Below are 1,082,011 nucleotides of genomic sequence, written 5' to 3' on the forward strand. Positions count from 1 at the left end.
CCTGCCAGGTGCTTCGAGTGTGTTCGAAAAACAGTGACGTCACCTGGAGGGCTTGTTAAAACACAAGGTGCTGGGTCTCATCCCGGTGTTTCTGATTCAGTAGGTCTGGTTGCGGGGGTCTGATAATCCGCATTTCATACCCATCAAGTTCCCAGGTAATGCTGATTCTGCTGTCTGGGAGCTGTGCAAAAGCCTTCGTCCTCTAAAGTGGTCCACGTACTTGAAGCGTCAGCATCACCTGTGAGCTCATTAGAAATGCAGAATCTCAGGCCCCACCTCAACCCTATTGAATCCAAACCCCTGGCGTAACAGGAACCTCCCGTGATATCTGTGCTCATTAAAGTTTTCAGAAGAACTAGTTTAGAGAAAAAACAGGTGAAAATGCATAGAAAAGTGATAGTTGCTCTTGTCATTATCAGCCAAAATCATTATCAGCTGTGATTGAAACTCACTTTCAATCAAGGACTGTCCGACCCTCAAAACTCTTGAATTTAGTACATCCAGTTCAATGACAAAGCCTTGGAGCAGAGTTAACTGTTTTTCCAGTAGGTATGACTCAGTAAGTCAAAATATTCAGTTTTATTTAACTGGGCAGAGGTGGAGCCTCAAGATTCTGGCTCCTAGTCAGGAATGATACTTTTTCTATTCAGAAGAGAGTAAATTTATTGTATATGTTACAATATATGGTAAATAGAAGCAGCAGCTGGGATAACTAGTTTAGGGGTTGCTCGTGGGCCATTCCTTTTTTCCCCCTTACTCTTTTGCACTATAGGGAATCTGGGTCTCTCCAAGTTACTGAAACATGATCATTCCACTTTTTCTTTTCCCCTCATCCTTGTAAGCATTCTGGTTCCTTGGAAGACCTTGCTCTGGAAATTCTATTCAGGTCTCACTTCCTGAGGTTAGGCTTCATTTCCTGATTTCTCCCACTTGGTATGATCTATCCCTCCTCTAAATTCCCACAAGTTCTTTACTTTAACTGCCATATACCACTTATAATTCTCACTTTAGAATTTGAATACAGTGCTTATTTATTCTCCTCCTAGAGATGATATATTCCCTGAGGGCTCATGCCTTATTCATTTTTAGCATCTCTTGCAGTACCTAGCATAGTACATGTTATTGAGGCTAAATAAATATTGAAGAGTTCCTGTTTTATGGGTCAGTAGGCAGAAATCTAAGGCAGATGAGTAAGGAACTTTATTTCTGTCCATAGAGCATAAGAAAAATATATATATATTATGAACCCTTCACAAACATTTACTTTAATTAACTCCTCATTTACACTTATTTTTGGACTGAATTTTTGACTGAGATTGTGGGATAAAGGAAATAAACTATTGGCAGTGAATGTCAAATATCAGCATATCTGATGGGTTGCAAATCTTTAAGAAATGATTCCCCATATAAAAAGGCACATGAAATACACTATTAAAGGATACTACTGCTGCTGCTGCAGCTGCTAAGTCACTCAGTCGTGTCCGACTCTGTGCGACCCCAGAGACGGCAGCCCACCAGGCTCCCCCGTCACTGGGATTCTCCAGGCAAGAACACTGGAGTGGGTTGTCATTTCCTTGTCCAATGCATGAAAGTGAAAAGTGAAAGTGAAGTCGCTCAGTAGTGTCCGACTCTTCCTGACCCCATGGACTGCAGCCCACCGGACTTCTCCATCCATGGGATTTTCCAGGCAAGAGTACTGGAGTGGGGTGCCATTGCCTTCTCCAAAGGATACTACTAAAACATATTAAACATTCCAATACATTTGAGTTCAGGATAGTAAGGAATACTACATTTCTCTTTTAAAGAGAATGAAATTAATCAAATGCAGGGCTATTTGTTTACATAAATATTATACATTTTAGTTTTTATAGTATTTTCCTAGACACATAAATGGATTTGAAATATTCCTCAGACAGGTCATTCCTGGGCATTCCTCTACTGCAGAACAAAAGAAAGAGTAGGACTAAATGATATTTAAATGTTGGAGAAGGTCACCAAGAGGACATGACCACCAGCTGATCGTTAAGCGGGACCTGGTCAATCAGAGACACCTAACCCCCGCCCTGTCCTTGGATGTACATTTCACCCACTGTTCCCACGCTAGGAACCACTTTAAGGAAGCAGCCTTGAGAAAGTAATGTTATTGAGGCCATCTGGATTGTATCCATGCCTGAACCCCATTAAGGTCTCTATGAATTTTTAAGATACTAGCAGGTGGGTGCAGAGTTTGACTCATCTTACAGCTGCCCAAGACAAGCCTGGTATGTAAGTTCTCTTGCTGATAAAAACTGCCACCTACTGATCTGGAGTGGTCTTTCTAATTCTCTGGTCTCTCTTTGCCATCTGTATCTGGGGGCCAGATTCTAATTTCACCTGGGGAACTCCTGAGGTTCTGAACCAACTTTGAGGTCTCTTTCATATGTCATTTCTAAGGACAGATAGAAAAACTTAAAATGCAAAAATTAAGTGACTCAAAAAGGTCACTCAAGTTAGTGGAGCAACAAAGTATTCCAACCTTTATTATCCATAATCCTTTGGCACAGATTGGCTGTAAACTGAATGCAGTTCAGGGACACAATTGTACTTTAATGTTGCTTAGCAAAATGTTATTCAAAGTTATTCACATCAGGGTACTATAAATGAAAATTGATGACATTAGCAGTTTTCATTGTACATGGAAGAAGTGATTAATGAATGCTATATAATAAGAATATTGTGTTTCATAGAATAAATCATATTGACTTTTTTTAGACAGCATAGGCTATACTTATTTAATGAAAATAGTGGTGCTCTGTAAGGATAAAGTCACTGCCAAATTATCACATAGTAAGTAGAATAAAACTTCAATTTTTTCACCTAAATAAAGTCTCAGAGCTACAGCAGCTTTTTAAAATTATCACTCCTACGTCTTCCAGATTTCTTTTATTAAAAAGGACCCTATTCTCATTTGTTAATTTGAGTATCTTAAATACAACAATTTTCCCTTATCCTTGGTGGTTATTTTCCAAGACTTCTAGTGAATGCCTGAAACCATAGATAGTACTCCCACTATACTATATTTTTCCTATACACACACACTTAGAATAAATTAGACACAGAGATTGACAACAATAACCCATAATACAATAGAATAATTATAACAGTATACTATGATAAAAGTTATATTAAGGTGGTATCTCCTTCTCAAAATACCTTATTATACAAATATAAAGCCTTTTCCACCTTAACTATTTATCAGGCACCGTGGCCATCACTTTTGCAGCTTGAGATGTGACAGCAAAACTAGCATAAATTTCTCTTTCCTTCTTTACCATTTCACGGACAGTAGAGTCATTCTTACCATAGATGTTAGCAGCCTCATGCTGTCAGCGGTATATGTGATTTTTTTTTTTCCCTTATTAGGGCAAGAACTAAAAAAAGTCAATATGATTTTTTCTATGAAACACAATATTCTTATTATATAGCATTCATTAATCACTTCTTCCACATACAATGAAAACTGCTAATGTCATCAATTTTCATTTATAGTTTGCACTGAAACGAAGCACTTTATGGTTTCTCTTTGGCATATGTGATTTGCCAGCATCACTACTCTTATGCTTTGGGGCCATTATTAAGTAATATAGAGAGTGTGTGTGTGTGTGTGAGTGTAAAGCACTACGATATCCCAACAGTTGATCTAATAAGCCAGACAGACACTTACTAAGTGACTAACTGGCTGGATTCACTGGACAAAAGGCTGATTCACCTCTTTCTTGGGTGGGATGGTTCAAGATTTCATCCCACTGTCGGGAATGGAGTGAGACTTAAAACTTATGAATTAGTTAGTTCTGGAATTTTCCCTTTAATGTTTTGGACACAGTTAATCACAGATAACTGAAATCTGAGGAAGGCTTTCTTATCTCTTCTTGCTATTCTTTGGAACTCTGCATTCAGATGCTTATATCTTTCCTTTTCTCCTTTGCTTTTTGCTTCTCTTCTTTTCACAGCTATTTGTAAGGCCTCCCCAGACAGCCATTTTGCTTTTTTGCATTTCTTTCCCATGGGGATGGTCTTGATCCCTGTCTTCTGTACAATGTCATGAACCTCCGTCCATAGTTCATCAGGCATTCTATCTATCAGATCTAGGCCCTTAAATCTATTTCTCACTTCCACTGTATAATGATAAGGGATTTGATTTAGGTCATACCTGAATGGTCTAGCAGTTTTCCCTACTTTCTTCAATTTAAGTCTGAATTTGGCAATAAGGAGTTCATGATCTGAGCCACAGTCAGCTCTTGTTTTTGTTGACTGTATAGAGCTTCTTCATCTTTGGCTGCAAAGAATATAATCAATCTGATTTCGGTGTTGACCATCTGGTGATGTCCATGTGTAGAGTCTTCTCTTGTGTTGTTGGAAGAGGGTGTTTGCTATGACCAGTGCATTTTCTTGGCAAAACTCTATTAGTCTTTGCCCTGCTTCATTCCGTATTCCAAGGCCAAATTTGCCTGTTACTCCAGGTGTTTCTTGACTTCCTACTTTTGCATTCCAGTCCCCTATAATGAAAAGGACATCTTTTTTGGGTGTTAGTTCTAAAAGGTCTTGGAGGTCTTCATAGAACCGTTCAACTTCAGCTTCTTCAGCATTACTGGTTGGGGCATAGACTTGGATTACTGTGATATTGAATGGTTTGCCTTGGAAACGAACAGAGATCATTCTGTCATTTTTGAGATTGCATCCAAGTACTGCATTTCAAACTCTTTTGTTGACCATGATGGCTACTCCATTTCTTCTGAGGGATTCCTGCCCACAGTAGTAGATATAATGGTCATCTGAGTTAAATTCACCCATTCCAGTCCATTTTAGTTCGCTGATTCCTAGAATGTCAATGTTCACTCTTGCCATCTCTTGTTTGCCCACTTCCAATTTGCCTTGATTCAAGGACCTGACATTCCAGGTTCCTATGCAATATTGCTCTTTACAGCATTGGACCTTGCTTCTATCACCAATCACATCCACAACTGGGTATTGTTTTTGCTTTGGCTCCATCCCTCCATTCTTTCTGGAGTTATTTCTCTACTGATCTCTACTAGCATATTGGGCACCTACTGACCTGGGGAGTTCCTCTTTCAGTATCCATTCATTTTGCCTTTTCATGCAAAGAAATAGAGGAAAACAACACAATGGGAAAGACTAGAGATCTCTTCAAGAAAATTAGAGATACCAAGGAAACATTTCATGCAAAGATGGGCTCGATAAAGGACAGAAATGCTATGGACCTAACAGAAGCAGAAGATATTAGGAAGAGGTGGCATCAATACACAGAAGAACTATACTAAAAAGATCTTCATGACCCAGATAATAACGATGGTGTGATCACTCACCTAGAGCCAGATATCCTGGAATGTGAAGTCAAGTGGGCCTTAGAAAGCATCACTATGAACAAAGCTAGTGGAGGTGATGGAATTCCAGTTGAGCTATTCCAAATCCTGAAAGATGATGCTGTAAAAGTACTGCACTCAATATGCCAGCAAATTTGGAAAACTCGGCAGTGGCCACAGGACCGGAAAAGGTCAGTTTTCATTCCAATCCCAAAGAAAGGCAACCGCAAAGAATGTTCAAACTACTGCACAAATGCACTCATCTCACATGCTAGTAAAGTAATGCTCAAAATTCTCCAAGCCAGGCTTCAGCAATATGTGAACCGTGAACTTCCTGATGTTCAAGCTGGTTTTAGAAAAGGCAGAGGAACCAGAGATCAAATTGCCAACATCCGCTGGATCATGGAAAAATCAAGAGAGTTCCAGAAAAACATCTATTTCTGCTTTATTAACTATGCCAAAGCCTTTGACTGTGTGGATCACAATAAACTGTGGAAAATTCTGAAAGAGATGGGAATACCAGACCACCTGACCTGCCTCTTAAGAAACCTATATGCAGGTCAGGAAGCAACAGTTAGAACTGGACATGGAACAACAGACCGGTTCCAAATAGGAAAAGGAGTTCGTCAAGGCTGTATATTGTCACCCTGTTTATTTAACTTATATGCAGAGTACATCATGAGAAACGCTGGACTGGAAGAAACACAAGCTGGAATCAAGATTGCCGGGAGAAATATCAATAACCTCAGATATGCAGATGACACCACCCTTATGGCAGAAAGTGAAGAGGAACTAAAAAGCCTCTGATGAAAGTGAAAGTGGAGAGTGAAAAAGTTGGCTTAAAGCTCAACGTTCAGAAAACAAAGGTTATGGCATCTGGTCCCATCACTTCATGGGAAATAGATGGGGAAACAGTGTCAGACTTTATTTTTGGGGGCTCCAAAATCACTGCAAATGGTGACTGCAGCCATGAAATTAAAAGATGCTTACTCCTTGGAAGAAAAGTTATGACCAACCTGGATAGCATATTGAAAAGCAGAGACATTATTTTGCCAACAAAGGTCCGTCTAGTCAAAGCTATGGTTTTTCTAGTGGTCGTGTATGGATGTGAGAGTTGGACTGTGAAGAAAGCTGAGCGCCAAAGAATTGATGCTTTTGAACTGTGGTGTTGGAGAAGACTCCTGAGAGTCCCTTGGACTGCAAGGAGATGCAACCAGTCCATTCTGAAGAAGAGCAGCCCTGGGATTTCTTTGGAAGGAATGATGCTAAAGCTGAAACTCCATTACTTTGGCCACCTCATGTGAAGAATTGACTCATTGGAAAAGACTCTGATGCTGGGAGGGATTGGGGGCAGGAGGAGAAGGGGACGACAGAGGATGAGATGGCTGGATGGCATCACTGACTCGATGGACGTGAGTCTGGGTGAACTCCGGGAGATGGTGATGGACGGGGAAGCCTGGCATGCTGCAATTCATGGGGTCATAAAGAGTCAGACACAACTGAGCGACTGAACTGAACTGAACTGAAATCTTGCCCTTCATTCCAGATGGGAAGAATTTATAGACTTAGTTACTGATTTGTTATGCTTTTCTTCCCTGAGCAAGATCACCCCAAATCATAATCAAACTGGGCTTCCCTGGTAGCTCAACTGGTAAAGAATCCCCCTGCAATGTAGGAGAACCCAGTTCGATTCCTAGGTCAGGAAGATCCCCTGGAGAAGGCATAGACATACACACTCCAGTATTTTTAGGCATCCCTGGTGACTCAGATGGTAAAGAATCCATCTGCAAATTGGGAGACCTGCGTTTGATCCCTGGATTGAAAAGATCCCTTGGAGGAGGGCATGGCAACCCACTCCAGTATTCTTGCCTGGAGAATTCCCATGGACGGAGGACCATGGCAGATTACAATCTATAGGGTCGCAAAGAATTGGACAGGACTGAGTGACTAAGCACCCATACATAATCAAATTAGTAATGGTTTAGTTTCCTTTAAGTATCAGCAGTAAGTTTGATCTTTATAGGTTTGTATATTTTATTTAAAATAGATTACAAATGCTTCATAAATGTGCGATTTAAGGAATGTTTGATGAAATTTTCCAACAGCAAATTAAGTATGTGAAATATGTAATTTTTAAATTAATTATTTGGGGCATGATATTAGAACTTTAAACCTGCTTTTTAGCAGCTTTCTATTCTTACATATATGGTCAGTATTTTATGATTATGTGTTCAAGGTTTGCTAAGTTTGTTTCTTCAACAAAACACTCAGGATTGAATGGTATTGGTGGAAGACAGAGAAATGTATATTCTACTTTTACATCTTCTAGTAGAAGTTTGTATAGTTATGTGCACAAAGTCATTATTTTCTTCAAGATAAATTGTATATCATCTATGGGAAGGTGATTGCATCAAAAATTGGAAAAAACTACTGAGATAAAATGTTTAATGTCTTCCAAGGCCATAGTAAGGATACAAGAACATATATTGATATATTATTACAAGAGAAAAGTTAATAAAATTTTACAAAACTCCATAAGATACATTTTAGAGAAATCTTGTTGAACCAATAAACAAATGAACAGCTTTAGCAAATTTTCCCTTTAAAGTTATTTACTGTTTAAATCTAGCCCTTTAAGAAGCTGCACAAATTCTTTCAGTCACCAATGAAGCATCTGAAATACATTGCCATGATTTTCAACCACAAAAATTGGCATGTGTACAGTAGCTACTTTACATTTGTCATGAATATTGTCATTTGGTTAGAAAGGTATATAATAGTGCAGTACATAAAAAGTAACTAATAAGTTTTATGTGATAAGATCTGAAGTTCTGGCACATTATAATAACTGATGGGAATTAAAGGAAGAGACTGTCTTGAGAAAAGCCTCACAGAATTGGAGAACACAGAACACTTTGAGGAAAGTATGGATGACTTAGATATCAGCCCTGTCACTGCAGCGAGAGTGCAACCACAGACTGTATGTAAAAAATGGATGGGGATGTGTTCCAAAGAACTTTACTATGGACTCTGAACTTCCTATTTTCACATATCACAAAATAATCTTCTTTTGCTTTTTTAAAGATTAAAAAATATATAACTCTTGGGTTATATATATTTGGCCCATGAGCTACAGTATGTCCATCTTTGCTTTAAAGAAAGTTTTACAGGAAATTTATGCAAGGGAATTCATAGAATTATTCTTGGTAACAACAACAAAACTGGATGCAGCTCAAATATCCCTTGAAGTAGAATGATAAATTGTGGTTCATTCATTCAATGGAATACTAACAGTGACAATAGAGTCACAGCTATATAGGTAAACATAGGTGAATCTTGAAAACATGTCCGTGAAAAAGCAAGTCATCAAAGAATACATTTACAAAGAATCTATTACATGGGGTTCAAATTGAGATAGTACCAGATGATATAAACTTTAGGGATACATCCAAACTAATGAAAGGAAGGGAATGATTAACACAAAATTCAGTATATTTATTGTCTCTGGGTAAGAAAAAAGGTAAGATCAAAGACGAGCCCACAGAGAGCTTTTTAAAGATAATGGTAGTAGTCTAAGTCCTAGGAAAGGTGGTGGGTACATGGGTCTTACTTGTTGGTGACATGGTTCATATTTTTTACAAAGTGAAAGAAAAAGCCGCAAGATGAATTTTGTCAATGTCTTCCTTAAAAAACCTTGATGCTTCTTCATTGTCTGCAAAATTAAGATGAAATTCCTCACGTATACACTGCTTGAAAGACTTTAGGTTTTAAATAGCTTTGTGACCACAAGGGCTCCCCAGGTGGTGCTAGTGCTGAAGAACCTTCCTGCCAGTGCAGGAGACATGAGATGGGGGTTCGATCCCTGGGTCAGGAGGATCCACTGGAGTCAGAAATGGCAACCCACTCTAGTATTCTTGCCAGGAGAATCCCCATGGACAGAGGAGTCTAGTGGGCTACAGTCCATAGGGTTGCAGAGTCGGACGCAACTGAACTGACTTAGTAAGCATGGACTGTAGCCTGCCAGGCCCGTCTGTCTGTGGAATTCTCCTGGCAAGAATACTGGAGTGGGTAGCTATTCTCTTCTCCAGGGGATCTTCCCAACCCAGGGATTGAACTCAGGTCTCCAGCATTGCAGGTAGATTCTTTTCCATTTGAGCCACCAGGGAATCCCATAATTGAATATTATCTATGTTTTCTCATTTCCTGGAAGATCCTCTGCTGATGTTCTAAATCCTGCCATGCTGTTTAGAAATACCCTCTCCTGGAATGGCTAAGTTTTTAGAGAATCTTTCTATAGCTATTTTATTTTCCTTGTGCTTGAAAAAAAATGGAAAAAAATTAACACTCTGATACCATTATACCCATATACACCTTTGTTCTCAATCACAGTATCATTTTCCTTATTCTTAACATTGTTTCCCTTTTCTTAGCTTAGCAACCCATTTTATGTATTCTGTTTAATGTGAATTTTATAACTTTTAGTTGGAATTCACTTTCATTCTTTTGCCTCTAGTCTGACAGGAAAGTCCATGCTTCTTTAAATTTTACTAGGATATAATGTCTTAGTCACCATTTATCTCCAGTTTAGCTTATAATAAGTGCTCAACTAATATATATTGAATGTTAAGTGAGGAATGGAATAGAATTGTAACTTCTCTATATTCTTTCAGTTTGTTGATAATTTTCAGTGATTTCAATGAAATGCATATCCCAAATGACTATGAAGCAATGAAATGAATTTTAAACAAACATTTCAGAATTTATCTATTGAAACAAACACCCTAGAAAGTCCCACTTCAGTGGATATGTACTTCATCGGATGCTACAACTGGCAGAAGTATTTTTTTAACTGTGGTAAAATGCACACATATAAAATTTGTCATCTCAACCATTTTTAAGTGTACTGTTCAGTAATAAGTATATTCACATTGTTGTACAGCCCATCTCCAGAACTTTTTCATCTTGCAAAACTGGAAGTCTTATACCCATTAAACCACAGCTCACCCTGCTCCCCCATTCCTGGTCTTCTCAACTACCATTCTACTTTCTGTCTATATGAATCTGCCTACTCTAGAAACCTCATATAAGTGGAATTATGCAGTATTTGTCATTTTATGGCTGGCTTACTTCATTCAGCATAATGTCCTCAAGGTTCATCTGTGATGTAGAACATGTCAAAGTTTCCTATCTTTCTAAGGTGAATAATATTTCACTGTTTTTATACACATTTATTTATCCTTTCATCTGTTGGATATCAGGGAGGCTTTCATCTTTTGGCTATTGTGACTAGTGCTGCTATGAACATGGGTGTCCCTTAGATACACTGCTTTCAATTTTTCAAATTTTTGGATACATAAATATATACCCAGATATATAAATATAAATATATACCTAGAAGTGAAATTACTGGATCATATAGAAATTCATACTGGGCTTCTTCAATGGCTCAGCAGGTAATGTGGGTTTAATTGGTTGAAAAATCACTTGCAAGTCAGATGGCTGTAAAATTAAGACATGAGTTTATTTCAAAAATACTATGATTCAAATGTAACAAAATATCAAAATGTAGTATTAACTGTTATCTTCAATCTGTTATATTTGAAGCTGAAAATGCTAAAAAGTCACTTTGTCTAAAATTAATTGTATCGAGTATCATAAGCCAAGAAAACTTAGGTCATTTGTGTTATTCTGGTTTAAAATTCTCCTGACCCAGCAACTGATCTTGATATAATCAAAAAACTGTTTTATTTCAAAAGCCAAAATAATTATTCTTGCCTAGCTAGAGGAAGACCAGGGAAATTCATTGCTCCCACTTACTTTCTCTTCTGATTCTGAAGGTGTAATTCAGCTCTAGCATTAGGGAGGAAGGATTCTGGAAAATAAAGAAGCGTGAAGGCATTTCCAGTAGCACATCAAATAGGGAATTTACGAGTATGTCACAGGGAGACGGTGAGTGAGAAGCAAAGGTGGAGAGAAAGCGAGAGGGGGTTTTACAATATTAGTAAACTTTTTAGTTTCTTTTTTCGCCTACATTCCACTTTGGGGCCCCATCTCTTCTTTTTTCCCCTTCTGCTGTTAATCTGATATCACTCATTTTTAATAAGTGTGAATGCATTTCCAAACCTAAGCTAGAATTGCTGGGGGTGGGCGGTTGGGGGAGGGGTGGGGGGTGGCGGTTATTTGGAAGAGCTGTCTGGCATGTTTGAAGGTCATTCACTGTTCCTGCTCACAGCTACCCTGTAAGAAAAAGGGATCTGGACATGACCTGAGAGAGCACAGGTTATTCTCCTTTATAGGATCCCTGCTTTATCCATTTTTGGCTTCTATACTCTTTCCCCTGTAATTCAAGCTTCTCTCTTCACAACAGCCCCTTTTAGTTCAGTGGTCCTGCTTCCTCCTTCCAAACTATATAAAACACCCAGTAGACTAGCACTTTCATCTTTTGCCCCAGAAATTTTTTTGTTCTGAATCATTTTGCATCCAGAATGTGTGGGGCTAGAACTTCTAAAGGTAGGTGAGATGCAGATGAATGTACTTCTCTGAAACATCTCAGAGGGTGCTAAGGGTATGTGTTAGTCGCTCAGTCGTGTCTGACTCTTTGTGACACATGGACTGTAGCCCACTGGGCTCCTCTGCCCGTGGAATTCTCCAGGCAAGAATACTATAGTGGGTTGCTATTTCCTTCTCTAGGGGATCTTTCCGACCCAGGGATTGAACCTGGGTCTCCTGCATTGTGGGCAGGTTCTTTACCATCTGAGCCACCAGGAAAGCCCTCCAGAGGGTGCTAGGCCTTAGGTAAATATGAATCAGAGGGTGCATGGTGGCTGGGTGGCAGTGATGTGAGGCAAAAATTTCCAAACAGTTGGCTACTGGGGATTTAGGTATTTTAGTGCGTTATGTTACTATATTAACATATGTGATTATAGTAAAGATTGAACTGCCAATGTGAGCACTTTATGGATACTCAAAAAACAATAAACAGAGTATAAGAACTCTAAGAACAATGGCACTGCGCGTTGACTTGGGAGAACTTCTCACTGTTACTTATATCATTGCAATGCACCCCAGGTCGTAGGTGTAAAATTTCATTAAATAAAGTAAAATAATCTCTAAAATGCCTCGTGCATGCCTACTACATGGCAGGCACAAAAAAATGCAAATACATAATTGATCATATCATCCTATTATAGGTTTATCATATTATATAACAATTATATCCTGTTATAATGCAATATATCACTTCATCATTAATAGATGTTTTATGAGATTATCTTTCAGTTCCTTATTGTTATAATGTTCATATTCCTACCACAGAGTTTTCTGTTCATGCATTTCCCTAACTGGTGGGTACATTAGTGTGGAGTTTTATTAATCCTACTGAGAATTATAAGTCATATCTTCATCTAAAATTTATGTTCCAAGTTTCTTTAATTCAAAATGTCAGAATAATTTCTGTCATTGACTCAGGAGGTATCTCATTGCCGATCAGTTTCTCTGCTGTTTTGTCTGGATTTATATTAAGCATTTGGCTTTCATTTTTATCTCGAGTTCAGCCAGGCTGGAAGAGTAGAATAGTAATACCAGCCGGCACAGAGTTGAGCCTATATCAGCATATTGATGTTCCTGCATCAGCATATTGATGTTAGTGACACCAAAATGTCTCTCTGTCTCACAAAACTGCTGCACATCGGTATTAAGCATTGTAGTGACAAAAGGCAGCAGATAGGAATCATCTCGTAGAGTGGATACACAGTTACTGTTGGAAGAGAGAATATTTCGCAGTGAGGGGCTGCATTATCACAATGACATGAAACAAATCAATAAATTCCAACTATCTGTAATAAATGAGTATGGGACTTTCTTCAGGTCATCGGTGATTAAATATTAAGAGCAGAACGCTAGATTTTGAGTGTAATTGAAACAGAAACTCACCATGATGAAGGTATTCATAAAAAATGGAAATTATCACTCATCCTAATAGGAAGGTAACTGGCTAATTAATTATGTTTTAATTGACTTTTAATCAAAAGAAAATAAATACAGAAAAGTGACCCCATATACTTGTATAGCTCAATGAATTTTCGTCCATCTATCATATTCGTGGAACCTCTACCAGGATCACAAAATAGTACATATTGGCAGTATGCACCCCTCCCACCTCCTAACAGTCACTACCCAAGGCTTTCTCTGCAAAGGTAGCCACCAACCTGAATTTTAAAGCAGTGCATTAGTTTTGTTTTTCAACATAATTCTATGCCACATTTGAGAGTGGTTTCAGGTGGAGAGTATATTATCAGACATATGTGAAAGGTTATTCTGCAGCAACACAAAGAGCAAATTCAAGCCCCAAAGTCCAGAAAAGCGATGACTGAGAGACTTCCCTGTCAGTCCAGTGGTTAGGATTCTGTACTTCCACTGCAAGGGGCACGGGTTTGATTCCTGGTCAGGAAACTAAGATCTTAGACACCCTGTAGAGCAGCCAAAATAAAAAAGAATGATTGAAATAGTTCAGTAGAGTAGGACTGGAAAAGAAAAACACAAGGATGTCTGATTTGTACGGAACATAAGGGATCCAGAAGGACATGCGGTTTCTAGGCCTGACAATTTGATGGAGGGATTTCTATTCACCTAGAAGATGGGGCAGGTTTTAGAGGAAAAGACATGAGTTCAGTATTGGACATGCTGAGTTTGAGGTGCAATGTGGTGAGGAGATGGGTAGGATTCAAGATATTAGGATGTTCGGTTCAGTTCAGCTCAGTCACTCAGTCATGTCCGACTCTTTGCGACCCCATGAACTGCAGCACGCCAGGCCTCCCTATCCATCATCAGCTCCCTGAGTCCACCCAAACTCACGTCCATTGAGTCGGTGATGCCATCAACCATCTCATCCTCTATCGTCCCTTTCTCCTCCTGCCCTCAATCTTTCCCAGCATCAGGGTCTTTTCAAATGAGTCAGCTCTTCACATCAGGTGGCCAAAGTATTGGAGTTGCAGCTTCAAAATTAGTCCCACCAATGAACACCCAGGACTGATTTTCTTTAGGATGGACTGGTTGGATCTCCTTGCAGTCCAAGGGACTTTCAAGAGTCTTCTCCAACACCACAGTTAAAAAGCATCAATTCTTTGGTGCTCAGCTTTCTTTATAGTCCAACTCTCATATTCATACATGACCACTGGAAAAACCATAGCCTTGACTAGATGGACCTTTGTTGATAAAGTAATGTCTCTGCTTTTCAATATGCTGTCTAAGTTGGTCATAACTTTCCTTCCAAAGAATAAGCGTCTTTTAATTTCATGGCTGCAATCACCATCTGCAGTGATTTTGGAGCCCCCCAAAATAAAGTCAGCAAATATTTCCCCATCTATTTGCCATGAAGTAATGGGATCGGATGCCATGATCTTAGTTTTCTGAATGTTGGAATGCAAAATCTTCATTGGTTGAATGTGTAGGGAAGAATACATTAAAGAAATAACTGTGTGAGTGCTGATCCTCAGTACTCCAGCTTGGGCAAGTTGATAATCCCTGAACAGGGAGAACTGATGAGTTTTGGATATACTGAGTTTGAGGGATTTGTGAGGAATCCAAACAGAGATAGGTTATGGGTAGTTGGGTTATGGATCTGGACTCAAAACATGGATTTTTTTTGAAGATTAAAATAAAATATTTTAAATCACTCTGAAAAATATAGAGGGCTCCAGAGACTAGCTATTATTTTTGGTTGACTCCGTTTAAAAAGGCCCTGAATGTGATATCCAACATGATAGTCCATGATTAATTGCTGGAAGTAAAACATCATTTGTGGTTTTGTGGAGGTAAAAGAAGACATCAGCATTTGTCACTGATGACAATGGCATCGTGCCAGTCTTAGAAGCCATTTTAGCCAGTGTTCATCAGAAATTATTCACCTGAATTTTAACTGTGAGGCAATTCAACTCTGCAATTTAGTCTTTAAAATTGGTTACTGTCAACTGTGGATGGGGACACTGCCTTAACCAAGTGACCACATTCATCATCTCAAAGAGTGGGACAAGGGGCTTCCCAAGTAGCTCAGTGGTAAAGTATCCACCTGCCAAGCAGGAGTCGCAGGTTCGATCCCTGGGTTGGAATGAACCCCTAGAGAGGAAATGGCTACTCACTCCAGGATTTTCACTTGCAGATTTCCATGGATAGAAGAGCCTGTCAGGCTACAGTCCATGTGGTTGCAAGAGTCAGATATGGCTTAGTGACTAAACAGAGTGGGGCAATGTGGTGTCATGTACCTTCTCATGAGGTGAAATCAGACATTTCCAAAATCAATGATGGAGTATTTCTGGCTAAAATATTAAGCCTGAATCTGTTAAAAACTCTCAGACTAATTTCCACTTTAGAGGAACTATATGGAAGAGAGGAACAAGTTAAACAATGTTGTGAGAAAAAACCAAACAAATTCAGGAGCTGGCTGCTGCTGCTGCTAAGTCGCTTCAGTTGTGTCCGACTCTGTGCCACCCCATATATGGCAGCCCACCAGGCTCCCCTGTCCCTGGGATTCTCCAGGCAAGAACACTGGAGTGGGTTGCCATTTCCTTCTCCAATGCAGGAAAGTGAAAAGTGACAGTGAAATTGCTCTTAGCGACCCCATGGACTGCAGCCTACCAGACTCCTCTGTCCATGGGATTTTCCAGGCAAGAGTACTGGAGTGGGTTGCCATTCAGGACCTGGGGGTATCTCCAATAGAGCCACCCTGAACTTCTGTAGGTTAATGCCTTATGGGGAAAAATGATGGGACTGTCCTAGATTAAAAGAGATTCAAGAGAGGTAGCAACAAAATACAATGTCAGAGCCGTGACTGGATCCCTGTTTTTAAAAAACAAAAACTACTAATAGTTATTAAGGACATTTTGGGAAAAACTGGGAGGAAATTTGAGCATAAGTGGGATATTTAGATACATTGTAAAACAGTTTAAATTAATTTAATTAAATAATTTTCTTAGTTGTGATAAGGAAACTGGTTATATAGGAGAACAGATTTATTCTTTACAGATGTACAAAGTTTAAAATATCTGTGACACACTTTCATATGATTAAAATATGGTGCATAGATTTGGCAAAATTATTGAAAAGAAATTGAGGGTTTATAAGAGTTCATGAAATTAAAAGATGCTTACTCCTTGGAAGGAAAATTATGACCAACCTAGATAGCATATTAAAAAGCAGAGACATTACTTTGCCAACAAAGATCTGTCTAGTCAAGGCTATGGTTTTTCCAGTAGTCATGTATGGATGTGAGAGTTGGACTATAAAGAAAGCTGAGTGCCGAAGAATTGATGCTTTTGAACTGTGGTGTTGGAGAAGACTCTTGAGAGTCCCTTGGACTGCAGGGAGATCCAACCAGTCTATTCTGAAGGAGATCAGCCCTGGTATTTCTTTGGAAGGAATGATGCTAAAGCTGAAACTCCAATCCTTTGGCCACCTCATGTGAAGAGGTGACTCATTGGAAAAGACTCTGATGCTGGGAGAGATTGGGGGCAGGAGAAGAAGGGGACGACAGAGGATGAGATGGCTGGATGGCATCACTGACTCGATGGACCTGAGTTTGAGTGAACTCCGGGAGTTGGTGATGGACAGAGAGGCCTGGCATGTTGCAATTCACGGGGTCGCAAAGAGTCGGACATGACTGAGCAACTGAACTGAACTGAACTCAAGAGTTCATTACACTATTCTTTCAAGTTTCATATATGATTAAAATTTTTCAAAATAAAAAATTTTAAATATTGTAAATTAGGAGAGAGCTTAAAATGATATTTGATCTTAGCACAATCATTTTCATGCCATTACGGTCTCATTATATTTATAAATGAACCATAACATCTATCTATACAAGTTATTTCTTGAATTCTATTTGCACAATTTAGTTTCCCTGCACAAGCGTACTTAATTTTTCCTTTACGGTATTGTGAATATACTATAGCTTAATGGCTATGTGTGTGGGCTCTGGAGTAACTTCTCTGTTTCAGTTTCCAAATTCATGAACAAGGACTTTGTTCTTTTTACTCCTGTGTCCCCAAGGCTTAGAACACACATAGGCAATAGAGAGTGCTCAAATAATACTGCAAAAGCTTTTAATTTTGAAAAATTTCCAGACTTACAAAAAAGTTATGAAAGTGGTGGAGTTCCACTTAGCCTTCACCAAGCATCCTTAAAGGTTAGCCTCTTGTATAACCATAGCACAATGATCAAAACAAGGTAAATAACATTGAGAAGTGCATAATCTACATCAAATGATACTTTTCAAATGAATCTGTAGAATAAACAAGTTTTAATAATAGTTGCTGCCTTAAGCACATAAACCTCAGTGAGTGTTCACTATCACTTATAATAAAAGCATCATTCTGATTACTTCAGCCCTCTAGAGTTTCTACATAAAAGGGGTAGAGGGGCGTAATCTGGTGGCAAGCTGACCTAGGGGACTTGGAGATGCATTTACAGAGCAAACATTATTTGTGTTTAGCTTTTAGTTTTTCTGGCACTGCTATCACACCTGCTCTGTCAAATCGTCTAGGTCCTGGATCACTCTGGATTAAACATAATAGGGTGTTTAACACAGCACTCCATCCTGTGCTGCAAGGATTTATTCAAAATTTATTGAACCCCCATTATAAGCCCTGAGCAAACCCATGTCTGAATGACCAACTAACCAACCAAACAGGCTAACAACCAAACCAAACAAAAAAACAAATACAAAAGCCCTTCCCTTCAAGGAGTTTTCAGTCTAGCTGGTGTAAAAGATAAACAGCCAGTGATAAAAATAACTAGTAAAGCAAATGTAATCACAGAAGTCACTTTTCCAAGACCCCACTGAATGTCTCGGGGAACCAGGAGAAAGCTGCTGACTGCAGGTAACAAAAATCACAGAGAAGCTAGCAGAATTCTGAGGAAGTTGTGCTCATGTTTCCGCCAAAACAGAGAGGCAGCGCCTCAGAATGTTGGGTTTCCTCATCTTGGAAGGATCCTACCTCAAAGATCAGACGGAGTCTTAAACAGTCCTTTACATGCTGGCTCAGGGCTTCCTGTGTCAGGCTGATGATTTGCTTCCTGATTTTAGCACCCCAGACTCTTGGTGACGCCTGCTGTCCCTTGCTTGTCATCAGATCTTTCTGGACTTTAGACCAGCAGGGGTGTTGGCCTGTATTACCATGACAAGGTGGTTTTAAATCCTTCCAACATCAATATAATATCACCTGAGCCCATTCCGGGCTCCAATTCTGTGTCTGCTGGGTGACAGCGCAATGTTTCACATGTCACCATAAATTAATATCTCTAACAGACATCCTCGGACTTTCTGGTCTTATTGTACGAGACGGTTCTTTTCTTAACTTTCTGTAGATGGCTCTCTCATGCCATGTATAAACGGAGACTACACCATACTCAAGCAAAAACAAGCAATAACATTATTCTCCATTTGCTGCTCTTCAATGCACCACTGCGATTTCTGGGTGCTGAATTTCCAGTGAGGATAAGAAAGACATATTGCACAAGTTCTAGTATTATATTCAGCTTTAGCCAAATGAGGATTGAGGCTCATGTCCGTATTAAAATCAAATCCTCATATATTTCAAACACAGTAAAACAAAACTGGAAAATATATTGATAAGTAAGTCCAAGACATTCTCAGGCAATCAGGATATCTGATTCATGCTTTGGGAAATACAATAAATCACATTCTGATTATAGCATTTCAAATTGGTAGACTAAAGAGTCCATTATGAATTAAATATTTTCTTCTCAAAAACATTGAGTCTATATAACAACTTATCATTTTCATGATTTTAAACATAGCCCATTTAACTTACAGTCATTTAATCACAGAGTCCATGCAATTGCTTATTTTGAACACATCTATGGTGAACATGTAACAATTACTTTTCAGTAACATAAATGAACATCTCATATCTTTTCCCTTTAATTTGAATATGTAAAATTTTCAACTGAGCTGATTTACATAGGGTCATGGTTATAAAACATCCAAGAAATAGCTTTAAAATCACTGCAAAATAAAAAAGGTATATAAGAATGAGTGAGAATAAAAAAAACTGCAGCCATGAGCTATTAAACGTGTAATTAAAATGGATTTATCGCTTTTGGCTTTGATTTTTTTCCCTCTCTGTTATTGAATCATTATGGGGATCCCTTGAGTTCAATTATAATTATACACATACACATTATAATGTTTCACATATACATACAGTACATATATAGTCTTTAAAGCTGAAATAATAGAACAATATATATGCAAATTTAAATGTGTAAAATCCAGGTAATTAAAAATTATGATTCCCTAAGCAGCATTAACATACAGATAGTTATGAATCACTGCACTGTATATTAAATTTATATCACAATACATCTCAGTGGCGAGGTGGATTTATGGTGTATGTGGTGAATTCTTTAAACTTCATAACTTACATTCTTAAAGTATTAGGCATAGATAGATGTCTACCTTTAATGATTCTATTCTATATTTATAGGCTTTCTTTGTGTCCTGGACAGTCAATCACTTCCTGCACTGGATCCCCTGCCATGCAAAGTAGCCCTAGATGATTGCATAAGTTTAAAGGGCCATAGTGACATCTCACGACCCTGTTCCCTTGGCCACAGATGAGATAAAGGGTGGACAGGCTTCCTCCCCAGCTTTCTGCAATGAATGGACTTGTCAAAGGCCTGAGTTTGATTAGAATTGAGAGTTTTGCACAAGAGAAGAGCAGGTAACTCATTAGAATAATCATATTCTCTGATTTTGAATGTGAGCTTCAGGGAAAGCTGAGCAGTTGGAAGGTGGAACAAAATTATTAAAAAGGTGAGAAAAAGCTGCAAGATGTCAATCGGGGGAAATTGTTAGAAGGATCCTTAAAGTTGGTGTCCCCTGAGATGGTAGCAAGGTAAGCTAGTCACTAGAGCTAGTTCTCCACAGTCTTCCAGGTCAGACTCTGTTCTGAGTTGAATTGTGTTCTCCTCAAAACAAATGGGCGTCCATGATAGCTCAGTTGGTAAAGAATCCTCCTGCAATGCAGGAGACTCTGATTCAATTCCTGGGTTGGGAAGATCTGCTGGAGAAGGGATAGGATACCCACTCCAGTATTGTAGGGCCAAAACAAATGTTGAAGTCCAATCACCTGGTCCCTGTGATTGAGACCTTATTGGAAAAAGGGTCTTTGCAGATGTCATCAAGTTAAGATCAGGCTGTTAGGGTGGGCCCTAATTTCTTGTGACTGGTGTCCTCATAGGAAGGGAAGAACGCCATATGAAGGCAGGGAAGGAAGGGAAGAACGCCTTGAAGAATATGAAGATGGAGGCAGAAACTAAAATGCTGCAGCCGCAAGCCAAGGTATGCTAGGAATGGCTAGCAAACACCCAGGAGCTGGGAAAAGGCAAGGAAGGGTTCTCCCCTACAGGTTTAAGGCACCTTGATTTCTGACTTCAAGTCTCCAGAACCATGAGATGATACATTTCTGTTGCTTTAAGCCTCTCAGTTTGTGATACTTTGCTCTGGTGGCCCTAGGAAAATCTGCCCCTTTGAGTCAACTTGCCCAAGTTTCCTGTCCTCTCATGAAGGAAGATTGGTTGTCTGACTCCTAACAGTACCAGTGAAGTTGCTCAGTCATGTCTGACTCTTTGCGATCCCATGGAGTACCAGGCTCCTCCATCCACAGAATTTTCCAGGCAAGAGTACTGGAGTGGGTTGCCATTTCCTTCTCCAGGGGATCTTCTTGACCCAGGGATCGAACCCAGGACTCCCACATTGCAGGCAGACGCTTTACTGTCTGAGCCACCAGGGAAGCCCTGTCTGACTCCTGCTGCTGCTGCTAAATCGCTTCAGTCGTGTCCAACTCTGTGCAGCCCCATAGATGGCAGCCCACCAGGCTCCCCTGTCCCTGGGGAGCTTTCCAGGAAGAACACTGGAGTGGGTTGCCATTTCCTTCTCCAATGCATGAAAGGGAAAAGTGAACGTGAAGTCACTCAGTTGTGTCCAACTCTTCCCGACCCCATAGACGGCAGCCCACCAGGCTCCCCCGTCCCTGGGATTCTCCAGGCAAGAACACTGGAGTGGGTTGCCATTTCCTTCTCCAATGCATGAAAGTGAAAAGTGAAAGTGAAGTCGTTCAGTCATGTCCAACTCTTTGCGACCCCATGGACTGCAGCCTACCAGACTCCTCCATCCATGGGATTTTCCAGGCAAGAGTACTGGAGTGGGGTGCCATTGCCTTCTCCTCTCCAGTCTGACTCCTGGATCCCATCAAATATGAAGTGAATGGACTCTACGATCCTTGCAACCAAAATATGTGTATCAGCTGGATCCAGGAGTAGGACTGTATGCAACAGAGGCTGACAGAAACTGAAAGACATGTGGAACTGGTTATAGTGATGAAGCAGGATAATGGCAATGAGAGTTCCCTCCATATCATGGCTGATGTGCTGGTCATCTGCACTGTCTGGTGACGGAAGAATTCGTTAAGCCATAACATGCTGTTTCTGGATACTTACATAACATGTCCACCAAAGCTAAGTCTTAGAGGGTTTTTGTAACTCTAAAGACGAGATTCCCTGGAGAAGGAAATGGCAATCCACTCCAGTGTCTTGCCTGGAAAGTTCCACGGACAGAGGAGGCTGGTGGGCTACAGTCCATGGGGTCGTAAAGAGTCGGACATGACTGAGCACACACGCAGGTCCAAAAGGCCTATAGAATTGTAGGGTCAGCTGAATTCCTGATTAGTCCATATCTCCATGCAAGAATTTAGGGCATAGGTGGCAGAGTTTGGAATCCAAATAATGAGAAAATCTGGGAAATAGGAGAGGATAAATGTGTTGCTCAAGCTCATAACAATTTTATAGTATGTGCATTTTACCACAATTAAAAAAAATGAATAAAAGCACTTAGCTTATTATGAGTCAGGCAAAGAGGAGTAAAGTTAGTTATTTGAAATGTGAAAGAATGTATCTAGGATTATATGTGTCAGCATTTAAGGCTGAAGTTGGAACAAGATCAGTGCCAAAGGCCTTGTATTCTCCACCAAATGTGATCTATTGAACCAATGAAGGATTTGTCCCTGTGGAAGTTTTATTATTACAATGTGCGTGTTTTGCCGAAATGTCCTAGTGGAGAATGGAACAAAAATTTAGGATAGTCTAATCTTTATGATCTCAAAAAATGGGGAGTGTCTTATTGCATCTAATACTTTGGAAGTACTAGGGGAAATAAAATGATAAAAGACATAAAGAGGTAGTGATCAAGTACTTATTTACTTTTTAATACATTGCCTAAAAGAACTCACAGAATTCAGTTCCATAGTGTTTACCTGAAATAGGCAGTTTGTTTATCTGAAATATGGGCTTCCCTGGTGGCTCACATGGTAAAGAATCTGCCTGCAGTGTGGGAGACCTGGGTTCGATCCCTGGGTTGGGAAGATCCCCTGGAGAAGGGAATGGCTACTCACTCCAGTATTCTTGCCTGTAGAATTCTATGAACTGAGTAGCCTGGCAGGCTACAGTCCATGGGGGTCTGAAAGAGTCAGACACGACTGAGTGACTAGCACTTTACCTGAAATATGAAAGGATAATTTGACTTTTCTAGTCCATATATATCCTGTGTATCCCTGTTGCCAGTCTGTTGCTTAAACAGAGGATTCAAAACAAAGAAAAACACCTTAGTGTTGTCATGTACTGTCTTTGTCCCATTCTCTGGGACAAAAATGCTGTCCCATTCTTTTAAATATAATTGAATTTTAGACCTAAGCTTGATTCCTGAAAAAGTAGGGAAGATAAAGGATTCTTTGTTTTTCTCTTGGTAGAATAAAAATCATACTAGCCTGTAAGCTCTCTCTTTTGCCCCCACATCAAACCAACCAACCAATGAGCCAACAAATCCAAATTCTTGTACTAAAAGCTCCTTTGCTTGTCTGAGCATCTTCTCACATTATTCAGAGATTAGTCCCATTCTAGAGACAAATTTTTCACACTTCATCAAGAAAATGCACATGTTTAGAAGATGCTAATTGTCAAGGATAGGCAAGAGACGGGAAAGGGGGAACAGACATTTTTCAATGGGCAACTCTTCTTTTAAAGCTTTCAGTCTCAGCATGATGTAGGAAGGACTATCTCCATGTTCCAGAAAGAAGATGTTTACTCAGTCTAGATCGCTCAGCTAGTGAGTGACAGAGCTTGTTCTGTCTGACTCCAAGTCAGGTCAGAATATCACCCAGGCTCTCATATTAAGAGAATGTGTATTCAGGGATAAAGTGGATTTTTATTTAACAGTTTCCATAAATATCCTGCTTCCCTCAGATTTTGCAACAGCTAAAACCTCTTTTCTTAGGATAGTTCACTAGTATCCATGCACACACAAACACACACATACACATACCCCATAAGTCATAAAAATGAAAACAATCTGCTAATTGGTGATTCCAGAGTTTCCCAAGTGTCTCTGATATTTGTAATACATCAACTTATGCCAATGAATGCCTTTTTAGGCTTAGCAGCTGGATGGTGCATACTTTGAAACAGTGATGATAACCAACAATGATAAGGCTCCCACTGAAGCTGTCTAATATTTGATTTTATACGAAGCACTGCCTTTGAATTTAGAAAATCTTTAGTAAGCTGATCTTGGAAAAAACAGACCATTCTCTAATCAACACATATGATGCAAGCTTTGCTATTTTAATTTTACCGTATCTGCTTTCTCTTTTGCTTATTAATCAAAAGCAATTCTGTTTCTTGGCTTGGAGGAGATGATGCTAACAAAATATACTGTAATTGTTTAGAAGTGATTTTCTCCCGAGATCCAGGAAGCTTAAGTAGTTGAGTTTCCTATTACTTTCTGCCCCCTGGGTTTTACGTTAGTTCTGCACTGACTTTCTTGTCTAGTGTGTTTGTAGGAGTAAACGATTAGGCAGGGGAGGCTCCAGGGGACTGTTCTTGGCAGGAGCAGGTTGTGCTTAACTACCTTCTACTTGCATGCACCTGATGCAGTCGGTTATTAACAGGGTTTGTGGAATCAATGAGTACAATATCTCTTTGCTTAATAGGTGTACGCAAAGGAAAAAAAAGATGTAATAACATTTATCTGCAGGTGCGTCCTATGGTCTTAATCCAAGAAACAGAATTTTGTAGACTTCTTGACAGCTGTTTTCCTTGTTCTCTGTTTTCATTGCACAGGTTGAGCCATGAATATTCAAAACATGGTCTGCCTGACTGTGCCACCCATGGGAAAAATCAAAAAGAAGCGATGAATACGGTAGAAAAGAATGGGCGACAAAGGCTATTGCAAATAGAGAGGTAGGAATTAAGGATAGACAAGCTGGAATAATGGGAGAGACCATTAGGGCAGGATTTTACAAGATGATAGCTTGATACCAAGCTTTAATACCAAGTTTTAATATCAACCAGTGCCCTTGAAGGGCTTCCCTGGTGGCTTAGACGGTAAAGAATCCCCCTCAATGCTGGAGACCTGGGTTCGATCCCTGGGTGGGAAGATCCCCTGGAGGAGGGCATGGCAACCCACTCCAGTGTTCTGGCCTGGAGAATCCCATGGACAGAGGAGCCTGGTGGGCTACAGTCCATGGGGTTGCAAAGAGCTGGACACAACCTAGCAACTAACCACACAACCAGTGCTCTTGAATACATGGAGGACCCTGACGGCCTACAATTCATCCACACTGTCTGAATGCTGGAGATGAACCCAAGTTTTGTGACTGTTCACAGAAATTTTGAAGTCTAAGTATTTGTAACCTTGTTTTATCATCTTTCTAGCAAAGAAATTATTTACCTTTCCTCCCTCTCTTTTTCTTTCCTTGTTTTCCATCCTTATCTTTCTCTTCCATCTCCATCTCCTCCTCCTCTTTTTTGACTCATCTTCCTTTTCTTTTTCTGAAGCTCTGAGGCCTTCTTTGCTGCTAGTTGGGAAGAAAAATTGGAGACAATGAAAGCCACATGGGCCTTTTTTTAATTGGAGTATAACTGTTTTACAATGTTGTGTTAGTTTGTGATGTACAACAATGCGAATCAGCTATATGTATACATATATCCCCTCCCTCTTGAGGCTCCCTCCCACCCACCCCGCAACCCATCCCATCCCTCCGGGTCATCACAGAGCACCAAGCTGAGCTCTCTGTGCTATACAACTAGTGAGTCTTCATGATAAAAGGGGAGGGAGAACTTCGGAAGGAAAAATCTAGTTAAGGGGTTGAATGCTAGAGGAGTGATTGCCCACAAGAGGCTGGGAGAGGGAAAAAGAAGTATGTTCTGGTGCAGAGGACTACAGAAGTGGGCAGCTAAATGGCAGCGGGAATTTCTGGGGGCGGGGAAGGAAATGCATGGTAAAGGTTGCTATGGAATGCACGACGTAATCTCCATATCTATAGATTGTGTTAGTCACTCAGTCGTGTCTGACTCTTGTGACCACATGGACTTGTGACCACCAGGCTCCTCTGTCCATGGAATTCTCCAGGCAAGAATACTGGAGTGGGTTGCCATTTCCTCCTCTAGGGGATTTTCCTGACCCAGGGATTGAACCCGGGACTCCTACATTGCAGGCAGATTCTTTACTGTCTAAGTCACCAGGATATTTCTCCGTATCTATACTTCTAGTGGAACTACTGAATGCTGCACGCACACACGCGTGTGTGTGTATGTATCTGTCATGTCAATACAGACTACTGAGCATTAGGTAAAAGCAGAACTGACCCAGTAAGACCCAAGGAAATTTCTTTCTTTAATTCCTATCCTCTGATCGCAGAAATATTATAAAAATTATTTAAAAATACGAATTACTTGGAATTTCCCTGGAGGTCCAGTGGTGAAAGCTGTGCTGTCAATGCAGGAGGTGTAGTTCGATCCCTGGTCCGGGAACTAAGATCCCGCATACCATGCAACATGCCCAGAAGATTTTTTTTTTAATTATTTTTTTTTAATTAAAAAAAGAGAGAAAAATAGGAACACTTTTTTGAGTGTCCTCTAAATGACCTACTACAGTCAAATGAGGCTACTCACAGATTCCTGAGCTTTTTGCCCCTTCTTATCTCTGCACTTTTGTGCTTATGTTTTAAACCTTAATATCCTCTGTCACTTCCGTTCCTCCAGGCCATTAAAATCCTTCTAAATTTATAGAGTTTAAATACCAACTTTTCTTTAAAACCTTCTCTGACTCCCTGGCTGGAAATTATTTTCCTCTTTAATTCCTATCCTCTGTTTGCAGCTCTTTCAACTCACTGTCCTGTATTACAGCCAGACGAGTGGGTGTCTCTATTCTGAGCATGTGAACCCCTCCTATGAAGATATCCTTTTCTATGCATCCCAGAGTCCAGCCTAAATCCTCAATCAGTACACTTAGCAGATACTCAGTAAACATCTAAAGAACAATACGCACTTGGTTCACCAACTATAGTTTTTTTTTTTTTTGTTTGCATTTTCATTTAGAACTTACGGGTTATTTTTTAAAAGCTATTTTGTGGGTAAAATTTCCTTCCCAAAGTACAATCCTGAGAGGTAACTTTGGCGATAACAAATTGCAACCATCATTAGAGTTCTAAAACAGGCAAGTTAAAAAAATAATCAAGAAATCCTTTAGAGGACACTATTTGTATTTCAATAACTAAATTATAATAGATGCTCATCATTTGGGAAATATATTTACAAAGTAAAATTGTGTGGAAGTGAAAGACAGCAAATGTGTCATTCTAAAGAATTTTATGAGCCTGGAAGGGGGTCCTTGCTGTTATCTATCTGTGTCTTAAATTAAAAGAAGAATTGTAAAATACAAATTACCCCTGAGTCAGAAAATGTAAGTAACCTGAGGTGATAACTAGAGGCGGTTTTCCCCTGTGGAAAGAATGGATACTCGTGGCTGTGCACATTTCTCAGTTTTCAGATTGTCCCTGTGCCCTCTGGCAAAAAGTTAGAAGAGAAATTCTGACTTGAGACACTGCTTGGAAGAAATAATAGGCTCTCAGAGAAATGCACGACAGCTATATATATCAACACAGATGAATTTCAAGAACACATTGATTAGTGAAAAAGCAAATCACAGAAGAAAATGGACAGGATGAGTCCCTCACATAAAGTTAAAAAACAGAGCAAACAAAACAATATGTTGTTGAGAGATATACATATAGTATTAAACCTTAGAAAATAAAAAATAATACAAAATTGAAGAAGTGAACTTTATACCTCTTTGAAGAGGTGGAAGGGAAGGTAAATTTAGGAGGAAATAATATGGGGCTTCAAAGATACAGATAATATATTCTTTCTTAAGCTGGCTGGGTGGCTTTGTAAAACTATATCGGTATGTTATGTACATCTTTGTGTATATTATATTATTAATGTTTAAATATAAATATAAATCATAACTCCACAGTCCCATTGCAAAATTGATGTGTGTGTATATATATATCAGCTTGGTAAAGAGTTGTGTTAAGGGTTATGCAAGAGTATAGGGTAGATATAGCATTAGAGATATAGCATTTTAGTCAAAATGTTGTGGGCAAACATTTTAAAATGAAGTGAAAGTGAAAGTGAAGTAGCTCAGTTGTGTCCAACTCTTCGCGACCCCATGGATTGCAGCCCACCAGGCTCCTCCGTCCATGGGATTTTCCAGGCAAGAATACTGGAGTGGGGTGCCATTGCCTTCTCCGTATACTGCAATATCTAATGGAATAAAACAAAGCACTTGCATGAGCTTTCTAAAATAAAATATACGTCTTGGAAGAAAGTTGTTGTTTGCAGTGAGCCATTTTAAGCTTGACCCCACATCAGGCAAGATGTTCATCCATTGTCCTCTATGGTAATGGATGGTGCAGGGAAAGAATTTGGGAAGCAATCAGAGAAAGGTGTGTTGCCAGAGCCAACAGGGAGAGTAGATTCATGCCTTGTCTCAGAATACAGCAAAGGGGTATTTATACATACCACCCTGTAGCATATGGTGTTACATAAACTTGCTTCCTTTTTGCTATTTTAGAGAACACTGAGCAAATTCCTTTGCAGTCCCTTTGCTGAAATAGCTGTTGTTTCTTGTGCCCCCTAGAGGTTATTGGTGATACAATAATAAATTAGTCTCCAGTTCTCAAGAGACATTTGTACCAAGCCACTTCTAGCAGAGGGAGTGAGAGTTTCAGGAGATTTTATAGGGACATATAATACACCTCAGACTGAAGAGCTGTTAACAAGGAAAAGGAAACTTTGGGATGCAAGAAACAGGCATCCTTAAAATGCAGAAAGACTTTCCTACTATCCTTTGTCCAAATATGAATTGAGCTGTCTCTTGCCAAAATAAGGGATGTCAGTCTTCCTAATGTATGCACATAATGAGTGCATACAGACCAGAGTAAAAGTTGTCTTTCTAGATGAGCAGGGTAAGGATATTCAGGAAGTCTAGATTCAATCATTCTGCAAATATTTATTGAATGTTCAATATGTGCCAGGCACTATGCTGGCCAATAGTTACACTGATGAGTAAAAGCATCATTACTGCCCTTTGGACAGTGATGCCCTTTACTAGACGTATGTCTAGTACAGAAGAGGGAAATAATTAACCAAATAACATGCAAATAAATATACAGTTAAAAGCAGTGAAAATGCTGTGGAATGAAGGTGCGTGGTGCTAGAAGAAGAGGTGTTGTATAAGAGAAGGATTAGACGTGGTGGTGGAACGGCTCTAGAACTTCTCTGAAGAAATGACATTTAAACTGAGACCTGAAGAAGTAGAAATTAACTTTCTGCATTGGGGAAAGGTGGTATTGTGTTCTAGGAGACACATCATACGTGCAAAGGTCCTGAGGCAAGATGCAATATCCATGGTAGGTCTAGAAAATGAAAGAAGACCCTTGTGCCCATAGTACAGATAGTGAGGGGGCTGAGGCAGGCATAAAGAGGGCCTTGAGGGCCATCTTAGGGATTTAGGTCATTATCTTCAAAGCAGTGAGAAGCCATTGAAGCATTGTACAAAGGAGAATAATATGGATCAGATATATGAGGAGAGTATTATAACTTAAGGGTAAGGAATAGATGGAAAGACACAGAATCAGGAAAAACAGGATAGATTGTGAACCAAAGCAGTGGATAATAGTAGTTCAGCTTATTATGTTCTAAGGAGTATTTAGAAGGTTAAATCTACAGGGCGAGTGCTGTCATTGGAAAAGAAGCAGTTGTCATTTGTTCTTTCTGGGAGAAGGAGGTGTTTGGTAATTGTGTGGTTGCACGGTGTTCAGGCTTGTTTATGGAGTGGTCGTGTTTTCTATCTTGTTCATAACCATGGAGTCCTCACATGATGACGATATTAGGGGAAGCTGTTTATATAAAACAGGAAAACACCCTGGCTTAGCTGGTAGCAATAAAGCCAGGTACCGGCAGACAGCTGTCAATGCTGTTTTTCTTTCTTACCAGACACGTTGGGATCAGGTCAGGGTAGGGATAACAAAATGGTCAAGGGTAGATTAGGAATGAGGAATGGAATGGGAGTTAGAAACTTGAACAGAAAAACAAAAAAAGAGAAAACTAATATAAACAGACATAGTATGTCTGCCACACTTGTTCAGCTCAGAAAGGCCCATCAATCATTTTATAGAATGATTTTTCTTTATTTATTCTTTCCTTTATTCATTCTCTGAAAATTCTTTTGTCCTTGAATGGACAACCTTTTTTCCACTTATTATATTTCTTTCTCTTTCCTTCCTCCCTTCCTTCCATAACCTCATTCATTAATTCAAACCATTTCACCCAATAACTAACCAGTCAATATTTTATTATGTATCAGGCACTGGGCTAGTGCATACTTTTCTATTGCAATATAACAAATAACCGCAAACATAGTGGCCTAAAACAAATCATAATTCCGTAGGTAATAAGTCCAGGCTGGATTCTCCGATTAATCACTCACAATCACTCACTAAAATCAAGCTGTCATCTGCGCCAACTTCCTGTCTGGGGGTGTCAAGGAAGAATCTGCTTTCTAGCTCATTCAGGCTTTGACAGAATCTGGCTTCTTCAGGCTGTGTGACTGAGGTCCCTGGCTGGCTAATGGTCAAGGACTGCTCTTGGCTCTTGGAGGCTGCTTGCTGTTCCATGCCACGTGGTCCCTCATGGACAATTCACAACATGATTATTGTTGCTTTCTCCACATTAGCAGAAATGAATCTCTCTGATTTCTTCCTCTACAACCAGCTGGAGAAAACTTTCTGCTTTCAGAGGACTCAGGTCTCACTCGAATTATCTCCTTTTTTGCCATTTAACATAACAGAATCACCACTTCTGCTCACACTCAACAGGATGGGATGAAACCAGGGCGAGGGGCATCGGGAGTTACCTTGAAACTCTGCCTGCGTGCATGCATGTGTGCCGAGCCACTTCAGTTCTGTCTGACTCTTTGTGACCCTATGGACTGTAGCTCGCTAGTCTTCACTGTCCATGGTATTCTCCAGGCAAGAATACTGGAGTGGATTACCATTTCCTTCTCCAGGGGATCTTCCTGATCCAGGGATCGAATTTGCATCACTTGTACCTCCTGCATTGGCAGGCGGATTCTTCACTAGCACTAACTGGGAAGTCCAAAATTCTGCCTGTTGCTGCTGCTTAGTCACTTCAGGTGTATCCAACTCTCTGCGACCCCGTGGACTGTAGCCCTCCAGGCTTCTCTGTCCATGGGGTTTCCCAGGCAAGAATACTGGAATGGGTAGCCATTCCCTCCTTCAGGGGGTCTTCCTGACTTAGAGATTGAACTCAGGTCTCCTGCATTGCAGGCAGATTCTTTACCACTGAGCCACCCGGGAAACCCAAAATTCTGCCTACCTCAGCTACATAGATGCAGAGATCAGTAATCAATACAGCCTGCCTACAAGCAGTTCACAATCTCAGTAGTCAGTCATATGAATGTAATTTAAATACAGAATGGTACTAGGGCTACATCTCATCCTCTGCCACTGTGAGGATGGGAGGGTTGGATGGCATCACCAACTCAGTGGATATGAACTTGAGCAAACTCCGGGAGATAGTGGAGGACAGGGAAGCCTGGCATGCTGCAGTCCATGGGATCTCAAAGAATCAGACACGACTTAGCGACTGAACAACAACTAGAGCTACATCACAGTAGTGAGTTGGAAGAGAGGAAGGGATAATTAACTTCATCGGCAACAGAAGGCTTCTGGAGTGTCCAGGTGGCTTTACGGAAGAGGAGATGTTTCAGCTGAGTGTGGAAGGGTAAGATGGATCCTGAGTGGAAGACTCCTTATCGACCTATGCCAGGAATTGTGTGTGTTGGGGGTAGAGAGAGGCACGGGTCTTTGTCACCAGAATGTGGCAGAGGGAGACGAGGGGACTTGACGACCCCGTCTAGAGAGATAAGTATACAGGTTGGTTTGAATAAGTAGCCATTGTCTGAAGCTTGCTCTACCATTTTGTGTTTTTGGCAAACAGAACTTCTTACAACAAAGACCCATTAAGACAGATGTTTCAATTTCTTTTTTTTCCCCCCTCAGGGGAATGAGATGTCTCTGCATTTGCTATATTAGGACATAGGACAGCACTTTAGTGTTAGATACGTAAATGATGTATCATTGCCTTATAAAATCACAAGAACAACACTTAACTAACAGTAGTTGGGAAGAATTAGCATAAATTGCTTAAGAGCGATTCACTGGGAAGAAGCATCCACAGACAGCTCCATTCCGTGAAGAGAGGAAAAGGAAAGAGCAACTGTTTTGAAACAGCTTTTTCTGCAAAAAAAGTATATTGAATTTGGGTGTCTGAAGCACAGTTAAGAATTAATTGGATGAAGCCCTATGCACTTCATAGCCTGATTTTAAAAACACTTATGTTTTTACTTGAATAAAAATAGATACACACTTCTGAGGTTGTGTGTAGGACCTTGACTTGAGTTTGGGTAGGCAAGTTTGTAGCTACATTAAACAGTTGTGGGGTTTTTGTTGTTGTTGTTTGTCTTTACTTAGAATATGCGTTCTTGATAAAATACAAAACTAGAACAATAATGAGAAGAGTTGAAAGTTTTAAGAAAATTCTTTGAAGATAGTAAGTGTTTACTGACTGCTCAGGAGTAGCCATCATGGTCAACAAAAGAATCCGAAATGCAGTACTTGGATGCAATCTCAAAAACGACAGAATGATCTCTGTTCAAGGCAAACCATTCAATATCACGGTTATCCAAGTCTATGCCCTGATCAGTAATGCTGAAGAAGCTGAACAGTTATATGAAGACCTACAAGACCTTCTAGAACTAACAACCAAAAAAGATGTCCTTTTCATTATAGGGGACTGGAATGCAAAAGTAGGAAGTTAAGAAACACATGGAGTAACAGGCAAATTTGGCCTTGGAGTACAGAATGAAGCAGGGCAAAGGCTAATAGAGTTCTACCAAGAGAATGCACTGGTCATAGCAAACACCCTCTTCCAACAACACAAGAGAAGACTCTACACATGGACATCACCAGATTGTCAACACTGAAATCAGACTGATTATATTCTTTGCAGCCAAAGATGGAGAAGCTCGATACGGTCAGCAAAAACAAGACCGGGAGCAGACTGTGGCTCAGATCATAAACTCCTTATTGCCAAATTCAGACTGAAATTGAAGAAAGTGGAGAAAACCACTACACCATTCAGGTATGACCTAAATCAAATCCCTTATGACTATACAGTGGAAGTGTAGATTTATAAATAGATTTAAGGGACTAGATCTGATAGACAGAGTGCCTGATGAACTATGGACTGAGGTTCATGACATTGTAGAAGAGACAGAAATGAAGACCACCCCAAAGAAAAAGAAATGCAAAAAAAGCAAAATGGCTGTCTGAGGAGGCCTTACAAATAGCTGTGAAAAGAAGGAAAGTGAAAAGCAAAGGAGAAAAGGAAAGCTATACCTATTTGAATGCGGAGTTCCAAGAATAGCAAGAAGAGATAAGAAAGCCTTCCTCAGTGATCAATGCAAAGAAATAGAGGAAAACAATAGAATGGGAAAGACTAGAGATCTCTTCAAGAAAATTAGAGATACCAAGAGGACATTTCAAGCAAAGATAGGCTCAAAAGGACAGAAATGGTAGGGACCTAACAGAAGCAGAAGATATTAAGAAGAGGTGGCAAGAATACACAGAAGAACTGTACAAAAGAGATCTTCACAACCCAGAGAATCACAATGGTGTGATCACTCTGCTAGAGCCAGACATCCTGGAATGTGAAGTCAAGTGGGCCTTAGGAAGCATCACTATGAACAAAGCTAGTGGTAGTGATGGAATTCCAGTTGAGCTATTTCAAATCCTAAAAGATGATGCGGTGAAAGTGCTGCACTCAATATGCCAGCAAGTTTGGACAACTCAGCAGTGGCCACAGGACTGGAAAAGGTCAGTTTTCATTCCAATCCCAAAGAAAGGCAATGCCAAAGAATGCTCAAACTACTGCACAATTGCACTCATCTCACACGCTAGTAAAGTAATGCTCAAAATTCTCCAAGCCAGGCTTCAGCAATATGTGAACTGTGAACTTCCAGATGTTCAAGCTGGTTTTAGAAAAGGCAGAGGAACCAGGGATCAAATTGCCAACATCCGCTGGATCATTGAAAAAGCAAGAAAGTTCCAGAAGAACATCTATTTCTGCTTTATTGACTATGCCAAAGCCTTTGACTGTGTGGATCACAATAAACTGTGGAAAATTCTGAAAGAGATGGGAATACCAGACCACCTGACCTGCCTCTTGAGAAATCTGTATGCAGGTCAGGAAGCAACAGTTAGAACTGGACATGGAACAACAGACTGGTTCCAAATAGGAAAAGGAGTACGTCAAGGCTGTATATTGTCACCCTGCTTATTTAACTTCTATGCAGAGTACATCATGAGAAACACTGGACTGGATGAAGCACAAGCTGGAATCAAGATTGCCAGGAGAAATATCAATAACCTCAGATATGCAGATGATACCACCCTTATGGCAGAAAGTGAAGAAGAACTAAAGAGCCTCTTAGTGAAAGTGAAAGAGAAGAGTGAAAAAGTTGGCTTAAAGCTCAACATTCAGAAAACTAAGATCATGTCATTCGGTCCCATCACTTCATGGGAAATAGATGGGGAAACAGTGGAAACAGTAGCTGACTTTATTTTTCTGGGCTCCAAAATCACTGCAGACAGTGATTGCAACCATGAAATTAAAAGACACTTACTTCTTGGAAGGAAAATTATGACCAACCTAGACAGCATATTCAAAAGCAGAGACATTACTTTGCCAACAAAGGTCCATCTAGTCAAGGCTGTGGTTTTTCCTGTGGTCATGTATGGATGTGAGAGCTGGACTATAAAGAAAGCTGAGTGCCAAAGAATTGATGCTTTTGAACTGTGGTGTTGGAGAAGACTCTTGAGAGTCCCTTGGACTGCAAGGAGATCCAACCGGTCCATCCTAAAGGAGATCAGTCCTGGGTGTTCATTGACAGGACTGATTTTGAAGCTGCAACTTCAAAACTTTGGCCACCTGATGCGAAGTGCTGACTCATTTGAAAAGACCCTGATGCTGGGAAAACTTAAGGGCAGGAGGATAAGGGGACGACAGAGGATGAGATGGTTGGATGGCATCACTGACTCGATGGGCATGGGTTTGGGTGGACTCCGGGAGTTGGTGATGGACAGGGAGGCCTGGCGTGCTGCAGTTCATGGGGTCGCAAAGAGTTGGACACGACTGAGCGACTGAACTAATTGAATTGCTCAGGGGAAAAAAGAAATAATTTTTAAAGTTTTGAAGATAATCACATTCTGTATGATACCTGTTAGAAGGTGGTAAAAATTTTGTCTAATAGCTAATTTTGTCTGATATGCTTCCATGGCAAAGTGACAAGTCATTTTGATGAATGAATATATATTAAAATCTCATATATATAACATATTAGAATGTATATCTATATTATAATTTTGCTTTTATATGGTATGTCATTAGACTTTAGGAACATTGGTTGAAATAGTAGCAAAAGGTCATACTTAAAAGACTTTTATCAGTACATTTGGCTTTTGTATCTGCTCATTTCATATTTGGGGATTCAACGAATGAAAATTTGGTTGTATCTGTAGATGGGAAGCCCACAGACACCAAGGGCCAACTGTGTTCAATGTACTCAGCTGTTTTATAAAAGGGACTCTGATCATCTGGACATTTTGGTGTCACTAGATACCATGGAATGACAGTAGTAGTAGGAACACAATTGAATAACTTGCCAAAGGAATGGATGTTTTTTTTTTCACCTAACATGGAGTCTGAGGCTAAGCACACATTAGGAAGGGAGTTTGTGAAAACTTATTTGGCAGTTTAAAAGGAGAGCATGTTTATTTGTAACTTATTCAAAGAACATTTATTCAGATGATTATTAAGTGTAAAGCACTGTGCTAAGTGATTTTGAACGAGTCTTACTTAAAGGCTGCCTTCAGGGAGCTTCCCTCCACCTGTGTTTCTGTCTTGTTGGAAAATGCCATCCTAATGGAGCAAAACACAGCTGCTTCCAATATCTCTTAGAGTTTACTTTAGATATTTGATTTCTCATCAGTTATACAGATAGAGGTGTATCTTAGGTCTCTCTCTCTGAGACTGAGAGACAGACAGAGAGAGAGAAAGGGTGAAATTCATTGCCAGTGTGGAAAAGTGGAGCAATGCATCCTGATTTATCATATGGAATGTTAGAAAAGAGAAAATAGTCTTTACAAAACATACTTCTATATAGACTTTAGTTTCCAAAGCTAATAATGAAACTAAGTTTATCTGGCTTACCGCAGAAAAATGAAAGTCTATTTTTAAAGCTGTCTTCCTTAAAATGAAATGTAAAGGTTTTGAAGCTCAAACCCTTTTGAAAAATGCAAACATTTAAATTTGCTGAATGAATTAATAATTATCTACACTGATTTCACTCTCAGTCCTTTATTTGTTTCTCCTCCCGTGGTAATGGTATTACTACTCATCTAGCTTTCCCAGCTAGAACATCCTCACTTCTATTAAGATGGCTACTATTGAAAAAAAAAAAAAGATAGGAAAGAACAGTGTTGGAAAGGACATAGAGAAATTGGAACCCTTCTGCACTAATGGTGGGAAAGTAAAATGGCACAACCATTCTGGGAAACAGTATGTCAGTCAGTTCCTCAAAAAATTAAAAAAATACAATTATGTATAATCCAGCAATGCTACTTGTGGATATAACTGAGGTCAGGATCTTTAAGAGCTTCTTATACACTCATGATTATAGTAGCATTGTTCACATTAGCTGAAATGTAGAGGAAACCCAAGTGTCCATAAGCCAAATGTGGAATATACCTATAATGGAATGTTATTCACCCTTTAAAAGAAGGAAATTCAGTAATATGCTAAACAACGATGAAACTTCAGGACAGTTTAATAAACGAAATAAACTGCCAAAAAGGTAAAAAAAAAAAAAAGAAAAGTCACCCTCAATTTCCTCCTCTCTCATCTATTCAGACTTAGTCACTAGATCCTATTGATTCTGCCCTTGGAATATTTCTCAAATATCTGCTCTTTTCTTCCACTACCACTCCTTTTGTTTATATTTCACTTGGACTATAGTAACTGCTTACTTAGTCCTTCAGAGATTCCTTTAACACATATTTACAGAGTACTCAGTTCAATTCAGTCGCTCAGTTGTATCTGACTCTTTGTATGGACTCTTTGTATGGACTCTTCGCGACCCCATGAATCGCAGCACGCAAGGCCTCCCTGTCCATCACCAACTCCCAGAGTTCACTGAGACTCACGTCCATTGAGTCAGTGATGCCATCCAGACATCTCATCCTCTGTTGTCCGCTTCTCCTCCTGCCCCCAATCCCTCCCAGCATCAGTCTTTTCCAATGAGTCAACTCTTCGCATGAGGTGGCCAAAGTACTGGAGTTTCAGCTTCAGCATCATTCCCTCCAAAGAAATCCCAGGGCTGATATCCTTCAGAATGGACTGGTTGGATCTCCTTGCAGTCCAAGGGACTCTCAAGAGTCTTCTCCAACACCACAGTTCAAAAGCATCAATTCTTCGGCGCTCAGCCTTCTTCACAGTCCAACTCTCACATCCATACATGACCACAGGAAAAACCATAGCCTTGACTAGACGGACCTTTGTTGGCAAAGTAATGTCTCTGCTTTTTAATATGCTGTCTAGGTTGGTCATAACTTTCCTTCCAAGGAGTAAGCATCTTTTAATTTCATGACTGCAGTCACCATCTGCAGTGATTTTGGAGCCCAAAAAAATAAAGTCTGACACTGTTTCCACTGTTTCCCCATCTATTTCCCATGAAGTGATGGGACTGGAAGCCATGATCTTTGTTTTCTGAATGTTGAGCTTTAAGCCAACTTTTTCACTCTCCACTTTCACTTTCATCAAGAGGCTATTTAGTTCTTCTTCACTTTCTGCCATAAGGGTTGTGTCATCTGTGTATCTGAGGTTATTGATATTTCTCCTGGCAATCTTGATTCCAGCTTGTGCTTCATCCAGTCCAGTGTTTCTCATGATGTACTCTGCATAGAAGTTAAATAAGCAGGGTGACAATATACAGCCTTGATGTATTCCTTTTCCTATTTGGAACCAGTCTGTTGTTCCATGTCCAGTTCTAACTGTTGCTTCCTGATCTACATACAGGTTTCTCAAGAGGCAGGTCAGGTGGTCTGGTATTCCCATCTCTTTCAGAATTGCCCACAGTTTATTATGATCCACACAGTCAAAGGCTTTGGCATAGTCAATAAAGCAGAAATAGATGTTCTTCTGGACCTCTCTTGCTTTTTCCATGATCTAGCGGATGTTGGCAAGTTGATCTCTGGTTCCTCTGCCTTTTCTAAAACCAGCTTGAACATCTGGAAGTTCATGGTTCACGTATTGCTGAAGCCTGGCTTGGAGAATTTTGAGCATTACTTTACTAGCATGTGAGATGAGTGCAATTGTGCAGTAGTTTGAGCATTCTTTGGCATTGCCTTTCTTTGGGATTGGAATGAAAACTGACCTTTTCCAGTTCTGTGGCCACTGCTGAGTTTTCCAAACTTGCTGGCATATTGAGTGCAGCACTTTCACCGCATCATCTTCCAGGATTTGAAACAGCTCAACTGGAATTCCATCACCTCCACTAGCTTTGTTCGTAGTGATGCTTTCTAAGGCCCACTTGACTTCACATTCCAGGATGTCTGGCTCTAGGTGAGTGATCACATCATCGTGATTCTCTGGGTTGTGAAGATCTCTTTTGTACAGTTCTTCTGTGTATTCTTGCCACCTCTTCTTAATATCTTCTGCTTCTGTTAGGTCCATACCATTTCTGTCCTTTATCGAGCCCATCTTTGCATGAAATGTTCCCTTGGTATCTCTAATTTTCTTGAAGAGATCTTTAGTCTTTCCCATTCTATTGTTTTCCTCTATTTCTTTGCACTGATCACTGAGGGAGGCTTTCTTATCTCTTCTTGTTATTCTTTGGAACTCTGCATTCAGATGCTTATATCTTTCCTTTTCTCCTTTGCTTTTCTCTTTTTTTTTTCACAGCTATTTGTAAGGCCTCCCCAGACAGCCATTTTGCTTTTTTGCATTTCACAGAACTGTACAAAAAAGATCTTCACAACCCAGATAATCACAATGGTGTGATCACTCACGTAGAGCCAGATATCCTGGAATGTGAAGTCAAGTGGGCCTTAGGAAGCATCACTATGAACAAAGCTAATGGAGGTGATAGAATTCCAGTTGAGCTATTTCAAATCCTGGAAGATGATATGGTGAAAGTGCTGCACTCAATATGCCAGCAAATTTGGACAACTCAGCAGTGGCCACAGGACTAGAAAAGATCAGTTTTCATTCCAATCCCAAAGAAAGGCAATGCCAAAGAATGCTCAGACTACTGCACAATTGCACTCATCTCACATGCTAGTGAAGTAATGCTCAAAATTCTCCAAGCCAGGCTTCAGTAGTACACGAACCATGAACTTCCAGATGTTCAAGCTGGTTTTAGAAAAGGCAGAGGAACCAGAGACCAAATTGCCAACATCTGCTGGATCATAAAAAAGAGATTTCCAGAAAAACATCTATTTCTGCTTTATTGACTATGCCAAAGCCTTTGACTGTGTGGATCACAATAAACTGTGGGAAATTCTGAAAAAGATGGGAATATCAGACCACCTGACCTGCCTCTTAAGAAACCTGTATGCAGGTCAGGAAGCAACAGTTAGAACTGGACATGGAACAACAGACTGGTTCCAAATAGGAAAAGGAGTACGTCAAGGCTGTATATTGTCACCCTGCTTATTTAACTTCTATGCAGAGTACATCATGAGAAACACTGGACTGGATGAAGCACACGCTGGAATCAAGATTGCCAGGAGAAATATCAATAACCTCAGATATGCAGATGACCCCATCCTTATGGAAGAAAGTGAAGAGGAACTAAAAAGCCTCTTGATGAAAGTGAAAGGGGAGAGTGAAAAAGTTGGCTTAAAGCTCAACATTCAGAAAACTAAGATCATGTCATTTAGTCCCATCACTTCATGGCAAATAGATGGGGCAACAGTGGAAACAGTGACTGACTATTTTTTTGGGCTCCAAAATCACTGCAGATGGTAACTGCAGCCATGAAATTAAAATACGCTTACTCCTTTGAAGGAAAGTTATGACCAACCTAGACAGCATATTAAAAAGCAGAGACATTACTTTGCCAACAAAGGTCTGTCTAGTCAAGGCTATGGTTTTTCCAGTAATCATGTATGGATGTGAGAGTTGGACTATAAAGAAAGCTGAGCGCCGAAGAATTGATGCTTTTGAACTGTGGTGTTGGAGAAGACTCTTGAGAGTCCCTTGGACTGCAAGGAGATCCAACCAGTCCATCCTAAAGGAAATCAGTCCTGAATATTCATTGGAAGGATTGATGCTGAAGCCGAAATTCCAATTACTTTGGCCACCTGATGCAAAGAGCTGACTCATTTGAAAAGACCCTGATGCTGGGAAATATTGAAGAAGAAGGGGATGACAGAGAATGAGATGGTTGGATGGCAACACAGACTCAATGGGCACGAGTCTGAGTAAACTCCAGGAGTTGGTGATGGATAGGGAACCCTGGCGTGTCTCCGTCCATGGGGTTGCAAAGAGTCGGATGCGACTGAGCGACTGAACTGAACTCAACCAGAATCAATAGAAGTGGTATTAATGCCCTGGGGGTGTCTGGGCTTCTCACAAGAATGTGGAGACTCTACTGCATTTATTTGATGGTTGCAATGAGAGAATTGTCTTGCTTCTACATGACTTTTAAATATTCCACTACATTTTGAAATCGGAGTAGCCTTGATGTATAGTATGCTTTTGAGATAGAAAGTAGATTATTTTGAGCTATTTTATATTATGGAGAAGTATTTTGATCCAACATTGAAAAAGAAAATCTAGCTCATTGATGAGAATCACACTTCGTTATTTTCCTCACTCCAAAAATCTGCGATTTGTCTTGGTGTATTATTTTTGCTTCTTCTTATCATATGTATATTTATAAATCAGGGCTATTCTTACTTATTCTAGCACTATTTTAAATTCTAGTATCCACCAACACCTCTGATCTTTCAAGTTCTTCTTGAAAGGGATGGCTTCTGATCTTACTTCTCTTGTATTCAAACAAGGTATTTAAGAGACACAAGCATCTGACTACTTCTTTATGTTATCTACTGAAGTCAGGTCTGAGCCTTTACGCTTTAAAATATACAGTGTTCTACTATTAATTTATTTTTGTATCTCAACGTTACAATTTGAGCACTTTAGGTTAGTTTGGTAAACTGTGTTTGTAGATGTGTGTATGTGTATGTTTGTTAGTGGCTCAGTTGTGTCTGACTCTTTGTAACCCCATGACTGTAGCCCACCAGGCTCCCCTATCTGTGAGATTCTCCAGGCAAGAATCCTGGAGTGGGTGGCCAGTCCCTCCTTCAGGGGATCTTCCTGACCCAGGGATTGAATGCACATCTCCCACACTGCAGGCAGATTCTTACCATCTGAACCACCAGGGAAGGCACAAGTATGTAGGTAGATTCTATTATCTATGATATTTAAAATTAGATTATTAAAGGAATTATTTTAAAACATTGGTTCAATAAAAATGAGTGCTTTGTCTGGTGGGGTTAAAAACACTGATTTAGATGGAAGTGTTCCCTTGAGAAGAGGCCAAAGGAAAAGCCAAAGAGACTAGCAGACAGAAAGGGCCCCACAGTATGGTTGAGTAAGATGTAGATCATGTGGACATGACAGCTGAGGTCATAAAAAGGCAGCAGAGGACCCAGCAGAAATCAAGACCTCCACTTGAGTCCAGGTGAGACTGACTGTACACTGTTGGGGCAAAGGCTCTGGGAATAGGATACTCCCCACAGACTGTATCTCTTTCAGGCTATGCAAAGATGCTCCATAAACTCCCTTAGCTCAGATCACCCTAGAGGAAGGCAAAGAGAAAGAGAAGGGGAGAAGTACCAGCATCACAGTTTACTTTAAAGAGACAGGGTAACTGAGAAGAGAGTGAGTTAAGTTGAATGCTTTCATTTTCCTCTTTCTCAGGAAATGGAATCCTGAAGGCAAAATTTCTTTCTGTTATTTGAAAATGAAAAAAATGACTTCTTTTCACACAGATTGTGGACTCATGACTGTAAATTATTTCCTCCACTGTTCATTCTCTTCCAAGTTCCCATCTTCTCTTGATCAGAAAACTGTACTCACCTCTTAGCTGGTTTCCTGGCTTTCTCCTTCCTAATCATAATCTATTCTTCATAGAACTGAATGAGCCTTTAATATCTATCAGTCACATCATTCTCTTACTTTGAAGTTTCCCCGACGGCTCCTTTGCACCATTATCCTGGCTTTGAATGATATTTCCCAACCACTGTCTCTTGTGTTGTTATTCAGCTGCCAAGTCGAGTCCAACTCTTTGTGACCCCATGGACTGCACATGCCAAGCTCCTTTGTCCTTCACTATCTCTCGGAGTTTGCTCAGATTCACGTCCATTGAGTCAGTGATGCTATCTAATCATCTTATTCTCTGCTGCCCACTTCCGCTTTGCCTTCAATCTTTCCCAACATCAGGGTCTTTTCTCATAACTGTACATGACTACTGGAAAAACCATGGACTTGACTATACAGACCTTTTTTGGCAAAGTGGTGTCTCTGCTTTTTAATATGCTGTCTAGGTTTGTCATAGCTTTCCTTCCCTGATGTTGCATTTCTCCCTTGAGCCTGCCAATTGCTTTCCTGCTCCAGACCTCTGCACTTGTTGTTCTGTGTAGAAAGCTCTTCTCTAGAATGCTTGGCATGGCGGATTCCTTGTTATCATCCAGGGCTCATCCTCTTGGACTCTGAATAACAACAGTCTTTTTTGACTGCCCAGTGGAAATGACTGTCTCCTCCTCTCCATCCCTGCCATCCATGCAGTATCACAGCACCCCCCTTATTTACCCTGATAGCACTTTCAATGGTCTGTCTCAGCTGACACCCCAGTTGATGGCGACTCCATCTTTCCAATTTCGAGGGCTCCAGACCTTGGCATCATTCTTGGCTCCTCTTTCCTCCAATACCCCACATTCAATCCAACAGGAAACACTGATGGTTCTTTCCCCCTGAAAATGGGGGCTATTGACCATTTCCCAATGTCTCCTTTGCCTCCTGACTTGGTCTAAGCCATATCATCTCTCTTGGTTATGGAATACAGTAAGTCCCCTACATGCAAAGCTTCAAGTTGCAGACTTACAAAGATGTGAACAAGGATTCCATCAATGTCAGGCATGAGTAAAATTGCAGCTTGCCCTTCATCTTCTACTGCTGATGATCTTTTAGTTCTACCATCTCCATCTCCTTTTCCTCTTCTAGTCCGAAACTCTTCTTGCCTGTTCTTGATGCCAGGCCCTGTATGCCAGCTGTTGTACTACACTACTGTACTTTTCAAGGTAATGTACTGTAAGGTTGAAATTGTTCTTAAAAATTTTTATGTTTGTTTTTTATGTATTATTAATGTGACAAATATTATAAAGCTATTACAATACAGTACAATATAACCAATTGTGTTAGTTGGGTACCTAGGCTAACTTTGTTGGACTCATTAACAAATTGAACTTATGAAAGCACTCTCAGAATGGGAGTCATTTGTATGTAGGGGACTTACTGCACCACTTCACTGCTTTTCCTGCTTCTATGTTGGTCCTCCTACAGTCTATTCTGAACAAAACAGTTAAAATGACACTTCAAAAACTGTTCAACCTCCCCCCATTGGCTCCCTATTTCTTTTGCACTAAATGTCTTCCAATAGCCCACAAAGGCCAGCTATTTTACCCTGCTTGCATTTGAACTCTTGAGGACAAAAATTGTAGTTTCTGGTGTTCACTAAAGTTTCCCAAGTACCTGGAAGTACCTGGTAACACAGTAGGGGCTCAATAAATAACCTTGGGGTAAATGGATGATTCCTGTTTCCTTTTTCATCATTTATTTTTTCCCTGTTGGAATGAAAGCTGCATGAAGGCAGGGTCCTTACTGGTCTTTTTAATGGGATATACAAAGCACTCAAGAAGAGCACCTGGTGTATACTAAGTGCTTAACAACTTTTTCTTAAAGGAATGTGAATATGGTCTATGAAAATGGTATTGCATCTGCTTATGTAATACTGAGTTAATGAATACATTGTGCACACAGGTAAATAATCTCCGTTCATCACTTTCAGGCACCTGTCAGTGGTGGATGAAGGGTGTCATACAATAAAGCAGGAGATGAACTGTTCACATACATAGAACTTTATGGGAAACAGTATGTAAGGTTGTGGTTGCCTCAAAGTTACAATCATGTAGTGAACTGGAATACATTCAGTAAACGTCACCATTCTTCCTGCAATTTCCCCTATCTATACAAACTCTTCTGCTTAGCTTCCTTTGGAAAAAGAAAGCTACTGCTTTGCTGGTTATTTGCAAAACTGCTTACCCCAGGGGGCTTTCTTTCTTTTTTTGGCAGGCGGGTTTGTTTACAAAAATGAAAAAAAAAGTGTTATTTCAGTGTATAAGAGTACTTCGTATTCTTGAAGGAGAGATTTATGATGCCAATGACTTGTATAGTCTAGTTTGTTTTTCCTCTGTATTGAAGGGCATTCATATCCATATACTCGTGTGTGCAAATGTAGAGGATCTGAAACCATTCTCTGTGATTGTTTCGATTGTTAATCTCTCCAGGGTTTCTTCAACATTCTCAAAGGCAGTTTCTCGCACCAAAGGGAAAGGGAGAAGTTGAGATGCAATTTTATCTCCCAACTGAACTTGATTAAATGGGGACTGTTCTAATCAAAAGTTTGAATCCTACAGGACTGCAGTGTTGTTAACAGGTTTGAGAATATTTGAGAAGAACCGGGAGGAAGAGTACCAAAGTTAAGGTAGAGAAGACATCAGGCAAGAAAATAACTGTAAAGCTTATTAATAGGCTTAAAATTAGGTGAACAAATTGCTTCACAGATAGTGTCAAGCTCATCGCTGGACTGGCAGAGAAAGTGGAAGAAAGCTCTTTGAAAACATTATTTTTATTATTTTAATAATTTGTGTAGGAATCATAGTAGCTGCAATCTGTTAGCCAGAAACAATTGCCAGCTGGTGTCATCGTGGAGTAACTATAGCAGGCTGAATGCAAACATGTTTTCCCTTTTACCTGGAGAGCATTCAATTTTAGAAAGTTTCTATTCATTTTTGCCTGAATGTGAGGCCTGCCCACGTAGATAAGAAAGCCTGTTTACTGCTCGTGATTTAAGAGCTTTGATTAGGTTCACACCAAGTTCCACAATTATAATAGAAAGAGCACACCTGAGACAGACTGTTTACACAACTAAAGTTACCTATCATTAAAAACGAATGCTTGGGTCTATGCCTGAATTATCGATGTAATTGCGTGATGCTACGGATTGTTTTTCTTGTGTCTGCCTGAAGGAAATGGTGGCACTGCATTAGTTATTCTACTGAAAGCAGAAACAGATCTTCTGGGATAATGTTCTTTGAAAAAGGTTAAAAGTGCACTTATTTATAGAAACATACATTTTGTTAGCAACATAGCTGTTATATCTGTTTGCTGTAATATCTTCTGAAATTCTCCTAGGTAACCTAACAATGACCTAATCATGTTAAGATTGTTATTGTCATTCCCTTGTTTATCTGGAAAGTCACAGACTAGGTTCCACAACAACGCAAGACGTAGAGATTGCTCAGCTTTCCCTACAAAGCCAGAGGGAGAGAGAAAAATAATTTAATTGTTCTATTGCAGTTCTGTTGTTTCTTCCTGCCTCTTGACTCAAAGGATCTCAAGAGAGGAGAACGGAAATTATGGGCTCTGTTGTTGATGTTCATTGGATTTCTTAAATGGTGATTTGAATGCATTTCAGGGATGATAGTGGTTTCTAATTCTGGTTCTGTTTTCACCTAGTTTTCCTTGGTTAAGTTTCCTCATCTCTGAAATGGCATATTATTCAGTTGGCCTTCTGTATTCCAGGTTCCTCATCCACAGATTCAACCAACTAAGGACTGAAAATATTTGAAAAAAAGTCCAAATAGTTCCAAAAAGCAAAACTTGAATTTTCTGTGTGTCAACAACTATTTACATAGCATTGACATTGTATTAGGTATTATAAGTAATCTAGAGTGATTTAATGGAGAAGGCAATGGCAACCCACTCCAGTACTCTTGCCTGGAAAATCCCATGGGCAGAAAAGCCTGATAGGCTGCAGTCCATGGGGTCGCTAAGAGTCAGATAGGACTGAGCAACTTCACTTTCACTTTTCACTTTCATGCATTGGAGAAGGAAATGGCAACCCACTCCAGTGTTCTTGCCTGGACAATTCCAGGGACAGGGGAGACTGGTGGGCTGCCGTCTATGGGGTCGCAGAGAGTCGGACACGACTGAAGCGACTTAGCAGCAGCAGCAGAGTGATTTAAAGGTATATGGGAAGATGTGTGTAGGTTATATATAACTACTTTGCGGCAAAAAGAAACAGCGGAAACGAGGACAGATTTTGTTTTCTTGGGCTCCAAAACCACTGCAGATGGTGACTGCAGCCATGAAATTAAAAGATGCTTGCTCCTTGGAAGAAAAGCTATGACAAACCTAAACAGCACTTTAACAAGCAGAGACATCACTTTGCTGACAAAGGTTTGTATAGTCAAAGCTATGGTTTTTCCAGTAGTCATGTATGGATGGGATAGTTGGACTATAAAGAAGACTGAGTGCCAAAGAATTGATGCTTTTGAATTGTGGTGCTGGAGAAGATTCTTGAGAGTCCCTTGGACTGCAAGGAGATCAAACCAGTCAATCCTAAAGGAAATCAACCCTGAATACTCACTGGAAGGACTGATACTGAAGCTGAAGCTCCAATACTTTGGCCACCTGATGGGAAGAGTCGACTCACTGGAAAAGACTCTGATGCTGGGAAAGATTTGAGGGCAGGAGGAGAAGGGGGTAACAGAGGATGAAATGGTTAGATAGCATCACTGACTCAATAGACATGAATTTGAGCAAATTCCAGGAGACAGTGAAGGACAGGGAAACCTGGCTTGCTGTAGTTCATGAGGTTGCAAAGAATTGGACACGGCTGGACATGCTGAACAACAACAGCACCATTTTATATAAGGGACTTGAGCATTCCAGGATTTGAGGGATCTTAATACCAACTCCTTTCCCCCCAACTATAAAGAGGGAGGGTTGTACTTCTCTTATTTCCTTGTCCCAAGGAGCAAACAAGATATGGCTAGGAAAGTGCTTTCCACTATAGAAATTGCCACCAGTACTCAGGTTTTCCATTTGGGTAGCTAATGAAGTTATATTTATCCATGTGATATCAAGTGATTTTATAGAAAACAAGAAAAACTTCTCAAATAAAGTAATACAACAAGGTATAACAGGTTTTTACTTTGCCAACGCAAAGGCATATTTTAAAACATAAGTAACACCATTAACTAATGCATTCAGGAAATAATTGTTGGGTTTCATTGGGATTTGTTCTATCACAGTTCCTGGCTTTGGAGAGTAGTGTGATGCCATTAATAGGATTTTAAACTTTAAGTGTGAGAAAAAGAAATGGGATCAAGTAAGCTTTAAAGAAACTGATTCATCTTACCCAACACCTTTCTTACTCATGTAGTCTCATACAGTGTCAGGAAGGACACTGTGGTTGGTTTAATAGAGTTGAAAATAGGAAAGGAAGTAACAGAGGGAAGTTCATTAGAAGAGTCCAACCTGCCTAGAACAATATAAATGGCCTCTTTTGGGCAAGTGTTAGCAACCCTGAAAGAGATCTGGATCTTAACTAATAGCTGTGATGGGGACAGTCTGACAAATGAAAGAAATCAGCACAGTGTCTCAGGAAGAGACAAACAAGGGATAGATCCATGAAGAGGCCAGGAGGGAACGCTGGTTGCTATGAAGACTGGGGTGTTGGGGCTGGGAGACTAGGACTGGCAGGGCACCCAGGAGGGACACGTTGGCCTGAGCCACGGACTCAGGCTGCACTGTGTCCACCTTCAGTACACTGCCACTCTCAACTTGGCATCGAGCAAGTCCAGGCATTGGGGAGGGGCAGTTATTTCAATTTCTTTTTTACTCCATTCATTATCTGAAAAAGATAAACTGTTATTAAACAAAGAATTGCTTCTCAGATAAATGCAAAATAAAGATGTTTGACAAAGAAAGTTAAAATCTGCATCTAATCAAGAGCTTTTGAGCTTGTGAAATACAGGTGGAGATCTTATCGTCCATATTGGGGTGGGGGAGGGGCGAAACTTGCATATTGGGGAGCTCGGTGTGTGGTAGTCGGAATTTTAGGAGGAAATTTAGTGGGAATTTTAGGAGGTGACCCCTAAACTCCTCTCTGGTTGTGGACTGGACTGTCTGGTACTGGAAGCATTGAAGTGTGCCGTGAACACAAAGCCAGATCCACAGTAGGCGCCTAATGGATAATCGATGAATAGATGCTGGTTGAATAAAGTTGTAGAATTGAACACACCGAGTCTGTACTTGTGGAAGGACCAGAATAAAACTTGAGCACCAGTTAGAACGTCTTGTGTAGAGATGAAAAGCAATCCTGAGCCAATATGCCCTGCCAGCAAGGGACCAGCCAACTTGTGCGAAGTCCTGCCTAGGTGGGTCTGCCCAGCAGTGGGCACGTGTTATTCGTGCAAATCGCCTGGCCAGATTTCTGTCCACTCTCAGATGGAGAAAGCTGCGGATTTGGAGGTCTCGGATCAGCGCCAGCGACGACCTGCTCGCATCCTCTCCTTGCTCTGCTTTTGCCTTTCTTCCGAATCTCTCCACGCTCAAGGCTGAAGGGATTCCCACCCCCAGTTGCCTGCTCGGAGCCCCGCGGAGCCACGGACTCCTCCCCTGGAAACTCCTCGGGGGCTGGGGAAGGCTTTGGCGCATGCTCCGTACCTAGGGCAGGTTTTTTTTTTTTTTTTTTTTTGCTGCGGGTAGCAGGGCTCCTGTCACACCGGCTGGCGGGTTGTGGCGGTGCCAGCCAGTGTGTGCGAGTGTGTCTGCGTGCCCGCGCCTGGGCGGACCGACCCGGAGCAGCAGTGCGCCTCGCCCGGGGGAGGCGGCTCCGTACCGGCGCCTCGCCCGCAGCCGCTGCGGGGAGCTCCTCTGCAAACTTGCGGCGGGCGCCGTGCGTCCTCGTGGCTCCCGCACCTGGTGATCCGAAGGCAAAGGCGCCTGGAGCGCGTGCGGCTCGCGGGGCCCGCGGGCGGCCGGGTCGGCGGGGCCGCGCCGCGCCTTCGCCCTTGGCCGGCGCCCTCGAGAGCCCCATGCAGCCCCCGCGCTCGCGGCCGCAGCTGCCCGGCCGCCCGGGGCAGGTCCGGGACCCGAGCCGCGCTCCCCAGCGCCTGAGCGCCGGCGGCGGGATGCCCTGCGCCGCCTGAGCCGCGCCCGGGGCGGGGAGCCGGGAGCCGGGCGCCCCCGGGAGAGCAGGGCGCCCCACGCCGCCGCCGCAGCCGCGCGCCGGCGCCCGTCTCCCCGCTCGATCCACAGGCCCGGCTCTGCCAGCCCCGGAGCGCCGGAGTGCCGCGGGGCTGCCAGCCAGCAGCTCGCCCCGGCGTCAGGGGCATGGAGGAGCGGCGGGCTCGGAGCCGCGCCCCGGAGTCCCCGAAACTTCCGAGCTGCCGCGCGTCCGCGTCTCTGCCGCTGTCGCCGCGTAGCCTGCCGGCCTGAGAGCGGGACCATGGATGAAAGGTTCAACAAGTGGCTGCTGACGCCGGTGCTCACTCTCCTCTTCGTGGTCATCATGTACCAGTACGTGTCCCCCTCCTGCTCCAGCTCCTGCGCCAACTTCGGGGAGCAGCCCCGCGCCGGAGAAGCCGGCCAGCCGGCCGCCCCGGGTCCAGCCCGCCGGGCACAGGCGCCGCCCGAGGACTGGGAGCGGCGGCCCCAGCTGCCCCCGCCACCCCGGGGGCCGCCCGAGGGACCTCGGGGGCCCGCGGCGCCGGAGGACGAGGACGAGGAGCCGGGGGAACCCGAGGACGAGGAGGAGGAGGCGGAGGAGGAGGAAGAGGAACCGGACCCCGAGGCCCCCGAGAACGGCTCCTTGCCCCGGTTCGTGCCGCGCTTCAACTTCACCCCGAAGGACCTGACCCGCTTCGTGGATTTCAACATCAAGGGGCGCGACGTGATCGTCTTCCTGCACATCCAGAAGACCGGGGGCACCACGTTCGGCCGACACCTGGTGAAGAACATCCGGCTGGAGCAGCCGTGCAGCTGCAAAGCCGGCCAGAAGAAGTGCACCTGCCACCGGCCCGGCAAGAAGGAGACGTGGCTCTTCTCCCGCTTCTCCACCGGCTGGAGCTGCGGGCTGCACGCCGACTGGACGGAGCTCACCAACTGTGTGCCGGCCATCATGGAGAAGAAAGACTGTCCCCGCAACCACAGCCACACCAGGTACTGTCCCCCCGCCGCGTCGTCTCGCTTCCGGCCACCTTCCTTACCCCTTCAGCCCACCCCGCCGCCCCACCCCAGTTCCGACCACCCCCCCGCCCCGGGCGACCCCGCGCTCCCTCGGCGGCGCCGGGCGTGTGGTTCCCCAGCATCGTCCCGCGATGCGGGCAGAGGTTTTGGGAGAGGGAGAAGAAACCTTTGCAAAGTGTCCTGGTCTTGAACTCGCTCCTCCCCTAGCCCCCATCACTCTCTCCCCCGCCCCAAAGGTGTCGAGAGCTGTCGTCGTTGTGTGTGTGTGTGAGAGAGAGAGTGAGTGAGTGAGTGAGAGTGTGAGAGAGAGACATTTCTTATGCCTAGCACGGTGTGACCTCTCTCTGTGCGTGGAACCCCTGGAATGGCCAGGAGGCCTGGGTTAGACCAGCGAGGTCGATTATCTTGAACCTAAGTTCTGCTAGAGGAAACTCAAACCCGGTGAAAGGCAGAGGGAGCTGGACGTAGAGAGACAGGGTAGGAGTTTTCCAGGCATGGCGAAGCCAGAGACGAGTCTCATCCCTCTGTAAGTGGCTCCTTGGTGGCTGTTCTCAAGGCTCTTGTTGCTGCTTTGAAGACATACGTTAGAATTTCTGCTCCACTTCCATAACCCTAATTCTAGAGATGGGCTTTGTTGCTGAGCAGCGCCAGTATCTGGACTCCTGTTCTCAGCAATATTTCCACTCTTCCCCCTCAGACCAATCCATCAACTCATTCTGAAAGCATTTGTTAAAGGCTTCCTGTGTGCCTGGCAGTGTGCTCAATGCTAGATGCATACAAGGATGTCAGAAACAAATCCCTAGCTTCCTCTCCCACCTCTGTCCCCACCCACTTTAAAGTGGTAAGGCAGCTGAGAATTAGGAAAGTTTGAAATCTTAATAGCCAATGAAACTGCTTACCTTATTAACATCCTTGCAGAGAGGCACTGGGCTTGAGAATTTCAGTTTAATGTTCTTTCTGCCCATTGCAATTTGAAGATTAATCTGACATGCTTGCTCAAGGGACTAAAATATTAAAAGCTTGGAACACTGGTTTATTGAGGTTTTTATCTCAAAGGTTTCAAACAGTTTGGTGTAAGGAAATAGGAGTTTAAAAACTTAAGCTCAATATGTTGATATCAGATAGCTTTTGCCTCTGACATTATGGAAAAGCTTCATTTACTAGAAGCTACCCAGATTCTGGAATTCACCACCACTGAAGCATCTAATTCTACTTCATTTCTCCAAGAATGAGCAAAATTTCATTATGGGATTTTTTACTCTGGCAGTTTTTCAGATACTTTCTCTCCTCCCTGCTCTTTTGCCTGTTTAATGGAAATTGCTTAGAATAAGAAACTGGTTGGATTTGAAATGAAAGCACAAGTCTCCTTCCTTTGCATATTTTAAGGTCCTTTAACTTTTCAAGATTTCTAATTGTGTAGTGTTTTAGATCCTGCCCCTGTATTTTAGCTTGCAGCAGTTTTTCAGTTGATAATGACTGCCAAACTTCCTACCAAAGGAGGCTATTGTTTCAGTGAGAGACAGTCTCTGCTACATTTCATCACAAATTATACTTTTTGTATTTATACCTTTATGTAGTAACTCCTGAATGACCCCAGAGAGTTTACTAGTGTGAATCTCAGCTTCCATTTCACTTAAACTAGAGACTAATTATCACATAGACCTAGCTAGTGATTCTTCAGTAGAGATGGGCATTATTTTCTATCAATGTCCATAAAACCTTTAGTGAATAGATGAAGCTTTTGGAGCAATTAGAGACTATGAAATTTAAGAATACTTGGATTTTTGCTTAGTGATGACATGCTGCTGCTACTGCAGATCCTGCATAGGTTACAGCAGCGAGGTCTTACTTCTACAGGAAGTACTCACTATTTCAAGGGCTTCCCTGGCGGCTCAGATGGTAGAGGAAATACCATCTTTCTGCTGGGTAATGGAGGAGAATGCCACCTTGGCTATTTGAACATAGAGTTTCTATTGCACAGTCAAATGCTTGTCTTTGTTTAATGATAGATTCTTTTCTCAGAATCAGAACTTTTCAGATAAACCTGCACTGGTTTGCTTGTTTAAAAAAAATCTCTAATAATGTTTTTTGGGGGGGCACCATTTTTATAATCTTTCTTCCTCTTCATCCTCACCCCCTCTCCCTTTTCCTGTTATTCTCAATTACTTTTCTCCTCTGGATGCTGTAGGGAGGAATAGCTGTGGTGTATGTAAAGGACCCTGCATCAAAAGTGATAGGGAAAAAGTTGAAGAGATGTTCAGCTGCATCTTCCTCACACAGAAGATCGAATTAGTTGTCTGTCATTAGAGTATCTGTGTACAGCGTTCTACAGTCAACTAGATTAGCCTGCATAATGGAGGGTACATTTCCACAATGCAAAATGGCAGATAATCTATTGCTACATAATGGGAACAAGGTTCTACTTCAAATAGGGCTGACTCTGAGCAAAATCAAGAAGTAGATCACGTTGACTTTGGTGCCCTAGTCTCTTTGCTTTGGGTTCCTCCTCTGTACCCCCTCTCCATTGCTCACAGGGATCAATGTCCTTGTGGGTCGTGGAATACCTGTAAGAGTGAGGATTCTGGAGTCAGGTCATGTGGCTCTTGTGCTTATTAGCTGTGTAAATTAGTAAGTTGCTCTTTCTGAACCTCAGATTCTTCATCTTATATGTGGATAATAATTGGTACTTAACCTCTTGAGGTCTTATGAGAACTAAAAGAGCAAATGCGTGTAAAATGCTTCACATAGTGTTGTCATAATATCTGTGCATAGTATAATATATTGATACATAGCACCCAATACTTGCTGCTGCTGCTGCTGCTAAGTCGCTTCAGTCGTGTCTGACTCTGTGCGACCCCATAGACGGCAGCCCACCAGGCTCCCCTGTCCCTGGGATTCTCCAGGCAAGAACACTGGAGTGGGTTGCCATTTCCTTCTCCAATGCGTGAAAGTGAAAAGTGAAAGTGAAGTTGCTCAGTCATGTCGGACTCTCAGCGACCCCATGGACTGCAGCCCGCCAGGCTCCTCCATCCATGGGATTTTCCAGGCAAGAGTACTGGAGTCAATACTTGGTATGAAGATATATAGTAATATTTAAATATTAGTTGCTAATTGTAATAGCAGTATTTGCCCTAATCAAGGTCTTCTTCCACAAAAGGGTGTGAGGTCATTTCCTCAAGCAGCTTGATGCAAATGGGCCACCTTAATTTATAGAGATGCCATCTTATGATTATTTGTGTGGAGACAACATCCTAAGTTCAGAACACTGATCAATAAATTGAAAATTATGAACGTTTGGGCAGCAGTCGTTGCAGAGTGCAGGCTGGGAAACAGGGACAGGAAAGCACACCGTGTAACTGAGTGGCTTCTGTGGGTGACAAAGACAAACTGGAATGCTGAGCGAGGAGTTGGGAAGAGCTGGGACCAAAGGCCAAAGCGGGAAGCCAACTCCGGAAGGGGATTCTTGGCAGAGTGGAAGGAGCCATCCTGTGTGTTTTAAGGGGCCAGAAAGGAGCAAGGCTCTGGGGCTGGCAGTTTAGGTCCAGTACAGAGGGCATTTCTGAGCATAGGAATCGGTTAGAATAAGACAGGAAGGTAATAGGAAGATGGCTTGTCTAAATGACCTCTTTTATCGTATTAGTGATGATTTCTTCCCTTTTTCTTTCTTTTCTCTATTATTTCTTTAGTAGGTTATTGTTTCTCATCTTTATGCTTCCTTCATTATCTCAGTATGTTTCCCATTTTTGTCTGCCTGCCTAAGTCTTTAGAAGTCTCTTCATTACCTTTGGTGGAGTATGGATAAACTCCTAATATTTTATGGCTAAAAAAGACTGAAGAGATCATCTGGTTCCATAATTTGTGTGGTCAATGGGTTATCTAATACTAAGAAGATGTGAAATACATCTAAGGTTTCCACAGGGAACTCATGTCTTCATTTTGATCATTTATATTCAATGTTTTGCCCACCGTTTGTTCTGTTCACTTTAACAGGTATAGTGGAGGGTGTCTTAGGACCTACTATGTACCAGGCCCTGTGATAGGCCTCAGAATATAGTTTGAGCAAATAGTGTCAGCCCTATGAACTTAGGTGTTTAGGCAAGATAGACCTTGATCTTCTTCAGTAAGTGAGTATTGCTCTCATTCTTAAAATTATGATGGAAGGAGATTCCATCCATCCCTTTTGTAGGGTGGGATGGCAAATTTTTTCTGACCACATTTTGTTAGTCCTGTTAGACTGCTTGCAAGGTTATGAATGTTGTCTTCAATAGGACCCTCTGTGTTGCAGATGATACAAACTTGACTCAAACTCAGTTCAGACAAAGGGGAAATTCTGGCTTAATAACCAGAACACAGGAAAGACAGAGGTACACCCTGTCTTTCATATTGGACCCTTTTCCACATCCCTTTTCATATTGGACTCAATATAGCAAAATGGCTTATTCCATGAAATGAGTAAATGGCTATTGAATCTAATAGATCTGGGGCTAAGAGGAAAGCAAGCCTTCTCTGAGTTCCAATTGGAAACCTTGGGGAATGACTCTGATTGGTCCAGCTTGGAACTTATGACTATTCTTTCAGCCAATCAGTGTGGCCAGGGAGATGAGGTTCTCTGACCCAATTTGTGTCACATGAATGGTGGTGGTGGAGGTGGCGGTGTGTGTGTGTGTGGGGGGGTGTGTGTGTGTGTATTACAAGAAGGGAAGCTAGCATAAATACAGCTTCTGGGAAGATCATTGGGTTCTGGATAGTCATCGTGATTGTGTCAGTTATGCTTGTAAATAAATGAGAAATAACCTTCAGATCTCTTTTAAAAATTCTTTAAGAAAAATTTTGAGTCATGCTACAATTCCAGTTTATTTGCAGCAACTGGAAACCATGTCATAGGAGGAATAATTGAAGGAGCTGGTAATATTTAATATGGAGGTGGGAAAAATAGGAGAGACATAAGGATTGCTTTCAAATACTCTAAGAAGGAAGATATGGAAAGTGTAGGAGATTTGGTCTGTGTTTCGCCAAAGGATGAGATTAGGATAAGGAAGAGAGAACTGAGAGGACAAGGATTTCAACTCAGAGTAAGAAAGAACTTCATAAAGCGTGTAACCGTCTACAAGAGAAGGAACTCTTTTGTGAAGTGGTGTGCTCCCCAGCAGTGAACATTTTAGCTAATTAACCACTGATGTTGGAAAGGAATTTCTTCCTGGGGAAGGGCTTAACCTGTGTGGCCTTTTATTTGAAGGTTCTGTGTTCTAAGCTGAGTTCAGAGCATCTTTTGCCTCTCCTTTCTTGCCTTGTACAGAGAAAACAAAACAGCCCCCATCACACACTCACAGGCACAAAAGGATTCTCAATGGACTAGTCAGTTCTTGAAGATTTGTAAACATTTCTACCAAGGAAACTTTTAGTACAGCATGATTTGATGGTATAGACTATTTTACATATTCAGTGCCAAAAGCAATAAATAGGTCCTGTATATGAGGATGTCTGCTTCTTAATAATAAGTATAAAAAGGTAAGATGAGAAAATATAACACAACTTGGCACGTAAAGCCATAACCGCTTTGAAAGATCATCTGGTTATTGCTTTTCCTTTAGACAGCAGTCTAAAATACACAGGAAGCAGCAGAGCTCTGTTTCAAAGGCTATCTAGAATATTATGGCCCATACTGCTTTCTAAGGGATAATCTTTTTGATGTCTCTTCTAATTAGAAATGTTGAACTGCAAAGAAGGTTAATTTTCACCATCAGGTTTGTGTGCAGTATAAAACCAAGGAGATAAGAGATTGTTCTGTCTATATGCCATATCCACTTATATGCTCATTACAGGGTCTCTTAAAGTATGGCTTCTGGTTCAAACCTCTGATATTTGCTATAAATCAGAAGGAAGTTGAATTAAACTCATTCAGTTATTTTTTTTTTTTTTTTGAGTTGTGAAGATAAAACTGGAAATGGTAAATGCTAAGATATGGCTTATTCTACATTTTCCTTGCTGGTTACCTTGGGAGTTTTGAAAGGGTTGAATTCAGAGAAATATAAATGTTTGTGTAATAATTGGAAGCTAAGTAAATTTAGCCACTAGCGACGTGGATTTGCCTAATCTTAGACTGTTATAGTATTATTCCCCAAAGCTAATTATTACCGTCTCATTTTGACTAAGGACAATCAGAAGCTTATGCCATTTGAAAGTTATTTATGCTTGATGATGAATTAAACAGGTTTAATTGAGACTGGCAAATCCTAATGTGATTTTAAGAGTCATGAAATAAATTATTGGGCCAAGGAATAGGTTTAGTATGAAAACAAGTAAATGGGGAACCCAAATTAATATTTTGTATTAATCAATTATCTTATTTTCAAGTTTGTTAAATTATGGATATTATGGATAAATTCCTGTTGATTTTAATTGGCTAATAGAACTTTGTTTTAATTATAGCTAAGCATTTAAATATGTGTTGGGAAGTGTACCAAATACTTGTTAACCTAGAGAGTGTTATTTGTTTGTATCTTCCTCTAGCAAATGCAGTAAAACATATGTAAAGTTCCCAGCACAGAGACTGACCTATAGAAGTTCAACGTTAGCTAAACATATACTCTATGTTCTAGATTACTTTTAAAAAATATCAGCATAACTTGACAAGACTTTGGTTCTTTGAAAGTTGGGATTATCAAACATTTGGCGTCCTGCCTCTCTTATTTTGTGTCATGCAAATTTGAACTGTTAATAGTTGCCTTTCATAATTAGCAAGATGTCAATTCCTCTTATTTGCCAGAAGAGTTGTCAAAGTAAGTATTCAGCCCAGGGCTTATTAGAACATTCTAGGGGGTCTCTCCCCTTAATATGCCACAGATCAGAAATTCATTTGGGTACAGACAGATGGTCTTGCCTCTTGGGAAGGTTAGCCTCATCGTTCCTTCTCACTGTAGGAAAAGAATGTGCCGAAACCAAGAGCATGAGAACTCTGATGTAGGATGGGTGGAGGAGAAAAGTACCAATAATGTAGACTCTGAATTATTCCTGGTTAAAGCCAGATGGTCGAGGTGGTTGTGGTTAGCGATAGTCATCTTGGAGAGCAGTGGAAGGAGACCTTGAATTAGGAAAAAAGTCCTCAGCAGAAATTGGAGAAAATCCGTGAAAAATACACTGCTGCTGCTGCTGCTAAGTCACTTCAGTCGTGTCTGACTCTGTGTGACCCCATAGAATGGCAGCCCACCAGGCTCCCCCGTCCCTGGGATTCTCCAGGCAAGAACACTGGAGTGGGTTGCCATTTCCTTCTCCAATGCATGAAAGGAAAAGTGAAAGTGAAGTTGCTCAGTCATGTTTGACTCTTAGCGACCCCATTGGACTGCAGCCTACCAGGCTCCTCCGTCCATGGGATTTTCCAGGGGAGAGTACTGGAGTGGGTTGCCATTGCCTTCTCCAGAAAAATACACTAGCCTCTGAATATTCCTGAAAATCATGCTGATGCCCAGCTTGTGAATGCAATTAAGGTCATGTGTAGAGTAGGGGCTGTGAAGTCAAATTAGCTCAATTTTAACCGGGTTCAACCACTTGCTGTCACGTAATCCTGAAGAAGTCAGTCACCTGCTCTGGAAAATGGGAGGAATAATAATGATATTATCTCACGGTGAGTGCTAAGAATGCGTGTGGCATTCTTCAGACAGCCTGGCACAGAAAAAGTCTCTTTTTAAAAAATTTTCTCAAACATCTGTGCTGTTCTGTGTAAAAATAAAATGATAGGTAAACCTGTATGTTGTGTTTTGAATCTGCAACTTTTCATCCTCAACGATGCAAAAATGAACTTGCAAGGTATGATGCAAGAGAAAAGCCATAAATGCTAAAAGTAAGTGTAAATTCTCTGGATACCATGGGCATGCAGTGGGTACTTAATGCTGTGCTTAGAGACTTTCATCCTTTCTTTTCTTCAGCATATCATTTTATTTTTTATGGGATATTAATGAAATAGCAACAAAAATGTTTAAACACATACGATTAAATTCATAAATGAAGCAATCCTGCGGTGAAATTGAATTAGTTGCCCGTGGGCACATAAATATTTGTAGTTCATTGCTATTGTTAATATAGCACCATGCTTTTATTGGTAAGTACGGGGTCATTTATTGTCAGAAGCTTGCCTTTAATACCACATGTTCATGGTTGCCTCTGCATTCTAGTTTCTTTACAAACAAAGGAGGGTAGAAAAGCTAACCACCTTGATGGCCTCCATATCCATCTATTATGTTTTACAGAGTATTTCTTCCAAAGAATTCAAGATTGTGGATGTAAGACTGTAAACCTGGATGGCAGCTTGCGTATTTTGTGGGCTCTAGTTAGAAACTTGCAGAATTGTATAGATTTACTTAAATTGAAAACATAGACCCAGAAGAAAGAGTAACCATAACTTTAAACATCAGTATGTAGTAGCTTGGCCTGTGTGTGGAAATCTGCAGGTAGGACCCATATAACACAGTAAAGAACAAGGTGACATGTCAAGGAAGAGAGAACAGACGGTGATAATGCAGAGTGTAAATTAGAAGGATGCTGCAGAGGAGGGTGAGGAGAGAAGGACAAAAGTAGTCAAGGCAAAGTTTGAAATCCTTAAAGAACTGAATCAGAAAGATGGTGATATTGAGAGTAGAGGTCAGAGATGCATCTTGTATGCAATGATTTGTCTCATCAGTACATTTACGGGGAGCATTAATAAGCACCTATCTAAGAGGCCATCTGACTTGCAGCCTGGTGTATTTGAATGCTGCTGCTGTACTTGTATTTACTTACACATTCTTTTTCTGTATCAGGTTGCTGTCTCAAACATGGGTAGCTGTATTGTAGGTCCTGGCAGCAAACAGGCACCCTTTCTGATTGCCAAGGGACTATTAACAGAGGTAGGGATTGAGGAATGGTACAAACATTGGACATAAGGTTCATTGTAAGTAATAACAAGGAAAGCAGTTAACCGCCCTGGGCGTGAAGTAGCAGAGTTGGGCAGGCAGTGTCAACACTCCATGTCTACAGGTGTCTTACAAGAAGAGCTACAGTCTCAGCCCTTCAGGAAGGGCTGCCTGCCGGCATATTGAGCTGAGGCAGAGAGGAGGGGGTGGGGAGGAAATACCTTGTCTCCTTCCCCTCCCACCTGTCCTCCCATTGTCTTCCAGTGGCTGGATTTACCTGGCAGCTAAAGTACACGTGTGATTCTCATTCCACATGCTTCACCAGGCAGAGAAGGGTGGAGAATGGATTTGGGGTTGCCGAGGTAGCAGGTATGAACATGGACAGTAACTTGCACAGTGACTTAAAATAGCTGGAAATTTCTTCTGATTCATTTTATGAATGCCCCGTTCAATCCTACGCACGAGACTGAGAACAAGTACCCTTTCCTTTAGAGCCTGTAGCACATGTTTTCTATACGGACCGTTAGTCTCCAACCCAAAGAATGGTGGAAGAAGCGAAGAAAGCTCAGAGCTGTCTGTGGAGCTGTCACCATAACAAGTGACTTTTCACTGAGTAATAAAACCAATTCTGAATTCGGGTGTTTTGTCCCCCTGGTGCCCCAGAATTGACTGGCAATCATGAAATATTTGAGCAGTTAGATCTGTATTTTGATGCAGATCCAGATAATATACATTTTAAATTATATCTCCGTGTGGTACTTTATACATTTTAAGTTACATAACAATACTGGTTAAGACACTACAAAATAATTTGCAGAACTGGCTCCGGTTTATGAGATGAGATGCTTTCTGCTGCTTAGATTTTCTTCTAAGAACATTAAGCACATTAAAAATAGTATTAATGTGGCTTTAAGTCTCTGAAGGTAACAGGTGAGGGAGGAAAAAAATTATATCACACTTGAAACTATTCTAATGTTTTCAGTTTTAATTTTAAAAGGCTTTTGAAACACTATTTCCATCTTTATTTGAGGGGGATAGGATGTGCTTGGGGCTTCCCTGGTGGCTCAGTGGTAAAGAATCCACCTGCTAAGCAGGAGGCATGGGTTCAATTCTTAGGTTGGGAAGATCCTTTGGAGAAGGAAATTGCAACCCAATCCAGTGTTCTTGCCTGAGACAACCCATGGACAGAAGAACCTGGTAAGTACAGTCCATGGGGTCACAAAGAGTCAGACATGATTTGGCGACTAAACAATAGCAACAAGGATATACTTGAAAGTAAATATTCATGAAACTCTGTTTAAAAACATTATGAACCTGGAATCTCCTAATATTATATGTGGGCTTCCCTGGTAGCTCAGTTGGTAAAGAACCCACCTGCAATGCAGGAGACCCCGGTTCAATACCTGGGTTGGAAAGATCTGCTGGAGAAGGGGTAGGCTACCCACTCCAGTATTCTTGGGCTTCCCTGGTAGCTCAGCTGGTAAAGAATCTGCCTGCAATGTGGGAGACTTGGGTTCGATCCCTGGGTTGGGAAAATCCCCTGGAGAAGGGAACGGCTACTGAAAAATAGTGAAATGAAGTTGGTATCTGAGAAAACTCAGTAAAGAAAAAGAAAAAGAAAAAGAAATCATCAGTTCCCTGCTTGAGTTTACAGAGTCATAAAGCCATGAGCAAAATGCTGTTCAACATTTGAATTTGTAGATGACAAAAGCCATTTTTAGTACAATGTCTGTACCTAGAGCATGGATTGAGATTGGTGTTAAATTCATTTCTCTGATTTGTAGGGTGGATTTTGTGTTGCTGGGAGCACCATCCGCTGTGAGGAACACACCAACCTCCATCCTCTTTCACGGCCCTTCTTATGCACAATACATTTTTGTCATTCTCTGGGACAGCATTTTATGACAAGGTTAGAGTCAGCAATGCTCTGTAAATGCAAGGATCATCTTCAGGCCCGTACATCTGTATGAAAGTGACTTGCCCTGAAAAAATGGGCTTAGGGCATTATTTTCTCCTGGCTTTGAAAGGCATTAGCAGTAAGGAACCTGCATGCTGTTCAACTGGATTTAAGTCCAGTCAACTGAAGGATTCTGGGAGAAGTTTCAGAGAAATTTTTCTTTGGCACATAGCTTCACTAAATTTATCATTGTGCCTTCTATATAAGATGAAAGAGGTAGATGAATGGATTGTTCTATTTCTAATATTTCTATTTATAAACATGCTATTAATACTTTTCTTGATAAATGAATATCAAAAGCATTATGTATAAAAACGTCTGGCAACACAAAGGAACTTAGCAACATTGGAAGTGTCAAATTTATTACCTGATGCATTTTTAGTCTGAAAATATTTGTCAACTATCCTGATCCATTCTTTGTCTTTTAAATTCATACTTCAGGCTACAATCCACTACGGTAGATAAATTTCTTTGCTTTGAAAGTTTTATTCTCCTAGTTCCTTATGTGTGCTATAAGGAATAATTAATGTAATGAAAAAATCAATATCGTGTATAAATTATTTAGGCTTTACTATCATTGTAATTTTCTCTTCAACACCTATTGATCAGCAACAATTCATTTGTTAATTTCTTCCTAATAGGATATTCATTGTATTAGGTCTGTAGTAGTGCTGTTCCTGCACTTTCGCAAATAAGTCATGAATTACTAATGATACACGGGACAGGTTAACTTGCTAGTGAGTGCTGTGAGGTAGAAAACAGTTGAGGGCAGTCATCTGAGACGCTGTCCTATAGAACTCTGTGTAGCCAGACAATTGCTGATAGCTAAATGAGCAGACTCTTGCAAGACATTCATTTGTACTTCCAAACTTAATGTGAACCTATTTTTTTTCCAGGTAAAGAAAGGCCTTTACCTGGCTGATTCTGTCTCAACAGCATTTCCTAGATCCAGTAAAGCCAAGAGGCAAAGAACATCAGTTCTGAAGCCCAGATTTGGGTTTAGGCCCTGATTCTACCCACCAGGGCTTCCCTGGTGGCTCAGCCTTAACGAATATGCCTGCCAATGCAGGAGAAACAAGATACATGGGTTCCATCCTTGGGTCAGTAAGGTCCCCTGGAGTAGAAAATGACAAACCTCTCCAGTGCTCTTGCCTGGAAAATTCCATGGACAGAGGAACCTGGCAAGCTACAGTCCCATGGGGTTGCAAAGAGTCAGACATGACTGAGCAACTGAGTACACAGCACACTCAGAACTGATCCTACCACAAATTACTATGTAAATTAGCTCACATTCACACACTCAATCTGTAAAACAGTGATGAAAACCTTCCTACCTGGTGTTAGTGTGGGTTTGCAACCTACTGGAATCTTTATATAGAGGTTTGTTTTTTTTTTTAATCGTATTTTGCTTTATTTAATTATTTATTTTTTTAAATTTTATTTTATTTTTAAACTTTGCCAAATATCAAAATTTTATATAGAGTTTATATAGAGGTTTTAGTGAGGTTCATGCACAGAGGCTGTCCAGAGTAGGCTGGCCATCCTACTCTCTTGAGACTGTGTCTTTGAAACAGCTTGGAGGGTGGGAACAGTGGATGGCACTTCCATTTCAAGGACCACGGAATGGGAGAGGAGCCTCTGATTGCTTGGGTCCAGCTCTTGGGTCATCCTCTAGATGACACCCTCCAATGATTAATGATGATGAGCAAATGAGTGAAGGCACACAAACACTCACGTGTGCATATGTTACTTTTGTAATTCAGTTTTTATCTCCATGGTTCTCTTCTTTGGGGGAATATAGTAGTGTCCTAAATGTGTTGGTTATTAAATGCCATTTTGACTGTTGTCCATTGGATTATTTCAAGAGAGTGGACAAAATTCTGAGACCTTTTGGAAACCCAGTGAGATTCAAGTCCAAGAAGTCAAACTGTCCACAAACTGTCTTCATGGCAAAGAGAACATTTGCATCAGTGAATCTGGACCAGGAAAGCAAAGTGGTATCCTGTAAAAAGCTCTACAGTTGGGATCAGGCAACCAGAGTTTGAATCTAGACTTCCTCATTGATCTGCTGTTTATTGTTTGGCCTTCCTGACAAAATTTAAGTTTCCTGAAGATGGTGACTGTTTTGTTTCCTTCTGCATCCTCAGTGCCTAGACTAGTGCTGGTACATTATGGCTGTCAAGTAAATGACTGAATAAAATGAAAACAAGCATAAATAAATTTGCAGGTTTATTGGACAATTTGGATAAGGCTGTATATCCTGTCTTCTTTTTTAAGAGTTGTTGTGGATTAAGGAAATGACTCTGAAGGCACTTCATAAAGTATAAAGTACTATACAAATTTAAATTTATATTGACAGTGAGAATCCATTTGATATAGAATGGAGAAGGAAGGAAAGTTGGATTTTGGAAGTGTGCTGCATATATAATTCAGCTTTTATAGAGAGCTTCAAAAATTGGGAATGACAAAGATGCAGTTGAAAAATATGCAAAATACACATTCAGCTCAATAACTTGTTGAAGTAATGAGCACTTTCTTTTAAAACAGGACATAATATATCTTAAAAGCCTTGTTAGAACACATAAGTCTTTTCCTTAGACTATCAGGAAACCCTTTTTTCCCTCAGGGATTTGGCACAGATCAAGGTACAAAAGTTTCTCGAGGCACGATACTGGATGCTTGGGGCTGGTGCACTGGGACGACCCAGAGGGATGGTATGGGGAGGGAGGAGGGAGGAGGGCTCAGGATGGGGAACACATGTATACCTGTGGTGGATTCATTTTGATATATGGCAAAACCAATACAATATTGTAAAGTTAAAAAATAAAATAAAATATAAAGTTTCTTTTCTCTCCCATTGCTTTACCCTTTTGAGAAAGTCTTCCAGGAGTTAATATTTTAAATTTTGTATCCATTATTTTCACATGACAGCTATAAATTAAGGCTATTGGTTAATAATATGTCTTGCAAGTGAGCTCAGAATGTAACTTCTTCATTTGAGCTGATTTAGGATATGATGATCCACTGAGCTCTTCACTATATAACTTGGTTTTGCAACTAATTATGAAGAACATAAAATAAAATCTTCCAGAGGCTAGAGTTTGCATGATAATACACATCTATTAGGAGAATAATTTTCCTTAGTAATGAGTTGATTTTTATACATGAGGCAATGCCTGATTGCTTCCAGAGGATATACACACTTGCATGGGCAGAGACCCAGAAGCACACACAGCTCCTGACCTAGGGTGGAGTCTTGGAAGACTCCAGCAAACTGATGGAAAACCACGAGAGGCGTGATGCCTGTGGTAGGAGGTGATCTGGCAGAACTGATGGCGGCATGATCATTTATTGAACTCTTCATCTTAACAGCAGCCCTCGGAAGCACGGAGAAGTGTCCCATTTTGAAGATGAAGAATCTGTATATGTTTATTAGGATGCCATCAGCAGCATTTAGCAAAAACTCAAATTCAAATTGCCTTATTAAGGCATTTTAAAATCTCATAACAAGCCCAGAGGGAAGTGATTGATTCTGTCTCAGTAGCATTTTCCAGATCCAGTTAAGTGAAGAATATAAATTCTGGAACTCAACCCTGGGTTTAAAGATTGACTCTAGCATGTATTCACTATGAGATTTTGCTCAAATTGCTGAATTCTTCAGGCTTCTTTCTCTTTGTGTAAAACAGTGATAAAAAACATTCCTACCAGTTATTAGTGATGAGCATCATACGATCTTTTTTAAAAATTATCTGTTTATTTTTTGCTGTCCTGGGTCTTCGTTGCTGCAGGTGGGCTTTCTCTAGTTAAGCTGAGTGGGGGTTCCTCTTCGTTGTGGTGCATGGTTCTCATTGCGGAGCTTCTCTTGTTGCAGAGCACAGGCCTTAGGCGCGTGAGTTTCAGTAGTTGCAGCTTGTGGGCTCTAGAGCACGGGTTCAATAGTGGTGGCACGTGGGCTTAGTTGCTGCACAGCAGGTGGAACCCTCCTGGACCAGGGATCAAGCCCATGTCCCTGGCACTGGCAGGTGGACTCTCAATCACTGGACTACCGGAAGTCTGTATATATGAGTTAATGCACACAAATATTTAGGAGAATACCTGAAGCATAGTAACCACTTGTTAAATGTTCAGTCAGTTCAGTTCAGTTGCTCAGTCATGTCCAACTCTTTGTGACCCCATGAATCGCAGCACGCCGGGCCTCCCTGTCCATCACCAACTCCCGGAGTTCACTCAGACTCACATCCATTGAGTCAGTGATGCCATCCAGCCATCTCATCCTCTGTCGTCCCCTTCTCCTCCTGCCCCCAACCCCTCCCAGCATCAGAGTCTTTTCCAATGAGTGAACTCTTTGCATGGGGTGGCCGAAGTACTGGAGTGTCAGCTTTAGCATCATTCCTTCCAAAGAAATCCCAGGGCTGATCTCCTTCAGAATGGACTGGTTGGATCTCCTTGCAGTCCAAGGGACTCTCAAGAGTTTTCTCCAACACCACAGTTCCAAAGCATCAATTCTTCGGCACTCACCCTTCTTCACAGTCCAACTCTCACATCCATACATGATACTGGAAAAACCATAGCCTTGACTAGACAGACCTTTGTTGGCAAAGTAATGTCTCTGCTTTTGAATATGCTATCTAGGTTGGTCATAACTTTCCTCCAAGGAGTAAGCATCTTTTAATTTCATGGCTGCAGTCACCATCTGCAGTGATTTTGGAGCCCCCCAAAACAAAGCCTGACACTGTTTCCACAGTTTCCCCATGTATTTGCCATGAAGTGATGGGACCAGATGCCATGATCTTCATTTTCTGAATGTTGAGTTTTAAGCCAACTTTTTCACTCTCCTCTTTCACCTTCATCAAGAGCATTTTAGTTCCTCTTCACTTTCTGCCATAAGGGTGGTGTCATCTGCATATCTGAGGTTATTGATATTTCTCCTGGCAATCTTGATTCCAACTTGTGCTTCATCCAACCCAGCATTTCTCATGATGTACTCTGCATATGAGTTAAATAAGCAGCGTGACAATATACCTCTCAAACAGACTGTTAAATGTTAGCTGGTGTTATTTTACTGAGGACCCAGGTGGTTTTCCACATCTTTACTCTGCCACCCTGAGCTTGCTGACTTGGGCCATAGGCTGCCTTCCTCGTGGTTGCTAGAACGCTGTGGGTGCACGGAGAATTTCCTGGCCACATGAACAATGACTAGAGTGGAAATGGTGACATCCCCATTGGGAAACCAATTGCTGGCAATGGCGTCAGACCCTCCAGGATTTGTCCCTGAAGATGGGGCTAGGATTTCCCTCCCCTGAATCACATGTGGACAGCAGAACAAACTGGGGGCTCTCCCAGCAAAGGAAAGGAGGGATGGATGTTGAAAAGTCTATCAATACCATCTCCATCTTGTTTTAGAGAGTCACATGGGATTAAATTGTAAAGCTAGACTTCCAGTCCAGGGCTCACTTCCAAGTTCTAGCCTGTTAAATATTCTAACCTATGTCTGCTAAAAGTGTTGCATTTATGTGATTGGTCAAAGAACTGGGGTTGTTATTATTTTAAAAAGTATTTATTTATTTATCTGACTGCACTGGATATATGGGTTCCCTCATGGCTCAGATGGTAAAGAATCTGCCTTCGATGCAGGAGACTTGGGTTCGATTTCTGGGTTGGAAAGATGCCCTGGAGAAGGGAATGGCAACCCACTCCAGTATTCTTGCCTGGAGAATTCCGAGAACAGAGGAGTCTGGCGGCCTACAATCCATGACTGCAAAGAGTCAGACATGACTGAGCGACTAACACTATTAGAAGGGTTCTAATCAGTATCACCACTTGCTTACTATTTTCTTAGAGAAGGAAATGGCGACACATTCCAGTATTCTTGCCTGGGGAATTCCTTGGATGGAGGAGCCCGACAGGTGACAGTCCATGGAATTGCAAGAGATGGACATGACTTAGCAACTAAACCACCACTGGATGTTAATTGTGGCATATGAGATCTAGTTCCCTGATGAGGGATTGAACCTAGGCCCCCTGCATTGAAACTGTGGAGTCTTAGCTGCTGGACCACCAGGGAAGTTCCAGGACAGGGGTTTATTGATTTTTTTGTTTATTTGTTTATTGATTTTTTTTTCTTTTATTGGTTCAGTTAACTTCAACATATATTTATTGAGTATCTACTGTGTACCAATTACATACAGTTCAAGTTAAGGGAAGTCAGAGGGAAAAGAAAAAGTGATTACTGCTGCCATTTTGACTGGTTACTCTGTTCTAGGCAAAGTGATTTATGGATATAAATACTTGCATTGCTGCTGCTGCTGCTAAGTTGCTTCGGTCGTGTCTGACTCTGTGCGACCCGAGACGGCAGCCCACCAGGCTCTCCAGGTGGGCTGGAGGATTCTCCAGGCAAGAACACTGGAGTGGGTTGCCATTTCCTTCTCCAATGCATGAAAGTGGAAAAGTGAAAGTGGACTCTCTCAGTCGTGTCCGACTCCTAGTGACCCCATGGACTGCAGCCTACCAGGCTCCTCCGTCCATAGGATTTTCCAGGCAAGAGTACTGGAGTGGGTTGCCATTGCCTTCTCTGAAGTACTTGCATTAGGTAGGTGGTATTGTCATCTCCATTGAACAGATGGGAAAATGAAGTTCAGTGGTATTAAGTGACTTCTCCATGGTTGCAGAACTAATCACTGGGGAAGCAGTTAGGTGTTTCAACCCAGGTATGTCTGATTTCAGGACCCCCTCCCTTATCCGAGGTTGTGCTGATACTGTGTGTATTTGACTGCTATCTAGGCAAGAAGTAAGAGTACCAGCAGGAGGAAGGCAGGACCAAGGTAGACCTAGGTGGGCTACTATAATGGCCTCATTTTCTAGTTTTTGTATTTCGTGCTTTGACATCTGGGGCCTTGCTGATGCTTGAGGGATTGCTTCTCCCTCAATTTGCTTCATTTTCTCAGCTAATAAATGAGCATGATTTCATATGCAAACCAACCAATCCAGAGCCCATACCCACAACTGTTTTCTTTTTCAAGCCTTTATACTCCAGGCCACTATCCCCTCTGCCCTAATCACCCAGGGCTAGGTATCAGGCAACTTGGGATGACCCTTCTTCCCCAAAGCCCACTAAAATTTTTCAGACTAGCCAGTCCTGCCTGAACCCACTCACTCTGCTTCACTTGCTCTTCCCTGGTAAACCACAGCAAAGGCTCTTGCCCACATTCCCCCCTTGCTTCCTCGTCTCCTGAATGACCCTGGTGCTTCCCTCTGTGGCCCTGTGTGGCATACTGTGCCTCTTATTTCTAGATATGAAGTCATTTTCATGTCAACTTGTCTTCAGTTCAGTTCAGTCACTCAGTCGTGTCCAACTCTTTGCGACCCCATGGACTGCTGCACGCCAGACTTCCCTGTTCATCACCAGCTCCCGGAACTTGCTCAGACTCATGTCCATTGAGTCAGTGATGCTATCCAACCATCGCATCCTCTGTTGTCCCCTTCTCCTCCTGACTTCAATCTCTCCCAGTATCAGGGTCTTTTCCAATGTGTCAGTTTTTCGGATCAGGTGGCCAAAGTCTTGGAGTTTCAGCTTCAGCATCAGTCCTTCTGATGAATATTCAACACTGATTTCCTTTAGGATGGACTGGTTGGATCTCCTTACAGTCCAAGGGACTCTCAAGAGTCTTCTCCAACACCACAGTTCAAAAGCATCAATTCTTCAGTGCTCAGCTTTCTTTATAGTCCAACTCTCACATCCATACATGACTACTGGAAAAACCATAGCTTTGACTAGATGGACCTTTGTTGGCAAAGTAATGTCTCTGCTTTTTAATATGCTGTCTGGGTTGGTCATATCTTTTCTTCCAAGGAACAAGTGTCTTTTAATTTCATGGCTGCAGTCACCATCTGCAGTGATTTTGGAGCCCCCCAAAATAAAGTCTCTCACTGTTTGCATTGTTTTCCCATTTATTTGCCATGAAGTGATGGGACCAGATGCCATGATCTTTGTTTTCTGAAGGTTGAGTTTTAAGTCAGCTTTTTCACTCCTCTTTCACTTTCATTAAGAGGCTTTTTAATTCCTCTTTGCTTTCTGCCAAAAGGGTGATGTCATCTGCATATCTGAGGTTATTGATATTTCTCCCAACAATCTTGATTTCAGCTTGTGCTTCATCCAGCCCAGTATTTCGTATCATGTACTCTGCATAGAAGTTAAATAAACAGGGTGACACTATACAACCTTGATGTACTCCTTTCTGAATTTGGAACCAGTCAGTTGTTCCATGTCTTGTTCTAACTGTTGCTTTTGACCTGCATGCCGATTTCTCAGGAGGCAAGTTAGGTGGTCTGCTATTCCTATCTCTTGAAGAATTTTCCATAGTTTGTTGTGATCCACACAGTCAAATGGTTTGGCATAGTCAATAAAGCAGAAGTAGATGTTTTTCTGGAACTCTCTTGCTTTTTCAGTGATCCAGTGGATGTTGGCAGTTTGTTTCTGGTTCCTCTTCCTTTTCTAAATCCAGCTTGAACATCTGGAAGTTCTTGGGTCACATACTTTTGAAGCCTAGTTTGGATAATTTTGAGCATTACTTTGCTAGCAGGTGCTGATGCTGCTGTTGCTAAGTTGCTTCAGTTGTGTCTGACTCTGTGTGACTCCATAGATGGCAGCCCACTTGGCTCCTCTGTCCCTGGGATTCTCCAGGCAAGAATACTGGAGTGGGTTGCCATTTCCTTCTCCAATGCATGAAAGTGAAAAGTGAAAATGAAGTCACTCAGTCGTGCCCGACTCTTAGCGGCCCCATGAACTGCAGTCTACCAGGCTCCTCCATCCATGGGATTTTCCAGGCAAGAGTACTGGAGTGGGTTGCCATCGCCTTCTCCATTGCTAGTGGGTGAGACGAGTGCAATTGTGCCATAGTTTGAGCATTCTTTGGCATTGCCTTTCTTTTGAATTGGAGTGAAAATTGACCTCTTCCAGTCTGGTGGCCACTACTGAGTTTTCCAAATTTGCTGGCATATTGAGTGCAGCGCTTGCACAGCATCATGTTTTATGATTTGAACACACTATCATGGTTATGTGGGTCATGATCTTTTTTATATAGTTCTTCTGTATTTTCTTGCCACCTCTTAATATTTTCTGCTTCTGTTAGGTCCATACCATTTCTGTCCTTTTATTGTGCCCATCTTTGCATGAAATGCTCCCTTGGTATATCCAATTTTCTCGAAGAGATCTCTATTCTTTCCCATTCTATTGTTTTCCTCTATTTCTTTGCACTGATCACTGAGGAAGGCTGTCTTATCTCTCCTTGCTTTTCTTTGAAATTCTTCATTATGATGGGTATGTATTTCCTTTTCTCCTTTGCCTTTCACTTCTCTTCTTTTCTTGACTATTCTTAAGGCCTCCTCAGACATCTTGCCAGCTTGCCTTTTTGCATTTCTTTTTCTTGAGCATGGTCTTGATCACCACCTCCTGTACAGTATCACAAACCTCTGTCCATAGTTCTGCTTGCCTTACCCTACCAGATTAAAACAAATTCCAGGTATCCTTAAAGCCATCCCCAAGATTGGAACTCAAACATAGGACAAAGAATCTACTTAATCAGAAGCACAAAAGTGATGAAAAGTGGATTCTGAATCAGTGTAGAAACCAGGTGTCAGAGTACAGATGCAAGGTCAAGTTGAGTCTGGATTCAGGATTAGGGTAATCAGTGCCCTCATATCCATGATCAGGATTGTGGATTGGTTGTAGAGATGGGAGTGGGACCAGGTCTTTAAGCCAGATGGTTCTAAGCTACAGGAGGACATAGATAGCAGAGGCAGGGAGAGAAGGGAAGGGGTATAAAGTTCAAAAGCAAGCAAAACTTGAGACAGGCCATTACTTGTAATTTTAAGCAATGTTGTAAAAAACACCGACTGGTTAACAAGAGAGATATAACATATCTAATTTTATTTTGAGGTCATTTTCTTTCTAGCTAGCTTGATTGATTGGTTGATTCATAATTGTACATAGCTAACACCAGGCACTGGAGAAGACAGATTGAGAAGAGGACTCAGTCCTGGCTCTCAAGGAGTGAAATCATAGTATATGTAAGTCATAGATAAAATGAGTTGGAAATATTTACATCACAACATTTAAATCAGTTCATGGTGTTATAATCAGAGCTAGATATAGAAATTCTGAAGAAGATGTGCTCAAAGAAAGAGGGTGAATGTGTTCAGGAGTGAAGAAGGCACATAATAAAGGCTTTGAACTGGCTGAAGAGTCAGGTGATACTGGGGTGGATGAGGGGTGGTTTATGGAGACCCCTGAATATATACTAGATTGAGGAAGTGATTCTGATTCAGTATCAAATTTAGAATAATGTTAAATTCTTAAACAGTGATGGTTTAACAAATATGTCCGTAAATTCTCTGATGCTCCTCTCTTCCAGAGGCAAAGCTCTGTTCCTGTCTCCACCCTCAGTGTTGACTTCGCTAACTTGATTCTAATGAGTCAAATACAACCAGAGGGATGAGACGCCATTTCTGAGGTTGGATTATAGAAGGATCGTGGCTTCTGTTTAGGTGTTCTCTCTTTCTCTCTCTCCTTTGGATCCTTTGTCCTGGGTGAATCTGCGCTCTGTGCAGCCTTATGGAGTGGCCCACATGGCAAGGAAATGAAACCTCCTATAAATGAGCTTGGCAGGGGGGTCCTTCAGGCCTCATCTAGTCTGCAGAGATTGCAACCTTGTCAGGGCACCTGAGCCATGTTTAAAGGGGCTCACAGAAATGATAAAGCAAGGACAGGTGATGGTAGGAGTGATGTTTCTAAAATGAGAGGTGATCTGATCACAGGACACAGGATCTCATCTGTTTTCTTCCCTTTTGAGCAGAAATGAAGGCAGAGCATTTGTGTACTGATACGGGAAGGCTGGTGAATTGACAGTTGAAGGATGAGGTCGTTCTAATCTGATTGCATCTCTTTTCTCTGTGAGGTATGAAGCAAGGTCATTAGCTGAGAGTGGGGAGGAGAGGAAGGAATGCTAGAAATTTGAGAACAGAGAAGATATGAATAATGATCTCGGAAGTTGGGAAAACACGTTCCCTAGGGAAGTAAGCTGTCTGACAGAATTGAATTCTGTTTTCAAGTCCTGTGATTATACATTTGAAACCAGTCCATTTGGCATGTGGTTCTGGGATTTTCTTCAGCAACATTAAGCTGCTCTGGTGGAGGCATGGGCTAAGTACACAGTTGGGTTTAACCAGGATTGAGTTTTACCAAGGAAGGAGCAGGAGGGTTATGGCTGTTTACCTAGAGGCATTTATAGTGCGGGGTCATGTCATTTGGGTTGGTTAGGAGAGAAATGGCAGAAAGTGAAGAAGAACTAAAGAGCCTCTTGATGAAAATGAAAGAGGACAGTGAAAAAGTTGGCTTAAAGCTCAACATTCAGAAAACTAAGATCTTGGCATCTGGTCCCATCACTTCATGGCAAATAGATGGGGAAACAGTGGAAACAATGGTAGACTTTATTTTTTGGGGTTCCAAAATCACTGCAGATGGTGATTGCAGCCATGAAATAAAAAGACACTTGCTCCTGGGAAGAAAAGTTATGACCAACCCAGACAGCATATTAAAAAGCAGAGACATTACTTTGCCAACAAAGGTCCATCTAGTCAAGGCTATGGTTTTTCCAGTGGTCATGTATGGATGTGAGAGTTGGACTATAAAGAAAGCTGAGCACCGAAGAATTGATGCTTTTGAACTGTGGTGTTGGAGAAGACTCTTGAGAGTCCCTTGGATTGCATGGAGATCCAACCAGTCCATCCTAAAGGAAATCAGTCCTAAATGTTCATCAGAACGACTGATGCTGAAGCTGAAATTCCAGTACTTTGGCCACCTGATGCAAAGAGCTGACTCATTTGAAAAGACCCTGATGCTGGGAAAGATTGGAGGTGGGAGGAGAAGGGGATGACAGAGGATGAGATAGCTGGATGGCATCACTGACTCAATGGACTTGAGTGTGAGTAAACTCTGGGAGTTGGTGATGGACAGGGAGGCCTGGCATGCTGCAGTTCATGGGGTTGCAAAGAGTCGGACACAACTGAGTGACTGAACTGAACTGAACTGAGGAAAGAAATGAGGGTGGATGACGGATAGGAAGAAAAGTGGTAGGGTTCACAGTGTGTTGATAGTAGAGGTCTGTTTGGGGAGTTGTAATAGGAGAGCTGGGGTGGTGGTCTAGAAGAGATGCTGGCCAGAGAACAGGGTGTTTGGAGTTGAGATGCTGGAGGGAGGGCTGTAACTTTTGTGATCCACGTGAAGGGGGCCCTGAAGTATGGGAGGAAGTGATCTTTGGAGCTGAGAAGGTAGAAGAATGGCAGGGACAAGATGTTGCATAGATTATTCACGGGAAGGTTGAAGTCAAGAATGAGGACAAAAGTTGAGTAGGAGAGGAGAATTGAGAGCCTGGTGAGGAAGGTGAGGAGGTCCATGATGAGTTAAAGGTGATAAGGAATGACACATGGGTAGGGGACCCTCAGGTCAGACTGTTAGGCTGTTGAGTTGATTCTGTGATGAATCAAGAAGGAAAGGGACAAAGGAGAGAGGAGAGAGCAGAGAATAAAAATAAGATAGGAATGAAGTAGAGATAGGAAGGTAAAAAAGAGGTGGTAGGACCCAAGTATGTCTGCAGAGAAGGGGAAAGCTCCTCCTCCTTCAGTTAGGGGCACAGAAGCTCCAGGACAGTAAGGTCAGAGGGCAGCATTCCAGGAAAGGCGAAGTCTAATGACTTGCATGATCTTTCTCGATGTCACTTAATTGCAGTGATCGAAAGACAGTTTTGGGGACTTCTCTGATGGTCCATTGGCTAAGACTCTACACACCCAAAGCAGAGGGCCTGGGTTTGATCCTTGCTCGGTGAACTAGACCCCACACAACACAACTGTGTCCAAATGCTACAACTAAGATCTGGCACAGCCAATGAGTAATAAATAAGTCAATAAATATCTTAAAAAGAGTTTTATTAGGCATTCTCTATAGCAGAAATGTGAATAATACTAATAAAGTTTTCTATCTAAAAACACTTTTTATTTTAAGCCTCGGTGCCAAAGGGACTGAGATTCTATTATGCCCCCTGTGGGCCTAACACAGCACAGCTCTGTCCCTATATTGCCGGAATCCTGAGATTTTCTAATGGACAGATGACCTCAGAGGAAATAAAGTGTGACCATGGATACGAGCTGGGCCCTAGAATCCAGAAACATGCTGTGACTCAGCAGATCCTATGGCAGTATCTGAGTAGATGGGTTTCTGAGAAATAAAGGTTTCTCGAGGAGACAACTCACATTCATAAAGGAGGGTCAGACTATTTCAAAGCACTTGTGGTTTTGATGAGATGCACCAGGAGAAGGATGCATTAAGGGGTAATTACTATGGTTTCCAACAGGTCTTGCATTGCCTATATATGGAGGCAGCCTTGTTCATAGATGGATTGGCCTGTGTTTTGTCTGAAGCTGGATTCTTTTCACATTTGGAGAGCTACTTACATTTATCCAGAATCTGATATCCTCTTGTTCTGTTGTGGAGAAGGCATGCAGGTGGAACAAGAAGTTACACTGGTGTTAGTGACTTTTCTATTTGGGTGTGCCAGGTCTTAGTTGCAGCATGCAGGGTCTTTATTGCAGCTTGTGGGATCTAGTTCCCTGATCAGAGATTGAACCCAGGCCTCCTGAATTGGGAGCATGGAGTCTCAGCCACTGGACCAGCAAGGATGTCCTGGTGTTGGTGACTTTGAGGCATCAAAAAGGCTTAGAGGGATCAAGAACGGGCCTAGGAATAAGATCCAAAAATGGCCCAAGAAAGCTTGAATAAGAAGGTAGTAATGGCTGAGGGTGGGACTTCCCTGAGGCCCCAGTGGTCAAGACTCTGTGCTTCCAACGCAGGAGCACGGGTTCGATCTCTGGTCTGGGAACTAAGATCCCACATGCTAGTTGGCACAGTCAAAACTAAATAAATAATTTTAAAAAATGGTGGAAAGGCACAGGACCCAGTATTTGTTAAGCCCTTTCCCTTGATGTTTGGTCGTATGTGACAGATTTGGACTTGCAGAGGTGGCTAAGGCCCTGCTGATAAAAAAACAAAAAACCTCTCTCTCTCAATGGGGGACAACAGTATGAATAATTAGGATACAATGTGAGGAGATGGAAAGTGCTAAGTACTGTGCTGGGTGCAGGAGATCAAGGGTGACTGAGACATTGTCCTCATTCTCAAGGACCTTACTGTGGACAGACTGAAAAGCGGACAATTGTAATAAAGCGAAGGATGGGCTGAAATGTAGGTGAAGTGCAAACAGAGTAAAGGGGTGAGGCACAGCCTATATGGGCAGGAAAGGCTTGCCTGGAGGGAATGGAGTAATAATAAAGAGTCATCAGAACTCAGGATAAAGAGAGGAGGATTTTGTCCAAAGATTATGGTAAAGACTTCACAAGTTATGATCAGGATCTGCACATGACTTCACCTTGTCAAGGAACTTCTCCAAAATCATTTTCTGCCCATTCTTTACCCATTTGTGTCCAGATGTGTCTTGATGCCATGCTGTTTGCTACACTTTGACCAGTTACTATGTGGGGCCATAAGTGACTTATCACCAAAAATATTGGAAGCACCAGTTTATGAAAAATGATTTTTTTTAAAGACGAAAAAGGACCCAAGGTGACCTGTGGGATTATACTTAGGTTCTGTAATGCTTTCTTGAGTATGTTATAGAAGGGTAGATTTAGAGTGTGTCCTGAGGAAAAAGGTTGATTACTCTGCTTTTAGCATATATAATTAGGAACAGATGAACAATATTATTCAATTATCATACAGCTTAATTACTTGTGAATGTGCATATTAAGGTACACAACCTTCCTAAGCAAACTGCCTACCTCCAAAGACAATTTAAGGTGGATTACAGAATTAAAATGGGACAATTAAAAATATGGGTAAAACCAAAACCAGTTAAAAGGAACAGAAAAATGTGTGTGCCAGGCATGTAAATTTAGTTCACTTGTGTAGTTAAACATGAACTCAAGCTTTTAATATCTTGGCTTCTAGGACAAAAAGCAAAATACTTAGCTTTTGTCATTGGGTTAAGTTTGACTCGGGGGAAAAATAAACCTTTCTGACCTCTGGAAGAAATTTATTGCTTAAAAGGATATGGAATGACACTAAGAACAACGTTTCCATGATAGTTTTGCAGAGGATACAGAACATTCTTCAAAAGGCTATTACTTACGTCAACTCTGTAAAACAAAGATTTTGGCATATTAGCAATAAATGACTGTAGAATATAATGAAAAGATCATACTCACTGTAATGACAAAGATATAAAATACTTGAAAGTGAAAGTGAAGTCGCTCAGTTGTGTCCGATTCTTTGCAACCCCATGGACTATAGCCTACCAGGCTCCTCTGTCCATGGGATTTTCCAGGCAATAGTACTGCTATTCTCCAGGGGGGAATCTTCCCGACCCAGGGATTGAACCCGGGTCTCCTGCATTGCAGGTAGACGCTTTACCCTCTGAGCCATCAGGGAAGTCATAAAATACTTAGGAATTAGCTTTATTAGGCATCCCTAATAAAGCAAACTACAGCACTTCATTGGAGATATACTTGAAGCATAAATGAACAGAGAACTGTTTCCTGAATGGAAGAATGACTATAATAAATATTGTAAAATTTTTTATCAAGTTAATTAATAGGTTTCAGAATAAAGAAAATCTGCTAGGTCTTTTCTTGATAAAATCGTTCTAAAACATTTTGAAAAAAACAAACCTCAGCCTACCAGAAATATCATTCAAAGAGAAAAGTGAAGAGGTGTAGTTACTCCATGTTATAGTGGAGTAACCACATTAGAAAGTAAATAAGTAAAATTGCGTCTACAGGCTTACACAAGCATCTGAATGTAGAGCTGCTAGCCTGGGTCCATGTGTCAAATTTTGCTGAAGCCCGGAAAACACCTGTTGTGAAAAGTTGGCAAAAGGACGTGGCTACCAAAACTCATGTAATTTTTGTCACCTTTTGAGCAAATATTCTTTGCAGATCAGTAGTCTACTTATGTATTTTTTTAAAGTACTATTTTTCTATATTTTTTATTGGTTGTACTGGGTCTTTGTTGCTCCACGTGGGCTTTCTCTAGTTGCAGCAAGCAGAGGCTGCTCTCTAGTTGAATTACATGGGCTTCTCGCTGCAGGGGCTTCTCGTTGCGGGGGCTTCTCGTTGCGGGGGCTTCTCCTTGCGGGGGCTTCTCCTTGCGGGGCCTTCTCCTTGCGGGGCCTTCTCCTTGCGGGGGCTTCTCGCTGTGGAGCACGGTCTCTAGGGCACGCGGGCTTCAGTAGTTGTAGTCCACGGGCTCAGCTGCCCTGCAGCTTGTGGGGTCTTCCTGGACCAGGGATCGAACCAGGATTCTCTGTGTTGGCAGGCAGATTCTTAACCACTGGATCATCAGGAAAGTCCTGCTCATTTATTTCTGAGAATGCTTTCTTTTGAATTTCCTTTCCTCTCAATGTGGTTTCAGAAACCAGTCCATTAAAAATTAATCCTTTTCATGGGGTAGAAGAATATAATATTCAGAGTGGTCAAATTCTCAGGTTCAAAGATACAATTTTTTTTTTTTTTGCAAATCTTATTTTCAGCTAATTGCCTTTCCACTAATGACAATCCATTACCTTCTCTATTGTATGTTTAGATACTGCGTTGTCCACACAATATGAAACAGCATTAACATTCTGTGTTGAAAAAATTCTAAAATGTACGTTTTTCAAGTTTAAAAGTTTAAATTTATTTTACAGTAAAAATAGTAGGAAATTTGCTTCTTATAAGTTCTGAGGGATTGTTATTAAATAAAATTTATAGCAATTGTGAAAAAACTATATCTATTGATGCATAACTGGAAATATACATAAATAGGATGGAAAGATCCAAAAACTGATAAGATTATATTTGTGAGTTGAATGTATGATGTTGTAGTTATCACAGAACAATAGGAAAAGAAGTAGTCGCTTCATAACCAGTCTCCCAACAACATTTAGGACAGACTCTTTCAAGACCATATTACATATCACAGAACCAATTATTTTCCAAATGAATTTTATATTTAAGCATACAAAAGTACTATAATATAAGCTTTGGGATAATACAAAATTGGGCATATTTGAGTGCTTTGGAAAGAGTGATCCTTTCCAAAAATGAAGCAATAAAGGAAAGCACAAGAAAAAGCCTGCAAGATTTATCTCTGTTAAAAATGTGAAGCATGCACAGTGAAAACAATAGAACTGGAATAAAACGGAAAAGAAGAGGGCTGGGTTCCTGTAGGAATACCACAGATACACACCCACACCAGAAGATTAGATTTTTAGTTAGCCAAAGAGTAAGTACATAACTCAGTTCTATTTACTAGCTGTGGGGAAAGCTACTTACCATTTTTGTGTCTTAGTTTTCTCATTTATTAATTGGGGGTAATAATAGCACCTGTGTTAGAGAGTTGTGAGAATTACATGAGTTTATATTTGGAATGTGTTTAGAAAAGTGCCAGGCATATATAAAGCATTGTGTCAGTATTAGCTGTTAGTGTACTGTTGATTCTAATAAGATATAAAAGACTAGAAAAATCCCCCAATAAAATGCTGTTGTCACAAAACACCATCCCAAGGCCTAATAAATAGGCGTTGACTTCTCATAAATCTTTGTGTGGGGCTTCCCTGGAGGCTGAGTGGTGAAGAATCTGCTGGGCAATGCAGGAGACATGGGTTTGATCCCTGATCTGAGAAGATCCCACATAGGAGGAGGTCCTAAGCCAGAGTGTCACGACTGTTGAACCTGTGCTCTAGGGCTGGGGAGCTGCAACTGTTGAGTCCACGTGCCTCAACTACTGGAGCCTGTGAGACCTAGGGCCCGTGCTGCACGAGAGAAGCCACCGTAATGAGATGCCTGAGCACCGCAATTAGAGAGTGGCCCCCACTGTCCACAACTAGAGAAAAGCTGGTGCAGCAATGAAGACCCAGCACAGCCAAAAGTGACTAAATAAATGTGCTCTGTGCTCAGATCCTCAGTCATGTCTGACTCTTTGCAACTCCATGGACCATAGTCTGCTAGGCTTCTCTATCTGGGTGATTCTCCTGGCAAGAATCCTGTAGTGCAGTGCCGTTTCCTCCTCCAGGGGATCTTCACGACCCAGGGATCCAACCTGTGTCTCTTACATCTCCTGCATTGGCAGGTAGATTCTTTGCCACTGTGCCACCTGGAAAAAATAAGCAACAAATCTTTGTGTTGAGAGCAAAGACTTTGGGGCCAGACTGTGACTTTCACTAGCACATGGACTTTAATTTTATCCATTTCTATAACATGCTGGGTCATGGCAATCAATAAGTGTTTTTTGACTGAATTGCCCAGATATGTGACTTTTTGATGATCTGGCTTAATAGTTGGGCAACCATAGGAGTTTTTCCTCTTTGAACTTGTGCCTCTTTTTCCTCCCTCCACCTCTGTGCCTTTGCTCATCCTTCTAGTTTTTCAGGACTCAGTTGAGGAGTCCTCTGTTGAGGCTCGATCAAGAACTCTTTCTTGACAGACATACAGCTCTACTGATAGGTTTGTTATAACATTTATCACATTCGACTTACATTTTTGCATTAGTTGGGGCTCACTTACTTCCAAGTGACAGAAATTAATCTAACTAGCTCATACAAAAAGTGATGTTTGTTTAAGATTCTGGCAGGCCACAACAATGTTTCTGGAAAGCAGACAGTAAAACAACAGTTTTTTTGTTGTGTGACAAGTGTCAGGAAGAGTCATCAGAATCTACATTTGGGCACCAGACAGCAGGAATCATGAAACCTAATTTTCCTTCATTGACATGGCTACGTATTTTTTCCCTTGTTTTGGCTTCTTTTCTACTGCTACTACCTGACATGCTTCTCATATGCCTGTTATAAATTTTCGGCTGAGAACTCTAACTGGCCCACCTTACCTGACCCAACTAGAGTGTGTGGGTGATGTGACGGAATGACATAGCGATGAGGTACACGTGGGTGTATCCTAATCATCAGAGATGTAGCTTGGGGCAGGTTCCTTGAGAAGGGAACAATGATACAACAATCATCTCCATTCATGTTTCATGTGTCACAATCTCCCCTCCCCACTCAATACCCAAATCACAAGTTTTTCAATAATGGATGGGTGTCTTACTCATCCATGTATCTTAAACCACTGGTGTGGTCTCTGGCATGCAGAAAGTACTCAGTGTGCATTTATTGAACTGAACTTTCAAATGTCTTATAGTTCATTCTCATAGCAAGTGCTAAATTGCAGTAAATTTTCCAATGAATGCCTGCACACTACTATTTTAAACTTGATTAAAAATGAAAGCTAGAGAGGTACAGGTGCAGAACCACAATCCTGTTGTGATTTTGGTGTGCCTGACTTGTGTTCTAATCATTCCCCTCCTGCAGATAGGCTTAGGGGAACTTGGAGGTAGGTCTTAATACATTTAGGGATCAAAGGGAGTTTGTAGGAAGTCATGGGAAAAGCATAGGTTTTGGAGTATACAAATTAATTTTGAGCCTGAGCTTTATCATTTACTACATATAGGAACTTGAGAAAGTCACTAAGTTATCTGAGCCTCAGTTTACTCATCTGTAAAATGAGGTAGATAATTTAATACAGTTTATAGGATTGAGTATTAAATGAGATTGTAAATAAATTTTCTAGGATGTAGTAGGTATTAGTAATTTAATTCCTTTCCCTTTCTCTCCTCTTGCTTCCTACCTCCTTAAGTGCTTTGAGAGTTCTCAGTGGAGTCCTAAGAGTCTTGATTTCTGTAGCATGAAAGAGACTGAATATTTCATAAGACAAAGACTTCCAGGAAAATGCTAAAAGGATTAACATGGTAAAATGCCCTCTGTGGTCTAAACATATCAAAATAATAGCAAGAGAATTACAGAAATCATAATAAGTGTCACGGAGGGAAAATAACCTTTAAAAGCAATAGATGAAAATTTAAAATAAATTTAAAAAACAACCAGATCTCACTGTGAAAATATTTTAACACCAAAGAGGAAGAGCACATTTGTACGACCAAGTATTTGCACTGGTAGAAGTGGAAAAAATATTAAAAATGACAAAGATACAAGGTTGAATGATTATATCCACTTGAGAAGACAGAAAAGAAGGTATATTATCTATAAAAACATGTAGTGAAGATGAATGACTGCAGCACATGGAAATGCTGCAGAAATACCCAGAAAATAAGACAGGGTGCAAAGGATAGGCGTAGAGTGCTGGAGTGAAGATTACATTAGTTATAAAAGGTAGCACTATGTGATTGAATTAAAAATATATAATAGGTTGCTTGAATATAGAAAATAGATTGAGATAAATGTCTAAAGAATAGGGACACTGTAATGAGCTGCACTGTGTCTCCCCAAAATTCATATGTTGAAGTCCTAATCTTGACATCTCAAAGTGTGATTATATTTTGAGATAGGGCCTTTAAAGATGTAATTAAGATTAAATGAGCTCATTGGGGGAGCTCTAACACAATATGATTCCTTATGAAAGAGGAAATTAGGACATAGATACACACAGAGAGCAGACAATGTGAAGACAAAGAAAGAAGATGGCCATCTACAAGCTAAAGAGAAATCCCATAGAGTGAAATCAACCCTACCAGGACCTTTGTCTTGGACTTCTAACCTCCAGATCTGTGAAGAAATAAATTTCTGTTGTTTAATTCACCTAGTCTATGATAGTTTATTACAGGAGCTCTAGCAAACCAAAACATGAAAAGAAAGAGTGATGATGAAAACTATAGGAAGGAAGTAGAGACTTCTTCTAGCCTGGAGAAGGAGAACTTATGAAAGGAGAACTAGGAAAAGTGTTGAACTTACCTCTATCAAAACTCCTAATCAGCAGTATTAGAGATGCTTGTCACAGGACTATGAGTGGAAAAACATGAAGGACCAGATAAATAACATATGTTACTAAGTACAGACATCATTGTATGTGTAAAAATCAGCTGAGAAAACTACTAAAAAACTGTTACAGTAATAAGAGTTCAGTACAATTATAGCATAAGATAAATCCATAGTTTTTAGTACTTCATCCACCTATGGCATCCATACACCTGTGGCAGAAAGTGAAGAGGAACTAGAGAGTCTTTTGATGAGGGTGAAAGAACAGAGTGAAAAAGCTGGCTTAAAATTCAACATTAAAAAACTGAGATCATGGCATCCAGTCCTATCACTTCATGGCAAATAGAAGGGGAAAAAGTAGAAACAATGACAGGTTTTATATTCTTGGGTTCCAAAATCCCTGAAGATGGTGACTGCAGCGATGAAATTAAAAGACACTTCCTCCTTGGAAGTAAAGCTATGACAAATTGGGGCAGTATATTAAAAAGCAGAGGCATCACTTTGCCAACAAAGGTCCATCTAGTCAAAGCTATAGTTTTCCCATAGTCTTATATGGATGTGAGAGTCAGACCATAAATAAGGCTGAGTGTCGGAGAGTTTATACTTTTGAACTGTGGTACTCTTGAGAGTCCCCTGCACTGCAAGGAGATCTAACCAGTCAATCCTAAAGGAAATCAACCCTGAATATTTATTGGAAGGTCTGATGCTAAAGCTCCAATACTTTGGCTACTTGATGTGAAGAGCTGACTCATTGGAAAAGACCCCAATTCTGAGAAAGATTGAAGGCAATAGGAGAAGGGGTAGCAGAGGCTGAGGTGGTTAGAGAGCATTACCAATTCAATGGACATGAATTTGAGCAAACTCTGGGAGACAGTGGACGACAGAGGAGGCTGGCATGCTGCAGTCCACAGGGTCAGAGAGTTGGACATGACTTAGCAACTGAACAACACCTCTGAAATTCAGTAAAGATTAATCACTTTATAAATGTAAAATTGTATAGAATAACTATCAATTTACAAGGTGTAAAAGCTATTTAAAGGAATTTAAAATAATGGGAAATATTAAAAAACTGGGAACAAGAGAATAGTATTTTACTCCAGAATGATTTTACTAAGTATGCTAATGACTATAATATATCTTTATTAAATAGAATTAAATATAATAGATATTGATGTACTTTATAAATTATAAAGATTTGGATGCTAGATATTCTTTTATCATTAGAATTTAGGATATCAAAATTGGGACTTAAGATAACTTTTAGGGGGAAGTAGATTTTAAAATGCCAACAAACGTCCATCTAGTCAAGGCTATGGTTTTTCCAGTGGTCATGTATGGATGTGAGAGTTGGACTGTGAAGAAGGCTGAGTGCTGAAGAATTGATGCTTTTGAACTGTGGTGTTGGAGAAGACTCTTGAGAGTCCCTTGGACTGCAAGGAGATCCAACCAGTCCATTCTGAAGGAGATCAGCCCTGGGATTTCTTTGGAAGGAATGATGCTAAAGCTGAAACTCCAGTACTTTGGCCACCTCATGCGAAGAGTAGACTCATTGGAAGAGACTCTGATGCTGGGAGGGATTGGGGGCAGGAGGAGAAGGGGACGACAGAGGATGAGATGGCTGGATGGCATCACTGACTCAATGGACGTGAGTCTGAGTGAACTCCGGGAGTTGGTGATGGACAGGGAGGCCTGGCATGCTGCGATTCATGAGGTTGCCAAGAGTCGGACATGACTGAGCGACTGAACTGAACTGAACTGAACTGAGATTTTAAAATAGTCAAAAATACTTACCTGGGCTTCCCTGGTGGCTCAGTGGTAAAGAACATGTCTGCCAGTGCAGGAGGCGCAGGAGACATGAGTTCAATCCCTGGGTCAGGAAGATCCCTTGGAAGAAGAAATGGCAACCCACTCCAGTATTCTTGCCTGGAGAATCCCATGGACAGAGTAGCCTGGCAGGCTACAGTCCATAGGTTCACAAAGAATTGGACATGACTGATCATGCATAAACTCAAAATACTTAAGGATTGAGATAAATAAGGAATGCCTAATTGCTCAGTGATCAACTATTTTGAATCTTTGATTAAATGAAATCTGCATTGCCGCTATTCCAGTCCCTACTGTACAGGATGGTTAATCTCAAAGTCTATGGTACCAGAGAGCTTGGCAGCTCTTCTCGTATTTTCTGGATGCTCGTTGGCAGTTATTTGCTAGTTCTGCTCAATTTTCACTCTATAAAGTGGGGATGAGGTTGTTGTGAGGACTAAAGGGCCCTGAAATAGTACATCAGGATTAACATTACTTTCACAGACTATTGTTGTTCAGTCACTAAGTTGTGTCACTTTTTGTGACCCCAAGGACTGCAGCATGCCAGGCTTCCCTGTCCATCGCTATCTCTTGGAGTTTGCTCAAGCTCATGGCCATTGAGTCAGTGATGTTATCTCATCCTCTGTCACTCACTTCTCCTGCCCTCAATCTTTCCCAGCATCAGGGTCTTTTCCAGTGAGAAGGCTCTTCACAGCAGTTGGCCAACATATTGGAGCTTCAGCATCAGTATCAGTCCCTCCAGGGATTATTCAGATTGACTTCCTTATCTGCATTAAATATAACAGTGAAAAAAAGGAAATTGTGTTCTACCATAGATGCTTCCCAGGTGGTACAGTGGTAAAGAATCTGCCTGCAAGGGCAGGAGACACAAGAGACACAGGTTTGATCCCTGGGTTGGGAAGATCTCTGGGAGGAGGAAATGGCAACCCACTCCAGTAGTCTTTCTTTTTTTCCAAAAGAACTTATTACTTTTATTTTTTTAGTTTTATTTTTTAAATAAATTTATTAATTTGAGGCTAATGACTTTACAATATTGTAGTGGTTTTGCCATACATTGCCATGAATCAGCCACGGGTATACATGTGTTCCCCATCCTGAACCTCCTCCCACATCCCTCCCCATCCCATCCCTCTGGGTCATCCCAGTGCACCAGCCCCAAGCACCCTGTCCCATGCATTGAACCTGGACTGGCGATCCATTTCACATCTGATAATACACATGTTTCAGTGCCATTCTTTCAAATCATCCTACCCTTGCCCTCTCCCCACAGAGTCCAAAAGACTGTTCTATACATCTGTGTCTCTTTTGCTGTCTCGCATAAAGGGTTATTGTTACCTTTTTTCTAAATTCCATATATATGCATTGCTGCTGCTGTTGCTAACTGGATTCAGTCGTGTCCGACTCTGTGCGACCCCATAGACGGCAGCCCACCAGGCTCCCCTGTCCCTGGGATTCTCCAGGCAAGAACACTGGAGTGGGTTGCCATTTCCTTCTCCAATGCGTGAAAGTGAAAAGTGAAAGTGAAGTCACTCAGTATTGTCCAACTCTTAGCGACCTCATGGACTGCAGCCTACCAGGCTCCTCTGTCCATGGGATTTTCCAGGCAAGAGTACTAGTATACTGTATTGATGTTTTTCTTTCTGGCTTACTTCACTCTGTATAATAGGCTCCAGTTTCATCCACCTCATTAGAGCTGATTCAAATGTATTCTTTTTAATGTCTGAGTAATATTCCATTGTGTATATGTACCACAGAATTCTTATCCATTCGTCTGCCAATAGACATCTAGGTTGTTCCATGTCCTGGCTATTATAAACATTTCTGCGATGAACATTGGGGTACATGTGTCTCTTTCAATTTTGGTTTCCTCGGTGTGTATGCCCAGCAGTGGGATTGCTGGGTCATGTGGCAGTTATATTTTCAGTTTTTTAAGGAATCTCCATACTGTTCTCCATAGTGGCTGTATTAGTTTGCATTCCCACCAGCAGTGTAAGAGGGTTCCCTTTTCTCCACACCCTCTCCAGCATTTATTGTTTGTAGACTTTTGAATAGCAGCCATTCTGACTGGCGTGAAATGGTACCTCATTGTGGTTTTGATTCACATTTCTCTGATAATGAGTGATGTTGAACATCTTTTCATGTGTTTGTTAGCCTTTGTATGTCTTCTTTGGAGAAATGTCTGTTTCGTTCTTTGGCCAGTTTTTTGATTGGGTCGTTTATTTTTCTGGAATTGAGCTGCAGGAGTTGCTTGTATATCTTTGAGATTAATTCTTTGTCAGTTGCTTCGTTTGCTATTATTTTCTCCCATGCTGAAGGCTGTCTTTTCACCTTCCTTATAGTTTTCTTCGTTGTGCAAAAGCTTTTAAGTTTAATTAGGTCCCATTTGTTTATTTTTGCTTTTATTTCCATTACTCTGGGAGGTGGGTCATAGAGGATCCTGCTGTGATTTATGTCAGAGAGTGTTTTGCCTATGTTCTCTTCTAGGAGTTTTATAGTTTCTGGTCTTACATTTAGATCTTTAATCCATTTTGAGTTTATTTTTGTGTATGGTGTAAGAATGTGTTCTAGTTTCCTTCTTTTACAAGTGGTTGACCAGTTTTCCCAGCACCACTTGTTAAAGAGCTTGTCTTTTCTCCATTGTATATTCTTGCCTCCTTTGTCAAAGATAAGGTGTCCATAGGTGTGTGGATTTATCTCTAGGCTTTCTATTTTGTTCCATTGACAATATATTTCTGTCTTTGTGCCAGTACCATACTGTCTTGATGACTGTGGCTTTGTAGTAGAGCCTGAAGTCAGGCAGGTTGATTCCTCCAGTTCCATTCTTCTTTCTCAAGATTGCTTTGGCTATTCGAGGTTTTTTGTATTTCCATACAAATTGTGAAATTATTTGTTCTAGTTCTGTGAAAAATACTGTTGGTAGCTTGATAGGTATTGCACTGAATCTATAGATTGCTTTGGGTAGTATACTCATTTTCACTATATTGATTCTTCCAATCCATGAACATGGTATATTTCTCCGTCTATTTGTGTCCTCTTTGATTTCTTTCATCAGTGTTTTATAGTTTTCTGTATATAGGTATTTTGTTTCTTTAGGTAGATATATTCCTAAGTGTTTTATTCTTTTAATTGCAATGGTGAATGTAATTGTTTCCTTAATTTCTCTTTCTGTTTTCTCATTGTTAGTGTATAGGAATGCAAGGGATTTCTGTGTATTAATTTTATATCCTGCAACTTTACTATATTCATTGATTAGCTCTAGTAATTTTCTGGTGGAGTCTTTAGGGTTTTCTATGTAGAGGATCATGTCATCTGCAAACAGTGAGAGTTTTACTTCTTCTTTTCCAATCTGGATTCCTTTTATTTCTTTATCTGTTCTGATTGCTGTGGCCAAAACTTCCAAAACTATGTTGAATAGTCCACTCCAGTATTCTTCCCTGGAAAATCCCATGGACAGAGGAGCCTGGCGGGCTGCAGGCCAGAGATTGAAAGGAGTCAGACACGACTGAGCACTCACACATATACACACACACATGCACGCATGCACCATAGAAGTCTTTAAAAAGTTTGTGTCCTGTCTTCTCTCCTTGAAAATATGTTGAAATACTAACCCCCAGTATCTCAAAATGTGACTTTAAGCAGGTGCAGTTGGTTAACATGAGGTCAATCTGGAGTACAGTGGGAGCCTAAGCCAGTGTAACTGGTGTCCTTACGAGAGGATGACTGTGTGAAGACAGACATACTTGTGATGGTAAAGGGAAAGATTGGAGTTATGCTGCTACAGGCCAAAGAACGCAAAGATTCTCAGCAACACCAGAAACTAAGAAGAGAGCTAAGAAGGATTTCCCTGGAGGTTTCTGAGGAATCATGGTCTTGCTGACACCTTGATTGCAGATTTCCAGCCTCCAAAACTGAGAGAGAATATATTTCTATTGTTTTAAGCCACCTTAGTTTGTGGCATTTTGTTACAGCAGCCCTAGGAAACAAATTCAAGGACTATGCTGTTTTTGAAGACATTTAAAGCAGGTTATTTTTAAAAATATGTATTTTAATAGATTTATTTAATTAATTTTGGAGAAGGCAATGGCACCCCACTCTAGTACTCTTGTTTGGCAAATCCCATGGATGGAGGAGCCTGGTAGGCTGCAGTCCATGGGGTCGCTAGGAGTTGGACACGACTAAGCGACTTCACTTTCACTTTTCACTTTTATGCATTGGAGAAGGAAATGGCAACCCACTCCAGTGTTCTTGCCTGGAGAATCCCAGGGACAGGGGAGCCTGGTGGACTGCCATCTATGGGGTCACACAGAGTCGGACATGACTGAAGCGCAGTGCTGGGTCTTCATTGCTACATATGAGCTTTCTCTAGTTGTGATAAGAGGGGGCTATTCTCTAGTTGTGGTGTGTGTCCTTCTCTTTGTGGTGGCTCCTCTGATTGTGGAGCATGGGCTCTAGGGCCTGTGGGCTTCAGTAGCTATGGTGTGTGAGCTTAGTTCGTCCATGGGACCTTCCTGGACCAGGGATCGATCCTGTGTGCCCTGCATTGGCAGGCAGATTCTTAACCACTAGATGATCAGGGAAGCCCTAAAGCATATTCTTGAGTATGTTAAGGATATGAAAAAAATGACCACAATATATTAATCACTGAAAAGGTGGTATGTAAAATATTCTGTATGCTCTAACTCCTATCATCTAAAAATACACAAATGGACCTAGGTATAGTCCTCCAATTTGTATTCTATACATCATATTGTTAAAACTTGTTTTCTATGACAAGAAGCATTTAGGACAATTTTTTTCATTACATTTTTCGGAATTTTTCAAAGTTTATAAGGAGGCAAAAATCTGTACCTGTGAATTTCTTGAAGAAAATGTATTTTACTTGGCATTATCTTTCTGTGACTTAGGCAACTATGCTCTCTCATGAAAAATACACAACTCTAAGCAATTTTTGAAATTTAAATTTCTATGCAAGGAGCTTGGCAGAGCCATTACCAGGTCTGGCATGCAAGAGGCCTAACACTAAAAAATCATTTAGAATGTATAAAATATAGGAAGCTGACATATCTGAAGAACCTGTATTACAAAGAAAAAATTGAGGAAGTTATACATTAAGACATAGCAAATCAGTCTCATCTGGAAACTGGATAAATTTGGGATGAATATGGGAGGTTCTGAAACTAATGGAGATTCATTGGCCTAAAATGAAATGGTATGGCATGGGCTGGATAGGAAAAGCGCCAAATAAAATTTGGACACCAAGAATTTCATTTCCCAAATCCCAGACCTTTTAAAATAGAAACTGTTCAAACTGGTCACAGAGGATTTAAATTTGTTTGCACACCTATCTGAAGAATATTTTTAGTTATTTGTTAAGTGTGTTCCCAACCACCTTTTGGGGTTTTGAAGTATGCCATTTCAGAGTTACTGATTTACTAATGTTTTGAATTAGGACTAATTTAATTTAGCTGGACTGAGATATATCCAAGTGGATAGGTTTTTATGGACTTCCTGGTACGGTTTATCAGAGGTTTATTAAGAAGTCAAGCAAATGCACAGAGGAGCTAGGATATGTGAAGAGAGGGTCACCCCAAGTGGTGCAGAGTGCAGATGTCTGGAGAAAAGGCATACTCTGATTGCTGTTATTAAGTTACAATGTAGGTTGACATCTGTGGCCACTCTCCTTCCCTCTGGGCAGCTGGAACCTCTTGATGCCACAAGGAATGGGGAATAATGAGGCAGCAGATGGATACAATTGCTAAAGGCCTGGGCCAGGTCATAACAGCCACCTGAAGAGGGAGCTTAGTTCTCCAACTATCCAGGGTCTCTTCCTGGTGGCAATGGTTGTAGTTATGTAATCAGATCAGTCGCTCAGTTGTGTCCGACTCTTTGTGACCCCATGAATCGCAGCACGCCAGGCCTCCCTGTCCATCACCAACTCCCGGAGTTCACTCAGACTCACGTCCATTGAGTCAGTGATGCCATCCAGCCATCTCATCCTCTGTTGTCCCCTTCTCTTCCTGCCCCCAATCCCTCTCAAAAGCATCAGAGTCTTTTCCAGTGAGTCAACTCTTCGCATGAGGTGGCCAAAGTACTGGAGTGTCAGCTTTAGCATCATTCCTTCCAAAGAAATCCCAGGGCTGATCTCCTTCAGAATGGACTGGTAGTTATGTATAGGACATTACATATTCATGAACACTTGGCTTATTTTTATTGGCTTCAGTCACTCTGTTTGGAGGAGCAGCTTGTCTTGGGGCTGCCCCCCAATTTTCCAGATGCTGGACTCCCTGAATCACCTTTCACTTACCACCCAACCTCTTGCTCAGATGAACTCATTCTTTTGTCCAGTACTCAAGCTCTCCCCAAACTCATCCCAACCCTGAAGAAGAACTCACAAGACCCCTTGTTACTCTATACTGATTACTGACTCTTGCTTTGTATGGGCTGCCCCAGTGGCTCAGTGGTAAAGAATCCACCTGCAATGCAGGACATGTGTGTTTTATCCCTGGGTTGGGAAGATCCCCTGGAGGATAGTATGGCAACCCACTCCAGTATTCTTGCCTGGAGAATCCCATAGACAGAGGAACCTGGTAGGTCATAGTCCATAGGGTCACAAATGTTGGACATGACTGATGTGACTTAGCATGAATGCACGCTTTATATGTTGTGATTTGTACTCATTACAATGGCACTGGCATGAGCAGAGGATCCTGTCAATGGGAAGTAATGTTTGTGCAACTTGTCATCCAAGATTTTTTTCCTTTTGGTCATACTCTAACTTTCACTCTTTCATTTTTAATAGTTAAAAAATATAAAGCATTCCTATGATTTGGCTATCATAAGAGATATATATGCTGGTAAACTCTTAATCATCAATATAATCCTTTCAGCTAGGGTTACTATTATTTTATTTCTATCATTGTCTCTATTTTGCAGATGTGGAATTTGAGGCACAAAGAGGAAACTTTCCTAAGATGACAAAGACAGGAAGTGGTGAAGCCAGGATTTGATCTCGGGAGCTTGTACATTTACCTCTTAATGCATTTTGCATTTGATCGTAATAGCCCAGAAACTTAGTTATATGTATTTGTTTCTTTCCAATTACATCTTTGGTGATCATCTTCCAATGTTACAAGATAAAGACATATTCTTATAAATCTATGATTATAGTATGTTATATTTCTATTAACATAATCTCATGATTATACTTTTGCAAACCCTGTAACCAAATACATCATACATATTTTCTGTTTAACCTAATTCTTTCCGCACTCACATTGCTGTATGAGAAGTTACACTGTAGCCTCTCAGTATAATACCCAGAGACCACTGAAAAGAAAGGCTCACAGATTAAAAAAAAAGATGACCCAATCACATGGTTTGTTAAATCAGTTTAAGATAAATAATGAGAATCAAGAGGAAAAAGGTGGGGTAAGTTCATGCATTCATGATAGTGTTCAGTTGGGGTGAAAGGAAAATCGCAACCTGAATTCTAGGTTATACAGTGTTCATATATCTTACCTCTTCTTTGCTGAATCAGCCTCCAAACTGGTGCTGTGTTCATGAAGCTGAGACTGTGGTTTGAGAAAGGGGTTCTGACAGACAGATGGCAGGTGTCTGGCTCTGTCAAAGAGATGCTCTGTCAAAGAGATGCTACTTGCTCTGTCAAAGAGATGCAAGGGCAAGCATGCCTGCCAATAGCTTTGCTTGCCAATTAGCCTGCTGAACAGCTTTGGGTTTTGTCTGTGTTCTTTTGGGGAGAACACTTGTGGCGCCAAAATGGAAGCATGTTAGACAGATTAAGGATAACATAGTTGTCAGCCCAGAATGATGTGATGTTACCTTAAAACTTGGTCCTTCCGAACCTTCCAATCCAAAAGTAATAATCCTTGTTCTGCCATACATTCCATTTATTCTATTAATATCTCTAACATGTCTTACGGGTTACTAACTTACTATTTATATCATTATATACCTTGTCTCATAAGCTATTCATTATTTGTATTTAATGCATCCTCTAAGTTTTGCCTCTTCACTTATGCTATTAGCTTACTTATTTTCTGTGCATCACATTTCTCGAGTTCCATACATTCTGTTCATTTGGCTTGTCTTTTTTTTAAAAACTGAGTCTTCTTAAATAATAGGGTGAACACATATTCTTCAAGTGCAATAGATTCCCTCTCTTCCCATCAGCTGGTAAGTAAAAAGTACTTAGACTGAACAGACTGAGCCTTAGACAAATGGTCTTGTAAATGAATGACATATTTGGTAGAAATAGAAAAATTTTTAGAAAAAGGGAATTGGAGCTGATGCTTAGGCTCTTCAGATTGGTTATTTTTTTTTGAACTGCTTTATGTCCACTCATGAAAACCTTCTGTCTCCCTTATTGAAAGCTATATGACTGTTAAAGAAAATTTTCAACTACTTTTTAATTATTTTTAAAGTTTTAATTGGAGGATAATTGTTTTACAATGCTGTGTTAGTTTCTGCTGTACACAGTGTGAATCAGCTATAAGTATACATATATCTCCTCCTTTTGAGCCTCCATCCTGCCCCTCCATCCCTCCCTTTTAGGTCATCATAAAGCATTGAGCTGAGCTCCCTAGTTTCCCACTAGCTATCTATTTTACACTAGTTTTTGTTGTTGAGGAAAAATATTCCTGGAAATCCAGCATTTAGTATAGCTAGTGAAAGTGGAAGTTGAATCTGACTCTTTGCGACCCCATGGACTATATGGTCCATGGAATGCTTCAGGCCAGAATACTGGAGTGGCTAGCCTTTCCCTTCTCCAGGGGCTCTTCCTAACCCAGGGATTGAACCCAGGTCTCCTGCATTGCAGGCAGATTCTTTACCAGCTGAACCACAAGGGACACTCAAGTATAACTAGAATATACATAAATTCTCTTTGCTTGAAGGAGTCTGGGATTATCAAATAGAGTTTATTACCAAAGGAGTTTTGGCATGATAGCTTTTGTGAAAAGGGCAAAGCCAAGGCTTTGATTACCTTTATATCTAGCTATCTGTTAATTTTCATGAGCAAGGATGCAGATAAAAGATTTATATGATGGAAAATTCCTTTTGAAGCTTATTCCAGAGAAGCTGGTTTGAGAATTCAAAATAGTGTGGATAACAATCCTCTATTGTGCCTCCCTCATGGAAACATTATAGAAAAGGACCACCTGGTTGTTTTTTGAAAATTAAAAATGCAGAGCTTATTGAAACGTTAGTTGTTGCATACCTGGGCTGATAAGGAGGTTTGGCCAATATCATAAGGTTAAGCCTGTTGAAGATTATGGACTTAAGCTCTCGTATTTGTCATATAGGGACTGACTGATCCCAGATATTAAAAAGAAAAGAAAGTAAAACGTTCAGGAGCTTTCCTTAATAGTTTTTAGAAGTGGAGCTTATTGCTCTCTTGATGGCAATTTCTAGCCCATTGTTCCACTGAATTGCCAGGAACAGCGATTTTAGGTGTAAAGTTATTAACCATCTCAAGAGGGCTATCCTTTAGGACAAGGAGACCACTGGAGACTTGAATTGGAGAACTGGTTTCAGATATTAAAGGTCCCTGTGGGAAATATCATTCAGCCAAGCATCTTTGGCAGATGGACCCCACCAGTCTGCTGCCTGACTTTGGTACTTCCCATTTCTTATTTAGTTGAATACACGTGAAAACCATTCAAATCCCCCATAGCAATGTATACAAAATAAAGATAAGCAGTGTGATGGTAGAATTTTCAATTGCAGTCTTCATAAGAAATGCAGAATCACTTAATGTGGTCATTTGTTATTGACTCATTAAAATTACTAAAATGAAATAAATGAAGTTAAAGGGAGAAAATAAAGTAGAAATTGTTTTATTCCCATTTCAATAACGAAATGTGTAAGCAACCTTTACTTAAAAGGCCTATAAGCATCTAATGGCAGGGGTGACGGGTAATCCTTTGGTATGGTATTAGGGGTTACTCTGAATTTCTACTGTTGAGCCAGAGGCCCACAGGTGACTTGCTAGAAGCTTGTTGTTTTTCGCTAAGTCAGGTCCGACTCTTTGCAACCGCTTGGACTGCAGCACATCAGGCTCCTATATCCTCCACTATCTCCCAGAGTTTGCTCAAGTTCATATTCATTGAGTCAGTGATGTTATCTAACCATCTTATCCTCTGCAACCCCTTCTCCTTTTGCCTTCAGTCTTTCCCATCATCAGGGTCTTTTCCAATGAGTTGACTCTTTGTATCAGGTGGCCAAAGTATTGGAATTTCAATTTCAGCATCAGACCTTCTGATGAATATTCAGGGTTGATTTCCTTTAGGACGGACTGGTTTGATCTCCTTGCAGTCCAAGGGACTGTCAAGAGACCCATGGCTTACTGGATGGGGGCATAACCAGGTAAAGACACATTTTGCTGATCTAGTGAGTCACCTGTATTAAGAGCTAGTATAAATAAGCAGTTTCTTTCCTAACTTTCCTTACTTCCATCTATTAAAGATTCTTCTTTTTGATGATAGGGTACAAATAAACAGTGGCAGGTAGGGTGCTGACAACAAGAAAAGTGTGCTGACAAGCAATACAACTCGTAGATCTAACATACAGAATGTTTTCAATGGTACTCCACTTGTGAAAATAAACCGATAAATGTAGTGATATGCCAAACTCACAGAGGATAGTTCACCTTGTCACAGTCTGCCATGTGTAGAAAGGTAAGAGAAAAGATTTTAGAATAGGATAAATTGAAAAATAATTTTTAAGGCATGAAATTAACTATGGAGATGGCAGTTTTAAGTGAAAGGTCTAGTGGCTATCAGGTCCATGTCTTTTACTTATCTTAAATTTATTCTATTATGCTTTTTATAACTTTGTAAGTTATTTGAATCCCTCATAGCATAAGGTACAGTGTAGACAAAGATAAGCGATGTGATGGAATGATCTTCAATTGTAGTTTTTGTTATGTATACAGAATCATTTAATATGGCCATTTATAATTGACTATAAAGTTATACAAGTAACAGCATGTGATCAAGCTTCTGCTAGGCCATTTTGACCAATGGCCACGACTAATTCTAGTTCTGTAAATGTGTATCCTTCCTTCCTGCCTCAACTCTCATAATTCCATCCCCACTGTACTTGCTTCTTGACTTCAAGTAGATCATTAATCTCTTAGCTTCTCTCCTTTTCCTCCATCTACCAATCATTCCCCTCTTGATTTCTATTTACTTTAGAAATCTATGTTACTTTCTAACGTAGTAGGGATCATGTGTTCTATCATCCAAACTATTATTTCTTCACCAGCAACTTCAGCTGTGCTATCCTTATTCTTGGGCAAAAGGTATAAGTAGGCTTAGACTTAGTCAGCTCAGCAAAATCTGGAATCAAGATTGATGCTACAATTTGTTTCTCTCCCCGTGACCGTATTTGCTGAACCCTGATGGAGAAGACCACACAACTGTGTAGGCTGTTTCCATGACCTTAGGATTCTGGCTCAGCTGAACCTCAGTGTCACTAGTTCATCCATACTTGTCTCATTAATAACGAGCCCCAAGTCTTACCTCTCTCTTGAGGCTCCCCCTTTAACCTCTGTCTCTTACTGTCAACCCTTAGTATATGACATTGTGTCACTACTGCATCAAGAAAACTGGCCCATCAAGGTTATCCCCACTTCTTCCCGTGCCCAGTTATGTGTTTATAGCTAGTAGAGTTAAGGCAGTCTTAGATTCTATCTTATGAGGCACTAACAGTATGGTGACCCAGAATGTTTCAAAGACAGGGATTTTCTGAGTGTCCCGTAGCTGTCCTCTCACAGACAGTCTCTGACTTTGAGCAATGCTGGATCCTGTTGTACCCAGGGTTGTTGTTGTTCAGTCGCTCAGTCCTGTCTGACTCTTTAGACCCCATGGACTGCAGTACATCAGGCTCCTCTGTCCTCTGCTGTCTCCCAGAGTTTGCTCAAAGTCATGTCTATTGAGTCGGTAATGTCATCCAACCATCTCATCCTCTGCCACCTCCTTCTCCTTTTGCTTTCAGTCTTTCCCAGAATCTTTTCCAATGAATCAGCTATTCACAGCAGGTGGCCAAAGTATTAGAGCTTCAGCATCAGGCCTTCCAATGAATATTCAGGGTTGATTTCCTTTGGGATTAACTGGTTAGATCTCCTTGCTGTCCAAGGGACTCTCAAGTGTCTTATCCCGCACCCCAGTTTGAAAGCATCAATTTTTCCGTGCTCAGCTTTCTTTGTGGTCTAACTCTTTTATCCATACATGACTGCTTGGAAAAACCATAATTTTGACTATATGGACCTTTGTTGGCAAAGTGATGTCTTTGCTTTTTAATACACTATCTAGGTTTTTCATAGTTAAAGTGCACCAGGAGATAACTAGATGGTTATTTCCTATAACCCAGAAGTCAGCTGAGGAGCTCCATTCTCCCTGGCTCCTTCTGGAAAGCTGAATGGTTTTCCTCCACATGGTTGCAAAGCTCAGCTCCTTTCAAGCTCTCAGAGCTCCCACTTCCTTTTGTGAGTTTACTGGTGATTTGAGGGTTCAAGTGGGAATTACATCTTGTGCCCTGCAGCCTTTCTTGTCTTCCAGTTCTCCACTTTCTCTGCTTCTCTCCCTTCTCTATATTCCCCTCATCCTGGTCCTTCTCTCTGCTAAGAGCTTTATACATTCCCTTCCTTGCTTGATGCAGGGAGCTTAATAATGATCATTTAAAAATCTGAGTGAGCTTGTGACTTTCCCTTCATCGTAAAAGATTTTTCAGATTTTTTTTTCTTGTCCTTTTCCTAAGAGGAATTCTGGAAATAACATTTTCTCTGTCTTGCTTTCTAAGATGTCTCCTTCAAAGCTGTTTCTTAAACATGACAACTGTGATGGGCTGTAGCCAATATTTTGAGTGGTTTCTTCTGGCCATGATTGTTTTGTTTCTGCAAGAAGTTCATTTTTCACTTCTCAAGAAGAATGCTCTGGCAGGCAAGCATGTGTCCAGATAATCTAATGACTAAATTACAGACTGTAGAAGCTGCAGCATAAAGTTTTGCTTTACATAACTGGAAGTTTTATTTGTTGAAACACATTCTATTTTGATTCTTGTGATTATATTACAGTAAAGTCATTGAAAGTCTCTGGGATCTATATCTTTGCTGCTGCTGCTAAGTCGCTTCCATCGTGTCCGACTCTGTGCGACCCCACAGACGGCAGCCCACCAGGCTCCCCTGTCCCTGGGATTCTCCAGGCAAGAACACTGGAGTGGGTTGCCATTTCCTTCTCCAATGCATGAAAGTGAAAAGCGAAAGTGCAGTCGCTCAGCCGTGTTCGACTCCTAGCGACCCCATGGACTGCAGCTCACCAGACTCCTCCATCCATGGGACTTTCCAGGCCAGAGTACTGGAGTGGGGTGCCATTGCCTTCTCCGATATCTTTGCTAGTTTTTATGAAACCAAGAATGACTTGGGACCAAGCGTCAAAGTTAATTTTGGAGCATTTAGTTTTATCTTCAAAAAATTCATCTGGATTAATATTATAAGTGGTAGTAATAGTCATGTATACAGATATATCTGTTGTAGTATGTGTTACAGGTTAAACTGTATCTCCCCCAAATTCAGATATTGCAAATCTTAGCCCTCGGTTAGAACTCAGAATGTGACCTTATTTAGAGATATAATTTTTTTCCAAAGTGATAAGGGGTTTCTTTTATAAGTGAAAGTGTTAGTCACTCAGTGACTAACCCAGGGACGGAAGCCGGGTCTCCTGTATTGCAGGCAGAGTCTGTACCACCTGAGCCACCAGGGAAGCCCGAGGCTTAATTAGTTGTTGACACTCAACAACCAGGTTGCTGTGCTGTGCTGTCCTTAGTCGCTCAGACTGTTTGTGACCTCATGGACTGTAGCCCAGCAGGCTCCTCTGTCCATGGGGATTGTCCAGGCAAGAATACTGGAATGGGTTGCCGTGCCCTTCTCCAGGGGAACTTCTAGCTCAGGGATGGAACTCAGGTGTCCCTCATTGCAGGTAGATTCTTTACCATCTGAGCCACCAGGGAAGGGGTTACCACATTCTAGTTGGGCAAGGTTTTAGGGTCTATGAAACACGGGATGAATATCATGGGGAGAAATAACTAACCAGTGTTTGTGAACTTGTCTTTCTTTGATTCGTTTTTCTTGAAGTCATGCCAGAAGCAAGCATATCCCCAAATCTGCATTCATTATTGGCCCTATTGGTTAAGCCTTGGGCTTTTCAGTGAGCTCTGTAGTATTGCATTAAAAACTGCTTATAAAAGGATTTACATTTAATGAATTTCTCTGCAGCTTTCTCTGAGCTCTTTATCCTATCCAATCTAGTCTGGAACTTCCTCCTCCAATTATCACTGCTCTCAGATTTTCAACCTTCTCCTCTCTAATGCCTTATTCCCTGTATTACTCAAAATGTTCAAGCTTTACCCAAACGCCTCCATAGAGCCCTGCAGTCCATCTCAACTGCCTGAATTTTTAATCATTTCTTCACTTTCCTCTTTTTACCCCCAAGCAGGGTATTTGAGAAGCAGATGATGTCAGAGCTTGGGTGAGAATATGCCATGTGTGTTGTTTCTGATTTTTCTACGCTTCATCAGCTCAGTGACCTTGGCTTTCCAATTTAAACCATCTTGAAATCCTTTGCCAGAGACTGTTATGTCTTGGAGGGTGAAATCTATACATCTGTTGCCTTTGTGCTGAAGTCAAAACACGTTCTTAAATGCGTCCAAGAGAAGCATGTATCTTTACTTTAGCAAAGAACTTCTATTTGCTTAAACTTACTGTTTATTTTCCTTAGCATTGTTTGTCTTAGTTTATTAGTCCACTTAATGCTTATCATATTTTCTATTTAAAAATTTAAAAACTCCCTAAGTTTAACTTAAAAAGACTTCTATTTTGTTATTCTTTCATTTCTTTATCATATTAATTTTTTTGTTAATTTATTGTAGAAATAACACTTATGAGATCTATGCTCTTAACAAATTTTAGGTGTACAAAATATTATTGTGATAGCTTCCCTGGTGGTTCTGATGGTAAAGAGTCAGCCTGCAAAGTTACTGTAGGTACAATGTTTCACAGCAGATCTGAAGAGTTTATGCCTATTATTTGATTGAAACTACTGTTGTTTGGACTTCCCCAGTAGCTCAGTTGTTAAAGAATCCACCTGCAATACAGGAGAAGCTGGTTCGATCCGTGGGTCAGGAAGATCCCCTGGAGAAAGAAATGGCAACCCACTCCAGTATTCTTGCCTGGGAAATCCCATGTACTGAGGAGCCTGGTGGGCTGCAGTTCATGGGGTCACAAAAGAGTTGGACAGGACTTAGCAACTAAATAACAACAACAACCACATACCTGTTGATTAGTGACTCCACATTTCCCCTCCCCCTAGGCTCTGGAAACCACCATTCTGCTCTTTGATTCGATGAATGTGATGATTTTGGCTACCTCATGTAAATGGAGTCATGCAGGGTTTGTCTTCCTCTGACGAGCTTATTTTCACTTAGCATAATGTCCTTAAGGTTCATCCATATTGTCGCATATGGATGTGAAGTGAGAGTCGCTCAGTTGTGTCCGACTCTTTGCAACCCCATGGACTATAAAGTCCATGGAATTCTCCAGGCCAGAATACTGGAGTGCATAGGCTTTCCCTTCTCCAGGGGATCTTCCCAATCCAGGGATCGAACCCAGATCTCCTACATTGCAGGCAGATTCTTTACCAGCTGAGCCACCAGGCTGAACATTATTCCATTGTCCATATCAATTTACCATATGTCATATGTATATCTGGAGAAGGCAATGGCACCCCACTCCAGTACTCTTACCTGGAAAATCCCATGGATGGAGGAGCCTAGTAAGCTTCAGTCCATGGGGTCACTAAGAGTCGGACACGACTGAGTGACTTCATTTTCACTTTTCACTTTCATGCATTGGAGAAGGAAATGGCAACCCACTCCAGTATTCTTGCCTGGAGAATCCCAGGGATGGGGGAGCCTGGTGGGCTGCCGTCTATGAGGTCGCACAGAGTCGGACCGAAGCGACTTAGCAGCAGCAGCAGCATATGTATATCATATGATATGTACATATATTTTGCTTTTAAAAAAATTTACTTTATTTTAATTTAAATACCTTTTAATCTTTTTCTTAATTATTTCAGCTAGGACTTCCAGTACTATAAGGAGGTAACAAGGGTAAGAGTTGCATTTTTCCTGATTAAGAGAAAAACTTTTCAATGTTTCACCATTGAATATAATGTTAGCTGTGGACTTGTTGTATACACCTTTATTATGTTGAAGTACATTCCTTCTATACTTAGTTTGTTGAGAGCTTATCATATTAATTTTTAAAAAGTCAAAATCTCTTATCTTAGCATATTTACACTCTTAAATGTCTCAGCTTATGGCCTTATGTATCTTTAATATTTGAATTTCTTTTTCAAATTCTTTTAATATTCTCTATATAATTATTATTTTTCACTTGTCTCATATTCCCCCCACTTTTTTTAGTGTTGTAGTTTTTCATCTTCCTTTAATCTCTTTGATATTTTTACTTTTGCTCTTTTCCCTTGATTATTATTTTTTACTCATTTATATTTTATCAATATAATAGGTTTTCTCTTTATTTTGAGGTTTTGAGTTTATCTATTTTATAGATTTTAATTTTAGTAATTCCTTGCATTGCAATCCTCCAAATCCTTTCACATTATTGGTCTGTTTGTTGGCTTCCTATTATAGTATTTTAATTTGTTTTATTATTATTTTTTAGAAATTACAGACACCTAAGCATTTGGTTGGGGGCAAAAATTCTAAGAAATTTTTTCTTATTAATCAGTGTTTGGATGTTTTTCTCCTGACTGTCCCTAATAGTTGCTCCTTTGGCTTTCTTGAAGGGAAGTGTTTCCCTTCAGTGTTGATACTCCAGGAAAAAGTAATATTATCATTGATAGCTGCAGAGTTGCATATGATAAATTTATTATCCAAAGGCAGTCATGATCCTCCTGATGAAGAGGCACATTTTATATTAAAATTAGTGAGCTTTTCTTTCCTTGAATCTCATATTGGCCTATTGTTTATTGAGGGGCTGGGTATTCTCACAACCATTTTATCTGACACAAGCATTGTTCAGCAGGGTGTCGTGTTGCTCAAAAAAGAGGTCAGTAGGGGAAAAGCACCTCCATAGCCTGGCTTTGCTGAGAAAACTTTCAAAAGCCCATTCTGGAAGGAGGCTTTCTGGTGAAACCACATTCATGCCCTCATGCTCCTGAAATCTGTTCTATGTCAGTCTGCTTTGTATGTTGAGTTTGACCTGCCAGCCCTCTTTGCAGGTTTATGGGAGTATCTTGGGTGTGTCTGCTTCTCACATTATGGAGGACATGTGAGCTGTGATAATCACGAAGAAGTTTCCTTTTCGTTTTTGAAAACATCAAATAGAAGTGTGGATGAGGGAACATAGAACTCCGCTGCCCTGTGTTCTGATTAGACCACATATGGAATCATTAAGTCTGATCTGGGACATACACTTTAAATAGAATAGTGAGGTGACTTAAAAATCATGCTGCATGAGGAATAGTTGAGGGAACTGTTTAGTTTAATTATAACAGGAACTTAAACGAGATTTGCCTACTCTTGGCAGATAGCCCTGGACTGACATGGAAGAGGGGGTTGCTAAATAGGGTGGAACTCCATGCAGTGGGTGAAATTTACAGGAAGCCAAGCTCGGCTGTGTTTGTGGAAGAAAAGCAATTCGGATATGGACACTGTTCAGCCATATACCATATTGTGGATCAAAATGATCCACAACAGGCTTATTTGAGAGGGGAGTTGGAAGGTTCTGTGACTCTTTGGCCTTATGTTCATTTTTACCTGTGGCCTTAAATCAGATTGTAAATGATCGGATTAGCTTATTTCAAATAGGGTGTTTGACTTTTAAATAGGTTTGCTCATTTAATTTTAATTATTTTTTGTTAGTGAGGAGGCAGTCCTTTCTCATCAGCGTCATTGGGGAAGCCCTCCCAGATGACTGAGTGGTAAAGAATCTGCCTGCCAATGCAGGAGACGCAGAAAGAAACACAGGCTCCATCTCTGGGTCGGGAAGATCCCCTGGAGGAGGAAATGGAAACCCACTTCAGTATTTTTGCCTGGGAAATCCAAAGAGTTGAGAAGAATAGTGACTGAACATGCATGCGATGAGTTTTGACCATTGTATACAACCCTGTAGCCACTTCTTGAAAGTTCCTTCACATCCCTTTCTAATTGATTTCGTCTCCATCCTCACTCCCATAGATCCTACACTTTCTGACTTCTGTAGCTACAGTTTTGCCTCTTCTAGGGCTGCATATAAATAGAATCCTATAACCTTATCCATTTGTGTCTGGCTTTCTTCACTCACTGTAGTGTTTTGGAGGTTCATCATTCATGTTAATACAGGATCAGTAGTTTGTTCCTTTTTATTGTATTTCATTGTCAATTTGCTCCTCTGGAGATTTTATTTTTTTTGAAAACTAAAGGGACAATGTTGAACATTCCCAAAAGACTTTGCATTCTGTAGTTAAGCTTCTTCCTGACCTCATTACCTAGCATTGTCATATTTTTACTTCATTTTGCCTATTTTTATTGAAAAAAACAAATAAGATAGTTGTGTAATATAAATTGCGAATACAGTCTCCAGCTCAGAAAAAGTCTTCAATGAAAGTGAGCTCTAGTAATAGCAATTAGCAGTTTACCTAATTTTGTCCAAATAGTTTTTAGTCCTGAACTTTAATGGTATAGTAAATATGTTAGTAAAATGAGTTTCAGAAGAATTTAACAACATCTGTTGCAAATTGCACAGGAATTGAAATCTCTTTATCAAATCCATGAATCTGCTTTAAATATACAAACTATTCTCTTTGAAAGAAAGCGGTGAATTATATTTGCCACTTTATTTATAATTACTAAACATTGGAACCAACCTACTGTCCAATAGGAGAATATTACAGAAATAGTTTTATTAGCTTTATGAGCATGATTGACATACAATAACTGTGACTAGTTTGGTGAGTAATTGTGAAATCTGATACATTTTTACATGTTTGCACCATGAAGCTATCACCACAACTAAGATAACGAACTTATCCATCATTTCCAAAAGTTTACCTGTGTCCCTTTAAAATTTTTCTCTCCTGCCTTTTCTCCTACTCTCAGTAACCACTGATTAGCTTTCTGTCATTATATATTAATTTGCCTTAGAGTTTCAGTAGCAGATTGTTAAAATAAGTTATGGTACATTTATATTCTGTTCGAATAATAATCTTGAAGAACAATTATAGGGGAGGTATTCATAAACTAGGTGCAAAAAATTGATGTAAAATTATAAATATGGAACGATTTTAAATATACATACCCTAAGTACCTTTAACATAAATAGAAAAAAGATAAAAGAAACATTCAAATCATATGTTTATTTTGGGGTTTGTGGGATTGCAGGTGATTTTATTTAATTTATACTATTTTTCTAATTTCTAAATTCAGTGTAATCAGAATACATTATTTTACAATGAGAAAAGAAAACCAAAATAAAGAAATCAATGAACGAAGTGGTCTGTGTCTCCAGTGAGCTCTTTATAATACATTTCTGCTTGACTGAGAAGCTTTCACTTAGGGATTTTAACTGTAAATAGTGAAGAATGTGTCTCTGTGTTAAAGGAAAAATTCTGATAAAGAGCATTTTCTTTTTCCTGGAAGTATTGGAGTGCCTTGCATATTAATATAATTTCTCTGAGTAATCATGTTAATAAGTATGGTATGTAAAATAATTCCTACAGTATCTGACTGCTTATCCTCCTGGAACTGAACTGAAAGCATTAAGGGAGCTCTCTTGGTAATGAAGGTCACAAATCAAAAGAAAGAATATATGAAAAAAGGATTAGAACAAAAAGAGCTAAAGCCATAACGCTACATCCCTGTTATAATGAATCCTATAATTTGACAATGTAAGAGGGTAAAAAATGGCACTTAATGAATTAAGGATGAACTGCTGTTCCTGATTGTCAGTTGGGAATAAAGACTTTTTTTCCTGAAATCCTGAAAGATTCAGCAAAAAAAGCACATATAAATTAAAATAAGTTAGATATAAGCAAATTACATTTTTATAAATAATATTCATTGTAAAAAATAAAATTTTCTTCTTTAGTTTTGTGTAGAACTTGTAGCATGTGTAATATAAATAAAAATAAAGTTTGTATATTTATTTTTACTTCTGAATTTAGCAAACTAGTAATTACCTATTAAGTGTTAGTAGGCTTCTCGTCAGTGCTATGAAGATTATAAAAATGAGCAACTAATATGTCTGGTCACAAGACATGTGGAGTTTAGTGCATTCTTTTAGGTGTAGTACTTAGGCTTTAAGCCAAGTATCTATTTTGAGCCAGAAGAAATGAGTATTTGCAAGTCTTATTTTCACCCATTAGTATAGCAGTCCATGGGGTCTCGAAGCGTCGGACACGACTGAGAGACTTCACTTTCACTTTTCACTTTCATGCATTGGAGAAGGAAATGGCAACCCACTCCAGTGTTCTTGCCTGGAGAATCCCAGGGATGGGGGAGCCTGGTGGGCGGCTGTCTATGGGGTCGCACAGAGCCGGACACGACTGAAGCGACTCAGCAGCAGCAGCAGCAGTATAGTAGGAGGAAATGAAAGTGAGGGCATAGATCAATACCATTCTCAACTTCCATTAAAAGTTAGATCATTAAAAAAGAGACTGTATTCTATGAAAAAATGAAAATCACAGCATTTTTTTTCTTACTTATTTTTAGTAGTAGTGTTGTTTCTTACTTTTGGATAAATCAGTCTCCTGGAGAACACTTTTTGCAAAGAAGTAATAATTTATTATTTTGCATTCAAATTCCAGATTAGTGTAAGTAAAATGAGACTGAATCTGGGATCAGGTCAATAGCTGAAAGAACTGAGACAGTTATTACAGTCTCAACGAAAGTGTAAACCAATATTGCATGAAAGATAATATTCACCAGGAAGAGGATAATATTCAAAGGAAGAGGATGGTCCTTTGCACAATAGGGTATATATTTTACTTTCTTTTACCTGTTGTAATAAGGTATGTGAATCATGAATACAGGCAATTTGGATGCACATGACGATGTCTTATAATAGAATTGTTCTAGAAATTTGTAAACATGGTAAAGATATATGCCAGAAACAAAGGCATATCATGAAAGTACAGTTAATGCAATTAAACACTTTTTCCTTTCTTTGTGCTTCTGGTTTAGTTTTCTTCACAAATCCTCCCACTTCTTAATGTGAACTCATTTTCAGGGATGCATTAGAAAAATCAAGAAATAGGAATATGATATTTCAGTAATGTCTTTAAAAAGAGATATTTCTGAGTTAAAAGTGCTGATGCTCTGAGAGCTTAATTGTATTTAAAAATAAATGAAAATCTGATGACTTACATCTTTCACCTCCCCCAAACCTTCCTCTAATGTAAATGCTATTTCATATAAAACTCCTTAAGCAGAACTTGACATCTTTTAAAATCATTCACTATCATAACATAATGTAGTCTGTAAATGTTTTTTGCTTCATTTGAAATGACTGTGTGGATGAACACAGATCCTATTGATAGCAGTCACTGAACGCTTCACTCTCATTGCGTCATGGAGCTATTATCACTATGAAACGAGACAATGAGCTTTCAGAATGCACAGAGCTGCCCCAAACTTTTCACAGATCAAAACAAAAACTTGGAGTAAAAATAGTGATACGTAAAACTTCCCTCATAGCTCAGTTGGTAAAGAATCTGCCTGTAATGCAGGAGACCCTGGTTTGATTCCTGGGTAGGAAGATCTGCTGGAGAAGGGATAGGCTACCCACTCCAGGATTCTTGGGCTTCCCTATGGCTCAGCTGGTAAAGAATCCACCTGCAGTGTGGGAGACCTGGATTTGATCCCTGGGTTGGGAAGATCTCCTGGACAAGGGAAAGGCTACCCACTCCAGTATTCTGGCCTGGAGAATGTCCATGGGGTCACAAAGAGTCAGACATGACTGAGCAACTTTCATTTTCACTTTGAAATATTCATTAACCTCTTTAAGTTAATGATCCTATCTGGATGTATTAACAGGGTAGTTTCTTTATTTTTTTTTTTTTGACAAGGTAGAAAGTCTATTCTGACCTTAACTTTTGTCATATAATAAGCCTTTTGTGAAGGAAGTTCCTTCAATATTATACATATAGAGTTTCAACATATTTCTGGCATTTTTTGTGGAAAAGAAGTAAATTCAATGGATATTTTTCTATTAGGCTGTTTCAAGATGAATAATTTCTGAGTTTCTCTGCGATTGTGGGCCTGCTACAGAGCATGTTTATCTTGAGACTGTGTCTCAGCTGCTCCTATGTATCTGCAGATGTGTGGCTTTTCTTTCTTTTTTTTAAATACAAATTTATTTATTTTAATTGGAGGCTATCACTTTACAACATTATATTGATTTTGCCATACATTGACATGAATCCACCATGGGTATACATGTGTTCCCCATCCTGAACCCCCCTCCCAACAAGGTAGTTTCATGAATAATCTTAAATACTTGGATATGGTTTACTGCAAGTGACTAGAATTGATTCCCTAAATTATTTAAGTTGAAGAGATGTGTAAAAAAACACTTCGTAGGATTTAAGAACTTGAGGTCATTTGTCACTTTTAAAATGAATACAGTTTACTGAAAAAGTAATGAAGACTGCTTTGTATTTAAAATGAATTGTTTTGTCTTTCTAGATAGCCTCTAAACAAATCATTTAATGCAGTTTACAACTGATTGTTTGTGAGGTGCTTACCCAGTTTGTAAGATTATTCAGACCCTTTCTATTTCTCTTATTTTTCTGGCTGCTGTCTACCTTCTGTTCATATTAGTGTTTACACCATCCTAATGGCGTTGGGTGATAGAGGCGAAATGCCTAAAAAACAGAAGTTAGATGAGTCAGTGTTTTTCTTATTAACGTTAGCAAAATGTTTTTCCCAAAAGCTGTTAGTTAAAATCAGGTTTTCAGTGTACTGTTGATTTAGTTTATAGTATGTGTGTCTTTCATTAACTTAGAGGATTCTAAACTTAATTGAAAAATAACAGCAGCAAGATATAGTGAAAAGTTTTGAAATTGGACACTGCTGCTGCTGCTGCTGCTAAGTCGCTTCAGTTGTGTCCAACTCTGTGCAACCCCATAGACAGTAGCCCACCAAGCTCCTCTATCCCTGGGATTCTCCAGGCAAGAACACTGGAGTGGGTTGCCATTTCCTTCTCCAACGCATAAAAGTGAAAAGTGAAAGTGAAGTCACTCAGTCGTGTCCGACTCTTTGCAACCCCATGGACTGCAGCCTACCAGGCTCCTCTGTCCATGGGATTTTCCAGGCAAGAGTCCTGGAGTGGAGTGCCATTGCCTTCTCTGGAACTTGGACACAATGGGGTTCAAATCCCAGCGCTGCCATTACTAACTGTAGGACTTTGGAAAGGTAATTTATTTTATTAGCTTCTGTTTTTTCATCAGTTCATGGAGGATAAGATATCTGTCATAAAGAGTTATTTTGAGAATTAATAATAATATATGTTAAAATCTGGTATACAGCATTGCACAATTTTTACCTGATGTGTTTCTCAGTTTATTACAACATATTCAATACTAGAGACTTGTTACTTGATTATATTGATTGCCAACTATATTGTGAAAAGTAGTTATCAGAAATATCATTGGTCAGAGTTTTAACACATAAATGTAATGACCCGTTATTTACATAATCCTATGAAGGTGGTGCGAAGAAGGTGATGGCACCCCACTCCAGTACTCTTGCCTGGAAAATCCCATGGACTGAGGAGCCTGCTAGGCTGCGGTCCATGGGGCCGCTGAGAGTCGGACACGACTGAGAGACTTCACTTTCACTTTTCACTTTCATGCATTGGAGAAGGCAAAGGCAACCCACTCCAGTGTTCTTGCCTGGAGAATCCCAGGGACGGGGGAGCCTGGTGGGCTGCCGTCTATGGGGTCGCACAGAGTCGGACACGACTGAAGTGACTTAGCATAACGTAGCATAGCATGAAGGTGGTGGTTCTCAGTCATAGACAAGCAGTTTTACCGGTTTTATTTAAGATGTACCAGTTTTATTTAATGCACAGAGGATTTCCACGAATTAGGAGACAAACACAGAAGGGAACGTTCAAAGTGATAACTCTAGAGACCTCAGTTTTTCCTTAGGTTGTACTCGCTGTCAAATAGTCATGTATAAAAAGATATCAATTTATGTAACTTGTGGACCAGATATGATCCTGGAATTGGTTATATATAAAATTCTTTTGAAAAAGTAGAAATTTAAATATGTTAGAAGACCTTGATGTTCAAAGAAATCAGAAACTTCTGATAGATGCTCTGGAGTATATTTTTGGATTTCTTGAAAATGCAGTTATAAATCATGTCACAGAGATTACGTCTTATTCTTCTCATTCCTGCCTGGCTATGCTTCCTAGGCCTCTCATGCTCGCCTGGGAAGGAAGCAATTTCATAAACTAATTCATATCCAGGTGCAATCACTTTGTGGAGAAATCTCTTGGAAAAATTGTTTTTCGAGTGTATTATAGTTTATTTAAAGTTATTTTTAAAAATTCAGAGCACACAGGGCCTAGTTCCTGTAACAGGAAATGGCAACCCACTCCAGTATTCTTGCCTGGAGAATCCCATGGACAGGGGAGCCTGGCGGGCTACAATCCATGGGGTCACGAGAGTGGGACACGACTTAGCGACTAAAGAGAGAGAGATTGCATTAGTGAGCACTGAACTGTTAAATGGGGTGTCTCAGATAGCGTCAGTGGTAAAGAATCCACCTACCAATGAAAGAGATGCAAGAGACATGGGTTTGATTCCTGTGTTGGAAAGACTGGAGGAGGAAATGACAACCCACTCCAGTATTCTTGCCTGGGAAATCCCATGGACAGAGGAGCCTGATGGGCTAAAGTCCATGGGGTCACAAAGAGTTGGACATGACTGAACATACATGCATGCTAAGTTGCTTCAGTCGTATCCGATTCTTTGTGACCCTGTGGACTGTAGCCTTCCAGGCTCCTCTGTCCATGGGATTCTCTAGGCAAGAATACTGGAGTGAGTTGCCATGCCTTCTTCCAGGGGATCTTCCTGACCCAGGGATCAAGTCCTTATCTTTTATGTCTGCTGCATGGGCAGGCTGGTTCTTTACCATTAGCTTCACCTGGGAAATCCTAGCATGTATGCATGAACTGTTAATGGAATTGAACTGTGAATCAGGCAGGAGGTAGTGTTGACTGGGAGAATACTGCTACAGGAGAGGATTGCTGTACCATCTATCGTCAAGACACAAGGAAAGTTCACTGTAGTCTCCAGATAAGGAATTGAGATGCAGAGAGACAGAAGACCCAGTGGAGTGACTCAGTGTGGTTGAGGGACCTTTTAAAAGTACAACTTTTATTTTCTCAAAATCTGTACATATTCAATACTTTCCCTATTTTAATTGAAAAAGGGCCAGAAGGGCAGATGTGTTTTGTCATTCATGATAGTGATCAACTGAGGATTAGCTTGATTATTGATCACTGCAGGGAGTTTCTTTCATAAAAAAATCCACATTCATTAAAGCTGTATATTTTCCCCATTTTACCCTGTATTTTTCAGGTTACTTAGTGACCCTTTGACCAGTTTATTAGCTATCTCTCACAAATGTTGTGAAGTTTCAGCTGAATAGATAAGTCATAAAGAGATTGAAGACTCATTAGCCATCAGCCTAAGTGCATATTGGACATAACTGTTTATTTAACAGGGGAATTATAGCACAGTCAATGAATTAATGGCAGGAGAGTCTATCTGGAACATAGTCAGATAGGAACACGTCTGAGTAGGCTCTGGGGAGAGAGGTGAGAGTGTGCTGTATTTACCTCTTCTTGATTTTTGGCCTGCATACCAAAACTATTTCTTTAATGAACATCTCAGTTAATTAAGAAACTTCATATAAAGGTTGGTAGTCTTTGTGTAAACTTCAAAGAAGTGAAAACAGCAATGTTAAGAAAATGAATTTCAGGAAAGTCAACTTCAGTAAGCTTAAATAAATTATAAGAAAAAGATCTGTAAGTGGAAGAATCCATGCAAACGAGATTATTTCTTAAATCAGTGCTCATAAAGTAGTGAGAGGACAGGAAAGCAGGATGAACCCGGGGTAGGTATGCAGCGCTGCAGTTTTCAAGGGCCGAGAAGAGTAGGATTAGAAAGGAATAGTAGACCAGAAACAGGGCATATCGGTGAGGGCAAGTGAGAATAAAACCAGGAAACATGGTGAATAGAACAGGAAGTACACAAAAATTGACAAAAAGTATTTTTTAAGTATGCACAGAAGACTGAAAAAAGAAAATTTCCTCTATTAGATGCAAAGAAAGAGAGATTTGGTACCAAAACAGGGAGCAGAATCCAGTTGTTCATTAAGAAAATGGAGACTTTTCGATGAAAGACAGTGTATAATTTGGAAAATGAAATTGCAAACTATGGTTTGAAAGGCAAGGTAACAAACTCAACTTGACAGGAAATTGATCAAAGATCATTTAAACAAACAGATCCTGATGACCTTCAAATTAGAATGCCAATTATTGATGATTCTGGCTCTGTGGCGCTAAAAATAACATCTTTTTGTTACAGTAGAAAACTATTCTTAGTGATTTTTACATCACCGTGAGCTGTTAGTGCCTGCTTCATTATGCTTTATGTCAAAGGACACAGAAGGAAATTTAATTTTTTATTATGAAAGTAGTTCATGATCATTTTTGTCAAGTGCCTTCATTTTTATAGCATTTTTCCTCCACAACGTAGTGTTATCTCCATTTTCCTGTATCGATGGGATACGATGGGACAAAAGCTCACGTCATTTTAGGGTGATTTGTGTTCACAGTAAGAATTATAGATTTGTCTCAAGCAAGAAAAGCCCATCTGTGTGTCCCAGAGCATCCAGGGCATCAGAGAGGAGTGGACCAAAAGATGAACCCATGGCAGTACCCCTCTTTAAGCATATTATTTTTATTAGAGCATAGTTGATTTATAGTACTATATTTCAGATGTACAGCATAGTGATTCAGTATTTTTGCAGATTACACTTCATTATAAATTATCGCAGGATGATGGCTTGCTCTCCAGTCTTATTTTCAAAAAGCAAGCATTTTATTTGGATCGATTAAAGAAAAATATATAATGTATCTATTTAAAAAAAATTATATGATCCTCCCCTGTAAAGATAGCTTTTTATTATGTCCATGACAGAATGCCATGTACAACTTTATATTTTGCAATTACAGGGATTTGAAGAACCTAGCAAACTTCCACGAAGAGCTTCAAAGATCCCCCACCAGCAGCCTGTGTGTGTGCTCAGTTGCTAAATCGTATCCGGCTCTTTGCGACCCTGTGGACTGTAGCCCGCCAGGCTACCCTGTCCGTGGGAATAATGCCTACACATATAATTTAATATGTATTTGCTCTTAAGATGCCTGAGAATGAATCAGTCCCGTGGAGGATAACCTGTTACCTGAAGACAACTAATTATCTGAAGACAGCTAGTTATCTGGAGGCAGCTAGTTTTCATTAGTAGTGGAAGTTTGATTGAATATATTCACTTTTTTTTTTTTTTTTAAAGAATAAACTTCTGGTAAAGATCCACACTTTATCTAGAAGCTGTAGAGGAAGGTCCACATTGTTGTTTAAAGTAGTTCGCCTGCCATAAAAACAGCATACTGAGCAGTAGCAGCAGTGGAAATAAGACTGCATTCCTATCTGAGTGGTTCTTGTGACTCTGGCCAGGACACTTCAACTCTCTGTCCTCATATTGCCCTAGGCTAGGTGCCCCTGAAGGACCCTCTCAGGCACTCGGATTCTCTTTTGAATTCTCTCTCTTTTTTAAAAATTAATTTATTTATTTTAATTGGAGGCTAATTACTTTACAATATTGTAGTGGTTCTTGCCATGCAATGACACGAATCAGCCATGGGTGTACATGTGTCCCCCATCCTGAACCCCCCTCCCACACCATCCCATCCCTCAGGGTCATCCCAATGCACCGGCCCTGAGCGCCCTATCTCCTGCCTTGAACCTGGACTGACGATCTATTTCATGTATGGTAATATACATATTTCAATGCCATTCTCTCAAATCATCCCACCCTCGCCTTCTCCCACAAAGTCCAAAAGTCTGTTCTTTACATCTGTGTCTCTTTTGCTGTTTCTTTTTGAAAGTTTGTGTAAAGAATCTACATATAAGACCTAAATGGACCAGACTTTTGTGTCACTCTCTGTATGTATATACATATCTCCATATTCTTAAGGGGAAATTGAATGAGGAAATGTGCATGGCAAATCTCTTACCATTTCCTTTTGGCCTGTGGGTTAATGGCTTGAACATATTTCTAGGTAGATGCCTCCTAAATGCTAAAGATGCCCATCGGTAGGAAATTAAGTTATGGGACTTCCATATGATCCCCAGTATGCTAAGTAAAGAATATCTGGATATGAAATAATATGAACAATGCACATTCCTTTAAATAATTACACACACATACATACACACACATATGGTTTGGGTGGATTTATACCCAGTGTCAATAATCTTTGATGGGGGGGTTGTAGGTGACTATTTTTGCACTTAGGAAAAAAAAAACAGTAAATATTAAAAAAGCAATCACCTATTAGTTTCTGAGGGCTACTGTAACAAAGTCCTGCGATTTGGATGGCTTACAACATCAGAACTGTACTGAGTTCTGAGGTCTGTACCTCAGTTCTGAGGTCTGAAGTCTGAAATCGGGGTGTCCAATGGCTGTGGTATCTCTTTGGAACCTGTAGGGGAGAATCCTCCCCTGCCTCTTCTGGTTTCCTGTTGCTCTCCAGCCTTGTTGGTCTTCACTGCGCCACCCTTCCAGTCTCTGCCTCTGTGTGCATGGCCATCTTCCCTCTGCGTGTCTGTGTCTCCACATGGCTTTCTCTTCCCTGTGTGTATTTCTCTTCGTATAAGGACACCAGTGTCAGTAAATTGGGAGAGAAGTTCATCAGTTAGAGGCAGCGAGCATTTCTTTTTCAAACATAGTTTTTTTTTTTTTGCTTCTGTAGTAGCTCAGCTGGTAAAGAATCTGCCTGCAATGTAGGAGACCCCAGTTCGATTCCTGGGTCAGGAAAATCCCCTTTAGAAGGCTACCTACTCCAGGATTCTTGGACTTCCCTGTTAGCTCAGATGGGGAAGAATCTGCCTGCAAGGTGGGAGACCTGGGTTCAATACCTGGGTTGGGAAGATTCCCTGGAGAAAGGAACAGCTACCCACTGCAGTATCCTTGCCTGGAGATTTCCATGGATAGAGGCGCCTGGTGGGTTACAGTCCATGGGGTTGCAGAGTCCGACACGATTGAGTTACTTTCACTTTCATTTAGGTTAGATGTTCTCCAGTTTTCTCATAGCCCATGCTGTCTTTTTACCAACCTTGCCTGGAATGGAAAGAGGATTTTTTTCCCCCCAGTTGCGGTAGTTGATACAATGGTCTTGGGTAGCAGTTTGTGCTTGCTTTTAACATTAGTGTAAGTGAAATACTGAATATAATAATGAGTCTTTTCCTAAGGCTTATAGTTTGTTTCCAGTTATGCCAAGAACAGACTAATGCATATGCATAGAAAAGACATATGTTTGGTGTTATGTGCATAGATAGATGCTCCTGGCTGATAAAATGGCTGAGAAGGCTTATAAGGTACCTTTTCTTTTTTTATTCTCTCTTGCAGTGTCTACATGCAGGCACTTTGCACAGTTTGTTCTCTCAAACCTTGGTATGGCTCCCTCACAGTCAAGCATCCAACCATGTTCTGTGCAGCGAGGGAGATGTGTGAATCTGATGGGACATCGGGGTTTTGATATCAAGCCACTCATTTTTGATTTGGGGAACAGCATCCTCCCCTGAACGGCGGTCTTCCTACCAGTGGTCAGAATTCTATCACACAGCCACTCTAAGGAAACATGTTTTGTAGCCCAGGAGAACACTTAAGGAGATATTTGTGAATGGCCGATGTTGCCTGAACTCGTTCACAGAGCCTGATGAAAAGGACATTGCAGAAGGTTAATGACTGAACTCAGGATTGTGTGGCTGGTGCAAAAAGAAGTCGTTTTATTAGGGGACTGACTTCATTGGGACCGATTCCCTTTCTCTGTTGTGTGTGAATCCTGGTGTCAGTCCTTGAAGGGTCATCGACTGAGAGAATATAAGATTATAATAATATAGATGACGATAATGATCATTTGTATTTCTTTGAACTTGTTAAGAATATGAGTTTCTCATATAATGGCCCCACTCCAAAAGTATGTAACCATACTTTCAAAGAAACAAAAAAGTAACCAGTCATACTGGATTAAGGACCTACCCTTTTCCACTATGACCTTATCTTAAGTAATTAATCTGCAGTGACCCTATTGCCAAATAAGAGCACACTCTGAGGAACTGGGGGCTGGGACTGCAACATATCTTTTTCAGTAGGGGAGGCAATATGGAGATTCAACCCAGGGCAGTCACCATATTCAAATTGTATCTAATCATCTGTTTATCTCCAACACAATCTTCTCTTGAATACTTTCTTTCCATCTCTCATCAGCAAGATATAAAGTTATTTTGACTCTTTTGGGGCTTCCCTGTTGGCTCAGATGGTAAAGAATCCTCCTGCAGTGTGGGAGACCTGGATTTGATCCGTGGGTTGGGGAGATCCCCTGGAGGAGGGCATGGCAATCCACTCCAGTGTTCTTGCCTGGAGAATCCCCATGGACAGAGGAGCTTGGCAGGCTACAGTCCATGGTCACAAAGAGTCGGACAGGACTCAACGACTGAGCACATGACTCTTTTTAAAAAAGTATTTATTTGACTGTGTTGACTCTTAGTTGAGGCATGCAGGATCTTTTGTTGCAGTGTACTGACTCTCTAGTTGTGGTGGGTGGGTTCAGAAGTTGTGGCACTCAGGCTCCAGAGAGTGGGCTTCAACAGTTGCTGCCAGTGTGTGAGCTTAGTGGCTCCACGGCATGTGGGATCTTAGTTCTCTGACCAGGGATCAAACCCATGCTCTGTGCATTGCAAGGCTTATTCTTAAACACTGGACCATCAGGGAAGTCCCACTTTGACTCTTACCTGGATACCTATATCCAGGTAAGATATAGGATAGGGGTACCTATATCCAGGTAATCCCACATCACCAAGACATGACGGGATAAAATGTTTCTCAAATCTCCTTTTTGTTATTATTGCCTCTCCCAGTTCAGACTCTTGCTCTTCTAGCTGAGATATAGAGTATTTTTTTCATTGGCCCCTTCCCTCTTTTTCCCCATTTCCTAACACCCATCTAGTCATCTAGTCGTTGTGCTTCTCTATGATTTCCAGTGCAATATATTCCGTTTCTAAAGTGCATCTCTGTTCTTAATGTGCCCTTGCTCAAAAACCTCCACTGGCTTCTCCTAGTTAAATCTCCAGAGCCTCCCTCTGCAATCAAGGTCTTGCATGACCTGGCTCTCTCTGCCCTTTCCAGCCTCAGTTTTCACAATTCTCACACAGGTACTTTGTGCACTAGCCTGGCACAAGTGCTTACAATTCTCCAAGAATGCTCTGCCCTTTTCCACATTCTCAGTTTAACTGGTAGCAGTAGTGTTAGTCGCTCATGTCCCACTCTTTGTGACCCCATGGACTGTAGCTCGCCAGGCTCCTCTATTCATGGGATTCTCCAGGCAAGAATACTGGAGTGGGTAGCCATTCCCTTCTGTAGCGGATGTTCCTGACCCAGGAATTGAAGCTGGGTCTCCTGCATTGCAGGCAGATACTTTACTGTCTGAGCCACCAAGTTAGCCCCAGTTTAGCTCATACTGGTTGCTTTTATTGAAATGGCCTCCCTCTCTCCCTCTATTACCTGTTAAATTTTCAACCACTCTGCCCTGGCACCTGAACTATCATCACCTCTTGAAGTTTTTCCTGATTCCACCAGTAAGATGTTCTCTCACCTTCATTTGAGTCTCCAAGTGCATTGAGGTACTTGACTTGAGACATTTATCTTCTAAACAAGTCTTGCTCTACTCACATCCCTGTCCAGGGTGAGAACGTGGATGAATGCATGCTTAGTTCAGTTCAGTCACTCAGTCATGTCTGACTCTTTGAGACCTCGTGGACTGCAGCATACCAGGCTTCCCTGTCCATCACCATCTCCCAGAGCTTACTCAAACTCATGTCCATTGAGTCGGTGATGCCATCCAACCATCTCATCCTCTGTCGTCACCTTCTTCCCCTGCCTTCAATCTTTCCCAGCATCAAAGTTTTTTCAAATGAGTCAGTTCTTTGCATCAGGTGGCCAAAGTATTGGAGTTTCAGCTTCAGCATCAGTCCTTCCAATGAATATTCAGGACTGATTTCCTTTAGGATTGACTGGTTGGCCCTAAATTTTAAAGCCCTTGAAGGCAGCATGACCACTCTGTGTCTTCTGCCAGTGGCCAAGGATGCTGCCTTGATCTTGTTAGCCCTATTCACAGGATTTGAGTTATTAGTAATTCGAGCACATAAGAGGATGAAATAGACTTCTGAAGCATTAGTTCAATCAACAGAAATCTGAATGCAGATTACCAAACATGGCAACCAACTTATTAAATGCATTGGCTGCTGGGGCTATTCTGTTGAGAGGGAGCGGCTCTGGGGAGCCACTGTAGGGGATCACGCGTTGATTTCTACATGGGACATCTCCCCACCAGCTAGACTGGGCTTCTGGTACTCATCCTTTCCCCTGAGTGTGGGGAGTGGCTTGAACTTCCTCTGAAAAGGGCTAAGCAGATGTAGCAATTGGATCAATGTCCAGGACGTGTAGTTTACCTGGATCCACCTAATGTTCTGTATGCCAAATATGTAAAAAACAATGTATTTAATTTGAGAAGTTGATGTTATTTACATAAGTATTATTGCTACTATTATAACTAGTATTAAAACAGTATTAAAAATCCCTCTTTAAATTTTAGCAAGTTATATAGGCTAAACTTAAAAACTGTAATCAGTGGTGTTGACCCTTATTAGTGAAGGAATTTCCAATCAGAATACATAGACTAAATGCATTGGATAAAATGTCTGTTTCTATAATAAGTTTCTTTTCATCTGTAGTAGTGAGTACACAGTATCACAGTGATAAGGGCTACGTGAATATAAGGCCACATACTTAGTGGTGAGGGGAACAGGTCATGCGTTTGCATTCCACTCCAGCATCTGTTAGCTGACTGGCTTTGGCTAGGTGGTTAGCCGTTCTGAACCCACGCTTCTCAGTTGTAAAATGGAGTGGCTAGTATCCATCTGAAAGGTTTATTTTCAGGAAGAATTGAGATAATTTATCTAAACCACTTTGCATATTCTCTGGTGCTTAGGAATTTTTCAGTGAATGGAGGTGATTAATAATAATGCTAGTATTAAATAATGTCAGATACTTTGAGATTTAGTATAAGCATCAGTTTTAGAGTGGCAGAATCATCCGTTTTATTTGCATTAATTGAATTGTTTCAACAATGCATTAAAAGGTCAGGGGAAGGATAGAGAATGAGACAATTTGTCTTTAATTGGCTGGTGTGACATGTTTGGGGAAAAAACCCTTTATTTTAATTTCAAAGGATAAGTATAATTATAACAGGTGTCAGAGAAAGTAAAGACTTTCAAAGCCTTCAAATTGTCCCTCAAATGATGTCAGAACTAGGTGTTAAAGCATTCCTAAAATACTTCAATTTTCATTTATTGGTGCCTGTGATTTCACTACTTAGCTTAGTGTAACATCAGCAAAATGTCAAGGATCCTTCTAATAATATTACCTGTAGTATTAAATAATTTTATGAGTAAAGGAGATGGCCTCATACAAATCAATGGAAAACTGAGCTTTCTAATAGATGGACAGATAAAGATAATGAATAGATGGCTCACAAAGGAAAGGTAAAACTGGAAAATAACCATGAGGAGAAAATGTTCTCTGTAATAAGGTAAGTAGAAATGAATACAGCAAAATGTCTATTTTATGTCTTGCCTATTGTGATAGGAAAACTTTTTGCTACAGAGAATTGGGGTCTAGAGATACTGATTACTCACCTAGGTTATAGTAGAATTGGTGAAACTATTTTCTCTCAGTTTGAGAATATGTATCAAGGGCCTTGTAAATATTTGCACCTGTAGACTCTCAATTCTACCTTTGGAAGTTAAACCTAGACAATAATACAAAGATAGGGGAAGGTATATGCATGAAATGTTCATCACAATACTATTTAAAACTGTGAAGACTGGGGACTTCCCTGGTGGCTCAGTGGATAAGAATCCACCTGCCAATGCAGGGGACATGGGTTTGATCCCTGGCCCGGGAAGATCCCACCTGCTGCAGAGCAACTAAGCCAGTGCTCCGCAACTACTGGGCCAGTGCTCTAGAGCCCGCCAGCTGCAACTGCTGAGCCTGAGCATTGCAACTGCTTAAGCCCTTGCCCCTGGAGCCTGTGCGCCACAGCAAGAGGAGCCACTGCAATGAGAAGCCTGTGCACTGCAATGAAAAGCAGCCCCTGCTCGCCACAGCTAGAGAAGGCACGCGCAGCGATGAAGACCAGTTCACCCAAAAAATTACAAAAAAATTATGAGGACTGCAACAGTGTTAATGTCCACTAACCACAGTAGTGGACATTAACATTGTTATATATATATAGGCTTATAATGGCACCCCACTCCAGTACTCTTGCCTGGAAAATCCCATGGACGGAGGAGCCTGGTAGGCTGCAGTCCATGGGGTCGCTAAGAGTCCGACTCAACTGAGCGACTTCACTTTCACTTTTCACTTTCATGCATTGGAGAAGGAAATGGCAACCCACTCCAGTGTTCTTGCCTGGAGAATCCCAGGGATGGAGGAGCCTGGTGGGCTGCTGTCTATGGGGTCGCACAGAGTCGGACATGACTGAAGAGACTTAGCAGCATATATATATATATATATATATATATATATATATATATATATATATATATATATATAGGCTTCCCTGGTGGCCCAGATGGTAAAGAATCAGCCTGCAATGCAAGAGACCTGGGTTCTATCCCTGGGTTGGGAAGATCCCCTGGAGAAGGGAATGGCTACCCACTCCAGTATTCTGGCCTGGAGAATTCCAAGGACTGTATAGTCCGTGGGGTCCCAAAGAATCAGACATGACTGGGCGAGTTTCACTCTTATATATATATATATATATATATATATATATATATATAGCAATAATAGTGTTGAGAAAAACAGGATATATAGCTATATATATACCACAATTAAAGTTTTATAAAAATATATGTGAAAAACTTTAAGGAAAAGCCTAAATTATACCTAATAGAGGTGTTATGCTGATTTTTTCCCCTTGTATATTCTCCAGATTTTCTTTGTTGTAGTACTTATATTTTATGCAAAATGTTTTATGAAATAAAGATTCTCTCCTCATCAAGATTGTTATTGATTATTGGGCAGATAGATTCTTGCCTTGTGGACAAGTTTATCTTGGCCTCCAGGGCAAAAGCTGAATACTTAAATAGGTATTAATGAGCCCTGGATTCAGTAGTAGGAGAGGATGAAGATGTCAAAGGTTAATACAAATTTTGACTGGGTTGATTTACACAGTGAAAATACACGTCCATGCTATTCTGGCAACTTTTCCTTTAAGAAGCTTGACGATTTTTTTTAAAGCTATAAGTGGTAGTCATTTTTAATAATGAAACATTGACAACAGAAAAAGGTTTCTGTATATACCAAGTACTACTATTTTCCATGGCCAACAATGTAAGTACAGTTAATTTATCTTGGTCTGTAATTTATCATACTACTTTCCTGTCAAAACATAGGAGATTTAGGATTGTGTTTAATCTTCCAAAAATGTTCCCCTGAATAAATAAAGAGGAATTGTAAGCATGCTACATTGTTTGTTGAATAAGTCATCTAGTCAAAACTTCTTTTAAGAACACCAAAGACCTCCCCGAAACCAAACCCAAAGTTCACTTTTTCAGTGACTGTTATGGACTGAATGTTTTTATCCTCCCCAAATTCATAAATTGAAGCTCTTATTCCCAGTGTGGCTATATTTGGAGATGAGGATTCTGAGGAATTAATGAGGTCTATAAGAGGTCCTAGAGATGAAGTCGTGATCGGATGGATTAGTGTTGTAAGGGGAGACACAGAGAGTTGGCGCACTCTCTCCCTGCATTTATGCACTGAGGAAAGGCTGTGCGAGCACTTAGAAAGAAGGTGGTCGTCTTCAATCTAAGGGGTGAGCTCTCACTAGACCCCAAATGGTGAGACCTGCTGGCACTTCAGTCTTGGACTTTCCAGCCTCTAGAACTGTGAGAAAATAAATTTCAGTGTGTGTTATTTTGTTCCAGCAGCTCAAGCAGACCAATACAGTGACCTTTGAAAGGATCAGGCACCTAATTTCTTCTTTTAAGTATGGCTTCCCTTTAGCTTCCAGGAAGCTACATCCTCATGATTTTCCTCCTGTTTCTCCCTTCTCATAATTTGGAGTCATCTAACAGTCTGTAAACGGAGAAGGCGATGGCACCCCACTCCAGTACTCTGGCCTGGAAAATCCCATGGATGGAGGAGCCTGGTAGGCTGCAGTCCATGGGGTTGCAAAGAGTCGGACACGACTGAGTGACTTCACTTTCACTTTTCACTTTCATGCATTGGAGAAGGAAATGGCAAGCCACTCCAGTGTTCTTGCCTGGAGAATCCCAGGAACGGGGGAGCCTGTTTGACTGCCGTCTATGGGGTCTCACAGAGTCGGACACGACTGAGGTGACTTAGCAGCAGCAGCAGCAGCAACAATCTAAAATATCTAGTGAATATCTAGTGAACTTTATTATGTAGATGGCACCATTCTATATAATCAGAGAAGCCCACTGAGGTAGGCAGGCTCATCATCCCATTTTATAGACGAGTAATAAATTGAGACCCAGAGAGGATAAATGACTCGTCCAGGTCATACTGTACATGAGAGACCTGGGATTGGAATCCAGCCCCCTGGTTTCAGAGCCTGGTGCTTAACCCCTGCACTCCCTGTTTCTTTCAATGCCCAACCTCCCGCCCCAGTGGCTGAAAACACAGAAGTGACTCATTGAGGGCAGGCTTTGCTATGAGAAACCCAGAGAGTGAATGGTACAAGATGCTCTGATTGGACAACATTATAGTAAGATGTTTTAGAACTCCTGGAAGATGCATAGGATCGAGTATAACTTGCTACAAACAAATTTCAGAATGGGAGAGCTCAATTCCTGGGGCTGTTCCCTCCCAGGCAAGGTCCTGCTGATTTAGGGCAGCACTGGCCATGCAACCATCAAAGGAGGCAGCAGCGTTGGTTTTGAGAACACAGTCAGCTTCACTATCTGGGAGATCTTGGATTTGTTTCTGAACTGCAAGTTCTAAAATTTGTTTGCTTACATCGTACTGCCCCATTCATAAATCATTCATGCTAAGTTGTGTCCGACTCTTTGCCACCCCGTGGAGTGTAGCGTGCCAGACTCTTCTGTCCATGGGATTTTCCAGGCAAGAATACTGGAGTGGATTTCCATGCCCTCCTCCAGGGGATCTTTTGGACCCAGGGACTGAACCCGCATCTCTTAAGTCTCCTGCATTGGCGGGCAGGTTCTTTACCACAAAAATGTATGAAGGCTCTTAGCACAGTGCACAGAATAAATGCAGGCAAAGTTTAGCATTGATGTCCTCTTATGGGAATAAGGATGGTTGACTAGGAACTGCTTATCAACAAGCAGAGGACCTGCAGGCAGGTCGGATTTTTTGAGATGATTCCTTCAGGTCACTCCAACATATGGCAAAAAGGCTGCCATTTATTATGTGGATAACCTTGGACAATTATTGAACCTCTCTGAACCTCAGTTTATTGATCTGTTAGACAAGGATAATGACATTTACTTTCATGAAGATGAAAGTTAGATAATAATGTCTTTAATCGCTGACTTACTTTCTTATTTCTTTAGTATTGAAGCCGTTTAGTAAATGTTATCATTGGAAAGGTCTTTGGCTGTCATTTTTTTCCAGTTTTAATTTTATGGCCATCTTACCTGGAACTCAGTTTTGTCTTTCTCCCATTCAGTGGGATCATGAAATGATAGAGATTTTAATTCCCCCAAAGTTTAGAAATGAGGGGGAGTTTATCAAAGAAATTACATCCTGAAAAATAAGAGAGGAGAAAAAGGATTATAAGACAAAATGTAAACTGGCAGAAAGAGGTATTTCCATTGGTTTAAAATGAGGCAAAACTGAGTTGGAAAAAGCATCAGCACTGACATTTCAGAAAGCAATGAAGTATTTGCCCAGGGACCTGTGAGATAATTTGTCATTTTGGACTTTTAAAGTAAGAGTTAAGAAAGCAGGAGTGAGCAGTTGGCTGACTTGGGAAACTGATTGGTGTTCTCAGAGAATCTGTATTCTTTGTTCAGTGGGAGTAACCTTCTCTGAACAAGAACCTTAAGGGGTCATATTTTGTGACAGTGTGTTTATTTCAGGAGGAAAACAATGTTCATTACCTCTTGGGTTTGTTTTTTTTTTTTTTATGTCTTTTATGATGAATTATTAGAGTTCAAAGGGACTCAAAAATCCCGTAATATAAGACCTTACCCTTGAGCAGGATTATATATAAACATGACCAGATGGATGGATCAAGTTAATGAAACAGACATCTTTGAAGACCTACTGTGGGCTAGGCAATTGATCCACAATACACGAAGTACGGAGGGGAAATAACACAGTCCGTTCCTTCTAGGAACAGTGAAGACAAGAGGAGGAGTGAAAGGGGACAGGACTACAAAGTTACCATAGTACCAACTGGTTAAACACTATAAATTACTGGTTTATACATAGTGCTTTGGAAACACTGAGGAGGAACTGAATATTTCTAAGAAGGATTAGAAAGCTTCACAAAGTATGTGACACATGAGCAGAAATCCAAAGGCTGAACGCTGTATGGAGTGAATGAAACAATATGTCTAAAGGTACAAAACCTATAGAGAGAATAAAAAAAAGAATCACATAGCATGGGTAGCAAAAATTTTGTGCCTCTCTTTTTTTCTCAGGCAAATGATGATATCAAAAGCCCAGAACAGTATCTGCTCTATTTACTGTCCTCTCTGGAAAGAACTCCAGAACCAATCTTTTGGTTCCCACGCTTGTCACTCCCCTAATTGTCAAGGAGTAGAAGATGAAGAGTTGGCTAAAGCTGAAATTTGTTTGTCGGGTTGGTTCTTGACAAACACAGACACCATTTTTCTTATAAACCTTTGTAAAGAATCATCAGGTAAGGGTCTTTAGTCCTTTCTTCATCTCTTCAACATGGAACAAGTTTGGAGATTTCTGGAGCTGTGGGAGATTGTGGAAATATTGCAATCCATGAAAACAAAAATAACTTCTTCTCATAAAAAAAAAAAAGCTAGTGACCATCCAGCCTGAGGACCAGGACTCTGGTAGGCCTCCATGGTTGCTTGGTTGCATGAGTGATAAGAGTGAGTGATAAGAGGTGAGGGTGCAGAAGAAAGTGTGGAAAAGATTTCAAAATGACAGGGTGGTTTCTTTTTGGGAGATGGAGTGGATCTAGATTGGGGCAAAAAGAAGGAGTGGCTTTAAAGAGAGAAAAGCTAACATGGCTTTGAGTTGTTTGAAGTATGTATTGGGAAGAGTAAAGCAAGAAGAAAAATGAGGAGCTTGAACTCTTGGAAGGAAAGGTCAAGGAAGAAACCTGGGAAGAGAAAGTAGGAAGAGTTGGAGAGGAACGATCGTAGAGGTAGGAACAGAACCAGGAAAGTGTAGCCCAAAGAATCACAGAGAGAGCATTTGAGAATGGAGGAGGCAGCACTAGCGCAGACTAGGGGAATTGAGTTGGATGAGAACTCAGAGTCCAGGAGGTAGGGGGTCACTGGTGACATTGTTGAGAATGAGTCTGGAGAAATGAGAGCAAGAACCAGGCTACTTTGGAATGATGAGTGGGTGGAAGATGAGCCAATGGAGGCGGAACATATTTCTTGGTTAACCCTTTGGCAGAGAAGAGAGGAGAAAGGAGGGGCAGAGAGTTCCATGGGTGTTGAGTGTATGTCAATGCAGAAGAATTGAGTGTGTTTGTATTTGATCTGAGAGCTGCAGCCAGGAGGGAGGGAGCTACAGAGGATGCAGAGAGAGGGAAATTTACAGAGGAAGTTTCCAGAGGAGGTGGCAGAGGTTGGGATAAAGAGTATGAACAGGAGGATTACGTCTTGAAGAAGCAGGGCACTTTTTCCTCCAAGACAAGAAAAGACACAGGGATCAATTAAGGTGGAAAAGAGGACTGTGGATTGTGTGAAAGCCTTAGTTTTTAAAGATTTACCAAAAGGCACATTTGCTCTCCATACTAGCATTTGGTAGCATTTATTTTATTTTACTCTATTTTCTTAAAATTTCATAGTTTTTTTTTTTCTTTTGGTTTGCATTTTAAAAGAAATGGAAATATACTAATAAATCCTTGCAGCTTTGCAGAAACCAGTCATTGTCTGAAGCTCTATTACAATGCTGATCTGGAAAGGGTTTTCTTAGGGGGAGATTCCCAGTCACATCTTGCCAATGTGTTTCTTATATAATCAACCTTCGATCAGAATTGGAGAATTATTTAAGGGACAGACTGGTGTTTATGTCTTATTGGTTCTAGACTACAATTTATAATAATAACATTTGTAGGAGTCGTTAAATACATGTACTGTACAAAATAAAAAGAAAATAATACATTGGCAAGGAACCAAAAGCTGTGGATATTAATATTAGAATAGAATATTTACATTCTACAATGGCACCCCACTCCAGTACTCTTGCCTGGAAAATCCCATGGACGGAGGAGCCTGGTAGGCTGCAGTCCATGGGGTCGCTAAGAGTCGGACACGACTGAGTGACTTCACTTTCACTTTTCACTTTCATGCATTGGAGAAGGCAAAGGCAACCCACTCCAGTGTTCTTGCCTGGAGAATCCCAGGGACGGGGGAGCCTGGTGGGCTGCCGTCTATGGGGTCGCACAGAGTCGGACACAACTGAAGCGACTTAGCAGCAGCAGCAGCAGCAAGATGAACCATTTGGCCATTTTTGATCTACAAAAGTAGCAGTTTCATATGGTTCTACTTGATGATAATGTTGAACTTATGAGAGTATCTGAACACATATATACTTCCAGTGGACACTAATGTGAGTCAGTGCCTGTAATGGGGAGAAGCCAGGACTGTGGCCCCAGAAAGGACTGAAAACTATTTTCATCTCCATCTCTTATTAGCTGAATGACCTGGGGCACGTTTCTTCATATCACTGAGCTCTTGTTTTCATTTTTAAAATGTGATAATGATAGTACCTAATGCATAATGTTTTTCTGAGGAGTAAATAATTTATGCACCTTTTAGTAACATACCTGACATGTAGTAAACACTCAATAAATAGCTAATAAAATGAATAATAAGAGCAATAATAACTTAATATATATGGAGCTATATAAGGTTTTAGTAGAAGTATCTTGCTTGTAGTAGAGGATATTGTGTGTAATGAAAATGCTGAATTGGTAGAAATTAACATACACTAAATCGGGTAATATTTATAGCTTTTTAAAGTCCTTCTGAACAGGTTGAATTAATATGGTTGCTCTGGATATCTAGAAATGATGATGCCATGCTGATTAGTGTGTGGATGACAACTTTGTAATGTTAATTATGTGCCAGAAGCTCTCAGAACAGAGCTCTGGGGGTTACCTAAAGGTTAGTTGGTTTCCCTGATGGCTGCCTGCAATGCAGGAGACCTGGGTTCAATCACTGCATCAGGAAGATCCCCTGGAAAAGAGAATGGCAACCCACTCCAGTATTCTTGCCTGGAAAATTCCATGGACAGAGAAGCCTGTTAGGCTTCGACTCATGAGGTTGCAAAGAGTTGGACATGACTGAGTGACTAACATTTTTATTTACTGTGTTATTGAGGGGTATTTTAAAGAGTTTCAAATTGTCCATTTTCTTATATTCCTGACATATATTATAAAGAATATTTAGAAATATGGTGATTAATTTCAGGGAGACCTAAATTTCACTACCAGGTTTCTTTCTCCTGTGATCATGAGTTCATTTAACCTGAATTTACTCTGGCTATCTACCGGAATATGAGAATAACAACTTTCCTTATAGCTTGGGACTATTCTGCAGACAAATAAGGGATGTGACATTTAAGCACTTATTTAGTCAAAGCCTTTCTATGTATGCTCTGATAAACACTGTATTTGAGTTCTGCTCTCAGAGAGGATATAATCTAGTAGGGTAGATGGATATACAGACAGTTGCACTTTGGGTGGTAAAAATGCAGTGAAAGAGGCAAGAATGCAGTAGACAAGCCCAGAGGACTGGGCTTTTTAGAAAGGGAGACAGTACTTGAGGCTGGTATAGATTCAGAACTTCAAGAAGCAAAAATTTCTTTTTCCTATAATTGAAGGCTACAATACCAAATCCTAGTTTGAATGTCTTGATTTCCTTTAATTGCTTAATTTCTTGAATTTAATTTTACGAGTATATATTTGCTATACAGCACTAGAGTCACTGGAACAAGGGTCATGCCATCTTTCCTTTGAAAAATGTTGAGTGCCTACTGTGTGCTGAACATTATGCTAGATGCTGCTTGAAATATGGAAAGAAGTGACAAATAACCTTTGCCCTTAAGAAGTTATGGCCTAGTTAGGGATTCTAATGCATTAAGGCAGAATGAGATAAGTGCAGCTACAGGGAGTCCGGTAATGTGTATAGGAGGCTGAGACAATGAAATGTCCATAGTATATGTGAGGATTCACAGAATAGATAGTGGGAATTTATCTGGATCTTTGCAAGTGAATGGGACATGGAAGTGAAGTGAGCTTCAGCAAATGCAGGGAAGCATGAAATTGCATAGATTCTCTGAGTAGTTAGGATGGCTAGAGGGTAGTGATTTTGAAACAATAAAGTAGGGAAGTAGATTGGAAAAGGAGATGGGGCTAAAATTTAGGGGTTTTACCCATTGTGGTCTCTGCTAAAATCTCTACTATAGAGTTCTTTTTCTATTGAGGATGGAGGATCTAAAAATATGTTTTTAATTTTACTGTACTTCAGAGGAAAGAATCACACCAAACTCAATGATCTGGTCCTTAGCAGAGCCTTTAATAACAGTACTGGGTGCATTGCAATTTGAACTCGTGGGAAGGAGAGGTGAATTAGGAGGCTACTGTCCAAACACTCTGAAAGGGTGATACTTGTAAGTCACTTCAGTCGTGTCCGACTCTGTGAGACCCCATAGACGGCAGCCCACTAGGCTTCCCCGTCCCTGGGATTCTCAGGGCAAGAACACTGGAGTGGGTTGCCATTTCCTTCTCCAGTGTATGAAAGTGAAAAGTGAAAGTGCAGTCGCTCAGTCGCGTCCGACTCTTAGCGACCCCGTGGACTGCAGCCTACCAGGCTCCTGCGTCCATGGGATTTTCCAGGCAAGAGGACTGGAGTGGGGTGCCATTGCCTTCTCCAGAAAGGGTGATAAGTGACCTTTAATTCAAGATGGGTGAGAAAGCATATATAGAAAGCTTCTCTTCCCACACAAAACTCAGGGAAATATGTAAAAGAGAAGGCTGTCATACAGAGTGAATAAGTCAGAGAAAAGCAGACATCGTGTACTAACACATGTATGTGGAATCTGAAAAAACTGTATGTGTGCTCAGTTGCTAAGTTGTGTCTGATTCTTTGTGACCCCATGGACTGTATAGATACTCTTATTTACAAACCAGAAATAGAGACACAGACAGAGAGAAAAACATATGGATACCAAGGGGGAAAGGAGGGGATGGGATGACTTGCGAGATTAGGATTGACATATATACACTTTTAATACTATATATAAAATGGATAACTAAGGAGAACCTACTGTATAGCACAGGCAACTCTACTAAGTTCTTTGTGGTGACCTAAATGGAAGAGAAATCCAAAATAGAGGGGAAATATGTATACATATGGCTGGTTCACTTTACTGTACAGTAGAAACGAGCATAATATTGTAAAGCACTATACTCCAATAAAAATAAAATCTTTATGCAAGAAGGCCAAAAAAACAAAACCTCCAAACAAAACCAATTGTTATATATCTCCACTAAAAGAAGGAAGTAGATGAGGTTAAGCATAAGAACACAAGCGAAAATTATCTCCCATTAAAGAAGAAGTCAGTAGGGAATTATAAGGACCTGAGAAAGAATTCTATCCTGAAAGAGATCAGAATTACTTACACACACAAAGATTTGCTTGTAAGGAAACAGAGATAATTGAATAGTCTGAAAAAGAGTGTAGAATGAAAATATTGAATACTTTCAGAGTGATAAATGTCTTCACACTTATAAAACCAAAACAAGTATTTGTAATATAAGAATAGATATTTGGAGATCTTGGAAATAAACAATAAAATTATTAAAGTGAAATTATAGCTGGTAGACTATGTACTAGCTTAAGTGAAAGTTGCTCAGTGGTGTCTGACTCTTTGTGACCCCATGGACTGTAGCCTGACAGGCTCCACTGTCCATGGAATTCTCCAGGCAAGAATATTGGAGTGGGTAGCCGTTCCCTTCTCCAGGGGATCTTCCCAACCCAGGGATGGAACCCAAGTCACCTGCATTGAAGGCGGATTCTTTACTGGCTGAGCCACCAAGTAAGCCCATGTGATAACTTGGACACAGCTTAATAGTAAACCAATAAACCTTAATGGTTTATAGTAAACTATTCTTTACTATTCCTTAATAGTAAACCTAAGGATTTCCCCAGAATGAAGTAGAAATAAAGACAAGAAAAATGATAGAAAATTTAAACTTAAGAGATGTAGAGGATGGATTCATAAATCCCAACATCCATATAATGACGTGAAAGTACAGAAGGTAAAAAGACAAAAGAGAAATTGGAGAAATGGGAATACAAAAGAATGGATTGAGTTGTATTGAATGGTTGAATATGTGAGAAAGTTGGAACACTTGTCAAATGTTTGGGTCTAGGGTGTGTGTGAAGATGGAAGAGTTGAAGAGGCTTTTAAGGGAGTAAATAGGTGATGATGCCACTGAATTTAGGAAGAAAAAAAAGTTGTGTGCAATGCATTTCAGTTAGGTTCTGGATTTTTTTTTTTTTTTGGTTTGAAAATGCAGGAAAAATAGCTATGTGGATATTCTTAAGGAAAGATATACCCATTTGAATGCAGAGTTCCAAAGAATAGCAAGGAGAGATAAGAAAGCCTTCCTCAGCAATCAATGCAAAGAAATAGAGGAAAATAATAGAATAGGAAAGTGTAGAGATCTCCTTAAGAAAATTAGAGATTTCAAGGGAATATTTCATGCGAAGATGGGCTCAATAAAGGACAGAAATGGTAGGGACCTAACAGAAGCAGAAAATATTAAGAGGTGGCAAGAATATACAGAAGAACTATACAAAAAATATCTTCACAACCCAGGTAATCACAATGGTGTGATCACTCACCTAGAGCCAGACATCCTGGAATTTGAAGTCAAGTGGACCTTAGGAAGCATCACTACGAACAAAGCTAGTGGAGGTGATGGAATTCCAGTGGAGCTATTTCAAATCCTGGAAGATGATGCTGTGAAAGTGCTGCACTCAATATGCCAGCAAGTTTGGAAAACTCAGCAGTGGCCACAGGACTGGAAAAGGTCAGTTTTCATTCCAATCCCAAAGAAAGGCAATGCCAAAGAATGCTTGAACTACCACACAATTAAAATGCTCTGTGAATTTCCAAATGTTCAAGCTGGTTTTAGAAAAGGCAGAGGAACCAGAGATCAAATTGCCAACATCTGCTGGATCATGGAAAAAGCAAGAGAGTTCCAGAAAAACATCTATTTCTGCTTTATTGACTATGCCAAAGCCTTTGACTGTGTGGATCACAATAAACTGTGGAGAATTCTGAAAGAGATGGGAATACCAGACCACCTGACCTGCCTCTTGAGAAATTTGTATGCAGGTCAGGAAACACCAGTTAGAACTGGACATGGAACAACAGACTGGTTCCAAATAGGAAAAGGAGTCCGTCAAGGCTGTATATTGTCACCCTGCTTATTTAACTTATATGCAGAGTACATCATGAGAAATGCTGGGCTGGATGAAGCACAAGCTGGAATCAAGATTGCCGGGAGAAATAGCAATAACCTCAGATATGCAGATGACACCACTCTTATGGTAGAAAGTGAAGAAGAACTAAAGAGTCTCTTGATGAAAGTGAAAGTGGAGAGTGAAAAAGTTGGCTTAAAGCTCAACACTCAGAAAACTAAGATCATGGCATCTGGTCCCACAACTTCATGGCAAATAGATGGGGAAATGGTGGAAACAGTGACAGACTTTATTTTTTTGGGCTCCAAAATCACTGTAGATGGTGACTGCAGCCATGAAATTAAAAGACGCTTACTCCTTGGAAGGAAAGTTATGACCAACCTAGACAGCATATTAAAAAGCAGAGACATTACTTTGCCAACAAAGGTCCGTCTAGTCAAGGCTATGGTTTTTCCTGTGGTCATGTTTGGATGTGAGAGTTGGACTGTGAAGAAAGCTGAGCACCAAAGAATTGATGCTTTTGAACTGTGGTGTTGTAGAAGACTCCTGAGAGTCACTGGACTGCAAGGAGATCCAACCAGCTATCCTAAAGGAGATCAGTCCTGAGTGTTTTTTGGAAGGACTAATGCTGAAGCTCCAGTACTCTGACCACCTGATGCGAAGAGCTGACTTATTGGAAGAGACCCTGATGCTGGGAAAGATTGAGGGCCGGGGGAGAAGGGGACGACAGAGGATGAGATGGTTGGATGGCATCACTGACTCAATGGACATGAGTTTGGATAAACTCTGGGAGTTGGTGATGGACAGGGAGGCCTGGCATGCTGCAGTCCATGAGGTCGAAAAGAGTCAGACACGACTGAGTGACTGAACTGAACTGATCTAGAAATTAAGTCTGGCAGCACAGAGGCAAGGTAAGAAAGAGATCATGGAGGCAGTACTTAAAGGAGTCCAAGTGCATAATCTGATGGGAAATGTGATTAAATATGGTGTGAAGAATTCTGTTTGATATACCATCGTTGTATTGTGTGGTTTTACTTTATTAAATCAAAGTTGATTGTGGTACAAAGAGGTCTGTCTCATTAAAAATTGATCACAGGGAAGATGAAAGGCAATGTGTTTTGTTATCTTGCAGTTTCTTTTCATATTTTGTGTTTGAATTATGTTGTTTAGTGTAAGTTTGATATGTTAATTAACTATTGCCTTTGATTTTTACTAATGTCTTCCCATATAGACCGTAATGTGTCTTTTCTTGTTCTACCTCACTCCTTTCCCAAAAGAAACGTGTTTAAATCATCATAGCTACTAAATTGCTCAAATAAGAGGTCTCCTCCCCAAATCTGATATATATAACACATGAGTGTTAGTCGCTTAATCATGTAGTCGTGTCCAACTCTTTGTGACCCCAGGGACTAGAGCCTGCCAGGCTCCTCTGTCCATAGGGTTCTCCAGGCAAGAATACTGGAGTGGGTTGCAATGCCCTCCTCCAGGGGATCTTCCCGACCCAGGGATCGAACCAAGGTCTCCTGCATTGCAGGCAGATTCTCTACCTTCTGAACCACCAGGGAAGCCCATATAACATATATACAACCTAATTTTAGGATTTGACCCCACACTCCTAATGAGGCTGCTGCTGCTGCTGCTACTAAGTCGCTTCAGCCGTGTCCGACTCTGTGTGACCCCATAGATGGCAGCCCACCAGGCTTTGATTTTTTTTGATCTTTGATCTTTTGATCTTTGCCTGGGATTCTCCAGGCAAGAGCACTGGAGTGGGTTGCCATTTTCTTCTCCAGTGCATGAAAGTGAAATGTGAAAGTGAAGTCGCTCAGTCGCGTCCGACTCTTAGCGACCCCGTGGACTGCAGCCTACCAGGCTCCTCCGTGCATGGGATTTTCCAGGCAAGAGTACTAGAGTAGGTTACTATTGCCTTCTCCACCTAATGAAGCTAGAATAATCATATTCATCAATTCTTAAGAAAGCAGGAGAGATATTGATTTTATAAAAATACTCTTTTGGTTTTGAAGCATGCTATTTTCATGGGACGGTGGGTGTAAAATTATAATTTTTTTCTGTGTCGTTTTAATGCATTCGTTATGTAAATGTTTCTGATATTGTTTTTTTTTTTTAAACCGGACCAGTACACAGCATTTTTTTTTTTTTTTGGTGCCTGACCTGTTGGTGTGTTGAACTAACAGTGCTCTGTTCCAAAAATGCCTTTGAAATAATGGCAGAGGATGAATTTATAGTGTATTTAATGTATCCATAGCTTAATTAAAAAAAAACCCTTCCCCCCTTTAGCCTTGGAATATATTATTATTAAATTACTACGGCATGGCATGAAGTACTTAGATCCCTCTGTTGTGGTAAATTCTTCTCAGCAGAAGTTCTGAATCTGCCAGTGTTGACAGTTCTTTATTTGAAAGTGTAGTTGCTAGCAGGGGTCTTTTTAAGAGAAGAGTTTAGATATATTACCCACGAGTTGTTAAATATGTATAAAACTGGGAAAACGCTTTACAGCCTTGTCGGCATTCTAAGATACATGGTTTGAGCGCTGGGGGATACAGTTCAGTCTTCAGCGGTGCCCTTGGCTGATTCCAGGTGCTTTCCTATCACTACTGCACATATCGGCACAGGGAGGCGTTGTCCCCTGGGTTTGGAGAACAGTAACTTCAACTGGGATTAGGCTCTCTGCTCAGACTTGTTTTGTGAATCCAGAAAGTACCCTGGAGAGTCAGCCTGCTTGTCTGCTTCTTTGTTACATGCACCCCAACTGTGTTTCATGTATGTGTGAAACATATTCTTTTTTAAAAAAAAATTAAATATTTATGTATTTAATTTTGGCTGCACTGGATCTTCATTGCTGTGCGTGGGCTTTTGCTAGTTGCAGAAAGAGGGGCTGCTTTTCGTTGTGGTGCGTGGACTTCTCACTGCGGAGGCTTCTTACGTTGCAGAGCACGGGCTTTCGGCACACGGATTCAGGAGTTGCGGCTCCGGGACTCTGGAGCACGTGCTCAGTAGTTGTGGCGCTTGGGCTCAGTTACTCCACGGCACGTGAGGTCTTCCCAGACTAGGGATCGAACCCATGTCCCCTGCATTGGGAAGCGGATTCTCTACCAATGGACCACCAGGGATGTCCCAAAACATATTCTTGGAACACAGGCATGCACACCTTCCAGGGGTACTAATGCATGGGGAGATTTCATGATTTGCAGTAACATGCTGCTTTCAAGATTTTCAACTTCCACACAGATTCTTTTCTAAAATTGCCTGAGAAAGTGTCTGCCTTGCACATTTCTCCTCTCACTTTACAGTGAAAGGGCATCTGATGTGTAAATATAGTACATTTGCTCCAGCATTAGAAACCTCCTATACATCAAAAGAAAAAAAAAAAGGATAATTAGAAATATTAGTTTTGGAGGACATCTCCTTTAATGATTCATCAAGGAAACTTAGGCCTGGTCGATTTCTTGCCTTTCTGTATCTTACACGTAATTCTGATAAGGATAAGCTGGTCCTTGCGGTGTAGGTTAGCGAGGTCAGTTCTTTTGAACACAACACCTGTGTTTCCCAGGACTACCAAAGTTTTAAAGATATATTGGATAAAACCACAAATACATATTTCATGTGGTTTCTTTTGGATTCAGTGCAGTTTTCAATATGATAGTTAAAGTTTATTTTATCAAAGTATGTCATGAATATTGATTTCAAAGTTGATCCTCCTCATATTTTGTCTTATAAAATATTTACTATTTCATATCTCCTACTAACAAAAACCTAATTTTAAACTTATGAAAATTTGGGGGTGACAATTTAAAAATGTGTAAAAAGGGTGCATATTTTTTTCCCCAAAAATTCTTATAGGAGGAATGCAAGCAAAGTATTTTGAATAACACTGAAAAGAGGTCTCCTTAAACGTTACCTGGGATTCTCCAGAGACCTCAGTTGGTTCCTTATTCATACAAGCTTACCTTTTTTGGTGGATCACACTTGCTGCTTTTAAAGCCCCGCTGTTCACCCTGTGTTCCCTCTGGGGTATTTCATCCAGGAGGACTTCCGGAGCTTACTGCTAGTTGATGGAAAGCAGTGTCAGAGGGCATTCTTCCCAGCGACAATTGGTGTATTCCAGAGCTGCTTCTTTGTGGTGCCAAGGGTCAGAATGGGTACGTGAACAGTCAAGACTGCTGGTTGTGCTCTGGTAACAAATGATACCAACATCTTAGTGGCTTTTGACAGCCCAGATGTATTTTTTGCTTACGCTGCATGTGGGTCACCGCTGATTGTGTTCCTATCCTCTTCACTTGAGAATTCAGGTGGATGATCAGCCTCTGTCTGGTAGAAAGGAGACGGTGCCAACTACAGGTTACATCTCAGACCTCTTTGCCTCAGATGGAATGGCCTTTCAGCTCACTTTTCATTGATCAGAGTGAGTTCATGGGCCAAACCTGGTTTCAGTAGAGGTGAGGAGTTATGGTCCTTTTTCAGGGAGGGTCAGCCAATATTATCAAAGCAAAATTTATGCTGACAAAGTTACACAGACAGGGAAAACTTTATTCAGGACTACTGCAAGAGGAGAAAGAGACCCAATCACAGTCTGCAGGTGATTCTGCTTGAAACAAAGGGCAGGGTTTTGATTTTTTTTAAGGACTAGAGTGGGGGTTAGGGCATCATTGGCCATCTGTGTTTCCTAAGTGGTCTTATCCATACAAAAGGAAACCTGAAGTTTCTCATTTTTTTGGACAGGAGGTACTTTTACAACACGAATGATGTACTCACTGGCTTTAGGCTCTTACTCTCCAACCCCTGGCAGGGCCTGGGTGGGGGCGCCCTGTCCTCTCTCATGATTATATTTCATAAAGATGGCTCTCAGGTCCTGGAGGAAACAGTCTAGGGTTGTGAAACTGGCAGGAGGCTTTTGGAAAGGTTAACATCTCACAGGGGCAGAGAAAGAATTTATAGTTACAAGTTTTCTAAACTGAATATGTATAAGAAAGGGGAGGTCAGGGGCCTGGAGTCAGGAAGAAGCCTGTGTAAAGTTTATTCAAGCTAAGGAGACTGTAAAAGCTATCTTGGTGAACATTTGAGAACAATAATACAGTCTGTCTATCATAGTGTAGAGTGAGTGTGTGTATATATGCGCACGAATGTGTGTGTGAGTGTGTGATTTGCTTGATTGGAGACAACAGAAACCAATACTGGCTGCCATCAAAAGAAAAAGGCATATTTGTAAACTACTGGGGGCTCATGGAATTGATGTGAGTTGAAGAACCAAGTTTGAAAAAACATACATGGCAGTCCCCCGACCTTTTGGCAAAGACAGTACAGCCAGAACTATCCACTGCTGGGTAAAGATGTGGCTGCCACCACCCAGTACTGCAGCTGCTGTGAATACAAGCTGGCCCCTCCTTCAGTTTTGGCCCAGAGCCCAAGTATGGCTTAGAATATCTGATTGGCAGAGCCAGGGCTACACGCCCTGGGTAATGAAGAGGGGATTATCTCTCACATACCCTGGTCCTGGCCCTTGGGTAATGGGGAAGGAGTGAGCGCTAACTTCGGCTTTGGTAACGGGAAGTTGGGTACAGCAAGTCCCCTGCATACTAGCCTTCAAGCTGTGACCTTTCAAAGATGCAAACATGTGTTCCATCAAAGTCAGGAGTGAGTGAAATTGCAGCTTGCCCTCCATCTCCCATTGCCGCCAATCTCTCAGCTCTACCATCTCCCACCTTCTCTCCCTCTTCAGTCAGTAACTCTTCTTTCCTGTTCCCGCGATGCCAGCCCCTGCATGCCAGCTGTTGTACCATACTACTGTACTTTTTAAGGTACTGTACTGTAAGATTAAAAGTGTTGTCTTTATTTTTTGTGTTTGTTTTTATGTATTGTTTGTATGTAAAGTATTATGAGCCTCAGTTCAGTTCAGTCGCTCAGTTGTTTCCGACTCTTTGTGACCCCATGAACTGCAGCACACCAGGCCTCCTTGTCCATCATCAACTCCCGGAGTCCACCCAAACCCATGTCCATCGAGTCGATGATGCCATCCAACCATCTCATCCTCTGTTGTCCCCTTCTCCTGCCCTCAATCTTTCCCAGCATCAGGGTCTTTTCCAGTGAGTCAGCTCTTCGCATCAGGTGGCCAAAGTATTGGAGTTTCAGCCTCAACATCAGTCCTTCCAATGAACACTCAGAACTGATCTCCTTTAGGATAGACTGGTTGGATCTCCTTGCAGTCCAAGGGACTCTCAAGAGTCTTCTCCAACACCACAGTTCAAAAGCATCAATTCTTTGGTGCTCAGCTTTCTTTGTAGTCCAACACTCACATCCATACATGACCACTGGAAAAACCATAGCCTTGACTAGATGAACCTTTGTTGGCAAAGTAATGTCTCTGCTTTTTAATTTGCTCTCTAGGTTTGTCATAACTCTCCTTCCAAGGAGTAAGCGTCTTTTAACTTCATTCCTGCAATTGCCATCTGCAGTGATTTTGGAGCCCAGAAAAATAAAGTCAGCCACTGTTTCCACTGTTCCCCCATCTATCTGCCATGAAGTCTATTACAGTACAATACTATATAGCTGATTAGTTGGGTACCTGTGCTAACTTTGTTGGACTTATGAACAAATTAGACTTACAAATAGGCTCTCAGAATGAAATTTGTCCATATGTAGGGAAATAGCTGTAATGAGTTCCACTAGGACTGAACATAACTGGAGATAACCTCCTTTATATCCACCCACAGGGAAGGCGATGGCACCTCATTCCAGTACTCTTGCTTGGAAAATCCCATGGACAGAGGAGCCTGGTGGGCTGCAGTCCATGGGGTTGGGAAGAGTTGGACATGACTGAGCGACTTCACTTTCACTTTTCACTTTCTTGCACTGGAGAAGGAAATGGCAACCCACTCCAGTGTTCTTGCCTGGAGAATCCCAGGGACGGGGGAGCCTGATGGGCTGCCGTCTCTGGGGTGGCACAGAGTCGGACACGACTGAAGCGACTTAGCAGCAGCAGCAGCAGCATACCCACCCAAGGGGAAGGTTGGATGGACAAAACAAAACAAAGCAAAGCAAAACCCAGAAGAACCATATAACCTCTAAGGTCCACCACCTGGAGGATGGTGTGTTGTAAAGAAAGTTGGGGCAACTGTTTGCCCACTTCTTTCCTGTCTCTTGTGGGATCCCTGATGGCCAACAAACCACTAGACTTCTCTGACCACTCAATTCCTACTGTAACTCCCTGGCTCACCAGGACAGCCTGCAGGTCTCTGAATAGTCTTCTAGTACCTCATGGAGGAAGCTCTCTCTCCTCTCAGCTCTTTGCAATAAGGTGGCATGAACGTATGTGTGAGGTTTGCAAAACCTCTTGTGTTTATCAGCTACAAATATAAAAATCTCTCTTAAGAGTACAGATTTCCCAACAGTCCCTTTAAAGAAGAAGCCAGAGCGTAGTCTTTGAAGTTGCAAAAACTAGGGCTCAGATCTCTGTTCCTTTTCTACCTGAGTTCCAGGTTCCCATCAGAGAAATGGTGTTTTCACGCATATTTTGCAGGGAGTTTTAAAGAAAGTGTCAGATAATGTCTGTAGAGTGCACAGCGCTGGCACCTAGTGGGAGCATATAAATGGTAATGATTATTAGGAAAGGATTATCTCTGACTCTTCCTCTTTCCCCTCTGCCAGAGTTATTTCCCCACAGCAATCACATTTCCAGTATTTTGTTCAGGAGGAAGGAACACAGATCTATTTTTGAATTGGTTTCTGGGGGCTGCAGGATGCCATGTGTTCTGGCTCTGTCTTTCCTCATAGCCTGAGGATCTCCCATGCCACTCGCCTGGCCTCGATCAAACAGGACCAGAAGAGGCCGGATCTTGGGCAGAACAGATTGAAGCATTTCTGCCAGACCACTGGGTCACTTACTGAGCTGCAGTGCTTTGCAAATAGGAAGCCTCTCGAGGAAGGGTTTATTAGACAGTCTCTACTGAGTCCTCACACTCATGCTCGTTAATCATCCAAATTGTGCAAGGCCCCAAGTGGTTCATGAATAGGTAATTAATTAAAATGTTATATGCAGTGTCATGCAGTATGTGAAGGTTTTTATGGAAATTATTAACACTTCTTTGAAAATTTCTCTTTGGGCCTATTTATAAATATATGTCTAAAGATATGATATCTTTGATATATAAATATTCTCTGTGTGTATGTGTGTGTGTATGTGTGTATGAGTGTGTTAAGATTTTATTGGTGTGGACTTAGTTAGATTATGAAGATGGAAGTTAACACCAAAAATTTTCCCAAGGGTTGTTAAAACTTAACACCATTTTTTTTTTCCAGTTTTAAAGAATAACTGTCTTACAAAATTGAACAAATCAGAAAGTTTTATTGGCAGTGATATTGTGTTGCTTAAACTCTGGTTGCCTTGGTTACTCTTGAATATTAAAATACTCTGGGCTTTTAGATAGTGAGGACTGGTCTTCTACTTATTTTGGGCCCATGATTGTATTAATTAAACACTCTCTAGGGCTGGGGAAGAGGAAATTTATGAGCTGTCTAGAAGGGAGGATGGCTATGGCAGCCAGCAGTTCGGTTAATTTCTGAGCCCAAAAGACAATAACATCATTGATATGGAGGATCATTGTCGTTGAGACGGATATGAGTCCTTTTCTGAATGTTTCCGGTGCACAAAGGCACATCTCTGACCGATTATTTAAAGTTATTATTTTAGAATAGAGCAGGGAGCACCCAGTGGTCCTCACCCATGTCTGTTCATCTGTTCTTTAATTATCCTTCTCCACCCTCACCCCTTTCTCAGAGATAACCTGCTGAAAGTGGCGATGGTCACAGATCACTTCTGAAAAGGTAGCCGTTCCCACATGTGTATTTCAGGCCTGTTATTGTGTCTACGATGGTGACTGGCTGCAGCCTTACCCCAGAATCAGAATTTCAAAGCTGAAATGAAACATTAAGTGTTTGCTGAGCTCAGCCCATGTTTTTCAGATCAGGTGACCGACGATTAGAGAAGTGCATTTCAGTTCTGAATTTCAGATTTACAGCATAGTGTTTTTGCTCTCGTTCCAGTTGAGACTGCAGACAATCCTGCCTTTTCCATGTAAATCAAAGTCTCTTATTTAAATAACACCACTGTAGGAAAATTGTATGGTAGGGTTGGAGTTTTAGAAGTTCTCTTGGTAGAGTTATGAAATCACAGAGTGGAAAGGAACCTTGAACAAATATATAATCTTTCACTCCAGACCTGGATTCCAACAGACTTCTCATACCCACATGCTCTCTTATTCCTTTCCAATGATGAGCTCTCAAAATGTGTGGGGGAACGTCCCTGGAGGTCCAGTGGTTAAGATTCCGTGTTTTTACTGCAGGGGGCATGGGTTTGATCCCTGGTTGGGGAGCTAAGATCTTATATGCTGTGCGGTGCTGCCAAGAGTTAAAATAAATAAATACAACAGCAATTAAAAAAATGTGTGTGGGGTGCAATGTGAGTATAGCAGGGCTTAGAAGCAAGGGAATCTGCGTAAAGAAGCTTGTTGTGTTCATTTAGCCCATTTTTGTTAACCCACCTAGTTAGAATTATTGCTTATAGTATTGCTGAAAGATGGGAGCATAGCTTTGAGGAAGAATTAGAACTTACTTATGATAAAAATAAAACGACCTGACTTGTATGTTAGTCTTTCCACTCTTATTGTTTTATGTAATCTGCCACAAAATCCATACTGATAACTTGAGTGGAATTGATTAGCAGTTAATGAATAAACAATATCAAGAGTAAACAGCCCAAGAAGGGGAAAACTGACAGTGTGCGCTGTGTTGTACCTGTGGGTCATTTATATTCAATCTTTACCCTCAGGTGAAAAAGGTATTATTGTCTTATAGATGAAGACTCTGAGAATCAGAAAGTTTCCTGTCCTTAAGGTGACAAGGTTAATGAGTGATGATGGTGGAATTTGAACCTGGCCCCTTGCCTCCAGGAGAAGAAAAGATGTCAAAGGTCAGAGAAGAGCATCTTGTCATGAACACAGTTCAGCCTACTTAGATTTTCGTCCTCTTGCCTGAAAAATAAGTCATTTCATACGATCATCTTACTTAACTGTTCCTGCCGAAACAAAGATGTAACCTAGGAGTTTTCTTAAGTTTTCAGATCTCCTGAAGCTTAAAAATGGTGGGAGAATGGATTTTATAAAAAGCTAACAGCTGGAGAAAAGCCGATGAGTAAGGAAGAACTTAAGACACAGATTGATAAAGTCCTCACTGGCACTGTCAGGGGGAACTCGGTGCTCTGGAAGAGGAAGATGGGGGTGGAAAATGGGGATGAGAAGCTAGTGAAACTATTGAGCTGAATATCTGATATGTGTGGGAAGTGGCAGAAAGTTTTTCTTCCGGAAGCCTAAAACCCCCAAATGATTAACCGGACGATTGACAGAAAGTAAGGCCTTGCTGTAGCACAGAAACTAGGTAGAGGGAACTCTTGAATTTCTGAAACTAGGAATGACAGACTGACTAAGGGGTTTATGTTATTTAAAACACACACAGACACATACACATACCACAGAGGTCAATGAGATTGTATTGAAATTATTTAAAAAAGAAAGATTGTGACAGCTTTAATCTCAGGCCAGCTTTAATCTCAGTAATAAGAGCGGACGTTAAGTATATATTAGATGAATACCTTTTAATGAAGAAATGTAGAACTTAGATTTTTGGTTAAGCCCGCTAAATCACAATTTTAGGATCCAGTATGACAGGAAATGCCCAGATGTCAAATTAAGTATTCTTACAGAAGGTGGTTGAGGGCAAAGTCGCAATGACCATAAAGTCCTGAATTTCCGAAAATTTATTATGGCTTCCCTCCACCCCCAGTCATCCTCCGTTTACCTCTTCTCATCTCCCATCTCTTCTATCAGCCCTGCCTGTGTAGTTTCGTAGTCTGGAGCTGGCATGGTGTGTGCAAGTGGTTTTTCTTCCTTTCTTCTGTCTTAGGGAAGCCCGGTCTGATCTGCAGGGTTTGTTCTTAGGGAACGTAAATACCCTCTGAGAGTTTCATTTACACACCCTGATTCACCCTCCAAGAAGCTTGCTCAGGCCTCTCTGCTTCCTCGAGTATCTTTTCTTTTTTTAAGGCTGCAACCTGGTACATGAGGGATCCCAGTTCCCCAACCAGGGATCAAACCTGGGCCCTCCGCACTGGGACCATGGAGTCCTAACCACTGAACCACCAGGGAAGGCCCCTCGAGTATTTTTTTTCTTTGACTGTACTCATCTCTCAGGGGCCTCCAGCCAATCTCACAGGACTTCTTGGCACATTAACACCTTTCGTTTTCTACATGTGATAATGTGGTTTGCTTGTAGCTCATATAGCAGAGGTTCCCAAACCTCATTGTTCCTGGAGCCCTTAGGCAAAGTCCAACCAAATAAACAAACTTAATAATTCTGCTTAAGCAGTTAGGTTCAAACAACTTAATGAGTATTTATGTCCTAGCAGTTGTGGCTATTTAAAAAATTAACGCTACCTTTCATTAGGTAGTTACTTTTTGTTAAGTGCCAAGCATTTTACATACATTATTTCATTTAATCATTCAGCAATAAACTTCATTCAGTCAATTATTCAATAACATTCATGGAGCAGCTGCTGTGTGCCAAGCATCATTTTAGGGGCCACAGGTATACCTGTGAATGAAACAGGTGGAGCCCTATCCTCAAGGAACTTACAATCTAGTATGGGAGACAGGTAGTTAACAAAGGGAAGAAGAGAGAAATAGTAGGTAGAGATAAAGCCAGTGGTTAAGGAAAACAAATCAGGGACTTCCCTCATGGTTTAGTGGCTAAGACTCCATGCTCCTGGTTGGAGAACTGGGGTCCAACATACTGCAACTAAGACCCAACACAGCCAAGTACATAAATATTAAAAAAAAAAAAAAAAAAAGAAACATAAATCAGATGAAGGGGACAGAGAATTTTGGAGATGCTATTTTACAAAGGGTGGTCAGGGATATACTGTGAAATAGGTGGTAGTATCCTCATTTTATGAAAAATGAAACTGAATCTCAGAGAAGTTAAGTTACTCGTCTCTGGCATGCTCAGTTGTGTCTGATTCTTTGTGACCCCATGGACTGTAGCCTGCCCGGCTCCTCTGCCCATGGGATTTTTCAGGTAAGAATACAAGAGTGGGTTTCTATTTCCTTCTCCAGGTATAAAGACTTTAAGTGGGATTCAAATATTTCTAATCAAGGAACTGAGGCAATGCAACCAAGTCTTGGAAGAATTCAGCAATAAAATTAGGAACATTCTTACTGAAATGTGTGAGTGGATGTATCGTTGTGATTACCTGAGATTTCCTGACATTAACTCCCACCTGTAAAGAGCTGAGAACTACATGGGACTTGCCTGGATGTCCAGTGGTGAAGGCTTGTTACCTCCAATGCAGGGGGCATGGGTTTGATCCCTGGACAAGGAGCTAAGATCCTACACATCACACAACAAGGCCAAAAAAAAAAAAAAAAGAATTGAGAACTACAGAAAATCAGTCTCTTTTACATACTTATCAAGGAGATAAAACCTATTATCTTGAGGGTGGAATCACTGAAGACAAGCAAGCATTGCCTGGTGTGATAGAGAAAGTGATTTCTCTGAGGACAAATAAGACTTGGCTTCTTTGATGAGGTAACTTCTCACGTTGGAAAAACAATGGGGTCTGAAGGAAAATAATATTTATTTAGTTCAAGAAGGAGAGTGCATTTTCTTGTTGATTGGTGGCTAGTACTAAGAGAAACATCAAGTGGGGATCACATTTCAAATTAAACAACTTAATTTCATTTTCTGTGAAAGGAAAGGAAAATATTCCATTCACCTGAATTTTTAAGGGATTATATAAGAAAGACCACCTATAAAGGATAGTAATGTATTTTTTACTTATTGTTTTTCTGATGAGTACAGTGGAAAAGAGAGCAAGAGAGTGATGGACAGGAGACTGAGAAAGCTCCAAGGGAGACGTGTTAGCTGTAGGTAAATCACGCTTGTCACACTGTGTTTTGGGCATCAGAGTAAGTTATCACCTGTTAGCACTACTCTTGGAAGATTTTCAGGAGATAAGAACAGTCTTCTGTTCCTCCGTGCTCTGGGAAGCATATTTCAAATGAAAGCATATAAATACAAGTTCACATTTTTAATTCATTTTCATATTTTATGTTTAATTAATGTATTATTATGAAAACATTCTAAGTATGCAGAATGGGCTTAAATGAAAAGTACACAGTTTTGCAATTCTAGTACAACTCCCCAGAGCCAACTGCTTCCAGATTTTTCAGTTTATACATTAACATTCTAGGTATATAATGGGTTATACGTTTATCCCCTACTGTATCAACCTGAGACAATATCTACTGATCCCAATAATGATAGAGGAATTGATCTCAAACATCCTTTAGGTCATATTTTTACTTTTTTCTCACATCTCCCACATTTTAAAAGTAATTTATTCTTTTTTCTTAAATTTGCAATAATTTTATTATAATTGAATTGGCAAGAGGCAGCCCCAAACACTGTAAATACAAGGGCTTTTGAATCTGGCATTCTTTCCTTTTGTCTCATTAAAAAATAATAATTTATTTATTTTAACTGGAGAATAATTGCTTTACAATATTGTATTGGTTTCTGCCACATATGAACATGAATCAGCCATAGGTATACATGTGTCCCCGCCATCCTGAGCCTCCCTTCTACCTCCCACCCCGTCCCACTCCTGTAGGTTGTCACAGAGCACCAGATTTGAGCTCCCTGTCTCTCTGTCTCTCTGAAGGTCACTCAGTTGTGAGCTCCCTGTGTCACAGTAAATTTCCACTGGCTATCTAATTTTACATATGGTAAGTATATGTTTCTAAAAGCAGTTTATTCTTATTTTCTGACTGCAGTATTCACTTGATTTTCTCTGAAGACATGAGTTAGATTTTATATTAATATTATTTTCATAATATTACTATTACTAAGTAATAACTTTCATTGAAGCCAGTTTTTCTCCCTGTTCCTCAGTCTTGTGTTTTTTTTTCCCTCCCCAAATTTTGATGACATTTATTTCTCTGTTTGTATTTTATTTTATTTTTTTCTGTTTGTATTTTAAAACAGAGGGATATCCACTTGTAGGAAATGACAAAGGCATGAAAATATGTATTATCCAGGCTATTGTTTACAGCACTATTTGTAGTAGGAAAACATTGGAAATTATCCATATATCTGTCAGTAGGGGACTGGTTGAACAAAACAGTGAAACATCTTCAGGGTGGATCCTGTGTGATACAATAGAGAAGATGTTAAGAAGGATATATATATATTCATGGGATGATCTATACGATATATTGTTAGATTAAGAAAAAGGCAAGGTGGAAAAAGTATGTATAGTATGATACTATTTACTGCAAAATGGGAGATATAAATATATACATACATCCTTGTGTTTTAAGAATTGGAAGAGTGAACTATGAAATCTAAAAATATGTTAGCTTTTGGGCAGAGAAGATATGTCAATGCTGTTTGTAAATATGACTTTGGGACCATGTATGTGTTTTCATGATGATGATAAAAATTAAAATATAAAAGATAATCCCCCCATGTCACTAATAAGACAAAATCAGTGAATCTGATTGTATATTCAGTTAGCAGTAGAACCAAACAGGGATGAACTATTCCAAATGCTTTAAAGCATAGTGATCTATATTTCCGCAGAGAGATGCATCTCAAGGAAAAAAATAATTGAAGAATATCCTAAACTGCTTCATCAATTACATTGTTGATGGCAGTTTCCAAATCTGTATTCTGAGGTTGTTTTTTGTGTCATGTACAATGTAAAGTTGATTGATGGTGAGAGGAGAAGGGGACGACAGAGGATGAGATGGCTGGATGGCATCACTACTCAGTGGACATGAGTTTGAGCAAACTCTGGGAGACAATGAAGGACAGGGAAGCCTGGTGAGCTGCAATCAATTGGGTTGCAGAGTTGGACCCGACTTAGTGACTGAACAACAACAGCAGTATAAAAAAGTAGTAATTATGTTCTTAAGCTCTGGGATTTTTGATATGGAGGATAAGTATTGAGAGATATCAGATCAATGAGATGAATTAAAGCTCTGTGGTCCTGGCTTTAAAGTGGAAGTATCATCGTGAACTCGTGAGGTATTTTGTGTGTGTATGTATGTATGTGTGTTTTACTAGGTCTCTCCTCCCGAAAACTACAGAAACAGTGACCAGTCCAGTAGTCATGAACAACCCCAGTGCCTAGCCTGTTGTTTCAGAATACCATCTCTCACTAAAATGAAAGAATTCCTTGCAAAAAAAAAAAGTTGATTCCTGGTCAAGGGTAAGAAATGGTTTTCTTGGTGGCACAGTGGTAAAGAACCCACCTGCCAATGCAGGAGATGTAAGAGATGCAGATTCGATCCCTGGGTTGGGAAGATTCCCTGGAGGAGGAAATGGCAACCCACTCCAGTATTCTTGCCTGGAAAACTCCATGGACAGAGTAGCCTGGTGGGGCTAGAGTCCTTGGGGTTGCAAAGAGTCGGACACAACTGAGCACACAGACCCAAGAAATATAGAAGATGAACCTACAATATCTTGTCATTCTAGAAAGCAAGGAAGCTATCAAAGACCATCGAAAGGGTTCTGGGCCAACGTGTATAGGCTCCTGCTGGGCAAAGCTAGGATGGTTTACACATCAAAAAGAATAAATAAATTTAAACACATCAAATACATTTAAATCCTTGGGTTCATAATAAAACAAATCTCTCTACCAGAAATCCCCCAAGTTCATGGATCATCTTTGTAGTATCAAAACTCATTTTTCTTTGAAGAAACTAATGGATAAAGGAAAGAATTGATTTTCACTTTCTTTTATAAAAAGTTCCCCAGGATAATCAAATATTTGATGAGAGGAAGCTTGTTTTTTTAGACATATCCCACATAATAAGTGAAGAAGGCATGCTAGAATAAGAATATCATCTTTATGCAATTCTAATGAATGAGTTGGTTTAAGTTATCAATGACTGCTAACTTTGTAAAAAGAGATAATCAGGCATTATATACTTCCTGTTGAAAGCATACACACTGTGTTTGAATTGGTCTTACCAAGAAAAGAAAAAAAAAGACCCAGTAACAGATCAAGCTTTCAATAAACCTATCAATGAATAAGAAATACCAATGATAAAGGAACATGTGAAGTGACTCCATGGAGAGGAGGGCAGTAAAATCCAGATTTTGAGAAATGGTACAGGACAAACAAGGTGATTTTTCAAGAAATGTAAAAGGCAGGAAGAAAAAAATAGACAGGAAATCTATAGACTATAAGAAACCAAGAGTCTTGTCAACCAATTATATTGTATACTCTTCCCTGATAGCTCAGATGGTAAAGAATCTGTCTATAATGCAAGAGACCTGGGTTCAACTCCTGGATCAGGAAGATCCTTGGAAACGGGCATCGCTGCCCACTCCAGTATTCTTGCCTGGAGAATCCCATGGACAGAGCAGCCTGGCAGGCTGCTCCCATGGGGTGGCAAAGAGTTGGACACGACTGAGCTGCTAATACAACCACCAACTTTGTTTTCATACTGATTCAAATAAATTACATTTTTAAAAAGGTCATTTTTAGAACAACCAAGTATATGAACATCATTTTTTTTTTTTGGAAGCTGTGATTTAGATACTGTGGTCATGATTTGAAAAGGGAATCTGTCTTTTAGTGATACATACCTAAATTTTTCATGGTGGAGTAGCATAATGTCTGGGAATTTTTAAACAGTTGTGTGGATTGGGGGAGCAGGTTGGGTCATATGGGAAACAAGATTGGGTATGAATTCTTGAATTAGTATTTTGAAGCTGGGTTTTGGGTATATGGAGGGGTGAATTATACTATCATCTACTTTTGTATGTTTGGAATTTTTTATAATTACAAGTATAAAAGAATAAAGAACAGAAAACCTGTTTGTGTTAAAAATAGGTAGCTAGCACAGATTTCTTTGGTAATTCAGAGGAACCTTTTTAGTCACTAGACCTTTGCACTGTGACTTTGAGCTCCTTGTAGATGGCTGGGGAGTTTTAACTGGCAGAGTTCACTTGAGGGTGTTTGGCATATGCAAAAGCTGACAGAAGGTGGGGGGGCCCCCACTTCTGCCCTGAAACTACAGTCTGTCTTGGTAAATTCCTTGCAGACAAGACCTTAGGTTTCATTTTGGGACAAATACGCTATCGATGTGAGGGTGGAAATGTTCTAAAAATAACTCTTTCCACATGCACCCCAATGTTCATGGCAGCACCTTTCACAATAGCCATGACATGGAGACAACCTAAATGTCCATTAACAGAGGAATAGAGAAACAAGATGTAGCACATATATACAATGGAATAGTACTCAGCCATAAAAAGGAATGAAATTCAGTCATTTGTAGAGATGTGGATGGACCTGGAGACTGTCATACAGAGTGAAGTAAGTCAGAAAGAGAAACAAAAATACTGGATATTAAGGCATATATGTGGAGAAGGCAATGGCAACCCACTCCAGTACTCCTGCCTGGAAAATCCCATGGATGGAGGAGCTTGGTAGGCTGCAGTCCATGGGGTCTCGAAGAGTTGGACACGACTGAGCGACTTCACTTTCACTTTTCACTTTCATTCATTGGAGAAGGAAATGGCAACCCACTCCAGTGTTCTTGCCTGGAGAATCCCAGGGACGGGGGAGCCTGGTGGGCTGCCGTCTGTGGGGTGGCACAGTATCGGACACGACTGAAGTGACTTAGTAGTAGTAGTGGAATCTAGAAAAATGATATAGATGATCTTATCTGCAAAGCAGAAATAGAGACACACTTGTAGAGAACAGAGGTATGGACACCAAGGTAGAGAAGAGGGCGTGGGTTGAATGGGGAGATTATAACCAGTAAGAAGCTACTGTATAGCTCAGGAAACTCTACTCAATGCTCTGTGGTGACCTAAATGAAAAGGAAATCCAACAGAGAGGGAAAAAGAGAAATCAGTTACAGACTTCATTTTCTTGGGCTCCAAAATCACTGTGGATGGTGACTGCAGCCACAAAATTAAAAGACACTTGCTCCATGGAAGAAAAGCTATGACAAACCTAGACAATGTATTACAAAGCAGATATATCATTTTGCTGACACAGGTCCATATAGTCAAAGCAATGGTTTTTCCAGTAGTCATATATGGATGTGAGAGTTGGGCCATAAAGAAGGCTGAGCACTGAAGAATTGATGCTTTCAATTCATGGTGCTGGAGAAGACTCTTCAGAGTCCCTTGGACAGCAAGCAGATAAAACTAGTTAATCCTAAAGGAAATCAATGCTGGATAATCACTCGAAGGACTGATGCTAAAGCTGAAACTCCAATACTTTGGCTACCTAATGCAAAGAGCCGACTCATTGGAAAAGACCCTGACCCTGGGAAAGATTTCGGGCAGGAGGAGAAGAGGGCGACAGAGACTGACCGCATCACTGACTCAATGGACATGGGTTGGAGCAAACTCAGGGAGATGGTGAAGGACAGGGAGGTTTGGTATGCGGCAGTTCATGTGGTCGGAGAGTCGGACGTGACTTTGCAACTGAACAACAAATGTTACGTATAGCTGATTCACTTTGCCATACTGTATAAACTAACACAACATTGTAAAGCAGCTATTCTTCAATAGAAACTAATTGAAAAAATAAAACTTTCAGTGAGTTAGCTTGATTGCCATCCTGTACTCCACTGAGAATGCAGTCTACCTGAGATCTCATAGTTTGGAGTATTATCTCTCTGATTCCAAGCATCATTCCCATATGACATCTGGGAAATGTTTTGCCCTTGCTCTTTTGCAGATCAGGAATACTTCTTTATGTGCAGGAGTAGAAAACAGGGAAGCCCAGGTGGCTCAGAGGTAAAGTATCTGAGCCAGTGCGGGAGATTCAAGAGATGCAGGTTTGATCCCTGGATTGGGAAGATCCCTGGAGGAGAAAATGGCAATCTAATCCAGTATTCTTGCCTGGAGAATGCCATGGACAGAGGAGCCTGGTGGGCTACAGTGGAGTTGCAGAGTTGGACACAACTTAGCGACTAAACAACATGAGAACAGGGAAGGTTGGAGTTCTCTTCTGGGAAAAGACACTGTTGCCTCATGAAGGACATGTCTGATGAAGTTAAAACTCACGCTGGATCTTTTATTTAGATTTGTAAAGTTATTGACCAGGTTTTATATAGAGGAATATTTTAAAAGCTGAATTATATTGACTTTGGGCCAAGAAATGGTGCTATTGGCTGATACTAAGGAAATACATGAGTCTTTCAGTGGATGAAGTTAGCAGATTAATAAAATATGAGTGTGGAGATTCTTAGATTTTCACAGAGGTAATCAAGAAACGGGTTTGAACAGTGGACGTTCAGATTGGGATATGGCAAACTCCACTAAGTAGAAAAATGATAAGGTGGTCAGCCTAAATGGAGAAAGTCTTGATGGGAGTGGATAGAAGAGTGTGAGTTGAGGGTGACTGTGCCCTGGGAGAAGTTATGTTTTCAAAAAAGACATCCAGACTATATTTTTAATAGAATCCTATTTTATCTGGATTCTTTCATTACACTGTAAGATGGTAGTGTTGAAGATCTCATTAACTCTGTATTCTGCAAAAACATCAGCAAACTTACTGCATCAATAACTAAACCCTATCCTTTGCATTCTCCCTGCTGCAAACTAGCATCATATTTGTATTTTTCCCTGAAGTTCCCGGTAATGCTGTCTTTTCACTCCTTGGGCTCATCATCTTGAAATAATTTATATATTCACTCATTTGTTCAGCATATACTTATCATTGCTTACATCTCCCAGGTTCTATGCTAGGTGCTGGATCACTGTGGTAAGTTAAGTAAACAAGGTCTCTGCACTCACGGAATTAAGAGCATGCAGAGGTCGCCCATGACCCTTCTTCCCTCTTGGACCGTTGTACAGGGATTTCTACTATGTCAGTTGCTTTCAATTTTATCGCCTTTTACTTGACATCTCTTTTATTTATACTTACCAAAGTCTATCTTGGATTATAGTTATCTGTCTCTTCCATTAGGTTAGGAACACAATTTGTTTGTTATTTATTATTATTTGCCACCTTCCAAACTGTTATTTATATATTTTATGTTTCCTGGTGTTAGGATGCAATTATGTGACTTCTTAACTACAGACACACACACACACACACACACACACACACACACACACACACACAACCCCCCAAACCAGCCAACCAACAGAACCCCGTCATGCCCAGTAGCGAGAGACTCTAAAGCACACGGCCAGATGCCTTACACTACATCGTGGCTCCCTCAGCTGGCAGCTTGATGCCTTCCTCCATATTTTTCAGCCTCCTCCTACCAGGAAGAGAGTGAAAATGATGTCTATCTGCCTTTTCTGATACTGAGCCTTATTGTTAGAACACTGGCCCCTGAATTACAGTGTTCTGTTTTTCTTTAGAATGCTTTCATTCATGAAACTCTAGGGGTTCCTTCTAGAAAGACAGACACAAGAAAGGGTTAATAAATATTTATAAAGAACTTTTCAGGTGTTCTAAATGATATCAATAGAATCTTGAAAGCCGTGAGATTAATTGTTTTGTGGCAAGCATCTGACACATAAACGAGAATGATTGAGGGTTTGTATGTACCTGGCACTAAGCCAAGTCCTTTCTGTGGAGTGCCTTATTTAATCCTCAAAACAATTCTGTGAGGCAGGTGCCTTTCCTATCTCTATTTTACTGCAGATTAAAGACATTAAATAATATGGCCATAGTTATCAAGAGGTGAGTCTGACGTTTCAACTAACCTTAACAGTTGTATCAAAGTATCACATATAAATCTTCCCTCTTTCCTTCCTTCCTTGGCTCCTCCCTCCCTCCTTCCTTCCCTCCCTCTCTCCCGCCCTTCCTCCCCTCCTTCTGGTGTTAAGGAGAGTACATATACCATGACCTACTTAATAAAAAAAAAATGACATTCAGCTTAAGGTAATAATGTGTACGTTATTTGCTCAGTCATGTCCGACTCTTTGTGATCCCATGGACTGTGGCCCACCAGGCTCCTCTGTCCATGGAGTTCTCCAGGCGAGAATGCTGGAGTGGGTCGTCATTTCCTTCTCCAAGGGATCTTCCTGATCCAGGGATCGAACCCAGGTCTCCTGCATTTCACGCAGATTCTTGACTGTTTGAGCCACTAGGGAAGCAAAGATCCCCTGGAGAAGGGAGTGGCAACCCACTCTAGTGTTCTTACCTGGAGAATTCCATGGACAGAGGAGCCTGGTGGGCTAAGGTCTATGGGGTCTCAAGAATTGGACATGATTGAGGCAACTTAATATTCTATTATCACATGCATTTATCATGGAGTGAACAGTAGTAGCTGGCTGGATTTCACTTGCTACATTTTACTCTGCACATAGTAAAGAAACAAGACTATCATCTTATTACATGAGTTACTCAATACAATTGAATTTAGAGATTTTATTTTTCTGTAATACTTTTAATAAAATTTGAAAAAAAAGCCTACTCAAAATTCATGATATATTACAGTTTTTTTTTTTTTTTTAACTTGCAACTGTGGGCAGCTTTGGAAGCACATTTCCTCATAGGAGGAGCAGTTGGTCTTTGAATGTATGCCCATTTATATTTCTTACTGCAAGTCATTTACATTTCCATGTTTTAGCTATTGAGTCGTGCTCCTGAAATGTCAAATGCAATTATCATAGTTAGCAAGGGCTGGAAAAAACTTCCCTACAAATATTTTTCCTCAGGAAAGAATAGACTATTTTTCTGCCTTGTTTGAGCTCAGCAGCCAGAAGCTTCCAGGTCGTATAGCTGTCCTCAAGCCTCCTCACAGACCTTCTCGGGCACATGATCTGCTTTTCAGAACATCTTGTGGCAATCCATGTCCCAGGAGGTGAGATATGCCCTGGAAGACTGATTCTACATGGAGAATTTCGCTTCCATTCAGAGCCCTGGAGACCACCCAACACTCTCCTTGAGCAGAATCCATGCTTCTGGACTGACCTTGGGTTCCTTCAGCCTCACAATGGTTAGAATTCCTACATTTTGAAAACTATTTTTCGAGACTGAAAACAACCTCTGAATTTGTACCCACACCTCTGTCCTGCTGTGTTTCAGTTTATCTGTTTAATCTTACACAGGCTATCATATGAGTTTTACTTGATCATTTTTACCCAGTAGTTATTTTTACTTAATAATCCGAAGGATTGATGCTTTTGAACTGTGGTGCTGAAGAAGACTCTTGAGAATTCTTTGGACAGCAAGGAGATAAAACCAGTCAATCCTAAAGGAAATCAATCCTGAATATTCATTGGAAGGACTGATGCTGAAGCTCCAATTCTTTGGCTACCTGATGCGAAGAGCCAACTCATGGGAAAAGACCCTGATGCTGAGAAAGACTGAAGGCAGGAGAAGGGGACGACAAAGGATGAGATGGTTGGATGGCACCACTGACTCAATGGGCATAAGTTTGAGCAAACTCCGGGAGATAGTGAAGGACAGGGAAGCCTGGTGTGCTGCAGTCCATGGGGTCGCAAAGAGTCAGGCATGAACAACAACAACAGCAGCTTTATAAGTTTAGTAATTTCTGGTTTTAAAAGCACTTACACCTACCCTATTTTGTTCTATCTGCCCCATGAGCCTGTGAGTTTGCAGAAAAAATTCTATCAAGTGAGAAACTACAGCTAGGAAGAACGTCAGGGACTAATGTAATGACATGCTCGCTGGTGAAGGAATCAGAGCATCAAGCTTAGAATTTGTAACATCAGGGTTATTGGTCCTGAGACTAGACCATGCTGTTGATATAAAACACTTTCAAAATAACAATTTTCATGAATTGATCCCTTCAATTAATTTGAGTTTCTGAGGCTTTGCTGTATTGCCAACCCCTTGACTTTTGCTGAAATGATTTCGAACTCTGCAATTCAAAATGACTTCTAGGGCACTGTGATTCCAGCAGTTTCTTAAAGTATGCTTGGCCATAAAGACAGTGTCTTAATGATTTAAGACAAGAATCCTTTATTCCTAAAATAATTCTGCTCACTAATGTGATCAGGGAGTTCAATTTCAGTTTGACAGAGGTTTCAAAATAGAACTTCAGGAGGGAAAACTGCAATTAGATATTCATGGGTAATATTCTTAAGTTTGGGAAGAATATTAATGAGGAGGGGTATCGATTTTATTTTACTTTAATTATCCTACATTTGCTGTTATAGCTGCTGATGATTGTGAAGCCCTTGATATTTTTACTTTGCCTTCTCTTCTTGTTTGGTAACTGTTGTGAATAAAGGCACAGACTTCTTTGCACTCTGCAGCAGACGTAACATCAAATGTTGTGAGTAAGCAAAGAAAATCCTTAACAAAATTCCTTGTACAAGTACTTATTTGCAAAATAGTGTCATAGTCTTTCCTTCTTATCTCTGAAGGCTCTCCTGTGAACTGGAGACCTCTGCGAGATTAGGAATCAAACAGAATAGCAGAAAAATAGCCAGCCCAGTCATTCAAACCTAAATTATTAGCTTCCTTTCAAAGTCTTCTGCAATTTCTTTCTTGATCCAGCATTTGGAGATTAAGGATTTCCATTTCGTGGAGGAGAGCGGTTGTCATGAGGCTCCTCCTGGGTGAATGAAGTGATAGAAATGGTTTGAGAACTGATTCTAGATGGCAACAGAGACTCACATGGGACCTGGCCCTGTTGTTTCTCTGTTACGGAGTGTTGTGGATAATAACGATCATTTTGATAACCTCCATTTTCTCGGAAAATGATTGAATTGAAAATGCAAGCTTGGAAATTACAGAGTGCTATGTTAAAGCCTTTGGGGGGGGAAACTTGTATAAAAGTTGGTTTTTCTTTACCTTTGCTATTGACTGGGTCCAGTCGCATGTTTGGTGGGAGAGACTAAAATAAAGCGTGTTGATTTCCTCAGGGTCTTACCCCAGTGTCAGTGACCAGTAGAAGCTTAGACGCTTCAGGTGGGGGAAAAAACCTTTGAATGATCTCCACCTTAGTTTGTGCAGACTCAGTGTGTCTTACGAGAAATCACTGTGGGTACCTGGAGGTGTTTTTCAATTCTCCTCCCCCATTCTTAGAGTTTATTAGCCCTCATTCTTCTTCCATTAAATTTCTGCCCAGATAGACTCTGCTCCAGGTTCTATTACTCTTTCTATGCCTACATCATAAAAATATCTTCTAAAGGAAATTGTGCCACATGCTACAACATGGATGCACCTTGAGGACAGTATTCTCAGTGAAATAAGCAAGTCACAAAAGGACAAATACTGCCTGACGCCACTTCTTTGCGGTACCTAGCATAGGCAAATTCATAGAGATGGAAAGTACAGTGGTGGTTTCCAGAGGGTTGGGGAGGGAGATGAGGAGTTGTTGTTTTATGTATACAGACTTTCAGTTTTGCAAGATGAAGAGTATTGAAGGTGGAGGGTGGTTGATGGTTGCACAGCAGTATGAATGTACTTAATGCCGGGGAACTGCATACTTCAAAATGGTTAAGATGATCAGTTCAGTTCAGTTCAGTCGCTCAGTTGTGTCCAGCTCTTTGCCACCCCATGGACTGTGGTACGCCAGGCTTCCCTGTCCATCACTAACTCCTGGAGCTTACTCAAACTCATGTCCATTGAAAATGTTATGTGTAGTCTACCACAATCAAAAATAATTTAAAAAAATCTATCATGCCATCTGTTGGATCTAGAATTTCTTTCCTCAACTAGATAGACTCACCTTTTCTAATTGTTACCTACAAAATATTCACCCAGGTACTCAATGCAATTTTAGACTCCAAGTCTAAAATTAATTGCAAGTAAAAGTTAGGATTAATATAGGCTTCCCAGGTAGAGCAGCGGGAAAGAATCCATTTGCCAATGCAGGACCCTCAAGAGATGTGGGCAAGAGACATGGGTTCGAACCCTGGGTCAGGAGGATCCCTTGGAGTAGGAAATGGCAACCTACTCCAGTAAGCTTGCCTGGAAAATTCCATGGACAGAGGAGTGTGGCAGGCTGCAGTCCATGGGATTGCAAAGTGTTGTATACAACTGAGCGACTAAGCACACACAAAAGTGAAAAAGTCGAAGACTATATAATGCAAGTCAATATACTGCAGTAAAATTAATTCTCAAGGAGAATCACTGTGTTTTGTAAATTTCCTGTCTCTCATCTCACACATTCAGCATATCCCCAAGTCTAGGTGATTTTGCTCTGTGATTTTCCTCCTGAAATAAATCTCTCTGTTCCATCTGCTTTCTGTCTGTGCCACAAGGGCCCAATACTAGACACCATCCTCTCTGGGGCTCAGGAGGTTTAGCAGAGAAGACGAAATCTCTGCCCTCATGGAGCTTATATTCTTCTCTCTCCTGGGCTCCTGCGACAACCTTCTAACTGGTCTCTAACTAAGTCTTTTTCAGCTTCTCCTGAGTCACTTTTTGTACCAGAAGCAATCTTCCTCCATCGTTTCACTAGGCTGGCCTTTCAGGTCTTCTGGCAAAGATACATTTCACAGAGGACCTCTCTCACCATCTTTTCTACCTGTTCCTCCTCCCTCCCCTTCTTCCCTAGCCTCAGGTATGTTGCGCTCTTAACCCATATTTATTTTCTTCAGCACACTTACCACGTGATGTCCTTTTCTTGTTTGTTTGGTTGATTATTGGCTATCTCTTCCAGAAGGATAAAGCTCCATGAGGGCAGGGATCTCATCTTCTCTGCTAAACCTCCTGAGCCCCAGTTCAGGGTGCAGAACATGGTCGATCTTCAGTGAATTTATTGAATGAATGAACAACAATATATATATTTGTACAACTTTTTGTCTTTCACAGTTTACAGATAATTTCCTTTTTAATATTTCAGATACATCACATAGTTCATTGTGCTAGCATAAATATTCATGGACTTGAAGAAATTGTGTGTTTGTAGTTTGTTTCAAAGATATTTAATATATAAGACCTTAGTAACTAATAATTATAAAAATGAGGAATTGTGTTTTCAGAGAAGCAAAGTAGAATCAGCCAGTTGCCAGTGTGGATGTTGCAGAACATTAAGTCTGACATGTGACTGACCACCCTGAGCCTCTTTATGAAAGTTGGATAATGATAGTCTCTCATCCCCTTTAGCATAGTTATAAAGATTATGTTTTTCTATTTCTTATTTGTAGAGTGCTTTAACATTTACAGAATGTTTTCTTATTTGTGCCTCATAGCCATGCAGTGAAGTAGGTACAATTATCTGCCTTTTATAGAAGAAGAACTTAATTTCTGAAATTCCAGTGCTAGTGCACAGCAAGGGTGGGGTCAAGCCGAGGTCTGTTGGCTGTGTGTCTGTTATTCTGTCTTTGGTATGACAGCTGCCTGCTTTTTGTACCCAAGCTGAGCGATGGAGATCATTTGAAAGTGTTGTAAAATGATGTATCATTAGGGTTTTTAATTGTTGTGAGTTTTGCCTGTATAAGTTTGCTGCGTTTTCTTACATGTTAAATGGTTAAGCACCTGGGCAGTAGACAAAAACACACAAATATATACTCTGTTCTAACTTTTTCATCAGCAATGGCTCAATTGCAAAATTATACATTTTGCTTGAATTTAGAGAAAAATAAAGAGAAAATAAAGTCACCTACAGTCATTTAACTTTCTGAATTAGACTCTCTGTCTCTTTCTGTTTGCTTTTACTGCACATGGTTTTGGCCGTGTGAGGGTATTTACCATGTGATGTTTGTGATTGGAAACATTTATTCACACATATGGAGTCCATCTGCTTCTCCCCAAATGGGCAGAGATGCTGCAAAATAGAGCAGGTCTTAATGAAGTCATATAATGTGTGTGTGTATGTATGTGTGTTTCTATGTCTATGAGTGTGTGTATATGCATATATGTGTATATTTTTACATGTATATATTGTTTATTTAAACATTTTTTATTTTATACTGGAGTATAGTTGATTAACAATATTGTGTTAGTTTTCAGTTCAGTTCAGTTGCTCAGTCGTGTCTGACTCTTTGCGACCGCATGAACCGCAGCACACCAGGCCTCCCTGTCCATCACCAACTCTCGGAGTTCACTCAAACCCATGTCCATCGAGTCGGTGATGCCATCCAATCATCTCATCCTCTGTCGTCCCCTTCTCCTCCTGCCCTCAGTCTTTCCCAGCATCAGGGTCTTTTCAAATGAGTCAGCTTTTCACATCAGGTGGCCCAAGTATTGGAGTTTCAGCTTCCACATCAGTCCTTCCAATGAACACCCAGGACTGATCTCCTTTAGGGTGGACTGGTTGGATTTCCTTGCAGTCCAGGGGATTCTCAAGAGTCTTCTCCAACACCACAGTTCAAAAGCATTAGTTCTAGGTGTTAGTTTTAGGTGTACAGCAAAGTGATTCAGTTATACATATAAACATATCTATTGTTTTTCAAATTCTTTTTAGTTATTGCAGAATATTGAACAAAGTTCCCTGTGCTATACAGTAGGTACTTGCATGCATGCTAAGTCACTTCAGTCGTGTCCAACTCTTTGCAACCCCATGGACTATAGCCCACCAGGCTCCTCTGTCCATGAGATTCTCCAGGCAAGAATGCTGGAGTGGGTTGCCGTGCCCTCCTCCAATACAGTAGCCCCTCATCACACACATTTTATATATACATATACATATATATATACACACAGTAGGTCCTTGTTAGTATATATATGTATGTATATACACACACACACACACACAATGTGGGTATATGATATATACAAATACATATATACTCATGTGTGCATATATATTTTATGTGCATATGTTGTATATATGCATATAATGTGTATAAATGTATATACATGTGCATATGTACATGTATATAGTTATATGTGCATATATGTATGTGTATATATTTTTTTCCTCCTGACGAACAAACTAGCCTTGCTGTTTTTCTTGAGGCATCACCTTCCATCTGTGCAGTGAAAACAGAGGAGGTCCTCCGAAGTATGTTCCCTCTGTGAAAAGAGGAAGAGGAAAGGTAAGCGGGCTTAGAGCACAAAGAATACAAGCTCCATCATCTCAGGGTCAAGATCTGAGGAAGGTGGAGCTCCAGGGATGTCATTGGAATTTGCTCTATCGGGTCTTCTGGAGCAGCAGGACTCCTGAGTGCAGTAGCACGCGTGGTTGTAGACAACGATCGAATGTTTCTCTCCCCTGTCTCTAGTGACCTTTCTCCTGCTGAGCCGCGTGGCACACGTCTACAAGTTTAAGCTTTGACTTTACATTGTCATGCACTTGGTGGTTGTTCTGTGGATGGGTCTTGCAAGTTTGATGTGATTCAAAGTAATGCCTGGATGCCTTCCACTATGGAGACCTTTGTGTGTGGGTATAAAACACCCTAGGACTTAAAGCTTTATCTAAAGATATTTGAAAATCCAAGTAAATTGTGCACAGTCGACTATTTTCTGTTATGTTTGACTCTGCGGGCCAATATGTAAAACACTTTTCTGAGAAAAGCTACTCCCTCTGCCCCAAAATGTTCCTTTAAATATCTATTTCTAATCAGCCTTGCTGATAGATAAGTTCCCTTTCCTGTTTTATAGATCTAAGTGTGAATTCTCATAACTCTCAGTGTGTGTTCTTCACCTTTATTCACAGTGGACCGATGGAGCCATTTTTTAGTTTATTGTCCTTCAAGTTCAAGGATGCTGCTGTCTGTGATGAGGCTTGTGTTGTGGGTGGATGTGACTGAAGAGGCCACTGTGATTAACCGTTTCTGCGATGTACTTTGCTATGAAAACTGTTTCTCGGCTTGTGGCACAGGGCCGTCTTGGCTATGATCAGATCTGATTTACCGGGGGTCCTGGCTTTCGTTCTCATGATCTGTCTAGCACCGCTGCTACAAGGGAGGCATCCTAACACTTTCTGTGGCTTGGTGGTGGCGGCAGCGGCTGCTTATCAGTGGTTTGCAGGGATAAACGTGCTCTTTGAGGTTGTTCTTCAGTGTGCTTTTAAAACACTTTTCTTCTGCCTTTTGTACTTGCCTGAATTCTGTTCACCTTGCAGCAGCTTCTGCAATATCACATTTCTATCCGATATCTGGTGAAGAGTAAGTATACTGCTGAGAACACCACTTCCAAGCTGATCAAATGATTAGGGACATAAATAACTGTTGTCTGCTGAGTACTTTCTAAATGTAGTTCTGGGGATCTTACCTATGCTATCTCATATATTCTTTGCCAGAAAGGCAAGGCATTATCCCCATTTTACAGATGAGGAAATTGAGGTTCAGTGTCAATTTGCTCAATATTTTCCAGTTTGTACATTTATACTTGCAAAACCAGTTTGGGCCCCAGGTCTGTCAAGACATCGAGACCCAAATTTCCCATGATGACAGTGCCCCATGGCTTATGGGTTATATAATAGGTTCTGGCACTTCGTTGTTAGCTATACGACTCTCTGTAGTTAAGCATGACCGTTTGCAAGACTCTAACTGTGTTGTTTATGGCAGATCTCCACCACCTTGACACACTATAGATCTGACACCAGGAAGTGCCCTTTGAATGGTAGATCAATGCCATGTTGGTGTCCTAGTCTGTCTGCCAGTCTGCTGAAGGACACATTGACATTTCTGATTTGGCTGGCTACTTCTTTATCTGTCAAGCTCCTGTCAAAGCGCTTGTTCCCCAGGTAGCAGAATTCAGGGACAATTTCTTTCTTTCCATTGATAATGAACACCTGTAAATGAGTTTACATTCTTCTAAGCAGAGGTTGGTATCTAGGCTGATTTTCTTCTGGCAACTGCCAGCTTTTAGCAATTCAAGTTCTAATCATTTCATTTGCAGAGTGTTGCTGGTTAGATAGTGAATTTCTTACCGTATATATGGTAGAAAACAAGTATATACCTATTTTCTGCTGTGCCCTCTTCCTTCTGCAGCACTGGGTCATGGGAGTTGCATCTGGCCCACATCCCTGGGATAATCATCTCTCTCAAGTGATACTGACCATCTCTTATGTTTCATTTAACAAACTTTAGACAGTGAGACATTGTATGTTATATAGGGCTATAGTTTAGTAAGTATGGTGATCATAGTAATTTTCAGATAAAGCTGGATATCAGTCCTCGTTATAATTTATATAGAATATTGGTTTTGCTTCAAAATCAAAGTAAAATTTCTAGAAAATAAAGTAAGACTTTAGTTAAGCTTCTTAATCTTTTTTTTGAGTCATTTTCCTTAAAACAGAAATAATATATACAACTCTTATTTGCTGTGCTCACTCAGTTGTGTCCAACGCTGCAACCCCATGGACTGTAGCCTGCCAGGATCCTCTGCCTAAGGAATTTTCCAGCCAAGAATACTGGAGTTAGTCACCATTTCCAACTCTAGGGGATCTTCCCAACCAAGGAATCAAACCTAAGTCTCTTGCTTCTCCTGTGTTGGCAGGCAGATTTTTTTTTTTTTTTTTTAAAACCACTAGCGCCACTTGGGAAGCCCTTGCTTATTTAGACACAGTTAAAGAGAGGGCTTTCCTGGTAGCTCAGCTGGTAAAGAATCTGCCAGCAATGCTGGAAACTCTGGTTCGTTTTCTGTGTTGGGAGGATCCCCTGGAGAAGGGATAGGCTACCCACCCCAGTGTCCTTGAACTTACCTGGTGGCTCAGATGGTAAAGAATCCACCTGTAATGTGGGAGACCTGGGTTCTATCTCTGAGTTGGAACGATCCCCTGGAGGAGGGCTGGCAACTCTCTCAAGTATTCTTGCCTGGAGAATCCCAATGGACAGGGAAGCCTGGCGGGCTACAGTCCATGGGGTCACAAAGAGTCCAACGCCAGTGAGCAACTGAGAGTTTCAGGTTTTTTTTTTCCTGCATGCTTATGGCCCTTTGTATTATTGCTTTCTACTCAAACATCACTCATACATTTTGTAAAAATCTGTTATACTTTTGGTGGAAACATATAAGTTTTACTTTCTTAGCAAATTTCAATTATACAATACTGTGTTATCAGCTGTAGTCATCATGTTTTACATTAGATCCCCAGACCGTGTTCATCTCATAGCTGAAAGTTTATATCCTTTTTCCAACCTCCCAATTTTCCCTACTTCCAGTCGTTGGCAACCATTTTTCTACTCTGTTTCGCTGACAGAGGGTGAGATGGTTGGATGGTGTTATTGACTCAATGGGCATGATTTGAGCCAACTCAGGGTCAGACAGGGAAGCCTGGGGTGCTGCAGTCCATGGGGTCATAAAGAGGCAGACACAACTGAGTGATTCAACAATAACAACTCCCTGTTCTACAAATTTACCTTTTTTTTTTTCTTTCTAAGATTCTACATATATAAATGATGCCATGTAGTATCTTTCTCTATCTGGCTTATTTCACTTAGCATTGCCATGAGGATTAAATGAGATAATGAAAGTGCTTAGAAAATTGCCTGACAATTATTACTACTATTATCATTAGTAAGACTAGAGACTTGACTATTTTCACCAAGGGTTATAATGTCAATCAAATATGATAATTTTTAAAAGGCAATATTAATAGTAAATAAATATAGGAATGTATTTAGTTTAATGACTTGAAAAGGTTGGGAAGAAGTGAAAAATGGGACAATATGTGGAAAGGTTAAAGTGTTTCTGAGCTCTCCCAGAAGTATTATGACCCTCAAGAGTCTTCAGAGAGGCGACTTCTCCAGCAGTCCAGTGGTTAAGACTTCGCCTTCCAATGCAGGGGGTGCAGGTTCAATACCTGGTTGGGGAACTAAGATCCCAAATGCTGTGTGGATGCGGCCAAAAAAAAAAAAAGAGTCTTCGGAAAGGCCTTGGACTTCTGCTTCCTTCAGCGCTGCTCCTCTCTCAGCAGATTGCAGAAACACGAAGTCCATTACTTCCTCCACTGCAGCCCTCTCTCTAGTACCCCTCCTGGTTCTTCTGATGTGTTTGGCTCCAGGTTTCTGTTTAGAGCTCAATAAGAGAAGTCAAGGTTGTCATGGCCCAGAGATCTTTCTTAGGTGTTAGGTGAACCCAGAGGATTTTCCCACCTCTGTCTGTCATTAACCAAGATGCTCATGTTTTTATTGCTGGAGTAGAATCATCTAGTCAGAACTTATGGGAATCTGAAGGAACATTGATCCACGGTTCAATTCCATTCCAGCATTTTTAAGTTCCCATTGGGTACTTGAGTCTATATTTCTTGCAGATGTCAATAAGCTAGTATAAATAACTAAGGGAGGGAATAAGTGGTTGAGTAAAAGCAGAGGTACAAAAAGTGAAGGGAGCTTTGGTGTAAGTTTTCTGAGAGAGCTGTGAAACAGGGGATGGTGATGCTAAGGATAAACAAAAGGGCTGAACTCTCCAAATGGCAATTGATTGAAAGAGGTCAGAGACTGTGTTGTGGGTATGTTCAAAATGTAGGATGGTGTGGAGTATGGGCATACTTTTCAAAATTGGAGATGCTACAGATTTTTAAAAGGGCGTTAGGGGAGGAGAGAGAGAGAGTTGAAAATAATAATGATCAAGCCCATGTCTTTGTGTTGGCAGTTGCTTTGGTATTACCTGAGCATGCATTGTATTGAGTGCACAGGGCATTTAGAAAGAACAGTATTGGAGTTTCTTATGGGATTTCATTAAGACCCTTCCTAGCCGTCTTATTATTTTGGAAATTGAATAAAGTCTTTCAGGACACCAAAGCTAATTAATACACTTGGTAATCTGCTACTTCATTAAGTGTAAATCCTTGAGGAGCCCCTGAAGCTTCAAAATGTGCATTCTAGGAATAATTTTGTTGCTTTTCAGTAATAGTAACAATAGACATGAGCGATTGACATTGACAATGTGCTAGGTACTGGGCTCAGAGCTTTATACAATTCCCCATTAATCCTCGAGGCAATCCTGTTTGGAGAATTTCCCCAGCCCATTTCAAAAGCCTTGTTCCCCTTATTTGCTGCCATCTTGCTACAAACATATTACAGTTTTCTCCCTGGTGTCCTCATCTCATTATGTATATGAAATTGTAAAATGAAGAGGGGACCCAAAACTCTGCTTGCAGGAAATGTATTGTGTCTGCCTAAACCCAATGGCCATGAAACGAAACCAGAAAGTGAGAGGTAGAAGAGACAGAATACATCTGAAGATATTTAGTCCTGGTCTCTGAATTTTTCAGGTAATTCCTTTGATGTATTTTGTCAATTATAAACCCAGAGAAATATGGAGATCTTTATTTCCTAGGCTTATCTTTTTGCCCAGAAAATTAATCTTATTATGTTCCTCTTATTTCTGTTAATTCCCCTTAGCCTTTCTTATAACAATTATCTATCATTCCTATTAGGTAAATTGATCCCATTTCCAAACTTTAATTAACATTTTGTTATTGATCAAACTTGGAGGTCATGTGCTACTCATGGAATTAATGTGAATATTATGTGCGATGGTTATTTTAAAATGCAATTGTATCGATTTCAGATATAAAACCATTACTTCCTTCAAGAGAGCAATGTGCTGGGTGAAAAATGATGCCTTCACTGCTACCAGTTCAAGATGTGTCTGCCAGTTTCAAGGATTTTCATTTTGAAATGTCAAAACTAAAAAGGGAAACAAAAATAACATTAACAGCACCACGTAGGAAATTATATTATTTGAGGATGTCAAATTGGAAGATGGAACATGTTTTTTTGCAGACTTCTCTGCTGCCTGAAAATAGCAATGAATAACAGAGAAAATCTTTAATGCCATCTTTGAGCTTCTGCTTGATAAAAAGAACTACTCTATAGCTTCGAAGGTTTAAAAAAAAAAAAAAAAAACACAACTCTTTGCAGAAATAGTTTATCCTTTCCAAAGCATCTTCTCGTCTCTGTGCATAAGTGCACTCCCAGTGGCATGCTTAATCCATCTTCACAGCCCTACATATCTTCAAGTGTGTGCATAAATTCTGTCAGGAAGGAACTACGACCTCATTGTGAATAACTGCAAGCTGCACCGTGTGTGGGGCTTGATGTAAAACATGGCCCCAGATGATCAGTCTGTACTTAGTTTTTTAGGGTTATAAGGTTGGCTGTGAGCTCCTCGCCATGCTGGTCAACATCACTGAATGTTTGCTGTAGAGCGGATGCCTGAAAAACATCCCTTGGTCCATTTCTATAAATTCTCCTCCACCCCCCAATGACTCCAAGTGTTCAAAGACAGCATAAGGTACTTTAACCTCTGTGCCTCAATTTCCTTCTGTGCCAAGCACGGATATTATTTTATCTTACAAATAAAGTTATTATGAGATTAGCTGAAATAAAGCACCCAGAACATCCTGAACAGAGTGCATGGCACATAATAAAATATGCTCTCAAATGTTAGTTTAAGGCAGTTTTTTTTTTTTTTTTTTGCTTTGCTTTTAAGAACAGGCTCCTTGAGTTCATCAATCTCAGGAACAAATGATTTCTTTCTATTTTTGTGTGTGCTTTTACTTGTGTGCATTTTCCTGAAGTAGAAGGCATAATTTTGTACTCTTCCAGTAAACTTCTGAGAGCATAGATGTAAGTGAAAGTGAAGAATGATTTAGAGTATGGAGTGTCACGCTGGGTCAGCACGTTAACTGCTTGCACTCTGCAATCCATGGAAAAGGCTGAGAAAGCCACCACTGGGGCCCCACAGAATAGCCAGGGCCACCCACGCTCCCACCCTTCTGTTCAGATCTGTCCTCGTATCTGGCCTTTATTCTTCTCATCACTTTGGTTTCTTAGCTGCTCTGTCCCTCTTTGCCTCACGTGTTTGGATTATCCATCTATCACATGCTCAGTCGTGTCTGATTCTTTGTGACTCCATGGACTGTAGCCCACCAGGCTTCTCTGTCCTTGAGATTTTCCAGGCAAGAATACTGGAGTGATTTGCCATGTCCTCCAACAGAGGATCTTCTCGACCCTGGGATCAAACCCGAGTCTTCTGTGTCTCCTGTATATTGCAGGTAGATTCTTTCCTGCTTGAGTCATCGGGAAGCCTGTTTGGATTACGGCTCATGTGTATTTATGTTGGCTGTCGGATTTTTTTAAAAAGCTTACTTAGCTGTGCTGGGTCTTAGTTGCGGCACACAGAACTCTTACCTGCAGCATTTTGGGATCTAGGTCCCTGGCGAGGGATTGAGTCTGGGTCCCCTGCTTTGGGAGCACAGAGGCTTAGCCACTGGACCACCAGGGAAGTCCCTGTGTGTTAGATTTTTGACTGGATCTCCCTTTAAGCCTCCTCGGCTCTCTATTGTCAGAAAGGAGAAAGGTACTGCGTTGATCAGAATCCCCACAACAGCCTTGTGCTGTAGGCGTTTATTATCCTCTTGTACAGTTGATGTTAAACAGCACAGAGAGAATAAATAACTTCCCATGGCCATAGGACTGAGAATGACTTGCTAGGTCTTGAGGACCACATTGAGAGTGGTTGGTGATTGGTAAATGTACAGCTCAAAGTGGGCTTCCCTTGTGACTCAGCTGGTAAAGAATCCACCTGCAATGCAGGAGGCCTGGGTTTGATCCCTGGGTTGGGAAGATCCCCTGCAGAAGGGAAAGGCTACCCACTCCAGTATTCTGGCCTAGAGAATTCCACGGACTTTATAGTCCATGGGGTCACAAAGAGTCGGACACAACTGCGTGACTTTCACTTTCACTTTTCACAGCTTAGAACAGGGACTTGGGAAGACAATAGTGAATGTTCCTCCCTCCCCCACCACACAGTGGTACTGATTTAGGGAGAGCTGTCCCAGGCGGACACCAGAGATTTCCGAGGGACCTTTCTAAGAGGATCGTAAGTGAAGTGGAGCTCCACAGATGTAGCAGACACAGCTGGTTTCCACCTAGTAATCATTTCTCCTTTCTTTATTACAGGACCCCAGTTTTTGGCTCCTCACATTCCTATCTGAGGGGCTTCCCAGGTGGTGCTAGTGGGAAAGAACTCGCCTGTCAATGCAGGAGACATAAGAGATGGGGGTTCAACCGCTGGGTTGGGAAGATCCTCTGGAGGAGGTCATGGAAACCCTCTCTAGTATTCTTGCCTGGAGAATCCCATGGACAGAGGAGCCTGGCAGGCTACAGTTCATGGGGTCACAAAGAGTTGGACACGACTGAAGTGACTAAGCACACACACACACACACACACACACACACCGCCATCTGAGATCAAAGTCTTTCCTCTGGCTTCTTCGTAGCTAGATGGGGTCATGTCACAGTTTGCTTGGTGAGTTGTGAGTGAAGGGTTGTGTGAGGCAACTGAGAACATTGTCTAAAGCAGGGATCCCCAACCTCCGGGATCTAATGCCTGATGATCTGAGATGGAGCTGATATAATAATAATAGAAATAAAGTGCACAATAAATGTTGCATGAACCATCCCCAAATCATCTCCTGGTCCATGGAAAAATTGTCTTTCACAAAACCAGTCCCTAGTGCCAAAAGGGTTGGGGACTGCTGGTCTAAAGGGATCTGACTGACTAGAATGCCCTGTCTCCTTTCTGACATCCCTGCTCCTGGCCTATGACTCAGATGTGATAATCTTGAGGGTGAAAACCCTCACGTTAGGAAACTGGGTCCCTGGTGACCCAGCACACCATGGAGCTGTGCTACCAGCCTGGGACTGCTTCTCTGGGCTACTTTTAGGTAAGAAAGAAGGACACTTCTGTCCTTTTTGTCACTTAATTTATATAACAAAACACAGTTAAGTCCATGTTAAGTCTACAGCTACACAAAACAGCATCTAGAAGAAAACTATAAAAATATAAGATAGGAGAGGACAGGCACAAGCAGCTGCTGCTGCTGAGTCACTTCAGTCACGTCCGACTCTGTGCGACCCCATAGATGGCAGCCCACCTGGTTCCTTGTCCCTGGGATTCTCCAGGCAAGAACACTGGAGTGGGTTGCCATTTCCTTCTCCAATGCATGAAAGGGAAAAGTGAAAGTGAAGTCACTCAGTCGTGTCTGACTCTTCGCAACCCCATGGACTGCAGCCCACCAGGCTCCTCCGTCCATGGGATTTTCCAGGCAAGAGTCCTGGAGTGGGGTGCCATTGCCTTCTCCACCAGGCACATGGGACAAGTGAAAATAGGCACCAAAGGCCGGACACCAGAAAATCTTTCCAAGGGCCTAGGGTCCTGAGGAATGTACCGAGGATCTCTGACCACTCAGGAGTCCTGGATGTGAAGAGGATAGGCAAGCACTACCTGTACCCACCACCACTGGGTCAGGACACGGGAGTCAGCACTAGGCTAGACTCTCACTGATTCATTGTCTGACACCAGAGACCCCTGAGAATGACAGAACTGAGCCCAGCTGTGGAAACTGCCCACCAGATGTGCAAACAATGTTTTGGGCAAAACGCCCTGTGGCTTGTATGCTTGTATTTGCTCATTGCTCCCGGCTATTACTGCACTGGACACCAGGCAGATCATAGCCCAGCTTCGCACGGTAGCCACTGGGTGGGCACCCAGTGTGGGCCACAGTGGAGTCCCCTCAAGCCTGACTGTTCAGTGCTTCTGGATGTGATGAAATGAAAGTGCCAGTTGTTCAGTCGTGTTCGACTCTTTGTGACCACATGGACTGTAGCCTGCCAGGCTCCTCTGTTCATGGAATTCTCCAGGCAAGCAATACTGGAGTAGATTGCCATGCCCTTCTTCAGGGGATCTTCCCGACCCAGGGATCGAACCTGCGTCTCCTGCATTGCAGGCAGATTTTTAACCACATAGCCACCAGGGAAGCCCTTCTGAACATAATGAGGCTGAGTTTATTCATGCTGCACAGTCCTATTTTCCTTTGATCAGTGGTACAAACCCAAGGTCCTCTGGTCACTCGCCACAACCAAGCTATTGTCTTCGTGAGCCAACCCTGCACTCTTCCTTCTCTTTATTCCGTGTCTGTCTCTAGATGTTTTTCTCATCTCCTTGACTTGAGCTGAAACCTGGCTGGTCCCCAAGGTCATGGCTTCTCTTCAGCCCTCTCAATGGTCAGCTGCCAATCATCTCACAGCCTTTATTTCTCCGGGTTCGGAAGTGCCTTCCTTGTTCTGAAACACAGCTTTCTGAGCAGTGTTTCTGCACCATCCTGAGGTTCATGTTGCTAGCTCTGTTGCTCTTTCTCTGTGTGACCTCCAGATGGATCTATATGATTCATGCAGGACAGGTTCACTGACAACAATATGACAGGTAATCTAGTATATTTGATAAGTAGATGATGGAAACTATCTTTGGCTTTTAGGGCCAACGTATGTCTAAATACAAGGAATATGTAAATTAGTTTGCTTCATTGAGTTCAAATAGAGCTTTGGCTACAGGCAAATGTATCCACATATGTTGTTGAACAACTGTAGTGAAGGTGAGATTTTGTGTACAGGGTAGTGATTGCTTTATTTGAGAAAAGAACAACCACAGAAGATCTCTGGATAGTTACATATTTTCTCTGAAGTACATTATTTTTAAAATTAATTATAAACTCACTGGATGGGAATTAGTGGGCTATTATGTGGCCAAGTGCCTAGTCAGCATTAATTCATTTTCATAACTGAGTGTTAGCTATAAAGAAATGAGAATCATTAAACATCTATTGATTTTTTTTTTTAGCTTCTGATTTCTGCTTTGCTTCTGTGTGTATCATTTTATTTTTAATTTTAAAAGCTAGACTATAACTTGTTCAAAAGGCTGAGAATTTTGTAAATTGTAATATATGTTACCTGAAATGTAGAAGCTTGGCTTACCAGGAAAACAACCCCCTGACAGTCTTACTCAATTTTGGTAGAGAAAAGCCTAAGAATGCCCATTGGTTAGCCCTGAAGTCCAAAGACATGCAGATTCTGATTTCCTGTGATTGTTTGAATAACTTGCTAGCAGCTTGAAGGAGAATAGGATTACAATTAAACTTTCTCAAAGTAGCAGACTTCTGTGTCTGTTCTACGAGTTCAAACCAATTTCTGACACCGACAATGAATTACATTCATGTGTTTCAAGTCTCCTAATAAAACATCTTTAAGAACTATAGACTATGCCTTGTTCCATGTGTTAGTTGCTCAGTCGTGTCTGCCTCTTTGCGACCCCATGGACTGTAGCCCTCCAGGCTCCTCTGTCCATGGGATTCTCCCAGCAGGAAGACTAGAGTGGGTTGCTGTTCCCTTCTCCAGAGGAGCTTCGTGACCCAGGGATTAAACTCGCGTTTCTTGCATTGGAAGCAGATTCTTTACTGTCTGAGCCACCTGGAAAGCCCTGAAAGTGAAAGTGAAAGTCGCTCAGTGGTGTCCAACCCTTTGCGACTCCATGGACTATACAGCCCATGGAATTCTCCAGGTCAGAATACTGGAGTGGGTAGCCATTCTCTTCTCCAGGGGATCTTCCCAACTCAGGAATTGAACCCAAATGTCCTGCATTGCCGGCAGTTTCTTACCAGCTGAGCCACCAGGGAAGCCCAAGAATACTGCAGTGGGTAGCCTATCCCTTCTCCAGTGGATCTATCTGACCCAGGAATCGAACCGGGATCTCCTGCATTGCAGGTGGATTCTTTACCAATTGAGCTATCAGGGAAGCTCTTATATTGTTGATGATAGTCTCCAAATCTGTATTCTGAGATTTTTTTGTGTGTCGTATACAATATAAAGTTGATGGCGGGCAAGAGGAGAAGGACAGAGGATGAGATGGTTGGATGGCATCATCAACTCAATGGACATGAGTTTGAGGAAACTCTGGGAGATAGTGAAGGACAGGGAAGCCTGGCGTGCTGCTGTCCATGGGGTTGCAAAGACTCAAATAATACTTAGTGACTGAACAACAACAGCAATATAAAAGAGTAGTAATTCTGTTGGTGTTATTAAGCACTGGGATTTTTGATGTGGAGGATAAGTATTGAGAGATATCAGATCAATGAGATGAATTAAAGCTCTGTGGTCCTCACTTTAAAGTGAAAGTATCATCGTGAACTCGTGAGGTATTTTGTGTGTATATATGTATTATTACTAGCTCTCTCCTCTGGAAAACTACAGAAACAATGACTAATCCAGTAGCCATGAACAACCCCAGTGCCTAGCTTGTTGTTTCTAAACACCATGTTTCACTAAAATGAAAGAATTTCTTGCAAAACAAATAAGTTGATTCCTGGTCAAGGGTAAGAAATGGCTTGCCAGGTGGCACAGTGGTAAAGAATATGCCTGCCAATGCAGGAGATGTAAGAGGTGCAGGTTTGATCCCTGAGTTGAGAAGATTCCCTGGAGAAGGGAATGGCAACCCACTCCAGTATTCTTGCCTGGAAAACTCCATGGACAGAGTAGGCTGGTGGGGCTACAGTCCATGGGGTCAAAAAGAGCTGGATGTGACTGAGCACACAGACCCAAGAAATATAGAAGATGAACCTACAGTATCTTGTCATTCTAGAAAGCAAGGAAGCTAGCAAAGACCATCGAAAGGGTTCTGGGCCAACTTGTATAGGCTCCTGCTGGACAAAGCTAGGATGGTTTACACATCAAAAAGAAGAAATAAATTTAAACACATCAAATACATTTAAATCCATGGATTCATAATAAAACAAACAATTCTCCCCACCAGAAATCCCCCAAGTTCATGGACCATCTTTGTAGTATATAAAACTCATCTTTCTTTGAGGACATTGTTGGATAAAGGAAAGAATTGACTTTCACTTTCTTATATAAAAAGTTCCCCAGGATAATCAAATATTAGATGCGAGGTAGCTTGTTTTTATAGACGTACTCCAGACAATAAGTGAAGAAGGAATGCTAGAATAAGAATATCATCTTTACGCAATTCTAATAAATGAATTGGTTTAGGTTATCAATGACTGCTAACTTTGTAAAAAGAGATAATCAGACATTATATACCTCCTGTTGAAAGCATACACACTGTGTTTGAAGTGGTCTTACCAAGAAAAGAAAAAAAAAAGAACCAGTAACAGATCGAGCTTGCAATAATTCTATCAATGTATAAGAAATGCCAACAGTAAAGGAATATGTGAAGTGACTCCATGGAGAGGCGGGCAGTAAAATCCAGATTTTGAGAAACTGTACAGGACAAACAAGGTGATTTCTTCAAGAAATGTAAAAGGCAGGAAGAAAAAAATAGACAGGAAATCTATAGACTATAAGAAACCAAGAGACTTATCAACCAGTTATAATGTATCCTCTTCTCTGATAGTGCAGATGGTAAAGAATCCATCTACAATTCAAGAGACCTGGGTTTGATTCCTGGGTCAGGAAGACCCCTGGAGAAGGGAATGGCTACCCACTCCAGTATTCTTGCCTGGAGGATCCCATGGACAGAGGAGCCTGGCAGGCTGCAGTCCACGGGGTTGCAAAGAGTTGGACACGACTGAGGAATTGCACTTTCACTTTTTTTTCATATTCACATGTACTGATTCCCTTAAGTCCTCCTTAAGTCAATGCTCAAATGGCACATTCTCATAGTTCCCCTGCCCTGACCCTGGCTCCCCAGGTGGTGCTAGTGGTAAAGATCCTACCTCACAGTGCAGGAGATGTAAGACATGAGGGTTCGATCCTTGGTCGGAAAGATCCCCTGGAGGAGGGCATGGCAACCCGTTCCAGTATTCTTACCTGGAGAATCCCATGGACAGAGGAGCTGGGCAGGCTACAGTCCATGGGGTCACAGAGTTGAGCATGACTAAAGTGACTTAGCAGGCAGGATCTTGACTCCCCAGCCAATAGTTATAACTTGCCAACTTTCTCCCTGCTCTCCCCAAACCCTGCCACACCCAACCTTCCTCATTCTGCTTTATGATTTCATTTTGTCGTGTTACTTCCCATATTACAACTATATTATTTTCCTATTTACTCTATCTCCTGCTTTTATAGTCTTCCTCAAGCTACATAAGGACAAAGATCTTTGCTCACTAATATATCTCAAGTACCTGGAGGATCACATGGTTGTGTTTACTGAATGGGTGACTATAGAGTATATGTCATGTCCCATTCACAATGCCTCCCATTTGAATTCCTCACAAGTTACCCTTTTGTTTGGTATGTGATCTGACTTTGCTTTGGACTGTGACTGTCATTCATTCCCAGCTTGATCCCATAATCCCCTTCTCGTGTGTATTCTGGGGTTACCAATGAATGGATCTGTGAGGCCAGAAAGCCCAGGCCAAAAACTTATGGCTGCAAGCTCATGGCGGGTGGCTGTGGTATTCTGCCTGGTTATCTCTGAGATTAGAGACTCAGTTGATAAATGACAACCTGCCAAGCATCTATTACCGCATCCCAGCTGTGCATGGGCTGGGGGTGCATCCCTCAGACTGCTCTATTGCAGATGCACCTGTTTCACTCTGAGTTCTGGCGTGTCTCAGAATTTCTGATGATGGCAGCTAAATAGATGGAGCGATTTGGGACCTGATGTAAGGGGCAACAATCCTTGTCTAAAAGGAAGCCTGGCCTGTAAAATGGCATCATCAGAATTTCAGATGAGAGCTGATCTGCTTTCCAATTAGTTTCCCTTTCAAATTTCTAAATCCCTCGCATGGAGGAAGCCATCCTAGATTAGGCTGGTTGGCATAATGATATCTTCCACCCCAGGTTTCTGTGACTAATATTGATCTCTACTTGTGAAATCCACAAGAAATGCAATGAAATAGAAACATTTAGAAATTGATATAGAAAGTGAAAATCCATCATTTTTATGGAGAGTTGTGTTTTGGTGCCATTGCATGAATAATGCTGCATTAATGTTTAATTCCTGTTGCACAGGATTGCTCCAGTGCTCCAGGTACATGGCTCTGTGAACTGCAGAGTATGTTGGTGTTAGCACTATTCTTGGAGTGTGAGCTTCAGATCTGAGAGGAAAGATACTAAATAATGAGCTGAGGACTCTCTGTATCACTTTCTTTTATAGCACTTGGCAAGCACCACGTGGAAACTATATGAATGCTTTTTCATGAAATTGATGAAGGGGGGTATTTAATATTTATTAGGTAATAAGAGTAGCACAGTTTCATTTCAGGTTTCAATATAAAATAGATTTCCATCTATATATTCATTGAACTGTAAATGCACAGAAATACTTGTTTGAATATGTATAGGTATATACAAATAGATTATTTATGCCAAATACTGGATGGTTGTATCAAAGGAATTGTGACCTTCAAATTAAGAATTTGTATGTTGTGAAATAAAGTGAAGCATTTAGTTAAAATTAAAATTGTGATGAATTTAAACATCCAAACCATCTTAATATAGATCTGTTTTTAAAATAAGCCCTCTAAGATTAACACCTGCATGTTGCTGAGTTACCATGACACATTGCAGTGGCTATAAAAGATTATTTCATCCCCTAAATCCTCTTTTCAATGTCTTTTAAAAAATGAATTGATCTTACAGTAGTGAAACCTATTGTAATGAATCACATCAGAGAACTACATTTTAATGCCTGATGCCCCATCACACGATTAAAGGGGTAAAAGGGAAATGCACTTTCCTTATTCGGGTACTTCTCATATCCATCTAAATTTCTGATCAAAGGTTTTAATGCTTTCTACCTACTATCCTCTCTGCAATCTACTTCTTTATGTAATTGCACTGGTTTCTTCAAACGCCTCCATCCTTATTTCCTGCGCTTATCATCTACAACCATCTACACCAGTGTCCCATCTCTAAATGATGTTATGTGTCATCTCCTCCACCCAGTGGTACTGTGGCACCTTGCTCACTGCCTTATGATATTTTGTGCTTCAGCATTCCTGATACATCTCTATGACATTCAGTTGGAGCAGCCATCCCCATTCATCTACCACAGCTCCTTCCAGGATTCCTCCAAGAGGCAGAGAACTGATCCGTGTGACCTTCTTTCCATCATCTTTTCCATCCCAAGAGCTCTCAGGGAGCTTTCACCTTTCAGAATTTTAGGAACCAGTCTCAAAGGTTAGAGAGTTTAATCCTGCTTGATTTGCTGGGCGTTTAAAACTGACTTGCCCGTTGAGGGAATTACTCAGGTCACCGGAATAGAAAACCTGTAACAGTTTCTGGAGACAACTCAGTTCTGCGCTTTATCGTCACACCTCTCTGACTTTTTAGAGATCTTTTTCGGCACTTGATCAGCTCCAAGGTGATAGTAGGAGGCAAAAATTCATTGTATTTAATAGGTTATGGAGAAGGCTGAAGAGACGAATCAATGATAAAGCCCTCCACCCATTCATCCAATTCATTCATATTCATTCACTCCTTTATTCATTCATTTACTCTTTGTCTCTTATGGTGCCAGCCACACTTCTTCTTACACAGGCATTTGGGGCTTAATCCTTTCTTTTAATATAAGCCCCAATCCTGTTACACTATCTTAGACTAGATTTAGTCTTTTTAAAAGTTAATTCATTTCTACCATCTGCTTTCTCTACTTCCAAATTAGAGCCTCACACCCCTTCTTACTGGGACGGCTTTCTTGGGAGCTAACTTGCTGATGTGAGAATGGTGCTATAAGCCATATTCTGTATGTCAAAAACCTTCGATGATGCTTAGAGGCAAACATGGGCAGTGAATTTAGTCTTGTACATTCTTCATGAAGCTGAGTTCAAAGTAGGGTTCAAATTAAAAGTAGCTGAAAATACATAAAAGTAGGAAATACTACACAGAATTCCACCTCATTTTTGGTCTTGTATAAAGAAATGAAATAAACCAGAATCCATATGCTGCTGCCGCTTAGTCGCTCAGTCGTGTCCGACTCTGTGCGACCCTCAGACTGTAGCCCTCCAGGCTCCTCTGTCCATGGGATTCTCCAGGCAAGAGTACTGGAGTAGGTTGCCATGCTCTCTTCCAGGGGATCTTCCCAACCCAGGGAATGAACCTGGGTCTCCTGCATTGCAGGTGGATTCTTTAGCACTGAGCCACCAAGGAAGCCCTATACATCCCTTTAATCCTACCTCTCAGAGATTACTGTATATAGTATTTATATTCATAAATACTGTACTTAGTAATATAGTATTATGTATAATATAATATGGCATGTGGTGCTTAGTTATGTCTGACTCTTTCCAGTCTCTTGGACTGTAGCTCTCCAGGCTTCTTTTTCCATGGAATTTTCCAGGCAAGAATAGTAGAGTGGGTTACCATTTTATTCTCCAGGGATCTTCCTGACCCAGGGATTGAACCCAAGTCTCATGTGTCTCCTCTACTGGCAGGTGGATTCTTTCCCACTAACACCACCTGGGAAGCCCCTTATATAATATATAGTATTTATATTCGATAAATAGTTTATTTTGCAGGCAGATTTATCTGCAAGAAAAAAATATTTATTTGCAGGCGGATTCTTTACCAGCTGAGCCACAAGGAAAACCCAAGAATGCTAGAGGGGGTAGCCTATCCCTTCTCCTGCAGATTGTCCCGACCCAGGAATCGAACTGGGGTCTCCTGCATTGCAGGTGGGTTCTTTACCAGCTGAGCTATCAGGGAAACCCCTTTATAGTCTGTAAATACTCAATATATAGTATTTATATTCATGTTGTTTAGTTGTCAAGTCACGGCCGACTCGTTTTGCAACCCCATGGACTGTAGCCCACCAGGATCCTCTCTCTGTCCATGGGATTTCCCAGGCAAGAATACTGGAGTGGGTTGCCATTTCCTTCTCCAGGAAATCTTCCCACCCCAGGGATTGAATCCCCATCTCCTCCATTGGCAGGTGGATTCTTTACCACTGAGCCATGAGGGGATCCCCATTTATATTCATATCCATATCTTAAAGTGTTGCATAATATTTTAAGTCATAAAAGAAGCAAGGTTAGATATTTGTATCTATCAAAAGGAGCCCAGTTGAGTAAGTTTGAGTCCATTCATATAGTGAACTATTATGTGATGATTAAAAGAGGGTGGTATTGTACAAGCTACTATACCCAAAATAGATAAGCAATCAGGATTTACTGTATAACATAGGGAACAATATTCAATATCTTGTAGTAACCGATAATGGAAAATAGTCTGAAAAATACACATAACTGAATCACTTTACTGTTTATCTGGAACTAACACAATATTGTACATCAGCTCTACCTCAACAAAAAGAGTTAAATGGAAAAAAGAGGGTAGTTTTTGGCTTAAAAGTAAGTTTCACATTAGTATGTGTCATAAGATTTAATTTTGGTTAAAAATGTGCATATAATACAAATCATTAAAAAAGGATAGATGATACACACCAAGTCACTGAAATAGTTTTATCTGTTGCTTTATTTTTTGAATATTTCAAAAGTATATATTACTTTTATAATTACAAAATAATAAAATATTAAAGTGCCCTCTTCCACATCTTATTTTTTATTTCCTTCAACAGTCAGTCATGCTAAATATATTGGTCCTCAACTTGCATTTTTCATTTAATACATCATAAAAAAATCATCCTTTTCATGGCTGCCAAGGATCTAGTATATGTATATGTCACTCCTTATTGAATCATTTTACTATTGGTGGACTTACAGGCCACATTTAGATTTCTGCTGTCAGTTGCAATGTTGCGCAGAGCATTATTGTCTAGATAGGCACATATCTAAGCAGTTATTTCTGTAAGATGAATTATCAGAAATAGAGTTGCTAGAAATATACAGTTAACATTTTAATATCCTTCCTAATTTCCTAGGATTCAATTGATTCCTCAGAGACTAAGTAGTTTCAAGTCTTTTAGGAAATATTTTCTTTCCTTTTGATGATTATGCTGATTGTTGTTGGGGCCGAAGAATGAGTACTTCTATTTTTTATTTAATGTGGTTGAGTTTGAAAGGAACCGCTGTGTAAGGATAGCATATGATTTTCATTTTATGTTTAACTCAAAACACAACATTCACCAGTGTTAAATGGCAGCAATCCTTTTATTTGTTATTATTATAAATAATGTACTTTGATATCCTCAGCTAAAAGGGTACAAGGCGAAATGAGAATTATCTTGGTTCTTTGTTTATTCTCATTATTTTGGGAATAGATGTTAATACCACAGAGAGTAAGGCAGACATTTTCTGTGTACAAGCATCTTCTTGGAAATACAGAATGTGTAGAGAAATTAGCAAGAAACCATTTTGGGAAGTGAAGCTACTATTTTTTAAATTACTGCTTCACTGAGTGCCTTATTAAATTCATGAGTTTATGCACTCTCCAAAATCATATAACAGATCATTTCTGATTTTTTTAGTTTGGCTTGGGATACCATACTACCATAGGCTTTCGACTGTAACAATAGAGATGTGATGTTGAAGTCAGTATAGTAATAAAGATAGAAAGGCAGATTAGCTATACACTTGATCTTATAAGTGAGAGAATCGAGAACATGAGATGTTAAATAGTTCTTGGAAATCCTGAGTGAGCAATGGCAAAGCTCATACTGGAACCAGGTCTCTGACTCCTAAGCCAGTGTTCTTGTCACCCAACCATGTTGGATTTTTGGAGGGAAGGCCTGAGGTCATTGAATTAATACTACATTAGATCACCATTATGTAATATGTGTTTGATGCTTTCCAACAATTTTTTGATTGCCTCGGAGATTAAAAAAATTACTTGGCTATTGTTTATCTCTAAGCTATTCCCAAAGCCCATCATCTATGATAGATAAGAATCCATGAAAATAGATTTAGGATAGTGAGCCTGATAGTAGTGAAAGCAATTGATATCTTTGGGGGAGAATCTGTGGCAAATAAGTGACATTTGCCCCTAGTGGTGTCACCGGGCTCCTCTACAGGTTTCTGTGTGGTCCAGGCCACCTCTCTTACCTCTTCTCATGCCACTCATCCACCTAGGCTTTTATGTCCTCAAATACCCGGACTTTGATCCAGCTTAGGGATACAGTTTTGCTGTTACTGTTCCCAGATACACTCTGCCCCAGAGGCAGCATGACTGTCACCTCCACAGTATTCAGGAATTGGCTCCAATTAAAAGGGGCACTTGGAGAAGGCAATGGCACCCCACTCCAGTGCTCTTGCCTGGAAAATCCCATGGATGGAGGAGCCTTGTAGGCTGCAGACCATGGGGTCTCGAAGAGTCGGACACGACTGAGCGACTTCACTTTCACTTTTCTCTGTCATGCATTGGAGAAGGAAATTGCAACCCACTCCAGTGTTCTTGCTTGGAGAATCCCAGGGACTGGTGAGCCTGGTGGGCTGCTGTCTATGGGGTCGCACAGAGTCGGACACGACTGAAGTGACTTAGCAGCAGCAGCAGCAAAAGGGGCACTTGTGACTACCCTATATACTGTAGCAGTGGCATTTCCTCCTACCAGACTATCTTTTTCTTAAAGTCCTTTGCCGAATTATCACTGTCTAAAAATATCAGGACTTCCCTGGTGGCTCAGATGGTAAAGAGTCTACCTGCAATGCAGGAGACCTGGGTTCAATCCCTGGATTGGGAAGATCCCCTGGAGAAGGAAATGGCAATCGACTCCAGTACTCTTGCCTGGAAAATCCCATGAACAGTGGAACCTGGTAGCTACAGTCCATGGGGTCACAAAGAGTCGGACACAACTAAGCAACTTCACTTTCACAAATATCAGGTCTATTTATTTGTCACTTAATTGTCTGTCTTTTCTTAGTAGATTGTACCTCTGTGAAAGCAATGTGGATTGGTCTTGTTCATTGCTGCAGAATATAGTACGTGAAAGTGAAAAGTGAAAGTGCTAGTCATGTCTGACTCTTTGCAACCCCATGGACTATAGCCCGCCAGGCTCTTCTGTCCATGGGATTCTCCAGGCAAGAATACTGGAGTGGCTTGCCATTCCCTTCTCCAGGGGATCTTCCCGATGCAGGGGTCGAATCCAGGTCTCCAGCAATTGCAGGCAGATTCTTTTCCGTCTAAGCCACCAGGGAAGCCCAGCCACTGTAGAGTCTCAGTGAACTTCATTTTGGCATGTCTGGGGGTGTGTTTTTGGGTCCCAGGAGATTCACCAGTGTCTCTGCTCACATATATACCCATAGCCTTAGTAGAAGTCAAGGTGAACAAATGTTTCTTCCTGTATTTTTTTTTCTTCTATGATACCAACTTAATTGCCTATTTATATCATCATCATTATTGTTGTTATTTTTCAGTTTTTGTTATCATGGTTATTGTTTGGCTTGTGAGGTAAACTTCTGACCCTTAGGCTGCTAGAAACCTTATCACTATCAGTCCTCAGCTAGTCCTGTCTTCCCAACACCTACCCACTTCAAACCATGGTCCATGATCCATCTGGAGTTGGGTAACTGGTGACCACTTCTAGCAATTACATCATGGTTACAAATTCTCAGCTTGCTCTTTTACATTTGCATAAGTGTCTGTACAGCAGCTTTGCTGAATCCCAGGTCAGCAAGTACTTCGCAGGAACTGAGTTAGCTACTCCAATTTTCAGAGAACAGAGTTATGAGTCCCTTGGACTGCAAGGAGATCCAACCAGTCCATCCTAAAGGAGATCAGTCCTGGGTGTTCTTTGGAAGGACTGAAGCTAAAGCTGAAACTCCAATACTTTGACCACCTCATGTGAAGAGTTGACTATTGGAAAAGACTCTGATGCTGGGAGGGATTGGGGGCAGGAGGAGAAGGGGACTACAGAGGATGAGATGGCTGGATGGCATCACCAACTCGATGGATATGAGTTTGGGTGAACTCTGGGAGCTGGTGATGGACAGGGAGGCCTGGCGTGCTGCAATTCATGGGGTCACAAAGAGTCGGACACGACTGAGCGACTGAACTGAACTGAACTGAACTAAAATGTCTTTTATATTATGAGAATGCTGGAATCTTTTAAATATATTGTTTTCTGTTATTTTATTAGATACTTTCTTACTTCAAAAAATCTTTATTTTCTTCTCTGGTAGGAGAGAAAAAAAGATAATACAGAGGATGCTATTTTCCTGTGAAAGTACAGCTGTCTTTATATTGTGTTTCTGGGAAACTTAAAATTTTACATCCAGGTTGCATGAAACTCACCTAAATGTCTACACATTACAGTAATATACCACTGCCTTTCTTTCACTTACTCTCTTCTGGTCAAGAAAACACAAAACCTTTTATAGATATTAATTCTCTACAACCCCAGAGGATGAGATAAATGGCAACTGAGAAGAAAGCTATAGAAGAGATAGACAGTTTTCTTGACATGATAGAGTTTATCAGAAGTGAGAAAGTTCTGTTAATTTCACAATTTCTCAAACCAGAGCATTTCGTAATTAATATTTCTAGCAATTTGGAAATATCCTACAAACTTAAAAACTGACATCAAAAGGGGCTTTTATCTGACTGGTCAATTGCTGCCAGGCACATTAATAGGAAAATATCTCTAGGGCAAAAATGAAAAGAAAGCTTTTTGTAGAATTTTGGAAATATTATAAAAGAAGAATTGAATTGAAATACTGGCATCAGTTTTAGTGCCTGCATATTATAGCAATACATGCAAGAAAACATGAAGTCATCATATTCCTAGGCATGTAGTAGGTACTCAATACATATTTATTGTTTTGAAAATTCCTTTGAAAGCCTATTTCTATTGTGTGGTATTTCACTATTGTTTAAAAGTTGAAATCATATTTAACTTACTTTCTTTAAAAGATAAATGTTATCCAGGATTAGTCTTTGTGTGTATCTGTGTATCTCAGTAACAGTGTCTTCTTACAAAATTTGAGAAAATTTGGCAAATTCTCTGAATCTGTTTGTGGATCTAGCCCATGTGTGTGCATATTATATAAATGTAGTCGATTTTATATTTTCAGAGAAAACCCAAAATGTATTTAGATTTGAAGATGGGTCGCAAATGCTACGTTGCTTTCTAGAGTTTGGATTATTTTATTCTCTTTGATTGGTTGATTCCCTTTGGGAGGGCAAAGAGGTCGAGAAGCAGGAAAGCAGGAGGACCAGGGTGCAGTGTACTGAATCGCAGATGTAATACAAGTGAAGAATTTCAGTGGTGAAGAGTTCTATTACTGAACATGGGAAACTCACACGTTCGAATAATAGTATTTCATTTTTCATTGCTCGATATAGTAAGTGACTAGATTAACTATTGAAAATATATTTTCTCTCTCCAGAATCCAAAGAAAGAAGAAAATTTCACCAGCTAAATTTATTAACTTGCACTGCTAAAGCAGATGGTATGATAGGAAAATATTGATTTTTCTATACTGACAGAGCCGCTGATAACTTATTTTCGGTTTGACTTAATGTATAAACTGTGAGTTAGGTCAAGGGATTTTTATGCTATTTTGTACTGGCTTATCTTGGAATTTACAAATCCAAATATTGACTTTTCAAAAGGAAAAAAAAAACTCTAATTTAACTCATTGGAGTTTTCATAACACAGCCACAGAGTTTCCTTAAAATCTTGGCCACCTTGTACATGCCCTTGTCATTTATTTCCATAATGTAGCCATAGAAAGGGCACAATTCGTTATTGGAATCTACTTCTGTGTCCACACATATTGCTCTTTCTGTGGTCCCTCTCTTCCTTTGCTCTTTTCTTTCAATTTGCTGGAGATACATGTTCATCTATTTCTCCCACCCAGACCTAAAGATTTGGTGCATTATCCTTCTGTGGGTCTCCTTTTTCCTCCCTGTGCATTCCCTGTGCAGAGTAGGGGAATTGATGTCCCCTACTCTGGGGTCTGTAACTGACTCCTGCCCCAGGGCAGGACATTTGGTCCCAGAGAGCAGTGAATCTCAGTGTGTATCTGCCTTTGAAAAACAATGTCCTTTAAAAGGAACAGGAACTTGAGAAGTTCCTAGAATTGCTTTTGTATGTAGATCTAGTGTGTATATGTTCAAGTTATGTACATGTAGTTGTTTTCCTAGAGAAGCAAAATGTATTCACTTTTGCAGACGGGTCCCATATGCCAAGTCTGGATATTTTGATACTCAAACATTATTGCAGAGTATGTGTGTCATAGACCTTTATGGCCCTGTTTCACTCATTATACTTACCTTGATGGGTGGGGTTCTTTTGCTGATTATTACTGTGAAATATTTTATGCCTGTAAAAAAAGGTACAGAGAATAGCATAGCATTTTCCTTAAATCCCCAGTTGAAAAAATAAAATCTAACAAATACAGGTGATGATCCCTGTGGATTCTTCCTGGTCTCATGATCTTTTTCCCAGATGTAATCCCGAGCTCAAGTGTGGTGTGATCATTTTCTGCATATTTTATTTTTGCATTACATTTGCATGCAAATATAAACAAAAATGAGATTATTTATATATTTTAAAGTCTATAGAAAAGGTATCATGATGCCTACTGTACTTTCACAATTTGCTTTTTAATTTAACATTGTGTTTTAGAGATCAATCACATTAATACATATACAGTTTATTTGTATTGCACTATGCATGCATTGTATGAATTTATGAGATTTTATTTATCCTTTCTCTTGTTGATGGGCATTTAGATTTTCCCACTGTAAGCAGTTGATGCAGTGTACATTTCCACTTGCACAAGTCTGAGATTTTCTCTAGGCCATCTACCTAAGAGTGGAGTCATCATGTTGTAAGGTCTACATGGGGCTTCCTGGGTGGTTCAGTGGTAAAGAATCCATCTGCCAATTCAGGAGATGCAGGTTCAACCCCTGGGTTGGAAAGTTTCCTGGAGAAGGAAATGGCAACCCACTCCAGTATTTTTGCCTAGGGAACCTAGGATAGAAAAGCCTGGTGGGCTACAGTCCATGGGGTCACAAAAGAGTTGGATTGCACTTAGTGACTGAAAACGCACACACACACACACACACACACACACACACACACACACACACACACACACACACACAGGTAGACATATCTTTAACTTGACTGAAGTGAAGTGAAGTGAAGTCACTCAGTCGTATCCGACTCTTTGTGACCCAATGGACGTAGCCTACTAGGCTCCTCCCATCCATGGAATTTTCCAGGCAAGAGTACTGGAGTGGGTTGCCATTTCCTTCTCAAGGGTATCTTCCTGACCCAGGAATCAAACATGGGTCTCCCACATAGCAGGCAGACACTTTACCATCTGAGCCACCTGGGAAGCCCCTCCCCCACTGAATTTGACTAGATATTGTCAAATTACTGTCCAATTTATGCTTGTGCCAGCAGTGTATAAGAGTTCCAGTTGCTCCATATTGTCATCAGCAATGGTATTGTCAAACTTTTTTTTTTCAACCCACCATTGGTGGTCTTGCTCAGCCATTGGTTGGTGCCACAGTGGGCCCTGGCCACAAGCAACCAGCTGCCAATGAGGGCCTGTTAGTGAGCCCATTCAGCCAAGGGTCAGGGGAGTGATGGTCATTAGGATCGTGTAGAGAGTGAAGAGGTGGACCCCAGCCTTCTTCCTGGGGACCTCCAGCTTACCCAGCCTCAGGTCAGTAGCTGAGCTGCTGCTGCTGGTGCTAAGTCGCGTCAGTCGTGTCCGACTCTGTGCGACCCCATAGATGGCAGCCTACAAGGCTCTGCCATCCCTGGGATTCTCCAGGCAAGAACACTGGAGTGGGTTGCCATTGGGGGCCCAGAAAACAGCTGGGAGCTGTGTCCTGCAGGGCTCGAGAGCCCTCACCAGGGCCACCCATTGGCCGGGCCCAGTCCCTGAGGAGGTGGTGAACCTCTCCCTGATCCTTGCCTCTTGACTTGATAGCAGCGGCAGTGAGCCTGGGTTGCAGTCTGTGGGACCCAGCCCCTCGACCTAGCCCCACTTGGCTGGCCCCATCTGAAGAGCCTGAGGGCCAGTAAAGTAATGACAGCAGTGATGGCCGGGCAGCATCTGGAGACCTGGCCTTGAGGGAACTGCCGGCTGAGATCTGCCTCTTCCCAGCCATGACCTGGACCTCAGAGAGTGAAAGTGGTGCCTCAGAACCATGCCCTTTCTTGTTAGAACAGAGAATCACATTTGTTTGGTGGAGGTTTATCGGAACATGGTTTTCTGTCTGTGACCAGATCTCAAGAACAAAGGATCTGACACCAAGCTGCTTATGACAGCTCACCCCACCTCTCCCTCACCTTTCCTAGAAAAGGGCTTTATTAAGATTAAAAAGCAGAGTATTACTTTAACAACAAAGACTATGGTTTTTCCAGTGGCCATGTATGGATGTGAGAGTTGGACTGTGAAGAAAGCTGAGCACCGAAAAATTGATGCTTTTGAATTGTGGTACTGGGGAAGACTCTTTCGAGTCCCTTGGACTGCAAGGAGATCCAACCAGTCCATCCTAAAGGAGACCAGTCCTGGGTGTTCATTGAAGGACTGATGCTGAGGCTGCAACTACTGGCCACCTGATGCGAAGAGCTGACTCATTGGAAAAGACGCTGATACTGGGAGGGATGGGGGCAGGAGGAGAAGGGGATGACAGAGGATGAGATGACTGGATGGCATCACCGCCTCGATGCAGATGAGTTTGGGTGAACTCCGGGAGCTGGTGATGGACCTGGAGGCCTGCCGTGCTGTGATTCATGGGGTCACAAAGAGTTGGACGTGACTGAGTGACTGAACTAAACTGAACTGAAGAGCTTTCAGGGAGTGTGGGGTCTTTAAGGCAGGAGCCACGCATCTCCTTGCATGGCCCTGCAGTAAACCATTCTCTGCTCCAAACTCTGACGTTTTGGTTGTTGTTTGGCCTCACTGTGCATCAAGTGCACAGACTTGCATTTTGGTAATATTATTGCAATGTTCAAAAAAGCTTTATTGCTTATAGAGACTGTATTAACTAGGTTAGCTTCTAAGGTAGGCTACCTATCCCCACAAACCATTATTTTAAAGGTGTTTACTAAACACTGTGGAAGTAAATTATTGAAAGCACAGAACTGGTCAGAATATAACTGAGCCTGGAGCCCTGAGTAGATTGTGACCTGAATGTCTGTCCAGTTAGCATAAATAGGAGACCAACAAAGAATAGAAATATTTATCTCCAAAATCTTAAACAGAAAACCAGGCAAAGAGGCTTATATATGAAAGTAAGAGGAGCATTATAACTTTAGGAGCAAAGTTAAGAATTTGAGGTTTAGACTCTTGAAATACAACTGAATTCTGAGAAAAAAGAGAGATATGATGCTAGAATGTGAGCTGGGCTATAACAGATATTTGGTGCCAGCCTGAATGTAGTTTGACAAAATTGTATCTAATCCCCATCCCTTCCCTCACCTCCACTCCACCTCATGGAAGGAGCAGGTGATCAGAGATGGAGCAAGGTTTCAGGACTGGGTAAGGATGTGGTGGCTCAGATGGTAAAGAATCTGCCTGCAATGCTGGAGACCCAGGTTCAATCCCTGGTTGGGAAGATCCCCTGGAGAAGGAATGGCTACCCACTCCAGTATTCTTGCCTAGAGAGTCCCATGGACAGAACAGCCTGATGGGCTACAATCCATGGGGGCACCAAGAGTCAGACACGACTGAAGGACTAACAGACACACACGAGGATGTAGTGAAGGCAGTTTGCTCTTCAGATCCTACCTTTCTCTGTGACTGCATCACAACAGCAGCTTATAAATATCATGGGCCCGTTTTGTCCAATTGGTGATGCTGTGTACAAGCAGTATTCCCCAAAGAAGCAGGGCTCTGTTTTGTGATGTTTCATGTATGGCTTTCTGTTCACCCGGTGATTAGTAATTCTTGGTTCTTAATGGGTAATGAGACACAACTTGGATAGCTTGGAGAGAAAATCATTGGTCATTTCATTAAATTGAATTCTAGATGTGAACTGCCGATGGCAGTCAGTTTATCCAACTGATCATATAAAGAAATGTTGCCTTTCCCAAGTGTTACCAGTCGGAATGATTTCTTGGTGACATAAAATTGTGTATGCTCTTTTATGGTAATGCAAGAAATGAATATTAAAAAAGACATAAAAGAAAGCTGTAAAATAAGTTTAAATTTTGTGTTTTTATCTAAAATGTTATATTATTGATACTTTGTAGTTTAAATTGTTTTCTTGTTAAAAGTAGCTTTCCTTTTGGACTTCTTTTGTTCTTTTATTTATTTTTTTATCAAGGTAATATATATATACTTACTGTAGAAGATTTAGCAAATAGTAGAAAGAGGAATTAACATATAGTGTCATGATTAGGACATGAGCTATGGAGTGAGATTTTATTTCTCAGTTCTTGTGTCTTTGGGAGTATCGCTTAACCCATCTAATGCCGAGTTCTCCATCTTTTTATTGAGGTTGATATTACCTACACACAGGTTTGTTGTGAGATCAGTGCTGCCTTTAGCAGTTGGTAGGTCCTGCTATTATCAGCCTGTCTATGCGAGGTAGTGTGGCAGAGAGGTTAAGAACATCCTCCCAGAACTGACTGCCTGGGCTCAAGTCCCATTTCTGCTGCTTGCTGGTTGTATAACCTTTGACAAATTCCTTAACTTCTCAATTTTCTCATCCATAAAATGGGGGTAATAGGAGTATTTAATCAGAGTTGTTTTGAGAAATAAGTTAACATAGATAACATGAAATAAAATCTACTATATAATAATAAGTCAATGTTTATTGTGCAATTATTGTGTATTATTGTGCAATTTCTGGGCAATCCCTACTGACATTTTAGCAAATTATGTTGTCCATGGGGTTGCAAAGAGTCGGACACGACTGAGCGACTAAGCACAGCATGTTGCATATAAATTTTTTTGCTGTACTTTTTCCATAGAACCCACAGTGCTAACTTAACTCTTCTAATGACTGCATAGTATTCCACTGAATGGGTGCACCATGATTCTCTAAGCCTTAATATTGATCACTTAAGGATTCTTTCCTTTTCCCTCACTGTTACATAATAATTAGAGACATATTATTGTGCTCACAGTTTGTTGAAAATTCTGATTCTTTTCCAAGGGTATTTTGTCTTAATGTTTACAGTACTTCATATATATCAATACAAAGAAGTACAGAAAATAGTATGAGACACCCATGACTCAACAGCGATTAACACAAGCTGATGTGTTACCACATTTACTTTAGATTTTTCCTTTGCTAGCAAATGCTGTATCCTGATAGAGTGGAAGGGGGAGAGATAATTGGTGCGGGGAGGCGGACACAATCTGGCAACAGCTCCTCTCAGAAAGATTTCAAGTTTGCCTCCATCCCCACCCTTCTTTCTCTCTCACTCTTTATTGTCCTGGCCTGAGCATGGATGGTCTTTTTTTTTTTTTCTGAGGAGGATAAAACAGGTTACAGTTTTCAAAGGGGAATTGGCTTAAAAAATAAAGGGAAAATAAAAGGTGAAGGAAAATAACACACAAGAAGCACGAACAGCCTGGTTTTCTGTCTCCCCTGGAGTCCCGTCTGCCTAACGGTCACCGGTGTCTCCACTGTGTCTTCTCTCAAATTCTGGGCTCCCCTCAATGCCAGGATGTGTTTCTGGATCCTTCCTCATCTAGTGCTGTTGCAGGGTGTCGGGGAGCAACACTGAAGGCAGCTGTTTTCCCAGCTCAGGCCAGGAGAAGCTGGTTTTGAAGACTGTCTCTAGTCTAAGAAGCAAGGGGTCTGGATTAGGAAGTAAAGAGTCAGAAAAAGAGCATTTTTTGATTGACATACTGTAGTTGGTGTTTTAGTTATGCAATCTAATTTAACTCTTACACAAACTGCAAGATCGAGTTTATTTTCTTCACTTGATGAATGAGAAAACAATCTTGAAAAAGCACCGTGCTTGGAGTCACCATAGCCTGTTTATAGTATATCCAAGATTTTTCTATTGTCTGTCCCTCTCCATCAGAAGGAAAGCTCCAGCAGACAATAAAAAATGTTTGTGTTTATTCCTGGCTTATTGAGGACTTACCACTATTATGGACTTCACTTGTGTTATTTTACTCAGTCCTCTCAGCAATCTAAGGAAGTAGCTCCTGTTATCTATATATCTATGAAAATACCCTGATGCTGGGAAAGATTGAAGGCAGGAGAATGGAGTGACAGAGGATGAGATGGTTGGATGGCATCATTGACTCAACGGATATGAGTCTGGGAAAACTCTGGGAGATAGTGAATGACAGGGAAGCCTGGCGTGCTGCAGTTTAAGGGGTTGAAAAGAATCAGACACGACTGAGTGACTGAACAACCACAATCTATGCTTTATTTTGCACATGAATAAACAGAGGCACAGAGAGGTTAAGCAGATTCTCACAGGCTCTTACAGTGGTCAAGAGCAGGGCAGAACTTGGAAACCAGGTAGTTTAACTTCAGAGTCTGTACTGTTAATAACTATGCTATATTGTAGAGAAGCAGTCTGTGCACGTTTGCGTGTGTACCTGTGTTTGTGAATGTGTGGCTATATGAATATGTATATGCGTGTGCGTATTTCTATTTCCTTTTTTTTCTTTCTTTTTTTAAATTTTATTTTATTTTTAAACTTTACATAATTGTATTAGTTTTGCCAAATATCAAAATGAATCCGCCACAGGTATGCATGTATTCCCCATCCTGAACCCTCCTTTGCCCATTTTATTTACCACCGAATTTCCAGCAGATACAATAATGCCTGCTACACAGGTATTTAATAAATATTTGTTGAATAAATGAATACATTTATGTAAGTCAAGGTCTCAGTAGAAAAGATATGAAGGGGATGGTGCTCTCAAAATAATTCAAGATGAATTTATGAAACAACTCATTAGAAAGGTACAGGATATGCATATGTTAATATACAATATTTATCATTCTTCACTCTGTACAATAGGCTTTAGGTTCATCCACCTCATTAGCACTAACTCAAATGCATTCTTTTTTCAAGCTTAGTAACATTCCGTTGTATGTGTGTACCACAATTTCTGTATGGAATCTAGAAAGGTGGTATGATGAACCTATTTTCTGGGCAGCAGTGGAGACGCAGATGCAGAGAACAGCCTGGTAGACACAGTGTGGGAGGGAGAAGGTAGGACGAATTGAGAGGGTAGCATGGAAACATATGCATTAGTATGTAAGATAGATCGCCGGTGGGAATTTGCTCTGTGACACAGGGAGCTCAACCCACTGCTCTGTGACAACCTAGAGGGCTGGGATGGGGTGGGAGGTGGGAGGGAGTTTCAAGAGGGAGGGGACCTATGTGTACCTGTGGCTGATTCATGTTGATGAATGGCAGAAACCAGCACAATCTTGTACAGCAATTATCTTCCAATAAAAAATTAAAATAAGAAATAAAAATGAGAGTGAAGTCGCTCCGTCGTGCCCGACTCTTTGTGACCCCATGGACTGTAGCCCACCAGGCTCCTCCGTCCATGGGATTTTCCAGGCAAGAGTACTGGAGTGGGTTGCCATTGCCTTCTCCAGGGGATCTTCCCAACCCAGGGATCAAACCCAGGTCTCCCGCAATTTCAGGCAGATGCTTTACCATCTGAGCCATCAGGGAAGCCACCAAGAGATTTAAAAAAAAAAAAAAAAAAAAGGTACAGGATAGAAGAACCATAGATAATCTGGGGATTCAGATTATCTGAATCTGGCAGTCCCCATGCTGTTCACCATCTCTGTGTCCACTGTGATAAGAAGCTGGCGAGGGAAGGTGGAGGGCTGAGAAGAAAGAGGCTGAGATCAGAGAAGAGTAAGCAGCTTGAGAGAACCAATGACTTTAAGGGGAGGGACACAACAGCTCGAGGGGACCCCGCAGGAATGGGGTCAGGAGAATAAATCCCCAGACCTCTCTCTGCTCCCCTTTCCCTAGTGTCCCTCCAGGGCTCCCCACCTGCCAAGTCCAAGTGGGAGCTAGGGGAAGGGTGCTTCTTACTGTAGTCCACACAGGTGAGCCTCCAGGACAGAGGGCAGGGTGGAGAGACCTGGAAGGATCTGGAAGGACCAAGGAACGAGACGTGGTCAAGGATAACTTTGTAGGATGTATTTCTCTCTACTAACCTGGCTATTTCTAGGACCTCACATTTCCTCTGGGAACATGCCAGTTTTTCTGAATATTAGATACCCTGATCACTTGTTGCCTTGCGGGGAGACAACGGGCATTAGGAGTATGTTTAAAAGCATTAATCAGGAACTGGCCAGTGATGGAGACTGCAAGGAAGAAAGGCAGCCTGGTCCCACTTCATTAGGAAGGCATCTGGCAAGGAAAGGACTGTGGCTTCAGGAGCTTCTGAGTGCTTTTGTCTTGTGCTGTCTGGTCTTATTTGCTGCTGTCCATCACTTGACAGATGGTGCTAAACCAAGCTTGAATATGCACCCTTCTTTCTTCATCTCAGTTCTGGCTCTCTTGGCAGGAACAGTGGTGGTTGTGGCAAAGTCACTGAGTCACGTCCGGCTCTGCGCGACCCCCTGGACTGTAGCCCACAAGGCTCCTCTGTCCATGGGATTCTCCAGGCAAGAATACTGGAATGGGTGACATGCCCTCCTCCAGGGAATCTTCCTGACCCAGGGATTGAACCTGGGTCTCCTGCACCTCAGGCAGATTCTTTACCACCGAGTCACCAGGGAAGCCCGGCAGGAACAGTCTTTGTCACGAGTTTTGTTTTTCCCTCCAGTTCCCAGCCCATGCTACTTCACAGGAGATAATTTTAGTGAAGAGCCTAGAACTGTTGCTCATGTTTGAGTCTGGTGCGCCATTTTCTTTTCCCAAAAAAGCCCCAGTGACTCCCCAAGCTTTCCCCCTAAGGGCTGCCGCTTTTCACACGAAGTTTCCCTGGGGACCAGCCATGAGCCCTAGAAGGTTCCTGTATACCCCCTTCCCCTTGAGTAGTCTGCTTGCACTAAAATCCTTACATAAAAGTTATGTTTTCAGATCTCAGATGCTTCACCTGGCTCACAGGTGGTCTTATTCTCTTTTACCTCTGCTTAAGGTTCCCACCTTGGATAATTGTCCTATTGGATTCTTGGCATTATTCCTTCCTTCTCTCTTATCCATTTTAACTTCCAGTGTAGTTTTATCATCCTTGTGACCGTATTTTAAAGGTGGAACATCATCTAAATAACATGAAAGAATCGCTGTGTGTGATAGAGGTTGTGTTTCCTGAGAACACAACTTTGTGGTCATTATTTCCTGCAACTATAATTTGAACTCTATTCTTCCGACATGGCGTGTTGATGAAATATGCCAGAGTGAAGAGTGGAGGCAGATGTGAATAGTGGAGGCAGCTCATATTAGCATAGATAAGATCCTTAAATTCCAGTAGCATCATTCATACATTCATTTATTCATTCCAAAAACATTTATTGATACCACTTAAGTGCCATACACTTTTTTTTTTTATTAGATTCTGGCAAATTGGAGATAGACAAAGCAGACTGCAGATGACTTTATGAGATAAAGAAAATAATGTCTATCTGGGAGGGTGGTGGTTTGGATGAGACGATGTATATAAAGCAGCCACATAGTGGTTGCTTAATAAATCTCATTTGTCATCCTTTTCCTTCAGATACTAAACATGATAATAAATACATTTTTAAGATTCTTGCAAAAGATCATCTGAAAGGAAAATACTTTGAAAGACCTTTTTAAGTAGATGATTTTAAAGCATCACTAAAGCTTTAAATTTTCTAGTTTGTTTTCTTAGCTTTTGAGTTGTAAAGTAAGATGCATTTTGTAAGGGTGCAAGGTAGAGGAGTTCTCTTTCAGGCATCTAAAGTCACCTTTCTCTTTTTCTGCCTCTCAAACAGCTTTAATTAGAAACAGTGGTGATTTTCTCTTCCTCTAAACCGTCGGCTTATTCCAGCTAGTGAGGTTGTTTGTGACAATCTGCTCTATGCAGACACTTTATCTTAAAGAAAAATAGCTTCATTGAAACTTTATTTTAACTTCTTTCCCTTCTCGTGATTTTATATCCCCTAATAAACCTGTGACATTTCATCTAGCCCAGGGATTCTGTAAATTCATGTATTAGAAAACTAAGTCATATGATGTAAAACTTTAAGGCTGTTACACTGAATTCATGAATTTAATCTTGTAATTGTCGACGTTAATGTGGTCTGACAATGTCATGATTTTCCTATTTTTCATGCCTCAGGGTTGAAACCTTCTGTTCAGGGTAAACGTATTGTTACTATAACCATGACAGTTCTCTACAAACCACTAGTCTCATGAAAAGAAATTAAACATCAAAAAAAAAATCTTAAAACTATAATAATACTAGAGTATAAGCGGGCATTTGTTTTGTCAACTCCTTTAAAAGTTTTGGCTTAACCATTAATGATATTTACAAACTAGCCAAAAAAATTTGAGGAAGCCTTCTATCTTTAAGTAGCTAAAAGAAACTCAATACAGAATATGTGAGCAATAAGATATTATCTGAGTGAATCATTTAAGTATCAACCAGCCCATTCTTTGACTGATGCTGTTGATAACTTTTAATTTATAAAACCCATCTGTGCACACTGAGTCTTGTCTGCTTGCCTCTCAAAGTCTCCTGCCTGCCTTTTTCCACCTGCTTAGTCTCTTGGTGCATTAGTCATCTTGGGCTGCTTAGCAAAATAAAATAGACTGAGTGGGGTAAACAACAGAGATTTATTTTCTCACAGTTCTGGAGTCTAAAAAGTCCAAGATCAGGGTCCAGCAGGGTTTGGTGTTGGGTAGGAGCTCTTTTCCTAGTTTGTGGATGGCAGTCTTCTTGATGTGTGTTCATATGACCTTTTCTTGGTGCATATGTGTGGAGAGAGCCCAAACTCTCTAGTGTTTCCTCTCATAAGAGCATTAATGCCATAGTGAGGACACTGCTCTCAACGTCATGCAATGCTACTTACTTCCCCAAGACCCCATCTCCAAATGCCATCACATTGGGAGTTAGGGCTTCACATATGGATTGGGGTGGGGACACACATCTGGTCCATGACACCTGGGAAGCTGACCTGTGCATCCCACATCAAGGCGTTCCTTGCCTCTGGCTTACTGATGAATCTGGCCAGTGAGGAGCATCAGGAAGAGATGGAGAAGGGAGAACAGTGAAGTCAAGGGTTGTCGTGGACTGCCTGTGCCCCTTGACCCAAGGCCATACTGCCCATCAGTCAGCCCTCTCCACGCTTCCATTCACTCCAGTGGCCATAACCAATGCATCTCCTTCCCTTCAGTCTAGTGGAGGTGACAGCCTGGAAGTTATGGGTCTCAGGACCCTGCAGTCCCTGTGCTTTCTCTGTTTGTCCCATCTCCTGCCTCATCTCTGTAAGAAATCCCTTTCCTCAGCCTCCCTCACATCACTGGACCTGAGGGCTTCTTCTAGTGTCTGCTACAATCCTGACCCATACGCTTAATTTAAAATATTTTAACATTGCTGCTGCTGCTGCTAAGTCACTTCATTTGTGTCTGACTCTGTGAGACCCCATAGATGGCAGCCCACCAGGCTCCCCTGTCCCTGGGATTCTCCAGGCAAGAACACTGGAGTGGGTTGCCATTTCCTTCTCCAATACATGAAAGGGAAAAGTGAAAGTGAATTCGCTCAGTCGTGTCCGACTCTTAGCGACCCCATGGACTGCAGCCTACCAGGCTCCTCCATCCATGGGATTCTCCAGGCAAGAGTACTGGAGTGGGGTGCCATCGCCTTCTCCGATTTTGACATTGGAATGTTTTAAATATTATTATATGTTAGACTGAAATGAACAGACAACAATAGCTAATAAGAAACTTTGCCTTGCCTGTGTCTCAAATCCTCCTCCTGCCCTCCCCCACCATAAAACAAAGCAAAAACTTCTTCTTTTTTAAATGGAAGAAAATAGGTGCTGCTTCTTTTATGGGGAAGCAGTTAGTGACACCCTTCCCTTTTGATTGATTGGAAAGCAGTTGGGGTCAGGGAAAGCGTTTGGGGGAAATAATAATCAAATTACCTTCTCTTTGTGTGGGGCAAATATGACCCTTACTCAGATCGTGGTCAGGGCAAAGTGGTGTCAATCCTGGAACCTTGCTAGGTGATCACTACTCGCTGAAATTGTCACTTATTAGTTTCATTGCTCATGGTTTAGTCCCATCTATAGCGTTCAAGATAGGAATTGTGATGGTCTTAAATAGTACAGTGTTCCAGACACAAAGAACAATGCTCATGACAGCTACCAATAAATTCAATTTGTCAAGTGAGTTTGTTATCCACATTCCATTGAACCGCAGTATTATGGTGAGGGTTAGAATTTGGAGGAACGGACTCAGGTGAATGCACTAAACAGAATTCATTTAGCAGGCAGCAGTTGAGGAGATATGGTGCTGTTAGTGAGAAGTGGCCTGGGTAACTGTGGCTCAGAGTCTAGCAAGGTAAGAGGTGGTTCCAAAAATCTCATGGGCCAGAGGGAAAGCGACCATAGACATCTACCTGCTTAGAACTCCAGATAGCTGGAGTTTTTATCAACAGGTTGTGAGATGTAAGCAACCTGGCAGATTGGAAGTACTGGGGGTGACGGATACAAAGATGATTTGACACAGTCCCTTGTATTCAGTTATTTGTCTTGTTTAGCATGGATGATTGAAAACAGCGATTACAGTTGACCCTTGAACCCAAGGGATTAAGACTGCCGACTCTCCACACAGTCAAAATTCTTGAGTATAACTTAATGTTGGGTCTTGGTATCTGTGATTCCTCGTATCTGTCCCTTATCCACAGATTACACCAACTATGGATCATGTAACTCTAGTATTTACTAGTGAAAAAATTCACATCTAAGAGTTACCTGTGCAGTTCAAACCTGTGTTTCTACTTCAAGATGGAAAAAAAAAACATTAGTTATAATATGAAATTTTCCTTTTAGGATAATAAATTGTTATTTTTAATTTTATAATTGATTCTAGATGGTTGTGCAGTAAACTGTAGCACATTGACTTTAAAATTCCTCAAATTCTGAAATACAGATGGTGAAATTGACAACATGATGGGATAAAATCAAGATTATTTTTCCATGGGCAACCGTAAAACACCAATCTCAATTCCTTATTTAAAACTTCCTAAGACAATCTGGAGATGCTGAAGTAAATATGATTTTCCTCTTAGCACTTTATGATGTAACAGGGAATAAATTGATTTCCATTCTAACAAGGCACAAATCACCTAAGACAAAGGAGTAATGGTCTTGAAATGGACTTTAATAACTTCCCGGCCTTAGAAGATGCTACAGATGTCGGTGTGGAAAGGTGATGAGCAACATTTCTTATGGTACATCAGCTTCATTTTCCCTGGGCTGAAGATTAATAACACAGGAAATTAAAGCACATATTGTAGTAAAGCTCAGAGAAAACCAGAGGCAAAATAGCTGAAGCAAGGTCAATATCTAAGCCAGAAGTTAACAAGATCAGTGATAGCTGACACCCGTGCCTAGGTATTTTTATTGAAAATTGCCCACTGAACTCCTACCAGGTAAACGGGCTTAGTTATTTTTTCCTCATTTCTGGGGGATTTCATTCTTAGAGCACTCATGTTTAAACAGAAGTGTATTATTCAGGCCTAACAACTAGTAAGTGTCCCAGTGACTGAATCAGTAATGGAATAATCAAAATGAATGTATTTATAGAGAACTGTTGTGTGTGTTCGTGAATTTTAGATGAATAATTAGGCAGCTTAAAACTTGAGACCTCATATCATGGTTTCCCATCCATTCTTTTCAGAAATTTCTCATTTATCTGAAAGCATGTTTTAGCTCACACACTTTTTTTTATTAAATTTATTTTTAATTGGAGGATAATTGCTTTACAATGTTGTGTTGGTTTCTGTCATATATCAACATGAATCGTTTGTTGGTATACACGGTATGTATATGTTCCCTCCCACTTAAGCCTCCCTTCCCATCCCACCCCTCTGTTGCTGCTGCTGCTGAGTTGCTTCAGTCGTGTCCGACTATGTGTGACCCCATAGACGGCATCACAAAGCCCTGGATTGGTCTCCCTACATCATACAGCAAATTCCCACTGGATGTCTATTTTACGTATGGTAAGGTATGTTTTCCGCTGCTACTCTCTCAATTTGTCCCACCCTCTCTCCCACCACCCCATCTCCACAAGTCTCTTCTCTACGTCTGCATCTCTACAGCTGCCCTACAAATAGGTTGATGAGTACCATTTTCCTAGATTCCGTGTATATGTGTTAATGTACAATATCTGTTTTTCTCTTTCTGACGTTTCTTTCTATGTAACAGGCTCTAGTTTCATCCACCTCACTAGAATAGACTCACACCCATTCCTTTTTATGGCTGAGTAATATTCCATTGTGTCTATGCACCAAAGCTTCTTTATCCCTTCATCTGTCAATGGACATCTAGGTTGCTTCCATGTTCTAACTATTGTAAATAGTGATGCAGTGAACACTGGGGTGCATGTGTCTATTAGAATTGTGGTTTTCTCAGGGCAATGTGCCCACCAGTGGGGTTGCTGAGTCATATATGATAGTTTTATTTCTAGGTTTTTAAAGGAATCTCTATACTGTTCTCCATAGTGGCTGTATCAGTTTATATTCCCACCAACAGTGTAAGAGGGTTCCCTTTTCTCCACAACCTCTACAGCACTTATTGTTTGTAGATTTTTTGATGGTGGCCCCTCTGACTGGTGTAGCTCACACAATTTAATGTTAGAATTAATTTGCAGAGGGGAAATCTCTTCCTGTAGTTCTTTCTGTGTATCTGTTTCAATAGGTTTATGGATATGAATTTGGTAAAAGGTGTCAACCCTCCTCAAAAAGGAGCTTCTGTGACACCGTTACATCTTGAAATGGCAGAATTGAAGGTGTGCTGTGTTTTGGTTTAGAAATAGAATGTAACCAGGTAATATTCCCTAGTATTTGTTTATGATCTGTAGGACATTTTTACATGTTAAGTAGCCACTTATTGTTGTAAGCTAGAATTGTTTTGAAATGTTTATTTCTTCAAAGAAAAAAAATGTTTTTTCCTGGTTGACTTTTTTGTGTTAGTATGTTAGGTATGAAATCCAGCCAGGACAAGAATGAGATGAATCATGAGTGAAGTTGGAGAAGAGAAGTAGCAATGGAGAGAATGTCACCTGTCTTTCGTCATCAAAAGTGGCTGTTCAGCAGATGCCTGTTGCCCAGGTGATGGCGTATAGGCATCCTTGGCGCACTGCTCAGAACAGCACCCAACTTTAGAACAAGACAGTCTATTCCAATTCCTTTTGCAATAGGGCTGGCCGTACAGTGGCTCAAACCCACCCCCAACACCATTCAGGTAATTTCCATGTTGGTGCTGGCAGGTGGAAGTACATGGAACATCTTTCTGATGCCTCATTTGGGGCCTGAATCCCAGAGTCATCTCCAGTCTTGACATTTATGAATGGAACGAGAGCAATTGCTTTCAGGACGAAATACCTATAATTTGTGGTGTCACAAAATAACCCCTTGGATGTTCTTTCTGGAATGAATTCAGGGGGAAAAACCTTTAAATTAAAAAAAAAAAAAGAAAAATTAAGTTATTCCTTTATTTGTGTCTAACTTAGGAATGGTTAAAGAGGGAAGAAGGTGGCTCATATGATACAATAACATATACACTACAATAGTGTCTGCTGCTGCTGCTGCTAAGTCACTTCAGTTGTGTCCGACTCTGTGCAACCCCATAGACGGCAGCCTACCAGGCTCCCCCGTCCCTGGGATTCTCCAGGCAAGAACACTGGAGTGGGTTGCCATTTCCTTCTCCAACGCATGAAAGTGAAAAGTAAAAGCGAAGTCGTTCAGTCGTGTCTGACTCTTCTCGACCCCATGGACTGCAGCCTAACAGGCTCCTCAGACCATGGGATTTTCCAGGCAAGAGTACTGGAGTGGGGTGCCATTGCCTTCTCCGACAATAGTGTATATGTAATGGATATATGGGTAATAGTTATATAACTGACCCTAATAGCTGCTACCATAGAAGGTTAAAAAAAAAAATGCTACCTTTGGATATCTAGTCCAAAGACTCCAGTCTGTCTTTCAGATGGAAGCTAGTTCCCTATATGAGCTTCCCTGGTGGTTCAGACGGTAAAGAATCTGCTTGCAATATGGGAGACCTGGGTTCGATCCCTGGGTCGGGAAGATCCCTGGAGAAGGGAATGGCTACCTACTCCAGTGTACTTGCCTGGAGAATTCCATGGACAGAAAAGCATGGATGGCTACAGTCCACGGGGTCACAAAGAGTTGGGCACGACTGAGTGACTAACACATTTCCTTTCCCTATATGATCTCAAGCAGAATAGTCCAATTATTTTCATTCTTCTTTCTTTTCCCCTCCCCTATCCTCTCTTCTCCCTGCCCCACCCTTTTTTTTTTTGCAGAGTATAAATTAACTGAATACCTAAGAGCACGACTCAGCCCAACAGCAGCAAGCTGTGTATCCTAGAGACACACTCATTAGCTCCTTTTACATGTTACCTGTGGGTTTTCAAGATGTTCTGATTTCCATGTCAGGATATTGGCTTCTATGGTGCTTTCAGTTACGCTGTGGTTCTGAAGGCTAACGATGGCAAACGAGACTCCAGAGCCCCATAACTGTGAGCACTGCTGGTTTGGACAAGGAAGAGTGAAACTTTGAGGCTTGCACTAAATTTTAAGACGAGAAACCTGAGATTAAATGTTTGGCATGTATTAGAAATTAAGAAGAAAAGTTTTCATTTTTATATATGTTCACAGTCTTATGTTCTAGGCGGAATATAAATCATCTTTGTTTTAGGATAAAAGAATGGAGAGTTAGAGATAGCCAGATAGGATTAGCTTAGCCCAAGGTTGCAGAGCCAGGTAATTGTTTCACAAAACAATTTCCCTAGACTAGTGATCTTCCTACAGGGTTCTTCTGGTGAGAATCTTATACTCCCTAGAGATGAATATCTTCTCCATCATCCAGTCATCCATTACTTAGATTTCTTTTAGGCCATTCTTAAATAATTTGGGCAAACTTTTATGTTTGTTTAAGTGGAGCATGTTTGCCTTATTACTGGAAGTGCATTTAATTTTTTCTAAAGGGTAATTGGATTATTCTGAAGTTGAATGCATGGTTTATGCACAGCAATATATTAGCTTGTAAGTCGGCAATTGAGGGAGTCACTAGGAATAAAACATTTCCTCCAAGCATCATAAGTATTTTAGGAGCTTACAATGTGAATTTTGATCACAGGCATCCTGTGTAGACAGGAGATTTAATTGCTTGTACCTGACAAGTATACCCATATACAAGGCCATTTAAGAAGTAAACCGGCACCCAATGGCGTTTGGCCTAATTAAATCATCCTGGGGACATACCTAGTGGGAACACTGATGCTGTCATTACAGATTATCTCCACTAGGAGGTGCAAACAATGAGTTTATTCTGGGACTTGGAACTCTCTTTTTGAATTATCGAATAATTTCCAAAGTCCACAAATTAAAAATAGAAGACTTAACATTCTAAAAGTCATGTTTCTTCCAAAAGTGGCACATTTTTACTGGAAATGAACATCAGTACTTTTTAATGCTTTCCTCACTGCCTAGATAGGACTATTTTCGATAATTATGTTAGATGTGTCCACCTTTAATTTTTTAATGCAAGAAGTGATATTGGAAAAGGCAAAGCAATATATCTTAAAGTTCTTACACATCCATTCCTAGTTGCATGAGTACATCATTGATAGAACATTTCATAAATCTGCCATGTTTATACTATTCTTACTTGATCCATTAATAATATAAAAGATTTTAATATTATTTCATTTTCATTTTCTTATTCTTTGTAATACAGCCAGTAAGTGTAACTTGAATTACACACTCAGTCCTTGACCCACGAAGGGCAGGGCACCTACACCGACAGTCAGTCCATTAAGGGAAAGTGGTGTGCTGTTACCAAACGAAGGATGACCGCTAAAATCAGGCTCTTTGGCACACACAAAATCTACTTCAAGGACACTGGGAAAGCACTTCAAGGAGGACAGTCATGACCTCTCACAGTTCAAACTAAGTTACAGAAAGCCCTAAGTAACTTCTAATTGTTAGTTTATATGTTAAGATATAAAAACAGAAAAAAACAATATGGTTTCAAATGTGAGCCCAGAATAAAAAGTCACACACACAAAAAATAACTTCATTTTCCTGTTTTTAATAAGTGATCAGCTTATAAATTGATTAGTTTGTTTCTTTCTTATTAGCTCTTTGCCTGGAAATTCTATTTACCCAGTTTTTTGTTTGTTTGTTTTCATGTCTTTGTGAACAACCGAAATTATTATTGTGTCATTTTTACTTATACATTATTTTTACATTTTAAATTATTTTACTTCTTTGTTAGTTATATATTATTGTGATACTGTTGTTATTTTTAAGTGACTATCAAGTATCTTGGACTTCCCTGGTGGCTCAGCTGGTAAAGAATCTGCCTGCAATGCAGGAGACCTGGGTTTGATCCCTAGGTTGGGAAAATCCCCTGCTAGAAGGGAAAGGCCACCACTCCAATATTCTGGTCTGGAGTATTCCATGGACTGTATAGTCCACGGGGTCACAAAGAGTCAGACATGACTGAGTGACTTTCACTTTCATCAAGTATCTTAAAATTTAATAAATAAGAGAAAATGTATTTCGGCTGGGGAAAAATTAAAAGAGCGAAGAAGTACTTTATAAGCATGGAATCATTAATTGTGGCTAATCCTGAGATAATGTCTTATAAAATTTATCTTGCCGCTACCAGGCTGATCTTGGAAAGTCCTTTTTGGTTGAGTCTCTGGGCTTCTGTTTCACCCTCACTCGCCCTGGGCATGCAGTTTAAGTGAAGACACAACCAAAAGTGTCACTTCAGTGAAGGATGAATTGATGCTTTTGAACTGTTGTGTTGGAGAAGACTCTTGAGAGTCCCTTGGACTGCAAGGAGATCCAACCAGTCCATCTAAAGGACATCAGTCCTGGGTGTTCATTGGAAGGACTGATGTTGAAGCTGAAACTCCAATACTTTGGCCACCTGATGCGAAGAGCTAACTCATTTGAAAAGACCCTGATGCTGGGAAAGATTGAGAGCAGGAGGAGAAGGGGACGACAGAGGATGAGATGGTTGGATGGTATCACTGACTCAATGGACATGGGTTTGGTGGACTCCGGAAGTTGGTGACGGACAGAGAGACCTGGTGTGCTGCGGTTCACGGGGTCACAAAGAGTTGGACACGACTGAGCAACTGAACTGAACTGAACTGAAGAGGGAATGAGACACTTAAAAATGGATTTCATGGACTAACTTAAAGATTTTCAAGCATTTAAAAGCAAGTAACAGCTGGCTTTCATGTCTGTTTCAGAGGGGAACTACCTTGAACAGTTTCAGAATTTAGATGAAGAAATGAAGACATTACATTATCTTTCGTTTTGTTGTCATGTTTTTTATTTTGGTCAAAAAAAAAAATGTGAACTCTCTCTTGAACATGTACCATTTAAATGAAACAACACATGTTATAGTTACAATATTTGTCATATAGAGTGCCTTTTCCTACTTAAGAGAAATACAATGGCACAGTTATGTGCTTGGAGGCTGTAATCTATGGTACACACCTTGGTATGAATGCATATTTATGGCACATGCAGAGAGTAAAATGAAATATTAAGCTAAGATGGGAAATGATATCTTTGCCAGGTACATCACAGGTAAAGCCTTTTACCAATGAATATTAGAAGCCAACTCATCTTGACATCATTTAGATTAATTGATTAATCTGTAGACAGACAGTGGCTTCCTGGTGCCCCATTGTGACTTTATCTGGCTAGTGTGCTGCATAAATATTTTTATTATATTTAACATTATGTTTAGTTAAATCCCTGGTTGTTGGGATTAGTCCCTTTGCCTTGATATAAACCAGAAATGTTTTTAGCCAACCTCTCTGAAAGAAAAGCTGTGAAACATTGATTTTGCAGAATCCCACATTTTGCAGGTTCAGTGCAAGAGTAAAAATACGGCTTTCCTCTTAAAGTATGGATGTTCTTCATGTATCAGATATATTTTTTCTTGTCAACATACTGTATTTACTACCATCTTTGGGATAAATATTTACCCATCTTTTGCTCTAAAAATAGGTACTTAACAGCATTTGCGGAGATCCAGCCCGAACAACAGAAATCAATTTGATCCGGCCTCCAAAACAGGTGTCATTTTGATAAATGGTCCTAATTAAGCTGAGACTTCAGGTAGGAAACCGATTGAGTTAGTGCGTTGGCACCTATGTGGCCATGGCTGGACAAGTACAGATGTTACAGTGGGGTAAAGGCAGCACTTTATTAACTACTGAGTCAAGTCTCCAAGTTTTGCATTTCCCATTGTTTGATCAAAGTATCTCTGTGCTCTGACACCACTGGCTTTAACTTTCATTTATTCATAGTGTTGCAGGAAAAAGAGGCATCTATGGAAGTTTCCATCCTTTTGGGTCATTTTTTCCCCCGTCACTGATCTCTATGCTGCAGTGAGAGAGACAAGTGCATAAAAATGATTAATTAGAAAAGAAGCCTCATTGTTTCCAATCCATGATTCATATTCCTTCTGTACAACATGGGTTTCAACAGCTGGAAACACAGCTCTTTTATGTCTTCTTGCATTAATTTCAGTATGGATTGTCTAGGTAAAGAATATGGAGGGTGCTCTCACCTCTTCCCAAAGGGAGGAGACTTTGGTGCAAAGGGAAACTTTGGTGCAAAATGATCCAGGGACATGACCTTCTCTCCTGAATTCAGATTGCTTTGTGATCTCACAGTATCAGATTATGTCATAGACAGTATTGCAACTGGGGACTCTAAGGGAAGACATCATTTATTTTTCTTTTTTTCTTTACTTATTTTTGAGTTTTTTTTTTTTTGGTGTGATTTTTGTTTTGTTTTGAGGGAGAGATATTTGGGGTGAATATTTCAATAATCCATGAATTTAATTCAGTTGCTTCAACTTTCTAGTGCAGAGATCAGCAAACTTTCTGTAAAGAGTCAAATAGTAAATATTTCGAGCTTTGCAGGCCATATGGTTCCTATTTCAACTACGTTCTTCTGTTGTGACGTGTAAACAACTATAGACAATACACATGTGAATAAGCATGGCTGTGTGCCAATGTAACTTTATTTATGAAATGCTAAAGTTTAAATTTCATATAATTTCACAGGTCATGAATATTCTTTTCTTTTTTTTCCCTTGCAATCAATTAGAAATCAATTAGAAATATATAAAAATATATATATCCTTAGCTGTGCATACATGCTCAGTCACACAGTCTTGTCCTACTCTTTGCAACCCCATGGACTGTAGCCCACCAGGCTCCTCTATCCGTGGGATTTCCCAGGCAAAAATACTGGAGTGGGTTGATCTGGCTTCCTCCAGAGGATCTTCCAAACCCAGGGATCAAACCCATGTTTCTTGCATCTCCTGCATTGGCAGGTGGATTCTTTATCACTTGACCACCTGGTTCATTCGTTATCACAACCACCTCTTAGCTTGTGAGTCCTTTGCAAACAGGCAGTGTGCCAGTTTTGGTCTGTGGCCCATTTGTTGACCCTGTTCTAATGCATTTCATGAAACACTGTGCTGCACACAGAGAGTAAAATGTGTTTAGTGATGGAATGGACACATCAAAAATATTGTGTTATTCTTGCCTTCAAGGAACTTTTCATTCAGGTGGAGAAAAAGTCAACTGCTTAATATCAATGTTATAAAAGACAGTGTAATTTAAGACTACACCCCAAACCACAGCAGTAAGGGTAAAGGTGCAAGAGTGAGAGGGGAATGCCAGTGTTCTGAAGTCTGAACTCACAGAGTGGGATGAGGGAGGTGGGCAGCCTGAGAGATAACAGTATCCAACAGTGGCTGTCAGTGAGGGTAACAGGCAGGAAGGCCAGGGGTCTCCAAAGGGAGGAAATAGCCTGCAAGTGTCAGACATTTTTATCTCTCTTAAGCGGTAGGAGGAAACAAACTAGTGATATTTTATTTCTTCTCTATACAAATTTAAAAGGAGTTTTCTCTTAAAATACTGTGTTGCCATAATGCCACCTGGTTTCACCTGAAGTTAACTATTCTCAAACCTTGAGATAACCAATGCATTTTTCTTATGGAAATGTTTGTCTTAAGCTATGCTAATGTGCTATGCATTTACCCCAAACTCGGTCTTCAAGTTGGTTCTGCCTCTTGGCTCAGAACCTACTTGACAAACCAGTATGTTATACTCAAATATTGTTTCCCTAATCTAAGTAAACGAAACTATTTGTATGGTAATCTGTCCTTCTACAAGATTCAAGTTAATCATTTTATGGCCCAGGATGAACCATTTGGTGCCAAGATTATCCCAAAATGCATCTTATGGGTGAGGGGCCTGGTGCCATTCTGAGTTTTAAGACATTCCTTTCTTTCATTAACAGACTGCTAGTGACTATATAACATCCAGCTGAAGACTAGCAGGGGGATACTCTTTCTGGCTCCTTCTGATGCCTATGTCAGAAGCTTTTTCTATCTCCTTTATACTTTAATAAAACTTTATTACACAAAAGCTCTGAGTGATCCAGCCTCATCTCTGGCCCCGGATTGAATTCTTCTCCTCCGGGGGCCAAGAATCCTGGCGTCTTTTCGTTCAACAACAACCTTTCATCAGGATGGGTTGTCAGAGAAGCATTCAGATAGATGGCACAGCTGCGAACTAGAGAAAGATGGATGCCAACACCCTCATCAGCTGTGAGATTGATCACAGGATCACAGTAATGAGGTGATGGGGCTGGGATGGGATAGGCAGACGCCACGTGCCTCTGAGAAGAAATGTGGGACAGGGTGGAGAAGTCATGGTTCAGAAATGGCAGAGAAAACTCTACTCAAGAATGCTTGTGGATGGCTGTGAGAAAATGAGCAGGCTCCCGCTAAATAGGGAAAACAAATCCTCAGAAAGCAGGGTCTATTTAAGGTAAGGAAGAATCAACACACTAACATGAGCTTGAGAAGACAGGAATGTGAGTGTGTGGCAAGGAGCAGGGTGTTTCCAAAGGACCCAGAGGAAACGATTGGATGGGCATTGGCTATGGGAAGAATCAGTAGGAACGAGAAGGAAGGAATGAGCCTTAAGAAGATGAGAATGAGAGAAGTGATTGGTGCCTAAAGATGTTTAGCTGGGGGCAGTGCTGAAAGATGACAGCAAGGGAAAGGGGCAGAGATGCTGCTGACTGGTCTTGGGGTTCTGACTGAGACCAGAGGTAAAAAAAAAGATACTTGGAAGGAAATCCGCAAACCTGTTCCCAAGGCAGATGTGTTGGGGTATTTAGGTCCCATACCTTCCGTACAGTATAAGGTCTTGGTTGGACAAAGAAGAGGCCTATTTATTTTATGCATAAAAAAACAAGAAAATTGTAAAGAATAAAGTCCATAATTTTGATAAACATGTTATGCATTTTTTGAATGATAAAGCAAAATAACTTATTGCTTGATGGATACATCTGTTTTCCCTTATTAAGTAGTGGGGTTTTTGTTTATTTGTTTTTAGGTAATATGTTATCCTTGAATTGTGCCATGGAAATATTTCTTTTTCCTACAAATTGGAAAAGAGAAAATTACAATAGATGAAGTTCTAACTTCCCAAGTGGGGCCACTGTCAGGCTTTCAGGAATAAAATCCCATCCAGAGACAGACCCCTTTCTTTTGAAGCTATAAAACATACCACATGCAAAAGGCTTGCCATGTCTCCAGAATGGTTAGGATATTACAATTTGCAGTATTGGTTCTTTGTTCTTTTTATTCCTGTGTTTTGTGTAGTAATATTGTCCTACTGAAAGCAATAGCCAGTGGGGAAAGTTATTTTTGAACTTGACAAATACAGAGCATTCCCTTTATTATCCAGGGTTTGAAATAACTAGGAAAGAAACTACAGTTTGAAGAACTTTAGCACAATAAATCTGAAATGGAAAGAGATTCAGTGATGAGGTCTGGAAAAAATACCTAACAAATCAAAGTGATACCAGTTATGAGGAAGAGGGAAGAGACAGAGGAAATTGGGAAAACAATAAAAGAGATAATGAGAAACAATAGAAGAAGATGAAATGATAGAAATTTGTGTTTACCTGGGAGCTTTAATCCAGAAATTAAATTTGACAGGAGTGGGGTATTTGGAGAGCTTGGGAAGCAAGCTAATCATGACTTGGATCTAGGAGGTTAGAGATAGGGTCTAAGCAAGTCAATAAACAGGAAATAAAAATTGTGAAGGCATTTAAATTTAATCCAGGGAGCTTTGGGGGGATTTTGTGCAAAGTTAAAAAGACATCAGGGAAGATAATTAGCATTCAGGGTACAGGAGCAGGAAGAAGCTAGAGAAAGGCATGGTAGGGTGAGTACAGGAGATGTTCCCTACTCTGTGTTGGAATGGAAAGTCATGCCAGCCTCCCAGGTTCTGGAATGGAGACTGACTTATGAACAAGACCCTTCCTTTTGGGTCCTTACATATTGATCTGCTAAAATAAAGAAACGTATCATGTATTTGTCTTTCTCTCTCTGGCTTACTTCACTTAGTATGATAATTTCTAGGTCCGTCCATGTTGCTACAGATGGCATTGTTTCATTCTTATTTATGGTTGAATAGGGTTCCATTGCATATATGTATCGTGTCGTCTTTATTCATTCATAACCTAAGTGTCACTGGACACTTAGGTTGCTTCCGTTTCCTGGCTATTGTAAGTAGCTCGGCAATGAATGTAGGAGTGCATGTATATTTTCAAATTATGTTTTTCTTCAGATATATGCCCCCATACTTCTCTCCATAGTGTAGGAGGGTTCCTTTTTTCTCTACGCTCTCTCTAGTATTTATTATTTGTAGACTTTGTGATGGTGGCTGTTCTAACTGGTGTGAGGTGGTGGCTCATTATAGTTGTGATTTGCATTTCTCATGTCGAATGTCTTTCATATGCCTTTTGTTCATCTGTGTATACTCTTTGGAGAAATGTCTATTTAGGTCTTCTGCCCATTTTTTAAGCCTTTTTTTTTTTTTTTTTTTGTAGTGAGCTATATGAGCTGTTTGTATATTTTGGAGATTAATCCCTTGTCAGTCACATTATTTGCAAATATTTTTTTCCATTCTGTAGGCTTTTTGTTTTGTTTATGGTTTCCTTTGCTGTGCATAAAGCTTATGATATTGCTTATATATGGAATCTAAAAAAAGGACACAAATACGCTTATTTATAAAACAGAATTAGACTCATAGACATAGAAAACAAATTTATGGCTACTAAAGGGTGGGAGGGAGAGGGGTAAATTGAGCTTGGGATTAAAATATACACACTACTATATATAAGACGGATAACCAATAAAGACCTACTCTATAGCACAGGGAACTATACTCAGTATCTTGTTATAACCTATAATAGAAGAGAACGTAAAATAAGACTATATATATATATAACTCAATCACTTTACTGTACACCTGAAACTAACACAACATTGTAAATCAACTATATTTCAATAAAAATTTAAAAATACATATTACAGAAAAATAAAAAATAGAAAGAAAGAATACAAATACTATTGACAAGCTTGGCAAGGTACAAGGGAAGCCCTAGATGCTACTTGTACAAACTTTCTTTGAAGATGATTGGATGATATGTCTCAAAAACCCCGAAAGCATCCATTTTCTGTTACTACATTATACTACTTCAAGGGATTGATTATAGGCAATGATAGTTAGAGATGTGTTCAAAGATTTATGCCTATAGGTGTTTATTACAGCTTTATTTATTATATCAAATTTGGAAACAACCTAGACATACAATGAAAGCGCATTGCTTCACTAAATCTCAGCTGATTTATCCAACGTAATACAATGCATTTGTTAATATTGTGTTGCAGAAAAGATTTAATGTTGTTGGAAAATCTTTATGATAGGCTACCAAGTGGAAAAGATGTAGTTTTCTAAACCCAACTGTTGGTACAATATGGCAAGAAATATTTATATGAATGTGTGGAGATGAATATTGGATATTTTATCATTATGTTTCCTAAGAGAAAAATGTATAGTAAAGGAAGGACTGTCTGAAATCTGCCTTTTAAGAAGTCCTGTGGTTGATCTGCAAGATAAGAATTCATCCTGTGTATGGTACACAGTCATTTGATGTCTGAAGGTGGTCTATTATAGCCCCATCAAGCGGAAACTGCTTTTTCACTCATAGGCCAAGTACCTCAAATATAGGAGAGACAGCTTTGGGGCCAAACATAGAATCAGGAAAGAGGAGGCCATGTCCTGATTCCAGAAGAGGCGTGGTAGGATCATCCTTTGTGGCAAATAAATTCCCGTTCCTATACAAAGACCAAAACAGTTCTGTTTTTTTTTTTAAAGAAAGGCATGGGGAGGCATGGGCTGTTTTCCCCTTGTTCTGGCTTACTGTTTTTAGACTGAGCCTTCCCTTTCCCAACATCAAAACCCCTGATCCTTTGAGTGTTACACCAAATAGACAGACCGCTTTCACCCCAAGTCCATGCTGTCATCTGTTACTGATCTTCTGGTCACCCATCTTCATTCATTGGAAGTTTTAGCTCCTAATTTTCATAGTCTTATTCCCCTCCCTGAACCGTGTCAGTATTATTTCCTCAGTGTCTGTAACATCCATTCACTCATCCAGCTTGGTTCCTCTACCTTTTGAAACAAGCATCTCTTGTTTGAATACATTCTCACAGTCCACCCATCACCTCCAATATACTCTCTTCATATTCCTCCTTATCCGGTTGAGGGTCCATGGCTATGTACCCAAATACTTTTCCTGAAAAATCCCTCAACTTTTTTTACCTTTCTCCCTCTGTTATTCATCTCGAGAAAAATTCTGATCCTATGACTATGCCATTCACTGTCTCCTTCCCCGTGTCCAAGCAGTTGAATATTCCTAGATTAAAAAAACACGTAGGAGGGCAGCCTGGTATAACTTTATTTTTAAATGCATGATCACAAACCTCAAATAGTCCACCGCTGCTCCGCTGCTCTCTTACTGTATTTCTCTACAGACTCACTTTCCCACTTTCTGAATGGCTGTTTCCTATCACCTGCCCTCCTCAAATCTCTCAGAACATTTCACGCGTCTTTTGTGATTGGTGACCCTGCTTCTAACCTCATTGAGAAGACAGAAGCCATCAGGGAGACGCTTATTTATCTTCGTACTACCAAATCTGTACACTCACGTACATATGTCTTTCTTAGTGTTATAGGGGAAATAATCTCCTTCTGGGGCTTCCCAGGTGGCGCAGTGGTAAAGAATCCACTGGCTAATGCAGGAGATGCAGAAGACGCGGGTTCAATCCCTAGGTTGGGAAGATCCCCTGGAGGAGGAAACGGCAACCCGCTCCAGTATTCTTGCCTGGAGAATTCTATGGGCAGAGAAGCCTGGCAGGCTACCATGCATGGAGTCTCAAAGACACTCCGAGTCCCCAAGAGTCTCCACAACTACACACAGCACACAGCATCCCTCCTCCTGTCAACTTCAGTACTTTTACTTTCCATTGGACTCTAGCTCTAATTTTCTTCCTTCTGCAGGCCTTTCTTCTCTGCCTTCTCCCTTCACCTTGCCTCATTAATATTTTCCTCACTTCCCGATCAGTGAGTAAAATCAGACTGAAAAGCTTGGGTCCCCTATTCTGCTCAATCATTTGCTCCTTTCCTGTTTTCTTGATAATCGCCCTCCTTTAAAATAAATGTCTACACAATTTCTAGTGCTTTACTTCCAGTCTTGTTTAACTGAACACTCAGCTGAAACTGCTCTTCTCAAGGTCACAAATGACCTTCACTTGGCCCAATTCAGTGGCCTCATCTTTGCTCTCTTTGATCTGAGAGTTCACTCAGCACTGGATTCTCTGGAGCACTCCCTTCCTGAAATACAATCTCATTTTGATTTCTTTAACTTTGGACTTTTTTTTTTCTGCTTTTTTTCCTCTCCCTTTATGATTTTTCACTCCTCTGTTACAAAATTTTGGTGTTCCTGCCCATCAAAAGTGGGACTCTCTCCCTTCTTCTTTCCCTATACTTTCTCTCTTACAGATTTCACTCTGTAACCATAAATTTAACATTGTCTCCCACTGCCATCTTGACATCTCCAGTTGATTGTCTTACAGGCTTGTCAAGTTTCTCATGTCTGAAATGCAATCTTGAATTTTGTCCTCCTCCAAATTTGTTCTTCTTTCAGTCTGCCGTGTCTCTATAAGGACCACCACTATATACCCAGTTGTTTGAGAAAAACACTGAGAGTCATCCTTACTTTGTCCCTTCACCTTTCACATCCAATTTATCACCCAGATCTATAGCTTTCACTTTCTATATATCTCAGAACCATCTATTACTGCCCATTACTGTCATCAATTTTCTAAGCCACATCACACAGTCTCTGACTTGAATCACTGCCGCAGTCCCCAAAGTGTCCCTGCTCCCACTCTTGCCCCCTTTCATTCATTCTTCAGCCAAAAGTGCTTGCTTTTTTAAAGTTAAATCTCATTTTGCTGCTTGGATAAACTGTGGCCTCTTTACTATGGGCAAGAAGGTTCTTTGGTCTGTCATCCCTACCTCATTGTGTGCCTCTATCTAGTTTGCTACTGAGATTTCATTTTTTTAGATCTCAGATTAAATGTAGTTAATTCCAAGAGGCTTTCCTCTAACCTTCTGACAAGAGTCGATCTTCTTGTCATTATTATTCTCCAGCCCAGAACGATTTTAGTTTTCTTAATAACACTTATAATCTCTAATTATGTATATTTGCATGTTTGTTGGGTGTCTTGTCTGCTAGGCTGGAAGCCCTCAAGGATAAAACCAAAGCCTCCTCTGGGCCCTGTTTTACCCCGTTCCTGGCACAGTGCTTGTGCATAGTACATAGTGTGTTTTCAATAGGTATTTGTGAACAGAATGAGTAGATGCCTGTTTACCAAGTGTTGATTCTATTTGGTGCCGATGATGTGAAAAGAAAGGATAAAAATGATCCAGATTGTAAGATGATTGCTGTGATGCCTGGGTGACACAGGATAAGTGGTAAGGATTGGCAGCACGATATGGGAAACGGAAAATGTAACAGTGAGGTTTAGAACTTGAAAAATGACAAAATGATTATATCTTTGCGGGTATGAGGAAGGAGGGCAATGGAAAGGTCTGGGGAAAAAATGCCGGGAGCTCAGTATTCTCTAACTTTTGTGGGAGATCTTATACTTAAAAATCTTTTGGGCAACCTGACTCAAAAATAGAATTCACAAAACTACCTAGAAGAGAGTATAGTACAGAAAACACGAAGGCATTAAACTTGAGAAAGGTTGTATAGATATTAGGTCCTCGGTAACTACATACCGAGTGAGTCCATGAGTACACACCAAGGAAATGGTTAAGAGGAAGGTTATTTTCATGACATGCTTATTGGTTATCAGAGAATTCCCCTGATGACTGTCTTATGCCTTACAGTGTTCATATGAAAGACATCCCTTCATCTGGCTACATAAATGAAATCAATCATTTAGCAGCAGTTGGCTTATCATATTACACTACTTTATATGAAAGATGCTATCCATAAAGGCAATCGTAATGGGTGGTTTAATAAGGCAAACACTGCTAAAGAATACAATTTAACTGTATTCTTAGCAAACACAATACTTTTTGCAATGCACTCATTTGTTTTATTAAAGCCAATTATACATTTGTTTTGGCTTGTTTTTACTGTACAAAAGAAATTTGAAATACTTAATAGTCAATTACTGTGAGCGTGCAGATAAAAATAATGAATGTTATCACACAAAGACTTTATATATAGGAGGCAAGGCAGACATGAATATAGCATATGGAAATTTGTCAGAAATTAATGACTTCTGTTTTAAATCTTGGTAGAGCATTCAAGGAAGAAAAACCTTTAAATCAATAATATTCCTACCTGGGTCCATGTTGGTGACTGACATGATTATATCTAAATGGGATAGTGGTGAAAGCTACAGTCAGGGTCCTCTCAAGAAAACTAGCTTTTTCCCTAACAGCATCTTTGACACAATAGACAGGTAAATTCTTGGTGCTTAGATCTCTATATTTAGTCACTTTGGAATATTTGATGCTTTTTTTGAGTCATCAGAAAGGAACTCTGAACTTGCCTTCATGAGATAAAGGAGAATTACATACAAATAATTGGGTCAAGGAATGATGACTATACCTATAATAAAATTATAGTTATGAATTAATAAGTAGATGTCTTATTGACCAACCATTTATGTAGCACTCATAATATTTCAGGCACAGTACTAGACAATAGAAGATATTTCAGGGTCAGTACTAGGTATATAAAGTAGATACAGTTCTTGCAGTATAAAGTTGAAAATTTCAAGGTGAAACGAAGCATTGAACAGGTTGCTCCAATGACATATGATATATGCAGCTTAGAGGAATTAAGAGTATGGAGAGCATTCATCTATGTGGGTTCTACCTCATGGAGACCAGGGAAGGCTTCTTGGAGGAAGTTACAATTAAAACTAAGCTTTCATTTAAGTAGGAGTCAGGCAAAGATGCAGAGAAGGCAATGGCACCCCACTCCAGTACTCTTGCCTGGAAAATCCCATGGACGGAGGAGCCTGGTAGGCTTCAGTCCAGGGGGTTGCGAAGAGTCAGACACAACTGAGTGACTTCACTTTCACTTCTCACTTTCATGCATTGGAGAAGGAAATGGCAACCCACTCCAGTGTTCTTGCCTGGAGAATCCCAGGGATGGGGGAACTTGGTGGGCTGCAGTCTCTGGGGTTGCACAGAGTCGGACACGACTGAAGTGACTTAGCAGCAGCAGCAGCAGCAGGCAAAGAGGACAGAGGAAAGAGCATGTGTATAGGTTTAGGTCCTGGAGCCTTTGGAAAATGGAAACTGGCTCCAGACTGGCTGGAGCTTAGAGTGTTAGGTAAAGTGGCAGAGATATGCCCAGGAGATGGATTGAGAATGGGTTTGGATTACTTTGTGCATAATAACAAAGGAGTTTGTTCAGTTCAGTCACTCAGTCATGTCTGACTCTTTGCAACCCCATGGACTGCAGCACGCCAGGCCTCCCTGTCCATCACCAACTCCTGGAGCTTGCTCAAACTCATGTCCATCGAGTCAGTGATGCATCCCCTTCTCCTCCTGCCTTCAGTCTTTCCCAGCGTTTGTGCTTGAATCTAAATGCTGGGATGCCTCTAAAGATTTTAAGGAGGGTCAGAATGTGGTCCAGTTTTTTTTTTTTATCCTTTTAACCAGCGGTTCCCAACCTCTTTGGCACTTGGGAATGATTTTATGGAAGACAATTTTTCCAGGGCCTGGGGGTGGGGGGTGGCCTTGGGATATAATTCAAGCACATTGCATTTATTGTGCACTCTGTTTCTGTTATTATTGCATCAGCTCCACTTCAGATCATCAGACATTAGATCCTGGAGGTTGACACCCCCTGCTTTGAACTATTCTAGCTGTAGTATGGAGAATGAGTGAGAAGGAAATAAACCTGGATGCAGGGAGATGAGGGAGGGAGGGTGTTAATATAGCATCCAGGTAAGAAAGCGTGGTGGCTTTCTTGGGCAAGGATGGGGTGGGTGTTGGGGATAAAGGCAAGTGGATAGGGTTAGGAAATGCTGATGAGGTAGAATGGCCAGTAGGTCAGTAGGTGGGTGTTTCTGAATCTCAAGAAAGTAGACTAACCAGAGGTATGTTTGAAAGTGATCAGCATTTAGGCATATTGTAGGTGAAGTTATGGGAATCAGTGAAAGGCCTACAACTGTAGGTACTGAAGGTACCTCTTCTAACTGAGGTACCTGTGCTGCATAAAGACTCCAAGGTTTCTGTGGGACACAAATAGTGTAATTTTAAGCGAATCCAGTTGTTAGGTCCTCAAGTTCCATATGTTGTCTTCCCAAGATCAGTGTTCCTGAGAAGCCTTCTGTGGTCAAGTAGATTCTTCTTACATCCGTCTCCTTTCACAGGGTTCTTCCGTTGGCAAAAGAAGGGGAGACCTGCAATTCATTCTTCATCCTCACTCTTCCTGGTTCCTCTGTGAGCCCCATGTAAGAGCAAGAGCATTTATATGGAGAAAGTGACTAACCCAAATGGGTAAAAAAGGGTATGAATTCTTTTGTAACTCCAGTAATTTTTTTTTTTTTTTTTTTGCCTTTCATGAAATGAAAGGAATGTCTAATAGAAATGTCAGCTGATAGATTATCAAAAATCATTTTGAATGCTAGGTGACTATTTGGGTTTTGGCATTTAACTCAGGAGTTTAAAAAATTGAGTGACATTGCTGTAATAAAATCCTTCCATTTCTATCTACCTATTTATGTAAAGAATGTTCTAGGCACGTCCATGAAAAATGAAAAACAAACCTGATGTAGAACATTGTCTAATTCTGGCAATAAGTTATATTATCCATGGACCCATGGAATAATTGAAAAAACCTCATTTTAATTAATTAATAGTTCCATATAAATGCTCTTTGATATAATTAATAAATATGTCAAAATATAAAATCTGTTACATTGTGTTTATCAATTGCATGTAATGGTAATTTAATGAGAATTCAATCCAGAAGAAAAATGTTATCACTTACAAACTTATGGTTCCAGGAGATTAAAAAAATTAAATTTACCAACATATTTTTTTGTAGAGATGTATGATAAGGTGATCAATAAAAGACTTTCAAGCATAAAATATATCACATCAGACTGAAATTTTGCTGGCACAGTAGAACAGAATAATAAGTTCCAAGACTGAAAAGAATGATATAGCAATTTCTGATGTTAAAGAAGAGCTTATTCATGTATTTTTTTAACTGGATGAAGGTGGGAATAAAATCACTAGTGATTTCACACATTTTAAACATTGGACATATTTAAAAGAATGAAGTACCTGTTGTACTTTTTAATGTTGCTACAAAATTTACAAAGCAGAGGCAATTATATCCATTGCCAATGATATCTAGTACCAAATTAGATGGTAATTTTTGGATGTCAACTTAAAAATATTAGAAAGATTTTTCAAAATCATTTTAGCAGGTACATGACAATAAATGTTTTAGGACTACTGGCTTAGGATGAAAAGAGAAAGGAGGTTAGTCCCCAGAAGCGTCATTATTCAAAGGTCTTGCTATCAGTACCTTCACCAGCGTAACGAAGAAAGGAAGCAAAAAAAGGCTTGCTAGATGTAGGTTTGTCGGTTGTCTCTATGGGACTGGAATTAAGCCATTTATGAGAGTGCAGGTGGAGTCGGGAAGGATATCCAAAGAGAGTTTAATGTTTAAACTAGCTGGTATGGAAATGGGAGCTTCAACCAGTGGCCGGGAAGTTTGTCTGCAGATTGGCTGACCCTGATCCTAGAGTAGTATCAATCTCTTTGGTATGTGAGAGTCTTCACATGTTTATTGGCAGGAAATTCTCAAAGTCAATAGATAACATTGACCTTAAAAATTCCAGAAATTACATAATATTAAGGGACCATAGGGTAATTCGAGGTAGACATGATAAATCATTTACCAAAGATTACTTTCAGGAATGGCAGATGGAATCTTAACTTATTGCTTTTCCATTGAAGATGTTATAATCTTACCTTGTACTTCCCTGTGGTATCTCTCACACCGAGTTTGTAAAGCAGAAGTGAGATGAGAAGTTAGGAAAAGTGTGTGTCCCCCTCTGCCTGACTTCAGAACTTTATCTCAACTCAAATGTCCAGACTCCACAAATGTGCTTCCAGGCCAATCTCTCCTCTTCCCCTAGCATTTAATATTCCAGCATCTTTCTGGCACATGTCTTTCTCTCCTCCTAATTCCATCTTCAGAGTCCTCTGGATCCTTTAAAGGTCAGCCACTCTGTGAATTTTTCACACAAGTACCAGTATGCTACTTGTCCTCTATACCAGCCATGTCCAGGAGAAAAAGAATACCAATGACAAATGCAAGTCACTTAGATAATTTTTATTTTTCTAGTAGCTACATTAACAAAAGTAAAACAAAAAGTTGGAATTAATGTTACTATGCTTTATTTAAATCATTTTATCTAAGATATTATCTTTCTAATGTGTGATCAATACAAAAATTAGTAAAGAGATATTTTATATCCTGGGTGTTTTGGGGTACTGTCTTCAAAACCCAGTGTGTATATTACATTAATAGCGCATCTTAATTTGAACTGAGTGCATTTCAAGTGCTAATAGTCATATGTAGCTAGTAGCTACCGTATTGGACAGTGAAAATCTGTATGATAATTGCTAGTGGTAAAAGTTCCATTTTTTCTGGCTGATTCTTTCTTGAATGTGATCCTAAAAGGCATTTCGTTGATGTTCTTAAGGTGCTGGGCTGTTAATGCTCAGCCATTGTATGGTATCTCCATCTACCACGTGTTGAATTATTTTGATTAATGTAATTTTTGTTAAACTGCTTTGGTGATACCAGTCTGTTGACTGGCCTTTTGGGAATAGGATAGCCCTTTTTGGAACAACAAAGCTGTCAGACTTTTAAATAATTGACAAGGCTGCTAATAGCTGTTGCTTGTGTAATTAGACAATCATTTAAATTTGTGAGCATCATGAGGGTGGGACTGTGGTGTCTTTTCAGCTACATCCAGTCACAACAGCTTTTATTTTAAGTATGAGCATCTTTCCATACAGATTAATAGTTCTTTGGAAGATACTAGATGCTCTTTAAAAAAATTATGAGTGTAAATTTTCCCCAGGGTACTTGTCAAGTTGGTTAATATTATCATGCTTATATTTGACTTCTCTGAGAACCTAGGTTTAAAAATAAATTGGCTTAGCTGTACCAACCAGTCCCTTAAAAAGTTTTCATGTTTCTTAGGGGAGGCAGAGAAGAGAAGTTTGCCTAGATTCTGAAAATGTCATTATCTCCTTCCGATAAGCCTTTATATGAGAGTTATGGCCTTCAGGATAAACGAAGTGAAAAAGGGCCCCTTGAGAATCTTAATTTGTTCAAACTCAAATGAATGTAGGGAGATAATAAAGCGGGTTTAAAAAGCTGGTCTGAACTTTAGCACAGTATTTTAAACAATTCCTTTGAGGAAATTACATCACTCTTACATGCAGGGTCAATGAAAAAACAGTAATTATTCTGAGTGGTAGGAATCTTTTTTTTAGCCTCCATCATTATGATTGCGGTGATATGAATTCAATCTTGCAAATTCTTAAACTGCAGCTCTGTGACATTAGAAACCTTTGAGGTGTACTGAATAGGGAGGAGGGTTGAGAGAGTGATCACTTTGTTCTAGTAACTTTATGCTGAAATGAATTTATGATATCAGAATCAGTTCTGTAATACAAATCCTTGGAGCAATTGCAGAGTGCAGGGATTTAAAAAAAAAATTATGACCACTATGTTAAAGCAATCAGGTTGTGCTGATTTACTTTTAACTGATGCAGTTGATTTCCTAAAAGTTTTACCCAGGTGTTGGCAGCGGGTGGGGAGGTGGGGGCAGCAATAGGACATGTCATTGTAATGAATCAGAAATGCTTATTCCTATCACAATACAAAGCAAACTGAGTTGTTAAGTATTCTATTTTGGTATTAATCAAAGGGGAAAAAAATGAAGTGTGTTCTTAATCTCATTCTAGGTAATTTACAGGTGGGAAAAGGATTATAAGCTAGTTTTAAATTTTTACTAGAAGAAATGGAATTGAAATGTGAAGCCTCTGGTGCTAATTATTGAGGTGCATTCTGCTAGGGATTGAAGTCTATGGGTGGCTCTTAACAGAAGTCTGCCAAATACGGTATATTCTGGACATTGATAATGAACTGTTGTCAGTTTCCTCAAGGGAAATCTGGATATATTGCATTTTCTCTCTAAGGTAGGTATAGCTGTGTTTGAAAATAAAATTGTTGTTGCTGCTAATACCTATTAACTTTAAATGTTATTCACTTGTGTATGCTAGGAAGTCACAGCATGTACTGAACATTAATTTTAATCTCTTCCAGCAGTGGTGAAATTTTACTCCATAAGCCACTTAGATGAATGAGATCAGCTACTGTGGTGCTAATTTTGTGTGTTATTGCTAAATCATCTCAGATGATTGAAATAGAGCTTTCAGTCATGGTTTTCAATCAACACATGACATTGCAAACAATGAAGTGATTTTTGGACTTGACTTAGAGCCAGTTCCTTGGTCATCATGTCTAGTTTGGACCTTACTACTTATGCAAGACTCAGACAATTGAATCAGTCAGAGAAGTGTATAAATGGTATGGCATTTAGGCCCAAGCCTTAGGGCCTCCAACAGATGTAACTTAATTTTTTCCCTTTCAAGTCTTTTGACAATTCAGGGTAATAGCTGTCAATCCAAAGTTTCCCCAGTTAGTCTATGGTTTCTGCTTTCTCATATGTTCCAACTAATTTCTAGGGACCTTGCAGATGCCAAGACATGAAGGTCCATCCTGGTCCTCTTCATGGACCTATGTGTTGGTCCCTGCGGTTTGCGCCAAATCTTCTTTGTGTGATTATAAGGATTAGGGGTCTAGGTCCCCCACTTCCTCATCTATCCCGTGAACCCTGGACTTATCTAGGGTTCCTAGACAGTCTGTGCAAATTGTAGTAGTCTCCTGGTTGGTTTGGAAAACAGCGTATTCTTTTCTCAAGTAGGTCTCTTATGCATGCTATCTCCTTGGCTTTTTAGATGCAAAAGTCCAAGAATTTGCTTCTTTGACTCTCTCCAAATGTCTACCTGTCTCCTAGATTGCAATAATGTGGGAGTGGAAGAATGTCCTGGGCTAATAAGAAATACAGCTGAACCTGGAAAGCAGGGTTTGGGGAAGAGTATAGGGGTGCTGACCCTCTACACAGTTAAAAATCCACATGTGACTTATAGCCAATCTCCTTATCTATGGTTCCTGTGTATTTCTTGGGATTCTGCATCCCTGGATCCAGCCAACAGGGAATTGTGTGGTGCTGTTGTATTTACTATTGAAAAAAAAAAATCTGGATATAAGTGGAACCACACAATTCAAATTCCTGTGGTTGAAGGATCAACTGATTAGACAGAAAAACTGCATCAGTTAATATGTCAAAAATACTGCTCTCTATAAGAACAAACACACTGAATAGAGTTTAGGAAATATTAAAAAAGAATTAGGGTTAGTCAATCTAAGTAAAGGAAAGCTCTCTAAAATATGATTTATATATGTCATAATGCATATATGAATGACTTTTGTTTGGCTTGTACAAGCCAGTTAGTTACTCTCTCTCAGAGCGGTACCATATCTTTAAATGCAATCTAGTCCAGTAATTTCTTTTCATAGTTGGGAAACAGAGACCCACAGCTTGCATGAAGTCACACAGCAAATATAGAATATAGTCAGTCCTCTGATTCAGAATCTTTGCTCATTTCTTTTCTCCTTGCCTGAGAATGATATTATTTTGCAATTGAAGAAAATTGGGTTAGCTATCAGGATGAACTTTTTTGATCCTAATAGGCTGAAACATTGAAATACATTATCAAGGACATTTGCAGTGGTTATTTTAGAAAATGGTTAGGCAGCTACCTTTTTGCTCTGGCTTGGGGGCAGTCCTATGGAATGAGAGATGATATGGCTTATTGATGTCAATTTCTGTACCCTGGTTTTTAGATTACATGATTTTAAGGCAGATACTTCAGAAAAGATTTACAAATATAGACTTGATTGAAATATTTACTACAGAAGCTGCCCCTGTAGTTTATCTAAACTCACTGTTATTTCCCTCGTGTGTGTGTGTGTGTGTGTGTGTGTGTGTATAGGGAACTTTAATCTGCCCTTTTAAGCAAATGTAAGGAATTTTCAAGATATTTAAAAACAGAAGAGTGAAATTGTCTTTGGATCCCTGGAGAAGAGTGAGCTGCACAGAACTTTAGCTTCTTCCTTACGATGGAATGATTTCTATTGGGAGAGGATTTATAACTTTATGGGCCAGATAGTGTGAAAGATGTGACAGGCTTCAAAAACAATTTTTCAGTGGGACTATTTCTTGGCAATGGTAATTGATTTTGCTTAGTGTCTGCTAAAAACCAACCTGGAGGCCTGGGTTGCATAAAAAAGAAAAAATCTAGAGCAAAGTATTCCCATTTTTGTGAGGATGTGTAGAGATTTAGACAGATTTTAGAGAGATTACTCTGTCTTTCATTACTCCCTGGTGGAGAAAGCTACATTTTGGAAAACGAATCAGACACTTCCTTTTCCTATAGTAATGTTTAAAATCTTAACTTCCAAGAAAAATTTTGCAGAAGAACTTTTCTTTCTCGTTCTGCACGCAGGTCGCCTCCCCAGTACTTGGGTCCTTTCATTTTGGTGGCAGGGTGTCTGCTTACCAGGACTTTTTGGGTAGGGGAAACACCTGCTTGAATGCAGCCAACCCCACCCTGCCCCCGCCTCCCACCCTCGCTACTTTTCCTTCCTCTTTTGAAGTGAATGACGTTGAACTGCCAGCATCAAGTAGGTGTTATCAGATAATAACATAACATGGCCTATTCCCCTCCCCAGCTTTACTGACATACAAATGACATAGGACATTTTGTAAGTTTAAGGTATACAATGGGATGATTTGATGCACATAAATATTGCAGAATGATTATTGCCAATAAGGTTAGTTCACATCACCTCACATGCATGCATGCTCGGTTGCTTCAGTCGTGCCCGACTCTTTGCGATCCTATGAATCATAGACCACCAGGATTCTCTATCCATGGGATTCTCCAGGCAAGAATACTGGAGTGGGTTGCCATGCCCTCCTCCAGGGGATTATCCCGACACAAGAATCTAACCTGTGTCTCCTGCATTGCAGGCAAATTCTTTACCACTGAGCCACCAGGGAAGCCCTCACCTCACATAATTATCTTTTTTTTGGTGGTGAAAACATTTAAGATCTGCTCTCTTAGTAGCTTTCAAGTATACAATATGGTACTGTTAAACATAGTTACCATGCTGTGTATTACATCCTAGGACTTGTTCAACTTATACCTGGAAGTCTGTACCCTTTGATCAACATCTCTCCTGTTTCCCCCACCCACAAGCCCTTGACAACCACCATTCTACTCTCTCTTTCTAAAAATTCAGCTTTTTCTAGATTCTACCTGTAAGTGGTGAGGTCATATAGTATTTACCTTTCTCTGTTTGACTTACTTCACTTAGCATAATGCCCTCAAGGTCCATCCATGTTGTTGCAAATACCAGGATTTCCTTCTGAATAATGTTCCAGTGTGTGTGTGTGTGTGTGTGTGTGTGTGTGTATGCACATGTGCACATGTGTGCATCACATTTCTTTTATCAATTCATCTGTAACAGCATATTTTAATATGATTGAAGCTGAGAATCTATGGTATATAATTTTATTGAATTTGGGAATCTAAACTACATACTACGGCTTAATATTTCAATATATTTAGTGAATTTGAGGAAGCTTTTAATTTTATGTAATATCTTTAGGTATAATAATAGGGTTAATTGTGTTTCCAACATACCTTCCAGCTGTGTTCTCACTCTATGTCAACTCTGTAACATTAATCCCTTAGAGAGAAAAGCCTAAAATGTGGATTTAATTCAGAATTGATATAAAATGAGAATAGTTAAGGTTATCTAATTCTCTAGAGTCTTGTTTTCCCTTTGAAGTACACAGGTGTATGTAAGCTTCCATTATTCAAATATTTGCCATAAGGATTTGCAGTCCTTTTTTCCCCTAAACTCACCTTCTGAATCAACATCTCACCGTAATCAATGTGCCTTAGATGTAAAATGAAAACCATTTGTTGTTGTTGAGATCAGGCCAGAGATGTCGAGTGAGGGGGCTGTAGTCTTTGCACAGGTTGTTGAAAAGTGTTGGCAGGACTTCCCTGGTGGTCCAGTGGTTAAGAGTCCATGCTCCTAATGGATGTAGGCTGGGTTCGATCCCTGATCAGAAAACTACATCTGGTATGCTGCAACTAAAAATCCCACAGGCTGCAACCAAGACCCAGCATAGCCAAAAAATTCTTTTGCATTTTTCTCTAAGGATCTTCCTCACCCTTTTGCCGGAGTATTGGCCCCTTCCTGAATCTGAGTTCCTTTCTGCCAGCATCTGGGAGCATTTCCAACCAGGGTCTAATGTAGATAGGATCTTTAGTATCTCTAACATATTATGTCATGTCTACTTACATTACAGTATGTATTCTTTGCACATGTAAAAATGAAACGTAATTCCCATTTGATACTCTAAAAAGGGATTCCTTATGTACTGCATGCAAACATACCCTCCAAACACTTCATTATGTGTTAAAGAATTGGGTAATTGGTGTTTGAAATGATCTAATTTATATCATTCAGCAATCTTAGGTGGACTTGGATTGCTATATGGATGTTTGCAGGTGTTTTATTGATATTTGGGGAAACTGGATGGGTGTTTGGATGAGGTGGGAACATATTAATTTTCCCAATTAAAGTAACAGTGTGATAGGCTTGCATCCCGCCAAAAATTGCTGCATAACATATTTTTAGAAAAGAATTGATTCAGGTGAGGGCTGCCTATATTTCTGTTCCAAGCACACACACATGTATATTTTCTAAGGCAGGCTATAGTAGTAGTTATCTTGAAATCTTTGGCAAGACTCATCCTGACATTTGTCATCCAGTTTAATTGATGTAGCTACCTATTCTATTAAACAATACATTTATAACCTTTTGTGTATTTCTTGAAAATTTTCTTGATTTCTGGCTGCATTCCTTCCACCTGTGTTCTAAAGGGTCAGCGCCCTTGCGTCTTCTCTCTCCTCTCTGCCCTGAAGACAACTTTTGATCTCATTGCTCTGCTGATCTCTTCATCTTAAACTCTGTTCTCTATCTCATCCCGCTGCCTCCCATTTTCAACTAGCAGCTTTTGTACACTGGTGTCCCAGTGCCATTTCAAATATAACATAGCAGGGAGGAAATATATAATCTTAACAGCGGACCCCAGAAATTCCATTTGGGAAGCAGTGGACTTTGTCTATAAAAATGCCCTGTAAAACCAATTGATGCTGCAAATTGAGACCCTGAGAGAGAAGGTTGACAGATGACAAGGTGAGCAAAGGTAACTGAGTCCCCCTAAATATCTCAGGTTGGTGCCAAAGTCATGTTGGTTTTGCATTGTTGAACTTTGCTGTTTGATATTGGAAGACATCCTTAAATGTGGTTATGTTATACGTCATTTAAATGTGCATTTCTCACTTTATTTATTTATTTTTTTGCTAATGACTTATTACTTGCTGTGTATTTTATATTTATTTTAGACTCAGGGAAATGATGTTAGACAAAAAGCAAATTTGAGTGATTTTCCTATTCGAGTTCAAAATGGATCATAAAGCAGCAGAGACAACTCACAACATCAGCAATGCATTTAGCTCAGGAACTGTTAACAAGCGTACAGTGCAAGGGGTGGTTCAAGGAGTTTTCAAAAGCGATGAGAGCCTTGAAGATGAAGAGCATGGTGGCTGGCCATCGAAAGTTGACAATGAACATCTGAGAGGATCATCAAAGCTGATCCTCTTACAACTACATGAGAAGTTGCGAAGAACTCAGTGTCAACCATTCCATGCTTGTTCAGCATTTGAAACAAATTGGAAAAGTTAAAAAGCTCGATAAATTGTTGCCACATGAGCTGATGGAAAATCAAAGAATTGTTGTTTTGAAGTGCTGTTCTCTCTTATTCTACGCAACAACAAGGAACCATTTCTCAATTGAATTGTGACATGCGATAAAAAGTGGATTTCATATGACAACCAGCAACGACCAGCTCTGTGGTTGGACCAAGAAGAAGCTCCAAAGCACTTCCCAAAGCTAAACTTGCATCAAACAAAGGTCGTGGTCACTATTTGGTGGTCTGATGCCCATCTGATCCACTGCTGCTGCTGCTGCTAAGTCGCTTCAGTTGTGTCTGACTCTGTGTGACCCCATAGACCGCAGCCCACCAGGCTCCTCTGTCCCTGGGATTCTCCAGACAAGAATACTGGAGTGGGTTGCCATTTCCTCCTCCAATGCATGAAAGTGAAAAGTGAAAGTGAAGTCGCTCAGTCGTGTCCGACTCCTAACGACCCCATGGACTGAAGCCTACCAGGCTCCTCCGTCCATGGGATTTTCCAGGCAGGTTTCTAAATCCCAGCAAAACCTCTACATCTGAGGAATATGCTCAGCAAATCAATGAGATATACTGAAAATTGCAACTCCTGCAGCTGGTACTGGTCAACAGAAAGGGCTTAATTCTTATGCACAACTACTCCTGATGGCATGTCACCATAACCAAGGCTTCAAAAGTTGAATGAATTGGGCTACGAAGTTTTGTCTCATCCATCATATTCACCTGACCTCAGGCCAACTGATTACCACTTCTTCAAGCATCTCAACAATGTTTTGCAGGGAAAACACTTCCATAGCCAGCAGGAGGCAGAAAATGCTTTTCAAGAGTTGGTCAAATCCTGAAGCATGGATTTTTATGCTACAGGAATAAATAAGCTTATTTCTCATTGGCAAAAATGTGTTGATTGTAATGGTTTCTATTTTGATTAATAAACATGTATTTGAACCTGGTTATAATGATTTAAAATTGACTCCTAAACCACAGTTACATTTGCACCAACCTAATACAATGACCAGGGATTTGAGGTTAGGAGGGAATGGCAGAAAAGGAAGAGGAGGAGAGAGGAGAGGGAAAGGCTGGAAAACTTACAAAGTAATAGCGGGGCCCGCATTTAATTTATCGCTGTAGCTCTGGTCTCTAGGGCCATGTGTGTGTGCTCAGCCGTGTCTGACTCTTTGCATCTCTTGTGTCTCCTGCATTGGCAGGTGGATTTTTTTTTTTTTTTTTTTTTACCACTGAGCCACTTGGGAAACCTGGTCTCTAGGGCAGGGCCTTCATAAAGAAAACATCACATACTGGAAAAGCCTAATCATCCTTCTTTTCTGTTTTAAATGCAAAAGTGTGTTTATTATTAAAATTTCAATCATTGTATACTTTTAGAAAGTGAAGAGGGCAAGTCTTGCCCATAATTCCATCATTCGGAATGTATCCTCCCATTTTCTGGATGTATATAAGTTACTATAAATATATTTTTTCTACAAAAGGGCATATTATTCTGTGGTGTACTTTTTCCTTTTAAGTATACCATGGACAGCTCTCCTGATTAGTCCTATGGGTTTACCTTATGATTTCCAGAAAGCCTGGCCCTTTGAAATTTGTAGTTAATCTTCACAGTTCCTGCCGGAAAAACAAAGCTGGGATCTGTCTAAGAAAGTGATGTCATCTGGGGCCTCTAAGGTATAAAGAAGTGGAAAGCCTCAAAGGGATGGACAGACTCCAGAGAGAAGCTCAGAAACTGTTTAGCTTGGAGAAACCAAAGAAAGGAGGCTCTTTTTGCCTCAAAGGAAAAGAAAAATTGCTTTTAGAAGAAGGGACTTCAAGTTGTTCTAGAAAAGCGAAGGCTGTGTGTTCTGAAGACCCAAAGAAAAAAGCTGACTAGCTTAAATCCTGACCTTGTAGCTTTCTCCATAGAATGAATAAGAAAGCCAACTTTCAGCAAGAATTGCAAGTGGATTTCAACAGTTTAAAAACCAACTGCAGGAAGAGTGAGTCAGAGTAAATGGTGAAAGTTAGGTTAGAAAAGACATCCTATGATTCTTGCTTTTGTAAAGATCCTTAACTTTTTAGACTATTTTAAAAATTTATTCAGGAGGCAATTAATAAGTTGCCACCAAGCTAGAACAAGTGAGGCACTGGAACAGGCTGAGAGATAAGTGAATCTCTACCCGCAGGGAGCTATGGTCAAAATTAGGGCAGCGGGACCTCCTCTACCACAGGATTGCTGAGAAAGCAAACAATTTTCACTTCATTTTATCTTATTATAGAAAGTCTTGTTGAAAACATGAATGGAAGTCATGTTAAAAAGTTGAGTAACACAGACTGGCAAGTTAAGAGTACGGAGTTGTGGAGAGTAATCCCACAGAAATGAAAATGTTGTAAAATCCTAACTAAGGCATCATGTATGGTATATGGGTTTTCTTTTTAAATTTTACAATGTATATGTGTCTAACATACAAAAATTGTTTTAATATTGACTACCTGTATGTGCATGTATTTAAGATATAATTTTCTACCTGAGGTTTTGTATCTCTCAATTTACTTGGCATGACTTTAGAAGAGAGAGGAAATGTATTTTAATAGTGGGGCAGGCTTTTTGGTTGTAATTTGTTGAGGGATTCAGCAGGCAATTATGATGCTGCCTTGACTGTGGACTTACCAACTTTTATACAAAATTTGCTCAGAAAAGGTCTGAGTCTTTTTCTTCCCTTTATAAGAAATTTGTAGAAAACTGTATCCATATCAACAGCTCTAGCAATTTCTGAATCACTTAAATGCTTTCCTGATATTGATCTGTAATCCACAAATTTACGAATATCACCATTGTCTTTACCTCACACCTCAAATTGTAGACACAGTGTTTGACCTAATTTCCATCATGTCTTGGATGTCATGGAATAATGCTATTTCCTTCACAAATAAGCTCATAATTGACCAGCTCATGTGTCATGAGCTTTTGATGTCTTGCTTTTGGCTTGCTTAATGACAAGACACATTTTATAAATTGTATTGGTACCACCATCAGAATTTTCACTTTTCTGTCTTCTATTCTTCTGGATAAAAACAGAAAAGAAGAAAGCAACTAAGTATGCAAACACAGCAGTGCTCCTGTACACACAGTATTGTTGCCATCAGGCCATATTGTAGCCTGGTGTTTCGCCAGGTGATCTCTATGTGGAATAGGTGGTAGAGAGGGAATGGAGTTTCACTGTATAATAAATGAAAGGAGAGGGTGGTGTGGATCTCAAAGACTTTGTCATGTGTATATTAAAACATTCTATCATCTCAAAAGTGCAGTAGTAATGGGACCTAGAAATTCCATGTTCTTTCAGCTGTGTCCAAATTATTAATTTACTTTATCAGTTCAACAGTGACCTCTGAGCCTCAGTTTTTCTCTTTTTCTAAAAAGAGAGTGCTGATTGTTCTCTCACAGAGCTGCTTTGAGGATTGAGTGGTGTGTTTACACGGTTTAGACTGTGGGCTGAGCCAGCAATGGCACTTCAGCCACTTCTCAACCAGAGGATGGCACACACCTGGAGAGCAGGGGCCATGACGTTCCTCCCTTTATGGGTCTTTGTACAGGTTGTTAACAAGTACTGTTTATTATTATTTTCCCTGGTCAGGATATGTACAAGTGATTTAGCAGTTGAATGGAATTTTAGATGAAGAGTCATGAAACAGATATGGTAAGTTTAGGGATTTTTATGTACGCTGTATATGTTCAACAGCAGAGATAATTCTGGTCTGGATGTGTTGAGTTACACCCAACCCTTGGTTATGCTTGGTGAGGGTTGCAACATGTTTTAACACTCTAACCATTATGCTTTTCAGAGAGAAAGAATGTGCTATGAATATTTGCTCCCGAATCACAGTTGAAATCTGGAATTGTCCCAGAAGAACAGATAGATGGTCACTCTATTTGGGGCTGATGTTGATTATTTGGGATCTCGTTTAAGGTGGAGTGGTTCTCAAAAACACTTCCTGTTTCTGTTGAATTAATGTCATAACTACATTCTAGGCATGAGTGGACATCTTCCTGGGGACGGTCTTTCTCAATAAGTGTTGGTGATCTTTCTGGAGGCGAATGCTTGGCATCACTTGGCTGTTCTTAACTGAGCAATGGTACTAGGACCTTGAGATTAGTAGATTCATCAAGAGACCAGAGGATTCCCCTCTCCTAATCTAATCTCCCTGGTTTCTGAAGAGCCTTCCCCATCTACGTCCTCTGTATGCACTAGAGGTGTCTATTAGTCTTGCAGTAGCCCCTGGAATATAAAGCTCTCAGCTTCAAAGCCAAGGATTATTCAGATACTATTTGCAGTTTCCCAGTGATCCATATTAATATTCCTTTCCAGGATTGCTACATGGATTAGCATATTTATCTGAGAGATAGACCAGCTTGGTGTTTAGAGCCAAGACTGTAGTTGCCAGATGGCCTGGGTTGGAATCCTTGCTCTGCCCACATCAGTTTTGTGACCCTGGGCAAGTGACTTAATTTTTCCCCTTCAATTTCTTCATTAATGATATGGAGATAATCATAGTACCTACCTCATAGCTATGTTGCAAGGGTTAAATTAATTAATACAGGTAAAATGTTTGCAACAGTGTGATACTGAGCAAGAACTATGTAAATATTTGTAAGCAAAAATGTAAGTAAAACTTCTACATATTATCTGGTGCTAGTGATATTAAGCTTGAAATGCTCACAGGCATACATGTAAGAGTAAAGAAAAGAACAAAAGAAGGGAGACCGGTAGATAGCACTGGGGTGATAGAGAGAAGAACAGTAGGAAATACATTCCTTAGGAGATTTAAAGAAGAAATCTCTCTCTTGGAAGATCCAGTATTTTATCAGGTATAAAGAATGCAAGAGACAAACGTAATTTTTCTTTGCTTTATTCTTTGAGCACTATTGAGTTTTTCAGGAATGCTGCTGCAATCATTTCTGTTATTTTTAGTATTGTCATTGCTATCATCAATATTTTAATCGGTTATATTAAACTTTGTTTTTGGCAGTCTACTATATCATTTAAATACAGTGGTCTAACCTCAGGACCCAGAGGTTTTGAATGATAGTTCTTTATTGAAGTCTGGATGAGACTGTTATGGGTGGGGGTGTGTGTGTGTGTGTGTATGTGTGTGTGCGTGTGTGCGTGCATGTGTGTGCTCAGATACTTCAGTCGTGTCCTACTCTTTATGACCCCATGGATGTGCCAGCCTCCTCTGTCCATGGGATTCTACAGGCGAGAATACTGGAGTGGGTTGCCATGCCCTCCTCCAGGGGATCTTCATGACTCAGGGATTGAATCTGCATCTCCTTTGTCTCCTGCCTTGCAAGCAGATTCTTTACCTGCTGAGCTCCAGTATGTCTATTGTTGAGTTCTCTGACTGAAGCAGGAAAATGGAAACATTCATAGAATTGAAAGGACAGCACAGAATCTGGCAGCAACAGCTCCTAAATCCTGGAGAGAGTGGTCTCATTGCTTCAGGGCGGGATGAGCAAGGTCATGTTATTATCAAATTTCCAGTCATCATGTCAAATTTTAAAAAGTCAACAACAAAGAACCCAAGAAGTTTAAATGTTAGAAAAATAAAAAGACACAGAAGAAAAGAGGTGTGGGCATTGGAATGAGGTAGAACTGTATTCAGACTCTGGGATTGATTATATGAGCCTTGTTAAGCTCTCAGAACCTGTCTCTGAAATGGGACTGATACCTCCTCATAGAGTCTCAGGTGGTAAAGAATCTGCCTGCAATGCAGGAGACCCTGGTTCTATTCCAGGGTTGGGAAGATCCCCTAAAGAAGGGAAAGGCTACCCACTCCAGTATTCTGACCTCGAAAATTCACAGTCCATGGACTTGCAAAGAGTCGGACTCACACAGCGACTTTCACTTTCACTTTTTTCATATAGTCAGAGTAAGGATTAAATGAAATCATTTATGTCAAAGCAGCTGTTCTTAGTGGCACTCGGTGTAGGCATTTTCCTTTTCCCTCCGATTCACTGGACTATCTTTGTCATGGAGATCATGCCTTTTTAAAGTACATCTCCAACATCCCACACAGTGTCTGACATACAGCAGATCTTAAATATATATTTATTCAGTGTTGAATGAATGATGGTCTAACTATATCCATTAATTTATCAACCATTAATTGAATAACCATTCTATGTTAGTTACTATGCTAAGAACTTGGGAAACAGGGATGGACGTGATGTGGTCTCCTCCCCACAGGGTCTTTTAGATTGGAAAGAGAGAATCTACATGGTCATGAGTGCATTGTAGAGCCTGTACAAAACACTGTGGGTGCATGAATGAGGAAGCACTCTGCTAAAACGGGGAATCTGTTTAACAGAAGGTGACATATTTGAGCTAAGCCCACCAAGTAGATATACAAGGGGGAGGGCACGCTATACTCTCTGGAGCCGCAGTGGCTTTGGGAAGAGGATTGAGGTAGGATTCTAAAGATCTTAGGATAGAAAAATAAGAGAATGTTGGGACTGATTGGGTGTAAAGTCTAGAGAAATCCAGTTGTGGTTTGAACTGTATAAAGGGATTCTTCTATACTTTAAGAATGATGGAAAATATTTTATATTGAAGACTTTCTAATTTAATTATGAAGATTGTGTTTTAGTGCCTGAAAACAACCACTGTAACCTTTTCTGTATTAAATGTGTATGAATATGAGAAAACACAGTGGTTTTAAGATGAGGGCAAGGAGATGGCATGATGAAGGAGAAAAAGCGCAGAAAAGTGTTTTCCTCAGTCCTAGGAGCTGAGTGATTTTTGCATGAATCTCTTGTGTTGTTTAGGGCTACTTTCCTTTTAATTTTCCTTTGGTTCTTTCTAGCTCATGTTTTTATAGAGTAACGTGGTCCACACTACTCTCAACTTTGATCATTTAATTTTTGGATTTTTCCATCCATCTCCTTTTTCTACCTACAGTTGTTTAATTGGGAGTAATAATCAATGACTAGCCTCTCTGTCAGAGAGTAGTCATAGAGAGGGGAGCTAAATTTTTGTTTCCTGTTTATTAGTTCCAATAACATTTATATTACAGTATAAAGGTTAAGCTGATGGCTGTATTAAACCATGATTTGGATATGTAGCGATATTTTCCATAATATTATCATCTATGTGGTGCCTTCTAGCGATATTATCCATATTTCCATAATATTATCATCTAGTGGTGCCTTCACTTGGTGATGGCTATATTATATTGCCTCCATCTGAGCCCTCTACATACATGAAAAGAGTCAAGAATCTGAGCCTTTTATTTTTTTAAAAAATATTTTATTTATTTATTTAGTTGTGCCAGGTCTTAGTTGCAGCACGAGGGATCTAGTTTCCCGACCAGAGATCGAACCTGGGCCCCTGGCACTGGGACCGTGGAAAAACCAAAGCAGATCCTTTACTACTACTATGTGTGAATATTCTTTGATGTTCTTATTTAAATCACTTGATTGCTACTTTGCTAGGATCTCAGCTTGAATGACTTTTTAAATATTTTCTTTTCATTGAGTGAATTCTCTAAGACTTTAGTCTGTTTGCCTCTTATTTTAATCCCATTTACAATGGGTGACGTCCTGGGTTTTACAGTAAAAGCCAAATGGGATTTAATTGTAAGAACAGAAATTCACATATTTGGGCACATTATGATGTCTTGAAGTTTGTTTGATTTAACAAATTCATTACTTTCAAAATATCTTTGAGTTGTGTATCCAAAAAATTTTATATTCAGTTTCACAGAAATTTGTTAGTAAATACCAATAAGTTTTAATAAAATATAGCAGAAATTGATTCTTTGTTTAGTAGTTGGAAAGCTAATATAAACACTTTATAGTAGTGCATTTTAGGTATATATTTGTAAGTAACAGTAGGCTTCAAATGGGGCTAAAATAGGCTATAGGAGAGTGCCAGTTGAAGAAAAAAAGGTGATAGGGCCTGTGAATGAAAACAGAACGTTGGGTATATGCTACTGTTTTTAAAATGTTAGTAAATATCCTTGATAATAGTTTTTCTGTATGAAATGTGCACAAATAAAAGAAAACACAGTGGTTCTAAGTTGAGGGCAAGGAGATGGCATGGGGAAGAGGAAAAAGCACAGAAGGGTGTTTTCCTGAGCTCTGGCAGCTGAATGGTTTTGCACGAGTTGCTCAAGCTGTTAAGGACTATCTTTCTTGTCTGTGAAACCAGGAGAATGAAATAGTTCAACTCTGAGGTCTTTAGAAATGTTGTTCTTCAAAGCTCAGTAAATGGTGTGGAGATAGAAATATGTAGAGGCTGTGGATCTATAGGGAAAACCTGTCCTTGGGGTTTTTCAATGTTGAAATAAAGAGGGGTTTTTTGGTACTAGACTCATGCACTTCAGCCAGGGCTGGTGAACATGTTAGAAATTTACACCAAGTACACAGGACACCTGAACCAAATTTCTCATAGAAGAAATCAAGAGAAGGATCAACTGCATTTATGAAGCTTTATTGGAAGTCCTAAAATCATCTTAAAAAGTAAGTGTACTTAACCATGACAGTGGGGAGATTTATCCCTTGTGGTGTTTATTTGGGGTGAGTGCAGGTCATCAGAACAGCGAAGCACAGCTGTAATCCAAGCATGTTTTAGAAGTAAGATGTCAGCATCACAACTAGCTACCTGCGTTCCCAGGACATTAGGGCCGTTTAACTGTTTGACTCTACTGAGTGAAGGTGACGGAGAAAAAGGTAAGTTTTTAGTTGCTGAAAAATAGAAATAAAAGTAGGATGAACAGAAGGCAAATGTCTTTTGTTTTGTTTTGTTTTAATTCTTGGGGGCAGAGGGACTTTTTGTCTTAATCTGGAATTTTGGGCTTAACAGTCAGATAGAGGCTTTTAAGTGCCTGCTGCTACTGCTTCAGTTCAGTTCAGTCGCTCAGTCATGTCCGACTCTTTGCGACCCCATGATTCGCAGTACGCCAGGCCTCCCTGTCCATGACCAACTCCTAGAGTTCACTCAGACTCACGTCCATCGAGTCACTACTGCTAAGTCCCTTCAACTGTGTCCGACTCTGTGCAACCCCATGGACTGTAGCCCAGCAGGCTTTTCTGTCCATAGGGTTCTTCAGTCAAGAATACTGGAGTGGGTTGACATTTCCTTCTACATTTAAATGTTTGGTGAAGTCTGAAACTCATGAGGATTCTAGTTACATATTTCTGCCTCTGTGGCTTGTGACTGAGGGTAACAGGTTATTTGTTTGTGAAAAATCAAGGAAATTATGACCAAACCTTGGTTATAATTGTTCCTTACACAGTAAGTAATTTGGTTCTTAACCACATTAAAGAAATGAAAAATCAGGCAACAAAGAATACAAGAAAATATTCTCGGCAAGCAGTGTCTGCAGACTGGCCAGCAGGATGGTCAGTTATGTGTTCCTTTACCCATCGTGGGTTTTGCTAAGTCACTTCAGTCATGTCCAACTCTCTGCGACCCCATAGACAGCAGCCCACCAGGCTCCCCTGTCCCTGGGATTCTCCAGGCAAGAACACTGGAGTGGTTTGCCATTTCCTTCTCCAATGCATGAAAGTGAAAAGTGAAAGTGAAGTCGCTCAGTTGAGTCGGACTCTTTGCGACCCCATGGACTGAAGCCTACCAGGCTTCTCCATCCATGGGATTTTCCAGGCAAGAGTACTGGAGTGGGGTGCCATCGCCTTCTCCGATCAGAGCAGAAATGTAACCTTCTCCAGCCCACTTACTACTGTACCATGCATAGACCAGAGAGTTGGGAGGGTCTCTTTTTCTTCAACTTTCAAGAAAGAATACTTCTGAAAATCAGTAGAACTAGTGAGAATTGAAATCTGCAATTAACTCAAAATAGGTCCCATGGTATTATTGTTTTTTTAAACATTTGAGTATAGAAACTTTTTTGTGTATTAGCTCCCTGCATTTATTTATATTATTAAATATGAATGTCTACCAGTATTTTTAACCTGTTCTATACCTCAGATCTCTGTATTGGTCTATAGAAGCCTGCAGTGACTTCTCAGAATAATGTTTTCAAATACATAAAATAAGCTACAGAGGATAACAAAAGAAATCCTTATGTACTGAAAAATTATTTTCAAAATTGTACAAAGTGAGCAACTAAATTTAATAATACTGAAGTGAATATTTGAAAGTTGCTAAGAGAGTAGATCTTAAAGTTCTCATCACATGGAAATAATTTGTGATTAGGTGTAGTGATGGATGTTAACTAGATATAACTTTTATCTATATAAACATATCAAATCATTATATTGTACACCCAAAACTAACAAGTTACATGCCAATTATACCTTAACAAAATGTAAATTTAAAAATTATTTTTATACCTGTGGCTGATTCATTTTGATATTTGGCAAAACTAATACAATTTTGTAAAGTTTAAAAATAAAAAAAATTATTTTTATAAATTATTAAATTCTAAAAAAAAGCTAAGCTAAAAAAAGCTTAAAAAATTATACAAAATAAAAATATGTTATGGGGTAGATGTCTTTTAAGTACCATGAATTTGAAATAATGATGAATATAATTGGTATTGTGAGACGGATGTTACAACCTAATGTGTTATGAAAATGTATGCAAATTATACAGGTGACTCAGCCACAGGATTGACTAATACTGTGCTGATGTGTTGTCTATATTCATAATTGAAAGAAATGTTAAATTTTCACTGGAGGTAGAGAAAAAGATGTTTTTCCCCCCTGTCCAAACCAGTGTACTTCCTGGTTTCCATCCCTGTACCCCTTGAGAGTTTAAGGACCTCAGGTTCAGAATTGTTTGTCTAGAAGTTTCCCCAGTCCACACTCTACAGTTGACTTAACTTTCACAGAGAAAGGCAAAATGGATACAAATCCCCACATTAATAAAATAAGTGGAAAATAAATCAATTCTTTAATATATAACCAGAATACTAGATCCTGATAGAAAATGTTGATGTGTTTTGGTATACCTGTCTTCTCCTAGCTTTCTCCTTAAGATAATAGACTATTAATATATCTCAGGTTATTAAAAAAAACTGTGAGCTTTCAGGAAATGAGGATTATTTTTTGTACATTTGTTGGCTAGTTCTTAATATTTAATGAATCACAAAAGACTTGATGTAGATTATAGATGGCAGGAGCCAAGATCAGACATTAACTACATGGAATCAACTATTGGCTTACAAACCACAGATCTGGACAACAGAGCAGCCACTGACCCAGGGCCATGTCTGGATATTTCATTCTTTTTTTTTTTTAAGATTGTTTGATGTGGACCATTTTTAAAGTGTTTATTGAATTCGTTACAATATTGTAACAAAAAAATAACAAAATGTAACCAAAAATTCTGTTTTACAATTTGTTATTTTTGGCCCTGAGGCATGTGGGGTCTTAGCTGCCTGACCAAGATTGGAACCCATACCCACTGCATTGGAAAGAGAAGTCTTAACCACTGAGCTGCCAGGGAAGTCCCTGGATATTTCATTATGACTTACAGTATTGCCTTGTTGAAGACATTCCCAAGAGGAAAAACAGCTTCTTTGACAAAGAGCTCATAGTTAGTGAGGGGTCAGGGAATTCACTGTGGTGACAGCCACATTTCAGGGCTCAGGATGGAGTCTGGTTTCCCGAGGAATGGAAACCACTTTGTGGGTCACCTCATGAGGCTGGGAACCTGCCAGGGTAGAATATACATCTTCATCCTCCTCCTCACCTCTAGCTGGATGTTGGGAAGTTAGTGGCTTCATCTAGGTGATCAGATGGGATGTAGATGAGCGGACATCATACCTGGAACACAAAGTATGTGTTTTATGATAATTTTTTAAAACCTCAAATAATGCAGTTTCTCCTAGTAAAAAATGTTAGGAATCATCTTCCACATTCATACAGATATCACTATGGCTCCATGGACTGCAAATATTGGAAGAGGTGTGGAGATGAGGAGATGGATGAAGTCTCCAGAATGAAGATCATGGAAGGAAATGGTGCCTTTTGTTCATGCACAGCCATTTTTTAAAACTCACAACAGAAAGGAGCTCCAAAGGCTGTACATCAAAGTGCCAGCTTCTCCCTAGTTACCAAAACCCCTCAGATTCTTAGGGAAGTGTTTCAAATAGTCCTAGCTTGTCCACTGCTGCTACTAAGTCGCTTCAATCATGTCCGACTCTGTGGGACCCCGTAGACAGCAGCCCACCGGGTCCCCTGTCCCTGGGATTCTCCAGGCAAGAATAGCTTGTCCACACCTGAGGGATAATTCACATGGCGCATGGACCACAACCATTTAGATTACTTCTGTTTCTGGCCCCAACAAATAATGAATGACTGGTCTCTCTTTAAAGATGCCCTGCTTATAAAGTAGAGCTTGACCCTCCTAGATGGCTGGCAACAGAAAGTAAACTGATGGACTCTGAGCTCACACCTATGGAACTCCAGTTCAAGCCCTTTTCTCAGCTTTAATTTAGAGTACAGTGAAGTGAGCTCTGGGGAGATGAGAGGCATTCCAGTTCTCCAAAGCTACCCAGTGTCACCATGGGTTATTTCTAAAAGGTGAAGTTATAAGGCTTAGTTTGCACAGCTTCAAAAAAAATATTTGCAAGTGTTACAAGTTGACATTTCAAAATGCTGAAATTTGAAAATAACTTTTAAGAAGTTATAATTAAGCAATAATAAGTGAGAATTGACATTTTCCACTATTCACTGAGAAGTTACTTAGCTAATAACCCCCTCTTTTCAAGTTCCCAACCCAAAGCCACTATATAAATATAGAATGGCATTGTGGTGCTGGGTAGGAAACTGGGGTCTCAACATCTAACCTATTCCCTTTCCTCTCTCAGTCCCCCTGCAAATCACTATTGATATCACCCTAAATAGAAAAAAAAAAGTTTACTGTTGCTTGGAAATTTTGAATAGAAATTGACTTTCTTTCAACAATTCTAATTAGCGCACCATAACACTACTGACTCTAATTCACTTAGGGTTCCTTGAAACACTCCAGATACTTTTATATAGCATGCAGTGTGAAAAATTCTACCTAGGAATCTTAAGAATTACAAACACATAGACTGATCCAAAAGTAGAGATTTCTGATGGAATGATTAAGATTATGGGGAACTTGCAGACATGCTGTCTTGGAGGAAAGATCCAGGGAAAGGACCAGGGTGATCTTCCTCCAACTTTGCCCAGGACAGAGCCAGCTGAGCTTGTTGCCATGGTTCTTTCATTCTCAAGGAGCGTCTTCACGTGGCTGATGGGATAGATGGTCATCCCATTTAATCGTTCAGTGAATTCCATGGTTTCTCAAGATATAGTAGAAGGAGAACTGAAGTAGAATCAAACTATCTGGCTTCCAGTCTCTACTGAGGAACATGAGGCAGTTTCCTTAACTTCTCAGTGGCATTTTCTTTATCTCTAAAATGGAGGTAAAAATCCCTACTTCACAGAATAGTATGGAAATTTACAAAATAAGCATGTTTTAGAGAATACCACAGTACTGTTCGGCTAATATTGGACATTAAGTATTTTAGTTTGGTTGATCTGAATCTACTGCCAATTACTGGGGCTCATGGCACTCATTTTTTTTTTAAGGCACTCATATGTTGATTCATCTGATATTCTAGAGAAAATATAAGTTGTTAATTCTTATTCTTTGGACAGAGTTCCTGGTTGTTTAATTTACACAGCTTAGGACTGGAGACTCAAGTTTCCAGTCTGCTGTATTTCCCTGTTTGACTAAAGGCACATCACTTGAGATTTCTAAGATCTTTCTCAGTTTCAATAGTTACGAGGATTGGCTAAAATGGATACACTATAACTAGCATATTTGACCTCAGATTTTGATTAGGCTTTCATTCATTCAACAAATATTTATTGTATGTCTGTTCGATAGATGTCTAACTGACACCCACATTTCCATTACTGATAAATCAGAAGTGAACAAAATAAGTACGGTGCCTTCCTCAAAGGAATTGTCAGTCTCACTCCCTGAGTTGTGTTTTCTAAGCATTCCTGATAGACAGGCATCTCTCTTCTTATCCATCAACAGGGTATCTTAGATTTCTTCATCCAATCCTATATAACATTTTTGAAATCTTTAAATCTAACTAAACCTCCTCTGGTTTCTACTTAAGTGTTTTCCTTTCTGCTTTTTCCTCAGCAAGAAAGAAGAAAATCTGCCCTTCTGACTACCTGAATATCTTTATGTTAGTAAAAATCTGTCGGGCTTTGTCAATGCTCTGCACTGTGTAATACCATGGGATTGGCTCTAGTACCATGATGAACTCAACTATTAGGTTGCATCTCTTAATTTTCTTCATGCTAATATAAGCAGTTTTGTAAAATTCAGAGTATGAGACTGATTTTGTGAATGCTGTATTGTAACATTTGCAAGACGGTTCCAGTTGAGGTGAGAACTTGTGTAGGCTGAAGCATCAAAAATTGAATGTGTGTGTGTAACTCTGCTAGGAGATTGGTTACTTTTGCAGTGATTGTGTGAGGACCTTACTTACAGGAAGGAATGGAGATACAGCAGATTCTGGTATTTAGGCCATGAAAGAGCCCAAAGGAATGGGACAGTTTGGGAAAAGAGAGAAAATCAGGCTTTGAGACAGTAACCAGGTAGAGTTGGGTTCTTACCATTCACCTAAGATCACAGTCTAGTTGCCCTTGGCTGCAGTTTGATAAATCTTGCTGGGAGGAAGGGACTGTGTGCAGGGAGTCAGAGACCAAGAAGGCTTATCGAGTGATTCTCTGAGTGGCTGAGGTAGTTGATTAGAGCAGAGGAGGTAGACACAACAAAAGATAAAATCTAACATAGCTACATTTTGAACTGCCAAGAATTACCTTCATTTATCAGACTGCAGAGGACATCAGATCATCTCACTTATCCTCTTGCTTCTTGGCAAAATTGCACATTAGTGGATCTGGAAGGAGGTGTGTCTCACATATCAAATGACTTTAGAACAAAAGCTGAGCTAGAGTTAAAGACAGCTTTCCTTTGGGTCTAGTATTTCTGATGCTCTTTTGTCAATTCCTTCCTGGTGCTACTTCAAGGAAATAGACACAATTTTTCTATTACAGATTATTTAAATAATTGCAGAGATGTACATTTCTGAACAGGCAGGTACAAATGTTTCATGAAAAGAGACATAATGACTCCCCCCTTCCCCATATTTGGGTTAACAAGATATCCATGCTTCTCAGTTGTATGCATGAGGCAGTCACATTTTATGTGAGGAATAGGTTCATAAAGACATTGCATTGTTTGAAATACACATAATTCAAAACTAATTTTCCTATTGTAATAAATTGTAATGGAGGGGATGCGTTCCCAGACTTCATAAATCTACCACATTTCTAGTGTAATTTTACTTTTAAATATACTTTTTATGTATATCAAATAACATAAAAATAACACATGCATAAATAAACCTTGACCCTTTTCATAGCTTTTAATCACATTTAATTTCACTCCATGGTGTTTGATTTGAGGGGTGCATTTAACAGCCTCACCATTCAATGCATGATACTGTTATGGGATATAAAACCAATTATAAGTTATAATATCACTGAACAGTGAAAGAATAGGACAATAGTCACAAAATAAATCCAGGAATGTTCCCAGGCTTAAGTGTGGTACACGGGGTAATTTTATTTCTGATATTTCTGCTTACCAGCCAAAGGACCGCTGGCTTGTTGGAATGAAAGAAATGCTGTTTGTGGTCAGTCTGCTCAGCTGGAGCTTTGAAGGGACATGTTTCATGGATGACTTTTAAAGTGTGTATATGTGTGTGTGTGTGTAGGGTTGTATTACTTCAAAAATTTTGTGTTATATATAATATAAAATATGTACTATTAGTATGTATAGTGTAAAAACTAAATCATGAATTTCAAGTTGGTATATTTCAGTTTTGTGTAAGAGAGAATGTCATATCTCTATACAGTAATGGCTATCATGATTACTGATGTAATTTTAGAAATGATTTATTATGTCCCTCCACACCCCCCAATATCCACATGTTAATGTCCTACCCACCATGTGATATTGGAAAGAGGGGCTTTAAGAAGGTGATTAAGATTAAATGAGATTTTGAGGGTGAAGCCATGACCCAATGGACAGGGCTGGCTTCCTTATAAAAGAGGATGAGATACCAGAGATCTCTCTCTTTCTCTACTTGTGCACAAAGAAGAGGTTATATGAGCCCATGGTGAGAAGGTGGCTGCCTACAAGCCAAGAGGCCTCAAAATGAAACTTACCTTCCAGCACTTGATCTTGGACTTTCCAGCCTCCTGAACTGTGAGAAGTAAATTTCTGGTTGATGGTATTTTGTGATGGCAGTCCAAGCAGACCAATATACATATCATATCATCCTTTAACACTGAATGTTTTTAAGTTATTTGTTCAGTTTTAATTTTTCTAACTTATAAATAATTAATACTTATATAGATTTGATTGTCTTTTTTCATATAAAACCTATTTTTGGTTTAATTTAAAAAGTTGAATTATGAATTTTGTCTTCATTTCTGGGAACTTAGCTATTCATGTTTGCTGAATTTAGCGTTATGAGAATTCATCCAGTTATTCATTTAGAAATATGCTCGGAGGATGGAAGAAACTGAGGTAGGCACCTGGCAAGGGGAAGATGAAGACGTGGTCTCTGTCTTCACCAGAATTATCTGCTGGGCAACAGGGAAAAGAAATGCAGACATAAAAGCACAGTAAGTCAGACCACGGTGACTGGCAGGAAAGGAAGTCTGGACAGAATGAAGCTAAATAACAGGCTCTGTCTCTTTGAGGTCTCTCCCTATCAACTTTTCAGCCATTTGCCAGGACCCAAATCTTTCCTTCCTCAGAGTTCACTCATGTTCTTCCTTGCCCTAGAATTCTCCTCATCCATTCCAGTGCTAGAGCTCAACTCAAATACTACTTCCTTTTGGGCATTTCCTTGAAACCCCGGTTATGGAAGAGTCTTCCAGTTCTGGGCTAATATGTACTTATATTTCTGGTACTTACCACAGTTACTTGTGGTGTTTTGGTAAATGTTTAACAACCAGCTCTGTTAGATAGGAGATACTTTGATTTGTAGTGTTTGCTCATTTCAGTGATGTAAATGTTCTCAGTTCAGTGGTATCAAGCTACCACTATGATGTCATGGCAAGTAGAGTTGAGAAGGTGTACAGTAGCAAGTCATGATGTAGAATTTCCACCATAAAGGTGAAAATACATATTTAAGTAGTTTCAAGAGTGTAGAAAACAGTAAATTAGTTAGAGCATGGTGAGCTTAAGGTATTTATTCCTTTTGTTTTTCATAGAATTAATTGAAAATTTATATGGTTTCATTTTTAATATTGCCTGTTTAATGACTGGCTTGCACAATTCTAAAAATTCAGCCAAGAGCTCTGACAACCTGCACACCTTAACATTACATAATTATGAATCTGGTCAGTTGTTGCATGACTGTCTTCATGAGAATGTAGGCGTGTAAAGGCAGGGACTGTATTTGCCTTTCCCTATCACGACATCCTGGAATGTGAAGTCAAGTGGGCCTTAGAAAGCATCACTATGAACAAAGCTAGTGGAGGTGATGGAGTTCCAGTTGAGCTATTCCAAATCCTGAAAGATGATGCTGTGAAAGTGCTGCATTCAATATGCCAGCAAATTTGGAAAACTCAGCAGTGGCCACAGGACTGGAAAAGGTCAGTTTTCATTCCAATCCCAAGAAAGGCAATGCCAAAGAATGCTCAAACTACCACACAATTGCACTCATCTCACATGCTAGTAAAGTAATGCTCAAAATTCTTCAAGCCAGGCTTCAGCAATATGTGAACCGTGAACTTCCTGATGTTCAAGCTGGTTTTAGAAAAGGCAGAGGAACCAGATATCAAATTGCCAACATCCGCTGGATCATGGAAAAAGCAAGAGAGTTCCAGAAAAACATCTATTTCTGCTTTATTGACTATGCCAAAGCCTTTGACTGTGTGGATCACAAGAAACTGTGGAAAATTCTGAAAGAGATGGGAATACCAGACCACCTGATCTGCCTCTTGAGAAATTTGTATGCAGGTCAGGAAGCAACAGTTAGAACTGGACATGGAACAACAGACTGGTTCCAAATAGGAAAAGGAGTTTGTCAAGGCTGTATATTGTCACCCTGTGTATTTAACTTATATGCAGAGTACATCATGAGAAATACTGGACTGGAAGAAACACAAGCTGGAATCAAGATTGCTGGGAGAAATATCAATAACCTCAGATATGCAGACAACACCACCCTTATGGCATGGACTCTATGGGAGAGGGAGAGGGTGGGAAGATTTGGGAGAATGGCCTTGAAACATGTAAAATATCATGTATGAAACGAGATGCCAGTCCAGGTTCGATGCACGATACTGGATGCTTGGGGCTAGTGCACTGGGATGACCCAGAGGGATGGTATGGGGAGGGAGGAGGAAGGAGGGTTCAGGATGGGGAACACATGTATACCTGTGGCGGATTCATTTTGATATTTGGCAAAACTAATACAATTATGTAAAGTTTAAAAAATTAAAAAAAAAAAAAAGAAAGTGAAGAGGAACTAAAAAGCCTCTGATGAAAGTGAAAGTGGATAGTGAAAAAGTTGGCTTGAAGCTCAACATTGAGAAAATGAAGATCATGCCATCTGGTCCCATCACTTCATGGGAAATAGATGGGGAAACAGTGGAAACAGTGTCAGACTTTATCTTTTTTTTTGGCTCCAAAATCACTGAAGATGGTGACTGCAGCCATGAAAGTAAAAGACGCTTACTCCTTGGAAGGAAAGTTATGACCAACCTAGATAGCATATTCAAAAGCAGTGATATTACTTTGCCAACAAAGGTCCATCTAGTCAAGGCTATGGTTTTTCCTGTGGTCATGTATGGATGTGAGAGTTGGACTGTGAAGAAGGCTGAGTGCCGAAGAATTGATGCTTTTGAACTGTGGTGTTGGAGAAGACTCTTGAGAGTCCCTTGGACTGCAAGGAGATCCAACCAGTCCATTCTGAAGGAGATCAGCCCTGGGATTTCTTTGGAAGGAATGATGCTAAAGCTGAAACTCCAGTACTTTGGCCACCTCATGGGAAGAGTTGACTCATTGGAAAAGACTCTGATGCTGGGAGGGATTGGGGGCAGGAGGAGAAGGGGACGACAGAGGATGAGATGGCTGGATGGCATCACTGACTCGATGGACATGAGTCTGAGTGAACTCTGGGAGTTGGTGATGGACAGGGAGGCCTGGTGTGCTGCAGTTCATGGGGTCGCAAGGAGTCGGACACGACTGAGCGACTGATCTGATCTGATCTGATCTGATCACTCATTTGCAGTAGGGACAACAAAACCCACCTAGTTATCCAAATAGGAAGGCCTTACACAAGGAACTAGAGGCTTACCACACCTTGGAAAGGAAACAGATGGTTGGATGCAGTTGACTTTCAGGAACCAAAAAGAAACTGTCTCTGCTTCTCCCAGTCTCAATGGGAACTGCTACTGCTGATCTTAGAGGTTCTCAGAAACTAGCCTTTGCCCATGAGTCTTCCTGCAGCTGCCACCAGAGATGTCCACATCTCTTGTGAGCATCTGCTATTGGATGACTCTAACCTAGTACCATGCTGGGAAGGGCTGAAGAGTCTGGCTCAGAGGCTGTTGTCTGCAATGCAGAGAATCCACAGAAAGGAGCAGAGAGGGTTTCAAGTTGCTCTCTCTCTCTCTTGCTCACTGCATACACAAGCACCTAGAATATTTTCTTAAGCATAGGAGCTATTCAGTATGTGTTAGTTAAATGATTGACTCCTAGGTGTTGAAAGTATATAACACAACCATGATAAAGAGTACTCAACTTTACAGCAGAGGTTTTATTTGGGCATTGCATTCAATTCAATTATCCTCCCTAGTACCTGTAGCATTCAGATAAACCAACTTATGAAATAGTACTCTGAAAGTTAATGTATAACTTACTTGCTTGAAATTTAAAACATATTTCTGCCTATAAATGGTGTTGAGGTCTCTAGACTGGTCCATGAAAGCCCATTTCACCCATAATGTTGCTGAAATGTAACAGCGATAATATAATAGCTCACTATCTTATAGAATATTCTGCAAGAAAATGTACTTCAAGTTCCAGTTGTGGTTCCAAACCCACATTTTCTGCTTTTGCATCTCTGGCAAGAATTATAGAAATTCCTCCTCTCCAATTCCTGTTTAAACTTTAAGTAACAGGAATAGGAACATATTTAGTCATGATAAGGAAAGTTAAGTTCTGAGTTCCCTAGTAGTTGGAGACAGAAATTCGGTGTAGGGAGGGAGTTCTACTGGCTATAATGAAAAATAAATTCTATCTAAGAGACTTTACATACAATCTATGATACTATTAAAGCAACTGTTTTATGTTAGTATTTTCTGTATTATGCTTGTTTAATTAAAATCAGAGTTTTCACTGCAAAAGAATATAAGCTATACAGTTAAACTTAAATTGGAAGAATAAGCTATGTCAAATTTGCATAGGGATTTTCTATAGTAGGTCTTACCAGATGAGTGAACCATACCTTGGGGACATTAACTCTGGCAGTTCTTAAAAGAATCAGTTAATAAATTACTGGTACAATGAACTAAAAGATACTCTAAAGAATACTAAAAAGTGCTTTGAGTTTCTGGGGGCAGGGATCATGTCTTAATCATTCTGTTATCCTTCAACAATTAGCACTGTGTTTAACTAACTGACATCCCATGATTGTCAAATAAAATAGTGCACATTGTCGAAGAGATGCATTTAGACAAGGAAGCACAAATCAAAATAATCTGGTCTAATCTCAGGACTCACATAACAAACCATTAGAAAAAATGAGTAAGAATTATAGATTTACAAATAGGAAAGCTGATATACAGTAAGGACAGAGTTAGAGTTTAGATCTATTGTAATCAATACTCTTCACCAAATAATTTGCATTCTTGGCCCCAAGCTATGAGGTGCAGCTGTGACCAGCTCTGGCCAATGAGTTGTTAGGAGACATGATACTTTTAGTCTGGAGCATTTAATTGCTAGTTTAAGATACTAGACATTTCTTTTCCTTCTACTATGTCGTGTTCCGGAGAGTGATCATTGTGTCGGTCTGAGTCTCTGTGATGGATGGATAAAATGAGTGAGAAGTACATAATGTGACCACACAATTTTTCATTCAAACCAGATCACTGTTGACACTTAGAAGAGGCTTTGTTAATAATTTGGCTGAGGCAAGACGCATAAACCAGGACTGGTTTAAGCAAACGAAGACACATGATCACATACAACTAATTCTCTGTTATCTTCAGCTCCTGAGATTGGGGTTCTTTGTTCTGCAGCATAACCTCCTATTTAGATTGATACATGGAGTCAGTGCCAGAACTGAAAATGATATTCTTATTTTTAATTTATTGCCTTTAAGTGAGTATATATGTATTATTTGGATTGCAAGTCTCAGAAACTCAAACTCACTGAGGCAAAGCAAAGGAATTTTGTAGCATTTGGAATCCAAGAAAAGCTAAAAAATAAAACAGTTCGAGGCCACAGATGGAGCTGAGCATCAGCCACAACCAGAGTGGAGTGGGATGGAATGCTGTCAGGCCCTTCACATCTACCTTCTGTTTCTACTTCTATTTTTGTGGGGCCTACCTGCTTTTCACTAAGGCCAAATTTCCTCCATAGCAGGGCAAACCATGGCCGCCAGCAGCTCCTAAATCTAAATCTGACTCTGTGTGTGTTAGTCATTCAATCCTGTCTGACTCTTTGTGACCGCATGGACTGTAGCTCACCGGGCTCTGCTGTCCATGGGATTCTCCAGGCAAGAATACTGGAGTAGGTAGCCATTGCCTTCTCCCAAATCTGACTGCTTCCATCATTAAGAATGACAGACTTATAGATGTTCTTTGAATCCAGTTTCAAAAATCCCAGGCAAGGATTTCCATTTGGCTCAGATTTGGAATGGAGAAGGCAATGGCACCCCACTCCAGTACTCTTTCCTGGAAAATCCCATGGATGGAGGAGCCTGGTGGGCTGCAGTCCATGGGGTCGCTGTGGGTCGGACATGACTGAGCGACTTCACTTTGACTTTTCACTTTCATGCATTGGAGAAGGAAATGGCAACCCACTCCGGTGTTCTTGCCTGGAGAATCCCAAGGATGGGGGAGCCTGGTGGGCTGCCCTCTATGGGGTCGCACAGGGTCAGACACAACTGAAGCAACTTAGCAGCAGCAGTAGATTTGGAAAGATGTCAACTTCTTAATCAGCTGGCTGAGACCAGGAGATTGGGTCATAATATAGACCAGGGCAGTATCCCTGGAACTACATTGGGGCAAGGAGAAGAATAGCTTTGAGGAGAAGAGTAGGGTGCTAGCAAGACAAAACACACTAGATATTTACTTCATATGTACTCATGGAACTGGATGGAAACCATTGGGAAGTCATGTGGTTAGAGCCTCCCTATAGTTATTGCTGAAATTTTTTTGAAAAAGTAATGTTGACATTTCTTTCCCCACTCCCCAGGTCTCTTTTGTGACTCCTTTTAGATAAAAACCCCATATTTGAAAATAGCTGGATGGAAAAATGAGCTGTGAAGCCAAGAGACTGAGTAAAGTCAACTGACCCACCTGGGCATTGAACCAGAAATTCTGCTCTTTGTAGAGTTACATTCTAGTCAACCAAGCTGAGCTGTGGGAACATAAATGACATAATGACATTCAAAGTGACTTTTTAAAGCTGATATTAAATGTCCATCTGCAATTAGTTACCTTAGTCCTTAAAAAAAATCAAAAAACTAAAGAATTAGACTACATCATCTTAAGTCAGCCTCCAAAGGTCAAATTGTGGGGTTTATGATTCAGCTGAAGCTCCAGCACTAGGTTTAAGACCTACTATTCTCCTCTTCTGCCTCATATGAGCAGTGAAATTTGTGTTTTCAATGTAAATTTGAGGGGTATAGTAGAAAGGTTATTCCCAAAAAAGTTACCAGCCAAGGTCTCCTGTAGCTCTGAAGGTACCTATGATTAAGGTCTGTGTCTTGATGAAAATAATTGCTTTAATTTGCTATTAAACAGGCTTTGGGGTCAGCATGACAATGGGTTTCTCTCTGTGTTTGATTTAGTGGAAGCAGTTAATGATTTTGTTTTTATTATCTTTACCCCCTGCTTCAGAATTATTTACTTATGCACAAGGAAGGCAACAGATATTTGTTATTATAAAATCAATTTCATGCCTGACTAGACCATCTCTTCCACCTTTGTCATTACTCTTTGAGCTTTGGGTGTTATCTTGGGCTCATTTTTGTTTACACAACTGGATGGCAATGGACCCTACCAATAATTATTTGGGGAATCGGAGTCATACAGCAAAAGACAGTGCATTTTCATTCTCATTTTCAGAGTGTTTTTGTGTATTCATGTTCCCCCATTCCTATTAACATTTCTTTTTTTTCTTATTAACATTACTGATCAACAGAATAATGTTTCTCAAGGAAGAGTATCACATTGTACTTTCTCTAGTTATCTACATGATGTTAAGAATGGATTATATATCTAGAGTAAAAATTATGTAAAAGGACTGCATCCATAAGCTATCATTTTGGTTAAAAGCATTCTTCTTTGAAATCTTTGTTTACTGAAGTCATGTTCCTTTGTTTTCCCTAGCTTTTATGTAAGGCTCAAGGTGACAATCATAGCTTTTCTGAAATGTCAGTAGCTGTGAAGTTAAATAATCTAAATGCCAGTAACATTCTCCTTCTTCTTTTTTTTTTTTTTTGTGGTAGTGGTTCTGAATTAATTCCCAAACACACATAAAATTAGATCTGTAAAGTCTCTTTGTGCCTGTTAAACACAGCCTAGATACAGCCTTGTGGATGCGGGGTAGGAGCGAGCTGGCCTGGTTCTGATGGGATCTGCCCACTGGTTCCATCATGCCTTGATGCCCTCAGTTGCTGGCAGGACCCAGAAGAGTAGCCTGTCTGGTACCTACCCTACTCCCAGTTTACAGGCCAGCTGCCAGGAACATAATGCCACTTTCTAATTCCATCACCTAATTTTCCACTGATTGGCTTTGACCTTCCACATCCAGCAAACATTTATTGAGCATGTACCCAAACCTGCCTGTTGGATGCTTAGCAAATTAAACCTTCATTTTCATATTTAGAAAATGGGACTAATATAAACAGTTACCTTATCTAACTCATAACAGATGTTGTAAGGATTCAAAACAGTAAACCACGTGAAAATGTGTAACTTGTGATAGTTGCCGAGTAGAGGTTAGTTATTTTGTTTCGTTGAATGTACACATCTTGATATATGCTGAAAACTAGTCTCTGTAAACCTGATCAGCTATTTTCTCCTGGAAAATTCTATGGCTCTTCATATTTCCAGGCTCCACACAACTTCAGCCTACCCAGAGAAGCCTTGCTTCAGTAGCTCCAGGGATCTAGCTTCCCCATGAAGTCTCAGTTGAGTTTTATCCTCTGCTTTTGTCTCGTCTGCTGTTATTATAAATTGATTGTAATCAGGGACCATGTGTTAGCCTTTTGGGTACTTCATACCACTTCTGTTATAATGTGGAGCCTCCATTAGGTGCTTAGCAAACACCATCTTTCAAAAAAAACACAAGTCTTCAGATAGGTGACAGATTTTACAAGTGTCCTGGGAAAAGAGTGATGATTAAGTATATTGTGCTAATTAAATGGAATATATGCATTCATTAAAATTATGACTATGATGATTATATATTAACATGAAAATGTCACAGATTCTATTTTAATTCTAAGTGAAGAATATAGAATATAATTAAAATTATATTTATACTACAATTACAGCTATGGAAAAATGTGAATCAAAGCTGGGACAGAATGTGAATATGAAGACAGTTATATTTAGGTGATAGATTAATGGGCAAATTACTTTCTTTTAATACAAGGATGCTATTTTCATAATAACTGAAAAACATATGGTAATAATTTGGATTGTGGTCAACTAAGGAAAAAAAAGTACTCAGTTTCTGGAAATGGAAAATAAAATGAGTTCTATAGACTTCACAAGCCTTCAATGCATGAGCTGATTCTGATAGCCTTGCTTTAGCTTTTATCTTGAACAAAAATGAACACTCTTTTAATAAAGGGGATACTTTAAGAACAAGGCTACCATGTCTTTGGAGATCCATCTTGGAATACTGCTACTTATCTAATAAGATCCAATTTCAATTTCCCCCCAAAAATAGCAATGCCAGTAAGATATGGGAAATTCAAGACCTATGACAGTCTTAATTCCTTAAACTTCTTCTGTTCAAGATCCACATCTTTTGGGGACTCTTGTATCTTGTTTGTGTGACAAGAAACAGTTTCCGGTGTTTGAATCACCATGTTCTTTCCCCACATAACAATGTCCTATGGGGTTTTCATCAGGGAGAAAAAGGCAGCACGCTGGAGTAAGATTTTGCTACGATTATCTCATCATCTCTTTTCATGTGCGGTGCCACTGGCAAAACTCTTTTTTAAAGAAGATTCAGAAAAATGATTGGCACTCGGTAAGTGGTTGATATTGAATAGGAAAAGCCATGAGCTAATTTGAAGTCTTTATATAATGTTCTTTGTTTAAAAAAAAAAAAAAAACGAAGAGGAAAAAATCCAAAATTAGAATACTAAGAACTAGAGCAGTCTTACACTGTACTGTTTTAATTGGCTGTTGCTCATGAGAAGAATCAATAATTTCTTTTGAAGTTTCACATTGACGGCTTAATTTTGATCAAGTCTTATAATTAATCAACTGTGAATAAAATGAATCAACTGTAATTTTAACCTTAGGATTTTTAATAGCTACAATGATGTAAGTAATAGGTTATCTAACCTTATTCAAATCCTTGTATATGCTTTAACTGTATTTTGGAGGAGCTACAACTTACCAATTTACTCATGAGTTTCAGCAATCACATTTTCAGTACCTTTGTAGAACATATTTATTGAAATGTTAACGTAATTTTGTGTTTTTCAGGTATTTTACCTGTTTTATCTTAACCATCAAGGAATAGTATAGTGAAAGTGACTGTGACTCAGTTCAGTTCAGTTCAGATCAGTTGCTCAGTCGTGTCTGACTCTTTGCGACCCCATGAATCACAGCACGCCAGGCCTCCTTGTCCATCACCAACTCCCGGAGTTCACTCAGACTCACGTCCATCGAGTCAGTGATGCCATCCAGCCATCTCATCCTCTGTCGTCCCCTTCTCCTCCTGCCCCCAATCCCTCTCAAAAGCATCAGAGTCTTTTCCAATGAGTCAACTCTTCGCATGAGGTGGCCAAAGTACTGGAGTTTCAGCTTCAGCATCAGTCCTTCCAAAGAAATCCCAGGGCTGATCTCCTTCAGAATGGACTGGTTGGATCTCCTTGCAGTCCAAGGGACTCTCAAGAGTCTTCTCCAACACCACAGTTCAAAAGCATCAATTCTTTGGCGCTCAGCCTTCTTCACAGTCCAACTCTCACATCCATACATGACCACAGGAAAAACCATAGCCTTGACTAGATGGACCTTTGTTGGCAAAGTAATGTCTCTGCTTTTGAATATGCTGTCTAGGTTGGTCACAACTTTTCTTCCAAGGAGTAAGCATCTTTTAATTTCATGACTGCAATCACCATCTGCAGTGATTTTGGAGCCCAAAAAAATAAAGTTTGACACTGTTTCCACTGTTTCCCTATCTATTTCCCATGAAGTGATGGGACCAGATGCCATGATCTTCATGACTCAGTCACGTCCAACTCTTTGTGACCCGTGGACTGTAGTGGGCCAGGCTCCTCCACCCATGGTATTTTCCAGTCAAGAATACTGGAGTGGGTTGCCGTTTCCTTCTCCAGGAGATCTTCCTGACCCAGGGATTGAACCTGGGTTTCTGCATTACATACAGGCAGACTCTTTACTGTCTGAGCCACCAGGGAATCCCTGGTTTTATCTTAACCATCAAGTAATAGTATAGTAGTACCCAGTATATTTCCAGGTACCATAAAGGCAGAGAAGTGAGTCAAAGCATCAGAGGGTATGGATACTATTCTCAAAGACCTTAGGATATAAATGGAGAAACAGACATACTGGACACATACAAAATAATCAGAGAATAACTGACTTTCAAACTGTCATGTTAATTGTAGATAAAGTGACTCAGAAAAGTAAGGAAGGTGGAATAGTCTTTGAGCTATTTGGGGGACATGGAACTTGAGTGGATATTTGAGTGATAGTGTGGCTGAGACTGCTAGTTATCCCCAATATCTGCCTTTCCTTTTAGATAGGAAGAGAACCTAGCTGGGCAGGTGGGGGATATACTTCTCAGGCTTTTTGCATCTACATGTGACCGTGGATCTAAATTCTGTATGATGGATTGTAAGCAGGACGGTGTGTAAATTCCAGATCATGCCATTAACGCAAGAAGTATGTTCACCCCTTACTGCTTTTTGTCCGTCTTACTGGGAGGAACACAGATAAAACAGCTAGGGGCTGGAGGAACCAGCTTGGGTCATGATATTAGAGTCATGTGAAAATGGCGGAGAATGAGATAAAAGGAGCCTGAGCCCGTCACCCTCAGCAAACAAAGTTGTCATGTCAGCTGAGAATTTTGTATATAAGAGAAATAAATGAATATCTTGTTTAAGCATGTCTCACTTTCTTTTTATTGAAAATTGACAATTTATATAATATAATCTGGCAAATCAGGAAATCAGATTCCCTCCCTCTTCCTTGAGGTTTGTTGTTTTTACTGTTTGTTGTAGTAGTTGTTTGTTTAGTGATTTTTTTGAAGGAATTCTATAAGCTCTGTATTTTTTGTCATGTACCTCTTCTTGAATTTCTACCTAGTTAGCTTTGTCATCAGCAAATGATTGGTCAGAGATTGCCTTAAACTCCTGGAATGAATGAGCCTCCCAATTTTTGCCTAGGTGCATGTTGGGGTATGCCTTCACCACTCAGCTAGGCAGTTTCTATCTCTGCCTTACTCTTCACTTCCTGCTTGCTTAGAGATCAGCTGAAGTGAGAGCTCCCTGTGTGTTTCCTGAGCACACATTCAACCCTGGACATATGCACAGCCCTACACGTGTACTTGGCCTTCTAGTTTCTCAGGAATATGTTGGAGCTTTTCAAATTCCCTGTGGGCATCTCTTTCCCCAGATTATCCTTTTAGTTTTTTATTAGCAAAAAGCTAAAATCCTTTTAGTGTTTTTTTTTTTTTTTTTTTTTAGTAAAAATCTAAAATCCTTTTAGTTTTTTTGTTAGCATATTATTTTCCCCAGTTGTTGTCCACCACTTCAGGCAGCCACAAAGTTGAACAATTTTCTGTAATTGCTACTGAAAAACATTCCGAAAAGAAAAGAATCTGGGGAAGGAGTTTTTTTTGCTCTGAGTGGGCTTTGAGTCAGATCAAATACCGGAGACAGACTTTCAAGTGAGTTTTCCAGGGAAGTGCCATCCCAGGTGAATAAGGACAACTCTTTGGGGATGAGGCAGTGAAAGAGCTCCAGCTTTCCTCTGGTGTGCACCAAGCTGCTGATTTTCAGCCCAAATCTGACCTGGGGGGCAGAGGATGGCAAGTAAAATGCCACAATTTTTTTTATGATACTCAGCTGTTCTTCTTCAAGAAATACTTTTCACTTTTTTGTGAACATTTGGGTAATTTGCAGAGTTCTGAGAAATTTATTTTTGACATTTTTGCCAATTTTCTCATCACTTTTATGGAAGAGAGAATTTTTGGAGGTCTTTGACATCTTTTGACATTTTTGCTGCACTCTCATCCACTATCATACCTTTTTCTAGGTATTATTTATTATTGTTTGGGAACATTGAGGTAATTTTTCACAACTTATTTGATATCTCAGTGGGGGATTTTGCTTTTACTCTTTACAATTATATTGGGTAGAACATGTCATGTTGTTGGTAGTAGTGGTCTGTCATACTTGGGAATGCCAAATTGGGTTTCATAGTTAACATTTTAAAAAATTCATTTCGTATTGTTTACAAACAAGTATATCTTATTAACATTAAAATATAATTACTTAACTAATACTCATGTATATGGCTATTTACTTTTCTAATCACGTTACAAATATTAATGTCTTTAATTCTCCTAACCTGTAAGGAAAATAACATTATTAACCTCATTTGCATTAAGGAAACAAACTCACAGATAGATTAAGAAACTTTCCAAGGTTCATATAAATAGTAAATGAAAGAAATAGAATTTAAATCCAGGCAGTCAGGCTCCAGAATTTTTGCTGTTAATCATTATGTTATGCTGCCTCTCTGAATAGTTATAATAAGAATTCATTACTTCTAATATAAATATATATATAACTATATATAATATTTTATTTATCCATGCATCCACTGATGGACACTTAGGTTACTTCCATATCTTGCCTATTGTAAATAATGCTTCAATGGGCAAAACAAAATGGAAACAGACTCACAGATCCAGAGAACAACTGGGATTGCCAGAGGGGAGGGGAGTGGAGGGTTGGGTGAAATAGATGAATGAGACTAAGAGGTACAGTTTCCCAGTTATAAAGTAAATGTTACAGGGGCATGAGATATAGGATAAGGAATATACTCAATAATACTGTAATAACATTGCATGCTGCCAGATGGTTACTGGACTCATGGTGGACGTTTTGCCACGTATTTAAACATTGAACCACCATGTTGTACACCTGAAACTGACAAAGTACTATATAATTCAATTTAAAAAAGCATAGTAGTTGGCATTCAGTCAATATATTTCTTTCATTTTGTGTTGGCCACAATTTGGCAGTGGTTGGAAATTCTCAATTGTGTCTACAGTTGTTTGGTGCTTAGGGGTTTCTTCTCGGTGTCACCTCACTAATATTGTTGTGCTACTTTAATTTTAATTTTAAAAGATTATTTGTATTTCACTCTTAGAAGAGATCTAATGGGCTTCCCAGGTGACTCAGTGGTAAAGAATCTACCTGCCAAGTAGGAGATGAGAGTTTGATCCCTGGATTGGCAAGATCCCCTGGAGAAGGAAATGGCAACCCACTCCAGTACTCTTGCTTGGGAAATGCCATGGATGGAGGAGCCTGGCAGGCTACAGTCCATAGGGTTGCAAAGAGTCAGACATGACTTAGACTCTAAACAACAGCAAGAGATCTAATATATTTTGGAAAAAATGGTTAAATTGTATAACAAATGGTAGGGAATTACAACTCCCTAACACGTGAATTTTTGCTCTTGTGGCTTTAATTGTAAGAGGGCAAAGCTTCTGGGTCTGTCAATTCTTTGACTTGGCCTTCTCAGTCGCTTGCAGCATGTTACACTGGGGGTTTCCTTTTGTCTGTCAACACAAAGCTTGTTTTGTGCATAGTATCTGCTCCTGCATGGTTCTGCAAAAGGAATATGTCACAGGAATTTCCTTTTTTGACATGTCTCTTACCTGGTGGTTAATGGCTGTGATGAAATATGTTTTCCTCAAGAAATGAACCATTTCTTCTTGGCTATATATTCTAGTCTTTGATGATATATTTGCCAAAAATTGCCAATGAAACCTTCTTTATATTCTATTCATTTAAAAAATATCTACTATTTCTCCATTCCAGGTTTATTATTCCCATCAGTGAAGTGATGTGTAGCTGTAATTTATCAGGTATTATATTGTAAACCAATTGATCGATTACCTTCAACATAAGGGACTTAGTGTAGAGAAAAAAGAGACGACAATTCAGGATGTGTTCCATTCAACGACTAGTGAAATAGAAAGTGGGTTTCTACTAAATTGAGTGAACAATCAGAGAGCCGTGGGAGAGTATGTATTTTGTAATCAATATACAGTAAATTATGTTTTTCATCTGTCTTGTATCATATAACACAAAACCTGCTGGATGTATTTTTAGCTGGAGTGTGATATAAAGGATAGGTCTGTTATAGCTTATCTTCAAAGAAGCTTTGTTTCCTAAACAAAATTTATCCTGTTGTACTGCAAGACGATAGTCATTTTCTGAAGCAACAGCTAGTATTGAGGTGGAATTGAGGTAGTATTGAGGTGGAATAAGAGGTCTACGTGACTGACATTCCAGAGAGGCAAAACACACATATTCAGACACCATATCTTTATACAACAAATGATGGTTTCAATATAAGATTCCGGTCTTCTTGAATTAAAGATATTGGTTTCTGATAGTACTGCTTCTCCTAAGGGCAGCTCTATTTAGCATACTCCAGTGTAGGAACGGAAATTTATATCTTTAAGGATGGTTCATGCCTTGAGCTCTGAGAAGAAAACCAGCCGGTTTCCCATAAATCTGAGTATTGCATGCGTGAGGAATAAACACAGACGTGCTTGATTTTTTTCAGTTCTAACAGAAACCAACAGGGAAAATTGCCACAAGAGTAATTTAGAGAACTGTGAGGAAAAAGACCAGCAATGAGGTCACTCTAGCACTACAGTAGAATTCTGAGGGCCGTTGTGGAAGTTGTGTCCTAATGGTGTTAAAGACAGCATAGTGTCACCAGGCTAAAGTGATTAAATTGCCTGCATTCAGATGGATTTATTAGACATCATGAAATGACTGGAATTCGTCTTTGGATGAGACCTAGATTCTACTTCTGGTTCTGATAGCCGTTATATGATTGTAGGTATATTTCCAAAAATGGAAAGCAAGGGAGTTGTATTGGATTCTCTCCAAGGTTAATTAGATCTGTGAGTTCTTTTGGACTTCCCTCATGAAGCACGGGGCTTCCCTTGTGGCTCAGCTGGTAAAGAATCTGCCTGCAATGCAGGAGACCTGGGTTCAATCCCTGGGTTGGGATGATCCCCTGGAGAAGGGAAAGGCTACCCACTCCAGTATTCTGGCCTGGAGAATTCCGGGGACTCTATAGTCCACAGGGTCACAAAGAGTCAGACATGACTGAGCAACTTTCATTTCACTTCTTCATGAAGCATCAGATAGGTCTGATCTTTTGTCTTTTGCTTGCACAACAATTAAAATGATATCTAATCAATGCTCCAGGAAAAGCTTAAGAAAATTTGCAATAAGCATCTTCCACTTGCTGACATATCTGGACTTCAGGCCTCTGGTCATGATAATACTTATGTGAAGTTTCAATTTCTGTCATAGTTAGGAGATAATTTCAATAAGTTTTATGAATTCTATGGACATGTTAATCTCTGTTGTATTTTAAATCTCTTATTCTCAGTGACTATTTTAAATTTTTCAAAATGCCTTCACACCTAGTATCCTCTTCAGTCTGCCCAAGTGAGTCTAGGGGTAAAACTTGCCATGAGTCTTCACCTGGAGCCGGTTCTACCAAGTCACAGGGTAGTGGGGGGCTCTCACTAGGGGGGAATCTCAGTAGAGGTGGGAGGATGAGGGCAGTCTTCTGGAGTCAGTCTCCCATGAAAAGAAAGAAAGTTAGCAGTGGGGAAGTCCAGCCAAGGTCAGAAGTCCAGGAGTCCAGCTGGGTCTGCTTTGGCAGAAGCACAAGCAAACAGTAGTAAAGGTCAAGGTCAATTTCCTAGAGATTAAGAAATAATGAAGCAGGTGAAGTTCAGAAAAGACACTTCAGGAGATACTGGTTGGCCAAAAAGTTCGTTAGATTTTTTTTCATAAGATGTTACAGAAAAAACACAAATGAACTTTTTGGCCAACCCAGTACATCTATGCCTATTAACTATGGGATCCATGTGTTCAAAAAAAGCTTGCTTTACTCAGTTAACCAGTGAGGAACACATGAGGGTCAGTGGGCTCAACCAGCTTACCTAAGGATGTTCTTCCCCATGCCACGGGATGCCAAGAATTAAACCTACATCTTTTTAGTGCAAATCTACTTAGTTTCTATTTAGTTCAAGAATATGTAAATTCTCGTGTAAAGTTTTTTGAAAAACATGGGATCCATGGTTGGAAGATTCACTTTCTTGTGAGACACCGGAGTTGGAAGCAGTGTTGTGAAGCAGTGTGCAGGTTAGGAGGGGTACATGAAAATCTGAGGCTACATGTTTGCTTCTTCAGGTTGCTTGCCTTGCAAGCATAGTGTTAAAATTCAGGGTTGTTATGAGCATGAATTTTTTAAATGTGTTATTGTTTAACGCAAGACTGCAAACAAGGAACACATGCCTGGTTACCTGAGGGCATCGTTGTTGGCTGGAAAAATCCATTCACTTCACAGCTGTCCCTGGTTCCAAAAGCCCCTGATGGATAACCTGGCTCAGCATCTCTTGAATATCTCTTCCTGACTGTGCTCCAAGCATCTGCTATCCCAGACATACCATTTGCTTCTCGTTTCAGAGAGATGTTAGTGATGGATGGTGGACTTCTTTTAAAAAATTTTTTTCAGATAAATACAAATGAATATTTGATCTATTTATTTATATTATTACCTTTCCGTTCTTAATTAGTAAAGCATTCCTAATTACTCACCTGGATTAAATCATTGTTCTTGCTTCATAATGCCGTACAACGCTGCTAGGTCCTTTTCAATTCCCCATATACCTGGCCTGTGCAAAAGCTGCTATTTTATGTCTACAAAGCATGATCTTCATTCTAGTTGAGGTTATGTTTTCTCACTTTAGGAAGTGTTTATTGTGTAATATTTGAATATACAAAATATATACAGTGAAGTGAAAATCACTCAGTCATGTCCAGCTCTTCGCAATCCCATGGAGTCTACTGCTTATGGAATTCTCCAGGCCAGAATACTGAATTGGTTTGCCTTTTCCTTCTCCAGGGGATCTTCCCAACCCAGGGATTGAACCCAGGTCTCCCACATTGCAGGCAGATTCTTTACCAGCTGAGCCACAAGGGAAGTCCAAGAATACCGGAGCAGGTAGCCTATCCCTTCTCCAGCAGATCTTCCTGACCCAGGAATCGAACCGGGGTCTCCTGCATTGCAGGTGGATTTTTTTTTTACCAACTGAGCTATTAGGGATATGCAGCTATCAAATATATGTAGCCTAATTATAAAAAACACCCATATATTCACCCTTTCAATTATGAACTAGAAACGACTCTCTTTTGCCTTATCTTGTCCACCTTTCCTACTCCTCCTCTGTACCTCTTCTACCTCCAGAGGCTGCCAGTGTCCTAAATTGCTTTGTAATTTATTTATTTTTTAATTGCATAAGTCTGAATCTTTAAACAATATACCATTTATTTTCTTTAATTTTTAAATTTCAGAATGGATATTGTTGCATCCAATTTCTATCATCTGCTTTTTTTTTTTTAACAAAATTATATTTTGAAGACGCCTCCATGATTTGCTTCGTTTACACCAGGGCTTTTTAAACTTTACTGTGCACACAGATCACCTGAGAGCATACAAGCATCTGGATCCCAATTCAGTACATTCATAGTGGGACCTGAACTGTGTATTGCTAGCAGCCTCCCAGGTCTTCTTGTTCATGTTTCTGGTTTGTCACCCTTTGATCAACGAAGGTATAGAGGGTACGGAATATACTGAATATTCCCAATTAATAGATTGTGACTTACCCTAAAATAAATAAGCTCAGGCATGCATGTGTGTGTATGTCCAGTTCCTTGCAACCCTGTGGACTGTAGCCGCCAGGCTCCTCTGTCCATGGGATTTCCCAGGTAAGAATACTGGAGTGGGTTATCATTTCCTACTCCAGGGAATTTTCCCGACTCAGGGATTGAACCCAGGTCTCCTGTGTTGGCAGGTGGGTTCTTTACCACTGCACCACCTGGGAAGCATACCTTCCTGAAAATATACATTTTCATTGCATTTATTTCTGCCCCAAACCTGATGAAAAGATGGAGATTGTGGAAAGAATTATGAGGCTGACTCCTTTTGACTTAAGAACGATGATGAGCCATGTCCTTGTCTAAAAAATGCTCAGTCTACCCCCTGTGATAGCTTTCTTGGATGCTTTTCTATCACGATTCCTGTAGGGAGAATTCTGGGCATATTTTGTGGAAAGCTGGGATTTTCAGGCAATGATAATGTGTGTTGGCTGTGTATGGCTAGATACATGAGGCTTCTAAGACCAAAGGGGTGTTTTTACTTGCCGGTCATGCACTCCATCAGCAAATGAATCTTTGCCTTTGGTGAGGTCCTAATAGTATAAGATAATCAGCGGGGAAGGGAAAAGCAGGGAGCTGTGTGACAGAACTTTGAGTCACTTCAATGTGATTCAGATGAAAGATCCACAGCACAGATAGGTAGATGATTTATCATTCTTGTATTCCCCAGTGCATCAATTTCAAGGAGCAGCTGACACTTCTGATCCTCTTAAAGATATACAATTTCGCGATAGTTTTACATTCAGAGAGATTAAAAGATACTTGTTACTTAGTGCTATTTATTCTGCTTCTGAATTCACAATGTCAGGCTGTAAAATTACAATCACCTTCCAATTTCAGAAGGGCCATTGAGCCTTTGAGAAATGGAAATGTGGCCACATATTCCATGTTACTTAATAACACAGTCTAGAATGGGGAATTGGGCTCTTTGGCTCTAATGGGTGTTTACCTTCATGAGAGACATTAGTGTTTGGAGGAAAAAGTAGTGAATTACTTCACACAATATTTACAATTATTCTAAGAATTGATGAATTTGAGAAGTATGTTGTAGTTTTGAGAGTCTCTCTAGCTTGTTCAGAGATACAAGAGTGGAAGTTTAATTAAAGACAAGGTGCTATTTTGTTGCAAGTGACAGAAACCCATTTCACATATAAAGCCAAAAGGGAAATGTCTGTGCTCATATGATTGGCAGATTCCTCTGGTTCTCTAGCTTCAGGCATGGGTAGATCCAGGGCTTAATCAAGTTATCAACTCTCTCTCTCTCTCTCTGTGCAACTCAGTTCTGTTTTCCTTGGTGATGGCTTCATTCTTTGAAGGGAGTGGCCAAGCTGGCCATCTACAGCTTGAGGTTGACATTGTCTGCTAAATGCTAATCTCAGAGAGTGGAATGAGCTATTTTCTGAGTAGCTGAACCGCTTAGTGCTTTCTGTCTTATCCTTTATTGTATCCTCTTCTCTTCTCCTCCTTTAACTATTTAACTCTTAATCCTTTAACTCTTAAATCACTCTTATTTATCAATAAAATGTATTCTTATTTCAGTCCTTAATTATTTCCTGTCTTTCTCTGTGTATCTAAGATGGTTGGAAGTTCAGAATGTGTGCATGGGTAGGGAAAGATAGTGTATGTTGATGTAACCAGTAAAAATGCTATTATTTAACAGTTAATATAATGTAAAACTGTTCAGAATTTATTAAGTGAAAGAGCTGATTCCCAAATAGCCATTGACTATGATATCTTTTAAAACGCAAGTAGAATATCTAGGTGGATAGGTATAATGATATATGTGTGCATGCTCAGTTGCTCAGTCGTGTCTGACTCTTTGAGACCCCTTGGACTGTAGCCCACCAGGCTCCTCTATACATGAAGTCTCCAGGGAAGAATACTGGAGTGGGTTGCCTTTTCCATCTCCAGGGGATCTTCCTGACCCAGGGATCAAACCCGGGTCTCTTGTATTGCAGGCAGATTCTTTACTGTCTGAGCCACCAGGGAAGCCCTGGGAAGCTATAATAATATATAAATAACAGCAAAGATATCCAGGACTCTAAAGAGCTAACTGATCATAGCCAAGAAGGGAAGCCTAGTGTGCTGGAATCCACAGGGTCTCAAAGAGTCACATGACTGAGTGACTGAACCGAAGTGAACTGATAGTCAAGAAAATGCTAATTCCAAAAGTTACCTTAGTATCCTTAAGGTTTTTCTCTTGAACAGTTTACGCTTGCCAGAAAAGGTCTCTTCATTCTCTTAATGGAAGATAGGTTTGTATATTTCACTCCATTACCCTAGGAGCTGAGTGAAGAGGAAGACTGGGAATTTTAATACTGGGTAAAGAATCCGCCTACAATGTGGGAGACCTGGGTTCCATCCCTGGGTTGGGAAGATCCTCTGGAGAAGGAAAAGGCTACCCACTCCAGTATTCTGGCCTGGAGAATTCCATGGACTGTATAGGCCTTGGGGTCGCAAAGAGTCGGATGACTGAGCAACTTTCACTTTCACTATGTAAACTTTTGCCTAATACTGCTGCTTTCAGGATGGTACAAGCACATGCCTTAACTATGCCTGAGGAGAGATGGATTGTGTGCGTGCCTGTGTCATGGGGAAGAGGTGCCAGGCTGAGCTGTGCAAAGCAGGGAAAGAGATCTGGGAGAGAAATCAAATTCCCTAGCCCCCGTGGCAGCACCACCGGGCTAAGCTCTTCTCTGGAGGACCTCAGACCACAAAGAGGTCTTTGTTGCCAAAGCACAGCATCGTCGAAATGGACTCCAACAGTCATATTCCCTAATCCCCAATGTTTTCTCATAAAAGTAAATCAGATGTGCTTCTATATAACATCCTACAAGTCCCTGTCCAATTCCTAATTAAAAACCTAAATGAATCTCTTTTATTAAGGTGTACTTCCAAATGTTTAATATCTAAGAAATAAATCCAAGTTATTTCATTTCAAGTAGTTTCGACCATAAAAATATACAGGAGATTTTTATATAATACCGTGAAATATTTGAATTTTTGGCTATTTTAAGATCCTTAAGGAGCATTATCTCCTTAGAGATATTTTAAGATCATTAAAGAACTTTATCCACATATAGCTCGATATTAAGTCATTACTTAATATCGAGCTATGTGTGAAAAGTAATTTAGTGAATATTCAAAATGGAATAATACCTAACGTCAAATTTAAAGTAACATTGATGATTTATTTTATTTTCCTTTACACAGAATTTAAAAGTCAGTGGCTGAAAGTCATTACAATACTTTTTATCCTCAGTTCATACAGGGATGAATATTCCTTCTCTTCTTAATTCTTTTTCCATTAATTTTGTATGTTAGATATTGACATAGAATGGCAGCAGTAAACAGGTATTAGGTGTGGTGTTTGTCTGCCTTCTTAGCAGCTAACCTCTTAGAACTCGAGGCTTTAAACTTTGAAGCATCAACCTAACATCTGATAACCAGCATTCCTCATCATTACGTGAATCAAATAAACAACCTGGTGTACACAGAGGATGAAAACAGAGCCTGCTGCTGCTGCTAAGTCGCTTCAGTCGTGTCCGACTCTCTGCGACCCCATAGACGGCAGCCCACCAAGCTCCCCCGTCCCTGGGATTCTCCAGGCAAGAACACTGGAGTGGGTTGCCATTTCCTTCTCTAATGCATGAAAGTGAAAAGTGAAAGCAAAGTCGCTCAGTCGTGTCTGACTCTTAGCAACCCCATGGACAGCAGCCTACCAGGCTCCTCTGTCCATGGGATTTTCCTGGCAAGAGTACTGGAGTGGGTTGCCATTGCCTAGCACTTGGTAAACATTAAATAAATGTTAGTGTTTGCTATTTTTCACTGGGTTCTCAAAATGTAGTCCTCGGACCAGCAGCATCAATATCACTTAGGAGCTTATTAGAGATGCAGATTCTTAGGTGTCACCCTAGATTTACAGAATAAGAAACTCTGGGGAGTGGGACCTGCCAATCTGTATTTTAGCACATCCTTCCAGTGATTTTCAGCCACGCCTAAGTTTGAGGGACTTTCCAGGTGGCTCAGATGGTAAAGAATCTGCCTGTGATGTAGGAGACCCAGGTTTGATCCCTGGGTTGGGACAATCTCCTGCAGAAGGCAACGGCTACTCAATCCAGTGTTCTTGCCCTGAGAATCCCATGGACAGGGGAGACTGCTGGGCTACAGTTCTTGGGGTTGCATAAAGTTGGACAGGATTGAACAACTAACAGTTTTGCTTTCACTTTGAGAACCTCTCACATCATTCTTCTCTTAACTCAATTTGAAAATTGTGTTCTTGTTGTTGATTTTAACCTTTTTATAAGTATACATGTTTGAATTTATTCCTGTAGGGTTTACACTTTATTTTGCCTCTTAAAAAGTTATGGAAAACTCCTGGATTTAAATAACTTCCATATAGTTTACCCCTGTGATTATTTAAGAAAATATATTATACTTGTGGACTAGATTACTCAAAACGTTACCAGCTAGAAATCAGCAATGCAGTATAATGTATTTTTAAAAATATACACTATGACCAACTATGGTTAATTTGAAGAATATAAGGATGGCTCAATATCTAGAAAACTATTAATATAATTTACTGCATTAATAAGCTAAAGGAGAAAAATGCATACATGCTGTGAAAAAGTTTTTGACAAATTTAGCAGTCATTCCTCATAAAAAATTAAGCAAAATAGGAATAAAGCAAAAATACTACAGTATGATAAAGATTATTTACTAAGCCCAATAGCAAACATCATCCTAAATAGTAAAACACTAAATCCACATGCTCTGAAATCAGGACAGAGAGAAAAATATCTTCTATTGCTGCTATCATTTAATGTTGCTTTGTAGGTTGAGGTAAATGCAAGATGTCAGGAAAATAAAATAATAGCTACGAAGAAAAACAAGTCTTTTTGCTGAAGATATTTTTTCTTAGCCTAGAATCCCTAACATATTCTAGTAAACATGACTAGAATTGATAAGGGAACTTTATAAAGAGTCTAGTTTTAAGAAAATTAATTAAAAACTTTTATACTACTAATAGCCACTTAAAAATGGAAATAGTTAAAAAAAAAAAGAAGTTATTAAAGGACTTCCCTGGTGAAAAAAAGTGGAAATAGTGAAAGTATCTCAGTCACAGGAATGACAAAAAATGTAAAGTATGCCAGGAGCCAGCGTGAGGAACTCCGCCCGTGGCAAAGGTCATGAGGAAGGAGGCTTGGCATACGCAAAGGCAGGATTGAGCCTAAGGAGTCCCCCTGGAAATTCTCGAGCATCTACCCCCAAAACCAGAGTCTGCCTACTTTACTGCTTTGTGCTCTCACCTACACGTCTGACTTTATGGGGGGCTGTCCCCTACCACCTCTCTCTGAAAAAGAGTTAACTTATAACTCCAGTTAATAAAGTTCCTGGGCATGACAAGAGTGTTTTAGTTCACAAACTCCTTTGGGAGTTCTCTAGCCTGCCTGAACAGTTCTTCTGGCCACATGTGATTGTTCAGAGCTTCCCCACCATGAGAGGCGTGAGATGTTCTAAACTGTCTAAATACAGATTCCTTTGAGCAGTTAAAAGATTGATTAGAAATTGTATTGATGAAGGGTTTTTCACTTTTGGGGCCAATGTTTGCTGCTAAGTTTCCATATCCCTTACCTACTGTGTCCCTGGGAGTGTATTGATTAATATAATTGGTGTATAGGAATGTAAGTTAGCTTTAATGTTTGTAACCTTGGACCCTTGAGTTAATTTTTTTCTTGTTATAGCCTACCACACCTTTGCCCTATAGGAATGCAACTTTATCTAATGCTTTTGGAGGGTGGCGCCTGACTTTAGAATAATCACCTTTAGAGAAAAATAAGTTTTCTGAAGAAAGGGTCATAAAATGTTAATAGGCCTCCTGGCCAGAAGACGATGTAAATCACCTAAACTTTTGCATACACTAAGTTTGCAGGAAGAAAGCCTGGCTTCAATTGCTGACCTTGCATGACTCTACCCCTTCCCCCATTATCCTCTATGCACAACTTAAGGTATAAAAACTACTTTGGAAAATAAAGTGCTGGCCTTGCTCACCGAAGCTTGGTCTCCCCATGTCGTTCTTTCTCTCACCTTCTGGCTGAATTCCCATCTGGAGCGTGGAGGCTTGCCAAGCCTACTAATTATGCCTGGGCTTCTAAGATCTGACCGGGGAGGCCTTAGTGTCTCCTCTCCTTTGGGAGAATGGGAGGACGCCTGCAGCCTATGTAGATGGCGCAAATTCCTTGTCTTGGAATTTTATTGGTTTTCCACGTAAACCAAGTTATTCAAGCCTCTTTTCTTTACTGAATTTCTTCGCTGAGCTATCCTTATTTAACCACTCTTTATATCTTTAATTCTATCGTATCCTGATCGCCGAAGCCATCTCCCCTTCGAATTCCCTGGATCCATCAGGGCTGGACCCCGGTAAAAGTATTTTTTTTTAACCAGAAAGTCACAAAATTTGTATGAATAAAATTATAAGGTGGTGGCTCAGACTGTAAAGCGTCTGCTTACAGTGCAGGAGACCCGGGTTCAATTCCTGGGTCGGGAAGATCTCCTGGAGAAGGCAATGGCAACTCACTCCAGTATTCTTGCCCCCCCTCCCCCCAAAAAAACGGTCTCAAAGAAATATTTTAGGCTTCCCTGGTGGCTCAGAGGTTAAAGCGTCTGCCTGCAATGTGGGAGACCTGGGTTTGATCCCTGGGTTGGGAAGATCCCCTGGAGAAGGAAGTGGTAACCCACTCCAGTATTCTTGCCTGGAGAATCCATGGATGGAGGAGCCTGGTGGGCTACAGTCTACGGGGTCGCAAAGAGTCGGACACGATTGAGTGACTTCACTTTCAGTGAAGTATGTAAAAAAAGATAAAAATAAATAGAAGAACTAATATCTTGATTATAATATATAAGCCTGATGCAATTTCATTTAAAATCTCAAGTTATTTTTGGAATTTAATTTCAAATTTTAAGATTACAAAAAATGAATATCTGAGAAAAATTAGAATGTGAAAAGGAATAATGAAGATCTGTTTTTCTTATCAGATACCAAAATATACTACAAAATAACCTTAATAAGAAATATGTGGGGTGGGACTTGATGGGGAAACTTAATATGTGATAAAGCTAAATTTTATTTCATTGTGAAAAGTATGATTTATTTAATAAATTGTGCTCACATAACTGGAAATCACAATAAATGGCTACACTACTTCATATATAAATTAATTTAAGCTGAGTAAAATATTTAAATTTAAAAATAAAATTCTAGAACAAAATTCATAGTTCATGTAGTAATATATAGGTTGTAAAGACCTTTCTAACCAAGGCAAGAAATCTAGAAGCTCCTGAAGAGTGTTAGGCTACATAAAGATGACAAGTTTGAGTACTGCAGATGCTAGAAAGGCAATAGACAGACCATAGCTTGAGATGTTATTTCCAATGTATATGACAAGTGAACAATAATTATATTAATAATCAAAGAAGTCTGGCAGGGTGATTCTGACGGGGTCGATTTTGTGAGGAGCTTAAATGATCACCCCTGACTTCTCAGCATCCCTCGTGTGATCCATGTTTTGTGACATGATAGGAGCTATTACTTTGTACTATTACCTTACCCTTGGACTGCAGGGAGATCAAATCAGTCAATCTTAATGGAAATCAATCCTGAGTATTCATTGGAAGGACCGTTGATGAAGCCGAAGCTTCAATACTTTGGCTACCTGATGTGAATAGCCGATTTATTGGAAAAGACCCTGGTACTGGGAAAGATGGAAGGCAAAAGGAGATGAGGGTGGCAGAGGATGAGATGGTTAGACAGCATCACCAACTCAATCGACATGAATTTCAGCAAACTCTGGGAGATAGTGGAGACAGAGAACCCTGGCGTGCTACAATCCATGAAGTTGCAAAGAGTTGGACTTGATTTCGTGACCAAACAACAGCAACAAATTATCTTCTGGATATGAAACAAGGAAAATTTATGCATTGGGAAAAGGTGGGGAAAATTTTCTTGGGAAGATAAAGTGTCTGATTGGGAAGTAGTTTGATAATAAACTTTTGTTTTTAATAAAAATATTGATGATACTGACAAGTAAATAACAAATATATTTATTAAAAAAATAAATTCTCTGAAGAGAAAAACTTTCTTGATTTCATGATATGAAGAGTGATGGAAGTATAGTTTTGTGCTATGTCTGAGTTTTCTGTTGAAGACTTAGCACTGGAAAGAGAAGTGTTGCTGGCAAAACCAAAAACAAAAACAGGATTGATTTTGGAAAGCTCATCTAGGTAGGATTCCAGTCCAATGAAATTCATATGAAATAATGATCAGATTCAGTATCTAGGAAGATGCCAGCGATTGTTTGTATGTTTGTTTTAGGGGGGAGGTTTTTGCAAAAAAACACATTCTTGTTCCTATGGTGGACTACTGAGTACGTACACTTTGTCTCACTTGTCAAACTGGTATTCTGTGGAAAATTATAGTAGGCTGAAAGTTCAGTTCAGTTCAGTCACTCAGTCATGTCCAGCTCTTTGTGACCACATGGACTGCGGCATGCCAGGCCTCTCTGTCCATCACCAACTCCTGGAATTTACTCAAACTCATGTCCATTTGGTTGTTGATGCCATCCAACCATTTCATCCTCTGTCATCCCCTTCTCCTCACACCTTCAATCTTTCCCGGCATCAGGGTCTTTTCAAATGAGTCATTTCTTCGCATCAGGTGGCCAAAATATTGGAGTTTCAGCTTCAGCGTCAGTCCTTCTAATGAATATTCAGGACTGATTTCCTTTAGGATGGACTGGTTGGATCTCCTTGCATTCCAAGGGACTCTCAAGAGTCTTCTCCAACACCACAGTTCAAAAGGATCAGTTTTTCAGTGCTCCGCTTTCTTTATAGTCCAATTCTCACATCTATACATGACCACTGGAAAAACCATAGCCTTGACTAGATGGACCTTTGTTGGCAAAGCTTTTTAATATGCTGTCTATGTTGGTCATAACTTTTCTTCCAAGGAGCAAGCGTCTTTTAATTTCATAGCTGCAGTCACCATCTGCAGTGATTTTGGAGCCCAAAAAGATAAAGTCTGTCACTGTTTCCACTATCTCCCCATATATTTGCCATGAAGTGATGGGACCAGATGCCATGATCTTATTTTTCTGAATGTTGAGCTTTAAGCCAACTTTTTCACTCTCCTCTTTAACTTTCATCAAGAGGCTCTTTAGTTCTTCTTTGCTTTCTGCCATAAGGGTGGTGTCATTTGCATATCTGAGGTTATTGATGTTTCTCCCTGCAATCTTGATTCCAGCTTGTGTTTCATACAGTCCAGCATTTCTCATGATGTACTCTGCATATAAGTTAAATAAGCAGGGTGACAATATACAGCCTTGATGTACTCCTTTCCTGATTTAGAACCAGTTTGTTGTTCCACGTCCCATTCTAACTGTTGCTGCCTGAACTGCATACAGATTTTTCTGAGATTATGTATGTTTAGAAAATTTTTACTTCTGAGACTGAACTGAGAGGGGTTTTGATATATGTTATAATTCTCATATCATGGTACACTTTTATTATATAGCACCACTTATTTGAGAATGCTATTCTACACAAGTCAGTTTAGGATCATTCTACCTAAAAGACAGAGGTAGTCTGATCACTTTATTTTAGCAAACTAAGTTTTGGTAAAGTGATTTTGGTTTTCTTCCAATGATTCATCATGGATTGAGTAGGGGAGGGCTATGTCTCTTCAAATGTTATTTAGAAAGGCCATTTAAATGAAAAATGCTTAATTAAAGCCAAACCATTATTCATTATTCAGGTCATTTTTTGATCTATGGAAAGAAATGGATGTATTTGAAATTCTTAATTTCAGTTATATTTATGCTAACAATACAAAACTATGTATACAGTGAAAGTGAAAGTGAAGTCGCTCGGTCATGTCCAACTCTTTGCAACCCATGGACTATAGCCCACCAAGTTCCTCCGTCCATGGGATTCTCCAGGCAAGAATACTGGAGTGGGTTGCCATTTCCTTCTCCAGGGGGTCTTCTCAACCCAGGGATCGAACCCAGGTCTCCCACATTGCAGGCAGATGCTTTAACCTCTGCGCCACCAGGGAAGCCATGTATACAGTATTTCAACTAAATAGCCAATGGAGTGACGAATATTTACTGAGGTTGCCGAATATTTACTGTGGTACCATATAGGCACTGGGAAGAAGAAAAAGTCTCACTCCAAGGTGAATTCATTCTAATGCAGAATTCATCTTGGTGAGTAAATAGCAAGATTATTAGAATAACTTTAATCTTCTTCCTAATTATTAATGACAACAGAAAACAAGTTTTCAGTTTTGTTCCATTTCAAATGATTTCAAATTTTAAAACAAAAATTCCAAATTACTTAAAATGTTTCTTAGACAAAATAATTTATGCAAAACACAGGTTGTGGTTTTTATATGCTGTATTATCATGTCCTAATTTTCAAGTCACAGATTTATTTTGCAGCTAATGGATGATGACCTTCAGTAATAATGAATCCTGCAGTTTCTCTCTAGAACTGAAAGAATGTAGAGCTATGAAGGAGGTATGAAACTATTCCCTCTAGTCAAGATTATATTAATAATGAGAGGCAATGCAGGTATTTGTGAAACAATAGCAACTTGAAATGGAGCAAGAACAACTTGTAAAGTTATAAATTAATTATATTTAATTAGGAGCTTCACAATTTACTATGTTTGGGGAATTTTATCTAACAATTATTTGACATATTTTCAGAAAACAACAGCAACTCTAATAACAAGTTTGTAAAGGGCTACTGATGGTCTTCTACTCCAGTACCGGTGCTTTTAGAGCTTGTCTATAGTTTTATGCATTATTTTTGAAGCTCAGAACAAAGGTCATTATGGGTTTTAGCACTTAACAGTTTGGCATATCTGACTTACCTTTTCAGGGACCCTTTCAGGTAGAGAGAGCGCATCATATTTTCATATAGTGATCTCAGGTGAACTGATCCCTAGATGACTTTTATAAAAACTTTTCATATGTCTGCACAGATACATAAACACATAAAATGGATATAAGCTCATATCAGCCACTAACACACATACACATATACATATTCACTCCCCACGCAACATGTGTACCTATTTCCAGGGTCACTATTTTGTCATTCATGTCATACTTAATGAATATTGAATGTTTTACCTTTAACAATATTATGGCAACATGATTCTCAGATATTTAGGTCACAACTGGCTCTTAAGCAGTTAAGGGTTAATTTTGATATCACCTCTGGAGAATATTGGTAATAAAAATAAACTGGAAGCTGTCCAGAAACTGCCGTTTCCATGAAGCAGAAAGGAGGAAGCTGAGATGGAAAGTGTTCACAGGAAAGTGATACTCACAGCATCTCCACTACAGATTCCCCAGATTGAGGGAAAAGGGCGATAGAGGGTATTGCTTGTCGATGCACTTCTCTTGACATTTTCAGGAGTCTTGAGGTGGCTAGGTGGGGCAGTATCTTTAAATTATAGTTCCAGACAGAAGACCTATTGTGACTTAGGGAGCCAGTAATGGGACTAGTAATGTCTAGGGAAGAGACATTACATTTCTTGGGTTTTCACAGTTGGATGGATTTGGGAATGCTGTTTTGGCATTTTATGCTGCTTTTCTGTAGGCAAGATTCTACACAGTGCAAATTCGATCCAGGGAATTACTTATATACTTACATTGTTCTAATGCGAATGGTTATTTAGAGAGCTGGTATTATGATCATTTTTTGTTACTGACATAGCATTTAAGTTAGTTCCAGAATAGTTCCTATGTCTTTTGAGCCCCTTCTGTTGATATTTCAGGCAATATGTTTGTGCATTTATATTCCTAATTTGTTATATAAAGTAATAATTCAATGTGGCTGAAGTGACTACATTTTTTGGTTCACAAGCAATATTTTAAGTTGGAAGAAAAAAAGAATGACTGTTTTCTTGCCCCAGTGGAATGAACCTAAATAGAATAAAATAGGTGGGTGAAGAAATTGGTAGCAATAGTATTCAAATTAGAGTTTGTGGAAGAAAAAAAAAAGACTGCAATTATAAGCTTAGACTCATATAAAATGGCCTAAATGAGGTTGATTTATTCTGTGACCATTTTAGGGTAATATTACTCTTGAGATTGTTGAAAAATGTACTGTTTTAGGTTGTGAAAATATGGATGTTGATAATGAAACTGAGGTTTTATTTTTTTCTGAATGAGGAATGTGAATTTATATAAATACCACGTTAAGAATGTAGGTAAGTGATAGAAACCCTGCCTGGTTTTTAATAGCATTGCTCTAATTCTATATTCTTTAGAATTTTCTTTTTAGTTGGATGAATAGAATGAAACTTATTTTAAAGGAGTCCTAGGAAGAAACAAAGCAATTGGATTTTTAGAATCAATTTAAAAATAAACAACTAGTATGTGGTTAAACTAGGGCTGTGGTAACAATCACAGGAGGATGATCAATGGATAGGTTTTAGTCTCCAGCTGCCTCACCAGATGGTCACAGCCGGGTGCTTTGTACCTTTTAAACAGGTTACATGTAATAGAATGAAAATACTTCCACTTAGACCTTATTCATTTGATGACAATATCTCAAATATTTTCCTTTTAACAGTGATAATATATCTTAAGTGTTTAATAGGTTAAACGCTCACCAAATTTATTTATTGTTTACACAAAGAAAAATGCTCAAGAAAGTAGCGTTTTCCTTTGCTTTTCTCCCAGGTGTCAGTGTGATTTAGAAGTAATTGCTGAAGAGAAGCCACGTTAACATAACAACAGTTGATGCAGTTGCAAATCTGTCCATTTTAAGGCCCAGGGTTGTCCCCAAGGAGTGATCCTGACCCACTGCAGATGTTGAATTCTCGTTTTAAAAAAATAGTGCTGAGCCTGATACAGATGTTCCCACATTGCCCAGTCCTTTGATTAACCTTTTATGAAGTATCTGCCTACCGAAATCTCGATTAGGATGTTCCCATGTGTCTTATTAAAAGGCTGCCAGGCTTTATTGAACTTTGTGTTTATACTTTGTGTTCTGTGGACAGTTTTGGTGCCGAGTAAGTGGAAAATAGAAGGCATTAGCGTAAACTAACAAGGATGTCTGATGTTTGATGCTGAGTTGAGTTTGAAATGGGAAACGTCATGGTTTGATTCGCTGACTGTCATGAAAGAATAACTGTAGTTACACGAATAAGGGGCTTCCCTTGTGGATCAAGCTGGGAAAGAATCCACCTGCAATGTGGGAGACCCGGGTTCAATCCCTTGGTTGGGAAGATCCCCTGGAGAAGGGAAAGTCTGTCCTCTCTAGTATTCTGGCCTGGAGAATTCCATGGACTATACAGTCCATGGGGTTGCAAAGAGTCGGACATGACTGAGTGACTTTCACAGGAATAAGAGGGACCCTGATTTCCCATAAACGAGGTGCTGATGAAGGACCTACTTTGCTTCATTGCCGTGCCTGCGTGCTTAGTCGTGTCCAATTCTTTGCCATCCTTTGGACTGTAGCTCGCCAGGCTCCTCTGTTCACCTGAGAGACATGTTAATAGAATTTTTTGCTATTATCAAATTATTGGGATTGGGTTTCCAAGTGTGTATCCACACTCTACTCTAGCTCTGAGCCTTCTATACAGGACCGATTGGCCAAAAGTAGTTCTTTAAATTTAAGTAAAAATTTAATAAAAATCAGAATTCAGTTTCTTAGTCACATTGGTCGCATTTCAAGTACTCAGTAAGTACCTATGGCAAATGGCTATTGTATTGGTAATATAAATATAGAACATTTCCATCATTGTAGAAAATTCTACCAAATGGCGTTGTGCTGACCATTAAACACCCGACAGACCCATATGCTTACAGAATTTCCATTTATGCACTGTATCCTTAAAAAGACTTCTTCAATGGGTTTGTGATTCCTATAAATTTATAGTAGTAAAATCAAAAGTATCAAATTTTCCCAAGAGGAATGATTAGCTCCCATTTCTTTTAGCTTATTATTTCAATCCTTGGATGAAAGTTAATACTAAGAGATTTAAGAATGAATCCTTGGAACAGCTATCATTTTTAGATATTTGGACAGTCCTCAACAAGAGACTCCTGAGGTTATGGTGATCTACTTATCTCTGTGAACTACAGAACTATAAGGATAAAAGCTGGTATAAAACTCTCAGTGTTTAGAAAAATACATTTTCCAGGCTTTTTTTTTTGTTTGTTTTGTTTTGTTTTTGGTATGTTATTTAATTAATACTTTTCTATTTACATAGCTATTAAAATGACTGAAATTGGTGAGATCATGATCACTTTATCCTGAAATCCCTTTTTATAATCTACTTTGAGTGAATGGGTTCAAATATTTTCCAGTTTTCCAACTTGCATATTTTTCATAATATGAAATACCTTTTCAGCTTATGCAGTTTTATTAAAATGTTTTACAAGGAACACTTTCACTTCTTGTGCTAGATCTACCCTTCTCCATATTCTGAATTGATTATGATTTAGTTTTTTTAACACAATTAATTGAATAGCCTTGTCTCTCACCTGGGCTTCCCTTGTGGCTCAGCTGGTAAGAACTTTGCCTGCAATGTGGGAGACCTGGGTTTGATCCCTGGAAGATCCCCTGGAGAAGGGAAAGGCTACCCAGTCCAGTATTCTGGCCTGGAGAATTCCGTGGACTGTATAGTCGATGGAGTCACAGAGTCGGACACGACTGAGCGACTTTCACATTCACTCACCTAGTTTGTTGTATTAGCCTATAAAGTGGTTTGTTATCTCTGATTTATCCCCTCTCATGTGGATTCCCAATGATGCTCCTAGGATTGTCTTCCTAAAACGCACATTTGATCATGTTCTGTATTCCTGGCTTGCTGAATCAGTCAGAATCCTTAGCACTTGTCCAGTGGCCTGTAACAGCCTGGCTCTCATTTACTTTCCATCTACATTTCCAACAAACTTTTTTTTAAAACCTTCCCTCCTATTCTATTTCTAATAAATCCATAGTCTTTATAAACTTCTCCCATTTTGCATAGGTTCTCAACCTCATCTGTATCTATTTGTTCTTTGCAATGAGTATTTTATTTTATTGTACAAATTGAGCTGGTTTTCTTGACTTCTTTTCTACATTTTCATACATTTTGCCTGTTTTCTTTTCCTTTCACTCTTCTCAGAGGAAGAAATATCTCTTCTTTTATCAAAATAACTGAACTAAGGCCAAACAGTGAAGCCTCACTTCAGTGGTTCCCCCATAGAGTGTAGATTAAAGTGAATGAAGGTCTTTGCTGGGCATTCAAGGTGTGCCATGATTTGGTTCAAACCTACTCTGCAAGTGTTAGTCCTCACGGCGGTCCATGCAGATGGAATTAATTCTTTGTGCCTTGCTTTGCTTACTCTCTTGCCTTGTCTGATGCTCTTCCTTCTAAATGTCATGTTCTCTTCCCTCATCTGTAATGATTTTTAAGCATCCAGACAAAAGCTATGTCCAGATGAAGGCATTTCTAATTCCCCTAGTGTGCAATGCTCTCACCTATCTGCGTTCCTAAAGCACTTTAGCATCATGTCCACTGGTATTCATAATCTTGCCTACTGGAGGGGGAACTCCTTGATAACAATTTATTACTGATTCAGCTTTTCTGGTTCCCATAATGCCCACTACATAATCTGGTATTCAGTTCATGCTCAAAAACATGTTTTTAGTGAATAAATGAATTGTATCACTTATTTCCAAGACCAAACATTTTATTAAGTTTTATTTACAAAACTATACCTGTTTTAAATGAAAATTTCTTGGATAAACCTGCTATTTTGGCTGCTCCATTGATGAACTCTGAGTTAGGATGGGAAGATGATTAATTTCTGGCTTTAGCTGATTGGATATGGTGTGTTTAGATTACTGAAATGCTCAAGTTTGTTGGATTTAAACATAGGGAGATATCTTGTTTTAACCGTGATTATGTCATGAATTCTTTGATGTGCTTAAATGCTAAGGTGTCAGAATTAATCATGAGGTAAATAGAGATATGTTTGCACTTGTATGACTGTGGTTTTGCATGTACACAGACAAAACGCATGGAGCAGGTGGAAGGAAAGAAATAGAGAAATGGGGAAGACATTCAAAATATAGTTATAGGTAATTAGAAAGCTTGGTATTAAGATGAGTATTAAGAGGTAAGTTTTCTCATTTACTCCAGTACTCTTGCCTGGAAAATCCCATGGATGGAGGAGCAGGGTAGGGTACAGTCCACAGGGTCACCAAGAGTCGGACACAACTGAGCGACTTCTTCACTTCACTTTAATTTCTCATTAGGTTCATTGGCAAAGAACACTAGTTCTGAGAGTGAATGCATGGGTTTGTATTTGTTCATTTCACAGGGGATTCTCTCAGGTTGGGTGCTTTGCCCTTTTTTGCACATTCTTTGAATCCAAAGCCATCTCTGATTGTCCACTACCTAAATCAAGATAAAGCAGCATCCAAATTGTTCTATGGCGATTGCAAAAAATTTTTTATTACTGAACTCCATTTCAACTTTATAGATATTAAGTGATCCATCACAAAGAATGAGATTACAGGGATTGACCTTTTTGTCTTCTTCCTATTTTAAGGGCAGGAACTAACAGCTCAGCACAAGTGAGGCTCAGTACCTAAACTTTGTTGGGGTAGCTTTCAGTCCTATCAAATACTTGAAATTAAGTAGAGGTAATTTCATATTGCAGGCAAAAAATAAAGTTTAGCAATATCTATTGGACATGAGGGGAAAACAATATATCTTTACAAACTGCAAGTTCAATAGTGGTAGAGAAAAATTTAGTTTGAAATATTTAATTTTTAAAGTAAGCTCAAAATTTCAGTACACTTAATTGATTGAACTCTCCAGTTTTACTGATTGTTTCTGAATCTGTTACCCTAGAAAAATTAGAAATCCAAGATGTCATGCTTCTTTGGGCTATTTCTCATGATAGGTTAAAATCCTACTAAATTCCAAGCCTTAATTCAGATCTTGGACAAATAAGACAGTCTCTACTTACATGTAATTTGCAATCTATTGGCTAAGATAGCCAAGTAAAGCAACTATGAGAATATGGCGACATAATATAAACTTTGGATGTAAAACTGCATAAAGGCAGAATGGTGTGGTGTTCATTGCTGCATTCCTTGGCATATAGCACAATGACTTGTACGTGGCAGAAGCTGAATAAATATGTAAGATATTTTGGGGGATTTTGCAGAGAAAGAACTTGGAGAAGTGATTGATTCACGCATACTTAGGTTTGCACTGAAAAAAAAAATCACTGTGACATTGATATTTTGAAGGAAGATGGTGGTGGAGATTGGAGACCAGACAAATAAAATGTTGTAAACTGTGATATGAAGAAGTCTTACCTACAAAGATAAAATTTCCAGATTTCCTAAATCAGTGGAACAGATTAGTTTTTCTTTCATGAAAGAAAAGCTTAGAGAAGATAAATGCAGTCTTTTTAACAAGTGGCCTTTTTCACAAGTCGCTTTATGGTGTTATAGCTTGTATACATATATACATACACACCTCAATATGTTCACAAAATTGTCATATTTGCTCTAGTAGGTGGTAAAACTAAAAACTATTTAATGATAATGCATCATTTAATTTACTTTTAAGGGTTTTTAATAGTAATAAAGCTATAATGACTTCAGGAGAAATATTTTTTTTTTAGAAAGATGACTGGACTGCACTTTGCATAGATATTGAAAAATACCAGAAACACCATTAGATAGAATTCCTTTAAGCCTGGTGTTCTTGAAGAAGGAGACACTTCTGTTACTATGCAGTGGTTCCCAAGTACACCTATGATTACCATCTTTTTCCAAAGGAGAAATTTTTGAAAGTGAGAGAAGATCCTGTTAATTGTTATTCTGGATAAGAAGTGTTAATTGAGGTAGTTACTGGCCAAACCAGGATATATGATCATATCTAAGAACAACTCACTTAGCTTTGGAAACATATTATATAGTATCTTTGTCATTCACAATGTTAGATTTTAATCCTTCAGCAATATACAATAAACAAAACAAAATATTAAGCAACACACTATATAATTTGCCTTTTCACATCAAGGTGCAGCAAGACCTTGATGTGAAATACTTTGGCAAGAGGAAAGAGCAAAGGAAACAGAAAGTTGATTGGTTGTGTTGCACTTAAACTCTCTAAGTAATAAAATGAACCAAAAGTAACTTTTGAGCCTGATTAGACTGATGCACATGCGCAGGTTACAGATGGGTAATGTGGGAGGAGCAGAGACCGTGAAAAGTGTTCCCTAACTTTGTGACCATGAGACAACACATAACCTCTCTGAACCTCAGCATCTTCTTGTCTTTCAAATGAGTGCTGAAATTCACAGAGTAAGAAAATCATTTTTCAAAAAATGCTGAGTCTTTTCACTAATAAGAGAAATGCATGTTGGACTAGTGATAGCCTTTTAAGGTCATCAAAGTGGCAAATAGAAAGGACATCACTAGACTGCCCGGCAGGAGGTAGTGCAGTATACTGATGATGGAGTGTAAACTGATAAATCCGCTCAGGGGAGGCAATTTGGCAATATGTATCAGAAGTCTCAGAATTTAAAAGAAAGAAAAAAGTTTTCGTGCTCTTTGATTCTGAACTCCCTTTCTAGGAATTTGCCATAGGGAAGTTATCAGATTGTCATGCTGAGATTTATGCACAAGATCCATTGTCTAGTTATTTATACTAGCGTAGCAACTGGAAAGAAATGTCTAGTATTGTGGGACTGATTAAATAGCTTATAGCATATGCAGCTGATGAGAAAATGACGTAGCCTTTTCAAATTATACTCTTGAAAATTATTTAAGGACATGAGTAAATGCTTATGTGAAGTTGTTAAATAGATAAATGGTTCACAAAATTGCATGTGTAGTATGATAATTGCTTTGTAAGACATTACATATAGAATATGAAAAATATGAAATTTATTTATATATATGTGAGATTTATACATAATGACTAGAAGAATAAACACCAAAATGTTAACAATAGCTACCTCAGTGTCATGAGAGTAGAGGTAACTTTTGCTTTCCTCTTTATTCCTTTCATTTAGAAATTTTTTTAAAATGTTGTTTATGTGTTTTACAAAGGACAATACCTGTTATATAGCAATTTTGACTACAAAGAAGTTGCTAAGGTAGATGGTTTATAATTCTAAGTCTTTTTAAAAAAAATTCTACCTGTTTCTTGCTACCAACCCATCTCCCACCACCCCCCTCAGGTGTGCATGCTGAAGTCATGTGACCCCCATGGACTGTAGCTTGCCAGGCTCTTCTGTCCATGGAATTTGCCAGGCAAGAATACTAGGTGCTAGTGGGTTGCCATTTCCTTCTCCTATAGTGCTAGTTCTTGTTCTCAGGTTCTACGGTCCTATAATTTTGTTTCAGAATAGGTATTGGAAAACTATTACCTCAGACTTGCTACTTGATTTTGTAAATAAAGTTTTATTGGAACATGACCATGCCCATGTATTTACATATTACATATGACTATTGCCCTGTTACATTCCAACTGAGTTCTTCTGATAGAGATATGACCCACTGGTGGCTGAGATGGTTAAGAATGTGCCTGCAGTGCAGGAGACCTGGGTTTGATCCCTGGATTGGGAAGATCCCCTGGAGAAGGAAATGGCACCCCACTCCAGTATTCTTGCCTGGAAAATCCACGGGAAGATGAGCCTGGCCGGCTACAGTCCACTGGGTTGCAAAAGAGTTGGGCACAACTGAGCACACAAACATACACACACACACATGACCCACAAAGCCTAAAATATTCATTTTCTGACCCTTTACAGAAAGCTTTCTAACCCCTTTTCTACAATGTTGAATTAGAGATTTCCATCATTTGGAAAAATCTAATTCAGTTAAAATACAGTTTCAGTTCAGTTCAGTTCAGTTCAGTCACTCAGTCCAGTTCAGTCGCTCAGTCGTGCCCGACTCTTTGTGAGCCCATGAATTGCAGCATGCCAGGCCTCCCTGTCTGTCACCAACTCCTGGAGTTCATTCAGACTCACATCCATCAAGTCGATGATGCCATCCAACCATCTCATCTTCTGTCATCCCCTTCTCCTCCTGCCCCCAATCCCTCCCAGCATCAGAATTTTTTCCAGTGAGTCAACTCTTCGCATGAGGTGGCCAAAGTACTGGAGTTTTAGCTTTAGCATCATTCCTTCCAAAGAAATCCCAGGGCTGATCTCCTTCAGAATGGACTGGTTGGATCTCCTTGCAGTCCAAGGGACTCTCAGGAGTCTTCTCCAACAGCACAGTTTAAAAGCATCAATTCTTCGGCACTCAGCTTTCTTCACAGTCTAACTCTCACATCCATGACCACTGGAGAAACCATAGCCTTGACTAGACAAATCTTTGTTGGCAAAGTAATGTCTCTGCTTTTTAATATGTTATCTAGGTTGGTCATAATTTTCCTTCCAAGGAGTAAGTGTCTTTTAATCTCATGGCTGCAGTCACCATCTGCAGTGATTTTGGAGCCCAAAAAAATACAGTCTGACACTGTTTCCACTGTTTCCCAATCTATTTCCCATGAAGTGATGGGACCAGATGCCATGATCTTCGTTTTCTAAATGTTGAGCTTTAAGCCAACTTTTTCACTCTCCAGTTTCACTTTCATCAAGAGGCTTTTGAGTTCCTCTTCACTTTCTGCCATAAGGGTGGTGTCATCTGCATATCTGAGGTTATTGATATTTCTCCCGGCAATCTTGATTCCAGCTTGTGCTTCTTCTGGCCCAGTGTTTCTCATGATGTACTCTGCATATAAGTTAAATAAGCAGGGTGACAATATACAGCCTTGACGTACTCCTTTTCCTGTAATATTATTATTTCAGATAAATATTGATATGTAAAAATTCTATAAAGATCTATATGTTGTTTTAATAATTTTAGGACTGTTAAATTCACAAGGCCAGGAAAGATCAAGATCCAACTTGACTCATACTGAGGAGTCAGAGAAGTTTAGATGTCATTAGACCTAAGGAACGTAAATTTATTTGTTATACGTTAGTGACAACGTCAGATCAGGTAACCGTCTATTGGAGAGCTGCCTTAGTTACTGGGAATGATGGTGCTGGGAGAGTGAAGAGTTGGTTGTTTTGGAGCTGGAGATGTCTTTGGAGGGCACTGTGAACTCACTGATGGCCTGGAGAAGAGCAGAGAGAATAACATGTTTACAGTGTATACGCTGGAAGGCGTCAAAGCTCAGCCATGTGAGTGTCACTACTGGGTGTCTTCATAATAATTTCCTGCTTTGAGTATTGCATGTTTCCATCCTTAGGAGAGAACAGGGGCTTCTAATAATTCTTCTGACATCCATTCCTACATCTCGATTGTGGGAATTGTGGACCTGGGTCTTATTATGGCAAGAAAACCTAATGACATTTTTATTTGCAAGAAATAAATTTATAGGAACACTATTGACAATGATAAACTTAGTTCTCAAATATCATTCATATTTGCTTGATATATGTATAAATAATTATTCATATTTATCTCCTAAGTAAATATTTAGTTTTAAAGTACTTCATAAATGCTTTAATTTTTATATTCCTTGATAGACAAGATACTTTGATAGTAAATTTTTCTTGAACCACAAAGAACATATAAAATGCATCATTTATGGAATTTCCTAACTTGTATTAGTGTTTATTCTTGTCAAATTTTAGACAGTTCAGTATTTATATAAATTATACAATTTATCCTTTAGAATCTGTACAGATTCTACTGTGTAAATATATATATTGCATATAAAATTTTCAGTATGCATGAAAATTTTACGTACGTTCTTCACATTATCATATTTATATAAAATGATATCTACTTTTAGCAACTAATACCAAGTCCCGTGTAAATCATTAATAGTTTAATATGCTTAGCAATTTTTATACATAAAAATAATTATCAGTGATTTATACTATAATCTATATGTATTCCATAAGAATATACAAAATATATCTTGGACATGCAAATAAGTCAAGACTGGTTACTTGCCTTCATGTGAATTGTTGGTTTACTGATCCCCTTAGTTAAAATGAGCCCACATTATTTTTGCTTCAAATCATCTATATGAAGATGAGTTGAATATAGTCCCTCTTAGAATGAAAGTCCTCCTTAGTAGTTTTTCTTTCTCAGGAGGAGCACAGGAGCCCTGTTGACTGAGTCAGTTTCTCTGATCAGAAAGACTAACCACTATAATATTGTAAAATAATTAGCCTCCAATTAAAATAAATAAATTTTAACAAATTAAATAAATAAGGAAGACTGGGGGCTTGCTCTGCACATATGCCCTTCTTGCTTCAGTGTGCAAGTTGATTGCTCCCTTTCTTTGTTCCAGGACTTCCATCTGGAAGTGTTTAACCCCATTAAATAATCTTTTAACTTTTAAAAGAAAAATGCACCTCCTTCCTTATAAAACTGGCTTCTAGACGATAAGAAATCTTGATTCTAACACATAATTTTTTGTCATCTTTGATACCAAGCAGCCTTCGAAAGTGCCTTATCTGGAGCGGGTCCTGGGTTGGGTGCTGAGTTGATGGACAACATTGATTCGAGTAAATACAAGGAAGATGCAGACCGCTCAACCAATGTTAAAATTTAAAAAATGTGTACATCAAATAGATAACTTAATAGCATTATAATTCCCAGGGGAATAATTATATATGAAAGGGTGGTAGTAAGCCATGAAATTTCTGTTAGTCTTCTACATTCAATTAGTCTAGGGAAGCTATAAGAAAGAGGAGGGATTTTAAGATGTTTCAGTGAAAGAATGTGCCTTCTCTAATGTCCTATCTTGGGTAGCAAATTCCTATTTTGGTGTTTTTCTTGCATTCATCATCGTGGGCAGTTATTTAGACATGTAGACATAGTGAATCTTCAAAACGGTGGGAGTTATACCCATACATTTCTGCAAATAATAGGAATAATTATTAAATGTAGCTTCCTGGAAAAATTGCAAAGAATCTTATCTCACTAGAAGTTGATAATATTCTAATTCTGGACTTGGAACACTATGGATAGTTTTTAAAAATTGCTACATTTTATTTTCTACATGCATGTGAGGACTCTAAAAAATGAACTGCCAAGGTGTGCTTATTAATATAATTCATTAGATATGCTTGAGATTATTCCTGAGGATGAGGTGTCCATTAATTATGTTCCTTTGCTTGATGTATTGTGGCATAGGAAATATTGTAATTTATTGTATACTGAATTATTTAAAATTCCTAATAATAAGATAGCTCCTTCGATGGGCAGTATATATAATATGAATATGAATTCATGATACAGAGTGAGATTTAATAAAATAAAATTTATCACGGAGAACCAACTCCTACTTCATATACATTTTTTTCTTAATACACTTTGTATGTGCTGCTGCAAGAATGCTGTGATTTGCTTTTTGAAATTACAGCTCTCCAGAATGAGAGGGAAGCTTGATTTGATTAATTATGCTTACAAGCTGTTGGGTGGGGGGGAGGGTAGAAAATGGTTTTGACTTTAGTTTTTGCATAATTGCTGCTTTTTGGATTTACATCACTTCCATCAGTTGTTGAGAGATGAAGTAATTTATTTTAAAGAGAGAGATAAGATGAAGAGTCGAGGGCATTACTATGGAGCAGTGATGACATTTAACTCCTGCTCTAATGTGGTGATCAGTAAGATGAGAGAAGGCATTTATTAAAATGTTAGTATTGCACTTTGTGGGTGTTTTTCACGCTTTAAGAAAATAGTCATTCTTATACTTAGAGGATGGTTTTTTAGATGATTTGCATTTTACTTAACTGACAACATTAGACATTACATTAAAAGGAACACAATGGATTCCTTATGTACAGCTTTTTTGAAAGCATTTGTGATGATCTTTGAATTTGGTATTCATTATCCTACTTAGAAGTGTAATTGAGATTCATTTCAGTTCTTCTTAGTCAAATAATCATAATGAGATAGAAAATATTTATTGCTGGGAACAAGACAATGGTGTAGATGTGAAGCATTAGGAAAACAGAAAATATAAGCACCACAATAATAATAATAATAATAATAAAAACCAACCCTCTGAGTTGTAGTCAGTCTAAAAATTAGATATAAAGGTCATTAAAAGAATAAACATTATTTCCTTTTTCCTATAATTAATTTGTAGGTATTGCATCAACAGGGCTTATGTTATTAACTGTGTTATTAACTCTGAGAAATTAGGGGTGAAAGTAATTTCTGATGTGCCATTTTAATTCTTGTTTCCATTTCCATTCCATTCTGTCTCTTTTCTTCCTGTACACTCTTCATTGTGGCATCCAACAAGAACCCTTCTCAACAGCCATGTTTGGTTAAGATTATCTTTTTCTGTTCAAGTTCACAGCTTCATAAATATGCATGTCATTCTGGGGAGCAAAGATTCTGTCCATGATAATTTGCTGTCTCGTGGCATGCACGTTATAGCCTGTTACAATGGGGAAATTGCATACACGTGTTGACGGAAGAGAGTTTTACTGATAGGAATTTAAGAATTTCCTGGGAAGATTAGGAAAATTAAACTTTGTCTAGAGGGAAAGAAAGAAAAATTATATTTGGCATGTTTCTCCTATATTTGTACAAAATATTTACACAGTCATCCACTGTGGAAAAACACCAATTTAAAATATTTTCTATGTGAATTTTCTGATCAAATATATAATTAGCACAGTTTGCAAGTATTTATTTTCCTCAAATTTATTCTTACATTGTTCTCAATTAGGCAGTTGGATGGCATTATACTCTTAAATTAGCATTTATAACTCTCTGGTTTCTATTATTTATTTTTCCCACTTAGTCAGACATTTTTGAGGGAGGGGGCATTTAGTTTAGCATCTGCTTGGTTCCATGCTGATCATGGCACATAGATGGTGCTCGATAGGTACCGTTTAATTGAAAGATGATAGTCAAAATCAATGATGATCAAAATGACAGGAAACTTCATTTTTACTGTGACAAGAATGTAAATATAATATTTTAAGAGGTTGGTGCTAATTTGTTTATTAGATATATTTAATTGAATTCCTCTTCTGAGTAAGGTTAGTTTCTTTAGCAGCAAAAGTTTCACAAATATTAGGGTACTGCAACCAAGTTCTGTAGTCCACTGGGGCTCTACAGATGGATTTAATATTAATAGAAATAATTTGCAAATGTTGCACTCCTGTCCATTTTTCTGCAAAGAGAATCAAAACTTGATTCTTAAAGAAGTCTGTGACTTAACCAAGATTAAAAAATGACTGAATTAACAGAGTCGTTGTTTTGGTGAACATTCCAGATTTTGTTAGTTGTCACATGTTCTCTCTTTGCTGTCATTTGAATTAAGTTTTGATAAAAAATTAAGAACATATGTTTCTGTTCAACACTACATTCTATGTTTTAAAGCTTAAGAACACATTAATGTCCTTACTTTTAACCATAAGAAGAGACTTTAAATTAGAGGAATATTGGTAGAGAAAATCAATAACTAAAAATATTAAGTGGGAAAGTATGTTACAAAACTTATGTACAGTAGATATACAGTATATAATTAAATATACTTCACATAAGTACATATCTAAACACATAAAGACAAGGGAGATATCCTCAAAAGATCTGTAGTGATTATTCCTGGGTGGTGAATCTTATATATTTAATTTTTTTCCTTTTAGCTATTAAAATCTGCACTTTAAAATCTGTTCTTCAAATCTTATTTAAAAATATACCCCTTCTACCATCTAAGGACATAGAGAGAAGTCACCAGTCTGTAACCTGAAAGAGGGCTTTTACCAGAACTGCTTATGCTGGCCCTCTGACCTTGAATTTCCACCCTCTAGAATTGTAAGAAATAAATTTCTTTGCTTATAAGTTCCTTCCTATCAAAAAAAAATATATATATAGTAAATAGTACTTAGAAGGTCTTTGTCTTAGAAGTTGTTCTTTGCAGTTTGTCCGGCTGATTATCTTTCTTTAAACATTTGGATATAAACACAAGCATGTACATATACACAAACATGTGTTGCTGTTGTTGTTTGTTGCTAAGTAGTGTTTGACTCTTTGCAACCCTCATGGACTTGAGCTCACCAGGCTCCTCTGCCCGTGGAATTTCCCAGGCAAGAATACTGGAGTGGGTTGCCGTTTCCTTCTGCAGGGGATCTTCCCAACCCAGGAATTGAACTTGCATTTCCTGCATTGCGGGTGGATTCTTTACCACTGTGAAGCCACTGTGAAGAAGCACCAGAGAAGCCCATACAAACATGTACACATGTGCATATATACATGTACATATAACCAAAGAGAGAAAGCAGTCTTCCTGAGTGACATTAGAACAATTTAAATATCACTGAAACAAAATTTTATTTACCCCTGTGTTTTGATGCTTCCATCGTCAATGAATCTGTCCTTTGCTTAAAAGTTAGAGGTTTGCAGCAGGCTGAGGGGATATCTCAACTTTTGGGGCACAGGTTGAAAGTTGGAAGGATTCAGAAAATAGATGGACTGGAGAAAGTGAGTCAATTCTACCAGCCAATGATGAAATGGGAGATTCCTGTATTATCCATACAATTAGCAAGGATACTCTCCACATCCTTCAACATTGCATGAACACTTTTTTGAGTTCTTTCTGTCTTTTATCCCTTACAGAGTTACCCTGGATATTCATCGAACTATAGTTTAATTATAAAAATATTTCTATTTTTTTGTAAGCTAGAGAGTTCCCGGCAAATATTATGTTGCCGTGTTGAATGGATCCTTCTGACCATGCCCACCAAAATAAAAAAAAAACAAAGAAGCTCCTCTCAAAATCATGGAATCAGATTCAAAAATATTATTACCTTGGGTCCAGATAACTCTAATGAAACCAAGAAGACAAATGAACAAAAACTATCCTAAGAGTGAATTTTATCATATTTTCTTGTTTGACAAACTGTAAAATGCCACCACATTAGGTACCATATTCACAAGAGGAATCCAAATATCTCCATGACCAGGCAAGTGCTCGGTGGAACTCCACCCCATTGTCAGGGTGTCATCGAGGAAGACAGATTTCTGAGGCTTAATGAAGTACCTCAGCAATGTTATGTCCTGTGGGCTCTTTCTTTTCTGTCCTCTCATTTCACTGCTCAGACCTTTTGGAACTGTGGAGCAGAAGCATGTATATATATATATATATATATATATAAAGCGATCAAAGCATACGGAATTTAAACCTTGGCACTTGGCTGGGGGAACACTTTGCAAAGTCATAACTGAAGAGGGCCAGTTGGAGATGGGGTCAGCCAGACTTGAGTGGCCTTGGGTCCACCCCTTCTCTGACTCTACTACCAGGCTTGTCCCAGGAATCATCGGAGGAGAACAGGTTGAAATGATTGTTCAGTGTTTTGGCTGGGAATTATTCATCCCTCAGCTTGTAAACCTGCAGAAGGCAATGGCAACCCACTCTAGTGCTCTTGCCTGGAAAATCCCATGGACAGAGGAGCCTGGTAGGTTACGGTCCATGGGGTTGCAAAGAGTTGGACACGACTGAGGGACTTCACTTCCTTTCCTTTTCATCTTGTAAAAGTAAACTAGGTTTCCTTTGAGAAACCAGATTCTTCTGCACATATGTCATATATTTGAGGTGGACATGATTGAGGCCTGTACAAATAGAACATTTTACAGTGTCCTATGCAGAGAAATTGATTCAGAGATGGCATGAAGATGCAATGTGGCTTTCATGGGGATGGGTAAATCCAAGGATAATGCTAGTCTGCAGCTCCTGGCAACTGTCCAGCCACCAAGAGGAACTTTAGAATAAAACCAATATGGAGAAGGGTGGGCTTCAGGATAGGCTAGCAGGCTTCAGTTCTGAAGTAAATCTGTTAACTTTTTCTTTTCACAGCCACTGAGTTCCTTTTTTGTTTAATCCACTTTAAACTTTTTTTTTTTTTTTTTATCATCTACAACAGAAAGATTCCTAACTGATACAGTATGATACAGTACCTGTTCCTTCCTGAAAAGCACACAGACTTTTAATAGCTGGAGTAGAATACAGTAGCATGATTAGAATCAGCATAAAGTAGAATCAGCACCACAGAATCTGACCCAACTTTTCAGTTTCTTGGGATTTTTTTCTGGTAAGCTTCTGCATTCTAAGATTGGATGCTTAGCCCAATAGTTTTCAGCCCTTCAGTTTTCCCAGGTGACACTAGTGGAAAAGAACCTGCCTGCCAATGTAGGAGACATAAGCGACACCGGTTTGATCCCTGGGTTGAGAAGATCCCCTGGAGGAAGGCATGGCAACCCTCTCCAGTATTCTTATCTGGAGAACCCCATGGACAGAGGAGCCTGGAGGGTTACAGTCCCTGGGGTCGCAAAAGAGTTGAATATGACTGAAGAGACTTAGCACTTATGCACACATTCAGATCTTCTCTTCATACCTTTAAGGTTATACATTTCTTTCTAAGTAATGAGTTAGTTGAACTTCCCAGGCTTTGATATATAATATTTTCCAATTTCCATTATGGATCATTATTTGACCCATGAGCTATTTATATATTTTTTTAAAAATCATGCTATTTTAACCTAAATGTCTTTGTTTTTGGTTTCTCACTTGATTTCATCATTACAGTCAGAGAATGTGATATGTGATATCTGTCCCTTGAAACATGTGTGGACTTGTTTATGGTTGCTATATGGTCAATGGGAGAAGGCAATGGCACCCCACTCCAGTACTGTTGCCCGGAAAATCCCATGGATGGAGGAGCCTGGTAGGCTGCAGTCCATGGGGTCGCTAAGAGTCAGACTCGACTGAGCGACTTCACTTTCACTTTCCACTTTCATGCATTGGAGAAGGAAATGGCAACCCACTCCAGTGTTCTTGCCTGGAGAATCCCATGGATGGAGAAGCCTGGTAGGCTGCAGTCCATGGGGTCGCACAGAGTCGGACACGACTGAAGCGACTTAGCAGCAGCAGCAGCAGCATATGGTCGATATTCATAAATGTTCCAGATGACGTGTATAAATTATATTTTATGTTTTTTTGTTAATTCCATTCATGTTGTTTTATATCTCTTTTGGTTTATATACTGCTATTGTTGTCCTGTGTCATCAGTTAGTTACTGAAAGATACCAGTTATAATCTCCAAATATCATAGTGAATCTTTCAAGCTTGCTTGTTAGTTCTGTCAGATTTTGCTTTATTTCTTTGGAATTTATGTTATTAGCTGTATGCAAGTTTAGAATTATTACATCTTCCTGAAGGAATGAAACTTTTAGCAGTATGTATTTATATTCTTTTTTGCTAAAAATTCTCATTGCCTTCAAATGTAAATGCATTTTAAGTTAATATAATTAGCAATATCACTTTCTTTTTGGGTAGTATTTGCCTATAGATTGCTTTCTATCTAGGTTACCAGCAGTGGGCAAGTGCCTTTGTATAGTTGCTGAATTGAGAGCCTTCTTGCCACCTTGGATTCTTGTACTAGCTTTCTGCTATTTTTAAGGGTTTCCTTTATTTTCTTGTCATCTTGCAAGCTCAGCCTGCACTAGAATGGATTTTTAAAAAATATTTGTATTTACACCCATGTCTGATCCATGTCAATATATGGTAAAAAACCACCACAATATTGTAAAGTAATTAGCCTCCAATTAAAATAAGAGATTAAAAAATACTTGTATTTAACATTTTTAGGAAGTTTATTTAATCTGGCATCTTGGGCTTCCCTCTTAGTTCAGTTGGTAAAGAATCTACCAGCAAAGTAGGAGACCTGGGTTTGATTCCTGGTTTGGGAAGATCCCCTGGAGAAGGAAATGGCAACCCACTCCAGGATTTTTGCCTGGAGAATCCCATGAAAAGAAGAGCCTGGTGGGCTACAGTCCATGGGGGTCACAAGAGTTGGACATGACTTAGCGACTAAACCATTAATTTGTGAGAAAAATTCTCCTCTACTGTCTGCCCATTTAAATCCTTATAATTCTTAAAATCTCTAAAGTTTCCTCTTTAGAGAGATTTTCAGTGTCACACAAAATTACCCATCCTTCCTCTAAATTTCCTTATATTATTTATACTTTCATTTAGCACTGATTTCATCCAGTCCTAGTCAGTTCTCATTTATATGTCTTAGCTCATCGCTCCAACAAGGTCTCCTCTCTTTCTGCCCATCTTCCTAATGCCATAGGTTCTTCCCAGGTGATACACATTTCCTGTCCCATGTGATACTTACAAACATTCTACTGCTTGCTGATGTATTTCATTTCTGCACTCCTATTACTGTCTTCCCTTATGTCACAGAAATACAACATTATGGTTCATAATCTTATTTTGTCCCCTAATTTTATGATATTCCCAGATAGAAACCAGAAAGAGGTTAACATATTCGTATCCTACCCCATCAGGTGGCTGGAGTCTCTTTGCCTCCTGAATTCCGGGTAAGATGGACTTGAATCACCACTGCCCACTGAGCATACATCCCAAACCCATCCTGGGCTGGAGCAGAGTTGTGGTGCCCCGGTTCACCTCTGTCTTCAATCTCCTGTTCTCACAGGTTTAGCTGTTTATGGATCATATTCACATGCCATCCTTGCTATTTTGTTCTTACCACATCAATCCAGATATGAAATTCACTTTCTTAATTTCCACAAGGAAACTCATTCACATAAGGCAGTTATTGTTTACAAAAATGTTTTGCTAGAGATTTATATCCAGCAAGGCAAGGCAACTTAACTAGATTATTTTAGCATTCTTTTAAAGATAAAGTAAGTTAAATAAGTTAAATGTTATTATTTTCCATATCTTTTCTTAAAAATTATTCATCTACCCCATCATCAGAAATCATTTTTCTGATTACCTGCACCCCAACTTTTGCTCTAGGCTTACATCAACATTCTGGCTTCTCTCTTTTCCCCAACTCTCCTCTTAATGCCCCAAATTTCTGATTATTTCTAGGGCTAAACAATAGGGAAAAAAAATCCCACTTCACTTCAGTAGATCCACAGTCTCAGGTTCTAACTAATCCATCGAGTAACCTATCAAGATATTTTCCTAAACTGAAACCTCTATTAAGACGACGGCATTTCATTTACTTCTGCCCTAACTCAAACCTATCTTCTTATAGCAGTTCGAGGCCAGCTTTGTGCTTTCTTTCAAGCCCTCCTTTAGCGATGTGGTCACTAGGAGGTAAGAACCCAGATGGAAAAATACAGCTGTTGCTAGCTATTTCTGGAGGCATGATTGAGCAGGAGGAAAGAACTATGCAGCAAAAATGTTACCAGCATTTCCTCAGTTGACTCCACCTGTTTTCCGAATATTGGTGCTATACCTTTAAATTTTTTTTTCTTCTAAATTTTCCAAGATAAGAAAATCTAGAATAGCTCTGCAAAAATGGCCTGTTTTGGGGGTGTGTGGGGAGAAGGTAAGGGTGGGGTGTAGAGGAAGAGGAGAAAGAAAGAAATGTAGAATTATATACATCACATCTTTGAAATTATGTAACTCAACAGACTGCACCCATTCAGTTAATGCTTATTCTATTTGAAAGAGGCAAATCAGTCTATATGTCTTTGGAAAAAGTAGATATTTGTTTGAAAAATAAGCCAGCATCAGGAACAATAGCTACACTCATCAACATGGATGACTTTCAAAAATATACCTTGAAAGAAACATATCTCAGAAGAGAATATAGTTCGTATTATTCAATTTAAATAAAGTAGAAAAACAGGTAAAACCAAACTATGAATTGTTTAAGGTTATATATGAAAGTAGTAAATATAATTTGGAGATGTATGGGCATATTCTACTTATTGGTCTGAGAATCAGATGCAAGTATTTTATTTTATTACTGTTCCTTAAACTATGCAATTACATTTATATCCTTCATACTGTTTTGTATGTATGCTATACTTCAAAGTATAATAAATACATCCATTAGACAACAAAAGCAAAAAGAAAATACATCAACATACCAGTATCAACAAAACAGAGTGTATCAGAAATGCTTAAATTCCAATTTAATTCCTGGCATTAGGCCTATCTGTGAATGAACAAGTCTCACCTAAATGTATTTGACCTTGGGGAAAAAATAAAGTACAATTGCTACTAAACAAAAAGCTTTTCTTATTGCTGAATATATCAACTGTAAAGGAGAAAATCAGTGACTCATGTCATACTACACCCAGTGTCTGCACAAAGGATTTAGATTAATTATTCTTGCGAAGTTCAGACATATTTCTCTAAGATCTTGACAACTGATATTGGTTGGTTATGACCCAAGCCATTATAAAGAAACAGACCGTCATCATTTCTGTGCAAATAGAAAAGTTAAAATATAGCCAATTATTATTAATAGTTGCAGAAGAAATAAAGATAAACATAACACATTATTTAACCTGATACCTAGGAATCTGTTACTTGAAGTACAAAAATTTGCCTTTAAACACTCTCTTTACATTCAGAACAATAACTGCCACTATTTACTTTTAGGTTTTTGATAATATCTCCTTTTAGAGATGAAAAATGAGAAAAATTCAACAGCTCTTTCTATACAGAAAGTGTCAAAGCTCATGGTGAAATTACAGCTTTATATAATTTAGAATGTAATTTCCCCGTTTGTATGCATTAATATCTTTTCTTTTTACTTGATTCTCCTTGTCAACCAATATAACAAATGAAAATGCCATTTTGTTTATAAAAGACTGTGTTAATCATACAATTATGTGTATTTTCACAGACTTGGTACCTTTTCAGCTGAGGATATTCTTTTCCTCTGTATTTTCAATAGCAAGCTTGCAAGTCCTCTGAATAGGTGACATAGATACCCAAGAGAGATGTGACTTTTTCCAACTTGTGTATGAAGTCAGTGGGTTTTCTTTATAGTAAGACCATGTTCCCTTTTTTTTTCCTTTTGTGAGAAAAATAAGAGTTGACATTATCGAGGAGCAAACCAGACATAACTTCAGCACTTGGCTTCTTTCCAGAACCCTGGAGTGCTCGCTTCTGGTTGTATATTTTTAAATTATCATCATTGTGTTAATATTTACAGTTTGTATTGAACACATATTTGGAGCACATATTTGTAGCAAGTGCTGTTTTGTTTTCTTAAATCAGTACTTGTGGACTGCTGTAGCTGTAAGATTATACACACACATACACACACACACACACATTACATACGGGTGTCTGAAGTGTGTATGCAGCAGCAGTGTGTATGTGTGTGTGTATATAATCTTATATCTATAGTAGTCCATAAATGGGTATATGTAATCCACATACGGATGGATGTAGTGTGTGTGTGTGTGTGTGTGAGTGAGTGAGTGAGTGAGTGTGAATGCATGTGAAAGTCTCTCTTTAAGGAAGAACCAAAGAACAGTCAAATAAAGAAAAATGACATAATTCTCTAGGTTCTGAGCATTCCCAAGATGCTCATTTCCATCGCCTCCTTGAGTTTTCTCCATATAAACTCACTGATCATGGATTTGGAGGACTTGGGAAGAAGTACAACTCCATCAATGGTCTTTATCCACCTAATACCATAAGGCCACCCTGCAGGGAAGAAGATCACTATCCTCAAGTTACCATTTGGCCCCTTCTCTCCTAAATGATGAGAAAATTGCAAGTCACTTCTAGTTTGTTAGTTTTATTTCAATTATGATAATTTTAGTTGAAAGCTAAATTAGGGATTAATTTTAGTCACAGGCAGCAGGAGCAGATGCTACTTTTCTGGCTCCTGGACATTTCTTCTCCTCATAAGAACAAACATGCCATCCCCCTTCTCTTTTTTCACAACTTTATATATTATACATAAAGCAACATGGGAAAAATGGACAGGCACCCTTAAATCATGAAGAATCACTTTTTAGATACTGGTCATCTGTGAATTCCACATCAGAAAGAGCGAAACAAATGTTGTATATTGATGCATATGTGTGGAATCTAGAAAAACAATACAGATGAACTTATTTGCAAAGCAGAAATAGAGACATAGACATAGAGAACAAACATATGGATACCAAGGGGAAGGGTGGGAGGGAGGGATTGGCAGGTGAGGACTGTCAGATATATAGATATGTCTCTCTCTATATATATTACTCTGTGCTATGCCGTGCTGTACTTAGTCACTCAGTCGTGTCCGACTCTCTGCGACCCCATGGACTGTAGCCCACCAAGCTCCTCTGTCCATGGGGGTCTCCAGGCAAGAATACTGGAATGGTTGCCATGCCCTCCTCCAGAGATCTTCCCAACCGAGGGATCAAACCCAGGTCTCCTGCATTGCAGACAGATTCTTTACCATCTGAGCCACCAGGGAAGCCCATGTATATATATATAAAACTAAGTATAAAATAGATAACTAATGAGAACCTACTGTATAGCACTGGGGACTCTACTCAGTGCTCTGTGGTGAACTAAATGGGAAGCAAATCCAAAGAAGAGGGGATATATGTATATGTGAGACTGATCCACCTTAATGTACAGCAGTAACTAACACAACATTGTAAAGCAACCATACTCCAGTTAAAAAAACAAAAGAACAAAAAACATATTAAAATAAATGGACATATATAATAAAAAGAAAAGCAATATTTGGCATATTCATAAAGGTAAATGTTAATTCTGGCTTAATATTTGTCCTCAGCTTTTCAAAATAATAGTTTTAATGAGATATAATTCACAGTCCATCCATTTCAAGTTTATGACTCAATGATTTTTAGTATATTCACAAGTTTTACAATAATAATTACAAATGGAATATTTTCATCAACCCAAAAGAAACCTTGTGCCCATTATAGTCACCTCCAATTTTCCCCAACCTCCCCTAGCACCTGGCAACCTCCAATCTACTTTGTGTCTGTATAGATTTGCCAGTTCTGGACATCTCATATAAATGGAATAAAAATCTGTAATTTTTGATAACTGTCTCTTTAATTTATCAGTGCTTTCAAGGTTCATCCATGTTGTAGCATATAATATTGCTCTGTATGGATATACCAGTTTTTTAACTATTCATTTGTTGGTAGACATTTAGGTTGTTTCCATATCTTTGGCCATCATGAATAATGCCGCTGTGATCATTTATGTACAAGTTTTCATGAAATGTATGTTTTCATTGGCCTTCCCAGATGACACAGTGGTAAAGAATCCCCCTGAGAATGTAGGAGACTCAAGAGACAGGGGTTCGATCTCTGGGTTGGGAGGATCCCCTGGAGAAGGAAATGGCAACCCACTCCAGTATTCTTGCCTGGAAAATTCCATGGACAAAGGAGCCTGGTTCTATGGGGTTGCAAAGAGTCAGACACAACTGAGCATGCATGCACATATTTTCATTACTCTTGGGTCTATACCAAGTAATCAAACTGCTGAGTCACATGGTAATTCCATGTGTAAACTTTTAAGGAACTACCAAACTGTCTCCCAAGGCTGGTGCAGCATTTTCCCTTCCCAGAAACAGTGTATCAGGGTTCCAGTGTCTCCCTGTCCTGAGCTTTTCATTCATTTTTGTTGTTGAGCCACATTAATATAAAAATCTATACTTAGCCTCAACAATACATTGTCAACACCGCAACCAATATTTATCAAACTTGTTAGGACATTATCAGGTACAGTTTAAGATTTGACTGCATATAACTTGAGAATGGTCTTTCTAGAGCTCTTTATTAGGAGTCAGAAAATTTACCAGTTCTAGAGCTCTCTGAATACTGGGAAAGCAAGTTTGCTACCCCAGAAATTGTTTTTTTTTCGTTCTCCAAGGACATTACATAGGAGTCTCTGGTTATGGCTTCTGATGAGATTTGCCACTGAGTGCTTCAAAATGGCAGTGAGGTTTTCAGTTACTCCTCAAATGACTCCTTTCAAAACAGAAAAAAAAAAAAAGACTACCAGAGCTCTCCCTGACATAGTATCTTGGGGTCGTGTGTGTGTGTGCTCAGTCATGTCTGACTCTTTGCAACCCCATGGACTGTAACCCTCCAGGCTTCCTTTGTCCATGGAGTTTTTCAGGCAAGAATTCTGCAGTGGTTTGCCATTTCCACCTGCAGGGGATCTTCGGGACCCAGGGATCGAAGCTGCATCTCCCATGTCTCCTGCATTGTCAGGGGGATTCTTTACCACTGCGCCACCTGGGGCCATATATCGGAGACTGAATATTCAACTTCACATGTTTTCCTTCTTCCTTTGTCCTGAAAAGTCATTCTCATGCCGGAGTGAGCACTTGGATCTTTTACTCACTGTTTTCTTTGCAAGATAGTTGTCTAATGCTCTTCCTCTTCAGATTATGAAATTGTTGTTTACTTCTTCATTCAAAGCCTGAAGCATATCTGAGTGTGTTTCTTGACCTGAAAGGGAACTTTTAGGGGAAGAGAGCACAAACCTTCACAAGCGCCTGGTTCTATATTTTCTCTCACCCTGAAGTTTTCATTGAGATTGTGAGAACATTCAGTTCTAATATGTTTTCCTCACTCTTTTGCAATTGTGCATAGCAGTGTTGTTATGGAAATAGACTGTGTTGAGGCATCAATGTGTACAGAAAACTGACAGAGAAACACAAAAGGTTTGAAAGTGAGCCTTGTTGAAATTCAAATTGGGGTGAGATTCATCACATGCTATTTCCCATTTGAAGTTTTCTCTGACACGAGAGTGGGTCATATTTATTTCTGATCGGGACATCATTTAGTTAACTTCAACACTGCCAGTGGCCAGCAGCCCCAGCATGGGCCCACAGCTGGTTGGAGGGCTTCCGGATGGCCTTCAGCATCCCCAACTCAGGGAACAGATGCCAAGACCTCAATTTCTCATAGTGAGTGGGATCTTGGATCAATCTGGTCTCAAACCTTTGATGCTTCGGTGAGTCTGCTTCCTTTCTGTGCCAAGGCCCAGTGTGGTAGGTCATTGACGGTCATCCAGATCAGACTGACTTGCCTCATGTTTTTGGATTTTATAATGTGGATTTCTGACCCTTGCCTAGGGCTGGGCTATGGAACAAGGCTAATTTCCTTGGTCCAGGTCCTATTTTGTTTTCCACAATTACTTTTTTCATCCCTTCTGGCTGTGATGAATAATCAGTATATTTTCTTTTTGACTCTAATAAAATTGACTTTTAAGAAAAGAAACATTGGTCTATCTTCTTTTGGCTTTCTTATTTAATACGTGGAATACTGAGGGGAAAATGTTCTCTAACCCCTCTACTTTGAATCTGATTCTCTTGGATTAAAAAATGTATGATCTCTCCATGTTGAAGTCTCCCTACCCTCAGATCATTTCTCCTGGATCCTTGAAGATTGAGCCTCTACCTCACTGTCTCTCTTTCAAAACTACTTGTGTCATATTTTCTGGTGAAGTCTATAACCATGAGGATGATGCTGTCTATATTCTTGCCTCTGATTTCCTTGGTCCTCCGAGGAAATGATTATGCTTATGTTATGGTTATGAGTTTTTTCCTCTAGTCTTCTTCCGCTGGTCCACCCTGGATGTCATTATTACTGTTAATTTCAACTCCTCCACATCTTAATTTTAAAAATACCATTTTCTTACCACCATGTCCTATGTTTCCAACATTTTTTTCTCTGTAGCATGACTCCAGAAAGTTTTCAACTTCTCTGGAACTACACTCTCTCTCGCCCCTCTCCCGTTATGCTCTTTCTTTCCTCCAATACACTAAGTAAATTCCATGATTAATGATTGCATTTTTTCCCTTGTCTTTTGCCTCAGTGTCTGACTCCTGTATTACTTCTTTGTACTTGCCTGGTGAAACCACAACCCTAGGTATATTCACCTTTCTGCATCTGTACCCACGCAGGTGAATGTGACCAGAACAAAATAGACAATCATACTGAGAAGTTTCATTTTAAGTCATGACCATGAATCTCAAATGTGCCCATACCATGCTTCCTTAGTCCACTCAATTTCAACTTTCCTGCTCACTCTCATACCTTTCCCCCCAGACTCCTAGTACATTTTTTCCCATCCTCATTATCAGCTGATGACTTTATTTCTACTTAACTAGAAAAAAAAATGGCAGTGATCAGAAAAGAACTTTCAGATTCTCATCATCTCATCAACCTATACCCTCTGCTTTTATAACAATGACCACAGACAAACTTTTCAGCACCTAAAACAAACCAGTTTCTCAACCTATTTAGTAATTTTTACTGCTTTGTCTCTTCAAGAACTCCAGGAATTTCTGACTTGCATGAGCAATTTCCCTTTCTATTTGGTCCTCTCCCTCAGCAGATAAAAGTGCTGTTTATCTCCCCTGTTGAAAAAAAGACTCTGCCTTGACTCAATATCTCTTTCAAGTTCTGCTCTCCTTCTCTACTCTACTTCATAACAAAACTCCTAAAAAGTATTTCCTGAATTTACTGTCTCCATTCCACTCCTTGCTTTCTTTCATGAAGCTACTATAGTCAGGCTTTCTTCCTACCACTCCTTTGAAATTGCTTTGTTAAGACCATTGGTGACCTCTCTTTAGCTAGATCCAGCAGTCAGTTGCAGTTCTCTGGCCATATCTGTGCATTTGACAGTCAATCACTTCCTTCATTTTGAATGAGTCTTCACTTGGCTTCCTGGACACCATGCTCTCCGGGCTTTCCTCCTGCCTTGTAGTTGATTCTCAGTCCCACCTGCCAGTCCCCCTTCACCTCTTCAACTTCCCTTTATTGGCACATTGCAAGGCTAGGTTTTGGACATCTCCTCCATCCCTCTCATTGATAGTTTCATTCAGGCTCATGACTTTATGTTTATTTACTTACTTTTTTGAACTGAATTGCGGACTTTCCTACTCAGAGTTCATAGAGTTTGTTTGTTTGTTTTTTGGCCATGCTGTACAGCATGTGGGACCTGAGTTCCCTAACTGGGGATTGAACCCACACCCACTGCAGTGGAAATGTGGAATCAACCACTGGACCATCGGGGAAGTCTCCAGGCTCATGACTCTAAATACTACCTATGCATTATGGGTCTAAATCAGCATCGCCAGCCCGCACATCTTTCTGTCACTCCTCATGAGACAGCCTGGGACCTGGGACCCTTTCTCAGGGTGCTTGCCCTTGCACCTGGACAAACAATTCCTTGAGCAACAAAACACAGAGAAACTGTGAGTGAGTGAGTGAGAGAGTGAAGTCACTCAGTCGTGTCCAACTCTTTGCAACCCATGGACTGTAGCCTATCAGGCTTCTCCATCCATGGGATTCTCCAGGCAAGAATACTGGAGTGGGTAACCATTTCCTTCTCCAGGGTATCTTCCTGACCTAGGGATCGAACATGGGTCTCCCGCATTGGAGGCAGATGCTTTAACCTCTAAGCCTAAGGCACTAAAAATAAGTGCACACATATGCAGTTGGGGCAAATTATGAACAATAAGATACAAAAAGGCCCCAAATCAACTGCCACTTCTGAGGGAGGTGCCAGGAACAAATGCAGGGTACTGCCCATGATCCTTGCACAGAGCAGCACCAAGAGAATGGGCAGACCACCCAAGCCACCCTCTGGCCTGACTCACTAATCTGCCTCTAGCTTCACACCACTTAAAGAACCATCTTCCCCTTCCTGGGAGCTAGCGAGGACACCTGTTACTTGTTTTTGCTACCTTATTCTCCATACCCCTTCCTTTCTTTACACGGTTTCATATTCTCTGAAGAACCTATTTAAAGTTGCAATCTGCTGCCTTCTGGCACTTTCTATTTTCCTTTCTTCTCTATTTTGTATAACATTTATAACCATCCAACGTGCTGTCTATTTTACATCTTGTTTATTTTTTACTCCCTCCCTTAGTAGAAAATAAGCTTCATAAAGGGCAGGGATTTTTGTCCATTTCCTTCAATGCCAAGAACAGTGCCTGGCATAAAAAGAACTCAATAAATATTTGCTACATGCATACCATGTGAATTTAAATTGGACTTTCTTTCTTATTATAACTTAGTAATTTCACAAATGATGCGAGGAGACAAGTCTCCTTTAAATGAACCACATTGAGGAACTGAAGACTACTTTACCAGTCCCCTGCGCCTCTGTGCTTGTCACGGGGATTTGCAGCACTAGAGGGTAGAAAACTAGCCTCCAGGAGGAAATTGATAGAGGCAGCTGCTAAGCACAAATGGGCTGGCAGAAGTTGCTGAAACTTTCTTACTCTGCATCTTCAAAAACTTTACTGTACAATTAACAGTTCACCAGTAGGGTTGAGGGCCTCATAAACAGCTTCAGGATAGGGGCATAAAGTACCCTTCTTTTTTACTAATTTTAGTTGTAGTAAAGTAAAACATTTGAGGGCTTCCCCGGTGGCTCAGTGGTAAAGAATCTGCCCGCAAGGCAGGCGCTGCAGGAGACATGCATTGAATCCCTGGATCAGGAAGATCCCTTGGGGAAGGTAATGGCAACCCATTCCAGTGATCTTGCCTGGAGAATTCCATGGACAGGAGTCTGGTGGTCTATAGTCCATAGGGTCGCAGAGTCAGACATGACTGAGTGACTTAGCTCACACACACAAAAGACTTGAAGGTAGATGCTTGCCAGAGCTAAGGAACTTCACGACAGTTAGTACCTGATGTAGGTGGAATGTTGCCCCCTCTCAAAGAATATACTGGAGTCTTCATTCCCGGTTCCTGTGAATGGAACCTTATTTGGAGATATAGTGGGTTTGGTTTTTTTTGCATATACTTAACCTGAGATGAAGCATCAGAACTATGTTCTTACAGAAGGGGGAAATGTGACAAATAGAGAGGGGTGATGTTATGAAGACACAGACAGAGCATCATCTACAAGCCAAGGAATGCTGAGGTCACCAGAAATTAGGAGAAGGGTTGGAGCAGATTCTCCCTCAGCCCTCAGCGGGGAGTAACCCTGCCAACACCTTTGTTTCAGGTTTCTAGCCTCTGGGACTCTAAGACAATACATTTCTGTGATTTAAGCCACCTAGTTGTGGTGCTTTGTTACACAGACCTAGGAAACTAGTTCATTATTTTACTTTTATACTGCATATAGCGTGAACATATTATTTTAGGAAACATAATTTATTTAAACCCCAGAGCTTTAGATTTTAATTATCTAGAGAAAATTTCCGTCCATCACTCACTCACTAGTAGAATCATAGCATGGATGATAACATTCTCAGACATCTAGTGAAAAGAAGTATAATTTTACTTGCTTTTTTAATGTATCATTTATAAGGCTGACTTTACAAATAAAAGGACAAATTATGTGTAACCATTTAATGCTAGATGTGAAGAACTATTTTTAAGAAATATTGCTCTACAAGTGCAATTCATAAAAACATGATACCCCCTCTGAGCTTCCTGAGGCCAGATAATGTTTTCACATTATCTTAAACATTTAACATTAACTCCTGGGACTATGAATGGAGTCTGGAAGTAAAGGTTACTCTTGAGGGGCTAAATTTTGTCATTTAAGTCAGATGAGAAAGTTTTTAGGACACTGTGAAGTTCATTTAAATTGACAGACTTTCATGTTAGTAGGAAGTGGTTTTCTATGTTAAAATCTTTTCCCTCCTGTATTCATTATGCATCTTAAGATATGGTAATATATACACAGAACTATGTTTTTTAAATACTTAATTTAGTTGGAAATTATTGTAAGAAAGAAAAGATCTAAGAAGAGAACAGTGGCTTTAAAAATTCCGTAGTGATAATGAACTTGGAGGGAATCCTTGTATACTAAGTAAATTGTAGGCTAGAGACAATGGGAAAAATATACTCAAGTAATAATACTGAATATTATCCAATTGGCTCTATTTGTGAGATCCATAATTTTAAAACATATCTGGTATATTCAATTACTTTCTTTCATGTTTCATGTTTCTTTCCTCCAATTTTTATATCACAGTTTTAAATTTTGTTACACTTAAAGATACTTGACAGTTTTGTATAATACATAAAAACCCTGAAGGTCTGGGCATCTATGACTCTTGCAGGCCTAGTAAACTTTGGATCTCAGTTCTAGCTTTAGCTTTACTACCAACTAACTGGTGACCTTGAGAAAGTCTCTTCACCTTTTTGATTTCGTTTTTGACATCTATAAAACTTTAACAGTCTGTTTAATTTGCCTCTTGATGTCTTTGTGGAGCCTGACAACATTTAGATATGTGGTTCTTTCTCCCGAGAATTTAGAGTCTGCATGGCACTGTTTGAAATTTTCTCTTGGTTTAGGTGGGGTGTCTTGGTTTCTAACTGGCTTTAGTGGCCTTTCCTCAGTAAAGACCGTCTTAGGACATCTTTGAAAAAGTACTGCATGATCTGTGAGAATTTCGAGAGGGTTGTTGTGACTTAAAGGATGGAAAAGAAACAAACTTGAAAGTCTTTCATATTTTGCACAAGTGATTTCTTAGTGTCTAAATATCCACTGACCTGCAAAGTACCTATTTAAATGTTTCATCGGTGAAAGTGGAAGTCCATCAGTCGTGTCCGACTCTCTGTGACCTCATGGACTGTACAATCTATGGAATTCTCCAGGCCAGAATATTGGAGTGGGTTGCCTTTCCCTTCTGCAGGGGATCTTCCCAACCCAAGGATTGAACCCAGATCTCCCACATTACAGGCAGATTCTTTACCAGCTGAGCCACCAGGGAAGCCCAAGAATACTGGAGTGGTTAGCCTATCCCTTCTCAAGGGGATCTTCCCAATCCAGAAATTGAACCGGGTCTCCTGCATTGCAGGTGGATTCTTTACCAGCTGAGCTACATGGGAAGGCCTGAACCTATTTAAATGTTCCATCAGTAACAAGATGTAAACTTGCCTTTGGCAATATCTGCTTGTGGAAAGGCAATGGAAATGCAGACTCATTGCACATATTGGGTCATAGGCTGAGATTTAAGACCATAACTGCATGTATGACAGCTAAGCTGGGTTCTCTGCATGTTCTCTGCAAAGATTCCATGTCTATAATTCAGGGTCCAGAGTATAGAGCGATTTCCAACCTTATGTCCTTCTTCAGCAAGTCACTAAACTAAAGTGAAAAGTCTTCAGAGCTCTGTGTGTTAGGACTTGTGGTAAAGCTCAGGTTCTGACAAAGGAAAGGTGATGGGGCTGGCAGAAGGGTGGCAGTTTGAGCATCATGTCCCTTCTCTCTTTTTGGAGTCTCACGGGGCTGGATGGTCCTGGGAGCTCTGGGAAAGCTTGTAGCATCCTCCAGCTGCTGATAAGCTTTTGGAGTAACAGTGGTTCTGGGATTTGCAGGAGAAATTGACAAGGGTGGAAGCCCTAGTTGTGTCCAGAGTAGAAAGATGCAGTGTGTCATTATAAACAAATTCTGCAAATATGGATTTGGGGGGTAGGTGCTTTATAAAATTTAAAGTTTCTGTTGATGGCAGGATACAGCACATCGACCCTTGGATAGATGAAGGCAGAGCTCTTTGTTGCTTGTAGCTCCCAACAAGGGCAGGCTAGCAGGCAAGGCCACAGGGAAGGTTGTTCCCATGGACAGGATAACAGCAGGTTGGAACTGCAGGAGGTAGCTTGTGTAGGCAAGTGGGTTAGCTAGGTGTCATGGGTTCTCTGTGGATTCGATGTTTTAATAATTCTGCAGGCTCCAGGGCAGAGGGTCTGTCCTTAGTGGTCCAGTAACTGGCCCGGGGACAATTAGAACAGGTGCATTGGAGCCCATGGTGTGAGAGCCTGATAAAAGAAATGGTAAGGGTGTGGACTCAATTAGCTGGGCAGGAATGAGAACTGACTGGCCCCTAGCCATGACCTCGAAAGTGGATCAAGATGGCATTTAAAACAAAGAAACTATATTACAGCAAATATAGGGCCTTTATAATTGCTTAAGTACCTAAATGATGCTTCTCAATTCTGCCAATGGTTAGTGGATGGCAGGGGAGGACAGATATTCAGGGAACTAAAAGACCTTAGAGAGCACCACCCAACACCACTCAAAGCTTGTGTGTAAACTGGCCATTGGGCATCTTGCTGTCCCATGGAGGCTGAAGGTCTTGGTGGCATGGGAGGGGGCTGGTTGTTGCTAATAGGGAGTGGCTGGTGCAGGAGGTGTCATGTCCTTATTGAGGGCCATCCCCATAAGCAAAAGAGCCTTGGGACCATGCCAATGGATAAAGTAGAAAGCACAGTCAGGGTTAGTTGTTGCTGGAACACTTGCAGGCTGAAAGGGGTTGAAAAGTCTCTAGATTCACCCAAGCCTTTTCTTGATCAACAGCATGTCCCAAGTGATGGTGTATTTACACATAAACGTTAAACCAGTCATTCAATGGTTTTCACAGACCTCAGTGAGCAGCCTAAGTGGTATTGTGGCCCCAGTGACATGCTTGACTGCTGGCTTTGCCAACTGAGCCGTACAGAAGCTTGTCCTAAGCTGGCCTCCATTTTTATGCCTTGTGTCTTTGGGTCTCTGGCACCACTGTAAGTAGGACTCTACTCAATGCCTACACCAACTATCCTTTAGAGGTTGCTAGGGTAAATGTTTCCGTGGTGATTCTAACTTTTGGAATAAGGCATGTAAGAGAGGGAAGCTTGGGCCGGTCCTCATGGCTCCAGTTGACTAAGTTGCTACCTATGGAGCAGAGTTTTGCAAATCACATGGGGACTGGTATAAGGCTCTTCTCTAGATTTATTTCCTTCAGCCTCTTGGATAGAGTCTTATTTGATAAGGTATTAATGGCCTGCATAATTCACTCTTTTTTTTTTTTTTTTCCCAAGGATGTACAGAAAACAAAGAAAAGCACTCCTTGTGGGTGTCAGTGGTAGAATAATCTCTTTTGTGATTAGGCTCATAATGTCTTATAAATGTGGCCTTTCTTTAGTTTATCGGTGCCTGGGAAGTAATAAACCCATGTTTGACATTTTAAAACACTGTGAATTCTGGTTAGTTTATCACCATTTTCCTTAGTTATTTAGGCTCTAAATGTCATAAATTGTTGCACCCTCAAGCATCTGGTCGGAGAAGGCAATGGCGCCCCACTCCAGTACACTTGCCTGGAAAATCCCATGGACGGAGGAACCTGGTAGGCTGCAGTCCGTTGGGTCGCTAGGAGTCGGACACGACTGAGCGACTTCACTTTCACTTTTCACTTTCATGCTTTGGAGAAGGAAATGGCATCCCTCTCCAGTACACTTGCTTGGAGAATCCCAGGGACGGGGGAGCTTGGTGGGCTGCCGTCTCTGGGGTCGCACAGAGTCGGACACGACTGAAGCAACTTAGCAGCAGCAGCAGCAGCAAGCATCTGGTGATACACTGAAAGTTTTGACTATTTGGCCACGGTATTTATTATCTATACTTTCATAATTATTTTATATTAAAAAATCTGACTTATTTTTATTGTATTTGAATAGTGCTTCAAAATAAGACAATTAGATGTACAAGACTTAAAACAGGAAAGTTTCTTTCTATTCTCTGTCCACCTTACTCTGCAGAGACAGCTACTTTATTTGAACTTCTACTATTTACGTTCGTATTTCTAATAACATAATTTTTCAGTTTTAGATTATTCTACTGACCTATGGGTTATTTGGAGATGAATTATGCCCTTTTGGGCTTCCCTTGTAGCTCAGCTGGTAAAGAATCTGCCTGCAGTGCAGGAGCCCTGGGTTCGATCCCTGGGTTGGGGAGATCCCCTGGAGAAGGGAAAGGCTACCCACTCCAGTACTCTGGTCTGAAGAATTCATGGTCTGTATGGTCCACAGGTCGGAAAGTCAGACACAACTGAGTGACTTTCACTATGCCCTTTCAAAATTCATGTACAGAAACCCTAGCCCCTAGTCCCTTAGAGTGTGACTGTATTTAGAGGTAGGGTCTTTGAAGAAGTAATTAAGTTAAAATGAAGTCATTAGGATGGGCTGTAACTCAATCTGACTGGTGTCCTTATAGATTAGGGCATGAACTTTCACAGGGGGTAGAGCCTGTGAAGACATTGGAAGAAGACGGCCATCTATAAGGATTCGGGAACTGGTGATCTTGCTATATGTTTGCAAAGTTAAGTCAAATTGCTGCCTGCTCCTGAAGGTATAGATGTCTTGTCTACTAAGTCAGTGTTTTAGAGGAATGGGGCTTCCCTGGTGGCTTAGATGGTAAAGCGTCTGCCTACAATGCAGGAGACCCGGGTTCAATCCCTGGGTTGGGAAGATCCCCTGGAGAAGGAAATGGTAACCCACTCCAGTAGTCTTGCCTGGAAAATCCCATGGACGGAAGAGCCTGGTAGGCTACAGTCCATGGAGTCGCAAAGAGTCGGACATGACTGAGCGACTTTCTTTCTTTCTTTTAGAGGAATAGTAGGGAAAGTTCAGATTGTGCAGTATGCTGGCTCCTCTGTGAAACCTTTGGTGATATCCTATAAGAAAGACAAAAGGTTGAACTGAAAATGGTCTATTTTTTTAAAAATAGAGGTACAAGAATAATTAGTTTTTCTAAAAGAAATTGACTTTGGCTATGGTCTGAAATCTGTATCAGTTGATTAAAAAGCCAAATTCTGTCCCTAAAACAAGCAGAGGCAGAGAGGTGGATGCTTAACAGGAGATGAAATAGGTCCCAAAAACATGAGCCGGAGCTGTCAGGAGCTCCCATATTCCTCTGACTCTTTTGTACCTGCAAAGTGATCAGGCCTGAGGGGAAAGAATGCATAATGGGTGGTATTTCCTTGCTCAAGGCTCTGGTTTCTCACTGCCTGGAGGCAGAGGCCTTCTGCTCACCATTCTGTGACAGTCTGGATGGGAGGGGAATTTGAGGGAGAATGGAAACATGTACATGTATGACTGAGCCCCTTTGCTGTCCACTTAAAACTATTACAGCATTGTTAATTGGCTATATTCTGATATAAAATAAAAGTTGTTTTTTTTTTTTTTTTTTTTTTTAAGAAAGCCGAGGGCTGGACAGAGCCCAGAGATCTGGAGCAGGGACACTGCAGTTTCCAGAAGTAAAACTATCAGAAAGCAGAGAGACCATATTTATTCAGTAATTGAAGAAGTGATTACCAAGGAAACTCAGATTAGTAGATTACATATAGCCCATGAACGTTGATCTCTTAAAACAATCCTCTGCCGTCCCCTCATGACCCCTCCTCAAACTGAACTAACAGTGGGTTACTATTGCTATTAGAAAAGACTCCTATTCTGGGAAAGATTGAAGGCAGGAGGAGAAGGAGAGGACAGAGGACAAGATGGTTGGGTGGCATCACTGACTCAATGGACATGAGTTTGAGCAAGCTCCGGGAGATGGTGAGGGACAGGGAAGCCTGGCGTGCTGCAGTCCATGGGGTCTTAAAGAGTCAGACCCGACTGAGCGACTGAACAACAGCAACATCTATTGTTATTCAAATCTTGAGAAGGGGTTTCTTTTTTTGTGGTTTGTTCGTTTGTTTTTTCACTTTATTTTACAGAAGTATAGTTGATTTACAATGTTGTGTCAATTTCTGCTGTATGACAAAGTGATTCAATTATACATATTCACATAGTCTTTTTCATATTCTTTTCTATTATAGTTTATTCCTGGATATTGAATGTACTTCCTTGTGCTATACAGCAGGACGTTGTTGTTTATTCATTCTAGGTAAATGTCCCTCCTCCTTGGCAACAAGTCTGTTCTCTGTATTTGTGAGTTTGTTTCTATATAGTAGATAAGTTCATTGTGTCATATTTTCGATTGCACCTATAAGTGATATCATATTGTCGGGGGAGTTTGTGATTTCCTTGGTTCTGTCTCCTCACAACAAAAATTTGAAGTGACGGACCAGTGTTACAGCTCCATGTTACAGCTCAGTTTTATTTAGAAAGTAAGGGAAAATACATCCTTGAGCCGTGAGGACATGCCGACCCAAAAGACGTGAAGAGAAGAGAGGCCTCCCCGCCCAATTTTGGCTCCTCTTTTTATATGTGTTTTCCCCTCCCCCTGGGCCTGCCCTGTGTAAATGGGGCCAGCCAGGAGTGCTGTTTGTTTTACCTGAGGTCCTCACTCCGGACCTTGGACCTTCCTTTGTCCTATTTTCGCGGGCTTTTCCCTTCCTTGTCTTTTAGCCCCCACCATTCTTGACTCCCTTTTCCTATTCTAACTGTCTAACAATATGATATTTCTCTTTCTCTTTCTGACTTACTTTGCTCAGTATGGTAATCTGTAGGTCCATCCATGGTGCTGCGAGTGGCATTATTTCATTCTTTTATTGGCTGAGTAGTATTCCATTGTGCATATACTCTTTTGTGTAAATTTTCTTTATCCATTCTTCTGTTGTTGGACATTTAGGTTGTTTCTATGTCTTGGCTATTGTGAATAGTGCTGCTATGAATGTAGGGGTGCATGTATCTTTTTGAATTCCAGTTTTCTCCCACGATATGCCCAGGAGTGGGATTGCTGGATCATATAACAACTCTATTTTTAGCTTTTTGAGGAACCTCTCTGCTGTTTTCCATAGAAGCTGCATTAATTTACATTGCACTAACAGGATAGGCAAGGTAGGAGAAGGAATTTCTTGAGCATCATCTGTGTGTAGATTTGGGGGACAATGGAAGAGGATGGCATTCTTTGTGGGTATAACCACAGATTCTGGAAGACAGGGATCCAAGAAAGTCTCTCCAGAGAATAGAATAGATTTTGACAGGTTTGCTGATGAAGAACTAGTTCTCTCATTCAGGACAGAGTCCTGGCTCTTTTTGTCCAGCTGGGTGTGGTTTATAATGTGAACCAGGAAGCCCAGGGCAGTGTTTCCCAGTCCCCCTTTTTTCTTAATTACTTTGTTTTTTTAATTGCAGTTTTTGCGTTTTTACTGACTGTTGTATATGAGCTGTGTTGGTATGTGAGGTGTGGTTGAATTGCAGAGATCTCTCTCATGGTCTAAGAAGTGGATAACATGTTGCTCAAAGGTCCTGGACTTGGAGCAGGTGGAAGAAACTAATTCAATGTAGGAAAACAAAGAGAAGCACAACCCAAACATCACCTCCACAGCAGGGGCAGTTGGTGGTTGATTCAGCACCGAGGATTTGGAGATAGATGAACCAGGGTGCAAACCTAACCTGTCATTTGCACCCGTAGGCACATTAACCTCTCCACAGTGCATTTTTTTTTCCAATATAAAGGGGATGATCATAATCCCTACCTCCCAGGGTTAGTGTTAAGATGCCATAAAGTAGTGTATATGAAGCATTTAGTAGCCTGTCTGGTAGAGAGGGAGCAGATAGTCCGTGTCAGCTATGTCCATCCGATTGGCTTCCGACCACAATCAAACTGAGGTAGGCACGATGCTGTGCCTCTAGGTACTGAGATAGCAAAACTAGGTGCATTTGCTTACAGGGGGTGATCCTCAGGCATCAGTCTAAGGTTTCCTAAGCACGCCAGCTCTTCTGCCATGATGTCCTTTCCTGTCTGGTCTGTTTCTCTTGCCCAGCCCTACACCCTGCCTGGCAGCACCACACATCTTATAGCTCTATAGTCTTTGGGCCAAATACCGTCCTGTATAATACATGTTCGGTAAATGGTTTCTGAATGAATATCTACTTATCACTAATTCCATTTTTAAGTCAACATTTGTAAAAACAATGTTTTAGGTTTTCTTCACTTCCAGCTTATTTTTTAGAGAAATGTTGGATATTTTACTTTCTCAGCTATAATGGGCAAACTAGTAATATAAGAAAGGTCTTTGAAATTAAACCTTTTTGGGGGATATGTGGAAAAATAAGTCATTTATTCCTGAGTAAGCTGCTACAGTCTTGGGGAAATGGCAGTCATTTTATATGGAATAAAACTAATCTATAAAATGTTCTTTTTATTTAGATCTGTGCACAGAATTTGGCCTGTTATCAAATGGGGAAAAGAGAATCTGAAGCATTGCTTTGAAAAAAATTTACTATGTTTAAAAAGTGGTTTGAAATAGAAGTGGTATTAATTTTTAGATGGCATTTTCAATGTACAGGTTAAAACAATAAAATAAATTTTTAAATGTAAACCAGTTAAAAATCACTTTTTGTTAAACTTAAAGCGTATTTTCCTTGAGGATATTCATCTGCTATTGGGACAGGCTTTTATTTTATTTTATTTCATTCTGTAGAACTAGTTTTTCTTCAATGTGGCTGACCTTGTACTAAGTGAATCTTGAGGAATTTCTAAATATGTGTGTGTGTGTATATATATATGGATAGTTTTCAATTTTCGCATGTAGTCCATATATAAAATTATACTTTGTAAATTATGTGATGTACAAATTCCTTCCTATGAAGAGATAACTCAGCCAGTTCTTTGTGGTGCATTTCAAACTGAGATATTCTTACCTTGGGGATATATAGTAACATCCTGGGTTGCTGTGAAGCCCTAGGGTAAATATGATTCTTGGCACATATACCTGAGGTGTCAGCTTCACTGCAACTTTTTTTTTTGAGAGATATGAGGCTGAGAAATGGAGTTGAAGCTATATTATTTCTTAAACGGTAAGTAATATTTTTACAATAAAAAGTGGATACATTGTGGAATTGAATGAAAATTCTATGCACTTTTAAAACTAAAAATGGGGACTTAGAGACTACATCTTGTTTGCTAAGAGTAGGGCTCCCAAACTCTACGCGATGCATCTTCATTCTCCTCTACCATTACTGAAAATTTTTAATCAATTTTGCGTGTCTATTTTAATTATCATATGTGGAAGTGATTTGTAGGTTGGCAGATATTTGATCCTGTTCAAAATGTCCAAAAGACATTTGGTTCAGGCCAAAAGGCCCTTGAAATTTGATCTTATCCAAGATATCCATGAGTATATCTGGTCCATGCCAAATGGTTTTGGAGCAAATATCAAAGGCCTTTTGGTGTGGATAAGTGTCTCCATGGATGTTTTGGATAGGACCAAATATAACCAAATATCAAGGACATTTTGGAGTGGACCAAATGTTTTATGAACGTTTTGGACAAGACCGAATGGTCCTGCAAATATCAAGGACCTTTTAGTGTGGACCAGATGTCTTATGGGCATTTTGGACAGGACCAAATGTCCTGCAAGGGATTTGTAATTTACATATCTTGGTTGATATATTTTGCTGTAAATCAGGAGTTCAGATGAACCCCCTGAAACTGAATGTATTCATGTGTGAGTACGTTTATGTTCATTACCCTCTCTTCACCCCTGAACTTTCCTTTTATCCAAAGGGAATTAGGTATCAATAGGAGTTTCTTACTCTTTAGCATCAATGCCAACAAGACTCCTTAGTCTTCCTCCCAAAGAAAGGTCCATGATTTTCATCAGATTTATGAATCAATTGATGGTAAAAATAATATTTTGGTTAGCCAAATTGTCCATGGAAAAAAGACCCCAAACAAACTTTTTGGCCAACCTGAGAACTTATTGATTGAAAAGCATTTTTTTAACTTTGTCATTCATAGGATGGGGCTTCTATAAGCAAATGGTTACTTTTCATGTTTTGACTCATTGAGATCCAGTGGCAGTTTATATTTCTCTGCATATTGTTATAGTTTAGCTCCTTGTTTACCACCCACATCTCCTTCCTTTAGACTATGAATTTTGTGAAGGGTAAGGACTGTGTCTTATTAGCTTTAAAGTCTAACCATTTAATACTATGCCTAGCTCAACAGTAGGTGTTGGGTTGAACTGAATAACAAACACATTCATATAGTTCCCCTGAAGCCACCCTTGTAACCAACAGAACATTCTGTTGCTCATTAGTTTGAACTTAAATGATTTAATTATCATGTTTACTTGCTAATGCCATCCTATCAATTGTGTTTTTAACTTGAATGTTTTGAAGAATAGCTTCTCCTTAACAAGACAGAATCCAGACAAAGCAATAATCTGTCTTTACTCAACCCAGACCTAATATGTTAATTCTGATTTAATTTAATTTTCCTATGCTTATGGCACTGAAATTTTCAAATGGTTCATTTGATGCTTAATTATCAGCTAAATTTTTTACCCTATCTAGAGAGAAGCCATGCTGTGTCAAGTGAAGCTCATTTATCTGGGCACATTTCTGTTCTTCTCACTATTGTTGGGGTTTGTGTTATTCAAAAAGAAATGCTTCCATCTGTGACTCTAATTTAGAGAAAATGGATATATTTCAGAAAGGGTTTCTAAGTATTCGGGGATAAATACCATGCCTTCTCTCTCCATATCTGTATTCTGTACTCAATATTGTACTGTTTCTTTCTTCTCTTAAAGGGACCTGTCACAATAGCCAAACTAACCAAAGATTCATGGAAACGTTCCTTTCATCTGAAAGGAATTATGTCCTAATAGAAGGAGTTTCCTTCTGTTCAGCATCAATAGCAACCAGACTCATTAGTCTGTTTCGTTTCTGTCTGAAAGGTATGCTATCTTTGCCCCACAATTCCTATGTCAATTTCCTATTGCTGCCGTTCAAAATTACTACAGACTTGATGGCTTAAAACAGAACAGGTCAGAAGTCCAATATTTGTCTTTCTGGGCTAAAATTGAGGTCTTAGCAAGTCTGCACTCTTTTGTTGGCACTCGAGAAGAGAGTCCTTTTTTTTTTTTTTTTTTTGTCTTTTCCAGCTTCTAGAAATTCTCTGCATTCTTTGGCTTGTGGCTCCCTTCCATCTTCAAAGCCAGCAAAGGAAGGGCCAATTCTCACACTGCATGACTTAAACCTCCTCTAATGCCTCTTTCTTCCAGTTTAAGACCCTTGTGGTTACATTGGACCCACCTGGATAATCCAGAATAATCTCTGTTATAAGGTCAGCTGATTAGCAATCTTCATTTTCCTTTGCCACATCACATAACATACCCATAGGTTCTGGAGACAGGACCTTGACACCTTCTGCTGGGGCTGTGGGCAAGGATATCATCCTCATGACTGTAACTTTCATTCTTTTTTTCTTCTAATTCTTCAACTTTTAATTATCCTTCTACTCCCCTTATTTCTTTCTTGTCACTCCTTATTCATAGTAGCCTTTATTCATCCACTTGTTATGTTTTATTTATTTTTGGTTTATTTAACATATACTTGTATATGTAGATGTCAGATGAAGCATTTAAAAAAAATTAACATTTTAATTTTCATAAAGACTCTACAAAATAGAGTCTGTCCTAAAATAGGCACTATTTTCATCTTTGTTTTACAGATGAGGACATTGAGGCTTAAAGAAAATAGTTTGTCTCACAGATTCTTTAATAATCTATATAATCCTTTCTTATTTATGCCTTTTACTTATGATGAAAAGAAACTGAAAAATCCGTAGACTAATCAGGAAGAAAGAGATGCTTCAGAGAGGTAGGTATAATTGTCATTTCCTAGAGTGATTCTCAAAATTAAGACTTGCCCAAGGTCAGACGGTTGGTAGTTGATAGATACTTGGGATGCCAAGCATATGAGTTTTGTGTCATATGACACTGTGCTGCCTAATGAATATTTATAGATTTGGTTATGCATTGCCACCACTCTTTCTCTTTGTTATTGATTGGCTACTTTTTAAACATGGTGAGTAGGCATATTGCATTTGGGTATGTTTATTGAATTTGTACTCTCTCCTGTGGTGGTTAGTAACACACACTGACCTTGAACTATCCTCTACTACAAAAAAGTGTTTGGTTTGTATTTCACGTCCTCTTTTTGAAGTTGCTTTCATACTGGGTATTTTTGTTTAGTGAAGGTCATTGCTTGTGAATAATGTCATTGGTGTTCTAGACCACCCGCCTAAGAATCAGTGTACTGAGCCTGCTGATTCAGGTCTTATGCAAACACCTGTGTTGCCCTTAGGTAGATGAGGAATATTATGACATGATCTTCTGTCTTGCTTTCTTATTATTTGATTTTCTGCATGCAAATAATAAGGACAGGAAAATTCTCTTTCAATTGTGTATAGATTTGAACCAGAGTAATACAACAGAGCCACGTTTTCTAGGCAAATTATCTTCAGGTTTCATGTTGAAGAAACATTTGGGTTAGTAATAATCTCACCCCACAGCATGGATTAAGGCAGAATTTGAGAAACGCCCTAGAATGAGGGTTACTGAGGGACACTTTGCTGTTTGTTTTCTTTTAGAGATATATTTGCATTGAATTAGGCAGCCTTTGGGAGAAATCTTCCTCAAAGTGAGCTTACAGTGCCTTGTTTTTCAGAAGGCTATCATCAATCCTTGAGAAATGCAATTACTTAGAAAACAAAATGTAGCCTCTAGCAATTTACCTGAAATATTCCTATTCATATTGTTGTTTCAGAGTTTTGTTGTTATTGGGCTAGACAGCTTTTTTTCTAAAGAAGGTTTGTCTTAGTGACTAGATTAATTTCTAAGTGTGTGCGCATATATCTAGTGTCCAGTATTATTTACTGGAACAATCTGAGGATATGTTGCCAATGGATTTCAGAAACCACTAGGTATGAAAGAATTTTATTTGGCTAGTAGAATACATCTTGGCCACACCCAAAATACATGTTTATCATTTGTCTTTCCTTTGTTTCTTTCATGTCTACTGGAGGACAGTGTTTACATGTCATTCATTTGTGTCGTATATGGAAAGAGTAGGTAATTTTGATTCCTTATCTATATATAATACAGTTTTCTGCTGGAACCAGCTATGCTTGTTACCATCCTCAATATTGTTTTAAAAAGTAAAGCCAAGAAAAACAGACACTTGTTTGCATTTTATTGCTAGAAAATTGGAAATGTACTAAAACTTAAGCACATTTCACACTGATCAAAATCATTCCAGAATGGACCACCAATCAGCCTGTAAAGCAGACAGCCTTTCACATGGCCCCCAGTGACCTTGGCCTCCTGGTATCAGTGGCTTCAGATAATCCCCTCCCTTTGAGTAACTTTCTTTTGACTTATAGGATATGGTAATATTGAAGAACTGTCACTTTTAAGAGCTCATGACTTCTATCTTTTTTTTTTCAAGTTTTTATTGGATTTAGTTTTTATTAGAATTATAGTGTTGTGCCAGTTCAGTTTCAGGTATACAGAAAAGTGAATCTGCCATACAAATACATTGTTGTTCAGTCGCTCAGTCATGTCCGACTCATTGCTACCCCATGGTCTGCAGCACGCCAGGCTTTCCTGTCCTTCACCAACTCCCAGAGCTTGCTTAAACGCATGTGCATTGAGTTGGTGATGCCATCCAACTATCTTATCCTCTGTCATCCCCTTCTCCTCCTACCTTCAATCTTTCCCAACATCAGGGTCTTTTCTAATGAGTCAACTCTTCACATCAGGCCAAAGTACTGGAGCTTCAGTTTCAGCATCAATCTTTCCAATAAATATTCAGGGTTGATTTCCTTTGAAATTGACTGGTTTGATCTCCTTGCAGTCCAAGAGACTATCAAGAATCTTCTCTAACACCACAGTTCAAGAGCATCAATACTTGAGTGCTCAGCCTTCTTTATAGTCCAACTCTCACATCCATACAAGACTACTGAAAGAGCCATAGCTCTGACTATACGGACCTTTATGGACAAAGTAATGTCTCTGCTTTTTTTATACCCTGTCTGGGTTTTTCATAGCTTTTCTTCCAAGGATCAAATGTCTTTTAATTTCATGGCTGCAGTCACGATCTGCAGTGATTTTGGAGCCCAAGAAAATAAAGTCTGCTGCTGTTTCTATTGTTTCTCCATCTATTTGCCATGCAGTGATTGGACTGAGTGCCATGATCTTCATTTTCTTAATGTTGAGTTTTAAGCCATCTTTTTTACTCTCCTCTTTAACCCTCATCAAGAGCTCTTTAGTTCCTCTTTGCTTTCTGCCATAAGGATGATGTCATCTACATATCTGAGTTATTAATATTTCTTCTGGCAATCTTGAGTCCAGCTTGTGCCTCATCCAGCCCAGAATTTTGCATGATGTAATCTGCATATAAAATAAATAAGCAGGATGACAATATACAGCCTTGACATACTCCTTTACCAATTTTGAACCAGTCTGTTGTTCCATGTCTGGTTCTAACTTGCTTATGGATCTGCATATAGGTTTACCAGGAGGCAGGTAAGGTGGTCTGCTGTTTTCATCTCTAAGAATTTTCCACAGTTGTGATCCACACAGTCAAAGGCTTTATCTTAGTCAAAGATGCAGAAGTAGATGTTTTTCTGGAATTCTCTTGTTTTTTCTATGATCCAGTGGATGTTGACAATTTGATCTCTGGCTCCTTGCCTTTTCTAAGTCCAGCTTCTTCATCTGGTAGTTCTTGGGTCATGTACTAGTGAAGTCTAGCTTGAAGGATTTTTGAGTATTACTTTGTTAGCATGGGAAATGAGTGTAATTGTGTAGTGGTTTGAACATTCTTTGGCATTGCCTTTCTTTGGGATTGGAATGAAAACTGACCTTTTGCAGTCCTGTGGCCACTGCTGAGTTTTCCAAATTTGCTGGCATATTGAGTGAAGCCCTTTCACAACATCATCTTTTAGGATGTAGCACTTTCACAACATCATCTTTATTCCAGTTGAAATAGCTCAACTGGAATTCCATCACTCCAGTAGCTTTGTTGGTAGTGGTGCTTCCTAAGGCCCATTTGACTTCGCATTCCAGGATGTCTGGCTTTAGGTGAGTGATCACACCATTGTGGTTATCTGGGTGATTAACATCTTTTTTGTATAGTTCTTCTGTGTATTATTGCCACCTCTTCTGCTCCATATTTGTTTACCATATAGGCCATTACAGAGTACTGAGCAGAGTTCCCTGTGCTATACAGTAGGCCCTTATTATCTATTTTATATGTAGTAATGTGTATGTCCATATAGTTAAGGCTATGGTCTTCCCAGTGGTCACATACGGTTGTGAGAGCTGGACATAAAGAAGGCAGAATGCCAAAGAAATGATGCCTTCAAACTGTGGTGCTGGAGAAGACTCCTGAAAGTTCCTTAGACAACAAGGAGATCAAACCAGTTAATCTTAAGGGAGATCAACCCTGGATATTCACTGGAGTACTGATGCTGAAGCTCCAGTATTTCGTTCATTTGATGTGAACAGACAACTCATTGGAATAGTCCCTGATGCTGGGAAAGATTGAGGACAGGAGGAGAAGATGGATGAGATGAGAGGATGATGAGATGGTTGGATGGTATCACCTAAGTAATGAACATGAACTTGGGCAGACTCTGGGAGATGGTGAGGGACAGGGAGGCCTGGCCTGCTGCAGTCCATGGGGTCTCAGAGAGTTGGACACAACTGGGCGACTGAAGAACAGCAGCAACAATGTGTATGTATGATTTCTATCCTGATAATGGACTCTATTGGCTTCTTGGCTTGTATGCTTTGATGAAACAAGGTGTCATGGTGGAGAAGTTCCCATGGTAAGGAACTGAGGGTGACTGCTATCCAACAACCAGTGAAGAACCGAATCCTGTAAACAACCACATAAACTTGAAGTAGGTTCTTCTGAAGTCAAGGCTATAAATGAGACTCAACTTTGATGCCTTCATTACAGCTTGCTAATGATCCTGAAGCCTAGGACCCAGACAAGCTGTGCCTGAATTTGTGATCCACAGAAGCTATGAGATAATAAGTGTGCACTGTTGTTTTAAGCTATTAAGTTTTATGGTAATTTTTGTACAGACATCGATAACTGGTATAGCCTGCGTCTGTGAATTTTTCTGCCCACACTTTCATTCTGTCATGAAACGTATGATGGGATTGCCAACACAGCATGTAATGGTTGGCCACACATCCCAAATGTATTCATGCCTTATTATGCTCTTTTGCTGTCTCTTTTCCTAATATTCAGGCTTGAGGAAATTATCTTTATCAGTCATTGTTCAGAAAACTTAATTTCATCAGTGAAACTGGCAGCCTGGTCCAAGCAGTAGCCTTGTGTATATATTCCATCTTGGCAATTTGTGGGAATTTAAGAATTTTGTGTTGCAGGATTGCCTACTGTTTGGAATCCATAATAATTTCTTCCTTCTGACTAGACCATAGTTAACATTAATAGAAATTCATAATACAAATGGAATAGATGTTGGGCAGTGATACCACATTGTTTTGGGCCTTGGAATTCAGAGGATCAGAGTATATGATACATATTCTGTGATTAGGAAAAATTCCACTCCTATTCCTCTGCCTCCTTTTCCTATCTCTTTTTCCAATCATCTTTTGCATGCTAAGTTGCTTCCGTTGTGTCTGACTCTGTGTGACCCTATGGACTGTAGCCCATCAGGCCCCTCTGTCCATGGGATTCTCCAGGCAAGAATACTGGAGTTGGTTGCCATTTCCTTCTCCAGGGGATCTTCCCGACCCAGGGATCAAACCTGCATCTCTTTGTATCCTGCATTTGGCAGGCAGGTTCTTTACCACTAGCACCACCTGGAAATGACACTTATTCTAGATACTTTCCCAGACTCCCTTATTCACTTCCCCTTCCTCCTGACTAGACTGAGTGCCCCCACTTTAGCTTTCTAAAGTGCTGTTACTGAAGAGCTATTGTTTAATTATTGGTATTTCCCAATTGGCTTCAGGCCCCATGAGGCAAGGTGCATAGATCTCTTATCCATCCCGTATCTCTAGCCCTTCGCATTTTCTCTGGTACAGAGTAAGCACTCAGTATTTGTTGAAGAAATAAACTTAAGCTGTCTATATATTATGCAGTCAGAGAATACTTACCAATGGCATCAGCGAAAATGTAGGAGGAGGTGCTTGCCCTAGAAAATCTACAGATTGTGGAGAGCCACTAACACTTGCTTTTCTGCAGTATTACAGCGGCACTCTACTGGAAAAGTCAGGAGTGTTGGGTATAGATTCTGCAAAGGGAAAACCATCTAGGGAGGTATAACATTCAAAATCCATTAGAGTCACTTTGAGGACCTGTTACCGTGGTTCCAATTACCCAGCTTCAGGAGGTGTTGGCTATTCATGTAACCCTAAAAGCTGTGGATTGTATCACATTTAGAGGATCTGAGCAATAGGCCTGGGAAAGTACTTCAGCTTTTTGAAATCGTGCTAATCAATGACTAGCCACATAAGATGAAACGTAACTCTGATTGTGACATAATTGGCAAATACGCCTTCTGTAACAATTTTTTTTTTCCTAAAAGACAATTTGTCAAGATTATTGAAACCAACATGTATGCTTGTGGATTCAATGAACAATGGCTAAATGTTGTGTTGTGAAAGGTTGTCTCACAGAGGGACCTTGACTTGTCTTTACGACTGCAGACATCTGTTTTGTCATCCAGAGACCCTGCATCCAGCACAGTTAGGATACTCCAGCTTCACAAAGGTCTTAACTGCTTTCCCAAGGCACTCTTTATCGTGGTGGGCACTTACAGAACAGCCAGTCTCCTCATGTCTAGATCTCTTTCGGCCACACATGCTCTTGAAGATTAGAGTTGTTTTCTCAGGAATAAAAGTGAAGAAAAGCCTGATAACTAATCCGAGTTTCCTTTGTTATATGTGGCAGCTGGTTTTTACTGATGATGTTGCAGGTAAAAGTTAGGGATATTTTGAATACAGGCAACCAACAGGAAAAGAGGGTAAACAAATTAAGCTTTTACAAAATTAAAATTTCATGACAATCTATATCCTGCAACAATCTGTCCTTAACTGATTCCTGATACCCTAAGTATTCTGTTCCCTACGCATAGAAATTTGTAAACCTAAATGAAAGATTTGATTTCACATTCAGTCCAGTGTTTGATTTGAATTTTCTTCTGAAGTTGCAATAATCTTAAAGTATTAGTGCAATTTTCAATTTTCTGTTATTGATGGGCATTGGTCTGCTAAATTTGAAAAGTAAAGCAATCTATCCACAGGATTTTAGCTTTTCTCCATATTTTAAATAAATAAGTGGAGTCAGGTGTGTTTGTGTATTCTGTATTAGGTTTTTAAGGAATTTATTGTGGTGATGATTGTGTTTGAATTGTATTTTTCTTTGATTAAGTTTATTTCTCTCTCTTTCCAAACAACTCTCTCCAAAAGTGCTGTATATTATTTTCAAAAATTTAAATGGAATGTCACACCTCCTGAAAAAGTAAATATCCAGGGGTATTGTATTTCAACCCCATGAAGATTGAGATTCACTCCACTTCTAATAGTATATTGATGATGTAGCTTAGTGCAAGTTTTAGCTTGCCAGTCATCTTTCTATACAGCAAGCTTAGTTTTCAAATACGTGTTATAGGACTTTATTGCAACACAAGACAAATGTTTAAACCATTTTGTTCATTTCAGTTCAGTAGAATTAAGAGAGGAAAAGAAAATTTTACAAATAAAGTGTGGTTGAATTTTTAATGCCAAGACCTTGATGTGTTTATTTAGCAAAGATTAATGAGAATATGGTTTTTCCAGTGTCAGGTATGGATGTGAGAGTTGGACTATGAAGAAAGCTGAGCAAAGAATAATTGATGCTTTTGAACTGTGGTGTTGGAGAAGACTCTTGAGAGTCCCTTGGACTGCAAGGAGATCCAACCAGTTCATTCTAAAGGAGATCGGCTCTGGGTGTTCTTTGGAAGGACTGATGCTAAAGCTGAAACTCCAGTACTTTGGCCACCTCACGAGAAGTGTTGACTCATTGGAAAAGACTCTGATGCTGGGAGGGATTGGGGGCAGGAGGCGAAGGGGACGACAGAGGATGAGATGGCTGGATGGCATCACCGACTCGATGGATGTGAGTCTGAGTGAACTCTGAGAGTTGGTGATGGACAGGGAGGCCTGGCGTGCTGCGATTTATGGGGTCACGAAGAGTCGGACACGACTGAGTGACTGAACTGAACTGAAGGAGAATCTATGCTTCCCTGATAGCTCAATTGTTAAATAATCTGCTTTCCCTGGTTTGATTCCTGGGTCAGGAAGATCTGCTGGAGAAGGGATAGGCTACCCACTCCAGTATTCTTGGGCTTCCCTTGTGGCTCAGCTGGTAAAAAATCTACCTGTGATGTGGGAGATGTGTGTTCAATCCCTGGGTTGGGACGATCCCCTGGAGAAGGGAAAGGCTATCTACTCCAGTGTTCTAGCCTGGAGAATTCCATGGACTGTATAGTCCATGGGGTTGCAAAGAGTTGGACACAAGAGAGTGACTTTTGATTCAGTTATTTATAAAAACTAAATGTTGTTGGTGTAAATGTTGACTGGAGTTGTGCAAAGGGGTACAGAAAATCAACAAATTATTTCAAGAGAAATCATATAATCCTGGTTCAGATGGTACAAGAAGTAAAAAATGAAACCCTCTCCCCTTAGTTATTGACTAAGGTTTCACAACAAATCTTACACCAGGCTTCTTAAGGGAGTATTTGAAATACTGTTCTGCAGCCTCCCAAGAGTGGATCCAAATCTGCAGAGTCCCCCAAAACCCTAATTTCCTTGTCTGGATTAAATAGTCTTTCTTGTTCTCGTCATTATTCATGTCAATCCTGTAGCTACATTGACTCAGCTCACTGAAATTAGTATTGAAATAAATCCAATTTCCCAAGTCTATTGTTTTTCATCATGCTCACAACAGATGTTAAGACTTGAAAAGGTTGGAGCTGAACACGTCTGCCGTTCCAAGTTAAGCCCAGAAAAAGCCAGCTTACATGTTACCGTCACGGTCTGTACTCTTGTAAATCCTGTAATGTTTGGTGTGAGATGATTCTGCTAGTGTTGATCAAACCTGCTTATCAATCTGGCATTGTGATAAGTCACTTTGGAAAGTCTTGGCATCACATCCGTCTGAAAAGCACAGAAAAAGGTCTTCTGGAGCAGAATTATGATTTATATGCGAGATACTGTTTCTAGAATTAGAACCTGTAAAATGCAGGCTCTCCAACGCTAAACTTACATGTTCATTTTGCCTTCTGAATAAATTACTAGACGTTCTTCTGCTGGACACAGATAAGGGAAAAAAAATTGATGCTAACCGACTCTAGGTAATAACAAACTTTTCCTTACCTAGGTGTTATTTTAGCTTTCCTTTCCTTCACATGGATAGACTAATGAAATGGAAAATCCTTGGCAGGTGTTTTAATACCTGCAAGTGTATTCTCTTAGAGCAGCACAGTGAAGAGAGAGGGTTTGCAAGGTTTTAACATTATTAAAAGTCCATTTATCAGTAACCTTGTAGAGTTCTCATCTTCCTGGGTATCAAAAATACTCCCCACTGCTTCCTCCCTGCTTCTTTCATCTTAAAATTTTTTTTAGCTTATGTATTTCAAAAATTGCATTACTTTTGAATGTTATTAAAAGAAGATTTTGTTTGAGAAGTTTTTATTTTCCTAGGCAGTACCAAGATGCTGTTCCTTCTCAATATTAAACTGTCATTTAGGAACATGTTTTTATTTATTTATGTAGTTTAAATTTCAACTTTCCTTGGGTTAGGAAGATAATTAAGTCTTTTGGTTAAAGGTCTGCTGCTGCTGCTGCTGCTAAGTCACTCAGCCGTGTCCGACTCTGTGAGACCCCAGAGACAGCAGCCCACCAGGCTCCCCCATCCCTGGGATTCTCCAGGCAAGAACACTGGAGTGGGTTGCCATTTCCTTCTCCAATGCATGAAAGTGAAAAGTGAAAGGGAAGTTGCTCAGTTGTGTCCGACTCTTAGCGACCCCATGGACTGCAGCCCACCAGACTTCTCCATCCATGGGATTTTCCAGGCAAGAGTACTGGACTGGGGTGCCATTGCCTTCTCCGGGTTAAAGGTCAAGTAGGATTAAAGATAGTAAATGAAAGATAGTGAACTATGACGACAGTGACTGTCACCTTTTAGTCACCTTTTTACATTTTTTGTCATATTACTAAAATCTTGAAAACAAGGTTTGATTTGGTATAACTTAAAAATTAATTGTTAAATGTTTCTGTTAAAAACGAGATTTTACAGACTAAAATTGGTAACCATTTCAGCCAAATTGGGGGATCTATCAGTCTTTAATTACAGTAATATTCAGAATAATAGAAGAAATCAAACTGATAAATATTGCTGATATATAAAGTATCTTCAGCCATCATATGGTTTTAGAACTAATATTTATTCTGTAGCCATTGCAATTACAAAATAATAGCTACAAAATAATAATAGCTAGAGAGAAATGATAGCTATAAAAAGGAAAATATGAGGCAAAATTATCATTGTTTGTAGATGATATGATTGAACAACTGAAAAATCCAAACAGTCAGTTGTCTGACTACTAGAAAAATGATGATATTCAGCAAATTGGCTGGTTACAAAGTTAACAGAAGGGTAACAGCATTAAAATTGACAGTATCAATACAATTCAGCGTACAAAATAGAAGGAAGGCAACAAAATTAATAAGAGAAATGTGCCAGACATAGATGACCAAGACTTAATTTTGGACTCCATGGAAGGAAAGAAGTTCCACGTCAATAGAAATGTCCAATATTATGAAGAAGTCTATTCTCTATAAACTAGTCTATAAATTCAATGCCTTCCCAATAAAATTGCCAGTCAGAAGATATATTACTGCTGCATAACAAATTTAATGACTTAAAACAACACTAAATGTTTGTTGTAGGCAGACGCTTTACCGTTGGTAGCTCAGACGGTAAAGTGTCTGCCTACAACATGGGAGACCTGGGTTCAATCCCTAGGTTGGGAAGATCCCCTGGAGAAGGAAATGGCAACCCACTCCAGTATTCATGCCTGGAAAATCCCATGGACCAAGGAGCCTGGTGAGCTGCAGTCCATGGGGTTGCAAAGAGTCGGACATGACTGAGCGACTTTACTCACTCAAATGTTTATTAATTTATATAGTTTCTGTGTGTCAGGAATTTGGGAGCAGCTTAGCTGGATGGTTTGGGATTGGAGTCTTTCATGAACTACTGTTGATTTTGAGGACCGAGAGAAAGGGTTTTGTATAGAAGGAAAACATAATTTCACTGTATTTCACCTTGTCCTTTTAAACTTTTCTTTTTGGTCTTGTCTAAATTATTCTTATAATAAAAATGTATTAATAATTTAAAATTTTCATCTGTGATAGGGCTTAGTTTTATGTGATATGAAACTCCATACATCTTCAGTTTCTATTTGGTTTCTCTGAAAAAGTAAATAATTTTACTGTTTTTTCTTTTTAGCAGATAACAACAAATAATAATACAACTATTGTTATTATAATATAAAATGCATAGAGGTGACAAAATGGAAAAGAAAAGTTAATGTAGTGATTGTGAGATTCTGGTTAAATTTTAATTTTTAATACCACTTTACTATTAGTATTGCTAGTTTTATTTAAATAAAGTAGTCTGAAATAAACCCCATTAAAATGGAAATAAAGAACTACTTGCTATCAAATATACAACCATATTGTATGTCAATATTCCAAGTGTACTAAACCAGACTACAGTCAATCCTCTGTAACAGAGGAAGAGGAGTAAAAATAGTTGGCAAAAAATTCCAGAAAACTCCAGAAATCAAAATTTGAATTTTCCATGCAATGACAACTATTTTTATTCCATAGTATTTACATTGTATTAGATATTATACGTAATCTGAAGATGATTTAAAGTATATCAGAGGATATGTATAGGTTATATACAAATATTGTGCCATTTTATATTAAGGATTTGGGCACCCTTGAACATTGGTATCTGTGGAGTGTCTTGGAACAAATATCTTCTGATTCAAGCTAACTTTAGATGATCAATAATTTACCCACCTACCTAATCTATGTAAATAATTTCTCATAGAAAATATAAAAATCCATTAAAATGAGAGTCCATTGAAAAATTTAAGCAACTCAACAAAACACTAATCAAAATGAGAAAGTGTCTGCCTCTGGGAACTGGGATGAAGTAGATATAACTGGCTAAATGCATACAGTATGAACATCAAAACAATTATAATAGTGAATCATAACACATTAAATAAAAAGTAAAAGCATAAGTCCACAGCGATATATATGCTTATGTGTATTATTTACATATATAGTATATAAAGAGAGATCCATTTTTAACAGAAGAATGATAACTAATAATTATAGAGGAGACAGAATAAGAAAATCAAAGTGACAAGCTTTAATTCAGTGACTGATCAGTTGAGGATCATCAGTGGATACTAAACCTTTTGGAGGAAGATGGTATTCACAGGATAATCACATGATCTCAAAGTCTCTTCTCTCAGATTACTTATCTCTTACAGAGTGAAAAATACATCTGTACAGTGAAAGCTACCTTATCCATGTGATCAAACCTAATATTGCCAGTGGTGGAACAATCTGACATTGTATGTCTCCTGATTTGATGTTAATATCACCTAGGTAATATTCATGCCAACTTTGTTAAGCTGAATCTAATCGTGAAGAAACAATTTGACAAATCCAGAAAGAGGGAGATTGTGACAGACAGCTAGCCTGGATTCTTTAAATAGTTAATATTATGATTCATAAAAAAAAGCAGAGGGAATATTTAAATTAAAAAGATTTAGAGAGACCTAATGCATTCCATGAAATTTAGATGCTGGATTAAAAATAAAGAGGAGAGGAAATGACAAAAACTATTTAGGAGCTTTGAGAACAATTGGAACAATTTGAATATAGGCTGTATGCTGCTGCTGCTGCTGCTAAGTCGCTTCAGTTGTGTCCCACTCTTTGCAACCCCATAGACGACAGCCCACCAGGTTCCCCCATCCCTGGGATTCTCCAGGCAAGAACACTGGAGTGGGTTGCCATTTCCTTCTTCAGGGGATCTTCCCACCTAGGGATCGAACCTGTGTCTCTGGAGTCTCCTGCATTGGCAGGCAGATTCTTTACCACTAGCACCATCTGGGAAGCCCTTAGTCTGGCTTTATAAGCTTTTCATGAATGAAATTGACAGTCCCCTCATTGACACATAGGTGTCAGAAATGGCCACCAGTGAACCTGCTGCTATGCAGAAAGACGTCAAACCAATTTTGGGATTCTTCATACCGTTGGTCTGAACATGATGAAAGCACTAAAAAATTCTGGGAGATTTGGTGTAATTAGGTAGAGCTGCAGGAAGTGGATTGATCCCTCTAGCCTTGGCCAAGGGAAGATTTACCAGATGAGTATCCAGGTAAGGGAGGAATGGGCTTACGGTGGAAGAGATGGGACACATGAGAGCCAGCTCATCCCAGCACTGGGCAGGGGCCTGGGAGAGGGACCTCGGCTGGGTCCTCCAGAGAGCACGTGAGGACACACTTCAGGAGGACGGGACGGAGGTGGACTGTAGAGTGAGCCTGGCCGCTCAGGATGGGGCCTGAGCAAACAGTCTGGTAAAGTACAGGCTGGGCCCATTGTTGAAGGACTGGGTGCTGGCACTATCCAAGCAAACAGCAGCTGTGGCTCTTCCTGGGGAGGTAAAAATAGACTCGGCTTTGAAGTTAAAAGAAGTTTGATGTTTCAGGTTAAAAGAGACTCCACTCTGCAGGGACTTGAAGACCCCGGGGACACTAGTTTCTGGGCCAAAATTGGGTACCTTTTGGGTATTTTGTAGGACATACTGAGATGAATAGGGGAGGGGGGAATGTCTCAGTGCTCTTTTGTTGGATGTAGGACAAATGGGATTTGTGTTGAATCCCTCTTGGGCTTTGGGAAAGACTAGACCTTCATCTGCTTTGGGGAAAGGAGCAGAGAACAAGGCAAGTCGCCAATACTAGCACAGGGAGGAGCCAGGGAGGGCGCCAAGAAACAACCCCATGGGCTGTAGCCTGGCAGGCTCCTCTGTCCATGGAACTTTCCAGGCAAGAATACTGGAGTGGGTTGCCATTTCCAGAGAGTGGGTAATATCCTGTCAGGCTTGGTTCCTATTGATACCAAAGTTGCTTAATAGCCAAGTAGTAAAGAATCCACTTGCCAGTGCAGGAGACACAAGAGATGTGGGTTCAGTCGCGGGGTTGGGAAAACCCCCTGGAGAAGGAAATGGCAACCCACTCCAATTCTTGCCTGGAAAATTGCATGGACAGAGGAGCCTGGCGGACTACAGTCTGTGGAAATGCAAAGGTTCGGACTTGACTAAGCACACACATGCATGATTTACGATGTTTTTTTATAATTTAAAAATACAAGAGGAGGCAAAAAGACACATATACCAGATATTCATGAGAGCTTAACCTGGAGTCTAAAATATTATTGGAAACACTATGTGAGAATGGTATATTAAATAAAAGCAGATGATATGAATAATTAGGCTATTAATAGCTAATGAACTGATTATCCCAGTTGAGAGAGTGCTTTGATGTACAGTATCGGATGTGGTATGCCTTAGAGTAGTAAGGGGTATGCTTTTATCTCCATATTGTGAATGAAGAGGTTCAGGCTAACAGTAATTAAATTCGCGACTCATTGGAAGAAGATTATGATTGCAGTCTAATCTTCTGATGCCTTACTTTATCATAAGGCTCTGCTGATCCTACTATGAAAATATTTTTGACTCGTTTTGAATGACTTTCTTTATTTCCTCTTATTCTGAATAATGTGGAATAGAAAAAAAAATGTTAGTAAGAAATTTTTGAAGATTCCTTTTAAAAAGATGTTAGGGAAAGCTAAGATCGTCTCATCCTCCTGTGTCTGACTTTGGATCCTAAATCATATCCTTGTGAAGTAACACCTCACTAGCCTTTTCCCATCTGACAGTCTCAATTACGGTTGACCCTTAACAACAGGGCTTTGAACTTTGAGTCCATTCAAACAGGGATTTTTTTCCCCCCAGTAATAAATACTATTGTACTAGTCTTCCCAGGAGGCGCTAGCGGAAAAGAACCTGCCTGCCAATGCAGGAGACGTAAGAGAGGAGGATTTGATCCCCCGGTTGAGAAGATCTCCTGGAGAAGGGTATGGCAACCCACTCCAGTATTCTTGCCTGGAAAATCCCATGGACAGGCTACAGTCCGTGGGATTGCAAAGAGTAGGACATGACTGAATGACTTAGCTCATACCATCTGAAGTTGGTTAAATCTCCAGATGAGGAGTCTTGGATACAAAGGAACCTTGTTTGAGTGGAGGGTTCCTTATAAGTTATAAGGGTTTTCCAGTGCACTGAAGGGTCAGTACATTGTTCAAGGGCCAACTGTACTTGAAAACCATGTAAGGATAAGGCTAAAAATAGGGAATGAGGCTCCTGGCTTATTTTGCATGTAGAGGCGTTTCTTACTTTGGGAAGTGGTTCAGCTAGAATATCTTTAAGGTCTGACTGCCAAGTCCATGAGGAGCTGAAAGTAAGTGAAAAACAAACAGAAAAGCCCAGTTCTTCTGAAGGCAAAGTAGATGAGACAAAGTGTGGTTGTTTAATGCAACTTCCACACTCCTTAGAGACACACTTACCTAGCCTTGCAGGGTCTTGCTGCTCTTTTTGGAAAAGGGGCTGTTGTCATACTAAATGAGATAAATTACAAAGATATCCTTCAGATTCACTAATATACTTTAAATAGGCATTCTCTTTACTATGCTTATTTTAAAATGACCTTACGTACTACTGAATTAGTTTTGCTCCTTCTCTAGGGAGGGAATGAAAGGAATGGACAATATTGAATTTTGTTGTACATTTGAATATCTTTGAACCTTTCTCAAGTACATGTGAATCAGAAACTTTTTTTTTTTTCATATTATAGTTATTGTGTTAAAGATTCATCTGGGTCCTTGAATTTCAGGGTCCATGAGCAGACATTCTTCTTTAGTGAGTCTAGGGTAGTAGTTCTCAATCTTGAATGCAAATCAAGATCACCTAGGGAGTTTGAAAATTCCCCACACTCAGGCTGTTTCCCAGACCTGTGATGCCAGAATTCTAGGGCTAACACCCAGGGATCCATACCCCACATGCTTCTGGCCTGGGTGGTCCAAGAACCATCACCCAAGAAACGTGAATTTAAAGAATAAGTTTGTAAAGTGACCTTCAAATAATTACAATTTGTATTTTCCTATTGTGTAAAATAAATAGTTCTTATGACAGATGTAATAGCAATGTTTAAAAATAGTTTTAAAAGAAGAGCTGAAGTAAATATTCTAATTCTGTATGGCAAAACTTTATATAACTCTAAGATTATATTCTTAGACAGCAGTGATATTTTAAAAGCACTCTTTATTGAGAAATGAATAATTAAAAGATTTGCATTTTAAAATCTTTTGGTGATAGGTGATAGGGTTCAAATATATTTTTGCATATCTGATATCTACATGTTTTATTCCCTGTACTTAATGTGTTTAATTAAATATTGATCCACACTTTACTAAAATCATAGTTGTTGATTCTGGTGCTGGTACAATCTTACTATGCTTATACTCTGAGATAAACCCCTAATTTCCTGCTTCTGAGTTCTCACTGGCTCTTTCCCCTATTTTTTAAGACCTGTCTACTTCTTAGATCTTAACAATGATGAAAATGAAAGGGATGTAAATGAGAGAACATTAAAGCTCTATGCAAAATTTAAGAACAAAACCACATCACTCATTATTATTGTTGATGCAAACAACTCAGAAGTTTCTAGGACTCAGTCACATTGACGTTCCCGGAGAAGGAGAAGCTGGCTTGATAACAGGTCTTGTTTTGAGATCTTGTTTTGTGATCTCTCCCTTTACCACTGGCCCACTGCCTTCTTTTATTTTCCCCTAATAACTGTTCTGACTCTACATCCATACTGAGCAAATTTCTATTGATAATTCACTGAAACACGTGTCACGATTTTTAGTTGTTCCCCCCTGTAAATGTATGAGGTCAAAGAGAGAGTGCACAGAGCACAGTATTTCACTCCGAAAACCTACATTTCCCAGATTTTGTTCACCATCCCCTGCATGCCCGCTCCACCCTGTATTGCTTGTTACTTTTTCCCTTTCCTTAGACACACTGAGATTTCTCCCTTTTATTATGCATGTGTGTGTGTGTGTGTGTGTGTGTGTGTTGCTCAGTTGTGTCCAACTCTTTGCCGCCCCATGGACTGTAGCTCACCAGGCTCCTCTGTCCCTGGACTTCTCCAGGCAAGAATGCTGAAGTGGATAGCCATTTCCTTCTCCAGGGGATCTTTCCAAGGCAGGGATAAAACCCCAGTCTCCGCACTGCAGGTAGATTCTTTCCCGTCTGAGCCACCATGTAACAGTTCATTAAATCGAGATTCTCCTTTTACACTTTCAAGTTGAAACCTAGAACTGACTCCAAAACTCAGGGCTCTCCAGTTAGAGGGCTACCCTCTTTGGCTTAATGATGGAATGCTTGTAAATAAAAAATTATTCAGAACTCAGTAAGAAGAGAATGGCTGCTTTGTACTAAAGAATGTTGTATGTAAATGTCTATTATATTAATCTTTATTTGAAGAAGATGTGTTTGCAATCTAGCTGGTAGACATGTTCCAATGAAAAAAGGATGCCTCTCACCATAAGCATTAATCCATACTTGAGCCAGAAAGCCTGATGTTGTTCAGAGCTTTTAAAAAACCATAATTTTCTCCTTTGTTTTAAATTACATGGTACAATTCAGGATCTACAGTATAATTCTTCATTTTAACAGAAACATAATAAAACTGAGTCAAAATTTGATATTTTGCAAGTTATATTTATTTATGCATTTGCTCTTCTAAGTCAACTATCAATTATTTAGAATTTGTCTGTTTTGGGTTTTACTCCATCCATTTTCCTCTTTCTTATTTTTGAGTTTAGACAAAACATTCTATATTCGCCAGGGAAATGAAAGGAGACTAAATAATGAGTAAGTTGTGATATTGTAAAGGTTGCATAAAGGTTCAAAAGCAGGATGGGTCAAAACTGTTGACACATGCCAATGTTTGTTACTAACGATCCAAGTCTTTGTGATCTTCCTAATTCTGTTTCTTGGTGAACATGTGTAAATGATACTTTTCACCCTCAGGAAGCATTTATCTTCGTACCACTGGGATCTAGGAGAAGCTGCAATTCCATCAGAGTGTACTGTGTTTGGATTTAGGAGGATTAAGTCTGTGAAAGAAAAATGACCTCCATGAGGTTGTGCTTTTGGGGCAGGGAGGTGTGTGTCGGGGGTGTGTGTCATTTATAACCATGAAGGATAAGGACCCAGGGGGTTTCAACCCGGCTGTCCCTTCCCCCTGGAGCCCCAAACCCCAAACCCTCCATTAGTGGGGCTAAACCTCTTGCAGCATAGTAGAGACAGGCACCGAAATTTCTTTGAGCAAAATTACCACGCAGTGACTAGCTGACTCCCGGTCAGAACCAACCGCAGGAGAGTGGGCAGAAGGCTATTTGGTTATTGAATCAAAAGATAAACCCCTCCTTGCCCAGTTTTCTGCACAGTGAAGCAGAAAGCAGACGCCTTCACATCCCCAGTTGCCTCAGGTCTTGTTAACAGATGTCTGATGACTCCGCGTGAGGATAATCTGGGATCCCGCGATATGGCCATCGAGTGAGCTGCCACAGAAACCTTTCTGGGCAAAGCCCGGGGAAAGAAGATGCTGAAAGTTATTTTTGTAATCTATGCTCCTTCCAGCCAGCCCTGCACATCTATCAGGACCTCACTGGCCTCTGTCATCTGGACAGCGGATGCACAAAAAGACGGATGAACGCGGGGGTTGAGGCTGTTAGACCCCTCTTCGGGGTGATTTCTAGGGCTTCGCTGCCCCTCAATAAGTACAAAGTGGAGCAAAGGATATAAAGCAGGGTGGGTTTCCCGCCACCCATCATGAGAGGGAAGGAAAAAGATGAGGCTTTAAATAATTTTTGCCTGGAGAAAATGTGTGGGGAGAGCTAGGATGCCAGAGGACTGGTGACTATTTTCAGAATGAGATTTTAAAAAAATGTTATCCTCTTTCCACCTCTTAATTTTTTTTTTTTTTAGAAGTTTGGTAAAAATCTGACAGTATAATTCTGTTTGATGAGTTAGTGGATGACTTGAAACTTGGGGTTTCGCTAATACTAATGTAGCAAGTCACTTCTCTCTGATCTCCACTCCTCAACAGGAAATAGGAGGCTTGGTTTACATCAGAGATCTATCCTCCAGGCTGCACCTTAGAATCATCTGACAAAAGGTGAAGGCAAGCACAAAAGAAAACTAACAATCTCATGACTGGTTTCTAGCCCTGTACACTACGATTTGCTTGATCTCTGATGAGGTCCAGGCATTGATCTTTTTTGAAAACCTCCACCAACCCAAGTGATGCTCATGTGTAGCTAGGGTTGCAAACCAAAGATCTATACTTACAGTTATTTTCAACTGCAGTATTCTGCAATTGTTAATTTGCAATCTTTCATTCTCCCCTTAGAGTAATGCAATTTGTCAGTTCTTTTGTTTATTCCAACTTTTTCTTTAAAAATTTTTCTAGCTAATATTTGTAAAATATTTTATGTAACATATGTGAAAGTTGCAAAACGTAACAGTCATATGAAAACCCATGAACTGTGTATGAAATCTAGAAAGATGATACTGATGATTCTGTTTTCAGGGCAGCAAAGGAGACACAGACATAAAGGATAGACTTTTAGATACAGTCTGGGAAGGAGAGGGTGGGATGATTGGAGAGAGTAGCATTAAAACATATACATTATCATATGTAAAATAGACAGTCAGAGGGAATTTGCTGTCTAACACGAGGAAACACAAAGCTGTGATAACACAGAGGGGTAGGATGGGGAGGGAGGTTCCGGAGGGAGGGGACATATGTATACCTATGGCTGATTCATGCTGATGTGTGGCAGAAACCATTACAATATTGTAAAGTAATTATCCTCCAAATAAAAATAAAAAAAGACAACCCATGAACTTAAAAATAGAGCCCCACCATTAGTGTTGAACTTGCTTATATGTTCCTCTGAATTCTTATATCTCCTGGTTCCCTCAAGGGTAGTCAAGGTTATGAACTTTGCCTTCATTATTTCTGTTTTTAAAATGTTCATTATAGTCACTCTGTGAGTGTGTTTCTAAACAATATGTACCTGGTTGGCTTTTGCTGTATTTTGAGCATGATAAAAATAATATACTCTGTGCTACCTTATACAGTTCTTTTTCACTTGAAGTTGTTTTTGAGTTATTCTTGTGCACAGCTGTATTTCACTTGTTTTCTTTGCAGTATAATGTTCCATTTTTGGTGAACGTAGCACAGTTTGATGGATCATCCTGCTGACTATGAATATTGGGTAACATGTCACCTTACTCCACTCCACATCATGGACACACGATATTGTAAGCCTTTAGAATTTTTGCCACTCTGATGTGTATAAATTGGTATTTCAGGGTGGTCTTAATTTACATTTCCCTGATTACTAAACATTTTTAACATGTTTACTTACTATATGAATTTTCATTTCAATGAAAGGCCAGTCAAGATTTTTTGCCCGTGTTTTAATAGCGATTGTTTTTATTTCCTTATCAACATGTATTACTTCTTTACCCATTTCTTTTTTTTTTTTTTAGATTTTGGAAACTTTTTCTCTTGGCTGTGCTCGATCTTCGTTGCTCTGTGCAGACTTTCTCGAGTTGCAGTGAACAGGGGTTCCTCTTCGTTCTGGTGTGTGGGCTTCTCATTGCGGTGGCTTATCTTGTTGCTGAGCACAGGCTCCAGACATGTGGGCTCAGGGGTTGCAGCTTGGAGGCTCTAGAACACAGGATCAGTATTTGTGGCACGTGGGCTTAGTTGCTCTGTAGCATGTGGAATCTTCCCAGACCAGGGATCGAACCTGTGTCCCTGCACTGGCACATGAATGCTTATCCACTGCATCAGCAGGGAAGTCCCTCTTTACCCACTTCTGATATTAATTCCTAGCAAGGCTTATATGTGAAAGTATCAATTTTATGTGTTGCAAATATCATTCTGTGTTATCTTGATGAGAAATGATTCCTCTTAATTGGAAAAATCATTATTCTTTTCTACCTCTGCATTCTGTACTTTAATTGTTCTGTACCCTGATATCCAAGATCCAGCCATCTTGCTAAATTCGTTGATTCTAATAATTTGTAGATATTTGGGGGCTTTTTTATATAGTCATATCATTTGCAAATTATCTTAGTCATTTATTTTTTCCTTATATTTTTGTGTGTTTTCTCCCTGTCCTTTAGTGCTTTTTGGACTGCTGGTATGATGTTAAGTAGAAGTGGTGACATGTCGGATCCTTTTCTTGTCACCAGTTTTAAAGGAAAAGCTTCTAACATTTCACCAGTGAAGCATGCTATTTGCTGTAGAGTTTTGAGAGATGCCTTCTGTTAAATCAGGGAAGTTCCTTTCCATTTCTAGTTTGCTAAGAGTGCTGTTCCTTCTTTGGTAATCTGATTTATCATCTTTTCATGTTTATAAAACATGCCAGCCATGTCTTATCAGTGTACCTTTTGGCTGTGATATAAGCCAAAAGCCCATATAATTTTTCATGTTTACTGCAGCATTCCTGAGACCTGAAATGGTGCCTAGTACTTAGTGGTTGCTCAAGAAATACTTGGGTGATTGACTAATGGTTCTCTATTCATGAATCAAGCAATATGCATATATTCTTTTGCATCAAAATATCTAGGACTGTGTCTGAGTACAGCAGAAACTCACTCATTAGTAATATAAAAGTCATCACAGATCTTTAAAACTTGCAGAATATTTAAGTACTATGTGGTGTATTAAATCAGTGGAATTTACACAGAACTAAAATACATTTGAAGGCCGTTATAGACACAATGAAAATACTTGTAATACAATTCAGTGAATAAAGGACAATAAAATATCATGTGCTCAGTTTTAGTGCAACAAAGTAAGTATATTGACAAAGGGTCAACAGGAGTATGCCAAAATCAAAATATCTGTTAATGAGATTATTGAGCATATAGATGATTTGTCTTGACTTCTGGTCAAACCTTTCTTTAATGTTGCAATAGTACTTTTATAGTCATTAAGAAAAAGAACAGAAAGATGTATGGGTTTTCTAGGGCTCCTATAATAAGTTACCACAAACTTGGTGGCTTAAAACAAAAGAATTTATTCTCTCTCAGTTGGTTCTGAAGTCCAGAAGTCCAAAACCAAGGTGTTGTAGGGCTGTGTTCCCTCTGAAGGCTCTGAAGTGGGGAGGAATCTCCCCCACTTCTTTTGGCTTCTGGTGGCTCCAAGTGTTCCTTGGCTTCTGGCTGTTTCACTCCATTCTCTGTCTCCCTCTTCCCATGGCCGTCTCTTCTCTGCATATTTTACTTATGTGTGTTTTTTTTTATATAATGACATTTATCATTGCATTTAGGTCCCATTTGAATAATACAAGATGATCTTATCCTGAGATCCTTACCTTAATTATGTCTGCAAAGGTATTTTTCCCAATAGGATCATATTTACTGGTTTCCGGAGGTTAGGATATAGACATATTGTTTTTAGGGTCACTATTCAATCCACTCAAGATACATACTTTCCTGAAGCAAAAGTACAATATCTTCAAATGCTCCAGTATTTGGAGACCATGCACAGTCAGTTCAATCACTCAGTCGTGTCTGACTCTTTGCGACCCCATGGACTGTAGCATGCTAGGCTTCTCTGTCCATCACCAATTCCTGGAGCTTGCTCAAACTCATGGCCATCGAGTTGGTGATGCCATCCAACCATCTTACTCTCTGTTGTCCCCTTCTCCTCCTGCCTTCAATATTTCCCAGCACATTGTACATATAAATTAAATAGCACTATCTATACACTACTTGTTGGCTTAAAGCTCAACATTCAGAAAAGGAAGATCATGGCATCCGGTCCCACCACTTCATGGTAAACAGTGGAAACAGTGTCAGACTTTATTTTTCTGGGCTCCAAAATCACTACAGATGGTGACTGCAGCCATGAAATTAAAAGACGCTTACTCCTTGGAAGGAAAGTTATGACCAACCTAGATAGCATACTCAAGAGCAGAGACATTACTTTGCCAACAAAGGTTCGTCTAGTCAAGGCTATGGTTTTTCCTGTGGTCATGTATGGATGTGAGAGTTGGACTGTGAAGAAGGCTGAGCGCCAAAGAATTGATGCTTTTGAACTGTGGTGTTGGAGAAGACTCTTGAGAGTCCCTTGGACTGCAAGGAGATCCAACCAGTCCATTCTGAAGGAGATCAGCCCTGGGATTTCTTTGGAAGGAATGATGCTAAAGCTGAAACTCCAGTACTTTGGCCACCTCATGTGAAGAGTTGACTCATTGGAAAAGACTCTGATGCTGGGAGGGATTGGGGGCAGGAGGAGAAGGGGACGACAGAGGATGAGATGGCTGGATGACATCACTGACTCGATGGACGTGAGTCTGAGTGAACTCCAGGAGTTGGTGATGGACAGGGAGGCCTGGCGTGCTGCGATTCATGGGGTTTCAAAGAGTCAGACACGACTGAGCGACTGATCTGATCTGATACACTACTTCTGCTTCATTGACTAAACTTAAGCCTTTGACTTTGTGAAAATGAAAGTGGCTCAGTCGTGTCTGACTCTGTGTAATCCCATGGACTACACAGACCATGGAATTCTCCAGGCCAGAACACTAGAGTGGATAGCCTTTCCATTCTCCAGGGGATCTTATAAACCCAGGGAGCTAACCCAGGTCTCCCACATTGCAGGCGGATTCTTTACCAGCTGAGCCACAAGGGAAGCCCAAGAATACTGGTGTGGGTAGCCTATCCCTTCTCCAGTGGATCTTCCCAACCCAGGAATCAACCCGGGGTCTCCTTCATTGCAGGTGGATTCTTTACTAACTGAGCTATCAGGGAAGCCCTGTATGGATCTGAAGCCCTGTGTGTATCACAATAAACTGGGAAATTCTTAAAGAGATGGGAATACCAGACCACCTGAACTGCCTCTTGAGAAACCTGTATGCAGGTCAAGAAGCAATAATTAGAACCAGACCTGGAACAACAGACTGGTTCCAAATTGGGAAAGGAGTACATCAAGGCTGTATATTGTCACCCTGTTTATTTAACTTTGAGCAGAGTACATCATGCGGAATGCCATGCTGAATGAAGCACAAGCTGAAATCAAGATTGCTGGGAGAAATATCAACAACCTCAGGTATATCACTCTAATGGCAGAAATAGAAGAGGAATTAAAGAGCCTCGTGATGAGGGTTAAAGAGGAAAGTGAAAAAACTGGCTTAAAACTCAACATTCAAAAAATGAAGATCATGGCATTCAGACCCATCACTTCATAGCAAACAGATGGGGAAACAATGGAAACAGAGGCAGATTTTATTTTCTTGGGCTCCAGAATCAGTGCAGATGGTGACTGCAGCCATGAAATTAAAAGACACTTACTCCTTGGAAGAAAAGTTATGGCCAATCTAAACAATATATTAAAAAACAGAGACATTTCTTTGCCAACAAAGGTTCGTCTAGTCAAGGCTATGGTTTTTCCAGTAGTCATGTATGGGTGTGAGAGTTGGACTATCAAGAAAGCTGAGCGCAGAAGAACTGATGCTTTTGAACTGTGGTGTTGGAGAAGACTCTTGAGAGTCCCTTGGACTGCAAGGAGATCCAATCAGTCCATCCTAAAGGAAATCGGTCCTGAATATTCATTGGAAGGACTGATGTTGAAGCTGAAACTCCAATACTTTGGCCACCTGATGCAAAGAACAGACTCATTTGAAAAGACCCTGATGCTGGGAAAGATTGAGGGCAGGAGAAGGAGGTGACAGAGAATTAGATGGTTGGATGGCATCACTGAGTCAATGGACATAAGTTTGAGTAAACTCTGGGAGTTGATGATGGATAGAGAGGCCTGGCATGCTGTGGTCTGTGGGGTCAAAAAGAGTCGGACATGACTGAGTGACTGAACTGAACAGAACTGAGAATCACTGTGGACAGTGACTATAGCCATGAAATTAAAAGATGCTTGCTCCTTGGAAGAAAAGCTATGACAAACCTAGAGAGTATATTACAAAGCAGAGACATCACTGCCAACAAAGGTCTGTATAGTCAAAGCTATGGTTTTTCCAGTAGTCATTTACGGATGTGAGAGTTGGATAATGAAGACTGAGCATTGAAGAACTGATGCTTTCAAACTGTGGTGCTGGAGAAGACTCTTGAGAGTTCCTTAGAGTGCAAGGAAATCAAACCAGTCAATCCTAAAGGAAGTCAGCCCTGAATATTCATTGGAAGGATTGATGCTGAAGCTGAAGCTCCAGTACTTTGGCCACCTGATGTGAAGAGCCAACTCATTGGAAAAGGTCTGATGCTGGGAAAGATTGAGGGCAGGAGAAGGAGGTGACAGAGAATTAGATGGTTGGATGGCCTCACCGACTCTATGGACACAAGTTTGAGTAAACTCTGGGAGCTAGTGAAGGACAGGGAAACCTGGTGTGCTGTAGTCCGTGGGGTAGCAATGAATCAGACAGGGGTTAAGGCCTGGACAACAACATGTTTAAAAAAGGAATTTGGCTGTGTATTATTTTTATTAAAAGGACAAGAATGGGTAAACTTATTGATTGTGGCTTAAATAATTTATAAGTCCAACACTGATATGAAGGATAAGCTTTCTGTTTTGTCTCTTAACTTACATTCCTCACGAGTTTGGATTTTTGTTCATGTTGTTAACAAATATGTGATTTAAGGAGATGTAAGAGAAGCTTCACTTTTATGTGAAGCTGTGAATGTTAAGCAGAATCTTCCTCAAGCATCCTCTGCTTATTTCAATCATGTCTGTTCTCATCAATTTGATTGGAATAAGTGGCAGGGTTTTTCCCAGTGTAATCCCCGGGGGTCTACAAATCACAGTTTGCCTGACACACTTATCGACATTAAAAACACTGCCGCATCTATCACAACTTCTAAGCTACAGTTATCTTATTTTGTCATGATGTTAGTTTAAATCTGCTTTCCTTCTGTCTCACAGAATTAAAAATATTAAAAATTTTTATTGTGGTAATATTGGTTTGCAACATTATTTAAGTTTCATGTGTGCAATGTTGTATTTCTACCTTCGTATACACTGGAGTGTGTTCAACACCCAAACCTTAGTTTCCCTTTGTCACCACACAATCGACTCCTTTACCCATTTCACGCTCCCCTTCCCCTCTGGTAACCATCACTCAGTTCTCTGTCTCTAAATGTTTGCTTGTGTTTGGTTTGTTCATTGATTTTGTTGTGGAGTTTGCTTTTTATAATCCACATAGGGAAGAGTGAAAGTGTTGGTTGTTCAGTCATGCCTGACTCTTTGGTACCCCATGGACTGTAGCCCGTCAGGCTCCTCTGTCCATGGAGTTCTCCAGGCAGGAATACTAGAATGGATTGCCATTTCCTCCTCCAGGGAGTCTTCAAACCAAGGGCTTGAACTCAGGTCCCCTGCATTGCAAGCCAGATTCTTTACCATTTGAACCAGCAGGTCTTTGTCTATATGACTTATGCGACTAGTGTAATATCCTTAAGGTCCACCATGTCATCACAAATGCAAGATTTCATATATGTTTATGGCTGAGCAGTATTGCATTGTGTGTGTGTGTGTGTGTGTGTGTGTGTGTGTATTTTTCAGAAGTAGAATAGCTGGACCACATGACAGTTCTGTGCTTCGTTTTTGAGGAATCTTCATACTGTTTTCCATAGTGGCTTCATCAGTTTACATTCCTACCAACAGTGCATGGAGGGTTCCCTTTTCTCCACATCTCATTGAATTTTGACCCTGTTGATCATGCTGTGCAATTAGAACAAAATGACTCAGTTTTTTTTTTTTTTTTTTAAGGGGAGCATTAGTTACAAAATTATTTGTCTATTTTTCTTCCTCCAAGCAGTCAAACACCTTGACCAGGCCAGTCCAACCTCTGTTTCTCCAGAAAGATAGGACCTGTCTTAACCATCATTAGTTTATTCCTCAAGAAAATATCCTATCATATGTCCTTAAATGATTATATTACCATTTTGCTCTGTACAGTATTTTTGTTTATTTATATTGGTTAGTTAAAAAAAAAAAAGGAAGTGAAAAGAATTTTAAAATACGTTGGTGGTACTTCCCTGGTGATCCAAGCCTGAAAATTCAGTAGACACAAGTTTGACCCCTGATCCTGGAAGATCTCACCTGCCGTGGGACAACTAAGGGCAAACTTTGCAGCTGCTGAAGCCCTTGTGTCCTAGAGCCAGAACTCTGCAAAAAGAGAAGCCACCACACTGAGAAGCCCGCACACCGCAATGAGAGCAAGCCTGTGTGGGCAGCAAAAAGACCCAGTGCAGGCAAAGACCAGTAAATTAATAAATGTGTCAGGAGCATTCAATAATTGGATATTTTTTTAAATACTGAATTTTTAAGGTTATTTAATGTTTTTTTGTTGTTGTCATTCTTTACTTCTCTGGCAAACTTCGTGTCCTTTCCAGCTTTCCATCTTGGTATCTGCTACTTAACACTGTTTCACCTTGTGGGATTTCCCATTCTCTGGTCATTTCATTAGTTTTCTCCTGCTTGTGGCATTTGTTGAGTCTTTGTCCCTGTCTCTTTCTATAGATGCCATTCAGAGCTGTAGTCTGTCTAAGAAAGAGCAATCACCAGGGCCTTCAAGACACTCCTGTAGACAGGCAGGAATGCTCTCTTGTTCTTTTTAATTTCCATCCTCAGAGAAAAAATTCAGTAGCTTTGTTCTCCACCAGATGTTTGCTAGGGAAAAAGGGCTAGGACAGAGCCTCTGGAATCTTAAGGAGTAACACCCATAGCCTGTGGGCGTCATGAAAAGGTCACCAGACATCAGAGAACAAGGAGTTCTGACTCCCTTTTTCATTGACCACACAGGGTCTCCTGGTCAATATTTATGAAACAAAGGCGTGGAATAGATAATCTATAAACTGTCCTCCAATTCTAAATTTTATTATTATTTTCTTCTAACTCACTAGCTGGCCCAGGTAGACTGCATTAATTTCATTTATGAAGCAGGTTACAAGGGCCTTTTACTTATCTCGACCATTTCTGCATTTTCCTGTCACACCAGGAAGCTCTGCCCCCTGCGCACCTCTCCCACCTCATCACAGCCAAACTCATTCTTACTCATCTCACTGTAATCCCACAGACACGTGTTCTTTTCTTTTAACACAGTAAGACCCTGAAATGCTGCAGAATCTTTGCACTTGCTCTTTCCAATGCTCCACACGTGGTTCTTTGGCTACTATGGTTCTTTTTCTTCTCATTCTGCTAATACAGGACTTGGCATATACGCCACCTTCTTTGTAGTTATTGCTTGCTCCCTGGGTAAAGATCTACCCTTTCAACCACTCACCTCTGGCTCCTGGCTGCTTCCCATCACTTTGCTAGTTTTATTTCTTTTTTAAAAAAAGGTTTTAAAATTTTTATTTTGGGTGTGCTTGGTCTTCATTTCTCTGGTTGTGATGCGAAGGCTCAGTTGTCCCATGGCATGTGGGATCTTAGTTCCCTGACCCAGGATTGCATCCCCTGCATTGGAAGGAAGATTCTTAACCACTGGACCACCACAAGTCCCACTAATTTTCCTCACAGCTTTTATCATAATCTGTAATGATCTTTCTTCCTTGTCCTAAGTCGCTTCGGTCGTGTCCAACTCTTGTGACCCTATGGACCATAGCGCTCCAGGCTCCTCTGTGCATGGGACTCTCCAAGCAAGAATACTGGCATGGCTGGTCATTCCCTTCTCCAGCGTATCTTGTGACCCTGGGATCAAATCCCTGCCTCTTACATTGCCTGCATTGGCTAGTGGCTTCCTTACCACTAATACCACCTGCCTCCTTATTTCCTTTTGATTGACGACTTCTAGTCTGCGTATAAGTACTTTAAGGGCAGAAATCTTCTCTGGGTTATTTCTGCTGTATCTCAATGCTTAGAAAAATATATAGACAGATATCCAAAACAAACTTCACTAAATAAATAAATTTTCCTGAGTAGATCAAATTGCTCTTGAATAAAGCACATTTAATAAATTACCATGATCCCTTGAAGAATCTCTATCTTCAAGCTGATGACCTGGGTCAATGTGTATAGCAGGGTGCTTATTTTGGTTCTCAATTATTTGTCTTTATTGCTTAGTAATATGTCTCAACACGAGATAAAAGCCAATTAACATGTGCCACCCAAACTCTAGAAAATTGTAATATACTAACTACACTTGACCTTGAATGAAAATTGAATGTTCTTATTTACTTGATGTGGAAAATACATCCTATGGATTTAATCAGCTTAAATGTTACTGGTGAAGATTTTTTAATGAATAGTGCTGTTTGTTGCCCTAGCATCTAATTAGTGATGCCAGAGGCCTTGGAAAGATAAAACTTTCTCTCTGTGTGTATATTTTTAAGGCTATATTTCAGTGACAATTTCAGCCAACATTTCTCTCTGGATTTATTTACATATTTTGTATTCAGTATTTTGAGTTTCTGGCATTTAAGTTCCTTAATACTCTGTTTTCTGAGCTTTGCAAGTCAGACAATATGGTAACCATGCCCTCAGAAGCATATGGAACCCCAAATGATCAACATAATCTAAGCTTCCACCAAGTAGGTGGTGTGACTCGAGTCATAAGAGCAGATGGAGTTAAAAAGGGTGGATAATAATATCCTAGAGACTAAGCTAAATAAAGAAAAATAAACTTGCCTCCGTGGCCTAGCTAAGATACAAGTGTATTTTATCTTTTATAGAACATATGTGCAAACACACTGCAACTACCATTTGTGCTTTTTCTGGGTTGATATCTAAAATTGCTTTTGGGTTGTTAACTACAGAAGCTAGTATGTTACTGTTGTCTTCTATAACAGACTCTTGGTAAACAGACAAATGCTTAGGAACCGTCGTGTTACCCTTCACGTCAAGGGTCAGATAACAGTGATTTAACCCAGAGATAAATTGGTTCTTTAGAGTTACGCTCGCATGACATGGATATGTCGTACTTTCAAAATGGACTGTAACGTTTTGTTTGGGAAAGTTGCATTGCTTCAAAAATGTCTGAGCCTGGTAGCATAACAAGAGCCTGACATATCAGGGATTGAATTCCTGATCTGCCTTTTGCCAACATCTTCAACACATTATGACATCTATTATTTTCAGCAAGTTCTGTAGCCCGTATGAAATTCCTCATCTATAAAATGGGAAGAACATCACAGAATTATTGTGAGAATATTTTGAGAAGTATTGTAAATTCCTGGAATATAATGCATAAATGGTGATTTGTTCCCTCTTTTCTCCTTTCCCTTTCCCTCGCAACTTTGACTTTTGAAAGTTAGGGATTTATTCTTCCTAAGAAAATGAAGCTTAATTTTACAAGCAAAAAAAAAAAAAAAGCACACACATACATATATATTGTAATTACTGGTGGTAGCTTTTAGGTATTTTTGCTATCTTTAATGAGATCTCCTAGGCATAGAGTATGAGCACTAACAAATATTCCTATAAAAGGAATGAAAGCAGTAGTTCTTGAGATTTTTTTTTCTCAATAAAGAAGCAACAAATTTTATTATGGATGTACAATCTATAAAATAATAAACCAAATGATATATTAAGGCACAGACTTAGCATACAGGTACTGACATCTGTGCTGTTTCTGTCTGATGCACACCTTCAGTCAAAACAATTTTAAGTAATGTTATAAAAAGAATAAGGAAATCAAATGACTGTGCCAAAAAAGCAATGTTGTTAAGAGTGAGAGAAAATCCAGACTGGTATACAAAGAAACATGTTATATGACCAGAGGTAGTCAACAGTGGACAAACTTTTTTTCTTACAGAATAACACACAACTTGGGTAAACAGAGACACTCAGTGAAATGCCTGGTAGAATTAATCCTTCTTCATAACTGGGAAATCTCCAAGGCAAGCCTATTTTCCTTTATTTGTTGAGTTTTGATGTGCTCGATAGACTGAATTGTTACTTAAAGAATTGGTCTTGTTCATACTATTTTACAGTATTGGAGAAGGTTAGGAAAACCTCAAATCATGTTTCCAAAAATGGGGTGAAGAATATTATCGAAGAATGGAGTTTAGGAATTCTTATAACTAGGTGCTATCCAAGGTGCTAGACATACAGCAGTGAATCAGACACCATCCTGGACCTCTTTCATCTGTAGTTGAGTGAGACTTACCTGTAGCTACTACAGTGCATCCTACATCAAAGACGCTTCCCCTTAAATTCATCCTTGGATCCTTGTCTCAGGAATATCTGACCTCTATTAGATGAGGTGAAAAGGGTTTCCATGAGACTTTAGGGGGCCTATTCAGTAAACAATCCTAGAAGAATTCATCATGCATGTAGCATCTCATCCATCAATTCACGATTCCTGGGAAATGTTCCCTCCAGTGACTTTACCATCCATTCCCAAGGTCACATCCTGAGTCTTGTTAGTGTCTCTCTGGGCACATTTATGATTTGCATGAGGGATGAGTGGGAGCTGAAATCTAGTCTTTGTTATTGTTCTCCAGCTGTGGGTCCTGGCACAGGGCTACATCTGCTCCTGGACAGAAGCACCTTCTAATTTGCCCAAAGGAGTCTTCCACTTACCACAATGCACCCAGAGGTATACTTCTACATAGACAGTGAGGACTTTTTCTAATTTTTACAAAGATACTGTATGAACTGGCAAAATGCCCGCTGGCTTGCACAAGTTCCAATTCTGACTCAGAATCTGATGATAAGAAACTATCTCAGTGGCACCTCCAGCTCTTGCATCTCCAGAGCGTGAGTTCTAGAACTTAACTTGTCCTTCACTGCTCCTGCTCTCTCACACCAGCCCTCTCCACCACAGTATCCCTAACTATTGACTCACCGAGTCTTCTTGATTTAGTGAATATTGAATCTCTTAAATATTATTCTTACCATCCCATTTCCATTCTATGCTTTTTCCCAACCCCACATAAACTTCCTTCTGGGTTATTGTAATAGGTTTTCTTGATTGCAGCTTCTTTCCCCTGAAATCATTCCCCACATCACCATAAAATCCTGAATTTAAGGTTGCTGTTTGAACTGACTTCACATTTTCTAAAGCAATGATTTTCCCAAGTGTAGTTGATACAACCCTCCACGCCCCACCACCCATCAGACAGTACCTGACAAAAATGCAGATTTCTTCACCATATTTGGATCTACTGAATTACAGTCTCTGGTATGAGGTATGTTGGGGGTTGGGATGGGATTTAGGATCTGCATTTTAATAACTTCCTTAGGGGATTCTTACAAACTTAGGTTAATTATTGCCTAAAATGAGTCTGTACTTTATTAAACAGTTTGTAAGGACAGTTTCTAGAATTTGGACATAGCCTAGTACATAAAAGAACAATTTATTTTTTTTGAGCAGAGAATGAATGGGAAAGAAGTAAAGTATTCTAATATCAGTTTATATTAGAATAATTAGATGTTTGTGGTTTCTTTGAAAATCACAGTCTTGTGATTCAAACTGTTTTGAGAGGATTTGATTGAATCTTTACTCAGGCATAAATTTTGTTTTCCACACCCTTGATGAGTAGTCATGAAGCACTTTATTTTCAGTGAGGAATCTAGTGCTTCTTGGATGATTGTGTTCCAGTGTTGGTCATCCACAGTTTGACCATGCATGTGGATATGTTCATGTGTTTGTGTTCATAAATGACATATGAATGGCATAACAAATATTCATTCCAAATTATCACACTTTTTAAAAAGATGACAAGCTTTCAAAAATTATTTTTAGGGAACTATTTTACCACTTTGTACAAAAATGGTAAATTCTATTCAAAACATTTGTCAAAATGTTCATAAAAAAATCTAACCTTCAAGAGAAGAACTAGCAGCTACTAACATCTTGACATTTTCAAAAATAAATGTGTCCTTGCAAGACTATATTTACTTTTATATTCATGCATTTGTTTATTTAAAAAAAATCATTGAGGGATTGAGGTAGATTTTGGCCATGTAAAAAAGAATGAGTAAGACTTTGTTACTGCTCACAAACAGATCGTAGACTACAAGGGAAGAAAGATATGGGCATAATGAAGTGTGGCTCAGATGGTAAAGCATCTGTCTGAAATGCAGGAGACCCAGGTTTGATCCCTGGGTTGGGAAGATCCCCTGGAGAAGGAAATGGCAGCCTACTCCAGTACCCTTGCCTGGAAAATCCCATGGACCGAGGAGCCTGGTAGGCTACAGTCCATGGGGTCGCAAAGAGTCAGACATGACTGAGTGACTTCATTTTCACTTTCTTTCAAGTTATCCTGAGATGTTCATCAGGTAAATGGAAGCATAGAATCTGGATCAGGAAATCTGAGCAGAGGTAGCTTGTTGTAGAGATGTTATTGTATATAATTATACTTGTGTTTGAAAAATGAGTATATTGTTGGAAAAAGATGGGACCTAAGAGAGTATTTTCAAATATTTTATATAAATTATGACTATAGAGGATAATCGTATTTGGTGTGCTGCTTCCATGTTTGAGGCAAACTTTTTCTTCAGTTTTTACACTCAATTCATATGTTGTGTATTAGTTGCTCAGTTGTGTCCAACTCTTTGCAACTCCATGGACTGTTGCCCTCCTCTGTCCATGGAATTCTCCAGACAAGAATACTGAAGTGGGCTGCCATTTCTTTCTCCAGGGGATCTTCCGGACCCAGGGATCAAACCCGGGTCTCCTGAATTGCAGGCAGATTCTTTACCATCTGAGCCACCAGGGAGATGTGTACGCTCAATAGATACCACTGTTTATTAATTGTTAACAGAACTGAAATCAGAGGAACCTTTGTAAACTCAGCTTTCTGTTCATAGCTTACATTTTCAACTGTTTTCATCTGATGATAATGTTTTTATAAAATCTATTTACCAGAGGATTCATTCATTCTGAGGCCAGGAGTTCTTTGGCAGTGGGTTTGGCAGTGGGTTTGGGATCTCAGCTCCATCCCTCACAAGCTAGTTACTCTGCTCTTTGTGCTTCTGCCTTACCATCTGTAAAATAGGATGAATAATATAGTACCTACCTCGCAGGATAGTTGTTAAACTTAGATGAGGTAGTACATGTAAAAAGCCAAGAAAGAGCATGGCGCATAGCAATTTCTCCCAAAGTGCTAATTGTCATCATAAGGCAGTCGAAGAGCAGTGGTTGTGGGGTCAGAAAGCCAGACTTGGAGCATCCTCTCTGCAGTGGGCTTGCTCTGTGTTTTGATCACCTCTGTGTCACTGTGTTGGTGCCCGAAGGATCCCTCAGCCAGGGTGGTTGGCAGGGCTGAACCAGGACACCTCACACCAGACAGATGAGATAGAGAGCAGTTCTTCAGTTACAAGTACTCACAGCCCGAGGAGGAAGATAGTGCACTGTGTAGAGTCACATGGAGTTACTCTTGGGAACAGAATCAACAGTCAGGAATTCTGGGAGGCAGGCTTTGTAGTATCAACAGGGTGGGGTGTCTCCTAGCTCTCATGGAAGGATGGAGTCGTCCTGTGTGAATAGTTTTGTGGGTTGACAAGGAACTAAAACCAGCTACTCAGAAAAAAATCAAGAACTGCGCTTGATCCCTTTGATAAGGAGGGCTGTTTGGCTAGAGGAAGTTTTCTGTGGATGCAGAGAGGAGAGGGGAACATGTAGTGAAACCACTCATAGGGACCCCATGGACTGCAGTCCACCAGGCTCCTCTGTCCATGGGATTTTCCAGGCAAGAGTACCAGAGTGAGTTGCCATTGCCTTCTCCGAAACCACTCAAGATGCCGCTAATTTTACCAGATGTCAAGGCAGCATGAGATTGAACCTTAGCTTTGGGTCTTACATTACACTTTGACTCTGAGTAATTCAGCTTCATCTTGTTGTAACTATGTTTCTCTCTCTGTAAAAGAGATATGACTTAAAATGAATGTGTCTTATTAGTTACATACTCCACAAATATGCAGAGTTATTAAATAAGGTATTGCTGAATATGATTTGGAAATTACTGCCTGTATTCTGATTATAATGCTATGGAAAAAATACTTTGGTAAACTCCACTGCATAAGTTAAGATTTTTCTCACATTCTTACTGAAACTTCTTTTCTTTCTTTTAAAGTCAAGGATTATGTTTCAATATGGAAAATTAATGAGCTTTAGTAAGATTCGTGATAATGTAACTAACATAGCTGTCAAGCTTAGCCATATCCCTTTAGTAATTACAGCCCAAGGGCTATGAACTTCTAGAAAAGGGTGGGTTTAATGACATTTACCTGTAGATAGCAAACATCAGTTAATGTTTCTGGCTGATCATGCTGGTTTACTTCTCAGATCAATATTTGCAACTGACAAATTATGTCAAAGTTATGAAGAGTTCTGTAATTAAGGACATTTCTTGTCTCTACTTATCTACCTCCCTTAAACTAAGATTAATTTATAATTTGAATTTTTGCTTTTTTGCTTTTTACAAAAAAGCATTTTATTAATGGGAATGAATAATCAGATGAAAGTGAGATAATACATACATATATTTTAAAATTTTTTGCTGTGTGTATTTGAGTGTCTGAGCGTGTTACAAATAGCATACCCTTGATGACTCTACAGACTAGGTATGGAAAGCCAAGAGTCCACTTCCCACTGTGATGTAAATTAGTACCCACTGATTGGTGGGCTCAGGGGCCCACATAGAGGCAAGTCTGAAAAGTGATGGATGGAGTGAGGATGGGAGAAAGGGACTCAACAGAAGTACAAAGGATATTATAAGAATCCATCGTGGGAGAAGAATTTTCTGGAGCAATGAGTCATACTGGACAACTGAGTTTGAAGGTCAGAGGGGAGTCATGTTTCTGGGTCAGGTGTGAGGTTACTGACTGATCCTGCTCTTTGTCAGGCCCTTGATAGTTTGTGTACAACCAACACAAACACCTGTTGATGAACCCCTAACTAGGGGTGAACACCTATGGGTGGAAAACCTTAGAGGACCGAATCCTGGGAGCCAAACTGCTCTGTGGCACAATGTCTCAGGGAGAGGGGGACCTGGAGAAAAGGGAGCTGCTGGCCGAGAGAGATGGACATGAAGTAGTGGAGAGCAGCCAGCTGGCCACGAGGTGAATGCAAGTAGGCAGATAGCATCTGACGGAGATCACGAGACAAGATGAAGTCCTGGCTTCAGGGGGAATGTTAGTGGACAGCTAGCAGCTGAGGGAGGCCAGAGGTCAGGATGAAGTCCAAGAGCCTCATAAGGCAGGTCAGTGCGGCCTGTGCTTGGTTGCTCAGTCATGTCCTGAGAAGGCAGCAACAGTCTGGGAAATGTTCCAGTACCCCAGGCAGCTTCTGGTACCTTCTGGAACCCAGAAGATGGTCCAGGGCAGATGGTGGCATTGAGACAGCTCCCGAGGGACCTCGGACCACATGGCGATTTCCTCTTGAGAACTCCTAAAGCCAGCAGAGGCAGAAGTGAACCATGAAAAGGGGAGGCTATTTGACACCTTGAAGTTATATGTTTGTAAAGGGTTCAGGCCATCACTGAATTTATTAATATAACCTTCCACGGTATTACATTGAGTTGTCCTTAGTCTTTCAGCCCGTGACTATAAGTAAAGTTAAATTTATTGTGATTTTCAAATTATATTAATAACCCTGAGCTCCTCCCTTGCTTGCAGTTAAGTCTAATGTTGCTTTTCCCAGAAATTCCTCCAATGTTACATCCAAGATGGCAAGGGTGGTAACTGAAAACCAAAGGGCATTCTTCACTAATCTTGTCTTGAATGATATACGGGAAGTTGGGAGTGTTGCTTCCTTTGCCAGTGAGGGTTTTTGCTGTTGCTAAGTAGTCCTGTCCCTGCAGTGTCTGTGGCTGTGGGTGAGAAAGGCCCTTCCTTACACTGGTCTTGAGCCTTGCCAGAGGTGCTCCTTCTTATGCTGAATTTGATCTTTTCCAACTTGGCCTTAGTCAAGGCTCACTCGACAGGGTTCAACAACATTGCGCATCAGAGAGAAGGCTCAATACCTTCATCCTAGAAGAACCCCAAGATGTAAATACCTACAACCCCTTGCCAATAACCTAGTCTCACCTTCATACACCAAAGGCTGTGTGTGAGGGACAAATCAATTTCATGCACTAACTCAAGCTCAGATTCTCTTTAGATTTAAGTCCAGTTGTAGTCCCCAAAGATAAACATTGGTAACTTGCTTTGGATACATATAATTAAGAAGTGCTCTTAAGGTGATTCTTTCAAGGTTAAAATGTTGTCCCTCAGGACGGGAGATGAGTGGCAGATGAGCGAGTGAAGCTTCATCTGTTGCTCCCTAGTGCTCCCTATCTCTAGAATTACCACCTGAACCATCCGTCCCCCACCTCCTGTCCATGGAAAAATTGTCTTCCATGAGACCAGTCCTTGCGCCAAAAAGTTGGGGACCACTGCCTAGGGAGAAACTCTAGCTCTGAAACAGAATATGTGCTGATCATTGTCAAAAGACATTTCACTAACCTTGAACAAATAAAGTCTTCTGCTCCAGCAACTATTTCATGTCCACAAGACTTCAATTAACATGCCTCTTGCTCCCTTGTTCACACTGGAGCACAGCATTCGTTGTAGGAATGTGTAGGAATCAGTGAACATTGATAGTTAATTCCAGCTTTTAACCGGCCAGATAGCATTGTGAAAAAGTAGTTAAGGCAGTCACTGTCTTGGAAGACAGAAAACCTTGGGTGGACTGAATCCTACTGCTTATAAGCTATGTGAGTACAGAGAAGTTACTTCATCTCTATGGACATTAATGGAATTAGAGGGTTTGGACAATGGTCCTCAAAATTTATTCTTTGAAATTCTTTTCCATCTCTTAATTTGTAAAGGTACAGCAACGATATTGTTGGTCACAGATTATTATCTTACATAGTAAAGTAGATTTAATACTAAGGGCAACTATAATAATGATTTTTAAAATTGAATTACAGTGTTTATGAGGTATATGTTGGTGTATCCATTTTATGAAATTTAAGTCACTTGTCTTTAACAGGAAGTTAAGTAAATTAAATCGTGTATCTAGTAGGTAGCTCTTTTTATGTACAGAGAGTGCATGCAGAAAAATACACAAACCAAAGTTCTAGCATGATTTGGACATAAAGAAACTGAAATCTAAATAAAAATGAATTAGGTGAAAAATCCCTGGAAAGTTGTTTTATGGTGACAGATGGACCGAATGCCTTCAGGGACAAAGCAACAAAATTGATTCTTGAGAATAAATATTGATTTGACAGGAAGTCAGACAAACTAATTATGTGAGTAAGTATATCTACTGTATTTTAAGCAAAGTGGTGCCAAAAACAAGCTGGGAAGAAATTTACTGCACGTAGTTGCTGATGTAACTTGGGGTTTCTCCAGTCCACAGAGATACTCTTATAACCTGGAAAATGACACCTTCTCTCCCAGAAGTTCTCCCACATGTCTCCATTTCTCCCAGGTTTCATGCTGGAAATCTCAGGCATTTTGACCCCCTTCTCTCCTTTGGTTCCTCTTTGTCACTTTCCTTTTTGCTCTTGTATAAATGCTGAGCATCAGTTGAACAATAGAAACACAGACCTCGTCTCCTGAAGCTTGCTTTTTTATTGGGGGTTACTTCTGGCTGAGGCTACGAATGCTGTGAGAATGATCTTAGCGGAGTGGGGTCTTGCTATGGTCAAATTCTGGTAGAATCACTGCCTTATTAATTTTTCTGATGTATAAAAGTCACTGTTTTACCTTTTATACATTCTTTTTAAAAATATCATTTTCCATTATTACAGGATGGTGAATAGAGGGCCCTGTGCTATACATTAGAACCTTATTGTTTATCTAGTCACTGTTTTACTTTTAAACTAGAGACTATTGTGCATTCTGTGTCCCTATTGTTTTTCCAAGTCAAGGCCAAGTTCCTGATTTCATAATTCGAAGATCTCTATCGGTTGTTTACTCCTTCCCTATTCACAGATCTTAGCCCCAGTTCCATCACTTTGTACTGCCATCCATCCACCTAATCTATTCCCATCTGACTCATTATTTCTCTCCCCACAACTATTTATTTCACGAGATTCACCAAAGCCACATTTGCTTTATCTCTCTCTTCCGGGGTGTGTGTTTATTTATAGATTTGTTTCTTCTTCTTTTTTTTTTTTTTTTGTGAACCATTTGAGACTAAATTGCAGACATGATACATCACCTCTAAATACCTCAGCTGCATCTCTTAAAAATAAGGATGTTCTCCTACACAACCACTATCACATCTAAGAATTCAGCACTGATTTATAATATTATCTAAAATACAGTACATATTCACATTTCTCCAATTTTGGGTGGAAAAAGTCATTTCTCTTTCTTTCCAGAATCCAATCAAAGAACTGTATTGTGTTAGGCTGTTAGTCTCTTTAATAGAGGACACTCCTGGACGATGTTTTGTGACACTGGTATTTTTGAAGAATATACATGAAGTGTTTTGTAGAATATCCTTCTATTTTGGTTTGTCTGATAGTTTGCTTATGATTATGTTCTAGTTAAACCTTTTAGCAAAAATACTGTGTAGGTAATACGCTGACTTGTTACCTTTTCTTTCTTCATGTTGCTCTCTTGGCTTGAAACTTCTACTTCTGTTTTGCAAATCCATTTTAGTTAAATTCATTGTTATGTGACCCTCTTACTGTACTAGGTGATCTGGTTGTGTGACGGGAACATGAAGGGTATCTTTCCAGGGAAGCTTTATGATACACACTCTCCAAGGAATCTTTGATTAATACTGTTTCCAGTGATCTTGTCTGCCTGAATTTCTATAGCACTAACAGTGGCCTATTAACTGTAAGATGACTTTGACTACTTATGTTCAACCTTGTAATATGGTATAATGTGTTAGTATATAATATGTTAGTGTATATGAATGTATTGAACAAGTTTCCTTGTCCAGTAAGACTCTAAGTTCCCTTTAGGCAGATGTATGCTTTTTCCCATTTTTTTCTCTTGTTGGTTATAGAACTCAGCACTGTGATAGACCAAAGGCAGTGTTTAAGAAACATTTTTTGAGTTGATTCTGGTAATGTCTTCTTCATTTGAAGTAATTGTTAACAGTCTTCTGCACTGAAAAGAAGCTGTAGCATAAATAATACAATAATATATAGCTTTGGAATGCATTACATGACTCTTGAAAAATCATCCTTTTATGTCATCCTTATTATGTTTGCCTAAGACCATGATCACTTTGTGTTCCTTGAGTATACATTTGAACACTGTGGAAAGATAATCAGAAGTGTGTTGAGTGATTCAGATTTTTAAATTAACTATGGGTGATCATCAAAGCAAATAATCCACACCTGCAAAATTAATCATTTAAACCCTCTGTCTACATGTAAGATTAGATGGTTAAACCATTATGCTATTCGGTACAGGAATCATTCTTCTCATGGAGCTATTTATCATCTGTCTGTGCATGTTGGTTAACACATTTTCCTTTGGAAATCAAAAAGACAGCACAGAATGCAGAGAATTATAATATCATCACATCCATGTTGAACAGAATAGAGTGGGGAGGCTGGTATAAAGGTTCTTAAATTTTGCATTGTGCTTTATTATTCTACATTAGGGGAAAAACATGGTTATAGTCATGGGCCAACTGGATCACTCCAGTTTCCCAAAAGCCCTGATATCATCTGCCCCATGCAGAACTAATCAATTACTAAAAAGTGAAACTTTGATGCTTTATTGTTTGCCTGTTTATTCATTCATTTATTTATTTAGTTTGGATCCACCAGTGCACAGAAGCTTTGCATGGTGCTCTGAACAGGGAGTTCCATAAAGCCTGTATTTTCTTCCACTTTGTGCATTAGGGGCCATTGTAGGTTACTGTGCCAGGTCTCTCGATGGCTGGCCATCTGGTATAGCCATGGCCTCTGAGTCTTAGAGCCATAGAGCCCCCAGCATGAATTTACCACCCATTCTGGTATAAAACAACCATTTGGCTAACTTTGATGATTTTTAAACTGTCAACTACCCCCTGGTCTGCCTTGACTGTCACAAATTCATCTGTGGTTTGGTCACTGGAAAATAAGCTTCAAGGTATTTAATCATATGCTTCTGGTTACATCCAAACAGTATGTGTTGCATTTGAATTTCTGGAGCTTAATCAAGGAGCAAGTGTGAAAATATTCTATATGGATATTCAGAATGGGTCAAAATGCTTGTTGAGTTATTTTAGTAATAAGTTAGATGTGGTTTTAAGAACAGTGAGTGCATGGATTGTAATTAGAAGAGTTTAATATTCACAAGGATGGAGTGTCATAGTTTCTAAAGGATTGCCATCATACTTATGCCTAATAAACATATTCTCCATGAATATGTTAAGGCAATATTAGTTTACTAAACAAGATGGTGATTATAAGCAACAATTAATTAAAGTGATTTCAAAGACTTCTGCAAACAAAGCACATTGTATAAACAAACCTTTGAATTAGAATGGGCCGTAGGCCTAGATATGTCAAAAAATGTGATCATATCTAAAATTTCTGACACTAGAAAAAGAAAAATATCATTCATCTTAAACCTTTTTAAAGCCTCTAAAACTTCTTGCCATTGGGTACCATTCTTTTTTCCCCAGTTCCATTGAGATATAGTTAACGTACATCACTGTATGATTTTTAAGTGTACAGCATAAAGGTTTGACTCATATATGTATACGTATTACGTACATAGTGAAATTATTACCCCAATACATTTGATTAACATTGTCTCTAAAGATACAATACAAAGAAATAGAAGAAAGAAGGGAAAACATTTTCTCCTTGTAATGAGAACTCTTGGGATTTACTCTCTTAACATCTCTCATACACAACAGTGTGTGTGTGTTAGTCGCTTAGGCGTGTCTGACTCTTTGTGACTCCATGGACTGTAGCCCGCCAGGCTCTTCTGTCCATGGAATTCTCCAGGCAAGAATACTGGTGTGGGTTGCCATTTCCTTTTCCAGGGGATCTTCCTGACCCAGGGATTGAACCTTGGTCTCCTGCATTACAGGCAGATATTCTTTACTATACAACAGTGATAATTATAATTATCATCTTGTACATTACATCTCTAGTACTTATTTATCTTTTATTGGAAGTTTGTATCTCTTGACCACCTTCTTCCAATTCCTTCTCCTTCTACCCCCATCTCTGATAACCACAAATCTGATCTTTTTTTCATAATTGGCTGAATCCTTACCCTAATAAATCTGAGAAAGATTTATGGAAATCTTATGGATTTGTCAAATATTCAGCAAGTTTATAGGTTAGAAATAAACCCATATACCAAATTGATATAAATAACTGTGAATTATTTTAAAAATCTACCCTGGGGGATATATATAGCATTTTTTCCCTCTCTATGGGGCACACTGATATGGATGCTTAGCATTAAAAATATGTATTCAGACATTTATTTTGTGAGGTAATTAGTGAATTTTAGTTCCCTAAACTCACCTTTTCTCTACAAAAAGTACTATGTATGAGAATTTGATTATCTAATATTTAAGCTACTTTAAGTAGCACAAAGACTGTTAAAAATGGAAGAAATCTTCAAAAGCAACTGGCAGAAAGTCTGTATTTTATAGGTGAGGAAACTCAGACTCAGTAGCTGAAAGAATTTGTCCAAGATTTTAACAGAGATAGAGTCGAGATTTGAACTACAGTTAGACTTCCCTGGAGGCTCAGGAGGTAAAGAATCTGCCTGCAATGCAGGAGACCTGGGTTCGATCCCCTGGATTGGGAAGATTCCATGGAGAAGGGAATGCAGCCCACTCCAGTATTCTTGACTGGAGAATCCCATGGACAGAGGAGCCTGACAGGCTATAGTCCATGGGATGGCAAGGGTTAGATGTGACGGAGTGACTAACACTTTGACTTTTGACTTCCTATTTCTTATTATTCTTCCCACATTCCAAGAGAAAGCAGAATATTTTAAATAATGTTGTGCTTACTGAGGACTACCTCAGCAAGAAGACAAGTAAGAGGTTACCAAAACCAAGCTGTCACTTTCGAACTTGCCTTATAATATCTTTTCTTGCTTCCTACCCTTTGTTGTAGTATTGATAACAGTATTTCTTCAGGCTTGAAATAATTTATTTTTCTTTGTTATTTTAAATTCAGTGGAATGCAAGAATGTATTTATTATTGATACAAACTTTTTATCTAAAGATTTATTTATAGTTATCTGTAACTTTAATATTAGTCAAAATACTGCAAAGGATATTTAATTCATTCCAATATGGATGTGAGAGTTGGACTGTGAAGAAAGCTGAGCGCCGAAGAATTGATGCTTTTGAACTGTGGTGTTGGAGAAGACTCTTGAGAGTCCCTTGGACTGCAAGGAGATCCAACCAGTCCATTCTAAAGGAGATCAGTCCTGGGATTTCTTTGGAAGGAATGATGCTAAAGCTGAAACTCCAGTACTTTGGCCACCTCATGCGAAGAGTTGGCTCATTGGAAAAGACTCTGATGCTGGGAGGGATTGGGGGCAGGGGAAGAAAGGGACATCAGAGGATGAGATGGCTGGATGGCATCACTGACTCGATGGACATGAGTTTGAGTGAACTCCGGGAGTTGGTGATGGACAGGGAGGCCTGGCGTACTGCAGTTCATGGGGTCGCAAAGAGTCAGACTGAGTGACTCAGTGACTGAACTGAACTGAAGGATGAATTGAATGATCTTCCTCTATGAGATGCTTGTGTGTTAGTTGCTCAGTCGTATCTGACTCTTTGTGACCCCATGAACTGTAGCCCTTCAGACTCCTCTCTGTCCATGGAATTCTCCAGGCAAGAATACTGGAGTGGGTTGCCATTTCCTTCTCCAATGGGAAGCTTGCCATCTACTTATAAATAGATATTAAACATGTTTGTAAATGGCAATAAGTTTAGATCATTCTTCCCTTTCTCCCATCAACTGCACTCAATCTGTCACCAAACTCTGTTGATTTTTACCTCTTAGGTATGTGGAAATATATACCCTCCTCCTTCCCCTACCTGCTGCTGCTGCTGCTGCTGCTAAGTCGCTTCAGTCGTGTCCAACTCTGTGCGACCCCAGAGACGGCAGTGCAGCAGGCTCCCCCGTCCCTGGGATTCTCCAGGCAAGAACACTGGAGTGGGTTGCCATTTCCTTCTCCAATGCGTGAAAGTGAAAAGTGAAAGTGAAGTCGCTCAGTCGTGTCCGACTCCTAGCGACCCCATGGACTGCAGCCTACCAGGCTCCTCCATCCATGGGATTTTCCAGGCAAGAATACTGGAGTGGGGTGCCATTGCCTTCTCCCCTTACCTGCTAAACTGCTCTAATTCAGGCTGTATCACCTCTGGGCTGACTTTTGCAACAACTTTTTAACTGTCCACCAATCTCTTTCCTCCTCTCTTAATCCCATGCAGTCCAGCTTCTTATCATCATCAAATTATTTTTTTTTTAAATTTCCAGTCACTGCATGGCTTAAAATCTGTCATTTGCTCCCATTGTTGAGTGGCTGAAGTTCTGGCTCTACTGCATCACTCACAGCATCTTTGCTTCTTTATCTCCCTGTTCTACCTTTCCCCCCAATCTGATCCTCAATACCCAACACACCAGCTGCACACTCCATGTCTCTGTTCCTGTGACCTTCCGGACTTTCTTTCCAATTCCACCTCCTCCTCAGTCCCAACCAAGGAGGCCAGCAAATGCCTTCATCTTCAAGATGTGTATTTTCTCTCTCCTTCCTTGGCAGATTGCCTTCTTATTTGTTACATTTGATTCTCAGTATGAATAAATTCAGGAACAAGTTTTTTTGGCCATGTATCCTCATCATCTTGTATTTGGAGAAGCTCAAATACAGTGGGTCTTCATTATTCATGGATTCCTTTTTGAGAATTCGCCTACTCACTAGAATTTATTTGAAACTGCAAAACAAATGCTTTCGTGATCATTCACAGATATGCACAGAATGGGAAGATTCTGAGTTGTTTGAAGGACACTTTCCCAGCTGGTTTGACACCGCCTTCTTGTTTCAGTTCTCATACTGTAAACTCATGGCCTTTTAACAGTCTATTTAGTGCCATCCTTTTCATATTTTTGTGCATTTCATTGACAGTTCTGCTTTTTAAAATGCATCCCCCAAAACATAATGATAAAGTACCTCATGGGGAAAATATGTATATTAAAGAAGTTCAAACAGGGTCTATAATACTGTTGGCTGTGAACTCATATCTTAATAAATCAAGAATATAAATGAAAATGAGGTGGCTTTAAACAGAAACACACATAAACCAAAGTTATGTGTTGATTGGTTGAAAATGTTGTGCCCAGGGGCTGGCAGGAACTTAACCCTATATTTTACCTAGCAGCAGTGATTGAATATACACGATTTCAGTGTTTGCAATGACTGTATAACAGAACTACTGTGAATAATGAGAGCTCTCTGTAGATATTTGGTGGAAGGTGAGATGAGTAAATGAGAACCGTTCATAGCTCTCCTCCCTTCCAGTTTAGTGGTTCATGAGATCAGTTTCATTCTAACAGTCTCAATGAGGAAACCTGCTGAAACTCCTTTTTGCAAATATTGATAATCATTTTACTCTTTTCTCAGATTGAGTAACACAACACACTTGGGAATTAACATGGTGCAAAGAGAAAGGAAAGAGAAAGGAACCAGGCATTGATGATCTGGTTTAAGCCCTGCGTCTCTTCCCTTGGATAAATCATTCTGTAAGATTATTTGATCATTCATAAAGTCGATGTGAATAACATCTGCCCTACCCTGCTTACCCTATTGTGGAGAAGAAGGAGTGAAGAATGAGATAACTGATGTGTAATTTCAACTATGCTGCATAAACTTGAAGATACATTATTACCATATATTCACTGCTTGACGGGAATGAATAAGGCCCAGTCTTTGCTGCAGCAACTGCTTTTCTAACTTTGCCCACCCCCCACCCCACTTTGTCATTCTTTTTTCCTGGCATCTTGTTTTTTTTTTTTGGCTATGTTGTGCAAGCATGCAAGATCTTAGTTCCCTGACCAGGGATCAAACTCATGCCACCTACTCCTTTGGAAGTATGGAATCTTAACCACTGGACTGCCAGGGATGTCCTCTTTCTGGCGTCTTTATTCACACTCTCTACTTAAGAAGAAAGACTGCCTTCATAGAAACAGTACTTCATTAAGCATTTTGTGCGATATAAACAATATACTTCAGTTCATACTTACAGGCCGACTTTGCCGTACAGCTTTCCACTGGGGCACTCCTGTTAACTTATCCTTTGACCTGGATCCAGCCACACAAGAAAGGACAGACTGGTTCACTAATTCATTCAATTAGTAGTTATTGAGCATCTCCTCTGTGCCAGGCATGATGATCAGAGATGGATTTGGAATGATGAGCAGGGAGAGAGTGATGCTGCTGTCCTAATCCACCGTAGGGGTGGACTCTCAATAATTAGCCGTGATAATAAAGCAAATGGGAAGTGAAGGAGAGGAATGATACCTTACCTAGAGATGGGCTTGAAGGAAGTAGTGGTGTCCTAAAGAAGTGACCCATGATCTGACATCCAGAGTATTTATTGGGAGCTAACTTGATGAATGAAGTGGGAATGGAGAGAGGCGAGAGTTTTAAGTGTCTCAGATGAGTGTGCAGCCTGTGCCAAGGCCCAGTGGCAGAATGGAATGTGACATATTTAAGGAACTGAAAGTAACTTGTACAGCCAAAGAGCAATAAGGACATGGGAGCTTGGTAGGTGGAGAAGAAGCTGCAGATACGGGAGCAAGCAGATCCTCAGGGTCTCAAAGGCAGGCTTTGGTCCTTATCTTACAAGCTATAGGAAGCCATTCAGGAGATTTAAACATGGGACTTCCATAAATGTATTTGGATTCTGAAAGGATCACTCAGCCTCCAGATGAAGAATGGATCTTAAAGGGGTAGAAGTAACCTAAAGGTGACCTAGGTAGACTCACATAGAAAGTTATTGTAATTATCTGGAAAACTACTAAATGTATGAAGATTTGCTTTAAAACTTATAATAATTTAAGAAGCAAATGGTTCAAATAAAGTTAAATTTCTTGCCTTTATTTTGAAAAGCTGAGTTAATAATTATTACCTTCATACTGATGGCATAAATTTTTAAATAATGCTCGTAGCCAAAAAGGTATATTTGATAACACCTAAAGTTTATAATGATACTGTATATAAAGACTCTGATGCTGGGAGGGATTGGGGGCAGGAGGAGAAGGGGATGACAGAGGATGAGATGGCTGGATGGCATCACCGACTCAATGGACGTGAGTCTGGGTGAACTCCGGGAGTTGGTGATGGACAGGGAGGCCTGGCGTGCTGTGATTCACGGGGTTGCAAAGAGTTGGACACGACTGAGCGACTGAACTGACTAAAGTATATAAAAAAGGTTGCTTGCTTGCCAGTAAAATTCTTGAAGTGGAGTGAAGTGAAAGTTGTTCAGTCGTGTCCTACTCTGCGACCCCATGGGCTTCACTTTTTAAAGATAGAAAAGGTAAGCACTTAAGAATTTAAAACGGGGGGCTCCGCTTGGTTGTGATAGTGAACATTTGAAGTTACTCTTTTGGAAAAAGAACTCAGGCTGCAGAACCTGTGGTCAAGAAGGGCTTGTTTAGGGAAACAGCAAGAATCAAATTTCTTGTCATCTCATAAAATGTTAGTAGTGAACTTCCAAGTTAAAAATAATTTTTTAGGGTTGAGTTGAGGAAAATGAGCCAGCCAGAGTTTTAAACAGACCAAGACATCTTCTTAGTGGATGAAGAAGCAGGTTAGCATTCCAGATGCTGGTAACTGTTTTGAGCCCCTGATGCCAGAAAATTGTTCAGTAAAGAAATAATTGTGGGGAATGAATGATCTCAGTCCTATGTCCTATGAAATTTGCTATTGTTGTTTAGTCACCAAGTCATGTCCGACTCATTGTGACCCCATGGACTGTAGCCCTCCAGGCTCCTCTGTCCAAGGGATTTCTTAGGCAAGAATACTGAAGTGGGTTGCCACTTCCTTCTCCTGGGGATCTTCCCAACCCCAGGATTGAACTCATGTCTTGTACTTGGCAGGTGGATTCTTTACCACTGAGCCACCTGGGAAGCCCATGAAATTTTTTATAATGTATCCATTTTAAATGATTGAGCAAAAAAGAAAAACGTGCTTTTTCCCACTATTTTCAGCCTCTCTTGGCAGATTGCAATCTCTGTGCTCTCTTAGCTTCCTCTCTCTACTGTCTGCACAGAGGAAGCAGCGTAAATCAGATGTCTGGTTGTAGCTGTGGCTCCTTTACTGCTTACACTTCTCCACAGCTCTTCTTGTGGTCCTTAATGCCTACTGAGAGGAGTGCTTTAGTTGAAGACAGGCTGAACCTAGATTTCTTCTAGAATGCAGTGGTCACAGCTGTTAATGAGGAGTTCAGTAGTGTTTATGGCTCGAAGTCTTGGAATAAGGGGCTATAGCCCCTCTTTCAGGATCTACTAAGGGATTAAGCTTCTCTTCCAGTCTTAACTCCTATCTTGCTCTCATTTTAACTATCTTGACAAGGGAGGGGCTCTTCTGTCTTTGTAGCCTCAGTTTTAAATCAGCATGGTGTCATCTTTGTAAAGCTACGCCTCAAGTTTGATAAATTAACTTTAAAGGTGACACCATGCATATCTGGTAGAAATATGGTTTTGTAGAAAATTGTATAATCCTCACTGTTAGACATGAAGAAAGGGATGAATATAGCTCTTTGCCAATAATCGTTGTAATAAAGAGCTTAGAGTGTGATCCTATTATTTGAATTTTCCTTGCCTTGCTGTGCATTGTTTAGTACTACGCTACAGAATATTATGAGAATACTGCAAGCTCAAACTCATCTTTGTACAAAGAGAGGCTTAGATCTTTGGAAGAAAAAACATACATTAAGGTGAGAAAACTGTAATATCAAACACTCAGAATTGTTCAGTATTATATACTGTGTGAAAACCAGGACCTATTTTATTATTTTGTTTTGCTAACTGTAAAAAAAAAAATTAAGTGGTGGATGTGACAAAAACATTAAAATATCACTTTGTCTTCCTAGTTATACTAAGAAGATCTTTCTATTATGTCTTCCTTTGTTCATTTATTGCTTTGTGGTCTTCTCAAAAAGAAAGATTTTGGCTAATGTACTCATATAATTTGGAAGATTTCTGTTTGTTCCAGAGGATATTGGAGAGACTCTATTCCTTTTTCCAGCATCTGACTTTAAAGATAAATTGTGTTTTTATAATAGTAACAATATTGTAGAATTTTTATAGTACTTCTGGAGAACAACAAAGAGGGGTGTTTATTAGCATCCCCGTGAAGCTTCTAGCAACTGTAATCATTCCCTATTTTGTAAAAAGAAACAAACTAGTTAGGTCAGATTTATCTCTAACAGCAGACTAAAATCCATTCTCATTTTTAAGTAGGTGGCCTCGTGCTGAGTCTGCTCTCATAATATGAATATGTTTTCTTTGTCTCTTTAGGGTCCCATATGACTCTTTCCTTTCAGCCTGTGTCAAACTACCCTTATCAAAGCAGTAACAGAAAGCATTTAGGGATCAGACTTCGTATACTGACTTAGGTAATGACTCCCACCTCCTGGGCTTTACCCCAATGTGCCTGTTCACACTGCTATCATGGCACCTACCTCATTCAAACCACATTTTCTATCTGTCTTGACCCCTGCTCTCCCCAGGTCTCAATAGTGTTGACTCCTTAAAGATAAGATTTTTAAAAGATTTGCTTGTTTACTTGTAGTATTTTTTAAAAGTCTCTGCTCTAGGCACACTGTCTTGGGGACAGTAAATGCTGGATGAATGTCTAGTGAAGGAGGGCCATAAAGGAGAGGAGGAAAAAGAGAGGGAAAGAGAGAAGGGAAGGAGAAAGACAGGAAGAAAAGTAGGGAAAAGGTATGGAAGGGACAAAATCATGGACTAGTCTGCCGCTTACTAGCTATGGGGTTGTTTGCCTGAGCCTCTGTTTTCCTATCTGTAAAATGGGGGTAATGATACTATCTACCTTTTGTGGTTGATCAGGGAATACCTGCGAGAACCTTTGTAGAATATGCAGTATGGTTCATTATTTTCTTTCCAAACTTTCCCTTTGAAAAATCCTATACTTCCTCTAGAAGTTTTTCCAAATGTGTCCCACCCAGTCCAGTTTGGAAATTCCAAGACTTCAGCATGTAGATACATAGGTTACACATTAGACTAAATCTGATGTTCTCTTAATGGTGTCCTTCTGATCTTTCCAAGAGGGCCGTGTGGTATGCTGGAGCCACCTTTTCCCATCTCCTGAACAGTGACACCCTATTGGTAAATGGAAATTGGCTAAGAAACTGACCAATGTTTTCCTCCCAGACACAGGATGTTAGACACTTGCCAGCACAGCACTGCCCTAATCCTTCCTGCCTCCGTCTTACAGGTGGTCCTTGGGCACAGGCAATGGGTGTCCTAGTTGTGACTATCTCGTATGGTAATTCAATACATGTAATTGTTGCCAGCAGTGATCTGACAGTAACAATTAAAAATGATATAAATGTATGGCAAAGATAAAGCCAAGGAATTCAAGGAGAAATATGTTGCCCCAAGTCTCAGAAATATCTGCCTTTTTAGACCGGATAATGAATGATATAGGTATTGAATTTTTAAGCATGTTGTAGAGTTATTAAGGGCACCTGTAATACTATTACTGTATTATTAAATATTTCTGAATACCTTGATTTTTTCATCCCATCATTCTCTTGAATAATCCATTTTTGTCTATCTTAGTACTTTGCTAATGCTATGCTAAGTCACTTCAGTCGTGTCCGACTGTGTGTGACCCCATAGACGGCAGTCCACCAGGCTCCCCCGTCCCTGGGATTCTCCAGGCAAGAACATTGGAGTGGGCTGCCATTTCCTTCTCTAATGCATGAAAGTGAAAAGTGAAAAGTGAAAGTGAAGTCGCTCAGTCGTGTCCGACTCTTAGCGACCCCATGGACTGCAGCCCACCAGGCTCCTCCGTCCATGGGATTTTCCAGGCAAGAGTACTGGAGTAGGGTGCCATTGCCTTCTCCGATCTTAGTACTTTACATTTTAACAAAGGCTAACTCAACCATTGTTAACACGCATGTGATCAGTTCATGTTTTTGACCCACCAAAATGAATTTTTAAAAAACATCTTTTACATTTCAATTTATTTGTGGATAAGAGAGTTTTATTGCTTCTCCTACAGAAAGATAGATGGATTGTTTATTCCTTTTTATCTCTTGAGGGCCTTTAAACCATAGAAAAGTAGTGGGCTGATTGCTAAAGAATCCTGAAAATTTCCTGCCAATTGAAACAAACAAATAAAACATAAAAAATCCATTAAATTCATTGTCCTTATACATATAATAAGTTAGGGTTTACATAGGGCCTACAACAGAACTGCAATGATACCACACGTTAATCACTTAGCAAGTGTCAGTTTTTGAGCAAAGGCTTTACATATTCTATTATCATTTTATCCTCACAACAAGCTTGGGAGAGTTCTACAGCAGGTATCATTATCTCCCCCATTTTACAGATGAGAAACTGAGGCTTACGGCTATTATGATTTGCTAAGAAATCTAGTTACTAGATTTACAAAATTACTAGTAATTCCCTTTGCTGCTGTACATGGAACTGAATTATGGGTTCTGAGCATTCTCTGATTCTTTCCAATTGTGTGGACTTGAGCAAGCTGCTACGCCTATCTTTCACTTTTCTTACTGTGTGATGAGGCAGATCTACCTGGTGGACTTACGTGACTGTTGAATGTAACACCATGTGTACAAAGCTCACTACTTAGAAGTGTTGCATATGTGCTTTTTACTCTAGTTCTTCTCACGGCTGCTATGATAAGAAAGCTTTCTAAGAGTGGCCTTCCTTTCTCATTTAGGTTCTTAACTATTCATTTTTTAAAAAGTTTTTAATTAATAGGAAGAAAGTCAGGCTGCTATAGTAATGCTGTCGTGTTATGTTCCACATTTTGGAAACACACCCTAAGGTGAGCCCCAGTGAGTCATGCCCTTGTAAAATCCACTAGCCTTGAACAGTGAATAGAAGTTGTGAATTGCTTCTAGCAAAAAAAGATTTGACAAAGGTGATGAGTTATCCCTCCTGTGGAGATGTTTTGTTACAGAATTCTTTGTCTCAGTGGATAAGAATATCAGATTCTCCGGCTGGCCCGGAGAGAGTAAGGTGTTGTGTAGTGCGAGGCCAACAGAGAAGATCATGTGGCATGGAGCTGCAGACAGCCTCTAGGGCATGATGGTGACTTCCAGATGACATCCAGAAAGTACTGGCTATTCCCACTGCCATTTGAGCTTGGGCGAGGACCCCAAGCTCCAGAAAGGCATACCAACTGGCTGATACCACGCTTACCGCCTTGTGAAAATTTGAGCAAAGGACCCAACAGCCGGTACCAAAACCGTGTTATTTTAAGCCACATCTATTACCGTATTTGTGGTACTTTGTTATGTAGCAGTTGATAAGAAATATATACATCTGTTCAAGTTTCTGAATACCTGGCAAACTGTGATTCATTTTTGCCACTTTAGCATTAGACCTTAAATTATATCTTAAATTTTATTTGTAATTGGAGCAAAATAAAAGCTACTTTTTAAACTGTCAGAGGGCTAGTAAATTTTCAATACTGATTTTTAAAATGACCTAGAACAGAAACTTTTCAGCTCAAAGAGATGTTAGTCTAAACCTTTTCTTTTGTAGATGAGAAAACGGAATCACTTTTACACTGCATTCCATTGCCTCTGTGCATTTTGACGTTTTCACTGAGATTTTTTATAATAACCTTTATATTGTTTATTTATAGAAATGAAGAAATGCCCAAAGTTGCATTGTACAAATACAAGGAACTTTAACGTTAGCTCTCCCCATTATAGGCAATCACTGAAGGTTGTCCGAGTGGAGGTAAGCAGAGACATATCTGAGAATCATCCATATTCACCACCTGGTGCCAGTGGTCACATTCCTCTTTTCATGGGCTATCAGTACATCAGCTTCTGATTTAGGATTGGGAGACCAACGAATAATAAGTTTATCTGGTGTGTACTGCAGAGGATGCAATGTTTAGTTGAGCCGTTGACTCCTTATGCCTGTAGAATAAGAACTCTACACCTTGCTCTGTAAGGTTTTTCTTCACTTTCTTTCCAAGGAATACTGGCCTTAAAATATCCACCTCTGGGTTTTGTTCACTCAACTCACTACAAGTTTAAGCTCTGCTCTTCCTTGAGACAGGGAAGCTCGAGTCCTCCATTGCTGTCTCTGCTCATCTCAGCACACTGGCATGTTCCATTTGATTTGGTAGTGCTGAAATCAAACAACCACACACACACACAGACACACTCATGCACTTTTTACTCTTGGCTCCTGAAATAGACTATAAATGTCTCAGGTTTAGAGAAGAGTGTCATACACCAGTTTTTATCCCCCACAGGATCTAGTAATGTGACTTCATAGGTATTAATTCGATGTTTGTTAACTGATTAATTAATTAATTGGTTAGTGTGGATAGGAAGTGGGTAATGGATATAATTAGAGGGCTGATAACAGGAACGCATCACAGTTGACGGGAAGTAGGAAGTTGCTAATAGCTGTAATTAGAGACCTAATAACAGGAGCATATCAGGAAGGGATGCAATAAGGAGATGAGGCCACAGGGAAGAACAGACAAGGGAAGAGACATTGAGGCTGAAGGGCTGAAGAAATATCCTATCAGTGGTGCAGGGCTTTGTTATTTTGGAATTTGGAGAGCAGCATAATTCTCTCAAAATAATACTCAAAATTCTCCAAGCCAGGTTTCAGCAATACATGAACCGTGAATTTCCAGATGTTCAAGCTGGTTAGAAAAGGCAGAGGAACCAGAGATCAAATTGTCAACATCCGCTGGATCATGGAAAAAGCAAGAGAGTTCCAGAAAAACATCTATTTCTGCTTTATTGACTATGCCAAAGCCTTTGACTGTGTGGATCACAATAAACTGTGGAAAATTCTTCAAGAGATGGGAATACCAGACCACCTGACCTGCCTCTTGTGAAACCTATATGCAGCTCAGGAAGAAACAGTTAGAACTGGACATGGAACAATAGACTGGTTCCAAATAGGAAAAGGAGTACGTCAAGGCTGTATATTGTCACCCTTCTTATTTAACTTATATGCAGAGTACATCATGAGAGATGCTGGGCTGGAAGAAACACAAGCTGCAATCAAGATTGCTGGGAGAAATCTCAATAACCTCAGACACGCAGATGACACCGCCCTTATAGCAGAAAGTGAAGAGGAACTCAAAAGCCTCTTGATGAAAGTGAAAGTGGAGAGTGAAAAAGTTGGCTTAAAGCTCAACATTCAGAAAACGAAGATCATGGCATCTGGTCCCGTCACTTCATGGGAAATAGATGGGGAAACAGTGGAAACTGTCAGACTTTCTCTTTTTGGGCTCCAAAATCATTGCAGATGGTGACTGCAGCCATGAAATTAAAAGACACTTCCTCCTTGGAAGGAAAGTTATGACCAACCTAGATAGCATATTCAAAAGCAGAGACATTACTTTGCCAACAAAGGTCTGTCTAGTCAAGGCTATGGTTTTTCCAGTGGTCATGTATGGATGTGAGAGTTGGACTGTGAAGAAAGCTGAGCAAAGAAGAATTGATGCTTTTGAACTGTGGTGTTGGAGAAGACTCTTGAGAGTCCCTTGGACTGCAAGGAGATCCAACCAGTCCATTCTGAAGGAGATCAGCCCCGGGATTTCTTTGGAAGGAATGATGCTAAAGCTGAAACTCCAGTACTTTAGCCACCTCATGCAAAGAATTGACTCATTGGAAAAGACTCTGATGCCAGGAGGGATTAGGGGCAGGCGGAGAAGGGGACGACAGAGGATGAGATGGCTGGATGGCATCACTGACTTGATGGACGTGAGTCTGAATGAACTCTGGGAGTTGGTGATGGACAGGGAAGCCTGGCATGCTGCGATTCATGGGGTCGCAAAGAGTCGGACACGACTGAGCGACTGAACTGAGCTGATAATTCTCTCACAATCTCTGGAGCAGAAAAGATATGTTGTGGTTTACATCTGATTTGTTTCTTCCCTCACATCTATCTATATGTATCTATGTATCTAGATATGTACCACTGGGTTGAAAGAGTCAGACATGACTTAGAGACTAAACCACCACGACATATACCTATGTATCTGTCTATTTATCTATCACTGTAATGACTTTGCTTCTTGGAAGGAAAGCTATGACAAAACTAGATGGTGTATTAAAAAGCAAAGACATCACTTTGCTGACAAAGGTTCAGTTCAGTTCAGTTGCTCAGTCGTGTCCAACTCTTTGCGACCCCATGAATCACAGCACGCCAGGCCTCCCTGTCCATCACCAACTCCCGGAGTTTACCCAAACTCATGTCCATTGAGTCAGTGATTCCATCCAGCCATCTCATCCTCTGTCGTCCCCTTCTCCTCCTGCCCCCAACGCCTCCCAGCATCAGGGTCTTTTCCAGTGAATCAACTCTTTGTATGAGGTGGCCAAAGTATTGGAGTTTCAGCTTCAACATCAGTCCTTCCAATGAACACCCAGGAGTGATGTCCTTCAGAATGGACTGGTTGGATCTCCTTGCAGTCCAAGGGACTCTCAAGAGTCTTCTCCAACGCCACAGTTCAAAAGCATCAATTTTTCAGCTCTCAGCTTTCTTCACAGGTACATATAGTCAAATCTATGTTTTTTCCAGTAGTCATGTGTGGATATGAGAGTTGGGCCCTAAAGAAGGATGAGCACCAAAGAATTAATGCTTTTGAACTGTGGTGTTGGAGAAGACTCTTGAGAGTCACTTGGACTGCAAGGAGGTCAAGCGAGTCAATCCTAAAGGAAATCAACCCTGCTATACATTGCAAGGACTGATGCTGAAGCTGAAGCTGAAGCTCCAATACTTTGGCCATCTGATGCAAATAGTTGACTCATTGGAAAGACTTTGATGCTGGAAAAGATGAAGGCAAAAGAAGAGGCTGGCAAAGGATATGATCATTAGATAACACCACTGATTCAATGGATGCCGGAGCCAGCCGGCAAAGTCGATCAGGTCCCGAGAACGTGCACGGCGGGGCTAAGAAAGGAACTAAAGCAAGAGACTACAAAGATGGGGTCGAGAGGTTCAGACACATCACCACGAAGGGACGCAGTCTGACACCAACTTTATTCAACATCTCATATTTATACAGAAAAGCGTGAGAGAGACAAAACAGTTGACCTTTTTTTCTTGGTTAGCCTATACATCTTACAAACAGTCACAAGAAATCTTGAGAGCATGGGAATGGCTCCCTGTTATTATTTCTTACACCAGATAACATTTCTCTGTGCGTGAGAAGTTTGCACAGAACTCCAGGTGCCTGCAGTAAATAAGCGCCTAATCTCTGGGGTGGCGGGACAGAGAGCTATGTTTGCAAGCAAACCCTCAAGGACTGAGGCAGCTCCCAGAGCTGTGTCCTTCGGACAAAGGACCCCGTTCTCACGGGCAGCTCCCCGCAAATGGATATGAGTTTGAGCAAACTCTATGAAATAATGAAAGACGGGTAAGCCTGGCATGCTGTTGTCCATGGGGTTGCAAAGAGTTGGATGCTACTTAGTGACTGAACAACAACAATAAATAATGTGCTGGAGATATGCTCCATCAAGATTATAGAGCAGTTTTTTTCTTCCTCCTAAGAGTAAAATTAACCCCTGGTTTCTAGACCCAGAGTGTTAATTTGAAGATAATGAAGGGAGAAACAGACAGTGTAAAGAGCTAAAATATATTAAAAAAAATTCTTTAAAGCATAACTTTCTGGGATGAAAATATTTGAATGTGAGACTGGGTATTTCCAACTTAAAATATGTTGATTATTAAATGTTTGTTTTAAACAAGTATAGAGAAGACAGCAAAGTAATTAAAATGCTGTGGATACTGGTAGAGTTCACAAGAGACTGAAAACTCCTAGTAATGGAAATCTTCAACAGAAGATTGTCCTTGTCTTTTGCACTTTTTTCCTTTCTTTTCATTATTGGAAAGGTCTATCTTTGTTACTATTGAACATCATTCTGTTTTTAACTCCAACTTATAAGAGTTGTTTGAAACTGTGTCTGACAATTTAAGTCCTCAAGTTGGAGGTCAGTATAACATTAATAAGTATTCTTTGTTTTCTCATCACCCAAGTCATCCTTCAAAACCCTCAATCAGGCCCCAGAATCCCCTCATTGGATGTCCCTTCAATTCAGTCCAGTCTCTCAGTCTGACTTTTTGCAACCCCAGGCTGTAGCACGCCAGGCTTCCCTGTCCATCACCAACTCCCGTAGCTTGCTCAAACTCATGTCCATTGAGTCAGTGACGCCATTCAACCATCTCATCCTCTTTCGTCCCCTTCTCCTCCTGCCTTCAATCTTTCCCAGCACCAGGGTCTTTTCTATTAATCAGTTCTTCAAATCAGGTGACCAAAGTGTTGGAGCTTCAGCTTCAGCATCAGTCCTTCCAATTAATATTCAAGACTGATTTCCTTTAGGATTGACTGGTTTGATCTGCTTGCAGTCCAAGGGACTCTCAAGAGAAAACTGATAACTTTCCCAGAACTGTGTCCATCTGTCCTGCCCCTACAAGTTGATAGTGCCTGAATGTACCCAATGAATCTTGATAAAAATTCTCCTCAGTTTCCTATATCTTTATTTGTTAAGTGTTATAGTTGTCATGGGGCTACCTAGGTGGCTCAGTGGTAAAGAATCTGCATGCCAGTGCAAGAGACGCAGGCGACTTGGGTCCTCCCTGGGTCAGGAAGATCCTCTGGAGGAGGAAATTGTAACCCACTCCAGTATTCTTGCCTGGGAAATCCCATGAACAGAGGAGCCAGGTGGGCTAGAGCCCACAGATTTGCAGAGTCCAGCAGGACTGAGGGAGCAAGCATGCACACACGCACATCACTGTCATATGCATATGCATTCATGAATCAGAGACACTCCATAATGACCTTTTTATTTACCATATAACCTTGTGTAAAAATAATTCAGTAGTTCATGAATTAAAGAGCTCATTGACCCAGACTCTGAACTGTTTAGGAGTCTTTAGAGCTGATGCAGGCTATGTTTAGACTTCCTGTCTGTATAAGATGTGATGGATGTGCCACCTCATTAGTCCTTCAGGTTATCATCAATGTAATGGGGATACCAATAGCATTTACCTCTTAAGACTGTTAGGCGGATTAAGTAAGATAATGTATGTAAAGTGCTTTGAACAGACTGGGATATATTCATTCTGTGTAAGTTTTTGTTGTTTTTGTTCAGTGGCTCAGTTGTGTCTGACTCTTTGCAACCCCATGGACTGCAGCACATCAGGCTTCCCTGTCCTTCCCTATATCCCCAAGTTTGCTCAAACTCATGTCCATTGAATTGGTGATGCCAATTCAATGGACATGAATTGGCATGTCCATTCAATTCAATTCCCACCATCTCATCCCCTTTCATCCCCTTCTCTTCCTGCTTTCAGTCTTTTCCAACATCAGGGTCTTTTCCAATGAATTGGCTATTTGTATCAGGTGGCCAAAGTATTGGAGCTTCAGCAGCAGTCCTTTTAATAAATATCCAGGGTTGATTTCCTTTAGGATTGACTGGTCGGAGAAGGCAATGGCAACCCACTCCAGTACTCTTGCCTGGAAAATCCCATGGACTGAGGAGCCTGGTGGGCTGCAGTCCATGGGGTCACTAAGAGTCGGACACGACTGAGCAACTTCACTTTCACTTTTCACTTTCATGCACTGGAGAAGGAAATGGCAACCCACTCCAGTGTTCTTGCCTGGAGAATCCCAGGGACAGGGGAGCCTGGTGGGCTGCCGTCTATGGGGTCGCACAGAGTCGGACACGACTGAAGCGACTTAGCAGCAGCAGCAGCAGCAGCAGGATTGACTGGTTTGAGCTCCTTGCAATCCAAGGGACCCTCAAGAGTTTTCTCCAGCACCACAATTCATAAGCATCAATTCTTTGGTGCTCAGCATTCTTTATGGTCCAGTTCTCGCATCTGTACATGAGTACTGGAAAGACCATAGCTTTGACTGTGCCTTTGTCATTAGGTGACTTGACATGGTCAGTGTAAATATGACATCATTTTTAGATCTGTATTTGTTTATTGAGGAATACTTTACACTGATAAAATAGATAATTTTATATGTGCTGTTTGATGACTTTTGACAACTGTGTGCACACGTGTGTTCAGTTGGTCAGTCCTGTCCAGCTCTTTGTGACCCCTTGGACTGTAGCCCACCAAGTTACTTTTGTCCCTGGGATTTTTCCAGGTGAGAATACTGGAGTGAGTTGTCATTTCCTACTCTGGTTGACAACCGTGTACATTCATGTAATTCACAGTCTAATTAAGATATAGAATTTCTATCATTCCAGAAAGTTCCTTGTGGACCCTTTGCAGATAATCACATCTCCAGAAAACAAAGTCATTCTAATTTCTATTAGTTTTCTCTGTCATAGCACATCAAATGAGTGGAATCATAGAATATGTACTCCTTTGCATCTTGCTGATTTTCTGCATTATATATATTTTTGGATTTTTCTGGGCTGTTTTATTTTATTTATTTATTTATAGTTGACTTATAATATTAAATTAGTTTCAGGTATACAGCATAGTAATTCAGTATTTTTACAGGTTATTCTCCATTAAAATTTATTACAAGATATATTGTATAGCACAGGGAATTATAGCCATTATCTTACATTACATTTTTGACATTCATCTGTGTTGTTACATATACTGAGTGGCATTTCTTTATGAAGATATAATTTGTCTATCCATTCTTCTATTGATGAATATTTGAGTTTCCAGTCTGACGGCTCTTAATGAAGTTTTAGTGTATATTCTTATATGCATCTTTTGTGGATATATGTTCATATATTCATATATCACATGTTCTTTCAAGAGATATCTTCATTTCTCTTATAACGCCTAGGAATGGAATCACTGAATTGCAGGGGAGACACATGTGAGCTCTTAAAGAAACTAACCTTTTCTAAAATGGTTTTTTTTACCATTTTCATATTCTTAGTAGAAGTGTGTGATTCCTAGTTGTTCCAAGTCTTTACTGACCTCCGTCTGTCATTTCAGCCATTCTCATGGCTGCGAAGAGGCTGTCATTATAGTTTTCTTTTTCATAAATTAATTTGAATTGGAGTACAGCTGGTTTACAATGCTGTTTCTACTGTACAGTAAAGTGAGTCAGCTATGTGTATACATTGATCCCCTCTTCTTTGGAATTCCTTCCATTTAGGTCATCACAAAGCATCCAGTGGAGCTCTCTGAGCTATACACTATGTTCTCATGAGTTGTCTAACTTATACATAATATCAGCACTGTGTAGCCAGTCCCAATCTCCCAGTTCATCTCACCCCACCTTCCTCCTCGGTATCCATACATTTGTTCTCTTCATCTACGTATAGTCTTCGTTTCTGCTGTTTCCCTATTGACTGGTGAAGAAGGATTTTGCATGTGCTTGTCGGCCATTCATACATCTAACTTTGTGAAGTGTCTATTCACGTCTTTCGTCAATGTTTAATTTGTTTGTTTTTGTTATTAATTATTTTAATGTGATTTGAACACTTACTTATGTTACAAATTATTTGTATATGGACAGCACATTTATTATGTATTTAATCCATTTGTCAATGGGAGGAAATCCCTGCCAGAGTGGTTTACTTATCCTCAAATAGACTCAGTGAAGTTTCAGTACCTTTGCTGCAGAGTTTCACACCAAAACCAGAGCCAAAGCAGGTGTTGCTACCATCTGAGAGTGATAATCATTCACAGATGCTACATATGGTATCTCTAGGAACTCGAAGTCTACATAATGTAGTTCTCTGCATTCTTACACTTTTGTGACTTAATCATCCCCTTCCTACACTTGTTTTAATTTATCTGTTAAAGGTGAAAAAAAATCCCTGTGAGAATATGAGAGTAATTAATTTCTATGAATTGAGTATTTAAATCATATCTTTTTTTAGATGAGAGAGCGACTGTCTCTTTTTTGTAGGGGCCATTACATTCTATGGGAGCTTCCCGGGTGGCACTAGGGGTAAAGAACCCGCCTGCCAGTGCTGGAGACGTAAGAGACCTGGGTTCAATCCCTGGGCTGGGAAGGTCCCCAGGAGGAGGGCATGGCAACCCACTCCAATGCTCTTTCCTGGAGAATCCCATGAACAGAGGAGCCTGGTGGGCTACAGTTCATAGGGTCACGCAGAGTTGGACATGACCGAAGCTACTTAGCACACATGCGTTACATTATGTGGGCTTCCCAGGTGGCTCAGTGGCAAATAATCCACCTGCCAATGCAGGAGACATGGGTTTGAGCCCTGGTCCAGGAAGATCTCCTAGAGAAGAAAATGGCAACCCACTGCAGTATTCTTGCCTGGGAAATTCCATGGACAGAAAAGCCTGCCAGGGTCACAAAAAAATTGGATATGACTTAATGACTAAACAGCAACATTACCTTCTATGTACAGTAACGTAGCTCTGCAATGTGAATGCTTTCATTAGCCTGTATCAGGGTCATTCCAATAATGACAGCTAAGAAATGTTAATACATACTTAGAAAATGTGTTTGTTAATGGTTCTCAGGCAAAGACTGTGACAGAGCTGCCCCTAATTCCATAAACATAAGGCATATTAATCCCTTTAGTTGACAGGTGCTTAAATGGGCAGATTGGATGAATAATTGGGTTGTTCTCCTAATCCTTAGCTTTGAATATAAATGAGAAATATACCGATATTTTTATTTATCTTCAGTAACGTCTTCTAATTGATTTATTTTAAAATAAACTGTTTCTGCAGAATAGTGTTTTTTTTAACATCTGTTGTTCACATGAAAAAGGTTGTAATCATAAAACATTTTTTAAAATCTCATACCTTTTAACACTCAACTCTCTTTCCATATTCCATATGAAGGACTGGAGAAGTCATCCTCCAATGATTTCATTTTAAATAACATTAATTTTTTAAGGATTAAAAAAAAAAAAAACTATTCCCCAGGAAGAAGCTGAATTCCTTTGGAGGATGTTCTCTGCCTTATATGCCCCCAGGATACAATTTAGTGTTCTGCTGTGACCCAAAAATTTTCAGGTAGTTTCCAGAAGAGCCTAATATACTCTCAGGAGGCAGCACTTGTCCTGGAAAGACCCAGCTCAATATTTCTCTTTACTTGACGACAGTGAAAGAATTACTTAACATTTTAAAGAGTGGGCTGATATATTTCTGAACCTTTTGTTGCTGTCTCTCATCTGTCAGTGTGATGAAGGATTGGGAAAAAAATTTACAGTAAGTGAGAATTGTGGCAGGAGAGACATGGAAGACATTTTAAAGAGCAATATTGGAAGAAAAGTTTGGGGAAAAAAAAAAACTTGGGGAGTTCTTCTGTACCAAATGAAACCAACAACAAGCCAAAATGCTCCCAAAAGGTCAGCCCCTTAAAAACTGACAGTGCAGCCAATATCTCACACTAAAGCCATAATGAATGAGAGAAGGACGGTGGGAGACGGGGGACAAGGAGGTCCCCAGGGCAGGGAACATCTGAATAGCTAAATTATGTGTGTGTATGTACATATATACACACATATGTATGTGCGTGCTAGGTTGCTTTAGCCGTGTCTGACTTCTTGAGACCCCACGGACTATGGCCCACCAGGCTCCTCTATCCGTGGGATTCTCCGGCAAGGATGCTGGAGTGGGTTGCTGCACCCTCTTCTAGGAGATCTTCCCAACTTAGGGATTGAACCCGCATCTCTTACATCTCCTGGACTGGCAGCCAGGTTCTTTACTACCTGGAAAGTGGTAAAGTGCCACCTGGAAAGCATGTATATATATATCCACCAGGTTTAGGGCTGATGACTGAAAAAAAAAAAAACCCTTAACTTAAAAGTTGAGAATTGTGTCTAATTAGGTGGACTTACTGAGGATGTAAGGCCAGGAGACGGCCTCTCAGACAGCTCTGTGGGACTGCTCTGAAAAGATAAGGGAGGAGCCAGCATATATAGGAATTTTTGCAAAAAAAAAAAAAAAAACACAAAAAACCAAACATGTAGTTGAACAGCAAAAGATTATTGCTAATTGAAGAAAAAACAGACATTTCAAGATACTAAATTTAGCGCTTTTCTATGTATGGGAAGATGCAGGAGCCTGGGTTTAATAGATCATTTCTTTGGTATGCACCTTGACTCTTCAGGGCCAGGATCCTGTTTTTCTCCATCCTGAATCCCCTCAGGGTGTATCTTTGGGGGTGGCTGCAGAGGCTGATGGCTTGATGACTCAATGTTTACTGAAACGGCAGGTGACACTGTCCACAGGCTCTTTCTAATCTCATGTCCAGGCTTCCCAGGTGGCTCAGTGTTGAAGAATCCTCCTGTCAATGCAGGAGACAGGGGTTTTCGGTCCCTGATCCAGGAAGATCCCCCATGCCTCCGAGCAACTAAGCCTGTGCGCTACAACTATTGAGCCGTGTTCCAGAGCCTGGGAGCTGCAGCTGCTGAACCCATGTGCTGTAACTATTGAAGCCTGCGCACCCTGGACCTTGTGCACCACATTGAGGAGCCTGCACAGTGTAACTAGAGAGTAGCCCCTGCTTGCCACAACTGGAGAAAAGCCCATGCAGCAACAAAGCCCCAGCATAGCCAAAGACAAATGAAATTATTTTTTAAATGTATCAGTTTTATGCCCATATATACCATCATTTGTCTAAGCATTTGAAAACTTAGACAGCTGTACAAAATTTTAATTGATTAGCATTTATAATGTTAACAAATGGATTCGAGTGAATTTTATATTTTATTTGGAAAAATGATGTGACCGTGTTTGGTCATGATTGATGGGAGCATCTAGAAGGAAGGAGACATAGCTCTTCATTTTCCTACCTTCTGGGTCTGACACAATCCTTGTTTCTAGATACATGAGGAACATCAGTGGATGGAGTAAATTCGGATTCAAGAGCTTTCTACCTGACTTGGCTACTTGATAATAATGGCCTTTCTTTTCTTTTTTCATCTGAGAAATAATTGACAGATACCACTGTATAGGTTGAAGGTGCACAGTATAATGATTTGATGGACATACACTGTAAAATGATAACCACAATAACTTTAGTGAACATCTCTCATCTCATATGTAAACAAAAAATATATATATTTTTTCATTGTAATGAGAACTCAGTAATTTTTGTATATAATGTATAGCAGTATTAATTATTTTAATCATGCTGTACATTATATCTCTGCTGCTGCTGCTGCTAAGTCGCTTCGGTCGTGTCCGACTCTGTGCGATCCTATAGATGGCAGCCCACTAGGCTCCTCTGTCCCTGGGATTCTCCAGGCAAGAATACTGAAATGGGTTACCATTTCCTTCTCCCATGCATGAAAGTGAAAAGTGAATGTGAAGTCGCTCAGTCGTGTCCAACTCTTAGCGACCCCATGGACTGCAGCCTACCAGGCTCCTCCGTCCATGGGATTTTCCAGGCAAGAGTACTGGAGTGGGGTGCCATTGCCTTCTCCAGATTATATCTCTAGTACTTATTATAATGATAGTATTATATTTTACTATAATTATTATATTCATAGTTATAATATTTATAAGTATAAAATTATGACATTTTAATTATTATTACTAGTGATTTTTCTTGATAGAGTGCAGTAAGCCCTTTTTCTGAAATAGAAGTGCATCTACAGGGTTGCCACGTTTTCTACCTTCTTTGCTGCTGTAAATTGTCTTTCTAATGCAAAAAGATTACCTGTGGCATAGCAAGACAAGAATCCTTGGAAGGATTGTTTCCACTCACTGGTATTAAAAGGCCTGGCTGTACAGAAAGGGACATTAGGAAGAAAAATAGGATTTCAGAGTATTGCTTACATTTTCTTTTAAGTGCCTTTGGTGGACTTCCCTGGTGGCTCAGATGGTAAAGAATCTGCCATCAATGTGGGAGACCTGGGTTCAATTCCTTGCTCGGGAAGATCTCCTGGAGAAGGAAATGGCAACCCACTCCAGGTTTCTTGCCTGGAAAATCCTAAGGACAGAAGTACCTGGCAGGCTGCAGTCCATGGGATTGTGGAGTCGGACACAATTGAACAACTAACACTTTCACACTTTTTGGTGTACTTTTCAAAGAATCAATTTACCTTTGTAAACTCTCAGGGGTGAGTTTTGAGCCAATTTACTTTTCCAGTAAGAAAGGAAATCTCCCAACTTGGAAAACTTAAAACAATAAAAATAAATGTATAACTGAATCACTTTGCTGCACACTTGAAATTAATACAACATTGTAAATCAACTGTATCCCAATTTTACAAAGACAAATTAAAAAAAAAAACAATAGAAAATAAAATTCTCAATCCAGTTCATAAGGCTGGGAAATATTTTTCCAGCTCACTTTTAGCTATGTGATTAGTTTGGGTTTCTTGAAATTAGTAATCCTTTTGTGCTAGGTTCCACAACTATTTAAAGAGCTGAAATACTAATGTCCTTAAACTGTTGTGTTTGTTTTGGATTAGTTCAGTTCAATTATAATCTCAGCCTTTGCTAATCTCTTTTATATTTTTATGCAAACATTAATCTGGTATCACACATAGATAATTTTGACAGCTCCTTAATACAGAAAAAAAGAAAATATTCAACTAGTACTCTGAAGCATGTAAGACTTTGCATCATAATTCTCTGACACAGTGATACTGATTCCTTTATTCTCAAATACTAGTGAATACAACCATTGCTAATTCATATACATTTTGCTTAGGTTCGTAAAATTATAGTACTTTGTTTTCTTATTGGTGAAAATACCACTGCTGTTCATTAGCTATAAACTTGAAGAGGAAAATGCAATGTGGATCCATCCAGCTTTGGAAGTTTGGAATCAGAATATTTTAGCTATCATTTGTGGTCTTCCTTGGTGGCTCAGTCAGTAAAGATTCTGCCTGCAATGCAGGAGACCCAGGTTCAGTCCCTGGGTTGGGAAGATCCTCTGGAGAAGGAAATGGCTACCCATTCTAGTATTCTTGCTTGGGAAATCCCATGGACAGAGGAGCCTGGTGGGCTACTGTCCATGGAGTCACAAAGAGTTGGACATGACTGAGTGTACTTTATAGCTAGAGAGATTTTCAACCTACTCAAATCTAACAGGGAGGTAGGCACTGGCTCTATACTTATTCTCAGTTTTCCTTGGAATGGCTTGAGATTTTAAGAAGCATGTGTTCTTTTCAGGTAAAAGAACTGCAAAATGTAAGAGGAACACTACAACCTGTTTAAGTCTAGCATATCTTCCCACATCAGGGGGTGGGGACAATGCAGATCTCGCAGTCAGGTAAAAGTGCATCTCAGGTGTTCAGAATCTTCATTGTCAGGATACTCTAAGATCGGCTTTTGGTCTGGACCATCCATACTGTTTTCTTGGCATACTGTGGAGGAGAGACAAAAGTGGATAGGAAGTCCTCTGTGTTCTCATATTGACTCATTACGTCCGCAGTCATTAAGCCTTTTCTGTAGACAAGATACATATAGAGCTGTACATTGAAATAGAGTTTTCTTGTTCTCAAGGGAAATTGTATCCTATAATTATTCTCTACATCAGCCTCTGGATATTTGTATTAACATTCTACAATGTAGTGATTTTAAAAACTGATGTTATTTGTAAGTGTTTGACTTTAAGTTTAGGGAATGTCTTTGAACTGAATGTATTTGTTAATACTGAAACTTACTGCGATAATCTGTTACTGCTCAAGCAAAATATTTTTTGTAAAATTTTAAACATAAGGAAAAGCTGTTTTTAAAGGGTCTAACAATTTCATCTGATGAAGAAATAGGCCAGATTTATCTCTTCAATGATAAATCCTCATATACTTCTATAGGGAGTATAGCTCTTGGATAGATTGGGATCATATCTTTGCTCAGCTATTCACTGCCTGTTTAAATTTAGGCAGCTTTATTAAGGGCTTCCCTGGTGGCTCAGATGGTAAAGAATCCAGCTACAATGCAGGAAACCAGGGTTCAATGCCTGGATTGGGAAGATCCCCTGGAGAAGGGAATGGCTACCCACTCCAGTATTCTTGCCTGAAGAGCCGCATGGACAGAGGAAGACTGGAGTCCATGGAGTTGCAGCAAAGAGTCAGATACGACTGAGTGACTAAGCATGCATGCACAGCTTTGTTAAACCTTGTTGTTGTTGTTGTTTTTTAATCTGGTGAAATGGGAATTATAATAATATGCACCTGAGAGAGTTGTGATGGTTAAATGCATAGGACCATGTGAAGTACCCTGCATCAAGCACATATTAGGAGCTCAATAGACATTCATATTTTATATCCCGCACTTAGTACAGTGTCTTGAACATGCTTAAATTATTTATTGAATAAATAAGTCAGTCCTTTGGGGCTCTGAGAACAAAATTGATTCTGAAACACATGGCTGGATAGGTTATACTCATTTTGGTAATCTGTTAAATGTATTCCTGAGTTAAGTGCTAATTACTTAAATCAATAAATAAGATTTTTGATGCCCTAGAAAGATCAAGACACCATGAGGCATGTACAGCAGAATAAGAAGCTGTCCCTGTCTGTAAGCAACTTACATTACTCTCTAGGTGGGGGTGATAAGACCTGAACATTGGAAAAGTTCAAGAATAATATTGAATTAAATAACAGCTAAAATGATTAATGAAAATAATTTTTAAAATGATTCTAGTAAGTGATGGAGATAATAAGAATCTTAGGAGCTAAATGAAATTTCAAGTGTCAGAATTCAGGGGAGATTTAGTTACACCTCAGAACTTCAGGGGGCTTCCCTGATAACTCAGCTGGTAATGAATCTGCCTGCAATGTGGGAGACCTGGGTTCGATTCCTGGGTTGGGAAGATTCCCTGGAGAAGGGCATGGCAACCCACTCCAGTATTCTTGCCTGTAGAATCCCCATGGACAGAGGAGCCTGGCAGACTATACAGTCCATGGGGTCACAAAGAGCTGGACACAACTGAGCGACTAAGCACAGCACAGAATTTCAATATGGGTAACATTTGGGATTTTATGCACTTTTGTTACTGATATTCTGATTTTCCTCCATATTCATATTTTGAAGTTTTTGTTGTTCAGTTGTAAGGTTCTGTCTGATTCTTTGTGACCCCATGGACTGCAGCATGCCAGGCTCTTCTGTCCTGCACTGTCTCCCAGAGATTGCTCAAATTTATGTCCATTGAATCAGTGATGCCATCCAACCATCTCATCCTCTGCCGTCCCCTCTCCTTTTGCCTTCAATCTTTCCTGACATCAGGGTACTTTCCAATGAGTTGGCTCTTTGCATCAGGTGGCCAAGGTTTAAATACATATTTTACATATAAATTTACATTATATATAAACTTTGTATAAACATATATAAGTATGAAATATATATAGTAAATATATATTTTTATACAAAGTATACATTTAGAAGTATATAATATATAAAGTACAATATTTATGGTTTACTGCTTGAGGACTAACATGACCTACTAGATAAACAAAAATGAATGGAAAATATCCATAACCTGGAGCATATTGTACAAATATGCACATAACAATGAGATATATTATGTGACCCCATGGAATTCTCCAGGCCACAATACTGGAATGCATAGCCTTTCCCTTCTCCAGGGGATCGTCCCAACCCAGGGATCAAACCCAGGTCTCCCACATTGCAGGCAGATTCTTTACCAGCTGAGCCACAAGGAAAGCCCAAGAATACTGGAGTGGGTAGCCTATTTCTTCTCCAGCAGATCCTCCCCACCCAGGAATTGAACCAGGGTCTACTGCATTGCAGGCAGATTCTTTACTAACTGAGCTATCAGGGAAACCCCTATAATATGATAAGTTCATTCAACCAGTATATTCTACATGGGGAAAGAAACTGAACATTGTTTACATGTTCTTATTACTAAATGGAGGGCTGCAAAGGTGAAAAAGATATAGATCCAACATTGAGGAGAGGAGAGTCCAAAAGTGGATGAGTGACAGACAGGCATACAGATAAACACAGCAGCGATACAAAACAGCTGGAACAGATGCTCTAGGAAGCCAGAGGAATGTGATACGTGAGAGTCCATTTAAGAGAAACAGGAGGATTCTGAGTAAACAGAATGACCTCTCATGGAGAAATCAGGGAGGACTTCATGAAGGAGAAGGTATTTGAGTTGAACTTTGTTGGGAGATTATCTCAATCAATTCCCCAAACTGGAGATATTTGTTCACATCTGATATGTGTGGATTTATATGGGGAATCCTGCACAGAATACTCTATGTTTTAGTATTCAGCCCCAGCATTGTGTCTGCTCATAGCAGAGGCTAATAAATATTTGGGTGAATCAAAAATATTGCATTTACATTGTGCATTAACAGAAGGATACTGAGGTTAAAAATTGCTGAACGGCATTCCTGGTTCTCGTTTATCTTTGTATCCCCTACAGTGCCTAATACAGTGTCTTGCATCCTGTATGTGCCAAAATAGTTGTTAAATTTATGACTTCTGGGTAGAGGTTGTTGATAATTAGGCTTGTGTGGTAAGTAAACATGTCAGTTTCCCCATGCTGATGTGTCAGAGCACATGGTAAATTTCAAAATGTGTTTGTCATTGTGGTACTGGTACAAGATGAGATATAGATCTCAACTAAAAATAATAATAAACAGGAACTTGTATTTATTGACTGCTTCTAATTTCTGTATGCTTGTGATAAGCATTTCACATGAATCATTTCTGATCTTTAAAATGAGCTGCAAGTAGATCTAGCTCTGTTTGGCAGATAAACGGAATTAGACATCGAAGTGAACGGACTGGGACTTCCCTGGCAGTTCAGTGGCTGAGACTCTGCACTTCCAGTGCAGGGGGCGCAGGTTCAATCCCTGGGCAGGGAACTAGGATCCTACATGCCGCATGGTATGGTCAAAAAAGAAAAACAGAAAAAAAAGAAAAAAGGCACCAGAAGTGAACTGACTTAATGAAGGACACAAAATTAGTAAGACCTGAAAATGAGTCTAGAAGCAGAAAACTCCTAAAAGGATTCATTACACAGCATAAAATAGTCTATGATGATATAGTCTTTAAAACATGTGTAAAAATAAAAGTTTACTCAATAAATAGGAATGAGGTTAATTTTAGTGGGGAAAAACTTCCATTTTTACCTTAAACAGTATTTCAGTGTAAATTCCAGATGTATTATAGAGTTAAATGTAAACAAAAGGATAAAAGGGAAAATATCATAAAAGCACCATTAGGTTAATATTTTGTCATATTCCTCTGTAGAAAGATATTCTGTATATAAATATCAGTAAAAGAAACAGCAATAAAAATAAAGATTGATTTGACTATGTAAATATTTACAGCTTCTATAAATCAAAAGAATCAAAATTTGAAAAGCAAATGACAAGTTGTGAAAAGCACAAAATAAGCATTAGTAGGTTAAGATTCATGATAAGTGTCATAAATCAATAAAAATTATAACTTCTTAATTAAAAATAGGCAGAAGAAATGAACAAGCAATTTTCCAAAGAAACACAAGTTGACAATACATATGTAAAAACATGTACAACCTCACTGATATTCAAAAATTAAAGCCATAAGGAGATGTCTCATATTATCTACAAAATTGTTAAAGATTTAAAAAAACAGAACTTTGTTCTGGGGAGAAATTGTGAATATAACACTCGAATAAAGTATTGGATATTTGTTGCAGTGTTATCTCTAAGAGTGAAAAATTTTAAAAATATTAAATGTGTAATAGGAAAGGGTTAAATTATGGTTTCTTAATCATAATTATTAATCAAATTATTCCAGTTATATCCCATGGAATATTAGTTAGCCACATTATAGATAATATTTAATGATACAGAAAGTGCCATCTAACATTCTCTTAAGTAGCACAAACATAGAGAATGTCTTTTGAAAATTTTGGAGCCTGCTGCTGTCTAGCATTTGACTTAAAAATCCATGATAGAATTCCTTTCCTCGAACAGCTAGCTTTTGATGAGATGAAAAACAGACTGTTAGAGCTTAGGGTTAAATTATGAATGCATATCATGTTTGCAATTATGTTAAACACAGCAACAAAGTGTTACATAAATTAAACTGGACAATAGCCAAATTTCCTTCAGAGGATGGCAAAGTCAAAAAATAAGAATGAGATTTTCAATGTCTCTTTGAACCCATATGGTGAGTTTTACTCCTTTTGTTACAGTTCTAATTCTCCATGTATGGCCATGTTTAATCTTAGACCTACCCTTAAGAAATGAGGTATTTTAATAATGTGTATTAAGGAGATAAAATTTTTAAAAATGTTCACATAGAACACTTTTTTCAGAGAGATTTATTCCATTGTGATTTACTGTGTTAAATTAAGACATCATTTTTAATCATTTTTGTCTGTAGTTGATTAGAATAGTGGAATTTTAGAGTCTGAAGGGATCTTAATGTCATTAAGTCTGGCCTTTGAATTTGTGTACACAAAATATGGGGCCCCCAAAGATGTATTTACCCAAAGCCAAATTTTACCTAGTTTCTTGATTTCAACTACTACTCAAATTCTTTGATTCATGTTTCAGTAGTTTTTCTTAACCCAGTGCTCCTTCTTGCAGAGTAAATATGGGCTTGTTTTCATTTTGCACAAAATTGAATCTCAGGTATTCAAAGAAAATGATATGTTTTATAAGAAATGATGGAGTCTTTCTTAGAACCCTGTGATATTTGAGCGAGAAATTAAACTTCACTTCCCTTAAAAAAAATACACACACAACCCCAAACATCACTTGGGGATTCAACAGATTTTATTTTCCTTAACAGAGTCATCATAGTTATAATAATTAACTACATTAAAAAAATCTACATCAAAAATGTAGATTTAAAAATAGAATATTTTATGTATAACTGAAAAACTTCCGGCTGGGTATTTCTGCCTTCCAATTACGGTTCTTTAGGGAATGGGGTGACCTGCTCATCCATTTTGCATCTTCTCACAGCGTAACATTAATCAGAAAATTACAGTTCCAGAGGGAAGTTGTCTGGGAACATGGTGTTCAGTACAGATGGGGTGGGAGCACAGGAGGAAGGAGAGGAAGAGTCAGCCGGCTCCTTCACCTGGGAAATCTCAGGACTCGGTGAGGAGTCCTCAAGTCGTGTGGATGGAAAGGACACAGTCCAACACAAGTCTTAAGCCTCTCAGAGCCCAGTGATGCATTTCTGTTATCTTGCTAAGCTACAGCAGTTTTCATTGCCTTTTAAAGGGAAGAAAATAAAAGGAGCACTCTGCTTTTATTTGGAATCAAGGGCACACCATTTCCCGAACACTGTCTTTGCTGGTTCTGCCTAATGAAGCAGTTTAGGCACCACATGACTGGAATAGCTGGAGTTGGGGGAAATAAGACCAGCTTGCAGAGCCGTCGAGATGCGCATATGGGCTCAGAAGACCTCTGATTGGCTTTAGAAAATAATGGTTGATGTTCTCTATGGATCTTGCAGGAGAATCTTACTGAAAAAAGACATGTATCATTTATGCCACTTCCTTCTGTTACTGGCAGCCCTGCAAACGATCTGGAACAGGTGGGCATACCAATAAGCAAAGGATGTGCTTTATAGTCTGTCATACTCCACTTAGCTTATTTTGATGAAGATATATAAAGGGAAGATCGCATTTGCACTTGATCTTGTGTTAGGAATCTGTAAAGCCCTAACAAAATAAAAGGGACGATTTCTCTTTGCTAAGTCAGTTGACTATTAAAATTGAGAATAATTTTCTTGCAATTTCACAGGGCAGGGTTTCATCGATGGCAGTCATCATTTGGGGCAGGAGGGGGAGATGCAGTCTATCAAAAACAGATAAAGAAAAGCCACACCACAGCCTGCTGTTTCTGCTATTTTGGATGATCGAGCTCATGTGCAAATGAAATCATGACAGATTCATTTATATGAAATGGCCATTGCTGATCTCCTTGCCAGAAACTAGATTGCTTTTTTATTTAGGAGATTTGCAGAGCAGTCCTTGGCTTTTTTAGTTAGTGACAAAATGGCTCCTGGCCAAACTGCCTCTTCTCATCCAGTTGGTGTTGCCAAGATCTTGGGATGCACACATTAAAATACATTTGCAGTCAGCTGAAAAAAATATTTTCTGTTGAGATGTTTAGATAATTTGCAGAGTTGGGTTTGGGGAATACCCCCTTTAGCATAATATTAAGATTAATAGCTGAAATGGTATAAATTTTGCTGTCAATAACCAGAGGGTTATGAATGAAAAAAACAACAAAAACAACTTATGGGTGTTTTTTTTTTTCCCCCATTAATGACATTTACTATTATTGATCATCTCTGAAGTGCTTGAAGTATTTTCATTGCTGGTTATACAGGCCAAATTTATTGAGCAATTGAACTCAATAAATAGATTGGAGAACAAAAAGGTATTAGGTAGTCACAAAGAAGAATCTTTTACAGGAGTAAACTCTTAAAGCCTGTTTCTGGAAAGCTCATTTTCTGCTGTCCACCATCCCTTAGAGCTGCTGCTAAGTCGCTTCAGTCGTGTTCGACTCTGTGCGAACCCATAGATGGCAGCCCACCAGGCTTCCCCGTCCCTGGGATTCTCCATGCAAGAACACTGGAGTGGGTTGCCATTTCCTTTTCCACCCTTTAGAGCAGGGTTCCCCAGCCTCCGGGATCTAATGCCTGATGATCTGAGGTGTTGCTGATGTAACAATAATAGAAACAAAGTGCACAATAACTGTAATGTGCTCGAGTCATCCAGAAACCTGGTCCCTGAAAAAACTGTCTTCCATGAAATTGGTCTCTCGGGCCCAAAATGTTGGGGACTACTGCCTTAGAGAGACAGGCTTCTTGCTTATTTGCAGAGACATGGGGGGACTCTTCTTGTGCCAGCTCACCTTCATAAGTTCTTAGCAAGGAGGCAGGACTTAGTAGAATTATTATCAGATGTGTGAATACATTTCCTAGTTTTATTTTGCAGTTTGCTTCTGCTCCTTCTTCTTACAGGCACCAGTTGTTGATATGTTTGGTAAAGTGATAATATTCATTTATTGAGTGACCACCATGTACAGGCCTTCCCTGATAGCTCATTTGGTAAAGAATCCACCTGCACTGCAGGAGACCCTGATTCAATTCCTGGGTCGAGAAGATCCACTGGAGAAGGAATAGGCTACCCAATCCAGTATTCTTGGGCTTCCCTGGTGGCTCAGCTGGCGAAGAATCAGCCTGCAATGCGGGAGACCTGTGTTCAATCACTGGGTTGGGAATATCCCCTGAAGAGAAAGTCTACCCACTCCTGTATTCTGGCCTAGAGAATTCCATGGACTGTATAGTCCATGGGGTCACCAAGAGTTGGACAAGACTAAATGACTTTCACGTTCACTTTTCACTGTGTACACGATGCCTATGTTAGGAGCTGGAGGTTGAGCACAAAATGAACAAAGATTCTTGCTACATTGAACTTACATTCCAAAGCACACTCTTCTTCCTTGCCCTCCCTCATAAGCCAGTTGAGAGAGAGAGAGATCAAATAGTAAAGATAAACACATCAACTTGTACTACTGATGAGGTGATTAGTGAACGTGCCTTTCAATTTGGCAGCCCAAAGGGCTTTGCTAATTAATATTTGACTCCTTGATTAGACTTTAAGGTGCATGAGAGATGGAGCCATATCTGTTTTGTTGGCTACCATCTATATAGGGTGGAGAAGGCTATGGCACCCCACTCTAGTACTCTTGCCTGGAAAATCCCATGGACGGAGGAGCCTGGTGGGCTGCAGTCCCTGGGGTTGCTAAGAGTTGGACACAACTGAGTGATTTCACTTTCACTTTTCACTTTCATGCATTGGAGAAGGAAATGGCAACCCACCCCAGTGGTCTTGCTTAGAGAATCCCAGGGATGGTGGAGCCTGGTGGGCTGCAGTCTATGGGGTTGCACAGAGTCAGACACAACTAAAGCAACTCAGCAGCAGCAGCAGCAGCAGCATCTATATAGGGAAAAGCATAGTGAAATAACGTGACATAACATAACCTATATATGATGTAATATATAACAGTATAAATACACAAACATGTAAGTATGTTAATGTGTGTATATAGAGTCAGTTTTACATAGGTACAGGTGCATATATAGAGAGAGAGTCTATTCTCATTGTTTGTGGCAGTTACATTTTATAAAGTGACTGTGAACACTGAATTAATGAGTGCTAATTGTTCCTAGAATTAGTGGATACTAATTGCAAGTTTGGATGCCTGCAAATCTCTGGTCACAGCATTTTCATCAAATAATCAATACACAGTGTTGTTTTATGTAAGTTTCTGTTTAAAGACACCTTATTTAATGTCTATTGTCGATTCATTAACATTGAGCTCACGGCCAACAGTTCTATAACTCATACCTGAAAGGAAGTTTATTTAACACACACGTATTTTCTCCAAAAGGCACATTAACAGCTTTCTCGTGTCTCTAGTGCTTAGGACACTAGGCAGCACTTCAGCTCTACTTTGGGGACCATTTTAAGCAGGAAAATTACCAAGAAAAAAGCAGAAAATTGTAAAAAAAAAAAAAAAAACCTATGGCACTAAATAGAGCACGAAAAAGATGCTTGTTTGCAGTATGAGAGCTGAAATAAAAAGGCAGAATGTTGCCTATTCAACCTCACTTGGGAACATGCCCATTGGGTGACTCAAAATTTTTGCTGCTCTGAGCATTTGGTCTGAATGATCACGAGAGCGCAGGAAGTATTGATTTTGGCATTACAAATAAATTTTAGTGAGTGGATGATTTTGCAAATATGGAATCTGCAAATAATGAGGATTGATTGTATAGAGAGATACACATTAAATTGCACCTTCTGCCTTTCTCAGTGAGTTCTGAGCTGTAGATTTAGCTCTGGATGGATTGTAATCCAAAGCTGGAGATGCAGTTTCAAGCTCAGAGGAGGAAGAACAGATAAGCCCCTCTCTGTCCAAGTGCAGGGCTCAGCACTCTAGACCTCTTCCCTCTCCTCAGTAAGCGACACAAGAGATGCAAATGGTTCAGTGACTCAAGCAGCCCATGCGCATGCCTGGACCACGTCCCAGGAGCCCTGAATACTGAACTGGAGAAGAAATGGCTGGAGGAGAGGATGCAAGCGGTGACTGCGTGGAAACTCTCAGGCGGCAGCATGACCTTGCTCTCTGTTTGGGGTCAGATTCCTGTTTCTCAGCTGTAACTCCAGGCTTCACTGAGTCATCACACATTTCAGAATACTGCTGGCCCAGCCTCCTGGAAACCAAGCTCTTCCCAGCTGACTGGCAATCCTTTCAAGGCAGGAGTGACCTGACCTACTTGCGCATCTCTGGAAGCCCAAAGCTTAGCAACAGGGCATGGAGGACCCACATAAATGCTTTCTTGATGGGTTAACTGTCTTGAGGCTTTTCGCAAATTTTTAAATCAGACTTTTTTTCCCCAAGTGTCCATTGAATAGGCAGATGCTGTAATTCCTTTATTGAGGAGAAAAGGCTTTCATTCTGTAATTATGGAGGCAAGGCAAAGATCACAAGAATATTCAGTTGTAACAATTTAGTATGAATGCTTCTCAGTTAAAATGTAATTAATCAACAAATGTAAATTACTAATTATGAGTTCTTTTTCTATTTCAATGTGGAATCATCCTTCAAGTGTTGGTAGCACGAGGAGACTAAAACTGCATAAATGTCTAGGGAGAAAAATGGAACAACTGATTTAGAAAAAAAGTAAATTTGACCAATTTGTCCTGGTTTGGGCCTGGACAGAGACTAGCTGGATTCTGTGGTGGAGTATTTACAAAACACCACCTCTACTTGGCATATGTAGAGAGAGATAGATCACTAGATAGATGACTTTGTATAAGAGGGTGTATTAGTGTTTCTCAAACAGGTACCACAAACTGAAAGACTTAAAACAACAGAAGTGTATTATCTCACAGGCCTGGAGTACTGATGTCTAAAGTCAGGGTTTCAGCAGGGCCAGGCTCCCTTTGAGATGTGTAGGAGAGAATCCTTCACTGTCTCCCTTAGTTTCTGATGTTTGCCAACAATCCTTGGCGCTCCTGACTGGTAAAGGCATCACTTCATTCTCTGTCTCATTGTCTCATGCCTGTCTTTGCTTCTTCTTTTTTTTTTTTTTTCTGTCTTTGCTTCTTGTGTCTCTGTGCCCATGTGGCATTTTCCTCTTATGGCACCAGTCCTGTTGGATAAGTGCTAAAGTTGCTTCAGTCATGCCCAGCTCTTTGCCACACTATGGAATGTAGCCTCCCAGAACTTCTCTGTCCATGGGATTCTCCAGGCAAGAATACTGAAGTGGGTTGCCATGTCCCCCTCCAGGGGATCTTTTCAACCCAGGGTTCGAACCTGAGCTACTTATGATTGGATTAGGGTCCCCTCTAATGATTTCAACTTAACTTCATGACATCTGCAAAGACCCTATTTCCAAGTGAGGTCATATTTACACGTAGGGGTTAGGGGTTAGGATGTCAATATATCTTCTGGTGAACACAAATCAACCTATAATTGAGGGGCTGCTCCCTGGTGGCTCAGGCATTAAAGAATCTGCCGGCAATGCAGAACACCTGCGTTTGACCCCTGGATTGGGAAGATCCCCTGGAGAAGAAAATGGCAACCCTTTCCAGTATTCGGGCTTGGAGAATTCCATGGACAGAGGAGCCTGGCAGGCTAGAGTCCATGGAGTTGCAAAGAGTCAGATATGACTGAACAACTTTCACTTTCACTTTATATGGTTCATGAAAATCTTGTGTATAATTTTGGGGTACAACCCTGCAGCCACAATTTGTCTGTGGCGGTTTTCCACTTCTCTAGCCACCAGCAGCAATTCACATACAGCTGACAATTCACACACATCTACCTGCCCTGGAACTTTATCCTCTCATCCACTTCATTCTGTTTGGGTTGGGGGAGGGTGCTGGGATTACCTGATAAGTACTTACATTTATGTAAAGGAATTCATGATGCATCTTCTGTTGTTGTTCATTTGGTAAACTGTTTCCAACTCTTTGTGACCCCGTGGACTGCAGCATGCCAGGTTTCCCTGTCCTTCACTATCTCCCAGAGCTTGCACAAACTCTTGTCCATTGAGTCAGTGATGCTAGCCAACCATCTCATCCTCTGTCACCCCCTTCTCTTCCTGTCCTCAATCTTTCCCAGCATCAGGATCTTTTTCAATGAGTTGGCTTTTCGCATCAAGTGGCCAAAGTATTGGAGATTCAGCTTCAGCATCAGTTCTTCCAATAAATATTCATGAGGCATCTTTAAGTGAAAAAGAAAGCCAAGTTTTGATATTTGAAATGGTCCCTATGTTATGTCTACTTTTCTGGGGATCTTTGTATATTTTCTTCTTCCTTATCTCTCATCTGGTCTCTTTATCAGAGTCATGAGAAATTTACTGAATGCATTGTAAGATGACACTTGGAAGGATTCTGCTGGATAAGGAATTTTACTTGAAATTTTTATTTCTTTTGGCAGTAGGTTAACATTTGAAGAAGAGCTATCTTTAAACCAACAAATATACATCTCAAATACTTAAAAATAGCTCACCCTTGATGATCAAATATACACTAGTATAGGATTTATGACTATTTCATCATATCAGAGCCCATGTTCGCCCTTTTAATGTCACCTTATGTCCTATAGACAGATATAATAAGCAGATCTTCATAACCTAGACTCAGTTCAGTTCAGTTCAGTCGCTCAGTTGTGTCCAACTCTTTGCAACCCCAAGAATCGCAGCACACCAAGCCTCCCTGTCCATCACAAACTCCCAGAGTTCACTCAGACTCATGTCCATCAAGTCAGTGATGCCATCCAGCCATCTCCTCCTCTGTCATCCCCTTCTCCCCTGCCCCCAACCCCTCCCAGCAACAGAGTCTTTTCCAATGAGTCAACTCTGCGCATGAGGTGGCCAAAGTACTGGAGTTTCAGCTTTAGCATCATTCCTTCCAAAGAAATCCCAGGGCTGATCTCCTTTAGAATGGACTGGTTGGATCTCCTTGCAGTCCAAGGGACTCTCAAGAGTCTTCTCCAACACCACAGTTCAAAAGCATCAATTCTTTGGTGCTCAGCCTTCTTCACAGTCCAACTCTCACATCCATACATGACTACTGGGAAAACCATAGACTTGACTAGACAGACCTTTGTTGGCAAAGTAATGTCTCTGCTTTTGAATATGCTATCTAGGTTGGTCATAGCTTTCCTTCCAAGGAGTAAGTGTCTTTTAATTTCATGGCTGCAGTCACCATCTGCAATGATTTTGGAGCCCCCCAAAATAAAGTCTGACACTGTTTCCACTGTTTCCCCATCTATTTCCCATGAAGTGGTGGGACCGGATGCCATGATCTTCCTTTTCTAAATGTTGAGCTTTAAGCCAACTTTTTCACTCTCCACTTTCACTTTCATCAAGAGGCTTTTGAGTTCCTCTTCACTTTCTGCCATAAGGGTGGTGTCATCTGCATATCTGAGGTTATTGATATTTCTCCCAGAAATCTTGATTCCAGCTTGTGTTTCTTCCAGTCCAGCGTTTCTCATGATGTACTCTGCGTATAAGTTAAATAAGCAGGGTGACAATATACAGCCTTGATGTTCTCCTTTTCCTATTTGGAACCAGTCTGTTGTTCCATATCCAGTTCTAACTGGTGCTTCCTGACCTGCATACAAATTTCTCAAGAGGCAGGTCAGGTGGTCTGGTATTCCCATCTCTTTCAGAATTTTCCTCAGTTTATTGTGATCCACACAGTCAAAGGCTTTGGCATAGTCAATAAAGCAGAAATAGATGCTTTTCTGGAACTCCCTTGCTTTTTCCATGATCCAGCAGATGTTGGCAATTTTATCTCTGGTTCCTCTGCCTTTTCTAAAACCAGCTTGAACATTAGGAAGTTCACGGTTCACATATTGCTGAAGCCTGGCTTGGAGAATTTTGAGCATTACTTTACTAGTGTGTGAGATGAGTGCAATTGTGCAGTAGTTTGAGCATTCTTTGGCATTGCCTTTCTTTGGGTTTGGAATGAAAACTGACCTTTTCCAGTCTTGTGGCCACTGCTGAGTTTTCCAAATTTGCTGGCATATTCACAGCATCATCTTTCAGGATTTGAGATAGCTCAACTGGAATGCCATCACCTCCACTAGCTTTGTTCGTAGTGATGCTTTCTAAGGCCCACTTGACTTCACATTCCAGGATGTCTGGCTCTAGGTGAAGGCTATATAGATCTGTATCTGGTGCTTTTGACTTACCTGCATGGTTTTCCTTTGGTTTGGGAAACAGTTCTGCATAGTTGGAGAATAGTACTGTTATCCTCATTTTGGCTGGATGTTGAGTCAGTGTAAACCCTTCGTTGAGGTTTCCACAGTTAGTGAATGAGATTGTGCTCTTAACCTCAGTAATTTTAATTCCAGTTTTACCTTCTTTCTACCCCACTGCCACCTTTTATGCAATTTAACTCTTGTTTTTCTGCCATTGTTAAGGAAATTTCACCACATATAATTTACTTTTTTTGATGTTTTACTGAGAGTTCCTGACAGATGCTAGACTTATACTGACTGCCCTGGAGGTTATTCATGGGTGGAATTTAGAGTCGCATCAGAAAGCTAATCAGTTCAGTTCAGTTGCTCAGTCATGTCCGACTCTTTGCAACCCCATAAATCGCAAATGTTAATTACCACTGAATTATTAAAACCTTGGTTTTTTTTGGATTATTTTACAAAACACCCTTTGTTTAGGCTACCTATAAAATTAGGATTGCTTTGTTACCACGGGTAGAAGAGAACAGAGATTTGTAAAATACTAAGTCATCCATTCATTCATGACTTCCTCGCTCCTTGGTGGAGAACTTTAGGATACTATCAGTGTCCTCATTTCTCAGTGAAAGGAAAAAGATTATAACTGCTCTATTGTTTTTCAGTTGCTCAGTCTTGTCCAACTCATTCCAGTCCATTTTAGTTCGCTGATTCCTAGAATGTCAACGTTCACTCTTGCCATCTCCTGTTTGACCACTTCCAATTTGCCCTGATTCATGGACCTAACATTCCAGGTTCCTATGCAATATTGCTCTTTACAGCATCGGACCTTGCTTCTATCACCAGTCGCATCCACAACTGGGTATTGTTTTTGCTTTGGCTCCACCCCTTCTTTCTTTCTGGAGTTATTTCTCCACTCTTCTCCAGTAGCATATTGGGTACTTAGCAACCTGGGGAGTTCATCTTTCAGTGTCTTATCTTTTTGCCTTTTTGTACTGTTCTTGGGGTTATCAAGGCAAGAATACTGAAGTGGTTTGCCATTCCCTTCTCCAATGGACTACGTTTTTTGGCACACGCCCTTTGGCACATGGATAAGTAAATGTTTATTGAATGAATGCATGTTTTCATGCCTTGGCTCATTTTCTCCACAATTCAGTTTTTCATATCTTTACATAATTTGCTTCATCATTTGTGAAATAATTATCACCTTCATCTGAATATATCAGACGTTTCATGCTTCCCTGTCTAACATTGATTTCTTATAACACTATTTATCTTAAAAATATTTTTGTGATTGAAACAAAGTTACAGCACACTCTCAATGTGTGCTCTTTGCCATGTACTCTGAGAGCTATGACCGTGGTGCTGGAGGAGACTCTTGAGAGTCCCTTGGACAGCAAGGAGATCAAACCAGTCAATCCTGAAGGAAATCAGTCCTGAATATTCATTGTAAGGACTGACACTGAAGCTGAAGCTCCAATACTTTGGCCACCTGATATGAAGAACTGACTCAATGGAAAAGACCCTGAGGCTTGTGAAGATTGAAGGCAGGAGGAGAAAGGGATGACAGAGAATGAGATGGTTAGATGGTATCACTGACTCAATGGACATGAGTTTGGGAAAACTCCAGGAGATGGTGATGGACCGGGAAGCCTGGAGTGCTGCAGTCCATGGGGTCACAAAGAGTAAGACATGACTGAGTGACTGAGCAATAAGAATGGAGAACTTCGGCAGACTGTCTTGCATGCTTCTGGCCTGGCTACCTCAGCACATCACACTAAAAACTCTACTAACCAATAAGCCCACTGGACCGTTCTGAGTTGAGTGGGTTCTGCAACATGTGAACTTTGGTCCGTAGCATTCTCTCTCTGTGTCACTTGTTTTTATAAGACTTTGATGAACTTTTCTTCAAAACAAGAGTTTCCTTTTAAATGTTGAAATGTGGGCTTTATAAAAGTGGTGTGAAAGTTCCTCAAATGATGTTCTAGACAATAGAAGATAATATTGATCAGGAAATTAGGGATTGGTGGAAGTCCTTTGACATTATGAAGAGTACGAATACATCCCTGTCAACCCAAGTTGATGGTTTGCAGTGATTGTATATGGTCAGGATCAGTTAAGAATGACATCTGGAGGAGTCTATAGAGGAAGGTGTTGCATGGTTCCACGAGATTTTTGAGGAGGTTGATGGAGGAACTGGCTGTGTGTGAGGGATGTCCATGGGGACTTCTTGTCATGTGACTTGCCTTAGTGATAATTTTCTTAGAGCCCTATCTAGGAATGCACACACCATCCCCCACTCTTATCCTCTAAATGAGGTGTGTGCATATTCTTGGAATCAAATGCAAGCTTGTGAAGAACATGATTGGAGGGATCCAAAACAACAAACTGGCAGGAAGCCAAAATAGAAAGTAACACTCTCATTTATCTTTTATTTTTAAAGCATTTTTGGCTTTTCCCCTTACTTTCTTAAGCATCTGGTCCTATCACTTAGCTTATACAATATTATAATAACATCATAGGTAATATACTTCTAATGTGGACATTAAGAGAAGCATAAGTATGTAATAGTAAATAATAGCACTAAAATGAAATGAATGTATAATTGACACAAAAATCATCAATGAGTAATAGAAGAAATACACAAAACCTCCTTTACTTATATTTTAGGAACACATATATTTTCCCCAGGCTTTATAGGTTTTTGAAAAGTGAGCATCCATATAGAATCTACTTGCAAACTCTGCTTTCTTTTAAGATGTGGGCCCCATCTTTACTCTAATTCTGGTGAAAGTGAAAGTGGCTCAGTCGTGCCTGACTCTTTGTGATCCCATGGACTATACAGTCTTTGGAATTCTCCAGGCCAGAATACTGGAGTGGGTAGCCTTTCCCTTCTCCAAGGGATCTTCCCAACCCAGGGATTGAACCCAGCTCTCCCGCATTGCAGGTGGATTCTGTACCAGCTGAGCCACAAGAGAAGCCCCTAATTCTGGTATCCTGGATTCAGATTAAAGTCCTTGCTCTCAGTGGATTTATTGGTATTCTGGTTCCTGGATCCATCTTAAAGTCCTTGCTCTCAGTGGATTTATTTCCTAGTGGAAAAAGTAGGAATCAAACAATGCCCTCGGGTAGTGAAAAGTAAGTGAGAAGTTGAATGGGTTAACTTCATGGAGAGTGTGCTGGGGTGGGTGAAGGTGACTCTGAGATGGGAGAACAGCAAGGCCCCAAGGAGTGACATTTGAACACCCACACGAAGTGAGAGTCCAGCCTTTTGAAACTCTTTGGAAAAAGCATTCCAGGCAGAAGGAACAGCAGGTGCAGAGACTCTGTGATTGAAGCCCATGTCGCCAGGGTGAGGACCAATGACAAGGAGGTCAGTGTAGCTGGAGCAGAAAGGAGCTGGACCTTGTTGGCCATGTCAGGATTTTATGCTGTGTTCTGGTGGTGCTGGACACTACAGGAGAGTCACTTGTGTTTTACTGGCTGTGGTGCAGAGAGTCAGCTACAGAGGGTGAACAATGTGGAATGAGGGAGACCAATTAGGAGGCTGCTGTCACTCTCCAGGTGACTGAATGATAACAGAGCCTGTGGCCTTCCAAACCTACTTCATTCCCAAACATGCACTTGTATTTTAGCAGTGATAATCCAGATTATTCACATGCATTGCATACTCTAAGCCTGTTATCCCAATTTTACACTTCATGAAGACTGGATTCGAAGCTATCACAGGGACTATTCATGCTCCGATTACAAGAGTATGTTTCTCATAAAGCATAATAATTCTCCAGCCAGTCCAGTATCATGAAATCTAATTGCACTGATCACATTTATCACAGGTACATTTTACCCAATGTTGACATTACCCAACCAATTACAGAGCAATGGAATATTTCCAATGAAAATGAAGACAACTCAGATTATTTCTCTTTAAAGATTTTTTTTGATGTGGATCATTTTTAAAGACTTTACTAAATTTGTTACAGTATTGCTTCTGTTTCATGTTTTAGTTTTCTGGCACCAAGGCATGTGAGATCTTAGTTCCCTGAACAGGGATCCAACCTGCATCCCCTTGATCGGAAGGTGAAATTTTAATCACTGGACTGCCGGGGAGGTCCCAAGATGTCTCACAGTGTATTTAATGGGTATATTTTATGGGTATATTCAATGGGTATATTTTATGTTCAGTGGGTAAAACATGTTGATGTTCAGTCTCTCAGTTGTGTCCAACTCTTTGCAACCCCATGGAATGTAGCACACCAACCTTCCCTGTTCTTCATGATCTCCCAGAGTTTGCTCAGACTCTTGTCCATTGAGTTGGTGATGCCATCCAACCATCTCATCCTTTATTGTCCCCTCTCCTCCTGTCCTCAATCTTTTCCAGCATCAGGGTCTTTTCTAATGAGTTGGCTCTTCGCATGAGGTGGCCAAAGTATTGTAGCTTCAGCTTCAGTGTCAGTCCTTCAGTGAGTGTTCAGGGTTGATTTTCTTTAGGATTGACTGGTTTGATCTCTTCACTGTCCAAGAGACTCTCAAGAGTCTTCTCCAGCACCATAGTTTGAAGGCATGATTCTTTGACACTCATCCTTTTTTATTGTCCAGCTCTCACATCCGTACATGTCTACTGGAAAACTCATAGCTTTGACTATATGGACCTTTGTAGGCAAAGTAATGTCCTTGCTTTTTAATACACTGTCTAGGTTTGTTATTGATTTTCTTCCAAGGAGCAACCATCTTTTAATTTCATGGCTGTAGTCACCGTCCACAGTGATTTTGGAGCCCAAGAAAATAAAGTCTCTCGCTGTTTCCATTGTTTCCCCTTCTATTTGCCATGAAGTGATGGGACCGGATACCATGATCTTCGTTTTTTGATTGCTGAGTTTTAAGTCAGCCTTTTCACTCTCCTCTTTCACCTTTATCAAGAGGCTCTTTAATTTCTCTTCACTTTCTGTCATAAAGGTGGTGTCATCTGCATAATTGAGATTATTGATATTTCTATCCACAATCTTGTTTCCAGTTTATGCTTCATCCAGTGCAAGAATTGAAATAAACCAACTCCAGTACTCTTGCCTGGAAAATCCCATGGATGGAGGAGCCTGTTAGGCTGCAATCCATGGGGTCGCTAAGAGTCGGACACGACTGAGCGACTTCACTTTCACTTTTCACTTTCATGCATTGGAGAAGGAAATGGCAACCCACTCCAGTGTTCTTGCCTGGAGAATCCCAGGGACGGGGGAGCCTGGTGGGCTGCCGTCTATGGGGACGCACAGAGTCGGACACGACTGAAGTGACTTGGCATAGCATTGCATAGCAATTCTTATTTAATGATTGTACTTATAAATGATTTCAGTTAATCAGTTTCCAAACACAAAGCAATAAAACATTTTAATAAATTGCAATAATTGCAAATCCTAAAGTTGTTTGCCAGCATTTCATGTAGAAACATAGTGCAAAAGCATTGGCTACATCCTGTTTTTTGCCCAGCATTCTTTTACACCATGAACTTGCAATCAACTTTGAATTGATAAACATAATAGCAGAAACTTTTGTGTGCCTCTTTGGAAGATTAATGCCTCTCATTTTTTTCCATTGAGCTAAACTTAAGGTAGGTGGTAATAAACTAATATATGCATCAAGATAGTGCACAGTTGGGCTATGTGAGTCTGGTATGTTGTTGTGGATACATTGCAGCAGGTTGACTGGCGTGAGCTACCCAGGTGAGAACAGGTGAGTGGTGAGTCTGACCACTTGTTCTGGGGAGAGGCTGCCTTGGCAGAGCCCACGCTTGTCTTTTAAGAAGCATGTGGTAGGCGTCCCTGGTGGCCTAGTGGTCAAGAATTCACCTGCTAACACAGGAAACATGGGTTCTATCCCTGGTCCAGAAGATCCCACATGCCATGGAGCAAATGAGCCCATGTGCCACAGCTGGAGCTTGAGTGCCATACCGCCCATGCTCTGCAACGAGAGAAGCCATCATAATGAGAAGCCCTTGTGCCGCAACCAGAGAATAGCCCCTGCTCATCACAAGTTGAGAAAAGCCCACGCACAGTGATGAAGACCCAGAGCAGCCAAAAATGAAATAAATAAATCTTAAAAAATAGAGAGGCATGTGGTTTGGGGAAAATAACCTATTGCCACCTCTCACATCTCCACTAAATGCAATAAACATGGTACCAGCCTCTTAAGATTATTGTGAGGATTAAATAAGTGATATGTTTAAAGCATCAGAACAGCAAACACGACAAGCCCAAAACAAATGTGAGCTTTTATTATTCTATCCTGCAGTTTGCTGCCCGAAGCCTTGAAGAACTTTGCAGTTCTGCTTTTGAATGAAACCTCCTAGGTAAATCTCCCTTTGGCATATATGAGAAAAATCTTCCAAGCTCATATTTGACTTTTCAAACATAAAATGTTTGTGTGACATATGAGTTCATACAGAGGTTTTCATTACTAAAAAAAAATAAATAAATAACAAAAACAAAAATAGACAACTTGGAATTAATTTGTGCCTTGCTTGTGGATTGCTCTTTTTTTGTTTGTTTGTTTCCTGAGATTCTTTTTTTCTTACATCTAAAAAAAGAAAAGTCAATTATTAACCTTTGTTAAGTTATGGATATGTAATGTTGGTAATTACAAGCCTTCTTTTATATATGGATGTGTGTGAGAGAGAGACAGAGAGAGAGAGAGAGAAACTATCCTAACTGAATTCCAAAGCTTTGCACAAAAAAAAAATCAGGAGGGACAGTAAATAACCATTCTCTATCAACCCCAGACAGTCAGCTGATTTGCCGGTGCAATTTGGTACCCAGGCCAATTACCAGAATGAAATTTTATTTGGCCTATATATCACAAATAGTGGTTTCCAGGGCTTTTCAATCGCTTAGATTTTAGAAAATACAGCTTTTCTCTAGAGTATGTGAGATCCTTTCATTTATTGCAATATGCCTTTCCTAAGTCAGCAGGCTTTGTGGTTGGTTGGTGCTGTGGATGTTTGAAAGGTTCTAGAAAAACAAGTCCATGCCCCTGAGAAACCCAAGGGAGTTGAAGGAGATCTTCATACTGTCACTCAGAATATGGAATTACCATTTTCACAGGTCAAATATTGGCAGTCCCATAAGATTGACCCTAAATTATACTTTTTAAAAACACAAAAATTCTGCTAACATGAAAAGCTGGCGCCCTTGCTCTAAGACCCCATAGTGAAGAGGAGAGGAACTGTGTTTCAGGCTGGGGTCTCTTCAACCTGTCACAGCTGTGTAATTATGTACAGCTAATAAGCTTCATAACCTCATTTCAGGGTTACTATTGTTTGCATTGCCTCTATTTGTGTTTTTAGAATCCAGCTCGTAAACCCTATAATTAGGAAGAAGTATCAAAGTGCCTACTTACACACTTTTTATTTGTTTTTTTGAGGTTGTAATTGTCTGTAAGCATTTGCATGGCTGACAATTCGGCAAACGGAATGGTTTCCAAACACCCTCACTGCAGCCTTCTTGGTGGTGCATTCCCGTTTCATTCCTCACCTTGAAGCTATTCGTTTTTTTCCCAGCTTTAATTCTGCTCAAAAGTAGGAAAATGTTTATTTTCAATTAGATTCTTACATAGCTTGTCTCCCTTTGCCATCTTAAAGGGATCCGAGGAAATTAAAATCAAAGACATAAGTCATTTGACTTTTACTAGTCAAAAGATTACTGCTTTCTCCTCTGTTACGGGAAGAGTTTGGAGATTTCTCTCAAGTCAGCTGTCTCTAAATTCTTGGTGCTATGTGCAATTAGCTGATGACGGTCCTTCTACAACTGGTCTCTGTCTTTTAAAGAGTTTCTTCTCCTCTTGTTGTTCCCATAAGGAATGCTGCTGCTGCTGCTAAGTCGCTTCAGTCGTGTCCGACTCTGTGCAACCCCACAGACGGCAGCCCACTAGGCTCCCCCATCCCTGGGATTCTCCAGGCAAGAATACTGGAGTGGGTTGCCGTTTCCTTCTCCAATGCATGAAAGTGAAAAGGGAAAGTGAAGTCGCTCAGTCGTGTCTTGACTCTTAGCGACCCCATGGACTGCAGCCTACAGGCTCCTCCATCCATGGGATTTTCTAGGCAAGAGTACTGGAGTGCGGTGCCATTGCATTCTCCCCCATAAGGAATATGTTGTACAAATCGAAGTGAACTGATTTTGATGATACTGGCTTATTCCCAGACAAATAACAGATTTGTTGTTGTTCAGTTGCTCAGTCACGTCTGACTTCTTGCAGCTCCATGGACTGCAGCACGCCAAGCTTCCCTGTCCTTCACTATCTCCTGGAACTAGCTCAAATTCATGTCCGTTGAGTCAGTGAGGCCACCCAACCATCTCACCCTCTGTTGTCCCCTTCTCCTCTTGCCCTCAATCTTTCCTAGTAGCTCTTTGCATCAGGTGGCCAAAGTAATAGATCTGACTGCCCTATCTTTGGGAAGGTTTTAGTTCTGTTTTGTATGATCTTAACATTGAAAAACCAGTAGGGTTATTCTTCTCTACCTGTTGAATCATCTGGGAAGACTTTTAAAATCCTAAGATCAGGTTGAAATCCAAAACAATTAAATCAGAATCTTCTGGGGTGGGATCTGGTCCTCAGGAGTTTTTATATCTCCCCTGGTGATTCTAACAGCAGCCAAGAATGGGAAGCATGGAGTTAGATAATTAGATAAATGTTTAGTGAGTAAGGCTATATAAATTATTGCTTAATCCTTAGAACAAACATTGTGCATTGGATTTAAATGGACTTGGATCTGAAATCCAGGTCTCTCACATGGTATGTGACCTTGGAAGAGTTACTCAAATGCTTCTGAGCTTCTGTTTTATCAGTTGTCACATTTCACAGATGACAGTGTTGTTGTGATAATTAAAATCCAACAGATCTCCATGAATTTCAGCTCATTTCTCTTCCCTTCTTTAATATAGAGTATTTCAAAGGATACTTCAGTGATTAAATATGTGGTTTTACTTTGCTGGTGGTTATTAAGTGGTTCATATATTTTATTTATTTATATTATCATGTGTAATATGTATCATTCTATAATATATTTATAACATAAATTTATAAAATGTTTAAATTATGAAGCATTATAATTTGCCTTTATGATATGAAATATTGTGATTTGCCTTTATGATATATTGTTTATTATCATGAATTTATTATTATTTTGCTTTTAATTTTAAAACAATTTTAGGATTGCAAAAATAGTACACAGATAGAACTGAGCATTTTCATAACCCTTTACCTGGCTTTCCCTAATGTTAATTTTGTACAACAGTCATACCTTTTTTAAAAGTAACAAGTCAACATAGATACAATGAATGCTATTAACTAGAGGACAGACTTCATTGTGATTTCACCAGTTTTCCACTAACATCCTTTTTCTCTCCCAAGATCCAGTCCAGGATCCCACATTGCATTTAGTTGTCATATTTCCTTACTTTTTCCCATTCTGTTACATTCTGTGGCAATTCTTGATCTATCCTTGTTTTCAGGCTTTGACATTTTGAAAAGCACTGGTAAGTTATTTTGGAGAATGCCACATATTTTAAGATTTTTTTAATGCCTATTTATGGGTAAAGTTGATGTATTTTTGACATGAATACTGCCAAAGTGATATATACCCTGGTCAGTATTAGGTAGATGATATTGATATGTATAGGGCTGTTTAAATAATTAATATTATATTTAGTTATATTATAATATATAAATATAATATATTATATTTATATACATTATATTATATATAATAATATAATTATATTCACTAAATTTATAGAGAGCTCTATGAGTTTCATAGGGCTGTCATAGTAAATACCACAGACAAGATGGTTTAAACATCAAAAATTTGCTTCACAATTCTGGATGCTAGAAGTCTGAGATTGAGGTGCTGACAGGGTTGAGTTCAACCACTTCTCCTTGACTTGTAGGTGGCTTTTTTTTTTTTTTTTAATTGTTTTCAAATGGTCTTGACTCAATGCATTTCTGTATTCTAATCTCTTCCCATAAGGAAACCAGTCATATTAAATTAGAGCCCATCCCACTGACTTTGTTTAACCTTAGTTACCTTTAAATGTTCTAATTCCAAACACAGTCACTGTGGATTAGGACTTCAACATGTGGATTTTCCAAGATGAGGGGAATGACCCAGTTTAGCCCATCACAGGTGCCTCTCAAGCAGGGACATACACTGAAATGGAAGTGGCAAAGGATTTCACCAGGATGATGAGTGATCTTCAATACCGGGAAACAGAAGCAGCTTCTTGGCAAATTGGTGGGAATGATCACAACAATCATAATGAAATTCACTGAGGACAAAATGCTCAATGGAGAACCAAGCTGCTTCAGCATTAAATAGAAGATAGTTGGTTAAAGAACATGATGGGGATGGGAGGAAGGCTTATGCTATGTTAAGTCACTTCAGTCGTGTCCGACTCTGTGCGACCCCATAGACGGCAGCCCACCAGGCTCCCCCGTCCCTGGGATTCTCCAGGAAAGAACTCTGGAGTGGGTTGCCATTTCCTTCTCCAATGCATGAAAATGAAAAGTGAAAGGGAAGTCGCTCAGTCGTGTTTGACTCTTAGCTACCCCATCGATTGCAGCCTAACAGGCTCTTCTGTCCATGGGATTTTCCAAGCAAGAGTACTGGAGTGGGGTGCCATTGCCTTCTCTGGGTGGAAGGCTTGGTCCTTGGAATTAACTTGTTCAATTGCTAAGTCATGTCCTACTCTTTGCAACCCCATGGACTATAGCACTCCAGGCTCCTCTGTCCTCCACTATCTCCTGGAGTTTGTGCAGATTCATGTCCATTGAGTCGATGATGCCTTGGAATTTTAAATGAGTCTAAAAAAAAAAACTGTGTGCCAGTACTCCATCTGTAAAAGTCAGCATGATATGGGATGCTGCAAGATATTTAAAGGGACAGAAATCTTTTTAAAGAAACACTGAAAAAGGGCTTATTCAGCCAAAAAAAGAAATTGCTGATTGGGGATTTAATTATATCGGAGGACTGAGTGTGTGAGGGAGTTCTTAAACCGAGGAGTGACCAGCTGTTTCAAAATTTTACAAGAACAGATTTCAAGTGAACAGACTTAAATGGCAGTGAATGAGATTTAGAGTAGAATAGAATAACAATTTTCAGACATAAAATTTTGATGGTTAAATACCGGTTCAATAACAGATGGAAGAAGCATGATTTTGTAAGAACACGGGTGTTGGGGTTAGGTACCTCTGTTTTAGCTACCATCTCCCCCTTTTAGCTGTATGATCTTGGACCCAGAACTTAAACCCTAGACTCATTATTTTTAAGGCTGAAATGAGCTACTATAAATAATTTTAGCAGATTTAATGTAAATTTAGCAGATGGAGAAGAGAACTTGCCACTCAGTAATTGTTAGTTTGATTGATTGTTACTCCCTTGTATAATTTCATTTCTTAGATGTGTCTAAAAGATGCAGCCAGTATGCTCTGCTCAATCTAAACTGGCATATATGATATTATTTGAAGTTCAAAGAAATGATATTTCCAGCCTTTTTAGCTCTGAAGACTTTACATTTTCTATCACAAAGTGATTTTGGGGCCTAAATGCCTAACCTTCTGAGAATCCAGGTAAAACAGATAGGCTGTCAGTTCAATGCAAAATTATAGGGACTAGGTAAAACTCTTTTTGCTGTCAGAATAATGCAGGGGCTTGTGTTTGGGAAAAAGCCTGAATTATTTGACAAATAATAGTTTATAAAATTCAGCTACGGTTAACCACCGTGTATTACTGGATTTCACAGAAATATTTTTCTATTGTAGATTTAAACTCCTTAACAGATAATAAACCCCGACAGAAAGGCATGTAAAATCTAGAGGCTCGTTCACGGAATCCAAATTGACGTTGATCACTATGCCTTCAGAAATTGCTGTAGTTTGCCTGCTGGGTATTCACTCCCTGAGACAGCGTTGCAGCCAGTGTCTCTGCTTAGCTTTGGGCTCTAATTTGGGGTATTACACTTTTAAGTTTGAGAAAATCTCACAGTCTTTCAATTTCCCATGGATGAATTTAAAGTAGCCCTAATTTCTGGCTTCATGGGGGTTATTGATTTTAAGTGTATGCAGATGTATCCTAGACCTCACCAGCATGAGGAATACAAAAGATGTCACATTTAAATTAAATTCAAACTGCTCCCTTTGCCTGGTACACTGTAGTACATGAAATTTCTTCCTTTTGGATTCTTTAGAATGACCTCCTTTTGCTAATGTTTTTCCAGGACAGTGCCTCCATGAGCCTGTGCTGCCAGGCTGGGTACTGCCTGGCCTTTGTTCCATTAAAGAGAGCTGACTTCAGGGTTTCCCTGGCCTACGGTTCCTGTTCCTCAATGTTGCCACGATTAAAGCCTCCATCCCAAATATCTGCTTGTGTTGCCACCTGGGCTGCTGCTGCCCTCTTTGCTGGCCTCAGAGGGCCCTGATCTTCTCTTTACCACCATGGAGATCCAGTCACTCCCTAGAGCAGCAGCTCAGAAATGACCCAGGAGAAGTACACCACCCAGACAGACTTCTCATTGGTCACTCACTTATGGCTCCTCTCAGGCTTCCCAGGTAGCTCAGTGATAAAGAATCTGCTTGCCAATGCAGGAGATATGGGTTTGATCCCTGGAAGGGGAAGATCCCCTGGAAGAGGAAACAGCAACCCACTCCAGTGAGATCCCATGAGCAGAGGAATCTGGTGGACTATAGTCTTTGGAGTTGGAGTTGCAAAGAGTCGGACGCAACCGAGGACACGGGCACACACTCATGGCTCTTCTCACAGGTCACGAGTCCATCCAGTCATTCCACCCGATGTTGCTTCCTTGCTCAGTCATATCATACCGCCCTTCCTGATCACGGGGTGCTCTTTGGCCAGCCCCCTGCCTGTCTCTATCTTTCAGAGGCATATTTCTGCCACTATTTTTGTCTACCTTTGAGGAATCTTCCTTGGGGTCCAGACTAAGAAAATAATACCAAGAGAAAAGGTGGAGTTCCTGTCTTTCCGGTTTATTTCCACCTCCAAGTCTCAAGGTCTTTGTCTTCAAGGTGATTGACAGTGACGACACCCAATCCCTTCAGGTCCCATCCTCCACTCAGGGGCGTGACTTTAACCTTTCTCTCCCCAAAGACAGTCACACTCCAGAAAGCTGTAGTCCCGCAGTACTAAACTTTTTCCTCAGCTTTTCTTCTGAATTACAAAAAAAAGACAGATCCTTTAATTAAGAAATTCCTCAGTGTCTGTGGATTTCATTTTTTACCTAACGCTGAGCATAGAACTTCTAGGCTGAGTTTTGTCAAGCCTAGTTCAGTTCCTTTTCAGAGATTTTCTACCATCTGAACGATCTTGGGCTCTGCTTACTTGGGAGCAAACAGCTTGAATAAAACATATACTTACCCAGAAGACCAAGCAATATTTGCCAAGCACTGCTGCTGCTACTGCTGTCGCTTCAGTCGTGTCCGACTCTGTGCGACCCCATAGATGGCCTTCTACCAGGCTCCCCCGTCCCTGGGATTCTCCAGGCAAGTACACTGGAGTGGGTTGCCATTTCCTTCTCCAATGCATGAAAGTGAAAAGTGAAAGTGGAGTCGCTCAGTCATGTCTGACTCTTAGCAACCTCATGGACTACAGCCCACCAGGCTCCTCCATCCATTGGATTTTCCAGGCAAGAGTATTGGAGTGGTGTGCCATTGCCTTCTCCATTTCTCCAATTAGAAGACTGTGTGTGGAGATACAACTCTTGTATTTTACAAACTGTCTCATGTGGGTCAACTTTGTTCCTCAAAGCCCCAGCTTCTCAAAATTTTGAATGTGCAGTATGTCCTTTGTTTTATATTAGCATAAATTAATGATCTACACCTGTGTCTTTTTAGAACAAAGGCAGGGTCAGCACTAAGGTATGTTCCACTCTTCAAATTTCATCCCCCAATGGTACAAGCTTTGAAATTAGTGGGTTTTTCCCCCTCATAAGACTGCAGATTCTAATCCGTTAACCCAGAAGGGAACATTACTCTGTCCCCACCATAGCACATGGCCGGGAAATAGGACTTTCCATTTCTTTTTGCCTTTTCCCCTTTACATTTGGGACTAAAATATTTTCCCAAATGATACCTTATCCCTACCTTGGGTCAGCTAGTATGCTCTCTTATGTAAGAATTAATAGATCCACAAAGTCCTTCAAAATTATAGCTGATGAAGTCAGTAGAAACACGCAAATTCCCTTAGTGGGCATAAATTATATTTACTACATATTTTAAATTGCTGACCTGACCTTAGAAACTTTATTATATTATACTTAATGATGTATGTTATGACATTTTTAACAAATAATGAGAAATTTTATTTTTCCTCTTACCCCTTTGTTCTTTTCTTTTAAATAATATCTTCTCTAGTAATTGTTAATAAAAGAGAAAACCATTGTATTGAATTATGGTTCATTGGCTAAAAGGCTCCATATTATTTGAATTATTTACTGTTTTGTAGCATTTGCATTCTCCTCCAAATTTAGAAGTTTATTTGTAATGCAGCAATATTATAATCAGGCTTACTCTGAAAAAGCTAATGGAGCTAGAAAATAAGTTTCACCAGCCTCACTCAGTCAGGATGAAATCATCAGTTTCTTCATACTAAATGTTCTTTAGCAAAAGGTCAGCAAACTCATCTTCATTCTTATAAAACATAGGCAGAAATGAGAAGAATGTGAAAGACAAAAATGAGAGAATCAAAATTACTTATAATTATATCTCTATGCAGTAATAATAACTTTATTACTATGTTGCATATGTGGCTTGACATTCTAAATGAGCTGTATGAAATTAATACCAATAAAACTATAAAGACAATTACTGCCAATTGTGTAAAATAAAAGGTCTTTAAGCTCTTTTTAAAATATTGAAAACCATAAGTGAAGAGTGCATGGCAATTTTCCTTCCTTTTTTTGACTTTAAATCTTAAGTCAAAAAAAATCCTAAGTCTTATTTAGCTAATAAATGATGAGAAAAATGAATTTGGTAATTGGCCAAAGTCATGGTCTATTTAACTTTTCTTAAAAGCGTTTTCCACGAATTTGTGTTCTGTCTTTATTTGAGGTGAAATAATTGGATGATGATAAAATTCTCAGTTCTGATAAGAAAAAGTCTGTAACAATATTGTACTTAGCATTCTAGTTCCTCAATTGAGCAAGGGTGTCATCTTTGTAGTGGAGAATGTAGTCACCTGAATATTTCTACATTTTCCAAAGCTAGGCAAGTATGCCTATGATTATTAATAAATTTTAACTAATATTTGCCTAATCCCAAGAAACTTAGAATGTGGTTAAAGATTAAATTAAATTAAAATAAGGTTTTTAGGGTGGGCCTTAATCCAGTGTGACTGGTGTCCTTATAAGAAGAGAAAATTTGAACACACACACATATTCAGAGGCAAGATGGTGTGAGGGTCCAGAGAGAAGGTGGCCATCCACAGTCCAAGGAGAGATGTCTCAGAAGAAACCAACCCTACAACCTTGATCTTTGCCTTCTAGCCTCCAGAATTGTGAGAAAGTGAATTTTTGTTGTTTAGGCTCCCCAGTCGGTGAGACTTCCTACGGCAGCCCTAAGAAACTACTCCATCACCCAGGCTTTTCTTCCTCTTACTTTAGTACATGTCAATCCTAACCATCATAGCAGTTGTCTTAGTTCCTTACCTTGACTGGTGGCTGCCTCAGTCAAGGTAGGTGGGGCTTGGGCTTAGCTGTTTGAATGACTCCCTAGAGCAGCACCCTTGCCCTCTAGTCCGATGACCCATTGACCTCCAAGTAGAGGTCAAGTTCACCCAGACTTGAGAGCTAGCTCTGAAGGGTCCCAGGGAATGTTCCAGTTGGCTCCATATCACAGTCCTTTCTCCTGCTGTGGTGGCCCTGCCTCTAACCTTAATAGGTCTTGGCCTTACCAGCTTTACCAAGATCCCTTATTCTCCTCTCCCCAAGCTTCCACACTTCCTCTTGAGCTTTTTCTGGATGATCTGGTCTCTAGACAGAATTAACTGTAATTTGGTTGCTTTTATGAGGGATGAACATTCCTTATTTTTTATGTCTTTGTTGTTGCTCAGTCACATCTCTTTGAGATGCCATGGACTGCAGCATGCCAGGCTTCCCTGTCCTTCACTATCTCCCAGAGTTTGCTCAAATTAGTGTCCATTAAGTCAGAGATGCTATCTAACCACCTCATCTTCTGCCACCCTCTTCTTTTGCCTTCAGTCTTTCCCAGCATCAGGTGTTTCCCAGGTCTTTATGTACTTATATCCCAATTTCTACACCAGTATTTTTTGCTTATGTTTTATCTCCTCTGTAAGATTATTAACCTTAACTAATTCTCTTTATAAATTATAAAAAGTTAATTAAAAGAATTCTAGTTTCAATGCCTCCCTTCTTGATCAAATAATTCCATTTTACACCTATAACTGAGCTTTTTGTCTTGATGGACAGAACCATTTTTGTCTGCTTGTCTTGACTTTTTTTTTTTTTTTGCCTTTCTTTATAGGTAAATTCTAAAAACTACCCTCAACCCAATCCATCTGATGTTCTCAGTTTCTGAGGGTGTCAATATTTGATGGTAGACAATACCTTGAAACACTTCAATAGTTTTAAAAGTGAAAATTCAAAATGTGGTGGTTAGGGAATTCCTTGGCAGTCCATTGGTTAGGACTCCACATTCTACTGCTGGGGCCCTGGTTCAATCCCTGGTCAGGGAACTAAGATCCCACTTTAAAAAAAAAGTGGTGGTTAAATATGACCAACAGCTAATGTTTAAAAAGATGACAGATGAAATGGTCCTTGGTTTCCCTCCATTCATTCTCAAAACTTGACCACATGGATTTCCACATTTCCTTTTGTCTTTCCTCTCCAAGAGAGAAATGTCTCCATTCCTTTCCGAGGTGGGCCCCTCCTGGGAGTCTGTCTGTATTTTCCATGACTCTGATTTTGCACAAACTCTTCTGTGTGAAATGTCTCCTCTCTTGTGTTAGCCTGACACACTGACCATCCAGCCAACTTTTCTTTTCCAAAAAATCTTCTCAGACTCCCGACTGACACTTAGATTCTCCTTTTTCTGTGTCTTCAAAGTTTGACTTTCAGCCACGGAGACACATAACTCTGGGTAACTGTCTGCATCCCAGCTAATTCCACAACTTCTAAAAGCAGAGAATGATAAAAAGAATGCTAGGCTTTATCACACATGGGTTCCAGCCATACAAGGAGAATTCCTTCCTCCTTTGATCTCTTAAACCCCACTTCTAAGCAGAGCCTTTTCCTTAAACTTGCAAATAAACTCTGGTTTCATCTTTGAAAACTAAAAAAGGAAAAAAGAATAAAAAAGCAAAAAAAAAAAAAAAGAAAAAGAAGAAAAAAAGAAAAACTCCTTTTGTCCAGTTTTCCCCTAAAGCACCACCATATTTCTCCAGTGGTCAGATTTTTAAAAAAGAAGACAGGTATTAAAAAAAGAAATCACGAATTTTCTATACTTTATTTCCCACTTGCTTCTCAGTTCATTAAATCTGCCTTTAACTGTCTCTACTTTACTGGCATTGCTCCTCTGAAGGTCATGAGTGAACTCCAAAGTGCAATGGTAATAGAGTCTTCCCGGGCCTTATTTGTCTGATCTGTTCACAGCAGTGGACTCTTGGCTGACTTTCTCTTCTTACACTTTCTATTTTCTTTGCTTCTAAAATGTACTTCTTTCCTAAGTTCTCTCTTTTCTCTTTATCATTCTCTTTGGATGCCTTTTCTTTCTTGAACCAGACTCCAGAATGCCCAAGTCTCAATCTGTGGCTCTTTCTACTACATTACTCACTCCTGCCCTGCATTCTTCTAGGGCACAGTCATTTTACCAAAAGCCTTACCCCCAAATGTAGCTATTCAGATATTTTATCAGTCCAAAGGAAGGGAAATCAAGGGTCAACATTATCATTTTCTGGTTTAAATTTGTAACTCCCATGTCTTGCAAAATTTTGGAGTTTAATTGTTCAAGCTGCATTTATCTGTACTTTTGTATTAATCTGTATTTTTAAATGACATATCACTTATGTCTATGACCATCTTATCATTCTGTGTTTATAGTACAGTGGATAGTTATCAGTGTAATATATCTTATGATCGAAACACTTAAAAATATTTGTAAGTTATACATGTTATTGGCTGAGTTGTTTTTCCCTAAATTCCTGTGTTGGAGCCCTAACCCCCAGTATTTAAGAATGTGACTGTACTTGGAGATGGGGTCTTTAAAGAGCCCTTTAGAATGGGCCCTAATTCAATCAGACTGGGATCCTTATAAGAAGAGGAAATTTAGACACAGAATTACTAGGCATGTGTGCTCAGAGAGGAAAGGCCACATGAGGACACACCGAGAAGGTGGCCATCTGCAAACCCAGGAGAAGGTCCTCAGGAAAAACTAACTTACTGACACCTTTATCTTGGACTTCCAGCCTTCAGAATTGTGAGAAAATAAGTTTCTGCTGTTTAAGCCTCTCAGTCTGTTGTATTCTGTTAGTAGCAAACTACTAACAACCCAGTCGCAAAAGTAAGCACTCAAATATATTGTATTTATTGATAGAGTTGGAAAATATTAAAGGGGGTAAGGGCCCTCCCTTTTTCTCTTTTAGCCATTCTAGTTATCCTCATATTTTTTTGTGGGAACAGTCCTCAGGGCAGTGGTTTAGAAGGCCAAGTTAGTTAGTCCTCAGTCATGTCTGACTCTTTGCAACCCCATGAACTGTAGCCCAACAGGCTCCTCTGTCCGTGGGATTCCCAGGCAAGAATACTGAAGTAGATTGCCATGCCCTCCTCCAGGGGATCTTCCCAACCCAGGGATCGAACCCAGGTCTCCTACATTGCAGGCAGATTCTTTACCGTCTGAGCCATCAGGGAAGCCCATAGACCATGGTTATTACCAAATACGGTATGTGTGTTCTTCAAATAACCTAAACCACTCTGTGGTCCATTCCCTCTTTGTCTCTTTACTGCTGCTGCTGCTGCTAAGTCACTTCAGTCCTGTCCGACTCTGTGTGACCCCATAGACGGCAGCCCATCAGGCTCCCCCATCCCTGGGATTCTCCAGGCAAGAACAGTGGAGTGGGTTGCCATTTCCTTCTCCAATGCATGAAAGTGAAAAGTGAAAGTGAAGTCGCTCAGTCGTGTCTGACTTAGCGATCCCATGGACTGCAGCCCACCAGGCTCCTCCGTCCATGGGATTTTCCAGGCAAGAGTACTGGAGTGGGTTGCCATCGCCTTCTCCCGTCTCTTTACTAATGTAATCTTAGTTCTGCTCTTTGAGTTCTGAGTTTCCCAACTCAGGTTGCCTCCCTGCTTTTCCACACATATGCAAACCAGGCCCATTCACCTGCAGGATGTTAATTTACCCTCCTTCCTGGAGATCACCCTGACTACTCAGTCTGCACTAATCTCTTGCTTCTCAGCCTCAGTCCCTTGTTCATGTTATTCACTGAGGTTGCTCCTCGGTGGCTGAATATCATTGTCAGTTTCATTTCCTTGCTCAACCACTTCAGTGCTTTGTCTACTTTGCTTCAAAGATTTTTTTATATTCTGGAGGCGAGGGAAGTGGTATCACTTCTTTTTCATTTTTCCTCTTCTCCCACCATCTCTGCCACATCCTCATCCCAAAGGAGCTATTGTACCACTGAACACATGGGGATGCTTAATTCTCTTTAATGTATTTTTATTTTATATGGGAATAAATCACTACAGATGGTGACTGCAGCCATGAAATTAAAAGACACTTACTCCTTGGAAGTAAAGTTATGACCAACCTAGATAGCATATTCAAAAGCAGAGACATTACTTTGCCAACAAAGGTTCGTCTAGTCAAGGCTATGGTTTTTCCTGTGGTCATGTATGGATGTGAGAGTTGGACTGTGAAGAAGGCTGAGCGCCAAAGAATTGATGCTTTTGAACTGTGGTGTTGGAGAAGACTCTTGAGAGTCCCTTGGACTGCAAGGAGATCCAACCAGTCCATTCTGAAGGAGATCAGCCCTGGGATTTCTTTGGAAGGAATGATGCTAAAGCGGGAACTCCAGTACTTTGGCCACCTCATGTGAAGAGTTGACTCATTGGAAAAGACTCTGATGCTGGGAGTGGGCAGGAGGAGAAGGGGACGACAGAGGATGAGATGGCTGGATGGCATCACTGACTCGATGGACGTGAGTCTGAGTGAACTCTGGGAGTTGGTGATGGACAGGGAGGCCTGGCGTGCTGCGATTCACGGGGTCGCAAAGAGTTGGACACGACTGAGCGACTGATCTGATCTGATCTGATCTGATAGTTAATTAACAATATTGTGTTAGTTTTAGGTATATAGCAAAGTGATTCCATTATACACATACATGTATCCTTTTTCAAATTCTTTTCCCATGTGGGTTATCATAGAGTATTGAGCAGAGTTCCCTGTGTTATACAGGAAGTCCTTATTGGTTATCTATTTTAAATTCTTTTTTTTTTTAATTCCACTGCAAGATTGTGGGGTTATCTACCCTTTATTTTTTTTTATTTTATTTTTATTTTTTTACTTTACAATTTTGTGTTGGTTTTGCCATACATCAACATGCATCCACCACAGGTGTACACGTGTTCCCCATCCTGAACGCCCCTCCCACCTCCCTCCCCATACCATCCCTCTGGGTCATCCCAGTGCACCAGCCCCAAGCTTCCTGTATCCTGCATCTTGAATTAAGTTCAGAGGATTTGGCAACTCTGATTCCTCATGACTATTTAAAGTAGAAACAAGGGATTAGAAACAGGGCTGGTAGGAAGTATCAACATGTAAGAAATGAATAGACTGTTTGAATGCAGAGGAAGATTTATTATGTGACACTACACTTTTGCCTTTTCTTGCTCAGGGTCTTTTTTTGCTGTAGTCAGTTCATGATATGCTAGGGGAAACAGAACTACTGTTGACGGTTCAATGCATCTGATGAAAAGGTACTTAAATTATTTAAGGGGAACTTTTGTTTTCCCAGTAACTCTGGTGGGGATACTTCTCATGTTAAAAAGTATGAGAATGGGTCTCTTTTCTAATTTTTCTTTCTTGCTTGTGTAAATGCACAATAAATTCCTTTGACAGTCAGAGGCACAGACAAATGTTATTGGAAATCTCCAACCCATCTTAGGGAGGAGTAACACTTTTAACAGTGAACTCGCTGGGGGACATCTGTTATGATGTCATGACTTTTTACTCTTTACAAATGTCAGCAACATTCGTCTTTTAAGAGTTTCATTGCTCTAAACGTCTATTTCTCGCCTTTTGTTCATTCATTCAATACATACTCTGTTGTATCGAGGGACTCATGTCTGTTTTCACTTCAAGCTGGTTCTTGTGTCTATTTATTCTATAATAATTCAATTTCCTTCCTCCTCCACCTTAGGTATATAAAACAAGTACATTTTCAGATTTAACATATGCATAAATTTTAACTATGTTCTGACAAAGATCTTGGCGTGTAACTTGGTATTTCATCATGCTGCTTTTTCTCATGTGGAATTCTTATTTTACAGATAAGATCCAGAAAGGTGAAGTGCCCTATTTAAGATCTCATTTCATAGGGGTAGAACTAGAATCCATATCCAGATCTCGTAACTTCTAGTCTTGTGTTTTCTCTCTCTCTTTTTTCCTTATTTGGCTCTTTCTTGTTTGACCCACTTTAGCTCACTATAGAGTAGTTACTTGGGCATTCCAATGTTATTCCCATGTCCTAATCAGAGGAATTGGCTTACTATAAACACCACTTCACTAAAAGTATATTGACTCCATTCAAAGACCTCCTGGTTGTTCCAGACCAGTAATGCCTGCAGGTTATGCTAATGAAACTTCTCAAGAATCTTGAGAAATTATCTATGTGGTCCAGTGGTTCCGAATCCTGTTGCCTTTCATGATGTAAACTATTATGACTATATGTGGCCTCTGGAGCAGTGGAGGAGACAGTGGTTCCACCTGAAGAACCCCAGCAAGACTCGCTGTGGAGACTTTGAGAGGAAGGGGTATGGCGAAGGTTCTAAGACTTGGGATAGTGTTTGAATGAGAATTCAAAGTGACTCACTGACTTGCACAATTCTTCTGAGATGGTAAAGCAATTCATTTCCATCGATACTGAGCCAGGAGTCAGGGTCGAATTCACCACTGCAGATGCTCAAATCAATCTGTTTAATAAATCGGTAATCTGTTGTTAAAAAAAAAAAACAAAGTATGGAAAAGTTTTGAGGAAAACATGTGCCAGTGTGAAGCAAACTAGAATGTTAGCTAATTTTGAGCAATCATGGACTGTTAAAAAGAAGGAATAACTTTGTAAATGTTTTCTTTCAAAAATCACAAGGCACAGCAGGGAGACTATGACACCAATTTCCATTTAAAATTGTGTTATTTAGTTGTTTGCTTGTTTAGTGTTCTTCCTTACTAGAATGCAAGCACCATGTTGGTCTAGTTCATTGCTGTGTTCCCAGGAGGTAGAAGAGTGTCTGGCCCGTAGTAAGGAGTGCAGCTTGGACGAGGAAGAAAGCAATCTCCCCATAGTTATAATAGAGTAAGTGCTCTTTCCTAGTGTTCAGCTTCCAGAGTCAACATGTAGGCAAAGACTTAATTCTAGTTATAGTACAGAATATAATTGTGGTAGGTCTTGATATTTTCAGTTCTGATAATGAAAATGTAATCATCACAGATTTTATTTATACCGCGTGTGCTATGATCCTGACCCTCTAAGAAGTGATGTATATGGACTCATTTACCCCTCACTCTGAACTAGTTGCACCTAGTTTTTCCCACATTACAGATTTCCATACCAACTGGAAGAAACAGACGAGGAGAGGTGGAGAAAAGTATAGAGTGTGGGGCAGGGGTCTCTTCTTTTGACTGTAGACCCTTCTGAGCAGGTTGCTTTTTAAGTCATGGGCATGTGTGCTTTGATTGAAGGTAAAAGTGAGTTTCCTAATGCAGCCTGTATGTGGGGTTGGGGTGTATAAAGGGAACCACTGTACACTTTCATGCAGTTCAACCATATACATATGCTTTCTTGGGAATGACCAAAGTGATAGCCTATATCACAAGGCATGTAAATTTCAGAACACTAACCAGTTATTCTGGAATGGACCCTAATATAGGAATAAGCCAAAAAGAAAGTTGTATTATAATGAGGGCTTTCTACTAATGGACATTACATGTTTAATTAAAATTGACTTAAACAGTGAGGTCTCACTCTTATTTCTGTGAGGTGAATGAAATTTAAGCATCAAGAACAGCTTAATGATTCAGTAATCAATATTAATTTCTTAATACTAAAATCTTGAAATTCTAGTTTTCTTAGTGAATACAAATGGGTTTGTATGCAAGCAACACTTTATACTGTGCTTTCTGGATTCAGTATGATACCTGAATGATATGGCTTCTTATGTAGGAATATATTTAGTAGACTTCACCTTTTTATGGGCAATAAAAGGATTTGAGCATGATCAAGTATACAATTATATGGTATATAAAACAGATACTGTTACCCTGCTATTTATATATGTGACAGCTCTTAGAATACTGATGCGAGACCAAGGGTTTCATCTGGTAATTTCTTATAAATAGACTGAGTGGATGGTGTCCACTGAAACAGCATTTTAAAGAATTTTTTCCTCTCATTTCAAACTGCACTTGAAGCTTGTAAACGCATTCTTTGACGATCACAAGATTTAGAGCATACTATACTCAGTCTAAATAAAAATGTAATCTAAATGTAAGGAGAAGCTGTAAAAAAAACATGGGGTATCAAATGTAGTGAATGACCTCAGCGTCGTTAGGGGTCAATTGTGGAGTCAGAAATGAATCACCCTGCATTAGGGATGCTGGGTGCTACAATAGGTTGTGAAAATTGGAAAGAAATAGGTAAAAACAGTAGGTCAAACCTATTACATGGGCCTTTTTCTTTGGCGTAATTTTGTACTGAAAAGCACTGAACCAGGTATCACCCAGTGTTTACTGAAGAAGAAAATGCTGAAGCTGTTATGCTTTTTTATGAAATGTAACAATCGGTTGGGCAAAATGTATGTCAGAGGGAATCTTGACATCAGTGTTGGTAACCAGAGTTTATGACTACCAAAAAGTTTTGTTCACTTATAGTTAACATTTATGGTTTTTTAAAAAATAATTTGAAATCATGGAGTATATTTTATGAAACCTAAAATGCCTTTTTCAAAGGGCAAATAATATCCATTATTACCAAAACATTACTTATTAAAGACTGAAAATCAGCCTTGTGAGAGTACCCTGTATTATATAACTTTGGTAGAAACAATAATTTAAAATTACGATGTTAGGGTTTTTAATTTCTAAAGTTTTATTTATGGAATTCTTTGCAAGATAGCTATCAATCTTAAATCTATATCTTTGATAAAAAATGAGTTCCAGAGGAAGTTAATCTTTTTTTTTAAGGTATAGGATTTCTTTTTAGACCGCTGAACTGAAACTAAATTAAATCAGCCACATCTTATTATGCATATTGACCTACCCAATAGTAACACCTTCAAATATGTATGTTTTTGTATTATAACTGCTATTTAATAGTAAAAGAATCCTGTATGTGAGAGAAGACTAGTGCAGGGTTACAAGTGGGAGTATTTTTCTCCTCTCATAATGATAACAGAATATGATTGACAAGGTCTTTGGTGTGACCTCCCTCTTAAAAAAGAATACTTGACACTCCCAACTGCCTGGAACTGGGCTTCATTATTCCTATTCCATGGATTTCTTTTTTACTGAATTCATGCACAGCTTTGGTAGTGAAAAAGACTAAGAATGTTAGTGGGCCCCTGAGAGCTGTGTGGGTGAGATCTGTTATTTGAAAGCAGAATGTTCTTGATGAATTCTTATTTGCAGAGACAGCCAACACTGGTGTGGGCATTAGCATCCACTAGGACCATGGTGTTATTCCATAGACATGGAAAGGCAACCAAGATCCAGAAAGGCAAGCAGTTTGCCCTCTAGACATGGTCCTTCTTCTGCCTTGCTTAATCCAGTTTGTGAGGCTAGCATCATATCCAAGCAGAAACCTGGAATTCCTTTGTCATTTCCATACCTCTTTTTCTAGGTGTTTCCCCAAGTCCTCTTTTCTTCTGCCTCTTTCATCTCCAACTCACCCATATCCTCTCTACAACCCTCAGTATCTGGACCATTGCAGTAGTATTCTCCATACTCCGGACTCCATGGTGGGCCTTCCCCAGACCCTATATAAGGACGCTAAACTTCTGCTTTAGTCCCATTCAAATTTACCAGCTGAAGGAGACCTGGAGGTATCACTGACATAGCAAGGTCATCAGCTTTCTCAAATTCTCCTCAATTGTAACTGCCAAAGCCCATTTCCTCTTCCACCTCTTCTTTCTCTCCTATTCTTCTGTTTTGTGTCTCAGCTCCCAGAAGTCCTTCCCTGGTGCACTCCTGTCTCCAGAGAACTTTCTTCATTTCCACCTAAGTCTCCTCTGAGGAGGGGGTGCTCTTCCTGAAGATGCAGTCTCTGGTGCCCACTGTGGAACTGTCCATGGTACATTGCTCTTCCCGCGTCCTCTTTCGTTCTGGCCTAAAAACTTGAGGATGATAGAACTTATTTTTCTCTCTTGGCTCAAAGCTTCTGGGTTATCTTTACAAATCAGCTCACTAAATAATCTTAAATTCTGTACTTATTTTATATCAATGGACCTACTTACTCCTATGTATTTCTTAAATAATCAGCCATTGTCACCATCCCCATATGTGCCACCATCCCCATATGTGCCACCAAAATGTCTCTTTCCAATGCAAGTAAGATCATATTTCCCCTTTGCTTACAATTTGTCATTTTTTTTAATCATCTACACTAAAGACCAAAATATCTAAAATGGCATCTAGTGCTTGTCCTAGTGTGTCTCTGGCTTAACTTTCAGTCCTTATTTCACATAGGTCTCTTGAGCACAGCTTTGTTCAGGATATTTCCATGTCTGTTGCAGGGCATGGTACCTAAGAAATACTAAAAAGAGTTCTTATCTGTCCCATCACTTGTGCTTCTAAGGAATCATGTTCTTTTTCGCTCCTGTGGCTTTTCCCTCCATCTAATGCTTCTGCAGCTTTTCTTCCTTCCCATCTTCTTGACTTTCTAGATTTTACTCTGGAGGGCCTCTCCTAGGGAGCCTTTCCACCCAATGCCCAAGCCCTCCCCAACAAGGTCCTCTTCCACGCTATTTCCGTAACTCCCCTGTAGCACTTACTCTGTATTACAGTTCAGTTTAATTGCCTGTCTCTGTTAAATTATGAGAATATTTGTTTTTTCCATCTTTACATGCCATGTCTAGCAATTTAGCAGGTACAGAATGAGTGTAATTTTTGGATGAGGTACAATTTTATATCTTTTCCCCCTTACTTTTTAGGATGACCAAGTATAGTCTGGAAACCTCAGAGCAGTCATGCTGAGTATGAACTATTGTCTAAAAAACATTCTCTTTCCCCTCCCAGCCCAGGAAGACACTGCTAATGCTCTCTATGACATCTACCATGGTAAACCAGGAGAAATAAAAATTATGCCTTTGCTATGAGTCTGCATGATCCCAGTTCCTGTAGAGTTTCTATGAGACAGGATGCTTCTTCTGACTCAGTCTTCTGGCTCCCTTACTCAACTTTACCTCATGGTCAATGGCTCTGTTGTTACCAAATACCACTACTAAACAGACCTCTCTATAGACTAGGGCCATGTTAAATCTGAAACAGACAAATAAGTAAATACGCATGCATGCCTAGATTTATCTTCAGAAGACCCTACTCCTGTGTGTGTATAATACATAAAAATGTTTCTAACATTTATCTATCTACCCACCTCCATATATGTAAATTTCACAATACTATAGTGATCTAGTTGTCTTTTAGTAAAGAGAATGCAGGTAGCAGGCTGTCCAGCTATTTATTACAATAGGTTTACTTCTTAAGAACACATTCAAAAACAATGAACAACATCAGGTCCTTCTGCTGCCCTTCTCCAATATAAAAAGAGATCATGGAATTTCAAAGAATTTTGTACAAATAAAAGGTGTTATACATTATATTATAGTAAGTGTTAGTTGCTCAGTCATGCCCAACTCTTTGCGACCCCATGGACTGCAGCCCATCAGGCTCCTCTGTCCATGAGATTTTTGGAGTGGGTTGCCATTTCCTTCTCCAGGGGATCTTCCCAACCCAGGGATTGAACCCTGGTCTCCTGACTGCAGGCAGATTCTTTACCAACTGAGCTACAAGGGAAGCCCCACGTTATATTATTTGCTAAAACTCTAATTGGACTTAAGAAAACTATACAACAAGTGCATAGCTTGGATTTTAAAAAAACACATTGTGGAGCAGCCCCAGGTTAGCAAGACCTTTTTATGCCTTCTGCTCCCAGAGACCCCACTGGTCTTCCGCGTGGTGCCTACTTTCCTCTGACCTCAAACAAATGTTTTGCTCAGTGAATCTGAAACTCTCTCTGAGAGATAGGCGGTTCTCATAAAAGAGTTGGCTTGAACAAAATCATATTTTTGGGGTCATGCTATTGGCGTTTTATCAGTTTTATGAGCCTTTTTGATAGGCTGTTACTTTCTTGTTTTCCCCCTGGTATTTGCCATAGGAACTTTTACGATTTGTTTTGAGACTCATTTAAAAACTTGTCTATTCATCTCAACAGAACATTGATGTTTGTGAACTATCTCACCATTGTTGACTATTTATAGAGTTGTGAGATCTGCTTATTTTTAGGTAAAGATGCCTTTAAACATATGGTGTTGAATAGAGACTCCTGCCTGCCTACCTCTAAGCTATTTTTTTTTTTTCCTGACTAGATTGGTATAACTATTGAGTGTTCTTTCCATGCCCTGGAGGCTAGCTATCCATCTTTCATTCTTCAGTACAAATATTTACCAGTCCCTCAAGAAGTTGAGATGATTGTCTTGAGCATACAAATTTCCCAAGAGGTTTCTGGCTAACTTGTCCTTAGAAACAGTGCCTATGATTAATAAGAAATTATGCTCTGGTGATATTTTCTCTGCTGAGGGAAAGGCAGTAACTGTTCTTGTTCATTATGAAATAGATGTGGCCGAAAGTGCAGTTGTAGACTGTCATACAGCATGTGGCAGCTCTGCTAAAGAGGTAAAATTATGTTATTGGCAAAACAGCCTGGGCGGCTATCAAGTATGCTGGCGTTAGACTAACATTTGGTTGTGACTTGTGAAATCATAATGGAGACTCTTGAAACCCCTGTGTGAAGACCCCAGCTGGAACCAATAGCTGATTTTTGCCATGTCAAAATACCCACCAAAATTATGGAAGGAGATTTATTCTCTTATGGCTGCAGCTATACTTGTGCAGTTTTATTTCTGGCTCTTTTTCAAGTTTCATAGAACACGATTTCCTCCAACATAGCAAAAATCACATGATGTTAGAGCGGGAAAAAGAGATAGATGGTAGTCATATTGCTCGTTTTTCTACAATTAAAAAGAAAAACCCTCAATGATGTTGACGTAGATAACATAATTTTAACCTAGACAGCATATTAAAAAGCAGAGACATTACTTTGCTGACAAAGGTCCATCTAGTCAAGGCTATGGTTTTTCCAGTGGTCATGTATGGATGTGAGAGTTGGACTATAAAGAAAGCTGAGCAGCCGAAGAATTGATGCTTTGGAACTGTGGTGTTGGAGAAAACTCTTGAGAGTCCCTTGGACTGCAAGGAGATCCAACCAGTCAATCCTGAAGGAAATCAATCCTGAATATTCATTCGAAGGACTGATGCTGAAGCTGAAACTGCAATACTTTGGCCATCTGAAGCAAAAACTGACTCCTTGGAAAAGACTCTAATGCGGGGAAAGGTTGAAGGCAAGAGGAGAAGGGGACGATAGAGGATAAGATGGTTGGATGGCATCACTGACTCAATGGACATGAGTATGAGCAAGCTCTGGGAGTTGGCGATGGACGGGGAAGCCTGGCGTGCTGAAGTCCATGGGGTTGCAAAGATCTGGACACAACTGAGCAACTGAACTGAACTGACCCTTATTTTAAAAGGCAAAATACCTTTTAAAATTTTCAATTTCCAAATTAATCAAGATGGTTTTACATCTGTTTGCATTTTAATTTTGTTCTAGTTTAAAATGTAACAAACATGGTCCTGTTATCCAGCCCCGGGTGTTTGTCTAGAAAATGTGGAAACACCTTATCTTAGCTTTCCAAGCAATGATATTACTTTAATTCAGATGCTGCACTTTGAAATTTTAGCTAAATATTGAAGTTCGAATTCTCTGCTCATGCTTCATTAGTGGTAATTAGGTAACACAAATGCATCTCTGATTTATGCATGTCTAAAAACGATTCTGAAAAGCCATCTTGTTCAGGGTTGATTGTTCTTGTGTACGATTTTGTCCTGCGAGGCTATCTTCTTCAAACACTCTGATCAAGGAGGCCACCTTTGAGAGATAACACTGGCAGACTACATGTACTCTTCAAAGTAACATTATAGAAGCAGTTCTAGAAATTGAGAAGACAGATATTTTTGTGATAATGAGAGGCTGGGACTAAATTTATAGAAAACAGATTTACACTAAGACAGTTTTTTTTTAAGATACATTTCTAAATTAATTTCTGACATTTGGGAGTATTTTGACAGTACTTCATTTGTATAAAGCGTTATGTGTAGCAGCCTCATTGACTTGTTTTTGTTTAGTCTGGTTTTTATTTGATTGTTTTTACCTCTGTTGATTTGGTGAAAAATAATTTAACTTTTTTTTTTGTTTTTTTTTTTTGAGGCTCTAGCTGGCATGAGAAAACTCTGAATCCAGCCAGGGATTTTTGTATGCCCTAATTTGTGCATTGCAATGAGCATAAAATTTGCATCTAGTTTTATTTTTCAATCTCTTTACTGGTATTTGTGTAATGCAAAATTAAATGTTGCAGAGCATTAATTAACCAAGGAGAACTATAATCATCAACAGAATCTATATAGGAAACCTGTGAAATTCGTAGAGGCTCAGAACTTGAGAGTAAAATAGCCATGTTTTGAAACAGTATCATTGAGTTTGCGCTGCAACCAAATGACACAGTTGAGCAGAAGAGACCCAAGTGTTGAAGGAGACATTTTTTCATATTCCAGGGAATTGTAAGTTTCCCTTTTTCATCTCAAAATATTGACCAAAAATAGAGACAGAAAAATGACTGAACTTAAGGTTAATATTTTGTGGGAAGGCTGCCTTAATATATAGGGCCATAAAAAGTCTGATTTCAATGCTATTGAAGTTTTATTTTTAAAAATGAGTATTAAGAAGATTTTGTTTTCTGAATGTGTCTTAATTTTCTTTGAATTCCCTACTATTCTAATTCTATTAGGAATCAAAAATTAAGCCTTGTGTCTTAAAAAGTGATCTTTTTTTTTTTTTTTTCTAATAAGCAATAAAGGGAATTGTTAGAGTATTTGAAGCAGGCAATGTGACTGTCTCTCAGGTCTTGGAGAAGTTCTTAACCTGGCTTTTTATTCTCCCTTTACTACCAGAACTGCCTATGCTGGGACAAGACACACGCCTGTATTTTTTTCCCAGGGGGATTGGAGAATCCATAGCAATTTCCTACCTTGATACCTGGGAGGATGATCCTATTTTCCCAGGGGTAAGATTTTACTGCTTGTAGGGAAGAGATTTTACCCTGCTTGTAAGCTATCACTCAAGCCTCCCACAGTTTCAGGGATGCTGGCCAAAGATATGAGACCCTTGGCTCAGAGACAAAGGACTTTATCACTCACAGCACAACAAGCAGCGTGAGCATCATGGTTGCTTTGGTTCTCTTCTCTGTTTCCCCCTTGCTTGCCTTTGCCCCCACCCACCTCTCCTGCCCCAAGTCACCCCATGGAGGTGGGGTGCTGGGTACACAGCGGATTTGTGGCACAGCTGAGGACCTCTGAGTATAGGAGATCCAATGTTTTATGATGGACTGTGTGTAAACCAGACCAACCTTTACCTTGGAAGGAAACACTATTTTTATCTTCTAAGGATATTTGCCATCCAAATACCCTTGAAAAGATAGGCCAAACAAAAGCTGTGGAGAAACACCTTGGAGAATTGTGTCATGTATGGATGTGAGAGTTGGACTATAAATAAAGCTGAGCACTGAACAATTGATGCTTTTGAACTGTGGTGTTGAAGAAGACTCTTGAGAGTCCCGTGGACTGCAAGGAGATCCAACCAGTCAATCCTAAAGGAAATCGGTCCTGAATATTCATTGGAAGGACTGATGCTGAAGCTGAAACTCCAATACTTTGGCTATCTGATGTGAAGAACTGACTCATTGAAAAAGACCCTGATGCTGGGAAAGATTGAAGGCAGGAGGAGAAGGGGACAATAGAGGGTGAGATGGTTGGATGACATCACCAACTCAATGGACATGAGCTTAAGCAAGCTCCGGGAGTTGTTGATGGACAGAGAGGCCTGGCGTGCTGCAGTCTAGGGGGTCACAAAGAGTCGGACACGACTGAGTGACTGAACTGAACTGAACTGCTAAGTGAAAGTATCTGGACTCTGCCTGCATCCACTTCTCCACAAATAGTGTATCGGGTGCTCTTTCAGTGGCACATGGAAGTAGAGCTAAACTGGTTCTAGTATACTATTTTTATTACAGTCACAAGTTCATCGTTGGTGCCTGGTTCCTTTGATCATGCAAAAGTCATCGCACACCTGGAAATCAGCCACAGGAAACTACAATTTGCCATAGCACCTCCTAACACCTGAAACTCCTTTCCACCCCCACCTCTGAATAGTCTGGTAATTTTGAATATTTCCTGGCCAACTTTTGCTGACTATTGTTGAGTCAGGTTTGATCAAAATGTTAATAGAGAAATGAGTGTCTTAAAGATAACTGCACTTCCATTTCTGGGCCTCCTCCCCTGTATGTTATTCTCTTTATCTTACCCTGTTGGTTATTATTGGAAAGAATTGTATGAGATATTTGAAAATGTGGTGATAGGAAAGGAGAAGACTCTCATCTTTAGTCTAACCTCTAACCTCTGACCTTCAGCCAGCTTGCTTTTGACCTTCTGAACTCAGGCTTTTTGCCCTGGTTCCTCAGAGCTGGTGAAATTTCCAACCTGAGTGGCTGTAGATGGATATGCCGGGGTGTTTGGCCAAAGTGATGTCAAAAGTTGACTATATTCCACTAGGTGCTTTCAAGGAGAATCAAGGGTCTGGAGATTAGGGCGTATCTTAGGGACTCAGCTGTGGGCCATGAAAGATATCATAGTGGAGTCTGTGTTAATGCAGAGTGGAGATGTCCCCATAGATGCTACTGCTGCTTCTGCTCAGTCCTGTCTAATTCTTTGCCACCCCATGGACTGTAGCCCACCAGGCTCTTCTGTCCATGGGATTCTTCAGGCAGGTATTGTGGAGTGGGTTACCATTTCCTCCTCCAGGGAATATTCCTGACCCAGGGATCAAACCTGCATCTCCTCCATGTCCTGCATTGGTAGGCAGACTCTTTACCAACAGCACCACCTGGGAAAGCGTTAGTCACTCAGTCGTGTCCAACTCTTTGTGATTCCCATGGACTATAGCTCACCAGGCTCCTCTGTCCATGGAATTCTTCAAGCAAGAATACTGGAGTGGGTTGCCATTCCTTCTCCAGGGACCACCTGAGAGGCCCCACTATATATAATAGCAGTCATTGATTTTGGGTGTAATTCAATGAAAAGTGTAGTACCATGAAAATTTGATTTTGCTGTGTAAACCTAATATTAATTTTAGTAGTTTATGTGAACAACTTAACATTTATTCCTAATTACCAGGCAGCACAATGATTATTCATAATACTAAATATGTGTCAGATCAATGTTTTTAAGTTGCATTGATGATTACACTAAAATCTGCCCTGCGCGATGCTTCATCTTCATTTGGATGGGCATCTGCTAAAGTAGCAGGGCTTTCTGCTTACAGCCTAATATGTTTGGGGTTTTTTCATGGATGGAGAGATTCATTTGCATTGCAAAAGATAAATTTGTAGGCAGGCTGACTGTGGGTCACTATGAACAGTAGAATCCTTGCATCTTGAGGAATGCATGCGTGCTCAGTCGCTTAATTGTGCCTGACTCTTTGAGATGCCATGGATAGTAGCCCACCAGGCCCCTCTGTCCAAGGAATTTTCCAGGCAAGACTAGTGGGTTGCCATGTCCTACTCCAGGGGATCTTCCCGACCAGAGATCTAACCCTTGTCTCCAGCATCTCCTCTGTTGGCAGGCAGATTCTTTACCACTGTGCCACCTGGAGAATGGTTAGGAATAGGAGGAAAGCTGTTATTTTAAGACTTTAAGCCTAATGGCTAATTACCTAATCCTCCTCTTGTTTGGGGGCTTCCTAGTTGGTGCTAGTGCTAAAGTTCCTGCTTGCCAATACTCAGGATACCTGGGTTGGATCCCTGGGTTGGGATGATCCCTTGGAGGAGGGCATGGCAACCCAGTCCAGTATTCTTGCCTGGAGAATGCCATAGACAGAGGAGCCAGGCAAAAAGCCCATGGGGTCGCAAAGAGTTGGACACAACTGAAGTGACTTAGTATGCATACCTCTTATCTCTGCCCCTTCTATTCTTACCAAGGAATGATATTACTGAACCCTAGAAAATATGATGTGTACCTCAGGCCACCCAGGCAGAGGAGTATACAATATCCTTGATATGCTGAAATAAATGGAAGTTCAAGGAATTAACTGAGTGGGGGAGGATGAGCGCTATAAAGTCCTCTTTTTCCTGCTTTCTGAGTCAGGACTTAGCCTTCCCCTTTATATTTGTCAGTCTGACTACTAATTTTAGCAATGTGTATTACCCAAGACCACTTTGCTTTAAAGTTTATTAGTGTGCCATCAAGTTAGAATGAAGAGAAACACAGTAAGGTGTCTTAATACAGTAAGAGAGGTCCCATTAGGTATTTTCTCCAAAGAATAGTGTTTTCACCACTGGGAGGGGATGACTGAGCATCAGTCTCTTAATTACTGAGTGTTGAATGTGCAGGCCACCCATTTCATTCCCCAGAACTTGATAGAGGAAACAAGATGGAAAGAAATCAGGTGTTTGTGGAGATGGAACTCAAATCACTGTCTCCTTTTGGTACTTTTAGTATAGTTTTGAAATAAGATTTTAGTGGTTAGGTCATTTTGAACTTTGTCTTTATTATAAAACAGTGTGAACTGTTTATCCATGGTCAAGTTATCCCTTGGTTTTAGGTTAGTTTAAAACTCTAATGGTGATTTTATAGTGGAAACAGAAATCCTGTACTTCTGTGAAACAGAAGTAACCAGGCCAGTGGAATTACTGTACAAAAATACCTTTTTAAAAACTGCTAGCTTAACTTTGGCCTCTTGAGTTAGGTATAGCCTCTGAGTTGTTCCAGCCAGAGTAATGAGACTGTGTTATCTTTTGTGGAAGTGTCAACTTCATTGAATGCTTTTTATTATGTGTATGTTCAGTTGGATTCTGAGCCTTGGTTGTTCTAGGTAAATTTTTGAAAGGACAAATTCATTTTCTTCCTTATTATTTGGATGTGTTGGGATAAATGTGGTAAAGATAACATGTATATAGTAACTATATAATCAGTATTTTCAACCTTTTGTTATGATTACTACCATGTGAGACTGAAGATACTAGGATTGATGTAGTTATATAATCACCATTTTTACCCTTTGTTATAAATTGTTTCTGCTGTGAAAAACTAGAAATGAGTAGATTAATCAGAACATGCATTATCCATTTGTAGTCAGTTTGCAGATGAGGCAAGTGGCCCACTATATCCAGATTTGAATGTGCAACAGCCCTCTACTTCAGTTACACACATTATTGATATGTAAATACATTTTTGTAAGTAGTGAGTGTATTGTTCTTGGTAATGAGTTATACAATATGTAATCTTATTTATATATTCTGTATACATTTATTTTATATATCTGCTATACACGTCCTTAATTTTGTATGCTATGATGAATTTAGATTCTAAGTTCCTACGAGAAACTTTCACTTCTGTCTCATTTATCTTAAAGTCATCTGAGAAAGTGACAATTAGAGGCTTAGAAAGGCTTCTTTTTGCCTTAGTGATGGTATTTAAACTGAGGTTTTCTTAGGTTAGGGAGAAGGGAATGGCAATCCACTCTAGTATTCTTGCATGGAGAATCCCATGGACAGAGGAGCCTGGTGGGCTACAGTCCATAGGGTCGCAGAGCCGTACATGACTGACAGACCAACACTTTCTTAGATTAATCTGCATTAATCTTTCCTAGATTAAGTTCCCTATAACTTAGTTTATATAAAATTGTAAAATTTACTTATGCTGCTGCTGCTGCTGCTAAGTCACTTCAGTCGTGTCCGACTCTGTGCGACCCCGTAGACAGAAGCCCACCAGGCTCCCCTGTCCCTGGGATTCTCCAGGCAAGAACACTGGAGTGGGTTGCCATTTCCTTCTCCAATGCATGAAAGTGAAAAGTGAAAGGGAAGTTGCTCAGTTACTTATATTTACAACTAATTTTTTGGTATAAATCATAGATTTTACTGTACAGTCCTGATTTTAATATTATTTTTCAGTCTGAGGTCAAGTACTAGGATGCTGTCTAGAGTTTTCTCTTTGGAAAATGTAGCTACTGTATATAATTATAATGTTTGCATATTTATGAAATAAATTAATCTTTTTGAATTATTACCATAGCTACCCGTAGTGTATGCAAATAATTTCTCATCTTTAGTATTTATGGATGCAATATTTTAATAAAGTAGCAAAATAATAGGCAAAAAATGTTGATATGTTTAAACTCTAACAATTTCATGGAGACTTATTACAATTAGTTTAATGGCCCTGGTTAGAATCTCTCCTCTTATTTTGTCCTTGTTCGGATGTATACTTCAAGGGTCAAACACATATTTATCCTTTTAATGGAAAACTTCTGTCATTTGAATGTGGCAAGATTGAGATTTATCTTTAAAACACTTGATGGAAACACTTAGCTTAAGTTGCAAAAATGCCTAACATCACAAGCTTGATAATCCCAGGTTGGGTCTCTTTAAAAGAATCTCAAACTGCAAACCATATAAAATGATTTCCCTTAACTTGCAACTTCTGGCAGCATAGGTGGTACAAACAGAAAATAGTTATTTGCTTGGTGACAATGTGGCAGTTCTATAAATGTGATGTACAAAGTGAACACGTAAATAGTATTTCAGAAACAGAGAACCATCTAAGACTCTGTTGATTATAGTATAGGTGCTGGACATTTTAATGGGATTGCTTCTTAATTACCAAACTCTTTTTGATAGCCATGAAAAAAAATTGAATTGGACAGTATTGATTCCAAGCACTTCTGTTCCTCTTTAGGGATATTCTGAGCTGGCAAAACACATACAGATGGGCAGACAAGACTGCTTAGTTTGCCCTCTGCTGAATTTGATCAATAGGAACCTATTTCTGTATCAGGGAGAAGTAGCTCTGTTAATTTAGGCCTGGAAATCTCATCATTAGATACTCTTGAGTAAGAAGATTTCACATGTTTTAGTTAACATATAAATTCCAGGTAGGCATTTTTAACAGTAAATTTTTTATCTTTTTTGTTTTTGACATGTCAGGTGTTTCTTTGAGGATTATTTTTTTCTGAATAAAAATGCTAAGAGAGCCTTAGCTAGTGTACCATATCCCTGTTCTACTCTATGCTGCTATAGTGGAAACATTTTTTCCATAGTATTGCATGTAGTTTTAGGAACTGGGAAAACAGAATTTTGAAAGAAAAGAACTATTTGACCAATAGCAAGGTAGTGATTTTTTCTTTTATTGTAGTTCAGCTAATCCACTTCTGTTTTGTATTCTGTATTCCTGCACTGCCATCTTACCCTTATGCATTCAAAACCCATTTACTGAATTTTGCTATGCTCAGGGGTACCTGGTTGATAACTTGGAATCAAGAATACATTGTGCGACTTCCCGGGTAGTCCAGGGGTTAAGACTTCGCCTTCCAATGCAGGGGTTAAAGGTTCAATCCCTGTTTAGGGAGCTAAGACCCCACATACTTCTTGGCCAGAAAACCAAAGCATGAAACAGAAGCTGCATTGTAACAAATTCAATAAAGATTTTAAAAATGGTCCACATTAAAAAAAAATCTTTTTTTTTTTAAATGGAATACATAGCACATTGCTGCTGCTGCTGCTAAGTCGCTTCAGTCGTGTCTGACTCTGTGCGACCCCATAGACGGCAGCCTACCAGGCTCCCCCGTCCCTGGGATTCTCCAGGCAAGAACACTGGAGTGGGTTGCCATTTCCTTTGCCAATGCATGAAAGTGAAAAGTGAAGGTGAAGTCAGTCAGTGGTTTTCTACTCTTAGCGACCCCATGAACTGCAGCCTACCAGGCTCCTCTGCCCATGGGATTTTCCAGGCAAGAGTACTGGAGTGGGTTGCCATTGCCTTCTCCAACATAGCACATTAGGATTGCCAAATTATATTTTTCTATTTTACACGTTTATTCATAAAATTGTAGTAACAAAATTATATAAGGTTTATGGATTGGCTCTGATTTATGATACTTTCATCTTTTAAGAAAACACCCAAAGAAGTTTTCCTAGATGTTGTCTGCTCAGTTCTTCTAATGGAACCATTTCTCTAAGTGCTGAGATAGGCTCACTCAAAGGAGTAGAGAGTAATCAAAAGGGACAAAGCCTTGGCAAACAGCTGTGTTTCAGACTCAGGGTGCTCTGGTTCTGATTTGACTTCCTTTTTTAACATTTGAAATAGATTCTAAGAGACTGTTCTCCCCAATCTGTTACATTTGCCAGGTTCTCAAGACAAAAAAAAAAAAAAAGATGATTTTTGAACTGTAGCTTGAGAGTTAAAATTCCCAGATCATATTTCTATTTCCTCCTCTACGTATCCTGAAGGAGCTGTGACATTATTAAAATCATCAGGGAAGTGGAGACTGCAGTAGACACAGTGTGTCTACTCCAATGTCTTGACAGGAGGGACACTGGAATCCTTGCAGTCAGTGCTCTTCGAGATTATAATTCATACCCATTCAGTTTTTATGAATTTTATCATAAATATTGAAGAAAAAAACCCAAATGGATTTCTCTAGTAGTCATCAGGCAAAGGAAGAAAGACATATACATGTTATCTTGTTCTGAGCCTGACAGACATGGATGATTTAAAAAAAAAAGGATGTCAAGATCATCATCCAGTTGCTGATAATGAAGACAGTCTTGGTCATTGCATTGGAGATGTTGAACAAACTGTGGAAGTCATACTGGTTTCAGGGTAGCATATAAAGGATAAACCCTGGTTATATCTGAAAGTGAGTGAAACTCACTCAGTTATGTCTGACTCTTTGCAACCCCATGGATTGTAGCCCGCCAGGTTCCTCTGTCCATGGAATTCTTCAGGCAAGAGTACTGGAGTGGGTTGCCATTTCCTTCTCCAGGGATCGAACCCAGGTCTCCTGTATTGCAGACAGATTCTTCACCATCTGAGCCACAAGCAAAGTCTACAGTTCTAAATAGTGCAACCCTTACAGTTCTAAGTAGGTCAGTTTATATCCCTGATATCAGGACTAAGCTAAGCTAAGTCACTTCAGTCGTGTCCGACTCTGTGTGACCCCATAGACAGCAGCCCACCAGGCTCCCCGGTCCCTGGGATTCTCCAGGCAAGAACACTGGAGTGGGTTGCCATTTCCTTCTCCAAAGCATGAAAGTGAAAAGTGAAAGTGAAGTCGCTCAGTCGTGTCCGACCCTCAGCGACCCCATGGAGTGCAGCCTTCCAGGTTCCTCCATCCATGGGATTTTCCAGGCAAGAGTACTGGAGTGGGGTGCCATTGCCTTCTCTGATATCAGGACTAGGCATGTAGTTTTGGAATAAAGATGAATTCTGATGTGTCCATGGTTGTAGTGTTGCACTGTGTTCCTTCTTGCTTATTAACTGGGCTAAACGGGTGATTTTAATTGTCTTCCTGTTTTCAACAGTTCTTGATAGGACCACATAGCCTGTTCTTTCCCTGGCTTTAGGCACACGAATGACAATACATTCTTTCTGGAGAAGGATGCCCTGCCAGCTGTAAAGGGATTGATCGGTGTTCACATTTGCTTTTGTAACTTAAAAATGCTACATTGATAATGTCATCATTAAGATCTGCTTTAACTAACTGGTAGTAGTCTGTGCATATATTTGTAAAGAACCCTCTACAGTTCAATGTTTGAAAATTGCTGGAGTGATTTGAAGTTTGGCCCTAGAAACATTTTGAAAGGTTATTTGCTTGATTCTCTTTGTAACTATAATGATGATTAATGAGCAAATTGGCTTATTTTAACTACTTTTGAGTAGCTAAATTCACTATATTGCAATTATGAAAGGCAAGAGTTTCAGTAGATTCTTTCACTTGGAGTTCAAGGTTTTGTATATGACACCACAGCCAAAGAAATAATTTCTGTGAAAGGATGCTGTTTTCCCCAGGATTGAACCATTCTTCTGTGGGTTTTTAACCAGGTCACTGTGCCATTATTAGTCTGTGGGAGTGGAAAGCAAACCCAACAATGAACAGAGAAGTCTGGCTTTCAATGATCAGACATTTACCAGGAACTTAAACAAGTTAAAGGAGTTTAACTATGAAAGTGAATTGATTTGTTTGGAATTCTTCCACTCGTTATTTAAGTTGTTGATTGTTTTATATACAGGAAACAAGTTTCTTTGAATTTGGTAACTAAGCGTCATCCTAGAGCACTTTCCTTCTCAGTGCTCATAGGCTTTTCTGTAAGACTCCATAATGTTTTGTAAAGGTATATTTAGTTATTTTATATTCTCTGAACTTCAGGTTAGGAAACGGGCTGCTGTCTTCCAGCTTTGAATGCAGCAGAGTCGATCAGCCATTGACCTGGTCTCTACACTCTTTGAGACTGAATACTGTTAGTTATTGCAGGAACATTGGCTCTTCTTCAGAGAACTGTCTGTGCATTGGTATTGATTTTTCATGTATCTATACTTGGGGGTAAACTGTAGGAGGCCATTACTTCACATAACAGAGGCTTTAAGAATTAGACAGCTCATATGACTCTAAATTTTATTTGCAGGTAGTTTTCAGTTAAGGAAATAGGTCTGGCAGCATGCCTGCGTTGCACCATCTTCTTGTATCCCTTCTCTTTCAGTGATGAGGTTCAGAGCATCTTGTCAAGAAGTATAACTTATGTTCATATAATGCATCTAGACTGGACATCTTCTGCCAAAAGCAAGCTGCCTGGGGGCAAAAAACAAAAAGCATCCTGAGTGCTATTGAACAGCTCACTGTAGGCTTTTAATTATCTGAAATTTACATGAGCCACTCCATGAAATGGGAGATACACCCAATTAAATGACAGTACATTTACTTTGCTGCAGAAATCGATGATTTATATCTTGGTTTCCCTGCATTGCATTAATTACCTATTTGTTAGCATATTAAAAAGCATCTGGGTAAAATTTAACCTACATATATTCAAATTAACTACAGTGATTGATTTGTCTGTATACTTATTCACTCGTTTATTCAGTAAATTTATGTGCTAGACACTGGGGATAAGAAGACATATAAACAGATATAAACAGCTTCATATTCTTCAAAAACTGACAGTTCTGCTTGGGTGATAAACATGTAAGTAAAAATTATAATGTGCTGAGAAAAGGGCAATAACAAAATACGTAGAATGCAGTTAAAATATTCATTTGCTCATTTAATAAATATTACCTGAACCTCTACTATATGTAAGAGTAGACATGGCGTATAGTAGGTGGGCCTGAGTATATCTGGTCTGAGAAGTGAGGACAGGTCAAATCCTATTAGAAGATCATTGGTGTTTCCATTTCTGATGTTATCAAAGATCACTTGATTAAAATAATCACAAGCTAGTGAAAAATAATTTAAAAATCTTTTACAAATGCATTGCTGAGCTAATACAATCTGAACAAATCTTAAGAGACCCAAACTCAAGTGAGATCTGGAATTCTGGAAGTTGGGTGAGCTCCAAAGCTAGCTTCCACTTCAGGGGTTTCTGCCAAGTCCATGAGACCTTGAAATTTCTCATCAGGGCCAAGTGTTTTCAGATAGTCAGGGTACAGGTAATATCAATGTTACATGAACTCTTTCTGAGAAGAAGGAAGAAAGAGGGCAGTCTGAAACCTCTTATATGGGGCAAGCAGATCCTTGACACAGACACCTGGCAAAAAGGCAAGTAGGTTAGAAGAAAAATTTTAGCTATTCTCCTCATGAAATTAGGTGCAAATGTATAAAGTTGTAGCAGACAGAATCCAGATAACATCAAAAAAGGTAGTATATAGTGTTATCCCAGGAATACAAAGTTTATTTAATGTTAACAAATTGATTAACCTCTGGAAAATCCCATGGATGGAGGAGCCTTGTAGTCCATGGGGTTGCTAGGAGTCGGACACAACTGAGCGGCTTCACTTTCACTTTTCACTTTCATGCATTGGAGAAGGAAATGGCAACCCACTCCAGTGTTCTTACCTGGAGAATCCCAGGGACCGGGGAGCCTGGTGGGCTGCCGTCTATGGGGTCGCACAGAGTCGGACATGACTGAAGTGACTTAGCAGTAATCTATCACACAAAACACAGTAATCTTTTTAAACTTCCAATGGATTCAGGAGAAAAAGAATTTTATAAAATTCAGCATCTATTTATGACTTCAAAAAAGTATGAAAGTCTGATGAAAGGAATCTATACCAAAGATTACAGCAAACATTCACTTAATGGTGACATACTGAAAGCTTTTTAAGGCCAAGAGCTGTCACTACTTCTGTTCAATATTGTACTGGAGGTTTGTGCTGAAGTAATAAGACAAAAAACAAAAACTAAGAATTGGCAAGAATAAGCAAAATTGTCATTGTTCAAAACTTATCTATGTAGGAACCACGAAAAGATATGTAAATATGTTACTAGAATTAATAAGAGTTTAGCAGGTAGCTGGATATAAAATCAATGTCTAAAAGTGAGTTTCGTTTCTATAGGCTAACCCTGAGAAGTTAGTGTAACAACATCTGAAAGTAGTAAGAAATAATGAATAAATCTGATAGAAGTTTTATAATACTATATTCCTATTTAAACAATGTGTACAGTTAGGCAAATGTAATGCAGGAAAAAATGTAGAAGATTATAAATTTTATTGCAAAGAAATTAAAGAAAATCTCAAAAAATGGGGAGCCATATGTCAGAGTCTTGATCAGATGTTATTCTTTTCCTAGTTGATTTATAAATTCAATGCCAATTCAGTAAAAAGCTCAACATCATGGTAGGTATTTGTATAACTAGATATGCTTTAAAAAATTACTTGAATAAACAAAGTCCAAGGAATATCCAGGACACCCATGAAGAAGAATAGATGAGGCATATTCTTTTAAATCTGTATTTAAGTCTATATTTCATTGTCCATATTTAGACAATGTACAGAGTTGAATGTGTAGAACTCTGGAGTAAAATGCAGAGAGGTATATGTGAAAACTTTATAAAGATAGCATTACAGAATGGGGGTAAATATAAACAGTAATGGACAAGTGATTAGTTAATTGTATGGTAAGATTGAAGTTTGGTGCCTATTCAGTTCAGTTCAGTTCAGTTCAGTCGCTCAGTTGTGTCTGACTCTTGCGACCCCGTGAATCACAGCACGCCAGGCCTCCCTGTCCATCACCAACTCCCGGAGTTCACCCAGACTCACATCCATTGAGTTGGTGATGCCAGCCACCCATCTCATCCTCTGTCATCCCCTTCTCCTCTTGCCCCCAATCCCTCCCAGCATCAGGGTCTTTTCAAATGAGTCAGTTCTTTGCATCAGGTGGCCAAAATATTAGAGTTTCAGCTTTAGCATCAGTCCTTCCAATGAATATTCAGGACTGATCTCCTTTAGAATGGACTGGTTGGATCTCCTTGCAGTCTAAGGGACTCTCAAGAGTCTTCTCCAACACCACAGTTCAAAAGCATCAATTATTCGGCGCTCAGCTTTCTTTGCAGTCCAACTCTCATTATATCCTTATATCCTTATAAAAAGTAAGTTAAAGTGACTAAAATTTTGCAAGTGAAAGAGAAAATTATGAAACATTTAGAAGAAAATATAGGAGTATGTTTTCACGATCACAGGATAGAAAGAGATTTTTTCAACAAAGACACAAATCATGCAAGACCCCAAAATGCAAATCATTAAGGGAGGATTTAATTTCATCATATTAAAATTAAGATATTCTTTATCAAAAGGCACTGGTAAACAGAGTGAAAATACAGTCCACAAACTGACAACACATACAACTGGCAAACAACTAGTACCCGCATAACAAATCGAACCTCCTCAATTTGGTGAGAAAAAGACAATCCAATACAAAATAAAAAAAATCCCCAAGATTTAAAAAAGAAAGGGAAAATTATAAGACTCACAGACACATGACAATGTGTTAAATAACATTATTCAGAGAAATGAAAATTAAACACACAATGAAATACCATTACCCACTCTCTCAGTTCAGTTCAGTCACTCAATCATGTCCGACTCTTTGTGATCCCATGGACTGCAGCATGCTAGGCTTCCCTGTCCATCACCAACTCAAACTCATGTCCATCAAGTCACTGATGCCATCCAGCCATCTCATCCTCTGTCGTCCCCTTTTCCTCCTGCCCCCAATCCCTCCCAGCATCAGGGTCTTTTCCAATGAGTCAACTCTTCGCATCAGGTGGTCAAAGTATTGGAGTTTCAGCTTCAGCATCAGTCCTTCCAATGAACACTCAGGACTGATCTCCTTTAGGATGAACTGGTTGTATCTACTTGCAGTCCAAGGGACTCTCAAGAGTCTTCTCCAACACCACAGTTTCAAAGCATCAATTCTTCCATCGAGTTGGTGATGCCATCCAACAATCTCATCATCTTCTGTCATCCCCTTCTCCTCCTGCCTTCAATCTTTCCCAGCATCAGGGTCTTTTCCAATGAGTTCTTTGAATCAGGTAGCCAAAGCACTGGAGCTTCAGCTTCAGCATCTGTCCTTCCAATCAATATTCAGGACTGATTTCCTTGAGGATTGACTGGTTTGATCTCTTTGCAGTCCAAAAGACTCACAAGAGTTGTTTCTAACTCCAGGCCAGAATACTAGAGTGGGTAGCCTTTCCTTTCTCCAGGAGATCTTCCCAATCCAGGGATTGAACCCAGGTCACCCGCATTGCAGGTAGATTCTTTACCAGCTAAGCCACAAGGGGAGCCCAAGAGTACTGGAGTGGGTAGCCTAGTTCAATTCCAGGGGATTTTCCCGACCCAGGAATTGAACCGGGGTCTCCTGCATTGCAGGTGGATTCTTTACAAACTGAGTTATCAGGGAAGCCCTACCGACTCACTAAAGCTACCAAGAAAAGAGTTTTATGAGGTTGGAATAGCAGTGGAGAACCCTCATTCACTTTTGGAATTTCTTAGTAATTAAAACATTCACACACTCCCATATTCCTAAACACCACTTTAATATACATCATAGAGAAATGCTTATACACATTGTACAAAAATGTTTCTAACACTGTAGATCATAACAGCTATTCTGGAGACAAGAGTGGAGCTTATAAATAAGTATGTCTGCATGCTAGGTCACTTCAGTCATGTCCAACTCTTTGTGACCCTATGGACTTTAGCTCACCAAGCTCCACTGTCCATGGGATTTACCAGGCAAAAATACTGGAGTCGGTTGCCATGCCCTCCTCCAGCGGATCTTCCCAACCCAGGGATTGAACCCAAGTCTCTTCTGTCTCCTGCATTGGCAGGGGGGTTCTTTACCATTAGCGCCGCCTGGAAAGCCCCCAAAATAAGTATGCTTATATATTAAGAGTTGGGCACGACTGAGCGACTTCACTTTCACTTTTCACTTTCATGCATTGGAGAAGGAAATGGCAACCCACTCCAGCGTTCTTGCCTGGAGAATCCCAGGGACGGGGGAGCCTGGTGGGCTGCCGTCTATGGGGTCGAACAGAGTCGGACACGACTGAAGTGACTTAGCAGCAGCAGCAGCATGTATTTATATCATGGAAAAAGAGGAACCATAGGTTTCTTGGAACTAACTACGCAATTTAGATGTAGTCTCAATAGAATTTGATCACCTACTGGAAGATAGTAGAGACTCTACCTTCTGGAAGGAAGATAGGGTAATGGAAAAAAAAGATAGAGTGATTTCCACTACTAGTTTGAACAATTATGTCAATAGTGGTGCTATTGACCATGATAGTTTCTCTAATCATTTCTGTATTTATTTTAAGCTTTAAAGCCAAAAAAGACCAGAGAAGTACTTCCTATCTCTCTTAATTTGAAAACAGCACATCTGTAGTATCCATTATAACCATATTATGATATTGGCAAGACATTTCACACACTTATGCACACTCACAGAAACACTCAGAGAGAAACTCAAAATGGCAAAGCTGATAGGAAAAGAGGCTACAACTCAATAAGTTGGAGTATTTAAACGACATGTACCCTCCAGACTGGTAAAAGCTAAGAAGTTGGATGAGACTAAGTGTTAGGTTGTAGATGGGGACTCTCATCCACTTCTTTGGGAGTAGAAATTGGTATAACTACTTGGGAAAACATTTTGGTATTACTGAGGAAATCTGAACCTGCATATAACCTTTAAACCCTGCGTACTTGTTATTAAGTGGAAACTCTCGTGAATGCTGCAAATTTTCACTGGGACACATGCATAAAAATAACCTTAGCATCAAAACATAGAAACAACCCAAATGACCATCAGTATTAGAATCAAAATCTACCTGAGGTCTTACTCTGTGGACTACTACACAGCTATAAAAATAACTGAAATGTAGCTTGTGCCTTAATTTGGATGAGTTTTGCACAGACATAATGATGAATGAAAAGAAGCAAGCCTCTAATAATACACAGTGTATAATTTCACTTCTGTCAAGTTAAGAAACAAAAGTTTTACTTTGCTTTTTATTTTTATTTAAATATAATTGATTCACAATATTATATTAGTTTCTGGCATACAGAGTATGTGTAGTGATTCAGTATTTTTACAGATTACCATCACATATTACTACAAGTTAATGGCTATGATTCACTCTGTTGTACAATTTATCTTTAACAAATGAAACTTTTAACACATTATTTAGAGATGCAACCCACAGGTGTCAAAAGAAGTGTTAGGCTCAGGAAGAGAGGATGAGGGTGATGAGGAAGGGTGGGGTGACTGGGGTTGGAGCAATAAGGAACTTGTAAAGGATGGTACAGTTTTATACTTTTGAATCTGGGTGGTGCTTACACGGGTGCTTTTCAATTCAGTTCACTTCAGTCACTCAGTCGTGTCTGACTGTGACCCCATGGACTGCAGCACACCAGGGCTCCCTGTCCATCACTAGCTCCCGAAGTTGACTCAAACTCATGTCCATTGAGTCCGTGATGCCATCCAACCATCTCATCCTCTATCGTCCCCTTCTCCTCCTGCCTTCAATCTTTCCCAGCATCAGGGTCTTTTCCAATGAGTCAGTTCTTTGCATCAGGTGGCCAAAGTATTGGACTTTCAGCTTCAAACATCAGTCCTTCCAATGAATATTCAGGACTGATTTCCTTTAGGATGGACTGGATGGATACGGGTGCTTACTTTGTTATAATTTTTAAAAATCTTCATATGTTTTCTCCATGTGATCATACCATGGTCAATTTTACAATAATAAAAATGTAAAAATGAAATATGAAACCAAACTATGAGGATAACTCTCTCTTTGAGCCATTGAATTACAGATAATTTTGATTTGTTTCTTTTTCTTAATATTTTTCAAGTGAAAATGATAGTCGAAAAGAAATGACACGGCTTCCCAGGAGGCGCTAGTGGTAAAGAACCTCCCTGCCAATGTAGGAGACATAAGAGATGCAGGTTCTATCCCTGGGTTGGGAAGATCCCCTGGAGGAGGGCATGGCAACCCACTCCAGTTTCTGCCTGGAGAATCTCCGTGGACAGAGGAGCCTGGCGGGCTAAGGTCCATAGGGTTGCAAAGAGTCGGACATGACTGAAACAACTTGGCAAACATGCATGTTAGCATTTTTAAATTGGAAAAAATTTCTTTGATGAGAGGAGACACATGCATCACTCATGAAAAATCCTTGGTCATAGATTAAAATGATTGGTGCCCCTGAGAATTTTATTTTTCTTAGCAAGACCTGTAAGGGGAAAAGGTTAGAAAAAATATGCAATGTCACTTGAAGCTAGTTTCCTTGACTTCAATTGTTTTGCCTTTACATGTATGTTTCTAGTTTCTTCTTTCTTCCTCCCATTTGCAAGTTAAGTGGAAGACATGCTTATTGAACTGAGAGGGAAATCGTTTTTTTTTTGGTTTTTTGCTTTTTCTCCCTCAACGTGACATCATGAACTGCTTTTCATTTTGGATGGGTGGGCATTAAGTAGTCTGTCTAAGGAATCCTTCGCACATTAGTGGTTGTACTTACCAACTTGCCTTCTAATTCTGAGTCCTCCATGCTGGCTATAATTCAATGCATCGCATATATGGATCTCATTGTGTACAGGGTTTGAAAACGTGAAAGTGCTTCCAACTCTCCTTGTGTACTTATTTGCATTTCAGCGGAGAGGTCTTTCTCAAGCATGGTCATCTAATACGGTGTGAGGAAAAATGATGGCAGGATTACATGCAGGAGAGCCATCATAGCAGTTGGCACCATCATCTGCTTAAATCTGTCCTTAGTCCCGTTTCCTTTTAATTAGTCTTATGGGAAAAGAGAAGCAAGATCATGCTGCAAAATGGGATATTTTTGGAATTCTGATTATTCTTTTATAATTGTGCCTCTAGTCATTTTTATCTTTACCTCAGTAGCTGCTGCTGCTGCTGCTAAGTTGCTTTGGTCGTGTCCAACTCTGTGCGACCCCATAGACGGCAGCCCACCAAGCTCCCCTGTCCCTGGGATTCTCCAGGCAAGAACACTGGAGTGGGTTGCCATCTCCTTCTCCAATGCATGAAAGTGAAAAGTGAAGTCGATCAGTCCTGTCCGACTCTTAGCGACCCCATGGACTGCAGGCCACCAGGCTCCTCCATCCATGGGATTTCCCAGGCAAGAGTACTGGAGTGGGCTGCCATTGCAAAAACCAGAGACTGGATAGGTTATGGAGCACCCACCTTATACAAGGCATTGTTCAAGCTGTACAAATATACAGGGCCTGCTCTTTTCCCTTATGATCAAAAGGGACAGACAACCATGCTAATAATAGTACTTCATGTGAATAATTCTGCAATGAACTTGGGAGCACAAGATCTCTCTTTGAGTTATTGACGTCATTTCCTTTGGGTATATACCCAGAAGTGGGGTTCCTGGATCATTTGGTGGTTCTAATTTTAATTTTTTGAGGAAACTCCACACTGTTTCTCATAGTAACTACCCAAGTTTACATTCCCACCAACAGTGCCCAGTGGTTCCCTCTTCTTCATAACTTTGGTAGAGCCAGCGTTTGTCACCTGTGAGATTTGGACTATAAAGAAAGCTGAGTGCCGAAGAGTTGATGCTTTTGAACTGTGGTGTTGGAGAAGACTCTTGAGAGTCCCTTGGACTGTAAGAAGACCCAACCAGTCCATCCTAAAGGAGATCAGCCCTGTGTATTCATTGGAAGGACTGATGTTGAAGCTGAAACTCCAATACTTTGGCCACCTGATGCTAAGAGCTGACTCATCAGAAAAGACCCTGATACTGGGAAAGATTGAGGGCAGGAGGAGAAGGGAACGACAGAGGATGAGATGGTTGGATGGCATCACCGACTCAATGGACATGGGTTTGGATGGACTCTGGAAGTTGGTGATGGACAGGGAGGCCTGGCATGCTGCAGTTCACGGGGTCACAAAGAGTTGGACACGACTGAGCAACTGAACTGAACTGAACTCTTTTTGATAATAGCCATTTTCAGAGGTGTGAGGTGGTATCTCATTGTGGTTTTTATTTGCATGTACCTGTTGGCCGGCCATTTGTATATCTTCTTTGGAAAAATGTTTAATCAAGACCTTTGCCAATTTTTAAATTTGAGGTGTTTTTTTTGGCTGTTGAGTTATAGGGGTTCCTATATATTTGGATACATATTTTGAATTAACCTTTTTTTTTATCAGATATTAGGTTTGCAAATACTTTCTCCCAATTCATCCATTTGTTTTTACTTCATTGATTGTTTCCTTTGCTGGGCAGAAGTTTTTTTAGTTTGACGTAGTCCTGATTGTTTATTTTTGCTTTTTTTGCCTGAGCTTTTAGTACTATTACAGCATTCGTCACAATAGCCAAAGTTATTATGACTATATTCTGTGTATGTTTATCAAAACATCATGCTAGACACTTCAAACATATACAATATTTAAAGTAATGATAATTATTATTATAAGTGATGGTAATAACAACCAAAGAATTAATTCATCATTTTCTATATAAGCAGCCTTTATATATTAAGTCATCTAATATTCATACAACTGCATCACATGGCTGTTATTTGATACCATTTTGCAGATGAGGGAATTGAGACTGAGACATCACATCATGTGCCCCACGTTATAGTTCTACTGAAGGGCACAGTCAGAATTTAAAACCACTGAAAGGTACAGTCAGCATCTTGAATATGCATTTCTCATAAATTATAAGAAAGCATGGAAAGCAAGAAATTGGATGTACTGAGAAAAGGGTAAGAACATAGAAATTGAACGGATGGAACACTTATTTCGTTTCGTGGTTAGGTAGCCTGACTTAGACCCACTGTTAGAACCCACTACATATATGGTGTTCAAGTTCACCGCAGAATAAAGCTGAAAATAAGGTTGGTGCAAGGATTAGGTATGGACTGAGAGTAGTACTCGTCAGGGTCAAGACACCAAATGAAACCCGGGAATTTGAAACTGACTTCATTAAAGACCCATTGCTGGCGTGGTGTAGTCAGTGTTGGTCAGTGCTGTGCTTTTTTATATTGACTTTCAAGGTCTGTGTCTGCCCAACGATTAAAACTTCTGTTTTCTTTACGTATATCTAAATGTTGACTTTTCTCAGAGACTGTTTATACTTCAAAATGTCAGAAATTGCTACACACCATCCTAAACGAAAACTTCGTGCCTTAAGTTTAAGAAAACGACAAATCAGACTTAGAAGCAAGCATGCAAACAATGTACGATGTGACGCCCTAGGCATCTTGAATGGGTTCCCTCATGAATTATGAGAAAGCACAGAAAGCAAGAAACTGCATCTTTAAATTGAAAAAAGTGTGAGTAAGAACATAGAAATTGAACTGATGAAGAATTTATTTGGTTTTGTGGTCATTTGGCTGAATATATTTTGCGTGGTCATTTGAATTTTAATAGACTACACCACCCCACACCACCCCCATCATGTGGTTAATCAGATGTCTTTTTTCTGCAAGGAAAATAGGGACGCTGAAAGTAAAATCCATGCTAATCCATCTGAAAGTAAAATCCATGCTAATCCATAACTGTGTTTGAGTGATTTTTTCCCACTGAAAGTTTAAGTCTACCCAACACACTCATGCTGAGTCAAGGTGTCACCATTTAAACAAAAAGACAAATCTACTGTGCATATATTATGGAGCTCTGTTTATAGAGGCTATGAAGTGATCATTTAGAATTTTAGATGTTTTTAAGACATAAAATATTTATCCTGGATCTTGGGGCAGTGAATGTAAAATACAGTAATTCACAAGAAGAGCTGCCTTCACCAAGCTCCTCTCTTTGACAAGACCTAAAAACATCCATTTTCGATTACTCTTCCATATTGATCTCCTTCAAGGAGACTAGTGAGTAATTTCAGCACCACTGTTTTCTTCTTGTTTATTCATGTCTTTTAGGAGAGAAAAGAAATATTTGCTAATGGAAGAAACAAAACAACATATTTGCACCATGCTGTGCCTTTCTTTTGACAAGGGCAGATGTGGTAAGGAAGCTTTTCCCCTTCATAAAATTGTTTACAGGAAACAGTGGGAAAGAGCAAAAGAAAACAGTGTTTCCTTAGCAGCTGGAGGTTATCTGAATGGAGTCTTCAATTCCCGTGCATGTTTTGTAATGCAGATTTCTTTGAAAATGGTCTTGCCAGTGCACCTTAAATACATTTTGGAATTATTTTACCATGAAATTAGTTTTCTCCATCATTGGCTTAGTTGAATTCCCCTCCCCCCCACTTTTTCTTTTTTTTGATCAATGCTGGGACATTAAAAATAAAGCCCTGGCTGCACATGCTACTTTTATAAGTTCCTATCACAAATCCATCAGTGTGTGTTGAAAACCAGGTCATTGTTGCAGCCTTGTTACTTGGTACTTGCTCCTCCACCCCTTGCCCCGAGCCTTCATTCTGCACTTCTGCCCTGGGTGCTGGCCTACATTTGTCTATTGATTATCGTTTATTATACAAATAGAGAAGGAAAGGAGAAGGAAGCGGCAACTCACTCCTGTATTCTCGCCTGGAGAATCCCATGGACAGAGGAGCCTGGGAGGCTACAGTCCATGGGTTGCAAGAGTCAGGCTCGACTTAGCGACTAAACCACCACCGCCAGAGAATGAAAGGAGCTTCGGGAGACAAAGTGGCACAGAAATGTTTTGCAACTGGATGAGCCCTATCAGAAATTACTGATCCAAAGAGCAACTCATGGTTCAGAAATTATAGTGGGAAACCAGCTAATGGTGATGATTTATTGGTAGAGGTGATGATGGTAAGGGTGATGGAGGCGGTCGTAGGAACAGTAGTCGAGACGGTTGATGGTAGCGATGGTGACAGAGGAGGTGGTGATGGTGATTGTAGTGGTGGCGGCGGTGGTGAGCTGGTGTTAGTGATGGTGATGATGGTGGTGGTGTTGCTAAGTAATGGCGGTGATGGTGGCGGTACAAGGGGTATGGCAATGACTTAAAAAACATCAAAATCAGTTGAGGTTCTAGGAAATATGGTTGGTGCAACACTTTCTCTCTGTACTGCTCAATTTACAACAGGTGGTCCTCTTTCTATAGTAATATTTTTCTGTATTTAAAAATACAATTAATTTCACAAGGGAAGTCTTTATCAAACATGCTACATACATTTGAAGATACTTCAAAGTCAGCAAAACACATTTTCAGTGATTTGCTGGGCACACATTCAGTACCCTTGGGGAATGAGAGTTATAAAAAGAAAATTAACCCTGTAAATGAAGTCGTGTTAAAAATCTCCCCATATTCACGTTTCCCACTGCGTTTATACCTAGGACTATGGTCTCTGTGTCATTGCTAGCTGGCACATTTTTTTCCATTCTGCACTTTGAAATATGAATCTATTACAGAAGGATCATGTTGGTAAGGTATTGGGGATGAATAAGTTACGAACAGTAATTAGTTTTCAGACACTCCATTTGAGTATGGCAATGCATTTTTCCACCCAAAATAATCTCCTCCCAAGCAGTTGGTTTATAATAAGAAGAGTTTAGTTTGACTAAACTCGCATATTCAGAGTGGGCTGTCTTTATCTTCTTTGTTATCTTCATTGTTTCCCACAAAAGATTTCCTCTTCTAGAGACGTGACCTGTAACACCTATTCCTCACATCTTTCCTGTTAGACAACAACAGGAAAAAATAATTTTTCAACCCAGCCCATGTCCCCTCCACCTGAAGCCCTGCCTCTTCCACTGTCCTGGTTCTCAGAAGTGTTTGAAGAGTTGTCTCCCCTTGTTTATACTTTCTCATCTTCTCTTCAGCCCGCTGCAGTCTGGATTCTGTCCTGATCACTCTGCAAATTTCCCCTCAACATTAGCCAAGGACCGTTTTTGCTCATAACTTTTCTTCCAAGGAGGAAGCGTCTTTTAATTTCATGGCTTCAGTCACCATCTGCAGTGATTTTGGAGCCCCCCTAAAATAAAGTCAGCCACTGTTTCTACTGTTTCCCCATTTATTTGCCATGAAGTGATGGGACCAGATGCCATGATCTTAGTTTTCTAAATGTTGAACTTGAAGCCAACTTTTTCACTCTCCTCTTTCACTTTCATCAAGAGACTCTTGAGTTCTTCTTCACTTTCTGCCATAAGCGTGGTGTCATCTGCGGTTATCTGAGGTTATTGATATTTCTCCAGGCAATCTTAATTCCAGCTCGTGCTTCATCCAGCCCAGCGTTTCTCATGATGTACTCCGCCTTTAAGTTAAATAAGCAGGGTGACAATATACAGCCTTGACGTACTGCTTTTCCTATTTGGAACCAGTCTGTTGTTCCATGTCCAGTTCTAACTGTTGCTTCCTGACCTGCATACAGGTTTCTCAAGAAGCAGGTCAGGTGGTCTGGTGCTCTGATCTCTTTCAGAATTTTCCACAGTTTATTGTGATCCACACAATCAAAGGCTTTGGCATAGTCAGTAAAACAGAAATAGATATTTCCGGTTCACAAATTGTTGAAGCCTTGCTTGGAGGATTTTGAGAATTACTTTACTAGCGTGTGACAAACTCAGCATGTTAAAAGGCAGAGACATTACTTTGCCAACAAAGGCCTGTCTAATCAAAGCTCTGGTTTTTCCAGTAGTCATGTATGGATGTCAGAGTTGGACTATAAAGAAAGCTGAGTGCCGAAGAATTGATGCTTTTGAACTGTGATGTTGATGAAGACTCTTGAGAGTCCCTGGGACTGCAAGGAGATTCAACCAGTCCATTCTAAAGGAGATCCGTCCTGAATATTCATTGGAAGGACTGATGCTGAAGCTGAAACTCCAATACTTTGGCCACCTGATACAAAGAGTGACTCATTTGAAAAGACCCTGATGCTGGGAAAGATTGAGGGCAGGAGGAGAAGGAGACAACAGAGGATGAGATGGTTGGATGGCATCACTGACTCAATGGATATGAGTTTGAGTAAACTCCGGGAGTTGGTGATGGACAGGGAGGCCTCGCGCGCTGCATTTCATGGGGTCGAAAAGAATTGGACATGACTGAGCAACTGAACTGAACTGATTTTTGCTCAACCAAGAGCCCATTCCTCAGACTCTTCCTGGTCATCTAGATGGCATTCGACCTTGTTTTATTATACCCTCTCTGATAAACTGTTAGACCGATAGCCAGCTTCTGGACTCGTCCAAGTCTGCGGAGGTTATTCCAGAGCATCTGTGTTTATATCACAACTTTGAACTGTTGGCCAAAATCTGTTCATTTATCTGTCCTGCCTCTCTTGTACTCCTCATGCCTAGCACATATATGACTATTTTCCTCACATTTCTTTCAATTTTGAGTAGCACCTCTTTTCTTGAGCTTAAGCAAATGAAGGTGCTGCCCTGGTAGCTCAGACAGTAAAGAATTTTCCTGAGATGAGGGAGACCTCGGTTCGATCCCTGGGGTGGGAAGATCCCCTGGAGAAAGCAATGGCAACCCACTCCAGTATTTTGGCCTGGGAGAATCCCATGGACAGAGGAGCCTGGCGGACTGTCCATGGGGTCACAAAGAGTCAGACACGACTGAGCGATAACACTACTTGACTAGGCAAATGGAGGATTTATTACTGTGATTCAGTGTTACATCTCAGATCAAAAAAGCAGGAAGTACTGCCAGGCCTTGTGGGGACTGAAAACAGGAAGAGGCATGTCTGGGAACCAAGACAGTTGATCTTAGATGTACTCTGCCCTCTGGAGCCAAAGAACTATGAACTCCTGCTTCCTTGTCTGTTTCGCCCCCATTTTTTTTTTTTTTTTCCTTTCTACAGACCAGCTTTCCCTGCTTATCAGCTTCCCTTTTGCTCCCCTGGGTTTACACGTCCTCAGTGCCCATTGTCTGTGCCAGGGGATCAGGGACGAATGACAGAGACCCCCAGAAGGTCTGTGGTCTGCTCACAGGAGAGGGGGAGGCAGGCCAACATGACCATTTCAGCAGGCTCTTAAAAATCTGGTGAATGACTGAGCATCTCTCTCCCATCTTCTCTCATTTCCTTAAGCAATCTAAACTCTCAAAACACTAATATTTCTCGCTGACAAGAAAGTGATTTTAGCCAGCAGAGCTTCAACCTTCCTCTCCACTCCCCTTAGTCCCACAGTGGGATATATTGTCCTTATCAAAAGAGCTATTTTTATCTGAAATGAGTTCCTTCTGGAGTCTGAGTAGACCATCGTCTTCTTATTTTGGTTAAAAAAAAAAGTGGAAGAAATGGATTCAGTACTTCTATGAGTCAGTTATTGCTACGGGAATGCAGTGTGATGAACAGTGACCCAAATCTTGGGGCTGACAGCACAGGCATATGTTTTTCTTGCTCTGGGATCTGCAGGAGCTGAGGTCTGGCTGATTCTGACTGAACGTGATGCAGCCAGGTGTGGGTCCGATCATTTCAGGACCTGGGCTGAAGGGCTAGGGGCTCTGTGGGGTTTGCTCCTCCTGGGCAGAATCCTGAGTGGAAATAGGGGTTGCTTCTGCAGACTTGGGTTCAGACTTGGCAACTGTCCTATTGTTTATAAAGTCAGAGACACAGCAGTCGACGACCATAGTCCTCAATCACTTAAAAGATTTCAGTGGATTTTCAGTTTTTAAGGGTAAGTTCCAATTTCTTAGCTCTGTATGCTAAGCTGCTAAGTCTGTAACTGCCTCAGGCTGATGTCGTGAGCCTGGTTTCCCTCTCGTTTGTCCTCATGTGTGAACAGTGTGACTGAGGCCATTTAGGATCACTGTTGAACCTGCCATGTTTCACAGTCTCAGGCTGTTCTTTTGGGCTTTCCTCCCCTTCTATATGAACAAACTCCCATTTAAAACTAAGGTCAAGGAAACACTTCCTCCTGGAAGCCACCCATGATTGCCTTAAGCTGGCCCTGATGCCCTTCCTCTGTGCTTCTTAGTGTCTGGCGTTTCCCTCTCTCATTGTATTTACCCCGTGTGCCATATCATTGCTGTAACTCTGTTCTCCGGACAGAACTGAAAGTTTCTCAAGGACTATAGTAACGCCTAATCAGCTTGAATCCCTAGGGACTAACACAGTGCCTGAAACAGGCATCCGGTCAGCATTGTGAAAGGACAGGAGAAGAATAAAAAGGCCAGATGGTGGAGCGGGGAGCGGAAAGATAGGGGAAGGGAAGATGGTGGCTGGTTACTTGTAGTATTGCTCATTCATTGGGTTCATCTGGGGAGCTTATGTAGGAATACCTTAATTTTTATAGTTGAGAGATGCTGGATCTTAACCAATGTAGCATGGTAAGCTCAATTTAGCAGGCACTGTTCTCCCATTGAGAATATCTAGACATTTAGTGGTCTTTCCAGGCAGCTCAATCCACTTGCCATTACAGGGGAGGTAGGGGCTGAGCTTTCAATCCCTGGGTTAGGAAGATCCCCTGGAAGAGGAAATAACAACCCATCCCAGTATTCTTGCCTGGAGAATCCCATGAACAGAGGAGTAGTTCTCCAAGTACATGGCTAAACCACCAGTCTCTTCCCAAAGCCAAGTTTGTGCCCTTCTCACTTTCCTGTAAGTATTTTGTGACTCCCACCTTGTCTGCATGAACATGGGTGAGTGGACTAACACAGAGTGCTCTTGCTTTGTTATTGACTGACAGGTAGTTACATGCATGGTCTTGAGTACCCCTGGTGGTATGTGGAATGGTAATAAGGAAATGGGGATTTAGTTGGTCTTAGATCATTTTCTTTATTGGATAAACAAAAGGGCAAGAATGTAGCCAGGGCTGGGTTCCTCCGTATTCTTGGCTTGTATCAAAAGGAGTTTAATCTTTATCTGAACTTCTCTAGAGCCTAAGTGACTGCATGCCAACTCATGGTAGATAACTCCTTCAAAAAGTACATGCTGACTTATTTTCGAATGCATGTGCTATTTAAAAATAGGTAGGGAATTTGACACACACCTGAGGGCCTCGGAGATGGCAGCTGAGGTCTGGCCTTACAGCCTCTTCCGGAAGAAGGGGGGACGCTTTCTCCTCACCTCACCTCTTGTCTTCAACTGCTGGCGGCACTTGGCTCACACAGGCAACGTCCAATTACTCAGAATCCCTGCCCCTGCTCTTGGCAGGATCTTAAGCTGCTTGGCTTTCACAGATGATGGATGACCCTTTTTGTAGAGTGCGATTTCTCTGGACTGCTGGGAGCTTGAGTCCGGAAGAGGGTAGGTCTCTGCTCTCACAGGAAAGCCTAACTGAGAACATGGCCAGATAGAGTCAAGAGGCCACCGAGTGAAGGTTCTGATGTGATTTCATCAGAATCCAGCGAGGACAGCGCTGCTTACTAACGCATTGGCTGCAGTTTACTCTTCAGTAAGAAACTGTAGTTGTTCCTCAGTGAGAATTTTCTTTCCGGTGTGGTGTTATACCTCAGTGGAATGGGAAGGGCCTGGCCAAGTGTTGTGAATGTTCCCGTAGCCTTGCGTGGCCTCCCAGGAAACTCCAAGATGAATGAAAAGTTGCAGAGATGGCTGTCAACACACAATGAGCGGTGAAAATCAATGAGAGGAAAACGGTCCATTTTTGCTTCATCGATTTTTGCTAGTCAATGAATCCTCTTCATTTTATATACACCCCCCCCTTCAATACTTTTTCCCTCTTGGGGACACATCTTAATGTCACTGCCCTGCATCAAGCATGGTACTGAGACTGCCAGTTTCTTGGGCCACAGGAAGTTGTTAGGGATGCAACATGCTCAGTCTGCTGAGGAGCACGGTGAGATAAAGCTGAGGCGTGGATACAGTGACGCTTGCTTTCTCATTAGAGAACATCTGATACAATAGATGGACGGGGACCATGGTATTAGGATTCGTTAGGTTAGCTTCGAGACTGGATGGATCATGTTCACATGGATAGGAAGCATTTAAAACAAACAAAATCAAGGACACTGGTAACAGGTCCTATAGATGAAGAACAGAATGAGTATAGGGCCCCGGGAAGTGAGTAATGTCAAATCCATATGGGGCCGGTTGTTGGACCTACAAGGCTTCCCAGGTGGCACTAGTGGTGAAGAATCCACCTGTCCATGCAGGAGACATGAGATACGGTTCAGTCCCTGGGTTGGGAAGATCCGCTGGAGGAAGGCATGACAACCCACTCCAGTATTCGTGCTTGGAGAATCCCATAGACAGAGAAGCCTGGCAGGCTATACAGTCCATGGGGTCACAAAGAGTGGGACATGACTGAAGCGACTTAGCATGCACGCATGCATAGGACTTAGAATGCATCTTTGGCTTAACACAATGTTACTGCATTGATGGTTTTGTGAGAATGCAAAAAAAAAAAAAAAAAAGCATTTAGTCTACAGTAGTATAAATTTAATATATTAAGTTATTTATTTGGAGTTATTGGCATGTTTTTCATCACCGTACTATGGGGAAGAATCAATTTCTCATAATGAAGAGAAATTAGAAGCTCAGAAATCATGATCTCTTGGAGTGTTTGCCCAAGGGAGGTTTGTTCAAATTAATACAAACAGGATAAAATAAACATTGTAGTAAGTACAGCAAGTATTGTCTCTAGCTAAAACTTGTTTTAGTTATTTCTTTTGAATAATCATTATATTGCTCTCCCTATTTTTAACTCTCAGATGAGAAACTGAGGCACAGGATTTTGTCTTTTTAATCACATACTATCAAATGGAAGCTAAATGCAAGAACTTCTTAGAGGAGAACTCAAAACCCTAAACATTTTATGTATTGATTGGCTATTGAAATACATTACCTTCTAGGGGCACAGTTGACAGTTATTGGAATTTTCCCAAGTTGGGAAAAGCAAGATTCAAAGCTAAAATGCAACTCTCTTCTCACCAACGAGGCTATTTATTTTGTTTCTATCAGTTCAGTTCAGTCGCTCAGTCGTGTCTGACTCTTAGCAACCCTATGAATCACAGCACGCCAGGCCTCCCTGTCCATCACCAACTCCCGGAGTTCACCCAAACTCATGTCCATCGAGTCAGTGACGCCATCCAGCCATCTCATCCTCTGTCTTTCATTAGGAAACTCTTGCTCTGATAACTAGGACCAAAGTGTCATGAATATTCTTGGGTTTAGAACATGTTAATTCTCTGAGCTCTTGTTCCTCTTCAGTGTTATACATTTTGCTTGTGGACCAAAGCGGTGGGTGGTGACTTAAAGGTCGGCTCCTGGGTCTCAGCAATGCCTTTCCACAGGACAGTCTGTGCTTACGTAGCTTTGGACACATGACACAGGGATGATGGGAGGTTGATAGCAGTTGTTAAAATAGGTTCCACGTTTTTTAAGACCTGGGACACTAATACAACCTAATAGTTCAGTTGCTTGATAATAAATGTGTAATGTGTTCTTCAGGTGGGTTTTCACAAGTTTCCTTTTATTTCCCTGGAAACCTCTATCATCTCCTTGACCATTAGCAGTCTGTTAAGGCACGTATGAGCAGAAGTGATTTGGCTAGAATATTGCCTTGAGAAAATAGTGGCATTACCCATCAGCAAGTATTACACAGAAAAAATAAAAAACCTCCTGAATTTGTTTTGCTAATGGTATGCACTAGTTAATGAGGGACTTTACTCATCCAACTATAGTCACAGGGGGAAGAACATCACATAAAATCATTCTAACTTTGTCCCTCAGTAAACCTGGTAAGGCACAAAGACATCTGTGGTCATATTGCAAAATGAGGAATACAGAAGTCGAAAATGGCCCTTAATGACAATTAGATTAACCTCATCTAAATTTCCTCATCCACAAAAGGAACGAAGAACCATGAAATGAACAAAGAAACCTCACTCTGGTCTTCTCAGCCCTAATATTTGAACTGCTTTAGAAGAACATAATTTCACCTGCAGAGATGCACAGTGATCTAGGCAGCTGGTAGATTTTTACTTGAGCAACCACCATCTGAAAACAGCTAGAACTATCCTTTTGTTGAAAGGAATGAGTGGTGCTTTGTCATAACTAGTGAAAACTCTTAAATGTAAGGAGTAACTCTGACATGGACATGATAAGAAGAGTCTGTCTTCATCTTTGCTGGAGCCGTAATACTCCAAGAACACAGATAATTAGGCTAATTTTCTTCCACAGCTACTCAGAATCCCTAGATAAATCTGATGGATGGGTTGCCCAAGGAGGCAAAGAACTAAGACGTGAATCATTCCTTGAAAGTATTTACTACCCGTGGTGACATTAGATCTTGTGGATGTTGCCAAATGTGGTTCACTAGGATGGGGTCTATTTGTGGTGAAGTATCTTCATTCATAGGAAGAGAAATATATTTGTGCAGAAGGTGATGGGAAACCAGTATTTAAGCAAGAGTTCATTTCAAAGGATGGTGGATTGGAGCTTACAATGACAACAGCTTGCTTTGATAGTGTCTTTGAGTCCCCCTGAATAATTTAGAGTATTTCACACATACTGAGGGTTGGAAGAAGTTGTAAGGAGGAATTTCATGAATTCCATATTGGACATGAGTTACTAAGAAAGGTTGGTAACTCATCAACTTCCTTTGTGGGTTGTTGCTTTAAATCAACCAGTTTTGGTAAAACTTTGATCATGTGGCATTTCTTTTCATTTTTTTCATAAGGACCCTGAGACTAACAGAGGCCTATTTTTTCCCCCACATATCATGCTCTAATTAGCGGTACAGGAAGGTAAACCTTTGGAATTCTGGACCAGCATACTCTCCAGGATGCTATTGCTTCATTTAGTTTGCACAGAAGGCAGTGTGATGGGGGACAGGGGGAGAGGAGAGGAATACATGGGGAAGAAGAGAGCAGTATAACCTGACTTTTTATTTTAGTCATCAGACCTCAAGTGACAGTCTCAAGTTCCACAAAGTGAGAAGTTAAAAAAAATTATCAGGTCCCTACTTAGTGATTATCATACTGAGTGAAGCAAGTCAGACAAAGATAAATATCATATGATATCACTTATATGTGAAATCTAAAAATAAAATGGTACAAATGAACTTACTTTAAAAAGAGAAATAGACTCATAGACATAGAAAACAAACTTAGAGTTACCAAAGGGGAAAGGGGAGTGGGAAGGATAAATTAGGAGTTTGAGATTCACAGAATTACACTGCTAGAAAAGACCCTGATGCTGAGTAAGATAGAATGCAGGAAAAGAAGGGGATGACAGAGGATGAGATGCATCACCAGTTCGAGGAACATGAGTTTGAGCAAGCTCCAGGAGATGGTGAAGGACATGGAAGCCTGGCATGCTGCAGTCCATGGTGCTGCAAAGAGTCAGACACGACTGAGCGACTGAACAACAACATACAAAATAGATAAACAACAAGGACCTACTGTATAGAACTGTAAAGCACAGTATCTAGTGATACCCTATAATGACAAATAATCATAAAACTAATGTATGTGTATAACTGCATCACTGCTGAATTTCTAAAGCTAACGCAGCATTGTAAATCAACTATTTTGTTGTTGCTGTTGTTTAGTTGCTAAGTTATGTCTAACTCTTTGCAATGCCATGGGCTGCAGCCTGCCGGGCTCCTCTGTCCATGGGACTTTCCAGGCAAGAATACTGGAGTGGGTTGCTATTTCCTTCTCCAAGGGTTCTTCCCAACCCAGGGATCCAACTTGCATCTCCTGAATTGCAGGCACATAGTTATTTAAATAGAAAAGATAAGAAATTAAGTAGTTTCCATAGGGTCAAACAACAAATTAGGAAATAGACGTTCACCTCTGTTTAATTAAGCGGGCCAACCATAAATTTTAAAACTTCATTGACTAAGTTAACCAGAGGCCACTATTGGAAAAATCAGACTTTTACATTTGAAAATTTGAATAAGAATATGTGGTAGCATACACACACATACACACACACACCCCTAAATTAATTACTAAATCATAGGAACTATGCTTCAGTTGGGCTTCCCTGGTGGCTCAGAGGTTAAAGCCTCTGCCTGCAATGAGGGAGACCTGGGTTTGATCCCTGGGTTGGGAAGATCCCCTGGAGAAGGGAATGGCAACCCACTCCAGTATTCTTGCCTGGAGAATCCCATGGACAGAGGAGCCTGGTGGGCTACAGTCCATGGGGTTGAAAAGAGTCGGACATGACTGAGCGACTTCACTTTCACTTTCACTTTCATTCTTCAATTAAAATAATTTAAAAAGTAAATGAAATTAATTTTAAATAATACATTTTACCCAATATACCCAAATATTATTTCAAAATATACAAAGCAATATAATCCCTAAAAATATTATCATGGGCTTTAATATATGACCGTGTTCTATACTTCTCTCCCTGGTAGATCAATGGTAAAGAATCTTCCCACAGTACAGACTTGCAGGACACATAATCTTGATCAGTCTCTAGGTTGGGAGGATCCCCTGGAGAAGGAAATGGCAACCCACTCCAGTGTTCTTGCCTGGAAAGTCCCACATACAGAGGAGCCTGGCGGGCTGCAGTGCTTGGCATTGCAAAGAACCGGACATGCATGCAAGTCCTTATGCCTTTGGTTCAACCAAACGAATGCCTAATTTTCACGAATAGTTGCCTATTTTCACGTATATAAAAATGAAATATCGTGTGTACTACCATTTGCTACGTGATTTACTCAAAACAACAACAATAACAAAATAAACCCCCTCTGTCTGGGTATGAATGAAGCCTCAGTGTGGAAGGGGACTGGCTTTTCTCCAAGAAATTTTATTCTAATTAGATGTGGCCAGTAGTCTGTAACTAATTAATGTTTGTTTAGAGAAGAAAGAAGCACCTAGCTCAGTGCCCCAGGCCTCGCTCTGTAGGTATTCAAGCAACGTGTGCAAAATGACTGATATGGACTTTAGAAGACCTGGGATTAAGACGTAGTATTTTAAGTCAGGATGGATTGGTCAGTCTTACTTATGCTCATTGACAGTCTGCTTCCTCTTGGTCAGGGCTATCAAAAAGGAAATTTGCAGAGAGGAGTTTTAAAGATGACAGGGGACAAGAACATGGAGAATGCAGGGGCTAATGACAGGAATCCTAAGAGGCAAGAAAGGAAAGAACATTGGGAGTAGCTTAAAAAACTAATGTATTTAGAAAACTATAAAGGATGAGGAGGACAGAGGAGGCTGGCAGGGTTGCTGAGAAGAGGTCCATTATCTCCCATATAGTTCCCTGGATTCATTTCCAGTCTAATTGTTTATTCTTTGTTCCTGCTTGAAATAAAAGTTCATCTCATTTCCAAGTAAGTGCATTTCCACTGCTGCCATTGGACTAGTTTTTATGTGATCAATAATAACAAGAATAATATTATCCCTACCTTTTATAGTTAACATTTACTTTGCGCCTGTCACTCTGTGGCTGTTCTATGTTCATGACTCCAAGTTTTACAACTCCATAATGGAATGTGATTACTCCATGGAAATGTGATTACATTTCCCAAATGGAGATTTGGGGGCTAAGAAAGATTAAGTTGTTTGCCTGGGGTCACACAGTTTGCAAGTGGTAGAAGAAGAATTTGAAGCCAGATTGATCAGACTTGAAGTCTTTTCTCTTTCCTTTTTTTTTTTTTAAATGCCTGAAATAACTGGGAAGGAAAGCTGGGAGAGAGGCTTCTTAGATTTAAGTCTTCATTCATTCGTCATTTGACAAATACTCCTTAAAGGTTTACTGTGTGCTAACCCTGAGGATGGAATAACAACTAGAAAACGGTCCCTATGTCAAGGTTCCCCTACTCTAGCAGAGAAGTGTCAAGCAGAGAGACAATTATATGTCCCAAAGAAATGATCACTAATAGGGCTGAGCAGAGGTTGACTCTGGAACATTCAATCCAGCCTTAAGACCACAAGAAAGGAGGTGTTACCTGAATAGGTTTCTAAGAGATTAACTGAGAAAGTTGGGCATGGTGGACAACCGTGTTCTAGGAAGAAAAAACGATGATCCTACATGTTGGTAGTTCCAGGGAGGTCAGATGGTTATGGAACTGAAGTAAACAGAGGTCTGATTACTGAGAGCTTTGAAGGAACACTTATATTAAGGAACTCTTGTTCCACTGGGAACAATGGGGAACCATTGTTTGGTTTTAGATAAAGTCTGAGCACTTTAGAATGATGACTCTGGCTATATAGAAAATGGATTAGAAAGGATCCAGATGAGAGTAGGGAGACCTGTTCCGTTAAGATAGCCAAGAAATGATAACCTGATGTAAGGTAGTGACAGTGGTTACAGTTAGTGGGTGGATTTGAGAAATACTGATGAGATGAAATTAAGAGAACTTGGTGATTGATAATTTGGAAAAGTGGACTGAATTAGTTAGGTTAAACTAAGTTACATTGCTATAAAAAGCAGCACCAAGGTCTCCTTAGCATAACAAAAGCTTATCTCTTTTTCATACAGAGTCCCTTGTAGGTCTAGGCGACTATTCAGGTAGTTGTCACACATACCCAGTGATCCAGCGTGTAGATTTTGGCAGCTTTCACAAATTTGGCTGCTTTGTTTTGATGATGATTGATATTTATTTGAGGGCCCATTACTGTATCCTTGAGGCTTCGGGGGCTCTGGTCTCCACCTCGCTACTCCACAAATCCACTCCCGCCCAGCTGCCATCTTGGTGTAAGTGTTCCTTAAAAATGATTTATGGGGAAGTTTAATGTAATACTGGATCATCTTCGTTTCTCAGCCTTTGTGTGAACTATCCCAGACTGTGGATTCGAGTGTGGTCACAGTCTGCTTAGGAGCCCGCAGTGCCCTATGCTTGAGAAATGTTTAATCGCACTTGAAAAGGGCATCGTACTGTAGAAAAACTAAATGATTTAGACACTTTTTTGTTTAGATTCATTCTAAACCATAAAGAAGATCGATTAATCATACCAATATCTTCTCCACCTAAAAACTCTCATTTTCTACTTTAAAACATGATTTAGGGTTTTAGTAGGAATTAGAATTTCTTTATTTCCTTTGCATAAAGCATTTCAAGATCTGCGTCATCCAAATATATCACGCACATCTCAGTCCTATGCTTAGATACCGGTTAAGTTGAAGTCAGATGAACTTTCTGAAATCCGAGAGCACATGATCTAGGATTCTTGTCAAGGCTCTCAAGAAAAGCTGAGGATGGAAAGTGAGAATCTAAATGTGTCTGTTGATTACAAAAGGCAATCATGACAAGAACTGTGTTTCTTGCTTTTCCTCTTGTGTAAGCAGAGAAGAAAGTGGTGTGTTCCTTTCAGGGAAGATTCAGGATCCATTTTTCTCTAGAGTAGGTTTGGAGTAAACGTTGGTAGAATCAGTTAAAGGTAGAAAAATGAGATTTAAAGGATTTCTTCTTTTCTAGAGGCATCTTTGCTTAACCCCCAGACTAGTATAGTACCAGCAGTTACCCAGGCTCCTCCTCTGAAAGTGTTAGTTGCTCAGTCATGTCTGACTCTTTGTGACCCCATGGACTGTAGCCCTTCAGGTTCCTGACCCAGGGATTGGACCCTGGTCTCCTGTATTGCAGACAGATTCTTTACTATTAAGCCACCAGGGAAGCCCAGGTTCATGCTCTGACAACCTCAAAATGTGGAGTTTCTTTGTCCCCCCACCCTCAGAGATGAGTTCTGCTGTCAGAAACAGAGCAGATCCATCCCACTCCTCCACTCGCTGGTTCTGAGACTTCAGGTAACTTACATCCTCTCCGAGCCTCAGGTAATCAGCTGAAAAAGAACCGGGGTGGTGATCCCTGCCCAGTCTGTCTCACAGACTTAACATGAGGCAGGATAAAGTGGTGTGTATGAAGTGCTTTGGAAACTGGAAAGCACTCTGCAACAAGCTCTAAAGAGAAATTAATTATTTGTCAAATTTCTCTTTCTCTGCCTGTGCTCTCACCCTGCTCACCTTTGTTTCTTCCTTCCTTTCTCTGTTCTCTCTGTGTCCTACTCACCTCTGTTCTCTTCACAACAAGCTCACTTCCTTGCTCTTAGATCCTCACCCTGTGTGCTTCATCAACTCCCCAACTGAAAGAATACGAATGGGGGAAAAGATCTGTTACTACTGTTGAAAGTTTCAGCACAATGCTCTTTCCTATTTTCTCCTTCTTGTCCTCAAGTATATTATTCACAGGGCTTCTCATACACTGTAGAGGCTTTATAAATATTCCTATTCATAATAACCCAAGAGTGATCTATTTCTGCATCGGCGATGGTATTTACTAGTTACCTATATCACTGATCTTCAGGGGCTTTTCTCCTGGGACAAATGCAAGCTCATTATGGTGCTCTGTTAATCTGCTTTCTTTCCTGTACTTCCCAGTGGAGACTGATTGGAGGCTGAGGTTGCTTGGGAGGTTATGATACTGAGTCATTAGCTTTCAAATCTGACTCCTTGAAACCAAACAGAATGTATTTTCTGCTCTTGCGACAATATTTTTCAATATCATAAGATTCACATTCCTGCTTTTTTTTTTTATTTTCCATAAAGCTCAGCTTGGATATAATACTGTCTATCCTATGGAGACTAACTTTTTATTTGGTCTCCTCGCTGGCACTGTTAGAAGCCAGTAACATCCAGTGACTTGATTAAGGTCATTTCCTGGGCTGAGACAGCTTAGGCTGTCTAGATCCTGAGCAGCTTTCAAAATGACTTTCCTTCAATCCTAGATAGCACTTGTCTCGCCCCACTTCAAGTGCAATCAGACATTGCATGTACGGAAGTAGCTGAAATAGAAATCTGTAGGAAAGTATAAAACTAGACAGATTAGTCCACATGCACATGTTCCCTTTGGTTGTTGATACCATTATATTCAAAGGAGACCCTAAGCAAAATTGTTAAATAGAAAAGATAATTTACAGATATGGCCATGCCTTAAATGCTGAGTACTTTTTTTTTTTTTTTCTGACTTCTATGTGTCCCAACAAATGTTGTTTTTTCCCTGTAGTTTTGCTTTAAGTATGTGTGTGTGCTCAGTCGTGTCTGACTCTTTACGACCCTATGGACTGTAGCCCACCAGGGTCCTGTACCTATGTGATTCTCCAGGCACTAATACTGGAATGGATTGCTGTTTTCTCCTGCAGGGAATCATCCTGACCCAGGATCGAACCTGCATTTTTGGTGTCTCTTACGTTGCAGGCAGGTTCTTTACCACTGAGCCACCTGGGAAGTCTACTTTAAGTATGCCATAGACTAACTAATGTCTTAATTTATCAACAGATTTGATAATAAGGAGTGTTTTCTGAGCACTTATATTGTGCCAGATACTAGCATTGAAGATAAGATTAATGAGCCAAAGCAGATGTAATCTCCATTTTACAGACCTTACAGTCATTAAGGAGTTAATCGTGCTCATGAAGCTATGAAAGCAAACAGAGATCTGAAGGAAAGGAATCTGGTTTTATGAACGCATTTAACCATGGCAATGACCAGATTTTTGAGGGTATGGCAATCAGAGAAGTAATCCTACAGATATGAAGGGTGAATAAGAATTACCCAGATGGAAGCTGTAGCTTGTGAGGAGAGAATTCCTCTAAGAGAGGACAGCAAGTGCAAAGGCCCAGTGGTGGGCCTTTGAGGTGCATCTTTGAGGAACTGAAAGCAGGACATTGTGATTAGAGCTCAGAGAACAAGGCAGGCAGTGGTTTGGGATGAGGTGAGAGAGATGGATAAAGCTAGGAATCTGAGGACAGGTGGACTATCCATGGAGAGGGATCATGGGAATTGTCTAAAACACTTTAAATAGGACTATGACACAATCCGATTTTTAATTTTAAAAGAAACATTCATAGTGAAAGAAGTATAGAGTGTGCTCTCAGAATTAGGAATTATATTCATTTTGAGAAATTTGCAGCATATGGTTCTTTGGCTCACCATTCTTAATCATTTATCACATTATATTATCATGTATCTTTGTGACTCTCTCACTCAACAGATGAACATCGAGAGAGAAGGATTTTTTATCTTCACATCTTTTTATACATTAGCACTTAACACACAATGCCTAGAACACATTGGGGGATTATTAAATTGTTGAGTACATGAATGGATGAGGGAGAGATTTGAATGAATGAATGAACCTTAGTGTTATGAACAGGTATGGAATTGTTTGGCCAGATCAGATAGTCTAAGATACTTTATAGCTCTCAAATTCCTTTCAGAAGTATATGAACTTCCTTGTGAATTCTCTATTATTTAGTAGGAGCCCTTGAATAGATACATTAGATATACAGAGTGATTGAAATCAGTGACTGTGAGCCTGGACTTAGAGCAGCCCTCACCTGATAAATGACATTGCAAATATACAGGCAATAAACTGGGATAGCTGGTGTTTTTCAGTAGCAAAGATGCCACTGGATCAGACTCCACAGGTAGACAGAATTTCTAGTTTAGGGAATGCAAATTCTGGCAAAAGTTGAGTAAAGGGACAGGGTGACGGGGAACTTAAGAGGTGAAACATTACTTGGAAAGGTTCCATACAAGATGGATAGGATAAGATGGATACGTTTGAACCCTGTTGATTAAGATCAGTTTGTTGTGAAGTATTTTAAACCCAATGGAGTTGCATCCAGTTTGTTCTTAAAGGAAGAGCTGACTTTTTTCATGTGGATTTTCTTTTTTGACCCTTCCCAAATAACATAAAATAGTTAAGGACAAAAGTAGAAAATTCTAGTAGAACTATGTTTAAAGGTAAAATTGATGGGATGCTTGAGATTTCCTTGAGCACTGTTGAGATGATGTTGGTTTGGGATTGTGAGTGGTGCCTCAGTGCCTAAGAGGTTGATCAGTGACCACTAAATAATCTTGGAATATCTCCATGCTTAAATTTCAGTTCCAAATATGCTATCCTTGCAAGGTGAAAAATGAATCTTAACAGGGACTAATGCTTATTGGCAGGGCTGGTATCAGGGAACCTTTTCAGTGATGTCAAATCCAGAACTCATGGATGGTCTCCAGTTACTACTATTTATATGATATGAAAGTCATGTTCATGTAGAATATTAGGTGAATCAAAGCACCAAATTTCCCAACAGCATTGGCTCATTTTGCCTGTGTCAGATTTTGGTAATTCTCCCAATATTTCTAACTTTTTCATTATCATATTTGTTATGATTTATGATCAGTGATCTTGGATGGTACTGTTGCAAAATGATCATGGCTCACTGATGGCTCAGATGATGGTTAGTGTTTTTAATCAATAAAGTATTTTTAATTAAGATAAGCACATTGTTTTTTAGACGTAGTGTTATTGCACACTTAATAGACTGTATGTGTGCTAAGTCGCTTCAGTCGTGTCTGACTCTTTGCGACCTTATGGACTGTAGCAGCCAGGCTCCTCTGTCCATGGAAATAAACATGGCTTTTCTATGCACTGGGAAACAAATAAACAAAAAATGTTTGACTCACTTTATTGCGATATTTGCTTTATGCTGTGGTCTGGAACCTAACATGCCAGGTCTCTGATGTATGGCTGTATTCACATCAGATTCAGAATCCATTTTCATTGTGATTTTGAACATGACTGCAGAGTTTCTGCAGCTGATATATGACATTGATATCATTAGTGTTTTTGCTAGAGTTTTCTGTATTGTAGAATGATGTTCCAAATGTGACACCGGTCCTGTACTTTTCTCCCTGTGAGTAGGCACAGCTGGGAGTGTCTGGAGTAAGAGATCAGCCACATTACAGACAAATTACTTGGCAGAAAAAAATAATTTAACTGAACAAATCCATGCAATCAGATGCCATTGAAGGAGAATGGTTTTCTTTGCAAAATGTTTCATTTTTATTGTTACCCCACACTTTAATGTTACCCCAAATGATCTTTTTCTTCTTTTCTCTTTTTTTCTTCCCTCTTCGACTTTCTCTCTGGATGTACACATCTGGATGGACCCTACAAACTTGACTTCTTCCGTCCTGTAACAGGTAAGAAGGACAATTTGTCTGCTTATATTTTCTTCTGTACTTCAGTTAATTTTAGTGCAAAAGATGATGTATCCCTTCCATTTGCTGTATTTTAATGTGGTGAGAATATCTTCCTACGCTTGAAAGCTGATGACTCTGAGGATGCCTCTAAGATGAAATCTTTCAATTATTGATGCTATATACTATCCAGTGTTATTAGGTCATTTGTTGGTATTTGTACATTAAGGTGTTTTTAGTAAGAGGGATGGATTCCTGAAAATTAGACTGGGAGTTGATTCATCATTCCCTTTGACTTCTACTGTCGTGTCTGACTGAATGCCCATTGGCCATGCTTACTTATGTTTTCAAAGCTGAGCTTCTTTGTTCTCTAGCTTTATCTTCATCAAGTAATGGCGACTTATAAACAGCAGAAAAAGGGCATTTGGTGAGTAAGAATGTGACCATAAAAAGTTGTGTTCATCAGATCATCTTTGATACAGTGAATAATCCCCACCATCTGTATAGTTGCTTTCCTTTTTCAAGTAGAACACACATGTTATTAAAATAATATTCTTGGTTATTTTGAATGCTTCCATATCAGTCTTACTTTAGATACATGTGAATATATTTCACACCACTTCCCCCTAAATTTTGGAATCTTAAAAAAGCATGTTTTTCTTTACTTCTTGGGGAAAATACATACAAAAAGATTTCAAGAGAATATGTGTAATGGACATATGTGTAATACAGTATGTGTGCTCTCTGAGGGGCGTGTGGTTTATTTACTAAGGAGACACATACTTAACAAAGTTTATGATACTCAGAAACATTCATGAAAAATAGTAAATTATATTACAGTAGGTATGTTAACCAAACCATTCCTTTACGTGCTTTAAGATATATCTTTATATTATCAATGTAAAGGAAATAGTGTTTCTAGCCTCTATTAGCTTTTTGTCCCCAAAGAACTGCCTTTGAAGTTATGATTTAATGTTACACTTTCAGCCTTTATCCAGATTTTTTGTGTGTGTGTTGCAAAATGACTACTTAGAGAACAAGCTAAAGTTAGTAAATAGCACTTCGTGTTACTCAATGACTCTTAATTCATCAAGACACACAATAAACTCACAAGATTTTGTGCCAGGAAATTTTTTTCTGAATATATAAACATATATATTATTTCTCAAATTAGTAAAAGATACAAACAAAACATTGTGTTTCTATTTTCAACTACCAACTAAGAAACATAGAATTAAATTTTATTCTTAATTATAGTAACTAGCTGATTGCAGTTGCTGGTGAGATTTTTTTTTTTTTTTAATCCCGAATATTTTCCCATGTTTTCTAAAAAAAAAATCATTCTTCAACAGCACTGCTTATGTGTACTGTAGTATTTGTGTTGCTATCTTTAGGCAACATTGTAAGTGGTAGATGACTTTAATATGAATCATAAGAACTAATGTTCTTTAAGAGTTTCCCAAGTGCCAGACATGTGTCAACTTGTTTAAATTGTACCTACACGCACATACTCCAATACTTCTTATATGTTTGGAGCAGATTCTGTTAATGTTTAGGAGGAAGAATACATTTATATCATGGAATGTCAAATAATACTTTTCTTAAAATTGCATCCTCCATACAGCTCGACCAGTCATTTTTCTGTCTTCTCCCTTCTGCTCCTTTCTTCACATAAACAGAAATACATTTCATTATGTTTTCTTGTATACAGCAAATTGATTCCATCCTGTTCTTCCCCTCACTCTCAGCTCTGAGCCTTCCTTTGCATGTTAAAGAAACCTAGTGATGCATTCAATCGTTTCATATAGGGGCAAATATATTAAATTTCTAGAAGTAGGTCTTTTAGTTATATAGGCAATAATTATAATCAATCGTACAATTTCATGGAATTAGAGCCTTTAAAACATATTTGGATTTAGCTGCAGCTGAGCTTAATTCAAGAGGAAAACATCCATAATTAGTTTAGACCCAGAATCCTAATTCTAGAACTGTTGCATGTTTATGGTATACAACAGAAGAAGGGCATCTTTGCATGGTAGCATCCTAAAAAGGAAAGTAGAAACGTGTGTACATGAGTGTAAATCTCAGAGAATGAACTGAAGTCAGAATTGTCATAAGTTGTTCAACCATGAACAAATATGTTTAATGTATTTTTGAGGGTCATAAGTAAAAACAAAAATGCAGGGCAGAATTTTAAGGGTATTAGCATGATTCAAATGAAAGCAGTCTTATAATGCTGAAAGATTTATGAAAGGACTAGTTTGCATTGACCAGACTACAAACTCATCTAAAATATTAATACATGTAATACAGCTGAAAGTGCTGAGGATATTTAAATGACATGGTCTTTTCAAATACCAAACAATTGCATTTCATGGTCATGATGTCACTTGAGAGACATATTTTATTGGCTCTTCTGAATCATCTGGTCTGTAAATAGAACTCCCCAGAATGTCTACGGAGTGGTAAATTATTAAATATAGATCTTCTCAGAGCATCCGCAGAGTTGGTAGGCAAGCTCGTTGATCGCCCCACGCTCCGTTTCTATTAACTGCACAGCCGGCTGTGCTGCTTCCAGTCTTACAGCATGTTGTGCTATTTGTTGTCCTAGCAGCCAATGTTGAGTCACATCTGGACAGCCAGGGGATCCACATATGCTGAGCCACACAAGGGCTCTTGTTGCTACTATGTACTTAGGACACGAGTGTGTAACTGGTGACTGCTAGCCATCCTGAGTACTTCCATAAGGACTTTCTTCATAATCAGGCTAGGGGACCATAAGGTATCAGCCAGTTCTTAGCGTAATTTACTTTCTTGGGCCAGTTCCGAAGAAGACCCGCATTAATTGGAGTGTTATGCTGTAACTAGTGAAGTTCAAGGGAGAGATTTCATTTATTTGAGGGAATTATTATTTTTTGCTAAACACATTTTGAAAAGCTAAAACAAAAATCAAAACCAAAAAAGAAACCAAAGTAACTATGCTGAAATTTGTTCCCAAAGCCATATGCATAACATTTGGTATTTCTTCTCATGGTTATTGCTTCAGTACTCTGTGCGGGCTGGAGGGACTCAGGGATGCATTTCTCAATATAATTAATGAAAGATCAGGAAACATAGAGAAACACTATGTTTTCAAAGGGAGGAAGGGAATTGTCCTAGTATAGAGTTATCACTAACTGTGTAATTGTAGTGTTCTTGTGCATAAGACCCCCAGAACAGTGCAGCTGAGTGGTTATGAGACTCTGAAAAGAATGTAGTGAAACTAGGAGTTCCCAGCTGTCTGCCCTGGAATGTGACATCATTTGTAAATGGATACTCTGCCACTGTCTGCTTGGATACTAGTATGTATGTGAGCCCATCTGGGGCTGTTCTGACAATGTTATACCTTGGCTGTCAGTGTTATTTCCTATTAGCCAACCTATACACATACGGTCTCTTCTGGACTCATCATAAACCCTTCAGTGAGACCACGGTCATGGAGCCTGTGCTCACTTTTGCCCTCACTTTCAGATCTTTCAGTTCCAGCCAGCCACTTTTGCTGATAGATGTGTCTCAAAGACCACTTTGCTATCATTTGTTTATCATTTCCCCACGCCCAGAGAATTAATTTATTGTACAATATGAGTCATAATTAACGTTTATTAATAAATCCTTCCATGCCACTCCCCCAACTAGCCTCCTTACCCAGGTAATCAATATAAACAAATACACATCTTACATTTCCTTAATCATGCCTCATTCTAACTTCTACCCAATAATCGGCTATTTGGTTCAACATTCACCTGAGTTACAGTCTCCCCTTGACTTTCTTCCTGGTCTATGCCTCCTGTGGAAGTACTTGGTCCATGATTAGTTTTGTATGCCTGGCACATAAAAATGAATTGACTCCCAAAGGTGTTCAACTGAATTGAAAAATCTCACACATTTTTCTTGTCCAGCACTAGAAATCTCACCCCTCTTGATAACTGTAATTAGATACGCTTGTACTACTCTTCTACTTTCTTGATAGTTTGTGAGTTTGTGTGTAATCCATAGAGACTTGACTGTCCATTGCTATATTTAGTATGTATCTTGTTATATCAGTCTGGCTACCTGATACTGTGAAGGCCTGGCCTTGGAAATGAAGGGTACTGTCTCGTCGGGTCCATTTATGTTAATCTTCACAATAGCTCAGTAGATGTTTTCATCACCAGTGATTTATCTCTCTCAGGTAAGGCACCTTTATTATGAAACTCTGATTTCCTAAGTCTATACCAAATGGACTGCTTTGGAAAAGACCCTGATGCTGGGAAAGATTGAAGGCAGAAGGAGAAGGGGGCGACAGAGGATAAAATGGTTGGATGGAATCACTGACTCAATGGACATGAGTTTGCGCAAACTCCTGGAGATAGTGAAGGACAGAGAAGCGTGCTGTGATACAGTCCATGGGGTCGGAAAGAGTCGGACACGGCTTAGTGGCTGAGCAACAACAAATATCAAATAAAAATTAAAAGCTGGTGGAAGAATGAGTGGGAAGATCTAATCTCAACCCATATTTTGTTACTAGTACTTCAGTTCTGGCTCCCATTATGAGAGTGTTTTCCTTAATAACTCTGGGGCTTCTATTTGGATTGGCAAGAAATTTCATTTGGGTTTGCTGTAAGATGTTATAAACCCAAAGTTTTTGGCCAGTCCTATACATTTATCCTCTTCAAGGGGGTATCTATATTCTAGAGGATAAACCATCTGTTTTTTCTCCTCCTGTGAATCGTGCATGGGTCAGGTTGCTTTTGATGGTGGTGTTCTGCCCACTCCCACCATGACACCCCAACTGCTGCGTCGCAGATGCTACCATTTTGTTATTTAGTCCACATTCTCCAGGGACTTGGCTCATTTTCACTGCCTTTGCTGCTAAATCCACACATTCCCAGGCAGTGACACTCTTTCTACAGTAACTGGGCAAGATCTCAGTTCTCTTGGCCAACTTTAGAGAGGCTAGCTTCTCGTTTTATTTCAAAACTTGTTCTATCATGGAACCTCCACCAGCTGTCCAGGGGCTGGGCATAGGGCTATTGCGTGAGACTACTCAGTCTGAGGTTCATCTCTTCCCTGGTCCTGACCTGCTCTGACGCTGGGGGGGAATATCCTTCAAATTCTCCTTAGTAACTTGAGTACTTTGCCTTGCTGAGCATTCTGTACCTCTTTTCTTCCTTGTAGGGTCTTAGTCTTAGCATCTACAGGTCAATCCTAAGATATCAGCACCATTTCTAACGTTTCCTTTTTTAAAAAAGAAGAATGGCCTTTACTGAGACCCAATGTGTGTGTGTGTGTATATATATATATATATATATATATATATATATGTGAGTAGATAACTGAGTACTCCTCCATGACTTTTCAACACAAATTAAAATTAATCTGAGTCTTCTGATATATTGATCAGAAGTGCAGTAGTTACCCATTGGGGGAGCCTCTCTCTCTTAAAATTTCCATGAAACCTGAGGGCTTTTCCAATTCAAATAGGGACTGAAAGTTCAGCTCAATTTCCATTGTAAGAGTGGAGAGATTGAATCTTCTTCAGTTTGCTAATGCTATTGCTTGCGGCTGCCAAGTTGGGTGGCTGTTGACAAAACCCTGCTCCCTGCTCTGACAGATGCTGCTGATTCACATCTCTACACTGGCCAAGGGCACTCTGCCAGTGTTGACTTTTGAGCGAGGACAACTTTAATGTCTCAGAGCCACACTCAACAAGGTTGCCCTTTACTTGGCTTCCCAAGGTCATGGTTCTTGCTATTTGGTTAATTTCATCCCTTTTCAGAACTAGAACCGATTATTTTCTTACTGCCCCTGGAGACCTCTACCTGGAAGTTGGGCAGCTTTTCTCTTTCTGTTCTTAAAACACAAAAGGTCGGTCTATACCCATTTTCCAGTCGGTTCACTATTCTGAGGGAGGTTGCATACAGGACTCTGTATTTCCCTCTAGTCACTCTCCTCAAGGTTCTCCTCAAAGAATTCAAAATTATTCTTTGATTCATTTTCTTGATAGAATACATATGTAAGAATCACAGTAGAGCACTTTGCTACATATATACCTAATAATGATCATCACTTAAATTTTAGAATGTTTTACAGGGTTTACCATTATTAATTAATGACTCATTATTTTATTCTTCATAACCATTCTCAAAATCAATGTTACGGTGTTTCTTTGTGATGGTGGTGGCACAGTATGGAGTAATTTTTCTCTCTGGGCCTATAGTTTACATAAAATTGTTACCCTCTTGACTTTTATATATCATGGGGGAAAAGTTAGCATGCCAGCATATGAACATTGTTTCCTCAGTAGCAAAATATGACATGCGTCCTGGATTTGCTTTGTCAAAACCTCTGACAAAAGGCTGAGTTTTCTCTTCGTTGTTGTTGCTTATTTTTTCTTATGGTCGTGTCTTTTAAACTTCAAATGCCATGTGCTAGAAATTACAGAGAAGTAGAATGATAAAAAGAGATAGGTATTCAAAATTAGGGCTTCCCTGATAGATCAGTTGGTTAAGAATCCACCTGCAATGCAGGAGACTCCTGTTCGATTCCTGGTTTGGGAAGATCCCTTGGAGAAGGGAAAGGCTACCCACTCCAGTGTTCTTGGGCTTCCTCTGTGGCTCAGCTGGTAAAGAATTTACGTATAATGCGGAAGACCTGGGTTTGATCCCTGGATTGGGAGGAACTCCTGGAGAAGGGGAAGGCTACCCACTCCAGTATTCCGGCATGGAGAATTCTATGGACTGTATAGTCCATGGGGTCTCAAAGAGACTGAGCAATTTTCACTTTCACTTTCATAAAAAAATATGAGATAAATAGCATGATTTATTGAAATGTCAATATCTCATATATTTAACATAAGGACTAAATATTATTATAAATCTTGCATAGTAATTGGTTACCTAAGAACTCATGGTCTTAGGTAGTTTCTTAAAAGTTGTTAGTTCAAAGTCAGGACTCAAGTAGAATATCCTTAATCTCTGTTCAAGTCTTTCTACCATACTGGTAAGTTTTAGTCTGATGTGTCAGAACAACCTCTGGAGCTTATTATGATTAGAAATGCCAGGAATTGCCACATATTTAGTAAATTACTATCTCTGAAGGTGGAGTCTAGGGATTAGTACTTTTATCAAACTCAATTGGAAGTTTTGCAGTATCAAATTTCAAATCACCAAAACACATACACACCCACTAAGAAAAGGCTAAGAAGAAGAGAAGTGTGCCTTTGAGCACAAATACTGGAGGAACCCATTAGTGTGGGGTTTTAACAAAGGGGTAATGACGTGACTGATTTCTATATTGTTACTGGTCCTGCAAGTAACCTATGCTTCCTTGTGACTAGTATTGTCCAGACACCTTGCTTTGAGCCCTCTCTTTGATGCATGCTAAAGAATGTAGCAATATGAAGAATAATTAGGAATATTTTTGCTGTAAGAACAAATAGAGTTTGACTGCTTACAGTGATGGGCCCAGTTATTTTACTCTCAGTTCCGTGCAGTTGCTCAGTCGTGTCCGACTCCTTGCGACCCCATGAACTGCAGCACGCCAGGCCTCCTGTCTTGTAAAGGCATCGCTCCATTCTCTGCCTCATTGTCTCATGGCTGTCTTTGCTTCTTGTGTCTCTGTGCCCACGTGGCATTTTCCTCTTATGGCACCAGTCTTGTTGGATTAGTGATAAAGTTGCTTCAGTTCAGCTGCTCAGTCATGTCTGACTATTTGCTACCCCATGGACCGCAGCACACCAGGCCTCCCTGTCCATCACCAACTCCTGGAGTTTACTCAAGCTCATGTCCATTGAGTCAGTGATGCCATCTAACCATCTCATCCTCTGTCATCCCCTTCTCCTCCCACCTTCAATTTTTCCCAGCATCAGGGTCTTTTCAAATGAGTCAGTTCTTCGCATCAGGTGGCCAAAGTATTAGAGTTTCAGCTTTAGCATCAGTCCTTCCAATGAATATTCAGGACTGATTTGCTTTAGGATGGACTGGTTAGATCTTGCAGTCCAAGGAACTCACATAAGTCTTCTCCAACACCACAGTTCAAAAGCATCAGTTCTTCAGCACTCAGATTTCTTTATCATCCAACTCTCACATCCATACATGGCTACTAGAAAAACCATAGCCTTGACTACACAGGCCTTTGTTGGCAAAGTAATGTTTCTGCTTTTTAATATGCTGTCTAGGTTGGTTATAACTTCTCTTCCAAGGAGCAAGTGTCTTTTAATTTCATGGCTGTGGTCACCATCTGCAGTCATTTTGGAGCCCTCCAAAATAAAGTCTGTCACTGTTTCCATTGTTTCCCCATCTACTTGCCATGAAGTGATGGGACCGGATGCCATTATCTTAGTTTTCTGAATATTGAGTTTTAAACCAACTTTTTTGCTCTCCTCTTTCATTATCATCAAGAAGCTCTTTAGTTCTTCACTTTCTGTGGTGTCAACTGCATATCTCAGATTATTGATATTTCTCCAAGCAATCTTGATTCCAGCTTGTGCTTCATGCAGTCCAGCATTTCTCATGATGTACTCTGCAGAGAAGTTCAATAATAAGGGTGACAGTATACAGCCTTGATGTACTCCTTTCCCAATTTGGAACCAGTCTGTTGTTCCATGTCCAGTTCTAATTGTTCTTCTAACTGTTGCTTTCTGACCTGCATACAGATTTCTCAGGAGGCAGGTCAGGTGGTCTGGTATTCCCATCTCAAAGAATTTTCCACAGTTTATTGTGATCCACACAAAGGCTTTGGCATAGTCAATAAAGGAGAAATAGATGTTTTTCTGGAACTCTCTTGCTTTTTCAATGATCCAGTGGATGTTGGCAATTTGATCTCTGGTTCCTCTGCCTTTTCTAAATCCAACTTGAACATCTGGAAGTTCACGGTTCATGTACTGTTGAAGCCTGGCTTGGAGAATTTTGAGCATTACTTTGCTAGTGTGTGAGATGAGTGCAATTGTGCAGTCATTTGAACATGCTTTGGCATTGCTTTTCTTTGGGATTGGAATGAAAATTGGCCTTTTCCAGTCCTGTGGCCACTGCTGAGTTTTCCCAATTTGCTGACATATCGAGTGCATCACTTTCACAGCATCATCTTTTAGGATTTGAAATAGCTCAACTGAAATTACATCACTTCCACTAGCTTTGTTCGTCTTGTTGCTTCCTAAGGCCCACTTGACTTCACATTCCAGGATATCTGGCTCTAGGTGGTCACACCATCATGATTACCTGGGTTGTGAAGATCTTTTTTGTATAGTTCTTCTGTGTATTCTTGCCACCTCTTCTTAATATCTTCTGCTTCTGTTAGATCCATGCCATTTCTTTCCTTTTTGTGCCCATCTTTGCATGAAATGTCCCCTTGGTATCTCTGATTTTCCTGAAGAGATCTCTAGTCTTTCCCATTCTATTGTTTTCTTCTTTCTTTGCACTGATCACTGAGGAAGGCTTTCTTATCTCTCCTTGCTATTCTTTGGAATTCTGCATACAAATGGGTACATCTTTCCTTTTCTTCTTTGTCTTTTGCTTCTCTTCTTTTCACAGTTATTTGTAAGGCCTCCTTAGACAACAAAGGTCCATCTAGTCAAGGCTATGGTTTTTCCAGTGGTCATGTATGGCTGTGAGAGTTGGACTATAAAGAAAGCTGAGCACCGAAGAATTGATGCTTTTGAACTGTGGTGTTGGAGAAGACTGTTGAGAGTCCCTTGGACTGCAAGGAGATCCAACCAGTCCACCCTAAAAGAAATCAGTCCTGGGTGTTCATTGGAAGGACTGATGTTGAAGCTGAAACCCCAATACTTTGGCCACCTGATGTGAAGAGCTGACTCATTTGAAAAGACCCTGATGCTGGGAAAGATTGAGGGCAGGAGGAAAAGGGGACAATAGAGGATGAGATGGTTGGATGGCATCACCGACTCGGTGGACGTGGGGTTGGGTGGACTCCGGGAGTTGGTGATGGACAGGGAGGCCTGGTGTGCTGCGGTCATGGGGTTTCAGAGTCAGACATGACTGAGCGACTGAACTGAACTGAACTGAACTTAGACAACCATTTTGCCTTTTTGCTTTTCTTTTTCTTGAGGATGGTCTTGATCCCTGCCTCCTGTAGAATGTCTTGAACCTCTGTCCATAATTCTTCAGGCACTTTGTCTATCAGATATAATCCCTTGAATCTTTATTTCTCACTTCTACTGTATAATCATAAGGGAATTTATTTAGGTCATACCTGAATGGTCTAGTGGTTTTCCCTACTTTCTTCAATTTAAGTCTGAATTTGTCAATAAGGAGTTCATGATCTGAGCCACAGTCAGCTCCCGGTGTCGTTTTTGCTGACTGTATAGAGCTTCTCCATCTTATTTTACTCTAACCTTTCCTTTTCTCTGGTGGCTCAGATGGTAAATCGTCTGCCTACAATGCAGGAGACCCAGGTTCAATCCCTGGATCAGGAAGATCTCCTGGAGAAGGAAATGGCAACCCACTCCAGTATTCTGCTGGAAAGTCCCATCGATGGAAGAGCATGGTTATCTACAGTTCATGGGGTCGCAAAGAGTTGAACAGACTGAGCAACTTCACTTTCTTTCTTTCTTTCCTCTTCTTACGTTTTCACTCTCCTTCTTGGCTTTTCCCAGCTGGCCTCCTGTTGGGCCTTAGCTGTGGCACAGGGAATCTTTAGTTGCTGCATGTGGGATCTAGTTCCATGGCCAGGGATCGAACTTGTGCCCCTGCATTGGGAGTGCAGAGTCTTAGCCACTGGACCACCAGGGAAGTCTCCTGCTTTTCTTCTTTTTCTGTTTTTATCTTTCTTTCTCTCCTCCTTACTGATGTTATATTGTTTTCTTTTCCACAATCACCTTGGGGGGATATGTTTTTCCGTATCCCATTTATGACACTCAGTGCTTGTTTTCCATGGATTCAAGAATTTATTGGTGCAGAGTGTGTTAATTCTCTCATTTCTCATTCCTTCTCTTTCAGTACTAGCATGGAGGATGCTATACCATGAGGATTTTCATTTTGAGAGCTATAGCTACCTCTAAGAAATACCCATCCCTTCTTGTTTTTATTTTTATTTTTTGGCTAGTTAGCAGTTCCCATATTGCCCATATTTTATACTAGGCTTTATTAAGAGAAAATGGCTTTACCATTACCTGCTTAGAATTTTAACAGCGCCTTCAACCCTGAAAACTTGGGGTTTTCCATCTTAGGTAGAACCATGGGTGAGGAAAATAGTCAGAGAATATGTGCAGAGATTATTTTTGTTTTGTTGATGGCTTCTTTTAGTGATTTCTTTAGTCCTGTTCAAGCTAACATTATTAATAGCTTAATGAAAAGAACATATTGCCTCTTTGCTTAAAGAGCCATTTAAGGAAGACTCGAATATCACTCCAGCCAAGGGCAGGGGAGGCGTTATTGATATGAATTCATAGGGTCACACATTGTTAGTTGTGTACATTGTGGTAAAGATCTGAATTCTTAGTAATTTTGAATATCACCCTTTGTATATTTCTAATACTAGATTAGTAGAAAATATACATACAGAACAAAGCATACTTTTATTTAAAAATCTCATTAAAGTTTGGACTTCTCATATTCCTGCTACTCTCATGAACCATCAGTGGTTCCTTTCTTCCCTTCAGCATGAGGTTGGACACAGGTTACATGTGAGCTGGCTGATCTGGTCCAAGACATCCTTGGCTTAAGCTCCCAGGTTAAGAAGAGGGTGACAAGAAAGGAGAATGAGTTCGAAGGAAATTTTCTGAAGAAAGTTGCAAAGACAGGTGCCAGGGTTAGGCTCCAACCTCATTTCACCTAAAATCCATTTTATCCTATTCCTAGATGTAAGACCCCGGATTCCATCATCCCCATTTTATCCCTGGGTAGTTCATTTCACCTTTGACTATAGGCAGATTTCATTCTTCCTGGGAATGGAGTTGAAGACTGTGGGGAGAGAACCTTTGAAATTCCTAGAAATTACCCTGAAGCTTCGGGAGCTTCTGTCCAAAGATGCTGCCATCAACTCCTTCCCCCTTGAACACTTACACTGCTTTACCCTCAGAAAGTCGGGGGCAGGTCTGTACTCCCTCTCCTGGAAAGGGCCGGCCTTTGATTGACCACTAGAATATGGCAGATGTGACAGTCTGGGTATTTTTCTTCTTGGAAGCTAGCTGTCAGGTAAGAAATCTGATTACTTGAGACTGTGATGCTCAAATGAGTCTCATGGAAAAGCCATGGAGGAAGAGATATGCCTTCTCCAACAGCCAACTTCTTCTTCTTCTGCCAACTCCCACAGCCTTCTCCAACTTTTCTAAACTTCCCAGGTGAGATACCAGACACATGAATAAAAACCCAGCATGGACTCAACTGGGTTGTGCATTTCCTGTTCCATGAGGTGTCTTCTGGTGTTGAATGTGTCAATGCTGCTGCTGCTGCTGCTAAGTTGCTTCAGTCTTGTCCGACTCTGTGCGACCCCATAGACGGCAGCCCACCAGGCTCCCCTGTCCCTGGGATTCTCTAGGCAAGAACATTGGAGTGGGTTGCCATTTCCTTCTCCAATGCATGAAAGTGAAAAGTGAAGTTGCTCAGTTGTGTCCGACTCTTAGCGACCCCATGGACTGCAGCCCACCAGGCTCCTCCGTCCATGGGATTTTCCAGGCAAGAGTACTGGAGTGGGGTGCCATTCTGGATGTTCCAAACAAATGGAATCATACATCATATAGTCCTGTGTGTCTGGATTCTTTCACTTAGCATCTGTGTTGCAGAGTTTCAGGGTCCATCCACATTTTAGCGTATATCAGTACTTCATTTCTTTTATTGTCAAACCCATGGACAGAGGAGCCTCGTGGGTAAAGTCTATGGGTCACAAAGAGTGAGACATGACTTTGCAACTAAATGGCAACAGTAATTTCATTGTAAGGGTATACTGTAGTTTGTTTAACCATTCATCAGTTGATGAATATTTGGGTTGTTTTAACCTTTTGGTTATTATGAATAATTCTGTGAACATCCATGTACAAGTTTTTGAATGAAAGTATGTTTCATTTTCTTAGATACACACCTGTGAGCCTAATGACTTCTCTTTTAAAAATATCACTCTATCTACTTTGTTGAGAATAGACTAAAGGGATTCAAAGGTAAAGGTTGTCATAGTAATCAGATGAAAGAGGATGGTGACTGCAGGATAAACTTGTTAACAAACCACAAGTCCTAGGATAAGGGTGATCCATGGACATCTAGTGACAGCCACTGCTCAGGATGAATGTCATCCCAGCACATCAACAAGTCTGCCTGCCATCCTGGAAATGGCATGAAAAGACCCATAGTTAATGGACTAACATTCTGTAACTTTCTAGAGAGATTTTTTGTTGTTGTTGTTCAATGATACTGTACTGAACCAACATGAAATGTATTAAAATACAATTGTGCAGTAAGACTAGAACCATAAAACGTAACTGTAGTTGGCTTGCAAAGAATAAATTTCTGGCTGTTTTTATATGCTTTTGCCAATTGTAGTCTTCTTCAGCTATGAAATGCATTACAGCTATGACACATATGGGCAATGTCTATTTTTCTTTAGTAAACTGAAAGTTTGAGTGGAAGGAATTATGAGAGAAGATAGAGAGATATAGGAAAATAATAAAATTGATGCATCTTTCTGATGATAAAATGTCTTCTGAAGGTGATTAGAGAGAAGGGGGGAGAGAGATCACAACCCACATCTCTTGAGTTCCGATGCCTGAGCCCGGTGGATCTTTAGTATGCTATATTGCTGTTTTTAGTATGCTATGCTGCTGTATTCAGCTGGTAAATAATCTGCCTGCAATGCAAGAGACTCTAGTTTGATTCCTGCGTGGAGAAGATCCCCTGGAGAAGGGATAGGCTACCCACCACAGTATTCTTGGGCTTCCCTCATGGCTAAATGGATAAAGAATCCACCTACAATGTGGGAGATCCTGCAGTGTGGTAGATCTGGGTTCGATTCCTGGATTGGGAAGATCCCCAGAAGGAGGGCATGGCAACCCACTCCAGTATTCTTGCCTGGAGAGCTATCATGGACAGAGAAGCCTGGTGGGCTGCAGCCCATGGGGTCACAAAGAGTCAGACGTGACTGAGCAATGAAGCACAGCACATGCTGCTGTTTACAACCTAATTACCTGCTTTGCAGAAGCATGTCTATTCTTTGAGCATGCACAGTGTATACAGTTGGCTTCTACATAAGTAAAGTGGAGTAAAATGTATTGAGTGCCTACTAATTTATATGCTTTTCCCACACTAGCCTTCGTTGCATCCTCTGAGCAGATGCTGTGGTTAAGAGAAAGGATTCTGGGGCCAAACTGCCCAGTTTGAAATTCCACTTAATAGCTGCTGTCCTTCGGCACATTATATAACTGTGTTGTCCTCTGTTTCCTTATTTACTACTTTATTGAAAGTGAAAGTGTCAGTCACTCAGTTGTGCCTGACTCTTTGCAACCCCATGGAATATAGCCCACCAGGCTCCTCTGTCCATGAAATTCTCCAGGAGAGAATACCAGAGTGGGTAGCCATTTCCTTTTCCAGGGGCTCTTCCTGACCCAGGGATTGAACCCGGGTCTCCCATATTGCAGGCAGATTCTATACTCTGAGCCACCAGGGAAGCCCCACTACTTTTTTGGTAATACTAACAACCTACCACACAGGGCAGTTTTGAGGATTAATATGATCAAAAAACTTAAAGTAGGACCTGGCTCATAGTGAGTGCTCCATGAACCAGAATATGAACCAAGTTCTGCCTAGGAGCCTAGGTTCTTTCCACCCAGCTCTCATGCTTCCTCTTCCCACACATTGAAGAACAACACATTATGTATGATTTATTGCTTTCCTAATTCATCCGTTACACTCCTGATATGCTAAGAAGTCCTGATGAAGGTAGGAATATATAGTCTACAAAGCATCAAATAAGCCTCGTTGGATTTGTTGCTTGATGAGCCAGTTTGTGAACTTGACCTTTGACATATTCCACAAAACTTTTATAATCTAGTATAAAATTGTAATGGTGAATGAAGCAACATTTCAAGGAAAATGAGACTTAATTCTTGCTACTCCTTATCCTCTTGCTTATATTTGTCCAATCCTTCCCTTCTCTCCTTAGACCTATAACCAAACACATGGGCAGTAAATCAGGACTGTTTGTTCAGGTTCTGCATGACAGATACCTAACTTCTCCCCCTCAAGGAAAGCTGGACTCATAAATAACAATGTTCTAGCAGCCCTCAGGTACCCTAACCTCACTGTGTAGACTGCTGTCTTCAGTTCACTTCCTATTCCTGACCAGATTGGAGATTTATTTTAGGAGAGATCTGAAATGCCAGTCTCTGATATCTTGCAGTTTCACGGTTCTGGGCACCTAGCAGACATTCAGTAAATATTGGTTGATTGATTGATTGATTTGATTTTCACACCTTTCTGGTTAGGAAAGTGCCAGAGTATCTTACATTGTCCATGTTGGTCAACATTTATATCACATTCTTTTTTTTATTTGACAGTGTTGGACACTCTCAGAGGGAATGGGTCAGAATAAGTTTCAACATGTACAGGCAAGCAGTTCAAAGTACTGATTTCTTCCTTACATATTCTCACAAATGAGCTTTTAAATATTATTAAAGAACCTATTTATTAGCAAACAGGGACAAAGCAGGTACACATTCTGACCCTGCCAGAAATAGTCACTGGAGTCAGATATACAGTATTCTGAAGTCAGGATACCATGGAAATTTCTGTAGGTGGCTTTTTGCAGCTGGAGGTCTTCTGATGCCAGGTCTGGAAACAGGAGCAGACACCAGTCCTCACAGCGGAGATAATGATACTGTGATACTTTTTATACCTTATTCAGTCAAGGATGTTGTTCAAAACAAAAGTTTTGTGGTATATGTCAAAGGTCAAGTTCACAAACTGGCTCATCAAGCAACAAACCCAATGAGACTTATTTGATGTTTTGTTGACTGTATATTCCTACCTTCATCAGGATTTCTTAGCATATCAGGAGTGTAACGGATGAATTAGGAAAACAATAAATCATACATAATGTGTTGTTCTTTGATGTGTGGGAAGAGGAAGCATGTGAGCTGGGTGGAAAGAACTCAGGGTCCTAGGCAGAACTTGGTTCGTATTCTGGTTCATGGAGCACCCTTGAACAACATGGGTTTGAACTGCCTGGATCCACTTATCAGTAGGTAATAGGCATGCATGCTCAGTCATTTTCAACTCTTTGCCACCCCATGGACTGTAGCCCATCAGCCTCCTGTGTCCATGGGCTTCTTCAGGCAAGAATACTGGAAAGGGTTGCCATTTCCTTCTCCAGGGGATCTTCCCAACCCAGGGATCGAACTGGCATCTTCTGCATTGACATGTGGATTCGTTACCACTGTACCACCTGGGAAGCCAGTGGGTCCAATTATACATGGATATTTTTCAACAGTAAAATGTTACAATGCTTCACAGTCCACATTTAATTGAATCTGTAAATGTGGAGGAACTGGAGGTCTAACTGTAAATTATATGAGGATTAACCCCCAAGCTGTTAAGTGTATTTCTAGAATATTTTAAACAAACCCATATCTTAAACACCAAGGAGAACAGTTCTAACGTCCTTAACGTGGATGACCAAACCATGAATTTCACCAGTGAAAACTTATTTCTGACAGTCATACTAACTAGCAAAGTTTCTGCTATTGACTCAGGCTCTGATAACAGAATCTCTTGTATAGGGTGGTGAGACTAGTATGTGAGCTATCATCCCCGGGCTGAGAATTCCTGATTAGGGCAGTTGGTTACAACTGAGTGTGACGTAACTAGATGGCATCCATTCTATCCAGCTACTATTTATGCTGTGAGAAGAGAGCTTTTTATAGTAAATGGGCTTTCAGTGAGGTTCATTTTGTGTGATGATTAGAACTCCTCCTGCATGGACAGGTTGTTTACTAAATGCTAAGACTGAATGAAATGAAAGAGAAAATTTGGAAAGCTTCTTTTTTGTGGTTACATGCACAGCAAACTCATCTAGAATGTTCACAAAGGAGCAAAGCGACACCTGTTCGGAACTACCTTTAGGTAAGGGTTGGTTTCCCTGGTGGCTCAGACAGTAAAGAATCTGCCTGCAATGCAGGAGAGCCAGGTTCAATCCCTGGGTTAGGAAGATCCCCTGGAGAAGGGAATGGCTACCCACTCCAGTGTTCTTGCCTGGAGAATTCCATGGACAGAGGAGCCTGACAAGCTACAGTCCATGGGGTTGCAAAGAGTCGGACATGACTGATTGACTAAGCGTGCGTGCGCGCGCACACACACACACACACACACACACACACACACACAGGTCAGGGCAGTGCCTTTGTTGGCACGTAGTTATGACGAGAATAAGAATACATGGAAAACACTATGAAACTATGCGCAAAAGTTTCTAATTCACAATGAAAGGGTCTGAGAGTGTAAATGATACAGAAGGTGCATGTGGAGATCGCTGAGATATCTAAGATCAGCTCATGGCGGAGGTGAGCCTATCAGGAAAGGTAGCATTTGTAATTGGAAAGGTGTGGGAAGGCATTCCAGCCCGGTGAGATGAGTGTCCACTCTTGGGGAAGACGTGATCATGTATGTGAACATGGTGTGTTCTACAATAACAAGTAAATGGAAGGGGTTGTAGGGTGGTTTGGACTAATGATAATAGCTGATATTTCTTGAGCACTCATGTGTCCTGCCACATGCTGAGTACTGTATCTCTGAGTACATTTAATGATTCCAAAACTTTATGAAGTAGTCGCTACCGTTATTTCCACTTAACGGAACATGAACTAAGGCCTGGAAAAGTTCAGTAACTTGCCCAAAGGTCGCATCACTGCTAAGTGGTGGAGGTGGGTTTGGAACCCAAGCAGCATGACTCTGAACAGACCTGTGATGGCCACCCCATTTTGCCCCTCTGGTGGCCAGTGGCTGTGGACAACTGGTATACTTGTAGGGAGTCTTGGAAACTTCAGATATCTGAAGTGGATTCTGAACACGTGTTAGCAGCTGCTTAGCAATGCATGTTGCCAGCACAGTTCAGCAAGTCTTAGGAGGTAAACAGGAAAAGGAGACACCCAGGGGCAGAAGGAGACAGAGGCAGAAATAAGGAGGCACACAAAGAAAATACGGCAACAGAGAGAAAAAGAGGGGAAAGGGTGGTTACGCTACAGAGTGACAGGGTGGAGCACACCTTCACCGCAATGACAGTCAGTGGCATCCTTGTTCTCTGTGGCTTTGACATCGTCAAAAAGTATCTAACATAATTAAATAGGACCTTTCCCCCTTAGAAAATTGGCTCAATTTGCAACAGCATGGATGGACTTGAATGGTATTAAGTGAAATAAGTCAGACAGAGAAAGACAAATACTACATGATTCCACTTATAGGTGGGATATAAAAAAAAAATACAACAAACCAGTGAATATAACAAAAAGGAAACAGACTCACAGATATAGAAAACAAACTTGTGGTTATCAGTGGGGAGAGGGATAGAGGGAGGGGCAATTATAGGGGTAGCAGAGTAACAGGTACAAACTATTAGGTATAAGATAAGCTACCAGGCTATGTTGTACAACATGGAAAATATAGACAATATTTTATAATAACGATAAAGAATCGCCTGCCAGTGCAGGAGACTCAGGTATGATTCCTAGGTTGGGAAGATCTCCTGGAGGTGGAAATGGCAACCCACTCTAGTATTCTTGCCTGGAAAATTCCATGGACAGAATTCTATGGACAGGACCTCGCAGGCTACAGTCCATGGGGCTGCAAAGAGTTGGACATACTGAGCATGCACACAGATATAAATGGAATATAAGTTTCAAAGCTTTGAATTACTTTATTGTACACCTGTAAGTTATACAATATTGTACAGCAATTATACTTAAATGAGAAAAAAAGAAAATGGGGTTCATTTTTAGTTTTTGCTTTCAATGTGTTTCTTAGGAGAATGTTGTAATGTCAGACCAAAACGTCAAAGTTCAGTTACGATAGAATGGCTTACAAAAATGTATAGAATGTGTAAATTCTGTAGTCTAACTCTTATGCAACAGTAATACTAGAATATCAAGGTGAAAATAGTACTAGAAAATTCAATAAAATAATACTAGAACTTCAAGCCGAAACTTTGAAATGTACAGATAAAATTCAAAATAACAAATGACCGAAAGTCTAGCTTCTCTGCCTGCTGCTTTGGGAAAATATATCCCCAAAAGAGAAAGTTCTGACACAAAATATTATAATATATACTCAAGTACTAAATTTTGGTGACATCCTCCTTATAAGGGTGTAAATAACGCTTATCCAACATGATAGAAACGTTTCCAAAACTTTCTAAATGATTTCTCCAAGCAGCTGAAAATATCTTTACTATGGGACAAGTTTATTCCTTTGTAACTGCTACTTTATATCCCGTGTAATCATGTGGGAGAATTCCCCAAAGATGGGAATCTACAGTTTAGAACTATCAAAACAATGTGAGAAAATATGAGCAGGCTGACTCCCATTAGAATGAAAAACACAGTCAGAACAGCAAGTGCACCAAGAAAGGGGGCCCCTTTGTAGGACTGCTCTTCCCAGTAAAAAGCCTTTTCAGGTGGAACTTTGTATTTGAAAGACATTTCTAAGACTTTTCACAGTGTGGCTCAGGCTAGTTACAATGTTCCATGGCATAGGACTGAGTGTTGTTTAGTTTGTGCCATGGAGCTGTCCTGCTTATTTAACTTATATGCAGAATATATCATGCGAAATGCCAGGCTGGATGAATCACAGCCGGGAATCAAGATTACCAGTAGAAATATCAACAACCTCAGATATGCTGGTGATACCACTCTAATGGCAGAAAGTGAAGCAGAACTAAAGAGCCTCTAGATGAGGGTGAAAGAGGAGAGTAAAAAAGCTCAGCGTTCAAAAATTAAGATCATGGCATCCAATGCCATCACTTTATGGCAAGTAAAAGGGGAAAAAGTGGAAACAGTGACAGATTTTATTTTCTTGGGCTCCAAAATCACTGCAGATGCTGACTGCAGCCTTGAAATTAAAAGACGTTTGCTCCTTGGAAGAAGAGCTATGACAAACCTAGACGACATATTAAAAAGCAGAGACATCACTTTGCCAACAGAGGTTCATATAATCAAAGGTATGATTTTTCCAGTAGTTATGTACGGATATGAGAGTTGGACTATAAAGAAGGCTGAGCACTGAAGATTTGATGCTTTTGAACTGTGGTGTTGGAGAAGACTCTTGAGAGTCCCTTGGACTGCAAGGAAATCAACCCAGTCAATCCTAAAGGAAATCAACCCTGAATATTCATTGTAAGGACTGATGCTGAAGCTGAAGCTCTGATATTTTGGCCACCTGATGTGAAGAGCCTGCTCACTGGAAAAATCTCTGATGCTTGGAAAGATGGAGATCAGGAGGAGAAGGGGGCAATAGAGGGTGAGATGGTTGGATAACATAAGAGACTCAATGGACATGAGTTTTAAGCAAACTCCAGCAGATAGTGAAGGACAGGGAAGCATGGTGTGCTGAAGTCAGTGGAGTTGTAAAGAGCTGGACATGACTTAGGGACTGAACAACAACAAATGGAGCTGTCAGCCTAAACATGCCTTTTGTCCAACCACCCTCTCCATCACCCAGAGAATACTGGCATATGTAGATTTCTCTGGAAACTATTGGGTTTTAATGAATTGACGAAAATGTATTTTCAGGAAAATATTTACTTGGGTTCATCTGTTCTAAATATACATTGCAAAATCAAGACAACTTTGCCTGATTAGACCTCCAGTTATTCAATGAAGAAATTTTGGGAACTCTTTTAAAAATCCTTTCCTAAGGACACAGAAAAATTGCATACATAGAAGTACGCCTCTTTTGTTTACTCTCAGTAAAATATCTGTCACTTCAAGAAATATGACCTGGGAAAGGCCGAAAAAAGTGGTTTTGCATATTCCTTTTGCAAAGGTATAAGGTTTTTGCTGTACTAGTGCTTTTAATTGGATTTTTTTTTTTAATTTAAAAGCTGCTGGTTCAGACTCTTTCTGATATTAATGGTTCTGTTTCCTTTGTCGCTGTGTTTGCAATGTTGTGCACAGAATCAATATTTCTTTCTTTACCTGCTCTGTCATTATGTGACCTTGAGGATGTTTCTTAGTCTTTTCAGGCCTCAGTTTACCCACCTCTAATAAGGAGCTATTAATAAATAATGCAGGATTTTAAAATAAGATTTGAATAATAGATGTCTGAAAAAGCTTTTAGATTTAGGATTTGAAACCACTCTGCAGTTGGCGGTGATAATAATAGTAATAGCTTAGATTAACAGAGAACTTTTCTTCCAAAAGTTCTAACCACTTTGAAATTATTTTTCCATTTGCCCTCAAAATACCCGTTAGAGGTAAGAATGAAAAAGTGCTGGCTTTCACACTTTGCAGGTGCAAAAATGAAGCAGAGACATGTTGGAATGAGTATTAATTTTCAAAAACAGTATTTCTGATTCCAAGAGTTTTTCTTGATTGTATACAGTAAGTCCCCAACCTGTGAACCCTCAAGTTGTGAACTTTCAAAGATGCGAACAGGCGTTCTCACATCCAATCATGTAAGTGAGTTCTTGTGTCTGGCATACAATGTCACAGTCATCGCCCTCTGCAAGTGGCTGTGCTTTTGTGTACTTTACTACACTGTGATGTATAGACTGTATACAGTACCTATGGCTACAGTCCATAGGGTCACAAAGAGTCAGCCAAGACTGAAGCGGCTTAGCACGTATGCACTGTAAGATTAAAAATGTGTTTTTTTGATCTTTTTGTTTGTTTTTTTATGTAGTATTTGTAAACTTATTACCGTACTGTACTATATAGCCAATCGTGTTAGTTGTGTGCACTCCTGCATGCTAACTTGCTTCAGTCGTGTCCAACTCTTTGCAACTCTGTGGACCATTGGAGCCCATCAGCCTCCTTTGTCCATGGGATTCTCCAGGCAAGGATACTGGAGCAGGTTGCCATGCCCTCCTCCAGGGGATCTTCCCAACCCAGGGATCGAACCCATGTCTCCTGCAGCTCCTGCATCGCAAGCTGATTATTTGCCACTGAGCCATTGGAGAAGCCCCACCTCGGCTAGCTCTGTTGAACTTAGAAACAAATTGGATTTACAAATGTGCTCTAGGAACAGGACTTGTTCTTATGTAGGGGATGTACTGTAATGGCCAACCCTCTTCCAACTCAAACTCTAGAGGAGTCGGGAAATTTCCCATAAAGATTGTCTCTACAAGTGGTGTCTTTCATTAATTCATTTCAATAGGATCAGTATCTTTCATTGCATTTATCACTTATTTTCCTGTTAAATTCTGCCCTTTCATTTAGATGGTGTTCATTTTTTCAGTGCTCAATGCAGTCAGTGAATAGAGTAATCCATATTATTTCTGCCGCCTGTGCAACTGATCAGATAGTTATAGCCCTGGATAAGCCTTTGTAAAGGACTTACAAATGTCATTATCTTGCTACATAACTTATCCACATGCAGGCATTATGATTTTCAGATGGTTTTCACCTATAGCCATGTGTAACCAAAAACCAATCACTCCTCTCCCAAGAACATCACCGTTTCTGCTGCTGAAATGGAAATTGACAGGAGGAGTTAGATACAGCTGTACCTGATCATCGAGGGATAAATTATTTTGTGTAATTGTTAGAGCCTTGCAAAGACCTAATGGAATGAACATGTTGTTTTCCACACCCGTGGGTACAGATAGTCTTAGCAAATATTGTGTGCTCGGATTTAAAGATGTGGGAGACTGTCAGCCAGTTGACAATGAGAAAAATTAATTTGAACTGCTGATAAGGAAGGAAAACATACGCAATGAATTAAATTTAATAGACTGAAAAAAAATGTTTCTCCTTACTATTTCCATGTGGGAATATGTCAGACTTCATTTAACTCAAATAACTGTGGATATTAAGGATGACTACAGGGCAGCCTGTGTTGGAGAATTCTGTGTGGCAATTTGGTGCACCAGTCCTGGGAGATCCTTTGGTTAACCTTCTAATGTAAAATGTGATGGTGTGTATCCTGAGAAGAATAGAAAGTGGTTGGTTGTCAGTGACAAATTTGACATCATTTCTGTTCACTCTCCTTTGTGGTTGTGCCTCTCTAGTCATGAACAGTAGAGTAAGATCAGACTCTGTTTGGGATAATATGCCTTTCTGCAATCCTAAGATGGATCTTATCTCTGGAAGGGGAGTAGAATTTAACAACTAAGATCTCAGGCAAAATAACATTCTTGCTTTCAATTCTCTGCAATTAATACATGGGGTGAAAAAATCTTGACACATAGTGTGTGATTCTCTTTCCATCTATATAATAATTTTATAATCTAACAGCTAATAAGAGGGCTTTCCTGGTGGCTCAGATGGTGAAAGAATCTGCCTTCAATGCAGGAGACTCAGGTTCGATCCCTGGGTTGGGAAGATCCCTTGGAGAAGGGAAGGGCAACCCACTCCAGTATTCTTGCCTGGAGAAGTCTGTGAACAGAATAGCCTGGCAGGCTGTAATCCATGGGGTTGCAAAGAGTCAGACATGACCGAGCAACCAACACTTTAAGAAGGGTTCTAGTCATTATCACCACTTGCTCACTATTTTTTTCTATTTTATTAATAATAACTATTATTCCTGTAAAAATGAAGTCAACGAAATGAACATAAACATTCAGATATAATTAATAATTACCAACATTTGATGAGCATCATCGCAGATCCTCTCCTAAGCAGATAGACTGAAAAGAATAAAACTGAAATAACTTTAGAATGTATTTTACCATATATACAAGTTTAATATTAACTCTGAAGTTGAATTTTATGTGAAGTTAACAAAAGAAGCTAAATTAACCTACAGGAATTGAAATTCAGGCAAATCCTTTGAAAGGAACATTGGAACCTGAAGGCATCCAAAGTTAAGAAGAAGAGTTAATGAAGAACTGAATAACTTTTAAAGTTGAAATTACAATGATTATTAGACCATGTGTGAAATTTGGACTTTATCTGTATACTCCCTGCTATGAACGATAAGGAAATTAGCCTGCTTTTGCCCTTTTATCCCCACCACCCACTATTTTTATTAGTTACATGATTAGGTTTTATGTTATCGAAGTTTGTAACATTTACCTTTTGCTGGGTAATAGTAATCCCCATGGTTTCATAATTTTAAGGGGATATTTAAATTAATAGAATGCTTACCTTGAGCCTTTCTACTACTGAGTTTTAATCTTTTGCTTTGATTCATTCCATAACTGGCTGAATCTGTTAAGCTGTAGCCACCCTCCCACTGCTGTTATTTTGGATTTTAGTTTGAGGTTGAGTTAACGGCATTTTTAAGTTCATGGGACACAATCCCTCTTTTTCAAAATTATTATCGTTATTTTATTATTGTTGTCACTATTATTTATTCTCTTTTATTCGATAATTTCATTCTGTTCACCCTACCCCATAGATAATCATTCTGATATGTTTGATAAATACCCCATGTGTCTGATGCATAGAAGTTTTTACTTCCTTATCAAACAGGCACTGTTGTAGTAGTAATTAAAATAGTGTTAGTTGCTCAGAAGCGTCCAACTCTTTGCAACCCCATGGACTGTAGCCCACCAGGCTCCTCTACCCATGGAATTCTCCAGGCAAGAACACTGGAGTGGGTTGCCATGCCCTCCTCCAGAGGATCTTCCCGACCCAGGGATCAAATTGAGATTTCCCACATTGTGAGCAGATTCTTTACTGTTTGAGTGATCAGGGAAACCCCTTGTACTGTTGTATTTTTCGTTATTTATGTATATTTTGCGATTTTATGTGTATTTTACACATTTTATGTATTTTACTTAACTTTTATGTATTTTATATTTTACATATATGTGTTTTACATATATTGTGCTAACCTCACTGAATTACCTTCATCACTTGTGATATTTTTAGGTTCTATCCATGTTTCTGTGAGCATAATCCAGTTAGTTGCTTTCATCTCTGCATAGTATTAGGAATAATTTATTTTTCAAAACGGGACACTTCTGAGGTGAGAAAGGGCCCTATTCAAGACAACAGACACACAGTGGGATTGATCCAGGCTCCTGAGAGGCGTGGTCACTTTATCCTCAGTGGACCTTCTGCACATTTTAAACTTTCAGAGTTGTGTCCATGGAAACTTAGATTGTGTCCATCCAGCTTTCTGCCGTCACAAACCATGCTGAGATGAATATGCTTATGTACGTTCCTCATGCAACCGTATGAGAATTTCTTAGAAATTACACCTAAGGGTGGCTGGGTGAGAGGTTTACGTATGACTGCTATTGCTGACTCACCAGTGTGTGCTCCAGAATGACTGCAGCTGTGTAAGCTATCAGTGGTGCAGCATTCTCAGATTCCTACATCTGTCCAACAGCTGACATCCCGAAGCTTCCTGGTTTTTATCGATCTGATGGCTTTAAAGTAATGGCTCAGTGTTACTTTATGTTGAATTTCTCTAAATACAAATGAGTTTGAGCTTCTCAGCCTTTGAATTTCTTCCTCCATTGAATTGCCTACACATCTGCACAGCCCATTTTTTATTGTGTTTTTTTTTGTTTGATTTTGATTCGTTTGGTGTTCTCAATATGATTCCCTTACTGATGTTTGATTGCACTCATCTCCCAGTATATCATTTCGTTGTTGTTAACTTTGTACACAATGTCCTTAGTTGAACAGAAATTCTCAGTTTTTATTTAATCAAGCCCATCACTGTTTCTTTATGTCAGTGCTTTGGGGCTTTTTCTTAAGGATTCTTTCTGCATCCCTAGGTTATAACAGTTCTCTTCCACTTCATTGACTATTAACTTTATTGCTTTAATTCCCACATTTTGGTTTGAAAACACTGTTAGATGAGAATATAATTTTTTTTTTCATATAGTGAGTCAATTTTCTCGACATTACTGACTATGCAGACTAACATTCACCAACTTTATCTTATACAAAGATATATGAATATACAGTTAGTCTCTTTTTCTTGCCTCAGTATCATATTGTATTTATTACTATGACTTTTGTGTGTTTAAAAAATACTCCTTATGGCAAGTCCCCATCTCTGATTTTCTTTTGCAATGTTAAACTGACTTGAAAGTTCTTGGACCTTTCATTGAAATTTTCAAAAAAAATTTTTAGATTGAGTTTATCAAAATCCTCCAAAAGATCAGCTGAAATTTTTATTTTAATTGCACTGAATTTTAAATTGATTAAGAAAAGATTGACTTCTTTAAATTTTTTTTAAAGTTTTTTTTAATGTGGACAATTTTTAAAGTTTTTATTCAATTTGCTACAATATTGCTTCCTTTTTTTTTTTCTTTGCCTTTTTGGCTGTGAGGCATGTGGGATTTTATTTCCCCAACAGGGATCGAACTCACTTCATACCCCCTCTATTGGAAGGTGAGGTTTTAACCACTGGGCCACCAGGAAAGTCCCTGACTCCTTGTTAATATTAACTTTTTCCATTCAAGAGTGGAATGTTATGCCTTCTCTAAGTTCTTCAGTATATTTAACATTTTTCTATATAAAGGACTTATGAATTCTTTTAAAATTCCTAGACACTTCATAAGTTTATTTTTATTATGAATATCTTGATTCTTAACTATATTTTCTAGTAGTTCATTGTTGTTGTAAAAAATGCTACAGATTTTGTAAAGCTGATCTTGTTTCTGTCAACCTCACAGAACCCTCTCATTACTTCTAGCAGTTTGATTGCTCTATGTCGGCAATCACATCCTCTATAAATAATGTATCATTTTCTCTTGATCTCATTTTTCTGATCTTTAACTTTTTATTTCTTTTCTTTTTTTGGTTTCTTAGAGTATGGGTAGATCTTCCACCAGAAACAGTGATAGTACTACTCAGTGGTTTTAGGAAAAGCTTCATGGAAATTGTTTTTCCTTTGTTCTGGTAAGCTTGGACTATCTACCTCCTACTCCAGTTGAATGATTCTAACATTATGGTAAAACCTTTTTTCCCCTTGAAATTCTGTGGACTGCTATCACACAGCAGTGCCTGTTGCTTTGGATAAATCTAAGATCAAATTGTATTTTTCCCCTGTCAAATATATTCTCCCCCCAACATGGTTTATTGGATATAATAATATCTCTCCTTATTCTTGAAGTACAAAGACTTTTCACAATATATATTGGACTTGATATTTCTGTATTTTTTTTCTTGGATAAGATCTAAATATTCAAGTTTTTATTTTAGCAATTTATTTTCCTAATGTATCACAGAGCACTTCAGTTTTCATTTATTTTTGCCCTGTTCTTTCTAAATATTAAGAATACTCATTTGGAGTTTGTTTTCATGTCTATCAACATTTAAATATCGTTGCTAATGTCTATTTTGTTTTCTGTGGTTTTCACCATGATCCTGACTTTATGTGTAGGAACCCTCATTTTTGTGTTTGAATTTTTATGTTTCTTTCCCTTCCACTTCTTGTCTGAGCTCTGCCAGCTTATTTTATTTTCTTATGTTGTCTTAAATATTCTTTGAACTCTTGTATCGCTTTCTTGAGCTCTTTTCTTTAGAGCCATCACACTGTCAATACTTTCTTTGAGGCAGCAGAGAGCTATCTGAACTTTGCTTGTGTTTCCTTGGGTACTGCCTCTTGTTATGTATATGCCTGTTTCTTTATTCCTCTGTTCTCCCAGGTTTTATGCGTGATTGTGTTACTGGAGCCTTTCAACTGGTTGCTTCTGTAGTAACAGGGACTGATATTTACTGAATAAAGCACATGTGGACCATGAAAGCCGGATGTTTTAAGGAGATGAAATAATCTGAAAACTCTTGTCACTCAGTCTCACTAGGCACTCCTCTTAGATGTGGTGTTCAAGAGGCCGCCATGGCTCAGGGCAACACTCTTTATAAAGGTCACGATGTCTTACTATTGTCATGTGGCTTTTGCATGTTTCTCTTCTTCATCTCCTCTGCTTTGTAGACCAGTGTCTCTCTGAAGAAAAGCTAGATGATGAACAATAGAAACAAATGCATGTCATGGTTTCTCCTTTAGCAATCTTTCCCTGATTTTCCAAAGTCTTCAATGGTGATTTAAGAATCTTCACCCACCTTTCATCTGTATGGCTGTGACTCTAAATCTCACTCATGACGTTAATCCAAGGATCCCTGAATATTCCTTTCAAGACTGTACAGGCATATTGGAGAACATCTGTGTCCTGCCTGTGGTTTGAGGAGGTAGGTATGCATCTGCGTCTTGGGTAGGGTCTCACATTATTGCTGTGTTCATAAAATATGTAAATACTTGCATACTCTACGTGAATGACATGTAAATAAGGATATTTTTGTGTGCCGCTATTAAGGATTATTCATTTTTGCTGAGAGTTTGTTCATTACTGGTGAACACAGTGGTTCTCAAACAGTTTATCTGTGGTCCATGCTCCAAGGTTTTATTTTCCAGTGGCAACATAACAAAAATACAATGATAAGGTATAAGCAAGTTTGTAGTGTTAAGCTGGCATCTTTAGTGTAGGTTTGAGGAAGTGGATGGTTTACATTTGTATCATAGCCCACAGATATCTTCAAGTCTAGTCACTGGAAAATTATAGGTTAAAATAATGTTGATGCAGTATGTATCATCACGTATTATAAGATGAACCAATAAACCATAACAACCAAATCCATTAGTTTATCCAATATATATTACTTAAATCGATAGTATAGTCTAAGTCCTCTTCTAGGTAGAGGGAATACAGTGGGGAAAAGAAGGAAGTAGAGATAGGGGTAGAGGGAAAGAGGAAGGAGAAACTTCAGGCCTTATAAAGCTTTCATTCTCATGGGGCTAGATAAATAATAAACACATACATGAACATATATATATATATATATATCAAGTTACTATGGAAAAAGTACTGTGGTGCAAACTAAGGCATGCAGATATTTTCAACATGGTGAAGAGGTACGTGATCTCTTAAGGGAATGTCTTTGAGCAGAGACCTGAAATGAGTGAGATAAAATGAGAAACAGGGCCACATGACTATCTAGGGGTAAGATTCCCAAGCAGAGGGACAAGCAAGTACAAAGACCATGAGACAGGAATGTTCTTAAAGTGTGCAGGGGAGGGAAAGGAGAACAGTGTGTTTGTATTTAGGTGAGTAAATAGACAAGGGGAGGAGATGCGGTTGGCATGGTGATCAGGAGTTTGCTCATAAGCCTATGGGATTTGGTTAGGATTTGGATTTTATTTTCAGTGGGATGGAAAGCCAGTGTGCATCTGAATAGAGGGGTGATAGGACATAACTTGTTTTTCAATGGGTTACTCTGGCTGCTGTGAAGAGAATAGATTTGGAGAGGGCAGGGGTGGAATGAAGGGAGGGGGGCACATATAGGAAGCAATTGTAATAATTTTGAGACTAGAAGACACCTAGTTCACTATGTTGACGAGACTGGAGCAGGGTAGAATTTACTGGATTTGGGCTTTATATTGAAGGTAGAGCCAGAGGATTTGGTGATAAATTCAGTGTGAGATATAAAAAGTGTGAAAGGAGTCCGCTTTCAAGGTCTCTCTTGGCCTGGTTACTGGAGTGAAGGGTGATGCAGTTTACCACCATAGGTAACTGCTATGGGCTTTCCAAGTGGCGCTAGTGGTAAAGAACCCGCCTGCCAATGCAGGAGAGGTAAGAAACACAGGTTTAATCCCTGGGTCAGGAAGATCTCCTGGAGGAGGGCATGGCAACCCACTCTAGTATTCTTACCTGGAGAATCCCATGGACAGAGCAGCCTGGGAGGCCACAGTCCATAGGGTCACAAAGAGTCAGACATGACTGAAAGTGACTTGGCACTCACACAAGCGACTGCTATGGACAGACTGTATGTTAGTTGCTCAGTTCTGTCTGACTGTTTGGACTCCTGTGGACTGTAGCCCTCCAGGCTACTCTGTCCATGAAATTCTCTAGGCAAGAGTACAGGAGTGGGTTGCCATTTCCTGCCCCAATGGACAGATTATGTCTTCCCAAAATTTATCTGTTGAAACCCTAACCCCAACAAACTGTATTTGCAGCTGGGGCCTTTAGGATCTATCAAACTTAAGGGAAGTCTTAAAGGTGGGGCCCTAATATGAAAAAATTGGTGGTTTTAGAAGAGGAGGAAGAGAAAGCGATCTCTGTCTCTCTCACTCACTCTACTGGAGCATAAGATAAGAATAAATGCTGGAGAGGGTGTGGAGAAAAGGGAACCCTCTTACACTGTTGGTGGGAATGCAAACTAGTACAGCCACTATGGAGAACAGTGTGGAGATTCCTTAAAAAACTGGAAATAGAACTGCCTTATGTTCCAGCAATCCCACTGCTGGGCATACACACTGAGGAAACCAGAAGGGAAAGAGACACGTGTACCCCAATGTTCATCGCAGCACTGTTTATAATAGCCAGGACATGGAAGCAACCTAGATGTCCATCAGCAGATGAATGGATAAGAAAGCTGTGGTACATATACACAATGGAGTATTACTCAGCCATTAAAAAGAATACATTTGAATCAGTTCTAATGAGGTGGATGAAACTGGAGCCTATTATACAGAGTGAAGTAAACCAGAAGGAAAAACACCAATACAGTATACTAACGCATATATATGGAATTTAGAAAGATGGTAACGATAACCCTGTATACGAAACAGCAAAAGAGACACTGATGTATAGAACAGTCTTATGGACTCTGTGGGAGAGGGAGAGGGTGGGAAGATTTGGGAGAATGGCATTGAAACATGTGAAATGTCATGTATGAAACGAGATGCCAGTCCAGGTTCAGTGCACGATGCTGGATGCTTGGGGCTGGTGCGCTAGGATGGCCCAGGGGGGTGGTATGGGGAGGGGGGAGGGAGGAGGGTTCAGGATGGGGAGCATGTGTATACCTGAAATTTAAAAATGTTAAAAATTATTAAAAAAAAAATAAATAAATATGAAAAAAAAAAAAAAAGAAGTCATGTGAGCACAGGAACACATGGTGGCCACTGATAAGCCAAGAAAAGAGGCCTCAGGAAGAAATCAACCCTGGCAATACCTAGATTTTGAACTCTCAGGCCCCAGATATGTGAGAAGTAAATTTCTGCTTTTTAAGCCACCCTGTCTGTGATGTTTTTGTTTTGGCAGCCAGAGTAGACTAATGAGGTAACTCTGAATGACGTCCTTTTTATTAATTTACTTAGGCATTTTTGCAGTAGTGTTGTTAATCAAAATATTTGATTTTGGCAGGTTAAATTTGAGATTCTATTAGACATGCAAGTGATGTTGTCTAGTAGCAAGCAGTTCAGGGGAAAAGTGTTAATAATGATGAAGGTAAACTAACAGTAATTTATAGCAAAAAAAACACTGAGAACAGCGATTGAAAGAGCTACCTCAAGGCAACACAGATTGTGCACAAAAAACAAAGAATTCTTCCTGAAATTAGTAAGAATTCTATTTTTATGTGCACTTCAGTCTTCGAGGAAGAAGCTCCGTAGCTGGTGTGGCGGCTGGCCTCCTTGCTGTACTTCTTGACTTGGGTTCCTATTAACTAGAAATAATAGAGTGTTTGTTTATGAATACCAAATATTGGTAAACTTGAATAAATGACTAACATGCAGCTCTAATAAAAAAGAAGATCTGTAGAATTTCTTATTCCTCTATAAGAATTGAAAAAGGCATTTCTATTCATTGAATGAGTATGCAGCCCAGGAGGAAGGTTCGATTAGTCCAAACTGTGGGGTTCAGACTATCACTGAGGCGTTGAGCTTGTGATGTCCTTGCTAATGGTAGCCCTGAAGGAATGGCCTTGTTTACCTTTTAATAGTAGAGTCACTTCTGCCTTATGCATTCTACATATGCTGAGTACATCCCTCTTTTGTGCCTTTGTATGTTCTAAAATGCCTTTTACTGCTTTTGAATTTGCAGACTCTCAGGCATCTTCCTACTTTCACCTTAAGAGCTGCCTCCTCCAAGACTATCAAATCCCTTAAAGCAGTAGAAGCTGTTTGTGCACTATACTTGTATTTCAGCTGTGCAGAGTTCTATTTAGCAGTTATTATATTGCATTGTAATTATAACATATGCTGTTGTTTGTCTAGATGGTGATGATGAAGATAGTAACAGCATTAATATTTATGACATACTTACTATGTGACTGTCAATAATGTATTTACTTAACCTGTATTTCTCACCTGTATATTCATGTCTGTTGAGCACTTAATAGATGCTCAATAATACCTAACCAATAGCAAAATATTTTCCATCCCTAATATATTTTGATGAAATGTAAATATTCTCTAATTTGCATATTTTGGAATAAAGGTTTAATTTGTATTTTTTCTATGCCCAGGAAAATATCGAAAAACCCGTATTTTGTTCAGTACAATCATTTGTATTAGGACCTCAATGAACACATTGAAAACAATTGCATTTATTCTAGTCTAGCAAAGAGTCGGACATGACTGAGCGACTTCACTTTCACTTTTCACTTCATGCATTGGAGAAGGAAATGGCAACCCACTCCAGTGTTCTTGCCTAGAGAATCCCAGGGATGGCAGAGCCTGGTGGGCTGCCGTCTATGGGGTCGCACAGAGTCAGACACAACTGAAGCGACTTAGCAGCAGCAGCAGTCTTTCCAGAAGGGCAAGAAGTCTTGCTCTGAACTGGAACTGCCAGCCCAACAACAGGGGGGCAGAGAAGTATATAGTTAGGGCTGGGGTTGCAGACCCGAACAGAGGGGCCATAATCAAATCTACCATATTGGACTTTTTCCTTAATGTAGATTTTCCTTAATGTAGAAATTTATTAGTTTTTAAATATTAAAAAATGGCTGCACTGGGGTTTTGTTGCAGTGTGTGGGCTCTTCATTGCAGTGCATAGACTGTCTCTAGTTGTGGTGTGCAGGATTTTCTTACTGTGGAGCACAGGCTCTCGAAACATGGGTTCAGTGGTTGCAATGCATGGGCTTAGTTGCCCCACAGCATGTGGGATGTTAGTTCCCTAACCTGTGTCTTTGCAATTGGAAGACAGATTTTTAACCACTGGGCCACCAGGGAAGTTCCAGAAATTTAGACAATTGGTGTGACCCATTCACCCTTATTAAAGCCTCTGCTTTCTCTGCTCATTTTGGGTTTCCTTGAAATGCTTTGTTTTCCATAATGGAGACACCATCACCTAAACAGATTTTTATTGAAGGAAAAGCAATAAGACCTAGACCATCATGAATTTCTTTCTGATTAAGACTATTCAAATATTAATTAAATGTCTTATATGAGGCAGTGGGCATGACTGCAAATTAATTCTTATTTCCTCTTTTATGGTAAGAAATTAGCATACTACTAGTTAACTCAATTGCTTGGAGTATATTGAGAAAAGCAGTACTGTTTATTTAATCTATGTAGTATATATTGGGTATGTTATATAGCAATTTTGGAAATTGTTTATAAAAAGTATTACAGAAGAATTTTATCCTGTGTATGTCACCACTACCTCTCCTCCCCCTCACATGGTAAAAGTAAACTCTGCAAATGTTCTTTTCTGTTACTTCTTGGTGTAAGTAGCTATTTATCTTAAATGAGGAGTTAACTAGATATTTAAGTTGTTGAAATTGGAATGTCTCCATTAAGGCAGCATAATATAATTATTTACCTATATTGTATTCCTATTAAAAGAAACTGTCTTTGAAAAGGAAATGTCTAATAGCATTTTTGAACTTACTTATTAGGCTGCATTTTATAATGCCTATCCTTCATTCAAAGTCATCTTACAGTTTTCAGGTTGTTTTATGAAGCGGCAGTCCTGCTCAAATCATTTCACTTATTTCTAAAAAGGACAGGCTTCTGAGTTCTGGAACATTATTCCTATCCTTCCTATGTACAAGCCTTTAGAAAACATTTATTTTCACATCTTGACTGAAAATGACTTTAGAATAGAGGGTTTATGATCCCAATACGTGCATTGTTTTATTTTTTATTGGTAAGTTGTCTACAGTAATAAAACACTTGTTTAAAAGCTATTTACTTAGCACAAGGTAATGGAGTTCATTCTCCCTGGCTTTTAGAAGATGTGATCTTAGTGGACAGGGCAGAGAAAACCTGGAAACTCTTCCAGGGCTTAAGTGTGCTTAATGCTGCATTTGAATTGCTTTGTTAATGGCTGGTGGCCTCAGTTCTCCTTGAACTGTTGGTGTTAATGACTATGCCTAGTGGGCTGGTAGGAAATTGGTAATGTTTGATAGTCTGCTTGCTAGATAAGAACTGTGGCTTCCCTCAGTGACCTATATACTCCACATAAATTGTAGGACAGAAATTGGCTGTTTTGAGATGGCTCCTGTGCCTGTGCTTTGAATGATTGTGTCTAGATTGAACTCTTACCTGTGCTGACCTACCAGTGGGGACAGAGGAGCAAAGGAATGGATATTTCTGGACAGGGTCTGAACGGTGGAGGTTTATTGGGTTCCAGCAATGGGTTCGATAGTGAGCTGGCCACAAAAGGGTGTATAAAAATGAGTAGCAAATAGTTCTGCCCTTGGGCAGTGTACACTTAACTTGGGGAGACAACATTGATTTGTCAAGATATAGCTTAGGAGGCAGGCAGTATGGTATAATGGACACAGGCATAGCTTTGGAATCTGGCCAAATGAGTTTATATCCCACTTATGTGTTATTAGCCGTGAAACTTTAAACCTCTTCCTAAATCTACTTTATATCTCAAGACAGTCGCCTAAGGTCTATCTACCCACCCCCCACACCCCCACTCATGTGAATGGGCTTCTCTCCAGGTCAGCAGTCTGGGGTCATGCAGAGAGCCTCTTTCAATGATATGCTGGGTAATGTCTCCTGTTTTCAGGAATCCCTGTTATTATTTTACTTCACATTTTTTGAGAGTTTTACTTTGTTTTTATATTTATTCAACAGTACTTTTGAGCACGGGTATAGTAAATAGACAAAATCCCTATCTTTGTGGAACATCCACTGTAGCCAGGAAAATGGAAAATAAACAATTAAAAAAGGTAAATTATATAGATATGTTAGAATCACTGCCAACGGTGACTGTAGCCATGAAGTTAAAAGACGATCCTTGGAAGAATTGCTATAGCAAACCTCAGATCAGATCAGATCAGATCAGTCGCTCAGTCGTGTCCGACTCTTTGTGACCCCATGAATCACAGCACACCAGGCCTGCCTGTCCATCACCAACTCCCGGAGTTCACTGAGATTCATTTCCATCGAGTCAGTGATGCCATCCAGCCATCTCATCCTCTGTCGTCCCCTTCTCCTCCTGCCCCCAATCCCTCCCAGCATCAGAGTCTTTTCCAATGAGTCAACTCTTCGCATGAGGTGGCCAAAGTACTGGAGTTTCAGCTTTAGCATCATTCCTTCCAAAGAAATCCCAGGGCTGATCTCCTTCAGAATGGACTGGTTGGACCTCCTTGCAGTCCAAGGGACTCTCAAGAGTCTTCTCCAACACCACAGTTCAAAAGCATCAATTCTTCGGCGCTCAGCCTTCTTCACAGTCCAACTCTCATATCCATACATGACCACAGGAAAAACCATAGCCTTGACTAGACAAACCTTTGTTGGCAAAGTAAGGTCTCTGCTATTGAATATGCTATCTAGGTTGGTCATAACTTTCCTTCCAAGGAGTAATCGTCTTTTAATTTCATAGACAGCATATTAAACAGAGACATTACATTGCTGACAAAGGTGCATATAATCAAAGCTATGGTTTTTTCAGTAGTCATGTACGGATGTGAGAGTTGGACCATGAAAAAGGCTGAGCACAGAAGAACCGATGCTTTTGAACTGTGTATGGTGTTGGAGAAGACACTTGAGAGTCCCTTGGACTGCAAGGAGATCAAACCAGTCAATCCTAAAGGAAATCAACCCTGAATATTCATTGGAAGGACTGATGCTGAAGCTGAAGCTCCAATACTTTGACCACCTGATGTGAAGAGCCACCTCATTGGAAAAGACCCTGATGCTGGGAAGGATTGAAGGCAGGATGAGAAGGGGACGACAGAGGATGAAATGGTTGGATGGCATCACTGACTCAATGGATGTGAGTTTGAACATACTCTGGGAGATGGTGAAGAATAGGGAAGCCCTGTGTGCTGCAGTCCACAGGGTCTCAAAGAGTTGGACTCGACTGAGTAACTGAAGAACAGCAAAAGGTGATGAGTGTGATAGAAAGAAAATAGGAAGTGTAAATCAAGGTAAAGGAGACTAGAAGGGTGGGTGAAGAGCAGCCTTGTCATTTATTGTTTTAATTAGCAGACTTTATTTTTAGGTTTGTAGAAAAACTGAGCAGAAAGTAGAGAGAGTTCCCATATACCATCTCCCACTATGGTTTCCCTAACTACTATTATCTTGCATTAACTAGTGTTAAGTTGATGAATGAGTATTTATATATTATTATTAACTAAAGTCCTTAGTTTACATTAAGGTTCCCTCTTCATTCAGTTGGTTTTGATAAACATATGGTGTTCTGTGTTCATCATTCAAGTATCATGTGGTTTCACTACGTAAAAAATTCCCTGTGCTCCCCTATTTATCCTCCCTTGCTTGTCCCAAATCCACAGAGACTACCATCTCTGAAGTTTTGCCTTTTCTAGAATGTTCTATAGTTGGAATCATGCAGTATGTAGCCTTTCCATCAGAACTATGCATTTAAGGTTCCTCTATGTCTTTTTGTAGATTGATGACTCATTTATGTTTATGGAAGTTTGCAATTTGTAATCAAGCATGCAATGCAGGTCACTTTATTGGAGCATGTACACTAATAACTTCCTATGAAATGGTCCCTGAGAGAGAGGCTTTCTGAGTTCTTGAGTACCCAAGAATGTGAGGGTTTTATCCCCATCTGTAACAGACGATTTGGGTTGGCCTAGCTCTCTTGGATAATGGAATGTCCTCCTAGTGTTTCTGTTGCCCTGTTCCATTGCCTTTTAGCATCGAGTGTTGATAGTGAGAAGTCTAAATACTTTGAATACACTGAATACTTTGAATAAATACACTGAATACTTTGGAGATCATCTTCATGTTGCATTTTCCTCTGGACACTCAGGATTTTCTGCTGATTTTGACTGTTCTGAAATTTCATAAGGATGTGCTGGGGTGAAGAATCTTTTTATTTTTATTCTGATCTTAAATATTTTCTTCTGTCATTTATTTGATTGTACCCTTCTCTCTATTTTTATGTGTTCTCTCTTTTTGGAATTCCCACGGGCTCAATGTTGACTCTCCTAGATTGAATCTTTTTCTCTCTTAAGTGTTATATTTCTTCTTTGTTCTAGAAGATTTCCTAAAAAATTTTTTTTAACTCTTTATTTGGATTTTGTGATAATTATTAAATTATAAAATAAGATAATTATATTCTATTTCTTTTCACATATAATTCTTATAGCATCCTGTTTTTATTTTATGATAACAACATCTCCTTAAATATATGAGAGAATCATATTCATTTTTTTAAAGATGTCTTTTGTTTTCTGAATTGTGTTTCTTGAGCATTAATTAGAGAGTGTTTGGGTGTGAAATAGGCAAGCAAATTGAACCTCAATCCCTTTCTCAACCCATACTTGTTTTCCACAGGAAAATTGTTTACTTTCAGCCAAAAATAAGGTCTTTATTGTTTTGCTTTGAGGTGAATTCTGAGCTGCCCACTGTCAGCACCTGTGTGGGTGGAGATGGGAGATTAGAGATTAATGTATTTTGTTAATTATGTGTATCATTTTCTGTTTCACTCCCCACCCCTCCTGGTCATCAGTGGACTCTGAACCTGGGGTTTCACCAGGAAGGTTGGCTCTTGCCTCTACAGCCAATGGGGCACACCAGCTACTGAAAATACTCTAGTGCAAAAGCTTGAAACATATTTCTAATGTGTCAGTACTAAAACACATATACTCACACACACACACACACATACACAGACACACACACACACACATCCCAAACTCAATTTTGGATCTTTAATGATCTGTTTTACTGTCAATGATTTCATATAATCTGTGACTTTGAAAGAACTTCAGTCGGAATTATTATTCTGCCTACGTTTTTGTTTCATTATCAATTTTCTTCTGTCATGTACCTATTATAAGTGTGGTGAGAACCAGTAGATGACAGCAAGTCTAAACATGTTAATTCACTTGTTCTACAACTCTGTGTTGTGTAAGTGATGAATCAGGCTCTGTATTAGGCTCCGGTGACAAAGCCATGAAAGGTACCACTCTTCAGCTCAAGGATTTTGTGCTTCAGTCAGCAAGGTGTTCAAGCAGATCCACAGTTATAGTGCTGTGTGTGTGCTGATGCCGAGGGTTCCCAGGACACCATGTAAACACAGGGACCCGTGATTAGAGAACCTGGGGGATGACAAAAGGGTTTTGGTAAATTGTTGAGCTGAATTAGAAGGAGTTTTAGAGTTCGCCAAGAAAAGGGAAGACAGAATATAATCTGGGCAAGCAGAGTAGCTCAGCAAAAGACACAGAGGATCCTGATTTGAAGACCTGCCATTTGTTTGATGTAGTGAAAGTGTGTGATGCAGATGCGAAGGTCAAGATGAAAGGGGATGAAGGGCTGGGGAGGACACAGGAGCTCAAGCCAAGTGAGCTTGTGAGATGCGTTGACAAGCTTGGAACCTCTCCAGAGGATGAGGTGTGCAACTGAAGGATTTAAAATTGGTGAGTGTCGTGATCAGGACTGCATTTTAGAAAGGTCACTCTGGATGCTGTGTGGAGCCTTAGAATTCTGCCCTCGAATCAGTGTGGTGCTGTGGAGAATGTATTTTATTTCTGCTGAGATCTGGAAGGGACAGTTAAGGGCTGGGCTGCCTGTTCACCTCTTCCTTCTAATTCTCTCCTAAACAGGAGGTTTTAGTGAAAATTCTTAACAAATTGGTAAGTCATCTTTTCTGCCTGGCTCCATTTCTGGGAGTTGAGGTGGGGATGGATAGAAGTGTGGAAGCTAGCCAAATGTTTGTCTCAACCATAGCCACAATTTTTGTAAAATTCATGGTATGAAGGACTCTTCCTTTACCTGATTGCTTCTCTAATTATTATTATTATTAGCTGCTACTGTTGACTTTTCTTTATTCCATTAGGTTTGGAAGAAAAAAAAATACTTTGGTTTAGTTTTTCCCCATCTTTCCTTAGACAGTGCTTTCTTCTACAAGAGTCAGTAGTGACAAGTGGCTAATTATCTCTTAAAATATAACTAATCTGAATGGAAACATTCTGTAAATGTACAACATACACCAGAGTTCAAAGTTTTAGTGAGAAAAATAAGAAAGTAGAACATATTAATAATTTTATATTGATTACATGTTTATATCATAAGATTTTAATGTATTAGGTTAAATAAAATTATTAAATTATTTCCATCTGTTTCTTTTTACCTCTTTAATGTGGCTTCCAGAAAGTGCAAAATTATATCTGTGACTTATATTTTTGTTAGGTAGCATTGACTTATAAGACTGTCTTTTATTCACTGAAAAATAATGTAGGGAGAACATTTAAGGGATCTTTTAAAGTGTAAATTAGTTTGTTCATCAAGCAAGTGTTTGTTGCTTGTGACGTGTTCAACATTTTTCTAGGCATTATGGCTGTAGTGAATAATACAAAGTCCTTGCTCTCATGGAGCTTATAATTTAGTTGGGGAGGCAGACAAGCAGTAAGTAAGCAAGTAGGTGCATGATGGAATTCTAACTAATGATGAGTGATATGAAGAACTTGAGCAGGGTGAGGGGCTAAGATAACTTCTTGAGGCTCTGTTGAGGAAGATGGAGCTCCTCATGGATAGGAAAATCAAGAAAAGCATCTTGGAAGGAACTGTCACTTAAACAGAAACCGTAAGTGAAGGAGGAACCAGCTGGATAAACCACAGGTAGGCGCATCGCCAGCAGAGAAAATAGCAAATGTAGAAGCCCTGAGACAGAAACAAGCTCTGAGTGTTCAAGAAATAGTAAGAAAGCCTGTGCAGCTGGGGCTGAGTGAGGTGGGAGAGTGACAAAGAGATACCTTGGAGAAGTAGGTTGGGTTGTTCTCAAAGTGTGATTCATAGACCCCTGGGGATCCAAGGACCATTCAGGGGCTTCTGTAAGGTCAAAACTATTTACTGTGTTAATATTTGTACTCCTGATGGAAAGGCAGCGGCGATGCCCTAGTATCTATCAAGGCAGGAGCACTAAACTGTACCAGTCACTGTATTCTTCATTGCCATTCAAGACCAGTACACATGATGTCAAGCTCACTTAAGAATGACCTTGTTAAAGCAGTGCAATTATTAATTGCATTGAGCTGTGAATACACATCTCTTTAACATTCTTTATCATGAGATGGGAAGTACACTTTAAACACTTCTGCCATGGATCCAAACGATGATGATTGTCCCAAGAAAAAGCGCTGGTGCTGTTGATGGTGAGCTGAACTGGCAAGGTTTTTCATGGAACATCATTTTTTTTTTTTTTTTTTTTTGGTACAAAAACCACGTATTATTCCCCCCCTCACAAAATCGGGTGGCAGTATTACAGGAACAAAACCAGATCAAAGACATAAAAAGAAAAAGTCACCACTTATACTGAAACACAACAGTGTTAAGAATCCAGGTATTCTGTACAATTATTACCAGCATAGTTAAAATATTTCCACCTGGATCTTTTAAATTTGAAAGTGATCACATTAAAGACCTGATCATCATTTTTTACTTGAAATAATGTCGTACAACTTAACAATTATGCTGACATGGGTATCTGGCAGACATTTTCTCAAGAATGAACCTATCACTTTGAAAGTGAGGCTATCATTTGAAAAGAAATAAAATCTTTATATGGTGTTAATGATAAACTTTGAGCTCTCAAGAGAAAATTAGATGTTTTGGAAAATCTGTATCAGTTTCCAAGGCAGGTACCCAATATTCCAAAGACTTTCAAGACTTCACTGGTGAGATTGGTAATAATAATTTTAACAAGTGTGATTTTTTAAAATATCATGTAATGAATTATATTAAGATTTGGAAGTTCTCCATAACTCGATGAACTGATAGTTTACAGTGACCAATGCATAATGACAAAAAACATGCCTGAGTAAGATTCATTCAAAGTGCAAGACAGACACATGTATTTTACAATGATATCTTCATTGATAAAGCTTCAGATTCCACATTGTAACTAACTTGAAGACACTACCACTCATCAAGTTTGCACCAAAGATAAATGTCCACAGTCATCTGAAAATGACATTAAATATTCCTCCCTTGTCCAACTATGTATTTTTTGAAAGCCAGATTTTCTCATATCTTTCAATGAAAATCAGATATCAAAACAGATAAAATCCAGAAGCAGATATGAGTCTAACTGTCATCTTTTAAGCCAGACATTTAAAAGATTTGCAAAATAGAAAACAATCGCTTTCTTCTCACTGATTTTTTTTGTGAGGGTATTATTATCACTTTTTTATGTAAAAATACATTATTTATGTAAACATGCAATGGATTTGTTATTGATATTTATAAACAAATTAGTATATTAAGATTTTAATATTTTTTAGTTTTAATATAAAATATAGCAGAGATAAATAGGTATAACCCACATAAACAAAAGCTCTTTGAAGTACTGAATAATTTTTAAGAATTTAATTGATGCTATATATATATATATATATATATATATATATATATATGTTTGGAGAAGGAAATGGCAACCCAATCCGTGTTGTTGCCTGGAGAATCCCAGGGACGGTGGAGCCTGATGGGCTGCTGTCTTTGGGGTCGCACAGAGTCGGACACGACTGAAGCAACTTAGCAGCAGCAGCAGCAGCAGCAGCAGTGATATATTTTGAGCTCCTGAGGCTTATTTGAGAAGAGCTGATCCAGAGTTAGAAATCTGGATTATATCCAAAGTGTGATGGAACATCATAGGTAGAATTTAGGTGTAAAATAAAGGCTTCCCTGATAGCTCAGTTGGTAAAGAATCCACCTGCAATGCAGGAGATCCCGGTTCAATTCCTGGGTCGGGAAGATCCCCTGGAGAAGGGATAGATTACCTACTCCAGTATTCTTGGGCTTCCCTGGTGGCTCAGCTGGTAAAGAATCCATCTGCAGTGCGGGAAACCTAAGTTCGATTCCTGGGTTGGGAAGATCCCCTGGAGAAGGGAAATGCTACCCACTCCAGTATTCGGGCTTGGAGAGTTCCATGGCCTGGAGAGTTCCATGGACTGTATAGTCCATGGGGTTGCAAAGAGTTGAACATGACCTAGTGACTTTCACTATAACAAGATCTAATGTAAAATATTAATGTAGCTACTGGAGATCAGAATAGATTGCAAGAGAGAGTATAGAGGCTAACTGGGAGAGATGAACTCTTGGACTAGAGTAGTGATGGTAGATGTGGTAAGAAAACATTGAATTCAGAGTATATTTTGAAGCTAGAGCCTATGACATTTAGTGATGATTCAGATATTTATAATACTCCACCTCATCCTTATTTACCCATGTGCCTTACTACTTTTTAATCCTATGTATACATGAATTTTCAACCCACTCCAGTATTCTTGCCTGGAGAATCCCAGGGACAGAGGAACCTAGTGGGCTGCCGTCTATGGGGTCGCAGAGAGTCAGACACGACTGAAGTGACTTAGCAGCTTAGCAGCATACAAGAATTTGGGCTTCCCAGGTGGCACAGTGGTAGAGAATCCTCCTGACGATTCAGGAGACATAAGAGACATGGGTTTGATTACTGGCTCAGGAAGTTCCCCAGGAGGAGGAAATGGCAACCCACTCCAGTATTCTTGCCTGGGAAATCCCATGAACAGAGGACCCTGGCAGGCTGCAGTCCATGGTGTCAAAAAGAGATGGACTCGACTTAGTGACTAAGCATCAGCAGTGGAGTGGGGTGGAAAAATACAACTTGGACAGGAGGCCAAGGTTTCATCCTTTCTGCTTCTCTCCTGAATTAAACATATCAGCCTCCCAATGAGCCAGAAAAGTGACTGCAGTCCGTTCCAGAAACCCCAGTCCTATGAGACAGGACCCGCCCCAGCTGGATTGAAAGAACAGTCAGCCTTCTCACTCAGTCACCTCGTCTCTGTGGAAGGGCGACAATGATGGGAAAGCTGATAGCTGGCTCCCCAGAACTTCTGAGAAAGAAGTCCTATTCCTATTTGATGTGTCACGAGGGTTAACTAACAAGGAAAAAAATGATTTCTTCTACACATACGGTATTCCATCTAATAATTGCACTGCAGTTATTGCCACTGCACTTTAATATGCATATTATTTTTCCAATGAGAGATGCAACGGTTATAGAGCTTAAGAAACTTGCCCAAGTCCTTTCAGCTAGTATGGATCCGCAAGTGTACTGCACGCTTTCAACGCTTTAGTAATATGAAAAGTATGAGGTCCTTGGGTTCTGGCGGCAAATGTATTTCAGGACATGGTTGTATTTCAGAAGGGTGGTTAGCAAGGAGTCAGTTTAAACGCAGAGTGTTGATGGAGGCCCAGATGTTCAAGCAGGGCTCACAGAAGTGTGAGAAAATGCTTGGTTGGAATTTCAGTAAGTTAAAAAGTACCAAAAATGCAGATTAAGTACAAGGATTCTCTAAGTGTTAGTCGCCCAGTCATGTCTGACTCTTTGCGACCCCATGGGCTGTAGCCCACCAAGCTCCTCAGCCATGGGATTCTCCAGGCGAAAATACTGGAGTGGGTAGCCATTCTCTTTTCCATGGGATTTTCCTGAACCAGGGATCGAACCCAGGCTTCTCACATTGCAGGCAGATTCTTTACCATCTGAGCCACCAGGGAAGCCATGAAAGTGCAGAGGTCTGTATGAAAATAGGCTGGAGGGGGAAGGATAACTAAGAGGACCTTCCTGAGTATTCCATGGAACCCAGGTTTTATACTTACCCCACTGATTGGGAAAAAAAATATTATTAATCATGCTTTCTGCCACTTCTGCTGGCCTGATGAGACAGCCCTCCCCAGCATTCTGCTCCCCACAACCCCCTAAAGTGGAAGCTTCTTCCAGGAGGTGGTCTGAACTCAGTGCTGCTAGGCAGGAGGTTAAAAGCTCTAACATAAGATGCACACTTAATGTGATTTTCTGCTTCATTCTCCTTTAAAGATAAACTGGGGAGCTAAAGTGTCAATGTTTGTAGCTTCATTCTCTATTGTATTTGGATGATGTTGTTTGCATTTGAAATGGGAGCCAAGTGAAGTGAAACTAAAAACTTCTTAAATGGTGCTGTGATTCTTCAGAGAAGAGGGGCCACGGAGACTGGTGAGCTATTTGGCCCTTCCTAGGAAAGTCCCCTGGAGAAGGAAATGGCAACCCACTCCAGTATTCTTGCCTGGAGAATCCCATGGCCAGAGGAGCCTGGTGGGCTACAGTCCATAGGGTCGCACAGAGTTGGATATGACTAAAGCTACTTAGCATGCACGCACACAGAAAAAACCCTGGACACTGTCAAGCCCTCCATGTTTATTTACTTAAAAACAAACTTCCCATTCCTCAAGAGTTTTCAAAATGATCCTGCGTGTTATTGACAAATAATAATTTAATGGGCAGCCTGATTAGATGGGCACAATGAATTAGCTGTCGGTCTGACAGCCATGTAAGCATTATGTTCTGTATCTGTTTACTCAGCACTAGGTGAAATGCAGAAGTCTATTGAAAATCAGATTTCCATGCTGCTTTGTCAAAGCAAATTTAATCACAGCCAGAACATGTGGCATCCATCATTTCCACTTCAGAAGACATCACCCGGGACAGATCAGCGACAAGGAGCCTGGCTGCCATGTCTGTCCTCCACTCATAGGAAAATTAAATTTAACTATAGATCCTTGATAAATGAGGCCACCAAAGCCATCAAACATGATGACTAAGTGCTCAGTATTAAAGTAATCCCCAGAGGCCCCCAAACTAGAAAGAAGCACAGTCTCATTTGATCTGGCCTTGAGGTCTTGGCACACATTCACACCCTTGCAAGGGACAGATAAATATGGGCTTAAGCGCATAGCCCCAGGGGGCCAGAGATGATTTTTCTAGAAATCTTTGCTTGGCCTTTGCTTTTCCAGAATCACTATCACAGCTCTCCCTCTCACATATTCTATCTGTCTTTTCCTTATACATCTCTTTGCTTTCTCTTTGTTCTTTACTTTATGAGACATTGATCATCCAAGCCCTAGAATGACTATTGTACCTTGATAGCTTTTAAACTGTTCCTTCTCCCACATTTCACAGTATTCTTGCCCCAGCTCCAACTCATGGAAAATAAGACTAGAAATGTTGTTTTGTGGAATGCCCAAAACTGTGAGCTGTTTGAGGGCAGGGACTATATTTCGTTTTTTTATCCTTAGAATTTAGAAGTTAGCATATGGCACATGGAGGTAACTTGATTAATGTCTATTGCATGAATGAGTAAATAGTAAATAAATACTTATGAAAGTCAGCTGAGGGCTCTAAGAGCCATATATTTCTGAGTTTGATGGAGATGTATATATTGACTGTATTGTTAAATGTCTCAAGAATAATTATGTATACCTATCTCTTTGAAATTGTTTAACTGTCTAGCTAATCTAGCTAATTGTTTAAAGGTCTAGCTGACCTTTGTATGCCTCTGCTCATGTTTAAATGGTGTGTTTAACCATATCTATTCCATGTGTTTATTATGAGATTTAAATGCAATAATGTATTGAGGTTGAGTAGCACATGGCCTGCCATGTAAACAAAGAATCAATATATATTAGTTGCCATCATAGTCAAAGTCGTCCTCACTTATAATGAGTTACATGCTCTTTGCTCAGCACCAGTGTTTGTGTTGTAGAGGAGGTAAGAAACTTATTAAATTCTCTCTTTTCTTAGAAGGAATTTCTAACTGTCTGAGAAGACAAAAAATAAAAAAAACAAAACAAACACATACAAGAACAGCATACCAAGGAAATGCAGAACAACCCTCAAAAGGCACAGAATTTTATTGTTGGGCCTGCTCAGGTGTGTGGGTATGGGGAACTCTGCGTTAGTGGGAGAGAATCTAGGTCGTAGAGGCTAAGTCATTGCAGCAGAGAGTCCTGAATGACATGGAGAACAGGGGTGTGCCTGGAACTGGGTGGGCCCAGGAGGATATTAAGGAGGCCAGCCTAACTTGAGTAGATGGTTTGACTGGGGATTAGTAGAAAGTTAAATTATATAGATGTGGGTGGAGCTAAATTTTGGAGAACCTTGAGAGTGAGATAGGGTCTAAACTTGTGGCCTAATAGGTGCGCATAGAGATCTGTTTTAGGTTCTTTACCAGAGATCATTTAGAAAAATGAGGCTCTGGAAAGAGTAATGCCTATGGATTGGGAGCAAGAGGTAGTGTTTGCAGCAGAAACCAGAGTTGAGGTAAAAGAAGACAAGTGAGGGACAAATGTGAGCCTCTCTCTGCATTTCTCGAGGAAGAATCGATGGGTTTGGGTGACTCTTTCTATTGCCAGAGCAAACTCCCTTTCATGAAGCCAGTAAGAGAGAAGGGCAAGATGAGTTCCCCTCACTCCAAATTGATTGACTTGCTGGAATAATTTGAAGTGTTAGTAATTGAGAATAACTTCAGAGCCTGAGAGCACTTTGCACATGGAGGTATATTTATAACTCTTTTTAACCTCATCAAATGCCAATTTAAAGACTTATAGTCAATAATCAAGCACATCTTAACTCCCCTGAAAAAATTATGGTGCACTTAAGTATACCCCTGCACTTAAATTTTCAGCATCAGGCATTCAAAAAGCATTTGGACTAAGTAAATGTACCGTCTACCTTCTTAGCAGATTTACATAGAAATTTTTCAAAGTTGTTATGAAATTGTTAAAGCATTTTTTCTGGTATCTCTTGGAAACACTTAGAAGCTTTGGCAGAAATTGTTGTCTTTGGTCTAATCACATATTTCCAAAGGCAGTTTACAAACATGTTATTTTGCTATTTACTAATTATATTTATTTGATACCCCAATCACTTAATAGCCTCTGGCTGCATTTACAAATAGTATTGAAAAAGCTCCTGCTGTTACACTTATAATTTATTATAGACAACGTGAAAACAAGATGCTCCCTCTCTACATGCATAATACACACAGGGATGCATTGAGAAAAAAAATCAGGACATATCTTGAATGATCAAATATAAAGGGCATTCTTAGCTGAGGGCATTAGTTTCTTTCTAGACAGCTGGAAATTGTGGCTCTTCTCCATCTGTCCTTGGGGGGAGGAAAGGCAGCCTCCAGTGCTGTCTTTGGTTGGCCGAACAAGATGGAAAACTATGGTTTCCAAGGGACAGATTGGTACTTGCTATCCTCCTTTAGGAAAATCTGAAACAGCTAGGTAAAATATGGTCCTTGGGGCTCTCAGAGAGTCTGTGATGACTGCTACATTTAAAATGGATAACCAACAAGACCTCCTGTATAACACAGGGAACGCTGCTCCATGTTATGTGGCAGCGTGGATGGGAGGGGAGTCTGGGGGAGAATGGCACGTGTATATGTATGTCTGAGTCCCTTTGCTGTTCACCTGAAACTTTCACAACATTGCTGATCGTCTATGTGTGCGTTCAGTCACTCAGTTGTGTCCGACTCTTGCAACCCCATGGACTGTAGCCTGCCAGGCGATTCTCCAGTCAAAGAATGCTAGAGAGGGTTGTCATTTCCTCCTCCAGGGAATCTTCCAGACCCAGGGATCAAATCTGCATCGCCTGCATTGGCAGGCGGATTCTTTACCACTGAACCACCGGGGAAGCAGCTATACTCTAATACAAAATAAAAAGTTAAAAAAAAAAAAGATTCTGTGATGAGCAATACTTTCTCCATGAATGATTTATGCAAAAACATCCATCCCACATGGATGCCACCTAAGTTATGTGGTTTCAGAAGAATGCCAATAGCCTACTTTTGGGGAGAGACTCTTCCACTTACCTATGCCTGATGGTCCCTCCACTGTAGCCTCTTCTCACTTAAAGAATTATTCTCTAAATATTTATAGTCCCTTTGCTCTGTATATAATGTGAGACTCTTTTGAGAAGTTTACACCCTGGAAGTAGGACTAAAGTACTTCTCTCTTGCCTCCAAGACTTGAGTAAGACTTTATCAAGACCATGATGAAAAGAGGCCCCCATCCCCGGTTCCATCTTCATCCTGTATTGAATATTTATTTCTCTGTTCTGGTCCCTCACTCAAACCATTCATTCCATTGTTTATACACATGTGTTTCTTTCCCTATAGACATAAGTTCATAAGCTTTTCTTAGGACAGGGGACGTGTTTCATGCACCTAACTTATCTAATGACCCGTAGGATGCTATTCACATCATTAAATGTTAACTATAATACAACAGAAAAAAAATCATTTTAGCCTGATTCAGTTAATTTCATTAATATGTCTCAAGCCAGGATACTAGTAAATAAACCAATGCTAAGACTGATACATGTTTAAACATTTATTTCATTGAAGTATAGTTGATTTATAATGTTGTATTAGTTTCTGCTGTACAGCAAAGTGATTCAGTGACATATATAATATGTATGTCCCCAAAGTCCTATATAATGCAGTAGGACATTTATAGGTCCTATCCATCCTATACATAACAGTTTGATATTATATATAGGATGTTTACTTATCCTATATATAGGATAGTTGTTCATCCATCCTACATATAATAGTTTGCCTCTGCTAATCCCAGACTCCCAATCTATCCCTCTTTACCCCTCCCACTTGGCAACCACAAGTTTATTCTCTATGTCTGTGAGTTTCTTTATGTTTCATAGTTAATTTGTCATATTTTAGATTCCACATGTAAGTGATATCATATGGTATTTGTCTTTCTCTTTCTGACTTACTTAATATGATAATCTCTAGGTAAAACTGAGACCTTTTATAGTATAGGATGTTGGATGTTAGATATCTACTTTATAAAGGAGCAAGAGAAAGAGGTTTGTTTCCATTGTAGAAGTTTAAGATCCGTGTATGACACGGTGGGAGGAGTGGGTGAGTAGTGATGTTTTCAGATGGGAAAGAGGGTACCAGAAGCAAGTGGAGGGAATGAGATAAACAGACTCTTCCCCTCAACCTCACAATTCTGCCGAAGGCTTGGCATACCTAACAGCTTATGCTCCGGGTATAACAGGTGCAGATGAAACAGATGCTAATTCAAGTGTGAAGCTCACACTCTGGACTTCAAAATAGGAAGAACCAAGCACTAATCATCGCTCGAGGTGCCTTGACTTACGTGCTGTCAAAACAACATTTTGAGGGAATTTTACTACATACTCCAAATAAGTGAGGTGATTTATGTAGAAAGAGATGCTGTTTTATTATTCTAGTACAGCATGTGAATAATTTATGAGGTAATTCTAATCACACTTTGAAGGAAAAGAAAAAAAAACACACAATGGCCATGCCTTTCTCCATGCCTTATATATTAATTACAGAGATCGTTTGCATTATAAGTTTATTAACAATTCGAGAGGAAAATAGTTTTGGTTTAAAACATTATGAGATGTCCTACGGAAATAGTTGAGTGTATGGAAATTGATTTCAGCAGTGTTGGGAGCATTTAAAAGCTGAAGACAAATTATCAAAAAATCTCTAAGTTTTATCAGTTCTGTATTTTCAGTAGACTTTTTAAAACCCAGTTAACTGTTTCTCGGTTAAGGTGGCTTACAGAGAAGTTGGGACAGAGGAGATCTTCCATCTTTAGCTGGTGTATAAATTCCATTTGGGAAGTTCTCTTGTTCTGTGTTTTTTGCATGATCTTAACATCTTGCCTTCACCAGTGTCTCTGCGTGTGTGCCAAGCACTTCAGTTGTGTCCGACACTTAGCTACCCTATAGACTATAGCCCACCATGCTCCTCTGTCCACGGGATTCTCCAGGCAAAAAAACCGGAGTGGGTGGCCATGCCCTCCTCCAAGGGATCTCCCAGGGCCAGAGATCGAACCTGGGTCTCATGTCTCCTGCGTTGGCAGCCAGGTTCTTTACCACTAGCACCAACTGGGAAGCATGTTGTAATAATATCATCAAGGGATGAGAGCGGCTTCTTCCTTTGAGGTTTCTCAATGGGTCTTTCTCAACAGAGAATGATCCAGGACATCTAGGGAAAAAAAAAGTGGTTGACACAACATAGATGCTTTATACGTTGGGCAAAGGGGTTGGGAAATAGGGAAATTATACACTTCAAAACGTCCCTATCAGTTTATGTCCTGTTCTACTATTCATTGTATTGGTTTACTAGTTTTCTCTACAAACTTTAATCTGAGACCACATTTGTATCTGTCTCATGACTATAAAGACTGGAAAAGGCAGTCCAAGGAAGAAGGCATTTGCCCAACTTGGCTTGAGTGCTCATTTGAAAGTCTGTTTTCTGGTGGTTCTTCATTGTTATCCTCACAGTTTAATATGTCACTGAAATTGTAAAGGGAAACCCTCAGCTCATTGTCTGATTAATAAGAGATGTTGAGTTCCCTCATGTAACTGCTCTGAGATTCAGAAAGCCACAGTGGCTCCCTGTTGTATCGTAACACATCTGCTTGTCCTCCAGGTTCCCTGGGTAATATCCTTAACTAGTGCTCTGAGTTTGCACTGCCCAATCCCCCACCCATCCAAAGGACCTCTCCTTTGTGGCTTATACCATAAATGTGCTTGATATTTTCCTATACTCCAGGCACTGAAACTTCTCCATATGAGAATCTTGTTTATTCCTTCCCTCCCAAGGATTCTCTCATGGATAAAAAGAGCAGAGTATTGACTATAGGTCATTGATGAGCCAGATGAGGGGGCCATGGCTGTTGGGTCAGACCCAATGGCTGTGCAGAATTCCTTTATGGAGACATAACATTGAAAACTAACTTTGGGACATCCAGGCAGAGTTGTTAAATCTGCCGTCAGGTTGGGTCTTGCTATGTGGTGAGCACTGCTGTAGACCTTAGTACAATTAATACAATGGACTCTGATGAGTTCAACCTGATTGTATTGCTTTGCAGATACTTTCCAATGTATGATTTGTATTTATTCCTTCAGAAAAGCATGTGTGTGCATGTTCAGTCATGTCCAACACTTTGCAACCCCATGGACTATAGCCCACCAGCTCCTCTGTCCATGCGGTTTTCCAGGCAAGAATACTGGAGTGGGTAGCCATGTCTTTATCCCGGGGATCTTCTCAGCTTAGGGATCAAACTCACAACTCTTGTGTCTTCTGCATTGGCAGGTGGGTTCTTTACCAGCTGAGCCACTGGGGAAGCCCATGTATTCTTTCAAAACACTTTCCAAAACAAATTCTAACTTTCTCTGAATGCTCATCCTAAGGTTGTCACAGTACTTGGGTATAAAGCTTGTTCACGATTTCCCAACTATTTATCATGTGCTGTCAGCTCTACATTTCTCTTTTTCTTTTTTATAATGTGTCCCTTCACTTACGTGTTTGAGTAATTTTATCTGCTAAATTCGAAGCATGTGAAGGGCAAGCAGCATTAAGGAACATTATCTGACCCTCACTATCTAACCCAGTGTCTCCAGTGCTTCCTCAGCAAAAGGGGCCTCGTCAACATTGTTTAAATTTGGTTAATGGATTCCTCTCTGAGGATAATCCCTTAAATTGACATTTTAAGCTATGCCATTAGTTACTAACATGCTCTTGTAACTAAATGCCATTCCCTCACTTCGTTCTGCAAACCATTTTTGTTCTAAAATAAATCTCGTGAAGAAATCACTTCTCTTTGCTTAGCTTGGGACATCTAAATTAGCCCTAGGCATTCCTATTTATTTCTGGTTCTGAGGGCCTTAAGGAATTAGATTTGACATAGAGTCCTCCACAGGGAGCTGTCAGCTGGCAAGTACCAGGATGGATGATGCACTTAAAGAGTGCCGAGTAAGAGTGACCCCAGGAACAGATTAATCCATATCTATGCACAGATGTATGTCAGATACATCTTCCTGAGAGTGCTGATATACAAAACCAGAAAATCTTAGAGCTGAAGAGGATATCAGAAGCTATTTAGTCCAATCCTTCTAGTTTATCCATGGGAAGACTGAGATCTGGAAATCAGAAGTGACTTTGCTTAGTCACAGAGATGATTAGTAGAAAATATGGTATTAGAACCCAGGTCTCCTGATTGCTAAGAACATACACTGGTTTGAGTGCTTAGGAGTTTCAGTTCTTTTCACTGATTCTAGGGCTTTGCACATAAGGAGACCTGAGAGTTAACTAGCAAAATTGAAATGACTATAATAAATTAACAATGTATAGTGCCTGGGAGCTATGATTACAGGGGCTCTGAAAATGCAAAATGTAATGGGAATGATAACTTTACTGAGAAAACTCTGAAAATGGGATGATATGATGTTTGCCCAGGGCCAGCTGGGAGGAGCCTCTTCAAATCAACTGATGCTCTGTGACCTCATTGAACCTCTGGGGATGTTTTCCTGTTAGTCATGGCTTGTAACTGTGATGCCCAAAATAGTCACCCAAGAGCCCCACATATAAGGTATCGTTGTCACTGCTAAATTATCCATGAGAATGATTTTCTTGGTAAACTATAACTCATTGTATTCTTTGATTTAGATGTGTTTCCACAGTTGTCCAAGTGTTCTTCTGTCAATTGAGATCCAGTATAACACTATAGGAATACAATTTGATGTAGTGTGCATTTCCTGAGAGTTTTTTGTTTTCACTTTTTCTCTCAGTTTATTGGATGGAAATATTTTTGCCTCCCGTGGATTAGTTATGCATATTTATAGATCTAAAACCTTTTTGATTCGTGGATCCGCAGGGACACAAAACTCCCTGGGACAAATACTTAACAAATAACGTTTGAATAATTACATAAGGAAAAGATAGTTCCTGGCTCATGAAGAACAGGACACAACAAAGTTACTTTTTCACACTTGTGGGTAGGATTACTGGACTGGGCAGAAAGAAGAAAAAATTATAAACCATAGATACAGTATATCTTCATTTTTTATTGTGATATCCAGCTGCTTTTCTACTGGTATGGATATGCTCGTGATGAGTAGGGATAAACTGGATATCATGATAACAGAGTCAAATGGAATCTGATTGAACACCTGTATGTAAATATTAGGTACATGTCACCTGCAAGGTGATCTTAGTCCCATTTGGTGCTTTTTATTCATGATTATGTAGACATATAATTAAGCAAAGTGCTTCCCACACGTTCAAGGGTCCACTTTTGGCATATTTGGGAAAGAGGAGCTTGGTCTCATATTCCTAATGCAGTCAGAGCATTCACTTCATTCCTGGTCCCTTTCTGACCTCCTGACCACAGTTCCCTGTATTTGCTGTATCTTCCCATGAATTTAGCAGAATGGTAAACATAGAGGTGATGCATTCACCTCTGCCAGTCTATCCCTTCACTGTTCACGTGACCTTTTCAGGTGTGCAGTAAGGGGAAAAGGACTAATGAGGTTAAACTTTAATGGGGATTTTCACATAGGGACACAGTCTAGGTCCTTGCTCTGCTAATTTCAGGTCCCACTCGGTCGCAGTCTGTCTTTCAAAATATCCCTCCCTGTAGCCTCATATAGTCATTGAGAGTCTCTCTAGTTACTGTTCCAGATGCTCAGACACAAGTGCAAAAATGTGGTGGATAACCCTCCTCAAAAAATATCATATAAACAAGATGCTTTCAGTTAGGAAGTAGCACTATGAAAAAAAGACAGTATGGTTTTTAATTCTTTACATGGCCTGTTCATATCTTCACACATCCATAATTTGGCTCCTTATGGGGAATGCAACCCTTACTGAGAGACAGGATTCTCTCTCTCTGCCCATCTTCCCTTCAGACTGTCTGGGGTTGGCATACTTAGCAGTGCATTACTCAATATCTGATTTATTCAGGATAGAGTAACTCCCTGGGAGACTTCAGCTACTCTCCTCTCTGGGTCTGGTTGGTTTAAGGTCTCCTTGTCAGCACATGGTCCACTCATCTTGGTAGTCATTCATTGCGTAATGGCACCCAACCTCAAGAACTGTTCTCAGAGATGAGAAAAAACACATGTTGAAAAACAGAAGCATAACTTTCACAGGTGCCTCGGCCCATGAGAGATCATTATTGATTTGCAGATATTTGTTCTTTACACTGAAATCTGTAGTGATATTAAAAAGAACGGCCCACCTATTCCCTATGGGCCAACTCTTAACTCTTAGTTACATAAACATTGAGCAAAAACTTTGTAATTAATGTAGCTTCCCTTAAATCTAGATCCAAGCCAATTTCTTGACCGGGACATTTCCTATAATCATTGTATAAAAGGAATCAATTTCAGAATCTATTCTTTTTCTAAGTAGCATTTCAGACAAGTGTGGATAAATTGTGCTTCAGTTACACATAGAAAACACACTTCTGAATTTTGTATAAGACACAAAATATGAAGGATGGCAAATACATTTTAAAACATATGTTCATAGTAGTTATTTAGAAAAACACATTGAACAGGCCAAGGCCAAGAATAGATGACAGAATCAAACTGCTTTCTTAACAGGATGGAATGATGTGTTTCAACCTGGATATGAAATATGACAGGAATAAATATAAAACACTCGATTTTAAACCTTATCTGCAGAAGTTCAGGGTGGGTGGGACATGACCATAGACGCTGAGGGCTTCAGGAGACTGTGAACTTACCCGATGCCCACAGCGTGGTATTGCAACAAAAGGGCAAATGTTTAGAACAGGGGAGGATGTATTCCCATAGACATCAGCCCCGGTAAACTCAAATCTGAAATATTATGCCTAATTCAGAGAGTAACTCATGGCCAGTCACAAGCTGTAATTAAGACTGTTGGGAGAAATATTGATAACCTCTGATATGCAGATGATACCACTTTAATGGCAGAAAGTGAGGAGGAACTAAAGAGCCTCTTGATGAGGGTGAAAAAGCTGGCTTAATTGAAACATGTATAATATCATGTATGAAATGAGTTGCTAGTCCAGGTTCCATGCACGATACTGGATGCTTGGGGCTAGTACACTGGGACGACCCAGAGGGATGGTATGGGGAGGGAGGAGGGAGGAGGGTTCAGGATGGGGAACACATGTATACCTGTGGCGGATTCATTTTGATATTTGGCAAAACTAATACAATTTGTAAAGTTTAAAAAAAAACAAAACTCAACATTCAAAAAACAAAGATCATGTCATCCAGCCCCACCACTTCATGGCAAATAGATGGAGAAAAAGTGAAAACAATGACAGATTTTACTTTGTTGGGTTCCAAAGTCACTGTGGACAGTGACTGTAGCCACAAAATTAAAGCAGAAGCAAGCACTTCCAAGGTGCTTGGTCCTTGGAAGAAAAACCATGATCAAACTAGATAAGGTATTAAAAAGCAGGGGCATCAGTTTGCCAACAAAGGTCCATATAGTCAGAGCTATGATTTTTCCAGTAGTTATGTACAGATGTGAGAATTGGAGCATAAGGAAGCCTGAGCACCAAAGAACTGATGCTTTTGAATTGTGGTGTTGGAGAAGACTCTTGAAAGTTCCTTGGACAGTAAGGAGATCAAACCTATCAAATCCTAAAGGAACTCAACCCTGAATATGCATTGGAAGGACTGAGGCTGAAGCTGAAGCTCCAATACTTTGGCCACCTGATGTGAAGAAAAGACTCTGATGCTGGGAAAGACTGAAGGCAAGAGAAGAAGGGAACGACAAAGGATGAGATGGTGGATGGCATCACCAACTCAAAGGAAGTGAGTTTGAGCAAACTCCAGAAGATAGTGAAGGACAAGGAAGACTTTTGTGCTGCAGCTCATGGGGTCACAAAGAGTCAGACACAACTTAGCAAGTGAACAATGAACAACAGCTCCTGGACAGGAATAATTACAGACCACAGAGCATTCAAAATGGTGTAAATCCAATGGAAGGACATCTGAAGCTGTATAATGTAGTGAGCTGTTTTGGGAACTGAGGAATTGAACTCAGAAAGAAAAGGCTTATAGTAAAAATGGTAAGTGCCTTTAAATACTTACATGGCTGGCTTATGGCAGAACAAATAGATAGAAACTGTGTTGCACTAGAGTCCTGATGATGGATAGATGGAATTCTTCACTGAAATAGTCTAACAGTGGAACAAGCTCCCTAAGGAAGTGGTGAGCTCTTTGTCCCTGAAAATGTTCAAACAGGGGCTTAAGCAGATGTAAGTCCCTTTTAGTTATCTCTGTTTTGTTCCGGTTTCCACCTTCAAGACTATGTTCTGTTAGTTTTCCTTGACCCACAAGATGGGAAAATCTAAAATATGAATATTTTCTAGCTTTGAGTCCCTCATATCTCTGCCTTTTTGTGCATGCATGATGTTTATATCAAATTCTGCGGTGCAGTCTTAGCTCGTGGGTGTTTGATAGATGAGTGGGCCCCTACTGGCCTGAAAGGCTCAGCAATCTACCAGGGAGCGACTTGGGCTCATTGTACTATTTTAAAATGAACCTTGTTAAAAATTCACACATGTATTGCTTTGAAATGAAGCTTGTACTGGGAGGAATATCTGGAAATTATAACAATGAAGAAACTTCTTTCAAAATTGGTATTTTAGAGAAAGTCAAATGAATCTCTGATAATTAAAAAATGGGGGTGTCCCTGGTGGCTCAGTGGTGAAGGATCCGCCTGCCAGTGCAGGGGACACGGTTCGATCCCTGATCCAGGAAGATCCCACATGCCACGGAGCAGCTAAGCCCGCGCACCGCAACTACTGAGCCTGTGCTCTAGAGCCCGGAAGACACAATCCTGAGTCCATGACCTGCAACTGCTGAAGCCCACGTGCCTAGGGCCCGTGGTTGGCAGCAAGAGAACCCACCGCGGTGAGAAGTCCGCACACTGCAAGTGGAGAAGAGCCCCGCTCTCTGAAACCAGGGAAAGCTCGAGCAGCAAGGAAGGTGCGGCACAGCCAAAAATAAAAATAAACAGATAAATAAAAAATAAACGAAATTATAAAATAAATAAATAATGGGAAATGCTTTCCTTGCCTGGTGAATATGTAATAAAAATGTTTTAGAATATCTCTGGATACTGCTGTTTCAGTCTCGCTAGCATTATTGATCGGAGAAGGCAGTGGCACCCCACTCCAGTACTCTTGCCTGGAAAATCCCATGGATGGAGGAGCCTGGTGGGCGGCAGTCCATGGGGTCGTGAAGAGTTGGATATGTAGATACTTGTAGTGGACTCTAGGCAGGACTGAAATATGTCTTACTTTTGAATCCATTCCTGCTTAAAATTGTGTTCCATGTTGGACTGTGGGATTCTGAGTTTGGTAACGCACCTCGTTGTGCTCCTGTTCTCCCATTAAAAATGAAGAAATAATTTCAGTTCACCTCATCTAACCATTTGTGAGCAGAATTCTCAGATGAACATAGTCAAGAGAAATTGAATGACATTCCATTAATGCTGCTGGCATATTTACTGTCCAGTGATCCCTTTATAGCTCAAACAACTCTTTTGAAAAGCTTAGCAAATATTTTAGAATTTATTTAAAATTATGTTCAAGCCCACATCAGTAATCACAGGAACAAAAAGAGTGATATAGTTCAGTACCGGACTTCTGATGGGAACCAGTCTTCTTATCAAGAGCGGGAAGTTCACTTGTGCTTCTCTGATAAATGTCACAACAGAGGATCAAATATCATAAAGAGAGAATGTTTCCTATTTGTCTTTTGGTGATTTCTGAAAAGATGATTCGTTTCAAGGTTATTTTATGTGTTCTTATTGCTGTTATAAACATATACGAGTTCACTAGCTTTCATGTGTATTCATTAGAAATTTAAAAACAGAAGTTTCGTAAGGAAAAATCCAATACCTACTTCAAGAATCATCTGATACACTTTAAATATCAATAACAGGTAAAACATTAGCTGGAATACAGGAAGGAGAAAATGCTGCCCACAGACATCTGAACGCTATACTCTGTGAAGACAGGGCACATCTGTCTTGTTTATTCTTGTATCTGCAGGACCTTCCACAGTGCCTGGCTCATAGTAGGTGCCCAGGAAATATTTGGTGAGCTTACTATAATCAATTGCAGGGTGAATTAGAAATAGAGCAACCTTATAGTGTGGCCTCTAAATTAACTCAAGTCATTTCACAGGGGGCTTTAAATTCCATGTAGTAGCTTTGCCTCATATTCTTAAAATTTTTGAATGTAGTAAATCTCAATCTGGACTATATATTAGCCTCACCTAGGACCTTTTAAAAATCTTGATGCCCCAGGCTACACACCAAGCCAATTAAAGCAGACCCTTTGGGGGTGGAGCCCAGGTTTCAGTACTTTTTAGGGCTCACCGGAAAATTCTAGCATGCAGCCAAGTTTGAAAAATCATTATGGGAGTATGGTGCACATGCAGATGTGTGTGTGTGTGTGTGTATGCGTGCGCATGTGTACAGGTATGTTAGAGAGTTTAAGCATCATATTGTGAATTTTGCCTGATACTATTTCTCTCATATGGCAAGGGCAGGGATTGGGGTCTGGAGGAGAGGAACTTGTACCATCTACAGAAAATATATAAATATGTATGGAGAAAGAGTTGGTGCCATAAATCATTTCACTATTAATTATGCCATGGCCTGTTTTTATGTTCACTCTTCTTTATAAATGAGATGAAATAGCTTTACAATGTGCCTAACATCGTTTTAAAATGCCACATAAATTCACTCCTGTTTTTATGGGGTTGAAAAATTTTAACACAAAAATAATTTGCCTAGCTTGAAGAATTTGCATAAAACCATCGTAGGGGTGTGTTAAAAATTACTCTTCTTTCCTTTAAATGTAAAAGCGCGAGACAGGATGGAAGATAGATTTCATTCTTATGGTGCCCCAGGTGAATCTTACATTTGCATATTAAGGATTCAATTTAAAATAAACTCCCAAGTCACAACGGGCATTTACCCTAGAATACATATTTCAGCATCGGCCTGGGACCAGGGAGGGAAAATTCCTAGAGGGCCAGCAATGTCCACAGTTATTCCAGCCTATTCATTTATAGGTAATAGCAGGAGGAACATATGATCTGGATATCCCATTGCTGATGCCAGAGGGAAAATGGTAAGTTCAGGAGTGAAAAGGTATGATGGTCTAGGTTCTTAGAGCCTTTTGCATTGTTGTCTCTGGCAAGAGTTGGGCTACTTGATGGGAGTAAGGTGGATGAAAGCTTGCTGTTACTAACAAGCTCAGTGGGAGCTGAGTAGAACTGAGGAGATACTAGGGAGAGCTCCTATCAGTAGGGGTTCTATAAATATCCTCTAGAAGAAATTAACTCTGGAGAAAATCACTGGGGGTACAGAGCATGGACGAAGTTTCAGGCTGTGTGTTAGCTGCTCAGTTGTGTCCAACTCTTTGTGACCCTATGGACTGGGGCCCACCAGGCTCCTCTGTCCATGGCATTCTCCAGGAAGGAATACTGGAGTGGGTAGCCATTCCCTTCTCCAGGGGATCTTCCCAATCCAGGGATCAAACTCAGGTCTCCCACTTTGCAGGTGGATTCTTTACCATCTGAGTCACCAGGGAAGCCCCTGGTATGATTCAGGCAGCTATTTACATCAGGATGTCAACTTGATGCCCGAATTAGCTCATAGTAAATCCACCAGCAATTCTAGAGTCTCTGTCCTCCTTTTGGGGTTTGCCCAACCCATCCGTCTAGTATTTTTCATTCCTTAAAAGCCACTGGAGAGAGAGCTGTACCATCAGTAGAAACCTTTCATTTGAGACAAACTAAAGGTATTATATTAACGAGATGTTTATTACTTCTTTAGAATTGCTTTTGTAACTTAAATATAGTAGAGCCGTTTTCCTTAAGATTAAGCTTAGTTGCTCCCTTGTTGTCGAAAAAGTGAAAGGCAGAGAGAGAAAGAGAAAAAGAGAGAAGAGGGAGAAAGAATGCAACTTAGGCAATTTTAATCAATTCTACCCTTTATATGGGCTTCCCACATGGCACTCATGGTAAAAAACCTGGCTGCCAATACAGGAGAAGTGGTTCTATATCTGGGTAGGGAAGATCCCCTGGAGGAGGGCATGGCAACCCACTCTAGTATTCTTGCCTGGAGAATCCCATGGACAGAGGAGCCTGGCGGGCTGCAGTTCATAGGCTCACAGAGAGTCAAACACAACTGAAGTGACTTAGCACACACCCTTTAGTGCGCCTCAGCGTGTGGTCTGCCAGCATGATTGTTTCTGCCTCATCTTCTTCTGTAGTTTGGGTTGTTTGGGAATTGTCCAGTGTTTCCTGTGAGTAGTTGAGTACTTATGTTTACCTGTTGCAACAGGGACAGTTCTAGTTTTCGGTCTTAACGTTGCTTGGTCTAAAGTTAACTTTTGGTTTAAAAGACTTACAGTGTGATTGGGGGTGCTTTAAGGCCTATGAATCCTTTTTTATCCTATTGATTTGTTTGAAAGATGAAGCTGTCACAGAGGCACCCAAGGAAGTCATGACAAGTCTCTTCCACTGTGAAGCTTTATTTAGGAAAAATGGCAGAAAAGTGCAAACGTTGCAAAAATGTAATTTTTAGAGAAGGTCAAGCCCAGACTTCTTACATTTTGTTCAATGATTTTGTTTTAATTGCATGGTGGCTTCCCCTTCTCAGTCTAACCAACCTAATTTTTAACTGAAAGTATTTTTCAGTTCTTTTGGTTGAAAGCTAGGTTTCTGTAGAGGAGCTCTCTCTTCCTCAGTGTGTAACTAGACACAAGGCCTCTGGACTTGTCCTCCTTCAGGAGGTTATGCCCTGTATCCAGACACATCTTCCTGAAACATTGTGCTAATTATATCCCTGTCCCACTCAAAAGATATCCAGTGATATGGACACTTGCAGGAATCAAGCCTATGGCTCCAATTTAACTGTTCCATCTTCTTGTCCACAATGCCTTTATGAGAACTCTGCTCACATAAACTGACCTATCCACTGTCACCCGCAAATGTCTTATTCTTTCTTAACTTCTGTTTTCTCATGCTAGCCCCCCTTCACTACTACTTCCTACATTGGTCAGGGTTCTCCAGAGAAGCAGAACCAGTGGGAGATATGTCTGTCTCTCTGTAAGTGCTTAGTCACTTGGTCATGTCCGACTCTTTGCAACTGCATGGACTATAGCCAGCCAGGCTCCTCTGTCCATGGAATTTCCCAGGAAAAAATACTGGAGTGGGTTGTTATTTCCTTCTCTCAGGGCGTCTTCCTGACCCAGGAGTTGAACCTGTGTCTCTTATGTCTCCTGCATTGGCAGGAGGATTCTTTACCGCTGTGCCACCTGGGAAGTCCCTTATTTCTCTGTATCTATCTACCTACGTAGATTTATTTATAAGCAATTGGCTCACATGATTATGGATACTGTCATGTCTAAAATCTGCAGAGTTGATATATCAGCTTAAGTCCAAAGCTGAAAGATGCTATAGATTCAGGAATAACATATATTCAGTAGGGAGGATGTCAGACAGCAAAGTCTGTCTTAATTGGGTGATGGTCAGTATTGTGTTCTATTCAGACCTTCACCTGATTGGATGAGACCCACCCAAACAAGGAAGAGCAATCTGCTTTACTCATGCTACTGATTTAAATGCTAATCTCATCCAAAACACATTTATAAAAACACCCAGAATAATGTTTGAGCAAATAAATTTCTGAGCACTCCCTGGCCCAGTGAAGCTAACACCTAAAATTAACCATCACACTTCCCCTACATCATTTGAAGACCATTCATTATTCCTGTCAATGTATAATTCTTCAACCTAAATACCCTAGACCTCCAGTTATTCCTCTTACAACTGAGTGTCAGATACACTAGCTCCCAGGTTACCCTCCTGTGACTTGCGCTATGCCTTGCCCCACCCTCCCTCATCCCCACAGTCCTATCCCAAAGGACAGAGCTATTTTTCCTTCTCCATTTCTCCAAGGATGACCAGACCTCACTTACCTTTTCAGCTTTATTCTCCTAAGGCACTCAGGAGAAGTTATTCCTGGGTGTGCACACAAAATGAAGAACTCCTTCAGCCTCCAAAAATCGCCATTTATTTGTGATATTATTGGTTGAATGCATGTATTAATTTATTTGTGTTTTTCAGTACACACTTGAGATAGTTTATCAGACTAGGGGAAATGGCAGTGTGGGGCTTGGGGTTTCACTGCTGGCTTGTTCAGAGTATAGAAGATTAGAATATTAAATCCTCGTTGTATCAGGAACAACAGCTCTGAGCTGATTCAAGCATTATGAAAACCATTGAACTATGTTTCTGAAAGTCATCAAAAAAACTAATATTTGAAAAGAAAACTCAAACTTTGCAAATGGTATAGTGAAAGGTTCTTTATCCTTTGATTAAATAATTATAAGAAATCAACTTTAGTCCATTTATAATTTTTCATGTCAATTACTTGCAGAGGCATTGTTTTTACTTAGATAACAGTTTATAAGGAAACCTGAGAAAAATCCTGATAATGTCCATAGCACTCTTGACATTTCTTTGTTAGCTGTAATAAAACTCTGTGGGTTTAGAGTATGCTGTGTTGTTTTTTTTTTCCTGTTCCCATGCCGTTCTTTCTGCCTGGAGCATCCTCTCATGCTTGGCGTGCCAACTGGGCTTCAGCTCAACGGTGTCTATTTCTCTGCCTTCTGCAAGCCAACTAAAGAAGAATTTTGAGGCAATAAAGCTCCCTGTGCATTCTTTTATTATCTCACTTGTCACATTGTACGTTGTTCTGTTTTCACATCTGTCTTTCTGTTTGCACCAACACCTTGGAAAACATCACACAGAAGCACATACTTTTGTATACTCCTGGCATTAGAGATTCAGTGGTGAGCAGCACAGACTAGCTCCTGCCCTCATGGAGCTTCCAGCCTCATGTAAACTTAAGCCGTATTGTCTTTGTAAATACCAATGCTTATGAAATCAACAAATAAAAACGGACCCCCCCACTAGACTCCTCAAGAATAAGGACAGTGTCTTATGGATTTGTTTTTGTTTGTTTTGCATTTGCCAAAACTTAGCATAGTAAACAACACAAACCAAGCATTCAGTAATTATGTGTTGAGTTAGTGAAGGAATGATTAATTTAGGTAATTTCGTTTTTGACTTTCAACTTTATATGAGCAAGTAGCTTTTCAGAAAAAAACTCATTTAAAGGTTTATGTTAATTTCTTTTCATAAATGCTGTTTTGAAGCTGATAATTCAAAGGGTAATGGAAACCCAAAAGTCAGGTCATCTCTCAGGAGGATGAATCAGAATCATACGACACTTTTTACTAGCACAAGGTATTTAGACAATTTTAATCATAGTTTCCATAATTATAAAATTATTAATATCAACTGTCAGTTATATTTAGACTTCCAAGGTAGAATTTAACCTTTAACTCTGTCCAAGTCTGTCATGTAAACAAGCTAAATTAACTATCCTTTAGATCAAAAACTAATATCTTACAAGGATTTACTCAGAGTGTGCTAATTCTTTGAAGCTTCCTGGAAACCAAATTCAAATTCAAGACAATTAAATGTTAATAAGTTTCTAGTGATCAGAGCGATAAATACAAGGAAGATTAATATTCTTTCTCAGCTTCAGTGACAGGCTCTCAAAGTGATAAAATATAATGTTACCTTTGAAAGTGACACCTTAAATTATAGTGCTTGTATGGTCCTTATATATTTAGTGAACAAGCAAATTTTTTTTTTTTTTTTTTTTGAGGAGGCATTGAATAGCTGCTGAGGTTGGTGAGATGCAGGAGATGTGATTTCGATCCCTGGATCAGAAGATCCCCTGGAGAAGGAAATGGCAACCCCCTCCAGTATTCTTGCCTGGGAAATCCCATGGACAGAGGAGCCTGGTGGGCTATAGTCCATGGGGTTTCAAGAGTCGGACACAACTTAGTGACTAAACCACCACAGTAAGAATAAAAATATATCCATTCAACAGATTTTTATAAAGAAACAAACGTGTCAGGCTTTATTCTCTGCACAGAAATCTTGTCCTGTGCAGCTTACTGCTAGTGGGTGACGGAATGCAAATATCTAAAGAAAAAGCACAATATAATTGCAAAATAAAGACAAGATAATTTGCAAATACTCCAGAGAGCATTATATTTCACAATTCATATTTTGACTTATCTTTGGGAAGAGATTTAGCAGAGCCTAAAGTTGGGGATTTACCTGCAAATGTTTATTCAGGATGAAGAGTTTGCTCAGAGCCCCAGAGCCAAGGCCCATCCCTACTCTCTGGCTCAGCCCACAACTCCACCCCCTCAATCACATTTTCTCACTTTAGGGAAAAAAAGCTAATGTAGGAGATGTCTAACTGCAGCTCTCTGCCAGCTCTGTATTGACCTTGTATGTTCAGCTCTGTAATTTTAAGACTTCATAAATATAAAAAAATACTTACTTTTTATCTTCAGTTTGGCTTTAATTTCTCTTCTCTGTGAGAACTGTAAACCTGCCAACTTTAAAGTTAGTTGGTCTATTTATTCTTAGCCATAGGAATACAGAACAAGTCAGTTATTTTTTTTTAAGTTAGAGCCATCTTAACTGATATCCTAGGGGAAAAGTTTATTGCATGCATTAAAAATGAAATTTGGTTTATTTCAAGGGTTTTGGAGTAATTCAAAGTGCTTGTATTTATTGCTTCAATACATGCTATATACCTATTGCAGAAACAGAGCGGCTTGCGATGATATTTTCAATATCTTTCCTCTTAAAAATGTCTCCCTTTTCTGAAATAGGTTCCTTTGTGTTTTTCTGACCACAGCCTTACAGGGTCACCTAAAAGCAGACGCAGCTAGAGGCAATAGCTGATCCCAAGTGCCCTAAAGGTGGCATGGGGTTTCTGCTGTATGTTTCTAGGTTCTCTGCTGCTGGCTCCTGTCATCCTGTCACATCTGAGGTCAGAGCCAGGTCAACTAGAGCTGGAAGTCCCTGAGAGCAAGGGTCCAGGGACATAACTCAGACCTTCTCACTTGGGTGCTATAGGCCCTCTGGATGTAATATCAAGTTGCCTGTTCTTAGAGCATATCTAGGGGAGCTAAAAGGGAAATATCTAAGCCAGCAAGAGCCAGCGCCAGGGGGAGAGGGCAGACTAAGGACCAGTGGGGGCAAGTGGACCAGTACCTGGAGTGTGGCAGTGGCCTTGGAGGAGGCAAGCACTGGGTATTAAGAGCTCTTTGAAGCAGACAGGTGGCACCTGGGTGAGGTTCAAGTGTTAGGAGTTTGTGCTGGAGGAGATGTGAAGATGGTACTGAGAAACACAAACCAGAATCCAAAACTCAGGGCACCAGGAAGATTAGCAAGGGATAGCCATAGCATGGGGCTTCCCTGGTGGCTCAGATGGTAAAGAATCTGCCTGCAATGCAGGAGACTCGGGTTCAATCTTGGGTCAGGAAGATTCCCTGGAGAAGGGAATGGCTACCCACTCCAGTATTCTTGCCTGGAGAATCCCATGGACAGAGAAACCTGGCGAGCTATAGTCCATGGGATTGCAGAGTCGGACACAACTGATCGACTAACACTTTAACAGCCATAGCATAAAGCAAAGCAATCCAGCTGCCCGACTGGCGTATTAGGTGGAAGGAGCAGTAAGCCCAGTTTTAATGGCCGGAAAAAAGATTTAGAGCAGAATTTCCAGGGAAGGCCCGTGGAGTCTGGTAGATGTTTGTGTTGTTCAGCTACAAGGACAGGAGTGAGGGAGGGGCTGGGAAAGGACCTCCTGACATTAGGGATCAGTGATGGATGTGGACACTGGGGTCACTGAAGGCATCAGACTTCATAAAACTCAAAGCACATTCAAAAGGATCCATGCAGCTCCCACACATGCAGTTTATTTTCCTTATTTCCAGTCATTTCTATGTAGTGACGCTTCTGTTTCTTGGTTTATAGCGCCTCTTTCCTCTACCTGGGAGCTCAAAATCCCTTGTTCAAAATTCAACATTTTCTTCCCTACTGTGATCAAGTCCATGTGTTGGATGCCCTGGGAGCTGCTGTGGTTAATAAGGCACAGTGTCAAGAAGCTGACATTCCAGTGGTGAGTTAGGACAAGGAAGCACACGAGGACAAGTCAAGGCGCCACTTGTAGATGTGGTCAGAGTGGTCTGCAGTACGGCAGTTCAGGGACAGAGAAAGATGTGCCCAAGAGTAGGTGCAGAAGGTTTCTCAGAGGAACTTTCTTTTGAGCTAAGGAAGAGGGTAACATCTCAGTAGCTATAGGTGAAGGAAATAAGACTGAGAAAAGAGTGGATGTTCTGATAGGTAGACATCCTCTAGACTTGTTGGTGTTTAGAACAGGACATGAAAGGTTAGAGTGGAAACATACCCTTGCACAGACATGTCTCAGGGCTACCCTTGGTAGGGTCTTAAATGGCAGATTATAGACAGATCTACTAGATACTGTGGGTTCCAGACCATTGCAATGAAGGGAATATGACCATAAAGTGAATAATAGGAATCTTGGGGTTTTCTAGTGCATTGGAAAGTTATATTTATACTATACTAAAGCTGGAATCAAGATTGCTGAGAGAAATATCAATAACCTCAGATATGCAGATGACACCACCCTTATGGCAGAAAGTGAAGAAGAACTAAAAAGCCTTCTGATGAAAGTGAAAGAGGGGAGTGAAAAAGTTGGCTTAAAGCTCAACATTCAGAAAACTAAGATCATGGCATCCGGTCCCATCACTTCATGGGAAATAGATGAGGAAACAGTGGAAACAGTGTCAGACTTGATTTTGGGGGGGCTCTAAAATCACTGCAGATGGTGACTGCAGCCATGAAATTAAAAGACTCTTACTCCTTAGAAGGAAAGTTATGACGAACCTAGATAGCATATTGAAAAACAGAGACATTACTTTGCCAACAAAGGTCCATCTAGTCAAGGCTATGGTTTTTCCAGTGGTTATGTATGGATGTGAGAACTGGACTGTGAGGAAGGCTGAGCACCTAAGAATTGATGCTTTTGAACTGTGGTGTTGGAGAAGACTCTTGAGAGTCCCTTGGACTGCAAGGACATCCAACCAGTCCATTCTAAAGGAGATCAGTCCTGGGTATTCATTGGAAGGACTGATGCTAAAGCTGAAACTCCAGTACTTTGGCCACCTCATGCGAAGAGTTGACTCATTGGAAAAGACTCTGATGCTGGGAGGGATTGGAGGCAAGAGGAGAAGGGGACAACAGAGGATGAGATGGCTCGATGGCATCACTGACTCAATGGACATGAGTTTGAGTGAACTCTGGGAGTTGGTGATGGACAGGGAGGCCTGGAATGCTGTGATTCATGGGGTCACAAAGAATCAGACACAACTGAATGACTGAACTGAACAGTCTGTTAAGTGTACAGTAACATTATGTCTAAAAAAATGTATATATCTTAATTTAAAATATTGCTAAAAAATGGTAACCATCATCTGAGCCTTCAGCAAGAGGTAGTCTTTTGGTTGTCAGAGGGTCTGACCTCAACCCTGATGGCGGCTGACTAATCAGGGTGGTGGTTGCTGAAGATTGGGGTGGCTGTGACAGTTTATTAAAATAAGATGGCATTCAAGTTTGCTGGATTGATTGATTCTTCCTTTCACTGGAACATGTGGAAGTCATTGTAGGGCTATTAATTGGCCTAATTTCAATATTGTTGTGTCTCAGAGAATAGAGAGGCTCCAGGAGAGGGAGAGAGACAGGTGAGTGGCCAATCTGTGGAGCAGTCAGAAAACACACATTAAGTGTGCCATCTTATACTCTCCCCAGTTACAATAGTAAAGTCAGAGGTCACTATTACAAATAAACAAATAATAATGAAAAAGTTTGAAATCTTATGAGAATTACGAAAATGTGACTCAGAGACAGGAAGTGAGCAAATACCATTTGAAAAGTAATGCCAATATACTTTCTCAACACAGGGTTACCACAAAACTTCAACTTGTGTAAACCTCAGTATGTGTGAAGCGCCATAAAGTAGATTCAATAAAGTGAATTCTGCATGTAATTCCACTAAATTACATTGAAGCTTCATGCAGTCATCCCAGAGTATTTTATGCATAAGATTAATACAATCAAAGAGGTGTTTGGTTTTATCCAGAGTAAATTAAATGGCAACTCAAAGAAGAAAGCCATGTCAGAAAGCTTGTGCTACTGTGGTCACGTCATGAAGTGCCAGTGATAGCAATTTCATGATGGAGATAAAAGAATCAGGAATGGTGCAGGTCTGAATCTGACTGGCTCAGAATATTGGTGCAATAAATAGCATTAGGGAAATTAGGAGGAGGAGTTGGTCCTGTGTGTGTATGTGTGTGTGTGTGTGTGTGTGGTGTGCACTTGACTAGGCTAGGGAATGAATGCTGAGAACTGAAATACAAATATCCTGATTAGGCAGTTAGCTGGAAATACATGTGATCACATTCAGTAATTAGAATGCAGCACCACCACTCAGGGGATGTGTTAGGGATTAAGAGAGAGGAGAGGTCAGAACCTTGGCGTCTCATACTCATTTAAAAGACAGAAGAAAAATGAGGGAGAAGAGAAAGAAACAGAGAAAGGAACATTCAGAATGGATGAGAACAAGAGCATGTCAGTGTCATGAAGCCAAGAAATAAAGAGTTTCATGGAGAAGGTATCATAACTTGCTCTCCATAGAAAGTATTGTAAAATATGTTTGGGTACATTAACTACAGTGCGAGTACAGACAGAACAGTAAAAGTCAACAATTAAGATGAATAAGAGTATTGTAGCCAAACAAGTACATATATCCATTAATATCCACTTTCAGATGTAAATAGCTAAAAAAAAAAAAAATCCGACCAGAGTCCCCTGTCTCTGCAACAACAAAACCAGCATTCACTGCACAAATTACTCTTTGTTTGGGTTCTCTGGGGAAGAGTCTGGACACAGTCTCCTTATACGTGGACCCCAGGTCAAGGAAGGAACCATGTAGGGTGGCCGCAAAGCCCTTTCTCACCTGCTGCTAGGCATATGAGCCCTCCATCTTTCAACAGCCAATGTCCCCCTGCAGGCATGTGGCCGGGGATCGAAGCCCCAGCCTCCCTTGGGTATTTCCAGTCATGAGCTAGGAGAAGGCACTGTGGAATTTGATGGTGCATAGCGGTTGCAAAGTTTTACGATCTGCAGAATAAACTGAGATGCTGTGTGCATATTTGTAAATAAACAGTATTGCACCTAATTCTCCTTTTGCTCTTCTGAACACCACCAGAAGCCAGGCCAGCGTTCCATTGGTTGACAATGAAGAGATAATGGTCAGAGAGCAAACTTCCTGGGAAACATGTGCCTTAAGCTTCAACTCAAATATGTTATTTTTAAAGAAAACGATGAGATAAGATGGAGATGTAGAATGAGAGTCAAATTGCAGCCTTTCTGCAGGGTTCATTAGACCTGAGGGAAAGTCCAGCTGAACTGTGATCCCTGATATCAGAGCTTGCCCACCGGTGATCTCGGTGTTAACAAGCATGGCTTCCATGATGTATGAGTTACTTGGGTGCATATGTAAATACCACCTCTATATATTTAGATTCTCATGTTAGGTTCTGCCTAGAGCTCTATGAACGATTTGTTATTAGAAAATTTATGATCTCTAATTTGTAGACATGTCAAAAAATACACCAAAAGGAATTAATAAAGTAATTTTAAACAGATGGTTCTTAAAAAAAAAAAAAAGTCCTGAATGGAATACAGTGCACTGAACTGAAGCGAGATGTGGAGACAATACATTCTTGTCTGAAAATCTTCACAGATGTCAATGGCAATAAATGCCAGACAGAGACAATAAATTCTCAATTTTTAAGCAGGAAAATTGCTTCATACAATTTATTTGCCCAGTATCTCAGCCACCTTAATCTAGTACCATAGATTATTATATTTTGATCTCCTGTATATACAAATTGAAGAGAAGTAGAAAATTTCAGGAAGGGTCTGAAAGTCAAGGTGGCTCTATGCCTTTATCCCTTGAATCTAGGCCATTCTTATTAATAGTACAATGGAAATGGATTTTTGATCAATCACTACTGACCATGTGCCCTCCCTAGACTGTTCTTAAATTTCGAGAGATATCTGGGATTTCAAATATTAGACTAGGTGTGACCTGGTTGCTCATAAAGTAATAGGAATGCTTTAGATTTTCATGTCCCTATATTTATAATGCTTTTAAAAATGACACTGGACTTGGAGGAAAGAGATTTTGGTTTTAATGCCAGTTTTTCTACTAACTAGGTATGTAACTAGGTCGTTTGAGTTATGGCCTCCATTTCGTTAGCTTTAAAATAAAGTTACTTTCCAGTGTAAGAATATTTTATTTAAATTTTGCCATTTTTACTTATCTATTCCTAGAAATTGAAATCTAAATGGGCATCTTCAAATTTCCATATCACCCTCAGATTTGGCCAGAACTCATTGTCCCTAAATTTGTCAACTGGAATTACCCCAGTTTAAAAACAAAAAAATTCTACTCGGGTGTCCTTCTGGGCTAATTGAGAAAATTATTTGCTTTGAAACTATGAGCATATTTTAAGAGGATTGGGCTATGCAATACAAGTGCAGCTTTTATCCTGATTCTGATACCAACTCTTTTGTGTGTTCCAAACCATCCGCGTCTATGAGAAGAGCTAACAATAGTAACTGCATCCCAGGCATGGGTGAGTCACTACTCATAAAATGACAGAAGAGCAGTTTTCCAATGCTAAAAGTGATATTAATGATATATAATCATGGCTCAAGATATTTAAGCTGCACACATTTATGTCTGTAGCAGCGGCCACAGCAAAGCACCACTGTGGGGTGTGTGGAAAAGAGGTGCCCTGTCTCTGATGTCACATCCAATTCCTTAAACTACTTAATCCAGGTGATTTATAGATCATCTTTAAAGTTGAGATGGATTCACCAACAGTGAGAGTCTAGAAACAGTTCAGCCATTCATAAGTAATATTTGCTACTGACATCCAGATTTAATCAATATTTATGGAACACCAGATTGCTTTCACAGGTGTCATCTCATTGTACCTTTGCACCTTCCCTGGGTGTTAGATCCTGTTGTACGTCTTTTTGGAGATGGAGATGTCCTTCTGGGGGTTAAATGTCAAGGAGGTTAAATGTCACACAGATGTCAAAGAGGTTAAATGTCCTGTTGTACCAGCAATGGTGCAGCCTGGCCTGAGCTGGTTCTGACTGCAGAGATGGTACTGAAGGGCTTCAGCTGAGAGGGTCTGTGTGGCAAGGCAGGTAGTGGGACTCATAGGCAGCAGCTGACAGGTGAGCTGAAGTTGATGTGTTTATGAGTAAGGAGGGCAGGGAATGGCCTCAGAGCAGCCCTGAGGATGTTACGCCAAGGTAGAAGCCTGGCCAACTGTGCAGACCTCCCTGAGCTTTCAGTGCAAGGGCAGCCCTCACAAGCTCAACATTGGATTGCTGGGAGAATTTAGCATTTTTCAGCCACATCCACTCGATGTAGGTGATCCCTCAACAACCTTGGAAAGTGTTTGAAGAACACTGTCTGCTTTGTCTCATCATCCCAAGTTCCTAGGCACCTGCTGCTTTGGGCCAGGTCTGTCTAAACCATGGCGCACCCAGGTGGTTTCTGCTGTTGACCCAGATGTCCTGTGGTTGACTACTTGAATGTTTTCAGTATCCAATCTACCCCTCTGCTGCTTTTGATTCCTCGTATAGGCCAGGAGCAGAACAGTGTGGAATAAGAGCATAGTCTTTGGAGTCAAAGAACTAGGGTTTGAATCTCAGCTGTGTGACCTTGGTTAAGACACCTAACCTCTCTGTTCCTCAATTTACTCTTCTGTAAAATGGGGACAATAATTATAACAGTTATCTCATAGAGTTAACGGGAGGATGTAATAAGTATCTAAGTACTCTGTCTGCTTTGGGTCATGCAGTTATCATCCATAGGCTGATATGTACATGTGTGTAGGTATCATTTTTCTTGAAATCCTTTTTATTCTCTCAGCTTTTTAATCTTTTCGTTCTTGTCCTGTCTCTTCCCAACACTCTTTTATTTCCTGTTTTACAGATGAGCAAACCATCCAGTCCACTCTGCACTTATTTAACCCACAACAGCTCCATTTTTGAAAAGGAAAAAAACTGCATTCACAGCTTTAATTATCATGTAGGTTCTGATAATGCTCAAACTGAGATGCATATTAAATAGGCTTTGCGAACTCACCATGTGCCGAGTTCTATGAGACTTCCTCTGACATGCTATTTTGTTGATTTCTCTCAAAGGCAAGTATGTTATTATTTTGATATTAAGAACAGAAAGTTAAGTTTCAGAGAGATTTACTAACTTGCCTTAAGCCTCACAGCAGGCAGATAACGGTTATCAGTGCCTGCTGCCTGCCGAGCATAAGAGGTTCATTTTTCACAAACCATTTACAGATTCATTTACAAAGCATGTAATAATGTTCTAGAGAATTTGGGCTGTATGGCAAGTGCCAGGTAAGGGGAAATTTTTCACTGAAAAAAGATCATATCCTATGAAGAGCCCAGGGCCAGTTGGAAGTTCTGGCTCGGAATTCTCTTTTAGCCATTTAAGATCAATGTCATCTCAGGCCAGTCATGTCATCTTTTGGAGCCTCAATTTCCTCATCTGGAAAATGGGAATCACTATTGTTAATGTGAGAATTTATAAATGGAAACAGACATGAAAATTGTAGATTTTATGTCATGATAGAAATGTTAAGTTTTATTAATCTTATTATCGTTTTTCAGACCAGTAGGTTCCACCTGTAACTGAAGAGGTAGATTGGGGAATAATGTATAACTCTTGGACAAGATGCCTTCTGAACACCTGATATACTTTTAGCCAAGAGCAGATGAACAATGGTAGGCTTATGCCTTTTGAAAAGCTTGAAAGTGAAAATGTTATTCGTCACTTGTGTCTGACTTTTTGTGACCCCAGACCTCCAGGCTCCTCTGTCCATGGAATTCTCCGGGCGAGAATATCGGAGTGGGTAACCTTTTCCTTCTCCAGTTTGAGAAGCACGTTGTGACCTTAAAAGGAAGCTCTATTAGCATCAAACTGAATTTGAGGGGCATTTTGACCAATTTCTAAGTGAGAATATAGATAGTCAATTAAATTTTATTGGTCAATAAAGCTATGTGTCTCTCTGTTCCTCTTTCCCCAGCCTAGTTTATTGCACTGATATCTAACTGGTTTTTGAAGAGTTTCATCTTAATGAAACTAGACATAGGAAGACGTGTATAGATTATATCTTTGGTTCATTTAATGGGCCAGGCAAAGGGTATGTAGTTCTCTCTTTAATCAGCAGACCTTAGGCTGTTTCAATGAGAATAACCCAGGTGCTGATCACCTTAATGACAACACTATTTTAAAAAGCATTTTAAACACATTATACTGTAGATTATTCTATTTTTTCCCCCTAATGGAGCTGTCCTTGAAGGACCATTATGCCATTTCTTTCAGATGTTTAATAAAGCACGAGATTATAATGATCATGCTTGAGAATAGGTTTTGTGCAGCTGGGAATTGCAGTATAGCAATTTTCTATTAAATCATCAAGATGCTAAAATGTATCTTTAGTGGAGTGGTGATGCAGATTTTATTAAATTGGTCTAATCAGTATTCCCTATGATCATTCATATAATTTTATTCTTAATTATTATCATCCTAATCAAAAACATGTATTCAAGATGCCTTTGTGCCTGCTCTCGGGTTGAGATCTGTGAGAGTTTCAGCTCAGGCCCTCCACAGGCTTATAGTTGGAAACAACCCTGAAGCTTATCTGACCTACTAAATGAAGGACAGGTACACTGTTCACTGTAGAAGGCGAAGTGAGAGGTTTGAGTGTGGGCTGCTGAGTGTTCTTGGTTGAATTCAAAGATGTACAATGAACTTATTAGTGGCTACCTGTTAGACATGTTATTTAATCACCTCTGAGGATAATGTTACCTTGTGAAAATAAAATACGATGATTTGTATTAAGTAAACCCTTAGCATCGAGCTCTTCACTAGTGCCTAATAAATTGTATCTCTTTAAAAAAGATGCTGAACACTAGAGATCATATGTAACTAGTAAATTTAGATTTGTTTCCCACACAATTTCTAAATCAGTTCAGTTCAGTTCAGTTGCTCAGTCGTGTCCAACTCTTTGCAACCCCATAAACCACAGCACGCCAGGCCTCCCTGTCCACCACCAACTCCTGGAGTCCACCCAAACCCATGTCCATTGAGTCGGCAATGCCATCCAACCATCTCATCCACTGTCGTCCCCTTCTCCTGCCCTCTATCTTTGCCAGCATCAGGGTCTTTTCCAATGAGTCAGCTCTTCGCATCAGGTGGCCAAAATATTGGAGTTTTAGCTTCAACATCAGTCCTTCCAATGAACACCCAGGACTGATCTCCTTTAGGATGGACTGGTTGGATCTCCTTGCAGTCCAAGGGATTCTAAGAGTCTTCTCCAACACCACAGTTCAAAAGCATCAGTTCTTCTGTGCTCAGCTTTCTTTATAGTCCAACTCTCACATCCATACATGACCACTGGGAAAACCAAATTATTCTTGACATTCAGATTCTTTAAAATACAGAGTCAAAGATCTGACCGAGCGAGTTGAATTTCTTTCTTTCAGAATTACAACAGAAAAAACAAAAACAAAAACTTGCCTTGCGAATGAATTTCAATAAAATAATTTTTATTCATTTTGGAAAAATGATATACTTTCTTCCCAGTGTTATTCCAAATACATGTTTTACAGGCAAGGGCTTTTGTGGGTTGTGTTGCATTACGTACCTGCCACAGGCAGAAGGACAGCATGACTTCCACCCAGAGGGAAGGAACTAGACGCCCTCCATGTAGTATAAGGTATTAGGTAGAAGGCTTCAGAGATCTTAGTGTTCTGGAAGCTCCAAGAAGTGCCTTGTTTGGGGTTCACAAATGGTCAAGAGGGGAGCACATGGAGAAATCCACAAAAGCAGTGCTCTGGGATCCAGATAGAAACTCTCAGGTTTCCTGGTTAAGAAAGTGAAAGCAGGAGCTAGGCTGAGCAATGGATTCAACTAGAAGAAATAAAAAAGGAGCCTCAGGATGGAAAGCTAGTCAGCCACTCAACCGATAAAATGTTTTCTTTTGATCTCAGTTTAATTTTTCTAATAAATCAAACTTGTAGTGATCTACAGAGATTTTAATTTGAAAAAAAAAAAATGATCCCATGACAGAGGTCTGGCAGTGGTTTAGCAAAGACATTTCTTTCTGTCACATTGTTTCAGACCTGTTCCTGATGAAAGGTTGAACCTATCACACATACAGGTATTATAAAAGACTGAAAAAAAAAAAACAAAACTTAACAAGAAATCAAACCCCAGGTGTCTTAGACGGTGACAGAGCCAACAGCATTTGTTTGGCTTTGAAAATTAGTATTATATTTGATCCCTACTCTTTTAGAATGAACACCCATTAGTCTTAGAAAAAAAAATTTTTTTTGAGCTGTCCCATTTTCAGATATTTGCTTTTATCCTTGAAGAAGTCTTAAAAGAGTGGGAAGAAACACTTCAAGTTACATTTGGGAGAAGGAATCAGAAGTATTTAAGAGAGGGAAAGGAGGGCAGGTCACAATCAACAGACCTCACTGGGAGATGCTCCAGGACAGTGGTCCCCAACCTCTGGCAGCAGGGATCGGCTTTAAGGAAGACCATTTTTCCATGAACCAGGGGTGGAGAGATGGTTTGGGGATGATTCAAGTGCGTTACATTTATTGTGCACTTTATTTCTACTGTTATTACAGCAGCTCCACCTGAGATCATTGGACATTAGGTCCCAGAGGGTGGGGGCCCTGCGCTGGAGGGTGTAGAGTGTAGGGGCCTCTGACTGTCCCACAGAATCACGTCACTGTATGTAGTCACTCAGTGTGCCCCGATCTTTAGCGCGGCATCCCATTACAGAATACGAAAGGAGGGATTTGAAAGAACTCTTGTGCCTCTATTAAGTGCAACGCATTTTGCTGCTTGTGGTTCATGGATCGTATCTCTTAGACTTCATGGAGTCCCTCCCAAGTATGTATTATTGTACCTTTTTCTCGTATAAGTTTAAGTGACTTGCTAATGTTGTGCTTTGGACAGCCGTGCATGCATATGTGTGCACTTGTGCCTGACTCTTTGTGACCCCATGGACTGTAGCCCACCAGGCTCCTCTGTCCGTGGGATTTCCCAAGCAAGAATACGGGAGTAGGTTGCCATTTCCTTCTCCATGCCTGATGCCCAAATTCATCCCTGTCCTTTATGATACAGCCTCCTTCTGAGAGGATGGGCTTTTGTAAGAGAAGTAAACCCAAGTGCAAGTAATCTTTTGCGTGCACCCCTCACCCACTCAGTTCCCAAGTGTGAGGTCTGTGCCATCTCCACAGGCCAGCCTGTGTACAAGCAACATCTTGACTTTTCTCCTACCTCTATTTATTGCCCTGCAGATAACACACAAAAAACTAATCTAATTGGCTGTGGCCTCTTCAGATATAAATGGTAATGATACATATCTGGTTTATGACCTTTCTCATTTTTCACCACCCAGAAATAGGGAAAAGAAACTACTCTGTTGTTTCTTGCAGTTGAAAATAAACTAGCAAGTTCGGCGAGTGGTGTGAACTGCATTGTGAAAGTTTCTTTACAGCATGAGTAATTGGGCAATTTAGCACAGTGCTTCTGGTTGATGCATTTTGTAGAACTTTTCTTCTACCTATTCAGGAATTCTTTGGGAAAAACTCAGACTGCATGTAGTTTATGTGTTTTTAAGTGAAGAAAGTACATCCTTGCTATTCTTTTGTCTTATAAAATTACTTGAGATTATTTTTTCCCCTTTATGATGAACTGCCATAATCTGTCTTAGATAGTCCTTTCAAAAAACTGAAGATGAAGTTCTGTTTCCTTCACAGATCATTGAGTGATCATTGCTTTGCTTTAGCACCTTGCATAATGAATGTCTCATTGGCATACTGCTTAAGCATCATGAAACCAGAGCAGATTCCCTGTTAAACTAGGAGGGCCTCTTTAACACCATAACAAATAAACATGGAAGTAACAGGAAAAGAAAGCACAAGGCCAGGAGAATTTGTGCGGAGATGTACTCTCCATGAGAAGATCTGGGCAAATCTAAAATAAAAAGCTCTTAATTAAATTCACAGAAATGAAAGACTATCTCATTACACTGAATCTTCCCCCATCCCCATCCTTAGTTTTCAAATAAGCTAACTATTCCTTGGAGCTTCCCTCCTGGCTCAGTGGGAAAAGTATTCACCTTCAATGCGTTAGACACAGGAGACACAGGTTTGATCCCTAGGTCAGGAAGATCTCTTGGAGGACGGCATGGCAACCCACTCCAGTATTCTTGCCTGGAGAATTCCATGGAGAGAGGAGTCTGATGGGCTACAGTCCATGGGGTTGCAAAGAGTCAGATACAACTGAAGTGACTGATCACCCATGCACAGCTATTGCTCATGGACCTAAATAATTACACAATTAGCCTCTGGGATAGTGCTCAAACATATCAAGAATAAACAAATAAAAAGAGAGTAAAAGAAAAAATGCTGGGAACGATTGAAGACCAGAGGACAAGGGGGTGACAGAGGATGAGATGGTTGGATAGCATCACCGACTCAACCCAATGAACATGAGTTTAAGCAAACTTCAGAAGATAGTGAAGGACAGGGAAGCCTGGTGTGATGCAGTCCATGGGGTCACTGGACTTGGACAGGACTTGGTAACTGAACTATAAAAACAAAGGAATAAAAGAAGCATTAACACACAAGCACCAACACATATAGGAAAAACTTAATGTCGATATGAAATAGAAAGCATTCCAGTAGAAAAATGAGCAAACAGAACAAATAGGCACTTTTCAGAAGAAGAAAGGCTTATCATAGCTAATGAACATGGAAGAAAATGTTTAAGTTTAATCTCATTGGGAATCTGAGAAGTGCAAATGAGGGAAAAAAATGAGATGCCATTTCTCGCCCACCAGATTGGTAAAAATTAAAGTGTCTTATCATATTGTGTGTTTATGAGAATTTAGTGAAGCAAAAGCTCTCATATACAGCTGGTGGGAATTAGTACAACCATTGCGGAAGTCATTCGGCAGCATTCATGAAAATGAAAAATGTGCATACTCTATGGCCCAGGAGTTCTCCTACCGGGTCTCCAGTGCAGGGAAACTGTCACTCCTATGCTCCAGAAGGCAGTGCTACACTGTTGTTGGAAATATAAAATAGGGACATGATTAGATATTCTATAATATATTCACACTACAGTGCTTTAAACACACACTACCATTTGACTCTGCAAATCTCTACGTTTAAGACCTGGATATTATGATTACTATTCCATTATACAGTCCAGCTTTAGACCATAGTATAATATTTACCAATACAAAACAGCATATAGCTGAGGACAATGGGTTTGGAAATGCACTATACATACCATATGTCATATATTTTCATCTAGAGCAGTTATGATCATGCTTGCACGGGTACTAAGTCGCTTCAGTCATGTCTGACTCTTTATGACCCCATGGACTGTAACCAAGCAGGCTCTTCTGTTCCTGGGGATTCTCCAGGCAAGCATACTGAAATGAGTTGCCTTGCCCTCCTCCAGGGGATCTTTCCAACCCGGGGACTGAACCCACGTCTCTTACCTCTCCTTCATTGACAGGTGGGTTCTTTACCACTAGCACCACCTGACTATGCTTACTCTTGCTGAAATCTTATTCTAAACATCTCACATAACCCTTGGTTGCAATCTGAAGTGCGTTCTGCATTTCTCAACTTTGGTCACTTCAAAAGTAACGCCAATGTAGTCTATGATAATAAATTCTTTTGAAAAATCATCCTTGACTACAGAGTTTACAAGTATGGAATTCATTCTCTTCAGGAGTAAGAATTGGGTCACACTGTCTAACCATATATGGAGCGTCACCTAGGGCAGGGTTAACCTCATGGCAAGAATATCTCTGTCCTGCTTTAAATTTCTAAAACAGATTTACAGTTGATTCGCTGTATCCATGGATTCTGCATCCATGAATTCAACCAAACTCAGATGGAAAATATGCACACACACACAAAAAAATCCAGAAAGTTCCAAAAAGCAAAATTTGAATTTTCTATGCTGCCAGCTATATACATATCAGTTATATTAGGTATTGTAAGTAATCTAGGAGTGATTTAAAGTATATGGAGGATATGCAAAGGTTGCACATAAATGCTATGCTATTTTATATAAGGGACTTGATCATCATCAGATTTTGGTACCCAAGTAGGGGTCCTAGAACCAATCCCCACAGATACTGAGGGGAAACTGTACTTCATTATCTGAATTAGTCATGATCCCACAATGAAAGACTGAATGGCTTTTCCTTTATACTTTTTAAAATCGTATCATAAACAATCCTGGCATCATCTGTCTGTGTTAGTCACTTAGTCATGTCGAACTCTTTGTGACCCTATGGGCTGTAGCCCACCAGGCTCCTCTATCCATGGAATTCTCCAGGCAAGAGTACTGGAATGGGTTGCTATTCCCTTCTCCAGGGGATCTTCCCAACCCAGAGATCGAACCTGGGTCTTCTGCATTGCAGGCAGATTCTTTCCCATCTAAGTCACCAGGGAAGCCTCCTGGCATCATACTGATGTTCAGTAGCTACTTCTCAAACTCATAGTATGGCAGAAAGAAGATGCTTTGCTGAGCTTTTGGTTTTTAGCTTAGAGGAGAATGACAACATCTTCCCAGGAGATTTGACTTTATGAGTTTGGTCTTCATATTCTCCACTGTACCCTAGGACAAGCACCTTGCTATAAGTCTGAAGAGGAAGCTGACACCCAGGAAGTCGGAGCAGAAAGATGGGGAAGAACCTGGTTCCCTGATAATATCTTTCACTCTGCCCTGAGCCCATTCACTCTCTGAATATCTTCCTTTTGAGATAATACTCTTGTGTGAAGTTAGACTTTCTATTATTTGAGACTGGAAGCATCACAATGGATAACATTTTAAAATACGCTAAACTGCAGCTACCAAATATGCTTAAAAATTGCATATGTTTTATCATACTACCAACATTTTCCTCTAAGAGAAAAGTAAGAGCAGCAATAAATAAACCTTAGAAATAGGAATGATTGAATATTCAAATTGAAAGGACAAAGAAACAGTATTCTAGGCCCATTCTTTAAATAGAGAGTGTTAGGCCTAAAGAAATACAAGCCTTGTTCAGGGTCAGTCAGCAATTATAGGATTGGATTGACCACTTCATACTGTCTCTATATGGTATTAGTGTCAGAGAGAGAGAGTGTGTGTGTGTGTGTGTGTGAAACAAGGGAGGTATTAACACAACAGATTCCATTTCTGGGTGGTCATCAGTGCTTGCCCACCTAAAACTTCAGAGTCCCTTTTTGATTTTCCATCAACTTGAAGGGACTGTATAAAATTGAGGCATTATTATTTTATGTTTCATTTTATAGGAATATACAGTGTCAACACTTCCAGTGTTGTTTATACATAATTAATAATTATAGGCACTTCAGGGATTTAAGGATTTTTTAAGCAATAAATGTGCCTCTGGTTTGGTTTATGTCCTTTCTGATTAACGCAGGAGAACCTGTGGCACTTGTTCATTTCATCCTGTTTTAATTGTGAGATATTATAGCCTTCATTTTGGCCCTGAGCTTTCACGGAACACAGTTTCTTCACTCATACCTCTTTGCCTAGTTAATGTTAATGTCATTTGCATTCTTACATCTCTGGATATTAAGCTACAGAAAGGTTTTTCTGTGATATAAATTATAACATCCATCAAAAGTGCTGGTGGAATTAATATCCCAGATTAATGTAAGCCTGAAATCTAAGTGGATAGCACATTAAAAGGATGAACAAAGATTCATACACTCTGGTTCACAACCTAAATGAAAGGTCAAGGAGTTGAGACTTTGGGTCAACACATTATGTTTAGGAGGGTTTCATCACACACAAATCTAACGACCCATTAGATCCCAACTATCCACTGGCTACTCCCACTCTAGTTCAGACAATAAACATTTATAGAACTTACTCTATGCCCGTCAGCCTGCAAGACACTGGGGAGCCTGTTGGCAGGTGTAAGGGGCATGTGACCAAGGAGTAGCAGAAATATGACAATCCTGGCCTTGAAGAATGTGCAATCTAATGGGTAAGGTAATAACTAATCAAGTAATTATGGCACATTATGGTCAGTGATACAGGAATGACTTGACCAAAGTACTTTTGGGTATAGATGAGTATACAGTAGACTTTCCGTATCCATGAGTTCTGTATCTGTGGATTCAACCAACTACAGATTGAAAATATTTGAAAAAAATTTCAGAAAGTTCCAAAAAGCAAAATTTAAGTTTACCGCAAGCTGAAAACTGTTTACACAGCATTTATATTGTATTTACAGAGCATTTACATTATATTAGGTATTATAAATAATCTAGAGACAATTTAAAGAATACAGGAGGATGTGCAGAGATAATATGCAAATACTATGCTGTTTTATATAAGGAATTCGTGCATCTGTGGATTTTGGTCTCCTCAGGGGTCCCTGCAGATACCAAGAGACCACCGTATGCTTAATTAGAGCTTCTCTGAGAAAGTGAAAAATAAACTGGGTATTTAAAGATGAGTAGAATTCTGTAGGTGGAGAAGAGAAAGGAGAAAGGGACTATTTCAGGCAAGAAAACAGGATTTGCGAAGGAATACTGGCAAGAAAATTGTTGTTGAAGCAACCGTGAGTAAGTAGTTTAGGAGGCCTGGGGGCGGAGCATATGCATGGTGAGAAATCAACCTGAATATTCTAGATGCTAAATTACTGATAGAGTGATGTCAGGAATGCTCACTTAATCTGTTCACAGAGTTATTTAAATCTCAAGGCTTCTTTCCTCCTCTCCGTGTATGTTGCTCAACTCTATATGTTGATCAGTTACAAGTCAACTGGTCATTCTAATCTGTTGTCACTGGGCAATTATATGTGTGCACACACATCAATCAAACACTATCTCTCCTTTATCATACACAAAGACTAAGAGGTGACAATCCACCAGTAAGAATCTCCAAACTGAGCTGTCAACACAGCTCAGTATTTATAGCAATATTAGCAAACTCAATAATAGACATGATTTTGGCATACATGTAGGATAAGGTGAAAGAATCTACAGTTGAACATACGTGTATGTTTATTTCAGCTTCCTCTTTATTAATAACTTAGCAGCATAAAAGCATTTACCATGCATGTTATTTCTCTATTTAACAAAATAATCTCCAAGATTCTTTCTTTTGGCATCTCTTTTTTCCCCGCCAAAGTGGGGTTCACAGAAATTGTTGCCTGAGAAGAGATTGTCCATGAGTTTAGGTCTTGGTAATGTTAATGGTAGATAGATAAGAAGCTATCATTTTTCTTTGCCATTAGAATGACTAGAGATATTTGACTCAGTTTCATTTATAAATTAAACCTAGTGTTCAGGAGAAAGAATCAGAAGAATCAAAAATAGTTTGAATATTTTTGCTCATCTCATATCAAGGATTAAGGATTTAAGGATTTATTGAATTCAGGTACTGATCCATGAAATACTGAAATAAGCCATGGAAGAGAATTCCAGAATCCCTGGAACCCAGTGAGTTGAAGCCCCAATTGCACATATGTGTAATGTGTATCTTTCTGTTTGAGGTCATAGCACACATAAAACCATAGAAATAGAGACCTAGAGAGTGAAAGAAAAATGACATCAGAGCCCATTGAGTTTAACCCAGAGCTCTGTGCTCTTCGTGGAGAGCAAGTGGAAGAGTGAAAAGTACATATCAGGGTCAGAGGGCCCCTGGAAGCTGGTACAGGATGTAGGACTTGAATGCTACCTTGAGAAAGTTCCTTCACCTCTATTCACTCTCAGAGCACAAAGTAGAAAACTACATATAGGCTCCCTTTGAGGCCTGGAGATAAATTATTATCACTATCACTTCTGATAGTAGTAAGAGCTACTTATAGTATTTACTTCCTGGTGGCTCAGACGGTAAAGTGCCTGTCTACAATGCGGGAGACCCAGGTTCGATCCCTGGGTCGGGAAGATCCCCTGGAGAAGGAAATGGCAATCCACTCCAGTAATACTGCCTGGAAAATCCCATGGACAGAGGAGCCTGGTAGGCTACAGTCCATGGGGTCGCAAAGAGTCGGACACGACTTCACTTTCACTTTCACTTTCTTTTCTTATAGTATTTACTATGAGCTACTCACAGTATTTTTTTGCAGGGGGAGGGGGCTGTATGATGTGTGTTGCAGGATCTTAGTTCCCTGACCAGGGACTGAACCCATGCCCCCTGCATTGAAAGCTTGGAGTCTTAACCACAGGACTGTCAGGAAAATCCCACTATGAATATTCTTGATCATTTAACTAGAATTGAACTAAAATTTACCTCTCTACTCTGTAGGGAAACGTTTTCTATGTGAAATTTGGGATAAATGAGATTTGATGGCACATTTTTTGATGAGCTATATTTTTCAAATGCTTTCTGATGCCATTTGCATGTAGACAGTTTATCTGCTAATTACAGATAAGTTATGCAGTTATTGAAATAAGCCTTACAAGACTTATATTTGGCAGTATTTAAGTAGTTACTTTTACTTACTTCAAAATAATTGTCATGGACTTCTCCAAAAATATTTAATTTCTGACTTTGTTTTTTTATTGATTTGCTTGCCCCTACCGTGTATGCCACTCCCCACAAAATGGATGACTTAATGAAGTTTTAAGGCACTAATTCAGCCAGTGCCTGATACAACCCTGAATTCTAAAATCTGTGAGTTGTTGGTAGTGCCTGGGTCCTGTTTGCCTGTGGTGAACATTATAGACACGTGAGTAATACCCCAAGGCAGTAACTGTTTAGCCATTCTATTTACAAGGAGCATAATAGATATGTTGAACAACACCAAATAATCAAAAAGTCATTTATATGGATTTTGGAGTGTGGTGTTCGCATTTACATGTAAAACGATTATCTTGCTTGAAGAAGAATTCCTTTTCAATGTTATAGTGAAGACTCACCCTGAAGACACAACTCAAAGAAAAGTTGCAGAAAAAAGAACCCTAGACTATGTGGGTACTGAGTTCCGTCCCCTTCATGCCATCAGCTAGCTGTATAACACAGAGCAAGCCTCATAACCTCTCTGGACCTCGCTCTGCTCATAGATAAGGTTGAAAGTGAGACTCTCATAGATTCGCTTTCCAAGCTTATCTCCCAGACTATTCTTGGTGAAAGTGAAAGTGTTAGTCACTCAGTCTTGTCCGACTCTTTGCGACTCCATGGACTGTAGCCCACCAGGCTCCTCTAGAGGTCCATGGAATTCTCCAGGCAAGTAGCTGTTCCCTTCTCCAGGAGATCTTTCTGACCCAGGGATTGAACCTGGGTCTCCTGCATTGCAGGCAGATTCTTTACCATCTGAGCGACCATATCCCTGATCAAAGAGCCTTTTACACCTTTCTCGAACTTTCTTACAATAGATAGAATAGGCTCTCATATAAACAAATAAAGAAACCAACAGTCTAACAACAAGCAAGATCTCAGGAAGGCAAATAATTAACTCAGCTAATTCAAAAAATATTAATATTTTTTCGAAAGCAAGAAGCCCACATTTTAGCCCTTCCTCTGTCACTAGCAAATTGATCAACCTTGCACAAATCACTATAAGGAGTTTCCCTGGTGGTATTTCTAACTACAGGTCTTAGACACTCATTAAGATTGCAAGTGCTAAAGTGATATGATGCTATGCAAATATTCTGATGTCAGTAAGTCAGGTGCTGGGTAAGGAACAATATAATCTTTTTTGGATAATTGAAGACTGCTATCTTACATTTGAGTTGATAATGAATTTTCCCTGTCTTGTGATTTTTCATGTTTTTTTTTTCCAACTTTGATTCACTATACGGTATAACAGAATTAGAAATTAATGTCCTTAATGTATTTTTTCTTTCTAAATTCTTCTTTACTGCCTCCAAAGATTCAATTTGATTGGGAATTTTTTTTCTTATTTGTTAATGCATAAGCATCTTCCAAGCTCTCTTTCTATATATATGTTTATGAATAACGCAACCCATATTTCACAAAGCATATTAACCTATGAGCCTTTTCTAAGAGATTTGTCTATAATGTTATTATTTTCATCTTCATTAACTGGCTATAATGGAAGCAGTTAATCCATGTTTGCTACTTTATTCATCACTTTAAATTGTGTGTGTGTGTATGTGTGTGTGTGTGTGTGCATATGAAATGGTTGTACCTTATGGATTAGTTCTCGGCAGTAAGCCCATTTAAATTTGTCATGCCTTGTGATCCTGACAAAACATCAAGAGGAGCTGATTTAGGAAAACATAGATTGTTTGCTAATTCCTACTGTGAGTGGATTTCTTACTAATTATTTTTTTTTCCTTTTAACCTTCCTAAAATTTTCTTTAAAGGTAATTATCATGTGGAAAGAATTTTTTAAATTGAGGAAATATTAGGTTTTGGGCTCACTTTAAATCTTATTCTTTTTAAGGTATGTGACTAAAGTAAATTATTTAAAACTCACTGTTTTTTGCAAAGACATTTAAATAGGTTTTGGTATCTGCTCATATAACTAGAAATTTTTTCTTAGAATTCAGGCTTCCCATCTATTTCCTTAAGTCTTAATAGATCCATGCAAACCCAGAGAATAATTTATTCCTTCATTTCAAGCCTTTAACATTTAAGTAATCAGCCTTCTTAAAACGATGGAAAATTAGGTCTTTGAGTTTTAATAATCTCATAAGAAGTAAGAACAAAATGAGTGAAATTTTTAGTTTTTATTGGTCATAGAATCAAATATATCTATGGAATAAAATGAGATAGTGTGGTCTAATAAAGGAACTTTATTAAATTACTTTAAAGAGAATTTTAAAGTTCTTGCTTAGTTTCTATTTCTTACCTGCTATTTTTTTTAAATAGTAGATTTTAGAAAAAATAACCAGTTTCAAAGCATACTGGTATACCCTCCAAAATAAAGGAATGTATTCAGGTACATTTTTCTTCATATATATTGATTAGACGGCAGTAGTCATTTCGTGCAACCCCTAATGTTTTAATGCTTTTGAGATGCCCGGAACTGCTAAAATACGTATCAAGGGAGCTAACAGAGTAGTCTTGATGAGATAAGACAAGCACCTACAAATACCTAGGCAATATATGCATGGGGCTTCCCCGGGGGCTTAGCAGTAAAGAATCTGCCTGCAATGCAGGAGATGTGATTTCAATCCCTGGGTAGGGAAGATCCCCTGGAGAAGGAAATGGCAACTCACTCCAGTATTCTTGCCTGGAGAATCCCATGGACAGAGGAGCTATGGCAGGCTTCAAAAGAATCAGACAGGACTGCGCAACTAAACAACACCAACAGAATATCTGTGTGTCAATTATCAGGGGGGAAATCAAGGTGACAAACAATGTTGGTGATTTCAATAAAATGTTAAGCCAAAGGAAAAACAATCTGGATTAAAGAAGAGAAAATGTGGTGAAGGAGCATGAAACAAAAGCTATTGGAGCTGAAGGAGCAGGAAACAAAATGAGATTTTGGGGCTATCGGACTGAAGTGGGGAACAGGGGAAGAGCTTTGAGAGATCTCCTATTTGCGATAGAGGCGTATGGGTATAATCCAGTTTTGGTCACAGCATCAGATGTCAATCAAGTCACCTAAGCAGGTGAGGACTTAAATACTCTATGTAAAGAAGAAAGTTTCTTTTCAACTCCAACTGTTACAGCCTAGTAAATGCAGATCCAGTTGGCCAGATCTTTAGATCTTTCAAATGCAGCTTGCTGCTGCTGCTGCTAAGTCACTTCAGTCGTGTCCGACTCTGTGCAACTGCATAGACGGCAGCCCACCAGGCTCCCCCGTCCCTAGGATTCTCCAGGCAAGAACACTGGAGTGGGTTGCCATTTCCTTCTCCAATGCATGAAAGTGAAAAGTGAAAGTAAAACCGCTCAGTCATGTCCGACTCTCAGTGACCCCAAGGACTGCAGCCTACCAGGCTCCTCCATCCATGGGAGTCTCCAGGCAAGAGTACTGGAGTGGGGTGCCATTGCCTTCTCCTTCAAATGCAGCTTAGACATCCAGAATCGAAAGAAAATGCTCTTAACCTTAAATATTGACTCTTTTTTACTACTGTGTGAGCCAAATTAAAGATACCTGTTAGTCTGACACAGCCTAAGAATTACCAGTCTGCAATTCTTTGCAATGATAAAGAACCCTGGAAGGTTTAAACCTGAGAGTGCTAGCGAACTCAGGTCCTGTAGAAAATCAATACCCAAGAGGCAGTTTTAGGTATTAATAAAAAAGTAGGTTGCTTTTAATCAGAGTGCCAGCAATCTGGAGAGATGGTGGACTCAGCATCCCCCCAAAACCACCTCAGGAAGATTCTGCTTGGCCATGAAGGGTTTTAAAGGGAAAAGGGAGAATAATCTCAGTTAGTCATTGAGAGAGGGGGTTAGAGTTGCTGCCTTCCCCCATGGTGTTTGGACTTCTCGACTTCCCGTGATCTTTCCTTAGATGCTCTCTTGTTCACACAGTTTGTTAGCGAGATTACAGAAGAGGAGTCTGGGGAAGAGATCTGTTCTCTATTAATTACTTATTCTTCATTTCTACTTCTTTGGTCTATGGAAAGAACCAACAGTTAGGCAAAGTATTGTGCGCTCAAAGGATTTGAAAGGTGTGCTGGGCTGGAGATGAGGAGATCATGGGTGGGGTGGGGGTTGGTTTAAGGTTACTGACAAGACAAAAGGGGGCCCCTGAGGAGAGCTCTTTCCTGCCAATAGCTGCTTATACTACAAGTCCCCACTTGTCAGAATATCATTGTTTCTGTGGGATAATGGGCAAGGGTCCGTCTTCATGCTGACATCGGGCACCCTATTCTTAGAAAGGACGATGACAACATGGGTCTGTTGTATTTCTTTGCTGACAGTTGTAGTTGCCTGTTTACATATATGAGCAAGCCACAATTATTTTGATACCCACAATGATATAGATTAATAGTAATCATGTTGATCCCATTCTCTTAAGGCCAGTTCTTAGAGTTGTGCTAACCATAGCACTGCTCAAGATGGAGTGGCTTATGTCATGGTTGCAGTCTGGTCATCATGCGGTTAGCGTTTTCCCTCTGGTGGCAGTTACAGTATTTATAAAACAACTCAGGAATGTGCATCAGACCCTGAGTCTGTGGCATGCCTGCTGCTCAGTCGCTCAGTCATGTCTGACTCTTTGTGACCCTTTGGGCTATAGCCCACCGGGCTCTTTTGTCTGTGGGATTTTTTAGGCAAGAATACTGGAGTGGATTGCTATTTCCTTCTCCAGGGGATCTTCCCGAGCCAGGGATTGAACCTGTATCTCCTGTATTGCAGGCATGTTCTTTTCCTGCTGAGCCACTGGGAATCAGGTTGTTGCGTGAGTCTGTGGCTCTATTGATCTAAGCATTAGCTGCTTGAGCTTGCTTTTTTGTGATCCAGGGAGGCTTGGGAGACTTCAGCTTTTCTATAAGCAAAAGGCAGGTAGAAGGAGGGGACTTCATACTTGCGGGGTGCCTACAGGGTTCTGCCCAGTTCCAATCCATTCTTTTCTTTGATGCTTCTAAGGAGACAAAGGATTAGATGATTGGATGGCATCATTTACCCAAAGGACGTGAGTTTGAGCAAGCTCTGGGAGATGGTAAAGGACAGGGAAGCCTGGAGTGCTACAGCCCATGGGGTTACAAAGAGTAAGACAGCACTGAGTGACTGAGCAACAACAAGGGGAGCCTAGCTTAAGAGAAATGCAAAAGAATTGACAGGACTTATACATTCTATTAATTCACATTTGAAAATAAAAGTCATGCAAGAATCCTATGCCAGGGTTTTAAGTTTGGGGTTCCCAGTTGATGGGGATGGAAAACAGCTTAGGGAACAATGAGAATCAATTTATTACATATGGTTTCACTTTCAGTAAGATACTAGAGGGATAACCTGAAGTTAGTTGGAGATTTTAAACTAATGAATGGGAGATATAAATGTCAAGATTGATTAGGCACTTAATTGATCTCCTGTATAAGCAATATATATTTGAACACATGCCTCTTTCACATACAGAAATCATTCATGCACAACCTTGTAGTTTTCCATTTGAGAAAAATACCCAGTTGGCTCATTTCCTGAGTATGTATTATTCTGTGTTTACCTATGCAGATATTTGTCCTTTCATGCATACATAGAGTTTCCAGATTTTACAAATAAAAATAAAGGATGCTGAGTTAAATTTGGATTTCAGATGAACAATAAATACTTTTTTGATTAACTATGTCCCAAATATTGCATGGTACTTATAAAAAAATTGAATCTTTGTTTATTTGAAAGCCAAATTTAGTATGATTGCCTGTATTTTATTTGACAACTCTCCCCATGCATACATCCAGGTCATCTTATTTCTGTTGGATGAGGGCTATAGTCTTCTTACTCATCCCATTCGTCTCACTTTGGCCTTCTACAGTTCATTCTACACACAGTAGGCAGGACATTTTCTTAAAATCTGATTATGTCAGGGCCTTCTTTTAAACATTTTAGGAGTTTCCCTTTGTACTTAGAATAAATTCAAACTCCTTACCATGACTCGTAAGGCCCTAAATTATTTGGCCCTTGCCTCCTGTCCAGTGTTATTTTGAATGTACCATGACCTACCCAAACTCTTTTTGATGGTACTGTTCTTCCCGCGGGCTAATTTGAGACCCTTGGAAAGTGAAAATGAAAGTCGCCCAGTTGTGTCCAACTCTTTGCGACCCTGTGGGCTATACAGCCCATGGAATTCTCTAGTCCAGAATACTGGAGTAGGTAGCCTTTCCCTTCTCCAGGGGATCTTCCCAACCCAGGGATCGAACCCAGATCTCTCACATTGCAGGTGGATTCTTTGCCAGCTGAGCCACAAGGGAAGCCCAAGAATACTGGAGTGGGTAGTCTATCCCTTCTCCAGCAGATCTTTCTGACCCAGGAATTGAACCGGGGTCTCTTGCATTGCATGCAGATTCTTTACCAACTGAGCTAGCCCCTTTACTCCTTATTTTCTTCAAGACACCCCAACTGGCTTTTGCACTCACTGTTCCCTTGATTTGAAAGCCCTTTCTTCAAAGTTTTGCTTACCTGGATTTCTCTATCATCATTCAGGTAGTGACTCCAATGGGACCTCCTCAGGGACACCTCCCTCATCTCCATCTAGTAGAGTTTCTCAATCTTGGTACCATTGACATTTAGGGTTGGATAATTCTTTGTGGAGAGGAGTTGCCCTGTGTATTATAAGATGTTCAGTAGCATCCTTAGCTCTGCCCACTAAAGCTCCTCCGCTGTGACAATTACAAATACCTTATCCAATGTCCCCAGAGGCAAAACCACCCCTGGCTGAGACCCCCTGAAGTAACCAGTCCCCTTTCAATTGGTTTCTATATTATCTTATTTTTCCTAACTTCTTAGCACTTATCACTATGTTATTTTTTCTCTTTGTGTTTATTACTTGTTAATCATCTCTTTCTGTCTCACTAGAAGGGAATCAACGTGTGCAAGATTTGGTTTGCTTTATCCATCACTCCATCCCTATTGTTGAGAACCATGCCTCACACGTGAAGGTGCTCATGAACATTTGTCGAATACATGCCTAATAACTTCAAATGACCTTTACCGAAAAGGAAACATGCACAGGCACTGTTAGGTAGAATAGCAGTGAACAGGACATTTATTCCTGGTCTCTTGTCTCAGAAGCCCAGTCGTGAACTCCATGCTATAAAAACTATAGACCCTACAGGCTATGGGCATCTGGGATTCAGGTTCAAGGAAGCTAACCATGTGAGAGTGCCTGGGTCAATCAGTGAGCCCCACACAGCAAAGAATTGTCCTGTCCCACTGAGAACATTTTACATGAGAGAGACTCTGGCTTGAGCCATCCATGGCTCACCAGTAGAACTGGGGAGAGTGTCATGGGACACAGGCCACGTGGAGGAGAACTGGGGAAAGGATTTTCACAAATGAAAGGACGCTCCTCAGAAGGAGGAAGGTTCAGCATTTGTGAGAAACATATCCATCCTCTATAACGGGATTTCCTCCAATGCGGCCACTCTGCTGATTTCTGTCATCACAATGATTTTTGTCAACTTTTGACATTCCCATAAGTGGAGCTGCACGGTACCCGCTCTTGTGTCTGCCTTCTTTCACTCAGCTTTATGCTTTTAGCATTCACTCCTATTGTTTTATAGCAGAAGTTTGTTGATTTCCATAGTCTATTATGCCATTGTATAAATATGTCACAATTTGTTTGCTGATTTTATCTGTTGTTTTCCTGTTACAAATAGTGCATCTATGAATGTTTATGGCAGTGTCTTTGTGGGTCTATGTATGCGTTTCTGTTGGGTTTATACCTCGGAGTGGAATTGTTGGTCATAGAGTGTGTATATGTTCCGCTGTAATAGATGCAGTCAAGCAGTTTTCCAAAGTGGTTAATTCCATTTACTTATATGAGAGTCCCATATGCTCGACATGAGGATAAAATTTTTTCAAAAGCAATAACTTATAGGATTAGGATATAATGAAAAAATAAAGTATTGCCTTAAGAGAAACACTGCCTACTCTGTAATAATTTTATGCATGCTTGGCATACTTCAGCATTTATAACAAAGATGATCACTTCCTTTTGTGAAATTTTACCCGTGGGCCTACTTGAACCTACTTCAAACCAGATAATCATGGCAAGGATCTACTGAGTCCAGGAAATTCAAATTATCCCCAGAATACTGAGGCTGTGGGAAGAACTTACTTTGTAAGTGTATAGCATTCCTTTAAGTAAATTGTAAAAATCATGGCTGTCTTATATGAAAAGTTTATGAGGTCACATGAATGCTTGCTTACTGTGCATATGGTGAGAGCTGTGCATTTCAAGTTAAATATAGGAGCAGTTCTGGCTGTAAAGAAGTAGTTTAAGAAATCAAGAGAACTATAAATGGCCATCTGTTCTTCTCCATTTTTATTTGCTGAATTAACCCAGTGAAATATTTTAATGAATAATGGGTTGATATTCCATCTGTTCATTAATTTTTTCAAACTATACAATAATCCATCATTTTTACTGAGTGGAAACAATTTGCCGCTTTGTAAAAATATTTTTAAAAATAGAGGCAGTGGGTGTAATCAACTTTCCATTAATTTCCAATGCGTTTTAGAGATGGAGCTACTGAGAGCATCTTTGGAGTCAGGGTTCTGGGGAAAGAATTTCAGTGCTTTGGGATGACAAATCATGTTGGGTGACGTATACCTTTGTTGCATTAGCTATGTATGTTTGGGCTTATTTGAAAAGAATATGAAGAGAACTTTTCTCTGTACGGGCAAAGGTCACAGAGATATAAATGGCACCAATGATAATATAACACTTTGGCAAAAAGAGTATAAGGATGAGTTCTTTAAAAATAATGTGAAACATATGTCACTATCAGAGCAGCTCTTATGGCATTCCAATTCTGTACCAGTGCTATGAATCTAAAGCAAGTGGAACATATGAGTGTGTATATACGTGTGTATGAGCACACACCAGTGCACACCTTTAAATTCAAATTTCATTTAAGTATACTTTAAATTCATTTCTTTTCTTTCTTTTTTTTTTGCTTTTTATTTCTCTTTAGTTGGCATGGCACATTATCTTTCAGGCCATTTAAGGTTCACGTGTCCAGGAGCAGATGTCAGCTTAATGGCATCTTTAATGCCTGCTGTGCCAAGGCCACAAGTATATTCCCTGAAACAGGATTTGGCCAGAGGGTTCAAGCTGACATTTGGAGAACTGGTGGATAAGGGAAGAGGTGGGAAGAGCAGGCAAGGGGCTTTAAAGTATTCCAGCATTGATGGGTTTAAGACTTCTACCTCATTTAGTAAATATTTTCTCTTCTGGTGGTTTCCTAACTCAGTCAGTTTTAAATAATTTATCAACAGGTTTTTTAAAAGCCTCCACTCCAGTTCTTATATGTTTTGGGACCTGAGAGTAATCTTTCCTATCAGTGGAGATCTATTATTCCCTTTAAAGATAAGGAATATGTTGTACAGAAGAAATGGAAAATAATTAGTTAACAATGTCCCTGTGGATTATAGGAGCCTCTTCTACATTAATCTTATTTTGAAATAATGACTAAATTCTGAAAAATATAACAATTCACTAATCATCAGGTCTGAAGTAGATGAACCATCTTAGAAGCACAAATTTTGATCCCATCATATTTCACTTATAACTTCTTTCTGTTGGACAGAATGAATTAAAGTGATAGCTTTTTATTTACTCCTTAGAGTTTGTCTAAGAGATATTACCTACTTATATTTTCTTAAGTCTCTTGAGCCTCATAAATTGTTCATGTTATCTCCCACAACCAATACTAACCAGAGTATCTAGTAAAATTGAAACGATTCTACCCCAATGCATAAACTGAATGATATATATTATACATTTTATTCAAAAGAAGTTTCCATTAAAATTTGAAGACTGGGCAAAAATGAAGCAAAAATAAAATGAGTCAATATTTAAATGGCCCAAAATGAGAAGAAAATTTCTGTTTGGATGACTATGAACATAAAAATGTCTCAACTGCACCAAACTGCAAAGAGAGGATTTCTCTGTGGGTTATACCTTGGAGGATTTTTATTTTTTCATTTTCTACATCCTTGTAAAATTTAGTTTCAAAATAGGAATATGGATGTTTTGAGAACCTGTGGTCACAGAGATGACAGCGCAAAACGTTTCTATGAGCTGCAAAGCATAAATAATAGATGGGTGTTTATTGACAACAATCCATTAGAATACAAATGCCTGTGATGTGCATCTGAGAGCTAGCTGGGAACTGAGTGCACACGGTGATTGCCTGGACCAGCACTCAGCTGACACTGCCTCCCAATGTGTGTTCATAGATTCTTCTGAAGGCCCTGTCAGACACTGTTCTACATTTTCAAGATCATAGGGACATGTTCTTCAATTAACAAAAGTGGGACTAGAACGGGAAAAATCATTATATTCTATGAAAATTTCCCGTAAATTTAATAGAAATAATTCCATTCAAACATACTTTACTTTGAAATAGACAGTACTTCAATGTTTCTAATAAAATACACTGATGGAAAATATTCTAGCACGGAAAATAGGGCCTTCTCCTTACATCTTCAGGAAAGCATAGAAGCCCTTTTCCTTTCCCTGTTACAGAGCTGTAAGGTAAGCCACATGACAGCAGATTTTATGCTCGCCTTCACCAACACATCTGTAGTGACAGCACAGTGCAGGCCGCACAGGCACAAGGTGGATCTCAGGACACAGACAGTAACGTACAGAAGTAACTCTGGGCATGGATGCTGGCATCTGATACCCTGGGTTCAAACCCCAGCTCCTACAATTAATGGCATCTGCAGCCTTGGGGAAGTGACTTAGTCTCTCCAAGCTTCAATCTGTGCTTTTGGGGATAAAATGAACAACCTCCCAGGTTATTATGAAAATTAAGATTTTTGTATATAAAATATTTGGTTCCACGTGTGGCAGAGTTTGTGGTTAAAAAAAAAAAAAAAAGATAATTGTCTGCTCTTCCTGCCCCAGCTAGAATTATTTATTTTTAAGCATAAATTGGGGATGGATAATGATGCGCATGCATGAATATAAAAATGCTAGAGAATCTCAGGCCATTAGTGGTTTCCAGTGCCCTCAATAGGATTTAGTGTATTCAGTTCTCAGAACTATCAGGGACTGACATTATTCCCTTATGAAGTCAATCACTAATAGCTGCTTTTTAAGTTAATGTTGGGTTCTTCCTTTGCCTTAATTGTGTACCAAGGTGTCCAGAAAGGAGAATCACACCAGAAACTTGAAATCCCTCTGAGAGTAAAGTATGTTTATCAAAATCCATAAAAATGTTCGATTATGCAATCTGTTCCAATGAAAAAGCCTGTGTTGATTATCATGTTAATTAGAATACCTTCTACTCTACTGAAATGTCCTATACAATCAATGTTTTCCTTCCTCATGTCTCAAAGCGCATAATTTGTAGTTTTTTGAAATGGAAGAGGCAGACAGTACCAAATCTTTGTGTTATAGCCGGTTCCCCAGAGAAGCTTGTAGCTGTGCTAAAAAGAAAAAAAAGAAAGAAAGAAAAAATAAAATCTTAAGGCATATTGACTGAACTATATACTTAGATATCATAGAGACATTTTTAACCTTATCATGTAGAACTCAAGGGTATTACCCTCATAATCAGCCAAAGAAATGTGTCAGCTTTAAAAACAAAGCAAAGAACCTGAGACACATCAATTCTCCCTTTCTTTTTTTTACATTAGTTTATTTATTTTAATTGGAGGTTAATTACTTTACAATATTGTGCTGGTTTTTGCCATACATCAGCATGAATCAGCCAGGGATGTACATGTGGCCCCTCATCCTGAACCCCCACCCACCTCCCTCCCCAGCCCATCCCATCCCTCTGGATTGTTCCAGAGAACCAACTTTGAGTGCCCTGCTTCATGTATCGAACTTGCACTGGACATCTGTTTTACATATGGTAACATACATGTTTCAATGCTGTTCTCTCATATCTTCCCATCCCTGCCTTCTCCCACATAGTCCAAAAGTCTGTTCTTTACATCTGTCTCTTTTGCTATCTTACATATAGGGATTCTCCCTTTCATTATAACTTTCTTTTCTGTTTCAATTTATCTGTCAACGTTTTATAAATGAAGAAACATTTTAAATAGACCTTTATTTGAAGGAATGAAAAATAACAAAATGAACATGTTTTAAAGGGAGCACTTGGTTGTTTTATATCAAAGGTATTTGAAAAGATATGTTAGTTTTATTTTGATGGAAATGTGTTTGTTTAATGCAAGTAGTGTGTTAAGAACTATAGACTACTGACATAAATAAGATATGATCTCTACCTGCTAAGAGCTTTCAGTCTGTTTGATGAGACAACTATGTAAAATAATTTAAGGTAAAATGGAGTATATGTGAAAAAAGTTCAAAGCCTGAAGTCTCCTGCCAAGAAGTATCAGAGAGGCTGCATCAGAGAAGTGGAAGTCCAAGTTAATCACTTGGATTCAGTGATCTTTTCCTAAGCACACAAGAGGAAGAAAGGCATCCAGGGAAAAGAACATCATGAAAAAGTCATCCAGTCGTGAAGGCTTGGGGACCAGCAATAGGGTCAGGCTTGGCTGGAGCAGAAACAGCTTGGACCAAGTGGGTATGGTGTCAATAGGACCTCGAATGGAAGACCCAGGGGCTGGACTTACTTTGCAAAGTAAGCAGGGCTCACTGAGGGTTTCTGGAGAGGAAGATGACCTGATCTATGATGAATAAAACTTTCTCTTGGTTTGCACATCTCAACTGATGGCAGCTTTATCACTGCAGAACCTTGGACCCAAAGCTCTGGAGTCATCCTGGACGCCTCTCGCCCACCTTCCATCCCTTGGTCAGGAAACTGAGGACTAACCTAGGCCACATCTCGTGTTCCCTCCGTCTTCATCAAAGATACATCATCTCTCACCTAGACTGTTGTTTCCTCACTGATCTTCCTATTCTCACTCTTGGCTCACCCCTTAGAGTCTTCTCCACACAAGCAGCCATGGTGATTCTTTTATCACAAAAATCCAGTAACATGACCCTTCTGTTCTAAATCTTCCTGTGGTTTCTCATTAAAATGCACAGTCCTTCCTGTGAGCTGCAAGGCCCTGCGGGACCCCTCTCTCCGTTCCTGCTCTGACCTGGCCCCTGGCCATTCTCCTCCTCCCTGGCTTTGCTTCAGCACCTCGCCTTAATCTCCGTGTGGTTCTGTCAACGCGCCAAGCTATCTCCCTCCTCAGAGCCTGTTCACCTGGTTCCTCTGCCTGTGACAGTCTCCCAAGATTTCCAGAGTTCCTTCCTCACTTATTAAGGTTTCTGTTCAGAAGTCACATTATCAGAGAGGCATTCTGGGGGAGACCACCTTGTGTGAAAGAAAGACCACCCGCAGCAGCCTCTCTTCCCTCGCCGCTCTTAATATCTTGATAGCAGTCATCACCACACAACCAATTACCTATGGATGTGTTTTGTGTCTGTCTCTTTTTGGTAGAATTAAGCACCTTGAAATGTCATCAAGCATTTATTTATATCATACGTTCCAGGTGTTCTTTAAAGAACTTTGCAAGTATTGACTCAGTGAATACTCATAACAACCCATGACATAGGTAATATTATTCCCATTTTATAGACTAGGAAATTGCAACCCGGAGAGATTAAGTAATTTACAAAAGATGTCACAGTTTGTATGTGGTAGAGCTTGAACCTAAACCCAGGTTGTCTTCCTCACCACTACTAAGTCGTGCTGTCTTTTGAAAGCAGGGGACTTTTGTTCATTGTTGGGTTGCTTCCCCAGCCCTCGGATGTGACCTGGTTCAGTATTTAGTGAAGAAATAAACTTGGGCCATGTTACTTTGGAAGTTTGTTTGTATTCAATCACCATGTACTATTTCTTTTGACAATATCACGTAGCTTTCCTTCTTTGTGCTTTCTAATTTTTTTTATCTGCCTGCATGATGCCATTTTCTATTAAAACACTGTTAGTGTAAACTCAGCAGTAAATACTAAATATTAAATACTTGACTGATTTTTTTATGGTCATGTGCTGAGTTGAGCAAATTAATCAAAAGAGTGCTTGTCTCAAAAACTTCCTCTTTTTAATTGCGCTGCGGGAAGTAACCGATAAAAAGATATTTGATGAGAAATGTTAGCTTTATCAAACTGAGTGAGATTATTTGATCATCAGAAGTGCCATTCACAATGCTTACTGCAAGTACACAGCCCTGTAAGGCACCCCTACGTCTTTGGAGTTCAAAGTCTAGGAGGCTAAGATAGACTAGTAAGTACAAAGATTATTACCAGGGGGCAGCAGGAACATAGAGCTATGTGTTTGGAGAACTGGGTAAAGCCAGAGAGATGACAGGAAAGGCTTGATAGAGGAGAGGCAGTTAGGTGTCTTAAGAGGTTAGTGAGTATTTGCAAGGCTGACTTGGGGCTGGGAGTCAAGCTGGAAGGGGCTTTTGGCGGTGGCGGTGGGTTACAGGCTTTCTTCAGTTCAGTTCAGTTCATTTGCTCAGTCGTGTCCGACTCTTTGCGACCCCATGGACTGCAGCACGCCAGGCCTCCCTGTCCATCACCAACTCCCAGAGTTTCTGCTTTCTAAGCAGTAAAAAAGCAGCATGAAGAATAGAAACTTTCTATGTTATGAATCTTTGTTCAAGTTGGTCTTTCACGGGGAAAAAGTCTCTTAATTTGTGAGAATCCAATTTCTTATGAGCTCTATAAATAGTTTTAAGACTACTGCAGGCTCAGAACTGTGTTATATATGAAAGTTGCTGACAGGAAATAATGTTATCATTTTATAGGCAGTTGAAAATGTATTTCCTTTTAATTATGAAAATCTGAAATTAATGGTTTTATTTTAACTTCTTCCCCTTAGAACTGACAGTTTTTTACAGTTTTACAAAGCAATCAAATTTTTACAAATACTGGTTAAATTTTTGCAGAGTTTCGGGTTTGTTTCCATCTCAGATACATTTTTGTAATAAGATTATTCTTAACATTTGTTTATAATATATCTTTAAAATGCATCCAATCATTTTATTTGGGGGGACAATTTGTCACAGATATGTTGTGGTACCCCCTACATCTTTGGCTAGACATCTATGTTTTCCTGTACAAAACTTTCTCAGAACAATATCTTAGGTTTTATGATCTTGAAAATTCCTTATCGTATTTGTATCATGCTTTATGGTGAACAAAGCCCGTTACTTTATCACTTTACCTCTGTTATATTAGTTGATCCTAGTTCTGTTCTGTGGGTTAGATAAAGGGTAGCTGGTTCAGAATTCCATGTACAAATTCCTGCTTCTCTTTTTACTGGCTCTTCAAAATGCAGTGCACTCAAATCGCTGTTGAGAGCATGTAATTCCAAAGAAGGTGTCAGGGCTCCGTGAGGATCATTGATCAAGTGCCACAGTGAGAGCCACGTCGGTGGCCAGAGAGTCACGTGATGAGGGTTTCAATCAAGCTGGGCTCTTTCATCAGCCGCATGTAGACACTGGACACGGCAGGAGACTTTCCTGGGTCTCCGTTAATCACACCTGAAGATGTTTTGCAAGCGAAGGGACTAAATCATGTCCGAGGTCTTCTCCTAGTTTAGAGTGCGGAGACTTGCTGTGAACCTGAAAGTAAAAGAAGCAGAATAAACACAACCATTAGAGGAATTGGTTACAAGATTTTGGTGAAGCATGAAGGTCTTAAGACCTTGTGACACCTGTGAAGTGCATTTGGACATGTCGTCTTAGGCATCCTGCAAATGGGCAGCACCTCTTCAGATAGAATGTACTGGAAACTGGTTCCTATTGGCCTTGGCACCTTTTGATATATGTGCCCTGAATTTTACTTGGTAAAGCAGTCATATTGTTCAAGCGGTCTGCTTCTAATAGGAATTTTTATTTCCCTAATTTTACTACAGAGGTTTTCTGCTAATAGTGTTAGGAGAGGATTATTTTCAGATAGTGTAGATTAATGGAAATACAGTTGATACTGGTGAGAAAAAGTGACTTTTTTGTTCTGAGGTTTTTTTTTTATTATTATTTTGCTAAAGTGTATTTTTTAAACCATCTGCCTATGAAAGGTAGAGGGAAAAATAAATTTATAGAAGTCATTTCTAGAAAAGAAGAGTGGTATTAAATGTTGATATTATAGAACATATATTTATTTTCTTAGGAAAGCTCTTGTATGTGAAGGTATCTGTATCCCATAATAATTGTTGGGAATTCATTGTTTTCTTGTACACTGATCCATAAACTACATAATTGACAGGAGGTCAGAGCTAAGATTTATTGCCAGTGGTGGTACATTTTCTAAAACAAGGCAGAACTTTCTTTTATATCATTTTAGATCAAAGGCTAAATTTTATTACCAGTTCCAAAGAAAATCATTGGTTCTTTTCCTGAAAATCTGTGATCCTATTTGGAAAAGCTTAATTTCCTCTCATTCTAAGCCTTGTCACTCATTCCTACTCTTTAAACAATTCCTATGTGAACACCAATGCACACAAACCCTGCCCAAGAACCTTGCTTTAGAAGCAGAAAATATTATAACGACAGGCCCATATTCACATTCTTTCCTAGAAATTAGTCTTTTTTTTCCCCCCCAATATAAAGATCACTGTGTGGGAAAACTATGGATCTCTGACCATGTATTCCTTTAGGTTGCACACCTATCAGAAGAAAAATCCCATTAACCCAAAGTTCAAATTATGTTTCTTTCTCTGAGATGACTTACTGGATAGTTATATTAATTCTATTTCCTTTCTTCAGATACAATAGAATGATGATAATGTTGTTGGCTAATTCTTTGAATTGCTATCTTATTAATTTGTGTAACCTTGGCACCTAATATGTTGCTGGAAGAACAAAGAGTTGCATAGGCTTCCAACCAACCAGCAAATACCCACTATGTTTACTACAGAATAATCCATGAGATACTTACTAATGGCAGAAGTATTACCTCTTCTCTCCATAAACATATTCAGGAATTATTAAGAGTTCAGAGTGGACTAAAGTCTTCTGAACCTTAATGTACTTAGTGCTGACATCTTAAACTAATTTATGGATGTGACTTTTGTAGTATGTCATAGAGATAATTTGTCTACAATCATTTCATAAGCATCTCTGAATAGCTTTCATGTAATAAAAGTTCATCATTATTATATTGAATCTCACTTAAATACAGAATGTAAGTTGTACTGTATAGTAGAATGCATTTAAATACCTTGATTAAACCCTACTAACTCAATTTCAAATGACATTTCATGCCCTTAGTCTCTTAATTATTTTTCCCTCTACCTGGTGATTCTCTTTCCTTGGTTTCTCACCATATTCATTGATTCTATTTTTCTATTAATTTACAGAAAAATTAGGGTACTTATGTGGGTTTACATTAACTACAGTTACTTAGCAATTTTAAATTGGGCTAAAGTGAAAGTGAAAGTGAAGTCACTCAGTCGTGCCCGACTCTTAGTGACCCCATGGACTGCAGCCTACCAGGCTCCTTCCTCCATGGGATTTTCCAGGCAAGAGTACTGGAGTGGGTGCCATTGCCTTCTCTGAAATTGGGCCATAGTGAGGCTAATTTAAATATATTGAGTTTATCATTGTTGAATTGCATTTTAGTAATGTCTGTTCTTCCAACCTAATTCTTCGGTAATGTTTTTTCTTCTCAGCATTCTTTGGATTCTAACTATTGTTAATCCAGCCCAACTCTTTCACAAAGGGATGGGTTTAGCTTCATTTTAGCTGAGCTGATTAAAGTGCCCTTGAGCCATAGTGATTGTGGTTTCACTGGGGAAAGGCAACAGATGGACAGAGTGTTGGGATTAGCTTAGTTTCTCTAGGTCAGTGGCTAAATGTGCGGCGCTGGACTAGTAGTGTCCGTGTCACCTGGGCAATTCGCAGACCCCATCCAGACCTACTGAACGGGAAATCCTCCAGGTGGGGTCCACAGTCTGTGGCTTCACAAGCCCTCTAGGTGTCTCTGATTCATACTCAAGCCTTCCCATGCTGTGGAGAATTCTCTGGGGCCTAAAACCCCATCTCAGGGAACTCCAGATCACACACCCCAAACCTCAACCAACTTAAAACTGAAACGCAAGAGTATGCATGGATTTCAAAGCAGACAAACTTGAGCTTGCATCTCAACGAACAGATTCCTAACTCAGTCCTCTGAGGCAACCCATCTGAACCTCAGCTTCCTAGTCTGAAGAATAATGCTGACCTTACTGGACTTGTGTGAGGATCAGAAATGATATGGAAAGAGTACGATCCGGGAATACTTTTACCTTGTCGCTAATGAGACTGAAGTGTCTGGCCTTCACTTGTACAAGGACCCACTAAATAATATTAAGCTTCGAAATTTGTATTTTTTGTTTTTTAAGGAGAACTTCTAAGTGAATCAGCTTCAAGCCGCAAACCCTCCTGGCAAAGGGCAATGCTTGGAATGTGCCAGGGGCATAATGGATGTCGGTTATTTGAGGATTGAGTCTAGTCACTATTTCTGCCACTTTCTGTCATTTACATTTGAGTTCTGAATTGTATTCTAGATTGACTTGTCAGCCTAGCACCTAAGCCAGGTGATGGGTGCATGGCACACTTTTCTGGATGACGATGAGGCTGAAATGTATTTAGGAAACTTCAGTGCCAAGGAGTATGATCTCTCCCAGAGCAAGAGTCTGCTTGCTTGTCAGATCCAGTAAAGATCCCAGCCTCTCTGCTTACATTTATCTAACGCATCACAAACCAAGTGTATGGAGAGTTGAATTTAAGATAAAACTCTTTTTAAACCAATGGGAAGTTGCTTAAGATTCAAATGACAGTTCTCTGAAAGTCAGCTTGTATTCTTTGCCCTCTCTTTGATGATGATTATAGTAATTGAACAGAATATAGTCTTCTCCATTGAAGTGTACGAATGTAGACACTTAAGGTTATATTTCCAAAGTAGCATGTATAGACTTAGCCATGTGTCTCTTCTTAATACCAATGATGTCTTTCAAGGAGGTACTTTTGCTCACTGGCTAGAAAATGTACCCCATGATGTTGAAGCAAGTATCCTTCAGCATCACCACTTATTGCATTTCTATATGACTTCTTCTCAATTAATTTCATTCCAGAATACAGAGTTTTCTGAGCAGTGATTTTTTTTTTTTTTTGGTTTAATGGTAGGAGTACTAGCAGTTTCAGTATTTATCAAGTGCTGACTGGATCTTTTGGGTTGAAGAGTTGGTTAGGAAAATGACTGTCAAGCTCACTCACCACCATAGTAACCGAATTTTAATACCTTCTGGGGATACAGACATTTATATAATCTAGCTCTATGGCACTGAGGTACGGTGTACGTAGTGTATTTATGATTGAACAGAAAGTTTCAAACAGCAGCCTGTGAAATTGGATTTTAGATGTAATGTACCATAAATAAGTGCTATAAAGATTGCTTTTAATGCTATAAATCAGGTTTTATTGGTTTCAGCTATCTCATTCTGGTTATTGTATTACCCACAAAATCAGAGGAAATCAAAGAGCTGGAATATTTTTTATTTTAATATCCCATATTCTACAGTAATGGCACACGCACCCTTACAGCTTCCTTTTGGGAGAGGTTGGACAAAGTTGACAGGTGGCAGGCCCCGGCAACTTATCAGCGGCAGGATCAGTATAAACAACCAAACTTCGGGACTTGAAACCTTTTCAAATTTCCTGTCTGTGAAATATACAAGGTAGGTGAATTGGCAGATCTCTTTCCTTTCTGAGATGCTGGTTGTCATGTTTTTGTGCAAGGCTGACACCTATAGAGATTGGCAGGTGAGGTGCACTTTGCACCTTCTGCAAAGTTGATGGAGTTTGGTGATGACGGTTTTCCACTGGGGAGAGAGGGTATCCATGCATGACCTGAGTTATTTAAAAATGCCCCAAACTGTTGCTATAAAACAAAGCTGTGTCCTCATACAATCTTTCAGTGTTCAATTTAGAATCAACACTCTCTTCTCTCAACACACACACCCGCACACACACACACACACACACACTTTATGTTGCTTTTTATTCAGTATGCTTTTAGCCAAGAAAATCAACATATTTGGCATTAAAAATTGTTTAGAAAAGCATACACATGGACTGGGAGAGCCCAGGAGGCTGCAGTAATCTAAAGCTGAACTAGTTAGGGGTAGAGCAGTTTCCAAGCTATTAAAAATGCAGTTGTGCTTGGTTTTTGTATAGTTTTCCTCCATATTTACTCACATAAATGCTCTGAGTTTGAGACACTCATAACAGCCTTCCCAGGCTTTGTGGGGATGACCTTCATTCTTCAAGGTTGAAGGCATAGGACCTAAAGAAGGCAAGAGAGATAGCAGGGGTTTCTTGAAGCACAGGCTGCCAGGGAGCTACATCAATGCGATCCTTCACTTTTTAAATTTATTTTTACTGAGGTATTATACCAGATATATTCTCCTTAGTTCCCTCACCTGAAAAATAACCATCCTTAGCAATCAGAGAAAATATACCAAAACGTTGTTTTTGCCTTAATTACCAAGAATCTTATTCCCACAAATGCTGGAGTTATCTCGAACCTACTGGAGATAAAAGCCATATAGAACATAAACACTGCTAATCTTATGTCGATCCAAGTTCAGCAAATTTGTTTTTTTCCCCCAAATAGGAAATCTTGTTGACGCCACCTTTCCTCCTTTCCTCGCTGTGAACTAAGCTGGAGGAGCTAAGGGGATCATGCTGATCAGGGCTTGACATTTATGACTGCCAGTTCACTGCTGCAAATACAGCCCAGGAGCTCAGCCCGAGACCTGGGAGGCAGTTGCATCCCAGAGTGTGTTTTGGCACTTGCTTTAGGCGCCGCTCAGTTTTCTGGGCGCCCCGTGGCCGCCAGCATGGAACAAGGACCTGTCCCTGTCTAGAAGGGTACGTGCAGTGGCAACCAGCAACCAGAAGAAAGGCGGCTTTTTTTTTCTTTTTCTTTTTTCTTTTAGCACTTCTGCCATTCGTGCCATGTTTTTAACGGAACACAAAGGAAGTTCTTTCTCTCTCTTCAAGGCTACCCTTCTCCAAGAATCCATCATTAATGCAATCTCTCTCTAGTTTCAGTCCAATCAAATGATTCTAACTAGCATTTACCTCTTTTCTATTCCTCTCTCCATGACTCTCTTTAGCCAAATGCTAAAAATACAATTTTATATGTGGTTTCTTTAGTTCATTTACTCTGCCTCCTGTCCTCGCTTAATCAGACTAAGATCACCAGAAATGGCCTTTTATTCAGCAGAGTCAGGTATATGGCACCATTCCAACGAGGGAGACTGCATTCCAGGAAAACTGTGGGACATCGCACCTAACAAAGGAAAAGATAGAGATTCTTATGGGACTTTGAGAGATAATGGAGTTTAGGCTAAACTTAAATAAAGAAGTATTTGGATAGGCTCAGAGGAAAGCAGGGCTGTGTGCAAAGGCTTTAATATCAACTCTGGACTGTGAAGTGGATCTAAGGTCCTGTTTCCTTGGAAACGACAAACTTAAGATAGATGTGGGATGTTGTGTCCAGAAACCCCTTATTTGAAGCTCTGCACTTGGTTGGAAATTGAGGTTGCCTCTGTGTCAGAGGGGCTTAGATCCTCTAGGCAAGAGTGGGGTGTTTCGTTTTTACTGATACAGTTTTCAACAAACAAAGTTTTTGAGAGTTAATGATTTTAGAAACCAAAGCATCTTAGTGAGTTAAAATAGCAGTAGTCACTCAAAGAAAGGGATTTTTGTGATACTTTACAGGTGCATTATGGTGTGGGGGTGGGTGGGGAGAAGTATTGTTTTGTGTTAACTTTCTATTATTCTAGATGTTTAATGGCCAGTTACATTTTTTTAAACTTTCTTAGTCTAATTTTAATTTTATTATTTCTAATATCAGGAAACCTTAACTTGCAAAGAACAAAATACTCGACATAAATGAGGTTAAATAATTAAGGGGTGTGTAGGTTAACAACATAAAAACTGAGGTATGGAAAGGGTTTCAGGCAAGGTTTGATCAAGTGTCTTCCAAAAATCACTAAATATCTTATTTCTCTCTCTTCCCAGGAGTCTCTAGATTGTCTGCTTTGCCCACATCTTAAATATATAGCTCTTTTGGAACTCATAATGAATAAATGTTGGCCATCATAGTATGTCTTTCATGACTCTTTCATATTTTATACTTTTTTTCAGTCCTGCTTTCTTAATAATTTTATTATCTCTATATTTTAGTTCACTGATTCTGTCATCATCTGGGTCTTATTTAGCTGTGAATCTGTCTTTTGGGTTTTATATTTCAATTATTTTATTCCTGGAAATTCAAGGTAGTAATTTTTCAAGTCTCTCTGGCTTTGTGACAGGGCTCATAATTTTAAGATATTTTTAATTTCTTTTTATGTCCTCAATAATTTAAACTATACTTAATTTTTTATTTTATATCTTATAGTTCTATTATCTGAAATCTGTTTTTAGACATCTGTTTCTACTTGTCTATTGGCTTTCACATGATGAATTTTAGGGGGATTATTTGACCATTTTGGGTGGTGAACTTATTTTTCTTGGGGCTTTATTCATTAAAGTTTCATGCAGTCTGGGTGGGGCATTAGGGTGGAGAGAGGAAGCAGGAATCTCAGAAATATTACTGGCAAGAATATTTTATGTTAATTTTTCAGATTGTAGATTCTTGTATTATGCTGTAATAAAGATTGCTACTCCAAATCTATGTGAGAGTGTATTTGTGAGTATAAATTCTTCGGGAAAACTTTTATAAACTCTGTATAAACTTTTATTCACCAGTATATCACCTTGTGCTACTGAGATGTTTTATATAAGTCTAAAATTGTTATACCTAACTAAGTTAAACTTTTTATCATTAGGATAAAAAGGATCATTTATCTCTGCACATACTTTTTTCACCTTAACTTCTATCCCCTTTGTGATATTTTCAGTTAGTATTTGACATAAATGAGCCTTTTCCAACCTTTAAGAATGACTAGGTGTGGATATATTTTTATTTAGTCTGCTCAGAAATTTTTGAGTTTTTTTTTGGCATTAATTTAGTGTCTTAATTGTCGAGAATATTAGTTATTATATTTTTCAATAGTTCCTTCTCCCAATTTTATTCAGTAGTTCCTATGAAACTCCATTTAGATGCTGCTGTGATCTTTTCAACATTTACTACTCAAAATATTTTTTCCCTTGATTGATTACTTCAGATTTATCTTTAAGTTTATTATTTCTCTCTTCAGCGCTAATTTATCTTACTGAATTTTAGATTTCATTAAAAATATATCCAATGTATTCTTTTAAACATTCATTTGTTTTTGAAAATGTCTTATTTTTCATGTTTTTGAGTCTTTTATTTCTTAGATGATAGTAAACATAATTCTTTTATATTAATAATATTAAGTGTCCAATATCTGAAATCTTTGTATTGACGGATGATTCTGCCGTCTCACATTCTTGGTGTGCTTCTTGTGTGTGGTGATCTTTTTTAATGTGATTGCCTTGTTTTTCTTAGAATTATCCGTGAAGACTATTAGAGCTCCAACTTGATGTTGAGTTCCTCTAGAGAAGATGTCCAAGCTTACTATCAATGGTTTATCAATACATCCGGAAAGTATGAGCATGGGTCACAAATTCCGCAGTGTCTGTAAGGATTGCCTTTTGATTACTAATTCTCAGGGGGATTTAGTTTTCCTCATACCTAGTGTCCAGTTATGACAGGTACCATCATGTAAGTTCCCTTCCTCCCCTTCCTTGGGTTGAGGATTGTTTTATTATTTACTCGTCCACTCTGGAATCTCAGCTTTATTTAGAACTCTATTAAGTTTCTGACACTGAGAAGACTCTTACTCTTACCTCTTACCTGCTATGCCCTGACAATCTATCCTAAAAGTGAGTCAAGGTCCCAAGATTTGGCCTGTACCCTTAGGACAGTCAAGGTTTTGATGGGGTCTTACTTCTCTGGGGTCCGGCTTTTACTTCATTTTGGAGACTTGATTCATCTGGAATTTCTTTATTACTCACGACTTCCAGTGAAGTGTTACTCACTTCGTTGTGTCCAACTCTTTGCAAACCCATGGACTGTAGCCCAACCAGGCTCCTCTGTCCATGGAATTCTCCAGGCAAGAATACTGAAGTGGGTTGCCATTCCCTTCTCCAGGGGATCTTCCCAACTCAGGGATTAAACCCAGGTCTCCTGCATTGCAGGCAGATTCTTTACCATCGGAGCCACCAGGGAAGCCCCATGACTTCCAAGATGGCTTTGAAAATCTATGCTTTAAAAATGACTTTATTCATTCGTTTCAGGAACTTTCAAAGGGAAACAGAAAATTTAGCCTACCATATACTTTTAGAAATGGGAAGTCCTCTCTAGATGGGCTTTAAAAAAAATGTGCCCATTGAAATAAGGGATGTAAATGAAATTCATGTTATTGGGTTTTACATATTTTTAATAAATGCAGCTCTAATTATAACCATTATAATTAGAAATCAATGATTTTCGGTTACTCTTAAATGTAAATTCAAGGCAGAGACATTTTGAATGTGAGAATGCAAATGCAGATGAGATAGGACTTGTTATTAATTTCCTACAGGGATTAATGGTCTACAGAACTGGGTTGTAATCCAGAGAACTGTGAGGTGGAGGTAATATTTCAGGCAACCCCTTTAGTTTCAAGGGCAGGGTCAGGCATGTACAGAACAGCTCATCTTTTCTCAAATATTTCTTCAGAGTGTCTTTTTTATAGCACAGATTACGAACCTTTCCCTTCCTTTGTGCCTGGGTGTCATTTTTCAATTCCCCTCTATTTCCAAAAATAAAAGTTTAGCATCCCATGACTCTGTTTAGATCAAAAGGCATAGCAATAATTAATTTTTTGTCATGAAATGACAGCTATGAATGCTATAAATTTCATTCTCAAAAGACTGATAACATTAGACACTGATTTTGTCCAACAGTCTTAAAATTTAATGAGGTAAATAGGAAAGTTCTAAGAGTAAAAAATATTTATTTGGAAAAAGAAATAGCTACTTATTCCATTTTTCTTTTTCTCTGCATCAACCCTTACTACCAGTAATTCTATTGGGAGATTTTGTTATCATTAAGGACTGGTTTTCAGCTCCAGTCTGTAACATCTTAGTTATCTATTGATATCCCAGACATGTTGCAGAGTTCCTAATATGCAATTAACATCAGTATTCTTGGGTTGTTCGTTGTATTTCTTAAACATCAACTCAAGGTTTTTTTCTAGATATATCCAGATAATATTGCAAACTTCTCGAAGAGCCAATTAATTTTAATTTGCATTGGTAGAGATGTCACATATTTCTTAAACATCTCTAGCAATGATAGGATGTCAGAATCAGTTCTTTGGAGCTCATGAAAATCTCCTTGAAACAAAACCAAGGAACTCTGCATGCCCAAGCAGAGTGGAAAGGACTGCCATTTGGTAAGTCCCATGGAGATATATCTGAAAATCCATGCAAGTTAGAGCTCAGGTTTATTAAGACAGGAGTGAGGGACTGCTCCATTGATTGGACCTAATTGAGAGTTCATTGAATTATAGAATATCACCTGGTGGACAATTATTTCTTTGGGGCCTCAGAATATCAGTAAAACTTTGGGGTCTCAGAATATCATCTAGTAAAACTTCAAATGCGCTTTGTTTTCTGCAATTCGATTTTTTAAAATAACCCTTGCAAAGCAATTCCAAAGCACCACCTTTGGAAACAGCAGGGAAATTAGGTGACTGTGAAGATGCTTAAATTTATGGTGTCAGCGAAAGAAGAGGGCCTCCTTGATTTTGCCATTTAGTCAGCGCCAAGGGGGCTCTGAGAATAGTGTGTAACATAAAGAGGATTCCTGCCCTTAGCAGCTTCCATACTGAAAGCGAATCACTGTTTTGCAGCAGCAATACCATTTCTTTTTATTGTTAGTGTTGGTGGTGGAACTTTGATGGTTCAGGCTGTACACTACACTAAGGATTAAGGAAAACATTGCCTCTGTCCATATGGTGCATCATGTGAGTACACCAGGCAAGACATTAGTAGATGTAAAAATCTGGGACTATGTGAAGGCGATGCGCATGTTGACGGTAAAATCAGCCAGGTCATTTATTTGTGTTTCTCTTCTCACTGTGCTGCGAGCCACACTTATAATCAGAGCCTCTTCTAAGTCTTTTCTTGCTCCTTCATCTCGCTTTCCTGTCACTCTTGGAACACAGGAAGCTACAAAGTTGGCGGTGTGCCTCCTCCCTGCAGTGAGTCGAAGTATGGAGGAGCGGATTTTGGTACTCTTCCATGGATCAGTCAGCATGGGTGTGCTCATTGGCAGGGACCAGCGTTTCTCAGACTTCCAGAGAGAAAGGCAGGAATATAAAGTGAAGGCATATGTACAAACACAATAGGGAAAGCAGAAATGAAGAGCAACTGCAGAAAGCAAAATAAATCTCAGTTTGGTTCAGGAACAAACAGCAAACAGTTCTGTTTGCTTAAGAATAAAACTTTTCCTCTCAAAGAACTGAATTAGAGACCACCGTCTTTGTTAAGTACTTACAGAGTGAATCTAGGAGGCTCTGAAGGCATTCGAGAGTGAAGACTCTAGAAAAACTTTTAATTATGGAAGAAAATTTAGAAATCCATTAGTCTATTACCTCAAATTAAGGCAACAGGCTGCTCCAGGAAAGGGCTGGTTTTAAAACTCTGACCTGTGGCATCTAGTTCTCCAGGTCAACGTATCTGCTGACCTGTGACCCCAAATGTACATGTAAATGTGCAAGTGGGTCCTATTTGTGACAAATGATGAAGGATCCCTGGATTCTGTATTTTCACCTTAGGACTTGCTTCATCTATCATTATTAATATGCATGGCCAAGGCTATGGAGAAGGAAAGTCAGTAAGAAAAGGCTTGAGATAGAATGACTTGTTTTGTGTCATTAAATCTAATTAAGGATTCATAAAGCTAGAGATTTGGGGTCCTTTGAAATCAACCTTCACCCAACAAATTAAGCTTCACTTTTTATATCCTAAAGTCTCTAAAGACTTGGTTTTATCCATTCATTCATTTGTATATTTATTAAACAATACGCGTGTGTGTGTCTGACACAGAGAAGGACTTCAAAGACTTCCTTATTGCCTAAGCTATGGGACATCACTCTAGATTGACTTTACCACAGTGGGGCATTGACACTATTCTCTGTCTTTTCTATAAAATTCTTTACATATTTTGCAAGCCTCTGAGGCTCCAAGACCTCACACTCTTTTTGTCTCACATGCAGGTTTCTGGAAATGTCTCCTCATCACTTTCAGGGGCACCTGTTCCCCAGATCACCCCCTAAATCATAGTTTCCTGCCCCTCCCCACTGCCAGATTCCCAGCTGCTGCAGCTCTCTTTGAACAAGAATTCTTCATGGGACATCTCATCTCTTCTCAAGGATAATTTCAGCTCCTATAAAATTAGGAGTCACATACGTTAATTTTAATCCCTGACACTTCTCTGAACTTCAAGCTCATACATGTCAAGGTCTAACGAGACCATAAAGCTACTCACTTCCTGCCTCTAATCCAACGCAATATCCTTCCCATTCTGCCTTGTCAATATTTCTTATGTAGCCTTCCTCTCAGCCCTAATAACACCTCCAATACAGGCTCCCGTGATCTTTCACCAAGACAATTAAAATTGCTTCCCAGTTGAGCTCCTTGTTTTCAGTCTTGAACAAATAAAACCAGTCCCTTTATTAAGTTGCCACTTTGAACAGTTTAAAGCACAGATATGAGCCCATTCCCCTTAGAGTTGAAAATTTTTAGTGTCTATCTTTCTCAAAAATAAGATTTAAAAACGTTCTTGGTTACCTGGATACAGCCCACCTCTGCAGTCTTCGTGGCCTGCTGTTCCTAGCCTCCTGCTTGAAATTTGCAGGGCACACTGCATGGTGTTCTGTGCCCTTTTGCCTGCTGCTGCCCATGCCTGGAACTCCCTGTCTAGTAATTTTTGACTTAATTTGTATTTATTTTCAGGATGCAGCTCTGGCATAGTCTTCTCCCAGCGGTCTTCTTGATCCTACCAACCAGGATTACGAATACTTCTGCTGTGTTCCTTTGGCATCTTGGTCAAACCCTTATGTCATCTCTAGTTGCCTTGTGCATAAATGTTATGCTGATGCATCCATGGACTGAGTAGACATTAAGTTCCTCAAGGGAAGGACATCCCATCCCTGGGAGGAGACTTGGTGCCTAGCACAGAGTAGGTGGACAGGAAATGCATCTTGATCTGACTGCCGGACTCTTTGCTCTAGGTCAAAAATATCGATTGGTTGGGGCCTCCTAGAGGTCTCGTGGTTAAGACTTCACCTTCCAAGGCAGGGGGTGCTGGTTCAAATCCTGGTTGGGAAGCTAAGATCCCACATACCTTGTGGCCAAAAAACTAAAATAGAAAAATGGAAGCAATATCATAAATTCAATAAATATTTTTTAAATAGTCCATTAAAAAAATCTTTAAAAATACCCCACAAAACCACAATATTGGCTCTGCCTCAGAAAGCCCACATCAGACAGTACCTAGCAAGTCTCACTCCCACAGAGTAAGATAAAAGATGCACTTGGGGTGTGGAAACTGCCCACTTAACCTAAGGGGGGCAGACTAGAGAGGTGGATCCCAAAATACTTCTCAAATGAGGCAAACCTTGAATGCTTTTCTTCACTTACCCTCTTCTGCACTTTTACTCCTTCAATTAAGGAAATACAATTCCTCGAAAACCTGACTGAGAGGTGGAGGACCACTTCATCTACAGGTTGATGAAATCCGAAGCTTTCCCAGGGAGCTGTTCCTTTCATCTGGCTTCCGCAAGTGTGGAAGCCAAGAAGAAAGTACACTGGTGTTTGTCAGGGACTTGCAAAATGTGCTCCTGACTTGTAAAACACAAAAAGCTTTAAAAAGTGAGGAAACTGTGCTGCAAGCGCTGCCGTCTGAGAGGAGCAAAGAGGTTCATGTTTGTGCAGAACCTGGTAGAAAGGCACTTTAGCGCATGGTAAGGATGCAGCCCATAAGAGAACTCAGTGCCCCACTGCCAAATGTCAGTGTTAGAGAAGTGCTTGTACACCTTTGTGACTTTGGATAAAGTTGCCTACATGGAGCTGAGGGGAGAATTTGGCTCAGAGTGAGCCATTTGGCCATGACTGCAGCTCTGAATATGGAGAAAACAGCAGCATGCCATTGGAGGTAGGATCCTGGGCATATCAACTGGATTTCTCATCCTATCTCTTGGGCCTCCTTGTGCCTGGAACACAGTGTGTGTCGTTTTATTTACTTCTGATGCTTTGCAATGCCAATATCTCAGCAGCCTAGCCCCAAAGGGAAGCTCAGCATATTTTTCTGAGAGTTCTTATTGCTAGAAACTTAGAATGGAGTTGACACAAATCTAATGAAATGAAAGAACTCTCTTCCTGTCTCCTGAATCCCAGAAAGCAGTGGCATTTGGAAAATTGTGTTCTAAATGAGTTGACAAGAGCAGGAGTTCAACAGAAGCCTGCTATAAATTTATATATATTTGAAGATTTCTGCCCTCCTTCCTCTCTGCTGTTTGAAGACAAGTTATATTCAGCTTTAGGGAACTTAGTTTAAATAGTGTGCATGCACACTTGAGGATTCTCTTTAAAAAAGAACAAAAGAGAGGTTTTAGAGTCATGTTGGTTATGGACAATAAGGTAAGAAATAAACTAATGAATGAAAGTGGGATTTTTGGTTACCTCTGAGAAATTAGAAGAAAAAAACTTTTGGCAAGGTTTGTGGATTCAAAATTTGCCACAGCTTAATGAATTTAGAGGTCATGATTACAACTACTGTAGCCCTATGTAACTGTGTGTGAATTTGAATTTTGTTCATTGGAGAGGGGCTTGGCTGGTACTGCCTTTATGTCAGGTATGAAAATATTTAGCTTACCAGATTCATATGATAAACAATAGTAGAGGCTCTATAAGTGGTCTCTATAAGGAACATTTATCAATCACCTGATATTTCTTATTTTACATTGTATGAACACAGAAATAGTTCTTGCTGGGATGATAGAGCCAAGAAATTACAACACACATCTGTTGAACAAATATAGATTAATTTTGAGGTCTTGAACAAATTCTTTCATTTTTTTAATCCTCTGTTCCTTCATCTGGAAAATGGGGATGATTACCTCAAAAGCTTATTCTGTCAATTTATTAGAATGGCATCATGCCTACATGCTATGTGAGTAGTTCATACTATTAGTTTATATTTATATTAAGGCAGGAAATTTTAAGTATTAAATCAAGGATTGCAATAGATGATGATAAAGAGCAAGGCCTTAGAAGTTATTATTTGTGGTCATTGGTTCAAATATGTATTGAATATTCACCAGGTGCCAGGCATTTGCTAGATACTGAATGTTAGTGAACAAAAATGTGAATCTCCTGCTCTTACAGAATAAATAGCTTAGGGAAGAAGCAGAATAAACAAAGAAACAATCATGCATTCACCCATCCTTCCAAAATGGTAGTGCTTTCTTGGAGAGTCTCTTTTTTTCAAAGGCTGGGTTAAAAATCCCATTTTTGTTTAATTTCTACATGGTGTTTCCGTGGTAACTGAGAAGGGCGACTAGACACAGAGACCCTCCTGGGGTTTATAAGACGCTTAGGGTTGTCAGGGAAGGAAGGTTGACTGCAACGCTGTCTCCTAGGTGATGATGGCTCTTATGACTTATGAAGTGAACACCTAGTTGTATGGCATCAGTGAGCTAAGACTTGTAGCTTAGTTATTCCTTAGTGTGACCAACTACTCTGATTTTCTTAGGACTGAGAGAATTCCCAGTACTTGGGACTACCAGTGTCAACCCTTGGGAAGTCTCAGGCAAACCAGGACAACTTGTTCACAGTATTTATATTATCTGCTTTTCTATCTTCAGACCCAGGACTATAATTTCACATTATGAAAAGTCCTATGAAGAAAGAAAAGAGGATGCTGTCTGTCAGAGTGAATTCTGATTCACCAACCACTGATTTTTAATTCATTGCATTCTGGTAACAGATATTTAAGATTATTGAGGCTTGCCTTTGGCCTAACATATGACATATCCTGGAGAATGTTCCATGTGCAGTTGAGAATAGTCTTGTACTGAGTAGAGTGTTCAATAAGTGTCTACTGGGTCTAGTTGTTTTATAGTGCTGTCCAGGATTTGCATTTCCTTGTGATCATCTACCAGTTGTTTTATCCATCATTGAAAATGGGTTATTGATATTTCCATCTATTATTATTGAATGGTCTGCCTCTCTCTTCAGTTCTGTCAGTTTTTGCTACATGTATTTTGGGACTGTTTTGTTAGCTGCGTAGATTGCTGGAGGGCATCACCGACTCAACGGACAAGAGTTTGAGCAAACTCTGGGAGATAGAGAAGGACCAGGAAGCCTGGCGCGCTGCAGTCCATGGTGTCACAACTGGGCATGACTTAGTGACTGAACAACAACAGCAAGGTTTATAATGACCATGTCTTTTTGATGGATTTACGGATGAGATGGTTAGATGGATGGATGGTTAGATGGCATCACTGACTCAATGCACATGAATTTGAGCAAACTCTGGGATATGGTAAAGGACAGGGAAGACAGCCATGCTGCAATCTGTGGGGTAGTAAGGAGTCGGACTCGACTTAGTAACTGAACTACAACAACCCTTTTATCATTATAAAATGATAATTTTTAAAATTATAACAATTTATAAATATTTTCCCTAGACTAGGTAATCTTAGTTGGTCTACAAGTTCACTCATCTTTAATTCTTCTTGCTCAAAACTGCTGTTGAACTCTTGTAGTGAATTTTTCATTTCACTTATTGTACTTTTAATCTCCAGAATGTCTATTTGGATTTTGTATAACTTCTATCTTTTTATTCATGTACTCTATTTGATGAAACATTATTTCACAATTTTTCCTGTAGATCTTTAGACATGTTCCTTTAGTTCCTTGACCATATTTGAAACAACTAATTTAAACTCATTATTGTTAAGTCCCAATGTTTGGCCAGCCTCAGGACCAGTTTTCTATTGATTGTGGGTATGGGCCATCCTTTCTTGTTTCTTTGTATTTCTCCTATTTTTTGTTGAAAACTAAACATTTTGCCTCATATAATATGGCGACTCTGGAAATCAGATTCTCCCTCTTGCCCAGGGTTTGTTGCTGTTGCTGTTTGATGTTTATTCAGCAACTTTTCTGAACAAATTCTATAGTGTCTATATTCTTTTGTGTGTGTAGCCAGGAAAGTCTCTGCTCAATTATATTAATGGTCAGCTAATGCTTCAACAAAGACTTCCTTAAAAGCCTGGAACTGCTTAGTCCCCCAGTCTTTGCCTAGAGCTATGTGTGTGTGCGTGTGTGTGTGTGTGTGTGTGTGTGTGTGTGTGTACTAGATAACACCTTTAGCACTCAGCTGGGCTGCAGCTTCTTAGCCTTCTTTTTCTGCTTGCACAGAACCTCAGGTCTAGCCAGAGATTACCCACTCCAATTCTCTTGCCTGGAGAATCCCAGGGATGGGGGAGCCTGGTGGGCTTCCGTCTATGGGGTCGCACAGAGTCGGACACGACTGAAGCGACTTAGCAGCAGCAGCATGTTTTAGTCTCTCCTGAGCACAGACAGTCCTGGTCAGATACACAGCCCAACACATGCACATAGGCTTCTAAATTCCCAGGAACATATTAGGGATTTCCAAAGCCTCCTATGGACATCTCATTCTCCATCTTTTCCTTTTAAGCTTTTGTTAAGCTATTGTCTCAGCTGTTAGCCACTGCTTCAGGGAGTTGCACTAAACAATCACCATATATATACATATATATATATGTATATATGTATAATATGTATTATATATATATATATATATATATTCAAATACCCCTGGAAAAAAGGCTTCTGGCATTGGGTGAACTTCAAGTTACAGCATTTAAAGACAGCTTTGCAAGTGCGATCTTTTAGGAAACCACAAAACAGGTCAAACAATGGCCAGCTCTCTGGAAATGAAGCTTTGAAGATACTCCAAGCTTGTTATTCCTTTTCCAAAGGCTGCCAAACTGCTGGCTTTAGCTGTGGTTGTGGTTATTGGTTTTCAAGGGCACTAAAATTTTCGGGGTGGGGGTGGGAATAGGGCAATTTAAAGCACTGTAAAGCTTACTCTTCTTAATGACATTTATCCTTTTTTAAAATGCTCTATGAATTGCTGCAAGCTTATAGCAAATTTTCAGTTATAAAAATGTCAGTTCTGACAATTTTTACCCGTGTTCTCACTGTCTTTATAGAGGAGAGGCTTTTTGGATGTCCTTACCAAAATTTTCTACTACAAAAGTCTGTCTAGTCAAGGCTATGGTTTTTCCAGTGGTCATGTATGGATGTGAGAGTTGGACTGTGAAGAAAGCTGAGCGAAGAAGAACTGATACTTTTGAACTGCGGTGTTGGAGAAGACTCTTGAGAGTCCCTTGGACTGCAAGGAGATCCAGCCAGTCCATTCTAAAGGAGATCAGCCCTGGGTGTTCTTTGGAAGGAACGATGCTAAAGCCGAAACTCCAGTACTTGGGCCACCTCATGCAAAGAGCTAACTCATTGGAAAAGACTCTGATGCTGGGAGGGATTTGGGGCGGGAGGAGAAGGGGACGACAGAGGATGAGATGGCTGGGTGGCATCACCGACTTGATGGACGTGAGTTTGAGTGAACTCCGGGAGTTGGTGATGGACAGGGAGGCCTGGCGTGCTGCAATTCATGGGGTCGCAAAGAGATGGACACCACTGAGTGACTGAACTGAACTGAACCAAAATTTTCATGATGCTACTTTTAACTATTGAAAGACTCAGTTAATGGTGTTTATCGTTCTCAATTGGCTCAACAACCTGATAATATGAATATCATTATTATTCTATTACAAATGATTATGAAGTAAAATATTTGGTGTCTTCTACCTCCTTTGTCTCTACTATTCCCAATTCACCTGCTGGAAGGGTTCCTCATTCATGTCTGTCCTCAGAAAGGGATTTTATATTTATCAATTATGTCAGGTTAATCAATTATATGGATTTCAGGTCATATATTTTCTCTGCGAAGAAGATGTATACTGAGTCAAACTGTCTTTATTTTTTTAATGGAGTTTGAAGTATCAGTGCAAAAAGTGGAATTTTGATTTTAAGGCAGGGAAGGCCTTGAGTGCCTGAAAGAGCATCATGTGGACAGGAGACGTTAGTCTTTTTAGTGGGTCTAGTTTGGAGTTCGCCATTGCCTGTGGGCTTGGTGATCTGCCAGGGCTTGTGTGGGATGATTTAGGGCACTGCCTCAGGGGGTGGTGTGCAAAGAGGGGAAGCAGCCTAGAAAGTTGATTGCATTCTTGCTGGGATGTGATGAGGACTGGCTTTATAACATGTGGCTGGCCAACTCCTAATAGGATGTGAAAATCAATAGCAGAAAGCCATGGCTGTACCTTAGGATCAGTAATGTCGTAAGACCATCTTACTCAAGAAAACAAAATTTTCAAACATCTCATTTGCTTGTTGATACAGCAAATAGACCAACCGTGTTTCAGAAAAGAACTCCCTGGAATTGATTTCCCTCTGTGGCTCCTTCTGCATAGATGACATACTATGCTTCCATAAATGACAATCATTTGAAGGATGATCTCAAAGAAGATTCTGTTTTAGGTAGAGGAAAGATTCTGCCTTATATGCTGGATCAGTCCTATACCAGATATACTAACTGCTCAATTCTAATATAGGTGCTTCAGTCACTAGAGATAAAATGTAAAAAGATTCAGAAAACTGAGACTTTAAGAAAAGAAATGTATTGTTTAACAGGATTCAAGCATCTTTGGCACAGCAGAGCATGGTTTAATAACTCTGTAGCACTTCTCACTGCTGCTAAATACTCTCACTGTGCTTGGGAGAGTAGTATCGCCAAGATGAAAAATTCAGCACCACCTTGGATATCAACTAAGACCAGCTGTGTTCTTTCTGCCTTTTCTGTCTTTGTTTGTTGTTGTTGTTGTTTAGTTGGTTGGTTTTGATTTTGTGTGTGTTTGTGTATTTGTTTGGTTTTGCTTTGCTTTGTTTTGGTTTAGGAGAAAAGAGCAAAAGCCTGATATTAATCTGGTATTGGACATGGGCCTATAGAATCATCTGACTTCAGATAAAGCTTCATGAATGAGGAAACTAAGGCCCAGGGAGTTTGGGTGACTGTCTACTGGAATTCAAGAATCAGAGAGCTGGACCTTAACCCCATATCCATGTTCCCCTTTGCCCAATGTTTGTTTCATGTTACTGCTCTACCTCACATATTCCATTTAGGTGAAATATAATATTACGGTGAGAATACCTGAACATATGTGAAAATATCCACAAGTGTGTTTGTCCTTATTATATGCACTTTAGTTATAGGATTCATGTTATGTGAAAAAATTCAAGCCCATTTAATATAGAAATCACTTAGTGTGGACACTCTGTTGATACGAATGCAATACGTGTCGAATACACTCCTTTAGTTCATAAATTAATATATTGAAAAATGATGATTCACCTTGACTGTTGGTTTTAAAATTAACTCCAATTCAGGCAAGAGAATTTGGATTCTGTTTGCCTGCCTAAAAAGGATGAAATGCCAGGCAAATTGCTAAGAGAAGTTCTGGAGTTTGTTGTACTTGCAAATAGTTTAAAAACAAGCATATAGTTTATTTCTCTTCTAGTTTATTTTGTATGATGGTCTACGTGGAACAGGCTTCCCTGGTGGGTCAGACGGTAGAGTCCACCTGCAAGGTGGGAGACCCAGGTTTGATCCCTGGGTCAGGAAAGATTCCCTGTAGAAGGAAATGGCTACCCACTCCAGTATTCTTGCCTAGAAAATCCCATGGACAGAGTCGCCTGGTCAGCCACAGTCCATGGGTTCACAACGAGTCAGCCACAGCTAAGCAACTTTCAATTTCACTACTTGGAACAAAGTGACCTTTCAGATTTTTCAAAATCTGTGATTCTTGATGGAATGTCATTTCCAAAAGGACTTGTTACTAACAGCCGAGGTGAAAGTCAACAAGCTCAGAAAGATGATCTCATAGCAGATAAAAGTTAGAATTTTCAATGATGCAAAGGATGACACAGAGAAACAATAGTAAAATACCATAGAGAGTAAAAAATAAGTAATGTAAGCACGTTATACATTGTGATTATAAACTGCTGAATTGGCTTTTACTGTGACAAGAGTCTCCGATTTATTGGATGCATGTCACTGGAATTTGCCCTTTCTATTTATGTGTCTTTCCATGATGAGTCCTGGTGCTGCAAGATGAAGAGCTCTTACCCTTTTCATACTTTGCATAGTGCTCACAAACTTCCCAACTGATGCTTCTGTAATTTTTGCCTCAAGGTCACCGGAGGGGACAGAGTCATTCAAACAAGGTCACTGACTTTATTGAAAGTTAATAGTTGTTTCTTGAAAAGAGAAGTCAGAGAAAACTTAGGGCGACACAGATACAATTACTAGAAGATGGAAGATGGAGTAAGAGAATATTTTCCTTTAATAATGAAATTCATGTAAAATAAAATGTGATAAATAGTGCTTGGACAACTAAGGTCATTTGGTCTGCTCTCAGTAATTCAATTAGGAGAAATCTGAAAGCAGTAAGTGTATGGTAGGTGGGAGCTGTAAAAGCACTGGACTGTTAATAATCGGAGGCTTTCTCATCCCTTTATGTGGATGAAAGTGGATCAATTATGTGAACGCGTATTGTCCTCATTTCATGTATGGCCCCTGAGGGACATTGCTCAAGGACCCCAAGTGGTGAGGAAATGATCTTTTCTTTTTCAAGAGGGTCACTGTCTTCAACTTGATTTTTCAAACCAGGAAAAATACAATAACAGATTTTTCGTTGCTTTTTTTTTCCTTTTTAAGTCATAATTTCAATGTTCTGAGAACACGGAACCCTTTTGAATCAGAGCTTCTGTTAAGAACTAGGATAGAAATTCAATGGTGATTTGAGAAAACGTTTAGCACGATCATAAGCGGAGCCATCCTAAGAGTGCAGACCCAGAGAGCATGTGGGCCAGGTTTCTGACAGGTTTTCCACTACAGAGTGGAATTCTTAGATTTGGGTAGGCTTCTCCACCCTCCGGCAGACACTGGGGGTGGAACCTAAATTTAATTTCACCCAAAGCAGATCTGCTAACAGTGTTAATGTTTTTCAAATTAAAAAAATTAGAATACATGGGTTGACAATTACAAATACATTTATGAGGACAGTAAGACTGTCCTGAAAATTTTTAGAAACAGGATTAGTACACATATGCTGTACCCCAAAGCTAAATAGAGCTTTTAAAAAGTTGTCTCATACATCTGATTGTTATAACAAATGTCTAGTTATCCACAGCATGATTCATATCTAAATAATTAAAAATTAACAATCATTTGATTCTGTTCTTTAATGAAGTTAATTGCACACACACAAACTAAATTATCTAGATACCACCTTTTTTTCTAGTGGCTTTTCTTAGTGTTTATCAGTGCAACAGGCCTGTTGGCTATTCAGTGCAATGCCTCATAGCAAATGTCAAATGACCTTTAAAAAGCTGCTTTTGAGCACATCTAGGAAACCACATTAACCATTTGGAAAGTCTAAATAATGTATGTGTTGGAGTATTTAGATGTCTTAATGACATTCATTTTAAGGAAAGCTGAAAGTGGTATATTTTTTTCTTAGAGTAGTTCAAACTGAAATCCTTATATAGGTATGGTGAAAAACTTGTGTCTATTCTATCAGAGGCTAAAAAGAAAAATTCTTGTCTGTATCTGATATACTTTCACCTATCAGGGAAAATATGTAGAGAGAAAGGGGAAAAAGCTACTTTGTAACAGTAGCAAAATGATGCTAGCTTGAAAAATTAATCTAGAATATAGCTTCCTCTTTACTGACTTACTTATGTCTGTGCCGGGTCTTCGTTACTGCTCACGGGCTTTCTCTAGTTGCACCGAGTGGCGGCTACTCTTCATTGCAGTGGCTTCTCTTGTTGCAGAGCCCAGGCACGTGGGCTTCAGTAGTCGTGGTGCGTGGGCTTCATTGCCCTGCAGCATGTGGGATCTTCCCAGACCAGGGACTGAACCCACGTCCTGCACTGGCAGGCGAATTCTTAACCACCGGACCACCAGGGAAATCCCTAGAATTTACCTTCTTCTTTTGCTTTCTTCACTTATAACTCTCCTGGACCCCTTAATATCTTGGCTCTAGTTTTCTCCTATTTCTCCTCTGAAGATTTCTTTCTTTCCTATGACTTTAATTTCCCTTCACTAGAGATGGTGTCACAAAATTTAAAAGTTTAAAAAATATTTTATTGATGAATGGTGATCTCCTAAATCTGTGTCCACAAATTCCAAAACTCACAACACTCTGTATACTTTAAAATATTCATTTTTTTTTTTACCAACATTAGATGCTATTATATGGAACAGAAAGCAAAACAAAACCTTAGTAAGCCAAATAACTGGTAGGATGTTCAGAATATTGCACAAGAGAAGAAAAACATTCAAAAACATTTAATAAATTGTTGTTTTGAGTCTTAGCCCTATGTTTCCAGCTGCCACTAAATGTTGTGACTTCTGGTTGGTAGCTTACAATCGGCCATGATGGGAATATTTACACTGGAGAATTTGGCAAATGCTGCAAATTACACTCCCCTCTGCTGGAGTCAGTTGTTAAATATTTATCAGCATGTCATTAGCGGTCACCTGAATTTCGAAGTTCAGCTTAAACACAGCACGTACAAAATGAAACTCATTTATTGAATTGGCCATGTCTCATAACACTGAGGCTTTCTCTTGTGCCCTTAGGGACAGCACCATTATTCTGCTCAATCTCTTGGTGTTGAGTGCCTCTGAACCTTGTCCTTGGTCCTCTGCTTTTCACTTATTCCTTTGGTAATTTCATCCTGTCTCATTATTTTCTATGCAGCTTATATGTGAGCATGTTCCAATTTATACCTCCAACTCAGACCCCTCTGTAGACCTCTACACCCAACTGCCTTTTGAACATCTCCTTTGGTATCTATTAGACATCTTTTGCTCCACATGTGCTGAGCTGCAGTCCCAATTATCAGCACAAATCTGCTCCAGCCACTCTCTTCTCTACCTCAGTTTTTATAGCAATTTCATCTTTTAATTGTTTGGGCAACAAAACCCTTTCACTCTCCGTCCATTCCTTCTCTCTATCCAACTCATCAGGAAGACATGAAATTCATCTCAATTCTGCCCACTGCTCACAGTCTCTATTGCTACATCCTGATGCGACCGTTGTCATGTCTCACCTGGGTGGCTGCAGAAGCCTCCTCACTGATCTCTCTGTTTCTATTCACAGTTTGTTCCTTTTTTTTCTTCAATGCACAATCAGAGTAATCCCTAAAAATATCAGGCAGGTCAGGTTACTTGACTCAAATGTGCTAATGGCGCCTAGTGAAAACCAAAGTCCTCACAATGGCTTATAAAAACCTACAAGATTTTCTCCAGATTTACTATGATTTCATGTCCTGTAAGACTCTCCTTTACTTACCATGAAGGAGATATCCTGGTGTCCTTGCTGTTTGCAGAACTTACTAAACATGTTACTATTATTCCTACCTGGAATGCTCTTCCCCTAGATACTTACTTGGCCATTTACCTCCATCTTCTATCCAGTCTTGGCTTATCGTTCCCCTCCTCAATGAGGGCTGCCAGCCTGACTCAATGTCACATCCTACTGGCCCACTTCTTCTGCTTTCAGTACTGACTCCCCCATACCCAGCTCCACTTTTCCCATAGCACTTAGCTATGGAGCTATGGAGCCAACAGGCTCCATCTTTTATATATATTATCACATTTCTCACGAATTGATTCGCTCCCCCACTTAGAAATCAAGTTACGCAAGAGAATGAATGTTGGTTGTTTTGTTCTCTGGTTAGTATCAAGCATGAAGAGCCATGATTGGCTTATAGTGGAAGCTCTATAAATATCTATAACGGAATGACCTGCCTTATAAGACAATTGATTTTTGACTTTTATTTCCTTCCCACATATAATCTATACAGAAGTCCTCCTCTACTAACTCCTTCCTTGGTGGATCTACCTCCAGGGCGCTCAAGAAATAGGGTAGGTTCTGAACAAATAGGCCACCTTTGGGGTTTGGGTCCAAAGGCTGAGGCTGGGATGAGGGATATACTTACCTGAAGTAACCAGGAACAGAAGGAATACAAAAATGAATGCTGAACCACAAATTGGGGAAGTAGAACTTATCTTAAGTCCAAGAGAGATGTAGAAACTTGCCTGGAAACAGGCAATTGAGCTAATAGGGCAGAAGACCAAAATATGAGAATGATGCTAGAGGGGAAATAAAGTGTACAGACCTAAACCATGGCCAAAATACGCCTAGAGAGCTTGCGGTATGTATTTATTGGCTTGCAAAACTGTGTGTTCTTGTGGGTGGGTAAGTCTGGGAAAGCTATGTAATAGCAGTAGATAGTTCTACCTTTCTGATGTTTTCAAAGTCATTCTATCTCCATCTATTCAATTCCTACTGTTACCTAAATCCCTGTTAATTTGAGTCTGCAGTACAGTGATAGGCTATTCTTTCTGCTACTTCTTCTCTAATCCATCTTTTATGTCAATTCTGGACTCACAGTGCTGCTCCTGTCACTTTTGCCTTTGAAAATCCTTTAGCCCCTCCTCACTGGTGACTGGGGCTTCCCAGGTGGCGCTAGTGGTAGAGAACCTACCTGTCAACGCAGGAGATGCAAGAGATGTGGGTTCGATTACTGGATCCGGAAGATCTGCTGGAGGAGGAAATGGCAGCCCACTCCAGTATTCTTGCCTGCAGAATCCCATGGACAGAGGAGCTTGGTGGGCTACAGTCTGTGCGGTGGCAAAGAGTCAGGCACAACTGAGTGGCTTTCACTTTCATTTCACTAGCATGTGCCAGGAATGAGCAAAGTTTCTTATCCTAATTGTACATTTAGCATTCCCTAAGTCCACAATATGTTCTTATCTACACTCATTTCCTAATGCCATCCTGTTCTTCTGGAACTTTTTTTTTTTTCCATCCCATTTCTGACTATAGAAGCCATATTTATTGTTTAATACTTAGTTAAAATGCCTTGTCTTCCCCATTATCATCCCTGACCGAATCAGTAATTGCCCATCTTCTGACCTAGATTCAGCACGGTGTCTACATCATAGACCACCTTGTCCCTGGCATGGCTTCCTTGCTGCACCCTCCTCTCCAGGTGGGTGAACCTCCATGCGATTCCTCGGAATGGTGTCCCCTCCTTCTGGCAGGGCCCTGCTCACATTTTTCTACTGGCTTGCAGAACTCTTGCTCCTTTTCCAACTGTTAAAATGAACTCTAAAACATCCCCTTCAAGAAACATTTCTTTGTACCCTTCCATCCCCAGACCATACAATGAAAATCCCTTCTTTCTTTAGTTCTTCTCAGCCTCAGGTTTTATCTGTATCAGGACACTGGCTTCATACTCTTCAGTGCTCAATGAGTTGTTTATATGACTTTTCCTTAATGCAGTTTGAAACTCATTTGAACTGTGGAAACCATATTCTCATTGACCCTCTTATCTCTTCAGTATGTGGTTCAATTCTTTGCTCATAACAAAATCTTTAGTAAAAGTTTGTGGAATGAATGAATGCACTCATAATTCATATTTGTCATGACATACAATGCCATACATTGCTGTCATGACACATATCAGATATGTAGAAGCTTAATACCTTGTATCTAGTCTCAGATACATATATTATATTATACATATAGTTATATATATATATCACCAGCTCAATGGACATGAGTTTGAGCAAAGTCCTGGAGATAGTGAAGGACAGGGAAGCCTGATGAGCTGCAGTCCATGGGGTCACAAAGAGTTGGACGTGGCTTAGTGACTAAACAACAAAAAATAATTATGTATATAATTAAGTTCTACTATTATATATCTATATATATATATAAATTCATTTGTATGTATGTAAGTGGTGTATATATATATATATATATATGTAATATATACATGCTTATTTGTATGTATGTGTGTATATATGTGTGTCTGTCTGTATGTATATTTGTCCCTGGAGTAGGAAATGGCCACCCATTCCCGTGTTCTTACCTGGAAAATCCCATGGACAGAGGAGCCTGGTGGACTACAGTCCATGGTGTTGCAAAGAGTTGGACACCACTGAACAACTGTATTCATATATATTTGTATGTGTGCATATATGTATATACACACACTTATATAAAGTAGACAATTTTATATTTGGCATGCAGTCCAATATATATAGAAAATTTGATATACAGTCCAATAATAGAGGCTTCCTATCACCTTCCCTTGAGCTGAATATATCAAGAAAGCCCTCATGTTAAGTAGCAGGAAGGACAGACAAGAGGGTGTCATGGCTGTGGACCACGTGAGTGAGAGCAGTAACGAGCGAGTGGTGTGGGCACAGGGAACAACATGCTGTGAGCTGAGAGTCTCCCGTATTTCTCTCCATGGGGGCCAATATGGCATTTTCCCAGCTGTTGACTCCATCCCTTGGTCACAGATGTTCCGACACTGTGTCTGTTGGGCCAGCCCCCTTATTCATCCCTAACTCTTTTCATCTTGGACAGCAGCTGTCTTTCAAGGAAGAGACTAGACCCTTTGGAGCATTGGGAAAGGTAGTGCTGGGACATGCTGGATGCTCTTCTGTGTGTAAATCTAATCTCCCTCATTCAAACTCAGATAATCCGCTCCCTGCCAGTCAGTCTTCACATCGTCCTCTCCATCTATGGTCTCCGCATCTATGGAAGAGAGGCTCAAACACACTTTTTGTTTCTTTGCCTTTCTCTCTATTCCATCTCTTCTCTACCTGTTTCTCTCCCTCCCTTCCCTCCTGTCCTTCTTTCTCTTCCTTCCCCCTTCTGTTTGTCTATCTTTTGCTTCCTCATTCTTCATCTTTAAGATATGACTCTGCTTTGATGTACTTGGTACACACAGTAAAAGAAGCTGATGGGTAAAATAGCCATCATCACTTCGTATTGAATTGTTGATATATAGCCTTATGGATTGAAAGCATCTCACCTGTTTGTTCTTGATTGTACAGTGCATTAGGACAAATTGTTCTGTATCTTTCTTTGAAGGGAAGACTAAATTTAGTCAAAGAATGCTTAGTAACCTTTGATGTGAATTATGCCTCCAGTCTTTGAGGAACTGTGGGGGCACAGTTTCTGGAAATATTGCTGCAGTCAGCGATAACACTCGTAATTACTCTAAAACTGTAAATTTAAAAAGGCATTGCAGGGCCATCTTCGTCCTCCTATTTGGTTGTTTTTAAGAAATGCCTCTTTAAAAAAAAAAAAAGCAACACTGGGAAAGGAAATGGGACAGATTTTCTTACAGTGTCACAAAATTCCAGTCACATCAGAGTAATTGTCAATGAATTGATGACCAGACTCTGATGGTTGGCTGTTTGCTCTGCAAGAAAATAGAAATGCTTTGAGCAAGTTTTTTAAATGTCAGTACTATTTGGGGTCTTGCATTTGCTAAAATCTTTCCTGAGGTGAATGCAAAGGCAGGGGATCTTCACTTTTTTACTCACATGGATCTTGAACCAAGAGTTTTAGAAAACCCAATTGTCTGTTCACTGTGGATTTAATTCTTATCTTTCATTCTTTCCCATTTAACAGAGACTAGATAGTAGGTTATGGATAAAGCCTTTTGCAATTTGTGTTTGTAAAAATGCCACTTGCAAAAAAGAAATATCCTAATTGAAACAAATCAAATCTGTAGGAACTAGCCTCTCTGTGGCTTGTTTTTAATCATTAGTATAAAAACATGCATCTCATCTTTATCTTTTACACATGCTTAGATATGCCTATTCTGAAAGCCATCATTATTAGGAAAAAAAAAATAGAGTTAACCTGTGTGAAGTGATTATTTAATTTGACAAGGTTAGAATCAGTTTTTTTCCCATCAGGAGTTGAAGGAAATTTTTTGCTGTCATGGCTGGCTTACCAGCAATTTTTGTTATTTTTTGAGGTGTTTATCAGTGGAGGGCGAATATCACCTGTGCCCTTAGGACATTGTTAAGTTTATATTTTTTTCTCTGCCAGTATCTGACAGGAAAAAATAAAATGATCATCTTACTTCCTTACTTTGTGCTTTTCAGTTCAACCCAATTTCTCAACAACAACAAAAAACACACATTCATGATGGCAGGGACTCGAGAAACCGTAAGCCCACCCCTGACATGGGTGGGTGGTCACTTTGTCTTAAGGAGACTGAATCAGGGGACATTTCATATATGTTAGAAAATGAGTTTCAAAGTCAAGTTCAATGGGGGGATACAAAAGTGCTTGAAATGCACATGATTATGGCTTATGTGCAGAAGGATAAATGCAAAATAGAAAACATCATCATTTTAAATTCTTAGTCAAAACTCATGTCAAAGGGAGGGGAGCTATCAAAGGGAGGACTACTGATTTTTACTTCGGTTTATTCATTTGTATCTATCCCCCAGTAATCAGTCTTCTTGGAAGCCTGTACAAAAGAACTACTACTTTGTGTAGAAGATGGTTCAAAGACCCTCTGTGGTGAGCCATCCCTACGAAGAAAATTCTGCTTGTATGCTGAGTATTATTAGAGCCAGTGCTGTGGGAGGTGAGGCATTGGTGATAAAGAGTAAAATGAAACTCTGCCAAAAACCTGTAGATCTTTCTCCTTCCATATTCACTGGATGTGCATTTTGTTTCTGGAAGTTGGATACGAATGGCTGGGGGGAAAGGACAAGAAAATTAGGCCGCAGTATGACAGAGTGGAGATGTGTCTCCTGACCTTGTTTACTTGCCAATCTTCTATCAGGCTACTCAAGTCTCTCTATATCTTCTGAGAGGAGAACTCGCATCTCAAGAACAAAGGAATGAGCTGAACATAGTTTTTGGTAGTAAAAGATCTCACTCATTTTCACTGTTATGATGATGAGTCTTTGGTTTAATGATAATTCAGAATCATTGGTTGCCAAGAGAAAATCAGATAATGTATGAAACATATCTATAGGTATAATTCCCTGAAGAGCTTCCAAATTAGACTAATATTTCTGTCTTTGTTCATGAACTAAGGGAACGGTGAAGCTTGTCTTTGAACCGCTGAGAAAAGCATTGTTAAGAGTTATTGTTTAGTCTCTAAGTCATATCTGATTCTTTTGCTACCCCATGGACTTGTAGCCCACCAGGTTCCTCTGTCCATGGGATTTCCCAGGCAAGAATGCTGGAGTGGGTTGCCATTTCCTTCTCCAGGGGATCTTCCCAGTCCAGGGATCGAACCTGAGTCACTTGCATCTCCTGCATTGGCAGACAGATTATTTACCGCTGAGCTACCAGGTCATGTGATATTTTTTCAAATGCAAGAAAAGTAAATTATGGTCATGGACCTAGATGCCAGGTACAGTTTAAAGTTATATACTGGATAAATTGATTTTTATTCTTCCAAAAAAAAAGTAATATGCAAAGCAGAGCATTAATGAAATTAGTAATTTATTCTCCAGTAATGTTTCCCACCCATGATTTCTCAAGATGATGTACAATAGCCCAATTACATCACACCATAAATAAATTCTTTTCCTACTGAATTTTTGGCACCTTTGTCATAAACCGATTTACTCTATATGTGTGCATCTGTCTCTGAACTATCTATTCTGTTTTCACAGTCTTCGGTAAGTTTTTTCTGCTTACATATTGTTGTTATATTCTCATGTTAATAGGTATTCTACATAGTACTTTTTAATGAGTAGGATTTAATGTATAGATGCACCACAATTTACTTAATTCCCTAATGGCCTATGAACTCAATTACTAAATTTATTTTTTCTTACATATACGGAAATATATGTACCCTTTTTCCATACACATGTGGTAAGACTAGCAAGGAAATTAAATTTTTAATGAAGAGACCTCTGTTGTATAGTGTGAAATATATTATTCAATACAACATCAGAAGAACTGAATTCCAATCAAGATTCTTCCCCTTAATAACTGTGCAGAATGGATCTCAGCTGTAATTTGTGTATAATAACACTTACCTCCCAGAATTATTATAAGAATAAAGCCTATTAATGGACATGGGAATGCTTTCAAAAATGTGAACCATTATAAAATATTTTTGCTATAGATAAGTAATAAATGTTTGACAAACAAAATCCTTCCAGCTTATTTGACAGACATAAAATCATTTTTGCATGTTTATTAAAAAATAGACTTATCTGACACAAGCCTCTAATTCAGAAGATACTTCCAGTCTTCGGGTACTTTAAATTGTAGCAACCTTTTATATATTAAATACTTGCCCTATCTCCAAAATTGGAGCCCCCCTAAATCTATAATTGTTAGGTTAACCAGACAAGTTATTTTAAAGTTTCAAGAGGAACTGCCCCTGTGTTCCTTGTCGTCTACCTTATGAAGCATGGTAGGCACTTGTTAGCCTAGATTGCAAAAATTAATAAAGATGTCTCAGACATAAATTCAGAGAAGGCAATGGCACCCCACTCCAGTACTCTTGCCTGGAAAATCCCATGGATGGAGGAGCCTGGTAGGCTGCAGTCCATGGGGTCTCTAAGAGTTGGACATGACTGAGCGACTTCAGTTTCCCTTTTCACTTTCATGCATTGGAGAAGGAAATGGCAACCCACTCCAGTGTTCTTGCCTGGAGAATCCCAGGGATGGGGGAGCCTGGTGGGCTGCCGTCTATGGGGTCGCACAGAGTCAGACACGACTGAAGCGACTTAGCAGCAGTAGCAGCAGACATAAATTCAAAGACCTGGGGAAATGTTAAGAATATAACAGTCCTTTAGTTTACCACGGTTGGAGTCAAATAATTTTGCATTGCTTGGACACTAGCAATTTCAGCGATGACATTGCAGACGAATGGTCCTCTTAGACATTCTAGAATTGTCTGTAGGAGACATGATGACTTTGCCATCTTGAGCCTACCCAAGGTGGAGATCAACAAAAATGTATCTACCTTTGTTCATTCCAAAATGTTGCTCCTCACACTTAACTCATTGGATAGTTCTCATTCCTATCTTCCTGAGGTTCACAGAAAGATGGACTTATTCTGAACACTACTTCCAGCTCTGGGACATTTTAGTCAACACAGTGTCCTGTTGTTGTATGTCGGTCCATGGAAATAATAACCTAAGTGACATGGAGACAGTGTATTTTCTAAATATTAAATGATGGGAATTGTATGCAATTGGATTCTCAGAGAATGCAATATATTGTTATATGTGTTTTGAAGGGCAGACTTTGGGAGAAGCGTGTGTGTTACTGGGAACGAGAAGAAGATGGAGTGTCTACATGTAGTGGCTGAAAAGCAGCAGTGAATCTTAACTGGCAGGTGCAGTGCCCAACAGAGTCATAAAATTGTTAAGGTTAAAAACTGAAGCACCTGCTCTGTTGGCATCAGTCACTTACCTGGTTGATGATATTGTAAGCAATAAGAAAAGCTGCCTTCTTGAAGGAATATTAAGATATAAATAGTGAAATGTTTTAAAGTTTTCCTTGTATCCTTAGAACTAATAGGATATCTGAAGTCATCAAGACCACAGAAAAGAAGACAAGAAGTGACTAGAAACCCAGATAAGCCATATCTGATCTCCAGGAAGAGTTAAACACTTATTTCCAAATTGAAAAGTTACCTAAAAGAAAAAGTATGCAAATTTTCCTAAGAACACAGTGCTAAAACTGTGTCTCATTACCTAACCTTACAATTGCTTGTTTAGGGTAGATGGTATCTTTACTGGCTTTGTAATTTAAACCTGTAAGGTGCTAATTAAGGAGAAAAAAAATCAATTTTTTTTTTCTGTTTTGTGATGTCTGTATGCTATCTAGAAGAGATGCAGACATAAATAGCTTGAAAGTAAAGATTGGAAAAGGAATACCATGAAACAATAAAGATTATGGGTCTGGAGTAGTTACATTAATATCAAACAAATTTTAATATAGTAATATTATAGAAACAAAGAAGACATTTCATAATGTCAAAAGAGTCAATACATCAGAAAGATATCACAATTATAAATGTATATGCACCTAATAATAGAAACTCAAATGCTTGAAGCAAAAACCAACAGAACTGAAAGGAGAAATAGACAATTAAAGAAGTAATAGTTGGGGATTTCGATAATCCACTTCAATAACTGATATAAGAAGTAACTCAACAGGCTATATGCTGAGCCATTCAATAATTCTCAGTACAATTTTTGACTTAAATTATGCAACGTCTGTTTTCTGACCATAAAATAAATTGCACATCTAAAACAGAAAGAAATCTGTGCCAAATATTTGGATACTAACATACTTCTAAATAACCCATTGGTCAAAGAAGAAACCAAAAAGGAATAAAAAAAATATTTGGAATTGAATGAAGACTAAAACAAAACAGATGTAAATTATGGAATGCAACCAAAGCACTGCATAGAGGAAAATTTACAACTCTAAATGCTTATAACACCAAAAAAGAAAGTTTCCAATCCCAATGTAACCTAAGCTTTCACCTTAAAATACTAGAAAAGAAAATAGCAAGCCAAATTGAAAGTAAGCAGAAGGAAGGGAACAATAAAGATCAGAACAGAAATCAAATTCTGTTTATAAATTACCAAAATGGATTCAAGAAAAAATAGAGAATCAGAAAAGACCAGAACAAGTAAAGAAATTTAATTAGTAATTTAAAATCGTCCCACAAACAAAAGTCCAACCCCTCATGTCTTAATTAGTGCATTCTATCAAATATTTAAAGAAGAAATATCAGTTTTGACAAACAGAAAATGGATGAAAATGAAACACTTCTTATCTCATTTTTTTTCAGGCCAGATTTACCCTGATGCCAAAGCCAGATAAAAACATCACGGGAAAAGAAAACAATAGACCAACGTCCCTTATAAAGATAGAGGCAAACTCCTTAACAAATATTAACAAATTCAGCAGCATATAAAAAGGATTATGCACCATGAGCCTGTGAGCTTTATCTTAGGAATGCAAGTTGGTTTACATCTGAAAATCAGTCAGTATATCAACCACATAAAGAGAAGAAACAACAGAAAGCATATGACCATCTCAGTAGACACAGAAACACATTTGACACCTACATTCGGGTGGGAATACACAGTGATACATCTACTTTGAAAATCATTTTGGCAGTTTCCTAAAAATGTACATAACCTTACCACACACCCTTGTAATTCCAAATTCCACTTCTAGGAATCTACACAAGAGAAATAAAAATATATGCCCACACAAAGAATTCTACATAAATGTTCACAGCAGCATTATTCATAATAGTCCCAAACTGGAAACAATTAAAATGCCTATGAATTTAAAAATGTGGTATAGCCATATAATTAAATTGTATTCAGCAATATAAAAAGGAGCAAAATACCGATACATCGTACAGCATGAATGAACCACAAAAGCATTATCCTAAGTGAAAGAAGCCACATAAAAAAACAAATCTTTGTATTCTTTGATTCCATTTATATGAGATGTCAAGAAAAGGCAGATTTATTGAGATAGATAGTGCATCCGTGGTTGCCTGGGTTTGGGGGTTAAAGCAGGATTGAGTGCAAACAGGCTCAAGGGAATTTTTTGGAGTGATGAAAATGGTCTAAAACTGTCTTGTGGTGATGGCTGCCAACTGTAAAAATTTATAAAAATTATTTAATTCTGCATATGCAATGGGTGGATTTTATGGCATGTAAAAATATACCTTAATGTGTGCGTATGCAATCGCTCAGTCATGTCTGACTCTGCGACCCCCCTGCCAGGCTCCTTTGTCCAAGGAATTTTCCAGGCAAAGATGCTGGAATGGGTTGCCATTCCCTTTTCCAGTGGATCTTCCTGACCCTGGGATCCGACCCAGGTCTCCTGCACTGCAGGTGTATTATCATCAATTCATTGAACTACATTAATTCATGCTGATTTGTTTCTTTTTAAATTAATTTTTATTGGATCATAGTTGCTTTGCAATGTTATGTTGGTTTCTACTGTACAGCAAAATGAATCAACTATATATAAACATATATCTCCTTTTTTGGATTTCCTTCCCATTTAGATCAACATAGGGAACTGAATAGAGTTCCCTGAGCTATACAATAGGGTCTCATTTTATATCTATTTTATATATTGATTTTTTTTCTAATACTACTTTATTTCAATATTTTTATTAAATTAAGATTTTAATACAGATCAGTTCAGTGCAGTTCAGTTGCTCAGTCATGTCTGACTCTTTTCGATCCCATGAATCGCAGCACGCCAGGCCTCCCTGTCCATCACCAACTCCCGGAGTTCACTCAGACGCACGTCCATTGACTCAGTGATGCCATCCAGCCATCTCATCCTCTGTCGTCCCCTTCTCCTCCTGCCCCCAATCCCTCCCAGCATCAGAGTCTTTTCCAATGAGTCAACTCTTCGCATGAGGTGGCCAAACTATTGGAGTTTCAGCCTTAGCATCATTCCTTCCAAAGAAATCCCAGGGCTGTTCTCCTTCAGAATGGACTGGTTGGATCTCCTTGCAGTCCAAGGGACTCTCAAGAGTCTTCTCCAACACCACAGTTCAAAAGCGTCAATTCTTCGGCACTCAGCCTTCTTCACAGTCCAACTCTCACATCCATACATGACTACTGGAAAAACCATAGCCTTGACTAGACGGACCTTTGTTAGCAAAGTAATGTCTCTACTTTTCAATATGCTATCTAGGTTGGTCATAACTTTCCTTTCAAGGAGTAAGCGTCTTCTAATTTCATGGCTGCAATCAGCATCTGCAGTGATTTTGGAGCCCCAAAAAATAAAGTCTGACACTGTTTCCACTGTTTCCCCATCTATTTCCCATGAAGTGATGGGACCAGATGCCATGATCTTTGTTTTCTGAATGTTGAGCTTTAAGCCAACTTTTTCACTCTCCTCTTCACCTTCATCAAGAGGCTTTTTAGTTCCTCTTCACTTTCTGCCATAAGGGTGGTGTCATCTGCATATCTGAGGTTATTGATATTTCTCCCGGCAATCTTGATTCCAGATTGTACTTCTTCAAGCCCAGCATTTCTCATGATGTACTCTGCATAGAAGTTAAATAAGCAGGGTGACAATATACAGCCTTGACGTACTCCTTTTCCTATTTGGAACCAGTCTGTTGTTCCATGTTCAGTTCTAACTGTTGCTTCCTGACCTGCATACAAATTTCTCAAGAGGCAGGTCAGGTGGTCTGGTATTCCCATCTCTTTCAGGATTTTCCACAGTTTATTGTGATCCATACTGTCAAAGTCTTTGGCATAGTCAATAAAGCAGAAATAGATGTTTTTCTGGAACTCTCTTGCTTTTTCGATGATCCAGGAGATGTTGGCAATTTGGTCTCTGGTTCCTCTGCCTTTTCTAAAACCAGCTTGAAAAACTGGAAGTTCACGGTTCACGTATTGCTGAAGGCTGGCTTGGAAAATTCTGAGCATTACTTTACTAGCGTGTGAGATGAGTGCAATTGTGCAGTAATTTGAGCATTCTTTGGTGTTGCCTTTCTTTGGGATTGGAATGAAAACTGAACTTTCCAGTCCTGTGGCCACTGCTGAGTTTTCCAAATTTGCTGGCATATTGAGTGCAGCACTTTCACAGCATCATCTTTCAGGATTTGAAATAGCTCAACTGGAATTCCATCACCTCCACTAGCTTTGTTCGTAGTGATGCTTTCTAAGGCCCAGTTGACTTCACATTCCAGGATGTGTGGCTCCAGGTCAGTGATCACACCATCATGATTATCTGGGTCGTGAAGATCTTTTTTGTATAGTTCTTCTGTGTATTCTTGCCACCTCTTCTTAATATCTTCTGCTTCTGTTAGATCCATACCATTTCTGTCCTTTATCGAGCCCATCTTTGCATGAAATATTCCCTTGGTATCTCTAATTTTCTCAAAGAGATCTCTAGTCTTTCCCATTCTGTTGTTTTCCTCTATTTCTTTGCATTGATCGCTGAGGAAGTCTTTCTTATCTCTTCTTGCTATTCTTTGGAACTCTGCATTCAGATGCTTATATCTTTCCTTTTCTCCTTTGCTTTTCACCTCTCTTCTTTTCAAAGCTATTTGTAAGGCCTCCCCAGACAGCCATTTTGCTTTTTTGGATTTCTTTTCCATGGGGATAGTCTTGATCCCTGTCTCCTGTACAATGTCACGAACCTCAGTCCATAGTTCATCAGGTACTCTGTCTATCAGATCTAGTCCCTTAAATCTATTTCTCACTTCCACTTTATAATCATAAGGGATTTGATTTAGGTCATACATGAATGGTCTAGTGGTTTTCCCTTCTTTCTTCAATTTAAGTCTGAATTTGGCAATAAGGAGTTCATGATCTGAGCCACAGTCAGCTCCTGGTCTTGTTTTTGCTGACTGTATAGAGCTTCTCCATCTTTGGCTGCAAAGAATACAATCAGTCTGATTTTGGTGTTGACCACCTGGTGATGTCCACGTGTAGAGTCTTCTCTTGTGTTGTTGGAAGAGGGTGTTTGTTATGACCAGTGCATTTTCTTGGCAAAACTCTATTAGTCTTTGCCCTGCTTCATTCCATATTCCAAGGCCAAATTTGCCTGTTACTCCAGGTGTTTCTTGACTTCCTACTTTTGCATTCCAGTCCCCTGTAATTAAAAGGACATCTTTTGGGGATGTTAGTTCTAAAAGATCTTGTAGGTCTTCATAGAACCATTCAACTTCAGCTTCTTCGGCGTTACTGGTTGGGGCATAGACTTGGATTACTATGATATTGAATGGTTTGCCTTGGAAATGAACAGAGATCATTCTGTCATTTTTGAGATTGCATCCAAGTACTGCATTTTGAGCTCTTTGTTGACCATGATAGCTACTCCATTTCTTCTGAGGGATTCCTGCCCACGGTAGTAGATATAGTGGTCATCTGAGTTAAATTCACCCATTCCAGTCCATTTCAGTTCGCTGATTCCTAGAATGTTGACGTTCACTCTTGCCATCTCTTGTTTGACCACTTCCAATTTGCCTTGATTCATGGACCTGACATTCCAGGTTCCTATGCAATATTGCTCTTTACAGCATCGGACCTTGCTTCTATCACCAGTCACATCCACAACTGGGTATTGTTTTTGCTTTGGCTCAATCCCTTCATTCTTTCTGGAGTTATTTCTCCATTGATCTCCAGTAGCATTTTGAGCACCTACTGACCTGGGGAGTTCCTCTTTCAGTATCCTATCATTTTGCCTTTTCGTACTATTCATGGGATTCTCAAGGCAAGAATACTGAAGTGGTTTGCCATTCCCTTTTCCAGTGGACCACATTCTGTCAGACCTCTCCACCATGACCCGCCCGTCTTGGGTGGCCCTATGGGCATGGCTTAGTTTCATTGAGTTAGACCAGGCTGTGGTAAGATTTTAATACAGTTATAGTAAAGTAATTAGCCTCCAATTAAAATAAATAAATTTAAAAAATAGTTATAGTTAATTTTCAAAGTGCTGAAGATAGTTTCATTTTTTTCTTTACCATTGCTGTTATTTAATACCATGGTTAGAATGTTACAATATTTTTAACTTCAGCTTCTTTATTTCCAAAATAAGGGATTTGAACTAGATAATAACTATGGTCATTTCCATTTCTAACAGGCTGTGGATGCACATTTCTGATCTTTCTGTGTAAGTTAATTTTCAGAATTTTACTTTTTATCAAATAGTAGCTATATTTTATGCCTTGATGAAAATAAGTAAATGAAAGTAATTCATATAAATATTTCATCCTGTTTCAAGATGTGTAATTTGTAGATAAGACAGTGCATCTAGTTCAGTGGCTTTTTTATGTAGAATAAATTTGAGTCAAAACATTCAAAATTCATACTAAAAGACATTTAAATTGTCTTAATGTTTATATTAATACATTTTAATTATATCATGTCATCTACGATGAATTACACCAGTGTATTTGCCAGTTTTTGTGTTTTTTTCTTATGTAGATGTCAACTAATCATGGAATCAAAAATGTCTTTCTCCTACTAAGAGGGTTTTTAAACCACGATAAACATCAAATTCCCACTTTTATTTGTTTTATTTATGATCCTCATAAAATAGTATGACTATGGATTGTGCATAAAGCAATTTGTATTTTGCTAAAGCCCAAATCCATCAATGGTATTGAATATGAAGTAAAAGCGTGTTTGTAAGGCAATATTTAAACAGTCAAATAATAAATAGAAAGTAGCAGACAACTCCAGGTAGATTTTTCTATTCTCTTAGTATCCAACTTTAACTTGTAACAAAATCTTCTGAAAGGGTCAGTATCCAATTATACTCTTGTACTGAATGTTGAATACAGAAGCAGTTGCTTCTTTACAGGAAATATGCCTTCTGGAAACTTCTATAATGCATGTCAACTTTTTGAGGATAAAAAAGCACATTTGTTATCGTGGTTCAGAGATAATTGCTTGCCATTGGGCTGGCTGGAACGTAAATTATACTCATTTCTGTCAGCTAGTATGTCAACTTCCTAAACTCTATCTCCATCTGCCCCTCTAGTGACAAGCTGAACATCATTTTGCTTTCCACCGAAATGATAATGACTCATAAATGTAAATTTCACTGAAATCACACGTGTGGAAACATTTATTAGCTTTTCTATGTTTGTTTTTTTTTTTTTTTTTTAGGAATAGAGAAATCAGATGAGTTATCTTGGTTAAGCAACATTATTATTAAAAAAAAAATCCCATCCAAACTCATTTGCTTTTTTTCTTACAATAGTGTAAACATATTGTTTACTTTCAACTTTTTTTTCTGGTTTTTTCTTTTTTTTTTTTTTTCCTTCTCTCTCTCTGTTTCAAGAACTCTATATGCATTTGGCAGTCAGGGCCTTAGACATGCGTGTCACAGAAGAGGTACTTGCTATGCCTTCCTCTAGAATGGGGTGGGGGCGGCAAAACCAGCCACCTGCACATTTCCTTGTGCCAGGATTCTCGTCTCTAAGCCCAGAAGCCACATTTTAGCACCACAGACTGTGACTTTAGGGAAAAGCCTTTAATAAAAATAGCTGTGGTCTCCAAAGGACCTACTGTGTTTTTTCTTAATGTTCACCAAGTCTGTACTATTTGTCAGGCTCTGTTTTAAGCTCTTTATAGGTATGAACTCATTCTAATTTTTACAAGAACCCTTGCTATGATGGGGCTCTTGTAAAAAGATAAGATGCTGTTATGATGCCCGTTTTGTAGATGAGAAAACCTAGGCGCAGAGAGGTTCATACATATTCACAGACCAGGAGAGAGGAAGCCAGGATTTGAACCCAGGAAGTGTGGACCATTGGATGTTACCCTGTTAATCACAATATGTGTTTATTCTGTAGCATACAACCTTATTCAGTCCTGAGAAAAACCTGATCGGGCGGGTTGAGAAAACAGATGCTCAGAAAGGTAAGCTAGTGCCCTCAGTGGAACAGCTAAAGCAACTAGTAGAGTGGCAGAGCATACCTGGCTGAGGCTAGCGCATGCTCAGAGTGCTCTGTGATGTTGCAAGATCCACGCCTGCCTGTCGATTCCCTACAAGGCACTGATCTGCTGAAGGTGGCGAGGTAGGAAAAGGTCACAGTGCTGCTGCTACACTCTATCCATTCCTGGTAAGATCCTTTCAGGACTGGGCTGAGCACATTTAACTACTGTATCACACCAGTTCTAGGGGGAAAAAGAAGACAGTGGAGGGAGCTAAGCACATCATTGGGCTTCCCAGATGGCTCAGCAGTAAGAATCTGCCTGCAACGTAGGAGACAGGGGTTCCATCCCTGGTTTGGGAAGATCCCCTGGAGGAGGGCATGGCAACCCACTCCAGTATTCTTGCCTGGAGAATCCCATGGACAGAGGAGCCTGGCATATTACAGTCCATAGGGTCACAAAGAACTGGACATGACTGAAGTGACTGAACGTGCATGCACCCACGCAAGCACACCATTACAAATCGTCTCTTTTTTTGGTATTAGGTACATTTGGTATAATGCACATTTAACTTGTTCATCTAGATTTTCACAGGAAAAAAAAGGCAATGTGGTTTTCTTATAAAGATATGAGGTACTGGCACATTAGTCTTACATTTACCCTTGAGGATAAGAATTCTTCCTGATAAGAAGTGAGCAATAAAATATGGATACCATGTCTCTAGTATTTAAGGATAAAGCGATAAACATGCAGATGGGGCCATTAATGAACATTAATTGCTTTAAATTAGGTTTTATTGTGCAGCGGGTAAATTGGAAAGTACACATTTGCATTGGTAATAGAAAATTAATTTAAATGCTTCAGGAAGCAAAATATCACCTGATGTGCTAAAACCTGTTATTTGCGGGAGACTTCAAAGGAAACTTGAAGGGCACTATGCATTAAAATAAAATAAAGTAAAATAAGATAAAATAAGCTATGCTGGAGGCACACATATGTGAACACCTCCTTGAGTGTACACCCTGATGGCTACTGAGTTTGCCTAGGCCAGGATAGCTCCAGACGGGAATTGGTTTAATGTTACGTGTTTATTGCACTGTGTCACCAAAGCATGGTGGTAATGTAATGATGCACGTGAATCCGAGTGGAGCCCTCAGGAGGTCATTGGATCCCTGCTTCTCCCTGCAGGAAGGACATGTTGTCTTGACATCTTCCAGAACAAAATGCTGCCTACCCAGTCTTGTAAATGCTTGGAGGGACAATGTGTCTCCCTGTTCTAGTGGCCCATTTCTAGCTGGGACCCATCTGGGCTCACATCAAGAAATCTCTCTCTCATGCCTCCCTTAGTCTCTGCAGAGGTGGTTTAAGCCTATACCTTCTTTAGTTTCCAAAGAGTTGGTAACCAGAGGATATGCGTGATTTGATGGTTCTCCAAGTTTCCTATGTTACGGAAGTAACCTTTTGTCTTCTCTTTAACACTTAAAAATTTCTTTTCATATCACTATTTTTCTCTGAATGCTGCTCTGAAAATGATATTATTTTAAAATATTAAAAATTCTCTAATAAGGGAGGTACATTATAAAGACCTTTCGTTTTAAGAAAAAAATAGTAGGAAATTGTCATTATAGCTATTCTATTGACTCAGCCCATGGTTGCAGCTCCTTAAAATAGGGGAGAGGAATAGGGTTGGGAGGAGGAGCAGAAAATTGAGCCTTAAGTAGCATAGAATACACCACTGTGGGGTTGGGAAGACAAATTGAAGCTGCAAACTTACATTTGAAAGTCATCACTTTATAGATTATTTTCAAAGCTATGGGATTGTATGAGATCAGCTAAGGAGTAAATGTGGAAAATGAAGTTACTATAGAAAGAACTGAGCCCTTGGGGCAGTTTGGCATTTTGAGGTCTGAAAAGAAGGGGAGGACTCAGTAAAGAAGACTTAGAAGAAGTGAGGCCAGAGATGAAATAGGAAAATTGGGAGAATGCGGTGTCCTGGAAACCAAATAAAGAAAATGCTTTAAGAACATGGAAGCAGCCAGCTGTGTTTAATGTTGCTAAGAGGTCAAGTCAGAGGAGGTCCTTGTTGACCTTGGCAAAGTCATTTTTAGTGGTGTAATAGGGACAAAATCTATTTGAGATAATTTCAAGGGAGGTTGGTGGATAAAAGGCAGAGCTAGTGAATATAGACATCTTTTCCCCAGGAGTTTAGTATAAAGAGAAATGGATAGGGTGAGAGCAGAAGGGACTAAGAGATCAAGAGTAAATTCTCTTAAGCCAATGAGATCTTACAGCAAGAATGTGTTCTAGTGGAAATAATTCAGTAGAAGAGAGAAATGAGAGAAATAGTGGTTCTAGAGAGAAAGGAACTTTCAGGCAGAGAACAGTAGCCAGTACACAAGTCGAGTACTGTTCCTAGATCCACCCAGGGAGAACTGTCTGTTGTTATTGGATAGAAGTCACATATGGACAGGTAAAGAATCCACCTGCAATGCAGATGTAAGAGATATGGTTTCGATCACTAGATCAGGAAGATCCCCTGAAGGAGGACATGGCAGCCCACTCCAGTATTCTTGCCTGGAGAATCCCAGGACAGAGGAGCCTGGTGGGCTACAGTCCCTGGGGTCGCAGAGTCAGACATGACTGAGGCGACTTAACACATGGAAGTCACATATATTAGTACAGATGGAGGATGTTTAGAGATTTGGCTCATTAAATAAAATACTGAACTGCTCTTTTTATATATTTGAATCAGATTTTGTTTCAGGTAATCAGATATTTTCCCAAGGCTTTGATTAATCCACTGATGCTTGAAAAACTGTTGTGTCAAATGAGTAATGAGCAGCTAACAGAAATGGAAAATGTCGTGCTGTTCGTGCAGCCAAAAGATCTTGTAAGTGCTTTCTGCCGAGCATAGCTGCCTGCCTTGGGGGTCTCCCCACTGATGTTCCACTCTGACTGTCCCTTGGTCGGGCCTTCTGAAACTTGGGATCCGACCTCCCAGTGCAACAGAAGCAGCCAGGAACTTCAGGAGGAGTTTACGGAACACTTAGGGAGAATGAAAGTACACCACTCAAGAGTAGGTTGTTCACTTATACTGGACTTAGAAGTCCTGGGTCCAAATGCCATCATACCTACTCTCCCAAATCCTTTAGAACTCAGATCAGAAGGAAGTCTTTTCTCCCTTATGTATTTAAAGAGGTGCTCATTTTCTGCACCAGGGTTTACCCTCTTCCCAAGCTGACTGACAGTGGCAATTCCCTTCAGCCGAATCTCTGCCTAGCTAACTGCAAGGACGTGTCCTCGACCCGTGCCCTAGACAGAACAGTCACCGTGACACAGTTCCCATGTTGGGGCTGCCATAACAAAGAACCCCAGATTGAGCAGCTTAAACAACAGGAATTCACTTCTGATTAGTTCCGGTGTTACTTCTTATCAGTCATTTTGCTTTGTAGGCACTTTGTGGGCAACTTAATCTAGAAACTCGTGTCCTTTATTTCAAGGATATTTTCCTTATTGATTTTCGAATGTATCATTTTCTCTTGTGCTTTCTGTTTCTTGAACTTTTTGTTTCAGTTTCTGAGAGATTTCTTAAACTTACCTTGTGCCTGCTGATCCTCATGTTGATATTCATTTCTGATATTAAAATTTTAATATCTAATACCGTGTTCCTCCTTGCAATAGCATCCAATTCTTGGTTCATGATCACAATATTTTCTCACCCCTTAGGATTTTTTAATTAGTTGTTTTAAACTTCTTTGTCTTCCAAATGCTTTAAAAATAATGGTCTGTTTTTACCTCTTTTATGCAGGGAGATTTTTTTCAAGTGTCTGAATAATTGCTCATATTATTAGTAAGTAATAAAATCTTATAAGAAGATCATCAAATATGTCAGCTTTTTTTTTTTTTTTTTTGGCTGGGTGACTTCCAAGTGTCAATTTCTTTTGTTTTCTTCATATTGGTGGTCCTTTTTCTTAGAGAGATACCCTCTAGCATCCTCCTGAAGGGGTTGAACCAGCTAACATTGTGGGAGTTTGGTAGGAGAGGGCCAGGCTTCTCAGCACTCCAGCAGCAAACATTCATGAGTTCTACATTCAGCCTGTCTTCCATGACCCTCAAATGGATGTACGGTTCTCGAGTTCACACGCTGATTTAGCCTCAGCAGAAATAAACAGTCCTTCAGGATGAGAGCCTTGGCAGCACATGGCGCTTCCAGTTTCTGAGTCCGGGGTCAGCAGTGTTCACGGGCTGACTTCTTCTTAACCCAGCCCCCAGCTCAATGCCTCCCCTTCCGTCTCCATGCCTCCCCTCCCGCCATGCACTGTAGACTGATATTTCAGCTCTGCTTTAAACATTTTTGTCGATGTCTCTTACTTGATTTGGTCTCCTCTCCCATTCTCAAGAGAAATATCCCTGTGACTTTACGCCCTTTTTATTCTTTACTATTTTTTTTAATTAAAAAGTCACAATTCAGGAGAAGGCAGAGATAAATGCAAGGATTAGACTAACTATGTTTAACCTTAGTGTGAAATACCAGGAAATGTAGCATCTGAATAATCTATTCCAGCTTTGGCTGCACCGTCCAGCCTTTCTTCCAGGGTCAGATGGAGAGAAGTCCAGGCCTGCATCCTTTACTGCAGGATTTCAGTCTCCATTCCTGATCCTGGAGAAGCCAGTGCTTGGACAAGAATGCAAACAGAAGACCAACACACATACACACTGATATAAATTGAAACTTTAAGTGTACATGTAATTCTATAAATTTAGCTTTTCCTAAAGAGCTAAAGTTAAACCCATATTTGTTAAAAATCAAGAGCTATATTTCCTGACTTTGAGGAACAATAATTCATCACTATATTATAAATATATACATATATGTTATTGTAAATAAATAAATATTATACATATATTATTTTTCAGCTGTAAGATAAATAAGGTCTGAGGATCAAGGGTATGACATGGTGGCTACAGTGAATAACATTGTATTGTATAATTAAAATATAATTATACTCAATTTTCAGTATGAAAAGATATATTTTTATTTCATTTTAAAAAAAGGACATTTTGGTTATTTCCCTGAGTATAAGAGTTCCTCAAGAATAAAGTGGTTAAGTGTTCAGGAACTTTTTCATATTTGCAGAATGAAAAAGGTCCCACTTTTTGGAAGAGAGAAAAGATTTCTTCTCAAATAAAAGATGGTCTCTCCCAAAACTAAATCTCATTTTCAATTTGTATGCTTCTCCTTCTATCATTTGGAACAACAGTTTTGTCCCATTTCAAAACAGTATAAGATCAAGTGTTTCAGGACATGTAGTTACTTAAGTGTTTTAAGAAAAGGTGTTAAGCATCACTAATCATCAGGAAATTGAGTGAGATATCATCTCACAGCTGTTAGGATGACTGTTGTTGAAAAGACAAGCCATTAATCCCGATGAGGATGTAGAAGAAAGAGAACCATGGTGCACTGCTGATGAGAGTATGAGCTGGTACAGCCACTATGGAAAACAGTGTTGAGGTTCCTCAAAAAGTTAGAAGTAGAACTAGCTTATGAACCAGCAACGCCCCTTTTAGGTAGACCTCCAAAAGAAATGAAATCACTATCGAGAAGCAGTATCTGTGCTCTTGTGTTCACTGCAGTTATTCACAATAGCCAAGACATGGAAACAACCTAAGTAAACGTGGTATATTTATATACATTGGAATATAGCCGTCATGAAGAAAGAAATCTGCCATTGGTGACAACATAGATGCCGTCATGCTGAATGAAATAAATCAGAGAAAAACAAATACTGTACAATCTCACTTATATGTAAAATTAAAAAAAAAAAACAGACTCATAGAAATAGTGAATAGAATGAGTGGTTGCCAAGTTCTGTGGAGAGGGTGGGGGAGATAGGGCAGGGTAGGTCAAGGGGCATAGATTTTCAGCTCTGAGATGAAAAAGTTCTGAGGATCAAGGTGGCATGGTGACTGTAGTGAATAACATTGAATTGTATAATTAAAGTATAATTTTATTATAATTATATAAACTAAGAGAGTAGAACTCGAGTATTCTCACCATAAAATAAATAAATAAAATATATAAAGTGATTTTTTTTTTTAAAAAGGGAAGGTGAAGAAGGGGAAAGCTAGCAGAGCTAACTGTAAGGTTAAACGAGGTTTGGAATTGGACTTGGAAGTCAGCCCGAGGCAGCGTGAAGGAGGACCCTCTCTCCAGTTTTCACTGCGAGCCCACATGGTCCCTCCCCGTGCTGTCGCTTTTCTCCGTGTGCAGCTGTACCTTCTTTATATTTTGACTCTGAGTCTGCCGTAGCCACACATGAATGCTGGTACACACCAGTCTGGTTGGGCAGCTCAGTCACTGTCCAACTGGGCATTCAGCTGTGTCCTCGGCCACCCCACAGGGTCAGTCAGCCTAAACATGTGTTACCTTTGTGTCACGTGCTAAGCCCTGGTCCAGTAAGAGCCACCTGGGCACCCCAGGGACCCCAGAGCTGCATCTTGGCACAGGACTTTGTATTAGTTTGCTGGGGCTGCTGTAATAAAGTCCCAGGCTGCATGGCTTAAATGACAGACATTTATCTCCTCACAGCTGTAGAGACTAGAAGTCCAAGATCCAGGTGCTGGTAGGGTTAGTTCCCTCTGAGACCTGTAAGGAAAGGATCTACTCCAGTCCTCTCTCCTTAGCTTGTCTTAATAGATGACCGTCTTCTCCCTGTGCTTTCATATCATTTTCCCTTTGTTTGTGTCTGAGTTCGAATTTTCTAGAAGGACAGCAGTCATACTGGGTTAGAGTGCACTTTATTTTACTTTAATTACCTCTTAATGACTCGTATCTCCAAAATATAGTCACATTCTTAGCTACTGGAGGCCAGGAATTCAAATTCTGTACTTTTGAGAGGACAGAATTCAACTCCTCACAGGCTCTATGGGGTACAGCTGCCTGAACCAGAAACCAGCTCCTAAGGTACAAGCATCATAACTGACCTGCTCAGTGTGATGTTCAGCTTTGTTACATTTCAATGAAACAAACTGAACTAAATGAAGTTGAATTATCCAAGAGTCCCTCCTATCAATTGTAGGTAGTGCCAGACTCAAGACGTTTCCCTGATAAATTGCTTCACGTTTCCCATGCCTTCCTTAAGAGACACAGACAAATAAGTTTTTGAAAGTCCACATTTCCAGATTGTGGTTGTCTAGCTCAAAGTTTTTGAGGTCTAAGTCATAATTTTCTAAATTATTTATGATTGTGCTCTTCAAAAAAGACCAAGAAAATCTGACAAGTCTTGTGAAGTCAAGATAAATAACACCTTTGGTTGCCTTTCATCTGTAAGATCCATTACTGTGTCAGGAGAGTAATTTAGATGGCTGTGATTTGTTCCCCCAAAAGTTATTTTGGTTCTTCCAGCACCTTCTCATTGGGTGTGGTCATCAGCAGGTTCTTTAGTTAGAAAATGTCTCCAAGTGAACTAGAAACAGCAGAGGGATCATGATCATAGTCAGTGGAAATGAGGTGGCTTTCTATTTTACTTTGTTCAGTCGCTCAGTTGTGTCCAACTCTTTGTGACCCCATGGACTGTAGCACGCCAGGCTTCCCTGTCCTTCACTATCTCCCAGAGTTTGCTCAAACTAATGTCCCTCAAGTCAGTGATGCCATCCAGCCATCTCAAGCCCTGTTATATATGCCTTCTGTCAATACTGCATCATGATATGTGCAGGAGATCTCTGAGACAGAGCAAGGGTCGTCTTTATGGATGGTCAGGGAAATTTTCAGATTAAAGGAAAATCATCATATGATATTGAGTCTTAGATTACATTATATGGGGTAAAGTACAAGAACATCTATGTTGTTGTCTTGAGGCTCAGAGTTTTCTATATTAAAGCAAGTTGATTAAATTGGTTTGTACTTTGACAGTGTATCTGTTCTCTGTCAATAAAGATGAAATAAATTATAAGATGAGACATATCATTAAAAGAGGAGGTGAGTGAGTCAGATTTCGTTGATTACATTTTGGCTAGCTTTGTCTCTCCTCCTCTTTTTGTCGGCAGATTGTGGCATCTGGGTGTATGGAAAACCTCTCTATTAAATAGGACGTGAATGAGCTGGTCTTCCTACAATGGTCATGAGTGTTTCTTGGCATTTTAAATTTCACTTAGGCATGTACGTGTACATGTATGTGTGTGTGTGTGTGTGTGCGCACATGTACATATTAAGCATTTTTTTTGTTCAAAAAAATTAAAATGAAAGAGAAGATTACAGATCATTTTCATTCCCTGTGCTGTATTTCTTTTTTAAAGAGATTTATTTTCAAGATATTATTAGCAACTCTGTGCCTGTATCACTTTGTGCTCAACTCTTTTATATGTCTTATGACATTGTGTTGTAAATATTTGATTACATCTCTTTTCTCCTCTTAAGAACTTGAGTCATACTAGACTCACATAAATCTCATTTCAAATTTAAGTGAATATTGTATTCAATCAAAACGTTTATTTATTTATTGTTTCATACTGAGTTTTTTTTTTTTTCATACTGAGTCCTTTAACATAGAGAAATATTTTTTAGGACTTGGGCCTACAATACTTGGTAATGCTCCTATTTATAATACATTATTATCACTTTCTGGCTAATACTTAAAACCAGATAAAAGCAAGATTGGTCTTCTGAAACTCACAAGCGATGTGAAGAATTGATAATTCTGAATCGAGCCACTTTGATTCAGATTCTAATTTACCTCATTAACTGTGCACCTACTAATTACCACACTATGCATGTCATCATTTATTTATTTTTATTATCAGTTCAGCACTTCATGCAGCCTGCACAGCATGAGGAAAAGAGAACGAAGAAAGCAGAACTTCAAATGGATGCTTTTGTTATTTATAAAACAATTGGTTAAAATGTCAACCCCAAGCTCAAGCTCACCCTGAGTATGGAGATGATGGGAAAATTACATCTCTTTCCTTGACTGGTCAAAGAACAAAGTCACTCCTGTAGGGACCAAGAGAGGCAGTGCAATGCCCTCATCCATCTAGCAAGTTCCACTGTGCTTGTTATTTCACTTCCTTAAGGCTATATGACCTTCAGATACCAACCTGTTCCCATAGTAGACTATTGGGTAGGACCAGCACTTATGTTAGGAGCCCCTGGTGGCTCAGATGGTAAAGAGTCTGCCTGCAGTGTGGGAGACCTGGGTTCAATCTCTGTGTTAAGGAAGATCCCCTGGAGAAGGAAATGGCAACCCACTCCAAGATTCTCACCTGGAGAATCCCATGGATAGAGGAACCTAGCAGGCTCCATGGGGTCGCAAAGAGTCAGATGTGACTGAGCAACTTCACTTGAACACTTATATTTGGATTCTGAGCATCTTCATATTATCTGCAAGAGGCTCACATCCCAGCATCTTAACAGTCAAAAGTTGACTGATGGTTCAACTGGTTAACTAATTGGCTCATTGATAATGAGAAACGCGAACATCTCCTTAGAAAGCTCTGAGCAGGCTTGTTTAAGGCCCACAGCAGCATCTCCAACTGCCTCACCCCAAGAGACAGGCAGGACCAGAGACTCTTCACTACCCTGCAAGCCCAGAAACCACACAAATTCTTACTATAAAACAATGGCACAGACACACCCTTGTGTATATCTGAGTACCTTTAAGATATAGAAGAGAATTGAGCACTAAGTGATACAGACAATGATTGCTGAAGGTTCTAGTAGGCGTTGGTGGTGGGTGGGATGAAGAATGAGGGAGTACATAAAGGTACTTAAAGTCCATGTGGATGTGTCTGCTCTCCCCTAGTTTCCTGTATCCACAGACACCTTCTTTCATGGAGGTCAACCCCCGGTTACTGTGGCAACCATACTGTACGCAGCAGCTTGGTTTTGCCATTTTCTTTCTTTGAGGCAGATGTCAGACATTCATTCATCAAACATGTAAGGATCTGGTATTTGCTGAGATCCAGTAATGAGATCAAAAGTTCCAAAAGACAAGTCCTGGCCTTGAAAGTGCTACAGTTCATCGGGAAAGTATAGGTGTAATAAGAAATGGGGTTCCTGAAACTCCAAAGTCCCTATTCTTAACTTAAAAGCAGAGGTGGTAGAAACATGAGGAAGGAGGGCAAGAAAGGGAAATAGACTGCAGAGCTGGGATAATAGGCTCTGTTTTGTAGATTCTCCACAATTTTGGTTCCAACAAGAATAATAGAACTTAGTCATATAAATTTTGTTTGGATTGATTATATGCATGTATATTTGAAATAAAACTAGGCACAAAAAGCAAGGTTTATGCTGCCCAAGGTAAGAATATTTTGTGAAATAGGAAATTATGACACCTGTTTTCAACCAGTCACCTTTGTCAAATCTGAGATATCGGTGTCAACTTTTCTTTCATCTTCATACTCAGATGCTTGACTGTACTTGCTCTCCATCCTAATTTCCTTTGCTCTGGACTCTCATGGATCTCTTAGCTTCTGTCATGATACCCGCCCTGAGAACTATTCTTCATTCTGCTGCTACTACACTTACCTCCCAAGAAAGCAGACTGAAACTGTCACTAACCCAATTACAGCATTCATTGGCCACATTGTCCAAGATTAAAGTACAAACCCGTTGGTCATGCAAGGCCCTTCATTAACCTAGATTCTTTTTAGTATTGCCACCAGTTCATCCCACTGTGGATCATATGCCTTTAATGAATTAATTTTCAAATATATTTTTCTTAGTAGCAGACTACTTCTTCAAAGGAAATCGAATTTCAGTATGGCAAAAACCACTACAATATTGTAATTAGCCTCCAACTAAAATAAATAAATTTTTAAAAAGAAAAATGAATGAAAGGGGCTGCTGTAGTTCAGCTGTGGATAGGGAATCAGGAGTCCTCAACACTCATTCTTCAATTTCTTCCACTCCGCCTTCCCTTCTGTACCAAGAGGTTCCTTGTAGCCACTTTTTAAATCCTTGTCTCAGTTTAGGCTTGCTGACTTGTGGCCATTTACTGAATAATCCTATTCTTATGCCTCATCTAGAAATCTGCCAGTTTCAATGCTTCCTCATCCATTAGTACAGTATTCTGTTTGGTATCCCCTTCTGCAAAGTCTGTGATGACTACTCAAGCAAAATCAAGGATTTATTTAATGTAATTGTTTGGATATATTCCATAGACTGAGCAATTGGAGACAAATGACATGTATTATTTAGCTGTGTGTCTGGACCAAAGAGGGTACTTCATACATATTTGTAGTGGATGCTTCAGTATTTGGGGAACTAAAAAAGTAAATTTCATGAGAAAGTGGAAGTGTTAGTCGCTAAGTTGTGTCCGACTCTTCGCACCCCCATGGACTGCAGCCCACCAGTCTGCTCTGTCCACGAGATTCTCCAGGCAAGAATACTTGAGGGGGATACCATTCCCTTCTCCAAGGGATATTCCTGACCCAGGGATCAAACCCTGCATTGCAGGCAGGTTCTTTACCGTTTGTGCCACTATACCTAACAATTATCTTTCCTCTCAAGAAAACATTAATTAATACACAGGGCTTAGGCTAGCTGTTAAGACTCCCTGTCCATAAGCAGACACATATGTCTTTATACATGAATATATAACCTCTTCATATTCACAAATACATACTAAACTCACTGAAATTGTGAGTTTAATTGCATAAATTAAACTCATAAATATTGCATAAATATTTAGGTGGCATGTGAAGTGAAAGTCGCTCAGTCATGTCTGACTCTTTGTGACCCCATGGACTATACAGCCCAAGGAATTCTCCAGGCCAGAATACTGGAGTGGGTACCAGTGACTCTTGGAGAACTGAATACAGTGGATCATGCATAGATACTGGAGCTGCAGTTCCTGGATGCTAGACTTGATACAAAAGAGACTTCATAATAGCAAATTCCGTTCATTAAGCTGAAGTGGTTCAGGTGAATTCATGGTGGAAAGCTCATTAAAGGCCAATAAAGGAAGAAGCTCTTATATTGACGTTTTAAAATAAATGATGGGTTTATTTCTTTTGTCTTGATCATGATGCAACCTTGCATTAGCTGATGGGTTTTTCCCATGCCTTTTGTTAGCACAAAATGAAAATAATTCCAGGAAAGGACCTTATTAGCAATATTAAAAAAAAAAAATCCTTGACACATTTTCAGAAGAAACTTTATGTCCTCCCACTCCTTTTTATAAACATGAGATTACCTTTAGGAGTTCTTTGTGAGGCTTTTTTCTTTTTAACAGAAGACCCTGCATGCATTGAATGAAATTGGTTTCACAAAAGTTGGTCTGATGCACCAGTGTTGTTGTAAGGTTTATTTGCATCACTTGTGCTATTTCCTGTGCCTTGTGTATTTAACATATCTGTTTATCCTTCTTAATATTGACAGTGCATTAGTGAGGGAAGTGTATAAAATATCGTTTATGATATTTAAATGTCAAACCCCGTTCACCCAGCTACAGTCCAGCTGTATGTAACTGCTCTAAAAAATTAAATCTGTTTTATCTGTGCCTCAGTTGGAAATGTCAATTAAAGAAGAATCTAATCTCATTAGAAAAGCTTAGTGACAATGCCATGATATTCACATTTATCTGTCAAATTGTGTTCCTCCCTTACATTTTGATGTTTTAATTAAATCTTGGTGTGCCTTGGCACAACTTTTACTGATAGAGACAATCCTCTAAAGCAGTCTCCTTTTTATTGCATGTTCATTAAAGACATCGTAAGAGCATGAATTCTAGCAGATATTATTTCATCATTGGTTTAATATGTGCATAATTCATTTATTGTCATCATTTGTTCAAAGCAAGTGCTAGCTGAAGCACTGTGGAGACAAGGTTGTTAGCCATTTGTACTAATAGATTTTGATTCATTTGGCCAAGTCATTGCATTCTTGTTAAACCATCTTAAGTTTGGGGGAAATGCCCTCTTATTATATGTATGATTCCTTTATTATTATTACTATTTTGTTTATTTTTATTTTTGTCTACACTGGATCTTCATTGCTACGTGTGGACTTTCTCTAGTTGCGACAGTGGGGATACTCTCTAGTCGTGGTGCTCGGGCTTCTCACAGAGGTGACTTCTCTAGTTGCAGAGCACAGGCTCTAGGCCACGCCAGATCAGCAGTTGTGGCTCATGGGCTTTGTTGCTCTATGGCATGTGGAATCTTCTGGGACCAGGGGTCTAATTCGTGTTCCTTGCATTAGCAGCCAGGTTCTTAAACTCTGGATCACCAGGGAAGTCCCATATGTGTAAATTCTATTGGTATTACTGGACTATTACTTGCTTGCACCAGAAAGAGTCCTAACATTTTTCTGTAGGGAAAACACCTTCAGTAACAATAATAGCAAAACCTAAACAATGCCAGGTTATTTAGCATAATAGAACACAATTACTGCTATCTTCAATTTATAGAAACTTTGTGGTATAAGAATTACCAACCACACAGAATCTGGAAGCAGCTGAAATGTGGGTGGATGAATTTGAAGCCTAATGTTTGTTTTTCAATAGAAGTAGGGCTTTCTGTGCCAAGTTACCCTACATACCTCTCTAACTGAAAAGATCTTTGTATACTGGGAAATCTGAAAGGTTAAGTGCAGAGCTAAGTCACTTTCTACACACCCATTAATATTTACTTAGCCAGAAATTGTTAAGCAGCTGTAACTTTGGAGATAATAGGTTTGAGTAGCCCAGGTTAAACACTGAATTCACACATACATTCATTGCCCTAATAACTAAACTGTTTCGCTCAGAGTAAAAAGTTCTGTATTTTCTATGATATAAAATTTCTAGGAACCCAGGTAAAATAATTATCTTTTGTGTTCAGGTCTCTTTTTAGCTTGATTGTTTTTCCTTAACATACCCTTTGTTTGTTTGTTTGTTTCTGCCTGGATACTCCAAACAGTGGTCTGTTTTAAACTGCATTTCTGTATATCTGAACTTCCCCAGTGGCTCAGCAGGTAAAGAATCTGCCTGCAACTCAAGAGACACACACAGGAGATGCAGGGTCAATCCCTGAGTTGGGAATCCTTGGAGTAGGAAATGGCAAGCCCCTCCAGTATTCTTGCTTGGAAAATGCTATGGACAAAAGAGCCTGGTGGGCTACAGTCTTAGGGTCACAAAGAATCGGACACGACTGAGCAAAGCTCATTAACTTTCTGTGTATCCAGAGACACCGTGTGCAGAATCAATTAGGAAATGTCTAACTTTTGATCTGCCTTAAGTAGTTAATTAAATGTTGCTATATTGTTGATATCAGCCAATACTTTTGAAATGATGTCTTCACTTACAGTCAGAAATATAGGTGGAAAGAGGATTGGTAGACTTGTGTGTATAATTTTAAAGGCTTCTCCAAAACTCAAGACTGAGAACTTGTTCTCAGTCTGCACATATTGGCTAGAAGCGTGAAGAGGGCCAGCTGATGCTACAAATAGATTCTCCTGCAAAGGTAGCCTGTTGCTTGAGAGAGGCTCACACTTTCGAGTGACTCCTGGATTTGCAGTATTCGCATTGTGTTGTCATCTCTGCATTTAATGTCCTTTATACTCTTGACACTTGAACTGACAGCCCTAACCTGTGATCATTTGATAGTGCAGCCCCATGACATGAAATGTACAGCTAATTACAATGCACTCTGCAGTCACACATGACAGCAAGGATGCCCACAGAAGACCGGGCCAAGCAAGAAGTTACTAGGTGCCTTTCAGAGCTGCTCACCAGAAGAGTCACAGTAGAAAAATGCTTTGTGTGTGTATGTATGTATGGGTGTATGTGTAAAAATGTGCGTGTGTGTGTGTAGTATACACATATGCAACAAAATCATATTTATACAGCATTTTTATTTGGTTCTTTAGCTTGCAACAAAAACACATGGCTGAAAAAATGATCAATACATAAAATAAGCATTCAGCACACTGCACACGAAAGCCATCTATTTGGCAGTGGGCTGGTTCTCTTAATTTGACAGTCTTCTATTTTTAATAGAGAAATGTCATTTAACAATTATTCTCTCTGTCTTGATTCCAAAGCAAACCAATGAAAAGATAATGCAGGTCAAACCTATCACTTTGGCACTAAGTAGACCAGAAACTGATTTTACTTAGATCAACAGGATTTATACGCAGATAGTTTATTTCTCATTACTGCATTCTTATTTTTTTGGTCATAAAAACAAGATGGAAATGGGACAACTGTTTGTAGAAAGAGTGTTAATTCTTAAATATCTGGCATAAGATTATGGAAGAAGAAAGGCCATATTGTATTTTGTGATTTTACTCCAATTTACATCACAAGCACAAGTTTATGTTTCTAATCATTTACCTAGTGAGCTCCATAACAGCAGTAAGAAGTATTCGAGTTGAATTCTGCATAGAGAATAAACATGATATTTATTCACTAATTCAATCAATGTATGCTGAGCATCAGTGATATTTGAGATACTATTATGTAGTTGAAATCGCCTGTTCTGTAGGTGGTGTGTCATGTATGAATTATGGCCCTCAATAGCCTCTTGATGAAAGTGAAAGAGGAGAGTGAAAAAGTTGGCTTAAAGATCAACATTCAGAAAACAAAGATCATGGCATTCGGTCCAGTCACTTCATGGCAAACAGATTGGGAAACAGTGGAAACAGTGAGAGGCTTTATTTTTTTCTGGGCTCCAAAATCACTGCAGATGGTGACTGCAGCCATGAAATTAAAAGATGCTTGCTCCTTGGAAGGAAAGCTATGATCAACCTAGACAGCATATTAAAAAGTGAAGACATTACTTTGCCAACAAAAGTCCGTCTAGTCAAAGCTATGGTTTTTCCAGTAGTCATGTATGGATGTGACAGTTGGACCATAAAGAAATCGGAGCATTGAAGAATTGATGCTTTTGAACTGTGGTGTTGTAGAAGACTCTTGAGAGTCCCTTGGACTGCAAGGAGATCCAACCAGTCCATCCTAAAGGAGATCAGTCCTGAATATTTATTGGAAGGACTGATGCTGAAGCTGAAACTCTAATACTTTGGCCACCTGATGGGAAGAACTGACTCACTAGAAAAAACCCTGATGCTGGTAAAGATTGAAGGCAGGAGGAGAAAGGGCTGACAGAGGAGGAGATGATTGGATGGCATCACTGACTCGATGGACACGAGTTTGAGTAAGCTCCGGGAGTTGGTGATGGACAGGGAGGTCTGGCATGCTGCGGTCCATGGGGTCACAAAGAGTCAGACAAGACTGAGTGACTGAACTGAACCTAATCTTACAGCCCCAAGTACCCTTGTGGCTCAGCTGGTAAAGAATCCACCTGCAATGTGGGAGACCTGTGTTGGAAAGATCCCCTAGAGAAGGGAAAGGCTACCCACTCCAGTATTCTGGCCTGGAGAATTCCATGGACCATACAGTCCATGGGATTGCAAAGAGTTGGACAACGACTGAGTGACTTTCACTTCACAATCTAATAGTATTTAACTCAGCTGGTAAAGAATCTGCCTGCAATGCTGGAGACCTGGGTTCAATTCCTGGGTTGGGAAGATCCCCTGGAGGAGGGCATGGCAACCCATTCCACTGTTCTTGCTTGGAGAATCCCATGGACAGAGGAGCCTTGTGGGCTACAGTTCATAGGGTTGCAAAGAGTCGGACACGACTGAGCGACTAAGCACACATCTTATAGTACACTTGCCCCATGACAAGATTAAGAGGGAGAAGAAGTAATTACCCCTCAAGAAGATAAAATATCACCTCTTACACACAGACCAGGGGAAAGATGGCAACTACTGCATTTCATTCCTGTTTTCTTTCCTTTACCCAGAATAATTTCCAAGACTTCTGAGAAGTTGAGTGACGTGATCCACATCACTCATGTCATGTTATCTACTGCTACTGCTACTGCTAAGTCACTTCAGTCGTGTCTGACTCTGAGCGACCCCAGTGATGGCAGCCCACCAGGCTCCGCCATCCCTGGGATTCTCCAGGCAAGAACACTGGAGTGGGTTGCCATTTCCCTCTCCAATGCATGAAAGTGAAAAGTGAAAGTGAAGTCCTCAGTCGTGCCGGACTCTTAGCGACCCCATGGACTGCAGCCCACCAGGCTCCTCCATCCATGGGATTTTCCAGGCAAGAGTACTGGAGTGGGATGCCATTGCCTTCTCCGTCATGTTATCTAACTCTCTACCAAATCCAGAGAGTGATTCAGAGCATGACATGTTCATTTTAGATGCTCAGTTAATGACAGTGGCAGACGAAATTACAGGTATATGGCATTGGGGTTATATTTTAAAACTGAAAATAATTTCATTTTTGGCGTATACAACTTTGCTCACCTAAGTTATTATTTTCCCATTGGAAAACTAACCCATCATTAAATTTTCATACAAGGAGGAAGGTGTTTGCCTGCACTTAGACACAACTCATCATCACACTTTCTCATTACCATACATGTCTCCTCCAATTTGGGGTCTCATTTTCCTTACAAACGCAGCTTGAAAGGCTTCCTCTTTGCCTATTTATTCAAGCAAATGATGACCTTTAGAGCCCAGAAAAGAACTGTCACAAGTGAAAAGGTGTTTTTATTGATGTAAAGACCAGATTGTGGTCTAGCCTGCAGCGCTGCATTTCTTCCCCTTTAATAATTATAGTTTATTACCTGTGTAAATAGTGCTGAAATGGTCCTTAGTACATCCAGCTCAGAGGCCAAAGCCATTGAAAAACTGTCTTGAGTTATTGTAGTTTTCAATTGAATGCAAGGTAACTGAACCTATTCAGGTTTAATGTTCTATCTTATGTTGGCTAGGCACGTCTTAGAAGGATTGATAGTCATTTTTTTATTGCTGTTGTTGTTGTTGTTTTAATTTAGTACATCTAATAACTTCCATTCCTGAGACACTGAACGCACCAGACAGCCCCTTCCATCAGGAAGCTCATGATCTGTGCAACTAAATAGCGAAAAAGGAAAGACTCCTTGATAAAGCAAGCACGCTTACAGCCAAGCAAAGTTAAAATGCCATATGTTTGTTCCAGTCTTCTAATCGTTGTCCCTACGTAAAATTATAGCTCCCGCACTTAATGTTTCCATTGCGGAAACTGACTCAGAAGATAACTCTGTATAACATTGGTGTTGAGGAACGGAATTCATGGCCATATGTTACAGAGGCATTTAATTTGGCGTCTATTGTCTATAGGTACTTTTCAACACTATTCCCCATTGTGGAGTCCAAGGCATGTGATAATAACCTATATTAAAATGTGGGTTTTGGTATTTAATATTCACCAGAGATAGAAGTGCAATTTAATTTATGCATGCTTACCGCTTTCTTTCCTCCAGGCTCTTGTCTCCTTTTCGTTAAAGAAACACGGAGCAAATACCAAATATATTCTGAAACAGCCAGAAGAGGCTTTATTTATCCATTTTTTTTTACACACATGATGGCAAAATGTTCCTTTTGTGAATATTTTCAGTCTAACAAATAGACAAAATAATTCTGTTAAAAAATAATCTGTGCAGTGAGGCAAATTTATACCCTCCACCCCCAGTGAATACCTTATTTTTATCCACAGTAGAATATGTGTGTGATTTCAAGGCAGACTATTAAAAGTTTCCTTTGGGGTGGAAAGTTCTGAGTTTAGGGTGGGTTTTTGTGGTGTAACACATGGCCTGTTCTTTTTTTATGATTTGGTCACAGTTGGCTGAAAGTCAATTACTTTGAATTTGGGCAACTTATGTTTGTAACACATCTAGACAGGGTGAATTTTAAAAATGACTACAATATGCAGAGCGTCTCTAAACACGCTCACAGTTGAACTCACTTTGGTATTTCAGATTTGCAGGAAATGAAGGGCAGAAATGATTATATATTTCCAACTCACATATCAGCCAATCTCTGAAAAATGTGAAGCACTTTCTATCTCTCAAATGATCTAGTAGTGTGCATGTCAATCCAAGAGGCACTTCACACAATGGCTGGATGTATCTAAATATTATCTTGGACGAGGACAGGCATGTTGATGGGTGGCAAAGGGCATGATGTAGTAAAGGTTAGGAGATCTGGGAAGGATGGAGGCCCAGGGTCTTTTTAGGGACATGGGCAATGGAGGAAGGAGAAAAAACCAGTGAGGCACCGTGACTGACACAGTGCAATTTCCCACTAAAAGATTGGCTAACGCAATGAATGAGACAATCGAACACCAGGTTAGTCCTCATTTGTGCCATTTGGATAATAGGTCCCTGAAAGGAATTGACTCTTCTGGCTCCAGTTTTGTCAACAAAAACCTTTCAAACCTCCCCCTGCTGGTACTAAGCAAGGCTGTGGAGCTCAGCTGGATGCTGTGCTTTTATATGCAAATAAAATTTGCTTTTATTTTTAATGGATTTTGTGATTTGTGATTGATGTGACTTCCTCCAGCTGCTGGCATGAAGAGGTACGGTTAGTTGGGTGTAGATCCAAAGGCTGGTAGATTGAAGGTATTCTTTCTTCCTAATTGCTGCCCCCAACTTTTCAGGTCTTGAAGAGTACGGCTGAAGGAATAACAGAAGAGATGCTCACTTGAAAGAGAGGTTTATTCTGACTGTGTCAACTGCCAAATTCACAACCTCAGAATTTAAGTGTATTTTTCTTAATGAGTTTTTTCTTAAATCTATGAATCTGCAGGTTGTATTCGAACTGAACTCCCTCTCATCTACAGTTACCTATTTAGTGTGATAAATATGTTTATAATCTGCATTCAGTAAGTTGCCCATCACCATGCAAATGGCCCCACTAGTTCCAGGCATGTATCTTTCACCTAGCCACAGTGGTTGGCTTAGGACCTACCAAAGATGCTTCACCAATCTTTATTATTCAAGACCCCCCATTCTTTAAAGCTTTTTATTTTGTACTGGGGCATAGCCAATTAGCAAACAATGTTGTGATAGTTTCACATAAACAGCAAAGGGGCTCAGCCATATATATATATACGCGTATCGATTCTCCCCCAAACTCCCTTCCCATCTAGGCTGCCACATAACATTGAGCAGAGTTCCGCGCACTGCATAGTAGATCCTTGTTAGTTATCCATCTTAAACATAGGCGTGTGTACCTTTCCATCCCCAGTTCCCTATTTATTCCTTCCCCATCCCCACCTGCCACCACCATAAGTTCGTTCTCTGAGTCTCTTTCTGTTTCTAAATAAGCTCATTTGTTTCATTTATTTTTACATTCCTCATAAAAGGGATTTCATGCTGTAGTATAGTTGATTTACCGTGTTGTGTTGGTTTCGCGTGTACAGCAAAGTGAATTAGTTATTCTTTCCCCATAGAGACCATTACAGAATGTTGAGTAGAGTTCCCTATGCTATACAGTATGTCCTTACTAGCAGGACTCCCCCCATTTTAAGCAGCCTCCTATTACTGCCTACTTATTTGAATCCTACTTATGCTTCAAAGTCCAGCATGTGCTGTCTAAATGGTGATCCAAAGAGCTATCATTTAGAGAGCATCTGTTATCTTAAGGCTTTCCTGGAGGCTCAGACATTAAAGAATTTGCCTGCCAATGCAGGAGACCCGGGTTCAATCCCTGGGTGAGGGAGATGCCCTCTAGAAGGAAAGGGCAACCCATTGCAGTATTCATTTGCCTGAAAAGACCCATGGACAGAGGAGCCTGGCAGGCCACATTCCATGGGGTCGCAAAGAGTAGGACACTACTGAGCGCCTTAACACTTTCGCTTACTTCCACTTTTCAGTGTTATCTGTATCTGTGCTAGGTCCTTGCAGTCCCTACAGTGAAGAAAGCCTATGGTGGATACTATGGATAGAAATCACCTCCCTGCTACACCAGAGATTTGAGATTTTGACTCAGTCCTTACAAAGGGAGTTCATACCATCCCATTTTAAACTATTAGATTTAAAAGCATGAATGAACCTTTGAATTAAATGAAATAGAAACTAAAAGGAGAGAATTATCCTTGAAAAAAACTGAAAACAAAGAGTAGACAAACTCCAAACATAAGACAAAAATACAAGAATCCTAGAGCATTTGGATTCATTACGTGGGTTATAATTTATATGCAGACAGTATGCTGTGTGCGGTTTACTATTCAAAAGGCAATCAAGTCATCTTTGTTTGATAGATTGGTATTTTGAGTTTTCATAACAAAAGCTTTTTTAGACACTGTTGCACGGCTCCCTTCCGACTTGGTATTTGAAACCAGAGAGTGGGATATCTTATAAATACAACACAGACATCTCTGGTGTGTTCCCTCGGACTTTCATGGATCATCTGAAATGAAAATCGTCTCCCGGGCCAGGAGGGAATGCAGAAGAAATACTCTGGGCTTTGGCAGCCCTATGTTGTTTTCCTCCATCTACCAGATAGAGATGACCCTTCAAGCACTGTCAAGGGCTTCTGAAATTGTGGAAATGCATTTTGGGATCATTTTTCAAGGTGTCTCTGTGCAGAGATCACTGCTCTGCACAGAAACTAGGAATAGGGAAACAAGAAAAATCCATTCAGAACACATGAAAGGGTCATGTTTCTTGTGAAATGAATGCCCACAAGAGAGATAGGGGAAAAACCTGAATAAGGTTTTTATTCTTATTGTCACTGCTCAACTCTGCTAGGTTTCAAATGTTTCAAGTGCTAAACTGAGAATAAGTTATACCTACCTAATACATTGTTGTTGTCCCTAAGCCCTGTCTGACTCTTTGTGACCCCATGGACTATAGCCTGCCAGGCTCCTCTGTCCATGGGATTCTCCAGGCATGAAATACTAGAATGGGTTGCCCTTTCCTTCTCCAGGGGATCTTTCCAACCCAGGGATCGAACCCAGATCTCCTGCATTGCAGGCAGATTCTTTACCATCTGAGCCACCAGGATAGCCTAATAGATAATTATAGGGAAATAAAACAATAAAGTGTCCTCCACCATCCTTGGCACACAGCAGACCTTCTATAATTTGCAGCTCCTGTGCTGTCCTATGGAAAATCCATTGCACTGGTCAATGGTTACTGTGTCTGAACAACAGCAAATACTACATCAGAAAGTAATGATTCCAAACACATGACTAGTAGCCTTTAATGGATCTGCTTCATTTCACATCCCAGCAAAATGTTTATTTCAAAGAAATGTGTCCTGACATAAGGACGGGGTGTTTTCAGCCAAAATATTTAATTTGCAGCTGTCTCATGATTGACACATTGTCAGAGGGCCCGTGTAAATGATTGCTCTGGTGACAGGCTACCGAAGATACCAAATTTAACGTGGACTGTTAAATCTGAGAGTGGTAGCCAGCTTTCCTATGCACCTACCCTTGCTCATTTGATGTCTATAATCTCTCAAATTGTTAGCCAGTGAAAGAAGCCCATTGTATCTTTTCTTAATACTGGTAGTCATATAGGGAGGACTGAAGAAAGAAACAATTGGTTGGTATTTGAATAAACTTATTATAGTGAAAATTTTGACTTTGTAGGATAACACATTTGGTCTTTTGACAGTTTGCTATTCAGTTCAGGCAACTCTGCTTAGTTTTTCTTTTTCTTTTCTTTCCTTTTCTTTTCTCTCATCCTATATCTTTGGAACAACCTGAACACTAACTCAGCAGAGAGAAGAGTTTAAAGAAATATAGCAAATTCAGTGGATATGTGCCCTAAAGAAATTCAGTTCTGTTCAGTTCAGTTGTTCAGTCGTGTCTGACTCTTTGCAACCCCATGGACTGTAGCACGCCAGGCCTCCCTGTCCATCACCAACTCCCAGAGTTTACTCAAACTCATGTCCATTGAGTCAGTGATGCCATCCAACCATCTCATCCTCTGTCATCCCCTTCTCCTCCCACCTTCAGTCTTTCCCAGCATCAGGGTCTTTTCCAATGAGTTGGTTCTTCACATTAAGTGGCCAAAATATTGGAGTGTAAGCTTCAGTATCAGTCCTTCCAATGAATATTTAAGACTGATTTCCTTTAGGATGGACTGGTGGGATCTGCTTGCAGTCCAAGGGACTCTCAAGAGTCTTCTCCAACACCACTGTTCAAAAGCATCAATTCTTCAGTACTCAGCTTTCTTTAGAGTCCAACTCTCACATCCACACATGACCACTGAAGAAATTACCTCTTAACTAGCTCTTAAAGCACTATTCTATCTCATGTAACTCTTAGCTCAGTTAATCACCATGGTTGTCGTTCAGTCGCAAAGTCACTCTTTTCGACCACGTGGACTACAGCATGGCAGACTCCTCTGTCATCCACTTTCTCCTGGAGTTTGCTCAGATTTATGTCAGTTGAGTCAGTGATAATGTCTAACTGTCTCATCCTCTGCCACCCACTTCTCCCTTTGCCTTCAGTCTTTCCCAGCATCAAGATCTTTTCCAAAGAATTGTCTGTTCATACAGGTGGCCAAAGTATTAGAGCTTCAGCTTCAGCATGAGTCCTTCTCATGAATATTCAGTGCTGATTTCCTTTAGGACTGACTGGTTTAAACTCTTTGCAGTCTAAGGGACTCACAAGAGGCTTCTCCAGCACCACAACTCAAAAGCATCATTTCTTCGGTGCTCACCCTTCTTTACAGACCAGCTCTCACATCCATACATGACTACTGGAAAAACCATAACTTTGACTATACTGACCTTTGTGGGCAATGTGATGTCTCTGCTCTTTAATATGCTGTCTAAGTTAATGGCTTTTCTTTCAAGGAGCAAGCATCTTTTAATTTCATGGCTGCAGTCACCATATGCAGTGATTTTGAAGCCCAATAAAGTAAAATGTTACTGCTTCCACTTTTCCCCCTTCTTTTTGCCATGAAGTCATGGGACCAGATGACATGATCTTAGTTGTTTGAATATTTTAAGTTTCTTGAGTTTTGAGCCAGCTTTTTCACTCTCTTCTTTCACCTTCATTGCGAGGCTCTTTAGTTTCTCTTCACTTTCTGCCATTAGAGTGGTCTCATCTACATATCTGAGGTTGTTTGATATTTCTCTTGACAATCTTGATTCCAGCTTGTGGTTCATGCAGTCCAGCATTTCACATAATGTACTCTGTATATAAGTTAAATAAGCTGGGTGATATTATGCATCCTTGATAAACTCCTTTCCCAATTTTAAACCAGTCCATTGTTCCATATCCAGTTCTAATTGTTGCTTCTTGATCTGCATTCAAGTTTCTCAGGAGACAAGTGGGGTAGTCTAGTATTTCCATCTCTTTATGAATTTCCCACAGTTTGTTGTGATTCACACAGTCAAAGGCTTTAACATAGTCAATGAAGCAGAAATAGTTGTTTTTCTGGAACTTCCTTGCTTTCTCCATGATGCAACAAATGTTGGTGATTTGATCTCTAGTTCCTATGCCTTTTCTAAACCCAGCTCGTACATCTGGAAGTTCTCTGTTCACATAGTGTACCTTGAGTCTAGTTTAAAGGATGTTGAGCATAACCTTGCTAGCATGTGAAATGAGCACAAATGTAGGGTAGTTGGACATTCTTTGGCATTGCCTTTCTTTGGGATTGAAATGAAAACTGAACTCTGTCCTGTGGCCACTGCTGAATTTTCCAAATTTGCTGATATATTGAGTGCAACACTTTAACAGCATCACCTTTAGGATTTCAAAAAGCTCAGCTGGAATTCTATCATTTCCACAAGGTTTGTTCAAGTAAAGCTTCCTAAGGCCCACTTGACTTCATACTCCCAGATGTCCAGCTCTAGGTGAGTGACCACACCATCATGGTTATCTGTGTCATTAAGACCTTTCTTGTATAGTTCTTCTGTGTATTCTTTGCCACTCTTCTTAATCTCTTCTGCTTCTGTTAGGTCCTTACTTTTTCTGTCCTTTACCATGCCTATCCTTGCATGAAATGTTCCCTTGATATCTCCAATTTTCTTAAAGAGATCTCCAGTCTTTCCCATTCTATTGTTTTCCTCTATCTTTTTGCGTTGTTCATTTAAGGAGGGCTTCTCATCTCTCCTTAGTATTCTTCCTTTACAGAAGAAAAAAACAATGGCAAAAGTTAAGCAATGTACACTCAAGGTCATGCCATTTCCATGTGGGAGAAATAGCGCTCCAACTTGAGCCTAAGCCTAAGTACAGTGCCCTTTTACTACAACCGCCCTGATTGAACTAAACAATTTAGTATGAGGATGAAAAAGACTTAACATTTAGAAATCTGAAAGTTGATCATTCAGTCATCAGATCAGATTGAAATTTTCCAATTCGTTCAAACAAATATTTCTGGGAAATAATTTCTTCATTTGTTCAGAATTATGTAGCCTTGGGGACCTCACTAATTTCCTAGTACATTCAAGGACACTTGGTATTAGGGCAGCTACAGATTCCCAAATCTGCTGGGAACTTTAATCACAGATTGCTTTCAGGGAGCTTGTACAAATCCTGAAGATGAAAATAATTAAACTACATTAAGATTCCACACTCAATGATTCAGCAGTATCTATTTCTATACAAATATTAATAATGTTTCATGGAATAACAGATGTTCATTTTTCACATCTTTTCTTTTTCTGGCATAGCTATTATTGGTCAAATTAGTAAACAAAAAATGTATATTTTCCTCTCGCTTATTTACTAATTTTGGTCTCCTGTTAATGCTTTGGGCTTTCCAGGCGGCACTAGTGGTAAAGAACCCGCCTGCCAATACAGGATACATAAGAGACGTGGGTTCAATCCCTGGGTCTGGAAGACCCCCTAAAGAAGGAAATGGCAACCTACACCAGTGTTCTTGCCTGGAGAATGCCGTGGACGGAGGAGCCTGATGGGCTGTAGTCCATGGCCCATAGCATCGCACAGAGTTGGATATGACTAAAGCAACTTAGCACACAATAATCCTTTATCTGCCTATACTTTGTGTTCAGATTTATACAAATCTGATTACTATTCTCAAAATTCATTGTGTAAGAGAAAATATGTGCCTTTGGGGGACATAGTCTGGTCTGTGTTTTATCAAGGTCATCTTGGAATTTTTGCTTGAAAAGGGCATTGTGGCTAAAGGATAATTTCTGTTGGAAAAAATGTTTCACACTCAGCTGCAGTGACTCCCAAGGGTTGATGTCCACCTATAATTCCAAATTCTTGGTTTCATTTTAGTTCTGTAAGATAGAGTTCACCCTTCAGGTATTATCTACCTTTATATAGGTAAGGTTGCTTTCTCTACAGGTGAGAGATGAAAAAGCTTATTGTCCTGTTTCCCCTATTTTTAGTAAAAATATGAAGACAGATCCCAGCCTCCTTGTTGAATATAGAACAACATTCTCTAATGTCTGGAGAAGGCAATGGCACCCCACTCCAGTACTCTTGCCTGGAAAATCCCATGGACGGAGGAGCCTGGCAGGCTGCAGACCATGGGGTCTCGAAGAGTCGGACACGACTGAGCGACTTCACTTTCACTTTTCCCTTTCATGCATTGGAGAAGGAAATGGCAACCCACTCCAGTGTTCTTGCCTGGAGAATCCCAGGGATGGGGGAGCCTGGTGGGCTGCCGTCTATGGGGTCGCACAGACTTTGTTATGCCATTTAAAAATGTTTAGCTAAATTCTTTAGAGTTGCATTGGAGTTACTGCATAACCCAATGTGTTTCAGCTACTTGTTCTCCTAGTAAAATGATTATTGGCTATAAGCACAGTTTGGGGGGGAATTTCCCACGTGCCTGAGTGGTAAAGAATCCACCTATACCAATGTATGAGACTCGGGAGATGTAGATTCGATCCCTGAGTTAGGAAGATCCCCTGGAGGACCAAGTGGCAACCCACTCCAGTATTCTTGCCTGGAAAATTCCATGGACAGAGGAACTTGGTGGGCTGCAGTCCACGGGGTTGCAAAGAGTTGGACACAACTGAGCAGGCACGCACAAGGCACAGGCAGAGCTAGTGTGAGACCATCCCTGGCAAAGGCTAAAGCCAGGAGGGACGGCTTTCATACTCACATTCTTGATCTGGGAACATCTTTCATTTGGAAATTCACTCTAGCCCTGTAAAAGAGACTCCTCTTTAAATTAAACAGCCCAGATTTGACCCTTAAATTCATGTTGCTCTCAGCAACCGATTGTAACCTACAGACCTAAAACCCCAAAAGCAACTGAACTGAAGCAGTAATGTGCTTCTCACCTCTGCAGGCAGTCATGTCATCTTTCCCTGTCCATAGTATTAAATCTTATGAGAATAAAACCACCTTGATGTATCAAAATAAGGGACACACACACATACACACAGTTGCACAGAAACACAGACACCTTAGAAACTCTGGGTTGAAAGTATCCTTAAAAATCTTCTGGTTCAAAGTCCTAGACATGTGATGATTGATAGTAATAGCATCCGGCTAAATGCTTAAACAAGACAGGTGATGAGAAAACCCGTTTCAGTGAAGGGTACTGTCATAGTTCTTTCTCTTTTTTTAAAGTCTTTATTGAATTTGTTACACTACTGCTTCTGTTTTGTTTTGATCTTTTGGCTGCCAGGCATGTGGGATCTTAGTTCCCCAACCAGGGATTGAACTGAACTGCCAGGGAAGTCCCTGTAGTTCTTTTTAAATTTAAAAAAAAAAAAAAAAAAAATGTTTTTAAATATATTTTGATTTAATGTTCTTTCTTATGCTGGCCAGAAGAAAACAAAAATAAAAACTTTCTCTTCTTAGATTCTACTCATTGGTCCTAGTTTATGCCTTTGAGGCAAAATAATGAAAACTGTTCTGTACCATTTGAGTCTTCTCTAGGGTCAACCATCCCTAGTTCTCCTGATTATAGGACAATTTCTGATCCTCTGTCTTCATAACAGACAGTCTCATTTGAAGGGTTTCCAGTCCAATGGCCTCTTGGAAATTTTGATAGTCACTCAGACATATTACAAGCAGGATTGGAAAATACGCTTAAAATTCCTGGAGGACAATTTGGCAATATATAACCAAAGGATTTTACAACGTGATTACTCTTTGATTCAGCAGTTTCTCTTGTAGGAGCTTAGTATACAAAAGCATTGAGATATATAAGGTTCACACATGATATGCAACACAACATCAATAATAATAATATTAATAATGAAAACTTGGAAAAACTGAATTATCCAAAATTAATGAGTGAATTAAATCATCAGAGCCTTCTGGCATCAAGTGATACACTAAGACTATATATTCATATCTTTTTCCTTCATAAAAATTTATTTAAATATAGTTGTATAAATCCATAACAGTAAGCAGAACTATACCGGGGAAGGAGTCTCTGAATGGTTGAGAGAGCTCAACAAATTTCTAAAGGTATCCATCAGCATCCAGCCAGAGAAACAGTAGGACATATATATTAATTCGGAGAGGGCAATGGCACCCCACTCCAGTGTTCTTGCCTGGAAAATCCCATGGACGGAGGAGCCTGGTGGGCTGCAGTCCACGGGGTCGCTAAGAGTCAGACACGACTGAGTGACTTGACTTTCACTTTTCCCTTTCATGCATTGGAGAAGGAAATGGCAACACACTCCAGTGTTCTTGCCTGGAGAATCCCAGGGACAGGGGAGCCTGATGGGCTGCCATCTATGGGGTCGCACAGAGTCGGACTCGACTGAAGCGACTTAGCAGAAGCAGCAGCAGCATATATTAATAGGAGCTTTAGTACAAGGAATTGGCTTACAAGACTATGCTGGCTCCTTGAAAGTGAAAGTGTTAGTCCCTCAATCGTATTCAACTTTCTCTGACCCCATGGACAGCAGCCCACCAGGCTCATCTGTCCACAGAATTCTCCAGGTGAGAATACTGGAGTGGGTTGCCATTCCCTTCTCCAGGGGATCTTCCCAGACCCAGAGATCCTGGCTCCTTAGGCAGCTCCAGAATCCACAGGCCAGGCTGTCAGGAGAGCTCATGGCAAGGGCTGAAGCAGCTATTAACAAATAGAATGCCTTCTTTCTCAAAGAAGCTCCAGCTTTACCCTAAGGACTTTTGACTAAATGAATCAGGACCACCCAGATTATCTAGGATAATCTCCCATATTTAAACTCAACTGATTGGGAACTTTAAATCTCATCTACAAATAACTGTAGAGCAGCTGCTGGATTAGTGTTTGATAACTGGGAACTGTAGCCTCAGTTCCGTTCAGTTCCGTTCAGTTGCTCAGTCGTGTCCAACTCTCTGCGATCCCATGAATCGCAGCACGCCAGGCCTCCCTGTCCATCACCATCTCCCAGAGTTTACTCATACTCACATCCATCGAGTCGGTGATGCCATCCAGCCATCTCATCCTCTGTCGTCCCCTTCTCCTCCTGCCTCCAATCCCTCCCAGCATCAGAGTCTTTTCCAATGAGTCAACTCTTCACATGAGGTGGCCAAAGTACTGGAGTTTCAGCTTTAGCATCATTCCTTCCAAAGAAATCCCAGGGTTGATCTCCTTCAGAATGGACTGGTTGGATCTCCTTGCAGTCCCAGGGACTCTCAAGAGTCTTCTCCAACACCACAGTTCAAAAGCATCAGTTCTTCAGCACTCAGCTTTCTTTACAGTCCAACTCTCACATCCATACATGACCACTGGAAAAACCATAGCCTTGACTAGATAGACTTTTGTTGGCAAAGTAATGTCTCTGCTTTTCAATATAGTGTCTAGGTTGGTCATAACTTTTCTTCCAAGGAGTAAGCATTCTTTAATTTCATGGCTGCAGTCACCATCTGCAGTGATTTTGGAGCCCAAAAAGATAAAGTCTGACACTGTTTGCACTGTTTCCCCATCTATTTCCCATGAAGTGATGGGACCAGTGCCATGATCTTTGTTTTCTGAATGTTGAGCTTTAAGCCAACTTTTTCACTCTCCTCTTTCACTTTCACCAAGAGGCTCTTTAGTTCCTCTTCACTTTCTGCCATAAGGGTGGTGTCATCTGCATATCTGAGGCTATTGATATTTCTCCTGGCAATCTTGATTCCAGCTTGTGCTTCTTCCAGCCCAGCATTTCTCAGGATGTACTCTGCATATAAATTAAATAAGCAGGGTGACAATATACAGCCTTGACGAACTCCTTTTCCTATTTGGAACCAGCCTGTTGTTCCATGTCCAGTTCTAACTGTTGCTTCCTGACCTGCATATAGGTTTCTCAAGAGGCAGGTCAGGTGGTCTGGTATTCCCATTTCTTTCAGAATTTTCCACAGTTTATTATGATCCACACAGTCAAAGGCTTTGGCATAGTCAATAAAGCAGAAATAGATGTTTTTCTGGAACTCTCTTGCTTTTTCCATGATCCAGCGGATGTGGGCAATTTGATCTCTGGTTCCTCTGCCTTTTCTAAAACCAGCTTGAACATCTGGAAGTTCACGGTTCGCGTATTGCTGAAGCCTGGCTTGGAGAATTTTGAGCATTACTTTACTAGCATGTAAGATGAGTGCAATTGTGCAGTAGTTTGAGCATGCTTTGGCATTGCCTTTCTTTGGGATTGGAATGAAAACTGACCTTTTCCAGTCCTGTGGCCACTGCTGAATTTTCCAAATTTGCTGGCATATTGACTGCAGCACTTTCACAGCATCATCTTTCAGGATTTGAAATAGCTCAACTGGAATTCCATCACCTCCACTAGCTTTGTTTGTAGTGATGCTCTCTAAGGCCCACTTGACTTCACATTCCAGGATGTCTGGCTCTAGGTGAGTGATCACACTATCGTGATTATCTTGGTGGTGAAGATCTTTTTTGTACAGTTCTTCTGTGTATTCTTGCCACCTCTTCTTAATATCTTCTGCTTCTGTTAGGTCCATACCATTTCTGTCCTTTATTGAGCCCATCTTTGCATGAAATGTTCCCTTGGTATCTCTAATTTTCTTGAAGAGATCTCTAGTCTTTCCCATTCTGTTGTTTCCCTCTATTTCTTTGCACTAATCGCTGAGGAAGGCTTTGAGCTGTAGCCTAGTATAGTCAAATTGACCCATGAAACTGACTATCACACCAGAAGATAGACACAGCATGGCAAAAAGTGTTCAGATCGATCAGAGAGGAGGAAGTCCCAGCATACATAATACTTTAATGGGACCACAGCAGAGCAGGGAGCCTGGCAGAGCCACAGGGACAATTTTTAGGGAGGACTGGGAAGTGAAGCAGAAAAGTAGGTATTTGCTGAAGGTCAGTTGATTTTTCCACATCTTTCTTACTTGTGCTCTTGTACAGTATCATGCAACTAACCTTAAACCTGAGTGAAAAATTTGAGAGCTTTTCTCTAACGAAGTAGAACTAACATCTAGGAAGAATTAGGATGACCAACATGGGTATTGACAGATGAAAGTAAGGCCTGCATCATTTGGCGTTGAGAAGAGGCCAAGAATGCAACATTTAAAGAAAAAAAGAAAGAAAAAGCCCAGTGACAAGACTGCTAGAAAATAACAGAACGTTCAAGAAACAGAAAATAACACACAATAACTGCGACTATTATATTCAGGGCTATTTGAGAAGAAGATACATTCATAAAACAAGAACAAGATGACATGAACAAGATAATGAGACCAAAAAAAGTCCCTCAGAAATTAATATGTGTGTATGTGTGCAGAAAAGAGAAAAGTATATTGCAACAATAGTAAAAATAATAATAGGAAAACATGAGCTAAAATATTAGAGACATTAAAATCAACCCATGCATTCCAACATATGACAATTAAAAGTTTCACCAAAAGAGTGGAGACAATACAGCCAGAAAAACTAGAAAAGAACCAAGGCAAGAACATTTTTGGAGCAAATAGAAGACAAGATTCTTCCATTTAACAGTTTCCAGTGACTGTTGACTAGGACTAATGAGTTAACACCAGAATTAGACATATCCATGTGAAATTGAGAAAATATCCTTAAAGTTTCCAGAAGAGAAAATTTAGACAAAATAAAGCTGACCCCTGAAGGAGGTATCAGCAGCAGCAGTGCATGCTTGAAGACAATGATATGGTGCATTTAAAGTAAAAGTGTGAGGGGAAACAGTTTTGATCCCAGAATTCTAACAGCCAGTGGTTATTTTTGGATGGTGGAGTGATAGGTTATTTCATTTTCTTGGGGGGCATATTTTTATATTCTACTCTAATTTTCTCCAGAGACTGATTCATTTTTATACTTTCAAAAATGTGAATTATTTTTAAATAAAGCAAACACAAAATACCAAATACAGCCTAATCAGTGATTAATACTGCAGGTTTATTACATAATTCTTTCAGGTACTTTATTTCTACTGAGCAGTGGACCAAGATTATATTAGCTTTTTTTGGTGACAATAGTTTTTGCTGCATCCTGTTAAACTTATTGACTTTTTAAGCCCTTAAACTATTTTTCATTTCCATGTCCTTAAAACGTATCTGCCCTGCTCAGGACCTCAGCAGACCTTCTTTTTTTCGTGTTTGTAGTTGTGTCCAAAGCTTTGCATTATCCTTTTTTCAATTCTTTGTGCTCGAACAAGCCCATCATGTACGTTGTCAGCATTTTTGTGAATACTGGTTTTTATCTTAACATATTAAACCTAAACTAATAAATCTGTTATTCCTAAAGCCAAGGAAACAACTTGAATCTTTTGCTTGTCATCCTATTATATCTGGGCCTGTGGAGGAGAGGAGGAAATATTATCCCCTGTAAGGAAGAAGAGGCCTTAATTTCCCCCTGGCTTCAAAGGGACTGCTTGTCACAGTGGAAAAGGTCATTTGCAAAATCGTTTCTTTTTGGCCTAAAATAGATGACACACTTCCCCTAGAGCGAATGATTCACTCTTATTTCATTGGGTTTAATCGTTAGGCTAGATAATGACTTAATGAGTGTAAACTGGTTCCTTCTTTATGGCAAGGGCATTGGGACATCCAAGTTCCATTTAGTTCATCCAGAGAAGTAATCCCTCGAGTGGAAATTCACCTCCTGGAATGACATGGTCATGATTTACGGGGGAATGGTTTACTCACAGTGTTGTTTTGATCATCATAATAAGCAGAACAATTTTATTTAGCTGATTTGGAGAGAAGAAACCTGTTGGATAATAATAAGCTATTTTAAATAGCTGGGTTGATCTATCAATCAAAATTACCATTGAGGAAAAGAAGTACTATACTTCTTTGTCAATTAAATGCTGGAGCCTCAGTTACCAAAGTCACGATGTTTCTATTATGACAGATGGCATGGCATATTATTAAAGCCAGCGTTTCACTTTGTTTTCATTTCATCTACGATATTAATTACTGGTCTGAAGATATAGAGAATGACTAATCAAATAATGTGGTAGCTCATTGAGATTCCGCATTATGTATAGACAAATCCAAATTATGGCGTTTAAGAATAAAACTAGACGAGGATGGATTTTAAATAACTCTTGGAAATGGTTAAATAAACATATTTAACTTGCCTTAGGTTTCTTTTTTCTGGGCACAAAAATAAAATCCAACAGTACAGAACTCACAGAGCTGGGAAGAAAAGTCAGTCAAAATTTAATATTCAGAGCGTGTTCCTATATTCTGGGTACTTGGTGGACTTAAAAAGGAGTCTCCATGATCCAGTTGTTTATAATTTAATGAGAAAGACAAGAAAGATGTAAGAATTACCTGTAAGCAAAGGGAGGTGAAGAAGCAATACGTAGCACAGACAATGGATAGAAAAAGAGGCCGGATCAGGTGATGATTAGAATTCGCAGAGGACAGAAAGAGGGAGATGAGAGGAACAGGAACAGGCGTGGCTGCACAGAATCTATGAAATTCAGTATCCCGGTGAAGTTAATTAGAGGCAGTACTGGTTGTTCGCTCCACGTGATTTGTGAGGAAGAATCAAGAGTTGCAGATGAGACCATTAAAGAACGTGTGGTCCTTTCCTTTTAGGTTAAACGCTGTCTGCAGTCATTCCAGTGCATGCTCAGTCGCGTCGGACTCTTTGTGACCCCATGGACTGTAGCCTGCCAGGCTCCTCTGTCCATGGGATTTTTCAGCTAAGAATACCGGAGTGGTTTGCCATTTCCTACTCCAGGGAATCTCCCCAACCCAGGGATCAGATCAAGTTTCCTACGTTTCCTGAGTTGCAGGTGGATTCTTTACCTGCTGAACCATTGGGGAAGTCCAGTGAGATGATGCACAAGGCATCTGATAGGGATTTTTCTTCCTTTAGTCATAGTCTTTGGGCTTAAAGAATCTGCCTGCAATGCAGGAGACCCCAGTTCGATTCCTGGGTTGGGAAGGGATAGGACACCCACCCCAGTATTCTGGCATGGAGAATTCCACCAACTGCATAGTCCATGGGGTTGCAAAGAGTTGGACACACCTGAGTGACTTTCACTTAGGGTCTTTTAGACAGAACTTTCTATAACTCTGATCTATTTTGAGACCTCTTACTTTGGCTGCTAAAATGATCGAGCTAGAGAATCTTCAAGGTCCAGTCTCTTCCACGTTTAAAACATTCATGTATATTAGGCATATTTGCTCTCTGAATTGCTTCCATTAATGTGAAATTCAAATACTGAGCATAGGCTCTGTTACCAGGAAGTTTCTGCTTCCAAATAGCAAACCATGTGTATCTTATGAGATAGCTTCCACTAAAGACTAACTTTCCTACATGATCTGTTGACACTGGTATTGCCTATCATCAAGGCTTTCCCTGGGCTTAAGAACTGTATTTAACAAATGGCACTCAAAATTTTAGCTTTAACCCACCAAGCAGCTCTCCTCATCTGCATTTGTTAAGGTTGTGAGAAGAGTAACCAACCTGTAATTTTCTGGTGCATCCTAATTAAAAATGGAGAATGAAAATAATGTTATGCTCTCATCAGAGGCACTTACCCTGATTGAGCGCTTGCTTTTTGTTCAGCATAAAATTGCTGCAAATATTTTCGTATGACTAAAGTGGGGATAACAAAGAAAACGTAGCAAATTCATAGGCATCAGTGTTACCACTACTTACTGATAATCACTGTCTTATGTTCTGTTTGCTGGATTTGTTTGGATTTCTTCCTTCACTACTGGGGCACTTCACAAAGCATGCGAGATGTCTCTTGTTATTAAAGCAAACAAAAAAACTTGACTTGAACATGTTGGCCCCAGTCCTTCTCCTCACAGTAGTTCTCAGAAGGCACTTCCAATTAGCCCTGAATAGCTCAGGCAACTCCACGGTCTGTCCTGAAGCACATCAAGGTTTTGTTGTTGTTGTTGGTTAGTCACTAAGTTGTGCTCTACTCTTTTGCAACCCCAAAGACTGTCATGGGATTTCTCAGGCAAGAACGCTGGAGTGGGTTGCCATTTCCTTCTCCAGGGGATCTTCCCCACCCAGGGATCCAACCCATGTCTCCTGCATTGCAGGTGGCTTCTTTACCACTGACCCGCAAAACAGAGGTTAGTGGGTTATAATATCAGCTGGAAAAATAGAAGGCAAGAGGAGAAGGGGGCCGCAGAGGATGTGATGGTTAGACAGCATCACTGACTCAATGGACATGAGTTTGAGTGAACTCTGGGAGACAGTGAAGGACAGAGGAGCCTGGTGTGCTATTGCAGTCCAAGAGTCGATCACAACTTAGTGACTGAACAACAACAACAGCAAATACCAGCAGACAGCAAGCTCAGCCTCTGGTCAACATTACACAAATCAGATGGGATTCCACACCAGGTATTTTCAAGACTAAACCCTGATCTGAAAGCCTTTTTGGTTCTCCATGCATATATCATGGAGTTTATAGGACTCATTCCCAAGCTGGCCTGTCCTAACCATCTTGCTGAAGACAGACATCAGTAGTCAGGGCAAATTGATGTGGAAGTCTCAAGTGGAAAGATAATTATAGATTAATGCTATTATTTGATCCAGAGCAAAGACCAGAAGTTAAAATGATTGAATTTATTTAGAAACAGTAAGTCTTAATTGAGGCTTCCCTTGCCACTTATAGGCTGTGGAGAGATGCTGAAAGTTTTCCTCAACAGCAGTTCTCAAACTTGACTTTGCATTAGAATAACCAGGGTAGCTTTAAAAAAAAAAAAAAAGATTCCTGAGTTCCACTTCAGTTCTACTGTATCAGGATCTCTAGAGGTGTGACCCAGGAATCTGCAGTTGTCAAGCCTTTCCATGACACCATGATGCATCCAGCCAGGCTGAACCAAAGAGCTGACACTGGAGAGCTACTGTAGCGGGCTGTATGTAGTTCATGCCAGTGGTTCATGCTGGCCATGTTTCCTCTGGCTTCTACATTCGTACACCGGGAGACAGACTCCCTGGATACTTTGCACTCTGTGTGCTCAGGCTCATAAAAGGTCTCTGAAAGTCCCAGGGCTGGTGTCCACATAGGAAGGATGTAGGAATGATCCAGGATTTATCTCACTCTCCTCTCCTTTTCCCAACAGAGAGCCAAGCTAAGCAGGCAGTGAAACACAAAGGAAAGTCCTCTGAATGAAAGGTCCTCTGAATGCAAAGCAGTTAATAGTGAACCATCTCAGACCCTCTATTGACCATTAATGATCTAAATGAAGCAGTGGAGTTAGTAAGGTTTGCTGATGGCATAATCAGTGTCAGTCAATAAGAGTAGCAAAGGAATAAGGGCATTGCACATGGGTTTGAAAGTTAGGAAATCTAATGAAATAACTCCTGGGGATATTGGATTTGTGAACCTTTCAGGCAGCCTGCAGAAAAACACTAAGTGCTGGTGTCATGAGTTCAAGAAAACAGCGATCAGAAATCACTCCAGGACTCTTGTTTACCTGTCCCCTACTTTACAGTATGTTTGTGGAAAATAAAAAGTGTTGCACTTAGAAGTCACTTTACATTTTTTTCCCCATAATTATCTGAGACCAGCTAGTGACTGCATTAAGTTTCTGAAAATTATGAGACCGCGTGAAAGTCAGACCTCATATTTGCAGAGTGTAACATGCAATTTTCAGTAATAGTATTCTGACTTCCCAAGGCACGGTCAGTCTAATCCGAGCATGCACCAGTCCCTTTCTCTGGCCTCTGTTAGGCTGTTTCACTGAGAAAGGTCAGAAAAGTACTGATGCAGTAATATTCAATTTGCTAATATTTGCTAAAATTCAATTAACTAATATTGCTAATACCCTTCACTTATTTTCTTATCACCAATAATAATGTCCTCTCTCTTTTCCTTCTACATATGGCCCCTGCCCTCTCTACAAATAGTTCAGGCTTTATAACTGAGTAGCCTTCATACACAACCCAGAGACTGATTGTCTCTAGGGAAAAAATGGCCCAGTGGTGCGGGCCTGACTATACCACATTGCTGCTGCGGCTGCTAAGTCACTTCAGTTGTGTCCGACTCTGTGCGACCCCATAGACGGCACCCACCAGGCTTTCCCGTCCCTTGGATTCTTCAGGCAAGAAGACTGGAGTGGGTTTCCATTTCCTTCTCCAATGCATCAAAGTGAAAAGTGAAAGTGAAGTCGCTCAGTCGTGTCTGACTCTTAGCAACCCCATGGACTGCAGCCTACCAGGCTCCTCCGTCCATGGGGTTTTCCAGGCAAGAGTATTGGAGTGGGGCGCCATTGCCTTCTCCTATACCACATTGACTGAGCTGGAATTAGGTGATTATTCCTTCCACTCATCTGTAGAGCAGTTTAGCATTGCAACGAAGATGCAAAATGATAAGCCTGTCAATGAGGAACAAGGGAATGGAAAGGCAATGTTACCAAGTAAATCCTCTTCGGTTGTTGATAGAATGAAAGAAAGGACAAGAGAAAAAATACTGTTTGACTACCCATTCCCCACCCTACTCCTAAGTGCCATCTTTTTTCTATCCCCACCCCTACCTTCCTCACATCTCCCTCCAACTTTCTCCTTTTTTTTCCATCTCATACATAGAAGCATATGTGCGTATGACTACTGTTGCTTTCAGTGAAGGCATTGTATCTTTTATTTTATTTTTAATGGGCTATAACTGCTTTACAATGCTGTGTTAGTTTTGGCTGTATAATGTATCTTATTCCGCTTTGTATCCCTGGAGCCTTTTCCAGTGTAAGTGCTACAGGCTAAATGTTTGTGATACCCCAAATTTGTTTGTTGAGGCCTTAGCCCCCAGTGTGTTGGTATTTGGAGAGAGGACCTCTGGGAGTTAATTTAGGTCATGAGGGTGAAAACCTCCAGAATGGGATTTGGGCCCTTGAAAGAAGGGAAAAGAGAGAGATGGATTTCATGTAAGGATACAGCAAGAAGGCGTCAGTTTGTCAACTATGAAGAGGGTCCTTGCAAAGACCCTGCTGGCACCCTGATCTCACATTTTCAGGCTCCAGAATGTTAAGAAGTAAATGTTTGTTGTTTAAGCCACCCGGTCTATGGTACTTTGTGGTAGCAGCCTGAGCACAGAGAGTAAGCAATCAATAAGTGTCAGATTGATGACTCAAGGTGAAGCACTTAAAGATACTGTTTAATTTTAATATCTATGTGAAGTGGTAAATTGAAATAGCTGCATCTTCCTTATTATGATTACCATTTTGTAATGTGAAGAAGATGTAAAGAAAATAATTTAGAATTCAAGCAAAGGGCTCCAAGTGGCAGAGCTATATTTGAACCTGCATCTACAGTCCATGTCCCTAAATGCCACTCTGAGCCCTTTCTCAGTCACTGGGACATATAAGGGAGGCATGGTAGCTAAACCAATTCTGTTCATAGTAAGTAATTGCTTCGTGCTATTAATGTCTATTGCAATGACTATTATTCTAATGTTCCCACTATATATAATTAGCCTACTAAATGTACAGTTTAACATTTTGAAAAAGGCTAAAAAGACAGCCAAAAGAAATAGGATGAAGTATTAGGCAGTGTCATTTAACAATAAATTTAGAAATTAAACCATAGTGCAGTGCCCAGGCTGAGCCGGCTACTTTCATTTGGGGGCCTGACTCAGCAGAGGTCTGTCTGCAGGCAGCTGGCCCTGGGTTGCCCAGAACCCCACACCCACCAGCAAGACTTTGGCAGCACAGCCCACCCAGAGTTGGCTGCTTCAGGTCCCAGAGATGAAAGCGATAATACTGAGCCATATGAAGTGTTGGCATTTTGTAGGAGAGTGCAAAGAATAATGGAGACTCTCTCTGTGAACAAATGCAGAGATTAGGTGGATAACTCATTCTTTCATTTGTTATGTAACACGTGTTTATTAAATACCTACTAAACCAGGCACAGCCCCAGCCCCCAGGTTCCTTTTGCCAGGCTGACCCCACTGCAGTGGGACTCCCCCCCCATTATCCCTCCATCTCCTGGCAGGTGCTGCCTCCCAGGCAACCTCCCCCTCCAAATCCAAACCAAGAGACCCCTGATGAGGCACCAGAAGTTCTCTGTGTACAGAGAAATGCTTCCTCCATCTGGGAGAAGACCTACTGGAGAATTCCGGATGGAAGCTGAGCCTACCTGTGCCCTGGGAAACCAGGCCTAGTGAACCATCCCAACCCTTGAAGATGAAACAAGGGCTATCTCAGAGTGCCCGTAGCCTGCTGGATCTGGGTGGACCATTCAGGTCTCAGAACAGTGCATTTCTCTTAGACTTCTCAGCAATTTAATACTTTGACTAGTTTTTTGCTGGTCTCTTCAACAAAACTATGACTTTTGTCCTGAGTCTGCCCTATATCTTAACCTGTTTATGTGTAACCTTCCCAGTCCAAAGGGAGGTGAGCAGACTGTAGAAACTAAGCTTTTACATACTCAGCTTGGGCATCTTTCTTAGACTTTTAGCTGTACCAGCCAGGAACCTTAGGCTAACCTGTTTTCCCCTTGCTTGGCCTCAACCTATATGCCCTCCTAACCCAGCCTGAATGAACTACTCTCAAGTTTTCAGAGCCTGACCAGCCAAAACATCCATCAGTCATATAGTGACATGGTGAAAACAAAGTAGCTGGGCACTCGAATGACATATAATGCAGAAATTCCTGAACATATGCACAATTTATTAATAAAGTAATAAGTAGTAATAGAATAATAATAAATAAACACTTTAACCTTGAGATGAATCATTTTTATATGGCAAAGATATGTTTATTAAGTAATTCTCTCTATGAAAATGGAATCTGAGCAGTTATGACAAGATGGTCCTCATCTTTGCCTGTCTTCATTCTCTCTGGCTGTTGTTACTTCATGTCCTTCCATGAACCTTTTAGTTTCTACTTTGCATACATATTTTTTTTCTCCGAACTTCTAAGGATGTCTCCTTATTAAGCTACCATCTAAAGCATCAATTAAGCACCTGCACATCCATAGCCCTTTTTTCAGGGACTGCCTTCCCACATATTTTCTATTTATGTGTCATTGCGTGTCTCCTTCCAGACTTCCCATGTGTTTCCCTGTATATTTTGTGGCACACTCTCTCTGTGGGTTTTCTTTATGACTTCATACTTTTTTTATATCCCTACCTTGTGATTTTATAATCCAGATTGTGCTCAATCTGAATTTTTTATAGTCTCAGGGATATCCCATATAAAGCATGGTTTCTGATAGTTGCAATAGATTGAGTAGATCGATGAGTATTCTATCTGTGAAGTTAAGATTTCTTATTCTGATTCTCTGTCCTAGTAGAATAGAAAATATATGACTTGTTAGAACTCCAGTTTTATGGACTAACAGATGCATCACTTACTCTTCTATGGCACATTTGTCCAAAGATGCCAGCCAGGAATGGTCTGATTTCATTTCTTGTCTATTGTGTGAACCAGTCCCGATTTTTCTCTTGTGAACTCTTGGCCGAGGGATTGTGTCAAGGCTACCTAGATTTGTGAAAAAATGGCTAAATTGAACTGAATTGAACTAAGGTAAATGCTAGAGAGAATTAAACACAGTTCTAGGGTATGAACACTAAGAGATACAGATAATCTGTTTCTTGACAGCAGTATCTCTGTAGATACCTCCTGATGTGACAGACTTGTAAGAACTTAGAACACCAATAAAGGATGAAACAGGTGAATTAGGTATCACTCAATGATTTGGAGCTATGGAAATTTGAGTTTCATGGTGATAGACTCTGTTAGATTAAAATTCAATATATTGAACTCAATGATATCTCAAACTCACCCAAGCAAAAGTCTACAGTTTCTATTAATCCAGGCTGAGGGCTGAGGTGTTGTGTGTAGTCAGACAATGAAAGAAGGAACTAGCCACCAGGACTGCACCTAATCCTCTGGGGATGTCAAGTAGCCATTTTTCCAGAGTATGAAATGTTGGTTTACCATCCAAATAAGTCAAGGTGATATGTTGATAAGCATTTCATATGTTGATAAGCAATTGTTGGGTAGCTTCCAATTGTCCCCCACATTTTTCTGACACTGTTTAGTCAATAAAGGCTTTCCAAGAAGCTCGTTCTGGGACCTCCTCTCCCTCCCCACACACCCAGTGCACTGAAAGAATTCAGTAGGTGTGATGCAAACAATACAATGGAAATGTAAGTGACTCTAAAGAGAGAAGAGAAAGGAAATAGAAACCAAGGCTGGTGCAAACTGAATCAAATGAGATTTTTAAAAAGAGTAAAGCTTCAAAGCTTATTTTCAGGAGAAATTGTCTTCAAAATGACTCCTACCGAGTAACATGAAATGAAAATCCAATTGAGGATATAAAAAGGATGAGCCAGCTTTTCTTGTTTGGTACCACAACTTCACTATTGTGAAATGTCGTCTTTTTCTGTGCTAAATTTTCTTGGCCTTTTTTGGGTGTGATGTTAATGGGATATTTTCAAAGTTCCACATCTGCCCCAAGCTACAAAGAAGCATTTATAACCATAAGCTTGTAAGTCTGCTTGTTATAGAAGTTTTAAATATGGACTCTAAATATTCTACATCTTTCAAAACCATTGATTGCCATTGATCAAATAGAATTAAACTGCTTTTGAGTCTCTTTGGACCCCCTGCATAAATACATATTGAGGGGCTGTTTTAAATGCCCATTAGATCTTAAGGTTTCTCTTTGGAGCCATTACCATTTATCATATGACTGTAAATATAGATTAAGGGATGTTTAAAATACACATTATTTACCTGGCAAGGCTTAATGGCTCCAAAAGATGCATTAGAGCCCGTTTATAACTCCTCTCCAAGAATAGATCCTGAATACCTCCCATATATGAATTTTATTTTATATCAAGAGAGGAGATTACATGGCTGAGTAATTTATCCAGTGTTTTAAATAAAATAGATTTTCCAAAGCATGTGCTTTGGAACAATTTTGTGACTATTTGTAAAAGTAATTTGCTTTGATAGAAGCAGCCATCCATGGTTTTACTGAAAGTTCTTTAAAAGTAATAGAGGCTCAAAGAAAAGGAAAAATTCTCTACCTTTGTGGTAAAAAAAATTACTAGATTTTCTATTTTTATTAATACTTATTATTTTGAAGTTAATATACATATATGGTTAAAATAAATGTTTTGAAAAATCTGATAGTGAAACATACATGACTCCTGGAACAGAACATAAATCCTTAGAAAGTTCCTGTACATGTATGGAAATGTAATATAACAAGGTAACATATACGAGTGGATAAAGAATGGGCAAGTCAGTAAGTGATACTAGGATAACTCGTTATCCACAAGGACAAAATTATACCCTTACCTTACACTAGGCTCCAAGCAGCTTCTATGTGGACTGAAGAATTAAATGTGAAAATGAAAAAGCTAAATAATTTAGAAGAAAATCTCAGAGAATATATTATGACCTCTTGGTAGAGAGACATTTCTTAAGGTACAAATCCCCACAAACTTTAAAGCAAAAGATTGATAAATTAAGCTATATTAAAATGTGTAACATCTATATACAAATCTATCATATATCAAGTGGAAAGACAATCTAGAAAAAGATATCTGTAAGGTATAACAGAGAATTAGTATCCTGAATATATATCAGTTCCGTTCAGTTCAGTCGCTCAGTCGTGTCCGACTCTTTGCAACCCCATGGACTTCAGCACACCAGGCCTCCCTGTCCATCACCAACTCCTGGAGCTCACTCAGACTCACGTCCATTGAGTCAGTGATGCCATCCAACCATCTCATCCTCTGTTGTCCCCTTTTCCTCCTGCCTTCAATCTTTCCCAGCATCAGGGTCTTTTCAAATGAGTCAATTCTTCGCATTAGGTGGACAAATCATTGGAGTTTCAGCTTTAGCATCAGTCCTTCCAATGAGTATTCAGTACTGATACCCTTTAGGATGGACTGGTTGGATCTCCTTGCAGTCCAAGAGACTCTTAAGAGTCTTCTCCAACACCACAGTTCAAAAGCATCAATTCTTCTGTGCTTAGCTTTCTCTATTGTCCAGCTCTCACATCCATACATGACTACTGGAAAAACCATAGTCTTGACTAGATGGAGCTTTGTTGGCAAAGTAATATCTCTGCTTTTTAATAAGCTATCTAGATTGGTCATAACTTTTCTTCCAAGGAGCAAGCATCTTTGAATTTCATGGCTGCGGTCACCATCTGCAGTGATTTTGGAGTCCCCCAAAATTAAGTCTATGGCTGTTTCCACTGTTTCCCCATCTATTTGCCATGAAGTGATGGGACCAGATGCCATGATCTTAGTTTTCTGAATGTTGAGTTTTAAGCCAACTTTTTCACTCTCCTCTTTCACTTTCATCAAGAAGCTTTTTAGTTCTTCTTCACTTTCTGCCATAAGGGTGGTGTCATCTGCATATCTGAGGTTATTGATATTTCTCCCAGCAATCTTGATTCCAGCTTGTACTTCATCCAGCCCAGCTTTTCTCATGATGGACTCTGCATATAAGTTAAATAAGCAGGGTGACAATATACAGCCTTGACATATTCCTGTCCCAATTTGGAACCAGTCTGTTGTTGTCCAGTTCTAACTGTTGTTTCTTGACCTGCATACAGATTTCTCAGGAGTCAGGTGAGGTGGTCTGGTAATCCCATCTTGAAGAATTTTCCACAGTTTGTTGTGATCCCCAAGGTCAAAGGCTTTGGCATAGTCAATAAAGCAGAAGTAGACATTTTTCTGGAACTCTGTTGCTTTTGTGATGATCCAACGGATGTTGGCAATTTGATCTCTGGCTCCTCTGACTTTTCTAAATCCAGCTTGAACATTTGGAGGTTCACAGTTCACATACTGTTGAAGCCTGGCTTGGAGAATTTTGAGCATTACTTTGCTATTGTGTGAGATGAGTACAATTGTGCGGTAGTTTGAGCATTCTTTGGCATTGCCTTTCTTTGGGATTGGAGTGAAAACTGACCTTTTCCAGTCCTGTGGCCACTGTTGAGTTTTCCAGATTTGCTGGCATATTGAGTGCAGCACCTTCACAGCATCATCTTTTAGGATTTGAAATAGCTCAACTGGAATTCCATCACCTCCACTAGCTTTGTTTGTAGTGACGCTTCATGAGGCCCACTTGACTTCTCATTCCAGGATGTCTGGCTCTAGGTGAGTGATCACACCATCATGATTATCAGGGTCATAAAGATCTTCTTTGTACAGTTCTTCTGTGTATTTGCCACCTCTTCTTAGTATCTTCTGCTTCTGTTAGGTCCATACCATTTCTGTCCTTTATTGAGCCCATCTTTGCGTGAAAAGTTCCCTTGGTATCTCGAATTTTCTTGAAGAGATCTCGTCCTTCCCATTCTATTGTTTCTCTCTATTTGCACTGATCACTGAGGAAGTCCTTCTTATCTCTCCTTGTTATTCTTTGGAACTCTGCATTCAAATGGGTATATCTTTCCTTTTCTCCTTTGCCTTTTGCTTCTCTTCTTTTCACAGCTATTTGTAAGGCCTCCTCAGACAATCATTTTGCATTTTTTGCGTTGCTTTTTCTTGGGGATGGTCTTGATCACTGCCTCCTGTACAGTGTCACAAACCTCTGTCCATAGTTCTTCTGGTACTCTGTCTATAAGATCTAATCCCTTGAATCTCTTTGTCACTTCCACTGTGTAATCATTAGGGATTTGATTTAGGTCATACCTGAATGGTTCCCTACTTTCTTCAATATAAGTCTGAATTTGGCAATATGGAGTTCATGATCTGAGCAACAGTCAGCTAGCTCCCAGTCTTGTTTTTGCTGACTGTATAGACCTTCTCCATCTTTGGCTGCAAAGAATATAATCAATCTGATTTCAGTGTTGACCATCTGGTGATGTCCATATATAGAATCTTTTCTTGTGTTGTTGGAAGAGGGTATTTGTTATGACTGGTGCATTCTCTTGGCAAAACTCTGTTAGCCTCTGCCCTGCATCATTCTGTACTCCAAGACCAATTTACCTGTTATTTGTATTTGTAACCAAATACCTGTTACTCCAGGTATTTCTTGACTTCCTACTTTTGAGTTCCAGTCCCTTATGATGAAAAGGACGTCTTTTGTGGGTGTTTGTCCTAGAAGGTCTTTTAGGTCTTCATAGAACCATTCAACTTCAGCTTCTTCAGTGTTACTGGTTGGGGCATAGACTTGGATTACTGTGATATTGAATGGTTTGCCTTGGAAATGAACAGAGATCATTCTGTCGTTTTTGAGATTGCATCCAAGTACTGCATTTCGGACTCTTTTGTTGACCCTGGTGGCTACTCCATTTCTTCTGAGGGATTCCTGCCCACAGTAGATATATTGGTCATCTGAGTTAAATTCACCCATTCCGGTCCATTTTAGTTCACTGATTCCCAAAATGTCAACGTTCATTCTTGCCATCTCCTGTTTGACCACTTCCAATTTGCTAGATTCATGGACCTGACATTCCAGGTACTATGCAATATTGTTATTTACAGCTCGGACTTTACTTCCATCACCAGTCACATCCACAACTGGGTGTTGTTTTTGCTTTTGCTCTATCTCTTCATTCTTTCTGGAGTTATTTTTCCACTGATCTCCAGTAGCATATTGGGCACCTACTGACCTGGTGAGATCACCTTTCAGTGTCCTTTCTTTTTGCCTTTTCATACTGTTCATGGGGTTATCAAGGCAAGAATACTGAAGTGGTTTGCCATTCCCTTCTCCAGTGGACCACATTTTGTCAGAACTTTCCATCATGACCTGTTCGTTGGGTGGCCCTAGACAGCATGGCTCATAGTTTCATTGAGTTAGACAAGATTGTGATCCATGTGATTAGATTGGTTAGTTTTCAGTGATTGTGGTTTTCAACCTGTCTGCCCTCTGATGGAGAAGGGTAAGAGGCTTATGGAAGCTTCCTGATGGGAGAGACTGACTGAGGAGTAAACTATGTCTTGTCCTGATGGGCTGGTCTATGCTCAGTAAATCTTTAATCCAATTTTCTGTTGATGGACCGGGCTGTGTTTCGTCACTATTATTTGACCTGAAGCCAAACTCTGATGCAGGTAATGAAGATAATGGCAACCTCCTTCAAAAGACCCCATGCAGGCACTGCTGCACTCAGTGCCCCCAACCCTGCAGCAGGCCACTGCCGACCCACGCCTCCCCAGAGACTCCTGGACACTCACAGCAAGTCTAGGTCAGTCTCTTGTGGGGTCACTGCTCCTTTCTCCTGGGTCCTGGTGCACACCAGGTTCTATTTGTGCCCTCCAAGAGTCTGTTTCCCCAGTCCTGTGTAAGTTCTGGTGGCTCTATGGTGGGTTAATGGCAACCTTCTCCAAGAGCACTTATGCCAGGGTTGGCTGAAAAGTTCCTTTGGGTCTTTTTGTAACATGTTATGGAAATACCCGTATGAACTTTTGGTCAACTGAATAGATCACTTCTACATATTACCAAGAAAAAAAAATGTAATTGAAAGGTTAAGTTAGAATACTCACAAAAGAGGAAACCCAATGTCTGACAGACATGTGAAAATATGCTGCCTCTCACTAATGACCAGGCAAAGGCAAAATGAAGCAAAGCAATGGCATTTCTCTTTATCAAGCACACAAAATTAAAATGTTTGAAAATGCCACAAGTTGGAAAGATTATGGAGCAATAGGAACAATCATGCATTGCAGGTGGAAATTTTAATCAGCATCATTTGATGTATTAATTTGACAAGAGGTGATAATGTTGAGGAAGTGCATTCCCTCTACTCTCTAGGGACTCACTTTGAGTTACACAGCCCAGAACAGCCCTCACATGTGTGCATCAACACACAGGTGGATTTACAAGGCTATTCATGATTGCTCCTAATGGTGAGGATTTGGAAACAGACCGACAAGCGGTCCATTGGTGAAAGGATTAATTTAAAAATTGTACAGCAGTTATGAAATGCAAAGAGTCATTTGATAAATATACTAAATAACAAAACCAAACATCTAGAATGGTGTAGATCATGGAAAACATGGGTACATCTTTAAGAAGTAATGTTGAAGAAAAAATGGTAATCTGGAAATTTAAAGTTTACATGCATGCAAAAGAGCATTGAGTATGTTATGGATTTATTCATATGAAGGGGAAAACAAAACATTCAGGGGAATAAAATGCTAACCTCCAATTAGTTTTTAACTCTAGGGAGGGAGGGTAGATGATGGGTTAGGGATGTCCATCAGGTTCTTTGATTGCATTTTATTTATTTTTAATTAAACACTTTCCAAACACTTTTTAAATAAGAAATCTGAAGCACATGTGGGAATATACTAACTTTGATAAAACTGGGTTTACCGTGATGTTTATTCTATTATTATCTATTTGTTCTTTGAATTATTGAGCTATTTATAATTAAAACACATACACAATTGTTCTCTTCCAGATTTCCTTCCATGCCTTGTGCCTCTTCCCAAAGGCAACCATTATTAACTACTTTTAGCTATTTCTTCTAGCCATTACTGCTCTCTCTCTTGTTAACATGAAAATCCTATCTGTTGAAACATTACCTATTTCCCATCATGAAAGTTAATGATTGTACTAACTTACACCACTTCCTACCTTCCCTCCACAATTTTTAAATATATATCAAGCTGTATAGTTTCTTCATTAGTTCATACTGAGTTTTAAGAAATAACATTATATTTAAATCTTACATTTCTTATTGCATCAATTACAGGTAGTGTTTCTTGCTCTACTTTCTAAGATGGATTCTTCTTACTGTTTTCCTCCCCTTCCACCTTCTGAGTCTTTATCTTTTGTGCTTTAACGTTATTCAGATTGATAACATCTGCATTCTTTTTCATAATCATAATTAAATCTCCATGTTTTATCTCTGAGCTAATTCTAAAAGGTCAAAATCAATAAGAAATATTTTTATTATTATGATCATTTTATGTGGTTTAAAATAGATCCAAACAGTGAATCATAGTTTTATTTCCCATCTCAGATTGCTTTTTGCTTTTTCTGGAAATTTTAATTGCCTTTATTTCTTGAATTAGCTACCGTTATTATGTCTGTAAATTATTCAAATGTTCCATAATATCAAGCATTCCACTTGAGGGGCTGATATGACTCAGAAAGATTTTTTAGGGAAAGGGGAATCTGGACAGATGACTAAAATAGCCTGCTGCTGCTGCTGTTGTGAAGTCGCTTCAGTCGTGTCTGACTCTGTGCAACCCCACAGACGGCAGTCCATCAAGCTCCTCTGTCCCTGGGATTCTCCAGGCAAGAACACTGGAGTGGGTTGCCATTTCTCCAATGCGTGAAAGTGAAAGTGAAGTCGCTCAGGCTAAAATAGCCTACTAAATATCTAAAACCTACTACTTGAAAGCATAACCCGTAATTGTTAAATGACATGTTAAATGAATTCTTGAATCTTTGACTTAATATTAAACTGAGGTTAAAATCTTTCTGGAAGAAATAGCAACCAAGAACATAATGTAAATTCTGTATCTAGTAATAACCAGAGGCTGTACTTGACCGTGTGTGTGTGTGTGTGTGTGTGTGTGTGTGTGTGTGTGTGTATGTTAGTCACTCAGTCATGTCTGACTCTTTGCGACTCTAAAGACTGTAGCCCACCAGTCACCTCTGTCCATGGAATTCACCAGGCAAGAATTACTGGAGTGGGTTGCCATTCCCTTCTCCAGGGGACCTTCCTGACCCAGGGATCAAGCCCTGGTCTCCTGCATTGCAGGCATGTTCTTTACAGTCTGAGCCACCAGGGAAGCCCTGCACTTGATCTAGACTTATCACCAAATAATCCTTCTATGCCAGTTCACTGAGTAATTTTAACTCTCTATTGAAATATTTTAACTAATGCAGTATACTGGCAGTGATATCTATCTGTCTATCTGTCTGCATTATTTTGATATTACTGCAAAACAAATTACCACAAATTTAGCTCATGGCTTTATTGGTCAGAATTATGGGTGGACTTAGATGGGTTGTCAGCTAGGGTTTCACAAGACCTAAATCAGGATGTTAGCTGGGCTGGGTTGTTGTCCAGAGGCTCTGAGACAGAATCTGCTTCCACCATTGAGATAGTCAACAGAATTCTTTTCTAGTGGTCTTAATAATGAAATCCCATTTCCTTGCTGGTTGTCAGCCAAGATTGCTCTCTGTGACTAGTGACTGCCTGCCTTTTTGCTCGCATGGCCCACTCCATCTTCCAACTTCAAATTGCTGACTTCTGCCATCAGCTAAAGAAAGCTCTCTGCTTTGAAGAGCTTCATTGATGAGATCAGACCCACCTGGGGCTTTAATTACATCTGTAAAAATTCCTTCAAAGCAGCACCTAGATTAGTGCTTGATTGAATAAACAAGGTTTGAAGAAACTTGGAGATGGGGGCACCTTGAGAATTCTGTCCACAGTTCTGTCACCTTCCTTCCTGTCTATCTGTCTACCATCTAGCTCTCATTTATCTGCCTACCTACCTACCTAATCTATTCCTCATCTATCTGTCCAGCACTTATCTAGCCATCCATCTATCCAAATATATGCCTATATCTATGCCATTTATTTCTGTTCCTGGGGTTTTCAGACTTTTAAAAAACAGCAATCTAGAAAGATGGTACAGATGAACCTATTTGCAGGGCAGCAGTGGAGATGCAGACATAGAGAACAGATTTGTGGACACAGCAGAGGGAAGGAGAGGGTGGGATGAAGGTAGAGAGTAACATGGAAACATACACACTACCATATGTAAAATAGATAAGCCAGTGGGATTTGCTGTGTGATTCAGGGAGCTCAAGCCAGTGTTCTGTGACAACCTAGAGGGGTGGGATGGAAGTTCTAGAGTGAGGGGACATATGTTTACCTGTGGCTGATTCATGTTGATGTATGGCAGAAACCAACACGATATTGTAAAGAGACTATCCTTCAATTAAATTAAATCAAGTAAATTTTAAAAGTATTTTACAGTGTGGAGATTCCTTAAAAAACTGGAAGTAGAACTGCCTTATGATCCAGCAATCCCACTGCTGGGCATACACACTGAGGAAACCAGAAGGGAAAGAGACACGTGTACCCCAATGTTCATCGCAGCACTGTTTATAATAGCCAGGACATGGAAGCAACCTAGATGCCCATCAGCAGATGAATGGATAAGAAAGCTGTGGTACATATACGCAATGGAGTATTACTCAGCCATTAAAAAGAATACATTTGAATCAGTTCTAATGAGGTGGATGAAACTGGAGCCTATTATACAGAGTGAAGTAAGCCAGAAAGAAAAACACCAATACAGTATACTAACACATATATATGGAATTTAGAAAGATGCTAACAATAACCCTGTGTATGAGACAGCAAAAGAGACACTGATGTATAGAACAGTCTTATGGACTCTGTTGCAGAAGGACAGGGTGGGAAGATTTGGGAGAATGGCATTGAAACATGTATAATATCATGTGTGAAACGAGTTGCCAGTCCAGGTTCGATGCACGATACTGTATGCTTGGGGCTAGTGCACTGGGATGACACAGAGGGATGGTATGGGGAGGGAGGAGGGAGGAGGGTTCAGGATGGGGAACACATGTATACCTGTGGTGGATTCATTTTGATATTTGGCAAAACTAATACAATTTGTAAAATTTAAAAATAAAATAAAATTTTAAAAATAAATAAACAAAAAAAAAGATGAAAGCATACAGTAAAAATCAAAGCAAAAGAAGAAAAACACGGGTAAAGATAGAATATGCTCTTGCCTTTTCCATTAATGCAGGTAAGTGGGCGACATAGAAGAGCAACCATTAGCCTGTAAGGTAGTGAACTAAATGCCAAACGGTGATGGAAGAACACCTGATGTCACTTTCCTCCTTCTGGGTGAGCCAGACGTCGAGGTCCAGCCACAAATCACATAGTCTGAAGTGTGGAGCTCTGCTGGGAAATTGCACGGAAGCGCCACAGCCTGAGAAGCTCTGGGCCTTGTGTCTGGGATGGCAGTAAACTTCCAGGAGTAATTTGTGAGCAGCGTACATCAGTTGTTTTTTTTTCAAACCCATAAATCTAAAAGAGAGGTAGTCAAGAAAGGGAAAGAAAGTATAGTTTTAGAGAGTAGGGATGCTCATGTGGCAGATCATATGATTTTGCTGTCCACGTGCGTGAAGCCAATCTCCACTATGGCACCCCAGGGGCTAGTGTTTAGGTAGGTAACCAGGAACCTATTGGCCTTTCTGTAACTGATAGATTATGTGCTGAGAGGGAACAGGTTCTGGGAAGAATAACCAAGAAAGTGTGAAGTACCATATTTCTCAGGCTTTTTCCAGTTTTCTTTTTCCTTCCTAATACTTTTTGAGACTTGGAGAAGGAAATGGCAACCTACCGGGGACCTGCCCCGGCTGATCCAGGGTATTCGAAGGAGAGACGGCGTAGGTGAAGATCAGGAAACAATTGCTTAATTAAACATTAATTAAGGATATAAAGAGTGATAGAATAAGGATAGCTCAGTAGGAAAATTCAGTGGAGAAAAGAGGCTGAGTGGCTTGGTTTACGCGGGAGACCAATAAAACTTCAAGACAAGAAGTTTGCACCACTTACGTAGGCCACAGGCGTCCTTCCGTTCTCCCGAAGGAGAGGAGACACTGAGGCCTCCCTGGTCGGATCTTAGAAGCCCAGGCATAATTAGTAAGCATGGTGGGTTCCGTGCTCCAGATGGAGACTCAGCCAGATTGGGAGAGAGAGCGACATGGGGAGACCAGTATTTCGAGAAACTGATCCCAATTCTTCATTTTCCATGGTCTACTTTTATACACTGAGATGTTATGCAAAAGTCACGCGGGGTCAGCAGTCCTGACTTTTATCAAAGTCAGGTGCTTCATACAAATGTATACAGAGGTCTTAGGGGTGTTACATCATCTTCTGGCCAGGGGGGCCTGCTGACAATTTACGACCCTCTCCTTGTGACAGCGGTCAGTCAACCAGGACACTTATTTCTCCAGGGCTGATTATTCTCAAAACAGACGCCACCCAAATAAAGTTACATTCCTACAGGGTGAGGGTGTAGTGGGTTTTAGTTAAGGAAAGAATTTACTTAGCCTAAGGTCTAACGTGATTAATATCAAAGGTTAATACTTATTCCTTCTACATATTCATTAATGTGTGTAAGGGCAGGGGATGTGGAGACGTAGCAACAAACATTGGCTCAACAAATGAAAAACCCTTCACCAACACAATTTCTAATCAATCTTTTGACTGCTCAAAGGAATCTATATTTAGACAGTTTAGAACATCTCCTGCCTCTCACAGTTGGGAGGCTCTGAACAGTCACATGTGCCCGGAAAAACCTATTCAGGCAGGCTAGAGGATTTCCAAAGGAGTTTGTAGGTTGAAACACTGTCACACCTAAGAATTATTAACTGGAGCTGTAAGCTAACTCTTTTTTCAGAGAGGTAGTGGGGGACAGCCCCCCGTAAAGTCAGAGGTGTAGGTGAAAGCACAAAGCAGAAAGTAGGCAGACTCTGGTTTTGGGGGTAGATTGCTCGAGAATTTCCAGGGAGACTCCTGAGGCTTGATCCCGCCTTTGCGTATGCCAAGCCTCCTTCCTCATGACCTTTGTCATGGGCGGAGTTCTTCACTGGCTCCCAGCAGTGATAGAATTCTAGTTGAGCTATTCCAGATCCTGAAAGATGATGCTGTGGAAAGTGCTGCACTCAATATGCAATATGCACTATGCACTCAATATGCAATATGCTGGCTCCCGGCAGCAACCCGCTCCAGTACTCTGGTCTGGAGAGTCTCATGGACAGAGGAGCCTGGTTGGCTACAGTTCATGGTGTCACAAAGAGTCGGACACGACTAAGCACACACTTTTTGAGAGTATACCATATACTGCCTGCTTCCACATAGAGCATGCCATTTAATCCTCACATTAACCCTGACAAGCATGGATCCTCATTCCTGTTTTGCAGAGGGAAGGAGGGCATGGCAACCCACTTCAGTATTCTGGCCTGGAGAATCCCCAGGGATAGAGCCACCTGGCAGGCTACAGTCCATGGGGTTGCAAAGAGTCAGACATGACTGACTAAGCACAGCAAATAAGAGAGAGATAAGGAAATGGATATTAATGTGTGATATATGGCTATTAGTTACTAAGGACTGTTCAGGGGGGCCTTCATATTTAAATTCACTTATTCCTCACGTCTCCTTAAGGTAGGTCTATTGCTTTCATGTCACAGGTGAGGAAATCAACACTCAGAAATGAGACAGAAGTTGCCAGATATCAATCTAGAGGTGGTGAACTTGAATTTAATCTTGGCCGTGTGTCCCCAAAACTTCTCTGATTGGAGGGCAGCATAAGCATCCCAGAGAGGTGCTTTCTAGGTTCCATTTGTGTGTGGGGGGCAAATTTTATGTTTTAAATGTGTCATTTAGTTGGATATTAAAAATATAATAAAATACACTCAGAGGTGTGATGGAATGAACGAACGTGGAACGTGAAGTCGCTCAGTCATGTCCGACTCTTTGTGACCCCATGGACTGTAGCCTACCAGGCTCCTTTGTCCATGGGATTTTCCAGGCGTGATATCCACATTTTAACACATTGGAGATCACCTTGTATGACTCCCCCCACCCAGCAAAATAAAATGAGAGTAACAAATCCGCCCCACTTTGGAGTTCCCTGACTCAGTTGCCACTCAAGAGTCCTAAGCATTTCCATCTTTGCAGCCTTCCACACCCAACCAGTCCTCCAGCCCTGAGATTTCCTGGATCGCAGTCTGAGTCAGCATTCTAGCCATATACTCCAATAGTACTCTGTAGCATTTATTATAATGATTATTAAATAATGACTTGCATAATTAATTTTGTTTAATGTCTGTCTCCCCTGCCAGATTTAAATTTCACAAAGGAAGGCAATGGCACCCCACTCCAGTACTCTTGCCTGGAAAATCCCATGGATGGAGGAGCCTGGTAGGCTGCAGTCCATGGGGTCGCTAGAGTCGGACACAACTGAGCGATTTCACTTTCACTTTTCACTTTCATTCATTGGAGAAGGAAATGGCAACCCACTCCAGTGTTCTTACCTGGAGAATCCCAGGGATGGGGAAGCCTGGTGGGCTGCCATCTATGGGGTCATACAGAGTCAGACACGACTGAAGCGACTTAGCAGCAGCAGCAGCAAGGTGATCAAGATAGCGTCTCACCACTATATCTCTAGCAGTGACTTATTGAGTCTATAAATAAATACCAGGTTAAATCATTTTTGTGCAGACCTCAGATCAAAGCTTTTCTTTCATCACTATTTAATTGAAGAGGACCCTGAAATGACAGGACATGCTATCATGCTGTTAAGGAAGTCTTACCAACTGTGACTCCTTTCTGGCACAAATCAAGATTTTTATGGAATCCACAACAACAAAAAGGGAAGGGCAAAAAATAAATTGGACACTGACTGCTCTAACTACCAGTGTCAAACTTGGAGGCTTATCAAAATAGCCATATTGTTTGGTGATTGACCATAGCAAATAAAGATTATAAACGAGGGACTTCCCTGGTGGCCCAGCAGTTGAGACTCTGCATTTCCAATGCAGAGGGTGCAGGTTCAATCCCTGGCTGGGGAACTAAAATCCCAAATTTTGTTTGGCTCAGCCAAAAGCTAATAATTACTTAAAAGTCTTTAAATAGATTATAACCTTGAGTTCATGACATACAATCTAGCTTCATAAGATACCTCTTTAATATATCTTATATAATAGATGTAAGATTTAATTTGAAAATAAAACTGAATAACTACTGATATAACTTCCAAAAATTAGTGCTGATAACTGAGTTCAGTTCAGTTCAGTTCAGTGGCTCAGTCGTGTCCAACTTTTTGCAACCCCATGAATCGAAGCAACTGAAGAGGCCCTAATTAAAATCTGTTAAGTGAGAGAATGAATGAATGAATACTATATTTAACTTTATGGACTGAATATCTGTGTATCCTTTAAAATTCAAATGTTGAAACTCATCCCTCAATGCAATGGTATTGGGAGGTGGAGCCTTTGGGAGGTTAGATGAGATCATGAGGGTGCAGCCCTAATGAATGGGATTAGTGCCCTTAGAAGTGTGCAGAGCTTGCTTCCTCTCTGCTCTCTATGGTTGGAGGACATAAGGAGTAGGATCAGCAAGCTGCAGCTCAGAAGACCTTCATTAGACCTGATCCTGACCTTGGACTCCAGCCTCCAAATCTATGATAAGAAGGTGTCTGTTGTCTATAAGCCACTCAGTCTACACTGGTTTGTTATAACAACCCAGATGGACTAAGCATTTGGTAAATACCCACATTAGCCATTGTGGCCACGAATTTCCATTTCATTCATCAGCCATCTCTGCCCCTCCTCTCTCACTTTTTGTCCCCTCTTTCCTCTTACCTCTAACAACTTTCTTTAATAAAGCTTTTTGGTAAAAAAAAAAAAAAAAAAAAACAACTTTAGTAAAGGCACACCTTTATAAAGATTGTTCCTTTAGAAATAACCCAGACATCCAAATTTCTCTATGAAATAATTTCTTTGAAATGGCAAATAAGCACCTCCTACTTGAAGAAGCCAGAAAATGTGAGACCAATATTAATTCTTGGTTTAAAGACAGCAGAAAAAAGCAACAGAGAGGCTGTTTTATTTTATGAGGTTGGTTTTTTTCTGGTAATGTTTGTGTTTTGACTTTTAAAATTATTAGGATTTTCATAAATATTTGAACCCTGTGGAAATAATCTCATCAACATTCTATTTCTAGTCTATAAAGCAATTACAAGCTTGAAAGTGCTATTTTATTGTAATAAAAAGGAGAGTATTGGTGATATGTGGTTTGTGGTTTATTAAAGCCAGCTTGCTTAGACTTTAAAATGAGTAATTGCCAGCATAATTACTGTTTTACATTATGCGATCTGCACTCAGCTTTTTCGGTGAATCAAGTCTTTCCACAGGTTTATTGGTGCTCCTACTTGCAGGACTAAAGAAAATGTGGTTAAATAATTTAGCACCTAAGTGGTTACCTATAACTGTGAATCGAGCTTTCACAAAGTGGTCCTAGAGATTCTTTGAGTTAAGCCCAGAAAAAGAATACCCACACAACTCTCACTGCCTCGAGAACCTAGGCTTCCTAACATCCTCTCTGTCAATTCCTTCTCCCCTCTCTGCTGCTGGCCTCGTACCTGAAAGTCAGTCACATTTCTCTCTGGATTCAAGGGGACACTCTCTCACCCTCACTGACAAGGCGCTGACAAATCGGAGGTGTGTGTCTTTGGGGCCCAGATGCCGAGCACCTATTCTGGGTCACCCTTCTCCTCACCCTTTCTTCCTGCTCACTTCTTTAGGTCACCAGGACACTGGGAAGTGATAAGAAGTCATTTGGCTTCTGTACGTGTATGCTAAGTCACTTCAGTCATGTCCGACTCTGTGACCCCGTGGACTGTAGCCCAATAGGCTCCTCTGTCCATGGGGATTCTCCAAGCAAGAATACTGGAGTGGGCTATGCCCTCCTCCAGGGGATCTTCCCCACCCAGGGATTGAAACCACATCTCCTGACCCAGGGATCGAATCCACATCTCTATGTCTCCTGTACTGGCAGGCAGGTTCTTTACCACTAGCGCCACCTGGGAAGCCCTGACTTCTGGAAAAATCCTAAATAATCTCTCTCACCTCTAAGTGCCTAGAGTGTTTATTGGTTCTAAAACCTAGGTGTCACCTATGGGTGCTGTCTTTGATAAAATTTGTTTTCTTCTTGTACTTCTATCGCAGAAAGATAGATTATGAGCTCCACAGGGTCAAGCCGGTCTTCCTCCCTTTTGTATTGCTCGTCATGTATAGTAGGTGGTAATGACATTCAGAAAGGAGAGACTAAGCCTGCAGATGCCTCTGCTTGGTCTGATGCAGGCTGGAGAGGACCTGTCCATTCTCCTACCTTCTGAGCATTTGACACTAGCTTTCTTTTGCCTCGTGACATTCAGGGAGGTCAGGAAAAGAATGAACTAAGAGAGCTTTTCAGTGACCTTGTCTTCTGTGTTCTCACTAATTGACTATTATCAGCAACTTTTCTCTTTAATATTATTTTTTAATTTTTATTGGAATGATTGACTTCTAGGTGAGCTAACATGGCTAGTTAGCTATGGTTCTTGAGCCTGATTAAGCCACTGCTATCCTGTTTTGTTGCTGTTTCACTGTCCTTTGTTTTTATCCTCATTCTGAAACAGTTAAAAGAAAAGAAGGCAATGTGTGCTACAAAAGGCAATCTCTCCTATTGACAAAAAGCCATATGGAAATAAAGATTTTTCTCTTTTTGTTTATGATCCCAGGACCTTGATAGGCCTCTGGCTCCTAAGATGTTGATGTGGATGTGTGTTTTGTGGTATCTGGAGGTTCACTGCTCACTTCGGAAACAGTGTTTTATGTCATTCGTCTCTCATGTTTAAGGGTGTCATTAAAAGAACAATCCACATTAGCACACCGTCCTGTTCTGTCTTCATCGCTTCTCTTCAGAGGTGCTCAGTGCAAGACAACATAATGATAACCACTGCGGAAACTGAAGAAAAATCACACCATTTGTGGAAAGACGCATGGTGAGCGGATAGTGGAGACCAAGAAGCTGCGAATTAACGAGCCAACTGCAGCCAAGTTTTAAAGTCTTCAAAACTCTCTCAAGCTGATTACCTGTATTCTGAGGCTCGTGGTAATTCCTCTTCTTGAAGAACAAGCTGTTTATGCGTTTTTATGGTGCACATCACCTGAGTGCGAGCTGCTCAGACATATTATTTTAGAACAAGACACAGCGTTTTTATATCTTTATCGACTTAATGACCTCATATTTGCCTCTCCGGCTGATTTGTGTTCCAGTCAGAAGTCTTCAGGGATTAACCACACATAAAGTGTTGTCTCTGAGGAGGATTTTTTCCACAACCAAATTGAACGGGGCTAATTGGAATGTTAGCGTAAATCACAATATTTATCTAACAATAATAATGTCTAAGAAATATATATTCAAGGTAAATATACACACACATTCTTTTTTATGGAGGAAAATAAAACCTCAGGTATTGACTTGCTGAGCCAAAGGTAAATGAGCCAATCTGGCCACAGACTAATAATAACATATTACACATTCATGAATTTCTCATGTCTTTCCCATGCACTTTCACAGATATTACTTTATCTGATTTTCAATAATTAGAAAGCTTTTTGTTATAGAATCTACATTTCCTATCTGAACCCCAGGAGCCAGGTATAGTACTTTTACAAAAGTATCAGGGTTTTAAAGGTAATATTGTTCAATTCAGTTCATTTCAGTCGCTCGGTAGTGTCTGACTCTTTGAGACCCCATGAACCGCAGCACACCAGGCCTCCCTGTCCATCACCAACTCCTGGAGTCCACCCAAACCCATATCCATTGAGTTGGTGATGTCATCAACCATCTCATCCTCTGTCATCCCCTTCTCCTCCTGCCTTCAATCTTTCCCAGCATCAGGGTCTTTTCTAATGAGTCAGTTCTTCGAATCAGGTGGCCAAAGTATTTGAGTTTCAACTTCAACATCAGTCCTTCCAATGAACACCCAGGACTGATTTCCTTTAGGATGGACTGCTTGGATCTCCTTGCAGTCCAAGGGACTCTCAAGAGTTTTCTCCAACACCACAGTTCAAAGGCATCAATTCTTCAGCACTCAGCTTTCTTTATAGTCCAACTCTCACATCTGGCTCAGACGGTAAAGCGTCTGTCTATAGTGTGGGAGACCCAGGTTCGAGCCCTGGGTTGGGAAGATCCCCTGGAGAAGGAAATGGCAATCCACTCCAGGAGTATTGCCTGGAAAATCCCATGGACAGAGGAGCCTGGTAGACTACAGTCCATGAGGTCACAAAGAGTCGGACAGGACTGAGCGACTTCACTTTCTTTCTCACATCCATACATGAGCACTGGAAAAACCATAGCCTTGACTAGACGAACCTTTGTTGGCAAAGGAATGTCTCTGCTTTTGAATATGCTGTCTAGGTTGGTCATAACTTTCCTTCCAAGGAGTAAGCATCTTTTAATTTCATGGCTGCAATCACCATCTGCAGTGATTTTGGAGCCCAGAAAAATAGTCAGCCACTGTTTCCACTGTTTCCCCATCTATTTGCCATGAAGTGATGGGACCAGATGCCATGATCTTCGTTGTCTGAATGTTGAGTTTTAAGCCAACTTTTTCACTCTCCTCTTTCACTTTCATCAAGAGACTCTTTAGTCTTCTTCACTTTCTGCCGTAAAGGTTGTGTCATCTGCATATCTGAAGTTATTGATACTTCTCCCGGCAATCTTGATTCTAGCTTGTGCTTCCTCCAGCCCAGCGTTTCTCATGATGCACTCTGCATATACGTTAAAAAAGCAGGGTGACAATATATAGCCTTGATGTACTCCTTTTCCTATTTGGACATATACCATTATTCCACGGCACCTGGGGGTTGTATAGCAGTCTCTATAGTCAAGTTCATTGACTTGCAGGAAAACTTACCAACAGTCACACAAAATAACAAATAACACAAAGTAACAAATATAAAGCATCTCACATCAGTTTACATCAGGTTTTGCCAATAAATGGGGGAAAATGTTTGGCTTTCAGAGATTGAGGATTAGGCAAATAAATTAGAGATTGTGAAGGTATACAAGATATATGTTAAAGGCCCAAGTTTTCACAAACAAAAACCAAAAAATGTTCCATAGGCATCAATTTCTTATTTTAAAAAATCTCCCCAAGTTATCAATACATTGTTCTGTCTTTAAATTTTTAATCATTCTGCCTGGGTCTCCTGCCTCATTTTTGTCTTTACATTTATGCTGTTCCTAAGAATCTCGCCCTCAGAGTCATGACTCTTAAATTTCCCCATTTTTAATCATGAAAAAAAAAATGTATGTTTTGAAGCCAGATCTAGATTTTAATCCTATGTAACTTTGTATAATTTACTGAACTCTTGATACCTCATTTTATTCAGCTCTAAAGTGGGAGTAATAACATTTATCTTGTAGGATTTACGTGAGACTTAAAAAATACATGTGTGTAAAAGTGCTAAGCCTAAAGGACTTTGTGATAAAAGCTTCTAATTGTGTTAGCAGTCCTTGTTCTCGTCTTGCTTAATGACAGAACCTTAATATTTAGCTGACTTAGGACCACTGTAAATAAGGACTCCATCTCCCAGCCTTCCTTGTGCTGAGTAGAGTCGTGACACAAAATTGCAGCCAATAAAGTGAAAGCAGAAGTGCTGGGTGGCACCTTCCAGGAGATGCAGGGAACAGCCGGTATGTACCGTTTGCTCTTTGTCCTTTGTTCCTTCCTCTACCCTGGAATCTGAAAAAGGTGCCTCCAGAAAGCATGCCTGAGCCATGATAGAGGGCTCCACCTTCGGGCTGGTGGAGTAACGAGCATACCTGGGAAGCATCGTACAACTCTGTGGAGCAAGCTTCAGTGCTGCACAGCCTGCCTTTGCATCCAAGGTCCATCTTGTTAAGTCACTGTTATTGCGGGGTTTCTGACACAGCTGAACCTAATTCTAACCGTTAAAGCTTTCAATACATGTTGGTTCTCTTGAGTTATACTCACAATCCGCTTTTTATTGGCACTCATAAACTCTCTGTGCAGATGTTCAGAACCTTCCAGTTTGGGCTTATTGGTTAATTCCAATGGTGCGTTCACAGCCCGGCTGTGGGTACCTCCTCTCCATTCCTTGGCCTGGCAGGTACCGTCTTTCTCCCAGCCCTTCAACATGATCTCAAATTAACCAGTAGTTTGTTACATAAAGCATTTTCCATTACTTTTCTGCTTTATCCTACTTTCCTTTCCTGTGCCTCTTAAAGATCTCTTTAATGGTTTCATCTTAAATTCCTTTAATTCCTATTTTATGATTCTAGAACTCTTTTGATATCTCATTGTGAAATACTGTTTTAGGCTTTCTCTTTGTCTCCTCTCTTCCAATAACTTTTCATCAGATTTTTTTTTTCAGTCTCATTTTTCCATTTCAGAAAAAGTTTTCTCTTCATTTCTTTATTTCTCTCTTAGGATTATACTGGCTTCTTCCCAGAAGGCAGTACAACTTCAGAAGGGAAGCTCCTACATCCTTCACAGCACTCTGGAGAGATTAAAGCCAATAAAACATAGTGTGCATTTATATGAACATTTATGTGCATTTGCAACACACGAAACAGTGGTATACATTGTACGGGTACACCACAATGTAGAAAAAGTAAGAAAAATGCACTGAGTAGATAACAAACTGACTTTAATTTGTTAATTTGCTTAATTGATTATGTGGGGGTAGGGAGGGAAATAAGGTAAAATAGGAGATTTTGGCTCTATCTGTACATTTTTAGGCAGTTTTACTGAGATATAATTGACATACAATAAACTCTCTCTATATATATTCTTAAATCCAAAGTTCTTTTGGCTGTTCTAGGTGTCTGCATTACCATATGAATTTTAGAACAACTTTAAAAGTTCTACAAAAATGTCTGGGATTTTCATTGGAATTGCTTTAAATCTATAGATCAATTGGAAGAGAATGGAAATCTTAATCATATTGATTATTCCTGTCCATGAACTCAATGATACTCTGCTCATTTAAAAAGAAAAAAAAAAAAAAAGAAAGAAAGGATTTCTCTCTTTGTTTCATTTGGATAGTTTCCACGATTATACCCTCCAGTTTGCTAATTCTTATTTTTTTCTTGGCCATCTCTAGTCTATGGTTAGTTCCATCCAGTGTCATCAAGTAAATTGTTTTCATGTTAAAAAGATTATTTTCAGTTATTTCTATAATTTCAAAGTCTCTCCTTAAGTTTTTGAACATGTTAAATACAGTTAGAGTATCTTGAATATAGTTTTAGTATCCTGTGTGTGTGCTAAGTCCCTTCAGTCGTGTTCAACTCTGTGTGACCCTATGGACTTTAGCCTGCCAGGTTCCTCTGTCCATGGGATTCCTCAGTCCATGGGATTCCTCAGGCGAGAATACTGGAGTGGGTTGCCATGCCCTCCTGCAGGGGATCTTGGATCTGAAACAAAAACTTTTAGTACACTTCTCTGCTAAGTCTAATGTCTGGTTAGTATTGGTCTGTTTGATTGATGGTTCCCCTCATTATGGATAGCATTTTGTCACTTCTTTGCATGTCTGATAATTTTTGAGTGGCTTCCAGGCATTGTCATTTTCACTTTGTTGGGATGGGTATTTTTGTATTCCTATAAATAGTCATAAACATTCTACCTGGATTCAGGTAATTTTCTTGGAAACAGATTAAGTCTAGCATCTATTCTTTTTCAAGGTGGGATCAGGTAATATTACTTTATTCAGGAACCGATGAATTTTGAGTTTATCTAGTTTAATTAATGGGAACAAGTACAATTCCCAGACCTGAGTGACAAGCCAAATTATGTTTTCTCTTATACTCTAAAATGGTTCTTTCCCTAATCTTGGACAGTTCCTTTATGTATATTTTCCTCTCCAGAACACCAGTTTTGTAACTGTCTATCTCCTTGTTTGTCTTGTCCACTGATCATGAATTTCCTGAAGGCAAAACCAGTCCCACATGGCCTGACAGAATGGGCCCACTCAATAGATACTTATTGATTAAATAAAGTAGAAAGGACAAGGACATCAATACAAGGTAAATAACTGAGATATACTTTCAGTAAATAAGTTCAGAAGTGAGATATATTACTTCTGATTTATGCTTAGTAAATATTTACTGAAAGAATACAGAAGCCCAATATTATATTCATTTACCAAATTTGTGTTAGCCTTATCTAAAACTTGGATTCAGGTCTCTATGGCATCATTTTGTATCCTAAAATATAGATAAAACAGAAAGATACCCTAGAAGTGAGATTAAACATAACTTGGCAAAAGCCTTAAATATTTATAAAGACAGTGTTCTTTTTTCTGATATTTAACATGTCTTCTCCTGGAAGGAGGAGGCCACCCACTGCTTGGATATTTTTCTATCTGTTGACTTATGCTAAATAAAATCTAATAGTCCTTTTCGTTGTTATAGAGTCGATGACTTCATCCCTTTTTGTCACCATTTTTACAATATAACAGGCTCAAATGTTGAAAAGTTCTATCTGGTAACCTTATGAAACTGGTACCTTCCCACAATCACAGTTTTAATCAACCACTCCTGGTCCAATACATGAAAAATAATCATATTCAAGGAAGAGCAACATGTTTTTTCTGGGTCTTATTAAAAGAAGTGCTTTCCAAAAATGGAGCTGGTGATCTTCATGTCATAGAATTGTTATGGGGCATAAAACAGCTAATGTGTGCCAGTGGTCTGGCATATAGTTATTGCCAAATGAACTAGTCTTGCTTTCTGAAACAGTATTTTGTACTATTTAACCTAAAACCAAACTATGAAACCGAGTAGTAATAGTAATGGAAGTTACTTCCTCCATCTGATATAAGTGTGAAGGAGAGAAAGCAAAAGAACCAGACATTTGCTTAATACCAAATTGCAAGTTTTCATCTGTAGGTGAGTAATCCATGCCTCATCAAGCACCATAAATCGTCTATGAGATTGCACATTGGGTGCTTGAGAAGTGAGATCTGAAGTCTCCTTTCACTGTCTAATCCCAGGACACCCTTAGATAAAATTAGTATATCTAAGAAAGAGAAGGAGATGAAAAGAGGGGATTTCTAGTTGCAGTAGGTAATGACAGAGTCCCTGGGGAGGGCATCTCTCCTCTGGGGTAATAAATAGAATGCCCAGTCTGAGCTGGAATCCCAATGTCCAGAGGTTCTTTGAACACAGAACCTTCACTGACTTAAAAAAGTAGTGCTCTTCCATCATTTCAGCCAGCAGTTTGCCAAAAGAGTCTCTGCCTTCAAAGGGGTAGGGAGCTGTCCTGCACCCTGAACTAGAAAAAAACAGAGGAAGGAGACAGAACCTACATGGTATCAGATGCTCCAGCCAATAACCTATTTCAGTCTTGCCTTCTGTTTCACTGCTTGTTTGAGGCTTTTAAAAATGGTTTATACTTTCTATATGCAAAACATTGCAAAATATTTTTAGTCCATTTGGTTAGCAATTGGTTTTCCAACTTCCTTCATTTTCTGTATATATAACACCTTGGTCTCCTTGGATTTTATTATTTTACTTGTCTCTCTCACCTCTGGTATATTCTCAATCCAATTAGCCTTTATTTATTTTTTTGAATCTTTGTTCTTTATGTCGAATACAGTGGTTCTTAATGTAGAATGCCATGCAGTTATAGCTTTTCTGTATGCCTAACCTTTATTTCTTGCTATTATTAGACTTTGCACATAATATTCATTCTCTGTTTTCACTGGTGTGTTTGACAATTCCCTATTTAGCATCATCTGGAAATTTCATTAATGTATGCCTTCTTCCAGATCATTAATAAAGTTGTAGCTCAAACTGCAGCTGACATTCATTCCCCTGGCTCCTTCTGGTCATCTTTTTGCAGTTCATCACATTGCCCTTTATCATCTTTTTTTTTTTTTTTTTTTTTTGAGGATTTGCCAGCCACTTTCCAATCCTCCAGATATTGCTTACACTCAGTCACTTTTAATTAATTTTGTGACTGTGTTTCAGAATCTCATAGAGTACCTTGCATAAAATAAGCACTAGATAAACATTAGTAGAACTAAATTGGGTCACTAGGCCAGATATTTGATTTATTCAGTGTATTTGGGTCTCCCCAAGAAGGAGGAGAAGGGGACGACAGAGGATGAGGTGGTTGGATGGCATCACTGACTTGATGCACATGAGTCTGAGCAAGCTCTGGGAGTTTTCGATGGGCAGGGATGCCTAGGGTGCTGCGATCCATGGGGTCACAGAGAGTCAAACATGACTGAGCAGCAGTGAACTGAACTGAATGCTACCAAAAAAAAAAAAAAGAAGAATACAAATCTCTTTTTTTTTTTTTTTTTTGGATAGACTTTTTAAGACAGTTTTTAGCACTTTCTCTAGTCCTTTTGGGGCTTCCCTGGTAGCTCAGACGGGTAAAGCGTCTGTCTAGAATGAGGGAGACCCAGGTTCGATCCCTGGGTCAGGAAGATACCCTGGAGAAGGAAATGGCAACCCACTCCAGTACTCTTGCCTGGAAAATCCCATGGAAGGAGGAGCCTGGTAGGCTAGAGTCCATGGGGTCACAAAGAGTCAGACATGACTGAGTGACTCACTTCACTTCTAGTCCTTTTAAATGATTAAGGGTGCTCCATATCTTTTTATAGTTTAGACGCTATCTTAATCCAGGTACTGATATAGAGAATAAGCAAGATATCCAAATACCATATGTGTGTGTGTGTGTGCGCACACATGTGTGCACGTGTACATTCTAGTAACTTTACCATTCATCAGTTTTAAAAATGTCCTGGTAACCCTACCAAATTCCTAACTGGATTTAAGATATCTTATAATAAATACGTATTTACAGTAAGACCAAAACAAACCATCATAGGACAAAAGAGAACACAAGAAAGAAAGAAAGGAAAGCAACGTATCTTTAAATTCCTAAACCATGGCAAGAGTGGCATGAGGGAGAAGAAAGTGGGAGTTTAGAAGCTAGAATAAGGTTGAATTTTGACTCTATTGCTCATGAGAGAAATGACTTCAAGCAAATTTTGTGACCTCTTTCAGTTTCTCCATTAATGATATGGAATGATCATCTTTAACTGATCATTCCAGATAGCTAGAGTAGGTAAGGCGCTAGCACAGCTATGTAGGTAAGACAACTAGGAGCTCTCTTGGCTAATGATGTGCTCTGGACCTATCCCTGCCAGCGTTCCCTGCCTGCAGGAAGTGGTCCCTCTGCCCCATGGCACAAGCGTGAAATTTAGAAGAAACATGCGATTCGCTTCCTCTTTCACCTCGCGTCCAAACAATAGCAAGCACCACTGCCACTTTCTCAGATTCACCCACTGCCACCCCTGGATGCGGTCCTTGGGTGCTGCAATGGACTTGAAGTCTCTCTGCTTCAGCTCAACTTTCCTTTATTTCACTGCCTGCAGAACAGCTGCATCTAACCTTTCCAGAGTTAGAGCCTGACACTCCATTGCTTAAACCTTGCAGGGACTTCTCACTGACTTGAAATAAAAATCCTACCTCCTCGTTTCCTTATGATCTGACCTACTTCCCTCAGACCACAAGCTTGAACAGGAGAGGGACCAATCCGTCACTCAACACATACCTGGCACTGTCTGACATGTTACCTAATACATGGGAAAGTGAAGGTAAAAGTGTCAGTCACTCAGTCATGTCCAACTCTTTGCAACCCCATGGACTGCAGCCCATCAGGCTCCTCTGTCCATGGAATTCTTCAGGCAAGAATACTGGAGTGGTTAGCCATTCCCTTCTCCAGGGGATCTTTCTGACCCAAGGATCGAACCCAGTTCTCTTGCATTGCAGGCAGATTCTTTACTGTCTGAGCCACCAGGGAAACACTTGAAAATATTTGCTGGATGAAGGAATACTGTGCACTATTGCTGCAAGGGAAAAAAGCTTTTCTCCAAACTTGATCATATACTTCCCTTCTAAGTCAGTGTTCTAAAACTGCTCATAGCCATCCAGCAGTGAGAAATGGTGAAACTATGATTGCTCCTACATTGCTTCCACCTTCATTCGCAGACACTGACATTTAATAATCACTGAGTATTCAAGAATGCAGTTCTTATAGATGAAAGTAACTATTTGTTAAAGAGGAGGGGACTGGAATAAAAATGGAGAATATTTTGATGAACATTACATTCAAATCATTAGAATTTCATATAGATGTAATTGCTCCCTCAGAAATAGATTAAATATACACAGCATTTTAAATGACATTTTTACATTGTTAAAGTGCAGTTGATTATAAATTGTGAGTATTTTAAACCGGGCATGCTTCCTCTCCATCAATCAGTGTTATCATGACCATCTTTTTAATAAGATTATTTGCTAATGGAAAACTAAAATGTTCAATGCCTGCAGCAGCATTAACACAGAGAATGAGCAAGTGACAGCTCACCCAGCATTTGATTCTCTCTTCAGGATGCGATGTCTGGAGAAATTCCTTTTTCTTCATTCACACACACACCAGTGCAGCTTCTGCTAATGGTATTTTCTTCTGATGAGGAGTAGTGAGTGCCTTCAAGCTTTGAGGTGCTAATCATTAGCAGTTAAGAAGTATCTTAGAGAACAAACTCTGGCATTCTCCCCAAAAGCTGAAGGTTGAGATGCTGCAGGGCTATTTAGAATACAGGATTTTGACATTTATACTCACTCAAATTAGGAAGATAATATATTAAGTTGACAAAGAAAGTAAAATCATCAGGCTTTCGATTGTACAACTCAGTAGACTGCTCAGCTGGATGCATTTCATTAGCTGAGAAGTTCTAATGTGTTATTTACCTGCATGATTTTTTTTTAAGAGCTCAGGATGATGCATGATGAAAATCACCTTCCAAAAAAAGGAAAACAAAAAGCAGAGGAGCACACAGAATCTCTAAAGGAAAATTCATTTTTATTTTTTAAAAAAATCAGAGATTTTTTTTTATGTGTTAGCTTATGTGTTTTGTGTGTTGGAGGTAGGACATGGCCATGGGAAGGAAGGAATCATTGAAAAGCAATCAGAAACATGTTGATAACTTATTATAGGTGTTACCTATGTGTGTGCATGCTCAATTGCTTCAGTCATGTCTTCCGACTCTTTGCAACTCTCTGGACCGTAGGCTGCCAGGTTCCTCTGTTCACGGGATTCACCAGCAAAAATATGGGAGTGGGTTGCCGTGTGCTCCTCCAGAGGTCTTCCTGACTCAGGGATCAAACCTGTATCTCCTTCATCTCCTGAATTGCAGGCAGATTCATTACCACTGAGCCACCTTGGAAGTCCAGTGGCTTCTATACTATATTATACTATACTATACTTCTATATCGATACTAATTGCTAATTAAATAATTCTTATTCATTACAAGAATTCACTATAAAAGAAGCATTGACATACATTGAGGAAGGATATTAAACTCAAAGTATGAAAACTTGTTCAAAACATAGAAAGGATATTGGGTCAGAACACTGCTTTGTATCTGAAGAGCAAATAGTAGAGAAAACCAAGACCTTCATTTCTGGCCTTTAAGTGTATCCCTTTCTCCAGACTTTCTAAGTTCTCTGCATTGAATAAATACATGGAACCTGTGCTCTCTCCTATCATATTTTGAGTAACTTTTTTTAAAAAAAGTATAAGCAATAAATGATGAAATAATTATATCTATCATATAATTAAGTTTAAACTGGTCAAACTCACCTCAGAGACTCTCAGAAATGCAATAAAGAACCCACCTATATTCTATAGAAAAGGAGTCTGAGTGACCCCCAAGGGGAGGAAGTCACAGGATAAACAAGGACAGCCCAGGCAGATGTGAACAAAAATAAAGCATTGACTTCTGTGTTCATATCAGATTAATTTTAATCTGGGGAGAATCTAGATAGAGAATGGCACTTTATAAGGCTATAGAGTACAGCCCACAATGAAGCTCAAATCAGGTGACTACCCAGTCATGAAATAATACAACACCAACATCATTATAAAAATCGCTGGAAATATAAAGCAGAATTGGAGACTTTAAGCTACAATCATCAGTAAAACAAATGAACAAAAAACAACTAAGGCATTAAGAGTACAGAAAGCCTAGATAACCGTTTATAAGATGATGTATATACGTGGAATATATATATGTATATGTATATACACAGGGGCTTCCCTGGTGACTCAGATGGTAAAATATCTGCCTGCGATGCGGGAGACCCAGGTTTGATCTCTGGGTTGGGAAGATTGTCTGGAGAAGGGAAAGGCAACCCACTCCAGTATCCTTCCCTGGAGAATCCCATGGACAAAGGAGCCTGGCAGGCTATAGTCCATGGGGTCAGAAGAGTCAGACACGACTGAGCGACTAACACTTTCACATATATATACATATGGAATATATATATATATATATATATATATATATATATATACACACACACACATATTAGACCTACTACCTGAGAACAGAGAATACTTCTTTTAGATGCTCAGGAAATTTAATTACTTTAATTTTACCAAAAAAAAAAAAAATTACATATTGGCCATAAATAAAACTTCAGCAAGTTCATCAAAGCTGAAATAGGATCAAAGCATTTTTGACCAATTGCAATAAAAGGAGAAATTTGAAAATATAACTATTTAAAAACAAAAAAAAGTCATGTGGAAATTTCAAAATTTTCCCTTAATCCTTGAGGCATAAGGAAATCAAAACTTTAATTGTAATACATCTAGAAGGATTGATGAAAGCATGCCATGCCAGAACCTAAGTGTATCTCTAAAGTCATGCTCAGAGAAAGTCATAGCACTAAATAATTTAATAATGAACAAGAAAAATAATTTAAACTTATAACTTAGAAAAACAAGACTAATGAGAATGATAAAAACAGATCTTAATGAATGGGAAAATTGAAAAGTTACAGAACCAATAAGTAAATCTAAAAGCTAGGTAACAGGAAAAAAAGATAAATTATCAGCTGACTTAGAGAAAAAAGAGGAAGCAAAATAAAAAAAATTGAAAATAAACAAATGCTGTAAAAAATGAGTCATAGGAGTCTATTTTGCTCAGCTCTATACAAACATAATAAATAATATAGATGAGGAGAGTAAATTTGTAAATAAAATAGAGTATTTAGAAAACTTATACAGACCAACTTCTGTAACACAGATTATTTCAAAGCACACTTCTACTGAAATGTTAAATAATACCAATGCTGTTCTTTTCAGAGTATAGAAAAATGGAGGAAATTTTAATGAAGCTCTCATCTCTAGGGGAAAACATGTTTCCTTGTCTATCTATTTTCTAGAGGAATTCATTTTGTCTGGTGGCCCCTTCATCTTCAAAGTCACGAATCACATCACTTGCCTCTGCTTTGCTGACATCTCTGCACACACTTGCTCTGACTCCCTTGCTTCTTTCCTTCACTTGTAAGGACCCCTGTAATTATATGTTGTTGTTGTTGGTATCGTTAGTCACTAAGTCATGTCCGATTCTTTGGAGACACCACGGACTGTAGTCCGCCAGTCTCCTCTGTCCATAGGATTTTCCAGGCAAGAATACTGGAGTGGGTTACCATTTCTTTCTCCAGGAGATCTTCTCGACCCAGGGATCAAATCCACGGCAGGTGGATTCTTTACCACAGAGCCACCTGGGAAGCCCTGAGATTACGTGAGACCCACACAAATACTCCAAAATAATCTCCCCATTTTAAAATCCTTAAATTAATCACAAAGTCACCTTTGCCATGTAAGGTAATATAGTCACAGGTTCTGTGGATTAGTATGTAGACATCTTTGGGAGGCAACTATTCTGCCTTCCACACCATATTGCCAAAGATTAACATGTTTGACAGCACCATATGTTGACTGGTGGTGGGTCAAAGGCATGCTCAGACGATGCTGAAGGTTGGTAAAACCTTTATAAACAGCCATTTGAATTATCCTTAAGATGACAGTTGCACTTTCAGAAATTTCCCTTATGGATTTACCTACACACGGTAAAGATGATTGCTTATATTAGGGTACTCACTGCAGCATTTTTGTAACATCAAAGAATTGAACAGAAATAAATCATCACCAAAAAGAAGTGGCTAAATAAGCTAAGGTACATTGATAAAATGGAATATTCTTCAGGCTTCCATGAAAATAATTCAATTTCTTTGAATTGAGATGGAGAAAAACACCAAGATGCAGATCATATGTCTTTGTATACAAGAGATGCTTTTTTTTCTTTTACATTTTAACATTTCTGAAATCAGGATGTGTCTTTCAAATAATGGCCTGTCATATTTAAGTGGCAGAATATTTTTTTCTTTCAGAGCGGTAAGATAATAATGGTGTGTCTTCTGGCCAGTGAAAAGTTGAACTTGATGGAGTACTGTCATTAAGTGGGGGAAAAAAATTCAGATTAGTATGTAATTATCGTATGTACAACAGAATGAATATGTGTAAACACACACACTTCCCCTCATTATTAGATCATTAACATCAGCATTCAGACAAGCTTTTTGTTTCTCCTATTAAAAAAGCAAATCTCCTTTTGATCACATTTTCTCCCTCTAGTTTTTACCTCTCTTCTTGGCTTCCTTTTACAGCAAAACTCCTCAAGAGACTTAATCTATACACATTTCTCAAGTTTCTCTTCTGCTTCTAAGGCCTAAATCCATTCTAATTCATTTTGGTCCCACTAAAATGCTTCTCATCAATATTACCATTGACCTTGGTCTTGATAAATCGTTTAGCAGCATGAAGTACAATTGGCGTGCCTCCTCTTGAAATATGTTCCTTCCCTTGGCTTCTTGGACATCTCACACTGCTTTCCTCCTCTCTCTTGCTGCTCCTTGCCAGTCTGCTGGGTTTTTCCTCATCGTTTTCACTAGTAACGATGGCAGCATCCCAGGGCTCCACCCTACTCCTTTCTTCCCTACAGTCACTTCTGTCAGAGTCTCTTCTGAACTCACAGCTTTGAACACCCTCGATTTGCCTATAAGTGTCTAATTTGTATCTCCAGCTCAGATCTGGTCTGTGATTTCATATTCATATATCCAACTGTTTGCTTAGCATCTCCAATTTGCTGTCTAATGAGCATCTTGGGCTTAGGATAGCTGAGACTGAACTTCTCCTTTTCCCCTCAAAGCTTCTTCGGGTTTCCTATTTCAGTAATGACACTTCTCTCAGTGGTTTCGGCTAAAATCCCTAGAGGCGCTCTCAATACTTGACTTCGTTTCTAAGCCCACTTTGAACTCATAGTCTATTCTTGTTAATTCTGTCTTCAAAAAATCTATCCAGAATCTGACCTCTGCTTACTGCCACCATTGCTGCCTTCTGGTCCAAGCCACAGGTCATCATCTTTTAACTGTATTCTTGCCATGTCCTTCTTAGTGCTCACCCAAGTCTTCAGGCTCTTCTTAACAGAGCATCCAGGATATCCTGCTCAAATGTAAGTCAGATCATGTCATTGCTGTTGTTGAGTTCCTCAGTCATGTCCAACTCTTTGTGATCCTATGGACTGCAGCAAAACAGTCTTCCCTATCCTTCACTATCTCCCAGAGTTTGCTCAAACTCAAGTTTGCACTGACTCCACTGAGTCAGTGATCCTATCCAACTATCTTATCCTCTGTCACCTCCTTCTCCTCCTGCCCTCAGTCTTTCCCAGCATCCAGGTTTATTCCAATGAATAGGCTCTTCACATCAGCTGGCCAAAGTATTGGAGCTTCAGCATCAGTCCTTTCAATGAATATTTAGGGTTGATTTTCTTTAGGATTGACTGACCTCCTTGCAGTCCAAGGGATCCTCAAGAGTCTTCTCCAGCACCACAGTTCAAAAGCATCAGTTCTTCAGTGCTCAACCTTGTTTATGGTCCAACTCTCACATCGTTACATGACTACTGGAAAAACCATAGCTTTGGCCCTCATAATCAAAGCCAAGTTTGTTATAGTAACACAGCTCAGCCCAACTCGGTCCACTGTGTATCTTGCCCTTGTTTCCCATCCTTTACTCTCAGACTCTTCCTGGATACTCTTCCTTCATGTCCACAGAACTCTCTATTTGCCCTCTTTCTAGTCTGTTAAAGTATCACTTTGTTTGTAAGCCTTAATTCTGGCCACTCTTAAATTTTGCCACCCATTTCTACATCTTCCCAAGACTTACTTCCCCCATTCCCTGTTTGAATTTTCTCCATAGAATGATTATATTCTAATAGGCTACAGAGTTATCACATTTATTGTATTTGATTGCCTAGAATATAGACTCCTTGAATGCAAGGAATATTGACTCTTTTGTTCATTGATACATGCGCCATACTCAATACCTGACACATTGATGAAAGGGTTATCAATTCTTTATCAGAGCATAGCACAGTTCTGGAAGGATACCCAAGAGAATGATGGCAAGGCCTCTCTGTGGGTTAGAACTGGGTTTCTGGGGAACAAATGGACAATCCATGTAGTTCCAAACTTTGAATTTTATGCCATGTTATGTATTTAAAACAATCAAATTAGACCATTTGCAAACAATTTTAAAATATTAAATAAAGGCTCTAATCTCACCTGCAAGTTGGGATGGAGTATCAGATTTTGAGCCAAGAGTGTGAAATATTCTTTATCTGCTTGGAGTCACTCATTATTCTTTTTGCTCTGGACGTCGCTGCTAGTCATATGGTATTTTAATAGAAGTCAGTAAGGAGGAATGGCAGTGATTTTCTCCATCACTAGTTCCTTCTTTCTTATTCCTTTGACCCACTTTTTAAAGAGAATTTACAGAAATGTAATGTCCAGATGGCCAGGGCTCTTGAGATCAGAGTCAAATTAGCTCTGGAACCATAGCAAAATGATTTCTTCTTCCCTTCTAAAAGGAAAGCAAAGGCCAACCTTTGGCTGGCAGAGGGATAGCTGCTTGCAAAATGGATTCACCCAGTGTCTCTGGCAACAAGACTGGAGCAGAAACAATACTTGATTAAATAATTGCTATATACCAGCTGGTACATAATTGTGAAGAGTTAGAAGTATAGGTTATGATGTTGTGAAGCAAAGGCAAATGGTGAAAAATTCTTAAAGAGATGAGAACTCTGTATGCAGGTCAAGAAGCAACAGTTAGAACCGGACATGGAACAAAAGACTGGTTCCAAATTGGGAAAGCAGTACGTCAAGGCTATATATTGTCACCCTAGTTATTTAACTTACATGCAGAGTACATCATGCAAAATCCCTAGCTGGATGAAGCACAAACTGGAATCAAGACTGCTGGGAGAAATATCAATAACCTCAGACACACAGATGACACCATCCTAATGGCAGAAAGCAAAGAGGAACTGAAGAGCCTCTTGATGAATGTGAAAGAGGAGAGTGGAAATACTGGTTTAAAACTCAACATTCAAAAAATGAAGATTATGGCATCCGGTCCCACCACTTCATGGCAAATAGATGGGGAAACAGTGAGAGGCTTTATTTTCTTGGGCTCCAAAATCACTGCAGATGGTGACTGCAGCCATGAAATTAAAAGACACTTACTCCTTGGAAGAAAAGTTATGACCAACCTAGACAGCATATTAAAAAGCAGAGACATTACTTTGCTGACAAAGGTCCATCTAGTCAAAGCTATGGTTTTTTCAGTAGTCATGTATGGATGTGAGAGTTGGACAATAAAGAAAGCTGAGTGTCAATGAATTGATGCTTTGGAACTGTGGTATTGGAGAAGACTCTTGAGAGTCCCTTGAACTGCAAGGAGATCAGGATTCTTCCCTGGATAATCCCTTGAACAGAGGAAAATGTCAAGTTACAGTCCATGGGGTCACAAAGAGTCAGACACAACTTCAGTGACTGAACACAACTGAGCCTAAAGGAAATCAGTTCATTGGAAGGACTGATGCTGAAGCTGAAACTCCAATACTTTGCCCACCTGATGCAAAGAACTGACTCATTGGAAAAGACCCTGAAGCTGGGAAAGCCTGAAGGCAGGAGGAGAAAGGGACGACAGAGGATGAGATGGTTAGATGGCATCACCGACTCGATGATCATGAGTTTTAGCAAGCTCCAGAAGTTGATGATGGACAAGGTAGCCTGACATGCTGCAGTCCATGGGGTTGCAAAGAGTGGGACATGACTGAACAACTGAATCAAGACAGGCAGGAGAAACATCAACAACTTCAGATATGCAGATGATACCACTCTAACGGCAGAAAGTAAAGAGGAACTAAACAGCCTCTTGATGAGGGTTAAGGAGGAGAGTGAAATTGCCAGCTTAAGACTAAATATTAATAAAAATTAAGATCATGACATCCAACCCCATTAATGCATGGCAGATAGAAGCGCAAACGGTGGAAGTAGTGACAGATTTCCTCTTCTTAGGCTCCAAAATCACTGCGGATGGTGACTGCAGTCATGAGATCAGAAGACAATTGCTTCTTGGCAGGAAAACAATTACAAACCTAGACAGTGTGTTGAAAAGCAGAGACATTACTCTGCCGACAAAGGCCCATATAGTCAAAGCTATGGTCTTCCCAGTGGTCATGTACGATTGTGACAACTGGACTTTAAAGAAGGCAGAATGCCAAAGAACTGATGCCTTTGAACTTTGGTGCTAGAGAAGACTCCTGAAAGTCCTTTGGATAGCAAGGAAATCAGACCAGTCAATCTTAAGGGATATCAACCCTGAGTATTCACTGGAAGGACTGATACTGAAGCTGACGCTCCAGTATTTTGGTCATCTGATCCACACAGATGACTTATTGCAAAAGTCGCTGATGCTGGGAAAGGTTGAGGGCAGAAGAAGTGAGCAGCAGAGGATGAGATGACTGGATGACATCACCAATGCAATGAACATGAACTTGGGCAAACTTCAGGAGATGGTGAGGGACAGAGCAGCCTGGTGTGCTGCAGTCCGTGGGACCGCAAAGGGTCTGACATGACTGGACGACTGAACAACGGCAACAGAGCAAAGGCACCTTGTTGACATTAAGCGTTCCCACTTCCACTGAAATACAAACTAACAAAGAGAAAAACTCCATTCTTGATTATTTCTCACATTAACTTTCGGTCTGGAAGACAATTGACTACCTCCAGAAATATGTCTTCTTTTAGAACAGTGTATAATTGGCTGCCATTTGACATTGTGTGGCATTATTAAAATCTTGAAATTCTCTTAAAGTCAATTTTTTCTGGCCACTGGACAACATGTTTGCAATCCCAAAGATTCCTTTGCTGTCTTAATCAGCCTCATCTATTTTGAGAGCTTCTCAGCCAGAGATGATTTTGAATGAGTCAAGTTCTTGGTACAGCTTTAGAGAATGAAATGGGTCAGACTAATATAAAGATAAAATGTAACCATGATTATTGCTACTTCTGATTAAGTTTTATTCTGTACAGCACACTATCAAGACCTTGTCAATTAATATCTGAATTACTGGTTTATACAAATGTTTCCACCCTGCTCCTCCCATTCTAGTGCAACGGTCTACCTCACTGTGGCAGACACTTAACACATCACCACCAAGTGCAGAATTGACTGGGCAGACCATGTGATTGTGCTTCATCTCTGTCTGATAAAGTACTTGTTTAAAATGCAGATCCCCAGGTCTCCCTCATGACTGTCAAACATCCCCCTGTGATTCTGCTGCTCACTGAGGTTTGAGAACCACTGAATGAAAGGATGGAAAATAAATTGAAAACCATGTCTTTGTTCCTTTGAAATGCACACTATAGTCAGTGAAGACAAACTCTTTATATATAAAGCCATTTGATTTTATTATCAAGTAGTATACCAAGAGTATGAGGGCATGCAACAAAAAATCTGCTCTTTGAATACATGGCTGAGTGGATGAATGAATTCAGCCCAGACTAAGCATGGGAGCGTGATGGATATACTTGCTTTTCTCCTGTGCTGCTCTGTCTTCATGTGATTCTGTAGTTTCACAAGTTTAACAGAATATACCATGTCTCTGTAAGCAAGGTTGGGTTGTGTCAGCTTTGAAGTTACACCAGCATCCTGCTGAGAGAGGGGGTATGAAGCCAGTAGTTACGATGATATGAAAAACTACAAAGGGCTTCACTTACTCTGAATGAATCCTAGTTAGTGTAAGTGGCCACTAAAGAATAGAAATAGAGTATGTCACATCCTAGCCAGTGGCAGAAGGCAGAGGAGTGGAATTTGAAAATTTGTTTCAAAAATATGTTGGAAAAGAGAATAAAATAAACCTAGATAAAACCAGTACAAATGGGAACAATAAAGTAAGATGAGTAGAAATCATTCTGAAGATATCAGTGATCTCACTTCATATAAGAGGAACAAACTCTTTAGTTTAAAATGCAGAGAGATTAGTTTGAATTAAAAAAAACTGAAATTCACAATATTCTGTTTATCAGTGACACATAAAATGATGCAGAGAGAACATAAGGGGAAAGAAAGACTGACAGTGAAAAGAGAAAGATATACCTGGCTGTTAACAATAAATGTTTGAGGCCACTGCAGCCATATTTTATAGCTTTAAGGTTTCCAGATCCTAGACATCCTAAAGGAACAATAATACATAATTAAATACCACAATTTCAGGTCCTTGATATTCAGGTCCAAGCTGGATATTCAGGTCCAAGCTGAATATTCAGGCTTGGTTTCAATTCTGAAGTTGTTATTTTTTTTCCTAGAAAACACCAATATCTAAGTTTATGTTCATAAACTAGAATTACATTCCCGTGTCTGCCAATGTTCATTTTCCTGTTACAATGCTCTAGATGGAGAAGATACATTCTATATGAAACTGATTTCAGGAGGAACTGGTATCCTGTTTCGCTAATGGAGGGAATGCTGGGGACCGGCAGCTTCTTTGATAAAACCCAGTTCAGATTGCCAGGGTTGGGGTGGAGAGGAATCTCCTTGAGAAACATGTAGGTCCCCTTTCAACTTTTCATTATTCTTCAAGACTTAGAGACAAAGGGGCTGGTTTTTTAAGTGGTAATACATTTCTTCCTGGGGGTGAGGTAATGAGTGTGAGACCTCAGAAGAGACCTCCAATCCTTCCCATACTTCACTGACAACCTCAGACGATCAGGTCTGATTTCATTAATCCTGCAGGAGGTGATTCATTTCCTTAGGATCCAACCAGTGGTTAAGTTATGCCATGTCTCAAGTCATTCTTTGTTCTGAGTGATTCATCAGGCGAGTCTCAAAAGAAAGGCATTTACTGTGGAAAAAGTGAGTTTGAAAAAAGCGGAGAGACTCAAAATTCATGCTTTAAAAATATCAAGAGAAGATCGAACAGTCACTCGGGTGACTCTGATACTGACTGGCCTCTTTGGCAGTCTTTGGATCGAACATTTGTACTGGGAGGGAGAGCTTCTGTGATGACCCAGCCTTCCCTGGAGAACGTGGCCATTAAGCACCCTCTATTCTTCTCTTGAAGGAGTGCTACATACTGTGAGCGAAATCCTGTAATGACAGTGGAAATCCCGCTCAGTGAATAGCTGATCTTTCTATTCTTTTTGAAGTGGGGAAACGGGGGCTTGTTTCTTTATAGTCTTTCTAGAGCTCTTAGTCCTTGTGTTGTATGAAATAAAACCAAAACACAGCATGTGGTCCTGTCTTTGTTAGTTTGACAATGAGGGTGTTGTGAATCAGGAGATTTCAAGGGAGTTCTCAGTTGTAATATACATTTGCGGGTAGGGACTAATTTTTGAAGATTTATCAATCTGGTGCTTGAAGAGGCATATCACAAGAAATGTTTTGTGCCTTACAACTCTTTTTCCTGGCTATGATTTATTAGACCGTGGTACTATAAATCATGCTTTCTGATTCCCTCTTCTCTTTCTGAAATAAGTGACTCATTCTGTAGGGCCAAGCTTCCTCCTTTTTATTCCTTTTATTTTTCATTTTCACTGAAAACCTTGTTTTCATCTATCCCAGTTGTGTTCATGTCATTTTTCTTGTTAATTCTCTCACTATCTGGGAGTGCTCATTTAAAGAATATTTCTATAAAAGTCATAGCTCATCTAAGAAATACAAGAAGTAAAAAAACTTAATATATGTGAGTCCTTAAGAAAAATGCATAGGTTTTAGTGTATAAGCCATATTTTTGCTGGGAAGCATGATATAAGTGAAATTTTATCTTATTTTGATTTTTTTCTCTTTCTGTAAAGGGTGTAATTTTCACTGGGCTTGGAGAATGTGAATTCAAATTACAAGTCAGGTCATAATCAATGTTTATCTCTTTAAGTCAAACTTCTAGAAAACCATAAAGAAAATAATCCTTTTTTTTTTTTTTTTTACAACACTGCAGGTGAACACCACACGTATTTAGGAGCTAGGAGAGTTTTAAAGTGAATGACGGGGTAAATCAATAACTCCCACATGGAGGGAAGAAATGATTTTCTATTCAGGGTATCAAACAAAACTAACGTGATATTAATGGCTGAATGAACAGGCTTCCCATTTGCACTTGCATGAGGGGGAGGTTGAGGATTGGCAGTTGCTCATATAAATCAAGTCTGGTAAGAACTGTATGAATAAGTGTTTGACATTTTCAGTTGGAAAGGAGCAGCTTGTCTTCAGTTCTAAAAAGTCTTACCCTTGTGACAGTCATCTTTTTTCCTCTTTTGATGAACCAGATTTTTAATATCAACTTCGCATAAGCAAATGCACTGTAGGCCAGAGAGCAGAGTTTTCTGAGGCAGCAAGGTAGCCAAGACGACAGGGGAAAACAAGACCATATTTGCCCATCAAAACCAAAGCTGTTGCCCAAGCATTTGCCAATGCATTTCACTTAAGCTCTTTCCACTTGTGCTATGTTTTACAATTCTCACATCTAAAGAAACAGGGAGAAAATGGTGACACATAAATCAGATTTTCTACTTTACATCAGCTTCACGGAGGAATCTAGTTACTGATCAGATGTCGTACATAGCAATTACTTATAAAACAGTGACTTATCCAACACCTATAGTTGAAGCCCTACTAAGTGTCCAGCAGGTTATATGATTTGTATCCAAGAGCAAATGTGTTGTGTCATAAGAACAAAAGAGAACTCGAGACATCTTGAGTTCTACTCCTGTCTCTACTATTTGTCATATGATCCCTGCAAGTCACCTGACCACCGCCAACCTTTGTAAAAATGAGGAAGTTTACATAAATATTTTCTAATGCACTTTCCAGCTCAAGCATTATGTCCTCGATTATTGTAACTGAACCTGCATTCCTACCTCTAGAGACAGTAGGAGGCGATCAAAAGGCAAACACAGAACAAATAAAGTCCTAAAGAGTGGTAATGACCAAGGGGCTAGGATTTAAGGCAGTGACCAACCAAGTAGTAAAAGTGAAGACCTCATCTCACAAAATATACATGACTCTAACCCTTTCAAAAAAAATAAGTCAAATCTCTCTAGGAGCTGAGTGTCAGAGCAGGACTGGAGACAGCTATGTTTTGGCAAGGCACAAGTCATCTTTGTTCCTTCAGTGAACTGACTTCGGCTCAGAAGCAGAGGTCAAGGCCACCTCCTCATGGAGAACAAAGAGTTGCCTGTGTTGGTCAATTACAGTTGGTGGTGGTGGTGGTGATTTGGTCACTAAGTCATGTCTGACTCTTGCGGCCCCAGGGACTGTAGCCTGCCGGGCTCCTCTGTCCATGGGACTCTCCAAGCAAGAATACCGGAATGGGTTTGCCATTTTCTTCTCGAAGGAATCTTCCCAACTCAGGATTGAACCCAGGTCTCCTGCAGAGCAGGCGGATTCTTTACGGACTGAGCTACGAGGGAAGCCAATTACAGTTAGTGTTAATATTTAATCTCTCAGAACCAATTTCAGTGCATTCAATTAGTTAGGCCTCTGGCTTAACCCCACTTGAGGTCATTGCATGCACACCCTTGGACCATTCTTCTTTGGCTCTTGCAGCCACCTGGCAGCTGGCCCAGTGCAGAAGCAAACTTCTCCTGAAATTCTGCTTCTACTCCTCTGGCCTTGGTCCTTCAGCCTTTGCCACTCCTGCAGAAAGACAGAGCCCAAGCAGTGCACTGAGCAGCAATTTCTGGCTGAATTGGCTTTCTTCACAGCCATAAATTGTTAGCTGTAGAAAAATGTAGGGAGTCAGTCCTCTGGTATTAGGACTAGACCCAAGCAATGCATTAGACTCATTGAAGAGGCGAGAAACTCCACTTGAAAATTATCCAGTCCCTTACTCTCTCTTTAAAGAGATAGTAGACTTTCTTGCTGAGACTGAGGGACAGTAAGGGGACTAATCCAGGCACTTTTATATAATTACGTATCTAATCTTCTTAATAATATTTAACATTATTTGATATCACTCCAATTTTGCATTGAGGAGTTGAAGGTTTAAAAGGTTAAGTAAACTGTCTAAGGTCAAAAACTTAGTACGTCGTAGCATTGGGTTAAAACCCTTGACCTCAAAATTCTACTTTTTTTCCCCACTGGGCTCTTTTTGCAAGTACATAGAATTATAATTATCTTGGTTCCTCTCACATTCTAAAAATCAAAAAATAAAATGTTAGTAAGTGAAAGATAGATGTGAGAAAGATAGAGTGTAGTAACTATATAGAGGCTCCTCCATCCATGGGATTTTCCAGGCAAGAGTACTGGAGTTGGGGTGCCATTGCCTTCTCCGAACTATATAGAGGTGACTCCTTAAAGTAGTCACTTCCAATGCTTCGGGTAAAATAAATAAAACTGATCACTTCCTATGGAATAGTGGACTTCCACCTTTTTTGCATCACAAGAATAACGTGATATGAGCTTCTATATTGATCTCATAGGAAATTATGAGTCATTAACATTAATGTTTGATTCATGAATATGATATTTTTTATTAAAGATATAAAATTTAAACACTGTAATTAAATGTAATTTTGAAAATTCTTTTCAGGTCAAGATTTCCCCTGAAACTGCAATCTAATTAATGGTATTATATCATGATTTTTAAAATGATTTGGGAAACTCATCTGTAAGAGATTCATACCAATAGTCCTGCAAGGTGTAACTTCATTGATAAAAAGTAAACAGCTAGACAACAAGTGAACATGGCTGAAGAGTGAAAGGTTCTTGTGCCATTGATTTGTGCCATGGTACTAATGGATGTTTTTGGTTTGATGTCAGTTGTTTGTCAAGGAGTTATAATAATATTTTTCAAAAAGCTTTGCTTTGACTCCTATTACACTGCAAGACTATTTTTTTCCCCAACCTCCCTACCATCTGTCCTGATACTGCATTGGAAAATCTCCCTGATACTCCATCCAGAAGGGCTAAGCAAAATCAATATGGCAACAGCAGACTGCTGATGCATTCCAGCTTTTAAGTGGGATGTTGTTATGATTAACTATGGCCCAGCTCCTTACCTCTCTATTATCCCAGTGCTATCTCAAAACACCTCAGTCGCTCATCACATTCAATTAACTCTATATGCTTCCTAAAAATGCAGCATAAGACTGAAAGAAATATAAAAGGGGAAAAAAAAAAGATCAATTACACTTAGCTTTCAGCAAGATTGGAATAATACGGTTTTCCCTTTTTGTCTATTTTGGTTAAAGACCAATCAATATATAAGAATATCTTGTGTTTTAAAATAGGGGCTGTGAAAATCATTTACACAATCTATTCTTTTAAGTGCCATATGCTTAGCTAGAAATTATACAGAACCCTTGAACTTTTTTTCCGTATTACTACCCCAAAGAGGAAAGAATCTTTTTAAAAACTTTATAACACCTAATTATATTAAGCAATCTGTCACTGTTGATTTTTCATAATCCAGCTACTAATGAATATGTGTATCTCTCTAATTATTAGAGGATAGCAGGAGAAGGCAATGGCACCCCACTCCAGTACTCTCACCTGGAAAATCCCATGGACGGAGGAGCCTGGTAGGCTGCAGTTCATGGGGTCGCTAAGAGTCGGACATGACTGAGCGACTTCAATTTCACTTTTCACTTTCACGTGTTGGAGGAGGAAATGGCAACCCACTCCAGTGTTCTTGCCTGGAGAATCCCAGGGACAGGGGAGCCTGGTGGGCTGCTGTCTATGGGGTCCCACAGAGTCGGACACGACTGACATGACTTAGCAGCAGCAGCAGCAGCCCTTCATAGTGTGGCAGTTTTGAGTAATGACAAGGGTCCAATGGTGTTTGAAGTAGATTGAGATTTAGGGTCATGGAGACAGTATACTCAAAAAATGGTGGTGCTAGGGCATCGCATGAATCATTCACATATGAAAGTCTCTTAGGAGCAGGGTAGATATTAGGAAGATATATTCAGGAGGCATTTGATTGTAAGTGTCAAAAATTTTAACTAATGTAAAAAACAAATTCATTCATGGAAGGCTGGAGGAGAATCTCACCTCATACGTGTAGGTCATTTTTCTTGATCTATCTCTCAGTTTGTCTCTTTCATTCTTATGTTTACTTCATCCTCTGTGTTGCAAACAAGAGCTTTCCATCTGGCATGAAAGATGGTTATGGATATCCCCAGATTTCCAGCTTCCTTGTTGAGCAAAGAAGTATAAAGAGAACTGTGTCTTACAAAGCCCATGTACAACTTCCAGGACAAGGTTTCCTGAAGCCATGCTTAGATCCTTTCTTGGACCAGTCACTGTGGATGGAGAAACAGAGACCCAATGCTTGCTTGGACCAAGGCCATGTTCCCCGGTGATCTGGGAGTTTGAGATCTAGAAAAATGGAAGTCATTGGGACAAAACCTTTTAATACATTTGGAAAGGAACAACACCAGCCAAAATTAAAAGTTCTTAATTTATATGGAGGAGAAGCTTTGGGTTCTGGTAAATTAATTAATCACAACTAATCCAAATGTAGAATCAATCAATGTAACTCCTGCTGCCCTATTTATTCAGCTATATCATAGCTAAGCTAGCTTGAAAGGGTCTCACATGCGATCCTTACGTTCTCTCCATGGACAACTTCTTTTCATAAATGTTTTTACCTGATCTCATCCATTACAGTGGACACTTTCAAGCTTCATTAAGTGACTGTATCTTGCCAATTTCTCTGCCTGGTTTATAGTAGAACCTCAAAAATGTCTGTGAAGAATAATAATCATGCATTTTTCTTCCCTTTGTAGAGAGACTGGTAGAGACTCTGAAATTAGGTGCTCCACAACAGTGTAAGTTCTTGCTGTTTTCAAATTGTCTTCATTTGAGTTGGCACTTGGTGTGTGTATCAGTCACTCAGTTGTGTCTGACTCTGCGAATCCATAGCCTGCAGCCTACCAGACTCCTCTGTCCATGGAATTCTCCAGGCAAGAACACTGGAGTGGGTTGCCATTTCCTCCTCCCGGGGATCTTCCCAACCCAGGGATTGAACCCAGGTCTCCTGCACTGCCGGCAGATTCTTTACTGTCTAAGCCACCAGAAAAGCCCTTGGTATTCTCCCTCAAATTCCTGGTCTCTCCTACCCCTGGCTCCCTCATTGACCTTTAGTTTAGGCAATAGATAGCCCAGACATAGAACTACTTTCAGTTCACCAGAGCTTTAGAATTACCTCTCATTGTCCACCTTCTCTTTCTGCCATGTTTTTCTCACTAAAATAGAAAACTAACAGTTGATTTCATAGTTACTTGGTGAGTTACTGAAACTAGCATAGAATGTGTAACTGTCAGATGTTTGTTTTTGCCTAATATCACTGCAAATAGGCTCTGTGATTAATATGAGTAAATTATTTCCTTATTTTGCCTTAACATGGTGATTGCAATGGAATACTATGCAACTGACAAAGTAACCTTGTTGAAGATAAGAAATCAAGATTTTTTAACAAGATTTTAAGTGAAAAAACACAATATATATAATCTAATGTCTTGTTATTAATATATATGTAACTATATATAAGTACACACACATACAAATAATATGTATAAATGCATGTGTTCATTAATTTTCTAATATGCCTCTGGATTTGTTAATATTTTATTGGAGATTCTTGCATTTAGATCATTTATAATGATATTAACTTTAGGTGTGTGTATATATGTATTTGCGCTCTCCTTGTCCAGTTTTGGGTCAATATTTATATGAACATTGTAGAATGAGCATGAAACTTTCAATCTTTTTCTAAGTTCTGGCATTGTTTGAATAAGACAGTTATTCTTCATTATCACTGTTTTCTTTTTTGATATTCCCTTGTAAAATAATCTGGGTTGTACTTTAGCTATAGAGATTTAAGTAAATTTTAATTTCATCTATGGTCATCTATCCATTGAAGCATTTTAAATTTTTTTGGTCAACTTTGGTAACTTATATGTTCATTAAAAATTGCCCCTCTCATGGATATTTTCAACTGTACTTAGTACACTCACATAACTTTTCATTTTTAATTAATTATTTATTTTTGATTTGGACCATTTTTCAAGTCCTTATTGAATTTCTAACCATACTGCTTCTATTTTATGTTTTATTTTTTGACTACAAGGCATGTGGAATCTTAGCTCCTTGACCAGGGATTGAACCTAAACCCCCTGGGTTAGAAGGCAAAACCTTAACCACTGGACTGCCAGGGAAGTCCCCCAGATAATTTTTAGAATCATCTTGTGTGTCTGCAGAAATACCACTTTTCTAATATTATTTATATTTCTCTTTTTATCAGATTGGTCAAAACTTCATATATTTCACACTTTTATTTACTCAGCTCTATAGTCTCTCACCTGGAGAATCCCAGGGACGGAGGAGCCTGGTGGGCTGCCGTCTATGGGGTCACACAGAGTCGGACACGACTGAAGCGACTTAGCAGCAGCAGCATAGTCTCTTAATTTTCTAGTTAATTAATTTCTAATTTTATTTTTCATGAGTTAACCTCTATGCTCTCCTCAGCTTTATTCTGCTGCATTTATCATTTAATTCAAAATATCCCTCAGTATCATAATCCAGAGTTAATAAATAAATGAATTTATCAATTACCCTACGCCATGGGCCTAAGAACAAATCAAGCTTAAAATTCTTGGCTCTCACTCTATTATGCTATAATTAAATTGAAGAAGAAATTATTTTGTGTAAAGAGTCCTTAATAACAGTGGAAATCTCCCACAAGTGTTTTGCCTCTAACAACTGGAAGACATAGTAATCATGTGTTCCAAATTCCCTCATTTACATATTTAAATTACTCTAGTACCATTGCTTACCTGGTGGCTCAGTGGCAAAGAATCCACCTGCCAATGCAGGAGACATTGGGTCTCCTGCAGACATGACCCTGGATTGGGAAAATCCCTTGGAGAAGGAAATGGCAACCTACTCCAGTATTTTTGCCTGGAAAATCTCATGGACAGAGGAGCCTGGTGGGCTACATTCCATGGGATTACAACAACAACATCATTGAAGAGACCTGCACCAAGTTAACAAGCATTACAAGACAGGCAGTTGATAAAAAATATTAATAACAGCGACAGTTACATGGCATAACTAAAACTACCATCTTTTGAAATTGCTTCTGTACATGCTGTCTAGTCCTGTACAACCCCAGGAAAAAACCAGGGATTATAAGGGACGCAATATCCTACAGCTGCAGCCTGTACAGGAATTGGTACCTTGACCTTGGGTTCAGTCCTTGACCTCCCCTTCATCACTAGGAAGCCATATCCTATCTTCAACACGCCTGTCTTTGACAGTGAAGTAAAGATAAATGTACCTGCCACATACCTCCTCCCTGCAATTCTTTCATTATATCAACAGGAGTGTTATTGTTAATGAAATAATGCTTTCAAAATGCTTTTTATGTCTTTGACCAAAAGAAAAAAAAGAAAGAAAGACAGAAAGAAGCTCTTTTTAAAAGAAGAATTGTCCTCTGGCCTTGATCTCAGATCTGAGTCTGACCCATGTGCCTGCTGTTGAGAAAAAGCAATTAACCATGAAGAAATTCAAGAAAGACTGGACACTTTGCCCAACAGGCAAGACACTAGGCATGACATAGCATACTGTGAAATATCATCAGCTTCCTTTATGATTCTGTCAGCCTAAGTTGAAATGTTGGTGAAGCTTTTAAACTATAAAAAAGAAACATGTCAATAGCATTTTAGTTCCAAAGTGAAAAGAGCATCATTTTTTGTTTATAAAAAATTATATGTTCATTGAAACACCTTTTCAAACAACGTAGAAAAATGCAAAATTAAAATTTCCTGTTTTCTTCCACCCAGAGAGAATCATAATCTAGCCCATATCTCTTTCAGACATCTATCTTTGTGTGTTTGTATTAAGGAAATAATACAACTATTTTCCCCTCATCACATATATGAATATTTTCTCAGATTTGTAAATAGTGTTTAAAATACAGTTTATGTGGATATACCTACTGTCATGGGTTGAATGATGCCCCTTCTCATAAGATATCCATTGGAACCTACCACTATGACTTTATTTGGAAATAATGTTCTTTGCAGAAAGAGGGCAGCAGAGGATGAGATGATTAGATAGCATCACGGTCTCAATGGACATGAATCTGAGCAAACACCAGGAGATGGTGAAGGACAGGGAAGTCTGGCATGCTGCAGTCCATGAAGCCGCAAAGAGTGGGACATGACTGATGACTGAACAACAACAAAAGACGTAATTAAGTTAAAGATGTTGAGATGAAATCATCCCAACTTATCCAAGTGGGCCATAAATCCAATTTTGTCATTATACCAGGAAGGCAGAGGGAAATGACACAGAGGAGAGGGCTGGGTGAGAAAGAGGCGGAGATTGGAGTGATGTAACCCAGGAAATCTGGAAGAGGAAAGGAAGCCCCTGGAAACTGAAGAGGGAAGGGACAAAACCTCCCCAGAGTCTCTAGAAGGAACACAAACCCAGTGCCATCTTGATTTTGGGCTCTGGCCTCCAGAGCTTTTATTTTAGGCAAAAAATTGTGGTAATTTGTTATGACAGCCCTAGAAAATGAATACACATGTACACACGTGGAAATTGATACAAGTGGATACATTCTTAAGTGAAACTTCCATTTCCAATATGTTCAAAAGGAGTAAATATATAACTAACTAATCATAGCTAATAAAGTGATTTCTCTTGAATATTGTCTTTAAAAGAACAAAAGCTGATTTCTAGGACAGAGGTAAATATGGTATATAACATATATATATATATATGTATAAATATATATATATAGTATACTGCAATTCCACTCTTTAAAAAATTGTGCAATGGATATACACATGTAAAAGGAGATCAGTCCTGAATATCCATTGGAAGGACTGATGCTGAAGCTGAAACTCCAATACTTTGGCCAACTGATGTGAAGAACTGTCTCACTGGAAAAGACTCTGATGCTGGGAAAGATTGAAGGCAGGAGGAGAAGGGGATGACAGAGGATGAGATGGCTGGATGGCATCACTGACTCGATGGACATGAGTTTGAGCAAATTCCAGGAGTTGGTGATGGACAGGGAAGACTGGTGTGCTGCAATCCATGGGGTTGCAAAGAGTCGGACACGACTGAGCAACTGAACTGAACATGTATAATGCGTATAATATATACATATACACACATAATATAAGATATATAGAGAACTATATAGAATTATTTAGGTTACAATTATTTGCGTGGGCTTCCCTGGTGGCTCAGATGGTAAAGAATCTATCTGCCTAAAATGCAGGAGACGGGTGTTCAATCCCTGGGTCAGGAAGATCTCCTGGAGAAGGGAATGGCTACCCATTCCAGTATTCTTGGCTGGAGAATTCTATGGACAGAGGAGTCTGGTGGGCTACAGCCCATAAGATCACAAAGTATGGGACTTAACTAAGCGATTTTCACTTTCACTTTATTTGCATAATTTGCAAATAGAAATGTTGTTTCTTTTAATTTTTGACTGCACCAGACGCCCTGCGGGACCTTAGTTCCCCAACCAGGGATTGAACCCAGGCGTCAGCAGTGGAAGCACTGAGACCTAATCATTGGACTGCCAGGGAATTCTAGGGAATAGAAAAAATTTAAGCTAATAATTTAAAAAGCAAAAACTCATGACTTGATCACCAGATTTAAGAACATGATTATTACTAATACTGATGAAGCTATGTATGTGGTCTTCTTTTTCCTACATACTCTGGAATATCCTTCAGATGTAACTACTCTGACTTAAAAAAAAATCATTTATTGGTTTTTAAATTTTTATACCCAGGTTTCTCTAAATACTATATTGCTTTTCTTTTGAGGTTCTGTAATGGTATCACAGTCAATGTATTCATTTCAGAGATGCTTTCATCACTGAGTGAATATTTCTACGATTGATCCATGGGCTACTTTTACTGTTGTGTTTCTGGTTTTCTACTGATGGATATTGGAGTTATTTGCAGCATTTGCTAGTGTTTGCTACTAACATGCCTGGGCCTGTCCCATTGTGTACTGGACTTGCACATTCTCAGGATGTACACAAGTCTAGGTGTAGAAAATGATGCCAAATGGTTTTTTCGATGTGTTGACACCAATTAACACGCCTGCTGGCGGTGTAGGAACATTTTCTGTTGCTCCACATACTTTCCAAAACTTGGTAGTGTAAGAACCTTATTTTGCCAGTCTCGTAAGTGCAAAATGGGATCTTGTGATTTTAGTTTGCATTTTTCTGATTGATAATTGAGTTGAACATTTTAAAATGTTTTAAGACCATTTGTGTTTCCCACTGTATGAGGTACTTATTCGTGTCTTTTGATCATTTTTCTACTGAATCGTGTCTTTTCATGTTGATATTTAAGATTTCTATGCCTATTCTAGATATCTTGTCAGTTACATATGTTATAAATATATTCTCTCAGTTTGCACCTTATCTTTCATCATTTTTATAATATCCCTTGATGAAAGTTTAATTTAATGGAATTAAATTCACCTATCATTTTTTAAATTTTTGTTTGTGTCTTTTGAAAACTGTTTCCAACTTCTAGGAGTATATTTTCTTCTAAAAGCTGCAAAATGCTGCCTTTTATAGTTAAAACATTCAGTGGCGATTTTTGAGAATGGTGTGAGAGGCAGTGTTCAAATTTAATTTCCTTCACTTACGAGTTGTCCCAGGGCATATTCTTGAAGAGGCATTTGTTTTCCTAGAGATTTGTATTGCCATGTCTATCATAAATCTGTTCTCTCAATTCAGTCTTATTGGTTCTCCCCACCCCGAATCTATCCCTGTAATTACCCTACAGTGTTTTAATTGCTGGAGCCTTAAATTGATCTTGTAGGGCAAGTCTTCACAACCTATTCGTCTTTTTCAGCAGCCTTTACCATTTTGCTTTTAAATATACATGTTGAATCACCTGGGTAAGTTTCTTAAAAGCAAACAAAAAACAACCCCGATGGGATTTGGATCTTTAGATAAATTTGGAGAGGAATGTACCTTTTATGATAGTAAGTCTTCCTTCCTCCGAACATGCTAAATCTCTTTATTTAGTTATGACTTCTTTAATGTCTTTCCATAACATTGTAAAATTATGTCCATAATGGTCTTCTACATCTTTTGCTAGATTTTTAGGGAGTTTCCCAGGTGACGCTAGTGGTAAAGAACCCACCTGCCAAGGAAGAGGACATAAGGATGCAGGTTCAATCCCTGGGTTGGGAGGATCCCCTCGAGGAGGGCATGGCAACCCTCTTCAGTGTTCTTGCCTGGAGAATCCCATGGACAGAGGAGCCTGGTGGGCTACGGTCCATAGGGTCACAAAGAATGAGACACGACTGAAGCACTTAGCAAACATGTAGTAGGTATGTCCATAATGGTCTTCTATGTCTTTTGTTAGATTTTTAGATACTTTATATTTCTGTTGCTATTTTAAATACTATCTTTAAAAAAAAATGTACATTTTAAAATTTTTATCAATGGTGTATTGATTATGGGTTAATCTTATTTCTAGCCTGATTGCTAAACTTTTATTAATTTAGTAATTAGCTTTTCCGTGTAGGTAATTATATTATCTGTGAATAATGACATATTTTTTCCATCCTAGTTCTTATATTGTAAACTTTAGTTTTCATGTGTTACTATACAGCAAGAACCCATAATGTAAGTTGTATAGAAGCAGATAGTGGACATAGTTTTATTGATATTTGTTTTAAAGTTATTGCTTCTAATATTTTAATGTTAAGAATGTTTTGGATTTGGATTTTTGGAACTATTTTTTATTGGACTCAAGAAGTTCCCTTTTATCTCCAGCTTACTAATTGCATTAATTTTATCATGAATTTTTCTTCATGCATTAAGATATATAATTTTCTTCTTCTTCTTTTACTTATTAATGTGCTGAATTGTATTATAGATTTCTACTGTCAAACCACCTTTGTAACTTTGGGAACTTTTAAATGATAAATGGTTTTAAATACTGTTCATTTTTTTCTTTAACTATTGAGATAATTTTTCTTCTTCTTTTAGTGAACATAGTGAATTATACTGATTCATTTCCATATAGTAACCAAATCTTCCATTCCCTGACAAACCGTGTGTGTCCATGATATATTATCGTTTTTATATTTATATTATAGAATCACTATCCCTTATATGTGGAATCTAAACCTAACAAAAAATAAAAAGAAACAAAAAACAAAACAAACAAAAAAACTGCAAAAAAACAACCACAACAACTCACAGAAAAAGGTCAGATTTCTGTTTACTAAAGGTGCAGTATGTGTGAAGGGGAATTGGGGAAATGGAGTAAAAGAAAGTGTTGCTCAGTCAACTCTTTGAGACCCCATGGACTGTAGCCCACCAGGCTCCTCTGTCCATGGGATTCTCCAGGCAAGAATACTGGAGTGGGTAGCCATGCCCTTCTTCAGGGGATCTCCCCGACCCAGGGATTGAACCCAGGTCTCCCACATTGCAGAGGGATTCCCTACCATCTGAGCCACGGGAAAGGTGAACACTGGAGTGGTTTAAAGGTACAAATTTCCAGTTAGAAGATAAAAAAGTATTAGGGATGCAATGTACAACACAATGACTGTAATTAACCCTGCTGTGTAATATGTAGAAAAGCTGTTAAGATAGGAAACTCTTAAGAGTTCTCATCACAAGGAAAACTAATTGTTTCATCTTTTTTTTCCTTTTTTATTGCATCTATATGAGATTATGGATGCTATGTAAACTTGTGGTAATCATTCCACAATATACGCAAGTTAAACCATTATGCTGTACACCTTAAACTTATACAGAGATGTGTATCAGTTACATCTGAATAAAACTGGAAAATATGATGTGTGTGTTTGTGAGATTGTCAAGTTCCTTGTAATTGAAACATGTAGCTATTTAGATATATACCATCAAACGAGAGTGGGAGAGTTATTTTAAAATGTTCTAAATGTTGAGAGTTGTTAGGACACAAACTTTAAACCTTTTACATTGCATATACTCAACAATAAAAGGTGATTTTATAGTTGTGTTCATCTCTCTTGCAGGCTGGCTCTATATGGACTCCAACTGGAACCTTATTCTCTCCTTTCAGGTTGTTCTTGTCGCCCTGTGAATAAAATTAACAAAGAATTATTCATTGGCTCAACGGCCTTATTCAAGACTGCTTCTTTTTAGGAGAATGAGATATTTTTATCTGAAGTCCAACCTGTTCTTTAACTGCTCAAGTCACTGATTCTAAATAATTAGCACTTACTAAATTTATCTTGTGAGAACTGAACATTTTACAAGCCTTGGCAAAGTTGAAAGGTATTGCATTCTTCCTTCATTCCCTTATTCCTTTCACTGTTCTTTTTCCTCTTTTACTTATTCCTTCCACCTCTTTCTTTTTCATTAGACTGCCTTCTCTCCATTTCAGTCCTTTAATTTTTAGAAAAAAATACAATAAAATTTTAAAAAGAAAAACAAGTTACTGGAACCAATCTTTTCCCCTAATATGGCCCTTGTACAAGGGTGGTTTAGTCCCTTTTGAGAGAAATGATTTGCAAATGTGAAATGATGTAGCACATTGCCCATTTAGATTCTTTGGAAGTCTGAGGAAAGAGGGCATAGGTAAAGAGCAGTGGAAAGAAAAGCTTGACCTACTAAGTTTTCCAAGCCAGTTAATTTTACCAAGGTTAGTCAAAAATTTGACATAGGTGTATACCTCAAATGAATTAACATTGCCTAAAGGTTGGGTAGGTCAGCTGGGAAAGAATTTGCCTGCAATGCAGGAGACCCCAGTTCCATTCCTGGGTTGGGAGGTTCCCCTGGAGAAGAGATAGGCTACCCACTCCAGTATTCTTGGGCTTCCCTGGTGACTCAGACAGTAAAGGATCCATCCACAATGTGGAAGACCTGGGTTCGGTCCCTGGGTTGGAAAGATCCCCTGAAGGAAGCCATGGCAACCCACTCCAGTATTCTTGCCTGGAGAATCCCCATGGACAGAGGAGCCTGGCGGGCTGTAGTCCCTGGGGTCACAAAGAGTCAGACATGACTGAGCCACTAAGCACAGCACAGCACAAAGGTTAAGAAACCCAGACTGAGTGGGTTCAAACCCTGGCTCCACCTTTAGGAGCTACACAGCTTGGACAAGATTCTCAACCTCCTTTTGCATTCTCCTCTATAAACTGGAGGTTACTGTGGTTCCTACTTTCAAACATTGTTGATTAAATGAGACAATATTTGTAAAGCACTTCGAATAATGTTGGACATATAGCTAGCACTATTGGGTTTCCTAAATAGATAAAAGTTAAATAAATGGGGAAAAATTGGACAAGAGAGTTAGTTACAAGTCTTATTGCATTGAAGTGCTTTTCAAAGATAATTATTCTTGGATAACCTTGAAGATAGAAAATAATTTTCAAAGGAAAATGTGGTGTGCTGGAAAATAGTAGAAATGAAAGAAATTACAATCTCTTGCAGCTGTGCCTACAGAATCACAACCATTTGTACTTTAATTAAAAATAGTTCATAGTGTAAGAATAACATTTACTCACACCCACTTTAGATTCTAGGGACTTCCTCACACGGTCTTGCTCCTTCCTTAAATATTTTAAAGCCTTTTCTATTGAGTACACGAACAACCCTAATTTTAGCTCCAATTGTTATATTTTGAAAAAAGCTAAAAAAAAAGTGTTAAGCCTGACTGTTTTCAAAGAGGGTTTCTATAACAAGAAACTAGGACTGTTAGTTTGAAAGTGATTGGTCTTATTAACTGGAGAGAGAAGTATGGCCTGATGGAAAAGGAAAAAGGAGCAAGTAATGATTATATCTTACACTTCCATCCTAGGCTTCCCAAAGTACTTGAAACCAAGTCTCATTATCATTTCTTTAAATAGATGAAGCAAGAGAGATAGCCAGTTAAGTGCGGCTTCCCAAGGTCATACTCCAGCTTGCCAACATAGCGATAAAAATCCAATACACTTGATTAGTGTCCGCTGCCTACTCACCCTCTGAGCATTGATTTCACGCACGATGAGGAGAGGAGACGGGCAGGGTGATCTTCTCCGTCTTTCCAGCCCCGCCATCTTGCTCAGTGGCTCCCCGTTTATTCTTCACTGATTGCATCTGAGCAAGCTTTCCTTCACACCATTTTTGTTCAGGCAGGATTCTTGCCAGTTAAGAGGTCATAATGACAAGTGTATTCCTGCCTGTTCTCCTTTTTTTTTTTTTTTTTGGAGTAGATATAGTTCTATATATAGTTCTAATCCAGTGCTATACTGTAGGTCCTTGCTCATTATTTTATATACAGTAGCATATATATTTTAACCTATTTATTTCACTTGCTGCTGCTGCTTCTAAGTCACTTTAGTCGTGTCCGACTCTGTGCAACCCCATGGATGGCAGCCCTTATGTATCTTTAAATTTGGCAAAGAAAAGTTTGTTTTATTGGAATATACTTGCTTTGCAATGTTATGTTAGTTTCTGCTGTACAGCAAAGTGAATCAGCCACGCATGTACATATATCCTCTCTTCCCTGAATTTCCTTCCCATTTAGGTCACCACAGAGCACTGAGCAGAGTTCCCTGTGCTGTGCGGTCAGTTCTCATTAGTTATACATAGGAGTGGACATGCCAATCCCAATCTCCCAATCTGTCTCCCCCTCCCTTTGGTATCCATACATTTGTTCTCTGTGTCTGCGTCTCTGTTTCTGCTTTGCAAATAAATGTGCAATCTAGCAAAATGGTCTAGATGAACTTACCTACCTCTTCTCTTGTGCCGCTTTCACTCTTTCTCATCTTTTCAGCTCATGAGGAAGATGTGAAGTCCACACAAGTGTTTTGGTTTTCCTAGGTCTTTGTTTCCTGGGTCACTTTTGCCTGAAATGCCTGCCATGTTTGTGGTTGACCAGAAACCTTTGGGGATTTCATTCATTGTAAATGACTTTTGTCTTTTTCATTCAAATTTTAACTAATTGGCCATGTCTTTAAATGTAAGGGTTCAGTTCAGTTCAGTCGCTCAGTCATGTCTGACTCATTGCGACCCCATGGACTGCAGCATGCCAGGCCTCCCTGTCCATCACCAACTCCCAGAGTTTGCTCAGACTCGTGTCCATTGAGTCGGTGATGCCATCCAACCATCTCATTCTCTGTCATCCCCTTCTCCTCCCACCTTCAATCTTTCCCAGCATCAGGATCTTTTCAAATGAGTCAGTTCTTCGCATCAGATGGCCAAAGGATTGGAGTTGCAGCTTCAACATCAGTCCTTCCAATGAATATTCAGGACTGATCTCCTTTAGGATGGACTGGCTGGATCTCCTTGCAGTCCAAGGGACTCTCAAGAGTCTTCTCCAACACCACAGTTCAAAAGCATCAATTCTTCGGCGCTCTGCTTTCTATATAGTAATGGTGGAGAAAGATAAAGGAATAGCCACTACAGGGTCACTCAGTAGGGGTGGTCACTAGCCATAAGAGCCTATTGAAGCTGAAACTCAAGGTAAATAAAATTAAAAATTCAGTCCCTGAGTTGCACTAGCCTTATTTCAAGCATTCAATAGCCATGCCTTCTCTCTTTCAGTTTCAGCCTCAGCCTTTGCATCTCTAGAGTGGAAAGTTTGGATTAAATGACTGTAAGATCACTCTGGCACTAGCGTTCTGTGATTTTTTTTTTTTCCCAAGGACTTTTCTTGGGTTTGGCAATACTACCTTGGATTCTGTGAGCAGAGGCTCTCCTCCCCCGCAATCTCTCTCTCTCCATCTAGCAAAATGTACCTCTCATATATTCACCTTGTATGTTGGAACCAAGTGCTTGACAAAGAATATGGTAATGTATTCAACAAAAGCTTTGTGTACTAAATATAGCCTCAGAGTTTTAAAGAGCATTTTTTTTTCTTTTATGAGTGTTGGCAGCTGTTTTACTATGAAATAGGTCTCAGAAAGAGATGAGGACATATTCTATTTTGAGATAAAAGCTTCATCTGAGATGTGGGAATGACACTGTAATAAATGCTATTACAGTTAATGAAATCAGGGTAGCACCTGATTTTTATTTGATTGTATGAGGCAAATTCTTCCAAATTTCCATGTATACATTCTCAGCATAAACTAGCAGTAGAGCCTGTTGCCAATCAATCCAAACTGTAAGTTGGTCCCTGTTCCATTTTTCTTAGCCATCCTGAGGTAGTAAGGGGGGAAAAAAAGCAAGAAAAATAGAGGTTAAGATGGTGAAGATTGGAATCTCCCTTTCTTCCCCCCAGTGTCCACATGAAAGGACAACAACTAATTATCCAGCGAGAAACATTTATGAACCTCAGTTTACAAACTAAAACAAATGCTTAAAAAATCATATAATGCAAAATTTCTGTTTCAATCCCTTTGAAAAGTAAATGTGACAATATGGTGTTAGTCATCTTAAAAGCGGGAATTTTGAAACCTTGAACGCAGCCAATTTCCAACATTCGGATGACATGTGCTAATTGTCTTTTGCTTATTTCTACCTCTTAACTAGGAAGATTCTTTAGCATATGTCTATTCCCCCCTCCTCCTTTCTTTAGGCAGAAATTCCCTTGGGAGGGAGTTGCCTGAGAAAATCATTAAGTCGAAGTTTTATGAGCCTAGGTGGGATAACATTTGGAGGTGACTGATTACATGATTGTAGCTAATTGTTCATGGGACTCAGAGAGTCTCTAGCATCTTTAAGAGGAAATCTTTCCACATGCAAGCCAGCAGAAATATTGCAGCTTTCTGTAAGGGGTGTCACGGAGAAATATTTCGGAGGTAACCTTGCATCAGCATCACTCTTTTCATTTTCTGATGAAAATACCACTGCCCCCCACCCCAGGCTTTGTCACTGAAATATAATATATAGCTATAAGGCCATCCCTGGCTAGGATGTTTGCCCTTCGACAAGATTATCTGACATTTCTTCTGGTTCATGCAAGAAACTACATACTAGCTTTGTTCTATTAGATCTGAAAGGATTAATGTTCTTAAGAGATTCACTTCAGAGATTGCTTGCTTTTAAAAAAGTATTGTTATGAATAGCATGTATTTATTTATATATATTTGTTCATTATGGTAAGGACACTTAACATGAGATCTACTCTCTTAGCAAATTAAATGTACAACACCATATTGTCCATTCTAGATACAATGTTTTATAAGAGATCTCTTACTTTTGAACTGAGCCAGTCTCTGAGTGTCTCAAGCGTTTGTAACATTAGTGTATTTTTACTGCGAACTTCCCTGGTGTCTCAGACGGTAAAGAATCAGCCTACAATGCAGGAAACCTGGGTTCTATCCCTGGATTGGGAAGACACCCTGGAGAAGGGGACTTTAGTGTAATTTTTTATTTTATTTATTTAGTGTATTTTTTATTTTAGTGTATTTCTGTGCAGAGTTGCAACTATTACCTGCTAATTTTTAGCAGCATATTCACTGAACTCTTTGAATGCATTCTTTCCCGCATTATAGTTAATAAATAACCATTAATTATGAGCCTACAGTGTATCCATCATGCCTGGAATCCTCAAATGCACATAAAAATCCTCTCTGTGGCTTTTTTGTTTTGTAGCTACAGTACAGTGCTAGTTATATGGCAAATATTTAATAATTATTTTCAATTATTTGTTCAACTGCTATGTCGATTCAGTTGTGTCCCACCCTGTGTGACCCCAGAAACGGCAGCCCACTAGGCTCCCCCATCCCTGGGATTCTCCAGGCAAGAACACTGGAGTGGGTTGCCATTTCCTTCTCCAATGCATGAAAGTGAAGTCACTCAGTCGTGTCCTACTCTTAGCGACCCCATGGACTGCAGCCTACCAGGCTCCTCCGTCCATGGGATTTTTCAGGCGAGAGTACTGGAGTGGGGTGCCATTGCCTTCTCCGAGTTGTTCAACAACATTTACGAAATACCTCCTATATGTGATGCACTATGACCAACACACACATACATGTGCATTTGTATACACTAACACATATGCATATATGTACACACTAACACATGTGCATATAAGTGCACACTAGCACACTTGCACCCCACCCTAAGGTTCAGGAAGATGAAGATCAGATAGGTCTCAATCTGTTGTGATACTGAGAAACTATAACTTTGGGAGGAAATGGAGGTGTGGGTGCAAAAACAGGAAACATGTTGCCTGTTTGTATAACTTATTATGTATCTTGTACACTGATTTCGTTTGTTTAAGAAACTCCTGAATTGAAGCCCTGAAATAACGCTGGGTGTATGCATGTGGTGGCAGATAGGATTTTGACGAAATTTCTGCTCTTGGGAGGTCTGGATGATATTTGGTGATAAATTGTGCCTGCAGCCATGTGAAATAGATCAGGATGAAGAAATTAGTCTGGGAATTGAGGAATGCAGGCCAAGGCATGAAGCCAGTGAGATTCATATATTGCCCAAATCTCAATCAGCCTAGAAATTAATTATTAAGTGTTCAAAAAATTGGGTATGCCCTGGATTAAAAGTGAAAAAAAAAAATGAAGCATCAACACAACTTTATTGAATGAGATACTCATCACCCTGGCCTGGCTGAAGACCTGGTATGCTTTGTTTCCCTGGAAGGAGCTAATATTAAAATCAAGTTAACTTCCAAATCTTCCGCTCTCACTGGAGGCCACAGTAGCTTTGCTTTCTCATTCTAGCTAAGAAGAATCTTATTTGCAAAAGGAAAATAGAGACAGAGACATAGAGAACAAACAATGTCTAGACACCAAGGAGGGGATGGCAGGGCGCTGGGATGAACTGGGGGGTTGGGAATGACATATGTACACTGTAGATACTATGTACAAAGTAGATAACTAATGAGAACCTACTGTATAGCTCTGGGAACTCTCCTCAGTGCTCTGTGAAGACCTAAGTGGGAAGGAAATCCACATGAGTGGATATACGCGTGTGTATAGCTGATCCACTTTGCTGTACAGCAGAAAGTAACACAGCATTGTAGAGCAACTATACTCCAGTAACAATTAATTAAAACAAGAAAAGGAATGCAGCTAGGGAGTGGAAAGGAAAACATCCTTGAGGTCTTCTTATACCTTGTTTTCTTTTTTCACTTCTCATTCAGGCAGACCCAGTAGAGTCTCAGGGACTCACTTCCTTTCCAGGGGCCTAGGAAGAATGCTTTCATTCTTTTTCCAGTCACTAGTGGCAGCTTCCTCCTCTCCTTGTTTACCTTGCTTATGCTTGGAAGGTAGGTCACACTGGCTCCGTTTACAGGTACCACTCTTAACTGCTTTTAACAGCAGATTAAAGGAAAAGGATCTGAACCCTGTCTATGCCAGAGGGAGCTGCTTAGCATTACTCCCTCAGCTAGTTGACCATGTAGCCAAGTAACTGACAGCAGTGATTTGGGGCGGACCAGCTGCAGGCACAGCACTTAAGTGCATACACATAAGCATTTCTGAGCAAATGATCACGAACTCCGGCCATGTCCATTTTGCATCCTTCTCTAGCTTTTCCTTCATTTCTCCTCAGACACATTTGTTTGAGGGGCTAGAATTTTAACATGAATACTCAAACTTCATTTCTTGTACTCTGAAGTAGGATTCAACTGAGAAAAGATTCCTTCCTGCCATGTAAGCCACCCTGCAGGTGGGGAAAAAAGATTCTCAATACCACTTTTTGGGATCCCATAAATATGCCTTTCATAAAAAGCAATATCCAAACTCTTCAGTCAGTGTACAAGCAAGGCGATTGATCCAATGGGCCATTTATACAAAACCTAAAATGCCAGCAAGCACATTATTTAGTTGCTGATCTCTGCTTGTTTATACCCCCTTTACTCACAGTGCAGGAAAATTCTAGATCAATACTTCAGAAACTCTAGTGAGCAAATGCATCACCCACAGAGCTTGTAAATACAGATTCCTGGGCTCTGCTCCAGAAATGCAGTAGGTCGGCCATGGGAGGGGCCTGGGAATTTTCAGCTTGAACAAAGCCTGACGTTCCCGCTGGCCCATGAACCGTTTGGGGGAGCACTGCTCCAGGGCAAAGGGCCCACACTGAGAACCTTTTACTGTTAGGTACCTAAGGCAACACACACACACACACACACACACACACACACACACACACACACAATCTGCTTTTATTTAAGGCAGAGGATTTGGTAGGTTCATTTCAGGATAGACTGGTAACACATCTTCTTTACAAGACATTTCAACTACCTTCGAGGAAATAGCAGAGAGAGTTAGAGGGACATTAGGAAAGAGCGTTGAACACATCCCTGACTTTAAAACCCCGAACAGAGGAGAAGCCATTAATGCAGACATTCATTCTGTGTTTCGTCGAACACAGCATTGCTGACACATTGCTTTAGAAGGGCCATTTGAAACCTCTCATCAGTTGGTCATTATTAATATTTATTACCACTCTGATGAAACCCCAGGCATATATTTACTTTCTAAAGGTTTGTAATAAAAGCCCTTAGACTGATAAACAATTAGTCATCTGCGGGACTTTCTCCCTGTTTAATTTGTTTCTCACTGCTATCCCAATATAGATAGATAAATGATAGATAGATATAGTCTGGAATAAAATATATATTAGACTAGAATATATATGGAATATATGTACTTACATATAGTTTTTAAAATATATAATATATATATATATTCTAGTTTTGTCAGCTGAGTTATGAGGAAGAAATAAATTACTATCACTTCTCTACCCCTTTCTTTTGGGAACCACACAATTATATCATTAAGTTAATTACACCAGCGATTAAAAAGGATCTAGTTATTTGGGAACAGTTATTCAGAATGAATGGCTCCTTAATGCATGTACACAAGGATTGTTTTGATGGGAGAACAGGAAGCCTGTAGGTCAGTACAATATTTCTTGTTGCATTTTGCTGTCAGAGGCTTTCATTCTTGCCCTTGAAAGGCTCAGAAGTCCTGGATAAACCGCATTATACCAGCCCTTATCTTTCTTATGGGTATTAGGGACAGATATTCTCATTAACTCTCAGCCTGTGAATTATGGGCCAGCCGTTTACTGTACAGAATAATAAATTGTCCAGAACTTTGTGTGCACACAGCTATTGGCTCTAAATATTGGCTTCCTTGCCCGATGCAGTTAAGTTATTTGTAGATGCCAGACTGGAGTTCCCATGGATGAACTGAATTGAAAATGGATCCTGTTTGTGGTTTTTGCCATTTAGCAATTCTTCAATAGTTTCTCTTGAGTGTAATTTTAATGCTGATATGTTCTCACCCTTTAAATGACTGGAAACTTAGGCAAATATAAGTGAGGCCTAACACCTTCATGTTTAACTTACATGCCTGCCTTATAGAACCAAGTTATTCTTAATTGAATATTATACATATCACATGAATAGTAGTTTTGTAAGGCAAAAATTTGCTTACTGCAATATATTGAAAACTATGGTGCAAGACAAAAAATACTTGATTTTCTTGAGGGAGGATGATGAAATAGGAGGAGATGTTAGGGAAAAATAGTAGATTTTATGGCACAATGAGTATTCAATAGATTGGTATTAAATTATGGATTGATTAATTATTGGGTAGTAATTATTGGAAGTCAAGAGTTAAAAACATTACTCACGTTTATCAAGTTTGAACTGGGTTCTAAGATCTGTGGTCATCCTTTTGGGGTGTTGGGCTTTTGGGGTGTTTAGGATGCCCTATCGAAACTAGTCTTGATGAGGTTACACATGTCTCATCTGTTATTGTCTCTGAAAGGAGGGTGGTGCTATAGTAGACGGTTAATCCATTGGCAGAATGACTCTTGTTGGATCAGCAAAATTGATGATATACCAAAAGCAAGAGTCATCTTTTGAAAGAATTCAGGAAGCATTCTGATGATGTAATTGCTCGACTAGTCATGGAACTACAATATAAGCAGGTCACAAATGGCTGAGGGGTTAAGGGAGGAGAAGCCTAATCATTCCAGTCCCGAGTTGAGAGAACATATGTACATTTCAGGAAAGTTGCAGTAAACAAATGTTCATTGTTTCCTCTACCAAGCTGCCAAGCCTTCCAAGATTTTGGCAGCTTTTTTCCTGTTACACAGCAGGCGTTCCATTCTCTCCCAGACAGTTAAAGATCTTGGCATGGCTGATTTTGATATTCATAATCACATCCTGATGGAAAAAAAAACCTCAACTGATTAGGCGTCAACTTGAGGCAAGGCTACCAGGAAGTACTAAATATATACAGTGTTTTTCAAGGAGACCATCTTCCCATCACTTCTAACAGGGATGAGCAGTGGATAGTGACGTGAAATACGAGCTTTGAAATATTACAATTCTATGTGTGTGATATAATCATGACCTCATGACCGAGTTTGCCCTTCTTATTCTTTCTTTGTTGTATTTCGGTTTTCCTTTCATATTTCATGAAGCCTTTTTTTTTTTTTAATTCCACTGTGTTCCAGCTTTGCCAAGGAATAACAAGGAAAGATATTTGGCTTCGTGCATAGGCCAGCATTTCATATGGGCAGTAGCACACACCTGGCAGCCAAGATGTTGGTGCAGCTCATACTAACCAAGGTGGGGGAGACACAAGGGGGAAGTGAAGCTCAGCAAGACTGGCAGAATTGGGGCTACTGAGACTACCAGGTGCTGCTGGCCTCCTGCCAAGCCCCAATTTGGAGATTCACCTTCCACAGGTAAAGGGTTAGTTGCTCAGTCATGTCTGACTCTTTGCGACCCCATGGACTGTAGCCCACTGGGCTCCTCTGTTCATGGAGTTCTCCAGGCAAGAACACTGGAGTGGGTTGCCATGTCCTCCTCCAGGGGATCTTCCCGACCCAGGGACCAAACCCATGTCTCCTACATGACAGGCAGATTCTTTACCATCTGAGCCACCAAGGAAGCCAAAAAATTTGTGATATGCCTAATTTTAATAGGAACATGGATGGTCAACTCCAGCACTCCTCTATGCTCTTAAGCACATCCAGTTAAAGAGAAACAAAAATAGCAATTTTATGTTGGACAGAGAAAGCAAATGGACACGAGAACAAAAAAGCCGTGTTGTCATTGGGCTGTGGTCATCGAATACTCAGAATTTGTATTATAAATATGTTTATAATAAACATTATATAGGGAGATAGACTAAAGTTAAATATTTCTTGTCCTCAGGGCACAGATATGAGGAAATAAAACTATTTATTAAGCATCTTCCCTGACACATACCTAGTGGGCTTCAGTCTATAGGGTTGCAAAGAGTCAGACAGGACTGAACTTGGCATGAAAATGGTTTGTATATCCAGAGACACCATGTGCAGGACCAGTTCAAATTATATGGTACACTTTACCTCATTATTGTTGTTGGTTAGTGACTCAGTTGTGTCCAGCTCTTTGCAACCCCATGGACTGTAGCCCTCCAGGCTCCTCTGTCCATGGGGATTTCCAGGCAAGAATACTGGAGTGAGTTGCCATTTCCTTCTTCAGGGGATCTTCACAACCCAGGGAGTGAACTTGAGCGTCCTGCATTGGTGGGCAGATTCTTTACCGCTGAGCCACCTGGGAAGCCCTTACCTTGCTACATACACATTATTACACCTAATTGACTGATAATGAAACTGAGCTAGAAGGAGTTAACTTTGACTTATCCAGAGGCAGAAAACTATGTCTTTCTGACTTTGAGGAATTCTTCCTTCCCTATCTCCAATTCCTGAATCTTGCTTGTGGAGACAGTCTCTTCCTTCTGGCCTTTATGAAGCAAAAATTAATCTTAACATTTTGAGTTTTCATATTCAGTGCCAGCTGCCAAGCTAAATAAGGACCTCTACTAGCACGTAAATGCCTCTGTGAAAATTAGTAAAAGGCCCTCCTTCCTCCAGGTGGAGGCAGCCCAGTGCCAGAGCACATGACTGAACAAGGAGAGTGTGGGCCAAATTTCAGTCCACTTACCCCTTGGCTAGATGCCCTTGTTCAGTGAACAATCTGACCAACTCTACATAGCCTCCTGAAGCCTTTTTTTTTTTTTTCCAAAATGCTATCAGAGGTGGGGAGAGCCAAGGACAAAGCCTCGTTCACAGGAAAAGCTGTAGTGTATTCATGGCAGTTTCTTAGTGATCTTGATATTCAGTAGCTGTATCTTCTTAAATAAATTGCTCTGGAAGTTTACTCTTTTGAAAAAGCATGTACTATAAAAATGGAAAGATAAAACTCTCAACAGGAAACCAGAGCAGATCATAACTCTGTTGCAGTTCAGCAAATGAAAATATATCAATAATGAGAAGAAGCCCAATTCAAAACAACTTATGCTGTCTTTGGGCCTCAAGAATAATCTCTTTTCCATTATTAGGGAAAACGTGAGCCCTTTTTTCATTTCTTCTGAATCCAAATCTTGTTTGCAAGGGATGATCATGTTTAGCTAAAATTGCTTCTACTTAGCTATTATGGTGAAATGACAAACGTGTTATTGTTGGTGTTTATTGGTATTATTATTAGTTAGTTGTCAAACCTTGAAGGAAAAATCACAGGCTAAACCCCTGAAAAAGTAATCTTATTCTCATAAATGTTCCCAAATAATTATCTCATGTCTAGTAGCCCCTTAGCCTTAATATAAACTTTTCATGTGAAACAGCAGTGGTTGTAGATAACCTGGAAATCTGTTAGGAACGTACATAGACATGATAAGGCATATTTTGTGATGTATTATCATCCATATTGATTATGAAATTTCACACTTGTCTCAGCTACTCTCTGTTTTCTCCCAGAGTCTGAGGCTTTTCTTCAGAGAATATAATCAACTTACCCATACAACTCTGCTGCTGCCCCAATTTCCACAGGTTATATATGTTAACGGTCAAGCCAAGAAGGCGATTCAATTATTTAGGATCCTGAAGGCAGTAAAATTATCCCAGAATTAAAGATTGCCAGTTTTCTCCATAGTCTCCAGAGTGGTTGTCATGAACACATCAGACCATTGCCAAATAAAATACATTTTCTTTGTTCCTGTTCAGCTTTTGTGTCATTTCTTGCACGTGGACTTGTGGCAGTGAAGTGCTAAGTGGTCATCCACCAGCTCTAAAATGGTGAACATACAAGGGAGTTTTGAAATTTGGGAGGCTTCTTTAAACCGACTTGTCTGATATTAGCTTAAAATCAGTCATTCTAAGTTGAGAGAGAGGAAAAGCCTTCCAAATAACTAAAGCTGGAATATCCAGGTCCCTGTTAGGAAGGGACAGAAGACATGGGCAAGAACAAAAGGCAGGAAAGATGAACTCTAGGAGGCCAGGAATTCTGGTCTATAAGAGCAGACAAAGGCACCAAAGCCAAAATAATTCATTGGACCTGAAATAATTCGTAACTTGAGTAAATTATTTCAAACGATGTGATCAAAGGAAGGCAAAATAGAGCATATTACTTATTGGAAGAACAGAGTCTTAGGAATGAAGAGTCTTAGCTGGGGAACATGAATGTTGTTGAGGCAATCTGAGAGCAGGTTGGAAAAGAATTTCCAGATATAGAGTATTGTAGAAAGAAGTGAGTTTATTAAGAATGAAGAGCAGAGATAAAGTGGGTGTAATGCGTAGCAGGCTGACGATGCCTGGCAGGCCAGGAAGAGTCAACAGTTTTCATGAGTTTTTAGCCGATTTTTATAGCCTCATGACAAAGAAAATTCCTGCCAGAACATTGGTGTTAGGTGACTGGTTAGGGCACTATAGGGTGACTACTGGAATGGACATCTTTGCCTAATTTGGAGTCAGAAGTTTGTTAGTGATGCTTAAGGGGCTTTTGGCAACAGTTACAAAGGAGTTCAGTCCACTTTGGAGGTAATCTTGGTTCTGGGCTCTACTTCTGTAGCCTTGGTACAGGGCTCACATCTGTGACCTTGGGGGCAGAACTCAACAGACATGACCCCCAAAATATAAAAACATATATGGCACAGCACTGAATGAGCCCTCACACTCAGTGCACAAAGGCTGTGTGTGGGCCATTACTTAGGCATCAGCAGCTTTAGCTGGTCTTTGTACGCCTGAGCTTGGCTGATTCGTAGCCATAGTGGGTCGTGACTCTGCCTTCTTTACTTCTTTTCCCATTAGGGCATTAACACCCTACCAACTAAACATCAAGAAGGCTGGCTGAATTTATTTTTTATTCAATGTTTTAGCATCCCACAGGCTGTAGCAAAATCTGGTATTTTCCCCCCGCCTATCTCCTTTTCTGTCTCTGAGTTTGAAATTCAAATTTTCTACTAATAAAATGTGAATTCTGCTACCACCACATAACTATGGGGTATTAGAAAAGTAAAGATATTTCTTCTTTCTTATGAAAGGAAGATAATCTTCCAGGGTCTTAGGCATCAGTATCTCAACTTACGGTCAGGATGAAACCAATGAAGTTTTGCCAGACAATTTGAGACAATATAAACCAATTCCTTTTACTGGGAGATGAGCAATACAGTTTTCTGCACTAGGAACTCTTGAAGAGGAACATGACATGTAATCAGAAGAAGCCTGGCAGCAATGTAAGAACTCTGCATCAGGAGATCGCATCAAAGTTGTTATTGATTGGGTTGAGAAGAGGATGCCTTAAAACCATCATATTTACTGCATCATTGATCTTCAGAAGCTCCCACCATGCTGTTTCCTCGAATTTACCAATAAGCTTAATGGCTACACCCCGAAGAAAGACTCAGTAGAAGGAGCGAGTGGAGGATAGCCAGACCCTGAGGGCTTCTCTTCATCTTGATATTTTCAAGTTCTTCCTGCTGTAGCCTTTTGATTCATCACTATTGGGAGACTAGAGACTCAGGCTGAAATTCACTTCCTGCTGAGAAGAAAGGGGATTTGATACAAATAAATAAGTTGCATGTTTATTTGTATCAATAGCTGCATTATCTCCTCATGAGGATCTGGGGGAAGATTAACAGTGGGAATGAAAACCCTTCCGGAAATTAAGATGACCTGTGTAACTGACCAGTCTGGTGAAAGCCAGTGCTTCAAACAGTGGAGTTAGCAGATGCAACAAAGAAGAGGAGAAGAGGGAAGGAGTGGCAATCTGCTCTTTAGGATATGAGCTCATAGAGTTTGTAACTTTAAAGTTTTTATCTATTTATTTTTGTCAAGGGAAAGGCAGACAGCTGGATAAAGTGACATATGCTGAAATCTAATATGATGCACACACATAATGTTGTAGGACCCTATTCAGGTAAGGAGTCATAATGTCATTCTTGCCTGAAGACAGATAAAATGACTTGGCTTTGCTTAAAAAGCAGTGGAGAATGGATTTCTATTTCAAACAAAAATTAGCTTAAAAAGCATTGTGCAAAATGTATTTTACAGATGTTACACTTCTTCCTCAAGGAATTATAAATTGGGTGCCTTAAATTGAACATGCAAACTAGAATTTTATCAACTGATTATATTTGTTAGACTTGATTTTCTAATTTCACTGTACCTTTTATTAGGGTCATCCTCAAGGAAGTGATGGAAAGGACGTTTTGGGCAATGAAGCCGTGAAGTCTGCCTGGTAAAAAGATAGCAAGGACTGAATGCTTCGAACATAGAAGGCAGTGCTTGCGAAAGCTCTTTGTATATTAATGTCGTGACTCGGTAAAGAGAATCCAGCAAGCTATTGGTCACCAGGCAGTGAGACAGAGAGAAGGATACTCACTTATACTAGTGAGAAAAGGTGTTTCTTTGATGAAAATGGGTCTGAATAGAATTGCAGAATTTAGGACAGCAATGGGTCTCAAAAACCGTCTAATTTCTAGTAGATGAAGAAACAATTCAGAACAGTGATGGTCCCGTTTACGTGTGCTATGAAGCTGAATCATGTAAAACTGTGATCAATCAGCTGTGATCTTCCGAATAGCTGTTTCATACAGCGCAACCAAATGGAATCAGAGCTGCCTGTCTCCCAGTCCGCTCTCGCAAGTGTGCAGTGACAGCACAAACCAGAAGCTTTGCCTGTGCTTGTGCTGGAGGTCAGAAAGAATAAGTAAAAGATGGAACGGCAGGAAAAAAGAGACAGAACTGAGAGGTTCACACACAAACATAAAAGCAATAAAAGGACACAAACACAATGGAAGAAGAGAAACTCAAATTTAATATTAAGTACCTGATATAATGTGCACAATTCTAGACACCAATATATATAATTCTCACAAACATTTTGCTCAGTGTGTGATTATTCCCGCTTGGCATCTGTGGAGACTGAGATGCAAAGTTAAAAGAATTTTCCAAAGGTCACATTGTAATATAGACAAGATCATGGTCACTCCTTTGCTTTAAAGCAGAAATAAAAAACAGAACACAAGAAAAACCAGTGGCTTCCCATTGCCCTTCAAAGCGACCAGACCGTATGCCATGGCTTACCGCCCTCTGTGATGTGACTGCTTCATCTCTTCCTTTTTGCCCATCACAACACTCCAGGCTCATCAGCATCTTTGTTGTTCCCAGAATGCACCAGCCCTGTCTTACCGCTGCTCCTTTATTCTTGCTCTTCCCCGTAACAGCCATGCCTCTTCTGCTGGTCCTTGGCATGAGCGGTTTATCGTCATCCTGCAAATCTCAAGTGTCCCCTCCGCCCTCCTTCATCCTGCTGTAGCTCCTCACCCTGTTTATTTTCTGGATAGCACTCACCACAGCCTATAATCATCTGTAGTTACCCATTCTAGTATTTGTCTGTTTACTGTTCATTTCTCTCACAAGACTGTAAATTCCTTGCTGTCTAAACCTCTGTTTTCTTTATCCTTCAATTCCAAGAAACTGATACATATATGGCATATAGTGCTGCTGCTGCTAAGTCGCTTCAGTCATGTCCGACTCTGTATGACCCCATAGACAGCAGCCCATCAGGCTCCCCTGTCCCTGGGATTCTCCAGGCAAGAACACTGGAGTGGGTTGCCATTTCCTTCTCCAATGCGTGAAAATGAAAAGTGAAAGTGAAGTCATTCAGTCGTGTCCGACTCTTAGCGACCCCATGGACTGCAGCCCACCAGGCTCCTCCATCCATGAGATTTTCCAGGCAAGGGTACTGGAGAAGGGTGCCATTGCCTTCTCGGGCATATAGTAGGTGCTCAATATATATGGATAAAGTTAGGGGGCAAGAACTTAAATTCAGATTTGCCCCCGAAGCATGTGCTCCTTCCAACAGACTAAAAGGATCTCCTATTGATGGGTACGTACATAGAGAGTTACACACAGAGGCAAAACACAATAGAATGCACACTTTTGCATGAGAACATTATGAACAGGAACATTTAACATATGATCAAAAGAGAATTTTATTTTTTTTAATTTATATACTGTAAAATTAACTTTTTTTCAGATGTGCAATGAGTTTTAGCTTATGTGCAGATTTCTGTTAACAATCTCTACAACTAGGGCACAGAACCAAAATGTCCTCATGGTGCTCACTTTTGTTTAAATCCTCCCCTACTTCGACCACTCATCTATGCTCCATCACTGGGATTTTGTCTTTTCAGAGTGTCATAAATGGAATCACACAATACATAACCTTTTGAGATGGACTTTTTATTCATTAGCATAACTTCATGGCGAGCCAGCCAACTTGTTGTATGTGCTGATTCTTCTGTGTTGTTAATGAGGACTACGCCACTGTTTGACTAAAACACAGTTTATCTCTTTACCTGTTGATGTCATTGGGTTGTTTCCAATTTTTTTTTGACAGTTATAGATTGAGCAACTATAGACATTGAGCACGGTTTTCTTCATGAAGATAAATTTTCATTTCTCTGGCATAAATACCCAGCAGAAGGGCTTCCCTTGTAGCTCAGTTGGTTAAGAATCTGCCTGCAGTGTAGGAGACCTGGGTTTGATCCCTGGGTCAAGGAAGATCCCCTGGAGAAAGAAATGGCAACCCACTCCAGTATTCTTGCTTGGAAAATCTCATGGACACAGGAGCCTGGTGGGCGGCAGTCCATGGGGTCACAAAGAGTCGGGCACGACTGAGCGACTAACACTTACACTTAGGATGGCTGGGTCAGATCATTCTTATCACAAGAGTGAAAAATGCATGTTTAGGAACTGCCAAGGTGTATCCCAGAGTGACTGTACCAGTTTGCGTTCTCCACAACAGTGTATGAGAATCACTGGTTGTTCCCCATTTTTACCAGCTCTTGGCTTTGTTGTTTATTCATGGCAATCCATATTCATTTATACTAATTTGTTTCAGCCATTCTACTATATGTAGTGGTATCACATTTGGTTTTAATTTGCATTTCCTCAATGGATAATAATGTTGAGAATCTTTTCATATGTTTATTTTCCTCTGTATTTCTTCTTCACTGAAATGTCTGTTCAAATATTTTTGCCTATTTAAAAAATGAGTTATTTGTCTTATTATTATATTGTAAGAGTTCTTTGTATATTTTGTAATCAAGTTTTTTATGACACGTAATTTGCAAATATTTTCTCCCAGCTTGCGGCTTGTCTGTTCTTTCTCTTGGCAGTATTGTTAGCACTGTCAACATTTTTCAATTTTGATGATGTCCAATTTATCTAATTTTCTCTTATGGATTGTGCTTTTGGTGTTTTATCTGAGAACTCTTTGCCTAACCCAACATCATGAAAATTTCTATGTTTTCTCCTATAAGATTTCTAGCTTTACATTTATATTTAGGTTGATGATCCATTTTTAATTTTTGTCAGGTTGAGGTCAAGATTCTTTTTATGCCTATGGATATCCAATCTCTCTGCCATCATTTATTGAAAACATTCTTCCTCCTTTGAAATACTTTTGCAGTTTTGTCAAAAATCAGTTTAGTGTACTTGAAAGTGAAAGTGTTAGTCGCTCAGTTGTGTCTGACACTTTGTGACCCCATGGACAGTAGCCCACCAGGCTCCTCTGACCCTGGGATTCTCCAGGCAAGAATACTGGAGTGGGTTGCCATTTCCTTCTCCAAATATAGCTTTGTAGTAAGTCTTAAAATCAAGTAGAGTGATTCCTCCAGCATTAATTTTTCCCAAATGTTTTTGGTTACACTATTTTGCCTTTCCATTAGAATCTGCTTGCCTATAAGACAACCTCTCGGAATCTTGATTGAAATTATAGTAAATGCATAGATCAATTTGAGGAGGACTCGTATCTTAGCTACATTGAGTCATCTAATCTATGAACATGGTATATCAGGTCAATTATTAGTTCTTGGTTTTCTCTCATCAGCCTTTTGTAGTTTTCACATACAGTTTTGCTGCTTTTTTTGGAGTTTTCTTTAAATGTCACTTAGATCCATGGGTTGATGACGTTGTACAGTTTTACTCAAAAGAGGTTAATTGTGGCTTTTCCATTTTTCCTTTTAGTTCTATCAGTTTTTACTTCATGATTTTTGAAGTTCTATTGTTCGGTGCATATACATTTAAGATTGTTATATATTCTTAATGAATTGACCCTGGGGTCATTTTGTCATTCCTTTTTTATCCCTGGTAATATTTAAAGTAGATCATTTTAGACAGAATATAATTGAGTCTTTTATTTTTGGCTGTTCTGATAATCTTCTACTTTTAATTGCTGTGTGGACTGTTTATATTTGATGTAATTATTGATATGCTTGGATTTAGGTCTACTGTTTTTATTGTTTGTTTTTTTCTTTGGTTTTACATTCTTCTATTTGCCATTCTCTTGCCTTCTTCTAGATTGTTTGAATTTTTTTATAATTCCAATTTAGTTTGTCTATGGAATTTGAAAATATTTCTATTTGCATTAGCACTTAGCACTTGGCTGGAGATTACAATATACATGCTTCACTTTTTGTAGTCTCGTTATAATGAATATTTTATCACTTCTAGTGGAATGTGGAAATTTTTACAACTATAGCAGTCCTTTAGCCCTTCTCCTTCTATGTTACCATCTTCATCATTCATTGCATTTTAGTTGTGATCTCTATACATTTAAGTCCCAGTCAGACAATAGTACAATTTTTGCCTTCAACCATCATTCACATTTGAAGACTAATATGATAAAAAGCCTACTATATTAATCAGATATCCGCCATTTCTGTTTTGCTCCTGAAGTTGCAAGTTTCCCACCGATATCATCTTTTTCTTGAAGAACTTTTGTTCTTTAGAGTAGATCTGTTGCTGCTGGATTATCTTATTTTTCCTTCTGAGAACGTCTTCATCTCACCTTTATTCCTGAAGCATAATTTTGCTTGATACAGAAAACTGCATTGGTAGTTCTTTTCTTTAAATGTTAAATAAAAAAAAAATGCACCGCCTTTTGGCTTCCTTGGTTTCTGGTGAGAAGCTCGGTCATTTGATTCATTTGATTCCTTTGTATATAGTACAACACTTTCACCTGTTTTGCCTTTAGTTTTTAGCAGTTTGATTATGATGTATCTGGGTATGGACTTCTTTGAATTTGTCTTGTTTGGGATTTATGAACTTCTTAAATCTGTAAGTTTAACTTCTACCAAATCTGGGACGTGTCAGGATTTCTTGAGGATATAATAAAGCACACAATCCTCCATCCCATGCATTGAGATTTGTATAATAAGCCCATTAGCTGTCTCCATGGTGGTTCTGGTGCCCCACCTGGATTCAGAGTGACTTTGGGTATCTCATGAATAAATTCCGTCACGAAATCCTGATAAATGGTTATCTAACTTTCCCTGGAACGTACCATTCCAACATGCTCTATTATGTATCATATACATTGCCTACATGTGAGTTCAGTCATGTCCGACTCTGTGACTCCATGGACTGAAGCCTGCTAGGCTCCTCTGTCCCTGCGATTTCCCAGGCAAGAATACTGGAAGGTTGCCCTTTCCTCCTCCAAGGGATCTTTCCAACCCAGGGATGAAACCCATATCTCCTGCGTCTCTTGCATTGGCAGGTGTATTCTTTACCACTGAGCCACCTGGGAAGCCCTAAGTCTAAAGTGAAAAATAGATTGCCATTCCACTACAAGTTCAAGGAAATGGGAACATTAAAAACTATCTTTTGTGGACAAGGGGATTAGATACTCTGTTTTCTAAGCACTTAACTATCTCTGCGAGGAGAGCTGGCCCAAATTTTCACAGCAAACTAGTGTTCACTGATAGATTGACACATATGAGCTGTAGAATGAAAATACACTTTGATCCCTGAATTTGAAACACAAGCTATGGCTCAGATGGCTCCCTGAGAGCTCACAGCGCTGGCCCATTTTGACATTCTGGGAGGAACTAAATTCTGAATTGACCATGTGTGTTCCTGTCGTTGTTCCACGGAACACTTCCTACATCTGTCACCATCATCTTCACATTTTGTGTAGCTGCCCTGTGAAACTGTTGATCTCTGCAGCCCCCTGATTTCCAATTTTGATGACAGTCTCTGAAATAGACCCTTACTTGGTTTCAGGCATTAACTTAGAGGACAGGAGGCTGTTTTGGTCCATATGAGCGCAGACTGCCAGTTGAGGGGAAATTTTATAACCTATGTTTTGGCCTGGGAAGAGAGACCTCTGGTCCAAGTTCACTGTTTCCAGAAAGAAAGGGGACTATTTACCTTGGGCATAAAATATTCCAGGTGCAGGAAGGGCAGTTTTTCCTATCCAAGCTGGCATGGCTTTGTTTATCTGGAGAGATTTTGCTCTGTGGCAGCCTGGTAATTTGACTTGAAAATTTTGCTTCTCCATTATCACGCATCTTGTAATGAGAGACTTGCCAATGACATATGTTTATTAATCTTAGTTAAAAGACACCTGCCTGGATGGTTTATGGCAGGAAAACACTTGCCGTCATCAATCCTTCTCTAATCAGCAAGTTTTCCTTCCCTCCTGGCACCACACCAGCGTGCGGCCATGGCCAAGAGTTGCCTCTCTCCCATCATGCGTGGTCCATGCCTTGTGCATGAGAGGGATAGAGGGAAATGAAACGCATTGCTTAGTCTGCAAAGGAAGTGAGTTTGTGTCTCACCTGACCTTTAGCTGAAAGGATTCATTTCACATTACTCTTTACCTTGAAGCCTGAAAGTCGTGGTAATGAGGTGCCCTCTGGGTACCCACCCCCTCCAACAGGCTGTACTGAAAAGTACAGCTGCGCACAGCAGGGTTCTAATCACCACTTCTCCGTGGATGGTGAGGACTGACAGGGCATAGAAGTGGAGGCTGGTTTTTGATTGGGGAGGTGCTCCGCCTCATTCCAGCTCAGTTATCACTGCTGCCCTGGAAACTCCTGGGTATTTGTTGCTTGCCACAGAAGCTAAGCTTCCATAAACCAGAACCATGATTCTGGGTGAAGTTAGCCAATGTACGAAATTGCTCCATGTGATGGCAAGCAAACGTGGGAGCTGGGAGACCGAGGAGAAGCCGCCATCATCCGTGAGATGCAAAAGAGCCCAGACGTTAGCGAAGGAGAGCTGGTGAGTTGTGAGCCTGCCAGCGGTAACATGGTATTTCCCTGAACCCCATTATGTCAACAGAGAATTTACTGGATTTTTACCTCATGCATCCTTCCGGCCTGTGGGCATGAGAATTGCAGTGTGTTTCTTGATCATTTAAACAGCCGTCATTAGACAATGCACATTTGATGTCTAATTAAATCTCTCCGACCACAGAAGCACAAGCACGTTCCACCATCCGGGTATCTTTACAGTCTGCTCTATACCATAGAGCAAGCAACGGTATATAAAGCGGCAATCAATTCTCAGAAGGCCAGGGTGCTAGGAATTTATTTCCACTACGGTGCTCTGCGATTTGTATGCTAGTTTTAAGGAACCCCTGGAGAGGGAATAAGGATATTATTATGGTTGTAAGAATTACCTCCCACCTAAAATACTGTTTAAAGGTAATAATGCATTCTGTTTTAGGTTTTCATCATCACCCAAATATTTTCTTATTGACTGGATACAATGACATGCCAAGAAAAAGCAGGATTCTTAAGGAAGATTTAGGTATGCCTTTACCTGGCTACTTGTGTTTCTACTGATTTTGCAATTATGACATCTTCCACTCAGAAAGATGCCAGTGATTCTTTTTCTGAGGAGACCAGACACTTCAGTGTCATTCTTTATTTGCCAATTTGCTTGTTTCAATCCCTGATGACAGATTAAACAGTAAAACTTTTGACACTTCCTTCAATGTGAAAACATATAGCCCCGAACTTGTAATTTGGTAAATGAGTTATTTTTACTTTATGCAAAATTTTCTGATAAATACTCCATGCAGATTATAGTTCCAGGAAACTGTGTAATGAAGGGTTCAATTTGATGCCAGAAATTTACAATCTATAAAATATAGACATATTTTAAAAATGAAGATCTTTCTAACATTTAGATTTTCTGAATACTTATGGTTAAAGTTCCCCCTCAAAAATGTATTTAAGCTATGTTTACATAACTTCAGTGCTCTGAAAACAAAAATGAATCTTTCTATTTGACAAATTACTTTGTCTGCAAAGAAGATATTTGACCAAGTTTTGTTTGTTTGTTTTTTTTTTTTTCCTTTTATTTTTGGGGCTTATTAAGTGGACAGCTATTTTTGGATTCTTGATGTTGATTTCTGACGAGAACTTGAAAGGTGAAGAAAGGCAACAGGGTACATTGTGGCAGATTTTGGTCACTGTACCATCCTCTGAAAAAAAATAAACGAGGATGAAGAGTGTCGTTTCAGCCCGCAATTCTTGATTTGATGTATAAGGTCATCAGAGGAAACATGAAGTAGAGATGGGCTTTCCAGCCAGCTGCGTATCTTGGTTCCAGCTGACTGACAGTACAAAGAAAATGTGTCAGTCATGAATATTAAGTTTCTTTCTGGCATTTTCCTTCCAGATGGAAGCAACATGCACATTGTAACAATGCTTCTTCCAGTTGATGAATTTCCTTGTTTATATTTTTGGCAAAGCATATTGATTTTCATCTGTGATTTCCACCTTAGTAACCTAGTTTTGAAAAATGTGCAGTTTAGTTTCTTTTAAAATAGCCCACCCTCCAAAAAACAAATCTGTTTATAGCAAAGTCATCACAGCCCAAGTTCTTCTATTATCTCTCAAATCCTTCACTCTCTTTCATCCATTTTATTAGCTTTGGAAGTGCACATTCTAAAGCTCCATTTTTAACTGATGGCATTATTTCCTAGTCTTGTCATCACAATACTGTAATGATATTAATAATCAATTTTAATATTAAAACCTACTATTTTTAATGTTGTCTTTGTGGCAGGTACTTGCAATGTGCTTGATATTCATTATGGCTCTTAAGTCTTCCAACAGCTCTAAGTGAAACATTATTTCCATCACATAGTAGAAGAGACTAAAGATGAAAAGAGTTGAGGACAACCTCCAAAGCCATATAACTAACATGTGGCAGAAGCAATATTTGAAGCTGGTCTTTTTGAATCCCAGTCTCATTCTCTTGACTGCTCAGCTATTGGAATTGTATAAACTCGATGCTTCTCTTCTTCATTCATTTCTATCAGCCTTATATTTTTCAAACAAAAAAATGCAGTAGAAATGTAACTATTTTTAAGTTGTTACATTTAAAATATCTAAAAATTTTTTTAAAGATTATACTTTTACTCATTCAACTTTCTGACTTTTTTGAAAATTATGTTCAGCTTGGCCCCCAGAGAACCCAAAGAAGATCCTATCTAAAGGGAAGGGTTTTATGTTGGGAAACCCGTTTTCATTGAAAAGCTCTTTTCCTAACCCTTCTCCCCAGGCCAGCAAACATCTAACTGAATTCTCCTATGCAGTCTCCATCAAATGGCAGGAAACTGGATATCCTCAAGGAGCCGTTGCTTGTTGGAGATGAGGCATAGTGGTCCAGTCCAGTGGTGCTCACTGTCCATGTCCATTTGTGGTCTTTGATTCCTTGATACATCTGTGGACAGCTTTGAGATGGTGGAAAGGAAAAAGCACCACAAACCCAAATTACCATTATCACGATCCTTGATGTCACCATTAGTATTGATAGAAGATCTGTTTCTAGTCTGTTACCTTTCGGAAGTAACAAGATTCACATATTTTAAGCGACAGTCACCACATCTAAATCATCTGGCATTTATTCAGTCTTTCGTTTATCTAAGTCAATCACTGAACATGAAATCTTGCCTTTTGATTTGTTGCTGGCCCTTATTTAAATGGGGAAAGGGAAACTTCAGATTTGAACATCTCAAGCCTCGTCGTATTTTCCTTTTGCAGATGACAGCAATAAACAGATCTGGGCAAAATCTCAGATGCAAAAGAAATTTTTTAAATGAAACACACTGTCATTTCTTTTGAATGATATGGCAATAAACCAATAATTCAAAGGATCGCTGAACATCTAGGCTTCTAAAACAGGAGAATGACTCAGACTCTTGGTGCAAGAAAGCACCATTCAACTTAATAAATTTTCAAAAAGTAACTTTTTAAAGAAAAGTCATATTTGGGAAGTATGAGTGATGATTGACTGAGGGAAGCTTAATAGAGTGAAAAGACATGAGCTTTGGAGATGGAGAGAGTTTCAGACACTTTATAATTATGAGGCCTTGGATATGTTACTTACATTTGCCAAGTTTTGGTCTTCTAAATAATGAGAGAGAAGCATTAATAATAATTGGCACCTTGCCAAGTTATGATAAGAAATTAGACCGAAGTATGTTAGAATAGGGGAAAAATGCTCTCTCATATATCAGTTGCTCAGGAAACTAGCTATGACTGTTTTTGTCTCTCTAGATCTGAGTGGATGACTATTTCTTCAGCAGGGGACCATGAAACAGGGAATAATGCAGAATACACTATCTGTTTAACACTGTGCCTATAAAGGTGTGTCCTTATGAACCTAAGGACCCTGAATACAACTTACGAGACATGAAGCTATGCATATCCATAGGCTGAAGGCATCTGCAACCTCCCACAGCCCTCCTGCTTTAAAAAATCCATTTATGAGTGGGAGAGAGTTGGCCCTCCAAGGAAGGATCGTCTGAGCATGAGATCCAGTTGGCTAAGCCTTTTAATTATATGCACTGACCCTTCCACTGGATGTCACCCAGTGCCCAGGTGTGGAGGCAGGGAGATGCGAATCTCCACTTGGAACGGAAGTAAAACGCAGCAGTAGAACAGACAGCACAGATGTTTACAAAGCCACAGGCCCCAGGTTGCTCTGACACAGGCGCCATCTGATGGCAGCGCTGTCCCAGAAATCTGGGTCCCACCCAGAGTTCTGATCTAAGCACCTCATGGCAGAACTGGCATGCTGCAACCCCCTGGCGTGATCCAGCTGAGATGCGAACAAAGGCCGAGGGAATAAACAATCTGCTTAATTGAGTTTGAGTGATAGAATTGCAACCAGGGGCCAATAAAAGGCACAGTAAGAAGGATGTTTAAAAATTCTAATAAACCTTGGAGAGACAGTGGTGTTAAACCTCTGAAAATAATGATGGGGGAAAAAAACTATGAAATCATAGCACATAAGCTAGAGATTTCAGTATGGCTATAAGAAATAGATAAATTAATTTTTTTAATTTCTGTTTCTATGACTTCAATTTTTATAATTACCTTTTAGAGGGATCCTTTTGTCAATATGCACTTGGTAAGAAATTACCTGACATATGTGACCTTGAGGAAGTCCCCTAATCTCTCTAAGTCTCATCATTTATTTTCTTAATTTATTTTATTGATGTACAGTTGATTTATGGTGTGTTAATTCCTGCTGTACAGCAAAGGGATTCAGTTATACATATATAAACAGTCTCTTCCATATTCTCTTCTATTATGGTTTAACATGGAATATTCAATGTCTTCACTTATAATAAAATGAGGATAATAATATTTACTTTGTAGAGGTAAGGAGAGATTATACACACATGTATATCTATCTATCTATCTACACTATGTATTATTATACATATATGTGTATGTATTATACATACATATATCTCCATCTATCTATACTGTGTATTCCTAGGGCTACTATAACAAAATACCACAGATGAGGTGGCTTAAACAGCAGAAATTTATTTTCTCATGGCTGTGGAGGCTGGAAGCTCAAGATCAAGGTGTCAGGAGGCTGGCTTCTCCCGAGGCTCTTCTCCTTGGCTTGCAGACGGCCACCTTTTCACTGTGTCCTCGTGACTTTTTCTCTATGTGTGTGCACCACTGGCATATCTCCGTGTGTCCAAATTTTCTATTCTTATAAGAACACCATTCAGATTGGACAGATGGAATTTGGGCTCACCCTAACAGCCTCATTTTAACTTAATCACCTCTGTAAAAACTTTATGTCCAAATGCAGTCGTCTTCTGAGACACTGGGCAATAGGTTGTTAACAAATGAATCTGAGGGTATATGATTTAGCCCATAACAATATACAGAAAGTAGAGTTTAGAATTATTGCATCATACTAGACTTCCCTGGCAGCTCAGACGGTAAAGCGTCTGCCTACAATGTGGGAGACCTGGGTTCAATCCCTGGGTTGGGAAGATCTCCTAGAGAAGGAAATGGCAACCCACTCCAGTATTCTTGCCTGGAAAATCCCATGGATGGAGGGGCCTAGTAGGCTACAGTTCATGGGGTCACAAAGAGTCAGACACGGCTGAGCGACTTCACTCACTCACTCAGGTGCCCAATTAGTAATAGTCCCTATTGCTGTTAGGGACATTCTTCATAGTATTCCCATATACTTTGATGTTCATGTCAAATGTTATTTAGTCACTAAGTCGTGTCCAACTTTTTTGTGACCCTAAGGACTGTAACCCTCCAGGCTCCCCTGTCCATGGAATTCTCCAGGCAAGAACACTAGAGTGGGTTGCCATTTCCTATTCCAGGGGATCTTCCCAACTCAGGGATGGAACCCATGTCTCCTGCATTGGCAGGTGAATTCTTTACCACTGAGCCACCTGTGAAGCCTCATATCAAATACATTAGCATAATAATTTAAATGCAAATTATCATAAAAATAATCATCCATGTAGTTAGAGAAACTGAAGTAAAGAGAAGGTAAAATACTGGCCCAATAACATTTGATGTGTGTCAGATTTAACCCTGAGAGTGCACCTTGTTTCTTCTGACCCCAAATCGTTTTCTTTCTACTACATTGGTCCGCCACCAATTGGATAGTAGTCAGAGAAATCGTTTTCCTATTAAATTCATGGCTACCTGTCCCAAAGCATTTATGCTCTACTTACTCCAAAGGAGCCCTTCATCCAGGCAGCTCAGTGTCTGAACCATTAGAGTAGTCTCTAGTTAGAGGCGAATTCTGTTCTTCTTTCTCAGAGTTCTGAACTTTTAACGGAAGGTCGAAACTTTGAAATCCACAACAAGATGAATGTGTAAGACTTTCCCGTTTCTGGGAAATTCTTTAACTTTTGACTTTTATATCGTGTTGTCTGTTGTCCAAGATAGAAGTCAACAGATGGAAACCTGCTTGCCTTTCCAAACCCACCAAAGTACCTGCATCCGTCTGCACACACCGTACCTCCCATCTTATTAAATGAAGAAAGTTTCCCAGCTCCTACCTAAGGCCAGATTTATCATCATTATCTCTCCTCAAGAACTTTACTCTTGTGATCATCACTCTCTCTGCTCTGTCACTTTCTCCCTCAGTGTATCATTTGCATCAACATTCAGACATATCCTAGCATCTCTCATTTTAAAAGGAAGGAAGGAAGGAAAAAACACCTTCAGCAACCTGCAGTTACTGCCCTGTTTCTTTTTATCCTGCCCTAGTAGAATGTGAAAGGTAGGTATGGTCATTGTCTCCAATCTATTAACCCTCATTTACTGCTCAACCCACTCCAGTCATCTTTCGATCGCCTTCCTCCATGGAAATCCCTGTGTTCCCATCTCTATTCTTGCTATGCTTGGTCCTCTTAACAGCATTCGACAGTGTTGTCCACTCTATCTTTCAACAACACTTTATTCTCTTGGCTTCTGCATCAGTATATTCAATTTTATTTTATTTTATTTTTGCCCTACCTACATCACCGGCTTCTCCATCTCATCCTCATTATACGATCCTTCTCTGATAATCTCAAAGCCCTAAAACATCGAGTACTTACTTCTCAGATCCTGGGTTCCTCAGGGATCCTCCCCTCAGATGCTAAGTTCTTAAGAGATCAGAAGAAAATAGAAATATTTTTGTACTTTGTCTTGCATGAAGTGTAAAAAAAAAAAAAAAAAATAGGCTTTAAGTCCTATACTTAGATGTTGTCCAGGATGCCATATGCCTTTCTAGTTTTATTTATCCTGCTGCTTGAATGGTGTTTATTTTCTCACTTGATTTGTTTCCTATTTGAAAACAGCTGCCAGAGTTGCCTTTAGAGTGTATGTGTGTTTGTATTTTGGTTACTATTTACTGAGTACACTTTGCATGCCTTCTCTTACAGAATCTTTCCACATGCCCTGTAAAATAGTGGCTATTGTCCCTTTATTGACAGAAACTTGAGGCTTAGAGTTCAAGTGGCTTATCCAAGTTCATACAGTCCCTGGCAGAGTCTGAATTATCCAGATTCCTATGTCTGACTCTGTTGCTGGTGTTCTTTATACATGTGCCATATTGCATTTCTAGAGCAAACAGGAACTTGGGGTCAGGAGATGGCCATTTCTTTGAGCTTTGTATAATGTCTTTGGCTGTAGGTAACAGAGAAAGGTCAACTGGAAGAAATAATGGAATTCATCACCTCAGTGAACTTATCATTACTTAAGTCACAGTCAGATCAGAAGCTCAGAAATGTCCTCAAGCTTCTAAGCTCCTTCCAGCTCTTTGTTTTGCTGTTCGTCTCTGTTGGTTTCATCTAAAGGCTGTTTTTCCTTATAATTGCAAGATGGTTGAAGTACTTACAGAAGTACACCAACATAGAACACCATCCAGCTACAGAAAAGGAGATAGTTTTTACCTATGAAACTTAATATGAAGGAAAACTTTCAAAAGCACCAGTATACATCTTCTCAAATCTTGTTGACAGAACTGGCTACATGTGTGCCCATAGACTACTCATCTTGGCAGCAATAGAACCATCCCTAATGGCTTAGACTCATCCAGGCCTGATTCATGAGTAAGGAGATTGGATTGCAAACGAGAAGATCGGGGTTTGGGCATCATGAAGGAGGGCTCTTGCACAGACGAGCGACTCTGCCTCTCAAGGAATGTTTCAGGCACAGTATCTGTGACTGCACATTGGTGTTTGCGTAGATTCCATTTTGAAGCCTTTTTCCCCTTCTACACAGCTTCACTTTGTTAAGAACAACTTTTCAATTGTTCTTTGTACATTACTTTTGTTTCAAAAGTCTAATGAGCTACGTTGTTGGCAAGAGCCTTAAATAAAACATGCTTCCCGTGGTACCAGGAATGCTTAATTATCTGTCATTTGGTCTGTGACTGTTCTGTGTAGGATTTCCAATTTTTCAAAATGAACTGGTATGCAGAGGGATTGAACACATTCCCAAATCATCCAGAGGCTCATGCAATTTTAAGGTTTTCTCCTCAGAAACAAGTCGCCTGAGCTATATCATCTCTGATCACAACTAACCATTGGAACATCTTCCAGTGACTTTCCTTTGTTAATAGTGTCTGTGATTCAGATGCCCTGTGCCGATTTCACCTCGTTCTTATATATACAATATTCACATTTTCAAACACTTTCCCCTTGCTCTTTACTTTGGCTCTGAAGTAAAGCGTATTTTCAAGTGGCACCATAAAGCCTCTGTATAAAGTACCTCGCCATTCTACGCATCCAGTTATGTTGCAGATCAGACCTTGCTTCAGTTGAGACATCACTGCATAACCTCTGTCTCATTCAATAGCATCAAAGCCGACAATTATTCTGCTACCCTTTAGGAGAGGTACTCTCATATCCACAGGATTTGTGTATGATGGATGCCAGTCTCTTTCCTACTGGATCACATACCCATAGGACGTAATTAATGGCGTCACCGGCTCTCTCCCCGAGTAGAGGCTGGACAAGAGTTTGTGGTGCGCCACGATCATCCAGCCTCTTTCACATCCTCTCAACATCTGCTCCCTCTACTTGTTAATCCTCAAGAATTTAATAAAGTGCAAAATAACAATACTTCGCATCTTTGCAGAGTTGACAATGAACTAATTAGCCCATTAACTCATTGAGCCAGATTTGTCCCAGTAAGTTAAGGGCTTTGGGAGGTACATTAATCCTTTAAGGCCACTGGAGCAACATTTGCAGCTAATGGGCCCATATCCCTAACTTACTACCAGGGAGGGACTGGGGGATTGTTAGGAAATAGAAGTCGTTAATCCTCACTGTACCCAGAGGGGCAGGTGAGAATGACTTGGCACAAATTGATGAGGAAATGTGTTTTGTTTTGTTTTTCTTTCTAAAGACCAAAAAGAGACTCTGAGTTAAAACCAAGATTGGAACTCAGTATTTTCTGACATACAGCCTATATTCAAATCTGAGCTCTTGACAGAATTTACTTGTGTACATATTAAGATCCTGTACTGAGAGTGAGTAGACAAGAAGGTTTGTGAGGGAGGGGTGAGGGAAGGGGTCACAGGGGTGTTTATTCTACTATCTGGAGTCATTGACAACAGGAGTGGAAAATTGTGATTTTGCTTCTGTTCTATAATCTCCTTAAATAAGCATTTATTAAGCCATGTGGACTATAACTCTAGATGGCTTTGCATGGGGGAGAACGTATCCCCCCAAAAAGACATTTTAACAAGATTCCAGCCCTGCAGAACCTATAGATTGTGGGAACAAAGTGGGTCCTGCCTTCAAAAGGCTGCAGCTTATCTGAAGGAAGCCTATCTAGGACCCATCTCTCCCTCTGTCTCTGCAGGACGCTGGACATGCTTATTGACAAATCCTGGGGACCTGGGATGCTAAGCTTGAAGACCAAGATGTGCTCTTATAAACATGAAGACTGAGCAGGGGCAGAATTGCTTGTGTCAGCATTCCACAAAGGGTTTCTGGTTCTCTGTGCCAAGGCAAATATTTGACCAAAATGTTCGTCTGGGTTTTTCCATTGCATCTTATGGAAAAATCCGAATGACACTTCTTGGCCAACCCAATACTTTGGAATCAAGTTACCAAAACCAAATGGAGAAAATATGAGCAAAAAAGCCAGAGATGGGAGTGATAGTGGTGGACGCAGGAAAGATATGCAGCTAAAGTGCTCAGAACAGAGAAAAGACTCAATCCTGGTAGAGCAAATGTAGGACAGGTGGCAGCCTCCAGTGTCCTTTAGGTGGCTTCCAAGGCTGTGTGGTATCAAGCGTGAAGCAGGTGACGCCTTATGTATTGAAGGGTAGAGCTTGGGGCTTACAAATGTTGTTTATAAACTTACATGCATCAAAAGCACATTGCTGTAAATCCTCAAGGGCTCTGTGTCTGGCTGGATTAATATTAATAATATAAAAATCCTTGCTTATATCAGTTCGCTAGTTGATATTGAGGTTACCTAGGCAGTACACAACACTCCAGGAACGCTTCCTTTTTCCTTCCTTTCCAACTACTGTGATCTGTTCCCTTAGGGTCCTTCCCTCCCTCAAGGTGCCAAATAAGAAGGAAAGCTTTCATTTCAACAATAAGTAGCATGGAATGTGGCAAAAAAACACATCAAACTCTTTGAAGGGATTGCATAGACATTCAGTCAAAGAAAGCCTTCAGTGGCTTTCTAGACAAAAAGTGCCTGAAGCTAAGATTTCAAATTCTTCCCCCTTTGCTACTTTGCATCAAGCCATCTCACCTCTCTGTGGCCCGTCTTTGCCCTTTGAAAACAACTGTGTGCATCTGTAATACTAAAGCCTCAGTTTGTTCCATAAAGATTGTAAGCCAGCAGCTAAGAGTTTGAACAAACATGCACTTAGAAATTTGTAAATGAAAAAAATTGGCTCAAGGGAAAAGTTAAGACTAGGAAGCCTGAAGGTGAACTTAAGGTTATTTTGTCCATCAAGTAAATTTCACTTGGTTGAGACAGTCAGGAACATCCCTTTGTGCTTTCCAATCATAAATGCCAAGAAAGTAGTGAAGGTGTCATGATGATGGTGATGATGACCTTGATGATGGTGATGATACTTACTAATTGCTTAACATGCACCCAGCACTGGACTAAGTAAGCGTTTTGTTGGTGTTACCCCATTTTATCTTGTCCCAAACAGTAGCTCACCTGGTGAAGAATCCGCCTGCAATGCAGGCGCTCCCAGTTTGATTCCTGGGTCAGGAAGAGCCACTGGAGAAGGGATAGGCTACTTACTCCAGTATTCTTGGGCTTCCAGAGTGGCTCAGCTGGTAAAGAATCTTCCTGCAATGAGGGAGACCTGAGTTCAATCCCAGGGTTGGGAAGATCTCCTGGAGAAGGGAAAGGCTACCCACTCCAGTATTCTGGTCTGGAGAATTCCATGGCCTGTATAGTCCATGGGGTCACAAACAATCAGACATGACTGAGCAACTTTCACTTCACTTCAAACACTCTGAGGTAGATACTATTATTCTCCTCATTTTTCAGGTAAGGAACCCAATTCTTGATGATATGATAAAAATAATACAATTATGTAAAGTTTAAAAATAAAATAAAATTTAGAAAAAAAAGAGAAAAAAAATAAATAAATAAACGGATTTTCCAAAGGAAGTAGAATATGGAACTTGATACTGCTCCATGGATCACCGGCAGGAAGTTGCAGTGAACTAAAGCGACCAGTTTCCTCAACTACCTTCTCCTGAAAGTGAAAGTTGCTCAGTCGTGTCCAACTCTTTGCAACTCCATGGACAGTCCATGGAATTCTCCAGGCCAGAATACTGGAGTAGGTAGCCTTTCCCTTCTCCAGCTGATCTGCCCAACCCAGGGATCGAACCCAGGTCTCCTGCATTGCAGGCAGATTCTTTACCAACTGAGCTATGAAGGAGGCCCCAATCTTCTCCTGGTGAATCTAAGAATTCAATAGCATTAGAAAAACTATCAAGTTGTTACAGTGTTACATTTATCCAAGTGAAGTTTGTTGAAATTCTGTAAGCATCTGTACACTTCTGTTCTAGGTATTCAGGGCTTCAGTGCTTTTGCTTAATCCAAGGATATATTTTAGGGCACGTAGAAACAAGAATAGTTCTAGCACCAAAGCAATTTTCCACATATTCTCTTTCAGAGCTTTTAAAACTATCAGTTCAGTTCAATTCAGTCGCTCAGTCATGTCCCACTCTTTGTGACCCCATGGATGGCAGCACGTCAGGCTTCTCTGTCCATCACCAACTCCCAGAGTTTGCTCAAACTCAAGTCCATTGAGTTGGTGATGCCATCCAGCCATCTCATCCTCTGTCATTCCCTTCTCCTCCTGCCTTCAATCTTTCCCAGCACCAGGGTCTTTTCAAATGAGTCAGTTCTTCGCATCAGGTGGCCAAAGTATTGGAGTTGCAGCTTCAGCATCAGTCCTTCCCATGAATATTCAGGACTGATTTTTTTTAGGATGGACTGGTTTGATCTTGCAGTCCAAGAGACTCTCAAGAGTCTTCTCCAACACCACAGTTCAAAAGCATCAGTTCTTCGGTGCTCAGCTTTCTTTATAGTCCAACTCTCACATCCATACATGACTACTGGAAAAACCATAGCTTTGACTAGATGGACCTTTGTTGGCAAAGTAATGTCTTTGCTTTTTAATATGCTCTCTAGGTTGGTCATTGCTTTTCTTCTAAGGAGCAAGCATATTTTAATTTCATGGCTTTTAATTTAATTTTAAAACTATGCTCCCTGACAAATACCTAGACTTGTAGACATCTGCAATACTTGCCTTTCTCTTCTCCAGAGAGCTTACCGGCCCAGGGATTGAACCTGGGTCTCCTCCAACCCAGCCCATAGCTAGAGGTGGGCTTGATTCCATCTTATAAATGTGGTGAAGATAAACAAGGGCACATAAGCAAACAGGTTACTGTAAATTCACCCAGATAACATCCTTGGATGGAAACAATACACACCACATAAAACAACTTTGAAACATTTCTAAGTCCCAGAACAAAGTGCCAGATATTAGAGGTGTCATGGAAACAAAATAGATCCAGTCTCTCTCATCACTGAGTGTGCAATCAACTAAGAGATCAGATCAGATCAGATCAGTCACTCAGTCGTGTCCGACTCTTTGCGACCCCATGAATCGCAGCACGCCAGGCCTCCCTCTCCATCACCACACTGATGGCTAAATAAGTGATTAAAGTAAAGCCCACTAGAACCATGATCTGATGGATTTATGGTACACAAACAGGGAGCATCATTAAGAGGTGTCTGCTTTATTATGGGAGAGAAGATTTTCCTGAAAAAAATGGCATTTCAGTTGAAATTTAAAAAGAGTATTACCATTCAATCAGGTTATGGGCACATAATTTCAGTTTAGAAAAAAACATATTAAAGTAAATATTATGAAATCTTCCCTAAAACAATAACCAATGCCAGGGAAGCACCTGCGATGCCTTCAGTCTTCCTGGTTATCAGAGTGTAAAGTGTAGTCTTAACAGAGTGGATCGATGTACACCCATGATAAATAACTATGAATCAGGTTAAATGTTGACACTTCAATCGCAGATGAGATTCATATATAGATTTGGACTGATTCCAGAATGCCCAAGCTTTTTCTAAGCCAGATATTTTCCAAATCTGTTTCTTCACCAGACACAACTGCCCATTAGATCCCCCTCTTACATGGACTTCCCTGCAGAAGGAATGTCATAAAGGTTAAGTGCAAGGGTTCTGCATCAGAAATATCTGGGTCCAAAGTCAACCTCTGCTCCTAATTAGCTGTGTGACCTTGTCCAAGTGACTTAACCTCTCTGTGACGTCTTTTCTAACCCTCTGGAAAGTAGAAATATTCATTTTAATCATCTGTTAAGAATTACTTGGGCTTCCATGGTGGCCTAGTTGGTAAGGAATCTGCCTACAATGCAGTTGGTAAGGAATTCGCCTACAATGCAGGAGACTCGGGTTCAATCCCTGGGCCAGGAAGATCTCTGGAGAAGAAAATGGCAAGCCACTCTGGTATTCTTGCCTGGGAAATCCCATGGACAGAGAAGCCTGGCAGGCTACAGTCCATGGGGTTGCAAGAGTCAGACATAGCTTAGTGACTAAACCACCATCACCACCAAGAATCACTTACAAAGAATCAGTGAGCTGAAGCACATGAAGAGATGAATAATATTCTTGACACACAGCAAGCCCTTAAAAAGATTATAGCCATTATTACGATTACATCACAAAGTGAGCTCTCTGTTTTCCCCCATGTATCTTCCTAAATTCCTTAACTGTCCCCTAAAAATCCATATATTGCAATCCTAACTCCCAGTGCCCCAGAATGTGACTTACTTGGAACTAGATTCTTTGCAGATGTAATTAGTTTAATGAAGTCATCTGGAGCAGAGGAGGCTCCTAAATCAGTGTAACTGCTGTCCTTATAAAAAGGAGAAATCTGGGTGCACACACACACACACACACACAGAGGGAGGGCTTCCCTGGTGGCTCAGACTGTAAAGAATCTGTCTGCAATGTGGGAAACCTGTGTTCTATCCCTGAGTTGGGGAGATCCCCAGAGGAGGAAATGGCAACCCATTCCAGTGTTCTTGCCTGGAGAACCCCCATGGACAGAGGAGCCTGGTAGTCTGTATCCCATGGAGTCGCAGAGTTGGACACAACTGAGCGACTCAGTGCACAGCACACACACACACACACACAAAAGGAAAATGCCTTATGCACTGAAGGCAGATATCAATAGAGGTGATGCATCCTGAAGGTAGGAACAGATGCTTCCCCAGCACCTTCAAGAGGGAGCGTGACCAGCTGATACCTCCATCTCAAACTTTTGGCTTCCAAACTATGAGGCAATAAATTTCTTTTGTTTAAGTCTCTCAGTTTGGGATAGCTTGTTATAGCATCCCTAGGAAACTAATACACGCCAGCTCCCCACCAAGACAGAAATCTGGGAGTCAGCCCCCCTTGCCCTCTCCCTCTTTCCTCAGCAAGCACATGGGATCGCCCTGCCCCGCCATCCCAGTCTCTATTGTTCTGCACCTTTGCTGACATCTCCCCTCCTTCCAAATGCATTTGGCTAAGGCGAGCTCAGCTGAAGCATACAGATCAATCAAGATTCAGAGAAGCACAGCCACTGTGCCTGAAGGAATTTATTGAGGAATAAGAATTTCTGCAGTTGTGGGAGGAGCTGAAAAGTAAGGATCTGAAAAGGAGAATTTTTAAAAAAATTTTAATAAAGTATAGTTGATTTTAAATTTTGTGTTGTTTCTGCTGTACAGCAAAGTGAATCAGTTATACATATACATATGTCCATTCTTTTATTTTTAAGTTATTTTTATTTTCTATTGATTTATAGAAACATATACCTACATAAATAGAGAGAGACTGATTCCAGAATTCCAAATATAAAATGACTCTAAAAGTGAAAGGAATAATGAATAAAAATCAGAATGCACTATGAAAAGTATTGAACGTTAAAGAAAGTACTGATAGATTATTTTAAAACACACCATAATGAGAAACAGTGGAATACTATGCATTTTATTTTGTGGCATTTGATTGGAATTGAATAATATATATGTAAATTAATTTGGAGAGATTGGAAATCTTTATAATATTGAGTCTATCAGCTACAATACTGGAGAAGGAGGCGGCAACCCACTGCAGTATTCTTACCTGGAAAATTCCATGGACAAAGGAGCCTGGCGGGCTAGTCCCTGGGATTGCAAAGAGTTGGACACGACTGAGTGATTATCACTCACTCGGCCACAATATGGTGTATTACTCCATATGCTTAAGTTATCTTTAATTTTTCTCAGTAGGGTGTTGCTGTTTTCAGTATAAATTATTCTGATTTCATAAAGAATTGAAAATTTCTTCTCTCTTTTTGTGTCCTTTAGAAGACTTTGTGTAAGATTGTTGTATTCTGTTTCCTAAGAGATGAAAGAATTCACCAGTGAAGAAATCTATGTCTGGCTGGGATTTACTTTATGAAAGGATTTAATTATGGACTCAATGTTGAAACTATGTAGTGGATTATTTAGAGCTGTTTTTCTTTTTTTGTTTTTTTTTTACTTCTTCTCTCAGCCTTGACAGGTTGCATTGTTGAGAATATATTTATTATACCAAAATGCCAACTATATTGATTTAAAATTGTGCCTAATTTCCTTTCATCATCTCTTTGATGAGGACGTGATCTGTTCTATTGCTTTCCATCACTTCTTGTGTTCGGAACTTGTCTTCTTTTTTAAAAAAGTTTATTGGAGTACAGTTTCTTTACCATATTGTGTTAGTTTCTGCTATACTGCAAAGTGAATCCGCTATACGTATACATGTACTGAATTGCTCAATCATGTCCGACTCTTTGTGACCCTTTCGGCTGTAACCCACCAGGCTCCTCTGTCCATGGGATTCTCCAGGCAAGAATGCTGGAATGGGTTGCCACTTCCTTCTCCAGGGGATCTTCCCGACTCAGGGATCCAACCAGTGTTTCCTGCATTGCAGGCAGATTCTTTACCTGCTGAGCCATCAAGGAATCCATATATATATACATATATATCTCCCCTCAATTTTGGATTTCCTTCCCATTTAGGTCACCACAGAGCACTGAGTAGAATTCCCTGTGCTGTACATTAGGTTCTTATTAGTAGTCTATTTTGTATATAGTAGTGTGTCTACATCAATCCCAATCTCCCAGTTTATCCTTCCCTTCTTCCCCTTTGGTAACCATAAGTCTGTTTCCTATGTCTGTTACTCTATTTCTGTTTTGTAAATAAGTTCCTCTGTACCATTTTGAAAGGGAGAATTTTTAAATCTAAGAAACTTCATCGCTCAGCACTGGTATAGAGCAAGAGTCGAAGCTTGCAAGGAGGTCTTGAAGGCACAGACAAGTCACTGGCATAATGGGGCCAGGAGGTGTGTGTTGTAGAAGCCTATGGAGGGTTCTGGACTGCTCATGGCTTGTTGGCTTTTGCTGGCACAGGATGTAGTGTGGGTTTGTAGGCATTGGAGGTCAGTGGGGCCAGATGTTGAGACTGAGATATAGTTGGTACAGAGAAGGTACGAGGGAACCCTGTAGGAACCACATCTCTGCACACATCTTAGCTTCTTCCCAGTGATGACTCCAGAGTGTAAGTGGTGCTGCCAGGCTTCCACACCCCAAATCTCACCTATCTTCATGCTTGGGAATTCTAACCTAGAGCCATACAGAGGAAGGGATTCTGAGCAATGTGGATCCAAAATTGACAATACAACACCATTAGGTGTAACAAATTACCACATACTTGGTGACTTAAAACAAAGGAAATGTATTCTCTGGCAGATATGGAGGCCAGAAGTCTGAAATCAGTGTCCCTGGGCCAAAATTGGGTTTCCCATGTGGCGCTAGTGGTAAAGAACCCACCTGCAAATGCAGGAGACATGGGCATGATCCCTGAGTTGGCAGGATCCCCTGGAGATGGAAATGGCAACCCACTCCAGTATTCTTGCCTGGAGACTCCCATGGACAGAGGAGCCTGGTAGGCTATAGTCCACAGGGTCTCAAAGAGTTGGATACAACTGAAGCAACTTAGCACACAAGCACAGGCAAAAATCAAGATGTTGGCAGGGCCATGCTCCCATTAGAAACTTTAGGGCACCATCTGTTCCTTTCGTCTTCCAGCTTCTGGTGGCTGCCAGCATTCCTTGACTTGTGGCCACACCACACTGCATCATAATTTTCTGTTTACTTTTTGCCACTCCTCTGAAAATCTGAGCTCCTCGTGTGTGTGAACCTGTCTTCTCTGCCCTGATCACTCAGTTTGGCCCATGTGTGCATGCGTGCATGCTCAGTCCCTTCAGGTCTGTCTGACTCTTTGCAACCCTGTGGACTTAGCCCACCAGGCTCCTCTGTCCATGGGATTCTCCAGGCAAGAATACTGGAGTGGGTTGCCATTTCTTCATCCAGGGGTTCTTCCTGACTCCAGGATGGAACCCACATCTCCTGCATTGGCAGGTGGATTCTTTAGCAGGGAACCACCAGGGGAGCCCCAGAAGGTTGTATGATAATGATCATTTTCTACATGTTCCTTAGCATGAAAGAAGATGGGACTAGTGTTCTCACTGAAGAAAGCTTGGTTTGATCTTTTATAAATAAACTTTTTATCTTGCCTGGATTCTAATATAGACTGAAGTATAGTCTTAAGTGGAGAAGGAAATGGCAACCCACTCCAGTGTTCTTGCCTGGAGAATCCCAGGCACAGAGGAGCCTGGGAGGCTGCCGTCTATGGGGTCACAGAGTTGACCACGACTAAAGCGACTTAGCAGCAGCAGCATAGTCCTAAGCAGTAAAATGGACACAGTGTCTAGTTATAGGAAGACTGAAGTTTAGGCTCTGCCTTCACTAGTTTATTTTGCTGTTGTTCTGGTCAGGCAACCTCCCTAAGACTCAGTGTTCCCACCATGAAACAAGAGCAGCAGTTCTCCCCACCCCTAAGGGATTGTTTATATACAAACACTTTCTGCACTCTCCTGTCTGATACAAGGGTTGATTATAGTTTTCTGTTTCTTCTTATTGTTGATTTGAAACGTGTTTGTTTCAGGTTTACAGCAAAGTGATTCATTTTGCTATAAACCTGAAACAAACACAACATTGTAAATATACATATATATATATATGCATATATATATACATTCTTTTTCAGATTCTTTCCCATTATATTATTACAAAATACAGACTATCATTCCCTGTGCTCTACAGTAAGTACTTGCTCATTCTCTATTTTATATATGGCAGTCTGATGATCGTGGTTTTGTGATTTGTGGTCAGGAATGCCAATCCTGCTCATGGGGTCTAATTAACCCCACATAACTGTATTGGAAATTTGCCATTTTGGTTCATTTTCTGCTCTTTTTATCATCTCTCCCAAGATGAGAGAGAGGCAGGACCCTGTCTTGCCTAATTGAGCATCTGTAGCACAAACATGTACAGAGGTTGCACCAGGCTTGTACCAGGCCCTCCATTCTTGAGGATGTGGCTCACAGGTCCAAGGTGAGTGGAAGATGGACAGAGGGCACAGCAGAGTGTCCAGTCAAGCAGCAGTGGAGCCAGGGGACAGTGGGAAGGGCACCAGGGCTGGCTTCCTCAGCAGACTTCCTGCTGTGGGACTGCAGCTGGGTCTTGCTGCTTTAAACCCTGCTTTTCCTTTCTGAACTGATTATTTAACTGGCTCATCAACTGTTCAGGCTCTCCTTTACCTCCTCCCTTCAACCCTCTGCCCATAAAAATTCCTTTTCTGCCAATGTTAACTAAGCTGGCTTCTCTCGATTGCCATCAAGAACCCAGCTCAAAAAAGAAACTTAATTTTGTTTAAGAATACTATCCTGGGGGATTCCCTGGTGGCTCAGATGGTAAAGAATCTGCCTGCAACATAAGAATACTATCCTGCATTATCTGCCAGACTTCCCTAAACTTGCATCAATTTCTTTATCTGTAAAATGAAGATAGTTTCTTATCAGATCATTTTGAACACAGAATGAATTATTCAATGAGATATTTGTTGGGCGATTATTATTTTTCAGGCACTATCCTATGTGCTTGAGCTAGAACACAAAACATTAAAAAATATTTAATAACTATTCGATAAAATATCAGTGCTTGATAAAACAACTAAGGAAATAGTATTTGAAATGATTATTCTAAAAATTAAACTGATTAAACAAAGAGTTCAAAGTTCTAATGGACTTTTTCAATGGCTCAGTGGGTAAAGAATCTGCCTGCAGTGCAGGAGACATGGAGATGTGGGTTTGATTCCTAGGTTGGAAAGATCCCCTGAAGAAGAAAATGGCAACCTATTCCATTATGCTTGCCTGAAAAAAATCCCACGGACAGAGGAGCCTGGTGGGCTACAGTCCATGGGGTCACAAAAAGTCGGACACTACTGGGCAACAAAACACACAAAAATCCGAGTATAATGTGATACATGCTGTATTTTAAATGTAATTTGGAAAGGTAATCAATACCTCGACAAGCTACTAAGCATCTATTAAGTGCTCTTAACTGTGGTAGTTCAGGTGAATGATTTCCAAAATGACAAGGTTTCTGGTCTCAGAGGAGAAAAGACATAAATGCTTGAAATAATAACTTAAAATACATTTAAATATGACAGCACTAAATGAATGGAACAGAAAGTAAAAGTTCCAGGAGTGAAGGGAAAAAGACACCACTGCCATCCAGCTGGGCTCTGTGTGAAAAGCAACAGAGAGGTTTGAACTTAGCCCTTATTACTGATAGAATATGAACCAGTACTTTCATGAATGCTATTTACCACTATTTTCTCCCACTTGAGTCACTGGTGGAATTGCACATTCTGAGTCTAATGGGTCAGGTCATGTGGCTAGTTCTGATGACTGAGTGGACAGTGAAAGTGACATGTGTCACTTCCAGGTCAAAGCATTTAATTGCCTGAGTCTCAGCAAGCTGTTTTCATTCTCTGATATGGCAATCAGCGATGTCCAAAATGGCTACTTCATCCCTTGAGTCTGTTGTGTGAAAGATGAGGCCAGCCCCTGTGCCAGCTTATAACAGACATGTGACCTAAGCAAAAAAATAATCCTTTGTTGTTCTGAGCCACTGAGAGTCAGGGGCTGTTTTGTTACTACAGATAACCAGGCCTATTCTTACTGATTCAGCACTTGTAGGAGAAAAGGCAAAAGAGGAAGCACAGATATGGGAATGTAGAATCTTAAGTAGGTCAGCCCATTGAAAAAACTTAATTTTGAAAAGAAGTGGATTCTAAAAAGAAAAAAGAGGGAGCCCAGATTGTGGAGAACTTTGCATGTCAGAGTAAGAAGCGGGGACTTCTTTCAGGAGTCTATTACTGGTTTTGAATAGAAGCTAGATGTGAGAAGTTAATTTGATGATTCATAGGAAGGCAATAGTCCATGGGAATTAAAGAAGGGAGCTCAGTCAGATTACTGCAGAGTGCAGATGAGATGTGAGAAGATAAAAGTTTTACAAATTGGTGGCATTACTCTCCTTCAAAAAAGAACAAAACAAAATATGTGCTAATCTGGGGAGAATTTATAGATTCACCTGTAACTTTTTGAGCTACTAGCTTAATATTTTAGAATCAAGGCAAGAGCTCTTGGACTTCCGATTTTGCATTCATCACATTTGAGTAATGGTTCTTGTTAGCCCTTTAATAATGTCCTCTTTTTTCTAAAGTGAAGCCCAGTAATAAAAGTTTTATTGTAATCCAATGCTAACATGATTCTTCCTAAGAATTATGTTTGCTGGATTCAAGCAACCCTAGGAAAATATTCCAGCTAAGATTTTAGATATATTTGACAAAAAGAAAACTGTTATGGATGAATGTTTTAGGAGGATTTCCTGAGAATATGTTGCATCTTATTCTGTCTTGTCTCTTAGCTTTTAAACTTGAAACTAGTTTTCAACTTTTAATTAAGAATCATCTCAAAAAGAAAAAGTAAAAGGGTTTCCTGGTGGATCAGATGGTAAAGAATCTGCCTGCCCAATGCAGGACACCCGAGTTTGATCCCTGAGTTGGGAAAATCCCCTGGAGAAGGGAATGGCTACCCACTCCAGTATTCTTGCCTGGAGAATCCCATGGATAGAGGAGCCTGGCAGGCTACAGTCCATGGGGTCACAAAGAGTCAGACATGACTGAGCAACTAACACTTTCACTTTCTTTTTTCATGCCCACCTCAGAAGGATTCTGATTCAGCATGACTAGGGGAAGACTAAATATCTGAGTCTTCCCAAATTCTTTTGTTGAATTCCTAATCTTGAATGGGATGGTATTAAAAGGTGAAGCCTTTGGGAGGTGACCAGGTCATAAGGGTTGAGCGTTCATGAATGGGATTAGTGCCCTCATAGGAGAGACCACAGAGAGCTCTCTCGTTCCTTCTACCTTGTTTGGACTCAGCAAGCAGGTGGCCCTCTAGGACCCAGGAAGTGGGTCCTCACTAGACCCCAAATCTGCCAGTGCCTTTATCTTGGGTGTCCCAGCCTCCAAAACAGTGAGAAATAAATGATTGTTTAAGCCACCAAGTCTATGTTTTTTCCTGTCGTTGGTTTGTTGTTGTTGTTCATTTGTTTAGGTTTTGTTGTTGCTGTTGTAGCACCCCTAATATCTAAGACAAGGGGGCTAAGAAGTAGCCCAGGTCTTTCTTGTGTGCAGGGCATCTGCAGGTGCCACTTGGAGGGACACAGTACTGACCCTGTGCCTCCAGATTCTACCACAAACTCTGTGAACAGAGGCACCATTTTCATTATCTTGGTATCTCTGAACTTATTATAAATCCCTGCACATTCGGGGCAGAGCTATATAAGACTTACAGACGCCAGCTTTGCAACTGGCAAGACCTGGATTTACATGCTGGCTCCAAGACTTATTAGCTCTGGGACAGGGTGTGTAACCTCTCTAGACCTGGCTGGGTCCTCTGAAAGTGGAATATAATGACACCTTCTTCCCTAAGGATTATGGAGCTTAAGTGAGGTTGTGCTTCCAGGGAGCTTGGCGTAGGGCCTGGGGGCAAGGGTTTTGAGTAGGATCTTAGTACTGAAGTGATGGTATTATGACCAGCACACAAAAATGCTACCATTCGGGTTCCTGACTGAGGAAGCGCTGTCGAATAGAATCAGAGTTCCCCTTGATGAAGGGCTGAGACTACATCCAATACACTGCAAGGCTGAATTCAAGTCAAGGCTAATTTGGAAAATGTGGTATAGACCTGGAGGAATCTGGCTCCCTAACATGAGAGAAGCAAGTTTAAGATGGTCTCACCATGGAGGCTCACTTTGAAGATTTGGTAGCTCTTCCTATCAAAAGTAATAAAACTCCATCACATTCTAGACTCTATCCAAAATTATTAGAAATTCCTTCTTCCTCCTTCAGTGAGGAAGGCAGACAAAGAGGAAAAGAGGAAGCAAACCAGTCTCCTCTCTTTACCAAGTGCAATGGAAGAGCCCCCTAAAAGGTATTTGTTGGGTTATTATCATTTATTATTATTTTTATCACAAAACTTTGTGAAGGATGAGAGTAGCTGATCTTGCGTGGGTGCTTAATCCCTTCAGTCGTGTCTGACTCTTTGCGACCCCATGGACTGTAGCCCTCCAGGCTCCTCTGTCTATGGGATTTTCCCAGCAAGAATACTGGAGTGGGTTGCCATGCCCTCCTCCAAGACATCTTCCTGACCCAAGAATCGAATCCACGTCTCCTGCATTGCAGGCAGATTCTTTACCTCTGAGCCAACAGGGAAGCCCAACTGATCTTTATTTAGTACTTGTAAGCTGGTCAATGGGAGCCTCCCTGGTGGCTCAGTAGTAAAGAATCTGCCTGCCAACACAGGAGACACAGGTTTGATTCCTGGGTCAGGAATATCTCCCATAGAAGGAAATGGCAACCCACTCCAGTATTCTGGCCTGACAAATCCCATGGACAGAGGAGGCTGGCAAGCTACATTCCATGGGTTGCAAAAGAGTCAAACACTATTTAGCAACTTAACAACAACATGTGGTCGACTCTGCTAAGATTTCTTCCTACTGTATCTCACCAAATCCTCACCGGAAACCCTGTGAGGTTGGTACTATTTTTATCACCATTTAGACACACAAAAAAATAGAGCTTAGAGAGGTTAAATAATTTTTTCAAGTAAGTGGTGTCAAAGTTTGAATCCTGTCTAATGAGCAGTGTTAAATATGGATTAGTGGTTAAATTGAAATGAGGGGAAAACCTGAGTTGCCCTGAGTTTGGGAAATTTGCTCCCAACTTAAAGCTTGGGTGTATGTCTTGGGGTTAAAAAATCTGCTTTGCCTTTGTCCAGTGAACAACTGACCATGAGACGCAAAATAAAACAGCAAAAAAAAAAAAAAAGTAACTGAAGAGCTTAGGTAATTTTTCTATGACCTGTGTTACTCAAAAAGAAGAAATTATGATTCAAGTTTTTCTGCAGCTTAATTATAGCCCTCTCTGTACTGTGTACAGTATGCTAAGTGTTAGTAATAGGGGCCATCCGAAACCAAATTCTCCACTGACCTCCCAACTCCCTCGGGTCTGTTTAGGACAAGTGATAAGGAAACAAAGTGATAAGGAAACAAAGATGAAGGAGCAGCAGGCTCCTAGATGGTGTGAATCTTTTTTTGTTGTTAATGAGGTAAAATGAGCAGTTTTACTCATGTAAAATCAACAGCAGAAGTGAAAAGCCATTTTTGTTACTGACCTCGGGGCTGTGGAAGAAATATCCATTCAGTGTGTAAGCTAGGAAGTGATAAGTCCCCGTCAGGAGACTTGCCCTGTGCTGCTTTGGCAGAGAGACCAAGGAGAAATGGGCCTATTTTTAAACGGCTTTTCTACTTCTGATAGGATGTGGGCCCTTTGCCTAAATCATCTTTGAATCAGAATAGCAATTCTTTTTCTCCCACTTGGCTGGAGTGTGAAAGAATCTTTGGAAAATGTTCAATAAGTGTCTTGAGCTTTATGTAAATAGGAAAAAATACAGCTATATGTAAAAAGGATATCAAAGAAAAGGCCAATATTATTCAACTTTTTCTATACTGGGAAGCAAATACATTAAGTGTACAAAATGGTAGGATTACTTCACAGAATAGAACATACAGGGACAGCAACATAGTAGGCTTATAAGTATCTGTTGAAGGAATTAATGAATAAAAACATAAGCACAAGAGACCTCATTAAAAGCAAATTAGAAATTTGAAAACCTGTAATAAATAACTATTTGTGCCTACTTTTGTAATTTAGTCTTTTACCACCAAAAGAAAGCCTTGTTGAAAATACAAAGAATATTGAGACTTGAAATTCAAGACGGATGTATGAAAGAACCAGAAATACCTGGGTCTAAAGTCCAAGTCAGTAACAAATTCAGTTTTTATTAGATCAGAAAGAATATGTTCAAAACAGACTTAGGTAATGGAGAAGTCTTGACCAGAGAGTGCATGTACTTGGGAGGTGAGGCTGGGGTTGACTAGATGGGCTGGGGTCTTAGAATTGGAAACGGGGTTTGTGGGACAGCCAGGAGCACAGATATCCTTCCCCAATTTACTGTGACCAGTGAGGAATTCATTTCTTTTCAAGGTCACCGTTTGCTGACAGCCTGAATGTCAGCAAATCTTCAATGAGATTTCAACTCTGGCACAGATCAAAAATTCAACCTCTTTTCCTAGATTGCCTCAGTCTCCCCCCATGCAAGATGTTAGATTAACAGACTACTGATGGTTTGGGTGCCAAAGAGGACTTCCAAGACAGAATCACAGAAATAAATTTAAACACAGAGAGAATGGACATGTGGCCCAGGGTGGGAAGAGGAGGGTGGGACAAATTGGGAGGTTAGGATTGTCATATGTACACTGTTGCTGCTGCTGCTAAGTCGCTTCAGTCATGTCCGACTCTGTGCGACCCCATAGACAGCAGCCCACCAGGCTCCCCCATCCCTGGGATTCTCCAGGCAAGAACACTGGAGTGGGTTGCCATTTCCTTCTCCAATGCATGAAAGTGAAAAGTGAAAGTGAAGTTGCTCAGTCATGTCCGACTCAGCGACCCCATGGACTGCAGCCTACCAGGCTCCTCCGTCCATGGGATTTTCCAGGCAAGAGTACTGGAGTGGGGTGCCATTGCCTTCTACTGAGTGTAAAATAGGAAGCTAGTGGAAAGCTGCTGTCTAGCAAAGGGAGCTCAGCTTGGTGCTCTGTGATGACCTAGAGGGGTGGGATGGGGAGGGTGGGAGTGATGTCCAAGAGGGAGGGGATATATGTATACGTATAACTGACTCACTTGTACAGCAGAAACTAACCCAGCATTGTAAAGCAGTTATACTCCAATTAAAAAAAAAAAAAAGTCATCTCTGTTTTGCAAGTCTTTCTACCACTCTGTCTCCAGAAGCTGCCTGCTAGTTAATATTTCCCCTCCTGCCTCCGTCGTAATGCTTGGCCTAACATTGTTTTTCTCTTCCTTGAAACTTCTTTTTCCTTCTTACTTCCCTTCACTCCAAATTCATATTAGCTTCTTCTCGAAAGTGTCGGTGTCCTCACTCTATCTCTCCCCAGCCCCTCCATGCTGAGAACTGGAGCTTTTGCTCTGTAAACACATACACACACCAATGTAGGGAAGTTACTCAGCAAACTCAGTTCTTCTCCTGCAAAGAATTCTGAGGTTGACTCTTAAGATAACCTTCTGTTTCCCTTCCTCATTAGCACATGGGGACAAGGAAAAGCTACACAGAGGGGCAGGTTTTGCTATAACAATGGTTAGTTTGCTAACCATTCCATTTTATTCTTCAAGCTTTGAGATATTGATTACTCCAACAATTGGTTGAAGCTCTGATCATCATAGGGAAGACCTCCTGGAGAAGGGAATGGCACCCCACTTGAGTATTCTTGCCTGGAGAATCCCATTCACAGAGGAATCTGGCAGGCTTCAATCCATGGGGTCACAAAGAGTCAGACACAACTGAGCAACTTTCACTGATCATTATAAAGTTGTTAACCAATCATGGTGTCTTTTCTTCTGAATATGATGAATGATCTTTGTATTTAAAATCGAACACACATACACACACACACGCTGTAGGCATTGGTGTTAGACACTGGAGACGTGTCTTTGATACCGGACTTAGAGTTTGCTGGAAGGTTCTGTGTTGTCAGTGACTCCTGCAGATTTGAGCCTGAAGGAATCTAATATAGGGTTATCAGCTTCTTAGGATTCAGGTGATGGTGAGGCCTGATTCCTTCTGTTCCTCTTCTCTGAGCTCAGTACCTGTGAGATCAGCTCTGCCAGCTCTCTTATCCTATTTCTGGTCTGGCAGAGGAGCTATATATAAACCCTTTGCTTCTGAGGCTAGTTGGGTCTCAAGATAAATTTTTGCAATTTTCTTCCAGGAAGATAGTAGTGTCAATGCAGGTTTACCTGCCTCATAGCTATTCTAGGATCTGACAAAAAGGAATAAAAGCAAAACTAGGAAAGAAAGTGTTAAAAATAGATAAAAGGGGTATGGTATGAACTCTACATTCAGCTTTAGGAAAGTCTGTCCCATATAATGTAATTTGGACTGAAGGCAAAGGTAGCAAAAAGCATCAACTTGCAACTTTGCATCTCGAGAAGGATCTATTCCATCTTCCCTGCCGCGGGTATTGTCACTGTCCAATCAGGAGGACCTGGATCACACCTTAGCATGCTGCTTCTACTCTTGCCTCCGTAGGGGTCAGCACGTACTTGCATTCAAGGAATAAATGCCTTGTTTATTTCTCCATCACCCAGAGATGTCTTGACTCCTCATTACGGAAAATGAGGAAATTCAGGCACATTATTTTCCCTCCCACCCCCATCAATCCACTTCACCCTTAGCATATGTTGGCCTCACCTTCATCCTGTAAGGCTTTTGTGAACATTTGCACTCTCAGTTCAGTTCAGTTCAGTCACTCAGTGGTGTCCGACTTTTTGCAACCCCATGGACTGCAGCACGCCAGGCCTCCCTGTCTATCACCAACTCCAGGAGTCTACTCAAACTCATGTCCATCAAGTCGATGATGCCATCCAACCATCTCATCCTCTGTCGTCCCCTTCTCCTCCCGCCTTCAATCTTTCCCAGCATCAGGGGCTCTTCCAATGAGTCAGTTCTTCGTATCAGGTGGCCAAAGTATTGGAGTTGCAGCTTCAGCATAAGTCCTTCCAAAGAATATTCAGGACTGATTTCCTTTTGGATAGACTAGTTGAGTCTCCTTGCAGTCCACAGGACTCTCAATCATCTTCTACAACACCACAATTCAAATTTGCACTCTATCCTCCAATGTAACATAGACTTCTGGACTTGTTGTATAGGATGATTCTAAAAACAAAAAATTAAGACAGCAGTAAACAAGATGCTTAATGTGACTGTGTAAAATATCCACTATTGTGAACAGATTTACAAAAAAAAAAATGGAAATGCACACTGATTCCTCCAACCTCCACTGAAGTCAGGTGGATTCTCCTCTCATACATTCCATTCCATTTAGTCCTTAAAATAATGTCTTGTTTTGGCTTGCTTTGCATCTGGTTGTGACTTTCAGCTTTGTGTTTTGCTTAGAATTTAGATTGCCTTTCTTTCATCCTGTGGAGAGAAAAATTCTATGCCTCTTTCATATTTATTATCTAAAATATTCAATCCTAGAATCCTAGTGTTTGTTGAAAGAGAACCCCTTTTCCCTTATATACCTTGGAGATGCCTGAATTGTCATCATTGTAAATCTTTCCTTTAAAGACATTAAAATAAGTATGTTAGAGTCCATCATTATTTCCTGAGTTCCTTTTTACTTACATTGGGATAGTTTCTCAAATACAGTTCTCTTTTTCCAGAAAGTGTAGAGGAGTGAAATTTTCTGGGCATATGGGTATCTTTTTCATTCTACATTTAATTGATAATTTGACTAGATAGAAAATTCAATATTTAAAATCATTCTCCCTCAGAAGTTCAATGGCACTGACCCAATGATTTTAGCCATTGGAGTTCTGATTTAAAAATTGTTGGCAATTTGCTTTTTATTCCATCTTAATTCTTTTTAGGTCCTTCCTTTCTGGAAGCTTTCTGGATCTTTATATTTAGACTTCTAAAATTTTATTTATACCATTTGAATTCCACAGGCCTTTTCAGTTTGAAAATTTATGTATTTTCAGGCTTAGGAGATACCCTAGTTTTACTTTTATTATTTTCCCTTTTGCTTTCTTGTTTTTCTTTCCTTTCTATTGGGAATCTTTTCTAGATGAGCATTAAATTTGTAGAATCTATCTCTTTTTGTCCTAATTAAATTTCTCTTATTTCCCACATCCTCCTCCTCCCTGTCATATCTGGCAGGTTTATTCTGACTATTGATTATTTTCAGGCCCAACATGTAAATTAATTTCTAAGAAATCTTTTGTGCTTTGTTTCCTCCTATCCTATTCTTATGCAATGGTGCAGTCACTTCTCTCGATAGTCATAATAATATTTTTGTTTCTTAAATTACCGATTTCTTCTAGGCAGTTATTCTGTTTGCTCATTTTTTTCCTCAAATGTTTAATCATCCTTAATGATCCATTCATATGTATAAATAAAAACCAGTTTTAATGAATGCAGGTAGTGAGAATTCCTCTGCCATTATGTCTGTTCATCTGTTTCTCCAATAAAAACCTCCCTTTGCATTAGTTTTGCGACTGTAGTTAAAAGTACTACAAGCTTAAATAACAGAAATGTATTCTCTCCCAGCTGTGGAGGTTAGAAGTCCACAACGAGGTGCAGGCAAGGTTGGTTCTTCTGAGGCTTGGAGTGACTATCTGTCTCATGCTCTCTCCTAGCTTTTAGTAGCCTCAGACATTCTTTGGCTTATAGATGGCCAGATTCTCCTTAGGTCTTCACATTGTCTTCCTTCTTAACGTTGTCTCTCTCTGTGTCCCAGTTTCCTCTCCGTATAAGGACATCGGGGCTTACTAGGTGGCGCTAGTGGTAAAGAACTCGCCTGCCAATTCAGGAGATGTTAGAGACATGAGTTCAATCCCTGGGTCGGGAAGAGCCCCTGGAGGAGAGTATGGCAACCCACTCCAGTATTCTTGCCTGGAGAATCCCATAGACAGAGGAGCCTGGCAGGCTACAGTCCATAAGATTGCTGAGTCAGACCCACTGAAGCGACTTAGCAGGCATATAAGGACACCAGTTGTATTGAATCAGAGCCAACCCTAATGAATTCATCTTCATCTGATTCTCTACAAAGATCCAATTTCCTAATGAAGTCCCAGTCACAGGTACTGGGAGCTAAGATTTCACCATCTTTCGAGGAAACAATTCAACCTAAAACATTTTCTTTTTTTTTTTGATGAGGTATCAGTGATGGGATTTGTGTTGATTAGTAAAGACTGGCAGTTGGGCTAGTGATATCTAAATTGAGAAAGACAAGTCCTCCAAGCCTCACTCCCAAACTATTTCATTGCAATGGACTGTTTAGTCATTTAATTTCTTTAGAGATCTGGTGTTAGTGTGGTCACATACTACTGTAACCAGATGCTCTGTGAGAGAAGAAGCCTAATGGAGAAAGAATTCCCTTATTTTCTCTAGAACACTCACCTTTGCTCTAATAATTAGTTCCGATGTTACAGAATACCACATACTGGGTGGCTAAACAACAGGAATGTATTTCTCATAGGTCTGGGGTCTGGGAAGCTCAAGGTCATGATGCCAGCAGATTCCATGTGTGGTGAGGAACTTCTTCCTGGTTTGCAGACCACTGTCTTCTTGTCTCCTCACATGGCAGAGAGAGAAAGATCTGGTCTCTTTTTCTTCTTGTGAAAACACTAACCCCAGCGTGAGGCTGTGCCCTCATGACCTCATCCAAACTTAATCCCCTCCTTTGGAACTCATGTCCTAGTACCATCCATTAGGGGTTAGAGTTTCAACATATGAATTTTAGGGGGACACAAACATGTAGCCTGTAATATTTGGCCTCCTCTTGGGGGGAGGGGAAATTATCTTTATGACCTTGAGTTATCTGAAGCACAGAGATCAAAAAGTATTGCAAAGATACATTCTTAAACTTGACTGGATGTGCTTTGTCCAAAACCAAAGTGCCCTACGATCTATGAAGGATCTGGATGTTTCTACCTGATTGATGGGATTTCCCCTCTATAATAGGGTCTGTCTCAGTCCTACCTGCCACTCTGGAAGGGCAGGACTCTGAGTCAGGACCAGCTGAAGGTTCTTGTCTGTGCACACAATCCCTAGACTAGATGTCAATCCGAGGTCGTGGCCAAAATGCTTTAACAAGGTTTGTGCCACCAAAAGGGCAACATTCCAAGGCTGCATCAATGAGGAAAAGTATACATGGTGGATGGGATAAATATGGGAAAACACGAAAGGAACTCTCACAGTGTCAAAGAGGAAGGATTTAAATGGAATCTGAATTAGATCTGAAAAATACATCATACTTCCTAGAAGGTACTTTTTGGAATTCTAAAAGAGAAGGATTAAGGCAAATTAAGAGGGATTACTGCTCTTCAAACTGGAAATTAAACTTGGGGAACCACCAACTCCGAAAAGTATTAGCTAAAAACATCCACATAGTTTACACTGAGGTTGGGTTCCATTTGTATTGAGGGCACATGCCAAGCAGTGTAAGCTTTCCTAAGACAGAACTTTGCTTCTCCGGAACGCCTCTCTTGAGTGCCCAAGTCAGAGGCAGAACGCTAACCTTCTTGAACTAGGAATGTACTCTATGATAATTCTTAATTTCAGAGATGAGTGAATGAAAAAGCACGAGGTGTGGGCACTCTGATCAGGAGTGACACGGTGGCCCGAGCCAGTACCCCCGTGTTCCTCAGCCCTCCACCTGGTGCCGAGGTCCAGGACTGCAGGCTGGCCAGAAAAACCGCATCTCCACAGTGCCAGGGAAGCACTCCTGCCCTCTAACAATAGAACTGCTACCCATCCTTACCTGTCTTTAAGACCATTTTACCATTAGAGAAAAGGCCATCAGCAAAGAGTCATGGACAGAGGAGTCACAAAGAGGCGGACACGACTGAGCGACTAAGCACAGAAGAGTCCTCTCGTGTCAAGGGGCTTTCTGAGTTTGCACCCGGTGATTTTGATATTTTAACTAACCCGATGGGATGTTCTGTTCAGTCTCCCTGTGTTGGGGTGACAGATGCTATTCTGTCTTCTGCTGGACCTTTGAGAAAGCTGTGTTTCCAGTCTGTCCTTATTTGCTGAAACCTCCCATTCTCCCCACGTGCAGCATTAGCTATTATGCTATATTCTATTCTGCCCCACCTTTCAGCTTGAACAGAAAATTAAAGTCCCTTCTGGCTTCCACGTGTCTTTTGCGGTGCAGGCTGTAAACACCATCAGCGGCATCAAGCTCACAGCGGGCGTTGAAAACCTCCAAAACTAATGGCTCCAGAAAGTTCTCACTGCCCCAGGAGAGGGTCACTGCATTTTAACTTTGGTGTGTCAGCCTCCATGGCTGTTTGGGGAATGCAGGATGTGGCAAAAAGAGGCGGAATAGCCTTTAAAATCCACTGGAGGTCAATGTATTCCATTATATACACAGTGCTTCAAATTCAGTTTTAACCTTTGATGAAATTTGCAGTGTTGGGAATTTTCATGCTAGAGCAGACACAGGAAATCACAGGTGCAACTCATTTCTGGTTTTGACTTACAATCACTGCGGGCCCCTAGAATTTTTATAAGAAAAGTCTCTCTTTAACTTGAGCGTAAAGTGTCAGAAGTCAGAAGCTTGTCTCTATAATGGACATTAATAGGTAATATTGATTTGTGGAAATTAATTACTAGGAAAACATCTCTCAGCACTTACCTTGCATTTGGAAAGATTTGAGAGCCCTCTTGTGGCTGTCATAAACCTAACCTGAAAACTGGATGAAAAGCTTTGAGCTGGTTTATTGTTGCTGTTTTTCGTTCATTCTTCCCACCTCTTTCTTCTCGGTTACATTTGTTAGCTTGCTCTAGAGTTTGGAAATTTTTTTGAGATTAATGTTAGCATATTCCACATCATTTCAACAGAGGATGCAGAGATGGTAGCTGGTGTCAACGTTAAAAGTACAGGCTACTTCTTTATGATTCTTAAACTCAGATTCTTATCACCAAGAGAAATAATAAATGCAGAGGCGATATGTTTGGGGAAGTTCCCAAAGCAAGGGAGTTGCAGTTGTGTTATTCCATTTCTTAAAGGATGCTTCCTCTGATTTTTAATCCAGGGATTGATTGCACAAAGGTAGAAGCCATCTCTAGCACAGCTCTAAGCTACATTATTTTGAACATCTTATAGCTTATTATCCCTGACTTACATATAGCAGAGGAAGGTGAGAAAATAAGCATCCTTGTTTGAGTGTTTTAAAATCTCTAAGAAATGAACACTGAAAGTTATTTCCTGTCTGAGGCTTCAATCATGCCTGAAGAAAAAATATTTGCAGTTTCAGGCCACTGTTCTCTGCACTTCAATTGATGAAGGGTCACCCCAGGCAAAGTTTAGACAGAGCCAACTGATTTTTTTCAGGGAGGTTTAAATGCGCCTGCATGTATTTTTTTCTGCATTTCTGTCTTTGTGTTATTAATTAGGCAGAATTACAGCCATGCTTTGGAATGCACCATGGCTGAGTAGCTGAAAGATGCCACTGAGTGTCCATGCGGTCAGCTGGGCTTCCGGAAGGAACTCAGGCTCTTATCATGAATAAGTGGATTTGGGAGAGAACCTCATTAGGGCTCTGCTTTATTTCCTGCTGCATCATTTGGTTTCTCCTAGATTAGCATATATCGTGACACTAGCATCTGGTCACGAATGAATCACTTGCCCTGCCTTTTGTTCCAAGTGCCAAGGAAAATGCCATACCTGTGAGCTTAAGAAGAAAAATGAAAGAGAAAACCCCTGTTGTTCAGGCCTCGATAGGACATATGAAAGTTAAAGGTGGCATCTGGTCCATGTCCCCTTCAATGCATAGGTGTAATGAACACAAATTGCAGTTACCTGGCTTGCTGGGGAGTGAAAAAAAGGAGACTGTGGTGTGCAGGTAATACTGGCCAGGATGAGATGCTGAGCAGAAACCATTCCATTCCTAAGGGCCTGCAGAAAATGTCCATCTCTAACACCATATTTCTTGATCTTTGGTGCAAGGTTCTTGAAGAAGACACATACATGGCCACAGGCAGGGGTTGCACCCAGGGGGTTCAGGTTGCATCTTTCATAAGTTTCTACTGATCAAAAATTAGATAATTTGATCATCAGTAAGAATAATGACTTCAGTGTATTGAAACTCATTTAATATGTTTAGATTCATGAGCTCATAATGATATGAAAACAAACAAACAGCATAACAAAAAGCCCTTTTGAAGGATTCTAGGCAAGCAAGCTATTTTGCAAACCAGTACACAGAATGAGTCAAACATTCATCTACCTTGGAGGATCCCATAATTTACAGAGATTGGGAGAATTTGCCTTTATAGAAGCATGGCAGCTAATATTTGAATAAAAAAGTATCAGATTATATTATCACTATTTTGCAGTCCTCTAACATGGCCATCCTCACAGACTGATCTCAAGAAAGACAATGTTTCCACAGACTGGGGGGCAGGGGGCAGGGAGATGGTTTGGGGATGATTCAAGTCCACTGCATTTATCCTGCACTTTATATCCATTATTACATTGCGATGTATAAGGAAATAATTGTACAACTGGCCAGAATGCCCTTGTGGATCTGAAAGGAGGCAGAGCTCAGGCAGTATTGTGAGCGATGAGGAATATCAGTAAATATAGACAAAGTTTCACTCACTTGCCCGCCACTCAGGTCCTGCTGTGTGGCCAGGTTCCTAACAGTCCATGGACCCCTGCTCTAACCAGTGATCATCAGTGGCTATGGCTCCCCAAAAGGACAAACCACCACAGATTAGTGCCTCCAAACAGAAGTCCACAAAACTGCCTACATAGAAACAATAATTTATCATTCCAGAATGACTTTTTCCCCACAGCTTCAAATATTACCTGAAGGTGTATCCGGGTTTCCCTGGTAGCTGAATGGTAAAGAATCCACCCGTAATGCAGGAGACACTGGAGATGCAAGTTTGATCCCTGGATCAGGAAGATTCCCCAGAGGGAGGAAACGGCAACCCAGTCTATTACTCTTGCCTGGGAAGTCCCATGGACAGAGGATCCTGGCAGGCTACAGTCCATGCTGTCATAAAAAGTCAGACACGACCGAGCATGCACCCACAAAGCCATCCATATCCTAGTGTTTCTTCTGGTTCTCCATTTTCAGTGGCTTTTCAAAGAGAGCATGAGCTAATGTACAAACCAGTGGAATCCTCAAACGTAGAATAATGAGCTAATACCATAATTTCTCTCTAACCCTTAACTACACTGACACAAAATAAGATGACTTCACAGTCAGCTATTGAGGTCAGGCTGTGTCTTGTGGGCCATTACACCCCAAGAATCTAACACAGTGTTTAGCATCAAATACATAATCAACAAATACTTTTAGGTAAGTAAATAAACTCATCTCATAGCTGAAGAAGAAAAAGAAAAGTCTCAGCTCCACTGGTTGTTTGATCTCGGGAACATCCTTTCATATCTGCGAGCATCAGTTCCCTCATCTGTAAATTCTGCCTCTGACATAATTTTGTACTGAGAATCAAGTGAAATAATGGATGAGGAAAGTGTTTGGAAAACCATAAGTATGTTATACAAATAGAAAAGCACTATCAGCTATTTATTTAATTATTAATGCAGCTTGTTTAATATTTAAAATTTCACTGTATTGGGTAGTTTCTGAAGCTCTGATATCCATGGGAGAAGGGAAGCTTTTGAAGCGGAGAGTGTGGACTTATGTTGAGGGTCTTCTGTGCAGCAGCTACTGCTGGACCTTCTATAGTCATTATTTTAATCATTAATTCCCTCAACCCTATGAGGTAAGCATTTATACCCTGGCTCTTTAGATGAGAACACTAAGTCTCCTAGAGGTCGTATACGCTGACCAGCTCACATCAAATGTGAAGTGGACCTGACATTGAAACCCATATGTTTCTAACTTCAAACCTATTTTCTTTCCATGGCACCTTAGGTGATGTTCCGAACATGTTTGAAATTGTTCGCTAATGTTCCATCCGGATGGTTGAGCTTGACTTGTATTTTCCTTGAATGTTCTCTTCCTGAATAAAGGTGTCAGAACAGCCAGCGTCAGGATCCCAGAATGTTTTTTGAACACCGTTGCAGCATTGTGTTTCAAAAGACCTATTTTAAAACCAGAAAAAGAACTATGGCATCGCGGGAGCTTTGGCTTCATCTGAATTCTCTTGCATGGCTATTTCTAACCATGCTGTATTGTCCTGAGATGACTACAGCTTTTGTCTTCCAGGTTACTTGGGAGTGATACAGGGAACTGTATTCAATATCTTACGATCAACCATAATGGAAAAGAATATAAAAAAAGAATGTATATATCTGTTTAACTGAATCATTTTGCTGTTCAGCAGAAACTAACACAACATTGTAAATGAACTAGATGTTAATAGAAAAAAAACAATGGTAAAAGAAGGAAAAAAAAATGAACGGAACTGCAGTAAATTCCCCCTTGTCTCTAATATCCTTTACTCAACTGTGAATTCTTTACGCAGTTGAGAGGGTGTGCTGAACTCAGGAAAACGGTGTTTAGGACTGCTCCTAAGCTCTGAGTAGCTGACCTCTGACCCTGAGAGGAGCCTGGTCCCCTGTCTCCCTGGTCCCTGCAATGTGCTGCCTCACTCCCATCTACCCACAGGCAAACACAGATCCCTCACCGTGAGATGCTAATTTTGCTTCTGGAGCTTTGACTTCAACAAAAGCCCAGACCATCGATGCATTAAGTCACAAAGCATCTCTACGACAGCCTGACACAAGATGATGGAGGAGACTGTCAGAACTCCCATCATTTTATGAAATGTCAGACATCATCTAAAAGCCTATGTAACTCAAAAGGTTGAGTTGCATGATCAATGCATGCACGCAGGCTAAGTCACTTCAGTCGTGTCCGACTCTTTGTGACCCCATGGACTGTAGGCCGCCAGGCTTCTCTGTTCATGGGATTCTCCAGGCAAGAATACTGGAGTGGGTTGCCATGCCCTCCTCCAAGGAATCTTCCCAGCCCAGGGATGAACCCACGTCTCTTACATCTTCTGCATTGGAAGGCAGGTTCTTTAGTGCCGCTTGGGATTAATAGAAGTACTTAGAAATGTTCTTGGACATAGTGTGCACTCAATAAATGTTGTCCATTATTATGATGGCTATTGGTACCAATTTTGTTTCAATAAATACATTAGATTTTAAAATTCAATAAAAATTTTAATTTTCATTTTAATAAATAAAACATATAGAACTGTACTTTGATATAATGGGCTTCGCTTATGGCTCAGCTGGTAAAGAATCCACTTGCAATGTGGGAGACCTGGGTTCTATCCCTAGGTTGGGAAGATCATCTGGAGAACAAAGAGAAAGGCTATCCACTTCAGTATTCTGGCCTGGAGAATGGACAGTATAGTCCATGGGGTCTCAAAGAGTAGGACACAACTGAGCGACTTTCACTTTGATATAGTATGTACTCAGTAAATGTCTTCCCTGGTGGCTCAGACAGTAAAGCATCTGCCTGCAGTGCGGGAGACCCTGGGTCAATCTCCGGGTTGGGAAGATCCCCTGGAGAGGGAAATGGCAACCCACTCCAGTATTCTTGCCTGGAAAATTCCATGGACTAAGGAGCCTGGTAGGCTACAGTCCATGGGGTCTCAAAGAGTTGGACATGACTGAGCGACTTCACTTCACCTTCACTTCAATAAATGTTATACATTATTATTATTGCTATTAATAACAATTTTTGTTTCACATGGAACTTTCCATGTTTTCCATTTAGCTTGCTTTTAATCATTGCCTGGAGGGGGCACTTCCCTGGTGGTCCAGTGGTTAAGACTTTGCTTTACAATTTGGGAGGGTGGGGTGGGAGGGTGCAAGTTCAATCCCTGGTCAGAGAGCTAAGATCCCATATCCCTCATGGTCAGAAAACAAAACATAAAATGGAAATAATGTTGTAATAAATTCAGTAGGCTTTAAAAATGGTCCACATCAAAAAAGTCTTTTTAAAAAAATTGTTGCCTGGGGGATGACCTTCAAGGCACTCTTTTTTTGAGAACTGGCAGGGGAAGGAATCAGGTGGCGCTCTCTTAAGTATTTTGTTAAATATGTTAAAAATGATTGCCCAGACCTGATACCAGAATCTAGGAAAATGCTAACACGAAAGACTCTTTCATGGAAGAACATAGCAAAATCTGGACACAGGTGATTTAATTTTTGGTTCTTGCAATGTTTAGGAAAACCTGTACCCAAGCTGTGAGCTATAAACCTAAATATCAAAATGCACGCCTTGACCTTGAAGGAATACCCTGATTGACTTCTTTTCTCTTTTCCAAATCAGCTGCTAAAAAACAATGACAATGAAGACACCGCCTTGCTGCTACCGGGAAATTCCCACATTCCCTAAAAGCAGTGCCTGAGAAATTAACTAAAGAGCGAGCACGACTGAACACGCATGGCCTAATAACACAATCTGAGTGTACTATCTGGTGTTCTGCGTTGCCCGGCTGGGGGTTAGAGCTGCGCCTGAGATTGAATTGGGCCTTATCTCACTCCGGGGCTGCTCCAGGCTTCAGGTGGATGCCCGCATGCATAAACCACAGCTTTGCAGAGCAGAGCACAGCGCCTAGAGAACTCCTCCTGCCCAAGCCCCAGTGCGGCAGAGCAAAGCAGGGCGCCTCTGAACCAAATAATCACAGAAGTCCCTGAATAATGTATGAGAGCAGGACCCTCCCTGGCACATCTGAAACTGTACTGGGAGGAACTGTATTCAGCAAGATAGCAGAAACACGTCCCTGGAACATGCATTCCCTGAAATTTATTCTTGCAGCAGCCACTTGGGGGAAACTGAAAGCAAATATGACAAGCACCTGAAAATCATGGCATTTTCGTGAGTCTGAGGCTCCCAGGATTTGTGTCAATACAAAGAAGCCATGTGACAAGCTTTAAAATGAAATCGTAGTGAGAAATTCTACCTTCTTTCTTCTGGTGAACTGGGTGGGGGTGTTGACTATTCCTCTTAGAGAAATGACCAATGACCGGTATCTTCCAAAAATCTCTTATTTCGTGCTTTTGTTTGCTTGGTTTAGTGACATGTGCAGTTTCCTATTATTAAAGTTAGCTGATAGCTGTGATGTGTGCTTAATCGCTCCAGTTGGGTCCAACTGTTTGTAACCCTGTGGACCGTAACCCACCAGGCTCCTCTGTCCCTGGGATTCTCCCGGCAAGAATCCTGGGATGGGTTGCCACGCCCTCCTCCAGAGGATCTTCCCAACCCAGGGACTGAACCCATGTCTCTTATGTCTCCTGTGTTGGCAAGTGGGTTCTTTACCACTAGCGCCACCTGGGAAGCCCTGTTGATACCTAGACTTGCAGAAAAGCTCCATCACAAGAGGGAGGCTGTGTCCAGAAGTCTTGGTACTGAATATAATCAGGTGAGGAACTTCCCTCTTTCTGATCTAGATGTCGGCTTTAATATAGCTGCAGTGTTGATGAGTGGGATTTGATTCCACAAATGTTTAGCCTCTAATTTGATATTCCAGCTGCTCATTAAGTGTAAAATAAACAAATCTTTTTGGAAGAATGTTTCCTCAGCACCACATCACAAACCTCATTTGGCTGTCCTAGGATGTCCATCTTTTAGGCTTAGGATCTGAACAAGGCATCTTTCCTGGCCCAGCTGGGAGAGGGCAGAGCCAGGAGCCTGTTTCATGGCTTTTCCTCTACTTTCAAATGAACTTGTCCCCAAACACCCCATGATGTCAGGTCACACAGAATGGCTCTGTCCTTGCCTCTGCTGACTGTGGTTGGCTATACTTCAGCATTTTGATTATGAAAAGTGAATGAAAGTGAAAGTCGCTCAGTTGTGTCCTACTCTTTGCAATCCCATGGACTATACAGCCCATGGAATTCTCCAGGCCAGTATACTGGAGTGAGTAGCCTTTCCGTTCTCCAGGGGATCTTCCCTACCCAGGGATAGAACCCAGGTCTCCTGCATTGCAGGCAGATTCTTTACCAGCTGAGCCACAAGGGAAGCCCAAGAATACTGGAGTGGATAGCCTATCCCTTCTCCAGCAGATCTTCTAGACCCAGGAATTAAAACGGGGTGTACCACATTGCAGGCAGATTCTTTACCAACTGAGTTATCAGGGAAGCCAATGGGGGCAATTTTCTTAACTCAGAAATTCTGCATGCTAAATCGCTTCAGTCGTGTCTGACTCTTTGCAACCCTATGGACCGTATCCCACCAGGCTTCTCTGTCCATGGGATTCTCTAGGCAAGAACACTAGAGTGGGTTTGCATTTCCTTCTCCAGGGGATCTTTGTGACCCAGTGATCGAACCAGAGTCTCCATTGTCTCCTGCATTGGCAGGAAGGTTCTTTACCACTGAAGCCACCTAGGAAGCCAGTCAGAAATTCTAGCCATTTATTCTCTGCCCAAATATTTATGGTTTAAGAAGTTCATCAGATTATTGTCTCTAGTAGCCCCTACTCCAAATAGAATCAGCTAATTTGTCCAAAACTGGGAGCTTGGTCACATAAATTATGGTACATCCATAATTGGAACACTATGCTCCTATGGAAGAACATTAAATAAAATGGAAAATACATTCCCCTCATATTTTTAAGGTTTTGCTCAGTTGTTCAGTTGTGTCCAACTCTTTGCAACCCCATAGACTGTAGCCCTCCAGGCTCCTCTGTCCATGGGATTTCCCAGGCAAGAATACTGGAGTCGGTTATCATTTCCTCCTCCAGGGAATCTTCCCAACCCAGGGATCAAAACTGTGTCTCTTGCATCAGCAGGAAGATTCGTTACCACTGAACCACCTGGGATGCCCTTTTAAGTTTTAAATACTTATTAAAAATACAATGTACAGTATGATCTCAAATCTGTAAAAGAAATATATATTTAACTGTGGTTATATCCTAGTGACGTGATTCTAAATAATTTTCATTCTCTTCTCTTGTTTTTATGGTTTTTCATTGCTCATATTTTCCATAATGGCAATCTACTGCATTTCTAACTGGGGTTAGGCATGGGGATCAATGATTAAAAAAAAAAAAGAAAGACCAGCTACCTCCAAAGTATTCTCCCTTTAATGTTACCAAGTACCCTGGGAAAAAGAGGACACAGAGCCTTGGAGGGAAGAACTATGGGCTTTCCTCTCCCCAACATCCTCCCAACTAAAAAGAGTCAAGATCTTTGGGTAATAAGTCAGATAAAAATTCCTCAGTCAAAAGGGTCTGGCTGCTTTGTAAGTAAGTCACCGTCAGGGAGGAGGTGACAGCAGCTGGGTGGGGGGAACGCATGGTTTCTGTGTGGGGCAAGATAAGGATATGCGAATGTTCCCATTTTCTCATCACAATGCCGGACATCCTTAAAACCAATGGCTCTGACAGACGCCATTGTCAGCCCCCGAGAGTTCTTTAGTACAACATTTAACAATCATCGTTCCCAATTTCCCATTTGCTTAGAACATCATTCTTAAATCCCTTAATTTGTTTTCAAGACTGGAATAAAAGGCCTTTTCATCACTGTGTCAAAGGGCATTCTGATTGCCAAGCTCTAAGTGCTGTGATTCCCCCTATCAGATACAGAACAGTGCAGATAATACTCCACTGAGATAATGAAGAATGGGCGGTCCATAATGAGCGTGCCGCTCTAAAGAGTCAAGAAATTAATTCCATTCTGAGCCTTTGGAAAATGACTCCTGCTCACAGCACAGCGGGCTGGGAAACCTAAGTTTCACTTTTTAAAAATGCACACATTGTTAACACAAGTTCATGTGCCCAAAGTACAGAGAGGCCAAACAAACTGAAACGAAGGAGTCTGGAGCAGAGAAAGGTTTATCGCAGGGCCCTGCAAAGGGATGAGGCGGGTGACTCCTGACCCACAAAGCTCCAGATTCCCCAAAGCGTTTCGGCAAAGGATTTTTAGGGTGGCTCAGCAGTGAAGAACCCCCACCTGCCAATGCGGGAGACATAAAAGATGCAGCTTCAATCCCTGGGTTGGGAAGATTCCCTGGAGGTCATGGCAACCCACTCCAGTATTCTTGTCTGGAGAATCCCATAGACAGAGGAGCCTGGAGGGCTACAGTCCATAGGGTTGCAAAGAGTCAGACACAACTGAAGCGACTTGGCATGCAAAGGACTTTTAAAAGCCAGGTGAGGAGGTAAGAGGGGTCACAGGGTCTGTGATCAGCTGGTGCACAGCTCTCTGATTGGCTGATGGTGAGGCAGCAAGGTGGGGTCACAGGGGTTAACTTTATCCATCTTTAGGTTCCAGAAGGCCTGGGGCTATGTATTTAAGGTCATCAAAGTGAAGTCGCTCAGTCGTGTCTGACTCTTTGTGACCCCATGGACTGTAGTCTACCAGTCTCCTCCCTCCATGGGATTCTCCAGGCAAGAGTACTGGAGTGGGTTGCCACTGCCTTCTCCAGGGGATCTTCCCAACCCAGGGATCAAACCCTGGTCTCCCGCATTCCAGACAGATGCTTTAACCTCTGAGCCACCAAGGAAGCCTGTTAAGGTCATCAAGTAGTTAGCATCTTCCACTGGTTGGAGAAGGGGAGGTTGTTTACATCTGCAAAACACACAGCAAACGTGCCTCAAATACTATTATCAAATTCTCTGGACAGAAGTGCCTGGCGGGCTACAGTCCATGGGGTCTCAATAGTCAGACACGACTTAGCAAGTAAACAACACAGGTACTTCAGAGAGGAGCTAAAGCAGAGGATGTGGGGGAAGCCCTGTCTCCCACGCCCGAAGGTCCCATGGGGTCCCAGTCAGTTACAATGTCAGCTTGTGTTTAGGATGGACTTGTCATCTGTGCTTGCTCCCTGCTGAGGACCAAAGAGCTCCTTCAATGTCCTCAAGGCCACCTTATAGGGAGGGGAACCAGGCTCAACCAGGAGGGGATATATATATGTATAATTATGGCTGATTCACATTGTTGTACAGCAGAAATGAACACAACATTGGAAAAATTAAAACAGAAAACATAGGACAATAGGTTTCAAAATGAAAGTCTGTAGGACAAGAGGAAGGAAGAGAAATTAATTGTTTCTCATACATTTCATAAGGTCTAGGCTAAGGGAATTCATTAGCCTGGGCTACTTCTGCAGGTTAAGGCACCAACAAGTTCAGTTTCCTGGTGACAATCACCATCAGAATTCCTAAAATGGTGGCTGATAAAATGTATCTGTTTATTAATTCCATCAACATTGAACAGCTGAACACCCATGACATACAAGGTCATGTATCAGATGCTCTGAAGGCTGAAGGATGAATGATGTATAACGCCAGCTCAAGGGATAAGACATTCTCTGGCCACCAGAATGAAGATAAAAGCTTGAGCAGCACAGGTTTCTGGGGCTGGGGTTGGGGCAGGGGATACCTTCTGCTGAGGACATCACAGGAGGTTGAAGGGAGGAGTATCTAGTTGAGGTGGATTCTATGAATGCTTTAAACTGTGGATTGTGGCGATATTAACTGATTGGCTTGATTTTACAAGCATTAAGCTGGTGGTGGAAGGAATATGCTTATTAACTCTCACTGTTAGTTCAGTCGTGTCCAACTCTTTGCGACCCCATGGACTGCAGCATGCCTGGCCTCCCTGTCCATCACCAACTCCTGGAATTTACTCAAACTCAAGTCCATTGAGTTGATGATGCCATCCAACCATCTCATCCTCTGTCGTCCCCTTCTCCTCCTACCTTCAGTCTTGAACCTGGCATTTTGTAGGTTCCTTCAAATGTGTTCTTATTGGATAAGCATGTCATAAGCTCATGAAAGGGAATATTTTTTAATCAGCACAGGCACAGTGATTCCAGGGCCGCCTTCTCCTCGCTTCACCATTTCTGGGTGCATACCTGTGATGCCTCTTTTCCAACACAGAACTGAAATGAAGGATTGGAAGGATTAGATAGAAGGGAAGAAGGGCATACGAAGGAGGAAAAGGTGGTTTAGAGAAGGCTGATAGTGAGGAAGGGGAGCGAACGGTGAAGGTGGGGCATATGATAGTTTTATAATTCATCCTTGATTCTTTCTCATCAGTACCCATAGTTTTGGGTTCTTCCTTGCTGATTTCTCACTAGGGCTGTCCAATGTCTTTCCTGGTCTCTGCCTACTTTTGTCCCTCGTGAATTCTGTTGCTCAATGAAGCTTCTCACATCAACACTTTTCCTATTTTAGCAATTCACAGGTGCATGCAGAACTCATGACAAACTGGCCTCAGCATCCTGTTCCAGTTTGCCTGCACGGATGCTAAGTCGCTTCAGTCGTGTCCAACTCTGTACGACCCCGTGGACTGTAGCCCCCCAGGCTCCTCAGTCCATGAGGATTTCCAGGCAAGAAGACTGGAGTGGGTTGCCATACCCTCCTCCAGAGGCTCTTCCTGACTCAGGGAACAAAATCGTGGGTTATTTACCATTAGCGCTACCTAGGAAGCCCCCTATTCTGGTTTGTTGTTGCTCAGTCGCCAATTCATGTCTGACTTTTTGAGACCCCATGAACTGCAGCACACCAGGCTTCTCTGTTCCTTACCATCTCCTGGAGTTTGTTCAAACTCATGTCCATTCAGTGATGCCATCCCACCATCTCAGCCTCTGCTGCCCTCTTCTTCTGCCTTCAATCTTTCTCAGCATCAGGGTCTTTTCCAATAAGTTGGAGCTTATATCCCTCTTTTCATTCATTCATTTATTGGCAAACGTTCAGTGAAATGCACACCATGAACTTGCTGGTCTCATTAGGCCACTCTGCTCTCTGAACCTACTGAAATATTCCCTTAAGTATTCTTTGTCCACTCCTTACCTCCATGACTTGCTAATCAAGGGCTCTTTTTTTTTTTTTTTTTTTCTAATTTACCACTCCTATAACACTTTGAGGCCATTTTATTCTTTTTTATTATCTACATTTCCTAGAGCAGCCCCTTACACACACACACACACATACACACAAACCCTCAATAAGCCATATGTTAATTAAATGACTTGCTAATTAAAGAAATGAGCAATTATAAATACAATAAACTGCTTGGTGAAATACAGGTTCTTAAAGCAGAAGGGAAGAAAACTACTAAGTTTAGCATTTAAAAAATCTAATTTCTAATAATTATCTGGTATATGAAATAGTCTGCCTTTTACCTAAAGTCTCTCATGACTCTCTCTGCATATTAACCATCATGACTGAATGATGGATGAATTAGAAATTTTATGTCTTTTAACTCTGTTCACATGTTTTGGGCATTCAAAAATAGTATCAATTAGTTTTTACGGGGAAAAAAGAAGGGCCTATTTGTCAAAGGCAATATTAACCTTAGTCATTAGAATATACTTATCTCCTTTGAAGGTCATTTCTTTTCCACAGCATCATTTACTGAATATCTGCAGTGAGCAGGACTTTGTGGAGGTGCTGTGGGGCACCAGGCCTAAGGTCCAGTTATCAAAAAGGAACTTAAAGGGGAGATGTGAACAGGACTTTCATACGCATGTTAAAAGCGCAGTAAGTGATGCAGTAAACCCTCACGGCTGGAAAAGTCAGGGGAGATGGAGATGAGGCTTGAGCTGGGCCAGGAAAGATGAGCAGGATGCAAATGAGCAAAGGTAAAGTCAAAGACTGAGGGAAGGCAGTCCTGTCCTTGTGCTGGGTTTTGAATTTTTTAACAGGATTACCTGATAGCCGAGCAAGAGACTGAAAAAAGCACATGTTCCTAGTCTTTGCACTATAGTAAGCCATGCTGCTGCTGCTGCTAAGTCGCTTCATTCGTGTCCGACTCTGTGCGACCCCATGGATGGCAGCCCACCAGGGTCCCCTGCCCCTGGGATTCTCCAGGCAAGAGTACTGGAGAGGGGTGCCATTGCCTTCTCCAATAGTAAGTCATGATGGTCCCTATAACAATCATCAGCTGAAATGATCACTGAACTAACCAAAGAGCCCTAAGTTTCCTGAGTACACAAGGCTATGCCATCTTTACCCTGGGCTCACAAGAATAATTATTCTAAAGAGCTGTAATTGCTTTTCAGACATTCTTACATGAATTTGTCCAAACTCTCAAAGAGGCAGGTGGCAAACAGGAAATCTGCAGGCAGCAAGCTGTCATTAAGACAAAGTCTCTGTCCTCGGGATCTTTCTGATCCAGGGAGACTGGCAGAACAGTCCCTTAACTTGGTGGTTAGCATCTGTTCCACTTTACCAAAATCCCTGGGTATCTGAGGTCTCCTTGAGGACCATGTCTTGGTGATCTTGGGGTCCCTGCTCCCTAGCCCCGTGCACAGGTGTGTGCTAAGTCAATTCAATCGTGTCTGACTCTTTGCAAGTCTGTGGACCGTAGCCCGCCAGACATTCCTCTGTCCATGGGATCCTCTAGACAAGAATACTGGAGTGGATGGCCATGCCCTCTCCAGGGGATCTTCCTGACCCAGAAATTGAACCCGTGTCTCTTACGTATCCTGCATTAACAGGCAGGTTCTTTACCACTAGCGCCACCTGGGAAGCCAGTGCTTGGCAAATACTTGGGGGCTTAATTAATGTTTGGAGGATTCCTAGGTGAGTGAATGGATGGGTGAAGGGAGAAAATAATGGTTTACTTGTTAATGTTGCCAAAATCTGGGGAGAGTTTAACTGAAAAGTGTTTAACAGTTCAAATAGTGTTTAAGTGTTTGAACAGATGGAGTTCTGCCTCTGTTTAGGGGACTGAGTCAAAAGGGACTGGGTTCTGCGAGGACCTGTGCACGTGGCCACACGGCCTTTCCTGGGGAGCTTGCTCATCCTTCTCTGGTCTCTGTTTTGCCCTCCATTGTGCTGTTGAACAAGGAAGGCTTGAAAAGGAAAGTTGCAGATTTCAGGGTATTTTTAAGAATTTTCCTTAGATTGGGATAGATTGGGAATTTGGGACTGACATGTGCACACTGCTATATTTAAAATAGATTATGAACATGGACCTAATGTATAGCACAGAGAACTCTGCTCAATGTTCTGTAATAGCCTAAATGGTAAAAGAATTTTAAAAAGAATAAATACACATTTATGCATAACTGAATCATCTTGCTGTATGCCTAAAACTAGGACAACATTGGTAGCCCACTATACTTTAATATAAAATAAAAATTTTAAAAATAAAATATTCAGTTTGTTTTTTTTTTAAGAATTTTCTTTAGGAACTGAATTGGGCAGGAGCAGAAGAAAATGAGTTTCCCTCATTTGGGAGTGGGGAGGAGATTCATGAAACTGGAGTGAAGCTTGTACATATGAGGCTGGACCTGTGGCCTGGAGGTGAACGTCATTTCATCAGTGACCTTGAAGTTTTCTGGCTGAGAGTAGAAAAGCAAACGAAAGTACAGAAAAAAATAGAAATGAGAAAAAATGATTTGATGAATCAAATTGTGATTTTTTTTTCCCTTCAATAGTTGGACGTTCTTCGATCCTATTGTTTTTAGCTTTCTATCGTGACAGCTTTGCAGGATTGAATGAAACAAAGCATACAGGAGAATATGTCTGGTTTTAATACCCAAACGCTTTCAGGCACTTGGCTCCAGAACCGTGGAGGGGACAACTCTGTACTTTATCAGTATGAATGTCACACTAGTACACTTTTGGGTCTTGATGTCAGAGTTAGTCTTACTTACAAACTTACTATTTGGCTGGTAGAACCTGCAGACATTTGAGAACGATTTTACTTGTATAAACATCGCCCTACAATTTGGCTAATCGTTGTTTCAACGTAGTGTTACATTGAATAAAATTTGAAGCCAAGACCATTTTAAGTGTAAGCTAGTTTCAGTCAGCTTGGAGACTGTGTGCATTTCCGATGGAGCAAAGACACTGGGAATTCTTTGGCAAGTTTTCCGAAGTGAGACAACAGCTTCTCAGATTCCAGCAGCTGGTTCCAGTTAACCCTTTATGCCACAAACATCTGTCATTCTCAGCCCTAAAATCTCACAGCTTTTATGATTATTTTAAAAATTTGGATTGTGTATAAATTTGAGACGCATAAAGGGGGCTAAGTCTTGTCAACTGATTGTCATCTTTTTGATTTAAATCCTTTTTTGTGCATTTTCCATTTTATCCAACTAACCAGAAAAATTATAAATTTCCCATTTGTGATCTTATTTGTCCAAGCAAAGATCTCTCTGATTTAAGGTATTCTGTCCTGATAAATCTGTGTTCCTTAACTCACCCAAGTTACATTATAACCACTATCATCATCATTGTGTTTATATATTTATTATATAATTGTCAAATAAAAATAAGTCTCTGCTTGTAGAACTGAAATGTGAGTAAGTTTCAACATAGGACCAAAGCAGGATTAATAATGACATGTCATATAACATTCAACCATATAATATCCTGAAAATCTTTATTGTCAGCATTTCCTTGTGGAGCCCAGAAACGATGTCAGTCATTTTCAACTTTCCCTTCAGATCTTTTGGGAAATTTTCCCCTACTGATGGAATTGTCAATCTGTCATCAGGAAAGACAACAGAGTAATGTAAACGTGGTGATTGGCAAAGCAGGGCTCAGGCTGGCCTTTCTGTGGTGGTTTCAGTACATTCTTCTTCCTGATTTAAAGGGATGAGAGTATTACTTAAGATTTTGGATTTTCTTTCAGTTCAGTTCAGTCACTCAGTCATGCCCAACTCTGTGACCCCCATGGACTGCAGCACACCAGGCTTCCCTGTCCATCACCAACTCCCGGAGCTTGTTCAAACTCATGTCCATCAAGTCGGTGATGCTATCCAACCATCTCATCCTCTGTCGTCCCCTTCTCCTCCTGCCTTCAGTCTTTCCCAGCATCAGGGTCTTTTCCAATGAGTCATTTCTTCGCATTAGGTGCCCAAAGTATTGGAGCTTTAGCTTCAGCATCAGTCCTTCCAATGAATATTCAGGACTGATCTCCTTTAGGATGGACTGGTTTGATCTCCTTGCAGTCCAAAGAATTCTCAAGAGTCTTCTCCAGCACCATAGTTTCTTTAGCACATTTCAAAACTGGCTAGACATTCAAAATAACTGAATACAATAAATGTATTGTTTTAAATATACCTCATAAATTACTTTTTTAAAAGCAGCATAAAAAAGAGTGCAGAGTGCCAGCTTTCCTGGTGTCTTATGGTAAAGAATCAGCCTGCAATGTGGGAGACATGGGTTCAATCCCTGGATTGGGAAGGACCCATGGAGAAGGGATAGGCTACCCACTCCAGTACTCTTTCCTGGAGAATTCCATGGACAGAGGAGCCTGCCAGGCTACAGTCCATGGGGGTCGCAAAGAGTCAGATGTAACTGAGTGGCTAACACTTCAATTCTTTATTTTTGTCACTGCTTTTACTAGCTATAATGTTTTTTTAGTACAGTTTAGATTGTCAGGGGAAGCGATGTTCTTTTCAGAACTTTTCAGAGCTGTTTTTGTCTGCCCAGGGCAAACCCTGAGTGTCACTCCTGGTGACAGAGGTGGGGTGGGCAGCCCACTCCATTGGCAGCTGCTCAAACGATGAGAAGGATTTTCCTGACTTGGAATCAATATTTGCTTTTCTCTAATGCCTACTGCTGTGTCTTTATCTGTCGATTTTCCAAATCCCTTCTGGCCTCTTCACATCTCTCTTGTCCTTTTGAGCCAGTTGCACCCTGATCTTTACCTAATCATTCTGAAGCTAACCATTTATAAAATGTATCTCTTCTCTGTGTTCCATTAGGTGCCATTAGATGACATGACACCTGTGATTGTAGGAACCATAGCACCTGACAATTAATAAGCATTCAGTAAAAATAAGTTACATTTTTTGTTTTTAAAATTTGCTGCCCAAGAAAGCACAGAAGCTTTGAAATCAAATAGGCCCAAATTTTATCACAGTTCAAGTATTCATTTGCTCTAGGATCTTGGGCTGTATTTTTCACCTCTGTGTTCTCAGGTTTTTTTTAAGTCATGATAGAACCCATTTTACAAGTTATGTTGAAGGTTATCTATGCCAGTACTCACAAAGCACCTAGTCCAGTTTCCAGCACATAGTAAGTGCTCAGTAAATATTAGTGTCCACACAACACATCTTTCCCCTACCCCATCAACCTCTTAACCCAGAAAAAATTAAGGAGACTTGCTTTCCGCTTTGCTCTTTCTAGTCTCCTGACTTTGGATAAATCATTTTAGCCCCCTTGCACGTTTCTCTATCAAATAGTCCCCAATATTTACTACAAAAGTACCTTTTAGGGATCAGATAAAATATCATTTGGGTGTTAACTATCAATAATCATGGTGAGTTTTCTTAAAGTAAGGTGGTGTTGTTGCTGGTGGTAATTTATCAGTGAATAATTACTGCATGAAGGCATGAACTATTTCTCCCAACCCCAGCCCTCCCCACACTGTGAGTGAGGGAAAGACGCTCAATCCTGTCGAACTCTTTGCCAACCCCGTGGACTGTAGCCCACCAGGCTTCTCTGTCCATGGAATTCTTCTAGCAAAGAATACCGGAGTAGGCTGCCCACACTGTAGCCGAAAGAAAAAAACGCAGCAAATGGTACTATAGAAGCATGCACAGAGAGGAACACTGGCCTAACAGCCTCTCACGGGAGCACCGGCAGGAAATTCTCAGGTGACCATTTGGCCGCCAAGTCCATTGACTCAGTGCTGACATAAAGGCTACAGAGGCCCGAGTTCCCAGGGTTGTAGTTCTGGAGAACTGACGCTCTCCCCCTCATCTCTTCCAGGAATTTCTATTACATCACCATGTTGCGGGATCCAGTGTCCCGATACCTGAGCGAGTGGAAACACGTCCAGAGAGGGGCCACGTGGAAAACCTCCCTCCACATGTGCGACGGGAGGAGCCCCACCCCGGATGAGCTGCCTACCTGCTACCCTGGGGACGACTGGTCCGGGGTCAGCCTGCGGGAGTTCATGGACTGCACCTACAACCTGGCCAACAACCGCCAGGTGCGCATGCTGGCCGACCTCAGCCTGGTGGGCTGCTACAACTTGACTTTCATGAACGAGAGCGAGAGGAACGCGATCTTGCTGCAGAGCGCCAAGAGCAACCTCAAGAACATGGCGTTCTTCGGCCTCACGGAGTTCCAGCGCAAGACGCAGTTTCTCTTTGAGAGGACATTCAACCTCAAGTTCATCTCCCCCTTCACGCAGTTCAACATCACGCGGGCTTCCAACGTGGAGATCAACGAGGGCGCCCGCCGGCGCATCGAGGAGCTCAACTTTCTCGACGTGCAGCTCTACGAGTACGCCAAGGATCTCTTCCAGCAGCGCTACCACCGCACCAAGCAGCTGGAGCGCCAGAGGGACCGGCAGAGGAGACGCGGGGAGCGCAGGCTACAGCGAGATCACAGGGGCCACCGCTGGCCCAAACAGGAGGGGAACCCCGAGGGGGCCGTCACGGAGGACTACAACAGCCAGGTGGTGAGATGGTGACCTGCCCTCTCCTCCCGCGGAAGGGGGGAGCTGAGCCAGCCCTCTGACCTCACCTTGGAGAATGTGGGACCCCGCCGAGGACGTCTGGCCCGTAGGTGGCTTGCTTGGGACCCGCCCCCCGGCTTCCTCTCTGTCTTCACCTTTTTCCAGCCAGAGATGATCCATCTGGTTCTTTTTATTTTTTTCCCCTGACATTTGTCAATCTGTGATATTAAGTAGGGTAAGGAATGCACCCAACGGGGATAGACCTCTTTAGAAGGTCAAAGGGCAAAGCACCAACAAAGGAAAGAGTCCTTGGGATTTTTTTTTTTTTTTGCAGCAGCAGCCCAGGTTGTAGTTTGGGCAACTGGAACCTACCCAAGTTACACATGAAAAGCCAAATTATGGCTTGGATGTTCTGCTGAAACTGATCAGTTCATATCGTCTCTTTAATGGAAATACTGCTGTTGAAAGAGAGAGGCAGAGAAGGCTTTTTCAGCCTTCCCATGGGGTTTAACGCCAACACTCTCAGATGCTGGCTCTCATCTTTGAACTCTATTTGAATGTGGTTTAAATCATAAGTAGTGTAACGTGTTTTGTTGTTATGGTTGTTTTTCAACACGATTACCCTGCTACTGACCATCACTGCAGACTCACATCCTCTGCATCTTATCCCTGAGCCATGCTTCTCCCCCATCTTTTAAGGAAAGGCTAGTAGATTCAGGAGACGTGTGCCTGTGGCCCCAGAGAAAGGAACGTGGGTTAAGGCCATTCGGGAGAGAACATGCTTATTAACAAACACCTAAGGAGAACACCCTTTACCAGTTTTTATTTTCAGCATAAGGAATAAAAGATAAATTAAGAAGGAAGAAAAGCAGGCAGATAACTACCTATCCACCATTTCCAATGTGACTGCAGAACCTTAGTTTTTTTAATGAGGACTATTTCAGAGTTTTTCCTATTTGGAGCAGGCCTCTTATCTGATACAGCACTGCCAGGTTTGAAACTCTACTGTCATAGAGGAAAAGACACTTAAAAGGAATTTGGCCTTTAGTATAGGAGCTCAGCCAGCATGTATGCAAAATAAAGTCAAGATCACTAACTTAAAAAATAACTCTGACTTAGGCCATGAGACATGGAACGCAGTGTGTGTTTACTCCAGGAGTTTAGAAGGACTCTACCTCCCAACGTTTGAATATCTATAGCCTGGTAATCTTTTTTTCTCCGTGCATGATCTCTACCTGTTGTGAGAGTGTGGTCCAAAAAAATATGCTGCGTTGCCAAGTGCTTCTTATTTTCACCTCTTCCCAGCCACAGCTACAACACAATGTCTTTGAATAATAAGGGGAGAAATATGGCAGAGGGAGTAGAAAGCCTTTGCCTAGCATTTAGTAGGGGATCAGAGTGAGTAGAAAGTTTCACAACAGACTGATCTGATCAATCCTTTCAAGGAGCTGAAGGCAAAATGAGTGAACCCCCTAAATCAGATTGAAAAGCCTATTTCATTGATATCCAACATGTTTGATGTTTAAGCCAGCTTTACATAAGCTGCGTCTCAGCCTCCAGAATACTCTCTCTGGGGTTGAGAGTTAATCAGCCCACATTCATGGAGCACTCGCCTGCACAGAGGGGATCCTGGTGTCTCCATCAAAGAGAGTTCTAGAGAAGAGGCTTAGATATTTCTGATACTACCCTCGGCTTCATCTCTCATGGGAGGAAAGGCATTACTGGGACCTCCCTTGTGCCAGGAACTTTGAGAGGCCCTTTTCATAACTCAGATTTGTTCACAAGAAGGTAGATACTGTTTGTCCCAATTTCACGATGTGGAAAGTGAGATTCACAGACAATAAGTAGCTTCCTCATGGGTTGTGAGCTAGATTTGGCTGACTGCAGAGGGCAAACTCTTTTTTTGTCTCCATAATGTTTTCCATATGGGATAAAAGCTTCTTGCCAATCGTGCTAGAAACCACCCGTTATTGTCCAGAAGGGTTTGCGTCTAACCCACCTGAGTGTGATAGCTCCAAGCCATCAGGGACCCAGTGCCATGTTGCCTTGGGTGAGTCCAGGCTCCTCCAAATCACTCATCCATCAAGGAGCTGAGAGACTGATGGCTTTATAGGCAGTTGTACTTCTTAACCCATAGATGGGGTGGGTTGAAGGGGCTGAAAATATAGCTTGTTAGCTGATAGAGATTAGGCTCACAAAATATTAGCATCTCCCTTCCTGATGATTTGTTCCTAAGGTAGTGAGAAAGAAGGCTTGCTACTGGGATTAATGAGCAGCTTTCTCTCTGTCTTCCCGTTTCAGTGCTAAGATCTAATGCTCTGTAGAATGGCAGAGCTGCAAATTATTGTTCTGCCTGTCGCTGTGAATCACTCACACACATACACACACACACATGCTAACAATCCAATGTTTTGTCATGTGGAAAATCAAAACAAGTTAGAAAGCATTCAGATTGTTTCTTTTAAACTCACTTTACATTTTTGGCAGAGAATTCGTGCCTAGCTGAGGCTTGAAGGCAGCCTCTGCTAACTTCACACCATTCCTCAGGTGCCTCGGGGTTTCTATCAAAAAGCTTTCCATGGCCTCGCTGCTGAAGGCGTGATGTATGAGGCTCCGCTGGAGACCCAGTATCAGGATGTTCAGAGGAGAAACCATCTCTCTGTATTGGCCTGAGGCCAGTGCTGAGCAAATTAAAAAGACCGACATGAACTTCCTCCTTCGTATCATTTCATTCTGAAGCAACACACTCGTCCTCTCCCTGCAGTCCTCTGTTGATAGAAATGAAGAGGTGAGGATGCAGTTTGTTCTCTCAAAATTGACGGTGCACCTACATGCCCAGTGATCCTCAGCTCAGGGCAAGGATGTCAGCAGAAGGCATTTGGGTCTAAGGATCCATGGGTAGCCAGCTGCTTAAATTGCTGTTGTTCAGTTGCTAAGTCATGTCCAACTCTTTTCGACCCCTGTGGGCTGCAGCATGCCAGGCTTACCTGTCCTTCACTCTCTCCCAGAGTTTGCTCAAACTCATGTGCATTGAGTCGATGATGCCATCCAACCATCCCATCTTCTCTCGCCCCCTTCTCCTCCTGCCCTCAATCTTTCCCAGGATCAGGGTCTTTTCCAATGAGTTGGCTCTCCACATCAGGTGGCCAAAGTATTGGAACTTCAGCTTCAGCATTGGTCCAGCCAATGAATATTAAGACCCAAAACTAACTCATTCCAGATACATCTGTGTTAAAAGCCCAGCAGAAGCAAAAAAAAAAAGAAAAATCCCTAAGGAGTTCCACATCCTGTTGACTCCTACAATTCCCAGGTAGACCTTCCTTTCATTCTCTGGCAATGGCAACATCAGTAACCAGACTGGGATAAACTATCTATGTATGTGTGTGTTTAAATTATAATTAAGGAATAAGATACGTACTATATATTCTGTCTCCTTTTAACTTTTTGGCTACCTACTCTCAACAGTAGAGAAAACCTGCCCTGAGAATTATTTGAATACTCTTTCTAATGATTGCTAACATTAACAATCAGTGTTAGGCAACAGTTAAGGTTATCACATGTGTTATTAAAAAATTATAAAAATATGCTTCTTATCATCAAAAGAAGGTAACTTTATCAGAAATAGTTTGACCAAAGGTTCGAAATGAGGACTTGTTCAAAAATCTGACAATATGAATGAGAGGGGATCAAGGAGGTGAGCAAAGATCATTAAAATATAAATACAAGTCCATTAGGTAGGATTCCTATTTGGCTGCTTTAACAGAGAAACTGAAAACTATAGTGACCTCAAAAGATTGAAGCAATTGCTGTCTCAGTTAGAAGACAAACTAGCCTGCCATGTGATAGTACGAGAATCCCAGGCCCTCTCTTGCTCTTTCATCCTAACACACAGCTTTCAACCCATGGTCCAAGATGACCGCTGCAGCTCCTGCCATCTCATTGTTATTTCAGATAGCTTAGAAGAAGCGGGGAGAAGTTGCACATATCAATTCCAGTCACATCTCACAGGCTAACACCTAGCTATTAGCTACATCTAGCTGCTAAGAAGACCAGGAAATGTCATCATTATTGGTTGCCTTGTGCCTTGATAAATATATAGGTTCTATTATTAAAGAAACAATGTGAAAATCAATACTGATCAAAACCATCAGTCTCTGACACAAAAAGGAATTGAAAAAATATTTCAAGTACTTTTCAATGTCATCTATTTCGTCACCCATTTTTGCTAAGGCTAAGATTAAAATTTTCTAATTTTGTATAGTATTTCATGCTTTTCAAAACATTTTTACATCTAGTATCTCATTTTTACATCTAGTATCTCACAGTCTTGTATGTAAAATAGCTCATTAATCCCATTCGATAGTTTGGCATGGAGATTCAGTGATGTTGAAAGATTTCCTAAAGATTCTAGTTTATTAACAAGACAGGTACTCACAGCCCCAGTCTTTTGACTTCATATTTTTCTGCTACTTTATGCTACTCATCATCAGTATTGGGATTGAGAATTGCAAGACTGTGAAATCTCAATCTCTATTGATTTATAGCTTCCTTTGCCTTCTCATAGAACTGCAGGGACTCAAAAAACGCCAAGGAGAGGGGTAGAGTTGGCTATCAACTCCCTGCCTCCAGGAGGAAGCCTCTTATTAAGAGTGAAACGGCCAAGAGATGGGTAGTGTTACAGGGAAATCTTGAAGCATCACCACTCAAACACCTCTCATTGGACGTCCACCCCATCCAATCCAAAAACTATTCAAGATGAAGCCCAGGGGAATGTACTCCTTAGGGAAGCTTGGTGGTAGAAATATTTTGAATCAGTGGCAGCCTGAATAGAGATGCTTTACAGAGGCACAAGAGAACCCCTGGTTGAAAAATCTCCCTTCCTCTCTACTTCTTCCCTCAGCCCCTGGAATTTTATCAGCGACATACTGCTTTGGTTCTTAAAATTTTTATTTGCTATTAAATGAATCCCTTTGCACATTTGCCAGGGAGAGGGAATGCTTTCAGTTCTCATAAGCCAGTACCTTCCCACCAAGGATTTACCTGACTCCTCTCCAACTCGGACTTCTAGCTGAGAGCAGAGCCTGTAGGAAGGGATCATCCTCATGGGATCAGACGTGGGGATTGGGAGAGAAAGGGTAGCTACAGAGAAAAGTAGGGCTTTTAAAAGCAGGCAGGTCTTTAAAAGGGGGAAAGATGTGCCAGGGAATGGGGAAACATAGGAAAGTGAGTCGGGGACAGTTTCCATCCTCAGTGTCAAGGGCAGTCTGGAGCCATTTTGATTCTTTTGGCCACTGCAAAGAGCAAGAAAAGGCTTGAGGCTTGTGAGACAGGATCAGAGCATTCGAGATAATTTTAGGGACTGAACTGGAGCTGGATCAGAGAGAAAGCTGGGGTGGACTTTGGCAAAGGGTACTGTGATCTGATCACAGCTGTGTCTCTAAGGTCTTTCTTTTTTGTCGTTACTTTGCCTCCGCTGGTCAGCAGAACTCCAGCTAAAAGTCTGCAGGTGGGTATTGGGACTGGCTGAGTCCAATGACCTTACCCATTTATGTCATCTCTGGGCAGCATGCAAAGGTTCTTTCTCCAAGGCACTTTCAGCTTTTCTTCCACCCCCCTCCCTCCATCTCTACTGGACATAAGCGTGCTTTCTCTCGCCACATCCACCTAGACACACCTGAACTAACTCCCTTATTAGCCCCTCTGGGCAAATGGGCAGGGTTCTGAGACCTGTGTGTTTTGTAGCCTAATGGACAGACTGCATACGGACCCACCCTTGCAACACACCTGCAGAACCAACCTACCTTGCAGAGGTGCTGAGATTTCCAGAGGACTGGCCTCACTATGAACACCAGCAACATCTGCAAGACAAAAGCCCCTGAACTTCCAAGCCAGGACTGGAGGTACCCTAACAGAACCGCGGATCTGAGGACACGGGAGCACAGATGTTTTTGAGCCTGTGTTCTAGGTCGTTTATGGACAAAAGTATAGCTGTCATGCTTGGGCACATTAAATGGAGCCTCCGTGGGTTACAAGTTCTGTTGTAGTTTGTGGGAATTTATCAAAGGGCCAGATGTCAGTGCTGAAAGGCTTCAGTTCTTTCTGGGGAAAACTGAGGGAGCAGCATTTGTTTGTCATGGTCGTCGTGACAATGACAGTATGATTTAGTCATTGTCCCATTTATTTCCACCAGCTTGTCATTTTTTTAATCATGTGACCATCTTTTCTTTTCCTTCCTTCTCCACACCTCCCTCCCCAAAAAGACCTTCTGTGTTTTGCTTGTATTATTTTTCATTTCACAAATCCACAGTGGAAAATGGTGGAAAGAAGAATCTGGACTTGTGTCTGGTGCCCCATTTTAGATGTAAAGATAGTTATCCAATAGATAGTAAGTGATTTCTCCTAAGATATTTCTTTATGTTTCTGTGCAATACTATGTATGAACTCGGGTACTAGGAGATTGTATTGTGAGATTATCAACCTTTATTGCTATTTAAAAATGATAGTTTGTAGAACTGAGAATTCCCATTGATGTGAAGCACAATTTAATGAATAAGTTAACATATTAAACTGTTGTGATGTCAAGAACAACTGTCTCCCTCTGTGATTTTGTTAGACATTGTTGCAAAAGGAGAAGAGCTGGTTAAATACTTTAAGGGATTTGTGGAAATTGAATACAGGGGATCAGCTTTGTCAAATTCTAAAAATCCATGCTTTGGATACAAATGTGGTTATTGGATGTGAAACTTTAAAAGCATAAAAGACAAAGAAAATATAGATTGAAGCAATTTCAAATCTCTGAGGCCAGGGAGGGTTTCACAGACTCTCAAACATGTGAACTTCTAAAACCATGGCTCTTGGTGAGGCTCCCCAGTTTAGTGCCCGCTCAGCACACTGACATTCACAGTGAAATGCAGAAAGCAACCCGCAGACTTAAAGGAGGAGGCAAAGGTCTGAGAAAGAATGATGGAGGAGGAACAGCAGGGATTAAAGGAAAGGAGTTTGGAATCCAAGCTAAAAGAAAAGAAAGAAAGAAGAGGAAGGGAGGAAAGAGTAGGAGAGAAAGAGAGAGGAAGAAAACCCAAACAGTAAGGAAATCCATTATGGGTCCCTCCAGTTTTCATGCGTATGGTTTGCCAGATTTTTTTTTTTTTTTAATGACTAGTTCCTCTAATACAAAGAAACAAAATTAACTTCTAGGACAGAAAAATTTCCTTCATTCAAAAATCCCTTGAGTGATACAATTTACCATTTTCTTTTTGTTCTATCTGGAGAAGGAAATGGCAACCCACACCAGTATTCTTGCCTGGAAAATCCCATGGACAGAGGAACCTGGTGGCTACAGTCCATGGGGTCTCAAAGAGTCCGACACGACTGAGCAACTTCACTTTCACTTTCACTTTTTGTTCTATAGAGGTGGAAATTGTGAACCTCCTCCTTGCTTGCTTGTTAGTTTGATTTGGAGCCTTAGAAAAATGTCCTTCAGCCAGGTTCCTCCTTCTAGTGAGAATCATATGCAAAGGGACATTGACTCTAGAACAACTGCAGTAGCTTATAAAAAAGGCTCCAAAAAATGGAAGTTAAATGCACATCTACACATACACACACATTTGGGGGACTTTTGTCTTTCAAGAAAAACCTCAGACAAGTGAAGAGAAGGACTAAGAAACATTCGAGATTTACTGCTTTGTCTCATTCACCTTGAAAACAGTGTTAAAAACAAGATTGAAAAAAATGTCAAATATATTATTGAAAATATGCTTTCAATATGGTACTGTTTCACAGATCATTTTTCATATCAAATATATATTTGAAAATTAATGGAGTAAACTAATTCAATATCATTATTTCTTCATGTTGTAAATAATTTGTTTTTTATGATATTAAAGTAATATATGAACTTCGATAATTTGGGAAATACAAGGCATTAAAAGGTTCATAAATTATAGAGCCAAACTCAGACATTATTTTGATCTATTTTCTTTCCTATTATTTAATGCATTAGCAATTACAGTAACATTTAGATAATAAATGTTTTAAGAAATTAAAACCATACAGTCTATGCAATGTAAATGCATATGTTAATATCTTAGCACCCATTCTTTGAAAACGTTATTTTAATAGCAGCATATAATTTTACCATTCCCATATTTTGGAGCATTCTGGTTATTTTCAGTTTTTTCCGCTAATATAAATAACACTGAAATGAATATATTTGTACATAAGCAGCATCTTTGTATCCCCCTTGGAGAGAAGACAATGGATGAATTATTTGTATCTTCCCAACGACTCCAAAGGAAAAAAATATTCAAAATTATATTCAAAAATTATTCAAAATAGGTCAAAATTACTTAAATGGAGCAGGATGGGGAACACGTGTATACCTGTGGCGGATTCATGTTGATATATGGCAAAACCAATACAATATTGTAAAGTTAAAAAATAAAATAAATAAAAATAAAATTTAAAAAAAAAAAGAAAAGTTACTCATAGAATCAAAGAAAAATATCTGTATGTCTCCAGAACCACCCTCCTGGCCCTGGATTGAAGCTCTCATTCCCAAAGATGCTGGGGGTGCTGGCTGTAGGCTGATAGCTCCCAGCTGAGTCTCTCGGGGACCTGGCCTCCCCCAAGGTCATGCCACCTTTTGGGGAAAGGTCATATAGGACGACTCTGCAGGGGAGCTGAAGGTCAGGTCTTTTGACTGGCGACATCTCAGCTGCAAGGCACCCTGTAGGCTCAGCTGAGGACTGCGTGGCCAAGCATCTCAGGTCACTGTCTGTTTCCACCCCATCCTGCTGCCGACAGGTGTGACCCCAATCAGCTCGGGACACACACCTCACATGGACTCTGCTCTTCGGGAAGGAAGACCCGCCGTGGACCTCCGAGTACTAGCCTCCGCAGCCTTCTGCCACGTGGTGTCTTTGTTCTAGCACCTGCAGACTTCCTATCTTTTGAGCTCAGCTGTCTTGAAACATTATTATGGCATATTTGGTCCAACATTTCTACTTGTTTGTAGATGTAAGAGGAATCTGTGTTGGCTCAGCTTGTCAAGTTCCTAGAAACAAGTCTGCTTTTAAATGTTGAAATCTCCTTTGAGTTTATGCTTCTACAGCTTTTCCATTATTTGGCCCTTCATCACATGTTCTATTTTGAGACTCCAGATTTTCACAATTAACTTTCCCTCCTTTTCTACTTTGAGGGGCTTTTCCCTCTGTTTGCTTATCTTTTCCAAAACCTGCCTGTTTGTATTCTTTCCCTCAATGATATTTCTATTTTCCCACCTACACATGTTGTATATATTTTACTTTACATTTCCACCTCTTAATTTTTGTTTTCAGTTTTTAATCTTATATTTATGCTTGGGTTTTTCATTTTAATTTTTATTTAAAAAAATTATTTTCAAGCCTTTGTTTTATTGGTCTAGCTTTTTATCTTTTATTAATCTTTTTATCTTTTATTAATCTCACCAATTTTATCTATCTCTTAATGCTTAACTTCTTATTTTTATAGATAGTTTGTTGTTATACTCAATTTTCTATCAAGTGTGAAAGTGTTAGTCACTCAGTTATATTCAACTCTTTGCGACTGCATGGACTGTAGCCACGAGGCTCCTCCACCCATGGGATTTTCCAGGCAAGAATACTGGAGTGGGTTGCCATTTCCTTCTCCAGGGGATCTTCCCAACCCAGGGATCAAACCCAGGTCTCCCTCATTGCAGGCAGATTCTTTACCATCTGAGCCACCAGGGGAAGTGCATTTTCTATCAAAGTTTCTTTCGATTTCTCCCTGTTGGTTATAATGGTCCCTTTTCTTTATTTTGAAACAAACATTTTATTCCTGCTATTTTAAGTCAACATGTGGTCAGGTAATTCTGCCTGCACAATTTCTACTTTCTGAACTATACTGAGGTTCTTTGGGGGCTTTGTATGTACTCAGTTTTTGTAAAAATTTCATGGATACCTGAAAAGAATATGTACTGCATTATGAAATTATATATCTACAGAAATTTCTCTATGTATAATATAAACACATATGTAAGGTATACTGTAACTATCATTGCATATATAGCATGTATATAATCATTATATGTGTACATGTACATATATGTGCATACATATATATGTATATATATAAATACGTAATTTATCAAAGACACAGTGCCTGCTAAAATCTCCCAGTATAACTGTACTTGGATCCTTCCATAATAGTTTATAGCTCGTATATTCTGGGGACGTGTTATTTATTGTTTATGACTTCCATTTTGCTTTGATGAGGATGTCATTTCCAATATAAAATGATCTCCTTTGTATCATTTAATATTTTCTGCTTTAAATTCTCCTTTCATTTTAACATTATTTTCAACTTTTTGTAATTTGCAGTGTACACACACTTTAATTTTTCTTCATATGGTCTGAGCCTGTGTCTTTTAGTTTGAGAGTTGTTATGACTTTTAGGTTGCTATCCTCTGATATTCTCTTGTCTTATGATTTCACTACTTATGCTTCTCCTCTATTTTATGTTCTGTTGTCCTGATAAGCAGTGATTTTCTTGGAACCAATATTAAGAATCCAACCATATTTATCTGACATTCCTTTGTGTGACTTGAAGATGTTTATATTTACATGCTTCTCTCATCCTGTTTCCAATTGTTGGTTTTAATTACCTGATGTAAGAACCCAGGATTAGATGTAATCTGGGACTTGAAATGTACACTGTTATTGCTGCTGTTATAGTGTTACTACAGTTACCATTATAACTGTATCAAAAAGAGATAAGAGAATGTAAATTAAGCACACTGTTGTTCTTATCCTAGTCTGGAAATTCTGAGCTATTTCAAACTCAAAGTCGTCACAGTTCTGGGTGATGTTCGCATATCTGATCATTTAAATAATTCATACAGTTGTTGCATGTGGAATAAGAAGATATGAGGATAAAGAGGAAATCAGGACCTCTCATACTGGTGTTTGAAAGCCATGGGGACAGCTGGCTTTCAGGATGTCATCAGTTCCTGTGAATAATGTGTTTGCTCAATGAGAAAAAAAAAAATTAAAGGAGTGAAAATTTTCTCAGAACTCTAGAAGTACAATTGTTTTCAAGTTTAATTTATGACTAACTAAATCCATAATATACACAAAAGAGGTGAGAGGGGACAAAACAAGCTTCTGTATTAATAACAGAAGTTTTGAAATTTAAGAATAGAATTTTAAAATATTTCTGAGGAAGAACAGTGAGTGTTAATATCCAAGTAACAGCTAAAGAGTAAATGTAACATAAGGATTCTTTTCTGCAAAGGAAAAACAGTGCCTTCACAAATCCGTGATGCTCACTTGATCTGGGGCACGATTTTGTTCAGTCACTGTCATGTCCAACTCTTTGTGACCCCATGGGCTGCAGCACACTAGGCTCCTCTGTCCTCCGCTTTCTCCCGGAGTTGTACTAATACCCTCTTGTCTGTGTACCCACAGGTGTTAAATGACAAGAAGTCATGAAATCCATGCCAATCAGGGCATCATGCCCAGGAGCTCTGCCAGGATGCCTGCCAGTTAAGTCTTAAGCAGAAGCATATGTATCACTGTTCTAAGAAGCCGTTCCCGAAGGCTTCTGTCCACACATGCAGCTGCAGGCCACGGCCACTCACCCCCAGCTACCCCGTCACTACTCCCCGCGTGAAGGTGGAAGGCACCAAGGAAGATACATTATCCCGATCACCACTGAAGAGTCGTGGTCTTCTGCTAATGCCACTTTCTTTCTCCCTAGGAGACAAAGCCACCCGTAGGTGAGATTCTAAAATTTAGAAAAGGTACGCAATTAACTCATAGGATTATGATGTCCCCCATCCTGAAGTTACTAATGACCAATTTTACTCAAAGTCGTTGGAGCACGCTTTCATTAATTTTCAACAGTCCCCAAACTCAGATTAGCAAGGTTTTTGTCCCCAATAGTAATTTCTGTGACTCCATATAAGGTCAGTGGAGATTCTGCAATATCTTTGCTGCTGCTGCTAAGTCGCTTCAGTCGTGTCCAACTCTGTGCGACGCCATAGATGGCAGCCCACCAGGCTCCTCCATCCCTGGGATTCTCCAGGCAAGAACACTGGAGTGGGTTGCCATTTCCTTCTCCAATGCATGCAAGTGAAAAGTGAAAGTGAAGTCGCCCAGTCGTGTCCGACTCTTTGCAACCCCATGGACTGCAGCCTACCAGGCTCCTCCGTCCATGGGATTTTCCAGGCAAGAGTACTGGAGTGGGGTGCCATCGCCTTCTCTGGCAGTATCTTTATTACCATCTAAATCAGAGCCCAGAATGATGATAATTTAAATCTTTCCAGGACTTCCCTAGTGGTCCAGTGGTTAACACTTCACCTTCCAAAGCGGAAGGTGCGGGTCTGATTGCTGGTCAGGGAGCTGAGACCCCCACATGCTTCAGGGCCAAAACAACCAGAACATAAACAACAGAAGCAATACTGTAACAAATACAGTAAAGACTTTAAAAATGGTTCACATTTTTAAAAATCTTTAAAAGGAAAATTTAACTCTTTCTGATGTTTCTTTCCTTCTTTTCTTTTTATTGTTCCTTTTTTCTTTCCATTCTAAAAAACAGTTACTGAGTGTGTTCTACCAAGCACGATGCCAGGTACCAAAGTTAAAAGAATAGGGTCCTTCTGTTACAAAACACTGATTTCTGATTGTTTTCAGCGATCCCTTTACCATCTACAGTCAAGTGGCAGGTTCCCCAGAAAAGACTCTTGCCCTGCCCCTGCTCCCAAGAAATACCTCAGAGAATTTCTTCATCCTCAGCCATCTGAACCTGCTTATCCCACCTCTCTGGTTCGCTGTTGTACCTACTTTACTCCAGATCAGCATTTTCCTCTGTTCTCAGACACTCTTTGCCTAGACGGTCTTCCCTCCCCCTGTGCCACGACCTACAGCCACAGCCCAGTGCTACCCCACTCCGTGCCCTGCTCAATATCCTGGCATCCAGCCCACACACAGGCTTGGTGTCCTGGCCACCCAGGACTAAAGGGCAGGGGCATCCGTGGCCACCTCAGATCCTCTGCCCTGGGACAAGATAGGTTTCTGAGGCTCAGGGACAACTTCCGCCTGTTCACCACTGTTTAACATCACTGAGCATGGCTCATAGGGGACACTCAGGGTATGTTTGATGAATGGGTGAGTAGCTGAAAGAATCAACAAGAGCATGAATCCCGCTTGTCCTCTTGGCAAGCCAAGCACCTTCCATCCTGACCACAAGGACCTCCATTCTGATGGGTCTTAAATAGACAGCGCTGTCTAGATAGCTCTATTTTTGTGAACTAATCACTGCTGGTGCCTAAATGGCTTCCACTCACACCTCAATTTAACTATCCAAAAGAAACTTATTATCTGCTTTTTTTTCACTTGAAAAAAAAATCTGTTCTTCTTCTGTCCTTTGTTAACCCACACTCAGCCATGAACTATAGGACACTTGGGGGTCACTGAAGGTCAAACTCCTAGTCACCCTCAAATCCCATTCTGGTGATGCTGTCAGAAAACCTCTCCCATCACTGCCTTGGTTTAGATCAGCCTCCTATCTCATCCTTTATACCAGTGGGAAGTCCTTATACCTATTTAATCTTCATAGTAATACTGTGAGGCTTATGACTTTTTCTAATTAGAAATTGAAGATCAAAGAAACTGAATTTAAAAAACACCTAATGGATATATAGTTGATAAGTATTAGCACTAGGATGTGAATTCAACTATGGGCTTCCCTGATGGCTCAGTTCGTAAAGAATCCGCCTGCAATGCAGGAGACCCCAGTTCGATTCTTAGATTGGAAAGATCCCCTGGAGAAGGGGAGGGCTACCTGCTCTGGTATTCTGGCCTGGAGAATTCCATGGACTGTATAGTCCAGTTCAGTTCAGTTCAGTTCAGTCGGTCAGTCATGTTCGATTCTTTGCAACCCCATGAACCACAGCACACCAGGCCTCCCTGTCCATCACCAACTCCCAGAGTCCACCCAAACCCATGTCCACTGAGTCAGTGATGCCATCCAACCATCTCATCCTCTGTCGTCCCCTTCTCCTCTCACCCTGTCCAAGGGGTCTCAAAGAGTTGGACACGATTGAGTGACTTTCACTTTCACTTGCTTCAGCCCAAAGCCCCAAGTTCTGCGTGTGAGAATTTTCTCCCCACCTCCAAAACCTTTCCTCTTGGCCTGATATTCTGGCTTTTCAAATACCTGGTCATGTCCTCCTCCCTACTGAATCTTGTTGATGGTGACCAGTTGACCTTTGGATCAAGTGAACACTCTGCAGCAGGGCCTTTAGGACCCATCATCCCCCCACACATCCTCTGATGTCATCTTGCTCTCTACTAAATTTGTCTCTACTGAATCTGTTCTGCTAGTCACACAGATTCCTGGAGAATTCTCCCAAGTTGTCTGGGGGGAAAATGAATACCTAAGGGGATCATCAGATGGGGCTTCCCAGGTGGCTCTCTTGGTAAAAAATCCACCAGCCAATGCAGGAGACATGGGTTCGATCCCTAGGTTTGGAAGATCCCCTCGTGTAGGAAATGGAAACCTGCTCCAGTATTTTTGCCTGGAAAATTCCATGGACAGAGAAGCCTGGTGGGCTATAGTCCATGGGGCCACAGAGTTGGCCAGATTGAGCAACTGAACATATACACGTGTCATCAGATGGGTAAGGATGGAGTTAAACAAAAGGGGGAGTTAAATGACAGCAGGGACTTGGACCTTCTTTAGGTGGAGGACCTCACATAGCAAGGGGGCCATTTTGACTGAGTAGCCAACTATTACTCTATACTCAGTGCAGAAGAGAGAGGGGAGAAGAATGAAATTCTCTAATTAAAGGGAATTTTTTAGTGAGTGCCACACTAGATAATTGTTGAGAAGAGTCCAATCTGATATTGAGGTACCACCATGGCAATGAAACCATGAACTGTGTGCAGGAGGCCATACCTGTAGGGACATGACTGACTCTCCCTAAGGATAAGTTCTTTGGGGTCTGTCTTTGGTCATAACAACAAGGGGACCACTGAAGGTCTCTTGACCTATTTCTACTTCTGGTGGCTCAGACAGTAAAAAATCTGCTGGGAATGCAGAAGACCCAGGTTCAATCCATGGGTCGAGAAGATTCCCTGGAGAATGGAATAGGTACCCGTTCCAGTATTCTTGCCTAAAGAGTTCCATGGACAGAAGAGCCTGGCAGGCCACAGTCCATGGTGCTGCAAACAGTTGGACATGGCTGAGCAACTAACACACTTAGCCAGTCTTTGGAGGAGACCCTAAGAACATATGCTGCTACTGCTACTGCTAAGTCGCTTCAGTCGTGTCCAACTCTGTGCGACCCCATAGACGGCAGCCCACCAGGCTCCCCCGTCCCTGGGATTCTCCAGGCAAGAACACTGGAGTGGGTTGCCATTTCCTTCTCCAATGCATGCAAGTGAAAAGTGAAAGTGAAGTCACTCAGTCGTGTCCGACTCTTAGCGACCCCATGGACTGCAGCCTACCAGGCTCCTCGGTCCATGGGATTTTCCAGGCAAGAGTACTGGAGTGGGGTGCCATTGCCATTTCAAAAAAAGAAAAAGAAAGAAAGCTGGGGGTAGGGTAGGAGATAAGGAAAGCAACCTGTCAAAATTACTGAGTCAGTGACAAAACAGAGATGCACTGAGTATAATTTTAATATTGTCCTATTTAATTCTTTGAAGGCGGGTAATTCTAACTTACCATTTAGTTAATCAGAATATTTGTGTTTCCCATGATACTGCTATCCGCAGATTCCTTAGCCTGAACAAGTGGGAGTTTATCATGAAGCAATATCTTTTAGTTTGAGTTTGGCTTTTATAGTTTGTTTTCCTGCTTTAGGACTCACTATCTTGTTAGCATGTGGTTCCCAGACTGTCTATGGATTTCTCTGATGAAAGCCTCCAGGTAAATTGGTTTGCTTTACCTCCTGAGATAGTAATTTAGATAGACAAGAAGAATCAGACTCTTGAACACTTTCATTGGCCCTTCATGATCAAATCTTCCCGTAAACAATCAGAAATAGGTAACAGTGGTGAATTAACTCCTTGATGGTAGAAAGAAACCCGTTCAGATTTGGGATCTTCCTGCTTCCAACCTTCGCTCAGCCATCACCCTCCAGATTGCCCAATCATGAGGTCATCCCCACATTTGAGGACCAGCACGAGCATTCCAATAGAGGATCTTCTCAGCTGACCGGTTCCCTCTGCTTCCCATTCCTTGTTCCATCCCAGTTTGGGAGGGGGATGGTCTCAAGTCCCTGGACATCTCAGACCAGAAGCCCAATTTGTGGCCACCTCTCCCTGCCACACTCACCCCTTGGGTGGACTCCCACCAGAGCACGTGGGACCTTGAGGAGTGGTTTGTCCAGCATGCTGTTTGTTTGGGCAGATAATCTGAGGCTCTGGGTACCCAGAACATGGAGTCAATGAGGGAGGGTCACAGGTGTCAGTTGACACATCCCTCCTGGACCTGGAATCCTTCCCCCACCAGGAAGGGGCAGGACTGGAGGAGGACCAGCGTGGTCCCTCTAAGCCTGGGAGTCCTGGTGGCCTGAGCCAAGGGTTGTTTGTTTTTTTTTTTTAATTGTTAACATTTTTTATTTATTTTTATATTTTTGGCTGTGCTGGGTTTTCACTGCTGCACGGGCTTTTCTCTAGTTGTGGTGAGCGAGGGCTACTTTAGCTGCGGTGCTCAGGCTTCTCATTGCGGCGGCTTCTCTTGCTGCAGAGCACAGGCTCTAGTCCACACAGGCTTCAGCAGTTGCAGCATGGACTCAGTAGTTGCTGCTCCCAGGCTCTAAAGCGCAGGCTCAGTAGCTGTGGTGATGGACTTAGCTGCTGCATGACATGTGGGATCCTCCCAGATCAGAGATCAAACCTGTGACTCCGGCACTGGCAGGCACATTCTTTACCACTGAGCCACCAGGGAAGCCCTAGGCCAAGGGTTTTCATGCTCAGACTTTCTGTCCTATTCATCTCTGTACTTCCTGGCTCTGATAGCTAGCCAATACCTTAATTTTAGATAAATGTAATTGGACAAAAACCCCTGGATCAAGTCCTATCTTTAGGTCTTCTCAGTCAGCATCTGAGCAAAGAGGTGGATCAGGCTTTCTTTCCCCAAGAAAGGTAGCTGGGAGGCCTGGCAGGGCCAGAATGGAGAAAGGTCTGTGGACACTGTTGATGGGTGGGCTGGCACTAAGATGTCATTGCACCCCTATCCTAGTCATCAAGCTTCCCTGGTGGCTCAGTCGGTAAAGAATCTGCCTGCAGTGCAGGAGACCTGGGTTCAGTCCCTAAATTGGGAAGATCCCCTGGAGAAAGGAATGGCAATTCACTCCAGTATTCTTGCCTGGAAAATGCCATGGACACAGGAGCTTGGCAGGCTACAGTCCATGGGGTCACAAGAGTTGAACATGACTTAGCAAATAAACCATCATCCTAGTCACCCATCAGCCTCGCCTAAGCCTCCAGTCTGGGGGCCAGGTAGTGCTAACAAAGCCAGAAAGGACAGCCCTCCAAGTGACACTTCACCCGAATAATCACCTGGACTGTCGGTGGCACCAACCTCCCAAGGAGGCCAATGTTGTCCTTAGGTGCCTCGGCGCCCAGAACCTACGGAGGCAAGTCAGTGCTCAATGGGCTGGCAGCGGTCCCAAGATGTGGGAACCTCTTCTCTGCTCCCACCCCGCAGTCTCTGCTCTGGTTTCCATTCCGACTGTCCTATTTCGCATGAAGTTTACAGCTGACCCTGGCCCAAATCCTTCCAGAAGTAGGTGAAATATGAAGTCTAAATCAGTAGGTTGATATTTATCCATACAGAAGAGGCTGCATGAACCAGAAGGAGAATCTGCGAGGTTTTATTTGTTGTTGCAGACAAGCCAGTTTTATAGGATGAAGAGGAACCATGCACTGCAGATACAAATGGTGAGGCCAAGTGGCCTGTCCTGGTAGAACTCCGGCCCTGGAGAACTCAGCCGTTCGCCTTTGCTTGGGGTCCCTGGCCGTCTTCTGTGTGGCAATACTGAACGCCCCAGAAAGGCTGTTTCTGTTTTCTTGGCGGGGAGGGGCAATGTGGCCTTTATCACTAGCAAGTCGCTTAGTGCTTTTTTTTTTTTTTTTTCCAGCAAACAAACAAAAATGTAGAACATTGTTGAGAAAGACTTAAACCTTTGCCTGAGGCTCTGAATCGCTCTTATATCTGGAACAGTGATTGACTCCCTGTGGGAAGAGGCCCGAGGTGGGAACACAGCACCTACTGTGTCTCCTTTTAAAGCTGCTAAGATGTTAACTTTCAGTCCAAGATCTAAACATGTTATTGATAGTCAAGCTCAGACATCACCTTCTGATTTATCTCCTTCAAAGTGAACGCTATTGTGGATATATTTCCTGGGTCTCTGCTTTCAAAAGAGGGCAGGAAGAGGGGTCCACAGTCCTCTGTCTAGTCTCTAATCATTATCCAAGGTGAGTGGACCACCCCCAGCCTCCCCTCATTCCAACAGCACCCAGGAGTTGAGACAAAGAACAATGCGGTGCGTGATAGACTGTGCCACCGCTCAGCAGTGTCCAATCCTCACCCTTCAAGGTCATACCCCCCTGTCCTGCTGAACTCAAGCCTGGCCACTGAGACGTGAATGAGGTGAAAGGTGTCATTTTCAGGCCGATGCTTTAGGAACAAGCAAGTGCTTAAGCCCTGGAGAAGGAAATGCCAACTCACTCCAGTGTTTATTGCCTGGAGAATCTTTTGGACAGAGGAGCCTGGTGGGCTAGAGTCTATAAGGTTGCAAAGAGTCAGCTAGGACTTAGCGACTAAACAGCCACCACCCATGTGCTTAAGACCACCTGACTTTCCCTCTGTGCCCGCTGTTAGCGATACTCCTAAGACTGCCTGTTTCACCTAGCCCTCAGAGTGCAAACCATTACAGGCATCACTGAGCAAGGAGGACCCCAACTAAGCTGGGATGGATATGTTTATTTCTCCTGGGGAAGAAATAAACCTGGCGTGTTTAAGGCCATCGAGATTATCCTAACCTGCCTGGCAGGCTACAGCCCATGAGGTCGTAAAGAGTCAGACATGACTGAGTGACTGAGCATGCATGCTTCCTGAGTGATACAGAGTCTAATATTGGCTATTTCCTGAAGAATGGGAAGTATATTCCAGCTTTTCCTGGGAATATCTGGCTTGTAGTTCTGCCTGTCCCTAAAAGTTAGATTTTTGCCAAGTTTGAGGATCTCTGCCCAGCCTATCAATTTCACTGGGTCTTTGGAAAGAACAAAGTTCTGATAGCAAGATGATTCTGCTCTATGGAGACAGATGCTAGCACCAATGAGGGTTCCCCCTGCTCCTGAAGGATCGAGAATTCAGGTTCTTTCGCTCCCCAAGTCAGTCCAAGGACTCTTCCTTGTTAGAGGAAGTGGTCACCCTTCCTTGTTAGGGGCAGTGGGGGAACAGGAGGTGTCCAACTCCCATGGGATCATCGCTCCCACTGAGGACTGATGGTTGGAAGATGACAAACACAGAGAAGGAACGGGACCTGCCCTTAGAGGGCTGGCTTCTAGAAGAAATAGCACAGACTGCCCAGGACAAGGTCTTCAGGACCACCCTCCAGGTAACACTGAACAGTGGGGCAAAGGGTGGACCATTGTAAACAGGTCCCACATCCATGAGGGGCGGGTTGCCAAAGCGATGCTGGGGAGGCAGGTGGTCCATCAGGGCAGGTGTGTTGGGCCATGAGAAGGTGGAAAGGGAGTTTTTTCCCATGTGATCTGAGCCCTCTGCCGCCAACTTGCCCACATACACACACATCATCTCACGCAACATTCCATGGGGTCATTGTCATTATCTTCATGTTTTTCAGTGAGAAACCAGGCTCTGAGTGCTGGAATAACATCACTAGAATGAGGATCCCATCACAGGCCTGTGTGACTTCAAAACCCCGGTCTCTCCTTCATGCTGCACGTCTGCCTTTTCCGGTACCGCTTCGAGTGGTGGTTCCATCAGCAATGGGCCTCGAAGTGCCAGTGGCATTAAAGCCGGTGCCCTGGATCCTTCCCTCCCAAATTAGGCGGTTTAATTTTCTGTTCACGGAACCTTTGGCAGCTTCCTCTGCCTGCAGGGCCTAATTGAGCAGGAATCTCCTGGGGGCTCCACTCTGCTATTTCCTGATGAGCAAGGGGAGAAGGGAGCAGAGAATGCGACCACGCTCATTAATGAGGGGCCCCCATTTGTCATTCTTCTTTTCGGCATCATAACTATTTTAATTAACCATCTTTGCTGTCAGGACTGCAAATAATGGTTCTCTGCATTGTTCAAATGGCTAGGATGGGTACCTTTAAAGGTGCAGCCTTCTCACTCCTTTGGCCATTGCTAATTAGAGCAGGAGAAGCTTTAACTTCCGGAGAAGGCCTGCAAGTCAGGTAGGAAGTGACCCTCATTAACACAGGCAAGATTACAAGCCCTGCTGTCATTATCCAGGTCTGGGTTCCCCTTCTGCAAGTCACCACTTGCTAAGAGGGAATGTTGATCTGCTGTAGTTTGGCCTGACAGCAAAGTTACAAGATAATTTTTTATTCTAACAACAGGAGAAGAGAGCATTTACCTTCCTAGGTGGAGGGTAATTTTCAAGTTAAACAGCAGGCAAAAAGGCAAATCTAAAAGGAAAAATAAAATGAATCTCCCCAAAGTCTGACTGTGAGAAAAGATAGTATTAAAAGGAGTTCAACAAAGACGGCTACACTGCAACTCAGGATCACGGAGGTGAAGACTCTCCGGGGGACTGGTACTAAAATATAAAGAAAAAACCTGGAGTGTAAGAGTCCATTTTAATGCGAGCTCTATGGAGAGAAGCGTGACAGAGAGCAAAGAAAACTGCATAAAAAGACTATGAAGTGTATCGTAGAAATGGCTTTGCAAACCTGGTTTCAGACCCAGGTAATGAAAGGAAAAACAGGTGTGGCTAAAACGTGGTCACAAGGTACTTGAATTGGACAAGTGACTTGTCATGGGCCCAGATTTCTGAAGCAATGTTATAGACAAAGCTTTTTCTGTGTTATTCATTGTAGATTTATCTGTAAGTCTGTGAAAAAGCAGTAGGATCCCTCTATCCTTTCCCCTTCTGGGTCTACAGATGTCTGAAGTCCATTTGTGGAATCCCCTCAATTTAGTTCAAGCACCCCATTTCCTCACAACTACTTTTCTTTCTATGAGACTGAATATACAAATTAACCATGTGCCAGGCAAGAATACTCTGATGGGTTGCCATGCCCTCCTCCAGGGGATCTTCCTGACCCAGGGATCGAACCTATGTCTCTTATGTCTCCTGCTTTGGCAGGCGGGTTTTTTTTTTTTTTTTTTAACACTAGGACCACCTGGGAAGCCCAAAATAGACCATGGCTAGACCATATATATAAAACTCTGACCCGCAAGGTGCAGCGACCAGCCCATGATCTAAGCTAAGCAGTCCCAGAGGCTGGCCAACTCAAAGTCAGACTTGTAGAAAGTATGACTACATCTCCAGCAACAATTCAAGAAGACAAATAATAATCCTGAGAACTGCTGCTGCTGCTGTTAAGTCGCTTCAGTCGTGTCTGACTCTGTGTGACCCCATAGACAGCAGCCCACAGGCTCCTCCGTTCCTGGGATTCTCCAGGCAAGAACACTGGAGTGGGTTGCCATTTCCTTCTCCAATGCATGAAAGTGAAAAGTGAAAAGTGAAAGTGAAGTCGCTCAGTCGTGTCCGACTCTTATCGAACCCATGGACTGCAGCCTACCAGGCTCCTCGGTCCATGGGATTTTCCAGGCAAGAGTACTGGAGTGGAGTGCCATCGCTTTCTCCTGCCCGCCCTTGAGTTTCTATCAAATGCAAGTCACAGTGGCTGCCTGCCTGCTACAGCAAGCACTGAAGGTATAGCCCTTGCTTGTCTCATTTGATTGACCTTTGTTTATTTCTACCTTTCTCTCTCTCTCTCTACTTTCTGCCATAGTTCTTCTTGGAGCCTTTTTTCCCCTTTTTCTTCCCATATCAGGGTCATGTTTTACAGCTTTGCAGTTTCTTTACATCAGAGGCTTTGTTTCTTTTCCTCCAGAACCATTCCAGGTTATCCTAGGTTAATTGATGAACTGCTTACCTTTTATGTAAGAAATTATCCCACATTTTATCAGCTTAGTAGAATACCCACTTATTATCGTAATCATTTTTGTGTGTCTGGGCATGGCTGATCTGGGTGCTTCTGCCTAGATCTCTCACAAGGCTATCAACAACGTCTCTCCTGGGAGTGGAGTTACCTCCAGGCTCATCTGGGTCAGGATCTGCTTCTAAGCTCACTCAATAGTTGTAGGCAGACTTCATCAAAGTGAGCAAGTGAGGTGAGAAAGTGCCAGGAAGATAGAAGTCACAGCTTTTTATAGCCTCATCTCAGGAGTGACGTCCCGTCACTTTGGCCAGCTCTTGGCATTGGAAGTAAGTCACCATCCAATCAACAATCAAGACCATGAAGATCAGAAGGCAGGGACTCTGGGAAGGCATTGTAGGTGGCCACCTGTCACAATTAGCCAGGCATGCTCTTTCTGTGAATCTATTTGTGTTTCCCTCTGGGAATCAAGGGCTTTCCAGGTGCCGAATTGGTGAAGAGTCCTCCTGCCAATGCAGGAGACACAGGAGACTCAGGTTCAATCCCTGGGTCAGGTAGATCCCCTGGAGTAGGAAATGGCAACCCATTTATTCTTGCCAGGATAATCCCCTGGACAGAGAAGCCTAGTGGGCTATAGTCCATGGGGCTGTGGAAGAGTCGAATATGACTGACTGAGCACACACACACACTGGGCACAAAACTTTCCCTATTCTTCAGCAAGTTCCAACCTCCTTTACCTCCCAAGTATTCTCAGCAAAGTCTTCTTCTTTCCCACTTTGAGACAATATCAAAGGACTCTGTCCCTTTTCAGATGATTTTGGATCTGCTTTCTCACATTGCCCTCAGTCTCATCCTGTGAGTGAGACAGAGTAGCCCTATTGATCACAGACTCTGCCAAGATTATTGTGCTTGAGGCCCCTGGGGACAGAGTCAAGACTGAAGTTCATATTCCCTTTCCTTCCTCCGGATCCTCAAGTCACCAGTACACACTGCAGTTCTGCCCATGTTCCAACTTCAGAGTCCTGGGGGATCACATGGGTCAGCCATGTGAAAGCTTTCAAATGGGTAGAGATGCTTATCTTAGGGCTACCAAAGTTAATGATAGCTCCCTTTCTGGGCTAGAGTGGCTTTGGTTCTTTTAATTATATTATGATGCAAATTTCAGTACTTAGATATGATGTACAGTTTTCAGATCTCTAACAAAAGTAAACTTCTTGGATATTTTAAACTGATGGGGACTCCAGAGCTGGTGTAGCTAAATGCCTGGGAGGGCATAAAGGGATTTTGGCTCCAACCAACCATCACACCACTGTGAGTAATGATGGGTAATTCTTCCCACAAGCTGAGTGGATGTCCTGATCTTTTTAAATAACCTTTCCTGGGGCAAAGATTGATGCCCACAAGGAAATCTATTAATAATCTCCCCCGTGGCTTAATCCTATAAGGCTCACAGCAACTTTCCATTAGATGTTTTTTTTGCACTCATTTGGGAAACAAGGGACAAGTCTGTATGCAAATTAAGGAGACAAACTTCTCAAACAAAGAAACTTCAGAGAAAGAAGTTTATATATATTATTCGTTTATCTCCAGTGTAAACTTAAAGACATTTGCTAGGAAAAGGGGCACGGACTTTTGGCCTGCCTTGACCGAGAAAACATTTTAAATATTAATAATAGCCTCTGAACCTATAAGCACAATGGGAAAAAATAATGCCATATGGCTCATACTTCAAAGCCCATTTGGGGAATTCCCCAAGGCTCTCCATTTCATGCTTTAGAAATGAAAAGACAAAGAAATGATACAAGTGAATATTTACAAAACAGACTCACAGACTTAGAGAACAAATTTACGGTTACCAGAGGGGGATGGGTTGGGGGAAGGGATAATTAGGTAGTGTAGGACTGACATGTACACACTCCTGTATTTAAAGCAGATAACCAGCAAGGGCCTACTGCACAGCACAAGGAACTCTGTTCCATATTATGTAACAACTTAAATGGGAAAAGAATTTGAAAAAGAATAGATGCCTGCGTATGTGCAACTGAGCCACTTTACTGTATACCTGAAATTATCACAACATTGTTCATTGACTATACTCCAATATAAAATGGAAAGGTAAAACAAAAAAATCCTGGATGAAATTTGAAAAATGCAAAGACAATTTATGAGTGTGTTTATTACACTTAAGACAAAACTCACAGGTTATGAAGTCTGCTTGTAGGGCTGGGCCATTTCAAAGAGGCTGGGGAATTTCTCTCATCCCACACTATCCCCTCCACTCATCACTGACATGCTGCTGGATGGTTCTATCTCCAGGCATTTCCTAAGCTCCCCTGATGCTTAAATTAAGAAATACAAGCAACCTGTGTTGTAGTAATCACTATGTTCGGCAAGATCTAAAATTAGCATTGATGCTTTTGAACTGTGGTGTTGGAAAAGACTCTTGAGAGTCCCTTGGACTGCAAGGAGATCCAACCAATCAATCCTAAAGGAAATCATCCCTGAATATTCATTGGAAGGACTGATGCTGAACCTGAAACTTCAATATGTTGGTCACCTGATGCAAAGAACTAACTCATTGGAAAAGACCCTGAGGCTAGGAAAGATTGAAGGTGGGAGGAGAAGGGGATGACAGAGGATGAGATGATTGGATGGCATCACCGATGCCATCATCAATGGGTATGAGTTTGAGTAAGCTCCAGAAGTTGGTGATGGACAGGGAAGCCTGGCATGCTGCAGTCCATGGGGTCACAAAGAGTCAGACACGACTGAGCGACTGAACTGAAAATTAGCATGTAAGATCCCAAATCACTGGTTGTCTTTACCACTTCCCAGTCATGTCCTCCTTGCCAAAAAGTAGAGCAAAACTGCTCATGGTCTTTTAATGACTGCTCAACCAATGGTCACAGACCCCTCAAGGTCAAGAAGCCAAAGCCAAACTCACAGTCTCTTCTACCACGATGATTTCCACTCTGTCCATCATGAACCAACCACACCCAACACATTCAGTTTGTCACCAAATTCTGCATCTTATTCTTCCAGAGCTTCTCTCATCATGATTCTTTCTTTGAAATTCACAGACCCCGTCTTAGTCAACCTTTCTTATCTCTTGCCTGGCTAGTTATAATAACCTTTGCCTGCCTTCCAGCTGAAAACCAGAAAGATTTCACCGAAATGTAGATCGAATCATGCCATTGTAGCAGTTTCTAGAATGAGGCCCTGGATCTTCAGCTTCCTTCTTTCCTTCATGCCCTGTATCCACCCTTTTAACAAATTCAGAAGACAAAATCAATTCTACCATTCTGAATTAATGCCACCGTCATTGCCTCCACCCAGGCCCAAGCTGCCATGGTCTCTTGCCTGGATCTTTGCAGCGGTCTCTTCTCCAGTCTCATATCATCTGCTCTTAGCCCCTATGTGCTGTTCTCATCACAGCGCTCAGAGTGACACCTTTAAAACAAAAATAAGACCATGCAACTCCTACTTAAAACCCTCTAGTGTTTTTCCTTCTCACTCAGAATAAAAGCGAAAACTCCGTAAGATGGCCTAGAGAACCCTTTGTGACCAAGGCCCCCTCCTCTCTGCCTCCCACCACCTTCTTAACCTCACCCTCCCACCACTCTCTCCTATACACCTCCCTCTAGCTGACCGCCTCTCAGAGGCACCAAAAAAACCCCATGCTCAGTAGAATAGACGTGCATTCAACATTTGTTGCAATCTCCATTACAGTGAGTAAGAGGAAGAAAGGAGCTTTTGAGGTTGTTTCTTATACTGTGAGCTACAGAACCTAACACAGTCCTAGGCACACAAATTATAGGCTTCCAAAGCAGCCACAGAATGTTTAATCCAGCATTTCCCACACGTGCCTGCTTATAATATGTTACCCAGCGACTTCTCAAAAATAGAGATTCGTAGGATCCACCCAGACTGACCAGATCAGAATCTCTAGCAGATAATTCAGAATACCTAGATCATTAACAGATACCGTGATAGAATCCTATGACCAAGCGTGTTTGCAGAAACCCTGGATAAATCTACTGCAACCACTGTAATGGCTTAGAATACATGTGAACTTTCATTCTGTTATGTCACTTAGTTTCTTTAGATGTTTTGATGGATAAATATGGGTTAAAAGTTTCCCTTCGTGCTTAGTCACTCAGTCATGTCCGACTCTGTGACATGGACTGTAACCCACCAGGCTCCTCTGTCCATGGGGATTCTACAGGCAAGAATAATGGGGTGGGTTGCCATTTCCTCCTCCTGGGGATCTTCCCAACCCAGGGATGGAACCCAGGTCTTCCGCATTGCAGGCAGATTCTTTACCATCTAAGCCTTCAGGTAAGTCCAAAAGTTTTCCTAACCACATGGAATCTTGGTTCCTTCCTTAAAAATTCTGGAGCCCTTGCTCTGGGCTGGTTGGAGCTAAAGTATAGAGGAGCAGAAGAACCACGGAGTTTCCTTAATGCTTTCTTACAAATTCCTGAGTTAACTTTCAGAGACTTGTCTTCTGTTGGCCTCAGTTCACCCATCTGTAAAATGAATATGATGCCGCCTCCTCACAAGGGTATTGGAAGGTTTAATTATATTTTGAAATCCTCTGCATCTGTCAAAGTATGAAGACTCGCAAGGTCTAATTACGAGCGATGCGTCAGTGTTCCTGGGTTATCATGCCGTTAATGTCAAGTCTGCATTTAAACTCAGAGAATAAAGAGCTCTGGGTTTTCATTTTAAATAACTCCTTTCTCTTCTTGCTTCCTGTTGTGCACAGAGCCCGACTGTGGAGTCCCTTTCAGGTCCAAGGTGCCTCAGCCGTAGAATTTCTCCATCATTTCTGGAATCTCTTGTGACTCAGCTAAAGTAGCAGCCCTCAGCCAACTGGGCTCCCATCTGCCCTCTGACACTGGGAAGTTTTTTCAGCTTCAGTTGCCTTTTTTGCAAAATGGAGCAATATGAATACCAAAGGGCTAGAAATGAGAATAAGAGAATAGGAACTGAATCAATGGTAACTATTTTTAAGGAGAAGAAGAATATTAAGAGACCAAAAATTGAGAGGGCTTCCCCAGTGGCTCAGCATTAAAGAATCCACCTACAATACAGGAGATACAAGAGATACAGGTTCCATCCCTGGGTTGGGAAGATCCCCTGGAAAAGGAAGTGTCAACCCACTCCAGTATTCTTGCCTAGAGAATCCCATGGACAGAGGAGCTTTGCAGACTACAGTCCATGGGACTGCAAAAAGAGTCAGACATTCCTGAGCGACTGAGCATGCAAGCAAAGATTGAGAAGTGTGAGGAAAGCATTTACTGCCAAGCAAAAACTCACTGCTGTATAATGTCTAGGTTCCCAGGGATGAGATCCGGGGGAGGAGAAGTTAGGTCAGTTGAAAGATTCTGAGCCGACTTTCCTTGTATCGAGAAAGCAAAATCCTTGAGTATAGCTGACAGGGCAGGGTTATCCAGCTCCTTGCTTGGATGACCAGTTGGGGCTAGCAGTGGTCAAGGATGTGGGGCTTCACTCTGCCATTCTGGTACCCAGGTCGCCACTGCTGCGTATGGATGTGTGCACATTGAGATCTGTCTCCAGTGACAGAATGGCCAGGCTGAGGTTTATTAATATTATCGTGCTGATGATTCATAATATTACTAAACAAAACATACTGTCTTCTTGGAATCTCTTCACCTTCCTTCCTGAGATCCCTTCCAATTCCTGTTCCTACTCTTTGAAGTGAAGTGAAAGTATTAGTCCCTCAGTCATGTCTGACTCTTTGTGACCACGTGGACTATAGCCTGCCAGGCTCCTCTGTCCTTGGGATTCTACAGGAAAGAATACTGGAATGGGTAGCTGTTCCCTTCTCCAGGGGATCTTACTGACCCAGGGATGGAACCCGGGTATATTCAATTATGGACAGATTCTTTACCATCTGAGCTACCAGGGAAGCCTGTTTCCTACTCTTTGGACGTCCCTTCTCTGCCCCAGACCCTCAGGGCTTGTGATTATCAGAATAGGACTCCATTTTCAGGAGTGAGTACTATGTGTCTCTTTACAAGGTTAAATGCCCAGGTAGCTAATCTGAGCAATTTGCCAAGTTAAAGGCCGAATAGGGCTTCCTTGGTGGTTCAGACGGTAATGAATCTGCCTGCAGTACAGGAGACTCAGGTTCGATCTCTGGGTCAGGAAGATCCCCTGGAGATGGGAATGGCAACCCACTCTAGTATTCTTGCCTGGAGAATTCCATGGACAGAGCCTGGTGGGCTTGGAAAGAGTTGAACATGACTGAGTAACTAACACAGACACAGCGGCCTAATAGAGAAAGATCTTCTATGGCCTTCTGTAGGTACTGTTATCCCTCTCGGTGACTCTCCAACACAAATTTGCAGACTGACTTATAGACCTAGGGGCAAACAGAGGAGGGGCCATGTCTGCAGATTGGCCATCTTTTGGCACCCCTATGATCACACCTCCTGGGAGCCAGCATGTTCCCCTTTTGCTTTAAGAGTGAGATGCTAGTATTAGTCAAAGTTCTCCAGAGAAACAGAACTGATACAAGATGATTTGCAACAAGTGTAGCTGTTATAGTCTAGGGTCCAAACGTGCAGGGCAGCGGGCTACACACTCTGGTAGGGCAGGGCTTTAGGCTGCAGTATTAGAATTCCTTCTTCTTTGGAAAGCCCCGGTCTTCACTCTTAAGGCCTCCAACTGACTGGATGGGGCTCACCCACATTATAGAGAGTGATCTGATTTACGCAAAGTCTACTGTGATATTGTGATTTATAATAAGAAATACATATTTGGTTTTTAACCCCTTCCTGGCATGGGGTTCCTATAACCCTTGAGATTCCTGTAAGAAATGAGAGCAATAAAGGTACCTTTCGCTATGTTGAAGAAGTGGCTATTTAAATGCTACCTAACATTGAGAGCTTTGTCACTGGAGGAAACAACCACGTGATTAGAGGGTTGAAACTTTCAGCCCCACTCCCTGACTTCCCAGGTGGTTGAGTGGGTAAAGAATCCACCTGCAATGCAGAAGACATAAGAGGTGTGGGTTCTATCCCTGGATCGGGAAGATCCCCTGGAGGAGGGCATGACAACCCGCTCCAGTATTCTTGCCTGGAAAATCCCATGGACAGAGGAGCCTGGAAGGTTACAGTCCAGAAGCTTGCTAAGAGTAGGACATGACTGAAGCAACTGAACACGCGTGCACCCTGACTTCTGGTGGAGGGAGAAGGGTTAGAGATTGAGTTCAACTACCAGTGGCCAATGGTTTAATCAATCCTGCCTGTGTCATGAAGCCTCCTTAGAAACCCAAAAGGGCATGGTTCTGAGAGCCTCTGGGTTGGTGAACTCATGGAGATTTGGGGAGCCCTTTGCCAGGGGCCAGGGTGCACCAGGGGAGGGTATGGGAGCTCTCCACCCCCTCCCACCTCCTGGTCTTCATCTCTTCTCCATCTGGCTGTTCCGGGATTATATCCTTCTATAATAAGCCCGTAATCTAGTAAGTAAAATGTTGCTCTGAGTTCTATGAGCTGCTCTAACAAATGTATTCTAGGAGAAGATTGTGGGAACTTCCAGTCTATACCAGGTGATCAGAGGCACAGACAACAATGTGGACTTGCCATTGACCTCTGCGCAGAGGAGCAGTCTTGTGGGACTAAGCCCTTACCCGATGGAATCTGACTCTATCTCCAGGTAGATAATATCAGAATTGAGTTAAATTGTAGGACATTCAGCTGGTACCAGGGAATTGCTTGGTGGTGCTGGAAAACTCACACACTGAAATTGGTGTCAGTTAAATCAATTCACATTGATTTAAATGTGAATCACGTTGAAGAAAAATATCTTTACTGCAAACATCTAGATAGGTCTTGGAGCCAACAAATGGAACCATACGCTAGTCAAGCTGACACAGTATTGCTCATTTCTGTTCTTATGCCACCAGCCTACAGGAGTGAAAACCAACAGCTTCCTCTTCTTCCTCTTAGTTTTCCAGACTCTGCTTCTATTCAGATGGAGTATGACTGCAAGAGCAAGCATACAATCAGACCAAGGAAGGGATGAAGGGCATTAGAGAAATTAGGCAAATCTACTGACTCCAAGTTATGCTTTTAAAATATCAGCAATTTTTTTTTTTTCATTCTCAAATTTGGCTAATTCAACGTCTGTTTCCATCCCCCACCTTCAGTCCTTTACACTTAGAACAAATTGTCTGAAAAGAACTGGAGAAATTGTGGTCCCTTCCTCCAGGGAACATCTAAAATAATGTTTTAAATGTGGCAAAGGATAAAAATTGGAATCCAGATGAAAAGCAGGCAGACTTTGGCACACAGTAAAAGTCCTGCTCCCTAAGCATCTTGCCCAACTCCTTGTTAGGTAACAGTACCACCCAGGCCGGAGAAGAACAGTTCTCTTATCTTCTCAGGCCAGCTGGCTCATGGTGCTCTCCAGGCAATAGATCAGAGAGAATTATTTCCAGCTTTCAGCTTCCAACCAGCAACCCAAGGGCCTTCCTACCTCCCTGCTGCCCGCCTTGTTAATTCTGCTTATTCCACAGCCAGTTTCCAAGATGAGCAATGCTGAAATGATGGCTGGGGAGAGGGGAAGTGGGTGCTCATCCCCATTTTGCAGATGAAAATATGAAGCACAGTCATGAGTTTCTCTTCAACCACAGGACCAGAAACAGCCTTCATCATAGCCGGTCTCTTCAACTGATTAACGCCTCTGGTCAGGCTGCTGAACTAAGCCAGCTAGAAGGAAACTAAATTCAAGTTCCCTGCTATCCAGATTGCAATCAGCAGTAACTGCTGATTCATTGAGTTCACAGCACTTGGCTACTTTCTGGCTGTTGGGATGAAAATGGTGATGATGAAAACAGTGATGACATTAATGAATAAGATGGTACCACTCACCAAGCTGCTAATCTGTGGGGCACATACAGTAAATCACTAACTCATCAAGCTAGGAACTTTAACCTGTTTCACAAATGAGGAAACTGAAGCTCATGGTCACTCCCTCAACAAGAGTAGCAGACGTGGGTTCAGACTCTGACCTGACTCTCCTCTGCTCTCATAAGATCTCTGAAACCATTTCGGACGAATTGGTCCCCTCAGGCACTCTGATCAATTGCTTTAGAATCTCTGCAGGCAAACGGTACAAGTTCAGCCGGTAGGAAAATTAAGGTTGATTGACCTGATTTTGAATCTATCACATTAGAAATTTCTTTCACACAACCTTTAACTTCAGACTTGAGGGGTTTTCAAGCTAGAATGTGACATCATTATTGATACAGGTGAAGCATGCTATTACAGTCCAGCTTCACTTTATACAAAAAGTACCCAAACGTACAGAGGAGAGGGAGAAGTCAGAGTCTCACTGGAATGTATTCCCTGATTGAGTACAGAGAATGCTAAGACTGGGAAACTTGTGCAAATATCAAGGTGGGAATGACAGCAGCCAGAAAGCAAACTCTAGCTGTCACAGGTAGGTCCTGTAGCCCCTAGTAAGTCTCGAAGCTGATCACCCCCCATCTTGTACCTTTTCCCACTAAAAGACCTTTCTTAACTCTCATTTATTGTAGGACTTCTTCTTGTGAACACATCCATTTAGCTTCTGAGAGTTCTGATAGGAAAATAGATTTCCTTTTACTAAAGCAATTGCTTTAGACTTGTCTTTACTGGAATGTATGTATTCTGTTAAGTGATAGATACGGAGATATCTTGGTGGGCTTGGAAATTAATTTCCTTTATGTTTCATGGCCTCGCAAACTGGTTCCCACTGTTGACTGTACCTCATATATCATTCTCTCCAATTATGAACCCTGCTTGAGAAAAACTGGCTGGAGGAAACATAAAAATAGATCAATCATAATATGTATACCTCCTAGGAAGAAACTGTCTATTTTCCAGGTCCACAAATACAGTTTTAAATGAACTTTTCTCTAATTTATCAAATGAAAGTATTTTTTTTTTCATGCAGTCAACAAATATTTATTGTCCACTACATATCAAACACTGTTGAAGCAGCCAGAGACAGGAAGAATAAATCATCAGTTAAGAAGCCCTGTCTTCATGGAACTTACATTCTAGCAATGCACACACACATGCTTAAACACGCTCAGTTCAATTTAGAGGTAAATTGGTTATAACCACATGTTAAGACCTGAAGGGTTAAATTTGTTGTTTAGCAGATTTATTAATATTTGTTAGAATTCCATAGCCTTAATACTTTCAAGTAAATTTCTTTGGTGAAGTATAACATACTTACAAAGAAGTATACAAATCATGAGTGTACATTCAATGAAATTTCTCAAGAATACATCATTGAAACCATCACTGAATAAATAAAACACTACTAGCATCCCAGGAGCACCCTACTCTTTGTCTCGTCTGATAACTAACCCCTCTCCCTAAAGATAGCCACCATCCTAACTTCTTTTTTTTTTGGTTTTAAATTGATTTATTTTTAATTGAAGGATAATTGCTTTATAGTGCTCTGCTATGCAGTCCATAGGGTCGCCAAGAGTTGGACATGACTGAGCGACTTCACTTTCACTTTTCACTTTCATGCATTGGAAAAGGAAATGGCAACCCACTCCAGTGTTCGTGCCTGGAGAATCCCAGGGACAGGGGAGCCTGGTGGGCTGCCGTCTATGGGGTCGCACAGAGTCGGAACTGACTGAAGCGACTTAGCAGCAGCAGCAGCAGCATGCTTAGTCGTGTCTGACTCTTTGTGACCCCATGGACTGCAGCCCACCAGCTCCTCGGTCCATGGGGATTCTCCAGGCAAGAATACTGGAGTGGGTTGCCTTGTCCTCCTCCAGGAGATCTTCCCAACCCAGGGATTCCAACCCAGGGATTGAACCCAGGTCTCCTGCATTGCAGGCAGATTCTTTACAGCCGAGCCACCAGGGAAGCCCAAGAATACTAGAGTGAGTAAGTAGTCTATCCCTTCTCCAGGGGATCTTCCCGACACAGGAATTGAACCGGGGTCTCCTGCATTGCAGGCAGATTCTTTACCAGCTGAGCTACCAGGGAAGCCTCTTGCTTTACGTATTGTGTTGATTTCTACCAAACATCAGCATGAATCAGCCATAGGTCTAACTTCTAATATCATATATTTGTTTGTTTGTTTTAGACTTTATATAAATTGAGCCAGTCAGTGCTACTATTTTATGAATCTAGCTTATTTCATTATAGATTTTTTTTTTAATTTCTCCCCATTGCTGTATATAACAAAAGTTCATTCATTTTTATTGCTATTTTATAGTATTTCATTGTAGGATAAACAATTTGTCATAATTTATTCATTCATTATACTGTTGGAATTTGAATTCTTTCTAGTTTATTCTATTAATGATAATGTTGATATAAACAGTCATACATACCTTTTGGGGCATATGCTGCTGTTGCTGCTGCTGCTGCTAAGTCACTTCAGTCGTGTCTGAGTCTGTGCGACCCCATAGACCGCAGCCCACCAGGCTCCCCTGTCCCTGGGATTCTCCAGGCAAGAACACTGGAGTGGGTTGCTAATTCCTTCTCCAGTGCATGAAAGTGAAAATTGAAGGTGAAGTCTCTCAGTCGTGTCCGACCGTCAGCGACCCCATGGACTACAGCCTTCCAGGCTCCTCCGTCCATGGGATTTTCCAGGCAAGAGTACTGGAGTGGGGTGCCATTGCTTTCTCCATTTGGGGAACATCCCTATGAATAAAAATCTAGAAGTGAAATTTCCGTGTCATAGGGCACACACAGGATCAGTTTTAGTAGATACTATTGAACAATTTTCCAAAATAGTTCTTTCCATGTATCCTTCAATCCGTAGTATACAAGTCCCAATTGCTATGCATACTCACCAGCACTCAGTATTTTGCATCTTTTTAAAACTTTTTATTTTATATTGGAGTAAAGCCACCTAAGAATGTTGTGATCGTTTCAAGCGGACCACAAAAGAACTCAGCCATACATATACATGTATCCATTCTTCCCCAAACTTGCCTCTCATCCAGGCTGCCACGTGACATTGAGCAGAGCTCCCTGTGCTATACAGGAGGACCTTGCTGGTTATCCATTTTAAATACAGCAGTGTGTACACACTGCATCTTTTTTTTTTTAGCCATTCTGGTCAGATACATAAAGAATTTTAATGTGGTTAACAATTAAATGTGTCTGGTGACTAGTGATGTTGAACATCTTTTTATTTGGAGCATTTGGAAATTATGTTTTCTAAGGTATCTGCAAGTCTTTTGTCCAATTTTCTACTGTATTGTCTGATATTTTCTTGTTGAGTTGCAAGAATTTTTGTACATTCTGGATATGGCTCCTTTGTATGGTTGCAACTATCTTTTCTTGCCAAAGCTTGCATTTTCCTCTTTCAATATGTTTTTTGACTCAAGAAATTCTTCATCCTAAAGTAGTCTAATTTTTTGATAATGTTTATAGTATATCCTTTTTATGTCCTTCTTAAAATCTTTTTTGCCTTACCACACAGTACTGAAGACATTTTTCTTCATTTTCCTCTAGATTTATGAAGAGACTTTATTATTTATAGCTATAATTTACCTGGAATTAATTTTTGTATGTTATATTAATATGCTTCAAAATTCATTTTTTGGCACATGAATATTTTGTGTAGATGATTTTTGAGAAAAATTTAAGATAAGCAGCTTAAAATATTAATATTTAATAACAAAAGCAAATCATTTATATTGACTTTATTATGTGCAAATATTGCCTTGGACCACTTTACGTGTCTCAGTTCATATTATCTAGATATGATTCGTATATTCCCATTTTACAAATGAACAAATTGAAGCTCAAAGAGGTCAAGCAATTTGCTTGAGGCCGCACAGCTAATAAGTGGCAAAGCTAACACTTGAATTCAGGCTGTTGCCTGTCCATAGATCTTACATTGTTTGCAGGCAATTGAAAAGTGGGGTTATAATGTCTAAATTTGGACATGCTATTTACACCGTGCAAAGTGTATGATTTTAGAGAAATCAAACCCTAGAAGAGCAATGTGGAGTCGAAGGATTTCAAGCTGTGTTCTTCTTCCCACCACCCTCCCATTTTGTCCTGATTTTAGTGCCTCTTGCTTAAGTTTTAGGCAGACAGAACTACTCCGGGAGCACTTTTCTTTTTTTTAATTTCAAAGAGTGCGTCACTGCCTTAGTCTTCAGGACACCGGCCAAGCTAAAAATGAAGCATTTTTGTCCACGTTCTCATTACAGACCTCTCCCTCCCCAATGGCTGCGATTTAACCAACAGCAACAGTTTCCACCTCAACCCTCTTTGTTTCTATGGCTGGAAGCCAGCCCTTTAAAATCAATTTCACTTGCCCTTGACTCTTGTGGCTGAATTTCTATTTGATTTCTTTTTCTCATTCTTTCTTTTATTTAAATCCTGGCTTCCATCCAAAATGGGAGGAGAAATGGGCTTTAACCTTGAAGATCATTAGTGCCAGCGGACTGTTAGGGTATCAGAGCCCTGCATGGTGACCTGGGACCTTCCCAAAGCCTGTCTCCAGTCACTGAGGCTGGTGTGAGCAAGCCATTCCATCTTGTGCATTCTGAGATGCAATCAGTGCACAGCCTGGGGAGGCGAGTGCAGCCAGCACTCCACAAGCAATGACGAGCCTGCCTCGGAGGAAAGAGCTGCCAGGTTTGGGGCCACCACGCCGTAATACACAGCTCTAATTAGGTTCCCGATCCAGTGGCCCATATGACTAAACGGTTTATAAATAGAACCTCAGATGTAGAAAACAGAAGCACAAAGCGTAAGTCACGACTGACTGAGTTGGATTTAATTAAAAGTCATTTGAGGTGGTGTATGTAGGGGGGAGAGGGAGGACTCAGCTCAGGCACCTGGGGAGACAACTGTTAGGACTGACTTGGAAGCAGAAACTTCAAAATGTGCTGCTGGAAAAATATCCCTATACTGAGTGGTGGGGGATGGGAGGAGCCATTGCAAAGTTCCAGAAAATATCTGTATGCCAAGGGGAAATGCGAAACCCGGAACACATTTTTCATTAAGAATACTAAGAATGTTAAACTTTTTTGTGTGGGGTCAAAGGTTGGAAGGTGTTTCAGGGCCCTGTCATCTGTGCGGGCCTACCTTCTCTAAACCCCTCAAGGAAGGAAGGTCATTTGAAAAGATCACCATCCTGCTTTGAGTCAGCCTTTCAATGTTCCATGTGACCCTGAGAAAGTCATGATTGCTCTTTCTCTGACAGTACCAGCTTCTCAAGGACAAAGGGCATGCCTTGGTAAACATCATCTCTAGTTGTGGACACACCATCAAAGAAAGTAATGAAGAATGAAAGCATATCTAAGCTGCTTTTTGTTCTTAACTCTCTGTGTTTCTACGGGTCTCCCACATGGCACAGTGGTAAAGAATCTATCTGCTAATGCAGGAGATGCACAAGACGTGGGTTCAATCCCTGGGTCGGGAGGATCCCCTGGAGAAGGAAATGGCAAAGCACTCCAGTATTCTTGCCTGGAAAATCCCATGGACAGAGGACCTTCATGGGCTACAAATCCACGGGGTCCCAAAGAGTTGGACACAACGCACACATTCTATGTTTCTACATTTAAAAATAGTTTACAGTAAGCATTATAGGAACAGGCTGAACATAGTCATATATTAACACTCAGACCAATGGTTTGATTTGCCCTGGTGGGGAGGAGTATTTTAACATTGACATGGTTGAGAATTGCAGGTACATGGTGATAAACTATTTACTGACTTTATATTGATTTTACTATAGTTTTAAAATTGTGTTGTGACAATGCACCCACTTTCTGGCAGCTCCCACTGCCCTGTGTTGCCCACACCCCCGACTCCAGCTTCTCATCTTTTCTTATCAAAATCACAAACTTGAGTCAAGTTGTTTTCAAGGTAGCTTTCCTCCGAAGAAGAGTCAACTAGATGAGATAAGAGGAAGCCAATGAAATGATTTCTAGTGAGCTGGTAAGGCCCACTAAGGGTATTCACTGAAAACAATCACAAACATATTAACAAAACACACACATGCGAAGTGGCTCCTGCCCTGAGGGTTTATTGGAAGAGATAAATTACAAGATTTCTGCACGCTCACAGAACCAAAGTGTGCTGTGGGCAGCAGCAGTAATGCTCGGGGAAATGGGAGTACATTAGATCTCAAATTTTAGGTTAAATAAATTAACCCTCACTCTGTCTTGGGCTTCCCCAGTGGCTCAGTGGCAAAGAATCTGCCTGCCAATGCAGAAGAAGCCAGAGATACGGGATTGATCCCTGGGTTGGGTAGGTCTCCTGGAGGAGGAAATGGCAACCCACTCCAGTATTCTTGCCTGGGGAATCCCATGGACAGAGGAGCCTGGCGGACTACAGTCCATGGGGTCGAAAAGAGTCAGACAAAACTGTTGTGGGTGCTAGGAATGCAGACTCTAATGACCCAGCTCACACGCAGACACTTCCAGCCCCACCGCCACCAGCTACATGCCACACAGGGTTCTGAAGTTACCTTGAGATCAATCAGACATTTTTCAGAGAGAGTTCATACAAAGAGAAAAATTGAAGTCTTTGAGTTGACTCTGGATTTGCACAGGAAAGTATATTTCTGATTCAGTGGTTGCATTTCCTCCATTGCCTTTCCCTACTCCCTGTCTCTGTTCCCCGTCTCAGAAGGATGCTGCCAGAGACTAATAGCTCCCAACGCCCTCCACAGCCTGTCTGGGGCGACAGAGCCACAGTTGTGTGCTGAGCAGTAGGCGGTTTTCTTTGCCTCCTGGTGGCCACAGTCCTCCAGAAACCAGTGAGTCACTGTTCATCAAATACTTTTCTCCAGCTCCTCCCTGCCTCCATCTCAGAGAGGCCACCTACTTATTTCAAAGGCGAAATTAAGTTAAATGCATTGGTTTCTGAATGATACATCTACTCTCTGAAGGACAGAGGTTCTGTGGCCACAAGACTGATATGCCCACAGGCATTGATTGACAGGAGTTTCTCTGGTGAGATGATTGGATCCATGTTAATGAAGAGGCTTCTGCAAGCAAATATGTTCTGCCTCACACACACACACACACACACACACACACACACACACACACTATTATTATGAAACTAATACATCTGGTGGCTCAGACAGTAAAAGCATCTGCCTACAATGTGGGAAACCCGGGTTTGATCCCTGGTTTGGGAAGATCCCCTGGAGAAGGAAATGGCAACCCACTCCAGTACTCTTGCCTGAAAAATCCCATGGATGTAGGAGCCTGGCAGGCTACAGGCCATGGGGTTGCAAAGAGTCGGACATGACTGAGCGACTTCACTTCACTTCATTTCAATACATCTGTAGGCTTCTCCAGTAGCTCAGTGATAAAGAATCCCCCTGACAATGTAGGAGAAGCGGGTTCGATCCCTGGGTTGGGAATATCCCTTGGAGAAGGAAATGGAAACCCACTCCAGTATTCTTGTGTGGAGAATCTCATGGACAGAGAAGCCTGGTGGGCTACTGTCCATGGGGTCGCAAAAAGAGTCGGACTCAGTTTAGAGACTAAAGAACAGCAATGCATTTGTACTGAGGGTGAGGCATATCCCTTGGCAGAGGCACTTCCACCTAAGTGCATTGCATTGGTATGCCTTGCACCTGAGGTACTCTGCTAGGCCCTGAGCCTTTGACAAGTGGCCTAGAGCAGTGAGACTAACAGCATGAGCAAGCTGAGCTAGCTCAGAGGAGGAGGGATTCTGCCCAGGAACACTTGTTATGCTCCCCAGAAAGGTAATAGAGTCTTGAGGAAGTGCGTGGCTATAGTGGGAATGCATTTACTGCCATTCTTGATGAGCCTTTTACTACCTGCTGTCCCTCTGTGGAGTCCCAAGCTAAAGGCGTATGAGATGCATGAGATTTCCTGAGAGGATGAAATTGAGAGAAGGATTTTCCTTGAACCCACCCACAGCCTCCGTGGGATGGAATGCGGAGGAAAAAGTCTCAAAAGCAATTTCATAATATATGACGTATTGGCTTGGGCCAAGCTTTATGGAAATACATTTCTTTACATTACAAGGCTTGAGTGCTTCCTGAAAGAGACAGTCCAAGTTGTTCTGTATGGAATTCATGATATCAATTTTATGACCTCTACCTCTCTACTAAAAAAAAAATGTCTTTCTGACTAACTTCACTCTCTATGACACTCTCCAGGTCCATCCATGTCCCTGCAAATGACACAATTTCATTCCTTTTCTGGCTGAGTAATATTCCATTGTATGTATGTACCACATCTTCTTTATCCATTGCTCTGCTGATGGACATTTACGTGGTTTCCATGCCTTGGCTACTGTAAATAGTGTTGTAATGAACATTGGAGTGCATGTATCCTTTGGAATTATGTTTTTCTCTGGGTATACGCCCAGGAGTGGGATTGCTGGGTCATATGGTAGTTCTATTTTCAGTTTTTAAGGAACCTCCACACTGTTCTCCATAGTGGCTGTATCACTTTACATTCGCAGCTACAGTGAAAGAGACACAGACTTAGAGAACGGAGGTATGGACACCGAGGGAGGAGGGAGGGGTGGGGTCAACTAGGAGACAGGGATTTACATATAGAGAGTCACTATGCATAAACAGATAACTGATGAGAACCTACTGCATAGCACCGGGGGGAAGAAGGTACAGTCTGTTTGTAGGACATACATTGAAAAAGTGAAAGTGTTCATTGCTCACTCACATCTGACTCTTTGCGATCCCATGGATTATAGCCCGCCAGGTTCCTCTGTCCATGGGATTCTCCAGGCAAGAATACTGGAGTGGGTAGTCATTCCCTTCTCCAGGGGATCTTCCTGACCCAGGGATCAAACCCAGGTTTCCCACATCTGAGCTACCAGGGAAGCCCCAGACATACATTAAGTTAATCTTAAAAACGCATTCCAATATACATTGCTGCTGCTGCTGCTAAGTCACTTCAGTCGTGTCCAACTCTGTGCGACTCCATAGACGGCAGCCCACCAGGCTCCCCCGTCCCTGGGATTCTCCAGGCAAGAACACTGGAGTGGGTTGCCATTTCCTTCTCCAATGCATGAAAGTGAAAAATGAAAGTGAAGTCGCTCAGTCGTGTCCGACTCTTCTCGACCCCATGGACTGCAGCCCACCAGGCTCCTCCATCCCTGGGACTTTCCAGGTAAGAGTACTGGAGTGGGGTGCCATTGCCTTCTCTGCCAATATACATTAGGTGCAGACAAATACTGTTTGATTCCTCTTACACAGGATACTTAGAATAGTAAAATTTGGAGTCAGAAGATACAGTGGTAGATGCTAGGAGTCAGGGTGTGGAGGCCTGGGGAGTGAGTATTTAACAGAGACAGAGTTTCAGTTTAAGAAGGTGAAACATTCTTTGCTGCTACTGAGTCACTTCAGTCGTGTTCAACTCTGTGCGACCCTGTAGACGGCAGCCCACCAGGCTCCGCCGTCCCTGGGATTCTCCAGGCAAGAACGTTGGAGTGGGTTGCCATTTCCTTCTCCAATGCATGAAAGTGAAAAGTGAAAGTGAAGTTGCTCAGTCGTGTCTGACTCTTCGAGACCCCATGGACTTCAGCCCACCAGGCTCCTCCATCCATGGGATTTTCCAGGCAAGAGTACTGGAGTGGGGTGCCGTTGCCTTCTCCGGAAACATTCTTTAAGAAGGTGAAATTGCACAGCAACACAAATGCACTTAATACAACTGAACTGTGCAGTTAAATAGGGTTAAAATAGCCTGTTTTATATTATGTGACTTTTACCACAATAAAAAAAAGTTAAATTTTTTTGAGGTGAAATCCACACAAAATATAATGAACCATTTAAAGTGAACACTTAGGTGGTATTAGCATACTCACCATATGGTGCAGTCACCACCTCTACCTATTTCCAAAATGTGGTCATCCCCCAAAAGGAAACCTCATGCCCAGTAAACAGTTATGTCCTAATCTCCTGTCCCCCAAGCCCCAGGCAACTACCAAACTCTTTTCTGCTTCTATGGATTCACCTATTCTGAAAATTTGGTATAAAGGGAATCATACAATATGTAACCTTCTGTGCCCAAGTTATTTCACTTAGCATAATGTGCTCAAGATTCATCCATACTACAGCCTATGTTCGTATTTCTTTTCATTTTTTTTAACTTTTTATTTTGTATTGGGGTATAGCAAATTAACCATATTATGCTAGTTTCAGGAGAATAGTGAAGGGACTCAGCCAGACATATACATGTACATGTATCCATTCATTTTTATGATTGACTAATATCCTCTTATATGTGTATACCACCTTTTTTTTAATCCATTCATCCGCTGAATTTGGGTTGTTTCCCAAGTTTCGGGCTACTTTTGGCTACTGTGAATAGCGCTGCCAAGAGTGTGCTTCCACCTGTATCTGTTTATCTGTTTTTAATTCTTTTAGGTATATACCTAGGAGTGAAATTGCTGGGTCATCTGATAAGTCTATGGTTAACTTTTTGAGGAGGCACCAAATTGCTTTCCACAGCAACTGTACCATTTTACATTCCTAGCAGCAATGAACAAGGATTCCAGTGTCTTCACGTTCTCATTGACAGTTGTTATGGTCTTGTTTTTTGATTTTAGCTATCCTAGTGAATGAAAAGTGGTGTATCTCTTTGTGGTTTTGATTTTAATATATCTAATGAAAAAGCAAGAGAATTCCAGAAAAACATCTATTTCTGCTTTATTGACTATGCCAAAGCCTTTGACTGTGTGGATCACAATAAACTGTGGAAAATTCTGAAAGAGATGGGAATACCAGACCACCTGACCTGTCTCTTGAGAAATCTGTATGCAGGTCAGGAAGCAACAGTTAGAACTGGACATGGAACAACAGACTGGTTCCAAATAGGACAAGGAGTACGTCAAGGCTGTATATTGTTACCCTGCTTATTTAACTTATATGCAGAGTACATCATGAGAAACGCTGGGCTGGAAGAAGCACAAGCTGGAATCAAGATTGCTGGGAGAAATATCAATAACCTCAGATATGCAGATGACACCACCATTATGGCAGAAAGTGAAGAGGAACTAAAAAGCCTCTTGATGAAGGTGAAAGAGGAGAGTGAAAAAGTTGGCTTAAAACTCAACATTCAGAAAATGAAGATCATGGCATCTGGTCCCATCACTTCATGGGAAATAGATGGGGAAACAGTGGAAACAGTGTCAGACTTTATTTTGGGGGGCTCCAAAATCACTGCAGATGGTGACTGCAGCCATGAAATTAAAGGACACTTACTACTTGGAAGAAAAGTTATGACCAACCTAGATAGCATATTCAAAAGCAGAGACATTACTCTGCCAACAAAGGTCCATCTAGTCAAGGCTATGGTTTTTCCAGTGGTCATGTATGGATGTGAGAGTTGGACTGTGAAGAAAGCTGAGGACCGAAGAATTGATGCTTTTGAACTGTGGTGTTGGAGAAGACTCTTGAGAGTCCCTTGGACTCCAAGGAGATCCAACCAGTCCATTCTGAAGGAGATCAGCCCTGGGATTTCTGTGGAAGGAATGATGCTAAAGATGAAACTCCAGTACTTTGGCCACCTCATGCGAAGAGTTGACTCATTGGCAAAGACTCTGATCCTGGGAGGGATTGGGGGCAGGAGGAGAAGGGGACGACAGAGGATGAGATGGCTGGATGGCATCACTGACTCGATGGACGTGAGTCTGAGTGAACTCCAGGAGTTGGTGATGGACAGGGAGGCCTGGCGTGCTGCGATTCATGGGGTCACAAAGAGTTGGACATGACTGAGCGACTGAACTGAACTGAACTGAATGAGTAATGTTGTTGAGCAGCTTTTCACATGCTTACTGGCCATCTGGATAGCTTCTTTTGAGAAATGTCTATTCAAGTTCTTTGGCCATTTTAAAAATTAGCTTGTTTATCTTCTTCCCATTGAGTTGTAAAGTATTTTTTATATATTCTGCGTGTCTAGACCTTTATCAAATACATTATTTGCAAATATTTTCTCCCACATGTAGTTTGTCTTCACTTTCTTGATAATGTCCTTTGATGTAAAATTTTCCAATTTTGGTGAAGTCTAATTTATTTATTTTTTCTCTTTTTGTGTGTGCATTTGGTATCATATCTTAGAAAGTGAAAAACTGAAAGTGAAAGTTTCTCAGTAGTGTGCAATTCTTCACAACCCCATGGACATAGTCCATGGAATTCTCCAGGCCAGAAATATTGGAGTGGGTAGCCATTCCCTTCTTCAGGGGATCTTCCCAACCCAGGTCTCCCGCATTGCAGGTGGATATTTTACCAGCTGCCACCAGCTAAATCCAAGGTCACAAAGATTTACACCTATTTTTTTTTAAGAGTTTTAGCTCTTCTATCTAGGACATTGATCCATTTGAAGTTAACGTTTGCATATAACATGAGATAAGTGTTCAAATCAATTTTTTTCTGTGTAGGTATTCGGCTGTCCCAGCACCATTTCTTAAAGAGACTATTTTTTCCTTGTTGAATGGTCTTGGCACCCTTGTTAAAATCAATCGGCCATGGATGTAAGGATCTATTTTTCACTCTCTATTCTTACACACTTCTATATTTATAGAACTTTCATGACGAACATTTCAGCTACAATCAGTTCCATTTGGTTTATTTCTCTTAGATACTACATTTCTGAGGGATTTTCAAGCCATATAATTATGACTTTATATTTTTTTCTCTCTCATTCATTTAAGCATTTCTTGGCCTCTTTTCTGCTGGTGCTACCCAACAATCCAATAAGACTGGAAAACAATTTTGAGTAATTTTTAAATAATAAATTTGGCCCCTGTGATGATGTAGCACTTGCGGTGCAAACCCCAGGATGAATGGAGGCCCTCACACTTTCTTCCATTCGTCCCTCTGAGTTCTCTTGAAAACAGTCAGCTCCTCTTCTGATGAAGGTTTATTCTCAGAAATGTCACTTCTGTCCCTTTCCTCTTAAATTGACTCTATACATGACATCTTGTGTCTTGCTCCACATTTGTCATTTTTTGGCCCAAGATCTCTGACTGATTACTCAGTGTTGACTCTTTGAGGCCACAGTTGCTCCTGGCAGAATTACCTCTGAGCCCCCAACAGGCCAATTTCTGAACTCATCCAATTGAAAAGGACAAGCGGTTATGTTTAATTTTGAAACCTCTGTGGAAAACTGAAGGGGGCAGACTTGAACAAATAAATTCATATGCTGCTACTGCTGCTGCTAAGTTGCTTCAGTCGTGTCCAACTCTGTGCAACCCCAGAGACGGCAGCCCACCAGGCTCCCCTGTCCCTGGGATTCTCCAAGCAAGAACACTGGAGTGGGTTGCCATTTTCTTCTCCAATGCATGCAAGTGAAAAGTGAAAAGTGAAAGTGAAGTCGCTCAGTCGTGTCCGACTCCTAGCAACCCCATGGACTGCAGCCTACCAGGCTCCTCCGTCTATGGGATTTTCCAAGCAAGAGTACTGGAGTGGGTTGCCATTGCCTTCTCCAAAATTCGTATGAGCTTGCCACAAAACTCACTGAAAACTGTCATGGGAGGAAAGAAGAGGCATCTGACACCAAAAAACAAAGAGAGGTCCTTGGTGTTCCTATGACAGCATCAAGTTTGACATCATGGGGATAGGAGAAAGGTTGAGTTATTAATCCCTTAAATCTCCCACAGGCCTGGTCCAGAGAAGAGCTCTCAGTTTATTGCTGATCCGAAGATGAGTTACTGATGTATGATGCCTTAGAGATACTGATGCTGAAATGCGCAACGGATCCTGTTTTCTGTAGGATGTTCAAGAGCATTGCAGTCAAAAAGCTTCTGGACGTCTTGACCGCAAAGAAGCCTTGATTGGAAGATTGTCTTTCATCTGAAGCCAAGTCCCTGTACTGCTGTGAGAGAAGAAACACATCCATGCCATGTCGTCAGATGCTGGGACCGCAGTGAAGTCACCACTGTTCTCACATCCTTTCTATGGACAGCAGGGGAGGGACCCAGGTTCAGCGCTGTGAGGACTGAGAGCAAGACCACTCTCAAACGTTCCCTGGGGGCCTTGGGAAGAAGTTGACTCTTTTGAATCCCCTACATTTTGTCTCTTGAAATTCATAGGGAAAATTATAGGAAAGAAACATTGTTAAATGTCACAGAGGAAGTCACAGAACACTTAAACTACTCTTTATAATAATCTAGATTCAAGTTAAGAAATACCGAATTGCCTTACAGTATTTCTTTGCCTCCCTTTGCTATCGCCTCTTTTATAAAATCATGTGTCCCCGTTGCCTCTTTCTCCTCAAACAAACCTGCATTCTTAGGGCTTCATCCTGGCTCCATCTTCTCTTGAGTCATCTTAAACTTCCTTCTGCACTTACCTCTTTCTGAAACACTTTCTGAAACATCCCTTTCTGAAACACTTGCCTCCTTTGAGTTCCAAGGCATCCATCTCTCCTGCTTCTCCTGTTACTTCTTTGATTAATCTTTCTCGCTCCTTTGTTAATTTCTTGCCTTTTGATGCTGAAGGTATGTTTCCTCCAAAGTTCCGAGCTTCCTGTTCTCCTCTTCTCACCGTCCATATTCTCTCAGGATGACTCTGTCACTACCTGTGGCTTCTATTATCACCTATATTCTGATGTCTCTCAACTCTGTAGTTACCACCCGTCTCCCACACTCCAGGCACATTTCCAACTGCCTTCTGAACACCACCAAGGAATATCTTATAAGATATGCATACTTAGGATGTCTGAAAGTGAAAGTCGCTCAGTTGTGTCTGACTCTTTGTGACCCCATGGACTATACAGTCCATGGAATTCTCCAGGCCAGAATACTCAAATGGGTGGCCTTTCCCTTCTCCAGGGGATTTTCCCAACCCAGGGATTGAACCCAGGTCTCCTCCATTGCAGGTGGATTCTTTACCAGCTGAACCACGTGACATTTATAGAAAGCTTTGTAATTCTCTGAATTTTACCTTGGTTAAAATTAGTCAATTATATTATCACCTTCTCTAAGTTTCTACATTTTGTTTATGGCACTTCCAAAATATCTTCCTTATTTATTTTGACTGTCATTGCCCCATTTAAAACCACAAGTCCACAGTTTTCCAACCAATAGCCCTTAAACTTTGTGAGGTCAGGAATTTTTGTCCATTCTGTTCACTATTTCAGTGCTTAGCGTAGTACCTGGCAGATTCTAGGCCATTTATAAGTATTTGCTTAATTAGCAAAACCATTATTTTCCTAGATTTTCTCCCTTTAATTCATTCTACACAACCATCAGAAGTAATCAACAAAGACACAATCATAAGAAACTTCTCATGGTCACCTTCCATTTGCTCCAGAAAGAAAGTCATTGTGTCTAATTGAAACACTCAGGACCTTTCATGGCATGACCCTCATGTACTTCTAAGAACTCATTTGCCACCACTCTCTGCCAGGACCCTACTCACTGCAGAGGTTAGACTGTTTCCATGCCTTCAATGTACCATGTACATTTCCATCTCTTTTTCTTTGTTCTGTCTGTTCTCTCTGCCAAAAATACATTCTCTTCTTTGTATCTGAGCTGGGATGGTCCTGTGGTCCTTTAAGTAGTCAAATTTGTGGGGGTAAAAAGTCAAGAATTAAAAATAGGCAAATAAAGGCAATATAACTTGGGACGTAATTAAAGGTTGCTGCTGCTGCTGCTAAGTCGCTTCAGTCGTGTCCGACTCTGTGCGACCCCATAGACGGCAGCCCACCAGACTTCCTGTCCCTCGGATTCTCCAGGCAAGAACACTGGAGTGGGTTGCCATTTCCTCCTCCAATGCGTGAAAGTGAAGTCGCTCAGTTATGTTCGACTCTTCGCGACCCCATGGACTGCAGCCTACCAGGCTCCTCCGTGCATGGGATTTTCCAGGCAAGAGAACTGGAGTGGGGTGCCATTAGGAAAAGACAAAAAGGCTGCCTTTTAGAATCTCTTTCTTTAAAGTGACCCTTCAGCGTCCTGCATTTTTAGGACCCAAAGTTCCCTCACAACTACCTCCACCAAAACAACAGCAGAGACAAAGGGGAAGGGGGATAGAGTGACTCACAGCTCACTCCAAATTTTCTGAGACCAAGGAGAAACAGTGAGGGAAGGCCAACCTGAGAGTGCTGGAGGTCAAGACTCCAGGGGACGGAGGGACTTAAAGAAAGAAAGTAGGTTTAGGGCCAGATCCATGGCCGGATAGAGAGAGTCTAATGGTTACTCTCTGGATTCTGGAAGGGAGAGAAGGCCCACAGCTGGTCTGCTGGTGGAGGCAGCGGGATGGTGGGGCAGGGAGGCCCTGGATTAGGGCTTGCAGAGACCTGAATTGTGCCTGAGAATCTCCCCGCCAGCCTCCTACTTGTCTCCTGCTCTGTACAGTGCCATTCCTCTACTGAGAACTGAGAGCAAAGCTCTTCACCTTTTCTGGAGTGTGTGTGTCTGTGTGTCTGTGTGTGTGCGCGCGCACAAGCACCATGGACCATGGACTATCTAAAGGATGGAGAACAGACACCCCCCTCTCCAATCCCTTGTAAATCACCTACAGGCACTTGAGATCACTCACCGTAAACAAAGAGAACTCCAGAGAGCAAAGCAGGGGCTTCACCCAACCAGCTCACCAGAAGAACTGATTTCACTGACTGCCTCTGGGAGCCCGAACCCCGAGCCCCAAAGGAACAAAGGCTGGTGACTCAGCTACACGCCTATCAATCTCCTTCTCACACTCCATCGGGCATTGCCTCCCCAGACAGAATTGACGGCCTGTCTTCTGGCTTCCACCAGCTTTTACAGGTCCGTCTGTTCTGCTCAACTAGATTCTATCTCCTCAACGAGATCCCAAGTTCTCCAGGAGCTGCCTCGGCATCCTTCAGATCTTCGCTGGGACTCTTGAGCCTTGTGGGCAATCAGTAAATACTATGGACTTGCTTTTTACAGACACTGTCGCCAAGGCCCAAAGCAGCTAGATGGCTTTGCCTGTGCTCCCCAGCTTGTCAGTGGTTAAGCCAGGATTGGACGGCAGTTTTTCTTTCAGAGGGAAAACTCACTGCTTTCAGTCTAAGATTTTCAGTTTTTTGCATATATTTGCTTAAAATAAAACCAGAGAATGTGCACAAGTTTATTTTCTTCAACCATATTATAGCCTAAACTAGTTTCAAATCAGAGGCAGCATCATCCAGTGACAACTATAGGCACAGGCTTTTAAGTCAGAGAGATCTTCTGATTAGAAGCTGGAGGCAAGTGCCTTTATCTCCAGAGCTCACTTCTCTCATCCATGACAAAAGGATATTGGTACCCACAGCCCAAGGATGCTTCAGAATTAAACAAGATGGAGGGAGTTAGAACGGTTAGCTATTCCTCAAGCCTATCATTTGGGGATGGACTTCTCTGGTGGCTCAGAAACCACCTGAAATGTGGGAGACCTGGGTTCAATCCCTGGGTTGGGAAGATCCCCTGGAGGAGGGCATGGCAACCCACTCCAGTATTGTTGCCTGGAGAATCCCCATGGACAGAAGAGTCTGTTGGGCTACACTCCATGGGGTCACACACAGTTTGCCACAACTGAGCAACTAAGCACACACATACATCATTTGGGTAACAACTATATCAGTTACTTGTCGGCTCTATCTAGGTTTTTTAAAAAAACAATATTAAAATTTATTCAAAATGAGAAATCACAACAAATTACAAAATATAACCTCAAACATCACAAAAATCAGGGGAAAAAGTAATGCAATATTGATATTAACTTCCTGACAAAACTTTGTAACACATTTTTTTTACGTATTTCACCCACATGCTTCAAAATTTATTTCTATTGTGGTAAAATATATATAATGTAAAAGTCACCATTTTAACTATTTTAAGTGTACAACTTAATGACATTAATTATATTCAAAATATACAATCATCACCACTGTCTATTTCTACAACTTGATGTGGACCACATATGTTCATGGACATTTTGGACAGGACCAAATATCAAAGACCTTTGGGTGTGGACCAAATGTCCTGCAAGCCTTGTCTTACTGTACACTCATGACTATTTTCCAAATCATCTCCAAACTGAGACCTGAAACGCTCTAGCTCATTTTGCTTTAGACTTTTCATGAGTGACACTCAGATCTATTTAGTGTAAATTAAAGACTTGCATTTCATTTTTTGCAAAGTATCTGCCTATTTCCTTGTTCAACTTCTCTAAGCTATTTGTATTGTATCACTGATTTACAAGGGTTTATATGCATAGTATTTATATTATATTGTTTTCTTCATCTGTGGAGTATTGGTGATCATTCTATTAGTTAGAAAGATGACAGCTGTTTTGGGGCTTGTCTTCTGCAAGTGCCAAAGAACACTGGATTGTAAGAATGCTGCCAGCACACTGCAAGAGTAAGGAAAGTAGCTGCAAGCAAAGGATAAGCTTCAGAGAATGCAGCACTGGAGCCCCAGGACTCTGCACCCTGGTTGCCTTGTCTCCCCTCTCTATCTCCTCTCAGCCGGGAGGCCTGGAGAATTCCCTCTACTCTACATCCCAGCTCATTTCTCCATCTTACCTCTGCCTGGGTTTGACTCCCATTAACTACAGAATGTAGGAGACTCATTGACTACAGAAGGCCCAGGGTCACGGAGGCAAAGCTGGGATAATGAGGATTCAATACATTTGACCTTTAGAACAAAGTCTGTAGGGAAATGCAATATTTTCTTAATATCTGTTTTTATTGCAAGTTACAGATCATTCTGTTCTACATAGTGACCAAATCCGATCTGTTCTTCCATAAACATCTATTTGTGATTCTCGAGTATTTAATAACACAACACCTTGTTCTGGACTGAAAGCCACTGCCTTAGCTTCCAGAGAACTACTGAGAATTGGTGGCTGGTTTGCACTTCAGGCTGGATACCTGTACGACTGATCATGGAACCATGTAACTATCAGGCTGCAAAAATCCAACCTGTCTCTATTTTGCTTCAGGGATATCTTACCCTTTCTCCTGAGAGAAGAGGGTGGTCATTTAGCCAATACTTGTAGGCTAAATGGCTGCAGAATGTTTATCTCATCTAAGAAGTGCTCTGCATTTCGTTTCTCATCAAACCCTCAGCTGGGCACATGTCTGCCCAGCCCCAAGCCCTTCTTTCTTGGATTCAATGTGTAGAACCTATACATGACAGCCTCTAGAAACTTTAAAAAGTTTCAGTGTTTCCCACTGCGCAATAATTAGTAATGTTCACGACTTCTGTGCCTTTTCTTATATGTAGCAGAGAAGAGATATTCACATGCCCTGAATAAATAGACAGGATAATCATTGATTTTGTGTCTATGAGCCTGATTCACACTCATCATGTTCCTCTTGTACCATTGTTTCAAATTCACGATCCTATGATTGTATGTCCTCATTGGTGGGGGGGAGGGGGGAGTTTCTTTAAAAAAATTTTTAATTTTAGAGGTATAAAAAAAGTACACAATAAAATGCACAGCTTTTAAATGTAGTTTTGTCATTAAACCCAAATTTGTGTGCCTGGTGCACAGGGAGGCCAAACAGAATGAAAATGTCAGAGTTTGCAGCAGAGAATGGTTTATTGCAAGGGCCAAGCAGGGAGAACAGGTGGCTCATGCTCAAAAGACTCAAACTTTCCGGTAGGTTTCAGGGAAGATTTTATAAGCAAAATTTGGGAGGAGGGCTTTAGAGTGTGTAACATTCCTCTGATTGATTGGTGGTGAGGTAGCAGGCTGATATTCCTGGAATCTCAATCATCAGCTTTCAGCCTGAAATAAACTACTTCCAGAAGCAGAATTGGAGAATTTCAAAAGATAACAAGAGAGGATATAAAGAATAGGTGTGGTTGGATGTGATGTGTGGGAAAGAAAAGAGTAAAGAAGCATCCAAGGCTTCTGGCTTAGACACTTCTGGGGGAAATTGCAGGACCATGGATTGAGTATTGAGCATAGATAGAAAAATAGATTTGAATAATTCATAATGGATTTAATTTGGACTAAACTGAGTTTGAGCTGGCTGTGGATATCCACCTGAAGATGACTACAGATAATTAGATACTTCTGTCTGGAACTCAGGAGAGCCCTCCAAGCTTGAACTATTATATATTTGAGAGTCACAGCACACTGATGGTCATTGGAGTATGGGGGAACTTTGGTGTCTAGGGTATTGAGGATGAGACTCTGAGGAATGCTGACATTTTAAGGGATTGACAAAGAAAGATGAGCCAGCAAGAGGGACTGTGATGTAGCAGCTCATGAGGTAGGAAGAAAACCAGGACAACACAGTGCCCAGAGAATGGGGAGCTGAAACACACGACCACTTGCAGAGTAGGTCACCGATGTTAAGTCATGATGAAAAGTCAGGTGAGATGAAGCCTGTTGAGGCCATTGCAATGAGCACAGAGGAAGCCAACCATTGTTCTTAATGAGAACAGTTTCAGTGATGTTATGAGAAAGGCAACCAGGTTGCACCGAGTTGAGCCAAGAGGAGACAGCAATGCAGAGAGCTGACGTAGGCTGTGAGGTAGAAAAGTGCAAGGGCAAAGCTGATGTGGGTGTGAGGTCATGGGACGCTTGTGTTGTTGCACTTGTTTCTTGAGCTGGGAGAGCAGTGAACTTGTTTACATGATGACTGGAAAGAGTTGGTATGGATGGAGCAATTGTGGCTATTGAAAATAGAAAAGGTGCCTGTGTTTCTCAAGAGACAGGAATGGTTGTATGTCAAAAATAGCTGTGGAAGGAGTAGCCATGTGGAAGAGGAACAGAACTTCTGAAACAATGGGGGCAGGATGCCCATTATGGATTAACTTGCATCTCCTTAAAATTCTTATGTTGAAGTCCTAACCCTCCCCAGTACTTCGGAATGCGAAATAATTTGGAAATAGAGATCATTGCGAATGTAATTAGTTAAGATGAGGTCTCACTGAAGTACAGTGGGCACCTAATCCAGTATGTCTGGCGTCCTTATAAAAAAGGTGGATTTGGACACAGACATGCATGTACAAAGACTGCAACATATGAAGATGGAGCCAGGGATCAACGTGATGCCGCAGAGGCCATCAAAGATCGCCAGCAAACCACCAGGAGTCAGGAGTGAAGCCTGGACCAGATCCTTCACTAGCAACTTCAGAAAGAACCCACCCTTGATCGTGAACTTTGGCCCTCCAGCACTGCAAGATAACACATTTCTGTTGTCAAAGCACTCAGTTTGAGGTGCTTTGTTATCACAGCCCTAACTGACCAACAGGGTACAAGTGGCAGTAAATTTGCACATGGCAGGCAAGATATCAAAGGAGTTCTGACATGATGGTTGTTACTTTTTACTCTGAACTTGGACCCAATGTCATTTCTGGGGCATCTGTCAGGAGAGGCATGGGGTGCTTGGAGATAAGTAGAGAAACCTTGAAATAGCCATTCTGAACAAAGAAAGATAGCAGTTTAAAAGAAAAAAAACTGAGAAGCCTGCTGGATGGTACTGAGACCCCAACTGAGTTTGGATCTCAGTAATTTACAATTAAAAAAAAAAAAATTAGTCCCTTCCAGTGGCACGCCACTGCCCAGTGCAATTATTTTGAGAATACATTTTCCACCAGTGAAGTCACAGCCCACTATCTTTCTCTGCTCTGCCTGCCTTTTCTTAAGCCCCTGTCCTTAGCGAAGGTACAAAGTAATAAAACTATTTCATTCATAGGAAAGGTCATTAAAATTGCTCATCACTCTGTTTGCCCATGTGCTTCTCACAGTCTTCCACCACCAAGAACTAATCCCCAGGGTTTAGCTTATAAAATCCATGACTAAAAAATGTTTTTGTCTTTCATCATCAGCTTTCTCATAGATCTGGTGTCTCTGAGCTGTACTCTGGAGCTGAAATATCTCCTCAAGGCATTTTTCTTCACTCTTAAGTTCAAGAATGTCTTAAGAGGCTTGTTTTCTCTTCCCATGAATATGAATCAGGGCTCAGCAGGGTCTGTAACTAACCAGTCCCGTGGAAGTGCAGTAACATGGTCGATATAGGAAAAGGTTCCATGGAAAACTTGAAATGCATGGTTTTTTATTCCCCACACGCAGCATCAATTTCTTCGGGTAAAATATGGCAACTCATGTGAATCGCATGAAACTCATGTGAAATACAACAGAGAAAATGGGACTTTGATTTTTATGAAATTTGTATTATTCCCACTGCTAAGTAAACCAGTTTTATTTTAGATCCCATCCTCTGAGTAAGCAGCAAAGTTCAAAGCCTGCCAGAAAAAGGTGATGCATTTCTTAGAGATATTGCAGGAGAATTGCAACAGCCGGCAATACTCATTAGGGACACAGAGAAGGCTGGAGCTGGGGACACCTCCAGAAGGAAAAAGATCTGGAGAAGTGGGCAGAGCAGGGAAAAAGTAGCATTCGGGCTGACTGTTTGTGCTGGCCTCAGAAAGTCCCATCCGATGCCTGAGACAACATCCCATGAGTACCCTCCCCTCACTAAAGGATTCAATGTCTCAGGTTCTGATGGTCTGGTCTGTCTGCCAAAGCTCCAAGAGTTCTTTGAGGAGGAAGCCATCCAATTAGATGGTACTTGGTGATAGATTTGAAGTCTAACTCTAGCCCCAGGGAAAGTAGGTCCAAGCCTGGGTCAGGTCTTACCTCCTACTGCTGTGTGTAAAATGTGTTTTCTTTTAGGGGCAGAAGGTGACATGATATTCTTTTTTATGTGTTTTTTATTGAAGTATAGTTGATTTACAATATTATATTAGTTTCAGGTGTATCACATAGTGATTCGATGTCTTTATAGATTATACACCATTTGAAGTTATTACAAAATAATGGCTATATTCTTGATTCATTCTTCACCAGTGACCCTGTGTGCTTATACATAGGATGCAAACTCTATCTATCCCATCATATTCACACCACTTTCTCTAAACTCTAGTTTGACTGTAATAGTGAAATCTCGGAGCACACATATCATAGAATCATAGAATCACAGAATAATAAAGTTTCAGCATAATTTAGAGGTACTCTAGTCAACAGCCTCCCATCTCTCTCTCTCTCCATTTATGTCATCACCAACATGATCATCGTCACTGTTTTATAGGAAAGAAAATAAAAACCGAAGTCCGGTTTAAGTAATTTGATCACATGCTATATTACTGGCAAAACAAGTATTAATCTGAATATTTTGCCTTTGTATTCACAGATCTTCCCACTGCATCACTCAAATGGATTCAGAGCATAGAGATCAGATGGTCAAAATAAAAGATCCACTGGAGCAGATTCAGTAAACACTGATTTCATGAAAACAGCTCTGATCTGCATGCTAAGAGGGATTAAAAAAAAAAAAGATTCATCGTGGTCTCTTCTTATCTAATCAGTTCCTGTGCTGTGCTCAGCTGCTAGGTTGTGTCCAACTCTTGTGACCCCATGGACTGTAGCCCACCAGGTGCCTCTGTTCATGGGATTTCCCAGGCAAGGATACTGGAGTGGGTTGCCATTTTCTCCTCCAGGGGATCTTCTCGACCAGGGATCAAACCCACATCTCCTGCATTGGCAGGGAGATTCTTTATCACTGAGCCACCAATCAGTTCCTATTAACAAGTATTTCAGTCAGTTCAGTTGCTCAGTCGTGCCTGACTCTTTGTGACCCCATGGACCACAGCATGCAGTATTTACCAAGTACTTAATAATATGGATTTAATTTTATCTATACTTCATAACTGGAGAAAGCAATGGCACCCAACTCCAGTACTCTTGCCTGGAAAATCCCATGGATGGAGGAGCCTGGTGGGCTGCAGTCCATTTATTTCAAACCTTTTCCCACATTGAATTTCATTTAATTCTTACAGCAAACCTGCGAGATAGAGAGAAAGAACAATCCAGTAGTATGGGGTATCAGTAGCTCCACTTTAGAGATGAGGAAAGTGAAGATCCAGAGAAAAGTGATAGACCTACTTTCAAAGGCACATAATTATTAGAAGTGAGATTGGATCCCTGCATTTTAGCGACTTGGCTACTTTAGTGACTGGCTCAATATTTTCTCCCTATTCAACAAACACTTATTAAATTCCCACTGTCTCTCAGGAACTATAACAGAGCCTAGTGCATTTGAGGTCTCACTAGAAAATGTCTGATTTCAAGGACTTGGAAGCCTGGTAGGAAATTAGGTTAATAAACAATTGAATTATGTTCAGTGAAATGAAAATTATTAACTTGTGTCCACCAAAGAAGTCATTTAACTACTCTGAGCCTCTCTTTCTTCATCTGGAATAATAATGCCCTTGCTGCGTTCTGTGGAATATATGTAATGCTCTTTAAAGTTTCATTTATATACACACAAGACTATAAAGGAGCACAGAGAGCAGGCACAAGATGCTGACATTTGGGGGTGGGGAGTGAAAGTTCCAGGCAAAATTGCTCTGACAAAAACAGAAATTTGTTTCACTGAACTTAGGAGAACCAACTTCCTACTGAGTCACACAATGCCCTCTTAGACCCTGTGATCTTTGGGGTAGCAGGATGCCCACTCCTTGTATAATAGATCTTGGAGAGATCTATTCTAATTTGAAATTAGTTCACATGCTGAATGAATAAGCATAAATTGCTTACTTTCCTGATTCTGGGCCCCTGAGGGGTAGAAAATCATAATTATCCCCATAAATAATATAGCATTATAAGTCAATAATGGGATGGCATCTTCCTGGCAGCTAGACTGTAATCGCCTGAATTCAGACCTTGAGTTTGCCAAGGTGCTTGTTACTGCAGGGTTGCTATCGGCTTATTATATTCTTTTGGTCTTGAAAACGGCCGTCTCGGCAGCTGAGTTCATTAGGTAAACAGCTGGGGTAATTGATAGTGTGAATACCATTTCATTTCCTGCTGCTCTAAAAGAATTTGTTCTGAGGTGGAAGAAAATGACCGGTTCTGCCGCCGTGAGTTCTGGCCAGTTTTCCTTGAGAAGCCTGCTGCAGGCTGAGCGTCTGCAAATTGTCTTCTTTCCTGTAAGAGCAAAGACCATGGGAGGGACCTACTGACTTGGTTTTCTCTCTTTCTCATGGCGGGGCTGGAGTTCCAAGTTCAGCTCTCATTCGGCTATGAAGATTTTTACAGAGAGCTCCAAGTCCTCACTGGAAAGCCTTGGCAATGCCAGAAAGATGGTGAGAGTGGCCAGGAAGGATAAAGATGAGCCTTTTCTCTGCTGTCAGCCCCAGGCCTGAGATTTCCAAATGCCAGAGGAAGGGTGTGACCTGGTTTTGTGAGGCTCAAAATAGGGGACGATGCTCTAGGAGAGGAAAAATAAAAGGGTGGCGGGGAGGATATGCAAGTCTATTGTATGGGAAGAAATATTTTTCCACAAGTTTTGATGTTCAGTCTTTAAATCATGTCTGACTTTTTACAACTTCATGAACTGCAGCACGCCAAGCTTCCCTATCCTTCACTACCTCCCTGAGTTTACTCAAACTCATGTTCACCGAGTTGGCGATGTCATCCAACCATCCTATCCTCTGTTGCCTCTTTTTCCGCTTGCCCTCGATCTTTCCCAGCATCAGGATCTTTTCCAAAAGTTAATTCGTAAATTTAAAGCTATTCCAATAAAAATCCCAGAAGAACTTAGTTTGACAAAATACTCCTACAGAGTATCCAAAAGAATGATACAGTAATAGTCAAATTTTACATAATCAGAATAAGAAGAAGTGGCTTGCACTTGCAGAAAATAGCATACACTACCAAGTAGTGGTTATTAAACATTGTGTTTCTGGGACCAGAACAGACACACATATCATTGGAAATGAATGATTCAGATGCAAGCAAACCCAAATTCATTTGGGAAACACAGTGCAAAATAACATTATATTACATCAGAAACAGTTGTCAACAACTTACCCCTTAGTGGGTAAAGAGATTGGGAGAGACAGAAATGGTGTAATTTATCTGTGTGTGTGCATGCACTCAGTCATGTCTGACTCTTTTTTTTTTAATATAAATTTATTTATTTTAATTGGAGGCTAATTACTTTACAATATTGTAGTGGTTTTGCCATACATTGACATGGATCCGCCACAGGTGTACATGTGTTCCCCATCCTGAACCCCCCTCCCACCTCCCTCCCATCCCATCCCTCTGGGTCATCCCAGTGCACCAGCCCCAAGCAGGAGCATGTCTGACTCTTTGTGACTCCATGGAGTAGAGTCAGGCAGGCTCCTCTGTCCACGGAATTTTCCAGGCAAGAATATTGGAATGGGTTACCATTTCCTACTCCAGGAGATCTTCCTTACCCAAGGATTGAACCTGTATCTCTTGCATCTCCTGCATTGGCAGGCAGATTCTTTACCAGCTGCAGGAGCTGCGAGCCCCCAGCTGGTGTGTAACTCACACCAGAAGTGAGCAACAAAATATCTACTTAAAAGTACCGAGTGCCTGGAAGAGACTTAGGAATTTCTTTCTTCTTTTCATCTGTTTTTCTTCTATATTGGAGTAAAGGAAATATTTTTAAGAATGATATTAAAGGCAAGTTATAAATGGAAATATTCTTTGGTCTATAGAAAAAGAGAAAAATCTAAATTTCAATTAAAAACAATTAAAAAGTATACGCTAAACTGGGAAAAATATTTTTAACATATATTAGAGAATTAATACCCCTAGGATATGAAGAACCCAACAGAACTATCAGGAATATAAATACTCTAGTTTTGAAAATGGGCATGTGACCTACAAAGGTAGTTTACAGAAAAAGATATAAAAGCACCAGTTCAGTTCAGCTCAGTCGCTCAGTCGTGTCCAACTCTGCAAACCCATGGACTGCAGCAGGCCAGGCTTCCCTGTCCATCACCATCTCCAGGAGATTGCTCAAACTCATGTCTATCGAGTTGGTGATGCCATCCAACCACCTTATCCTCTGTCATCCTCATAAAAGCACCAATGTTCACAGAAAAAAATGTATTAACTTCATGAAGCAGTACCAAGGAAACAACGACATTGTTTTTGCTTAACAAGTTGGCAAGCTTAAAATATACTTTTAATAGTCATTGAAGAATCAGCAAAATGTATGTGTATATGTGGTGTATATGATAAAATATGGTGTATATGATAAAAAACATAAGTTGATACAACATTTGTGGATGGCCAATAGTGGAATTTGGAAAATGTTCATGTCTTTTAACACAGCAAGTTTTCTGCTTGGCGTTTATCCTGTGGCTATCATTGTAGATGGTCACAAAGATTTATATGTAGGTATTTTAAACACTGTGTTTGTAATTTAGAAACAATTAAAAGGCCTATCAGTATGAGACTGGTTGAAAAATAGAAACATACAGTGGAAAACTATGCAACTATTGAAAAGCACAGTGTAGAAGTACATTTAATGATATGGAAAATATTCTTTAGTAAATTACTTGGAAAAAAGTTTACACACCTACATGATTACAATGATTTTCTCTTGGTGAGATTACTGTAATTTTTTCTCTATTTTATGCTTTCCTGCACTTTCTAAAATTTCGACAATGAACATTTAGTGAATTAAAATTTTTGAAACCATGATGTCCTATTATATTTGCTTTCTAGAAACCTAATGCAGAAAAACCCTAAGTGTTTTACAGTGCAAGCCTGAGGTAGCTATCTGTTGGTTTTGATCCAGTAGTGGTGACTGTGCCTGCCTACAGCTATAACATAGACTGCATATTAAAAAGCAGAGACAGCACTTTGCCTATAAAGATCTATACATAGTCAAACTATGTTTTTTTCCAGTGGTCATGTATGGATGTGAGAGTTGGTCCATAAAGAAGATTGAGTGCCCAAGGATTGATGCTTTCGAATTGTGGTGTTGGAGAAGACTCTTGAGAGTCCCTTGGACTGCAAGGAGACCAAATGAGTTAATCCTAAAGGAAATCAACCCTGAATATTCACTGGAAGGACTGATGCTGATGCTGAAGCTCTAATACTTCTGGCCACCTGATGTGAAGAGCCGACTCATTGGAAAAACCCTGATGCTGTGAAAGATTGAAGGTAAAAGGAGAAAGGGGTGGCAGAGGATGAGATGGTTAGACAGCATCACTGACTAAATAGACATAAACCTGAGCAAACTCTGGGAGATAGTGGAGGACAGGGGAGCCTGGCGTGCTACAGTCCATGAGTTTGCAGAATAGGACACTACTTAGAGACTCAGCAACAACAACAGTAGCTGTTCCTTATTTTCCCTGTAAAGAACCATCTTCTGCATACTGGTGTTCAATCCCAGGACCATAGGGTACTTCATGGCAAGATATTCCAGTTGCAGCCAGTAGGATGGACTGAGGCCTATGATCTAGGCCTGGACTGTCAGAGCATACCTTCTCCTGGCCAAGTAGAGAAGTCATGGCTAAACAGGGAACACCAGCCCAATCTTCAGGTCCCATCAGGCCAATCCCAGAATCTTTGAGTGACCAGAAAGAAGACATTCTCTTTTTTTTTTCTACTGGACTTAGAGCTGTGAACTCTCTCCAGGAGCCACTGAAAGAAATCCTGCCCAACACAGGAGGATACAGAACAGAGGGATGGAAAGAAACTCAGTCCTCATGATATCATTAGGTCCCTGGATCAAATCACACCTGAAACTGGTTGATTTCTCTTCTAAAAAAAATACAGCTAAGTGAGGGAAAAAACAGCATTTTTAACCATCTTGAGTAAAAAGTTTCTTGAGTCAGCTTCTATTGTTTGCAAACGAAAGAGAGTCAACACAGAACTCAGAGCTTATAGCTGATCACCCAGAAATGCAGCAGGAAAACTTATAAGAATCAGAGAAGGAAGTGTCCAAAGTAGGGACTTCTTACTCCTACCTTCCACCTCTTTTGAGCTAAAACTTTCAACCAAGCTGAAGGGACTTCAGTAGGTCCCCCACTTAACTAAGAAGTCACTAGGAAACTTCCTGAAGCTTTGGTAATTGTGGACAAGTTGGAGCTTTCAGGAAAATCCCAGAAGCCAGGGGGAAGGAGAAGGGATCCTGCTGAGGACTGTGGAGAGGGTCGCCTCCTGTTGGGATATGAACTTAGTTTCTTAGCAGGGCTGACAGAAAAGGTAATTTACATTTAAAAAAAAATCTTTTCTTAGAACTACATGAAAGGAGCCTATGGAGACCACTGGCCTGTACTTGAGATTGGGTACTTGGGCTTATCTTTGATCCACTTAGTTCTTTACCACCTGGCATCGCATCAGCTCTCTGTAGGGGGCTGGTCGCCATCTTTCCTCCTCTGATTAAGCCCAACAAGGCCGAATGTAGAAACCTCCTCGTAGCTCCGCGAGCGATCTTCCTCCCGCATTTCATCAGCTTGCTTCTTTCTGAGACACTGTACCACATTTTGATTTGTGGAGCCCATGACCAAGTGACAAATGAGGGCACAGAGATCAGATTATGCAAGAGATGAGTTATGGAAGTAATAAGCACGTGTAAATAGCATTTACATATTTAATGATCATTTTATTCTATGGCAATTTTGCATTAAATATTCAGAAATTATGTTCTCTTTACTCATGTAAAAGCCTTTCCTCAAATGCATTATTATTATTCTGGGGAAAGAAACTCTATTAGGCCATTTAGGTGCATGACACGCAATGGTGTTTAAGCTCTCATTTCCGTGTCAGTCACCTGTAAGTCCTCAGTTCCCCCAGCCTATGGGGGCCCCTTTTACTGCAGTAGTGAAATGAGGTGACTGGAGCTCCACCCACACAGAAGGAAGGAACTTCATTCTTGATCCCTCCATCCCCCACCTGCCAAGGGCCAAGGGTGATTTCAAGGGCATTTGTTTCTTTCCGTCTCTTTTTGCTTCCAGGTTTTATTTCAGTTTCATTCTTAATTTCCCCTGAAGCTCCCATTCTGTGACGGTTCATTTCATTTCCCTTTCACCCCGCTGTATTTGAGACCCCACACAGAATATGAGCCCTTCTGGTTTTGCTGTGCTTTTCCTTCAAGGCACCATTGATGGAAGCCAGTTTAGAGATTTTTTTGCTGATAACGCTGGTGTTGTAACAAGTGAGGCCAAGTCTGTAGGTGACAGCGAAGCCCAGTGCAGCAGATTAATTGTGAACAGAGCATCAGACAGCCCAATTTGAGAGTGGGTTTCTGCCTGGCAGGTTTCTGTCCCCAGGCCCCGCAGCCCCTCGCCCCGAGTCAGCCTTCCCTATCGCGTCTCCTTTCATCTCCACTCTCCAGCGAGGGCATCTCATCCATCATGGCGACTTCAGACGCTCACAGCATCTCCCACTTGAGAAGGCAGAGCAAGGTGGGTCCCTCCGGTTTGCCCTCACTTATCAAAGCCACGAACAGTTTGTCAAGGTATCTTGATACAAACAACAACACCAAATGCCCTCATCCCAGTAGGAAGGAAGTCTGCCAGTAGGCGATATACCAATAGTTGTTTGGGGTCCTTTTTTTTTTTTTTTCTTTTCTGCTACCTACTCCTCTCAGGAAAATCTTTGCAGCCCCTGAAAGAGCATCTAATTCTCATATTCTGGCCCTTATGTGATGTATGGGAATGGAGGAAAGAAAGGAAACATATTTGTTCCAGGAACTTGAATAACTGTTTTCACTGATCCCCAAAAGAAAATGATTACACACATCAAGCCATGTGTGTACAACACTCATATATTGTAGACCGTAAGCAACAACTTTAAGCATAACTAGGAAGTGAATCTCTCAACCACCCGCAACCAAGATTTTCTCTATTGTAGCTTTTATTCTTTCTTTCTTAGGAGTTCTGGTTTCATCCAGAAGGGGAATTCCCAGCAGATTTTTCAGGAGGGAAGGGTGGGTGTTCAACCTCCACTTGGAGGTGGAGCTGGGAGCCAAGGGCACTCCTCACACAGAGCATGGGCAGCTGCCCTCTCTACAGGAAGCTCTCCTTGCCTCCCACTGATAGCAGAACAATTCTCGGTAATCCGTGTGCTCTGTCCAGCCAATCTGCCCCATTCAGAATTCCGAATGGTCTCTCCACACCTGGAGCCCTAACCAGTCCACGCTGGAGCCACACTGAGTCCACAAGCTTCCGGTAGCCCTGTCCCCGTGCTTCTGCACATTTTTCTTTTTCTTTTTTTTTTAATTAAACTTTTTATTTTGCAGTGAAAGTAATAGTTGCTCAGTCATGTCTTACTCTTTGTGACCGCATAGACTGCAGCCTGCCAGGCTCCTCTGTCCATGGGGTTCTCCAGACAAGAATAATGGAGTTCTTTGCCATTTCTTCCTCCAGAGGATCTTCCCAACCCAGAGATTAAATCCAGGTCTCCTGCATTACAGGCTGATTCTTTATTCTCTGAGCCACCAGGGAAGCACTGGGTTATAGTCAGTTAACAATGTCGTGATAGTTTCAGATGGACAACAAAGGGACTCAGCCATAAATATGCAGATACCATTCTCCCGCCAACTCCCCTCCCATCCAGGCTGCCACATAACATTTAGCAGCGTTCGATGTGCTCTGCAGTGGGTCCTTGTTGGCGATTCATTTTAGATACAGCAGTGTGTACCTATTCTGGGGTGGACAGGTGCACAGTCTTCTACTCTGTTCACTTGGGTTCCTAAATAGGAGAGGAGGATGCTCCCATGAGTTACAGCTATCCTGTTCACTGGGCACACACCTCTGGCAGACCGTAGGCAGTGCCCTGGCTGAAGGTCGAGATTCCCATAGTACCCCTTCCCTCAGTGTCTGGAATACAATCTCCTGTTGCTGAATTTTAGCCAAAGTGACCACCCTTTGGCTACTTTGGGCTTTTAGTGATGACTGCTGTTTTGGATTTTTTTCTAAAAGCAGCCGATAGTGAAAGTGAAATAGAGAAGGCTATGGCATCCCACTCCAGTACTCTTGCCTGGAAAAAACATGGACGGAGGAGCCTGGTAGGCTGCAGTCCATGGGGTCGGTAAGAGTCGGACATGACTGAGTGACTTCACTTTCACTTTTCACTTTCATGCACTGGAGAAGGAAATGGCAACCCACTCCAGTGTTCTTGCATGGAGAATCTCAGGGACAGGGAAGCCTGGTGGACTGCTGTCTCTGGGGTTGCACAAAGTCAGACACGACTGAAGCGACTTAGCAGCAGCAGCAGCAGTCAAAGTGAAAAAGTGAAAGTATTAGTCACTCAGTCATGTGTGTGACTCTTTATGACCCCATTAAGCCCACCGTGCTCCTCTGTCCATGGAATTCTCTAGGCAAAAATACTGGAGTGCGTAGCCATCCTTCCTCCAGGGAATCTTCCGGACCCAAGGGTGGAATACTGCCTCCCTAATTCCCTCATCCTAGTTTAACTTCACTGGCAAGAACACTTCAGGAATCCCTGTAAATCGCTTGTGTTACCCTAGTTCATTCATTTCAAAAGGTTTCACATAAAATATCCTAGTTCTCAGCCATCTTTAGTTCCATTTCTATATATGACAGCCCTGTTGTATTTCCCTTTGCAATGATCTCTCTGATACGTGTATACATCAAGGGATTTTTTTCTTTACACTTTTGGTCATATAGTCAAAGTTTGTGTGTATACAACCTATTAAATGATCAAAATTAATGCTAGAATCCATAATGAACATAATATATTTTAATTTAATTTTTCGTTGAAGTATAGTTGATTTATAATGTGCCAGTCTTTGCTGTACAGCTAAGTCACTCAGTTTTATACATATAGACATTCTTTTTCAAGTTTTTTTTAAATTTGATTTTATTTTTAAACTTTACAATATTGTTTTAAATAAAGGGAGGATTTTTTTTTAATTTTATTTTATTTTTAAACTTTACGATATGGTATTAGTTTTTCCAAACATCGAAATGAATCCGCCACAGGTATACCCGTGCTCCCCATCCTGAACCCTCCTCTAAAGGGAGGATTTAATGTTTTTGGATTTGATTTTTACTTTTGCCTCAAGTGCTGGTATGGTTAAAGTGTTGATTTTTCATCATAGTCTTTTTTTTTTTTTTTACTTTCATTTTGATTTTTTTAAAATATGGCTTTACAATAGTATTTATCTTGGTTACTGAGTATTATGGCACCTAAAGTGAGTACCACATTCACTTTGCCCTAGTCTAAGCTCTGGTCCCTATAGTCAAAACTATGGATTTTCCCAGTAGTCCTGTACAAACGTGAGAGTTGGACCATAAAGAAGGCTGTGTGCCAAAGAATTGATGCTTTCAAATTGTGGTGCTGGAGAAGGGTGCTGGAGGGTCCTTTGGACTGCAAGGAGACCAAACCAGTCAATCCTAAAGGAAATCAACCCTGCATATTCATTGGAAGGACTGACACTGAAGCTCCAATAGTTTGGCCACCTGATGCAAAGAGCTGACTTATTAGAAAAGACCCTGATACTGGGAAAGATTGAGGACAGGAGGAGAAGGGGACGACAGAGGATGAGATGGTTGGGTGGTATCACCGACTCAATGGACATGAGTTTGAGCAAGCTCCAGAAGCTAGTGATGGACAGGGAAGCCTGGTGTGCTGCAGTCCATGGGGTCACAAGGGGTCAGATGTGACTTAGAGACTGAATAACAACATATCTCTGGTCCATCTTCCCTTTGGGTAGTAACTGGAAGGCCAGCCCAGTCCAGGCTCTGGCCCACTGAACTGCAGACTCTTTCACAGGAGTAGTCATTCCTTGAAGATGAGAGTAGCAGTGAGGTATGGCATTGAAGTGAAACAGAAAACTCAGTAGTCTTCATTCACACCAGAGGACTTCTCACTCTTCCTCACGTCCCACAAGCTGACCTTCTGTGTTCTTTCTCCCCTCATCTTGGATGACTTTGGTTGCCATCTTTCCATTACGAAAATGGCAGAGGAAGGAATCTAGCTCGCCAGGAGGAATTAAATAATCAGTACTTAAGCACTTTTTTTTTTCTCAGTGGCACATTAACTTGGCACAAGTCTGTGTCTGCCCACTAGTGACAGGCACTAGTAATACAGAAACAAGCAGAACTCATGACATCTGGCCTTGAGAAGCTGACGCAGTCTCTCTGATCCCCAGGCAGATCTTGCTGATCCAGACCCAATGAGACTGAAACTCTGAGTCAGTGACTGGGCATCTGTATTGTGCTAAGCTTCCCAGCTGCTGCTGAAGCATAATGAAGAGGGAAAACCACTCTTGTAGCTGAAGAGCAGGCACAAAGACGTGCCCAAGAGGATGCTGTGTTCTAACAAAAGGCGGCATGGAAAGCAAACAAAGGGGAAGGAGGATTAGTTCTGCCTGGAGGGGTTGCGAAGGTTTTCATAGAGGATGCGACACTTGAGAGAGACCTTGAAAGATGACAAGAAATTTCTCATAGTGCGCTATGAACACTACAACCATGTTTGTTTAGTTCTGGCAGAGCAGAGAGACAACGTGAGTCAGAAGCAGACTTCCTCAACAGAACCCGGACCATACGGGATACTGGGGGTACGTGTGGGGGCGGGTAGGGGTGCCAGGGGAGAGATGTTATCAGAGCCTGAGAGATCGTGAAAAACCTGCATATTTATTTCCCTTCTGGGCCATTCACAGTCTGTTAGCATACATACTTAAGGCTCCAAGGAGCCCTATAGTGACAGGTTCAATAGCAAATGGATTTAACATGCATTTGGTCAAAACCTTTTCTTATTTTGCTTGGTGTGGTTTTCATGGGATGCCTTAACATCCCAGACCTGACTAGTGTACCATGAAACACACCCAGGTGGCACTGTCAGAGACCAGATAGTCCCAGCTGCTTCCCTGTAGAGCAGCTGCTCCAGAATTAGCCTACACGGTAACCACACAGGACAAATAAAACAGCAAAGAAAGGTCAACCAGACATCCAACAACAACTGCTGATAAATATTTTCATTTGGGCTTTTGCTTTTCTCATCTTGCTCCATATTAATACCTTTAACATTTTGCAACCATAATAAAGGTAGTATTTTGTGTTTTTATTTTCTCACTGAAACTTAACTATAAATCCTTTCTCTGACTGTCACATGGCTTTAATAATTATTGCAGTCAATGATCTATCAGGGAAGCAGCACAGTTTCCACGGCATTCCCCTTGTACAATTTTAATGTTGAACCAATGGTCCTGGTCCTGCAGTGATAAACAATTTGCTACAAAGAGCAGGTAAAATTATATTTTATTGCCTAGAATTATTCCTTTAAATTCCCAGAAGTGTGATAACACAGTTATGGAATATAAAGATTATTACCCTGATGGAAATATTTAGTCTTGATGGAATTAATAAGTTTGTGTCTCTGGGGTAAAGTTAGAGAATGGATGAGAAAGAGTTGTCAAGATACCTCCTACTAAAATCAGATTTCCCAGTGGACAGGCTTGTGATATATAAAGAGTCCTCCTACTCAGAGAGAATAGGGCCCTTCCAGCACTCCTTCTTGTACCATTGCATCTACAAGGACAGAAAGTTGTATATTTCAGTTCAGTTCAGTCACTCAGTCATGTCCGACTCTTTGCCACCCCATAAATTGCAGCACGCCAGGCCTCCCTGTCCATCACCAACTCCCGGAGTTCACTCAAACTCACGTCCATTGATTCTGTGATGCCATCCAGCCATCTCATCCTCTGTCGTCCCCTTTTCCTCCTTCCTCCAATCCCTCCCAGCATCAGAGTCTTTGCCAATGAGTCAACTCTTCCCATGAGGTGGCCAAAGTACTGGAGTTTCAGCTTTAGCATCAGTCCTTCCAAAGAACACCCAGGGCTGATCTCCTTTAGAATGGACTGGTTGGATCTCCTTGCAGTCCAAGGGACTCTCAAGAGTCTTCTCCAACACCACAGTTCAAAAGCATCAATTTTTCGGCACTCAGCTTTCTTCACAGTCCAACTCTCACATCCATACATGACCACTGGAAAAACCAAAGCCTCGACTAGACGAACTTTTGTTGGCAAAGTAATATCTCTGCTTTTCAATATGCTATCTAGGTTGGTCATAACTTTCCTTCCAAGGAGTAAGTGTCTTTTAATTTCATGGCTGCAGTCACCATCTGCAGTATTTAGGACTCCATAAATCTCAGCCAAACTGCTAATCTCTGTTCTTGATCTCCCCTGGCCTTTTTGACCCAAGGAACCCTTTGTTTTTGGCAAAGGGGCACATCCATGCTGCCACCAACTCCCCTAATTCTAGAACTGGAAATAAATATCAATTAGGAATATATCTATTAAGTAGAAAAGAGCCTATTCTATTAAAACAAAAAAGCTTTAGAATTTTCTGCTCTGTGACTATGAAATTTCATATCTTAATACCCAAAAAGAAAACAAAAACTACAAAAAAATTTTCCTTGTGAAAATTAATCTCAACAGAGTATAGGTACAGAGATAGGGTACAATTAGACTTGGAGCTTGAGATTCTAAAAAGTTTTTGATAGCAACGGATAATTCTAAACGGTCTCTCTGATCCTCTGGAGTTGGCAAAAGTGAAGCAGCCTGCTCATATTTCTGGAAGTGAACAGAAGGATCATGATGGTACATTTTGTCCCTCTGAAATGTGGATTATCTACAGTCTGAACCTAGGTTTTGAAGGTGGTACTGTTGGGCTTTTTTCACTATTTGGCTATAAGGATTGTGTCCGTCTTTTATTTGAGGATTCAGTGACAATTCAGTTCTTTCCTGAAACTTCTGGTTGAATCAGAATCTTAAGTAGGATAAGACCTTGAACACGGGCCACAGGAGCCATTGTTTATCTCAGTGTATGTCCAGATAGCTGAGTGGCAAGCAGAAGGGTGAGTTGCCTTGGGATAGAATCACCTTTCTGCTGACTTGCCAAAGAAGTACGGAAGTCTTGTTTGCTTCTGCCCTCTGGGGTTCCTGGGACTTCCATGGTGGTCTAGTGGCTAAGACTCCACACTCTCAGCACGAGGGACTGGATTATATCCCTTGTCAAGGAACTAGATCCCACATACTACAATTAAGAGTTCACATGCTGCGACAAAAAAAAAAAAAAAATATATATATATATATATATATATATATATATATATATATATATCCTGCATGCTGCAACTAAGACCCAGTGCAGCCAAATAAATAAATAAATTTTTAAAAAGAATTTGAGAACCTTTGAGGGTTTGCTATTCATTTTCTCTATTTATTTTGCAGCTGACAATAATGAAGTCCAAAAGGAAAATCTAACCACAGATAACCAGTGGCAGAACCAAAGCAGAAATCTGTTTCTCTGCCTTCTTCTTGGGGTCTTTTTCTTTGAATGCCATCTTCAAGGACTCAACACTTCTTCTAATTCCATTTTGTTATCCCTTGCCTGTTTCTTGTATCCCTAGAGAAATTTCCCACAGATCCCTATATTTAGAAAGGTACTTACATAGTATGTAATTATCCTTCTAGAAAATGATTTCAAACTACATTTTGAATAGGTTTAAAAAAATAAAAAAAGATCACATACAACTGTGTTTTTGTTTGTTAGAAGAGTGGCCACAAAAAATGACTCAAGTAGATAAGGAATAGTCACTCACCCACAACCTCGCTACCAGAATCTAAAGAGGGTATGTCATAAATGCCAATCCACCTGCAAGACATTTATTAAATCAACATTAAGCAAGGAGGCAAGCATGTACAATATATTCATAAGGTCAGTGAAGTGCCAGCTTTCAGTTTTCAAGCCTTCTGGCCTTACTTTGCAATAAGCCAATCACAACAGCATTGCAGAGACAGTATTCTGGGCCCTGGAATCAGACATTCAGAAACCTTCCTAATCAATGACTGGCCCAAGGGACATTTAGGGACCACAGGCGCTTTGCCTACATAAACAGGCTATAGCCCTTGCTAGCTTTTATGGCTGTGTGAGAGGTAGGCAGAGTAGGTGGGAGGGATGTCTCTAAATATTTCGAATATAGCTTCGAAACTTTGATTTTACCAACGAGATCCCATTTCTAATAGTCCTTACACTGGTCAACGAATCAGTATTTCTCACCAATAAACACCCATTTCTGACTTTCAGTATGCAACCGAACACAAGGTATCTCAACTGAGGTTTGGCTATTAGAAATCCATGTAGTGGTTCCTTCTGAAATGTGTCATCTTTCAAATAATGCCAACTGACCGCCTGCAGACTGTATTCTTTGATAAAGCAATCAGTTGCACCTGGAGTTAAAATGATGCTTGCTAGCAGACCTTGGTCCAGGTTCTTTTCCCAAAGTCAGAACACGGACTTCCCTTTAGAACATAGCCCTAGAAAAGCCAACTCAAGACTCCTTGATAGTCAACTCCTTTGGGAATGTGCTCCTAGGAACTAGCATAGGTTCTTCAGAGGTGGGATGTTAGAATTTTTAACTTTTTATCAAGCTTCTAACTAAGTTCTTTTCATTATGATCCAGGTTGGCAGCTCTTTGCTCCTAATATCGAATCATAAGCAGAAAACTGAGCCAAAGCAGAATGTAGTGGCCACAGTGGGGCATGTGGTCTAAAAAGAATTGTCTGTATTATTAGATCCAAGTGGACACTAACCTACTGTGCTGTGCTGTGCTGTGCTGTGCTTAGTCACTTGGTCGTGTTCCACTCTTTGTGACCCCATGGATGGTAGCCCACCAGGCTCCTCTGTCCATGGGGATGCTCTATGCTATGTGTGGTAAATTGTAGCTCAATACTGTTTGACCTCAATCAGCCATGCTGAAGCAAGTGCCTCCACCACAGGCTAACTGCTGTTGAATCACACAACCAATAATAGATTCTTCAACTTAAACTCTCACCATGACTTGAATGGAGGTTTCCCAGGTGGTGCAGTGGTAAATAATCCACCTGCCAATGCAGGAGACGCAAGAGATGCAGGTTCAATCCCTGGGTCGGGAAGATCCCCTGGAGTAGGAAACAGCAACCCGACTCCAGTATTCTTGCCTGGAAGATTCCATGGACAGAGGAGCCGGGCAGCATACAATCCATGGAGTAGCGAAGAGTTGGATGCAACTGAGCAACTGAACACAAACGATTTGAATGCAACTCTCCATCCTCGACAAAGCCTATCTCCTCCATTGATCGACTCTCTAATTTCAAATGCTTCCGATGGAGAAGATAGAGAGACTTTGTGGAGGGTAAGGAGCTGGACAGAAGACAAGCTCTATGCCTCTCAAATCAAACTCTCTATTTGCCTATTTGCTCTGCTTGCTTGCAAGATTTGCACTGATAAGGAAACAGAACCAAATCCTCTTACTCTGACATATCCAAATAACCTTGTGATAAGAGATCAAAAAGAGTTCAGGTAGATTTGTACACCACAGGTATAATATTCGCCTTGTCTGATTTATCATCATGCACAAACAGTGGCTATTACATTTATGGCCAGGGCAAGGGCAGAAGCCAAAGCTCTGGCAGAGAGTAAATAACATATTCCTCAGTGACAGAAGAAGGCATTAAAAGCTCATAAGCAAGGAGTCACCGTGTGCAGAACCCATCCTTGAGGTTTACAGCATTAGCACTTGCCATGCATAGCCCCGCCCTGTAATTGGAAGCTGGTCCTTCTTAAAATAGAAAAATTGTGGTAGCTTTGCAGGCTTTATTGGGATCCACTGTGTGTGAAAGTACACATTTGAAAGAAAGAAGCATGGAAAAATGGTACTTTTGGGACATCACGTTCAAGAGTGTGTTTATTGGCAGTTGGCCCAAGACTTCTGCCTTAGAGGCAGCCTCATGCAGGGCCCAGGGGACTGGGAGGACCAATTCAGACTGCTCCCTGAAGGCTCCACATCGGCTACCCAGTAGGCCTGTCCACTCATCACAACGGAGCTCAGGAGTTTGTCTAACCACTAAGCTCAGGTGTGGAACAGGTCCTTCTTTGCCACCCTGCAGGGGTCCAAGGAACCGTGTATGAAGACCAAATATATACGAGAAACATACTTTGGCCATCTAAACAACCATATGTATGTATCTATAGCTATATTTGGATATCTTATAAATTGCAATCTTCCTGACAAATTTGAGTCACTACCTGTTTTGTATTAGATAAAGCTTTAATTTCACTCCATGTTTCTGCTTCTGAATAAAATTCATCAAGAAGCCCAACTATTGAATTACCCCTATTTTCTTGCAGTGCCCTATCCAGAGTGTATCTTTGTTTCCTTAAATTTCCCTAAATCACTTCACAAGAGCCCAAATCCTAACACTCTTGCTGAGATGGCCTTGATTCTCCACAGTGTGGGTCCCACTTGCTACATCAAGTACCCATAAACAACTTTGAATACAGATGCATTCCACATAAAGAGTTGAATTAAGAGTCTCAATATCCTCCAGAACTAAATTTCAAGTCATTCTGACTAAAATATATATGTGTGTGTGTGTGTATGAGAACAGAACACCTAGTTCCCACTTCCTTTGAGAGTTGGATGGTTCAGTCTATAGCAGTTTGATTATAGGATCTCCACTTTCTATAGAGGGAGGGAAGAGGTGCTTCAGATTTATCTTTTGCCTTTGGGAATGTCACCATCACCACTCTACCACCATTTTGCTAAGAAAGGCAAAAGAGTCTTACATGACTCACTGGAATAAACCTAAGGAAATTGAATTTGTCTTTCACCCTGGTGTGGTGACTGATTTTCCTATGGATTTTTCAAGTATATAGATCTGGATTTATCATTTGTACCTAGTATCTTTAAAAAGCATTTGACTAAGTCATTTGTAGATACAAACCCAAAATGCAATACAACATAATGTGTCACGATAAACATGAATTCAGACAACTAAGGCGCACACCGAAAGGGAATCTTTGTTGACACCAAGAGGTTAAGAAAGATTTCCCAGATAAAGTTATGCTTTTGCAAAGTTGACTAGTCGTTAACCAGGCATGTGACTTGCAAGGCATTCTGGGTAGAGGAAGCCATATTGGTAAAGGAAAAGAGGTCAAACTCCTTGGGAGAAACTTCTATAGATCAGTTGGGCTTCCTTAAGAAACCTTCCCAAAGCCTTCAGTCTCAGTTGGTCTGTTCTCACTTTTAGGAAACACATGATCTATTTACATACTGTAGTCTGTATGTACAATGTACCAGTATTATTTTCTATGTATCTCTCTCTTGCCTTGGAGGGAATGTTCTGGAACATTCCTGATAGCAGTACAGGGTCTGAGACTGAGAATAGGGCTTTAGTGTCAGATAGAACTAGAACTGCCATTTATCCATCATGCAACCTAGGCAAGCATCCAGCAGCACATGTTAGGTGCTCAGAAATGTTTTTTGAATGAATGTGTACGTGTGTGCTAACTCGCTTCAGTCGTGTCTGACTCTGTGCAACCTATGGATGGTAGCCCCCCAGGCTCCTCTGCCCATGGCGATTCTCCAGGCAAGAATACTGGAGTGAGTTGCCAAGTCCTCCTCTAGGGGATCTTCCTGACCCAGAGATCAAACCCACGTCTCTTATGTCTCCTATATTGGCAGGTGGGTTTTTTACCACTAATGCCACCTGGAAAGCCCTTTGAAATATGCAAAGTTATTTCACCCCTTTGAGGTTTAGTTTCCTCATGCTTAAAATAAAGATAATACCTACATGGAAGCAGGGAGACCTTTGAGGGACTAATGGAACAATCCAGAGAATTAATGAATTCATTAATGATAATGAATTGCTACACAGATAGCAATCAGAGAAGCAGATTGATTCAGGATGTCTTCTAGAGGAAGAGTCCTCAGAACCTTCTAATGGATTATGTATGAGGGATGAGGGAAAAGAGAAAACAAAAAGGACTCCATCCCCTTTGGACTTTCAATTTCTAGTGTCACTTATTGATGTGGGAAAAATTAGGAGGTATGTTGCTAAGTAAAGGTATTTAATAATCAGTTATATATGAGCCTGGCATATTCACAAATGTGAGACTTTTCAGCCTATTGATGACAATTAAGTGAGACACGAGGAACTACCGAGGGAGAGTGTATATTGAGAGGAGAAGGAATCCTGGGACATATCCCTGGGAACATTCGAACATGTAAGAGCTAAGCAGAAGGGCAAGAGTTAACAGAAGAGGCTAGGAGCAAAAAGAAAAAAGAAGAGACTAGGAGTGGATGGGTATGAGTGAATGGTCCCAGTGAAATAAATGGAAAATCAGGAGAAATTGATATCACAGAAGCCAAGGAGAACATGTGTTTGAAGAAGGAAAGAATGTCCATCTGCACAAAATACAACCTAGAGATCAGGTAAGGCAACAACAGAAAAGGAATTTGGACAAGTGAGGGTCACTGGAAACTCTGATGAGCAGTGTTAGCTGGATGTCAAGGTGCAGTGAAAATATGAACTTAGGACAACTCGTCAAGGATGTTTGCTTGGGGAGGGTAAGGAAGAGTAAGGAATCGGTAGCTATGGGGAAATTGTCAAGAGAGGTCTTTGTGGTTCTGTTTTGATTTTATTAAAGACTGGAGGCACTTTTGTTTTACATTGGAATGATCTGGTACAAAACAGAAACCAAAGACACTGGAGAAAAGGAACACATAGATGAGTGAAGGTCTTACTGAGGAAGAAAAAGAGGATGGTTAATATGTGATTGATAGAAGCAGGAATAGATTATTCACCCAATTGAATGGAAGGGGAAGAGGATAGGTTGATATCCTATAGGTTGATGAATTTCGTAGAGGAAAAGGGGAAGGAATTCTTATCTCATTGCACGTAATTTCTCTCCGAATTTTAGGGCAAGGTGCTCTGTCAACAGTGAAAAGGGTACAAAGGAAGCAAGATGTTTGAGCGGAGAGGGCAATGTGTTGAAAAGTCACTTTAGGAAATGGGAAAGGGAATGCCGGGAATCTATAATGAGATTAGCAAGCAGCATTGTATGCCCACTGGAAATGTATGAGCATGTATTAAAGTGAGACAAACACATGCAATTGTGTGCTCTGCTAACCCAATGTTTGGCTACTCAGCTGCAGAAACGAAATAAGTAGATATTGGGTTTCTCCAGGATTGGTATTGACCAGGCTGGTATGGAGGAGCAAGGGAAATTAAGGGTGTTTGCACAAAAAGCGGGAACATGAAAGGGAAAATGGTTAGGGCTGAAGAAATATCTCATCAATGAATGAATGACTTAGGATGGTGAAAACTTCCCCAGTGGAAACACACATCCTTAGTGGGTTCCTTTCCAGCTCTCCATAAATGTCTTTTCTGCAGCGATGACTATCGCATGTGGGTAGCTTACACCCTGTTGCCCAAAGCTTGGAGTTCTCAACCGCCTCCTCTCTGCATGTCCCTGTGAAAGATGCACATGTCATCTGGATGGGTTGAAGTAACCAAGGAGACCAAAATGATTCTTGCAAAAACTTTGAATGACATTTTCAGGGAGGCAATCCTGGCTTCTTCCTAAAATGGCTTTATATAGGTTTCCGCGGTCAGGAAGCCCATCACGAAAAGGTCTCAGAGGCAGAGCGTGAGAGTGGGGACTGAGCCATGTAACAGGATAAAACATAGCGAAGGAAACAGAATGGCTTACCCTTCTCACCCCAGCTTCACTTCTCCTTGCTGTCTGAACTCCCAAAGGCAAGTTCGTCTGCTGCTCTTCCCAAGTTTTCTGGTTCCTTTCCTTGGCCCCGTGGCCCAGAAACAGTGGTTTTAACAACAGCTCCCTTTCTGATAACACATCCTTATGTGAAATGAGGGAGACTCCAGATTCCTGTTGATTCTAAAAATCATCAGAAGCCTTTCATTGCTCTCAACTGATAATTTCACTTTCCTTCCCCAACAGATGTTTGTGCTTAGTCAGTCGTGTCCAACTCTCTGCGACCCTTTGGACTGTAGCCCGTCAGGCTCCTCTGTCCATGAGACTCTCCAGGTAAGAATACTTAAGTGGGTTGCCATGCCCTCCTCCAGGGGATCTTCCCAACCCAGGGATCAAACCTGCAACTCCTATGTCTCCTGGATTGGCAGTTTTATTTATTTTTAAATGCTCTTCAGCAGACAGAACCCTCAAAAACAAAAATAGCAAACACAGACATCTATGTCTCCATTTAGAAGCATCATGAGTGCAAGGAGGGTGCCTGTTGCCTGGGGCCCCTTTTCTTTCCACTTAGCCTGACTACTGAACTGGCAAGCCCAGGTAACAGCTTCTTCTCAGAGCCTCTGAGCACCGTAGCTGTGTAATGACAGCTGCGGTTGGAGGGCCCAAAGCCGCCACACTGATATGTCTGCTGTTCCTGAGGACATGCCATGTGAATTGGGTTTTTTGAGTCCACGAAAGAGAAGGCTGAAAAGTGCTTTAATTTACAGTCTTCCAGTATCTGAGAGTGTTTTTTTTTTTTTCTCCTCCTAAAGAGAGGGATAGCTTTGAATGCCTACAACAAAACTTGAAGCATAAAACTAGAGCAAGAAATCTTCCCAGCAGCCATGAGAAAGCATTCATACGTACTGTCATTCAGCCACGTCTGACTCTGCGACCCTATGGACTGTAGTCTGCCAGGCTCCTCTGTCCATGGGGATTCTCCAGGCAAGAATACTGGAGTGGGTTGCCATGCCCTCTTCCAGGGGAATCTTCCCGATCCAGGGATCAAACCTTCGTCTCTTGTGTCTCCTGCGTTGGCAGGCAGGTTTCTCTACCACTAGCACGACCTGGGAAGCCCTGAGAAACATCTCCTAACTGTTTCCCCTGCAGAAACACTCAGATGTGCTCCTGAAGAGATCGGCCCTATCTCTGTCTCTGGATCTGCCATGTCTAGGCGTTCAGTGAGCTTGCTCTCCACCTGTCTGTGTGCGGGGGGCAGGGTCACACACTCTCTGCAGCCTCTGTTCAGTGCCTACTTCCCGGGACAGGTACCGTGTGGAGCGGCATTAAGTTACAACTTGCTTGCCTGCTCCTTGTGGAATGCTTGTCATCCCCGCTATGGAGAGGGAGAGAATGGGGACCAGTATGTATTAAACACCTACCGTCTACAGGGCCCTGCAGATGAGAAAACTGAGATTCAGAGCCGTGACATAATTGGCTCCAGGCCTCTAGCCTGTCTGACTCCAAACATTGTAAAATTCGCATCCTCTTCTTTCTCAGAGGCTCTCTCTGCCTGGCCTATTTGTTCCAGCTTGATGGCCACTTTCTTCAGGTGATAATAGAAGAACTCTGCTGTTTCGTGAGGAGCTAATCCAAGCCCTGTGTGGATACTACTCTTTTAGGTTGAGCGGTTTATCACTCTGGATGGTAAGAAGTAGATTATTATTCTGAAAATCCACAGTCTTCCTTTCATTTTTGTGTTAGAGACAGACACTGCAGGACTTCCCTGGTGGTCCAGTTGTTAAGACTCTGAGCTTCTGCAGCAGAGGGCATGGGTTTGATCCCTAGTTGGGGAGCTAAGACCTCACATGCCTTGAAGTGTGGCCAAATTTTTTTTAAGATTTTTTTTAATTAAAAAATATGCTGTTAAAAAGAGGAGACACTGCATATTTATTTTTTGGAGGCCACAGAAGGAACTCTAAGCTGAGATGAGCAGGACCATTTCTCAACTCCTTTCTTCACTACTGGCTGTGCTTAGCCACTCAGTTGTGTCACTTTGAGGAAGTCACTTGCAGTTGTTGGAACTGGTTAGTTTTCCTTTCATTTGATCTTTTAAAGGGGTTACAGGGTGATCAGCTATCCCATTTCCCCCACTTGGGATTCTCCCAGTTTTAAAACTGAAAAGTCCTGTATGCCAGAAAAAACATCAGTCCTGAGCAAACCAAAAGGTTAGTAACCTTGATTAAAACCTCAGCAGGAAGAAGTGATAGACAAAAAGAACTGGTAAACAAGAATTCAAGCAGAAGTTTGTTAAAAATTGGTTTCCTCTTCCTAGGCATTTGAACTCACTCTTTTATTTTTCATAGTGACAGTATGGGATCTTCTGAAGGCCCAGGAAAATAACCTAGAAATCCATTAAATGGGACTAGTTAGATAAAATTTGGAAACAAAATCACTAGAATATAACTCAGACTTAAAAAGTTAAGACAGTAAATACATGTGTGTGTGCGTGTGTATGCGCGCGCACGTGCGTGTGTGTGTGCATGTGTGTGTGCGTGTGCGCGTGCGTGTGTGTGTGTGTGTGTGTGCGCGTGCGAGCATGCGCGCACTTAGTTGTTCAGTCATGTCCGACTATCTGCTGTCCCATAAACTGTAGCCTGCCAGACTTCTCTGTCCATGGAATTTTCCAGGCAAGAATACTGCAGTGGCTTGCCACTTCCTACTCCAGGGTATCTTCCTGAGCCAGTGATCAAACCCACATCTCTTTTTGTCTCCTGCATTGGAAGGCAGACTCTTTACCACTAGCACCGCCTAGGAAGCCATATATACATAAAACCATGTTGAATCATTTCTAAGACTGGAGAAAGAAAGTATAAGTCTTTTACATATGTACACTATTTGTGGACAAGTACTGTGTTAATTTTCTGTCACTGTGTAACAGTGTTACACACTTAGTGATTAGAACAATGCACATTTATCACCTCACAGTTTTTGTGGGTTAGGAATCAGGGCTTGGCTTTGCTAGGCTCTCTCCAAAGTTGCCACCCAGGTGGCAGGCAGGGCTGTGTTCTCATCTGCAGGTGTGACTGGAGAAGGATCTGCTTGCAAATTCACGTGGTTGTGGGCAGAATTCACTTGCTGTGGTTGTAGGACTGAGGACTTTACTTTCTCACTTTCTGCTGGAGCTTGTGGAGGGGAGGCACCCTCAACTCCTAGAGGCTGCCTGCAGTGTTTTTGCCACATGGGGCTCTGTAGCAAAGGATGCCAATCCCATTTGTGGTAGAAACTCCAAACTCACAGATACATGGACACTGGGATATGCTAAGAAGCTACCTGGAAAACAATTCCACAAACTCCCGAGGTGGTCCACAGCCTAGCAACATTGTCATCACCTTGGGACTTGCTGGAAACGCACAATTTCTATTCCCACCAAAGACCTACTGCATCAGAATCTGCATTTTTTAAAGAGTTAAGTGCATATTAAGGGTTGAGAAGGTGTGGAGATGGAAAAGATCTACTCCACACTAGAGTCCACCCAGAAAAACTCACCCACGTTTCCACAGGAAATATCTACAGAGAAATGCTTCTTGCAGTACTGTTTATAATAGATTTTAAAATGAGTGGAAAATAAAACTAACTGATCATCCATAGGGAGTTGAAAAACAAGTTGCTGTATGTTTATCAAAGGAATACTATAAGAAGTTAAAATGAACATACAATGAACATATAATCACAGCTATATAAATAAATCCTAAAAAGCTAATGGTAAGCCCAAACAAAACAGAAATAACATGACCAAGGAAGGAATATATAATATAAGATCATTTATATAAAGTTCAAGATTTGGTGTACAGATATATACATGATGTGATGTGTGTGTCCTCAGTTTTGTCCGATTCTTTGCAGCCGGTGGACTGTAACCCACAAGGTTCCTCTGTCCATGAAATTTTCCAGGCAGGAATACTGGAGTGGGTTATTTCCTACTCTAGGGCATCTTACCAACCCAGGCATCTAACCTGCCTCTCTTCTTTACCACTAGTGCCACCTGGGAAGCCCTCGTCTTTTCTAGATGATGCCAAGTTCTGCTTCAAAATATATGTTGATTACTGTTCTGACAAGCCTGAGTGGGGGTTCCCATTACTCCACGTCCTCATCCAGCCTCTGTTGGTCAGACTTGTAGTTTTTGTCAATCTGACAGGCCAGTGAGAGATGGCGTGACATTGCTGTCTAATCCTCCTTTCTTCCCTATAAATGAGATGTGCTTATTGACCACTGGCTTTCCTGTCCTGTGAATTGGAACTTCACATCCCTCACACATTTTTTCTAATTCATTTGCTTTTCTTCATTGATTTGTAAGAAACACTAATTAAGAGCACTAAGAATGCAAGTTGATGTCCTTTCTCTGTTTAGGTTGCAGGTAGCTACTTCACCTAAGCCAGAGAGTGCAAAGGCTGATAGGAGATGTAAGATTCTGGAAACAAACTGGGCCACTTCTGAGGTTTACCATCCAATGTCTTATGGTACCCCATATAAATGTCACTCTTCTTGCATTAAAAAATATAATTAAAGCAATCAATTAACCAAACTAAATGCATAAGATTAGCCACTCTATATATGTTTCTCCATGGTAACTTTTATTTTATCTTTCAGAGCTTCACAATTTTACTTATTATTGCTGCCATTTTTAGAGGGAAAAAAAGAGAGACAATGGTGTCATAAATTAGCAAACTTTGAGATTTTCCCAATTAGCTAAAATTTGTATTAGTCTTTTTCTGTTTGTTTTGCCTTTAAGAAAATGACAATCTTTGGAAATTACTTAATGGAAGAAATGCCTTTATGTGTTTGATATTTACTTCTGTAGCTGTCACTGTTTGTATTTTTAAAAAGATACACTTACTTATTTAAACTTAGAGGAATTAGCTTCTTTAGAATGCTGGGAATTCTTTGTGCATAACTGATTAAGAAATCTCATTTACATGATGGAAGGGCCTTAGAAAAATTTTGGTAACAGCCCAAAGAGAACTGCAGTTCCATTTATAATGAGAAAGGTGCTATCAGGTTGGTGAGTGAGGCTTATTGCTTTAAGTAATAATGTGCTTTCTCTTAGACCTATAATGTAAACAAGATTTTTAAGCATTGCAAAACAGAAACCACATAGACATGCTATACTGCTTAAATCTGAGGTGTATCCAGGAGCTGACTATTTGCTCTAAGAGTTTACATATGGCTGAAACTTTCCAGGAATTTTGGTCATTAGACCAGTCATTCTCATCCCCCAGTGCTGACCAGTGATGAATTTGTTTTGTTGGTTTGCATATTGTTTTGTTTCTGGTTTTGTTGTGAATTCATGTATTTAAACATGTTTGTAGTTTGTTAAAGACTGATCATGTTTCCCCATCATTCTTATCTTAAAATCCTACTCCCCAGTATGATAGTATTAAGGGGTGAGACCAGGCTTCCCTAGTGGCTCAGTGCCAACATAGGAGACAGAGGTTCAATCCCTGGTCCGGGAAGTTCCCACATGCCTTAGAGCAAGTAATCCTGTGCACCACAGTTGTTGACCCTGTGCTCCAGAACCCAGGAGCCACAGCCACTGAGCCCATGTGCAGCAATTACTGAAGCCCAAGTGCCCTAGAGCTCCTGCTCTGCAACAAGAGAAGCCACCGCAATGAGAAGCCCACACACTGCAACGAAGAGCAACCCCTGCTCACCGCAACTAGAGAAAAGCCCAGCCAGCGATGAAGACCCGACACAGCCAAAAAGAAAAAAAGAAAAAAAAAATTTTTTTAAAGGGTGGGGCCTTTGGAAGGTAATTAAGATAAGATAAGGTCATGAGGGTGGAACCCTAATGGGTGGGATTAGTGCCCTTTTAAGACTCCCCAGAGAGCTTGCTTCTCTCTCTGCTGTCCACCATGTAAAAACACAGGAGAAGTTAGCAGCCTGCAGCCTAGAAGAGGGTCTACACACCTGGCCATGGGGCACTCTAATTTTGGATTTCCAGCCTCCAGAGCTGTGAAAATTTTCTATTGTTTATAAGCTGCCGAGTCTATGTCTATATTCCTGTTACAGCAACCCAAACTAAGATATGTGTTTTAATCCATCATACTTATTTATTAATGGAAGTTTTCTCATCTTTGGCTGATGGGAGCTAATTCAGACAGGCTCTTTTAGTGTGAAAAGATACTCCAGGCTCATTTTGTAAACATTGTGCATTAGACCTAGGATAATTTATTCCTAAGAGATCCCTCATCCCCTTCAGTATTTATAGACAACATTCTGTGCACTAATTGTATCATGGCAAATGAGTTGGCTATTGTTTCTAATATTTTCAGTGGACACAGTAGAAAATAATATATTTTTCTTAAATAAATATAAACAATATAAATAATATAATCAATAGATTGTATAACAATATAATATAATATAAATAATATACATTTATTTATATAAATGTAAATAAATACATCTGTATAAATAATATATATTTATTTGTATAAATGTAAATAAATACATTTATATAAATAAATATTATAATATTCATTTATATAAAATCAATGAGGTTAGGTGAAATTTTATAGGCTTGGATTTGAACTATAAATTTATGCTACTTTTTTGTGCAGAACATAAAATTTATTTATTTACATATATTATATTTATTATATATTTTAATTTTAATATATTTTTAATTTTAATATATATTTAATATTAATTTTAATTTTAATATATATTAAAATTAAATATATATTAAAATTAAAATATATAATAAATTATGTAAATAAATAAATTTTATGTTCTGCACAAAAAAGTAGCATAAATTTATAGTTCAAATTCAAGCCTATAAATTTTCACCTAACCTCATTGATTTTATATCTCCTTTCAATTCTGCTGAAAAGCTCATGTAACTACTGGTTTGATATTGTTCACAAAACACACAGAAAAATCTTAGAATAATCACATTAATATTTCCTGTAATAAAACAATTGCTGAAAATAGTATAGGAATTTTTTTCCACAGTACTTTTGCCTCTGTATCTATCTCACCAGAGTCAGACAATCAATTTGTTTTTTAAAGGCATTTGGAATAACTCTTCTTCATGTGGTTTTGTCACCAAATAGATACATAGTTAAGGTCATCCATTTTATTTTAGATTCAACTCTAAGTGATTACTTAATTTATTTAAATGTTGTTGAAACACACTATTAACATGGCTTCAAAGTAAAAACCACAATGTGGGGTATGTTCAAAGCAGTCTCACTTATACTTTCCCTTTGCTCCCATTCTCCTAAAATCAGTCAGGACCTGGTACTCAGAATGGTCTCTTCAAAATGCAGATCCCGTCACCTGGCCCCTTTCCCTTCTTGATTGAAAACATTTGCTCACTGCTCCAGCCGTTTCACTATGGCCAACCGGCCTCGGCATGAGAAAGACTGCCCACCTCTCCAGCCTCACGCTTTATCCTTACCCTTGATGCTCCAACTAGAAGGGAATTCAAGCAGAGCCAGTTCCAAACTCAGTAACACTGTTGGGTTTTTGACACTTTCATTCCTTCCCGTTGCCCACAGTCTGCATGTGGGCCTGTTTAAATCCTAGTTGCCTCCTGGAGTCAGCCTATTGGCTACCCTCTCTAGGGAGCCTCTACCTGGATCAGAATCCACGTGAGTGTGCCCACAGCACTCTACAAACATAACAGTCAATACACTCATATATATAATTGCCTACTCATCTGTCTGCATCCTCCGCTGAAATGTAAGCTCTATTAGGAGAGAGACTGTCTTTTGGGGTTATCATTTTATCCCGAGACCCCAAAACCTCTCCTAACTCTAGCTGCACGGTTTCTTTGTGAGTTGTTGTTTAGTTGTTAAGTCGTGTCCAATTCTTTGTGACCTAATGGACTGTGACCCCGTCAGGTTCCTCTGTCCATGGAATTTCCCAGGCAAGAATATTGGACTGGGTTGCCATTTCCTTCTCCGGAGAATCTTCCCAACACAGGGATCAAACCTGTGCCTCCTGCATTTCCAGGCGGATTCTTTATTACTGAGTCACCAAGGAAACCCTTTCTTTGGGGGTAGCCAGGTGATTTTGTCAGTCTGCACATTGTGCGAACATCCACAGCAGCCTTGCCAGGCACAAAGATTTGCTCACTAAATGTCTGTTGAATTAATATTAATTGTCCCTAGTTTTGATGTTTACTTACTAGTAGTTTTATTGCTAATCCTCTTTGTTGCTTTAAAATTTCTTTTTTATCATTTTAGAGCATCCTCTAACAATGAAATTCCCTGAAGATGTTTGCACTGCTATTTTCCAAACAAATTCAGGCTTGCTGAATTACTTCATTTGGGAAAGCACAGTTTCCTCCACCTCGCCAAGATGGTCCTGATCTATCAAAAGAGGACTGTGTGCTTTTTATTCGAAATCTGACTCCTGTTCTTAGATCTTTGAAGGGATAAGTGGGTAGTATAGGAGAGGACACAGCTGGAACCATTACTCTTTGTTGGCCAGATGGCAGGCCCTGAACTTCCATCTACTCCAAAGCATGGGGGAGTTTGGAAGCAGGAAGCTCACAAACACAGCTGTGCAGTTTGATCTCCATTGTTCCTTTTATTCAAGCAGGTCCTTGAGGCTAATCTGCCTGGTGGAACTCAGGACTACCTCCTCCGAAGAAAGTGCCCAAGGGCTCCCCTCATGGGGGGAGGTGGGAGAAGACCTCTTCACAAGCAGAAATCCTTTAAAATAATTAAGGAACTAAGACATTTGAACACAAAGTCTCCCCCGCCCCTCCACATTGTTGAAAGAATTGGTCAAATATCACCTTTAGCATAATTAAGGCTCTTTAAAAATCACAAGATAATCATTCTGAAAGCTCCCTCCTGCATTCTGTTGCAATATAGCCTTGCGCAATGACAATGAAAGTCAGACGCCCTTCACATACCACATTTTACAGAAAGGGTAGCTATTCTTTCAGCCCTCAGTAGGGCTTGCTTTAGGCCCTTTATAGAAGACACTTCAAGTCTGGAGAGATTGCACTGATGAAGTATCTTTAAAAAAAAAACAAAACTGTGTTTAAAAAATAGGAAGAAGGAATTGAAGTGTTGTACGGTGTTGTATGGAGAGAAAGTGTGTTAGTTGCTCAGTTGTGTCTGACTCTTTGTGACTCCATGGACTGGCCACCAGACTCCTCCGTCCATGGAATTCACCAGGCAAGAACACTGGAGTGGGTAGCCATTCCCTTCTCCAGGAGATCTTCCCGACCCAGGGAATCAAAACTGGGTCTCCCACATTGCAGGCAGATTCTTTACCATCTGAGCCACCAGAGTACAGAGCGAATCTAGACTTAAATCTATCACCTCTTAAAAAATTCTTTCAGAGGCTCCTTGTATTTCTTCCTAAACTATTTACATGAGCAAATACCTTGACTTATCACAAAGAAAGTCTGGGATGACAAAGTCAAACAAATTCATGTCTAAAAGAAGATAAAAAACTCCCAGTGGATACTAAGGTGGCCAACTGCCATTTAACATTTAGATCTGTTAACTGCAGTAAGTAAATATTAGTGAAAGCAGGTTTTTTTTTTTTTTTTCATTGACTTCAAGAACTGGGCAAATACATGTTCATGGAAATAATTCTCTGAAGAGCAGATTTAAAGATTTGTGTTGAGAAAGACTAAAAGTGACTCTTTCACATAGTACCAAAAGCAGGAACAAGGCTTTGGGATTCCCCAGAAAATTTACTTTTCCTTTTCTGAACTTAGAAGGTCTTGTTAAAAAAACAATTTTAAACCGTATAATTGATATACAATATCAACTGTATAATTGATATATAGCTACATATTTAATGTCTTTGACTTGATGAATTTGACATACATATATAGCTATGAAAAAGCTGGCTTAAAACTTAATATTCAAAACACTAAGATCATGACATCCGGTCCCATCACTTCATGGCAAATAGATGGAGAAAAAGTGGAACCAGTGGAAGATTTTATTTTCTTGGGCCCCAAAATCACTGCAAATGGTGACTGCAGCCATGAAATTAAAAGAGATTTGTTCCTTGGAAGAAAAGCTATGACAGACCTAGAACCTGCGTCTCCAGTGTCTTCTGCATTGGCAGATGGATTCTCTACCGCTAGTGCCACTTGGGAAGCCCACTGTGGAAATATAAACCACGTGTTTTGTATCCATTCACATGTTGACGGGAATGTGGGCTATTTCCAAAAGCTGGCTATTGTGAACAGTACTGCAGTGACAGGAGCAGGCAGGTATTGCTTAGAGATCCTGACTTCAATTCTTTTTGGTATATACCCTAAATGGAGATGCTGGATCATATGGTAGGTCTATTTTTAACTTGTTGAAGATAAAGATGTCCCAGAGGAAGTGAAGCTGGCCAAAAGGCTTCACATTAAAAGAATACCCAGCAATGTTTCATGACACTAAAGGCACCAAGAACAGGATGTTGAAAAGTGACTCAGGCTTAGAAAAGAGTATGACGATTCATCTTCACATGGGAAAGATGCTTCTTCCATGAAGGTTTTAAGTTCTACAATGCGAAGAAAGTAAAGTGAAAGAAAGAAGTGAAAGTGTGGAGCACTCAGTTGTGTCCGACTCTTTGTGAGTCGGCTTCTTTGTGAGACAGATAGCCCACCGGCTTCTCTGTCCATGGGATTCTCCAGGCAAAAATACTAGAGTGGGTTGCCATGCCCTCCTCCAGGGGATCTTCCAAACCCAGGGACTGAACCCAGGTCTCCTGCATTGCAGGAAGATTCTTTACCATTTGAGCCATGAGGGAAGCCCTATGCTCTGTTCAAACCACTCTCGATACTTTTTTACAAAAAAAAAAAAAAATGAAGCACTTTCACCCTCAATGTCTTAGTGTTTTAAATTTTAGTATATTAAGTTCACATTGTTTTACTATTTTCATTATTTCCCTTTATGTTTACAACTGACTTAGAGAGGTTTTAATGTTTCAACATAAAGTTAAAGATCAAGAAGCAAACATAATTTCCAAAATTGATTATTAAAATCACTTTTCATGGTTTCAGTTTGCATCTGCAAAATAAGGACAGCTGCTGCTGCTGCTGCTGCTAAGTAGCTTCAGTCATGTCCAACTCTGTGTGACCCCATAGACGGCAGCCCACCAGGCCCTGCCATCCCTGGGATTCTCCAGGCAAGAACACTGGAGTGGGTTGCCATTTCCTTCTCCAATGCATGAAAGTGAAAAGTGAAAGTGAAGTCACTCAGTCGTGTCTGACTCTTAGCTACCTCATGGACTGCAGCCTACCAGGCTCCTCCGTCCATGGGATTTTCCAGGCAAGAGTACTGGAGTGGGGTGCCATTGCCTTCTCCCACTACCTGTATTCAAAGGGGGGCTTCCCAGGTGGCGCTAGTGGTAAAGAATCTGCCTGCCAATGATGGAGACAAAAGGGATGCAGAGACAAAAGGGATGCAGGTTTGATCCCTGGGTGGGGAAGATCCCCTGCAGCAGGGCATGGCTACCCATGCCAGTATTCTTGCCTGGAGAATTTCATAAACAGGATCCTGGCGGGCTACAGTCCAAGGGGTCACAAAGAGTCAAACACTACTGAAGCGACTTAGCCCTCAAGTATTCAATGAAATTTCAAGCGTGAATGAATGAGTAGTAAGAATACTTCAACTATAAAGCCTAAACTTAGATTGATTCAAAGTGTTAGATATCTTTCTTTCAATGGATGTCAAAGAAAAGGCTTTCAGCCTCTCTAACTAGCCTACGAGTCCCACAGGGAAAACCTGATGGCATAAGAACAGGAAGATACAAGAAGAATGCTAGCTTTGGAAAACCAAGAAGATGAACTAAATACTGGCAGTTTAGCTTACTAATTCTCTAGTGCTGAGCACTCATTCAATAGCTGAGGTTGTTGAAACTGAACATGAAAAATATTGCTCAGGGTGCCTGGCAGAGACTTGGGACCCAACAAACTGTTGCTATACTTTACACAAGCACATGAGATCAAAACTAGCAAAAGTAAAAAAATCCAGTGGGGGTAGTAGAGCCCTTTCCCCACCCAAAACAAGGGCAGGGGGTTAGCATTTATTAGAGCCTCAGTAGATGTAAAGGATTTGGACAGACCCAGCAGTACAACAGCACAGCAAGGCATAGCATATCCATGACTGTGGACCTCCCTGTACAAGACATACCCAGATCTGGGTGATGAAGGTTAGGCTAATGGTTAGGTTAATCTATGGGGCATCTTGAATTTTCTAATAAAAATTTCAGATATCATAGAAAGAATTTTCAAACCCTAGGGCTTTTTTTTAACATCTAATTATTTCTCTAATTCTACATTCATAGAAAATGCACCTTAGCATCTCTGCTTCTCATTTTGTTTGAGTATACTACAAAGGGAATCAAATTTTAATAACTACTGTTATTATGTGTTTACATATAATGAGGCTATTTCCATGTTCCAACAGATGGCCAGAAATAACTAAACGTTATTACAACCCATTCTTGTAAATGTGGAATGTTGCTATGAGTTTCTTTGATCTCTATCAATACAATACTGTTATTTTTATATTCTTTTCATAACAAACTTTATACTATGCTGGAAATTTACTAGAATCTTAATTCATTCATGTTTTTTCCAGAGGGGCATGGGAGAGAGACGTTGGTGGTGGAATGCTCCCTCCTAGGAGTTGGAAAAATAGATTTGTTAGTTAGCCAAGACCTAAAAGAGTTGAGTAGATGCAAAGTTGACCTTGGAAATAGTCTTGGCACCTATTCATCTCCTCAGATTGTCTCCTATCACTCCACACGTTTTTACTCTGTCCTGAGTTTACAATCCATTGTCCTAATGTATCATGTTCTCACTTGCATCTGTACCACAAAATAGCCCAAGACAAAGGTGTGGCAGCCTGGACTCAGGTGGTACCAGAGTGGATGGAGAGTAAGTATGATTAGTCAAGGGGTTCAAGAACCAGAGGAACAGATCTTGGTACCCATCTAAATACTTATAAGAGACCCTGTCTTCTCCTACGTCATCTCCCAGTGCCGTCGGAACTGTGAAATCCCTCCATGCCCTCAGTTGGCCTCTGATTCTATAGGTATCCACCTCCAGGTAGCTCTATTTGCCTAGTACGATTCCCTCCCCAACCTTGCCTCCTTAGTTTTCCAGGACAAACATTGCCTTACCTAACCTACCCTAATGGAATGAAGTGCTTTCGTCTAATTGTTCAAAAGGCCCTTTAAACATTTTTCTGTTGTGATATAACTGTTTTTTTTTTTTTTTTTAAGTATTAATGCCTTGTTGTTGGCAGCAGAGTTTCTGTTAGGGAAAGAAGTGTTTTTCTTTAGGAAAATGCATGGAGAAGCTGAAGCTCACAGAAAGGAAGGCGCCTGAGGGGACAGGTTAGCAAGAGCAACACAGACAGTGACTCCAAAAAAGTATGTACAGTTTGGAGATATCTGGGGAGAGAGGTCGAGGAATGGGCTGAAGAGATAAAAGGACCACAGTGGGAGGTGGGAACGTACATCTCCAGAGTCCAGTTGGCAGAGGAGGCTGTCATGAAAAGAGGAATCTTAGATTCAATTTCAATGCATCTACCATGTGGTCAGGAGATGCAATTTCACCATCGCATCTCCCACTTCTCCCCAAAGAAAGTCTCCTTCCTGTGGTGATAGCACTGAATGATGGAAACTTTCGGAGTGTGAAGGAGACAGATCTGTGACCCATGCTTCAGTTGATGCCAAGACTGAGCAAGAGGGATGGAGATCAAAGAAAACAGAGCAAGAAAAAAAAAAAAAAAAATTCCAAAGAAAATGAGTCGTCGGCGCTGGCAAGGAAATTTAGAAAAAGAAATAGAAATAGCATCCTTCCCCCATTCTAGATCCTTGCCTCTCTTCCCCACTGTGAACCATATACCAGGAGTTTCCCCACCTGTAAAATTAGGGGGATAAATTAGGTGGTCCCTCAGGGACCCTCAGTTTTAATATTTTAGGAATCTAAGCATATCATCAAGCCTAGGGAAACTAATAGAAGTTATGTCCTAATGTGGAAAAATATTTCATGCTGTGAATGAACTTGATTAGTCTCTGGAGACGACGCAAATAATGACAGTCGTTTAACACCTAAGGGGAGGTAGGGAAAGCAAATTAAGAGAAGTATGCTCATGGCACCAAACAATGGCTTGTTTTGATTCTTCTGGCAGTTGTGGCACATCTGTTCTAAAAAATATGATGTGTTTTGAAATTATTACTTGGGTGTGTATACAATGTGTGCAGACACTTGAATAATTATGTTATTAGAAAAGAGAAGTCTCCAGCAATCTGTGGACACAAACATGCTGATGTAAGCAAAAATATCAACATCCCATTCTCTCCACACCTGGCAGTTTAGAAGTGGTCAACATAAGGTGTGGAGAAGGCAATGGCACCCCACTCCAGTACTCTTGCCTGGAAAATCCCATGGATGGAGGAGCCTGGTAGGCTACAGTCCACGGGGTCGCAAAGAGTCGGACACGACTGAGCGACTTCACTTTCACGCATTGGAGAAGGAAATGGCAACCCACTCCAGTGTTCTTGCCTGGAGAATCCAGGGATGGCAGAGCCTGGTGGGCTGCCATCTATGGGGTCGCACAGAGTCGGACATGACTGACGCGACTTAGCAGCAGCAGCAGCAGCAGCAACATAAGGTGGGCTTCCCAGGTGGCGCTAGTGGTAAAGAACCTGCCTGCCAATGCAGGAGATGTAAGAAACATGGGTTCGATCCCTGGGTTGGGAAGATCCCCTGGAGGGCATGGCAACCCACTCCAATATTCTTGCCTGGAGAATCCCATGGACAGAGGAGCCTGGCAGGCTACATACAGGCCTTGGGGCAGCAGTTGTATATGACTGAGGCTACTTAGCAAGAAACAGGCTGTCGAGTAGCAATTGACTATGAGGACTCAGTTCCGTCAATTAATTAAAATGCAATTATTTGGAAGGAAAATATTAGATTGTTTCTGTTTCTCCTAGAGGGAATTATCTAATTGCATTTAAGAAACTGCAGTCACAAAGAGCAATCATTTGAAAGAATGGGATTGGGTTGGTTGGTTCAACCCTATTTAAAGACGGCAGGTCTGTTTGTTCTGCACTGGGGGAAGAAGGCAGTGTTGTCATTTCTAAAATGAGCAAATATTGATGCAATTAGGTCAGTTTGCTATTAGTCATATATTAACGAGATGCACCCAGAACCGGCAGAGTCCTGGACAGAGGTCCCTAGGAGCCATCAGAGAATCTTTGGCACCGTGTGTAGAAGGTAAGCCCCACAGAATCTGAGTTCAAGTCCTGACTCCAACATGTACTGATTGTGTGATTTTAATTGCTACCTGTGCTTCAGTTTATTAATGTGGAAATTATGTATAAAATATATCATATATAGCTCCTAATTTGGGGGGTTGATGTGGGGATTACATGAATTTGTATAGATGAAGTATGTAGATCCGTGCCTAGCACATAGCAAGCACTACATAAATGTAAGTTATAATTTTTTAGATGATTTTGTCACGAGGAGAAATTTAAAAAGAGTATTGACTAGGAAAGAGAAAACAGGTGTTCTTTGTTACACAGTTGGGAGAAAAATAAAGGATTTACCGGTAATAAGATGTCATGGAGAGTGAACACAAGGCACCTGAGTAAACGGAGGGAGCGTCTACATATTTCTTGTCTACTATATGCCAGACTCCTGGCTAGGCACATTACCTGTGACAGTTCATACAAACTTTTTAGCAGTCAGAGAAGTAGTCGTTACTGTTTTCTACACCTTACAAAGAAGCCATGAGGGGATCAGGGATGCTGAGCCACTTAGCTGAGAGCTCAGAGCTCAGAAATGGGTGAGTCACGATGGGACTCAGGTCTGCAGACTCCATCCTGTGGTCATTGCGTTACAGCACTGCACCTAACATGTCTGTAGTTCTTGCCGTGATAATGAGGCGATCTCCTTAACCAGGGATCCAAGTAGCTGGCCTGGGACCCCTGAATGACATGGATGTACAGACAACTACACTCCTACGTTTCATTCATGCAATCGTAAGTGATAGTGGACAATAAAAATTTCTAACCTACCTTACAGTTTAGATCACCCTGAAGATACCAGTGTCTTTTGAAAAAAAAAATTCATCCTGAAAGGTCTTTTATGAAAAGTAATACAGTGGCTATTAAAGATTAAAGCCTTGTTGGCTCACAAAACCAACACTTTCCTGACTTGCTCTGCTTAGAAAAGATTTCAGAGACCACTTGAACCGAAGAGATGGGGCCCAGTGTGTGGAGATTTTGTTTGGGAAATATTATGATCCTCTCTTTTAGTGGACAATAAAGTAATATAATAGTAGAATGCAATGATATAGTAAAATAAAATAAGGAGCAATAAAAATGCTAGCAAAGTGTATTTATCCGTTAGAGAAGATGTTTGACCAGTGGTTAACACTGTAGATTCTGAGATAAATTGAGTCCAACTCCATTTCCCCTGTCTACTACTTCTCTGACCTTGTGCCCGTCTCCTAATCTCAGTGCTTCAGTTCCATCTATAAAATGGGGACATTAATAATAATCACTAACTCACGGGGTTATTGGAAGAATTAAATGAGCTAATATGTGTAAGGTGCAGACAGGAGTTTGAGCAAACTCTGGGAGACAGTGAAGGACAGGGAAGCTTGGCATGCTGCAGTCCACGGGGTTGCAAAGAGTCAGACATGACTGAGCGACTGAACAACAAACGTAAGGTGCTTACAAACAAGCACCACAAAGAGTTTGCTCTCATCATCACTTACGTCATCATTGCTGCCATATCCTGATCCCATGGCTTAGTGGTTTCTCTTAATTCTGATTTGGAACGTCTCCACTGCAGCACACACCAAGCCAAGTATACAGAAAATAATTAAGCACCAGGACTGCCTTTTAAGGAAAGAGCTTAATTCTTACAATTTCTACTCACTTGGGGTCCCTCTAACACCCCAGGGAGTTTTAGATGAGATTCTATTAAATTATTTGGTCTGGAAACTATACCTATTTCTAGGGCTTCCCTGGTGGCTCAGATCATAAAGAATCTGCCTGCAATGAAGGAGACCCAGGTTTGATCCCTCGGTTGGGAAGATCCCCTGGAGGATGGAATGGCTACCTACTCCAGTATTCCTGCCTGGGAAAATTCCATGGGCAGAGGAGCCTGGCGGGCTATGGTCCATGGCATCGCAAAGAGTCACACACGACTGAGTCCTTTATATTAGACATGAAAGTGTCACCCAAAAGTTCCTGTTTGCCCTTCATCCACAATGCTCTTCCCAAAGACAAAGAGAACAGAAGTCTCCATATCAACATATGCTCTATTATAATGAGTTAATCTCATTTGGCTCATTTTTCACTCTTTCTTTTCCTTCTAATCTGCCAGGAACTCCATTTAACCAAATAACTCACAAGATAATTTTTTACTCTTTCTTGACAATTTCTCCCTTGACTTCTATTCTTCCTGCAGGTTTAAAACTAATGACTATCTGTTGGAATAAACAAAACTTCCCTCAGTGTCTCCTTCCAGCCCACGGCCTCTGCTCCATCCTTTCCCAGGCAGATGTGGAACCAGGAAAGGCTCTCGTCTTCCTTGAGCATCTATGTTTATTAAGAGTTAGCTAGTAACTCCCAGTGGTTTTGGTAATATGGAGATAATTTGACTTCAGCAGACACAAGAGGAAATATGGTTGCAAGTGAAGTCATAGCATGACTACCAATCCATTTTCCTGACAAAGTAGGATTCCAAGGCTGATATGCATTTCTTACTTTCTGGAGAAAGAGGCATACGTAGATGGAGATGAATATCACCAGCTACCACCATCACCTGCATCAGTGCAAACCAGAGCCATAAACCAGTCAAAGGGATTAGCCAGCAGCGTGATTATCACCTTATAGTCCGGTGAGCTCAGGGTACGATCAAATTCCTAAAAGAGAAGATCATCCTATTTCCCAAACAAAATCTCCACAGTAGGCCCCATCTCTTCGGTTCAAGTGACCTCTGAAATCTTTTCTAAGCAGAGCAAGTCAGGAAAGTGTCGGTTTTGTGAGCCAACAAGGCTGTAATCTTTAATAGCCACCGTATTACTTTTCATAAAAGACCTTTCAGGATGAATTTTTTTTTTTTCAAAAGACACTGGTATCTTCAGGCTAATCTAAACTGTAAGGTAGGTTAGAAATTGCTTCACATCAATGGCAAAAGAAGTACATGAACTAATTTAACCTATTTCATTCATATTCCAAAAGGAGAATCAGGCTTTACAGGAAGCAATTGCATTTAAAAAAATAATGCCCCCTCTCTCCCTCCCTTTTCCTTTTCCAGCAGTATTTGGCTTAGAGAACATTTTATGGGTTTCAGTTTTTCAGGCGCTAATGGTTTTCTCTGGGGCACTTTGATTTCTAATAAGGTTTCTTATGCCCTCTAGTGGTTACTGTTTCGTTCCTGGCATTGGAAGCAAGGTCATGTGCAATTGGCAAAGTTCACCTGAGGGAGACAGCTGTGTACTCACCGTAGTATTGGAAGTGGTTTCTGGGGTGTCTTCTCTGAGTGGTGGAAGGGGGCGGATTCTAGGAGGACTTCACCACCCGTTCCACAAGGACAGATTCAGACTTTGCTTTATTTTTCTAACCTATTTTCCTGTGCTCACCAGCATGGGGTTGTTTGAAATTCTGCTTCAGACTACTTGATAACTCATTATAAAGATTGTTTTTTGTTGTTGTTGTTTAGTCGCTAAGTTGTGTCTGACTCTTTGCAACCCCACGGAGTGTAGCCCGCCAGGTTCCTCTGTCCAGGGGATTATCCAGGCAAGAATACTGGAGTGGGTTGCTATGTCCTCCTCCAGGGGATCTTCCCAATCTGCCCAGGGATCGCACCTGCATCTCTTACATCTCCAGCATTGTTAGGCAAGTTCTTTACCACTAGTGCCTCTTGGGAAGCCCCATGAGGATTGGTTACTTCCATTCAAAAGTTAACAGAGAGGAGCCTATTTCTGTCTTTAAATTCAAGATTCTGGAGATGAAGCTTCAGAATACGCTTCTCTGAGAAATAGATTCGTGTCCGTTTTTAAGGCCACTGGGTAGAAATGCCCATATAGCATTTTGTGGGGCCCTTCTTCCTGTTTTCAGGTGCACTGAACTTTGTAGGAATCAGGCTATTCTCATGGTTGGACTTTTCAAAAAGCTAAGGTGATTCGAAAAATGCATTCTGATATGTAACAGCTGTGGCTGCGTGGTTCTGGGCAGATTCATTTTGGTACAGCTGCCAGCCCCTCTTTGTGCCTTCTGTAAATTCTGATCCCTAGTAATTATTGGAAATGACACCAACTCTTCTTAATTAACCCCTCTGACATCACCAGACGGTAGGCGTCCTCCCTGAGCTTCCTCATAGGATGGTGTGTAGGGATGGAAAAGACTTCGATGCTCTGCCCTCTTACCCCTTTATTCACCAATCCTCAAGAGATTCAAGTGATGAAGTGGATTTGTTCAGACTGGCATGTCACATCAATCAAAGAATCATGCTACCCACTGCTTATGCGGTGATGGAACCACGGACCAGTTGCAAATAGGTGGGCAGGAGGAAAAAGCAGGATGATATGTTACAAAATGTTTCCAATGTAATTAAGTTGGGGCCACCAAGACCATGTTTTCCATAATTCTTAAAGTGCAATTTCAAAAGTTTATTGTCTTATAAATTTTTTTTAATTTGTATAATTTTTGCGGCACTGGGCCGTCTCTTTATTTGGGCTTCTCTAGTTGTGGCAAGTGGGGGCTACCCTCTAGGTGTGGTGTGTGGAGCTCTCGTTGCGGAGGCTTCTCTTGCTGTGTATCACAGGCTCTGTGTGCACAGGCTTCCGTAGTTCTGCACGTGGGCTCAGAAGTTGCAGCTCCTGGGCTCCAGAACACAGGCTCAGTAGTTGTGGCACACGGACTCAGTTGACACATGGCATGTGGGATCTTCCCGGTCCAGGAATCAAACCTGAGTACCCTGGCAGGTGGATTCTTAACCACCTGACCACTAGGGAAACCCCAAGATTATTGTTTTAAATGTTTAATTGTGAAATAGATCACACACACACATGGTTTACTATAGAATAATGAAAAAACAAATACCCTTTTGCCCACCCCGTTTAAGAGGTTTTACAAATTAGTGTGTAAATGTCCTTTCCTGGCAGTCCTACAAGATAATCCACTTCACTACATCTCCTCACCAATTCTTATTATCCAATTTTTAAACACTTACCCATCTGACAGAAGGAACAAGGAATGGCAGTCTGCTGCAGTTCAGCTTTGCTTTTCTCTGAATTCCAACGAGTTAAACAGTTTTCCACATATCTGCTGGCTGCTCATGTTGCTTCTTCTGGAACTATCTGTCTATGTATTTTTATTTAATGTTTCTACTGAGTTACCTATTTTTTCACTTTTAAGAGTTTTATATTACCTACTCTAGATATGTAGGTAATATAGCCAAAGTCTTTGGCAGACAGCCTTCAGAGACAGACTTGTCTTTTTGTACTCTTTATGGTGTATTTTGATGAACAGAAGCTCTTAATTTTTCCAAATTAACTTTAATTGGAGTAAAGTTGCTTTACAACGTTGTGTTAATCTCTTGTTGTTGCTTAGCTGCTAAGTTGTGTCCAACTCTTTTTCGACCCCCATGGACTGCAGCATTCCAGGCTTCCCTGCCCTTCACTATCTCCCAGAGCTTGCTCAAACTCATGTCCACTGAGTTGGTGATGCCATCCAACTATCTGATCCTCTGTCACCGCCTTCTCCTCCTGCCCACAAAATTTCTAAGCATTAGGGTCTTTTCCAATTTCTACTGTACAGCAAAGTGAATCAGATATTCATATACACATATCCTCTCTTTAATGGATTTCCTTCTCATTTAGGTCACTGCAGAGCATTGACTAGAGCTCCCTGCGCTATACAGAGTGTTCTCCTTGTTGTCTATTTTATACATGGTGTCAATAGTGTTCATATGTCAGTCCCAACCTCCCAATTCATCCCACTCTCCCCTCCCCCACGTTGGATGCATAAATTTGTTCTCTACATCTGTGTCTCTCTGCTTAGCAAATAAGTTCGTGTATACCCTTTCTCTAGACTTGACATAAAAGTGTTAATATACGGTTTGTTTTTGTCTTTCTGACTTAACTCACTCTGTATAGCATTAATTTTTTATGTAGTTGAATTTATGAACACTTTCTTTATGATTTGTATGTTTTTTGTGGCTTGTTTAAAGATCCTTTCCTTCCCCGGGTTTAAAGAGAGGCTCCTATCCCTTCTACAGTGTTACTGAATTGTCTTTCATATTTCAAAGACAGCTAATAGCCAACCAAGGTCTCATGCCCCTGCTCTTTGCCAAGGAATAGGATTGTTGTTGGGAAGCAGCTGCTCAGTCAGCAAAGAGTTAATCCATATCTGCATTTAGATGGAGCCGTATGACTGGTTCTTGCCAATGGACTATGTGTAGAAGTGATGTGGTGCCTACAGAAGTAGTGTGGGGCTTCTATTTCCTCATCGACAAAGATGCAAGGACTCTGAATGTGGCGACATCACAGATGGAAGAAACATAGATGCGTGAATCACTGCCTGTGGGTAAATAGCCTGCCAACCAGGAACCCCTATGTTGGACGGTCACTCGAGGAAGAAAAGGACTTCTATTGTGTTAGCCACTAAATTGGAGGGCTATTTTGTTTCATCAGCTAGTATTACCCTAACCAACGTGGAAATTGGCATCTTGACATGGGAAGCTGCCTTAACAAATTTGAAAATGTGCAGATTTGGCATGGTGGGTGGCTGACAGGCAGCAAGAAAAATAAAGCAAGACATAAGTACAGTGCTTTGTTATCTGGCGGCATAAAATTTGGCCTGCTGAAATTTTTAAAGCAGATCAAGTGCCTAGCAGATGTGTAGCTCGGCAAGAAGCAGTTGGAAGGAGTTAGAAATGTTAGTGCATATGTGGGTTTCTACTCACTTCTTATAGCAAGGTGTAAAGAGGAAAAATGAGTCCCAGCAAGAAGTGGTTGGCTTGAGAGCAGAGATGGAAAGAGTCCAGAAATTTAGAGTTTCAAGGTATGGTAAAGCTGACTGTTTCTGCACTCTAAACCAGGATTTAAGAATTAGAATGGAAAGAACTTTGAGCAACAAAGGTCTTTGAGGAATTCTCAGCTACAGGAAGGGATGAGACCTTGTGCCAAAAATCAGATTAAGATTACTTTTTTCCAACGCAAGGTTATTTTATGAGATGGCCCCAAGGTACCTGCCAATGTAGTGAAAGAGGCAACGAGGGGAGGTGGGAATAGGAAGCAAAAGTATGAATCAAATGAAAATTGTGTCAGCGGAAGCACTAATGTGGTTATCCATACATGGGGTTCACTGGAAGCAAATAGATGTGAAGCCTGCTAAGTATTTGTGATAACTGTGTTGCTAAATAAACTACAATCTGATGTATCAAGCTAACCTTTAATGCATTCCAATATCCATTAGCGAAAGTGAAAGTCGCTCAGTGGTGTCGGACTCTTTGCGACCCCATGGACTGTAGCCCACCAGGCTCCTCCATCCATGGGATTCTCCAGGCAAGAGTACTAGAGTGGGCTGTCATTTCCTTCCCCAGGGGATCTTCCCGACCCAGGGATCGAAGCCGGGTCTCCCGCATTCCAGGCAGACGCTTTAACCTCTGAGCCACCAGGGAAGCCCAATATCCATTAGGTGCAGGCAAATACTGTTTGATTCCACTTCCATGAGGTACCTGTGTGTGTGTTCAGGTGTGTCCGACTCTTTGCCACGCCATGGACTGTAACCCATCAGCCTCCTCTGTCCATGGGAATCTCCAGGCAAGAATACTGGAGTGGGTTGTCATTTCCTTTTCCAAGATATCTTCCAGTGATTGAACTGGTGTCTCTTGCATTGCAGGTAGATTCTTTACCACTGAGCCACCAGGGCTTCCCATATAAGGTACCTGCTGCTGCTGCTAAGTCACTTCAGTCGTGTCCGATTCTGTGCGACCGCATAGATGGCAGCCCACCAGACTCCCCCATCCCTGGGATTCTCCAGGCAAGAACACTGGAGTGGGTTGCCATTTCCTTCTCCAATGCATGAAAGTGAAAAGTGAAAGTGAAGTCGCTCAGTCGTGTCCGACTCTTAGCGACCCCATGGACTGCAGCCTACCAGGCTCCTCCGCCCATGGGATTTTCCAGGCAAGAGTACTGGAGTAAGGTACCTAGAATAGTCAAATTCATAGTGACAGAAAGTATGTGGGTAAATGCCAGGGGCCAAGAGGTGGGGTCAGTAAGGAGAGAGTTTCAGCTGAGGAAGGTGAAAAATCCAGGAGACGGATGATGGTGAGAATTGCATAACAATGCGAATGTACTTAGTGCCATTGAAACGTACGGTTTAATATGGGTAGAATAGTGTGTTTTATATGATGTAACTTTTAACACAATAAAAAAAAATTTTTTAATTAAAAACTGCAGTCTGCTTTTAAAAGCTTGTGGCTATAAGATTGCCCTCATGAGCCCAAACTTGTCCCAGTAGGAAGCTGGTAGTGAAAATGGTGTGCCCTCGAAGAGGATATATTCCTCGAGCCCATTTCAGATGGAGCCTTAGGGCAATGGTTCTCTCAAAGTGTGTCCCCTAAACCATAAGCCTCACCATCACCCAGGAACTTGTTAGAAATGCAAACTCTCCAGAAACTCTATCCAAAACTCTCAGGAGGGTGCCCATCAATCTGTGTTGTAACAAGCCCTCCAGGGGATTCTGATGCTTGCTAGGACTTGAAACCATTGCCTCAGAGGAGAGAGAATTAAGGAGAATCTCCAGGACAGTGGGGAACAGTGCAAAGGAAGTTTCTTCTAAAGAATAGAGTTGAGTTTAATCCAGAAACTTCAAGGACTTCCCCGGTGGTCCAGTGGCTAAGACTTCCTCTTCCAATGCAGGGGACACAGGTTTGATCCCTGGTTGGGGAGCTAAGATCCCACATGCCTCACAGCCAATAAAATCAAAACATAAATAACAAAAGCAATATTGTCACAAATTCAATAAAGACTTGAAAAATGGCCCACATCAAAAAAAAAAAAAAAATCTTAAAAAAAAGAATGAAGGTGTCTACTGACACCTTGACTTTGGAGTTCTCAGTGTCAAGAATTGTAAGAAATAAATGTTTTTAGAAAAGAGAAACTTCCACCACAGCTCAGGCTCAGTGGTCTTCACGATGCCTACATGGTAGGATTTCAGAATTCTTGTCTCAATCCTTTCCTTTTTCTGAAGGAGCTTTTATATGACAGTTATCTGTGATCTGCTCTGCCTTTATGTATTATGATTGGGACAGTTGCCATAAAATTAGCCTTTTAATCCCTAAATTGTCAGATAATGAGTCTACAACCAGGCCATTTGGAGAGATCTGTGATCAGTTACTGCCAATGGACTGTGAGAATGGTGGTTAAGAAAAAGGAGGGGATTAAGAAGATTCCAAGGCTCTAGGGAGTAGAGAAGTCATGAATTGAAAGGCATTTGGGTCCCTGAATATGTGAACAACAGCTACCATCTGCCAGGAACACTGGCACTGATTATTAATGAGTAGTAAGATTATATTGTGTTGAGAAAATTTCTAATGCTTTCAATACTATAAGTGTGTTTCTTTTGTTTATTTATATATTTATTGTTTAGTTAGTAAGTTGTTTTGCATTTTAGATGTATCTCTTTAAGAGAGTATTTTTGTTATTGTTATTCAGTCACTAAGTTATAAGTTTCATCATGCGTATGAGCTAAGTTGCTTCAGTAGTGTCAGACTCTTTGCAACCCCATGGACTGTACCCTGCCAGGGTCCTCTGTCCATGGGATTCTCCACGCAAGAATACTGGAGTGGGTTGCCATTCCTTCTTCAAGGGAACCTTTAACACAAGTTATATGAAAATGTAATCTGAAAATCTACACTTTTTTTTTTACTTTTATTTTCAAATTTTGACAAATGTCCACTGGAGAAGGGAATGGCAAACCACTTCAGTATTCTTGCCTTGAGAACCTCATGAACAGTATGAAAAGGCAAAATGATAGGATACTGAAAGAGGAACTCCCCAGGTCAGTCAGTGCCCAATATGCTACAGGAGATCAGTGGAGAAATAACTCCAGAAAGAATGAAGGGATGGAGCCAAAGCAAAAACAATACCCAATTGTGAATGTGACTGGTGATGGAATCAAGATCCGATGCTGTAAAGAGCAATATTGCATAGGAACCTGGAATGTTAGGTCCATGAATCAAGGCAAATTAGAAGTGGTCAAACAGGAGATGGCAAGAGTGAACATCAGTCCTGGGTGTTCATTGAAAGGACTGATGCCAAAGCTGAAACTCCAATACTTTGGCCACCTCATGCAAAGAGTTGACTCATTGTAAAAGATCCTGATGCTGGGAGGGATTGGGGGCAGGAGGAGAAGGGGACGAAAGAGGATGAGATGGCTGGATGGCATCACCAACTCGATGGACATGAGTTTGAGTGAACTCCGGGAGTTGGTGATGGACAGGGAGGCCTGGCGTGCTGCGATTCATGGGGTCGCAAAGAGTCGGACACGACTGAGCGACTGAACTGAACCATAGTTATGTAAGATGTTAACAGTAGGAGCAACAAAGTAAGAAGGGCTTCCCAGGTGGCTCAGTGGTAAAGAATCCGGTTGCCAGTGCAAGAGACGTGGGTTCAATCCCTGAGTCAGGAAGATCCTCTGGAGAAGGATATGGAAACCCGCTCCAGTATTCTTGCCTGGGAAATCCCATGTACAGAGTAGCCTGGCAGGCTCCAGTCCATAGGGTCCCAAAAGACTCAGACAGGACTTATCGACTGTACAACAACAACCACCAAGTAAGGAAAATATATGAGTTCTTTGCACTATCTTTGCACCATTTTATAAAGTTAAAATCATTCAAAACAAAAGCAAACAAGTTTTGACTCGGTGCATGTGTGCTCAGTGGTTCAGTCGTGTCTGACACTTTGTGACCCCATGGACTGAAGCCTTCCAGGCTCCTCCGTCCATGGGATTTTCCCATGTTAGAAAATAGTTTGACCATGTAATGTCACTCTGCTTACAAACTATTGCATTCATGGATCTGTCTATCTTTAGGCCAGTTCAACACTGTTTTTGTTATTGTAGCTGAAAATCTAGACTTTAGATTGGACTATTTAGTCATCACATTTATTGTGATCACTGACATACTTGTATTCATTCTTCCATCTTATTTTATGGCCTCATTTGGCCCACTTCTCTGTTTATTTTTTCCCTCTTATTTCTTGACTTCACTTGAATTAATTGATTATCTCTCTATCTCATAACTCCCAGTAAACAGAACTGAATTAATCATATCCTTAGTTTAGGACAGATTTTCATCACTGTTCTATATAAAACCTTTCTATAATCCATTTGCTTGCTTGTTAATTAATACAGTAAATACTTGTGACCTAATTACTGAACTGTTTTTTTTCCCAGTCTCTTTTTTTATCTCCTTCTAAAAATCTGCTCAGATACATATTGGGCCTTCTCACTTTCTCCTCAAGGCAGAACTCTTTCAAATTTTTCATTTTCTTGTTTCTTTGGGTTGCATTCCAGAGAATTATCTATTTCATTTTCAATTTTCTTTTTCAGAGTTAGGTCTCCTGTTTTTACCTATCAAAATTTTTATTTTAATTTATTATGTCTGTTAGTGCGAGAAGTCTGAGGGGTTTTTGCTTCCTAATATTCTAGTCTCACTTTCATCGCTCTTCTTTTCAAGACTCAGTTTGTAAATAAATAAATGGTTTTCTTAAGCTGCTCAGTTTGGGAGTGTCTTTTATTTTATTTGTTTTTTTATTTTGGCTGAGCCATGTGGCATGCTAGATGTTAGACCCCAACTAGGGGTTGAACCCATGCCGCATGTGTTGGAAGCTCAGAGTCCTAACCACTGGACCACCAGGAAAGGCCCAAGACTCAGTTTTGGCAATTGGCTGCATGACTCAGGGAACTTAAACCAGGGCTCTGTAACAACCTAGAGGGGTGGGATGGGGATGGAGGTGGGAGGGAGGTTCAGGCAGGAGCAATATGTATACCTATGGCTGATTCATGTTGATGTTTGGCAGAAACCAGCACAATACTGTAAAGCAATTATTCTTCAATTAAAAAATAAATTTTAAAAAAACCTCAGTTTTTAAAATAAACCTTCTATTTTGCAATAAGTGTTTGATATTTCTCACGTATGAACTCTTTGACAATTTCTTTCTTCTATTCTCTAATTTTGATGTATTTCACCCATTGGGCCTTTCTGATGACACTTCTGATTTGTTTTCAGATGTGTTTCTCATTTTCCTTGAAAATTTTACCAATAGGAATTCTCGGAGACTGGGGTTAAAGCCCTGTTCCCTCAGAGAGGTCTTGCATATGTTTTCTGCCAGTTCCCTGGTAGTCCTATCCATCTGGAAATCACTTTAAATTCAATTCTCCACTTGAACTTCAATTTTAACATGCAGGTAACAACAAATTTACATGAGAGTTTGATGCTGACAATGATTTCTCAGGGGCAAATTCATTTTCCTTCCATCCAGTGTCAAAGTAAATGCAGGCTATTTTACATGCTGTTCCTGTCTGCTTTGTAGTCTTATTTAATATTCCCTCTAACATTGATGGGCCGAGTTTTGCAAAGGTCTATTAGAAATCCTACCTTTTTGAGTTCCATACATTACGTCCTATCTCTTATACTTAAGATGAGCATGTATCATTCCATATGCTTTTAATAATAAAAGTGGGAGCAATTAATAACTACATCAGGGAACAGACATTAACTAGTACTGTCCTGGATAAATCAGGAGGTATGATCACCTTATTCTTCCCAACACAGGTATCTTGGGCTCAAAAACTTGGGCTCAAAACCACCGTGATTTTGCAGCTCCTGTTTGGAAAACGGCTGCTTCGCTGTCTGCTGATTCTAGCTTCCCATTTTCATATTTATTTTTTCCCTTTGTGAATTCTTTAGTTTCTTACCAGCTCAGTGAGCATTTTTATAGGTGTTTATGAAAATATTTTATTTTAGCCATTTTCACTGGTTCCAATTGGAAGGTTGTAGAGTAAATTTAATCTAGCCTGTTACCAAAATCAGAAGGCAATCCAAAGATTCAATTTAAGCATGAATCCCCTATACCCAGAAATTGGGAGAGTAAGAATTGGGATTAAAAAAGCAGGTATTCCTCATTCTATAAGAGGCTCACATCTTTTATTGTTCTATATATCACACCTTCTAGCACATTGCCAAGAGCTGGAAATATCACATGATCATGTGTCGGAGGAGCTAAAAATCTCACTGGGGAGAAAAGAAACACATGGATACGGAACAGTGATAATCCAAGACCTGTAAGATAAAGTGCCCAAAGTGCTTCATAAATAAGAAAAAGAATTTGTAGAACTGGCTATCTTCGGCTGAGGGGTTAGAGAAAATTTCACAAAAGCTGAAGAAGATATGAATAGTTTATTTATACAAAGAAGATCATTTTGTGGTAAACTGTAGATTTTTTCTTGACTTCCGTGACGTGAGATACAGATATTTATAATGTGGTCTCTGACAATGGGATAATAATAAGCATTTAATACCAAATACTGCGGTGGTGTTCATCTTCTAGGTGGATTTAAACAGATAAATGGGGCATTTAATCATGTACAATTAGCACCCTTGGAAATTTCTGTGGATTTACCACCTAGGGTTATTGGTGAGAGGGATTGAGATAATTATATGTGTTCATGAAATGGCCCTTTGGATTGATTTTTTTAGATATAACTAGAATAATAATAAACTGAAATGGTGAAAAGAACATGATAACATTTTATTGAGATTTAACTACAAGACAATATAAAGACTCAACCTAAAAGGCACACATGTATAATACAGTTAGTTTGCAAGACTGTAGTATCTTTGAAAGCAAAATTGGTTATTATTAGGGTTTATGTCTCCAGGGTATAACATAGTACTTTGCATACAGTAGAAGTTTAGAAGATGCTGGTGTTAGTTAACCTGAACAGAAATTTAAAATGATATAGGAATTCTAAACATGTAGGTATTCCTCTGTTCTTTAAAACCCTGTATTCCATAAGCAAAGATATAGACAGAATAAAGAATGTTTATGCACCTTTATTTAGTTTTCAAATGTTTCTGGAAGGAATTGTGATTAATCCAAAAAGCATCGTTTAGAGGCATGAATGTACTGTTAACGAGCATTTCCAAAAAGAAAAACAATATGATCAGGCTAGGGGCACATTTTCAAATCATGGAGAACAAATTAAATGCTGTCACATTATCACGTACCATATACTCCTATATCATATAATATGGAATCATAGAGACAAAATAAAAATAAGGAAACCAAGCAACTGCAAGAAACTCGGTGGTTTCGGTGCACTTTGAAAAGTCCCACTGTTCCAAAACCTCAAATGTATACAAAAGAACAAAAGTCAGAGGGAGCTTCACCCGCACTGAGATCAGGAAACACCACTGGCATCATACTACCAGCCCCTAAGACTTTCTTCTAGATATCAAACAGTTAGGGTAAATAGAAATAAGATGCCAGAAATATGCCCAACTGCGGGATGCAGAGGTACAAAGGACGTATCAAGTCACAGGCAGGGAATGGAGGGCGTTTGATACAACCTCACTAATCTCCTCCAGCTTAGTATCTCAGAGTTATTCTTTGTTCTTCGAATGATCATTTCCTTTTGAACTCCTGTCTGTTTCAAGCAGGCTTCTGAGGGTATTAATTATAGGTTTCAAAAAATTGTCCTCAAGTCAAGAATCTTTCTGGTTCAACCTCAAAAGCTTAGCAGTCTCTTGGTGTGAAAGAAACAGGAAGTGTTCCACGTAGGTCCTGCTCCCTCACCTGCCATAGACTACAGTAGAACAAAGAGAGCCTCTCCTCAGTTCAGTTCAGTCGCTCAGTCATGTCTGACTCTTTGTGACCCCATGGACTGCAGCATGCCAGACTTCCCTGTCCATCACCAACTCCCGGAGTTTACTCAAACTCAGGTCCATTGAGTCAGTGATGCCATCCAACCATCTCATCCTCTGTCGTCCCCTTCTCTTCCCGCCATCAATCTTTCCCAGCATCAGGGTCTTTTCCAATGGGTTGGTTCTTCGCATCAGGTGGCCAAAGTATTGGAGTTTCAGCTTCAGCATCAGTCCTTCCAATGAATAAAACTGGGCAGAGTGTCTGGTGGCTCAGTGGTAAAGAATCTGCCTGCCAGTGCAAGAGACATGGGATTGATCCCTGGTCCAGGAAGATCCTACGTGCTGATCCTGGAAGATCCCACATGCCTCAGGGCAACCAAGCCCCTATGTCACAGCTCCTGAGCCTGTGCTCTAGAGTAGGAGCCTCAACTGAGCCTGTGTGCCGCAACTGTTGAGACCTGAGCACCCAAGACCTGTGCTCTGCAAACAAGAGAAGCCACCACAATGAGAAGCCTTCACACCACAACTAGAGGAGCCCCCACTCATCCAACTAGAGAAAAGGCCACGCAGCAACAAAGACCCAGCGCAGCTAAGAATAATAAATAAATAAAGTTACTAGAAAAATGAGTATCTCATGACTGAGCAACGTGTGAAACAACAACACGTAAAATTAAAAAAAAAAAAAAAAAAAAAACTGGGCCAAATACGTGAATCCAAGGCTTTCAGGCATGGGACAGCAGACAAGGCAAGACTGTGAGCCTCACATTCGCCCCAGCTCGCTGTTTAGGCATAATTTCCTGATCATGGCACAGAGTTCTGGAGTCTAACCAGAGCACAGAAATCCCACTGAGCCAAGGAGCCAGAGGTCAGAGTTTAACATTGTTGATGTATCTAAAATGTTTGAAGCAGAGCACCAATGATGCAGATAGAAGGGGCAGAAATACATGGAGATTTCTTGACTCCTGGGCCAAGGGCCATGTTTGCGTGGACAGACTACTTGAAATCAACCACGAAGAGGTTGTTATGGCATCAGAGACACTTCTGGTCAACACTGGTGTTTGCACCCACCTAGAGAGGAAAAGCCTCCTTAACACCTCGTTAACTCATTTTTCAAAGAGAAACAGAAACCTGTCCCTTAGGAGTAAAGACCATGCCCTAGAGTAAGGGCTGTCTGTTCTAGACATGCTTTAAGAAAAAGCCTAAAATCAAGTCTGGACTGCTATGCTATGCTAAGTCACTTCAGTCGTGTCCGACTCTGTGTGACCCCATAGACGGCAGCCCACCAGGCTCCCCGGTCCCTGGCATTCTCCAGGCAAGAACACCGGAGTGGGTTGCCGTTTCCTTCTCCAACGCATGAAAGTGAAAAGAGAAAGTGAAGTCGCTCAGTCGTGTCCGACTCTTAGCGACCCCATGGACTGCAGCCTACCAGGCTCCTCTGTCCATGGGATTTTCCAGGCAAGAGTACTGGAGTGGGGTGCCATTGCCTTCTCCAAGTCTGGACTAAACCGTAGGAAAAACAGAATTTGGCAGTTGGGTTCTGCTTCTTAGAAGGGCTTGGAAAACATCTCGGGCTTTTCACAAATCTGTTGTTAAATTGTAAAACCAAGTCAATGCAATTTCCAGGTGCTTAGCAAGTAATTGATGTGTCTATTAGAGGAAAATAATAGAATAAAGGACAATAATAGAATCTAGTGTCTCTACAATGGTTTATTCACAATACCCAGTATTCAGTAAAACATCAAGACACACAAAATAGAAGAATGTGTTCCACAGCCAAAGAAAGCAATTAAAAATTGACCTCTAGGTCACTTTATATTGTTATTATTATTGCTTTAACTGGTTGTCCTTTAAGAAACCACTGTGATAGGCTGCATGTTAACCTTTCCAAAATGTCCTCATACTAATCCCCAGAACCTGTAAACATTTACCTACGTGCTTAGTCACTCAGTTGTGTCTGACTCTTTGTGACCCATGGATGGTAGCCCGCCAGGCTCCTCTGTTCATGGGATTCTCCAAGCAAGAATACTGGAGTGAGTTGCCATTTCCTTCTCCAGGGGATCTTCCTGACCCAGGGATCAAACCTGGGTCTCCTGCATTACAGGTGGATTCTTTACCCTCTGAGCCACCAGGAAAGCCCAAAACACAGATGGAAGGGTGTGGGATCTTAGTTCCCTGACTAGGGATCAAACCCTGGCCCCCTGCATTGGGAGCATGGACTCTGAACCACTGGACCACCAGGGAAGTCCCAAACATGTTTCTTTACATAGAAAAATAGACTTCGCAGATGGGATTTAATGACAGATTTTGAGATGAATAGATTACCCTGAATTATCTGCAGAATTGCAAGAGTTACAAAAAAATGAAGTCAGGAGAGTCAGAGTCAGACATGGTAGATATTCACATAGAAGCCCAAGTCAGAGAGATTTGAAGATGACACATTGTTGGTTTTGACGAGGAAGGAGGGGCCATGAGCCCAGGAATGCAGGTGGCGCATATGGGCTGGAACATGCCAAAGAATGACTTCCCCCCTCGAGCTCCCAGAAGTAAGGCAGGACCGCCAACTCCCTGACGTCAGCCCAGTGAAACTTGGTTCAGATTTCTGGCCTCCAAAGAGAGTTGTTGTTCAGTCGCTCAGTCAAGTTCAACTCCTTGTGACCCCACAGACTGCAGTACTCCAGGTTTCCCTGTCCTTCCCTAGCTCCCGGGGTTTGCTCAAACTGAAAAAGTGGAAAGGGGAAAGGGATACAAGCCAGATGCTGGATTTAATAGACAATGATGTTAAAGCAGCTATTTAAACATGCTTAAAGAGCTAAAGAAAAAAAATATTTATTCAGTGAATGAGACCAGTGTAACTTTCAGAGAGCAATGGAGATCAACAGAAATTTTACAATTGAAAAGTAAAATAACTGAAACAAAAACCTCTCAGGAAAGCCTGATTCTTTCACAGGCAAGTTCATTCATTCAATCAAAAATAAATAGACATGCAAGGAGACAGAACCATGTGGTTGATAAAAATGAGGAAGATAGCAGTCAATGGAAGCAGACCCAAAGGTAACCCAGATATGGAAAGATAAGAACTTTAAAATAACTATGATTATTCAGTTCTAGAAAATATGGGGAAAGGAGGACAAAATAGATTAAAAGACAAAGAAATTCACTGACATGGTAGAGTTCATTAAAAGAAACAAATGTACATCCTATAAATGAAAAAGATATAGTATCTGGTATTAGGAATTCAATAGATACGCTTAATAGCAAGTTGCATAGAATACAAGGCACAATCAATAGAAAATATTCAGACAGAAGCATAGCAAAGGAAACAGAACTGAAAAAAAAAAAAGCACCAGTGTGTACTAGGATCTAATTTCTTCCTGGGAACTCAGTAACAGAAGTGGCTCTCACCCTTCAGTCATTTTTACATTATTGCTCTTCTATCATTTGATATAATTTGAGCTAATTTTATAACATCAGATAGATTATATTGAATGGTGCTGGGTAGAATTTAAGAATAAAATCAGAACAGGAAATAATGTTTGACCCTAAGTGTTACCTGGCCTTGTAGTTATGAATGATGTCTTATTCTGCTCCTTATCAGAACCTCTAGGGGGAAAACAAATTGGCCTCCACTGGCCCAAAAGGATACACAAAGGCGATAAGGTGGGTTTGGAGGAGAAACCTGGCAGCAGTAAGAAAGCTCTTCTGATGAGCTCCTTCCCCAAGGGCAGAGTTCCAACCCTATGGATCACAGGCTTGGCTGTGATGAGTAAACCTCAGAGAGTTAAAGAACAAAAATCTGACTCATAGAAAGCCAGAGTTCAAAGAGACACATGCACCCCAATATTCACTGAAGCAATATTTACTATCGCAAGGACATGGAAGCAGCTAAATGTCCATTAATGGAGAAATGGATAAAGGAGATGTGGTACATATACACAATGGAATATTACTCAGCCACAAAAAGGAATGAAGTTGAGTCATTAGTAGAGACATGGATGGAGTGTCACACAGAGTGAAGTGAGTCAGAAAGAGGAAAACAATATCGTGTTTTAATACTTACACGTGGAATCTAGAAAAATTGTGTAGATGGTCTTATTTGCAAAAGAGAAATAGAAACACAGACCTAGAGAACAAATGTTTGGATTCCAAGGAGGGGGAGAAAGGGTGGGATGAATTAGGAGATTGGGATTGACATATAAACGCTATTGATAGCACTGGGAATCCTAGTCAGTGCTCTGTGGTGACTCCATATGGGAAGGAAATTCAAAAAAGAGGGGACACATGTATACATGTAGCTGGCTCACTTGGCTGTACAGGAGAAACTAACATAATATTGTAAAGCAATTGTACTCCATTGAAACTTAAAATTCATGGTCATCAAAAAAATTTTTTCTCATATGGGAGAGAAATTCTATCAACACTTACACTCTCTTGGAGGAAATACTGGAGAGGAAGCTTCCATATCACTTTTTATTCCTTCCTCATGTCTTTCCACAGGTGGAGGAATAGCTAAACCTGATCAGTGAGAGATGTGTTCAGAGTGGAAGGGGTAAAGGCAGTTGAGGCATCAAAGATCTTTACAGGAAAGCCATGACTGACAAAGGCAGAAGAATGTTTGAATTTTAAAGTAACCATGGTGAAAGGATTATGACACCAATAAGCAATGACTAGAAAACTAGTTTTATGATTGAAGGACCATGCTGATACAACCTGAAACCCTGCTCAATCACCACATTACAAGGTAGTCAGACATCACGCACCTCCTCTGGTGGATTAGAGCGTCTGAAAAAGAAAGGAAAGAGGGACTTCCCTGGTTCAGTGGTTAAGAATCTGCCTTGCAGTGCAAGGGATGCGGGCTTGATCCCTAGTTGGGGAACTACGATCCCACATGCTGTGGAGCAACTAAGCCTGCCCCTCAACTAGAGATTCCATGCACCACAATGAAAGATCCTGAGTGCTGTGACTGAGACCCGATACAAATAAATAAATAGATATCGTTTTAAAAAGTAGAAGAGGGAAAGAGAGAAGGAGGGAGGAAGTGAGGGAAGGAAGCAGGGTGGGAAGGAGGGAAGAATGAACCTGTATCTAATTCTACCTCTAGTTCTACCTTCCAACTTAAAACAAATACAAGGCATGGAGGACTGTTGATAAACAACAAAAAGGACTTCAAACAATCAAATTCACAATGTGGAAAATTTCCGAGAACAAACGACAGGACTTGTTCATAAATAAAGGGAGAGGTAACTCTAATAGACTAAAAGAAATTTAACAGAGATATCAACCCAGTGTAACACATACGCCTTGTTCGGAACCTGATTTGGAAAAAAAAAAAAAACTACGAGAGGACACACTGAGGCAACTGCTGCTGCTGCTGCTGCTAAGTCGCTTCAGTTGTGTCCGACTCTGTGGGACCCAATAGATGGCAGCCCACTAGGCTCCTCTGTCCCTGGGATTCTCCAGGCAAGAACACTGGAGTGGGTTGCCATTTCCTTCTTCAATGCATGAAAGTGAAAAGTGAAAGTGAAATCGCTCAGTCGTGCCCAACTCTTAGTGACCCCATGGACTGTATGCAGCCCACCAGGCTCCTCCGTCCATGGGATTTTCCAGGCAAGAGTACTGGAGTGGGTTGCCATTGCCTTCTCCAATTTGAGGCAACTAGGGGAGAGAAAATATGGATCAGATATTAGATAATGTGAAGTGATCATTTTTTATTTTGTTTTGGTATCACGTGTTTTGAACGAGATCAATGTGGAAGAATTTATTGGTGAAAGTGAAGTTGCTCAGTCATGTCTGACTCTTTGCAACCCCCATGGACTGTAGCCCACCAGGCTCTTCCATCCATGGAATTTTCTAGGCAAAAGTACTGGAGTGGGTTGCCATTTCCTTCTCCAGGGGATATTCCTGACCCGGGGATCGAACCTGGGTCTCCCGCATTGTGGGCAGACACTTTACTGTCTGAGCCACCAGGGAAGCCTACTATGTTTTCTAGGATTAGCTGTTGGATGTTCTAGAAAAAAAAAAAAATCTATGGGAAAGGATACATGAAACAAGGATAGTAGATTGCTGATTCTTGGTGAAATTAAGGCATGGCTATGTGAGGTCACTTGCTAATTTCTCTAATTTTTGTGATCATCTGAAGCCTTACCCGGTGGTGCTATTGGTAAAGAACCTGCCTGCCAAGGCCAGAGATGCAAGAGACATGGGTTTGATTCCTGGGTTGGGAAAATCCCCTGGAGAAGGAAATAGCAACCCACTCCAATATTCTTGCCTGGAAAATCCCATGGACGAGAAGCCTGGTGCTCTACAGTCCAACTCACAAAGAGTTGGACACGACTGAGCACACACCCACACATGTTGAAGATGAAGTGGAGGGGTTACTGTCTCCTGAGTTCAGAGCAGGTGTATCTGGATGCAGATTCCGATCCCTAGGCTGTGGGAAGACCAGCCAGCTCCCTTCCAGGCAGACAGCCAGAGCTCTGCTCTTTTGTTCTTACCCTTTCTCTGCCTACAACTGGGAGAAATGGGCAAAGGGCATTCAGGTCCCATTCTAGTCTCAGAAGTATCATCAATCTCTTTTTTGGCTTCAGTTCCAAACTGCATCCTCCGGCACAATTTGTGCACAACACTTTACTCGGGAAAAGAAAAGTGACCCTTTGAATCTAATTTAGCTAGGATCATCGTGATTACATTATATCAGCAGAACCCTGGAGGGTAGCGAGTCATCTGTACCTGACCCACGACTGCAGGGAACCGGTCAGATAAGAGAATGACAGAACTGCTGAATCAAGCGAAGGAATTCTGAGGATAAAGGACAATGATGCATGTTCCTCAGCTAAGGTCAACTCGTCGGGGTAATCAAGATGTTAAAAATCTGAGAAAGTGGGATTGAGTGTTGGCGCAAGTCCCTAAGAGAGCAGAATAAGGGCCAAAGACACAGTGGGAGGAATCGGCATCAGAAAGAGAGATGATTTGTTGTTCTGTACATTTGTGGGAAGAAGGAAAAGGATAAAAGAAGCTACGGTAACAAGTTGAGATTGAGATGAAGGAGACTGAGGTGGGTTTTTTCTGGTGGATGAAACCTTTGGGATAAGAAATAGAAAGGCAAGGGGCTTGAGCCCAGAGCTAGAATAACAATGATGGTAGAAAGGCTGATCTATCTGGTCACGCTTAGGTAATGGCCCAGGAGAGGAGCTTCGTATCCCTGCGTGGGGCTTATAGGGAGGACAGATACTGAGCTTCCAGGTTCCCAGGGGACATTTGAAAGCAACTCAAGCTTCCTGAATGTCACAGTGGTAAAGAAGCTGCCTGCCAATACAGGAGATATGGGTTTGATTTCTGGGTCGGGAAGATTCCCTAGAGAAGGAAATGGCAACCCACTCCAGTGTTCTTGCCTGGCGAATCCCATGGACAGAGCCTGGCGGGCTACACTCCGTGGGGTATCAAAAGAAGCAGACATGAGTGAGCAACTAAACAACAGCAGCAACAGCAAAAATCACACTGTGTGGCTACTCAGATGGAAAAGTCGGGCCTCAAGTGAAAGGGCTTTTAAAAAAAATTTATTGGAGTATAGTTGCTGTACAGTGTTATGTTAGTTTCTACTGCACAGCAAAGTGAGCCAACTATGAGTATACATATATTCCCTCCTTTTTGGATTTCCATCCCATTTAGGTCACCGTAGAGCACGGAGAAGGAAATGGAAATCCACTCCAGTATTCTTGCCTGGAAAATCCCATGGACGGAGGAGCCTGGTGGGCTACAGTCCATGGGGTCGAAAGAGTCGGACACGACTTAGTGACTAAACCACCACCACCACCAGAGCACTGAGTAGAGTTCCCTGTGCTGTACAGCATGTTCTCCTTACTTAGCTATGTCATGAAAAGTGCAAGTGGGCTCGCAAAGAGTCGGGCACGAGTTGACAAAGTGTCAGACTCTTTGCAACCCCGTGGACTGGAGCCTACCAGGCTCCTCCGCCCATGGAATTTTCCAGGCAAGAGTACTGGAGTGGGTTGCCATTTCCTTCTCCAGGGGATCTTCCTGACCCAGGGATCGAACCTGGGTCTTCCTCGTTGCAGGCAGACACTTTACCATCTGAGCCACTTGGGAAGCCCCTACCTATTCCATACATAGCATCAATGGTGTATATATGTCAATCCCCATCTTCTGATTCATCCCACCTCCCTCTCCCCCCGACCACACCTTTGTTCTCTGTGTCTGTGTCTCCATCTGCTTTGCAAATAATATCGTCTATACCAATTTTTTTTTCAGATTCCACATATATGTGTTAATATACAGTATTTGTTTTTCTCCTTCTGACTTACTTCACTCTGTATGACAGTCTCTAGGTCCATCCATGTCTCTACAAATGACCCAGTTTTGTTCCTTTTTATGGCTGGTAATAAACTGTCTCTGGGGTCGCACAGAGTCAGACACGACTGAAGCGACTTAGCAGCAGCAGCAGCGGCAATATTCCTTTGCATATATGTACCACATCTTCTCCATCCATTCTTCTATTGATGTACATTTAGGTTGCTTCCATGTCCTGGCTATTGTAAATCACTCCACGTGGTATTTACAAAACAACAGCAACAACAGCAACTCAGGAAAGGACTGCAAGTTTCTACTGTTGAGGGCCTGAGTTTGATCCTGGTCAGGGAACTAAGATCCCAAAAGCCCAGGAGAAGAGGGCTCAGAAGGTTCTGTGTGGAGAGGCACCATCATTCAGAGAAGTTCATGTGCAGACGTGCTGGCGTTCCTCTTTCTCCCCTGCTTGCCTGGAGCGTCCCAACAAGCATCCTCACTTAGGTCTGAGTCAGATGGCAAGTTCTAGAAGATCCCGAAAATCACAAAGTGTTCCTATGATATACTCTTTGTTTAAATCATATGCTTCAGCCTTATTCCATAACTGGTTCTTATTTTTGTACCATAAACATGGAGAACATAAGCTTCAAGTAAATAGAATGGTGGTAAGGCTGCATTTTGGAGAAGGCAATGGCACCCCACTCCAGTACTCTTGCCTGGAAAATCCCACGGACGGAGGAGCCTGGTAGGCTGCAGACCATGGGGTCTTGAAGAGTTGGACACGACTGAGCGACTTCACTTTCACTTTTCCCTTTCATGCATTGGAGAAGGAAATGGCAACCCACTTCACTGTTCTTGCCTGGAGAATCCCAGGGACGGGGGAGCCTGGTGGGCCGCTGTCTATGGGGTTGAACAGAGTCAGACACGACTGAAGCGACTTAGCAGCAGCAGCAGCAAGGCTGCATTTTCACAGAAAACTATTATCAGCCTATTCAGTGATTTTAAATTAGTTTATTAATTGTATCAACACATTTACCAAGGTTTTGAGTATCCAGGCTAGGCATTTTCTTAAATATTTACATTTAGTGCTAATTAAGTACACACAATTCAGAAATTGCTTCAGCTGTTACAATAGAGAACATATTTTCAACAGAGACACAAAAGAAAAGGTATCTAAGGAGAATCAGTATTTCCTAGAATATTTTCTCACAGAAATCAAAATAGTGTTCAGTTCAGTTCAGTCGCTCAGTCGTGTCCGACTCTTTGTGACCCCATGAATCGCAGCACGCCAGGCCTCCCTGTCCATCACCAACTCCCGGAGTTTACCCAAACTCATGTCCATTGAGTCAGTGATGCCATCCAACCATTTCATCCTGTTTTCCCCTTCTAATACCTAATATATATATGGGGCTTCCCCAATGGCTCAGCCTGCAATGCAGGAGACACGAGGGATTTGGTTTTGATCCCTGGGTAAGGAAGATCCCCTGGGGGAGGAAATGAATACTCCAGTATTCTTGCCTGAAAAGTCCCATGGACAGAGAAGCCTGGCCGGCTATATCTAAAGGGACACAAAGGGACACATGACTGAACAACCAAAAAAAACAAGAAAAAATATACATTATGTTTTAAAGTACTTCTATTACCCCCAAAGTGCTTCTTCCTTCTCCAAGAAATGTTGATAATTACTAGTACAGCTTAAAAAAAATTTTATAAATTCAATAAGAATTTTTATTTTTTTAATTATTAAAAAAATTTTTTTCGGTCATGCTGGACAGCACTCAGGATCTTAGTTCCCCAACCAAGGATCAAATTTGTGCCCTCTACAGTGGACGCATGGAGTCTTAACCACTGAACCACCAGAGAAGACCCTCAATAACAATGTTTTAAATGATCTACAACAATAAAAACATAATTCCCCAAATATCTTACAAGTATTAGTTTCAGCTATTTGCATGGAGATCTTTGATCACACTGAGTTGTTTTAATCTACAAAACTGACTAAAGCCTAGTGAAAACCAGTTTAGTAATTTCAGAGCAAATTTTAAGAAAAATTTAAAGACATGAGGTTTTTAAAAAGTGGATATTAAGAAATACACAAATAAGGCTTTGAGTAGTTTAGGTGCTCATGACAAACAGACCTGAGCCAAAAAAAAAATGTAAGTGAGAAGATTGGCTTTCTCTTATCATGGCATTAAATCTATGGCAAGTAGGTCAACTTCAATTTTTATATATATACTGCTGGCTCAGTGGTAAAGAATTTGCCTGCCAAAGCAGGAGATGCAGGTTTGATCCCTGGGCCAGGAAGATCCCCTGGAGAAGGAAATGGCAACCCACTCCAGTATTCTTGCCTGGGAAATCCCATGGAAAGAGGAGCCTGGTGGGAGTTAGTGGAGTTGCAGAAGAGTTGAATACAACTTAGCAACTAAACAACATCAACAACAATGTGCAAATATGTGTGTGTGTGTGTAATTTTATATAAAGCTGGTGAGACTAGATGTCCTCCCAGAGGGCCCTGAGTTCCCATGGTTCCAACTCGGCATCTGAACACTTTACTTATATGTGTGTATCCCATTCTTATACCTACCCAAGGGGAGATCTCAGTAAAGAGATGGCAAAGAACTCACAGCAGCCCCACCATGGCTTTGGGACATGATGACCTGAGTGCACAATATTGACTGAGAATCCCACTGAGGGAGACAGTCCAGACTTCTTAGAAGTTATTATAAAAGTATCAGCATTTCAATTTGGCTGAGGATATGGAGTGTTTCAAGGGTTGTTTTTTTGACTGACTTTCTTTCCCTGCTCCAGGTCCCCACCTGCTCTGCATCTTACCATGGAGCAGACGGCCTGCTGGAAGTTGCTGCTGACTACCACATACAATAGCAGGTTACCAAAGGTGTTCAGGGCAGCTAGTGGTCTCGAAACGATGTATGCTTCATGGATCTGATGCTCAGTGGAGCAGCTAATGGAAAGCAGGCGAGATTCGATCCGAATGACCCTCAAGATATGGAAGGGCAAAAAGCATATATAAAACACGAGAAGCAGCAGAATGGTGAGCCTGCGTGCTTTCTGCTTCAGGCAGCTGTGCGTCTGAGGTCCTTGCGTTAGGGTGTAGATAATCATTGTATAGCAGAGCGTCACTATCACCAAGGGGAGGCAGAAAGTGGTGGTGGTCAAAATTAGATTGTACCATTTGATGGTTGTGAGGTCATCCGAGCTGGTGAGGTCAAGGCAGGTGGATCTGTTGGTGCTGGTGGTAGCTGTGATCAGGAAGGTCATGGGTATGACGGCCACCAGCGACACGATCCACACCACCACACAGGCCACCATGGCCCATCGCTTTTTGTGGACGGAGAAGCAGCTCGTGGGGTGAATGATGACAAAGTAGCGGAAGATGCTGAAGCAGGTGAGGAAGAGGATGCTGCTGTACAGGTTGAAGTGGAAGCCGAAGCGGATGAACTTGCACATGAAGTCCCCGAAGACCCAGTGGTCTCCGCCGGCATAGTAATGAATCAGGAAGGGAAGGCTGGTGAGATACAGCAGGTCGGTGCAGGCCAGGTTCAGCATGATGATGGTGCTGCTCCTCCAGGGCCGCATTTTGAAGATGTATGTGGAGATGGCTATCACATTTCCAGGAAAACCCACCAGGAAGATGATGCTATAAATAACAGGGAGGTAGTGCGTCTTGAGTGGGATATTTTCACTGGTGCAATTTTCAAGAGCAGCTGCATAATCAGGGAACTCAGAGGCATTTGCAAAATCATCTAGTGGCTCATTCATGGCTGTCTCCTTTCATCTCGCAAGAAGACAAGAGAGTTCAGTTTGGCAATACAGACCAAGAGAAAGTAACTCGCTGATAAAGGAAAATAGAAAACATTAATGGTAGGGTAATGAAAACAATGATCCACTTTTAAACAAAAACTGCTTGAACAGCCCCAATTGGCCACTTCTTTCTCTTTAATCTCCAAAGAGAAGAAATTGAATTTCTAAGAAAATGACTGTAAGGCAAGTTACTAAAGACATCTAACAATGATATAAAAGTTAAATGCTGTGAGAATTAAAAGGGCTTCCCTGGTGGCTCAGCTGGCCAAGAATCCACCTGCATTGCAGAAGAGCTGGGTTCAATCCCTGGCTTGAGAAGATCCCCTGGAGAAGGAAACAGCTACCCACTCCAGTATTCTGGCCTGGAGAATTCCACAGACTGTATTGTTCATGGGATTGCAAAGAGTCAGACACAACTGAGAGACTTTCACTTCACTTCATAAGAATTAAATGATGCAATTCATAAGAATTAAAATGAAGGATTTGGGTGGAAAACCCTACGTGTAGCTGTGAAAAACAGCTTAGCCAGGCTGCTACTGGGGCAAGCTCTAAGGTATCACCATTAGAGACTTACCCACAACAAGATCCACCATTAGTCATGCATAGGCTATCTGTTTTAAATATAGCAGTGTGTACATGTCAATTCTAGGCTTTCCCAATGGCTCAGCGGGTAAAGAATCCACCTGCAATGCAGGAGACTCAGGTTCGATCCCTGGGTTGGGAAGATGCCCTGGAGGAGGAAATGGCAACCCACTCAAGTATTCTTGCCTGAAAAATTCCACGGACAGTGAAGCCTGGTGGGCTATAGTCCAAAGGGTCACAAAGAGCCAGACACAATTGAGTGACTGAGCACCCCCCTGAACATGTCAATCCCAAACTCCTAATCGATCCTCCCTCCCCCACCCCAAGGACCTACTGTATAACACAGAGAACTCTGAACCATATTCTGTAATAACCTGAATGGGAAAAAAATTTGATAAAAAATAGATATATGTACAATGGAATCACTTAGCTGTACACCTGAAACTAACACAACATTATTAATCAACTATGCTCCAATATAAAATAAAAATTAAAAAAAGATTCAGTCACCAAAACAAAATAATCACCCATGAGGCGCTTCACCACAGTATTACCTCTAAACTTGACAAAAAGCTGAGAAATATTTCTTCTTATCTCTATTTTACAGAAGAGACTAAAACTGCAACCTATTCCTGATAACATCTAGTGGCACAGGTGGGATTCGAACCTCCATTTGTCTGACTTAGAATGCATTCTCTTTCCAAACTGCCTCACTCTGCACCTCTCAGTCGGGATGGCCCTAAATGAGGGGTGCAATAGGAAGGGGTGCGACTGAACACTGGACATTTTTAAACGTAGATTTCATGCATTCCAACTTGATGTGTCTGGTGGATTTCATTTTCAAATTTCAGCTCTTCCAAGCCATTTAATGTCATTTGTTCATGTTGTGTGTGGGGGGAGGGGGGCACGCGGCATTTGAAGGGGAAGAAGGAACAGCAGTTCCATGCAGTGTTAAGAGCTAGAGTGCAATAAACCAGAGGGCCTGACCCTGACTCTGTTCAGTCAAAGAGGAGTTGTGTGTCCCTAAGCAAGTTGCTTACACTCTCCAGTACTGGGAAGGAGGGGGAGTTGTACGTTAACTTTCTTCTTCTTGCTTATCAGTGTTTGCTAAAATTTTGACTGTGTATTTCAGCATGATGTTCATTTAAAAGAAGAATTACTTACAATTAACTTATTATTCAGATGTAAATAGCTGTTGGTAAAATGTATCCACTTACATATTTATGCAGTGCCCACTGTGTATTAATTAGGCACTCTGCCAGATCCTAGAGATACCAAATGAATAACATGCACAGATGTACAAGCCACTATCACAGCCTACTTGGGGAGATAGACAGAAATTATTTTAACAAAGTACAATTCTGCCTCACAGAACTGTCAATATACCACCACTACCACCACCACCCAAAAAGCCAAGAAAAACACTTGGACACCACTGGACACATAATAAGTGCTCAATAAATGGTAGCTGTTAATTGCTAGGGGCTTCCCTGATAGCTCAGTTGGTAAAGAATCTGCCTGCAATGCAGGAGACCCCGGTTTGATTCCTGGGTTGGGAAGATCTGCTGAAGAAGGGATAGGCTACCCACTCCAATATTCTTGGATTTCCCTTGTGGCTCAGCTGGTAAAGAATCCGCCTGCATTGCAGGAGACCTGGGTTCAATCCCTGGGTTGGGAAGATCCCCTGGAGAAGCGAAAGGCTACCCATTCCAGTATTCTGGCCTGGAGAATTCCATGGACTGTATAGTCCATGGGGTCACAAAGAGTCAGACATGACTGAGCGACTTTCACATGTTAATTGCTAAGTCCTTTGATAGATGAATAGAACAAGGCTGTACAATAGTACTGATATAACAAGGGCTTCCCTGGTGACTCAGATGGTAAAGAATCTGCTTCCAAAGCAGGAGTCCTGGGTTCGATCTCTGGTTTGGGAAGATCCCCTGGAAAAGGAAATGGCAACCCACTCCAGTATTCTTGCCTGGAATATTCTGTGGACAGAGGAGTCTGGCGGGCTGCAGTCTATGGGGTTGCAAAGAGTTGGATGCGACTGAGTGACTAACACTTTCACTTTCACTATATTACAAAGAAGAAAGGGATTAGCTACCTGGGAACAGGACAGGTCACTAAAGGAACAGCATTTAGAAGGGAACATTTCAGCTTTTCAGGAAACAGGCAAGAGGAGAGGAAGGCATTCTAGGCAAGGAAAACAGCATGTGCAAAGGCACTGAGGTCTGACAGAGTTCAAGGGATTTCAAGAGAAACCTCAGAATACATTTAAACCTCTATCACTTTTATTTTGAATAAATTGGGGCAAGAATAGCTCAAGGATAGGAAACCTGCCAGAGTTGGGGAGGGCAGTTGTCAGAATCCTCACTCGAGAAGCCAGCGCTCCCCAAAAGTGAAAGTGTTAGTCACTCAGTCGTGTCCAACTCTGACAACCCCATGGACTGTAGCCTGCCATGCTCTTCTATCCATGGGATTCTCCAGGCAGGAAGACTGGAGTGGGTTGCCATTTTCTTCTCCAAGGGATTTTCCTGACCCAGGGACTGAACCTGGGTCTCCTGCATTGCAGGCAGATTCTTTACCATCTGAGCCACCAGGGAAGCCTGAGTGCTCCCTGGGACCATGTATTCCTGATCCAAAGGGAATGTGTTTCTCCTGGTCCAGTTGGTTTACCCTCAGGGACGATGCTACCGGCAGAACTATCACAGACACAGCACTAGGGGTGATAGGAGTTGGCGCTGCTGACCAGCAAGGATGCTGTGAGGCCAGAAGACCACAGCCTGTCCCTTGGCCAAAAGCCATAATGCACTCATGCACAGATAGAAGGCAGTCATTTAAATCCCAAGGAAAACATGGAGTCCCCGAAGCAGCACCTCCTGAAATCTGTTCTTAGCGAGTCCAGATTCAAGACCTCATCGCCTATCTGTGGACTCCTTGAAAGCAGAAACAAGAAGTCACCTCCTACCCCAGGGGCTGACACACAGAGGGCCTCAATAAACACATCTGTGAATAAAAGAATCATGAGTAACATTAGCTAAACTTATCTTGTGCCAAAAAGCTAGTTGAAGCAGCAACTGTTATTGAAATAAAAAAAAAGTTTGGTTCTTTTAATGGCTTTAAAGTAAGGAGCAAAATTAATTTCTGTCATTGCAAATAAACCCCTGCCATGTTAATGGGGCCATTTTAAAGCATAATCATATCAGGAAAAGGCAGGCTGTAGGTAGAAACAACCACCTCATTGTTTTGAAAAGCAACAGTGCAATGTGGGATTTATTGAAGAGTGACCGACTGAGAAATGTCACCTCCATCCCTTAAACTTCACTGAAGGAACGGTTTGAGTTTACCAAACACGTGTGAACAGGAGGTGAAAACTAGTCGGGACCGTGAACCAAGCAGAACAAGGCAGTTTCTTTCTTCATCAGTCCTAGAGTCCTGTGCGATTCACAGCTGCTACCAGAGCACCAGACTGCCACAAAGGAGCCATGTCCATTCAAAGGACATTGTGGAATAATGCAGTCTATTTCCTACCCTTGGACACAAGAGTGGATCTCAATCGTAGGGAGGTTACAGACACCTAGGACTGTCAGACTCTCTGTAAACTACAGATCATAATCTCTCACGCTTCAACAAAACCAGATAGATATGTTTCAACTAAACTAGATGGCACACAAATAAAAGCCAGCACCAAAGATTTGGGAATTTTTTCATAATGGAAAAACCCCATCATTTTAGCCTCTACTTTTCTTTCTCTGAAAGTGGGAAGAGATTGCAAGGGTTTAAGGCTAGCTGCAGGATGTCAGTGTTTTGAAAACACGCAGCTCAGGACCTCCAGCCCAAGACCAGCCTGCCCATGAACCTCACATGTTTTTGTCGATAAAGAAGGCAGGACAGACATGGTGTCTACTCACAGGGCCGCATATACTGCTTTACATCCATGGAGGACTCCTGCCCACTTGGAGAGAACAAATCCAGTGGGATGAATGATGCAGTGTGATTTTTCTCGGGTAGCTGAGAATTTTGCAGTAAACTTCTATCCAACCCTCCCCCAACCCACTCCTCTGCAGCTCCCGCCAGCACACCCTGGGTTTTCCTAGTGCTGCTCTAAGGCTAAGCTACCATCCATTCTCTCCTCCTTTCCCCAAGTTGCCAGCTGACCAGGGAGACACAGCTCCCTGGCCCTCTCACCCTCCCTTGGAGTCCTCCGAAACCCTGCAGCTGGGGTTGCATGTGGTTACCAAGAGAAACCTTGGATACACCTTTCATTCACAAAGGTTCATCCTGGTTTCCTTATCTGTGTGTGCCTGTCTTCATGCTAAGTCACTTCAGTTGTAGCCAACTCTTCACAACCGTATGGATGGGCTCCTATGTCCATGGGATTCTCCAGGCAGGAATACTGGAGTGGGTTGCTATTTCCTCCTGTGGGGGATCGTCCCAACCCAGGGATCGAACCCGAGTCTCTCATGTCTCCTGCATTGGCAGACGGGTTCTTTTACCGCTAGTGCCACCTGGAAAGCCCCCGTTTCCTCATCTACATATTTATAAACTAGTTGAACTTTGTACTTTGTACAGACCAACTCTTAGCCCTCCTTTGTGATGAGGGTGAATGTTGTCTGCCCTGGACCCTGAAGGAAACCCCTCTCCCCAACTCTTCCCACAAACCCAAAATTTCAGACAAGAATCTGCAAGTCCAGTACCCTGAGGACCCTCAGGACCTGTCATGCTGATGGAACCCAAAGATGCGATTTTAGCTATTTGATCATCGATATTTCCCAATTAAAGAAAATCTATGGAAATCCCCATAAAGACACACACAAGTATTGCATACAATCTGGAGCTTTAGAGATGGTATTAGTTACCTTAATCTACAGCAAGGAAACAAAACAAGATATAATAAAAGCATTTCAGGGGGAAATGTATTTGTCCCCTTGTTTGTGGTGGGGTTTGCCAGACAGCATCTTTGGACTTTGTTAACACGATAAAGTCCAGAAACACACAGTGTGAGCTAAGAAGGCATCCGGAGCGGGGAACCAATCGATGTCAGAGAGGAACTCCCTGCCTCCAGAGTCCCCACGCTTGGTCTCGAAAAGGGTAAGAGGAAACCCACAGTCAGGAACTTCTCCAGGTCTCCCTGAGACAAATCTCCGGCCATTCTAGGCTTTAACTGTCCCCAGGTGCGTCCCTCCTCCATACCACAACGCGGGGTGCTACACCTGCGGTTAAGTTGGGGGCCCGGGACTCCCACCTTCGCTGGGTCCTGCAGCAGAGACTGGCCCGGAGGCTCTGTTCCCTCTGGGTGAGGGCATCCCGCATTCCAGGTCCCCATTCCCGGATGAGCGCGCGGGTTCCCGCCACACCCGGCTCCCTCCCGCCCCGAACCCAGCTCGCCCAGGTCGCGGCTCACCTGGTACCCCAGGCGCGGCCGCCGTGCGCCCCAGTGGCCGTCGGAGCGCGGCTGCGCCCTGGCGGCGGGACGGTCCCAGCAGAGGCCGCGCGCCGCCCCCGCCCCTCCCACCGCGGGAGCCCGCGCCGCAGGTGCGCGCCCAGGTCCTGCCCAGCCCGCCGCGGACCCCACCCTCGGTCGTCCACTTTCATGGGCAACGCGGGAACATCAGCTTCTGCTCCCGGGTATCTCTGGACAGCCTCCACGCCTATTTTACGCGAAACTGCCCAAAGGGCGTATTTACAAGGGAGCAACCACAGCCTTTTCATACTGTTTATACTGTAGGCTCCGGGAGTAGGCATCCCGGAGTGGAGTTCGTGATGGACAGGGAAGCCTGGCGTGCTGCAGTCCATAGGATCGCAAAGAGTCGGACACGACTGAGCGACTGAACTGAACTGAACTGAACAGAAACAGCCTGGCAGGAGGGTTCTCGCCCCAGATCCATTGTAAGAGAAAGATTACTAGAAGCTTTCCCAAGTAAAAGATGCTTGGGCATTTTCTCTTGGCGATCAGAATGTCCGGGTAAAGAGGAAATGGCCTAACGGGATTATTTTAAAACAGGTTTTGGGTCCTAGAAATTTAGGTGTGGAAAGGACATTTACAAATATCCAGTCCTGGGAATGTACACCGGTGCAGTTGCTGTGGAAAACAGCATGATGGTTTCTCAAAAAAATTAAAAAATAAAATGACCACATGATCCAGCAGTTCCACTCTGGATATATTCCCCAAAGAATCAAAAATAGAGTTTCAAAAAGATATAGGTACACACACGTTCATAGCAGCGTTATTTACAGTAGCCAAAATGTGGAAGCAGCTCAAATATCCACAGTAAAAGTATTATGGATAAGTAAAAAGTAGTATATGCATAAGAGAAGGCAATGGCAACCCACTCCAGTACTCTTGGCTGGAAAATCCCATGGACAGAGGAGCCTGGTGGGCTGCAGTCCATGGGGTCACGAAGAGTCGGACACGACTGAGCGACTTCACTTTCACTTTTCACTTTCATGTATTGGAGAAGGAAATGGCAACCCACTCCAGTGTTCTTGCCTGGAGAACCCCAGGGACGGGGGAGCCTGGTGGGCTGCCGTCTATGGGGTCGCACAGAGTCGGACACGACTGAAGCGACTTAGCATCGGCAGCAGCAGCAGTATGTGCATACAAAGGACTCTTATTCAAGCTTAGAGAGGAAGGAAATTCTGACACATGCTACAACATGGATGAACCTCGTGGACATTACATTCAGTGAAATATGCCAGTCTAGATAAGATAAATGTATGATTCTGCTTACATGAGATGTTTAGAATAGTCCAATTCATAGAGACAGAAAATGTCAATACAGTGGTGGTTGCCAGGGTCTGGAAGTAGAAGGGACGGGATGTGTTTGTTTAATGGGTACAGAGTTCAGTTTTGAAAGATGAAAACAGTTCTGGAGGTGGACCGCGCTAATGGTAGCACGACAGTGTGAATATATTTGATGTCCCTCAACCACACACTTGAAAGTGATTAAGATAGTAAATTTTATGCCATATGTATTTTACCACAATTTAAAAATTCTGTTAAAAACCCCTTTTTTATGGTCTCTGTTTACAAAGGAGATAACCGAGAATTAGAGAGGTCCAAGTGACAAGCCTGAGAACAAGGCCAGGGAGGCCTGAGTTAAACCAAGGCATCAGTTCTCTGTTCTGACTGCACTGTGCTGGGGCTGGCTGGGCCATTTGATGTGAGCCACTGTTCTCTCAGATACCAATGTGCTAGGACTTCCTTGACCTCCCATGATTAAGACTCCAAGCTTCCAATGCTGGGGAGCAGGTTCAATCCCTGGTCATAGAACTAAGATCCCACATGTTGTCGTTGGTCGCCAACTCGTGTCCAACTCTTTGGAGATCCCTTGGAGTGTAGCCTGCTGGGCTCCTCCTTCCATGGGATTTTCCAGGCAAGAATACTTTAGTGGGTTGCCATTGCCTTCTCCAGGGGATCTTCCCGACCCAGGGATCAAACCTGTGTGTCCTGCATTGGCAGGCAGATTCCTTACCACTGAGTCACCTGAAAAGTCTGTAAGATCCCACACGCTGCATGGCAAAAAGAAAAAGACCATGTGCAGTAACCCACCACTCTAAATTGATTCCATCAAGAAGATGTTTTACAAGCGATTGTCTTTTTATCTTTTAATGTTATCTGTAAATATTTCTTCTTACTACAACTTGAAATCCTCAGGAATAAAGTTGTCATTTCAAGGAAAATAGAAAATAAAATACTAACCAATAGACCTTAAACATCTCTGACTAAAGACAATACTGTAATTTACATATCTTGAAAGCAACTTGCCTTGGACAAATGATGTCACTAATTTAAACTATGTTTTAAACTTAAAATTTGGGATCTTGAAGTAGTCTTTTGCTAACCCAAAGTCAAAGACTCATATATGGGTAAAAGTCAACCTCCTCTTAAAATTGGTCTCTTGCCCACATTCAGAATGTGTTTTCTTCTTTAAAATGAGCACCCAGTACCAGGTACCACCTGTACTGCACTGCAATTGCTGCTCTGAAGCAGGGCATGGAGTTTAGCTCCACAATAATCTGGCTACTCAGAGTTTCTCTGATTAGGAAGCACTGACATCTTAAAGCATCCTGCTCCAAAAAGCTGTATGAGACTCCACAGAGAAGGCAGATTCAAGAAGCATCCTCCAAAGGCAGGAGGAAGGAGGACTAACATATTAATACAGATTACAACTAGTCTCCTGGCTTCCCTGGTGCCTCAGATGATAAAGAATGCAGGACATGTGGGTTCAATCCCTGGAATGGGAAGATCCCCTAGAGTAGGAAGTGGCAACCCACTCCAGTATTCTTGCCTGGGGAATTCCATGGACAGAAGAATCTGGCAAGCTACAGTCCTTGGGGTCACAAGAGTCGGACATGACTTAGTGACTAAACATGCATGCTAGTCTCCTATTCAGAGTGAAGTGAGAAAAGAACAAATAATTGGTGATAATATTGACCCTACAATTTCACTCTCCCCTGGTTATCATTCCCCATCATTCCCAATCATTTGTATTACCCATCTCTGTTCTATTCTGTATTCTGATGCTTTGACACCTGGGACTTTGTCAACCAGGGAGAGACTACCTCTCCCAGAGTTGGCCAATTCCTATAATAAACTCATCCAAGAGTATACCTTTTTTTTATGGAGTATAATCACTTTACAATGTTGTGTTAGTTTTTGCCGTACAACAAAGTGAGTCAGCTATATGTGGACATATAGCCACATCTCTTGGACCACCCTCCTTCCCATCCCCTCCCTCTAAGTCATCACGGAGCACCTACTGAGCTCCCTGTGCTACACAGCAGCTTCCCACTGGTATGTTTCACACGTGATCGTATATATGTCAGTCCTAATCTCCCAGTTCAGCCCACGCTCACCTTCCCCACCATGTCCATATGTCCATATGTCTACTGTCTGTGTCTGTATCTCTGTTCCTGCTCTGAGAATAGATCCTTATGTACCATTTTTCTAGATTTCACATATATGCATTAATCTGTGATATTAGATGCCTATCAACAGAGGAATGGATAAAGAAACTGTGGTACATATATATACAATGGAATATTGCTCAGCCATAAAAAAGGAATGGAATTGGGTCATTTCTAGAGATGTGGGCAGACCTAGAATCTGTCATACAGAGTGAAGTAAACTGAGAGTGTGTTGTCAAATGCACAGTGAACAATACAGAGCTCATCCGCCTTACGGGGCTCTCACACTCTGGCCCCCCATCCCTAATCATCTGAGGACCAAGTACCAGACTACTAGGGTTTGCCCCAGTGCCACAGAGCCCACTGAAATTTCTCCAACTAGCCAGTCGTAAGCCTGATTCCCCGCCTTGCCTGGTCTTTTCCACAGAAGCCACAGTAAGGGCCCCTGCTGTAGTTACCCCTTTTCTTCTACCCCTGACCAGTACTGGTGCTCCCCTATGTGACCTCCCGAGGGGGAGAGGACCCCTCCTCTTGAGATCTGTGAGTGTAACACACTGCCTTTCCAACGGCAGTTGTCTCCTGGTGTGTTGATTTCACCACCACTGAATGGTAGTAAAGCCTATATATGTGAAGCCCTATTTATGGTTTTGTCAGGCTCTTCTGTAACTCTTCTGATATGTCTTGGTAGGATAGCAGTACTTTCATGAAATGAATTGTCTGGATTTTTTTTTTTCTTAGAAAATGGTTAACTTTTTTTGTAATGCCTTTAAAATGGATTGCTCGGTGAAGATGCATTGTTTAAATGAAGCAAGGTTTTGATCTGTATTCTACTAGGCAACTATTGCAGTGCCTTCCAGATTCCTACAATATTTCTTCAGTGAGGAGGAAGACATTATGCTACAGCTGAGAGTCACGGAAATTTGAGGCCTGAATGGTGGGTGTTTGGAAAGCAACTCTATTAGCTGAGAGAGGAAATTCCCTCCCTAGGGTTCCATCTAGGACAAGCAGAGGTTGGACAAGTCACTCTCCAAGGTGGGTTCCAGATTAAAGGGATCTTACTTGTGAAAACTTAAGAGAAACTCGAAGCTTAGTTTCTTAGAAGAGTAGGTGTGATACTGCTGTGGCAAAGTGAGTCCCCGCTATGCTGCTTTTATTTTTATTTCTTTTTTTAAATAAATTAAAAAATAAAATTAATTTTGGAGTATAGTTCAGTTCAGTTCAGTTGCTCAGTCATGTTCGACTCTCTGTGACGCCATGGACTGCAGCACGCCAGGCCTACCTGTGCATCGTCAGCTCCCAGAGTTTACTCAGACTCATGTCCACTGAGTCAGTGATGCCATCCAACCATCTCATCCTCTGCCATCCCCTTCTCCTCCTGCCTTCAGTCTTTCCCAGCACCAGTGACTCCTTGGAAAAGGAGTCAGTTCTTCCCATCAGGTGGCCAAAGTATTGGAGTTTCAGCTTCAGCATCAGTCCTTCCAATAAATATTCAGGACTAATTTCCCTTAGGATGGACTGGTTGGATCTCCTTGCAGTCCAAGGGACTCTCAGGAGTCTTCTCCAACACCACAGTTCAAAAGCATCAATTCTTTGGTGCTCAGCTTTCTTCACAGTCCAACCCTCACATCCATACATGTCTACTGAAAAAACCATAGCCTTGACTAGACAGACCTTTGTTGGCAAAGTAATGTCTCTGCTTTTCAATATGCTATCTAGGCTGGTCATAACTTTCTTTCCAAGGAGTAAGCATCTTTTAATTTCATGGCTGCAGTCACCATCTGCAGTGATTTTGGAGCTGAAGATAATAAAGTCTGACACTGTTTCCACTGTTTCCCCATCTATTTCCCATGAAGTGATGGGACCAGATGCCATGATCTTATTTTTCTGAATGTTGAGCTTTAAGCCAACTTTTTCACTCTGCTCTTTCACTTTTATCAAGGGGCTCTTTAGTTTCTCTTCACTTTCTACCATAAGGGTGGTGTCATCTGCATATCTGGTTATTGATATTTCTCCCAGCAATCTTGATTCCAGCTTGTGCTCCATCCTGCCCAGCATTTCTCATGATGTACTCTGCGTATAAGTTAAATAAGCAGGGTGACAATATACAGCTGCTTTGCAATGTTGTGTTAGTTTCTGCTGTACAGCAAAGTGAATGAGCTATAAGTACACATATATCCCTTCCCTCTTGAGCCTCTCTCCTACCCCTGCTATGCTTCCATGTGAACACTCTTTGATGATTTTTAAATGTTTTCAAAATGCTGTGTTCTTTGAAAAGAGGCTCTTCTGGGGTTAGAGAGCTGTTAGGAAAGAGATTGACTAGATTGTCCATCCTGAGATCCAAATCCAGTATAATCTGGGAGACAGCACGCATCTTCTAGGTGGACAAAGAGCTGGGCTCTAGCAGAGCTAGAGTGGATGGGCACAGCTAAGGATGGGATAATTACTCCACCAGTAATGCAGGAGTCTCAGGAGGCTCAGTTGCCATCCCTGGGAAGATCCCTTAGAGGGGAAATGGCAACCCAACCCACTCCAGCATTCTTGCCTGGAGGATCCCATGGACAGAGGACTATCCCCACAGTCTTTAGGGTCGCAGAGTCAGACGCAACTGAAGCAACTTAGAATGCATGTACATGGTGAGCAGTGGAAGCAGGGAGACATGAAGATTGGAGACTAAAGAAAATGTGGTATAGAAAAGCCATGGCCCATGCCCTCATATCCTGTTTTAGCTCCTCTCTGAAGTACCTAGATAATAGTATTTGATGCAGATTTCCTGAGTTGTTTTGCAGATGTTAAAATCCCCTTCTTTTCCAACAAATGGAAGAGGTTAACTATCTGACCAAGAGCACATACCCCCAGGACTCCTGGAGCTTAAGGATTGATAATATTAACCCCTGTGACACCACCCTGCTGCCGCACCATCAGCCAATCAGAGATTTGTGCACAAGCTGATCACAGATCCTGTGACCCCTCCTCCCTCACTTGGCCTTTAAAAATGCTTTGAGGAGTCCTTCAGGGTTTTTTAGGGCATTAGTTACCCATCTCTTTGCACGGTGTTGCAATTAACCTTTCTCTGCTCCAAACTCCGATGTTCCAGTTTGTTTGGTCACTATGTGGTCCGGCACACAAACTTGCATTAACAAAACCATCATCAAGAAAAAGAGCTCTTTGCCTTTGCTCGTGGAGGGCCACCTGCTTGGAACACCCTTCCCATCCCATCTTTCCATCTTTCTGGCTTGAATTTTAGAATTTCTTCAAGACTTACCAAAACACTAGTCTATGGTTATATTTTCCCAGAAGCATTTCCTCTTCTCTGAATACTTACTATACTTGTAGTTTGAACCATGCAGTCCAGCATTTATTCACTTTGAAACTGTTAATAGAATTATAAGAGCTTCCCTGGTGGCTCAGATTAAGGTAAAGAATCCTCCTGCAATGCAGGAGACCCAGATTTGATCCCTGGGTTGGGAAGAATCCCTCAAGAAGGGAATGGCAACCCACTCCAGATTCCTGGAGAATCCCATGGACAGAGGACCCTGGCAGGCTATAGCCCAAGGGGTCACAAAGAGTCGGACATGACTGAGTGACTGAGTAAACACAAAGATTTTAAAACTTGAGTCTTACCTAATCAACAAAACTAACTATATCCCAAGAGAGAGGAGTTTATAGTCTCCTCTTTGAAACTTACAGAGCCATCGATCTGTACACAGTAGGCTATTACGACTGCCTACTGTTGTTGGGCAATTATCACTATAACCATAAATCTGGTTCCTCATTTGGTCTTTATTGTTGTTCAGTCACTAAGTTATGTCCAGCTTTTGCAATGATGCTATCCAACCATCTCATCCTCTGTCACCGTCCTCTCCTTCTGCCTTCAATCTTTGCCAGCATCAGGGTTTTTCCCAATGAGTCCACTCTTCACATAGATGGCTAAAATATTGAAGCTTCAGCATTGGTCTTGATGAATTGGTCTTGGCTCATACTGTTATTTCAGTTAGAGTTGAGACTAAGCTGTCTCCCGCTGGCATGTGTCCAGTAAGTTGGGCATATGAAAAAGGATGTGGGGAAAAAGTGGTTGAGAATTTACAGAAGGAAAACTAAGCTGAAAGATTGACTGGGGCAATTAGGAAATCCTTGCTGACCTCAAAACCACTCAGTCACATGGCAGGCACCTGAGACTAGTTTGTGCAATGGATGGAGAGTGAAATGGGAGTCACAAGTAGTTAGGAGTGATGGGAAGATAGAAATAAGGATATAGCTGGAAGATGACAGGTTTAAAGGGAAGATTTTTATTTATTTTAGGATAGACAAAACCTAAGCATTATTGTAGATGAAGGCGAAGAAAAAAAGCCAACAGAGAAGAAAAGATTGAAGAGGTATAATTAATGGACAGGGCATGTCCATTTAGTCTTGACATGACATGATAATAAGAGTTGGAATCTATGACTCAGCAAATGATAAACATGTGTTTGACTTCTGGCACCTACCTTTATAAGCTGTAGAACTTCTCTTTCTAAACCTTATTTTGTTCATTTATCACACTGGGATAAATGACTGTTGTAAAACTTAAATAATACATAGGAAGTCACTGGCATATTACATAGTAAGTGTTGCTAAAATAGCAGCTATGATTAGGCCAGGAGCACAAATGGAAAAGTGAAAGGCCGCCAACTCCTCTGAGACAGGAGAGAAGGTTGGGAGAAGATCTACACAAACTTGAGATGAAATTTCATTATCTCCGAGGCTAGTTCAGAGACTCTCAATGCTGGCAGAATATTAGAATCAATTGGGGAGCTTTCAAAAATGCCAATACTTGGCTCTCACCCCAGACCAATTATATCAGAACCTGTGAAAGTGGGCATGAATACTGGTACTTCTTGAAGCTCTTCTGGTTAACACTCTATAGAAAGTTGAAAATGATTTGGATACATTTTGATTCTCAAACCTGACTACACATTGTAACTACTTCCAAAAGTTTAAAGAATACTCCTGCCAACCATGGATGGTTTCAAAAGTGTGACATTGAGCAAAAAAAAAAAAATAGAGCCAAAAGCAATGAAACCTACTTTGTATGATTCCATTTTGACTCCATCAAGGTCAGGCAAAAGAAAAAAAAAAAATTTATGAGGTTAAAAACTAGAGCAGTGGTTTCTTCTGGAAAGAGAGGAGGGTTAGCCCAAATGGGCAAGAGGAAACGTTCCAGGTTGGTACTGGAACTGATATAAATACTCTGTATCTGGGGCTTCATTCAAATACTGATATAAAAACAAGATATCAATACTGTATATCGTGATTAGGATGCCGGTTATTGAGATGAACATGTTTGTTGAAACTTGTTGAACTGTATATTTAAATTCCATGTATAAATACTGTATTTATACCTTGATTTAAAAATAATTAACCCCAAAGGAAGATTTCATGTAATCGGTATGGGAAGTAGGCTGGCAATTGGGATTTTTATAAGCTTCCCTGGTGGTTATAATATAAAGAAAAGTTTGAGAACCACTCAGCTAAATCACCTACTGAGATTGAGACTGAGATTGTGAAGAAGCAAACTTGAGAAATTTGAGAAAGATTTGAAATTAGAAAATGGGGTAGAATAGGTATAACCTTTTTTCTCGGAGTATCTGCATCAGAGACCCCTATGGTGCTTGAAAAAAAATGTTCATTCCTGGGACCCAGAATAGATGTACTGTTAGACACTGTGGGAGTGAGTTCCAGGAATGTGCATATTAATGAGATTTCTTCAGGTGATTTTCATAGAGTTAGAGCACTTCCTGAATAAACGGAGCAACTGAAGATGAGAACCAAGCGTTTCAATGGAGAGAGGAAGGGTGTATGGAGAACAATTCCTAGCAGGGAAGGGCAGCTCTAACTTGGAGCAGAGAAAGTATCAGTATTTGGAAAACCAATCACATGACAGCCTGGACTGCCAGGCATCTAGATAAAACTGAGAAGGTGACGTGGAACATCACAAGACAAACCTGGAAAGTCAAGGGAAAGAAAAGGAGTAATAGAGGGTGAACTAGTTCTGGAGTCTGAACCTCAACCCTTGGACCAACGATCTTCGGGCAGCAGCCAGTGCTCCTTAAAGTTGATTCCTCTGAAATCAACCAAAAGTAGATGGCAGGATTGCCAATTGTCATGGGAAGTATTAGCAAAATATTACATTTCAGGCATACAGCACACCTTTGAGATGGACTCTGCGTGGGATTTAGACAGAGGTAGATGTAAGGGCAGAAAGCGAAGAGGCTATTGATGGGGGTGAAGGAGGAGAGTGAAAGAGCCTACTTAAGACTAAATATTTTTTAAAAATCTAAGATCATGGTATCCAGCCACATTACCGCTTGGCAAATAGAAGGGGAAATGGTGGAAGTAGTGACAGATTTCCTCTTCTTGGGCTCCAAGAAGTCACTGCAAGACATGAAATCAGCATGAAATAAGACGATTGCTTCTTGGCAGGCAAGCGATGACAAACCTAAACAGTGTGTTGAAAAGCAGAGATACTGCTCTGCTGACAAAGGCCATATAGTCACGGCTGTGGTCTTCCCTGTGGTCACATGCGACTGTGAGAGCTGGACCGTAAAAAAGATGGAGTGCCCAAGGGTTAATGTCTTCAAACTCTGGTATGGAGAAGACTCTTGAGAGTCCCTTGAACAGCAAGGAGATCACAACAGTCAATCCAGTCAATCTTAAGGGACATAAACCCTGAATATTCACTGGAAGGACTATGCTGAAGCTGAAGCTCCAATATTTTGATCATTTGATGCAGACGACTCATTGGAAAAGTCTCTGATGCTGGGAAAGATTGAGGGCAGAAGGAGAAGAAGGCATCAGAGGATGAGTTGGCTGGATGGCATCACCGATGCAATGGACATGAACTTGGGCAGCCTCCTGGAGATGATAAGGGACAGGAAAGCCTGGTGTACTGCAGTCCACGGGGTCACAAAGAGGTGGACATGACTGGGCAACTGAACAGCAGCAGGATGCCAGGGAGTCCCCTGGTGGTCTCGTGGTTCGGATCCAGTGCTTTCAGTGTCATGTCCAGGTTCAAGCTCTGATCTGGGGCACTGAGATCCCACATGCCCCAAAAAAGAAAAATACAGACAAAGGTAGATGTTTTAAGGAGTATTTTCAGGACTTTATGTAAAAATGCGGAGGCCAAGGATTTGAAGGAAGTGTTCAGGTAATACATGAGGTCCAGTTGTGCTGGAATGTTAAAGAAAAAGTACATCTAGAAGAGTAGTTCTGGGGATGGGTAAGTCCTAAAACGTAGAATGGGGTCACATTGTGGAGAGACTAAATTCCCTTTCTCCAACGCCAGCTCTGAAGAAGCAAGCCACCATGAATCATGAATTCTGTAGCCAACAAGGAGACCATTTCTGCTAACAGCCCAGGAAGAGTAGAAGTGGATCTTTCCACACTGAGCCTCTGACAAGAACTGAGGTCTGGACCACAGCTCAACAGCAGTTTGGTGAGCCCCCAAGCAGAGGACCAGCTAAGCTGTGCTCGGACTCCCAACCCTGGACCCACAGAAACTGTAAAATAATAAATACATGTGTTCCTCAGCCACTGAGATGTGGTCATTTGTAGCAATAGGTAACAAATGCAAATTTAATTATAAACGCAGTGGGGAGCCATGTGTTTGAGCTGTGATGTGTAATAAGTGAAGTGAAGTGAAAGTTGCTCAGTCGTGTCTGACTCTTTGCGACCCCAGGGACTGTGGTCCATGGAATTCTCCAGGCCAGAATACTGGAGTGTGTAGCCTTTCCCTTTTCCAAGGGATCTTCCCAACCCAGGTATCAAACCAGGTCTCCCTCATTGCAGGCGGATTCTTTATCAGCTGATAAGTTCAAATCATTCAGCAAGATTCCACCAAGTCAAAAAAGATATCCCAGAAAAGTATTTGAAAAGAAGAACCAACTTTGTGGGTTTTGTTCTTGTTTTTACTTTAAAGAATTAGTTGCTCATATTTCTCATTTATTTATATATCAAGTTATATTTATTTTATATTTTGCTTATGTTTTTAGGTTTCATCTTTTGGTGTTTGGGCTTCCCTAGTGACTCAGAGGTAAAGAATCTACCTGCAATTTAGGAGACACAGACAGGAGATGAAGGTTTGATCCCTGGGTCGGGAAGATCCCTTAGAGAAGGAAATGGCCACCCACTCCAGTATTTTTGCCTGAAAAGTCCCAATCTATGGGGTCGCAGAAGAGTTGGACACAACTGGGCAACTAAACTGGTGTTTACTCTTGTGGTTAAGGTTCTATTTCCTCATTTTTTTCTCTTGAAACTTTGAAGCTATAAAAAGAATGTTGGGAGACTTCCCTGGCAGTCCAGTGGTTAAGACTCTGCTATTCCACTGCAGAGGGTGCAGGTTGGATCCCTGGGTGAGGAACTGAGATCTTACAGATCTCTAGCACAGCCACAAAAAAAAAAAAAAAAAAGAATGTTGAACCAGAATCCCATGGTTCCTTAAGCTATCTTCTTGTTTTATGAAAGACGAGTAGATTCAGGGGTCAGTGCCAGTCTCTTGCCAGCAGAAGGGAAACTTGACTATACCAGCTTGTCACACGGCATTATCCTCTAAATCGTGAAGGAATGCACAGTCTCCATCCCCACCATGCACACATACAGCCATTCACCATATAAAGATACCTCCACACCCTCTCCTTTGCTGAGGGTCCCTTAATGCAACTTGGGATTTTACGAATGCCAATGGCGTTACTAACAATAGCACAGGACAGTTAAGTTTGTTCCAGCGTCTCCCTCAACTTCTGTACCCCACCTTATCCTAGTCACCATGGGAACAGAACACTAATCACTCCTACGTGCTAATGGAAGTTCAGAAATTCAAATTCTTCAGTGCTGAAATAATGGTTGTTTGTATTTTCTGTAGCACACAGTACTGATTGCATTCATATCATCTAACACTTTAAAAAAAACATTCCTTGTCAGGGATCCCTTTCCCTCCCACCCTCTGATAGGATTTCTCCTCTTTCTTTACTCTCCTTAGAGAACACTAGGTGATCATGAGCTACTGAAATGTTTCCCCACCCTTCCAGTGTCTTTTGTCACTTTTCACTTTCAGCAACCACATGGAGCAATACCATCATATTTTATTTGTCCTGCTTCTGTGTTTGAATTAAAATGCCTCTAAATTAAAAAAAAAAAAAAAACCAACCCCACCATAACAGGCTCTGTAATTTCTTTATTATAGCATTTTCAACTTCTTCCTTTGACCTTTTGGTATTGCTTTCATGATTAATTTTTTTCCAGGGCCCTGTTGACACAACAGACCACTATACTCACCTATTAACCTTTGAAAAATCAAAGTTGAAATCTGATTTGAGTAAGGAAACCAAAATAATTCTCAGCTAGTCTGAGCTTTATGAACAATAAGCTAGACAAGTTCATCTCTGTGATGGACAGGCTCTGCGTGTGGAGGAGTTGGTGTGAATAAAAGGAGATTGAAATGCACAGCAACGCATCTAAGATGGAAAGATAGCATCGTGTCTAATCTTAGAGTGGCTTGTCTTAGTGCTCATTTTCAGGGAAAAGTGAAAACACAAGAAATTTAATTATAGCAGCTATTTCTTCCTTTCTTCCATTTTTCATAGACAGTCCTCAAGAGTCCTCTCTTTGTGATTTTTAGTTACAATCACTAAGCTGTTTATTGTTCCTCCCTATTATACCAAATTGATATTTCATTAAATTGAACATTTTTAAATCCTCTTTAATTATAGCTCCTGCTTTAATCACAAATGTAAGTTTAACTGTACCCAGACTTTTATGAAATCGTTACATTTGTCCAGTGATAATAGAAGAGACAATTCAGGCTCTATTTAGGTCACCAATAGTTCTAAAAAAGTGACTCACTCACTTACCTCCATCCTGTCTTCAAAGGTGGTTTATCCCTGGCCTTTGCAAGCCTCCCATAACCCTCCTCCCCCATATCAAAACATATTGATCGCTGATTCTGTGGTTTTAGATGTCCTCTGAGTCCTTCTATCTGAGCTTTCTGTTTTATTTTAACTAGAGGCAAATTGTTCAGTTGCTAAGTCATGTCCAACTCTTTGCAGCCCCATGGCTTGCAACACGCCAGGCTTTCCTGTCCTTCACTATCTCCTGGAGTTTGCTCAAACTCATGTCCATTGAGTCGGTGATGCCATCCACCCATCTCATCCTCTGTCATCCCCTTCTCCTCCTGCCTTCAATCTTTCCCAGCAGCAGAGTCTTTTTCAATGAGTCGGTTCTCTGCATCAGGTGGCCAAAATATTAGAGCTTCAGCTTTAGCATCAGTCCTTCCAATGAATATTCAGGACTGATTTCCTTTAGGATTGACTGCTTTGATCCCCAAAGGACTCTCAAGAGTCTTCTCCAACACCAAAGTTCCAAAGTATTGATTCTTCAGCTCTCAGCCTTCTTTGTGGTCCAGCTTTCACATCTGTACATGATTACTAGAAAAACCATAGATGGACAAAATCTCGAAGTGGTATTCTTTGAAGAAATACATCTGTATTTGGTTGTCATGCATTTATTTGAAAAATAAACATTGCCAGTTTGATTTCCTCATATAACTGCCTTTCAACCTGATTTTCTTTGGTCTTTGTGGTCACAGCCCAGTGACACCAAGGTGGGTGGAAAGCAGGGGGTGTGAGAGTGTGTGAGGTGGAAGTGAATGCATGTAGACCTTCTCCCTAAAGGCCACCTTGCAGGCCAATCGTGGCACAAGACTGCCTAGACTTTCTCACACAGGTACCCAGGGATTTTGCTTACTTGCCCTTTAAAAGCTGAGCTCCTGAAATGTTCCCTCCTGATAACATCACCTCGACTGGTCACTAAACGTAGCCTCCTTTTGCACTGTGGACCTATTTACTTATTAGGCCTTGAGCAGGGCCAGCTCTATAATTTGCAAGGTCATTACACAGGGAAAATGTGGGCCTCCTTGCTTAAAAAGCGGGAGAGAAGTGCCTTTGTGTGCATGCTAAGTTGCTTCGGTTGTGTCTGCCTCTTTGCGGCTCTACGGACTGTAGCACCCCAGGGCCCTCTGTCCATGGGATTTCTCAGGCAAGAATACTGGAGTGGTCTGCCATGCCCTCCTCCAGGGGATCTTCCTGACCCAGGGATCGAACTCAAGTCCCTCACATCTCCTGTGCTGGCAGGCGAATTCTTTACCAGTAGCATCACCTGGGAGGCTCTGTTCTACATCGCAAATTAATTTCATAATCTATGAACGTGCTGGATTATCTCTAGCTCCTGTAAGAGCTTTATGTCTGAATGACTGCTTGCCCCTCAGCTTCTCACCTCACTGAGTCTCAAGGTGCAGAACCTCCCACCTCTGGGTTATTCTGGGTCATTCCAGCTCAGGGCCTCTCGAGTGATGCTGTCTTTTGGACATGGCACTTGTCCATGTGTGATGTATTAGAGGCTTTTAGTGAATGGCCTTCATCCACAAAGGGGATAATATGTAGATAATAATGCCTTGAGAGACAAAAGTGGGGCTGTGGAGAAGGACTTTGCAAACTCGCCCCAAAGAAGCCATGCAACACTGAGTACACACACATACATATACACACATGCACGCAGACATACACACACATGCACACACACATATACATACATACACACCTACACACACATACACACCCCTATACACACACACCTGCAAGAGGAGGAAATAACATGGTGTCCCTCCTCAAGGACTGAGATAGCAAGCTGTTTGTAAGTAACATTTTTAAGCTGGCTCTATGCACAGTTCAAGCTTTTATCTTATAAAATTACTGGAGACAAAGACGCTGCCAATAACCCGGACTCCTCAGGCATAGCAGCAAAGTTGCCAACCATTCCTTATTTCTTTAACCTATTTCGGAAAATGAACTTGCCTATCAACAGAAATAACAAAATAACCCTGGGGCCAGATGCCGCTGTTTCTCTGGGGAGCAGCATTCCAGCCACATTTTTCTCTGTGGAAGAAGAGTGAGTCTGCCTTCACGGGCACGGGGCACTGGGTTCTGAGGTCTGAGCAGTAGGGGACCCTCCTTGCCCTTCCTGCCCTTGAGCACTGGCCTCAGCCCCACGTGTGTGCAGGGTAAACAAAGACCAGGTTGGCTTTGCCTCCACTCTTGCTGCCGTCTCTTTCTCTGCCACCTCTGCTCCCTTCGGCTGGAGCGGGTGCCAAGGGCATCATGCCTGAAGCTGAGGAAATCGGGTGGAGAGAGCTGAATATATGTGTGTTCAGTTGCTAAGTCATGTCCGACTCTTTGCATCTTCACATGGACTGCAGCATGCCAAGCCTCCCTGTCCTTCACTATCTCATGGAGTAGGTTCAAATTCATGTCCATTGAGTCGGTCATGGGCTGAGTTTAGAATGTGCTAGAATGGCACTGCACTCTCAGTGTCTTGCACATCTTCTTTGTGAGACCGCCGCAGGTGCCCAGCATTCACTGTCACCCATGACCCCATCCATCAACCACACCCAGCCACAGACATTAGCAGGGAGCACCGTAAAAATGATCCCAGTGCCCTAGACAGGACAGCCACTGAGTTTGAAATAGCAACCTCCATTGTTCAGAGTTTGACTCTGGATATTCTTAACTGAATGAGCTTAGACAAGTTATTTAATTCCAGAGGCTAGTTTTCCCAATAATAAATTAGAGATGAAACTATCTCCTTGACTACCTCACGGTTCATGGGAAAATTGAACAAGTTTTAAAACTGCACATCTAGTAAGATGCCATAAAGGAAACTGTTAAAGACTATTGAACAGTCAGGCATCACCAGCAAGTGTCTAACCCCATGCCAGGCAGTGGGGAATATCTAAGATGTCATGCCTATCAGAAAGAAACTCACAATATAGTTGGGAAGAAAGATTGTGTACATGGTACAAATAAGCTCTTTTAGGTCTCCACATTATGTATTGCTAAAAACAAACTACACTTCACCCTATAAATTTGGTTCTATTAATCTTCCCATTACCTATGAGGTAATGAAATGTAGGGCTTTCCTGGGGACTCAGTAGCAAAGAATTCGTCTGCCAGTGCAGAAGACCAAGTTCTCGCCCTGGCTCAAGAAGACTGCTCAGTCGCTCAGGAAGAAATGGCAACCCACTCCAGTATTCTTGCCTGGGAAATCCCATGGCCAGAGGTTGAAAAGAGTAGGATACAGCTGAGCAACGGAGCACACACACAACGAAATGCAATGACCTGGAATAATTCTGTAGGTCAAGAAGCCACAGGAAAATGGCAGATCCAAAACACGAAACCCATCTGGAGAAAACTCTAATTCAAAAAGATACATGTACCCCTCTGTGCATAGCAGTACTATTCACAGTAATCAAGACAAGGAAGCATACTAAATGTTGATCGACAGATGAATGGATAAAGCTGTACATATATATATACAATGGAGTATTGCTGCTAGATTACTCAGTCCTAAAAAAGAAAGAATGCCATTTGCACTAACATGGATGGACCTAGAGATTATCATACTAAGCAAAGTAATTCAGAAAGAGAGACGAATACCCTGAATGTGGAATACAAAATATGACACAAATTAACCTATCCATAAAACAGAAACAGGCTCACAGACATACAGAACAGGCTTGTGATTGCCAAGGGGAGAGGAGATGGATTGGGAGTTTGGAGTTATATAGAATGGATGAGCAACGAAGTCATACTGTATAGCACAGGGCATTATATTTAGTATCCTATGATAAGCCAGAATGGGAAAACATATAAAAAATAACATATACATATGTATAACTGAATCACTTTGCTATTTCTGCTATCGCAGAAATGAACACATTGTAAATCAACTACATTTCAATTTTAAAAATACAAAGAAACCCGAAAATATAAGTCCAACAGTTCTTTGCTTAGTCACTCAGTCATGTCCAACTCTTTACAACCCCATGGATTGTATCCCACCAGGCTCCTCTGTCCATGGGATGCTCCAGGCAAGAATACTGGAGTAGGTTGCCATTTCCTTCTTCAGGGGATCTTTCGACCCAGGGATCGAACCTGCATCTCCTGCATTGGCAGACAGATTCTTTACTGCTGAACCACCAGTAGCAACTTTCTTTAGCAAAACAGCAGTGAAGTGTTCTCATTGCTGGGCTCTCCCTCTGAGAAGCGCTGCGTGCAGACACAGGTGGAAACTCACTCACTTAAGTATAAAACCTTTGCTTTATAGAGGAAGGAAGAAAAGCATACTCCGAGTAGCATGGCAGCGTAGGGCACCCGAGTTATATTCTTTAAGTGGTAGTGTAGTGAAAATCACTCAGTCATGTCAACTCTTTGTGACCCCATAGACTACACGGTCCATGGAATTCTCTAGGCCAGAATACTGGAGTGGGTAGCCTTTCCCTTCTCCAGGGGATCTTCCCAACCCAGGGATTGAACCCAGATCTCCCACACTGCAGGTGGATTCTTTACCAGCTGAGCCACCAGGGAAGCCCAAGAATACTGGAGTGGGTAGTCTATCTCTTCTCCAGGGGAACTTCCTGACCCAGGAATCGAACCGGGGTCTCCTGCATTGCAGGCAGATTCTTCACCAGCTGAGCTACCTGGAAAGCCCCCACCAAAAAAAATAAATAAATAAACCCCACTATATGAAACCCATGATGTCTAACTTCAGAGCCCAAATTTCACCTTGATATCATGTCATCTCCTTTTATTGGCACCAAATATTTAGTACAGACTGGAGTAGGAAATGGCAACCCACTCCAGTATTCCTGCCTGGAAAATTCCATGCACAGGAAAGCCTGGAGGGTTATAATTCATGGGTCACCAAGGAGTCGGACACAACTGAGCATGAGCACCCCCATTATTACAGACAGTAGCTGTGGAATGTTACACAGAATTAGTTATGGAAGAGATCAATATGGTAATCCTTTCAAAGATCCTCTGTGAGTATCTTTCCCTCGGAGCCCTATTTTTAGCTTTATGAAAAGCCATAGTAATAGCCTAAACATAAAAACTAAGCCTTCTTAATGCGCTCCCTCCCCCCTCCACCCTGAAGCTCTCAAAATCTGTGAGCCTATTTAAACTGCAGAGCTCCTTCTGGGGGACTTTATGGAACACTCAGGACAGGAGACATGGATGCCTGAGGGAGAAAGCATCTTCCAGGAAATCTCAAAGCCTGCCCTGCATATGCCAATAGCTCTGTTCACACATGGGTCTGTTTCTGCCAAGGACACCATACTTTCTGGTATACTTTCTGTCTCTTTTTCATCATGCCCCCTTGCTCTAAAGTACTGAGCTTTGCATTCATTCCTTTGAAACAATGCTGGTCCCATGCATAATGAAATAGAATCCAATAGCATTTCTGGCTCTCGCAGGGTCAAAAGTATATGTCCAATGATAAAGAGCAATTTGAACACATCAAGGGGGTGTACAACTGGGGCCAAAGGGGAGAAGAGGTCTTAGTGAGAAGGCTGCTCTGTGGAAGAAAATGACAAACATCCCTTTTTCAAATCTGATAGAACTCACTGGTTCCTGCATCTTCACTTACAGCTTCTGACACCTCCATGTAAAAATAATAGAATTTTAACATGCCTGCCCATAATTCTGCCTCTGCTAATGACTATCTGGTATTCATTTCAGCGGACTCCTCACACAGCCACATGTTTTAAGAGCTTGAGGTTGTTGAGGTTCAGTTGCTAAGTCATGTCCAACTCTTTGCAACACCATGGATTGTAGCATGCCAGGCCAGGATCCTCTGGCCTTTACTATGTCCCAGCTGCTGCTGCTGCTGCTGATAAGTCGCTTCAGTCGTGTCCAAATCTGTGCGACCCCATAGACGGCAGCCCACCAGGCTCCACCACCCCTGGGATTCTCCAGGCAAGAACACTGGAGTGGGTTGCCATTTCCTTCTCCAAAGCATGAAAGTGAAAAGTGAAAGTGAAGTCGCTCAGTCGTGTCCAACTCTGTGCGACCCCATAGACGGCAGCCTACCAGGCTCCTCCGTCCATGGAATTTTCCAGGCAAGAGTACTGGAGTGGGTTGCCATTGCCTTCTCTGACTATGTCCCAGAGTTTGCTCAAATTCACATCGATTGAGTCAGTGATGCTATCTAACCATCTCGTCCTCTGCTGCCCACTTCTCCTCTTGCCTTTAATCTTCCTCAGCATCAAGGTCAATTCCAATAAGTCATCTCTTTGCATCAGGTGGCCAAAGTATTGGAGCTTCAGCTTCAGCATCAGTCCTTCCAATGAATACTCAGGATTGGTTTCCTTTAGGATTTACTGGTTTGATTTTCTTGCTGTCTAAGGGACTCTCAAGAGTCTTCTCCAGTACCACAGTTCAAAAGCACCAATTCTTTGGTCCTCGGCCTTCTTTATGGTCCGACTCTCACATCCATACATGACTACAGGAAAACCATAGCTTTGACTATAGGAACTGCTTTTAATATACTGTCTAGGTTTGTCATAGCTTTCCTTCCAAGGAGCAAGCATCTTCTAATTTCATGGCCGCAGTCAACCATCTGCAGTGATTTTGGAGTCCAAGAAAATAAAGTCTGTCACCACTTCCACTTCTTCCTTGAGATAGTAATGCTGAAACTTCTCAGATCTCTTCTTGATATCAGAAAAATGGGATATTTCTCTGAGTGGCTTTTTTCATGAGTTTATTCATGAGTTTTCAGTGAATGTTTCGGTGCTGATGAGTGAGTGGTCTGTTTGATCAGGCTCCCAGTGCTCTTCATTGAACACAAATCCTGTGCAGATGAACTTGGGGTTTGGGTAACCACTTGTTAGTGGATGTTCACCCTTAGGCAACTAAGAGATCCCTGAGAGGTTTTTGCCTTTGGCAGAGTGCTCTTAGAACCCCAGGGCATCACAGGAGGGGGGAACTCAAAATCAGAGGCTTGCTAGGCACTTTCTTGGGTGAATTTCTAATAGGTTTGGAGCAACTGGACATTTGAGATCCAGCCAGGGATTTGGCCCTGGAGGCTGGCAGAAGCCAGACACTCTGCAGTGCTTAGCCATGCTCTTGGATATTTGTTCAAAAAAACAAGTTTGGGCTAAGCAAAACACTTAAATCAGGGGTCCCCAGTCTCCAGGATCTAGTGCCTAATGATCTGAAGTGGAACTTATGTAATAATTATAGAAAGCGAAATGAACAGTAAGTATAACGCACTTAAATCATCCTAAAGCCATCTCCCACTTGTCCGGTCCGTGGAAAAAATGTCTTCCATGAAACTGGTCCCTGGTGCCAAAAATGTTGAAGACCACTGCCTGAAAGCATCTAAGGATGACCTGAACACAAGTGCTTTCCAGAAGTCTTAAAGAATCATTACACATGCAATTACTGGTCAGGGTCTGTCTTCTCCACTAGGCTCCAAGTCTGTGTTCACTTCTGTTTTCCTTATGCCTGATATGGGGTATGATGCATGGCAGCCACTGAACAAGTCAGAGCTACTATTTGAGGGGCTGGGAGGTGGGAATTGAGCTATGGGGTCTGACCTAGGGAGGCATCATCAGGACCCAACAATTGCCCTATAATATATGCAGGACATTTGCAGACCCCAAATATTCATGCTGCCCCTCTCCTTGGAGTAAACTCTCGTGAATTCTGAGGGTGAACATGCTTAAGGAAAACAGAGATGAATCTATATTTCTGTAACCTCCTTTTAAATTGTTCTCTTGAAAACACCCTGATCCTAGAAAAGATTGAAGGCAGGAGAAGGGGATGACAGAGGATGAGATGGTTGGATGGTATCACCGACTCAATGGTCATGAGTTTGAGTAAACTCTGGGAGTTGGTGATGGACAGGGAAGCCTGGCTTGCTATGGTTCATGGGGTTGCAAAGAGTCGGACATGACTGAGTGACCGAACTGAACTGAACTTGAGCAAACTTGCTCCAGTTGTCTCCTAGAATATGTCCAAATTTATTTTCACCTTTTAATTTTTCATTTTAAAGCTTAGCTTGTTATCATAACTGGAAAAGAATGAAATGGATTCAGCAATGACCCTTTCAGTTCAGTTCAGTTCAGTTCAGTCACTCAGTCGTGTCCGACTCTTTGCGACCCCATGAATCGCAGCACTCCAGGCCTCCCAGTCCATCACCAGCTCCCGGAGTTTACCCAAACTCATGTCCATCAAGTCGGTGATGCCATCCAGCCATCTCATCCTCTGTCGTCCCCTTCTCCTCCTGCCCCCAATCCCTCCCAGAATCAGAGTCCTTTCCAATGAGTCAACTCTTCGCATGAGGTGGCCAAAGTACTGGACTTTCAGCTTTAGCATCATTCATTCCAAAGAAATCCCAGGGCTGATCTCCTTCAGAATGGACTGGTTGGATCTCCTTGCAGTCCAAGGGACTCTCAAGAGTCTTCTCCAACACCACAGTTCAAAAGCATCAATTCTTCAGCCTTCTTCACAGTCCAACTCTCACATCCATACATGACCACAGGAAAAACCATAGCCTTGACTAGACGGACCTTTGTTGGCAAAGTAATGTCTCTGTTTTTCAATATGCTATCTAGGCTGGTCATAACTTTCTCTCCAAGGAGTAAGCATCTTTTAATTTCATGGCTGCAGTCACCATCTGCAGTGATTTTGGAGCTGAAGATAACAAAGTCTGACACTGTTTCCACTGTTTCCCCATCTATTTCCCATGAACTGATGGGACCAGATGCCATGATCTTAGTTTTCGGAATGTTGAGCTTTAAGCCAACTTTTTCACTCTGCTCTTTCACTTTTATCAAGAGGCTCTTTAGTTTCTCTTCACTTTCTACCATAAGGGTGGTGTCATCTGCATATCTGAGGTTATTGATATTTCTCCCGGCAATCTTGACTCCAGTTTGTGCTTCATCCAGCCCAGCGTTTCTCATGATGTACTCTGCATAGAAGTTAAATAAGCAGGGTGACAATATACAGCCTTAACGTACTCCTTTTCCTATTTGGAATCAGTCTGTTGTTCCACGTCCAGTTCTAACTGTTGCTTCCTGACTGGCATATAGTTTCTCAAGAGGCAGGTCAGGTGGTCTGGTATTCCCATCTCTTTCAGAATTTTCCACAGTTTATTGTGATCCACACAGTCAAAGGCTTTGGCATAGTCAATAAAGCAGAAATAGATGTTTTTCTGGAACTCTCTTGCTTTTTCGATGATCCAGCGGATGTTTGCTTTGTAGGAAACGTGCTGTGTGACCAGGAGCAATAAAAATTTCCAACCCATACAAGTTAGAGGCAGCAGAAGGCACCTTCTTGAAAAACTAAAGCAGTCCAGTGTTTTTGGTATGGGCATTGTTGATACTTGTTATAGGACATTTAAAAAACTGACTGCTCTGTTTTCCCCCTCAGGTTCAGTTTGTTAGTAGAAATGCTGAAAGGATTAAGGATTTATGGAACTCAGATATTTGGGATGTGATTTCCAAGTAGCATCTTCTGGCCTGGTAGATTTGGTACGTATGTGTCCTCTCCCGTCTCCAAATGCAGAGGGTTTTTTTAAATTGTCATGAGAGTTGACATTTTATCCTGCTGTTATTTCCCACCCAAAGTAGGGTGGGCATGCCATAAATTTGCTCAGGAAATAAAGCACTTTTTCCTTCAGTTTCAACTCATGTTAAAGATTTTCAGTATGTGAAGAAGTATCTTATTAAGCACTTTCTTTTCACAAGTACTAAACTAAGTCAACAATGTGCATTTATCCTCACAACACCCATACGAGGACCCTATACCATTATTCTCCCTAGTTTATACATGGAGAGACTGAGTATTGTAGAAGTTTTTCAACTTATCTACGATCTCAGAGACTGCACTAGCTATTATTTGCATTACTTAGCTCATACTTTCTTATCCTGCTTTGCAAGCATGGGTCTCCACAAACCTCATTTCTCCTTTGTCTGCCAACAGGTACCCCTGGAGGGGAGCAGCAGGGCTGTGAGAGGCAGGAGGGACTTTTATGAGTTACATAGGACTGTCTTAAGCAAGTCCTTCAAACAGGGTGGCTCAACACAGCAGAAAAGCAGTCTCTTGCAGTTTCAGAGCCTAGAAGTCTGAAATGAAGGGGTTGGCACGGCCCACTCTCACTGAAGCCAGTCGAAGACAACCTGTCCCATGCCTTTCTCTTGGCTTCTGGTGTTGCCAGCAGTCCCTGACACGTCTGGGCTTGTAGATGCATTGCCCATCTCTGTCTCCATCATGGCCTGGCCATCTTCCTGCTGTGTGTCTGTGTCTTCATGTGGGATGTACTCTTTGGCTACATCTGACTCTGTGTCCCTTCTCTTCTCTAACACCTGTCCTTTTGGAATAAGGGGCCACCATAGTCCAGCAGGACCTCAGCTACTTTTACACCTTAAGTAGTCTGCAGAAACCTTATTTCCCAATAAGGTCATTGTCACAGGAGCCAGCGGTCAGGACTGTAATACATCTTATGTTATTTGTTGTTCAGTCTCTAAGTCATGATTCTTTGAGACCCTGTGGACTGCAGCACACCAGGCTTCTCTCACCTTCACTATCTCCCAGAATTTGCTCAAAAACTCTTGGCCACTGAGTTGGTGGTATTATCTAACCATCTCATCCTCTGTCAACCACTTTCCCTCCTCCTTCAATCTTTCCCAGCATCAGGGTCTTTTCAAATTAGTCTGCTCTTTACATCAGGTGGCCAAAGTATTGGAGCTTCAGCATCAGTCCTTATTAAATATGTTGATAACTTTGACCTTATTGAGAGTGAAAAAGTTGGCTTAAAGCTCAACATTCAGAAAACGAAGATCATGGCATCCGGTCCCATCACTTCATGGGAAATAGATGGGGAAACAGTGGAAACAGTGTCAGACTTTATTTTTCTGGGCTCCAAAATCACTACAGATGGTGACTGCAGCCATGAAATTAAAAGACACTTACTCCTTGGAAGGAAAGTTATGACCAACCTAGATAGCATATTCAAAAGCAGAGACATTACTTTGCCAACAAAGGTTCGTCTAGTTAAGGCTATGGTTTTTCCTGTGGTCATGTATGGATGTGAGAGTTGGACTGTGAAGAAGGCTGAGAGCCGTAGAATTGATGCTTTTGAACTGTGGTGTTGGAGAAGACTCTTGAGAGCCCCTTGGACTGCAAGGAGATCCAACCAGTCCATTCTGAAGGAGATCAGCCCTGGGATTTCTTTGGAATGAATGATGCTAAAGTTGAAACTCCAGTACTTTGGCCACCTCATGTGAAGAGTTGACGCATTGGAAAAGACTCTGATGCTGGGAGGGATTGGGGACAAGAGGAGAAGGGGACGACAGAGGATGAGATGGCTGGATGGCATCACTGACTCCATGCACGTGAGTCTCAGTGAACTCTGGGAGTTGGTGATGGCCAGGGAGGCCTGGCGTGCTGCGATTCATGGGGTCACAAAGAGTCGGACACGACTGAGCAACTGATCTGATCTGACCTGATCTTTTTTATTATGTTTGCTCAACATTTTACAAATTTTTATTTTATATTGTAAATATAGTTGATTTACAATGTTGTGTTGGTTTCAGACGTATAGCAAAGTCATTTAGATATATGTATATATTTTTACATATATATCCATTCTTTTTCAGATTCTTTTCCAATATAGTAACCTACAGAATATTGAACAGACTTCCCTGTGGTATACAGTCAAAGCCTGAAATGTGTTTTTCCCCAGTCTTCCCAGGATTCCAAAGTACAACACATTTGGTTTTGATTCAAATGCCACCTCCTACAGGAAGTCTTCCCATACCATTCTATCTAACCTTCCACCCAGGCCCAGTAAATCTCATTACCCTGATTCTTTTCTATATTTGATTTGTATATGAAACTGTGCTATTAGCTACTTGTTTGTCTTCTTCCATTAGAATACAAATTCCATAAAAGCAAGGACCTTGTCTGTCATGTTCATTTGTTTCTCCCTGGCATCTTGAACTCCATCTAGTCTATAGCTGGCCAAATAAAAGATTGTGGAATGAGTGAGTAAATGTTTATAACTTCAAAAGCATTTTAATGGATAGTAATAGCACGGTACTATCTCATACATCTAGATGAATTAAGGCCAAGGGCAGTTCTACAAAAAGAAAATTGCCTGGTTCAGACAATATTTTAGCACACATCTTTTGTGGGCCACAGCTGTAAGTAGTTGAGCTGATGTGTTTTATATCAAAGGCCACTTGAAAATTGTCTGTATTGATCCACCTATAAATTAGCAAGAACTCAGCCCACAGTGCCAAGGATTCACCAGTGAACTGTGAAAGTTAGACTGAGCTGGTATAGTGCATATGAGCTGTTTATCAAAATAATTAAGATTTCATAAAACCCTCCTGTTAAGAAACTTCTCAGCATGTCTGTCTGTAGATCAATAACCGAGCCTGAATAAAAGTGGATAGATGCAGAAAGTTGTAGTCTCGTCTATTGGCTTTAACTGGGTCAGTAGCTCAACTCAGGGAGTGGCCAGTCCTTCAAATAGATCAAGACTGAATAAAGGAGACATAATCCAGGCTGGTGGTAGGTCCTCTGATATGGTCTGTCAGTCAGACACTAAGAGACCAGTTGTAGAGAAAATTGAGATAATCCTTCAATGAAAGTTATAATTTATATGTTTGTGATTTCTAGGGACTTCCCTGGTGGCCCAGTAGTTAGGACTCACACTTCCACTGCAGGGGAACAACCAAATTGTTGATATCGCTTTGTTTTCTTTCGAGTCTGTGTCCCTCCAAAATAGTTCTGGCCCTAGAAGGTGTGCAAACCTCTGTTTTAAAACAATATAGAGATATAGGCTGAATGTGTATTGACCACAGGGCAACTATTTCTGTTATTGTTGTGGTCATCATCGTTTTTTGTTTTTTTGGGGGGGAGGGGGGCAGCGGTTTGCCACATGGCATGTGGGGTCCTTGTTCTGTGCTCGGGTTTCAAACCCATTGCCCCATGCACTGGGAGAGTGGAGTCTTAACCACTGGACCACCAGGCAAGTCCCTGGACAAAATATTCTTGATCAAGAAACACTCTTGTAGTGCTTGTTTGTCTTAGGAAAATTTCAATTAACGCTACTCAAATAATACCATGTATTAATAATATGCTAGTCTTGGGTATCTGCTTATATTTAATTTAGGATTTAATATCCATGAATACATAAAGTACAAAGCAATTTTTAACTGATAAGACTATTCATTTGGAATTTTAAAAGCAAGTGAACTCTATTTTAATGCAAAGGTGATTTTCTATTTTGTCTTGACTTTTTTTTTCAGTATATTCAATGACTAGTGAAAATAAAACAATTTGTAAAACTTTTAGAACAGCAAACATGTTCTTGTTTTAAAGTTTCAAGAAGGTTTGTAAATTTTAGGATTATCTGACAGATTCATTTTGCCTTCATGTTGATTTTGATAAAATATCTGACGTATCTGAAGCTGTTTTATTTCTTTCACTCCCAACTCTTCTGCAGATTATCATTCAAGACTAACATGAAGGCTTTAATAACACTACTTAAATTGCATAATAATCCTTAAAACTCAGAGTGCTTACTATATTCCAGAGACCACATTTGCTCATATTTGTACATACTAGTTCAGGACTACCTCCCATGAGGTAGCTTTTATTATCTTTCTTCTCACTTTATAGATCAGAAAACTGAGCCACAGAGAAATTCAGTTACTTGCCCAAGGTTGTACCTGTTAGTGACAGATCTGGGACTGGAACCCAGGCTCTGTAGCTCTCAAAGTCACATATCTAATTACCATTTCATATCACCCTGGGTGAGTGGGACACAAGTTTGAGGTCCATTTGTGTATCGTCTTTGTAGAACTGGAGGTAGAAACTCCCTGCACAGAGTTCCAAAACAGCCGGTAAATTAGTATTTTTAAATGTTAAAAAAAAATCCTAGAACTTCGAGGTCTTCTAGACTATCCCCTTACCTGTTTACCCATATAGGTTAGAATCTCCTATAGTTACTTAAATAGTAAATATCGTATACTCATCATTAAAAATACACAGAACAGCACTTTAAAAAGAAACTATTTCTGGCCAGTCAGATATTGGACCTGTCTGTCTCGGCCAGTGTTGTCTCGTGTGTGTTGTGTGCCCTGTGCTATGCTGTGTCCGAGTCTTTGCGGCCCCGTGGACTGTAGCCTGCCATGGCTTCTCTGTCCATGGGATTTCCCGGGCAAGAATACTGGAGTGGGTTGCCATTTCCTTCTCCAGGGGATCTCAACCCAGGGATCGAACCAGCATCTCCTGTGTCTCCTGTATTGCAGGCAGATTCTTTCCCGGCTGAGTTACCAGGGTTATCTTGGCCAGACTACAAAGTTTCATAAACTCTGAAAAAAAAAAAAAAAGGTGTAGCTGAAAATGTTTCCTTTCACCAGCAGGTGTCACTGTGACCTCTTAGCACAGAATGTTTACCATCCAAACTTGATGGAAGGGATGAGAGCTATTTTACTAAAATCTCTAAGTCTTTGGTACAAGCCAATACTGCGTTGGCATGAAGACAAAGAAGCATACCAAGGATGGAGAGAGTGCGTTTCCCACTTGCACAGAGAGCCCGGTGGGTTTCAGATAACCTGGTGGCCCTCTGCTACCTGGGGCGGCAGGACCTGGAGGGAGGCTGTGGATGCGTGGAAGGAATTCCTGCGAGGTCAGTACACAGCCGTTCTCCTTCCACATGGCCAGGAGGAGCAGAGGGATAGAAAACAAAGCCAGAGCCACAGGGAGGCAGCGAACAGAGCTTGCTGGTGAGCAAGGTACTCTCTAGCAATGCCTAGAAATAACTGGGAGGGAATTTGCAAAGGCTGAACGTTCTGTATTGGCAGCGGGGCGGGGGGGGGGGTCCCAAAATCAATGGAAATGAGACTCACATAAAGCATTCTGAGCACCTCTGCTGGGGCTGGGGTTGCTGAGGCAACCACACACTGTTCTAGACCCTGCCTTCAGGTACAAGGAATCCTGGCCAACCAGAAAAGACAGCTGTGATCTTTACACATTCCCCCCACCCCCCCCCCCCCAAATATCCTCCTACTCTGAAAAACTGCCATGATCATTGCTTTCAGTAACATTAGGATAAAATCATTAACTATTCTGAACGATTCTATAATCAAGTAATAGGATATCTTTAAATTATAATTGTCTACAAATGATCGCTCAGTTGGTAAAGAATCTGCCTGCAGTGCAGGAGACCCTGGTTCGATTCCTGGGTTGGGAAAATCTGTCAGAAAAGGGATAGGCTACCCACTCTAGTATTCTTGGGCTTCCCTTATGGCTCAGCTGGTAAAGAATCTGTCCACAATGCAGGAGACCTGGGTTTCTCTGGGTTGGAAGAACACCTGGAGAAGGGAAAGGCTACCCACTCCAGTATTCTGGCCTGGAGAATTCCACGGACTGTGTAGTCCACGGGGTCGCAAAGAGTCCAACAGGACTGAGCGACTTTTACTTTCACAGATGTATCAATTATTTGGGGGTGCTAAAGATATCTGCTTTTCAAAAAGGTTTATTTATACAGGTGACCCTTGAACAACTTGGAGGTTAGGGGTACCAACTTCCCATGCAGTTCAAAATCCTGGTATTGCCTTCTCTGCCTCAAAAACCAAGGAATTGATAAATGACTCACCCAAAGGAACCTGAAGCAGTTTGGATAGAATCAGGACTCAAAGACTTCCCTTGTGGCACAGTGGATAAGAATCCACCTGCCAATGCAAGGGACACGGGTTTGATCCCTGGTCCGGGAAGATCCCACATGCTAGGGACTACTGAGCCATGTGCCACAACAAATAAGCCCATAAGCCTCAAGTACTGAAGCCTACAATCCTGGAGCCTGTGCTCGGCAATGAAAGCCCAGGCAATGAGAAGCCCATTCACTTCAACAAAGAGTAGCCCCCACTTGCCATAAGTATAAAAAACCTGTGTGCAGCAATGAAGACCCAGCAGGGCCATGAATAAATAAGCAAATGAAATTATTTTTTAAAAAAGAATCGGGACTCAAACCCCAGTTCCTTTGCGCCAACATATTATGATCACTAATCAAACATAAACTTTTCTCTACACTTAGTTAATTTAAAACTCTGTAAAATTAAAATACAGGCACTGTATGTAATGAAAAATACCTGTGTGTATGTGGACCTGTGCCATTCAAACCCATGTTGTTCAAGAGTCAGCTATATTCTAGTAAATGCAGGAGATGCAGGTTAAATCCCTGGGTAGGGAAGATCCCCTGGAGAAGGAAATAGCAACCCACTCCAGTATTCTTGCCTGGAGAATCCCATGAATGAAAAAGCCTGGTGGGCTACAGTCCATGAGATTGCAACGAGTCAGACACGACTTAGCAACTGAACAACAACCACATTATATATAAGGGCTTAAGCACACTAGAATTTTTGTACCCTCAGAGTCCTAGAGCCAATCCCCTGGACTGTCCTGGGATCTCCACTCTTAGGTACTATTTCACTAGTGTGTTTCTTATGTTTCTCTTATGAACGCACATAAAATGTATAGCTGTCCGTGTTTTTAATTGAATTGAGTAAACATATACAGCAAAGCTGTCCTTTGTTTCTTTTTTATTTTAATAAATTGACAAGTCTTTTGTTTTGTTTTCGGGGTTTTTTTTTTTTTTTTTGCTTCCTCATCAGATCTGCAAAAAATTATTTATCAATCCCATATCTGGAAGACTCAATCACATAAGTAGTCTTTTCTGCCCCCTAGTGGCACGCTTGTGAATATTCGTACGCAGGCTTTTTGATGAAGGCTGTCGTACATTGGGGGCTTCCCTGGTGGCTCAGACAGTAAAGTTTCACATTGTGAAACTCCTGAGCGTTTCAATCACCAAGCTCTGAGCCTTATTTCACGCCTCATCTTTACCCTTATCAATTCACTTTCCTCCTTATCAATGTTTGAATTTGTTTATGCCTGTGTGCATGCTAAGTCACATCAGTCCTGTCCAACTGTTTGCAGCCCTACGGACGGTGGCCGGCCAGGCTCCTCTGTCCATGGGATTCTCCGGGCAAAAATACTGGAGTGGCTTGCCATGCTCTCCTCCAGGGGATTCTCCCAACCCATAAGAGACGAACTCTCATCTCTTATGTCTCCTGCATTGGCAGGCGGGTTCTTTACCATTAATGCCACCTGGGAAGCCTGTATTTGTTTATACTAAGTACTTATAATCTTCATTGTGAAAAAACAAAATGGAAAACATTTCTTAAAATAACTTTTTATAGCAGCTTTGGTCTTAAGGGGGTCTGTCCCACAAAATCATTGCCATATATGAGTTTTAAAACTTAGAATAATAACATGTCAAAACACAGAGGAAACCATGTAAACATTAAATTATATCTTGGGCAGTTTGAAAATATGAATAGGAGATCATTTTTATTGTCCAATAGCACTTTTTGTACCTGGCACCAACCCACTCTTCCAATATCTATCCAATCTAATGAAAATTTTAAATAGGGAACCTAAAGAAAGAAGGTCTCCCATGCTTAGACAAGTATTTCATCTTAGTTTTAATCCTTGGCTCAATTTGATAAACAGGAACATCTCAGCATCTTTGCTCCTTCCTAGAGATTCACAGCTGCCATCCAGAAAGTTTCCATTCAAGCTTTACAGTCTCTACTTTGACAAAACAACAATTTCCTTTTTCTTTTTTAAATACAAAACTGCTTTGATTATTATCTTGCCTACCACTGACCCTCCCTACTTCCACACAATCCAAGGCATATCGTTCATGTTGATTTAAAATGATGATTTTATTATCTGTAAATCTCTCTGCTCTTGCTGATCTCAAAAGGTGCTATGACTGATTCTAAACACAATAATCTGCACATTCTTGGGTATCATGAATGATATGCATCTCAAAACCTCTGACATCTCTCTCAAACAGTCTATACTGTTTGTTTTTATTCAGTATATTGATCAATGAGCTTGGTAGACACGTGACTACAGCCTTTATGACTTGTCTGCCTGATGGTGCCTGAGCCTCTGTGGTTTCCATCCCCACCCTGGTGATGGTGTGAGGCTCAGAGATGACAAAGTTTGCATATGGGGTTCCATTTGCACAGCAGTCAATCAATGCTGAAGAGTTCAGGATTTAAATTTATGTTATCCTGTGTATGACTCCCTATAAGGAATTTCGCATTAAATCAGAGATGCAGCTTTTGAGAAGGTGAAAGTTTGAAATACTCCATAACTCAACTGGATAAATCCTAAGCTTTCAAAAACAGGAAATTGGGGGGTGGTGGAGGTGAGGGAAAATGGTGGGGGGAATCTGTGGAGGAGTTCCTTAGTTTTTGAATTTTATCTTCCAAATTGCAATCTGCATGAAGTATAAATATTAGCCAACTGAAAACTGGGAAAGTGATAAATAGGTGAGATCATTAATGAGGAATAAGATTGTTAGTGTGTGTGTGTGTGTGTGTGTGTGTGAGCATGTGGTGTAGGGTATGCCTGAAGCGGGTTCTGGTGATAGGGGATGATTTAAATGATGCATTTTTAGGTGAACTCGATGGAAAAACTATATACCTCCCACATGAATTTGAGCTCTTTATGCCTCACGGTACATATTATAGCCACAAGGTGGGGATGTAACACAATCTTCCTTTCTCATGTTTGTTACAAGTATAAACTCGAATGAGAGCAGCTTTTCAAGTGAGATGACTATTTCCAGACTCACAAGAGGTGTCCTCCCTCTTTTCCCTTCTAATTTAATGGTAACTTTGGCTACGTATCTAGTCAGAAAATATGTTTGTCAAAGGAAGTGTGTGTTTTTGAAAATCACTATATACAATAACCAAGACACGAAATCAACCTAAATGTCCATAAACAAATTAATGAAAAAAGAAAATTTGGTACATATAGATACACACCACATCATATATATATATAAAATATACATATAATGGAATACTATGCAGCCATGAAAAGAATGAAATAATGCCATCTGCGGCAACATGGATGGATCTAGAGATTATCACACTAAGACAACTAAGCCATGCAGGGAAACACAAATATAATATGACACTGCTTATATGTGAAACCTAGAAAATGATATAAATGAGCTTTATACAAAACAGAAGTAGACCCACAGACATAGAAAATAAGCTAATGGTTACCAAAGGGGGAAGGGATAAATTGGAAGTTTGGGATTAACATATACACACCATAATATATAAAATAGATAAACAATATGGACCTACGGTACAGCACAGGGAACTATACCGAATATTTTATAATAACCTATAAGGGAAAAGAGTCTGAAAAAGAATAGATACACACACGTATATATGTATGTATCTGCATCACTTTGCTTTACACTGAAATGAATACAACATCATAAATCAACCATCAGTTCAGTCACTCAGTCGTGTCTGACTCTGCAACCCCATGGACACTCCAGCACTCCAGGCTTCCCTATCCATCACCAACTCCCGGAGCTGGCTCAAACTTATGTCCATCGAGTCAGTGATGCCATCCAACCATCGCATCCTCTGTCATCCCCTTCTCCTCCCGCCTTCAATCTTTCCCAGCATCAGGGGCTTTTCTAGTGAGTTAGTTCTTCGCATCAGGTGGCCAAAGTATTGGAGCTTCAGCTTCAGCATCAGTTCTTCCATTGAATATTCAGGACTGATCTCCTTTAGAATGGACTGGATTAATCTCCTTACTATCCAAGGGACTCTCAAGAGTCTTCTCCAGCACCACAGTTCAAAAGCACGAAACAAATACAGCATTGTAAATCAGCTATACTCCAGTGAAAAACAACAACATGAGATAAATTCCTAAAAAGTGGGGGGGGAGGAGCTATAAGATTTTTAAATGAAGCAGAAAATATGGACAGAAAAGCTCTATTTTCTCACATTGGAAATTTTAACTTTTAAAAGCGTGTGTGTGCTTTATTTTGGTATCAGTTAAACTAAAATACACATTTATCCATAAAAAATTGAGGAAAGCATTAAAATAGAAATTCTCTAGCTGCAATAAAGCAAAAATGTTTTAGTGAATATTTGTTTTTATTTGCTTGTTTCCATGGTTTTTGAGAAAATATTTCTGCACAGTTTGAAATGGGCCCATTAAAATCCAGTATAAAATTAGGTGTTCAAAACATGAGAAAGGTTTCTGACAGGAGAATTTAACTACCAGAAGAGAAGAATCTTCTGGTCCTTTCTTATTTATGCTCAGTCATGTCCAACTTTTTGTGACCCCCATGGACTGTACCCTACTAGACTTCTCCGTCTATGGAATTTTCCAGGCAAGAATACTGGCGTGGGTTGCTGTTTCCTACCCCAGGGGAATCTTCGTGACCCAGGAATCTAACCCAGGTCTGTTGTGTCTTCTGTGTTGCCAAGAGGATTCTTTACCCACTGCCCCACCTACTGTAAGCTTTCTTCTTTGGAGTACAAAATTATAACTTCTCAATTAAAGAAAAACTTTCACCTAAAGGATGATCTTCACTCTTGTGTAATTCTTTAATGATTTGTCAGTAATAATTCTATAAATGTCATGAGACCACATAATGAAATACATTTTTCTGAGGGAAAGGTTCTTCATGGAAATTTACATATGGCATTGAAATATAATGGTCATTTTTTACAATACAATAATATTGAAATTATGAGGTTATGATAGAACTTATGGTCATATTTTAAAATAACATAATATTTCTAAAAAGGGATTGAGTGTTTATATATGCATGTATGTATGTGTTGGGGGGTGGATAACGATGAATATATATGTGAACAAGAAAAATAATTTTACAGCTACTCTTTCAACTTTAGTGAAATGAAAGACCTCGTAGATTAAGATACCAGGGTAAAGTACCATGTAAGTCCGAATTTCTCTTATAGAAAATTTTTATTTTGAATCAAATCAGGTATATGCTCTCCCTTCTTCTCTTTCTTCCTTCCTTTTCAGGGCTTCCCTAGTAGCTTAGAATCTGCCTGCAATGCAGGAGACCCAGGTTTGATCCCTGGGTTGGGAAGATCCCCTGGAGAAGGGAATGGCTACCTACTCCAGTACTCTTTCCTGGAGAATTCCATGGACAGAGGAGTGTTAAGTCAGAATTTTTCTTATAGAAAATTTTTGTTTTGAATCAGTTTATGCATACTCCCTCCCTCCCTCTCTTTCTTCCTTCCTTTTACCCTCTTGCAAGTCAAATGTTAACTCCACAGAGAGGGTATGTTTGATAATAGGGTCATGAAGATAGCAACTATATTAATTATCTCAGTTAATCACCTTAATAAAGAGTGGTTGATAATCCTGGCTGTATCTCTCTTAGAGAAGTAATTCCTGGTTCAAAAAATAAATCTTATTAGGATACATCCCAATAAACCAGATTCCCCCTGAAGTGTTAGTCGCTCAGTCATGTCCAACTCTTGTGTCTTCATGGACTGTAGCCCATCAGGACTCAGCCCATTGGCTTCTGCCAATGGGATTCTCCAGGCAAGAATACTGGAGTGGGTTGCCTTTTCCTTCTCCAGGGGATCTTCCCAACCCGGGGATCCAACCCAGATCTCCTGCATTGCAGGCAGATTCTTTACCATCTGAGCCACCAGGGAAGCCCCCAAGCATAGTTTTATTTAGGAATCTTGTATCTTTGCATGACTTGTCTCTTTGTCTGGGACAGTTTTCTTCCTAGTTTAGCAAATCTTAATCTTTTAAATTTGGCTTTGATCTCAGTTCATCTGATATTAGATAGTCTGCCTTAAGAGTCTCACTTCCTAGCTTTTCATATTAACTAGCATGCCCCTGGCTCTGTGAAATGCCCACAGGGTACCCAGGGCTGCCTTCTTTAAGGCTGTTCTTTTATGCTCCAGCTGGTTTCTCCCATCAGCTCAGCACGTGCTCACCACATTTGGTTTAGTCGCTAAGTCATGTCTCACTCTTGTGACCCCACGGACTCTAGCCTGCGGGGCTCCTCTGTCCATGAGATTCTCCACGCAAGAATACTGGAGAGGGTTGCCGTTTCCTTCTCCAGGGGATCTTCCCCACCCAGGGATCAAACTCAGGTCTCCTACACTCACTACAGGCAAATTCTTTACCAACGGAGCTACAAGGGAAGCCCTATCCCAAGATCAGCTACCCACAGATGGGAGGAGTATCATAACTGTAGAGGGACATCCCAAGAACAGTGGGTATGAACCACACATTAGGCTCCATAGACTGGGGAACCTTCACAAGGAAGATGAACACATAGAACACGAGTTCGAAAGCTCAAAGAGCTTACTTTGAGGAGAGCTGGAGAACTCTAGGAAACAAGTCCACTGTTAAAGGGCACATCGTCCCCAGGGGTCACTTCAAACCACTTGTACCAGCAGTGTGGATCATTATAATCACGTAACTTAATTAGAGCTTACACAAACCAAGAAATGTGCATGAAAAAAGGATATATTTCTCTGAAAAATGATTTCAGTGTCCTGTTGAGAGGCCTCCTTGAAGGTAAGTCTTCAGAAATGCAAAAAGTATGCAAAAACAAATAGGCAAAACAAGTGTGAAATTAGTGGAAAACATGAAAACATCTAGAAGGATAGGGAACTTGGGTCTTCCAGATGAGTTATTTTGGATTCGTTGTTCTGTAAATACACTGAAACCGGAAATCAGCCAAGATTCTCCAGAAACATGGTATACACAAGAAGTTTTCCAAAGTGTGGGCATGCAAAAAGGCTTGACCCTTCCTTAGAGGATTGACCAAAAACAAACAAAAAATCCCCCACATGATGTTTCATTTCAAATAAAATGTTTTCTTAGATACTCTTTTTAATACCTACTTAATCCAAACTTTTTGATTAACCAACAGTCCTTGATAACATCTGACAAAAAAATAAAAGAGCTTTCAGCATAACCACTTCCTCTTCTATAGTACTTTTGTTCATTAAAATAAGACACTCATGTAGTATAGTCAATGCATTAAGATAAGTTCTGAGAGTGTAGCTGTGAAAAACGTAAGGTAGTCCTTATGGGCTTAAAAGTCTTCATAGTTGTCTTTTACCACCTTACTGAACTTTACATGTATGTTTACATAACTCTTTTCCTCACTATTTGACAATCAGTATAAGGTAGGAAATGTAATTTTCATGTTTGTATCCTCCGTGCCTTACAAAGTATCTGGGACTCAGTAAACACCAAATAAAAGTTGGTTGAACTGAATTAATAAACAAAACCCAAAACTTTTTTATCTAAAAGTTCTAAGATCTATGAGCTTGTAGCAATCAATATTGTGACTCATAATTTGTAGATTTGTCTGCCTTAAACCAATGGATGGAATTGGAACATAAGTATATCTGATATTGTTAACAAAAGAAAATGGCATCAGGATTGCCCAATTACTTACTAAGTGAAGTGAAGTTGCTCAGTCATGTCAGACTCTTTGCAACCCCATGGACTGTAGCCTACCGGGTTCCTCAGCCCATGGAATTTTCCAGGCAAGAATACTGGAGTGGGTTGCCATTTCCTTCTCCAAATTACTTACTAACTGGGGTGTTATTTACCAATGAAGTACTTAGCCAGCACTAATTTGCACCACCCTCAGTACTCAGCGGAGAAGTCAATGGCACCCCACTCCAGTGCTCCTGCCTAGAGGGTCCCATGGGCGGAGGAGCCTGGTAGGCTGCAGTCCATGGGGCCCCTAAGAGTCGGACACGACTGAGCGACTTCACTTTCACTTTTCACTTTTATGCATTGGAGAAGGAAATGGCAACCTACTCCAGTGTTCTTGCCTGGAGAATCCCAGGGACAGCGGAACCTGGTGGGCTGCCCTCTATGGGGTCACACAGAGTCGGACACGACTGAAATGACTTAGCAGCAGCAGCAGCAATACTCAGCAGGTCTCCAGCTCAAAAGTTCAGCAAAGAAATAAACTTCCTGTCATGCAAGTGCCTTTGCATGCATTTATCTGCATGAAGGTGAGTCACAGAAACAATTCATTTCTAGTGGGGAGGGGAGGTGATGAGCTTAAGCTGTGATTTTTCAAATGATGCTGGGTTCCTCCCCACACTTTAACACTTTAATCCTGTAATAAACGACTGGAATAGACCTAAGGATTCTTTGGAACAGCTTGCACTTTTAACAAGTTTAATTCAACTAAAACAAACAACAAAAAAATCTCTTTGGTCCTACCCAGCAGCGAAATTAATGAAAAGTCATAAATGAAACCTTAATATCACTGATAACTTCATCTTGAAGATCTAAGTGCTCCTTGTGAAGGAATCTGAGTTTTGTTTCCAGGATTTGTTGCTCAAATGGTTACAGTAGCCCAAACGTCCTCGACTCTATCTGCTCTGTCATCTGGCATAAACGTCAGTCTTTGATGTTTCCATGCTTTTCATGGATGTCAAACTTTCTTGAACAGATGGTGGAGTTTCACACTTCCTGCTTCTCAATATAACTGGAGCAGATATCTGGGTAACATGCAACCATCATTTACTAAAAGTACAGCCCCCTTTTTGTGCTGTTTTTCTTGAGAAATTTAAAACTATAGAAAAGTACAAATAATACTTATCAAGTATCCATGAACCTACCACCCAGCTATTGAAAGTTGTTAACATTTTTTGACATATTTTATTCAAATCATTTTTTTAAAAGTAAATATAATAAAGCATTATATGGGTTCATTCAATGGGTTACATTGAAGTCACTTTGCTCTCTATTCCCAATCTGAATTCTCTCCTTTCCAAAGGTATATCTTCCATCTATCAAAAACAAAAATTCTTTTAAGGTTCCAGGAACCACACATTGATTTGTGTGGGATTCTTTTTATTAATGTAAATGACATTATATTTTTTTATATTGAAAATTACATATTAAATTCCTTTCAATGATTTGATGGCATTCTATTGAATCAATATTCCACCATCCATTTATTCATTCACTACTGATTATCAGTTGGTTTCTAGTTTTTCAGCATCATAAACTACTGTAATTGTTTATGATATTTCTTTGTGCACATGGTCAAGTTTCTCCAGACTGGTGCTACTTAAAACGTGTCCACAACCTGGGTGCTCATTCACAAATTTTATAGTCCTTGGCAAGATAGGGATTCTGTGACAGAAAAGGTAGACTAGGAAGCAAAGCACACTTTTCATTTCACCTGACATTTCACAGCAAAACTTTTTAGAGAAAGGAAGTGATGCACTTATTTACATTCTGGTGCAAGCTCTTTATCTCATGGATTGCGTAGTGCTGCTGCAGATCATATACATGAAAGTGGAGTTCCTGAGTCACAGAGGATGTGATTTTTCATTTTACTGCTGCTGCTGCTAAGTCGCTTCAGTCGTGTCCGACTCTGTGCAACCCCATAGACAGCAGCCCACCAGGCTCCCCCGTCCCTGGGATTCTCCAGGCAAGAACACTGGAGTGGGTTGCTATATGTGCTACTAAATTGCTTTCCTGTAATGACTGTCCCAATTCACTCATCCATAGCATCTGAAACTTCTCATTTTATCCACATCCTTAAACACTCTTTTCTGGTATTTATTACATCTTTACTGAGACATAATTTATATACTGTACAATTCACCCATTTAAACTATACAAGTCAGTGGTTTCTACTATATTTACAGAGTTATGCGACCATCACCACAATCCATTTTAGAACATTTTCATCACCATCCCCCAAAACACCCATACCCTTTAGCTATCATCCCACCCCCACCCCAACCCTCACATCCCCCAATCCCTAGGCACCCACTAATCTACTTCCTGTAGAGAGCTGCCTGTTATGGACGCTTCATACACACAGACTCATACATATATCACATGCATATATGTCATCTTTTGTGACTGCCCTTCTTTCACTTGGTGTATTATCTGCGAGTCATCCATGTCGCAGTATGTGTCATTACTTCCCTCCTTTTTACAGTCAAATAATATTTCACTGGAAGATGAGCTTTTCCCACCCACCCACCCCAGGGCTGCTTTCCTGCTGCAGCTGCTGGTTTGGGTGAACCGGCACCCTGGGCTGGAGGCAACACTGCATAGCCGCCAGGGTGACATTGAACTGGGGGACCCCAGGAGGAGCCTACCTTCCTGGGCTGGCTGCGTCCTGGCGGACCTGGAGTCCCTGAGAGTCCTCTACCCTTTACAGAACCAGGCTGGTCTGCCCACCCCCTAGCAAGCCCAACGCTGAGACTCCCGAAGCAAAGAAAAGGTTGTTCACAAGCCAGCGTCTCTGCACGTGGCTTGCCGCTGCCACCATCTTGAATTGCGGTGCCAGGCACAATGGTTCTGTGCTGGGAACCTAACCTGACCCGTTAGGTGCCAGGCCTCTGCACACGGTCCTCTTTAGGTAAGTGAAACTATACGAAGCACAAAAGAAGAGGTTCGACCTTATCACCTAGATTCCATCTTACTTCCCACCCCTCTTCTGGTTCCTGGGCTTCCCAGGTAAGGATAGTGGTAAAGAACTATCAAGGTACCTCCTGCCAAGGTAGGAGACGCAAGGGACACAGAATCGATCCCTGGGTCGGGAAGATCCCCTGGAGGAGGGCATGGTAACCCACTCCAGTATTCTTGCTTGGAATATTCCAGGGACAGAGGAGCCTGGCGGGCTACAGTCCATAAGGTAGCAAACAGTCAGACACGACTGAAGTGACTTAGCACACGTGCATGCTTCTGATTCCTAGCAGGCTTTGCTGGTGACACCATGGAGTAAACTGAGTAAACTGAGGATTACCCTCCATTTCAGCTGGACACAGTGCCCACGTGGTTGGGCCGTCCAGTAGGAGGCGGTCAGCCCTGGGAACCCTGATATGTCTCATCTAGTGCTCCAGTAAGGGGACTCACAAGACCACCCAGAGGCTGGCAGGAATTCCAGAATTGCTTACAGACTCTTCCAGGCCCTGGATTCTAGGAAGAGAGGAAGCGTAAGTGCACCAGCTGGGTGTCCCTCCTGTCAGCAATGTGCCCAGTGACGTGGACCATGGGATTCGAGTCTGCAAGAGGACACTAGTCTCCTGGGCTCTGAGCATATGACAGGGCAGCTCAACCTGAGAAGCTTCTTCTTCAAGGGCCAGGGGGCAGAAGCCTGGTGAACGGAAGTGACCATGACCCAGCCGGCCATGGGCACAGGGAGGCTGGGGCATGGTCTGGCAGGAGCCGGAAACGGAAATGCTGTTTGGGGCCCTGTGGCCCAGAGAGGAGCCTGTGGCCAGGGACCTCACCCCTCCCAACGGCTCCACTAAGCCGGACACGTGCAGTGTGGCCTTCCAGAGATCAATTGGGGTCCCGCCACACCCAGGGAGGTGCCCTTGAGGCTCCTGGGTCCACCTAGCAGGTAATGAGACAGCACAGCAGACCTGGTCTCACCGTTTCCTGGGGTACCTTCAACCCCCACCAGGGGCCATCTATACTGGCAGCTGTTGTTCTGGGGAGGAGCCTAGGTCAGGGTGTCCCCAGTTTCTCGACTTTTGACCTCACTTGTTTTCATATAAGGCTGTGGTTTGGGGTCCCAAGTTGACTTCTCAGGAGCATGGCTGTTTCTGGGCTAGTGTGGCCTAGGAATCTGGCACTTTCTCTGACAACATATGCTACACTTCCAATTATGGACTTAAGAAAACAGATTTTTTTATAAGTTTTATTCAGATATAATTTCATATGCCATACAGTTCACCTCTTTAATGTGTACAAATCAATGTTTTTTAGTATATTCACAGATATGCAACCATAACCACAGTCAATTTTAGAACATTTCCATTGCTTCAAAAAGAAAGCCCAGGGACTTCCCTGGCAGCCCAGAGGTTAAGACTTCGCCTTCCAATGCAGAGGGTTCAGGTTTGATCCCTGGTCAGGGAGCTCAGATCCCACATGCCTGGCAGCCAAAAAAACAAAACCTAAAACAGAAATCCTATTGTAAAAAATTCAATAAAGACTTTTAAAATTGGTCCTCTTCAAAATAATCTTAAAGAAAGAAACTGCACACCCTTTAGTCTACCATCCCCTCATCCCCTCCCCCAGCCCTATGCAATGACTAATCTACCATCTACAGATTTCCTATTCTGGATTTCTATATGAACAGAATTATACAATGCGTAGTCTTTTGTGACTGGCATCATGGTTTCAGGGCTCATTCAAGTAGTGGCATACAAATACTTTCTTCCTTTTTATGGCCAAATCCATTGTATGAATATGCCACATTTTGCTTATTCATTTCATCCATTAATGGATGTTTGAATTGTTTCCACTTTTGATGATTATAAGCAATGCTGCTATAAGCATTACTGTGCGTTGCTAAGTCATGTCCGACTTTTTATAACCCCATGAACCCACCAGGCTCCCATGGTATTCTCCAGGCAAGAATACTGGAGTTGGGTTGCCATGTTCTCCTCCAGGGGATCTTCCTGACCCAAGAATCAAACCTGCATCTCCTGCGATTCTTTACCCACTGAGCCACCTGAGAAGCCCAAGAATTAGTTTACCCCAAAACAATTCAATTATATTGGTGTACCACAGTTTGTTCATCTTATTCATTAGCTGATGGGCATTTGAGTGTTTCTACCTTCTACCATTATTAATAATGCCACTCTGAACGTAGTATACAAGACAATTTTGTGTGAACATATGTTTTCATTTCTCTTGGGTATATATCCAGGAATGGAATTGTGGGGTCAAATGATAGACTGTCTTTAGCCTTTTGGGGAACTGCCAGACTGTTTTCCAAAGTGTCTACAGCATTTTACATTCCCACAAGCAGTGTATAAAGTATAAGCCCACAAGTTTTGTTCTGATTTCTCTACATCCTCACCAATACTTGTTACTACTTAACTTTTTAATATATCTATCCTAGAGGATGTGAAGTGGTATCTCAATATGGTTTTGATTTTCTTTTTCCTGCTGCTGCTAAGTCGCGTCAGTCGTGTTCGACTCTGTGAGACCCCATAGACAGCAGCCCACCAGGCTCCCCTGTCCCTGGGATTCTCCAGGCAAGAACACTGGAGTGGGTTGCCATTTCCTTCTCCAATGCATGAAAGTGAAAAGTGAAAGTGAAGTCACTCAGTCGTGTCCAACTCTTAGCGACCCCATGGACTGCAGCCTACCAGGCTCCTCCGTCCATGGGATTTTCCAGGCAAGAGGACTGGAGTGGGGTGCCATTGCCTTCTTTTTCCTAGTGACCAATGATGCTGAATATTTTTCATGTGTTTATTGGTTATTTGCATTTTTTCTTTAGAGAAATGGCTATTCAGCTCCTTTGTCCAATTTTTAGTTGGGTTATCTTTTTATTACTGTTATGAGTTCTTTGTATAATCTAGATACAAATCCCTTAAGAGATATAGACGTCACAATTTTTTTCAATTAATTTGTATTACTTATATTGATGAGATGGCTGGATGGCATCACTGACTCGATGGACGTGGGTCTGAATGAACTCTGGGAGTTGGTGATGGACAGGGAGGCCTGGCGTGCTGCGATTCATGGGGTCTCAAAGAGTTGGACACGACTGAGCGACTGATCTGATCTGATATTTTTATAACTATAAATGAGGCATAATACACATCGGTAAGCTCAATTAAGCTATAAAAATTTAATATATAAAATTGTGTGCTATTGATATATACATACATATGTACATATATATAATTCATTACTGCATTTGATTTTCTGTTATTTTTAAAGCCTTTGCGACTACTTTCGTGAGGAATATTAGTCTGTAGTTTTCTTAAAAAGCTCTTTGGGTTTATGCTAGTATGTCTCATAAAGTAGGTCTTTTTTTCTAAATCGTCTGTGAAGTTTCAGTATTATTTTTTCCTTAAATAATTGACAGAATTCAACAGTGAAGCCATTTCTATGGGGAGAACTTAATTACAAGGTGCCTTTTTATTGAATTCTGAGCATAGTGGATTTTATATTGCTGAGTTCCAGGTTTTGTTAGTTGCCTGTAGAGAATTTTGGACTTTGCGTAAGTTGCTTGTGGACCAACTGATGATTTTGAGACTTTTGCATTTTGTTGGGGTGCATTTAAAGCAGTCTTTTTTCTTGGTCTAGCTAAGTCCCACCACCAAGGCTTAATTCCTCTGGTGTCTTTATTGAATACCTGGGTGTGCGGCTTTCCACCCTGGCTGTTTGGCTCTGGAATTTCCCTTACTCTGTATGAGCTCTGAGACTTGTTCAGATTAAAGCTCTCTGAATTCTTTGGTCAATTTGTAGCATTTCCTATACCTCCCAAACTTCAGACTCCAGTGGAAACCTCTGCACAAGCTTTTGTTCCATGTAGCGTTTTCTTCTTATTTTCCCCACAAATTCTGGATGCTTCATCTTTCCCAAACTCCCATCTCTGTTGCCTCACCTCAGGGAGCCCCCTGCACTCTTGTTTAGACCTTGGTTATCACTGCAGATGGTGATTGCAGCCATGAAATGAAAAGACGCTTACTCCTTGGAAGGAAAGTTATGACCAACCTATATAGCATATTCAAAAGCAGAGACATTACTTTGCCAACAAAGGTCCGTCTAGTCAAGGCTGTGGTTTTTCCTGTGGTCATGTATGGATGTGAGAGTTGGACTGTGAAGAAAGCTGAGTGCCAAAGAATTGATGCTTTTGAACTGTGGTGTTGGAGAAGACTCCTGAGAGTCCCTTGGACTGCAAGGAGATCCAACCAGTCCATTCTGAAGGAGATCAGCCCTGGGATTTCTTTGGAAGGAATGATGCTAAAGCTGAAACTCCAGTACTTTGGCCACCTCATACGAAGAGTTGACTCATTGGAAAAGACTCTGATGCTGGGAGGGATTAGGGGCAGGAGGAGAAGGGGATGACAGAGGATGAGATGGCTGGATGGCATCACCGACTCCATGGACATGAGTTGGTGATGGACAGGGAGGCCTGGCGTGCTGCGATTCATGGGGTCGCAAAGAGTTGGACAGGACTGAGCAACTGAACTAACTAAAGAATCTTCCTGCAATGCAGACATGGATTCAATCCCTGGGTCAGGAAGATCCCTGGAGAAGGGAATGGCAACCCACTCCAGTATTCCTGCCTGGAGAATCTCATGGACAGGAGAGCCTGCTGGGCTTACAGTCCACAGGGTCATAAAGAGTCGGCTGAGCGACTAAACAACAACCCAATCCCCACTTCTGCATTGTTATCCAGAAAGTCTTTCCAAACAGAAAGCTGAGGCTCACCTCATTTGTTTCCCTAATCACAGGCCTGTTGTCCAGTCTCTGAACATAATTACCTTGTTCATTTTGTGTGGTTTTCTACTTTGTTTTGCTGGGAAGGCAAGTTCATTTCCAGTTGCTATATATGGCCAAAGCAGATGTCTTCACAGAAAATTCAAATTAATAAGAATACCAGCCTCTGTCCAACAGATCAAGAGAGATCCATTCTTTTTTTCCCTGGGATCCCCTTCTTGTAATACTTTGGGGCTCTTATCAGCCCAGAGGCCTCAGTACTGACTCCCGTCATCTGAGATAGAAAGAACCAGAATGTATTCAGTGCCTTGAGGACTTTTCTCCTCCCCTCTGTTTCTCTGCTGTCGCTGTAATTTCTCTGTCATATCACCATTTTAACAGGGGTTTCAGTATCAGGCAAGTGTTTCATACTGAGACAGCTTCCTTTTGACCAACCCATCTCTGGACTACAAAATTATCTTTAGTAATAATCATGAAGAAAAATATATAGATTTCAGATGTGAAATAAGATGCTATCTTACCAAATCAAGATATGACACCTTTCAGTGAGTTCTCTATTTTGCACAGTTTTAAATCCGGAGAAAAAAAATTGTAAAGTTCTCATGATTGATAGAATTGAAATAACCTGTTTCGTTGTCTTCATAATCATTGTACTATCATTGTCGTTCAGTCACCCAGTCGTGTCCCACTCTTCGAGACCCATGGACTGCAGCACACCAGGCCACCCTGTCCCTCACCATCTCCCAGATTTGCCCAAGTTCATGTCCATTGCATCGGTGATGCCATACAGCCATCTCGTCCTCTGATGCCCTCTTCTCCTTCTGCCTTCAATCTTTCCCAGCATCAGGGTCTTTTCCAATGAGTCAGCTGTTCACATCAGGTACTATCATTATTTATTTCTAATTAAAGCATAGGGATATGTACCAGTACTGAGGTTGTTGATACAAATTGTTCTCCAAGCAAGATCAAAATTTCCAAGCCATTGCACCACTTACTCTTAAAAAAGTCCTAGGTAGCTAATTCTGCATGCTTATGGCTGACTGTATAACTTGGAGATCTCAGACTTAAATTCCGTGTAAAGTGCCATGTTTATTAAATGAAGGATAATTAAAATGTACATATGTATAAAATTAGTTCCGAAAGGAACTGATTTTTTTCACCGAGGAGCGTTTTATCACTGACATTGTGTAGAACTGAAAACACATGGTGATAATGAAAAGCAGACTAACCTGCAACTGTAGCTGTTTTCATTACAGGTTTTTTAAAACCGTCTGCAGGCAAGGCACTCTGTTCTGGGCCTGTGCTCTGGGTGGACCTCTCCCACCACCTCCCTTGATTTCCCACCTTCAGGAACCCTGGGTGGTATCCCCACTCCCAAGAAGCATTGTGATCATTAAAACCCCACAGTTTGAATCCAATCAGTCCAGTCTAGGTTCTGCCCATCTCTGAGACTTCTTCGTTGCCCATGGCTCCCTGTATCCCTCAGTCCAACCGAGGTTCTTCAGGGTGTCGGAGCGGGGGACAGAAAACACCTCCATCACAGCATTTTCGGGCAAAAGGAGGCTTCGGTCTCACTGTACAACTTTTTGGTGACATGCTGGTCAGTTACACATATGCACACATGGATGTACAGATCGGAAGGGGTCCAGTCTACTGGAAATATTTTATGTAGCATTCTTATATTAATTTACATTCAAAGCAATTTGCATTTATATTCATAATGATTGCTAGGTAGCTTTTTGTAATGAATCGTCTTGTTTTGTTGCCAGTGATGTATTGTAGAACAAGTCAGAAATTTTCTAGCTGTCTGTGCTTTAAAACAACCTGCATGTAGAAACATTGTTTCTTGATGCTTTAGACCTTACTGATAAAATCCTCCAGCCTGGAGACTTTTGTTGGGAGAATATTGGACTAAAAACTTTTTTTTAATAAAATAAAAGCAAATTAGGTTCTGTTTACACATAATGCAAAGAATTCAGTTATTGCAGAAAAGGCAAAAATGAAAGTAAAATATTTATACTCCATCATCTATGAATAATCATTAACACTTGGGCTTTAATAAAAATAGCATTATATTGCTCAATAAACTGTATTAAATGTAATTCATCTGTATTTAATAGAAGAAAAATAAACTGAACAAAATCAATGAGATTCCCTTAAGCTTTACATACATGTTTCTTCATTCCATGAGATATTTCCCTACAAAAGTTCCCTCTAAAATTAAGGAAAGATACAAAAAAAAAAAAGCTTGAGAATGTGGAGTCATTATGTCTCATTAAATACATAATATGATTTTAGGCAGTATCAGCTGATTACCTGCAGGGATAGATAAGTGCATTAGCAATTTCCTCCTTCCTCTAATTGTCAAATATTTATATTCTGTAACTATAATTCCCAAAGTTGTTTACTATTTGTTTTACATAGAGATAAATTCAGTACTCACCACCAGTGCAGTCTCTTCATTTCTGAGTTCTTTGTTTTACTTCACTCTGGATTTTTGTCATCAGATACTTTTCTGAAGAGGATTCTCACTGTGCTTTGCATGTATTGAGTGTATATTTCCTTTATATTGGAAAGCAGGGCCAGCTTTATCAGTGTGCAACCTGTACTACTGTACAGGTCCCACTGAGAAGGAACTTGTGCTTGACTTAATGCTCTGCTGTTAATCTTGAAATTCCCAATTCTTTTAAATAAGGGCTTCCACATTTTCATTTTGCCTTGACCCCTCCCCCAAATTATGTAGCTAGTGGCTTGAAAGACAGGGTTTGGGGTGTGCTACTTCTTTTTTACATATAATTGTATTCTATTTATTTATTTATTTTTGGCTGTGCTGAGTCTTCATTGTTGCGTGGGCTTTTCTCTAGTTGCACTGAGCCAGGGCTGCTCTCTAGTTGCTGTGTGTGGGCTTCTCATCACAGTGGCTTCTCTTCATTTGGATCACAGCACTCGTTTCCGTAGTGGCGGCACATGGGCTCAGTGGGTGCGGCTCCCAGGCTCTAGTGAAAGTGAAAGTCACTCAGTCATGCCTGACTCTGTGACTTCATGGACTATACAGTCCATGGAATTCTCCAGGCCAGAATACTGGAGTGGGTAGTCTATCCCTTCTCCAGGGGATCTTCCCAACCCAGGGATTGAACGCAGGTCTCCTACATTGTCAGTGGATTCTTTACCAGCTGAGCCACAAGGGAAGCCCAAGAATACTGGAGTGGGTCCCTTCTCCAGCCAATCTTCCTGACCCAGGAATCAAACTGGGGTCTCCTGCATTGTAGGCAGATTCTTTACCAACTGAGCTAACAGGGAAGTCCAGGCTCTAGAGCACAGGCTTAATAGCTGTGGCTCACCAGGGGCTTAGTTGCTCAGCAGAATGTGAGATCTTCCCAGATCCAGGATCGAACCTGGGTCTCCTGCTTTGGCAGGCAGATTCTTTACCACTGAGCCACCCGGAGAATCCCAATGCTAGTTCTTAGTCTCTCTTTCCTTGAGAACACAGCCCTGCAGTCAGCAGCGTCATCACAGAGAGCTAGAGGCCAGCCTGACAACTTTCTGCATTTTGGTGATACGATACTGTTGTCTGGATACCTGCAGAAATTTTTTATCTTTGAAGTTCAACCACCTCACCAGGATATGCCTCTGTGTTGAGCTTTCAGAATTTATAGATTTTTGGAACGCAGTGTGCTGCTGCTTCAATCTTTGCAGACTTGTTTCAGAGAATGATCCTTATATGTTTAGATTTTATTTTTTAGAAAGTCAAGAAGCAGACTGGACCACCATACACTCTTTATTAAGTTGCTCTCCCCTTGGACCCCGACTCCCAGCAGCCATGAAGAGCAGTCTCAGAACCTCTTCTTCCAGGATCAAGGGGAGAGAGTCCCTTAAAAAGGCAAAAGCAAACCACACCCTGACCCCAAATTCCTTTCCAAATAATTATGGTAAAACTGCTTGAAAAAGCTGTCTATTATTACTGATCCCAGCTCGGCGTGGTGGTGGCTTCCTACTGCTGCTAATCTCTTGGCTCAAGAACACCCATCTGTCATTGCAACTCGCCCATCACATGTGTTACCAATTTCTTGCACTAAATCCCCTCACCCCTGTTTTAAAGATTTAACATGGCTTCTCTTTTCTTGATTGGCTCCTGACTGACAGATAGTGAAAGTGAAAGTCACTCAGTTGTGTCCGACTCTTTGCGATCCCATGGACGATACAGTCCATGGAATGCTCCAGGCCAGAATACTGGACTGGGTAGCCTTTCCCTTCTCCAGGGGATCTTCCCAACCGAGGGATTGAACCCAGGTCTCCTGCAGTGCTGAATGCAGGAGCTGAGCCACAAGAGAAGCCCGACTGACAGATATGTGGGTGAGTATTTTAGTAATATCAAAATATCTACTAGATTGCGCTTACTAATTGTATTGTTTAAATCCTGTGTATCTTTTCTGATTTTCTTTTCTTGGTCTGTGGTCTATTCAAGAGTTGGAAAGTTTTCCATTGTTTTAGCAAGGCTTTTGAATTTCTCCTGACAAATTTGTCTTTTTTTATTATTTATTTTTTATTAGTTCTTTAAATTGTATTACTACGCATTATTCAATGCATACAAGGTTAAATTTGTTGTTATTTTTCAGTCTGGAACTCAAAGTCAACTTTTTACTCTATGAATTGTGTGAGCCCTTCCAAGTTTAAGTGGCCCAAGGGCATCAATGGGGGAAAGTGTGGTTTTAGTCCATACATTGCTTTTCCTTGTGTGATATTTTTCTTCCTCTGGTTTTTATACCCTTCCGATCCAGTCTGCTTTTTCTTCCAAATATTGTTCAGTGTTTCTGGTTCTCTAGTTTCACACTTGTTTCCCCGCAAGGTGATAGATGCATTCTCTTTTATAGTGTGTGTGTATGTGTGTGTGTGTTTAACACACACATATGCATTTCTGTTTCAATGAAATGAATAAGGTTCTTTTATAGGTTTTTCCCTTCCCTCAACTGTTTTTATGATTTTGAAGTCATCTGTTTAAAAGTATTGGCTGCAAAAATCATCAGGGCTTAGTCTATTTGGAGAAGTAATTCTTTGATAAGTTTTTCATTTTTTAGAGTTATTATTTTTCCAGGTTTTCTATTTTTTCTCAAGTCATTTTGATCATTTGTATTTTCTGTAACACTGAACTTTTACCAATATTTGCAATTCTATTAGCATTATTTGAGTCTAATGTTAATTTAATTTAAATAATTAAAAACCCCTCATTAGTAATCACAGATATAATGCCTCCTCATTTTAATTTATGGTTTCTCCTGCCTAACTAAAGAAGCCAGTGGTGTATTAATTTTATTTCTACTTTTATCTTCTATAAATAAATAAATAAATTGAAATTAAATTTTATAAAAAACTTTTTAGTTTATTTTTAACACATTAGCAAGACATGTTTATTTTATGTTTCATGTAAAAAATACAGGATGCATAAAGAAAAAGTTAATACCATTCTCTGCATTCCCTCCCTTTACTGCCCTAAGATAATAGTAATAGCTTGGTGCTATCATATTTCAGGAGAAGGCAATGGCAACCCACTCCAGTACTCTTGCCTGGAAAATCCCATGGACAGAGGAGCCTGGTAGGCTGAAGTCCATGGGTCGCTAAGAGTCGGATATCACTGAGCGACTTCACTTTTACTTTTCACTTTCATGCATTGGAGAAGGAAATGGCAACCCACTCCAGTGTTCTTGCCTGGAGAATCCCAGGGACGGGGGAGCCTGGTGGGCTTCCGTCTCTGGGGTCGCACAGAGTTGGACACGACTGAAGTGACTTAGCATCATATTTCAACTCTATTCTGCACGTTTATGCAAACACAAATTTGTCAGCTTTTGGTTCTTAAAAGAAAAGGATACACTAAACACGTTACTCTTTAATTTCCTTTATTCAGTATTTAAATATATTGGACACCCTTCAAGTTACTAATCTTTGTTTAGGCATGAGTGCTAGTACTATCGGCTAAGTTCAATGTTAATAAATCAGTAATAGATATTAAAATAAGATGTCCTCAGACAGAAACACACATAAAACAGTTACATATTAATCACTTGACAAAAATGTTACCAGAAGCTAAAAGGAACCTAACCCTGTACTTCTCCTAGGAGCAATGATTCAGTATTCACCAGTATTCACAGCTACTTTGTAAATCATAACTATCATAAAACAAGAATTGACTGTATTTCAGGCAGGTGTGGATTTTGAGGACAAATGCTTGACTGTCAAGCCACTTTTAGCTGTTTTCGTACAAAATAGATAAAATAAGAAAATACTTTCCTCAAAATCACATGCACACACACTCCCCAACTGGTAACCAAATTGGTGTTTTTAATATTTAGCTAAGAACCTTCTTTCCCTCTCTTTACCTGATCAGTTCTGGAAGGAGAGTACTGAGCTCTTGAAGACATATTTTCAATTGAAACAGTGAGGACAGTGTCTTAGAATTTGGAAGTTATTAAAGATACCCTTCTCAATTTTTTTTGCTTTCAGCAGATAACCAGACAAAGTGGAATCCGTATCACAAATTATTCTTTCTATGATACTGATGTTGACTGTAAAGCGCAAATAATCAAAAAAGATACTTTGAGATCTATTTTTTGTTGAGCACGCAATGTATTTTTAAAAAGACAAATAATCCAGCACATTAACAAATAAAATCCTTACTTTTGGAGTAGGAAGAGGATTATTAGCTGTGGTTGCATGAACATTGAAGTCACAGTCATAATTAAGAACCTGAACCCAGCTACCCAAAGCTCTTAACTTCTGTTACTTTAGAAGGCATTTAGTAAAACACTGTGGGATGGGGGGTGGCGGCAGGGAGATGATCTGTACTGTCCCCAGATCAGATCAAAATGTAGCTGCTCTCTTCCAAATTATAATAATGATGACTTAAAAGATGAAATAGATAATTGATAAGGTATTTATCCGTTGATAATTGATAAAATGATAAGGTTTCATATGCTAGGCTTGGGCTTCGTTTTTACACTTAGATTTTTTTTCTCTCTACTATTATAAGAATGAAATTCTTAGCTATATCAGATGTATACTCTACATTTTCTATTTGTTGTAGAAGATCGATGGTTTTCCCTGGTGGCTCAGGAATAAAGAGTCTACCTGCCAGTGAAGTCAACGCAGGTTTGATCCACGTGTGGGGAAGATCCCCTGGAGAAGGAAATGGAAACCTACTCCAGTATTCTTGCCTGGGAAATCCCATGGACAGAGGAGCCTGGCGAGCTATAGTGCATGGGGCTGCAAAAGAGTCAGACACGACATGCAATGTGTGCTCACTTGCTCCAGCTCATTGGGACCCCCTAGACTGTAGCCCACCAGGCTTTTCTGTCCATGGAATTTTCCAGGAAGAATACTGGAATGGGTTGCCATTTCCTGTTCCAGAGGATCTTCCTGACCCAGGGATCAAACCCAAGTCTCTGATGTCTCCTGCATTGGCAAGCAGATTCTTTACCATTGCACCCCCTGGGAAGCCCAACAACAGCAATCAGTTCAGTTCAGTTCAGTCTCTTAGTCGTGTCGGACTCTTTGCAACCCCATGGATTGCAACATACCAGGCTTCCCTGTCCATCACCAACTCCCACAGCTTACTCAAACTCATGTCCATGTCTGTCGAGTCAGTAATGCCATCCAACCATCTCATTCTCTGTCGTCTCCTTCTCCTCCCACCTTCAATCCTTCCCAACATCAGTCTTTTCCAGTGAGTCAGTTCTTCCCATAGAAGATGATAATTTAATGAAGACTCATTAATGGTCTTCAGCAGAATGAGCTCAGTCTTGACTCTCTTTGCCACCCTTCTAATCTCTTACAGTTCCTTCCACCTCTCATCCCATTTCTCACTCTGCCTCCCACCACCACCCATTATCCAGATTTCTTTGGATTTCACCTTATCATGGGCTTTCCTTGTAGCTCAGCTGGTAAAGAATCCACCTGCAATGAAGGAGACCCTGGTTCGATTTCTGAGTCAGGAGGATCCCCTGGAGAAGGCATAGGCTAGCCACTGCAGTATTCTTGGGCTTCCCTGGTGGCTCAGCTGGGAAAGAATCTGCCTGCAATGCAGGAGACCTGGGTTCGATCCCTGGGTTGGGAAGATCCCCTGAAGAAGGGAACAGCTACACACTCCAGTATTCTGGCCTGGAGAATCCATGGACTCTCCATGGGATTGAAAAGAGTCAGATTGCTGAGCGACTTTCACTTTCTCATTACCTTACCTGGAATACCTTCCTCTTATATTACCTTTCTAAATCCCATCTACTTCTTAAAGTATCCTAGAAGCCAACTGACAATATTTTCTCCCTTTCTTGACTATCAGATTATACACATAATTTGTCTATGCATTTTATTTTTAAAAAATAGCAATTCACTTTACATATGTGTGTGTTTAATATACCTATAGTCATTTCATCTTGTAGATCCTATCTGCCCAGTAAGACATTTTTGAAAATAGGCTTTTTGTCATATATTTTTCTTCTGTTTTTCAGAGCAATAAAGCACACAAGTTTTCCACTATCTCCTATAATTTAAATTGTATTTCTTAATGGATGTAACCACAAATCAAATACAGGAGAATTAGTCTAAAGTTTCAGGGAGATTTTCCAGGAGGCTTTTGAGAATGAGACCAGGGATTAAAGGCAAGAATTTTTCTTAGATTACTTTATTTTATTTATTTTGGCTGTGTTGGGTCTTAGCTGTGGCACGTGGGATCTTTAGGTTGTGCCCCACAGACTCTCTAGTTGTGGTGCTCAGACTTAGCTTCTCCAAGGCATATGGGATCTTAGTTCCCTGATCAGGAATCGAACCTGTGTCCTCTGCATTGCAAGGCAGATTCTTAACCACTGGACCACCAGGTAGGTTCCTTTAAATTATTTTTTAAGCATAATACTTTGATCCCTTTTATAATCATCTCTCTTAACTTTCCTACTTATCCCCAACGCTACAGCCAAACTGGACACTGCCCCGAACACTCTTTCTTCCCTTCCTGCCTTTTCATGATCTTGCCCTTTTACACAGTCACACTGAGCTGGTTCAATCCCCATTGCACTACCAAAGACCTGCGTGATCTCCAACCTGTTACAACATGTTATTTATTCTCTCCAACCCCAGTGTCCTCATCAGGGATAATACTGGTACCCAGCATAGGATTTCTGAAAATATCTGTTGATATTTATCCTTTGGCCACTTGATGCAAAGAGCCGACGGTAGAAAAGACCCTGATCCTGGGAAAGATTGAAGGCAGGAGAAGAAGGAGACGACAGAGGATGAGATGGCTGGATGACATCACCAACTCAATGGACATGAGTTTGAGCAAGCTCCAGGAGTTGGTGATGGACAGGGAGGCCTGGCGTGCTGCAGTCCATGGGATCACAAAGAGTTGGACACGACTGAGTGACTAAAGATCAAGATTAATCATACAAAGTACCCGGACCCCTGCTATCCATTAAGGCAGTGTTTAGCAAATTGTTGACAACAATTGGGCTGTGAAATAAACTTCATGGGTTCCAATCATGTTTGGGGGCTAAACAAGAGCAAACGGAGAACAGCAAAATAGAGGAGAGTAGGGTCGCTAGGAGTTGGACACGACTGAGCAACTTCCCTTTCACTTTTCACTTTCATTTATTGGAGAAGGAAATGGCAACCCACTCCAGTACTCTTGCCTGGAGAATCCCAGGGTTGGGGGAGCCTGGTGGGCTTCCATCTATGGGGTTGCATAGAGCCAGACATGACTGAAACGACTTAGCAGCAGCAGCAGGACATAACAGACTATTTTGACCCACAACTAGAAAAAATATTTTTGTGAAATTTTTATTGAAATATATTGATATATATGAGTATGTGTGCTACACTGTGACATGAAATGTATTTCTCACTGAGAGTTCAGGATGAAATCGTTTGAAAACCACTTCTAACATCAGTTTAAATTGCATGTAATTTCGAAGCCTTCCCAGATTTTGTCATCAGGAAATAAAGTTTTCCTCTTTGATCTTCTTGGATTGATGTCTTGTAACCACATTCTATGCAGCACCAGAGTTGCCTTTGTGATGAGTATCTCATTTCTACAGCATTTTCAGAGTCTCTTTGAGCATTTAGAATGTGCCTTGTTCATCTCTGCATACTTGGCAGTGCTCTCAGCATATTTGTTTTCACATTATAAATGCTAAATACATATTTTGTTAATAGATGTCTAAGTTTTACTCCTATTTAATTATAGAAGTGACAAATTGACAAGGGAAGCCTGGAAGAGGCACTGAAAGACTCAGGGATTTAACTTCAATCAGAGATTTTTTTTTTTTAAGTCTTCTATTTACCTATTTGCTTTGATGAGGAATACCCACCCCCATCCTCTTTAATTAAAGATTTTCAAACTTTCTGAAGGGTAGAATTTTGTTCTTAGAGCATTTCCCTCATACTGTATTCAAGAATTTCCTAAACTGAGCTCAATGGGTAAGTTTAGGAGCACAAAGATTCTCTGAAATTATCTGTAAAATCTGATGTGTGGGCTTCCAGTCTGAGCCCTGCCTTGCTGCTGGATTCCCATCACCATCACTGCCAGCCTCTGGACCTCAGGGCAGACTTCCAGATGGGCAGCCAGACATAGGCTCCAGGGACACAGAAACTGCAACCTGAGGCTGGCCAGACTCCTCCACCCTCTTCACAACTATGCCTCAACCTTGGCCTATAAAAACTTGAACGAATAAACACTAACACACTTTTTAACATCAAGTCCGTATCCCCAAACCCCACCTGATGTGCCTGCCTGCGAAAGCTCAAGGCTACCAAAAGAATTTAGCTTTTGTTCCCAGTCAACATCAGAAGATAGGCGCTCAACCCCCAGCTCTGTAGGAGGGGAGGAGCCTAACTTCCATAAATTCTGTTTGGCAATCCCAGATGGTAATTCCAGTCTGAATTCCCACCAGCAGCCGCCTGGGAGTTCCTAAATCCCTGCATTCTTTCTATACTTACTGGCCACTCTTAACAGGTAGGAGTGATAAATCATTGTTGCTTTAACTTGCACTTCTCGGATTGCTAATGAATTTTAACACTGCTGTTTAGGCTTCCTCTTGTGTATATTGATAACCTTTACCCATTTTTCTATGTGTTTCCTATCTTTTTCTGATAAATTTCCAAATCTCTTGTACATTTTGCTCTATTTACATGCCATGCTCGAATTTTTTTCCAGTTTACTTTTAACTTCATTTATGATGTTTTATACATTTCTAAGTTTTAAATTTATTAGGTAGTTAATTCTAAGATTATTATGTGACTTCGTGCCATGAATTTATTCATGGTATTTGGCAAAATAAATTGTGTTTTTCCTTTGAAAAAAAAATCGAATATGTGTATATGTGTACACATGCAAATTCAATCCCTAGGTCAGGAAGATCCCGTAGAGGAGGGCACCCCACTCCAATGTTCTTGCCTGGAGAATCCCATGGACAGAGGAACCTGGTGGGCTACAGTCCATGGGGTCACAAAGACTCTGACACAACTGAAGCGACATAGCGTATATGCAGGCACACACATCCACACATCCTGGAATGTTAAAGAGTCCAGAACCTTGTATTTTGTAAGGAAGTGTTCTACGATTCAAAAACCCAAAACCCCACAAATATAAATCAGATCAGTAAAAAAAAAAAAAAAAGAATTCCCAGCTATCCTTTCGCCATAGCTTCAACCCTCTTTCCTCTTATCTTAAAAATCATTCCAAAGGGAATCCCTGCTGTCACGTTGGGGTTGGAGGGAGGCACAGTGACTCAGGCCGTTAGGAAATCACTGAGTCACTGTTCTCCTGGGTCCTGTTCCCTTTAGGCATCTCTTCTCAGCCTTCTGCAGCAATAAATCACCTGTTCACTCAGCATCTGGACAGTTCTCTGAACATGTGATCATCAAACCCATCTGCCCTCCTCCTGCATTACAGAAACCTGATGGGCCATGCATGGCATCATCAAAATTCAGTTTGCTTTTGGCCTTTCCACTCGATAAGGGTGAAGCCCAGGGAAAGCCACTACTATCCGTGCTCCTTTGGGATCTTCCACGTAATGAGCTCCTGAGGCAGGGGAACAGGAGTAGCTGTGCCCAGAACAATCTGGAGACTAATGCAGCCAGTGTTTAAGTGGAATTTAATATCTGCACTCTTGTGTGCAGCAGTGTCTCCCAACTCCCCTCATCGGTGAGACTTCTGCCAATCCGCTACCCAGAGGGGGAAAAAAAGGAATGCCTGGGTAACTTCCAGGGGAAGGTAAACGCTGTAGATATTTAAACAACTTCTTCCCATCACCTTGAAGTTCATCTTCTCTCTTTGCTCTAACTTTCACCATTAAAATTGACCTTGCTTTCCAGAGATGAGATGCCGGGACTCTGGGGAACCTGACCTGGCTTAAAAACCAAATAAACCAATTTCCAACCAGTCAAGGAGTATTACAGACAAATTACCCTCTGATGTTTCTGGGGCAAAGCACACCACTTCTGTCAGGCAACACTATGAGTTCGTTTCAGGTCATCTCCAAAGCTGCCCTACCAGTAATCAGCTTTAAGGGAAGTGGTCCAGGCAAGATGCTAATTCAGGAAGGCTGGACTCTCCCAGCAGCAATTACTTGGAGGACGGGAAGCATCATTTTGGCAGGTTAAAGAAGTAGTTGAGTCCCAGTGTTTCATCTTCTGCATGGGATCTAAAAGCCTGAAACATTATCTCTTCAAATGCAACTCCCTCTCTACCCCTCTCTATCTTAATTGAGCACTTATCTTATGAGCAAACAATTTAGTGGTGAAATCGAATCATTTAAAAGGTGACTCTTTTTGAGGAGAGCATCTTAGGACAATAGTGGTCTCCATTATCCATTATCCACTTAAAGTGCCGTTTTTCTATTCTTGGCTGAGTTTCCATTTTTCCCCACTTCCCGTTATTCTTCAAACTGTTTTACTTTCCATAGCGGCAGTCATGGGCACATCAGAATTTGGTGTCCTCTCTTCCTCACCGTCCATAAGGACTTCCTCGCCTCTGGAGAAGCAGGATACTAATTCTTCACGTGTTTTCTGATGTGTTGAAAACACAACAGGTGGCTCCATTGGCCAGTGGGCACCCCTTGGCGAATGGTCAGTGTCCAAAGTCCCATTCCCCAGTGCCCTGATTTTTCGGACCAACAGGAAACATTTTAAATCCCTATCCTTATTCTCAACCCCCAGCAAAAAGGGGTCTCGTCTCTTTTATTGCCTGACAGCCATTCTAATCAAGAACCACGTGGCCTTGTGGTGCTGTGAGCTGATTAAACTCCCACCTAACCTAGAAGGGTTAGTGGCAGGGGTACAGTTTGGGGCAGATACCTGTTCTTCCTGTTTCTTGGCTCTTAACATTTCCTCCAAAAACTTAGTAGGCCTATTTTTTACCTCTCTGTAGAAGGAGGGATAATCAATAATCGAGTCCTCTAAAACCAGTAAGGGCGAATGCTTCAAATGTAAGTCAACCAGCCACTGGGCCCCAGAGCAATGAAAGAGTCCAACAGTCCATGCACAGTCTGCAAACAAACAGGTCATTGGAAGTGGGACTGTCCCCAGGGAAGGGGGCTCCTGCTCCCGATGCTACTTGACTGAAGCAGCCTGGAGAGTCTGGCCACCCCTCCTGCCCACTGTGAGATGTCTGTCTCCATCAGGGAGCCCCGCGTGATCCTTGATGTGGCAGGTAAGAAAATCACTTTTTTAACTGATACTGGAGCCACTTATCCTGTCTTGATTTCTCATGCTGGGCCTCTTTCCTCCAAAAGCTGCTCTGTGACTGGTGTTGACGGAAAGCCTCACACCTGTTTCTTCATGGGGTCGCTCACTTGTCAACTTGAACAGGGTTTGCTCTCACATGCCTTTTTTTTTAGATCTTTTTTTAAATTAATTAATTTTTTTAGTTAAAGGATAATTGCCTTACAGAATTTTGTTGTTTTCTGTCAAATATCAGCATGAATCAGCCATAGATTATACATATGTCCCCTCCCTCTTGAACCTCCCTCCCATCTCCCTCCCCTATCCCACCCCTGTAAGTTGATACAGAGCCCTGTTTGAGTTCCCTGAGACATAAGCACATTTCTGTTGTCTATCTGTTTTACGTATGGTGATGGACGTTTCCATGTTACTCTCTCCATACATCTCACCCTCTCCTCCCCTCTCCCCATGTCCATAAGTCTGTTCTCTATGTCTGTTTCTCCACTGCTGCCCTGCAAATAAATTCATTGCTACCATCTTTCTAGATTCCGTATATATGCATCAGTGTACAATATTTATCTTTCTCTTTCTGACTTACTTCGCTCTGTATAATAGGCTCTAGGTTCATCTGCCTCATTAGAACTGACTCAGATGGGTTCCTTTTTATGGCTGAGTAATATTCCATTGTGTATATGCACCACAGCTGCTCTAGCCATTCATCCGTTGATGGACATCTAGGTTGCTTCCATGTTCTAGCTACTGTAAATAGTGCTGCAGTGAACATTGGGGTACATGTGTCTTTTTCAGTTTTGGTTTCCTCAGGGTATATGCCTAGGAGTGGGATTGCCGGGTCATAAGGTGGCTTTATTCCTAGTTTTTTAAGGGATCTCCATACCGTCAACTGGAACAGCATTTGCCTTTTTAGTTGTGCCTCAGCGTCCTACTCCCCTCTGGGGAGAGACCCTCTGGGTTCCCTTGGAGCCATATTATGGTTAGGAGGCCTGCAGCAGCCCATTTTCTTGGCTCTAGACAAATCAGCTGGAAGAACAAGGACCTGTTCTCAGCCATATTCTACATGCAGTAAACCCTGCAGTTTGGAACAAAGGGATCCCTGGGAAAGCTATAAATGTACATATTAGCCTGTATTTCTACAACCTGTACAAATTAGCCTTCAGCCAGGGGTCACTTACCCTAATAAGAGATAGTAACCCATAAAGTTTGAAGCAAGAAAAGGTTTGCAACCCCTCAAAGATAAATTCCTAAAACATGGCCTCTTAGTGTCCTGCTGGTCTCCATGCAATACCCGTATTCTGCCAGTTGTTAAGCCAAATGGGGAATACAGGATGGTACAAGACCTTAGGGTGGGAAATGAGGCAGCAATCCCTATACATCCCCTTGCAGCCAATTCTTATGTTAGTCCAGATTCCCGGAGATGTCAAGTGGTTTACTGTGTTTGACCGCAAGGATGCCTGCTTTTCCATCCCGGTTCATCTCTCATTTCAGTATCTATTTGCCTTCGAGTGAACTAGTCCCCAGTTGGCTAAATGCAATAGTTTATCTGGACAGTATTGACACAGGGATTTTGGGACAGCCCACACTTGTTCTCCCAGGCCATAGGAAAAGAGCTAAGGGAAATATATCTACAAGAAGGGGCCATTCTTCAGTACACAGATGACATATTAATATGTAGTCCCACCAGTAGAGGCCTCAGATCAGAATACCACTGAAGTCCCTAACTTCCTTGGGGCCCAAGGCCAAAAAACAGAAATCTCAAAGCAACAAATATGTGGGATATATTATAAACCCTGGAGGCAGACAGTTATCTCCAGATAGAAAAGGAGCTATATTAGGTCTAGGTGCCTCAAGGACAGAAAAAAAAATCTTGGTACTTTCTTAGGCATCACAGGATTTTTCAGAATTTGGGTTCTAGGCTTCAAGATGATTAAAGTATTTTGAATCTAAGTTCTCTGCTGTTGAAAATAAGAATCTTCTAGTTGTGGTTTGCATTTGCCTTTTCACTGTAAATGATGTCTTTACATGAGAGATTTTCAAATTATTAATCTTTGCCTTTCTAATTAGTGCTCTTATGTGTACTGTTAAATCTTTGCCTATCTCAGGATCATGAAAATATTCCCCATATTATCTTTTAGAAGTTTTATTATTTGATCTGTCACCATTGTCAGTTTTCAAGCTATCTGAAATTGACTAATTGACTTTTGAATGGTGTCTGTATGAGTTAAACTGATTTGGATAATACTTGGGAGTGCAGGACATCTGAAGGTGAAAGTCATAAATGTGCCCAGTCACTCAGTCATGTCCAGCTCTTTGCAATCCCATGGACTGTAGCCCGCCAGAATCCTCTGTCCATGGGATTCTCCAGGCAAGAATACTGGAGTGGGTTGCCATTTCCTCCTCCAGGGGATCTTCCCAGTGCAGGTATTGAACTCATGTTTCCTGTGTCTCCTGCATTTCAGGCAGATTCTTTACCCACTGAGCCATCAGGAAGCCTCCAGAAGTCCTAAATAATCATGTAGAAAGACTATGCCAATAGATACCAAAACATGTTCAATTTATGGCAAGAAAAAAATCTCTTAATATGATGGTTTGGTATCATGTTGACCAACTAAATGCATGATATTTTGACATTTTGACTGAAGTGGTTCAGTTGCCAATTTGGCACTGCAAAAACACAGCAAAAGGACCGAACATAAGACTCTACTTAGAAGAAGAGAGTGATCTTGCTTTGGTTTTAGACCCAGACACAGTTACTCCCAAGATTCACCTGTTAATAAAATTGAGCTTGATTTCCTTAGTCACTTCTTATTATGGTTATAAATTCATCATTTTCCTGGCAGGGGCCTGAATTGATGCTATTAAGTTTCCTCCAGCTCTGATATTCAATGACTCCCTGCCTCTCTGCAATTCCCGGCAAACCAGCTGATTAATACAAAAATTAAAATATAAATAGGTTTAAAATGACCACAGCCCACAACAGATAATTTTAGATTTTGTGAAGGAAGCAAGATTATTTTTTAAGGTCCTTCTAGCTCTAAGACTTGATATGTATATGTGTATGCACATACATACACACACACATATAGCACATTTTTCTGTGCATATGCATACATGAATACAATCTTGCTGCTGCTGCTAAGTCACTTTAGTTGTGTCCGAGTCTGTGCCACCCCATAGATGGCAGCCCACCAGGCTCCGCCATCCCTGGGATTCTCCGGGCAAGAACAACTGGAGTGGGTTGCCATCATCTTAAGAATTCATTTATTAACAATGATAAAACTTTCTGTGAAAAAAGGTAGGTTGCTTTCTTATTTATTCAACCTTCCCATTACTAAAGTAATCTAACATTTAATAAAAACTAGGGTAACCATCTTTAATTCTATTACTCAGACATTACCAATTTTATCATATTAGGGAATATTTCTTTGTAATTTTTTCAAAATGTTTAATGGATAAACATGTTTAATGGAAATTTTTTCTATAAATACAATTTTCTACCTGCTACCAAATTTTATAAAAATTGGGAGATAACAGTGGGATGGATTGAAATTACAGGTCCTGAACATACTTGGAGTTTACATTGTTAGAGTCTGGGGGCGGGGAGGAACTTGTTAAAGATTTATGTTTAGAGATTTGTGGTCCAGAGAAATTGATGTGAGGCCAAAAGGAAGTGATGTGACTACGAATTGGATAAGTCAGGCCGGAGGAATTAGAGAGGCCATGGACCAGACAACCAAAAGTGTCTTCAGACACAGGTCCCCAAATCAAAGTTGTGAGTGGAAGTGACAACACTTGGAACCCAGCCACTTGTGGGAAATTCATGTAACAACTTAGAAGCAGAGGGGATTTATTTAAGTCAATGACTGTGGAGGCTTCTCCTGAAAGTCTTTAGGTTACATGGGCAACTGCTCTGTGCAGAATCGCCAGATTAGTTAAAATACTACCAACAGTCTATATTTATTACTTATTAGTTCCCTCTCATGACTGAATCACCCTGATAGCACTCTTAATACCAGTTATTTATCAAATGAAGTGTCCTAAATATTAAGGAATAGACTTGGAAAGGAGAGATTTTCCAAGGAGAGTCTTAGAAAGGAGAGACTTTCACTCTCTCCATCCCTAACCCCTATTCTCGCTCCCGAAGTAGCCAACTTTGACAACAGCATCAGGGATTCCCGGGGTGGAAGTTAGATGGGCTTTTGCTGACTTATCCTCCTTAGGCTATGTTTAAGACCCTTTCTGTTCATTGTTAGGCTTGAAGTTTATGTGGGGCAACCATCTCAGGCTGTAACATCATGGGAATAAACAAGCTATGCATAGTGTATGAGTGTTCTCCATAAACCGAACCAATAGGAGATGCATGCGTGTGTATAGGAGAATGATTATAAAGTATTGGCTCATGCAATCTCAGAAACTGAAAAGTCCCACAGTCTGCCATCTGCAAGCCAGAGACCAAGGAAAATCAGTGATGTAGTTCAAAGGAGGGCCCACAAACCAGAGAGATGAGGGTGCAGACTCCAGATGAAATCTGAAGATCTGACACCAGCCACCAGGTCTGCCATCCTCACGGCAGTTGGGACAGGCTGAGGTCACGGGCAAATGACTGTATTTCTCTGTCTTACATCTGCTCTGGAAACTGGCAATAACAGTAGCACCCATCTCACAGGGCGATCGTGAGCACTAAATGAATTAGTAGATGTGCCGGGCTTGTGGTAACTGTTTGGTAAATATTAGTGAGCCTTAATTTTGACTCAACTACTATTTTTTACTTAGATACATAGTTATCAACTGATAGTAAAGATCTTTCCCATTGATCAGTAAGAAGTAACTGCTGATTCATTGAAAGCTTTAATGTAAACATATATGTTATTTGAACTTTAGTTAATCTGACCTTTGCATACATTTGGTTCAGTCAGTTCAGTCACTCAGTCATGTCCAACTCTTTGTGACCCCGTGGACTGCAGCACACCAGGCTTCCCTGTCCATCACCACCTCCCGGAGCTTACTCAAACTCATGTCCATCGCATCGGTGATGCCATCCAACCATCTCATCCTCTGTTGTCCCCTTCTCCTCCTACCTTCAATCTTTCCCAGTATCAGGGTCTTTTCGAATGAGTTGGTTCTTTGCATCAGGTGGCCAAAGTATTGGCGTTTTAGCTTCAACATCATCCTTCCAATTAATATTTCCTTTAGGATGGACTGGTTGGATCTCCTTGTGTGCAAGGGACTCTCAAGACTCTTCTCCAATACCACAGTTCAAAAGCATCAATTCTTCGGCACTCAGCTTTCTTTATAGTCCAGCTCTCACAACCATACCTGACTACAGGAAAAACCATAGCTTTGACCATAGGGACCTTTGTTGGCAAAGTAATGTCTCTGATTTTTTTTTTTTCTTCCTTTATGTGTTACTCCACCCTCATTTCACTGTAATGCTCTATCACTCCCTATTTGGAGAAAAATAATGTGAACAGCTTAAAGCATCTGCCTGCATTGCGGGAGACCTGGGTTCGATCCCTGGGTAGGGAAGATCCTCTGGAGAAGGAAATGGCAACCCACTCCAGTATTCTTGCCTGGAGTATCCCATGGAAGGAGGAGCCTGGTGGGCTACAGTCCACGGGATTGCAAAGAGTTGGATAGGACTGAGCGACTTCACTTTCACTTTCACTTTTCTTCAACTACCCATTTTTCTTCATTCCCAATATCCGGTCACGTCTTGACTTTTGTTAAAATTCTTGCCAAATGTATGTCGAACTTGTCTCCCATTCTCATCTCCATGGCGACTGAGTTCAGGTATTTATCTAATTACAGCCTGTGTGAAACTTTCCTTGTAATTCATGTAATTCAAGCTACCAACAGTATTCTTCACAGAGCTAGAACAAATAATTTCACAATTTGTATGGAAATACAAAAAACCTCGAATAGCCAAAGTGATCTTGAGAAAGAAAAATGGAACTGGAGGAATCAACCTACCTGACTTCAGGCTCTACTACAAAGCCACAGTTATCAAGACAGTATGGTACTGGCACAAAGACAGAAATATAGATCAATGGAACAAAATAGAAAGCCCAGAGATAAATCCACGCACATATGGACACCTTATCTTTGACAAAGGAGGCAAGAATGTACAATGGATTAAAGACAATCTCTTTAACAAGTGGTGCTGGGAAATCTGGTCAATGAAACTAGAACACTTTCTAACACCATACACAAAAATAAACTCAAAATGGATTAAAGATCTAAACGTAAGACCAGAAACTATAAAACTCCTAGAGGAGAACATAGGCAAAACACTCTCTGACATACATCACAGCAGGATCCTCTATGACCCACCTCCCAGAATATTGGGAATAAAAGCAAAAATAAACAAATGGGACCTAATTAACCTTAAAAGCTTCTGCACATCAAAGGAAACTATTAGCAAGGTGAAAAGACAGCCTTCAGAATGGGAGAAAATAATAGCAGATGAAGCAACTGACAAACAACTAATCTCAAAAATATACAAGCAACTCCTACAGCTCTCTGATTTTTAATATGCTGTTTAGGTTGGTCATAGCTTTTATTACAAGGAGCAAGTGTCTTTTAATTTCATGGCTGCAGTCATCATCTGCAGTGATTTTGGAGCCCAAGAAAATGAAGTCTGTCACTGTTTCCATTGTTTCCCCATCTATTTGCCATGAAGTGATGGGAGTGGATGCCATGATCTTAGTTTTCTGAATGTTGAGTTTTAAGCCAACTTTTTCACTCTCCTCTTTCACTTTCATCAAGAGGCTCTTTAGTTTTCTGCCATAAGCGTGGTGTCATCTGCATATCTGAGGTTATTGATGTTTCTTCCTCAATCTGGGTTAGAAAAACCCTAATATAGCCCTGAACACCTGTATTGTTTTCAGTCCCAGGTTTGCAAGAGAAGATCATGCAAAAGGTTTTTTGTTTAAAAAATAATGATAACTAAGAAAAAAATGAAAATTCACTCAAAATATTTATAATTAATATAAATTTATTGATATTAATATAAACCATAATTAATATTTTAGTACATAGGAGTACAGGCTTCTTTATATATGAGTAATAGTCTTGATAATCAAGGTTTGCTGCTGCAACAGACAAGCCCTTAAATCTCAGAGGCTTAAAATAATAATGGTTCGTGTCTTAATCCTTTCAAGTTCAATGTGGATTAGGCAGCCCTTTGCCATCTCATACCACCTTCTGGAACACATGGCCTCCAGTGTAAAACTTGAGAGAAGAATGACGGATGGAGAAGCTAATTCTCTTGGATATCCAGTTATCTCGAAGACTAATTTTCTTGGGTATTCAGTTAACTTGAGCTGTGTGTTACATTGCATGTGAAAAAAAAATTATAGAAATTATTTGAGGCATACAGTAAAGGTACTTCATTCCAGAAAGAAGTGAAGTTGCTTTTACCTTTTCCAGGGGCCTGAGGTCACTATAATTTCATGACATCCTTAAACAAAATGCAAGACTTTGTATCACTCATGTAACCAAAGGATTTGAAACCAGTATGCAATTCCTCCATGAACTTTGCCATTTTGATTTGCCATCACCCATGCATGTATGGCCTTTTGGAGTCTCAGAAGTCATTTTGGGGAGACAGAAGAGGAAGTTGGTTGCAGAGTCTCCTATGGCATGACCCATTTTGTGCAGACCCTGGGATATCTTTTCCATCTCTTCCAATTTAGAATCCCATCAAAAATAAGATTCTAGTATACTGGTGTTGCCAAATCACCAAGGCAAGAATCTTCCATGCTTACTTAACTTTGGGGGTACTTATTAATGTAGCCTTTATTTAGAACTCTCAGTAATATACTTTATAAGTTCATCCAATTTTTTTTAGTTCTTTTCATAGCCAAAAGCACTATGAAACATTTCTTTTACCCTCCTAGTGTTAAATAAATGAATCTTGATATATGGGGGGGTAAAAGTTGCATTTGCAAGAATTTTAAAGATAGAAGACTTAAAATACATGTGCTGCTCACTGTGGATTACTTGATATCCTACCCCTGGTCAAAACCTCTCCTTCCTCATTTTCTACCACACCTCCACCCCCATTACAGATATGTACAAATATGTTTATTTTATGTTGTTATTTCTCTGGGGGAAAATGTCTGAGAAGCGCTGTCCTATTTTATTTCTACTACGTCTCCTGGATCTATTCTGTTTGCCTTTTATATTTTTCTTACAGTCATTGCTTGTGGGTTTTGTTTTTTGTTTCTTGCTCTGGAAGGGTTTTTTGAGCTGTTTATCTAATTTCTCGATTTACTATTCATTCTGTTCTTAGGTCCGCCACTATATTTGTCACTTTTAGTACAACAATTTCCCTCTGAAAGTAATCTTCCCTGCTCTCAATTTTTTCCTTTTTCATTTATATAATATCTCAGGGAATCATATTGAGAAGAGAAATTAGATTTTAGAAAAGCAAAATCTCCTGGATTTTGCTTGGTGCAAAACGTGTTTCATCACAGATTGTTTCCTCTTGACAACTCAGATAATGCCCTTCTTTTGAACTGCGGTGTTTTTTTTTTCTTGTATAATATTGTCTTTGTTTTCCTATCCTTTCAGATGCTTATGTACATCCAGTATGCAGAGCTCAAATAAGTCTTCTTGGAAATGAATACATATTGAGTGTATTGGATATGTATTCATATGTTCAAATCTTTTCATCCTTGAAGAAGGGGGGAGATCTGTCTATCTATCTATCATCCATCTTTTTGCCTAGATACAGTTTCATCTCCCCACAAAAAAACTCTTCAGCAGAGAACTCCACTGTTTGTTGAAGAGTTTCTTGTCTGTTTGCCACTGCCCAAGTCTTGCTAGGAACCCCTGCGACTCAATGAGCACGTACTTAATTCTCATGATCTCTGGGGTTGTGAAAATAGATTTCTTCCCCCAAACTACCAAGCCAGTTTTGCTCACTCTGAACATTTCTGATAATGCCTCACAAAGCCCATTGCTAAAGGTATTTCTTCTGCTCACCACGCCCAAGTTCTCTCTTAAGTGTTGCTTTTTCTCTCCTTCCCCTCTGGCAAGCCCAGGATAATCTCTTCTGTGTCTTCAGGTTTTCACACAATGCAGGAAGAGTTAAGGGCTTTTGCTTTCTGTTCTTCAAGAATTCCTTAGGCAAGAAAATATTTAAGGGCTTTGTTATGGGTTCAAAGTTGGAGAACTAAAATATACAGGCAGCAAAATACAACTCAGCTCAATAAAGATACTTTGCTTTAAAGTATCCGATTATCAAAATATAGCCAACAGAGGTCATGTTTTATTTTCCTTGGTTCCAAAATCACTGTGGATGGTGACTGTAGCCATGAAATTAAAAGATGTTTGCTCCTTGGAAGGAAAGCTCTGACAAACCTAGACAGCTTATTAAAAAGCAGAGACATTACTTCGCCAACAAAGGTCCATATAATCAAAGCTATGGTTTTTCCAGTTAACAAATATGGATGTCAGAATTGGACGGTAAAGAAAACGGTGCCAAAGAATTGATGCTTTTGAACTGTGGTGCTGGAGGAGACTCTTGAGAGTCCCTTGGACTGCAAGGAGATCAAACCAGTCAATCCTAAAAGAAATAAACTTTGAATGTTCATTGGAAGGTTGATTGCTGAAGCTCCAATACCTTGGCCACCTTATTGCAAAGAGTCAACTCATTGGAAAAGACCCTTCTTCTGGGAAAGATTGAAGGCAAAAGGAGAAGAGAGTGGCAGAGGATGAGATAGTTAGATAAGCAACACTGACTCAAGGGACATGAATTTGAGCAAAATCTGGGAGATGGTGAAGGACAGAGGAACCTGTTGTGCTACAGTCCATGGGGTCACAAAGAGTCAGACACAACTTAGCGATTGAACAACAACAAGAGGTCATGTTTAAGTACATATTTCTTGAAAGAAAAAAGGAAATAAAAGAATCATTAAGAAAGACACACTCTTTCCTTTGAGAAAGCTCTTAGACCAATATTGGATCTGATGAATATTTTATTTAGATGTTGAAAGTAATCAAAGCAAATGAGCACATAGCTATTTTTCAACTATATGTACTCAGTATGGTGGAGAAAATACTTCCATCAAATGTATCAAGTTTACCTATCACTATGATGACATTTGATTGACATCATCAGCCACTCTTTTTTTTCCCCCATCAGCCATTCTTAAATGGTCAAGGATATGAGTTTTGCTCACTGCATGGGTGTTTAAATTGTGATAAAATAATAAGATCAGGTGATTGTATTGAAGGTCCAGGATCACCTCTATATTTTTAGCCATTGCAGTGGGAACTTGGGAAGATTCAAAGTACAATAGTAAATTAAATTTTTCATGTGGCTGTGCTGTCACCATTAAGAGTTATAATAAATAAAAAGATTATTGGAGAAAGACAATATTGAGCAATATCAACAGATGCCTACCTGCTCCTTAATTGCTGGGTTAGAACTCTCAATTATATATGATGGCAGCATGCTTACCCCATATTGAAGTTAATATGAGAAATCTTCCTAAAGAATTATTTGAACGTTTGTGGAGATAGCTTTGTTGTTGTTGTTGTTTAGTCACTGAGTTGTATGTAACTCTTTGTGACCCCCATGGACTGTAGCCTGCCAGGCTCCTCTGTCCATGTCATTTTCCAGGCAAGAATACTGGAATAGTTTGCCATTTCCTTCACCAGGGAATCTTTCTGACCCAGGGGTTGAACCTACATTTCCTGTATTTCAGGCAAATTCTTTATGACTGAGCCACTGGGGAAGCCCACAGAGATAGTTTAGGATGTTCCCATAGAATCACAAAAGGCCACAGATGCTTCAGTCTTAATACCATGGCCAAATCTAGTGTGACCCATTTGTGAGATAGAACGGGAAAGGTGAAGCTGATTGGAAACTGAGGCCATTCAATCAGCTATGGCAAGCCATCTCAGATAGCTTTACTGAGTAAAATGAACCACTGAGATGGTAAGCCACTACACTATTGTCAATGGTAGCCTGCCACTTTTGGCTTTTTTATGTATAGTTGAAAAGCATAAGAAGCTCGGTTTCCCACATGGATAATTGGTAACTACCAATTCAACCTTGTAGATCTGAAAAATCTTGATCATTCAGCACAGCTGCTGGTCCCCAATGCATGATTTGGATATATATGTACCTGAAATACAGGGCCCCCAATCCAAATTTTGAACTACTAAAAGTGTGAATAATCATAAGCATTTAAGTAACTACTGTAATCACCAACTGCATGATGACAATACATAATGGGGTGGGTTTGTCGTTCAGTTGCTCAGTTGTGTCTGACTCTTTGTGACCCCATGGACTGCAGCATGCCAGGCTTCCCGTCCTTCACCATCTCCCAGAGCTTGCTCCAACTCATGTCCATAAAGTCGGTGATGCCATCCAACCATCTCATCCTCTGTCGTCCCCTTCAATCTTCCCAGCATCAGGATCTTTTCCAATGAGTCAGTTCTTCACATCAGGTGGCCAAAGTATTGCAGCTCCAGCTTTAGCAACAGTCCTTCCAATAAATATTCAGGACTGATTTCCTTTAGGATGGACTGGTTGGATCTCCTTGCAGTCCAAGGGACTCTCAAGACTCTTCTCCAACACCACAGTTCAAAAGCACCAATTCTTTGGTGCCCGGCTTTCTTGAGGTCCAACTCTTACATCCATATATGACCACTGGAAAAACCATAGCTTTGACTAGATGAACCTTTGTTGGCAAAGTAATGTCTCTGCTTTTTAAGATGCTGTCTAGTTTTGCCATTGCTTTTCTTCCAAGGAACAAGTGTCTTTTAATTTCATGGCTGCAGTCACCATCTGCAATGATTTTGGAGCCTCAAAAAAATAAAGTCTCTCACAGTTTCCATTGCTTCCCCATCTATTTGCCATGAGGTGATGGGACCAGGTGACATGATGTTTGTTTTTTGAATGTTGAGTCTTAAGCCAGCTTTTTCACTCTCCTCTTTCACCTTCATCAAGAGGTTTTTTAGCTCCTCTTAGCTTTCTGCCATAAGGGTGGTGTCATCTGCATGTCTGAGATTATTGATATTTCTCCTGGCAATCTTGCTTCCAGCTTGGGGTTCATCCAGCCCAGCATTTCTCATGATGTATTCTGCATAGAAGTTAAATAAGCAGGGTGATAATATACAGCCTTGACACACTTCTTTCCCAATTTGGAACCAGTCCACTGTTTCATGTCCGGTTCTAACTGTTGCTTCTTGACCCGCATACAGGCTTCTCAGGAAGCAGGTAAGGTGGTCTGGTAGTCCCATCTCTTTAAGAACGTTCCACAGTTTTTTGTGATCCACCCAGCCAAAGGCTTTAGCATAGTCAATGAAGCAGAATTACAGGTTTTTCTATTGCTTCATTGAAGCAGAATGGGGTGGGATGAACATTTATTTATTATTAGTATTATCAGTGAATAACACTAATAGCTGCCTTTTACTGAATGCTTTATAAGAGCTGAACACTAGGATATTCAGGTAATATTTTTTCCTCATTTAAGCCTCAAAACAACCTCATGATTAACTTTACAGAATAGGAGAATGAGGCTTTAAAAAGATTAGAAAATTCACCTTAGATCATACAGTGAGCTACCAACGTGAGGATATGAGGCTACATTTTTCTGATTCTGATGGGGTCCTTTTCAGTTCAGCCATGTTGCCTCGTGCACAGACATTCAGTGTAAGGACATCTTTTGATGCGGTGCATTTACATTTGAGTTTTTTATTTCCTCACCTCAAGGTGGAGGTTTAACAAGGGTAAAAGGCTGTGGATAAGAATTTTTATGGAGTGTCATAGTCTATCATATTTACCTTTTAAAGTACAGATAAGTTAAAGTCACATTCTGTTTAAGGAAAACATTGAGCTTCTTTTGGTTTAACATGTGCGATGAATCTGTAATAATTCGGAAGATGTAAGAACTGATGGGTGCTTTGAGTTTTAAGTGTTGACAAAGTTACCTTTTTGAGCAAGACAACTGTTTCAATATTTACCTTCCAACAACTCAAACTGTGCTGCAGGAGAAAATAAATCAATGTGAGACATGCTCCAACTCTGATCTGGCAGCCATGGAGAAGAGAGACTCTTCAGGATCAAGTGCTGTAGTAGAAACATTTCATACTGTCTTATGAGATTCTATAAATTTTTAGCCATTTTGTGAGCAGTTGTTAGGTAGAGCCGTTATTAAAAATCAAATTTTACAGTATTAAAATTTGTGCATGCTAAGTCACTTCAGTCGTTTCCAATTCTTGGCAACCCTATGGACTATAGACCACCAGGCTCCTATGTCCATGGGATTCTCCAGGCAAGAATACCGGAGTGGGTTGTCATGCCCTCCTCCAGGGGATCTTCTCTACGCAGGGATGCAACCTGCATCTCTTACGTCTGCTGCATTTGCAGGTGAGTTATTTACCACTAGCGCCACCTGGGAAGCCAGTATTACAATTAAATTATATTAAAAACAAAGGTGATATACTGTAAAGCAATTATCCTTTAATTGAAAATAAATAAATTTTAAAAAGCAAAGGTTATAAATACTCATTATGATTTTATTACATCTAATTGTTTTATTGTTGCTAATAATAATTACTATTATTGATGGTCTTCCAGTTATTTCTACTCTGTCTGGTGGAAATATATAACGCTCAGTTACTGCATCTAACTCTGCATTTAGCAACATCTCAACAGTAGTCTGAAACTGACCATGGTAGGAATGCTTACTCCAAACAAATTGGCAAAACCTACATATCAAGACTTGATTTATTGTTTTGCTGATTACTTAGATGGGGTTTAGCAAACTATAGCCAGTAAGTCAATTTCAGCCAATGATCTGTTTTTATAAAGTATTGCTGGAAAACAGCCAGGCAGAATTTGTTTATGTGTTGTCTATAACTACTTTTGTACAATGGCAGAGTTGAATCATTTCAAGAGTGACCATCTGGACCACAAAGCCTAAAATATTACCTAGATTTATCTTTACTTAAAAGGGTAGATATGATAGATTATTGGAGAAGGAAATGGCAACCCACTCCAGTATTCTTGCCTGGAGAATCCCAGGGACAGAGGAGCCTGGTGGGCTGTCGTCTATGGGGTTGCACAGAGTCGGACATGACTGAAGCAACTTAGCAGCAGCAGCAGCAGCATGATAGATTATGACATTATGTGAAAATTTACACAAATTTTATGCAAAACGTTTTAACCCTTTACAGAAAAATTTTGCCAACCTGTGATCTAGATTTGAGAAACTAATGGAGAAAACAATACAGGTGAGGCATGTAGTCATTGCATTGTGAGTAGCAAAAAAACTTACAGAAATATTCTTCCAGCAGTCAAAAACTATTGTGCAATTCAGAAAAAAAAAAAAAACATTGCTCATGATTGACAAATGAGTGAAGTCCCCATATAGGCAGGGCTGAAGTTGAAAGAAGTTTCATTTTAGTGAACATAATTTGTCTGAGGCTAAGAAATAGTAGGCTATATAACATATTTGAAAATAATAAACGTATCAGGAAATGAATTAGCAGATTAAGATGTAACTGTCAAATCAGGACTGAATTGTGATAATAGGTTGGTGTGGGTGCAAGAGCTTGGCAAATATCAGGAATTCCCTGGTGGTCCAGTGGTTAGGACTCTGTGCTTCCACTGCAGGGGGTATGGGTGCCATTCCTGGTCAGGGAACTAAGATCCTGCATGCTGTGTGGCCAAAAAAAAAAAGTTTTGGCAACAATAGAGAAAGTATTCCATGAGAATCAGTTGGCTATATAATGTACAATACTTTTTATTGTACATTTTATAATTAAATTGTGTGTGACAAATGATTAATATCCGTAAAATTTATAATAGTGTGTATATATATACATATATGTGTACATATGCCTATGATTTGTTCCAGAGAACTGATTGCTAAACATTGACCAATGCACCACCAATCAGGCTCTAACAAGTATGTAACCGCTGCCCCAGTGATCTTAGGAGACCCAGCTCATTGCTAGTGATTTCCCCTGTAGAACGAACCGAGCATATGAAAGTTGGACAGTAGACAGTAGTAAACTGAACAGTAGTAGAATTGAACAGGGCAGGAGACAAGTCCCGGTCCCCAGTGAGTCATAAGCATCATATCCTTCAGAGCTACATCCAAGTGAAGGAGCTACATCCAAGTTAATCACCTACAGTGATTAACGTGCCCTGAGACCAGAGGTGAGGACAGTTGGGAATCAGGTGTTTGGTACCTGTGTGGATTAGGAAATGAAAAATGCTGTTACAAACAGCTCCAGAAGCTCAGTGACTCTCAGAGTTCTATTTCTCGCTCATCTCACAGTCCACTGGGGTTTGAGAATTGGAGAAATAGGCGAAGTTCAAGCAGAAACCCAGACTCCTTCTGCTGAATGGCTCCGCCATCTGTGGGGGGTCTCTGAGTCCTCATGGGATGTCCTGTACCGGGTTGGCCCACAAGAAGAGCACATGGAGGTTTTGGCAGGTGGTTTTCTGGGCTAGGTCTGCAAGGGGTATGTGTCATTTCCAGTCCACATTTTCTAGCCAGAATTCAGTTGGCAGGGGATACAGGGGATAGCTGGCTTTCCCACAAGCCCAGGAGGAAAATGAAATGGGAATTTGTGAACACTTTGTCTTACCTCTGCCACTACTTTCCTCTTTTTCTTCTTTGCCTAAAAAGTCCCAGTGACCATAAGACATTCCCTCTTTTAAAGTGCATACCAATGTTGTTCAGTCACTAAGTCATGTCCCACTGTTTGCAATCCCATGCCAGAATGCTTTGTCATCTACTATCTCCCAGAGTTTGCTCAGACTCATGTCCATTGAGCCAGTGATGCTATTTAACCGTATTATCCTCTATCACCCACTTCTCCTTTTGCCTTTAATCTTTCCCAGCATCAGGGTCTTTTCCAATGAGTCGGCTCTTTTCATCAGCTCCAAAGCGTTGGAGCTTCAGTCTCAGTCCTTCCAATGAGTATTCAGGGTTGATTTCCTTTAGGAATGACTGGTTTGATTTCCTTGCTGTCCAAAGGACCCTCAAGAGTCTTCTCCAGCACCACAATTTGAAAGCATCAATTCTTTGGCACTCAGCCTTCTTCAAGGTCCAACTCTCACATCTGTACATGACTACTGGAAAAACCATAGCTTTAACTAGGTATGGACCTCTGTTGGCAAAGTGATGTCTCTGCTTTTCAGAATGCTGTCTAGATTTGTCATAGCATTCCAGTGAGCATACTTGGTTTTGTTGAACTACATGGTGAAGCAGAAATGATGTGGGTAAACTAACTGATAGATCCACTGAAGACAAGCAGGCTTTCAGATGGTCTCCAGGTTTTCCAGCATAAGCATAGTGCTAGAAAACTGTGGGAGGGATGAGATAGGAGGCTAAAAGGATTTTTATGGTTCTGACAGCATTGCTTTCCTACTTAAAGTTTACAACATAATTACTCAAAGAACTTGGCCAGTTAATGCATATATATTTAGGTCAGCGCCTTCCTTTACATCATTGCAATCTCCTGATTTTTTTTTTCCAAAACTTTATGTGAGGGAAAGTAGGAGATAAAAAGACGTGTTAGGAGAAGTATATAAAATATGGAGAATACTAAGGAGCTGTTCAAGAATAGACACCTTAAAAAGCACAACTGCAAACTGCAAAGATAAATGTTTGGCCACGTGAACTATGGGTAATGTGCTCATATGTGTGTGCTGTGTGTCTGTGCTTGTGGGTGTGTGAGTGGCTTGCGGAACTGTATTTCTGGAGCCTGACTGTAAGGACAACACCGTAGGCATGTGCTCCTGGAGCAACATCAAACAAACGGGCAGCCCTCCCCGTCCCAAGTCGGGGGCCAATGGTGCCATGTATGTGAGGGAGGTGCTTCCACATGCCTCTTCCCATCTGCTTCCTGGGCTTTGTGAACGGAATGGAATGCTGAGAAGCACAGCAAAGCCAGGGCCCCTGCTGTCAGTTGGCCCAGGGTCACCTGCCCTCGCGGTGTTTGGCACAACCCAGGTCATCTATACTTTGACAAGTGCAGCCGCTTCGGCCAGTCCACTATGGGAGCCGCACACGCACGAAGGGGCTACTTCTCAAGAGTCTCTGTCTTCAGTAAAGCAGCAAGGCCATGAAAAGATGGAGGCGGTTGAGAAGCCGTAAACCGGAGTGTCAGGAACAGCTAACAGGCAACGAGGGTCTCCTCTTTCTTGGCTGCAGGAGGCCTCCCACCTGTGGAGGGCTTGCCTGTGCTCCCCTTCTGGGTCTCTCCTGGTGCCATCTGCCATCTGTCACGCGGAGTATTCTGGGAAAGGCCTCCTCTCCCTGTAACCTGCGGAGGAATGACAGATGAATGGGGGGCGGGGAGCACACATGCCCCCCATTGTCTGAGTGGGCTCCCGTGACTGCAAGGGAAGCCAGGCTCTCTGCACTTGGAGCAGCGTGCTTTAGGAAGAATACACTTCCAGCACCAAGAGTCGAGGGGTTCTAGCTTCTCTACTGTTTCTGTTCATCTTCTATCTTTTTTCCACACCTGCCAGGCTCCTCTGTCCATGGGATTCCCAAGAAAAGAATATGGAGTGGGCTGCCATTTCCTTCTCCAGGGGATCTTCCCCACCCAGGGATCGAACCCAGGTCTACCTACACTGTAACCAGATTCTTTGCTGACTGAGCCACCAGGAAAGCTCATATACATACCTACACACACACATATAGTTGTTGTTGGTAAAAGGGGAAACTCTTACTCCTAAAAAAAAGAAAAAAAATAGAAGTAAAGGTGGGGGAGAATTTGACTACAAAACAACAGCACAAGGGAATTATTTGGGGTGAGAGGACTGTTCCATACTGACTGTTGTGATGGTTTTCATGCCTCGTGTGTGTATCAAAACTCACCGAACTCTATGCCCCCAAAATGACACCCACTGTTTATAAAGTAAATTTATAAAAATTTTCAGACACATCACTAGCTCTTGTAGCTCTCCTTATGAAAAGAATAATCATGTAAATTAAAGGGACAGGAAAATGTTTATTTTCTAAAAAAAACTTTATTGGCGTATATTTGCTTGACAATACTGTATTAGATTCTGCTGTACAGCGAAGTGAATCAGCTGTATGTACACCTATATCTCCTCCGTTTTGGATTACCTGCCTATTTAGGTTACCACAGAGCACTGAGGAGCGTTCCCTGTGATAAATAGTAGGTTCTCCTTAGTTATCTGCTCTGTCCATAGTAACAATAGTAAATATACGTCAGTTCCGATCTCCCAATTTACTCCACCCCTCCTTTCCCCCTTGGTGTCCAAAAGGAAAACATTTGTTTACACGCACTGAATTGTCCCAGTCTGCACAATATGGTAACCCTCAATCACATGCAGCCATAGAACACTTGAAATAGACAATCCAAGTATGTGCTATGAGGTGTGTAAAGGACACACCACCTCTTGAAGACTTCATACAAAAAACTGCAAGGTAGCTCATGAATAATTTTGCATATTGATTACATGCTAAGGTGGTAATATTCTGGATATTTATAAGTAAATGAAATGATTAAGTATTAAAATTAATTTCATCCATTTATTTGTACTTTTTAAAATAGAACTACTGAGAAATTTTAAATTACATCGTGGTTCCCGTATTTCTGCTGGACAGTGCTGACTGACACTGAGTACAAGGTACAAGTAGATGTATCACGGAATCAGCGATTTGTTTGAAAACCCGCCTACCAGCACCCCCCCAACCCTAATTTCATACTCATTACCCAAGGCTTTGTTTTCAGTCACCAGCTATTTCTCTCCTGTGTTCCGTTTCTTATTGGAACTGAGACTTACAGCGTAATCTTTAATCAAATGACTCCTAAGTTGGTATCTCTAACCCAGCATCTGTTGCAACCAGTGGTTCCCTAACCAGGGCCATGTCACCACCCCCAAGGGGACAATGCGATGCTATTGTCATCTAGGGGACAGGCGTCAGTGCGAAACACCCTGCGGTACACAGGCAGCCTCCACAACAAAGAACTAGCCAACTCCAAATGTTAATACCGCTGAGGTTGAGAAATCCGTATAAATATTTGTCAATCTGCTAACCGATATAACAAATGTTTATTGGTAACCTATCATGAATCGTTTGCTGTGCTAAGAATTTTGAAAAAGATAAAGTAGTGCAAAGTATAAAGTAGTATCTACAAAAATAAAATGGATATGGATCCTGCATTTGCCATATTTACAGAGATAAAACATATGTTTGAAACAGAACAGGTAATCAATAATGTCATAATAGGATGATGTAATGAGACAGTGATAAGTGAAAATATGGGTGACTTCTCACCTGTGTTCTTTTATGTTCTAGGTTAGAAAACTGGGAGCTAACCCTGACAACGGATATTGGCAACATCCGTTGGGTCACAGAAAAAGCAAGAGAGTTCCAGAGAAACATCTACTTCTGCTTTATTGACTAAACCAAAGTCTTTGACTGTGTGAATAATGACAAACTCTGGAAAATTCTTCAAGAGATGGGAATACCAGACCACCTTACCTGCCTCCTGAGAAATCTATATGCAGGTCAAGAAGCAACAGTTAGAACCGGACATGGAACAGTGAACTGGTTCCAAATTGGGAAGGAGTACGTCAAGGCTGTATATTGTCACCGTGCTTATTTAACTTATGTGCAGAGTACATCATGTGAAATGCCAGGCTAGATGAAGCACAAGCTGGAATCAAGATTACCGGGAGAAATATCAGTAAGCTCAGACATGCAGATGACACCACCCTTATGGCAGAAAGTGAAGAGGAACTGAAGCCTCTTGATAAAAGTGAAAGAGGAGAGTGAAACAGCTGGCTTAAAACTCAACATTCAGAAAACTAAGATCATGGCATCTGGTCCCATCACTTCATGGCAAATAGATGGGGAAACAATGGAAACAGTGACAGACTTTATTTTCTTGGGCTCCAAAATCACAGCAGATGGTGACTGCAGCCATGAAATTAAAAGATGCTTGTTCCTTGGAAGAAAAGCTATGACCAACCTAGACAGCATATTAAAAAGCAGAGATGTTACTTTGCTGACAAAGGTCCATCTAGTCAAAGCTATGGTGTTTCCAGTAGTCATGTATGGATATGAGATTTGAATCACAAAGAAGGCTGAACACTGAAGAATTGATGCTTTAGAACTGTGGTGTTGGAGAAGACTCTTGAGACTCCCTTGGACTGCAAGGAGATCCAACAAGTCCATCCTAAAGGAAATCAGTCCTGAATATTCATTGGAAGGACTGAAGCTGAAGCTGAAGCTCCAATACTTTGGCCACCTGATGTGAAGAACTGACTCACTGAAAAGACCCTGATGCTGGGAAAGATTGAAGGCAGGAGGAGAAGGGGATGATAGAGGATGAGATGGTTGGATGGCATCACCAACTTGATGGACATGAGTTTGAGCAAGCTCTGGGAGTTGGTGATGGACAGGGAAGCCTGGTGTGCTGCAGTCCTTGGGGTCTCAAAGAGTCGGACACAACTGAGCGACTGAACTGAACTGAACCTTGACAATCTCCCCTAACTTCTCTATTGCTTATTAAGATTCTTTAAAATTCCTCTAATTTAGTCAACATAAATAATTTTTCTTTTTTTCTTTACCAACTGTGAGTAAGCAATTTTAGGGGTATATCAAAGCATTAAAAAGTATAAATATATAATTCAGCCATAAAAAAAGAATGAAATTGTGAAATTTTCAGAAATGTGGATAGACACAGAGACTATCACACAGAGTGAGGTAAGTCAGAAAAACAAAATGTTATATGATATCACCCATATGTGGCATCTAGAAAATGATACAGACGCAGTTATTAGCAAGGCAGAGATAGAGACACAGATGTATAGAACAGACACATGGATACCAGGATGGACAGGAGGGATGGGGTAAACTGGGAGATTGGGGTTGACATATATATACTGCTATGTATAAAATAGATAACTAATAAGAACCTACTGTATAGCCCAGGAAACTCTGCTTAAGGCTCTGTGGTGATCTTAATGGGAAAGAAATCCACAAAAAGAGGGGATATATGTATACATATGGCTGATTCACTTTTCTGTACAGAAACCTAAACTGTTGTGCAGAAAGTAACATTATAAAGCAACTGTTGCTGTTTAGTTGCAAAGGCATGTCCAACTCTTTTGCAACTCTACGGACTGTATCTTACCAGGTTCCTCTGTCCATGGGGCTTCCCAGGCAAGAATACTGGGGTGGGTTGCCATTCCCTTCTCCAGGCGATCTTTTTGACCCAGGGATTGAACCTGTGTCTCCTGGGTCTCATGCCTTGGCAGGCAGATTCTTTACCACTGAGCTGCCAGGGAAGCCCTGTAAAGCAACTATATGCCAATGAAACTTAATTTAAAAGTACAAATATATAATATGTTCCCAATATGTAATCTAGCAGAAGAGGAACATGGGCTCTTGAAATCACACTGGTGGTACAGAAGAAACACATTAACAATAGAGACAAATGTTATAGAAATTCTGAGGGAAATAGGATAAATTAAAAAAAAAAAATGCATGGAAGCCGTGAGCAATTTGCTTGTTACTCTAGCGTTCTTGTGCCTATATTACTAAAATAGATTCCTCTACTTCCTGCTTTAAACCCCTAGATGTCCTTTTTGTTTAATTTTCTGAAAACATTTCTTTTATCCCCGTATTTCTCCTGCTCCAATGTTTATTGGAGAAGGAAATGGCAACCCATTCCAGTATTCTTGCCTGGAAAATCCCATGGACAGAGGAGCCTGGCAGGCTATATTCCATGGGGTCACAAAGAGTTGGACACCACTGAGCGACTAAAACACCAATGTCTATAATGACTGTTTCTAGCCTAAGTTATTAAATACTCCAACTCCTCTTCCCACCTTTGAAGGCATTTTACTGTTTGACCCGATCCTACCTTTATTTCTCACTATCCCCCAGAGTACTAACAGGTGGGTCCATTCATAAGCCCCACCTGCGTAAATTTACAGGGCTGTCCTCCTCTATCAGAGAAGGCAATGGCACCCCACTCCAGTACTCTTGCCTGGAAAATCCCATGGACGCAGGAGCCTGGTAGGCTGCAGTCCATGGGGTCGCTAAGAGTCGGACACGACTGAGCGACTTAACTTTCACTCTTCACTCTCATGCATTGGAGAAGGAAATGGCAACCCACTCCAGTGTTCTTGCCTGGAGAATCCCAGGGACGGGGGAGCCTGGTGGGCTAGCGTCTATGGGGTTGCACAGAGTCAGACACGACTGAATCGACTTAGCAGCAGCAGCAGCAGTCCTCCTCTATGCCTTTGCTGATATCAATTCAAGCCGAGTTTCTGGGTCCATCTCAATCTCCTTGAAGCCTTTCTTATCCCTCCAAGGCGCATTCTTTCCCTTCTTTGAATTCCTCTGCTTTCTTAACAGGCACCATCCAACACCAAACATTCTTATTCTCTGGGAAGAAAGAAGCCATGTTGAAGTGGTCTTTTAATACCTGAATTCACCTAAAAAAGTCCTTGGAAGATATTCAAGGGCTATGTGCTGCTCAAAGAAAGAATCGCTGATGCTGTGTTTTTGGAGAAATAGAACTATGATTCTTCTTTTTAAAAACAAAATTATGTAACTGATAGCTTTAAGCAAGCAGATCAAATATCCCTTCCACGTAAATGTTACATTTCAAAGCAATTAACTTCAAGATTACACACATGTTCTAATTTTAAAACGTTTCTGATACTCCTTTCTGAGAATTTCTTTGAAAGCCTGTGGCACATTCTTTTAATATATTCAGAGCTCACAAATTTTAATTCTGTGAAGGTGAACTTGACTTTTTAAAACTGACATTTGGAGCCATGTCAGGGGATTAAGATGGGTGAAGTTGGGTAAGTCTCATAAATGGTTTTAAAAAGAGGTGCCAGTAGAATGAAGAGACTCACTTTTCCTATTGATTTTAAACTATTTTTGAAGGTAATTTTAAATAAATGTCAGAGCTCTGATTCCTGGTGGGAAGAGCCCCATCTTACAAGGCCAGGGCTCACGAACACATACTAATTGACTAAGGCAAGATTTCTATGGGACTCTTCACCCACCTCATTTGCCGCTTTGTGCTACCCTTCACTTCACTCCAACTGTCCTTTGCCAATAAAGCACGCCCTCAGGCAAGAAAAATGTGTGATTTACAACACCCATGAAGCCTTGCTAATTCTAGGGCAGCCATGATAATTGACTGAATGGGTGGGAGGTGACCGCTGGTGCAGGTTTTTATGGAGAAGTTTTAGGACGAGTGAACTCTCAGTGAAGCTGAATGATGGTAATCAAAACTTCAGAGGTAGAAGGAGCACTGTGGCCAAAGTAAAGTGACCTTTGCCGGGGAGAATGAGACTAAAACCTCTCCCTCTCTCCTTCTCTCCCCTTGAGTGTGTGTGTGTGTTGGAGGGTACAGCAAGAGGACTCATTGAGATGGAGCAGATAGATTGATTATGACTTCAAGTACCACCATTCAGACCTTTAGCACTATGTATATTCGGTATCCCTATGCCAAGCTCCCGTGACACTTGGCTGTAATAATAAACTGGACTTGAGGCACTGCATGGCTCCTTGGTCCTTTTCGAGCCTTGCCCGATCCTATACTCTGGTACATGGGTCTCAAGCAGAGGGGAACAGGTGCAGTATTGTGTAAACATTTCTTATCACATGTTGTTTCTTTTAATCCTCACACCAACTGTCTCGGGTAAAAAAAAAATCTTCCTCATTGCCACAAATGGGGAAAGTCATCTTGGAGAATTCAAGGATATTGTCAGGGTCAGATGTGTAGCAATTTTCTGAGTCGAACTGAAGACAGTCAGTGGCCAGCTTCCTAAGCCTTCTAGAAGATTCTAAATCCAAGTGTGTGAGACTTCCTAAAAAAAAAAAATCTGCTGATGTACTCTTTGCAAGGTTATGTATTTCTGCTGAGTCCTCTTCCACTCTGACAAACTGCCAGGATTCAAAGCTTCTTTGAATCAGGGGCTCCTTTCCTGCTGTTGAACATCAGCAAACAGTCCCTAGGGATCCTTCCTTGTTTTCAAAGGTTTAAATGAGAGAGAACAACGCAGAGTCACATCTCAATATTCTGTAGCTTGTTTCTGCTTAGTCATGCCTCCAAACACCTTGTCTTATGAGAGTCAACCTAAAATCTATTTGCTGAGTGCATGAAAATAGACTTATTTTCCACTTTACAATTGATAAAGTATTTTCACATGCAGCATCTAATTTCATTTTGCCTTGACAAAAAAGGGTGCCAAGGTCCAGACATTTCCACAGCAGTAGTAAATCAAGGTTACTTCTTTGAACTCATTATCACTTATCTCTGCAGTAAAGGGCAGACATGAAAGAGAAATGCCTTTAATAACGTACTGACAGTCAAGCAGGAGAGTCTAAGAATGCCGTTCTAAGCCACGCTTTCTTACCGTGCATCAGAGCACCTCGGGAGGCTTGTTATGTATTCTGGGCTCCCATCCTGGACCTGGTAATTTGAGTCTCTCAAGGTGAAGCCTGGTAATCTGCCTTGTTTCATAAAACTGTCCCAGGAATCCTTCATATACTATTTTTATCAGGATTAACACGGAGGCTGCTATATAAAACAATGTCTGAAAATCTCTCCATGGCTATTTTCTATGATCTGCCGCATTCAACTCACTGAGACCCAGGTGAATATTCTACCAGACCCCCTAAAAGAGTTAATTAAAATAAAAGAATTGATGTTTAGGCTCCATAGAGTGTAACTACCTTTCTGAAGCTGCTGTAATCTCTGATTAGTTTACTTGTAGCCTAAGAACGAATACTGATACGGACTGGGGGGTTACTTTTAATTAGAATATTTTCCACCCATTTTCCAGAATTAATACAACCAGATTGCTTTGGAAAATGGAAACATTTGGATTTTGAAGGAAAAGGGAGACATTTTTAGTCACTGGGACATTGATACACACTCCATATTTACATTCAATTTCATCAGTGATATAAAATGAAACACGTTTAGCTCTGTGACTCCTGGAGAGTTAAGGCAGGTAAATTTGGTCACCCAGCTGGACAACAGGCAAAGTAGTGTAAGACAAAAGGAAAAGTTTTCAAATGGCATACTCTACTAAGTAAAGAGACACTTTGATTGTTGAGAAGCATAGTTTCGACCCTGTTGGTGAACCACAATCACAACAAAACTTCTGTTATCTAGGAGGGAACCTTAAAAACTATAAAACAGATACTACTTAAAACAAAGAAAAAGGCATGCACACCTATCAGTTCTATCAAGACGAGAGATTCTCGGGGACTTCCCTGACAGTCCAGTGGTTAGGATTCGGTGCTTTCACCACCAAGGGTGCAGGGTCAGTTTCTGCTTGGGGGAATTAAGATCTTGCAAGACTTGTGGCATGGCCAAAATCAAAAAAGACCAGAGATTCTTAACTTTTGCCCTCCTGACATTTGGGGGTGGAATATTCTTTGCTGTGAAGAGCTGCTGGATTGTCGAATGTTTAGCAGCATCTCTGACTTCTACCCACTAGATGCAGTAGGACCTCTTTCCCAGTGGGAACCAAATAAATTGTCTCCAGATGTTGTCAGTATTCCCTGAGAAGCGTAATCCAGAACAACTTCCCAGGTGGTACAGTGATAAGGAATCCACCTGCCATTGCAGGAGATGTAGGAGACAAGGGTTGGATCCCTGGATCAGGAAGATCCCCTGGAGAAAAGATGCTTGTAACTATAATTTCTTTTCACTACTGTCTAATATTCTACTGTAAGAGTGTATCACACTGATTTATTCATTCAACCTTAGATTTTGATTGTTTCTAGTGTTACACATTATAGATAAGGCTTCTATGACTATTTTTATGTGTCCCTGAATTAAGTATTCACAAATATTTCTTACTTCTCACATACAAAGATGAAAAGGCTGGATTTTAGGGGATGCTTGCAGTTTTGCGTGCTCAGCTGTGTCCTACTCTTTGCGGTCCCATGGACTGTAGCCCACCAGGCTCCTCTGTCCATGGAGTTCTCCAGGCAAGAACGCTGGAGAGGATTGCTATTTCCTACTCTAGGGGATCTTTCTGACCCAGGGAACCAACTTGGGTCTCCTGCATTGCAGGCAGATTCTTTACCATAGTGCTACCCAAGGGATATATTAATATGCCTCCAAACGTCTGTGTGTGTGTGTGTGTGTGTGTGTGTGTGTGTTAGTCACTCAGTCATGTCCAACTCTTTGTGACCCCCATGGACTGTAACCTGCTAGGCTCCTCTGTCCATGGAATTCTCTAGGCAAGAACACTGGAATGGGTTGTCATTCCCTTCTCTAGGGAACTTCCCAACCCAGGGAACAAACCTGGGCCTCCTGCCTTGCAGGCAGATTCTTTACCATCTGAGGCACCAGGGAAAATGTCCAGATAATGCCAAATTGTTTCCCAGATTGTTTGTACCATTAACTCCTGCCAACTCACCAGCCTCACCAACACTTGGCATCGATCACGCCTTAGAATATTTACCAATCTGATAGTAGGTAAATGTAGTTGATTGTGGTTTAGTTTTTGTTTATGTTTTTAATCTTTTGGCTGCCCCACATGGCATATGGGATCCTAGTTCCCCGATCAGGGGTCAAACTCCTGCCCCCTTTCCTTGGCAGCATAGACTCCTAACCACTGAACCACCAGGGAAGTCCCCATTGTGGTTTTATTTACATTTTCATGACTACTAAAAAACTTACAATCTTTTCAGATTGTAATTGAATATTTATGTTTCCCTTTTGGTCAAAATTTTGAGTCTATCTTATGCTTCCTTATTTGTTGCTTTCTTATTGATTCATGTGTATGTTTTCATGTATTCCGGATGCTAAGTCTTTCTTCAGTTATAGATAGGTTTATGTGTGTGTGCCAGCTAGTGATTTGTCTTTGTCTCTGTAGAATTTTTTTGTGAACAAGAGTTCTGCATTCTAATGTAGTCAAATTCACCCCCTGCCAGACCCTTGAAGGCAAAAAGAGACAGGGACAGCAGAGGATAAGATGGTTAGATAGCATCACTGACTCAATGGACATGGATTTGAGCAACTTCCGGGAGATAGTGAAGGACAGGGAAGCCTGCATGCTGTGGTCCATGCTCCAGTTCAAGCTGGATTTCCTCTAATTAGCTTTCAGGCTTCTGCTATGGTTTCGCGGAATCAAAGCTGAATGTACATGAGCAGGAATATTCCAACCTCTTGTGTCTCTGGTCCCAGTACATCCCAGCACTGGAAGGCCACACCACATAAATGCATACACATACACAAATGCTGCACACATGTGTATACACACTTTGTAATATAAGTTTTTGAGATCATAAAGACCTAGGTATACATTTCAGGAAGCAGTAAAGGGAGCACCATAGTCCTGCGATTTGCTTTCTTTCTCCTAAGGCCTGTTCCCAGCTGGGATAGCACACCCTCCCCTCCACTCCCCTCCCCTGGGTCTGCCTGCATGACCACCTGGAGGCCTGGGACTCACCTGGACGGCTAGGTTGGTGGGAAAGTGGTCAACATTAATTAATCCAGCTACTGGATTAATTAATTCAGACTTGTATTAATTCACATGAAGTCTCCTACGCCCAGCAACTGGGAACGTGTCTGTAGGACAACCCCTAGTTAAATTAAGTGACAGGGGTGACGAAGCCTGACCTATTTAGCCAAAAGTAGTGAGGATGGACCCGGCTGTGGGGGTGACCCTGTTGCCACGGACTGGACTCACACTGACGACGCAGAGTCTAGTTCCGCCTTTGCCAGAACTCGGGTCTCCACCTCCTTCTGCCATCTTCCTGACCTCCGGTCCTCAGTGTTTCCGGTGGTTTCCTGCCGCTGCCATCTTTGCTGCCAGGCTTCTCCTCACCAAGCTCATCTAATTTGCCTGATTCCGCCTGCCCTTAGCTTGGGTGCCGCAGTCCTTCCCTGAGGCCTTTCCTGATGTCCGGCATCAGGCCTCCACCCTGTCTTATTGTGTCACACGTCACTCTCTTTCTTCACTTCACATTGCTTGTGTCTCTGTGTCCCTCTCTAGATGGAACACTCCTCAGAGGGAGGAAATAAGTCCGGGCTGTTCACTCGTACATCCTCAGATCTAGCAGAGCACAGAGCACATGGGCAGAATTCCATAGTGTGCGTTGAAGGAATGAACAAATGAATGCCATGATGTCCTTTTCCAGTGACGAGCAGACTAGGCACAAACCTTTGGGAAACACCGGGAAGCGGCATCTCAGAACCCAGAAGAGAAAACAACAGGCTTCTGTGTGATCGCTGTCACGTGCAGACTTCTCCCCATAAAAGCTCCTTCACATCTGTGATTAATCAGTCCAGAGAGAAGTCTTCTGTTTTCTTAACTGAAAAACTGTTAAAATTGTTTGCTGCCATGAGGAGGCTAAATTAGATCATGCTCTGGAGTGCCACAGATGGCTTACAGGTGCCGAGTTAGACCCTTCATGCACAGCCTCATCCACTCAGCCCCGTGTGTCACACAGACATTGGCAGGGGACGTCTATAGTGAATTTGAACAAGTTTACAAGCACTGATGGCCAGTAGTTTGGCAGAGTGGCCTGTGCTACTATTGACTATTTTTAGCCATTATTAGTTCTTATACACACGTGTCTTTAGATGAGAAGTGGAAGGAAGCATCCTATTTTCAGGCTCTGGAGATCTTAGCAGCAGTTCTATCCTCCTGGAGACCTGGGGTTTCTCCAACTTGAAAAAAAATATAAGAAAATGGAAATGCCTGTAATTATGAGCAGCAGTAATAATAGAAGTAGTAGTTGTACTAATAGTAAGACTAGTAAGTAGTAGAAGTCGTCCCGGTAGCAGTAGTAGTAATCCTATTTCCAAAGCAAAAATTGTAGATGGAATGAAATGTCTAATCTTAAATTTTTCATGTGTGAGTTCCCAACAGCTCAGAGGTCAATAGCTACAAACAAGGAATTTCCTTAAAATCTTGTGCCTTATCTTTTTTAAAAAATCCATGTAAATTTAGTGGCTACTCCATAATACGTCAGTGACATCTCTTTCTCATTCCCCTGCAAAATAATAAAAGCTGTGAGTTATAAATATGTTCCTGGAACATGGGCCAAGTTCATCCTGGGGCTTCAAGGAGCCTTACCACACTGCCTCACTTCTAAGCACTCTGGGGTGGGGGGAGCTGTGCATTCCTGTGTAGTTTTATTTCTCTGTGTGTGTCTGTGTGTGTGTTGGTTGCTCAGTCATGTCTGACTCTTTGCAACCCCATGGACTTTAGCCCACCAGGCTCCTCTGTCCATGGAATTCTTCAGGTAAGAATACTGGACTGGATTGCCATTTACTTCTCCAGCAGATCTTTCCAACCCAGGGATCGAACCTGCATCTTCTGCATTGCAGGCAGATTCTTTACCATCTGAGCCACCAGGGAAGCCCTTTTATTTCTCTACATGGTATGAAATAAAAGACAAGCCACAGAAATTCTATGTTAGTAGGGAAAATAGTCCATGGGACAAAAACACCCAACTAAGAGACAAACAGAAAACCAGAATGAATCTGTTATTTATTTATTTTTTAAAGGCACAGGAGGAGGAACTTTCTCTAAGCTGGGATGACAGCATTTGGGGCATGCAGCTGCACCTCCCAAGCATCTCGTCATAATTCCAAAATAGCTGGAAACCTCGTCCTGACAGCATCGCAGTCTGTCAGAAGCCCATCGTTGTTTATCATACTCATGTTCAGTTATGCTTGGCATGCGCTCTCAGTCTGGAAACTCTGCCAGATACCATCTCTGACTGCAACTTGGCTGCCTCTGACTTAGTGGGTTTGATTAGCATTTGATTGGTATTTTATCATCAGTTCAAGAGTGGACATCATTTGGGCCTTCTTAGATAAGTTGAAGAGAGTGTTTTCATGAAACTGGAGTAGCCCTCCAGGCGCCATGTTCAGAGGGAGAGCTCTGGGAAGGATGCTAATATATTTTTGGCACTAGATCTAACTTTCTTTGCTGGTGAATATAATAATCAGGCCAAATCCTAACTTTATGATAGCTGCCCTGAATCTGTATTGACTCCTTTTTCCGAATGCCTTCCTCCAAATATGCGCAAGGTCCCATCCAAAGTCCTGGAAAATATGCTCAGTCCATCTCCTTTTATTGTTTTTAGAGAACTATCCTTATTTGGACAAATAGTTCAGACTGTCTGCCATAAAATCAGAGAATGGGATCATATAATCTCTAAGGTGTCTTTTAGTTTGTTTGTTTTGGGATTTTGAAATTTTCCATTAAATTGTGTGAGAGGCGGAGATGCTTCACAGCCCTATGTGGGCAAAGCAATCCTTAAAATATTTTATGAGCTGAAGATCACAATGAACTAGAAAAATGTCATAAGTCAATATCCAAACTAGACAGGACTGAAATGTCCACCCACTTCCTATCAGTGAAGAACCAAACTAAAATGCCTTGAGGATTGATTCAGACTGAAAGCAAGTATGCCTGAAGCAAATGATTAAAAAAAAAAAGAAACACAAAAACAGAGTGGGGGAGGAAATTTTTGGAGGCAATGGATAAATTTATGGCATTGATTATAATGATGGTTTCGAGGGCACACTTACCTCCAGACACATCAAATTGTATTCATGAAATATCTACAAAAGTTTCCACCAGCTCATTAAGTGGGACCTCAGAGACTCGTGCCAAAAAATATAAAAATGTTCATGTCTCCTGGAGCCTGACAGGCATGGATGAACCTGCTCAGTTTGTGATGTTCATTTCTCAGCAGCATTAACCGTGTATCTTGAGCGGGCAAGATTGGCTCTGGGAAATTTCATCAGTGATCAGACATTTAAAACTTGAAGGCTTGTTTCAAGAACACAGCTTTGAAATAATTTGGTAGCCTCTGAAGAATATGACTGCAAGGAGATCAAATCAGTCAACCCCAAAGGAAATCAGTCTGAATATTCATTGGAAGGACTAATGCTGAAGCTGAAACTCCAATCCTTTGGATGCAAAGAACTGACTCATTGGAAAAGACCCTGATGCTGGGAAAGATTGAAGGAAGAGAGAGAAAGGGGACTTTAAAGGATGAGATGGTTGAATGGCATCACCAACTCAAAGGACATGACTTTGAGCACGCTCCGGGAGTTGGTGATGGACAGGGAAGCCTGGTATGCTGCAGTCCATGGGGTCGCAAAGTCGGACACGACTGAGTGACTTACCTGACTAATTGAAGAATCTGTCAGGGGGTCCAGTATGCTGGTGCTACTAGGTGGGTGTGAAAGCTAATCCCCCGTAGCTTTGTTTGATGAGAAATGCAGGGTCCCCCTGGGGGAGATGATCCCATAGTCTACTCCTGCTTAAGAAGAGCAAATACATGTACCACATCTTCCCTATCCATTCATCTGTCAATGACATCTAGGTTGCTTCCATGACCTGACTGTTGTAAATAAATAGTGAACTTTGGGGTACATGTGCCTGTTTGAATTATGGTCTTCTCGGAGTGTTGTGCTCAGAATGTGAGAACTGAAATGCAACACAGAGCCCACCTCAGTCAGTCCCTCATCTGAAAAATGAAGAACATCAAGACCCAACATGACCAAGTATCTGGTCCAGACCCCTAGCTAAGGAATGAAAGAGCCAGGTATAGAAACCTGGTATTTGGAAGTCAGAAAGGCCTCCCTTTTCCAAACCTGGCTGGGTCTCTCCCTAGTGATACTTCCCTCAGTAACGTCCGTCCCCAATCTCCCCGCAGCTTCAGGTTCTTCATATTCAAAACAGGAGTGGTCCCCCTGCTTCTAAGAGAGTACATCCTTGCTCGGTCCCTTCTATGTTGAGAAGACACTTGCTATTTTCTCGCCCTCCGCTTCTCTTATCTTTTGTATTTAATCGAAGCGCCAAGAGGTCAATGGTTTCCTTTTCTCACACGTGCTCTGGTTGCAGTCTGGTGTTGCATAACCTACTAGCTGAGGATACAGGTCCCCTAGGAGCCGCGGCGATGCGACGAGACACGCGGGCGGGCGTCCGGCCAGAAGAGGGCAGCAGAGCTCGGGCCGGGTGCCCCCGCAGCCTGGTCGGCGCCCCGCGAGCAGTTTCCCTTGGGGGGAGGTCTACCGAGCGCTCCTTGCAGCGTGTTCTTTCCAGTGGAGCATTTTTTCCTGTCTCATTCCAGTGAGGACACAGTGTTTTGGCAATTCTTGTCTAAGTCTCTGCTTTCTTTGGTTCGGTTTTGTTTGCGGGTGATCACTGAGATTTATTAGGCGTCTTCCTTGTACACCAGGCACCTAATAGTCATTTTTACAGTTATTCCCGATTTAGAGAGGATAATTGTTAATCTGATGACTTGAGTAACGGGTAAGAAGCAAAGGCTTTTTCTAAACCAAGGATGGGGCTGGGATGAAGAAGGGGGAGGTATTTTATGTCACTGCGTCTGCCTCCCTTCTGTCCAAACACATGGGACATTTATGAAGTGCCCTATGTGAGTTTGGAGCTTTTATAAATGCAGGGGAACAGGAAACAGGAATATGAAAAGTCTTTTCCTTAATTTTATACAATTGTTTTCCCCCTTGCTCTGAGCAACTGATCTGGGAGGAGGTAGGGAGAAGGAAATGGCAACCCACTCCAGTGTTCTTGCCTGGAGGATCCCAGGGATAGGGGAGCCTGGTGGGCTGCCATCTATGGGGTCGCACAGAGTCGGACACGTCTGAAGCAACTTAGCAGCAGCAGCAGCAGCAGCAGCACCAGGGCTTGTTAGGAACCAGAATCTCAGGCCACGCCCCAAAACTACCAGATCAGATGGGACAGGTTCGCAAACTCCCTGGGGTGAATTCCGTGCACTTTCCAATGTGAGAAAGGAGGCCCTGGAGGGCAGCCAGTCGTTGCCTTCAAATATTTGGAGGGCCAGTATTTGAAAGAGCATATTTGTTTTGCTTTGCTCTAAAAGGCAGGTTTAGGTTTAATTAAGGTAAGCCGCAGGAGAAGGAGTCTTCCAAATCCTTAAGGAGCAGGGAATTGGGAGTTGTACCTTGTCCCAAACCTTACTAGCTTTCTAGAGTCTCGTGGCTGCATTGACATTGGAGGAGACCCTCTATACCACTTCTCTCTGATTCTCATTATCTATAAACTGGGGATGTTGCTATGTAAACAACTATAGCTGTTTCTTCCATAAATGAGGTAATGCATTTGAAAATGATTTGTATATCTGAAAATTGTATTTTGTATATTGAAAATGCTGTAAAATGTCCATTGTAACTTGTCACCATTCGCAGCGCCAGGATGGGAAATGTATTTCCCTGCGGGGGACAGAAGACTCGGCATGAATTGATGGACAGTAGGAAAGGATTCAGGGAAGTCTGTTTGGGGCTCTTAAGAAATTCCACAGGGGGACAGGGGTGATGAAGAACTGGAAGGTGGAGCCAATGGCAAAATTAGAACTAAGCCAGAAGTTGATTCGTTGCATTTTTACTGTGTTGTGAGGAAGACAGCCCCACCCGTCCAGTCCCACTTCCTTCAAACTCCTGGCTCTAGAAACCCGACCTCAGTGGCATCGGGTTGGTTAGGAGCCTTCTGAGTCACCTAGACCCTTGAGGTTACCAAGAGGACAGGGAAAAGAAGCCTGTTTACTGTTTCTTAATGCCTCTGCATCCATTCAATTAAGAACAAGTGGAAACAATGCCAGGAAGAGCCAGCACGGAGCTGGGTTGTGCCCACTGGAGCCCAAAACAGCACTTGTCTTGTGAGCACCGTGTTATTAAGCAGAAGGGAAACGGTGGCCTCTTCTCAGAGGCCTGAGGCCCTCGGAGCTCTGGGTCCTCTCCTCGGAGGGTGAGAGTGAGCAGAACCAGCATGGGAAGCTCACTGGGGCCCGGGACATGGCATTCCTCCAGAAATGCTCATGTCCAGGACATATTGACACTATTGATACTGTGTATAAAATAGATAACTGGGGAGAAGAAATAGATAACTAGGGAGAACTTGCTGTAGAGCACAGGGAACTCCACTCAATGCTCTTGATCTAAATGTGAAAGAAAACTAAAAGAGAGAGGATATTTCTATTAGTGTGACTGACTGACTTTGCTGTACTGTAGAAACTAATACAACATTGTAAAGCAACTGTAGTTCAATATTGAAAAAAAAAGAAAGAAAGAAAAAGAAATGCTCATGGACTAATGGCTGACAAGCAGGAAAGTCAGCCAGCAGCTCTTTTCAAGCTTCACCCCCACCCCACCCCCATCTACATATTCCACGGAACACCCCAAACAGGGCAAAGCTTCCACCAGCATGGTTCTGATTCAGCCCTTGGTCTTGAGTGGCACCTCTAAATCCTGGGATATTAAGGAAAGAATACACTATACAGAAATTCATCCCGCCACACCGAAGCAGGCTCTGCCTCAGAGATCGCTTGTGAGCCTGACAGGTTGTTTTCTCATTGTTGTCCTCGTCACCTGCTACTGGGCACTGTGATCAACCTGAACACCGCCATCATGCCATGCTGGAGGCCTGTTTAGTTTTTAAACCATCTAGTGTTTCCCAGGGTGGAGGGCTGGAGTGGCAGAGGAGCTGTGAACTGGTAACCGTGGTAAGTGAGGATGGAGTAGGTGCTTGAACCCTCTCTGGTTACGTGGTCCTGGGCCAAACTGCGTGGTCATCTATTTCCAGGCCCATTTTTCTCCTTGGACAATCTCTTCCGAAGTCAGAGCAGTTCTTCCCTCCTCCCTTCCCTTCCTCTCCACCCTCGCTAACTTGAATCATTGCAACGTCCATGAATCTCCCCCAGATGCTCTGGCTTCCAGAAGCAAGCAACCTCCGGTTCATTCAGCTCAACACTGTCTGCTGGTTGCCACGTTGTGCCCTAAATAGGCAAGTAAAACAGCAAACGGCCCCTCAGTGTACGCCGAATTCTGTCAATATATTTAAGTGTATTTTTGTCCTTCTTGTGGCGTTCTACCTGAAAAACAGATGCCTGTCTCTTTTCACATTGTTGACAGTTTCATGGAGTTTTATTTTTTATTCCTCTTCTCAGATTGTCTGAATCTTTTTTTTTAAAAAAAAACCTGGTGTGATAAACAATGTGTGATTTGAAATCAGCCTTTTCTGGATCTTAGTTCCAGGCTAGCCCCTAATGAACCAGCTGAGCCCTGGGACATCCCTCACCCTGGGAGCCTCAGTTTCCCCATCAGCGAACAGAGACCCTGCTTAGCTCTCAGGATTTCCATAAGGATGAACATGAAAGAGCTCTGAGAAGTGTCATGGAAATGTCTCTCTCTCTCTCTTTTCCTATTTTTTTTTTTTTTAACTCCTCTCCTGTTTCATTCCCATTTGCTTTCTCTAATGTTCTTCTCTTTCCTCACCTCGAAACTGGCATTTTAAAAACTGTTGCTGTTAAAATGAGTACTTGCCTTTTAAAAATCTTCAAGTTGCTAAGCAGCCTCTACCTCCTCCCCCCCCCCCTTTTATGCAGCCTGGTTGCCATAGTATCATCTGAGCATGGTAACAAGAAGCAAAGAGCAATCATTTTTCACTAAATAGGGCTGGGCAGACAGACAAACACGCTGCAGTGTTTCCTTACAACCTGTCTCAGAGAAGGGTGGAGGGATGTGCTTCCCAGTACACAGCTCGGTTTCTGTAATCAGTTCCCACCTGCATTTGTCTGTAGCTGTTCTGCACACCTGTAGCTCCGGGGATGTCAGACCACCCCTGGTACAACACCTCCTACAAAAGCTTTCGAAGGGCTCTTGCTGCTACTCCCTTATTTGTAGCTATTTAGGGCTAAATGCAGACTCAGATCTTTCTGAGAGAGTTGCTAAATATAGAGTGCTGAGCACGAATGGATATTGTGACTAAAGGTACAAGGTACCAGTGCCGTAGCAGGGTTGGAGAAGATAATAAATAAATGTCATCCACGTGACATCATAGGGCATTCTTCAAAAATGGAAAAGTTTAAGAGGGAGAGGAAAATAAAAACCCAACATGACATCTGACACACGTATGAGAAATATAAATCCCAGACTCCAGCTCTTCAGCTCAAAGCTCATGAGGTCAGGCACTTGCACACGTGTGTGCTAAGTCACCTCAGTCATGTCTCTTTGCGACCCTGTGGACTGCAGCCCCCCAGGCTCCTCTGTCCATGGGATTCTCTAGGCAAGAATACTGGAGTGGGTTGCTGGGCCCTCCTCCAGGGGATCTTCCTGACCCAGGGATCGAACCCACGTCTCTTACGTCTCCTGCATTGACAGGTGTGTTCTTTACCACTAGCGCCACCTGGGAAGCCCAGGCATTTGCTTACCAATAATATAAACTGAAACACCTCCAGAAGCGACTGTTCCCTTTGATCCTGCGTGGCTAGATTTTCATAGCCAGATGTACAGGAACAGCTCGATGGGTTTTTAGGACATTGCGGGTGCCTCTAGTGCCTGGCTTCCCCTTCCTCCAAGGTGTCCTTCTGCCACTTAATGACCCATCCTCCAGCTCCAGGACCCGCACAGTCCAGCGCCTAAGAGGTTAAAGCTGGCCCGCAGGTCTCCAGGACCCAGCACTAAGGTGAGCGTCTGGGCTGATGTGTCCTTGTCCCTGTCACACTTGTTATCTGTTGTGTAAATCAGCTCTTAAAGCTGCCCTCGGGTACTCTAGTCCTTTCTGTTAATAGCGTTAAGCCAGTGTTTTCTCCAGGAAGCAAAGTTTACTTCTCCAGATTAAGCCATCAGGAAAGTGTGCCGCCCTCTAGGGAAAACAAGCCTGTTCTCTCAGCTTTTGGGGGGAAGACATTGCCTTTGAACTTGGGGCCCTGGGTTGAGATGAGCAAGCACTGTTGCCTGCGGTCTCATGCTTGGCTGCCTGATGACAATGCCACACCTCCGCCTTCATGGCCCAGCCACGCCCTGTGCGTTCATCGCCTGAACTGATCCCTGCATTGTAAACACTCACAGCGCGAAAGAGGGCTTTTCAGGCAAAGGCCAGCTTGTCCCAGACTCATTCAAACATATCCACTTCCCCCTCAAAGTGGAAGGAAACTTCACTGGTCTTCCAGAGCCTTCTTATTCTGCCTTTGATAGTTTCCTCTCTTTAAGAATTTCTCATCTGGCAATGGCCCCCCACTCCAGTACTCTTGCCTGGAAACTCCCATGGACAGAGGAGCCTGGTGGGCTGCAGTCCATGGGGTCACTAAGAGTCAGACACGACTGAGCAACTTCACTTTCACTTTTCACTTTCATGCATTGGAGAAGGAAATGGCAACCCACTCCAGTGTTCTTGCCTGGAGAATCCCAGGGACGGGGGAGCCTGGTGGGCTGCCGTCTGTGGGGTCACACAGAGTCGGACACGACTGAATCGACGTAGCAGCAGTAGCAGCAGTAGCATCTCTTTAAGAATTTACACAATTTGTCATGATCCACACAGTCAAAGCTTTTGCTGAGAATAGATAAAAAGAATACCTCAAGGTTGAAAGAATTCCATCAGACCCTTTCCCAAGGCATACATCCTGAGATAACTTCAGTACAAGATTAGCCAGGAAGAACGAGTTCCCGACAACATCTCTGGGTGAGATATAACTCTTACTGTGTAATCAGAGGGACAGGGCTTGATAAACAGGTTCCCAAGCAAGATTTGTTACAATTATAATTATTACCATAGAGCTTAAGAAAAGCATTTCCATGAGTAAGACCTTGTGCTGTGTGATCATTAGTTCAGGACCTAAACAAAGGTAAGATACATCTCAGGTAAGATACATTATTGCACAAGGTTCACGGAAAGAATGATCTAGAATGTTCACCTCCTCCTTAAAGGGCCTTGGACTGCCTGCCTAAGCTTGAACTCTTCCCATGTTCCCAGAAGAGCTCATTCCTTCTTTCTACAAACTTCTACATAGTCCCTAACATAGTATCCAGAAGGCCTTTGGTTAGAGGTTCACAGGGTTGTGGCTGTTTTGCCAACCAGATCATCTTTGATTAAGTTCCAGTGGTATGCTGAGAAATATTTTAAAACTGGCTCTCTGGGAAGAAAAAGAAAAGGCCCTAATGGGTGACTTTTGCCAACTTCGATGGCATAAATACTTCTCCCATGGTCAGGTTCAAGCTGCTAACGAGAAGTCGCTGAACGCTGAGCTGGGAGGAGATGTCTGTGCGTGATTGTTCCTTGTGAGCTGGTACACACGAGCTGGCTCCAGCATGTCCTTGACGTATTCCCTCTCCAGGGGAATATGACCATTGATCTTTCTCATGTCTCTTTCTGCATCTTGTTTCCATATAACATCTAATTCTGTCAGACAGACCAATCCTTTAAGCCAATGATTTCTAAATCGTTTTTTGGCCAAAGGTCTTCCTGTTTTTATAAGTAAATGAAGAACATAAAAGCAATGCTAGCCTGACTGAGGGACTAGGAAAGGTTCTAGGCCCCATACCATCCTATAGCTATGATTGTTGTTATTCAGTTGCTAAGTCATGATGAAAGTGAAAGAGGAGAGTGAAAAAATTGGCTTAAAGCTCAACATTCAGAAAAATAAGATCATGGCATCCAGTCCCATCACTTCATGGTAAAGAGATGGGGAAACAATGGAAACAGTGACAGACTTTTTTGAGGGGGGCTCCAAAATCACTGCAGATGGTGACTGCAGCCATGAAATTAAAAGATGCTTACTCCTTGGAAGGAAAGTTATGACCAAGCTAGACAGCATATTAAAAAGCAGAGACATTACTTTGCCAACAAAGATCCATCTAGTCAAGGCTATGGTTTTTCCAATGGTCATGTAAGGATGTGAGAGTTGGACTATAAAGAAACCTGAGCACCAAAGAATTGATGCTTTTGAACTGTGGTGCTGGAGAAGAGTCTTGAGAGTCCCTTGGACTGCAAGGAGATCCAACCAGTTCATCCTAAAGGAGATCAGTCCTGAGTGTTCATTGGAAGGAATGATGTTGAAGCTGAAACTTCAACACTATGGCCACCTGATGCGAAGAGCTGACTCATTGGAGAAGACCCTGATGCTGGGAAAGATTGAGGGCAGGAGGAGAAAGGGACGACTGAGGATGAGATGGTTGGATGGCATCACCAACTCAATGGACATAAGTTTGGGTAAACTCCAGGAGTTGGTGATGAACAGGGAGGCCTGGCGTACTGCAGTCTATGGGGTCGCAAAGAGTAAGACACAACTGAGCAACTGAACTGAACTGAAGTTGTGTCCGACTCTTTGCGACTCCGTGAACTACAGCATCCCAGGCCTCCCTGTCCTTCACTATCTCCCAGAGTTTGCTCCAACTTACGTCCATTGAGTTGGTGATGCTATCTAACCATCTCATCCTCTCCTGTCCTCTTCTCCTTTTGCCTTCAATCTTTCCCACCATTAGGGTCTTTGCCAATGAGTCAGCTCTTCAAATCAGGTGGCCAAAGTTTTGGAGTTTCAGCATCAGTTCTTCCAATGAATATTCAGGGTTGATTTCCTTTAGGATTGACTGATTTGATTTCCTTGCTATACAAGGGACTCTCAAGAGTCTTCTCCAGCACCACAGTTTGAAGGCATCAATTCTTCGGAGCTCAACCTTTTTTATGGTCCAGCTCTCACATCTGTACATGACTACTGGAAGAACCATAGCTTGGACTATATGGATTTTTGTCAGCAAAGTGGTGTCTCTGCTTTTTAAATCACTACTTACCACTTCTTCCCACTTTTTAGTTATTTTAAACAACCAGAGTTCTATGGAACATGTGACATAGGTCTTAACATGTTTTCCTGAACTCTTTGGAACAGACTGAAGTGAGCAATACTTTTGGTTTACCTGAAACCAGTTGTAAAACCCATTGCTTTTGGCTGGGAGGGGCTCTTGGGAGCTTTATCAGTGAACACACGAATAATGACCTCGTGTGAGCTACAGGACAGGCCTTTAATGTGGGAGCCCTTGCTCTACCAGGACACCTCAGGTAAATGTCTGCAGTTCCGAATGTTCTCTGGCTTCAGCCATCCACCAAAAACTAGGACCTATGAGTCACACCACTTAACAGGCTTGCAGGTTTTCAGTTCTGCCTTTTTCTTAGTCAGTACCTTTCTCTGTCTCTAATTCTCTCTCTCTGGGTTTTCTCATGATATTATTTCATGTAATTTAGATAGCCTTCAAAGATTCTTTTATACGTTTTCCTTCCAGCAGAGCGCTTCCATTTTTATTCAGCTGTTTACAATGTAAATCATGGTTTAATGGAGATGCTCCATTCAATGTTAATGGAATCATGATTCCATCTGATGAGCTCCACTCATTCTGATGGGAGAAAAAGGCTTGGAATTTCCCGAGATTTCAGCATTCAAGTTCTTAATAAAGAAATAAAAATTTGAAAGCAGGAAAGGAGCCTATGAAGACAGAAGAGAAATCACAGGGACATTCTATCGACAAAACCTCCTTGTCTCTCTGAATATCACTGCATTGTGTACGATTGAAAGGTCCCTCTATTTCTAGTTCTGCCTGGTGATACTTTTAGATCTGAGAGCATTAGTAACTCTCAGACATATACATGCTCAGGACCATATTCAGGCTAAGGGCTGATGGAGGTGGCCATTGCCCAGACCCCACACTACAAGGGATACACGAGTTGCAGAAGCTTAAGGGGCTTTAGCTTTAAGCTAATGGTGTGAAGTGCTAATAGTTAGATTTCAGACATCAAAGTGGGTTAGCAAATAGGACTGGGGAATTTCTAAAATCACACATGTAGGTCATTGCTACTTGGCATCTATATCCAAGACCTACCTTATAGGTCCACTAAGACAACATTCCCATCTTCAGCGAATTGCTAGACCTCTCCATTTAGACATTGTAACATGCTTCACACTAAGCAGGCCCCAAACAAAACTCCTCAAATCCAGTGTTTAGTCTCTGCTCTGTATCTCAATTAGTAAAGCCACTCCCGGGGTTATGAGAGTGTTGGTCACTCTGTCATGCAATGACATGGATGATCTCCTCTGTCCGTGGAATTCTCTAGGCAAGAATACTGGAGTGGGTAGCCATTCCCCACTCCAAGGGATCTTCCTGACCCAGGGATCAAACCCAGGTCTCCTGCATTGCAGGCAGACTCTTCAACGTCTGAGCCACCAGAGAAGCCCGATCTACAGGGTTACCTGATCACCAGGTAACCAGTTCTCTCTGGCCTCTGTCTTCTCCCTGCTCTCCACTGCGTTGTCAGGTCCTGTCGACTTCTTTTTCAAAGTCTCCCATTTCTGCCTTTTTCTTTCCAGTTGCAACCATTGCCCTAATTCAGGCCATTGCAACTTTGTTTCATCTAGAATAATATTTTATTCATACAACATTTTCAGTAACTATCAGATGAATGCCTGGGTTACTTTAGAATTTCCCTCCTAACTGGGCTGCCCCCAGTCAATTGTGCTGTCTGCTTCCCACTTACGCTGCATCCTCCAGGGAAAGTTCTTAGACACAACGTGGTTGGTGTTGCTTCTGGAGATCATCACGTTGGACCTGCCATTCTACAGCTCCCTTTGTGTTCCCACACCTTCTTCAGGCCATGCTTCCAAGCCCTTCCATGGCAATCAGCTACTTCTACAGAAGCGACTGTTCCTCACTGCCTAGCATCAATTCCACCCAATCTCTGCCCTACGAAGTTCATGGGTCAGTTTGACCCATTTCTGGGACTACTTTCAGGATCACATCCTATTAGCTAGCAGGATATTATCAGTGTTCCTCACTTAGGCCTTCGTGGTTGGTGGTTAGTAGTTTAGTTGCTAAGTCTTATCTGACCCTTACAACCTCTTGGACTGTAGCCAGCCAGTCTCCTCTGTCCATGGAATTCTCCAAACAAGAATACTGGAGTGGATTGCCATACCCTCCTCCAGGAGATCTTCCCAACCCAAGGATCAAACCTGCATCTCCTACACTGCAGGCAGATTCTTTACCACTGAGCCACCAACCTAGACCTTGTGTCAGATCATCTCTTTCTCCTTTTGCTGTTCTCCAAATCACATGGGCCATAATACTGGAAACTTTATTTCCCAGAAGCCTTTCTGGAGGTTTCCCACATAGGTTGTTCCAGAAAGAAAACCTTAGGCAAGATTCAAAGGTAGGAGAGAATTTGATCTCACACCTTCTTGCAGCAGCAACGGGCACGTTTCAAAGCTTTCCTGGAAGACCAAGGTGAGACTTCCAGGACTGCTTCTGCACCTGTCACCTGTCACCTGAATGCAGGCACCTGGGGTCATTGATGTGTTTCCTGAGATTCCTGCTCTTCCTCATTTCCTGAATTCCAAAAGCACGTTTCATTATCTCTCATTCCTCTCCCAAAGGTTTTGTAAGCCTTTGCCATCCTGCATTTGGCCTTTTCTTCTGGAAGTATCCAGTGTAGGTTGCTGTTTTCCTGATCAAAGTTTGACTCACACAAGTCAGACGACAAGCGTATCAAAATGAGCTCAAACCAAGCCTCAGTTGCAAGCTCACTGATACACAAGCTTCTGTCCCAGGTATGGTTGCAGAGATCCACAGATTCCACTTCAGCTGCCATTCCTGAGTGGTATTCTGAATCCTCTGTAGGAAGTAAATCCTTGCAGTGGATCCCAGCCCACTAGGCTGGCATGCCCTAAGTTTTGCTAGAAATAAATCAAGTTCAGGGAACTTAACCCTGTCCTTTTATCTGTTCTTCCACTTGAACTGGTGCTCCAAACTAGACAACCTGCCTGGCACCGAGGGACTGACATCATCCGACTTTGATATTCATTTCTGCCTGGAAACGTCGGCTCTCGTGCTTTACTCACTTTTTGGCTCCAGTGCATGTTGGTTGACGGTTGGATGTTTGCCTCATCTCTCCAGGTGACAAATCATGCCATCAAGTTTGCTTGCATGGGCTGGGTCTGTTTTGTCCTATTTTCTTTCCTTCTACTGTTCTTGAAGTCCCAGCATGTCCTTCAGGGAAGACAGTCATGGGCATAGTCATAACATGTCAATTGCTTAAAAGTACAACACTTGTCTATCCCTCTAATTGTGCTTCAAGTCTTGTTTTACCCAACCTCAAGGTAGGGTAGAACTCACAAATGCAAACAGAAGTCACTAGGGTCATTAAAAAAAGACATCATATTATTCAACATAGAAGCAGAGACCAGTTAGAACTACTCATGACAGCTCTTCATTATGCTGAAGTCACCTACCCTCTTTTCCCTACAGATGACATTGACAGCTTGTTTTACCTTTTCTCTTCAATATATACGATTTGCTGTCCTGAAGGATCTCTTATTCCGTTTTCAGGTATGAAAACATACACATATACTCCGCTTTTGAATCAGCCTTCTGTAGTTGCTATGTGTTCCTGAAAGAGTTCTTTCTTTGCTCTGGCTCAGTCTCTGCTTTTCCTCTTCTGGAAAATTTTTGTAACCACATGTGTGCATTTAGTACTACAGACTCTTCTTTAAGAGGGAATTTATGGCAAACCAATCCATGTGCATTATGAGTGCCAATGTTACAAGTCCATGTAATCATATAATTTCAGATTTTGTTTCAGCCAGAAAACAGAGGCATCAATCTTTGCGAGGCCTGCACAATCCTCCTATCCACAGGCGAAAGGGAGTGTTTAGCCTAGGAAAGCATAGCAGCGGTTGTTTCACCTGCCTCCACTCTGAACATCTGAGTGAGTGGAGAAATCATTTTTGCTAAAAGCTAGCTAGATATGGACACACAACCTATTCTTCTTGGAAATCTTGTAAAAGAGATTCCACCCACCCATCACTTTGTTCTCCAGGATGAGTCATGGGCACTGTAACGCCACAAAGGGAAGATTCTGACACGTTTACTCTTAGGCTTCCTAGCTGGGTAGATCAGCCTTTGAGATCCATCACGCTCCGGTCTCCTAATGGTGTTGCACGCTTTTACCTCTGGACACAGAGGTGGAGAAGGGGCCGTGTTCCTCTTCAGGGTCTGACTTCATTCTGGGGCTTCGGTGATGCTCTCGTGCCATCAAGTCTTGCTATATCCGGTTCCCAAAATCCAACTGCCTGCCTTCCAACGGGGTTTCCATGACAACTTCTGTTTGTGGTGCCGTTGACTCCAGTGCTCTCTTTCATCTCTCCTCTGTGGCACTGAGCTCTTCTTTCCCAACATCCCCGATTCCTCTCTCTCTTTTTATACTGTGCTTGACTTTGACCCCAGCCTCTCTGAGTTCAGTTTACATATTGATGAATTTGGCTCGATTCTCTCTGGTTTAGCCTAGAACAAAACTCCCATCATAGAGAACTGAGTCAGACCAAGAGTCTTCTGACTTGTAGAGTGTTGTTAATTTCCTGCCCTGAAAAACAAGGATTAGATGAGAAAGGATTTAGGGAACATCAGTGCCCCCCAATCCAAAAGATATATACTTATAAGGTTACCTTTTGAAATAATTCCACATGTTTAACCAAGTGAAAACTCATTTAAGATCATGTGTCTTTTTTTTTTTCCCTCAGATGCATTCCGCAGTATAGAATGTCTATCAGTCATCCACTCTGTAGTACAAAGTGACTTTATCACTCAAAGGCAAACTGGTAATCCTGGGTAAAAGTGGGAGATTGAGGAGAAGGGTCATTTTTATTTTTGTTAATTTATTGGAGGATAATTGTTTTACAGTGTTGTGTTGGTATCTGTTGTACAACAACGTAAATCAGCCACAGGTCTACATAGATCCCGTCCTTCTTAAAGGACCCATCCCAGCCCTCTAAGGTGTCACAGAGCACTAGGTTGAGCTCCCTGTGTTATACAGTAACTCCCCACTAACTATCTGTTTTTCATAAGGTAACGTATATGCTTCAGTGCTACTCTGTCCATCTGTCCCACAGAAGTGTCATTGTTAAATGTGGAATGCTGAGGGTCAAGAAGGAAGCTGATTCTGTATGGAGATGTTTTAAAAACAAAAGTATCCCAGAGCCTGAGCAAATGAGACACCCTTTGGATGAGCTGATGGCGCTGTTGATGAAAGGAGCCGGGGGCAAAATTATCATGTACTTTGCAGAAGTCTTGAGCACATCAGTGGCGGCACCTGCAGCAGACCAGTGTGAAGCCTGTGCTCTTGGCACTGGGCATGTGCCCATAGGTTTCTGATGCATGTGTGTGTGAGTTATTTCACCAGAAGCAATTGACATCCTCTTTCTACAGTGCTCTTGGAAGAATAGCAGACACACAAATGCAGATCCATCACGCTCTACCTAGAACTTGGGCTCTCTTCCTCATTCTCACCCCACTTATTCCTCTCCAATTCAATCTCTTCTTTACAAAGGGCTCATTAAGAATCAGGCTTCCCTGGTGGCTCAGATGGTTGTAAAGAATCTGTCTGCAATGCAGGAGACCCCGGTTCAATCCCTGGGTTGGGAAGATTCCCTGGAGAAGGGAATGGCTACCCACTTCAAGAGAATTCCATGAACAGAGGAGCCTGGCCGGCTACAGTCCATGGAGTTGCAAAGAGCTGGACATGACTGAGGGACTAATACTGTCACTTCATTAAGAATTGTTCCATGAAGTTCTATGGGTTTTCTTCCCATCCAAATGTATATAGTCAATGACAGATGTAGAAGGAGATGTAGATACACAGTGTACAAAGTCACAGGAGGACGAGTGTGTCTCTGAGACCTGTTTTATTTATTTATCTAATTATTGGCCACACAGTTCCCAGACCGGGGAGTTTCTGAGATCTTTGAAATACCAAGCATTTCTATACACTGGAGAGAGTCAAGGTTCTGGACTTGGAAAGTCTGAGTTCGGGCCCTTATCCTGCTTCTTATCTCACCAGAGGCCCTTGAGAAAGTTATTTAGCCTTCTGAGTCTGAGTTTACCCAGAGAAGGATGAATAAAAATATCTCCCTCTTAGGATTATGAAGATTATCAGATAAAGTTTGTAATGTGTCTGACAGAGGTTAAACCAAATTAAATTTCAACAAAAAGTATCATATGTGTGCATGTATATATATATATATGTTAGAAATATACTATGTATTAGAAATGAAAGGGCTTCCCAGATAGCGCTGGTTGTAAAGAATCTGCCAGCCAACACAGGAGGTAGATGAAGGAGACGCAGATTCCATCCCTGGGTCGAAAAGGTCCCCAGGAGGAGAAAATGGCAACCCACTCCAGTCTTCTTGCCTGGAGAATGCCATGGACAGAGGAGCCTGTGGGCTACAGTCCCTGGGGATCACAAAGAGCACTGAGCACACACACACACACGAGCACACACATTAGAAATGAAAACATTTTTACTTTTCTAGAACTTTTTTCTAGAATGTTTTCTACCAATATTCATCCATCAAAATAATTATTGAATGACTAACCTGTGTCAGCCAGTGTAAAATTTGACATAACTTCTTTTTATGGATTGCAGCTGAGAATGTGACTTAGACTTATTTTGAAACCAAATCTTTGCAGCAGAGTCAACTTTATTAGACTCAGGATAGCCATGCTTTTGTTCGGGGCGAGAGGGAGTTGGAATCCTATCCTTGTGTACCATATTGGAAAAGCCAGTCATGATTCACCTTAAGTCCACATTCTTCTAGAGCCCTCAACCCCGTTCACTTCAGTGCAATCAGTATTTATGTGCTACTTCCTGGGTGCGGAGGGCAGTGCTAGAAGCTGGGGGTAGTTAAGGAAGAATAAAGTTCTGTTCTGTTTCAAGGAATAGTAAACATGGCTGAGAGCCAAGGCATAGGGCAAATGTCTAATAGAAAACAATAAAGTAAATGCAATCAGCCCTGATGGAGGAAATGTGGGGAGAGGGGTTCATTCTGGCTGGAGAACCAATTAATGGCTGAGGTATCATTTGTACACAGCCTCGAAAAGTGAACAGCAGCTGACCAGGGAAGATGGGAAGAAAGAGAGACCAATGTAAGCAAAGAAGGTTGAGCATTTAAGGTGCCATATTTAGGGAGACAATGAATTTGGCTGAAGTAATAGCTCTGGAAGCATAGAATCACTAAGTTTTATTGCTAGCAGGGACCTTGGATCCCAAACCACTCATTTTAGTAACAGATGTTAAAGGGAATTATGGCAGACACGTTTAGTAAGTCATGTTGCATTAATTCATGGAGAATCTGGAGTGTCACTTGAAAAGTCATGCCTTCTACCACAGATAATGGATATTTCTGTAAGTTTCTGAGTAGTAGAGTTGAATATATAGTTTTTCCTGTTTTGGAGCCTTCTATGGCAGTGAAAGTGAAGTTGCTCAGTCGTGTCCGACTCTTTGCGACCCCATGAACTGTTACCTACCAGGCTCCTCCATCCATGGAATTGTCCAGGGAAGAGTACTGGAGTGGGTTGCCATTTCCTTCTCCAAGGGATCTTCCTGACCCAGGGATCAAACCCAGGTCTTCTGCATTGCAGGCAGACACTTTACCATCTGAGCCACCTGGGAAGCCCTCTATGGCAGTGGTTCTGGATAAATATTTGGAGAGTTTGTAGACACATTGATTGCTGACTTACTTACACTCCCCAAGTTTCTGATTCAGCAGGTCCGGGTAGGGCCCAATAATATGCATTTATAACAGGTTCCCAGGTGATGCTGCGGCTGGTCTGGAAATGTCAGTTTGAGAATCATTGTTCTAGTGTGTAACTTGTTCAGATGCCAGGTCATGTCTGACTCTCTGCCACCCCATGAACTGCAGTACTCCAGGCTTCCCTGTCTTTCACCATCTCCCTGAGTTTTCTGAAATTCATGTCCATTTCATCCTCTGTCACCCTCTGCTCCTCTTGCCCTCAATCTTTCCCAACCTCAGGGTCTTTTCCAATGAGTTGGTTTTTCACATCAAGTGCCCAAAGTATTGGAGCTTCAGCTTCAACATCAGTCCTTCTAATGAATATTCAGGGTTGATTTCCTTTAGGATTGACTGGTTTGATCTCCTCTCTCTCCTCTCCAAGGGACTCTCTAGAGTCTTCTCCAGCACCACAGTCCAAAAGCATCAATACCTCTGAGCTCAGTCTTCTCTACGGTCCAACTCTCACATCTGTACATGACTACTGGAAGAACCATAGCTTTGACTATATTGTCGGTAAAGTGATAGCTGTGTTAGTTGCTCAGTCATGTCCTACCGTTTGCAACCCATGGACGGTAGCCCACCAGGCTCCTCTGTCCATGGAATTCTCCAGGCAAGAATACTGGAGTGGGTTGCCATTTCCTCCTCTCAACTCTGGATGCCCATTCAAATCATTCAAGGAGCATTTAAAAATGACTGAGGCCTGTGCCCTATGGCAGACCCACTGACCCAGGAGAGGGGGCTACAGAAGAGCTGGAGGAGAATTTTTAAGGCTCAGGTCAGCCCTTTCCACATTTTCTCCTGTGTATGTATCAGCAGGAATGTGCAGATTTCGGATGCAGATTCCTTTTGAGTAGATCAGAGTTGAGACTTGAGATGATATACTCCTAATAAGCTCCCAGCAGATGTTCACGCCGCTGGTCAAGGGACCACACTTTGAATAGCAAGCTCTAGAAATAGTCAACATTCTCCCTTTATTTTTTTTTTCCTTTTCACTTCTGCATTCAGTGGTTGATTCAGTCCTTCTTTTTCTGCTCCCAAAGCAACCTAATAACCTACCATTGCTTCCCTAGTGGCTCAGATGGTAAAGAATGTGCCTGTAATGCAAGAGACCTGGGTTCGATCCCTGGGTTGGGAAGATCCCCTTCAGAAGGGAATGGCAACCCATTCCCGCATTCTTGCCTGGAGAATCCCATGGGTAGAGGAGCCTGGTGGGCTACAGTCCATGTTACAAAGATTCGGACCTGACTGAGCTACTAACACTTTCCCAAAGCCCTATTTGAATTGTGCCTAAGGGAAAAAACCATTGGACTTCTCTGGCAATCTACTGGTTAAGACTCCGAATTGCCAACGCAGGGGACACGGGTTCGATCCTCAGCTGGGGAATTAAGATTCCACATGCCCCGCAGAGTGGCCACAAAATAAACCAATGAAAAGAACCATAGCGTGCCGGAGTGAAGAACTTGTTTGGGTTTGGACGACAGCTGAGTTGACCAGGAGCTGGGACTCCGGACTAACTCCTGCTTGGCAGCATGGAGCCTGACGCAGTGCAGGTAAATGTGTGTATCTGTAGCCCAGACCTGGAGGTGTCCATCTGAAGCCTTCTGTTCCTACCAACTGCCAGGCTTGGCAGGACACCCACCTGCTGGGGCTGGGCTGCCTCCAGCTCCTCCTTCCCTCCTCCCAAGCATCCCTGGCCCATCCTCCCACAGCCACTTGCCTTTTTTTTTTTTTTTTTTTTTTTGCACAAATTACTCTTTGTTATAAGCATAATTCCCAAAGAGAGCGTAAGAAGCTTTCTGGCATATCTATTAATCATGAAGGAGATTGAAAGCTGGGAATAAGGAACGGGAGAAAGAAATGTATAAAGTAAATGGAAAATGCCCATTAGAAATGAAGACCCTCTGACAGCCACCCCACCCTCCCCAACAACAGCACCTGCAAGCCTGTCCATTACCTGAAATGCCTCCTTCCTTTCTTTTGCATATATGGAGGCAGGGGGAAGAGGCCGGGGTGGTGGGGGAGAGACGGGCAGGGGGGGTTGTTCCCTTTTTTCTTCAGTAAATTCTGTTGACAACTTGAGGTGCTCTTGGCTAGAAAACTATCCTTGGAGGAGTAAAAATGAAAACATTCCGAGGCTGTAATGTGAATCTCCTACCCTTACAACTTTGGGTACATCCACGCTAGGACATCCAAATTATTTCAGTGGGAGGAAGATATCAGAGCAGGAACTGCATGGAGGTTATTGCACAAAGAAAGAAAACAGTCATTGTTTTGCTAAGCTGTGTTTACATTAGCAATAGCCCCTGGCCGAGTCCAACCCATGAGATTCTTCTTGGGACCTTGGGACATGACCACGGAGGACCGACAATTTATGTACTGACGATGTATGTCTGCAGTAGTTCCAAGAGCGACTTCCAAATGACATGACTATAGACCAGCGCAAGGGGTGCGGGAATTCAGGCCAAGCGTGAGACGCTGTGACACTCACAAATTTGGGTCACTCTCTCAATTAGTTTAGCTCCTCATCTGTGTGAGCACAGAAACAAAAGCCACTTGGAGCCCTCGAGGGTTGGCAGAGCATCTTAAAATACCCTCCTAAAGAGGCAGTGCTGTAAATTCAAAACAGACTTCCAAAATAAACTCAGCAGGGCGCACTCTGTTGCCTCGCCAAGCCAGGCCTCTGTTCCCAGTTCTAGATGTTTGAAACCTCAACCCCGTGGACTGTTACAATCCTCCTCTATGAGCCGCTTCTCCTGGGAGGAATCAATCATTCCTAAACACAGTCAAGAATTCTGCCATTCCAGATGCAAGCTTTCAGGAACCCTGCCTACTCCCACCTCTGCCCACCCCCCCCTAGTTATGATCCATCCTTCCCGGGGTGCAGGGAATTAGGTATACTCAGCTTGTGTGCTTGGAACCCCTGCATGCGTGAAGACCAGAATTTAACATAGGAAGCTGATCAGGACTTCATTCCCGGTGACGTACAATAAAAACACAATTCTCTTAGAACCGAATCCAAACCCCGTCCTGTTTGTCTCCATCGTTTCTGCCACCAGAGCAAACTTTTCTGTTTTGGAGCATAAGTAGAGATCATCTGTTGTGCTTTAAAGTGGGTGTGTTTTTTTTTTTTTTAAAGGAGCTAATTCGGTTGTGCAATACCATGAAGAGGAGCCACTTGTAAATTCTATTTAGGTGTGTGTATGTTCTTCCCCTTGTGGCGGTGATGAATCATAGCCATCTCCCTGTTGTTATGTAACTTGGCACTTGCAGAAGGGTTCCCAGCCCCTGCCATCTACGCTCAGCCAGCACAAAGATCTCTGCTCTTGCCTACCCCCCTGACCTGGCCTTTCCCACATGGAAGAGAGTAGAGTAACCAACTCATCCGGGTTTGCCTGGGAGCCTCCTGGTTTTAACCCAAAGTCCTGTGTTCCCGAAACGACCCAGGCCCTCTTAGCTCCAGGCAAACTGGGCCAGATGTTCTCCCCAACAGGTGGGGCTTTGTGCCCATTTCTGTCCTCAGGAGAGGAGTGCGTGGTTAGCCCAATGGCTAACCCAATGGCTCTGGGTTCCACCTAAGCTTTCCTGCTCCAGCAGGAAGCCAAGAAGATCCATGCCCTGGGGGCCGGAGGCAGGTTTGTGGGGGGTGGGGGGCACAGCAGGGTCTGCTCTGGTCGTGGAGAGGAGGACAGCTGACCCCCTCCAAGTGGAGCCATGCACAGGTGTTAAGGAGTCCCCTCTACCCAGGGAGGCCATGGCCCCGCAGGTGAAAGACTTGTAATTCTAGGGCATTGCAGTAGGGCTGGAGCCAGGAATCACTCTCTGTGGGGGTGAGAAGGTAGAGGGGATAGCGGAGGCGGGTCTGGAGACCAACTGGGCTCAAATATTACTCACACCACTTATTCATCCTTTTCCTGGGTGAGTTATGGAGTCTTCCTCAGCCTCAGTCTCCTGGTCATTAAAACATATAAAAATAAAAAAATAAAGCACAGACTGTGACTCTCAACCCTCAAACTTCCGGGTGGTATTTCCCCACGTAAAGGCCATCAAACTCCCATTTCCTTTTCCCAGACTTCAGAATAAGGCAGTAGCCTTGGCTTTTTTTACCAAGCCTGTGTTATCTCTAGAACAATATGGTGCACATTTAATGGACATAACCTATATGCAGTGTAATTAGGATGTGGAGAAATGTAGATTTATTTTTCGGTAACTGAATTAAATTTCCTCATGAGGCTTCATTTCCACTGCTAGAGGGGAAACTCTTGCAGATTGTTCAGCTTAAGACTAGACATTTCTTAGTTTAAATTCAGTCTATGGAAGCCTCTGTGCTTTCTTCTCTGGCAGATCAGGGTAGGTGTGGGCCACTGGCCTCAGCATGGGAGGTCGGGTCAGAGTCCTCCGTGGTAGCTCAGGTGGGGTGTCCTGTTGAGCTGGGCTTTGGATGAAGGCCCCTGCACCTCTTGGGGCTGGTGGGTCCCTGGTGCCGGGCCCTTCAGTCTGCTGCTGAGTCCACGGTCCTGCTGCAACCTCAATCATGGGGCCCATGTACTCCTTCTTAGCCTGACCCCAGACCTCTGTGGAGCGCTGACCCTCTTGACATCTTGTCTGCCCTTCCCCACACTTAACGGAGAAGAATCAGTGAGAATGAACCAGGCTCTCTTTACCTAAGTGTTCGAGGCCACCATGTTTGCTCAGCACATAATGCAAGGTGCTCCAGTTCTTCCAGGGTTTCAAAAGCTGGTGGGCATAGGCCCTGAGGGTGATGGGGGCCCTCTTAGCCTATGGATGTTTTTTAACCTCTCATCCATCCCCTCCCTCCAAAACAATTTTGGTTAATAGGACCAAAGCCATTCAGGGACACTGATCCAATTCCAGTGCTCTTGCATGCCACACTTCTCTTGGTTCAAACCCCAGCCCTTTCAGTGGAGAGGAAACTGCTTATATCATGTTTATAGATGGTCCTCAGTACTTCCCTGTTCTAGACTTACTGTAAAAATTCTATGGTCTGAGTCCTCCAAGCTTGACTTTTCAATCTTCCAAACAAAACCCTTTTCAACACAAAGCTAGCTCTTTCTTTTTCCTTTCCCACCCCTTCCCTTCCCCCTCTCTTTCTCTCTTCCTCCTTCCCTCAGCCTATCTCTCGCAAATCTGCTGTGCTTTGGCATTCGAGCAATTGCTACTCTCTGTGTACTCATTAAAATAAAAACAACTGTCAGAGCAAATCAACCCCTAAACTTCTGTATATATCCTGGGCAGTTATGAAGTTCTGTCCAGACATGGTGGTGGGATTCCTAGACCAAAACAGTTCTGAGGCCTCAGAACACACACACACACACACACACACACACACACCCCAAAGTGGCCCATAAATAACCGGGAAAGGCCAGAGACCATATCATCAATTTCCCAACGTGTTGTTGTTTGTGCTGCTGTTTATGTGGCTGAGTTAAAATCCCTGGAGAGGCTCAGACTCTACTGCAGGCTAAGAACCACGTGCTCTGCTGTTCAGCTGGAAGAAACAGAGTGGGCAGAGAATCTTCATTCCTCAATGTGTAAATAAAATGAAGTTTTCCTACAGCCCTTGGATATTTTCACTGCAACTAAATATTTACCTACATTTCCCCAGAAAGCTACGAAGACACCAATTTACCTTCCAAAGACACGTTTTAAATTGTGCTGAAATGGCCAATTTTCTCCCAAGTTGACAAAAAAAAATCCATTCCATGTGGCTGGAATCAGGCCCACTGAAACTTTTCATCAAGAGCAAAATTAGCTTGTGTGCATATCAAAAACAGTTGGAAAGGACTGGCTATATTTTTCTGCACCAATATCGTCAGACTAATGGCATTCTAGGCAATCAGTTGGCATTGTTTTTTGTTTTTGGGGTTTTTTGGTGGGGCAAAACCAGAAGGGCCCAACTTCAGCTGGCCCAAGAAACTTGTCCATCCTTTTGAATTCTACATTTGAATGTATAGTTTAAGTTCTTCTCCTTCTAAAGGCTGATATTGGAAGACTTTATGTGAGTGTTCTCTGAATCACTCGGCAAAGATTTACAGAAAACTTTCAGCATTGTGTTGGGCACTAGGAATTCCAAGATGACTTAGACCTGGCCTTCACGCTTTAAGAGCTCACCTTAATGTCTGGTGCATGCATGAACATGGTACTCAGTCGTGTCTGACTCTTTGGGACCCAATGGACTGTAGCCCACGAGGCTCTTCTGTCCATGAAATTTTCCAGGCAAGAATACTGGAGTGGGTTGCCATTTCCTACTGCAGGGGATCTTCCTGACCCAGGGATCAAACCCACGTCTCTTGTGTCTCCTGCACTGGAAGGTGGATTCCTTACCACTAATACCCCTGGGAAACTAACATCTGGTAGAGGAAACAAATGTGGTCCCAGACATGTTCACACCGGGAGGACGATCGAGTTCACTTAGGATAGCTTGCAGCACTGCTTTGTCGCACGTTTCCAGGAGGATCACGTGTATGATTTTTCTCTGCCAATAGCACCCTTGGGTCCAATATATCACCTATGGGTGATAGCTGGAGAAGTGTCACATGGCTGCTCTGGGAGGAGTCACAGAAAGGCTTCACCGAGGATGAGACCCTTGAGTTGATAGAGGCGAGGAGTAGGTAGACAAGACGCTGCAAGGAATGACCCGGGTAGGGGGTAAAGTATAGACATGGCAAGACCAGAGTTAAGGACAGGAAGGAGTTGTGGCAGGAGATGAGGTGGAAGCGAAGGCAGAAGTCAGAAAGCAGTGTCCTTGTGTGCCAGATAAGGAGTTGAAGTGCATCCAGTTAGGCTAGAGAGCCTTAAAAGACTTTAAATATGGCAGTGACTTGCAGTTTTGAAGGTTCACCTTGAAAGTAATAGGGGAGATGGACTGACATAAGGAAAGGGTAGGGGGTGATCAGGGAGCTAAGTTAGGAGGCTACTGAAATAGCCCAGCAGAGAAGTGATGGAAATTTGAGTTAGGGTGATGAGGTGAACAATGATTCAAGACTCTTAGGAGCTGAAATTTATAGATGTAGGTGACTTCCAAGAAGTAAGGGACAAGCAAAGGGAGTTGCTGGGGAAGAAGCCATGTGGGTGGATCATAAATCACTTCTTCTCACCCGGAGACCCAGAATGAAGGTAACACTGTGGTTTTGAGGTGTATTGAATCAGAAACTGAGGCCACCAGAAGGGTTGTAGACATAGGTCTGGAGTGGAAGAGAGATGTCTGGGCCACAAAAAGCAATTTAGAGCCATCAATGTTGAGAGTATGTTGGAAGATATCCCCCAAATTCCTGATTTCTCCCTTCTCTCCACTCTGAAGTGACCTCTGATGAACCTGCCTGATGATTGAGCTTTTTCAAGGCCATCACTTGGAATCTGTTCAGTCTTAGCTGTCAGATTGAATTACCACTTACATGGCCCTCTACCTGATTATCACAACTCCAAGTCCCCTCCTAAGGTTTCTCTGCACTTCTCTTTTCCTGATTGCTTCTAGTTAAATAGTTGAATAGACTTCCTCATGGGCTCTGGTCCAGCATAATGCAGTGAAAAGATCAGAAGTCCATGTGGTTTTGTCCAAATGATTAAACTTCTCTGAGGCTCAGTTTACTTACCTTTGCCAGCAATTGTAATGATAAACGGAGCATGATTCTTTTTTGAAATTTAAATGAGGTGAATTGTAACAATGTTTAGCACACACATTAACAGATGCTCAACAAACAGGAGACGGGTTCATTCATCAATCTTGTAAGTCAGAATCTGTTAAAGCTGGGAGAAAACTTCAAGACTCTCTCACCTGATCCCCCAAATTAAAGAGGAGAGAGCTGGGCCCTGGAGAATGAAAATGACTTGACAAGATAACATAGCCAGTTGTTGCCACATGCTCATGTTTAACTCTATACCATGTTTCTTTCTTCAGTTTGTTTTAGAAGAGTCTCTGGCTTCTCCTATAGCACCTTGGACTTCTTGGGGAGATAGGAAAACAAGATTGGATTAGCTATCCTTTGCTGCATAATAAATTATCACCACCTTAATGATAGGGGGCTTCCCTGGTGACTCAGATGGCAAAGAGTCTACCTGCAATGCAGGAACTGTGGGTTCGATCCCTGGGTCGGGAAGATCCCCTGGAGAAGGGAATGGCAACCCACTCCAGTATTCTTGCCTGGAGAATTCCATGGACAGAGGAGCCTGGCGGGCTACAGTCTGTGGGGTCGCACAGAGTCTGAGCGACAGCACACACACATAATGGCCCAATCCAGTGTGGGCCTATCAGTCCACAGTTTCTGTGAGTCAGACGTCCAGGCACAGTTTGGCTAGTACTCTGCTCAGGGTCTCGGAAGGCTACAGTCCAGGTGTGTTGGCCAGACGGTGTTCTCATATAGAGTCTCACATAGGGAAGAACGTGCCTGGCAGTCTCCCCCAGGTTGCTGGCAGAATTTATCTCCTCATTGTTATAGGATTAAAGTGCCCCTTTTCTCGCTGGCCATCATCTGGGGGCCACTCAAGGTTAATAACCTTCTGGCCCCCTCCCAAGGCCTTCACAGCATAGCGTCTCACTCTACAAAGCCACCCAGAGACAGTCGCTGCTGATCTGCGAGCAAGCCGTGTATGGACAGTTATGGGACATAATGACAGGTGGTGGCTGGTGGTTTAGTCACTAAGTCATGTCCGACTTCATAGACTTGTCAAGACCTCATGGACTGTCGCCCGCCAGGCTCCTCTGTCCATGGGATTCTCCAGGCAAGAATACAGAAGTGGGTTGCCATTTCCTTCTCCAGATAATGTCAGGAGTGATGTCGCATTGCTTTGCCTTATTCCATTGGCTACCAGCAAGTCTGGGTCCCACTCACACCTTGAGAGGCAGGGATGATGCAGGGTGTGACACCAGGGGTCAGAGTTCGTGGGGTCATCTTGGAATTCTGCTGTGTGGGTCACAGGAGTCACAGTAAGGGTGTGGTAGAGCACAGTCCAGTTGGCCATCTAATCATAGCCCAAGGCATGGCACTGATTTCAAGGGAACTGGACCTGCAAGGGCTCCAGCGTGACTGCGGGAGCCAGACCCCAGGTGTCCTCCAGAGACTCTGTCGGATCCACTGTTGCACCAAAGATCAGGGTGATGCTCTTGGAGAAGACAGTATGTGTGTGTACACACGTATGTGGGCTTCGCTGGTGGCTCAGTGGTAAAGCATCCACCTGCCAATGCAGGAGATGCGGGTTCAACCCCTGAGTCGGGAGGATCCCCTGGAGAAGGAAATGGCAACCCACTCCAGTATCCTTGCCTGGAGAATCCCATGGACAGAGGAGCCTGGCGGGCTACAGCCCATGGGGTCATAAAGAGTCAGATACGACTGAAACAACTAGTAACAACACAGGTATATATGTGCGTGTGTGTGTGTGTGTGCTATACATGTATGTGTGTGTGTTTGTGAGTGAGAGAGAGAGACAGAAGGGGCCCCATTCCTGAGAGTGCACCCAGAGGCACCGCCTGCCATTCCTGCAACTGTCTGAAGTGGCTTTTTCCTGAATTGTTGGTACACTCTGTGACATGAATCACGCTGCCTCTTTATTAAAAATCCATCTTCTCCAGCTGAGACAAAGCAAATATTTACCCATCTCTACCTCTGGTCCCAGCCCCGCCAAATGCCTGTGCCTTCTCTGCAGAGCCATCCACCCCCATGGGGTACAGCTGAAAGAAGGAAGATGGTGTGTCTTCCCTCAATGCTTCTGGGGACAGAAACCCTGGAAGGTGCTTTCCTGATCTCCAGACTCCTGCCTGCAGTGACATCTGCCTGCCCCTGCCAGACCAGTCTTCCTGAAATACCGCTCCCACCAGGCTACTCACTTGCTCTGCCTGCTTGAGGAATGCCTCATCTTTCCCTTTAAGATCTATCAAGGTCTGTAACCCCTCCACTCACCACCTCTTCCCCTGCCCACTGGAATTTCCTACTCAGCACCCAGGGCACGTCATACCAGGGTATGAACCAGACCAGCTGCCGTCTCCCTTCCAACCACTGGTTCTGCTCTCATCCCACCCAAGTCCCCTCCTCATCCCACCAACTGTCGAAAGCATGGCATCTTCCAAACCCCACCTCCAGTCCCACCACCTCCCCTGCCACCCCGTAAGCACCAATCTGTACCAACTCTGACCTCTCCTGGCGTTTGCTGCCTGAACCTAAGGACCTGTCTTAGGCAACTTATTGTGTTGCGTTCTTATTTGATTATTCCATTGAAATGTAGTTCGCCTCTCTAGTGAGAGTATAAGTATCTTGAGGGTGAAATCGACACTTTCCCAATTTTTCTTTCTTTCTCTCTTTTACTTTCCTTTCCTTTCCGTTGTGTTTAAAGTGTGAGCGATGGGGCTGGATGGGTCCGTATTTAAATCTTAACCCCACCCCTTTCCACCTGGGTGGAACCTCTGCAATACTCATTTTCTTACGTTTAAGTGGGGATGATAACTGTCTCATGTGGTCACTGAGAGAAGCCAGTAACATAACGTGTGAAGAAATGAATGTCCATACATGTGCTGACGCACAGTAAGTATACAAGGAACGCAAAGTACTATGGAATCTTGCTGTTGTTGTTTAGTCGCTAAGTTGAGTGTGACTCTTTGAGACCCCATGGACTGTAGCCCACCAGGCTCCTCTGTCCATGGGATTTCCCAGGCAAGAATACTGGAATGGGTTGTTATTTCCATCTCCAAGGGATCTTCCCAACCCAGGGATCGAACCAAAGTCTCCTGAAATTGGCAGGCAGCTTCTTTACCGCTGAGCCATATGAAATCGTTCAGTTCAGTTCAGTCGCTCAGTCGTGTCCGACTCTTTGCGACCCCATGAATCGCAGCACGCCAGGCCTCCCTATCCATCACCAACTCCCAGAGTTCACACAGACTCACGTCCATCGAGTCAGTGATGCCAGCCAGCCATCTCATCCTCTGTCATCCCCTTATCCTCTTGCGCCCAATCCCTCCCAGCATCAGAGTCTTTTCCAATGCGTCAACTCTTCGCATGAGGTGGCCAAAGTACTGGAGTTTCATCTTTAGCATCATTCCTTCCAAAGAAATCCCAGGGCCTATCTCCTTCAGAATGGACTGGTTGGATCTCCTTGCAGTCCAAGGGACTCTCAAGAGTCTTCTCCAACACCACAGTTCAAAAGCATCAATTCTTCAGCACTCAGCCTTCTTCACAGTCCAACTCTCACATGCATACATGACCACAGGAAAAACCATAGCCTTGACTAGACGGACCTTTGTGGGCAAAGTAATGTCTCTGCTTCTGAATATGCTATCTAGGTTGGTCATAACTTTCCTTCCAAGGAGTAAGCGTCTTTTAATTTCATGGCTGCAGTCACCATCTGTAGTGATTTTGGAACTCAAAAAAATAAGGTCCGACACTGTTTCCACCATTTCCCATCTATTTCCCATGAAGTGATGGGACCGGATGCCATGATCTTAGTTTTCTGAATGTTGAGCTTTAAGCCAACTTTTTCACTCTCCAATTTCACTTTCATCAAGAGGCTTTTTAGTTCCTCTTCACTTTCTGCCATAAGGGTAGTGTCATCTGCATATCTGAGGTTATTGATATTTCTCCTGGCAATCTTGATTCCAGCTTGTGTTTCTTCCAATCCAGCATTTCTCATGACTCTGCATATAAGTTAAATAAGCAGGGTGACAATATGCAGCCTTGACGTACTCCTTTTTCTATTTGGAACCAGTCTGTTGTTTCATGTCCAGTTCTAACTGTTGCTTCCTGACCTGCATACAGATTTCTCAAGAGGCAGGTCAGGTGGTCTGGTATTCCCATCTCTTTCAGAATTTCCCACAGTTTATTGTGATCCACACAGTCAAAGGCTTTGGCATAGTCAATAAAGCAGAAATAGATGTTTTTCTGGAACTCTCTTGCTTTTTCCATGATCCAGCGTACGTTGACAATTTGATCTCTGGTTCCTCTGCTTTTCTAAAACCAGCTTGAACATCAGGAAGTTCATGGTTCACATATTGCTGAAGCCTGGCTTGGAGAATTTTGAGCATTACTTTACTAGCATGTGAGATGAGTGCAATTGTGCAGTAGTTTGAGAATTCTTTGGCATTGCCTTTCTTTGGGATTGGAATGAAAACTGACCTTTTCCAGTCCTGTGGCCACTGCTGAGTTTTCCAAATTTGCTGGCATATTGAGTGCAGCACTTTCACAGCATCCTCTTTCAGGGTTTGGAATAGCTCAACTGGAATTCCATCACCTCCACTAGCTTTGTTCGTAGTGATGCTTTCTAAGGCCCACTTGACTTCACATTCCAGGATGTCTGGCTCTAGGTGAATGATCACACCATCATGATTATCTGGGTCGTGAAGATCTTTTTTGTACAGTTCTTCTGTGTATTCTTGCCACCTCTTCTTAATATCTTCTGCTTCTGTTAGGTCCATACCATTTCTGTCCTTTATTGAGCCTATCTTTGCATGAAATGTTCCCTTGGTATCCCTAATTTTCTTGAAGAGATCTCTAGTCTTTCCCATTCTGTTGTTTTCCTCTATTTCTTTGCGCTGATTGCTGAGGAAGGCTTTCTTATCTCTCCTTGCTATTCTTTGGAACTCTGCATTCAGATGCTTATATCTTTCCTTTTCTCCTTTGCTTTTCACTTCTCTTCTTTTCACAGCTATTTGTAAGGCCTCCCCAGACAGCCATTTTGCTTTTTTGCATTTCTTTTCCATGGGGATGGTCTTGATCCCTGTCTCCTGTACAATGTCAGGAACCTCATTCCATAGTTCATCAGGCACTCTATCTATCAGATCTAGGCCCTTAAATCTATTTCTCACTTCCACTGTATAATCATAAGGGATTTGATTTAGGTCATACCTGAATGGTCTAGTGGTTTTCCCTACTTTCTTCAATTTAAGTCTGAATTTGGCAATAAGGAGCTCATGATCTGAGCCACAGTCAGCTCCTGGTCTTGTTTTTGTTGACTGTATAGAGCTTCTCCATCTTTGGCTGCAAAGAATATAATCAATCTGATTTCGGTGTTGACCATCTGGTGATGTCCATGTGTAGAGTCTTCTCTTATGTTGTTGGAAGAGGGTGTTTGCTATGACCAGTGCATTTTCTTGGCAAAACTCTATTAGTCTTTGCCCTGCTTCATTCCATATTCCAAGGCCAAATTTGCCTGTTACTCCAGGTGTTTCTTGATTTCCTACTTTTGCATTCCAGTCCCTATTAAGGAAAAGGACATCTTTTTTGGGTGTTAGTTCTAAAAGGTCTTATAGGTCTTCATAGAACCATTCAACTTCAGCTTCTTCAGCATTACTGGTTGGGGCATAGACTTGGATTATTGTGATACTGAATGGTTTGCCTTGGAAATGAACAAAGATCATTCTGTCATTTTTGAGATTGCATCCAAGTACTGCATTTCGGACTCTTTTGTTGACCATGATGGCTACTCCATTTCTTCTGAGGGATTCCTGCCCGCAGTAGTAGATATAATGGTCATCTGAGTTAAATTCACCCATTCCAGTCCATTTCAGTTCTTTGATTCCTAGAATGTTGACATTCACTCTTGCCATCTCTTGTTTGACCACTTCCAATTTGCCTTGATTCATGGACCTGACATTCCAGGTTCCTATGCAATATTGCTCTTTACAGCATCGGACCTTGCTTCTATCACCAGTCACATCCACAGCTGGGTATTCTTTTTGCTTTGGCTCCATCCCTTCCTTCTTTCTGGAGTTATTTCTCCACTGATCTCCAGTAGCATATTGGGCACCTAATGACCTGGGGAGTTCCTCTTTCAGTATCTTATCATTTTGCCTTTTCATACTGTTCATGGGGTTCTCAAGGCAAGAATACTGAAGTGGTTTGCCATTCCCTTTTCCAGTGGACCACATTCTGTCAGATCTCTCCACCATGACCCGCCCTCTTGGGTTGCCCCATGGGCATGGCTTAGTTTCACTGAGTTAGACAAGGCTGTGGTCCTAGTGTGATTAGATTGACTGGTTTTCTGTGAGTATGGTTTCAGTGTGTCTGCCCTCTGATGCCCTCTTCCAACACCTACCGTCCTACTTGGGTTTCTCTTACCTTGGGCGTGGGGTATCTCTTCACGGCTGCTCCAGCAAAGCGCAGTCACTGCTCCTTACCTTGGATGAGGGGTATCTCCTCACCACCGCCCTTCCTGACCTTCAACGTGGGATAGCTCCTCTAGGCCCTCCTGCGCCCGTGCAGCCACCGCTCCTTGGACACTGCATAATGATCATTTCTGTTTAATCCAACAAGAAATATTTGAGCACCTGCCATGAGCCCCATAACTATGCTTAGGTGATGGAGAGATGACAGAAAGCCAAATGAGCATGCTCATCTATCTGCCCTATAAAGGCTCTTAAGGCTTCCAGGATTCTCTAGATAATGACCTGAAGACTTTCACTTTCACTCACTTTGTCTCTTTTAGGTCTTTGGGCCGTGTTCTAGAGAAAAGAGGCAAAGTGAGTGAAAGGGAAAGTCACTCAATCACTCTTTGTGACCTCATGGACTGTAGCCTGCCAGGCTCCTCTGTCCATGGAATTCTCCATGGAATACTGGAGTGGGTAGCCATTCCCTTCTCCAGGAGATCTTCCCAAGCCAAGGACTGAACCCAGGTCTCCCGCATTGTAGGCGGATTCTTTACCAACTGAGTCACCAGAAAGTAGATAGCAATTGTTTTCTAAAAATTGACTGGAGTTCCCGGACAATGACTTCACTGGGAACAGCCCTTTCAGTGCATGGTGAATGCCCACTTGCATTCCCAAGGAGAGCAGCACAGGGGTCTCAACTGTGGGACGTTGTCCATCGCTCCTCACGACCCCTGAGGCCGCTGGTGTGATGAACTGTTACTGAGACGACAGGTGAGTCCTTCCCCTTCTGCCGCAGGTGCAGAGAGGAAGGTGAGGACGGGTTCACCACCTCCGGAGGAGGAGAGAGAGGAAGCTGCCGGCTTTCTCATCTGCAACAACTGGCTTAGTGGACATCTCTCAGAGAAGAAATCTCGTCTGCCTTTGGGAATTTCATCATGCAGCATTTCATTTCAATACTCAATACTCGAGGCACTCTGCACTCCATCAAAGGAGAAAGCAAAGAATTCTCCCACTTGCAAATTTACCCTGATGGGAGTTGATGTGTGAGGTTTCCCATTTTATTGAGCCACCCACCAAAGGCAGCAGAGAAAGCCTGAATTCCTCGACAAGCTCAGGTGCAAGCCAAACAACCCAGATAAACATTTATGGTTCAGCTTGAAGATCGTTTCCCCAAGTCCCATTTTTAACTTGGGGATTTTAACAAGTGCAGGGGCATCTTGTCAAGATGCTGATCCCCTTGGGTTGGGGCATGTGCTCTTCAGTTTAGGCATCAACTCCCAGAGGAAGGACTTGTTCACTCAGCTCACACCTTTTTGTTATTGTTTATTGCTAAGCCATGTCTTACTCTTTTGTGACCCCATGGACTGTAGCCCACCAGGCTCCTCTGTCCATGGGATTTTCCAGGCAAGAAGACTGGAGTGGGTTGCCATTTCCTTCTGTAAGGCATCCTCCCAACCCAGAGATCGAACTCCAGTCAATTTTTACGTCTCCTGCATGCAAGGCAGATTCTTAACTACTGGATCACAGGGGCATCCTGTCCTTTGTTTTTCCATTGAACTCTCATGGGAGAAGGTGAGGGAAAGCCACCGGAAGCTACAGTTTTATGGGGGTTTCCCTGATGGCTCCGTGGGAAAGAATTCAACCTACCTGCCAATATGCAGGAGACATGGGTTTGATTCCTGGGCTGGGAAGAAACCCAGGAGAAGGAAATGGCAACCCACCCCAGGATTCTTGCCTGGGAAATCCTATGGACAGAGGAGCCTGGTGGGCTATGGTCCATGAGGTTGCAAAAGAGTCAGACACAGATTCTTTACCAGCTGAGCCACCAGGGAAGCCCAATAATACTGGAGTGGGTGGTCTATCCCTTCTCCAGGGGATCTTCCCGACCCCAGAATTGAACTGGGGTCTTCTGCATTGCAGGCAGATTCTTTACAAACTGAGCTATGAGGAAAGCCCAACAACAACAACAGGAACTCTCAAACCCAACCTGACCCAAGGATGGGTTAGGGATGGGAGTAGAGAGCAGCTAAAATGGAAACTGTCTTTCCTTCAATGCCACAGGGCTGGGGTGCAGAATTTCAGGGTGCAGAAATTCTGGTGCAGAATTTCCTCCTATTCTTCCCCACCATATGACCACAGAGTAGAAGGGGTTTCAAGGGGTCAGAGTCTCCTTCTCCACCTCCAGGCCCCTTAGCAGACATGACCTGAATCCAGCAGATTTAAAGGCGATGTGGTTTAATGGGTCATTTATGACACGAACTGACCTAGGAACCAGCCAAGACAGGGGCAGGAAAACAGAACATCACCAAATGCCTGAGGCACACATCAGTGCCCCCAGCATGGGGATGCTCAGTGGACCAGGCACAAGGCAGAGGGCTTTCCCACTCTCTGAAACGAGTGCTTTCTCCACGTCTCCTGCAACGGCAGGAGGATCCTTTACCACTGAGCCACCAGGGAAGCCCACCACACTTACTGGGTATTGATTCCTCCGCAACATTAGTGATCATCCTACACGAACATCTCCAGGAGCTCCGCAAACAGCTGCATCTTGAGACATTCTTCCAGATCTTCCCAGCTGGCAAAGAGAACACATAGGGCAGGTAGGTTGAATTCTTTCCCACGGAGCCATCAGGGAAACCCCCATAAAACTGTAGCTTCCGGTGGCTTTCCCTCACCTTCTCCCATGAGAGTTTAATGGAAAAACAAAGGACAGGATGCCCCTGTGATCCAGTAGTTAAGAATCTGCCTTGCATGCAGGAGACGTTAAGTTCTGTCCCTGGTTGGGGAACTAAGATCCCAAATGCCGTGCAGCAACTAAGCCTGAGAGCCGCAACTACTGAGCCCTCACACCACGACTGCGGAGTCCTTGTGTGGCAACTTAAGATCCTGCATGATGCAACAGAGATCCTGTGTACCACAAGCAGGACCCGAGGCAACCAAATAAATAAAGAAACTCAATTATAAAAGCAATGCAATTAAAAAAATAAGAAAGGACAAACAAATGGTTCCTTACCTCATTGCAGGGTTTAGTAACAGTGGCACGCTCTAAACACACACTGATATCCTCTTTCTGTGTGGCCGGTTCTCTGCTAAGCACTTGTTATGTATTGAGTGGCCCAGAAACCCTACCAGCGAAGTACTGTTATTACTGGTAGTTCTTGATGAGGAAACAGGGCCCAGGGATGCTAAATTAGGTATCCAGGAGCATGGAGCCAGGCAGTAAGAGAGCCAGTGTGAATGCCAGTCTCCTGATATACATCCATATGCTTAAGTACCAGGCTGTGTCACTCCGTGAGTTTAAAGAAAAAGTCTCCCCAAATTCCTCTTTTTTTAAAAAAATTAATTTTATTTTTAAACTTTACATAATTGTATTAGTTTTGCCAAATATCAAATGAATCCGCCACAGGTATACATGTGTTCCCCATCCTGAACCCTCCTCCCTCCTCCTTCCCCATACCATCCCTCTGGGTCGTCCCAGTGCACCAGCCCCAAGCATCCAGTATCGTGCATCGAACCTGGACTGGCATCTCGTTTCATACATGATATTTTACATGTTTCAATGCAATTCTAATGAGGTGGATGAAACTGGAGCCTATTATACAGAGTGAAGTAAGCCAGAAAGAAAAACACCAATACAGTATACTAACGCATATATATGGAATTTAGAAAGATGGTAACAATAACCCTGTGTATGAGACAGCAAAAGAGACACTGATGTATAGAACAGTCTTATGGACTCTGTGGGAGAGGGAGAGGGTGGGAAGATTTGGGAGAATGGCATTGAAATAAATTCCTCTTTTTATTTGGTTTCTTCATCATTTTGCATACAGTTTTCATTTATTTGTGTTCTCTGGCCTGTTTCCTGTCCTCTTTCCTCCCATCCAACCAAAGATTAGATGTTATTCATTAGGTTACTCTTAACTACAGCTGTCATATAACCAGTCAATCCTAAAGGAAATCAACCCTGAATATTCATTGGAAGGACTGATGCTGAGGCTGAAGCCCAAATACTTTGTCCACCTGATGCAAAGAACTGACTCATTGGAAAAGACCCCGATGCTGGGAAAGATTGAAGGCAGGAGGAGAAGGAGACAACAGAGGATGAGACGGTTGGATGGCATCACCAACTCGATGGATGTGAGTTTGAGGAAGCTCCAGGTACTGGTGATGGACAGGGAAGCCTGGCGTGTTGCAGTTCATGGTCCATGGGGTCGAAAAGAATTGGACACGACTGAGCGACTGAACTGAACAGATAGCTGTCATGGTGGACGGAGGCACTGGAAATCTATGAATGCTTGTATCTCTTACTTATTCCTACCAATCACATGGTGAGCATGGGAGACAGAGAGTAATAGTCTGAGGGTCTAGCCCAGTGTGTCGGGTTCAAGGAAGTGAAGGACAGTGAGGCCTGGGAAGGACTTGCTGAGGGAGATTTCAGCCTGGACTTAGGTCTGGTACAAGCACAGAAAAGCCAGCCAATGGGCAGTTCCTCCGGCTGGTTTGGGTGTTGAGGAGTGGACTTTCAAAATACCTTAACCTGATTCATCTTCACATCACAGAAGGTGGGACATGTGGATCCCACCGCAATTTGCTCTGAAGCAGACAACAACATCAATGAAGTCATTTTGCCCAAAATGTTTGAACTGGGTTTTATCTAACTCCCAGCTTACAGGAAACACAGGGGCTAGAAACCCAGGTAAATGACTCAAGGAGCAAGTAATGAGACAAATCCAGAAGGCGGGACATTCCACAGGACCCCTGCCAGTCACCTCTGCTGGTTGATAACATGAAAATAAAAATGTACAGGGAGGAGGTGTGGTGGTGCTCTGCAAGATTCAAAAAGAACAAAGAAATGGAACAACCAAACACAATTTGTGGACCTTGATTGAAGGCTGCTTTGAATACATGAGTCATAAAAACACATTTGGGAGACAATAGGGGAGATTTGAATAAGGAACAAGAACTGCAAAAGATGCAGGAATTATTGGTAATTCTGGTAGGTATAGCAAAGGGATGGTGATTATATAGAAAAATGTCTTTAGTTTCTAGAGATGGATGCTGCTGAAGTCCTCAGAAGGAAAATGCTATGATGTCTGAAATTTACTTGAAATACAACATCAAAACATGAAGCACAGAATGTTAATAATCGTTCATTGTTGGTGATGGGTGCACGGCTTCACTGTACTATCGTGACTATGATACATCTAATGAAATGGAAAATTACCACCTTGGTTTGGCAGTGTAAAAGCAACGTAGTGATTTATAAGACCTATTTATGGGATAATTGCCACATGTACAATGGCTATTAGGCATATTGTGAATATGTCAGATTCATTTCAGTGAGCCTTTTTAAGTTCAAAAGCATCATGGACAGAGAAGCCTGGCGGGTTACGGTCCATAGGGTCACAAGGAGTAGGACATGACTGAAGCTACGTACCATGCACACACGTCCTCAAGTGCCCTTAGGTGCTGTCGGAGTGGAGCAGGAAGAGCCTTCTTGTGTGTTGTGGTCCAGCTTATGGACCACACAGAGGGAACCTTGTCTAAGGCTCTGTGGGCTGCATGGCCCTCCACTGGGCAGATCTGAGATGATGCCAGTGGTCAGCTCCTTCAGGACAAGGAGTAGCAGCCCCCGAATCTCGGAGGGAAGATGCCGTTTCCCATTCTACCGGCTGTCGTCTCCTCCTCTGCCCTTCTTACCTCTCCTTACTGTTTTCTCATGAGGTCTTAACATCCATCAACTTTCTTACATAGAAGCTGGACCCATTCTCCTGCTCCTCTTCCAGTTACGTGGAATCTACCGTTTAGCCCTTATCCAAGCCAGCACCACTTCCTAGTGCCTTCCACAATTTCCCCCCATCCTTTTTGAAGCTTTTCTCATTGACTTTGTACAACTCATCCTGTTTTTTACTCGGCTTACGGATTTTATCATGATTTATACTGCGGTTTTCTGTTTGACAACTTTTTTTTTTCTTTTACTGGTACCATCTGCCTCTTTGATGAGAGTTGGTGATATACCTACAGATTCACACAAACACATACCCGTACACCTTTGGCGAATGTCAAATTTGAGATTATTCATGTACTAAGTGACACTTAGGAAAAGGCTTGCAAAAGGTGAATTGCTTGTCAAAACCACACTGTCTATTTAGCATCAGTTGGTGAGTTTCATTTCTGTCTGCCTTCATGGTAATTTCGTCCCAGTGGTAAGAGCCACTCACCTTCCCTGACTGCTGAATTCTTCATCCACTGCCTTTATGTTCAAACCTGGTTTGTTTGGGGTAATTTAGGTTTCGAGCATTCTTCTCTTGTTAGAATCTGTAATGCCTTTCCTAAATTGAAATTCTTCCTTCAGGGAGCCAAGAGCTCTGATGCTTCTAAATTTACATCTGGGTAACAGATTTGCTACAGAGTTGGAATACAGGGGAACAAATTCATTGTTTCAGAAATTTTACAAAGAGTTACATTCCTCAAGGTCTCATCCAGCGAGTTCTGTCATCGGGGACAGATGGTCGACTTTAAGGATGATCAGGAAGTTTCAGAAACATGACATAATGTTTATCTCTCTTAAGATTTTTCTTTTTGGTTTGACTTCTGAGAAACACTCCCTGTGCTCATCTCATTCTCTGTCTTTGGTAGATTCTTATAAAAAAGAATGTCTGGAAAGGCTTTTGCATTATCTTTTATAAAGAAAATGTGTTTACTTCTGATATATTGACTATCCTTTACCATTTTTAGATCACAAAACCTCAGGGTTTTTTTCTCTTATGAAAAATAACTTGCTTTATTTAGCATGAACCAATAAACCATGAGCTCTCTGAAAAGCACTGTTATAGAAAAACAACCCAAACATAATCATTTTGACCCAAGTTATGATCAGAATTGTCCTTTATACCTGTCCTACACCTGACATTTCAATTCCAGTTCTAGCTGCAGTCTCATAACTGCTTACTTTCCTGAGTCTTCTCCTACGATGACATTTAATAGAATGGGTCTGGTAACATGATGTATGTTTCTGAAATGCAAATCAATCTTCAACCATCTTCATACACGTAGAAAATGCCCCCAAACTCAACTATGTCAACTTTGAGGAATTAGTGTTTATTTAGAGACATGGGCTCCCCTGATGGCTCAGATGGTTAAGAGTGAAGTGAAAGTTGCTCAGTTGTGTCCTATTATTTGTGACCCCATGGACTATACATACCATGGAATTCTCCAGGCTGGAATAGTGGAGAGGGTAGCTGTTCCCTTCTCCGGTAGATCTTCCTGACCCAGGAATCGAACTGGTGTCTCCTGCATTGCAGGTGAATTCTTTACCAACTGAGCTATCAGGGAAGCCACCCAATCTGTCTGCAGTGCAGGAGACCTAGGTTTGATCCTTGGGTCAGGAAGAGCCCCTGAAGAATGAAATGGCAATCCAGTCCAGTAATCCTGCCTGGAGAATCCCATGGACAAAGGAGCCTAGAGGCTACAGCCCATGGAGTTGCAAAGAGTTGGACTCAGCTGAGCAACTAAAACATACATAAGTAAGCATGTAAGTATTAATCACTCAGTCATGTCTGACTCTTTGTGACCCCATGGACTGTAGCTCACCAGGCTACTGTATCCATGGAACTCTCCAGGCAAGAATACTGGAATGGGTAGCCTTTCCCTTCTTCAGGGGATCTTCCCAACCCAGGGAGGAAGATCTCCTGCATTACAGGCAGATTCTTTACCATCTGAGCAACCAGGGAAGCCCTACATATTAGAATTCTTTCAATTGTTTTCTATGCTGAATATCCTTCATTTAAATGTAACACACATATTTCTGTATTTTTTCTCCTGTCTTAAAATGTAAATATATTATGCCTACAATTCATTTGAAGCTTCTGTGCCTACCGCAATCGATACACACTGTACCACTCCTCGCTTATAGTCTACAGATCATTTAATTTAGCTCAAAGTCCTCAAAGCTTTGGTGGGGATGGTAATGGGGCCCTGGGAAAGTGATGATTCTGTGAAACTGAGAGGGTAAACTCCCGAGCAGTACACAATGACTCACGTTTGCCCATGACATGAGTCACTCCTGTGCCAAACTGGAGTCCTTAGCTACTACATCGCCCGGGGCTGTTTGTTTGTTCTGAAAGCAGATGGAAGGTAGACTTGTGCAGAGGCCGGGGAGCTGCGGCCAAGGAGCCACCTCTCCAACAGAAACAGTACTGCTTGGTCACCTCTTCTCTTGGGCTCTTCTATCTCAGAATATCCGGTTCCTTAAAATAAAGCACGGCCAATATTTTCCACCAAAGGATCAGAGCCAGAGAAGTTAACTTACAGAACAAAAACAGAAGGAAATTAATAACTCTACATGGAACATTGACGGGGGGTTGGGAGAGGAACAGAACAAGAGATGTAAAAGCCCAAGGAATGTTATCCTTCTCATTTAAGGAGAACTAATGCAGATTATTGAAGAAGGAAATGGCAACTCATTCTCGTATTCTTGCCTGGGACATCCCATGGACAAAGGAGCCTGGTGGGCTACAATCCATGAGGTCACAAAGAATCGGACACAATGTAGTGAATAGATCACTATCACCACCAATGGGTATTATTACTGTACCTGCTGTTGTTGTTCATCACTAACTCTGCATATACGTTAAACAAGCTGCTGCCGCTGCTGCCAAGTCACTTCAGTCGTGTCCGACTCTGTGCGACCCCATGGACTGCAGCCTACCCGGCTTCTCTGTCCATGGGATTCTCCAGGCAAGAACACTGGAGTGGGTTGCCATTTCCTTCTCCAAAGGTTAAACAAGCAGGGTGACAATATACAGCCTTGATGTACTTTTTTCCCAGTTTGGAACCAGTCCATTGTTCCATGTCTGGTTCTAACTGTTGCTTCTTGACCTGCATACAGGTTTCTCAGGAGACAGGTTAGGTAGTCTGGTATTCCCAAATCTTTAAGAATTTTCCACAGTTTGTTGTGATGAATCACAGTCAAAATCTTTAACATAGCCAGTGAAGCAAAAGTAGATGTTTTTCTGGAATTCCCTTGCTTTTTCCATGATGCAACAGATGTTGGCAAGTTGATTACTGCACTATTTATTAGTAATTGTATACAGAACAGTAGAAAGTGGTTGATTTGATAGAAAAGTTTAATAAAGAGAAGGTATTAATAATTGTGCATTTTTTCATTTATTCATTAGTAGTACTAGATTTCCCACAAAGAATGACACTTGGCTTGTCTTATTGGGACTTCCCTGGTGGCTCAGAGGTTAAAGCGTCTGCCTCCAATACAGGAGACCCAGGTTCAATCCCTGGGTCGGGAAGATCCCCTGGAGAAGGAAATGGTAACCCACTCCAGTATTCTTGCCTGGAGAATCCCATGGATGGAGAAGCCTGGTAGGCTACAGTCCACGGGATCACAAAGAGTCGGATATGACTGAGTGACTTCACTTCACTTCACTTTGTCTTATTGAAATAATATATTCACCTCTGATTTCTCAACTGTATATAGAATCTTCACGTGCTGAATGCAAGGGCTTTGTCTCTAGCCCCTTGAAAACAATTCCCACCACAGTGATATCTTTGAAGGTGTTTGGAACTGCTATGAAAAAAAGTATGATACACATTTCTGTCCAGGTAGAAGCTTCTGGAGACAATGTCTGCTTCTGCACAATGAGCAGCGCCCCCTGCCAAACCGTGATGAGCGTGTGGAATGCTAAGACGTGAGCTTTGTTGCTCCGAGCACCAGAGCTTTGGGGGATGCTTCTTACTGCACTGTAACTTGGTCTAGCCTGACTGATGTTGAAGGAATGGGTGAGAAAACGCCAGACACAAACCCAGTCGGAAGAAAAGTGAAAGATTTAGAGATGGAGAAAAAAGGAGGGGGAAAGGAGAGAGAAAGGAAGACATGGAGAAAAGAAGGTCATGGAAGGAAGTTCAAGAGAGAAAAGAACGACCTGAGGATTTCAAGAATAAAGAGACTGATAAAAGTGACAAAGGGAAAAGAAGCAGGTATCGGAAGGCGTGGCGGTCCAGGTGAAGGCGTGGCGGTCCAGAATACCTGGAGTGATGCTTGCCATTCGAAAGTAAGTGTATGGACCTTGATACTAACTATGCATTTTGCTTTATTTAAAAAATGATTGTTAGCTAATATCCCCTGGGTTACGCTTCAACCTGTAAAACATATGGACATTGGATGGTGTTTGAAACTGGACAGTCCAGCTTTATTAGGAAATAGTAGTTTGTTGCAAAAAAAAAGAATTTGATGAATCACCTAGTTCTGAGCTGTTTAGACGCTCTGATGGGCTTTAAGACCTCTGCATGGCTGTCTCAGGCGCTGCTACCTGAAACAAGGCAAAGCAGCCAACAAATTGATATAGCTTGTTTTCCACCAGAGCAGGTACATTTTGATCTGATGTGTATAGCAGGCTTCCATATGAGATTTTATTTGAAGAAAGCATTCTCATTTTAAAAGACAAAGTTTTCAAAAATATATCCTGGCCAAAATATCACAGCATTTTGCCCAATATTCCACCCAGCATCATGTATAACATGAACTTTTCATTCAGAACGAAAGGAGGTTTGCAGTTTAAGAATATGACTTATTAATAGAATGTTGTGGGCTAGAGATCTCACTTAATCAGGGGGCCTTCAGAACAGCCAGTGGATGATGAAAGACCTACTGAGAGGACCCTATGGAGGGAGCACCCTTTATGCTGTGGGGATGACTGGAGCAGGAAATTGCCTGAAACTCTGACTTTACAGAAAGCCTTTTCCCTGTTCAGAATCCCAAGCCACATTCTAGCATTTTTTTTAGCATGCATGGCTAATCTTCCCTCCTACCCAAAGCCAGGAATGACTGCCAGGGATGTCCAGGACATATTTTGCTCCCAGGGGACCATGGCCCAACAGTCACCCAACAGTCAGAGGGGTTATTGACTGAGGGGATGAGGTGCAGGAGATGAAAATGAAACCTTCGAGGCCACTTCCGGTTTGGATAAGAAAGCCAAGGAGACCCTCAATGGCCATCTCTCAGTTGAAAGGCCACCCTTGGGTCTATTGCAGGACTGCGAGGGGGATGGGATTCTCGCTGTTCTGTGCACCACGGTAGATCCCTACTTGTTTGGATAATTTGGTAAAAAGGAGGTAGAAGGCAGCAACATCTGGAGGAGGGTGTTGGACGCTAGATTATAGGGGACGGGAACGTCCTGGCAGTTGTCCAACAGGGGCAGAGACAAGAGCAGCATCTGGAAATCTGAAAAGTTAAATGAGTTACTATGGTTGGCTCTTTGGCTCCTTGGGTTGCTCGAAAAGTAGGCACGTTGCATGAAGCGTGAGAAATGCCTTGTGGTACTTCTCACGCTGACTGCACTATCCATTCACCTCATGTTATTCCAGACTGAGATCCTTGCAGGAGTGTTTTTCATCTGTGGATTGGTGAGATTTCTAAATTCAGAATGTATGAAGGTGATTGGAGCTGTGTTTATATAATGCACGTTCACGTTGGCGGTTGTCCGCTGTTCTATTTCCATAATCATGCCTCCTTGTTCAGTGCTGTAACTGGCTGAGAGTAAAGCAATAGCCCACCGGTGGCTGGGAATGGTCCCACATGGACAATCGAGAATGATTTTTTTCCCCACTAACTAAAGAAATGTTCATAGGTACCCCATTCTATAGCTTGCAAATGAAATAGGCCATTTCTCACATAGGTTAGCGTTTAGGAGCTGTTTGGTACTGTAAAAAATATAATGGAGCCAATGAAAACTAGAGCTTTCTCTGCCCTTCATATCTAGAGAGCAAAGAAATAGCACTGAAATCAACATCCGTTTGGGTAGCCAGGGAAGGGTGGCAAAGATGGTTTCATCTGACTCCAGGACATGGTTTTCAAGAGAAACAAGAAGAAATCATGGTTTGAGGACTTGGTCTGTAGACTCATGGGAGCCAGTAGAGGTGCCTGAGCAGACTCCAGCATTAAGAGGCAGAGATACAAAGATGCCTAGTGCAGGGAGCGGGAGGGGAGGGCAAACAGAGCCCTGAGGGCACTCTGGCTCTGGGCCGCGACAGGAGAGAACTAGAAAAGAGGAAGATATGACTGCAAGCCAGGCATGGGTCAAGGCTCTGGTCAGTCTAAACTTGTCTGTGCAAACCTGACCTTGGAAAGAATAGGAGTCGGCATGATTGAGAAGCAGAGATGCTGAACTTTAGTTCCAAGGAAAACAATAACGATGCAGACTGTCCCTGTAAACATATTCATTCACTGACAATGTTCACTGGAGAATTGGTGAAGAAAAAAAATTTTTTTTGTTGGAGCCTTGCTGTATCATTTGAAAAGTTTCTAATGTTTCACAGCTGAGACAATTCTGCTTGTGGAACGCGGGGAGGAAAATCTCGGTATGCAGGTCCTGTTCTCTCAGTTGGTAAAGCCCAGAGAACTATTAAAATAAACCACAGGCACAAACCATTACATATTTGTCAAAACCTATAGAATGTACAACAAAGAGCAAAAGTGAAGCCTGAGGTAAACCACAGACTTCGGCTAATTTTGAGGTGCCAGCGTCCGTTCGTCAATTGTAACAAACCTCCACTCTGGTGGGGGATGTTGACAATGGGGAAGGATATGCAAGTGAGCGGCAGGGGATCTACAGATATTAATCTACAGATTATTATACAGATAATCTCTGTATCTTCAGTTCAATATTACTGTGAATATAAAATAGCTGTAAAATTAAATCAATTTTAAAAGAAGAAGAAAAATCTATGATCCTAAAAGGAAAGTGAAAAATGAAAGTGAAAGTTGCTCAGTCATGTCCGACTCTTTGCCACCCCATGGAATGTATAGTCCATGAAATTCTCCAGGCCAGAATACTAGAGTGGGTAGCATTTCCCTTCTCCAGGGGATCTTCCCAACCCAGGGATTGAACCCAGGTCTCCTGCATTGCAGGCAGATTCTTTACCAGCTGAACCATAAGGGAAGCCCATCCTACAAGGAGGCAGCATCATAAAAGATATAGATCAAGATTACTTTATAATTTACTATCCTCCATGGAAAACTTCAAGATTTTTTGCTAATGTATATGCCATATACCTGATATGTTTAGAGTTAATGGGGGTCTTGCATAGGATGTGATGAAATCCAAAGTGACTTTGTGTACTGATAATCACTATTATTAAAAGTGCTGATTAGTTTCATTCTTCTTAGAAACACATATGCAGTCAGGTGTGGTCTAACACACACACACACACACACACACACACACACACACACAGAGGAAGCTTCGTGATTCAAAACAAATTAAAAATGCCTAGAGAAGAGCGAAGACCCAAACCCAGCTTTAAACCTGGGAACTTTCCACAGGATTGTTTGCTGTGTGTGTAGATTTGAAGGAACAGGTCTGTGCTCAAGCCAAGACACACCGTTGCTGAGGCCGTTTATCTTGGAGATGCAGACCCTGGGCTTTGAACTGTGTGAGTGTAAAACTGGGGGCAGAGAAAGTAATGAGGTCAAGACACAGCCCTGGCAGGCAGGGGGAGAATGTGATATTAAGCTTCCTGTGGTACCTTCTCACTAGTGATTAAATGAGGACCTGTTCATGCTCTGGATGGATGTTTAATGCCTTAAGTTAAGTGAAATATTCCTGGAGATAAATCTGCTTTGGGATATGATCTGAATAGTCAGTAAATATTTAAGGTCAACTCGGCATCTTCCTCGGAGCTTCCCTGGTGGCTCAGCCAGTACAGAATCCATCTGCAATACAGGAGACCCCAGTTCGATTCCTGGGTTGGGAAGATCCTCTGGAGAAGGGATAGGCTTCCTCCAGTATTCTTGGGCTTCTCTGGTGGATCAGACAGTAAAGAATCCACCTGCGATGAGAGAGACCTGGGTTCGATCCCTGGGTTGGGAAGATCCCCTAGAGGAGGGCATGGCAACTCACTCCAGTATTCTTGCCTGGAGAATCCCCATGGACAGAGAAGCTTGACGAACTACAGTCTATGGGGTCACAAAGAATCAGACACGACTGAGTGGCTAAGCACAGCACAGCCCTGTGCATTCCTCAGGTTTACTAAGTCATTCTCCGCTTTTCCAGAGAGCAGCCTGGCAGTTCCCAAGAGACGAGATGCTGCTCCTTGATCCATACCTTCAAAAGCAGCCGCCCAGGAAGAACTCTCAACAGGTTGGGGGTAGACACGCTACCCATAAGAACAACCCAGAATAGCAAACATTGAGGGAGCTTGTGAGCCAGCCTAGGGGCTACTGCTTTTCACCTACTCCTTCCAGTAACCTCCCCGGATACTTATTATTACTTCATTTTCCAGAAGACGGCATTTAGCAAAAGACAGTTGCACAAAAACAAATGCCTAGACACTGGTGGGACAGAGGTTAAGACCCCCATATTTCAAACTCCGAATGCGTGGACTTATATAATAGACTCCTTTACTCCTCCATGGCATCACATGTTCCAATAAAATCATTTATCAACTGCCTTCCCACATTTGAAAGCTAAATCTTAAGGAGACAGATACCTGGATCCTTTTCCCTTGTGGCTCAGCAGGAAAGTTGCTCTCTCAGACGTGAAGTCAGGAAGTTTGGAAATGACTGGCCATGGCTGCACCCACCATGTCCCACACCAGTCACCAGGCACAAGGTCCCCCAGGCGCTTTGGAGCATGTTTTCAATTGTATTTCCATGCTGGGTGGTTGCCTGCTGTCACAGGAGTGGGTTTTTTTGTCTCCCAGATTGTTGCCCATCTTGCAACCAAAAGTGGAAAAGTTTTTCAATCCACAGTCATCAGCCACCCTACATGCACCACTGTTCCGTCCACCAGGCACAGAAGGAAGGCAGCCAGCAAGGCTTTATCCTTGTCCGGCACACGTTTTTGTTCAGTAATCTGCCCAGAAACGCCTTTTGTTCTCCAGAGTTATTCACGCTGAGATGTCTCCTTACCTCACAGAGCTGAAAACCTGAATTTAACAAGATGAATGGTGTGAACCTTCAGACTGCATGGAATGGGGGCAAGATTAGTTATTTCTCAATTGCCGAATAAATTCTAACCAATTTACAGGCCGACAGGTAATGGCTCAAATCCACGGGATCTCTTCAGGTTGCCCTGGTACTTGGAAACTTTTCCAAGAGAAAATATGTATGTGTTTTACAAAGACCAGTAAGAGGAGGTTTTCAGAAAGTCAGAATTGCTAAGTTTGTAGCAGTTGGCCAAGCCCTGAAGAGCATCAAGCAAGGACTTAACAAATACTCCATCATCACTTTATGTGGTTCTGCCCTGCCCCAAATGATTCTGACCTGCATATTATTACCTGGAGCCCAAGGAAGGCTGCCTTGGTACTACTGGGGTTGCCCAGGGTCCTGAGAGGTACTTCTGGGTGATCTCAAGGTAGGAGGAGTGTTTCTGAGCCTCTCTGACACTCAGCCTGCCCCTAACACACCATAGACGTTTCAGCTCAACTTTGGGATTAAAAAAAAAAAAAAGGCGGATTGAGCTTGCCTTTATTTTACCCCTCCCTCAAACCACTAAACAGACCACAAAAGGTTTTTTAAAAAAAAGATGGCTCAGATGGTAAAGCATCTGTCTGCAATGCTGGATACCGAGGTTCGATTCCTGGGTTGGGAAGATACCCCCGGAGAAGGAAATGGAAACCCACTCCAGTACTCTTGCCTGGAAAATCCCATGGACAGAGGAGCCTGGTGGGGGTGCAAAGAGTCAGACACAACTGAGCAACTTTACTTTCATAAACCCTCAACAAAGAGGAAAATAACAGAAACCTAACTTTGAGCGTTGGAAAACAGATGGGTGAATGGCCACTGACTTGGCAGTTCTGAGAAAGCTGAAACCTCAGCCAGCAGCAGGTAAAGACAAGAAGTAACCTGGCTGTGCTTCCGAAACCCATGCATGGGGGTGCCTGTCCTTTTCAAAGTGCGTGTGAAGAGAGGGTGGAAAACAGGAGAAAGTGTGAAAGTGAAAGAAAGTGTTAGTCGCTCAGTCATGTTCCACTGTTTTACAACCCCATGGGCTATATAGCCTTCCAGGCTCCTCTGTCCATGGGATTCTCCAGGCAAGAAAATTGGAGTGCGTTTCCATTCCCTTCTCCAGGGGATCTTCCTGACCCAGGGATCGAACCTGGGTCTCCTACACTGCAGGCAAATTCTTTACTGTCTGAGCCACCAGAGAAGCCTGGAAAACAGGGGTGGTTTGAAAATCTGAGAGCCAGATTGATACTGGATTTCTGCTCTCTCTCCCACTCACGCTTCTTACCCCCAGCCCTGGCAGGAGACTAAAGGTGTATTTTTAGAGGGGTAAACCAGAGGAGTTCTGGCACAGGGAAAGATCAGACACAGCTAGGGGCAGGTTTAGCCTGCTCCATGGAGCTCTGGTTAACAATCAGCTCAGGGTTGGGGTGGCGGGGGTGGTGCAGAGACACGATTTGTTATCACTGCCAACTTCAGAGGTAGAAAATACTAGCACCCAAACTAGTTTCAAGCAAACAACATAACATCTGTGATTATGGAATAGGAAAAGATGCCTATGATCGGCTTTCTGTGAACTGGGCCAAGCCGGCTCCAGCACCACCGAGAATGCCCTCCAGGTGATAACATGGAGGTCAGAATCTTTGGCACGAGGCAGAACCACTTGCAGTGAGGGTGGAGCTACCAGTATTTATTAAGGACTTCTGTGATGCTTTCAGGGCTTGCCCAACTAACTGCTACAATGGTGGTGTCTGTTGCTCAAAAGTGGAATCTTACACATCAAACTGTGAAATAAGCTCTACCTTCATCCCCGTTACTATTTGATGCCTGTATTCAGGCAGTCAGGATAACGCCTTATGGACAGTATATTGGAAGTTTTTCCCTTGGAGAATCTAACTAGCTGGTGAGAGGTAACATGCACCTGAAAATCTTTACAGCCATCAGTGCCCCCCAGGAAATGACCAACCAGGTTGCTCAATAAAGAATTTCATCTGATAGCAAGCTACCTCTGCAAAAGTTTCCAAAGGCACTTTATAGACCCACTCATGTGTAAGCAGCTAGTGAAAGATGACCCTTTGCATTGGGAAACATGTTGACTTGAAAGACAGAAGTGATAAAAAGAAAAAGAAAAAAACTTGGAATAAAAGAAGACAATGTAGAAAGAAGAACACTTCAAAAAGATTGAGATGGATTACAACATTCATGAAACAAGAAAAGGGAGCCATGGACGGAGGAGCCTGGCGGGCTACAGTCCACGGGTCACAAAGAGTCAAACTCGACTGGGCAACTAACACTTTCACTTCACTAACTCTGGAGGAGGAAGGACAGAGTTAGTGAGGAGGAAGAAGAGGAGGAAGACAGAGGCTCTGGAAGGATGTCTCAGAAAAGAACCGGTGACTTACCAAACGTGTGTTGAAAAGGAGACTGACATTTATGCTAAAGAGTTTAAGGATTAATCAGTAATAGGTACCTAAAAAATTAAGCAAGCCCCCACAATCAGTCAAAATAATTACTATCTCAGCAGACACAAAAATGAGTAAAGGAAAGGAAATGGAATAGTTCACTACCCAACACAGTTGTGAATAGTGTTCTCCAAACGTACAGCAACAAAAAAGACCATATACAGATACAAATCAACGTTGCAATACAATTGTATAAGAAAAATATTGGGTGAGACTTTGCCAGTGGTCCAGCAGTGAAGACTTTGCCTTCCAATGCAGCAGGTGGAGGTTCAATCCCTGGGCTGGAAGCTAAGATCCCACATGCCTCTTGGCCAAAAAACCAAAGCAAAAAACAGAAGCAATGGTGTAACAAATTCAATAAAGACTTTAAAAATGATCCACATCAAAAAAATCTTTATATATAAAAAAAAAAAAGAATATCAGGAGGGTGGGTCTGTGTGTATACGCACTGAAGGTGAGGGTCTATAAAATCAAAATTCTAGTCATCTACTGAGAACTAAAAAAGTGACAGAAACTGTATGGGCACATTATTTAGATAAATATAAGTATAATCAAAAGAAACAATCAAATAGAAGTAGTTTAAAGTTAAAGTAGTTGAGAGGCAGGTGAAAGAGGCTACTGGGTTTTTAAAATGAGCCTTGTAGAAAAAAATTTAATTCTAATCCCGTGTACACAGATAATTTTGGATTCAACAATAAATGTAAGACAAGAAAGAAAGTGATTATATTTAGAGAAAATAAAACCTTTAATAAGACTAGAACTATCTGTAACTACCTGAATATTCTCTGAATGATCAGAACAAAGGATAGTGTATACTCCGAGCAGAGGTACACCATGATATATTACCCCCAATCCTAGAGGTCTGATGTCCATTCACAAAGGGCTGACAAGAAAGTGGCCAATGACTTGACCATGGCCACTTACCACAAGATTTCCTAGTGCCTGAAAAACTTGCCAATATGCTGGCTTTCAATAAATTGTGCCCATAAATTTCTCCCATACATTATGACTACCCTTTGACATACTTCTATGTAGAAGAGACCTGCTGCTGCTGCTGCTAAGTCACTTCAGTCGTGTCTGACTCTGTGCGACCCCATAGACGGCAGCCCACCAGGCTCCACGGTCCCTGGAATTCTCCAGGCAAGAACACTGGAGTGGGTTGCCATTTCCTTCTCCAATGCGTGAAAGTGAAAAGTGAAAGTGAAGTCACTCAGTCGTGTCCGACTTTTCGAGACCCCATGGACTGCAGCCTACCAGGCTCCTCCACCCATGGGATTTTCCAGGCAAGAGTACTGGAGTGGGGTGCCATTGCCTTCTCCGAGAAGAGACCTAACCAGACTCTAATGATTAATTTCTATATCTGCCTCCTTCACTAGATGTTGACTCTGTAAATTCACTTTCCCACATTAAATATTTTTGGAGGACAAATACTCTGTGCCAGACTATACAGTGTACTTGGGAATCAAAAGCATTTTTTCCTTCTTTCTTTCATTCAATATTTGTATCTGTCTCAAAGCTGGAGAAACTTGATTAGTGAACAGGTAGAATTTCTTCCTACTAGATCCATAGTCATAAAAGGGAACTAGATATGTACTTTTAAAAAAAATATATAGACAAGAGATGGACCAACCTTCTCTTTCTCATAAGAATCTTGGATAAAGTTTTTAGTTTTCACAAAAGGATTTTAACCCTACTTTTCACCAAGTTGCGTTTTTAAGCATATGGATTAGCATCAGCAGTGCAAAAGACAGAGTGATTAAATCTGTCTGGAAGTAGCAGAGAAGGCAGTGTAGAAGAGAAGAGAAGTGTGTTTTGTTCTGCTTTTATCCCTAATGCCTAGCACAGTACTTGTCACATGATTGTTACTGCATTAATGCTTCTTGAATGAATAAATGGCGGATGGATAGATGAATGGATAAGCAGATTCATTTGAAATTCACTTTGGCTTATTACAAAGATGATTCTAAGAGTAGACAGACCATACATCAGAGACTGTGTAAATGTTAATAGATAGTGTTGATTCCAAAAAAGGAATCCTTTGGGTAGGTCTGATTCTGTGGCTTCTCTTACAGTCAGGACATGAATATTCCAGCCCTTTCAGCTTCCTTAAGTACAAAGTTGAGATGAGCCTAGGCTCACAGGGGCCATACTCTTTTAAAGGGCTCATTTTCAGAGTTCCTTCTTTCCTTGGCTTAGATTTTGGGGAACCATGGGACTAATTACACCCATGGACTTCAGGATATTTTTTAGCTATTTTTATTTGAGTCAGAGACACGTTTTCCATGCTCTCATTCCAAGTTGTTCTCTTTAGCAATGGTTAATATATGTATTTTTAGATCCAGGTTTTAAATAACTTTTCTGTCTAAAATCGAGTTCTGTTCCTCTCATTCTCACCCTGTCTAAATCCAAAGACTTTATATTTGCTAGAAAGGAAGTTACTTTCTTACGTTTCAAAGACAGTATAGCTGTTTGGGGACAAATCTCTGTAACAAGAACTCTGGAGTGAAAGAACCTTCTGGAATTAAGCAGTTGTCTCTCAAGCCAATTGTGTAATTTAAGGTGAGTCGTAAGGAAATTCCAAATTGCCTTTATCTCACCTTGCTAAGCTCGGTACTTCCATCCTTGCTGCCATAGGCAGGAAGAACACCCTGAATAAATCTCAGATTGTTTTTCACTGAAAGGAATCATTGCTTCAAGCTAAGAATAAATGTAGGTCCACCGAAACAGGATGAGTTCTGCTTACGAGAAGTCTTAAAGAGCAGTCATTTTTTTTGTTTCTGTCTAACTGCATTTAGTTTGCATTTAATTGCTGTTTGGAAACAGCGTGGAAAATGAAGCAGCACTAACTTCAGTGGCTTGATTGTGAGGCACCTAAACGCACATAGAGAGACAGACAAAATTAGGTGGGTGAGCCCGTAAACATGCTTAAAAGGTCTACGGCCAACTGTAAAGGCATCTTTTGAAGATTAAAATTACTGGCTCCATCAGTTCTCTTTTGGATCCCTGCACTAAGCTCTCTTGGCTTTGTAGGTGAGTAACTCGGGGCAGCGTTTGGGCCATTTTATTTATGGAATGTAATTTATGAGGCAATAATAAACCATTTAAGCCTGTTCTCAGCTCCCATTTATTCTCTGAGCGCGGAAGTACTTTTCCACTTGCTCTCAGATGGGTGCTGTTAAGCTGCACAACCCCAGTTGGCCAACACCCACTGCCTGCAGTGCTCATGCTCTCTCCAGCCTGGGTGGTTGCCCCTCTGCTTCATTAGAGCTGAGCTAACCGTATTTATTGGCATCGGCTTTTCATTCTCAAGGATAAACACCTTGGAATGAGAATCAGGAATCTGGGCTTTCCAGACTTGCTCTTAATAGCTTGGATGCAGCCAAAGATCAGCTTCACGGCTTGCTGAAGAGGGACTTATTTCATTTCACTCAATAACTGTTTACTTCTTTAAAACCTTATTGCTTCTGACACCATCATTGAGGCAAAAGTGAAAAGAAGCAATTTGCACTTAATTTTTCAACGAAGATGGAGAATGCCATGCAAAGTCATGTCTGAGATTGAAGGTGGGGTTTTCTGTGGTTGGTGGGAAAATGCTGGTTAGTCCTCGATGAGTGAAGGGCAATCTGTAGACAACATCACCGGGAAGATTTTAGAAATAAGGGATCTCAATCCCTCTGTCTTCTTTATAACAAAATCCCCAGGTGATTCACACATACAACAGAGTTTGAGAAGCACTGGTTAGGATGTTGATTTTCACTGAAGCCAAGGCAGACTAATTCCAATCGCATTGGGTGTTGAAAGGAAAATTAATCCAGTTGGACTTCATATGTATTGTTATTTAAGAACCTAGAATCTTTTTTTGCCCACACACCTCTAGAGACTTCATATTTGGCTCTGTTCTCATGGCTTGTATATTATAATCATCTTCTTGACTCCTTTTGCAGCTAAGTTGAATCTCACCATAGAGGGTGAAGGTAGTCTTTGGGTGGGTTCCATGCCAGTTGATGGACTTTAAGGTTGGAAATTCCCAGAGGAGGCTGGAACTTTCAAATACTCTGGAGACTTTCTCTTACCTTAGTTTCAATAGCATCCTTGTTGTTGTCGTTCAATCGCTCAATCAAGTCTGAGTCTTTGCGACCCCATGAACTGCAGCACGCCAGTCTTCCCTGTCCTTAACTATCTCCTGGAGTTTGCTCAAACTCATGTCCATTGTGTCAATGATGCCACCCAGCCATCCTCTGTCACCCCCTTCTCCTCCTGCCTTCAATCTTTCCCAGCATCAGGGTCTTTTCCAATGAGTCAGCTCTTCACATTAGGTAGCCAAAGTATTTGAGTTTCAGCTTCAGCATCTGTCCTTCCAATGAATATTCAGGGTTAATGTCCTTTAGGATTGACTGGTTTGATGACATCCTAGATTCTAAAAATTTCAGGCAAAACCTGTATAACTAATTATGAGTTTTCATTATAATTAACATTGTACCTATAATATTTTTTATGAATGAACCAATAAGCTTAGGATTACCATGAAAATATCTAAAATATGCATTTATAATAGAATAGCACATTTGAGATGGCTGTGAATTCTGTCATTACATTGACAGGATATAAACATACCTGTTAGAACTTAATAGCAGTAAATGAACAACTGGGAACTCAATAGCAGTAGATGAACAAGAGCTTGCCATGTCTTTAGTTGCCCCAGGCTATGAAAATTACTTGGAACTTGGAGACACATTGCATTGTTTAGGATCCATTTTTTAAAGGTCTTTATTGAATTTGTTATGTTTTGGTTTTGTGGCTTGGAGGCATGTGAAATCTTAGCTCACCAACCAGGGATCGAACCCATACCACCCTACATAAAAAAAGTAAAGTTTTAACTACTGGACCACCAGGGAAGTCTCTAGGATCCATTTTTTAAAATATATTGAGAGTGACCTTTTAAAAGATAAAAGCTCTATATTTTAACACAGCGACACAGGGTCTGGGGAGTGCACCCAATTGAGATCTATTCCTCCTCCCTTTGCATGTACTGCACACTCTCAGGAACCACCCCCACCAAGCCAACTCTAAGAATAAATAGTGTGGTGGGAGAACAAGAAGCAGAATGCTTACTGGGCTCCAACCTTGAATACGTTTGAGATGGGAGCAGTGGCTCGTATACAAGAATTCCTGCATAGATAGAGGATGCTCCTGTGTAGAGAGATGAATGTATTTTCTATTGAACACCTGTTACTCTTTAAAATACATGTGTGCATTCATATGCATAAGTTTCTTTGTCTTACAACAGCAGTTCCTGCTGCAGGAGGCTTGAGGAAATTGTGAGACGATGAAGGGCAGGTCCTAGAACACGACTATGGATGGGTATCTGGCGGTGCTCCTCACTCTTGTTTCACCATCGTCAGGAGGAAGTCAGGACAGTCACCAAAGAAGGAAAAGGAGATTGTGCTGCAACCCCACCTCTCCCTGCCGGCTCAGATGGGATGGAGTGAATTGACTCATCTTTGGAATTTACTCATCTTTGCATATCTCTCAAGAGTGTAAACCAGTGCGGTTACATTTTTTTTTTATGATTATCTTTAATGTCTAACAGAAAACAGGTTTGTTCTTCATACCTAGTCAAGGTTTTTAGGTTTTATGAAGTTTTAGATTGTATGAGAAGATAGGAGAGGCAGGGCATTTAAGGAAAGATGGGAAGGACCACAAGTCTTGAGAAGTTTGGGCTTCCCTAGGAGGGGGGATTCAGATGTTCAGGGGAAGAGGAAGTAACATCACAGAAGATCATTTCTTTTGCCAGCCTGAGCATGATGAGCCCACTGTCAGCTGCAGAACAATCAGATTTGTAGACTACTACCACCACCAACAACCACACAATGACAACAACTACAGCCAAGAAATGTGCTCTGTCTTGACAAATTGGAGGAGAAATAAGGTATCAAGCCGAAAGAGCATTGCATAACAGGGCAAGCTTGCCAGCCAACAGTTTTCCTGAGCCGGCCCCACCCTCCCTTTCCACCTCCAGGCTGTAACTTCTGCGGGCAGATTTAAGAGGACAGAGGTCCAGATACCAGGTACTTAAATTTGTAAATTACAAAGTGCAGTCCCTGGCTAAATGGCAGCCTCACCATTTGGAAGCTTGAGAGGAACACAGGACACGGCTGCTTGCAGGGGAACAGGCTGGAAGCCTGTCTGGGTCCAGGGCTCCTTGGGGAAAGCAGACTCACCAGATCCCAGAAGGGTTGACCTGCCCAACTCTGTGGGTGCCAGGCTGAGCAGGTACTCCTTCTCCACACCTCATGCTTCCGACTCGTGATCCCAATTAGGCAGTTCTGAGCACCCCTGAAAACTTTCCCATCTGAGCAGGAGGGAGAAGGCAGTTGCAGTTATAAGATGAGCCCAATTGGCCTAAACACCCGCCTGGGTGATTAGTGTAGCCAGCTTAAGACAAAAGTACCCCCTCTCTCTGGTCCCCATGGGCAGAAGCCGGGGTCGTCTCCTCCCGCTGCCTGCACTCCCCACTCTCATCAACCACCCCCATCCTCTGGCCTGGGGGGCCCAGGTGTCTTCCGGTTCTAGTTCCCCAAGTTCATTCCTATTTGCTCAGCTGGCCAATGACTTGCAAAGAATTTCTTTTGGACTGAGTGGGAAGTGCCTGTGTTGCAGTGTTTCATATACGCAGGGATGCTGAAGGGTGGGACCCGGTGCTGGGCTATCTTGCCCAGGTTTAAGGTGGCCCTCTGGCCCCATTGCCAACAATGAACCACATTTTGCTAATAGTGTTACCTTTGCCTGAAATGCCTATTAGCACTACCGCACACACACACACCATTTCTTCTGTCTTGGCAACTCCTGCTCATCCATCAGGACCGAGATCTCTTTTTATCCTCTTTCTTTAAGGAAGGAGCTATTGAAGCCCTGATCCTCAGGACTTGAGAATGTGACTCTTCTTGGAAACAGGGTCATTGCAGACGTAATTAGTTAAGATAAGGTCCTATGAGACTAGTGTGAGGCCCTAATCCCGGGCTTCCCGGGTGGCACAGTTGGTAAAGAATCTACCTGCCAATTCAGGAGACACAAGAGATGTGGATTTGATCCTGAGGTTGAGAAGGTCCCCTGAAGAAGGAAATGGCAACCCGGTCCAGTATTCTTGCCTGGGAAATCCCATGGACAGAGGAGCCTGGTGGGATATAGTCCACAGGGTCGCAAAGAGTCAGACAGGACTTTATGACCAGCATCCATATAAGAAGAGAGTTCACCAGAAACTATCACAACATTGTTAATCAGCTATACCCCAGTACAAAATAAAAACTCCAAAAGAAAAAAAAATCTTATAGGCAAAAAATATGTATATACACATAAAATAATTTAAAATGTAATAAAATAGCGCCACTTGGGAAATCTAGGTGAAGAGTATGTGGGATATATTGTTATTTTTCTGTAAGTCTGAAATTATAGTAAAAAAAAATGATGTTATGAAGTGCGTGCATGCTAAGTCGCTTCGGTCGTGTCTGACTCATTGCAACCCTATGGATAGTAGCCTGCCAGGCTCCTCTCTCCATGGGATTCTCCAGGCAGGAATACTGGAGTGGGTTGCCATGCCCTCCTCCAGGGGATCTTCCCAACCCAGAGATGGAACCCACGTCTCTTACGTCTCCTGCATGGGCAGGCGGGTTCTTTACCACTAGTGCTGCCTGGGAAGCTCTGTTGTAAGAAGAGAGAGACACAAATAGACACAGAGAAAAGAGAATCCTTGTGAAGATACAGACACACAGAGGAAAGATGGCCCAGTGACCATGGAGACAGAGATAGCCAAGGCAGGCCAAGGATGGCTGGCAACACCAGAGAAAGGCATGGAACGCATTTTCCTCCAGAGCCTTCAGAGAGAGTGCGGTCCTGCTGATACCTTGATCTCAGGCTTCCAGCCCCAGGACTGTAGGAGGATACATTTCAATTATTTTAAGCCACATAGTGTGCAATACATTTTATAACAGTTTTTTTTGTTTGTTTGTTTGTTTTTTTGAAACATACAGAGATCATCCTCAAAATGCCAGGCACAGCTTTCTGGTGCTCCCTAAATGGGCACCTACTTCACTAAGGCACCAATCATATTAGTGTGGTTAGGATTTTCATGCCTAACTCATGATTCCTTTAAGTGCTGCTAACCTGCCATATCGGAGAAGGCAATGGCACCCCACTCTAGTACTCTTGCCTGGAAAATCCCATGGACGCAGGAGCCTGGTGGGGTCGCTAAGAGTCAGGCATATGTGGTGTTGGAGAAGACTCTTGAGAGTCTTGGACTGCAAGGAGATCCAACCAGTCCATTCTAAAGGTAATCCGTCCTGGGTGTTCCTTGGAAGGACTGATGCTAAAGCTGAAACTCCAATACTTTGGCCACCTCATACGAAGAGTTGACTCATTGGAAAAGACTCTGATGCTGGGAGGGATTGGGGGCAGGAGGAGAAGGGGACGACAGAGGATGAGATGGCTGGATGGCATCACTGACTGGATGGACATGAGTTTGGGTGAACTCCGGGAGTTGGTGATGGACAGGGAGGCCTGGCGTGCTGCAATTCATGGGTTCACAAAGAGTCAGACACAACTGAGTGACTGGACTGAACCGAACTGAACTGAATCTGCCATATTACCGTGTATCTCCCAGCACAGGTCCTGGAACACAGAGGGACTCAGTAGATACAGAACGAGCAGGTGATTGAAAAGGTTCACACAAAAGGGGGAAAAAAAAGTAAATATTTAATTACAAGTTTTGGGGAGGCAGCAGCCATAGCAAAGAGAGAGGAGTAAAAATGGTACCGTGTAAATATCCCTGTTGTGTTACAGTCTAACAGGGGCTTTTAAAGTGTTTTGTCACAGAGCGCCGAGCTGAGCTCTCTGTGCTGTACAGCTGCTTGTCTCTAGCCATCCACTTTACACATGGCAGTGTGTATCCGTCAGTCCTAATCTCCCAATTTGTTCTGCTCTCTCCTTCACCCACTCTGCCCACATGTTCATTCTCTACATCTGAATTTCTTTTCCTGCCCTGTAAATAGGCGTATCTCTACCATTTTTCTTGCCCAGGTGGCTCAGTAGTAAAGAATCTACCTGCAACATGAGAGATGCAGGTTCAATTTCTGGGTCAGAAACATCCTCTGGAGGAAGAAATGGCAACCCATTCCAGTATTCTTGCCTAGAAAAATCCCATGGACAGAGGAGCCCAGCAGTCTACAATCTATATGGTCACAAAGAGTCAGGTACAACTGAGCAGAAGTAGATTCCACATATATGCACCAATACACAATATTTGCTTTTGTCTTTCTAACTTAACTTCACTCTGGGTCCATCCATGTCTCCACAAATGACCCAATTTCATTCCTTTTAATGGCTGAGTAATATTCCATTGTGTGTATAAACGTGTGTGTGTGTGTGTGTGTGTGTGTGTATCACATCTTCTTTATCCAATCATCGGTTGATGGACTTTTAAGTTGCTTCCATGTTCTAGCTATTGTAAATAGTGCTTCAGTGATCTAGACGGGTGGGATGAGAGGGGGAAGGGAGGCCCAAGAGGGAGGGGATATATATATATACATATTGCTGGTTCACTTCATTGTATGGCACAAACTAACACAACATTGTAAATCAAGTATACGCCAATAAAAAAATAACGTATTGCATCAGTTTTTCTACTCTTTCGCTTTTGCATGTATGCTCAGTCACTAACTCGTGTCTGACTCTTCGCAACCCCATGGACAATAGCCCACCAGGCTCCTCTGTCCATGGAATTTTCCAGGGAAGAATACTGAAGTGGGTTGCCGTTTCCTTCTCCACTTCAATCCAGGGGTTCTTCCAGATCCAGGGATTGAACTCACATCCCCTGAGTCTCTTGCATTGGCAGGCAGGTGGTTTTACTATTGAGCCACCTGGGAAGCCGTTCTTCCTCTTTTAGAGCAGCCAAGTTTAGATAATTTTTAACAATTGGAAAACAGGTGATTGATTCTCCCTGTTTCTGAGTAATGCCAGGGGGAAGAATGCCTCTTAGTCTAGGCAATCATAGTTCTGATTTTTCACCTGACGTGATGAGCCCAGTGCCACCAGTGACTGTCTCCTGGGCCACATACAAAGGTCTAGTGTGGGCCTCCCAGGGGGAGAGTCATTCTCATTATGTTCCCAGACTTAGACAAAGAAAATAAACTCTATTTCCAAAACAACGTTAAGGGGCTATGCAAAAATACAGCCTAAGGGAATGAGGAGAAATGAACATTCTTATAATAATCCCTTAAAAGGGGAAATGTCACCTTAATTTAATTGGGGCTTTGCTATTACATTAATGTTCTTCTCTATCTGTGACACAGTTAAACTCTATTATCTAAAGCACTGACCCAAGATGAGCTATTTTTTCTCAAAAAAAAAAAATCTTCCTGACATCATTTTTTCCAATGTCTTTTGTGAGTCCTTTGGTCCTGAATTCATTATTTGGAGGAAAGGAGAGTGAAACAAAACAGCAGTTCGAGGGTTTGGAGCGTGAGTAGCTTGAAAAGCATATTCGATACAGATTTATTCTGTGTGTGAGATACAGATTTATTCTAGAAAATTTAAAGAGAAACTTTGATGATACAAACCGTGGGAAGTAAAGGATGACAAGTGCTCATCGATAGGGACACGTGCATGATAGACATCTGAGTAGCAGCAACTCACCAGCACCAGGACATTTTATTCCACTAATTATTATTCTTCACAGAGGGAGGTAGTACCTCTGTGAAGAATAATGTTTTAATATTCATTGATTTATTGACTCAACAAATATTTTTGGCATTGTCTCTGTGTTGCGTAGCATTCAAGGTATTTCCCTTGTGTAAACTTTGTAATGAGAGCAGAGACAACAGGTAGATTGAGTAGAAAGAGACCTTCAGGTTGTTGGGGTGAAGGTCTTTCCCAGAAGGGATTTTTTTATGAGAATCTTGAACTTGAACCTCTAGGGATACATTCATGCTTATTGAAAAGAGGGATATGCTTTTAAAGATACATTTTTAATAAATTACATTCATATAAATATAAATATTTCAATATTAATCATTTAATCTAAATTAAATTAACCTTAATAATTTTTTATTTTCTCTTCTTATAATTCACAATGTCCATGACATTTGGAGTCCACCTTTGAATATCAAGAGCCTTGAAATCTGTTCCCAAACCTGGGAGCTGTAGCTTATTACTTGGGGTATAGTTCTTGCATGATGGAAAAATGTGCTTTCCCCCTTTGTGGCCACTGCTTACCAATATTTCATGACCAATCGTTAGAAACCCTTTCTAATGGTAGCAGATAGTTGCCATGAAAACACCAAGTCACAGTTTGTTAGGAACCTAGAGGGGATGGGGAAAACATTGCATGACTGTCTTTTGAATATGAAGTTGGTATTCCTCATCGGTTAAAGACAATATTAGGGGCAGACACGGTGATTTTTTAACTTAGGAGATAAATTGTTTAGGATGCTTCCTCCCCCTATTAAATAAACTATCAGGCAGCACATGAATCATAGGAACTCAAAAAATCCTTTTAGACAATCTATTAACAAGTTCATGCTCTTACACTAGTGAATGCTGTTCATTTCTGTCTTAGCTTCAGGTGTGAACAAGAGGCAGATAAGACTTAGGACGATCATGCGCCTCAATTCTCTCCTCTTCTGGGTAATTCTGACTCTGCAACATGCAAGGATGCGGGAACCCCAACAACCTGGAGGCCTCCTCTACCCAGATCTACCGACTGGCTCTGCTCTCATTACAAAGTTTAGGTAAAAGAAATACCTTGAATGCTACCCAACACAGAGCAAATGCCCAATAATATTTGTTGACTTGATGAATAAATGAATATTAAAGTATTAGGTGACTACCTCCCTACTGGGGGCTTCCCTGGTGGCTCAGATGGTAAACAATCTGCCTGCAATGTAGGAGACCTGGGTTCAATCCCTGGGTCGGGAAGATCCCCTGGAAAAAGGAATGGCTACCCACTCCAGTATTCTTGCCTGGAGAATCCCATGGACAGAGGAGCCTGGCGGGCTACAGTCCATAGGGTCACAAAGAGTCGGACATGGCTGAGTGACTAAGACTTTCACCTTCCTATATTAAGAATAATAATTAATGGAATAAAATAGCAAAGAATCATTCGATTTGAAATCTCCAGAATTGAGCTTAATAACCAAAATAACAAAATAAATCAAACAGAACATGTGTAGGAGAGTACACAGAGGTGTAGGAGTGTGTTTAAAGAGATAAGTTGATTGAATTGCTTCTGAATTGCCTCTAAACTGTAGCGTTCACCTACATGCTCCACAATGCTGCCATGGGCATGGTCCAAACACCGGAAGATCAATTAATGATTTACTTTTTTAAAAGGTGGATCTCAGAAGTGGAAACCAGGAAGTTGAAATTCTTATAGAAAACCTAAAAAGTAAAGGGAATAAAGTATTAAATATAAACACCAAATCAAAACCAAAAAAAAAAACCCTAGAGAAAGAACTCTTTTTGTACTCAGTCTGTATTTCATGGTTTTCAGTTAGACTCACTATATTTTGTATTTTCATAAATTAGTTTGTTTAACATATTTAGACAATTGTAGTTGAATTTCATATTTAGTCATAAAGCTGGTATATGTAGGAGTCTATGTGGATCATAGACATGACCTTGGGAGCAACACTTTCCTCTCCTTCTACATAAGTTCCTTATGTTCCTATGTGTAGAGACCATTTTGAAGATAGAAAATGAGGTCTGAGGAATTAGTGCTTCTATCGTGTCCCCAAGTGTTAGTCGCTCAGTCGTGCTGAGCCCTTTGTGACCCCTTGGACTGTAGCCTGCCAGGCTCCTCTGTACCTGGAGTTCTCCAGGCAAGAACACTGGAGGGGGTTTCCATTTCCTTCTCCAGGGGATCGTCCTAAGCCAGGAATCAAACCCAAGCCTCCTGCATTGTAGGCAGATTCCATACTGTCTGAGCTACCAGGGAAGCCTCACGTCCCCACAGTGTCTGTTTTATTTGTCCCTTAACCTATGTATTTACCAAATTTTAAATTGACTAATTTCTTGCCACAGTAGCATACATTGTGGCAGGGGGGAACCAAGCTCCAAAATTGTTGATGGTGTACGCTTTAAAAAAAAAAAAAGGTCCAGAAATTTTAAAAGAACAGCTCCAAAATTCATCAAACACAAATAATTCCCAAATTAACTTTCATTTCCCTGTGGTTCCTTAGAATGGCACCCCACTCCAGTGCTCTTGCCTGGAAAATCCCATGGAGGGAGGAGCCTGGTAGGCTGTAGTCCATGGGGTCGCTGAGGGTCGGACATGACTGAGCGACTTCACTTTCACTTTTTACTTTAATGCATTGGAGAAGGAAATGGCAACCCACTCCAGTGTTCTTGGCTGGAGAATCCCAGGGACAGGAGAGCCTGGTGGGCTGCCGTCTATGGGGTCGCACAGAGTCAGACACGACTGAAGTGACTTAGCAGCTTAGCAGCAGCAGAATAACAATAAAGAAAAAAAACAGATATTATGTAAATGAAAGAGACTGGAAGTATTATATAAATATTGCATTCCCCATCTCCATCTCCATTTCCTACCTTACTTCCCCCACTCCCCCACACTAGTTGAACTTTCCATTTTCTAATATTCTATATGATTTTTAACTTTGTTTCTTTTTCTCCTCCCCTACTAGAAAGTAAGCTCCCTAAGGGCCCAGAATTTTGCGTGTTTTATTTTCTGATGCATTCCCAGTGCTTAAACAGTGGCACACAGTAGGCACATCACAAGTATTTTATAGACTGAATAAGGCTAACAAGGGACTTGCTTCCTATGTGGTGGTAAAGAATCTTCCTGCCAGTGCTGGAGACGCAAGAGACGTGGGTTCAGTTTCCAGGTCAGGAAGACCTCCTGGAGGAGGAAATGGCAACCCACTCCAGTATTCTTGCCTGGAAAATCCCATGCACAGAGAAGCCTGGTGGGCTGAGTCCATGGGGTCGAAAAGAGCTGACATGACTGAGCACGCACACGCACAGGGCAGGCCTACAAATATCATGTCAACACATGCAGCTCAGAGCCCCATTTTCCATTAGCATTCATGTAGAACAATACTCGGTACAGTGTTTTCTCAAGGACTCCCAGGTCACTCTTCACGGAAACAATAAGCTAAATAACATTGCAACGGCACTTCAGCAATATGCCAAGTGCTTTCTCTCGCATTGTCTCTTTAGATTTCCCAGAAGCCTCTTGGGGAGCTTTTCCCATTCTCACAAAGGGGATTATTGAAGCTCGGATAGGTGAAAGGATTTGTCCTAAATCACCCAACACTGAAAGCGCAGGAGCTTGGATGTCAAGCTGCGTCGTTAAAAGACCAAGCTTATTGACTCTTCCTTCAGCCACACGATCTCTTATTTCTGGATTCTTCCCAAACAACCCTCCATGTAGTACCCCTGTAAATGTCTATTTTGGCAAAAGATGATTTGTCAGAACTATATCCCAGATTGTTCAATATGCCATAATTTCAGGTAACTCTTACTTGACAACCATGTTCTTGTAGTTATTAGGGTTGAAAAGTGAAAGTGAAGTCACTCAGTCGTGTCCGACTCTTTGCGACCCCATGGACTGCAGCCTGCTAGTCTCCTCTTTCCATGGGATTTTCCAGGCAACAATACGGCAGTCGCCTGTCATTTCCTTCTCCAGGGGATCTTCCCAACCCAGGGATCAAACCCAGGTCCCCCTCATTGTAGGCAGATGCTTTTACCATCTGAGCCACCAGGGAAGTCCCATTATGGTTAGTCTCCTATATACAAATGAGTTCCGCTCCAAGAGCATGTTTTTAAGTCCAGTTTGTGCATAAGTCCAACAACGTTAGCCTAGGTACCCAACTAACACGATCGGCTATATAGTACCATCCTGTAGTAGGTTTACAATACTTTCCACACAAGTAATAGATAAAGCAAACAAAAAATAAAGAAACCATTTTTGATCTTATAATACAGTACCTTGAAAAATAGAGTAGTACAATACAACAGGGGTACGTTCGCATCTTTGGAAGTTTGCCACTTGAAGGTTTGTATGTAGGGAGCTTACAGGATTAGAAACAATTTTGTTCAATGAAATAGAGAGGGTAATCATCTCAGGTGGTTTCATTTCCCTTCATTCCTGTTTCCCAACAGTTGATCATAAACAGAATACAGCTGACCCTTGAGTAACACAGATTTGAACTCTGCAGGTCCACTTAGAGGCAGATTTTTTTCCAATAAATAATACTAGAGTAATATATGATCCACAATTGATTGAAGCAGTAAATATGCAAACAAGTTTATGGAGAGCCAACTGTAAAGTTACATGCAGACTTTCAGCTATGCTGGGTGGGGGTCAGCAACCCAACCCCTGCACTGTTCAAGGGTCAACTATGATGCTGGAATCAAGACTGCTGGGAGAAATACCAATAACCTGAGATACGCAGATGATACCACACTTAGGGCAGAAAGAGAAGAAGAACTAAAGAGCCTCTTGATCAAAGTGAAAGAGGAGAGTGAAAAAGTTGGCTTAAAACTCAACATCCAGAAAACTAAGATCATGGCATCTGGTCCCATCACTTCATGGCAAATAGATGTGGAAACAATGGAAACAGTGTCAGACTTTACTTTGGGAGAGGTTCTAAAATCACTGCAGATGGTGACTGCAGCCATGAAATTAAAAGACGCTTGCTCCTTGGAAGAAAAGTTATGACCAACAGCATATTAAAAAGCATAGACATTACTTTGCCAAAAAAGGTCTGTCTAATCAAAGCTGTGGTTTCTCCAGTAGTCATGTATGGATGTGAGAGTTGGACTATAAAGAAAGCTGAGCACCAAAGAATTGATGCTTTTGAACTGTGGTGTTGGAGAAGACTCTTGAAAGTCCCTTGGACTGCAAGGAGATCCAACCAGTCCATCCTAAAGGAAATCAGCCCTGAGTGTTCATTGGAAGGACTGATGTTGAAGCTGAAACTCCAATACTTTGGCCACCTGATGTGAAGAACTGACTCATTTGAAAAAACCTTGATGCTGGGAAAGACTGAAGGCAGGAGGAGTAGGGGATGACAGAGGATGAGATGGTTGGATGGCATCACCGGTTTAATGGACATGAGTTTGAGTAAGCTTCAGGAGTTGGTGATGGACAGGGAAGCCTGGCGTGCTGCAGTCCAAGGGGTCATGACTTAGCAACTGAACAGCAAAACAAATATACACGCACACAGAATCTGATGGTTTCATGTCTGCCTATTAATATTTGGGTGCTTTCTCAAATGTCCTCAACATGAGATACATTAGGTTGGAAATTTTGCAAAAACAAGATTTTTCTGCTTTCGTTCTGCTACAGTTGAGTCTGAGAAAACTCAAGCTGGCCAAAGCCAAATGTTTTACTGTTTTTTGCAAGTTTCTCGAGTCTCTAAAGGAAATCATGAATGCAAAATGACCATGTAATTGTCCTTTGTACTTAAAGTTCTCCATTTTTCCTGAAGTTTATAGCAGAATATGTGGAAAGGTCAAGTGAGAAAGTCTAATAACAGGACTATCCATCTTCCTTTCACACTGCTCCTTCAGTTTGCCCTCTCATTTATGACTGGGGCTACTCTTCCCAAACCTCATTCGGCGGATAGGCTTAAAAGGTGCTCCCTATGGAATTAATGGAGAAGGCAATGGCACCCCATTCCAGTACTCTTGCCTGGAAAATCCTATGAGAGGAGCCTGGTGGGCTGCAGTCCATGGGGTCGCTAAGAGTCGGACACGACTGAGCGACTTCACTTTCACTTTTCACTTTCATGCATTCGAGAAGGAAATGGCAACCCACTCCAGTCTTCTTGCCTGGAGAATCCCAGGGACGGGGGAGCCTGGTGGGCTGCCGTCTATGGGGTCGCACAGAGTCAGACACGACTGAAGTGACTTAGCGGAGCAGAGAGATGGAATTAGATGTGGACTTTGTGGTGTTCTGGATGCTTGCTTCTCTACAGTGCTGCCTGGTTGACCCGGCCCTTCAGCATGGAACTCACATGGTGCACTCAGTTCCACAACTTTAATCCCAATGAAATGACTTCAATTTACACATTTTGGAAAAGAAGTCCGATCGCTAATATAAGAGGTATCTGATTGTTCTTTACTTACGTTGCAACCACATCCTAACATCAACCACCGAAATCATTATAACTCCCAGGCTGAAGTTCTCCTAATTTCAGCAGTGGTTATTCTAATCATTCTGACACTATACATCATAGGGTTAGCCTGCCCCCTTTCATTTGGGATATTTTCTGTGACTAGGATGTAAATTTCCTCACTCACTTAAAGTGAAAAAATGTGAAAGTCACTCAGTCGTGTCCAACTCTTTGCGACTCCATGGACTATATACAGTCCATGGAATTCTCCAGGCCAGAATACTGGAGTGGGTAGCTGTTCCCTTCCCCAGGGGATCTTTCCAACCCAGGGATTGAACCAAGGTCTCTCGTATTGCAGGCAGATTCTTTACGAGCTGAGCCACCAGGGAAGCCCTTATTCAGTAAGATCAACCTAAATTCTATGTACTGCTGCTGCTGCTGCTAAGTCACTTCAGTCGTGTCTGACTCTGCGTGACCCCATAGACGTCAACCCACCAGGCTCTCCTGCCCCTGGGATTCTCCAGGCAAGAACACTAGAGTGGGTTGCCATTCCTTCTCCAAAGCATGAAAGTAAAAAGTGAAAGTGAAGTTGCTCAATCATGTCCAACTCTTAGCGACCCCACGGACTGCAGCCTACCAGGCTCCTCCATCCATGGGATTTTCCAGGCAAGAGTACTGGAGTGGGGTGCCATTGCATTCTATGTACTAGGAGATGGTTAAAAGTTGCATGCGGCTTTGTGATGATATTTAAAATGTGTGTATGCATGAATGATACTGACAATTGTCACTCTGGTGTACTGAGCATCAACTATGAACTGGTCAATATGCTAGGTGCCATACATGGGCTGCTGCTGCTGCTAAGTCGCTTCAGTCGTGTCCAACTCTGTGAGACCCCATAGACAGCAACCCACCAGGCTCCCCTGTCCCTGGGATTCTCCAGGCAAGAACACTGGAGTGGGTTGCCATTTCCTTCTCGAATGCATGAAAGTGAAAAGTGAAAGTGAAGTCACTCATTCAAAACTCCCAGCAATAGTAATAGGACATAAGTATCACTGGAGTGAGTAACGAACTTGCCCAACGCTGGACAGTGGAAATGCTGAAACCCAAATGTGGGTTTGCCTGATCTGAAGCATTACAGGACTGCCTCTTCCCTCCAATTCTAAGATTTTTTAAGTGGCCAACCATTCCTACCTAATTATAATAATAATAAATCCATAGCACTCAGCACTCATCAGGAGCCAGGCACTATTATTGCTTATATATTTTCTCATTTAATAGTCATGAATAAGGCTGGGGAAACCAAAGCCTACGGTGTTTAAGGATCTTGCCCAAAGATCCTTGCACCCAGCTTGCAACTTTAGAGAGTCAGAATTTGAAATACGACAGGCTAGTAGCAGAGGCTTTGCTGATAACTACTGCATGATATTAGCTTCTCAGCTTAACAAATGCCTTTGGAGAGAATTTAGCAAAATCACTAGAAGAGTAAAAAATTTCTCTCATGCCATGTAAATGTATTCATGTGTACCTACTGTACCCTCCACCCACACACAATTTGTACACTTAAAACCCTTTCTTCACCATATGAATCATTTACAGCTTTAAAATTTACCATGCCCAATACAGCCCTTCTGCCAACAGAGAATACATCTAGAATTGCCTCCCCACCCCTCCAGCACCACCCCCTCCCCATCCCCTGATTTCCCACCAGACAAATCTACACGGATTTCTTGGACACCAAGCCAAACAGGATAGGAAAAAAGAAACAACCTGTGTGCAATTCATTCTCATTGGTCCTTTCCAGGATGAAGGAGGAGAGCATATTCAGGTGGAACCCAGCATCACAGATTTAGACCAGGGTGCTTAGGCCACTGCCTGACACTTATCCAACTGTGAACCCTAAATCCTCCTGCTGTTACTCCAGTGCTCTCTTCCGCTTGGCCCTGGGCTCACTCCTAGTCTCTGTTTTGTTCTCTGCATAAAGTGCGAGCAATTTATTTGGGGCAGAGCTCTGATTTGGATGTCAAATAAAACTGATTGATTTTATGATTCTGTAAAGGTTACCTCAAAAGGTGAAACGATTTCTGCAGCAGAAGCGCATCCATAAATCCAAGCTATTTGTGACAAGTCCTGTCCCACGGTGGGAAGATGGATTCCGGAATCTGCAGCAAATCTGGAAGAGATGGTGAATTTTCCAGTAGACGTGGCTTAGGAGCTCAGGCTCCTTAGGTATCAGGGAGCCTGACATATACAAAGACAGTGTGGTTAAAGGAGAATTTGTTGTCAATTTTTCCTAGAGTCATACATACCAGGAGAATGAAAAATGAAATTGCCACGCTATTCCATTGGCAAAATAAAACAACACATCTGACACCTGTTAGTTACCTCACTGCCATCAATTTAGAGCCCTGGAACATGTTGTCTACAAATGATTCAGAAGGTCAGTGTGTGACTAGAAGCCTTCCAACTGTCTCAGTGCTTCCAAAACTCCCCAGAGGCAAGGTGTTTTCTTGTTGGATGTCATAGGCTAGGTGCTCAAATACATTTCACAGAATCTTTAATACATCTCGAATTTTCTGAAAATTCCCAAAATTCTTTGGGATTCTTGGCCCAGCAAATGGAGAATAGGAGCCATGGGAGATGGTGCTGTAGTTGCTGCTCAGTCACCAAGTCATGTCTGACTCTTTGTGATCCCATGAACTGCAGCACGTCAAGCTCCCCTGTCCTTCATGGTCTCCTGGAGTTTGCTCAAATTCATGTCCACTGAGGCAGTGATGCTATCTAACCATCTTATCCTCTGCCACCCTCTTCTCCTTTTGCCTTCAATCTTTCCTAGCACTGGGGTCTTTTCCAATGAGTTGACTCTTCACATCAGGTAGTCAAAGTATTGGAGCTTCCGCATCAGTCCTTTCAATGAATGTGTGTGTGTTACTCACTCAGTTGTGTCCAACTCTTTGTGACCCCCTGGACTGTAGCCTGCCAGGCTCCTCTGTCCATGGGATCTTCTTGGCAATAATACTGAAGTGGGTTGCCATTCCCTTCTCTACCTTCCAATGAATATTCAGGGTTAATTTCCTTTAGGACTGATTGGCTTGATCTCCTTGCAGTCCAAGGGACTCTCAAGAGTCTTCTCCACCACCACAATTTGAAAGAATCAATTCTTAAGCACTCAGCCTTCAATTCTTAAGTGCTCAGTCTTCTTTATGGTCCAACTCTCAGTGACACCAGTGGTAAAGAATCCGCCTGCCAATGCAGGAGACACAAGAGACATAGGTTTTATCCCTGTTTCAGGAAGATCCCCTAGAGTAGGAAATGGCAACCCACTCCAATATTCTTCCCTGGGAAATCCCATGGACAGAGGAATCTGGCAGGCTACAGTCCATGGGGTTGCAAAGAGTCAGACACAACTGAGTGTGCACACACATGCATCTACATCCATACATGGTTTCTGAAAAAAACAGAACTTCAACTATCCTCACCTTTGTAGGCAAATTGGTATCTCTGCTTTCTAATACACTGTCTAGATTTGTCATAGCTTTCCTGAGATGCTGAATATGGTAGAAAAAGGAAGGAGGAGAGGGATGTGGGGTGTGTGTGTGTGTGTGTGTGCGTGTGCCCCCACCAGTCTATAAAAGTGTTATCACAGAGGATGCATGGACCGTGGTGCATGCTAGTTTAAAGCATGAGGGTCCCCAGAGCATGTTTACTTGTCATGCCAATTGGCCTCAAATAGCTCCCCAAAGCAAGGGAATACTGGAGGTTACTTAAAAACATGGAATGAAGAAAGTGGGTGAAACCGCAGCTTATGTGCCAGGGAGCATGACAGGCTCTTCACCGACTCAACCTCTCTAGAGCCCAGAATTAATCACAGGGCAGAGAGTATGGTTCCGGTCCATAGGAATGAGGCTGAATGACATAATGCAGAAGTCATTGGCAGAGCAGCGATTCCAGTCTGGTCTTCTGGCTGCGATTGCTGCCCTTATTCTCCTCAATTCCTGCTCTCACCCACCTGGTTCAGGCTCTCATTGCCAATTGCCAGCCTGCCTTGAGTTCTCCTTAGTCCTTACAGCCTAATCAAACTGTTGTTGTTGTTGTTGCTTAGTCGCTCAGTCGTGTCCGACTCTGCAATCGCATGGACTGTAGCCCTCCCGGCTCCTCTGTCCATGGAATTCTCCAGGCAAGAACACTGGAGTGGGTTGCCAATTCCTTCTCCAATCAAACTGTATCAATATCCAAGTCAGACCATGGCACATTTCTTTAATTCCTTGAATCGGTACCAGAGGACCCCATGGTCTGGCCCTTGCACTTTCTGGCATCCCTCAACCTCCCACTTACCACTTTGGTCATAGTTTTCGCCATGCAGCCAGATAAATATTCCTCACCACTGCACACTGGCGTTCTAACCCCTATTTCTGGAATGTCTGCCCCTCTCCGCTTTGTCTGGCTGACTTAGTATCATCCAAGGCTTAGCTGAGGCCTCATTTCCTCTGGGGATCTTGCCTGGTCCCCAACTGGACTCAGAGGTCCCTCTCTGTGTTTCCATAGCATTCCTATATCCCCATGCCATGAAAATTTACCACATTATGTGAAAACAACCTTTCTATATCATCTACCTCACTAGTTTTATTTTTTTTTAAGATTTTTTTTTTGATGTGGACAGTTTCTAAAGTCTTTGTTGAATGTGGTACAATATTGTTTCTGTTTTATTTTTTTTATTTTTTGCCCACAAGTCACATGGATCTTAGTTCCCCAACCAGGGATCGAACCTTCATCCCCTGCATTGGAAAGCAAAGTCTCAACCATGGGACCACGAGAGAAGTTCCTCTCACCAGTTTTAAATTCTCTAAAGGCAAGGGCCAAATGCTGCATGCTTTTGTACACCTGGGCTTTCCACGCAGGGCCTTTAAATTTTTTTGTGTTTGTTTTTCCCTGATCTGATTATATCTAAAGGGGCTTCCCAAGTGGCTCAGTGGGTAAAGAATCCGCCTGCCAGTGCAGGAGACACAGCAGACACAGTTTCAATCCCTAGGCTGGGAGAAGGAAATGGCAATCTACTCCAGAATTCTTGCCTAGAGAATTCCATCAACAGAGGAGCCTGGCCAGCTACAGTCCATAGCGTCACAAAGAATCAGACTTGACTGAAGCGACTGAACATACACACACATTACGTATAAAACACATAGGAAAGAGAGATTTCTCTTAGATAGAGTGGAGATGTGACGAATCTAAGCTGCTCCTGGAGTGATACTGGCAGGTGGGCAGGGGACATGAGAGATGTAGGTTTCTAAGAGGAAACAGACCGGAGGGCATTCAGGGGAAACAGCCTCAAATCTCAATCTACAACCATAGAGCTACCCCTGTCTGCACCCAGTCCTTTCGGATTTTCTTCTGACCACATGAAAGAGTTGGTCCCTCTCAGGATTAAATGTATTCGTCTCCAGATCCCATCTTTCCCTTCCTCTGGAGGCCCTCAGATCATTGATTATCCCTCTCCCCTCCTGAATTCTCGACTGAGAAGTCCCAACAGAATGTACACATCCTCCGATCTCAGAGCTTCTAGGTAAAGAAAGTAGGTTTCCTATTTTCTTTGCCTCTACTTCCGTCCCTGAATCCATAAGAATAAAGGAACACAAATGGGGCAGATCCACTGGGACAAAGAGAAACAGGACAGAAATCTACAATGGGTGATGATAAAACATCAACCAAGTTTTGAAGCTGGAAAGAGGGTGTATGAATTGCCCGTTGACTTGGCAAAGGAAAAATGGCTGAAAGCTGTCTCCATGTACGTAGAGAAATGCTCAAGAGAAGCAGGTTGATGTGTGCCATAAACCCCAGCACACACTTAAGAGACTGGAGGCGTGAGGCACCATACCTCAAAAGGCAGGTTGATGAAGGTATGGTTGAAAGCAGGATTGGTTATATAAGATGCAGACTCCTAAATCTCACTATCCACTTTGCAACCGATTAATCACCCTTCTCTTGCTCAGTATTAGAAGGATTGTTTTTTGGAACATCTTTTGAAGCAGAGACTCCCCGGGCTTAGAAACACAGCAACCAGGGGAAAGAGGTGATGACTCACTCACCTTGAAAACAAGAGGATTCAGTGCAAGTCCAGAAACTGATCATGATATTCTCAGTCCTTTCTCTCCTCAACTCACAGATCATTGGCAACCAGACTTGGGGCGTTAGAAAGGAGACTATACCATTTTTCTGTTGAGAAAACACCTGTGGCCATCAAAGAATGACTAGATGCTAAAGCCCAGTGTAACGTTGCTGGGAATATACTGGGGTTGATAAGGGAGGAAAGAGATTAGTCACTACAGAAGCTGGAAGAATTAGCTGGCACAGACTAGGAGGATCTAGTCTAGCAGGGCACCCCTGGGATTAGATTTGAGAGCGACTGATCAAGGGTGCCAGAATATAAAGTTGGGTAGGTGAGAATACACTGATTTGGGGGCTCTTTCTCAGAAAATGGAATTAAATACTCTGTCTAGGATTCTGTGGCTTGAAGCAGACTCACTATTAGACAAAGCCTGTACATGCTTGCCCTGCACTGAGCAAAACTGAAATGCCTGGATTTCTCTGGCAGATGGTTGTTGTTATTATTCAGTTGCTAAGTTGTGTCCAAATCTTTGCAACCCTATGGATTGCAACCTGCCAGGCCTCCCTGTCCTTCACTATCTCCCGGAGTTTGCCCAGGTTCACATCCAGTGCTGTCCATAATATGATCATCAAATGTTATAGTCTCCTTTCTAAAGACCCCAGGCTGGTTGCCAGGGAACTGTGAGTTGAGAGAAAAGATTGAGTATATCAAGTCCATGAATTAGTGATGCTATCCCACCATCTCATCCTCAGCAGGACTCATTGGAAAAGACCCTGATTTTGAGAAAGATTAAAAGCAAAAGGAGAAAAGGGTGGCAGAGGTTGGCAGGTGGTGGAGGAAGGCATAAAAGGTGGAGAAAGATAGGCCTGCTGGAGCAGATAGACTACAAGAGGCCCCAACTCCCTCTTGGGGATTAGTCTCCTCACGAGGGCCCAGGGGATACAATAGTCACCGAGGCCATCAGGAATGCACTGGAAAGAAAGTAAACAGCATTTTTAGGAAGATCAGCTTGTGCTGCATAAGGATTTGCAAATGTTCTGAGGGGAAAAGTCCCAAAGAATGCAAGACCCACCTCAAAATATTCCCCTTCTTTCACAGATCTTGGCCCCTCAAGTCCTAGATGACTTAGTAGCCTTGTGATACTTCTCATCAGATGTTTTATATATATTGCTGTATGTTTTTGGTTATATCTTATACGGGATTATTCTGTAATGAACTACATTTACCACTACAGAAGTAGCTAGGAGATCTACAGGAGATCTGTAGATCCAGCTTTCCACTACAGGAGATCCAGCTCTTTTGAGGTATTTAAGTTTTTATACCTGAATAAGAATATGAGCCTATAAATAATAATCAGCAATTAATACGTTTAATATACTAACAGGAGTGAACAATTCTTTTGGAGAGCATCAAAGAATTGATGCTTTTGAACTGTGGTGTTGAACTGTGGTGTTGGAGAAGACTCCTGAGAGTCCCTTGGACTGCAAGGGGATCACACCAGTCAATTCTAAAGGAAATCAGTCCTGAATATTCACTGGAAGGACTGATGCTGGGACATGAGTTTGGGCAAGCTCCAGGAGATGGTGAGGCACAGGGAAGCCTGGTGTGCTGCAGTCCGTGGGGTCGCAAAGGGTCGGATACGACTGAGCAACAGAACAACAGCAATTAATAAATATTGAAAATAAACAAGAGTCAAATCTCCAGAGGAAACTGACTAACTTGAGAGGCAGATACAAAACAAACAATAAAGGAAAAACAAACTTTGGGAGATGGATATGAAGCAGGGAGTAAAAGAATAAAAACATATAGTATCCTTACAAAAGAAATTAGAGAAGCTATTGCAGCCATGAAAAAACAACAGGATACCATCAAAATGGAAGATCTGAAGAATAACTAGAAACTTTTCAAATTTAGAAGTCATTATTTCTAAAACACTATATTCTAAAATACAAATCAGTAACTCTATAGAAGCTTGGAGGATAAGTTTAAGATAAAGTAACACAAAAAGGTGAAAAATAAAAGGCAAATAGAAAAGAAAAAATAGGAAAATAGGGGGTCCATTCATTAGGTTCAATGTTTCAGGAACAGGAGACAGAAAGAAGAGAAGAAAGTTATCAAGAAACAGAAATATTTTTCTACAAGTAAAAAACTGTGCTTGTACAAAATTCCTACAAGAATACAATGACTGGAAACATAAACAAGACACATTATCATTCAACTTGTTTACTAAGGTTAAGAAGATAATCTCAAAAACTTCCATAAAGACAAAATGTGTCCTCTATTAAGGATCAAGAATTGGAATGGCATCAGACATTCCCATTTACAATAGTAAAAACTAGAAGAAAATGGAACAGTATCTTCAAATTCGGGTGGAAAATGATTTTGCACCTAGAATTCTCCAAGACGAATTATTAAGTATGAGCATAGATTACTCCCATTTCCAGACACTTGAAATCTCAAAAATTTACCTCCTGTGCATTGGCTCTTAGGAAGATCCTGGAGAACTTGCGCTGCCAGAATGATAGAGTAAACCAAGAAAGCCAAAGACATAGAATCTAGGAAACAAGGACTCTGACAGAGAAAGAGGCTGTGGGAGCTAGTCCATGGGATTTTCGCAAAGAAAATGCCAGGATGACAGCCCTTAGGCATAAAGAGAGAGCAGCTAGGGCGGACTGAGGCAGAAGAATAGATGTCGACAGTAAGAGAGGCCTCAATAACATTAACAGCTATGAAAATGGACCTGATTTATTTACGTGTTTGAGTATACTAACAGGAACACAGAATTCTCTTGGAGAGGCTAGGGAAGAATTAATGAGAGCACAGAGAAATTTAATGACAAAGAAACTGTGCAAGATAGAAAAAGCAAAAATAGTGCACTTTGTAGCTCAACATGAGTAATAATTATACAGTAAACCCTGAATATTTATTTAGATAAAAATAAATATTTTTATGTAATAAAAATTGTTATATAACCATTTGGGGGAAATTGGGGAAAGGAAATATGATATGGGTACCTACCTCATCTTTCATGGTAGAGAGTCAATAGGAATGTCCAAAACGAACATTAACCAGAAACACAATGGCACATATCAACATAAACAGCTAAAAGCATTAAGCCTGTTTCTAGGAAGTAAGTCTTGGAGATGGAAGGTTGAGACAGGGGAAATATAGGTATTTTTATTAGCTTTTGAGCCATTTGACTTTTTAAAACTTTGAACATGTATTGCTTTGAATATATATATATGTATAATTGTATATAAAATTTAGATCTAATCACTTACACAATAAGTAAAAGCAATGAGTAATTCACAGACATTTAGGCGTATACCAGCCCCTCCCATCTTAAAACAAAGAACACCATAAACCTCCCTTGACACATTTTTGTCAACTTTCTGCTCCATTTCTTTTTCTTCACAGGCCAGCTTCTTTAGTGGTGATTTTCCTCACCGTATGCATTTCTCACCAGCCACTTAATTATTCCCCTCCCTTTCTTACTGGCCTCTTGTTCAACCCCATGAATACGGTTTCCTTGTTTGACGATGTTAGCTGACTTCTCTTTCTGTCTTACATACCACAGTTTCTCTTGCTCTTTGTGCCCCTCTGGTCACTCCTTATCTTCTCATCCCTCCAGAGCGTCTGCTTTTTCTGTTTGGCATGCCAATGTGCTCGGAAAACTCCTCTCAATACCTGTAGACTCCGCTTCCAGGCCAGTTTCTAGGTTCCTCTCTGGACTGACCCTTCAACGGAATGTCTTCTCCTTGTTTCCAGATCTGCTGGCTCCTTCAGACATATGGTTACCAGGTTCCCTTGAACTATGCCCTGAATCTCTGGGCCTTTTGCTCACCCTCTGCCCAACCCCATCTTCTGAGACTGCTGCCTGGACCAGAGAATCCAGTTTCTACTTGTCCAGGCAAACACTATGCATGACAGCCTAAGTTAGAAAGGAACATGGTATTTCAGAGAGAGAAAAAAAGAAGTCTAGAATGCCTAGAGAAGACAGAGCCAAGGAAACAGTGGCTGAAGATGCAGCTGGAGAAAGATGCCGGGGCCATGTAACACACCGCCTTTTATTCAGCGTGAGAACTTTTGTCTTTTTCAAGGCTAGTGGAAAAACATTGAATTCTTTGCAGCATAGAATAATTGTGATCAGATTTCCATAAAAAATGAGTTTGGATCAAGTACAGAGAATGCATAAGATGTGGATGAGAGCACCCCAGTTAAGAATGGCGCAAAGAAAGACAATGGTAGTCAGAATAAAGTGTGATGGTGGAGATGGAGAGATGGAATTGAAACAGCTTAGGTGGTAAAATCAACAAGACTCCGTCATATTTGGTTACGGGTGATGAGGGAAAAGCATCAAAAATTCTACTTGAACAGTTGAGTCATTGATGGTAGCAATCAAAGATAATAAGGAAACTGGAGGAGAATCAAGTTTTTGTGAGAAGATCCTGAGTTTTTGAGCTTGAGTTGTGTTTGAGACAGCTAAGCGAAGATTATTAGGTTAGCTAGCTAGATAGTTCTGGAGGATAGAAGAATTATCTGAGTTGGTAGCTACAAATGATGTGGTTAGAGGTATGTCAGTTTCCTATCGTTGCTATAACAAGTTGTCCAAACTATTAGTAGCTTAAAACAATATGTCTATTATTTTACAGTTCTAGAGGTCAGAAATACAAAATGAAGGTCAGAGGCCCAACACAGGCTTTGCTTGGACAAATCAAGGTGTTGGCTCAAAGCAAGCTGTCAACTCATAGGGAGAAATGTTCTTTTGTCTTTCCAGCTTCAAGACGCTACCTACATTCTGCATTCCTTGGTTTGTAGCTCCTTCCTCAATCTTGAAAGCCAGCAGCGGACCATCTCCACATCTCTGTGTCTCTGCTCTGGTCTGATTTCTGCATCTGTTTCTCTCTCTTTCCACCACACTCTCTTTCTCTCTCTGACCTCTGCTCCTATTGTCGTTTCTCCTATGAGTCTCACCCTCTGGCCTCCCACTTGTAAGGATCCTAGTGGGTGCCTTGAGCCCATCCAGATAATCCAGGAAAAAGTCCCCATCACAAGATTCTTAATTTAATCATATCCATAAAATCCTATTTCTCATACAAGGTACACTAATGTGTTCACAGTTTCCGGGATTAGGATGTCTACTTTAAGTGTAGGGACACAGCTCTGTACATGTTTACTGAGTAGATGATGCAAACAACGAGTGAGGTATTTTAAATGAGATGCTGTTTTCCTCTAATCTGATAGAATCAAACTCATAGATAGGGAAGTATAATGGATGAAATAAGAAAAAGAATAGAATTTACAGTACTCCTGAAATCCAGGTTGTTTTCACCCAAAAAGTTTTAGGTACTTTTTTTAAGGTTTATTTATTGACTGTACCGGGTCTTCATTGCTACACATGGGCTTTCTCTACCTGCAGCAAACAGGGGCTCCCCTCTAGTTGCAGTTCACAGGCTTCTCATTGCATTGACGTCTCTAGTCGGGGAGCACAGACTCTAGGCACGTGGGCTCGGTAAGCACGGGTTCAGTAGTTGTGGAGAGTGGGCTTAGTTGCCCCGTGGCATGTAGGATCTTCCCAGGCCAGAGATCCAACTGGTGTTCCTTGCAACACAAGACAGGTCCTTAACCACGGCACCACCAGGGAAGCCCTAGGTAATTTTGCTACTAAAGAAATTGTTGCTTTGGAACAAGTATAGACTTTGCCATGTCCTCAGTAAACAGAGGACACAGCCCCCATGAAGGTGACCTCTCTCATGGCTGGATCCAATGAGATACTCAGGAAAGTTTTGTTTCCTGCCCCTGTAACTCAGATGTGCTAGTCTGAGAGATTTTAGTATCCAAGGGAGTTCTAGTTCCATCAGGGGACACAAGATGGTTGCAAAGGAGTAGCAACTTCCTTGTAACCTGGTTTTTCACCATACCACTGGACAAGCAAGCAAAAGAAGGATTAGCATTCAGATTGGCTTGTTTGATCCTCACTCTCAAATAACAATAAGGCGCTGCCACTCAAAGACGGAAAGAAGAGGTATGAAGGGAACTCATGCTGTCTTGTAAGATCATGTCCATTGGATTACTCATGCTACCTAAACAGAGAGGTCCATCTAGGACTCAGAAGCATATGCATAGCAGGGGACTCTAGTCAAACAGAAATTGAAGTAGAGGGAAGAAGGATGTCTCGAAAACTCAGCTACGACCCAAAGTCGAGTTATGGAAACAAGAATTGCAACTGTTCCTCAGTGTTCCTTCTTTGTGATGTTACGCATGTATTAAATGTGTTATCTGAGCTCCTTCTCTTTCCTCTCCTTGCTCCCACTATCAGATTAGAGTCCGCCTTGTGACATACAGGCCATTTTGCTGATAGGTGGAAGACCACTGATGAGAATGACGGAAACCAATGGAGCAAGAGGAGGAGAGGCATCACTCAGCTAATCCAGGTTAATCAGAATTCCAAAAGTATGTTGAATTCACTCTGGAGAATTACTCCCTTCCATTGTGTATTTCATCTTGGCAAGGAAACTGGGTTGATCTCATGACAAGGAATGCATGCTGGCATGGGTGTGTGCATGTTTGCTCATTTGTGTCTGACTCTTTGTGACCCCATGGACTTCAGCCTGCCAGGCTCCTCTGTCCCTGGGATTGTCCAGTCAAGAATACTGGAGTGGGTTGCCATTTCCTTCTCCAGGGGATCTTCCTGATCCAGGGATCGAACCTGTGTCTCTTACGCGAATTGCTGTTGCTGTTGCTAAGTCACTTCAGTCGTGTCCGACTCTGTGTGACCCCATAGACGGCAGCCCACCAGGCTCCCCCACCCTGGGATTCTCCAGGCAAGAACACTGGAGTGGGTTGCCATTTCCTTCTCCACTGCTAACAGCCAAAAACAAAAGAAAAGTAAAAAGATCCCTTGCAAGTTCCACCAAGTGTAGTGTGTCAATTTCCATATTTGGAGAATAATTAAGTTCAAGAAGTTTACAGCGTCAGTAAAAACGGCTGATTTTTCACTACTGCAAAATGGAAGTACATACAATTACCAAGCACGAATGCAGATTCATCAAAATCAAATGCTACAGGGTAGGTCTCTCTTAACTCTACTCTCTTCAACAAGAAACGGAAGAAAGTTTCATCACATGTGGCTGAAGGATGTGTCTCCAGTTCAGTTTTCTCTTCTGCTTTGATAGTTCAGTACCAGCAGTCTCTCTGTGTGTCTCTGTTAGTCCCAATGATTCCTTCCATTATTATATTTAATAGAAATTGCAGCAAGTTCTACTAACATCTCTCAGAGTAATTACTCAAAATTCAGCAACTATGTTCTCAAACTCCAGTTACCTCTATTCTTAGTTACACAGAACTGAAGAAGATTCCTTGTTTCCAGGGCACTCGTAAAATTCCTTCCCACTGTTTACTGCCCGAGACTACAATTTTTCTATTTGGGAGATGCATTTTTTCAAACGTGTCCTCATCACCCTTCTGGTCTCTCCCTCCGCCTTTTTCTGAGCCCTCCTCAATCTGCCATCCGTCTCTGCCAAATGCCCAATGGGATGCCCTCTCTGCCCAGATACCCATTTGTACTTCTCCTAAATACACAGCAGCAAACACCTACTGTTTGACGATTTCACGCCCGCAGTTGGGAACCTCTCAGAAAACCCCTCGGCCTGATCTAACTGGAAGGTAAATGTGCATCCTTCAGTGCATACCTTCCTTTCCTTCTTTAATTTTCCTTCTAATGGTATTTTTCAACGGTGTGAAAGGAAAAAGTATTGGAATCTTAATGGTAATTTCTTATCCCCGCCAAGGTGGATGGTGCCTTATGTTGGTTAAAGGGAGAGTTTATTGTCCTACTTCTTCTGGCATTACCATTTTTTTCCAATTGTTGAATTGCTCCCATAGAAGTGCTTTTAGGTGAGAGAACTAACTGTTTGGGCTCCATAGGAATCAGACAATTGGATATGAAACCAAACCCTCAGTCTCTTTTCTTTACCATGGTGCTCTGTCTAATCATTCTCATGAGAGAGAGAAATGAAGGCTTTTTAAATGGAGCTAGAGATTTCAGAGATGAATATAAAGTGTTACAGCTTAAATGATCATTAGAGACCATCTGATCCAAACCATGTTTGTGAAAAATGAGGAAACTGAGGCTCAACAAATGGAAATGGCTTTCCCACAGTTAGGGAGAGAGAAGACTAGTCTCACAGTCATAGCATATTCTCACGGTCGTAACACTACCAGGCACTGCTTTCTCTTTCCTGCAAGACACATGATATCATCAAGGAAAATCTAAAGAGGACATTCAAAATAGCCTAGCTCTTGTCACCCAGCTCTGCCTGATGCTTTGTTCAGAATGGAGAATCCCCTCTCTTCTCTTAAAAACGATGACCACAGCTACAACCGCCTCGCTTGCTCTACTGGTCCCTGGCTTCCAGAAAGTTTTGCTTTCATTTTTCCCTTCCTAACTAGTGATCTGCCCTGATGGTCTCCAACATAATCCCTCACTATCTTGCCTACATCCCCACCTCACCCCGAAACGGCTCCCCCTTCACCCACCACCAGCGGCCATCTGACTCCCCAATTTTATTACTTCTTCTTCACTTTTTTTTTTTTTTTTTAATTTGGCTGCCTCACGACTTGGATTCACCACTCGGAATCTTTGTTGCATGTTGCCATGAGGATCTTTCTTTGCAGTGCAAGGACTCTCTAGTTGTGGCTTGCAGACTCAACAGCTGCAGCACCTGGGCTTAGCTGCTCCACGGCATATGGGATCTTAGTTCCCCAAACAAGGATCAAACCCGTGGCCCCTGAATTGCAGGACAGATTCTTAACCATCGGACCACGAGGGAAGTCCCTTCTTTCATCTCTCCCAGACCCTTAAGAATTCTTTAGTATGTCACTTTTTGGGTCAAGTCAATGTATGACAAAACCAATACAATATTGTAAAGTAAAATTAATTAATTAATTAATTTAAAAAATAAATAAAAGCAGTTTTAATTTTTTTTTTTTTTACATTACAGAATGTTTGAGAATTAGAGAAAAGGGCCAAAGTATGATTAGTATTCCCATATTTCTAATGAAACAACTATTCATTTGACATATTTCCTTTTGGACTATTTTCACACTGCAAGTACATTATCTCAATTATTTTTGTGTTCTTGCATATTTTTCATGCTTTTTAATCATGAAAGCTGAGGATGGGGTAACATACTTTAAAGATGGAACGGGCCATGAGCCAAGCGTATGGGCAGCTTCTAGAAGCTAGGAAAAGCAAGGAGAGAGATTTTTCCCCTGGAGGCTCCAGAAGGGACGGAGATCTGCCAATGCCTTGATTTTAGTGTGCAAAGCCAATTTTGGACTTCGAATCTCCAGAATTGTAAGATAATAAATTTGTGTTGTTTTAAGCCACTAAGTTTGGGGTAATTTGCTACAGCAGCCGTAGGAAACTAATACAATCTTCTCCCGTACTCAAGGCCAGAACTCCAGGAGCTCCGTACAAACACTACAGCTTTTTTCAGTGACTTGGGGTCTCCTTCTAAAGTCTAGCTCCCACCTGCAAGTTCACTGCTTCTCCTGATTTTGCTACTTTTACCCCATGCCTCTCTACTCACCCCTTTGGATTAGTGAACTGGACTGACATCTACCTGGATGCCCTCTCTTAATAATTCAACTTTCATCTCTTCAATGTCTGACCTCGGTACCTCAAGTACTAGGCTGGAAACAGCACTCTGACATCAACACTTGTCCAAAAAGGGAGATTAGATAAGGTTTTCAGATCCAAAAGACATGGACAATTTATCATTATCCCAGAACTTTCCTGAGCTCTAGACTCCCATGTTCAGTAACTAACTGGTAGCTTACATCTACCAGGAGGTACTCATACATATTTAAACTCAACATGTCAAAAAGTGAACTTAAAATTTCCCCAAGTCCTATTCTTTCTTTTGCATTCCCAGTCCTGGTTATTGGCAACATCCAATCTTCTCAAAAGAAGGAGGAGTGCATGGCAACCCACACCAGCATTCTTGCCTAGAGAATCCCATGGACAGAGGAGCCTGATGGGCTACAGTCCATGAGGGTCACAAAGAGTCGGACATGACTGAGTGACTTAGCATGCACGCAGTAATCTCATTCTTAAACCTCAAAGTTATTGTGGGTCCCTCCATCTTATATGCTACCCGATGCTCCACATGGAGAACTGCTCATTTGCGTATTTTGGAACACTTATAGCTTACCATTCATCAAGGACCATAATATAGTAGACTTAATTATTTTATTATAATTTAGCTATCACTCTTTCACTTTTCACTTTCATGCACTGGAGAAGGAAATGGCAACCCAGTCCAGTGTTCTTGCCTGGAGAATCCCAGGGATGGGGGAGCCTGGTGGGCTGCCGTCTATGGGGTCGCACAGAGTCGGACACAACTGAAGTGACTTAGCAGCAGCATCAGCAGCCATTAACACAAAAATGCTTATTAATATATATATACATATATATAGTATTAAAATTGGTTTGCAAATGAATGAAACGGGACAAAGTGACTATCTCCCCCTATGCAATGTATGTTCCCCCTTACTAACTAGAAAACTGTACCAGGCCTGTACCAGTCTAACAATAGACTCTTTCCTCTCCAATTGTGGGTACTTCCAAATTCTTCTGGAGGTCACAGCAAATTAGGCTTTTATTATAGAAAGAGATTATTCCTGTTTTCAGTTTACCAGTTTACCCCGATAGTAGTGTTTAAGACTCTGTTCTCCCAGCGCAGGGGGGTCAGGGTTCAATTCCTGGTCAGGGAACCAGAACCCACATGCCACACTAAGAGCTCACATGCCATAGCTAAAGATGCCACAGCTAAGACTCAGAGCAGCCAAATAAATAAATAAACATTTTAAAAAAATGATCATTGTACATCATGACACAAGCATTGGTATTTTGATACGTGGGAAGGGGTAGCAGCCCGCACCAGTCACCACCAGTGCTCAGAAAGCATTTCTGGCCTAAGATACGATGTACTGAAATTGAATCTCATGAGCTCCCAGTGATCACTCGGTGAGTTCATTTTGTAGGGACCCACTGAAGTCCATTGTCTTACTTACACCTTCAATGAGAAGCATGAGTCTATCGCCAATTGATTCCTTGTCCTGAGCATTTTGTCCTACTGGGAATGAGATTCTTTAAGATCCTAATTTTTACTAACAGGTGACTGCTTAGAAAGTGTAAGTGATATGGAGATGTACAAGCCATGTGCTTTTTGGAGTTTAGAAGGTTTGCAATTTTTGTGTTTCCAAATGGGATCCAGCCTTACTGCTTTTCTGTTTATAAAAACATATATTCTCATTGCCAAGAAGTGAAGGTAACTATAAATGAAGATACATAAGATAAATGCCATCTTAAATCCACCCCTGAGATTTAGTTACTGTTTACATTCGGTTCACATTCTTTTAGGATTTTTGTCTAAGTAGCAAGTAACTCAAAGACTTTTGTCTGCGCCAGAGGGGGAAAAATGAAATTGAGAAGCTAAAAGTTTCAAAAATAGGAGAAGCACACTCCTATTTCTGGTGTGGCAGTAAACAGAAGGAACCAGAGCCCAGAGCCATGCATAAGGCTCCCTAATGTAATTAGAAAGTCAAGCCTATCTGCTTCCTTCTGGCATTAGGAACCCTCACACCATGCAGTATGCAGCTTTAAAAAAAAAAAAAAAAAGGGAAACCAACATAATATCTTTCCTTAAATGCTCATGAGGACTAAGATATTAGCCCCTCGCCCATGGAGAATTGATATAGCCCTTGATTTACTATAAAAATCTGCTGGGGAACAATTTCGTTTCTCATCACCACCACTGACAGATTCATGCTCAGAACAAGGCTGCTTTAGGTTGCAGGGGGAATATTTCTCCTAAATTCAACCCACAGAGTAATTGTCCTTAAAATGAAACTACAAAAGGTAAGGGGATCCTTAGGAGGCACTTGGACTGACAAATGGCTCTGCTGCAGCCATCATCAGAGAGACAGGGTAATTCCATCACCTCGCCAGATCCTGGCTCCCTTCCCTGCGTGGTGGAGCTAGAAATTCATGTGCAAGACTCCTCACAGGATGCTTCCCCAAATACCAACCTGACAGTGGACATAAGGATGCCTCGAAACGACTATCATCACACACTAAGATCAGGAAATCTCATCGCTCCTGGGGCCATAATCATATCCATCATCTCAGAGTGGTGAGCTTTACTGGGGGACACACACGTGCCTCTCCTCCTGTATTTCTGTTTAGATCACAATATCCACACCTGCTACACACATCCTGAAATGTACAATGTTTTCTCCTCGACCGGATCCACTTTATCTTATGGCTTTCTGAATCAACTGACTGAGGAACCAGGCATTTGCATGCAACTGATGTGCGTATAATTTCCCCAGAACATGGATGAGTGAGGCAAAAATAATGCACACCATTAAAGCCTTATTTTTCACAAAATCCACGCTGATTTCCTTTGGGCCATGGACCAGGGCTTCTTTGAGCTCAAATTCTAATCTCCTCATCACCCAGTGGTCTCCATTCCTTCATTTCTGTCAATGTCTTCTGGTCATCTCTCACTGTCCCAGCCACAATCTACTTCCCCCAAACCAGGCCTCACTGACTTCTTCACTCTCAGCCAAAATTACCCGAAATTCCTGAAAGAGCCATGCCATCCTGGGCTTCCATACCCACACAAGTTCATCTCTCCCTCTGGGACTCTCCTAACTCCACCTGCTATTAAATCGTATCCTTTAAACAGGTGCTGCAACCCTTGACCTAGGAAGTCAAAACCTGTCACTCCAAGGTAGGCAGTGTGCTCCACATGCTTGTATTCACCCCGTCAGAATCCCATCCACCGAATTCCAGGAGGCAGTTCAGTTGCCTGGGTCGCTCACTGTTGTAGGAGGGGATCATGTCTTCCATCTTTGTTTTATAGATACTGAGTATATGGTGGAACTCAAGAAATGCCGATTTCAGAGAAAAAGGGAAGAAGTTAGTTCAAGGTGGATCAGTGCATATTTGGCTTTGTTAAGATGAAATTGAATATTTTGGTAGGAGAAGAACCAAAAGAGTTCTTTATTTCTGCGGGGAAAGACACACATATATATATGGGTGTGTAAACACATGTACATATATATCTTTTGTTGTTGTTGTTCATACATGTATCAGCATAAATGTGTATACATGTGTGTGTATTAGTCACTCAGTTGTGTCTGACTCTTGTGGCCCCGTGGACTGTAGCCCATCAGGCTCCTCCGTGCATGGAAGTCTCCAGGCAAGAATACTGGAGTGGGTTGCCATTCCCTTCCCCCGGGGATCTTCCCAACCCAGGTCTCCTGCATTTCAGACAGACTCTTTACCACCTGAGGGACCTAGGACACTCCTATATACATATGCACACACATTTATTTATATGTATATACGTCACATATATTTATATGTATATACATGTGTAGGACAAGTGTGTATCTATGTCTCTGTGTGCCTGTATGCATGCATGCATGTGTGTATATATACACATGCATGGATGCACACAAGCATGCTATATATGTATTTGAGTCTCCCTGGGTCACCTACAGCAGATATACGCAACCCACAGTCCACACAAATGAAATTAAGATGATCACGACTTAAAGGGACAGGTAAGGACTTTCAGCCAATTTTCAGTAAATGGATATTGATGTTTACCTTTGAAAGCACAGGCCCAGCATGTGCAGCTGGTGACGCTGTGTGGGCCACCTGCTACTTCGTGCTTCTTCAATCATGCTTGATTACAAAGATGACAGAGAAAAATACCAGGTAGCCCACACTGATATGTATTTTATCATTTAGTCTGTGTTTGGGCAAAGGAGTTCAAACCACACGTGTCAGCAGTCTAGAGGACGGCCTGGGGCTCTGGCCACCTGCCGCAGCAGATCCCTTGCTTGGTGTCCATGTGCTCTGTTAGCAGGACAGAGAGCAAATCCAACTGGCCACAGTAGGTGACAGGAGCTAAAGATCAGCCCTTCCTGAAACCGACCCGTGGCCTCGCTGATGCTGACACTGTTCTGAATACATTTTCCAGTTCTCTTGTCCTGTGTAAATAAATTTTTAAAAAGAAAAAAAAAAAACAATCATCAGTAGTGAAATAAAAACATTTTATGAAGACTAGTAGAGTTAGCCTCACTCTCCTTTGGACTGTGCTTCACAGTTTTGGGGGGCTTCCCTAGTGGCTCAGAGGTAAAGCGCTCACCTGCGATGAAGGGGACCCAGGTTCAATCCCTGGGTCAGGAAGGTCCCCTGGAGAAGGGACCAGCTACCCACTTCAGTAGTCTTGCCTAGAGAACTCCATGGACAGAGGAGATTGGCGGGCTAATCCATGGGGTTACAAAGAGTTGAACATAACCGAGCAATCAACACTTCACAGTTTTTTCATTGTTTCACATCATTTCATTTGTTCTCTATAATAACAGAGGAAAGAAGATAGAATATGATTTTTTTTTACATGAAGATAATGAAAATAGAGAGGTAAAGTTTGTTTCCCATAAATGCTCACAATAAGTCTTGAAAAGTCATGTGTATTTTGTGTCAGATATTTCCCCTAACACAAAAATGCAAAATAGTAGAATGATGGGCTTAGAGGCAGAAGGGCTTAGAGGCAGAAGTGCTTTGAGTTTGTCCACGTATATCTAAGGACTTGCGCAAGTCATTTGCTTTCTCTGGGACTGATATTCTTATCACTGGGAAGGAAACCCCTGCCTTTTGCATGTCCGAGGAGATGATGCATATGACAGAATGTTGTGAGTTATGAAGGACTAACTCCTACAGGGGGTGACTACCACCATGCTGAGTCCTTATCATCCACACTGACTGCTGGTCTTCAGACACCCAGTGACAGAGTCTGAGGCCTGAATCTGAATTTACGATGTCCAGAGAATACACCGGCTTCTATCATTCCTTTGCAAACTGGTTACTTATTCAAAAATTGCACACTGGTTTCATCTTTTATTAACTTATCTGTTGATTAAAATATCTTCTGTTGCTTTGATTCTGAGTATTAATATTTTAATGAATGAAAGATGGGCACTTTCATCGAAAATAAGTCAAATGAAATTGAAAATGTGTTTGTTACTTGAGAATCAAAATGCCTACAACCAAGTCACGCTACTGTGTATGAAACAATGGAGTGACTATCTCTGATAGAAGCGTTGTCACCTGAACCCTCTGTAGGAGAAATTTTCAATTTATATAAGGATTTGTTCCAGAAGTTCACATATAAGTTTATACTTATTGAAATTTATAATTCAAATCATACAGAAAAACATGTTATATGTGTCAGTTCAGCCAATTTTTTAATGTTGCTTGAAAGAAAGTGAAAGTCACCCTGTCGTGTCCAACTCTTTGTGACCCCATGGTCTATACAGTCCGTGGAATTCTCCAGGCCAGAATACTGGAATGGGTTAGCCTTTCCCTCCTCCAGGAGATCTTCCCAACCCAGGGACCACATTGGAGGTATATTCTTTACCAGTTGAGCCACAAGGGAAGCCCTTAATGTTGCTTATTTTATTACTATTTTAAAAAATTTGGCTGTACCTTGCAGCACGAGGGACTGAAGTTGTAGTTCCCAACCAAGGGTCTGTAGTTTCCCAGCCCAGTTTTGAACCGTGCCCTCTGCATTGGAAGGCAGAGTCTTAACCACCAGGCAGCCAGGCAAGTCCCACCGACGACTGTTTAATCACAGTATGGGCAAAATTTAAGAGAAATAATTTTGCTGTTTTGGATTAAAAGGAATTGTGTGGACGGGCATGATTTTAATCCATTTACCATTCTTAGGGGAAAATTTACTCATGAATAGGAACTGTGAGTACACATTCCCACTTTCAGAATAGTCGGGAAAGACACTCCCCTGACAATGAGAAGAGTCCCTGGGGCAGGGGACTCCCTCCACAGCTGTGCTGGACACCTGGCACAGAGGAGGAGGCACCTTCCTCCGTGCGTCTACCGCGCCTCTCAAAGGAAAAGAGAAAGCGTTTCACCCACGCTTTGGGACTCGGCACAGTGCATTCCTATATATAGAACATTCATAATTTAGGTGTTTATATGTCATAATTTAGGTGTTTACACTCCAGTGCATTTCCTAATTTTTATTCCCTGCTGTAGACATGTAAGACTGGCAGTCTGTAAGATCTAAAAACCAGAAATCATCTGGCCCCTGGTTAGCCTTGTTACTATGGCAGCTTGGTTGGCCTTTTCAAGCTTAACATTCAAATCCTCCAGTGGAAGAAAGCAATATGAGAAATTAACATCTTCAGTAATTGAGGTAGACCTGATATTAAAGGACATTTATTCAGGAAAAAAAAAATCATTGTTCGTGCTTTCACAATAATGCACCAGCTATTATTTAGCTTTGATCTGATGCCATCGGTATTTTTCCAGTGTAATTTTTGCTTCTGATATGGGTATGACCCTGCCACAGACCTGAACGGTTACTAGAGAAAATAAGATCAGACTCGCTCCTTGGGGCAGATGTGAAGTGCAAACAATCAGAGGCATAAATGAAGCTAAATAACTTGGAATTGAAAGCTGGGCTATTACCAGAGCCTAGGAAAATAATTAATACTCCAAAGGCTAGACAAGTTGGAAAGCACGTGGAACTGAACCCAGCAGCGTAGACAAGGGTGCCCCAAGATAGTTGAATCTGGACGGGCTCATCGGTACCTGGGCAGACGAACTGCCCTATTTGCTATCCATGGCTTGCCAGTCAGGAAACCCAGGATCTTGAGAAGGGGCCAGGAAGTCTTCATACACCAGAGGGTGGAATTACCCAGAAGTTAGAATTGCTCCACCTACAGAGATTTTGATTGGGTTGATTTATGGCAGCCCCAGGTGATGCTAGTGATAAAGAACCTGACTGCCAAGGCAGATGTAAGAGACACAAGTTCAATCCCTGGGTGGGGAAGAGCCCCTGAAAGAGGAAATGGCAACCCTATCCATTCATTCTTGCCTGAAGAATCCCATGGACAGGACATGGGATTGCAAAGAGTCAGATACGAATGGAGAGACTTGGCACAAACCACACACTGCTATTTGGGGGCTTCCCAGGGTCGCCAGTGGTAAAGAATCCACCTGCCAAGGCAGAGGACGCAGGAGTTGTGGGTTCAGTCTCTGGGTCGGGAAGATCCCCTGGAGGAGGGCATGGCAACCCATCCAGTATTCTTGCCTGGAAAATTCCGTGGACAGAGGAGCCTGGTGGGCTACAGTTCATAGGGTCTCAAAGACTGGGACACCACTGAGCAACTGAACACACACACACATGGCAGCCCCAACAATCTGTGAGTCACACTTTGGAAAACACTGTACTAGAGAATAGTGTAAGATTTCACGCTTCATCTGGGCTAGTAATAAGGGAATACATTGAGATTAAAAGGAAGTAAAGTCAAAGGGTGTACAGATGCCCAGTATCAATTAGCAGTTCCACATGAAGCTTGAAACAAACCAAGGATGAAGCCAGCAGATGAAAAATAAACCCTAGACCTGTTCTGGGCTTTGGTCCCCATACAGCTTAATTGAGAGGGACTTGGTGGATATTTTGATGTGATGACTCTTCGGCCTCTTTTTCATCTAAGCCTGAAGAACCCTGGCATGCTTTTTAGCTGGACAGTTACATAGAGGAAAGGACCTGCTTTGAGAGAAGATTGCAGGCAGAGACCTGGTGTGGAGAGCTGAACTGGATGTAGATCGTCAGGAAGAGGTTGAAAGGGAAGCGAAGCCCAGGAAGGGAAGAAAAGGCAGCAGCACCATTGTCGAGAAAATGAATGAGTTCTCTTAATATAGATACTTTCTTCCCTAGACAAGTCAGCCCTGGAGAAAGAGTTGCCCAAACACCTGGATTTGGTTCTCCCAGCTTTGGTTTACACCCCGAGGGTGCCTAGGATGGTGGTGGGCAATACGTGGAAGAGTGGAAAGGTTGAACCCTGAAAGGTATGTTTAATGGATGTGGAGCTAATGGGAACACACAGACTTCCTGGTTTCCACTGGGCTTAGAGCTGACAGAGTGGGAATAAAGCACAGCTCAGGGTTTTAAGAGGCAGCTCCTGTGGCTGAACGAAACCTGCATCTTGGTGTTACTGATTTTTAGCTTCAGAAACCCTGGGCAAAATATTTGAATTTCAACTATTTTATCAGTAAAATGTAGATAATTATAGTTTCTACCTCTTGGGTTCTTGTGGGGATTAAATGTGAAAATCAAGGTAAAGTGACTATAAATTACTGGGTAGGTGCTACCCATGAGGGATGTTGCTATATTAAGAAGTTCTTTGTCTTCTCGGCCTTTCTCTGCCAATCAATCCTTCTTCTTTTCATGTGCTCCCTGACCACTGACTCATTCCTTTCAGCATGTGCATTCACGCTGCAATTTGCTCCATGTTTTAGCACTCCAAGCCAACCTTGCTTTCAAACGAGACTGCTTGAAGGATTCAACTCGACTCTGTCATTTCCTCACCAACTGTTCGTTTTTGCCTCCACCCATCCCTCTTCAGCTACTCTCGCCAGTGTCCCTGGTGAGATGATTGCTAAATCTGTAGGTACCGCTCAGAAGGTTGTGTTGAGGGCTCCTGGCCAGCCCTGGCACTCGTCCACTCCCTGCTCCTTGGGTCTCTCTACCTCCTTGCTGGCCATTCTATCAGGCTCACCTGTTTCTTCATTCCATGAGCTATCATCATACCTTCTCAGTGTCCCAAATCCTTCTCTGCACTGCACCACCTTCCATCGCTTTACCTGGCTCTCCTCGTCTCTCAGCTGCCTCCATCCCTATTGTAGTTCTTTTTCCCAGCGTGTTATTGGAACCTTCTTAACCTCAGAACGTAGAATCTTTTAGACTTCTAGAAGTCTCCCTAAAATTCCCCACATCTCACACACCCCCCGCAAAGCTTAGTAAATCCACCAAATGGCAATAAAGACTGTATTTCTAAAGTGTTAATGTCTTATGTCCTGTTCCACTCCACCCGGTGTTTCTACATTTTAGTAAAAGGCTTCATCACGGACCTGGTTGTCCAGGTCATAAAGCTAGCAGACATCAGTGATTAAATGCTGGTCACCTCATTGCACAGCAATGTTGTTGGAAGGCAGAGCAGAGCTGACTCCAAAATGTACCTACTTCTTGTCACGTCTTCTCAGTCCCAGCCACCATGACTTCCTTCCTGGACAGACACCACATGCTTGGTCTTCCTGCTTTCAATCTGATCTATCTGCAACCCAGTCTCTACCTAGCAGCCAGGGCTACGTCAGGTCATCCTCACCGCTCAGGGCCTTTAAACACCTTCCTAGAGCATCTCCCATGAACCTCCGACCCTTTTGCCCTGGCCTTCCTGGTCTCCTGTGATCTGGCTCCTGTTAACCCCTCCAGCACCATCTTGGATCACCCTCCTCTCTTGCTATGCTCCAGTCTCACTGGTCTTTTCATTTCTGGAGGAGGTCTAGTTGTTCACCTACCTCAGGGCATAATATTACCTAAATATCTTTCTGGAATATTCTTCCACCTAGAACATTCACCCAGCTCTGTGTATGACTGCTTCTTTCTTAGCTTTCATGTCTTTCCTTCCAAAACAACTCCTTAGAGAGGTCTTCTCGGAACATCCCACACGAAGTCCATTCTCCTGGCCCACACATCTCAACACATACCTTATTTCCTCTGCAGCATTAACAATAATTTGTACTTATTTTATCCATTAAAATTGTTTTCCTGGGCTTCCTCAGTAGCTCAGGGGTGGAAAGTCCGCCTGCCAATGCAGGAGACCTGGGTTCAATCCCTGGTCCAGGAGGACCGACCGCACATGCCACAGAGCAGCTAGAGAACTTAGAAACGATCTCCGCTATGATTTCAGCTATCCCCCAGCCCATCCCAGAGATGCCAGCTCACTCCCTCCACTATGCACGGCTCCCTATTAGGAATTATTTGTCTCTTCCCAACCTTGCTCTCCTTTGGACTGTCTGTGCCTCAGGGACAGAGTATTTGTCACTGCGTTGCCGGAACCTAGCACCTTACACAGCACACAATGGGTGCTCAGAAAAAAAAAAAAAGTCAAATAAATGAATGAATAGCCCTCTCAGAAGGTTCTTAAAATAGCTGCATTAGAGTACTCATTTATACATCTTACTGAATTTGATAATTTTAAACTAGAAATTCAATATGGCACGTAGAGTGAATTAACACCATATGGGCCATGGTACTAAAATTATATATAATAGCATAATTATACCTGGTATCAGATAATTAGATGTGATAAGTGACTTTAAAAGCTTTTTGGTACGTTTTCACTAATGGTCAATTCTTGGTAATCCTGGACATTTTCAATCTTGCCAGTCAACATGTAGCTTGGTAATGACCCATTTTACTCGAGAGTGGCTTATATCTGCGGTGTGTTGTTTTTTTTTCTAACGGTACAGCAAATGTTACTTTATACATTCATTACACTCGACAGCATCAGTCAAAGTTAAGTGGAGGATCATCTCCAAGGACTTCCATAGTCCCAGCAAGACAAATATGTACGAGTGGTTTCATTTGTTGCAGACTAGAGAACATCAGTTTTCAAATAATTTTGACCTTAATCTTTCCCTCACTGTATTCTCTACCAGTCCCATTAAACAATAACAAATACAAACCCCCTTTTTGTGCCTTGCAAGGTTGAAGCTCTGTTCCTCCAGCATCCTCTCTGAACATGACTGGAAACCTCAAAGACTGAGAAACGACCTTCTTAAGGGGGAGGTGGATCCAATTGCCATAGGATGCAAACAGCTCTGCACAGAGCCTATAATTCATCAACAACTTTTGAACAGATACACTAAGACTGCACTGCATTTGAAGTGTCATAGAGGGTGTGTTAGGGATTGTAAGACTATGTAGTCCCTACCCTTCAATTACTTTGTTGCCACTTAGAAATTACCGAACACTCCTGTGTCATTCAAGGGAACAGAATCCAATTTAAATGGTTCAGAAGATTTTAAAGAAGGGACTGTCCACAAAGGTAAAGAAAGGCAGGGTAAAAGCAATCTATAAGAGAAATTGAGCCTCTGGGGGTTATCAACAGAGGAAGCCACTCTCACCTTCAGGGCTGAAGGGGAAAGGCCAGGAAAGCTGGGGCCACAGAGGAGGGGCCCAGGATAGCAGCCGGTGCTGTGGAAGGTAGGCGTCACTTCCAGAAATGCAACTCAAACAAGACAGGAAAATACCTCCTTCTGGGAGTCCAAGCGATTCAGTCCACAGAGGATCAACTCCAGATCACTGAAGAGTAAGGGGTAGGGGGAGCAAAGGCTGAATAACCAGCTAAATCCCACAAGTCTAATTACCATAATCCCCCTTACATACTTCCTTCTGAACCTTTCCCATTTCCAAGATGTTCTTTGCCCCATGTGGTTCTGAAGCTCTGTCTTTGAGAACCAGCAGCCTAGAAACATGCAATTTAAATTGAATGTCTCTCTAATGTCCCTTTTGTGATCTTTGTTATTCAGAGTGTTTACGTAGACCAAGGGTCACCAATTACTTTGCCCCTGGAGCTAGATTGTGGAATGCCAGGAAATTGCTTCCAGTGATACTGCAAATTAAAAAGCAGAGTCACAGAACCTCAAAAGACATTGATTATCCAGCCTGCTACTCAACAGGGGAGGTCAGGTACCTCCCATATTAACTCTCCTATCTGTAAGCTCGGCGAGAGGTTTTTTCCTATTTTAGTAACAAATATATACTTTATTTCTCCTGTAGATAAATTGTCTTGATAGCACATGTCTACTTTTATTTTTAAAATGACTGTTCCTTGCTTGCACAATCCTTCTGCCTTATACCCTACACTTTTACTAAATCAGAACAAACTGATGAATGAATTCACAATCTCTGCAATAGATTCATGTTATAATAAGTGAAATTATCTATTTCCCATCCCTGGTTACAGCAATGATTTCTGGTATTCCTAAGTTATTGAGTGAAAGAAGTGAAAGCCGCTCAGTCATGTCCGACTCTTTGAGACCCCATGGACTACACAGTCCATGGAAGTCTCCAGGCCCAAATACTGGAGTGGGAAGCCTTTCCCTTCTCCAGGGGATCTTCCCAACCCAGGGATTGAACCCAGGTCTCCTGTATTGTGGGCGGACTCTTTACCAGCTGAGCCACAAGGGAAGCCCAAGTTATTGAGTTTCCACCTTTATTCCATTAGTGTGTCAAGCTCAGCTTTATGTTTATTCATTTCCTGAAATAGTATTGCTACTCCTTTGAAAGTTTATTGCTACAATTGGTTTTCTTTTCATTTGTCCTACAGATAGTTTTTCATTTGTTCGGGCATTTGTATGTGTGTGTAGTTAGTTTTTTCCAGCCCGTAGTGCTCATTTTCTCTTCTTTCTCATACTCAACTCTCTTGATAAAAATCACATGAATGATGTTTGTGTTCTTTGATCTACAAATGAACTACTACTTTATTTGAAGTATTCATAATTCCCCTAATTTTGATTTTAGTAATGTAATGCTCCTCTAGAGAAAACTATTAATGGGTCTTTTGCCTGATTTTTTTTTTTCCCGAGGAGGTGGGGAACCTGCAATGAGATAGAGCTGGGTTCAATTCCTGGGTTGGGAAGATCTCCTGGAGAAGGGAAAGGCTACCCACTCCAGGATTCCATAGAGTGTAGGCCACGGGGTCACAAAGAGTCAGACATGACAGCACTTTCACTTTCACTGCCTGGTTTTTTATCCTTAATTCTTCTTCTTTATCTGTGTTTTGTTTTTTTTTTTCCCACTGTGGTTATGATTTGAACCCCTACTTCAATCCTGAACACAAATTTTAAACAAACAGAGAGCCTGCTGTCAGGAAGATTTTAGTACAAACAAGACCCCCAAGATTGGATTTCCTGTCCAGTCCTCTCCACTGAACTTCAAACCCATGTTCATCTGCCTTCTCTCAAATGTCTAACAAGTACCTCCTCTTGAGCCTGTCTCTAACCAACACCTTCAATTCCCTTTGCTCACCTGCTTCTCCTGTGGTCTTCTCTTCCTTAGTAAATAGCAACTCCATCCTTCTAGGTTCTGGGGCCTAAATCCCTGGAGCCATCATGGGCTTCTATTTTTCTATCACATTCCAGAACAATCCTTCAGAAAGACCCTCAAGCATACATAGATCCTTCAAAACATACACAGATCCCCCACCCTGATCCAAGCTACCACTGCTTGGTAGCAGTGGTACCAGTTGGTAGCCGTGGTACCGCAGTTGCTGTCTTTGCCTACTGTAACCAGCCAAAGCTTCCTAACGGGCCTCTCTACTCCTACCACTGGCCCCCACCGTCTACCCTGAATGCAAGAGTCACTCTTCCACTCAAAACCCTCCAGCACTTCCCATGGAACTCAGAGTAAAAGCAAAAGACCCTACAAATTGCTTGTAGATCCAACATGATTTGCCCTTGCTACCTCTCCGGTCTGTCCGCTTCCACTGTCCCCTTCATGCATGCATGTTTGTGCTACCAGTCTCCCTGCTGTTCCTGAAACAACGTACCAGGCTTCCTTCCTTTCAGGCCTTTGTCCCTGCTGGTCTCCCTTCCTAGAATGCTTGTCCTCCAGGACCCCAGAAGCTGGCTTCCTGACTTCTTTATGTCTCTACTCAAGCAGCACCTGGAGAAGGAAATGGCAACCCACTCCAGGATTCTTGCCTGGAGAATTCCATGAACAGAGGAAACTGGCGGGCTACAGCCCATGAGCCCGCAAAGAGTTGGACATGACTTAACAACTTTCACTTCACTTCTTCAAGCAGCACTTGGTCAGAAAACCCTTCCTTTCCCATCTTATTGAAAAGAACAGCCCTCTATGCTTGACAATTCCTATTGATTTTATTTTTCTCTATAGCGACAATCACCTCCTTACATATAATATTGTTATTGTTCAGTTGCTCAGTCATGTCTGACTCTTTGTGACCCCGTGGAATGCAGCATGCCAGGCTTCCCTGTCCTTCACCATCTCCCAGAGCTTGCTCAAACTCATGTCCATCGAGTCAGTGATACCATCCAACCATCTCATCCTCTGTCGTCCCCTTCTCCTTCTGCTTTCAACCTTTCTCAACATCAGGGTCTTTTCAAATGAGTCAGCTCTTGGAATCAGGTGGCCAAAGTATTGGAGGTTCAGCTTCAACATCAGTCCTTCCAATGAATATTCAGGACTGATTTCCTTGAGGACTGACTGGTTTGATCTCCTTGCAGTCCAAGGGACTTTCAAGAGTCTTCTTCAACACCACAGTTCAAAAGCATCAATTCTTTGGCACTCAGCTTTCTTTATAGTCCAACTCTCACATCCATATGTAACTACTGGGAAAACCATAGCTTTGACTAGATGGACCTTTGTCAGCAAAGTAATGTCTCTGCTTTTTAATATGCTGCCTAGGTTGGTCATAGCTTTTCTTAAAGTTATGCTCTTTTTAAAGCATAGATTTTAATTTCAAGGCTGCAGTCACCATCTGCAGTGATTTTGGAGCCCAAGAAGATAAAGTCTGTCACTATTTCCATTGTTTCCCCATCTTATTTGCCATGAAGCTATGGGACCAGATGCCATGATCTTTGTTTTCTGAATGTTGATTTTTTAGCCAGCTTTTTCACTCTCCTCTTTCACTTTTATCAAGAGGCTCTTCAGTTCCTCTTCGCTTTCTGCCATAAGGGTGGTATCATCTGCATATCTGAGATGATTTATATTTCTCCCAGCAATCTTGATTCCACCTTGTGCTTTGTTCAGCCCAGCATTTCACATAATATACTCTGAATAAAAGTGAAGTAAGCAGGGTGACAGTTCATTTATAACATATACACTCTTCAATTTGATATCTCCCCATTAGTATATAAGCTCCACAGGGGCAAGAAGTTTACCTATTATGCTGTATCGTAGCATGAAGATCAATGCCTAGCCCCAAATAGGTACTTAAGAGATATGTGTTTGATTTTGGATGAATGCACCGGTGAGTAGCAGCTTGTGGCAAGCAGCGGCTGGAAGCAAGAACTTAGTTCCCTGACTGGCAATTGAACCCTGGTCACTTTGATGGAATCCAGGAACCTTAACCACAGGGGCCAGTGACTAGACTGTAAATTCCTAGTCTTTGCCTGTCTTGTAAGGAGGAATCAGACAAGAAGATAGAAGCTATACAGGAAAGTAAAGTATTAGGAGAGCAAAGTACATGCAGAAAGATGCATGGGGCAAACTCAGCCAGAGAGTTGCTAGAGTTGTACCTTTGGGAAGCTTGAATACTCTATAAGGGGTAGTTTCGGGGTCTTTGTCTTCTTCTTGGCCAATCATCTTCTTTTGACCCCCCTGGCCAGTTTGTCTCAGGACCCACACCTGGGTGTGCATATAACCCTCAGTCAAGACAAATTTCATCGCGAAGGCATATGAGAGGAAAATAGCAAGACTTACTATGGTCTGCCCCCCTTCCCCACTGCCTTTTTGACCCCATGAAGCCTTTTGCTTATGCCCCAAGGATGGGAAATGTATGACCTCTTGATCTTTTGCAGGGTTTAGCCCTTCACTGATCCCACCATAAAGTACCCAATGTCTAGTTATCTACCCTATTTCTGTTGTTGTTTCTTATATTGAAGTGCAGATCTCAAAATGTAGACAGGATAATGGTCATAAACATGTAGCCTGGAGCCCATTTGTCTCTTGCCTCAGGAAAGGTAAACACAAGCCTGGGAGTGAGTATCCGGCCTGAAGCCCCTCTTTTTCTCACCCCAGCAGGTGTGAACAGGGGGCCAGTTGTAAATGTCTAGCCTGCAGCCCATCCATCTCCTGCCTCATGTTGACTGAATGAATAAGCACGGGTATGGATGGCCATTGTTGAAAGTAGAATGCCTTGATATAACTGCTATCCAAGATTCATCAGACAAGTGCTCTGCATGTAGAGATGAGAGATGAGTTCTGATGGGAAGACCAAGGAAGGCTCCTGCCTGAGGAACCTCTGATCCTCATTCAGGTAGGACTGAAAGCTGATGGCACCTTGGTTAAAAGCTCCTGCTTCCTACCAGATACACCTGGGTTCAGACTCTAACCGTGCCACTCACACCCTACTCACCCTCCATTTTCTTAACTGGAAATGAGTAATAAGGCTTGTTTCCTAGAGTTAATGTGAAGATTGATGGGGTTAATATAGGTAACATTTGGCAGACACAAAAAGCATATCTCAACACATGATCACTCTTAGAGAAGCAAAAATTGGAGGAGGCATTCTAGATATGGAGTTTCCCTGATGGCTCAGCAGTAAAGAATCTTCCTGCCAATGTAGGAGACGGGGGTTGATCCCTGGATCAGGAAGATCCCCTGGAGGAGGAAATGGTAACCCACTCCAGTAATCTTGCCTGGAAAATTCCATGGACAGAGGAGTCTGGTGGGCTACAGTCCATGGGGTCCCAAAGAGTAGGACACACCTAAGCACACACAGCCCATTCTCGGTCTAGAGATGTGGGAAAGCAGTAATAAGCGGCAGGGAAAGCCAAGATGTAGCTGGCGAAGAGCAGAAAGTCTCCTCTTTCTGTACATGAGGCCCATACACGGGCAACATGAGATAAAGATGAAGACGAGATGGTCGTAGCCAGACTGTTGAGGATCTTAGACGGCAGTCATATGTGTGAACTTTATTCAAAGGCACCAACGAGTCATTGAAGACACTGCATGGAGTGCAGATGGGATGAAATGATCTAATAAACCCATTCTAGTCAAGTGTAAAGGAAGGACTGAGACATTCATGCGCAAGTTTTTACTGTAGCATGGAATTTAGAATGAGATAAACCTGGCTCCCAGCCCCGACTCTACAACATTTTATTAAGTTAGTCTCTCGGAGACCTCAGTCTCTTTGTCTGCTCCATGGAGGCAGAAGTGGTGCCTATTTCACAGAGTCTACATGAAGCTTCAATGAATTAAAACATAAAAAATGCTTAGACTGTTCTGATATATAGGAGACACCCTATTAAGCTATTATCAGAGCCTCTCTGGGCAGTTACATTGGGAGAGAAAGAAGAAGACAAACTCTAAAGGCATTTTGCAGATAGATACAAAAGGACTCAGATCTTGCAACTGCTTAGAAATGAAAAGGATTCTGATGTGTTCCTGTTATGTGTCTACATCAGCCAGGATTCTTAATCACAAGTAAGAGAATCTAGTCTAATTGGATTAAGTGTTTAATCCTGCCTACCTAGCTCATAAAGTCTTCAGAATATACAAAGAATCAGGCTTGGAGACTATTTAACAGGAACGGAGCACAAATCATACCACCAAGCCCCTACTGTTGCTATGGGGAGCAGACATCACAATTCTCACCTCAGAACTGGGCAACAGAAACCAGAAACTCTCCCCTTGCTGTCCTGGGAAGCCCGTAGCATCCAATCACCACTTTTGCCGGAAAGTGAATTCCACCTGGTACCTACTATGTCCCCAGTCTCCTTTAAGTGGAAGACTGGCTACAACTGATGGGGGTAAGCCCACCTGCATCATGAAGACTCACCACGGCCAAAAGATAAAATAAATATGTTAAAAACAAACAAACAAAAGGAAACCCCCACTTTCTATCTATATCTGAGGAATTTCCCATGTGGTTAGTCCCATCCCAGGAAACTCCCTTGCCCTCCTCCTTTGCAGCAATTAATCACAATTATTTCAGTTTTGACCTTTTAGTCTTAATGCACAGAATATTAATTAATAGATATTCTGATGAATCAAGAAATACCAGTTACAATTTTATAAGCAATATTCATTGCTTATAAATGAATTGGCCAGTTCAGGAGACTTTATATGCATTCTGGAAACAGCAGCAGACTTTATTTTTGGGGGCTCCAAAATCACTGCAAATGGTGACTGCAGCCATGAAATTAAAAGACGCTTATTCCTTGGAAGACAAGTTATGACCAAACTAGACAGCATATTAAAAAGCAGAGACATTACTTTGCCAGCAAAGGTCCATCTAGTCAAGGCTATGGTTTTCCCAGTAGTCATGTATGCATGTGAGAGTTGGACTATAAAGAAAGCTGAGCATGGAAGAATCGATGCTTTTGAACTGTGGTGTTGGAGAAGACTCTTGAGAGTCCCTTAGACTGCAAGGAGATCAAACCAGCCATCCTAAAGGAAATCAGTCCTGAATATTCATTGAAAGGACTGATGCTGAAGCCGAAACTCCAATACTTTGGCCACCTGATAGGAAGAACTGACTCATTGAAAAGACCCTGATGCTGGGAAAGATTGAGGGCAGGAGGAGAAGGGGACGACAGAGGATGAGATGGTTGGATGGCATCACCAACTCAATAGACATGAGTTTGGGTAAACTCCCGGAGTTGGTGATGGACAGGGAGGCCTGGCATGTAGCAATCAGTGGGGTTGGAAAGAATCGGACACGACTGAGCGACTGAACTGAACTGAACTGATAGGCATTCTGGAGGATACTTTTTCTAGTAAGCACAGAAAGAATTTCAGTCTTTGAATGGTTTTCGTACCTCATAGAGTGAGTGTACCAGTCAAGATTTGATCAAGAAGCAGAACTGCTATTTATGGGCTTTGTTACAGGGGTTAGACCTGTCTGCACCTGTGGGAGCTGGTGGTGCAGTCTCTTGTTGGTTGTGCACCCCATCTTAGGATCAAGAGATGGAGCCGTTGGGTCAGCAAGGTCGACAAGTGAGGAAGCAAGCTGGGTGTGGTTGAGAGCGGGGAGCCGACACTTATGAACTGGAGCCGGACAAAATCAACCGTAGCCTTCAAGATCAAATAGGGCCCACACCTGTGTCTCCCCACTGGCAGCCCCGATGCCGCTGAGGTGGGGAGAAGCTGGGGACTCCTCACAGAGATGCACACACCTGCTCTGAACCTCGGAAAAGCCAAAGGAGCAATCTCGCGAGAGGTGGAGGTGGAGTGAAGTAGGATGCTGCGTCACACCAGCCCCACCCGCTACGGGGTCAGGGTGATGTGCACACACGTGGGCTGTGGGCCTTGGAGCCTAGCTCTGACCTTCCAAGCGCCCCAAATATGGCTGCGACTGCCCTTCCTCTCCTCCCAGCAAATGTCTCTTGTGACCAGCGCTAACCCAGAACCGTACAAGGAAAGGAATCCGGAGAAACACAGATTTGGCTGAACCAAGTCAATGCACCACGGTTGTTAAGAATTTCTACTCATAATATTTGCATTTTACACGTTATCTTTCTGTGTAGAACATTAATAGACATTGGACAGCCAAAAAAAATCCTCTTGGATTACACTTTTTATGATTTTGACTGTAAACAGTTTTAAATAAATTTTGATCACATCTCTTGAAAATGTGCAAGTAACTTAATCCCTCAAATATGACTTATATTTGAGTGTCTTATTTAATATCCTAGCACCTACAGATAACACTTAAAGATGAATGAAGCAGTTGTGTAGGATTTTAAACTAATGGCAACCCACTCCATTATTCTTGACTGGAGAATTCCCTGGACGGGGGAGCCTGGTGGGCTACAGTCCATGGGGTCCCAAAGAGTCGGCCACTACCGAGCAACTAAAACACTTTTAAGTAGACATACTGAATCACTGCACACTAAGCAGGCGCTTTGCTCTGCCCTCTGTTCTGGAGACAAGTCCCCGATGCATTAGGAAGGGGGTGCTAAATGGTTCTTTTGAGAACCTCGGCTACCCAACTTCTGCCCAAGGTCCTGCAGTACTGGATGCCCTTCCTTTTTTCCTTTAAACTCTAAATTTGTTTATGGAGGTTCATTATTCTTCATCCATCCTACCCTCTCTCCTCACTTTTGACCTCAGACTCTCTTCTTTCTGAGATTTCCTCTCTCTTGCTCATTAAGCTAACAACCTAGGAAGGGGGGGGGGGAGTTCTTTGCAAGCCACTTCTTCCTTGAAGCCCTTAAGTGATGAGATTTTAATGATCTATCACTTTCTTCTTGGTAAAACAAGGCTAGGGAGGGGGGCAGGGGGAAGTGAGGGTCAGAGTCATCTGCCCATAAGAAGAAAAGTGAAACTTCAAAGACCATCTTCTCTTTAGAAACACATAAGCCCTCCTGTCTGATTCTCATCTGAGGTTGCAATTTTCCCCTTTTTTCTCCATATTACATAACAAAGCAAGCATACTTATAATGTTATAGTTCACTTGCTTGACTGTGTTTTGGATTCTGTGAAAAATAATAGCTTCATTTCACGTATTAGTAAAAAACTACTTTTAGACATATGTCTTCCTAGATATACAGGTAGGCATGTGTACTGGTGGATGGATAAATGGACTGGTGAATGGCTAGATAGATAAATACACTGAGTGTTAGAGGAAGAGGCTATTGGAAATCATTTACATCTTGTTCCTTTTTAACACCAATGATTCCACTTTTCAAGTTTAGAAAGACAGTCCACTAAGGGAATCTTATTTACGAAATAAAACCCCTTTGGGATATATGTGTGTGTGTGTGTGTGTATGTAAAATAACCTTCAGAAAGTTCTAGAATTTGGGAATTCTGAATGATAAACCACTGATAGTCCAAGTTCCTTGTTTTATGTATAGGAAACTAAAGCCCAAGAATACAAGCAGTAAACTCAAACATAAGAGCCAAAACTTGAAAACTAGATTTCCTAAATCCTATTGCTTTCTACTATGCCATTTGGAGAAATACATGGCCTCAGCAACTTGCATGTAAAATAGTCTCATTTGATCAAACACAATTTAAGGGTCAATGCTGGAATACAAGTGATACAATTAGGAGTTGGTAGATTGATTTCTTCATCTGTACCAAATCATGTCCTACCTAAAAAATTATGGCCTTTGTAGTTAAACTATAGCTTGAGACTGGATATTTGTCATTTCTAGTGAATTATTAGTAATACTTTTAAGATGTGATAATGGTATTGTGGTTATTGTTTTTAAAAGTTATGTTTTAGAAATATATACTGAGATGTTTATAGATGAAATGATCTGGATGTCTTGGTTTGATTCAAAATTAATCAGTATTGGGGGGAAAATAGATGAAACAAGACCAGCCTTATTGATAATTATCAAAACTGGGTGATGCATGCATAAGAGCTCTTTATGCTATCCCTTCTACTTCTGTTCATGTTTGAATTTTTCCGTAACAAAAAGTTAACATAGAAAAAAAAATCCTGTCACTAGAGCATTGAGATGATGACCATAGGTTCTGGAATCAAAATGAGGAAGTTTTCAGTTCCAGATTGCCACTTACTGCCTCTCCAGTTATAGAATGCATGTAAAGTAGCTTCCTCATAGGGCTATAAAAATTAAATGAGATAATACATGCAGAATCCTTAAAACAACCCCAGCACATTTGTAATCAAATTTTATCTCATATATTATTGCCGTGATTGTCATTATTTGAAAAGCTGCCTTATCTCAGGGCTTTCTGTTCCTTTACATCTACTGTAACAGTTAAAAAAGAAATACGAAATGAATAAAATATGTGAATACTATGATCCTAGGTTTTGAGATAGAAGGAGTACTCACTGAAGTTTTTATAAGACATGCAGCAAAGAAGTCGTAAAGCTCGATTGCTGACTGCAGAAAGGAAAAGAAAAGAAATGCTCTTGATTATAAATATGAATCTTTACCAAAATCAGAGCAGTCTTATGTCTTACACTCAGCTGAGAAGTGGGCACCACAGGTGGCTTTGGCCTGGGACTGGATGTGTGGTCTGTCACAGCCATCAGATTTCATTCATTCGTTCACTGCCAAAGGAATTGTTTGGTGTTGACTCCCTTTGGCTTCTCTTCTCCTTCTGTGTTTGTCTTTATTCCTTAGTTCTTCCACCAACAGTTTTTCTTGTCTTTTTTCATGGAATAACAATTCATTCGTAACATAGACCACATTCAATAAAAAGGTCAAGAGGCCCATTGCTTTGCAGAAGACTTTGGTAAGCAGGTGGGGAGGTGGTTGTTGTTCTGTCCCTAAGTCGTGTTCGACTCTGTCCGACCCCATGGACCATAGCCCGCCAGGCTCTTCTGAACATGAGGGGGTGGGTAGTCAGCAGTATTTAGCCAATACCCATTTTAAACACTGCTAAGTGTATGGATGTAGAAACAAAAAACTGGTGTTTTATATTGCTAACGTAGAGGTCCTTATTAATTCACATATACATTGTTAAGTGCAGAAAGTTCAATAATTCTATCATACAAGCCAAAGTCTATAGACTATCATATGAGTCTATATCCAGAGCGTCTGTCCAGGGCACGTCTGGCTGTCACCCTCATCCACTCATTGTAACTGGTCCAACCTCTCCTCGACCTCTTTCATCACCACCCCAGTGTGCTCCAGAGAAGATCCCCCTACTTCAAGCTCTTCGTCCTCGTTTTTCCTCCACCTCAAAAGCTGATGTCTTAGGTATTGCTATGGCTTGATTCCTTAATGTCTGATCAGATAACAACCTTCTTGGGGTGGCCTCACCTGACAACCAATTAATACAATAAACCACCACCTGAATCCGTATTCATTATCTCTTTTCTCTGTTTTACTATTCTACCCAGCACTTATCATCTTTTAACACATTATGTAATTTACTTACTTACTTAGAAAATGATGATGCTCTCCCCAGCCCATGAAGGCCTGTATTTGTGATCGTTTTCATCTTTTATGGATTGCCAATGCCTAGAGCACTAGCCAACACATGCCTGTGTGCTAAGTCGCTTCAGTCATGTCTGACTCTCTGCGGCTCTAGAGACTGTAGCCCACCAGGCTCCTCTGTCCACGGGATTCTCCAGGCAAGAATCCTGGAGTGGGTTGCCATTTCCTTCTCTGAGGGATCTTCTGGACCCAGGGATCAAACCTGTGTCTCTCATGTCTTTTGCATTGGCAGGCAGGTTACCTGGCCCAAAGTTAATGTTAAATAAACATTGTTTTTGTTTTTTTTATTTGACTCTGCCAGGTCTTAGGTGCAGCACAAGGGATCTTTGTGGCTGTGTTGGGCCCTTAGTTGTGGCACGTGGGATCTAGTTCCCTAACCAGGGATTGAACCCAGGCCCCTTACAGTGCGAGCATGGGATCTTAACCAGTGGACCACCAGGGAAATCCCTAAGTAAACACTGTTTAATTGAATGAATGATAATGAATAAATGAACCAGGGAAAGAAGTCCTGAAAGAATTGTAAAGCTTGTCATCACCAGATGTGTCGCTCATTCATTTTTAACTGGCAAAGTTCATTTCCCTCTTCTGCCTACCTAGGGTCGGTCTCCCGAGTCTCAGCCTGAGGATCTGATTTACCCGACAGTCAGAGCAGGGATGTGTGTCCCCTTCCTAAGAGAACTGCCACGTCACTGTGTCACCATCTCCTACAGCCCGGAACATGAGCTCATCTTCTCAATTCAGTAAATCCTAGTTTTCCACATGTGGGGTGGGGGCTGCAGAGTGTTACAAGGTTCCAGAGCTTAACCAGAGAGAGTTTTAAGATCCATGCTTGGATTTAATGCCTTGACCGGTTAGTAAGTGTCTTAGAAAAAGACTTATCTGGAATAATAAAATATCCACTTAGAATATTTTTTAAAATATATTCAGGAACTTCCCAGGTGGTCCAGTGGTTAAGACTTCGCCTTCCAATGCAGGGGGTGCTAGTTAAACCCGTGGTCGGGGAGCTAAGCCTCCACATGCCTTGTAACTATAAAACCAAAATATTAAAAAAAAAATAATGTAGCAAATTCAATAAAGACTTTAAAAATTATCCACATCCAAGAAAAAAAAATCTAAAAAAAAAAAGGCTATACAAAATACATTCAAAAGAAGACAATCTGGAGAATTCCCTAGCAGTCCGGTGAGTAGGACTCCACTCATTCACTGCCAAGGGCACAGTTTCAATCCCTGGTAGGGGAACTAAAGTCCCACAAGCCAAGGGACATGGCAAAAAAAAAATTTTTTTTCAAAGGAAGAAGACAATTTTGTTAATCTAAGTATATAGAGGCAACTCAAACTGCTAACAAAGTATTACTGACAAGAGGAATTCTTAGCTTTGTTTCTTTGAACACATAGAGTTTATTTATTATAAAAGCATTTATTTGCGTTAACTATTTGAATGTACTGTTAAAGGAAGAAAAGAAAGCTATACTTTCTTAAGAATGTTCAACATTTAAAAATTATTTAGCAGTTTTAAAATTATGTATCAATTTATTTAGGAAATATTTTTTTCTACAAGAGTAGGAAGGGGTTTGCAGTTCAACCCACTTCCACCTGTCCCCCACACTTGTTAGATGTTGACACCCCAAGTTCACAAAATTGTCTTACAGCCGTTCAATGATTTCTGTAAAGTAATGCTCGGCATATAAAGTGAAATGTCAGAAGCACAGTGTTCCCCTTGAACTCTTCCCTTCATCAATGTTCTTCCTTAACAGTAAGTTGGAATCTACGAGTCTTGCATTTTATAACAGAGCATCCTCTTAAAAGATTCTACATAGGACATTTAGGATGGATTACAATTGATATCAATTTCCCCCTCATAAGAAGAAAACTCTCTCTCAGAATAAGATTTGTCAGAAGGTGACAGCTGTTTTTTGTTGGACACAGATTTAGGTAAACAGTTAAGACAGTGGAGCTTTTACTAAGATGATTTAATAAAGCTCATTAATGTGGCTGATTTACATAGCTGACCCGAATAGAATGTGAAATTCATCTCTCTGCTGCAGTAGGGTGTCATCAAAATATACTGATGTATTAAATGCCCTGCCGATGTTAAATTTTAATCCAGAATGTAATCAACCTTGTTAAGACAAAAGACGACACAAAGGGAGAAATATTGGGAATACTGGAAATAGTTCACATGTATTTTCCTTTGTTTTTAAATCATATAAAATGCTCAGTCCCCTCAGGCAAGTATTCCCACCATTATGGAAAAAAATAAAAACCATGAGTTATTTTCGAGATTATAGATCAAAGCTATTAGATCAATCAATACAAAAGCCAATGAGTAGTCAGAGACTCGATTAAGCTCTCAGCACCCCCTTGTCTCGCTCAGCTACATCCACAGCCATGAGTCAGCAAGAAAGCGTTTGACCCAGCAAAACTCACCCTCATGTCTGAATTGTGAGTCACACGATTCTGAGCCTCAGAGCACAAGCCACTTGGATGTTTTCTATTTTCTAGTTCCACGCTCAGTCC

General features: G+C 40.8%; 2 protein-coding genes, 1 long non-coding RNA gene and 1 other non-coding gene across 4 annotated transcripts; 2 read left to right on the plus strand and 2 right to left on the minus strand.

Annotated features, from left to right (window-relative positions):
* Positions 1–49,340: 49,340 nt before the first annotated feature.
* Positions 49,341–770,697, plus strand: HS6ST3 (heparan sulfate 6-O-sulfotransferase 3). The gene is made up of 2 exons (XM_070800399.1): positions 49,341–50,273; positions 763,416–770,697. Exons 1-2 carry the CDS (start codon positions 49,561–49,563, stop codon positions 764,122–764,124), a joined length of 1,422 nt encoding a protein of 473 aa, XP_070656500.1. The 5' UTR covers positions 49,341–49,560; the 3' UTR covers positions 764,125–770,697.
* On the plus strand, positions 303,751–303,822 carry TRNAC-ACA (transfer RNA cysteine (anticodon ACA)). Its single transcript has one exon. It is a non-coding gene; the product is annotated as a tRNA-Cys (tRNA).
* Positions 770,698–877,780: 107,083 nt separating the features above from the next.
* Positions 877,781–880,602, minus strand: OXGR1 (oxoglutarate receptor 1). Its single transcript, XM_019971643.2, has one exon. It carries the CDS (start codon positions 880,530–880,532, stop codon positions 879,519–879,521), a length of 1,014 nt encoding a protein of 337 aa, XP_019827202.2. The 5' UTR covers positions 880,533–880,602; the 3' UTR covers positions 877,781–879,518.
* Positions 880,603–1,060,743: 180,141 nt separating this feature from the next.
* On the minus strand, positions 1,060,744–1,065,746 carry LOC139186152 (uncharacterized). The gene is made up of 2 exons (XR_011569651.1): positions 1,065,631–1,065,746; positions 1,060,744–1,061,002 (listed from the first exon to the last, which is right to left on the minus strand). It is a non-coding gene; the product is annotated as an uncharacterized lncRNA (long non-coding RNA).
* Positions 1,065,747–1,082,011: the final 16,265 nt, after the last annotated feature.

This window comes from Bos indicus, chromosome 12 (genome assembly GCF_029378745.1).
Source record: "Bos indicus isolate NIAB-ARS_2022 breed Sahiwal x Tharparkar chromosome 12, NIAB-ARS_B.indTharparkar_mat_pri_1.0, whole genome shotgun sequence".
In the NCBI taxonomy this organism is placed as follows: domain Eukaryota; kingdom Metazoa; phylum Chordata; class Mammalia; order Artiodactyla; family Bovidae; genus Bos; species Bos indicus.

What these genes read in the sequence shown, in the direction of transcription:
- HS6ST3 (XM_070800399.1), top strand. Translation starts at nt 49,561, where the DNA reads ATGGATGAAAGGTTCAACAAGTGGCTGCTGACGCCGGTGCTCACTCTC. An exon ending in CGCAACCACAGCCACACCAG is followed by an intron (nt 50,274 to 763,415) that starts GTACTGTCCCCC and finishes CATCTCTTCCAG; the next exon opens with GAATTTCTATTACATCACCA.
- OXGR1 (XM_019971643.2), bottom strand. Translation starts at nt 880,532, where the DNA reads ATGAATGAGCCACTAGATGATTTTGCAAATGCCTCTGAGTTCCCTGAT.